The sequence below is a fragment of the Homalodisca vitripennis genome, chromosome 5 (assembly GCF_021130785.1).
Source record: "Homalodisca vitripennis isolate AUS2020 chromosome 5, UT_GWSS_2.1, whole genome shotgun sequence".
Taxonomy (NCBI): Eukaryota; Metazoa; Arthropoda; class Insecta; order Hemiptera; family Cicadellidae; genus Homalodisca; species Homalodisca vitripennis.
The window spans coordinates 84740397-85867165 of NC_060211.1; the positions used below are offsets into that span (position 1 = coordinate 84740397).

General features: G+C 32.3%; 9 protein-coding genes across 10 annotated transcripts; 5 read left to right on the forward strand and 4 right to left on the reverse strand.

The window, feature by feature from the left end:
• The first annotated feature begins 222884 nt into the window (after positions 1-222884).
• On the forward strand, positions 222885-936033 carry LOC124362458 (disks large 1 tumor suppressor protein-like). The gene is made up of 21 exons (XM_046816976.1): positions 222885-223020; positions 246343-246423; positions 271723-271830; positions 327406-327576; positions 599459-599494; positions 815059-815094; positions 832401-832679; positions 834712-834936; positions 840272-840419; positions 842644-842728; positions 903772-903985; positions 905928-906088; positions 907430-907679; positions 909179-909281; positions 911375-911419; positions 915996-916079; positions 925175-925324; positions 926987-927159; positions 927566-927675; positions 930360-930451; positions 932822-936033. Exons 3-21 carry the CDS (start codon positions 271771-271773, stop codon positions 932926-932928), a joined length of 2529 nt encoding a protein of 842 aa, XP_046672932.1. The 5' UTR covers positions 222885-223020; positions 246343-246423; positions 271723-271770; the 3' UTR covers positions 932929-936033.
• LOC124362459 (tetra-peptide repeat homeobox protein 1-like) lies at positions 357151-358009 on the reverse strand. The gene has a single exon (XM_046816977.1). The coding sequence runs from the start codon at positions 358007-358009 to the stop codon at positions 357164-357166; it is 846 nt and encodes a 281-aa protein (XP_046672933.1). The 3' UTR covers positions 357151-357163.
• On the reverse strand, positions 599644-722170 carry LOC124363981 (titin-like). The gene is made up of 5 exons (XM_046819252.1): positions 721970-722170; positions 721434-721909; positions 698131-698773; positions 642464-642735; positions 599644-599824 (listed from the first exon to the last, which is right to left on the reverse strand). The coding sequence occupies exons 1-5, from the start codon at positions 722168-722170 to the stop codon at positions 599644-599646; spliced, it is 1773 nt and encodes a 590-aa protein (XP_046675208.1).
• Positions 936034-946615: 10582 nt separating the features above from the next.
• LOC124362461 lies at positions 946616-947552 on the forward strand. Its single transcript, XM_046816980.1, has one exon. The coding sequence runs from the start codon at positions 946950-946952 to the stop codon at positions 947550-947552; it is 603 nt and encodes a 200-aa protein (XP_046672936.1). The 5' UTR covers positions 946616-946949.
• Positions 947553-947577: 25 nt separating this feature from the next.
• Positions 947578-1016610, forward strand: LOC124362460. 2 transcript variants are annotated; one of them, XM_046816978.1, is made up of 16 exons: positions 947578-947956; positions 981727-981842; positions 991205-991390; positions 996342-996632; positions 997554-997728; positions 998894-999842; positions 1000061-1000272; positions 1002048-1002215; positions 1003049-1003229; positions 1003929-1004042; positions 1005143-1005216; positions 1007341-1007474; positions 1008246-1008437; positions 1009628-1009777; positions 1011619-1011733; positions 1013369-1016610. In XM_046816978.1, exons 1-16 carry the CDS (start codon positions 947578-947580, stop codon positions 1016437-1016439), a joined length of 6507 nt encoding a protein of 2168 aa, XP_046672934.1. In that variant the 3' UTR covers positions 1016440-1016610. The 2 variants fall into 2 exon arrangements, with proteins under 2 accessions (XP_046672934.1, XP_046672935.1); XM_046816979.1 differs by lacking the exons at positions 947578-947956; positions 981727-981842; positions 991205-991390 and adding an exon at positions 994179-994335.
• Positions 1016611-1036300: 19690 nt separating this feature from the next.
• Positions 1036301-1038887, reverse strand: LOC124363535 (proline-rich protein 4-like). The gene is made up of 3 exons (XM_046818785.1): positions 1038759-1038887; positions 1036990-1037197; positions 1036301-1036938 (listed from the first exon to the last, which is right to left on the reverse strand). The coding sequence occupies exons 1-3, from the start codon at positions 1038885-1038887 to the stop codon at positions 1036301-1036303; spliced, it is 975 nt and encodes a 324-aa protein (XP_046674741.1).
• A 35934-nt stretch (positions 1038888-1074821) lies between these two features.
• On the forward strand, positions 1074822-1092302 carry LOC124363536 (proline-rich protein 4-like). The gene is made up of 3 exons (XM_046818786.1): positions 1074822-1075292; positions 1075437-1075478; positions 1091688-1092302. Exons 1-3 carry the CDS (start codon positions 1074822-1074824, stop codon positions 1092300-1092302), a joined length of 1128 nt encoding a protein of 375 aa, XP_046674742.1.
• Positions 1092303-1098435: 6133 nt separating this feature from the next.
• LOC124363537 (extensin-3-like) lies at positions 1098436-1108960 on the reverse strand. The gene is made up of 4 exons (XM_046818787.1): positions 1108745-1108960; positions 1108135-1108678; positions 1102162-1102260; positions 1098436-1099214 (listed from the first exon to the last, which is right to left on the reverse strand). The coding sequence occupies exons 1-4, from the start codon at positions 1108958-1108960 to the stop codon at positions 1098436-1098438; spliced, it is 1638 nt and encodes a 545-aa protein (XP_046674743.1).
• Positions 1108961-1121824: 12864 nt separating this feature from the next.
• Positions 1121825-1122592, forward strand: LOC124363538 (zinc finger protein 512B-like). The gene has a single exon (XM_046818788.1). It carries the CDS (start codon positions 1121825-1121827, stop codon positions 1122590-1122592), a length of 768 nt encoding a protein of 255 aa, XP_046674744.1.
• The last annotated feature ends 4177 nt before the right edge of the window (positions 1122593-1126769 follow it).

The window sequence follows — 1126769 nt, forward strand, 5'->3', positions numbered from 1 at the left end:
AGCGTATTCAGGATGGATAATTTTTGGGCAAGTGTTGCTTTCTTGTCACTTTGGATGATGCAGAGGCTAGCGCTATAATACCCACTTCCCGCCAAAGTGAGCAACGCCTATAGAGCAACCATTTTTACCTCAATATCTTGAAATTTGCGCTTAATGATTTGCCACTCCTGGACATCCATTTGGTTGCCGATATTTAAGTAATATTAAGGTGTTTTTATCTTCAATGAATTTTATAATCGTTTTATAACATGTAATTTACGGTATATTTATTATTAGTTTATACTTATTATCTCATAAGTTATCTGGTTTATACAACATCGCAGTTAAATAGGCTGAACTGAAAATGGTTTAGACAGCGATACACGAGATATTAACGCGTAGTGGGGAGTGAAGACTGCATACAGTTCAAATGATTTGACAGTTAATACCTTATTAGGTGCGACATTTTGATAATTTAATGCCAATTAATACATTTTATCCCTTTAACACCGGTGATCATTCTTGGATTTAAAACAAGTATCATGAGTAAACTTTTAATGCCTATGCTTTAGCTCAGTGTGAATTGTAAAAATTCCAAAATAGTTATGATATCATAAAGATTTCCATACTCGTTGGCGTATAGTTAAATACCTTATACACTATAAAATGACTCAAAAATAGCTAACAATTAAATTAAAACGTAGTCATATTTTAACTAAAATCAGTACATTTGAAGTGTTTTACAAGAATGTTAGAAATCCGTATCAATATCTATAGTAAAAAGATAAACTAAAGTACTAATTAAGATTGATGTGTTAGATGATGTTGTTCTAGGTGAAAAATATTTGACCTAGTAACTATTAAAAATGTATCTTGACCTAGTAAAAACGATTTAACTTAATGTATTGTTTTGTGTTGTTTTTTAAAATGTATATTTTTTATATTCATGTGTTTCTGTATATTTTCTGCGACAAATAGAGAAAATTTGGATTATATTCATATGTTTATGTGCATATAAATCGCTATTATTTGTTTAAAACATGCTGCAATTATTTCTCTCCGTTCTTATGTAAGATACTTTGTGAATTAATTTAAGTAACTCCTTAGTATCAAACTTTTCTGTATGTATGAATGAGCACAATAGATTAAGAAACGAGTTCTTCAAATATTTGTACCAGTTGTAATTATATATACATACAAATGCTTGTATCTCAGACAATATAGGTGTTTACACAACATAAGAGTTTCAGTGATCTATTGCCAACAGACCTCCTCCTGCTCCTCTTGTCGCTAAGAACGAAGTTTCTGCTCCAGTGATATGATAAACCGCACATGTTGTGATAAATTGTCGCGAAGGCATGATTTACGACTTTAGTAAATAATGAATCATAAGTAATATTCGACATTGCCCCCAGTCAGTTTTTTATATTAGGTGACATAATCTTCTTTGTCTTGTAATGTCTTCAATTGTATCGTCTTAGTAACAGTTTTAAAACTGTAATATCAATTAATTAGCAAATCATTACAATGATAAATTCTCCAGAAGCAGATTGTAATTTAACTATGTGAACAGACCAACAGAGTTTTATTGAAATTGATTCTTGACAATTAAATAGATCCTTAGCCACAATAGTTTTCGTAGAGTAGAGAACAGTAATGGGAGAGTATTTAACAGGGTAAAAATGTGCAATAAAATGTTATCCCCATATTATATTTTTCTGAGCTTGACACCTTCAAAACAAGTCTTGGCATATTAAACTGAAATTTAATTAGTATAACTGAGAAATTTGGCTTAATATAATTCAAAACATAAAGGAAATAAAATAACTATTTATAAGTTAGCTGCTTAATAATTACCAGGCACATCCAGTAATAAAACCTATCAATAACACTTCAATATGTTTCACTCTATATGTTTCAGAGTATCATATATAAAGTGCATCCGATTCAAATATCCAAAGATTTGTTAAGATTAACCTAAAAGGAATACTAGTAACAAAAATATCCGTTACAGTTTTTAAACATGAACAAGTTATATAGTAAGTGTACAGGAGATCGCCTACAAGTTCAGTTTGAGTAGGCGTATTCTCAGTTTATCATGTTATTACTCAAATCTTATAAAGGTTCTCATTCAACTAATTTTTAAAAGCTTGACGTGCGTTACATTAGAGTGGAAGCTATAACATAATATCCAGTGCAGTCACGATTAAGAACGCTCAAGTTAAACGTAGTGTTCAATATATCTCTCCCAGCGAAAGACTCAAATATTCTAGTAATCTTTTAAACCTTAAAATACTTATAATATCATAGTGTAATCTATGACGCGGTATCTACTAAAAAGAGGTTAAGTTCTTAAACACAAACTTGACGAACAGTTAAGGTGTGTGTAGTGTTGTAGTGAACATATATCTGCAGTGGCAGATACGTCAGGTTAGATTGGAAACTATGACCCAATATCCGGTAAGCAAGATGTTATGTTCAAGAGCGTAGACAGGAATTAGAGTTAAGTTACATTTAATGCTGAAATGAATATTTCTCTTCAACTAGCAGATATAGGTAGAGTAGTGATCTATGTAGGCGTGACGTCCAGTGTCTTAGACTGGAAGCCATGACCATATCCGGTAAACAAGTGTTTTATTTCCTGGGCAGGGACAGGAAGTATAGTAAAGTGGTATTTAGTGTTGAATATTTCTCTTCCACTAGCCGATCCACGTAGTCTAGGTATATTGGTAAGCTTGACGTACAGTATCTTGGATTGGAAGCTATGACGCAATATCCGGTATACAAGAGGTTAGTTTCCTGGGCGTAGACAGGAAGTAGAGTTAAGTTGTATTTAGTGTTACATATTTCTCTCCCACTAGGCGACCCACGTAGTCTAGGTATACTGGTAAGCTTGACGTACAGTATCTTGGATTGGAAGCTATGACGCAATATCCGGTATACAAGGGGTTAGTTTCCTTGGCGTAAACAAGAAGTAGAGTTAAGTTGTATTATTGTTGAATATTTCTCTCCTACTAGCCGATCCACGTAGTCTAGGTATACTGGTAAGCTTGACGTACAGTATCTTGGATTGGAATCTATGACGCAATATCCGGTATACAAGGGGTTAGTTTCCTGGGCGTAAACAAGAAGTAGAGTTAAGTTGTATTTAGTGTTGAATATTTCTCTCCCACTAGCCGACCCACGTAGTCTAGGTATACTGGTAAGCTTGACGTACAGTATCTTGGATTGGAAGCTATGACGCAATATCCGGTATACAAGGGGTTAGTTTCCTTGGCGTAAACAAGAAGTAGAGTTAAGTTGTATTATTGTTGAATATTTCTCTCCTACTAGCCGATCCACGTAGTCTAGGTATACTGGTAAGCTTGACGTACAGTATCTTGGATTGGAATCTATGACGCAATATCCGGTATACAAGGGGTTAGTTCCCTTGGGCGTAAACAAGAAGTAGAGTTAAGTTGTATTTAGTGTTGAATATTTCTCTCCCACTAGCCGACCCACGTAGTCTAGGTATACTGGTAAGCTTGACGTACAGTATCTTGGATTGGAAGCTATGACGCAATATCCGGTATACAAGGGGTTAGTTTCCTGGCGTAAACAAGAAGTAGAGTTAAGTTGTATTATTGTTGAATATTTCTCTCCTACTAGCCGATCCACGTAGTCTAGGTATACTGGTAAGCTTGACGTACAGTATCTTGGATTGGAAGCTATGACGCAATATCCGGTATACAAGGGGGGTTTTGTCTAGGTATACTGGGGCGTAAACAAGAAGTAGAGTTAAGTTGTATTTAGTGTTTGTAGTCTGTATACTTTTGACGTACAGTAATATGACGCAATATCCTCTCCCACTAGCCGATCCACGTAGTCTAGGTATATTGGTACATATTGGATTGGTAAGCTTTTCTTACAGTATTTTGGATTGGAAGCTATGACACAATATCCGGTATACAAGGGGTTAGTTTCCTGGGCGTAGACAGGAAGTATAGTTAAGTTGTATTAAGTGTTGAATATTTCTCTTCCAACAGCAGATCCAGGAAGTCTAGTGATGTAAATTATAGTTATAATAAGGCTGCTGAAATGTACACATATAAAAATAATACAAATATATGCTATAATATACAAGGCTGTTAGTATTTTACACAGAAGATTTCTTTTTTAAATGCATTTATGAAAATCGTGAGACAAGATGTGCAAGCTAAGCCCAATGGACAAAATAGTAAAACTACTGTATTTCAACAACTAAAAAACTGTTGTAAGATTTTCTGGATGAGTGAAATGAGGTTTGCAAGATACAAGAGAAATTTTAAAACAAATCAATCTTCAGATATAATTTGTTTTAATTTACTACTTCTCATTGAGTCAATTAACTGTTATGGGCTAGGATTGTAATGACGCTGCGTTAATTACTGTATTAAATTTAGTCTTAAACGTATTATAAAAGATAAGGTTCCTCCGTGTGAAAGTGCAGCGAACACAAACGCTCTGACCATCTGGAAAGTTTCAAGACTTGCTGACAGAGGGTGTTGTAAATATTGCTTATCACAAACGCTATACATCACTTCAACTTAAAACTTTCAAGAACACTTTTAGGAAGTTCTCACATGATATATGACATACTTTGTCACCTAAACATTCCTTATAAGCTAACTACATCCGATTGAATACATTTAAGGCAATTTCGGAAAAGGGTACTCTTTTTAACAATAAAATTCACTTGTAAAACTTTCTTCACAACTTATTTTACTAAACACCGTAGGTGAATATAAAGTAATAAGAGATTATATAAAAAGCACATCTAGTGTCTCAGTAAATTTGGTAACATTTGGGAAAGTAATTTTTCATGCAATTTAATGCGTTTTAGTTTAAAATGAAAGGTTAAAATAAAAAGTATGTTAGCAAAAGCCATAAGGAATGTACTCTAAATATATATAATTTTACTTAAGAAAGTTTGGTAAATTCTACCTGTAGACCATAACCTAACGAATAAATTAGAACGCACGTATTTGTTTATATTTATTTCATCTTTGGAGTAATTTAATGCACACAGATAAAAAAATTTTGTACTACGCGTAGTTTACTGATTGCATTTATAAACTTATCAAGGAGGCATCTCTGCGCAATGCACCCTTTATGAATTCTAAAGCTATACTAACTTCTTGCACGTTTTAAATATTGTTAAATAAAATGAAATCTGTGGATTTTTATTTATTGTATTTTGGATCCGCCTTGGCATGCTTCTGCAATATGTGATATTGGCTTAATCTCTTACATTTTTCGCTATGCTCGCTAGAGATTGTTGTTTGCTTTTTGTATTTCTTCTTGTGGCATTAAGAAAAGTCTGATGAAATTGTTGGCTCTAGGTAATGTTTGGTTTTGACATATTTAGTGATTTGTTTCTTATTTTATTAAATTTCCGCGATTGCTTAAGCTTATAGTTTATAATGCGGGACCTGAATATATTATCACAATCATTTTTGAAATATTTGAGGTTATTTTTTAATAGATATTAAATGCTTATAATAATTAAATAGCAACGGTAGTGATGTATTCGTGATTTTCTCCGTGTATTTCTATAAATGTTTTGAAAATAAAATGACAGACAATTGGCTAAGGATTTTTATTAACGTCAAATATAGATGTTTCCTATTCCGCCTATTCCTATTAATATGTAAAACGATTATTAACTTAAGATGTATTTTTTTTAATATTTTTTTACTTAAATGTAGAAATACGTATTTTCAAATATAATTGTGTCATAATGTTTATCTTTGAGGGAATACCGAACCCCTACAAATTGTATTTGAAACATGAACTAAATCAGGGAAAACATGTTTTATCTATTTCAGCATTATACATATTATACACTTTAATACGGAGAACATTTCTAATCGTACATATGTAATTATCTATATTCAACAACCCCTTTCATGATCGCACTTTGCATCAACTTGTAAACATGGCAGATCTAACAACCATTTGTAACAATGTATCTGTTTCTGAGTGGGCTGTCAGTGTAATCTAGTGCGCTGAGTGGCAGCATCTGCTGACTATAATTCACTGTGGAGTACGTGCTCTCACGTAGTGAATAACCAATCATGTGATTGGTAGTGGAAAATCTTCAAGCTGAAGTGTGATTTGTTTCTGTGAGCAAGGGAATGTTGTTGACGCCAGCTTTGTTTTCAGACACTACACCACTGAATGTGGCAATTACAGTTGGATTGTTAGTCATCGATTTCTGCATCTGTTTAAGTGAACAGCTCTGCCATACTACACTACCATCGTTACATTACAGATTTATAATATAGTTTTAACTTGGTTTTAAATAATACAAATGTATTTCATTTAGAATATTTTAGAAATTAACACTAATTTGAAAGGTGTTTTATACTTTCAAAGCGTGGTACAACACTTTCACAACATAACAAATATATTTAAACACTGGAACAAAATATAGTTTTTAATAACCTGAAAAGAGCAGTAAAATTCAGTTTTAATATCTTAAGAAAATTACTGCTATACAATCCTTGAAAACTATATAGGACCTATTGGCTCATTGGCCACAAGTTTCATGTATATTTTTGTTGTAGTGATTAAGATAAGATTCGAATTGAAACTTACGTCACTACACCAACGGGTCTCTCAAAATCCATACAAATTCATTAAAATAGTTATTAATGAATCAGTTTCCCCGGTTTCTGAGAACACGCGGTCTCTTTAGGCTCCAGCTTTGAGAGTTTCCAGACTCCGAGATGCCTGATTCTCTAATATATATTTTTTTTAAATATCTCCTGACATATGGCAGGTACATCTATTTTGGGTAAAAATGTATTACATAGTATGACCATTATAGTTTTAATAGATATCCATGTACCTATATAGTATATCCAGTCTCTCTATATATCTCTCCTCTCTCTCTCTCTCACTCTCTCTCTCTATAGGTCTATATATATATATATATATATATAGACCTATAGCATTTGTGTAGAAAAATGTTTTTACCACGGGATTCCGCCCCTTTGATTCGATAGCCCCAAACAAGAACTTAATTATCCCATTCAACTTTAAAACGTCCATACCAAGAGTTGTAAGAATTTCAGATGTACTCGTGATCATACACAAACAAAATTGTTTACACAAACTGAAATATGTAGATGAGAAATCTCCTTAAAAGTAAGCAGGTTGTATTGAAATAACTGGTACTTAGCGAATTCACTGTTAATAGGCAATAGGTGTAAACGTATAGGTGTTAAGATTGGTAGTAGGTGTAAAAATGTATATTATATATATATATATATATATATATATATATATATATATATATATATATGAAATTATGTTATATTTTAATAATAACATTATATTATTTTATTTTATTACTATACAAATATTATTTTATATAACACGAATATTTTGAATAAATACCTTAAATAATTAAAATGTTAGTACAAATTTGTATCATTTCGGAAAAAAAACAAACAGGAAGCTATGTTAAACCAACATTTAACCTACAATTGAAGATATTTTTTAGCTACTTCAATTGCATGATCTAAAAGTTTATATGTGAGATTTACTATTTAAAATCTTACTGATAGTCAGATGTTATTAAATTAATTATACATTATATTATTGTGTTTTATATGATTACTTAAAAATTGTAGTTACTGTGTTATTTTGAAAGTTCAGTTATCAAAATTAGTAATAGTAAGAGTTGATAAACTTAGCTAATGAACAAAAAATACCACCAGTATTAATTGCCATAACTGTGGGTCACAAATGTGTGTAATCCGAGGCAGAATATCCGAGTTGGCCGGTGATCCCATGCTCGCCCACACGATTAGCAATGTTTTTGTCCAATTTGTCAGGATTGACAATAATAGGGAAGCATATAAACGTAAGTTTAATTTGTTATAAACTGTGTTGACATTCATATTACACCTCTGGTTTGTAGCTCGACATGTATCTCAATTTGCAGTGATAGGTTTCACCGTTGAATATATAATGTTGAATGAGGAAATACGAGTTAAATTAAAAGACCTATTTTAACGAAACAATCAACGTTTTATTGAGTTAAAAAACATGGGAACTAATTTGGATAATAAATTAATCAACTTATTCGAAAACGAATATTAGTCCCCATGAGTTTTCACTTTTGATTATGTTCTTTTAGGAATAACTACAAAAAAATGGTTTCATCAGATTCTTATCCTAAGTAAAAGAGAATTGGGTATTAGATTTGGAGACTACTATCTCTTGCAACTTACCACATTTTGTATGAGAAATTTGGGTTATATGAATTAGTTTCTTTTTAGAGCCGACTATAGTAAAACTACTTTGAGATTTATTCCATAAGAAATATGTTAAACCTCGAATAATCTCACGTCTTCATTTTTAGTAGTACAATTATTAGAGATGTATTATTTTAAATATATAACAATATAGGAGTACGTCACACCATGTGTCGCGTAACAGGCTTCGCGGAATTTGTATGTAAAATTTCAAGGCTTACCACATTTCATCCTTGGGATATTACCTTTTCTCACTGGCTTAAAAAAACACCCAATCCCATGGATTACACCATCATCGAATCCTTTCTCGTCTATATGCAAATAAACTGATTTAACGGAGTATCGAAGGAACCGATAGGATGTAGCTAAATTCTTACCAACCAATGTACCCAATATCACAATACCATTATGATTTGACACAGACTGTTTAAAAATCTGTTTATTTTTAATTCTTAAGTTGATATCGGGGTTTCAAATAAAAATGAAAATGTTCGCAATGTCTCAGCCTTATGGACCATGATTGAACTCGCTGTTGTTTATATATAAATAAGCTTCGCCCAAATGTAATTGCTAATAGGTAAGTTCATTTTTGAGATATTATGTGGATAGGAATACAGAAATGAATTTTGTATTCTAGGTTGTATTTTGACTGTTAGGTTTTGACTCGGTTATGAGTCAATGACGCAAATCAGGTGGCATGGAACGACAGCTGAAGCAAATGGATCATCAGAAGCTTTATTGAAGTCCAGAATTACTCTAGTCCCTTCAATGTTGATCTTAAATTATTGGAACTTTATTTAAATGATATATCTTACTCTATTTGCGAGTTCTAATTTCATCCCAGTTTAATAAAGCTTCAAATTTCATTCTTTATTCCAAAGAAAAGATTTTTATCCTAATACTTTCTCCAATTTGTGGGAAGATACTTAGTTCTCAGGCTCATAATTATACAATATGTTTTTTTTTTTGGTTCTCATCGAATTAGCTCTTATTAGCTAGAGATGGCATTGCAATTTCCAAAGAGTAAGGTATTGCACTGCATCTAATTTTAGTTGGACGCTTTGTGCTCTATCATGGGGTCAATAAGTAAATATTTTTTGGATACGGAATCATATTTACATTAACAATTGGCAATGTGTAAGAGAATGAAACCAATATTCAAAAATGATTTTTTTAGTTCAAACTAAGACAGTCTAGTTACATGCGAGCCGAAAAATGTTTCCTCCAATAGGATAACAATCGGGAATATTTCTTATAATGGTGAAATCCTTAAGGTTTTAAAATTCTATAATAGTAGAGGAGAAATCTTCATCATAAAAGTTAACTCTGTGCCACTGCATGAGGACTGGAACAACAATCCCTCATAGGTAACGTCGCCAGGCGTAATCACCGCGACGGCAATAATCGTTAAGGATTGGTACATTCCGAATCACATGACATCTCGTTGTAGCAGGATCGAATATTCTGGAATCCCTGGTCAAAACGTAAACACAAATTTTAGAAACAGTTTTAGTTATTGATTTATTCTAGGTGCTTTTTATTCACGGAATGAAATATGACCCTATGCATGAATCGAATTACTTAGCTTATGTAAATAATGGTAGTCGCAAGAAGTAAAATAGATTGGGTATAAAAAATGTATCACCAGCGCTTATTAATCAAATACTCAGAACCTTTGTGAGTCTCATTGTAATCAGGGAAAAGGCAAACAAAGCGAATGATTGATGAATAGCTAAGTGGAGTCGTCAGACGAGGATGGTGAGGCTCTCCCTGTACAAACTGGACTCTCTGTCCGTCTGTCATTGCTTTCTGACTGGATGTGGATAACTTGGTTATTGCGATGCAAATTTTAGTACGACTGGCATTCTTTCCAGTTAACGTTTTTTGTTTAAGCATGATTCTTTCCACGTCAGACTATTTTTAGTACTTGTAAAAAGAGCATTACCAATTTTGAATCATGTTGGACGAGGATGTTTTTTCACCATGTAATTTAAAAAATTTTCACAATGAACTTTTGTATATCGTTTCCACAGTTAACATGAATTATAAATATTTAAAATTTGTTAGCATAGATATATGTTTTGTCATTTTATTCGCATACAAAGGAATAAGAAGTATATTTTTTAAAATTATATTAGGACGGAAATACGTAGTAAGTTGAAACAAATTTGGTGCACAAACTACACATATAAATAAACTGTATTTAATGCTCTGTGAAATTACAAAATTCGTAAGCTTATGTAAACTAAAAGTTAATATATTTTACTCCCACACGTGTGATACATACAAGCAGAGTTCTACCTGTCAATGGCAGGATTGGATACGCTGTAATAATGATGATAACTGAAAATGGAATATAGATCTTCATCAGTATCATCTAATGCATCTTTAACATGCTCGTTTTCACAAAATAATCAGAATCTATATTACAATTGATTTTTTATTAATAAGTAAAGATTTCTTATTTTACCAGGCGAAGTTAGGGCCAAGAAACCCTCTCTAACACAACCTGGGGACCACCGGCTTAAAGGTGACTTCCAAACCACCACCAACACCACCGAATATGAATACTTTATAATCCGATACTCTTCAGCAATAATTCTAAGCAGATGAACTGTACTTCAGATTACTAATTACTGTACTTAAACGTTGTCCGTTTCTACCAAAATGGCTGATTACCGTATAGGTGGTACGTCGGCATACAAAGAGTTACGTGTAAATAAATAAGGTAGGTTTACTTACAATCTCAAATAAGTATAAATGTGTAAACGTAATATTTATGGTGTATCTTTTACGTGAACATAGCAAATAAAATGCAACAAATATATTAATATTTATATTTTCTTTATATAAATCATATATTTAATAATTTGGAATTTTAGTAAAAATATCATTTATAACATTGCTGAACTTTGCATACATTAATTAGAAAATATCTAGATGAGAGGAGACTTTTCAAAAATAAAATATAGGTTGCTTAAAAATTGTGAAATGTATGATATTTAATAATATTTTGATGTGCGTTCTTTTACGGCATTAATTATAAAAATACGTGGAAAACTAAATTACGGAAAATATTACACTCTAGTTTTAAGGTGAACAAGTGTGTCACAATTTTGTGAAAATACAGCGACGGCGACTTCCGTCTCCGCCTCGACAGTTTATGAGGGAAGCGTCGCTTCATTTCATTTCCCCCAAAATGTTCCAATTTGCATGAAACGTCAACAAGACAGCAATTACATTTAGTATTGACCTTTAAATTATGCATTTCAACCTTCAAAAATTGATCTAGGTAAAATAGTGTACTGTTTAGAAATAATAAGTTGCATGTAAATATTATTTTAGAAAAGATAGTGTAAATTAATAAAATCAACCGTAATATTGAGTTTTATAAAGACATATTTTGTATATTACATAAAAATAATACTTAAATCGTTTGTTTGAATTAAATAAAAAACAACACACGTCAAAGGTTAATTAATTACATCATTCTTATGGGAATTATAGAACGAAGGAGTGTTAAAAATGTAGGCTTGCTTAAGATAAATTTGAATGTAACATAATATTACATAATATATCGTTATACATTTAAAAAATACGCATATAAGTTTACATATAAAATTGATAATAATTTAAAAATTAATATTGTTAATTTACACTGCACAATATGGATTAATTCAAAAACTTGTTTTGTAATTCATATTAGATTGGATATTAGTGGAAATTTTGTTTTTTATTTTGAATATTTAATTGTGTTTAATCCAATAATATTTAATTTATTTCGCTCTTTAAACTGTAGGTTTAATGTTAATCAATAAATTAATCTCTGTATTGAAATTGTTTACAAATTTATTTACTCCTCTATATTTTATTTGTCGTCATGGTTACGTATAAGAACAATATAAAAATATTCGTTAGCAAACGTAAACAGTAATATAAATGTTTAGTATTAGCTATATTTATGCATATTACATCGTATCATTGAACTAACGAGTGACATATTCAGTTATGAGGCGATAGAAAACTGGTGATGCCATCGTCATTTGCAGGCAGGAAGGTAAACAACCGTAACTGCCTACGTATTGTCGCGTCGTCATATAAATCAACACATGTTGACATACTTCGTTGATCGTAGTGTGGGTGTTTGCATTTGTTATTTCAGAAAAATATGTTACTTGATATATTTAGGTGATATTTATAATTCTTCTAGTATTTTATACTCAAGTCATAACCACAGTACATACTTAATTAGACCATAAATTTCTAGGACCGTAAATATTTTTAGAAATTAATAATTACTTAATAGGGCGGATACAACTTGTTACGTGTTTAATATTTTTTTTAATTACGGAATTTGAAGATGTTACATAGTAGAAGTGAACTAAAATTATTAATATTCTAGTTGAATCATTTCTTTTGCTTTACTAAATTATTAACAAAAACATTTAATGTTAGTTAAATCGTATAAAAACCAAAGTAAAAGTACTGCCTGTAAAGTTACCTTGTCTTAAGTTAAACATATTGGTTTGCCTGAGAGAAGTTTGGTCAATTTATTTAGCAGGCAGTGATGGCGCACCGTAACATCTACACAATTAGCGTTCTATGCCATACTACAATTACACGAATGCCTTATTTAGTGCAAGCAATCTGCGTTTATGAGAAGCCACTACAACAACTATTCACATTTATGGACAGCATAACACAGCAGAACAGATTTCAATTGTAGTGGTTTGCATGAAATAATTGAGTACGTACATACCACTATATACCATTCCTAATCAGAGAGCAAGATCGCGCTCGTTTATTATCAGCTCTTGTAAATTGTGTTTTTATTCTTGAATTATTGTATCCCATAGTTCGAAAAGTTCTTTATCCAAAAATAAGCGATACCTAGAATTAATTTCTATCGTTTTGGTGAAACCTAATTGTAATGAATAATTTTGAGCTATGCACAAGTATTAAAAATACATTAAAATTTGAAATATATCTAATAATTTATATTGTAAATATACAAATATCATAGAGAGAAATATTTCTCAAGTATTAATAAGGTTGGTAAAATTCCATACAAGTAATAAGTTTTAATACGGGAGTACATTTTAAAAACACAGAGAAGGACATGACTTGTACGTGTTTTTCACTGGTATTTTATTAATATTATTAAAAACTCAGGTACAGCTTAAGTGGGCTTAACGGTGTTTAAAGATTAATACATACGAGGTCAAACTTAAATATATATTGGGAAGGCGTCTTTCACGACAAGCCTTCTATGCACAAGTATTAAAAATACATTAAAATTTGAAATATATCCAATAATTTATATTGTAAATATACAAATATCATAGAGAGAAATATTTCTCAAGTATTCATAAGGTTGGTAAAATTCCATACAAGTAATAAGTTTTAATACCGGGAGTACATTTTAAAAAACACAGAGAAGGACATGACTTGTACGTGTTTTTCAATGGTATTTTATTAATATTAAAAAAACTCAGGTACAGCTCAAGCCTTCTTGACTATATTCATTACTATATTCTTCTACTCTGACTATTAGAAAACATAATGAAAACACTCACGATGTGTTTCACTGAACTTTAGGGATAATTTTGGATCGGACGTCGACATTTTTAAGGTACATATTATATCATAGTTCATAGATAAGTGGTTCAAAATCTAGATAAAATTGCCACTGACGCTTATTTCAGTTTTGGTGTGTGAAAAAGAATTCTTTTTTTTCAAATTACTCATGTTTCAAACATCATAGTTGAAGTATTTACTACAGACAATAATTGGTGCTGTTTCTTTCATATCATTGTTTTATTGAGTTAATATTTGTGTGTATATTTTTACTTTTCTAAGGCTATATTTTTGTTTTAGGTTAGTGGATCACTGTAATCTGTACTCTGAGGATCAATATTATTTTTGACAATCTACCACTATGAAACTGAAAGTTCCTTTCGCACTATAACCTTAAACGCTAAGTTTATATGATTTTAAATTAAATATTTAGTAATAAATATATATGCTGTATGTATCCGTAACGAAACTCTTTACGCATACACACACAAGTGGTTTGTCATGTTAGTGTACTGGTGTTAAAGTAAAGATTATGATTTGCTTAAATTTAATATTTATAAATTTCAAAATGGAATGAACAACCACATGTAGATCACCAGATCTGCAAGTCTTCTGTTTTAATATTAAACAATACATTATTTGGCCTGTTTTAATTTTTAAGTTTCTCTGGCAGTGGCATGCGTTTAAACAAAATCTACATCAACAACAGTGATATGGATATAAACAGAATATTATAGTGTAAAATTTTAATCATTTCGTTAACTGACGCTTATATTGCTACTACTTAGGAGCCTGATAGGTGAGTATCTAAGTGAAATATCTCAATTAAAATGACGTATTAAACAAATTTACAACTATTTAATACTCGTATGTGAAAAACTTACATTATTTTTTGTACAAAATCTAGCGTGACTGACGTTAAATATCATTCTTACATGAGTTTCCATTTACGGAAACTGGATTAGGTCCTTAAACATTAAGAATGGGGTTTCAGAGACCTGAATTTGTTTTTTCGTACAATGTAAACAGTTTCGAAAATATATGTACGACTAGTATATTGAGGTACTTGTTCCTAATTTTTCTCAAGTACACGTTTTAGGTGTTAAATTTGAACCTTGGATGAATTTGGAATATTATTTACAATCGGTATTATTATTTAAGTATTAACTTAATCATTGAGTACTGGATTAGGTCAAACGTAAAGTAAAGAAGTTTACCTGTTTATCGAAGTTGTATCAAACTTGTTCAATAAGACTTAGCTCACGTCTAAAGTTACAATGTCGACTATCCACATCCGTAACTGGTCTTTGTAACCTGCTTTCAGAGTTTCCTCACTTGTTCCTCTCTGTGAATGTTGAGTTTAGCTTCGACTCACCTTCCCGGTCCAGCGTGTGAAACCTAACCTGGAGCTAAGCTTAGCATTCACATTGAATCAAACCTTTCACTATAGCTACGTTATGTGTTCCTCGTTGTTACAGTTGTGTTTCAATTTGATTAACTTTTCTAAATTCAATAAGCGGTAATTTCGCCGAAAAACCAGTGCCCTACTAATTTCGTTATATATTCAAGGAGAGCAAAGATCTTAACAGTACAACTTTTTTCGACAAAAGGAGGATTTCTTTGTTGTAATTAAAACTCTAAAACCTCGTATTAAGTCGTGAGGTACAAATAATGTAGTTACTTAAAAAAAATCTCGGTGTATTAGCTAAGCGCCACTTGCATAACAATTTAAAATACTAAATATCTTTGTAAGACTAAAGAAAGCTAAGGCTGACAGTGACAGCTGCATTGCCTGTGGCTGTGTCCTGTGACAACTCTTAGCAACTCATAGTACCACGATCAGCTTGTCAAGCAAGCAATCAGCTGTCTTTGCCATAGAACATCGGAATGTGACGTTCAGAGAAGAAGAGTTTGCTGAGCATTAGCAAAGCCTATTACTCAAGGGTCTGGAAAAAATTATTTTTTTCAATCCGCCTGCATGAAATTATGAGAACAAACTGAAAATTCCTATTTCTATACAGGTGTTATCATGGTTAATGGTGTACGTCAGTAATGAGATTCGGCTCAGGGTTATTAAAATTATGCATTTGTTTTTTACATAATAATGATAGCATGAGTAAAATATATATACCAACCCAAAAAAGTCCAAGAGTCAAATTTGTATGGATGCAAAAGTTTGTATTATAAATGTCTCGCCTAACTTCATTTGCCAGTTTGTTTTACCATTTCATTCCAATAAAGTAACCAGTAAAAAATTCAAAACTCCGAGAAAGACTTTTGTCTGGAATGCTACATTTACAAAAAAATGAGATAGAAATGCTGAAAAAATTCAAACTGGGTAAAACATTGGCTTTTTAAATGTTTAGACTACGTTCGTTGGTCAGATTAGCACTCCATTTCGTTCCCATTTAGCCACCGTTTAAATGTTTTTTAATTGACATTATTTAAAAGCATATAAAAACAAATCTTTTGGAATATTTTTTAATTAATTCCAAAAAATAATTATGTTTTATTGTATCTTTTACGGGTTTGGAGGTATTTAGTGCATGTAAATCCCATAAGAATGAATAATAAATTATTACTATTTCTGCTACCGCAAAATCTATTTACCTTTTTCCGACCAACACAGAAGAACAATATTTATAGGGATTTTATACACTGCGGTGAAATGTCATAACTTAGACTAAGGATTTATCCATACAGGCCTAAAGTATCGATTTTTATAGGAGTCTATGAAGCTATTCAATAATGAAATATTGGAGAGGAATTCAAGAAATTTCAGAGCTACTTATAAAAACAGTTTCACTCTCGGACTACAGGGCCCCATATTTAAAATTAAACCTAAAATGGATTAAGATATTCCAGTATCTTTTAATTAGCAACACTCTGAATACGCTCATGGTGTCCATGTTTATTAAAATAAAATTGCGTTCAAAGCTCCGGGCTCAATATAAATCTTTAATTAGTCATGATTAGCAAAATAACTTCCAATGATAGTAGAAACAAATCTCTCATCCGTGTAATTTGGTTTGCACCGAAGTATAGGTATAGGTTAGTAAAGGTTGGCTACGTTACTTTGAGCTGGTTGTTGTTTAATAAGTTGTTTGTGTAGAATTCAGTTTAACTTCCAATTAGTTATGCAAGTATTTGGTTATACGATGTAGTTGTGGTAATTATCAGAGCAATATTGAATCAGGTCCAGAGTTGGTTACTCTACACTGCTGTTACTGCGACCTTTACGGTCGTTTAAATCACTGTTATTGCCTTGGAACGCGAACACTCTTCTCTTAGTCACTGAAAATCGTGCAGTACTAATGGAAAATGCAGGTGTTCGTCACATCTGTTTGGAATATGAACCCTAATTACATTATGTTAAAATTTTTTTAGTCATTAGGTTTCAAATTAATGCAATTACGCAAAAGTTAAACCAGTGTTAGATTGACTGTATACTGTCGTATTTGACATTTAGCCTTAATAATAATGTATTCAGAACTATGTTTTATAATAGTTGTGCTTACATTTAATTGTATTATTAAGTTAAATTGTCCCTGAAAATTTTCATAGTTTTCTTTAAAACCTGTTTAATTTAATCTCATTATTTATTATGAAATGAAAAGAAAATTCGTCACACTGCTGTCCCAAAATCACACCTAGTTCGAATTTTTTTGAATATATATGTATATTATAACCTAATTTAAACGTAGTATATTACCTATTGTTTTAAAACGTGTATTCTTATACCAAAAAGAAACAGTTTTATCATTAAATTTGTAAGATATTGTTATTATTAATTTGCCATGTGCTATTCGTACAGTTTAATAATAATGAATATACTTTAATATGCAAATAAGAATTTTACAAGCACAGTATATTCAAGCAAAAACACATTAACTGTTTAAGTATTCCGGCTCACTTTTCTTGAAGATGATTAAAACATTATACTCATGGAAAACTTTCACAATGTACATGAAGTTCTCCCTTACGTCGTATGTGATAGAAAAGCTCTTAACAAGCTGTAACAGTCGAATTACCGTTAAAACCCTGTTAAATTTGTAAATATGTCCCCTGCAGCAGCACAAGCCCTGAACGTGTCGGCAAGATTCGACACTACATTTACTGACGCTGATATTTCATGGCGCACGTAAACCACTATCACACAATAGCCTTTCTGTCAAGAACTATCTTAAACTAAAGAAACTTTTATTTGTCAATAGCGAGAAAATTATAAAGTATTAGTAAAAGATATATAATTTTTTTCGTCATGAAATCGTTAAATTAACAACTAAATTAACTAAATTGTTTTAATTGTAGTTCAGAAAAATCCATCTTTTAGTACTGATACTAATAAAAGTTAATTGATAATTTCAAACACAAGTGAACGCTTATAAACATTTTGGGCTTCTAATAAGTTGACAAACGTGGCTGAGTTTTTTTACGAATGTAAGGATTTTAATTTAGTGACTAAGGTTTGTAACTTGGACAGTACAATTCCTATTCCGAATTTCATCCAATATCCGGACTCGGCTTCACCTTACCCGTTAAAATGGCCGCGTTCTAAAATAACGAGGTAACCAGCCTTTATCCTGTTAAGGCTTAGTTGTGTTCAGTTTTTATAATCACGAAAGTGTGTGTTTTTATAAAAAAAATAGTTTCCATTTGTTAATTATTAACATTATTAATAATTAACATATGTTTACGAACCTATACGGAGGTTTTAATTAATAGTTATGTTTTTTAATGTTCCTTAAAGAAGGGAGACTATGTTACAGTGCATAAGCGCAGTTATTACCTGCAAAATGACATTAGCTGATATTTTGAGATATATAAGTATATTTTATTCTATAGTGTGTGCGCAAAACAGGACATGTTTTGTTTCCGTAGCTTGGACGAAAGTATAGTGGAGGGTAAAGAAAATAATGTCAGAGTTTAGAAGCTGTGTAAAGAATATAATTTCTACTTGTTAAGTTCTTAATCCACCGCAAATCCCCTCTGTAACGAAATATAAGAAACCTAGTACAATATTTATAATTTTGAAATATATCTTATAACCACACTTGAATAGATGAGCCTGAAGTAAAAATGTTCGTTGTTTATAAAGGCTCATTTGTCTCTTGGACTATTTTGTTTTATTGAAGGCGTATGGATCTTTTTGATTTGTTATGGTCAAATTTAGTTCTTCCAATCAATTTCAGAATGTATTGTCATTGATTGTGCTACAAACCTCGGTTTACCGTACGATATAAACCTGATCAGTTTGACAATTAATTAATCTCCTGTATTACAGTGGAGACTGCAACACCTTCCACTAAATTCATCATTACTAAGGGTTTATCGCCACCATCGTTAAACTGCAGTTCCGTTAACACAGGTGTAATGTGTCACGTTATATTCACAGTTAAACTGTCATCACACCAAATTATCCTAAGTGTTATACGATTACCTTGTTTAATGGAAGGCAATGTTGGTATATGGCAATCAGCACAATTGCAACTCTGGATTCCGTCTGTCATATACCTAATCCAGATAACACGCATATCGCCGGTTAACGACTTGTTGCGTAACACCTAAAAGGAAATAATTGGAAAGTTGATTACTACAATACGACGTACCCCACAACAGATACAAATATTCAAGAATAAGTTATTTAAGTTACTCTGCCATCTTTTTGGTTGCATAAGGATTTAGTTCTCTGAATATATTAAAAGTCAGTAGCATAATTCTAGTTAGAAAGCCTTGAATGGAATGATGTTAATGTTTAAATAATTATAATTTAAATATCAAGGAAAAGTTATATAAAATATTGTTATAATTTTGTAAACGTTATTATAAAAAAAGGAGATTGCTTATGCTGCCAGTTCAAAAAATATACTAAGAAATTACCAGTGAACAATTATTTGTTATCAACGTATTATATAAAAATACACCGTAATATAAACTTACTAATTGTTGATTGAGTTAATATTTTTGTTGTTGCGAACCATTAGGGAAATTATTACATTTACTGTGTAAGAAACTGTATTAGGATACCAACATTCTGTGTATTTACTAAAAGATTATTTCATCGGCATTTCCTGTAGCATCTTGGTACATTATTTGGAAATGAATGGGAAGGCGATGGGCAGGAGGCGGATGTGTATGGGACAATCGCATGCAGGCTAATATTTTGGTCCTAGGCCTCAATAGCATTGTGTATGCATGAAATTTATTGACGTAGGTTTTATTAATTATTGTGTTTGACTGGACGTTTATGACCAAACTAGTAATCATTTTTTAGTAATTTTGAATTATTATTGTTTTTGAGACATCTAAAGAAGGGGATAAATTCCAAACCTCAAAAAGTAAAAGTAAAACATACTTTTTTTTAAAACGTGATAATTAAACATGTGCTGAATAATATTTTTCTATAAAATCCATCCATCAACAGTAGCAAATTTTAATGAGGTAATTGATGTTGGTAATTCTAGAAATTTGGTAGCTATTGTGTCTTTATAAAAGCAAATAAATATTTGTAGTTTTTACTATTAATATTATTCACACATAATTTTCTTAGGAAAAGTCATAGTTAATTAATTTATGTTTAAAATAAACGCAGGAATATTATAAGGAGAGAACTCTAGGCTCCCCACGTTTCAATGAAAAGGATAGCCTCCCCAAGTTCAAAAAAGCCAACAATGAACTGTGCGTAACAAAAGACGCAATACGTACACGAAAGGCCCTGCTTAAGTTCAGACCCACGCTAGATCAGATTTCTCGTCTGAATGGATTAATTGGATAATATGAGTTAGGTAAGGACACCAGTCCTTCATTTTTAGGCCAGCATCAATCATCCTCTGTAGTCATGTACGCCTATCGACAAACCTTTTTACCCCAATATCTCTAATCTTCCGCTTAGGGATTTGCCAATCCTGGACGTCTATTTGGTAGCGCATAATTATTCAAGTGATACTTAGGTGTTTGGTTTAAAATTTATGATTAAAATAATTTAAATGTTCCAATGGAAATTTATTTGATATTTATCTTCATTGCATCTAATAATCGTGCAGTATTATATAATTTACATTTTATGTATTATTAGCTCATTTTTAATTATCTTATAAGTTATCTGGTTCCCACAACATCACAGTTAAAATTGTAGGCTAAACTGAAAATAGTTTTGTCAGTGATGCGCGAGATATTAACTGTTATAAGTGGGGACTGAAGACTGCCTAAAGTTAAACTGATGGGACAGTCAGTACCTTTTAAGCTACGCCTTTGTGATAGCCTAATACTAATTAAGATAGTATTCATTTTAACACTAAAGGCCATCCTTCAAATTAAAATATAACTAAATCATGAATAAACTTAAATTGAATCGTAAAAATCCAAAATGGTTATGATACTATTAACATTAGCAAAAGTCGCCGTCGTTCGAATAGCTACAACACTATAAAATAACTCGAAAACAGCTATAAATTAAATTGAAACATACTCTGTTTTAACTAAGATCATAACAATGCAAGTGTTTTACAAGAAGTATTAATATCCTTATCATTATTTATATTTTAAGAAATAAACTAAAGTAGTAGGCTACTTAGAGATTGATGTAGTACGTTGATTATAACATTGATTGGAACATCATTTTATATAATAAATATTAAAATGTATGCTGAATATTTAAACATATTTGACGTGGCCTAAGGGTTGTTGTGTTCTTTTTAAATGCTCATGTTTTTATTTAAAATTTTTGCAATAAATAGAGAAAATTGTGATTTTATATGATAAGGTGATGAGCTTGTACAACGCCATCATGGTAAAATGATTTGTCCTTTCTCTTATGTAAGATTATATTATAAGAGTATATTTTTTCTTAATTTCACAAATACATTGTAAAACTAATTTAAGTAAATCCTTAGTATTAAACATCACATAATTCTGTACTACGAGGTACGAAAGATAAAAATGAGGTTTTTCAAATAATTGTACCAGTTGTAAAATAATATTTAAATTACAAAAGCTTGAATCTCAGACAATATAGGCGTTTATACATCATAAGAGTTCAAGTGATCTATTGCTTTAACAGACTTTCCTCCAGCGCGTCGTGTCACTAAGAACGAAGTTTCTGCTCCAGTGATCTGATAAACCGCACATGTTGAGATAAATTGTTGCGAAGGCATGATTTACGACTTTAGTAAATAATGAATCATAAGTAACATTTGACATTGCCTTGTGTCAGTTTTTTATATTAGGTGACATAATCTTCTATATCTTGTAATGTATTCAGTTGCATCGCCTTAGTAACAGTTTTACGAGTATAACTGTAATGTCCATTATTGTGCAACAACTTATAAAGATAATGCTCCAAAAGCCAATTATAATTGAATTTTAGGAGTGGACAAACTTGTTTTTAGCGAACTCGAACGTTAAAAAAAATAGATCATCAGCCATTATAGTTTTCGCGGAGATTAAAATGGGAGAGTATCAACAGGTTAACAATATGAAATGAAATTTGTTTTGAATAGTTATACAAACCTTCTTCCTTTTCTTAGCTTGTTACACTCAAACTAATTTTGAGACATGTAAACAAATAATAAATTAATGTTAATTAATATACCTAACCTTAAAGTGGTGTTTTTTTTATTATTTAGTATGTAACGGTTCTATAATTAGTATTTATGTATCAGACAGCCGATTGTAAGTGTATTTTATAATTTCGTCCTCCATCAAAAATAAATTTATCGACTTAAATGTTTTTCCTACAAAATATTTATTGATATTCAATATAAAAAAACTGGTTATTTTCTTGTAAAGTTCAAATTTATTCTAGGATCATAGCTATACTATAGGTAATGAAGGGTATTTTTGCATTAATATAAGTTAAAATATTAAGAAAATGTATTAACTTTAAATATAAATTAGTTAGTTAATGATTAACTGGCACATCGAGAGATAATAATAGCACAAAATTACACTTTAATATTTTACTATATCATATATGGATTGCATCCTTCAATATTACTCAAAGATATTTTATTAAGCAGATGTAGTAAAGAATTAATTGTAAAAGACTTATTGTTTACAGTTTTCTAAAGATGAACAAACTATATATTAAGTACAGGGGATATCGCCTACAAACCTAGTTTAGCCGAATAGCAAACTAAACGAAATGCTATTTAGTTTGAGTAGGCGTATCCACAGTTTATCTTGTTATTACTCAAATCTTATAAAGATTTCTATTTGAAACAACATGTAATTACATATGCTTATTTTACTTCACAGATTTCCTTTACAATATTGTTTTAAAAATCGATATATTATTTCTCAAAATAATGTCCTATGTAAACAAAACAGAAAGAACTGTTGAAGTGTAGAAGCCACTGAACTTTAAAAGTTTGACGGGCGTTGCATTAGAGTGGAAGCTATAACAAAATATCCGGTGGAAACGAGATTAGATTTCTCTGTGCAGACAGAAAGAACGCTTAACTTAAATGTAGTGTTCAATATATCTTTCCCAGCAAAAGACTCAAGTAGTCTACTATGATATAGTAATTTTTGAAAAGTGTTCTTTTAAAAAACTTAACAAAACTAATCTGAAAGGAATATTGTTGACAACCTTATCCGTTACAGTTTTCTAAAGATGAACAAATTACGTATGTATTAAGTGTACAGGAGATTGCCTATAAACTTAGTTTAGCCGATTAACGAACTAAACGAATTAATATTCAGTTGAGTAGGTGTATCCACAGTTTATCATGTTATTACTCAAATCATCTAAGTGGTTCTATTAAAAACGATATATATTTATATATGCTCGAAGCATGCATATTTATGTGTATCTAAAATTACTAGAGTTTATGAAAGAAACAGTTCTTGAAAGTAATATTCTACGCAGACAAAACAGAAAGAACTGTTTAAGTGTAATAGTCACTAAACTTTGACAAGGCTGACATGCGGTGCATTAGAGTACACGCTATAACATAATATCCGGTGAAAAAGAGATTAGATTGCTCAGCGTAGACGGAAAGAACGCTTAAGTTAAACGTAGTGTTCAATATATCTCTCTCAGAGAAATAGTCAAGTAGTCTCGTAGCCTTTTAAACTCTACGTACGGCGCATTAGAGTCTAATCTATGATGCACTATCTAGATTAGATTTAAACAGAGTAAAAGTATTAATCTTATACTTGCCGAACAGCAAAATTGTGTGTAATGAATATATATCTAGCAGTGGCACATAAGTCACGTTAGATTGGAAGCTATGACAATATCCGGTAAATAAGAGTTAAGTTTCCTGAACGTAGACAGGAAGTAGAGTTAAGTTGTATTTAGTGTAGAATATTTCTCTTCCAATAGCAGATCCAGGTAGTCTAGTGATCTCGGCACGTTAGGGGAAGAATATATGACGCATTATTCACTAAGAAGAGTTTAAATTCTTACTATTCATACATTTAAAGTATTTGTTGCCTTCACAGTTTAATTTAAAACAAATATAATTGGAAAGTTAAGTATATCAAATCTGTAGTTTTCTAAATGTCAGGTAACAATTTGTATTAAATATTATCTTTACCATCAATTTAAGGTCTTGTTCATTGTATAAGTTGCAGTTTACGCTACATAACATCAAATAAATATCTAAAATTTGTAAAAAGATTGTAAGTACAGAAGTTCGTGTTTTGATGATTCCAACCGAAGTCGGTTTGTTTGGTATTTTGAGACTTATTTTGTGTGTTTTTGTATTGTTACAATTTTGGATATTAAGATGTAAAGGCTTATCTATTTCTCATACAATATCATTATACCCTAACATTTTCGTCTGCTAGGTCTTCTGTTTCCATAATATTTGCTCATAGGAAATCCCATTAAATTAAACAGAACATTGCGAAATTACTATTTAAAGGGTTAGCATACAATATCATTGTATTCCATGTGACACTATGAAGGATTTCGAAGTTGTGTATTCAATCATTTGTGAGGCCATTGATTTGTAAAATAGAAATATAATTCAAAAAATTAAATAAAATTAAGAAATGGAATTTGTAATAAGGCTGTTGAAGTATAGTACTTTACATAGTCGGATTTATTTATGCTCTTATGTAAATGATTAAACTGATGTAAAGATATGCAAGCTAAGCGCACAGAAGAAAAACATGTAAATCAATATATTTCAACCAACACAAAACTGTTAATAATTTATATGGATGAAATGAGGTTTACAGGAAACAAGAGAAATTTTAAAACAAATAGAACTTTTGATATCATTTGTTTAAATTTACTTTATTAAATCAATTACTATTAAGATCAAGGATTTTAATAACGCTGAGTTAATTACTGTATCACGTGTCGTCTTAAACGTATTAAAAAAGATTAAATTACTCTGTCTGAAAGTGCAGCGAACACAAATCGTTCGGGAATTATCAAGCCCGTGCAGGACATTTTTACACCCTGTATTTATTGGAAACTAGTAATTCTTTTAGTAATAAAATCCGTTTGTAAAATTTTCTGCGCAACTTATGTTTTTTAAGACCGTAATATGTGAACATAAAGTAGTTAAGAGAGTGTATACAAAGCACACCTAGTGCTTCCTTAAATTAGTTAACATATGGGGAGTAATATTTTATGCATTTTAATGTGTTTGAATTTGAAGTGAATACTGAAATTTAAAATAAGAAGTATGTCAGCAAAGGCTATAAAGACTATATTAAATTTTAGTCGTGAAACTTTGGCAATGTTTTAAACCAAGAACTAAACAAAACAAATTGGAATGCTCTTTTTATTGTATTTATGTTATCTGACCAGTAATTTAATACACACAGATTGAGAAAATAATAATTATTATGTATTGGATCAAAATTAACATACCACTGCTATTGTACCATAAAATTAAATTTGTAATTAGAAATACCTAAAGTTTTGCGTAGTTTGAGAGATGCATTTATAAAATTATCAAGGAGACATGATGCGCGAAGCAAAAACAATATAGATATGCTAGCTCTTGAATTTTAAGTATTGTTAAATAATATGTTAAATAATAAGTTTTGATATTGGCTTAAACCATTACTTTTTTTGCTATTCTCGCGATGGTTTTTTGCATTTTGTAGTTCTTCATACAGGATCGAGAAGAAGTTTTGGTAAAATTTTTGGCTGTATGTAACGTTGGGTTTAGAAATATTTAGTGATTTGTTACTTATTTGATTAAATTCTTATGTATGCTAAATTACAGATTACAATTCAAAACCTGATGATAAATCACAAAAATGAGTGTAGTTACTTCTTTGTAGCAGAGGAATATTAAATGCATGTAACAAAATTAGCAACAAAAGTGAACGGTACGTGATTTTCTACATATTTATGTGTATAAATGTCTTACACTCAAAATATGGTTGAAGATTTTATTTTAAGTCAAATTTAAATGTTTCCTATTTCGGCTTCAAACGATGATTAACTGAAGATATGTTTTTTTGTTTGGGATTTGATACGTAAATGTAGCAATCCGTATTTTTAAATACATTTGTGTCATAAATCTTATCAATAAGGGGATTCCGTAAGACTGCAAACTGTACTTAGAACAGCGAAAACATTTTTTTTATGTTTATGTATAAAACGTATATATAAAACGTATATATGTATAAAACGTATGTATAAAACGTGTACTATAAAATAGGGAAAATTTTCAATAGTACACATGTAATTCTATGTATTCAACAAGCCTTACTCGTGATAGCACTTTGCAACAAGTTGTAAGCGTGGCAGATCTAACAACCATTTGTAACAATGTATCTGTTTCTGAGTCTGTTCCGGGCTGTCAGTGTAATCTAGTGCGCTGAGTGGCAGCATCTGCTGACTATAATTCACTGTGGAGTACGTGCTCTCACGTAGTGAATAACCAATCATGTGATTGGTAGTGGAAAATCTTCAAGCTGAAGTGTGATTTGTTTCTGTGAGCAAGGGAATGTTGTTGACGCCAGCTTTGTTTTCAGACACTACGCAACTGAATGTGGTAATTGCAGTTGGATTGTCTAGTCATCGCTTTCTGCATCTGCATAAGTGAATAGCTCTGCCATACTCCAGTACCATCGTTACATGATTAATTTTGTAGTACATGTTTTAACTTTATTTAAAATAATGGAAATATGTTGTATTAAGAATATTTTATAAATTAATACCAATTTGAGAGGTGTCTTATACTTTATATAAACCTAATTCAAAGGCTTAGTATATTTGCATATCATGATGAGCGTAGTAGACTGTGACAAAATAATAAATATACTTAAAACACATGTAAAATAAATGCTTGACGATCTTGAAAAACGAAATAAAACCTTTTTGCTAATTTGCCAAAAAATTTATGTATATTTCGTTTGTAGTAATTACGATAATATTCGTGAATTCAGACTTACGTCACTAAACCTTCTGGTATCTGAGATAAAAAAAATGGATTAAACTACTTATTTATGAAACTCTAATTCCCCGGTTTCTGAGAACACTTTTGGAACCTCACAGATCCTTGAGTGTCTAATAGCTCCTGACTTTGGGCAGCTACCAGTTTCTGGATCTGTTTGCCCTTTGACGATATTTAAAGGTATAAGAGATCCCAGCCTGCTGTAGCTTCCGTTCTAAGAAAAGTCCCGTTTTCTTGCAGCACTTGGCACCAGAAAGCTCCTTTCCTGTCTATTTAAGGGAGCTCCTGACCTCCAAAAGATCACGAGTCTGTTATTTTACAGCCTTTGAAAGCCTCCGTTTCTAAGAAGCTCTCAATCATCCTAGGCTACAGCATTTCAGGATTTAGAAGGCTTGGAATCCGTTTATGTGCTATCCGTCGTCATTTTTATCCTGTAAAGAATTCATGCCAATTTTGGCTCAAACTCATGATGTTATATATTGGCTGAATTACATAACGCCTATAGGTGCCTATACCATTTGTGTAGAAAAATATATTGACCTTGGGATTCCGCCCGCTTTGTTTTGATTGACTCCAAAACGAATCTGACCTTAAACTTAAGCAGGTATATCTAATGTTTCGGAAATATTTTATTGAAAAAGTTACATAATTTTGGGTGCATTCACTGTTAAAACGTAAATAAATATTTTGATAATATTATAAACCATTTGTATTATATTTTTATGTAATAAGAATATTCGTAAAAAATATTTTTTTATACAATATTTAGGACGAGTAGATCAAATGTATACGTTTGTGTAAAAAATGTGTTATTTAGTAAACTATGTGGAACGCCCTATTGTGTATAGTTTAATGTCCTTAATTTGCACGTTGTAAACATTTATAATTTTGCATGTACGTGAAATTTATTATCTAAAATATTTCAGATACTAAAATATTATGAAAATATGTGTACATATATTATTGTATTTCCTGTGGTGACTAATACGTATTAATATGCGTGTTATATTGTAAGTCGTGTTGTTTTAAATTAGTACCAAAAATTAGTCATAACAAAGTCGATAAACTTTTGTGCTATGAATAAACATATAACAAACATTAATGGCCATATCTGTTGGTCACAAATGTGTGTAATCCGAGGTGGAATATCCGAGTTGGCCGGTGATCCCATGTTCACTCATACGATTGAGAACGTTGATGTCCAATTTGTCAGGATTGATAATAATAGGAAAGTGTATAAACGAACGTGTTTATTTTTATATAAACTATGTTTTAAGTTAAGAATGAGAAAACAAGAGTAAAATTTTCTTTTTGCACTTTAAAACTTGACCGTAATTTTTTGTAAACAAATATGACTATTAGCAGTAATAAAGGGAGCAGTTGTATATATTTTAACTGATAATAATTACAATTTATAGGGTTCAACAGTGTGGAGTATAATTGGTATAATCAATAAAAAAATGTATTTGTGAACAAATATTAGTTCCCACGATGTTTTACTTCTGGGTAGGTCATTTTAGGACTAACAACAATGCGGAGTTTCATCGGCTTGTTGTCCTAAGTAAAAGATAATTGGATACCGATTTTGGGACTACTATCTCTTGCAACTTATCACATTTTGGTGCACTTTTGTTGAGAAGTTTGTGTTATATGAATTAATACCTTTAGCAGACAACTATAGTGAAACGACCTTGAGTTTTATTCCATAATAACTACGTTAAACTTCAAATGTCACGCCTTCATTTTCAGTGGTAGAATTATTGGGGACGTATTATTTTAAATATTACATTTTCAGTTTTTTCACTCTAATACTTTAATAGTAAAGGAGAAATATTCATCCAAACAGTTAACTTCATGCCACTGCATGAGGTCTGGAACAGAAATTTTCGATAGGTAACGTCGCCAGGGGTAATCACCGTGACAGTACTAATCATTAAGGATTGCTACATTCCGAATTCTATGACATCTCGTTGTAGCAGGATCTAATATTCTATCAAAATATAAACTTTTAGCGTTGGATTATTTACTGTTTATTCAAGGTGGTTTTTTTAAAAATCAGTTTTTTCTTCATCAAATCAAGTATGTTCCTGTGCATGAATTGAATTACTTAGCTTAAGTAAATATCGGTAGTCATGAAAAGTAAAATGGATTGGATATAAAAAATGTATCACCAGCGCTTATTAATCAAATACTCTGAATCCTTTGTGAGTCTCGTTGTAATCAGGGGAAAGGCAAACAAAGCGAATGATTGATGAATAGCTAAGTAAAGTCGTCAGACGAGGATGGTGCGGCTCTCCCTGTACAAACTGGACTCTCTGTCCGTCTTTCAGTGTGTCCTGACTGGATGTGGATAACTTGGTTATTGCGATGCAAGCTTTAGTACGACTGGTATTTTTTACAGTCAACCCTTTTAGTTTAAGCACGACTCTTTCCACGATAGCCAATGTTTATTACTTGCCAAAAGAGCCTTGGCAATTTTTAAACCAATTTGTATATGAATTTTCTTTCACTTTTTTTCTTTTTTTATTCAAACAATGTTCTTAATAAACCTTTTAATTTTGTTTCCCTCAACACTTTTGTCAGTATTTTACAAAAAAGGAATTTAAATTATACACACAAAAAACTTTATCGTGACGGAATTAGTAGTCAGTTAATTAATTTGGTGTACAAACTACACATATAGATTAAATATATTAAATGCTCTCTGAAATGAAAAAAAAAATTAGATGCTTATCTTGTGTGAAAGTCTTTCTATATTACTCCCGAACATGTTATACATGCAGGCTGAGTAACATAAAGGGTTCTAACTGTCAATGGTACGATTATACGATTAGATACGATGGAATAATTAGAACTAAAAATGAAATCATGATCTTCATTACTATCATCTACTAAATCGCTAATATGCTTGTCTTCACTAGATATTCCTAATTTATATTATAATTGAATTTTAATGAATATGTTATGGCTTTTTAAACCAATAATTTTAAACAGACGTAATGTACCGTAATGTAGACGAAACGTCAACAAGACAGTAATTATATTTAGTACTGCCATTTCATCACGCATTTAAAACTTCAATAAGGGATCTGGTATTAATAGTTCATTGGTTTAAAAATAATATATTGTACAGGAATATTATGTTGGACAAGATAGTGTGAATTAAATCAAATAATTCGTGGTATTAAGTTATTAGAGATAATGTGATGTTATATAGAAACATGCTTTTAAAATGTTTTATTAATAAAATAAACATGTACATAAACACTCGTGGAAGGAAAATGAAAACATAAAAATAGTAGATGGAATTAACATTTAAATAATTAATTTGTTATAATTATATTAACATATTTATTTTATAACACGAATTAAATACAAAATACAAATACAAATTCAACGTTGAAACAAAATAATATACGACTGGAACAAGTGGGATACTACTTTATAGTAGAATATTTAAAGTAAACGAGATTAGTACTATTGTTTATTATTAAAAATATATATTGTAGATAAATGAATACAAGTCACCTACGTTGGATTTGGTGTTAAATTTGTATGTATAAAAATGTATTATGTGTAAACTATGCTTCTGTAATTCAAATATTTTAGATAATTTTTAAGCATGATTCGTACTTTAAATTTATAACCTTTATTTAATAATTATTTACACAATTATTATGAAAACATAAAACGAAGAAGTGTTAAAGATCTAGGCTTGCTTAGGATAAATTTAAATGTAACGTATTATTCACATTAACGTTATAGTCTAATGCATAAATTACAAAATATGTCGTTATACATTAAAAAATACGCATAAATAAGTTTACCTATAGAATTGATGATTGTCACACACACATATTAGTTGTTCAGTAAACAATAATTTTAACAAATATTTAATATACGTTACATAATATGGACTATTTCAATACCTTGTTTTGTACTGCATATTACATTGGATATCAGTAAGAGTTTCGCTCGTTATATCGCTCGTTAAACTATATGATGAATGTTTTGTATGTTAATGGATCTGTTAATTGTCAAGTTTTAATCTCTGTATTGCGTTTGTTTACAAATTTATTTACTCTACAATTTTTTCTTTGTTGTCATTGTTACGTATAAGAACAATATAAAAATATACAATAATGCTTATAAATCTCATGAGTGACGCACTATAATGAAACTCAGTGTTACTCATGTATAACTGAAGCTCATGAACAAGTGTATAGCCAGTTCGTTATCTAGATATCGCCCAGACAGGCAGACAGAGAGACAGACAGACAGAACTTTTTCAAATCAAGGTCTACAGACTTTGCCAAACTTCAGCAAATCAAACAGTGATACATATGTTTAGTATTAGCTATATTTATGCATATTACATCGTATCATTGAACTAACGAGTGAAAGTTACATATCCATTTATGAGGCGATAGAAGACTGGTGATGCCATCGTCATCCGCAGGCAGGAAGGTAAACAACCGTCACTGCCTACGTATTGTCGCGTCGTCATATAAATCAACACAGAATCACATGTTGACATACTTCGTTGATCGTAGTGTGGGTGTTTGCATTTGTTATTTCTGAAAAATTTGTTACTGGAAATATTTATGTGATATTTATAATTCTTTTAGTATTTTTTCCATTCAACATACAACTATAGTATATACTTAATTACGTCATCATAAATTTCTAGGACTGTAAATATTTATAGAAATTAATAATTACTTAACAGATTTGACGTCATTTTTAATGTGTTTAATATTTTGGAACTTCTGCATGTGAAGGAAATGGTTTGATTTTCTAAATAATTCACAATAACATTTAATGTTAGCTGTATCGTATGAAAATAAAGTAAAAGTACTGCCTATGAAGTTACCTTAAGTTAAAAATATATGTTTGTCTGAGATACGTCAGGCAAATTCATTTTGCAGGCAGTGATGGCGCACCGTAACATCTACACGAATGCCTTATTTAGTGCAAGCAATCTGCGTTTATGAGAAGCCACTACAACAACTATTCACATTTATGGACAGCATAACACAGCAGAACAGATTTCAATTGTAGTGGTTTGCATGACATAATTGAGTACGTTCATACCACTATATACCAATTTCAACCAGAGAGCAGGATCGCGCTCGTTTAGTATCAGCTGTTTATTCTTGAATAGTAACCTACAGTTTGTTTATCATAAAGCAATTGTTATTTATAATTTATTTCTATCGCTTTTTTGAAATCCTAGTCTACTGAATAATCTTTAGTCATGCGCAAGTAAAATATAAGCAATTTCAAAAAACATCTCTTTAATTATGAGTATATTCCTTCACTCTTGATTAGTAGTAAACATACCGAAAACACTAATGGTGAAATATAACTTTGCTCTGGAGATATTTGTGAATCAAATTTAGACATTATTATGGTACATATTATGTCATAGTTTATAGATAAGTAGTTACAAATCCAAACGAAATTGCCACTGGCTCTTTTTTCAGGTTTAGTGTGTGGAAAAACATTTTCTGTTCAAATATATTCAATTTTAGACACCATAGTAGAAGTGTTGAAGTATTTAACAGACACCAAGTATTTAACAAAGACAATAAATTGTGCTGTCTCTTTCATATTATTGTATTATTTCTTAAATATTTTTTTTTATATTGTTACTTTACTAAGAGTATGTTTTGTTTCAGGTGTGTTGACAGACCTGCAAAGCATCAGCTCTCATTATTTGGCAAGTTTTAATTTTTAAGATCATCTGGCAGTGCCATGCGTATGAACAAAAGCTTCATCAATAACAGTGATAGAGATATCAACCACATATTAGAGTGCAAATGTTTCATAATCTATTTAGGAGCGATGATATTGTCACTATTTAGGAGCCTGACGGATGAAGCCATGTGTGATCTGCAGTAACGTATGAAAATACATTTAATATATTAACTTCTCAATATTTTTCCGTACAAAATCTAACGTGAATGAAGTTGAATTTATTTCTTAGAGGGGATTTCCTTCACGTAAAACTATATTAAGCGCATAAAAATTGAAAACAGGCTCTTGGTGCTCAGAGTATGTTTTATTTACAATATAAACTGTATAGCAGGAATGTGTATGGCTAATATATTGAGGTAGTGGGTCCTCATTATTCTCAAGTACAAATATCAATTGTTGATTTTGAATATTGGAATAATCTTAAACTTTACATAAAATCAGAATTCTTATATAAGTCTTAAGGTAACCATTGAATATTAAGTTAGGTAAAAGATAAAGTAAACAGAGCCCTGTTTATTGAAGTTGTTCAATGAGAATTAGCTCACGTCTCAAGTTAAAATGTCCACTATCCACATCCGAAACTAGTCTTTGTAAATTGTTTTAAAACTTTCCTCACTTGTTCCTCTCTGTGAATGTTGAGTTTAGCTCCGTTTCATCTTCCTCTTTGTGCTGCGTGTAAAACCTAACCTGGAGCTAAACTTTACATTCATATTGAATGAAACCTTCCCAGTCATAGCTACGTTATGTGTCGTTTTGTTTTATTTTTGAAAACCTTTAAGCGGTAATTTGGCCAAGAAGTCACGCCCCTTTTATTTTATCGTTATCTATGTTATCTATTTAATGCGGACAAATATATTAATAAGTACAGATGTTTTTTGCAAAACTAGAATTTCGTTGTTGTAATTAAAGATCCATAAGTTCTTTTGTCTCTGGTAAAAAACAACGTAGTTATTCTAAAAAAAACTCTTAGTGTATCACCTAACCACCACTTCCATAAAAAATTGTATTACTAAATATCTTTGTTTGTATCTTTGTAACGAGGCAATTTTCGCCGAGAGGGGTAAAGCCCTATGTGTGGCAGATGGCCCGGCGAAATAAAGCTAAGACAGACAGTGACAGGTACATTGCCTGTGGCTGTGTCCGTTGACAACTGATTGTACCTTGATAAGCTTGCCAAGCAATCAGCTGTCTGTGCCGTGGAATAGTGGAGCGGGACGTCTAGAGAGAAGGAGTTTGATGATCATTTAAAGCCTACAAGAACGTTTTGTCTCCAAGAAAACAAGACAGAAATTCTAAAACAAGTTCTGGATACAAACTGGGTAAAAAGATACTTTTCAAATACGTTCACAACGTTCGTTGACCAGCTTTGGTACACCATTTCTTTTCAATTTGGTAGCCGTTTACACTTTTTTTTAAATTCACATTATTTATACGCTTATAGAAAAAAAACTATTCCTTAATGTTTAAAATAATTCCTTAACCATTTTTATAAATACTTGACCAGTTTAAGAGATTTTTAGTGCTTATAAGCTGTTACAAAATCTACCAACATTTCCGACTAACCCAGAAGGACTATTTTATTAGGGATTTAAACAACTGCAGTGAAAATCCATACATTAGATGTAGGATGTAACTGCATTATCCTGAAATAGTTTGATTGTTACAGAAATCTGTGGAGCAATTTAAATAAAATTTTACGTAGAGAAATTCGAGAAATGTATTAGGTACTTAAGAAAACAATTTCACCCTCGAAATTCAGGGCCCTTATCTTAATCCTAAAATGGATCTCGAGATTATAGTATCCTTTAGTAACAATCACTTATCTCAAGATAACTTTTAAGAAAATATGCTCATGGTTTATATGTTTTTCAAAATGAAATTGCGGGCAAAACATTTTATTGCTAGTATTGATTAAAATCGACTGATCACATTTTTCATATTTAAGTTTCTAGAAATATATTATGTTTTCTTAGAAAAATAACGTTCATTGGAAAATCTAAACGATTCTCTCAGCAACGTCATTTAGTATTGAAATACTGTAAGGCATGCTCTTGTGTTACTCTAAGCTGGAATAACTCAAATTAAGTTATTTGTGTTGAACTTAGTTACACGTACAACGAGTTGTGTAAGTATTTAGTTATACGATGTAATTGTGTTATTTATCAAAGCCATATTGAATCAAGTCTAGAGTTGGTTACTCTACAGTGGCGTTGCTGCGAGCTTTACGGTCGTTTAAATCACTGTTATAGCCTTGGAACCCGAATACTCTTCTCTTCGACATCGAACATCGTGCATCACTAAAGGCATTGTAGGTGATCGTCATATATGTTTGTAATATTACTTTGAATTCATTGTTATAGCGTTGGAACTCGAACACTCTTATCATAGCCATTAAACATCGTGCAATTATTAAAAATGGGCAATGCAGGTATTCGCCATACCTGTTTGGAATATTAACTTGAATTACATGAATTTAACATTAAATGTTCAGGTTTCTGATTAATGCAATTATGAAGGGGTAAGCCAGTGTTAGATTTATTTTATATTCTTGCATTTTGCATTTAGTCTTAATAATAGTATTTTCAGTTCTGATTTTATAGTTCTGCTATCATTTAAATATATTGTTGAAGTGACCACTTATTTCGCGGTTTATGAATGTATGTTTTGCACGTGGAGAAAACTTTCGTTTCGCGTCCAAAGTTTAAACAAACCATTATATAAACAAAACTTGCATAAGTTGAAGTTAATGAAAAATATGATGGGAGAGATTAAAAAAAAAACGAGGAAGGAGAGATTATAAACCACAAAAATGACGTACAACAATATATATAATAAGGAAAATAACGAAATGCTACTCTAACCTAGTAGTGTTTTACAATCATTAGTTATCTAACTGTTCAATCACTTTACTCATAGTATTATGGACGCATTTGCTGTCGGAAATGTCGTTGCAAAGATACTAAAATATATAGGAAAATATTGGTTTAACTAAATCTACGAAATACTAATTTGTTTATTAATGGATCCAACATTAATTTGATTAACTAACTGCATCATTCAATAGCTATATTTTAAGTCCATCAGTTCTAAATTGAATTTCAGCATGGTTAATATTAATCCTACTCAAGTTTACTATATATTTCGTCTTGACGAGATTTAAAAAAGGATAAAAAATTATAATTACTTAGTACAAAGTAGGATAATTTCATTATAGAAGAAAATTAGTCTCTGTTTATTATAATTTTAACCTTTAACTAATCGCATTAGGTCTTACTATATTAGAAATAAATTACTTAAACACAGATCTGAAACGAAACTTTTCTGAAGAAACTTGAAAACCATAAATTAGTTTTTTAAAAGATACATTAAATTAAACAATTTCAAACGATAACATTATAGTACAAAGAGATATGGAACAACAATAGATGCTGTGTTTACATAATATTTAGCAAAAACTTTATTCCTGAATTTTTATTTCTTATTCCATTTATTACAAACTTATAATTTAATTTTTTTTAAATATAAAGTCAATGACATTGAAGTAATTATTTCGGTAACATAGGATTGTATTGAAAATGGTTCTGGCCAAACAATATATATATATATATATATATATATATATATATATATATATATTCAGTTGTATTTTATAAATATATATATATATATATATAATTTTATTACATATATTTTATTTATTATAGACAAGTATTGAGAATATAAATATAAATCTTTGTTAAATAATTGTCTTCTATTATTTTATAATATAACACAGTAATTGTTTAATAATGAGCAAACTTACTTTTTCAAGATATATATATTCACACCCCGACAAAATAAGTATTCACTTCTCTGACGCCTTTTATTTTTTTTAATCAAATTTCCCCTAGCTAATAAGATACTTCTTTTTAATCTGCTTATTTTAATCTCATTCACGAGTATGAAATCTAAGCAAAATTCGCCACTCTTCCGGCCCCAACATTATATCTTGTTCGAATTTTATTGTATACATTGTATGCATATAACTACTTAATTTAAATATAATATACTACCTATAGTTATATCTTTAACGTATTAAAATAGTTAAGTTAGTTATTAGTTAGTATTCATATTCCTTTAAGAGATTCATTAAAGAAGGGAGACAATATTATGGTGCTATAACAGTAGTTATTACCTGCAAAACGAAATTAGCTTATATATTTAGACAGATAAGTATATATATTTGATGCTATAGTGTGTGTGTAAAACAAGACATCTTTTTTTCGATAGCTTGGAAAAAATGTAGTGAAGGGTAAGGAAAATCATGTCAGGGTTTTGAAGGGTTTTTATATTCATGTACATAATTCTTAATTAAAAAGTTCGTAATCCACCGCAAATAGAACATTTTTCACAAAATTTAACAAAATTAATACATTTTTATAATTTCTAAATATGTCTTATAACCACACTTGAATATTTGACACTCACAAGTGAACATGTGTTTTGTATATGAAGTTTTAAGTGCCTCTTGGAGTATTTTGATTTTTTGAAGGCGTATAGATATTTTTGTGTGTGATATGGTCAAATTTCGTTCTACTAATTAGTTTCAGATTATACTGGCATTGGTTGTCACAAACCACAATTTACCGTACGATATAAACCTGATCAGTTTGACAATTAATTACTTACCTGGATTATAGCGGAGACTGCAACACCCTCCAATGATTTCATCATTACAAAGGTTGAATTTGCACACAAACAGAGCCGGCCATCGTTAAACACCAATTCCTTTAACACAGGTGTGATGTGTCACGTAATATTCACAGTTAAACTGTCATCACGCCAAATTACCCTAAGTGTTATATGCTTTACTTTTTAATACAAGGCAGTGTAGGTTTATTACTCAACAACTACAACTACAACTGCAACTCTCGGTTCCATCTGTCCCGTACCTAATATACATAACACACATATTACCAGTATGTGACTTGTTGGATAGTACCTATTATATAAATAATGAAATATTTATAAAATCGATTGCCACAATACGTACCTCAAAACAGATACTAATGTTAAAAATAAGCTATTTATTTACTCTGCCATCTTAATATATCTGTATTAGGATTTAGTTGTCTAAATATATTATATTGTCAGTAGTTAAATTTCAGTTACAAAGCCTTAAATGGAATGATAATTATTATTTTATATTTTGGAAAATATTATATAAAATCGTGTTATAATTTTGTGAACATTATACAAATTTAGATCGTTCCTTGGTTTGGCATACACAGCAAGGAAGGATAAGAACGTAATAAAAGAAAGAATCTCGGTAGAATCTCAGTTCTATTTGTCATATTCCTTATCCACATAACACATGCATCACCGTAAGCGGCTTGATGCATACCTTACAAGTAGTACACTTTTTTCAAGCATATTTTGTTTTTAACTGAGTGGTTAGTATAGCCTATGTTACGACTAATATATATAGAAAACAACTCTAACAAGACCAATCCGTAATAATTCCAAATATATGAAAAAATCACTAAAACTTTGTTCTTTCAATAAGAATTTAATTTATTTAACTTTTATTTCATAATAAAATGTAGAAAAAATAAATATATATCCAACCTTCAGGTAGATTCATAAAATGTGTTAAAATTTAATTCCTAAAGATTGATTCACGACTGTTAAGAAAGCAACAATTTTGAACTCGATATGGTATATTTCACTTAAACTATTAGTTTAGTGTCACGAGAGGATACCAGTAATTGAATGAAAGGTTGGCTGTCTGGATGATAGCCAATGTTCTTACTATTTACACTGTAGCAGTCTGATCTCGAAATGTCAACCTTTCCTGGTAATACCAAAGTGGTGGTCAATCGTGGATACATCTTGAGTCTCTGGTAATATAATAAAACCAAACTGAAGTAATACTAAGAAAAACTATATGTCAGCAGTATAAAGCTATTTACAAAGAAATAAAGAATATGAGTATAAGTGATTGCAAACGCCTTGTCCAATACAGCATTACTGTATTGACTGAGTTGATTTAAAAAAACAGTTGTAACCTTCATGAATGAAGGTATTTTACGTGACGCAATTTTATCAAACATTATTTTAATACAGCCACCCGTAATCAATTCAAAGCGAAAAATGTTGTTTATCACCATATATAAATAACATAAAAATACACCTTAATATAAATTAAATAGATTACTAATGATTGACATAGTATTGAGTAATGTTTTTTTAAGATTTGGATGAATTAAAGAAACTAATACATCTACTAAGTGAGAATGTATATTATGATGTCAAAATTCTATGTGGATACTAAAAATAAATAATAAAATAATTATAGTTACAAAATTTTGAGTGTATACTCTCCGATTCGAGGATTAAAACCCATACTCTTCTTCTGGTGGCAAAAGACCTTAATAAATTACAAAAAACCTAAAATCTAAATAGACGGCTACTCAAAATTCTCGCGATTTTCTGACACGTAGCATGTAGTTTAAACTGGAGGCAATGAATCATAGTTACGTCATTGTACAGAAGCAACGGCATAAACAACATACCTCATGTATGAAAAAGTGGAAGATTGAGGAGAAGATAGTTCAATCAGTATTTCCTGAGCTGTCGCAGCACATTATTTGAAACAAGAAGAACAGAAAGGCGATGGGCATGAGGCAAATGTGTATAGGACTGCCGCCCCCGGACTATGTTTTAGTCATGGATCTTAATGTAATTGTGTCTTTACGAATTCTTTTGGTTGATGTTTGATTGAATTTTGTGTTTAAGAGGCAGTCCATCAACACCACTATTTAGTTTTAAGAATTTTTGTGATCTACTAGGGATTTTAGAAACCTCAGGAAGAGGATAAACTTGAATCTTCAAAGTGTAGCTTTATATACTTTTTCTAACATATGAAAGTCACCCATGTTAAATTTCATTGTATGCTTTAAAATCATCCATTATATATAACACATTTTTAACAAACAATTCTGTTGTCCCTCCTTATTGTTGGAAATTCTATAAATTGGATAGCGCATTGTTCTAATGTAATCAAACCTTTGTTATTTGTCCTATTATTATTATTATTCATATATTATTTTCTTAAGACAAGACCTAGTTCATTAATATATACGATTCGCAGGAACGTTATAAGGAGAGAATGTTACTGTAGGCTACTCACGTGTTTCATGGAAGCGATAGCCTCTGAAAGAGTAAAACAAGCCGACAAAGAACTGTGCGGAACAAAAGGATCCAATCCCTACACGATAGGTCCTACTTAAGAACAGACCCACGCCAGATCAGATTCGTTCTGAATGCTTCAACCTGATAACATGAGTTTCAATTTAGCAGTGAACCATCTCTCTGATACACGAATATAAAAAGTGATATTGTATTTATTTCATTTAACATATCTCAATAAATTTGGATAAAGGAATTTTTTATAAAAAAGCATGGCCTGATTAATCGTTATTGTTAGCTATAATATAGTGATATTAGACAATAATATTAAAAGTAACAAGTATATATTTCTTTATATTTTCTTCAAGAAATATAGAAGATTAGGATGAAGTAACGGAGAGCTTTTAAGTCTCCAGGTTCATATACCACGAAACATTTTCTATCACGTTGTGTTTTTGATGCTGCAACCATTTCTATTTGTTCTTATGTGAGAAAATTTGTGACATTTATTTAAGTAACCTTTTAATATTAAAACACAATATTATTCTGCAATACGTGCTCAAATAAATTTGGAAACGAGGTTTTTATCAGTTTTTATATATATTATATATATATATATATATACATATATATATATATAAATATATATTATATATATAAATTACCTTTATCGGTTTCTAAATGGCAGCTAATCATAAATTTTTATGTTAAATTCCGCAAAATAAATACCCTGAATGAAAATTTTACAAGAATATTAAAATACCCTAAACTTTATTCTAGATTTAACAGTGGTTGTTTCATTAAAATCGAATAAAAAATAACTGATTAATACTAAAAACATAATACCATGTTTTACAACATTACACAACAGGAAGTATAGTTTTCTAAACTGTTTTACTCTGAACAGCTAATTTAAAGAACTACCCGATTTTGTAAGTGTTTTACTTCTACTGTCCATCTAATACTCAAATTGAATTTATCATTAATAAATGTTATTTGTTTTTTTAATTTGACTTCATATTCCATGAGTATGAAATGTTGTATAACATGTTCTACTGCACATCTAATACTTAAATTTAATTTATCATTAATAAATGTTATTTGTTTATTTAAATTTGACTTTCTTATTTCCTGAGTATGTAATGTTGTAAAACATGGTATTATGTTTGGTAGTACTAAACAGTTGTTTTGTATTCGATTTTAATGAAACAACCACTGTTGTATTTATAATAAAGTTTACAACATTTTAATATTCTTATAACATTTTCATATAGGGTATCAATTTTGCGAAATTTAACATAAAAATTTATGATTGGCTGCCATTTTGAAATGGGTAGAGACAATTTGTTAATATTTTTTTTCTCAAATGGTCATACAAAAGGTCAACACAACTGCAAAGTTTCATAACTTTATCTTTACTGATATAAAAGAGATAAATGTTTTGGTAAAAATAACACACAGACAGATAGACGGAAAACTAAAAGTTTTAGGACATACCTCCATATGAAGTTTTTTGCTCATTTTCACGTCTAGAACAAAATACCACAATATTGGAACACCTCTAGTAAACACCCTGTGTATACAGTACATAGATATATACAGGGTGATTTCATGAAGTTCTCCCCCACTTCTACAGCACATTGTACTAGTAAAAATAATGAAAAAAATGTTATATAAACATAGGTCCGAAAAAAACGCTTCGTTAACGAGTTTACAGCTAGCGAAAGATTTCGCCTGAATTCCTGGGTAAAGAGTAAAATAAAGCCATACTGAACTTTTGGAAAGGTTAAATTAAGTAAGAAATATCGTGGATTCTTATGTATTTTTACCTGATAAAGCTAATAAAATAGGTTTCAGAACTTTACCTGTAGTAGTTTTTGAGGGATTCAGGGTTAGAATGCAAAAAAAAATGGGGCACGAAACAATGTTTTTTTAAGTTTGATGTACAATAACTTTGTTAAATTGGTAATAAATACATAAAAACAACAAACATTAATTGTAGAGAATTTAATTCTGAGAAAATTGATATAATCAAAGTCTAAAATAAAACAGAAATAAGTACCAAAAAAATCGATTTTTTCAGTATAATACATTACTAGCTGTAAAGAAATACCGTACGGTATTTAGTTAAAATAAAACAAAAATAAAATGTTTGTTCCTTAATGATGAGATAAATTGAGAAAACAAGATTAACTGTTAAATAAATTTGTTTGTAAATAAAAAATATCATGTTTTATTACGTTGTATTTTTTTTTTTAATACAAATTTACATCAAATGTTCGAAAATAAATGAAGCAAACATTTTCCCATTTTTTTTACTAATCATCGAAATGCAGTTTTTTGTTTATTAATTTCTAAGTTGGTAACGCACGAATAACAGCTGATCAACAATGGTATTCTGTACTGTTACTTTAGAACTGTGTATTAGTGGTGTTTTGCAAGCTACAGCAGGAGATCGGGTTCTGTGAATCGTGTTATTAAATGCAATTTTTCTGTGAGTTATAATTCGATTGTTTATTCAGCGAAAAAAAATGCCTTACTTATTTACAGCAGAGGAATAGGCTGATATGGTTTTTTATTTGGGTTACTGTAATGGTAATGCTAGAGCTGCTGTAGAAGTATGAACTACGAATAGGAGGATTCGATACCAAACCTGAGAAAATTGATATAATCAAAAGTCTAAAATAAAACAGGAAATAAGTACCAAAAATCGATTTTACAGTATATACATTTACTAGTTTTAAGCAAAATTAATCAGGTTGGGCCAACCGTACGCACCTTTTTATAATAGATGTTTGAAAAATGAGGCCATCATTATCAATACATTTTGCAGCACGTTTGTGTATTGCTTTTGTTGCGTTTCTTAATTTTTCAGGAATTCCCTGTATCTGCACAGCCGAATCCATAATACGGGCAATTAATTCATCACGAGAATTCACTTTTGTCTTGTATACACAATGTCTTTCATCCATCCCCAGATGCAATAATCCAATGGAGATAGATCTGGTGATCTTGGTGGCCAAGGGTGTGGCCCTCCACGACCAAATCCAGTGTCCAGGAAATTGATGATTTAAGTAAGCAGAAACGGCACGTGAAAAGTGGGGAGGTGCTTCGTCATGCTGGAAGTACAAATTTTGTCTGAGATGTAAAGGAACATTCTCTAACAGCTGCGGCAACTCTTCTTGAAGGAAATGCAAATAGAACTCAGCATTTAGGCGTCCAGGTAATATGAAAGGTCCAAATCAGCCGATTGTGCAAAAGGCCACACCAGACATTGACGCTAAATCGGTGTTGAAAGTTCTGTTCCACTACCTCATGTGGATTTTCTTCTGCCCATGAGTGTTCATTGTGCAAGTTATTGACACCATCCCGAGTGAATTGTGCCTCATCCGTAAACAAAATTACGCTTGTAGAGTTGATTATTAAATATTCAAAAAGTTGCAAAACTCCAAGCGAAGCGGACCATCCCCTAGCTGTAGATGTTGAACATTTTGTTTATGAAACGGATAAATTTGTTTCGATTAAGTGACCTCCACACCGTTGACTGCGAAACTCCTATCCGCCTAGAAATATGTCGTGTACTTACACCTGGACTGCGATGAACAGCATTAATAACAATATCAACATCAAGTTGGACAGCTCGTTCATAATTGGTTCTAGTACTTGGTAGTGATCCTGTTTCCCGAAGAGTACGAAAAGTTCCTGAAATTGTTTTGGTATCTGGAATCCTCCTATTAGGGTAACGTTAGTTCATATTCTTCTACAGCCAGCTCTAGCATTACATTACAGTAACCCAAAATAAAAACCATATCAGCCTATTCCTCTGCTGTAAATAAGTAAGGCATTTTTTCGCTGAATAAACAATCGAATTATAACTCACAGAAAAATTGCATTTAATAACACGATTCACAGAACCGATCTCCTGCTGTAGCTTGCAAAACACCACTAATACACAGTTCTAACGTAACAGTACAGAATACCATTGTTGATCAGCTGTTATTCGTGCGTTACCAACTTAGAAATTAATAAAACAAAAAAAACTGCATTTCGATGATTAGTAAAACAAAATGGGAAAATGTTTGCTTCATTTATTTTCGAACATTTGATGTAAATTTGTATTAAAAAAAAAAATACAACGTAATAAAACATGATATTTTTATTTACAAACAAATTTATTTAACAGTTAATCTTGTTTTCTCAATTTATCTCATCATTAAGGAACAAACATTTTATTTTTGTTTTATTTTAACTAAATACCGTACGGTATTTCTTTACAGCTAGTAATGTATTATACTGAAAAAAATCGATTTTTTGGTACTTATTTCTGTTTTATTTTAGACTTTGATTATATCAATGTTCTCAGAATTACATTCTCTACAATTAATGTTTGTTGTTTTTATGTATTTATTACCAATTTAACAAAGTTATTGTACATCAAACTTAAAAAAAACATTGTTTCGTGCCCCATTTTTTTGCATTTAACCCTGAATCCCTCAAAAACTACTACAGGTACAGTTCTGAAACCTATTTTATTAGCTTTATCAGGTAAAAATACATAAGAATCCACGATATTTCTTACTCAATTAACCTTTCCCAAAAGTTCAGTATGGTTTTATTTTACTCTTTACCCAGGAATTCAGGCGGCGAAATCTTTCGCTAGCTGTAACTCGCTAACGAAGCGTTTTCGGACCTATGTTTATATAACATTTTTTCATTATTTTTACTAGTACAATGTGCTGTAGAAGTGGGGGGGGAGAACTTCATGAATCACCCTGTATATATATATATATATATATATATATATATATATATATAATTACCAAAACTTGTATCTCAGACAATTTAGGTGTTTGTATAACATAAGAGTTCCAGTGATCTATTGCCTTAACAGACTTTCCTCCTGCGCGTCGTGTCGCTAAGAACGAAGTTTCTGCTCCAGTGATCTGATAAACCGCACATGTTGTGATAAATTGTCGCAAAGGCATGATTTACGACTTTAGTAAATAATGAATCATAAGTAACATTCGACATTGCTCCGTGTCAGTTTTTTACATTAGGTGGGAAACCTTCATAGTCTAATAATGTCTTCAGATGCATCGTCTTAGTAACAGTTTTACAACTGTAATGTCAACTATTGTGCAAAACATGATAATGTTAATACTCCAGAAGCCGAGGGTTAATTTGAATTGTACAAGCAGACATAGTGGTTTTTCTTGAAATCGGCATAATTTTTTTAAACAAATAACACGATTGACAGCTACTATATTTGTTGTGGGGGTTGAAATGGAATAGTATCAAACAGGTTATTAATATGAAATGAAAATTGTGTGCATGCATAAAAAAACCTTGAGATCTCTAAATTTATGTTAAATTAGTGTCAGGTAGCTATACACAGACACTTTATCAGTTATATGACGGTATTATTATTTATGTATCACATGATTAATTTGAAGTGCTCAAGCAAGAAAAAATATAATATTTGAAAAGTGGTTTATTATTTGTAATTATTTCAACTTCTACCAAAGCTAGCTTCTTCGGCTATCAATATCTTTCTTAGAAAATATTCCTTAAAATTAGATTGAATGACATGTAATTTTTTATTAATTTTATTATTTATTATTTATTTTTTTTATTAATTTTTTATTTTTTATATTTTTTTTTTTATTCTTAGCTTCCAGCTATACCAAAAGTACTGAAGGTTAATTTTGTATCAATATAAGTCAAAATATTTAGAAAATGCATTTAAATTTATTTATAAATTAGCTTTAGATTATTAGCTGACCGATTGAGAGATAATAATACAAAATAATAACACTTTATTGTTTTGGGAATATCATATATAGAGAGCATTAATAAAAAACTATTAGAGATTTTTTACTAAGCAGGTGTAGTTAAAAGTATACATGTAAAATACTTATTTGTTGCAATTTTATAAAGATGAACAAATAATATTTTAAGAAGTATACGGGAGATTGCCTACAAACCTAGTTTAGCCGCTTAACAAACTAAATTAATTAATGTTTAGTTTGAGTAGGCGTATCAACAGTTTATCATGTTTTTACTGAAATCTTATAAAGGTTTTTATCCAAAACTATATATATTTACATGTGCATATTTATTTACAAAATTTTTATTTATAATATTGTTTTAAAAATGACTGGAGTTTAGGTTTAAAAAATACTATTAAAAATACTATTCTAATCTGTTTACAGTAAAAGTTACAAAAACTTAAAAAGCGTGACGTGCGGTGCATTAAAATGGAAGCTACAACATCTACACTATCAGTAGTGAAAAGAGATTAGATTTCTGCAGACAGAAAGATCCCTTACGTTCAATGTAGTGTTCAATATATCTCAATATATATACTCAAGTAGACTAGTAATATTTTAAATCTTTATGTGCGGGGCATTACAATGGAAGCTACAACTATCTACACTATCTACACTATCAGTAGTGAAAAGAGATTAGATTTCTGCAGACAGAAAGAACGCTTACATTCAATGTAGTGTTCAATATATCTCAATATATACTCAAGTAGACTAGTATATTTTTAATCTTTAGAATATTTTTAATCTTTATGTTCGGGGCATTAGAGTCTTTTCTATGGAAGTATTTATTATAAAAAAGGTTAATTTATCAAACCTAAACTTGTCGAACAGTTAAGTAGTGTGTAATGTTATAGGTAACATATATTTAGCAGTGATAGATAAGTCATGTTAGATTGTAAGCTATGACACAGTATATGGTAAGCAAGATGTTAGTTATCTGAGCGTTGACAGGAAGTAGGGTTAAGTTGTATTTAGTATAGAATATTTCTCTCGCACTAGCCCATCCAGGTAGCGTAGTAACCTCTGCAAGCGTGACGTGAACTGCGTTATATTGGAAGATATGACACAATATCCGGGAAACAAGGTTAGGTTCCGAGCGTAGACAGGTAGATTTAAATTGTATTTAGTTGCTGTATATTTTTCCCACTAGATGACCCAAGTGATATAGTAACTCTGTAATCGTGACGTAGAGTGTCTAATATTGGAAGCTCTGACACAATATCTGGTACACAAGAGGTTAGGTTTTGGGCGTAGCCGGGTTAATTTTAGTTATATTTAGTGCTGTATATTTCTTTCCCACTAGCAGACCCAAGTAGTCTAGTATCTCTGTAATCGTGAAGTAGAGTGTCTTAGATTGGAAGCTATGACACAATATCTGGTACACAAGAGGTTAGGTTCTGGGCGTAGACGGGTCAATTTTAGTTATATTTAGTGCTGCATATTTCTTTCTCACTAGCAGACCCAAGTAGTCTAGTATCTCTGTAATCGTGAAGTAGAGTGTCTTAGATTGGAAGCTATGACACAATATCTGGTACACAAGAGGTTAGGTTCTGGGCGTAGACGGGTTAATTTTAGTTATATTTAGTGCTGCATATTTCTTTCCCACTAGCAGACCCAAGTAGTCTAGTATCTCTGTAATCGTGAAGTAGAGTGTTTTAGATTGGAAGCTATGACACAATATCTCTGTCATCGTGACGTGACGTAGAGTGTCTAATATTGGAAGCTATGACACAATATCTGGTACACAAGAGGTTAGGTTCTTGGCGTAGACGGGTTAATTTTAGTTATATTTAGTGCTGCATATTTCTTTCCCACTAGCAGACCCAAGTAGTCTAGTATCTCTGTAATCGTGAAGTAGAGTGTCTTAGATTGGAAGCTATGACACAATATCTGGTACACAAGAGGTTAGGTTCTGGGCGTAGACGGGTTAATTTTAGTTATATTTAGTGCTGCATATTTCTTTCCCACTAGCAGACCCAAGTAGTCTAGTATCTCTGTAATCGTGAAGTAGAGTGTCTTAGATTGGAAGCTATGACACAATATCTGGTACACAAGAGGTTAGGTTCTGGGCGTAGACGGGTTAATTTTAGTTATATTTAGTGCTGCATATTTCTTTCCCACTAGCAGACCCAAGTAGTCTAGTATCTCTGTAATCATGAAGTAGAGTGTTTTAGATTGGAAGCTATGACACAATATCTCTGTCATCGTGACGTAGAGTGTCTAATATTGGAAGCTATGACACAATATCTGGTACACAAGAGGTTAGGTTCTGGGCGTAGACGGGTTAATTTTAGTTATATTTAGTGCTGCATATTTCTTTCCCACTAGCAGACCCAAGTAGTCTAGTATCTCTGTAATCGTGAAGTAGAGTGTCTTAGATTGGAAGCTATGACACAATATCTGGTACACAAGAGGTTAGGTTCTGGGCGTAGACGGGTTAATTTTAGTTATATTTAGTGCTGCATATTTCTTTCCCACTAGCAGACCCAAGTAGTCTAGTATCTCTGTAATCGTGAAGTAGAGTGTCTTAGATTGGAAGCTATGACACAATATCTGGTACACAAGAGGTTAGGTTCTGGGCGTAGACGGGTTAATTTTAGTTATATTTAGTGCTGCATATTTCTTTCCCACTAGCAGACCCAAGTAGTCTAGTATCTCTGTAATCGTGAAGTAGAGTGTCTTAGATTGGAAGCTATGACACAATATCTGGTACACAAGAGGTTAGGTTCTGGGCGTAGACGGGTTTAATTTTAGTTATATTTAGTGCTGCATATTTCTTTCTCACTAGCAGACCCAAGTAGTCTAGTATCTCTGTAATCGTGAAGTAGAGTGTCTTAGATTGGAAGCTATGACACAATATCTGGTACACAAGAGGTTAGGTTCTGGGCGTAGACGGGTTAATTTTAGTTATATTTAGTGCTGCATATTTCTTTCCCACTAGCAGACCCAAGTAGTCTAGTATCTCTGTAATCGTGAAGTAGAGTGTTTTAGATTGGAAGCTATGACACAATATCTCTGTCATCGTGACGTAGAGTGTCTAATATTGGAAGCTATGACACAATATCTGGTACACAAGAGGTTAGGTTCTGGGCGTAGACGGGTTAATTTTAGTTATATTTAGTGCTGCATATTTCTTTCCCACTAGCAGACCCAAGTAGTCTAGTATCTCTGTAATCGTGAAGTAGAGTGTCTTAGATTGGAAGCTATGACACAATATCTGGTACACAAGAGGTTAGGTTCTGGGCGTAGACGGGTTAATTTTAGTTATATTTAGTGCTGCATATTTCTTTCCCACTAGCAGACCCAAGTAGTCTAGTATCTCTGTAATCGTGAAGTAGAGTGTCTTAGATTGGAAGCTATGACACAATATCTGGTACACAAGAGGTTAGGTTCTGGGCGTAGACGGGTTAATTTTAGTTATATTTAGTGCTGCATATTTCTTTCTCACTAGCAGACCCAAGTAGTCTAGTATCTCTGTAATCGTGAAGTAGAGTGTCTTAGATTGGAAGCTATGACACAATATCTGGTACACAAGAGGTTAGGTTCTGGGCGTAGACGGGTTAATTTTAGTTATATTTAGTGCTGCATATTTCTTTCCCACTAGCAGACCCAAGTAGTCTAGTATCTCTGTAATCGTGAAGTAGAGTGTCTTAGATTGGAAGCTATGACACAATATCTGGTACACAAGAGGTTAGGTTCTGGGCGTAGACGGGTTAATTTTAGTTATATTTAGTGCTGCATATTTCTTTCCCACTAGCAGACCCAAGTAGTCTAGTATCTCTGTAATCGTGAAGTAGAGTGTCTTAGATTGGAATCTATGACACAATATCTGGTACACAAGAGGTTAGGTTCTGGGCGTAGACGGGTTAATTTTAGTTATATTTAATGCTGCATATTTCTTTCTCACTAGCAGACCCAAGTAGTCTAGTATCTCTGTAATCGTGAAGTAGAGTGTCTTAGATTGGAAGCTATGACACAATATCCGGTACACAAGAGGTTAGGTTCTGGGCGTAGACGGGTTGAGTTAAGTTGTATTTATTGCTGTATATTTCTTTCCCACTAGCAGACCCAAGTAGTCTAGTATCTCTGTAATTGTGAGGTAGAGTGTTTTAGATTGGAAGCTATGACACAATATCCGGTACACAAGAGGTTAGGTTCTGGGCGTAGACGGGTTGAGTTAAGTTGTATTTATTGCTGTATATTTCTTTCCCACTAGCAGACCCAAGTAGTCTAGTATCTCTGTAATTGTGAAGTAGAGTGTTTTAGATTGGAAGCTATGACACAATATCCGGTACACAAGAGGTTAGGTTCTGGGCGTAGACGGGTTGAGTTAAGTTGTATTTATTGCTGTATATTTCTTTCCCACTAGCAGACCCAAGTAGTCTAGTATCTCTGTAATCGTGAAGTAGAGTGTCTTAGGTTAGAGGTTAGGTTTATTGTCGTAGACAGGAAGTACAATTTAATTATATTTAGTATTCAATACTTCTTTCCCAGTAAAAGATCCAGGTAGTCAAGCAATCATTCTAAGCTTGCTATAATGTTAAGAAGATATGAATCATATAATTTAATATTATTTCCTGTGATTTGGAATAATTTTAATATTTTTAGACCTTAGAGTTTTATTCAAAATAAACAATATTGTTAAGCATATTTTATTGGTTGTGTTCTAGATCTCCAGGTACTTATACTGTAGTTCATTTTTACAAACAATTTGCATTTAGGATTATACTTACCTTAAATTTGAAAGTCTTATGTATTTTACAAGTTACTGATAACACTACTTAACATCGCTATAAATATCTAAACTTTAATATAAAGGTAATATATTTAAAAAAAAATAGTTATGAAAAATTATTACCCATATTTTGTGTAATTATGTTTAGTAGTTTGTGTCCAAATTTCCTTAAGTTTTAGTCTAAAAAAAACCTCTCGTGTCATGATATTTATTGACAAAATGACAATTGAAAAGCTTATTGAATAAAACGAGAACGATCGCTTAGTTACTGGTTAAGGGGTTTGAATCGAATATTATTTTATTCCGTATAACATTATGATGAATTAGAAACACGAGGTTTACAAACCTAGCCGTTCAGTTTTGAGACATTTAATTTATATCATTTTACAAAAACTAATATGATAAAAATTTGATACAAAATTCTAGGCCGTGCAACAATTCTAAATTAATTTGGTGTATTAAAAAAGACTAATAACGCCACTGAAATATAGTATTTTTACGTAATGGATTTATTCCTAAAATGCTTTCATGAAAATGGCGAGACACGATTTGCAAGCTAAGAGTTCTAGAACAAAAGCAAAACTAATGTTTTTCAATCTACACAAAATCGTTAACAAGAAATTCCTGTATTGTCGAAATGAGGTTTAAGGGGTCAAGAGAAATCTTTAAGAGAAATAAAGCTTTATATTTTGTATGGACAGCAAATGCGGGAAGATACGATACAACACTTATGTAGTTTTACATATTCCATTGTTCGAAGATACATTTTGACTACGCATTAAAACACAACACACCGTAAGTAAAACTGTATAAATAATTCTTTTGAATTTGCTTTTTTTGTTACATAAATTAATAATAATTGTATAGAGCAAGGTTTTTTTATGATGCTGACATAATTATTATGAAACATGTAGACTTAAACATAATATAAGAAATAAGTTCCTTCGTGTGAAAGTGCAGCGAACACAAACGCTTCTGACCATCTGGAAAGTTTCAAGACTTGCTGACAGAGGGTGTTGTAAATATTGCTTATCACAAAGGCTATACATCACTCCAACTTTAAACTTTGAAGAACACTTTAGGAAATTTTCACATGATATATGACATACTTTGTCACCTAAATATGTCTTATAAGCTAACTACATATGATTTAATACATTGAAGGCAAGTATTAAAAAAAACCGTTTGATGCAATTTCTGCGTAACTTATGTATTTTATAAACTGTAGGTCAACGTAAAGTACTTAAGACTGCGTAGAGCACATGCAATGAGTCCATACATTTTTAGAAACGTTTGAGAAAGCAGTTTTTAATGCATTTTAAGTGGTAGTTAGAAATTTAAAGGTAAAATTAAAAATTAAAATGATGTCTCCAAAAGCCATAAGAAGTTTTATTTTGAATACAATTAATTTTATTTTTGGTAAATTTTACTTTTAGATAAAAAGCAAATCGAAATTAATTAGAACGCGTGTTCTACTAGATCTATTTTACCTCTGTTGTAATTTAAATATCTAGTGGTTTAGAAAAATAGTTATTAAAATTATTGGATAAATATTTACATATCACGGCTGTTGAATTATGAATTGGATTTATAATTGAAAATACCGAGCGCCAAGTATATTGCAGTGAGTGCACTTATAAAAATATCAAGGAGGCATCCCTCCTTGATGCACTCTTTTTTTAATTCTAAAGACCTGTGCTAGCAATTTCAATTTTAAAAGTTTTGAAATAATCAGAGACCGGTGGGATTTTTGTTTCCGGTATTTTGGGCCTGCCTTGTCATGGTTCTGCGAATTGTAATATTAGCTGAATTTTTTTATATATTTACACCTTGCTCGCTAGTGATGGCTGTTTTCGTTTTGAATTTATTCGAGTGTATTTATCCAGGAGAAGGTTTTGATGAAATTGTTTAATCTAGGTATGGTTGGTTTTTGACATATTTAGTGATTTGTTTCTTATTATATTTAAATGTTATGAATGATTATATATTTATGGTTTGAGGTTCGACATTTGAATTAGAAAAACTAATTTTTGAAATTACTGGTTTTTTTGTGTCAGAGGGATATTAAATGCTTGTAATAATAAAATAGCAACTATAATGAACGATTTGTGATTTTCTACGTATTTACATGTATACATTCCTTGTATAAACAATGAATTGGCTAAACATTTCCATAAACTTAAAATGAAATTCTTTAATTTTCCACCTTAAAACGAAAATGAACTTAAATAATATATTTCTTTTACATTTTTACATAACTTTAAGAATACTTATCATTGACAGTACTCCAAACCACTACAAATTGTACTCGTATTTAAAAAATAAACTGGATCAACGAAAATATTATTTTATTTATTTCAGAATTGAGTATAATGTGGAGAAACATTTCTAATAGTGCAGACGTAATTAAAAGTATTCAACAACCCCACTTGTGATCGCACTTTGCATAAACTTGTAAACATCATTTGTAACAATGTATCTGTTTCTGAGTGGGCTGTCAGTGTAATCTAGTGCGCTGAGTGGCAGCATCTGCTGACTATAATTCACTGTGGAGTACGTGCTCTCACGTAGTGAATAACCAATCATGTGATTGGTAGTGGAAAATCTTCAAACTGAAGTGTGATTTGTTTCTGTGAGCAAGGGAATGTTGTTGACGCCAGCTTTGTTTTCAGACACTACACCACTGAATGTGGCAATTACAGTTGGATTGTGTAGTCATCGATTTCTGCATCCCCATAAGTGAATAGCTCTGTCATACCATATCATTATTGTTACATTATTATTTTTATAACAATGTGTCGTAATTAATAAGAGTCTTGGAACTTGACTGAATACAAAAAAAATATATATATATTTAATTTCGAATAATTTAAAGAGATTAATGTTAATTTTAAAGGCGTTTTATATTTTATACCATCCTAATATCAAGACGGGTTATATTTAAATATATTATTAATCATAAACGCAGTACACTGTGCTAAAATAATAAATATACTTAGAGACTTAAATTAAATGTAGTTTTTAAGAATCTAAAACATTAGTAAATAGGCAATTTTACTCAAATATCAAATACATTTCAGATTCTTATTTCAAATTTTAACACTATAATGAAATAAATGCGTATAAAATCTGAAAACTAAACAAGGTCTTTTAGTTTATAGAATATTCATCTACTTTTCCGTTGAAGGGCATAATATAAGACTCGTATATTCAAATCTATGTCACAAAACCACCTGGTCCCTGAAACACAAATAAATGTTTATTATACTAGTTATTTATGAACTTCTAATTCTTGGTAACTGAAAGAACTCGGCGTCTTTATACTCCTAGTTTTGAGAACTTCTAGATTCCGAGATGCCTGAGTGTCCAAGAGCTCCTAACCTCCAAGGGGTCCACTAATCTACTTAAAAGTATACTTATTATTTTAAAATTACTTAAAATTCAAAAGTAACTCAACGAAAAAATAATGTAAATTTGGTAGTATCTTAAGTGGCTTTTAAAATATGAAAAAATGTAGGCATAAGTTTAGCAAATACACTGTCAAATACATAAATGAATATAAAGCGTGTTCCATAACTCTCTGGAAAAAGGTATACTGTGTTATTGCTTAGGGGAAGGCAAACAAATTTCACCATATGAACATGGATCTCCGTTGCTTAGTTTCCCATCTGTCTGTATGTGTGTTTTTCATAATAAAATTAATATTTTAAAAAAGTTCATAAATTAAACTATACCAGATTTGGCTCAAATTCTTATAATATCAAGGCTAATTTTCTGAAAGAAAGAAAATGAAATTATCTGTAGTATTTACAAAATGGTGGCCATTAAAACTTTAAACATAGAATATCTTAAAAATTAGCATTTTTCTCAAAAATTTCAATAATAAGAGTTTTACCACAAATATTATGACACCAATTGTTTAAATATAATAATAAATTACTTACTTAGCAGATTTACTGTGACAAGACATGACGCACTTTGATAGCTGACTTTTCTTCAGTTTTTGTATTGTTGGTTATTCGCTAAGAACCTCTGTTTTGAAATGATAAAGTATACAAAATCTTGATATTTTGAGATTTTTCTGAATAAAAAATAAATTGTTGTGGAAACTTTAATTCGTTGAATGCGTATTAATGATATCCTTAAAATGCCACGCCACTTCTAATTCTACGACAAAATAATTTGAAATTTTAACATTCTTATAAGACTACGACTGAGAAGCACAATTAAATAGCATACTAAAAAGAAAACTAATAAACAATTTGCCTTATAGAAGGCATAATTGAGTAAGTTTTATATCATCAGGTTCTGGATTTGAGTTTGTTAATAGGGATAACTATATTCTTTAAATACGGCAATTGAAATAAACTCTATGTAAAATGTATTACGAATAGTAGGCTAGTAAATATTTAACTTACCATAATTGTGAATTTCGTCAAAGATTACGACTCAATAATAAGTAACCAACAAGTGATTGCCAGGTTTTGACTCAGTTATGAGTCAATGACGAAAACCAGGTGGTGGGGAACGACAGCTGAAGCAAATGGACCACCAGACGGTTTATTGCCGCCCAGAACTACTGTACTCTCAACAATGCTGATCTTATATTATTGGAACTTCATTTAAATTGTATATCTTAAACTATTTGTGATGTTATATTAGTTCTAATTTTATTTCAGTTTAGTAAGAAATACAATTTCATCTGTTTAGTAAAAAGTCCAATTTCATCTCAATTAAGTAAAAATCCAATGTCATACCTTACTTGTACGATAAATTAGTATTTTTTTCATTATAATACTTTCTTCAATGTGTACGAAAATTATTGCTTCACAGTGTTAAGTGGAAAATCTCATAATTCCCTAGTATAATTTCCTCTTCTTGTCCCATCATGTCAAGACGTTGCTGACACATTGTAATGTATTTTTGGTCCCGTTGTGGAAACTCATCGTCATCTGAAGGATGTTAAACAGAAAGTCATTTTTCAACATCTTTTGTCTAAAATTGCCTCTCGAAATCAAAAGTTATCTGCTACAAGAAATTTAATTCACGTTTAACTATTGTTGAATAATAAACTTATTTATTATCTAGGAATATTCTATACTCTTACCAAATATGATACTAATATGTTAAAAAAGCTTCATAACATTAATTAAATAATTGCCAAAGTGCACGATCCTCTCAAATATCAATATAATACAATACCATGAAAATACTAGAATCCTAGTTCCCTGTGAATGGGAATTTACTCATTCTCCTCCCCATCTGCTTAAATAAAAAAAAACATCATCAGCTGTTAGCGTAAAAGAAGTATATTCTTCGGATTAGCTAGAATTATGTGCAATAACTGTGAGGTTTGCTAACTTTTGTTAGCTAACTATCAAGAAAGCAAATTCACTGTGCGAAACTCATATCCCTAAAAGTGTCTTGTTATCTTTGAAACCAGATTTTTTAGTTGTTTCTGTAACAGTGCAACGTTTCGAATAATCACATGAAAGGTAGAAAAAACTTGAAAATGTACGAAATTCGTTCAATGCTGCAAGGAATTTTCAATGTACAAGGCATTGCACTGAATATAACTCGATTTGGTCGCTTTGTGCTTTATTATGGATCATGAAGTAAATATTTTGTGAGTACGGAATCATATTTAAATAAATCTTTGCAATGTGTAACAGAATTGAAATCAATATTCAAAAATGCCTCTTTTAGTTCAAACTTATGTAGACAATTTAGCTACTTAAACAGGATAACAATCGGGAATGTTTATTACAATGGTGAGACATCCTTAGGGTTGCTGAGTTCTCTAATAGTAGAAGAGAAATCTTGAACTCATTGGTTCATCCCATGCCACTGCATGATGTCTGGCAACAGGAATCTTCCATAGGTAACGTCGCAGGCCGTAATCACCGCGAAGTGGATTGGTACATTCCTAACCCCATAAGATCTCGTTCTAGCATGCTTGTATATTCTGAAACACTTTGTCGAAACGTAAAAAAAAATTTTAGCAACTGCTGAATTAATTGATTTATTCAAAGAGTTTTTTCTTCATCAAATCAAGTATGTTGCTGTGAATCGAATTACTTAGCTTAAGTAAATAAATATCGGTAGTCATGAAAAGTAAAATGGATTGGGTATAAAAAATGTATCACCAGCGCTTATTAATCAAATACTCTGAATCCTTTGTGAGACTCGCTGTAATCAGGGAAAAGGCAAACAAAGCGAATGATTGATGAATAGCTAAGCGGAGTCGTCAGGCGAGAGTTGGGCGGCTCTCCCTGTACAAACTGGACTCTCTGTCCGTCTGTCAGTTTTTCGTGACTGGATGTTGATAACTTGGTTATTGCGATGGAAGCTTTAGTATGACTGGTATTCTTTCCAATCAACTCTTGTAGTTTGAGCACGACTTGGCAGCCAATTTTCAATAAGAACTTATTACGGAATAAATAAAGACCCTGGACAATTGTGAATCACGTTGGATAAGACTTTTATTGTAGCCTAACATTTGTATTTTACTTTTATAAATATTCCTTCATTGTTTTTCCCTCAATAAATTTGCATATGTATAATTATCGTATGTGTGTGTGTGTGTGTGTGTGTGTGTGTGTGTGTGTGTGTGTGTGTGTGTGCTTGTCAATATATTCAAATTTTAAGAATTAAAAATTATATTAACACATTACTGTATTGAAAATAAGCGAGATCTAGTAAAATAAATGTTACACACAGCAAAAGGAAAAACTACACATAGTAAAACGCTGTATTTAATAATCACATTAGTCACAAAATTCATAAGCTTCTGTTATGTTGGTCTATTTTTATTTTAGTCCCAAACATGTCATACATAGAAGCTGAGTAATATATAGGAGACAATCATTAGTACCATAAGGTATATTATAGAATAATCATTACTAACATTGACATTACGATCATTATCAGTATCACCCATTACATCACTACTTCACTACATCACTATTCACAAATAAATCAGAATCTACAGTTGAATAAAATTTCAATAAAAATGTATACTTTATTAGCCGATTATCTTAAAGATAGCAGACTTAATTGCATTTCACAATTCTGCCTTTTCCACTAAACTTGCTGACGACCGTATACGTGTTAAGAAACAAATAGCTTAAAATTTTGAATTTCAAACAATAGCAAATTACGTAACCTAAATGTTTACATTATTTTAAATAAACGTAAAAACTAAAGTTTACCAAATCTTTTACTGACTAGAGTGTAATTCATCCATCTTTCTCAACAAGCATTCTTGAAAACCCCCTGAATGATTTTTTCGCTAAATATAAGGCTCTTAAAATATAATAATAATAATAAAACATAATAATAAATATCTAAAAAGTTTATGGTTGAGAGGGGGCTGCTTAAAAATTTTGTATCAATTTAATAAATACTTTGTGAACTAAAATGTTTTGTAGGCTTTTATTTACTGAATTTAATTCTATATTACGTGGAAAACTAAGTTACAGAAAATATTACACTCTAGTTTTAAGGTAAACAAGTGTGTCACAATTTTGTGGAAATACAGCGACGGCGACTACCGTCTCTGCCTCAACAGTTTATGAGGGAAGCGTCGCTTCATTTCATTTCCCCAAAATATTCCAATTTGCATGAAACGTCAACAAGACAGCAATTGCCATTTCATCCTTCATTTTAAACTGCAAAAAATATATGGGTAAAGTAATGTATTGGTTTAAATATAGTAAGTGGAATAAAAATACTATTTTTGAAATGATATTGCTAATTAAATCAAATATATTTGGTAATCATTTATATACATATAGTGTTGTGATTATATCGAAATATGATTTAAAAGACTTCTATTAAGACAGCAACAAACTACGCGCGTATAAATTTACATGTAAAATTGATATTGTCATACTTGTTAATTGTACAGTAAAATATTGTTTTTAACAATTTTCAATATATATTAATCGTTATTGACTATTTCCACAATGTATACTATACATCTCTTAAAGTGGTAGTCAATGAAACTTTCGCTGTTTATCTTAACCATATAATTGTAATATAATTCCATTCCGATAGTAACACTGTATATCATTTACATCGCTCGTTTGACTGTAGGTTGAATTTTTTGGAGCTTTAAAATAACTTTTTATTCAAATTTTAGTATTTTGCCACACATTATTAAAAAAATTACTTAAATGATATGCTAATTGATTTTATATTAAAACAAGATAAAAAGTACACTACATCACGCTTCGTAACAGTCTTTTGCTGACATTTCATGCAAAACTAGATCTATAGCACATTTTATTCTTGAGATATACTGCGGACAGGTATGCGGACAATCATACGAAAAAGAAGTTGACAGTAAATATCTCATACATCTCATTCTTGTTGAAATTACGTTTTATATACAAGTCCACAATTGAAACTTTCTCGAAAAACCTTTCATCCCTTTTTTCATTCAATTGGGTTTCATATTAGAATTTAAGTAATGAAAATATACACAGCAAGCCACTATAAAACTATGCTTGTTTGTGTTTGAATAGTTAGTTTACATTGGTTAATTTGTCACAAATTTTAAACTCTGTGTTGAGTTTGTTTACAAATTTATTTACTCCACTATTTTCCAATTGCCATCATGGTTGCCCATAGCAACAGTTAAAAATATTCGTTAACGCTCAGCGAAAACCAAATGGAGTGACGCACCATAATGTAATCAGTGTTCCTCATATAAAACTAAAGTGGTCAGTTTGTTTTTGGGATATCGACCGGAAAAAACAGATGGACAGAAAGAAATCAAATGATTCAATCCCAAAAGTGATAGGCTTCGATAAAGCTGAGAAAATCAAACAATTATATAATAAATAACAATTGTATTACCTATATTGATGCTTATTACATAATATCATTGAGCTCAGTTACGAGTTAGGAGGCGATAGACGACTGGTGACGCCATCGTCATCCGCAGGCAGGAAGGTAAACAACCGTCACTGCCTACGTATTGTCACGTCGTCATATAAATCATGCACAGAATCACATGTTGACAAACTTCGTTGATCGTAGTGTGGGTTTTTGCATTTTTTATTTCCTAAAAATACCCTTCGTGATAGATTTAGGTGATATTTATACTTCTTCAAGTATTTTTATAAACTCAACACACATCTGCAGTACATACTTAATTATATCATAAACTTCCAGGACAGTAAATATTTTTATAAATTAATAATTACTTAATAGGATGGATACAGTTTGTTAACGTGTTTAATATTGTTGAAAATTACGGAATGTGAAGATAATATTCTAAAAAGATAATATTCTAGTTGAATCAATTATTTTGCTTTACTGAACTGTTAATAAGAACATTTAATGTTAGTTAAATCGTATAAAACCAAAGTAAAAGTACTACCAGTAAAGTTACCTTGTCTTAAGTTAAACATATTGGTTTGCCTGAGAGAAGTTTGGTCAATTTATTTAGCAAGCAGTAATGGCGCACCGTAACATTTACACAATTAGTGTTCTATGTTTGCCAGACTACAATTACACGAATGCCTCATCTAGTGCAAGCAATCTGCGTTTATGAGAAGCCACTACAACAACTATTCATATTTATGGACAGCATAACACAGCAGAACAGATTTCAATTGTAGTGGTTTGCATGAAATAATTGAGTACGTACGTACCACTATACACCATTCGCAATCAGAGAACATCATCGCGCTCGTTTAGTATCAGGCCTTGTAAATTGTGTGTTTATTCTTGAATTATTGTATTGTTTGAGTATCAGCTGTTGTGACTGCTTCTTTTATTCTAGATATACGAGTATTGTAAATTTAAAAATTTGTTTATTAAATAGCAACCCATATTTGGAATTAGTTTTTGTCGTTTTAACGAAACCTTATTTATTCTAATGAAAAATTGTGTGGTATGCACAATAGCTGAATATATATATATATATATATATATATATATATATATATATATATATATATATATATATATATATATATATATATATATATATATATATACACAGGGTGATTCAAAAACTAAACGGCAATCTCTCGAGAGCTTATTCTATAGCTAAAAACAAGTAAAAAAAGTTCATATAACCATATACCCGGAAACGCTTCGTTAGCGAGTTACGCCTAGCGAAAGATTTCGCCCGGATTTCAGAACCCTTGGTGAAGTCAGGCCGTATAAAAAATGGTAAAGGTAGTTACAAAGATACCAAATACGATTGTTTTTTATGTTTTTTTTATATCTTTCAAATTTATTAAAATTCGTCCCCAGAGCTGTAAATGCAATACTTTCAGAGATATCTTACGTAAAACACAAGAATTGGTGCAAAGAAATAACACATTTTTGTGGTTTAACGTAAGATTACTTCCATAAATGTTAAATAAAGGTCATTTTTTTTCTTAAACAGATTTGTAGAACATTTAATTCTGAAAAGATTCATGTGAATTACTTAGGAAAAAAATTAATAATAGGTATTGAAATTTAGCTTTATTTAAAAATAAAACAGACGCACAAAAATGCATATTCTTATCTGCATAAAATATTAACTAATGTTTAAGTTGTGAGTAACAGCTGATCATTTAATTCTAGACTGAACATTAACATAAAAAATGTATTTACCTTTATAAAACTGTAATAATCACCTATAATAGTTGCTCAAAGTGTCCTCCCCGTTGTTAGCAATGCACGTTTTTCGCACGACGAATCCACTCTTTTCTAGCGCGTTTCATAACGTTTTGGAGCATTCTTGATAGTTTCTGCCGCCTCTGTAATGCGATTACGTAACTCCTCTATGGTGTTAATCCGTTTTTGAATAAACAATTGACTTCATCCAACCCCATAAGAAAAAGTCTGCTGGCGTGAGGTCAGGAGAAACGTGGTGGCCATTTTACTAGTCCATTTCGACCAATCCATTGTCTACCGTATATATCATTTAAATAGTTTTTCACATCATTAGAAAAATGTGGAGGTGCTCCGTCGTGCATAAACCATGCATTTATTCTGTTTTGAACAGGAATATCTTCCAAGAGGGTAGGCAGGTTTTGTTCTTAAAAAATTTAAGTACGCTACTCCATTAAGTCGATTAGGGAGGAAAAATGGACCAATCAAATTATCACCCAGAACACCAAGCCATACATTGACTGAAAATGTATGTTGAAAATGCCTCGTCGCAGTTTCATGTGGGTTGTCGTACGCCCAAGTATGGGTATTACGAAAATGTACAATTCCATTTCTAGTAAAACAGGATTCATCAGTAAACGAGAATACGCCGAAGAAAATACTGATGTCGTAAACAATTTTCTTCTTAACCAGCGGCAGAACATCTTCCGTTTATTAAGATCTTGCGGTAATAAGTCTTGAACACGTGTTATATGGAAATGGGTACAACTGTGCTTCATGAAGTGTCCGCCATACGCTTGACTGGCAAATATTTAACTGACGTGATAATCGTCTGGTGCTTGTGGTTGGTGATAATTCTACAGCATTTATTATTGCTTGTTCATTATTATAGTTCCTTGCGCTACGTTGACGACCAGTATCTATTCGCTTTCGGTTTAAAGCTACCAGTTTCTCTAAGTCGTCTCTCTCACAGCTTCAAATGTTTTGCGATCAGGTGTTTTTTCGATGTGGAAAAGTATCACGATATTCCTGAACTGCAGCTAAACCATTCTTGTTAACTTTGCGTAAATCAGTATCATGTCCGTATACTCTTCAAACGAATACATACCATTTACATTATCTGCCATTATTTACTAAGATAATTACATACACTTTTATAAAAAATATTTAATAAAATATTTTATACACTTGTATAAAATATTTCCAAATAATCACAGGATCTCACAAAATACAATCTTCACACGCCACAATACAAAAACCTCCATAAAGGTTATTCAAATATTACTTCATGAACTTAATTTTTGATCAGCTGATATTGCCAACCTTTGCAAAGAAAATATGACGATAAAAAGTGTTGAATAAATGATCAGCTGTTACTCACAACCTAAACATTAGTTAATATTTTATGCAGATAAGAATATGCATTTTTGTGCGTCCTGTTTTTATTTTTAAATAAAGCTAAATTTTAATACCTATTATTAATTTTTTTTTCCTAAGTAATTCACATGAATCTTTTCAGAATTAAATGTTCTACAAATCTGTTTAAGAAAAAAAATGACCTTATTTAACATTTATGGAAGTAATCTTACGTTAAACACAAAAATGTGTTATTTCTTTGCACCAATTCTTGTGTTTTACGTAAGATATCTCTGAAAGTATTGCATTTACAGCTCTGGACGAATTTTAATAAATTTGTCAGATATAAAAACATAAAAAAACAATCGTATTTGTATCTTTGTAACTACCTTTACCATTTTTATACGGCCTGACTTCACCAAGGGTTCTGAAATCCGGGCGAAAATCTTTCGCTAGGCGTAACTCGCTAACGAAGCGTTTTCCGGCATATGGTTATATGAACTTTTTTACTTGTTTTTAGCTATAGAATAAGCTCTCGAGAGATTGCCGTTTAGTTTTGAATCACCCTGTATATATATATATATTTCAAAAACTGATATATTAATATTGAAAATTTACTCTTTAACTTGAAAAAATATTTTTATATTGAAATTGTCATACAAATAATAAATTATATTACTGGAAATTTGATCCCATTGTTTAAAACGTAGAGCACGGTATGATTTGACCGTGTTTTCGTATGGTGTTTTAGTAAAGACAATAAACATTCACTTAAATTTCTTTTAACAATATAAAAACTTTATTAAATATGTAGAATAGCCACCTGCCAGAACACATCTAATCCAAGTAGCTGACCTAATAGGATCTAATGTTTTGTAGATGGGAGATTTAAATATGTAGCTTAGAATAGGGTTTTCCATTACAAAATTCCAATCTTATTTTTTTACGAGAATCGCTTGTTTGAACCACGATTAGAACCCATATATTTAGTGTAATAAGTTCCGATATAACTACCGTTCAGGATATAAATAACAAATAAGTTGTAATAGGTAAATAACCACAAATTAGAAAGATTTATAATAACTTATAAACGTATTCTAAGGAACCCCAAAGATTTACCTATCACTTTTCCGGGTTGAATTAAGTTGATAAGGGACTCATTCCCGAACGTGTAATTTTATTTAATATACTAAGCATGTTTAAGGGGACCCTTAAACCCACATTTTAAACCTCACATGTATTTCGGTAGTGTTTGCCTGTAGTAATATTTACATTATTTATAGTTTTTGTCATTTTTTGTCATGATTTCATTTATTTATTTAAAAGTTTCATAAGCATTCTGAACGACTTTAGAACATAGCAGTGAGTTTGAATGGGACAAATTCTTTGTGTATTTCCATTTACCATTAATAATCCGGAAGTAGTACAGTGCAGTAATTATCGGTAGGAACATTTCTAAACAATTGTCCTACAAACACTCATTTCTTTCTCTTTACTGAATCGTACTACAATTTTACATACAATCATCTGTAAGTATAATTTAAGACTATTGAACTTCTAAACGGATATGTAATTATAGACACTGATTAAATATTATGGATAGAATATTATTAGGTAAAACAAATCTTCTGTACAAATATTACAAATAAAGCCTAGGCTACATTACCTACGATTATTTCCTCGATACACAGATACAGCGACTGGACTGTGGTCACAGTTTATCAGTGTTTAGGAGCCTGGTTGCGACTTGTTGTTGAACTTGTCTCAGGTAAAATCACGGAGCGCTATCGAGATTGCCAAGTTTAATGGTGTTGTCGGTCAAACTGGCGCTGGTATCTGATGGCGAAGTTTCGGCGTCAATCCTGGACTTTAAGAAGGAGTATGGCATCTGATTTTAACACTCTAGGGGAAGAATGAATAAATATTTGTATTTAGTTTTACCAAACATTCCCTTGATATGAATTTACATTACTTCACTCACTACCTCAAATTTTCTTCATGCAATTTCCGCGAGAATTAAATATATCGTAACCTCTAGAGCATTCTTTGTTTAACGACAGTCAAGATGGATAGTTAAAAAAAGGTTTTTTATATTTTCCATCGTTATATGTTAAAAAAAATAGCATGTACATTGTGAACCGAAGTCCGAAATCTTACTATAGATTCAAACCATTGATTCGCAATTACAAACTTAAAACAATGAATGTTTAAAATAAATAAATGTACTGAAACCTTTATAGGATTGTACAGTATTAAAAATTGTCGGAATAATTTACAAATAAAAACATTATTTTTACTGTTTTACATGGAGGGAAAATGCTAACAATTGAAAGATTCTGATTAAGCTTTGAATTCATAAGCAACAAACGATATTGTTGTTAATGTTAGAGTGACGTTGACTAATCGTTACTAATGTATCGTCAATTAAATAACATCATATTATATATAAACTGTCATTTTACTGTTATAAAACTGCCTTGCTTTCCGCTCTCTGGATTCCGCCTCTATATTTAATGTTAGTTAAATCGTATAAAACCAAAGTAAAAGTACTGCCTGTAAAGTTACCTTGTCTTAAGTAAAACATACTGGTTTGCCTCTATAGTATTTTATGATAACCTAATTTAACAAATACCATTTTGGTTAAAGTTTTAGAATTTATTGTATGCATTCATACAACTTCAGAGATGTCCACTAAGAAATGGATAAGGCCACCCACTTAATCGCACCACTTTACTGCCCTTACCCGTTTCTAAAACTACCAAATCGTAGAAAATACTCAAGCGGATGTGATGAAATTTTGCAAAAACATTCTCGTCATATTATTTGTGGCCACAAAGATTCTATAGATATCTTCTTTTTTAATCTGACCAACCAATCTTATGAGAACATATGATTTTAATATGATTTTGGAAACGGGAAATTCTTTCTGAGACAATAATTGGTAATTAGGCCACTTTGAAAATAAATTAAATTCCCACAGCGCTACACTTAGAGAAAAGTGTTAAAAATTCTAATTGGTACTGGGTATGAAAGTATGTTGTCGAAAATGCAATTTAATTACGTAAATGTTTTTAAGCTGTGATCCAAATCTTAAGAAATCTAGTAAAAGGGCGAGCTCCTTGAGGGTGAGCGTTTTGGTGCTTAGCTTGGTGATCGCTAAGCTGACCAGTTCTTATTGATAATATTATCATATTCAGTAATCGTAACTCTTTAATATTTAACTTGTCACTTATCACCATACCTTAACTCTGTTTATATAGAAGCTTTTTAGTAGTACTGAGATACAAATAAAGAGGTATATTAGTATTATGAGACAAAGTAAGAAATTATTTACGATTTATAATTTAAGTGACGTTGGCATTCAAGTTTTCGTTAATTAAACGTTTTTAAATTAATTAATTTTGAAACAAGTATAGTTTATTTTCTCGGCCGTAATTCCTGGAGAATTATTAGACAATTCAATTACAATTCTTGCTTTCTGTTATAACAATAAAGTATATTTTTACCATTAGTTAAATTCTATTTCATAATAACACAAAGAAAATTTGTTTATTTCATATTATATTCTGTAAAAATGTTGAAAAAATACTGTGGTGAAAGGTACATTGTACCGTCTAAAGCTTGGTCTTATTATTTCAATGGTTCATATAGTAGTAAGAAGAATATTTTATGAAATAGTATACTTAAAATATGAAATTATGATCTATATTTTATACATTTCAATGTAAAACGTTTTTAAGGTTATAATGGGTTAAATAAAAAGGACATTCTACAAAATGTTATTGTGCTGTCCTAAAGTAACTAAAAATAAATTTTTTTTATGGTCATGATTAAACTTAGTTTAATATTATTTTTAACACAAACATAATATATTAAGCTCTCTATTACAACTGAAAGAACAATATGAATCAAAGTTGACGCTTACAATGCTAATATAATCGTATTTATCTTAATTAAAGTTTCACAAACAATAATAATATGAATTTTTCGTAGCGCACGTAATATTGAAAGATATTGCAATGATGTTTTATAACACAAAGAGCGCATACGCTGAAATGGAACTTGATGTGGTTTCAGGAGTGGGTCAAAGATCACTGCGTATAATATTTAACCAACACAACCACTGTTATTATTCATAGAATGTTTTATTCATGTTTTCAACATGAAGGCGGGAGTCAGTTGTGGTTTCAACATCTGTCACTCGGAATACCATAGTAAATCACTTCTAACCTGTTGCGGTTGAGAGTTAAGAGTAAATGAATAATATTTTTTAAATAAATCTGCCATAATATATTGGCAGATGGGTGTTGTGACATTTCTAATTTATAAACTATATCCGTATGAAGTATTTATTTGAATAATATAAAACAGACCTTTCACTGTTGAAAGCATCTGGAGCACTTTAACATTTGACACTGTTTAACGACAGATTAACCAAACACAAAGTTATAAAATCAAGTTCGAACTGCAATTAATTTAGTCGTGTAATGAAACAACTTTCCAGATATATGAACAATTTCAGTTAGAGTTCGTCTTTATTCCAACATAAATAGTAAAACTGAATAAATAATGTATTGATTTATTGAATAGATACATATACAGAAATGAACTCTCATTATTTCTTTTACTATAACTCTTAAACTTGTAGTGTCCTTTTAGTTCAGACCACCTTTAATCGCAAAGAATTTTTACTTGAGTTGATAAGTTTCTTGTCAGGGAGCCAAACTCCTTTGAAACGATCTTGATAAATTGGTTGCTCTAGTTAATTTGTTCGATGGCAGCAAAGTTTCTTTCAAAAGAAAACAAGAGGTCAGCGCAGCGCAGCGCGGCAAGGCTCTGACGTAGCTAATCCCAAACGTTTACCTCTGTCCGGTTTTTCTTCCAATTCCGCTGTTTTATCCTTTTGTACAGGGTTACTGGATTAGGGAGTTTGTCTGTATCTTCTCCTACTTGTTATTATTAAAATTAACAAGACTTATTCTGTCGGTGAGTTTACCTGTAAGGAATGAATATACCGATGCAACGGTCTATCGAATGACTCGACAAAACGTAAAGAAACACTGCTAATCGTTACGCTAGTTACTTGGAGCTATGATTCCCTTTAATCTTCGGACTCAATAAACTATTTTTTTATGTGCCGAGCTTCAAGTCTCTATGCCTTTCTACCAAGACACAAGCGGACAGAATGACAATGAAACAAAAAAGGACTTTTCGGGCTATTAATAATGAGCGATAAAATTTCCATTTAGTAAAGCACAACTTGTAATATACTTATACCTACCGAATGATTATATGTATTAAATCATAATATTTAATTGGTTGATACATCTCAATCATTAAAATAGCAAACTCAAATATCAAGTTAGTGCGGATTTTCTGTTTGGCAGTGTGTTTCCGCTTGGACAGTCAATTAATAATGAGCGATAAAATTTCCATTTAGTAAAGCACAACTTGTAATATACTTATACATACCGAATGATTATATGTATTAAATCATAATATTTAATTGGTTGATACATCTCAATCATTAAAATAGCAAACTCAAATATCAAGTTAGTGTGAATTTTTCTGTTTGGCAGTGTGTTTCCGCTTGGACAGTCAATTAATAATGAGCGATAAAATTTCCATTTAGTAAAGCACAACTTGTAATATACTTATACATACCGAATGATTATATGTATTAAATCATAATATTTAATTGGTTGATACATCTCAATCATTAAAATAGCAAACTCAAATATCAAGTTAGTGTGGGTTTTCTGTTTGGCAGTGTGTTTCCGCTTGGACAGTCAATTAATAATGAGCGATAAAATTTCCATTTAGTAAAGCAAAACTTGTAATATACTTATACATACCGAATGATTATATGTATTAAATCATAATATTTAATTGGTTGATACATCTCAATCATTAAAAGAGCAAACTCAAATATCAAGTTAGTGTGGATTTTCTGTTTGGCAGTGTGTTTCCGCTTGGTCAGTTAATATTTCTTGTAACATTTTTAACGCGCTTGCGAAAGAGGAATTTTTTATAGAAGATATTTTATTGCATTAAAAAAATCCAAAAACTTTCCTTCATAAATTATCCTGATGTTTATTGACTGGCAAAATCCAATTAAGGATATATATTTTCGGGTATGTTAATTTACAATAACGTCAGTTATTTGTGTACTTTTTATTCGATGAAACTTTTAGGAGAACAATTTGTAGTGGTTTTACACCAAGAGTTTTGTGAATAATAAAATTATTAATTTAAATCTCTTTTTCAGACTAATTTACAAAACACATATCAATACTTGTTTTATAATTGTTCATGGAAAAAGGCCAATGATTAATTTTCAATAAAACTCAATCACTACGTTGCCACCCACTACTTTATTCCTTTTAACGTTTATGTCAATAATTTGCAACTATATAAATTTGGAATTTCTCATAAGTAAATAACACAGCTGAAAAATACAATCAATAATCTTATGAAAGTTTTGGTTTATTTTAATAAAACCACAAAGACTTTCAAAACACTACTTTATCTGAATAATTATAGTATTCCCAGCTAAAACTAATCACCAGGTATCTGGCAATGTCTTTAATTTATAAAAATACCTCAAGAAAGGAAAATATTACAAAACTGTTTTTTATAAAATGACGGAAATCTTTCCAAACAATCAAAAAAATACTTTTTTCTAAACAGGTAATTTTTAAAAGATAAAATTAAAAATTAAAATAAAGAAAATAACATTGTACGTCTAAATAATTCATTGAACTAGATAAGTTTTCTTCTCAATTATATAAGCATATTCTACAACTTGTGGTTTCCTTATGTATAATCCTGATGTCTAAGTTTAAATGTTACAAGTTCAGTATTTAATATTTTTATAACAATTGACAAATCTTATTAAAATTTATGCATGACGACAATATATTAAAAGTATGACTACGAGAACAATAATGTATCATACGTGTAACCTAATGAATTAACCTGCTTACGCAATATCTATTGAAGATTAGTTGGAAAACTTGAAAACTGGAAAAATCAAAACTGCAAGTGCAATGAAAAAGAACTAGAAGAAGGCAAAAATTTCCAGAGTTTGTTTTTATACTACACACTTCCAATAATGCCATTACGTCACTATCCAAGACTTTTTTGGTTACCAGCAATTACTCAATTGTGAACTCAAAATATAATTTGTAAACGCCCCTAAGTTTTTCCATAGACGTAAGTCAATCAAATACTTTACCCTCTCCTTTGGCACAAGTCACCTTATTTCTGCAAATAACTTGTTAAAGACCATACTTTTTCTTGAGGGATTACATTTAAAATATTTTATAGGTATCCATTTACAATTGTGCTTAATGAGATTATTATGACTGGCTCCTTTAATGTAATACAGACTTAAGTATACATTTTGCAAAAATGTAGCTAAGATACTGCACTATTTTGTATATATTTAACCACTTTCTGGTTTTGCCATTTCCAAGAGACAGAATTAATCTAAACACCTAATCATATATTTTATGATCTGAATGGTAAGGCCTCCCAGGTGCATGCAAATAGAGTAGCTGGTCTAAGGCAGTGTCCCTCTGGCACATAATTTAGCTAAACTTTAGTGACCTAACTTTTCTTAAAAATCTTGGCTTTCTGAGGTTTGTTATTTAACAATACGTTTCTTATAGATCATTTTACAATAGTTATCATCGTACGTTTATAGCATTGAACATACTTATAATTAAGGGAGCGAAGGGGTTGAAATCTTGTATAGCGATATTCAACACACAACAATTGTACCAGAAGTTTGAAATCGAAACCCAGTTTATTTTTTATGAAATGTTCTTAGTCCAGAGCAGTTAATTCATAGGTCAAAAAGTCGGATGTAACATTGCCTGAAAACGAATGGAAGTAGAGTTTATCTGCGAAGCTCCCGAACAATGTTAGCGCGATCAATGTTTTGTACAACATTTTGTAAAATTAAAATCACACATTACTTATTGGTAAAATTGAGTCTGGCTTTAGCTAATACGTCTTGGAGATAATGAAAGATGTAGTGCAGTAGTTTATGACACCCATAATACTCGTGATTAAAGTGTAGTAAGTTACAAGCATAATGTAAAGTTGAACGAAGTGCTCTATGGTGTATAACCTGGTAACTATGAAGTAATTACTCCATCTATAACTGCACTGTGCAAGCTTTGGCAGAAAATAATTTCGTGGATTATTAATTACGTATTTAGAGAACTTTAACTCTTGCCACTCGAGCTTAATAAAGTAACTGAGAGCTATATACCTCTATTTCTCAAATTATCTTGCATACAAGTATATCTAACGAGAGTGATTTCTGAACGTGACAACCCTCTTTAACTTTCGTAGAAAAGATAACGTGAAGAGCACTGTACATTTTGGGCCAAACAACACAGCATTATGTTAAATAAATGGTAAAATATTGAGTATAAATAATATTATACGTCACGTATTTACCACCAACAACTTTACGTAATATGACTTAAATAATGACATTGGCGACCTATTTCAATAACACCATTACTTGACTTATATAATAATTGTGATATTAATTTTGTTTGCTTATGTTGAGCGGTTCAGCAATCTACAAACCTACATTTTATTTGGCATTCTAGTAAACATTTATTGGAAAAATTCATTTCATAAACTGCCTTATTGATTTAACCTTTTTCTAATTCCTTTTATGAATAATTGTGATAATGTGCTAGTACTTAAATATACTAGTACGTATAACCCATATAATCACAGTATTTTGAGAAGATAAGCAGTTAACCTAACGTACTGTTGCCATAACAGAACGTCGACACTGACCCGGCGGGCTTTAACAGGTTTTGCTGTGATAGTATACTAGTACATGCAATGTGATATTGTATTAGTGCATTTAATGTGATAGTATACTAGTAAATATAACCCAGAAATAACAGAATACGGAGAAGATAAGCAGTTAACCTAACGTACTGTTGCCATAACAGAACGTCGACACTGACCCGGCGGGCTTTAACAGGTTTTGCTGTGATAGTATACTAGTACATGCAATGTGATATTGTATTAGTGCATTTAATGTGATAGTATACTAGTAAATATAACCCAGAAATAACAGAATACGGATAAGATAAGCAGTTACTCTAACGTACTGTTTTCCTAGAAAAAGGCAACAGATATCTAAAAATACGATCTTAGCATTTTAAATAGAACTGAAATATGCGAAATTGGATATTGGAAGGATGTATATAAAAGTATATACAATATGCATTTAATTTTAATATATACTATCTGCCATGTGCACTTTGAAGTATTCTGATTGACCCACAAAAATATGATCGTACAACCCTAAAAGCTAGTCCATCTTAGTGTATTCCATTAAGTTCGTATGTCTTCTTTGTTGGTGACCTGTAAGTTGGCTTATTCGTTTTCATGTGAATAATCAATCAGGCAACGTATTTTCAGAGCTATATAATAAGTAGTGCTATTGCAATAATTTGTATAAAGCCTGAGGTGTTGTTACGTAATTTCTACGTGTTTTTATGATTTATTGTTTATTAAAAAAGTAAAAATATTGTATGCCATCATTTTAAAATTATTTCATACGATATTTAAGTTGAAGCTAGAACTTTTGAATAGATATTTTATAATGTTATGTTACCTTTTGCAAAACATGCAATTTTAATGGTCCATACAAAATTTGCTGCTGTAAAATTTATATTAAACATGTATGAAATTCTACGTAATAAGCTGAAACATTTTTGGTATTCTAAGTTTACATTTTATGTTTTTTGTCTCCAATTTTGCAATATTTATATTTTGTGAAATGTGCGTAAGAATCTAATGAAGTTTCAAAATTGAAGTTAAAAGTTTATACTAGTAAGAGTATCATAATTTCATTGTAATAAAATCGTTTTTAATCAGTGTAATTTTCTTATTTATTAAATTGAGATGAATTTCTTTGAGACTTAACAATCGTTTTCCAATTAAATTTAACGTTTTTAATTAAATTTAAATTAAACGAATTGAATCGAATTGTAACTAAATATGAACATTTAGAATCAAATTTTATATGTTGCAGGGACAGATTTTATATACTTTATCAATATTTTGTCCAATTTTCGAAGAAAGTACAAAAATAATTGAAATCAAAATACATAATATAATCAGATATAGCGTTCACTTTATATTCTGTGCTCCCCCAACGTAATAATATAAAATGAGAAACATAAAAAGTTATGTAAAAAAGATTTTATCTCCTATTGTTTCACAGAGATAGAAGCGTACTTCCTTCCAATCAGTGTATTTTATACTCTGAGCCATAAATATCCAATCAGGTATTTTTCACAGGCTTAAGTTTAAGTAGCTTTTATTTAATTTATCATGCAATAAGAATCCAATTAATATTTCTGTACATACTGAGCCTTTAACGCCCTAAACAACTTATCATTTTTTCGTTCACAGACAATGTTGATTAGACATTTAATTTGCCATTTTTAATAATAAGCAAAAGTCGAATAAAATTGTTCTACATATTGAGCTTTAAATGACCAATCATGTTATTTTTGTTACATTTTGGCTTAAACATATTCAAATACGTCCAATAAATGTCACGCTGTAATAAATCAAGGTAAAACGTCTATTCATTCCACAGACCGGGATAAAGTTTCTAATCAGATGCAATAACGCAGTCTACGTCATATGCTCCAACCAGCTTTTATTCGCACGCTGAGTCATATGCGTCCAATTATTTGTTATTACACAGAACGAACTGAACCATAAGCGTCCAATCAGGTGTTATTACTAAGACTCAACCATAAGCGTCCAATCAGCTGTTATTACAAGGACTAAGCGGTAAGCGTCCCATTATCTTCGAGATAACAGACTTAACGTCTAGCAATCGTTATTCTACAGTGAAACCACAACCGTATTTCTCTTTAATTATTTTCAATAATTAAAATTTATAGATAATTGGTTATTTGATTTGATTCAATACAATTGATCTTTTTTATATTTTAAGGTAAACATATTTACTCCTGTATTTACAGATTTTATTTCATAACTCACAGTTATTCAGATTTTTGAAATTACAAACTTTGAATATAAATATTTAAAACAACTTTCTTATCTTGCTACATGCAACACTTAATGTTATTTTTAATTGCATTTTATTTAAATTAGGACTTGATGTTATATTTTATTTTAAGTTTCGTTTTCATTAAAACATTTAAAGAGTTCATATTCACCTGTACAAATTGAAATGTGAGTGTGGATTGGGTTTCATTTTATGACTAAACTACTTTTTTTTAATTCGTTAGTTGTAAGAAAGCTAAAACTTAAAGAAGTATTTACAAATGGAACCAAATATAGGTATAGAGAGGATAATACCGCCCAACAGTAATGATAAGGCTAATACAGTTTAAATTTGGTGATAAATAATTAAAGCAGGATAAATAAGACAACTGAATATGATATTATGTGGGAAATGAAATAAGTAAGAACACTCTTAACTTCATACTTTAATTTATTTGTGCGTATAACCAACTGATTTGGTATGATATAGCCTAAGACAGACATTATCTAATTAGTTATTTATCATCTTAATCGATGAATTGTTCTTTGACCCAATTTTTATAACCAAACAAAAGGTCAATCTTTAAAATAAAAATATTTTTAGTTTTTGCAGTTATTTAAACAACCGTTGGCATACTAACATTGCGTTTAACGGCATATAGACTGCCCTTAAAAAGGGGCTCGCATGATTAGTAGTGATATCAGGAAGGACTGCAAGGCTACTACAAAATTGGGTCATGATTTATAAAATTAATGTGGTATGGCAAGGTAAAAATTTTGCAATCACATTGTTTTAATGCTTTAGAATACAAGGAGTAAGACTTGATTTTTCTGCAAGAACAGAAGGAAGCAATTCCATTGAAGGTACCGATTGGCGAACGGACTTTGCATCTGAATTAGAGATAGCGCTGATTCAAATCCTATCTGTGATCTTTGCACTTTTTATCAGTATCATCGACCTTGTACTGCATCGACTGCCCTCCTTATTCTGTTTGATAAAATCATCAAAGTTCTGTTTGATAATATTCTGCCACTCGCCTATGACGACGGGCAGAATAATACTAGAAGGGGATTGTCCACTACTTAAGAAAAAAATTACAATTTTCAAACATATGTGTTTTAGTTTACTCTGTCGGTTACTATCATACACGTGTATATTTGGGCATAATTATATGGTTAATACAACACTGATGTTGGCGTTCAGGTTCTTTACAATTTACCTTGGATATTAGTAATTAGATATGTTGTAAATGAACATTGAAATGTTTCTTTGATCATCCATAATCCATAATAGATTCCATCTCATAAAGTTTAGCTAATAATTAACTGATGAATTCAGAAGGACATTGAAGTTGGTGTGAGGACGGGATATCAGTGATTACACAGTAATCAAAGCGATGCCGACGCCATTAGCCAAGACCTGGCTGCTGCTGACAGTCTTACCTCGTTACGTTTAAAGCCATTAGTATCTGTATTCAAGACAGTGATAAAACGCGTCATTTAATTGTTTCATGTTAAACTAAATATTGAAATTGCTAGGTGACAAATAAAGCAGTTAGCTCAAAATGTGCAGTGAGAATTGATTTTTGCATAAATATTAGTAAAATAACTTACAGGTCATCAAGAAAGAAGATGTAAACACTTAATTGGATCCACCAAGATAGACTAGTTTTTAAGGTTGTACGTTTATATTTTTTTGGTTAATCTGAATTGTTTTAAAGTCTACATGAAAGATAAAATTTCAAAAAATGTTATTCATAATGTACATACCTTTTTATAAATCTTTCCAATATCCAATGACGCATATTTCAGTTCAACTTAAAATGTCGTTAAGAACGCATTTTTTATACCTTTCTTATATGAAATAGTATACTATCACATTAACCTGTATACGTTCACGTGGTCAATATAGACCCTTTGCTATGAGACCAGTAGGTTAGAGTAACCGCTTATGTTCTCAATATTCTGGTAATACATGGGTTATATGTAGCCTACTAGTATGTTATCATATTATATGCACTAATATACTATTGTATTCATTGTACTAGTATACTATCACTGTATAACCTGTGTAAGCCCGCAGGGTCAGGGAAACAGGCCGTTAGAGTACTACTAATCTTCTGATGATTCGGGTGATATATGGGTTGTACTATCACATTAATATGAATATTATCATCATTCATAAATACAATTATAAATACGTTAAAGGCAGTTTATAAAATGAATTTATCCAATGAATTTTTACTAAAATATTAAATAAAATGTAGGTTTTAGATTGCTGAACCGTTGAACATAAGCAAACCAAATCAATATCACAATTATATAAGTCAAGTAATTGTGTTATTTAATTAGGTCGCCAATATCAACATTCAAAGTGATATTACGTAAAGGTGATGGTGTTAAATACGTAACGTCTAAGATTCTTTTATGCTCAACATTTTTCTATTCATTTAATATAATTCTGTTTTGTTTAGCCCAATTTGTACAGTGCTCTTCACTTCATCTTTTGTTCGAAAGTTAAAGAGAGTTGTCACACAAAAATTTGTCGTTCAAAAATGATCCTCATAAGCTATACTTGTAACTAAGCTAATTTTAGAACTAGGGGTATAGAGCTCCCAGTTACTTTATTAAGCACTAGTGGAAATGGTAAAGTTCCCTATAGTACGTTTATTATAATCCCCGAAGTTATTTTCTGTCAGTTAGCACTGTGCAGTAATAGATGAAATAATTACTTGACATTTACCAGGTTATACACTATAGCGCACCTCGTTTAACTTTACGTCGATAATTATGCTTGTGCCTTAATACACTTTAATAACGAGCGCTATAGGGGTCATAAACTACTATACTACATCTTTCATTGCCTCCAAGACGTACTAGCTACGGCCAGACTCAATTTTAGCAACAAGTATGATTGATTTTAATTTTATATGGGCACAAAACAGGGATCGCGCTAACATTGATGGGTAACTTTGCAGATAAACTCTACGTCCATTCGTTTCCAGTTGGCATTACATCTGACTTTTTTGCCTGTAAATTGACTGCTCTGGACTATGAAATTGTCATAAATAAGAAACTGGTTTTCAATTTCAAACTTCTGCTAAAATTTTGGTGTAATGGATATATATATATATATATATATATATATATATATATATATATATATATATATATGCATGATTTCAACTCTCCCCCATCCTCAATTACTTTGAAAGTCATACATATTTGACGATCATGATAAACGACAAAGAGCGTCTCAAACAGCCAGGATTTTTAAGAAAATTTGGGTCAGTAAAGTTTAGCTAAATTACCAGCTGCGCATAGTACCAGCTATTGATATTGCATTAAAATTATAATGGTGAAGTGACATGTGTTGTGTTTTTATATATACCGGGAGGACACTGCCTCAGTCCATAGAATAACGAAGTTTTTTCTCTAGCTGGTACAAGTGATTCGTGACTTAACTTGACTTCTGCGACTACTCGATTTTAATGCACCCGGTATAAAAAGTTTGAAGCCTTATCATTCGAAACTAAAAAGCATATCATGCTACGAACTATTTTGTGTTTCGATTAAATGCTACATGAAGTCTTTGGACCTTTCAAAAACAGAAAGAAATTATATACTTAAAAAAATATAGCAATATCTTAACTACACTTTTACAATATAATAAAGTATTTATTATATTAAGAAAGCAAAAAAAAAATCAATTCGTAAGCAGAATTGTTGTGAATAGGTATACAATATTTTTATTGTAATTCTTCAAGAAAAGGTGTGATCTAAAACAGCTTATGAGTATTTATTATTTATTACATTAAAGAAGCAAAAAAATAATCACTTCGTAAGCAGAATCGTTGTGAATAGGTATACAATATTTTTATTGTAATTCTTCCAAAAATTCTTCTTGAAATATATGTATATAATTTCAATAAACATTGAATAGCAAAAAGTACTTGCTCCTCCGGGACTCGAACCCGGATCTCTCACTTGCCGGGTGAATGTGGTACCATTGCACCAAAGAGCCCTCACTTTTTACGATTCAATTATTTTGTATTTTGCCGTATCTGTCACATATGCGTTTAAATAACCAAACTAACATATGATCGGAAGACCAAATACCTGTGATATGACTTTTATTTACATTAATTTAGTATAAATGGTATATAATGGGAATATTATATATAATTTCAATATATATATATATATATATATATGTATGTATGTATGTATATATCTACTCTAATACAACGAGTTTTATATTTAGTTATTATTGTTCAACTACATTTGGAGTTTCAGAAATCTTAATATGATGTTTTATAAAGTAGATCTCTTATAGTTTTGCTTTTCACAGTTTATATTGATCATATCTATTAGGATAAATTGATGATTAGGTTTAGATATTCTTAATAGTTTATCGAGTTATAAATATAAAGTAAAAAATATGTTAAATATAAAAGAAATATCCATATATTAATCTATGAATATTTCTCCTGTGCCTTATAATATGTTACAGAAAGAACAAAATAGAGCATTAATAAATAAAGTAAATAATGTGGCTGTTATGCTAAATGACTAGAACTGTATTACATTTTGATAATGCATAAAATAGTGAAGTACAAATTTACAATACTCAGTTGGTTGCAGAGTAATAGTTGGCTTTAAGTGTTATTAAAAATGTAACATAAATCCAAACTATAATTTTTCACCAATATTAATATTAATTACTTTTATGGATAACCAAAACATTTGGAGAAGTGACGTTATAGTTATCGTGTAACATAACGGTAGCAAATGCAATGGCTCTGTGAAATAATAAAATACTATTAATTAATTTTAAACAAAAAAAGAGGTTTTTTGATTAACTTCGTGACTTTTGTAGCAATAAATATTAAAGACCTAAAGTACAAATTAACACTGCAGCTTCGGTAATGAAACACAAAATTTATTAGCTTATCATCCCACCCTACCACACTGTGCTCAATTTTGTAAAGGATTCCCCTTTAGAAACGTTATATTTTACATGAGACTCTCCACCGACTCATCCACGAATAGGGTTTATATTTTGGCGAAACGTGTAATTTTATCTGCGCTGTTTGTTCAGTACAAATATGATTCTTTGTAGTGGTTACTTAATTACTGTTTGTGGAAATATATTTTATAACAACGTGTTATTTGACTCCAAATAAATTCAACGTTAGTAAAAACTACTCTCTTACCTAAGTGAAGAAGTTTGACTACACACTACGTAACTTGTGGATCTACTTAGGCTGGAAGTCTATCTTATATAACTGTTTATTTGTACTATTGTATTCCTCGATTTTATGATAGAGTTATTTCACAACGTTTATTCAATACAAGATAGTGGTCGGTGAAAGGTTCAAATTTAATCTTATCCGAAATTCCGTCATTTTGCTATTAATAATGCTAAGGCTGTTAAAGATTTTTAACAGAAATATAATAATGCGATAAGGCATTATTAATAGCATATTATGCCATGCTTGCGAGATACGGTTCAGCAGTAAATACATTTAAAATTATCTATATATTTATCTAGGCCGAATTTAAGATTTTAATTCGTCAAACACTTCCACAGTATAAGCGTGTGATCGTTATTGCGTAGGATTTAGGTGTACACACAAAGACATTTTATTTTCAACTGTCCTAATTATTTACTAATATTATTTTCAAATAGTTTAATTCCTTAAAAGTGTAAGCCTACTTTTGGGCCCATCGGCTCGCTGCTTGTTTCTACCCTTTACATTCGTTTCCCTAAAGAATAAATATACATAGACCTTACACTGTTTAGTATATTCACTTGCTTCCCCAAAAAACATCTCTATAGCGTCCTTTTTCTTCGTTTAAATGTATAAATTATGTCCGTATTTATATACCTAATCAATATCGTATCACTCTTGAGGGAAAATGGACGTGATGTCGACTTGACAATTTGGAGTCAACATTTGCTCAACATTTGCATTTAGTGTCTAGTGTATTCCTATGTTATTACATTTGCTATGGTCACGGACTCACTGTATTCGATTGTTTCCTCAAGTTTTCGTCTTCGAGCGAATGGTTCGTTGAACCATGTTTTGACCGGTTCCTTATATTTTCTTTCTTCAGCAACTGTAATAACTATACCGTCTCAGAATGTCAAAAGAAACAAACCCATGTACTGTACATGGACACATTCTCAGTTTTGCTTTCCAAAAGTAAAAGTCCAGAATGGTCGAAAAAAATAGTTTTAATTCATAACAGCTAATATCTGTATTAAAATCTAGATAGTATCAAATCTTATTACAATATACACTACACAAAAACAAATAATATTTATTTACAGACATAGAAATACTTGGAAACTGCGTGACACGTGACGTACTGTGGCTTGATAAGCTGTCAATAATATTGCTTGTATTTACAGTAAATAACATTTTTTTATTACATTTAAGAATATTATTTTTGGCATTTGGGAATTTTTAGAATTTTTAAGAAATTTTAAGAAATGTTTCTGCAAAATATGTTTATTAGATTTTGTGTGATCAAACATACTAACATCCGCATAAGCTTTCGCATTTCCAATATAAAAAAGATTATACAAATTAAGTACTGGCTAAGTTATATATAACATTATAATGTTCTAGTAAGGCACCTAACTTAGAAAATAACGTCATTTTAAGAAGGACGGCTCGCTTGAAAAGTTAAAAGAATACTTAGCTGTAAAGTTTGTTTTGATGGCGCTATGCATTAAGAATTTTGTTGCCAAGTATTTGGAAACTGTCATCTTTCCACGTTATCACACGTAGTTTTTATAACCACTTCTTGTCCAACCAGGATGCTGTTTAAAAGTTACAACCCCCAGTCACTGATTAACTCTTCTCTCAACATTAGTTCCGCCACTTCCCCTGTACCATTTTTGTGACTTGTTATATAGCACTGTTATTGTTTAGATCGTAAGCAATTATAAGTGAGCGACACCTGCAAGCATTCGGTTTCAGTCACAAAAGGTAGTAGATGTGTGTAATTGCATCTTATAATGCTTTAATGGGAGGTCCTTGTGTTTATATTTAGAGTAAATTGAGGTAGGTCAAAAAATCTAATAAATTTTATTCACAAGACTAATGTTGTTTTTGAATATGCAAGACACATTAGACAAAGCCGATTAAGGATACTAATTTTGTTACAATTCAATTAAGGTTTAGCTATTATCCTGACAGTTATCAAACCGAATATTGTATAATTGGTCTGTACGTAAATATTTAATAAAGCGACATCTCATTAAGTATTAATTTTATAATTCTGATAGTAATATATATCTAAAAGATATTTTATCCTTCAGACTCAAAATATTGTTATATAGTACAAACTTATTATAACTATATTATTATAATATATTGATAATGGGATTAAATTATCTTTCATATAATTTAAGTCACCATTACATTTTAAAATGATACAATATGTTCCGATTACGGTTTGCCATGAAGTTTACATCACTAAACTTAAAATCTCTTCCAGAGTGCCACTTTTATTGCAATTCAATATTCCTTTGATGATCGTCCCTGGGAGTCTTCCAGCTTAAACAGAGAAATTGATACTTCTATAAAATACCATGTAGAGCTTTGCAATATGCCGATTCTCTTGTAATAGTAGAAAGTATTTTATAATCTGCCCAAAGGATTAAGTGATCGACGTTAACCTGAATTAGCATGCGAAGGACATTCATATTGGTGGTTCCATGTGGATTAAAATAGCATATTTTCCAAAGACTTAACCACAGGTAACAGACGAGCAGTGAGAATTAGCAGTAGTAGTCATAAATCTCTGTAGAAAATAAAGTTAATAAAATTAAATATTTCCTGGCGTTGGTACTAAAATGAATAAATTGTTGTATCCCAAATACAATAATGACAAGTTCTGTCAAAATATTATTATTTGCCTTGTACATTTTTGTCACTAAAAAAAAAAACAAAAAAAAAAAATATGTTGGCATTTATGCATGCTTATTATATTGTGAAATGCGTCCCGCTTTATGTACTTGTAAATTATGTAGTTGTGCACAATTCTAAATTTTTATATCTTGCATGTATTCGCGTAATCTATTTATTTTGGATAATTTGTTGCAGTTTAGATTAAGGTATCCAGTATTGAAATTAAGATACAATCACCGGTCATTTTATAAATAATGTGTGTTCTAAGGAAATTATGTTATTTTACACTGGTTTTTACATAACGCTGTTGCTCAATTTCAAAATGCAACAAACTTTGCTTGCTAATATTAATACAGTACTTTACATTTGTACAGGCATTTTCATGAGTTTGGTTTTTTGTAACATGAAGTTTGTATTATAATACTAGTTGCAAGAAAATGTTATATAATATTTATTTTTGGAGTTAAATGATAATAATAAACACTGGATTCCGAAAGAACTCGGCCAAAACTAAAATGATATTGAACAAATGTACCCTTGGTAATAAATAAATTTAGTCCGTAGCTATAAAACTATAAGACAGCTTATGAATTTTCAGTAAACAGTTTTCCACCATAAACAATACAAGGTACACAAGGTTTCTTCTATGCTTCTCTGTCTCTTTTATTTTTTATGTTTTATTCAACACTCTTACTGTGTGGCCGTAGGGTTTAAATTAGGTACCTTACCACTCAATCCACTAGGTAACATTTTGATTCATTCTCTTGGTGGTATTCAAACTTCATACCATATTTGTAATTATAAAGAAGCTTATATGTTCTTGCACTGTAAAACTCATCCAGAATCCAATTAAACCTAACTTCATTTTATTAGCGGCGAGAGAGGAAGGAAGATAGTGGGTGTTTGTGTAATTCCAATCCCATCGACACAAACATTACCTCAATCGGAATGAACATCAGCGGACTGTTTGTGTTACCCAGCAAATATCGTTTGATTCACCACATGATTGCTTGTTTGTGAACATTCTCGTTCATGAGTATTTATTTCATCTGTAATCAATACTTTTGTTGGCGTTGTCAATATTTTAAGCTTATTACCGATCGGTTTACTTTCTCACAGCTTTTAAAATATCTGATGAAACTGTATAGCAGTCTGTAACGGATGGTAAAATAATATTACTGTCTTAACTTCCTTCATGGCTGCAAGGAAGGATTTCGCGTTAGTATGCAGTACCTTAGTTTTATCGAACATATCAATCAATACCTGCTGAGTTTCGCTCGAATATTTGTCCTAATACTGATTTGAAAGTGGTAAATGTTTTCCACTCAAATATAATTTAAAATGGTTAAAAATCATGTTAGCTCATTATACTTTCTTTGGTGAGAGTATTGACGATGCTTATTTCGAAATAGTGTTCTAGAACTTAATTTAGATATTTGAGATGTGAGAGAAATATGTGTAATGTTTGAAAAGTCTAAATACTATTCATATTTTAAAACGTACTAAAGTATAAGTTGAGAAATTCACATTACAAAACACATAAGAAATAATTATTTTTAAACCCGATGTTATAAAAAACGGAGAAATGTCGTGGACTCGTGAATCTTGGGGTGTGGATTCATAAATCTTACTACGAACTTAAAATACAACTATTATCTTGAGAGAATACTTCATATTGCTTTTGCACTTGCACACCTCTAATCGTATATACTTATGGTTTTATAAGGCCCCGGTTTACTAAGGTACTTTTTTCATTACATCGTTGAACCTAAAACAAAAATATCCCATTGGTCAGTTACTAGTAAGGATTATAAGAAACCAGTCTGAGAGCAAGGAAATCGTAAATATATTTTACGGCTGTGGTGTCCAGTGGTACAATCCCAGTGCAGCTGCTTCAGCATAGGATTTGTACTCTTAGAGAATTAGTAGAGCAAGAAATCCTTACAATGCAGAGGGTGGAGGGGATAGGGAAGGGAGGGAAGGAGGAAGGGAGGATGGGAAGGAGGGAGAGGAAGAGAGAGAGAGAGAGGGAGGGAGAAAGAGAGAGAATGTTGAATAGAGCATATTACCAAAAAATAGACAAAGCTATCTACTGCTTTCGAAGAATTACTTGCATTGTATGACACACACATTCCTCAACACAAACCTAATATGTTTACTACCTTATTATCAACCTTACATCAGTATGTATCCGACAAACATTAATAATTACGACGAATAATTGAACTGGGGATGGTTTGCAGTATATTTAAATGTGAGAAATTGTGAACAAGAAATAAAAGTATAAGCATACAAGCATAAAAATGTATTTCAAACAATTACGGTTTGAATTTGTTCGTGTGTTTTTGTCATAAGAAGTTTACGGACTGTAATTCAACGCAGATTACCGGGACCTCGTAAACACAAGGGGAAAGAGTGAATTGATTGAGAGGAGGTGAAGGTGGCGTCGAAACCATTAACGGGCAAGGCAAGTTGGTCTGCCGCCATTGTCGCCGTCACATCTGCTCGAACATTTCGCCCTGCTTGTTAAGTGACTGTGCATTGTGTGTTTTGCGCACATTGCTGCCAATTCTAAGATTTTTAGAAGCCCAAACATTGTAAAAAAATAGTTATATTGATTGACATAAACAACCTATATATCTATAATAATCCTTTACCCAAATGGTTTCCATATTAACCCAGTTTCACCGAGGCATACCAAAGTTTCAAATAAATTTGTGAAATTGGTCAGATTTTTTTATAATAATTATTCGAAATTTTAAGAACATACAAATAGGTTACATACAGTACAAATATACATTTGATTATACTGACCTTCAAATACTTAGTAACAGTAATAATATACTTTACCCAAGAAAATATGCTTTATTAATTTCATGTAAAAAGAATCAAAGCACTAAAAATTATTTGTAATAAAAAAACTGATTGGATATAATATTTATTATTTCATTAGTTTTTCGTCACTGTAATAATTGTATGTATCGACCTGAGTGATATAGGTTATAATTGGGTTAAAAACACTGGTTAAACAATAATTAATTACGATTCTTTCAGAAGTTTCATGAAATTTCCATATTTAGTCTGATGTAATTTAGTACATATATGTAATTTTAATGCTTGTTAAACACACTTTCAGTTGACTAATATCTGTACCACGTGACCCTAATTGGTTATTCATTTCTCCATTTCTATAAGGGAGACCTTCTCATAGTGTTCAAAGTGTGTATGCAAGTCATGTATGTTAAGCATATTGGATCGATCCAAAAGGAAGGATGAAATTAATATTTTCCCCTTTTAGCAGTATAAGCTCATATTCATGTCAGTTCGATTTTAGTTCCATTATTTTCGAAGGGTTTTCCAAAATCCTAATGTGACATCTTCCCCCACAATATGGTTTATATGTGTATATTTTTTGTATATATACTGTCCTCCGTACTTTCTAATATATACAGTGTATGCACTTCAGTCATAGAGTTAATCGCGCCCCCTTTGCTGCTTAAATTGATACGAAGTCGATACCTTATGGTATAGTAAAGTATTCAATCAAACTATCCAATAACATGTCTGCATCTTGCTATTATTATACTAGTTATTATTATTGAAAATTTAGTTGTCACTAATTCTAATGAGCAACAGATTTTTATTTTGCAATTATTACTTGAACATAAGAGTGTTCATTGTCAAATGACCATGCCAAAAGATATCGGAGGCCCAAAATACTTTACTCTAAAATTCTGGGAAAATTTCTTCCATGTTTTCAAAATGTCATTTCTGCAAACAATGCTTCCTTAATGCAAGGTGCTTGAAAGGTCATGGGCTTGACAAATAGTGTTACAAAACAATTTTAATTGTATAGAAACTAGTACCTATGTATTTGTATATGTGGTTTTTACACTCATCTCAGTAGCCTAGCCCATGTTCCTTTGTTGGATTGGGCTCACATGATTGAAACATTCAACAGCGGTTTCAGTGGGCAATGTCAATGGATGTAAAATGTTTGGGTTTAGTATAGCACATTGTGAAGAATTCCTATGTTTCTTTATGCAAGAAAGTTTTTGTCTCTACATTTCCCTCAATTAATATATTTTTTTTTTAAATTTAATATGTGGGATTATGCAAAATATCATTATATCAGCGTGCTTGTGCCAGCAAGTAAATAGTCCTGGGGAACATTTCCTTTGCCTAATTTTGCATTGTTGTTGGAGAATCAGGGACACTTGTGTGACACAAGGAAAAATAGTCGTTATTCTGTATAGTAGGCATCGGGGGTACCACAAACATACCACATCCATCAGAGGTGAGTATACAAGCCTATCTATTGCCATAGCCTACCTGAAAATGAGCCCCACATAATAGGAATTTAGTGAAATAATTATGTATTTTCTTATTAGCTACAGATCTTAAAATAACATTATCTATAATATCGCAAATTTATCAAATAAAAAGTTACAAGTCTATAAAAGCAGTTAAATTTCTATTTATAGAATATACTTGCAATTGAGAAATAGTTTGGAGCAGATCAAAACAACTTTTTAAAGAGCTCGGAGCTGACAAAAAGAACACTGAATCGAGGCTGAAACTGCAAATTGCTAGTCGTTTAAAGTAATAGACTTCAGAGAAAACACCGATGTGGTTCCATACGTACTAAGGGCTCTAATGGATTCTTTGAGGAGCTTTGTCAGTATCTCTTGCGTCTAATGCTATTAGCAAGGACTTCTCTCCTCCTCCTTTTCACTTTTAAATCGAATTTTCCTCCTTTTTTGTAGGTCACCTTTATGGACACCAAATGAAACAAATACAGACGTTTCCTTTTTTAATACTACAACGTGCATATAATATATTCCTTGGTGGAATATAATGACCATTCATTTTGCTCTTAGTCCTTATTGTTACTATTGAAACACATTATATGTTAATAAATTGTAGTAACATGCAATATAGAGTTGAGGTCTTCCTATACAAATCCAATGCAGTTAAACAGGTAAGGCTGTATTCTTTCCTAAAATAGTTCAATATTCTTTCAATGAATTTTGAACACTACATTATCCATCGAGCTTGTTAAGACCTCTATTTGTGGTTTTTATAAGTTTACAAAACACACACACACACACACACACACACACACACACAACAAAAACACACATATATATCTATAAGAATGTAATATTGCCAAGTGCTCTTTGGAGCTGTAAAATTAACACATAAAGAGTACAACAAAACACTTTCAGTGCTTAGGATACTGTGGTGCAAATTAAAAAGAATATATACTTCGTTTTATTCCATACTACACCTATATATCGTAAGTAAACATTGACGTATAATTAATTACTATACAAACGGATATCAAGATTGCTATTTATTAATATTTATTAATTGACTTGCTACTTTAGCTAAGGCAACTAAGTACATTATTGTATACAATATTTGATCGTATAAATCAAACACAGAGCTTCAATTCGCTTAATGAAATGTATTTATCATAGTCATAGCTTGCACGAGCCGATATATCGTGTGTGTAAACTTTAAACCGAGGTGGCTTGAGTCCTCGTAGGTGCCGTGATTGATAACCGGAAGTGCTTAAATTAGGATGTTCATAAATTATGAGAATAGCTTATATCTTGTAAAATATGTGTCACTGGTTGGAATAATAATATTAAAGATTCACTCACGGTATCGCCATATTTGATGACGACGCATAATTTTTAATCACGTTGACTGACCATGATATTATCTACCAGCACTTCATAACGGTATCGCGACTTTCAGATTAGTTTTTTGCTTTTAATTCTTTATGAGTGGATCATAAACCTCAGTCATTAATTTGCCGGCTCCAAAAATTTTAATAAATCTCCATTATGTCATGTTAAAGGCCAATGGCTTTATTGCTTACTAAGAAGTACATTTCTTCTATTTCTTATGTATTTCTCATGGGGAGTCTGACATCAATTTTTATATTTTATTTATATATATATATATATATATATATATATATATATATATATATATATATAATACTTATATATTTCACTTTACTAAGCCACATAAATACATTTTACACAGTTATAACACATGTTGTATGATTTTTCATTCTCGACTTTCATACTGTACTCATTCTGTAACTTTTGAAATATTGATATGAGATGCATTCACCCATAAAAAGTCACTCCCTTTACCTGTTATGAACAAAATTAAACCTATCTACAGAGATTTGTCTAACAAAACTCTACTGGGGAAATGCCTACACGGAAAGACTCAAAATCCGAACGAGTCGTCCAATAATATTGTATGGTCACGGGTCCCAAAACGTTCGTTGGGCTTGAAAGACTCAAAATAAGAGTTTGGGATTCTGTAATACCTTACAACTCAGGTTATTTAGGTAGGGTAAAGGTTTTGCATGAACTCTTTGGTCAGGCTGGTGCAAATTGTGTACTTGGGCTAAAGGCACCAACTGCGGCAAATAAAAGCCGATAAAAAAGCTGAGGAAGTGACCAAGGCGGCCAGAGTAGCAGCAAGAATTAAAAAGAAGAAGCTGAAAGACATGGAAGAAGAATAGGAGCTGTATAGACCTGGGATTGATGCTGTTGTGTGAAAAAATGACAATATTTTCTTTCCGCTTCGTTTCCCGAAAACATCAAATTTTCAACTTCAAGTACACTTTTTTCAAACATTTCTCAATGTATTGCCTTGAAATTTTCACCACGCATTCCTTTCAACCTTCTTTACATGTTAAAACTAACTTTACTGTATAATAACAAACAAATAAATAAATATTTAAAATCTCAAAAGAGTTTTAGTGTTATTTTTTTACAAAATATATAATATTTTTGTACAAAATACTGATTATATATAAATTTAATTTTAGGTTTAATAGTCGGTTGAAGAGTCATAACAACAAGTTATGAAATTTGGTTTACCTTACTGTAGTAGGTTTTAAGAAAATGGTACTGAAATATGACAAATTAAAATTAGGTTAAATGAGACGTCAGACTTCCCTTCAACTGATTTCGATTACGTTTGTCTAAATATGTTCTCTAAGTAAGTATTTTGACTTTGTGAATCAGTACTCCCCTATAAATAATTTAAATCTGGGGCTATTTACTCCTGCATATGTGCATTTAAACAAGGTTTTTGAGAATTGTTTGGGATCTCGAGCAACTTCACAGCTGTTGGGAGCAATTGTAATCACGTGGATGGTAAAACTGGCTAGCCTCTTATTTAACCCTACAGCGATTTAAATTTGGTGTAGTAATACAAATTCAGGTTTTATTTAGAAAATTATCTTCAGGTGAAAATATTCACATTCACTCAATTTAACAACTTCCTTTTGTAACTGCAAAATAAAATTCTACTTATAACCGACCCGCAATATAAATTAGGTTCGAATATCAACACAACGTCTCGTTGTTTAGGCTGCTTGCAAATTTGCAAGGCTAAATGTTCTGCGGAATGTCATATAGACAGAAAATAATGTAAAAAATTAATTTGTACATACCCAGAACGGACAAAATAGAATTTGTGCCGGCCCACTGATGCCGGACTGATGAAAGTAAGAGTCTTGAATGATGCTTCGTCCATTTCAATGAATGGAACGTTTACTATCGTAGAACTCATTATTTTCTACGTATAACCAATCAAGTTTCATGCAACATTTAAATTCTAGAGATGAAATCTTTCCCGATGTATCTTACAGATAGTTACTAAATTTGTTACTTGGTCACATGTTAAAATGTCATGTGACTATCTTCAGGAAGTATGCAAATAGATTTATTCTTTGGTTTTCTCGTTGCCAAGCCATGGTTACCCATAAAACCATCCCGTAATAATGTTCTCTAACACTTAGCACAATCCCATGGAGTGACTCATCGAACTCATTGCTGCTTAAATGTTCGTTCTCGGAATGTCGTGCAAACAGGTATACAGGAACAATATTTTTCTACCTTATAAAGTAAAATTCTCCGCTAACGCGCAGGTAAACAATTTTATTTATTTTGTACACCAACATTTTTAGTGAATACCGTGTAATTATTTGCGAGTATATGGTTTTTTATATTTTGACTCACAATTTTATTAAAACTGTGTAGTTCAATTCTGTTAATAAACGTGTATTGATTTTTGAGTATTGGATTTACTGACAGTTGATGTACAAACTGGCACGTAAACGTGGGGAAGATAGGAGGTTAGTGAGATGTCGTGTCAGGACTTAACGAGCGAGGCGAGGAGCAATTTGACGCTGAGACGCTAAATGACTTCCAGTAAATTAGGTTAAACTGAATTGGTCTTACTAACAGTGACTTCTAGAGATTGTTCTCGAAACGCAACAAATGTTTTTCGTGTTATTTATTGGGATTAGCCCCTAGTCTCCTTCAGGTTCTTTAAACAACAATTTAGCTATTAAACTTCGTTTATAGTGATGAGCTGAAACAAATGTTAATGGATGTAATATACAGGAAACCATCGAAGTTGAATAATATTATTGATATGAAATATATTCACATTGCGTAGCATTATTGTACCTGTACTGATATAGTTTGAAGGACAGTTTTTATATTATCGGTGTAGTTACTTTCTGGAAATATCAAATTGAAGAATCGTTATCAGTTCTAAACATGTTATATTCAACGATTAAAATGTTGTTACGCTATTTTTAAACAATTTTGATCCCAATAATATACAATTTAACAAAATATATGTCTGCTAATCAATTTTGGTCATATGTAGATTTGTCAATAGGACATAAGCTTTTAATAAGGTTATTTTTAGTTTAAATGGGGTTTACACCCTACAGTAGATACAAATGTAGCAAATCGTATAAATCACAAAGAATTACATCTTTTCCCAAACATGCTATAAAAATAACCAAGAAATAATTGATTAACCACCTTCAAACTATTTTTAGGCGGATTTCGTAAAACTTAACACTGCAATCATCCTCATCATAGCATATCCTTAAAATAATCTAACTTATATTAACAGATCGTATTTTTCAGAATGCCCAATATGATAGAGCGAAATTGCTTATTATATATAACACGCAGTAATATACTTGATAATTTCTACGAACTTTAAGTGACAACATTTAGAATAGGAATTAAAATTAGACATAAAAACGAGTATTTCTGAAATAAATTCTTTAGCCGACCTCTTATAGAATAACCCATCCATGTGCAAGATGTTTGAATTGAAAAAAATAGAATCGAAAAAGATTCTCTTGGCTAATACACATAGGTAAGACAAGTGGTACAAATATTAGTGCTGAACAAATTCTTAAATAGGGTAAATAGGAAACCAGATTAGAATAAACGTCCAATAACCTTTTTTATATCTCTTTTTAAGTCCATTACGCTTTTAAAATTGTATCGAAGTAATAATTAAGAAGAATATAATATGGGTTAACAACACCAGTGAACAAAATCTCTGAAAGGTGTCAAAACACTCTTAAAGAGTAGCAGTAATTCACCAGTTAAAATTGTTTTTATTTCCCCTTTGACGATCAATTCTGAGTTAACAATATCAGTGTACATTTAAAAAATTTGAACTTTGTCATTCCGTAAATACCAAATCAATCAACAGTTTTAAAAGAACGTTTCTTATTTGAACGATTTCATATTTCTCGTTGTAATTTAATATTTTACAAAAGAAATTTCGATCTTTGGTTTGTTTTGTGTAATATCCAAGTAAAGCACAGACGTTGAGTAAAACGTTCTACAAGAATTAAAATGGCCGCTATATAATTATGTTTATTTATAGCGGCGAAAAAGTCTACGTAACGCAATACGTATAAAAAAATTCAAGCATACAAGATTTAGCTGGAATTATAAGAGATTTATGGTATTTATCTTCATTTATTCAGCCGCTATATTATTTTAGAGCTATCGCCACATAATAAGGCCACATTTTGAAATGCTGGTATATCCCTGGAAACATTTTAGAAACTTTTTTGTGTATATGTGTGACAAGATTAGATAAAAGTATACATGCTTGAAGTTCGTACTGTCCTGTAAATTTCAAATTTACAAATAAGTTTTAAAGTTCATTTAAATTTATGAAAGTAGTCAGATGTGTTCGCTATTCGTTACGGTAAGAATACATACACAAATATTAAGCGCCACCATTATAAAAATGTGTATCAATGAAAATTTTAATTTCAGATTAAATAATAACATAGGGAACAACCAAATTTTATAATCCAATCCATGAAATTTCACCATTGTCGGAGTGCAACTATACACCAGAAAGTCCTAAAAGAAATAAATCAGTATATACTAATCTGAACAGTTACAGAGATTTAATTTCAACAGCCAACAAAATTGCCATCTTAATCGGCATATTTCCATAGAAGGCCACCGCTTACCTATATATCCTATTACGTACACAATATATAAAAAACTTTTTCATATTTAAATTATTTGTGTAAAATATTCATGAAAACAGTATAAACATAAAGGAAGTAAATCATATTTTGTTAGTTTAAGGCATGCTCGCTCTTAATTTAAGAACCAAATATGATTTTGTAGCTGTGGAGCAGACAAATTTACATACAAAAGCATTCCGTGCGTTCGAATGTACATAGACCATCGCTTTATTTAACAAACGTCTACAAATATTAAAATATTTGTAATATCAGGATGCTGGCACTATTGATGTACTGTTTCTTTCAGCATATAGTTGAAAAAATGTCCAAACATTTTGAGCAGTAATGTGCAAAAAGATGCGAAGCATTATTACTTGTGATTAATGGTGACAGAACAACATTAGGCGCATACAGTGGAAGATAACTACCACCTACAGCGATAACGTTACATGGTGCGTGGCCCATATATGGAGTAAGAAAATCATTAAATTTCATATAACGGTCAAAACTGGGAATGTATTGTTATAGCTCTTTTATGCGATATTCAATCGTTTTACTGGGCATGAATAATACCTGGTGTTTGCATTATGCTTGTAAAATTATATTCGTGATAGTTTCATTATTTATTAACAATAGTGATATAATAAATTAGTTAGTTTAGACAACCAATTATTTAGTTTTACAAATAAATACACTTTTTATTTTATTCGTAAGGAAAATCAAATAGAAAATTTTGTTGAATGAATGGCTTCTTCTCGTATTATAAAATGTTTATATCATTAAGTATAACAAAATATGTCAAAAGAGTGTTAGTCTACCTGTGTAAAACATTCTTCGGAAGTTTACTGAGTGTTTTATACTTCTAAAGCTTCATGCTATAATCTTTTTCGGCACATAAGAATATAAATGTGAGTAAATAACAACACATATGAATAAAACAGATCGAAAATGAAGTACAATGTACAGTGTGTCCCACGAAGAGGTTTAAACTTTTGATTTTGTATTACTCGCTCATTTATGCACGAAGTAATTTCAAACTGTACACAATTAATAAAGTAGGTTTTAAGTCTTGCCTCATTTTCAGGTTCCAGAAATGGATAAAGCAATCTTCGAAAAAAATTGTGCTCCTGCTCATTTCGGAAATCACTCAAGAATTCGAATGTACACTAAAGATGGCTTAATCCTGAACAACGTGACTGTAAAATAAATGTCTAGAAAAGTGTAAATTTCCCATCTTTTATAATAATCAAAAGATAACTCTATATTGAAGAGATAACCTTATGTGTAACATTATTTTAGATATAATTTTTTTATCAAGGAATGTCTTAGTTTAGTTTGTTGTACTTTATTAAACATTTGTAAGGATTTATTAAAATCCATTACGCACCTCTAAGTAAGTTTAACTGTAAAAATATGCCTGGAACATGAAAAACATTTTAGAAAACCTATATACAGTCTAAAAATGTAAAATCAAATTTTATTAATATAAAGTTGTTAACAATACGTTGTAAATATAATGCACACGTATATTTAAAAAAATATTTGATCAACTAACAGCAATGCATAACTCTAAATCAGTTAATTACAAACCAACAAATAATATGGACTTGGTCTGAAGACAATAGTTGTAGAGAATGATTATGTTAACAACGGCTAGTTAGGACCTAACTCCTAGCTCTAACAAGTGTAGTAGATAGTAGCTACGGTACAATATCCGCCCCGGTGTAACATTACATTAACTGCGCTCTAGACTTCCGTACAATACGAGTGTCTCAACAAGTCTCGAGAGAGCTTTAAACAGTTTTGTACTGTTAGTAGATATAGCTGGAATTCTTGGGTAGTATTTCTGAAGATTACTGACCTGTATAAGGCACAAACAAATAGTTTTATTAGTATAAACCGGCACATACTCATTTTAAATTGAGCAATACAGTTATTATCTCGAGTACCTTCCAGGTAGAACGATTTTTTACATTTCTGAGCATTTATCATTGGTAGAGTTAATGACTACAATATGTTTCCAGGATTGGAATAAAGTTTTTGTTCATCAAGTATCAAAAACCCTTCAGTTATAAGTTTAAGCATGTACAAGAAGCTTAACCCACGAACATTCCAGAAACGACGAAAGACTGAGGAAAAATCAAATTCTTCATTTCAGTCGTAAAAGCCATCCTATAAAAGCACACGTCCTCAATAATAAACCAACAGTTTTGTATTTGAATAAAATACTGAAGTCACATTTCAGTAATAAAATATATTTTTAATTCAACAGTTAAAAATGAAATTTGGTATCAACAATGTTAGTAATACTATCATAAAATTTTACGAAGAATATTTTTTAACGATTTACAGCAGATATTAATTTTAAAATGGCCACTATATAAAACATTTAAAAACTCTGCATGCCTAATTCCTTTTCTACATTAACGCAAAATATATTTGAGAAAGTCTTATTAAAATTGGTATATAAAGATTACGTTTTGATTTAGTTTCATTTTTTAAATATTATCTGGTTTACGGGACGTATATGATTACGTTTACAATATCACACAATGTTTACAGCACATCATTTGCAAATTGGCGATTATTTTTATTTGTAAGACATTCTAAACAATTCAACATTAAAACCATTTTTAGAAGAGTTATTTTAATAGATTTTACAAAATGTTTGTTCAACAATTAAACATCCGAAAATAAATTTTCGGAAGGAAATAACTAACTGAATGATAAAAATAGACACAGATTATTTAAATTGTCCGTAACAGGTATCATTAGTAAATTTAAAATATAAACTTGTCTAAGTGTTTTCTGTTGATAAATACTGAAATGCATAAGGAATGTGATTTTGTCAATGGGCCGGTAAAGAGTAACAGTAACATAACTACTTTGGATCCTAAAATAAATCGCCACATAAAATTGTACACATTTTTTGTAATATATTTTCTAGCATGGTCAACAAATCGATAAAAAAAAGATATATATATATATATATATATATATATATATATATATATATAGTTTACATATAAAATAGTTACGTATAATTTTAAGAATCTGTGTCTATTTTTATCATTCAGTTAGTTCTTTCCTTCCGAAAATATTTTTTTCCGACATAAGGATCGGATGATAAATTTAGCCCAAATTCGATGCATATAGAAATATACGTAAAATAATGTTATAAGTTATATGTATTTAGAAGAAGTTACATTACAATTTAACTAATATTTAACAAGATTTATTTTAAAACAAGTGCTTATTGGTGTAGGATCACAGGCAATTAATCTTATAGGAATCGATCAATCACTGGTCAGGAAAATTAAACAAAGAATGGAAAAACAATAATATAAAGTTTACTACTACGTCTAGAAAATGTCTAGCTCTGTAACTGAGTTGTTTCTATGTCGGAAAAGTTTAATGGAAACGTCTCTGGAATCCAACTTTAACTCAAATAAAACCGGTACGCCCAAACACACAACGCAATGTTCAACAACATGAATGTCGTGTTTGGACTGTTTGGGGGGAAATCGTTTTGTAGCTTAGTATGAAATACACGCCCATTTATTCTCTGGCATGGTTTGTTTCAAAATTAACTAAATAATCTATTACTCCGTTATAAACTAACGTTTATATCTTGATTTCTGGAAGGTGTGAGCATGTTCGATGAGATTATTATGCTTACTACATACATGTAGTGTGTTATATTGTTTTTAAATTATATTGAACATTATTTAATTAAAAAAAAAAAACAGTATAAAAATAGCTAAACATATAATATCGTTGGGATTGTGCATAAAGAACCACTTTATATATAAAACAAAATTATTTAGGCATTTTTTTCGTGATTATTTTGTAATAATACGTGGTTAAAATTATCCTAACCATATTTAAATATTGTTATGCCGAATTCTTTAAATGATGATTAGTGAAAAATTTTTACTATGCCTGGCTTAATAATGCAACGTGTATATATTAATAAAGTTTAATATATACAATTAATATTAATATTAAATCAATCAATAACGACTTGAAATTGTGCTCCAGGATATAGTACACATACTCTACAATATTTCTATGAAATTTTTTTTGAAAATAAAAAAATCAAAAAACAATATTCATTAATACACGTGTTTCGTGCACAGTTCTCGCATTTTGTAGTAGAATGTGTATCCATCAAATCAAATTTACGGGATTTCATCTAAATAAAGGAACTGTGTGTTATATGTACAAGGACACATCACATATCTTCTTTTCTAACCTGTTTGTTTCTCATCATTCAATTTCACGTGTCTGGTAATTTAAACGATTCGAAGAGTACCACGTATCGAAGGGAAATATCTTTTAACATATAATAATCTCTTTCTCACGCTCATTTTCTGTTAATCCACTTACATCACAACTAGTTCTTGTTAAGTTTAACCAGGTATCTGTGCTTCACCCACAGCCTTCCATCTTTTAAATTTATTGAATTGTAAAATATCTATTTAAATATTATATACAAGCATAAATGATCATGTTGGTATACAAACGCTTGAAATTAACGTATTATCAGCAAATGGTTTTTATTCAGAGCTGGAAGAAGTTCGTTGTGAATCAGAGTGACACATGTGACAACCGACAAACACCTCGCAACCCTCTTCCCTCCTGTGCTTCCCTCTTCAAAGGGTATGTTGTCGTCCGATTGGTTAAACAGATGCCTTTACTCTGACATCCCCTTTCATTGGCGAAATGAGGCGGATCACTGTGTATTTAGTGTTTCATTCCAGGATATGAGAATTGGGGTTCCAGAAATACTCGTATTACGGATATATTTATTCTACACTCGTTTAAAGTAGCTTTATGTGTCGAATGTTTAATTACTATGGTGGATGTTAATATATTGGGAAAGTAGTATCATACATTGTAAAAGAAAGAAATAAAATTAGATTTACTCTCACCATATTTCTCAATAAATGTAAATTTGTTCTATACTTGTAATATAAGTTTTCAATATAATTAACGGGCCAAGGGCAGTGATTCTGAAATTTATACGTATTAGAGGTTGCTATAGTTAATTAGTATTATGTTTTAGCAAAAATTAATTTAATTTTACTCGTTTGGGAAAAATAACTGACTGTGTTTGTATTAATAGATTGATACAAAACAATAATTTGAAAAAGATTGAAACATGCATATTAAAACATCACATGGACTTTATAAGCTTTTGTGTGTATACAATTAAAAGCTTTTTCCGAAAACAAAGCAAGTATATCGTATATAATTAATTTTGATACTGTGAAAAAATGCTTTGTGAAATTAAGGTTTCAGAAGTTATTCCGTATTATACGTTTGTTATTCATTTTTAAGTAATTATTTTGCAGTAAACAATAACACATTATTAAAACTCCATTCAACTCTTGTTTTTATTTGATTTAGCTCATTCACTTATATATATATATATATATATATTACAATGTTTTTTTGGAAAAGGTAATATTGTATATCACGTATTAAATACGTATTTAACAAATGATACATTGAATAATAATGATACATCCAAAGAGTAAAACGACCACCATTTTCAACTTTTCAAGATATAACAAACATCTTTTGTACATTTTTTATTTAATAATTAAATTAATTATTTAATTAACCAAAACTATTGCCAATTTTTAGTTTGACATGTCAATCGAATGGGAATATTCCTCCTACTGAAACATTTATCAATTTACAAAACACGAACAATTTTAAATTAGGAGTAATTATCAAGTGTTGTTTATTTTGACGTGCTCAATCATTCGTATGTAATTACGCTGGTTAAAAATCAGTGTTTTCCTTTAATTTTCTCTGTTAGTATTTAACTAAATCATGTGTTTATTCAAAATTGCCTTTATTAAATCTATATAATGATATTTATTCGTTTGTGTATAATGATGTAGGCCTTATTTCCCTATTAGGTTGACTTATTTTTCGTCGATCACTTGTTCATAATAAAATTTATACATGTAAAAGAATTATTGCACTTTTGATGTAGCATCCATTGAACGGTAGGTTATGTCCGTGCGTTTACTCCAATGATGAAAATACCAGGAAGAACAGTTTTATGGAGTTGGCTATGCAGAAATTTCATCCTAATGGCAAATAATTTTCTTTAGTCTTACATCCAATAAATAAATACATCCAATGGGACACTCCCGCTTTCATTGGTGGCTAAGCATTTTCTCATTGTCTTCACTTTTCAAGAGCGCCGTACAGTGAGCCCTTGACAGTGTTTGATTTATTGTTTAAGTGCTTCTATTGAATTTTCCCGACTAAGTTACAATAACCAATTTTACTTTTTTCAATAAAATATGACGCTACATTTGGAGTTTAGAAAATTATTTTGATAATTAAAGTAGTGTGACTGAAACGGAGTTTGTGATTTTTGGATGTATTCGGATGGTTGAGAACGCACCAGAGCAAGGTCAAGATAAGTGGATTTCTTGTTAATTACTTCAAATTGATTTAATTAATAGAATTATCTAAGCACGAAAGTGAAATTGGAAAGCGAAAACCCCATTTTATCTATTGAATTAAATGAAATACCCTATCTAAGTATTTTTCAGGTCTGTGTATAACCTGTACTGACCTTTCCAACTTTAAGTGGTTCGACTTAAAGCAAAATTTATACCAAAAAATTTAAACACTTTTATTTATTTCCAATGGACATACTTCTCCATTTTATATTTAAGATTCATATAATTAACTTGTAAACAACTTAACCTAAAAAAGAACTTCTACAAACAACACATTACTTTACCTTACTTCTTCTATGTCACATTTATAAAATATCGTACATTTATATTTTAAGGTACAAAGTAAATAGGTAGGAACTTGTAAATAGTTTATTTTATTATTATGGACAGTATATTATTTGTATGAACCGACATATTTGTAAAAAGTTCATTTTGAAGATATCCTTCATTATTTTAAACTGAAAGGATTTGTTAGAAGCAAACTACGATACTTAGGTTTAATGTCCTTCCTGGCGGCGGCGTTGCTAAAGTAGTTTTATGTGCAGCAGTAAAATAGTCTCCAACTATGCGGGTTCTCGGTAAACATTGCCAACTTTTTATGGTTTTCGGGTGGGTGTCAGTGTTTGCAATAGAATATTCAGTACTGGTACACAGAGTACTGAACAAACTGGGTATGTAAACAATATAATCTCTTGTTTTAAAATAAAAAACCTTTTCGTTTAAATTATTTACGATAAAATAAAATCTTAAGAGTTACTCATTAGACTTTTAGAGGGTTCATGTGCTCAATTAAACATGTTTATATTTCTGCTTTTCCCCAAAATGAGAAAGTACATGGGCTTACTGAACTCTTTTCTTCTTTTTCTAAAACTAGTTTAGTCCTGTTTACCCTTTCAAACTTGTTTGTAGCCATACATTTATTTAGTTATGGATTTGTTTGGAGTAAATTTATAAATATATTGATGAGTGATCATTATTTAATCTAAAAAAAACTTACATATTACGAATGACTGACACACCAGCTTCATATTTCAAAGTTCAACAATACGTAGGGAAAACAAGTAAAGTCTGTTAAACTTTGTAAAGTGTATACTATTTGGATATTTTAAGGATAGAATAAGAGTTTTAAGGCATTTTCCTAAATAACCAATAAAAATACCGAAGCAGTAAAAAATGTTTTACTTTATGTTTAATATGATACATCTTCCATATAATACAGTCAAAATACATCTTAAAAGTGTTTGTGGTTTAATATTATTCTTAAAGGGATAAAATCAAGATGGCTTCCAGTATATTATTTATGCATTTTATTTATTTAAATAAATAATAAACTATTGATTTAAAATCTTCAGGAAGCATAAACATATCTAGGTGGTATATTGTTTCCTAAAATAAACATTTACATCACTGTATCCAGTTAATACCTGATTGGTATTTTTAAGTAGGCTACGTAAGGAAAAGAAAGAAGCACCCTTACGCCGCAAGTTCTAACAACAGCAGTAAATCCGACTGTGGTTAGGGAGGGAGAGATGTGATTGAGTGGTAATGAAAGTGGCGGCAAACCATTAACAGAATCCCAAGTCATCAGCAGCAGCTCGGCAGGCAGCCGCCATTGTTTCGTCATTCCCCTGCATTCCTCATGTTTACGTTGCCGCAAGTTCTAACAACAGCAGTAAATCCGACTGTGGTTAGGGAGGGAGAGATGTGATTGAGTGGTAATGAAAGTGGCGGCAAACCATTAACAGAATCCCAAGTCATCAGCAGCTCGGCAGGCAGCCGCCATTGTTGACGTCATTCCCCTGCATTCCTCATGTTTACGTTGCCGCAAGTTCTAACAACAGCAGTAAATCCGACTGTGGTTAGGGAGGGAGAGATGTGATTGAGTGGTAATGAAAGTGGCGGCAAAACCATTAACAGAATCCCAAGTCATCAGCAGCTCGGCAGGCAGCCGCCATTGTTGACGTCATTCCCCTGCATTCCTCATGTTTACGTTGCCGCAAGTTCTAACAACAGCAGTAAATCCGACTGTGGTTAGGGAGGGAGAGATGTGATTGAGTGGTAATGAAAGTGGCGGCAAACCATTAACAGAGTCCCAAGTCATCGGCAGGCAGCCGCCATTGTGGTGACGTCATTCCCCTGCATTCCTCATGTTTACGTTGCCGCAAGTTCTAACAACAGCAGTAAATCCGACTGTGGTTAGGGAGGGAGAGATGTGATTGAGTGGTAATGAAAGTGGCGGCAAACCATTAACAGAATCCCAAGTCATCAGCAGCTCGGCAGGCAGCCGCCATTGTTGACGTCATTCCCCTGCATTCCTCATGTTTACGTTGCCGCAAGAGGAAAGGGGTGTCTCAGGAACATAAGCATTACTGCCTTACCTTCTGTCCAAAAATTGCATACCACAATGAAAGGTCTTAGTACACATTTAGAACAGATGTTAATATTTAATTGCAACTATCGATATCTAGCACTAATACAAAACAAAATCAAGTTTTGTTTAATATTTCTATTTGCATGATACCAGTAACTTGAATCCATGTATAGATAATGGAAGAACTTTGTTACTTTCGTTAACTCTAACAAGTTGAAATGGTATTTTCTTGGTTTAAATAGCTATTTTTCTTACCAAATGTAGCGTATAATAACTAGAACTTGAATATGTAAGTTACAGATGAAAACGGTGAGATTTTTAATTGTAAAATAAACAATTAAATCGTTCATTGCCTGTCTTCCAGTGTAATAACCAGGACTAATTGGTCTCAGAATTGTTATTATTTTGTTGTTGATGACAGCATATGTACATAACGTATTTAATAATGATAATATTAAAATAATTGAAATTGATAATTTTTGTTTATTTTGGTGAATATGGTCTACTGGTTTTTTAAATTGTTTTAGTTCGATAATATATTATTCTTGTTTTTCTTTGTAATTTTTCAAATCTTTCAACCTGGAAAGTGGCCGAGACCAAGAGATCCCTGAATATTATATGACAGTCTACCTATTTATAACTTTAAATCTAATAATAATTAAGTAGGATTCGATCTTGTATTTACAATTTAAATAGTTACATTCCAAACTGTTCTAAATAGTGTCCTTTTACTATTTTAACATACAGCTTAGTATTAATGAATAAACAGAAATATCTGTGTTTAGCCTTACTTTAATAGGAGCGTGGTTCTCTTAACAACGTACTGAATTATGTAATTTTTCCTTTAATGTACCCATAAACTCTCAGCCTAATGAGCCGCAGTCTTCTTACTCTGCTGCAGTAGCAGTCTTTTGGCTACAAAATAATTACAATATTACAAGAAGTTTCATTATGTATTTGGCTTCTCGACGTACAGTAAACCATATATTTTGAATTTCTCTTAAAATCGTTATTCAATTTAATTGGATCAAAATCTGTTATGAAACGTCCTACTTTATCATTGATAGAATCCATTTGATTTATTTCATGTAAATTTCTTTAGGTAGTTCTCTTTGTTTAAATTATAAATTTTAGGATTTCTAGTTTTCGAGTCAAGAGAATGATGCCAGATACTTGAAATCTGTTCTATTATTATTATATAGTGGTTAATATATGAGATATGCAGATACACGACAAATTTAAAATGCTAACTTTAATGGGTCTATGTGTTTTTATTGTAACTCCTAAGATAAATATTAAAATATACCCAAAACCAGAAAAAGCTACAAAGGGATTATGTTACTTCTAATTTGTATTTATTAATTTAAGTAAAGTAAAAGTAAATTATATATTATTTTGCCTGATGAAGTTAGGTCGAAGAATTCCTTCCTAACATTTTAATCAGGGGATCAATAACCTAAAGGTGATTCCCGTGTCAGCAAAAATGCATGGGTAGGCAGGCTTTTTGGAATAACAGGATCCCTCAACGCCCACCCGTCCAAGTAGCAGCCACATTCGATGTGGCTTGATTCGGTTACTTGCCACTCTACCCACTAAAATGGCAATGGTATAAAGTAACGTTTGCTATAATAGAAAAGTATTTTTTAGAAACATTGTTGTTATGGCAAAATATTGTTGGTTTCTATATTATTCTTAAATTAAATTTTAGATTTTTCTGTTGAAACAGGTAATTTGTAGTAACACTTATTATTATATTACGTTTATTTAGGGCTGATTTTAAATAAAACCAACTTTACTACAACTACTATGTTACAGCAGGGGCGTACGAGTTGCAATGATCCATTCATGTGCGGTTAACGCGACCATTGGGAGATCTTCGTAAACATTCATTGTGGTTTGGACCACACACCGCGTGATTGGCCGCACGCCCGCGCGGTGTTACAGTGTATGTGGTAGTTTCACTCGTTCCCACTGAGCGGGGACAGATTAGTCTAGCTGCGGTCTCATCTGTTGTGGTGTACGCTCACGTATCTATCCACTTTGCTGTTTTAAGTTTATTTATAGTGGTATATTCAAAAATTACGAGTTCGTGTATTAACTGACAGGACACTCCATTTTTAATGTATTAATGTCGAAAGTTCATTTCGATAGAAAAATAAAACAGAATTTCGAGCATTTGTTTATCATCGTGTATATAAAAAAACAAGAAATACGTTTCGAGGATTCGAATATATCTTCTTCTTCATGTGTAATTGCTTATAGGCATATGAATTGCTCTTTACATCCGAAGAAGAGGATGCATTTCAACCCTCGAATCGTAATTTTCTTTCCTTTTAACATATCATTAAATGGTTACTCGCTGAAATTGGTTGGTTTGTGTTCAAAAGTATTTTTTTCAATAGATAGCGTTTATTTGCATTTGCAATTGAGAACTTTATCTCACATATATCACAATATAGAATACGTTTAGAAGTATTTTACAAGGTAGGTATTTTACCACTTGGCAGGTTTCGCATAGTTTGCATACAACATTTCGAGTTTTTTGATTATTTTAGTCTCCAGATCTGCGGAGATAAAAACAGACAATAGTACCTAAAAGAAAGTTTACCTATTCCGGCAGACAAATTTCTCTTCCTATAGAGTTATTTGCTTCAATGTGTCTCAGCCAAATTCCTGAGCTGGACCATCATGCAACTCATTCTTGTCTGTGTAGAAATGGACCTTCATGCCAATTTTAAATTGTAGGAATATTCCTTACTCAAATTTTTGTCCATTTAGTTATATTTCTTATCATCGTTTAAACAATAAAAGTTCTAGTGAGGTAGGGAAGGGACTAAAATGCAAGAGTGTGCTTAAATTAGACCTTGCCACCAACTTTCATCCACATTGACTTTCCGACTATTGTTTATTTAGCTCTTCTGTATGAATTAGCTATATGTGTGATTAATTATCATCATAAAATATATTATGATTGTATTTAGTCAGTTTGTAAATTTATTTATTTTACTATGAATCACTGCCACCATGGTTATCTATAAGACCACAGTAAAAATAACTGTTAACGCTCTCATGGAGAGATAACTGCACCGTCATTAAACTCAGTGTTGCCTATATATGGAGCTTCGTACAAAGTATCAAGTTTTTAGTTTTATGTTTGGAAGCAGATTGACTAATAACCTATATTTTTACAGGTGCATATATTATCAGTGAATTATACTTTATGCGCTCTAATTATTATTATCTGTAACCACCACTGTAATCACATATTGTCACAAAAGTTTCTCGTATAATGCTCACATGTATTGTGAGCTGGATGACTGCAGCAAGTTTTAAACGGGAATTCCACTCCCAGTGAGAAGAGCCAAGTTCGGCCATTGTCTACAGGAGGCGCTTGGAACTGCTGCCTTACTTATTTACATTGCAGAACCGTACCACTCAGTTGCGACTTTATATATATGTACTATATATAAAATATTTGCAGGACACCTCTATGACCGAGGTTGCGCTTCTATTGAATAATATACATCTCAATAATTGGTTAAAGTTACTGTTTGTTTAAGGTAATGGGTAGAATAAGTCTGAAAAGTAGATTGGCCTTTCCCTCAGAAAAATAATTACAGCTAACAATGTTTGTCCGTAAATCGTTTGAGGATTTTTATTACATAATATAATTTGATTTTTGTCACTTTTTTATATAATATGTTGTTGACTATAATAAATGCAGGTTACAAGATGGATATATTTTTAAATTATTTATTTATTCTTTTACGATAAGTTTATTGGTTATGCATATCAACTATCGTTATCAACTAATGAACGTTACTATTTGTAAGTTTTTAATTCAATTTATTAGGTATTTTACTAGCTCGGCAGTTGAAAAGTAGTCAAATTAAATGACAGAGGATTGTGTTCATGTCATCGAACAAAACCATTCACCAGTTATAACTCAAATATTCCTAAAAATATAAAAAGAATGTTTTGGTAGATATAACTTTTGACATCATTATTGCACAATAAAGTTTTGGGTTATGTTAAAAAAATGCAATAATCTCTAACTTTTCATAAACGAAAATATATTAAAGGCAAAGGAAACTGTATTGATATAATTATTATTTGTCTCTCCTATTCAGTATTTTATTACATTTTCCTCTGATAATATCGGAAAAAAATAAGAAATATTTTATTAAGCAAGAATATACTGTACGAAACTACGAAATTAATGGGTCAAAAGTTAGAAAAATGTCAAGGTAGTATTGGGGTTAGTGAGTTGTGACGGGGATGACAGCAGGGCGAGAAGCAATTTGCGTCGAGGCGCTAAATGATTTCCGTTAAATTATGCAGATCTGAATTTATCTTATCAACACCAATTTGTCTGTTATCAACACGTATTACAGAATATTGATAGATATCTTATATACTTTGATGTGCAAATAATAATTACTGAGCTTTACTTTGTCTCGTAAGAGCTGGAAACATTTAATTCCTATCTTTCTGCCTGGCTGTCTTTGTCTATCTGTATGTCTATCCGAACAGTATCTCTAGAAAGAACTGAAATATAGGCAAAATAATTTGCAAGAAGCTTGATTTATATATAGCTGAGATTTACTAAGTTTGATTATGGCGCATTTCACTCCATGGGATTTTGCTGAGCGTTAGCGAATATTTTTATGTTGGTCTTATGGGTAACCATAATGGACTCGAGAAAATATCTGAAAAAATACATTTTTTAACAAACTGTGTAGTTTAATTTTTATTTAACTCAATTTTATTAAAATGCTATGTTTTTACCAGGATAAAAAGAATAATAATTATCATCCAGTTAAACAACTTGGGGTTTATGATACATTTTTCTACAACACGTTAATTATAATTACTGTAGTTAAATATACCATAGATTCTTATGATTTTGTTTGTTTGTTTGCAAATATCTCATTGATTTAATATTTAAACATAATATACTCTATTTGTCTGTACTATACTATATTAGTACTATACTCTATGTGTTATTCTCAAATATTTTAAAATTTTAAAACGTATAGAATATCTTTATCTTGTAATAACTGTACGATGATAAGGTCAGTAAGTATTTTTGACATTCATTGTTTTAAAATATGTGTTGCTTCTTTTATACAGAAGTTTAGTTTTGATTAACAGCTTTTCAATAATAAATTTTGCAGTTCGATCAAAACTTGTGCCCTACCCCATGCTTAAATAATTCCATACGGGTATGACAAGTGGGAAATATGTGTAGTCCAGTCGTATTTAGCCCATATCTTTAGGTATTCACAATGTTGGAGAATGTGGAGGTTCTTGCACGAGTGTGTAATTTTCACATTATATGTTTAATAACTTTTCCATAGAGAATTTTTTTATATATATATATTTAAATTAAAACTAACACTATTAGGAATTACGTACAACGACATTAGATATGCAATTTTTCCAAGTTGCAAACACTGTTCTTTTTTATCTTCCAAAGACGGTGTTAACACCATGAGTGATATCCACAACTAAGTGAAGACAAGGCTTCAATTTATGAGCAAAAATAATCCAATAGGCTTCAATTATGTTAATAATAATGGCCAGTCCTCAGGATTCTTATCTGATCATACCTATCAAATTTAGTTCTTAGGTATAATCTTAGGATTGAGCTGTGAATAATTTTCCATTAAGACGTCTACGTTTAATATTTTCTGTGCTCACCAGTCTCTGCACATATCTTGATATAAATTTTTATAAATATATAACTCATCAAAGGCATACAGATAAAGTTATACTCCATTTTCCAGCATGGCAGAAATATAGAATAATCATTTTGGTATGTTAATTTTATATGAAGTTTATTTAAATAGAACTATGAGTGTAAGTGATACTTATCCTTACAAATGTACCGTAAATTTTTAATTTCTAATGAATATCTTCTAAAAAGATGTGTTGTGACCTATTGCCAAATGTTTTACTTAATATCGATGTCTCCTATTTTTGTAATAAGGGATATTTTTCGGCTACTAAATGGCACAATTTGGCAATTTCCCATGGGTTTCAGTGTAGTTAACACCTTGGCTCGTAATTCATAGGATATCAATGTCGTCATGCTTCCATTCAAGTGTAAAATTTATAACCCTTGTGTGAGTAATTTTGTGCTATACATAAAATTGTAGCCATAGATCGTTATTAAACTAGTTTCATAGCTATCTAGTGAACAAAATTATCTTCTTAAGGTTTTAAATGGTATGAGTGAAAAAAATAGAAAACATAAATTGTCACAAACAAGTCAAACCGAATCAGCATAATTTAGTTTTTCAATTCGATGAAAGGTTTTCATGTACGGAAAACATATATATGGTGGAGGGAAAACTACTAAATCCAACCAAACTGTAGTTCATTATCATAGATAGAAAATAAACACTTCATATGTATTTAATACATGTACATATGTCAGAAATATATATTTCGAAAAAACCACTGCTAAGAACAATTGTGAGTATTTTCATAGTAAAATATTGCATAATTGTAAAATAATATGCATAGTAGCAAAAGATTAACATTTAGGACTGGCAGCTGATATATTAGAAGAATTGTCTTTGCACCGCTGTGTCTAATCTAAAACTTTAAGGAACAAATTCAGTGAAAAAAGTTGTACACTTTTTCCATAATAACTTTTTGTGTCAGTCATTTTATATCTACTGGCTGTTTAGGAAACTATCATTATTCATTTATATATTATTATGTACAAAACGTTTTACAGACAATGTACATACATAATATGTATTTACGTATTACGGATGAAGCAATCATGCAAAGTTATAGTTTAAGCGAAGTTTATTAATACCAAGAGCACTAAGTTTTTTTTTAAATATCATGTTACAACTAGGTGTTACGGTGTAATAATTTTTCAAAAAAAGCGTTTATAATATGTGTTTTTCAGAATTAAGAGATTGATAATATATGTAATTCAAAGCTCAAATACTATGTACTGACATGAGCTTCATAACGATAATAATCTTTGCTTAATAATCTGGTCTTTAACACTCACGTACTTCTACAAACAGCGGGCTCGGTTTAGTAGCTACTTTATTCTACATTAATATAGCAAACAATGGCACAGATATTTAATATACGAATGGTCTTTAACACTTACACGTACAGCTACAAAAAAAAAAAAAAAAAACAAACTGCGAGCTCAGTTTAGTAGCTGCTCTATTCTAAATTAATATAGCAAACAATGTCACAGACATTTAATATACGAATTGTCTCTAACACTCACGTACATCTACAAACTGCGGGCTCAGTTTAGTAGCTGCTCTATTCTACATTAATATAGCAAACAATGTCACAGACATTTAATATACGAATTGTCTCTAACACTCACGTACAGCTACAAACTGCGGGCTCAGTTTAGTAGCTGCTCTATTCTACATTAATATAGCAAACAATGTCACAGACATTTAATATACGAATTGTCTCTAACACTCACGTACATCTACAAACTGCGGGCTCAGTTTAGTAGCTGCTCTAATCTACGTTAATAAAGCAAACAATGTCACAGACATTTAATATACGAATTGTCTCTAACACTCACGTACATCTACAAACTGCGGGCTCAGTTTAGTAGCTGCTCTATTCTACATTAATATGGCAAACAATGTCACAGACATTTAATATACGAATTGTCTTTAACACTCACGTACAGCTACAAACTGCGGGCTCAGTTTAGTAGCTGCTCTATTCTACATTAATATAGCAAGCAATGTCACAGATATTTAATATACGAATGGTCTTTAACACTCACGTACAGCTACAAACTGCAGGCTCAGTTTAGTAACTGCTCTATTCTACATTAATATGGCAAACAATGTCACAGACATTTTAATATACGAATGGTCTTTAACACTCACGTACAGCTACAAAACTGCGCGCTCAGTTTAGTAGCTGCTCCTATTCTACATTAATATAGCAAACAATGTCACAGACATTTAATATACGAATGGTCTTTAACACTCACGTACAGCTACAAACTGCGGGCTCAGTTTAGTAGCTGCTCTATTCTACATTAATATAGCAAACAATGTCACAGACATTTAATATACGAATGGTCTTTAACACTCACGTACAGCTACAAACTGCGGGCTCAGTTTAGTAGCTGCTCTATTCTACATTAATATGGCAAACAATGTCACAGACATTTTATATACGAATGGTCTTTAACACTCACGTACAGCTACAAACTGCGGGCTCAGTTTAGTAGCTGCTCTATTCTACATTAATATGGCAAACAATGTCACAGACATTTAATATACGAATGGTCTTTAACACTCACGTACAGCTACAAACTGCGGGCTCAGTTTAGTAGCTGCTCTATTCTACATTAATATAGCAAACAATGTCACAGATATTTAATATACGAATGGTCTTTAACACTCACGTACAGCTACAAACTGCAGGCTCAGTTTAGTAACTGCTCTATTCTACATTAATATGGCAAACAATGTCACAGACATTTAATATACGAATGGTCTTTAACACTCACGTACAGCTACAAACTGCGCGCTCAGTTTAGTAGCTGCTCTATTCTACATTAATATGGCAAACAATGTCACAGACATTTGATATACGAATGGTCTCTAACACTCACGTACAGCTACAAACTGCGGGCTCAGTTTAGTAGCTGCTCTATTCTACATTAATATAGCAAACAATGTCACAGATATTTAATATACGAATGGTCTTTAACACTCACGTACAGCTACAAACTGCAGGCTCAGTTTAGTAACTGCTCTATTCTACATTAATATGGCAAACAATGTCACAGACATTTTATATACGAATGGTCTTTAACACTCACGTACAGCTACAAACTGCGCGCTCAGTTTAGTAGCTGTCCTATTCTACATTAATATAACATACAATGACAGTTTCTTAGTTTAAAAATGTATGGACATTTTTCTTAAGGTGAGAGTTACTCGTATGTAGCATAGTATTATTTGAGTTAAAGATATATATGAGCAAATAAAGATCAGTTATATTATTCTTTTGACTATTCATGCCCTCTAAACTGCCCTGTTATTCCTCTAGTCATCACTGACAGATTCGTAAAGAGGGTAGAACAAGTTGTACAGGTTTTGTATTAATATTATAGTTTTTATAAACAATCATTTTAGTTGTCCATGCATACAATAACATTATAAGATTTTAGTGTAAACTTGGAACCTTGTACATAGACTCCTTTTGTTAAAGAAGAACCCTATTGATTTTAAGGGTCAAAAGGTATCAAATCGCAGTCCATCTATCTACCTGCGCGATAAGTCAGTAGAAACGCCGTAGAGACTTGAACCGTGGTACACAATTTCACCTTAGTTCATGGAAGAAAACTACCATCATATAGTTAAAACTTAGTTCGTTTGTATTTCTTTCTGTCCGTTTGTACTATAATCTTGGTAGAAAGATCGTAAAGACTTGAAAATTGCTAAATAAGGTTCTATTTTTCCACAGGAAACCCCTAATTATTGTAATACAGAAATGTAGTCCGTCTATATTTATGCCTTTACGCCTATGCTATATATCATGGTAAATAGTTAGCAGAATCGTGATTTTGGTATATAAGATCCTCTCCTATAAGTCCACAGAAGAATCTTACTTATCTTAGGACCAAAATAAAACCGTCTATATTTCTACCTGCCGTCTGTGGTATAACTCTTGGTAGAAAGGTATCAGAGACTTGAAAATTGGTAGATAAGTTCCTCTTGATCCACAGAGCTCTTAGTAGAAAGATTGCAGAGACCTCAAAGTCTCTAAGAGACCGAAAAATCTCTGTTTATTGTAGACTCAAAATGTAGTCCTTGTATTTATTACTGCTAAGTATAAATATGTTATTTATTGTTATTCCTGTGCATTACATATATCATAAACATGTACCTAATCTTAAAAGTATATATAACCGTTCCTGCTTTAAACTTCACAAATCTTGTGTTGCATTAAATATTATGTATGAAAAACATTTACTAACATTCTCCATAAAAGGTGATTGAAAAGGTGTTTGGTGTATGAATGTAAAAATATTGAGAATGAAATTGAGTTACACTGAATAAATTTACCACATAACGTATAAACAAACATTAATAGATTTTAGTAACACATTTTGATTGATTATAAAAGGCGGATGCAATTAATTAATTATAACCGCAACGATGATACATAATTACTTCGCACGTGAAGTACATAATTAGTTCTCATACTGTATGCGAGATTTAACCACTAAATATTTTGCATCCGACTAATAGAGCAAGCAATGTAGTTCAAACTTATTTTGTTTACCATTGTATTTATTTGTTGAGACGGTCTATAAAATAGCAATAACTAAAGAGGCGTTTTAAACCATTAATTGCTATAGTTAATTATCCTATTAGAACTATCCTATTGTTCTTTAGTTGGTTTATCGACCTACCTATGATTATACATTTATTACCAGCTCGTATTTCGGATAGGATTTTATTTTTCTGCCCTTACAGGTTGTTTCTAAGAAAAAAGCTAGGCTTATCGACCGGTTTTACCCGGTTTATTATTATTACCAATTATTATTATTAGAAAGCTGATTCGGGTTCCATCCATGGCTTTACAATCTATCAAAAGATAGGGTCTTTGGTAAAGGTTTAATGCGCTTTTATAATACTCACTGTATCCTTCAGGAATAAAAACATAAAATTTTCTCTTATTTACTGTCAGCGCTCTCTATATTTGGATTTGAGAATTAATTATATAATAATTACATATTGTGTATGTAATGAATAGATGTGTTCTATTTTAATTACATTAATATGGTATTTACAATTATATTTTAATTAGGTGTTTCAGAGACAAGATCGTTCTAACTTAGATCTCGCGTAATTCAATGTTGCATTATTTTACTTCTGGATAAAGCCACTTAATGCCAGAAGCGGGTGTCACTCCCGAGATGCCGAGGATAGTCTGGGCTAAGTGTCACAATAACTCAGGATGTGCGGATAACACATGGGCACTCCCTTCTCATACCTCTACACAGAAACCCAATCCAAGCAGCTTATACCGGAATAATTTCCACCATTCCTTCCATTTTCACGCAAATACACTTTCGCTTAGGTTTGAAATTATTGCATTCAAACCATCATTTACTTCAAAGTGTAGTAATATAAACTACGGTTTACTTAAAAGATATCAGAAAATATTTATTACAAGTGTATTATTAGCTATGGTAATAATGTTTATTAAGAATAACATTTGTCAAACTATAACAATAGATTTGGTATATTATTAACATAACATGGCGGTGATGTATTTGGTCATATATGTAGAAAGTTTTTATGGTATACGTTTTGTTGCTGCGTCCACAAGTAAAGGGAAGCTAAAATATTTAGTGCTGCTTTTATAAATTGTATTAGACTGTTTCTTTTAGACTGAATGTTTTATTCATTATCTAGTAAATGATGTTAAGTAGTTCGTACGACATATTCCAGCATGATTATTTGTTGGTTTTTATTTTGCCCCGTGACAAATAATATTGGTTATTTACAAATAAATAAGAACTGTTTAAAAATTTACTTATTCTATGATCTTATCATTGCCATTAGGTTACCCATAAGACCACTGTAAAGTTATCGCCAACGCTCAGCCTAATTCCATGGATATTTCAATAACATCATGGAATCGATATTATTTATCTAGAAATATGCAAAATTTCAAGACTGTGGCTCAGTTCTTTTTAAGACATTGTGAGAAAGACAGGCAGACAGAAACCGATATTTAGTGTTCAGTTTACATGTAGCAAAATATGAACATCATAACAGCAATTAGAAAACGATAGTGTGTTCTATTTCATTTCATTAAGATGCAGAATATTTAAGTAGTTCTAAACTTCAGGAAATGTATTAAAGCGGTTTGAATCATAGGATCATCCTAGAAATTAGCTATTTTGTCTTTTATGGGAATATTGGCACAGGAGATAACTGTACCAAGTTTCTTTACACCTACTATCATTGGTTTAGTGTATTATATATAAGTTTTGTATATTTATTATATAAATCACATGGCAACGAAATATTGATTTTCGTCTCGCTTTGAAGAAAATAAAAATATATTTAACTAGTACTGGCAGACACAATAATTCAGGCATTCTTATATAGAAAAGTGGAAGGAAGAGGATAAGTTGTAACGTAATTGACAGAAGCTCAACCGATGATTGATTATTGAAAATTGGCCACCAATCAACCACCAAGTTACACAGCTCCTTTGAGAGATCACGGGAGCTCACAAAGAGAACCGACTTTAATATTTTGGTCATAATAAAACATAAGAATTTCAAAATATAAATTTTTATGTAGATTAAAACTCAACATGTATGAAAGGACTTGGCAACACGGCATTTTTGCTTCCAAGAAAATATTGTTTTAAAGAAAATAATAAAGTTTTTTTTAAACATCCTTAGCAGTAAAAGCAGTGCATGAATATTCAGAGGCTTTTAAAGTACGCGATATCATAGCTGTAACTAGTTACGCAATAATAAACAGTCTCCTTGCCTTTTTATGTGTTTTCAGAACGAGTTTTATACACCTCATGTATACCCGATGTTACCGAAAATAATGTAGCAAAACGTGTAGACTAAACCCTAATTCTTCATTAGGCATAGAATGATCAATATCCTGATGTTTACATCGCTTACCAGTGTCAGCGTTCAACTCTACTAATTAGCTATCATTCCCTGGACAATACAAAAGAGCCTTTTGTTTCCCAAACCTGCGCCCCAGTGGACACTATTCACTATTATGCGAGTGAGTTTCAGCACAAAATACCAGTTTTATTCAACAGACGAAACATTTAAACTAATAATTGACTGGTTTGGTCCATTTTGTTCACAGTAGGTCCATTTGGAACTACTGGTATATAATCACAGAGACAAAAATCATTCTTCATTTTACCTTTCTTTTTTTGTGTAATGCATAAAAGTTCAAGTTAGTCAATAATTAACCATAAAAAACAGAAATATAAGTAGTTAACACTAGTTATGTTACCAAAAACTACCTTGCTGTGATTAAATCATTACTGGCTTCCAGGGGATGAAATAATGTTCTATCTAAATGCCGGTATGTTTCTGTGTTTGTCTACAAGATACATCGATAAATAACAGACCTATATATTGAGATTTTGCATTTAGCTTCATTTCTATATAACAAACACCGAGTTTGGTATGGGTTTATTTCACTCCATGGTATTTGTCCGAGCGTTAGCAATTTATTAATTAATTATTTTTTTCATTGGCCTTCTTTTAATTAACAAGAAAATCATGGAATACAAATTGAATAACTTTCTCTACCTTAATAACCATTTAATTTTGAATATAAATATGTGTAAAGAACACTTATCAATTGTGTAATTAAATTTAAAGCATTGTGACAATATCGTGATTAGTCCGGCACGTTAATCACTGAAGTTACCGAGTAACAATCTCAAAGATCTATGTGAAACGCATTGTCAGTTCCAGCAGACAAATGTTAGCAAAGACCGTTACTTTAGCAGTTGAGCAGGCGCTCAGAGACCATTTATTAAACATTGTACTCCATTGGAGGGCGCTAACGCATTCTTGAGTGACGTCAAATTCGTCTTGAGACTAATTCAGTTTCAGCTCAGATCTACAGCGCTTTCAGCCCATCACTGGATCTACAACGCCTTATCACCAGTATAGTTCTATGCTCCTTACTTGTTAAGCCTTGCAGCTGATTAGAGGGAACACCAATCACGTAACTGTGTTTCAATGTTTGTCACTATACTGTATTGAGGTGTTATGCTATTGCATTTGCTGTGGCTGAATTTAAATTAACTACATGTTTGTTAATAATTATTTGTAGATAATGTGCACTTCCGAATAAAATATGAATTATAATAATATTAAATATACATTCCTATTTGTAATAAAATAGTTTATAATAGCCAATACGTATTTATATATTTATTAGAATAACAATTTATATGGTACATAATGTATCCATGTTAAAAATATAGAAATCAAAAATGAGCTGAGAATTGTTTATACTTAATAAGCAATATTATTACCTGATATGTATATATTATGTTTAATCAAAAAATAGTTATTTCCTTCTGATATTGTCGGTGAAATGGTTTAATACTTGTCGGAATTCTAGCTACACGCTTAATACATCCTGAATTTATCAATATTCGAAATATTAAATTTTAGTATAGTCAGCAAATAATAGGTAGATTGATACACAATTTATTGAACTGAGGCTTGAACTTGTAAACATAATAAATTAGATGTATTCCCTTTGTTGCTCAATTTCTGTGCATTCAGAAGAGACTTACTCTAAGTTTGAAGCAAACAAATCACAAAGTCTTTGTTTCTAACTTTTGTCCAGCTTCTTTAGAGCACTCAACCGTTTTCAATGAGATTGGAGAGATTTGTAATTTAGGGAGTCTTTATCATCGTAATATGAACTTATATATATATATATATATATATATATATATATATATATATGTATATATGTCACTCGGTCAAATTATATGGTCTTACAATTGTCTAATTCTGTGATGTACTTGCGAAAAATGAAAATTTTCATTAGGTTGTAAACATAAAAATAATTGATTTTCCTTCGTTTCTAATACATATAAATATTCAATATAGCTTACGAAATTTAAATTGCAATTTTTGTTCTTTATATGTATTATATATAATAAATATGTATAGATATATGTATCTCATATTTGTTATTACTTATTTAATTATTTTTATGTTTTCAACCTGCTGAAAATTTTCATTTTTTCGCAAGTACATCACAGAATTATACAATTTTAAGAGCATATAATTTGACCGAGCGACATAATATTACAGTGAGTAACATCAATAAGTACATTGTTGGCAGCCAATCGCATGGCAACAGTATTCGTTTGAGATCAGTAAAAATGGATCTATACCGTCTCTATGCAGTGTTGTAGAACGATATTGCTGACAATATACTTGTTTATGACTAACAGTCTGCTCAAGTGACATAGATTGAGGTAATGTGCTTGGTTATGTTTTGATCTTGAAAATCATGGTTTAAAATTGTGTTAAGCAAAGTTTTAATAACTTGAACTTTATTCTTTTAGATATTAATGCAATAGTTTGTTTAGGAAGAGGCCCATCACACATAAACAGTTTAATATTTTTAATTATTAATTATTACCATCTCATAAATCCTTGTTTAACATCCCTTTACAAGAAGAATCGCTCACGTTTTAACATTTATTTTTTTCTATGTTTATAAATATTCAAGATCTTTTGTGACCTTAATGAATTGAAGTTAAAAAAGTTGTATTTTATGTATACTCTTAAACAAACTAAAACACCAAACATTACACACTATTGTGTAATTGAAAATGTTGCAATTGTGTGGTGGACCTCAACCAGACCTGAAAAAACTATTGTGATTTTCATCTATAATAGATTGGTAGTTTTCAGAGAAAGATATTGTGGCCAATGAGTCAAAAATCTACAGATCAGTAATATTATGGTTACCAGCAGGCAATATACCTGACTGATCCAAGCGAGAATTGGTTTATTTAAATCTGCCGTTTGGTTGCCTCTCTCATGATGACTAAACGAGAATATCGATTAAAAAGTTGATGAATTTCTCAACTTCGCGTCAGCATGGGAGCCACATTCCTGCAATCATATACTCGTCTCATCTGACGCACAGCTCTTTTATCCTTTTTTTCAAAGCGCGTCTCTAAAATGTTCAAAGCCCTGATCCAGTTTGTGTTTTATTATTGGACTATGTTCAGTGGAATCCTCGCATTTGGCGGTTCTTCTGGTGAATAGTAACCACTATCACATTTCAATATTTTTTTAAAAACTCACACAATTTTTGCATCAAGTATTCATCTACTTTCCAACTGTTTCCAAATTAAATTTATACTTTTCTCTATGTTAAATTTATTTGTACAATATTTTATAATGTCAGAGAATTTAGATGTACATAGTTAAAAAAACTATCCTCGCATGCACGGAGTGGGCGATCGATTGCAATAATGAGAATAAATACAATATTGTAATATATATATATATATATATATATATATATTTCACTGTATTTATAAAATTGAACATCGATAGAAATATTATCGTGATTTGTTTCATGTTGGTATCACTTGGGACTGAACTTTGCAGCAATTACCTATCTAAAATAAGAACTTAAAGTCTACAAGGTATTTATTTTTTACATTCAGTATTATACATGCTAAAATGAAAATATTTGAAAACTATTTTTGAATTAATTCACTTTTGTTTTTTATTTCCATAACGTTCCCCCAGAATATATGTTGCGTGCTGTAAAAACCTGTTAAGTCACAGTATGAACAGTTTAAGGTGTCGGTTAATTTGTAATATTAAAGTACACAAAATATAAAATTTACAGGGTGAGAAACATAACGAAAACATTGTTTTCGATCAATTAAGGAAAATATATGCCCGGTGTAATCCAACACCACTAATATATGGAGTGTCACGAATCCTACCTTGATTTATAGCGACCATAATGAAGTACCACACTTGAGCGGAATATTTATGTGACACTACGTGTAATCCTTCGGTATTCTACATTATGCTCTCTTGGCGGAGAACAATTATACTGTATCCATTATTATGCAATAAGTTGTTATAATTGTTCATTTACTACCCTATATTGGTTTCCGGGGTGCTAGATAGGGTTAATAAAATGCTGCAGTATCTTATTGTTGTAAGTTGTCTTGCGTATAATATGTTGGTTTGAGATATCCTGACTGCCTGATTTATTCATCAGCGCCCAGCAAATCCCTGGCTCTTAAAAAGGCTTAAAATTCGATACTGAAGAAAGATGTTACTCAATACCAGTACAATTAGTGTACAAGTAACACTTACTTACATTCTTCAAAATTCATTATGGCTATCACTATTGTGGAATGTTTATAATACACGATATTGTTCACTATTAGTTTATATTAACGTGTGTAGTAAAATAGATGGAAAATACAATCCGTTCACTGTGTCTTTGTAAAGTTGCTAGTTTTCAAATAAGAAAAACAAATAGGTCAATAAATTAGCGGTTGAAATGTCGATAGCAATTTATCTAGGTGATGTAAAAAGCTTTCGTGATTTATAAAAGAGTGGATAGTGTTAGATCCCTCAATTGAGAATTTATAACCGATATAATGCTGGTTATCTACGTAGATACAACACGATCGCTGTCAGTAATTATTCTTAGTTTAAACGTTCTCTACAGCAGACTTCTTTCGCTGACCAATTATCACCTACATTCAAAAATCCCTTGGGTTAATGTCCCGATCTTGTTTTTTAATGTAATAATTAATAGTTGTTTTGCGATCCTATTTCACAATATTTAATTGGAATTTTGATTGTGGGTATATAATTATTTATTATAATTTAACATGTAATTTTGTATAATTTAACATGTTATTATTTTAAATTTCATTTAAATTTTTCAAGCATATTCCTAAACAGTATAAATACAAAGCAAACCTCTCGACTTACTGGTAGCGAAGGCTACAATACAAACCATAGGTATTATTAAACTAACCCAAATGACTGCAGTTAATATACATTGTAGGAAACAAGTTAGGTTAAACATATGTAACGGAGAAAGTAATCTGATTTTAGATGACGTCATTATAGATATTGTATATCTCTAAACAATGGCAAATGTCCGAATAAATCCTGACATCTATACACTTCTTTCATCACCGATAGCAAAATTAAAAAAAGAAGTGCTTGAGGTCTTCGGTTGTATACACTGCCTTTAGTTTTTTCTAAATTAATTTTTATTCCTTATCCCATAACGGGGGATAACGGGTGATCGATTTAACTGTTTTTATACGTTTTTACTCAAGAAGTATACAAGTATATATTGATGAGATTAGATTAGGTTGAGAATTTGACGTGTGAGGCTGTTAAAATATCAAAATGTGATAGTGGGTACTATTTGCCAAGAAATCCATCGAGTAAAGAAGGTTTCACTTAAAAATGTATGATAATGATGAAGCAACAATTATATGAGTGCTTTGAACAAGCTTTGACAAAAATGACTAGAAGAACTGTGCGTCAGATGGGACAACTATATGATTGCAGGAATACAGACACATGTGGCTACCATGCTGACACGGATTTGTGGATTTATCAACTTTGAAATCGAATCGATATTCTCGTGTATTCCTCTTTCATGAGACAGACAAACAACTTCAGAGTTAAATAATACATATCTTGCTTGGCGTTGTCAGTTATAATGCATCCTAGGTATCATAATATTACTGATTTGTATACTGATTTTTTGATGCGTTGGCTATACTTCTATAAATAACTATTATAGACAAAAATAAAAATTTCTTACCGGCTCTTCCTAAGAAGTTCGCCACACTATATAAAGATTTTTGTATAGACCATGACGTTAGGTTTTGTACTATTTTGTTTTTTAATTTTTAACGTATATATTTGAAAATAAATCTTTTATTTACTGAACCTCTTTGAAATGGTAATGTACAACTAAGACATTGTGTGGGATGATAAAAAGTTTCTTGAAAATATTCAAACGTTTTTCTGGTAAGTTTTCATTCATATTTTAAGTAGATACTGCGGTTGATAATATATGAAAGTCTCTAAAACACTGTTGTTTTTTCGTCTTTGTAAGTTAAAATTCTTAGGTACATTATATCTACTGTAAATTTTATTTCTAATCATAATATTGAATGAGGTATGTTTGGCCGCTTCCTCAACAAACTCTTGCATTCATTTCTAAAAGAACCAAAACCAAGAATTACCTCAGTCCATGTCATTTGATCAGGCTGTTAGTAGTAAACAAGTACTATTCTACTAAAACTGCTCAGAGCCATTAGAAATCCATTTTTGCCGTTCTTAAATAAATTGTTTCCATGTGATTGGCTGCCCATAGTAATATATTGCTCGGTAAAACTATCTGGCGGTCTTGAAATGTTGTATTACTTTGTAATAATTGTACAAAATATAAATTATTACCCTGTAGAAAGCTAAAAATAGTATATTTTATTCGTGTTTAATACATATAAATTCAATTTAAATATTGAGTAGTACTTTTTATATATTATATACTTATATTTTACTAAATAAATAATAGGTTATTAGGTTGTTTAACAAAAAAACTAATAAACCGTTATAAAACTCTACTTATTATTTTCACTTTGGTATCCTTTAATTAAAAAACTATATTAAATTATGATGATAAAGGCTTTCTAAATTACGAATCTCTGTAATTGCATGGAAAGCAGCTGACTGATCTGAAGATGCTGGACAAAAGTTTGGAACAAAGACTTTGAAATTTGTTTGTTTCAAACTTCTCTGTAAGTCTCTTCAGTATGTACACAAATCAAGCAACAAATGGGAATGGAGCATGAACATTTAAAAGTTCAAATCACAGTGCAATAAATTGTGTCTATAGTATACAGCTATTATTTTAACATTATTATAATTTATAATATTTAGATTATAAATAAATTCAGTATGGAATAAGCGAGTAGCTAGACACCATACAAGTAATAAACTATTCAGAGATAATGTTATAAAATATACATACCAGGAAATATATAACAATTGTTCACTAAGTTTCTCCACAATCTTGAAAGTGTTTTTGATTTTTATGTTCTAACGTGATTTATATTATTTATGTATTAAATAAATTGCCAATAAAAGAAAATCAATATTTGTTTTTATAATTAGTATTATAAATTTTCCCTATATAACATATAGGGATTTCATTACGTGTTTCGATATTGTTAAAAATAATGTTTTGTTTCGCTACAAATATTGATTAATAAAGACGGAGGTAATTTAAATACAGTATATTGACAATAAATAATAGTTTTAAAAACTAAAAACACGCTTTTATAGCTTTTAAAAGCGTGGGGTGCTTGATATATTAAATATTACAATCATTCTATCGGTAATTATCTTTGAGAGGAGACTTATGAAATGTAGTAAAATGCACCCCACGCTTTTTACTCTGAATTAATTTATTCTGTTAATAACTAAAATTTTATTATAATTTTATTTTGAGGTGATTGACTATGAATGATTGTTTTACCTTCTACTACCATAATATAAACTCTTTGCAATTAAAAAATTATTTTCTATTTTTTAGTTTGGTTAGCTATAAAAGCGTGTTTTTAGTTTTTTTAAACTATTATTTATTTTTCATTTTTTAGTTCGATTAATCAATTAGTTTCTTGTGGAAATGTGGTATTTCTTACAAATCATTCCGCAATCTCATCATTTCATTTAGAGCTTCACTATTGCATGTGGTATTTCCTGTTAACTCAGAGCAATCAAGTTCTTCAAACCAAATACCGTCTACAGATCTTACTCGACTGTGCTACATAGGCTTGTCCAGCAGCAAACTATCGCGAGCCTAGATCAAGGATGTCGGGTCGGACAGGTTTTTGCCCGCTTGGTGCGTGCGTTTCTGTCATCGGTGCCTCATTAAAGGTTCTCTCCTATTAATAGCTACCAACGGGAAAATAGCAACCTGCATCGCCTCAATATGACTCCTCGAGCTTGCACTTAAGATGTCGGCTCTGATCCCTGGAGACTCGGAGCTTCGCAGTTCTCTTTAGATTAATTATTGTCGTAAAAATCGAAGGCTGGCATCTAAGCTACCAAGGAACTGTGGCTGTTTGAAACACCTTTGCCGGACTTGAGGGTTAGGTATGTGAAGTATTTAATAAACGTAATGTTGGCTAGTATATATCATTTATCATTCTTACTGAGCTGTATTAAAACTATTACTTATTTGAGACATACTATTATAAAATGTTACACCCTTAACTAAGTTGAATTTTTCGTATCGTAAATAATTTTATATTTTTATCATATAATTGCTATATTCTGATATATATAATTTCAATAAACATTGAATCGCAAAAAGTACTTGCTCTGCTGGGACTCGAACCCGGATCTCTCACTTGCTGGGTGAATGTGCTACCATTACACCACAGAGCCCTCACTTTTTATTTGATATCTATATTACTATATTAAGAGAGTCAGCACATCCGAGAATACCGAGACGAATGGAGACTTGAACGCTGGGTTAGCGCAGATTGAATGGAGACTTGAACGCTGGGCTCTATCACAGAGGATCTATAAAAGAATTTATTAATCCTGGCGGTCCTTATAAGGATAATGGAAATATGATCAAATTATTGCATTGTCATCGGTCCTTGATACGTATGCAAAGTTTCAAATTAACCAAACTTCTGGAAATTGGTGAAAATTATGCTCAAAGATTCCGTTACATAGATACAACCGAAGCTAATAAAAGCGTGTTAAACATAGAAAACACAGTTACGCCATTGGTGATCGCTCTAATCAGTGCTGCAAGGATTAACAAGTAAGGAATATAGAACTATAGTGGTGATAAGCTGTAGAGCCGGTGACAGGCTGAAAGCGCTGTAGATCTGAGCTGAAACTGAATTAGTCTCAAAAAGAATTTGCCTTCACTCAAGAATGCGTTAGCGCCCTCCAATGGAGTACATTGTTTAATAAATAGTCTGAATGTCTACCCAACTGCTAAACTACCGTTCTTTGCTAACATTTGTCTACTAGAACTGACAATTCATTTCACATAAAAACATAACAGTAGTTGAAATAATGATTTTGGTGAATTATATTTTATGCTTGTTCATTACAATATACTTAATAGCTCAGCGTTAGCAATTTCTATTACTCAAGGATCGGGAAAAATTTCATATCTTTCTGTTTGTCTATCTGTCCACACTATATATCGTTCAGTTTGAACGAAGCTTTGTTTTTATATAGACAACACTGAGTTCGATGATGGTGCTTGTCCAACCATGGCATTTGTGTGATTGTCATTGAAGCCAATCTCAGGAGGCAGCCACTATTTCTCTTTTGTCTCCTTTGGGGGTAAAGATTTATTTCTGTATGACATAAATTTTGCATGCAACCTCTGCAAAGCTTGTTATGAGTCATGTGCTGTGACGTCCTCCTATATTGTAAAATAGGGCAGGAGTGTTAGATTACTATTAGACTCTAACGGTCTTTGACTATCCCGTTTAGTGTCTATTTCAATATTATGAAAGAAAACAGCTTACAGAACTACATGTCTTTAAAAGAAGGAATAAAATAAACGACGCTATAAATACAATATGCTAATAGGTACTTTATCTGGCATCTGAGTCATGTATCAGGTTGTTAGAAGATAGAATTAATTTTAAAAAGTTTATAATGTTTTCTAAAATATGTTTACCAGGTTTGATTTTCTTTTTGATAATCGAAATTCAGGCAATAATGTATTTATTTTAAAATTATTATATTTGTACAAATATTTGAATTTATTTAAGTCATGTTTAATTATTATACTACGAATTTATTTAAAGTCTATTTAACTTTGATACTGTACTCAGACCATGGTCTGATTGGTATTACCTAAAACTTCGCCAGTTCTTTTACTTATCCAGCTTTAAAATAAAATTACTCGGTCAAGCTTCACATAATGCATGCTATGTCCAAATTATAAAAGGCCTCGCTTGCTCTCAACTAAATCACTAACTCCAACTTCCCAAAATTCTAAAAAGTCGAACTTTGGCACACGTATATCTCATGAGTTAAATAAAAAAATCATTTTCGCAAAGATCAAATGTCCTTAGGATTTGAAATAGGGTTGTAATTCTTAAAGCGATAAACAAAAATGTCTATGATTTCTCCCCATTACGAAGGCAGTGCAATGTGTAAACGTGTGTGTTTCTTTTCACTATTTAAACTACTGCTTTTAAAAATATATACTAGTTGAAAAGAATTTTGAGAAGCGCTCAGTGGGAGATGACGCGAGTGATTTCACCATTGGTAAAGTTATGTGCTTGATTTAGTAAAGATCCGTTTAAAAACACCATAGTAAATTGTAAGCTAACGCCTAAATAAATAAGACGCACTTCAACACAAGTTGCTATTGATGTATTAAGGCGTGTTTAACAGATCGTCAATCCATCTCCAAGTTTGTGAGAGTTTGAGATTACCGAATTGAAAAGTAATCTGGGAGAGTATAAGTTCACTTCTCTGTATTTGTTAGACTTCTATGAGTTTATTCCTAGAACGTGACTTGCATATTCCACTTAGTTATGACAAAGTCAGATAATTAAGTATTATTACTTAATATTATAAACCCAATGAAATGTTAAAATAATTGTTTAAAGCTTTTTGATGTATTGACTTTTACTTTCTCAAATTGTAATGAAATATTATAACTTGAAATTCGTTATTGTCTTTAAAAAATATTGATTTTGCTAATAAGTTAACTCTTATAATTTGAGGTTTATTGAATATTTGTGATAATTTTTTAATATTGAATTATTAAATTAATTACGATTAATAAACAATATTTAACGTTATTTACATTGTTTAGGACAGTGTAGAATACTATTACGATATAGATATAAATAATTTCAGCTGCACAAATTTATTTCATTTATATTAGTAACACAGTTAATAAACAATTGTAATAAAGGTTCTGCGATCTCAAAACAGCCAATATATAATTGCAGTCATAAGTTTCGGGAAAGCTTTTGGTTAAACAAATAATGTTTAACTAGATTAGTCCAAGTAGTTGCACATATGTTTATATTTTATTTTTTACTCTTCGTTAATTTATAAAAATTTAATTGCTTTGCGTCAGTTACCTTTTACGTTTTATAGAATAGCAGAAACTTTATGATGTTATTCTCCATATATTTCTGGTAACTTACTTTTTTCTTGTTACCAGTAAGATACATTAAGTGTGTGCTTATTCTTCCTATAACGGGTGATTGAACACATGTTAATCTTAAAAAGTGTATTAGTATATTATTTCATCTTTATTTGGCAACACCGATTTCACTAAGGGATTCGGCTGAGCTTTGGCGAACATTGTTACATCGGTCATCGGTGATAACCAATATGGCCACGAGGAAGTTGCTGAATAAATAAATTAGTAACCAAATATTCAAATAAAAGTTCAACATTGTATCATAACTAACCCAACACGTACATCATTACTTGTGATACATAACTTGGTGTGTAAAGCTTTTACTATACAACACTGCTATTAAATCCATCTATAAACAAAAATTTCTATGTATCATGTTGTAATATATATTTCAATTGTAGACTTAACATTTTGACAAGAACGAGCAATGTAATGGTGCACGTCGGCCCAAGGGACTGTAATGGACATAATTGGAGCCAGTTACACAGTAGACTGGCACAATTTCTCTTCCGTCGGCCAAAGAGATTGTATTATTGTTTGCCTCTCTGTCTAGATGCAGGACATCTCAAGAATGAAATAAGCTAAATAATTTAAATTTTGCTTGCAACTTTAAGCGTATTCTGTTACGCGACACATGGCGTGGCGCACTCCTTCTGTATAGGCCTACATTTTTCATTAAATATTTTGTGAGCGTTTAAATAGTGGTATATTTACGAATATTTTATTCAAAATTAGATTGTCTGCATGTTTTAATATTTAAATAAACTCAATTTGCTATTGTTACGTTGTCGTGATATAATTGGTGTATTAGAGTTACAATATTGTACATGATTTATGCTGTTTATTTTTTGGTGATTTTAATTTTAATCTAAAAAATTAAAGGGTTCACATCACCTAAACCTCTCCAGTTCCACCAAACCTTTTCTTCATTTGATATGTTCTTTATTTTGTTGTTTGCATTTCAACGCCATTATTAAGAAGGTTTAAATATCTTTATGCCCATTTCCGAGTGATATTTTCGTACCTATTTGTCTGGCACATTTTATTTGCAGGTACATTTATCTACTTTAAAATATAACGTACGGTGTCCGCACGTATCTTTCTAGCGCCGCTTCTTCTGCGTATGAAGTTGGGCTAGCCCTCCTGTAAATTCACGCCAAGGACTTTCTTCAAGTATATAACGCATTGTCTGACTTTCGCTTTGCAGTCGCAGGATTAAATTTATCTGGTTTAATCCTTTAACAGAGGTACGGCACAAAGTTATATAGAACCTGTTCAATTGATATTTGCCGTAGCTTCTGCTCATGTGATTCGCATATTCGATATGTTTCGCTAAACAAATGAACGTTGTTTTTACGCACTGGTATAAAGTGCGTAAATACAACGATCATTGGTGCGTGTATATACGCACCAGAGGATCTTTGATTGTTGAATGTGAATCTTCTCACTCGCATGCAGCCAACAATTTACTACCACGAGTAACAACGGACAGGGATGTTCATTGAAAGTATCGCTTGTCAACGACATAGAGAATTCTTCTAACCGACCTCAATACTCGTTCTGCGTGTAATTACCAATAGTTTTATTCTATAGAGGTTATAGATACAGGTAAATGTATAAATAACTAATCTATTTATAAACAATTTAATAACTCCAAAACCATTGTTTTAATCAATTTTTTTTCTTTTAAAACAAGGTGGGCAGACCACACCACGTGTCGCATAACAGGGTTCGTTAAGATTCTAAGTAAAATTTCAAGTTTATAGCTAATTTCTTTATTGACAGGTGGAACGACAGATCATCATACAGCACAAAATTTACACCCTCTATCATACAAATGAAATTATGTCAGCCTACTAAATGATTCAACGACCATCAGCCAAATTCCGTAGTTAGACATATTTCTGTACAACCAAAAATTCATCTAATAGCACAATCTTGTCTGCATAGAGATGAATGTTTATGCAAAATGTCAAGTCCAGAGATAAACAAATCTTTGCCGAAATGTATTTCCAAATGATAAATACACATTTGTATTCACTACTTTTCGTTTCATATAAGTTATACCATAAAGTTATATTACATATGTTTAAATAACAAATCTTAATATAGTAAATGGTAAAATCTTTTATGAGAAGGCCTACATTGAGTTTGTTTATACATTTATTTATTGTCTTATTTTCTCTCTTCTATCATTAGTATTCATAAGAATATTGTAAAAATATTACCTAGCGCGTAGCTAATTCCCATGGAGTGAAATGCACCAATATTGAACTTGTTGTTGCCAATATATAAGTAAACATGCATATTCAAGTATATAAAACGTCTATGAAGTCTATAAACGTTTGACCTGGATATCATGTGGATAAAAAGACAGAAATGAAATATTTCCAGTCCCACGTTCTCAAATATGTTGTCGTTCTTGTTTCATGAATACTATGACAATACATTACCTCACAACTAGTATGAATACTGCTTATGATAAAGTTTTCTGATATTTTGATGTATCTTAGCATTAAGTAGTGAAACATTATGAAACTGCAACATAATTTACTCTACACTGCCTATCCAGCATAGGGATATCTTAAAACATCATATATACCTATGAATCTTATCATATTTTATTTTATAATTTCTATATAATACATGTTTTTTTTAAGTGTAGGTATAATAATATTAGGATTAAATATAACTAAATAGTATATGATAACAACATGAAGGATAAATTTACTGCTCTCTAGAAAAAAAATTATCACGATCCTTTAGTTATAGCTACACAGGTTTTGAAATCCTAATCTAAAAATTAAATAATTTGGTTCCATATATTACGATCTCATTACACTTACTTCCGAATTCCTATACAAAAAATTAAATCATATGGTTTCTTTTAATTAAATAACTGGCGGTCACTAATTCGCCTTGTTATAAACCAATGTATTAAAGGTCTTTGTATTAAAAATATATAATAAAATGTTTTATCCCCTTGACTAAACATGATCATCAAGTACCAACAGTCTGTCAATTATTTTAATTACAATATTTTAGTTTCTATTAAAATATTTAGTTCTTTTCTTACGCATATACTTTTACTAGATTAGACTCGAATAAATGAACAATATACGCTTTCATTAGATGTAGCAAATTGTCTTACTGTACTTCTGTTTCATTCTTGGGTCTTTAAAATAAAAATAATTAATTTAAATAAAACTAAGAATGTCTTCATTAATATCTGTCAACATTTGAATTTCCAGTTGTGTGCCAAACAAAGTGAATGAATCATTAATTTTTCAAAAACCTCAGTGATAACTATGAGCTTATCAAAAATAATAACTCATTGTGCTATCAGGATATGCTACCTTTTAAAAGTAAAAAATATACACTTAAGAAAATACGTTACAAAGATGACATCAGAAACGTAAAATATGCACATAGTCAAATTTAGGGGAACAACACAACCATAAGTGACATTGTAATAAACACGAGTAACGGCGCGGTATAATTATAAATTTATAACAGCCCTTGTAAACATGAGACGAGATGCACAATGTTTTCTTTTATAACCTTGTTTAGGGGGTTGTGCATTATGCTTTTTCAAAGTATTTTGAGATATCCCGGACGTTTTTCCTTGCATTAAATTATTTTTAAATGCATAAGTGACTACATTATTTAGTTATTACTTAACCCTTTTGAAAAATATCTCACGTAATTTATTATTATTTCATATTTAACAGCTCATATTTTATATAACGTAGTGACAATAAACTAAAATTGATAAAACTAATTATGTATTGAACATTTAAAGACATATACTGTAAATTAACTTTGATTCAGACAATTCGTTAGAATGTATTAATGCTTTTTCAAGGATATTAATGCTATTAAGTTTTTATGTAAACTAAATTTTAAAACTGCCACTTTAAAAAATTATTAAATTGATTACATATTGCGGTTTCTTTTGAATGAACTGTAATTTAAAACCTTTTATTATTATTACTTTTGGTTCGATTTCAATCCACACGGTGTCAAAATATTGCTAGCACATTAACATTACACGATATTTTGTAGTATTTCGATGGTATCTTAGTGCAGAGAATAAACAGATGTTTTACTAATACTGGCAGAGCCAATTATGCACTTATATTTATATAGGAACAGTGGAAGGAAGAGGAGTAGTTATAACGTCATTGACAGAAACCAAGCGATGACTGGTTATTGAAAATAGGACACCAATCACCCCATGTTACACAGCTTCTTAGTGGATCTCACAAAGAAAACTAACTTTAATATTGTGTTCATTCTCAAAATCTGAATTTTGATGAAACCACCTGAAGATTAAAGCCCCACATGTATGAAAGGATTTGGCTACACAGCATCTTTGCTTCTAAGAAAATATGGTTCTAAAGAAAATGAGAAAGTTCCTTAGAACATCCTTAGTAGTAATATCAGTCCTTGAATACTCAGAGGACTTATTAAATTAATATATGCAGTAAGATAGTTGTAACTAGTTGATAGGTAAATAAACAGTCAACTTGCTCCATTTATTTGCTTTCAGCACGAGTTTTACACCTCATTTAATACATTTATAACAATGTTTTCCTATTTAAATTTAATCATATCAATATTTCTAAAAGGTCACTCATTTAGCATTAATATAACTGCAGTTATGAAATATATGAAATTATATGTTCATTTTTACTATTTACCTCTGTTCATAAAAATAATAAATGGCAATATTTAATCAAACCCCAATTATATATGGAAATATTTTTATGTGTATTTATAAATCTTTATTATGTTTATTTATAAATGTCTATTTATATAAATTCATATTCAATGTTTCATATGGATTTTCACAGTCCCAAATCCTACCTGTATGTGTGTGTTTACCTTACCAGTTAAGTATAAAGTTGACTCGTCAGAAAAGTTTATGTTGTCCAAGAAATGTTCATTATCAACCAATCAATCTAACATATCCGCACAGAAAGTTTAACATATTTTCTGGACAATCTTATCAGTGTCTTTAATTGCATGAAAGAGCGACAATTAGCATTGTATCAAATGCAAAGGTTTTTGCTTAAAAACGCCAAACCGGCGTATGTGACACTCATAAATTGTAGGCCTATTAGAAGCATCCTTAGCGTACTTGGTACAAAATACGCTAAACTGTTGTCAACAACTTTCGTTCTTCAAACCACGACACAAAGCTAGCCGGTCCAGTGAAGGAAGCCATGTTAAACATAACTACCACTAGCGCTTGTTGCGGAGCAATTCTGCACTAACAAACTACGTGAGTCTAAACTTGATGTGTTTCTCTTTATTTATATTAATTTTCAAAGTTTGAAGTTCTCTTTGAAACACCATGTATAGTTACTGAACTATAGCTGTTTTATGGAATATATATTTAAGATACCGCGTATTAATATACTAATATGTATATATATATATATATATATATATGAACTGATAGTTTTATTACACATTTATTCATGGCTATAACCATAATATTGATAATAATGTTTTATTCTGTTTCAGGTGAGTTGGCGGCTGCCATTCCGATATCTTGACTGGTAAGATTTACTATATTAATGGTTGATAATGACTTTTAATTTCTTTGCGTTATCTTATTGTTGTAATACTGTTATTGAACTATATACTGGTATAATATTTTTGAAAATGTTAATCGAGAATCATTTAATATGAGTTATCATTACAATTACTATAGGTTTCTGCCTGCTGCTTCCCATTAACCATTGTACCCTGATTGTATTTAAATATCCCATTTCGGAGAAAATTCCCCAAAAATTTAAGTTAATCCTAATAAAAACTTCTTATATAATGTTTGTTTTTACAATGGAAGGGTTGTGCAGGAACAAATTATTTATTTTAAAAGTCTTTTTTCATTTTAGTTTTTTAAACATATGGATACTTTAAATATCAAACATATTTTAAATTTGATTTTAGTTCGTTGAACTATTAATGTCTCATAAAATATATAATTATGTAACGTATTTTAATCATCCATTACTTTTGCAAATCTCAACATTTATTTACATCATTAAAAGAGTTAACGGTTATTGAGAGAGCGCCGCTCAGTTGTCGGACTTTGTAATGGAGTTATGAATACCATAGGTTGATGTTCTGTATGAAGTCTTCAGTTGAAGAGTTGTATTATATGTAACTGTTTGTATTTTTACTCCTTCCACATAATGGGGGATAGTTGGTGAACGATGTAAACTTTGTATGGTTATGTCCGTCTTCACTCAGATAAACTTATAGTATTTCATGTTGAGGTTACAACTATGCTGAAACTTTGACGTGGATAAATCAGTGAGGCTGTGTCAAAGTATCAAAATGTGATAGATGTTACTATTTACATAGAGAACAACCGAGAAAAGAAGGTTCTCACTGAAAATCGTCTAGTAATGATACAAAGCCAACTGGATGACTGCTTTGAACATTTTAGAGACGAGCTTTGAAAAAAAGATAGAAAAGCTGTGCGTCACACGAAACGAGTATATGATTGCAGGAATACAGACACATGTGGCTCCCATGCTGACGTGATCTTGTGAATTCATCAACTTTGCAATCGATATTCTCGTTTAGTCGTTGTCATGAGACAGACGAACAAACGACAGAACTAAATAATGCATATCTTGCTTGGCTCAGTCAGTAATAATGCCTCCTGGGTATTATTTTCTGATCTGTACATTTTTGACACGTTCAGTAACTATTATGGACAAAAATCAGAATTGCTTACCGGGTCTATTTAAGAGGTCCACAACACTAATTAAACATTTTTCATATACTGTATACCATAGTGTTTCCTAGTATTTGGTCTTTTAATATGCTTAAGTATGTACATAAGAATTAAAAGCTTTGTCTTGATCTTGACATTGCCTCTTTGAAGTCACACACGAACTCCTTGAAAATCTCAAAACTTAGACTGAAATAAAAGGGAAACGTAAGGAATATTTCGTAAAAAGGATATATAACAAGGATTTATGAGATATTTATAATACTTGAGCATTTCTATAACCTTTAAAAAGGCAATTCAATGGAAACATTCCCCATGCATCAGTTTTATATATAAAACTGTTTTAAGACTTAGAACTGACCGGTCTCGTATAATTTATTTAAGTACTGTTCCAATCCTATTAATACAAGGCTTATAACAAATTAAACACGCGTAATCATCTGTTTTAAATAAACTGGAAAATTAATTTATATTTATAGTCTCTAATACGATTGATAAATTATTTTGGTTTTGAGTGTTAGAAGTGTTAAAATACAAATGAATAGATTTAATTACAGCTTGGTCTACTAAAATTTATTTCTGTAAGTTAAATGCTTAGGTTTATGATAACAAACTTACATTTTACTTTTAATTAAAGTTAAAAACTATCTATATTTGTTAGACCTTCGCTTGATTGACAATATTCTGCTTGATCCAGTTTTAAAGTATGAATTTCTAGATCGGTACATAAGTAAGCATTACCTCAATCTATGTCACTTGATCAGACTATTAGTCGTTAGCAAGTATATTGTCAGAAATACCGTTCTACAAACACTGCATGGATACTTTATAAATCCAGTTTTGCTGTTCCTTAACAAATATAATTTCCATGCGATTGACCTTAACAAATATAATTTCCATGCGATTGACTACCGACAATGTACGTTATAATGTTATCTACAGTAATAGCAAGTAGTTTGGTAAAATTTTCTGGTGGTCTTGAAATGTTGTTCGTCTATCATCTAGTTGTGTTAAGTATAAATTATTAGCTTGTATTAAACTTAGAAATAATATATTGTCATTCGTGTTTAATACATATAAATATTTAATGGAACATTTCATTAGTATTTTTATGTATAATATAAAATATATTTTACACAGCCAAATGAAGGATTACTCGTTTCTTTAGTAAAAAAACTAGTTCATCGTTATAAAATCACTTAATAACTATGAATCTCAGTAATCGCATTGAAAACTGTTGTATGCTCTGGAAAAGCTGGACAAAAGGTAGGAACAAAGACTATGAGATTTGTTTGCTTCAAACTTCACTGTAAGTCTCTTCAGTACGTACACAAATTGTGCATAAAAATGCAGTGGACCTCATTCATTGCGTTTATGAGTTTAAATCTTAGTGCAATAAATTGTATATCAGTGTAGCTATTATTTTCCAATTATTTTGTAATATAATATTTAGAATAAATTCAGATGGCTAGAAATCAGACAAGTAATTAACTACTATTGTCAAAATGAAATAAAGACTTTTATGGAATGCCATAAAATATAAGTACACGGAAATATATAAGACTTGACAACTAATTTAACTCGAAATTATGGAAGAATTTTATATTTATTTGTTTCTAACGTGATTTACATTATGTATTGCTTAAATTGCAATTAAAGAAAAAAATCAATACATGTTTGGTTATAGTTAGTATTATAACTTTTCTATAACATACAAGAATTTAAATACGATAATTTATTTAACATTGCTAAATTCATATTTCGTTATGAAGTGCACTTTTTCTGCAAATAATGATTAATAAAGGTGGAGTTAATTAAAGTATAGCCACAGTAAATGGAATAGCACAACACCAGAATACAGTGTAATGACGAACATTGAAACACAGTTACGTGATTGGTGTTCCCTCTAATCAGTGCTGCAAGGCTTAACAAGTAAGGAGCATAGAACTAAACTGGTGATAAGGCGCTGTAGATCCAGTGATAGGCTGAAGCGCTGTAGATCTGAGCTGAAACAGAATTAGTCTCAAGACGAATTTTCCGCCACTCAAGAATGCGTTAGCGCCCTCCAATGGAGTACAATGTTTAATAAATGGTCTCTGAGCGCCTGCACTACTGTTAACCCTACCTCGGGCGCTAAACGGAGTTTTCCTCTGTGTATTTTTTATTATTAAAAGTAGAGCTGCTTTTCTGATGTTGGCAGTCATTTCCCGCAGTGTACTTCACGAGCTTCTTTCGGGGAAGCGAAACAATAGCCTCACGCTTATCTTTGTCAAAATCTGTCAGTATGAGGTCTACTTCCATGCGAGACTGGACGATTCCTCCGTGAGCGCCCGATGTTGTGTTTGTAGTGCTTGGACGAAACCTCAGTGAGCGCCTTATAGTGTTTATTTTTTATGGAATAATAATCCGTGTGCGCCTAAATGTGTGACCTGTGATGGTTTCTTTTTAAGTTTTACAATATATTTTATTTGAATGTTGTGAAATGGAGAATGAAGACGAGAGACTTGTCAGTACAGTACCCGTGTGCTAGGGAACATTTCAGTACTGTTTATGGAGTGAACATTGTCGTTATAAAAACCAGAAGGAAAATGTTTTGAAACTTTGTGTAGTGTTTAAAAAAATGTTTAGTAAAGAATAAATTTTGATTTTAGAGTAATAATTGACATTACAATTGTATAATATCTCAAGAATTGAAGTAAGTTGTTTTTGTAAGAAGTTAATTACATAAAACTAAGTTAATTTCCATATATTATTACAGCAAGTTAAACATTTTTACAATTAATTGCATTATTCCTTAAAATAAATCATTTTGTTATTATACAATAACATTTTTTATAATTTTGAATTTCTTATTTGGAAAATTCATTAAATAAGAGAGTAATTTTTTATTTAATTTCTAAAAATGAATATATTACATTGTAATTAAATCAGTATGAACATTTAAACAAATAAAAACAGTTTAAACGACTATGATATCCATTATTCGCTAACCTGGAGGAAACCTCCGTTTAGCCTCTAACCTCTAATTTTAAGCGCCTGATGGAGGGTTAAAGTACCGTTCTTTGCTAACATTTGTCTCCTAGAACTGACAATGCGTTTCACATAGATCTTTAAGATGTTGCTCGGTAACTTCAGTGATTAACGTGCCGGCCTAATCACAATAGTACCAATCAGTGTGGATTTTAAAAATAAACTCCTTCTTTCTAAACCCGGTAAGATGGATTGACTTATGTTTATCCTTAATACACACAACTTTTAAATAAACCATTTTTATGTATTTTCATACATATTTATATTCGCAATACAATATGCACTACACCTCGTGTCAAGTAAAGGGCTTCACTGAGTTCACATTTAACATTTCAAGTCTATAGAAAATTTCATTAGGATACGTTGAGTCATACGTGAAACTGTCATGTGATTGTATTCAGGTTATTTAAAATTCATGTATTTCTTGATTTTTTGTTGCCATCTTGATGCTTGTAACCAATCTAAAATTAATTAGGTGATTAATTAACTGCTAATGCTAAAAAAATACCATGGAGTGACACCCATCATCAAATGCTAATGTTTTATATCGAAATAAAGATCGGGTAAAATTGCAAGTATATGTGTCAGTTCGCTATCGACACATTGTCCAACAGACACGTATAAACACACATATATAGATAGAACGTATATTTTTTCCATTCCTCGATTAATGGTTTTTGCTAACTCTCAGCCAGTAGTGTTTCAATCAGAACAATGTATTTTTTAGTAAGAAATATAATATTTTCTATTTTAATTTCTGTCTTTAATAATATTTTATTATTTACTGACTCGACCTTTTATGAATTACACAAAAAGAGAAAGGTCAACATTTTAATGGAAGAATGGTTTTTTTGTCATTGTAAGTGTATACGAGTAATTCCGACTGAAAAGTTTCTATCTTATTTTCACGTAAGCACGTAAAAAACGTAAACCTAAGCATTCAAAAAAGTCAACTATTTTTTAAAATGTTTTGTCTGTTGAACGAAACTGGTATTTTGTGCTGAAAACTCACTGGCATAATAGAATTCATTGGGGTGCTGGTTTGGGAAACAAAAGGCCCCTTTGTATTGTCCCGGGTATGATAGCTAACTAGTAGAGTTGAACGTTGGTACAGGTAGTTTGTAAGGGAGGTAAACATTAGGACATTGATCATACTCTGTTCAATGCAGAATTAAGGTTTGCTACATTATTGTCAGCAGCATCAAGTTTACGTTTACATATTCAATGATTGTGTCTATGTAGATATAGCTGGTTATTGTTCGTTTACATACACATGTAGACCTTAACTAAATATTAGTTTAACAAATACCGATCGAGTAGTTGGAAGATACAAAATTACGAAAACATGAATTTATCAGTTAAAAGTTACAGTAATTGACAACATAGTGTTTTTGAAAATTATATTTCATAATCATTTGGCTGAAGCTGTATGTTTATATAGACAAGATGGGGTACGGTTTAGCGTATGTCCAACCATGGAATTTGGATTAGGCCTTTGAAGCCTATCCTTCCGGAGGTTGAGACTATTTCTATTCTGTCTGTTTCTGGGAATGTTTCTTTTCTGTTTGATGGTCTAACTTTACATCTGTCCAAAGGACATTTTTAGAATAAATTAATGAGCTATAGACTTGAAATATTGCATGCGACCTCTGCGAAACTTGTTATGCAACTGCTGGTGTCGCGTACTCCTACTTTGAACATGAGTCTTAAATAATCACCATTATTCTCTGTTGGCCTTTCATTGTCCTGTTTAGTGTTGATGTCTCTATTCAAGAATCCACAGACTTACAGACCTATATCTCTTTAAAATAAACAATAACATTTACTATGATAGTAATAAAATATTTTAATAGGTCATATATACATTATATAAACGATTTTTCAGGTTGTTAGAAGATAAATTGGAGTTTAAGAAGTTTGTAACATTTTCAAAACATGCTTCTCAGGTATACATTTATTTCAGGGGAAAATACAAAATCAGGCAGCACTGTATTTACTTTGAAAATTTATATATTTCTTCAAATATTTTAATTGATTTAATTTCATGTTTAGATATAATATTTTGAGTTCACTTACAGTCCATTTTAAATTTCATTCTGTACTGAGGCCATGATCTGACTGATATTAACTGTAACTTCACCAGTTAATTTACTTATCCAAGTGTAAATATTTCTTGTTAAAATTTCACATAATTTGATAATAGCGTGTAAAATCAATGCTACGTCCAAGTAAACTCTGTATATTAAATTTAAAGCCCTCAGTTACTCACAATTAAATCAGTACTTAATTCTCTAATTGTCCTATATTCTAGAAAGTTCAACTTTGCCACACGTATGGTCATGACAAATATAAAACTAAATCTTGTTTTAAAGATCAAACGTCCATAGGATTTGAAGTGAGGTTGCTATCCTTGAAGGAACTATATTTCGTTTCTCAACTTCTGAACGGAAGTAGATCAGCATGGCCAGTAGAGATCGCTGTTATGGTAGAAGTAGACTTTATTGGACCAACCCAATATATATTTTCTTAAAGTGGGTATTTTCCACCTTGGTATATTAAATGGGTTACAATGACGGTAACTATATTCTTTGTGACTAAAGTAGACTCTACACACCAATTTCCTTGATCGGGAAACGCTACTATAGTACCCGAACCAGCTTAGACCACAGGAAGATTATTTTTAAATATAAAATGCTTCTTTACCACAGTCTTTTTAGATCTTCTTTACGTATGTATCTCCTCGATCAGGATCACAAAGCTAACGCCACTACGCCTCAAAACCGGAAGTAGTCTCTTTTTTTACTAGAGTAGACTTTTTAGACAAACCTATTAAAAATATTTTTCATCATAACGACAGTGAAAATCCTACTATGGCACAAGGAGGGATCCTGATATTCAGAGGAGGCTACCATTATCAAGAGCTTCGCCATTATCATTACTATAACCGATAATTTTGCATCTTGGTGCAACAAAAAATGGTTTTATAAATAACTTTACGTTTACACAATGTTTCATTCATGAAGTAATTATATTGCTACTATGACCCCATTTTCCCTGGATCCACCAATGCTGGCACATTAAGTAGATAACAGTGACAGGAAGTGAATGCACGTATACATAGTCTTGTTCGGGGTAGCAATTCAAATACGTTTCCGAAAATTTATAATTTTTACCCCAACTTATATAATTTATTTACATGAGCTACATTTCAAACGTTACTAAGGCATCGGAAATAGCTTTAACCGGGAGATTACGAGGGCCGGAAGTAAACCCCGTTTGACTAAAGTTGACTTCTTGGACCTATGTGTGTGTGTGTGTGTGTGTGTGTGTGTGTGTGTGTGTGTGTGTGTGTGTGTGTGTGTGTTTGTTTTTTAATCGTGGAAACAAGCAAAACTATAATAATGCATGTGGGAAATATAATTGATCTGATCAGAAATGGTACTTCATACGCTAAACCTGAAATAAGAGTTATATTACATTTTAACCCTCTTTGAACTCTGAAATAATACGTGTCTTAAAATGTCTACATCAAATTCAAAATTATTATGGGCCTCCTTATAATTACGTCATAACTGCTCTCCTAAACTTACTGTGAACTTAGTTTTACTTCGCTCTGGTTTTAAATAATTAAAGTGTTACTGAAATTGGTGGAGATATTCATTCAAATATAATGGAATGCTGCAGAAAAATGTTGAAATTTGGATACATGTATGACTGATTTGGTCACATCATAACTGATTGGCTTTTAGAATTGACAAGTTAGAAAGTCAAACACTGAAGTAAGTAAGGATATATAAACTAGTAATTAAATGTGTCTTCGTAACTGAACGCACATTGAACATTAGTATATTGATCCTATATGTCAATAGATGAATTTATATTGTTAATCCATCAGATAATTATAATTATGAAGCTGGTAGCGAATATGATAGGTTTTCGTTCAAGGATGTCATCCAAAAGGATTCTGAATATATTTTTGTAATTTTAGTAACAAAATGTAGTACTGTATACGGCTAGTATATAATGGCAATTCATGCTTGACTGCTCAAACTGAATATCTTGTACTATTATAATTGCAATATGGTACAGATATTGCTTATCAGTTAATAATATCCTTGTAATCCAAGTAATAATGTCTAGTGACCGTAACAACATGATTATGTAATATACACGGCTATGATGTACGCTCTGAAATAATTCCTATTGTACTGTATCATTTAAAAGTTATAGTAGTTTTTCGTGTGATTTGAAAAAGTTTGATGTTGTTTTAACAAAAACACAATAAATAATTGAATATTTAATTTTATAATAAATTTTAACAGAAATATCTAATTAACGTTGATTTTATTAACATTTGTTTTAGTCCTAACTCTAACTTAGTCCATGCATGACTTTTACACTTGCTCATGGAGTGACATGATATTCAATATGGGTAATGTTGTGGGCAGGGAACAGAACATTCTCGTGTCCAGGTTAACAACAATCTTTATCAATGAGCTTGTCACCCCAAAACCACTCTAACATTCACGATCATTCACTACTGTTCATTCTGGGATCATTCGTGGCAGGCTTTTACTGCAATATCTTGCCATTTTCTGTTACTGATGTACCACTCCTGAACATACATAAGGATTTCCAGATATAAATTTTACCCAGTGCTGTACCCAGTGTAGGTTCATCTGAGTGCATAAACAAGAACATTCTCCATATGGAGTCTAGAGGAGTCTATCATGAATATAGGGATAGTCAAGCAAGAGGTAATTTTATAAGGGTGTGCCAGTATGCAGGATAAATTCCGATCTGTTCACCTTGATTATCTTATATTTACAAGTCAATTTATATGTATAACTGCTAGATTGCTAAGGCGATGTGATGGGCAGGCGAATATTGGACCAAGAATTAGAATTAAATAATCATTTGTAATTTGTATTTGATTGCTTGTACCAAACCTTATATTGTGTAGATAGAAGAAAAACGTGTACACACACACACACACACACACGCACGCGCACACACACACACACACACACACACACACACACACACACACACACACAATATATAAACAGCAATAATACCGATTATTGTGTCAATAGTACTGTAGTTCAATCTAATTAAATCTACTTTTTTCTATTAGTGGCATTGGTGGAGGAAGGAGAAATGCAGTGAATGGGTATCTTTCCACCTTTATAGTAAGGAGCGTTCTTCTCGACTGGCTGTAGGACACTATCAATTAATAAAATTTTTTAGTATAATGTATTTAAAACTTCATTATATTTTATTGGCTACAGATAGGTTTGCACTTGCAAGATTTTTAATAATATACAACATATAGTATCCTGTAAAACTATTGAGGAACTATATTATTAAGTAGTGGTATTACTACTTTATACCATACTATTTAAATACTGTAACGCTACTCATTACACCAAATTAACATATAGATAATATTTTATTTAAAAATCCATAAAATATTGCGTTAAGACAAAATAAAGGTGGTAGAAAGTAACGCTAAAGATTAGTGAGTCATCAACTCGGTTCATGAACTAACAAGTAACGAGGAACGAATAGCTGAAATTCCTCAACTGAGTTACTGGAGTCAGGACAACCCAGGTTCGTCTACAACCTTCCCTCTATTCCCTCACATTATAGTAGGATATAAAGGGTGTAGAAGGAGTCCCACACGGGCTTGATAATTCCTAAACGATTACAAGGAAAACAATAAAACATCATTAGTGCACCTATAAATTTGCTTGAAGTAACTAATATATGTTTGTCATGTAGGGGGGATGGCCTGGAAGGAGTCAGAAGAAAATATTTAATAAGATCATATGACGAGTAGTAAATTATATTAAAGGTCTGTACTGTATTAGTAGAATACTATGCCACATATTCGACCTTAAAGGGTCCATTCTTTAAAAAGTTATGCTGGTTTAAGTGTCGAAACAATTACAATGTAGCTCCTGTTATAGATGGTTTAATATTCTTGTATTGCTCAAGTTGTGAAAGTTAAACTTAGTAAATGATTAATGGACTTATGAAAAATAATTATTAAGGTAGTTAGTGCCACTTCACATCCGATGGAGGATGGTTAACAAGGATTTCAAAGAAATTTAACAGAAGCATAGCTCAAGATGTACATGGTCTTTAAAGAGTGATGTGAGATGTACATCAAGTGAAGTCCAAAACTTAATCTATAAGTAAGAATTATCTATTATAATAACTGATACTAGGTTTTTTCCCTTCACCATTTATCTCTGCTAAAAACTCCTTAATGGTGTATACCTTGAGCTAACCTTACGGTACAAAAGTCCTTGTAGACCATTCTCAATTGGATGCTTACTACCTTAAAAACTTATACTATATACTTAAAACATTACTGACGTCACTTCTTCATATTCATAACAGGGTCGCCTTGGTATACGAAGTGCTAGATCTCACACCTCGCTTAACGTTACGAAATCTGTGTTAACGCTATAACGCTCTCCAATTTAATAAGCTGTAATTATTTGTTTGAAGTTTACTTTTGACGATGGAAGGATTGTGAAGGAAACTGGATTTTTCCGGACATTTTCAATCATTCAGTGAAACAAAAAAATCAGTAACACTACGTTTCGAGATCTGCAATCTGATTTCTTCTTCAAGTAACCACCTGAAGAAAAGATCAGATTGTAGATCTCGAAACGTAGTGTTACTGATTTTTTTGTTTCACTGAACGATGGCAAATGTCCGCAAAAATAAGCTGTAATATTGTACTCAGTATGGTAAACCGCTGTAGCTCATTAATTTTCGACGACTTCTTAACCAGGAAGACGCCTTGTTTTTTTAAACAAGTTTTAAAGTCACTGGTATAATCTTTAATTTAGGAGTTTTTATTACAGAACATTAGTTTTAGTCCACGAATTAAATTTAAACATTAGCTTGTGAAATATTACGGAAATATTTTCGAAACAGCAGCAAACCTAAGTTTCCCGGATGTAGTGGGAAGCTTAGAATTCACTGCAATCTAAAAGATTATTCGTGTTGTTTCCGGAATGTAAAGGATGGGACCCGCATTGTGAGCATTTACAATGGACCTCCTCATCCTTTGCCAAACTGCATAGTATATGAACTACTATGACGTAAAATAAATAAAAGGTTCATCAATGAACATATTGTCAAACACACAATAAAGAGATTATGAATTATGAATTATAATTTAAATTTATAGAAATATTTGTATTTGATAGGGGTGTAAATTAAAAATCCTTTTTACAAACTCTGTACTTGAGAATAGTTTATATAACTATATTATAACTGCGCCTTTCCACTCAATTCCCTGTTGAAAAAACAGTTTGAAACCATAACTCTCTAGAGTATGTTATATCAAAGCCAAGCTGTGTTTACTTTTCAAATAGACAATTTAATTTTAATTTTAAAAGTTTGCTTTATTGGCATAGCTTATAAATATATTCATAGCTTTAATATACGAGCAACTTATAGTAGCCATTATGTATTAGACATTTTTAATATTGAAATTGATTTTATGTTATCTATATATTACACTGTTATTTATTTACTCCAACGAGAAAACCCCATTATCAACAAAACTAGTAATCTTTCCTATGATTTTGATGTATTTTTTAAATTTCTTTTTTGAGTTATTTCCGTATGTATAATGTTCTCTGTCTCTAGTGAAAAAATACACTATACACAGTTAAGTTACTCTAACAACATAACAGTAAGTTATTTGAAAAAAAGTCATTGAGTATATGAACATTAGTGTTTTAGTCAGAAATTACGCTAGCTGGAATCAATTGATAGTAAAAAAACATATGTAATTGTACTGTTGTAGCAGGTGGCATGTGGGCCCATACTCCGTCGTGGATATCGATATATATATAGACAACGGAAACAATGGAGTAAAAAACCAGTACTGTAACCCAGAACAAATGGGCGTCTACCTATTGTTCGACTTGAACCGGTTTCTGAGATTATAGCAATGCTGGCATATTCTTTTATATTGAAAATGTTTTTTTTTCTGGCATGTTTTTTAAATATATGGCTATTAAAACTGTTATACTATTTACAATGCTGGTATTTTAACGCTTATAAGGTTTATTTATTTATGAACACTATAGTGGTGCACATTTATAGTATCAGTAAGAAATTGTTTTAAATTCAACGGAATAGAAACTTAAAAACATAGAAGTGGGTCACTAGGCAAAATTTAAATTGGCCTTAGCTAAGTTATTAATCGGTTAGTTCATATTTCAGGAAGGTTGCTAGTCCAAATTATTTACGTTGGTTTAAATCACTAAAAATATAACCAAAGTGCACAAAACATTAACAAAATTAATATAAAAGTCTCCATCGAACATATGTTTATCGTAATTAGCCAAATTTGAGATACTTATCAGATATGGTAGAATTTCAGATACTTTGTGTAAATGTTCTTCTTGTCTCATTAGTTCACGGCATGAGTCGACGTGCCACAACTCGATGAAAGTTTGTATATTAAGCTGGGTCGGACTCTCTCCCCTTACTCAACGAAGGAATTTTAGCCATTCTGTAACAAGTTCCCTCTCGTTTCACTTATTAGTTAACAGAGTAAATCACGTCCTCTAGCCAAAATCTAAGCCTCTAGCCTCTAGCGCGCGCGCGTGCGTGCGTGCGTGCGTGTGTGTGTGTGTGTGTGTGTGTGTGTGTGTGTGTGTGTGTGTGTGAGTGTGTGTGTGTGTGTGTGCGCATGTGTGTGTGTGTGTGTGTGTACAAAAACTTGTTCGAAGACGAATATTTATTCAGTATTTTGTGCCTTTATAATTTGCTTCACTACTTTTTAAATACCTGATAATGAAATGAGAATATATTTTCATCTAGGTTATACGGAATATTAAATTGATGCAAAGGATTCGTTTTTAAAGCCTTCGTTGCCAACATGTTGGATCTTTTCAGAAGAAAGTAGAATCAGAATTATAGGAGTAAAGTTTACACCAGTGTCAGTTTTCAGACGCTGCACTTAGCGGATGGTGAAATGGATCTAAACTGAATATTCACATTGACTCAACCCCTCCCACCATAGCTACTTTACTTGCGGAAATACATATTCAATCAAAACTAATCTCGTCTAATTAAGCTTCTTAAATGGTCTTATAACAATTGTTTTAATGTCGCCAATACTCTGAACGTTATATTTTAAAGACTATAAGTTTATGAATAATAGTTATGGCTTATTCAACAGTTTAATGATGGTTATATATGAACAGTTTAGTCTAAATTGTTGTATGGCTTTTAGAATTGGATGAAAATAAATCTTACAACCTGAGACTACAAGAGAAGCAATTACTCGTATCTAGCAGGAAACCCTCGTATGTTATCAGCGTAATATAAATACCTGAAGTAACCTTTGATTGACAAGTCCAAACAAGTACCCTGCCGTTAAAAGTATATTACCTTTTTAAAGTAATTTATTTTCACATTTTCTGTTTGCGGAATTTCATTAAATAAATACTGTATACAGGATTTCAGCTCAATTAAAGGTTTTCGCTACCGTATTTTATTTGACTCAGTGAATCACGTCCTTGGAGACTTCTAGGGTATGTGAGGAGATCATATTAGACATACTCGAAACGGGTTGATTATATATTACTTTGTAAAATTTAACGTCTTGATTGATTTTAAAAACTAAAAAATAATGATTTCATGAAAAATGTAAGGAATTTATTTTAATATTTAGACAAACATAATCGAAATATAGTGACCGAGTATGAAAAGTCTCAAAACAAATAATTACAAATTGTTTTAGCTGTGTTCAAACTTGTTTAAAAAGTACTTAATATGTATCCTTATACTGGTGCTATGATTAAAGTGTGATAGAAAGACGTACAAAACGAAAACACGTGGTCGCGACACAACAGATCCTATGACAACTTGCGAGTACGATGATTAAAATGAAATATAAGAGCATGTTCACTAGGTAGTTTTAGAAAATTAGTTAATTATACAGTAAGAGACGGTATTCATTAAATATTAATAGAATTCCTATTAAAAAACGAGTAAGAAAAATGCCCCCCTCCAATATTATCCCTACGAATACGAAGACCACCAATTCAGTACCAAACTTCTCGGACCGATGACTATTAGTACGAAACATCCAAGTACAAGGTATTCCTTTATGAAATTTCCTAGTGTGGATCCCTTCAGTGAAAAGCCTTTATCAGTACGAGGACTCCATTCCAGTACGGAACTCTCCAAAAAGAAGTCACACTACACGATTAATATACGTCAGAAACCTCCCAGTAAGGAAGAACCATTTTAAAAACTGTGGAAATAAGTCGTCCAGTAGTGGATTAATCACTCCGTACGAAGACCATCAGTACAAAATCTCGTAGTACGATTCACAACCAAGTAAGAACCCTTCCCAGTGCGAAAAAAGCCATGCAAAAAGCGCCTTATTAAGAAACATCACAGTATGAAAACTGTCACTATGAACTGTCTCATTACGAAACCTCCCAGAACGAGGCATACCTGGTATAAAGCCTCCCCTTACAAAATCCATCGTTTAACAGTAGGTCGATCGTAAGTGTATTTGGTATTAATAAATAAATAAAAGATTAACATACAATATCTATTTAATTTTGAAAATCGGGGCAATGCTTATGTTACTTTTCACTGTATATACTAATGCTTTTAAATATACATACTAAATAAAAAAGAATTTTGAGGAGCGCTCAGTAGGAATTGACGCGAGTAATTTCACTATTGGTAAAGCCATGTGCTTGAATTTAATATAGATCACTATAATAACACCATAGTAAATTGTAAGCTCACGCATAAGAAAATAAGACGCACCTCAACACAAACTGCTATTGATGTATTAAGACGTGTTTAACAAATCGTCAATCCATCTCCAAGTTTGTGAGAGTTTGAGATTACCGAATTGGAAAGTAATCTTGGAGAGTACAAGTTCACTCCTCTCTGTATTTGTTAGATTTAGTTTATTCCGAGAATGTGACTTGCATATTCGACTGAGTCATGGCAAACCCAGATAACTAAATATTCTCAATCCAAAACTTAATGAATGATTAAAATGTTTAAAGTTTTGATGTACTACAAGTCAAAACTTTCTCAAATTAAAATTAAAATGTTTTTACTTAAAACTCAGTTATGTCTCTCAAAGTGAAAATATTAATTTTACTACTAAGTTCTTTATTGTCATTAGAAGATTGTTGACTAATTGTGATTTATTTTGAATATTGAACTTTTTGATTAAGTTACGACTAATAAAAATTTTTAACATCATTTCCTCTCTTTTGGACAGTGTAAAAAGCTATTACATTATAGCTATAACTGATTTCAGCCGAATACATTATATTTCGCTAATATTAATAACACAGTTAATAAACATTCTGCCATTCAGAAACAGCTATATATAAATATATATATATATATATATATATATATATATATATTGTAACCTTGTTTATAATACTGCTGTGTAAGTATGTTTCACCTATTATTACGTATGTTTATTTGTTCTGCTAGACAGGAATGTTATCTGTTTATTTGTAGTTATTTGTAGGAATGTAGCTTACCTATAAAATCCTAGTCATAAATTAAGATAAAGTTTCGGTCAAACAAATGATGTTTAATTGGATTGGTCAAATTTGTTTCACATGTGTTCAAACACAGTAAACAAGTACTCCCTTTTTTACATGCGATATTTTAATATTTTGTGTTTAACTCTTTGTAAATTTATGAAAAATACTGAAAAAATTTATTTAAATTTTAATAAATTATTGGTGCTTTATAAAATTATGCAGAAGTGGTGGGGAAGAAGCATTTTTATATCGACATATCACAATGTTTGGTCACTGTTCTCAACAAACACCCTTAGTAAACATATAAATTATTGCTGATATTTTTATGGTCTGTAATGTTACGTGTAATATTGATACACCCCATGTTTTTATCCTTTATGTTTGGGCCATTCGAGGGCAATGAACTCACTGCATTATGGCTTTCAATAACTATTCATTATATTCAGCAGTTTGTATTTTAATACTAAATTATATCAAGATTAGAAAACAATATTATTAATTACAGGCTGTCTTCTTTAAAGAAGCATATTATTCCTCTTACCTCTACATTCTATTACTCCACACATACTAATGTCAGTGGCTAACGCTGCCTAAGTGCTTCCATTATAATTGCTTAGACATAACCTGGGCAGCCGAATATATTAAGAATCTCATTGGGAATAGTGCCCCAGGGGTCAGATCAAGTTGGAGGTGAGGTTGAGTTGTAAGAGTGAAGACATAATTCTCACTTGTTTGTCTAGAGATTGAGCTCAGTCTCAAAGTAAAATTAATACAAGATCAGCAGAAACTTTATGATCCTCCTTTAGTAAATTACTTTTTTCTTAATTTTCAAAAGTTCCCATAAGAAAATCATAGGTACAATTACATTTTATTATTTAAAAGATCATGTCCATCTAAACCAACTATTCTATGTAAACAATGTTGAAAAACGGTACTATACATAATTTCTTTAATTACAATTTTAAATGTCTTTTCGTACATTTTTTTTATTTGAGTAAATATGATGGATATAGTGCTTGATCAATACTGTATTACAGATATCAAAGACAATGTTACTATCTAACTTTTACAGCGAATTAAAAACCAATTATAAACCCACCTCAGTTTTTTTTTCTTCAGGCATCCTTATGTATGATCCCACTAATCAGGGCAACAAAACAAAATCCATTATCGCAACCAGAAATAGCTTAGCTGGAAATATATTTCTATGGTCGAAAATATATGCTTTATGGCCAAAGAAGGTTTCTCAGATGTGTGTATTATGTGTGAATATTTTATTGGTTAGGGAAAAGAGAAAAGCTCAGCGTTGGAAATATAATTCAGTAGAACCAGAAGTGCTACTACACACGTATATATATAAGAGCAATTAGCAGTTTCGCTTAACTTCTAAAGCTGTTAACTAGAAACACTGACGTAATATGTACCAAACATTATTGTTCCGTATATAAAATCAATTCAGCCATATAATTTATTATATCACAATTTGCTTTAAATACAAAGCTAAGGACTTCCACTTTATGATTCCTCCTACTAGACTAAAATCGTTAAATTGTTCCCAAAATCGTTGAAGCTATTTAATGTAACATATGTTATAATGTTTTGAGAGAAATCTAGTTATTTCAAGGGTATTTCTAAAACCTCTTTGAAGTCTACGACATCAAGGACCCAAATTACTGATCTTTAAACTTAAATTTAAAATGGCTCTAGAGATTGGAAATATCTTTCAGTTAGTTTACTTATCTCTAAAGTGTTTAAAATCTCATATAAAACAACACTCGAACTTAACTCGTTACAATTTCTCTACACATTCTGCACAGTGATGCGCCATCTTTCATGAAGTCAACATTTCGTTTTCGGTTATACTTATCAATCTGTAGTGTCAAAAATTGTTGCAACATATCTAGGTACACTATCCCGTTGGTAGTTCTCTCTTCGGAAAAAGGAGACGTACATTTATTTTTTACACACATCACAAAACACGTTCACCTAAGGGCCATCGCGAGCATGTTGCAATGTTTCATGTCAATTTTCACTGCCCCAAATCATACAGTATTGTGTATGTTAACTTTGTCACTTAAGTGAAAAGTCGGCTCGTCAAAATGATTATGGTTTGCTCGTCGTTGTCCAAGAAATGTTCATCATCGTCATATCGATTTAATATATTCGTACGGAAGTCCTTCCGGGCAAACTTATCTGCGTTTTTAATTCTTTTAAAACCGTCAATCTGTAAGGTTTCAAATGCAAATATTTTCTCAACATACGCCAAACTGTCGTGTGTGGTACTTCCAGCTCTCATGCGATGCACAACGGGTCGTTTTTGTGGGGCTGCTGACAAAACTTGTCATACCTCCTCGACAACTTCGTCCGCGGTGACAGTGCTTGTACCTGATGATTCCTTATGTTTTACTGGGTACTCTTATGCTACTTCATGAATTATAGGCCTACTTGGAGGATCTTTATCGTACTTGGTACGAAAATTACGCTGAACTGTTATTCAAAGCAACTCACAGCTAGCACCCTCCGGTCAAGTGAAGGAAGCCATCTTAAACGTAACCACCGCTAGTGCTTGTTGCGGAGTTATTCTGTACTAGCGAACTACGTGCATTAAAATTTGATGTGTTTCCATTCCATTCAATTTTCAAAGATATAAAATCATCTTTGAAACAGTCTGTATAGTTATTAAACAATCGCAATTTTATGGAAATATATACTTTTAAAACACCGAGCAGTAAAATATTATTATGGACTGATAGGTGTATTCCTCTACAGTTATTCATATATATAATCATAATAGTTCCAATAATGATTTATTCTGTTCCAGGTGAGTTGGCGGCTACTATTTGTAACTATAGACTGGTAAGATTCGTTACATTTATTTACTATATTTTATTATATAACACTACCTTTGAGTTATGCCCAGAACTTTACATAATTAATAGTTGTTTTATGATTTTATTTCAAAGTATGCAATTGGAATTTGGTGTCTGCCCCTATGTTATTTTTTTAAATTCAGCTTGTTATATTTATACATTTCATAATAATTTTAAGCCTATTTTTCAAGCGCATTTAAAGTTTTGTATAATTATCTTTTAAGAAATGGCTTAAAAAATTAAATCATGAAAAAATCATGCATAGTTGATCGTAAACTTGGGATAAATAGACAGATACGTTAAGGTATTAAGCAAAATCTCACGACTTACTGAAAGCGAATGCTACAGGACTTCTCCGGGCCATTCGTCATTGTTCTGTGGTAGCCTACAATAGAAAACATTGGTATTACTTACCTAGCACAAATAACTACAGCTTATTTATTAAGGTATGTGTTAACATATCCACCGGAGAAAGAAACAAATTCTAGATCCCAAATATAACGTCACCAGTATTTTTTATTAGTAAACAATGCAAATGTCTGACAAATCCTGTCACCTATACTTATCTTTCAAAATCAATAATAGACATTAAAAAAAATGTCTTCGGTTAAAAAAACTGCTGTTTTTATTTTTGCGAATTAAATCCTTTTTATTTTTACTCCTTTGCTATAACGGGTGAAAGGAGTAAATTGTACATATTCAATCAGATAATATAAGAATATAATGTTTTGGTTCAATTAGGTTAAAATTTGACGTTCATAAATTTTTGAGGCTAGTTACTGTTGTGATAGTCGTTACTACTTGCCAGGAGAACCACCGATTAAATGAGGTTTTTCCTGAAAATCGCTTAGTGGAGCGCTAACTGGAGCAGTGCTTTGAACATTTTAGAGACAAGCTTTGAAAAACCAATAAAAGGACTGTGCGTTAGATGATACGAGTGTATGATTGCAGGGGTACAGACACACCCATAGTGACAAGAATTCCTAACATTCATCAACTTTGCAATCGATATTGTCGTTTAGTCGTTGTCATGAGACAGATAAACAAACGACAATCGAGTTAAATACATTTTTTGCTTAGCTCAGTTAACTAAATTGCCTCCGAGACATCATAAAATCACTGATCCGTATGATTTTGACTCGTTAGCTACACTTTTTTCTTTGTTAACGTCCAAATTTAGATAACTATTAAAGTCTAAAATCAAAACTACTTACCGGGTCTTCTTAATAAGTTCGCCAAACTATTTAAACAATTTCCATATGGATCGTGGAAGTTTATACTGTGGTTGAGAATTTATGTAAGTCAGTAAAACTCTTTTTGTGTGTATTACATACTTGCTAGGTGTACAACAATATATTTTGGTAAGTTTAAATTCCAAGCTTTATTATAAATATTTAACCTTTACTTTTTATCATAATATAAAACTAATAATGTGTGTTGGTCTTCTTCCCAAATAAACTCTTGCATTATGTCTAAAAGAATAAAAGAATTTCAAGCTATTACAACTCTGCTTTACCCAATTTTAAACTTTGATTTTCAAGATCAGAACATAACCAAGCACTATCTCAATCCAGCAGACTGTTAGTCATAAACAAATATATTATCAAAAATAAAATTTACACGGAGCCGTTATAAATCCATTTTACCGTTCTTAAACAAATATTGTGTCTATGCGATTGGCTACCGTGCAATGTACGTAATAACGTGCCTCATAGTAACAATATATAATATTATTTAATTAATAATTGATATGTTATACTTCTGTTCTGTTATTGCGATAGATTTAAATTAGTAGGCTGTGGTAAAAAAAGGGTATTACCATTCGTGGTTATTATAATATATAATGTTACGTACAGAATTTCAGTTGCTTTTTTTTCTTTATGTTATTATCTATTACTCAACCAAAACTATTTTACAAAAAAATATACTTATTATTGTACTATATATATATATATATATATATATATATATATATATATAAATTGAATTATAATAGCCTTTTAAATTACAACCCTCTGTTATCGTATTTTAAACGATTGAGTGCTCTGCAGAAGCTGGACAAAAGTTAGGAACAAAGACTTTGGGATTTGTTTGTTTCAAACTTCACAGAAAGTCTCTTCAATATGTATAGAAATTGAACAACAATTGGGAATGGATCTCATCTATTGCGTTAAATAAATTAAAACAACGGTGCAATAAATTATATATCTAGCTATTATTTGTCAATTATTCTGAGGCATAATTTGAATATTCATAAATTGAGAATATATTAGGCGTGTAGCTACAAATCAGATTAATAATTATAAAAAATCAGAAAATATAGTACCATGTAGGCTAGTAAATTTGTTATCAAATATTCCTCACCATCATGAAAGAACTTTTGATTTATATGTTTTTAACGTTGTATACATTACCATATAAATTGCCATTAAAATAAAAATTATAATACAAAGAGGCTATTATATTTTTTATAACATATTGTAATAAGTGTATTTAACATTATTTACATTAATATTTTATTCAAAAGTAGACATTATCTAGAAATAGTGATTAATAAATGTGTAGTTAAATTCAGCCACAGAAAATGCAATAGAACAAAACCACAATTCAGTATAGTGACAAACATTGAAACACGGTTACGTGATTGGTGTTCCCTCTAATCAGCTGCAAGGCTTAACAAGTAAGAAGCATATGACTAAACTGGTGATGGCGCTGTAGATCCGGTGATGGGCTGAAGCGCTGTAAATCTGAGCTGAAACTGAATTAGTCTCAAGAAGAATTTGCCGTCACTCAAGAATGCGTTAGCGCTCTCCAATGGAGTACATTGTTTAATAAATGGTGTCTGAGCGCCTACCCATCATACTGGGCTAATCACAATAGTGCCAATTATATAGGATCATCTACACAAATACTTTCTTGCTCATAGATTTTAATGACACAATTTTTAAGTATTATTTTCACATATTTACGTTCACAATTGAGTTATTATTAAGTTAGGGGAGTACGCCACATCTCGTGTAGAGGAAAAAGCTTCACCGAGGTTGCATGGAAAATTTAAAGTTCACATCTAATTGTATTAGACTGCATTGTGTTACCATGTCATGTGTGAAAATGTCGTATTTAGTTTTTTATGTATATATTCCGTGAATTTATCGTTGTAATCATGAATGCTATAAGAGAAATGAAAAAAAAAATAGTAAAATAGTAAACCACAAATGATCAGGGAATTCCCTTGGAGTAGGTCGACTCATCATCGAACTCGATTGACATATTGTTTTTTTATATAGAAACGTAGCTTCATGCAACATTTAATTATAGGTCATATCTTTATTGATATATCTCAGACACATAAGCATAAAGGCAAATAGATATCCTATAAATGACGTTGTTCCACCCCATCCCCTGATTTATTGGCTTCGCCAAGTCTCAGTTGGCAATCAAAACGCATTAGTTTAAATAAAAACGTCATACATCTTAATTTTTTACTATTTAATTTATAATTGACTAAATTATAACAATAATGTTTTCTGTTTTAACAATAATGATAAATGTCAATATTTTACGGAGAAAAGGTTATTTTTCTTTGTAAGCATATACAAGTGGTTAAAATTGGACCATTTCTATCTTATTACGAATAATGCAACCTTGCAAAAAAGTCAATTATTCTTTAAAATGTTTTTTTATCGTGAAAGTTGAATGTGCAAATTTTACTGACATAATAGATTTCATTGGGGTGCACGTTTGGGAAACAAAAGGCAGCTTTGTATTGTCCAGGGTATGATAGCTAACTAGTAGAGTTGAACGTTGACACAGGTAGTTTCGTAAGCGAGGTACACATCAGGACATTGATCATTCACTGTCCAGTGCAGAATTAGGGTTTAGTCTACACGTTTTGATACATTATTGTCGGTAACAACAGGCTCACGTTTACATATTCAATAGTTGTTTCGATGTAGATGTAGCTGATTATTGTTCGCGCGCACACACATATGAACCTTAACTAAATATTACTTCAATCAAATACCAATCGAACGGTTGGCAGCCAAAAATTACGAAAACATTCAATATTTCGGTTTAAAATAACAGTAATTGACATGATAGTGTTTTAACGCATTTTATTACATACATATTCATTATAATAATATTCTTATTCGCTGAGTGTTAGGAAAGCGTATGACTCAACGGTATGGAGAAATTTTGCTTCTGTATGTTTGTCTGTCTTTTCGCACATGATATCGAAAACGAACTGACCAAAGGACTTTAAATTTTGGATTAATCTTTATTTTTTTATAGCCAACACTGAGTACGACGATGTCACATATCCAACTATGGAATTTAGGTAATCGTTATTAATGCCTATCACTCTGGAGGTTGACACTGTTTCTTTTGTCTGCTCTGGGGATGTAAAATATCTTTCTTTTTTGTACGATGATCTGACTTTGTCTGTCTAATAGTACATTTCGAGATTGGAATGAGTTACAGAATTGGATTTTTCGTGTAACCTCTACGAAGCTTGCTATGCGCCACTTAATATGGCTTACCCCTGTGTTTTACATTAGGGAAAGAGTCTTGAATTATTCTATAACGGCCTGTGCTTTATTATTTTATGTAGCATTGATTTCAGCATTCATAAAGCCACAGCTTTACACAACCATATCTTTTAAAAAGATAAAATAAAATACTATGAATGAAACATTTTAATAAGTCATTTATCTGCAATTTGAATTATTTATCAGTTTTTTTAAAAGATCAAATTGAGTTAAAAAAGTTTTCTAAAACTTTTTCCGAAATATATTCAACAGGTATAAATTTATTTTAGAAGAGAACAGAATACCAGGATTTTTTACTGAAGCCATGCTCTGACTGGTATTTCATGTAAGTTCACCAATAACATAAACAGGTATCATTGTACCTGCCCTTGGTAAGAATCGATTGTACTCATCAGAAGCGGTGTCTAACGATCCTAAAGTTTTTGGTATTCTGCAATTTAATGTTGGAAACCGGATGACCTATGTAATAATAATTAATATATATATATATATATATATATATATATATATATATATATTTATTTATTTATTAAATTATATATTAATATATAATATAATATCTTTAAACATTCGTAGGAAATGTATCAATCATGTGACATATCAGTAACACACGAGAAGTGTAGTTAACATGGGGTTTCGTCTCCCAAGACTTTATAAAACCTATTCCACTACTAATGCCTTCTTAATAGCGCACTACTTATACAGGCATAGATCAGAGCCTCGTAGAATATTTGAGGAGTAAACGTTGTCTAGTTTTAAATTTACAGTATATAAGTGGTTGCTGAGTGTAGGAAGGATGAATACAGGGTTGCTGGTAAACTCGCAGTATAGATTACACTAACCTGGGTAGCTGACCAATCGCGTGGTTGTCCCCGTATGTGTGCGCGCGTGAGTGGATACGAGTCAAACGGATGTGCGTGTTTGTGTATGGTTATGCGTGCACGCAAATATATGAGAGTGTTTGTGTGTGTGTGTGTGTGTGTGTGTGTGTGTATGTGTGTGTGTGTGTGTACCTGAATGTAAGGTCTGAGTATGTGTGGGGAAAGAGAGGTTTATCTATTTATATAAATCTATATAGCCAGGGCATTTAAAACATAGCTCATATAAAAATTAAAAGAACAATAATTACACAATTAAAATCCAAACACAGAAATAAACCACATCAACAATTTCGGAAACTGTTTTTGTTTTAATACCTATAAATAAAACTTAATTTCACTATCCTAATAAGCAAACATAATTGAATAGCATAATTAACTTAATTAATTCATAGATAATAAATTGCCTCATATTATCAACCGTTTTCCGACACTTCTTGGTAGCTTATTCTACAGCTGGGAGTATGGTAAGAGTTTCCCTAAATATTATGTTCTACATTAATTTGTTGCAATTCATTCCTAGTAAGTTTAAAATCTTGCAGTAGCCTTCAAAATTCATGTAAAAATTATAATGCAATTAATTGATAGCGACCCTCCCACGCCCAAGCTATGCTTACGTGGGATTAGTAATTACATATCAGAAAATAACTAATAGCAGAAGCTAATTTATTTGTTATATATAACTAAAAATAACTGCTACCAAAGTTACAAACGTTATAATAAATGAAATAAACTGTTTTTATTTTATTTTTAATGGAAAATAACTGTAACTAGAAGTAGATTATATGGCCGGAAGTATTCGCTTTATGATCGAAGTAGATTTTATTCGACCAATTCAATTTACTTTTTCTTAAACGGAGTGACAATGCAAACGCTATCACGGTACGTGAACTAGATTCCAATGAATGGAAGTTGTCACTATTTTGACCTGAGTAGACTTTAAAAACCAATTTCCTTGATCGCTACTACAGTGAAGGAAACAGTTTAGACCGGAAGCAGATTGTTTAAAGTGTAAATATATGCTATTTTTTAGCGAAAGAGTCTTTTTAGACCCTCTCTACGTCTATATTTCCTACATCAGGACAATTACGCTAACGCCTAGTAGGACTTTAAAAACACCAGTTTTCGGGTCCGAAACTCGATGAGAAGACGCCTGAACGCGTGCATTTTGAACAACGGAGGTCATTTTGAGCATCATCTTTAATCTTCCGGTGAGACTTAAAGCGATTGTAGATATGTTTATTGTATTTAAATTAAAATTTTTAATTAAAAATATGTTTGTTTTTCACCAGCTGTTACCAATCAGATACTCATTCCTTATTATAAAAAAGCACAAGTTTGCTGTGTAGTGTAATACTTTAGGAGTCAATTCATAACTTTTTTACATATTTAGTTAACTTTGCTTATTATGGTTGTTTTCAAAATTAAATTCTCTACAATCTTTATTAGGAAAAAAATTTGTTTATTGGTCATTTAACAATGTTATTTAACATTTAAGACGGTATTTTTGTTAGTAGATTTTTGGCAAATTTTACACTTTTTCTCAAAAACTGTTAACACTACAACCTGTACAGTGGTTTTATTTGATTTTTCAGGTGATTTTCCTTATAAATCCACCTTATTTGAGCTAAAAAGTAAGAACAAAACATTTCAGAATCACTTAATTTCACCAGGTGAACTGAAAACAAAGCAAAATCTTTCGCCAAGCCATTACTCACTAATGGAGCGTTTCCGGACCTACCTTTATATAACATTATTTTCTTATTTTTAGCTCTACAATCACGTCTTAAAATATTTTACCATATTTCTGACTCACCCTGTATATTTTTTAATCAAGGCAACAATGACAAATTGTACTACTACACAAGAAGATATCCTCTTCTGATTTTTGGAGGAGACTACCGCAGTTTTAGTTTAGCATTATAATTACTATAGCTGGTAGTTTTGCATTTCAATACAAAAACAAAATTAAATGTTTAAAAACAAAGGTACATGTACTCAAAATTTGGTTCAAATATATATTTTGTTAGATTATGATTACAATACCAACATTGTAAAATGTTTTTCTTATAAAAAAATGCTTTTCCAAAATATCAGAGGGGTCCATGGACCCCATGAACCCTCCACTGGATCCCCACTACTATAACACATGAAGTACAATGACAGGAAGTGTACGATTTTTGATAGAAGAATACTCTTAAGAACTCTGTATGCGAATATTTTCTAGGTGTTGGTTGGAACAAAACGTTATTACGGCCTGAGAATCATTTTGACCGGGAAAAGATTTTATATATATATTTAATTATGATTTGATTTTCAATAGAAAATTTCTTAAACTGGAAGTGATTATATGGCCGGAAATAGTCGCTTTATGACCGAAGTAGTTATTCGACCAACTCAACTTATATTTTCTTAAACGCAGTGACAATGCAAACGTTACCACCGTACATGAACAAGATTCCAATGACCGAAAGTAGTCCATTTTATGTATGTATGTATCCTCAAGTACAGTGTTTATAGAAAAGGATTGTTAATTTACTACTCAATGAAATACTAATCTTGTTTTAGATTACAATTATAACGTATTGTTGAACCTTATATTACGTCATAGCAGTTCATAGACTATTAAATTTGACAAAGGATGAGGAGGTCCATTGTAAATGCTCAGAATGCGGGTCCCATCCTTTACATTCCGGAAACAACACGAACAATCTTTTAGATTGCAGTGAATTCTAAGCTTCCCACTACATCCGGGAACCTTAAGTTTGCTACTGTTTCGAAAATGTTTCCGTAATATTTCACAAGCATTTACAATATGTTTCAATACTGTGGTCGTTTATGTTTTATGATGGAAACTAGGAAATATCTAATATTTTATATGTAATAATTGATCCGATCAGAAATTATTCGTCATACGCTAAATGTAAAATAAGAGCTAGAGGAAATCTGTGACCTTTTGATTCTTATAGCAATGAACACTGAAATACTACAAACATGTCCTTTCCAATTCAATGGAGTACAATATACTAATTATTATACGGCTCCATCATATTATATCATACCGTTTCTGGCCAAACAGTGATATTGGGCCTGTAGTAACTAGTATATCTCCGTTTACAGTTTTCTGCAATACTATCTATTTCTTTAATTTACCCCTTACCTTCATACGATAATATTTTTAATGATATCTATATTTATTGCCTTAATGCAATCTTGTAAATTATACCGGTTATAGCTACATGTTTCTCGTCGGATTACAACTGGTATTAGATATAAACTTTTGTAATTGTTAAAGTAACATCCTTTATCAACTTAAAATTAAAATTAACTGTTAAAAAATTGTGTAAAGTGCATATTGTTAGACTTCGGATTTTGATGTTGTTATAGATGAATGATAAATCACACCATGACTAATTGGCTTCTAGAAGTTACAAGATGAACAATCAAACAATGAAGTGGGAGAGGAGACATAAACTATGTGAATGGGTCTTCGTAACTAAACGCTCACTAAACTTGAGTATATTGATCTTATGTCAATAATTGTTATCAACTCCACTTCAGATGTTGATAAAAATGAAGTTGATAGCGCATAGATCAGGTCTTTGTTTAAAAATGTCAGTTTAGTCCCCCAAAAGGATTGGGAGTCTGTTAGTTTTAGTAACAACATGGAGTACTGTATACGGCTAGTATGTGATTTATGGCATTCATGCCAGACTGCTTGAACTGAATAATATTCACTTTACATATTATATTCGACAATATATTATCTTGTGTATCAATTAATAGTATCCTTGTAATCCACGTTATAATGTCTGCTGACTGTAAAAACATGATTATGTAATGATCACTTCCACAATGTATGCTCTAAAATTAAACGTAACGTGTAATTTAAAATCGTAGTAAAAATAATAGTAGTTTTGTGGCACAATAATATAATCTTAATACTAACACAACAAACAATTGCCCATTTAATTCTATACTAAATTTTTAAAGAAATTTCTCATAAAGGTTTTTTGAAATATATGTTTACTAACAAGAAGCTGAATAACCTCTCATTGCACTTAGTCCTTAAAGGACCTTTACGCTTGCTTCCGGAGTGACAGGATATTCAGGATGGGTAATGCTGTGGGGGGGGGGCATGGAACAGCACTCTCTCGTGTCCAGGCTAGCACCGGCCTTAACAATGAACTATGTTCCCCCCACCACCCACTCTATCAGTCATCTTTCACGGAAGACTAGACCTATCGATTCACCCTTTGACTGCAATATCTTCACATTTGCGGTTACTGAATTTTCGCTGCTGAACATCCATAGGGATGCCCTGATATAAATTATATACATTTTTGCTGTACCCAGGTGTAGGTTCATCTGGAATGTATAAACAGGCTGGAAGTGTGAATTTCTTATGGGGTTTGAGAAAAGTCCCAGTCTGCAATATGATAGCGAATAATTTCAGATGGATTCCAGAGTGTTCAATCATGAATTGAAATATAGCCAAGCAAGAGGTAATGGGGTTGCCAGTATGTAGGGAGAATTCCGATGTGTTCACAGTGATTATCCTCCACTTATGAGTTACCAGATTGCCACTCAAATGTGATGAACAGGTGAATACGAGTATGTAGGGTTATATTTTGACACTCATTTTCAACATGTATTTAAATTAGAAAGTTTTATCAAACCTGATATTATGAAATAAAAAGCCTATAATAATTAAACAATCCATTGAATGCTGTAACAATAAGTTCACCAAACAGATATAATAGTCTTATCACGTGATAATATAATTAAATCAGCTTTTATCTAATAGTGGTTATAGTGGTGGAAGGAGTACTATGGTGTGTGGCTACCTTTCCACCGTTAGATAAGAAAAGTTCTTCCGGACTGGCTTTCGGACACTATTTTATAAGTAAATGTTTGAAATATAGTAATTTTCAAGTATAACAAGAAAATAGACATCTAAAAATATTTTCAATAATGTCTTCTATAAATAAAATTGTTATCTACAGTTTATTTAAAAACTCAGTATCCTGTATTGACCACAGTTTATATCGGTTAGTACAGACAAGAGTTTTAATACTATATAGCATATTGTATACTGTATAACTATTTAACTATATTATTATGTAGTATTATACTACTACATACCATACCATATAATTTGCGTAACGCAGCTCCAAATTAACATGTTTAGTTTTTATTTAACAATGCATAAATATTGCGTTAAGATATAAAAGAGGCAATGGAAAAGGAAGTCTAAGTGTTAGTGAATCGTCAACTCGTGTCGTGAACTAACAAGTGAAACGAGAGTGGAATAGCTGAGATTCTTTAGCTGAGTTAGGGAAGACAGGCCCACCCAGGTTCGTCTACAAACTCCATCACAATTTCCTCAACATATAGTAGGGTATATAAGAGAGTGGTGGTAATAACTTTTGTTAGAGGTTAGTGAGACGTTGCATTATACAGTGAACTAACGAGCGAAACGAGAAGCAAATCAACCCCACAACAAACAATTGCCCATTTAATTCATCAGAAGTCTGTATTTTTATCGGAAATTCGTAAAAATGTTTAATACTTACTTTATAAGAATTTTTTGTTTTTATTTTGTTTTAATTTTTCACGTTTTTAAATTTAAATTTTAAAAGTTAAAATTACTTTTTTTTACTCACACTTAAGTCCAGTACAAATAGTATAATGATATAATAATACATGATTTAAACTGCACCTATTATATTCAGTAATATTATTAAAACACTTTGTTAATAAACATTTTGCGGTCTCAAAACAGCAGTGTATAATGTCACCTAGTTCATACTACTGTGTAAGTACTGATACATATGTATGTTTATTTGTTTTACTAGACAAACACAAGGGAACATGGCTTACCCGTAAAATTTTAGTCATACATTTTCGAGAATGCTTTTGGTTAAACAAACAATGTTTAATTGGATTGGTCAAAGTTGTTGCACCTGTGTACAAACACAGTAAACATACACTACCTCCTTTTTCACATATGATATTTTAATATTTTATTTTTGACTCTTTGATAATTTACAAAAAGTGACTTGCTTTGTGGTATTGCTTGATTTAGTAAATTATTGGTGCATTATAAAATTATACAAAGAGGAAGTGAAAAGCATGTTTTTTACTTCAATATTGCAAAGTTTGGTTACATTTTAGATACATTTTAGTTACCGCTATGTTATATCTGTAAGGTCTATAACGTTACGTGTAATATACGTGTCATATCCTCCCTGTTTGTGCTATACGAGTAATATGAGGTTGTCAATATATTAAATAAACTAATAATTTCAATTTGTCTTCCATCAAGAAACATTGAGGAGTTAAAATTGATTTCAGTTCCTCTTCCCTCAGCAGTTTAATAATTCACACGTGCTGATGTCAGTGGCTCACGCTGCGTAAATGCTTCTACTATGATTGCTCAGGCATAACCTGGATAGCCGAATTAGTTGAAGATATCCTCGAGGAGGCGCAGATATGGTAGGAGAGGAGCTGCTTTTGTAAGAGTTAGGACAGAAATCCTCATTTCGCTGTCTAGATATTGAGCTAAATCTCATAGTAAAAATTAGTACAACAATAGCAAAAACATTAGAACCTTATTCCCACAACGAGAAATTCGCAGAATAAATAAACTACTATATAAGCATTTATATAAAGTTTTAACAAGGGGCAGAGTAACACATTGTAGGATAATTACAACAAGACGTACATAATTTCTTGGTAACTTGGTGTGTAGGCTTTTACTATTTTTACACTGCTATTAAACTCATCTATAAAAAAATTTCGATGTATAATGTGGCAATATATTTTAATTGTAAAGTTAATTTTCCACCTACCCTAATAATTATACTTAGATAAGAATGGGCTATATGATTGTGCATGTTCGTCCAAGGGACTTAATTGCACGTAATTGAAGCTAGCTACACAGTAGGCTGGCACAATTTTTCTTCTGTCTACCAAAGGTATTGTATTATAGTCTACCCGTCCGTCTGTTTGCGATACGTTTCAAGAATCAAATAAGCTAAATCGTTTTAATTTTACTTGAAACTTCATAAATGTCTGGTATGCGGAAAATGGCATGGCGTACTACTAATCTGTAAATGTTTTATCGACCATTCTGTAAGATTTTATAATATTAAGATATTTATGAATATTTTATTCTAAATTATATTCTAGTCATGTTTTAATTTTTAACTAAACCTCTCGCTGCCAAGCGAAACCTATTTTAGTACAGTTAAGTTATCGTTACTTAGTGTGATAGTTATCGTCACAGTGAGGAATATGTGAATATTGTCGATTATGTTTGACCGATCTTAATTTCAGAATAAAAAATCCCAAAGGTTCACAATCCACAAAACCTCCAATCCCGCTCGGTGTTTTCTTGATCATTTCGTTTGTTTTTTATGTCATTGACTCAATATCATTAATGAACATTACTTCTGCTAATTCAATAAGACAAATTAATACCCTTTGGCTTTGATAGGGTTTTCACATATTCAGTTTGAATATATAAATATATATATATATATATATATATATATATATATATATATATATATATACATATATTCAATTTTGGTTCCGCTTCAACTGCGTATGAAGATGGGCTAGCCTCTCCCCCTACATTCCCAGAATTCCGCTCAAAAAATTTTGAGATTTTCAAGAATATAACACATTGTATCATTTTCGGATCGGCAGTCAAAAGATTCAATCTACGAGCTGGTTGCATCGTTCTAAATAGGAATAGCACACGGGCATCTATACACTGCTCAATCTCATAGAGTTCGTTGCTTTTGTTCTGGTCTTCATCTATCTGTTCTCCGAGTGACTGAGGTAGTAGTGTACTACGCTTAATATCGCGGGTATAAGTGACTTATTATAGAATTTTAATCTAATCACAGCAAGCAGCCAATAATTTATTATCACAACAAACGATGAATATAACGGGGATGTCGACTAAAATTATCACGTTCCAATCTCAATACTCGTAATATTACGTGTAATGAACAGTATTACAACAGTTCACACAACAACAACAATAACAATACAACAACAGTTTTATTCAATAGTTTATTGGAACAGGTAAATGTGTTAAAGTTTCTTTTATTTATAAATTGATTTATTTAAGATACGAAATATGTGTACCTTGAAAAATTAATTTTGTATTTTTAAACATGGTACAAATACGCCACACTATGTGTTAAGCAAAAGGCTTCGCTGAGGTTAAAAAGAAATGTCAAGTCTAAAGCGCATTTCATTATTAATACCTAGATCGGCATAAAACTTTACATCCCTCAGAAAACAAAAAAAGATTTTGTGTCAGCCTATTAATGTTTTAACGACGCACAACTTGGAATGGCAACATTATATAACTCAATCCTGTCTATGTAAAAATGAAATTTCTTTCAAAAGTATACAGATTAAAAATCTTTCTCCAGAAATATATTTCCAAATGATACATTCACATTTTTGTTTAGCAAGTTGGGTTTCTTAATAGTGTTTAAGTAACAGAAGTCTACGCACCAAGTCACCATAAAATGATGTTATGTGGAGATGTGATAATTAGGATACATCTCGTATTATGTCACATGTTAAAATATCTTATGAGTATACTTAGTTTAATTTGAAATGTATTTATTCCCTTATTTCCTCGTTGCCATCACCGTTACTCATAAGCCAAGTGTAAAGATATTCACTAATTCTCAGTCAAATCCTATGGAGTGATATGCACCATTATTGAACTTAGTGTTGCAAATATATTAGTAGAATGAGTATTTATTAAATATTTGAAATGTTTTCAAAATTTTTTTCTGGAGATATCGTGAGGCGAAACAGACACAGATGAAATTTGTCCAGTTCAAAAGTGACAATTAAGCCATTTGTTTAAATATTCATATTACATCAAATTTATGTTTTTAAAATTAGTAAAATGACCTGATTAATGTGTTGTTTTGTTTTAAAACTTATACAATCGCATAGTAATAAATCCTTCATAACAGGCCGTATGAACCAATCAGTGAGAAAAAATCACCACGTAGGTGACTGTGAGATTACTTAAGCCTTTATGATTAAAATTTCCGAAACTACCAAGTACATGCTTTGTATATTTTGTGGCTAGCGTAGTTTTATCTGTAATGTATGTATTCCATACATTCATTACGCATGATGATTATAATATATAAAAGACAGTGTTGTAAAAGTCTATACAATTTCTTATCTGTATGCGTTCTTAATATGTAGTCGTTCTGGTTTGTCAGTGGTGTAAATATTCTAACACAGAATTGGTAAAAGTTTCCTTGTGATGAAGGCACGCTATTATTGGATCATCCTTTCTCGCCAACTTATTTTATTGAAGAAAATCCCGCGTGTCATGGAGTCTTTGAAGGAAGACTTGTAAATGATGTCGATGGCTTGACAGGATCCACAAAGGCCATAGTAGTGCTGACGTGGGCGCTTCGATTACGACGTCTGTGTCTTACATTTTTGTGTGAAACAATACATTGGATACGAAACACTTTTGAAAGCTTAAGTTTCTGATAAACTTGTATAAACTATTTTGTTTCGGGATAGTAAGCGTCATCGATAATTTAAGTTAGTTGGATGATGAATGTTATATCTATATTTGTTTGTATAAAAAACAACCCAACTAGACATATTCCCATACCACTATAAATGAATACTGAGTATCATGTGTATACTACTTTTAATATGAGATTGTTTTTGACAGATTTATCTTTCAGAGAATTATAAATTAGTACTACACGGAGTGTTAAGTAAGTCTAAACCGGCTTCTTAGCTATTAAAATGTATACATTTATTTATGAGTATTTTGGCTTATGGTAAATCTGTTGAAGTCCATTTTGCGTAGTTTTTTCTACAAACAAAGGTTTTTATTTTTATTTACAGCTCGACCTATGCTTGAATTCACAATTGGCGAGACTGCCTCTGAGGAACATACTTGTGATGAAACCCAAAGTGTCGCTTGAAAATGTGTCATTTTATAATAATCATATGGTAACATTTTTCCTAGATGGATTTATATTTAAGGCAACTATATATCAATACTGAGAATTATGAGGTGCCAGTATGAATATCGTTTATTATAAGGTTTTGTGATCATTTGATGTATCTTAGCATTCTGTAGTTAATTGTTAATACAGTGGACATTAGAAAATGTATTCTAAACAGTTAGAAGTACCATATGGATGTTATCAAAATACTATCATACATCATTATGCATCTGTGCATCTTTAATTTTCTAATTTTAATAAGAACATACTTTCTGTATCTCAATACTTCAAGTTTAGGTTTAGTAATATTTCACATTAACTGTATTGTGTGGCAAAATATTTCACCAACTGTTTTGTAACTAGTAGTTTATCATAACAAAGTTGAGGGCGATGTTACGGTTTTCTCGAAAAGGTATCACAGTCCTTTAGTTATCTCAACAAATGATTTGAAGTCCATATAGGAAACTAATTAATTGTGGTTTCCATATTTCATATGTCATTACACTGACTTCTGAATTCCTCTAAAAAAAGATAAAAATTATGATTTATTATTAATGAAATAACTGGCAGTCACTAACTCACCGCGTTATAAGCCAACGTATTTAGCGGCTTTGTATTGCAAATAGAGATGGAAATGTTTGAATAGTATATTAGCCCTCTTACGGTTGTATAAATTTTAGATGGTGACCAATTAGCAATTAACTATCAATTAGTTTTAATTGCGATAATTTATTTTCTTTTGTTTTGTAATTAGTTTTGGTCTGACTTATGCAGTGCTAAATGTTGACCCGAATAACGCTTACATTTTATGTAGTGAATTTTCTTATTGTGCCTTTGTATAGTTGTTGGATCTTAATCGTAATGATCTTAAGTAAACATAAGTTTCTCTTTATTAGTATCTAGTTTTATCAGCAATCGGTTTAACCTCTGAAATTTCAGTTGTATACTTATCAAAAGTGTATGAAACATTAATATTTTAAAAAACTCAGAAGTAACTATGAGCTCATTAGGAGTAATCACATAGAATAATAACAGTAATCATTAACCTCTCGTGGATTGATTTCTAAAAATATAAAACACTCTTGGATCTCACCGTACAATCTGGATAAACCCAAAAGTATATGCTTAAGAAATGACATTACAAAAGAACACATTACTCTAAATATGTTAAAATATAAACTACGTAAAATGTACACGTTTTCAAATTCAGCGAAACAACACAACCATAAGTGGCATTGTAATAACCTCGAGTGGCGGAGCGGTATAATTTATAACAGTCACTATAAACATGAAGCGAGATGCGCAATGTTTTCTTTTATAACATCGTATTTTATGTAGTGGTTTTTGCATTCTGAATCATCAAAATTTTTTGATTACCGTGCACTTAGCCTGTAACGGGTTAATAATATGAAATAATTTTGTATAAAAATTAATTATTTGATTCTCTAACCTCACAAATACTCGTACATAACTGGTTCAAAAACTATCATGAATGAACTTTTTTTTATATCTAACTTTTCTTCTATTAAAATTTTGTAAAACATTGTAAAAATTGGTAAAAATAATAATGGATTAACCCTGTACAGTAAATAAATTTTACACTAGACATTTCGTTGGAAAGTAATAAAATTATTATTTATATTATCCCTGTCCAAGGGTTTTAATGCTATTTCGGATAAATGAGGAAAATCTAATCAAGTTTAAGCTGCAACTTTGATAAAATAATAGAAAATAATAAATTTGGGGATTTTTGAAGTAATATTAAAATTCACAACCTATCAATTAGTTCGCACTGGCATTTTTTAACTGGACTTACTTGCGCAAATAGTGGCATTCTAATTAAAGGTTTAAATAATATCTCTGTAAGACTTATTAACTTAGGACACATGTTATCACTCAAAATGCGTTTTTAAATAGTTTCGTTTTAAATATTCTGCAAGACCGCTTTATCCGTGTAGTTTGCAATATTTAGCTAATCTTATTTATTGTAGGTTACATTTACATGTATTCGTATTCCTCAACATCATAATTTGAAGTCTAAATCACTCGAAAGATTACAAATTTCCAAAGGAATACTTAAATGTCAATTTTATATAGAAAAGAAATTATTCTTATAAAAATATCACGATTGTCTAACTTTGAGTGTTAAAACTGGAGGCTACTTTGAATCTCTTTCTATGATATTAGCTGAGATAAACTATTGATAGAGAGTACTGTTATATCTATATACCATTGAAACTATAAAACAATTTAAAAAATGTCACTATACCTAGTCAAATGAAAAGAGTTATTCTTTGATTGAACCTATACTCAATTTATTTATTAAACATGAAGCTTATACTGTGCTATCAGTATTGGAAATTTGGTGTTAAAGAGTAAATCTGTCTGTACTACGTTCTACTTCGTTTTGTTGAGCATCGTTTTACCTTGTGATATTTTTGTAGTCCATTCTTACAATGTAAAACGAATTTTGAAACATTATTTCAAATGTTACACGTTCAATAAGTAAATTCACTGGCAATTTGTGTGGTTTTGAATTGAATAAGTTTGTTTGTGAATTTCCTCTATCTGGGAAAATACAAACTTACTAAATAGTATATAGTTTAGGTGAACCAATTAGAATTTATATTTGAGTTACTAAAACAGTTTTCACATCTTATTTGGCGCTAGTCTACAACTTTATGAAGAAATATCAAAGTAGATCTGAGTTCAGCGTTTTACTGGTTGAAAGCGATTATAGATTATAGATTACTACTTCCAGATATGTCTTACTCAAACTATGGTTTTTATTTGCTTAAACAGTTGTTTTAAAAATTCAAAAATATTGTGGCCCACTAAACCTAAATATCGGGTGATAAAATATTTTTTATTGCAATAAAATAGTGACAGACTTTCGTTTCAATAAACATAAATTTTTCCACATATAGTTAAGGATTTATTGCTATTTCATTAGCAGTGAGTCTGAGTTTTTATATTGTAGAGGTGAGTCCAATTGATTTTCTCACACGTTTTTTCCCTGTATAGAGAGAATTATTTTTCTTTTAATGTAGTTACATTTAAATCCAGGATTTAGCATGATGCGCTATTATACATCTATCAAGGTTCAATTATATCGTGTCTTTCACATCTAAAATTTATAGATATTTTACATGAAAGTGTTATAAAAAACTAAATTTAGTTGTGGAGCTATATTTATCTCACGCGTATCTAGATGGAGACACATTTCCCCCTAGTTTCCTTATAATTTATAGATGAACAAAATACAAATCAGTAATGTTTTTTTAGTACTCGTCAATTCACTACATAATTCAAAACGAATAATAGATATTTAATTAGGTACACGTGACACTTTGTGTGAGTAACATAAACATCATTCACACCTCAACGAATATTTTTTATGCCTTCAACACGTTTCACACGATTTACATCAGCAATGATGTTGCACCGCTCTGACGTTAAGCTTGTGTAAACGTACATGGGGAGCACATTAAGGGATTGACGTCTCAAGTTTGCTTGAGTGAAGTCTTTCAGTCGAGGAAACCGCAACACCATCCCCGAGAAGCCTCCCGTCACAACACATATCTCCGTAATGATTCATGAGTTTCACAAGTAGAACAGTTTAAAATATATTAAAAAGATTAGATATTTGATTTTAATTATAGAAATTTTGAAATATATATTTGGTTTAGTTTTACAGTTAAACCACATATGTCGTTTAAGACACTTAATGTCAGATTTAATGTAAAAATAAGTACGCTAGGTCCTAATTTCCCTCACAAAATAGAACTTTAACATCTTTTCATGCGTTTTACGTTTCTGTTTAACTGTTTTACTGTTTATGAAATATACACGTATATGTGCCGTCATTATGAAAATTACAGTTAAACGTGCATAAACCATAGTTTTTGGTTCAAAGATGCAATTTTCTTGTAATCTCTCACTATTACTTATGTATCAGACTAAGAAATATTTCATCGGAAAAAACTTGGTTAAATGTTCCTAACCCTTTCGATGCCGGCTCATTTTCATCAAAAATAATTTGTTGTGGAATTTTGTTTGAAAAATATTAAAAGGTAAAATCAACATCATTCAAAAAATTATTAATCTGGATTAAATGAATAAAAATTATATTTCGAACAATGAAATCTCTGGAAATTGAACAAAGCTTTGTTACTATTAATGTAAAATATATGAACTTTTGTCACACCTATTCTATGATTTTTATTTTACTAAATTCATCTCATAACATTCTTTATAAAAAAACACAAAACCTTAATGTAATATCTGTTGAAAATAAATATAAAATTGGTTTCGAATCAATTTAAAATATATTGGAATTTAACATAAAAGCTATTTGGATTAGGTTTTAATATGTTGGGAAGCAATATTATTTTAATTATGTTGTCAAATACGTTTGGAATCAATTTAAGATCTAATTAAAATATTATTAAATCTATTTGGAATCAATGAGAAATCTGGAAAATTATTTTGCTGTCTAATTATTTCACCCTCAATGTGTACTATGTTGGATGTATGGCGAAATGATTATCAGTAAAAATGTTATCGACTCTTAAATTCTGTTATATCTGTTATAATAAATACATAGAATAAAGATTTACCGATGAAAGTATTTTGGATTCCGTTTGGTGGTTCTGTTTGGTGATTGAAAAGTGCTAGTAATTACCGACAGAGCCCTTCGACTGGGGTATTAAACAATTGGGTAGTTTGCTATAAGTTCTTATCGGTTTTTCTCCAAAGTGCAAATCGGATTCGCTGGAGTGAAAATCGGTTTGGAGGTGCATATTGGTTTCGCCAAAGTGCAAGCGAAAGTACATTCCCCGAAGCAAGATTATAGATTAACGGAAATCTCCAACGTAGCAATTAAAATGATTTTGTGGTGAACATGTATTAGTCCTCAATTCATATTATATCAACTATGTGGAATTCGTGTTACGGTTTCTGTCCAAAATGCATATCGCTTATTTTACAGTGCATTGCGGTTTTTCGATAATTCAGGCTATGATACTTTCACCGAAAGCAAGCTTACGGACTGGGCCTTCTGTTCGGGCTATTAAAACGGTTTTACGGTGATTATACTTTTATTTTGTGCCCAATTCGCATTATGTCAAATTTTTCTTCAGTGTTCTCTAAAGAATGCTTAAGTTTTCCTTTTTGCGGTAGTTTGTTTGACGTTTGTATCGTTTTCTCTCCAAAGTGCATATCGGTTTCTTCAAAGAGTTTATAAGTTTGAAGTTCCATATCTGTATTTTCAAGCGTATATCAGTTTCTTCAAAAAGCAGATACGAGTACTTTCAGCAGAGTAAGATTATATATGCCAAAGTGGCCATTCTAGTGATTTTTTTCTAGATGTTTATTATTTTATACATGTGCCAAAGACGCCTCCGAGTGCGACATTGAACAATTTCTGGTCGATTCTAGAAGTTCACATTGCTTTCTCTCCATAGTGGGAAACAAAATGTTCAACATTTTCTTAATGCAAATCGATTTGAAGGTGCAAATGTCGAGCTCTATGTTGTGAATGAATTACTTGTAAATTAAGTGTTATTTTATATTTAAAAACACTAGAATTATGATAGTAATAAAAATACTTAATTATTATGCGTATAAAATTTATTGTTGTATGTATATACGAGTTCTTATAATTGAACCATTGCTATCTTATTATTACCGTAAGAATTAATTACAGTCAATTATTCTTTTAAATGTTTTGTCTCCTGAAAAAATTTTTATTTTGTGCTGCAATCTCATTGGGATAATGGAGTTCATTGGGTTGCAGGTTTGGGAAACAAAAGTCCCCTTTGTATTGTCCAGGGTATGATAGCTAACTAGTAGAGTTAAACGTTGACGCAGGTAGTTTCTAAGCCAGGTAAACATCAGGACATTGATTATTCTCTGTCCATTCTCTATCCAATGCAGAATTAGGGTTTAGTCCACACTTTGCTTCAATATTTTCCACTATTGTTGTTCATTAAGGTTAACGAATACATAGTTAATATTTTTTCTAATTATAACATGAAGTTAAATTTTATGTAAACACGAATCTCAAATTTAACTAAATAATAATACTTCAACAAATACCAATCGAAGAAAAACATTTACGAACATATATGTGAGTAATAAGTAAGAGTAATTGACAATTGAGTAATAGTTATATATAAAACCATACCCCAACTCATTACCACAATAACATTTACCTTCATTTTTATTTATCTATATTTTGTTACAGTATAAAAGAGGTGATGTGAAAAGAGTAAGGTTGGAAGTTAGTGAGATGTCATGTCGTGGAACGATAGGGAACTTGTAACAGAATAGCTGAAATTCCTCAGTTGAGTAAGGTGAGACAGACCAACCCAGGTTAATATAGAAACTTTCATCACCATTCCCTCACATTGTAGAAGGACATATAATATTTTGGCTACAGATCAGTGAGACGTCGATTTGTGCTGTTAACTAACAAGTAAAACGAGAGGCAACTTGTAACAGGATAGCTGAAATTCCTCAGTTGAGTAAGGTGAGACAGACCAACCCAGGTTAATATAGAAACTTTCATCACCATTCCCTCACATTGTAGAAGGACATATAATATTTTGGCTACAGTTCAGTGAGACGTCGATTTGTGCTGTTAATGAACAAGTAAAACGTTCGTTAAGTGTCTGAAATTTCACGAACTGCGATAAAAAAATGTTTGATAGAAACTCTTTTATTATTATTTTCATTAATATTTTGTACAAATCTGGTTATTTTTTTATTATTTAAACCGAGCATAGATAATTTGGATTGGCTACTTTCAGAAATATAAACTTAACCGATTAATATTTTGTCTAAGGCCATTTTAAATTCTGCATAGTGAGCTACCTTTAAGCTTTCGAGTTTCTTTCCTTTTGAATTCAAAATAATTTCTTTCTGGTACTATAAAGATACACCACTTTAGTGTTAACAAAAAAATAATAAATAAATAAGAGTGAAACATACCAGCAATGTAATCAATATGGCAGATGTAATAGCTATAAATGAATGTCAAACATTTATAATTTATAGGGATATACCAGCATATGTGTAATCTCAGAAATTGGTTCGTAAGTCGCAAAATAGGTTGATGCCCAAATTTTCAGGGTTACATACGTGTATATATTGGGCTGTGGCTCCATTATTTCCGTAACCTATACGTATCGATATCCGGTACCGCGACGCAGTATTCGACGTATTCCAGTAAACTCTGGAATTACTTAATTTTGCCTGGCATGCTTTCTACCTGAAATGAATATTGAACACAATTTTTTTTCAGTAGACGTTAATTTTTTATATTGTGTTATATTGTCACAGTATCTTACCTGTATGTTTTTTTTCTTTCTTTCTTTTTTTTACTTGAGAACGCACAACATAACAATGAATAGTCATATCAAGTATGTCTAATTTGGTTATAATTGAGATGTTCATGAAAATGAATAAACGCGAAGAATATTGGTATACATCCATTTGGATGTATATTTATTTTTTAAATCATACATTTCATTTTCGTCGTGATAGTTCATGTACCATTCAACTTGGCAAAGTATGAGGAGGTCCATTGTAAATATTCAGAATGCGGGTCCCATCCTTTACATTCCGTAAAGAACACGAATAATCTTTTAGATTGCAGTGAATTCTCTAAGCTTCCACTACATCCGGAGTTTGCTTCTGTATAAAAAAGGTTTTCGTTATATTTACCAAGCATTTACAATATGTTTCACCCGAATAGAAAAATTTTATCGAAATAAAACTGAAAGGAAGCTTGTACTCTGAATATTTGTTGTTTATGATAACTCGTAAATCATTATTAGTGAGCCGCACTATTGCTAATAAATTCAAAACTGGATTTTGAAAAGTTGCTTTAAACAGACAACCTTATGTCTTTCTACATACTTAGCAAGACGTCTTAATATAAATGAGCTACTTTTCTTTACCCTGCTGAGTAAAATATTATAGCCAACTCACTTGCAAAAGGCTGTAGACTCTCACGGAGATGGTAACACAGTTTTGTGACATTACGCGATGTGTGAGATCCTAGCACTTCGCATTCCAAGGCGGCCCTGTCATGAATATGAAGGCAGTACATCAGTACTGCGCTGACGTTAATTTGTAACGACAGAAGTGAGGAAAGTGTTTACATCTAAGCCCATAATAATGTAATGGTATTTGATCAAGTTAACCTAACTTGTATTATGAGCACAAATAGCATGCGAAAATAGCCATAACATCTAGTGTTGCAAATGTATTGAAACCTACAACCGATACATGTAATATCAAACAAATTACATTACTAACAACGACGCTCACTTATCACATGCACGCAGCTATTAAGTTTAATTCGCAATTGTCAATTGAATAAATAAACTGTATAATAAATTCTATTAATAAATTTCACATAATGTATTAGATTCCATTACATTCTATTATTTATATTATAAATAATATAATATGTTCACCATCTAAGAGAGTGAAAATATTTTCCATGATCGTTGCATAATATTCCCGACAGAGTGATTCTCTATATTAACTAAAAATCCTTTCAAATTGAATTTTGAACTGATTTTGATTGTTCAACTGTCTGATTCATTCAGAAAGTCCCCTGGTGAGCGATGGAAATTATTTCAGTTCAGTCTTTGATTTTACTCGGTTAATAGTGGTGATCATATTATATCCATTACCCTTCCTTGAATCACTGTTTCCTGAGCCTGCAAAGAAGACGAAATCTCGGGGTCATCACACAACTAGCCCGATTGTAGCTTCCCAGTATTGTGATTAAAAAGTAGTATCAGTGGTATGATAATAGTTTGAGGAAATTCATTACTTGACAGTATGCTCCTCCTACGGCGGAGGAGAAAATATTTCATAAACGGGTCAGAACGTATTTACAGTAATCATAGTAAAGTGTGAGTACGAAAACTTGCAATTACTTTCCTTCATTACGTAGCTCTCCTACACAATACAAGGTCATCCAGTACGAAACTTCCCGAAACAAAGAATTCATGTCAGTATGAAACATTCAAGTACAAGTTATGCTATACGAAACCACTGAGTAGGAATCCCTGCAGTATGGAGACTTTAGAAGCCTTTTCAATACGAAGGCTCCAATCCAGTACGGATATCTCGAGGGCAAAGTCTTACTACACGATTATTATACGTAATAAAACTCCCAGTTCGAAGACTACGATTTTGAAATCTCGTAGATGAAGGTATATTCGAGCTCTTAGTACAAGTCCCATCAAGATTCTAATTCAACATAACATATATATTTAATTTCAAAAATGAGCACAATTTCTAAACTATTAAAATACATATTTAATTTTAAAAATTAGTACAATTTCTAATCTATTAAAATATATATTTAATTTTAAAAATTAGTATAATTTCTAAACTATTAGAATATATATTTAATTTTTTTAATTAGTCAAAATTCTAAACTATTTCTTTTTACGAAATTAGACGAGAGAAAAAATTATTTTAAAAGTGTTCAATAAGAGATGATACGAGTAATTTCACTTTTAGTGAAGCTATGTGTTTCTAAGGAAAAAACGTACATCAGCACCAGTTGCTATTAATGTATTAATGTACCGATCGTCAATCCATTTCCAAGTTTGTGAGAGATTGAGATTACCGCTGAAAAGCTGAGAGTACAAATTTACTCCTCTCTGTATTTGTAAGACTTCGATTACTGATAAGTTCTTTAGAGTACGTAACTTGTAAATTAGAATGATTTATCACGGAACGGTTATTGAAATATTAAAGTTTGAGAAAATTACTTTTGTAATTTAAAGACTTTTGTTATTTAAATCAAAATATTTTATCTTACGACTCAATCATGCTACTCAAAATAAAGAAGATTTCACTAATAAATACTTCCCTGTAATATGATTATTGTTGAATAATTGTGATTTATTGGAGAATTGGATTATATGATAACGTTGCGATTAATGAACAGTTGCATATTGGTTATTTGCATTGTTTAAGACCGGGTAGGAAACAATTATAAAATAGCAATTATATGATGGTGTAACCGCTTAAATAGTAGTAAATAAACAAATTATTATATTGCTTACTTAAGTTAATAACCGTGTATCGGTGTCAAAATAACATTCTGTAATGCCATATAGTTGATACTATGGTGTAAGTATTGCTACGTATTATAAGTATGTTTATTTGTTTCACTAGACAAACACTACAGAATGTACATAGATTACCTGTAAAATTCTATTCATACATATCGAGAAAGCTTATGGTCAAACAAGCAATGTTTAATTGGATTGGTCAAATTGGAGCACCTGTGTGCAAACACAGTAAACAAGTACTATCTTTTTTTCATATACGATTATATTATTTACCTCTTTTGTGATTTTTAAAAGTTGAGTTGCTTTGTGCTAGTACTAGATTTATATTTTAGTAAATTATTGGTGCATTAATAAATTATACACATAGAGAGGGAGAAGTATTTTTTATTTTAAAAATTGCGCTGTTTGGTTACAGCACTCCACAAACACTGGGAGTAAACATTTCAGTATTTGGTAACATTTGTTATGGCCTGTAAGTGTACGAGTAATACATGATTGTGATATCCTCCATGTTTGTGCTGATATGTTCAATCATTATTTCCAAAATTTCAAAATGTCTCTTCTTCATATTAAATTATATAAAGATTAAGGAAAACAATTATTTTTTTCTAGTTTATCCGTTATAAAACACATCAAGGTTTTAACTTAATTTTTACTCTATTATTTCATTGTACTCTATAGATTAAAAGCAACATGCTCAAATCACATGTGATTGTACGCAGTCTGCTTACATATTTATTTCTTTTGAAAATTCCTCTTTTCCACCATGGTTATTCATAAGACCAAAGTAAAAATACAAGTGACAAGTACCAAAATTTAAATCAGTGTCGCTATAGAACCGAGACGTGCGAAACTGTAATTCCTTTGGTTTTCAATGTATCGTGTGGAAAGACGGACAGAAGGAACAAAATTTTTGAGCCTCTCAGGTGATGGGCTTTGCTAAAGATCAGCCGGTTACGAAGGTTTATTTTGCATAAAATACAATATTATAAAATCATATAATACTACTTATGCGTTCTCAAATATGTGATCGGTTCAGGTTAGTTAAATATGTGAATATTCAAACACATGATTGGAAAATGTTCTTGTTGTGATGGTACGATTGCTCTAGAGCATCCTTTCTCTTCACAGCTAATGTATTGAAGAACCAAGCCCGGCTCGGGGAGTCTTTGAAGGAAGACTTGTAAATGACACCGATGACTGGACAGGTTCTACAAAGGCGTGGTAGCGCTGACGTTGGCGCTTTGATCTGATGTCTGTGTGACATATTTGTGTCATATAAACCCTAAACATTGTTTACCATAACCTTTTTACCATGTTTCTGGTAAACAAACTTTGAACTACTTTGCCTCATAATGAAATAAGCACCGACAATGATTTTAATTATGTTATAGCGTAATTTGTTTTAACTTGTTATTCGAAGAGACAAAATACCTAAATACTCACATGTACATACGTCCTATTTTCTGACAAACATAAATTAATACTGAGTTTAATGAGTATACTACTACATTATGGTAGAAGTACTCCACATTACTTGTCGTGTAACAGGCTTTGCTGAGATTGAATTGAAATGTATTTCAAGTCTATAGTTAATTGTATTATGACAGTTGGTCATATGGCCAAAAATGTACCCCCTTTCTCAAACTATTTCTGTCATATTAATAAAATAATGTTGTTTTTGTTGGGATAGTTAGCCTATATGGGTGAATATGTCTTACATTAATAAATAACCTATGTGTGTACTGGATTTGTTTACACATTTATTTATTTTGATATTTTCTCTTTGCCCTTATGGTTATCCATAACACTAATATAACAGTATTTGCTAATGCTCAGCTAAATCCCATGGATTGATATTCACCATTATAAAACTCAATGTTCATGATATAGAAATGAAGCTTCATGAACAGTTTTAAATCTAGGTAGTTAGCGTTTGAGATATCGTGCGGAAAGACAGACACACTGACAGAAATGTATGTTTTCCAGCCCCTCAAGTGATATGCATCACAAGCGCCAGCCTATGATTTTAACGAGTTTTTTCTAAGATTGATCGATGATTCTTCTAGATTACTATTAAGTAATACTAAGAAATGTGAAGTAATATTATATTGAGTATCTTACGATCTTCTTGTAGTTGGTTATGATGTATCTTAGCATTCCGTAGCTGAATGGAAAACAATGTCAAAAAAGGATTTTCCTGTAGAATTAGGGATTCCCTTCCTGCTATATGGATGTCACCAAACAACATGGACATTTTATTATGGATATTTTATTTCCCAATTTTACATATTTTATTTTTGAAATTCAGGATCTGATTCTTTGAAGTTTTTGTTTAGTTATATTAAGATTAAATTAATATCTATAAAAAAATAATCTTGAAAAAACCGAGTCCTGGAGTCATCTATTCAGTAGACTTAAAGTTTACCTAGATAGATTAATTAATTTTTTTCCATAGTTCATAACAACAATACACTTCCTATCAGAAAATAAAATAAAGGTTTATAGTAATTAAATAACTAGCGATCACTATGTCACCATGTTAATATTTATTTATTGGTCTTTGTACTAAAAGTTAATGTAAACGTGTTTTAATGGATTTTAGTTCCCTTACAATTCCTTATATTTAAAATGATTACCCAGTAACAATTAGGTATCTCTTAGTTTAATTATGATAATACAGTTTCTACTGTTTTATTCTTAACTGTGCTCATACGTATGTATTGCTAAAATTAGACTTGAATAGATTAGAAATAAACCCTTACATTAGATGCATGCAGTCAATTGTCTTCTTATATGTATATTTCATTCTTAGGACCTTAAGCTAAAAGTAATTATTTCAAGTAAAGCTAATTTTCTCTATTTGAGTACCTATATAGTTTCTTTTAAATATTCTATTCATCCCAGAGTTTCCAGTTGCTGCGGCAAAATATCACTTTCAAGAGTATATTAACCAAGGCCCTAAAGTGTATGATATATTCGTGTTTACAAAAACATAAGTGATAACTGTGGACTCATCCGGAATAATAACAGGAACCACCCATTTGGATTGGATTCTAAAAACATTAAAAACTCTCATATATCTCACAGTACCAGCAAGATATACTACAAGATAAAACTAAAAAAGAAAAAACACTTATAGAATTACATTACAAAAGAAGACATCAGAAAAGTAAAACATGCACATTTTTAGATTCAGTGGTACAACACAACCTTAAGAGGCATTGCAATAAACGCGAGTAGCGGCGCGGTATAATTTATAACAGTCCCTGTAAACATGAGACGAGATGCACAATGTTTTCCTTTATGACCTTGTATTTTATTTGACCAATGCAAAGTTTTACCAAAGGAATTATTTTGTCATATGTCATATGTTTATTTTAATGAAAACTCTATATGCTGGTTAACAATTTAAATACATTTAAAATATATTTATATAAGGCTATAGCATGGTAATATTACTTGTTTATTCACAATGGAAGAAGCAATGAGTATTATAAAATCGCAGATATTGTTTAGGAAACTATTTTTTCTGGACACTGATAGTTCATTGATACAAAAAATCAGTTCATTGTGTTATTTGATAGAGCAAAGAGATTACGCTCAGATAAAGAGTGATTAAAAGAGGAATTTAAGAAAGTTGAATTGGGTCTTAGACGCAATGGGTGCCTTCAATTAGTAAAACATAAGTGCTAACGAACCAGAAGAATCATTCCTGAGTCAACAAAAATTGAATACTGGTACATTTGCGTTTGCGTCATTGCCACTTAACCTAGTTTGTAATTAGGTGTTAGGTTAGTTATTTACCTGAAGAAGAGATCGGATTGCAGATCTAGAAACGTAGTGTTACTGATTTTTTGTGAATCCTTAAACGAAGGCGAAGGTCCGGAAATATCCTGTTTCCTTCACAACCCTTCCATCGTCAAAAAACACACTTCAAACAAAGAAGTAGATATTGTATTCATCAGCGTAATAGTTTACAATGGGTCTAAATTACTCAAAAGATAGGATTTTTCTCTCTCCAAGTAAATAGTTTAGTAAGATTTACAATTGTTTAAATGTGCTTGTGAAATCTTACGATTGTCCAACTTTAAGATTTATTACTGGAGACTACATTCGAACATTTGTGTGGTATTAGCCTATCGTTCAATATTATATGGTTCAATCTATGAATTATTGAAAACATAAAATGATTTAGAATAATATCACTCTGCCGAAATAAATCACAAGAGAAATATTTTCCCTTAATCTGCACTCAATTTATTACAACCATATGGTGGGTTTATCAGTATCAGACTTTTTGAGACTCCAGAGCAAGTGTGCTAGTGTTTCGTGCATAACTATGTTGTATCATGTCTTGTTTTGCATTATTTTACCTTGTATAGTCCTTGTGGTTTGTTTATTCTTACTATTCAAAATGGATTTTGAAACATTATCTTAAATGTTACTTGAAACATTTTAAATGCGACTCCTCAGGCAGACTTTATTACTTAGAATTGTTTAAGTTTTTTCAATTTTTTTTATTCAGGAGGTTTGCTAAGTAGCTTATTGTTTAGGTAAGCAAATTTGGTTTCAAATTTAGTTCAAAACCAGTTTTAACTTCTTATTTAGTGTATTCCTAATTTATTTAGAACTACATTTATGGTGAAATTCAATTCACCGATATGGTATTGCAGGTGGATAGTTCCAGATTCGCCTAACACAAACTATGTTTTTTTTAATTATTTATGATTATTTTACATATTTTTATACATTCTGGATCAAGGACCTACTACCAAATATAACGTGATAAATCATTACTTTTCGTTTCCGTTTAAAGCATAGTATAGCATATATATATGAATAACCGAAAATTTTTTTATATACCTTATGGATTTATTGCAATTTAATTTACAGCGAGTCTGTGGTTTGGTTAAGTTAAAGAATTTGTTCTGTGGAGTTTATCATATAGTTCCTTGATACATATACTATTCTCTTGCATTTTATATAACTAAACAGAAGGGAAATATATATATGGATTTTAGTCTATTTCCCTTATGTAGTATATGTAATAAGTAATGTCGTTTTATATATATATATGGATTTTAGTCTATTTCCCTTATGTAGTATATGTAATAAGTAATGTCGTTTTATATATATATATATATATATATATATATATATATATATATATATATATATATATATATTTTACTTTTGTAAATTTTGTTGCTATGTTGTTATTTTTTTTTTTTTTATTATCCCTTTTTGAAAACGGTAAAAGCCGAAATATTAAAGGAACTTTATATCAAGAAGTCTACTATTGATATAATAGAGCAATTCTGCTTTTATACACCCGAAGTGAATATATATATATATATAAAAAGACATTACTTGCATATAAGTCTCCCACGTAGAGATTTGCATTAAATATATCATACTGTAGGCTATATAAATATTATGAATAGGCTATGTGAAAATAGAATGATAAACAAATATAATTTCCTTCACTTTATTTGTTTTCAGAAAAAATATAAAAGTAACTAATTATTATTTTACTAACATGCTTAAGCATTTACTATTCTTCTCTAAATGAAAAAATATGTTATTGGAAACACGTTAATAATTGTAATAAAAGTATTGTTTATAAGCAAAAATTGTTTATACCTTCAACACGTTTCACCCGATTTACATCAGCAATGATGTTGCACCGCTCTGACGTTAAGCTTGTGTAAACGTACACGGGGAGCACATTAAGGGATTGACGTCTCAAGTTTGCTTGAGTGAAGTCTTTCAGTCGGAGAAACCGCAACACCATCCCCGAGAAGCCTCCCACAGGTCTCTGTAATGATCTACGAAATTCAGAAGCAGAATTTATAAAGCATATTTATAAATACAAAACTGTTTTGAATGAGTTTTTGAATAGTATCATATTTCATATTCAAGTAATGTAATGCCTGGTTTAAAAAATATTGTGCTAAGTTTAATACACCAGCCCTTTGCATGTTATCGGCCTATACAACAGTCACTATTATAGTTTTATCATAGTTAACCAAATATTAGTTGTTTATTTGTTATATCTATTTGTGACGCGTGAGTAATTTTCCTTAAGATAAAAATCCATTGTTAGCCACGTTATGTTTGGTGGGAGATCATAATTTGGGAATCAAAAGAGTGTGAAAAATTAAAAAATCTTTTTCTCTGAACTTATTTATTAACAGGATCAACTATAGTTATTGGCTGAAAGAGGCAAGTTTTAGTTCCTTTATCCTGTATTATAATGCTGCATTGTAATTGCTATATTTTAAAGAAAAATGTGACCTGAGAAAAGATTTCAAGTTTAATATTTTAACTATTTGGTTACCCTCGTATTCTCCCATGAAATTATGAGACGTAAATTCTCTTGTAACGTCAAAGCACATAGTTATATTTAAAAAGAACTGTTTTAAAATTGTTCTAATACAAAATTACTGTTGGAAAGCCATAAAAATAAAACTCTAAATACAGTTTTGAGAATAATTAATGTTTTTGATATTAACATAGTACACTATTAATATGTATGTAAATAATGTAAAATCATATTATATTTTAATCGACTGCATCCAATAATTTCGTTCCTTTCATGTAGTTTTTCTCTGACAAACTATATTGATAAAATATTGAAATAAACCTCTACAAAGAACGCTAAATTGTTTTGAAACAGTGATTACGTTGTAGCTCTCCTAGTAATACACAATGGCAATAAAACAGTGAATATCCCTGTGAATATTGTTTAGTCTCGTTAAAATCATTATCTAGATTTATGAATATAGTATTATTTCGGGAAAATAATCAAGCATATTCTATGAAAGAACGATTTAAGAGCATAAAGCAGTATATTATTGCCTTCAACAGTTATAGTGGTATGTTAACAAACCTAATCCTATAGGTTACCTTCATATGAATTATTTGTATTAAAAATAATAACTATTTGTTATATTTAAATTAGTTTTTAATTTTAAGTTACAGCAAATGATAAGTAAACGAGAGTTTTTAAATCTTGTACTATTATTTATAATATATGAATTGTTCTCCAGTGTTCCCTTCGTCTGATGAATTTTAAATATCTATTCTTTACAAATTAGAAGTAAACGAAAAGATATGTTTAACTTTATTAATTCTGCACAAGTTACTTAATATTATGTTTGCAAGAAACCTGCTTTTTTGTATGCTTATTTTCATAGTGTTTTAATAGTTGATACTTTAAACACCACTGAATTTTAATTAAAAGCAACAATGTTTGTAAATAAATCTCTTTAATGTTTTAATTAAGTTTGAAATAGTTTGTACCAATTACAGAGTTACATTGTACAATCTTTTAATAATGGTTTATTTCGATTTATTACCCACATTTTATAAACCTATTTATAATCCTATACAGATGATTTTACGAAAACATTATTTTACGAAATGTGTACTATTTTTATTATTTTACTTTTAGCTCAAAAGTGTCCCTAATATGACCCTTTTTTATATGGAAGACTATTGTTCCTAATATAGTATACTTTGTCATTACATATAAATAGGTCATATTTGCATTGCACACAATGTCCAAAAAGCTAAAAATTATGAATACAAAAGCCTTATAGAAGTTTGTGAGCCTGATTGTTTTATAAGATACGTGTATTTAAATATTAAACTATAAATCTCATATAGGTGTAACGTTATTATGTATATTATACATTTGTAGGTTTATAGTATAAAATTCAAAACGATGATAGTACGTTAAGTTTAAGATTGTCAGCCTTAAAATGCAATACATTTTGAAAGTAAAGATTCGTATACGAACAGTTTTCAAAATACTAAGGTGTAAATTTGTCAAAATTATATATTGTGAGTTAACGTAAGCTAAATTTTAACAAATCAAATGTTTTGCGCCACTATAAAATCACATTTGCATTAGAAATACAATTTTTGACGACCAATTGTAGCTGTTTATTCAGCAGTAAAAATTATGTCCAGTACTTTTTTACGAGAGTGGACTATATATTTTCACTTAAGTATATATTTTAGACTTTTTTCGTGAAGTATTGATATTAATAATTATGTTGTTACTTAGTAATAATCTATTCGTGTACAAAGTCAAATAGCCTAAAAGAATCCTTTGTTTTAAATATAGGTTTCTTTAATTAACAATTTGATTTTCAGTTTCACTGAACAGTTCGAGTTCGTGTTCATGAATATTAACATCCTTTTTTTATCTTACAACATTGTGTTCACTCTTCCAAGCTTTTGCATTATCTAAAAGTAATGTAATGCAATCAGCTTGTTTGAAATTTATATTTAAGTTACAGTATGTGTTATATATTAAACGTTTAATGTTTAATTACAAGATATTTATTTAAACTAATGAATCGGTCTTGTGAAATAATCCTGTTACGTTAATATATATATTAATCTTGTTAATATACATATGTTTATATATATTTTGATAGATTCCAAGTGACAAGTCTGAGACAGCTTCAGATACCAAACGCTGAAATAAAAGGAACCAAAAACTGGAATTAAATTCAGCATTCAAACATATTTATGTTACAGTTACTGAGTATATTGGTATACAAATTAGAGCTTGTGTTGAAGTTAGATCTAGAGATTATATTGATATAAAAATTTAGAGAGTTTATTGATATTACAATTTTATTATGTATATCTTTATATTATCTTAATTTACGTTTTAAACCCTCGCGGCGGGCACAATAAATACAAAATAAAGTAAGAGTTTTTTTGTATTAAGATGTGAGACATTGGCATTACATAAAAGGGGAGGAATTTTAATTCAATAAAATACAAATTTTAGTTTTATTATTTACATGAGATAACTATGTAGAATTTGTTTAGTTTTAATGAGATAGTTGCCATCTAGTTTGATTATAAAAATCTTGTCAAATTGCTCTACATACAATACATTGCTCTACCTGTAGCTCGTAAAAATCGTCAGGTCAACACTAAGCAAACATTATAGTGTGTGTATAAAATCTCAGTAAATCATTTTAATGGGTGGGTAAAAAATAAACTTACCGTATACAACTACTTTGATAACAGATCCAAGCAGGACTTTTGTTCTTTTATTACTTCTGGTTGGGTAACGTTAGAATTCAGTCTCTTGGAACGACATTGTTTGTTTGTTATCCTCAAACCCATTGTTATCCAACCCTTTGTTAAGGCAAACTACATAAATGCCGCGACGCAAAATAAGACTCAAGAAGCGCTAAGGTCATCTCACAAGTTCAAAGATGTTACAAACAAAACAGCCTTTCTCTCACTACATTCTGAGTTTTCCATTAAAGAAAATACGCCATTGGTGTGTTTAATTAGTTTGTCCTTAGTAGTATTTTTCTGACTTTAAAGTGTCTTATTTATTATAAACAAATATTCTTTCATTCCAAAACCAATTCTAATGCACTAAATATATTAAACAAATATACTATTACAAAAATAAAAAAGGAAGATATTTTATTACAAAAGGATCCTAATTTACTATTCCGTGCAAAATGGTACATCCCCAGCTAAAAATTAAGTTATCTAATGTTGCAGATAATGAAGTGGCATGCAATTAATGGTTTTGTCCTGAATTTTATGGAATATATAAAGGTAACTTCTAGAAAATAACTTATTTGACGTTTAACTAAATGTTGTCCTCTCCCACTCTCGTTGTTATGGTGGAAAGATTGAAACCCCCACAAGACACTTTTTTTTAAATTAATTCTTGAAGTGATATAAATCACGACAGTAATTATTATACGTGAAAATAGAAAGTTGATTACATCTATACCTTTCGATAAAAACTAAGCATAAATATGCTATTATCGATTTCTATGTTAAAATATGCTATTATCGATTTCTATATTAGCCTTCTAGATTTTCCGTCAACAGAGAAATAATTAGTTATATATACTAAATACTACTAATTACAACTAGAATTAACTCATGAACCAGTACAAGTACCGCGGGCAACTACTACAATCCAGGGTAAAACAACCATTATTATCACGGAGAAGGTTTAAGCACAGTAAGCAGACACCTCACCGGTGCGGCATTGGCTGGGATGAGATATCAATATGCATAGATATCTGAAACAATGGCACCCTGCGGCTACATTGGGATATTACAGCCAGGCGTCAGCCTTTTGTTCGAGGTTAAACCTACGTGCGTGCGTCATTGTAGCAGCCAAAATTATTTTTACGATCATCCGATAGTGTTTATTATTTCAAAACAACCCATGGCTTCTGCTATAATTTGTAAATTGAGAGCAGTTTGATTGTAAACTTTGGAGCTACAAATAATTAGAGTGAGATTTTTACACATACCTTCAGCTATTTTGGGAAGGGTTGAGTCAATGCGAATATTAACTTTAGCAGCTTTTCAAACTCCGCTTAGTGACCGCGTCTTTCACAGACTTGATTTCTGGAATCTGGAGCTCACGTATATCTGAAGATTGACGTTTAAAAACGGTTTTTATGTTTTTCGACATCAAAGGCACCTAGATCACAAAATAGGTCTATCTCATTCACCCCGCAGCAATCAGTGCAATTTCCCTAGATGAGAAGGTGTTCCAGAATCAAGTCAGTTTTCAGATGCCGCACTAAGTAGAAGGTGAAATGGATCTAAACTCAATATCCGCAAATTAGATTTGAAAGATTGAAAAGGCGTCACTACTTAAAGTATCGGCGACTGATAATCTCTCATCTCTCATAATGTCAGGCGAGAACTCGTAATTTATCTTTTGCAAAACTTAGTAGCTCTGGAAATTATCTTGTTCAAATTATTAATTTAATTTTAATGATTTGAATAGACCTAACTTTTATTGTCCTGAGTATGTAAGGTGGACGAACTATACTAAAAATTAACATTGATATATATATATATATATATATATATATATATATATATATATATATAAATCACATAAAGTGATCGTACTCAATAACAAAGCAACATTGTGGGCCTCAATATTGGTTTTCAAGAACACACAAAGCATAAGTCAATCACTTCAATTATGTCAGTATGTCATTACATTCTCAGACTAAAACCATAGGAATTAACTCAAGAACCCGACAAAGTGTATGTGAAACTCGTATACTCCAAACAATACCATCGTTACCGGGATAATTTTTGTTCAATTCAATACAAATAAATTAAGAAATGAAAGGCTGAGCTCTAGGAAAGCCTCTCACTTAGGAGGCTGAACTATTTTATTTATGTTTGTTTGACCGCACAACATCTCGAAAACTAATTTGTATGTATACTTTTATAATTTGCATAATACTATATTTCTATAAAAACCATTTAGATAAAAGTATTGTGCATGTCTCTCTACGGGAATCAGCAGAGAATTTAGCAATATTTATCATACGTTTTAAGGATAACCATGGTGGTAACGAGAAAATTGCATAAAAAATAATTTTGTAAAGAAACTGGTAAGATCATATTGCATTTTAAGATGTGGTATAATATGACATCTATACTAATAAAATGAGCTATAGGTTTGGAAATTTGCAAGCACCTTTATTGAAGCCAATTATAAAAATATTTATACGTAACAATGATTAAACACTTTTAACTTAACTTGTATAAAACACTTTCAGTAGTAAATGGATAATGCAGATCAGTTTAGAGTAGCTATATATATATGCGTAACTTGTCGCAAAGGAGTTTCATGTGCAATTTCAATTTCCCTATTGCGTTACGTGGACCATGTGTTTCAGTTGTTACTTTTCAATATATATGGCGCGTCATGATAGTTTTTCCTTCTTCTGAATTTAATGCTGAATATCGGGTTTATAATTGTGTTTATGGCGCAAACCCTGTTTTTTGTGCCTTTAGTGTGTTATTGCAATGTTTTAATATTTTATGATAGACGAGTGTAAAACTTAACAAAACAAATAAGCTAATATTATATTGGTTATTGGATGTTATAACCAATCAGCTGATATTATATTGGTTAGTAAAAAGAGAATAAATGCCTTAGCAACATATGTGTTTTTAATCAACTGTTTGAAGAAAGCAAAATATATTTATCACATAGCGTTAAACAAATAACAACTGTGATATAAGTCTCGGCAAAAGTGGAAACTTGTTGGCGGTAGTTATATCAAGGAATATTTTACCGACAAAAAATAGACCATATCTCACCAGAATTCCGTTGAGATAACGCTCGTGGCCTCAACAGTATTCGTATATGTGACACAATTTATATCAAATTTCTTAAAAATAATTTAATATAAAGATATTAATTTTTAAGGTTTTAATGTTTTCCTTTATTCTAATTAATAATAGTATGTTTAAATTCTAAAGTTTATAATGATCTAACCTTTGTGTCTGTTGGTACATGAAAAAGTTGGCGCAGTTCTTAAAAGTATTGTGATATGTGTTGTTTTATTTGAATAGATCCAACATAAATTATGAATGAACCTCTCGAGGATTTAAACGAATCATATTTTCACTAGATGGTTCTGTCTACGTTCTGTGTTATTTATTTTAGTTATTTATAAAATAGGAATGATCCACATATACTGCCCGTCCTTATAGACTACTGGCCTTTAGATTATTATCAAACAGAATAAGGAAGAGAGTAACTGGAGTTCAAAGTTGATTGTACTGATAAAAATGCCGAGGTCACAAACCGGGTCTGAACCAGGGTTCTCTAATATATATTTGGTGTTAATTTTATATTTGTAATATATTACCTAATAAATAATGTTTAAATGTACTATTCAACTCAATCAGTGTTTAAAATTTTTAAATCTAATTAGATTCAGAATATATTAAAATTTGCAAAATATTCAAAAAATGTTTTAAAACTTTTATCGACATTGAATATTCTGCTTTCTTCATTTAGACAAATTATATATTCTCATTTAGGTACTTCAAAATTAAGATTTGTCGTGTTTTATTTACAAATACAATTCTGTGTAGGTGTTTTTAGGCATTGTTTTAATCCGGTATTAGAACCACCGATAATCATCAATATTCAAAAACCCTGTCACTTACGCTGTGGATATGAATTATAATCACTCACACGACGCGACAAATTTTCCTCTATTTGTCAAGGTTGTCAATCTCTATTGAAACACATATCCAATATGTCAGGGGGACAGTGATAGGACGGATTGGTTTTCTGTGACTGTCCGGACTCTTTTGTCTGCCTTCAATATGCCCATTGTGCGACTGACGTGGTACATCAACTTTCAACTCAGGGAAAAACAATGTTTGATACATCGAACATACACTGCATTGATTTTATTTATATATTTGAATACGAGAGTTACACAATATAAATGATCAGATCATACCATGGATTAAATTAATGAGGCCGAAGTAGTATAAGTAAATAAGTGCATATAATAGTATGTATTCTGACAATGACAGTATTATTTGCCATCATGTGGTAATGTTACACACAAAGAAAAGTTCTCACATAATGTACGCTCTTAAAAAACTGCAACCATAAACAAATTACTAGCTATTATATATGAATGTTATACATTCAAACATGAAGTATAACCTGTGAATACTATTAATTACCTTGGTAGTAAAGTGTTTTCAAATTATTCTTTTTGATGTCTGATTTATTACGTCAACTCAAAAAAGTTTGTATTTAATAAAGTAGGATTTTAAAAATATTATTAACGAATTAAAATCTTTTAAATGATTAATTATTATCAAACTTCGTGTATTCCCTAAGATTGGATTGCTTTCCTCTCTAAGAGATCGTAGGTATAAGGAAACTTCAAAGTTAAATGAATTAGTGTATTACTCAAGTTTACTGTAACAATTACTTGTACAACTCGGGTTCTGTTGTAACCATACGTTTATAACGCTTGTCACTCCTGTTTATATTATTAATTTTACAATGGCGTTTGTTATAATTTTTATGTAAAATATGAAGAAAATTTTAACATCCCCTCCTTTCCTACTATTTATAGAAGTTAGTTATTTATTGTTAAAATTATTATTAAACATGAGTTTAATTAGGTCATAAAAACGCAATACATACATTTGTTAAAAAGTATATATGTATATATATATATATACATATATATATATATATATATATATATATATAATAGCCCTCCAGTGCTAAACGTACATCTAAAAGAAGCCCGTAGCACGAGCCTCAGTCTACTCCACCCCCAAAATGAATCTTCTAATATGAAGTCTTCCCACTTAACCCGAAGTCGAGTGTTAGCCTATCTGGTATTTACAAATTAATGCTGCAAACCTACTCACGACAAACTTTAATACCGCTTAAAACCAAAAAGATGGAATAATCTTTATATCACTGCATTTTATATGTATACATATAACTATCTTAAAAGTCAAAACTAATAATTTCGTCATTGAAAAATTTATAGTGAAACTTAATGTAGATCCGGTGTTAAGCTCACATTCACGAAAACATTATGTTCCACCAACTGCAGTTCAACCGCTTATTACAAACCATCAATCAATATCCAAGTTGTGAGATATTGAGATTATCGAGTTGGAAAGTCCTCTTAAAATGTATTGAATATGCAAGTTCCTCACTAGTCTTTGTAATTAATTGTATGACTTTTATTGCTGGGAATTCTTTTCACGACCTTTATATGGGTCTAATTTATTAAAGAACGGAAATTAAATGTGATATATCCAAATATTCAACTTTTACATTCATAAACTAAGCAAAAACCCACTAATTCGTTAATACAATATAATTAGCAGAAAGAAAATTCATATCGGAAAAAGTGTAATTATTTACTAGCGAGTATAAATCAATATGATTAGTATTTTTTGATTCCTGTATCTATCTTTATATAAGCCTGTTAACCATGTAATTATCATTCACCATGAAATATTGACAAGTCCTTACTACAGAACTAGTCAATAATTTCATTTATAAAAGTGATTTATCCTTAACGCTTTAAGAAAATAGTTACTTCTGTTAGTATAAGCTAAGTTTCTAACTGAAACATAATGTTTCCTGTTTACAGTCAGTTTTAATATTCTGTTGACTGAAGACGCTTCTCCACCGTGAGGCCGAAATCATTTGAAGAATTTGACTGTGTCAGTAATGCTTTGATTTTTTAATGCTGTGTGAACAGGAAACCAATGTTAATTATGCTGTCACCTGCGTAAACGTAGAAAGTCTGATTTCTTAATAGAGTTTAATTTTTACAGTAAAGAATTACTATAAACGCTGTTTAGCTCTAGGTGACCTTACTCTTAGTGTAGCGTCTGGAATCTAGAGTCATGTTCGACTTAAGAGATCCAAAGAAAGTTAGCGATGAAGAAGCTCAAAATGAAATATATGCACCGTTACAACATCAGGAAAACCTAGACTACAAAATGAAATTTTATATAGGTGAAGAGTTATTGACACTGTTTCAGGTGCACAATTGAATCTGTGACACCTTCAGATTCCAGACGATGCACTTAGAAAAGGTGAACTGGATCAAACTGAACATTCACATTGAATTAACCATTTCCACCATATTGTAAAGGTACCTATGTTATGTGTAAATATACAAAATACAAAAAAAACGTTCCAATATGCTAAGTCTTAAGTCCGCAGAAAGTAGTTGTTTATAAACACATATTTTTAACCGTGACATTACTTTGAATAATAACACATTATATTCATAAAAAATACTCAGCGGATAAGTTCGTATCATATGTATATTAAACGTGCTATTAGTAAAAGAGACTGAAAAAAACTCCAAAAGTAATCAATTGGTAAAATACACAGCAGAAGAAGACTTAAAAAACTTAAAGTATATATATCGTCAAAGTAAGTGGAATAACAAAACCATAGTGGCATTGTAATAACCACGAGTGGCGGAGCGGTATAATTTATAACAGTCACAATAAACATGAAGTAAGATGCGCAATGTTTTCTTGTGTGACATCGTATTTTACGTAGGGGTTTTTGCATTCAGGTTCCATAAAAATATTTTGAAATATGTTTTACACTTTACATTGCTCAAAATCTGTGTACAGATGCAGTTGATTTGTAAACATTTCGAATTCTAAAGTATATAGTTTACATACATTACTCTTTCAAGGAGAACTGTTTTTTTTTAAATTTTTTTGTTCTCCTATTTTACAAGTTTCATATAGTAAATTAACGAAATAATATTAAAAATATAAATAATTTTTACGTTTCGTTAACATATGAAATGCAGCGCCATGTGATGTTAATTTTCCATAACGATTTATTGAATTACTTTACCTAAAAAAGCAAATACGATATTTAAATTGTGCACTTTGATAAAGTAATAAATTCAAACTTCAGGATTTGTTTGAATGCATGGAATTGGCTGATGGACATATAAGAGTGCACGTGGCTCTATCGCTCCTGTGTTTTATCATAATTCCAGTGGGTTTTTATTATATGTTTTTGTGAATACTGTGCACAGTGTGGCTCAAGTACCTTTTGGAAACGAGGGTAAGAACAGTTTATCACCTTTTTTATTTTTCAACCTGAAATTAACCTTATCAGTGTAATTATGCCAATGAATCGATCCCCTGTTGCATCACCTGCAGTGACCCGCTCAAGGTCAACAGATAAGGAGCCAACTGATAAGGAGCTCAAGCGTACCTTATCTGATACCGGTATCGGCAATGAGATCTCGCCCCAGGTTACTGCGGCAATAGAGCTGGCAGTAAACAAAGCCATCTCATCCCAGCGACTTGTTGCTGACATCTCGGGTAGAGTCTCCGAGATCGTAATCGCTAACTTGACAACTGCGCTGACCGCTGCTAACAATCGCATCGACCAACTAATGTCCGAGGTGAGCAGATTGAAGATTGAAGCGCTACAGAGGCAGCGAGCGTTAGATGATCTTGCTCAGTACCAGCGGCGTAACAGCCTCCGGCTCTTCGGTGTACCTGAGTCTCCGGGGGAAGACACGGACGCTTTGGCTCTGGATGTCTTCAGTGAGAAGCTGGGGGTCAAAATTGAACTTCAGAACATTTGCCGTTCCCATAGGGTTGGCCGTGTACAACGCTTAGGCGCCGAAGCAGAAAAGAAACCGCGTCCCATCTTAGTAAAATTCACCAGCTACAGACAGCGGAGGGAGGTGTACTCGAACAAGAAAAAACTCAAAGGAACAAGAATAACAATACGGAAGGACCTCACTGCTGCCAGGATGGAGACGCTCAAGAGGGCCACTGAAAAATTTGGGCCTAGGAGTGTCTGGACTCTTAATGGCAGGGTTTTCTGGGTTGACAGGGATGGACAAAAGAGAGTTGCCACGTCTGTGGATGATATTCCTTCAGCTTAGAAGCTCCACACAAAAAATTCACATATATTTTATATTTGATTTAAATTTTATTGTTTGTTTCATTTATTTTTTTTAAGATTGATAAGTTTCAATTATATACTATCTTGTTTCATGTGTATAAATTATTAATTACTGACGTATAAACTTGAGTTGCTATTTATATGAGTGGATTTAAATTATTAACAATGCGTTTATAATTTAATGTAATATTTTTGTCAGTGTAATGTGGTATTGATGAATTTTTTATTTTTCTTATTATTTTGTATTTATTTTATTTCTTTAAATTATATAACAAGTTATAGCTAGTACTAATTTTACTGTTTATTTATACTTACATTATATTTCTAAATTTATTTTTACTACTTACTTATATTGCATTGATTTAAATTGCAATTACTTACTGACCTAATTGATCTAATTTATATAATGTTCTGAACCCCTGGAAATTTTAAATATAATTTTCTTTCTTCTACACTTAGTGCTATAGATCATCATTGTTATGATCGTTAGTTATAAAAAAATTTTTTTTTTCTTATGTATATATCTATTTCTAGAATCTGTTTTTTATTATATGTTGTATAAATGTAAGTGTGAGTGTGTGCCTGTACAGGAGCTCCTGTCGGTTCAGCTTGTGTGCGGTTGCCTGGTCGGCCGTGTCCCGCCGATGCTACCAGCGGATCCATTTTAGCGGGTTCGCGCGGTGACGACCGCGGTCCTGGGCCGGCACTCTCTTCCCTTCCTTTAAACGTGATCTCCACAGCTCAACTCCTGTCCTCAACATTGTCTCCTTATCACAAACTTTTTAAAGCTGCTCATATTAACGCTCAATCACTGCCTGGACATACAGACTAAATCAGAGAAATTTTTCGGCCTCAAACATTTGACATTATTGGCGTATCAGAATCATGGCTTTAAGCCGAGTGTTTTGTCAAGTGAGGTGGCCCTCTCTGGCTATGTGCTGCTAAGAAATGACAGAATTCTAAAGATTGGTGGTGGTGTTGCGGTTTATGTCAGAGAGGGTCTGAGGTGTAAGCTTTTGTCCGCATCTCCCTCTTAATACTCGGCCAGGCCTGAGTTCATGTTCATTGAAATTGGTTTATCTGTGTCGGATGTCCTATTGATCGGTGTGTGCTATCGGCCTCCCAGAATAGGTAATCTGATAGACTTTGAAAATGCTCTCTTATACCACCTGCCTGGCTACAGTCTAGTCTTGATCATGGGCGACTTTAACGCAAACTTACTAAAAAAGACAGATTATAATACTAGGCAACTGATAACAATGTTCGACTCTACTAACATGACTGTACTGCCACTAGCCCCGACACATCACACTGCCGAGTCAGACACCCTTCTGGACCTTCTAGTTGTTACTGACCCCTCTGACGTGACGCATCTAGGGCAGCTTCCAATTCCAGCAGTTTCACGTCACGATCTTGTGTACTGTGTTATCAAGGTCAAACTTCCAAAGCCAAAAGTAAAATTTATTAAATACAGAGATTTTAAAAGTATGGACGAAGCCTCTTTTATGTATGATGTTTATTCGACCTCATGGCAGAATCTACAGACATTGCAATCTGTCGATGACATGGTTGAAGCTTTGAACACCACCATTCTGGGGCTATACGATAAACATGCACCAGTTGTTACAAAACGCATAACAAAGCGGCGCCCAGTGCCTTGGATCACGTGAGAAATTCTTAGCTTGATGGCTCAACGTGATTCCCTGCATAGGAGAGCTCGTCGAGCTAGTGACCCCGTTTTAATAGTTCAATATCGACAATTTAGAAATAGAGTTAAACAACTTCTACAAAATTCCAGATTGAGATACACGCGTAAACTGTTTGAAAAGAAACAGTCATCTAGCGATTTGTTCCGCAATGTTAGGAAACTTGGTTTGGGCAAAGACCGCGCTTCTCCTCCGATCCAATTACCCTTAAATGATCTTAATGACTATTTTGTTTCATGTTGTCAGACTGTCAATACAAACCAACTTACGGATTATGCTAAAGAACTTCTAAATATGCCTATCAACCGGCATGAATATGACAAATTTACTTTCAAACATGTAATAAAATCAGACGTTTTGAAAGCCATTCGCCGTATTGGCAGTAATGCTGAAGGGTCCTACGGCATAAAAATTCAATTAATAAAAAATATTCTTTTTGCAACCCTCCCAATAATCACATACATTTTCAACATGTCACTGAGACAGGGTATTTTCCCTTCACTTTGGAAGTCTGCTATTGTCCGCCCATTGAACAAGACCTCAGTTCCAACATCTTGCCAAGAATTCAGACCAATTAGTATTCTGCCTGCTCTATCCAACGGACCTGAAAAAAATTGTGCACTGCCAGATTACTGATTATTTAACACGAAATAACGTTCTAAATCATTTACAATCCGGATTTCGAACAGGACATAGTACTGAAACTGCTTTACTGAAAGTTACTGACGATATACGATTCGCAATGGACCAAAAACTAAGCACAATACTGACACTTTGATTTTTCAAAGGCTTTTGATTGTGTAAACTACAGACTACTATTGGCTAAATTGAGAATAATTGGTTTTTCAGAAAATGTCCTGCAATGGCTGAGGTCTTATCTGTCTGGCAGAAGGCAGTGTGTACAAGTAGGTGACATAACATCCGACTGGCTGAGTGTTGAGTGTGGTGTTCCTCAGGGTTCGATACTTGGTCCTCTCTTGTTTGTGTTGTACGTTAATGACTTGAGCACGGTACTGGTACACTGCAAGTCCCACATGTATGCCGATGACCTCCAGATATATCTCCATGTTAACATACACCAAATCGATGATGGCATTACCATGATCAACTCTGACATAAAAATGTACTGGACTGGACTAGTAAACACGGACTTAAACTAAACCACGACAAAACTAAACCAATTGTGATATCTCATTACCGCTCTCGATCTTTGATCGATTTTACATCTATACGTAACGTTACTGTGAATGGAACTGTACTACCTTATTACGATAAAGTTAGGAACTTAGGGCTGACAATAAACTGTACTCTTAGCTGGACTGATGCAGTGACAGAGACCTGTAAGAAAGTTTGCATCAATGCATTCACTGAAAAAACTGCAGAGGTTTTTGCCACTTCACATAAAACTGTTGTTGGTTAAAGTACTCATACTGCCTCACTTTTCTTACTGTAACAGTGTGATGAACGACATGACTGTGGCTTTGGGTGAAAAACTCCAGAGAACCCAAAATTATTGTATGAGATATGCATTTGATCTCAGGAGAGATGAGCATATAACACCCTATTATATTAATTCAAAGATTTTGAAGTAGAATGACCTCAGTTCAATAAAAATCTTAACATTGGTCCATTCAATTTTAAATTCTGGCTTTCCAAATTATTTCTTAAACGATTTCCAATTTGTCTCTCAAAGTGGTGTGGATAGAACTCGCTCTGGTTCGTCTGTGCTCCGCATGCCGTTGCACAGAACTGCTGTATATGACAAGTCTTTTGCAGTAACGGCATGTCGTCTGTGGAATTCCCTTCCTCGTAGTATAACATCCTTGGAGAGTCGTCCTCGGTTCGTGGCGTCGTTGAGACAGCACTATCTGGGGCGGATGGTTGGGGCGGGGTCGGCATAGGTCTCTTCGCTGCGGTTGCACTGGCATGAGTAGAGTGTGACATGTGTGAGTGGTTTGAATTGTGTTTCTTATATTCATTATATACAAGTACACGTTATTATTTTGCGTGTGAGTATGTGATTATAAATATGTTTATATACCTTTTTATCGTTATACATTTTTTATTTTTTATTCTTAAACAAAGTTGTACTTTTTGTTCATATTGAAAATGTTTACAATACAATATTTAGTTTTATTATTATTTAGAAATGAAAATATTTTGTTCTAGTTTGTATATGAGGTTAAATTTAAGAAAAGGCCATGAGGCCCTAATTTCGCCTCAAATAAAGAAATATTTCATTTCATTTCAATGCAACCATTTGTGTTTGATTGCATCGGATATTTTCAATGGACTTTTTATTGTTCATTCATTATGTGAAATTCTGTCTAAACGTGTGTATTAGATCTACTTAGAATATATATTTGGAATCTTAGGCTGCCCAATGGTTTCTTTAGCTTTTTATAGTTCTTTAAATCACGTCCATCCGAGTGGTAATCTTCTATATTTAATTAATTTGAGATATACGAAGTAATAGTACATTCAAACATTGGCTAGTGCCTAGTTCCACCTGTAATCTAGTGCAGACCTTATATAGAGAGCTAAATTCATGATGAATCACAAGTCATCTGTGTATTGAAAAGTATCTGTTAAATTAAAGATTATCAGTATACCTCTACCTTGAACTATGTATTTAGTTATTTATCTTCAGAAAATCATAATTTTATAATCATTTTAAACAGTCGATGGCCCAAGACCTACTCTAAATAAAGCGTAATGAAACAGTTTAAAGCTAATTTGCGCTAATTTGTTTTCATTAAATAGCTGAATAAAATAAATTACCGTAAACTGAAATATTTCCTTCAATACCTTAATAACCAGTATTGAGATTTAGTGCAGTTGAGGTATATGTCCAACATATTTCCTTACGCAACAGTGTTAATACATACATATTTACATTTCGTTTAATTGCGTCGACTGCAATTATAAGTGTTAATTATTCATGAATAATTATATATAGTTATTCACGAATTACTTTGGATTAAAATAAATTTTCAATAAAAAGTAATTATTACAAAAAGCACTCGATTTTAATTTTAACAGCTTATACATATTTTTCCATACATTTTAATTCAAATACAAATATTGTACTTTCATTAAGATTCCAACATGCGCAATAGTACTATATGCCTATTATATTCAATTACTTGAAAAAACGAACAATAAAAATCATCGAATTTGAATTATAAACATTATTCATTGAAAGTAAAGTAAGAAACCATGAGTTGAGATTTTGACACTCATTTTCTGCGTAGAACACCTCAATGGTGATTGCATTTTCGTTATTTATAATTACTTCTCATTTTAACTTAATAATAAATTTAACTAAAAATAAAAATACAGCTAAGCTCCAAAATAATATACGTTATTTTATTCACAATGAGCAACATTAATAGTAAAGTTATTCTCAGTTTAACGGAAAGCGTTTGTTCAACACATTTCATCCGACTACATCGACAATGACTTTGCACAGCTCTGACGTTGAGCTCGTGTAAACAAACATGGAAAACATTTTAAGATATTGACATCTCAAGTTTTCTCGAATAAAGTCTTTACTTGAGGAAACCTAACAAGATCCTTGTCACCTCCTAATTCTATTAATCTTTGCATCTCACAATTTGAATCGAGTGCCGTTATACAATACAGCTCATGATTATACTACTTATGTAGCTTGTTTTACTCATTTGGGAAATCCATACCTAATTTTCGCAAAACGAATGGTTAAGAAAATATACTTTATTTTTGTTTGTGAATTATTATTATACGTTTTGTTAATTACATTTAATGAAACGTGAATGGAAGAAAAGGATATATTATGTGCAGGCTTGCCCAGTAAATATAAAATGTCATTAATTTTGGCAATTTAATGTTTTTGTCATGTATTTGTCACATTTTCAGCTCCTTCATGAATAAAGAATTAAAGTACCTTCATATTTAAATCCACTTTATATATCAATATTTCAAACTTTAGTCTATATTACAGATTAGGCAAGTTATCAACAACTTATCAATTTCGTGTTCAACATCACCTTACTAATTGATTAGTACTTTTGGCAATGTTAAACCAAAACTAAAAGATACAGCGTTCAGTGTTTATCGAATGTTGCTATTTTAAAACGTTGTAACTACTTCTATCTAGCTCTAAACAAGGTAAAATTAATAAACCGAAACTATGGAGTATTCAAGGATCTGACACGACGGATCGTAACGAGAAAGCTACGCACGGACGGACGAAATGCACTTGTACTTTTAGATCAATATAACTTTTCTTTGGACCAAGAGAAAGATGTGTACCAAGTCCCAAGTTCATATAACCTTCATATCAATACTTATCCCACGTACGGACGGACGAACTCCACTTTTACTATTAGATCAGTATAAATTTTGTCCTCTAAGCCTCTATGGCATTTCTATCAAGAATTATCGTACGTACAGACAGACGGGATGCTTTTTATATTTTGAGTCTAAATGAACCAAAAGTTACCAATGTGTCAAGTTTGTTAATCTCTATAACCTGTCTTTTCACCCCATTACAGACGGATGGACAGACGGGTGTACATCGTCACTATTTCAAGAATGACGTGTGGAATCGTTTTTAGTTATTAATAAATCAATTAAAAGTATTCAACTTTTAATTGTAATATGCTCTCTCAATAATCATTAAAATATGTTGCACTTAAATTCAATTAGTTAAAATGGGGCTATACTGAAAGAGTGAGAAAGAAGTTAGTCTACAGATAAGATTCAATTTAGTTAGGTATTTAATTTAATCCAGTTGAGATTTAACGTTGTAATGCTATCTACATATCTTTGCATTTTATATCCTTAAGCTACTCTCAAATCAGACCCTGAAGAGTAATATCTTCTCTTGTAAAGTCAAGAGTTCAATATGTAACTATCCAAACAAAATTTGGTTTGAAAGTATTTGTTTATTCAACGGCTAAACTATTATTTACGCTGAACTAACTGATAATAATGTTTATAATTTAGTTATATAAATCCTTAACGATCATTTAGTAATTTACATCACACAATTAGTATGTTGGAGTAGAAAAAACTTTATAATTAGGTCTAATGACCATTCTTACTAGGAACGTGGAATTTCAGTTATTTTGTTTAGGATCTTAATGAAAAAAGAATTATAGCACCTAGTTTTCCTGTCATGTCGTATAAATTCGAATTAATAGACGTATTATCACTCAATTTTCAATAATTTAGTCATTGTTATGGTACAATTAACCTATGTTTTGTGTTTGTTCCATTTTTTTTTAAATTTGTGTATTTTTTGAAAATGTAACTGAAGAGTTTTGAAATTAATATTTCTGAATCGAAAGAATATTTACTTCCAGATTAAAACATTTTCAACTAATATGGTCCATAAGCATTACTTATCTTTTAAGTAGCGTGTTAGATTTAATTTAATATAATCGAAATCTCAATACATAAACTCAAGATAAAAGGAGGGCTTAACTAATTACATCTACTAATCAGATGTAAAATGATTAAAACGTATAGCCTTAAATATCATTGCATATTTTTCAAACATTAATATAAAATTATATAAGTATAGACGATAGTGTGTTTAAATTGTTAGCATTAAAAGGCTATAATAATTTCATATGAAAGTTATAGATTCTGAATTTACACGAACGATATTCTAAGATAAATACCAAAATAAAATATTATAAGCCATGCCTTATCACTAAATCAATATTTTAAGATCACCCATACTCATTTACCATTAAGAGCGTTAGTAGGCTTATTATTTTTTAATATATACGAATTTCATAGAGATTTGAATATATTTGGCCAAATACGTTATATTTGTTAGATAATGTAAAAAATTACATTTAAATATCTTTTTGGAACGAAACTCAGTTCTTTTGTTGAATTGAAATAGATAATGAAATCTGATACAACTCGTCGAAGCTATTAATTGTATATATAATCCAGAGGGTATAACCATCTAATCGACATATCTTCTGTTTTAATAGTTAACTATTGTGTATATTTTACACAGCCTACAAAACCTATTTGCTTTGATAATCATTTTCATTACGTAAAATCTTCATTTTAGCTTCAAACTGAGAAAGAAAAATTCAGGTTCGTGCTCATGAATATTAACAAACTGTTTTCTTGTCTTTCAGCATCGAGTTAGCTCCGACAAGACTTTGCTTTGCGCGTGACATCAATGCAACATTTATCTCTGCGTTTGATATTCATATGTTTGTATATTCAATATGTAAATATCGGTGTTTTAACAAAAATATTCAGGATATACGGATTTGAAATATATTGAAATATGGTAATAGGTATATTACTACTAACATAAAAGTGTATTTCCAAAGTAAAAAGCAATGTATTCAATTAAACTCTGTAAAAATAATACCTAATATTTGTTTATTTAATCATAATGCTCGCCTCATTGAACATATTAGATTTTGTGATGTGTTTTATATAAATATATATATATATATATATATATATATATATATATATATATATTGTGTTTGGGGTGGATATATATAGCTAGTACAACAGGACAACATACCAATGTTTACTACAATAACTCAAAAATTAATTTAAACTCATTTAAGTTAATGATATAATATAAAGTCTAAACTAATGAAAACGTTGTTTTTAAAATTGTAATAAAAATTGTAAAATGTAATAATGTTATAAAAAAGAATGTTTTTTTTTCAGTTTGTAACATATTTGAATTTGTGAGATGACCTTGACGTGTCATTAGTCTCGCTGCGGCGTTTATGTAGTTTTTCTTAACAAAGGGTTGGATAACAATGGGTACAAGGTTTAAACACCAACAATGTCTTTCCAAGAGACTGAGTTCTAAGGTTACCCAACCAGAAGTAATAAAAGAACAAAAGTTCTGCTTGGATCTGTTATCAGAGTAGTTGTGTACGGTGAGTTTGTGTTTTAATGATCCATTACTACTCAACGTTGATCATTCACACACTATAATGTTGATATTTAATTAACAATTTTTTACATATAAGAATTAGGCCATAGCTTACTAATTTGAAATTTTTTATGTATTATTGGTGTCTTGTATTTTCGAAAAATGATCCACGTTCCATATTTACTTTTGAGAAACAATATAAACGAATAAACCAATAAACCATTATTCACATATTTATAAAATTACAACGTTTTATCCTTTTTATTTGCATAATGGTTGTATTGGATATCCTCATACTTTACATCTAAACTACTTAACTTCCTGTAAAGTTTGAGGATTGATAGTAGATGAAATTTATTTTTAATAAAGTACACAGTGACCTATGTTTTCATATTATTTAATTTAAAAGTTACCATCAATTACCAGAAATTTCAATGGATACGTATTCCAAAATGTGATTTCCTGGTATATATTATGTAGCGCATAAATAAAATCAACTGGGCGAATTTTAAACGTATAGGAACGTATTGCAGAGCACGTATAATGTGAGGAGCGTCTGAAGAGAAATCGTTTATATAGAAAACAATGCGCACATCTGCTTCTCTCTGGGATCGGGTCATAAACTGTTAGCCATATTGGATATTGTTTTTGTTCTGGCGCTGCTTTTATGTCGAGCAAGAATGTTTTATTAACATTTAAAACTTGAAATAGAGTTATGGACAATATTTTGAGGTCAAGTAGTGGCAGTACTTGTCAATTAATAATACTTAGTAATATTATTTGAAAAATATCACAAAACTAGAATTTCTGAACTCATAAACCAGTATAAGTACTCCTACACAATCCAGAGTAAAACAACCATTATTACCACGGGGAAGGATAAGCACAGGAAGCAGACACCTCACAGGTGCGGCATTGGCTGGGATGAGATATCAATATGCATAGATATCTGAAACAATGGCACCCTGCGGCTACACCGGGATATTACAGCCAGGCGTCAGCTTTTGTTCGAGGTTAAACTACACGTGCGTGCGATATTGTAGCAGCCACTATTTCTCCCGAGTATCCGATAGTGTTGTATATTTCCGGAATACATGACACTATCTCTGTATTTTTGTAAAAGTTTTCGTATTCATTTCTCGCCCAAAAATCTTGACGTCGCCAGTTAATTAGTATAAATTTTTGTTTTGCAATTCCAGCAATATAATTGTAAATGATTATACGGTGGATAAAATAAAACAAAAAGAATGTAGATACGTATTGACATCCGTTCATTCCTCCACTCCCATATCTTTACAGGGAGAACGATTCGTATTTTACCACTTATGAACCCTGTAGCACTGAGTATATTTTTGTTCCTCATTGTGATTTTTTGTGATTGATTGGAAAATTCCCAGTCATTAGTGCTTTGAGTATTTGAGGTGGATCTCAGGTGCGCTTGAGTATTTTAGGTGTGAAAATTTTAGCTCGGTACTTAGGCTTTGGTGTATTCATTACCATGTTATTGAGTTACCTTATATTATTAGGTTTCCACCGCATTGAAAATTTTTATGACAAACCATCCTTCATCGGCTTCGGTTTATCATTTTTATTTATTTTTTCACTTATATTGGTAATGTAACAGAATCATTTCTTTTGTAACGTAATTCTGACGAAAATGTGTATAAAATATTTTACTACCAATATCAATTCTGTACAAGATCCATAATCTGGGACACGGACCGAGGTTACAAAGATGCAGCAATTGAGTTTGTGTAGAGGAAATTTATATCTCGGATGTTTTGGAAATTTCACGATTTTTGGAACTTTACGAAGGAAGAATGTCTCTAGTTTTTACAGCTGCTTGTAATATACCCTACTTCTGTGCTTAGTTAACTCTGCAAGATCGATGTAAGTCAAAGGTAAAAGTTTGGTATGGCCTCGTAAAATACTTTCCAGCTATCGAAAATAAAATTTTCATTGTTGCAATCGCATGCAACGCCTTCTCTTGGTTTCTCCTTCTTCATAGGAGACACGACTTGAGATTAGTGCCCTAAACATTTCATCATGATATCTCGACAGGAGGCGGCCCTCACTCCCAACCTTACCTATCCTAAATATCCTGTCACTCTAGAATCACAGCAAAGGTCTTTAAAGAATTAGGTGCAATTTTCTAAGCTTCTTGTCCTAAGAGAGAGAAACAACTGTTTTAAACTAATTGCTATGTGTACAATATAAGATAATATCTTATCTTTATTATAGCTTAATGGAAACTGAAACACCAGCTAAAAACACATTACAAAACAGTACGTTTAAATACAGATTAAATGTACATTGTATTTTTTAGTATAAGAATGGGATAAACTAATTGCTAAACGCATCTGTAGAACGATTGCACCTACAGCTATTATCATTGGAAATAAACAGTATTAAGGTTATTAGTTAAAGAGATTTAAGTAAGATACTACCCAAGGGAGTTAGGCCATATCGAATACGGTTTGTCTATATGTCTTAGTAAACACTCTTCTAATGTATCATTTACAATTAAATAAAAACAAGAATTTTTGGTTAATACTTCTTTTGTAAATTAATTTTTTGTTTGTTTTTAACTGAATCATCTGTAGTTTATTTCTGTACATCAATCGGGATTATGTTTTTTTTATGTGTACGCTTCACAGATATATTTCTGTGTTTAGAATTCACATTAAAAATTCACAGATACCTTACTGTGTTTTTTTCATATTTAAATAAGACATGAATGTAGGTTATTTTTAATATTGAAATATTTTTATTCATAAACTAGAATATTAATAAGTATAATGATTCTTCATGCCGAAAGTCACGATATTTAAGCCCATTATAATTATGATAAGCAATTTTGTTTGGATGGTCTATCACTGAAAATTCTTCAATTTGTGATAAATGATTTCACGGTAACATTTACTTAGCCCTCTTAATTTTTAATCATGAGCTTCGACATTTTTAACATTTAAATATATTTGGTTAGTTTTATGCTTTATTAAATAACGCAAGGAAAATGAAGAATATAAATTATAATGGATCACACGAGGCGACAAATTTTCCTCTATTTGTCAAGGTTGTCAATCTCTATTGAAACACATATCCAATATGTCAGGGGGACAGTGATAGGACGGATTGGTTTTCTGTGACTGTCCGGACTCTTTTGTCTGCCTTCAATATGCCCATTGTGCGACTGACGTGGTACATCAACTTTCAACTCAGGGAAAAACAATATTCGATACATCGAACAAAAAATATTTTTCATAGATTTCGGTTTTATAATTCTAAAATCTAATTTGTTGTATATGACAGCAAAGCAATATTAAAACGTTATCGTGGTCTCTTTGTTATTCTACCACTGATTGTTAGGATTTAATAAATCCAAATTAATCCACAACTTATGCCATATGGTACGGAGGTACGCATGATGGCTACTGCTTGGATGGATGACTGTTGAACGATCCTGTTCTAGCAAGCAGTCCGCCTATCCGCCTAGTGGTGATGGTTCGGAATTCACCTTTAAGCCGTTAATCCCCAAGTTAAATGTCAGAGAGAGCTTCTTAATCCAAAACTTTGCCCGTTGAACACTTTCTTTACTTTTTACATCTTTTACAATTTTTAAACATTCTCGTGCTGAATTGGTACCATAGATCGCTATAAATCTGTGAAGCTACAGTAGAGAAAAGTAACAAAAAAACGTATTACTGTTTAGTCGTATGAGAGACATAAAAATCCATTAGAAATAAAAAATTATCCTTTATTCTCATCCAGATTAAGTATAAACAAAACAAAACAAAGTTTTTAGATCTTTTCAGACGGTTGTTGACTCCAGATTCCAGGAGTCAATTCGTGTGACAGCATCTGATTTCAGACGCTGCACTAAGCGGAAGGTGAAATGGATATTAACTGACTATTTGTACACAAAGTAGATTTTGTGACAACAGATATGTCAATAGTTCATATTGTATGCGAATTACGTTTGATCAATATTTGAAAACCCGTTCGAGAAACAATGACGTTGTTTATTTAAAAAATGTAGGAAATGCCATCAAAACCTTTTACTTTGTCACAAAGTTGAATAAATTTTGTTTTAGTTTAAACAGCCGCTTTATTTTAATTTAAATGATTTGTCGAGCTGACCAATGGACTTTGCCAACATATTATAAGATAATTTTTCGTGTCATGTTCAATCTTGTTTGGGTTTTAGTGTATTTGTAGGCAGTGATAGTTCCGCAAGTCGCATTGGTTAGCATACAGCATGTTTATGACCACCCTTATCAAATATCTAGTGGTCGAACGGCTAATTGCCGAGATTTAACTTAAACGGATTCCCCACTAAATTGACCCTCAAAAATGTGTTTAAAATAATTTTAACTCTGTAAAAATACAGTGTCAAAACAGAAGGGCCCATATTCGAAAATTAAAACTTCAAAATGCAAGAACACGTCATGTTGTGCGTAATTCTAAATATCTCTTAACCCTTAACATTTTAGCTAGCGAATAAATTTTACAATTTCTATTAATTTCAAAATGGCGATCTAAAGTTAATAGAGAACACTGCTATGTTTTTATTTTTATTGCTACTCCTGTGATATGAACCCAAACCAAACTAAAAGTTTCTATATTTCATGAGCAAATTTTCAAGTAATGCCATGCATGGCTCTATTTTTCAAAATTGTTATAACAGTGTAATGTTTTAGAAAATATATAAATGCTTATAACCCAAACATTTATAGCAAGGTGAGATTTCCGTCACATAAAATTAAATGGCGTAAAAAACTTAATATTTTTCATATTTCAAAGTTCTTTTCCATCTATAACCTTGACAAAACTATGGCAAATAAATTGTAATTATGGGCAGCAAGGTACCCCTATATCCCCTATATCTGAAGAAAATGTTCAGTCATCTCAAGTGGTTTTGGTAACGTTTAGCAAATATACATACGAGTTTTTTTTAGTATACTAGAGAGTAAAAATGAGAAGTATAAGTTTTAAATATATTAATTTTTAATATTTACTTTAAAATTGTAACGTATTTTAACAGGTTATTCGAATTCTAATGAATGTAATTTCTTAATGATAAGAGGAAGTTGTCTTAGGATTTGTTGACGAATACAATCGGAAGAACAATCAAATACATCCATAGCAGATCGGCATTATTGATTCACTAAGATCGGATTGCTTCCCTTGGGAAACTCTTGGTTTAGTGGAAACTTCAAAGTTCAATCCGTTAATGCATTCCTCATGTTGACTGGTACAACTACAACTGGTGTTGTGTTATTCCCGTCACATTACACTTATTACAGTCGACAGCACTCTTTTGTAATAGTACTTTACAAAACTCTACTCATCACTACATTGTCCATATAAATTCTTAAGAAAATCTCTCTCTCTCTCTCTCTCTCTCTCTCTCTCTCTCTCTCTCTCCTCACTCTCTCGCTCATTCTTATACTCCTCCCTCCTTGATTATCTCCGCTTATTTCTTTCTCTCCTTTATTATTAGTAACGTTTTGAATAATGGTCTTATTTATAGGATCATTAAATTAATTATTTCTTCAAATATATAGAATATTGATTTATTGTGAACATAATTGATTCTTTTCATAGAGAAAACTTTCGCATAGAATATAGAAATAAATTTTGGCCAAACGACGAATCTTTACAAAATAGTGTTCTATTGAAATAAACCTTTAATATATTTTACATTTATTTTTCATATCACGATACTTCAAAATAGTATTGCCAAGAATTAATATATGCAATACAAATATATTCAAGGTGACAAGAATAAGGAATATGAATTTTTTTCAATTTTATGAAAATTTTAAGACTAATAATTATTGTCGTTTTATAAATCATTTACAGTTAATTTTTGAGGAAGGAAGTAACAGGTCTTACAATAAAATATCTGATTTTTTGTATTTGTTAAGCCTTAAGGGATCAAACCCAATGGCCATTATACTATAATTGGTTTTACAGTATTTGCTATTATATTATTATATTCTAGTATTTACTAGCATTATCCATCTCCATTGAATTGTGTAGGAACACTAAATTATTTACAGAATAGTATTTATATAACCCTTATTCGAACTGAGTACAATCAAGTTACGCCGGGACTCGAACTGTGCCGGTAAGCAAATAAAAGCCAGCGATGTTACACTCGGAACCGCTAACGGCCCGTGCTCCTGAATATTTATTACTTCTTTTTCCTCTTTTTATTATTTAAGTTGTCAATTACTTTCAACTGTGTAGAGTTTACTTAACAACTACTATTATTTTATGTTTTATTTTTAAGATGTATAAAACATCGTTATACAACAGTCTACCAGGAATACGGAGCAGTGCAATTGTGTTGTGATTACATTTACGCTTTTAAAAGACATTTCCAAATAAAACTACGATTTTTTTTAATTTTCCTAATTTATTATCCAGAAATTTTGATTATAAACGTTATAAATGTCAACTATAAATCGTCGACATTGTATTAATACGCACACTAAACAAAAATATTAAAATATAAAACAAACTATAAACAAGCTCAACTATATCTCATCAAAGCATTGTAATAATATAACATGAAACGCCTATTTTGTTGCTTTAAACACTTTTTTCTGAAGATTTCGCAATACTTCTCTTAATTGAACATCCCTTTACAAGGATCTATAATATAAGATTAAAGACAAAAATACCTTATTTTTAAGAGATACGCTTAAGTGACACATACAGTACTATATTTGTTAGCCTATTTTGGTTAGCCTAGCATCATTGAATAAGTAGTTTTAATACATTCTTCTGTATGTGTAATAGTACACGGTATGGGCAATTATAGGATGTTCCGTTCAAAATGTGAACTATTAAAACAACAATTTATAGATCTCAATATTGTATTGTCAAAATGACTATCAAATCAAAGTATCAAAATAGAGTATGTGTATTTCACCGAATTAGCATCATGGTGCTAATGTAAAAAGGATAAATTTAACTATTGACGGATATTGTTTAAAATAGATCAAAAGATAAACTGTTATGCAGAATAAGACTAATTATTTTTACACTTATTTTGTTTTTTAATATGTCAATAAGCTGGGATTCTTACAAAGTATTGAGAACTAAATAGAACCTTATCACGTAAGCCATTAAGAGTCGTCAAGCAACCCTGAATAGAGGAACGCGTTTTGAATATGATACGAGTGAAATGCGACATATTCACATTCTAAAGAGCCAGTCCTTCAGGAATACATGAAATCAATGCATATCGAAATCTATACATTATGTATATTTGTATTTCGCTGTAATTTTATATAATGTAAAGTGCTTCATTAAGAATAACATTGACTTGAGAGAAATAAAGTACATACGACCGTATGGAGTATCAGATACTTAGTAGTGGTAAATATCTTTAGTTTAATCTTTGAATTATAACATCAATTAAGAGCTACATTTTGTAGAGTTTATTGAAATAGTCCTTACATGTTTTATCACGCCAGAATATAAATATATCAACCTCAACTGTCGCCTTAATCAAGGAATTACCCTAGATCTGTAATCATATTTCAATTAAGTTTTATTTAAATTAGTCATTTAAGGTTTTCTTCATAGTGAACAACAAAATAATTTTATACTAACATTTCAAGCACAACCTTATTTGAAAGACTCTGGATTAAAAACATTTGTCGTGTTAGAAAACATTATTAGAGTCGGGATTGACGGTTAAATTTGAATTTGGAGATGTATTTCCATTTGTGACAGTTTGAAGCCACCAAACTGTATCATCTGAATGGTACCAGCGCGCTTACAAGGTGTCATCTCCTGTGATGGGCATAAGAATAGTGTCTACCGTATCAAATTTCATGGATGTCACAATTGCATTGTGAATAAACCATGTAGAGCATGCACTGCCCACATCAGCGTTATCTTTATGTTCGTACTGTTCAGAATCATCTATGTCAGCCTCGTCAACCAATCGCTGATCATCACTGGCATAGTTATCAAATACTTCGTCACCAAAAATTGGACATACAAGGTGCAGGACAATCCGTATTGTTAGATAATAGATTAATAGCGCACTGAGTAAGACATAAAAGTGACAGGCAACAAAAACGAAATTTTCACTTGTTCAACACCGGGTTTCACACCGCACTGTGGGAATGGCAAACCAGTACGCGTCCGAAACAGCTACAGATGAAAAGCAGTGTGATAGATTCTTATAAATATAGGGAGGTCATTGTACGTCAAAATACGTTGTACATTAAGACAATAACTTATAAATTATTTGGGCATCAAGCATAACAAACGAAATATAACACGTATATCATGCGTTTCCATGAAAATCATGCCACGACATTACAGATGCATCTCTTTACGTGGGTATATATTTTTGTTTTGATGTAATTACGATCTTGAAACGTTGACATTGGTGCGTTAGTCGTTAGGCGTTTGAATTGTTAATTATGCATGACTACCTTTCCTTGTACAAGTTGACACCTTATGCAACAGCAAGTACGATATCCTGCAACCGTTGTTGTAACATACAATGATGACACAGGACTGTAATTACGTAAAAGTTCAAACTTAGGAAGATGTATGTAGAATTTAAATTATTTGAAAGCTAGAATCTAAAATACAGACCTGTATGTAGGTAAAAAGCCGGTAGGTGAAACCCATTAATAGTTTTCGACTTGATAGTTTTTAAGCTCTATAGAAACCTCTCCTTTTCGTATGAATTCAACGAGCTTGTACGTTAGTTTGATAAATATAATTTAGTTACACGATAACATACTAAATAAAATTAGTATATTAAATATAATACCTTAATTACATTCTATGTATTGTGAACAATGTTGAGTATGTAAGGTACTGAATATCTTGAATCTACACAGCTTGTCAATTTCAAATACATGTCCCGAGGCACACTCTGCTCCAGATGTTTTTAGAATAAACCCTTTGTCGTAGCGGAGGTAAAACTGTATTGTACGAATTGATTAAATTGTTGAGCTTCGCTGTAGGGCGCAATCTCTATATCAAACCTGACGACAATTCACACCTTGTGTTTTTATTGTTTAACTTTTAGTAGATTCTCCTTGATAAAAACTAGTCATATCTGTAGAATCTTGCTTTACGTTGACATTATTATATAAATATGTATGAGTTTTTTAATTTACTCAATATAGTTAATATAAAAATAAATTAATAAAATAAGCAACTTAGTACCCTTTTATCTTCTACGAGCCTTACACATGTTTAGACAATTATGTCATGATCCCAGTAACATTATAAAACCTCGATGTCTACAAAAAATATGTGTATATTATTTTGCATGTAATATAAATTATAAATTAAAAAACGTTATTAATATAATATTATACAAATAGTATTTAGAGGTAGATGACAAAATGTTACTTCCATGCATTTTTATGTTGCTGTCTCTGTCTCCATTGTTGGTAACCTATGTTACTCGCTATTTTGTCTTTACCTAGGTGTTGTATAAAATTCCATATGTTTCCCAAAAATAACTAAATATATTGCTTTACAATGTTCAAAGCTAATGTTTTAATAAATGTTGTTTAAATATTAATTCTCTTAAAAGATAAAGCGATACAATTTAATTAAAATTAACTTCTTTATTTAGAAATGCTAAAATATATGTTTACTTATTAAACATTTAGTGTAAATTAAATATACTTTGCAATATAATGTAATAATATATAATAATTGCAAAAATCAACAGAACTGTTACTCTATATTATTTCCCTGTTTACTATTTGTCTCTAAATTTAAGCTCAAGTAGCATAATGTTATAGTGGTTTATAATAGTACAAGTTATTTGAACTTAGCGCAACCATAACTTACTGTAAACCGATATAAATAATTTAAGTTTAAAAAATATGACGTGAAAAATAAAAATAAGGAAATACACATATTTAATAAACTAGCTATAGTTTAAAAATCGTTAATTTATATGTCTTTTCTTGAGGTAAATTTCGAATTTTTAAGGCACCTATACGTTATTCACAATATATAGCCTAGTTTTGCAAAGCTTTATGATGAAACGTTCATTTTATTCTTTTAAATAATGCTATTCAGCGTGGTTTTTTTTATAGAATACCAGAATTCACTTGCAACACTTTGTAAAGTGTCTTCTTGATCTCCTATTATAGTAAATTTCATAACTATAATGACAGTGTCTCTTTTGAAATAAATCTTTTAGAAATTTTAGAAACAAAATGCAAAACGATTATTTAAAAACATTATCATTATTGGGTTTTAATCAATGTACTCAAGTGTGGTGTATTACATCTGATATTTGATACCCGGAAACAGTATTTGCTAGTCTTAAACGTAATTTTCTGTTAACACTAAGTACTTTTCATTGCTATTACCATATATCGTTCCTAATTAACGATTTTATTCACTATAAATAGTATTAAATCAATGAATTGAAATTTTTAGGGCTTAGTGGGTTTTGCGTATAAAATTAGACTAAAAGAGAGGAATATTTTTCTTTTTCATACTATTATGAAGAAAACAACTATAACACTTAAGGGTTTAGTATTTCATAACAATAACTTAGCATATTGGTGAACACGTCTAATAGAGAAATAAAAGTGGCATGTATAATACCAGAACAGTAAATCGACGGCAAAGAATCAATATACAAAGAATGTTTCAGCATTTCCTTACCACTAAGTTTGTGAATATTTATGATATCGGGTGTTGTTCAAATGAAAATGAGGCGAGCGCATTCCAAGTTGATGGTATTCAAATTCGCACGAGAATATGAATTCTAATGAATGTGAATTCACAAACCCTCAAACTGTTTACCGTTAATACGGTTCATGGAGCAAACAAAGTAAATAAATTTAATATAAAAAACTCTCTTTTGAACGCTGCATTCATTTTGAATATTTGTTTAGGACAAGAATGCTCTAATGTATGATAATAATACATTCATAACATCCAAGAGTGAGTTTTGAAGCACGATACTGAGTAGGCTAACTGTGAACACATCATACGTTATATTACACAATAATAATCTATGAATTACCCAGAAAATGTAATTGTGTTTTATTTAGATTAGTTACAACGTTTTATATGTTTATAACGGTGTAGGATATACATATATCCTACTTGTAATATACAAGTAACATTACTTGGAATAAACAAAATAGAGAACTTAGATCTCTATAAGAAATTAAATTAAGTACTAATACTTAAGATTACCCAGTTATACGCGGCTTCACACGTCATTTGATCGCCATTGCAGTGTATGAGCATTTGTGGTGCGAGTTAATTATATTGATAACGCAAATTTTGGGTCTGTCTTGTTGCAAAAATCAAGAAAAACTGTAAAAATCTTTAAATTTATTACCATTGTAATTTACTCCGGTCTTTCTATGTTTTGTCCCATAGCTTATTTTGCCTTGTTTCCTTTATCAAGAATATATATATATATATATATATATATATATATATATATATATATATGTATATATAATATATGTGTATATATATATGTATGTATATATATGTATGTATATATATATATATAAACATGTCTGAGAACCCTACCTCTATCAAAGGACAACCAAGATGTGATTTATACTAACCTCCTTTTCATTTATAATAAAAGTTAGATATTATTTGCATAACAGGTCAAGCACTGCATACTTAATATTTGCCAAAATGTAAGCTATAGTTAAAAGTATATTTTTACTAAAACTTTTTACATTCTTTTCTTGATATTTTCTTACTCTGTGCACAACTCAGAAAACCTTCGAATTGCAGTGTGGTTACTACGAAGCTTACTCTATTCTTTCAAGATCACAAACGTAAAATTTTTTAAATAATGTTGATATTAATTCGATATAAGCTTGTACTATTCTAAAACAACTGGACTTTACACGAAACAGTTTATCACATTTAACAGGCTCTTTAAATTAATAATATACGTATTTGTTTGTTCAAATACAGCTTTAGAGACCAAGATGGTATTTTTCGCCACTTTAGAGACCAATGAGGCTTAACCCGGAGGGGTTTATGAATCAAGAGTAAGCTTATATTCTTATCAGGAAGCCTCAGATTATATGCCTATATAAAATATCAGTACAATCGTTTGAACAGTTATTCCGTATCAAAGTGCAACAAGCAACAAACTCGTTTTCTTATTTATAATATTATTAAGGTAATATTATTAAGACTTAATAATCTCTCCATCGCGTAAATTGCTTCTTGATAGTCAGATAAGGTAGAAAGTTTTATTTAATCCGATTGTATCAACTCTCTGTAACTGCTGGTAATTTTGGAAGACAAATAAATGAAAGGTATGTTTTGTAGCTGATTATAAATTTTACATTTAAAATGTATGTAAGTTATTTACTGTAAATTATAAATAATGTTACGACTCGAATTAAACGTGTTTTTTTTTCTTAAACATAAAATCCTCAGGATTGGTTAAAACTACTACTTTTTATAACAAAAAAATCTATAATTATTTAGCTCTTGCGTTGCAATCCCAACAAGCTATTAAAATAAGCGCTAAGCCTACCTTTTATAATAGGTCACACCGCAAGGCAGGGCGTGATTTCCGTTCTGTCGGCTAAAAGGATGGACGTGACATATCTTGGTTACGTGACGTTTGGTTATGGAAACTTATTAAAGCGTGTATAATACTAAACGATACACATGACCATATTTAGTATTCTTTTTTATCCATTATCTATTGCGACAGTATGATTTTTTTTATTCATTCAGCTAGCCAAAAAACTTCATTATCCTAAAGAGTTAAATAAATTGGTTAAAATTTTAATTAAATTTAATGAGTATTAACTATATATATATATATACATATATATATATATATATATATATATATATATATATATAATATATATAATGTTAATACTTACTAAATTCTAAATAATATGTGGTGCAATTAAGATCCAGTAACATTTTGATCAAGAAACTTGTAATTTTTAAACTTTTAAACATTTAAGTGTTTTGCACTTTAATAGCCTTCTTTGCTTGAATTTAAAAATCCTTTATTTGCTTTTAAAAACTTTTAGTTCTTTAATAAAAATGGAAAGAAGGAAGGAAGCACCTTAGCTTGTCACTCACCTTGCAATTAATACTATCAAATGAAGGAAGCAAGAGGTCCAATCCTTGTTAGAAAACCGCCTTTTTAAAACGATTCTGTCTTTATTCCTGTAAAAAAGGTAATAACTTAAGAGATTTAAATTTTTTTTAGGTTTATATACTTTTTCTATTACTCTAGGAAACCACGATCATTTAAATTAAATTGAATATATCAAGCAGCCATCCTAATAAATATCTGGATTAAATGGAAATCAATGTAAAATTTTACACTCACCACGTTGCAAAAGAAAAAGTATTTAGAGTTTTCTGTAAGCTTCTATTTTCATTTCCATTGAACAAGCCACCAGACCGTTACCATTTTCAAATCTTTACCCCCGCTTCCATCACAGATTGCAGTGACAATAGAAAACTGTGTAAGACTTAGGTAAATTTTATTCGATAGAATTAAATGGGAAATAACAGAGGTGGAATATTTTTTAGTACAGCGTAGATATTATGCTGTAATGTATCGCAGAAAAAGGGCGAATAAGGAACTACCCATTTGAAAAATGTTGAACTGTTTGGTAAGTATGCTTATTACAGGCTGATATTTTATGTAAGCAAGTGAACATATTAAGACATTGTATTTTTCCTGAACCTTTAGCAATTTTTAAAAATAATTTATTGTTCTTGATGTAGCAAAACTACATACAGATATGGCATAAACGGAATTCGGTAGACCATTTCTTCCTATGAAAAATAAGGCCTGAAGATGTTTTAACATTTGTACTATCATTTTATATAATGGTCAGTATAAGTTAGAAGTCGCTCTTAGCCGTCGTTTTACCGGAAAGAAAGTGATTTCCTGTGGGAGACGACGGGCTATGTTCACTTCCCCTAATCACATTATTTCAGTCGCCTCTCCTTGATCTTCGTGGCTATATAAATGATTCTGATAAAATACGCCGTATTATCAAACCTTTGACTTTTGATATTCCCTGTAGCATAAAAGTTTAGTTTTGCTGAATCAACTTTAGTTATAAATTCATGGAAAGTTATTTATAAATTAACTGTAAAATAAAATATTTAAATCATAAAACATTTGTTTGTAAGTTGATATCCAGTTTGTTTATTGTGATAACCTGCAACTATTGAACATAAATAAAGTGCCTGTTTCAAAATTAGGAACAATAAACAAATTAGGAGTCTCCTGGATAAAAAAAATTCAAATACTTAAGAAGATTAATTTATTAAAATATTTAAAGATGCCTTTGTTTGCGTGCCAATAAAACATGGAAATTCCTAGTTGATTTTTACCTACAAATTATGTTTTAAACAGTATATCAGGTACATTATTTTTAACTAGGTGTTTTATTAAGGAATACTTTATCAAATCCAGATAAAATGTTAATTATTGTAAGAGAACTAAAAATAAATATTAAACAATTATAGAATTTGGTAGCTGAATTTACCTTATTTTATATTAATTTATTATTTTCATTTTGGAGGGAAATAAAACACAGATTACATTAATCTATTATATATTTTTAATTATCAATTAAATATAATTTTCGTCTGATGACAAATACTAAAGAAGGTAAAACAGTTTATATTAACCCCATTAAATTACGGCCGTCTATCTAGAAAGAAACCTTTCCAAAGAAAACAATCAACTAATCATTGTAAACAAATTAAGAAGTTGGAACGGTGACGCATAAACCACGCCACTCGCACTCGCAGAGTTCGCATCCCTGATTTATTGCTTGCTTTCGAAATTTATTGAACGCGAAGTTTTCTCATAAACATGTAAAATACGCTTGTCTCTCCTGTGTTTGTCTGCGTCGGCAACTCTCATTCGATGCGGGATTCCAATTGAGCTTTTTAATCCTAAAACCTATATTAGATTTTAATAAAACTCCAATTAGTGTACTATATGATTTCACCTCTAATCGTTTTACAGACCTATAATAGTAAAATGTTTAAAGTAATTTGTAAAATACGAGGATGAATTTTATTGTGAAAATTACAACTATTAAAACTTGTTTAATTAATTTTGTAAGGAGAAATTGAAACTGTAAACAAACCAAGATGGCTTCTCAATTAAAAATTTACTTTTTCCTAACAGTAATTGAGTGGAATATTTCCTAACAAAGTTTAAATGAATGGACGTTTATTTTCCCATCACAGAAGAACCACTGAAAGGATTAAGTTAGAATTTTCATGAACTCTAGTTAAACACTAGAACAACGCCAGTCTAGTTATGTACAATGTCATTAAGACTTCACCCTATTGGTTCGTAAATGGCCCATTTAAATGCATAAAGGTACACAGTTTTTTCTAGATAGTATAGATACAGAGTTTGCTTAAACTATTATTTAAAATTCCTGTAAAAATATGTTATATATTATTTTATTAGTATTTCACTAAATTTCGGTGTGGGAATTAAACATTAAACATTTTAAAATAAATCGCAAATATATTTACTTAAGTTTTCATCAAAATTCAAACTTTTCTATTGGCCATTATGTAATTATTAGTTTATGCCATTGGATACCATAAGAAATTGAAGCGTGCGTAATATTCCTATTATACTGGAGGAAACTGAGTCAGAAAGAGCTTTTAACTGACAGTTTGAAATAAGATCATAATATTACTTTACAATTCTTACGTTGGTTGAACCAGAGTAAAATATCACTATTGACTGTTATTTTAACGTAAAACCGGTTATCAGTACTTATTTTAATTTATTTTAAAATATGCAATTACAATATTTTTGGTGGGGGGGGGGATAAATGAAATAGCTAACTATCATACTGAACATTTTAAAATTTTCTTTGTTTTCGGAAACTTCTAGTTTGTAAATTGTTTTAATTATGGTCTTTTATATAACTACTTTTCTATCGCTAAAGTTAAGAATAAGTTAACAAATAAGTATTCATTAAATTAAATAAATGTTAATACTAATGTTATTAATGCGGATGATAACAACATGACAAATTCATTTACAAATTAAATACTTCTGAAGAACTCGTAGTTAAAATGAGCTCATGTTGTTTTATAGTTACAGAACTAAATCTGCTAGCCAGCTGCTTGCTGCTGCATTAGCATCACAAAGCAGACCCATTACTAGAGACGAGCTTTCTTTTTTCAGACCTCAGCTGCCCTTTTGTTTAACACTACCTCCAGTCTTCTCTCCTTTATTTTAAATAAATTATGATGTTATCTGCTCTTTTTACAACCGGCTTATTGTTTTCATGTAATAAATTCATATTTGAGAGTTTTTAATATTTTTAGATAATGAATGTCTTCGCTTCAACGGTATTTACGACGAATGAGGGTGTAAATACACATTACATTCTTTTTTTGTGAGATGAAAACACAATTCCATCCTGAAAAGCTATCAAACTCCAGATGCAAATAGTGTTAAGATGGAAGTCTACAACCCAACCGTGGAATGAAGTCTCGTACTCTCAAGATTGCGGTTGCTTCTACCGTGATTTAACTTTCCATCATTCTGTTTTTAAATCAAAATATTGCAATTTTAACTTAAGATTTTTAGTACAATACATTCATTTTCGTTTATTCCACTAGGTAAAATTGTTTATTTATTTAATTACAATATGCTGTGTATGTAAAAATTAAATTTGAAACTTGTGGAAATGCAGTATCATTTAACATTACGATTGCAAATTGTTAATAAGTTAAGTTTTGAAAAAAGTATTTGAGTCCGCAAGAAATTTTTCTGCTTTTAGAAAGCTTTACTAATTGATTTGTCTACAGGAAAAATTATTGCAGGAAATAATGTTATTATTTTCTGAGTGCTATAAATAAATATAGATTAAACTATCGTAGTTCAAGTAGGGTAAGTGCAATAATTAAGACGCAAAATTATCCACAATAGATGGTTTAATCTCTAGTTTATTGTGGCTATTCCGTTATGTTTATCGTGATTTGAGATGATTTTCCTTCGGAAACCTATTTTCTCGAAACAGCACCTGAAGTTGGTACACAATTTGACAGATAATTAAACAGATATCTCATACTTGTCTGTAAGACTGAAACTTTTAAAGATCAAGACATGCCAAGAACTTCGGAAACAAAAAAGTTGGCCCAGATGATGAATCAAAAGGTGATAGTGAATTACAGATGAACTTTGAGTTTAGCTCCAGTTCACCTTCCTCTTATTGCAGAGAATTATTGGATTATTGGAGTCTGACACTGTCACGGACTTGACTCCTGGAATCTGGAGTCATGTTCGTAGGAAGATAAAAAAAAAACTGAACGACGAAGATGTTCAAAATAAACCCTTTACATTGTTTCGCCACAGAGACTCTCATCAGATGCAGGCTTTCCAACCCAACATTCACATTGAATCAACTCTTCCTACCATAGGTTCTTTGTGTGTTGAGTTACATATATTAATATTTTTCGTTGGGGTAAATATACCTGTCATCACTATTTGTATAAGAAAATATCTGGGTTATACTAATAACCAGCTAATATAGGCCTTGGTCTTCCAGAGATTAGTTGGGTCGTTTTCAGAGATTTTCGAAAGCCAGGATTTTGCTGAACATGAAAATTTGAGAGCTCCATTTCTGTATTACATAGACAAAAATCTTAATATATGGAAGGTAGTCTAATATATTTTACTTTATTGAAATTACAATTGTATAGTAAAACCAAAGTTATTCAAATATCAAATTATTAAACAAATATGACAAGACAATTATGAACAATAAGACCTTGTTCCAAAAATAAAAATAGAGTAATTTTTCTTACCTTTACCTAGTTTAGAATCTCCAAGAATCTCTAGCAAATTTACTATTTTGGATTTATTAAATTAATAAAACTAGTATAGTTTCTTATACAGCACATAAATATAAGTAAAGTATTCTTGCTACAGAAAGAAAGGTTTATTATTAAACAATAATCTGCGAGGCGTGTAGTGTTTAGAAGGTAAGTTTTTCAATTAAGAGCTTCGGGCGCAACAGTATTGTATTTAGTGTTTGGCCACCAAACCAAGCGCGGAATTAAGTCCCGTTCTTTGATATTGTGGCGAGGATCTGAAACGTGAGAAAAGCTTTGTGATACCACGCGAGAAATCAGACCTTAACGTTATTTTCCTGCAATCCAATACGAAGCCATTAAAAGACATTTTTACACGAAACGTGTAATTATATACTTTTTTGAATGTCTGAGTATTAGCACAATCAATTGTATTCATATTTAAGGGTAGTCCTGATTTTATAAGAAACTATATTTACTCCAAATGTACACCTGGGAATTAGACAGATATACTTACTCCCTCCCCCACAAGTATTGAGTTTTTAAAACTTTATATAAAAATATATTTCGTAAGAGTTAGCAAAGCAATATTTAAAGGGTTTTGAAATATCATTTTTGTCTGTCTGTTTATCCACATCATATTTGATAAACAAACTCATATGTAAATTTGAAACTTAGCATACAACTTTATAGACTTTCCATACAGGAAATATCGAGTTTAATGTTGGTGCAATCCATTCACTGGAATTTGGCCGGAAGTTAGGGAACATTTTTACACTGGTCTTATAATCGGTAACTATGATGGTGATGGGAAAATCACAAAATAAATATATTTACAAACTAGCTGGGTTGGACACCTAAAGAATGATTTCATCTATGGAATTTACATTTTGAATCAAACTTAATTTCTAAGTAAGCAAAAATGTGTTCGATAATAGTCCATATCCTGAAGTTTATCACTCAGTAGGCACGCACAATGTCTCTTGTGTCTACCTTAACTAAAAAATGTTTATATTGCATTATCTGTATGTTTGTACACATGATATCTCGAGAATGAATGGAGCTTTTGACTTAGAATTTTAAATGATACTTTAGTAAAGCCTGTTACGTGACATATATGAAACGTGAGTTAAGCTTTGTGATACCACGCAAACAAATCAGGCGTTAAAGTCTGGCGTATTCCTACCTTGATAAGTTATAAAGAAAGGATTTTAAGTAATATTTTATAAAATGTAAAACCTAAAATTTTTATATCTGTAATGTGTAATGACTATTACACATTAATGAATCCCAGTAATGTATAAAGGGTCATCTGGTTTTAATTTCTCTTGGTACATGTTTTAAAGTTTCCTTTTAGACAATATTTTTTCAATTTTATGAAACCGCATTTCACCAAGTCAACTTCAGCATAAGACTATGCTACGACCTGGTTGAGCCAAGACATTTCAATAGTGTTAGCTTCGAGTTATCATTGAATGACAACACTGCCTCGCATACACCAATGTAAAGAACAACCAATCCTCTTCGATAAATGAAGTCTATTTGAGATTATATACATTTTAATTTATAATCTAAGATTTTCTTTTCATGGGCTTTTTCACTAAGTCTATGTTACCTGAGTAACATAGACTTAGTGAATGTCTATGTTACTCAGTAACATAGACATTCACTGGTAAACAATCGTTACCATAGTAACAATTGTTTACCTATAGCACTGATGCTATAGGTAAACAGAATAGCTGGCCTGTAAACCAAAATATGTGAATTCATTAACTGTTTTTATACATATGTTGTTGTTTTTAGAGGTGTCGTGCAAAATATAAGAGAATGAGCGAAAATGTCTTCAAAAATTGGATGGATGTAATTTAAAACATGTTTCGTGAAATTTACAGAATGTACGTAGTTTATGGTATAAACACAAAATTTTCAAGTTGGATTTCTTGAAAGCTTGTAACAATGATAAAAACTTCATGGTGGAGCCTACAGAAGCAAAAATAATATTTCTTATAAACTAAGCTTGTACATCTTCTCTTTAATCGAGCTTTCCCTAACTAACTTTTCATTCCCTGGCATCCAAATATTGTGAAATATCAATTCAATACTTGGCATATTTTAACTTGAGCTAGCTCTCATCTAGGAAAAATTACAACAGCCGTTTATAGATGTAGTGTCAACTATATATACTAATATAATAATCCGTATTAATATTACACTAAGAAAAGGATTTAGTTAACACGATCTAGCATTTATGAGAATTGTCATTCTTCGTTGGTAATTATAAATCTATTTAATCAATTTATGTACAAAAAAAATACTTTTGAGAAATACTTTTCTAACAGAATGAAAAAACGAATTGTCATAAATATTCGTTCTCAAAACACTCTTACTTAAAGGCAGAACTTATCGAACATTCGCTTTTTTAGGATATTGAAGTTTTAAGTATACAGCTAGCTTTCACAATTGTAAAGAAACGAGGTTTTGTATTCTTCTTTATCCAGCATTATAAATTTACTAAATCTATTACGTACACCTCAGTGTTTTAAATCCGTTAAAATTAAATGATCTCAAATTAACAATTTTAAAGACTTAATTATTTATAATCACTTAAACAGAGATGAGAGAACCACTCAACTTAAATAAAAATATAATTTATATCGCTAGGAATTATAAATATACGGATCTTTGCTCATATTAATTTAGGTACATTTGAATCTTAAGGAAAAATATAATAGAATAGTACTTTACGATTACATCTCGTTATATCTCATGATAGAGTATTATCATTTATTCTGGATTTCGTAGACTTTCTATGTATAGAGATTAAATAAATTGTATAGCCTAATACAAGATAGTTACAAATTTTACCGTAAGTAAGAGATCAAAAACAAAATTTCCAATTAATTTTTATTTGAAGGTAGAACTATATTAGATTTTTTATAAGTAATTCAACATAATTCGTGTAGGCATACGGACAGACAGGTAATAGATCAGGTCCTACTAATTTTGAACTAAAAATGTATAACATTGTAAAGACGGAAAACACTCAACTACTTGCAATCTTTTACTGAATTATAAAAAAGGCGTTGTACTAAACTTACGGCACAAAGACGTGACGTGCTCATTATAGCTTATCTTTGCCAACTGAATATATCTTAAATTATTAATGGGGGTTATAGGAAGAAGGAGAGAGGTGAGTAGAACACAACCAGGAGACAATAGAAAGGTAAAAGTCACAAGTGTATTTCAAATGTGCATATATCTGAATCAGCTTTTCTGTCTCTAATCTGTCTAGGGCTCGCGCGGCAATCCAAGCCCACGATCTGTCTGCCCGTATGCCTGCACTAAGTTCACGAGATCTGTTCAACTACTTATAAAGGAAATCTAACACATTTTTACTTGAAATAAAACTTAATAGAAATACTTCCTAATGACCTACTACTTTTACTAAAACTGAGCCTAATGCCTTCCTAATTATAGTTACCAGTTCCAAACGTGGTACAAACTAATCAACCAATTAATACAACTGTTTTCACACTGAATGAGAATTCCCTTAAAATATAATACTTATTTATACTACGTGTTTTTATCTCTGAGCATTGTTAGACAAGGATTTAAAGCTAAAATATTAGAATTAGCTTATCTTTCATGTATTTTATAATTTACGCATGAGGAAGTTAAAGTCTTTTCTGTAATACATAATTATTACTTTTATGTATAGTTAATTGGATGAAATTTATTGCGTTATTTCAGATGTTGGATACATGTGCTGTTGCTCTTATATTGTAAGTTATTTGTGTTAGTAAATATAATCTAAAAATAAAAATAAGATAGTTTAATCGAAGAACCCTCAGTTATACGCGGAAGTCAATTAAAGGCTGAGTCAGTCCACAAAGATCCGTTCCCGCCGCTCCTTTCGACGGCCTAATCCTTCGCGATCCGCCTTTGGATGGGATTACGCTTTATTGACAAGTTTCACTGAAGAAAAGACCTTTATTGTTGAGCCAAGAAAGTTGCAAAGTTTTCATTTAAGGTATCGTCCGCTTCATTTACTTATAAAGTAATACAGTAGGTAATATAATTAGTCGTTTATCACAAATTTATTTATGAAAAAATGTATTTCCTACATATTTTAGATATGAATTTGTTTTACTTTATATAATGTTACCCACTATATGTGGGGTATTCCAGACTTACATATACATATACAGTATATTATATATCTTACATTCCACACCTCACAATGCGGTTTATGATCGAGTTGTATTACTAGGCTCTTCTATATACTTTTTTGTCACTTTATTACAAGATCCTCCATTATATCTGACTATAAAATGTGATTGATATACGCTAAGAGATATTAAGACAAAGCCATGACTTGCTACAGAACCATCTAGTTGCTACAATCTAGAGAATATACTGTATATGCAACTAAGTATAGTGAAATATGGGTTGGTTTTAAAGGAGTGGCGTCTAGTAAAACCTTAACTACGCCTTTATTATTTGTAGCAGCGAGATAAACTCTGTGTTAAAACATATTTAACCAATTAAATGAAAAATCCCACAAGACATACACAATTTATGTTATTCTATATAGTTATTAAATTAATTTTCCTTTGTTTCAGACATCCAGGAGTTCTATGAACTGACGCTCCTTGACGACACAAAGTCGATACAACAAAAGACTGCCGAAACGATACGAATCGCGAACAAATGGGAAGCGAGTGACGGTCCCATCGCCTACACCAACAATGACGTAAGTAATGCGTTGTTTGTTCTTTTTTCACTCCTCGTTTGTGAGCTTGTTCTGCAGAGATGAAAGGGATTTTGCAGTTTTCGAATGCAGTACAATCGGTTTAAACTTTAAAGTGTACTTTTAATTAATATAATTATTTGATACTGATTAATTTACAATTATCTAAACAGTTTTAGGGTTTTATTTTCGTCAACAATACTATATTACTTTTATCAATATTTACGATTTCACATAATTTAAATTAAAACGTCTTATGCATTCGTTTGTATTTTATTGCTCAGATTAATATTTAGTTTAATGAAATTTTACTTACAACATAAAAACCCCAAGAAGCTGCTTACATTTGGTTTTTATGTAGATTTAATATAAATATTATTATCGTAATCTTCCTTATGATGAGATTTCTGGGAGACCTTTCTGCATTTTCTCTGATCTCGCTCTGCCACCCCCCACCCAAACCCAAAGACCCATAACCCAAAAATTGTTATAGATGTATACATGGTGTCTGACATCTAGAATGAATGCGTGGTAGAGATCGTATAATTTTTTAGTCATATACTTATTAGACCAACTGTGTTAATATTCTTGCAAAATTAATTCCATGCTGATTTCAACTAAACAAATTACAAGATTTAAAACGAATTTATACGCTTATAACTGTTAACATGAAGAAGTTTCTGAACGTTCTAAACGTGTTATGAATATACTACCATATTTACTATTAGAGTAATCATTCCATTAGTGCTGTAAAAGCTATACTTCTAAACTAATTAGACTTCTTAAGTTTGATATTATAAAGACGAAAGACACGTGTGAAATCTACGGAAACCGACGTTTCTTCCAACTATGTGTATTAAAGATTATTAAGGAATTGAATATACGAGGTTCACTCATTTTATATTAATTACTTCCATACAGCAATGCTTGACTTTTTTGTATAATTATTTTCCAATCTATAGATTTAAGAAATAAATATTTCATAATATCCATAGGGCTACATTTTTTATTTAAGCATCTCACTCTCACATTCAATGGTACGTTTTGGTGCCTATGATTAAATTAAAAACCATATCGAATTGTATATGTAAGGATATATTATATACATTATTAAATTCACAAACGTCTACTTCACAAAATGTCTTAATGCAATATACGTATATACATCAACACAGTGTAAGATACAGGTATACAGTATTCAGGAAGGTGGATATAATGTGAACTGCAAGTCTACAATAAAGCAGATATTGTCAGTAGTTGTGTGGCACAGTTCCAAATCACGTAGTAACCATGTCAGGCAGTACACAGCTAGAAATCTTGTTATTGCTTGTGGGATGCTAGTCGAAGCTCAATAACGCAATATTGCTCTTAGATCGAACATGTTCTAAATAGCAGATATTCAACGTTATTTGTCCTCAGCCATATTTTAATTAACTATAAAATATGTGTATAGCTTATTTTCGTCTTACTCACCAGACAAGTCTTTAAGAAATTATATTTTACTATGTAATTTGATATCAAGAATTGTATTTGAGTTAAATCATGTTCAGGTCAGTCTTCGGTTACTGACAAATTGGATTCTTTATGTTACAACGAATCTAGTTTAGTTTACCGTATGCAATAATTAGAACTAATTGTGGGATCTTTAATGTAATCTAAGGTAAATCCGTTCTTAAACGTTGTTCGGAAAGATTTTGTTTATTTCAATGCCCATTCGATAGTAGACTACAGTGACGTTTACGCGTAAAAGACGCCGTTTGATTTTTTCGTCTACAGTTACTAATTATTGTACAATTGTTCAATTACCATACAAACACCGCAGTCCTATTTGGAAGTATACCTTAAAGGTGGTGAAAGAAATGGAATCATAAAAAAGATCCATTGGTGGAACAAATCAAATCGTGACAGACTAAGCACCATTTGGACCACGTGCCGCTTTGCATACAAACTGTGACAGTGGAGCGACGCTTAGAGTCGTCATCTTAACTGTTACTAGACTACAACGTCCGTTGTAATGACGAGAATGACGTGAATTGTCGTGAGTTTCGTGGAACAGGGTAATGGCATTCTTAGAATTTTAATTCGGGATCTGTTATAGGTTAACGGTTACACCAAATGTGCCAAAATCTATTTTGGCATGATAGTGATTAACCCATTTTCTATAGTAAGTGATCTCTATATTTTTATACTTTATTGTGTCACTGTCTAAGCACCAGCGATAAGCAAGTCATACATTTTTATCTTTCCAGAAATCTGAGGTTATATGGCAATAGTGTATTTAAGATGGTTTATCCTCAATACAGCATATTAGTTTTAGTATTCGAAAATTTTAAAATGCCAACTGTCGTTAACTTTCCATCATGTTTTTGATGTTTTTGCTGAGTATCGAAGAAGTTTATCACTTAAAGGGTGGAGCACATTTTACTTTTGACTGTCTGTCTGTCTGATGACATCTTGAAAGGGAACGACCTATAGACTTAAAATTTGTATTTTTATATTGTATGAAAAATATAGTTCCATGTTGGTGCATGCCACGTCATGAGATTTTCCTGAGGATTAGTGAACATTTTTATATTCAGGTAACCATGACGACAACAAAAATATCGCAGAACAAATAGGTTTGTAAAATATCTGAGTATAGTCACATAACATATAAACTTCTGACATAGTAACACACGTGGCCTATTGAAATAAGATAGAGTTGAATGTTTGCCTGCATCTCAACAAAGCCTATTACATTACACGTGATACTGTGTACTGCTACCTAGTATTACAATGTTATGGATGGTTTAACCTTTCCTTAATTCAGAAGACGTGTTTCTAAATTTTAATTAAACTTTAGTTACATATCCTGTGAAATTGGGCTGTGGTGATGTGGCTTTTATTTCTGCCAGCTATAAAATATATGTTGTAAAACATACGATAAATAAGGTAGGACATCAAGTTGTAGCCATGAACTTTGATAATAATGTTGGACCGGGTGTCACTGCCCTTAGTAACTCAACCCTCTCCCCATCATTACCTCAACGTGTTGACCTAACGCATTTTCTAGTTCTTTCCGAAGTATTTTATATCATTGTTAGCCCTAACAAGGAATATTGCCTAAATGTTAAATAAGTAAGTTTTTCAAGATAGCGAGACAATATTTGAATTATCTATATATCAATAATTTGGTAGCTACTGTGTATACCAATATCCAGACCAATCTTTATCTTGGATAAACTCTCAGACGTAAGGTTACAAATACTATGTAACCTTCTCGTAGCAAGATTAAATATTCAGGAACCCTGATATTGAGTTGGTCGATCTGCGGAGTAATGGTAACTCGTAGATCTTTTACTAAAAAAAGAAAGTACGTTAAAGGTATAAAATACATGGGATTAGGCAGCTAATGTATAAAGCTATAAAATCGTAAATTGCTTTTTAATCCAATAGATTATGGTTTTTAAATATTGTGTGTCGAATTTATTTAACTGACTTTTTACAACATATCCTGTGTTAACTCTCAAAGTTTAATGATTCCATTGATATTGATTCCTGTGATAAAAGATTATTAGAAGTGGTGGCAAACTTTTGCATTTTATTATAGTAAATATATTGTGTAACATATATACATAAATATGTACAGTGAACATATATACTCAACCGCAAAAACGCGTAAAAGCGTATTAAAAGGATAGCCATTGCATACACCGTGCTATGCCTATTTAAACAAACTGTGATGCAAACAAACTTTTCACTAAACTTATTCGGCCAATAATGAAACTATAAATACTCCAGTCAAGAAAGTGAATACAGTGAGTTGTTAGCATAAATCATGAATAAAAATAAAGGGTAAATTTAAACGGCTGTGAATTTTAAATGGATGTAAGTTGAATTATTTCTTTTTCTATTAAATTTTCTGTTTATATTTAAATGTTCCAACGATAAAAATATTCAAATTCCAATGTATAAATCATAAGTATAAAATACACTTTTAGGCGATTCAAGATTTTCAGTTTTCTTTTGTTTTAAAAGTTTTAAACTAGTATAAAGACTCAAACTCTAATGAATACAATCTTCAAGACCCTTTTATTATCTTAGATACCTCTTTGTTTACATAAATGCATTTGCTCCGCTCTGAGATTTTGTAATTAGCTATGGCTTTAAACAAAAGCACAGTTTATCAAAGTACTAGGCTATTATGTTTTTCAAAAATGTGTTATTACTGTATTAATAAACAAAATGCTTATCGTTACACACTTAATTTTCACAAATGTACCCCTTCAGGTTTTAATTATTTCCAATCAAGTTATTAAATAGTTTATATAATTTTGTGATGAAAAGGATTCAGCCTGTGTCTTATGTCCTCAGTAAATAATACAATATTATGTATAAAAATGAATAAGAATAATATTTGTATAAAATTATAGAATTGAAAACGATGTCTTCTTTTTTAACACAAATCTTATTGTCTAGGTAATGTTTCATAATACCATTTATAACTTCTCCTAATTTAAATTTAAACTTAAATTAAGTCTTCAACGGACTACAATTTCAATGGTATTGTGTTTTAAAACTTGGACTCGACATTAGGGAAGCAAAATATAAAAGATAAACCATTGAATTTTTCACTGCTGTGTTACGTCAGACATTTACTTTCAATCAGTTTCCACTAACTGTTAAAACACGAAACCTTTTTCTGCGGGTTGAAATAATTTACAATAGCGTAAGTAATGAACGAAACTTAATCTATTCGATTTTATCGCAAAAGCCCCCTTTATGGTAAGGGTATTACAGTGGCCATTGTTGGAGGTTGTTCGAGACGATCTATTGGTGTAATATGTTGGGATCAGGCAAGGTAAGGGTCATTTGCACCACGTGCTGTTTAGCATGTTAATGTCCGCCCGTACCTTGGTAACTGTAATACAAGTGTTCCTGCTACGTGTTGGCTGACCATGATCCTCGTCGTTTTCTGGAAATGAAGTCTAGTAAGTCTCGCCGTCTGCTCTGTTATCTCTTAAAAAGCACATTCAAAAGGCCAATTTATTCTTCAGCTAAGAAGTTTGTTGTTAAAAACTTTACAATAAAGACATATTGCGGCTATGTAGCGTATTGTATAACATATATAATAAGCTATTATGAATTTTTATACTTCTTAAGTAAAACGGTTTTGACATTTCTCTAAGAATTTGTCTTCATTCTTTCATACTTTCATCTATCTATTTACAGTTTGAAAATAATTTGAGTCCATAATATTTTGGAAACAGATGCTCTCTTTTTATTGTTTTCTAAGGTAATCAACTACTTCAAATGTTATGAAACCTTTCAAACGTGTTTCGATTGGGTACAGGTTAAGTATGTGGCCCATAATGTGACAATAAAACTCAAATTAACAGCTAATATTATTAAATACGGAAAGATTCAACAGAGAGCGAAAAAACTAATTATTACAATAATTTATATATATGCTTTTAAGATTACATGGAAATCTTATGTAACGGATGAAGACGCGAATAAAATCATACATTCGCAATTACACTCATGTTTTATCCACCTCATATTCACCTCATAATGTTGGCTTTGATAATGTTAACATCTATTTTCATTTGTTGGTTTATGATACGTTGTATGAAAGCTGAACGTATATAACATATATCTTAAATTATTACTATTTATTAGTTTACACGTTGTAGGCCTTAAGTCCTATCCATTAATGTTTTTGTTGAGATTTATTTATAAGCCCTTTATTCCTCAATAATTTTCTTCCAGTCATTGCCTAATTCTCATACCTAATAGTCTTCTGGTCTTTATTGCTGGAAATGCGGGCCAATACTCGGCCATTTCTTCATGTGTCAATTTTTCCATATATGTATTGAGCTTTAGCCATTTTCTTTTTTAATTCCGTGTTAAAAATCATTTGAGAGTGATGTTGGTTGGATTTGGCGTTTATACCTACATATAGCGATTCCGAGTACATATCAATAGAAGATAAACAATCGTTTCTAATTTTGAATTTTAAAGTTTCCCTGTAGTTTCGAAAGTGATTTAAAGCGTAGAATATGGTTAATTTAGTATTGTTCCGATTGCAATGACAAATGGTGAAGATCGTGTAATCATGGTCATGTATTAAAGAATGCCACTCTCAGAAAATGTACAGCCAAATTAAATTTTTATCAATCTGAATTTTGTTAAACGTTAACTATTTGTCTGGCGAACGTCGTAGTAGCATTTGGAGAGCATTTTAAACTAAAGTTTTTACGTTAATAAGTAATTAGACATTACTTCAGCTTAAAAAATAATTATCATTTTACGTGTTTCTAATAAGGATATTTATTTATCAAAATTATGAGATTTAAAGTTTATCAATCCCAAAAGTTCATTTGGTTTAGGTAGTGTCAGTACATACACGTCTGTCCAAAGGGAAAAGTCGCTGTTTTATGATCGTAACAACAATAAAATGGAATACAAAAGCTAGACTATCAGCAAAGCAACAATACTTGCAAGTCCGAAGGCTGAACAAAACACTAAAAACAGGAAATAGCTCGTGTTTTTGTGGAAAGTGTAAAGAGAAAGTTTGTTCTGCTCAAGTTGGCAACTCGCTGGCTTTGGCAACACTTTTATGGACCTACAGGAATCGATGTTACACTTTACGTTTATTCTGCTTGATTTCTTAGATTGGCCTAAAAGTGTGTTTCTTTAGATTAGGTTACCGCAAGTTTTTTATCCCTATTACAAATATAAGTACATACATAATAAGACAACTTTAAGTACGTTAATTTCACGTTACGTTTTTCGGAAATATGATTTGACAAACATACTAAAGTAAGTTCATCAGTGGAGTATGGATTAATTAAGAAGAACAACGTACTGTTCATCTTGTTAATGTAGCATAGTTTATTAATGTTTCTGCTTATATTGCGTGATTAATAATTTGCACACGAGCCGAAGAAATCCAACATGTGACAAACGTTACCATAAATAACAGCACCGCACCAAGTTCTGCATAGTTCCCCAGCTCTGGTCTCTAACTTTGATAATAATGCTGTCTAGAACTCAAACGTCTCCAGAGTTCATTATAACTTTTCCAGCAAACAAGGTACACTAGCATAATTCTCCAGTTGAGAAAAGAAGTATCTGTCTTACTAGACACTTTTTACTCGGTTAACTATGACAGGTGGGTGGTTTTATTAAATCTAATCAGATTCAAGTAGCATGCTGTTGGAAATATTTCCTGCGTATAAAAAGATGAAAAATAGTTACAAAATTTTGTTTATAAAAAAAAAACTATTTCGTATTTTATAACTCGCACTGTAGAAATCCTAATTCCTTTAAGGGCTTTACTGAATTTTGGTAATTAGTAGTTAGTGGTATATATCAGATCAAATATTTCTTCTACACATTTCTAATATTTAAAACAACTGGTATGAAGACTTTTTGAACTAGATACCAACGTAATTATTTTTTTAAGTTCTGTTTTGACAATGGAGGATTGTCAAGGTAGCTTACTTTTTTACGTTTGCCTTCATGAAATTTGGTTAGATGAATAAATAACCTAACACAACTAGAATGTTTAAAACTAGCAATATAAAATTTAGTAATAATTGAAAGTACAACATAGTAAATATATAGTATTAAAAACCGAATCATACTAGAGGGTTCTGACTAATCCGTTAGGAATCACAAACATTTTATGTATCAACTCAATTCACACTATCTCTGAAACATATACATAATGAAACGAAAACTAGTTATTAAAAATAAAACTAAATAAGACATGTCACAACATATTTCTGCATTTCAATGAAACCCATTTAAAAATAAACCAAGAACTAATGTATGGTGTATACATACATAATAAGATTATATAAAGAAGATGTCAGATTTCAGGTATCGAACAGTAGTGTTCACTATTTTTTTTTGTATCGCTGAAAGATTTCAAATGTTTAAACAAATCTTATTGTCTTCATAACATAATTTTTTTTTTTAATACATTAGATTATTCTAATATCAGTCAACAGTAACACGATTATAATTCAAAAAGTTACAAATATCTAAAGATGTTTTTAACGCAGGTATTAATTTTGTTTTGATTCTCTTATCTAAAGATGATTAGTGTTTAATAAACCTAACAGACCTTCAAAGGAATGATTCTTAATTAGAATGCTTTTTAAGTATATGTCACCATTCATGAAGATAATGGCAAATTTACAGATAGGTGTACCGCCATGATGTTGACATAATTAACATCATCATAGGCTAGTTACTTGCTTAGCAATAGAGTTTCAGAAGCTGCTTAACTTTAAATGTATACGGTTACTCATCATTTATCTTATAGGTTCTACAGAAATGTCACGAAGGATATCTTCAAACCGAAAAAATAAGAAAGGATTTGTTTTGAACCATGATTCTATGATAGAAAACGCAAGCTTGTTTTCCTAGTCAGGTTTTACTAATGTTGCCTAACAATACGAATATTTCATAGAGTATATAGCTTCTGTTTGTATATTAAAATGTGTATCTCGTAATAATATTGCTTACATAATATGTTATATACCAGAATATTATCACTGTCCTGTTACTATTTAAGACTCGTACAGACAATATATTAAAATTATTTTCAATGTACTATTTGTGACACACTATGAATACAAATTAATAATTTTGAAATCCTACTATGAAAAAGTTAGAAGACAGTAAAATTTAATGTGCAGCAGTAGTCTTACAAAATAACATCATATCTATAACAAAACTAGTTTTTAATGTTTAACTGTAATATTGGAAACTCACATAATTGTATTATAAATAGCGCAATGTTGAAATTATTAACTAAATAAGGCAGAAAACTGTTCCAGTACTTATTCATTAGCTTCATGTAAATATAAAGTTGTTAATTATTCACATTACCAGTTTATTTGAAATATAACTTGCTGAATAAAAATAAAAGTGGAAATATAGGCACTAAAATGTGTAACGAGTCATTTTATGTTTTATGAAATTTGTTAGTGAAAAATGTTGTATTCAAATTTTCGAAACTTGGTTGGTTGTAATGAGTCGGGGAATCATGATCTGCAAAGATGTAGAATTTCTGCCTTAAATGTAGTACTGAGGGTAATTTTACAATAATCGTTTTGTTATGAACTCCTAAAAAGAGGTCAATTTTCACAGTCGTGTAAAATGTTCAGTAAGTGAATCTGTGCAATAACATTAATCAGAGTACTGTTACTCTATGTGTCATACAATAATTTTAGACACTTTTAAGACCTTAGTATATTAGTATATTGAGCTTATCAGCATTGTTGATTTTTCTTGTAACAAGGTACAGTAGTGTAAAAAGACTGACATGTTTAACTCATGTACAACAGTGAAATAAAATAATAGAATCCCAGCTATTTAACTATCAAAACATTTAGCTCGTGAATCCAATAAAATTATTCCACAATATTTTATTTTTTTTTTTTAATTAAGTTCCTTTACACAATACATGAAATTCAAATGCTTTTATTGAAATCAATTCTAACCTTCAAGCGAAATCCAAATATTTGGTATCTAAATGCTAAAGAAATTCCAAGACTTCAGTTTACTTTTGAAAGGCTATGACTATGTAACATTTTGTACGATGAGTTGTTCGTATTAAATGGAGTGAAAGAGCTAAAGTTCAAAAAGTATCAAACTACGGTAACAACCAGACTACTCCATCCAAAGAATATTTAGTTTTTCACACCATTTACCGCTACATCTTTCTATTCCACATTCAGATCTATGTAGAAAACTTGCATTGGATTGCTTTTATACCCATGGAACAATCCATTTAACTTTTTTTTACTCGAAAACTTTATATATCGTATGTTAAAATCTCGTATGATTGTACTTTTTGTTTACATATGTATTTGTTCTTCTATTTGTTCATTATGGTTACCACTAAAATCTATGTACAAATATCTGCCAATACTCAGCCAAATCCTATAGCGTTACATGCACCATCATGAAACTCAGTATTGCCTACATAGAAATGATGCTTAACGCAAACTTTCAAGGCCATAGGTCAGTCCAGACAGACAAGATAAATAAAATCTGTCCAACCCCTTGAATAATATGCATCACTAACGGTTATTTTGAATGAAAATTTAAAAGTTTTCATGTTCCTGAAAAAAAAAACACAGTTCACCCTTTATTTTTTGTAATTCTTTCAGCTTTAATATAATCACTAATTCACGTGATTTATATACACACACATATATATATATATATATATATATATATATATATATACACATGCTCTTTTGTAATTTATGTTATAATAATATCTTAAGAGCACAATTATTATTTAATATGGTTTCAATTTACTATAGGTAGAACTCTAGAGTAAATTACCATATTCAAACCTCAAAAGTACGGTCTAGTATGAGATTGTAAATACCTAAATCTGGTTATACATAGGGTTGTTGATATGCTTAAAGTGGTTGGTAGAATTTGGCAATACATTTGGAAGAAAAACATTAAATTTTTATGATTTAACAAAAACGTCATTTTTGTAAAGGATATTTTTACTAAAATCTTCACTCTGTAATATTTTAATTAGAACTTTCAAATGCGATGATGCATATAACCCTGTTATTAATATGTGATTTTTTTAATAAAACATGTTGGAAAAGTGGTTGATTTACCTTTACTGATAATATAAATAGCTACCGTAATATTTGAAATGATTAAAACAAACATGATTTTCATTTATCATTTCTGAAACAAATTTGTAATGAGTTATTTTAAAATTATAAATTTAACACGAATTAAAATTGGTTTTAGAGTACCCGTCTTTGTTACGAAGTGTTGGTCATCTGAATGATCGAGTTCGGTCCTAACCACAGGAACGCAGACACCAACTTCCTTCACGTTTGTAACACGGGTGTGACCCATTTGCATACTATGTGAACCTAATCGAATCGACCGTGCCTAAGTTTTCAGACATGTAACAAATTAAACACGCATTCTGGAACTGAGGGTTACGTAGCATCAGTGCGGTATTACTACCGAAGTAGTATTACTACTTCAGTCCACTTAGCATTAATACTTGCAAGATAATAATATAATGGATGTAACTTCGTGTCACTTAGGTGGGCTACATTCTTAGAAGGTTTTTACAAATCTTTACTATAGCAAGAGAGTGTTTTACCCCTTACTTTCCTACTTTCTTTATTATCATTCAAAGCATGAAAAACCCAAAATTTCATGTTAAGATTCAAGAACCAAAACTATATCTAAAACACAAAGCTGTATAAAAATTTTTACAAAAAGTCTTTTTTCAACAGGTGGCAGAATTGGAAAACATAAAAAGTATCGGCCGGTGATGCTGCAAACTGAACCCCATTTGATCTGGGTGTCTTTGGGGACCGCCTTATCATTCTTGTCTCCCGAGACCGACAGAGCGATACATCAGTTTGGTACTTTTACTCTGGTCACGTTATTCTTTACCACCTCGGAAACCTTCAAACTATTTCGTATTTGTCAAACTATTATACGTTCTTTCCGTCACAATAGATTCGTTTCTCCCTTTTTGCGTCCTCTTGTTATATACTTATTTCAAGACTCCTAGTTGCTACTTAATTCAATATAAACATGATTTTTACGGCTATGCAAAGTGTTTCGGTAGAGGTTGGCAAAACTTCGAGAAGTGATGTTGACTCAACACACCCAAATAAATACAAATATTTTTATCTTTGCTTTATATGTCCGTCGTACTATATTTATGTTATTTATTAGGTACACCTCTAAAAAATCGTGAATAACTTGAAACTTGCCGTTTATTTTAAGCCAACGTTACGGGATATTACAAAACATTAACCAGTGTTACTAACTACTACTAAATATTATAACTAAATAATAAAACTAAATATTACTATAACTTTTAAGTCCACATTAATTTCAGAATCAAAAATTTTTATTGCTCTTTTAACAATAAATCCTAAAATATGCTATTTGTTCGATATGGTTGAAAAATAAAAGAGTTAAGCCTTTTTTCGTACTCTTAGACTTAAGTTCATACTCTTTTCAAATAATGTTATTAGCCTTAGTAACGGCAGTTATTATTACTTATTAAAATATAACTTATATATCAACAGGAAGATTTTTTATGTATACAACTAACAACTAAAATTGCCGTAAATCATTTTAAAGTGACGTCATTTGCAAATTACGCTAATTTGAACGCAAAATATTTGGTTGTATTTGTAATTACATGTACACGAAAAATATTGTCCTGGCGAAATTATTATAGAATTATTAACGGCTTTTGTGATTTTTATTTTATAGATAACACCATTTATAAACGGAAGTAGTACTACCATTTCATACAAATATGCTACCTTCTCGCGAACGCATTGTGTATGCAGTGGTAGGCACCTGAGAATATCTGGTTAGCTCTCCAATAAACATTTTTAATTTTTAACTTTCATGGAGACACCTCAGTGCAACACAATGTGCCAGATGGAACCAATTGTTTAATATTATATTTTATTTTAATTTGCAATATATTACTATCGAGAAATAAAAATTACTATATTACTAGTATGTCCTAGGTTTCTCGAAAGAACAACAATTAAATTGCATATAAGTTACTATATGTTATATTTTTGAAAATCACTCTAAAATAGTTCACATGTTGAAAAGTCAAATCCTGACCACTATACTCAAGGCTGTAATTGTAACTCGACGGTCGTTCGGAGAGTAAGTGACCAAAACATATGATAGTCGAGCTGGTAGGTGTAGGGATGCGATCTGAATTGAACTGTGTAGCTATGTTTAGTACGTTTCTGGCAGTTTCAAAGTGGAGATTGATAAGTCATTCCAGCGTAGTATTCCAAATATCCGCCTCTATCAAATTCCCAAGCCGACTGTAAAGTATATAGTCTCGTTAGATTTCTTTTAACAAATAAAATGGGACCGGATCAAATTCATTGCGAATTGTGTTCTGTATATGGAGAAGATATCATGACAAAGCTACTGCGGTTACTGATGAGATTCGGAAAAATATTTAAGGTTCAATATTGCATATCCTTCCGAAGCATTTTCACAAATAATAAACAAAATATGGGATTCTTATTTCAATGTAAAATAAAAAATAAAATCAATTGAGTGGGGTCACATTGCCGTAAAAACCGCTGCGATCAGTTACGTGTTAAACATTATTCAATACGTATTGAAAAACTTATACGTAAATGCGATATGTGCGTAAATGTAAATTTGAAAATGTTATAAAATAGTTTTAGAGGTGTTCTTTCAAATGTAATAAATAAAAACTTTAAACTTAACGAGTATTTTTTCAAGTATTCAGGCAAATTACTTTCCGGAACAACCCCCGTGTAAGAGTTAATATGTTCCTACAAACACTTTTGTCATATTGAAATGAGGTAAAGTGAAACGATACAGATGTTTGTGACAGTCATGAACTATGTTATTGATTACTGATTCTCTCGCAAACCACTTTGACTTACCACTGTTACAAGTTTATTAACATATTAATTTAATCTAACGTGAGAGTGAGTTTGGCAGGTTCTGGCTTAACTTGTCATAAGGGTTAATCTTACATTTCATAAGCAATTAAAATGTCAAACTTTTCAGAAGGTGAAATAATAGCTCTTTTACAATGATGAGGGATTATATTTAATTTGAAGAGAGGTAGTGTGCTCTTTGAGAGTGGCAGAGACTAATTCAACTATTATAATTCGGATAATTTTAATTCTTATTCCAGGATATTTATTTAAATGGCAACATGTCTGAACTGTAAATAATAAGTTTTATGTATTTATTACGTGTGGTTTTAAAAATAAAGAACTTATTTATATCCCTTTCGAAGATCTATTGTATCTCTAGTGATGTGTATATGGCGATATGGGTTTCTGTATTTTTTAACAGACTTTTCTGAAAGTAGTCTGTCTTACTCTGAATTTTTGATAGTTTTTACCTCCGTTTTATTTGTATTTCAATCATAATAACTTTGACTGTGTTTCTGTAATAACTAATTCTAATGAATATTCAATACCAATTTTTCATTAACATATTATAGTAAACTTTAGGAATTTAAATTATTTAACAAATAAATTTTCCGTTTGATAACATAAAATAAATTTGGTTGTAAAAAATGTTTGACACATTAATTTCTTTGACAGTGGTACTTGCATAATGGTCAGCCTGTCATATTTTATATCACAGTAGTCTGGACATTTGAAACTGTATGTAAATTTTTACTTTATAAAATACATGTATTACGAAACCACAATTACTTGATCGTCGGAAGACGTCAGCCGTACAAAAAATGCTCGTCTTTTTCATATGGCAAGAATGAAAAATATTTTGTAGTGAAATGACTTTCAAATTTAATTATAAATTTAAACATAACCTTTACCTTATAAGAAGAAGAAGAAGAAGAAGAAGAAGAATGATTTTATTTCTTGAGAACACATTTTTACAACAAATACAAAATACAGCACTGATCAAGAATTAGTTACATTTGAGTATTTAACTACACACTAATAACAATGTATACTTATAAACTACTAATACGTATTTTGTAAAAACACTGCAATTTTTCTCAAGAATTATTCCTTTAACTTTTCAGCATGATTGTGGCAGTACGCCCTATTATTTATAGCCATATACGAGTGTATCCTGTCATTAAAATATATAATAAGGCAATCCCTTTCCCGCTCGCTATCTCTACGCTTCTGTAATCTTCCAGCTGAAGTTTACAGCATAAATTCTCATTATATAAGCTAGGAGGAAATGTCACTTATTTAGCCCATCCTATCGTATTCTACCATATTTCTATAATTTACCATTAAAACATCGATAATACATAATATTTTTACACATAATCATTCTTTTCGACTCGAGCATACAATTTGACCAATTAAACAATTTTTAGAATATCTCACCACCTTATTATATCCTGCTCCACAGCTTAGTGACTCTTGCAATATTCCAGCAGTAACGTAATGACATCCCTTACTATGTTGTAGTAATACTTAAGTATAACTATTGCGAGGCTCAAATTTTACTACTTTAGATGTTTTAAAATTGTAGAAATATTATACAAAATGTTTGCTTTGTACATCAGCGAGTCAAACTGTGGTTGTGCTTTGCAGCATATTCAACATATAATATTTTAAGATGTATATTTCTTATAGCCACTTCCAAGCTATATCGTAATTAAATTTTACTAACCAATCTGACAAAGTTTGTAATTTTTTACAGCAATAATTGTGGTGTATGTACGTTTAAACTTTAATATTGTTTTGATGCTTAAAACTGTGTAATTGTTTTGTAATTCTTCTTGCTTTGGAAACCTTATTCGTATAATTTGCACATAAAATAAAAATCAATTAATGTGGCGTTGTGGTAACTACATCTAATCCGAATGATTAGGAAAAATCTTACAAGAGAGTAACTTTAATCAACCACGTTAAACTGGTTGGTATTTGTAACACAACAGTAAAAAATAACAGTAATCTCTGCAGTAATTGCTTGAGACTAACCATAATGGGCCGAAGTGATGACTCTGAAAGGAATACAAAAGGAAACTGTTTCGGAGGAAAATGTTGGTTGGAGAAATACCAGCACTAATAACATTATGATGGTACTGTGTTACTCGAGTGACAAGGAAGCTCTGAGTGGCGGGGTGGGTACGTCGCCGGGGGTGGGATAGAGACTGTGATGAGTGGCCCAAGATTTGTTACTGCCAAGTCCAAGGAGCGTCTCTCATCGCTCATGTTCTGCCCAAACTTATTCAACTGTAACTCTCCATCTAATTCCCCCATTAGGATTTCCTTCGCGAAACAGCAGAAACATTTCTCGACACGTACTTTGTTTTCTTTACATTGATTTGTATTATTCCTTCATTCTTTTTGCGGTTCTATTGAGCACAAAACAAATTATTTAGTTAATTTATCCATAGAAATGATGTACTTCACACAGAGATAACAAACGCATCTCGTCTGAAATACTTTAGTTAATGGCGTATTCAAGGTGTGGCGTGACACACTTTTCATACAGTGGTATATTTTAATTTTGCTATCTAATTAAAATTTACACTTCATTAATTTTAATATAACATAAATACAATATCGATTCATTAGTGATATATTTGCATTATAATGTACCACCTAACCCTGCAATCGTTATGAACCTGTTCAACAGTAATCTGGAGCGCTTATTGAGGGGGGGGGGTGGAAGGGGGAGGCTTTGTGGAACTGTGATGCTTCTAAATTTATTTCAGGTAGCACAATTGTAGTACTTCACCATACTTAATTGTCTGTTTTTCTGTAAATATGCATAAACTGTTATAAATCTATAAAAATAAAACTGGACGTAAATATGGCACTAGCCTAGCATATGCTTGATGAAACCTTGTACTGTACGTGCATAAAGATTTGTGAATGTATAATTAGGAGGTTCTTTCTAAAATCGTGTCTGTCTGTTCGCCTTTGCGATAACTCTTGATAGAAAGGTCCTAAAGACTTAAAACACGCTACATAGGTTCCTATTCGTCAAAGGAAGAGCAAGGAAGATTTTGGAATCAAAAGGATAGAGGGCAGCAAATGGCACCGATTCTCACTAACCCCGGAAACATAACATTACAGTCGGTTCGGTAACGGTTTCTGTCAGTTTCTTCGAAGGATCCATGTTTTTAAGGGCTGCAACATTATTTTGTAGAATTAAAAATAGTTTAACTCTATTACTTTTATGCCCATCATATCAAAATAAATAGAGATATAATTTCACGTTCGTTAACGAGGCCAAAGTGTTACGGTAGATAGAACTCTTTTATCTAATAGTCTTCATTTATCCTCCTCTAGAGGTTTCGATCCATATTTTTCAAACATTTAGTATATTGAACAACATTATAAAAGATAAAATTCATTTGTTTTTCAACCCCAACGCCAAAAACGTTTTTTCCCCAAACTCAAATCCTTTACAGGCCGCTGTTTATGACCGTAATATTAGTATAATAAGGCGTTATGTACGTTAAGGCCATCATCGATATAAACATAAAATAGTGTGATGAGACCTTACAAAGATAACCACGAAAGGGTAACCTTTAATCAGCTAATTCTAAAACAGGCAAGTACTGTAAGTCCAACCGTACCAATACCTTGCAATACCATGTGATTAAAACAGATAATTTGATGAATATTATGATTTACCGTGTATACGTAAGTTATCACGCACACTAGATGGAAACGTTCTCAGAGCTTTGTTAGTGGAAAGTGGAGTACCTGCCCTAAGTGCATGACATAAGGATGTGGGACACTCGAGGAAAACCTCTTTTCCTTTACATGTGAGCCTATTTGTTAAGAGTTACTTTTACTTTAAAATGCCCGGAAGGCAATTGTAGATTAGCATTGCAAGCCTGGATTATCGCTCTTTTGTAACTCTGAAGTACATTGCACAAAGTTTGCATTTGTGTATACCACCGTAGTAACAACATGTTCAAACATGAAATATTAAAAGGTATTAGCAATTACTCGCGGCATTGCACGCAATTTTTCAAATTGAAGTACATGGCCTTCCATAAAAGCACATATGTGAAGCGTCACTAAATACCCTAGCAGTATTTCTGAAGTGCAGAATGCATTTGCAAAGTTTTTAAGTTTCCCAACTTGAGATAAAAAGGAATGTTGAACTGTCTAAAACAGACCTATATTTCAACTTTTGAATTTACAAACAAGCGCCATTTTTTAAAGGTAAACTTTTTAGGTGTTCTCATAATAGAACTCTTTGATGTACTACTAGACCTGTGCTCTAATTTTTTAATTCTCCTGACGTCCCGCTAATATGACAGAAAACTGATAGTTACTTCAAAAGTAGATTTGTAGGTGTATTACTACTAATCGATTTATTTGTAATCTTTCAGAAAATATTAATCCATAGCGGAAATGTATCAACACCTTGTAAACATATGTGTGTCTCAACCAATTTCGGTCAACAACTAGTGTTTTGAAATATATTTCTGATTCTTAGTCTTACACGAGATTTTATTTGTTGCGCCAGTTAATAAGATATATACACGTACGTATGCTTGACAAAACTATGATGTATTATTTTCCCTAAGCCACTGTGAAAATGCCATATTAAAAAATTAAAGATGCCAGCCAATATCAAATATCATGGTCACTTACTTTGGTTACAATAGTCTTAGGCTTAGTGCACGGTGTCATAATTAACTTATAAGTTCTTCCCGTATCGGAAAATTGTTGTGTAACCAATTAATTACTAATTTATCCACATACTTTGGTCTTCCTGCGGAAAACCATGCACATGCAATAGGTGTTTTACTGAAAATGTCAGTAATACTTCGTCAGAAAGCAAGGCGGCAACATTATTTTAAATTTCAATTGAAAGGAACTTTTCGAAGCACACAGGAATTTCATCTTTCGTTACCAAGCCCAATTAGCATAAATATATATTAATTATGACGTCACGTATAAAGATGATACCCTCTTTGTTCTAATTCCATCACATGTACGTGACGTCATAATTAATATTCTCTCCCATAGTTTGCCAGTCATGGCTTCTAACTTTGATAATAACGCTGCCTCACAACTCGTATGTCTTTATTGTGTCATACATTCATACGTTTTATACGACAAGATATGCGTTATAATTAACTAACTGTAAATTGAGCTTCAAATTGTAATGCCTGAATTTTTTTAATATATGTGGTGAGGATAAAACTATAACTTTGTCTCGAAAGTATTTTAGTGGGCTACTTGGGTTGCAAGGAAATCTTTGACATTTTTGCTTACACGTGATTGATTAATATTTTATCATTTAAACGTCTCTTCTTTATAATTATTAGATAAAGTAGGTTCAGTAAGGGTAATATAGTCCTAGAATGTTAAGATTTAGTTATTTAAAATTTTTAAAGGACATGAAAATTTTATATTTTACATACAGTTTTTTCAAAAAATTTATTTTATGGGGTGTAAAAACCTGGGTTATATTTTTACATTTGAAATGGAACATTCATACATAACATAATTCCCATGTTAAATATTTCTTTATAGATTCTGGAAACGATCATTTTTTTTATAAACCTCAAGTGTCACCTCAAATATGCTGAAATGTCCCAATGAAACATACTTTTTAAATGCTGTTTGAATACCTAATCGTGTTCACTCAATCAATATATAAATATTATTGGTATTATTACATTGTTATTGTTATTTACTTCACCTCTACAACAAAATTAGTTGCAGTTAATGAGAGTTCAACATACATATGCTCTCAGGTATGGTTTGATCTAACCAGTCATAAGGGTGTTTCATAATTAGTTTGCTGTTCATAATTGATTAACTTACAGCCTCGATATAATATTGATTTTGAAAGTAACAATATACATCATATGTACTATTTATAACTAAGTGATGTTGCTTCGTAGTTTTGACTTTAACAAGACATATCGTAATATAATAAGTTTAAATTTCAGTAATTTTTGTGTGGCTTAGTGTAATTAATAATAAATGCTTGTTTTTACATCAATGTTTTCAATGTTAAACAAGTTAGAAGCCTCTTTAACAAAGTAATATTCGTAACAAATTATGTAGTAGCTAGTTAATCAACTTTTCGAATACTGTTCTATGACCAATCAACAATCAGTGGACCCAATCAGAGTTTTACATAGGAACTAATAATTTGATATGGAACTAGAGTACATGAATGCCAGGTTAATTGATTGAAGAACCATATTTACCCCTTGTATTTCTATACGCAATTTGTGTAGTTCTGAGTAGCGGATTGAGCTTACTACTCTCTTATACAACTCATAAATTATTTTGAATAGTTAAATAATTGTATCCTCTTTCCATTTGAAGAATAGTATGTGTTAAATAAAAATTAAGGAATGTATATTAAATGCAATCAAAAAATTAGTAATATATTTTTAAATTAGTAAGCGTAGGCCTATAAGGTATTAAAATATAGTACTGTACTATTAGTTCCGGTTTATCGAAGGTTACCAAGAAATAAGAAAATATGTTTTTTTACAATTCTAGTTAACTTTTGTAATTGAGGATGAAATATTTCTAGTTTTTTATTTACTTGGAATAAAAACCAAATAAACACCATGACATACACATTTAGGATACAGTAAGGAAACTGTTGTGTTGGTCTACTTCCTACCACTGTTGTAAAGCTTAATTTCGCTTTCCGAGCAGCGATCTGGTTAGAGACTTAAGTACTCTTCAGTCTGGACTAAATACAGCCGTATTTCAGTATTTGTGAGTCGCTGAAACTGCCATAAGCTTATTTCAATGTAAAGCGTGATGGATGTAGTTAAGTATTATCTCACAATTGTTATGTATTACAGTACATGCGGTATTACATATCAGATAAGTTATTTTCTCTACTTTCCCATACTTTTAGGGCATTGACCAAGTATCAAGTCATGTTTACATTGTTTTACACTTAAATAAAATAATAAAAAATTAAAATGTGGTTATTTTAAATTACTTTTCCATATCTAGAGTAACAAGGAATGTTTTCCTCACCAACTTGCATCAAGGACAACCCACTCTTCTGAATGTACAGTTGAAAACAGAAGTATATATTTTTTAATAACTGTTATAATGTCTCATAAACTTAAATTTTAACAACGTTTTATTTTTACTAGTAAAAGAGATGTCAGCACCAACTATAAATATCAAGATCGTGAATATAAATATAATTTCAATTTGTTTATATTAAAATTTAAAAATTAGTATTATGGTTAACAAATTGGACATTGTAACGAACATAATTGTTTTTTTCGCATCTTGCAGTGAATTTTATGTTTATTCCTTACTTAATAATAAAAATTGTGATAATTAAATATAAAATTAATTTATTTTTTATTGGAATGTTTGATTGATTTAAACACGATGTCCGTAAAATTCATCTTTATCTGAAAAACAAAACAATATAGAACATGTACCAGCCTATCGGAAACCAAGGGAAGTGAAAACGGAGCTTCTTTGCGTCAGTTTGTCATTTTTACCTCCCCAGAGACCTTGTGTCACTCAGTGAAAGCTTGTTGTACCGCCGTTCAACACCAGGAATCAGCAAGCACTTCCTTTCGGAACTAAACTAAGCTACATTAAATAGCTAATGATTAACTTCAACACTAATAATGATAATAATAATAATGTAACCAATGAGTTTACAGAAATGTTAAGAGTGTTGCGACACATAGACCACGACTGGTCGCATCTTTGTTAAAAAGTTGTTACTGACGGCGAATGATTAAAAGAAAGGACAACAACAGAATTTTGACATTTTTCATTGATATATACGCATAGAAAGAATAGAAAAGTTTGTTTCAAGAAATGACATTTATCCTATTAAGTGCCAAAACCTCAAATAAGTAAAAGCGATGTTCGCCTAAGTAAAAAACCTCTTACCTTCTCTGCTAGGTATGACATGAATTGTGCAAATTTTGGTGCGTGCCACTTCTTATCGCTATGAGTCTAACGCTTGATGTGTTTAAATTATTTTGTTTGCAATTTTTGAACAATCGTGATTAAATGTGTTTTTCTAAATTTTTTAAAATTTTACTTTGACACTTGATGAAGAGAATGGATTCCAATCCTCGAAAGGAATCATAAAACGAACACAGTAAGATTTTTTATTGTATAAACGTAATAATGTATTACCTACTCTGTTCCAGCCAGTTTCAGTCTCAATCAGTATGCAAGTAGATTTTTATAATTATTATTGAATATTTTACAGTTTTAACGTTAAAGGTTTCCTCATATTCTAATAGACAAGAGTAAATTTGCATTGTTTAAGCATACAAATTGGTTTTTCTTCAAATTGATGGAGGGATATCATTAAAAATGGAATTTTTCATAAGCTGCAGTTTCTTTGGAGGGTATCTAATCCAAAGGGTTAAAAGCAATATGTTTTCGCAGATTATATTTTTGTATATTGTAAAGTTTAAATCATCAGACATGTAAATATATTTTTAATCACCGTCTGCCGATAAATGTTATTTAGAAATGTTAAGAAGTATACAGGCCGACTATTTAGATAAAATGGGCGACTTTCACTCTCTTTAGCAACTATTTTGACGCGGATATAACTAATAATTATGTATCTGACAGTTCTTTAAGTATTTCAAGATAAGACAAGAAAGATATGAAAAAAAACTTGTGTTCAGATCTTTCTTGTCCCTCCCATTTCGACCTATACATAAAAGCTTTTGCTGATACATTAAACGTAGCCATTGTACATGATGGTGATCAGCTGGTTGGTAATATGATGTGCTTTGACCATGGTTCCCGTTGTGACCCCGAGCAATATGCAATGGTCATACTAAAATTTGAAACAGGAAAATAAAACACAATAATAAATATACAGACATGATATAACAATTAATGATTATTATAAAATGAGTAATCTGTATAAAACCAATATATAACTTCGGAATCAGGACAGGAGTACAATAGAAACAGGACCGTCTAGACAACCGGTACTTGACAGTTGAGACGTAAAGTAGAGGTCAAGTGAAGTGATAAGTCAAGGGGGTAAGGAGTGTCCGCAGCACTTCCTGGCCAGTCGCAGTCGGTAACAGTCACGCGTGCTCTTTCCACTAAAATTAATATCTGTCTCCTTACAGTTTTAAAATTAAATTTATATAATTATAATTTACAGTAAAGCAAATCACACGAGTGACTTTAGAATAAACAAAGCAAAGCCCTAATTTATCGACTTGTCTCAGACAGAGCCTTTAATTACGTTATCTCATTTCGTCTTTTATACCATCTCCTAAAACAGAAATTTATCGTGATCCTCACTAGTTCTATTGGAAATTTAACGGGAGGATGTCAAAATATTAAATATAAAAACATAACTTGTTAGTACTTTTTCAGAGTAATAAATAAAAATGTGGTTTTGTTTTCTTTGTTTGCAACCCTTACGAATAGGGTTGCAACCCTTGCAAACCTTACGAAATAGGATAACACACATTAGGAACCAATAAGATTTGCGAGTACAGTCAATACAAATGTAATCTCCATGTTTTCTGGATCGAAAAATCAAACACAACAATCCGAATAAATAAAAGGTAACAGAAATAAACGTGAGACCTGCTAATGCGTTATTTATCGCATTTGGAATGGAATAAATACCAACATATGTGTTGTCACCAAATTAATTCCATCACTCACACGTTTCTTGTTTGCTTTAGAATTCTGCAATGGATCGATGACTGTTTTACCCATTGCAGGATATGTGTGTCTTTATTATCTGTAAAATTTAAATTTTATAATTCTTATATTGTATGAACCTAATTACATGATTTTTATTTATTTTAAGGATAAATTGTACAACTTGCCTGGCGGTGGATTTTTGGAGCTCTTGAGACCTGGAACCGAGGTGGCCCTCACATGTGGAGAGGTATACATTTAGTTTACGTAATAGCTTAGCTTTCCAAGGTGATGGTAGTTGCTTGCTTTCATAACTGACTGGCATCTTGCACTGTTTCAAGTATTTCAGACTCAGCTTAAGTATTGTATATTTGGGAGTGACCCTGATGCTTAAATTTTATATAGATAACTGTATAAGGATACATCATGTCAATAAGTATTATGTCCCTGAAAAGTATTTGTGTTAAAGGCAAATTGTATTTTTGGGCTAAACAACATAACCTTATATTAAACGTTAAAAGTATACTTTGTTAGCTATCAAGTGATTCCACGATACGAAAATGTGTGTGCCGTTTACTGTATTTATGCAAGTATACGTATTTCGCCTTTTTCTTACATAATATATGCTTGAAGTAGATAAGAGAAAGTACTAGTATGCGTAACTAACTTGTTACAATGACCATTCAGTATATTTATAGATGAAAATTTAGTAAATATTTAACATTTTTTCATGTAAAAACCTTACGTCTCGATGTATGTAACATTTTTTTACATTTATTCATTTAAAATACTGTCGATGAAGAGTTTCCTTACAATTTCAGTAATCTAGGATAACTCATTGGAAATCTTCGTATTGTTAATCGTACTTACCCTGTTTAATTTACACGAAGTTTTCCTTACAAATAAATTTCAACCAACCGTCGAAGGTCAAGCAATCGAAGATGAAGTTTTTATCCTGTTATTGCATAAAAATATTTAAAGCTATATTGTGGTTCGAGATATTCCCTTATTTTCAGGAATCAATCTTAAATAAAAACACTGATTTCCACACTAAGAACCTTTTTTAGTTTTAATAAACATTATGTAATAATTCTAATTCAACATAGATTCTATCTAAACAGATCTATTTAACAGAGCAATATCTTAATTTTTTATTAACTGTTTTCAGAATACTTACGCAATGAGAAACTCGACAGTAAAATCGTTTATTTATATCATTCATTTAAAAGTTATATTCTTATTTGTATTTGACTTACACTATTATGAATTTCTAGTGAAAAATGCAATTTTGATTGCGTAAAAACGTAACCATTCAGTCATGCTGCGATTGTAAATAAAAAAAGAATCAGTGAAGAATTAACGCAAACGACTATTTTTAAGTTATTTAAAATACAATTTTAATATCATATCGTATTCCACAAATGGTATACAAATTTTCAAACGGTTGCACTTGATATAGTTATTTAAACAAGATTTCCAACAATGGTTTTGCAATTTAATCCGTTATTTTATTAATAAAAAATCTGTTAAATAAGCAATATAGTCTTAAATCGGCTTCGAAATGTAAACGTGTGGTTAGAATATGTGGTTTCAAGAGAAGAGATGGAAAGTGAATGTCGGAAATCAACAGTGAATTAACCTAAAACACGTAAGAGCACTCTGCCCCCTCCCGTGACCGCTGATCTGGAAAATCGGTTCGGTCCCTGGAGAGCCGGAAGGAGCTTCACGCCAAATATAAGAGAGGAATCCTATTTTACCTGTAGAAATGACTGTATTTCTAAAAACAGCTGCAGTCCTACTCCTTCTAGAAGCATTAATATTATTTCTTTCGTCTTAGAAATCAATTACTTAAAAATATCATAGTTTCAATACAATTTACATGCTATAATTTTGAATATTTCCCATTAATGTTAGTTGTTTTGAACTTTAAATTTAGTACGGCTTCTATTTTTGAAATACGAGATATCGTAACTATACCGGCAGATTTCCATGATTTGCAACTGATTAAAAATATGTGTCATTCAAATATAGTTCGAAAAAATTTAATGGGACGGAAGTGTTTTTTTTTTTTTTTTTTTTTTTTTTTTGCGTAAACGAGTCTAAGCATTCAGTGAGCTGGCAGATCCGTACTAACATTGTACAACATAGATACAAAAAGAGGTTTTGATCTTTTTATTGTGTCATGGTTAGCATTTTGTTATCTAGCCTTTATTAAATTTTGTTTTATTAACTCGATTCGTTAAATCCAAAAGTTCTTGAACTAGATTTAGATTAATTTTGACATTGTAGTATTCTGAACCAGTTATTATATAATTTTTGAATTTATAATTATTTCCGATATATAACAGGTGAGGATAAGAGGAGAGTGTTAATTGGCGATATTATAGACTTAATGAGAATGTATAACTTGCAGAATAATATAGAGAACTTTCACGTTATCAATAGCTGATATAACCATCGGCCAAGTGTACTTGATATGTTGTGTTTCAATATGTTTCATATTTTCATTCATTTAGAATATCAATATATTATTATTGATCATATCTCAGTGAAATTGGACGTTTGTAGGAGTTTTGTAGCATCCAAATAAGGTGATTTCCAACATTCTCATTATGATGGCGAGATTCACTTAACATATCTCATATAATTAACTATGAGAGAAACTCACATTTTAATACTTTTCTCGACTAGTATCCAATCTCGAATGAGATTGCATCCAACCTTGTTATCTAACCTATGCACTACCAAAAAACCTCTCCATCAGCCTTATACACTTTTAAAGCAGTTCCTGAAATTTTCTTTTTAGCTAAGTGCCTTACACATTTGCAATTACGTTTTTATCTAAGCTGAGAAAATGGAACTTATAAGAACTTCAAGGGCCCTTGATCTTGTAACCATAAAACATTCAATCATTTGGAAATAGTTCCTAATAGGTATATTAATTGCGTTTATCTGTATTTTATAGTATTTCGTTTGATATTCCACTTCTGTACTTTCCTACACCACTACCAAAGCTTTCTTTATTTTCTAAGCTTAGGAAATTACTCTCCATCAATTGATTAAAAAGTTGGCGTATGTTTGTTTGTTCGATTATCCACTTTATCGCACAGTAACGATATAGTAGATTGTGCTGCTAAGATGTTTACATATACATGACTCAGAGGTTTACAATACGGCACTAAAACGTGACCAAATGTATTTGTTTAAAATGTTAAGATTTGCATAGCTGTTCGTGTTTTCGTGTGGTGGACTTAAAAAACTACTTTCTCCGATTATATTTTACTCAAATTCAGATTTAATTTAAACATAATGTCCGTTTCTTTTGAATGTTGTATAATATCTATAATACTATATAAAAAATCAATGTTGACTGATTTTGTGTGTGTGTGTGTGTGTGTGTGTGTGTGTGTGTGTGTGTGTTTCTGTGTGTTTTAGTCTGTGTTACTCAATCACGTTAAAACTACATGCCGATTGCGCTTAAATTTTACATTGACACCTTACGCTTCCTATTTAACATATAGATCTATCCTTATTTCGAAAATCCCCTCATATTTCGCTGCACTCTTCTCTAAAATTGCAAAGAATCCCATCTTGGTCTCTAAAATCTAATTACACCAAACAAATATTAATTACTAAGATAGTGAGATAAACGATATCGATTGGTGCATGTAAACATTATTAGATGACAGAAAACCATATGTTTAATAAATTTATTTGATTTATTTCACATTTTTACTTACCAGAGTAAGCTTGATAATAACAACTATTGTTGTTCAAACCTTTTCTGCAAACTCTGTTGATCACAGAGTACGAAAATATTTATTTAACAATATTACAAGTTTTGGTAAATATATATTTTTAACCATACAGTTTTACCCATAGTTTTAACCATAGTAAATATAAGTATGCATTGCTTTCTCACTAATTTAATACACATGTCAAATCCAAGTTTACTATCTAAATTTTACTTTAAATTTATTAACTGTTTTAAAAACCAACTTATTTGTCGTTTGACAGAAGTAGACTTCTCAGGCCTGTGGATCATGCAAAATCAACTGTGTTGCTCAAAAGATACGAAGACCGTGGGAAATGAAAATGGCCTTAAATATACACTTGTTAACACATTGTTTTGATCGAGGCAACAAGTCACTCAGTATTGTGTCGCAAATGTAATTCATTTGAACTAAAAGTTATCATACACGTTCAAACCCTTCGAACTCGCGTTCGAAAGCTTGGGTATCTGATAGTATATTATTTATATATGATTTTTATTTAAAAAAATACTACGATTCGCAGTTTCAAGTTTTGCAGTGCAAGCAATGCAGAGTTGGCATCATTATATTTTAGGCTGCATACAAAAATAGCATAACGTTTCGTGTTCTGGGATATTTCATCTTCTTCAGATGCCGGTTTAAAAGTTTGTCTAATCTTAGATTTAATTTTAAATCACGATAAAATAACATTGTATGTAGAGCACATATCTCTAACTCTAAATTATATCATTTATTATTTTCTAAATAACGGAAAAAAAACTTATTTAAAAGTAGTGCACATATTATGAAACTTTAATCTACTGCGAATAACTTAGGTTCAGAGGATTTTACTGTTGTGTTGACAAAGCAATCCCGCTTTTAACCTTCAGAAATAAAGGTTTCTAACATGATGGGCTCCTACTAAACTACAATTTGTTAAGACAAAAATTACTGTGAATAATATAAAAATGTGAATAAACAGTTGATGGTACGTACCGTTACATTTATTTTGTGGTATATTTATGTATAGGTAATTAACGGTTTGTTATAATAAATTACATCTGAAATATTAAATAGTAAAAGGTTTAATGAAGTCAAGTCATTAAAATAAACGTCCTATAAAACTCTCATCTCATCATTCCTATATCTGAAGATACCCTTAAAACAGAGCCATTCTGCCAACACCTGCTACTTGTTTTAAGAACTTCATCAGTTTAAAATGTCAGAGTGCAGAATACCACTAACTTTGTTGTCTCTCAAACCGCACTTTAACAGATGTGATCTTAAGAAAGTAACTTTATGTGTTGTAAGTTGAGTGTTGCCTTTGCAACAAAATGTAGAGAAGGAGAGTCAAATGTTTATTTAGAGTGTTCGCAAACTTTCTTGCGGCATTTTTGAGGTTCTTTCTTTTAGTCAATACAAACATTAAACTTTACATAAGTTTGGACTACTGTCTTTTATCTTTGACTGTTGCCTCACAATTCACAAGAGAATAACAATATTAGAATTTTGTGAGTCTCTGTGTTTTTAGAGAAGATAAAAGTTTTGACGTAAACTGTAACTATGCACTTTATCACAAATAGTAGCAGTCGTTGTGCATGATTTGTATACAAAGTCCACAAAAGAAACGGCAAATGAAAATATATTATAGGAATAAAAAATAAATATTCCTTTCATTATTTATTGAGAACTAATTATTGAAAACTTTAAAATAAAATAACATTGTGCATATTTAGCATAAACATTTATTGTTTTTGCAATTTGTTACATATTTGGCTATAAGTTCAGTTTTTCTGAAGTCTTACTATATGTTTAAAACATTCGAAACATGTGTTTCATTTTAAGTGTAAAAATGTGTCCCTTATACATGTGAATCAAGGTGACACAGCTTTAAAATATTTTGAGCTGAGATTTTCAAATAAATTTTAACCTATTATTTAGAAGGTTTTTTACATTTCTGACCCATAGTTACGTCATTTTTTGTTTATTAATAATGTTTTGTTAAAAAAATTATGGTTTTATGTAAGTAGAAAGCGCTTAAAATATAAAATTGGCTCAGTTTATTTAGTTCTTGACGGCGACATTTTCAGTTACAAGTCCAATAGAAAGCTACGTCAGGAGTTGCTTTAGTGGCTCTCAACTAATGAGCTGTCTCTCCAGTAATTAATATCTTGTTCCAATTAGCAAAGCTAGTACTTTAAACGTTCGGATTACTTTGGTATACATACAAATGTCTAAATATTCTCTCTCAGAGACAATATACAATGTTTTTTAATTATTATATTACATTTTTTGACATTGACACGGTTATAAAAGAGACGTGGTGTGATTATTTTCATTTTCGTCTCTTGGTACTTTCTAACGTAAAGTTTTATTATGAAAATGTTATTTTAAACACAGTTTTTACTTATAAGTAGATTTGTAAAACAGTTAGTTCGATGTTAATGAAGAGATTTATTTATTAACTGCCAATCAGTTATTTTAACTAAACATAATTTTAACTACTTTTGCTTACAATGTCACTCACTTTGATCTCTTAAGACCGTAGTAACATGGTTTTTAAATTACTAATAAGATCATTTACGACTGTTTACAATTTTACTAGATTGTTTTGTAAATGTAACCTAGCGAGGTGTATTATTTTTAAAATATGATCTAAATGCACTCAGCTATTTTTGTAGAATGCAAAACTGTTTCAACATTATTTGTGGTAATTTATTTACATTTGTTTTAAATTTTTGATTGTCTGCTATCTATTAACTATTTTTAGAATGAGCAATACGAGAATGTAGAAAAACAACACTCATTTATACCTCTATCAATTATACATTTAACGTGAGATTTCATTTTTTTTTATCGCACTAAACCAGATGAGAGGAGTCTTCACTGTTAGGGTACACTGTGCAAGACAGGCTGATAGCCTAATACAGAATAAGTGATAACACAGTCAACGCGTTAAGTTTTATCAGTGATCTTTTAGGGCTGGAATCAACTACCAGTACCTCATTAACTATTATACGGTGCAGTGTACAAGTTGGTTATAAGATATTGTCTCAGAAACCGATAGTCACATTAAACGTTTCTCAATAACACTATGTTAACTGGAGATTTCTAAAGTCAAGTTCTAAAGAAATTACTTGTACTTATTTAAATGTATTGCTTAATTTATAAACAAACAGTTTAAGCTTTTGCTTTTTGTTAATTCCAGATTTTCGTAGCTTTGGAAGTTTGGTAAAACACACGTGATCTAGCCTAGTGTCTAATAAAGGCAACACGTGTTTTAGACGGCACGACCAATTATGTTCAGCAAATAGTCAGTACTATCAAATTGAAACCTTATTAACAAAGCTTATCAGGGTGACTCTGTCGCACAAAGTTGATCTCGCAGAGTGTGTGGTGAAAACACAGGGAAAATAACAAGATTAGCTTCTGATCCCTTCCCGGTCGGCGAGGGTTTGCGGCTTACAACCTTCGGGCCAATCAGGGTAGCCAACCAGATGTATATCTGCAACATATAACGAATATGTTATCTGCAACCTATAAAAAACATGTTATCCTTGTTTAATAGTCATAAAACAAGTATTAAAATTAATAACGGACAAATTCCTCAACAGATATATATATATATATATATATATATATATATATATATATATATATATATATGAAGTATGCGAGAATCTATAATTCTGAAACTAAAATATCGAACTTCCTGGCAATTATTTAGCAAGGCATTTGTTTAACATCCTGTAAAGCAAAATTTTTTAATTCTGATCTTTAATTAGTAATGGAGTTCATGATTTATTTATGATACGTAGTAAATGATCGCTTTGCTTAATTGGGTAAGAATTGAGATTTCGAGTAGTGTCTATATCAGATTATGATTATGAAAATACATACGTGTAACAAAGTTAATTCCATTTAAAATAAAAATGCTGTAGAAAAATATTAAACTTAAATATCTATGATTTACACAAATACATAAGGAACACTTCCACAGGCAGCTACAGCTTATAAATATTTATAATATAAATTAAAATGTATAATTCAATGTAATTAAACAAGGAAAACAACACATTTAACATTTAACAAGGATGAGTATATGTGGCGTTTTTAAAGCTACATTGGTTAATTTTTTTTATTAAGGACCTTTTTAATATTACTAAACGGTTTATAAATTCTTTCTGGAAAATAGAGTGATGAAATTCTGAAGCATTGAACTATTTAATTTGCCATTTTAAATAAATCCATTATTTTTTTAGAACTGTGATTTTATATTAGACAAACCAGATAATATTTAATAGTTAAAAATTTAGTAACAAATTATACTGAAAATCCCTCGGAGCTTACTAATCAAAAAATATTTTATATCGTCTTGGATGTCTGATTTATAATTTTATTCATAATTTTCTGATATAAGAATATCTGCAATCCAAGTCGTTATAGTATACTACACCACGTGTTGCATTACAGGCCTCGCGGAGATTCTATTTAAGATTTAAAGTATGTAGCACATTTCATTACTATGACATTTAATTTATTCTACAATATTTTTGTTGCTATTATTATTGAGATCAAAGTAAAAATGTTAGGTAAAGTTCAACCACATCCCATATAGAGGCATGCGCCATCATTGAACTCGTTTTTGCTCACACACAAGTGAAGAAAGTGTAAGAAAAATATATTTGTAAGTAAAGTAAGTAATCATATGATAATTTAAATATATGGCATTTGCATTTGTAAAGTAAAAAGAAAAAAGTAATAAATTGAAAAATTAAAGTCCAAATTGTTGAAGAAAGATTCCATCTCTATGCTTTAAATGTTTCATGACATTTCATTACTATATAAACAAGATAGGGTTATGTGATTGTGTAAGTCCAACCATGGAATTTGGATGAAGCCTGTCACTTATTATGCTGACACAATTTATCCCTTGCCTGCTGTTGGATGTAGATGTATGATTTCTAAGAGATGAAATATGCTAACGATTTGAAACTTGTAAGCAATCTCAGGAGAGCCTCTCACACGACAATTAATTATGATTAATTTTATAGTATAAATTAATATAAAAAACATAGACAAAAATGATTTGCACGTTCAGCCGTACAATTTTTGAGCGTCATTAAAGCCTATCACTAAGTAGCCCGATATAATTTCTCTTGTGTCTGCCATGGGATGTATAAATTAATTTTCTGTATGATTGATTGTTGGTCTATCTAGAGAATAATGTGAGCTATATTTTTTAAATTTTTCAAAAACCTAAGCGAAGCCTTTGACGTGACACGTGGCGTGTCGTACTCCTACGTTTTATTATTTAAATAAAGATTACTTAGGTTTTTAGGTTAAAAGATAACGTAGTATAAAGGTGTGCGTAAATTTATAGATTTCAGTAAGACAAATATCAGTGCAGGGAGGAGAGTAAATCACTAGCCACGAACTAGGTGTAATCGAGAGAACTAATGCAACGTGACCTTGCAACAAAGCCTGCAAGCACTTACGTATCTCTTAGTATTTAATTTGTATCTAAAGAAGATTGTTAATCTAAAGAAAAGTACAGTAAATATTTATTGGAATAAAATATGAGTTGTTATGATCACAGATATTTGAGGCGCTTACTTAAAGTTTCATTTAGACTAATTACAGCTAATAAATCATCTTTGGTTCGACGAAAATAGCTTTTCTGCAAATGACAAAAGTATAATTTGTCATAAATCAGCCTGGCGATGACGGCGCTCTCTCAGAGCAATAATAAACAACTCTTTGTGAAGCTTTTGTGGCCGAAACAATGGACCACTATATTCTGAGGAGGCTTTTAGTCAACAGCTTTTACTTACTAGATATAGAACAGCTATGCGAGATTACGGATTACGAAGCGCATTTGTTTGGATCATAACAAAGTTACTTAGGTCAGTTTTAATATTATTGTAATAAATCAGTATTTATTATCAAAAGGGTTAATAATTTACGAATATTTAAAGAAATGCCAGTATTAGTTAATAAACTCAAAGGTGACAAATATATTGTTTGAACATTATTTTATAAAAATGCTCATATTTCGAATTATGAGGCAGTTTCAAAACTCATTTAAACGATGCTTAAAATGTTTTGAACACCATCATGTTATACTTCTAGATTGTAGTCCTCTGTTAAAAAAACCAAACTCTGTTTGAGAAACAATATATGCATATATCTATACATTGTATACTGATACAAATCTACACATTTTATATTACAGCATTCAATATATAAATATGTAAACATGTGCCTACATATTTTTAATATTAAAAGATATAATTTATTTAGTTTATGAGATTGAGATAATAATAGAATGAGCATATTTGTATATAGCTTGTAAATGTTCTTGTAATGCTGAAATTCAAACAATTAAATGGAATAATAAAACTATTCAATTATAGAAATAAACAAATTATGGAATAATACGTTGAATAACATGAAAAAAACCTTTACTGTCAGCTTTATATAGATTATGTTTAAACATTTACAAAGAAAAAAAATAAAATTAGTGAAAAGAGGGTCATTGTATTTTCAATCCAACTGTTGTATACACCTAAGTTAGAATAGAACAGAATATATTTATTTCCTCAAAATACAATAAAAATTTACAAGTTATTCAATTTTATAAAGACAAAAATTAAAACTAAAACTCAAATGTCTTGTTGCCAGGTTTTTTTTAGGCTACATAAAACCTACTTAAAAATAAACTTAAATTAAGTTAAATGCCAGTAAATGTTGTATTTAGCTGATGTATGACTTAAACATTTCTTAAAACAATTAAATTTATACTAGGTTTTCGAATTTTTATCTGAAAAGCAAATTCCTTTTAGTTGAAAGCAATTATAAAGATTTTGTTTGTTGAATTGAATCGCATGGGCAGATTATAGATCTTTCATAATTTTGGTGAACAACATTAAACCGATGATTTGTCATTTTTATTTCAAAAGAGTGATTGTATCCTTAAGGAATCCAATATAAACTTTGAGACAAAATTTACTATATAACAATACATATTGGCAAAACAATCACTCCCCTTGACTAGTCACCGGTTTGATGTTGTTCGCGAAACTTCTGGAAGATCTTATCAGCTCAAACGATTCTAGCAGTCAAAATAACTTTATATCACTATCTATGTTCTCATTGACTAAGATGGATTTTACGACAGTATTAAACACTCATTTATTCCTTAATTTATCACCCATTATAAAGCAATAGCAAACAAATTATAACAGTTGTCTTATTACAAGCTATCTTTAAAGTGTGTAGAAATTATTTCGCTTCCCGTCGGTTATCATGGTATTATTTCGCTTTAAAACTTTTAAAAGGCCGCCATTTTGAAAGTATCAAGAATAGATTTTGTTCTTTCAGCAAAATAAACAATCTAGTAAGACATACAAACATAGAATATTACATCACCTCAACTTCTCCCCTTATGAACCGTTTCTGAGTTATGAATTTAAATAAATTAAAACTCAAACAGCCGCTAAACTAAGCGTCATGAGATCTGAGGGCTGATAGCAGATATGGTTATTTAGTGTGCATCCATGACGAAACATTCCATGCTACGTCTGAGATAATTTGATCAACCGTGTGTGCAGTCAGTGATATGGTTTATGATTGACCAATGTGTGCCTCGATGTAAAGTTAAAAAAATATACAGCCTAGGATGTAGGATTATCGGAGTTCTATATAGCTTAATATCTATATTTTTTTTCATTATTGTATATACAATAATGAAAAATTTTATATAAAAGCATATAATTCTGACACACAATATACCCGGTCGGCTAAAGAAAGCGTCCAAAACATTATAAATTAAATCCGCGTTTAGCTCTAAACCATATCGTTATGCTAGATGTTCACGTTTTAATCATTCCAGTGTGACGTCATATATTTTTAATTTTGTCCAGTTTTTCACAGCGCTCAACAGTGAGATTGTGTTAATTGTAAACTGTTTCTTAGCCGGCCCGTTTGACCTTAGGTTCTTTTTTTAAGTGTTATTGATTAACAATTATGGAAGTTTCATAATTATTAATTAATCCAGTGTACCTGTATCAGTGAATTCTTGAATTGGTCGTGAGGACATGAAAAATATCCTCTTTGATAAATAATACTAGTTTTCATGTTGAACCATAATGTTTATTTTCCAAAACTCTCAAGACCTCTTTGTAGTTTTTGAATATCACTGAAATATTCGTCGACAGTATGTATAAGATATGCATTACTTCAAAGCTGCAAACTCTGTTCCTACATTTATTGTTTTAAATGTGTAACAGAACAAACTGTAATGAACTAAATATTTAAAAAAATTTAAATCATATTAAAAATAGTTCTAAAATTATTAAAGCCGTTGCAGAACTTTCCAAATAATGGTAAATTACTTGAAAAAAAGTATCTCTAAAGTACAAAGTCAGGGAGATGCAACTTCTTTTTTAAGAATGAAAATTCTTGTAAAGTTAGCAATTAAGCGGCCTTCCCACAATTCCAACCAGTAGTAGATGTATGGATAGACTACTAAATACTTATATATGTTTTCGCTTTGGGAAGTACCAGGGCTTGATTCAGCAAGTCGTGATAAGTTAGGAATATGAATTTTTAACACTATTTTAACTGTGAAGAAATTCTATGGTCAGCAATGGTATCTTATAAAGTATAATATATTATATGAAAGTACTTGGACAACTCTATGGTGTTAAATTTATTTTTGGTACTGGACTAGCGAGATGAAATGATATGTGGAGATCGATATTTATTTAATACAGTAACATTGCATTGATGCTTTAGTACATTTTAAACTTCAATCGAGGTTGTCTAATACCATTATCTTGTGCAGGGTCGATTAATGAGCTTGTTTTAAACTTTTCGCAAAAAGGCTTGCAGTAATATATGCAGCAAAGAGTAATAAAGTGGTCTTAGCTCTCTGATAATGTTATGCAATCAGATGTCAGTATATGTACATGTAAACTATTCATACGTACTTTAAACTAATATATCACGATGCACGGTGTTTTACAATTTTGTGAAGGAGAAGTTGTTATTTGAGCAACACAAAGTAAAGTTTGATTAGTTAACTTTAATCCGAGTTTCAAAGAATTTACCGTAGCGTGTTTCAAGACGAAGACGTTCGATACACTTTAAGTGAGTTTTTGAAAGCCGCATATTTTACGGAGATACTTTTTCTGCGTTTAATAACTTTGCCTAAGCGCTCAATCATCTACGAGATTTTAATTGCGTACTCGTTAAAACTCTTCATCTATTTTATTCACAAAATTGTATCTTCTTTTATATCTTTTCTTTTTTCCTCGTTTTAAACTCAATTCAATTAACAATATTAGTAATGAATTTTAAGTTTGGATCAGCGACAATGTTTACGTTAATAGTTTATTCAACAATAAGTACGGCTTAGATGTTAATCAGGAGTGTTTCCTTTAGTTCTTCTATTCACAATAATCAAATATTTTTTTATAGACACATATTTCTAAGACTATGGGTCATTGCCATTTAACAAAAGTGTAAGTAAGTTACAATGCAATCCAAATAGTGATAAAATATTTAAAAAACAATGATTCAATTACGTAAAAACTAAATAATCCAAAAATTTCATTCCAACACTTATTAATCGTTCCTTTTTTATAAAGAAAACTTGTAGAATTACTTGTTACATTGCATGGCATTTGATTACCTTCCCTCCTTTAACTTTCAAAATAACTCTAAATGACAATTTTCTCGTAGTCTTAAATCAGATTTAATATGTAAAATATTATTATTATATCGTGTATAGGTATAACATGGTGTCCTGTAAATTTTCTTTTAACCCAAACCCTTTTTCTTATAAATATTATGTGGATATGTTACGATAAATTTTGCAGCTAAATAATTCTTAACAGTTTTCATATATTAATATTTAAATAAAGAGGTAAATTTAACGATAGTTTGTTTTAATTCATTGGTATCTATATTATAATTTATTTTAAAAAATATGTATGTGGTTTCGTTATTAATTCTTTAAATGGTCAAAATATAACATAAATGAGCACATACTATTACATCTAAATGATGTTATGGAAGACCTAAGATACGATATTGAATTGTCGGAGTGTAAGAAGGATTGCACCCTTTCCCACAGAGTAAGTTGGAGACCCTATCTTACTATGACCTTCACAATGAATAAAATCAATATCGAAATCTTTTAAAGATTTATAAGCAGATCATGAATGATGTATAATAAATTAAACGTTTCTCATTTTAGCGTATTGAATCGAATAAAATGAATAGTAAATAAACACTGTAGATAAACACGACTCTCGGTCAGCCACTTAACTCAGATTTCCATGTAAAGGGGCGAGGGTGCAACATTTGCGTTTGAAGAGCCTTGGTTTATGGCTAACATTGTCATTATAGTGCACACAAGAGCTGTCGTTACCTCTATAATGCTGCAGTATTCCTTACAACCAGGTTACAGGTGAAGTGTGTTTCTTGTGTTCTTGCAAATTTAATGTTTTTTTAGGTCTTTCAAGCATTTTTAGTTCTACAACGATGAACGATGATTATATGTTCCCACTTATTCACGCTCTAATATGTTTGATGGTTTATTGCGTTTATACTTTACAATCTATAATGAAGATTGAAGTTATTTTTAGTTTAAATAAGACATTTTCTGAGGTTCAAGGTTGATATAAATACTTACATTATTAAAAAACAGGTCGTTAGTAGTTATTTTGAGACCGGTCAAAAGTGGGTGCCGGGCAGTGCATAGCAGAAATGTAGTTAACATATGCCTGTCTTCATATTTAGGTAACAAACTACAACAGCCTTCCAGTATAAACAACAGACTGTCCTACTCCGTGAAATTTAATGCTTGTCGTAATAATGACGTCACACCATTACAGTCACGTGACAGCTTTGATGTTCACTAGCATCATTTCATCAAGCCTATTTCATTACGTTTGAAGTGGCTCTGAGATTACACTGGATAATATGTCACACCAGTTTGTGTACGTGCTTGGAAATAAATTGAATTCCCTCTAATCCGTAGTCCTTCAGAAAAATCATCTCTTCAGCCTAAACTCAGACTGGCTTCGCCAGTAACCCCGCCTTAACACTTTTAAGTCGATGCAAACTAGCTTATAAGGCCCTTCTATACTAAAATGAAGAATATGCCAGACTTGCTAGAAACCCTACTTAATCAACTTTTTTTAATTTTTTGGATGCACCGAATCCATTGTAAAACATTTTGAACATGGCCATACAACAATAAAATGTATTCAGGCCTTCTATTTTGGGACGATCCTATCTTAATATCAACTTCTTAATACAATATCTTAATATCAAACACCTCTTTTACACATTGTATTTTATAACTTAGTTAAGAACAGTATTTATTATAAGTTACTGATTAAAAATATAGAATTTTTAAAGTCATAATTGTATCTATCTTGTAATTAGATAAATAGATGCTGAATAGTTGGAATTGAATTGCTTAAGACTTAAGAATCCCGTTCGGAGGGCAATCGATGATGTTGTGTTGCATTTTAAAGAACAAATAAAGAAATGTGAATATAGTATAGGGAGTATAGAGAAAAAGGGGTTGAATAGAGGAATAATGCCACTCACCGAAGTCATCGTCACCTGTAACACGCACAGTACGGCTTTGCTGAGGTGTCTCATCCTCCCAAAACACTCCCACAGAGCTGATTACTGTCTATAGGGACATTTTTAAAATCAGATATCGAGTATAAACACAATTCACACCATGAGTCACTGGTATCGAGGGGACGTCGAGTGGTTACTCGAGAATCCACAGCCACGGTCGCAAAAAACGAACTCTATAAAATCTAAATGCGTCAGGTGATTCGTTCTAAAGAATAGAATAAGGTATTACACAGGGTTACTTGAACACCCTACAATTAAAAGAGCTTCACATTTTGTAATAGAGGATGGGGCAATGACGTAACGCGAGCAGGGACGCCAAAGTTGATGTCACGTGATAACATTACGACTATAAGGGTATTTTAAATTGCCTGGACCGAATGGGATCATCCGATTCTTCGTAATCATTTATACAGTCAGTGCAGTTAGAACATTGAGTATTATAAATATAGAATAGTATACGAAACAAAGTAATCCAACAATTATATTTTATACAAAAGGAACAGTTGTAAATACCACGTTTGTGAAACTTTCTCAAATACTTCTTTTAAAATTTTCTGAATTAGAGGACTTATTCTTTACATCTTTCGTGTAAGGTGTAGTTAGTTTAAAATTAATAATTAGATCCACTAGTTATCTTGAATTAATTAAAATTATATTTTGATGGATTCCTAAGTAATCTACATGCATGTCATGGATTTTTTTGTCAATAGATGGCATTCAGCAACTAGATAGTTCAGATAAAACTCGATTATTGTACGTTTTAATTAACTTAGCATTTATATTTACTTAATGGCGTAATATTTTTATAAACGTCGCGTTTAGCAAAGTTAGAAAAAAAGAAGTCGTATGTATATGTATAGTCTATAATCATGGTAAAACTGCGTTGGGTTAGCAAATTATTAGGTAACACTGAAGTTCAGGTACGTTTAAAATCTCTGAACCAATTCTTATGGACGCAACTGTAACTTGGAGGTGTTTATGGAAGTATTAAACTGGAACAGAATTAGCTCCGTGCTTATACAAACACATTAGCATACAGAGCGAAGACGGTAATTGTGAAACTGAACAGTGTCTCCCTTTCTTGTTAACCACTATGGATTTTAAAGAGATTACATAGGCGTGTTCCTTTCAATCTGTTTTACGTTTTACATTCTCTTGTGTGTTCTCGCCCATAAAGAATGTTTAAATCAAGTTAGTAGGTTATTATATCGTATCTATTTTACAGAAATAGGCATGGATTGGTCATAAAATGGCGGTGATTGGTTGGAACTATGAAGTATGTGTTTATTAATTGGTCTACATGATAGAGTTTTATGTATTTTGTACATATAAAACGTACAACCATTTAATTAGATTGTTTAAGCTATTCGCTATTTCCCTACACGTGTTCTTAGTATAAACAAGATAGAAAACGAGATAGATGTACATATGTTAATGTGCGTTACTATGTTACATGTTAAAATGGCGTATGGTTTTAATTAGTTTATTTACAGATCTATTTACTCTACAATGTTAAGCCAAATCCAATGGCGTAATATGTACCATATAAGTCTATGTTACTCGCATAGAAGAAGAGCTTCATTAAAAATTTTATGCTTATAGGTCAATTAGTCCTTAAGATATCTCGAGGACAGAAAAGGATAGACAGGAATGAAATTTGAAATCCCATCCTAGTGCAGCAACTACAGGTCCAACTCAAACTTACAATAACGTATTTCATTTTGAAATCTGCTGTTTCGTAATCTTTAAACGACCATAATCCTTTCTTAAAATACTATTACTATACGGAAACGTCATGCAAAAGTATGCACATGGGTAGAAGCATTGAGTAAATCGTAAGTCGGTTCATAGAATTCACGTGAGTGAGCGCAGTACACGACAATATAGCTTGCTTCAGCTGCCTCGAGTGAGGTTTGAGTTGGGAGGAAAGGACTTTTCCTATTTTGTACCGCATGCATTCAAAGTCATACCGTCCAATATTAAGGAGAGTAGTTATAAAAATATAACAAAAATAAAGATGTATTATCTGTAAACATAAAAAATTGCTCCTGTTTCTTCAAATTTTGTAAGTATAAGCTACATTACGTTATTATATGCATGGATAAGTTAGTTAGTAATTATCCTAAGTTGTCTTGTAAACTAAAAAGGTTTCTCCAAAGCCAATACACTCACTGAATAAATTCTTAGACACAAACTCGTTTATCTGGCCAGCGTCTGGTGTTCTCCTTCTCACCATCAACGCTTGTAACGTGCAATCAGTCGATTAGCGGCAGCAACACTGGCGGTGGACATTGCCTTCTCACCTCGATTTGAAAGTTGTCAAGTAAAAATGCTAAGGCATTATTAGAACTTTATCAGTCTTTCAATCCTAAAATTATCAAGCTGTTGAAGCGTATATCAAATAACAATGATCTAACGACCATATATTTTACCGTCCTGTGCCATTTTAATGATTAATATTAATTTTTTATAAAATTTTGTATTACCAGTAAATTATATCTAGCAAACAGTCTTCTTACTTTCCCGTATTTTGGAACTGCTAGACCAATTCGGCTAATTCTTTTGTAAAGTATTCATTACAATTCGAGGTAGTTTTATATGAAGAAAAATATTTGAAAAGTTACCTGGAAAGTTTGAAGGCTTTGAAAAAGTTTTAGTATGGATGTTTCATAATCCACATTGAACTGATAATAAACAGCTGGTAACACTTTCAGCTAAGTTCGACAAATTTGCTGAAACGTCTGCTTACGTTAAAATTCTATTAATATGCAGTACTTGATCAGAAGTGTAATGCAGACGGCAAATACAAAGTGAATATCAACATTTTACTCCAGATTGCGTCAGTGACGAATTCAAAACAACTAATGGATTCTTATTCATATTGAAACACTGTTTATAACACCAAACTTTTTTTATGAACAGAGCTACAAATGTTTTTACATAAGATAATTCAAAATTTGTGGGATTTCTTGAGATTTTGATATGGAATTTTAACAGTACCTTATGGAAAGACAGAAGAATGCCTCAGCGATTCGTTCTTTCCCAGACTGCAGCCCAAAAAACAACAAAAATACCTTAACGCAAAACCTTATACAGGTTTATTTGGAATGTTAATAAGGATTCCTCCCTATACCGTAAGTTTGTAGAATATTCCACTAGGCCTTAATAGCGTTTTCAGTCCTGTGTATGTGTGCATATTTTCTTCATCGGGACAACTAGGCAAACGCAGCTATGGCCCTAGCAATATTTTAGTCTGAAAGTATATCAAAAGAGCAGGAAGCAAACGTTTCTGGCCGAAGTAGATTTTTGAGATGAACATACTTATATAGTTTTTTTGATGGGGCAACACGGCAAACTAAATTGTTCCATCGTCAGTAAAATAAAACAGCCGGAAGTAGGCATCTTTTAAGCGAAGTAGTCTTCTCAGAACTACGTATCAAGGGATCGATTCCAGGGGTCATAGCAGATTAAAATAGGAATCATCCGCTAGTCCTAACTAGAAGATATATAGTCACAGCTACCGGGCAAGTACGTCAATTTTCTCCCGAAATACCGATTTCCCATTTCCTCGAGCAGAGAGCGGTGGATTGCGCCCAGAGAAACGGATTACCACGTTTACTGAAAAAATAATACGGTAACTTCAAAACGCCTCTCCGTTATCCACACCAAAAACTCATTTCGTAGTTAACCAAATACATAATATAGTAGGCTATTCGGTCGACTCAAACTCCTAAACTAGACTATGCGACATGGAAACCCCAATTACCGAATTACTCGACCTTACGCAAGTCAGCCCTATGACCACGGCTAAAACAACCCTGGTATCCTTGAATAGCAAATTAATAATTTTTGGTAGTCGAAAAATCTCCAAGACCGGATTAGGTTTCACCTGTAGGTGAACAATACACAAAATGGTGAGATATACCAATAAAACTCCAAGAACCAAGACAACTATAATAAAGCTACTAAAGTAAAATGTACTCTGCAATAACAAACAATAACTAAAACTAATCTTAAAATATCTATCGTAGCAAAATCTCAACTAAATATAACTCAAATTAGCTTAATCATCAAATTCTCATTTTTATGTAAAAAAATATTGAATAGGTTAAAAAATTATGAATTTAATTTATAAAGCAATTTACCGCCGATGGCGTTATGAATTGGACGGCAACCTTTTAGTGCCGTCTTTAAGTTTAATCGGTGGAACTAAAGAAAATCACCCAAACATTGCCAAGTACCCATTAAAATCACAAATTAATAACCCCCGGATCAAATAGCAATTACTCATATCAAGTTAAGCTATTAAACGTCCGAACAAAGCCTAGAACTGACTTTATGCAAAGCCATGCATGTTTTGGACAAGTGACTCCAAGTCCGTAGAAGTTTCTACTAATCAACTAACAATACTTAATGGTAAATTAAAAGCGTGCTAAACTATACTATTAATAATTATGCATTGTGTGCATATCGTTCAAATCACTATCGTCTGCCGGTATGGCCGGCTTCCAGCGCGCGCGCGTGTGTGTGTTTGTGTACTTTTAACTCAGTAGAAAAGTTCTAGAGGCTTGAAAGTTTGCAGAGAGGCTCAAGGAAGAACTGTATTGAATTGGAGTTCAAAGGTGCAGTCTGTCGAGTGTTTTGATAACGTTTTCGTTATTTTATGTTTGGTTGGCTGATACTACGTATTGTTGGTTCATTTTTAATGTCTTCATAGACAATTGATATATTATGAAGCAGAAATAAGGTACCGTACGGTAGAGTGTTGGGAAGTACTGTGTAACAAGTTCTTTATTTTAAAATAAGATTTGAATATCTAAGCTCTATAAGGCATAGAGTACAAATAATTTCTTATAATTTATTTATCCTAAATATATACATTTTTCTTCGTATTCAGTAAACAACTACTGATAGGTATTTTCACTGGCTAATATTTCTCTTTCAACTAAATGGTAAGATAAGAACCCAGTTTCAGTGTTAAAATCAAAGATTATCTAAGCCTACACTTCTCACTGAATTTATTAACTACGATCAGCTTACGAATTCTCTAGTGATGTGGAACATCCCACTAATGTTAATTCCTTAAAATTAATGTCGGATTGCGATGCGAAAGTATGTACAGTATTAACACAAATTTTTGTGTATATATATATATATATATATATATATATATCATAACATGTTATTTCTACTTACCATAAAATAACACAATAATATAGTGTCCAATCTACTAAAACGTAATTTAACAACTTAACCTAGTTTTATTGAAATGGAGACTTGCATAAGAACTGAAATAGTTGATTAATGATAAACGCATTGACCATTGGACAAGTGGTTTTAGTAATGATAGGATTAGAGCGGGACAATTTTTACTGCTTGTTTATACATGTCACTTTTAGTATCGACCCCACGATACTTTGAAGACTGTGTCGGGGATCAATCTACTGCTCGGTCAGTGAGCTGAGGGAGGATTCACAATTCGCTAACCTGCGGTTCTGTCTGGGAGGATTCACTATCCTCCGGTTCTGTCTGGGAGGATTCACTATCCTCCGGTTCTGTCTGGGAGGATTCACTATCCTCCGGTTCTGTCTGGGAGGATTCACTATCATCCGGTTCTGTCTGGGAGGATTCACTATCCTCCGGTTCTGTCTGGGAGGAATCACTATCCTCCGGTTCTGTCTGGGAGGATTCACTATCCTCCGGTTCTGTCTGGGAGGATTCACTATCCTCCGGTTCTGTCTGGGAGGATTCACTATCATCCGGTTCTGTCTGGGAGGATTCACTATCCTCCGGTTCTGTCTGGGAGGATTCACTAACCTCCGGTTCTGTATGGGAGGATTCACTATCCTCCGGTTCTGTCTGCGAGGATTCACTATCCTCCGGTTCTGTCTGGGAGGATTCGCTATCCTCCGGTTCTGTCTGGGAGGATTCGCTATCCTCCGGTTCTGTCTGGGAGGATTCACTATCCTCCGGTTCTGTCTGGGAGGATTCCCTATCCTCCGGTTCTGTCTGGGAGGATTCACTATCCTCCGGTTCTGTCTGCGAGGATTCACTATCCTCCGGTTCTGTCTGCGAGGATTCACTATCCTCCGGTTCTGTCTGCGAGGATTCACTATCCTCCGGTTCTGTCTGCGAGGATTCACTATCCTCCGGTTCTGTCTGGAAGGATTCACTATCCTCCGGTTCTGTCTGGGAGGATTCACTATCCTCCGGTTCTGTCTGCGAGGATTCACTATCCTCCGGTTCTGTCTGGGAGGATTCACTATCCTCCGGTTCTGTCTGGGAGGATTCACTATCCACCGGTTCTGTCTGCCAGGATTCACTATCCTCCGGTTCTGTCTGGGAGGATTCACTATCCTCCGGTTCTGTCTGGGAGGATTCACTATCCTCCGGTTCTGTCTGCGAGGATTCACTATCCTCCGGTTCTGTCTGGGAGGATTCACATCCTCCGGTTCTGTCTGGGAGGATTCACTATCCTCCGGTTCTGTCTGCGAGGATTCACTATCCTCCGGTTCTGTCTGGGAGGATTCACTAACCTCCGGTTCTGTCTGGGAGGATTCACTATCCTCCGGTTCTGTCTGCGAGGATTCACTATCCTCCGGTTCTGTCTGTGAGGATTCACTATCCTCCGGTTCTGTCTGTGAGGATTCACTATCCTCCGGTTCTGTCTGCGAGGATTCACTATCCTCCGGTTCTGTCTGGGAGGATTCACTATCCTCCGGTTCTGTCTGCGAGGATTCACTATCCTCCGGTTCTGTCTGGGAGGATTCACTATCCTCCGGTTCTGTCTGCGAGGATTCACTATCCTCCGGTTCTATCTGGGAGGATTCACTATCCTCCGGTTCTGTCTGCGAGGATTCACTATCCACCGGTTCTGTCTGCGAGGATTCACTATCCTCCGGTTCTGTCTGCGAGATTCACTATCCTCCGGTTCTGTCTGCGAGGATTCACTATCCTCCGGTTCTGTCTGGGAGGATTCACTATCCTCCGGTTCTGTCTGGGAGGATTCACTATCCTCCGGTTCTGTCTGCGAGGATTCACTATCCTCCGGTTCTGTCTGCGAGGATTCACTATCCTCCGGTTCTGTCTGCGAGGATTCACTATCCTCCGGTTCTGTCTGCGAGGATTCACTATCCTCCGGTTCTGTCTGGGAGGAGTCACTATCCTCCGGTTCTGTCTGCGAGGATTCACTATCCTCCGGTTCTGTCTGGGAGGATTCACTAACCTCCGATTCTGTCTGCGAGGATTCACAGTGTAGTAGAATGTTGGAGTTTTCAAATTTTTCATTTTTATCACTCGTAAATTTCTTCTATGTTTGTTTCTTAAGAGCTTCACTCAGCAATATCGGGTATAATTTCAATATCCGATACTGTATAATGCAGGCACTGCTCGAGAATACATGCCAATACTGGCGTTATTGCAATATCTGTGATTGTTACTAAAACGATGAATCAACGAGACAAGAAGATATACATTAGCAAGATTTAACACAGCAATATCGGGTATAATGTCAATATCCACCACTGTATAATGCAGGCATTGCTCGGGAATACAAGGTAACACGGGTATTATAAAAATATCTATGATTGTTACTAAAACGATGAATAAACATGACAAGAAAATATACGTGAGCAAGATTTCACACAGCAATATCGGGCATAATGTCAATATCCGCCACTGTATAATGTGGGCATTGCTCGGTCAGCACTGTTTTATATGGTCGGCCAGTTACGACCGGTATATTTCTGACTAGGTTTTACAGTTTGTTGTAACAAGGGCTGTGACGTTACCCGGGGGCCAGACTGTAGTCACATCATTTATTGAGCTCTTACAAAACGTTGTATACTAGCGAGAACAATATTTAGTATTTAAAACATTTTTGTCAGAGACAGAATAGTATGCCATTCAATACTGATATAGATCGACATTTTCCTACACAATTTTAATGTATGTGTGTTCAGTTGAACAAAATTTATGTTTGTTTATGTTTAAAATAGATAAACTGAGCCATGACGTATTTTATAACCATTACTACAATACATTAAACTGTGTAAAATTAATGATTTTGAAAGCTAAACCATGTTTGTAATTAAGAGTAGTTTTATTGATTTCTTTCATAAGTATGCGATACTTTTGAATATCTAAATCAAAATTTAAACAGGTATTTTATAAATATTGCTTGTCACTTAATGAACTACAAATGCCAACAACTTGAATATTTTCTACCAAATTATTACAAATTAAACTGTTTAAAATATTTTACATTCATCCAAAATTCGAAAGAAAATTCATTCACATTCCTTAATAATTATAAAGGAAAAAATTATTGTACGTACCTAGACGTTTTAAACAAAATTTAATACCTCATTTTACTTGCTTTAACCACTCTGGGCCCTCAGGCGTGTAGTTGCATGCGTAATAATTATTCTATTATTTACTATGGCTAGGATGACTTCACACCCAAATATTGATTAGTTTTAAATTTTTTTTGTGTTTGAACTTATGGCTGTAATTGTTTTGACACCTCCAATACATGGTAAAAGCCAATCCCCGAAACCTATAGTGCCCTTTCTATAGTATGAAAAAATTGTAAACATCGTAAAACCTTTTGTTGTTTTCAACCATTCACCATTAATGGTAAACTTTACACAAATAACGTAAGTTAACATGTAGACACATTTGTCATACAGTATATCTGGCAGCGGCTTAAAATACCATGTTAAATTAGTTAAGTAACTTGAAAAATATACGAAAAATTGTACTTAATAATTTGCACGAAAAATGATTTTCATACGATATAAAAATCGGAAAATCAGAAGTAACAACGCAAGTCTAGTTACTGTAATTACCTGATTGCTTTAGGGTTGTAGAAGTTCTCATCTCAAGTATAAATTTAAGTGGCTCATTATTATGGAAAACGCAGTACTTCCTTACTATTTCTGTCCTATTCATTTTATGCGTCATTTATGTTTCTCTCGATGTTAATTATTGGAGGAATAAGATGATGATAACTGTATTATTATATGAACTTTTATTCTTTAATGTCAACTTATTCTGAGAAAAGTTTTAGAAGCAGTGTTCAAAATCTCCTATTTCACCCACTTTTCGGACATAACAATCTTTACTCGTATTCGTGAGATTGAAATTTACATAATTGCTAACTGCATTTACATGATTAAATTATTGTTTGTTTTTATATGCACTAAGAACCGTGACTATAAAAACATTCAATAATGAAAAACATTCTATAATGAAAAACATTCTATAATGAAAAACATTCTAAAATTCTATTCTAGAATTAGGTATTTTTTCGTTTTACAATTTAAAAAGTATTTAGTTTTACTATTGTAACAAAACTCCAATCAGATAGGCGTTGAAAGCATAGATAAATTCTTTAGCAACTTATTCTTGCAACCACGTATCTAGCTCTGACCGACTTGTCTCTTCCCGTAGGAATATTACAAACGATCAGATTGTATTACTAGTATTTCAAAAGTATAAATTTGTAACTTTAATTAACATATGTTAGTTGTTTTTAATTGTAACATTTGCAAGTTTAATATAATATAATATTTGTAAGCTTAATACTCGTTATATTGACTACTGTTTAAATCAAACCAGCTGTAAAACAAGTAACGTGGATGCGTTTGTTGTATATCATCCAAATAGTAGAATGTTTCTCGATAAATATACTGTACTTCTAATATTATTATTATGAGATCCAGTTTTTAAAAATGACAGCCATACAATGTATAATCTTTTATTTTGTGGCACTGATTTATAATAGCGTTATTTTTTATTTGTAACATTAAAATGTTCTTTGAGTTAAGAATATGTGCCTCATTTTAAGTATTATTTTCACAGTATTTTAACTTTAGACAACATTAATAAAATAAATTTGAATGTTTATATTGAAAGATGTGAATATTCGGTTTTATTTTAAATATATTTGTTCCGTATTATCTGTAAGTAACTCGATTTGATTAAATATGCACTACTAGATTCTTAGCCATATTTCCAATGAGAGAAGATCGGCTAGAACTGTGCATGATCACTTCCATTTACGAAGTGACAGTAGGCTAAGTATGACTGGTGAACGTGTGCCATTGGCTGACAAATCTGTGTGCCAGGTGGGGACGGATCTCCGGGGCTCTCTGCTGCCCCTCACCCAGGCCTTGATGAGCCTGCAAGACCATCGGTCTATCAGTCCTGAAGAACTTCAACTGGCCTTCCCTCAGGTACCCAATCATTTACTCAGTTATCTGCATAAAAAGTATCTTTTGGTCGTTTAATCCATCTCTCGATTTACTGATTTCTGGGTGTTTTTTGACCTCTTGCTTTCTAACTCTCAGCTGAAGAACATTCCACTGGAGTTTCAGCTTTGCTTTAAACTTCTTATGACTTGAAAAGAGAATTGCCAATCTTTCCTAGGCTTTATTGTTTTGTGTGTGATTTATTGTTAATGAAGTCAGTCTCAGTACACTGCACTTTGTCCTAGACTTATCACAGTGGTTAACGTATATTTTGAAATTGAAGGAGGTTTTTGACTCATCTACATTGGTGACTATATGTGCAAATATTGTATTCAAATTAACACTTTGGTTTTCTTATTCCGGAAGAGCGCATACAATAAAATATATGTCGGTATCAATCGGCTCGAATTGAAGAGAGTATCGTCTTTTGTAACAGACAAAATAATCATATTCATGGAGTCATCCGTAATGATGAACCATCCCAAAAGAAGCACTTTTATAGTCCTGGTTCAAAAAGGAATGTACATTGTACGTGCGTGGCAAGAAGCACGTATGCAATCACCAAATGGAAGAGATGGTGAAAGCTTTATAATGGTTCCTAAACCTAATTACCTACAGGCTCTTTTCCAAGCACGACTTTTAGAAACAATTTTAGTCTGATGAAGACGTTTATGTACTGTGCATCTGATGCTATAAAGAAAATATGTTAGTTGATTTAGTTGAAATAGCTTAGTAAATCAGGTAACTTAGTTGGCTTATAATATCAGTGTCAGTAAGGTTACGGCTGTCTCTTAGGCAGTTTGTCATGTGGGATTTTGTGACCTTCGATGGTGTTTTGACAGCCAAAGCTTCTCTGTCATCTGCATGTGTACTTGATGATGGGTAGTAACGTTATCTCTAAGCATTTCAAAGCAGATGTAGAATCTTTTGCAACTTTTCCTTTGAATGTTATCCCAAACTTTTGATAACATACTCGTATATTTCATGGTTGAATATTCTACTTTTTAATGATCTGTCCTCAATTAGTTTTCGCAGTTTTGATTCTGATGATCTACAGAGCGTAAGGTTGTATGGATCTCATTCTCTTAGTGGTCGATTCAGATACGGTTGAAAGACCTATTTCTTGAGCTCGTTCTGTCCTACATCGCTTGCAGAGTAAATAGTTTATGCTCTTTTGAAAACCATTACATTGCAGCCTCTCAAGAATGATTTATTGGTATTATCATTCCTATGCTGGTTACTTTATATATAAACTTTCGGAGGTGTAGCCTAAATCAAAACGGTTACATATATATATATATATATATATATATATATATATATATATATATATACATATAAAACGGTGTCATAAAACGTCTTGTGTAGAATATAACTGCTGTCACAGAATATGTTGGTGTTAAGCGGTATTGAAATGAAAAGAAAAACACATTAGGAAAAAATATATAACAGGAGGTACGATTAAGTAGAATTAGTAATTAAAGTGAGTCACAAGAACAGATTTACAATTACAAATGAATTTATCAGCATACAAGTGGCTTGAACTCAATGAATAGAATCTTTATTTTTTCTGCCTATAAATATACTAAATAATGATTCATGATTCAGCGATAAATAAAGAAGTATGAAATAAGATTAGACATGTTACTAACAAGCTTTCTGCAGACTTTTTATATACCGTACCGTAATTTCTTGAAATGCATTAAATTTTTTTTTTATTAAATGTTTAGTGAAAAAAAACAAAAAGAAAATATATATATATACATATACATATATATATATTTTTTTTTTTTTCACTAAAAATTTAATAAAAAATATATTTAATGCATTTCAAGAAATTACGGTACGGTATATAAAATAAAGTTATATATATATATATATATATATATATATATATATCGCACTAAAAGGTATGGTAGCACTTATTCATAAATTATTTATAATCGTATATTTTTACTGTAGATATAGCCTAAGTAAATTAAAAGGGTTAAATTAAGATTTAAACTAATGTCTAAGAATTCTATTTAATATTCAGAAAGTTTTTAACTGTTACGATGCATTTAACGTTAATGCATTTTGAGTATACGATTTTAAAATCTATACTTTTAGTTTTATTTGTACATTTTTGACAGATAAATGTCATTTGTACATAAATCATCTGGAAAGAATGTGTGAAGACAGTGCTGCTATCTCTCGCGAAAAGCTGAAACTACCTACACCACGTGCTTGACTTAGTTCACGCGTCTACCGAACGGTGGCAGCACCAGTGGCTAGTTGGCTGCCGTCTCTTTGTATTGATCAACTTACTGCAACCCCAATATAGGAGACACTATAGAGAAGTGACAATAGGTTTTGTATTGCTGGACATGATCGCAATTAACGTACGTTTTACGAGTTTCTTGAAATACCTAATAAATTACTGTCCACAATTCTCTTCAATTATTTTTTTTATCTTTGCCACAGACAGATTTTCATCAAATCAATTGTTTTGTTATGTATTATGCCCAAACAGACAGAGAAGTTTCTATTCGACATTAATTTTGATAGTACGAATTAAATACCAGATAGTTTATTCACTTGTGTATTACATTTCTTAAATTAATTTAAAATAATTTTGTAATATTTTCAGTTGAAAAATGTTTTGTGTAACAGGTTTTACGTGCCGCTTTAGTCCAGGAAATATAATTGACCAAATAGATTCAGATTCCAAAAATGTTGTAAATTTTATCGTTGCTTACCTGACTTATTTATTATTGCAGCAACTGCAAGGTAAAGGCAGCAAACATTTTTCAAACAGATAATGAAATATGTGGTGGAATAAGTAGGTAACAGTACTTAGCTTATCCCTTTTAGGTTATCCCATCCATCCAGCGAGCGTTTTTATTTCAATAATCTTATATCAGTCATTGCTATCTGTTTGAGTGCAGCCGAGGCCCAACCAGCATCATATTAAGCTGCAGCTATATGATGCTGTCAGTATGCTATCATGCCGTAGGCTATCATCATGACACCTTATGCAGTCATTCTGACATTTTTAGAGATCTCGTATCACGTGATTGACAGTCTCTCACTATGACAACCATAATATTATTTTTGTGCGATTTTTTTGAGGAGTTATATTGCTTTGAAAAATATACTTTTTCCATATAGTACAACACTAGGCTACATTCTTATAACAATACAATTTTGCTTTGCTGAAATTCCACTTCGTGATATGAAGTTGAAAAATAAAAAAGCTATATAAAATTCTGCTATAGGCAAAAATACGAGTAAGTTTTATTTTGTATTAGTCTAAAGAACTGAATTTAATAAATACACAACACGTTTGACGTTAGTAACAAACTACTAAGGTACATAATTAACTACAATTGTTTGCGGTTTGGCTGTATTTCTGAACAATGTATCGAGAATGGTTTAAGATGCAGTGATACAATTCACTATATGGAATACTTATGTCAATAATTATGCATGTTCATTCGATTTGCAGCATCCTTGCTACAAAGGGAACGATAAAGGTGATAGGGTACGAGGTACGAGTAACAAGTTAAATACATGCATAGATCTTGTTAATTAGCAGAATTGATTTACTATTACGCTATAGCTAATTATTTCATTCAGTTATAGGTAACGAGCTGTCAACATTACTCCTATTGTTCAAGACAACTATAACTTAACTTAGATTTTTAAGATTACATCAATGAAAACGTGTATGTTAATCTTTTTTGTAATTTAGGTCACCTTTGTGTTTTCTTCGATTCGTACCCTACACGTCTTGCCTGTTTGATTAGTCTTTCTATCAATATTCCAAATAATGATTTATCAACTGTTCTTGCAGTAATAAATCATTACTTTATTGTAGCGTTTGAGACGTGTGCAAGTTTTACTGTGAATAGATAAAAATATTATTTATATCACATGATCTTCATTTACTATTAATCGTCTATTAATAGTTAAAACATAACTAAGGGTATATACATCCTTGCCATTAAAAACAGAGTGGTTTCAGCTTCTTTCTTATGCAGTCGGAATCACATAGCGAAGCCCATCAATAATGGGGTTGGAAAATTTCATTTCTGTCCGTCTGTCGACACCATAATTCTTTAAATTGTGTGTGAAGCATACATAACACTATATGACTCATATACTTTGTGTATTTCTGTATGAAGAACGCTGAGTTCGATAATGGTACATATCACTCCATGGGACTTTTGTTTTAGCAAATATTTGGACATTGGTTTTATGGATACCCATGATGAAACGAGAAAATAGTAGTATAATTACATTTGCATACAAACTCAATAAACCCATTAGAGATCCATGCATGTCACATATTAACACATGTATCCTAACTATCCCTACACATACACCATCATTGTATGACGGCGTGATGTTGCTTACTGTCGAGAAAATTTTCACATGTATACTTTTGAATTTAGTCTGAAAATCCATTTGTACTAGAATGAATTCTGTGATATTTAATTGTTGTTTCAACATCTTTTGAATTTAAATTTTGCATGCAACCTCAACAAATCATGTTGCGACGCTTGGTGTAGGGTAATCTTACCTTGTATGTAAATGAAAGAATACGAAAGAATACAAATAAGGAGCACTAACAATTACAGCCGGAGAACACAAAATATAGCTGTAAATTCAAATACTTATAAAACAAAATATTGTTTAACTCATCCAAATGATTGCTGACCTATAAATTAATCATACTCTAATTATTATATTCATTATCTATATATTACTGTAGGTATGGACTTCATAGGCTTTATCAACAGACCAAATTAATACATATCAGTCTCTCTAATGTTGTCTGCATTGCTTTAAATTGAACTACTAGTAAATATACTAATAGTTCAATCAAACCTTTATAGTTACGTTTAATTGACCTCAGAGACATATTTATGTTCAAGATATTTTAGGGCTCAAAATTCATTTAAAACTTTCTATTAAAGTATTTGTGTTATAATATCTCAAAGTTGAGCTCTTTAAAATACTAAATGATCACATTTCGAGTTTTGTGAGCTATAACCATAGACTTGTTGGGGTGGAAAAACTATATTTCTGCCTGTCTGTTCACGTGATCTCTCGTGAAATTGTACAAGAGGCTTTTTTCTGTATGGGAAACACTAAGTTCGATGATGGTGCTCTCACTCCTGGGGATCTTTCTGAGTGTTATCAAATATCAGTTTGTAAACAAGCAAAGTGCAACCGTATGAAATTATAACATGTGACTTTTATTAATCGAGTAAAGGAATAGAATGGAAAGTCATTGTTAAAATTTGGTGATAGGATTTTATTTCAGCGCACCCTTGTGTTGTGACACCACCCGTAGTTCACTGCGACTTTTATTACTCGTTTTTGAAAACTATCGTAATGGATAAAAACGTGAATGTATCATGTGGAATAAAATGTCGAGAAGAAATTCATCTGTAGGCATTACATTTTACACAAAAATCCTTACTACAAGAATGTGGTCAATGAGTGCAAATTTGTAGTTTGGATGAGTGCCATTTTAGTCTACTATGTAGCAGGCTGAACAAATTTATTTTCGTCTGCCGGGAGATGTAAACATTTCTTTTTTGTATGATATATTTATCTGTCTGCAGGACATCTCGAGAATGAAATGAGCTGTATATTTGAAATATTACATGCAACATAAGACAAATATTGCGCGACACGTGGTGTGGCGTACTACTACAACCTTGTATAATACATTATTTCGTTGACGTATACAATTCCCCATTGGGAATACTGTATTATAGAGAACTGATATTTTTTCAGGGTGTTGTTCATTATTGGTTTGTCACTATCGGATGTTGTTTTACTCATAGTTTCATTTTATGTGAAACCCTTATTAGCTGAGGTCAGTGCCAAACATAGATTTGGGAGGCCCTGGAAAAGATATTCGGCCGTGCCACGTCATGTCCCACCACCCACCTCCGTGAAAGTGTTGCGAGGCTGGCCCTGGAAAAATTGTATAAAAACCCGGTGTGAGTACGAGCACCGAAAAGGTAAAAAGTGTACCAACACAACTCGAGCACTAAAGATTATGTTTAATAATTGCGACCATTCTTCACGAACCAGAAAAATACCATCTATACATTTAATAGAATTTGGTCAGTGCTATTTGAACATTCTCGTAGAATGGCTTACATAACCTGAATCAGAAACTGAAATACCAACGACATCAACATCATAACTTTGTTTATTGTGTTGGCTGAATAAATCAACAATAATTAATTTGGCGACAATCTTCAAAAGGTACTCTAATTATCCTACAAAACCCATCCTCGGTTTGGTTTCGAATATTGGTGTCCAGTAATAGGGTCATATGCAGTGTAAATGTTCACAATGACAGAAATTTCAGTTTGACAGTGAATTTTTAAGACACATGGCATAAAACATTCAGTTGGAGTACCTCGGTAATAATGAGGTTGATATTGGTTTTGAAACTATTTTGTTCAAACAAGACTCTATTGCTGTTTGTTATTGAGCTGGAGAAACGATATAGCTCCACAATGTTTCGCGGCTATATGGCTCCAGTGTTTTTCTATTGGCCACCAGTGCCTTTCATTTCATAACATTAGATTAATTCCTCGAGAAGCACATGAAGCTATGCTTTAATCAGCCCATTTTGAGTCTAGATGTGAAGTATACTATGGCTCTGCCATATATTTTTTAGAGTGTTATTTCGATTAGATGCACATACTGCAATGTAAGTAAACACGTGGGACATGTTGAATATACGGCAAGACTAACCAGTGACATATTATTGTTCAAATGTGTGGGTCAAATTACTTGGGATTTTACTGTTACACCTAGTTTAAGACAATTATGTACATTTTAGTTAACGGGCATCCTTCTAATGTCCATTACTGACGAACACCATGCACAGTTACATACTGTAAAATATCAGACGGAACCTTTATAATATAACGGAAAGAATGACGTAACCTACGTAGTTTATTGTTCCATTCAATTCAATTATGCATTAGTTTAGGTTCCAGGATAGCTAGTTAAACTTAGTTACTTCTGACTCTGCGAGTATCCAACTTTGAACAATTCAATTTAAATGACAAAACAATGATTATAGATTATTGCGTTTTGATGAAAGCTATCGCAGCGTAACCAGCGGACACTACTTTATTGATCAATGGATTTATAAACATATTATATTTTATTCAAAGTTTCTCTTTCTCTCAGTTAATGTATTATAGCTTGAGAATAACATCAGCGTTATACCTAAAATAACGTTAGTTCTTACTGGAACTGTACTTCATATCTAAACGTCGGTGTGTAACATTGTGGTTTCCAAGTTATAGGTTTTTACGGTATGAATTAAGTTTAAATAACTGACATAAAGTTTTTATTATACAGCGGGATAAAAATGTACAAAAGTTTGAAATTCTAAAACTGCACGCCTACACCTAAAACCCGAATCCTCAACCAAGACAAGAAAGGGTTCTGTAATTTTCACTAAATGCTAGAAAAGTCACTTATGAGATTCGTAGCCTCCTGCTTGCTCTCGACAAAAATAGGCGTGTTTACTTCTTTACTCCTGTAATCTATCACGACTTTAATGTTATTAGGTACTCCATAAAACATTCCATTAATAATAAATACTGGTGTTTTGATGTAAAATAGTTTGTATATACTGCGATAGGAAGGTGTCAGAAATTATGGATCTAAAACATAATGGAAATTAACTAAGTTATCAATATTTTCTTTATCGGCTTCATTCAATATTGGTTTTATGTAAATTTATTACCTTAACATTTTAATATTTGTCGAGAAGTATTTCGGACTGCTGCATTGAACTGTGTATTACTGTATGATTTTACCTCATGAGATTAAAGTCACAATTAATAAATCTTATTATAGCCTTATACTAAATGATAAGCTTTCTAGATTTTTGAGGTTTTATACTTTAATATTCATATTACAATTTATAATAAAACTTATAATCTGATAATATTAATTTTAATATTTTTTATATCTGTGAAAATACTGACGAAACTTAAAATGTGCTCGAATTCATTTTAATCTTATCGTTAATTATGTAATATTCCATACTTGTACGACCAAAAATAAGGGCATCAAAGTGTTTGAGGATTAGCATTGTTCTCACAGGGCTAAAATCAAGATTACCGCCAGGAAAGCTGGCTCTATTATGTCGCTAAACGTACAGAAATTATACAAAACGTGTTTTTGCTTGAATATGTCACATCTCATATCGTTGTATACATTGAAGTAATAGACTACATCAACACTTGGCACTCTTTATGAAAATCTATTTTCTGTTCTCCTCATGAATGAATTAAAACTTCCAAATCTAGCTGTCATCTTCACATTGTATTCTCAAAATTGAATGGTGCTTTCCACATGGTAACGGATGACACGATCATGTAAAGGGTACGGACTGTCAAATTCCTTAATTTGTTTAAATTACGTATATATATACATAATAAATTTAACATAAATAATATAATTAAAGCACTAACCCATGGCTTCGCCTTCAATTTACTGCTGAAAAACAGAGACGTCACAGGGATATACGTTTTAAGTGGTATAAAAACGCCCTAGACATAAAGTATAAAAAAGTAAAGCCACTGAAATATATTCCAATCTTCAGTTTCATGAACTAATAATTGAACTTAAGTTTGGAAATCGGTGATTTGGGGTTCTGAATGAAAGCAGTGAAACAAATGTGAATAATATCCTCCCAACCAAATCGTATTTCCCTATATTCCATGTTCAATTTAGTAGCCCCAACGATTCCAGTAATACTTTAACCATTTTAAACTAACGCTAACGTGGAGGAATCATAATGTCGATGTTTCTTAGTGAAATCCCTTAACATTTTATACAATGGAGTCCTATATTTTAATTTGGCATAAGTCCTATAATCTATGAAAGGTAAGTAGGCACATACGAGTATCATGTACACAATTTCAGTTCAATTCAATTGAATTAAATAATACTATATTAATGTGTTTCAACTTCAGTATGTATCAGTTACTTATACAAATAATACATTTTTGTACTAACATCAAACTACGTCAAAATATAAAATAATACGAAGCAGCCATATAAACGTACATACTATTCAGTCTAATGGTTAATCGAAATAATAAGTGGCTATTTCAGGTGTTGCGCTTTTACGAATAATTCTGGTTCAAATTATTTATATTAACGACGAAAAAATGACCCAGCTTTTTTATCTCGATAAACAATATACAGAGACCTACGTAAACTTTTACAGTAAAGATCTATTTTAATTGAATACAACAACAAAATTTCATAAACAATGTTTATATTTCGGTATTTAAAACCATTTTCCATCAGCAATGTAAAATATTTTTATATTGTTAAGTATCCACAAAAAAGAGGAGTAGAGATTGATCTTATATATACCGTTTGGTTGCCAAGATCTTAAAGTAGCTGATTTGCAATTTTAACATTGTTTTAATTACAATTTGTTTCAGAATTTGGTACTACATAATTCTTATAAATTAATTCAAATTTTTAAATTATTTTGGTTATGTTTAATTGTATGTGTGATTATTTATTCTTACTCTTAGTGATTGTTTCGTCAATATAATCTATGGAACAAAAATTACTCGTATATAAGTTGGATTAAGAAGCCTACTAGAGTAAACCAGCGTCTACACCCACGCTTGTATTCCACTTTGGGTAATAGGGGGAGAGTGAAAAGTTAAAAAAACCCTGCTATAATCTTACTCTTCAATAGACCTAAATTGGTGCTAAATCTCTTCTATATGCGTCAAACGAATTTCTAGAGATGTGAACACAAACATTAATATACAAAGACTAAAACTTGTAATACTGTTCAATTTACTAATAATATTTAAGAATAGTTTATTTCTCTAACAATAAATGTATGTCTGCGTAGCGGGCCACCTGGCTCGCTGCTATTGTTGGTAGCCTCTGTAATCGTTTTTCGAAGGTATGATTATGTCTAAACCTAATCAGTACAGTATATTCTCTCATTTCACAATCTCTGATCGATATATCATCCTATTTCTTAGGTTTATTTCAGTCAATATATCAACACTACCTAATCAGTATCATAATCTTTCTAAGTAAAAAACGAACGCGATACCCTTAGACAATTGTCTGTCATGAAAATTTGCATATAGTTTCTGGTATAGTTCTTTATAGTTCCTTTTCCTATGGTCACGGATTTCCTTTCCTCGGTTTTCTTCTAAAATTGAAGTCACGGAGTGAACGGTTCGTTTAATCATAACAATTCTAGGTCCCTTTCCTTTTGTTCCTTCAGTTACTGGAAATATGCTGTCCCACATTTATCTTCAATCCTCGTATTTTCAAAACCAATCAAATGCATTTTTTATATTAATTTCTTCGGTATTTTATCGTCTAAAACATTTGAAAACATATTTAGCATATTCGCTGTAATATCTTATAAGATATAAAAAATAAAATATAAAATATAACAAAATATAAAAAATAACAATAAAAAAATTATTTAATACAATATGTAATATTATAATTTTACATTAATTGGTAAACCTAAATTTTATTTTATTTTCTCTAAATTAAACAGCTTATTTTTCTTATTTTATTCTAATTTATTCAGCTCTTTTTGTTCTTTCTATCGCAACTCTCATACTCTCATTAATTCTTCTAAGTTTGTTTAGTAAGAAAAAAATTTTAAATGGACAAAATGTCAAAAAGAAGTAATTATATATGCGCACACTTTTATTCTAGCTGTACAACTATTTAAGAAATTATCTTGTTATTATAAAGATTATTATTATGGGAAACAAAGAAGATTTTTAATTGCTAAAGAATATATTTGTTATCTTTATGAGAGCACGAAAGAAAATAATATGCATTTTTAAAAAGGGTGAATTTTTCTATTATTGTTTTAGTCACATCTATATTGATAACTATATAATTCTCTGAACCAGAAATATATATAAGATCTGTCATTGCATTTATAATATAATTGGTTAATTCTCTACAAATTCTGATAGATTGCAAAACATGTTCATATTCTAACACTTAACTTTCTTAAAATGTTTATACTTCATATACATAATTATAACATCACCGGAAATGTTTAAATATGATATTTTTTATAGTACGAACTAGTACATTTTACTGTAATATATTTTACATTTATACTCTTTAATGTCTAAGGGAGTTTTCAAGATTATTTTCTTTACCTGTTTGAAAACTAATAATTATGAATTTATGATTAAATACAATACTATAAATATTTGTAATATCGTATGAATAAGTATTTTCAAAAGTTGCTTCTGTTCAATACATTGAAAAATATAGAATTAAAAATACTTTGAGATTCTGTAAATTCATTTATTTATTAAATTTCATTTGCTGTTTTATAACCTCCAATTGAAACTTTAAGAAATAATATCATTGCCATATCATTTCCAATTTTGTTTTCAATATCTCATCATAATTTTCAGCTCTTATAAATCTGATGTACAATCCACCTTTATGGATGGAAATATCTATATTTTCAAAAATTCCCAATCCAAAATGAGATAAGTTTCCTACTACTTCAAATTTGTCCAAATTTTAAAGGAAAAAATTATTCATAAAAAATCTTAAAACAATAACATATATAATTTACTTAATTATTATGCGATGTACCAGGTCATAGAGCTTTTCTTTGATTTTAAATTCTATTCAACCTTTTAGGAACTATATTGGGTAACAACTGAATATTAATTACCTTGCAACACAACTTGACTTTCCAGGAGATTGAGCGTGTCAATGCTTCTCATATTAACGCGACTAAAAGCCACAACCACAATCGAATAAGAGTGTGACGCTACGTAGAAGATAAGTCAGGTATATAATAGCATGTCTTGGCCTTGGTACAGTGATTCCTGAAGTGGCTCAGCATAATTTACATTCAAAATTTTGACAGCAAAACTTCAGTTTGGGTAGTAATTAGGATCACCCAAAAACAGTAGCAAATAATCGAAATATAAAATATTTATTTTTAAATCTGTTATGATAAAATTTATACAAGGTTTTATAACGAAGAAAATGTGTTGAATTTGATTAGCAACAATGTAAGGGTTCACATCATGATTGGCTATAAATTGAATTAACACTTCTAACACTTGCAGTTTTCATTGTTTTATTTCAAAGAGGTTTGATCTAAACCCAAGAAAAGTGTTGCGATAACATTTTATTAAAATTTTAAAATACAATTATTGTTAAAATAATTTGTGTATTAAATTCATTCAATTCATTACTTTTTATCGAATTCTATACAGCCAATTTGCATGTGGTTTATTTTAAATAAAACAAAGAAATTCCAATATTTGCATACAATGTAAATAGAGAAACTCTATAAGCACTTTTTGATATGGAAATATTTCAGTACAAACATTAACACTATAAATCTCCACAAATATACATATCAAATTTCCTTCTAACTACTTTTTCTGCAGGGAAAGGTAAAAGCAAATTTTAAATATTTCAATTAAATAAGTTTTATTTATTTTTGACAATCTATCTACTCCTACCATTCACTTTTATGTACATTTTTTCTAATTTTCAATTATTCAAAGCCATGTACCAGCACTGATATCGATGGGGGGGCGTACTATATTAGTGTAACTAAGAAGCTATCGTATCTTTCTCACTATAGGTTTGCAAGCTTGTTTCATAGTGAAAATAATACGTTTTGAGGTTCTTTTAATTGGAATTTAAAAACAGTTTTAAGGGGAGCGGGGTCGTTCCTATCCCGCGCATGTTAAATTTACAAACTTTAGGTACATGTATTGTCAAAACTAAGTAAGTTACAACCTTCAAATTTTTTGTAGGCAAAGAGTACTCCTTTATAAACATCTCTTGCAACTTTAGTAAAAAAATCGTTAAAAAAAATTTTTTTAGGAATTTTTAAATATTGTGTGTAAAAAAATTATTTTTTATACCAAAACATTTTTTTTCTCATTTGTTTTTTTAGATAGAATGATAAAAGATGCAACACCATTTGGAATTGCACTGTTCTATATGCATACCAAATTTCAATTCTCTAGCATTTATAGTTGTTTATAATAGTGTACCTTTATATGAAAAAAAAACCAAGTTTCCGGGAAATGTCCGGTAAAGGCAAAAATGACTGCTAAAACTAACCTTTTGCTGCTAAAACATCTCAGCTCCGTACTCAGGGTCATCTGGGTCTTCATTTTCCTCTTCTAATGCAAGTTTTTCTTTTCCTCCTAGCAACTCTAGCCTCCTTGGTCATGTCTAAAGCAGATTTTTTCTGCCTTTTTCAATCGTATTGTATCAAAATTTCGCAATGCGGCAACAGGACTTCTCGCTCAGTTTGATTCCTAGCTTGTTATACACATCCAATTTGCTGGTGAATCCATTATTAAAAGTTAAAACTGCATCATATATGCCAAGTTTTAGAGTGTTTAGCCTTACAAAAACATTTTTAGGCACCTTAGACCAGACGGCATTGTTTGAAACTTTCGTTCTGGTTTTGAGTCTTTTGGTCAAGGCATTTTTTTAGAAGATCCGGATTGGCTAAATCTCTATAAATTTGTTTGATCTGTACCATCACTTCATATGGCAAATTGTGTGACTTATGGCTGAAAAGTCTGATGTAGGGCTTCGGCTTTATTATAACCGCACCACGACTCCGGCCCCTTTGGACATAGGCCATGTTGCGGAGTGTCATCATTCGATATTTTGTGGAAATAAGTTGCCCACACATTTTTAAACCATTTGTTTGAAGATCTGATCCACCTCTTTTTATAGCTAGGCCATAATATTCTTGCAGCTTGTCTATGTCATTATTTGTTAGCCTATTCTTGCCCCCTATTGCTCTATTATCTTTTATTTTAGTTTTTCCCAACCGTTTCTTCAATTCCCCTTAGTCTGCTCCCCATTCTCTTCTTGACATGATTGACGCATTCCAGTTTTCTTACTTCTACTTCATCTCCATATGGCTTATCGTCAACCACCTTTTTTAAAAACCATTGCTGTCACCATCTCCTAAGTATCGTACATACCGTACATTTCGATCTCTGGACTTTCGGAAAACATCTAGGGCACCCGCAACTTCCATGCCGCCACTTGACCCTTCGTAGTTTTTGGAACATATATGATCAGGTACTATTTTTTTTTAATTTTCATGTACAGTGCAGATTTGACAGTATTTGGACATTATGGAAACATCCAACACCTTGCCAGTATCTAATGATGTTACGCTGACAACCCCATTCAGTGACTTGTGTCCCCTCCTTTGCCAAGACCCATCTAAACAAACCGTCAAATCTCTTTTTGACGTTTCTTCACACTCATTTACAGACACAGCTTCCTCAATTGCCTGCTTCATACTTTCACTAGCACAATTTTCAATAGCCTGATATATTATGTTACTACAAGGTCCTTTTTTTGAGGTGGTAAAGGTAAGTCTAATAATGAACACAGAATGTTTACCTGCAACTGATACCTTTTCCGATCGTTCTCATGCCGTAAATAAATTTCAAGTTTACCTCATATTTTCCATTCTCATTTTTTTTTAGAGTTGTAAAAAATTAGTTGATTCCAAACAAACACAACATTTCAGTTCAATATTCACAGCCAATCCAAATCTTTTCTTATCCGTAGTACAAAGTTCTATGCAGTCTTCGCTATCGCAGAATTTACATTTTACAAATTTTTTTTAATTGCTCACTAAATAAAACTAAGATCCAAAAATAACACTACCCATTCCAGTTCCTTCATAATTGTCATATTTATCAAAGGAACAGTTTTTTAGAAGCAGAGCTAATGTTTGCATTAGTAGTAGGCCTAGGGCTAGGGCTAGCAGAATCTGTATTGGGTAGGCCTAGATTTAGAGTCCAACTTACGGTACTTGTTTCCTCTAAACTCACGTTTTAGATTTAGTTTTTGTACTAACCTTTGCTCTTGGCATGGTTATAAGAAGTTGTAAAACACTTCAAGAAACAATACACACTCCTAATCTACCCACTAACTATGAATAAAGTGCAACACTTTTAGTAAAACACAATTATCCGACACAAACACATATAACATAACCTCCTAAGCATATCAAAACAAATAAAGCAATATTTCTTTCTGTCATCTGTATTCCCCAGTTGTCAGTACCAGGTTGACCAACAGAGCAAAGCCATAACATACTTATAACTAACACACATGATATATATGATTGTGTCAGCCAACATCTTACGAACTGCTGCAAAAAACTAGTGAACATCTTTTGTTTGTGAATTTTTTTTTGGTAATTTATAAATTTATTTGAGCATTAATACTTACATATTTTTAAAATACACACTTTAAAACTATTAAAAAATGCAATAAAAAATTTTTCTAATTTTTTTTAATTTTCATCGACCTGCTCCCCTTAAATTAATTAATTGATATTAATATGTAATGAGACTCAAACGCACCATTATTTCCGGAGTTCAATTTTTTTCTCCTAAGACAGGAAGCTGAGAATTGTACTTAATTCTAAAAGGACCTTTGAGCTGCTTCCGGAGTGAGGATATTTTGGATGGGCAAGATTGCAGGTAGAGACCGCCTCCTGACGAGATCTATGAGCAAAGATTTTGTGCATTAACCTAATCCATGTTTCCTTGCTATAAGAGAAAACCAGCTCTGTACCATCATCTCTAGTCAAAGCAGGGAGGGTGTGGCACGCGTCCTTGTGTCTGCGCTAACAACAGCCCCTAACACTTAAAGAGTCCACCCAACTCAAACAGACATCTCCCACAGTAGACTAGACCTATCGATCTAACCTTGCACCCTATAACGTTGCCCAGAATTAGATAACACATCAGGTTTTGCTGTATGTAGCATAGGTTCATGTGAAAGGTATAAATCAACTCGAAGTTAACCTTCTTGGAGATATTTAAAGACTTACTAACATGTCACTGAAGCTCTTAATAAAAACAGCTAATCTGTAGAATTACATTATTGCATTTATAACCTATTTAATAAATTAATTACTTCCACTCTTTATTGGCAAATGATGGAAATAATACTCGGATTAAAACCTTTATTGGAAAGTATTATTATTTGCATTATAATAACTTATCTCAAAATGCGTATGCTTTTTAACATATCTTTTAATACTCGATTGTTTCCAACGAGGCATCCTTTTTTACATGGGGTCTTTTAAATGGTACGGCCTTGAATTAGTGATATCCTGTTTGCCATCAGATATATTGCCATCTAAGAAAGAGTATTGGTTGTGGACCATTGGATTCTGATATCTAGACCTAGTATTAGAGACAGAGTTAGATGCAGAAGTATGAAGTTTTGTGAGTAAACATTCAAATCGTGTATATTCAACAATAAATAGTGAGCCAAACAAGCGTTCCTACTCGTAATTGAAATTGAGAAATAAGTGTATATGGGTCTTGGGATGACAATCGTTGATGTTCTGGGATACTATGTAATACTGCTGTGGTTTGAATCTGATTGGGCTTGACTTCTGCACAGAGAAAGGTCCATCGAACATATCTCTTTGATTTGTGTGACACTAATAATAAAATCTCGCATTATCCTGAAAAAAGCATACTTTTCAACACTAGTTTATATAGAATTTGTTTATATTTCTTTAGATCTCTCTATTTATATTGTTTCCACCTGCTAACAATGATAATCAAATATGCTATAAAAATTACTCGATTAATGAAGTCTATTCAGAAAATCTGTATTATTTCTTCCAGTGAATATGAATCATTGGAGATTTGTTGTGACATCTATAATAATGGTAATTGCAGTGTTCCTGAAATTTCTATTCTTGTTCCGTTGAGGACCTACCTGTAATGTAGATTTGAAGATCAGCTTCAATTAAATTGACCACAGAGACATCAATGGAATTAATAAGATCAAGGTAAAGTGAACATTATGGAGAATTCCTTTTAATTCTCGTAAACATAGTCTCATGACAAAAACTAATTTGTAATAATTTAGTCGATATAAATCAGCAAAGTCCCATTGATCGGAGTAGTCTACAAACCAACGCCCTAATTACATTGCATATGCGCATAATTCAGTTTTTCGTGAAACCACTAAGCACATTTTAATTTTTCGTTAGGAAGAAACCAATCATCAGAATAGGTACTAGTTTTGTTGGATTTGAAATAGGAAAGTTAACATTTGACACGTATCTTTCTTAACCTCACAGCCTGAAACAATTAAAACCAACACATTGAAAAAATTAATAGCTTCAGTCAACCACATAAAGATTTACTATTTGGCTGAAAAATATAACTTTAAGTATTCTAATCTTGTCTGATTGCGATTAAACTATTATTTATTGCATGTACCTAGATTAATACAATGTTTTCCTGAAATTTTATAAGTGAGAGTTTTATTATAATACAAAACAAATATTGGAACTCTCACACCACCACCAAAGTCGTGTTAGCGTGACTGCTCAAATTGCAAGGACTCGGGATCTTGTGCTCAAAGGGCTTAACATCAAATTCCTTATGTTATATTACATCAAGTTCTCAAGGAATGATTAATTAACGTTTGGAATGTGATGCTCTGCTATCTCCGTGTATCCTTAGTATAATTTTCCTTAATACGTATGAAAACTATCTCTTTAGTACATTACTGTTAGTTTACTATTCGAATGTTCTATGAGCTTATTTAACATGTTACCAATATTGAAATTTTCAGCGTTAAAAACTATATTTTATCAAACAGTTTTGTTTAATTCACTGAACAATAAATAGTAACAATAAAGTACTAGTACGCCATACACAGTGTCGCGTATCAGATTTGGCTGCAGTTTCATTCAGTATTAAAGCATATTACATTCTTAAGATGTCCTGCGGATAGACAGGCTGAAATAATAATGCAGAAAAGGTATTTTATATCCCCTGGAGTTTTAAAATTAAATTCAATGCAAAATTTTATTGAGAGATAGAGCCCGAAATTTAATTTTTTTTTTTAGAAAATCGAGTGTTACGTAGTACTTGGCTGACGCTCAGCCCATGAAATAATATTGTCTCATAACAATAATATGTCATCCAGTTATGAAATGTTCAACTTAACCCTACGGTTGAATGCACCATGAAAACACTACTTTACTATTAAAAGATCGTATAGTGATGAACTTTTCTCTTGTAATGACCTGTAAATGCAGACTTTTATACAAGTAGTCCAGAAGGCTAGGTTCAATTTGCGTTGTATAATAACAACTTCAAGCTATGACTTTCAGTCTTTTTATCTAGTCGGTTTATGTTTATTAAACTATTATTTATCTGTCTGGTGGATTTATTAAATTTCTTAATCTAAAAGAATTCTTGTATTTATTTGGTATATTTAAACCCTTTGCCAATCTCCCATTAAGGTACTATGACAAAGAAGGATTCAATCGCGTGCATTTATAATTTTAAAAGCCGTATCTGGATGTATTCCTTAGTACTCCAAAGATCTATGATCAATTTTCGAACATGGGGTTTTGTACATTGTGTGATTCAGGAAAGGATATTACGTCACACAGATATATTCAAAGTTATAATTATATAATCTAATTCCGTTACAACCCAATAAAACACTCCTTCCCAAGCAAGGGTTGGTTCTGGCTGGAATATACCTTCTGGTTGAACCCACACTGTGCACAGTAAAAACCGATATGTCACTTAAATCTGGGCAAACTTTAGATGTCCACATTACTAACCGCAAATGTCGAGATTCTGGTGTGCAAAGGTCATTTGATGGGTCTAGTCTACTGTGGGTATAACTGCTGGAGTTGGTGGGGTTCGTTCCAAACGTGTTAAAGGTTCTTGCTAGCCTAGACGTAAAGGTGTGCTACCCCCTGCCTTCTTTAACAGCATAGGCTGGTTCAGATCTGGCTTTCCCTTCTTTCGAGAGAGCATGAATTCAGATTAGTGCCCTAATCCATCTCATGGATCTCGATAGGAGGCGGACTCTATCCAAAACCTTACCCATCCAGAATATTCTGTCACTCCGGAAGCTCAAAGGTCCTATAGGACTAGGTACAGTTCTAGGCTTCTTGTTCTAAGAGAAAAAAAGAACCAACAAACTGGTATACTCATGTTTAGTTGTTTCAAATTCAGCACATAGCAGCTCTGAAGATTTCAGCTATATTTTCTCTAAAACATTGGATAAGAAGGTAATATTTTTCAGAACACTAGGGTGAGTCAACCGACAGATTCTATTGCTGAATTATATAAATACCAACATTGTAAATAAGATCCGATGTCAACAGACAGTAACTATAATAATAGTGATAAGAGATGAAATAGTCATCATAATTGTCATCTATCATAAAGTGGCTGTTATCAGGTGTTGGGGATGATGCTCCGGGACAGAGGCTATTCGCGAGGCGTTGACACGGAACGTTCACATTACTTCAGATGTCAATAGACAACTATAGTGATAGTGATAAGGGGTGAAAATAGCAACACCATAATCGTCATCTACAATACAGTGGTTATCAGGTGTTGAGGACGATGCTCCGGGACAGAGGCTATTCCCGGACCGTTGACACGGAACGTTAACATCAGTTCCGATGTCAACAGCAACAATGTCCAGGACAGCAACTGTGGTGATAGTGATAAGGAATGACTGGTGTGATCCAGGCATGCCCGGGCCGGTTGCCATGGAAACGGGAGCGCGCCGTGTCGCCACCCGCAGTCCAATCACCTCTCGAGTCGTTGATAAACGTGTCACGTCCGCGTTGCCGTGTTCGTGTCGTGTCTTCTCCCACGTTCGTGTTGTGCCTACGTGTTGTGATCTGTTCTAAGATTGTTACCGTTGGTCATAGTAATCTGTGTGGTTCTTGAGATTAGATTCGTGATGTCTTAGTAATGGATTATTGTAAGCTGTTTCTTAAAGGTGGATTTTAGATTGTTATTTCTTCTATACGTGTTTAACAGATGTTTTAGATATATTATATACATAACAAACTGAATAGAAACTCATACCTTTCATCATTATGTATATTGAAAGCATTACACAATGTTTCTAAACACGACATTATAAACTGTAGTTACGTCACGTGGATCATTCTCGTGACCTTGGCGCGCTTTGTTCATTACTAAATTGTATATTTAGGGCTGTGTATATTGGTGGAAGTAATATTTTCTATAAGGTTCAAAATAAAATTGCAATCACTATCAACGAGCTAATAAATCAATCTTTAATGGAACAATCTAAAAAATACACATTAAGTACAAGGCTACATAACAAAACAGATAGTACCCTTTATATTTAGATGGATCAAAATTTAATTTATAACCTTAAATGCAAAACCCCCAATGGATCATTTATTACCTAAGTAATATTCCTCAAGCTTTAAATACATTTAAAATTAGTCACTCTATTTATATGGCTAACTGTTTAGTGTATAACACAGACAAATATTGTATTTCTGAATCGTGTTAGTTTAGCATCGCAATGTAATAAAAACGGTGTATTTTATACATTTACATAACAAAATCCTAATATTAAAACATTAAGCTTATAAATACTCATATAGGTGGAACATGGGTTGGAGTGACCTTCATCATACTATCAGCTATTTCTTATCCACTCTCATTAGGAACTGGAAATATTATCAAATCTTTATTTATAACTTGTTTTTACAAAAGCTACTATAGTTTCGTTACAACCTCGTAAAGTGGGTAAGATATCAGATTTAATCGCACCCATTAAACTACCACAAGTTTTTAAAACCATAATAGTAGAAACCATATTTAAGTTATAGAATCAAATGTGTATAAATAAATAGAATCGAAAGGACTGTAATCGAAGGTATGAAATCTGAGGGCCGTAACGTAAACATTCTTCTTTAGAAGTTTAATCATGGTGGTAAGGAATATCCTACTTTAATCAGTTAGTTATTTAGATTTACCTTGGAATTTAAGAATCTAAGAGTGTAGATTTTACGATTATATGAGAATTAGACGATTTATATTTTTTAAGGAAGGAAGTGTTAAAGAATTACGAAGTTGATAGAAACTTTGAAGCTACACAACTGTACGTTAACGATAGCCACTATGGTACTATCAACCCTGGTTTTGAATACTTACTATTTGTAGTTTCCGTATCTTTGCCTTTAAAAGTACTTAAATACCTATGTACCATAGCAAATTATTAGTTTTTAATACTATGAACTTATAAAACACATATATACCCTTTATCAGTAATATGCGTATATCTTCGAATAAATCGATTTGATCGTATGTATCAATACAAAAATTATAATTAAACAATATACTTAATTAATTTGAAAAATATAACTCAAATTATTGCTTTATTTTTAAGATACGTAGATTATAATAACCCCCACCAGTATTCGTAGGTTTAGGTAAGTTTTATTGAGTTATTAACCACCTCAATTTAGGTACTACGGATTTTCCGTGATTTTATATATTTCGTAAATATTATATTTTAAAAATTTCCATTTAACACAAATATTTTTTAACATTTTCATCACTAAATACTACAAAATTTTTAATCTGTTTGAAAGCAGACATTATATGGCAACCCACTTCTAAAAATTAACAAATATGTGATAAATAATCATGTTTTATTAAATTGGTAACAAGATTAATTACTTTATAACACTGTATATAAACATTTGTGGGAGTTTTAATGCATTTAGAACTCATATAACAGTACTGGTACAAATATAGTGAAGTAATTGAGTTATCTTTAAACTACATCAGCAAGTGCCAGGAGCTTTAACTGAGTTAGCCGCTTAGTCCTGGAAGAGAGGCCCTTGACATCAATCTACTAGCTTCAACGGCAAATGGCAAACTCAGCATTACTATTGTACACTGGTACAAACATAGTGCAGTAATTGAGTTATCTTGGAATTGTATCTGCAAGTGTCAGGAGCTGTAACCGAGTTAACAGCTTAGTCCTGGAAGAGAGGCTCTTAACATCTGGCAAACTCAGAATTACTATTATTGTTCTCTGGGACAAACATAGTGCAGTTATTGAGTTATCTTTGAACTGTATCAGCAAGAGTCAGGAGCTGTAACCGAGTTAACAGATTAGTCCTGGAAGAGAGGCTCTTAACATCTGGCAAACTCAGAATTACTATTATTGTTCTCTGGGACAAACATAGTGCAGTTATTGAGTTATCTCCGAACTGTATCAGCAAGTGTCAGTACCTGTAACCGAGTTAACAGCTTAGTCCTGGAAGAGAGGCTCTTAAAATCGATTTACTATCTTAAGCGGCAAATGGCAAAATTAGCATTACTACTTGTTCTCTTGTACAAACATAGTGCAGTAATTGAGTTATCTTTGTACATATCAGCGAGTGTCAGGAGCTATAACCGAGTTAGCCGTTTAGTCCGGGAAGAGAGGCCCTTGACATCGATCTACTAGCTTCAGCGGCAAATGGCAAACTCAGCAATACTATTGCATTCTGGGACCAATATAGTGTAGTAATTGATTTATCTTTGTACATATCAGCGAGTGTCAGGAGCTATAACCGAGTTAGCCGTTTAGTCCTGGAAGAGAGGCCCTTGACATCGATCTACTAGCTTCAGCGGCAGCTGGCAAACTCAGCATTACTATTGCATTCTGGGACCAATACAGTGCAGTAACTGAGTTATCTTTGTACATACCAGCAATTGTTAGGAGCTGTAACTGAGTTAGCCTCAGTCCAGGAAGAGAGGCCCTTGACATCAATCTACTATCTTCAGCGGCAGCTGGCAAACTCAGCATTACTACTGTTTTCTGGGTCACATATAGTGCAGTAATTGAGTTATCTTTGTACATATCTGCAAGTGTCAGGAACTATAACCGAGTTAGCCGCTTAGTCCGGGAAGAGAGGCCCTTGACATCGATCTACTATCTTCAACGGCAGCTGGCAAACTCAGCATTACTACTGTTTTCTGGGTCACATATAGTGCAGTAATTGAGTTATCTTTGTACATATCAGCAAGTGTCAGGAGCTTTAGCCGAGTTAGCCGCTTAGTCTGGGAAGAGAGGCCCTTGACATCGATCTACTAGCTTCAGCGGCAAATGGCAAACTCAGCGGTACTATTGTTCTCTCTGACAACAGGCTTTTAACCAATCACGACAACTGAAACTTAACACACACTGTTTTTGTCCAGTCTGCGATAATGGTGATTTTACCTCTTTTTTGTCAAAGTGGGCATAGTCTCACAACGGAAAATTTAGCTAAGAAGGATAAAATTTGTTGTAACGTAGTTCTATATTGCCGTGTCATTTTTAAACATCTCTAGTATGCACAGTGTTGTCAATGATGATAATATTATCTTAACGATTTCATCTTATCACTGTGACTAAAATCTTTAGTTCTGTTGCTATAGTGTCCTGCAGTAGCTGCTGACACTGGTTGTTGCGATAGCAATGTAACACCTTTCACACGACTCTGCTCTCGACAATATTTATACATGAAAGTTTAACTGTCCTACAATCATCTCCAGTTCTCGTGAATAGTTAGGAATACTATCGTGCACCGGGGTGTATTTACACTTGACAGTTTTACTCTAGCGGCTTTTCTCGCGAACAATACTTGTCAGTCACTGAGGGCGATAACACGTGTGAGGGCTCAGACACCCGTTTGGATTAGCAGTTGTATTATGTTTTACACATGGTTTTTGCAATTCCCTTCTAGTATGAACGTAGCTTATGTGTTTAAACTAAAATTTACGTTCGACTTTCCACACACTTTGAATTCGGAGAGTGAAACAGGTTTTATGATTGCATATGAAATACGCAAATTTTCTGCAACGTAATATAAATTATTTAATGAATAGCATCACCAAAATGTTCACCAAGACTTATGTTATTTTGAAACAGAGTATATTGAAGTACTAAGTACGTAGTAATCTTTGCGAGAGCAGTTATGATATAATATAATGGAGTCCTATGATAATTACTACTTGGAAGTAGACATGTTTAAGATACAAGTTATTTTAGAGTTTATTGTTAGGAGTTAAGCCACTAGCTTTTATTTCAAATTATCACGGGAAGAAGAATTTCTGATTTGAACCAATTATATTTCAGTCCGAAACGCCATAGTACAGTTTTCATTGTTCCCACGATCAAAAATATATTTACATATTAGGCCTGAGAAGCTTAAATTAGTCGAAGATTGTTTACTATCGGTCCTCGTAATCTTCATTCTGTCCCGGTGCTACAGTAGTGTTTACTTTGTTGCCTTGATCTAGAAAATAAATACATACGTTGGCCTAAAAAGTCTACCTCAGTAAAAAAGTTTCTACTTCCGGCCATTATAATCTACTTCCTCTCAAAAGTGTTATTTGGTCAAAAACCGCCTACTTCTAATCAATTTTGTTGATTGGTTGAAGGTCATTTAGGCGCCAAGTAGTGTCTGTCTTATTGTCCCGATTACGAAACTATATAAATACCTTGGTCTGAAAAGTTTACTTCGGTCAAAAAGTGACAAACTTCAACTCTTGTAATCTACTTCAGGTCTTATGTATTTCTGGTATCGGTAGTCTTTTGAGAACAGAATAGACATATGTCTCAATTTGATCTTTCTAAGGCAATGGGAAGTTTAATAAGAATTTATAGTGCTCTAGGAGTTGTTAACCTATTTCAATAACTATGGGTGAATGATACTAATGAAAAATATTGTACTTATACCATGCTTAATTCAAATTTAAATAATGATCTAGGTGATAGCGAATTTTAAAACCATATAAATGGTGTTTTAGGAGTTGCAACCCTTTTTATATCCTTATGAGTAGTTTATCTTTATGAAAATTCTTTTGTTTATCTTTGTAAGTCTTGAGGTACGTGTGTGCAAATCTTTCTAGATCACTGGAAAGTTTAAATCCAATCATTTTATTTTGTTGCGTTGCAATCCTTATTAAATCACTATGAATTATTGATCTTCCTGCCACAAATGATATTTTATTTGTTATTTTGGTTACTCATAGTCATTTTTATGGCTGAAAAATTTCAACCCCTATGAATGTTTGATACCTTCCGCTAGTGAAAATGCTTTAGTTTTTTCTATTTAAGCCATGATGCATATGTCTGTCAAATTAGTTGGACGAGTGAGTGAGGAAGAGGTTTGCTATTCGTATACAGATATAACTACATTTTAAGTAGAAGTATAACATTTGAGGCAGAATTTGGTTTAATGAAATAAGCTACTTTACATTGAACATTAACTTCATAAGAACATCATTGCAAAGTAACTTGAGAGTACATTACCTAACAATATATAGGCAGTGGAGGAGAGTTACAGACATTCATCAATCATTTTTTCTAATATATCACAGACAGCCTTAGAGATGACTCGCCATCTGGATAAAAGTATCCGTTGGCAACACTATTGGTCTTCACAAGTTTCATATATGCAGGTGTGATGAGGGACAGAGGTGGATATTTTTTCCAATAACATTTCTGGCCATGCATATGTGTAAACATATTCTTATTCAGATAGAGGTATTCAACGACAACACTGTTGGGGATCATACGCTTTATATACAGTGCATCTACTTAGTTTGAGGCACAGAGATAGGATTTTTTCCAATAACATCACGTAAGCCTAACGTCTTATTCAGATGGATTTATCTAACACAATCCTGTTAGATGTCATAAGCTTCAATTTTGTGCATCGAATACGAATGAGTTACAAAGATGGGAGTGTTTGCCGGTAATATCAAGTATGTGTAAATATCCTATTCGGATGTGCCCAATTATAATCCTGTGGGGGATCACATATTTCAGATTTTACGCTGCTTGAGGTGTGAGATGAAGTACATATATCGTAACTTCTCGAAATAACCATTACTGGTGATAACTCTGTTGTACTCTTCGAGTCTCTGGTCTGGTGAAGTGCCATTGATTGTACTAAAGGGACCTGGATTCATTAGATGCTTCAAGAGGAAATAGATTTTTAAATTGGGGTTTTCTAGTTAAGTTAATTAAGTTTGATTCTTGAACGACACCCGTTATATCTTTCATAATATAAGGCTTTGTTACTTTGTAGAAATCACGTTTAAAATATATGAACTACAATCCTAAAAAGGCTTGCAATAGTATATCTTAAAACATGTTTGCAACAGAAGATCTTGCGGAGCACACCTTAATTGTATACGTATCCCAAACATTGATAAGCCAATTATTTTATGTACAATAATTGCCTTATACACTAATCCTTCTTCAATTACCTCGTAAATATGATAATAAAAGTGTAAACGATATGTAGACTATACTTTTACATTATCACTTTTGTTGAGTACCATGTTATTATCACAAGCATTACATAAATGGATTTCAGGTTTAGTAATTTATTTATGTAATTGTACTTTATTTTCGTGACGTTAAGTCCTCTTCCCGTCAAATTACATTTTAAACTGACATTGTTGGAGCCCGCATACTCTTGGTATGACCACATCAAACAGTTCCCTGGCACCGAGCAAGGCTATTCATTACATCGATTTTGTCAAATATTTTAAATTAAAAATCGACCTCTTTCATGTTTTCATGAAATATGATATTTCTATAGTGATTTACAGTGCGATGCCTAATAAAATCCTAAAACATTCGAATACATTATTGTCTTTCATGTTTGAAATAGTAATCGCGATGGCATTCTCTTACATTATTGAAAAGTTCCTAATTTAAAGCAGTTAAAAATGAGGATGTGTAGATATTTAGAGTTTAAAGATATCTCAGAGATAATATTTGAAGAAGAAATAAAACTCAGTGACGTAGCGTGATGCGGTTTTCCGGTTATACCAATTATATCAATTTCTTGGTGTAGTCATTATTTATATTTAGAGTGATTTATTTCACTAAATATCTTTCTGGGCTCTGACCATGCTGCTTGTTTTTATATAAGCTGCACTATGATATTTTGTTCAATAATTAATTCACTATTTTCTTTGCCAAAAGATGTGCAAAGAGTGTATTTAGTAAAAATTTAATGACACGACATTTCTAGTTTAATTTTTTGAAACTCTATTGTTACTAATAAATATAAAAATACAAAAAATGTCTGAGAATGCACGTAACAGCATTTTAAAGCCCCCAAGAGTAAACAAAATCGTGTCTCTGCGTGCATGTAGCATCTCTTGTAGGTATTTGAGTGATAGAGAAAACCCGTATTACATATCTGTAGTAGTATCCCCCCCCTCTTAATCTTCTTTGTCTACACTTGTCATATATCACCACATATTAACTATTTTACATTTTTAATAGTTGCTTCTGTAAAAATAATTTGAGATTTTTAATATATAAAAATTAAGTTTTTATTTTATTCGATTGAAGAAATAATTTACTAATAATATTTCTAAATATGATATTGTTATGGTTCTACAAGTTTAAATTTGCTAAAGAGGAAATGCAGAATTACTTTTTAGCATTCAAACACACGCGGGCGCGTGGAACAATTAATGCGTTTTCCATATCTCTCTAACATTTGTTAATATAGGGAATGGGAAGAAGTAATCCTCAGCCAAATATCCCCACTTGTGAACCATCACATCCGCTGAGTGGTTTGTTATTTAGTCTACCATTCTTCCGAATTATCAGTTAATGGTTAACGTGTTTGCTGTGTATTTGTATTATTATTGTATATACTTGCATACTATAGTATTATATTTTAATGCACTTGGACTTGTTAATAGTTTTATTCAAACATAATTTGTATAATTACTATCCTAAATCTTAATTTAGATATAACCGGTGATAAATTAGTAAGAACCGCCATTATCTGTTGACACGGCAGCTCAAAAAAAACTAAAACAATTGTTTTTATATAAATAATGAAATATAAATGTGTTTATATACATAACAACAATACAAAAAGGATGAGAAGCAGACCATATGTCTTGCCTAAATTCGTGTATCCATGACAACTAGTGTTATAAACTTTCCAACGGGTATATGAATTATTTACATTGCATAAAAATGTTTATATGTGGTATGAAAGCAGCAAGGATATGTAAAACGAGGCTTTCCCCCTATGTTAACCTTTACAAGTGCAAAAACCTCATGCTTAGTGAACTGTGTCGTCATTTTCACGCTTCGACTCGTTGCTTGATATCAGAAAAACCTTCTTACTTAGATATTAAACATGAAATCCATAGGCCTGCAAGTCTGAACTGTACTATTTATGAACATGATGTACTAAGAAAACTGTAGTATTGTTAGGCTATCGAAAGATATTAATGAGTTTAGTGAATTGCAATAGAAAACTCTTGGTGGAACGATGTCTTATCAAAGATTTATTTAAATCATTGGTTTATTTCAAAAACTGACATTTCATCATTTACGTTATGTTTTATTATTTATTATGAATCAGTAGTAATATTTATTAACTAAAATTCAAGTAAAAGTGTTTACCCCTGTAAGAATATAAGTGGTCTTTTAAGCTAAATATCCCCTCATTAATAAATAGAACGTAATTTTCAGGTAACCTTGAACAAAATATTAGTGTTTAAACTAATTGATATGCCTTCCTCTTAAATATGACATGGTAAAGGACGCTCATTGATTATTTTGTTAAATATAGGTAACGAAACAAACTGACTCAACCGAGGTTTAATCGTTAACTGAGCAAGTAAATTTTCTTCTTTTGTCATGATGCATAGAAGGATGAATTAGGGTTTCACCTCTATATATTTAACAATATTTATGTAATATTCAAGCTCAGTAACATATGACCAATAGTAGGTAAACTTAATCGCTCAGGTCACGATTGATTTTGAGTGAATCAGGATTCACCACTATTTAACAACATTGTGTAAGGACATGTCCATTAAATGAACATCTACATAGATTATGTAAAGTAGAATCTTGAGTAAAACAGACAGTTATTGAACTTACACGATATGTAATATATTACTGCGCGGTTGAATTAACTTGTCCTTTTGAATACAATGAGTAGTATAAATACTTCTAAATGTAAATAATACAATACTTTTCCAAATTATTTATTTTTTGGACAAGTCCTTTTAAAATCAAAGGTTTCAGGACATGATGAGTCATCAGGCGACTCCACAAATATATATATAATACTAACTTGAAAGGCATCGTGCAAAAAATAAATAATTTGGAAAAGTATTCTATTATTTACATTTATTAGTATTTATAAGTTTTTTTCAATTGCTCCAAGAGTCTTAAATTAGTAGTATGTTTGTCCTTTCATCATTGAAGACTTTGTGATTCACTATCCTTTAATTCTAACTTGGTATGTTCCAACTTAATGACTAACTATACAATGTGAGCAGAGATTCCTATTATACTCAAATACGATATATTTAGAAATATATATAATTAATTAGTAGTAAAATAAAAAAAATCATTTTTGAAAAATGAAAAGATATATTTTTAAAAAGCGCCCTAGTCTTGCTGCATATTGCAAGAAGTTGCAGCTTCCTCTGTTGAAGTGGTTTTCATGAAGGCAGCACTACCCTCTCCTTTGATCTCATTAGTCGTAAGTGGCTCTGAGTGAATGTATATTTTGTCAAAGGTATTCTTGAAGTTTCTTGTTGTGCCTATGTTTTAATCGATATTCTTCATTTTAGTGTTCATTGCCGATATATACGATTTGTATTATTAATATATATTAAATGTAGTATATATTAATTCCCAGTTGTCAATTTTAATTATTATAGATGTGTCATCTACTTCAAGTCAAGCAATTTTTTCAGTTAAGATAAGTAGTTTAAACGTAATTTTATTTATCAAGTAAACAAAAATTACAAAGTTAAGAAGAGTATAGATTTATTAAACTTGTAATTTTTATTTAGTTATATATGCTATTTATTAATGTTTTTTCCAGTAAGATCATTTTAACCTTTTAAAAGTTTTATACAGGTTTTTTTTAGACCACCCTTCGTAAATTTACAATGGTCAAACAGCTAAATGCGTAGATTTAGTTAAATAGAATACCTACTATATCGTCCCAAAATAAATTGTTTAAGAAAATTTCAACTTTGTACAAATTCAGGGCTTCCAAAAAACAGAGGGATGTTCGAATCTGAACATTTTTATACATAAACACAATTCATGTTGTAAATGATTGTATAGGTCTTGCATCTTTAAATATTTCTACTAATAATAGAACCTAAAACTTTTAAATGTGGGTTGCCACCAAATCTAATTAAGGCCGTACGAAACTGAATAGTCATATTTAAAGTTCTTTTCCAACTCTAACCAATACAAACAGATCCCTTGATGGATAATATAATCATCCATATATAAATTAGAAAACATTTTAAGTAGTGGTGGATTTCTACTGTTTTCAAAAAACTGGATAGTACTGTTTTCAAGAAAGGAAGGAAACTTATGTTGCGCTAAAACTATAAAATCTCTAGCTCGTATATCAGAGTGGCAAACTGTAACGGTGGAGGATATAGACTTAATTATTAAGTATAAAGATTGTGCGGTACAGTTACCTTGAGGAAGGATGGTGGGTTCTGTATCTTGGAAGAAGAGTTGTTCTAGAAGAGCTTCTACTAAAAGCGGCCAGGGAAAGTTCCTTCTTCACGGTTACGCTTGCTAAAATCTTAAGCACTAATGAAGACCCTCCACCTCCAACAATCACCCTCCATTTTCAACTAAATTTACAGATGAAGACAAGGCTCTACCCCAATATCTCGACATTTTTGTGTTAAGTGATGTACTAACTTTGGAAATACATTCCGTTGCGTACATGCAAGAAAACAACTTTCGTTGTTGCTCTAGGTTTAGGTTTCACTGGGAAGATATATACCTTCAAAATAATTTACCTCTTAATGAATTATTAGAATTAGTAATAGATAATTCAAGCATATCAGAGTTATATAGTTTTACCAAGTAATAACTTTAGGTAGATATGATTTAGAATTATAAATCAAGAAGGTAACAAATATATCACTGTATATTAATTACTTAAAAAGCTTGATAAAAACAACTGCTTAATTAATTGCATTGTAGTAATAAATACGTAAGACAATTATTTAATTTAAAAATGTAAATTTTAAAAGCTTGTCTGTTATATTAAATTGCACTAATGGAAAATTTACCCCACAAAACCATGACGTGAGTTTTTGCTTCCAGTAAGTAATATATACGCTACCAGATTAAAATTTCTCTCTTAATAGGTCGTCAGCGTAGGCTGCATGTAAGGGCGAATCTGGTAACCGGCCAACGGCAGGGCTTACTGCAGTAATCTCATTAGGGCGGAGGGAAAGCGAAATGTTGTTTCTATGTTGGTATAGCCGACTCTCTCCCATCTGCATAAGTCTCACGTGTCATCATAAGTCAATTTGGCATCAATATTCTGTTTTCTTAGTTAGGTCTCGGCCCAGTTTCTACTTCTGGGCCAACCCCTGCTTCCTGCTTCTCATCCGACGGTTTATTTATTATTTTACATTATTTATATATGTCAAAAATCATGCTCAAAATTATAATAGTATAAAGTTACAGAATAATTAAATCCAGGTCTATATAAAAATGTAGGGATATATAGAAACGTGGGAAATGTTTGCGATAGCTGTAAAATCCCTACACGCAAATTAGAAACAGTTAATATTTTTAATACAAAAGATAATTAATATTAATTATATTTTAATTAAGTTAAATTTATATGCTAATATCGCTTTCCAAATACATCCTTCAAACGTTTAGGAAAACTCCAAAATTAATATACTTCATATTTGAATAACAGCTTACTTGAATTTGGAGAGGAGTTTTATTTCAGGTCTGTACCAACTCCAATATTATGATCCAGATATTATATCTTTGGAATTTCTTCACAGAATTATAATAATATGAAAGTCTTAGGTTGTAAATAAGTATCGTGGCTATTACACTTTCATTTTTTATATACCACGGTAGAACAACATACATTTCGGAATGTGAGTACATATATGTATTATTGTTTGTACTGGTGAAGTGAATTCTGAACAATAACAAAATGCATTTTTTACAGTTGTACATGACTATAATGCAATTGCAGCTGCATTCAATCCTATATTTTCTTAAACGCCATAATAGGTACATTTGAACGGTGTATGTATAACTTTCCATTTGAAATTTAATCACTGATTCTTAAGCATTTCTTGGTCAGAAGTTTTTTGTAAGCTATATGAAAGATAGTTTTACTTGAATTAGAATACTTTAAGTCTAAATAAATACGTTACAATCGGTAAAAAGAAGATTTTTGTATTTATAAAGTTGAATATCGTGGTACAGTATTTAAAATTTACGTCGTAAACACACACACACACACACACACACACACACACACACACACACACACACACACACACACATATATATATATATATATATATATATATATATATATATATATCACCTAATGTTGGTGGGGTTTGTGTTTTAAAAGTTTATATCCGTATATTGCACAGAATGGCAGACAGTCCAGAGATCGGAGAAACCCCGAAGCGACAGTGTGTTAGTTATACAGGTTGTTATTTATTTGTACGGCTTGTTTCCTGTCAGCCAAGGAAGAGAACATCCATCGCAACATCCATGTCCTCCTTGCTCCAGTTCCCAACACCAAATAAAAAATACCGAACGGTTCGTACAGTAAAGCATTCAGCCTAAAATCTCCCTTCTCTCACCTTGAAAAAATATAATATTGATATAAACTGAGTTAGTCAAGCATTATTTAAAACATTAGTATATTACTTAATTATATTATTCTTAAAAAAACTTACAGAATTACAGTATCATACAAATTCGCAGGATTAATATTTTAATTGCCTCTCCAGATTACTCCTGAAGCACCTGTTTATTTTGCATTATAATGATCCTCATTAAGCCATTAGTTTTTTACATATAGGTAATTTAATGAAGATGGAATATTCTAAAGAATGATTTCGTTCATTTGACATCATTAAATGTTACAAAAGTAATACCGGACTTCCAGGCATATCCTTCGTTTTTTGACATATAAAATTGTGGTGTCAAGTTTTAACGGTGTGTGCACCGCTATGGGTTATTGATTCTTTTATCTTTTTCAACATGTTTAATCTTATGCATTAGGTTTATTACGCCAGACAAGGGGAAGAGTAAAGAACAGATTTCAGTTATCGACAGATAACGTTTGTCCTGGGAGAATGTTTGTAAATATAACACATAGGAAAGCACTTAATCGTGTTATCCTTTCGAGTATTTCTATGTTGAGTATAAGGCTAAGCATTGTTTAGAACTCCTTCTAAAGCAATATTTTGGTAATTATGTTATCGTAATGTCGATGTGATATAGTATATAAGTTTCCTGCTGTTAAAGACGAAATACAAAAATATAAACAAAGTATAGTAGGCGTAGTTGTATTTTTTTAATTTCGCAATTGTTCAATATTATTTTTTATTCTTTCCATGAGGCTTTTCGTCATAAAAATTGTCATTATATGTGAATACAAAAGCGTAGATGGTGGCATATTTCTGAGCTCGTAAGTTACATAATAGCACCAACCATCGCCTGTATCTTCAAATGTAGACATTTGCCTTGGTTAGTATCTGTGAATTATAGCAACTACTTAGGTTCCTAAGACTAAATGGTAGCATATTTCTGATTTCTGGGGTCGTAAATGTACATGATAGTACCTAAATGCGGTCATAACGATGAATGATTTTACGTATTTTCAGTCATAACGAGTGTGTTGGCATATGTCTGGACTGGACTTAAGGAAGTACCTGATAACATCTGGAAGTGCTCGTAACGATGAACGATGGCGTATGCCTAGGTTCATAAGTGTGTATGATACCATCTGGAAGTGCTCGTAACGATGAACGATGGCGTATGCCTAGGTTCATAAGTGTGTATGATACCATCTGGAAGTGCTCGTAACGATGAACGATGGTGTATGCCTAGGTTCATAAGTGTGTATGATACCATCTGGAAGTGCTCGTAACGATGAACGATGGCGTATGCCTAGGTTCATAAGTGTGTATGATAGCACCTGGGTGCGTTAATGATGAATGGTGCCATATGGCGGAGTTCGTAAGTGAAGATTATAGCACATGCGTGCGATTTATGTTAGATTTCTTTGACTATAATTGTGAATGTCCGCATTTGCGTACATCAAAATTAATAACGATAGTATATGTGTGGTTCTAGGGCTTATTTATAATATCCGAGCACAAAAAGGGATGTGTGAACGACATCACTTGTTTTTTAACAATGGTTTAAAAGATATCCGGAATAGGTGCGTAATTTTATTTTTAGAAACGTTTATGCATATTCTATAAATTTATATAAAAGAAACGTACTATATAACCTTTATGAATTAAAATTATAATCTGTATAAAAAAGCTGAAATGAAGTAATCTATTACATAAACGAGGTAAACCTGTATGGAGGTGATCATAAAAGAAGATTTGATTGGGTTCTTGCGTTTTATAGCGTTTAGAACTTTGAATACCAATCGTTCTCAAAGTTTGTGGTTCAAACTTTAAAGGTGGGTAATAATAAGAATGTTTACACTTAAACACAATTCTCTTATACTATTCTTGTGGTATTCAAATCCAAATGACTATGTGCTCTGTTTGTTTACTGTCACTTCTTGTGTTCACCAAAAATTACGCATATTTCTTATTATTTTTCTTTTAAAATGTTGGTAATTTTTACCTGAGCGCTGTCACATAATGTAATAAATGACGTACAGGTATAACCACCGTGCAATTTTTACAGCGATACATTTCACAAGTAGTGCGTTACTCTTGCACTACACTAAACAATTGGAGAAAATAGTGGGTAGCACTGCTAAAACAAAGACAGGACTATGAATCGCAGTAGTATAGTGCATAGCACTGCAGCCTTTGTTTACTTTGGTGTGGGTATATTTAGATCTGTCAGAACGTCCATTGACCGACAAGCGTTCAGTGGTGAGCGGCACTCCCCGGGATAATCTTGCTTTGTAGTGCGGTGGCGGTGGTGAAGTGTTTATTACATTGTGATCGCCAATAGTGTTGTGCCTCTGTGAGTTTTTGGATAATCGGTTTTTTAGCAGTTACTTGTGATGTACTTGTCAATTTATATATATGACATTTTTTTATATTCAATTCAACATTATTATTCTTGTCGACACCAAATACAGCTAGGAAAATTATATTTTCGTATTATTATAATTAAAGAAAGCAATACTTAGATAAATAATTTTAACAAATGGTTAAAATATTAAATTGCATAACTTACTATATAATATATAATCCTGTGAATGTAATATTAAACTAGTGAAATTTATTTTTAAACTTAATGCAATATAAAACTGAACACAGCCTAATAACAAACTTTAGAATAGTACAAGCAATCATCTTTTGTTTACTGTTTGTTTTAGTTTTGGATTTTTTAATTTTATTAATATTTTAATTCAGTTTTTACATGTCTTCACATAAAATTATGACAGTTTAGTAGCAATTTCACGTTGAAAGATCTACAAGGAAACGTTTGAGTATGATCGAAGAAGGAAAACATTGGAACATTAACCTTTCAGTTTTTACTGTTATGTAGTAGGAAATTGCTCAATCTAAATTATAGCTACAAAACAGAGGCTAAGTGTTGATAAAAATAAATGATGAAAATAAACATGTTGTAAAATTAATGAAAAGCCTGTCTTTCTATTTCCGTGCACCATTCATGGAATGGTGGAGATTTGTTTTACATAAGATTGTAATCACTTTATACACTAAGGAAACACAGACAACTGTCATATTTGAATTTTAAAATATTCTCTGGAAAGAATACGTATAATCTTTATATGTATTTTCTCCAAAAAATGTAATAGTACAAAATGTGGAATCGTACGGCTTTTGGTACATGCTATTTTAGTAAAACTCACTTCTAATTTTAGTAGCACTCATTTCTAATTAACGCTCGATTAAATGAGAAATTATATTTAGGTTTGAATGGCTATATAGCCTAATTTTGAAACAACGATTTTACACATTCTACGAGATTGCATTATAAAATTACAATAACACCTAGTAACTGTTACCTACAATTTGGTACCCACAGTAGAATTTCTTGTGCTATGTAACCTCAAGTTTAGGTTCCAAAATAAAATGTGAGATATAAACACAATTAAGAAACGTTCCTATCTAATCTGGAGCTTGTTCAGAGCACTAGGGGTTAACGACTTACCGTGGTACACACACGTACTTCTAATTCCGGATATTAAACACGTGTTCAAGATGTGAATAGTTTACCCATATAGTTAGTGATTTATGATGTTGTATTTGGGAAAGCTCTACCTAACATTCTCCTCCGATTCCCATTACTGAGACGGTTTTAGCTGAACTATTTCACGGAAATGTGTTGCTTATCTAAGCTTCATTCCAATAAGCCTGGACTTACTTTGCTTACTATTTTTCAATGTGTCAATATGCTGTTTATTAAATTTACTATACTATTAATATAGTTTGCTTATAAAATATAGAAATGTTTAATTTTTTTCATTACACGGAGTAATAAATAATCTATTATCCGTTAGTTTTTCACCAATAGCGTAAGAGAAGTCTTTTTAGACCAATGAACCTACCTTTTGTTTTTGCAAAAGTGAAATGGGCTTACCGCTAAGTTAGAATGACCTAATTCAAAGTGTAGAATTTATAATAATATATTAATGTAAAGGAGGTAATAATCTTGTTTATTTGCATAAAGGGTGTACTCTGGTATTCGTTTTCTGTACAGGGAGAATGTCGGTTTTACAGGCTATTAAGTTACAGCGACGTATTCAAACGTTGTTGCTTAAAAGATTATTTTAAAATATTTTAATTATTACGGATAAAAACATAGGACCAAATCTTCCTTATAAATGAAAATAAAAATCAGGTTTTTGTGATAGTTGAAAAGATTTTTGAAATAGTTTGTTACAGGAAGTTTATTTGTAAAATCGCACACTAAACTGAATGCTTCTGATTCTTATTTTTCCTTTTTGTGAAATAATAGAATAATTTTTCTAGCTAAATCGATATTAACTTATCACACAAAAATAAAGACGAAAAAGTAACTACCTGCGCCAAAATGTAAAATTTTTGGTTTCCTTTCAAATGCTTATAGCAAAGTGGTATTACCATTGTAATATTATTCATGCAGGTATAACCCTCTTTAGGGATACATCGTGAAATACGCTACTATTTGTTAACATGCCACTAATTACGTATATCTCACTGACGTGGTAACATTCCTCAATTTTACTTTGTGCATGTGATACAAGTAAGAAACATAATAGGAGGACATTTCTATCACCCTGTTCGATGCATTGCTCAAAAAAGTAAGTTCTACGTTATGAATTTATTTTGACCAATCTTTACTTGAGTTTTAAAGAATTTTATTTATCGAAAATCATATAAATAAAAATCCAAACAACTGCTACTTATAATGTGAGCTGAATAATGAATGAAGTCTATATTCCTAATATGTCACCCAGGGACAATAATTTCAATGTTTAAAAACGTTTTAATAGTCAGAGACATGTCATATTTAATGCCTTATTAGTTCACAAGGTAGACCTACTAAATATAATAACTACAGTCTTTGAATATGAGTCCTGAGTTATTCATTTCACCTATTTTGTTTTAATGTAGAAAATTTGCTCCTGATTCTAAGCCAAACAGTGCTTTTAATGTTTTAGTCGATTGTATTATTCTTTAATGCCCAGTACTTATATATTCACCATTAATTACTTTATATCTCAACTTATGGAATACTTAGTATAGATATTAACTTAGTGGTGGCTACAGAAAGCATCCAAGGACCTTTTTTGAGTTTGAAAATTATATATAAAGTAATGTTTTTGCCTGTAAGTGGCCTGAAATACGGAGGTTTTGGTTTTGCGTGTCTATTGTTTCGTGTATTTCTGACCATGACATATGGGTAGTTGTATGCAACGAAGACTCACAGTCTTGAAATAGAAGTTCGGCCAGACTCGCTGTGCGCTTTAGTATTGAGGTGGTTATGACGTCATAGTGTTGGTGCGGAACACGTGTCACGGAGTGCCTTACAGCCGTTGGTAGTTAGTTCCTGGACAATCGGTACCTGCAGCACCAGCCGCGATGATCGATTGGGTATCGATAGTGAGACATTCCCGACGCCGGTTCTCCAACTACATGTATGCCGTGCCCAGCAAGGTTCGCAAGCGCAGGCGAAACCTCAAGCGCCAGGGGGACGCCCCACCGGCCACCTTCTCCTGCGCGTGCTGCTGGACGCACAAGGTGAGTGGATACATGGCCTAACCCCATTTTACCTCTAGAATGGGTCGCAGGCTTTCCTGCTGGAGGAGGAGGCGGAGGAATAAAATCCATGTATTGCAGGTTTGTTCCTGATAGATTTCATTTTGTTGTAACGGATTAAAATCAAGCCAATAGTTTTCCTGATAGAAAAAAAACAACGATATATAGTATTTTACATTACAAAACATTATTTTATAGTATTCAATTAAAAAAAACATTTTTCAAAACTTTTTAAGAATAGTAAAAACAACATTGTTCGTAATTTTATCGAGATAATAAACCTCCACTTGACTAAGTTTTGTGAATATTTTCCGATTTGTAATAATCTAGCAATACGTTTTAGATTTTTATGATCTATCTTAAAGTTTTAACATGTAGCAATTAAAACTTTAATTCTTGGTTTACATTCATAGAAAGTTTGCGAATATTGAGTTTAGCTCGATTTCAACTTGCGCTCAGTGCAGGGTCTGAACTCTGACATTATACCTTGTCTGACTCCTCGAATCTGGAGTCAACTTCTGTTTTGGCGCATTCAAAATAGTAGATACAGATTCCAGAAGTCAAGTTTGTCACCTTGTCAGATTTTAGCTGCACTGAGCAGAATGAAAAATAAACGTACGTGGCCTATTAGATGCATCGATTATAATATACATAATACAGTCTTTATTGCATTGAAACATACAAAACTCAAATCTCGTGACAAGTAATTTTTTAAAGATTCCAAACGGTTACTCTATTAAATAATTTTTAAATAGGTGTTATGGGTAACCGTGGTATCGTAGAATATATAAATTTGTAACTAAAATTGTAATAAAATGCCCAGTCTTGGTTTTCGTCATAGTTCAGATACCTTATATCTAGATTTATCTCTAAATCATAACTGGAAAATAATGGATAAGCTTAACATATAGGATTTTAAATGCTAGACGAGAAAAGTTGTTAACACTAAAGTAAGTCGGAGTATGATTGCATCACTTGGCAAGAGTACAAAGACACTAGTCATAAAATAAAATACACTTTACACACATGTCTAGTCATATGAATTCTACTAATCTTTCTGCGTTTGAAAATCATATATTAATTATAAATGAATATTATACAGAAGTTGTAAGAAATAGTCTTCCAACCAACTTAAGACTACTCTGTGAACCTCTAATGAAAAACTATTAATATTATATTTAGGTGCTAGGAAATTTTTTTATTAAAGGAAATTTATTTGACAAAACTTTTAAGTTTTAATTACATAATGAAGATAGTATTAAGAAATGTGTAATAAATGTATTGTTACAGTTTTGTAAATATTAGCGATGCAATATTTTTAACTGCATTAACATATTGTTTCTTAGTTTTTAGCCTTCCTTTAAAGATTATTTATCCTATTGGTTGTTTTATAATCAAACTGTTATTATTTGGTAAACCTTAATCTATGTTCTCCAATATTAAAGTTTAACATGATTACATCTAAAGTTCTTCTACAATTGCAAGAAACGCATTTTTAACAATATAAAATATTGTTTCAAAATACATATAATATATACACGTTTCAAATTGTAGTATAAATTTAAGTATAAACATATTTTAAATTAATTGTTGATATTTAATAAGCTCACTATAAATTTTTCACTAAAACTCTCGTTTCTAAAAAACCATGATTTAGGCTAATAGGTTGTCAGGATCATCTCACACTTCTCCATTTCCTACTATTAGCTTGTGATCTCCTTCCGTGTGAATATCGTATGACGCTAACATACATAGCTTGACTTAACCAACTTTCTATTACTTTATCGAGCTGAAATTATCCATATAAACTCAAATTCCGTGACAATAATTTTTAAAAATGTAGTTACTCAATTTATTAATTAAATTAATATGGTTTGCATTAGTCTTGTCGTTAACCGTGATGGAAACGAGAAAATCGTATAATACATAAATTTGTAATCTGAAGAGGTATATCATATGAAATGTTAAGATATGACATATTAGCACATGCATCTTAAATAGCCCAACATCATTTTTTGGTCACTTGATATGTAGAGTGGTATTAAACATTGCTATGATACCCAATTAACTAATAAAAATGTGAATGTATCATGTACCAACATATTTTATCTGTTAACTAAATTTTACTTGAAACTTCATTACAGCACAGATGTGAGAATTATGATTGTGCATTATCAACCATGCCTTTTAGTTCAGTATCATTGAAGCCTATAACTTAATAGGCTGACACATATTGTCTTTTGTGTACCGAGTGGATAAAAACACGTTTTTCTCTATGGCTGTCTTGATAGGACGTCTTGAGGATGAAATGAGCTAAATATTTTAAATTTTACATGCGTTCTCATCAAATAGTAACCGATGGCTTGTTGTACTCCAACTTTGTTGAACTATAGAGGCAAGAGACCGGGATAAAAAGTTCATTCCGTCGAAAACTTTAAATTTAAAATCTTGGAATTATTAAATTTGACTATATGTTCATTTAATTGGTAGGCTACACAATTTGTATAAAAGTTATTGCTTAGGAATTTAAAAAGCAAAATTGAAAGGAATAAAAAGTTTTAAATTTTTTAACTTATACAGTATATTATGATAATAATCACACGTTAAATTAATAATTAACTGTTACAAAATTATGAAAATACAAATATTTAACTCATTATATTAGTTGAAAGTAAGAATGAATTTTTGGGAAGTATTTTTGTTACTTGTTTAGCTGATGAATTTCATTACGTTTCGCTCGTTCTCTCTCATTCTGTTGTGTTCCATGACATTACATTTGCTATGATATCAAATTCAGTAACAATTTACAGAGAAAGTAATTTTCGGATGTAACGATTATCGAGTTTATTAAGAGAAAATATTCATCGTATAACTTAAGTTTTAGTTCAACTTTGATTTATTTATGTTTTATTCTTTCATTAAAGCTACGACAGAAATTGTTCATAGTCTAGGAGCAGAGAGCCAGTTTGCATTGTTTAACCATACAACCTGATTCTCTTTGAAATCAATTACGAAAATTCCCTAAGAGACCGAAAGTCAGCAACGTTAGGTTTGGGAGGTTGCAATGGAAGAGTAGCTAATTAGTTAATTTTATAAGATTCATGATTTTCTCAGCTTTATGCAGTAAAAACCAACTGTCAGGAACGTTAATATAATTCTACTTCAGCTAACCATAAATAAACCCTTGTAGTTGCAATTTTCAATGTCCTCATGTCACTGTCTAACTGCGGTATAATTGTTATTTATGTGTCTGACGTTGATTTTAATTGCATAAATGTAGGAAACATATAATTTACATATTATAACGTGTTTTTAAACATTTGATACCCTTCCATTTCGACCCCCACCAAAAATTGCGCGACTGGCGATCGATTTTCTTTTCCAGAAAAATTCATCTACCCATTAAAAAATAAAACTAAACTGTGTGATTATGGCTATCTCAGCTTTTAGACTATCAGTACATGCGTTGTCCATCTGAATATTCACTTCAACATTATACATACACTAACAATAAGTACCATGTCGTCAACATCAGCTTTTAAAATATACAAAAATCCTTTTATCCAAATAAAGACTACAGTCAATCTACGTACAAAGTGATTCTACCTGGGTACATTATTGGTAATAGCTTCTCCCTAGACGAGAACTAAACTACTACGCATACACGCAAACGTTTGTCATAAAACATGATAACGCGTTATCATAAAATCCCAGTTCACAATAATGAGGCAGAAAGTAAACAAACAAATCTCCTGTTTATCTATTCTATGTTCTCGGCATTTTATTGAACACTATAAAACTTTCTAAACTTATTGACGACAGTTTTCTGTTTTCCATCTATGTACCCAACTTCCCACCATACCCTATGAAATTTTAATAATTCGTTGAATAACTAATTTTAAAACACTTACACACACTATATTTTTTATTATTAACCATTGGTTATTCGTGATTATCACAGGATTGCATACATTTTCCGTCGCTATGTGTTACAACAAAACTATTTACTGAGGGCAAAAATCCAAATGAGAATAATGCAGAGACATATTACTCAGTTTTGCCAACAGCGGTTCCGTGACACTTAATAACATAAACATTCATGTTTTTGTCGAGGCAGTACTGGACTTAACGCCATTGCCCGTGTAGCTTTCTCACTAGCCTCGCGGCAGTTTAGCGTTTAGAGCTACATCGCTTACAAAAACAATTAAATTTGTGTCTCGCAAGCTGACATTAAAACACGTTATTGCCGTTAGACCTGCAAGTAGACTTTATCACTATGTGGACCCTAAAATAATCAGTATTATATTGAGAATAACAGTCTGAATGATAATTCGCATTTTTAGGCCCACGTACATAGTAAACCAATCCTGTTTAGATACTTCTATTTTTCTTTTAACATATAAGTGTTTTTTTTTAATATTTTAAAATCGTTGTTTTATGATATTTGGTACATGAAACAATGAACTGCAATCTGTAAAAATTGTACAAGAAGCAGTTAAATATAAACCAAACTTAACGTTATCCAACATTTTCACTGACATTTGTGAAGATTTTTTTATTGCAATAATTTTTTAGTACTTTCCACACTGATGTTTTAGTTGAGTAGGACATGTTAAAAGTAATTTGATGAGAACTCTCAGATTTCACGTGTGAAAGTGACCGAAGTTACGAAGACATTCAATAGCAAGAAAGAATGGATACTTAATGATTTTAAGAGAGAGGTACAAGTATTATTACTGCCAAGCAGTATTTACTCTAAACTTACAAACTGATTTCTTATAGTTTATTCAGAAGAATTTCAATACAGACTTGGTCAACTCGAAATCTATTCAAAGGAATTCTAATTAGTGAAATAATTAGGGAGCAAAACCCACTGCGTCGGATAAAAGGTTTTCCGGATGAGGACAATCAGCTTAAGACTAGAATAAACGACGTCACACAATATTATCGTAGATACAATATTAGTCGCACTAAATCAGGAATATGCGTTATCTCAGTAATTTATAAAGGAAACGCAGTAAAATATTAAAGAAATTTATATCGTGCTGAGGTAATTTTTACCATTAAAAATGTTTCTTTGATTGAGAGTTTAATTTCACTCGTAGTCTTCCAAAATTCTTTGAATTCAATCATCAATTATTGTGTTACACATATGCAGTTATATTTTTTATTTCTTAATTAAATTAATAATTATTGTACATGAGCAATCCTTGTACCAAAATACAAATTGAGTTCAAAAAAAGTTAATAAAAATGATTTTACTTATGGGTTTACTTTTATATATATAGGGTTTTATTAAATTCATCATTCAAATATTATGAAGCCTTTAGCCTTGTTTAAACTCAATTTTTTATCATTTTACACTTTTTGGTTTATTTTAGATATGTTATAGCATGATTTGCTACAGCTTTTTACACAGTTAATATTTTCATTGAATTTACGAGTACATATGGGATTTTAGGGTACATATGAAAGTTTAGTCAACAGATTAAGGGGAGTCGGATGGCCAAAAACCTTATTTTTATTAAAAAAAGTTATATAACTTATTATTTTCCATTTTCTTTACTTCCAAAAAAATACCACATTAAAAATCGTAATTATATAAATTTTATATAATTACGATATTTAGAAGTAGTTTTTTTGGCAATTTGAAAACCATATTGTCAAACATTATTACTTTTCATCGCCTACCGCAGTTCAGCGGCGCTCCATTTTTTTCATATGGTATAAGTTATCTATGAAGTTTGTTTTATGCTTACTCTGTGGATCTACTGCTCCTTCTCTGTACCTTGCTATTACATTTACAAAGCTTTGATAAACAGTTGTTTGTGTATGTTGTTGTGTATGTTTGTGTTACGTATGACACAGATATAATCACTTTTGATGTTATGAGTAAAACCCATAACGACATCATATGAGCTGTTCCACATTTCTCAGTGAAAGACTTAAATAATAAACAATATTTTTATTAAAACATATAATTCATTTGAACTACAGAGTAGTGAGAAGGCGCATTGAATGTTTTTATCAAACAAGATATATGATTTATTTTGCAAGAACATTTCTAAAATCATAGAGCCATCATTATTTAGTAAGGCTTCCTTGTGTAGGTGATGTTTTTGTATAGAATAATAGAGGAGAATTACTTTTATAACTTCTTCATGTTTAAAGCCCTCTATAAAAATTGTAAATTTCATGGATGTAAATGTTTTGATCAAGTTTGGTTTGTTAAAACCTAAAGTTATTTTGAAAGACCACACAATATTCGCAATTAAAGCAGTTGTCATTCAACTTGTGTGGACGAAAGATGTGTCGAAAAGTCGTTCTAGTTGTTGGAAATCCCTAATAACAGGACAATTTGATTAATTACTTAAATAGATTCAATTATAGTAAAACATATTAAAAAATCAGATGAAGAAGAGGCATATTTTGAACGAAATAAAGAATTAAAAAATAACTACTCTCTTCAAATAGGAGATTCATATCAAAGTTTTATCGTGGCCTTAAAATAATAAATTATTATAAAATCAAATAGATTACTTTAAAGATGTCAATAAACAAAGAATTTATTTACTAAATCTTCAAATTTTGAAATTCCAAACAATATTTTAAAAATGTTGCTGTGTGCTGAAGAAATGAAAAGGTAAATAGGAAATCAGAACTTTCTAAAAACTCCGACTTGGTACCTGTAAGAAAGTGAAACCCTAAAATCCTACATGTACTCGTAAATTAATAGAAATACTAACTGTGTAAAATGATGTAATTTATAAGCTCAACTACAATAAAATAAAAAATTATTAATTTTAACTAAAGATGGAGTCCCTTACGCATAAGAGTGACTGTTCACCGATTTGATACTCTCCATGGCGACGTAAAAAAATGTATTAAACTTACTTATATATTGCATTGTACAATATAATTTTATATTTCATACCAAGTCATCAAATTTTATTTGGAACTCTAAATCGTCCGAATTTCTATATGGCAGTCATAACATGGTGACTCCGTTCAACAACTGTGCCTGAAACAGAGGTGCATAAACTAAATCTTATTCACACACGGTGAGATCTGGTGACCTAGAAGGTCAGTGATACAGTTTATTTTTCTTTATGAGCTATGAAGCCAATCTATTAACAAACCATTTTTAGAATTTCGCTTCTACCCTCCAGACGGGAAGAAAGAAAAGAGAACCAAATTACGGACACTCAACAAGGAAAATGCTCCTGCATATTATGTAATATTTATCTATTTCAATACTTCCGCATCTGGCCCACTGTTACACCTAAAGGTACTAGTCAATTTTAAAAATGTAGTGGTTAGTAAAACAGTGTGAAATATGTGTATGTAATTTGTTATTTTTATAAAGTTTTTTTCGTTTTTTTTTCATTATAATATAGGAAATAGAAATTTATAAACTATTTTTCCTAACTTAAAATATGTAATATAAAAATACAATTATGAGATTTATGTAAAATGCTGGCATGTAAGTATTTTTTATAACTTACTACCTTTAATTTGGAATGAAAGTGTATTTTATAAAATGATCGTTTACACTCCGGTCTAGCACAGTCTTGCTTGATGCAATTAATTGTTCTCTTAGGTTTTTTTGTAACAAACGTAAAAAAATAATAAATTATATTAAAAATAAAGATGAAAGAAAATAAAGTAAGACACCAATACCGATGCCTCAAATTTAATAAAAAAAATAATGTACTAACAAAAACAGCCATATTAGTATTTTATAACATGTATGACTATAACTATATAAAAACTAATTTAAATAAGAACACATCATTATATGTAGATAGATCTACTATATATTGTACAAATATCTTTAAAACAAAATTATTATACTAAAGAAAGGGATAAGAACTAATAGCGTAATTAAAATTCTTCAATGGTCTATATACTCGAAATACTTTTTGCAATGATGCTTAAGTTGGCAATCGTGGTATTTGTAAAAGCTACGATAAGCTTTAGCTCCTAAACGCGTGAGTAAAAACATACAAGAATAAAGATTTTTAAATGTTATTACACATCCAAATGGTTTTCCGCAATAAGAAATAATTTTATTTTTGAAATTGTATTTAATATTGGTTTTAATATTTTTAAACTCTAAGTTCATTTTTAACGGTCAGTGAAAATTAGGTGATTTTCTATATCTAAACTTGACTGCAGATGTAGCTGTGATTGAGAGAGCAATGATGGGATAGTGGGATTCTCCGTCATGTTGACTCTCACTAAATCAAAATTAACCTCATTTGCCTCACCACTGGTCTGTGACTGTACTCCACCTAGTTGGTCTATGCCACTATTATACTCGGGATGAGTTTACTGATGAGAATTCTATTGCGAATTCTATCACAGATGATCGTAATGTGACTTTTTGTCAAATTCAATACTTTATAGACGCTTTATGTTTTCAAAAGTGGAATTTATTACAGTTCACTGTCTCTTTGGTATCGTCATAAATAAAAATTGTTGTAAGTATTGTTGGTCAATTTAGCACTTGATTTATCAAACTTGTGGATTTGCTTTGAACGTTCTTACCAGTAAATCTATCATAAGCTATATCCTACATTTTATCATACATACAATTTAAAACCTAATATGAATTGTTTTTTTTTTTTTTTTTTCAAACTAAAGATACTAATTTCTGTCTATGAACATTCCTACTAACAATCAAATTTGCAGCAGGCTTACGTATAAAACGACGAGAATGTACAATTAGGTTAGTTACTCATCTAAAGCTCCTAAACACATTTTCAAATAACATATTGGAAATGAATTTTAACTTTCTTTACATTTAAAGACTTATAATATATCATTTCTTGATCCAACCCATAAACTTATTCTTTACGAAAAATTACTATGAATAGATCTGAGCAAAGTAGGAGTATAGCAATGGAATTGTCACGGAATAGACTTCGCTAAGAATATAATGAAATTATTCTCTACGGGAGTACATGCCATCATCAATAGTAACTCATTCTCTAGATATCTTAATGAGAGACAGAGAGACTTTGCGTGCAGAAATATATTCATCGCTGACGCTCAGCTTAAAAGGCTGTTTTAATAATCTACGCAAAAACGTTTTCCTAACTTGCCGAAATCGAAATTATATTTGCAAATTTTGAAAAATGAAACATCTTGGAACGTCCTTTTCAAATGCTTGACCGATACCAAAGATTCAATAAGCATATGCTCTGAATAAATGGTTTTTGTCACAATCGGTGAATTAAGAAATGTATTCTGGTTCATGTTTTGAAGGCGAATCTCTACAAAAAAGGTTAGACTTAACTAAAAGGCTAGACCCATGCATTAAACAAATAATATGATAAACCGTACATTAATTAAAAAATATATACTAAGTTTTTGAATCCTTTTAGGATGGCTATCATGAATAACAAGCGAAATACAAAATTGCAATGATTTTGTTGCTGAGTGATGTATTTGAGGGCTGAGTGCAAGGCATTAATCAAGGCTTAGAACTTTGCGTAAGTCAGTGCAATCCGTGCCATTAATCTGTTCAGGTGTTTGTCTCTACACTATTTAAGTGCACACTACACAATAGTTTATTACTGCTTTAATGTTGGCATCAAAACGGATTTAATAAGTATTATTATATTAACCATGTTATAAATTTATGAAACTTAAATGATATGCTATATTTGGTTGAGTTTGCCATTATGTTTCCTCGAAATATGTACGAGAAGGTTGAGTACGGAGTGCCTTAACCTTCATATTCATGTTTTATCAAATGAAACAAATCTGGACATAATTTCTTCCTCTACAATAATTTTCGTACCGCATAAAAGTTTACAATAAAACTAGTTGTCAATCTAAATTTTCTCACTTTAACGTATATGAAAATTCAATTATATATAAAGTAAAACCAATACGATCAATAAATAATAATTCCAATACATCAAAATTGGGAACTTTAGAACAAGTATGTCAAATTGTCACAAAATCTAAATTTCCCTATGGATTGAATCTTTGATACTAAATTGAAATCATCAAATACTAAACACTCATCACATCTTTACACCCACAGTTTGAACATATGTTTTTCATTTCAAAAATATTATGGTTATTAATTTATTTATCTGTTTACATTTATGTTTTTGGTCAAGTTAAGTGTTTCATTCTTTTGTTAATTTTTACCTGAAGAAGCTTAATGCGAAATATAGTACATTAATATTAATATTTTTGGCCTTTTTCTAAACACACGCGCGCGCGCGCACACACACACACACACACACACACACACACACACACACACACACACACACACACACACACATGTCTTGCTGCTTGTTTACTGCCTTCTAACAGTAAACACATTGATTTAACGACTATAGACTTTTATAGTATTTTTATATATAATATACTCCTAGTATTAGATAATTTTATTCTAAGTGAACATGAATTCGGAAAAATATTTCTTCTATGGTACTGGCATATAAATGCACTTTTTTACACTGAATGTCCTCTATATTTAAACTTAAAACATTTCAATAAATGGGGGTACATCCGTGGAATATTCGCATATGCAAAGATAGTAAAACTATAATAAATTTTACTATTACAGCAGCCTTCCTCTTACATGTGGTTTTACCTTTAATAATGATAAAACTTTTGTGACACGTAATAATATAGCGATATCTATGGTTCCTCTAAAGTGGTTCAGACTGTAAACAAGCTCCTGATGTAGAGAGAACCATAACAAACAAATTGTAGCATGTATTTACCTCGTATTTATTCCAAAATATGGAAACCACATGTGGTTGACCAACATTTTCTGCTAATATTCAACTCTTTATAGAAATATAAGTAGAAAACAAACATTATATTCGTTAAAATTATGATTTTGATGCGAAAGATTAGTAGTTCAGTTTTATGTTTTTATGTGTTTTCGATTCAGTGCCAGGAGATCAAAGATCAATGACGGACACATATTAATTAGAGCGGCGATGTAATTGGTAACCAGTCTTTGAGTGTAATGTTGAAGCAGTTACTACAGTATTAAGCGCCCAATTATTTCGCTAAGAATATGCTGTTTCTGAGTTTGGGCCTGATATTCTCAGAACATCGCGTTGCAAGAGTGTAAAAAGGAATCGCATGTCCATGGGAGGGGGTGGTTAATTGAAAAGGACAGGGGTTGAAACGCTGTTGTCCGTCTCACTGTGCGTGTAAACGCCTGTAGACTGTGTCGAAGCTACTTCCACAGACTTTAATAATTAAAATTTGAGCTCATTTGAGGGAGTAGAATAAATAAGGAGCAATATTGTTAAAATAAAAATGTGTGCAAGTATAAAAACTTATTGGTTGACCGTGATGCAAACTGCTGCAAGTCGCGGCTCTGGATCGTTCTAAGCCGTGAGTGTTTGAATGAAATAATGCTATAATTTATCAACCTGAAAGACAATTTTAACCTCCAATATGAAGCTGAGATCGGTAATTCTCTCGAGGGCACTAAGAATTTTCCTCAAACCACAAAAATATAATATGCTCCCATCCACAATATTGCTAAATAAGTTCAACGTTGTTTTTTTGTATTCTGAACCAAAATTTAGGCCTATATCACACACATGTCTTGAGCTATTACACACATTAATGATTCAAGAAGGTTTTTCTTAGACTGTAATTATTATTATTTTATTATTTTGTTTACGTAATTTGAAAAGCGCTCTAAAACAGAACTTTATTTCAATGTTTCCCTTTTTTTCGACTCAAAAATATAAACGAGCAGCTCATGGTGTATATTTATAGACCTCTGGTCCTCCAACGTCTTGGTTTTAAAAGTTTGAACAGCTAATTATGACGGACTTACAACTAGAAATATCAAAGACAACCATGTAACCCAATCAAACAGATGCTGCTAATACTACAAAGGAATGCCCAACATGTCTACAACCTGAGGAATAAGTAGTCGGTTTAAGGATAAATGTGACCTTTCAACTCTTATACTGTTAGTTGGAAAGGAAAAATAAGGGTTTACTTAATGCAGTTGTATAATTCACTTCTTTAAAGAACATTATGGTAGTTTTATGATTAGTATTTTAAGAATCTTGACATTAATCCTACAAATACCAAACGATCTTGGACTCAGGATTATAAATCATGACAGTCGCTATTAATTTCCTCTTACTTACATACTATTGAACATGTTTAAGATGTATATTTATCAAAATGATCTAGGATACTATAAAAATCACCATATTCTGGCGGTTTAGTTGCGTTGGCACGAAGGGAATCGAGATTAGTAGGGAAATATCTCGGGCGAACAGTTGGCGCCTTGTACTGGCATATTTCCAAGCTAGAAGTTTGAAAGAGAACACGCTTAAATAACTGACGCAAATGTGCCAATTCGGTTCCAATTGAAATAGGTTAACATCTGGATCAATGCAACCCAACGCCTAATAAACAAACACACGTAGAGTTGTTTTACACATCATTAGGGTATTTATATACTTTGTGTGATACCAAATGAGATATAGCAACTAAATCGTTTACTATTAGGTACTGTGTTTTGAGGACTACTTTTTTATTGGTCCAAGAATTCAAATAAATTTTAGGAAATTAGAGATAGTTACAATGGGAACTGAAAAATGTACTCTAAAATATATTTTTACATCTATTTGCTGCTAGTTTCTGATTCTGCCAGTGCCTAGTGTATCCGATTAGTTCTTTGGTGTCTGCTTGAAATTTAGTAGTCTAGATTTAATTTAGTTTTTATTTGTTGCTATTTTCTGTACGATTATGTTAGACATTGCCATGTTTGTTAATGTGTTAAGGTTTGTGCATGCTCAACTTCATGTATTAGGATCTCACTCTGAAGATGACGTAGTGTGTCAGCATTTATTTCAAGCTATCACGAAGGTTATTATATGAAATATTGTTATTAAGAATCCAGTAACCCGCATAATGTTTGTCACCCAGTAATCGCCTATCCGTCTATGTGATAACTCTTAATGCTAAGGTCTTAGGTACGTTAAATCTTCGGGAAAGGTCCTGGGGATAAAAATATGAATGAAACGTCCTGTTGTATTTTCATCCGATTGTGCGATAGCTCTTGATATAAGGGCCCTTAAACGTAAACCTTGGTGCATATGTTAATTTTGTTCAAAGGAAGAACCGTTTTTTTTTTTTTTTTTTTTTTTTTTTTATAACAACGAAAAGTCTGTTTGTCTGTCTCTCTGCCTGTCTGTGCGAAAATTTTCATGGAAATGTCAGAGATGCTTTCGTCGTGGTTCATAAGTTTCCTGTTGATCCAAGAAAGTAAACTTAATTGTTTTTGTCGTTAAAAGTTTCGTTTGTCTATTTCATAACTTAAGTTACTTTGTATTGTGTCCTTCTATAAACGTGCCTTTTCCTAAAGTAGACGAATCAAAATTCGTTAAATGCTTTAAATGTGTACCGTTCAGTGGAATAATTGTTGAGTTAAAATGCTGTTATATGTATCTCATTATTTCTTATTTCGAGATATTTTTGCTAGCCGACATTCACCCGTTTTAAATTAATTTCTTATGTTCACTGACCTTTAAGTTTTCAATTACCGGTCTTCAGTCACTGTAAAACCAGGTACGCCGCATCGCTTGTTGCGTAACACGTTTCAATGCAAAGGCTCAATGCAAAGTTTTAAGTCTTTAGCCTATTTCATTTTTGACAGAATAATTACAGAAAAATACACAGTATCCGGCGAAAAAAGAAAATTGAAATGTACCAGTCTACTAAGTGGTAGGCTGCCTACTTTAAGGTTTGTTTTATTCACAATTCTAAGTCTGCAAATAAAATCTTTCTCGAGATATCATGCCGCATGATACCTTGTCCATTAGATTAGGTTTCATATCAGTGTTTAAATAATAAAAGTTTACACACCAAGTCATCATAAAATGATGTTGGATGAGTTGCGGCTGTTTGGGTACATTTATGTTAATGTGTCACATTTTAATATCCATTATGAGTATACTGAGTTTATTTACAGATTTGTTTAGCGTGCTATGTTCTCGTTATCATTATGGTTACCCATAACACCAATGGAAAAATTTTAATTAACGCCAAATCCAATGAAGTGATAAGACACTCTAATTGAACTCAAATTTTCCATATATAGAAATGAAGCTTCATGCTCATTTAGTCTATATGTTATTTCAAGTTTGAGATATTCCTGTGAACAGACAGATCTTTCTGGCATCGAGTGATAGCTTCGATTTAACTTGAAGTATTTTGCCTTAAATGAGATTTCCTAATCGTATATGGAAATATTTACTTTTAAGGAAGGGGTCGCACTAAGGTCATCAATCAATGGTATTTCCTTGCAAAAATACACTATAAAGACAAGGCCATTGCTATTAAAAATACACCCGGTACCTTTGGAACGTAAATTTATTTTGAACATTCTTTGCTCATCTTCTCAGTTCTTACACAATTTGAATTGTGTCAACGTAATGTTGAGATCGGAAAAAAATTATCTATTGTCTTTTTTTAAGAAAATATTATATGCAGTTAATGTATATTACCAGACGCAACGGGAGAGTAAGTTGTATTGTGTCTGGATATTTTCAATTCTATCTTTAGGTTGTAAAAAAAATGTATAACTGATGTTAAATTATATATAAATCCTCTCCTTTACTTTGGTATAATGTCTCAATTGATAATGTAAGCAGTGGCTTTATGATTGGCTTTTCCAAAGACCCGAGGAATATAGCACTTTGCAATTCAATGGATTTTTTTCCAAATTCCAACTATTCCATAAGTATACTCTCCTTGTCCTGAAACTCTCGCTCTTTATAACGTTCAGTTCATTTATGTCTAATATTTACCTTAACCTAAAAATATACCTAATGATGAGTTCTTACAATTTGAAATGTACATCTTACGAAATAAAAAGAATATATCAAAAGTGTTTCAAAGGTTTATTATTGTATATGATTTAATATTATTGTTGCAATTCTCAATCAGTTGGTAACCACTGTGCGTATACTAAAGTAAATTTACAATTCGTTGTTATTTCGTCAAATACCTGCGATGCTGCACACCTCAACTTTGTTTTATCCGTCTTTGGTTGGTAAGATTGGAAAAGTGTCTAAATAAACAATGAAGAGGTACGCTAAAACTTATAGGGCCCATACAGATTAATGACAGCTGTGTTAAGTACGTTCAGGTATATTATTGTATACCAAGTACTTGTTTCAATGTACTATAATTAAAGACTAAACACTTTAAAATATTCAATTCCTTATGTTTTAACGAAATAACTGAAGATTTTAATTGTATAAATTTCCTGTTACTTGTAAAATATTCGTTTAAATGCTATTCAGTTGTGGCCTCAGAAAAGTAGAATGCGAAAAGTTTTATTGGATTCCGTTCAGGAAAAACTGTCAGCGAAAAAGTTGTATAACAGTTTAGTTTGTATTTGTTGGTAAAGAGTTTTTAAGAAGCCGTTAATTTGGTACACCCTGAGAAAACCCTGGAGACGTTGGGTCAAATAGACCAATTTCAGTACTATACTATATCACTTCTTCTTTTTAAATATTTGAGTAAGAATATCTTATAAACGTAAACAAGTAAGTAATTAAAATTAAAGTAAATATTTGTTTTTGTTATAGTCAATCACGTAGAGGGACTGACTAGATCTAACTGTTGATCATAAAACAATATTTTTTTCCGGCAATGAGTGCAAGGTTCATTTCTGCCGTAATTTAAAAAGATCACCGTTACTGAATATCAAGCCATTAGAGTTGTATAACACTGTCATCGGGTCCAAAAAATATTCAGCATATAGGAACTTGTGCTTATAAATCCGGATCCTATGAAATACTTCTCTATAGTACACATCTTCATTTTTTTATTTTTACGAGAATTATATAGTAACTTCTAACTCTTTGTTTGACGTTTATTTTGGTCGATGGAGGGATTGTGAAGGAAACAGGATTTTTTCCGGACATTGCCATCGTTCAGTAACAGAAAAAATCAGTAACACTACGTTTCGTGATCTGCAATCTGATCTCTTTACCCGAAGAAATCAGATTGCAGATCTCTAAACGTAGTGTTACTAATTTTTTGTTTTACTGAACGTTGGAAAATGTCCGGGAAATCCTGTTTCCTTCACAACTTTTAACTGTTCGGAAACTGAGAATGTTTACCCTTCTAAAAACCCGTCCCATAGAAAACGTCAGCTTACGGAGGCTTTAGCCTTCCTTACTGGTGATTCTGCCTTCTAGAATATTTCGGCCTATTAGTACTTCCGGTCTAAGATTTCATATTTTTTCGGAGATTACGGGCCCAAAACTTTTTAGCTTTTGGTATGCATCAAGCTTTTATCTGTTTTCAGCTTCATCAGGGCTGGATTTTCCTGTATTTTGAAGTTTCCGCATCTGAGTGGTATGTGAAATCTGGGCCTCTTGGTAACTTAGGATCTCTGAGAGTGAACTTGCTCTCGGGTAGTTTGTAGCCTCCAGAAGCCTACAAGTCTGTGAAATTAATAGCCACTGGGAAATCACATCTTCCGGGCTTTTACGAAATACACATAAACTATGAAGAGTTGATTGAATTTTAATGTTGAGTTAGCCTCAGTTCACCTGAGACGCTGTCTCAGACTTTTGGAATTGTCGTCTACTAGAAATTGTCGGCCCAGAAGCTTTCTGTCTCTAAAAAGTCCGAGGACTTATGGCATGAAGAGACTCACGGTCACAAGAAATGTATAGATCTTGGCTTCATATTATTAGACCTCTTGATGTCTGGGAGGAGGATCCATTAACTAGTAATTATAGTCCTCTTAAATGTTAATAAGGTGGGAGCTTATGGAAAGTTATGGCCTGACCATTATTACCAGCCATTAAACACTTCTGAAATCTACAGGGAGACTCAGATCTCTGCAGTTCTTAGCATCTAGGAGTTTTCATCATGCTAGTTGTCCTGGTCTTCGAGGATCTCGGCTCTAAGAAGAAATTAGTTTGCAATGAGTATAAGCCTACTTCCTCTGAAATCTTGCATCCTCTAGAAGATCCTCACATCTTCTTAAAGTCTAGTCCACTATAATCCCCTGCTTGTTATGAATTCTCCGCTAATAGAGATTCCAGAGCTCTAGAAGATTACAACCTGCAACATTAATTTTACTATATTTGTAACATTTACGTATTTTATATAATTGTATTAAAAATTCACATAATATTTATAATCAAGAGAAATATCCCTGACTACTAGCAAATAAATGTTCAGAATGTTACATGTAGTGAACAAATTATCATTAAAGGCTATCGTCTGAGAAGCCCAGAAAACAGTTCACGTAATGTTATGTGATGTAATGTAACATATCGACAACTTTATCACTTTTTATTGGTTTCAGAAAACGCGGTATAGTGGAGAGGAAGAGGAATTGCCTCCTCCACCATCACCGCCACAATTGAAGGATGTGCCCGAGCTTGACGGAGGCCTAAGGACCTCCAGTGAGCGAATATTGGCCGAACCTGTGCCACCTCCTACCGTCAACCACGTCCACGTGCCTGCAAACACAAAGGTAAGTGGTTTAGTTCAAAATCTCTCGTAAACGGCAAATTTTTATAATATAACAAAATGTTATTGTAATGGATTTTGGCGACAGACCTAGTAGAATAACGTTTTCTCTAACCTGGTCAAGCTTGACGAGATGAGATATGGTTTTAGAAATACTATTCATAAAAACTAGCACTGAATTTTGTATTGTGATACGTCGATATGCAAATTATCCGATTTTGAAATATTTGTTTTTAAAGTTGAAAACTTTGTTTTATTAATGGCGCTGATGATAATTTTAGTATGCAACAATAAAACAACACTAGAAAAACAACCTAAAACAATTGGAATATCTGGTAAATCATATGTTTAAGTTTTGCTAAAACGTATAAGTAGCGTGATGACTTATTGATTAAAGTAATTTTTAAAGTTAATACATTTTGATTTTATAGTTTATTTGTTTATGCTTTTTAAGTAAAATATACATTTAAAACGTTTAAAAAATCTCAAAAGCCTTCATTTAGAAAATATAAATTTATTTACCTAAATATTTGAAGCAGATAAATATAGCAATAAAACAAGAATTTTATAGATTTTTATGAATACTTTGAACGTTTTTAATGACAATTTCGACTAGGCCTAGTACAAGGCCTGTATATTCATGGGACATGTTTTTTTATTGTATATTATATTCACTTGTCTCGGATCTAGAAATTAATTGAAATAACTTGAATTCAGAGCGCTGTTTCATACTTTTATGGCATATTTACTTTATTCGAGAACCTGATTGTAGGTCTCCATAAAAAATTCAAATAAATAATTTAATTGATTAAAAACCGTAAAGTATTTTTGTTTTATACTGCGTGCCCCTTTATAACCTACTGCATCAGGTATTTGTAAATTTTCTAATATTGTACTACAGGTAGTTAAACATTGTATTTATTTTAGGACAACGTGATTTGAAATTCCGACCTTATCCATGATATACTATCAATCAATAAAAATTTATTACACTTTGAACCTCACGTTAAAACAGAAATTAATTAACATCAAATACTAAACGAGGAAATTACACGTAAATTTTACGTCAAGGCTTTAAACACACACACTTAATTAATTAAATCCCTCTAGAGTACGTTAGTAAACTATTGGTATAAAGACTCGTGTACGGTGAAAGAGACTGTTACATCAACGGTATATAAACATCTCAAAAGAGCTGTTTTCAAAAGGATAAAAGTTCTGCCTTCTAATTTGACGTCCACTCCAGTTTACCTTTGACGCCAGGTCAAAATAAATTACAAATTTTCACTTCTAAGGCATCCTTGACTTCATTTAGCGACAGATTATAGGTCTACAACACGCTTTTACTTTACATAATCACACTATATTTGTAACACAATTTTACTCGTATATCAAATACAATATTAAGTTTTGTTTATGGAACTCTAGCAACATTAAATGTGATTTTCTTTACAACTTTCACTACGTTTAAATAAATATTGCTTATGTTAAGAATGGTTACATAACAAAACAAATTCTCCTCCAATATTTTGTATTACAAATGGAACAAATATTGCTGTTGATTCTCCTATACTTTTATATTTATTTATTTTTATTTTTATTAATGATAAGTGTTTACAAAGACTACTATATTCGGTGACAGTTCTTATATACGTACGTATAACAGTAAATACAAACAATGTATCCGCAACAATGTTCCATATATTTATTCGTCCCAATAAACATACTAGACAATAGGGTTTATCTTCGGTATCTGAAAATTAAATTCTACTACCTCTCTGTTTGTCTGATGTAAATACTTGCATGGTACACATTTAGATTTTAATCAATGATATAAAAATATTATGAAAACATTCTACAATTTTAGGATTGTTAGCATCTTTTTATTTGTTCCTACAAAGTTTATACATTATGTTTTAATCATTATTACCTAAACGTACACGAAACGTACTATAGCGTTTATAGGATTTAAAAAAAGTCAATACAATAACTTTTAGTTAGTTCATTGCCTCACAACCTTCTTCTTCAGTCAATATAAAATATTTTCAGAAAAGGAGCCAAATATGTACATAAGCTAAATTGTATTCTTATAAGTCTGACACTCACCTTGTTTTAAGAGTCGTTTCATGCGCTGAGTGTTTGATGTAATTAAATTTTTTCAATTCTCGTCTCCTCAAGAGTTATTAAACTCGGATATATACTTGGTATGAAGATCAGCAAGTTAATGAGTGACTGCCTAACCAAAATTAACAAAATTAATCATTAAATGTAATATTTTTTAGCTGTACATGATTTGTAACATTATTTATGTTTATTTTAAACAGTTTATGTATAGCTACTTGACATTAATGTAGTAGGGTAGTATAAAAACATTTTACTTACTAAAAGTAATTTAATCAAAGTCATAAATGAAACAAATTTACAGATGAATTTTGTAGCTAACATTGTAAATAAGGTACCCCTAAACCTTTACTACTGATAAAATCTCAAAGCACCACATTTTGTAGTATATTCACGGTTTCATTGTTCGGCCAGTTTATTTATTAGATCTGCAGCCGGTAGATACGGCAGCCTGCATTATCCGTATCAGCTCGGCCAAGAGCACAAGGGTTGCGGTAGGCTGACGGTGGCGGCGCGAAGCGGATCTGTATGGAAGCTCCACAGTATTGCGGGAGAGTGCGGGTAGGACGGTACTGCATGTTGTCGTTGCGATGCTGCTGGTGAGACAGTGTTCCCTTCTCTCGCCCTCATTCACACGTACACAATATCACACTGTCACATACACACACACTCACAACTCACAATACTGCCTTTCCAGGTGACAAGTGCATGAATACTTCACCTTGTCCCTTGTGCCCGCAGATGTAAATATAACCTCAAAACAGTGACAGATCTTAACAGGCACACGATTGTAGATTCCTCTCCTAAAGATAAGCGCTGGATTGTGACCCATATGTGTTATTTTCAGCATGTGAATTGTGATTGCATGGATTTGAAAATAGTTTTTTTTTATTTGAACTGTACATATTCTTTACCTACATACTGCTCAAGGCCGAAAAAATATTGAAAATCCAATTTATACCTAATGAATTAAAATCGATTGAATACATTTTGTAACACAATATTCTTAGTCATATTTACAGCAGTAGTATATTAATAATTGATCTCAAATTAAGAGTTTTAAGAATTCACGTTCCTTAGTAATCCAAATATGTATTAATTTTACAAAGCCAGAATTGAGTTTGTTTTCCCCAAGCGCATTTGGCAAATCGTGTGGAACACATGAGAAGTGGGTGACATGCGATCACCCTCCCTCACCCCCTCCACACCCCCACTCCCTTGACAACACTGCACCTCTGTATGTGATATATTACAGCATTGCCTGTGGCTTGCCCATCTATCATCATCATAATATATCCCGCAATATCTGGATTGGGTTCAATCATCCATAAATTCGATGGCAGTCATCTGTTGCTGAAATTTTCAAAGGGTAAAAGAACCCAAGCATGACTTGTCTCAACGGGTCCACTTATCTCAAAAGAGGGCTAAAGACTTTAGTACATGTAGTTAAAAGTGTATAAGAAACTTATACATTTAGTTCCAAATATTCTAATTTTACTAAATAAAACCCATCAATTGCAAAAAAATATTTATCGACCAATAATAATGCTCTCGTGAACTTTTTATATCTCCAGCCTGCTGAGTTTTTTGAGAGAGACAAAGAAAGAGTCTTGACGTTGAATTGAAATCCAATAATTGAACCTAACCACATACACAAGGCTTAAGAGAGACGTCGTCGATTCCCATTGGAGCCGCCCAATTCCCATTAACTACAGAAAATAGAATAGTAAATTCTTCGCCGAGTTCCCGTTGGACAATGCAGTGTTTCTAGATACTATTGTACATATTTTCATACCCTTAATATATTAAACGTTTATTATAACATTATTATTCCTAATAGTAACATTTTAATTATTATTTGTAACGTTTTAGTAAAAATATTGTTCAGGCAGAAACTTTATATGTAACATTAGAAAATAAAAAATGTTTTACATATAAATGAGTCTGGGTTCTAAAATTCTCTACTCATATTTTATAGGCCGTTTTCTATTAGTTATTAGTACAATAAAATAAACTTTAAAATACAGAACTTTTTCATTACAATTATCATTATAAAAAGTTATATAAGAAAAATTATTAATATGCCTTAGAAATGTAAATGGCGTTAATTAATCCATATTAATTCTTAGACGTGTTCTGTAAAATACACAACAATTATCAAAATATACGTTATTGTCTTTAACTGTACTTTAAATATTTTCTTGAATTTTTCTAAAACATTTTATTCTGTAATCATTTTCTAAATATAGTTTTATTAAGAGCACGACTACATAATATGAACGATCCCTGAACTTAATTAAGGGTAAGGGTCGGGTATCAAACGAATTCATTAATAAGCTTTTGGCTCTTTATGTGTAAAAGCCAAGCATAGTATTAATGTAGTTACGATGCTTATTACAACTTACTCATGGTTATGTTAAACCAATAAAAATGAGATGATTGTAACGTCTGCTCTAGACCTCAGTGTCAAAATTTACATTTTGAAGCTCGGTTATCACGGTGCCTGGTTTCCACCTTAGCAGCCTTTGTCGTTCGCTTAACTGTGATGATTCGATTTGTTTTGATCAACAAATCTCTTACATTTTTGTAACGCTTGAGTTGTGGAAAAGTTTTAAAATTACTATGTTTTTGTAGCTTTATAGTGCATTACATATCCTTCAATAATAAATAAAATCTTAAATTTGATTATTGCCAGTATACAGTGTTATACACCACCCAACCAGAATAACATAATATTTTAATTATAAATCATGCATAAATCCCTTTATTTAATACAGCACAATAATTATGCTAAATTTAAACCTTGAAACGTAATAGTACATTATTGACTACATAAGCTATAGTAACTTGTTTTATTATTTTATTCTTGCTCGTTTCCGTTATTTTTATTTTCCTCTTTTGTATACAGCATCCCCAACACAGGCACAGCCTTATGGGGCACTTACATTTCCCTTATTGTGTAAGCTTTATTGGCCTAATTATTATTATTAAACAAAGAAAGAAAACCCTAAAAGGATTTAACCAATTTTTTTATTTTATTACTCTAAAGCACACGTACCAATTAGAAATAAAATACGTGGAAAAAATCTTTTGTATTCGTTATTTGCTGCTATTGTAAATAAGTTACATCATACAGTAGTATTATTTATTTTTAAGCACTGGCAATAATATTTGTTTGTAATATTCAGTTTGTTATTTCTGCTGGTACGTAATATTATATTTAAAATGGCTGTGACTTGACAAAATCTTTTTTTCAAAATCAATTTCTTACTTTAATTTTTTTCAAAAATTTTACTCAAACATATTAGAAAATCTTTAGTTTATCGGTTCATAATGGTAAAATTACTGAAAGAATATTTACATTTTAATGAATACTTTTAAATTCCACCTTTTTAAGATTTTTTAGAACCAAAACAGTTTAGAAATCTTTATTCGACGTTATTCATTAGAAAGTTTTATTCTTCATTCTAACTATGTTAGCCTTATTCATTTCTTATTCAGCTCTTATTAGTAATTTCATTAGACAGTGAAAACCAGTAGTTCAATCCTCAGTTCTTAAGCATGCGCGAACTTCAAACATCTAAAGTTTTCTGGTTTACACCAAGTCGAAACATTGTTAACACAATAAAAATCCTTAAATACTTCGACCTCGCTGTGGACTGGCATCTTAAAATACTAAGAGGTAAACTGAAACACGTGTTAAACATCTTTCGACAGAAGATAGCTTTCTATTACCAAGCAGAACTATTTGAAGATTTTATTTGATTATGAATGTTTCGAAGAACAAAATTCACACCGTAATACTCAAACGATTATGACTTGTTCAGTCCGCCTAATAAAAATGCAAATGTATTCCTTAATATGTTTAATTCCTTCCAGTATGGATGAAAAGTGAAATAAGATTTGTTAAAATCGATTAAAGTTTTCAAGACAGCCCAAAAAACGTTTGAAACATCTTTTTGAAACGTTTCAGTGTTTGTCTTTAAATTAAATATATTACTGATACTTTTCTTTGAAACTGTGTTGCAAATTCTATCTTTACATGCTGTTGAAAATTGTAATTAATATCAGATGTTGAAACATATTTCCCACTAACTCCTATTATATTGTTTTAAATAGCCGCTTGGCTCAAACATACCTAAGATATTAGACGGTTTACAAGACTAGTCAATAATATTTACATAATTGCTACAAAATGTATCATGTAATACAGATTAAAAAGTCCTCTTTCAAAAATTTCCATGACATCAAACTATGTAAACTAATCTATAGAAATGAGGAAATAATTGGAGAATGAGTACGCCACACTACTGTCGCTAAACAGGCTTCGCTAAAATCGAATGCAAAATTTGAAGTCTCATGTGTGAATGTGTCAAATCATTGTCCTCTATTTGTTTAAATTTCATTATTCTGGAATTTTGTCGTAGCCATCACGTTTACCAATACGACCAATGTGAAAATGTTTACTGACGCTTAGAAAAATCCCATTCATCGAACTTGCCATTGCCTGTATAGAAATGAGCTTCATATAGGATGTGAAGACTATAGGTTAGTGAGCTCTCAGGTTATCATGAGGACATACTGAAAAACTGAGAGAAACAAAATTGTTCCAGCCCATTGATAAGGTTTCGGTAACGCTAAACCTTTGACGTTATATTTATTTTATGACAAAAAGTGATCGGACCATTCCCCAATATCCTTTTTTTACTTATGTTTACTTTTCATTGCGCCAGTTTTCAAAATGAATCAATTTAAATAAACACTTTGGACGTATACATTTTCCAATTAAATTTGCTTGGATAATTGTAATCTGTTGTCAAAATAATAGTACTCAATTGTTTTAACTTTTTGTATACATTTTCTTTTTAATAATAAGGGGTTAAATATGGCTTTGTTCTATAAAACAATTAAAAAAATACCTTTCAGCTGTAATTACTACTCTAAGATTCTCGAAAAATTATTCATAATTCTTTGCTATTATTTTTAATAATTTCTGTACTGTGGTTCTCAATCTATCTTCGGCTCTTGAACTTTTATAACACATCGCTATGCAATGTTGAATATAGCACTTTTAATTCTTAATAGTTCAACAAAATATGCATACTGATAAGTGATTTGCAAATAAAAAGAAACTAAATTGATATAATCAAATCCGGAACTGTAGAAATAGTAATGAGGCATCCTTTTAAAACCAATGCCATTGAATTGGTTCAAGCCGCCCTCTTTCTTTTATAACCGCATTCAAAGAGATCTCAAGCTTATTGCACCTCCATTAATAATATTACTCGAAGATCAATTTTGATTAACGTTGTTAACGAAGGTGTACACCACTAACTTGTGATCTTATAATGTATTATAAAGGACGAACTCAGGATTATAGAATCATGTTATGCAAAGCAGCAATATAAGTTATTTTCCCCTTTGTCAAAGATATAGTGAGTAGACTATGTAGATTTACGATTGATAGATTAGTAATTATTACGTAAGCTTTTGTCTACGATTTTTTTCTGAGGAAGTAATAGTGGAGAATTGAAAAACTTTTAATTTAATACAGTTTATTCCTAAAGTTAAAATGAAAAATGAGTCAAATTTACTTGATCGTTCTCATCTTTGTACGTTTTTATACAGCTGTAAATGAGAGTCGGCTGAACTGGATGACATTTTAATTTCAATCCCACAGGTCAATATTAAACGTCTTTCTAAAACACTTGCCACTCATATAATTGATTGAGGGTTAACATTCTTCTTTTTAGGTAAAACGCAAAGTCTTTTCCCTACAGCCGGAAGTACTTTTGAGCGAACCGCAGAAATTGCGGACACTGGACGGTTGGCACCATTCCTGGTTTGGTCTTGCGAACGTACTAAAGTTTGAATAGGCCTCTTTAAATTAGCTTTCCAAGTAGGTCTATTGATAAATTAAAAAAGCTATTTACTGCTTGAAATTCGTTCCCGTTAACTACTTCACTAATTCGATTAATGTTTTTGAATTAAAAATGTGATTAAATATCTTTATTAACTTCGATCATTTCTACTTCTTCGGAACCTGTGTCGGGAATGTATTCGAATTGCTCAAAATGGCCAACCAACCACAATACACTAAGAAGAAGGAAGCAATATTCACTTTTTATGTATATATTTTTTCGATGCTAGTTGTTTCGGTCACACGTTTTTAGCGGTATAAAAGTTAGAATTATGGTATATTTTCAATATATGTCATTGTTCATTGATATGGAGATTAGTAGCAATACGTTTCCATGTCTTCAATTTTAACTCTTTCCTAATCTAACACCTCATTAACGTAACAGTCAAAACTTTGTGAAGTCTGTTGCGTTGTCTGAAGTATTAAAGTGATCGCGCACTGTGACTCGGGTCGTTTTCCAGCATATCAGCCTGGAGTTAATATAAACTATTCTTACCTTTATAAGCATTACATTTGTTTATCGTCGTGTATACAAATTTAATGAAAGTATTAACTTTCTTATACCATCAAATAATTGTAATATTTCTGTCACTCCATTCTAATCGATAATGACTACATACTTACATATTTTAATTTAATATTCGTTTATATTTAATTTTGTATATGCCGAGCTGTATCACGTGTATTGTTTAACTAACCTTTGGGGGCAGTAATATTATGTAAATTACTAATAAATACAAGCAAATATTATTGGATATATGTTGTTAAAAATAAGACGAGCAAATAAAATTGAGGAATATATTGGGGACACTTGAATTATTCTAATTCTAAGACTGATCGATATTGCACAGGTGTTTCTGTACACTATTATTTGTACAAAAATGTAAAAATCTAAAACATTCTTTGATTTTTTAAGAAATTCATATTCGTAGCAGAGGCATTTAGTTTAATAGTCTCAAGTAACTTAAAGGTCAATAAAACCACCAAATGTATGATTCTGCTCTGAAAATACCTACATAACGTGCATATCGTACGTATTACATCTACACTGAATTCACGTATATCATATTTTTTCTCTGGAATTGTGCTTACAGTAGGATGCACTCAGCGTGATGAAAAGCAAATAATGTGATTGAAAGGCAATGTTTGCATAAATGTTTAAACGTGTAAATTTGTTTAATTAAATGTTTTGCGACAATTTGTTATGAGAGAGAGAGAGAGAGAGAGAGAGAGAGAGAGAGAGAGAGAGAGAGAGAGAGAGAGAGTGGTGGGGGAAGTGGTGACAGGGGAGGAGGGCGAGAGTGTCTGGTGTGTAATGGATACGAGAAAATTGTTAAAATAATAAACGAATCCACTGCTCAGTTAGTAAACTGCTTTCGTGCAGAACTTACAGTCAGAAGGAACATGCCGAGGCTATAAAACTGCCAACTTACCGTGGATTCGTGATTTACAAATCATAAAATGTTATAATACTAATCAGGAATTGTGTACTCTAGAATATACGTATGTAATATTTTATGTGGGTGTGAAAACTCACTATAGACGATGAGCTATTATCCAATAACTGCGTTTGAGTTATTGTGTAAAATAATTTATTTTATAACATCTAATAATATCACAATACATACTTTAGGAAAATCATCAAGCAACTTCAAACTTAAAGTATCTAAAAAGTACGACATACAGTATGGAAGGTACAACAAACCACCTTTCCACTCACACTTCGTGTACGTGCAGCAGGTGTAACATTAAGCTAGCAATTATCAGGAGAGCTTTTCCGCTCTCCTCGTTGTTGGTAATTAACTGTACTTACACGGCCACCTTTGCCCCCTCTGTAAGATCTACGGCGCTCTTGTCAACTTCTGCACGACCCTTTGCTAATGGTTGCATTCTACAATAATTGGGTCTGCATGCCAGTTTTGACTACGTTACATTCTGTTTACTTCGGCCTTAGAAGCGGTTTTGTACAGGTTGAGTCAGCTAAGGTGATCTAAACATTAGGAGCACGGTTAGAGCCGAAGGAGCAAACAAACAAAATGCATCCCAACTAAATCACATACTGGAAATTAATTAAAATGAAGTCATCTAATTTAAGTTTTGCCCAAACTAGATATCCAATATTTTCGTGAGGTTTATTTCAAAAATATTTCATATTTATAAATAGCGACCGAAATAGAACAAAACCGGTGTTTTACGTAAATCCCGGTATTTTCGAAATAAAATTTAAATTAAACTGTGAAACCAACAAGTACATAAAAACACTTTAAAATAGTATGTCACACTACCATATTTACTACAAATGTTCCATTTACAACCAAATATTAAATGCTTAAATATGCATAGTTACAAGCATAATTTAAAAAAATTTAATGGAAGGTTTCGTCATGGTGTACCTTCTTTATTCGTCTTTGACAAACTTTTTAAACCATGTGTCTATCTCTAACAGTCTTTTGAGTGAGGACTGAAAAACTGTTTTTCAAGTAAAGATGGAAATATATATTTCTTATTATTGCTTTATACTATAATTATTACGGTTTTTTACGTAACTTTATGCCACAAGCATGTGTGGCCTGAACACCCTTGTAAAAAATGTGTGCGCAGTTTTTAAAAACTAATATTAACCATTTTAAAATGGCTGACCAAAACAAAAAAGTTTCAGGGCTTATGAGACATTCGCTATTTATATGTTTTTACAGTAAAAATAAAATATAAAATCCTGCATATGGTCACTTGTTTGGGTCATGGCTACTTAAACCTTTTTCAAAAAATTAATATGTTCCTGTGTCATGTAATTAAAAAAATAATTGCAAATTAACTATGAAGGCTATAGCTTAGTCCTCTTATGAAACTATAACTCAGATTAACACAACGTATATTCTAAATTTGCAGGTTCTATTAAACATTGGCTCATAAATTTATTGCTTGGATTTAGAGTACACCATAATTTTAAAAAGAACCTAAATAGTTGTATATGTTTTTATTAAATGGTAATCATATGAACAATTAAATTGTGCCTAGAACTATTCAAAAATACTATTATAGACTATTTCTTTTTAATGAAAACACAGCTTTTCCACTAAAAACAATTAGTGTATATTTCAGGAATTTTCCTTTCTGGTTTAATCAAAATCTTGAATACCCCAATTTTTATCTACACACGATTAAAATCTAATTGAAATGGATAGGTAAATTATCACAAAAAACTAGTCATATATATTTTTTTTACGACAACTCTTTGAATGTGGCGTATGTGAGAACATAATCAGCCACCAAAAAATGAAAGCTAGGACTATGTATAACGTTAGGGTACCTACAGTAGATTAAATCACTGTTTAACCAGTTTTAATGTGCAATTAAATTACTTTTATAGTTTAGCTTTGTGCCAATGCAATGTTAACTAGTTTGTTTTAACAAAACTATGGAATTCAGTTTGACAGTTCCATTTATATAAAATGATATAATAAAATTATTGTCGGCTAAAACAACTGGAAGGCGAATCTTTACTACGCTGTAAAATATTCCGTTGAACAGAGAATGGTCGTAAAAGAGGTTTATTTATCTATAAAACTTTACACTCAAAATATGACGTAAAGACAATTTAGACTACATGTTAAGCTAAAGTCAACCAATATATAGAAATCTTATCTAGGCGAACAACGCAATGCAACATATTCTAAATAATAAAACAGTAAAATGCATACTCGACAAAAGACATTTTTCGATTGTATATCCCAATTAAAGTTTTAAAAGGTTTATCTTCCTGCTTTTAAAAAACACAGTATGAAATTTTCACACGTCATCTTAAGTTTTGTTTAACTATATATGATGGTAAGTATGGTTCTTTAAAAATTCACATCAGGATGGAACCATTTCATATTTAACAGTTTCAGCTTCTATTTTGTTAGCTATATATGAAAGAGCTTGGAAATAAAATATACAGAAGTTTAATTTTGAGTCATAACATAAAATGGAGAGCAAATAACGCTATTTTTAAGTTCACTTTTGATAGTTTTCGAAAGATGACTTTCATTTTTAAAATTAGACCTTTGAGAGATATTGGACATTTGGGCAGTTTCAAATCTCTCCACCGCTACTTTGGGAAAGAACCACTGATCGAAAACCATAATACTTTTTGGTGCTTTCTGAGTTATTTGATGCGTATATAATTTGATATTAACTTAAACAGGCTAGTTTTGTTAGAAATAATTCCTCATGTATATTTAGTCATTTTACATAGAACTTAAAACAGATTTATGATTACGATTGTTGCTTGTATGAAGACTCCATTATTTCAATATTTGTCCACATTGAGACTGTATATAAAAACCTCTCTCAAAAAGTTAAATGTCAGTTAGAGTGATTGGGAACATTCACAATAATTAAGTTTATATTGAAACCAATTTGTTTCATTCTATTGTTAAAAATGAAAAAATACTTAGACTGTATAAGTCCAAAACATTATGGAAAATATTACAAAGAAAGTAAAATGCCGTTCCCTGGAGTAAGATATTACCTCTCTAAATGAGAGTGCAAGGTTTCAATTTCCTGTGAAGTGTATTAAAAATGTTCACTATATTCAGATTCTCTTCTTTAAAGGATTTTTCTTGACAGAGGCGACAGTGGCCTTAAAATAAATCCTTTACTGTAAGATTCTATGCTATAATTCGGTATAAATCCGTGGTTATTTGCAATCTCATTAACATATTTTACAGTCAAAAGTGTAGGCGATTGGCCTGTTTACAATGTTCATTGCTTTTTTTCTTTATTATCAATGCAAACTTTTTGTCATGGCAAACACTTTTTAACCACATTATTTTATAATACGAGAGATAATGTGAATGAAATTGGTCATATTTTAGTATTATAAATATAACCAAATCATAACATAACATAATTCATTTTGGATTTGTCCTTCATCGCATTGTGATCTTCAATTTGTACACATTGCGTAATCATTATAGACGTTGTTTTATATTTCTTGTTTCAATACTTCTTCAACATTTATTGTTTATCCTTCAATCCTTTCCAGTTTGAATCACAAAAAGTTCAAATATTTAAGGCAATTTTTAAATAAAATAGCCACCGTAGAAGTATGTTATCATGAAAGAGATGCACAAATATCATAATGCCGCATTATATATGGACTCATTTAACAAGGAACAATATTATCCAAGAACAGGGGGAGAACAAACAATCCTTCTATTCTCGATCATTGTAAGAAAACTCAACAAGTTTTGGCGTGACTGCTTGATGAGTCTTGTCAGCTCCTACAGCGCATTTCCTTTCATCCTAATGGTGGTTAATATCCGAACTGTTACGATTTACCTTTAAATACAATAGCCATTTTTAAGTCTTCCTAGTGGTGTTTCATATTGCAAGATTTATTATTATTTTTATTGTTGTAGTCATCTTGATTTCATGCCACCGTTTAATTACACTTCCATCACCATTATTCTGAGAATTAGGGCTCCTTTAAGTCAAACAGTCTTAGTACACAGGTTTTCAAGTAGATGGAGAAACAGGAATCGTCATAAGGCAGCTTCTGACATTTTTAACCTCATTATGCAATGATAATTGTCATCTGTTTAAAGTAATAAAGAACTTCAACTAGAGTATTTAGAGAAGAAGGATTTATTGATTAAACTGAATCCGTTCCGGGAGTAGCATAAAGCGAGTTGGCCACTATGTATGTTGTTTAATTTATGTTGAAAAGTGGCATATATCAATCATTTTACAGTCGGTTCAGTTGTATGCAGCAAAGATAATCTTTTGTACTTACTAAACTTGCTTAGCAGCATACAAGTAAACAACTTCTTAATGTTATTCGTTTAAATTTGTGTTTTAACTAAGCAAGCATTGTACTGGTTACAAGATATTTTAGTAATTTTATTTCATTCAGTAATAGAACAAAGTCAGTAACAGTAAATATTAAGGTCTGCAATCTAATCTTTTTCTAATTTCATTAACTAATCATAGAAATCACTACAAACTCGGTTTAAGCATACAAATAATACCAAAGTGTTATCACATGCATAAGTCGAGAAAGACTACGCATCCTATGTGTTGCTTGGACGCATAGTATCTCTACGACATGCACGATATAAAGACAAAAACTAATTAGTGTAAACTGAAATTAAGAACTCTTAGTCTTATTAACTTTGCACAGCGAAAGTGCCATTTAGTTTTAATTAATATCTTCCACTATTTAATACTTAAGCTGATACTATTTTAGGCTGATACTATTTTACTATAGAACATTGTTGTAGAAAGATGTTAATGTATTATCGCCACATCAAAGCCGTTACTAACATAAATGAAAATTTACTACATGTATACATCGTCATTATGCAGACAAGTATATTTTCCACGTGACACGCTTTCGCTGGCCATCAATTAAGATAATGTTTTGAACAATGATGTATCGGTTTATAATATTCTAATTTATGATTCACTCCCATGTGGCAACAATTCAACAATTTAGGGCAAAAGTGTCAATCAATGTTCGCTCAGCGTGTAACTCAATTTGTGTGGCACCAGGCCGACGTATTGCCCCAATTACTGGCCATTGCTGACCATTTGGAATGTAAAAATTACCGATGAGTAATTGTTCCGAATTAGTGGCGTTCTACTATGTAATCTGCGTTTACAGGTAAATTAAAATTCTATTTAATAAATAATCTCTCAGATGGTATATTGGTTTTTGTGAAAGATATCACAAATTTCACTTTTCAAATTTAGAAAATCAAATATTGTCACTGTTGACTTTAAAAAGGTGGAGCTACTTTTTCTTCTTAATTTAATTTAATTTATTTCTGTTCGAAGTTTCCTCGCTTTATGTAACAAGCTTTAATTATATGGAGTTTATAAACGGCTCCACTTTAAAATAATAACGTTGAACACACCGAAGGTTTTATGAGATAAAAGTTATATTTTTATTCCTGTAACAACAAAACAACCTATATCAATAATGTATTTATTGTACATACGCTATAATTGTATAGACTTTTTTTAATAGTTTTTCATAATTATTTAAATTTCTTGAATGATTTAAACAAAAGTTACAATCTTCGTAATAAAAAGTAAAAATTTATAAAAATAAAATTGTAAATATCAAATCAGTTAATAAGTGGTAAACATTATAGTAAGTGCTCAAAATTCACTGCAATGTATTTCATTCCGTTAATAAGTGTTCTTGAATACTTGAGCAGACAGTTCCTCGTGTTTTCAGTGGATATTGATTACTCGAGGTGTAATTTGTCACACCGCTAACAGTCAGTCATTCCCTCTCCTTGTAAACGCGCCTTATCTGCTCTTGAAAAGAGGTTGAAATTTACTCCAGATATTCCGGTTTAATATACCGAAAATGGATGTTTAAGATATTTTCAGAGAATGTTATTAATGTCGATACAAAATCTGTAACATATTTGTTTGGTATATTTAATTAATCCCTTAGCAATCTTAAGGATAACATCATTTATTAGGCAAGCGAGTTAAATCATCACTGTTTCCAGATTGTTATTACTTTTTAATTTGTTTTTTTTTTAGATGAAATCTGTTGTAGTAAAACGTTGACTCTTATCTGACGTAGATTTTAACAAGTTATGCCACCAGTTTTTAAATTAGTTTATCTTGCCTCTGTTGAAAGTAAAACTTGTATCGTTTCGAATTAAATATTCATTCACGAGAAATAGAGGAAAAATCAAATTCATTGTGTGCTTCGTATAGGATTTAATGGCTAGCCTATTTGAGCCTATCGTTCGTTACCAGTCAATGGTGTCGGACTTGTCGATCTGAGTTTAAAAATAACGCAGGTTCATATCCTGCCAATGGTTATTTTATCAGTACTATCTTCCTTATACTGTACCGAATTTCCTCATTTTTATGTTTCACTAGCGGGCCCGGCGCGCTTTGCTGCGCATTTCAATAATTTTTTGCAAAAGTTGCCCGCGGCTTCGCACGCAATTTCCCGTTGAAAACAGTACACTATATTCACTTATTCTTTTTCTATCACATTCTAAACATTGCTGAGATAATTGATAGTCGTTCCATCGTGAGCCTCTTGGGCGTATTATGAAGGTATGTACCATATTCCTGCCTCTATCTAGCTGTTACCCACGGCTTCGCACGCAAATCTTAAGAACCGAAGTCCTTATATTACTTAGTAAATTTTTTTTTTTTTACTATAATAAATTTTAGATTAAATTAGTTATATATCCGATGCCACGATTGAGCTTGCTTTGTTGTCTCGATTGAGAGAATATGTACACACGGAGTTTTGAGAACCATACTTCTGTCAAAAAAAACAACTAAGGTTGATTTTATAACATTCTTTATATTTGTAGCCAACGTAAGATAGTAATTATGATATCTGCATTGCTCTTCTGATCAAGCATGAGCATGGTTTATATTAAATAAATATTGCAGTTAAAGGTGAATTTTTTACGTCAAATTTGAATTGTATTATCTGGATAGTAAAGTCTATGTTTAACAGTGATTGCAGAAACAGTTTAAACAAAATTTGTCGTTTCTCTTAAGCTTACTCTATGCTTTAAAACTATAAGTGTAATATATGTTTACAAAGAACAGCTGATTAAAAATTTGAAAAGACGTTAACATATGTTTGCTGCAATGCATTTCTTATGGGTATTTCTGTAACCAGTGGGGCGGAATCCTGAATCGGGAAAGGGATGGGCATAGCTTATAAACCTTCTCCGTGGAAAAATACATATACGTACAAATTTTCATCATGATCGGTCCAATAGTTCACGATTCCATAAAGGACAAACATACAAACATTCATTTTTATATATATAGATAACAAACTCGCTCAAGCCAGTAGTCCACGAGGGCAGGCAGCATAAACCTATTTCCGCCTTTCTGTAATGAAGAATAAGGTGTAGTTTTAATTACCTAACATAAAACTTATATGTCTACTATACGTTGATTGTGTTCTACCATAAACACTAATAGAAATAATTAGTGTTTTTTATAGAACTTGCCCAATAATGGCAGAATTAGTTGTATTTTGTACTGACTTTTGATTTGTTCATACCAAATGTTTATAGAGAAATTTTTTCAAACATATGTAATTTTTAAGAACACCATCTGCATAAAGTATACAACCAGCCTCATTTCTATAATATAAATAAGGCTGGTGCTCATCTCAACCAAGGAGGCACGATTTCGATTCTCTGAGAGGTCAATAGAAATGTACAAATAGACTTAGCTCTGGACGGGGATTTAGGATGAATGTTAAATCTTACGAACGAGTTGAAAACACACTGGACACGGAGTCGGCTATTGTGGAAGTCATTAGTTGTCTCGACGGAGGTTCTCAAGTGAGTCGGTGAATATTTGATCCGACTTTGTTGACTCAAGCTCCAAACGTGCTTTGCGTCTCGTCTAGCTGAGTCGAGTGTGCCGATTTACTCCTGCCTACCTGCCTTAGTACAACCTGAGCAATCACAGTTAACAGTATATCAATGTTACTTATGCTACATAGTAAATTGTAGTGATAACATATTTTTTTGCTGACTTTGACTTGTTCATACCAACGTTTTATAGAGGAAAGGTTACTTTTGAAGCATTCAAGCTGTAAGATATAGTCTATAAAAGTTATTGAAATATTGAATTTTTTCAAACATATATGGAATTTTTAAGAACACCATCTGCATTCTGATCTCTACCTCGGGTAGAAGAAGAGATCAGATTGTTATCTTTCTTTGTACATTTTAACATATTAATTTTAACCTAGTTTTTAGCTATTCGTTAGGTCACTGCAACTGTGGAAAAATTCGATTCAGATCTCCAAATTTCTTGTATAATTTTTAATTTCAACTCAAATGATAGCAAGGGTCGGAAACATATTGTTACCTTTTTAATTTACTGTTTACCTTATCCGTATAAAACTAACAAAAATATATATTTGCACCATAAAAACGTAGAAATGACTGAGAATTATTTTAATTCCTTTTCCGTTATATATGTAAACCACATTGTGTATTATTTCCTAAGGAAAGTTTAGATTTTGACTATCAACTCGCAAAAGTTGTATTTGCAAATATCTAAAATATTTGAAAACTCCTAATAAAGCTCCCACCGAATGAAGTGTAAAGCTTTGACCAGGTTACACAAACTGGAGAAAATCAAATGGTTCGTATCTTGAGTTAAGACCGTTCCTAAGAAAAAGTAAGTAGTGTCCAATACATTTGGCATAAAAAACAAAATTACTTTATATGCAGTAACATATACAGGGTGTATATTATGTCTGGAAACACCCAAATATATCCTTTAATAATTTAAATATAAATTTGAAACCTCTTCCAATCGTGATAGAGATTGGGCATCTACTTTTTGGAACAATGTTTTGTTTATGGTCACACACACCAACGGGGGACGTCCTGCCGAGGGTATCGTGAATATTCTTAATGGAAGCCTATACCTTGTGATACATAATTTTAAAGGTAATAGCTTACTGAATTGAATGCCACAAACCGCATATCAAAGGAATTATTCTATCAGAAAATAGAGCATTTTTAGTATTGAAAATTTACTGATGTTCAACAATGTAATTTTAACATGGTTCTTGCCACAAAATGTGTTACACTAATTTTTTAGCATTTTTTAAATGTTCAATTAAAATAAAATAAACAATTTATTTTTAAGCTGGTTTCAATTAGTACAAATTTTACCAGTTTTTATTACAATGAATAAAACTTATGAGTCACTTTCTCTTATTACTTATGAATCTGTACTTGGTGTTTTCCAGTCAGCAGGAAGGTTTAAAAGAGGCAAAGGTCACTAGCCTATGAGAAACATTATTGTGTTATTAATCATCTGGTCTACAGGTTTCAGTTTGTTGAGCATGGAGCTTTCACTAGACAGGTCTAAAGCTTGGGAATTACAAATGGACAAGGTCATATCATTCCTGTCGAGTTAATCAGTGTCTCTGAAGCATTGCTGTCAACAAGTTATCTAATTACAGTAGTTCAGTTTTTTATTTGGCATTTTAATGGAATTGTCTGAAAGAGAACGAATTACTCTGTTGATGATGCGAGGATATGGCGATCGTCAAAGATCTTATCAGGAAGTTTGTAATTTGTTTAATGACATTTTCCCAGAAAGGAATCCCATAAGTGTTTCAACAATATCAAAAACTATTGAGCGTTTTGAAATGACAGGGAGTGTACGTAATCGGCCAAAGTCGGGTAGGATACAATCTGCAACAGATGAAGAACATGCACTAGATGTTTTGCAAACATTTATTGAAGACCCACATACATCGCTCAGAAAAGCTGCACAGCAACATGATATGCACCCCTATGTCTGTGAGTAAGATTTTGAAAATTAATAAATACAAACCATTTAAAGTTCATTTAGTCCAACAGTTAAGTGAGGATGATTACGACAGAAGAGTTGAGTTTTGTGAACTTGTGATGCGCAAATGTGATGACAATAGAGATTTTCTGACCAACATACTATTTTCTGATGAGGCAACTTTTTTCCTAAATGGCAATGTTAACAGGCACAATTGCCGTTACTCTGGGCTAGTGAAAACCCACATTGGATTACTGAGTCCCATTCACAGCAACCACAAAAACTGAAACGTATGGTGTGGGAATTTTAGGTAACAAAATTGTTGGACCCTTTTTCATCAATGGAAATTTAAATGCCGAACTTTACTACAATATGCTCCAAAATGAAATAATCCCAGCTATTCAAATTGCATCAGGAGAATACTTTGATAATGTATGGTTTTCAGCAGGATGGTGCTCCACCCCATTATGGGAGACAGGTAAGAGAGTATTTGGATTTAAGGTTTCCTAATAAATGGATTGGCCGAAGAGGAGAAATCGAATGGCCTCCAAGATCTCCGGATTTGTCACCAATCGATTATTTCCTATGGGGTCATTTAAAATCCAATGTTTATAGAAGAAAGCCTCATAATTTGGAAGACCTAAGAAACAGGATTATAGAGGAGATTGCTTTGATAACTGAAGAAATGTTAGGCAACTCTGTCGAATCATTTTACACAAGATTGGCTCATTGTCAAACCGTAGAAGGAACACAGTTCGAACAATTGCTTTGACACCAAATGCAGGTAAAAACGTTTGTTGTAAGACTTTTCTAACAAGCATACATTATTTTTTATTTGTAATAAGAAATCAATAACATAAGTATTTCCATAATTGTACTGTAATAAAAACTGGCAAATTTGTGCTAATAGAACTAGCTTAAAATGAAATTTTTGTTTTATTTAATTGAACATTTAAAAAAAATGCTAAAAAATTAGTGTAACACATTTTGTGGCAAGAACCATGTTAAAATTACATTGTTGAACATCAGTAAATTTTCAATACTAAAAATGCTCTATTTTCTGATAGAATAATTCCCTTGAGATGCGGTTTGTGGCATTCAATTCAGTAAGCTATTACCTTTAAAATTATGTATCACAAGGTATAGGCTTCCGTTAAGAATATTCACGATACCCTCGGCAGGACGTCCCCCGTTGGTGTGACATAACAAAACATTGTTCCAAAAAGTAGATGCCCAATCTCTATCACGATTGTAAGAGGTTTTCAAATTTATATTTAAATTATTAAAGGATATATTTGGGTGTTTCCAGACATAATATACACCCTGTATATGCAGTACTCTGTTCATGAATCTGAGTTAGATTTTCACAATTTGAAAACGACTGAATATATCCGCCCTTTAATCAAGTACAACGACCTTCGCCGTATTGTAAGGGTAAGGCTGAGTTTCTCTAACCTGGGTTAAACAAAAATATATATTCAATATATATATATATATATATATATATATATATATATATTCTATATATATATATATATAAATATATATATAAATATACGGATATATTCGTATCCGTACTTCATGTTTCGGAGTACGATCTCTGGAGATCGTAGGTCCGTTTCCAGGGGGAGGTCAATACAATTTTGAAATTGGGTTTGATAGTTTTGCTTTTAGAAAGTTTAGTTTGACTAATAAAAACGCCTCAGGCTTAGAAAAAATACAATCAAAATGTGATATTGTAAACATTAAAGATATTTCTATATCTGACGAGAAATCTAGCTGATAATACAATACGGGAAATTTATGGAAGTGTGAAGTTAAAAGTATGTGAAATGAGAGCGAATCTTAATCCGAGCGCAACTCTGGGGAGCGATTAATCACGTCTTTAATCTCACACTAATGGCTCGTGTCGGGCGTGCAATCTAAATATTATACTCCGCATCAAGGTAGAAATCCCGCTGCACATTTTAATTTGCGCTGAAACAATGAAATCACATTAGATTTAAATTAGTGGAATTAAATGTTGTTTCACAAATACTATTAAAACGTACATGAAGTTCGCTGTAGTTCATATATTGCCACATTATTTACTGAGGTATAATGAAGTGTTTGCATTTAATGGAACCGTACCGAATCTGTTTATGAGTATGTACTTACCAATTTAACTATTCATTTTTCTCACATTAAATTATAAGTTTCATGTTACCTGCAAATTATTATGCGTTTTATGAATACTACCTATTATTCATAATGCACACGTTACGAAAATAGTGTTATGTAAGTGTGAAATATCACACGTGAATGATAATTTAAGGAACACCATAAAATACTCAGTAGGATCTTTAAATAAGTGATTTTCTACTGGAAACTAGAACTATCAGATGCTTTTGTTCAATTAATATCTAATTTATGCTAATCTTTGAATTATCAAAAGACCCATTAGTACGGCAGAAACGGACATAACAAGCACAGCAGAGATGAACTTATGAGATATGATATATATATATATATATATATATATATATATATATATATATATATATATTAGTTTTTTAACATTAAAAGTAACCGTTAAATTTGTTATTTACTAAATTTGAAAAATGTAGAAAAAAAATACTATGGAGTTATTGTAGTGAACGTCTAACGTGTAAATTACTCGCTGTTGCCCATTTCCTCACGTTTCTGTGCAGTATTAGATGAGGTTCAACCGCATGTCAACCTTTTAAATGACATTCCACACGTTCCTAGGATAAGTGGTGGTCATTGGGAAATATTCCAAACCTCAGAACCCTATTCATTCATGAGTGTTCAAGTTTATAGATTAATAAAGTGGAACCCTCATGGATAGTTTGAGACGATTGTCCTTCGTGGAGATCACATCTCAGTGCATGTACAAGTGTGCACTAAATGCCGAAGCATTTCCTCCAGTAGCTTAAGACATTTAATTAAACACATATGCTGAATTAATTAATTAATTCTGCCGTCGTCTATTATTTAATATTCCCAATCTTCATATTAATTATCCACTATGCTGCAGATTACTGCATTAAGCTTCTAGCTCAACCGATGTTTTCATTGGATTAGTTTATGTTTAATTAAAGAGGACAATGAGTGTGGGAATTGGTATCCTTATAGCTAACCCTTCTTTAATTGCCTCAAGTAATAAGCATTATGGGCCCTCGGAATATAAGGAACAATCACATTTGACAAGTTCAAGCCCCGTCAGTCACTTCTTAAATCAGTGTCTCTGTCCGCCTTTCTACCAAATAGAGATGAATGATAATTTTTTATTCGTTTGAAGGCAAATCAAAATATCGATAGTTGACTAAACAGTATATCCTTGTACAATCAGTTATCTTGAGAGAGAGAGAGAGAGAGAGAGAGAGAGAGTGAGTGAGTGAGTGAGTGATCTGATACTTATATCCTACATGTAGTTATCAGCCCGGAACTAGCTCACCAGTGAAAAGGGATATTTTCCTAAATATTTATACAGTTTTTAAGAAATTGCCTCTAGGAATGCACGAAATGAGAACTCAACGCAATTGAAATGTTTAGTTTAGTAACTAAGGCTAATCAATAACATTTTCTTATGTGCCCAGTTTTCTCCGTTGTAAAGCAAGGCCTGGCTGTTTTATAGCGTTGTTAACAGTTATTCTAGTGGGTCAATTGTATATTATCGTGTCTGTTATCAAATCTGTGATCTCTGCACTGATAACATTTCCTACTAAACTAAGGATGTTGCTGCCAGGATATCAACTAAACGTAGTAGGCAACAAATATTGAATTCTCAATATGATCCCATATGAACTATGACATCACAGCTGAACATCGGACCTTGTCTATCGGGTGGCACTAACTGAGGACGATGCGACTGATGTACCCTGTTTCAAGTGTTTACTTGGTGTCCTGAACACATTAGAGATGGCAAGTAGACCAAAGCCGAGTCTCCCCCTGTCGATGCGTTATCTTACATGAATTATGACGTCACAGCTAAACATCGGACCTTGTCTATCGGGTGGCACTAACTGAGGACGATGCGACTGATGTGCAACCCTATTTCTAGTGTTTACTTGGTGTCCTGAACACATTAGAGCTGGCAAGTAGACCAAAGCCGAGTCTCCCCCTGTCGATGCGTTATCTTACATGAATTATGACGTCACAGCTGAACATCGGACCTTGTCTATCGGGTAACACTAACTGAGGTCGATGCGACTGATGTGCAACCCTATTATCCAGTGTTTTACTTGGTGTCCTGAACACATTAGAGATGGCAAGTAGACCAAAGCCGAGTCTCCCCTGTCGATGCGTTATCTTACATGAATTATGACGTCCACAGCTTAAACATCGGACCTTGTCCTATCGGGTAACACTAACTGAGGTCGATGCGACTGATTTACCCTGTTTCCAGTGTTTTACTTGGTGTCCTGAACACATTAGAGCTGGCAAAGTAGACCAAAGCCGAGTCTCCCCCTGTCGATGCGTTATCTTACATGAATTAATGACGTCACAGCTAAACATCGGACCTTGTCTATCGGGTGGCACTAACTGAGGTCGATGCGACTGATGTGCGCTGAAGAAAAAAGGAATATTTTTTCCAGTGTTTACTTGGTGTCCTGAACACATTAGAGCTGGCAAGTAGACCAAAAGCCGAGTCTCCCACCCGCCGTCGATGCGTTATCTTACATGAATTATGACGTCACAGCTGAACATCGGACCTTGTCTAGCGGGAGGCACTAAACTGAGGACGATGTGACAGATGTGCGCTGTTTCCAGTGTTTTACTTGGTGTCCTGAACACATTAGAGCTGGAAAGTAGACCAAAGCCGAGTCTCCCCCTGTCGATGCGTTATCTTACATGAATTATGACGTCACAGCTAAACATCGGACCTTGTCTATCGGGTGGCACTAACTGAGGTCGACGCATGCGACTGATGGTACCCAATTTCTAGTGTTTACTTGATGTCCTGAACACATTAGAGCTGGCAAGTAGACCCAATAGCCGAGTCCACCCGCCGTCGATGCGTTATCTTACATGAATTATGACGTCCCCACAGCTAAACATCGGACCTTGTCTATCGGGAGGCACTAACTGAGGACTATGAGACTGATGTACCCTGTTTACTGTTTCCAGTGTTTACTTGGTGTCCTGAACACATTAAGCTGGAAAGTAGACCAAAGCCGAGTCTCCCCCTGTCGATGCGTTATCTTACATGAATTATGACGTCACAGCTAAACATCGGACCTTGTCTATCGGGTGGCACTAACTGAGGTCGATGCGACTGATGTACCCTATTTCTAGTGTTTTACTTGGTGTCCTGAACACATTAGAGCTGGCAAGTAACCAAAGCCGAGTCACCTCCCGGTCCCGATGCGTTATCTTACAAATGAATTTGACGTCACAGCTAACATCGGACCTTGTCTATCGGGAGGCACCTAACTGAGGACGATGTGACTGAGTACCCTGTTTCCAGTGTTTACTATGGTGTCCTGAACACATTAGAGCTGGCAAGTAGACCAAAGCCGAGTCTCCCGCCGTCGATACGTTATCTTACATGAATTATGACGTGCAACAGCTGAACATCGACCTTGTCTATCGGGTAACACTAACTGAGGTCGATGCGACTGATGTACCCTGTTTCCAGTGACATTGGTGTCCTGAACACATTAGAGCTGGCAAGTAGACCAAAGCCGAGTCTCCCCCTGTCGATGCGTTATCTTACATGAATTATGACGCACAGCTAAACATCGGACCTTTTCTATCGGTGGCACTAACTAGGTCGACGCGACTGATGTACCCTATTTCTAGTGTTTACTTGTGTCCTGAACAACTGGCAAGTAGACCAAAGCCAAGTCTCCCCCTGTCGATGCGTTATCTTACATGAATTATGACGTCACAGCTAAACATCGGACCTTGTCTATCGGGTGGCACTAACTGGAGGTCGATGCGACTGATTTACCCTGGTTTCATTGTTTACTTGGTGTCCTGAACACATTAGAGCTGGAAAGTAGACCAAAGCCGATCTCCCCCTGTCCGATGCGTTATCTTACATGAATATGACGTCACAGCTAAACATCGGACCTTGTCTATCGGGTGGCACTAACTGAGGTCGATGCGACTGATGTACCCCTAGTGTTTTCTATCTTGTGTCCTGACACATGGTGGCTGGCAAGTAGACAAAGCCGAGTCTCCCGCCGTCGATGCGTTTATCTTACATGAATTATGCACGTCACAGCTAAAACAACGGACCTTGTCTATCGGGAGGCACTAACTGAGGACGATGTGATGTACATCCTGTTTCCAGTGTTTTACCTTGGTGTCTCCTGACACACATTAGAGCTGGAAAGTAAAGCCGAGTCTCCCCCTGTCGATGCGTTATCTTACATGAATTATGACGTCACAGCTAACATCGACCTTGTCTATCGGGTGGCACTAACTGAGGTCGATGCGACTGATGTACCCTATTTCTAGTGTTTACTTGGTGTCCTGAACACATTAGAGCTGGCAAGTAGACCAATACCGAGTCTCCCGCCGTCGATGCGTTATCTTACATGAATTATGACGTCACAGCTAAACATCGACCTTGTCTATCGGGAGGCACTAACTGAGGACGAAACTGATGTACCCTGTTTCCAGTGTTTTACTTGGTGTCCTGAAACACATTAGAGCTGGCAAGTAGACCAAAGCCGAGTCCTCCCGGCCGTCGATACGTTTATCTTACATGAATTATGACGTCACAGCTGAACATCGGACCTTGTCTAATCGGTAACACTAACTGAGGTCGATGCGACTGATGTATACCCTGTTTCCAGTGTTTTACTGGTGTCCCTGAACACATTAGAGCTGGCAAGGTTGACCAAAGCCGAGTCTCCCACCGTCATGCATTTCTCTTACATGAATTATGACGTCACAGCTGAACATCGGACCTTGTCTATCGGGTAACACTAACTGAGGTCGATGCGACTGATGTGCGCTGTTTCCAGTGTTTACTTGGTGTCCTGAACACATTAGAGCTGGCAAGTAGCCCACAGCCGAGCCCCCCGCTGTCGACCCGTGACCGCCCACTTAACCCGTTTCACAACCATAACCGTTATTCATTAGTGATGCAGATGAACCTGAAGCGAAATTTTGCTCAAATTTAGTTTTTCTTTGAATACGTATGATACCATATATGACAGCACCTATATCTTGATATTTTGTGGACATCAAAAGGAAGTAGTGATTAAATCAGATATACTACATAGATACTAGTCTAGGGCGGGAAATGTATGGAATCTTAATAATGTTTCTGGTAATAACTCTGTTGAGATAGAGCAGAATAACGATCTCAATTTCCGTACCTTGTCATGTCTCCGCAGAAATCCCTGAATACAAGTAACGGAATTTGTTTATGTATTCTCAATTTTTTTATTGAGATAGTTTTTGAAATCTAGTAGTGAGTGTTTAATTAAGGATAATTGCAAAATCAATGGATGGGGATTCCCAACTTACAGTTTATATTATTCCAGATGACTGAAGTAGACAAGGTTACAAATAACATAAACAACCATGTCATCAGAAACTCTTACTCATGCCAAACTGGTGAGGAACACAGATGTCAAGCGTCGAAATATTATTGATATATATATATATATATATATATATATATATATATATATATATATATATATATATATATAAGATATATAAAATTTAAACTCTTTTAATCTCAGTAATATTCTTCGTTGTTTCGTTAGTAAGCGAGTCATAAATTTGAGTTAGCGAAACAACCATACACTGATACTGTTCATTTTTATGTGAGGGAACTAATTTCATACAACAATAGTCATCGTTGTGACGTTAGCTAACCAACAATACGAGTAACACTGACAATGTACGAGTATATTGTGATGTCAGGAAACTGATGTTATACTTCTTCATTGTGCCGTTTTCGAACCAACAATATACTGATTGTGTCCATTGTGATGTGAGGAAACTTATCTCATACAACAATAGTCTTCATTGTGACGTTAGCTAAACTACCATACACTGATAGTGTTCATTAACATGTGAGGAAACTGTGTTCAACAACTATAGCCTATATTCTGGTAATAGCGAACCAATCATATACTGATAGTGTTCATTGTGATGTGAGGAAACTGATGATATCATAGAACGATAGTCTTCTTTGTCACGTTAGCGAACCAATAATACACTGATAGTGTTCATTGTAATGTGAGACCACTGATCTCATTCAAAATAACAGTCTTTATTGTTACATAAGTGCACCAAATATACACTGGCAGTATTCATTTTCATGTGAAGAAACTAGTTTCGTACACAAAACAATAGTCATTGAGTTGTTAGCCAACCATAAACTCATTCGTCATTCGTCATTGTTATATGAGTGGACTTACATCAATAGTCTTCTTTGTGATGTGGGGGAACTCTCCTACACTCACAATGATGTTAATACTCTTATTTTATATGTAACGATATAGAAAAAAAAATATTCCACCGCTTTATCTAAATATTATTTGTTGATTTTTCTCCAGTTTACCTTCCTCTTAGTGTAGAGTCTGAAGTCTAACTTTATCACAGACTAGAATCCTGTAATCTGTAGTTATGTTCGCCTGAAAAGACCCAAAGAAGTCGGCAACGATAATTCTCAAAATTAACTCTTTACCTCGTTTTGACATCAGTAAACATACAGACTACAAAAGATAGTGTAATCTAGGTGATTAGGTATTCGCATTGCCTCAATTTATTGTGCACCTTCAAACGAACATGACTCCAGGTTCCAGGAGTCAAGTCTGTAGCAACGTCAAATTTCAGACGCTGTACTAAGAGGAAGGGGAAAAGCAGCTAAACTCGATATTAACAAATTTACTCTTAACATTTGTCACTGCTGTGCAATTTTTAATGTTGTTTCTATCCATTGATGGAATTTTAAATATTATTTTAAATATCCTTTTCATATTAACGTTATGGGCATTAGAATATTGTTGGTATAAGAATTATCTTATCTAAATATACGCAACTAATTTAACAAAGATGTTGGATTGAATTTATATTTCATTTAATGTATGTGTGGAAGAATTGTATTTTCCAAACTGTAAAAAAATGGAGGATTTAGTAATATACTACGTCACATACAAATGTGAACATTTATTCATACGTTATAACAGTTTTTTATGTATGTAACGTAAACCTAAAATACAGCTGTATTTGTTGTTGAGAAAATATACCATATACATATAGAATTATAATTCATACAATGTTCCTTTCTTAATTTTGAAGATTCAGGTTTTTTATTTTTACTATTATATAAAAAAACCACTGCTTTTCTCACTATATGTTTAGGAAAAATATACTTTTAACTGTACATTTTAGCAACCATTAAGTATGCAGTACTTGGTCAGTACTGTAATGTAGATATCAAACACAAAGTTTTTATCCAACTTTTACTATACATATAAAATCTGTAAAATACCCCATCTTAGTTGTGTTTTACAAAAGTAGGCTTCTGAAACCTGTGCATGTACTTACATTTTCATTATCGGGGAAACAAGACAAATCAAAGTATGCCACAAAATGGTATTAAGATTCGAGTAAATTACAACTGCTAAAATATACAGTTTTAAACATATTCGTGAGCGTGGCAACATGGCAAACTCAACAATGGTTACGAAAATATAATTTCACTTGCTCCAGAAGTACTTTAAAAGGCCAATAAATTGAGTGCAAAGCCAAGGGTAACTGTTATTAAATTTTAAGCAGTTGTCAATTAGATTCTAAATTTATACATATTAAAGCCTGATGTATGTAATTTTAAAATGAAGTACCACAAATACATAACACATTTTCACTCATCACTTGGAAACTTTATTTTAATTATTACGCGTTATAATATTTTTAATTATTGTAAAATAAAAGTTCACGCTATTTTGGAATTTTTAAAATGTAGTTATAAAGTGTAATTAGTTTTAAATTAATTATATAGTATAAATTTAGTATAGTATTCTATAAGAGACATTTAAGACTGAAAAGTCATATGCTACTTACTTTCAGACTCATTAATAATTTATAAAATGCAATGTAAAAACTGTATGAATAATTCTGCATCTATAAATAAAGTATATATACTTAAAAATATACTCAGTGAGTAAGGAAATGGCTGTAAAGTCTGTAACACAGTAATTTTATAAATAAATAATTTATTATTCTCGTTACATACTATTTACTTGATTATGTACTGCTAATATCCAGAATGGCCCGAGAACGATTCATGCTGACCGTAGCTTTCATGTTTCGGCTCGTGCACGTGGACTGGAATGTGAACAGGCACTTTGACAGGATACGGCACTGGCTTCTCTACGGGATAAGGGACTTTCTTTTCCACGTACACGGGGTAGGGCTTGGGCACTGGGTAGGGTACTGGCTTCTCCACAGGTACTTTCACAGGATACGGCACCTTCTTCTCGACTGGATAAGGCACGTGTTTGACAACAGGAACGTGTACGGGGTAGGGACGATCCACTGGCACCTTCACAGGGTAGGGCACGTGTTTCTCCACTGGGTATGGAACCTTCTTCTCCACGTAGACGGGGTACGGCTTGGGCACGTGCACCGGGTAAGGCCGGTCAACTGGGACCTTCACAGGGTAAGGGACTTTCTTCACAACTGGGTAGGGCTGAGGGATGTACTCCTTGACGGGGTAAGGCACATGCTTCTCTACAGTGACTGGGTACGGTTTGGGCACATGCACAGGGTATGGTCTGTCCACATGAACCTTCACAGGGTATGGAACTTTCTTCTCGACTGTTACTGGGTACGGCACAGGAACTTTCTTGGTGACAGTGATGGTCTTTACTTCATGGTGGTGGTCGTCTCCTCCGTAACCACCATAACTGCTTCCTCCAAAATCATGCCCTCCGAAGTCGTGTCCTCCAAAATCGTATCCTCCGAAACCTCCAAGTCCTCGCTTCTCCGGTTGTTTCTTCTCTTCCACCTTCTCGTCGGACTTCTCTTCCACGTTTTGTTCCAACTTGTCCTCAGCTGCAGCCAAGGCCACTAGCACTACCACACACACCAGAAGCTTCATCACGAGCTACGACACCACTGATGATCATCACTGATTTCTGTCGACTTTATACTCCCATCTCTCGTCAACTGCCGTGGCTGTAACAGACGAGAGCATCCTCACATGATGTAACTTGTGTAATTACGCTGCAGCAAGTTACGCTGCGTTGTGTTACGCCATGTTCCGTACTACGGCTACTGACTACGTATCACGGAACTGAGGCTTTCCGCAGCGTTTGCATAATTTGTGTGCTATATGGGATGAAACGATGTGTAATGTAGTAATGACTGACTAGAAGACACTCATAGGTTTGTAAAAATAAAAATGCGTTATAAAAGTTTTTTTTTTATTTGTACACTAAAAGGATTACAGTAGTAAAGGCGACTTTCACAAGCAAATCAAAGTATTTGAAAAATGTTCAGTTATAACAGAAGAGAGAGGCTGTTACATGGTAATGCCGTATATTCTATTTAAATTTTCTTTGAATAAAAGAACTAATCATTATTTCTCACAGGTTTCTTTTGAAACCAAAGGCTATTACGTGGTTTTATGATAATATATATATATATATATATATATATATATATACATACAGTGATTAAAAATGGATTAATATAAAAGGGAAAATGAGGTCTTCATATCATTTTTGTAGGTTAATCATTCATTATGAACCTATATATTAAACATGAAACATTTAATATTTCAACAAATAATTTCTGTTGAGTAAAAATAAGAATAAAAATGGAACATAATACAAAACAGCTATTTGTGATTTTGATTTGTGTGTCAAAATTTGTCGCTAAAGTGTAAAGCTACACAAAATATAAAACATATAATATTTCCTCTTAAATGCGTTATTGTAATGGTAGAAGGAAGTACAAGAAAAGAACTAATGGTTTTGTCTTTGTCTATTTTTTTATAGTTATTGCAGTGTCTGCCAGTCATACATAATGCAATCAGTTCATAGCGATAACAGCGATAATAACTACTTTATTGATACACATTGATAAATGTGTATTTGCTGTGTGTCTTTTTGCAGATTTTTCACGAAAACATGTTTTGGATTGTTTTAATTTTCCTTGAGAACCAAACGAATCATCTTTGTAATAAGAACAACAACAGTATTTGAATTAGCTCTTTTTCATGTAGCTCGTTTATCATTATACTAGAATGACGTATAAGAAAATGTCTTATATCTTCTATTTTATATGCAACCCGCTACGTAGCTAAGGAATTTGATAAAATTATAAAATCGCTACCATTTCTTCGGATCATTAAAACTTTTACGTTTAAAATATGTATCTTAATTTGTTATTGCAAACACAGTTGTTGAGTAACGCGTACATAGAGATATATTATATACAGGGTAAGAGTATACCACGTAACAAATCGTATATTACGTTGATATGAGTGCAAAGTGTCAAGTCTATAACTCGTTTTAATTCTCGAGATGTCGTGCGGACAGATAGAAAGTCATACAAAAAGAATTTTTTTAAATCCCATTGCAGACGTAAAGTAAATGTGTTAGCCTACTGAGTTGTAGGCTTCAATGACGCTCAGCCCAACTGCATGGTTGGACATTCCACCATCATAAATAATTTTTGTTTCTGTAGAAATAAAGTTCATGCAAAATTTTAGGTATATAGATGAAATGTATTTTGAAAAATCTTGGCATGTGCTACATACACATTTTTATTCATTAAATTATAATTTATAACAGTGTATAATAATGCGTTTAAGTCTAGAGATTAAGAGAGAGTACTACAGCTGCGCTACAAGAGCGCGCTGAAGTCAGTCTTGTTCCCGATATTTAACAATTTACTTTCCACTTTATTATTACATTTAACTTTTACTCTAAGAATAAAAGTGAGGCGTTGAAATTTGTTTGCTTACAAATTGATTCTGATTTTTTCATCTGGTTATCCATAAGAACAGTGCCAAATTATTCGGAGTGACATACACCATTATCGAACTCAGTGCTCCCTGTATTAAAATAAATTAAGGTTATTGCAGAATTTCTGTAGGTTTTCTAGACAACCTTTCTACATACAGTCAGATAGACAGACAGACAGACAGACATATATTAAATTTTTTAATCCCTCTTGTGATATCGTTCACTAAAGCTCAGACAATAAACTATAAGAATATTAATATAGTACGCTTTACAGTGCTTCATATTATTTATCTGCTTTTTATATAATCAAATTTTTATATTTTGTCTAGTATTTTCTGAATAAAGTGTTGAAAGCCTTTAAAACGTGTTAAAACGGCTAAAATCGGTCCACTTTTTACAGTCTACTACGAGAATAATTGTAGTGGTTCGTATTTCATACAGTTTGGTGAAACAGTGTGCTTCAGTCTTAATTAAAGTTGATTAAATATTGTGATACTCATACTTTGTCAATAACTAAACAGAAGGTGACGTATTCAACTTTTAACGTAACTACAAATACTAGTAACAATTATTACTACATGACCAATATCAAGGTGTACCAGGATTATCTTAAGGGAAAAAAATGTCCACATGTAGCCTGCGGGAGTGACACCTGGCCAAGCAAGCATCGATATACTCATATCAGTACACACGCATGGTCTGATATCTAAATATGCCATCGCTATTACCTTTGTCGTGCACACATACATTAAAACAGGTAATACACGATTGTTATTGCAGTGGTCAAAATATTAATTTCTCTTTTTTATCACATCTCTTGTTTATCACATTCTTGTCTAGAACACAATTGTTTTAAAGTTATACATGTTTTGTATTTTCAACGGTTACATAATCTACGTTTATGTTCAACGGCGACATTTATATTTAAATTTGATGTGTCACCACTAAGATTATCAAAAATAATTCAATTTAATTTTGTTCATATTTAAATTAAATTAAATGAAATGACAACCTCTTCTTTTTTTAATGTTGTCTTTTTTGTGTTCTAACTTTACACTATAAAATGACAACCTCCATATTTAATTTAAATTAAATACTCGTATGTTGATATTTAAGTACTCTGTCTCTCTTATATACTAAACATTGTTTTTAAAACATCACAACAAAGGGATTTTACCTAAGCCTACCTTGTTTCATTAATTCTGAATTTATAACTAAATCATGCTGTTAAGACAACTTTAGTCTATTTAAATTAGATTTAATTTCAATTTTATTTTAATTAGTAGGACACTTAAAGTATTGAAACAATACGAAAAGCTTCAAATTATCTAAAATCATCTCTTGTTCTTTATGGTTAAAATGTCATAATATTTTCATTAATACATAATTAATGTTATGTAAGACTTTTTATACGACACATCATGTATTTAAAACAAAAAAAGTACATTTATGTATTTGAAGCGTATTACACCACGCTAAAAACTGTTTGCTACCATGGTCGTTCAGTTGTCTCTTCACTCAAGATGTCATTTTAAGAATAAAGCGGAAATGATGAAATAATATTCCTTCATCATTTTTCTTTCTGGCGATGTCATAAAGTTTAATGAACCTTCTCAACGTAATTTTATAGATGAAAGATCATTTTTGTAGGTTTTTAAGTAATTATGCAGTGATGGAGACAGTTATAAACTTAGTAAATAAAAAGTCACAATTTATACAAACTTCATCGGCAGATATTTCTCAAACAATTCAGTCATAATCAGTTCGAGTCATTATTTATTAATAATTAGTGGTTTTTAACCAGATCACAAAAATATTTTACTTTAACTCCATTGTTATTTTGATAGCGCGTTACTACACAATTTTACAAGGTAGGAATACGCCAGACCATATATCACGTGGACAGGGTTAGCAAAGTTTTAAGGCAAGGCAGAAGAGAAATTTTAACAGCCTGAGTTAAATTATCGATTTACAATACATTTGACTGGCACACCTGTAAAATTTTATTACAAAATAGGAGAGCGCTACAACACGGTCAAGTACAGGCTCCGTCATGGTTGCATGCAAAATTTTAAGTCTATAATAGATCATTTCGATTTAAAGATGTTTTACAGACCGACATACAGGCAGACAATCATACAGAAACAAAAGTTGTGTACACCCCCTTCAAACAAATAATGAATAATAGAATAATAGTTCCAGCATACTTAGTGATATGTTTCAACGAGGCTCAGCCAAATCCTAATGAAGGCTCAGCCTATCAATGAACATACATGAACGTCAATCATTCTTTTTTACGTAGAAATGAATTTTGGGGCAAAATTGAAAATCCATAGATGAAATAAGTGGTAAGATATCCTTGCATAGTTAGGATAAGTAATCGTTCATCCAAATTCTCTTAGAGGCATAAACCCATTATTAAATACGCTGTTACATATAATGAAATGTAGTTATATAGGAAATTTAAAGTCCATAGATGAAATAAGTGGTAAGATATCCTTGCATAGTTAGGATAAGTAATCGTTCATCCAAATTCTCTTAGAGGCATAAACCCATTATTAGATACGCTGTTACATATAATGAAATGTAGTTATATAGGAAATTTAAAGTCCATAGATGAAATAAGTGGTAAGATATCCTTGCATAGTTAGGATAAGTAATCGTTCATCCAAATTCTCTTAGAGGCATAAACCCATTATTAGATACGCTGTTACATATAATGAAATGTAGTTATATAAGAAATTTGAAGACCACAGATGAAATAAGTGGTAAGATATCCTTGCATAGTTAGGATAAGTAATCGTTCATCCAAATTCTCTTAGAGGCATAAACCCATTATTAAATACGCTGTTACATATAATGAAATGTAGTTATATAGGAAATTTGAAGTCCATAGCGTAACTTGTTCTTGAGATATCTAGTGTAAATCAGATATAGGCAGATATACAGACAGAAGAGGATTTTTCGTAGCCCTTCCTCGTTCTTGAGATTTCTAGAATTTTCTAACACCAAGCCAAATACTGTGGAGAGACGTGAATAGTCATCATACTCTACATTGCCTTGAAAGTTTGCATGCAACCTTAGTGAAACCTAGTAAGCAATACGTGGTATGGTTTACACCTAAATTTTATATTATCCGGTAACATCGAAACCCGATAGTGACATGTATAATAGAAAATTTTCACTGTTTACATCTATAACAACAGATATTTTATAAACTGATTCTAAGAGCCGCTCTACTCCACTAGTCATTCCAGTCTTGTACTCTTCAGGACCGAGAGCAACAGATCTATTCTTGTACTTAACCATACACTATACAGTTTTTTTTTACCATAAATGTGTTATTCTCGCTCGAATTGTTTGGTAGAACATATTTATTCTTGTATATACTTGTAGAAAATGTCGTATACAATTGTAGAAAACTCCAGTTAGCCGATATTATAGTCTGGATGGACTCTCTATCTCGGTTTTAGTGAACAGTCTCCAACTATAAGTAATAACAGAGGGGACTACATTTAGATACGTATCACGTGCCGTGGCGGTTCCCGTATATCGGGTACTGTTGCGCATGTAACAGAAACCGCAGAACGCATCGTGGTCTCGTGGTAGCGTTTAGCATCATGACGCTGTATGTGATTGTGGTGGTAGATATATCCGATGTTGGCTGGTCTATGACACATTTGGCACACACAACTCTTCGCCAACGACGAAGTACGCAATAAAAATCGACGTGATTTGCTGAATAGCTGCTACTATCGGTTATGGTCTCCACGCAACAAAGATGGCCAAGACCACATATAAGGCTAACATTCCTTAAAACTCGAAGTGTTTCCGCTACTTCCGCATGTGTTTATTTATGATGCTATCTCAAACCTTTTTGCGCAATTATTCATTATGTACATATCTATGGTAGTAAAGATTAAGTGTAGCTCCATTTTACTTTCGGTAAAAAAAAAGGCAAAACCATAATTACATGAAATGTCTAATTGGTTTTCTAATTGTACGCTTTTGTTTGTTTATTAATTTTCATTGATTTTATGTACTTGTTCCTAGCACAAACTCTTAAGGAAGCGGAACTTTACAATGTTTTGATATTCACAAAATAATCCTAGATGATTTTATCTTCGAATCCTAAATGGATATTTAGGTTTAAATTATTTTACACTTAGGGGAGAGAGTGTTACTAATGCTTCTCTTATTTATTTTGATTATTAACAAGGTAGGAGTTCACCATATCATGTCTCATGTAATATGTCTCACAAGAATTTTGGGTTATGGCCATTATCTCTGGTGCTGCATGTTTTAATCTGTTGCCGTGAACACTGTATTTACTGGACTGCCATCAAAAATTACTAAGATTTATCTGTAATCATTCACAGAGTGATGTTACTCTGGGCCATCCAACACCTTATTTGAAGGTGATGGACATACTTCAAGGCCACGTGAAGGACATCCACCAAAAATCCATAAATTTAGTTTATATTAAGTTTCATACAAACTTCAACTTTACAGCTTAATTCTTTCTCATCATATCTCCCTCAATGCCTCAATGATAGAGTATGAGTTGGTCGTAAAATATTGTTATTTTTGTAAAATCTCGGATGACGATTCATTTTTCTCTCAGATTCTATTTTATCTAAAAATCCTTAAAATAAAAAGTCCTTCCCGCTCGGTCGGACGAAGTAGATAGATTTGTTTGCTTCTTAAATACAAATAATTTATTACTTATAGGATTTAAATGTAAACCATATATTGAAAACCATTCGAGATACAATTACAAATGATTAGTAAATCTGTATTTTAGAGCAGTTTTAATATTTTTTCTAGCTCCGTAAATTAGCGAGTGTAAAAGTTTCAATGGCCGCCACTTTACAATTGAATGGTACACCAAGCTGCCCAATGAATATAGGGGAAATATTTATAAAATAAATTTTTGTACCAAGTTTGAACTTATTTCAGCATATTTCACATCTGTGATCGCAAAATCCTTATACGGTGTTACTTAAAGAACTTTTAAATTTTTACTTTACGTTCACAATTAACGGAGTTGTGAGGTTGACATTTTAAAGACCACCATATTGGAACAAAATGGCGTACATTGCTGGCTAAATTAACTTATTTGAGATATGTATACGATCAATTTTTGCGCAAATTTTGACTTGTTTGAATTTTTGGCTTATAAAGCATATAAAATATATGTGGATGGGAAAGTTATTTTGTGGTCTGGAGTTCATGATAGGTGAAGCTATGTACAAATTCCCTTTAGGTGCTACTACAAGTAAAATCGCAATAGTCTGATATAGCGTACAAATTCAAATTAAATGGAATTGAAATCGACTTCTACAATTAATGAACATTTGTACTCTTTAGAAGCAATGCGATTTTAAATTATAACAGTAAGTACTAACGGGATATTTCTCCAACTTCTGACACTTTTCTGAGATTCATCTGACAGCTGTAAGTCTTTATAACTTCGTGGATTCTTCACCAGGCTTAGCTCCAAATGGTACTCGCTCCGCTCTACATACGGCGGCATGTTGTGACGCAACTGTGGTGGACCCGAGACATCCCACACTAACGAGATACTATCTGCAGTGAAAGCGTGCCAGAACACGCTACACCTCCTCCTGTGCCGTCACGCCCCACACGCGTGCTACCTGCTGGGGAAGTTATGACATGTTCCTGCGTTCCGCATATACACCGAGTATTGTAATAATCATCTTATTAGAGTAAGGATTTACTTCATTTGCCAATCGATCAATAAATAAAATTTGATGTTAGTATTGGATATTAGAAAAGGTAATAGTTCATACATTTGTCTTTTTTAGACATTTAAGGTGGTAAATATAGGCATGCATTTGGCATTTTCTTAATGGGTGGGTTGAGGTTACTGCCTTGAAAATTTATTTTTTAATATTTTTTTAACTTTACAAAACGTGCCGAAAGACATTAAGGGAGAAATCTGCATTTTATCACCTCTAACTTACGTTCCATAGATTCATAGTTTAATAAATTCATACTTGCTGACTTCATCAACATCTGTCATATACTAATTTCATTTTCGAAAACCATGCTTTAGGGTTATTTGACGATGAAATTTGGTATTTTGTTAAATTAGAATATACACCTGATACCTATTTATAAAAAAATTCAAATAAAATAGTAAACTAACATGGTTCCAGATATAAATATAAATTACAAAACATTTCCGTGATGGAAAGCTCGTGGTCGGTTCCTGTACAAGCTCAGCGGTTGAATGATTACCCACTGTGCCGCGGCGTGTGCTTTATTTATTATTTCGGGGCGAAGTTAAGTCCTGTTGTGGCGACAAGGCTCTTCGCCAGCCATTTCTCGATCGATCTCGTAAACTCCGCCCCGCCTTGGCGCGATCCCCGGCCCAATTACTATCTCACTTTTTATTTGACTTCTCACTTAAAACCGGCCTCACTGGCACTCGGGCACCCACTTATCCCGGTCCTATCAGTCGCAGGCGGCCAACTGCCGATCTATCAACCGCTTTGTTCAGAATGGTCTTATCGCGCTACGACCGTTACGTAATACCGTCCATTTACTCTTTTGGAATTGAATCAAATAGAAATAACGAACACTGGTCTTTTGTGTACTATTTATTAATGAGCACTGCTTACGGGCAGTGTATAATAATGTATGGTGAGATAGCATCGTACAAGGCTTTTATCATCACAAACATATTACAATTCATTCATTTTTTTAATAATAACATTTTCTTTATTTTAAAATTTCTTGGGAAACGTTCAGATGCAAACTTAAAAACGAAATCACTTGTAATTCATCTATATACAATATAACTCTACAATTCTCGACCTGTATTGTCTTTCAAATTTCTTCTCTTAGAATAGCTCAGTGATAATACAGTGATATTTTCTAGTCGAAGTTAAGATATTGCATAATCCTGTGGGGTTTTAGTGATATATTTCGAGCTTCAATAGAGAATTCGTACTGCAGTAGCGGGCATTGCAGGTTATCTGGGGTCCTACGACCGCGGGACAGTTGTAGGGAACACTTTCGGTCAGATTGCATTCCTGCAATCTTCTGCATAATTACCATTGCTTTCAATACTATTAATTACACCTACTCAATACGGGATAAACCTCAGCCAAACAAAAACACTCGTAAACTTAATGTTTAAAATTTTAGATTTTTTACTTAGGCCCTGCATTTTTTAACACGTTATTAATTCTTAAGTTTATTTTTGACGATGGAAGGATTGTGGAAGAAACAAGATTTCAAAGATCAGATTGCAGATGTTGAGACGTAGTGTTACTGATTTTTTGTGTCACTGAACGATGGGAAATGTCCGAAAAAATACTGTCTCATTCCCTTTATTAATAATTCTGTAGACTCATAGTATTAGACCAGGTGGGGTTGTATAGTGTATGAGAGGTCCGTAGGATATTGACAATCCAATTCTAACGTTTAGTAATGACTACGCAGTTTTAATGTATAGATTGGTTAATGCTATTATTGTAAATCTTGTATGGATTTACATGGCCACAAAAATATTGTAGTTTTAATGTGTGAGTTTACGAATTAGTATTTGATAGTACGATGAGTAGTTTTATATTTGAATGAGTCTGTGAATGTCATTTGGATAACACTGGAAACATCCACGAAGAATATAATTATATATAAAATACATTCAGATTCATAAGAAACAATATCCGTATTTTAACAACAACAGCATTCCTCATTGCTAAGAAGCGCAAGCGTGATTAGAGTTAGTTTCTTAACAAAAGGTTTTGTGTCAGTTGCCTGCAGCAAAGCAGCAAACAAAGGTGAGTTGTATATGAATGGGAAAAGAAAAGAATGATATAATAGTTACTAGTTTCCCTACCTTTAACCATCGTTTTATTCATTTAACTCCTTGAGAGAGCTACAAGAATTACCTTAACCCAGCCAGCCCCTGCAGTTACGATAGATTTTTTCGCAGCTACTGAAGTTTTTATGGTAGCTTCGGAGAAAGTCATTATTTCCTCAAGCAGTCACAATGTTTAGGTGAAACTCATCAAGAAGTCGCTTTGAAACAAAAAATTCTCGTTCCAAACTTAAATAAGGAGAAAGTGACCTTATAGGCCTCACCATTGTTTTTATGGATGACAGCCACAGCCTTAGTTATTGAATATCTCAATCCCTAATTAAGTCAGTCATTTCTTAACCTTTTATTATCGTCAATGGTACAAAGTTGTCGAGGCTTTTAAAAACCATATTTCTGCGTATTTTTTGTTGACGGGAAGAGGGCAGTTAGTTCGAAGACGAATGAACTCACATAATGCAAAGGAAATCCAAAGGAAGCAAGTTCCACCTCTGTAATTCATCCAGTGACTTTGACACATCCCTCAAGTTTGAAGTTGACTATATAATTGTGAAGCTCCCAAATCTGGGAGTGGCAGATTATATACACTGCCTATCCTGTATAAATCTGTTGGAATTCTGGACCCAAACAATTTCTTTCTCTACGCATTCGAAAAAATCGATATAGTTTAGGCCTATTGGTGCCTACTTTACCGTTGCACACAGTGACGTGGCTTGTTATTTACCATCAGGAACTTTAATTGAACTTATAAATAATCTTCAGGTTATTGCTTCCTCTTTTCAAATGTTCCCGTTTGTTCCCATTTATGTTGGTGGTAATGTGAACAACAGCTGTGCCAAATCATGGCAACTAGACAGGTACACATCTCATCCTGCTGATATTTCAACCAATCACGGAATGCTAATACCGGCATATGACTACCATGATTTAAATTTTCGACACTACCATAAACCTATATCATAGGGACTAAACCACTCTCTGCCAGGCGGTTGAGGACTATATGAAGTAATCAATTGTGTTGCGATTTCTATACGTTATTGATCTCAAAATTGCACAGAGATCTTGTCAGCCAATTTTCGTTGGAAAAAAACATCACAAGTTGCTGTACACTGTATCTGTTGTGATTCAAAGCGTGACTATCAGTTATACGCAGAAACTTTCGTCATATTAAATTAAAAACCACTAATTACCAGAGACATAGCTTATGAGAGATTTCAGGACACATTGAAAATGCTGAAAAGCTAAAATGGGATATATGAGAACATGGGAGTAAATGAACCCCGTAACTGCAGATAAGTTACTCTTGTTTATTAATTTATCAATTCATTATTTGAGAGAAAACTGAGTGTCTGGAGCTGTGATGTTGAGATGTATATAAAGTTTGACAAATTTTGTTCTCCTGCACATAAAATATTTAAATTAACTAAAACAATTACCTTTAATTACCTCAGGATCGATTAGAACATCTTGTCGTCTATGCATGAGGGCTTTATGATGTCCTTGGTGAGATTAAAATGTACTCTTTTGTATTTTTGTACCCCTTACAAAAGATTATATAACATTCCAATGCATTAAAGTTGTAAGGATTGATTCAATTATATTTATGTTACCTTGTTATTCACTATTATCCAATGCACATATGACCTTTGTATGATATCTTTCAGGTGCAAATATAATGTTCATGAACGGAAAATAATTCATTTTTTATATTTTGGAGAACATAGTACTCTACTAGAAAGAGTTGAGAACTACTTTAACTAAATATTGCGGGGTTTTAATTTATTCACAACAATAATTTGAAATGTACTAAGCTGTAGAACGCTAATTAACTGACTAAGACCTCTTGTACGTCGTAGAACTCAAAATACATATTTCCACAGTCCAATCCCTTGTAACGTTTGCAGGCTGCATTATTGATTACAGTGACATACAACCAGTCCTGTAAGTTATTAAAGCGCGCAGTGACATGGATCAAGGAAAATATTTCAATGGAGTTATAGCAGTAATTGGATAGATGGTGAGATGTTTGCGTTTAATTAATTGGATTTATCGGTGTGCAGCAGCGCAACATTGACTAGGTTACAAGTAGCACAGCAGTTAGCGTAACCTTGTCTGCAATCGTCATTGTTTCATCCAGTTAATTAAGAAATGTCTGCTTCTTTCTAATTATAATTAATTATTCTAGCTGGCTTACCATTGGCAAATCCTGTGAATCTATAATTGAAAATGTTTATTCCATTTCGGTCTGTCTACTTGTCTGTCTAACCGCATGATCTCGAGGAAAAATCCTACATACAGACTTTAAATGCTTCGTAAAGCTTCATTTATATATACTAAACACCGAATCCGATGATAGTGCATTTCACTCCATTGACTGTGCCAGGGCGTTATCTGTAACTATGATCATCGTGAAAATCTCAGAATAAAAGAATTTTAAAACAACAATTTTACCATGCGACATAGTATGACATTTAGCTTCACTAGTAACTACCCCAATGCATACAAAACCATTACTTAATGGCTTGGTGTGTAGGTTTTTATTAATTTAACACAGCTATGAAAAAAAACTTCATGAATAAAAGTGTAAATGTATCATGTGGTAAGATATTTCGAAAATATTTCATTTGTTGAGCTTAATTGTTGATTAAATTTTATTTTCACACGGAAAATAATGAGTTCTGATTATGCTTGTCCATCTTTGACTTTGTCAGAGTAGGCTTGCACAATTTATCTTTTGCCTTCCGAGGCAGCTTTAACTTCTGTGCGATTGTCTATCTCTCTCTGTTTGAACGCAAGATATGTGAAGAATTAAACGAAAACGCAACGAGTATACATTTTTGCATGCAACTTCAGCGAAACCTGTTACGCGACAAGTTGTGTGGCGTACTCCTAACTTGTGATATAAAATAAAAACTAATATATATTTACAATCCTTTGGATATTTTGTCGACTTGTTACAAGTAGCTTGATAATGTAACATATACTACCAAAATTTAATGTCAGTTTAACAAACTAACTCCTCCTGTTGGTAAATTTTTACTGCCATCTTAGATTTTTAAAGATTGCGTGGTTAAATTGATAATATCTTATATTATTATTAAAATTTATACTATAAAAATATTGAGCGTTGATAGGGCCTAAAATAAAGTTTTTAATGGTATGGAGAAGTTTTACTCACAAAAGATGTAGAGCCAATCAAAAGTGTTAAATCTATATTGATAATATCTTACAGCCATTCTTTCTTATATTCACTTAAAATATTTTAAATTAAAGCTTTTCTTTTAAATTTTGAAAATAAAAACTTAGCATCAATAAAGGCAGTTTTCAGACTAATCTTCTGATCCAAATACTTAAGTTTTACTTTATATTACTTAAGTTATACTGAACTTTACTCTAACCTAATATCCTGCGTACTAAACTAACATATGTCTTCAGAATTTTCTATTCTTAACTAACCAATCTTAACATTTGGGCAACCTAATGGATATCAAGGTTGGGCACATCACTATCGGCAAATGTCGAGATATTGGGTTGCAAGGGTAGATCGATAGGTCTAGTCTATTGTGGGGGATGACTGCTGAAGTTGGTTGGGTTCTCTTCACCAGAAGAAAGTCAGCTTCTATCAAAAAGTGACTACTAACGACCAGTATAGTATACTTCCTGTCTAGTACATTTCCGGTAGACTTTTGAGTGTGGATTATGCAAGTGTGTAAATTCACATTTCCAGGACAATAGGAAGTTAAAAAAACTAAATATAGGTCTCCTACGGATTGCAACCCTATTTCACCCAAATGGATATTTGATCTTTATGAAAACATTTACTGTGTCTGTTGAAAGCTAAGCCACATGTATTTAAAATGTATTTATAGAAAAACTAGTTTTAGACCGTTGGCAAGTTGAGGAACTAAAAAATCTGTTTTCTATGTGTTCAATCCCCTTTGTAAATCACTATGGCTGGTTCATCTTCACGGAAATGTTTTTTTTTTCAAATCGAATTTCATTGTTTAAGACATTAGAAAGTTTAAAAATAAAAATATGGTTCTTCTGGGACTGCAGTCCTTTTACAATTCCAAATAGGAGTTGAAATTAAAATGAAATTAAACTAAAAATTCCTTTATTAAAGAGGCGGAATTAGGGCTGTAAAGCCCTCTCTATCCCTCTATTTCAAAATCTTCATGATAATAGTTGATATTCATGAAAATACTTTTGCTTTCTTTGTAGGTCATGAGACATTTTTGTGTAATATATGACGTAATTCTATGACATCGAAAAGTTGGAAAAATAAAAATATAGTTATTCTAGGAGTTGCTATGTTTAAATCTTCAATAACTATTATTTTTCAAGAGAATAACTTTATGTCAAATTTAAACTTTTAATATTTTTATCTAGTGCATGCAAACCCATTTTAAACCCCTATGAAATTTTGATATTTATGAGGATACTTTAGTTTTTCTATTTTAGTTACGAGACATACGTATGCCAGATTTCTACTTTATGTTATATCGGGAAGTGGAAGAGTTAATGATGACTAAGTGAGTGTGTGAGGAATGAGGGCTTTGCCTTATATGATGGAAGGGAAAATTTCATTCAACTTTATATCCAAAATAAATTCAATTCACCAGCTCTCTTTTAAATGGCAGGAAATACCTCAAAAATGTATTGAAATCTTTGTGGGCGTTTCTTATAGTTTGGTATTGTTATTTAAAATAAATATGTAAAAACCTGAAAAGTTATAACATTGCAGTTTCCAATACATATATTAACTGATACTTCAAAATTAAGGGATAATGGAGCTATAGACATTTGATGTGTTATTTTTATATAAAAAAAAAAAAAAACACCTTGAATGTCCTTCTAGGATTGGGTCTAGGTTCTTGTACGTTAATCTAATTTTCTGTTGCTAATGTTGATCGCGATACGGTTATTATTATTTGCTGAATTTTTAAACATTTTTATATGCTTGAAAATATTTTTTTATTATTTAGCACCAGAAAACAGATTTTAGTTGTTGAAATGTTAAGTGTTTCTTTTATTGTAACAGTTGAGCAGTCATTATATGAATTCTTGATATCCGTTCATATAATTAATCTTGAGCAATTCATCTTAAAAAAAGAACTCAATTTGGATTATTTAGGTATGAGGTCATTTTACTTCCATTTTATAATCGGTTTTCCTAAATTCGAAGTATTTTTATAATGTAGTTAAATATAGATTTTTTATAGGAGTGGCTTTTTTTATGTATGCGTAGTTGGCGAAATAGAAATAAAAATCTGATTATTATTAAAATGCGTGTCCAAATAACTTTTCACTAAGTTTGTTTGAAAACTTTAATATTCTAAAATAGACTAGAACATAATAATTCATTAATATAAGCATATGTTGGCAATTAAAGTTTAACCCAATTTAAATACGTGTATATCCTGTATAAAATTGCTATAAATAAACTAAAACTAGTCACAAATATTCATGAATTAAAGTAATCAAGAGGCTATATTTAACGTTTATTGTGATAATTATAATGAGAAGTGCGAGACTGAGATACGCGTGGCACAATAAGAAGTATTCACATAATGGAATGAATAGACCCCATTCAGCTATTGTGAGCGTATTTCTTGTACCTCCACGCACTCCCTCGGAGACATGCTGAACTTCTGAAATCAATATCACCATTGTAGTTGAGACAAACTCCGATAGGTAGCAGCATGGTTCGGTTTCACACCACAGTTTGGCCAGTATGTTGTTAGTAAAACTGCAATCTAATATACATCTCAACACAATTAGTTTATAAGCGGTTTTATTTTAGTCAAAATAAGAAAAGGAAAATTTTTTAAAGTAAATATTAATAATTATTAAACGATAGTTCATAATCTGTCCAAATAATGATTATTTTTTATCGAAAACAATGCCATATAAAAATAATGATAAAAGCTGTTTACATTACAATTTGCATTTTACATTTCTACTGATTTGGGGTTTGGCTAAGTTGGTTTATATGCAAAATTGTTATAATTGTATAAACCTTCTAATTGTTATCAGTCTGCTTTATATTTCTATTTTAAGTTCATTCATAATATAACTATTCAAAATATATGACGTTGTAAGCTTCATTAAAGTAATTTCATATTTTAAATATGAGGAAGATGATTTTTCATCAATTTAATTCCATAACGGAACCCAGAAACTTATTTCTTTCTTAATAAGATTTAATATTTCATACATATTTTATATACTCAGCGTGCCTTCAATATTGTGTACAATCATAATTTAATAATGATTGTAGTCAATAGGAAATTATGATTTTCAGGAAATCATTATATGCAAAGGATATTAACCGAAACATTTTTTAACACTCTCATAACTTATATGCCTTAATGTAGTTTAAAATTAATAGTACTTTATCTCTGAAAAACGTTTATGCCTGCAAATATATTGTACTATGTTCTCCAGCCAGTTATTTTCTAACTAATTTTGTATTCTCAGGACTTTAAATCCTTAATTTCTGAAATAAAAAATCCAAAATGTATAATAAATATATATAAACACATATATACATATGTAGAAAACAAAGCCTATGTACGTTTATAAATTTTGGTTTTTTTGTTTTCTTCAAATTCTTTTTAAACCGATACGGCATCGATTACTATTATGACGAAAGTTAATTACAATAAACATAGCAGCCTAAGACTTTAAAATGAGATAAGTTTGCATGCCTTAAAATTCATCTTTTGTGCAAGGAATGATAAGCACGACACTAATATATTCCACCCTCACATACTGTTTACATCTCATTCGCTGAAGCAGCACCTCACAGTTAATACCACATGCCTGTCTGCGGAGAAGCCTGAACATTGAACTGTAACACTCTTTAGCACTTCTTCCTCTTCACACCGTTTACGCCCCTCGATCCTAATTGCCTGAATCCTAGGGCCAGGCCTCTCATCCTAAACACTAGTGGTATCCCGCTTCATTCTGAACCTGATCCTACTCACTACCCTGACTCCAGTCGGATCCAGACCCCACAGCAGACCCTGTCCCCAGTGAACCGGGCCTCAGTGCAGTGAGCGCTGACTTTTTCGTGGTGCTGTGTATGGAAAGTTCGCGATATGCCCCCCGACATGTGCTCATTTTGTCCGCTCAAAAAACATCCAGGGACCAAGAAGTTGGTACGGTTTCACTCCATGGTTGACACTTTCTCACTGTCAGAATACAACTCCACTGCACACAGGGTAAGCACGCTACATACAACACATATACTTGTTTTGTAGTTTATATACATTTTTATTAGTATTTGTGATTGCAACAATAATATATGTGACCATACTAAAATATATTTCAAAAATATTTTGAAGACTAATGTTTTTAACACAAATGTGGCGTATTAATTGTTTCCTAGGATTACAAAACTAAATTATATTACTACCATACATAGGTGATCTTTGTTCATTTAAAGATCATTATTATGATTGGGTTTAAAAGGATAACACGACTTTTGACTTTAACCATTGTCATAAAAAATTCTTAAACACTAATTTGTTTGAATTGGGGTCTGTTTTCTTCTTCTGATGTCACACTCTTCAAGACAAGAGGTTAACCAATGCACTTAAATGTCTGTATCCATAGATAAACTCATGTATACATACATGCTTAATTTTGATAACACATGATGAAGAGAAGTCTAATAAGGTGTTAAAACATTACGATATCATATTTTCATGACTGATTTATATTTTTTCCTTTTAGGTATGAAACATTACAGACCTGGAACTGATATTACCGGAACTGTTATGTTTTTAAAATAAGTATTATCACGGCCTCCACGGTCCAGGAATTAGTCTGAATTGCAGATCAAATTTGTACATTACTTAAAGATAAAATAATATTGTGTAAATCTCTCTATAGATAACGTCATTGTGAAAGGTATATTGCCTAATTAAGTGGACGTTTAAAAAATGGGTTCTAAAACGGATAGACCAAATCTTAATAGGTTGGTATACATAACAATGGACTAAAATATATTGATATTGAAGATAGGCCAACCAACCAAACAGAAATACATGCATTATTAACTAAAAATAATATGTCTGAATAAGCATAGACTCTATCTCCGGAATCTTAAAGCCCATAGATAACGGGGTCTAGAAGAAGCTGAATTCCTGTTTCATAGGTCTAGATCCTACATGTACCGTTCAAGATTTCTAAATCTTAGTGATATTCTCTTTGATATATGAATAGCAGACTAAAATCCCTAGACTTAGGACCTCAGTTTGTAATAAACCAGAATAGCCTAGATATTAAACAGTGTTAGTTTAAAGTGTCAACTTCCTGTAATGAAACGCTCCTAACCTATGGTCAATATGCCTATGGCAGATGTCACGATTGTTCCGGATTTTTAAAATCCCTTATAAATTATATTACCCCAAAATACCCGCTTTTTCGACATCAACTATTATGAATATTTGAACAGTAATGAACAAATAAATATTCACAAGTCCGTCCATACATGAGTACGCTTCCATAAAACTTACGGTATTTTCATACTAATAAAAATTATAACCCTTTACCATATACTAACATTAATACAACTTTCACTAATATATCGTTTATAAGTTTTAAACTTTCGGCGCTGTAACAACGTTAAAGGATAATGTTTATTTATATTAAGTTCTGTAAAACATTCATGAAACAATGTTTAGTTCAATTATATGAATGATATCGTTTAAGATATTCATAATAAATAAATTTGTATTTATTGTCTACCACAAGATAAATTTATACGTAAGATATCTGCCTCTTTCCGTAGTTTTTTGGAAAAGTTATATTCTTTATGACCTTTTTCAGTTATTGTACGTTAGATTATGTAATGCGTATTCTATTTATTTTACACAAATTTGTAAGAATAATTGATTCCAATAACTCGTTTATATATCTCATTAAAACAATTATTTGAATACAGTTTAATAATTGTTTATTTTTTCAGGTTAGTACGTCACTTGAATGGCTATAAAAACTATAGTGTTGGCAGTTTTGGTCAAGGTAAGACAGTAGCCTTAAACGTTTGGTTGTTCGTTTGAAATGAATGTGAACAAATTTAAATTTAAAATTGATTTATTACAGTTTATATTTTTCACCACTTAAATCTTGGATTGGACTCTCTTCTTGTAAATACATTGTACGACACAAGACATAAATCTCGAGTAGAAGGAACAACGCTGGAAGGCTCGCTCCTCTTAACTACTGGGCCGTGAATAATAAGATTTACGCCCCTTGATTGTTCTGACAGTTAACTATCTAACAGTCGTCATAACTCATATTGTTTGGACGTAAGGACGATATCATTTAACAACTCGACGTTCCTTTCGTTTACTTTAAGTATACTGTAAACTGTTCTTTTTCTGAGGAAATAATAATAATGATCGTAATAAGTAATTATTGTTCATAAACACTTATATAGTTTGAAACATTATCATATTGTAGAACCTGTGTAAATCTTTTCTGCTTTAATTATAAAGATCGTATTATACTGTATTTTATGTACTGCAGTTATCTCATTATCCAACTAGTTTCTAGTATAAAAATTAATGAAAACTAGTTCCATATTATATAAAAGTTATAAAACTAGACACCGAACCATGAAAGTCTTAATTAAAACTTAATGATATATATTGAATAAAAAATATAATCGTCCACAGAAAGATTGGTTCTTATCTTCATAAATCTTTTCATACTTGACTTAACAATTAAATAAGGTGTAAATGTTGTACTATTTGGTATATTGACATACATTGCATGTATAGAGTAAATTCATTTTTTCTAGTTACACTAAAAAGGCAAATAAGTACTACTAAGCTTAATTTGTATCTCCTATTATAACTGATCCTGATTATGAATTGTAAGCGTACCTAAATGGCAGTAAATTGAAAATTGATTTTATTATATAACAAGGTCATAACATAACGCCATGTGTAAAATGGCGATTGCATGTCAAATTTACAGACTATAGCTCAATTTGTCATTATGCCTCACGTTAAAATTTAATGCAATTATATTAAGTTACTTCTCAAATTTAATTATACTTTCTCGTTGACATAATGGCTACCAATCGACCAATGAAAAATATTTACAAATGCTCAATCATATCCCATGGAGTGAAATTCACCATAATCGATTTTTCCTTTACAGAAATCAGACTTTATACCACATTTCAAATCTAAAAGTCAATGTTTTCTCTATATATCGTGCGGACACATAAACAGACATAAATGAAATGTTTGGTAAATCTCTATTCCACTATTACGTCCTAAACTTAAAATAAAAAGATTACACTTACAATAAATGTACTTATCTAATATTTATAACAACAACAAAAGTAGCAAAAACGTGTGATTGCAATTAACTATGTCCCTATACATAGCATATCGGTCAATTTGAATTGTGATCTGGTAAGTGAGTTACTAGATAAACTTACATCTTTTATGCAGGTCTAATCGTATACATTGTTTAGAAATGCTTGGTTACTGAGTTATAGCGAACGAAATTTCTCGTACGGATTTCAGCTCACCATGTAAAACGAGGACTTTCTAAAATTCTGGTAAAGTAGATTAATGTGTGAATTCAGTAATTTCTAATGCATATTTTTATATCTGACTTTTCATATCTGGTTTTTCATATCTGGCTTTTCATATCTTTTCAATAACTACATGTTTATTTTGTTATTTCTTCAACAGATTGAAGTGTTTAATAAAACTTGTAGGAAATATTATTCTCAAAAAACTACAAATAAAGTACAATAAAGTAAATAAAGTACACTGAAAGCATCAGGTAAAACAAATGAGTGCACTACGACGTTTGAGACACAACTCCAAAGCACGGCGGAGGAACCGAGTTTTCTACTCAAATATATGAACAATTGATAGATATCTTGTAGCACTTCGCTGACCCTAGGTCAAGTAATCTAGTTTATCAACAACAATTCATGTCGAACAACGAATTAATTGCAGCATACGCAAGAGAGAATTGAAGCGTTTACCTCTTATGTGTGACTTAAATTGTGAACATTGTGATAAATCTGTTGCAGATCAATCTCTTAATATGCAGTTAATAGAGAACACATATTAGTACAGATTAGATAATAGTAATAAGAAGAACAAAAATGAGACATATCAACAATTTTTCTTAAATTGCTGGTTTAGCCGATCAATTGAGCAATCGAAGCAGGAAAGCTGTGAAATGAAGGTACCAAAAAACAAACCAGAACATATATAGGTACACTAAGTACTTTTTATAGAAATGTAAACAGAATGCAGACATCAAGTAAATCCATAATGAAATCAAGCACCAAAGACCTCTGAATATCTATGAGATGGATATTTAAGATGCGCTATTTCAGAACATAAGGCACCAGTTTGTAAAGTCAGGAATTAAATTAAATATAACATATTTCAAATGTTGTTTTACCCCACAGCAAAACTAACACCAAACTATTAAAAAGCAAATTGAATTATGCTCGATGGAAGATGTTTCTATACCTCACCCTCATCGCCACTACTACGTCCTAAACTTAAAATAAAAAGATTACACTTACAATAAATGTACTTATCTAATATTTATAACAACAACAAAAGTAGCAAAAACGTGTGATCGCAATTAATTATGTCCCTATACATAGCATATCGGTCAATTTGAATTTTGATCTGGTAAGTGAGTTACTATTTAATTGAAATAAAGGAAAATATTAAAATATACTTTACTTACACCGAAGTTTAGACTCGACTCGATTTCTTAAACAAAGAACAAAGCGAAGCCAAAAAATAAGTACTGATTAATCATAAATTTTACGTTAAAATTACCAGACGAACATAGGCAGTTTTGGGAAGAGGACTAGGCCTTCTTGATGATCTCGACCCGCGCGCAAGTTTAATCAGCTTCATTGGTAAACTCTACTAGTGACGAACTCATTAGGCGATAGCAGCCGGCGGGAACACACGAGCTGTGACGTCATTAGTAGTTCACTCCGCTTTGCTCCTCATTATCTTGGTACATCCATCTACATAATGACGGAAAACGGAGCACTTGGTTGGATCTATTACGAAGTGACGGCGCCAAGAACATGAAGCCAGTTTAGATACAATCCTTAGTCGACTTTACGCAGATTACTTTGCACTTAATATTACCGCAATTTTTTGGAAAGATATACGAAGTTGCTTCATTATGAGAACGACCCTAAGGTTAAATACCTCAACTGACTTCTTCAATTAATTATTGGCATTTATGATTTGAGGCCAAAACGTCTTATTATCAAGATTGTTTTGAATACGTGTGCTCTGCTTCCTCTTTTCATTTCCTAGAAGTCAACATTGTACTTTTCTTTTCAAGCTTTTTAAAATCAAAACCAATTCAACTAAATAATTTAATTTCAAGTATAGTTATAAATCTGCATATTAATTGCGTGTCATTTACTTCATTGTATGATGTTGATATACTGTTACCTTTTTACTATGAGGTAAATGGCATTTACCAATTGATGTACTCCACATATTTTTATTGTAACTGGAAACCCATAAGTGTAATTTTTATATGCTAAAATATCTAATTTATAAATATCTTAAGGCTGTGGCCAGCTTGTTAAGGAATTTCATTCAAATATAGGGAAGGTTCAAATTTGTACATGAATTTTGTATTAAACGTTTTCAAACATTAATAACGGGAACTTTTACAAAAATTATTTTACAAACACTTTTTCCGAATCAATTAGCCAGCTTGGGCATTATTTTGTTCGAATCATGTTTTGTAATATCCACTAATAGACATAGCTTTTTCATAATAGAAAATGTCATTAAATATCACTTGCAGTTCAGTCGGGGGAAAAATAAATATCACATGTCGCCATCATAAATGTTAAACCCAAGATGTATTATTATTTTAGATGTTTAAGTTGCTCATTACTGATGAGCAAATAATTTTCAACATTTACAAAAATCGTTATAAGCATAGAACTTTATTTAAAAAAACGAGGAATTTATTTAGTTATTCATCCAAAATTATAGTTATAAACATATCCATTTATGAAGGTTCAATTGTATACTGATTTAATTGGAAACATAATAGTCTTAAAGTATATTTTATATTTATGGACACTTATTTCGACAGTCATGCAATGATCATGGTAGTTAAACATATGTAGGCTACATATAATTACTATTATATACTTACCACGCTTGTAACATTAACATATTTTTGAAAAAAAAATAGTTTTTACCTGTTTATGTTAAATTTTACTTATCGCATAAAAAATTAATACATCCAGGAAAACATGTAGTAAGGAAATTAAAAATATTAATCAGTAACTTAGTCTAATCACATATATTTTATACAGCATAGAAATGGGTTATCGTGTAATATAAATTCTATATCAGTAAATTAAAAAAGTCTATAGATTCAAAATGATATAAACAAAACGAAGTGTCAACAATAAATAAATGTGTCACATACCAGTTCAAAGAGGCTGCATTGCAAGATAAGCATGCAATATGTCTTGGTAATTTTACTACTTGTTTACGGTGACTGCTAAAGCTCGATACACATGCTTTTTCGTGTCAACTCATTTTTATGCTCATCCATAAACAGATTTCTAGGCTAAACGTAGTTTTTAGTGACGTAATAATTCCGTTAGTGTTCAACATTTTGTGTTGATGTCACATGAAGCATACCGGTTTTGTTCTCAATTTATGTTCAGATGTATTCCAAGGATTGGGCGTATAAATACAGTTTTATTGAAATTATTATTGTTTTCGTTTAATGCTGTCGACCGTAAACTTTACGTAAACGTCTCATATTTTCTAGTTTTAGTTGTAAATGCAAGGTAGCCAACAGAAATAAATAAATTAAGCACCATAATATTCTCTGCGCTTAAAAACATGTGCAAACAATCTAGAAATTTGTTATTTTATTTAAATCTTGGTAAAATAAAATCGTGTTACTTATTTTACCTATAACAAAGTACGAGTAAACATACCATGTACGTGACAACAGGCTCTTTTATTAAAAATGTTAAGTTTATAGCTCGTACATCCATCCTTGTAATGAAACCGCACATCCCCGTTTGCAAAGTAGACCCAAAGTAGACAGTTAGGAAGCGAGTACCCATGGTGGCGAACGGGTTGGCGGATCAGAACTAAACCTAGAAGGAAAAAGAACACCTGGATAGCGTGCTCAGATTCATTTACTAATTAGAAATTCACCACTAAAACACAGAGTAGAAGAAAAAAATCATCATCTTCAACCAAGATAAGAACCTTCCTGTGGAAATAACAATATTGGCCTGACAAATTAAAAAAAAAAACATGACTACGGTTAACCCAAAATTTTTTTCATGTATCTCAGGTGCACATGAATAAATAAAAAAATTAGGAACAGCAATAATTTAAAACAAGAACTGCCAATTCCATCCGGTATCCTTCGGCTAAGGGCGGTCTCCTAATGAAAACCATGAACTAAAACTAAATTAGCATTTAAACTAAACTTAAAAATAAATAACAAAATATAAACTATAATGACTGGCAACAATAACTAAATTAATTAACTAAACAGATAACAGGGTATCACAGTTGTTTGACTAGTGTATTCATCCCATCATGGAGGCCAGTTTTCAAACAGAGCAGGAAAACCCTGGAAGTGTCTGCGACCACCCATGATGCAGAGGCAGCAGGAGGCAAGAGTTCATCTCCTGGACCTCGTCAGTGACTGACGTAGAAATTACGTCGGCATGTTAGTGGGAAAGTTAAAAAGGAATTAACATAAAATACTTGAAAAGGCAAAAATTTACTACAAGTACTTCCTCTAACATGCAAGAATTTTCACAAGTTTCTTGCCACTCTGAAAAGGATGTGCAGAGCGCTCTGAAACAGTACAGTCAGTGCCTCCTGCAGACTCAACGAACAACACTTACATGCACTATATAAAGACACATACATGAGCCGGGGAGATAACTGGGCTCAAGACTTTGAACCAGCTCAAAATATACCTCCGGCAGACAAAAGAAAAGTGCACCAGCCTAATGAGTGATAATTTGCAATGAAGCACACGTAACTTCATTGTATTCATTATTTTTTATGTAAAAAAAAGTATCCTGCAAAATAATTTTGTTCGTTATATCCTGAGGATAGTTGTGCTACGTAAAGGATCAGCCAAATTCCATAGAAGGAAATTCCCATCATCAAACAATAAATTACCTAAATCTAAATTAAGCTATATGTGAAATTACAAGTCCGTACCTAGATGAATAGTGGAAAACGACGCACAGACAAATAGACAAACATATATAAGAGGAATGTTGTTATAACCCTTAGTGATATCTAAGCAAAATACACAAAATTTCAAGGTTCATCCGTAATTCATAGTCTTTGTAGGAACATGTGCCATTATCAAACTTTATATTATATAGGTATAATTAACCTGATGTAGTATCAAAGGACGAGATAGAAGTTAACGATAGTTTACCAGCCAATCAACCAAATATCACATCTTAAAATGTATAATTGTTATAAATTCTGCATTCTCTGATGCCGCTATGTTGCTGTTGCCAGTATGATTAGACGAATATAAAAATTCTCAATAACCCTCAGCCAAATCTATGGAGTAACATGCACCACCATTGAACTCTTCATTTTGTATCAATATTTATTTTGTGTTTGGAATTTATGACTTTCATTTTGATGCAGTATCTCTCAAATTAATTTTAACATTGAGAACTATATTATTGTAGATAGTATCGATAGGTATCACTGCTTCCTTACTTCCTAGTATTAAATAAGTATTATTAATTTATTAACTGTTTGAAGTTATAAAAAAGTTCCAAATCTAATTGGATATTATTCCCAGAAAACGCATTAAATTGCTACATGTAACTTACGTCCAATGTTAATATAATTTTAAAGACACTAACAATATGTGTTATTGTTCTCATGAAATAAAATAAAAGTGAAAAATAAAACGTACCTCTCAAATGGAATAGTACCTCTCAAATACATCTGAGAATCCTTGATTTTTGTTGTAGATTTGGGGAGAGAAATAGAGAAAAGATGAGTCAATATTAGTTAGTACTGACAAAAGAAGGCTTTAAGAAGTTGGTCGATAAGCTTACTGGCCAAACAAAATAAAACGTCTTACTGATGCAATGCGTAAAAGATGCTGACAATGAGATGTAATAGCTATATAAAAATATTCTGTTAAGATTGGAAAACTGTAATATTTTATGTTAAGACCCTTTCTCGGTACATGGGCATAAAGTTAGCTTTGCACGTAAAAACCCAAATGAGTCTGACCCATCAGGTCATATCCTTCAAAAGCCAAAGCATCTGACCAAAAAAATAGTTTTTATCTGTTGACCAAAAATGGATTACGTCCTTTATTTTTAATAAAGCCATAATGAACTCTGAGAAAACAAATTTAATACAAATTAAAGTTGTCTCCCCTACTCTTTGAGCTGTTTCCGAAAGGCGATCTATTTCAACCAGATTCAACACCATGGAAGTTAAGAAGTGTTTAAAAATAATAAAATCGATGTTCTTTAATGGCCAGGAAAATCATTTAATTTAAATTTACAATGTGAAGTAACGAATTGCAAAAGAAGACTACACTTACAAGGGCATCAATGATTCTTGCAGTATCGTGGCTCTAAGATGAAGAAATTAAAACTAGTTTCCCTAAACTTATATATATATATATATATATATATATATATATATATATATATATATATTATATATAAATATTATATTATATTATATAAAGTATTCTAAACGATGAAAAGAAATATAAAAATAAAAGATAAAAGCATCAACTAATAATGGATATTTGTATCAGAAGTTAGGCCTAAAATAATCCATGTAAGAATAAATAGTGTTGTTTTTTATTTACTAGTGCTTACATTAACTTGAGCTCTATCTTTAAGTTAACACAAAATTGTTCTATAAAAATCCTTTAATCTGTTAATTTTGTTAAATCTAGTTGAATATACGGTGTAACATATATTTGCTCATATATTTTATTTAAATAGTGGCCAGCAAAATAATGACAGTATGTCAGCTATATAGACTTTGTACTAAAACAGTATCCTGTGTATCCATACGTGTTGACACAAATATCGTTGTGTTTTTCTCGTCGCTTATAACGACTGCGTGTCAGCTGTGATATGGTAATAAAGTCACAGATGGCCATTACGCTGGCCTCACAGTATAAATGTAGCGTATAACAAACCTTCCTAATCTAATTTTCATTTGCTCTTCTTACATCTCTGTCCGTGTTAATGTTCTTTTAAAACTGGCCTTATTGTTTTATAATAGTTCTTATTCTTATAGCACCATCTTGAAATATAATTCATAACTAAGATCATTACTGGTACATTTTAATATTTGATTAAACTTGCAAATCATTTAGGAGAAAAGCTTTTACAAAAGGAAGCAAAGATTGATTTATTAGCTTATTGATATATTTATATGGTAAAAAAATTTAAACGTAAGACAGTTTTAAGGTTATATATACCAATAATTACAATATAAGTCGTAAAACCTAAATTATTGTACATCAACCTAAAAATCGTTTTAGTGCAAAATAAAAATCCACTCTAAGATGGTCAATAGCTGCAAGTGATGTATAAGTTTGGCTTATTATTTGACGCTGTTCATGTCATTTTCAAAACAGTTTCGAATATGTGACTACGGGTGGAACTCACCTCTCTATGTTATCTAATTTTAAAAAGAATCCCAACAGGCATGGTTATTTAGATTGTGAGTCCCAATTAAACATAGCGCCAGTGGTAGTATGTGGGCGAGGAAAATATTTCATCTAAGCGTGCCTCATGCACCAGAGACGTAATTTCATGGGGTCTAAAAAGGTTATTTTTAGGCACCCTTAAACGGTAGTCAAGCATGCCTGAAGTTATTATTGGTTCTTGTTTCGTCTTACACTCCCTCCATCCCCATACCATCACAGACCAACGAAATAATCTTCCATCTCTCTACACCAAGACCAGAAAATGTTATCCCTTGTGAAATCCCAGTGGTAGAGGTGCTTGCAGAGAATATGTAAAACATTTAATAATTCTATATGGACTTCATTATGGAGCCAAGAATAAGACTTTCAAATTCTTACCTATACAGTAGGGGGATAAATTATTTCCTTCCTTTATTTAAAATCTTACAAATAATATTACAAAATAAGTCACAAATTAAAGGAATTAGATGCATGGAAGGCGTGGCCATGATCAACCAACGCAGCATTTAAAAATTCTCAATTACTTAAGATTGTCAATTGTTCCACATAAATGGTTGTTTGAGTTTTAACGAGTTGGTTGGTTCTTGAGTTTTCTTTGTGAAAAATGCATACTTTTATAAATGAAATGACTAATAACTAATGACTGGTGAATTAATGCTAACAAAAGGCAACACAACAACCTAATCCTTATACATAACATTCTTGCTTAAGTATTTCTAAAAGAATCATAGATAAATAAAATACATCTCCAAGACATGCAGAAGAACATAATCAAGTGCAAAAGGCATATGTAATAACTATTTCCACACAAGCTGGAACATGTAAATATATACATTTTCAAAAGTTTGTTTGTGGATCTGGATGTCATGATTGACGAGAAAGCAAAAGGCGAGTATCTTCCATCTATCTATACAACCACCATAGTTCCGTCACATGGGAGATTGCAATAGAATTGCAATTTCACAGAAATCTGCCTAAAACAACGATTACACTGTTTGAAACTTCGGCTTGCAAAAGCTTATTAGAGACAACGTTACAATAGGCTACCTGTTCTGGTCCTATTGTTGGCGGCTTTGGGAACTCAGTGGACGGCTATTGGACGATATTACGCGATTCCTTTGTTCTTCTGCAACAGCAATATGTCGGTCATACTAGTACTTATATACCGTACACAGTTAAACTGTATACTACATAGAAACTGTATAGTTCTATAATTATTGTCTCCTGTATTACTTAGTTTATTTGTATTATATTTTCATTGTTAGATTTATGTGGCGTTATTACGTAATAATACTACCATTTAATAATAAAAATATCTACATTTAGTTGCTATTTTTTAATTTGTGTTACTCTTTTGAGCATCGTAATGTGATGTTAGTTGGCTGAATATTAGCAAAGCCTATCACTCGAGGAGCTAGAATTTAATTTCTGTCTTGTTGTCCGCACTAAAATATATAAAAAACTAACTAAAAAATATAGAGACTTGAGATTAATCAAGAATTAAGCTTCATTTTCATAGGCAACACTGTGTTCGATAACGGTGCTTGTCACTCCATAGGGTTACAGTGAGTGTTAGGCGAATATTAAACATTAGCCTTATGGATACCCATTATTTTGAATGTAAAAGGAAAGTACCAGACTAAATAAATATTAATATATGTAGCTTAACTATTCTAACACATACCTTGTCATCTTTTGGATACTTTTATTATTTAAAAATTACTACTGGTATGAAACCTAACTCAATGAACAATAATATAAATTAATATTTTAGCAGGATATCCTACAATTTTTCATGAAACTTCATTTGTAAAAATTTAAGAAAGAATTCTATGATGGCGCACGTCCAACTATAGAATTTGGCTGAGCGTTATTGATGATGTTACTCAGCAGGGTGACACAAATTCTCAATTGAGTAACGGAGGGAGGAAATAGTTTATTATCTACATAAATGTCTGCCTGTTAATCTATCCGCAGGACATCCCAAGAATGAAATGTACTTTTTAAGTAAACTTTGGATTTGCAAGAAACTTCAGTGAAGCCTGTTACGCGATACGTGCTTTTGCTTACTCCTATCTTGTATAAATAAAGCCTAATAATATATCATCAAAAGTATCTAAAACTAAAACAAATCCAAAAAAATCGAATTGTCTTTTAATATGTATGAATCGGATTTATAACTATCGTACTTTGTAGGGGATCTAAAATGTGATTGGGTTATAAAAGTAAAATAATTTTCGTAGGCCACACATTTAAAAATGAATTGTTAAAATCTCAATATATTACGTAAATTTCAAGACATTTAAACTCCTTTAGGTTTTTAAAAGTCATGTGTTGTAAGTACCGTTCAAATGCAATCTTCACATAATTCATCAGTACATTTGTGAAAAACTAGGTTTTCAAATATCTAATTTTTAATTAAAGATATTATATTCAACATACTTCTATCGCTAGGTTTTCTTGAAAAAGATACTAATCTCCTATGATTAAAATGTATCTATCCAATTCATTGTATTGTCCCATTTCTGCATATAATACCTAGATGCGGTATACATAAAACACCCATTACACAAGTAATATTATTATAATGACGTTTCCACTGTTAAACCTAACAGTTGTATCTTATGTATACAAGTAACAGCTTCTTGAATAATTATATGTCCATTAGTTTTTACTTTCCGGGGGAATTTTTACATTTCTAAATTAAATTTAAATTAAAAAATTTAAATTTTTAAACAAGTAATATTATTATAATGACGTTTCCACTGTTACACCTAACAGTTCTATCTTATGTATACAAGTAACAGCTTCTTGAATAATTATATGTCCATCAGTTTTACTTTCCGGGGGAATTTTTAATATTATTTGTTAAATTTTACACCACATTTGTCTAAAGCTGCTCGTTTCCTTTATAATGGAATATTATGCATATAGACTCATTATTTTAGTGGTAATAGTTTAAACAATAACGTGTGATGCAGATGATTAGTTGTTCATTCCTCTTTATTTCTCATTAACTGCATGCACTCATCTACATAATTATATACTGTGTGGAGTATAATGTTTACTCATATAACAATATCTTGTATTCCCTATTTGTATTTACTATGGATGTACAACGTAATTATAATGCTTTAATGAGCTGTCGTTATTGGTATGGGATGTGGCAGTGCACACTATCTAATATTCCAAATACACATTTTCTAAGAGTGGTCATTATTTCAGTCTATTCCGTTAGGGTGCATTGTTGTATGAACCATTTTATATTATTATTACCTAGTTTACGTTGCTTCAAATGATTATGAATGACAGTAAACATTAATATTTATCAAGCACTATAACTATAGATGCAAATATAAGCACACTCAAATGGTTAAATATTTATTGTTTTGGTGGTAATCGTGGTTAGTAAACTATACTTTCTTGCAATTTACACAAAACATTTAGCTACCATTAAAATAATTTTTAACATAATGAATTTCATACGAGATTATATTAAAAGTATAGCTCTTTAGACGAAAAACACTTATTGGAAATGTTGGTTACCTATTTTTGTGCAAGTAATTCGACAAAGTACAGAGAATGCCAGATATTGCTCCATTTCTGGATAGGTTTATACATATTTGAATTATTTATCAAGGACTAAGCCTTAAACTGCTTAAAATAACAGCGGCCGAACAACCGTTAGCAAATTTATCTTTTATTAACTTGGCTAAAACTTTACGAAAAGGCCCTCTTAAAAATTTGACTATCCCAAACTTGAGTTGATATCCTTCCATAAAACTTGAAGCGCCCATTTAAGCCTGCGACGACAGAGCAGCTTTGTAAGTCAGGAATATTTGTGCTTGGAAATTAACGATGCAAGTACAGATCGTTTAAGGGCTAAACTAACTAAAAATTTTTCTTAGTTTTACCGCCTAAGCAAGTTTTATCTTTTTTACATAGTGTACTTATGATAGTTTTATTTGAATCTCTTCTCCTAAACTGTTTCACGTGATCGACGATAATAAACTTTCTAATACGTTATAATTAGGTAGCCGAAACACATTTGGTATCACTAAACGTCTTTCCAAATTTGTTATTAGTATTGTTTTATGTGTTAAATGTTTTACATTTTTCAGTCTGTTTTACAAAAACTCAATAGCCGTTTATAATGCCAACGCTCCAATTGGCACACATAGTTTTCTTCCATAACTGCTGTTCTTATTAATTCATTTTTACCATCCTATCGGTAGTCTGACTAGCATATATTACGATTAAATATGGAAATAAGTCAATGCCAAAGTGAACGGAACCCAAACAATAAAAATTTGCTCTGAGAAATAATAGCAGTACACTAAATTAATACCTTCCTTAGATCAATAATAAATACTACATTTCAAATACTATACTAACCAATTTTATTTTTATCTGTTGACTAAATTGGGCACTCCTCTCCTAGCCGAAATATATCAGGAATCGTTGTGTCAGTGATATGTTCACACATCTGAAAACATAAAGTAATATAGAAACGTAATATAGTCCTGAAAAATTTAAATCGCACACGTAGGACTACTTCTTACGTAAAAGAGGCATAAACACTCAAACCATATTGACAAGGTTTGAGTATGCCACATCACGTGTCACGTAACAGGCTTGACTGGTGATGTACGCAAAACTTCAACTTGATGTGTGTATGTTGTAGTTGTGAGAGTGGGGGCGCGCGATTTTATATGTGGTGTGTGTGTGTGTGTGTGTGTGTGTGTGTGTGTGTTGTGTGTGTGTGTGTGTGTGTGTGTGTGTGTGTGTGTCTGGGTGTATATATATTACTTAACTTACGAAATATTACATTTTCCTTTTCTTTTCATAGAGTGACAAGCATCATTGTCTAACTCGCCGTTCCTTTTATAGAAATGAAGCTACTAAAAGTTTTTAGTTCAAAGGTAAGTTCGGTTTTGAGGCTTCGTGCAGAACAGACTGACAGAAATTAGAGTTGTCCAGCCCCTGGAGTTATAACTGAAAAACAATGTGAGAGGGTTCGCTTTCACTCATTCACTAATGTTTAGGATTGATTTAATTCTCTAAGAGACATCATATTTTTGCTGAGGTACATGAGTGTAATTGGTTGTCTATAATCTAAGCTTTTTGCTCTTGAAACGCATAAACAACCCATCTTGAACCAGGTGCGGTACAGTATGTTCTTGGTTTCCAGCTGTGTGTTCCCTCGCTCGTCATCTTAGATTGTACTGTCTGAGAGCATTGCTCGTTGTGCCATGTTTGATTCTTCAGCCACTGTAAAAATGCCGTACCACAATGTCAAGTTAGCGAATTTTGCGAAAATTACTTGTTATTTACGTATTTGCAATGTCGTTCTTTAAGTTGAGAACTTTAACATTGTTTGGATAATATTATTCGCCGTACATTAAATAGTATAATATTTTCATTATTAACGTAGAATATTTGAATGTCAGTGGTGGGAAATTATAAAGTAACCTGAAGCTCAAAGCCTTATATGTAAAATAAAACTGTGTATTGGTTTTTTGTTATGGAATTTACAAACATACATCTATCCATCTACGTCTATTCAAAGGTTTGATATCTATAACATATCAGTTAAGCGTAAACCTAAGCAGTTAATTGAAGAATATTCCAAAAACTAATCATAAACCAATACATATATAACTCATCATTTGCAAAACGTTTTGTAGGTACGGTTGAATACAATAATATTCAAATTCACTTCTATTACATTTTATTTGCGTAACTACTGTTGCTATATACTTATAAAATTAAGATTGATGCTCTTAATTCTTTGTTACTTAACGTCAGAATTTGAATTTACAGTAAATTAATTGTTTGCTATTATTTAATTTTGACTCGAAACATACTTTCATATAATTACTCTGTTACCTTGAGATCCACGGTAATTATTTCATAACACGAGTAGATAAAACTTTAACAGTACCTATAAAATAACAACTAACTAGTACATGAGAAGTTATAAAAAAAAATACTTTTCTCTCCACATAAGCGTATGAACTTTATATTCCATTATTAAAAAGCTAAAAAGCTATCACAGAAAATTAATTAGTTTAAGCATTCTAAATGTATCGACTTAATTTTAACATTAATGGTATACCTAACCAGTGGTGTTATTCTTTTAGCTTTTTATTTCATTTAAATAGCATATATGGTACCTAGGTACAACGTACAATTGTGTATTAATAAAAATTTATAATTAATACGTTTATAAAGGTTTTCAAGAAACTAATATTGTACCTCCTTGCTGGTAAATGTTATTATACAAATAAACAGCCTTTAGATAATATAAATGAAATTTAAGAATTGAATCCACAAAAGTGCTTTAAGGGTCCTGATAAGGGAATGAATTCGATTACTGAAAGTTATCAGCGGAAATTGTTTCATTTCCGCTCAGGAGAATAAAAGTCCTTCGCTTTATAAAAGGCCTTAGTTTTACTGTCTAAGATGCTATATGTTAAAATATTTACGAAACGTTTTATAAAATTTTATATGTGGATATAATTCAAAGAAAAATATTTTATGAAAAAATGTTAATTTATTACTTAGCAAGATATGTCAAGAAGTATTTCATACGTAAATTATTACTATTGCATGAAACTTTGTTTCTACAAGATCCTGTGATGCGCGTTTTTGGTTTAATTTCTTTATTTACGACTGTCTATTGCCTATATGCAGGATATCTTAGAAGGAAATTTAGCTATGTACTTGAATTGTGTTCCTAACTACCTTGTTGGATTAGAGTGTGTGTGGGTTTCAGAAATTTTGAAAGGTGAGACTTCAAACGAAAGATTATAAATAAAAGATAACTACTACAAGGCTTAATTTTTACAGTCAATAAGAGATGCTAAAAAGTTAAAGCAGGGACACGGTTCACTTCTTCGATGGAATACATGTAAGAACGTACACAAACCGATACTAAACTCAAGGAAATGTTCTACAAGGCAAATAGTTTTGGCATATGGAGGCAAATTTAATACCGGTATATTGTACGATAAGAGCTGTAATTGTTTTATACTAAATTTTATGTGCTATTAACTTTTCAATATCCATAGTTTTTTTCCATATTATATAGCCGTGAACTGTGGATAGACTAATAACAATAACATCGCTTCGTCAAACAGTTCAAAACTGTAGTCATAACATTTACTATAGTTCGACTTTTAATAAGTCATCTTCTGGTATCAGTGTCAATAAATATTAAAAGCGAAGATTATTTATAATTAAATCTGTTAGTCGTCATAGTTTAAAATTTACTAACGTACTGTGTAAAACCCAACAGATAAGTAAATAATAATAAGAGACATAACATTTGATAGGCCTATCACACATGAACATTAAACATGATACAACAACACGGTCGGCACAAGATAGAGCAACTAAGACTGATCAAAAGAATAAATCCAAACCATAATCCATTTGAGTTCCAAAAAAGTAAAGGTGCTGAAACTTTATTATAAATAGTTGATCAACATATTACCAAACAAGTCAATAAAGGTTGTCATGCCTTATGTCTCTCCATAGGTTTATCTAAACCCTCCGATACTATAGACTATAGCAAAATGATTGAGGCTTTGAGGGTTACAGAAATAGTAGAACGTCAGCTAGCACTGTTCTAATCTTACTTAATCAACAGACTCTTCACTGAAAAGATTGCTAATACCTATAGTGATCATACTCAACTTGCGTAGGATTCCTCAGGGAAGTAATACACACAAGCATACACACACACACACACACACACACACACACACACACACACACACACACACACACACACACAGGATTAATTTAAAGCAGTAAAAAGGGTAAACATTTGTGCCGGCGCTGACGATGTAGTCATGACAGGCTAGTTACATAAATATATCTAGTGCAACAAATAAGCTGTAACACGATTTTGACCAAGTTAATGCGTGTCTTCATAGTAATGAATAGATTTAGAATCCAAAAATAATTGTTATTCCATATCCATTTGAGAAGTAATAACACCTATATAGGTTATATAAGTATATACCTATTATAAGATTACATACGTACAATTTTCCAAATCTACTGAACGCCATGAGAGAAATTGTAGTATGTTAATGGAAGATATTTAATAATCTTGAGTCTACAACTACCCTGTAATTAGTTATTATTGACTGTGATCTGACATGGGAATACCATTTAGAGAAATTAAGGAATAAATTATAATAATACACTACCAAGTATATGTCAGGTATATGTTTTGCATATTTTAACTGTAAATAGTTTTTAGGGAACTATTTAATATAACAGACCTTACTATTAATTACTAAAACAATAGAGTTATACTCTTATTACATTCTCTTATAAATAAGCGATTTCTGGTATGAAAATTAATACAGTAATTAAGCTTTAAAATCGTCTGCGTTTTGAAAGCGTAAGAAATGTAGACCGTTATAAATAAGGACCAGTTACTAACGTAGTATTTCAGCTGACGACATCCTGGCTGAGATTGCTTGAAGTAATCAGAGAAAATTGTGTTCAGTCTCTTCTTGCCAAAAGTGCGCGTGTGAAAATTTGATAAGGGGTGAAATCGCGTTGTTACATTATTAACTTTTGAGATAAGGCCCTACGTATTAAAATGCGTTTATTATTTGTGACAAAGAAGAAATAATGGAAATTATATCATGCTTGAAATTGCCAAGCAATTTTCTGTTTTCAGCGAAACCTCTTTTTCACTCGCTAGATGGGTAAAAAGAACTTTGATGAAGTTAAAGCCACAAATAGAGATGTCAGGACTTTAGCTACCTATACTATTTTATAGAAACGATTTTTTCATATCACAATCGGTATCAAGTATCTCTGATTATCACAGTGTTAATACTCGAGGATCTCGAAATGTTTCATTTATACACGATATCTCGAAAACAAACTGAAATACAGACTTGAGATGTTGCACGAAGCTTCATTTATACATATTAAAATTGATTTTCATGATATTACATTTCACTAAATTGGATTTTTTTGGGCGTTAGTGAAAATATACATTGGTAATGGGTAATCAAGGTAGCAACGGGAAAATCGCAATATATATTTTTAAACTAAATGAGTACTATCATGTGACATCTTAACATTTGACATAATAACACGTGTAGCTCTATATAGTTCACATTTGTTTGTAATCTCAGTAAAACCTGTTGAGCGACACGTGGTGTGGCCCACTTGTGCTTTATAAATCCTCTTTACGTAAACATCCGATTCTAGTGACCTAGGCTCTGATGCCTCCAAAGAGGTTCAAATACATCTTATTATACGAGTTTAGAATTATCAGGTACTTTATAACTAGAATTTGAAAACATTATTGATACATCTACAGAAATAAGTAAAGAAGGGAAAGGAAAGGGTTTTAACGTACCCAAAAGCTGCTTGTAGTTCAGTCCTGGTGTTGTCACTGCTTTCCGAGTTCCGAGCACAAATCACAAGTACGAGGATCACAATGTTTATTGTTAAGTTTATTGATAAAGAAGCGATGGGTTTATTATGGGAATATCATGATTCCGAAGTGGCTACCTAAGGGTCTAGCAGTGGTATACACATGTTGCCACTTATGAAGTTTTTTTGTGTTATAAAAAAGTAGAAGTTCTCGCTTGCTGGCTAATTACAATTTCAACTCAAGTTATCATGAGATAGCATCAATTTTTAGAACTTAGCTTCTTAACCCTTTTAAATCCAATCATTAAAACCATTTTTTGTACTAATTACCCTTACCTTTTTCTAAGGTAAATCAATCGTGTAAATCAATCAATACTTAAACCCCTTCATACGGGATTGGAAATAATAATAATCTTCACTCGTGGACGTCATCTTATAAATAATACTAAAGGGAATTTGTATTAATATTATTTGTAGATTTATTCTAACAAAGTTGTTACATAGTACGTTAAATTACTGAAATTTTCAGGTATTTTATGTCAAATACACCCATGATGATAAAGGCTGCAAGATTTTACAATAGTCACAAAACTAAGAGAGATCTCTAAAAGTGTATAATCTTTTAAATTCTATTTTTTCATATGAGGAGAACCTAGATAATAAAAATTGTATAAAATTAAATCTAACAATAATTTAGCCAATTTATTTCAATGCCTCTATTATGAAAAAAGAGGAATAATTATAGACTAATATAAACGCTACCATACCAAAAATATGACCTTTTCAGATTCGTTAAGGATATATTAAGTAACTTCGTGCAGGTTCAGTTTCAGACAGTTAGTAATTATGTTGAGTACTTATTGTTATTGCTACAAAGGAAAACAACCGCAATGTTGAAATATTTTATTTAATAAAATAAGCAAATGAATTTGATAAAGGCGTGTGTACTATTGATCTACCAACTTTGTTATTAACTGATATCGTGTTTATAACCCAGATTTATACAAGAAAAATATTTGTTTCAAAGTTTTGCTGACCTTTTACTTGGTATATTCTACACTAAAATAGTAATTTAAATACTAATTAATAACACACAAGGCATGTAAGAGCAATATTTTTAAATTAATGGTTATGATTAATTTGAAAGTTGTTTTATGGACTGTATGAAAAATCGTTTCATGTGATAATTCTATAATGTCAGAGTCCAGCAACTGTTGTATAAAATAACTGCTAACAAGCAATACATAGGAAGAGAATGTATTAATAATGTATGATCTAAAATGGAACAGAGAAATAATTCAGTCAATCAAACAACCTGATGATGTGAATAGCTGATGAGTACATCGCCACAATGGCCCCATAATTTATGTCACTCAAACTGATACCTGATGCCTTATTATTAAATTAGTCATTAGTAAATGGTACATGATGATATTGGTACAAATTTAATTGATCTACAATGATATTTTATGTGCTGGTATAGTTAGGCTAATATTTTAATATGTTAGATGATAAAATCTTTATGAGAGTACTGATTTTGTTTACAAATTTATTTATTATGATATTTTCTCGTTATCATCATTCTACCCATATAAACAATGTAAAAATATTCGCTAACACTCAGCCGAATCTCGTGGAGTAATGTGTATTATCATCGAACTCAGTGTTTTTCATGTAGAAATTAAGCTTCCTGCACAATTTTAGGTCTATAAGACAGTCTGTTTTTGAGACATCGTGCGGATGGCAGACAGACAATCAGACAGAGATTGAAATTAATCTTTTCCAGATTCTCGGAGTGGTCGTTAACGCTCAGCCAAAAATATCATTCTTTATTTAAACTTGTGTACAATTACCGTTTTTCTATAATAAATGTCGTTAAATAATTTAAGGAACTCCTGCCTCCTAACTGGCTAATAATGTTAGGTGTTATTAAAGGATCATACACATCTTAGAAAAGGATATTGAAGTTTAAATATCCGATACATACTCAGTGCATTGGTATGAATGGGTCAAAAGTGAACAATTATAACCTAAATATGGATTATTACAAAATAGCTTTGAATAGTCAGGTAATAAACAAATTAAATAAAACAAAGGAAGTCATTTGGAAACTCTTTATGGTCAAAGGATTTTTAGCATGAGATCGAGTAATTTTAATTTTTGTTTGTATTTACGAAAAGTTTTAAATTACAGAACTTTGTTGACCTTCACACGTGGCCAATATTTCAATAGCCTCAATTTTGAAATAAGGTGCCTTTCATTGCTCTATACAGACATTGTGAATGATCCCGCCGTTATGGTTGAAGATACATTATTGGAGAAATTAATGTCTTTCATCGTTCCTTAGAATAAACCTTGAATGAGTGTTGGTTGGCATGGTTTAATCACATTGAACATGTTAGTGTCAACTTATCCTCGGAAGCCTTAAAATCTGTGGCCAAATATTACTTGATTAAGGTACTGATTACGACGTACGATGGCTTAATTAGCTCCCACCTTTGAAATGAAATTGTGTTGCCCAGAGCCTGTTCAAAAAATCGTTTCATGAGAAATTCAATACAAAAAGAACCTGTTCGTATTACCGTAATTTGAACTTCAGACAGTCTTACAGGACAGTGTTCAAATGTTGGTTCTACGATGTCTGCATTTTAGAACCAACCAAATTGTTTTTGTCTAAATGTGGCTTAACCAGAAAATATAATATATATTTATATATATATATATATATATATATATATCTTATATATATATATAATATATATCTTATATATATATATACAAAAGTCTTCCGATCATATGTTAGTTTGCTTATTTAAACGCATATGTGACAGATACGGCCAAATACAAAATAATTGAATCGGAAAAAGTAAGCGCTCTGTGGTGTAATGGTAGCACATTCACCCGGCAAGTGAGAGATCCGGATTTGACTCCCGGCGGAGCAAGTACTTTTTGTGATTCAATGTTTATTGAAATTAAATAAGGCTCTTGCCATTTATACAGTCTAATATATATATATATATATATATACAGGGTGTCAATTAAGTCTGGAACCTTTTTTTTTAATTTTTGAACCACAATAGAAAGAAATACCAAAGTTCACACGTGCTTACTGGTGATAGTAACGCATACATCTGCCCAATCACTGACCGGATAATCCCTTTGGGGGACGGTCTACAAGGAGTCAGACAAAATTCTTAAATAGCAGCATAGGTCAAGTTTTTATTAAGTATTACAAGTAAACACCAATTTTTAAGTACCTGTGATCAAAGTAAGTGTTCAAAATGTTCCCCTCCCATCATCTGACAATGTAGTAATCGAAGCCAGGAATCAATAATTATTACCAATAACACAAATACTGTTAGAATGTGAAAGTGGCAGATAGAGTCATACACAGCATCCACAGAAACTTAACGTTTGGGCAGGTATTACAGGAAATCAAAATATGGGCCCCATTATTTATCAATGGTAATTTAAATGGTGACTCGTATCTAGCAATGCTCCAAAATGAGATAGTTCCTGTACTACAAAACTGCTCTTGGTCGACAATTTCAAAGAATTTATTTCCAACAAGATGGCGCGCCACCACACTTTGCTCTCCTTGTTAGAGAATACTTGGATACAATATTCCTTCACAGATGGATTGGAAGACATGGTGCAGTTGAGTGGCCTGCTCGTACCCCTGATTTATCTCCGCTGGATTTTTTTTTTTCTCTGGGGATACCTCAAAGATAAAGTTTATCGTACTAAGCCTCGAGATTTGGCGCACCTAAGAAATCTCATAGTCTAAGAAGCTCAAGATATTCCTCGTGACTACCTTCAAAATGCAGTGGATGGCTTTTACAACCGCCTAGGACATTGCCAGACGATGGGAGGGGAACATTTTGAACACTTACTTTGATCACAGGTACTTAAAAATTGGTGTTTACTTGTAATACTTAATAATTTACGTTGTTCAATTGTTTTAAAATTCAAATAGCTATAACTACTGAATGAATCCACCTTTTGAAGTCCGATTTGCAGCATTGTACTCTGCTAAGTAAGACCTTTAATTTGATACCAAACTTGACCTATGCTGCTATTTAAGAATTTTGTCTGACTCCTTGTGGACCGTCCCCCAAAGGGATTATCCGGTCGGTAATTGGGCAGATGTATGCGTTACTATCACCAGTAAGCACGTGTGAACTTTGGTATTTTTTTATATTGTGGTTTAAAAATTAGAAAAGAGGTTCCAGACTTAATTGACACCCTGTATATATATAAATCAATATTAGACAAGAGACACTACTATACAGCGATGCAAAGATCGGTGGTTTGCCTTTATAGGCTAGTGTTCATATTATAAAAAAATTGTGCATGTTGAGGCATGCTCCCGTTCATCTGTTTGTATTTGGGAAATAAATATTATTCATTCATTCATCTTCTTTTTATTGCAGCGTCTGGTATTTGACGCCTTAAATCTGGAGTCATGTGTTCATCTGTAGAAATTCAAAAGCGGTGATGAAGAATCTTAAAAAGAACTCTGCTATATTGCTTTGACATCAGAGATACCTAGACTACGAAATAAAGTGTAATAAATCAAGAAGTATCCTAATTGTCTCATCAGGTGCACAATTGAATTGAATTATGCATATTTTATGTGTATAAAGAAAAATAATATTCGTTCTAATTGATTATCTAAATAACCTTTACTGCTATTTCCTATTTTATAAGATATAGTACTGAGTTGAGCTATTAGAGTAATATATAGCCTAAACAAATGACAATAAATAAATAAAAATTAAATTGCATAATGAAAACTATAGCAAGATACATCTTAATAAATAGTAAATAGTTTGGTAATTTTGATAAAATAACCAAACCTTATAAAAAACCCCTACCCTGCACTATTAGTACGTACAAAAAAGTAGTCAATAAATGGTTAGTAGATGCTGGGCGAGATGGGTTTCGTCAGTATTTTCCCTCAATCTACACCTAGGTATGCTGTTTTTTATGTACTAAATTTTGTTATATTTTTGTAATACATTCATTCAATGTTAGTCTGAGTGTTTGGTGAGTGTATAATCGTTCGAGTGCAGGCCAATGAGGGCGTGTGTGCGTGAGTGGTGTGCAGTATGTGTGCGTGGGTGTGCAGGATGTGCAGGTGTGATCCAAATCTCTCTCTACTTATATTTGTTAATTTTTAATTAAAGTCTTTCTGATTGCTCTTTTTTATGCAAGTTTTTTAAATTACCTTTTTAAATCTTCAAATTGTATTTCCTACATAAGTTACATTCCTTTCAACTTTTAGATTTTTTATTCACTATATTTACTCAGGTATTCCATGCTCTGGCCTTGTATGGTTTATTTCAGAGGTTACATCTTCTTTTTTTCATTTGTTAATGAAAATGTTTTTATTACTGTCAATTCATTCCCTTATTTTGATTTAAGATTTTTGAGTGTTAGTGGTATAGTGCAGACTGATGAACTCGTTTCTCCACACAAAGGCTGATGCCCATGTGGGGATAATTTCCTTTAAAGATATTTTTTATGTATTTTATTTACTCCATATATAAATTTTGGAAACAAATTAATCAATCAATCAATAAATCAATAGTTAAGAAATTTGCATTAAAATTTATTTTAACGTATCAATAATACGTTATGCGATTAATGTTCCTTATTAAATAATTCATGTTAAATTAGTTGTTTTGACGAATTTATAAAGGAAAATTAAAGATAAAATTTTATTTCTGAATTAAAACTTTTATAATAAAGCATGCAATACAAATCGTTCAATCTAACCCATTTTCAACTAGTTGTCAGGAAGCAAAAGCAGCAATATCCGTTCCCTGTGGCGGGTAGTAGCAATATGTCAGACAGTTAACTTCCGAGAAGGCACTGCAACTCTATAGTGTACTTTTTGGATGAATCTCTTTTAATATTCTGGGAGTAAAATGTTCACAGTAATTTACACTGTGCAGTATTACTAACTGTGTTGTTTCTATTCAATGTAAACTTGTTTATGTGTCAGGTAAAATAAAAAAATATGGACTACCGAACGATCGCCTTACCACTAAAATGGGTTTAATTTTGTATGTACCTAAAGGTATTTATAATGTTTTTATTTTTGCTTTAAAAAGTAACCCAACATTGAGAAAGATGGTTCACAAATTCAGAAAACTCGAGGTTTCACATATTCTACTATTTAGTTTTTAAAGTATGAGGTCTTTCCCATTAAAATTCTATTTGTTGTAGGAATACTGAGACCCGCTCCTACACCTTCTGATACCTTCTGCTATATCTTCTTTATCTTTCATTAGTCCAAATATTATTATAGGAGTCATTAACCCTAAAAGTCACTTGGGAAGTTATATTTTTATTTTTGTATTGTATAATGTCATTAAAATACGAATACGGCTTATACTAACTAATATATTTAATATAAATACTACCCACGGCTTCGTGATTAAATAAGATTAATTCTTCTACAAAGGGCATCAAGGGTAACTAATTTTTAAGTATTCTGGAGAACAGTGTTTGCCATTCGAAGATACACTTTTGAACACTTAAGATTAACAACTTTAATGGCAAATACTTCCAATGTTGGACTTAATATTTTTATACAAGATATGGTAAGTAGGGTTCATTCATCTAATGATCTTTTCAATGACAATTCCTTCTGATTGGTTTTTATAGCGTTATTGTTGATAAGTATTATAATACATTAATATTTCGTGCCTAATTGTTATTAAATAACTTACAAGACCTTTTAGACATCTTGTTGGTGTTCATCCATCTGTGCGATAACTCCTAATAGAACAGAGCTACAGACTTTATATATGGTGCGAGAGTTTCTTTTGGTCTAAGGAGGAATTTTACTACATTTGAGGTGGAAAGTTCTAAATGCAGTCTGGCCACCAATCTGTCTGTCTATCAGTCTAACCATATGTATGATAATTCTTGACAGAAAAATCCTACAGACTTTAAACTTAGTTCATAAGTTCCTCTAGTCTGGCCACCAATCTGTCTGTCTATCAGTCTAACCATATGTATGATAATCCTTGATACTAAAGTCCTACAGTCTTTAAACTTAGTTCATAAGTTCCTCTTGCTCTAAGGAAGAGTATTGGTTTTGGAGTAAAAAAGTATAAAGACAGGCCAGATGTCATTCTATCTGTGCACTATCCTTTTCGTTACATTCTATCGGGTCTTTTGACTATTGTGATAATCCGCTTCAAGGGTTATATACTAAAAAGTGTATCTTTCCTATATACTAAAGAATTTATCGAAATTAGTTGTAATTTCGATGCTTATATAAAATTTAGGTATCTCCCTAAGGGCGGGAACTTGTATTTAAAAATATCTAAATAGCAAAATCTCGCTTATAATAATTTCTATTACAAAGAAGAAGACAAGGGTTGAAATATTTCGGCTTGAAACTTATATGAACTTCAATTCAATTTTAGTGTACATATTGCAATTTTAGGATTAAATTCAACTCAGTATAAATTAAATTATATTAGAGATGCAGCCTCAAAAAGTGTTTGATAAAAGCATATACAATAAAATACCTTTGAAAATTTTTGATATATTATATATATATATAATATATATATATATATATTATATATATTATATATATATATATATATATATATATATATATATATATTATATATACATATTATATATATATATATATGGTGTTCAAAAGTTTACCATTTTATATAATTAAATTATAGTTTTTAGCCTGAAACATACAACTATCGATCTAAACGAATGATTTTCTCTCATATTTAGATTTCACACTTAACATTATTTAGCATTGTGTAGTGTTTTCTTCTCGGAAGACTTTCAAGAGTTGATCATTATGTTCTTATAGTTTAATATTTTATAGGACTCATCAGTTTTTAGATTTTGTCTGACGTATCTTTTTCGTTGTATACCTTACAGTGAGGGAGGGACTACGTTAAACATTACGTTATAAGAGTCTTCCCTTTGAAACCCCACATTTTTAAATAGTATATTAAAAATAAGTTCAATTGGCGGGGAAATACTCACCTGTTACATTTTTACAATACCTAATGCTAAATAAATAATTTAATTTGAATGCGGATTGATTTTTGACGAACCCGTATATAGCCTAGCAGCATTTAAAAGTCTCACAACTCTCATTATCCTCACCGGACAAAGAGGATAGATTTCAATCCTCGAAACGTTGTGTTATACCTTTTGTAACATATAACAATAGCAAATGTCCGAAATCCTGTTGTCCTATCATACCTTCATCATCAATAACTAAATTTAAACAAAAACTTTCATTAATTAATAAAGTGATTTTCAAAAGGACATCGGTAAGAAATTTGCCAGTTTTTCCTCTTTAACAAGTATCTGATCTCGAGCACAAATTTAAGGTCCTTAGTAAAATATTAGTTATTTTTATTAAAAACAACTACATCATAAAATGTAAACTGTTCAGTGCTTTAAAATGATTTAAATGTTGTTATTTAAGGGCAAATTGTTTGTTAATACCAATACAAAGCCATTATAAAGGAAGTGGTGGTAAACCTGGGCAAAACTCATTAGCGGAAATTGCTGCGTCGCAGTTGGCCGGTGGCACAATGGAAGGCGTCCCGACGCGACGACGTGAGAATCCAATAACACTGGAGATAAACACTGCGGTTATTCATTTCACTGGCAGATAACGTCTTTATTACTTCCTAACGGTCGACATTACTTGATATGCGTGAATGTGTGTCATAAAGTGAACAAATCTAGTTACATTCTAGTTATTTCCAAAAATTTCGCTAAACACGCAATATAATTAATTATCTACAATTTATTGACCAAACTTTTAATAAATTAAAACCATTTTGCTTGTCTTTGTTCTTGTACTCCATAAAACTTTAAATGCATTTTTATTTTTATTTTTAATACATACCATACGTTAACGCAATTTTTTCTGGTTCAAAACTGGCGTCTATTTTAAAAATTTAACATTGATTTATCAGATGAAATCGTAATAAGTAGGCTTAAGCAGTATTTGCAATTATTTTGTGTACTTAAAATTACAATTCTTTTAGATTTTGTCAGCCATCGCTAGATTTTAAAAGATTCTCTATGTAAGAACTTCTGTATTTAGCGTTCAAGATGTTCTATTCTTTGGGAAACAAACAATAACTGATATTCTCGTACAATTTTGATGGAATAGGAAAGAACATGTGAAGAATTCGAATAGTTTTATAAAATTGTGTTTGCCACCTACAAATTTATTGTTAGTATGTACCATTTGATATACTGAATAATTATGCAATATACGATTATTGTTCAACATCTTAATGTATTGTATGCAAGAGTTTTAATACACGCAAGTGTAAAGTTCTGAGCACGTGTTTATCACGTTTATAGCTCAAACATATTTTATGCGACACTAACATTCATACTAGTTCTATTTTAAGGTTTCCTACCTAAATATGAATCTTGTGAAATTAAAGATTTCAGTACTTTTGATTGCAGAATTAAACCGCACGAACAAGTCTTTTCATGAGCCATGATGTTTAGATCTTAAATATACGATCGAATATGTCTTAGTTTGGAAACGTTAGATTTGTATCACATAGTGACAAGTCTATATAAATTATTATAGATAATTAGAGACATGATTCTATATCTTACCTGTTGTTTGAATTCTCTTTATACTATGAGTATACGTGAGGTGAACTATTGAATATTTTTCATAAGAAGTAGGATAACATTAAAAGATATTCGTAACTTGCAGTAGCCTAATATTAAACACTTCTTATTACTAAGTATATGCTCAGTGAATCGCGTTATAAGCTGAACTAAGAACAAAATGATTTGTCAGTTAATTAAAATTAAATAATTTCTTTACCCAACGTAATAAAAACACCAAGTCGCGATTCAATGACCAATACGAAGAATCAGTTGTATCATCTCTGTGTTGAGGGATAAGTTAGAGAATATTATGAATCTATCTGTTTTAATTGCCAGTAGAGTCCATTATAAGTACATACAAGGCAGACTTTGTCATTAACATATACACAGCTTGCTTGGTATATAAAATTGTTCATATTACTAGTTACAATTGACGATATATAAGGGAAATGGGATAACTTGATCCATAGGAAATTGTTGTTGTATTGCATGGGTTTCTCTTAATGTTAACAACTTTACTAGTATGCCTAATTATGAGGGAGAACCTACCATTCATCATTTCAGGCTGAGTGCTAGATGCTGGAATTATCCTGGTCCTGCCAAGGCTGTAGAGCTGTAATAACGCCCTCTACCCAAAATTTGTATAATGATTAAGGATGGCCTTGCATAATATATAGCCTTGTGGCCATTTCAAGCTGTGCAGAAAACCTTATTGGTTTAGGTACAATAAGTACCTCTTTCTTCATCTTTATGTTGTTATGAATAAGAATATCTTTGCTTACATTACTGCTACAATTTTGCAGTTTTGGTCTAAATTGAGTGAAATATTTGTTAGACTAATTAATTGTGCTAATCACATAAAATAATAAATGCAGTCTTAGGCACATATTCTTCGCGGGACTCTTCTACAAACTTTGTCAATCAGTTAGGGGTATACAATAATTGTGTAATATGTATTCAATTTGTACGATAGGTAGAATAAAAACCTAATTTTGATATTCAGTCATTGTGTCGTTCGTTTTGTTCCATTTTGTCATATTTGAATAAATTTGATGTTAACTTTAGGATCACTCTTTACATTAAAAACATATTCAGGTACTCGTTTATCAAGCTTCACTTAATAAATGTACAGTAAAATTTAAGCACAAAATTCTGGTAGTAACATAACAGTTGAAATATTGTGAGATCGCTGCGATCCCACTGCGGTCGCTATAAACACAAAGGAAACGCTAAACCAGTTACTGAAATATGTTAGGTTTACCTCCGTGTCATTTTACAAGTACATCGAAGCCCTGGCCGTCATAGTTGGATTAAAACAAGGTTAGTTAACAATTTAGACACTGATCTGAAATTTTAACCCGGATTTTAACTATTTATTATATATTTATAAGGTTATGCATTTGTTAATGCACTATGGAAATCTGCATAGAAATCTGGCCCCCACAACTCGAAAGCACCATAATATGAAATTAATATTATTTAACTAGAATTGAAAGCTGTACTAAACTTGGGTCCTTGTACTTTTGTATATTTAAAGCGTAATAAATAATTTTATATACTGCCTATTATTGTGTCAAACATGTTTTTGTAATTTATGTATATTTTTTACTTACAGGTAACTACGTGTAATACATATTACTGTGCAGTCGCTGACAAGTAGTGCTTAACTCGCGAGGCTCATTTTCATGTAAAAGTTTCTGAATAAACTATTCTTCTATATACAGAATAGAATATTGAGTCCATAAGCCAATATTAACCAATTAAAGGTTTTAAGATAGGGGCCATTTGAGCAAAAGAATTTACTCCATTTTGGTATTTATTATTTATTAATACATACCAAATAATTGAGACTGTTTGTATAAATCTTAGATAATTAAAAATAATTTTTATTCCTGTACTTTTCAGATATCGCTTGATATTTCAAGATGACGACTGTTGAAAGTTTTAGAAATTAATTGTTATGTCTTAGGCATTACGGATATCAGGAAAAAATGTTAAAGCATTTTATAATTCTCAGATAATTTGCAATCTTGTTAGTTCTTACGCATTTATTGATACCTCACAAGGTTTTAATATAGGTGCAGTACAAAGTTTTGAGTACTGTTATACATTGTTGAAGTAATATTGTGAACACTGTTGTGAAATTACGCTTGTAAACACGATAATTACCGTAAATTTTTAATAAATCCGGATTGAATTTGGTACAGAGACAGTATAAATGTCTATTACAAATTTAAAATAACACGTTTTTAGTAAATACTAAGTAATTCTGAATAACTTTTATTAAAGTGTTTTTTTAATAAATTTTCTTAAGACTTCTTTAAAATGGTAGTCTTTCAAACTTTAGAAAAAGAATGGTTATAACCATTTTATTATACGTTTTATAGCTACACGTGTCATAGCTTTTTCATATAGTATTTTGCAATAATGTTTGTTCTTATGTGTTTTTTTCATATTTTGTAAATGTTCAGGTAGTGGTCGTACAATATTTTAAGTACCATAAAATAAATCGAAAATACCACATATTTATGAATATGATCTATTTATATATATAAATATATATATATATATATATATATATATATATATATATATATATATCCTGACTAATATTGTGTACAAAGACACAGTATTTGAACATGTCTAGGATAAGTTTGTTGATGTATACAATAAAATCCTAACTTCTTTATTTAAGCTTTTAAAATAATTGACAGTGTTACAAATATATTAACACGCCAGCCTCAAGAGTCACGTACCATCAATATTAAGTAAATTAAATGTATAACTTAATAATACATCATCAGTTTATCATTTGTAGATAACAGCCACATATGAAAGGTACCTTCCCTCCGATTAAGCCGGAAGGGATATTTTAATTTCCACCCACTAGACCCTGTGTATAGTGTATGTTCATTGAGTAACGTCTGTAACATAGTGCGTGTGTCTTTACATTGTACTTAGTTCTACTTTCTGCTGTATATACAAGTTCGTACATATTCTTTCCACAAGAATTGTACTGGAAGGCTGAAACCGGGTTTATGGCATCTCCTAGACATCCTTACAACATCTCCACACTGTTAAATAATCATGTCCACGTGAATGTTACATCAGGATGCATTTATGTGTCGTACCTGGTTTGTTTCTTTATCTTATGTTTTGTAAGATTCGCAATGTGTTAATGTACTGCATACTAGAGCAGATATTAAAAACACTTGTTTCTTCTTGCTGATGTTCAGTCATGCAATGTTAACACTTCTATAATAAGGGCTTCTAGAATTTAATGCTTACAAAAATGGAAATTCTTACTTAATTATTTTTGGGTAACAGATAACAGTTTGTAAAATTAAGCTGAGTCATATCGTCATGTTATAAAGAACCTTTACAATAGTAAAATACAAGACATTTAATACCACAACTACTTCAGTATATCTGTAGCATTTGGATTACGTGACTCATATCTGTATCATATAAACCTAATCAAAAATATTTTTACATAGAAAGTTGCATAAATATACTTTCAAATTTGTAGTGCAAATACAATAAATATTGTGCTTCGTAATAATTTCTAGTTAACAGTTTAAGGTGTTAAAGTGTAATGGAAAATGAAAAGATATATTTTATAAAGTACTAGCAGTTATACTCGGTAAGCACGTAGTTTTGTAGGCTCTGTGCGTGTGTGACCACTTCTGTTTCGAGTGAATTATATTTCTTACAACAATGTTGAACTTGCATTATCGCCACGTACAAGAAATTTTGTCAAACAGTGTTTATCTATGGCCATTGTAATTTATTCCGGTCTTAGTATTTACGTGCCTCAGGTATGAGAAGTCTACTTCTGTCAAAAAATAACTAAGATGAGTTTTACAACATTCTTTAAATTTATAGTAAATGTGAACCTTTGACTTTGATATCAGTATTGCAAGACTGACCAAGCACTGCATACTTAATATATGCTATAATTTACATTTAAAAGAACATAATTACTAAAACTCTTGAGTTTTCTTATCTGGATATTTTCTTACTCTGTGCTACACAGTGTTTACAGGAAAGGTTGAAATAAAACGTGTTTTTTCTATCATGCTTATTAATGCTTTCAATGCTATAAATCTCAGAAAATTGAAAATAATGGTTAAATAAATTAAGAATGTGTTTGTGCTGTCATAAAAAGTTTTTAAACAGACCATTTGATTAAATTTATAAAGTTCTTTCAATCTTTTATTATATAACAATATTTTACTATTTCTTTTTTCCTGATTTTTTACGTGAATTTTGACGCTATTTTAATAGTTATTCTACTATTCGGACCGGAGACGAATCCATCAAATCAGATATCATTATAATCAATGATACCTATTCTATTCTTGACTTATAAATGGGTAACTAACCCGACTTTGTTTTATGTATATGGATTTTAAAACACAATAACTAGAGAAGAAAAAGAAGTATATTTTAGTAACGAATTGTCGGTATGTGAATAATATTCATAAACATAGCACGCAAACTAGATATAAACTTTGTTCTAGGTTGTTCACAGAATCCCCTTGGAGAAGTAAAGAAGCAGTGACTTAATGTAGCAGTCACAACATACAACCTTAATGTGCGAGGTTTCACTCTTATAATTTCAGAAACGAAAAAAATGTTTCCCTCCTTGTAGGTTGTATAAGTTTTACATAAGTTATAAAATGTTATTATTAACAAATGCCTTTATTTTTTATACTCTTTTTCATATTTAGATTCCGATTAATAAAAATTAAGTGACACTACTTATATTAGTAAATAATTATTCTTTTTATGTGCTTTGTGAAAAATGCTAAGTTTAATTTTTGAATACTCAAGTTGAATAGTCAAATTTAAATTAAGTTACTCAATTCAAATGTTTATCAAGATGAATATGCATTAATTAACACGTTGAGATTTGTGGAACCTTTTCCTTTACTATCGTAAATAACAATGTACATAATAAGTATAATAATGAAGTCTAAATAACTATTTAAATATAAATATTCAAGAAAGAATACTTCAGATTATTATGGTGCGGCTATGAAATTTTAATAGGTATATACAAAATACAACTTGAATTTATAGCCTAACATTTTTTTTATAATTTTATAAAGTTCCAAAACAAATATATAACTTTAAAACTTAAACTAAATAGGCAAACTGAAGTATACAATAATTATTGCTTTCGAATGATACCATTATTTTCAAGAATACCAGTCAGAATGATTTCTTATGCAAGCTTTGGATATAATAATTTACCTCAATAGCTGTTCATTTTTTACTTATAAAAAGAACATTACTCAAATCACGTCATTTATTCTTCAAATGGTTACATGCTCGGAGGAAATGTGCTGATAGCGGTCTATCTACGAGTAGGAGGGACAAACCGAAACCATTAGTTTGCTGTGATGGAACATTAAACAAACACAGTTATTATATATCTTGCTCGCATAAAGAACTAAATAGCTTCAATTTGTTAATAATTGGTATAATTTATTAACTGTAGGGGATTTAATGTTCTGCTCATAAACTATGTTTGATGTATATTTTTCGACACTGTTAATAAACAAATTAGGAATGCTTGATATATCAAATATTTCATTAATTTTAACTTGTGTTATTTTGAGCACCCAAATATATAAAAAATTACAATCTCACGAGTTGGAAAGATTTAATGCACTGCTTTCGGAAACGATAAAAAATGCATTCGTATTATATGCAATTTTGCTTACAGCTGACCTAAAATAAAATGTTTCCTCCTCTTACTGAAACATTCCAAGCACAAAGCAAGTCAGATTTGCAGGTCGGCTTACAACCTTTCTGATGAGAACGATCCAGTTAGGGTTTAAACGTACAAGGAAACATGTTTTTTAAGTTGCCACGCAATTTATTGTTGTCTGTATGCAAAAAAATATTAATGCCGTATTGGTGAAGAAAACAGTTTATCATTAAAACACAGTGAATCGACAAATAAAGTGCTGAGTCTGAACGCGCTGGTCTGTGTTGAAAGAGAGACACATCTCAAAGCTGTTTTGTCTTTGCTCAAGAAGATGGACATTAGGCTCGGATAGACGTGAAATTGGGCTTAGAACAGCTGTCTGACCCTTATCATTGTTGACGTTTGATACCATATACGTAGAAACTGAACATCAAGAAATAACAGTTTAAATTAAACTACTGCGCCTTACTGTGCCATTGCATGTATCGCTTTTGTTATGTACAAATATACAAAACTTGATTGATGCGTGTACAGTTTAAAAAGTAATCTCTACTGGTGATAAAGAAACACCACAATTGAATTGTATACGGTACAGAAAGCATCTTTATTTTATTATTTTTTCTTTTTATTTGGCAAGCGACAGCGAAGCGTCTCCCATCACTCGACGAAATCGATATCTGTGTAAGTTTTTGTGCGATACCTTTCAACTGTTTGACCTAGAGGGTTGAAATTTGTTGAGAGTTTGATGAAACGTACCTTCAACCACTTGTACGAAACATTGGCACTGCAGAATGGCAAACAAAGGCCCATTGACAGTTTTATGGTTTCTCAAAAGTTATATTATTTTAATACCTAATTACGATAGAAACGACCAAAACGCAAAACGAACTAATTATGAAAAAGAAACTTAGCTTACTGTGAATGTAGTTCAAATGAGATTTTACAGTAACTTATCAGTATGTATTTTGTTTCCTTGACAGGTTTCGCAAACAGTGATTGCAAGAAAAGTTTGAAATCAGAAGTGTTCTTACTATCAAGCTTACTCTATACATTCACACTATAAATGTAAACAAACTGAAAGTAGTGGTTACATTAATTGAACATATGATTGAATGTATTGAATCATGAATATCATTGAATCAATATACACTGAATTCTACGAATATGATCTAGTTTACTGCAAAGTGTAATAATGCACATGGAATCTATGTTCACACTCCGTTGTTGCAAAATTATTGATGTTTTAGAACGGGCCGCAGTAAAATGATGCAAGTTTGTTGTGAACGCTACATTAGCAATACAGTGGGTGCCGTATGGTGGCCAGCTGTCACTTATTACCATATCACAGCTGTCGTGCAGTCGTCAACGGTTCAAGCTCTCAGGAAAATTTACTATCAACATTTATCCTGTGTTGTGAAAAAATTTACAAAAAGTATTATTTCTCTTTATTTTTACTAACAATTTTACCTTCTCAGTTAATTAAGATGATAAAACCATTACATTCAACAAGCCTATAACAAGAAGTAGATCACTATAAGAATGCAAGTGACTTTTATTTATAGGATAATATTGCAAATGGAATTGATCGTGAGCACTTGATGTATTGTAAAATAAGTAGGATAATAGGAAATCAATAATGGAATTGTAGGAAAATATTGACATCGAATATGCTTCCATGCATCATATCGTTTCCAAACTATTAGCTCGGGTTTATGAATGACAGGTAGCGATAAAGCTCGCTGAATTTGTGAGACGGAGCATATTATTTCTAGCATCGTGCTCACCTTATTTATAGCAACATTTGTATAAAACATATCTCCAATTTATGTTTGGGTAATGTGTTTGGATAGATCTTTCCTGATATGTTTTATTCTTGTAAGCAGTTTAATCCAGTCTTTCCAAATATACGATAAGGTAAGAGGCTAAACTTATGTTCTTCTTATAAAATAACTATTTTAATTCATAATAAAGATCTGCATCTATATATTAATTAGAGTAAATGTATTATTCCAGAAAATAACTATCAATTAAATAACTGCTCATAATCACTACAACTTTTCTATTTTAAAACACTGAGTTCAATAATAATGCATGTCACTCCATTAGATTTAGCTAAGCGTTAGTGAATAATTTTACTCTAGTCTAATGGGTAACCATGATGGCAACGAGAAAATAGCAGAATAAATAAATTTTTAAACAAAATCGATTCACGCACAACATACCCAATCGTTATATAGTGACTCAGCATGTAGAATTTTATTATTTAAACACTGATATTAAACCCAATTAAATAATAAAATATATAAATGTATGTAGCAATATATGTCGATACAGATATTTCATATGAGGACTTAAAATTTTGTATAATAATGTGTTCTATAATAATGATGTCTCTTGGGGTTTGGATGAGTGCCATTGAAACCCATCACTCAATAGGCTGACAAAATGTGTCTGCCAGAGAGCTGTAAAATGTGTTTTCGACCATATCATCTGTCATTTCCCTGTATGATATCATGATAATTAAATTTTGCATGTAATAATTTCAAATAATAAAATTGAATTTTACTCATTTAAATATAATTTACGCAATCATAATTCACCTCAAAACAAACTTATTAATAAAAAACACTGTTGGTAGTAAAATAAAAAGTAAACTTTGGAAGGAACGTTTATATTAAAGAGCTAAAGACTTGAAGTTTGAGCAGTTGTCGTTTACACACCCAATCCTGGGAAGCAAATTCTATGCCGAACACAAGGGTTAGTATGTGGTTGGATCCACACAATAGCCATTGACCTGTCAAGACCACTGGACTGAACTGCGAGATTGGCCTCCCAGGAATAGGTCTCAGTGTGACGTCATTTATATAAGAGTTAAATTTTTTCCACAAAATGTCATAACTAAGTAAAATTATTATAAATATGGAAGTTATAGGGCTTTCTGTAGATCTTCAGCAAAACTTAATTTGTAGACTATCAAAAAAGTATTTTTGTGTTTTATTTGAATAAGTGAACGGATACTAAAAAAGGTATAGACTGAATATATATATATATATATATATATATATATATGTGTGTGTGTGTTAGTTTGGTTATTTAAACACATATGTGAAAGAAACGGCCAAATACAAAATAATTGAATAGTAAAAAGTAAGGCCTCTGTGGTGTAATGGTAGTACATTCACCCGCAAAGTGAGAGATCCTGGTTCGAGTCCCGGCGGAGCAAGTACTTTTTTGATTCAATGTTTATTGAAATTGTATATATATATATATATATATATATATATATATATACATAGAAGTGAGCTGAAATGCCAAAAATGACAAAGAATGAGTTTATAAAATTAATAAGAAATGAATAGAACTTTCACTTACAATTTACCCAGACTAATATAGCGATTAATTCGTCATCCTGTAATACGTGGAAAATATAAATATTCTTTACCGTGAAATTCCTTGAAATTTGTATAAAGTCCTTACACATATTAATAAATTTCGTATACAATACAGTTAACATTATTTTATACGCAAAACACATAATCTCAACTAATGTATGGCTGGGTTGTAAAACGTATACAGAGATCTTCCAAGGAACCATAATTTGAAACCTGCGCTTTGGGATGAACAAATGTCACACTAATTGAACATGAAGGATCAAATTAGAACATTCTTATATCAAAACCCATTGCACTTATAATAAAGGCAGACATAGCTACCATTCTTAAAGCATGTGCTGGTTCTACACAGGGCTCAGGAATGGATTATTTACGTGTTCATAAACAGACATCCCCTCTTATGACATATTGGGACTAAGGTTTCCTGTAAGAACTGTATACAAGCCCCTCATTCCACAAAGCTTTAAATAGCCACATCCATAACGTTACATATAGCATCATAATGTTTGTTGCAACACTCCATACATCATTGCATAGTTACAGCCTACGAGTACCAAATAGTATCGTAACGTTTGCTGTAACATCTCGTATAGCATCGCATAGCCATATCACCCGTGATGTATATAGCTTCATAACGTTTCCTGGAAACAATCAAGGGACAGTTTTATCAATTTTTAAATATGGAACGATATTTAGAATTCGTATCTTTAAAATATGGATATAATGTTTTAGTTGTTTTTTTTTTAGTTTTTGTCTGTTATTGCTAAAATAGACTCTCTTTGTAATGCCAGATCCACCCCAGTTTTCACCAAATTGCAGGGATGAATTGTACTGGAATTAAAAGTGTGGTAACATGCTCTTGTATTATGAATTTAAAGAAAGACCTGATTAAGCTGATCCGAATATGGCAACCCAGGTATCAGTTCCTGTGATCAGTTAAGGTCATTTTACCTTAATATACGTAATAATTTAGGTTATAGAATATGCATTCAATTTGCTCAGAACTAATCATTTTGACAAGCCTCGCGGTGCATGTACACGTTATCCTTCCCATATTGAATATAGGGATTCTTGAACTCTAGATTGTCCAAAGACATTGAGTACTCGTAGAGACGTTTTACTTTAAGACTGCGTAGTCTCCATCTAAATTTGTTCAGGGCATTATAATATCTTGATCACATTCCATTTCTTCTCGCCGGCGTGTGAATACTGAGCTAATGTTGAAACGACATGATTTTGAATCAGAAACATATTATTGTATGAGTAATTAATGATAGACTAGCACTACACTGCTACATATTTATTAATAAGATATGCATCACTGCACCATGTTATATTGACAATTAAGAGTATAAAGGTTTACAACATAAGGTATTACAGTATCCTGTCAGATGAAGGCGTAATGTCACCATTGCAAACTTTTAATTAAATCGAATTCTCAGATTCGTAGTAGGTTGATAGCATGTAAAAAAATCCAATGTCGTCAAAATGTTGTATCTGGTTTCTCCGAACAGGACAACTGTAATTAAAAATGGGTTCCGTGGATTAATGGATAATGTTAATGGTCTGTAGAGCCCTTGGTGGAGGTCTTCCTTACGAAATTGAAAAGATGTGTACAAATTAACATTTTAGTAATTTGTTAATTTGCTCAATTATGTTGGATCATGTTAGGCGTATGGTAAATCATAATCGTGATTTGGTGTAAGCAATGTGGACTTTATTTCTGTTTAATTCTCCTTAATGTATTTTAATTTAATAATGGCCCTTTCAGCTATTAAATTGATTGACATAAGTCGTTACATTATTATAATTATCAGTAATAATGCTAAGCCTACATAAAATGGTTATTCATCTGTAGAGTGATTCGTAAGGTGCTTAAGTTATAATCTGGTCCTGTTAAAAAGAGAATAGAAATGTACTGGAATTATGTTTTATATCTGTTGTGGTAAGTTTGTAGTTCGTTGTGTAGCCTTCAGGCTTGCGATATAGGCTAGTATGTAAAGGTTCTTTCAGTATAAAGTAAATCAGTTATAGTATAATTTAGTTCACCATAGGGAGTTTATATATTAGTTACCATAGGCGTCATACAATATTGTACTTAATTAGATAAGCCTAATTTTTAGTTTAAGGTATGAAAAGCGAAGTTTGAGGGGTAAATATTGTATTAGATTAAATTTTTTAATAGGTGAACAGGAATTCACTGATATGACGGCTGCTAAATAAGGCATCACATAACTACTGTTAAGTTGTTGAGATTTAGTAATCTGTTTGCCAGTTTTACTTGATTAAGTGAAAAATGTTTAAATCCCCAGTGGATTGTTACAACTTCAATATACAGTCAGGACAGATGTTAGTAGGCTATACTTGTTCAATAATAATATTGCACTATCAAATGGTACGATAAATGTAATATATCTTAATATATCAGTATAGTTTTTAAGCTTAAAGTCATAACTTGTTGTCTACTCGGACATTAAAATTGTAGGCCATGCATTCAAATTATGTCCCAGGATTTGTAGGCTTGCTGAATTTGAAGTCACCATCTATCAATATTAATTATTGAGATGGGTTAAGATTATATAACTCCACAATTAATGACTTACATTAACAACACTGACAAGTTCTAACTTAATGGGGCCAAATGCATGTATGATGAATAAATGAATTATATTCTAATTCGGTTCTATTCTATATCAATATAGCAATAAGAGGTTTACAAACTGTTTTGACTACGAAGAGATCATTTATTTCAATAAAATGTTAAACAATAACTATTACATATCATTATGGATATATTATTGTAAAGTATCAACCTAACGTAGCACCAACATGCTATCGGATAGATAGCAATAACGCTTCACTTCCAAAGTTGCATTTTCTTTCATTTTAGATATATTCTACATACGTGATCTATATATAATATATAAAATCTATATATTTTTACTAAAATGGTATTTATTCTTTCATACTCACTGTTTTTAAATATGTATGCATATTGTAAAAATGTATGTAAGAAACATTTTATAATAAAGAGATACATAATTACCTTAATTTAGAGAACATGTCCTGTAATTTATATTTAAATATTGAAAAGATTCCTTAAACTACCTAATTGAGACTAAAGGTTTTAACACCATAGTTGTGTCCAACTAACGTAAAGGTATTTAGATTGATTTATCTATTCTTTCAACGGAATTACACCAGCAGTAAAATTAAGTAAGTTAAAGAAAGAACTTATTAAATCAACCCTCTATAGGTGAATATGTACTATTATCAGGACATAATTGATCTAAAAAAAACATATTCAGTGATCTAATCCCCTAATGGTATGTCATTCTTTCCACTCTGAGGTCTTAACCCTTGCTCCTGGACAGGAACAGACCCAATATTCTCTAACAGGTGCGCTACCTGAAAAATTTCAATCAAACCTGTAATAAAGGTGAAAATCCTTTGTTGTCCATGATATAAATTCTGTCCACTGCAATTAAACCCAATTTGCTTCTCACCTGGTTTCCTGCTCAAGTGTTTCGGTTTAGCATATTTTCTGCTACTGTGATCCATGGAACATATGGTGCAGAATCAATATCTGAGCGTTAAACAGAGACTGCGAAATTGAACTATGCCTTCTCCAAGTCGGGTTTTGACAGTGGACCGCCTGAGGGTTACGTACTTTGCTATTGTACAGTCGGTGATTCCGTACAGCATTTTGGCGTAGGGTTGCGCATACCAAAGTACTAGAGCCACTTGCTATATTGATCAAAAGTCAAAGATATTCCTTAACCAAATCGTTACTGAATTTCCTGTGATAGGTATACATTTGGCAGCTGTACGTTATATTTTACTACTGCATAACTGTAATAATAGGAGATATATTGTTTACAGATCTGACTAACTATTCCACTATAAATATATTATTAACTATGGCATGTTACGTTCCTAGACCCAACTAAAATATGGGGTGTATCAATTTACTGCATTTAGCTCATGTTCATTAGAGGAATTTACTACACGGCATTATAGAATTGGAGATGAAAAATCGTTGTTCCGCATCCGGTATAAAGGATGTAGGATCTTTCAAAGGTTCACCTTGTAGTTGAAAAGTGTATGTACACTCATACACAAAATATATTGGTGCTTGTGTGCTCATACATGATAATTTACGTTCTGATTTAAACACAGTTACAGCAATAGTTAGACATCTATATTCTAAATACTCTTGATTCTTCTTTGATAACATACTTTAAATTTCATTTCCAATGTATTCGACACCATTTTTATCGTGATTGAAAATAGATCTGATTTCTTATGATATTCCTTTCATCATCCATTCAATATAACATCCATCCATGTTCCACATCACACGTCTTCCATTCATCTATAACAGTGAACATGGTTCAACATATATTTTAAAAGAGACTGAAGTATTTCACAAATGTAATTATCTAAGCAATGTTTTGAATCGTCCTAACCGGAAAATTCTTATGTTTGTCATTTTATGAACTATGCTAATTAAAAAAAACTTCTTTCTTTGTTACAATATAAATTATTAATGTTTTGTTTTTGTTTCAGGTGAGTCCAGATTACGAATAAATTGGAATGAGGTGAGATACTTGTGTTTAAGGTTTGGTTTTAAAATAACAATCACACACTATACATTTTTTTATTAGTAGTGATTTTCTGTATAAATATCATGTATAATTCTTATTGATTGATAGTAAATAGTGATTCAAAACGGTGTTATAGTCAGGTATTTACTGGTATAAATCCATAGAAATCGTCTGATTAAAATTTGGTCTTTCAAGTGTTAATTTATGAGCGTCAATTAATTTTATAGTTACATAGAACATTACAATATATATGAATAATAATTAAAATTTAATATTTTTTGTTATGACTTATAATTTTAAAATATTAGCCTATCACATAAATATTTACGATTGCAGTTTCATGCAAAATTATAAATTTTATTTGTTTAACTAAACTAAAATAATATTATTTTATTAATAGTATCGTAAATATCCGAGTTAATAAATAATAAAATGACATTACCTCAAATAAATGTTTTGTTAGTTATTTATTTTGGAAAACTACCATTAACGTATTTTTCATTCTAGATTTGTTATTAGCGTTTTTCTAACAAGAAACTTTAATACTGTAGGAGTATTATTATTATACTGATTAGTTATGCTTTTTAGAATTGAATTCTATCTCATCTAGCAATAACTTATAAAACCGGTTAAAAATTAAAAAGTTGTTTTCACAATTGATTCGAAAAATATAAATTATACAGATAAGGAAAACGTGACGTATTTGTTCATTGATAAAGAATAACAATATTTATATCCTCTTACACACAACAATACATTTGATCAAATAAACAGAAGGAAAAATTGTGTATAACCCTCATTGATACTAAAGCAATCATCACTTATTATGGCTAAATGTGAATAAAAATTGTTTCACAAACAATACTTGTTCCTTATATATAAGTTTGTCATACACGTAATTAATATTTGAAATAGGTTTTAATAATTCCTTTAGTGCAATATGCCAAGCATACAATGCTAAATTCGGAATTAACTCAAAGTGTTCAAATTCAAAGCTATGAAATTTAATCTCTAAATACTCCGCTTAAGATTTGCATTATTAGACGTAAAACACTGAAGTGAATATTGCGGTAAAATGTGTTTTACATCGCGTTCTAAAGAGAAGCTTATCTATCGGCCGAAGTAGTACTATGTTAAGGTAAATTTAAGCAAAAAGGTTTCCCATGTAATCTGGTATCGTCAGGTTTCATCCTGTATTCTCTGTAATAGTTTAGTCTGAGTCGAGGTGCACTTACAAAAATGTTAACCTTTGAGAAATCACCTGCAGTTTTGTTTGTGTATAAAAATGTTCATACTGATACTTTGTAATGAAATCAAAATAATATAATGTACATTACTATTTTTATTTTGTTGAGTTATATTAGGCTTCGTCAAGTAGAGTTGATTGCATTTACTCGTATTACAAAACATGCAATATTTTTGGAATTAACTAGTGATTTTTATATTAGATTATAATATGTGCTAGTTATTAATTTCGAAGTCATTAATATTGCTGGTAAATTTTCCTAAAATAGATTTATTTTGATGCATGGATATCAATTACTGATATTAAGCAAATCCTGAAGGTATAACAAAATGGGGAATATTTTGTCTTCATTATGTGATACATGACCATTATTATTTTCAAAATTCTATTCAGGTGTTAATTTATGACACTTACGGTTACGCATGAAAAATTGTAACAAATTTAAAATACTCTACTGGACAATCACTTCGAATCACTATGACTATCGAGTCTGGCGCTGAATTCAAATGGCCGCCCATCGCCACCAACTGCTTTATCATTGCCCTCTGCTTTGTGCTGCCACCATACGACTTTTTGTGGAACAGCTAATAGAAATAGCTATTTACAGTATTTTTGTAACTGATCTCTTAGTGTTTTTAGACCTAGATATGCTGTCTAGAAGTGATTGGTATAATTGCTCTTTTTATTAATTTTTTATTTCACAGTGTTTTAAACTATTTTCATAAAAATACTTGCGCTGCTAACCTATAGAATAATTTAATATATTTTTTATCTTTTCGTAACTAATGATTTACGACAACCATATTGTTACGCTTTTTCTACAGTTATTACACTAGTTATTTTTTCCAACTTTTACCACGTCCAACGCGGCATTCAAATCGGCGTTTGTGTAAGAGTGTATAGTTTTTAAATACCATATTATACAGAAATGATTAATTTTTACAGCCGTGTAAAAAAGATCGTTACTTACTTACATGCGTGTCATTATTAAAAGTAAAATAGCATTTATTTTAAATAAATGTTACATTTACATAGCTCACAAAACAAGAATGAAATTTATAGGGCAACGTTTAATTTAGTGCTAATACTGTTACGACGAGCTAATTAAAAATATTTTATACAATGCCTTCAATGTAAAAAGTACATAATAAAATGTTGATTTTTTTATTTATTAGAAAATGGTATGTATAAAACATAATAATTACCAGAAACAAACTTCAGGAACAGGTAACTTATAAATTAAATAAATAAATTTATAACATTTTGAATGTAGGTCACGTAACTCTTTTTTTGGGTTTGTTCTTTACGTGGAATATTATAAAAAGTGAAATAGAAACATTTTACTAAAAATTATTGTAAATTTGGATGTTTAAGAGTTTTTTGTGGATTTTTTAAAATAAAGCGGATGTAAAAAATATTGATAAATAGTTTAATTACAATAAATTTGAGTGGTTCTCATTTCAGATTAGTATTAAAATTTGATTTGTTATTTCTTACTTTTTGTAAAGATATTGTATGGGAATTCTTTATTTGGTGCCTATGTTGATGGGATGTATATTTGTTTGTTTTTCATATTGTACCTGTTTATCAAGTTTGTTCTGGAAGACACTATATAAATTGGATTCTAGGCTTATAGTCACAAGAACCTGGTTTAACAAGATATTGCATTTTAACAGGCAGTACAAAGCTGAATAAAATTTAAAATCTCAAGCTTCCTTCAACTGATAGTTCCAGCATTTATTTAAAAATAATATTTAAATTACAAAGATAGATAGGAAATATTTAAAAAATAAGAGCATTAGCAAGTTGAACCCCTTCTTAAAAAATAACATTTAATACATTATTATGACATAATTCATTAAATTTTACTTAAGAGAGCACACTAGTTAACTGCTAGCCGTACATCTGAGGCTTCGCTTTTAACATGGAGTTAAAGTGTCATAATTTAAAGGAATTTAATTGGCTGATGACTTGGCTTTTCGTCACTTTTCTACTGAAATAGGAGTGGATGATGTATTCAGTATACTGCATGTTAAGAGTGGCGACATTTTAAAAGTAAGATGAATGGATATATGCCCATTAAAATGTAATACGAAAAAACAAGGTATCACCTGCAGTGAAAAGAAAACCTAACGAATTTACTGCAGCAATTCATAAATACAGATAATTACTACAGATTGGTACAAAACCAAAGATAAATTCGTACACTAATTAATATGCAGAACAGCATTTCGTTGAACGTGTTGAGCTTTTTAATAAGACATTCCATTAGGGAGAGAATGAAGGGTTTTGTTAAAAACCCTCAACACGTTTCCCGGTAGAGAAAAGAGAAACATTAAAACATTATAAAATCTTAAGAGACAGCCTAAGACTGTTTACGGACTATCGTGATAAGGTTCAAAGACTTTTCATGGAAACATAAATGTAACTTAGAAAACATTGGAGAAGAGGAGTCTCACTATACTGAACAAAAATTTTTGCCAGCTTGACCAACTATGTAATATTTTAAGGGCTTTCAAAAGATTTTTTATACACGAAATTTACCTATTTTTATCATGAGGCATTTGTCTAGTATGAACTGCTATTTCTAATATCCACATCAGCACTGTACCGTAGCCGGAGAAGGTTATTATGAGCTAGTTGCATATCGGGTTTTCCTGTAATTAGTCTATTGTACCTACAACGTGTAGGAACTATCTGTATGACATAGAGTCAGCAGAACACACATGATCCATCCAGCAATCTATTGTCGAGTATAACTAGTTCAGATATTCCACCTCAGTACTGTACTGTGCCCGGGGAGGGCTATTGTAACATAGGTGCCTATCGGGGTTTCCTGTAATTAGTCTATTGTACCTACAACGTGTAGGAACTATCTGTATGACACAGAGTCAGCAGTACACACATGATCCCTCCAGCAATCTATTTTCGAGTATAAGTAGGTTCAGATATTCCACCTCAGTACTGTACTGTGGCCGGGGAGGGCTATTGTAACATAAAGCCTATCGGGTTTACCTGTAATTAGTCTATTGTACCTACAACATGTAGGAACTATCTGTATGACACAGAGTCAGCAGTACACACATGATCCCTCCAGCAATCTATTGTCGAGTATAACTAGTTCAGATATTCCACCTCAGTACTGTACTGTGCCCGGGGAGTGCTATTGTAACATAGGTGCCTATCGGGTTTTACCTGTAATTAGTCTATTGTACCTACAACGTGTAGGAACTATCTGTATGACACAGAGTCAGCAGTACACACATGATCCCTCCAGCAATCTATTGTCGAGTATAACTAGTTCAGATATTCCACCTCAGTACTGTACTATGCCCGGGGAGTGCTATTGTAACATAGGTGCCTATCGGGTTTTCCTGTAATTAGTCTATTGTACCTACAACGTGTAGGAACTATCTGTATGACACAGAGTCAGCAGTACACACATGATCCCTCCAGCAGTCTATTGTCGAGTATAACTAGTTCAGATATTCCACCTCAGTACTGTACTATGCCCGGGGAGGGCTATTGTAACATAGGTGCCTATCGGGTTTTCCTGTAATTAGTCTATTGTACCTACAACGTGTAGGAACTATCTGTATGACACAGAGTCAGCAGTACACACATGATCCCTCCAGCAGTCTATTGTCGAGTATAACTAGTTCAGATATTCCACCTCAGTACTGTACTGTGCCCGGGGAGGGCTATTGTAACATAGGTGCCCATCGGGTTTTCCTGTAATTAGTCTATTGTACCTACAACGTGTAGGAACTATCTGTATGAGACAGAGTCAGCAGTACACACATGATCCCTCCAGCAGTCTATTGTCGAGTATAACTAGTTCAGATATTCCACCTCAGTACGGTACTGTGCCCGGGGAGGGCTATTGTAACATAGGTGCCTATCGGGTTTTCCTGTAATTAGTCTATTGTACCTACAACGTGTAACAGTAATCTGTACCACACAGGGTCAGCTATCACTAGCTCAGGGCGTCAGTGCACACATGAGCCCTGCATGAATATATTTTCTATTATAACTGAAGTCCTCTTGAGTAATTTAAAATATTAACCTGTTTAAATAATTTCATATCACGCCTTTTTTGTATTCTTTACCAAATACACGTAATACCTTTTGGTCAAAACAATTTATACTTGTTACGCGGTGGTAAATAGCATACATTTTGTAAATTAGTCGTCTTTTTAACGTTTACGTAAAGAGTCTCGCTATATTGTACTGCAAAAATATTGAAACCTTGACAAACAACGTGATTTAATAAATGTTGTCATGTTTTAACAAGATTTTTTTACATGACTTACCGAATATTCTCATGGGATATCTGAGTATTGTGCAAGACAGTCATATACTGAATTACTTTTGTGCGATGCAAGTCCATGGTTTTGTTATGAGTCTTTGAAGATATCTAATAGTCTAATAATATTTTACCTCAAAACTTTACGATTGATGTGTACATTGATGAAATGATTTGCATATCAAGAATTTGACTGCCTTTGTGAATTAATGGGTCTCAAGCCATAATAAAACGTACCATAAGAAGGGTTTTAACTGTCGAGAAACATTGAAAAATAGCTGACGCATAACAGCTTACCATTTTCTATTTTGCAGAACTCATATAATAAATAGCGTCTAATAACATGGGGAGGATTTTTCAGCAACAGAGACATAATACCAAAATCGAAGATGATCCTGTTCATAATAAAGTGATAGTATTTTGGCCCCAGACGATACTAATCCTAATGAAGTGATCTTATTGTGACCCACGACGATCCTGTTCCTAATGACGTAATCGTATTATTTCCCAAGATGATCCAGTTTCTGATGAAGTAATTTTATTCTGTCCCAAAACGATCCAGCTCCTAATGAAGGGGTCGTATTGTGTCCCTAGACGATTCAGTTTCCAAGTGATACGTCCTAATAAAGTTATTACATTTTAGACTCTCATATAGTTGTACTCAATTCGTTTACACGTGTATCTATTCTGCTATTTTGTCGATAAAAAATCCTCAGCAAAATCCCTGGGTGACATGCACCGCCATGGAACTTAGTGTTGATAATTTATAAAAATTAAAACTAAAAGAATGTGTTATTTTACCAGTCAATGTTAGAGCTAATCAGCGCTCTCTAACACTTAACATGCAGACAAGAGGGTGAGAGATAACTTCAAAACCACCACCAATGGCCGGGCAGGTGGACAGCTTGCAAGGAAAGGATCGCTAAACGGTTACACATCCAATAAACAGCTATTAAACATTTATATGTTATATGAAGCTTCATTTTACGTTTCATGTCTATAGCTCAGTTTGTTTTAGAAGTATATGTTGAACAGACATACTCAAATAAAAAGCCTAGCCCCTTGCAAATACTCAGAAAATTATATTAGAATATTTAAAACAAACCGTACCTCCTTGAAAAAGGTTACTTGGATTCCGTAATATTATCTAAACTAGGTTTGCACTATAACGCAAGGGGGAAACAGGTAATAATTTACAATTAAAATGAGTTTGCAGAAAATTAGTACTGTCATTTTAATAATGTGTAAAATTGAACCAAATCTAGAAATTTATAACTGTTATGGAAATATTTTAAAATTTTAAATTAATACCCATCTCTAATATTAAAGAATTCAATAGATTAAGCAAGTATCAATTTTGATTTTTACTAATTTTATTGGACATACTGAGTACGACAAAATACCTACAAAGCAGAAAAATATATGCTTACAAAGATGTCCCAAATCCATTATTGTAGAATCCCAAACGTTTCTAAAGAAAACATGGAGTTTTCAGTGCCACCTGTCGTGGGGGTGGAGGGTGGAGGTGGCGCATGTGCCGGGGGCGGCGAAGCGCGTGTCAGTCGGCGTCCCGCACGTCATCGCAACACACAGGGCTTAGCCGCCCTCGACACGCATCACGTGACTAGATATCGCGATCTCTCGGTCCAGTAGTTGCGGGATATCGGAATAATCAAGCACCAATGTGACAGTGATATCATCGGTGTTGAGTGTGGTGTATGTTTAAAGTTATAAGTATATGCATGAAGTTACATTTCAACTTTGGTACATTGTTTTAGTTCTTCAATTTTAAAAATCTACGAGAGCAATCCACTTAAATTGTTACTTTTGTACATTAACTACGTGTTAAAATTAAGAAATGTTTCTCCAAATAATGCATAGATTGTTACTACTAAATTGTTTTCATCCAAGGAAAATGTCGTACTTAAATATTTAAATTTCCGGTTTCTAAAAACTATTTTTACTTTGCCTTGAAGTAGAATAAAAATCATGAATATAAGTAGTAGAATACCACCCTAGTAAAATTAAACAATTTTTCTATCAAAAATGTATGCTAAAAATGGTTTGATTTTGTCGCAGTTTGACATTTCTTGAATGTTATATTAATTATAATAATGAGTGTGTAATATATTGTTAATTGTTCTCAATTAAGTGATAGAGAAATTGCAACGTAAAAGTCTTTACCACTGATTTATACTTTTATCTTTATTATCTTCATGCTTTAGTGAATGAAGTTAATGAAGAATAGTTAATTATATTGTTATCACTGAGAAGAATCAACCCAAAAACGCAATAACTAGGTTTCATATATCGAGTTCGTTGAATTCCATTCAAAATAATATTCCAGTTTGCTTTGAACGGGATATTTGTGTAATAACATTTAAACAAATAACTCGCGATTAAAACACGTGTGTTTGTTTAACATTTTCGTTTCAGTTATGTTCGTCACACGAAAAATAATATGTTCATTTAAAATTATTATTGTGTAGTCTATATGAGAGATGCTAATTTAGAGACAAACCTTGTAGTACTGTTATTGATGCGTGTCATACTCGCTCACAATACTCAACTTTGCTAATTACATCACCTTCTTGTCATCCCACCCACCCAAACCGTTTTGTCGGCAAACACAACTTTATAATTACTTTTGCAAGCGATCATTACAATTTTACGGAGTAAAATCAATAAAACGGTAGTAATCTTTACAGCCGTTTATCACGATTGTAATAAAATGCTGTTCCCTAATTTCCGCCTAGTTATATCGCAGTCCGGTTTGTTTAAGAAGTTCCTCAACCGACAACCGTAACCGGCCCTGTTTACTTATGCCAACTACCCACCTTATATTGCGATTTAATATTGATAAAGTTTTCCCCGGAGAGATAAAAAGCAGGAAACCGGCCAACTCATTTCCAACTTTGTAATAAAATGCTGGGTTATTACCAACCCTTTCCTCGCAAGTTGTTTATTACTCGACTGAAAAAGTGTATCCCTTCCGTCTTGTTTATATTTGCGGAGTAAATTCAAAAATTTCAGGTGGAATACCAGTTTTTGTTTCTTTCTAATTTTCTTCATTTAAACTTCTATGTAAAAAGTGTAAGTGACTTTTTTTGTTTTACATTTGGGTGTAATTCACAAGAAATATTTTTTCTCTTTTTTTAAATTGTTATAAATTATTAAAAAACGTGTCTATCGGAATGAATAATATATAAAAAGGTAATAGGCAGGAAAAGAGATATTGTGCGGTAATACTGTAGTGTATGGTAATTAATGACCAAAAAATCATTGAAACTTTGCTACGGTTTTTTAGGCTAACAGTACTTATCGTTTTTTTAACGAAACCCTTGCCTCTAAAAACAAAATATTTACAAACTACATGGAGTAAACATTTTATTATTATGTTGCAACAGAATTGATATATCAGTGAGAAAGAATTTTGGACCTTAAATACAAATAGTACAAAAATGTAAGGTTTCTAACACGCACGAAGCTATACGACACGTTTAAGATCGCCATTACTTGATTGTTTATCATGAGGTACTAGTGTAAAAGGATGACTCAGAACTGGAGAGGTGAGTGAACACATTGCAGTGCTGAGTGAGATGCCAGTGACGTACACTCGAGGGGGTTCCACCAGGGCGGAGGCATGATCGCCCCCGATGTCGGAGCTGGCCTGCCCCGGCATGGGGCTTAGCGATAAGAAACTGCGGCGTCTAAGGAGATTCAGATTTTTCGGCCGTGCCAAGGTCTATCTGCTGATTCGCTTTCCACACCTGGTAAGTTCTGGGAAAATATTTTATAAAGAGACGGGATAATATTTTTTGTGCTGTACATATGTATAAATTTCAAAACATTATCTTAAAAACAGATCTAATGTGTAGAATGCAAAGAGATTCTAAACAAATCTATATTTAAAAAAAAATATTATTGTTTAATTTTCATCTAAACTATGATAAATGATAAGTACTCGTCAACCTGAAGTGTCCTGGATGTGTGAGACGTGATTTCGGGATAATACGACTGAAGCGTGTTCTAAAATAATTTTAACATTTTAGTGGTTTTCTTGTACAAAAAGAGTTGAAACCATAGGTTTGTGTGCAAAAATTCAAACTACAAACCGTGTGTAATACGTTAATAAACATGTAATGTATTTTATATATACCGCTTCAAATTTACACAAAGAGAAATATTGTACAAAACTGAAAATACAATATAGAATTACGAAAGAACTTATTGAACCTATTAGTAGAAAAATGTCTTTAATATTTTATTTCAAACAATAAACATTCCATTGTACTCAATTATAAATCTTTAAAGAATATAAATTTTTCCATTGTTCTGTGCGTACACTACATAAATACAATTCGAAATAAAACACCTTCTCTGTTTTTTTTTATCTGAATGTCATGTTAATAGAGGTAAATCTGGCTACCCAACTGCCAAACATCTGTCGGGTCCGAATGCAAATTTGTTTTCCAAATAAATACATTAAAAACCGAGAGCGAGGGAAGAGAGGGTCAGCGTGTACGCAGTGTAGCGTGGGAATGAGTTGTCACATGAAGTCGTCAGCTGTGACACGGAGGGCACGGTGGGAACCGGTACATCTGCGTCACACTTATCCGGCTTATTTAGAATCACCTTAATGTAATTAGTTGTCTTGCCGTAGTAATAATGTATTCTAATCTGATCCATTAAACTCCATTCAAGTAAATGTCTAAATTCGTTTAATTGAATTTTAGAAATAAATTTTTATGTTTCGGTTTAAAAGACCATCATGCCAGATAAAGTATGTGTTCCCTATCACATGTATAAAGCACAAATGTTTAACCTACCACTAATGTGCAACATTGTTCTTATTCTCTGTGAGGAGTGTATTTAATTCAATAACTCATGGGTACTTCCTAAATACTAATCCGTGTAATAACTTTTACCGGCAACTGAAAATCAGCTGTCACACAATTTGTTTATTTATTGCGCTAACCTTAAATGTTGTTATTGTTTTAGTATAAATAAATAACAGCTGTTTTTGTACTTAAACTTGACAGTATGACTATTAAGAGGTGTTATGTAGGAAAAAGTTTACATATTAAAGTTTTATTTTGTTTTTCGTACTGTAGAAAATGTTTCTCATCACTGGAATCGAACGTCTTTCAGCGCTTTATCATATGTCGTAGCACCTCATTCGTAAAACACGATTGTGATCGAAGACAAGCACTTTTGCTTCTAGTGATGGACATTAATGTATGTGCATTAAGAGTAGAATAAAACTGCTGTTTTAGTATTACAACTATTATTATAGAATAGCTAACATGTGCTAATAAACATCCAGGCTATGGTTAGAATTTGTGTTAGAACTTACCGGTTTATAGGCGATCAGTTCAATGTCACTCTAGGCTGCACCTCATGAGGACACTCTTGCGTGTTAACACAGTAACAGAGACCTTACCAGTTACCTCGATGCACAAATGTTTCACGGGACAACACATTGTATAGAGAATCTCGATACATCTTAAATAAATATAGTTAAAATTTTCTTCATGATCAAAGTTTCTTATGACACCACAGGGAGTGCGGTCTCACTTACCTCTTGACTTATCTACCCTTTAGTGTATGGTAGGTATCGCCAATGCTGTAACATCAATATTAAGTTTCCATTTGTCATAAAGCGGATTCGTAGGTGCGTAATTAAATTATCTCCTTACTTCTCCAAGCAAATTTAGGACTGCATAGTCTTTTATTATACTCAACCAGGTCCACATTCTGAGTAACCTACTTCCGTCACACATTTATTTTTATGATAGAAACAATTTTAATGTTTCCTAACGTAGATTGCTACGCTTAATTTCGGATAGTTATAAGTACTGTTTCTGTTCATTTCAAATGTAACATAATATAATTATAATCTTTAACTGTTACTTTCTGTTTATAGGGGGCTACCACTAGTAAAACAAACAATATGTCGTGATATTCATAATCATGATAAAATGCTATTTTATATACTTATTAAATTTTACTTCAGTTTTGAGAAACAGAGTATTTTTAACAACAGCATAGTTATGAGCCATTGTCAGATGGCAACGAACCCGTTGCGCTAACAAACTGTGTATACACCAATTAAATAGTACTGGTGCTCGTAGTACACCGGTAATCATTATCGGAATACTTCTCTTAATTATTTTGCATCGTAATCAATAATTTTCTGCTACCACGGGCATAGTTCGTTACTTACAATTATTTCAATATAAACTCGGTGTGACTGCCATAAGAAAATACTAAGCCCCTATGACAGTTGAAGTCCCTATGCGCTCACAATTACAATGCAGAGACATGGATACATGCAGTATTCCATCCTCCCAACGTAGGATTGTCTCTGTTAAATCCCACTGCAACAACAATCTTCATTACACGAAGCTGGATATTCCCAAAGGAGATAGATCCGTGGGTTTTAACAACGGGTGCGCGAACCAAATTAGACTGCACAACTCTTGTATTAAGCTAACACGTGCTGAAACGTGTTAATTTTGAGCCCTGACATAATTAACTGTTTTTATATTTAGCAGACTGAATTTTGATGTTAAAAGAGTAACAGGAAAATACAAATTATAATTTCAATTAAAGTTCAGAATCCAATAGTTTTCTTGAAATCAGTAGAGTACTTTGACATAAAAACTAAATTGATCGCCAACCACACTATTTTAGTGTGGATGGGAGTTGTAGGATATTGTAAGGTAAAGATAACAAAATATTTTGTCTCAGGTCATAATAAAATTTATATTAATATGTTACTAGCTATTAATCGCTGCCTCGGACGTAATTTTCAAAATCGAAATCTGTAGCCTAATGAGTAAAAGTACCTATATAATGTAACATAATGGAGCCTTACGATATTTGTTACGTAAGTAGACAAATCAGGTACATACTATTCCATTGTTAGTGGCTAGGATGGTCGTGCACGTTAAGGGATATTGCTAGTAACACGTATACTTAGGCTTGCGCGTGTAATATCATTTCTGGTTCGAATAAATTAGATTCTGATGGTCACAGCTGGGTTTACCTTGTTTTCCTATTGAATAAAATATATATACATAGGTCTCTGAAACCTACTTAGGTCAAAATTCTGGTCTGAGGTATTCCCTTTGCCATAGTTTCGTTTTCCTTGTTATCCCGATGTAGAAAATACGTATATGTACGTCCGTAGGAGTGAGATGACTATTTCGGTCAAAAAGTGTCTTTTTCCGACCGTTTTAGTTTCCATAATCAAGAAGATAATGTGTTTTATATATATATATATATATATATATATATATATATATATATATGATACTTACTATGAACAATTTTAAATTCAATAACCTAAATTATAATATATTCAATAACAAACTTCTGGTACTGCAATGGAAACTAGAATGGCCCCATCTTACGCAAGTCTATTTATGAGCCTATTTGAAAAAGAATTTTTAGATACACAACGCTTAATACCTTTGAAATGGCTACATTATATAGATGATATTTTTTTCATCTGGGATCATGGAGTCGATTCATTAACACAATTTCTTAATGATCTTTAAGATTTCTCTTCTTTAAAATTTGCATGGATATATTCTAAATCTAAAGTCACGTTTCTAGATTTAGATTTTTTTATTGAATCTGGATTTCTCCAAACTAAATTACACATAAAAGAGACTAACACTATGAATTACCTACATTTCTCCAAAAAGTTTGTCGGTAAGAGCAAAGAAACTATGCAGCAGCCAATCTGATTTCTTAAACTACATTGAAAAATTGAGTAAAACCTTCAAAGATTTGGATTACCTCGAAAAAATGGTCAAAAATCAAATTAATAAACCGAAATGTCAAAAAAATTCATATGATTATTCAAAAGAACCTAAATTTATTACTCAATTCTTCCCTGGTCTACACAAAATTAATTCTATTATAAAAATTGGATTTAATATTCTTCAAAGTTCCCCTGACACTTCAAATTTTATTTCAAAAGCACCTCGAGTAATTTTTAGAAGACCTCCAAATTTGAAAAACAAGCTTGTTAACACACTAGTTCCAAAATCTATCAACTATACAAGAAATGGATGTGATCCATGTAAAAAATCACGATGTGGAACATGTAAAATTATGAGTTTTTCAAGAGAATTCAACAGCAGTAGTACCGGAATGACCTATCCTATAATTGGCAAAATTGACTGTAATTCTAAAAATGTAATATACCAAATTAATTGTCAGTTTTGCTCCAAACAATATATTGGCCAAACATCGAACCATTTAAGAATCCGTATGACAGGGCATAGGTTTGACATTTTCCATAAAGATGAAGATAAACCATTGGCAAGACATTGTCTAGAACACAAACAAGACAAAATTGAAGAGTGTTTTAAATTAAAAGGAATACACTAACTACCACAATGCCCTGACGAAAACTACAACAGATTAAAATTAAAGCACATTGAGCAAGCTCATCAAATTATGTTGAAGACAAAAAATCCATTTGGTCTAAATTTAAGATAACTTTTTAAATAATTTTATAACATTCAAAATTTGCCATAAATTACAAGTTGTATTCCACCCTTTATAAAAATCAACTGTTCCAACAAGATTAAATTAGAAAAATTTCACGTCAGCTGGACTATATCAAATGTTATGCACTGTGTTTACATTTATGTTTTATTAATTCTTGTTTACATGTTATAGTTTTGTATTCATTTTTATTTAAAACTTCCTGAAGACGGGGGTATTAAATCCCCCGAAATATAGAAGTGAAAAATAGTTTTTGTTTTCTTCTATTCAACACAGTGATTAGTATATATATATATATATATATATATATATATATATATATATATATATATATATATATACAAAATACACTATATATTATTATATAATAATATATGGGAGTATAGTATAGGTGGTACTTGGTTGTTAATATCACCATTACACCGCTGATCAAGCACTGTATACTTATTATTTTCTCAAATGCAAATGTAAACAAATGGTTCAGCCTCTTTCATGAACTTTTTAGCTGAATATATCAAAAGGTTTTAGTATTACTTAAGTTTTTGTTACGAAACAAATATTATCATTATTTTTTACAATTATATTAAAGTATGGGAAGTCTTTCCAGTCTATCTGTCCATATAGACGCTCCACACACTTCAGGGAACATTTTTTTAAATAAACATCTTAAATTGGTCCATCTGTTCACGACGTTAGCGCTCAGCAACACGTTTAGTGATTCATTATTATTTATAAGATTATCATTGAATAAACTAATCAGTTCATGATTTCAATGCACAGTCAGAGTTTGAGGAAAAAGAATATAAAAATTCCGGTCAAATATTCAGTACTGATTGATTTCCCAAGAGATAGAGGGAGGGGAAAGCTTGCCTTTTCTGTAACAAAACGCTTTGATTTATCGATATTCATTTTATTAAAGGTAAGTGTTTTACATGTATTGCATACCAAATTTCTTTTTTAAATTGGTTATTTAAGATTTGAATTAAAGATTAAATTTTTTTAGATTTAGTCATTACTTCCTAATTTTGGAAGATCGACAGTAAAATTGACAGTACATTCACTTTGGTGCGTTTTTTATATCTACTATAGTGATAATTCACGATAATCCAGAAGTATTATTGTCTAACTTTAATTACTAACAAATAGTCTGATTTCATCAATTAAATATGCATTTACGAATTACGAGTTCTATGGAATAAATGTTTAATTTGTCTCTCTAGATACGCACAATATTTTTAATCGATTTTATCCATATCAATGGTATGTTTATTTACTGCAGAGTTTAAGGGAGAGTGATTTGCGAATACTTTTAACTATATGAAAATCGGTTGAAGAACCGTAGCCGTACGCTGAGTTGAACGTCTGTACTGTCGAACATTGTCAAAATTTATCCTATTAAAAGTGATCCTATCAAAAATGAACATGACAAATGTTAATAGGTTATGCAAAAACCTATTTATTGCAGTTTCACCAAAGTTCTTTTTCTACTCTGGCAATTATAATAATGGTATAGTAATAAATTTTGTTTTAACAATATTTTTTATGTGTTAACTATTCCAAAGTCTGAATTTTTCATATTTAGAGGAACATTAATGCAGTTTAACTGATCACAATATATTAAAGTTATTGACTTTATTGACTAATTGAGTTATATTAAGTATTCGGTTATTGTTAAAATGTTAACTATAGGCTACGTTCTTTTGCCATTATTTAGTTTGATACACTAACACATGCATTTGTATACCAACGAAGGTTTTCCAGTTACAATAACGCATGCACACAATATCGTTATAGTTTGATGCATGATGTTTATTATGTATTCAGCCTCACAGGTGGTCGGTTACCCAACTAGTGGATCATGCATCGCAGACCTGTCACATTGTAAATACTGCGCCATGCGCCCCGTTAAGTCGGATTAACAAATGAACATTTGTGTTCCGTGTATGTACAGTGCGTAGGTAATTAGGTTTACTCTGGTGAACCCTCGTCAAAGCATTATTTAATGCGCTCCATATGTTTTGTCAATGTTTTACTAATGTGTGTTCTTTTAATATGCTTCGGTACAAGTCCAGAACATTAACTTATAGATAATTGCAAGGGCCGTATACGAGTGTACTTTCGATGAATTGTAATTAAGAGTAAAAACATATAATAGGTCTTGAATTTGGAATGTATATATAACAAAAGTCGCTGTCAAGTTTAACTGCGGATAAAAATAATCATAGCATACAATTAAACTTGGAATATTAGTGGAATATATAATCTCATTCGTATGTACTGGAAAGTCTTGTTAGAACTCAAGGCTTTTTGTATGAAAAAGACTTGTCAAATAATATACTACTGTAATCAAAAACTTTTAAATTTGGTCCTCAAATACACACTTAAAATAGTTGTTAGAGAAACAAGTAAATACCATTTTCAATTAATATTCAAAATAAAAAATTATAATTTTTACTGTTATCTCCTACATATGTAACTAGTGACAGTATCTCATAATTAGAATATACAGGTAAAGTCGTATAATATGACGTCTAGGATGGTTTAATGCAAAGTTTGAATAGTCCATTTCCAATTCTGGTTGGAATATGGGTTATTTAATGGGTTAATTATTTTGGAACCTTTATCAGTTAGTTAACGAAGTAGTTCTTAGCAGATTCTATCAGGATTATCTGTGGTTTCAATGCAACTAATGATCAAATTGGGGCGACAAGGAACTTGACAGATAGACAGTAGGGGCATCTTCTTATAGACTAAACCACCAACGACAGGAACATAGCAAGTGCAAACCCAAAAGGGCCATTTACTTTATAATAGATATGAGCATAGTACTTCAAAAGCGTCGATAAGACATAAAGCTGCATCTAACAAACCATTGGTTGATATACAAGCTCATTAGTAGAATACGCACATCTCTTGTTGCATTTATCTAATCCATTCTTTACATTCTGTAATTATAATCTGTGAGCTCAAATTATACTATATACGATTTCTCTGGAATATTTAAATATTAAGAACTTTGTGATTTATAAACAAACAGACTGATAAAATATGTATATCTCTGTGCACTGTATTAGCTTGTTTTAATAATTTTAATTCATATTGAGAAAAAAATATGTTTTTTCTAAAATAATAATCTTATTATTTAAAAAAAAAACTAATAGTATTATAACTGATATCGAAGCTAAAATGAATATCACCAGTTACAACTCCTATTCATGTTTATGAACAATATAAACTACAACCAAATGTTTAACATGTTACTCAGTTGAAGAAGCAAACATTAATTGTATACTTAAATATTTTTAAAATCTATCTAAATATTGTGTTTGTGATTTTGATATAAATCTGAAGTTTTTGAGGAGGAATAAATATAAATGCTCAGTAAAATATTCAGCAATGATTGATACTCCAATGGTGAGTGTGGAGTGGGTGAAGCAGAAGGGTGTGGGAGGGAATGCTAGGTGCGGCGAGAGGGAAAGATTTAAGGCATGAAGGGAACTCCCTTTTTTGCAAGGAAACGCTTTTATTTATCCATGTACAGTTTATCACAGTTAAATATAATTTCCTCTTAAAATTTAGAACTCATTTTTGGAAACAAATGTATTTTTGTAAGGATTATATTTAGAAAACTTTTATCCATACATAAAAAAACACTGTTCTGTTGTATTTGATTTTAAATACGATATAACACATTTTTTGGCTAATATAATTATTTTTAAAACCATTTTCATTCCATTACTCAAATAAAATTTAAATCTAAATTTGACATTTAATTATACCTGATTGTGTTTTATATTTCGCTTATTGCATTCATACTGTTGTTAAAACGTAGTGTACCTTAATAGGCATAAATAAGTCAAGATTTCAGCTGTGGTGTGCAGTGATATATATATTATTGTGGTTTTAAATATGAATATATTATAAATCGTAGTATTGAGGTCTCTACGTAACATATTAGTGTTTATTTTATTTTTATTTTTAGGGGGGGGGGTAAGAGTAACAATGTATATCAATAATCCTACGTATATAATTACAGATTAAGTGACATTTTTACGAAATTTTATCTTTTTTCTAATCAACCTTGTAGAAATAAACATTCTTGATCGTCCTCACTAACAACCCTACTGTGCAATGGCAAAGAAAAAATATTGCAGTTCACTATTCACCCACTTTATTCTTTTGCTAACCAAAGTAGATTCTTCTATTGAATATAAATTTCAAATAAAATTATAAGATAATACGATGTTATACACTTTTACAGACATGCAAACCTTGTAGTTATTAAACTTGGTGTTTTAGTCAACCAAGTACGTAGTTGATATTTGATATTTAAATATTTACTTTAATCTTAATCCTTTCGTTAATAGTGCATTTAATATTTAAAGGATAGAATCGTGAGAAAATTGAAAAGTCAAATCAATAAAGATTTTTTTGTCACAGGTGACATTACGTAACAAGGGCGCAGTGCCGAGAACGTCTGATTTCCCTGGACGACGGTCTTGTCAGTCTCTTATCGTGCTTTCAGATTTTTGCATGCTCCTTCCTATTTCTTCTTCTATTTGGAGTAAATGTGTTGTTCATAGCTACATTGAAATCTTGAACATCTCAATCTTCTATGGTTAGTTGGATATACTTTGTATTCCGATAAAATAAATGTCTTCAAAATGACATTTTTACCCAAGTTTCTGATTCCGATTGTTCTCGTAATTATCCAGACGTCAAATTGCATTGCTTGTCCGCCGTCATCGTCACGTGGACAACGAAGTTGTATGGCTGATATAGCAGTTTGTACCATTTATTGCGTTCATGAACTTCTTTTAATTCTGAATATCTGTCAAATTGTCATAAATACATGTTTGAAATTTCACAGAACTGTTGGAATTTTCGGAAAAGCAGTATATAAACTCATACAATTAACTCTACATTTAACCCTAAGGATAAAATTGTATCCGTCGACGTGGGATAAAATAAGTTATCTCTTCATTATGCTGAATAATCTAAATCTAGAATTTATTGCTAATTGGATATATGGGTTACATTTTTCTTAAAATTTTTGGTCTGTAAATTTGAGTGACTTTTAAAGCCTCGTAAGTAATGCGCTCAAACATTCTCTATCTACCGGAGCTATGGTACGGAAAATCTAAGATCCCCATTCACACCATCTTCAGCTCCCACGGGCTTTATTGTTATAGGCAGTTATGTGCTATAGGTATGATCTTTATCTCTTCTCGTAATTGACTTTGTATCTATTCGTTTAAAGGTTTGGTCAATGCTAACAGCAAGGGGAATTTTATTCATTTAATAGTCTGACACAATGGTCTCATTAAAGAGATTTCAGTGATTTCAGCTGGAAAGGTAATAAGATTTTACTTTACTACCACCATTATCGGACATGAACATTATTAAAGTTTTGATCAATGGTTGTTGTAAGATAAAGTTAAGATCTGTTCCCAAAGTTCACTGTCGGTATAAAACTTGTTAGCTCAATGTCGACATCAAACGTGTTGTTTCTACAAACAAGATGTGCTTAAGAGTTTACTGGTCTCCGGACTTGTTCCCAAGTCCTGTTAAAAGTTTCTTACCGTCTTGTTTTTCGTTAAAGTTGCTGGAAAAACATTTTCTTATCAGTTTCTAGAATGTAGTTATTAACGTTCACATTGTTGCTGATTCTCTTACGTGTAGCCTTTTTTTACAACACTCTTCAAATATGTATTATATTTTTCGGAATACATTATTCTTACTTTTTCGCATGTTCAATGTTGGAAAATTAAAACTTTTCTTTAGAGAAAATGAAAACTAATACACAATGTCAGGTCTCAAAATAATCTTAAAAACACTAAACTTTCTCATATTATTTTATGGTTATTCTGGAGAATCGCTTAAAGTAAAATGGTTGTTCAGCGTTTGCTAGACAATAATTAGTCAAAGGATAACAGTGACGAACACGTTTTGAGATGACTGAAACAGGTTAACAAAAACCAAAAATCTTATTCCACGCGGCAGTAATCCATCAGTGTTTGATGGTAACTGACGTTTGGACTGGCTGTGTACTCAGTAACCATTATTCATTTCAGTTCTTCATTTATTTTTGTACAAATTGCACACAGGGTGGTTCCTAGTCAAATGTTCATCTAATATGTGTATATTATTGTTTGTGTTTGGCAGCCGATCTTAAAATATAAATGTTTCACACTTTCGTCTACTCTATTTGATATTATTAGAATATTACAAACTGAGCAAACACTATTACGCAGTACATAGCGTGGTTATTAGTATGGATTTTCGTTTTCCATAACGATCAGGTTTAAAGAATACTATTCCACTCAACGTGTATACTACTAACCGTAAACCGTATTTAATATCTGTGTGTTTATAAACAGATCAAGTTGTTTTTCGATAGTAAAGTCACTATATATCTGCTCAAATAGTAAGTATACTTCATTTGCTTGTATTCCATGTTTATTGTTTTATATATATATATATATATATATATATATATATATATATATATATATATACAATATCCATGAATGACTTAAAAAAACGAGTTTTTCTTTTTATCCTTCGCTTGTCTCTGACGAAGAAAGATTTCATCCACTTACTACATAGCTAAAAGTAAAGTAGGATCTGGCCATAAAATTGCAAAAATGTACAGCTTTCAATCAGTATAGAAACCCTTGTTTTTCATGTGAAACCGTAAACAACTGTTATAAATCTCTAAAAAAATACGATTAATCATAGTGGATGGAGTAATTTAACAGTCCTAATATATACGAGAGTATGAGAGACTGGATGCAATTAAAGCTCATTGCATTGAAACAGTCAAAAAGGCGGATATTTTCAGTTATAATTTACAATTTTTTACTCACTTTGAGTTATCGTCAATCGAGGCTGAATATCTCTCATAAAGATCAATATTCATCACAAAGTTGAGTCTCTTATGAATGCGCTTTTAAGTCAATGCTCATGGACTTTTCTTAATGCTTAAGTATCACTATCTTCCGTATTTTACACACACGTTATAGTACTTTCATAGTAAAAGAACTAATGTGCAAAATAAAACGAACCAGTTTAAACAGTATCACAACCAATAAAATCTAATAATGTATGGTGTAAAAATAACGCGATAATCAAAACTTGTAAATATCATGAAAATAATAATGAAAATAAGAAAAACTACAGATTACCTTATAATTAAGAGAACTTGATACACTAAGGATAACCTTACACTAAACACAACAACACAACCTTATACTTAACACAACATAAGGCAGCTTTGAACGAATTGCTCCGGACGGTTGCTAAAATCTCCAACAAAACGTTTGTACCTTGTTGAATCAAATCCACCATTTCCTAGACTCTTTTGTCAGATTGATTGGTTTTCTTTCATGTACTCAATTCAAGTTGCTCGTTGGTTCGTACAATACATGTCGCGTCCCTTATGTTGAAGTCCATGTACTTCATATTATTTCTAATTGACTGTTTTGTCATATAATTTATGTTTAACTAAAATGGTAGTAATTGCGCTAAAATTATTTATTTTATAGTTTAAAATATTTTTCAAGGACATGATAGTAATAAAATTCAATACAGTAAAAATAGCTCACAGGTGGTTTGGAAGCGTTGTAGTGTTTATAAAAATTATTAAACATAACTTTAGTCACTAATTTCCACAATCAATTAAATATATTGTAAGTAATGTTTGCAAGGTAAGTAAAACCCAGTTAATTCTAAAAACAGTTTTTCAGCATTCTAATGAAATAAAAGTATATTTTGCTGAAATTTAAGGGACTATAAATGTGCGTAAGCAAAGAGGTATTAAAAAGAACTATCAGGTCTTAAAAATACCCACATGAAATAATTCACTTTATAACCTATAATAATAAAAAAAAATTTTTGCAGTAGACATTGTTAATGTTTTATTAGTGTTTTTCCGCTTGACACGACTGCGATTTGTTGTGTATGTAGTCACCGTACCACTGTACTTGAGAGACTAAAGAGAAATGTTTTTTGAACAAGCAATAAGGCTTAATTAACAGCTGAATCAAATAATACCTAAGAGTGACGGATCTTTATTGTCTCAGGCCTGTTCTTTTCAACAAGCTCTTTTCACCTTTGATATTAAACTGTTCTTATTTAAATAAATTTCAATTTTCTCGAGGTGAAATTTCGCTTGAGAGAACTTTTGTATTTAATATTCAAAGTAAAATCAAATAACCAGTTTTTTTTCAAAACATTAAATTTAAAATATTTCACAAACTTTATTTTTTTTATTAAATGTGGCATATTAAAATACATCAAACGGTACTGTTTCAATTTTAGCAAACATTGAAAAGAGTATCTGTGGATTGAAAATGTATTATATAAACAATTGTGAGCTTCAATCCGATGGAGGGAGATAGTTAAAATGTGTAAGTAAAACCTAGGCTGAGAAAGTTAATAACTAGAACAGTGAGTTCGCATTTCGTTCCCCTTTTAGACATCTACCTTTTAGTGTGGGATTGGTATCGTATTGACGAGTGTCCGTCCTTTTTATCACGGGTACATAGATGCATGTTCTAAGGAATCTTTAAAAAACACAAATTTTAATCTTTTCCCTAATTAACCTCATTGATGATTACACATATGAAATTAGTAAGTATACTCTGATTATGATAAATATAGCCTATAAATATAATTTTAATGCATAAATTTAACTGTAATTTTTTCTAAAAGTTTCTTTCATTCTTATCATTACTTGTCCGATGAACTATAGTTTTTTTTATTTTTAATAATTATAATTTTGTCTTTTATGTTTGCATTTGTAATTAAATTCAAGTTACATTTTTTTAGTAAAAAGTATAGTTTTTAGAACTATTTATAACACTGGTAACTATAGCCTATTTTTGAGTCATCATCCGATCAAATATTTGTGTCAGGCAGGTTGAGATAGTTAACCCACTGCTTTGTCAAACTGTGGATATATCAAGTGACAAGTAAAGTTACACGAACCGTACACAACGGAATTTCTCAAGTGTTATGGTAGGTCCTGTCAAGGGACTAGGCTAGGCAAAACATAAGTTCGCGCTGTAGTAGGAAAACATGTTTGTGTTTAATTATATTACCACATACTGTGTTTAGTTCGTTTCATAACTTCAGCAATTCTTCTATATGTTGTTCGTTTATCAATTACTTGATTTCGAGTACAGTCACCAGCAATCAGTGAACGATCTGTATCAGCAATATTGGTTAGCACATCTGTCATTGGAACATTCATACAGATATGGTGAATGGAGAGTACAAATAAAATCTACGTTTATCATGATTCACGTCACTTGCACGTTTCTGGTAGAATTTATCACCAATCAGTCTACCTTTTGTAGAACCGTCAATTGTTAACACATATTTCATTTGATTATTCAACATAGGCCTGATCAGTGAGAGCACAGGTGTTTTACTTGTTCATTTATCATAGTTAACTCGACTTGCCGGGCTCGTGTACAATCAATCTGTGTGGACCTACCAATCAGTCAACCATGGATACAAATGCCAATATTTAACAGATATTTCATTGGATTATTCAATATAACTGTGATAAATGTACAGAACAAAATTATGTTGTGCATGATTTGTTATAGTTTATCACAATTATTGTTCTTTGCTTTTCTTTGGTACAGCCTATTTCTTGCGGATCTACCAATCAGTCAACCGTTGATACAACGTGTTATTCATTAGTGCCATGATAAATCGAAAGGACAGGTGTTTTATTTGTTCATTTATAAACATGACTTTATGGCCTTACGTACAGTTTATCTGTCACCGATCTACAATCACTCAAACATTGATAAACATTTCAATCTGTAACGTAAGATTTCTTGGATAATTCAATTTTTCCTCATAAATGGATGCTTAAGTTCGTTTTTAAATTCATTTAATTCTGTAAATAATCTGTTTTTTATTACAATTGCATATTTTTTATTTATATTTTTAATAGTTATTAACTCTGTTTTAACTCATGTACATATTTTTTACAGTATTCTGTGGCAACAATGACTATAAAGTACTGATCTCAGAAGACGTTGTAAGATGCAAAGTTTATTTTAAAGATTAGAATTGAACATTTGTATTTTAAATACTTATAGAAGTTAAAATGTTTTGTGTGACAGTAGCCACCTTTAACTTTTTGTGAAATACAACTTCAGTTTGGCTTTAGAATGGGGATTTCCCTAAATCAAGCCAGTCATGTCCTAACAACAACAAATCGGTAGAAAATATTTCTAGTTAACTCATACTGACTGACGCCGATTTGGATTTAAATGTGTAATTGCATTTTTTTCATATGTAGTCAAAACATTTTAATGTTCTAAGTAAGACTATTTATATAACAAACTATTAGACCTCTATACCGATAATCTTTCACTTACTCTGTACAAAATGTACTTGTTTATTGGAGATAATATTACCGAAACCTTAGCTCTTAGGGTGTGAAACAAACATTACAAGTGTACGACCTAAATTTATTAATTTTGTATCTTATGCATTGCGTGCTCTTACGCGTAGGTTGAAAACATTTCATTTTGTTTAAACCCTGAATACACGTACGCGTAAAAGTGGACAAATACCTGATTGTTTGCATCTTTAAAAGTTCAGATACACTGGAATATAATTCTTCTGTACTAAATGTATCACTTAATATTTCTAAAAGTGCAAATAGGCTACCTACCCTCCCTTACTGCAAGGTATAAAATTAGTACGACAGGCTTCGCTGAAGTTACATAGAGAATTTAAATTTATAGCTTATTTCTTTTTTGGTGTTGTCTTCCATACATATAAACTATCAGTCTATCAGAAATTTAAAATTCTATCATTTTCCAGCTCCCTAAATGGTACTTTAATGAAGCTCAAGGGGGGTGGGATCACATGAAGGCACATGTACCGTCATCAAATACAATGTGGCATTTGTAAAAATGAAGCTTCATGCAAAATGATACTATTATGTCATTTAAGTATTGTATAGAGTGCTACTTTCCAAAACACTCTCGACATCTGCTATTTATCCCTCAAATTAATACTCCCAATATAAATTGTTATTTTCTATTTTGCGCTTACATATTTTTTTAAATAATTTATATGTAACCATTATACTTCAAAGAGTGGTTTTGGTTTTCTTGCTTTTATAACATTAACTTATTACCAAAGTTCTAGACCTGTAGAGAAAAATGTTTCATTCATAAGACAAATTTGTCTAATAAGTAAGATATTACCAACTATATAATATTGTGCGCCAGGTGTGTTAGTAGTGATCAACCCATTAACTTTGGCTCCAAATATATCCGATATAATTGCATTAGTAGAATATTTGTGCGATTATTAATTAATAAATCAACAAAGTTCCATCATTAATACGAAATTACTTTGTTAACTAATTAAGCATGCAGGTGTGCCCCAGGTACTCATGCATTTTCAAACAGTTTCCTGCGAGTTTAAATTGATAGATGGAAGTTTGGTGAAGTTTAATCATCATAGAATTTGTTTAAAGGGTAATTCATGCACCTGCATGTCCACTGTACGTGTTATACCAATTAATACTTGCGATATAATAACGTTTTTATCTTATAAAATTTCGTGTAGAGTTTTCTATTAAGGGAATTTTTAGGACAACCATTCACTCAGCCTAAATGGCTTAATTTTAGCAAAATAAACCTCTAAAATAGTTATTTCAAGCAACTAAACACAGTAGTTTTCTTAAAATACGGTGACAAATATTATTGACTCTACTTTATTGTCGAGTACATATTGTAATTTCACAATATTATAATAGTTCACAATTTCAATGAAATTGAAAGCTACTTGTATAATGGTGGTTATCAGGTACTTAAGTATAGTATATGAATACTATAACTTTTACGCTTATAACGATTGTTATTTTATAGTTATGTATTTTGTTATATCATGAGCAATTATGAGAGTAATGGTGCGTATAGCAGTGAATGGCCTGCGTAGTCTTCTTACATCAAAGGTCATCCGTCATACCATGTGTCCTACGAAGCAGTTTAGATTTTTTTATGGGTTTTGTATAAAAACTCAACTAAATATTTTAATAATTATTTTAAAATGAATTGCTGATCTATAATACAATGGCCTATGCAATTTTTTATCATAAAAAATTATAGAACAGAAACAGTAATCATTCAAATCTGTATCAGAATAAAATGTCCTTATATCGGTGCCAATTTAACTAAACTTTCTATCGTTATTATTTTGTTTCTCTTGCAGATCTCAACGTCATAATGTAAAAGCACGCTATATTAAATATGTTTTAAATATTCATAAAAATTGGATTACGTTAACTCACTGTTCCCAATTTTAACATCTTCTTGGGATACAAGCTTTTATACAAATGACCAGGTAAACAAGTTCCGTAATTTTAGTTAAAATACATTAATATCATAAATTTGTAAAGAAATGTACACTGTGTACAGAGAGGATGTTTTAAAATTAAGATTAAGGCTATTTTTCATTAACTCTAATATAATTTTCTAATTTTCTATTTCTAATATAAATTTATAATATTAGTATATCAGATAGAGTTTTAAATTAATTTGTAACTGTCACTATTGTCTTCTAAAACTTAATAATTCGTAACAACATGAAATTATAGTAAAATTTTAGAAATAAACTGAAGAATTAGATATAATGAATGTTAAGTTTCTAAAAAATATACTTTGAAGTATTCAGACTCAGTGTACGGTGAGTCTGATTTTATTGATTTAATACACATATTACCTAAAGATTTTTTTTAAATTGTAAACCTACCATCTAACATACAAAATATCTTTTCAGCTAGTCGAGAATTCAGTATTTGCATAGTAAAATCACTCAAGTAAAGGATATACTGATTACTATTAATATACTAATTATGAAATGTCAATAAAGTTTCAGTGTTTGTAGTAAACAATATGTAAAACCTCCACCAATATGACGAATAAACAAACTCTTATCCTTTTTAGATTCAATTTACAGTACGAATACTGTTTCAGGTATCATTTCAGCAATGCACAATATAACAAGAACGAAATTGGATACTGTTATAAGTTAATCGTTACTATACAGTAGTGTACCATGACAGAAAAACTCCGAAATATTTAATTATGAAAGGCCCATGAATCCGTATTTTTTATGTTTGAACTTTAAATAATTTTTAAATTAAATATTTACTATGCGCTTTTAAATATCCAATAGATCATCAGTCGCTGACAAATCCTTTATTATTAATTTCATAACTACCGTATTACTAATTTAAGTATTCCTGTCTTTCAATTATTTACAAACAATATAGTCAAAAGAATTACCCAGATACTTTAAAATGTATAAAGAGTCTAACTCTATTTGTAATTTAGTATTACTATATTAAGGAATTGACTTATTATGCAGACAGTTTAAACCATCCAATTATGAACAAGACAGGACTATGCCACACCACGTGACGCGTAACAGACTTTGCATGGATTTTTTTTACAAATTTTAAAATATATAGTTCATTTTATTCTTGACATATCTTACGAATAAACAAACATTCAGAAAATCACACGGAACAGAAGTTTATACATCCATTTCCGGCAGGCAAAAAACATTTGTCTCAACCTACTGAGTGATAGGCTTCAATGGCGCTCAGCCAAATTCCACGATTGGACATGCACCATCAGGGAACTCATTCAACTATCTACGTAGAAAGGAAGTTTCATGCAAAGTTTAAAATTTATCGGTGAAATCTCTTTTTTCGAGGGATCTTGCCACATGATACATTCACAATTTTGTTCAGTAAGTTAGGTTTTATAGCAGTATTCAAATAATAGATGTTCCGTTAAATCATGTGTAGTACAACACAAAAGTGCGCTGTAATAAAATATTGCCACTTTTTTTTAACATGTACCTTCCAATATATTTTTCCTTGTTTACTCAATGAATTAAATGGTTACATGTTAGAATCTCATATGATTGTGCTAAGTAACACATTTATTTATTTTGCTATTATCTCGTTCACATGAACGTTAGCCATAAAACCATTGCAAAAATATTCGTGAACTCCTGTCCAAATACAATGGAGGGAAGTCCACCGATTGCTTATGTAGAAATTAATCTTTCAGCTAATTTTCAAGTCAGTTCGTTGTCAATAAATAGACAAAGCAGACAGCCTGTTCAACCCTTTAAGCTTAACCAATAAGCGAATAAAACGTCTGTAGAATATTGGAGCTTTTAGGTTGACTGAGTGGTCTATTGGTAGCACATCAATTTAATTGAGAACTACAAGTCATAGTTTTCATTACAAATGAAAAAGTTCTGTATATTTATCAGATAATCCAAACAATATGTGCTGAACATTGAGGCAATGGTGGTCTAATTGGTAGATGGGTGGCAAGCAATCTGTACCCGAGGCCTGTAAAGTCACGTTAATTGTTAAAAGGAAGAAATAAAATAGATTTCCATTTATCGACAATCCATCTTCATTAATGTTTTTATCTATTAACGGTACACCACCAATTACAATAAATTACACATTGTTTAATATAAGCTCATTCCAGTATGGCAGAAAAAGAAGAGGCGACACAAGTCATTAACATGTGTAGGCAGTAAATAGAAATAAGTGACTAAGCAAGATGACATAGGCTCACAACAATATTGAAAAGACAACAGCAAAATACAGACAACGATAACAAAATAACATTAAGTAACTAGCAAAAATAGCAATAAAAGTAAATAATTATCAAAATAACAATAACAATAAAGTATAAATAACAATAACAGTAAACAAATCTTATGAATATAACAGTAAAATAAAAATGCCAGTAAATACAAATGGTTATAATAGGGTCAGCATCAAAAAAGCACTCAATATTTATAGAAAAAATTCTAAAAAGATCAGAAAAATCAGTATCAAAGGAGATAGAAAGACAGCAAGCATTAACAATGGTTTGAATATAATTAAGTTCATAAATTAATCTCTTTATGGCACTCCTGTAGGCTGCTGTATAAACCCCAAAAAATGCAACATGGGTGACCGCGCCGCTGCCCAATATCAGTATTCTCGACAATAGATGCTGCTATTGTAGGCATAGTTAGTCCGCTCAAATCTTCTAAGAAAGATGGTCTTCGATCGAGTTCCTTGAGGTGACTTGAGAGAACTGTCACTCACAAGATCCGGACAGTCAAGAACGCCATTAACTAACTGGAAGAATGTACAATATCACAACACTTGCGTCTCTGATTCAGAGGCTGCAGCCGGAACTGAGTCGCAACAGCATCTACTATTATTCATATACATTTATAGCCTATATGCAAAGAAATAGATCAGTTTTTATTTCTATATCTTCCAGATATACCTACAGACTGCAAGAAATTAAATTGGTCAAGTCCCTGAATGATAAGTTTCACAAACGCTCAGCCAAAGGGACATATAATATAAATTCTGTTACTTTCTTTGAGAAAAATACTTGAGGTTATTAATATGACTCATAGTTTATTGGTAAAACCCCATCTGCGATGTAATGGTTAATACGAGGCAGAGATAGAGGAATCGAGATATTAAAATTCCTGGCAGTCAGCGGTCAATATTCACTTTATGACACATTCCAGTGTACACCACCGTTACATTCCAATACGTGCGCGCTGTACACCATGCCCAGAACTGAATTAATACGAACATTATTTTATCTGTCAAATAACAAATGTGTACAACACTTTTTGTTTATTATATCTACTAATTAACAATAAAATATCACGGATTTGTTCTATAATTATAACTTGTAATTTTTACCGTAATTTCTCATTTATTTATTGCAAGTTGTATTTGTTCTAAAATAGAAGTGTAAATTTACTATACCAATTCCTTGCATATAAAATATGAAAGTAGTGACTAGTTCGTTGTTACGTTTTGATGTTTTTGTGGTACTGGTTTTGTGAACGTCTTCCTTCACTATGATACCTTCACAAATTGTTACCGAGAAAATACTGTTTGTGTTTTTGAATTTTTCTTGTGGTTATTTTTGAGAAACCTTGAACAATTGAAAAGTAATGACTACCAATTGAAATATATTAAAAATTCTTAATCATTGAGTGGCATACACATAATATTATAAAATACAACACATTTTATATTTATTATACACCAGGAATTTAGCCGCGGCTTCACTCGCACTTTCGGAGGTTTTGCACCTACATTAGCACTTCTGGTTCTAGTAAACTATATTTCCGCTGTCAATATTGAGTTCGAATTCTTCCCACGATCGAAAAAAATATGTTTGAAAGTTTATATTTATTGCCATTATAGTTTACTCCGATTTATTTTTCTCCGAGTATTTTTTGTCCATAGCTGATTTTGCCTCTCTCCCGAGCAATAATATATAACTGCTAGCAGTTACCTGCTCGTTTGCACGCTCATTTCATAGACGTTGCACGTGTATGACCCACTGCTGATTCAATTGAATTATATTTCCGATGCCAATTTTGAGTTTTCCTTCTACTCACAATCAAAAATATACATAAAAAGCGTATATTAATGGCCATATGAATTTCATTTGTTCTTTGCATGTTTTGTTCCATACTTGATTTTCTTAATTCCTGATCAATAGATCAAAAGATCAGTAAAGCCTACTTCTTTAAAAATTGAAGATGGGTTTTATATTAGTTTTTACATTTATAGTAAAAATTTGATAGTAACATCTTCTTTTAGATCTAATACTTATTATTTGATCAAAATGTACAACTAAAAGTGTACATTAAAATTGGCACTGCGAGTTTGTTTCTTTATAAACTAAATATTATTAATTTTTATAGAGCTGGAATCGGTACATTAGATCAGCAAAGGTCACAAAAACCTCCCCCCAGTAGGGGTAGTTCATTCAAAGTCAATAATTAGGAATCATAATGTTACTGTCTAAATTTTGGTGACTAATTAAATCGTTTTATAAACCTCCATTTGTTTAGATTATTTGTAAATAATCTTTTAAAGAAATTAAATGGTAAAAATATTTTATCTTATCTCATCTTTTATGAGATGCTTGAAACTTGATGCTTGACTAAAATAAAGCTGGATTTAAAACTGTATCTCACAGTTTCGTGTGTGATGAGTTGAAAGGCGTTATCAATGCTTATAATTTGGTGGGGAGACTTTTAAGATACCCGATATGTGTAAAATAAGGTGGGTTATGTCAATAACTTTTTTCAATATTGTGGGCGAGGCGAGGCATTCCTTCTGGTGTTCTTAAATGTTTACTATTTAAAAACATTATGTGAAAACAGGGCCGGATCTATTATAAATCACTAGATATATACAATTCCATATGAACTAACCTTCATAGGTAAACAAAGCTATTAACCTGGAGTAAACCGATAAACTCATAAGAATGTGCGTGATCGATAATTAAAATCAATAATCAAATCACTAAACATTATTGAATAGTAATAACTTTTATTACTAACACGAGATTGTAACTATAGTCGAAGAACTTAATTGTGTACCCTGTCGTATGAACCAGAAAACTTAGATGATAGTTATGATACCACCGCGAAGCCAAGAAGTTTGTGAATACAGAGATACACTTAGAGAATGTGTTTCTTGGTCGTACTAGTTCAATAAATAGCTAGAGATACCCACAATAAATAAATAATGTAAAATAAAAATCTTTTACAGCAGGATAAGTTCTATTTAACTAAAGGTTTTTGCTGAAACATTTATAAATAGATGATGCCACATAATGCGATCGCCACAGATGTTACTGTATTTTTCGGCAATACATTCAACAGGTACTACGATCAAGGGCAAGATTTAGCACGCGATATCTATAACTCAGGTTGAAACTTCGATGCAACGACCACAGGCTCTTATAAATTAAAACTAACTGTACCCCAGAATGTGTATTGAGGGAGGAATAAAAAAATTAGTTGTATTTAAAAAGACAATAAATAATCATCTTCAGACTGTTTAGCATCTCCTACACAATGATACATTAGGTTTTTATGCGTGTACAAGCAATTCCTTAAATATTCGCTTCTACTTACTTTGATTAGTTGGTAATTTAGATTTCCACAGACGACTTATTGGACTAAACATTTATTTCGGGAAACACATGTTTGTAATTACTCTCTTAATTGCAGTCTCAGCGCTGTTTACGTTGATTATTCACCGGGGATTGGAGAACATTACCGCGCACGAGTCCCCAACCAGTAATACCGCCGCGACGTTCCGCGCCACATTTTCGCTTCTTCCTCTTCACTTATATTTCACAGAGTAGTATAATTACATTTTTATTATTAGGATCTATAAACATGTATTTCAACTGTAACCTTATTATTTATCCATTATTTAACGTTATATTTTGACAATAGTGACCATTTTCAATATAATCCAAAAAACCAAATTCTTGGATACCGCAAACTGCAAAAAAATTGGTTTCAGAAGGGTAATCATTACGGAATTTAAATTTTTAAGTTGGCGAAACGCATGTACAAAACTACATTATACATACAGATGGATTTGAACAGAAGTGTGTGTATATTGTAAAATTCAGAAGCGGAATGAGTAAAAGCATTATGTTTTATTGGTGTTATTGATAAGATGACCATAATAAGTATCTCTTAGGATTGCGTTTTTTTTTATAATTTGGAGCTGAAAAATGTAAAAATTTCTGCTTTGGCGGAATATTTTCGGTACTATCGGACAATTCCATTTTTTACTTTATAGTACTATATCTACTTTTGGCTGAGGCTAATTTGATAATATATGTACCACTATCGGTATTATAACTCAATTAATTGTTTCTAATATAATTTTTTAGTACTTTTTTAATTTTAGTGTGATAAGAAAGTTTATGATGCAGATCATTCTCAACGAAAATGTAGATGGCATCTACGTGTAATTTGCGCAACCTCAACTATTCTTACTGTTTAGATGGTAGTCGACTAATTAATCATTAGCAAAACGCGTCAATTAACATAATTTAAGATAATATTTGAAATTAGGATAATATTATATATTAACAAAAAAATAAATAATTGAAAAAGAAACATCAAAGCTCTATTTATTGCAGGGGTAACCCATAGCTTAAATAAATATCTTTGACTTTATCTTATATTCTTTAAAAATGATAAAATGACATTATAACATAAACTTCGTATATGACGTTTTTCGTCATACCTCCTTAGAAGAAAATCTTAACAATCAAAATTTTACTTAAGATTCTTACTTATTATTTTACTTTTAAGACTGTACGGGTGATTGCCTCTTTAAATAAGGTTTACTTTTCTTGAAACCAGACTTTTAAAGCCACTTTCCGAGATTCGCGTAGAGTTCAAAGTGTAAGAGAGCCAAGAACTTTTTGGCTCTAGGCAAAAGCTTCTAATGCAAGAGAGAAACTTTAGGGATACTTTGACTCTTGTGACGTAGCTGATTACTTTGAAACTGCCTCTATTACACATTGTGAGGGGACACGTTTATCAGCTTTACATTTGCGATTGGCTATTGTCAGTCGACCATCCCACAGTGGTATTTAACCCTTAAATTTGTCTATCAATCGGGCAATATTATACCGCAAAAAGTGATTTTAAACAATGGCATGTTTGGATGTTACATAAACCACTGAAGCGGTTGCTTCCAGCACTTTATGAGATTATTTTATAAGGATTAAACCTATGCATGAGATACTTTTATTCCAAATGTGGTAAAACGTACATTCTACATATATAATGACGTATTAAAAAACTATTCTAATTGTATTTATCATAAATATTTTCATCTAACCAAACATTTTCTTGTCTAATTATTTCATTCCCTTTCAACCACTGTCTCCAGCCACCAAATTTTAAATTTTTCTCGGGATGGGTATATTTTAAAACTGATTCACGGTTTTCCATTATCATTCACATTCTCTGTGTGCAAAACTTTTTCTTTATTTAACTACTAACAGATAAATCCATTTTTAGTAATGTCAAATAATACATGTTTAATTGTGTATTATTAACACGCGGTAATACATCTTAATATTTAAACGATTTAGATAGTGAATCGTAAATTTTTTAATATGTATTCATATTTAATATGCATATTTTAAGGTGTCATTAATACTCTTTGAGCTAGTGTAAGTGAAAACAGCTGTTTCACACATAATTTCTAATGTATTGTTTTGTTTACTTTCGAAACATTGTTAGTGCATATTAAATTTTAAGGTTGGGTCCGAATTTGTGAATGATAATGTCAAAATGTGTTGCATAAAATGTTATATTTCAAAAAGTATTGTTTTATCAGTAGCCTATGGAGAATACAATATCAAATAAAGGTAATATGTTTAGTGTAAGCAACACATATGGTGAACAAATTTGTTTAAATAAATGCAGTGACCCACGATTAATCGGTCACCACGAACCGTCCACCATATCCACATTTTAGAACCCATTTGCATTTAGCTAATTTACTTGTCGGCCGATCAGACACGCTCGGCTCTCATTTAAATGCAAATTCAATGGCGAGAGCGTGATACTCTCTTTACGGCCTTATCTAACCCGGGATGTGATTAGGCCGATGAACCTTCCAGCATTGCCAATTTATATTTTTACTCCGGTCATAAAAAATTCCAGCTTTATTACATCCTGTACTTTACTCGCGCCCGTAACGAAACCTATATGTATAGATATAATTATTAATAATAAGACATTGTGTAACGATACAAATTATTAAAAGTGTCGAGATTTCTCATTTATCCCTGATATCAGGGTCAATTCTCCAAGGTTGTATTATATTTTACTCATTATACTGATGGATAATTGCAATGTTAACTTAGTATAAAATAAACTACTTTGTTTAATAAAAAAAACTAAATCGATGTTTTACAGTTCCAAAAATAATCATATATCATAATAATTTATCGCTATTTATGAGCATGACATTGTTGTTGAGCATGACACAAAAAAGACACATTAGTTACAGTTAACCGAGTCTGCCCTTATTAAATTACACTAGACACGCGGTTATCTAGTTTTTTAGTAAGAGGGACCGTGATTAAACCATTGCTTTCGCTTGGAACTAATATCAAAAGGTGAAAGGCACACATGTAGGCGCCTACATCAAAGCAGGCTAATAGCACACTGATGTATATAACTTTAAATATAACTTTTGGAAAATTTAAAAAAAATCACATTTATTTGATATATGTAATGCTAGTTTATCCTGTAAAAGGGAAACACTGCTATGGCTGGCATCACAGTCTGGTTACTAACAGTCGTCGCTTATGACTTTTCACTGCCGTAACACTCACAAAGACATTACGTAGTCAGATAGTACTATATTCACGTTGAAGTCATGAATAAAATATTTTTTAATACATATCAGTTGAGTGGATTTTCTGTTATAAGTAAATTTAAACCAATAACAACTAGAGAACGAAAAACCATTCTTATAATGTACCTCGGATGACCCGAAGCTTCGGATAACACCAGTTCGCATAACCGTGTCCATAGTGTATCGTATATATCAACACGTAGTTTATATCATGCATTTTTATATATTTTATATTCTTGCAGTGATCTGGTTGATATTACCATATTTCTCGTCTATATGCTAATAATTATAACGTATTTTTACATCATGAAGTCAGTGCAGTATTACCAAATGGGTTTGATTCGGACATAGGGGGAGTAACAATGAAGTGAAGTCTGTGGGACTTTAGTCTTCCCACAGAAAAAACGTCAAGAATCCGTTCATTATTATAAATACTTTTTTACTCCGGCATTTTTAGAAGGGCTAGAATTTACCCGAAAGTAAAGATCTAGAAATCTATCTAACCATCTTGAATATTGATCAGGCTGGTTGTTAATATCTTTACTAAGCTTGCAACTAGAAGGTTAGGAGGTTTTGAAAACTATATAAATACTTATAAAGACTTGAATATTGTCACCAAGTCCATTTAAAAGTTACAGAAAATAATATAATATATCTTAACTTAAATTACTGGCAAAATAAATGTATTTATTTAACTGTCAACACCATTTACATTATATACATTAATATTCCTAATGGCAGAAAGTTTGTAATATTATAATGACAAATATACAATAAATAATCATAATACAGACAACAATAGATATAGGACAAATACTTGTAACAAAAAGTAATTAATAACAATAACAATAATAATAATAACAACAAATACAGGCAAACATTAATAAAAGTAGCAATAATTAAGATTGGCTGAAATACCTATAGGGTAAACCATAACAATAAATTAATATAATATACGAACAGGCAACAATAATAGGCAATAAATAAAAATATAATCAATAGAACAAATTTTAATACATTTATACAGGGTGAGGCAGACCACCTGTACAGTACGTATAACGGCCAAACCGAACGAGGTAGATTATTCGTAACAACTTAAACCCCCCTATTTCCACCTCAAAGAATTCGGAGAAATTATTTTTTAAATCTCTAAAACTCCCCAAAAGGGTAATTTTTGGGGGTTAGGGGTGGTTTTTGGAAAATGTTCAAATGTAAAGGTATGTTGAGTTATAACTCATTTTAAAGGTATTTCTTCACTGATTATTTTGAAGCAAAAATTTTGAACCTATCTTGCCGCTTATATACAGGGTACACCAAAACGTTAAAAAATCAGGGGTTTGTGGGTAAATTTATTGCAACTACCTGCACAAATGTAGAGAGACGATATTTTTATTGAAAACTAATGATGAGATGGCTTATCGAAAAATATCATCAAATGCCACCCTACCCCAAAATTTACACATTTTAAAAATACATAGAATTTTGAAATACTTAACAGCCCCAATCTAAAAAAACATCAAATAGCAACCTAGGTTGTGTTGTGCATAATTAGAAAGGTCTTTAAAAAATAAACATTTTCTACATTTAAAGTTTGTCTCTATCTCCAATGGTTTCAAAACTGTAGTACAAAAATAGATTGTTTAATAATTTTACTAAGTTAGTTTGTATTAATATCAAAATCTAATGAAACAAATGGAAAACAAGTTGGACTTTTAAGTTTAATTTGTTTTTAAATAATGTAGTAAAAAACACATCAGGATTTCTATCAGTGTAACATGTTTCAAAAGCAATCTAACCGTGATGTTCATGTTTTAACAATCCCAAATACACGAGTTGCCCCTAGAAGAACTTTGGAACCAATTCCTTAGTCTCTTATCTCTGTTATAATCGTCTCCCTATTCAATTGTTCTTGTGACCACGTGGTATGAGGTAGATATTAATTTAAATTTTTTTAAAGTACGTAGTGTAAGTTTTGTTTGTTCTAAAATGCCGTTCTCAAATGAGGAGGCATTCCATATGCTTATGGTGTTAGGGGAATGTTTCCAAAATTACTCAGCTGCCGCTCTTCTTTATGCCCAACGTTACTCAGACCGCGAACATCACTCCAGGAATGTTTTTCAAAGACCTGCTAGTCGAGTTCGTGAAACAGGTCATGTTCAACCTGACCACAACAAAGGAAAGGATCTCGCTAGACCCGTGAGAAGTGATAGGCCACCCGAAGTTTTGGCAGCCTTTGAACTGAATCCGCATGATTCTACACGAAGAGTAGCTCTTGATTCTGGTATGAGTCAAAGATCTGTTTTAAGAATCGTTCACGACCATAAAATGCACCCATATAGTATGTCATTACATCAAGAACTCCATGGAGATGATTACCTTCATAGAATGAACTTTTTTTTGTGGGCTCGAGAAAAACTACAACAAAATCAAAACTTTCACCTTAGCATTCTGTGGTGTGATGAGGCCACGTTTAGGAGTAATGTAGAAGTGAACCGTCACAATATGAGATACTGGGCGTTTTAAAACCCACACTAGATGCGAGAAGTGGACAACCAAAGGTAGTGGACACTTAATACCTGGTGCAGTATTATCGGTGACAACATTGTAGGGCCATTCTTCTTTGACGATCGCCTAGACCGAGTAGTTTATATCAACTTTCTCATTGGTCACTTGCCTAATTTATTGATCGAAATCCCTGAGGAAGTCTTACAACGTATGTGGTTTATGCACGATGGGGCACCAGCACACTACGCTGAAGGTTCTCGATTAATTCTAAACGAGCAATACCCTGACAAATGGATTGGAAGAGGCGGCCCTGTGAACTAACCAGCGAGATCTCCTGATTTAACGTGTATGGACTTTTACTTGTGGGGTAGACTAAAAGAACTAGTGTATAAATCAAGACCAACAACTAGAGAGGACATGATGCAGCGGATAAGGGAGGCTATAAACACGATCAGTAGAGAAGGGATAATTAGAGCTGTAGATAGCTTCACCTCAAGGATTGAACTCTGTTTGGAAAACAATGGGTTTCAGTTTGAACACCGGTTTTAACTCTTCATGAGGTCAGTTACTAGGTTATTGTTGGTTTTAGTTTGATAATTGATAATTGTCATATTGATAATTTACCATGATGCTGCTGTAACATGATAGATTTGTTTTCAAAGCCAGTTTGAAGTGTTAATTTTTTTTAATAATGACAGGATACTCCTTCCTTCCATGGCACTCACATCAATGATTAAATAACAACAGGTTTTCTCCTATACATTTTGTGTAATTTAAGTGTAAAACTTTTTATAATTGAAAATGTACTAATTTAATAACTGGGTAATTTTCCTGTTTCATGAGAGAACTCAGCACTTATCGTAAGACATTGTAGTTTACAGTGTTCCAATACCTTTTTAAATTTTAAAATACTCGTTTAAAAATCGGATACAGTATTTTTTTTTAATCATAAACATAAGAGACGAGTTTACTGTTGGAACTTTTTTTTACTTGCACGTTGCACTGACTTTTATAATAAATACATTGAGTAAAATTATTAAAAAATCTATTTTTGTACTACAGTTTTGAAACCATTGGAGATAGAGACAAACTTTAAACGTAGAAAATGTTTATTTTTTAAAGACCTTTCTAATTATGTACAACACAACCTAGGTTGCTATTTGATTTTTTTTAGATTTGGGCTGTTAAGTATTTCAAAATTCTATTTATTTTTAAAATGTGTAAATTTTGGGGTAGGGTGGCATTTGATGATATTTTTCGATAAGCCATCTCATCATTAATTTTCAATAAAAATATCGTCTCTCTACATTTGTACAGGTAGTTGCAATAAATTTACCCACAAACCCCTGATTTTTTTAACGTTTTGGTGTACCCTGTATATAAGCGGCAAGATAGGTACAAACTTTTGCATCAAAATAATCAGTGAAGAAATACCTTTAAAATGAGTTATAACTCAACATACCTTTACATTTGAAATTTTTCCAAAAACCACCCCTACCCCCCAAAAACTACCCTTTTGGGGAGTTTTAGAGATTTAAAAATAATTTATCCAAATTCATTGGGGTGGAAATAGGGAGGTTTAAGTTGTTACGAATAATCTACCTTGTTTGTTTTGGCCGCTATACGTACTGTACGGGTGGTTTGCCTCACCCTGTATAGTGACATAACAATAGCCATAACAGTAACAGGTAATAGAGGGAGAACAAGTAGACCTATGATATACTATAAAACAATGACGGACAACCATACCTTAAACATACACTCTAAACAATTATTTTTTTTATTAACGCAATGTTAGTCCAAAAGAATCCTTAGAAGCACATTTTACTGTCTTAACACAAAAATGTCTTTCTTTTTTTACGTAGATAGGTTTGGTCATAATTTTCAGATCGCATGTATTTTTCTTGTTCATTTCCATTCACAGCTGATGGACTAGCTTCAGCATGATGGCGTCGTGTTCCTTAAAACGGATAACCATGCCATAAACTTCAGTCAGCTGTTATTTCAACAGTTAGACAATTCATCCTAAGTAAATTTATAATGGATTATAAACACTGTAATGTTCTCTATAGTATTATCTTTAATATCGTCAATAACGGTTAGTAAGGTATCTTTTTCTCTGCAGATGAGATAGAATCTTGTGTCAAACCTCTACAAGATATACTGTTGATTGACTTGGAAGTTCAGTTCACGTCGACACGATGTAATCACGTTTCAAGTTTCAAATACTCATTTATCGTAACCTTTGTGTCATTTGGTGGATATAAATTTTATTAGTCATGATCATTTTATTTACTGCACACAATTTCAACGCAAAATTACAGTTTAAAAAATCTAGCGGGACATTAGAAAAGCATAGTTAATATTTTATAAGTGCATAAATCAGGATTTGAAATCACTGTCAAATTGTACACTAATGGAATTAGTCACAAATGAATAGACGCACTCAATTAAAATGTGATCTATTAAACACTGCATATCACTAATTGTCAATTAGTCTAGCCCATTTGTGGTGGAATACTTAAAATATACTTGTATTGAACTATATTCTATTGTAATAATGGTACCTTCCAAATTGTGAATAAACCAGTAATAGTTGGCACACTAATAATAGTGTTATGAATATTTACATAAAATCTAAAGTGGACACTGGCTTGTAATATAAAACGACGAATAAAAATGATTTATACCTTAGAACCTGTTCAACCAAATAATATGAAATTCGTCATAGAGACTAATTTTGTTTCATAATTGTTTACTAAAATTAAAATTTTTCACCGACTTCGGTGAAAATAACACTCACTCCTTCAGACAAAGATCGAAATGTGTTTGAAAGTTTTTATATTTTTTATAATCCCTGTTATAAGCTAGTGTCGCGAGAGATGAACGAAATCGCGGATAGTAGAAGCTAACACCAAAATATAGAATTGCTTTGATGAACGCGCGGCCAAGAACCCTGTTGTTATGAAATTATTATAAACAAATTGATGATGAATGTAACAGAATGTTCACGATGATATTACATGACCGCAACCCCGACTTTGTGTGAAGCAGGAAAACGCCCATTTCCATATGAATACGGATATGGTAGTCAGGTTTCGGGCACGGGGCACGACAGGATGACCGATCTCCACCACTGACCTCGGGTCAGCACAAGCCATTACTTGCGTTGTCACAGCAGCGAACGGCAAGATTATTGATGTTGGTGTAATATTCTTCAGTTTAGAGCTCACCTACATTGCTCACCTCTTAGATATATTTTAGAACGAGTATCTCTTACTCTAGCAACTACATTTTAAATAAATGTACACTGTCCCATGCTAGGATAACGTACACTTATTTTTTAGGCAATACGTATTACGTCATATGCAAATTAAATAAAGTTAACGAGTTGTTACAAAGTTTACTTTTATGTGTTTATCCCTATTTTTTATAAATAAGCTACCATTAGTTTTTTTTTTTTCAACATTATTTTGAAATCTCTCTGTCATATCTGTTGAAAATTTGTACATGAAAGATATTATTTCAGATCCTACTGGCTGATAGTTTTGTGTTAATTACTCTGGAGATTCGTATTCAAGTCCACGTTCCGTTATGTTCATTCGGTTACATGTTAAATATGCAGCAATGCAACCACTATTTTTAAATTAAAGATTGATATTGCGAAAATTAAACGATTATTTTTATTTTCCCTTTTGTGAAGTGAACATGAGGTGGCGGAGTTGGTGAGAATTGTTCTTCATATTTAGCACTTCAAAATTCATATATTTGTGAAATATATTTATTCAAGCAACAATAAAATATTATTGTAGACAAAAATATGTGGGCTGCAAATCCACCCCGTTCTCTGAAAACGAGGTAAATTAAACTAAATTAATATAAAGTGTTATTAATTATTTGTATTACAGTGTGATGGTTTATAAATTTAATATGACTTTGCAAGGTTTGATGTGGACTACCAAAATAGACCGATATTTGTTAATTACGGTTAATTTCATCACCATCTGTCAATGAAATTTCACAATACACTGCTGATTATATCAATAAAATAGTTCCTAATAATAATATTGTATTGCTTTACTCGTTTAAATGTATAAGATTTAATGACGTTTGAAGTTATTAAATAATAAGATATTCACTCCTCCCTTGTTTGTGAAATAAAAAGAAACAAAGAAGCGTAGCAGACCTAATAGGTTCTGTGCAGTAAGCGGCTTAAGCTTGTGTGGTTACTTATTCAGTAATTACTGGTACTCAACAGCCTCAGATTGCCCTCCAGGGAACACTTAGTGAACCCACATCTTACATGTCTTACGAGTGTAGTTTTGGAATATCGCTCTTTTTTCTCTTTTTTGTAACCTAAGTGGACTTTAAAAATACTATCGTGTGCTTTTCAATAAAGGAGATAATTGTTGTAATACAATATGACATTAATTTAACTTTTTACTACTATATTATGTAGATGATAACTCTTTACAAAAATACTTACACATATTAAAGGAACTCCGTTCCCTGTTAAAATTATTCAATGAGTAATAAATATGGTAAAAAGACGCAATATTTTTCCAAGTTGTAATCTATAAATAAGTACTATTATTAACTAAAATTTAACAAAAGATTAAATGTAAAATAATAAACAATAATATATTTCGTAAAATACGCTGTCTTTAGTAAATAACTCTCATTAATTTCATTAATAGGCCACCCTATAATAGTTCTAACTTTTAAAAATGATAGTAGGAACAGCGCTACATAATTAATTTAAATTTATTGATTTAATGAAACTTAATATCGTATTTTAGGAGGTTATTGGGTAGTTAATAATTAAATTCATATCTGTTCAATTATACATCATTTCTAGTAACACTGTTTCTTACTACCAGTATCACTACATATGTGTTTATGTGTATACAAAAGAACTGTTTGGCATATTGCATTATAGTTCAAATACTGTAGAAAAATAAAAGTATGCTTGTAGTATATTTTAGAAATTTAGAAAAACATAATAAGTTATAATCGGTAGAAGCTATAGAGGAATGCGTTCCAGAGTAAAAGAAATCACTGTTTTACGAAGTTTATAAATTGGGCTATTGCATGTTACTCCGTCCTAACATAACATAATTGAGAGGAAATTATACATTATTTCACCTACAGGCCATTATTGTTGCTATAAACTGTATACATGCCCATTTACATTGTTTATGAGGCAAACAAGTTTTCTCTTTATTATTATATGTTACTCCCACATATACAAAGAATAACTGTGAAGTTCATAGAACGTACAATCCGTTAAATCCATTTTGAGAAATAATATTTATGGAATAATAGTGTCAAGTCCTGTGCTTGTGGCTTGTGTAAGCAATCCACGTATACTTGCTCACTTGCGTTTGATAATAGGCTGCTATCTTAAGTTGTCTCAAGCATTACGTTAAGTTTTAATCGTGTAATTATTCGTGAATGAATAAAAACTTTGGAACAATAAATGTAAACATTAAATATTTCAGCTGTGTATTACTACACATATAAATCATACATATATGACAAATAACCACGTGACTAAGATATGTAAATAATTTAATCTAAAATGTGACCTTTCTATAATTTGAGTGTTCTAGTTAGTTAGATTCAACCTTGTGACTAGTGATTGTTTCAGTGTCAAATATTGCCCTGGAGCGAGATATTTCACTAACATGCATACATTCTGAGCTCTTTGTAAGTGTTATGTTTTATTAAGGCTGCACATTTAAAAATCTAATTAATTAATTTAAGCATTACATGCTATGCCACTGACGTCTCTGTACGAGATCTTTAAGAGACATACAGGTATATTCATAAATAAGACGAAAACTGATTAATTCCTATTACTGGCTGAGTTGGCTGAGTATTGGCGTATCATTCGAGGGGCTGAAAAAATGTTATTTATGTCGGTATATTTGTCTGTTCATTTGTCGGTCAGTATCGCATGATATCTCGAAAAAGAACTGACATATAAACGTAAAATGTTGCATGAAGCTTCATTTATATATAGGAAAAATCAAGTTAGATGTATATGGAATATGGTTGAGTGTTAACTACCACTTTGACATTGGTCTTATGGGTAACCATGCTGGCAACAAGAAAATCAAAGAATAAATAAATTTGTAAAATCACTGAGTACAGTCATATAATATTTTCACTTGTGACATAGTAGCACAATCTGCAGCCTAACTATGGACTGAGAGAGACGACACGTAACCTGTGGTGTACTCCTACATTTTACTACAGTTAGAAATAAGCTCTTTTTTGTGGATTTTATACCTGTAAGTATTAGCAGTCGTTTTCTAATGGTAAACGTAAATGTTGTCCCATGATTATAATATTAGTTGAAGTCAGGGATCCAGGAACTGTGCCAACTGTTTTTCTAATTTGCTTGTACATTTTACTGTACTATCATGGTTACAACGTATTTACTTACTTAGTACACAGTACTATATTAATGAAATGATATAGCTATTCTTCCCTAGATACATATTAACACGTTCACGACAACCTGTACATACAACTACCGGGCTGTCGTAAAGCGTGTCGTGGAGAACACATTGATATGAATTTCCTTACTGCATTTAAATTTGATCTCGCGCTTAAATAAATACTTCAGATTACTGTGTACGTTATTGGGCGAACGATTGCGTAATTTATAAGGTAAATTATTTTCTTTGTTTCCTTGAATGTACACGGAGAAATATTAAAATTTCATAGTTAAATAATTATTTTGTGCAAAATTGCGAACCCTACATACTGTTTTCATTATTCTTGGACGTTTAATGTAAGAAAAGGCAAAAATACGTATTTTTCCCATTGTAATTGAAAAATTCAACGGCAAGTAAAAAGGTCGGGAAATAAGCCGTCGTGTCATCGTGAATATGGAAACTATTAATTCATATTCATACATCAGTAAATGTACTTGTGAAGATTTTGTATAATAACGAGAATTATGCAGTTTTATGTGTATAGCTCATTTTATTATTGAGATTTTCTGCGTTCAGACATACATACAATCAAACAGACAAAATCATTTTTACAACTCCGTCCTTCCCGGAATACAAAAGAGACATTGTTCCAGCCTTCTGATAAAATCGCATGAATACGTATGCTCCACCTTAAAACATACTCTTTTCTACGAATCATGCAAAATTTAAAGTATGGACTTAACTTTAGGGTTGAGAGTATTTTTTTATTGACTTTTGCAATTTGGAAGAACACTATCTTAAATAGATTGCAGAGAGCGACATAAATGGCAAATTTATAAATGGAGACTATAAAAACCCATAACGTTATTGCCGCAGTTTTGTGTAACGCCATTTCCAGTGCACAATCAGCGTGTCCCAGCGAGCCAATCACTCAACAGCCACAACTGCGGTCCGCACTGCTTGCATACGAGCCGGGCGGACTTAAGTGGATTGGTCCATCTCATTATGTTCCACTCTTGGGACCTTTTAAATCACTTTGCCTCTTGTGGAAGATTTATTGTGACACGGAAAATGTATTGAATATTTAATTACTTTTGTATTCTGGACAGAGCGTGATATATATATATATATATATATATATATATATATATATATATATATATATATATATATATATATATATATATATATGGGCAGATTATTCTCATATATTCATTCGATTGTGATAATCTAATTGTAGAGAATAACAAATTTTACAAGAAAATTAGTAATTTAATCACAAACGAATAAACATATATATAATAAAAGAAAATTAGTCTATAGAGTTAAACGAATTACTTAATCAAACTACTTTTTCTGGGTATTATAATATCCATCAAATGACAATAAAACGTTATGCCTCATCAAAATTAAAATGAGCGTTATCCAAATCAAAATTTGTAATTCAGCTTGGTTTCGCTTCTTGAAAAAATAAACATATTAACCAAATTCAAAGAAAAATATTTAACTTTTCCTTTTAAAACACGGAAGCTGTGTTCAAAATATGTATGCACTTATTGTGTGATTTCTAATCACGCAAAAAGTAAATTATTTTGTTATACTTATAAAAAATCGTAAAAAGTTTATAAAAACAAATCTAAGCGAATTATTGTCTTAGATTAGTAATAAATATTGTAATAGTGTAATTATTTTGTGAAATTGAAAACAAGACTTGGAACTACCTAGACTGGGACCTGGTCCTCAGAACCTGCAAAGGTAACGAGATTGTTACAAATAACGTATAGTCCAGTATAGAAAACATATGGTTACATGAGTTAAACAGGTTACGACAAATCTTTTGTGGTAGACGTACGAGTTAGGGGCGGAGAAGTATGAAAAGGTAGGTCGGTTCTCTCTCCCGGTTTAGGTTCTTGTATTAAAGGATTAAATATAACCTCTTGTTTGGGTATATGGACATTTATTAATTAAATAATTAATCGAATTATGAAATGAGTAACTGATTGATGTGAAGATCTATGAGTAAAGATTATTTAAATATTTGTATAAATACATGTTTTTAGAAGTAAAGAATTTATGTTGTTGACATTGTCAGCTATAGATCACAAATAAAAATATAACTTTTATACTACATTTATTAATATCTTGTTAAGTAAATTTTGTTAATATAAATTATTTATACATTTTTATATTTTAGCTTAAAAACGTACTTTTAGTTTCTCAATAATCTCGATTTATTTCTGAAGATTAGGATGTATGTGGAAAACTACATTACTTACAAAAAAAGGTAATAATTTTATTTATTTTTTACATTTTTTTATAATTAAAATAGATTAAGATAGAATTTATTTGATTTTTGGAAAGTCGGAATTAATTTGGGTATTTTCATATAAAAGTATTTGAAATTACATGCGTTTGCTTGGTGTTTTTTATCTAAATTGCAAATCCTAAACTATAAAAGAGTTTTTAATAGCCTAACGGAAGAAAAAGGATATCATATGGGCGTAGGTAAAATAAAAACGGCCAATAAAGTGCCATCAGAATTGACTCAGACTGGATAATGAAAACACAAATAAAAATTAATTTAAAATTGACCTCAACGTTATCGAAGCAATGCATATCACTTCTTCAGGAGACACTTTCTAAATGTTTTTATATTTAATTTATAAAAACAAAATACGTATCTATGAATAAAATCTTACAACTAACATCTTGAGGGTTGCGAGCATCACAACTTTGGAGAAACATTCCTAAACAGCAAACTCGGTTCGCAAATAACACAGCCTGTTACCTTCCGATTGCCTAACTTAAATTAGAAATCGTGTAATCTGTTTGGCTACGTTTCGTTCTAATCGATTTTGAACTTTGAAACATTATAGATGTATAAGACGCTTTTCCAAGCTAATAACAAATGCTTCTCAGGCACGTACACAGTTGATACTTGTAGTATATCAATTATCCATGTAATAGAGACAAGCAATATTCGCACTGCAGCTGGAGCGTGACGGGCTGTCACTTCCATCTTGTAATACGTCATGCTAAACATCATATTCGTAATCACCTTGGCTAATGATGTTCATTGATGTTGTCATCTAAGGCTCTAATTTAAGTTGTTTAAAAATATTGCTTATTTTTTATTTTTTTCTAGCATTTTGTTCCAATTTTACTTGGTAAAAGTTAAAGACAGATTTAATATAACTTCAAATTAAACACATACCTTTATATTTTAAAAGATATTCTTGTTTTCATTGCACATTTATCTATAAGGTTTTTCATAAAATAAGTAAACTGCAATATTTACAAAACAGTGCGGAATAATGATTGATATAAATAATTATATCGATATTTTCTAATATTAGTTTATTTTATAATGTACTATGTCATACTGATAATCTCTAAACACTATTAAACTATCTCGTATCTCGTACAACCACCCTTACGTAGTTGCCCGTGTTTCTCTCGTACTAAACCTGCGAGCTCAAAGCTTGGGTATCATGAATCCGTAAGCGTCATTGAGATTAGAAGATGAGGTAATTAAAATCAATCCCATTTTCACCATATCTCGGAATTAAAATACTATATTAACACGCGCGCGCGCGCACGCACGCACGCACACACACACACTCACATGATGAATCCGCAAACATCTAAACTGAATCTGCTCGTAGTCTTTAGCAATATTATAGAAGTACTAACTTGACAGGTGAAATAATCCTCAGCGTATCTAAGGTCATTCCGTAAAGCACATGTACGGAACACTATCTCACTAAGACGTTGTACGATAACCCTTGGAATCCAATAGAAAATCCAATTTACTTGTACAATTAAAATGTTTTTAAAATTCCTTGGAAGGTGTTTTGGAGGAAACGATCCTTTAGAAAGGTTATTTGAAAAGGTCGTTCAATAAGGTCAAAACACCATCTACAAATTTCATATTCTATGGCTGGTTTGTATACAAAAAATAGTAGCCTGGTTATTTAGAATACACGTAGTTATTTTTCAGAGATCCTATCTGGAAAGCTTTATTATGTACTATTCTTTCCGATCCCAGTAATAGCAATTGAGGAAACAATTATATACCACCACCTCTCCGCACCCCACTGGGATTTCTTTCCGTCATCAGCAACGTAAACCTCAAGATTTTAACCAATATGTCACAATAAACTGTTGCTTCCAGTGGGTTATACTGCAAGTATAGAACTCATTGCAATATCAATGAAAGCTTATATTGTAGAGCTTTGATTTAAACTCCTGTCTGACTTTCAAAATCTTATCACTGGTCAATTAATCATAGTCTATGAAAGGAAGGCATGTTCCACAACCATTCAGCTTGATGTAAAAAATCCGGGCGATATGTATTTTGTAGAGTTTTCACCGTTAGAATCCATAATTTGAAGGCAAGATACTTTCGAATACCTTTGAGACTAGTTCTCATATCCATACTGTATCCCATTCTGTCGTATCAATTAGTAGTACATTTAAAGAGGGAGTAAACTAAAATAAACGACCACATTCATCCTTGAATTATGCAATACGGTCTGATTGTAATTTGGTAAAAGTTATATTACCTCACTTAATAAATAAAAAAGTGCTCTATTAAAAATACTAAATGACCGGTGAGACGTCCTTTCATATTGTTGAGATCAGCCAAAGGTCGTCACTAACAGCTTAATCTAATTAAATCACATTTAATAAAATCATTATTCCCGCATTGAATACGTATATAGTTTTTTAAGATTCAACAATTTTTTCACAATATTTTACATCTACATGAGCTTAAGGTTTCATTACTTATAAAGCTTTATATTAAAATAAATCTAATTGCTTCATTATTTTTGAACCCTTCAAATCCAGTAATTGTCGTGATACACTACATAATGAGGTGATCTGAACGAATTCGGCAGAACATGCTCGGCTGCCTCGCTGAGATTGGATCCTTGCTCGTCTTCCATTCATCAAGGTACTAAGATAACCCTCGCAATCAGGCAAAATTGCAAGGCACGTCTCCCATTGTATCATCAGACCACAGCCGCACACATACAATTATTGATTACCAATTCCAGCCCAATCATTCGACATCGTATGCACTTGTGGCAGTTTATTCTGCTTATTCTAGTGCTGCATATAATTTGGAGCTATTAGGTTTATAGAATGAACAAAAATCTTTAATTTTTATTTGGGAAATAAGTACACCTCAATTTAGGAACAGGATAAATGATTCTTTGTTTAAAGGTTATTTTTGACGATGGAAGGATTGTGAAGGAAACAGGATTTTTCCGGACATTTGCCATCGTTCAGTGAAACAAGAAAACAGTAACACTACGTTTCGAGATCTGCAATCTGATCTCTTCTTCAGGTAAAGAACTAACCTAATACATAATTACAAACTAAGTTAAAATGTCTTTAGTGTTAGTGAAGTTGACAACAACATGTAGGTTGTGATTCCTGACTTAGGCGTGCCACAACGCTTTAGTAAGATTTGTTTATTTTAACTTAGTTTGTAATTATGTATTAGGTTAGTTCTTTACCTGAAGAAGAAGAGATCAGATTGCAGATCTCGAAACGTAGTGTTACTGTTTTCTTGTTTCACTGAACGATGGCAAATGTCCGGAAAAATCCTGTTTCCTTCAGGATAAATGAAATCTCAATTATGCCAAAATATATTTTGAACTAATATTTAAAATTTGACATATCACATTCTTAAAGTATTTTTAGCCGATGTTGCTAGCTTTTTTGTTTGGTATATGCAAACCAAAAATGGTAAACGATTAAAACCATCCCTCATTTGGCTCCATCTATAGCCAATAACATTATTTCAATCTAATTTTCAAAAAGTTTAAGTTTTTTTCGGGATGTCTCGAAACGTATTTTTACCCTACAAAAACACAAATGTCTTAAATTTTTAACGTGCTTTACATAAAAACAAAACATATATCATGAAGGAACGATTAAGAAGTATTGTCTAAGTAAGATTTTCAGGTTGAAAGTATTCACCCCAAAATTAATAAAGGGGTATATCACCGAATTATATTCCGAAATAGAAAAGTGATTATCAATTCCATATTCCTTTTTTTCCTTAGTAGTATGTATTTTATATCATCAATAAAATGTTATTATTTGTAAAGCTTTTCTTTTGGAGTTTACCAAAACTGACAATCTATGTAAAACAGTGTTTAAAGGTCTTAGAATTGGTTGACAATTTTCTTTTTTCTGATCTTTGGCGAAACCTATCACTCATAGAGGTGGAAAATTTGTATTCCTGGTTGTCCGTTTGTCTATCTTTCTATCTGACCGCACGGAATATCGAAAAGAAATGGCCTATAGATTTAAAATGTTGCTTGAAGCTTCATTTATATATATATATATATATATATATATATATATATAAGCAACATTGAGTTCTATAATGGTGCAGGGTAACTCCACGGGATTTCGATGAGCGTTTGTAAATATTTGTATTGGCCTTAGTGGTAACTATGATAGCAACGGGAAAATTGTAGAATAAAAAAATCTGTAAACAAACTAAGTACAAACATATGAGGCTTATCTATGTGGCATATTATCACATATAGATTATGCATACAGTATAAAAATAATAGAGTGAAAGATAATGTTACAATTTAGATGCAATATCTGGTTTACGTGAACTCTTACGTTGTAGTACTCTCCCTAACTTACCAGAGTTATGTAACTTATATGAATTAAAAATAAAATTTGAATGTATCATATGGTATCTGTAGACATTAAATTTTGCATAAATCTTTATTTCTTGCATATACAAGAATAAGTTCTACATTAGCATGTCATAATGGAATTTGGCTGAGCGTCATCGAAGTTCATAACTCAGTAGGTTGACAAAATTTTCTTTTTTTCTGATTGGTCGAAGAAAAATGTATTTTATATATAATGCCTGACTGTCTATTTGACCGCAGTAGGCTTTTCATGCAACCTTATGTAAGCCTGTTACCCGACACATGGTTTTTTAAATATTTAAAAAAAGTAAATTTTAAATATTTAAAAATTTTGTTTCATAAAAGTTTAATACTTTAAATAATATTGGTAGCATGTCTCTTAGTGTTAAAGTGCATTAAATATTTATTAAATAATTTTTTAAATTTCAAAAATGATTTCAATTGTTTCAGGTAAGGACATATTTACACACAATTCGTAGCTATTTATCCTGGTAAGTTAACCCTGAATACTAACTACTGTTTAGTACAGAATTGATTTACTATATTTTATTTTATAGCTGTGTATTATAAAATTGTTTATCTCAGCACGAACAGACTGACATTATATGATTTTTAAACTATTATTTGTTCAGCTCTGAGGAAAATACTCATTACCAATCGTAATCACTAAATTGAGAAGAAAATAATGTAGAAATATAGGCAATCTTGAACGGTGCACATTTTAAAATTTTTTTAGTAAAGTTTTATGTGTCACAATTTGATACCGGCTTTGTCTAACACATTTTACCGTTGTGAGATAAGTTGAATAATAAATGTAGACACAATAAATGTTTAATTTTATACGCCAAATGTATATTATTTAATAAAACTTCATTTCTAACTGTTGTTGTTTAAACAATTGAAACTAACATCTATGTCAAAATCTCGATCTCAATTCAAATCATAGAATAACGCATTTGAGATTGGTTGAAAAGTAAGTGTTGTGGAAAGTGCAGGGGCTTCCTTAAAATTGAACACTCTCTTGCGATTCGCAGAAGCGTCAAGTTTGCCAACAGCTTATGAAACAATTCAGGTGAATACGTTGGAGAGATTACAAGCGCCAGATGTTCGCCTCTCAGAGATCACTGTAATCCCCAGCACACACCGTATACTCAGGGTTCACTTGAGACACTTAAGATTTGAGAGATTGTGGGCTTTGCCTTATTCTAAATTTTAAATAAAAAAGTAAAAAAAATGATTCACCATCATTTAACGCTTTAATTACATGGAACCATCTAAACCGACTCTGTAAGACCTACATGATCCAGGGTTTTACAGCTAGGGTTTCCAAAAAATCAAAGAGACATTAATGTAACGTATGAATCACGAATATTATGCATAATATTTTCTACAAATTCCTTTGACACGTAAGAGAACAATAATAAATCAAAATCTTTCTCGTAAATTAATTACAATATAACTTGTGTCTTACAAGTATTAACTTTCTTATGAATGAAGATGGAGTAACTTACTTTGAGGGTACTTGTATGACCAACTGATGAGTTTTTGTGTATGAAAATGTTTGCCCCTCTCCCTCCCCCAATGGGGTATTTTAGGGAAAGTCAAAAGTTTTAAATACGATACCCTAAGCAATTGATACCTTATTTTAAAGGTATTGACGAAATGACTACCATGTACTTCTTGACAAAAAAAGCCTGGATACAAAACTGCATCTCGTGCTTTGTAAGATTTCAGGAGTGATGATGTGGCATCTTCGATCCTTCTCCTTAATTTATCGAGTTGGGTCATTCTGTATTGATGGCAACGTGACTGATGTTAAAATACATATTCTGTTATGAAGAGGCATTGTTCCAGTAACAAGTGAGTTCCTACAAGGTGCTTACGAGCCTGCATTTCAACAGGACGGTGCTCCACCACATTACAATGAGCTTGTCCGAACATTTTTAAACTAAACGTTTCTGGACAGATGGATATGTCGACATGGTAGAGTTCACTTGACCTTTAATTTTTTTCTTTTGAGGTTTTCTATAAAGTAAAGTATATAATACAAAGCTCGCAAACCTGAATGAATGAAATTTATTTTTAGTAATAAATAAAAATAGCATAAAATTGAATTTAACTCTTGAACTCTGATTAATAGTATTGAACTAGACTCTTAAATCAATTGCATTATTGATTCCTGAATTGAGTCTTAGATGGTACATGTAAAAGATCAATTTTATTATTCAACCACACTATAACTATAACTATTAATTGCTTTATTTAAGTATGAAAATAAAAAGTATTCTTCTATTCTCTATTCAGGCACTATTTTTTTCTTTCATTTAATGGCTCATATAAGATATTTGAAAAATAAAAGTATTTCAGTTATATACCCTACTAGTTGCCAAAGGTACTAATGCCTTAAGAGTAACCATGAGAGCAACAAAAAATAACTAAAAAATTATTAAACAAACAACAAATTCATATAATATTTTAACATGTGACATAGTAACTCATGTAGATATAGACTTGAAATTTTGCATGCAATTTCTAAGTTTGTTACACGTGGTGCGGTATACCCCTACCAAATAGAAAAGTAAAGATAATTTAAAGAAAAGTAAAGTAAGTAAATAAAATATGTAAGGCAATATCGCCAATAAAGCTTACCTCCATTAATTTTTCCCAACCCACGGACGAGAAATATTGCACTTCCTGCTATGTACTACTTTAGCGAAGGCTATTACTCCAGAGGCAGTAAAAACTTAATTTTCCCTATCTATATGCCTCTCTACATTTCTTTGTCTTTATTTCAAAGCAATATGTTAAAAATTAAATAACCTTTAGACTTAACATTTTACATGAAGCTTCAGTTTCACATAAGAAAAAATGAGTTCTATGTTAGTGCATGTTCAACAATGGAATTTGGCTGAGTGTCTGTCTATCTACCCAAAGGACATCTCGAAAATTAAATGAGTTATATATTTAAAACTGCATGCATCCTTAGCGAAGCTTATTACGACACATGTTGTGGTGTGCTTCTACCTTGTTTGTAGACAAGATAGAGTACAGTGATACTGTATGGCTGTCCATGGGATTTGGATCACCCTTTCTGTTCTTTTAAAGATAATTATGGCATATTATCAATTATTTTCAAATAATAATTATAACTTATTAATTGGTGATAATTGATATTTAATTCTTCAAATATTTATCAACAATCGTAAGCGCAATGCATATGAAATCCTAACTTTATAAACTTTCCAGATTGTTTAATAATCATGTAAATAATAAAACAATTCTGTTATTAGAACAATTTTTAAAGTATCTGTTCTGTTGAAACTTGTATTAATAAATTCTGCTATTACTATTCAACAATCAATAATCTGTAAGAAAGTGAGTGTAAAATAAAAACATAAAAATAAAGTTATAAGTATAAAATTACTAAGTGTAATCAATAGAAGCAATAAAAGCAATGCAACAGGATAGCAAAGAGCCGCGAAGGTCAGTTCGTACCACAATTCGAAGAAAACGCATATTACACTGAAATATTTAACACCTGGTTTAACAGCACTAATGGATTTAACCTCTATTAATTATGGTCAACCGATTGTTGATTGTTCTTTGCAAACTTAGACCTTCATTACGTGACTATCTGATAACTTTTAATGGACGTTACTTGATGCTTTCACATGGTATAAAGAAAATAATTTAATTGTACAATAATAACTATTCAATATAGTAACTACAAAATTTCAAACAAATAGTTATTTAATGCTCACAAAGAAGCAATTTAATTATAGAGAACTTAAATATGTAATGTATTAACATAGTTTTAATGTTTTTAATTTAAAGTTATACATTTACGTGTGTTAATAAAATATATTTCAATGCTATTTTGCACTTAATATTACATTTGTATGGATTAGGGTATTTCTATATTATTTGTTTATTGATTGGTTTAGTGCACTTATTAAAAAAAATTAGTATAATATTTACTGTTGTATAACCATTGTATTTTTATTGTTTTACTTTATAAGCTATGTATATACAGCATGTACTTGACTCTGTCATACAACAAAAGTTGTCTTACGACATTAAAGGAATTTGAATTTGAATTATTAAACCTCAGTTTTTTTCAAATTAGCTGAGTGTGGCAGAGGGCATATTACTATAGGGGTTGGAAAATGTATGTCTGCCTGTCAGCATGGTATCTTGAGAACGAGTGGACATATAGACTTCAAAGTTTCATTTCTAGGAATGCAACATCGATTTTAATGATGGTGCATATCTCTCCTTAGGGCTTAGCTGAACGTTAGAGAAATTTTAAAATTAGTCTCATAGGTAATCCTGAAGATGCCGCTATTAGTTTCGTAGACGTTGTAGAGCAATAAGACAATTTCAGAGTGGATAAATGATGTTTGGTATTTTCAGCCTAAGTAATCCACAAGATATCTCGATATTTATTATATCTGTAGGCATTATATTTTTCATTAAATCCATTTATGTATAGAAAATATTGAGTTTCATGATGGTGCATATGAATCCATGGGGTTTGTTTGGCTGAGCATCATTCAAGCCTATTAGTAGACTAGGAAAATGTTTTATGTCTGCCAAGGGGATGAAACTATTTCGTTGCTTTATGATTGCCTGTCAGTCTCTTTTTCTTCACAGAATATCTCAAGAATTAAATGAGCTATACAAGAGAATTAATAAAATCTTGAATTCATCTTCAGTAAAGCCTGCTAGGTGTCACGTGGTTTGGCGTACTTAAGAAAAGAATTGTTTGCAATGATGGGGTATGACAATGCGGTGAAGCGCACAGTTGTCGAGATTGCGGCTGAAAGTTGGAGTAACTGCGGACTAATCGCACGGGAATGTTGTCCGCCGGGAACTACCCTTGAATAATACAAATCCCAGACATGATTATGCAGTTGTCTAACTTGGTCCTCTCGTCTCAATCTCGAACCGTTGCATACTTCATGCGTACTGTAAATTTATGAAAAGTAATATTTTTTCATAAACACGTATGCACAAACTAAAATAAAACGAGTTTATTGAAATAACACAAAATATGGAACACACGAAAAGTTTTTAATAAAAATAAATTACGCAACTTCTAAATTAATAACTGATAAACTGTAGTCATTAATAAATGATTCAACTTGATATTTTAGGAAAAAACCACGTACGCTATAAAGCAGTTTTCTAGTTATCATTAAATATCTAATAGCAAACCATAGTATTTTACACATACATACACCCACTTAAGAGTTATACATTTTACCTACCTTATCATACTTTCTCAAAATTTACGAAGATTGTTGTTTGTAAGCAACATACATCCGCATACGTTACACAAATATAAAGTGATACAATAACCGTTTATTGTAACATGAGTTTTTCTCACATTTGTTTCAATTAAAATTATTTTCACTAAGGACAGGAAAATGATAAACCTCTCATTGCGCTTAGGCTTTACTGGGACCTTTATGCTTGCTTCCGGATTGACAGGATATTCAGGATTGTTAAGGTTAAAGATATTGGTTACCTTCTTCCGAAATCAAATACATAGTGAGAACACTATGTCTCAGTCATTTCACCTCGGAAGATTGGGAGGTAACTCTGTCCAGCCTCTCCAGTCAAAATGGGAGAAAAGTCTCCCTCACGTTCATGGTAGCAACAACCTTTAACGAATAGAAAGCTTCAACATTCTGAGGTAGACTGGACATATTGCTCCACCTTCTATCCCTATATCTCGACATTTGCGGCTAGTGATGAGCCGCTCCTGGAAGTCATTGGGTTGCCCAGGTAAAGTGATCTGTTTTGCTGAATCCAGTGTTGGTTCAACTGAAAGGTACAAAGTAGACTTCACCCAGATTTTATCTACATTAAAAATTTTAAAATTATCTTCTATTCAGTCATTACCCACATTAGTTTCATAAACTATCACAACACACACACACACGCGCGCGCGCGCAACTCTTATTTACTCATGCCAACCACTATTTTCATATTTAAAAGCTAACGTTGAAATCTAGGTCCTTCGGGCTGTCTTAACTCTGGTAGCTCTATTCATTCAAGACATCGATATCTGGAAGGGAGATAATATAGTCTATCTTTTCAAACCGCTTGATATACACATCAGTTCTGTTTTGTGTTCTCTGAAATCGTATTGATGCTCTACAACGTCTATACATGTATAACTAGTAGCGCCATCTTCAGGGTTACCCATGAGACTAATTTTAAAATCTTGGCTAACGTTCAGCCAAATACCAATGATAGATATGCACTATCATTAAAATCGATGTTGCATTTCTAGAAGTGAAACTTTGAAATCTATATGTCCACTCTTCTCAACATCCAATCCACAGATCAAAACTCAATTTGGCCTCGAGTAGGTTTTTTAAAAATCTTAAAATTTTATGAAATGATGTAAACGTTAGCATTATTTCTACTTTAATTCATTTCATTAAAAAAATTCATAATTTCTTCTATAGAGTTATGCGTATGTGGATACACTTATAAACAATTAATTTACAAGTATATAAAGACCGCATTGATTTTGTTCTTGCTAAAAATAATAAGTCAAATGTATGGCCCCTTTAAAATGTCATTTATTTCTTTCATTACGTTATTGATGTGTTTCAACATAAAGAACACGTTTTATAAATACAATTTCTGTGTCAAAATATCCGAAAATGTGTTTCTTTTAAATTTAAAATGAAATCTGGTCAACTAAAAAATTGCTCACTTGTCATTGAATTAATAAGAGATAAGTTAGTGCAATAAATGAACAAAGGTAATCCTGGAATCCAATAACAAGTTATTGGATATTCCTTTAATTACTTAACTTGTGCCGGTTTGTTCTTCAACTGTTATAGGGTCCGTCCTAATGGCAAGTAATTGGTTTGTTTGGACTCTACCGATTTACAAACTTTTTCCTTATCGTTAAAATTAGAAAATTTATCATCCTATAGTAGAAAGCTATTCTTTAACTTTGAGGAATATTTTATATTTTCAGAACATGCAAAAATTATTCAGTATAGATGTATCATCGTTAAATGTTAAAATTAGATCCGCAAATTCTCTTTTAAGAGATTTTTTCAAGAAAACTTTACTTAGGTTATTATTTATTTTGCAGTGATAGTACCGGTATAAATTTTATTTTCAGTGTTTCACGAGAACAAATAATTTTTTAATTTAAAATATGTTTTGACCAATAAATTGGAGTCTTTTCAGAATTGGGTTAGTATTGTTTGAACGTTTTTGCCTTTTCTAATATTCTAACACACTGATTAATCTGCCCTTTATCTATATTAGGTACTGATTTACTTACACAGTGATAAACATTTGATCCCTTCCCCTAGTTGATGAACAACACAATATACACAAAAATCTTGGAAAAGAATGCCTCAATTCGATACTTTTCGATACAAGAGGATTCCTCGAAATGTTTACGTGTGGGAACACGGGCGGCTTGTACAACAAAATTGGAAAATTATTAAAGGAGGTATTTGTACACACATAATTTCTGTAGTATATATTTTTTTGTCTGTTTTCATGTTTATGGTGAAGCTTTCCATTTTTCAACCAGTAAAATATGTCACTCAGCTGCTTTTAAACAAGCAGTAAACATGTTCAGCTACTTTACATTTATTTTACTTGGCAAACGAACGCATTTATCTTTAATATATATAGTTTATATATAATTAAAACCAATACTTTTTCTTGTTGGTTATTGAAATGTATACGTTTGCGGTTTACGATAAAAGTATTTATATTTTAGTTTATGATAAAACAACACATTATTGGATACTAAATGGTGTAAGCTTTATTTTTAGAATGATTGGCATCAACTATAACACAATTTTTGTACTCATAGTAATATTAATTGTAATGTAAAGTAATGATATTTAAAAATAGTAAAGTCAGTTATATTGATTGTAATTGCAAGAGCGCTGAGAACTGTAACAACAATTCTGAGTGCTCGTTAAAGTTGTAGTGTCTTTAAGACATCTTGCAATGTTAACAATCGTAATGAATTAATGTAGTTTCTTTATAAATATAAGATGTTAGGTAATCTTTCATGAAGGTTAATATATTTTTGCATATTGTACTAGTTCACTTCCCATAAAAAATATTGATCGTGTTATTGAAATACTGACTCTGGGATAGTTATTCTTTATCTTTCACCTTAGATAGAGATCAGTTTTTACATAGTTCCAGCTTCTGTGGATAAAACTTCTACCTGCAGCTAGTCATGAAAGAGTTCAAATATATTAGAATTTAACCGATGCAAACTTCCCTTCCACCATGACCTTAGGGCTGGAATTGGCTGTAAGCTTTTAGTGTAGATATTTCAATTACTTAAATCAGGCTAACTAATAGATGTTACGGTACTGAAATTTAAAATTTATTAATAAAAAAATAGCTATGTATAATGGGATTAAACTATTAGCTTTTCTCACTCTTATAATTTTTTATTCAATAAATTAAAAATATATGCTTCAGAACAGATTTCCTATTTGGTATTTTAAAGGGGTTTAGTTTTACTGGATGTAAATCAATTCAATCTGAAGTAAAACTCAACTGCTCTGCCAATATAACAAAACTATATTGTAGATTTTAATTGTTTTACTACTTATAGTACTTACTCTGATAGTACTTTAATTGTTTTTAAATTGTTAAGTATAGTAATTTAAAAGACAAACTCTTGCTTATAAAAAAAATTGTATAAATTAAACAGTGACATTTACTATGTTACATTTTATTCCATATTTTAAATTTCAAGATTTTTATAACAATAACGCAACTTAAACTGAAAAATGAATTATTTCTTTAGAAACTTTATTACTTTTTAAACTTTAAAGCATTATTTTCATACAATACATCTCATAAAACCATTAAAAATCTTTATCGAGCACGATAAGTAAAGCTATAATGTTCTAAAGTGGTTCAACAAATTGTAGATCCATATTTAAACAACTCGCCACCGTACTAAAAGTTCATTATCTGTAGCGAGAAGGTTAGATACCTCTTTATATTAGGTAACGGGGATAACAATTCGAATAAGGTTGACTTATAAACGTCTTTATATCCAGTGTAATATTAAAGGCAAGAAAATCTGATAAATGGTTTTTTTGCGACATTTGCAAAACATTTTTTATTATACTTGTATGTGAATAAAATAAGAAAAACGAAATAAATACTACTATTAATGAAATCTCTAACGTTATAGTATATTTCATTATTAATTTCCTGCAAATACTTCCAAATATCTGTCAATAAAACCTTACGGTTAACATCTTCAGGGTTGCGAGCATCACAACTTTGGAGAAACATTCCTAAACAGCAAACTCGGTTCGCAAATAACACAGCCTGTTACCTTCCGATTGCCTAACTTAAATTAGAAACTGTGTAATCTGTTTGGCATCGTGTCGTTCTAATCGATTTTAATCTTTGAATCGTTCCAGATGTATAGGTAACTTTCCTAAACTTCTTTATAACAAATGCTTCTCAGGTACATACACAGTTGATAGTTGTACTACATCAATTATCCATGTAATAGAGACGAGCAATATTCGCACTGCAGCTGGAGCGTGACGGGCTGTCACTTCTATCTTGTAATATTCACCCGTCGTGTTAGACATCATATTCATAATCACTTTGGCTAATGATGCTCATTGACGTCGTCTAAGGTTCTAACTTCAATTGAGATTCAAAATTATTGCGTGTTTACTTTTTAATGTTCACTGAAGTAATCAATGACAGTCACCCTTAGTTATATATTATAATTTACGATAATTATAACATTAACTATAACGATAACTACAACTTATTATATGTTTTATTAACAAGTGTCATTGACAAAACCAATATACTTTAGTGTTTAGAAACTCTTTCTAAATAATAACGGATATGGAATTATTGGTATCACGTTAACAATATTTTCTAGCAAATGTTTGTATGGTTGTGCATAGTTTAATGTTGCTGACCTGTAAATCATATTTGTTTGACTTGTTATGCAATTCTGCTCGTTTTAAAAGATTCTCTGGGAAATCCATCATGGGCGTTACATACTATCTTAGCAGGGTATCTCTCTATGTTATCAGAATACTTAATTAAGAACAATAAAAACTACCCTATTCAGTCAGTGCCTTCCAAACACTTTAAAAGGAATTCATTAAGACGATACAGTGTCAAATCACCACTCTCTCAACCAATTATCTAATTCAGTGTAATATCGCCGAACCAGCTTGGGGTCTGTAACAGTCATTGTCTTTATCTCGTAGGTAAGATATTTTAAATCACATTTAAGGTATAAACCACCCTACAAATCGTAGAGGGAACAATCAACATCACTTTACTGAGACATACTTCTAGGCCCTTTGAATCGAATAGAAAAGTTATTTGATGTCCTTTTACAATCAGCTGAAAATGTCTTCAAGATTATTGGAGGTTATTGAATGTCCTTAGGAAAATGATGATTCGGAAAGGTTATTTTCTTTCCTTCGCGGCTTTAACATGACCATCATTCTCTATCTGGACGTCTTTATGCATGAGTATGCTACGCTTTTGTAATTTAAGGCGTGTAGAGTAGTTGAGGAAATCACACTATATCCTCACTACCAGGTGATCAAACAGGTGATTGATTTAATAATCCTTATTGAAATCTGAGATAACGTCACATATTACTAAGATAAAACCACAGATATTAGTCGTACTGGAACAATGTATGATGTCATCTGTTAGCATTGTCATCCTGGGACTAGCATTGGCAGAATATGTCACAAGACTAGTAAATTGTGTAGACTGGTCCTAAACACTCATCTTAGCGAGACGTCTGGGTCTGTATTGTCTTTGAGGCAGACACAGATTGTCGTTAAACCTGTTTAACTTAACATTTAACAATATCATCAGGTTTCAAATATATTTTATTGAGCTACCATTCCAATTCAGAGTACACTGAACTCCACTGTTGTACACTTTAGTTAGTGCGGTTTATTGGGTAAATTTTATGTCAATATAAAGTACATTGGTATGTTATACACACATTTTTAATTGCGGCATTACTTTACAACTCATTAAATTCAGTGATTGTTGTTATGTATTAATGAGGTGATCTGAACGAATTCAGCGGAACATGCTCGGCTGCCTCGCTCAAATTGAATCCTTGCTCGCCTCCCATTCAAGGTACTGAGATAACCCTCGCAATCAGGCCAGATTGCAAGGCACGCCTGCCATTGTATCATCAGGCCACAGCCATACACTTATACTGATTGATTACCAATGTTAAACCAATCATCCGGCTTTATATGACCTTGTGCCAGTTACAATTGCACATACTTTGAAATTATTTTGTTTGCTGAAAGAACATGATTTTTAGTGCTACATAAAAGCTAGGACATCACAGTATACGTAGGTTATAGAAAAATAAATATAAATTGGGCCAGAATTATATGGAATGACAGTTCCGTATTATATTTCATTTTAATCGATATACCGTCCCTCCAACTTGAATTGAAGCTATAGCATGACATTTGCAATGATTTTTAAAAGTTTTGTGGAAACGTGTTTTACAGATTTTCTTAAAATTGAACACACTCCTGCGATTCGCAGAAGCGTCAAGTTTGCCAACAGCTTATGAAACAATTCAGGTGAATACGTTGGAGAGATTACAAGCACCAGATGTTCGCCTCTCAGAGATCACTGTAATCCCCAGCACACACCGTATACTCAGGGTTCACTTGAGACACTTAAGATTTAAAAGATTGTGAGATTTTTCTTGTTGATTACCTTTTCAGAAACTGTGAAAATACGAGTTTAAAATTACCTACAACCATTTAATAAGATATAACTATCCAAAATGGGTACGAATACAATTATAATTTTATCATACGTCCGAAATTAGTAATTTACGTTTTAGCTTGCAATACTAATATTAAGTTATCCGGAAAAAAAACATTAAAAAATATTCAAATTAAAGTGTCGCCTGAAACCTTGATATAAAAGAGTCCGTACAAAACAATCAGTGCTTCAAGAAGCCATAAACTTGTAAATATACTTATACTAAACATTTTCACAGCTTAAAGTTCATAATAATCTTTTTATATATATATATTTCTTGTGTTCGTGTGTATGTGACTGAACTCCTACTAAACGACTGGACCGATTTTGATGACATTTTGTGTGTGTTTTCAACGGAATTCGAGAATGGTTTAGATTCACAATTTGGTCCATTTGTAAGTAGTTGTTTATTTTGGAGTGTTTTACATTGGATCCAGCAGACTGCACTACGACACGTAATACAAAGTGAACTGATGTTTAACAGCTGTTAACACTTTCAGCTGAAGTTCATCAAAGAGGCAGAATCATTTGTTTACATTTAAAATTTAGAAATGTATTATTGTAAGTGCTTGATCTGTTGTGTAATGCAGATTGCATAGACGAAGTTATTGCCTAATTTTAAATTTTTATGGGACCGATGATCTAAACTATCTAATGGAATGAACATTCTATTAAACGCTGTTATAAAAACCACCTCATCGTGCAAAGCCGTGATTTTAGCACATAAGGTAAACGAATTTGGCTAGATAGAAGGTAAATGAAAAGAGCCGAAAGAAGACGCTTTATGAGCGAAATTGGTTTTCGTTGATATATTTTCTTGATCGGAACGCAAGGCAAACTCCACAATAATACTGGAAATATCTTAGACAACAAATTAATTTTAACGGACAGAATTTGATACTTTATAACCTAATTAGTTTATCGAGATCCATCCGATAAATTAATTGTACTGAATAACTTATCAACACCTAGCGAAACCCACGAAAGATAGAGGCAGGAAATATGGTACACACCTTCATAATGCGTAATGCGGCCAAAAGGCTCACGAAGGAATGACTATCAATTATCTCCGGAGTGTTTAGAATGTGATAGATAAAGAATACGTGAATATAGTGTACTGCTTTCAACAGGAAATTGTGTACGAAGCCGCAAGCATCTACTAGTTATTTTATATTTGTATTATATATTAGTTGCTAAATACTATTCTGGCATTTAAATATATTTTTTAAGACGGAGTTTCTTCATATTAGGACATAAATTGTGGAAAGAACTTCGTTATTATTTTATCTAGCAACAAACATGGAGGGAGAAAGTCGATATGACATTTCCTCTTCGACTTTATGATGTCTATTGTTTATATACCTATCAATAGTAGAATATATTGTCTATTTTCATACAGAATTACTTTCAATTTATTTTAATTTTCACATTAAGTACATTGCAAATGAAATACATGTGCGAATTGATATTAATATAAATAGATAACCCTATAAGTGGAGTTAATAACATAATATATATATATATATATATATATATAATTTCAATAAACATTGAATCGCAAAAAGTACTTGCTCCGCCGGGAGTCGAACCCGGATCTCTCACTTGCCGGGTGAATGTGCTACCATTACACCACAGAGCGTTTACTTTTTCCGATTCAATTATTTTGTATTTGGCAGTATCTGTCACATATGCGTTTAAATAAGCAAACTAACTTATGATCGGAAGACCAAATACCTGTCAAATGACTTTTATTTGCGTTAAATTGTATAAATGGCAATAGCCTTATTTAATTTATTTATTGAAATTAAATAATGCTATTGCCATTTATACAATTTAACGTAAATAAAAGTCATTTGACAGGTATTTGGTCTTCCGATCATAATTATGTTAGTTTGCTTATTTAAACGCATATGTGACAGATACGGCCAAATACAAAATAATTGAATCGGAAAAAGTAAACGCTCTGTGGTGTAATGGTAGCACATTCACCCGGCAAGTGAGAGATCCGGGTTCGACTCCCGGCGGAGCAAGTACTTTTTGCGATTCAATGTTTATTGAAATGAAATAAGGCTATTGCCATTTATACAATTTAACGTAAATATATATATATATATATATATATATATATATATATATATATATATATATATATGTAGCCAGTTGAAATAGTTATATATATACTCGTATATATTTTAAGGCGAATTTATTTGTTTTTTTTTATTACCATTTCTGAACAAATTGCCTCTTCCATTCGATTGAAACATGTGTAAAACGAACAATAGAAGAAGGGACACGTTTCCAAGCAATATGAATTTGATAGAACTTATAGTACAGTAGCAATTAAACAAGAATGTATTATGCAAAACCGACTTTATATCAGTTTACTCATAATAACTGTATTATACGCGGGAGGAGATGTATCATCATATTTGTTGCTTTCCAAAGGAATTTATGCAAATACATTCTGAATCATGCATATTCCAGAGGCTGAACAATATGCTGATGATAAACAGACAGATATAAACTAACTCGTTTCCTTCTTGCTCATGTATAACCGATGTGAATACTATACAGTAGATAGTATTAAATTACAGTAATGCACTTACGATTAATATATTTCTTTTTATTGTTAGCAGTATAATAAATGTATTTATATTTATTATAGTCTAACTAATGATAGCTTAATTTTATATTATGGAGAGATAGTTAGATCTACCACAGAGACAAGATAATTGTGCGCCATTAGAGTTTGAACAAAAGTCATATTACAGGAAAACAGTCGGTATCAGTTTTAACAGCGCTAATGGCACTGACCCACATTGTTCAATTGCTTGCCGATCTTTATTATCTTTGTCCTTGATAAAATAATTATCTTTCTAATTAAATAAGACAACCATCTTTACATTAGTGTATTCCAATGTCGTAAATAATATTAGTTTGTATAATTTTAGGTTATAAAGGAAGTCTGTGACTATCGTTGGATATACTTCAATGGCTTGCACCATGGTAACAAACAAATAGATGCGTCAGGGTATATTAAGTTTAGTTAGTTACAGTTCAGTCAACGTTAAAAATCACATTTGGAATTATAAATTGGTTATTTATACATTTATATAAATAATATCTCAAAGCCCTAAACGAACACCAGCATAATTTAAGACGAGGCAAGGGAAAACATATAAAAGGAAATGTACAACATGAGGGAAGGATACTACTACCAGTTCTGACCTCCCTTAATTCTTCCTTTAATCTTATAGACTTAGTATGGCCTGCCCCAACACAAAATCACAACCGTTTCAAAGTAACAGTGTACTTCAATAGGATGTTACTATCCTTCATCACTGACACAGTGTTGAAGCCACACAAAAAGTCCTTGCCTTAATAATTATCTAGTCTGAGGCGTCTCAATAAAAAACATAGTATCTCCAGGAAATACATACCAACTTCATAGAGGTCACCCTTTTTCAATTTGCTTATCAGCAAAGCATTCATTTAATAAGTTCATCCAGCGTAAGTTTCATATTTTCTTAGATAAATCCTCCTTGACTACAAATGTTATTGTTGATTTTGAGATTAAATTAATAATAATAAAGAACACTAACAACAATATTAAATCGATCTAGAGGGTCGATTCTAGACCCTTGCGCTTTTAAATTTTTTGTCGTATTTATACTTTTTATGCCATTAACAATCCTAATAATATAAAACTATTAGTTTTCCACTTAAACTAAAATGCATTAAATACTTACAACCAATAACCAATAATAACATTAGTAGAGTTTTCAGACTTATTGCAAAAAAATTAAAAAAAGATCATGCATATTTTAAATGTCATAAGTAACGCTGTTTTTGTGTGTGTAAAATTCGTTCAGTGTGTTACTATTGTTATATTCTCTAAAGAAACTCAAATATAAACCTGACCATCAGTCCACAAAAGATAGGGGTTTAAAACATATTAGGAGAACAAATGCATGTACACGGATTAAAACATATTGCAGTTAATCATAGTAAAAAAATATTAGGTATCTGGTCCAAATAACACTAATGGGTCTCACTTGCATTATGGTCAGCCCCTTGCTGATTATTCTTAAAATGTAATGCTCTAGACTTAGTACTTCATCACGTGATTGAGTGATTGATAATAACCGTACCATTATGTACGTTTATATAAAACTAGAAAAGATACTATATAGGTCTGAATTGTCTTTCATCAATAGCGATTTAAATATTTTTTTTTCTTATATAAAAGTTCAGTTGGCAAAAAAATACTTGTATATATTAATGGATTATGCAAGAGCAGTGAATGAGCGGGACGAGTCAGATTCATCGGTGCAGCGCACACTTGTCAAGATTGCGGCAGAAAGTTGGAGGAACTGTTGACTAATCGCGCAAGAATTAGTTCCCGCCGGGAACTACCGTTGAATATTAAAAATCTTAAACACGGTTACGTAGATTTATAACTTTGGTCATCTTCTCTCAATCTTGAATCTTTGCATACTTCATGCGTATTGAAAATTTATGAAAAGTAATATTACGTTTAAAAACACGTATTCGCAGATGAAAAGGAAACGAGTTCTCCATATTGGATCCCCTTGGACATGTTGTTCTCTCCCTAGTCTGACAACATTTGAAACGGCGATGGTAGTTCTTGAATTTTTTCAGTCCTTCGCCATAATATCCCTTGAAACTTTACGTGATAATCAAATTATTTCGGACTGATAGAAATTGATGATTCGTTCAAGCAATAGACTAGAAATATGAGACAGAAATTAGAGGCTCGTAAGAAGCGAATATAATATAAATCATCAATCAATAAAATACCAAATATTAAACATAGAGGGCTGGATAAGGAGATTTATATTATTATAAAATTAGGTTTTAGGATACTCCAAATAATAGGAATACTGTGTAACATGGTTGATGATCCTCATATGACCTGATGTAGCTCACGGGACCGCCTCAGGTACTACATTGTTACAGTGTAAATACGCGAAACGTGCAATGTTTAGGAATAAAGACCTGAGGGAGGTGATGGACTTTATTCTTAATCATCGAGATAGATGAAGTACCGCCTCGCATCGGGTAAAACATGACAATGCTACGACACAAATAGAGAGGGTTCAGGACATTACCTGCTCAAAACATAGCGTGATCTCCGCCCAATCAGAGGCAGGAGTCTATATCATATTATATCCTTCTGGTATCTGCTCGTGGCTATGAAATGTAACTGATTATATATAATTATATTATTATATATAATACACTAATTGCAAATACTGTGCATCTCATTTCATATGGTCCTTTTTTGAAAAGGAACTTGATTATTCCATCCATCAAGGTATATTTTAAATCTGCACACTGCTGGAGTTACAGTTCACACTTGCAAAATGGAAAATGTGCTACAAAAACTTGCATTAGTACAGTTTCCGGATCCCATCGTTATTAAACAAAGTCTGTTGAAATTTTTAATAAAAAATTTATTAATAATTTAAAACTGGATTCCTCTTAAAATTAGAACATAACTTTTACCCTACTGATATATGCCTGGTTGCTTTTGCGCGATAGTGTAGCTATATTGAAATTCATCGAAAAAATTGTCATTTTTATATAAATACAGTTTTGCTACGTTCGTCGTAATATAATCCGATAGCGAGTTATTTTCCTTTTGATGTAATAAACCAATAACGTTGTACAGCGATTTTTGCCTCAATCAGCCCAGAAATAGTTATAAAACGATTTAGGTAAAAATACGTAGGAAGGACTAGTATAGTACTAATAATAATTATTCAATAATTTTCGATTTGAACTTTCTCCTGTTACACCACTTTGGTTAGACCAACACTAAAAATTACTTTAACGGGTGGACAGGGATGGAATGTAAATAAAATATAGATATTTCTTTATAAATTTTACACTTGCCTATTTTAATATTCTAGTTATTTCTTATTTCGTATTGCTGTGAATATAGCTGTCATACTTCACAAATAACTTAGCTAAGCTTAAAATATTTAGTTTGAGAAAGATTTAGTACTTATAAAATCCGTGTCCAAAGTTTGCCTTGCTCCGCCTTAGCACCCTACAGCTATTCTGTCAACTTTTCTGAATTTTAACGACTCTCCTGAGAGCTCAACTGAACTGAGTATTATAATTTACTATACACTATTTTCTCAAAGCTATTAAGAATTAAAATCATTAATGAAAGGAATCTCATCATTACTCTAAACTAGATCCCTATTTAATTTCCTTAGTAAAAATTAAAAATGATTGTTACCATGAGACTCTTTAAGTAACCATTAAAATTTTCATTTTTTCGAGCTCTTAGATTACGTTCATTAGATATTTAATATAAGCTGGTTTAAAAATTCACTCTCAGTGTTTAAATTGACTAAAATTCTTTTCATTAGTATATTCCATAAATGTCACTATATTGAAATGTATCAAATGAGCTATGCATTAAAAACCAAGACGCTATGAAGAAACTCCCAAAATCTTGGGTAAACTAGGAGATTTGGTCGGAAAACTATTTTTTCGTCTTTGAATTTTCAAGTTTATTCAATAAGTGAACAAAGGTAATCCTGGAATCCAATTACAAGTTAGTGGATATTCGTTTAATTGCCTAACTTGTGACGATTTGTTCTTTAACAGTTACGGGGTCTGCCTAGGGGCAACTTATTGGTTTGTTTTCATTTTACCAATTTATTAACTTTTAATAATCAATTATGAAGATTACAGAATTTAACTTCCATCTACGCAGGAACATGAACTCTCTTAACTATGGAGTCTATATAGTCTAAAAAGTTTCAAAAATGTATGATTATGTTTATAAACATATTGTTTTGTTATTAACGTGTAATTTAATTGTATTATAGAATATTCACTTATTAATAAAGTGTACAGATACAGGATTAATAAACGACTCCAATACCCTTCCTAATTATAGAATTACAGCCAAGAAAAAACGTAAAGGTGCAGTATATGTAGGTGACCGGTGTGATATAGGAATCGGTATCACGTAAATAGGAATGTTCTTTCTGAAAAGATTGGGGTGAACAACACAATTCTGTGAATTTTTGCTCGCTATTTTTTCTGGTAAATTGTGTTTTGTGATTCATTTTATGATATACTTGTCCGCAAACGATATAACTATAAATGCCATAGCTATTTATTGTTCTTTCATCTTCTGCATTAAAGGGTGCTAGAGCAATATTATTGAAAACCACTAAATTATGTCCGGTATAAACGCAAATTGAGCTGACCATTATAAATATTTATTGAGCCGTAATATGATTCAACCTATAAAATACGCCACTTTGCCATTATTGTATAACAAGCTCCTTTCAAATGTATAACTACTCTACATCTATTTAGCTTTATGAATGATTATAGTTTATGTATTATATAGGATTGTTTGAATGGGATCCTTCATAACGTATTAAGTACGGTTACAATAATATTTTCTCATCGGTTACGTAAATCTGTCCGATGTTTTACGGTTGTAGTTTACGGTAAAGCAACATATTATTGGAAATCATACATTGTGAGCTTGCTTCTCAGTATGATTCACATTAATTGAAGTAATACATTGTGATTCGTTGTAATGTATAATCAGAAAACAACAGATGATTGAATTGACAATGCTAAGTCAGTTGTATTGTTTTTGCAGGTAAAAGCGCTTTAACAATAATTCTAAAAATTCCTGTTCTCGTTAATTTAGTTATGGCCTTAGGACATCTACAGTTCTCATTCTTAATTCTTAATAAACTTAATAAAGACTTTAGTTCTTTTATAGACATAACTCAAAAGGCTGTCCATTCTGCTATTTAATTACTGGATTAATAAAGTTTTAAGAAATAGGGTTTTGAAGACCTTTCAAGGAGGTAAATGATACATTTGGTTGCGTATATATTTAGTTAATTACAAGTGTACTGACCAATTTTTTAAAGATTGAGTTCAAATCGTTTCTCTTCCAACAGTAAAAACTCAATTTAGCAATAAAAATTGAGGCTACGACACTTTTCAGGTCTAACATAGAATTTTTGAACGTTTTACTTTGGCAGATTCCTTTTTTAAATTAGCTTTACCGAACGTGTGTTTTATAAGGATCCTGTGGATAAAAAGTACGTGTACATATATTGTGTCATTTTTAGCTAAATAAAAATTACCTAGATGGCCCTGTTATAGAGCATATTCTCTTTTTAGTTGACTGGAGCCACTGTGAAAAACGGGTTCGGTTTGCCGATTACATGATTATGTTTGAAACGAAAAACAAGACAAAATCATTTGTCACATTAAAATCATGTATTCAGTATTTTTTCCCGTTAATTTAGAATCTCATATTAAGTTTATATACGAGTGTCATTTACTCCCACACATTAAATCCATTAATCAGCACGTTGTTAAAGATGAAAAACCTAATCGGAGAACATATATTTCTAAATATCGATTAAAGGGTGGAAAATACAATGCTGTCAAAGTATAATTCTATATTCGGCCCCGCTGTGCGATCTTCAGTAAAAAAATTCTAAACTGAAACAGAACTGGTTTGAACGTACGATTTTTCGTTTGTTAGCTGAATAATATTTTTTATCCAGAGCAAGAGCTAAATATTTCAATAATTAAATTTTGTAGATAGATTTTAAATTAAAATTAGATTTAGTTTTAATAATAATGAATAAATATTTATTTTAATATCACTAACTTATATACCCTACGAGTTTTCTGTAGTATTTGTATTATTTAATTTTTTAAGTGATCTGAATATTGTTTGGACAAAACTAATGTTATATTTTTACTTATGGACTATGAATAGAAGATGTGATGTCTGTTAAGCACCTAATTTCCTGGCAAGGTTTTTGTTCTCATGTATTGTAGAGAAATCTAGATTAGTTTCAGTCGAATTGAAACAACTTTGCCAATATCAGATACCGCGTAAACTACCAGTTGGCTTCGATAGTTTTCCAACTTCTGATAGATTCACAAGTTTTTTTCTAATGTTTGCTACAGTTTACAATTTCTGCTTTTAATATAATGTCTCGTAATAGCAAAACAAACAACATCTTTTTTCAAGTTTAAAAAGACCTTATTCAAATTGTTCAAGTTTTGAGCACGAAATTTGCCGATCATTGTCTGCAGATGTTACAAATATTATTCTCTAGCACACAATTACTCACCTAAGTGTGAAGTTACTATTTTAGTGAATATTTCTTTGATGTCTGCTGTGGAACCAGGGTTGATGTAGTTTAGTAAAAAGCCTTCACATAAAAACGAACTATTTGCAATACTGCCATTTCGTATACAGCCGACAAAATAAGGGTGGATATTAATGATGAAGATATTGGCCCTTGAACACAGTATTATTTCCTTATAGTACATCATTTCTCTCAACGAGATAAGCAGACTAGCTCTTGGAGGTCTTTAGCCATTCACTTCCACTTAGAGCCCTCAATCTCATCTAAAGTTATCAAGAAACCTGCCTAAAGTTATACAAGATGATGGCAGAATTGAAAGTTTTTCTCGAAGTCTGAAATAACCTCGATCTCTTATTGTACAGCAATATAGTTTTCAAATCACGCAGTGCTAATCTCCATATCAGTTAGTTGTAATTTTTTTTAAAGAGTCTTTAGGATTGTTGGAGGAATCAGCATTTAAACTACGATGGAACTTTTTGCCAATTAAAAATGAAATATAGGAGAGTACAGTGCATAAAATTAATTTCATACTGCATTAAAACTTAAAATACTAAAATGTTCCAATACTGTGATTAATATATTACATTTTTACTTTTATGACTAATATAAGTTTAATTACCTGATTTGATATTAAAAAATTATTATTATTATATTTTAAATCACTATTTAAAGAATTTAATTCAGTATGGATAGTGGCTTCGCTCGGGGTCCAATGTTTTCATGACGGCGATTCGTGAAACTGTCGTTTGGATAAAATTGATTATAAGAGCTTACGTATTGCACGATGATCGTGAAATAAAAGGCAGTGTGTCACCTATTTCACAAATAAAGTTATTGATAGAATATTATTTTAATGTATAGGTTAGAATAACCCTTAGTTAATAAATAGAAATGAAGGATCGCTTGACTTTTACAAATAAATTATTGTAGATGTATGCAATCGAAAATAGTCATTAGGTTATATTAATTACGTATGAAGGATTATTTACATTGTCTTGTTATATCCATTCCGTAAAATAAACGCACAAACAAAATTGAAATAAGGGAATCAATTACCTGTTGTCAGCAGCAGAGAGCGATAATGCCACTCAGTCAAAGATGAGGTGTCACCAATCAAGAGCTCTTATCACTCTACGCGCTGCTGAATCATTTATGACGTAGTCTTTCTGAATGTAATTGACTTAGCCGTAGGCTACCCTTTTGTGTAAGCTATTGATTCACTACCTACACCGTGGTTTCTTGGTGTATTTTTCTAAATAGTTCTTGGAAACCTTAAATTTACAAGAATGTAATGTAATTACTTTTACATCATTAAAAGAACCTTTGTCGAGTTGTTTGATTGGATGAAAAGTTAGAGCTGGCGCAGGAAAGTTCTAGTAGTAACTCTAATTAATGGATGCAATTCAAGAACTAACTACTTACGGGAAATCATTATTAATATATCACCTTACAGGGGAACAAGGATATTATAATTAAAATCTACATAACGGATGCAGGATATCTCAAAAGAAAAAATCCAAGCATGCTAGTCCGTCGCAATCGTTCTCAATAGTTTGACTATGGTTGTCTCAAGTAAAGCAGTATTTTAAATGTACCTACTTATTTTTCTCACTCATTTTGTATTACCTAGAGACATTATATTCGCAAGAATCAACAATATTCATTCAATATTAGAGAATATCAAAGAATTTACACATTGTACTTCTCTATCGTATTACTGAAAACGACCAGCGTTACCCCGAAGAGTATGAAATGGTATGAAAACTCACTCGAGGGGGCGATTTAACCACATGCAGGTGCGTGAGATCCGTGAGACTGCAATTCTGTAAATAATTCAGCTTCTTGACTCGCGCTACCCATCTTGCAATACCATTACCTCAGTTATATAGCAGTCATTACTACTGTGCAAACCTGTACTGGAGAAGTATGTTCTGTGTTACTACCTTTTTACATTAAATACGAGTACAATACTCATAATATCCGTATGTAATAGTCTAATATGTACACGTGATACGAACAAATAGACTAATTAAATTTTTTTTACCATCTGAAGTAAAGGTTCAATTTATTAGATTTATGTATTAATTATTAATTTATTCTTATATTTCTGCATCGGGAGGCATTATTCATTCACAATTACTGTGAGACATTTTTTAATGTGCCTCTCGTTATTTATATTTCACAATTTCAAAACTAATCACTCGTAATATTCCAAGACCTGCCGTTTGAAGAAAATATGGCATTGTTTTTTTTTTAGATATTCAGCAAAAAAGATATGTAACATATAATACTATTATAATAATATTATAAATTATATTTTACTTATTTAGAATATGACAGAAGGCGGAGGTAAAAGGCGCTTAAATAAACGTTATGGGACATATATATTTAATTGGTTTAAATGGAAAATAAGTAAATATCTGCAACATTGTTATAAATAAAAATTATATATTTTTAATAACTGAGGAGTGACAAATCAAAACGTGTTTTGTCACCAAAAATTCGATATTGAGTTATGCACATGGTGTTTTTCCTATCACTAATTCTATCAACCTATACATAGCAAAAGGCACCAAAAAATGTTTTGTCCCACGTAACTTAAGTAGGAAAATCATGAATTTAATCAAACTGTGTTTTGTCCACACCCTCATTTGGATCAAATCATGTTTTGTCCAACAACCAATGGGAGTCAGTCAGCGAAGTGTTCTTATTGGTTCAATGAGTCATGTGACCATGTTGTGTTGATTTCACAGTGGTAGAGGCTATGTTACAGTGAGTTCTGTAAAAACTTATGGCATTTTTTGCTTGTGTTTTAAAGGACATTCAAAAACTGTTAGAGATTATGTTTGGACAGGACTGGGAGACCTTACCAGGTGAATACTTTGAATGGTACAAGAAAATCATCAATGACACTGAGGCAGTAAATAATCAAGACAATGACAATGATGAAGTTTTGTGTGAGTGTTTGGAAGACGAGGTTGCCATAAGAATATAAACAATGATTTCTTGAAGGTGAATTAAATGCTAAATAGTTTTATCAATGTATTTTCTTAATTTTCAACTGTAGGCAACTTAAAATCAATGTAAATAATACACTTTTTGAACAAACTATATTGTTTTACCTTTATTATGACCCCTTATCCATTGTCGTGGTTATAAGATATGGTTCGATCAAAGCGTGATTTGTCCTTGAGTAATTTAAACAAAACGTGTTTTGTCCAACCCGTTTGTTCAAATAGTGTTATGTCCAACTTATTTTAAGCACTTTTTACAAAGAAAAAGGAAACTTTTAACAGAAAAACAGAGTTAATTATAATTTAAATCGTATGAACTTTCATAATGAGGCATCCTAAAGAATGTAAAGCTTAAAAACATATGATCAACAATTTTTTGTGATTTCCCAATATTTTAGTAACTGTGACAAAACACGTTTTGATTTGTCACTCCTCAACTATGTTTTCACCAGTGATTGGTATATTAGTTTATTTATTTAAGCTGTATAACAAATTATGTTTCTAATATTATTTAACCATTTTTGGTTTGTAAATTAAAACACAGACATACATACGCACACATGTCTTATAAGCAAAGGTACTTCAAACAATTTAACATTGGATGCAACACCAAATAAAAATTTCAAATATAGAATGTCATGCAACTTTGTTGTGCGTGTTTTTGTTACAGTAGGGTTTTAGATATCGGATGTTCAAACCTATTTAATATTTTGGCAAATTATAGGAAGGCCAATGATACTTGCAGGACCGAACCCTTTTAATCCATCCAACTCCCATACACGGGACCTGGATGGACCACTTGACCCTAACAGCTGTATTTGTTTTTCATAGAGAAATTCATGTGGATACTTTAGACAGCCTTTCTGTGATTTCTGTATGCTGAGGAAACGTGAGAACCAACTCTAGGTCAGAAACTTAATTTATCGCGCACGATGAATGGCCTCTTTTCCAAAGTTCTCAGAATCAGTATCGTACTAGAGCGTCAATATTACCTATCTCCTTTGAAAACTGTATGCTACATGGTTTACATGCTTCACACAGAGAACTTGTATCACTGTTAAGCCAGGTGATTGGATTATTGAAGAGGGTTGAAGTTTTCGGAAGTTTCCCATTTTTAGTGTTATAAAAATATAATATTACGTTTCATTGGTATGAAATATGGTATGAATCTTTTCTCTTCTACACGTGCTCATAAACTTTAAGCGTAAGATTAAATTATAGACAGACATTAAAACACCAATATGTGGCGCTCAACTCAACCTAAACATGGTTAAAATTAGAACAAATGGTTTTACAAAAAAGGAAAGGTATTCATATTACTTACACCGGATATCCATGAGTACAAGAGACTGTACTTTCTGTGAGTATTTTACAAAATTATTTATAACGAGTTTGAAAAGGTCATTTTCTATCTTTGGCATTTGTGATTTAAGTAGCAGCAGTTGAGAAAAACACACTAGTTCCTCAGTACCTCAAACAAGTGCTATATTAAAACCCATTTTGAAGTCTGAGATAACGTCAAATATTGCTGAGGTCAGACCACAGAAATAACAAAAGTCCCACTGGAACACTGTATGATACCATCTGTCGGCCAGACCTTGGAACGAGCATAGGTGGAACATTGTGCACAGCACTAGCCAATTCTGTCGATTGATCCTAAACCCTCATGTCAGTGAGACGTCTGGAATTGGATTGTTTTTGAATCAGACAAAGACTGACATTATTAAACCATCCAAATTAAGATTAAAAATATTAATATACACGTTTAAATATTTTTTTTATTGAACTTCAATTACAATTCAGAGTCAATATTATACACTTTAATTAGTTTATATTAATGAAGGAAATATTGTCAATGTAGAGTATTATAGTGAACTCAGTGTTTAAAAGGTCGTCTCCAAGAGATCACCATATCTAAATCACAATAACAATATCATTATTTCGGTATTGAATATGTACTTTATTGTGCCTAAAGGTTATTTATAGGCATTGGTTTTCATCCTCATAAGATTGCATTATTATTAGTTCATTAGAACACTTAAGATTATGACAAATCTAATTGCTTCATTATTGTTGAACTCATTAATTCCAGCGATTGTCGTTATACACTATATAATGAGGTGATCTGAAAATATTCGGCAGAACATGCTCGGCTGACTCGCTGAGATTGGATCCTTGCTCGTCTCCCATTCAACGAGGTACTAAGATAACCCTCGCAATCAGGCCAAATTGCAAGGCACGTCTGCCATTGTATCATCAGGCTACAGCTACACACGTACACTGATTGATTATCAATGTCAAGCCAATCATCCGACATTGTATGCACTTGTGGCAGTCTTATCTGCTCATATTAGAGTTACTTATACTTTGGAATGTTGGTTATTGAACGATCATAATTTTAAGAATACTTAAAGGGTGGGACACCAGAGTTTAGGTAGGTTCTAGAAAAATAAATGTTAATTGCGTCAAAATTTGTACAGAATAATGCATGGTATCGTTCCATATTAATTTTTTTTTTATTCATATGCCGACTCGCTACTTTTAGTTGAAGTGATATCAGAATATTTGTAATGGTTTTAAAGTTCTGTGGAAAACTGGTTATATGGATTTCCCTCAAATTAAACACACTCCTGTGATTCAAAGAAGCATCAAGTTTGCCAAAAGCTTATGAAACAATTTAGGTGAATACGTGGGAGAGATTACAAGCTAAAGCAAGAGATCACTGTAATCCTCAGCACATACCGTATACTCAGGGTTCACTTGAGACACATAAGAATTGAGAAAGTTTTCTTGTTGAATACTTTTTTGGAAACAGTCAAAATAGTTTTTAAAATATTCACAACCTATTAATTACATGGAATTATCAATAACAATTCCAGTACAACTATAATTTTATCCTATATTCCAAATTAATAATTGGAGTTTTAGCTAAGGATTGGACAGAATTGGAGAAAGATGTATTCATTTTATTGTAATATTACTTTTATTTTTATTTTATTTTTATCGGATTTAATCCATTACAGAAAATTAATTAATAAGGTAATTAATTAATATTGTTTATAGTAACAAAAGTAAAACAAACAAATACTAATAAATCGTGGTAGTATTACAACAGCATTAACAACAAGAAAAAAACGACAAAATAAAATGCAGAGGAAACCAACCAATCAGTAAGTAAATACGAGACCAATAAGTATGACATCATTGTGTAGCCCTCTAATTAAGGCGAAGAGAGCTCTTTTGAAGGACGACAACAAGCCGCAGCAATAGCCCACGTATTCCGTTCTTATTGAAATTATTGGAAGTAAAGTGTCACCTAAATCCCATGATTCCATATTGAAATTATTTATTCACTAATAATGGCAGTTATTAGCGGAAGATATATTTCTTCAGCAGATTCTATAATACTTAGCATTTAATATATGCGTTACTCAATTTGTTTAGTACATGTTTTAATGGATTTAAGCCTACATATGTTATTGGATGGTAGATCGACAGGATCACTACAACATGACAACTTTTTGGGTATCCAAAATTTTCCATTGCTAAGTTTAAATTAAATCAAAAGCCTCAAAGTAATTTTTAAAATTGTATTTTGTGAAACACTAACTTTGAAGCGCTATTACTAATTTATTAACACTATAACTAGCCGGATTTAAATCTTGTAAAAGTTTCTTTGAAGATTTTAAGTATGCTGTTTATTTTTTTACGTATTACAGTAGACTTTTATTTTAAAATTGTAATATTTACTTGTATTAGTTTAGTTAATATCACGTACTATTATATAAATTTTAATTTTGCATTCTCTAAGAAACAAAAAACACAAAAAATTATGATTATGGTTTTTATTCATTAGAAATATAGTAATATCTAAATTGCTCTTACTGTAATTCAGCAAGAAAATATCAAACTACTAACTTTCCAGTCATTACTGAAGGTTTAGTTATTTCATTCAATATGAAATAAAAACAATATTGTCTAGCAAAAAAATATTCACGTATTCATTCGATTCTAAATCTCTTTACTCTGAATTAAATCTGACTTTTACTCCCCAATACGCAGAGTTTCGTAAAGAGTGAGTTTTTGTCCCCTTAAACCCACTTCTTGGTCAGTTCTCTACTTAGATTCATTTAATTAAAAACCCGTACTTTATTGTAACCTTTGTAGTCTTGCTGTACACTAAATTAGTTTCCTTGTTAATATGTTGAAATTGCTTCCACAATAATGATCAAAAATTATAAGCAAGGCCGTTTTAAATTACTCTTTAATATGCTTTATTCTATTACTAGTTATTAAAAACACTTAACAAAACTGATTTTATTGTATATTTTACGTTAAATCGCATAGTATGAAACCGATCTTGAGCTCCGTGATATTGAGATAATCCAGGATTGAGATACTAGACTCAGAGTTGGTTTATACAATATATCACCTGTACAACAATAGACCTTCCTTGATTGTAATACTACAGGCCACTGTTTCTCTGTACACAACCGAGTAAGTGCCATATATCTTTGGTTGTTGTGTATTAAATAACGCTTGTATAATTTTACCCTACCTATTTTATGCATTCTCATTATTAGAAGTATTTTGGGTCAACAAACTTTTACAATTATTGAATTTTTAAAAATCACTACACATTGATTAGGGAATTAACATATATTCGGAATAACATATATTATTATTTCGGTATACGTTACTACCGCAATCTACAGTCAATATAAAGAAGTACTTATCTTGATACAAAAGAGTCCGTACTAAACAATCAGTGCTTCAAGAAGCCTTAAACTATTAATTATACTTTTACTGAATATTTATTACAGGCTTAAAGGTCATGATAATTATTTTGTATTTGTATAAGAAATGAATTGCTAAATACTGTTCTGATATTTTAATACATTTTATAGGACGCAGTTTCTTCATATTATGACATACAATTTACGATGAACTTCTTTATTATTTTAACTAGGTACAAACATAGACTCGTTTACGATATGACATTTCTTCTTCGATTTTATGGCGGCAATTGTTTTACACCTATATGTAGTAGAACCGTTGTCTATTTTCATATAAATTATAGTACAGTAACAATGCAACAATAATGTTTTATGCAAACCCAACTTTGGTTCATTTTATTCATAATAACTGTATTTTACGAGGGAGGAGATGTATCATCATTTTCGATGCTTTCCAAAGAAGTTTATACAAAACATTCTAGATCATGCATATTCCAGAGGCTGTGCAATATGCTGGAGATAAACACACAGATATAAAGTAACTAGTTTCCTTCTTCATCGTGTATACCTCATAAACAATTAATTATTTCCTTTAACTGTTAGCAGTATAAAAATTTATTTTGATTATAGTCTAACGAATTAGATGTTATATGATGAAGAGGTAGTTAGATCTAGCACAGAGAACAAGAGAATTGTGCGCCATTAGAGTTGGAACTATCGTAAACTCATATTACAGGAAAAGAGTCGGTATCAGTTTTAACACCGTTAATGGCAGTGACCCACATCCTGTACTATTGCTTGTCGATCTTTATTATCTGTTTCCTTGTTAAAATAGTTATCATACTAATTAAATTAGACAATTATCTTTACAAACGTGTATTCCAAAGTCGTAAGTAATAATAGTTTGTAGGATTTTAGGTTATAAAGTTACTCCGTTACTCTGACGTCGGATATACTATGGAAACCAATATGCGTCAAGGTATATTATGGAAAGTTCGTTACACCTCATACAAAGTTATAAATCACAGTTGGAATTATGAATTGGTTAATTACACAGTTATAAAATTAATATGTCAAAGGCCTGAAAGAACACCAGCATCATAAAAACGAGGCAGGGGCATGAAACACACATAATTAGCACGTACTTGACAAGATTTTTTGTATGCAAATAAAGTGTATACCAAGTTTCACAGAAATCAGTTTGGACTAAGTAACCAGTAAATGTATAAAAATGAAATGAATAACATAAGAGAAGGGAAGTTACCAGTACTGACCTCTCTTGAAACTCATAAACATGGTACGGCGTGCTCCAACACTCGACCACAACTGTGTCAAAGTAATAATGTACTTAAATAGGGTGTTACAAGCCTTCATTTGTGACAAAGTTGTGAAGCCACACAAGAAATCCTTGTCTTAATGATCTCCTACGAGGCGTCCAAATCAAAAACATAACCTCTCCAGGAAAAACTTATCAAATATATAGAAATTAAACTTTTTACATTTACTAGCGTCTTTGTCAGAAAAGTGTTCATTCAATAAGTTTAACCAGCGTATGTTAAATGTCCACATTTTCTTATAGAGCTCTCCTTAACTACAAACGTTATTGTTAATTATAAGATTAAACTCCTAATATGAATAAAAACTATTGACATTAGAATATCAAAATCCATATATACCCAGAATCTGGAGCTTACTGTATATACCAGAGAGTTAACATACTGTTGTACTAGTAGAGGGTCGATTCTGACCAATGTGCTTTGAAAGTGTATTATTTAAAAACAAATTAGACCTACTATATATCTTTTGTCGTAGTTATACTTTTCATGCAATTAAAGATCTTGATAATATAAAAACATTGGCTTATATTATAATTAAAATGCATTCAATACTTTCAATCGATAATGAATAATAATTAAGCTATTTGTGAACACTCGTTATCTTGGCGAGTACATAATATCTCACTGTACGAACGTACCCATGGATTAGTGCTGATGAAATGGGTCACATCAATAGAGTTTTCAGACTTGCAAGCTTGCATACGTTAAATGATTATAAGTAACGTTGTTTTGTGTTTGTAAAATTCGTACAGCGTGTTATTTTACTTATATTCTGTATAGGAATCCAAATATAAGTATTACCAATAGGCTAGAAAATATGGGGATTTAAACGATAATTAATGAAAGAAATGCTTGTACTAGGATAACATATAATAGAAAACTATTGAGACATATTGCATTTAAAGCACCTGATAATACACAGAAATATTTGGTATTTGGCTTAAACAGCACTATTGGGTCTAACGTGTTTAATGGTTAGCCGTTTGTAGATCTTTCTCAACATGTAATGTACTTCATATATGTTGTTGAAAGTCAACCTTACCGTTATGATGTTATGCGAATAGAAAAGATACTAGGTCTAAATTATCTTTCGTCACAAGTTATTTAAATATACGTTTTAATTTTTTATGTTACCAACTAGATAGAAAGTAGCCTTTTTACATTTCCTATCGTCTTTGTCAGAAGAGCATTTATTTAATAAGTTCAAACAGCGTAAGTTTAATGTTCACATTAAACGTACTGAGGAGGTTCAGTAAGAAAAAGTATTGTTACACTAATGTATTATGCAATAGCGGCGTATGAGTCGGTGCAGTGAGCGGGACAAGTTAGGTTCATCGGTGTGGCGCACAGTTGTCAAGATTGCGGCAGAAAGTTGGAGGAACTGTTGACTAATCGCGCGGGAATGTTGCCCGCCGGGAACTACCGTTGAATAATACAAATCTCAAACACGGTTATGCAGATTTCTAACTTTGGTCATCTCCTCTCTATCTCGAACCGTTGCATACTTCATGCGTACTGTAAATTTATGAAAAGTAATATTTTTTTATAAACCCCGTGTTTACAAACGAAAAGGAAATGAGTTTATTAAGATTAAAATTTATGGAACACAAGAATAGGTTTTACAAAAATAAATTACTGTATTACGAAACTTCTAAATTATTAAGTGATATACTGTAGTAATTAATAAATTATTGAACTTGATATTTATGAATAAACCACAGACGCTATAAAGCAGTTTTATAATTATCATCAAACCACTAACGCACATACACCCACTTATTTATGCATGTAAATAAAACAATATCCACAGGCCATGAGGTAGGGTTACCTCATGTAGACGTAACAAGATTCTAAGATTGTAGAAGGAGTTTTATAAGCAATATTCCATAACTTCATATGATCATTATTCAACAGTACTTTATTCGCATCTGAAGGCATGCAGTAGCTTCTTTATTAAAAATGTTTAAATTGTGCATCCATAAATCAGTTAGTGACTCATTTCTGCTTCTGCCAGTTGAGTATTCATCGAACACAACGAACCCTGTTAATATGACCACTTCTATGGGGACAGTAATCGGTATCAGGGTGACGTTCCATTTCCTGGATACTGTGTTTATTCTATGGGTTGACATTGGATGCCCTTGGAATTGTTGTTCTCTTTCTAGTCTGAAAACATTTGAAACGACGATGGTAGCTTTTTAATTTGTTCAGTAATTCACCTTAACATTCTCTAAGACTTTGCGTGAAAAGTAAGTGAATCAATGATTTCAGACCTGGAGGGGGAAATGATTCGTAAAAATAATAGACTAGAATAATAGAGTACATGAGGCAATAATGAGACTCGTAAGAAGCGAATATAATGTAAATCATTAATCATTATAATTTCAAATATTAAACAAATAGGACTGGATGAGGAGGTTTACATAATTAGAAAATTGGGTTTGTGGATAGTTCAAAGAGTTTGTGGATAAGAGAGGTACTGTTTATCATGGTATGTCTTCACATATTACATTACAGCTTTGACTGGTTTAGCACACAAAAGCTACTCAGTTTCTGCATTATTACTAAACCAGTCCTACAGGTAAACGCAAGAAACGCGAACTTTTTAGGCATAAAGGCTTGAGGGAGGTGATGGACTATCTCGTATGCTGTCGAGATAGATGAATTACCACATCTAACCGGGTCAAACATGATAACACGACAATAAAAATCGAGAAGGGTCCGAACACCACACGCTCAAAACATAGCGTGATCTCAGTCCAATCAGAGAATAGGGTCTATATCGTAATATCTGTATGTCTTGTTTCTCCTGTTGGCTAGCAAGTGCAACTGATTAACATTATATATAAAACTATATATTAAACCAATGTTGCAAATATTATGCATCTCATTTCAGATGGTCCTTTGTAGAAAAGGAACTTGATCATTTCATCCATCAAGGTTTAGTTTAAACCTGCATACTACTGGATTACAGTTCACATTTGCAAAATGGAAAATAGCAAACATGAATTTTACTCTACTGATATGCCTGGTCGCTTTTGCACGACAGTGTGGCTATATTTAAATGCATCGAACAAAACAGTAATCCTGATATAAATACTTAGTTCCTACATTCGTTGTTATATCATATAATAGCAATGTCTTTTCCTCACGATTTAATGAAGCATTCACGTATGACAGTGGTTTGTGTCTCAATCGCCCCAGAAATATATTTAGAACCAAGTTTTGAAGAATACGTGGGAAGATGAATTATAGTACTAATAAACAGTATTCACTAGTTGAAAAACATGTACCTTCTCTTGTTGCCAATTTCCTTAGACCGAATGGAAATAATTATTTAGTAGGTAGGCAAGGATAGAATGTATATATAAAATATGGTTATTGCGTTTTATAATTTAGCCTATAGCTATTCTGTCAACTTTTCTGAATTTTAACATCTTTTCTTGAGAGCTCAACTAAACCGAGTAATAAATTTACAATACGCTATTTACTCAAATCTATTTATAACTAAAACTATTAATAAACTGGATTTCATCAATACATAAAACTATATCTATATAATTTTCTTTGTCAAAATTAAAACGAATTTTATTATGAGACGCTTTAAGCAACTCTTAAATAGGGTTGATTTCTTAGACTGCGTTGATTAGATATTTAATAAAACATGGTTTATAAATTCAATCTCAGTCTTAAAATTGACAAAAGATTGTTTTCATTAACTATTTTCTATAAGTACCTCTCCATTAAAGTATATCAAATGAGCTATTTTTTGCCGTTTAATTGACAAGTTTGTTCAGTAAGTGAACAAAGTTATTCCTGGAATCCAATTACAAGTTAGTGGATATTCGTTTAATTACCTAACTTGTGACGGGTAGTTCTTTTACAGTTACGGGATCTGTCGTAAGGGCAACTTATTGATTTTTTTTAAATTCTATTAATTTATTGGCTTTGAATAATCAATTATGAAGATTGCAGAACTTTACTTCTATTTACGGTGGAAAGATTAACTCTCTTAATTATGAAGAAAACTTTATATATTCTCAGAATTTTGTAAAAATACATAACTAAGTTTTAAATTTACTGCTTTCGTCATTAACGTGTATTTCAATTGTATTATAGAGTATTCACTTGGTAATAGAGTACAGTGATAAACATATACAGGATGTAAAATATAATTCAACAATCAGAGCAAAGGAAAAAGGAAACTTGTGCGGTATATGTAGATGGCCTGTGTGAAACAGAACTCGGTATTTCTTGAAAAGGAGTGTTTTGTCTGGAAACATTGGTTTGAGTAAAGAAATCTCAGTAGTTTAAAGTTGGGTGGTTATTGATACATTTCAAACCGAGTGTATGCTTTTCATTACTTGCAGCAACCATAACACAGGACAAACTTCATGAAAAGTAAATAATTTCCTATATTCAGGATACTTTTGATGAGAGTTTATCTTGTATTTTGATCTTAAATGTGTATGCACCATATAGACATATATAGAGAAAATGTCTCCCACTTACCTATTTTTGAAAATATCAAATTAACTTGTTTAGAGAACTTTTACACCTTTAAAACTTAAAAAAATGTTATTTCCTGAAAGATAGGTGTTTCCCCAAATTAAAAACTGCTAATTTAATCAAAACTGTGCACATTTTTTGAATGCAAATATAAAAATATTTTAAATTAACTTCAAACTAGAAACCATGAACAAAACCGTATTTCTTGCATAAAACATACAGAAAAAGAAGTATTAGGGCTAAATGAACACGTATACAATCAACCTCCTACTTAATAATCTTATATAAACTCTCAAAACTCAAAGAGGGATTTTCTTACCAGTATATATTACATCGAATCCCTTTGTAATACGTACATGTTTAAATACCATAAATGTCATTTTATTTGGTATAAAAGTTTCATCGACGATAAATAAATTCAAATATAATCACCAAAACTGCTTAATTTCTAAAACAATTAGTTTTAATATTTTTATTTGTCAATTTCTGTAATCTTTTTTGAATTTTAACTGATGTACTTCAAAAATGGTAATTAAATCAAAACATTTTCTTATATTAGTTTGAATAAACTTATCACAATATATATATATATATATATATACATTTTTTTAGGGAGAGGCAGGAAAAATGCATTTACGCACGCAGGTGGCCAGCCTGTAGTGTGGGACTCCCCTAAAAACGGGGTTACCCACTAAAAAACCTCCTCTACTCTTTAGGATTCTAACCTGGGATTGTTTATCACATTACTTCAGGCTAGGCCTAAATTTGGCTTAAGCCCGTGGGGCTCGCTCCTTATCCAGCCGCTCGGTCAAGGGATCTGGGCCACTTCGCGGTCCAGATCGGGTTTCTTTTCCAGGAGGATGCCCCGGACGAACTGTGACAAACAATCCCGGTTCCCCTCATCCTCCATTATCTTTTTGCAGACCGTATCCACCGAAAAAACCCCGAGTTTTCTTGTGGTCTCCAAGCGGGGCCTTTCCCAACGCCAGCGGAAGAAGGTGTGTTCCGCGTCGTCCGGGGAGTAGATGCAATCCGGTGAACCGGTCTTGCCCATCCGGTTCAGGTACGACTTGAAATAGCCGTGACCTGTCAGGAACTGCGTGAGGTAGTAGTCCACCTCGCCATGCCGCCTTTCGACCCATGGTTGAACCTGCTTCAATATATCACAATATATTGAAGTTATGTAAGAGTAATATATAATTAGATTTGTTTATGAAGTAGATTACTGAAAATCACTAAATTATTTCCGATATACACACATTGAGCAAACCATTATAAATATGAACTGAGCCGTAATATTGTTCAACCTATAAAATGTGCCACTTTGCCATTGTTTGCCATAACAAGCTCTTTGCAAATTAATGACTACTTTACATTTATTTTGCTTTACAAACTATTATAGTTTGCACATTTTAATATTATGTAAAGTTGTTTAAAGGATCTCTCAATGCACTAATGCAATAACATTTTCTCCTCGGTTATGTAAATCTGCCCGATGATTGTAATGTTTTATTTACGGCAAACTTACTTATTATTGAAAATCATACATAGTAATAATGTCAATCATGCTGAAAAGCATGATTGACATTAATTGAAGCAATACACTGCGACACGTTGTTACGTGTAATCATAAAATAAAGGCTCTTTGAAATGACATTGCTAAAGTCAGTTGTATTGCTTGTGCAATTCGTGTGCTCGTTAATGTTGACATGCCTTTAGGACGTATAAAGTGTTTATAGTGTTAGCAAACTTAATTAATTACTTTAGTTCCTTTATAAATATAATATATAGCTGACCATACTGCTATTCCTTTACTGAATTAATAAAAGTTTTAAGAAATAAAAGTTACGAAGACCTTTTAAACATTTAGTAAATTATATGCTTGTTGTTCTACTTTACTTTATAAAAAGTGTACTGAAGAATATTTTAAAGATTTAGTTTGAAACACTTTCTCTTCCAGCAGCTTGGATTAAAAGTAAGGCACGTTATGGGTCTAAGACAGAAGTTCATAACATTTTATTTTGACCAATTCCTTTTTAAATTACGAACCTTACTGAACGTGTGGTTTGCAACGATCCTAAAGGTCAAACTCAGTAAGCGAGATATCGTGTGTCATTTTAAGCAAACTCAAAGGGTATATTCTTTTTTACATTTTTTCCATGATACAGTGTGATAACTGGCTCAGTTTGCCGAGTACACTATGTTTAAAAAGAAAATAAAGACAAAGATTTGTAAATTACACCACTGGTGGCATTGTATGCTATAATTTGTTGACATTAATTTAGAAACAAATTTTTATAATTTATACGTGTCATTTACTCCAACTTACTAAATCATCAGTGATCAGTACGTTGTTAAAAATGTTAAACCCAATCGTAGAACATATATTTCTAAATATAAATTAAAGTGTCTAAATTTAAAGTGTCTTAATTAAAGTGTCTTAGTTTAAGATCCGCCGAGGCGCTTATGCGACCGTTGTCATAACTGCCATATGAGTGTTTCCGTTTCTCACCGCGTTGAAACATTGCTGATAGAAATAAATTCTTGAAATATTTCGGCCTGTGTAGAGCGGTCGTCATTAAAAAAAATGCTTAACCGCAACAGAAACGGTTGTACCCCTCGGTTTAACGTCTGTTAGCTAAAGCATATTTTATCCACAGCAAGAACTAAAATTTCAGGAATAAAATTCTGTAAATATAGTTTCAATTAAAATTCGATTTTGAGTAAATAATAATTAATAAATATTAATTTATATGATCACTGACCTAGGTGTACGTATAGCTTTAAGTTTTCTTTATTTTAAATTTTTTTAATGCGCTGAATATTGCTTGGATAAAACTAATGTTGTATTATTTTTCTTATGGACTAGGAATAGGAGAAGAAATGTGCATTAAGCACGTAATTGTCAGGCAAGGTTTTTGTGCTCTTCTGTGCTATCGAGAAATCTCGATCAGTTTCATTCGAAGTGAAACAACTTTGCCAATCTCAGATACCTTGTAAACTACAAGTTGGCTTCGATAGTTTTCCAACTTCTGATAGAATCACAAGTTTTGTTCTAATGTTTGCTACAGTTTACAACTTCTGTTGGTAACATAATGTCTCATAACTTGTCTGTGATCTTAAAACAAAGTAATGTTCATAAGCAAAGTTTATATTTATTGCTTTTATTACTTTATTAATAATGTAATATTCAATACTTTTTCCTTCAAAACATGTTTCAACATTAAATATTAAATCTCTGCTTCAACATTAAAACCCTAATATCAAATCTTTAACACGCATCTAAGTATACAAATAAAAATAAGGCACTAATAAACGAAACTTTAAAGTGAAAATAATATTTTATCAGCTTTTTTATTCCTAATCCAAAGCCCATAAAAAAGGAACAAGATGAACAAAATAAATCTACACAGCAGAAAATACTTTGAATGTTGAAGAAAATCAAGACAAACTACATATGTTGCAAAGTTTAAAATACCTTATGGAAGTAGTACAAGTTTTGAGCACCAAATTAGCCAATAATTGTGTGCAGAAGTTACATAGTAATCTCCAGCATACAATTACTCACCTAAATGTGAATTTACTTTTCTTCTAAGCATTCCATACGTTCTGTTCATTGAAGTAAGGAAGGAGATGGTTGATGATATTGACACTTATACACAGTATTATTTCCTTACAGTATTTCGGATCTCTCAATGAGATAAGCAGACAGGCCATATCTCATGCAGGTATTTGTACTTTTGACTTTTAAATAGTTTATTAAACTAATTTTTATTTAAAACATTATTATTTTATGTACTTATTTAATGAACGTATTTCAGTTTGTAAAGATGCTTGGCCCGGAGATCGAATATTTTCATGATGAATATTGGCGAAACTGCCATTGATAGCATTGATAGACGTACTTCACGATGAAGGAGGAATCGAGTATATTTTGTTACCCATTTTACAAATATAGTTATTGGTAGAGTATTATTTGAGTGTAATGTCCCTGGTTAATCAATATAAATCTTACCAGTTAAGTTATAAAGATAAATATAATAGTCACTAGGTCCAATTTTCTGCAGCAAAGATTCTTCGCATTATATCGTTATATCTATATTGTAAAATGAAACCCAGCAGAAAATTCAAAATAAGGGAATCAATTACCTGTTGTCAGCAGCAGAGAGCGATAATGCCACTCAGTCAAAGATGAGGTGTCACCAATCAAGAGCTCTTATCACTCTACGCGCTGCTGAATCATTTATGACGTAGTCTTTCTGAATGTAATTGACTTAGCCGTACGCTTTTGTGTAAGTAAGTGATTCACAACCTACACCGTGATTCGTTCGTATTTTTCTAAATAGTTCTGGGAAACCTTAAATCTACAAGAATGTAATATAATTATTTTTACATCACTAAAATAAGCTTTGTCGAGTTGTTTTATGAAACTTCAGAGCTGGAGCAGGAAAAATCTTTTAATAACTCTCTAAATGGATATAATTTTAGAACTTCTTAGGATAAGTTTCATTCATTTATAGTTAACTCGTCTAAACGCATTTTATTATTTATATTTCTGGACGGGTTTTGTTTTTATTACATCACCTTACAAGGTGATAAAGATGTTATACTTGTAACAAGATTTATTTAATATGAGACATTATCAAAGAAGGTATACACTTGTATATTTCTTTCATAATACTGAAAACTACCAGCGTTACCCTTTAGAGTATGAAATGGTATGAAAACTCACTCGAGGGGGCGATTTAACCACATGCAGGTGCGTGAGATCCGGGACTGCAATTCTGTAAATAATTCAGCTTCTTGACTCGCGCTACCCATCTTGCAATACCATTACCTCAGTTATATAGCAGTCATTACTACTGTGTAAACCTGCACCGGAGAAAAATGTCCTGTGTACTTTTTTTTATTAATTATTATTATGTATTACGTAATACTCGTATGTAATAGTCTAATATGAACACGTGTTACGAAAAATAGACTAATTATATTGTTTTTACAATCCTACATAACTGATAAGTTTATTAGTTGTTTATTAAGTGGACAGAGATACTGCTGCCAAAGAAGAGCGCGACCGCAACTTTGACCGCTGGCAACGCGATTAGGTCGAGAGGACGTTGGACCTTCAGACTCATCCCGGACATTCGACAATGGGTGGAACGGCGACACGGTGAGGTCGATTACTTCGTGAATCAATTTCTTTCAGGCCACGTGCATTTTCGGGCCTGGAACTGTGTGAAGTACTATATCCAGTCTGTACTTCGGGCAAAAAAGGTCGACCTCGATCGGCCTCTCTGATTCCCCGACTAGGAATGCCCTAGTGACGTAACTTCACAGGTCTAGCCCGAAGTAACGTACTGAACAGTTCCAGGCTAGTGTTTTTGGTGATGAGGGGGTTTATAGCTGGTAGTCCGTGGGAGAATGGCCTGTGGGAGTTCGGCACTATTGAGGGGACGATGAGCCTCTCAGTGGGGGTAAAAAGCACTTTAACCTCCTTCCCCCTTCCCTAAAAAAACGTGCTACGAAATAATTGGCTAATTGAATTGTTTTTACCACCTGACATAACAGTTGAGTTTTATAAATTTCTATACTTATGTTCTCATTTTTTGCATTGGGGACCACATTAATTTATCTAAAGCTATACATTTCATTATAGATAATAATTCACAATTATTGTGAAATATTGTTTAATTTTACTCTCCTTTTTATGTTTCATTCAAATTGTTGCACGTGTTTACATTAAAATTCCTGCAGTTTAAAGTAAATATTGCGTTGGTTTTTTAGTTGTTCAGCAAGTAAGTTAAATGTTGTTGTGATGTAAAAATATCATTGTTTAATTATAGGTTTTATGTTGAACCTTTAAATTAAATATATAAATGTTATGTGTTATTTCTGACACATTTTTCTTATATTTCCATAGAGAAACTTTAAATATATTATTTATCTACAAAGTAGTAGAAGCTTTAGGTAAGAAGTTTAAAGAACCTTTATGGGACATAAATATGAAATACTTTGTATGGAAAAATAAGCGCATATAATTTCAGCAATGCTGATTGGTCACATAATGATTGAAAATTTAAAAATATTATTGATTTATTTCTATACACCATTCGTGTTTTCCGCTTCTTTTAGTGATATTTGAGGTGTATACAAAATTCTGTTTTTAAGACTGTTTAACCCTTTTTTGACTTTGTAAATTAAAACACAGACATACATGCACACACTGATTTGTATAAGGAAATAGAGTTGAAATAATTTAACATTTTTAATAATAGTATATTTATTACTTGGAGATAACACCCAAAACATTCTTTGGTTTGCTTTTATTCTGTATCAATAGCGCTGTGAATTTCGGATGTTTAAACCATTTGTCCTATTTAATATTCTAGCAATACAAATGAAAAATAGGAGGAAAAAATAGGAAGGGTACACTGACACCTGCAGCACTGGACCTTTTTAATCCAACCAACTCCCACACGGGACGTGGACTGACTACGTTTCCCTCTCAGCTGTATTTGTTTCTCATAGACAAAATTCATAAGGACACTTCAGAGAACCCTAGCCGTGATTCTCCTATGCGGATGAGACGTGAGACCCAACCTAACACTAGGCCAGAGACTCGCGGTATCGCGCACGATGAATAGACAATGCTCCCTGCATCAGTAACAGTAATACACCCAGGTTGCCTCCTCTGTTGAAATAATTTACGCTAAGTGGTTTACGCGTCCCTCATCGCTGATCTTTTGTCACTTTTAAGCCAGGTTATGTGACTATACTTTTACAATAACTAATTTATTATGGACGATGGATGGTTTGACGGAATAAGATTTTCGGAAATTTTTCATTTTTAATGTTTAAAAATATATTATTACGTCTCAATGATAGGATTCAAACTTCTTCTTCACGTGTAAAAAAAACTGTAAGGCATAAGATAAGAATAGACAAATAAATTATTTTATCAAAATGTAGCACTGAATCCGCCCTAATTATGGTTAAAAACAGAACAAATTGTGCGTCAAAACATTAATCGTACTCATATTGCTTCCAACTGCTATCCAAGAGCACAGCCTCTCGTACGAAGGAGAGCGGGAGTGTAACTTAATGGTAACCCATGCCTAATTAGAGTTTTGACGGGAACTGGATCATGGTAGTCCATCCGGAGCTCACCTAATGTCAGAACAGCCCCATCGCTCTGCCTTTGTGGCACTGCATCGACCTCGGCTACACGTTGCAATTTTCTTTCTGGCGGCTCTAGAATCCTGGCAACGTCTATAGTTGTGGCCCAGAATAAATGTTTGGTTCACCGATATTATTATTATCTTATTAATTTCCTTTTGGTGTTGTTTATATCAACTGGGAAAAGTTACTTAGTTCGAGTTATCTTTAGTTTTTGTTTCATTATCAATGCTCGTGTTATAGTGTTATTGATTTTTAATATTAATAACTGTTTTCTGTGCTTGTCAAACTTTCCATTGTTGTTAAAATTGTTTTTACTGTTAGTTACCGTTTATTTTTCATTAGTAATTGTACTTTAGTAATTTAAGTTATTGTTATAACGATTTTATAAAAATGGTTCCTCCGTAGTTAGTGTCTGTTCAGCCCCTCTCTTCCCTTACTGTACCTGTTCTCTCATCATCTTATTGTAAACAATTGGGATTTCTTTAAGAGTAATATGGTCAAGAACGCCTTTTATTTATAAATAATATCTTGTATTTCTAAGTCAACTACATATTGATCACTATATGGTTAAAATATTAATCATGATAAAGGTTTAATCAGATAACTTTATTCTAGTATAATATATCAAAATATGGTTACAGTATTATTTAAGATAAAATTTTAATTAGATTAATTCCAGTATAACGTATCACTATAGGGTCACATTATTAATAAAGATAAAGGTTTAATGAGATAACTCTAGTCTAGTATAATGTATCACTGTAAGTTGTGGTGATTACCATTATACCGTAGATGTGAAACTGTATTATGTTAGTGGTTAGCTTCGCACTCAACATGCTGGAAATCTGGGTCACCAGATCACTTTGGAAGCATCATTCTTTTTCATATTATGAGTCGCAAATGCCAAGCAAGGCTGATGGTAGCCAGGACGCTTAGGGCGTTAGATAGTTAAGGGGAGTCGGATGGGCCTATCCCCGCAATGTTAATTTGATGAATTTTAGGTACCATTATCTTACAAACTATAAATTGTAGCCAGTTATTTTTTTTTTATTCTGTTCCTTGTACTTTTCTTAACATTTTGAATACAGGGTTATAAAAACTCTTTTTAGATAAACGTGTGACATTTTGTTTCTTTTTATGCAAAAAATATCATAAAAAAATTACAATTTACTCTGATGTATAAAATTAAGTACTGAACATAAGGCAATAATATGTATTCAAAATGTAGATTATTACTTAGGGAACAAATTAAAAAAAGAATCAACAGGCTACCTATAATAGTTCTTGAGAAAAGTGTACCTATCGAACAAAAAACAAAGTTTTACAGAAAACGCATTTGAAGCTCATTGTAACTAACTAACTCCATAAAAATACAAGAATAAACTACAGTTAATAGTGTCCAGGGGCATATGCTGGGTTATCTGGATCCTCTTCTTCCTCAAGCAACTCTTCCAGTCTTAATTTGGTTAATTTTGTCCTCTGCCGGCACTTCTTTTCTAATTCCTCGATAGCATTTTCTGCTTGTCGGATCTCATCTTTCTGTTTCATTTGTCTGACCAAATTGTTGCCAGGCTTGTAGACTAATTGTTAAAGCTAAACATCTTACAATATTACCTTGATTGAAGCAAGCAACAGCCTCATATACACCTACTTAAAGGGTTGACCTTAGCATAAATGTATTTTTAGGAAGTCGAGACCAAATTATGTTGTTGACGGATTCATTGGGGTTTTGTGTACCTCCGTGTAAACATTTCCTTAGAAGGTCTGGTGAATCCAAGTCACTAAATATTGGTTTTATTTTGTCCATTACCACTTTAGGCAGGTGGAAATGATCTTTATGATCATAGGCCCCCTTATTGACCATCGCTCTCTGGTACTTGCACGTCAAAATCTCTTTGCAATTCTTTATAAAAGCAGCTATAAAAAAAGAACTAACCATCAGAATATCTTAAAAGAAGTATTTTCTGAAAAAGAATTAAATAGGGAATACAAAATCACAAAAAAAATTTTTTTTTTTGCCCATCCGAGTCCCCTAAGATCAGTCATATTTTACTGGACTTTAAACAGTTTTTAACGTTTAGTTTACAGACTTTGGGACAAAACACGGATCTTACTTATCACAACCATTTAACTACTGAACTGGTTTCTATTATTATTATTATTATTATTAATGTTAGTTTGGATTGAAATTTGACAAGTACTTTTGTGGGTGATAACCAAGTTCAATCATATCCCATGTAATTTTTTAGCTAAATTTGTTACAAGAAAGGAACTGTACACCTACGCAATGTTTATTATTTTGTTGCAGACACTTGTATTTTGTCCTAAAAGGATAAACATACCTTAAAAAAGTATCATACTACTCTAATAAAGTTGTAGGATAAATTTCATGCCTTTAAGTTTAAAATGTTTTAATGACTATATAAGTGTTATAAGCTTTATATGGGAAATATAAAATAATATAAAATTATATATATAAAAAAAGTTTGAAATTGCTTTTGAAATGGCTGAATGGCATCTGAAAATTAGACTGGTACTGTATTTCTCAGACGTTATGGTACTGTTAGAAAGAACTGTCAATAAAGGTATTTTTGATGGGAAATATAAAATAGGGCTGTAAACCTTTTTGAATTATGTAATTTATCAAATACGTGGTAAATAGAATTAATACTTTTGAATTGCAATAATTTTTAATAATGTGTAACCGGTTTCAGTTTGATCCAACCTAGGTGTTGTGAATGAATTAGAACAAAGTTTCACAATGATAAAACTAAATACTATGGGATATTTTGTGATTATGATAATCCTTAGTAACTATATAATAAAAAACATTACAGTATTTTTTATATTATAATAGGAATCTCTTTAAGTTTAAGACAACGTGCAATGAACTTAAAATTGAAGAAAGTAATTACGGTAAGTCATAACCCATTGTATATTACAGAGTTTTCTGTTATTTAGTTTATTTAAATAAAATCCTATTTTAAATTAAAAACAAATAGAATTATTTTAATTATAAAATCATTTTAACACAGTCTGATTATATTCATACGAATTCCGAGCTAACAAGAGGACCTACACGTGACTGTTGTCTAGGCAACAATAGACCCTCCATTGCCGCACAATATACGAGACTATTGTTTGTCTATTCATCAATGTGTTTCAATTTCCCCTCAAATGTTTCATATTGTGAAGTTGTAGTGGTTCATTAATAACAAAAACAAATGTCATTGTATCTGTACTACAAAATTAAAAATACTGAAGTTACATGGTAGCAATTTTACAGATACAAGTATTTGTAATAATTATGTGCATTGACTCATACAGGACTAGCCTAAATGCAACATTCCCAGGTTACAGTGAGAACATCAGCGAGCGCATTTTGTAGTAGTTGTATAATTGTATATAATCGTATATTTAACACTAGCAGTTTATTAGCCGTGGTTTCTGCAGCACACACGTAATAAGGGTTTCTGGCATTCTAGTTTAAGCAGCATCTCATTCAAGTTTAAGGAAACTATGATCATTAGAAGACATACTCATCTCCGGAACGACAAATGAATAGCTCAAAACTGTTCGCCCTACCTTTGCCTACGACTCTATAAGGATAAACCTGTAGATAGCTTGATCCTTTCTATGGATATTTTTTGGGATACATTTCAAAGTAAAGGTAGATGGAGAATTCACCGTACATTGAGTGAAGAAAAAAATTTCTTACGGAATCCCTGCAATGCTTGAATTTTCCCTCTGCTCCCCTTGGAAAAGGGGGTGGGATATATTTTTACCCTCCAAAAAGTCAAAAATGTATTTTAGTTGGTATAATGAAGATTTTTCATCGATATCTCAAATCCTTTTGGAATATATCCAGGCGTATCGGGACTTAATGTACACCTCGTGTATATATATATATATATATATATATATATATATATATATATATATATATATATATATGTATATTTACTGTAGTGTTCAGGATTATCAGAACTGTGGCAGTATGTATACAAAGCTATCATATTTTTCGAAGGCCAAAATATTGCGAAACAAAAAGACACATGGCTGCCAGTGTTCCCACGCTATGTTCTTAAATATTTTACCAGATAAACATAAATATGTATTGAATTTCATAGCTTAATAAGTACAAAGAGAAAGGGTATGGTACTGTTAGGACGTCAAGTTGGACTGAGCGGTAAGGCCCACGTGATTGTCGAGATTGCGGCAGAAAGTTGGAGTGACTGCAGACTAATCGCGCGGGAATGTTGCCCGCCGGGAACTACCCTTGAATAATACAAATCTCAAACACGGTTATGAAGTAGATCCCTAACTTTAGTCATCTTCTCTCAATCTTGAGTTTACATTGTTTCTGCATAATTCAAGTTTTGAAGTCTATTTTGGTACCACAACTTACCAACTGTCAACTATTAGTAAATTTTAGTTTAAATTGTACTGTACAGTACCAACAACGCGCGATATATTATTATGTAAACACTCCAAGTTGAAAATTTAAGAGTTTGTTTTAGGCTATTTTGTGGAACTTAAACAAATAAAATTTCATAATTATATGAGATATTTGTTACACAGTGGAAAGTTTGTTCTTAATACGTATTTGAAAGCAGTTCACTTGCAAGCGTAATATTTTCCGAGGTAATAATATCGCTTCTTGGTATTACAGTAAGATCATAAGTGTTCTTGACTTCCATTAAACGACACTTCAATACAGCTTTAACTTCTTCAACAAACCAATTTTCAGAGTCTTGAATTATGTTTCTTTTTAAAATTATATTACATTATTCGCTGAGCTTCAGCAAAGGCTGACACTTCTGGTGGTGCGGGGGGGGGTTGGAAGAATTTCGTTTCTGTTTGCCTGTCTCAAGAACAAACTGACCTAGAATCTGCAAAAATCTATAAGTTGAATAATAGTCGATGTTTCCGTAAACAAGGTAAAAAGTTTATATGACTTTTGAAGATGTGTGGGAAAGTAGCAAAACTCATTGACGCTGTATTTTTTTCGCGAGCCCTGTCGCATCTGATACAGAGTGTTGAACACTATGAAATGAGTTACGCGTCTTTTGTAGTGGTGTTCTGCATCTTCCACACGATCTAAGTTTATACTACCGCTTGTGCACCGAGGAGTATGAGACCTGTAAATGTTTCAATTGATCTGTTCTTGTGTCTCGTGTGTTGTAAGTGTTGACTGTTTTAACAAAATGTTAAACTGCAACACAATGCGTGTAATATTGTAAATATGAACTATGCACCTGTATTTCATGATAGTTGACTGATCATTAACAAAGCATCTGATTCAAAGGAATATTATGTAGACTTATAGGACTTTACTCTGATTTTGTTTTTTAGAAAATTATTAAATGTTTATCTGATAATTTGAACTTTTACTGCAAAAATTACTCATTTCAACCGAAGTTTAAAATCTTTTGGTAGGTTTGGGATATTTTGCATTGTAAAGAATGCGGTAAATCTCTGATATCAAAGTGATTGTAAATTGTATTTCTGGAGTGCCAGATGATCATATAATCACTCAAGGGCGCTGCTAAATTACATTTTTATCAGTCCCCACGAATCTCAAAAACCAATTGATCTACAGAAACAGTAGTAGTGGGAAGGGAATTTCAATGTAAGGACGTGATGACTTTTGATGGTGAAAGTGCGTATTTGTAAGTGCAGTAATGGGAAATTATACGAGAGTAAGACAGACAAACCATCAATTCCCTGTAGCGCAAAGGAATTAACCTCAACACTCCAACTCGTACTGTGAGGGAATATACGCAGACGCTGCACCGCCTAGTTCGTTTCACTTAGAAGTACGTTTAGAACGTCTTATTCGCCATCTTCCCATAGATAATTGATAGTTTGATTTAACCGTTATTCTTTGACCCTGCTGGTGGAATTACATTAAAGGTTCAAAAATATATCTACAGTGAGACGACTACTACTTTCGTCACTCATTGCAGAATTTACTTGCTGTTTTGATCTGCTTCAATCTCTTCACGTAGGCATAGACCATCCTACGTGGTTCAGATATCAAATTTCAGAGATCAATCTAAGACAGCTTTAGTTTTCAACTTTGTTTCAAGAAGCTCATAAGTGGAAAGTGAAATAGAGCAACAGTTTCAACTTTTCATTGACCTACAGACTTGAAATTCTTCATACAACCTTAGCGATCTCTGTTACACGACACATGTGTTCTCTGTACTCCTTCCTTGTTGAAGTATGGTTTAAAAATTGTATGCTAGAAGCTTAAGTAATATAAACTATCATTTATAAATTAGTAAATTATGATATCAGAGGTTATATACGTAAATTGTAAAATATTAACACATATTATATTTTCAATTTGACATAAAAAAAGTTGTAACATTGATGTATCAATTCATTAGAATGCACTTTATATTTGTAAATATTGATTGTTTTTTTATCATGAATTTTTTAATAGTAACACGATAAAGCTTTGCTTCCTTGTAAATTTTATATACATTTGGTTTTTCTGTAACCATGAAGACGTGTAATGCAAATTTAATTTACATTTTCTTAATAATTCCTCTTACAAATATTTAACGTTCTGTAAATTTTAATTTTGTACCAGTGTTTCTTCCTGCTACATCTAGATATACGAACCTTCTGAAGTAATTGTTATACTAGTGCAACGTGTATGGAATTAAATTACTACAAGCCTGATAAGAGGATTATGTTACGAACTCTTCGCAAAGTATTTACTAAATTAGCATTATTCAAGCGTCTCTGGTTCGTTTGAATTAGTTTAAACACTTTGTCAAAGGCGAGTAAACACTTCTTCTTCGAAGTAACATATTAGATGAAATTCACGGTTATAACAGCATGTATCAGGGGACAATAAAACCGCTACATGTCTGGATTCTCGCGGAGGGCACTCATATCACGTCCTCAATGGCACCCCGTGTAATGTATTATTCTTCTTACTCGAGCGTTTGGATCTCTATACCAGGTGTGTTCTATTATTTCAGATCCTTGGAATATTCCAAACAAGTTTACGTTTTGCACACATTACGGTTTCCACCTTAATTCTGTCTGGGATTAGTTAAAAATGAAGTAATTCACTAAACTCATTTCTTCTATTTTTGGGACTTCTTCAAGGGTGGATGGTTTTAATGAATTGATTTCGACGAGTTTGAAGAATAAATACGGTGCTTATAGTGAACTTCTACGAGACTATAAACATACATCCATCACGTTACGTTTCTAATATAGTTTAGATTTTTAATCAAACAATATTATGATGAGATTACAAACTCAATGATTGTACACATAAATCGAAATAAGACTCAGTTTCAAATATTTAGAATTAATGCTCAAATCCCAACATGACTATAAGTCGCAAACCATAATTTGTGCAGAGACAAACCTTGCCGAGCCAAGACACGAACAGTTTGCAAGTGCCGTTAGCCACAAAGACGTTTAGCAGTCAAACCGCTGGACACTAAATTAGACCCTCTTCCACCCTGAGGCGACTGTCACTGACAACTATTACCATGCTGAGTAAGCTTGGGATTATTCCAAGAACGCTTATTATTGGCTGTTTTTAATGTCATAAGCTTCACTCAAATGGGTAAAACTTTACATTTCTATTAATCTAACAATTAGTATAAAAAATAAAAATAATATTGGAGTCATAATTTTAATTATTTAAAGTTTTTCAAAAACTTTTATTCATTTTTAATTTTTCATAAAATTTGTTCTTAGATAGACTTGCTGGACAATGTTGATATATTAAACACCGTGTCAATTCATGATTTGGACAGTACCCTCTCGCTTAAGTTTAGTTCAATGAATTAAAACGCCATTGACATGCAATCAAACCCTGAACAATTTAACGAGCGTTAATAATTTTTCTATTATCACGATTAAAAATTGTGGCTTTCTAAAATTGTGATCGCATACATTTCATGTAAAACGCTTATTATTTCCAAGTTACTGAAAAAGGTGACAAATAGGTTTATTAATTAACTAATTGAATTTTATTTCAATGAGGGGTATCTTACCTATTGGGCCGGATCTCCTCGGAACTGACCAAGAACTAAGTCTGGACGTCCAGTTGTTTATTAGGCATAAAAATTTTACCTTTAGATTTATAATAGACGTAAAAATTATGATTGTCATGTATACATCTTTTAAGTTGTGCTTCATTGGAGATGACATGTGCTACCAACAATACTTTAGTACCAAGATAACTGTAAAAACAAATGTCTTATGAAGATTTTTATCACAAACAGAAAGCCTTTTCCAGCGACAGATCATAGTACAGTATACTGCAAGAAAGGTGCTTTAGATAAGTTGTTTGAATAGCGCCCTTCTGCGTTTAGTGGATCTTTTCAATAGTGAAGATCTCACATCACCCTTTTGCGTTTCCTCTGGAGGCACTAAACGCTTTGTTGCTTTGATAAGGAATTCAAATGGGTTAAAAGAAAACCATTACGTTTTTCTCTATTCTGAATTCATATTATATATTGGATTTAGCGTATTTGGTTACTAAATTGACGTTTTTTGTATATTTCAATAACTTAAGATCCAAAGTAAATTTTATCATTATTAGAGTTTATAATTGTAGATTTTTAGATAATTGTCTTACCTAGCTATTTCAGTGATATTTGATGTAAAAATGTTTAACAAATGTTTACAAAAGTAAACAAATTTACTAAATGTTCATTTTTAATAGTACATTAAGTTTGCTGTTACGAATAGTTCATGTACGTTCATGTGTATTGCTTAAAATTTTATATAGTCAAAATTCAATTTATGTTTTCTCTATTAAAAGCTTCAAAATGGCGGGAGCACATTATATTCTAAGTTTTCTCCGCATGAGTTTGAAAATATATTCAGAAACAGACTTGGATATTTTAAGTATAGTGTTGGATAATATGAAGTTTTAAAGTATTTTTAGGATACCTTTAACCAAAATTAATTCTAATGGTAACTAAGGAAAATATTTTATACATGTTCATACTACAATTCTAGGAATTCAATTTTAAATTAAAAACTAACAAAGTGGTCTACCAACACAAGTACCGACGGATGCTTTGGGTTGGACAGTTTGTAATCGAAGTCTTTGTGCTGAACTCCCGCTGAGGTACAAGATTGCAACTGCCCTAATTGTCGGGCTCACTGAAAAATATTTAAACTCGTATTTAGTATTTCATTGTTCCCTCTATTTTATCCCACTCTAGTAGTAATATAAATAATTAATACTGGCTTTGGTGGGCAGAAGTGATTAATTTCGAATGTTACATTCAGCTCCGTTTCACCTTCCGCTTAATGTTGTGTCTGATATCTGAAGGTGTCACGGACTAGGCTCCTGGAATGTAGAGATGATTGTACACGCCGAATGATCTCGGTGTAGACTTCTTCGTCGCCAATATTCTCTTGATCTCTTCAGATAGACGTAGACTCCAAAATCAAGGAGTTAAGTCTGTGGCAGCGCCACAATTTAGACGTTGCGCTACGCGGAAAGTGAAAGGGAGGCTGAACTAAAAAATTAAAATGATATTTTAAATGTAATTGGCAATTACAATTTTACTATACCGTATAATTAATATTACTAGAATAGTTCAAACTACTAATAGCAAAAAATGACTTTTTTGAACGTAAATTCCGTTACTTAAATTAGACAATCCCTATGTATATATATATATATATATATATATATATATATATATATTATATATAGGATTTTGTTATACATAAAACACAAACTTTCTAACAATTAATAAGTTCTAGGTGTTCAAATAACATTACCTTATCATTAAGCAACCGGAATAAACATTTTAAAACCATATCCTAACTGAGTTTCAATCAGATTTGATTGTTATAAAACCAATGAAATACCCGGATGACATTAGTCTTTTTTGTGTGTAGAAAATAACTCGGTATAGTAGTTAAATTACAATTGGTATAGTTTTACAAGGTTTTAGGGTACTGCCATAACTTGAAATGTACTACTTTTTATATGTTACTATAGCTGTATTTATAGTTTAATACGATAATGTCTGAAAAATTTTACAGCTAGGAATGTAATAAATATTGATAATGTATTATTATATGTGTGATATATGTACATTATATCATTTTTTTTTAAATATGTAAGTACCTCTAATCAAGCTAGCCTTGGAGGTAATATATTTCTCACATCTGGAATGTTACATTTTGATTGTTGTGTAAACGTGTAAAGTTATATGAGAAATACATGTCCATTCTATTACAAATAAAAATGATTAATAATTGCACGTTGTTTTGGTAGTCGGCAAGTTGTAACTCTGTTGTACCCAATAGTACCAGGCAATGTTTTACCTTGCGTGCTCCGGGCTGCGTGCCTTGATAATCGCATGAGGACCAATTGACGGAAAACAGTAGTTTTATGATTGTACGAGACACGTTTACTTAAAGTGTATTGATGTGATATATATCTGGTGAATATATGCAACATCCATACCGTGATTGATGTTAAAATTAAATTTTCTTAATAGATATGGATCCTACAGTATTTTAAATTCCCTTAAATTTGGTTTTTTAACAGTTAAAATGGAATTTCTAAGGTCAGTAGGACTTAAAACAGTCTTATAGTGAAATTAAATCAGACAAGTAATGAAAATTTACACTGCAGCAATCGTTCCGTATTCTTGTGACTAACATTTTGGGTATACGCCTAATTGTAATACAGTCAATTGTTATACAATTCAAAGCTTATTTGCTGTCATAAAAAGGTAGAAAATTAATTGTTATTTCTGAATACTTAATCGTTTTAAGAGAAGCAGGATATTTGGCTTAATCCAAGAAATATTGAGTTTGTTATTAAATTATCCGATAATGTGCTCTATTGATAATCCTCCGTATAGTTATCATCAATGAAGCTTATCGATATACATTTTAAACAGCTGTAAATTGATTTAAGACTTTCAAAATAAGTACCATTAATCAAAACGCAATATTTCTGCAATAACTGGGAACAGTAATTATTTAATGTATTTTACAGACGCAATATTTTACCAGTGTAACAAGGTTATGCAGTTTTTTTGCAATTTTTTTATTTTAATATAAAACTAGGAGAGCGCAGATTTAAAGTATATATTATCTTCTACACTTTAAACTGAAGACAAGTGCTGACTACAGCTCAGACCCAAGATGTAATTTATGGCATGACGAAGATGTTCACAATCCGAACACGTCTTTTATTAAACTGAAACTGATGATCCCCCCCTCCTGTCTAGAGACTCCCCACTTCAGAAATCCAATATACATTGTACCTGATTTTAAAAAGGATCTGGTATTTTAAATTGTTTCTTCTACGTTTTGCAGTTGAATAAGTTAATGTCAATTCAACTTCTGAAATAATGAAGGGTGAGTCAATAATGAGGTTGTATAGAGCCAATGTCACTTTAGCGAACACACGTGAACTTTTATGTAAAATATAAGCTATCTGAAATTGTGTACCTTAAATGTTAAAAAGTAAATAAAAGAAAATATTTTGCTTAGAACTATGACATTTTCTTACATATATTTAGAATATATTCTGTTAAATCACGTGTTTCTTAACAGAAAGAAACTGAATCATTGCTACTCCATTGTATCGAACGAAGCATATACCGCAGTTTTCAAACAGTACTGTGACAAATTATTTACTACAAATAGATTGAGAAATCGTACAAAAACTGCTGTAAATCTTGTTAATATTTTGAAGACTAATCGACAGAAATCAAATATTTTAAAATATATTTAATAAAAGATATATGGATTGAACATTTTAACATAAAAAAATAGAATTTGTTATCCGAATTAACGGACTTAATGGATTTTTAGCTAGTTTAAGATTACTTTATTTGCAGGTTTATACTTAATGCCAACCATTATTTCATTGTCTCATAAGAACAGTGTCTTCACCAAATCAATTCTTAATTTTGAGGAATTGGAGTTTTATAAATCTTCACGTTTAAGGTTAGATCAATTGAGTCAGCTGGTAAAAAAATACCAAATACAACAATCTAAACACATTTAATGGTATTTTGGCAACAGACGATAGGCTGTTTGTTTTGATTTTTTGGAACATATGCAACTAGGGAAAAGTAGACTTGGCTCTACATCTCTTGGAAACGTTATTGTGCACTCTTCTTGTATGGCGAACATTTAAATGGACAAAATTTCCGTATTTCACTAACTTTATTAAAAAAAAATAATTTAATGCTAAATCAAATACATTTATTATTACATCACGTTCCAAAAAAGTTTTTTTTGAATAAGCTACCAGAAGAGTCCCTACTCCAGCACAGAAAATATCTTAATGATAAGTATAATAAGACAAAACCAACATGATTTCAGTAGTAATCTGAAGTATGGTTTAAACTTCTTTTTCAGAATAAATGTGAAACAATAAATGGAAACCTAGCAATCCCTCAATACAAAATTCATTTCCCGCCAGGTAAAGGAAGAACGGCAGAACCAGACAAAAAGTATTTAAGAGGGCGCTGAGTTACTTGGGAACGTGGGGCAAATGAATGTGAGCAATATCCGTAGCTTTGTGCAAACCAAGAACTACGAGCTGATAACAGCCTGGAGATCTCTGATCACGGCCTTCTTGGCGGTAATGGTCTCCTTATTAGAATCCTTAACGTTACTCACGTGTCTTTTATAAATCAGGCTATTTATTGGCTATGTAGTATCCACAATCATGAAACTTTATTGTAGGTTCTATTTTTAATTGCATTTTTATATGTATCAATAGAATAAACTACATGGATTGAATCAACTTTGTTATTGGGCTAGTTCAACATTAAATGAATCCGATTTTATTAGGAGCGTATTAAAAAATCTGCCTATTGTTTTGTTTGGGCTCGTTTACCAAATAACCATTTTGATTGGTAAAATCTAGGAAGATTCGTTCAGGAGAGTAGCAAAGTAGTTTGGAGTGTGTAATTGTGGCACAAGGATTCCTGAATATTTGTTTACAAATTATTCTATATTTAGGATCCAATATAGCAAATATTATGAAATTAATCATAGGAATTAACTATAGGTGTTTTTTAGACACTCTAACTATGTTACAAGATATCCCGAAAGCCAATAAGAATCCATCTCAAAATTGTTTTATATCAGCACTTAATAATATTTGGTTTGCTCACTTTTAACAAAGTGTTTGGTGCACTGTAGAAACCTGCTTTTCTCTCTCAGTTCTGTAGTTCTGAGTCACTGCTCTGTGATTAAGTCTAATGAGTTTCTTCATTGTTTCTTGTTCGAGAGCTTAAAGGGATTTGCATTTTATAAGTACCTATCTAGTTTTCATAGCATCTGTAGTGGAACTTCCTCTCACAAAGTAATCGATCTTTACCCACGCTAGTTTTGGTAGCGGTCAGCGAAAAATTATTGAAAGAATTTTAATCACACAAATTTATGCAGATATAATACATTTCCATACCAACCAAAATATAAGATATCTCAACTTGTAAAGGAGAGTTATATCAGTGTCAGATAACGAATTAATCATAGGCTATTTCTCTTTTAGTAAAAAGTAGATGAATGAGGAGTTTTACTTGTTTATTTATTAACTTGCTGGTGCTCATAAACTATTTTAGGAGTCTGACTGTTACATATTTAAGAGTGGTAAAAAATATATTATTGACTACTTTTAGGACTTTTTAATTTTGACATCCATCAAAATTAGCTGTAATATCTCTTTTAGGGTAATTTCTTCAAAATATTTCACAAAAAATCTAAATTAAGTGTCTATACACTCTAAATTGGCTTTCAAATCCTGAGCTATACAAATTTTATTTTACTTCGTATTATTATATTGATTCTAATGTTACCATCAACATTGTTTCTTAAAATCAGCCCTACGTCTAACAAAGTTTAGTACTATAAATATGATTAATGGATAGGCAAATAAAGTGCTTAGTCGTGAAAGAATTTGATACATAGCGGGTACATCCCTTGTTTCTAGTGGAACACCAACTATTGTGAGAACCTGCACACAAAGAAATCAATTAACGGTTGTCAGCAGCAGAACGCGATAACACCTCTCAGTCACGTGACTATCAACAATCGAGGGTTTTCACTTCAACCGCTGTTGATTCAATTGTGAGGAGAGTGTAGCGATGGCTTACAATTGTGAAAAATATAAGGAAACTATTCAAACGACACTTTGTCGTCATGTTATTCTTATCTTTTTGATTTTTTGATATTGTGTAGGACACCGATTGAACTTTATTTAGCAAAATAAATGCTAAAAAATATATGCAAACACTAAATAATGGTTCTGCTGGGCAGATATACACATGTCAACACACCTGTACACAAACAACAAAAACACCGTATGCTTAATACAAAATTTACACTATTCAATACACATAAAGATTTAACCATTCAATTGTTCGTGTGTACAAGCTCTTGGTAAAGAACATCCACCCCCCCCTCCTTAAAAACCTTGGCTGTATTTTTTGGCCACTGAAATCAGCTATAAAGAATGCCCCTGGAACTAAAATAGTACTTTTCGATGGTAAGTCGTTTGCAGTTAGTGTATTGTATTGTAAGTATTCAAGCCCATTTATTTTCAACACTAATAATTTTTAATTAAGCTGAAAATTGTGCAAACTTACCACAGAAAAGGCCAAGAACCAACCAGTTCGATGATACATTTTCTAAACGTTTTGGGATAAATAGAGATAAGGAGACTCGGTTTCTCCATTGTGCTTAGAGATCGTGCCTAAAACATTGTAGTTTACTCAATTGTGAACTATGAGAAAATTAGAATACCTCTTTAAATATACTACACTATATTTTTTAGTCTAATTGTCTCTCATTTCAGAAGGATTTTAGGAGCTCATTTTTAGCTTCTTCGTCACCGACTTTTTGGATCTCTTCAGACGAACATGACTCCAGATTCTAGGAGTCAAGTCTGTTGACAGCGTCAGATTCAAAACGCTACAGTAAGACAGTAAGGGAAAGGTGAACTGGAGCTAAACCCAATATTCACAACGTAAACCATAAGAACAATTTGTTTAAATAGCTGTAGAATACTGACAGCCATTTTGCACTTCTAAAATATGTCTGAAATGGTAATCTCATTAAAACAAAAAATAAATTATGCTTAATCAATAGTATGTTTTTTACTTTCTTCTCGTCTAATATGTCTGTTGAGTGTCTAATGCTTACATTTTGTAACGTTTTTAGAAATTTTACATATTCTGTGCGTTTTTTATTCGTCTAAAAAAGTGAAATTTAAAATTTATAAAATAACTTATTCTATTAATATATACCCTCAAGGTCAGTTGTTATGCCGCAATATAATTGGTTACCGAAGCCATTATTTAAGTAGCTGATACAATTTAATCTCTGCCTGTTTGTCTGTACTGCAATTTTGCATGAATCTTCATTTCTATATAGACAACATCGAGTTCGATGATGGTATCCGTGAGATTTTATTGAGCCTTTACTGGAAACTTTACATTGGTCTTAAGGTTAACCATGATGGCAATGAGAAAATTGTAGGATAAATATATTATTTTTTAACAATAAAAGTATAAAATACAATACTGAATATAATATGCTAAAATACTAAATATATTTATAGAAGCCAGATTGAGTCAAATTATTTTAAATTAAGCATGCTATGAAATATATTTATTTTACTTCTTACACATTGTCAATTTAATGCTCTATTAATCAACCCGTCGAGTGATAGTGTTTCCTAACGCTCAGCCAATAGTAATGGTCGCCATCAAACATCATTTATACCTAAATATATAAAACTGTGACGGCTGTCTCATAACGTCCAACTGTTTGGAAACGTCCAAGTAACCTTTATAACATTCGTACAGGATAACGTGCATACCTGTTTCATAGTTGTCTAAAAATATACAAGTAGTATCATTAACGAAATATTTTCAAGATCACAAATGAAGTGTCATTAGCAGCACGTCCTCTTCGTTGACAGTGATGAATGAGAGTTTAGTGGGATTAAGTTGCCTTAAATCACTTAAATGCTGAGATAAGTTTTAGCAAAAATGTTGTGATTTTGCGTCTCTCGTTTAGGCCTAAATAAGAAACCATTAAAGTTGTTCTATAGAAATTAAAAATGTTATGGTCTATCACTATCATGGATCTTCATATATTTTAACCTGGCGTATGGTTTGTTTCCAGTTTCCTATCATATGGATAGGTAATATGATGAAGTACTTAAAAATGAATGAACCATTTTACACCGGATATCTTTCCAAAAATAATAATTACCAACTGTTAGTTAGAATATGTTTTATTATTTTAAACACTTACACTATCGTAAAAAGTCCTCTACAAACAAATACATGCAGAGTAGCCGATGTTATATACAACACGTAAATTTAAAATGTTGTTTACATACAAAAACAATGTTTAGCTAGAGTTAACCAACCGTATTTTTTATTTTCTGTGTAATGGGGCAAATGTTTTATTTTCAAATACTTTTTAGGATATCTTGTGGAGTATTTTCTCTGACAAAACTATCATTTTATAGTGTGTTGCTAAAGGAAAATTCATTTATATCTAGATGAAACGACGTACTTAGCATATTCATGATTATAAGAAATGCTGCAGAATAGTTCGAATGCACTGTAAGTATTTTAACCTTATATTTGATTCGATTCAAAGGTTTTAATATGTCGAAGTATCTATCAATTTTCCGGAGTTTAAACTTTTATATATTACGATAAATGTCTTTGTTTATGTCACTGTTCCAATTAACTATCGACTAGAGAGCATGGCAGTGCTACTAGAATTATTAGGTTGCAAACGTAACGTTTTCCTTTCGAGAAACATCACTTACTTATGTCACTTAGATGTTAGAGATCAGTTTGCTCTTCATGTGAGGGTTATGAGTGACAACCCCGTTGGAATCAGCCCAAAAGAAGGGAGTCAGAATGTATAGGTTTGGATTTTAAAAACTGCTATGACATACCGCGGTCATAATAGGAGACATTTCACCTTTCACATCACAGTTCTAGAAAATCTTCCTTTTTGAATTTACATAAAACCCTCTAGATGGATGGAGTACGAGATGTAGATATTGGTTTTTACCCGTTGATTACAAAACTGAGGATACATAAAGTAATTGATTACATGGATTATATGTAAGGTAATCATTGTAAAAACAAAATATTAGAATAAATATTTTTATTAAGTTAATATAAAACTAGTTTAATTAGTTATAGGTAAACAAAAACTTTGTATTATATACATGAAATTAATTTTTTAGATCAGCATAGATTTTTTAGTTAATTTATTTTAGTTTATAATGAGAAACAATTTTTAAAACATAACATGAATTTTATACTCTATGATATAATTATTCAAATTAAAACATAAAAAACTACAATTGTTTAAATTTGATGGAATTAAAGTTCCCTAAACAAAAATAGTTGTTAGCAAACTCATTGTATACAAAATTTTAACAACGTTCCAGAAATTTCAGTACAGTAAATGTCATAACAGCGTTTGGCGATTAATATTTCAGTACAACTATCGTTTCCATGAGGAAGAAACGCGATTTATGGAAGGTCGAGTATGCCGAGATGCTACGTCAGCTGAAACTTTGCAACATCAGTCATCCAAGGGTTGTGATATGAGAATTGATTTCGTTGGAATACATCGCTCAGAATGTACAATCAGTGGCTTCAGATCAAAGCGTTTTCTCTTTATACTTCTGTATTGAAGCACGGGTTACATGTTGATAATAATGTTTAGATTTGATAACAATGCAGTTGCGTGTACTATGGACTCGCCGTATGTGATTGTTTCTTGATTTACATGGTATTTTATCAATTTTAATGTGTCTTATTTTTTACAGGTAAGAGTGCTGAGTTATGGAAATCATACGTTATATGTGTAAGTATTTTGAAAAGTTTTACCGTACAGGATAACAAATGTTAGTGCATGGTGCAAAGAAAACTTACTTCAAATTTAATGTGAAGTAATCAGAAGTTATTCAGAAGATGCGGTTAATTATTATGTAGCTGCCTATAAGTTAATACATGTTCAAAAAAACACCGTACCTTCAACAACTTCAATATATTAACCTATGAGTCCCTAAGCAGCTTTGAATTTTGCCACTACATGTCCCTAATGACCTTTTAACACTAGAATGTTCTCCTTATACAGGTCAGTTAATATTGGCGTATAAATGCGGCAAAGTTTACTCATATGTAATTTTTCTTGTGGATATTCATTATATTTACATAATTATTTGTATATATTATGCTACTTGATAAAATACTTCACATACTTTTCTGTGTGGAGTATTATTATTTAAAAACAATGCAGTAAGGGATATTTCTAACATAGGTACTTATTATTAGTGTGTTGAATAAGCCATCAATACATTATAATCCGAGTTATAAATAAACTTCATAATCCATTTAGTGAAATATGCAAAACATATATTATTATCTTTTAATATTTGATCATTCAAAGAATATATTTTGTCACTTGTTCAGATAAACACTTAGACTGGCCAAAGCTGTGGTAATACCCTAAGTGGTTCCCAAGGAAAGGAGATACCCGCTCAGTATTTGTAGGCACGAAGCTTGATGCCTTACTGCGCAATAGTATCATCAGGTTTACAGTTTCAGAGTAATTTTATACTAGAGTTGATGTTTAACACTCAGCTGTCAAAATAACCCCAATGACCTAAATACAGTTTTCTGAGCAGTTATTTGACATTTATAGAGTTTATTTTATGAGCGTTTACTGATATCGTAAACTAGTAGTAGTCCAGAACGTTGTTCACACACACACATGTAGAGTCCCAAAAATTAAAAACTAAGGTAACAGCAGCCATTTTCAAATTGTTGTTCACAAGCACGTAAGGTGTTTCAATAATTCAATTATACAAACTTGACAAACTGCAGCCATTTCCAGTGTTTACTCACGAGCACATGATATGTTCCAAATTAAAAATGTACTAACTGCAGCCATATACAGTGTTTTATCCACGAGAAAATAGATGTTCCAACAAAATAATAATACAAAATTGACTAACTCCAACCATTTCCAGTGTTTTATCCATGAGCATATGTTGTGTTCCAACAATTTAACTAAACAAAATTGACTAACTGCAACTATATCCAGTGTTGTATCTACAAGCACATTGGTGTTCCAATATTTCAATAAACCAAAATTGGCTAACGGCAATCGAGCTCCTGACACCTTACATATCAAGTTTCCTTTTGTTCACATCTGTTATATATGTTCAGGAGACTCATCATGGAGTTAAATTTGTAATTTACTAAATATACTGCAACTAAATTTAGAAACTACGTTTCTTGTACTCGTATTTGCTTTAATCAATTTTTCTTGGTTATTAACGTATTATCGTTATAATATTTAGTAGTATCATTACAGGAAAATCTTCCCTATATGCACCTTAAAGTAACTTTATGCTGTGAAAACTCACGACAGAAATGTATTATATATTATTACAACACTGTTTTCAAGTAAACACATAAATTTACTAAGATTCGTCTATTTAAACGATGTAACAGCAATATAGTGTACAAATACCATTTTTGTGTGTTCAGTACATAAAACTTAGAAAAGTTCTCCCCTAATGGTTAAATATCATACATAAATATTTCTGTTTACTAGGTTAATCTAATAAGTTTACAATAAGCTGGACTGAGATAGATAAGGGGAGATATAGTCTAAGTTATTATCCTTATTTTCCAAACATTTAGCGAAGGCCTTCACTCAAAGCAATAGAAAGATTTCATTTCTGTGCGTATGTCCGCAAGATATTTCGAGAATGGACTGGCTTATAGACTTGACATTGTGCACAACATTGTTGTTTGTTTACAGGCCAGTTCTATGATGGTGCACGTCACACGATGGGATTTGGCTGAGCGTTATCGAACATTTTTAGTTTGGTCTAATGGGTAACTATGATGGCAACGAGAAACCCGAAGAATAATCCAATTTTAAAATAAACTGAATATACTCATATGATTTTTTAACATGTGACACGGTAACATATTTAACCTAATTATTTGAGCCTTGGAATTGCAACGTTGCATGCAACCTCAACGAATGCAACTAACATGGAACTTTGCGTACTCTTGCATTATAAAAAATATTGCAGATGGTACTATCTAAAACATGTACAATCGTGAAACTATACTATTTAATACTGCTAGAGACTTGATTTACGTGTGAAATTTATTCGGGAAAAAAATTACAGCTACTAAATTTTAGCAGATTTCACAATCTTTAGCAATACGCATTGATTACTATTGTAATTTGCTTAGAAATAAGAATTGTTTAGTAGTTGAAATAACACTGAGTTTTAATTCTCTTTGAGAATATTTTATTTATGCTTCTGGACAACAAAAACTCAGAACTCCCAACTGAAACAAAGTTTCTAGCTTTTGTCAGTAGATAAAAACTTTATCTTCAGTCTTGTTTGAAGCTGCATCCATTAAGTACAAATGGATGTTATAATTGAATCGGACTAAAACAAATGGATGGTGCACTTTGTTTAAATAAATGGTAAACATAACTGTCCACCGCCATTACCTGTATGTTTGTTTTAGAAGAAAATAACAATATTTTTACAAAACGGTAATCAAACAAAAGTGATAAAACGAATTTAATCTTCTGAAATATCTGATATTTGTTCAACATTGATGAAATATGTATGGGGTGATACATTTACCTCTTGTGTTTCATTTTTTTCTCTATACTGTATAATTGTAAAAAGTTCATGAGGATTTACCCAACGCTACGTTTTCCCAATGCATTTTAATAATAATTATGCATATTTTAAATTATTAAAAGTACCATGTTACTTGTAATTGATGATATGCTTAAAAATAACTGCTTCTTATTAATATTTAACAAGTTTATACTTAATTATAATTTACACATCTATTAAAATTTAAAACTTTATAAGAGAAGATTACAAACAACCGTTGTTAGTGAGTGTTATAAAGTAAAACATTAATTTTAAATTAGCTTTGTAATGTTGAAAATATGGAAATTTCTCAAACTATGTTTTGCATTAGCAGTTGTTATGGTAACTATTTCTGATTGTATGTATTTTTTGTGTTTATTCCTGTATGTACTTGGTCAATTAACAAATTTTAAAAAATATGATATCTTAAAATATTATGGTTTTATGTATATGAATACCTTTCAGTCATCAGCAACAGTGGCGCCAAACTCTTTTTGCAAAATATTTAAAATTTAATCAAATTCAAAATATAATTCAAATTTAGATGAGTTTTAGATTATTCTAACTTAGTACTTTTGAGCTATACAATTCTTTTAATACAGACATTTAGATGACTTTTGAGAAGGTGAAGGATTTGAAATTAGTTATAAATGTATAAATCGTGAAAAAAACTTTGCATAATACTCTATAAGCGTATTATATTATAACTTTAATTTTATAGTATATTTAAGTGCGAGAGTTACTGATTTCAACGTTTAAAACAAGTACTATTTTTAGGTACAGTATAAGAACTATGGTTAAAATAACTATGAAGCTATTAATTTTATTTTATAGGTGTTTACTGTATAAAACTTGTTTAAGGTTGTTCTATAAAGTTTTTTAGTGTTTATTTATATATAATAGTGACCGCACTCTATGATCAACAGGCTAGACCTAAAAGAGATATAGCTGTGTTTTCAGTCTGTTCTTATTGAGAATATATATAATATATAATATATAATATGAGAATAATAAATCTGTGTTATTGAGAGCGGATGTGTTTCAAGCCTACTATATTGGAATTTCATTTTATCAGACGTGTTTTTGGTTGCTTGGTATAGCATCAAAGGATCAGATTATTAATAACGCAAAAGGTGCACAAAATATTAACATCTTATTTTGGCCGCATAATTAAGAAAGATAATTTTTTAACACGTTTAGGGCTTTTCAGTGGTATCAAAATTATTGTGAAAATAAAAAGCTTTTGAATGAGTATTAATTATATCTATAAAATGTGACATTTCCAAAAATTCTAAAACTAAAAAGTTTTTTAATGTTTGAAGTAACCATAATTTTTATAGGAGTAAAATCAATATGATTGATAGCACTATTCGCTCGAAAAAATCTGTTTTTGCTTCTCTTTCTGTTGGAGGACGGTTAATTTTAAATAAAAAGTCATTAATACAGAGTAAAATTATTGCCCAATTGAGTGAATTTTTATAACGTTTATTTTGTATTCTAAGCTATGAGGAGTATGGTGATTAATAATTACTGTCAAAATATGTTCCTTTACTCGTAATAAAGAGGTATATTATAACTAATGTGAACGGAAAAATCCAATTTATTGAAACAATAAACTCAATATGATCGTCTAATTTGGTTATTGTTTCTATTGCACATTTGGAACATAATATATTTTTAAACTATAAGTGACTAACTTTACCTAAAAGTGTAAACTAACTGTAACTTAAGTTTATAACACTCTCACTATTTAGTAATCCTTTACAGGCAATTAAAAGATATCTATGAAACTTAATTAATTACTACGTTTCAAAATTTATAACAAGAGTCTTTATAAAGTGTCAACATTTTGTATGATTAAAAAATATACTATTACAATAAAACTCTGTAGTTGAAATTTTAGTCTATGGAGATTGTGTTTCTTAACATGTTTTTCTTTTTATCCCCACAGTAGTACTTTTGTTGTTACGTCGCATAACTTACGGATATATTTATGTAATTCAACTGTTATGTTAGTGGCAAATACAGGTATATTATTATCTTATCTTTAGGCTTTTGAGCATTTTATTTAAGTCCTGTGACGGAGTCAATTCTTATCGTTAAATGTTTTATTTAAAGAAAGTGATTGAGAAAGTCAGTGATGAACGGTCGCTCCTTTTAAATGAACTGGACTTATAGAAAAAGTTTGTGACCAGATATTAGGAGACTTACTTTACAAATATTGAGTTTGATAACGAAAGTTGTTTCGTGAACTTTGCCAATTTTGTGGATAGGTGAAACTTTTACCTCAGATGTTACATTTGATTGAATACAGTCCATGTGATTTATATTGCTATTCATATATGAATATTTATAATTTTCATCGTTGCTGAATTAAAGTGTCATCATTAAGAAGAAAGTAAATAAACTTATTTCCGTTAAATTATTTTACCTACCTGGTAAATGAGGAGGGGGTTTGGGTAGATGACTTACACGTTTGTTTTTTTAATTAGACATGTAAATATAAAGTAGGACAAAAGAGCACTTTGAAGTCAAAAATACTATGACATACGAGTAAATTCCCTTGGCAAATGGGGAATTATCACTTTTAAGTAGATTTAATAATTCTTTAGATACAAGAACACCCTTTACCGGAGATTGTCGTGTTTTAGTTTTGAGATTATAGCAGTTATTTCATAAAGGATTATAAAACAATGAAATTATAGACCACATATGAATGACTTTCCAAAAAAAGTAAATACAAATATATGTTAAATAGCTGTTTTCCGTGGCTTCGCACTCTTTTCGTAAGCTTAGCCCGCGTATGACCACATCTGGTTTAAGTGCTCATTTCCAGAAATATACATCATAACTTGGTGCCTTCAAATAGTATTTGACTATTTAGTATACGTACTATCTCGAAATTGCGTTTTATAAGTTGAAGGCGCTTTGAAAGCTTTTATCTTTTGCAGCGCCGTCTGGTGGCGATTTACAACAATGAGCATTAATTTTGATTGTATAATGATCGGTCAAATAGTTTCTGAATCTATCAATGTCAATTATACAAACTTCCTGTTTTTATATGTAGACTCAATATTTAGAGCACCAACATTATATACTTGCATTAGTGCCCGTATATATTTATCAACATTGTTACAAGTGGTATAGTTTTGGTATCGCTGCATTTTTAATCAAAGTATTTGGAAATTCCTGAGCAAAATTTATTCTTATGTCCTGCACTTAATCTCCATTGAGCAACATTATAACTGAATTGATAGAACTAGTTGATTTCAAACTATTGATAGAAGCTCGAAAGGCTGCCATGGCAACTGGTGTTAGAATATCGCTGAGCCGTAAGAAACGATAGAAAACAGCTAGCAGTGGTTAACTTTTGAAGTGTGAAGTAATTACTATTAGTAGGCATAATTAGAGTTAAAAAATAATTCGAATTTTGTTCTACTTGTTCAAAAAGTTTTTTCCGTAATTAAAGTGGAATAATTAACATTTAGATTAAAGCTCATAATCCTACATTTACTACCGGTCTGTATATTTTGATGAATGGGTTAGTTCATAACGAAGTTAGAACAGAATGGCAAACTTGCGCTATAAACAGTTTCATTACATCTGCAGGTACTACAAGAAACTCCAGGGCGTATACGTGCTCACAGCTCACCGCCAGAGTTTCTGCCGATTCTCATTGTAATTTGTTTTAACGTTTTACTGCTTTCATCAACATAATTAGTACTAACTCTGCACTAATTTAACATTTTTTCATTCAGTTTTTAGATATACAGTATTATTTTTATTGCATGTTCCATAGGAAACTAAATAACAAACTAAAAAACATTTAAAGTATTGCTTTAGTAAATAACTTTGAAATAACAATAATTGTACTATTAATTAAGAATAAATTCTTCATTTTGTTGGAAAGAAAAGCTAGAAGTTTCTTTTGTTATCTAATAACATTTCACGAAACTGTTCATCTCATAAATTTGGCATTATTCTGACTATTTCCTTATGCCTTAAATAGTTCATTAAATATCAGCTCTGTAAATGAAAGACATTTTTCTTCGACTCTGAAAGTTAATTATTTATTTTTATCATATAAATTATCTGGAATTATTTTCATTAAAATGTGTTACGTTCTATTGGTTTTTTTTTTTCAGTGTAAATTTTCTATTGGATGTCGGCCTTGTTTAGTACGCCAGATGTCATACTTAAAAAAGAATTTTATCTCCAACTGCAAAAGCATAGATTTAAAAATAGCCAAATAAATCAATTATAGTAAACTCAAATGCCAGTTTTTCCTAGTATTATTTTCTGTTTCGCTTGATTTGGCATGCTTTATAATTCCACATTTCTGTTTCTAAAATTCGGAAATGACAATTTATATACTATGGGAATGTATTGCCATTAAGATATACATTATCCTTTACTATATTTTCGATCTAAAATAGAATTTGAATGAGAACTACGAAATTCTAATAAATATTTCACGTTCATGTCTATTTCATATTTTATATTAAGTGAGTAATGTAATGCAATATACGTTTGGACAGATTGCAATATTATCATCCCACCCTCGTGGTGACGTTTTTACCTCATATAACCGTCATAAAATCAAAGTTTAAGAAAACAAACTATTTTCAGAAACTGTTATTACTTTTTTATGGTAAAATTTTCATCAACTTTTACTAGTTCTTCTACCCAATTTTTATTGTTTAGATCGTTTTAAATCCGAGAAACACGCAAATGACTCATTACTACAAATGAACATTTCCCCAGTTCCGAGAGTTTCTAATAACGCCATCAGTTCGGATCTGGTGCAGTTTACCAAAATAACACAACGGAAAGGTATTCAAATAACCGTTGGCGATAATTATTCTAGTAGTTTCTAGCTTATGAACCTGTTGGGCAGGAACAGTTAACCATTCATAGTCCAGTTATTGTGTCAAAGTAGATGTTTTCTGTTATTGTTCGTTGAAAGCTCTATATATTATAAATCTAAACGATACTTCATTTTGAACCAATGGCCTGACTATATACTCTACAATATGATAAAAGTTGGCCTTTCACTATAATTTACCTTACATTTTTTGGTTGATTCGTCTCTACGGATTGATTCGGAGTCTGAAATTGAAGCCTTTTTAATGTCAAGTGTTCCTTTTTTCACTAACTCTGAATGAAAACATTAAATAACCAGACATCTAGTAACCTATTTTTACAAAAGTCAAAACAAGAGTCAAAAACAATATAAGAGCCTGTATATAGTTATCACTAACTGCAGATAGAGGATCTAGTGTTATTTGAGATAACATTCGGGATTCACTATACCTGATTTTGTGACATTAAGAGTAGTTATTCATATTAATGGCTTTTTATTGTACAAGATCATTTAGTGCTGCATCGGTTAGTTCATGGTACTTCTTACGTTACTATTTTACATTATTCTGGGTGTTCAAAGAAATCGCAATTAGAGCATTCCAAGTTATATCTACTTTATTAACTACGATGATTAATCCAAATATTCTACTTATCAGAGTTGAATGAACCGTCTTTCTTTTCCTAGAAGCTATTTCCAATCGTGTTTTTATTTTTTGTTAGATAGAAATTGGTAAGAAATAAAAACTCAATGTAAATTTCATACATTTTAGAGTGTTATTTTCCCTTGTAATAATTGATGTTATGTTGTAACTGTGTGGCTATCAAAGACCAACAAGTGACAGAACAGAAGGATAATCTGCGGTGGCCGTAACGATGAAATGTAGCAGTCCTTCCGACTTAAGCTTGACAAACTATTTCGTTGTGGCCGGTTAACAGGAGAGCAGAAGATGGATTTAGAGGTTATACAACCCGAGCTTCCTCTCAATTCGTAAATCTACGTCTTCATAACGAAACATGTTTCTAAAACAATACTATTTTAAGTAAGCTGGATGTATTATAGAAATACTGTTTTAATGATTAATGAGACAAAGTAAAGGGGGGGGGGGAGGGTTGAATGTTTTCAGTACTATTGATTTCCTCTAACTAAATCCAATCGTTTCTCTGTATGTTTCACTTCGTTTTATGTTTATAATAAGTAAAAAAACTAATATATAATATAATTGTTAATATTTTGTGGTTATTACTGAGTAGTAATCCAAAAATAAACAAACGAGAACTTGGCAGAACATGATGATAATCTGGTGTTGTCATAACGATAAAACGTAGCCAGTCCTTCAGACTTAATCTTAACAAACAACTCTCGTTGTGGCCGGTTAACATGAGACTAGGAGGTGGCTGTTAAGCTTATACATCCCCAGATTCATCTTGTCTTACTGTTTACCTTTTGTTTTATGAAACACGTATCCTGTTGTATAACACTTACTTTTTCGAACAACAAAATAAAGCAACATAGCCTGCGTAACTAAAAATGTTATGTTGGCAGTCCTTTGGTGTTTTCAAAAGTTTACACTGTAAACACTCCCATTTCTTTTTCAAACTTCACTCTTTGCTTTACGGATGCTAGATAAAACTTTTCGTTGAAGAACGTTTATAGAAGCAATCAGAAGCTTTCTATTTGGTACCTGAAAGAAAAATTTACGTTGTGTTTAAATTGACAACTACGCAATTCCCGTGCATATTGAGTACAAGGTTTGTACAGTTGGAATAAAATAAGGGATTTCAAAGCGAGATCAACTGTCACATTACGGGAAACAACAAATCAGCTGAGCACGTTGGTATCACTGTCAAAGGATTTGGAATTGAAAATCTGCTTATCGAACACAAGACGTTTTTCAACGTAGAACATCATATAAATTGCCCTGCTAACAGCTTGTTATATTGTAACAATATAAAATAATATTAAGTTTAATTAATTTAAATATTGGGTTAAAATATAGGAAACCTACTAAGCGATAGGCTTCAATAATCCTCAGCAAAATTCTATGATTGAACATACATAATCATGCAAATCATTCTTGTCTTTTTAGAAATGAATTGATAATATATTTCTCTGTGCATCTTGCCCCATAAGACGTTTAAATATTTTTCGTTAATTTAGGTTCCATAGCAGTGTCTAAATTTAAAAACTTGTTTGAGCTAGGGAAGGTACTGCAATGCAAAACTGCTCTGAAATCAAATATCAACGAATTTTAACACTGAATTTCCATTCCATTATTTTTTTAATTTTTTTCAGTGAATAAAAGTGTGCATGGACGTCATAAGTTTAAAGCTCATTTATGGTTTTATTTTAGTTCGCTTACAAAATTATTTATTCTACTATCATATATATTATTCTATTACTTCGCTGGCGGACAGCGAAAATATTAATAAAAAATAATATTGATTGTAATTTATTAAAATGTTAAGTTGAACATTTAGGAACCTTTAATCGGGAATCTTAGAGTTGTATGTATTACATACAATATGGTATGCAACTATTTACTTTTTTGGATCTATACAAGCAATCTTCCAAGCAAAATTACGCTAAAACGTCAAATTGCATTGCATGTCTCTTACGGAAAAATCATACTTCAATACATCCACCGTATTATCCGCGTTTGTATTATTATAACTGCATACTTTATTAACTTATGATTAACAGAGTTTTCACTTCTAGACTGCGTAGAATTTCAGTAGTAAAACAACAGTAACATAGACATATATGAAAGTTGTTCGAGTGCCATTGTTATACACAACAGAGGAATAGACCGTTCTAACTATAGGCATACTATATAATAGAAAGTTTAAAATAAATACAAAATATCCGCGAATATTGGCACTATCTTTTTTTAGTCTTGAATACTTTTAAAAGCTTTGTCAAATACAGTTGATACGCAATTTTGGCAAATTGTCCTATCCAATGAAAACGAGGGATTTGGCATTGATGTACTTCGTTGCTGAATAAGTATATTAAATAACTCAGTTAGCTAAGACTCAATAATTTTATTTAAATTGTTAAGATTTTCCCAAAGGAATTACAGGTAAATCTGATCAGCCTTTAAATATGATATACTTTACTCCCATGGATTGAATTTCAGTTCAAAAAAAGACGTTATAAATTTGTGCCCAAATTTACTACTTACTACTTACACTATAAAAAAGTTTAAGCAGCAGAATTTTTGAATCCCTTTAATACTACTACGTGTATTTCTTTGAAGAGTTCAGCTAAGCAACTTAAAATTAGAACAACCCCTTCTAGTATGAGGAAGAAACGCGATTTATGGAAGGTCGAGTATGCCGAGATGCTACGTCAGCTGAAACTTTGCAGCATCAGTCATCCAGGGTTGTGATATGAAAATTGATTTCAGTAGAATGCGTAGCTCAGAATATACAATCAGGGACTTTCGATCCAACCTTTCACCAGTTATTCCTGAGAATTGGATGGAAACAAGTTTCAGAGATCTAATCTTCTAATTTTGACAATGATGTATTTACTATAACTGTAGAGTACCGTATATGTATTTTACAGTACAAGTATCTTTTTACTCGTATAATTACGGAATATTTCATGTATTCCACCATATTTTAGACATCTATTGAGAATAAAATGTTTATTTACTGAATTTGTTTTTAAATTGAATTTGTTATATAATAAAATGTTGTTTGCTGGGTGGAAAAAATGTTTAAACACGTGTTTACAAAACATTACCTGTACTCTTCAATTATATAAAGTGTACGCAGTTACAAGATTACTCTGCACAACATTTTATTGCTGAATTTAAGTTTATCGGGTATGTTTTTGGGCAATATAAAACAGAATAACACTTTAGTTTATAATCATAAAATAAAATTTACTTTTGTTGTTAGAGTATACGTCGATATTTCCTTTGAGTTAAATCATTATACTGAAGTTTATTTTATGTGACATTTATATAAAAATGCATTTTAATAAACCTCATACATTTTATAATTAGTTAGATCGTACATTTTTTTATAATTATTATTAATATACTTAAAACTCTTAGGCGATTGATCTAAAACCGTAGAATGTTCAATCAATTTAAGGAGTAAGACCTATTAATGTCAGTAAAAGGCGTGTATTTTAGCTTCTTTTTAGAGATTAGCTGCTCCCATTATTAAAAAAATTGTTATAAATAAGTAATTTTCAAATAGAAAATCTATTTTTTAAATACAGTTATATGTACACTACTACCTACAGTACTCTTAATCACACGAAGTGTACTTATTCAACTAAGATTATCAATCAATTATAAACTTCTGGTACTATCATATCTCTCATGTATTGTGGCAGCTTGAATGATAAAGTACTCAGGTGGGGTGGTTAGGGATGCATATATTTATTGCCGTATGAACCCAGACAGCTGTTGTGGTTGTTCCTATGTAAATGCGTCAGACTTGGATACAGTAATTTTATCATCCATAAATCAAACTCTCGTGTAACAACGTTCGTGTGGTCTGAAGTTATTCATCTCGGTGAAGATACATTTTTCTATTCAAGTATTAAACATTTACGTCTTGTATGCGTTAAATTAATATTATTTCCAAAATTTAAAATAATATTGAAAAGCAGACAATATCAATACGAATTTAAAGTATACCGTCTGATGCAAGTAAATTAAAGGTACTTACAAATGCCTTTTTAAAATTTGTATTTGAGAGCATATTATAATATATTTACAACTCACAATCACATATTTTTGAAAATAACAACTTTTAAAAATTCTAGATTTTTAACGACTATTTTTGTAGTAAATTAATATATGATTAAAACTGCAAGTATTGGTTTTAAAACTAAATAGACCAAGGTAGGAGCACACCATACCTTGTCACGTTTATGGGTTCGCTGAGAAATGCATGGAAAATTCAACTTAAAATCTCCATGTGTAACAATATCACATGTAAAATATCGTATAATTGTGTAAGTTTGTTTTCAAATGTATTTGTTATTTGAGTTTTTCGTTCCTATCATGGTTGCCTATAAGGCCGTTCGCCATCACGTGAATTCAAGCGTTATTGAACTGGTTAGTAATGGGGCGAGTGTATCAGCTGTAGGTAAACATATTTTTCCTATTTATCAAACATGTTTTATAACGAACAGCATTTATGATAATTTTATTAGAGGAATACCGAGATTATTGTTCATTTTATCTGACTCTCTTAAGGAATTAGCGCTTTACGTTGCCTACAGCCAGCCCCAGAGGAGGTTGCCCCTTTTCATCCCCCACCCTTATCAATGTTGTAGTACGAGTGTGTTCTGAGCCTTGTGTATAGCATTTTGGTTTTATCAACCTCAATGCTAGAATTAAAATACGACTGTTCGTTTCAGCGAACTGAGAACCGTCGTAAACATTTCTGGAAAAATACGAAATTAGCAACAAGTTATTTTTCTCTTGGAAGTAGTTAAATTAATTATTATTGTTTGTTAAAAATAAGTATGTGCTTAACAATAAATCATTTTAATATGTAATCTTTTTAATTTAATTTTAATTATTTTATTCATATTAATATCTTAATATTAAAATGTTATTAATGCAGTAAAATAACGCTTTATTGGATGGGAGATTCGTAACTGGAGGGAAACAACAAGATAATTTTGCCCCCTTAGCATTTATCGATCCATAAGATAAAACTAAGACATATCTAAGAAGTTAGTTTATTGCTTACTCCGTTTATGTTCGTAATAAAATAAAATTTTACTTTCATTACAAGTATTGTGCAGTAAGCGGTTTTTCTCAAACTGCACATTAATAATATTGGGAGGACATATAAAGTGACCAATAACCAGCAAATGTTAAGCCCTCTTCTGGTTCTTTGTTACGTCATAAACAAATAGGTTTTGATTGTATTTTCAAAGAGTCGAACTGACTATATTCATACATTTTATTAATATACATTCCAGATTATAATACTTTTATGAATATAGACCTATTATTCTTATTACAAAATTCCTCCGGGCTACGCCCCACTAGTCTCTAAAGTTACGTAATATTAAGTGAAAGGTCCTGCTAAACGCAATGAACTGTTTTATGTAAACATATATATTATTTTCTCATATTATAACCATATGTTTCATAAAGCTACCACTATTTTCATTTTTTCATTTATAATTTGGAGGAATATCCTGATGGTAACAACACTTCTTATTTCAAACTTTTCTGCAACCGCTGTTGTGCACAGAGTAATACAATATCCAGACGTAACACGTTATAGTGAAAAGAATTAGATATAAAAATTAAAATACACCTTAGCTATCTTTAGACAGAAATTGGACTCTCAGATATGTATATATTTATAATCTAAATATATTTTCTTGATCGGGAAAGAGGGCAAACTCAATATTGGTATCGGAAATAATTCACTCGAACCAGAAGTGCTCATACTTTGCAAAGCCTATGAAATTGCGAGCGAAGCCGTGGATAGTATATACTAAGATTAGGTATCAAAGATTTTACATGACGCATATTGCATATTGTAACGCAATTGTGACGCAAAGAACAGGAGTGTCACTGGTACAAGCTAGTTATATCGCGGTGTAATTTACGTATCACGTCCGCGTAGGTTTATGTGAGGACAGCCACAACGGTTGCCTTCTTCTTGCAAACTGAAACTTCAGATGACTGTGTTATTCTCAGTAAAAAAAGTATAATGCTGATATTTACATTTCGGATATATATGTATATATATATATATATTGCGTCATAATATCTGATATACCATCTTCAATATTAACCTTACTTTGTCTGTGGTGTATTTACTATTGGCAAATCACATTTTCAATATCAGTATAAATCACATAATTGTAAACTGTCCCGTTTCCGGATTTTTTAAAAAGTAATATAAGTAATTTATTTTGACACGACCGTACATTTGAGCACGTTAGAAATAGTTTTAAGTGGTACAAAAAAAGTAAGCTAACGAATGCTGGGTCACTCAGTCTTTTCATTCCAACCAGATATAAAAGATATGCGTTCCCATAGAAATATTTTTTGGTTGCTTTCACGTCAAAATGAATTGTGTTCTTTAAGACAGGAAACTGTTTCAAGTACATAAAAATATAACAGATTGTCGGATCAAAAAGTGGCAGGAGTAGAGGTTATATTCTGTTGAAATCTCATGAGGAAAACGAGCTCAATGATGTAACCTTGAGAAGAGAAGAGAATCTAAGAAGAGAGGGAAGAAGGAGAGAATCTGTTGCAGCCTCTTCCAGACAATCCGAACATCGGAAGACATACTATTTCATGTTTAGGCCATAAAAATGGCTTAACATTATGGGTGCCCTATCTACTCCAACTGTATTCTCCACTGTCAACTAGACTTATCGAAGAGCCCTTTTTATGCCAAACATTGGGTTTCCGTAATTTAAGTGATACGTCGTTTTTTTTTTTTTATCCACTTTAGGTTTTACTGGCCATAAGTTAAAACTCTTGCGAATAATAGAGGACTTGCTCGTTGTCACAAATTGAATAACACGGTAACTCTTACCCTGTTAGTAGGCACTAACACTCGTTAAACCAAATGAACAATTGTATCGTTCTTCTTACTTATTCCAATACATCCTGCTCTTACGAAACTGTTACGAAATCTATCAATAAATTTAAGCCATCAATGCGGGAATTTCAAGATGTCTTAAAAAAATTACAATTATACATTTTTGATCGGAGAACTAATTTTAATCCCCTGTGTAACTGGAAATTATTGAGCTTTGCAGTAAGTGTTATAATTAATGTAATTAAGAGGAAAGGCATTAACTGTGACGGCGAGCTGTAGGCACGTGAGACTATGAGTGTCTTGCAGAGTAGCTGTAGATGTAATGGAACAGTTTATCGTCGACGCGACGTTCATAAAGTTCTACAATCTTCATAATGCAATATCCCATTTGTCAAACTGAAACTCAAATACGCTGCAGATTTTGCATTTTTAATTACAAATTGTAAAAAAGTATACAATTACAATAATTAACATAAGGGCTTTGAACCCGAACTTCGCCTGGTGAAATAAGGTATCATTTATCCCTTTTTTTAAATATAATCATGCCAGTGTATATATACAGAAAAGATCTATATAGTTATGAAAAATTGGTTTTCTTGAAACATCACATAATATTTTCTGTTATTAATTGTTTTGTTCTTACTCATAAAAAAATATGAAATCTACAGTGATAGGTGACATGCAATTATTGTTGATTGGGGGTTTTCATAGTCTAAATTTTACGAATAAATGTGACATTATTGGTTTTTCACACATCTATGTATTTTTTAAATGAAGCTACCTAATCTATTTTATTTTCATAAAACTGTTATATGATACAGTTAAAGTACGGTCTGATCTCTTTTCTTAACTTTCTAAGAGTTTTGTAGACGTTTCAGTAGTTTTTAGACAACTAGGAGAGAATGACCTGTTTCAATCAAAAGCGTTTTAATATCAGGGTTCGCCAAATTACAATATTGCAATGATAATATATGTTTGTTCGTTTTGCCAAACAAGGAAATCTAAATGCATAGGAATTGAGAAACAACATAAATAAAGTAAGAAAGATAATAGGATGAAAATGAGCAGCGTACATATTGCCAGCTGTGACACAGTTTCAGAGAAATTGAAAAACGCCGTGCTGCGATAGTGAAATATATTTTATTGATACAGTTACAATATGTATGTATGTCTGGTACAATGTTTATTTCGACAAATATTTCTACTTGCTCTACATAATCTAAGACCTTCACTTTTTCTCCTTATCAATTATCATAAAGTAAGAAGATTGTCAGGATGCTTTTGTATATCGACGAATTGTAAGTAATGAAACAATAATTTCATATAGTGACTATTTTAGGACTACTCAATTCTATAATTAAGTAATTAGAAATCTGCAATTTATTCAAGTTACTCCGACACACATTTACTCTGTGCCGAGAGTTTCTAATTACACCGCAGCTCAGCTCGGGTACAGTTTCTCCAAATAACACAACGGAAGGTATTCAAATAACCCTAGGCGACAATGCTTCTAACAGTTACGACCGTATAAACCTGCTGGAGAGGAACCTGTGTATTATTCACGTCACGGTTAATTGTTCTACGAATGTTTAGTTTGTTCTTGATGGTTAAAAACATTACAATTAGGTTTATAAGGCAATAATTATTTCCTTTGTGTTTGTCACACAATTGTGCTACCTGACCCAAATTTTTAAAATATTGGTGCAGCTCAGCAAATGTATGTACTAACTTTAGTCACTTTTCTTTTGAATTCGTTGTTAGAAGAAGAACACTTAAGTATTTTTAACTTTTAAAAACAGTAGTTTAGGTAATTGTGGTGTTTTAGCAGTACAGTTTTTTCAAAGGACATTTTCAATCCGTTTTCCTTTTACCTTTGGAAATATCTGCAACGACTACTGAGAAATTAATCTGATTTTCTGTTTAGTTTTCTGAGAAAATAATAATTATTGCAAACTTTGTCCTTAGCAGCATCACGCAAAGTAGGCGACCGTTAACATTCCAGTTGATTGATTATACTAAACTTGGCGCATCCTCATTTGGTGACAATATTTTTTTCAAAACCATTTGTTGTAACTTCCTGGATAAGTGGAATGTCTGTTGTTGAAGCATTGTTAATTAACCCTCGAGAAATATGGTTCCCTACAATTAATTATAAATGTTCCAACACTCGATCTTCATCCATAGCGAGATGATTGTTTTCATTTTGTATGTTATTCTCAACTCCAGTTAGGTTTTGCATCAGTTTTTAGTTAAGAATAGAGTATAATAATTCTCTTTCAAAAAAGTACAAAATTCCAATCAAAGATCTAGGTCAGCTTGTTCAGTTCTTGTAAAAGATAAACTATTTAATGTGTCTTACTTATGTTCAGTTAAAATTTACACTTGATTGATTGATATATGTCATTTTTTTAGTATAAAAGTAGTTGACCACCTAAATTGTCAACCCTTCTAACAACGATTTTTAAAATCTCCATAACACGTTCCTCGGTGTAGCTTATTTAGTTTTGCCTGATACAGGATGACAGGCCCTAGTTCATTCAACTTTTTTTTTTTTTTTTTTTTTTTTTTTTTTTTTTTATTGTTGTTATGTAAAGCATTGTCATATCCATATTAAAATATAATTCAACCACCGATATCACGAACCATTAATAATATTATAATTGCGAATACCTATTTATTATGTTAGCTTACCTTTGTATTAAATCAGAAGAAAATATATTACTTAGTACAACAGAGATAGGAAATTCTAATGTTTAAGGAAAATGCTTAACCACCTAAAAACTTCAGGATACGGTATTTTTAGAATAGAAAAAGTCCAATTCAGAATCATTTGGCACCTTATTTTTGGAGCTCTCAAACAACTCACGCCCAAGTGTTGTAAGTGGCCCTTGTAGTGTCTATTCTCCATAGAATGTACGGAGCTTAGTCACTATCTATCCCGAGCGAGCATTTTTAGAAAATGATACTGGTTGGTTAAATTTCTAACTGTTTCAACATGCAGTACCGAACGTAGCTGTCGTAGTAATGGTATCAGACACAGTGAACGTTGTCTCAATAATGGAGTTATGTCGCGGTCGTGTGACGTATCACACTATTAACATTGTATAGGGATAGGAGAATAGTACCTGTCGTAGTAATGGTATCAGACACAGTGAACGTTGTCTCAATAATGGAGTTATGTCGCGGTCGTGTGACGTATCACACTATTAACATTGTATAGGGATAGGAGAATAGTACCTGTCGTAGTAATGGTATCAGACACAGTGAACGTTGTCTCAATAATGGAGTTATGTCGCGGTCGTGTGACGTATCACACTATTAACATTGTATAGGGATAGGAGAATAGTACCTGTCGTAGTAATGGTATCAGACACAGTGAACGTTGTCTCAATAATGGAGTTATGTCGCGGTCGTGTGACGTATCACACTATTAACATTGTATAGGGATAGGAGAATAGTACCTGTCGTAGTAATGGTATCAGACACAGTGAACGTTGGTCTCAATAATGGAGTTATGTCGCGGTCGTGTGACGTATCACACTATTAACATTGTATAGGGATAGGAGAATAGTACCTGTCGTAGTAATGGTATCAGACACAGTGAACGTTGTCTCAATAATGGAGTTATGTCGCGGTCGTGTGACGTATCACACTATTAACATTGTATAGGGATAGGAGAATAGTACCTGTCGTAGTAATGGTATCAGACACAGTGAACGTTGTCTCAATAATGGAGTTATGTCGCGGTCGTGTGACGTATCACACTATTAACATTGTATAGGGATAGGAGAATAGTACCTGTCGTAGTAATGGTATCAGACACAGTGAACGTTGTCTCAATAATGGAGTTATGTCGCGGTCGTGTGACGTATCACACTATTAACATTGTATAGGGATAGGAGAATAGTACCTTGTGGTTTAGTATGAGAGGTGGATGTGGTCGCTCTTGATATCTCTCACTTTAATACAATATTTCCTCACAATATACTGAACAAATCACGACAATAAAACATGTATTTTTTAAAGGAACTTTTCTGAATTTGTGCGACTAGAATTTCATATTTAGATATATCAAAAAGTATTATTTTAATAATGGAACCATTTACTGATTCACTCTCTGTAGCAACTAACCACAGGAGCAATCACTATTAAAACTAGTTCATGCTTCTCAATTACACATTTTTTATCGTTAAATTTACACTTCTTAAGTGTGAGGTAACAAACAAAATTGAAGTGACCGATCCAAGATGAACTAACAGTACGCTGATACAGCAATTTCTAGAATGTATATTTCGTATATTAATACACACAAAATCGATGCCACAAACTGGCTTCTGCACTTCAACCGCATCAACATGGGTGTTTTCCTACTGTTAGCCACAAGTACATCTTATTAGCCTAAAATACACAATCAGTGTTCTAACCAACCCACACGGCTAGACACAGGAACAATAATAATTCTCCATCCAAGTTTCGACTATATACTTGTACAGAAATTGTATTCTGTCTGTTAGAACTTAACGTTCAAACAACAAACTACAGGAAGATAATCTACGTTGGTCTAAACGATGAAATGTGGCCAGTCCTTCCGACTTAAGCTTGACAAACAACGCTCGTTGAGGCCGGTTAACAGGAGACCAGGAGATGGATGTGGAGGTTAAACATTCCGAGCTTCCTCTCAAGTCTGCTGAGGGACAACCTTTTACTGCTTTTCTCGTTTTGGTGAATTGCGTTTGGAATACTTTTTTATTTTATAGAATAATATCTTTTATTCGATTTTAAATTCATAAATTATTTATAGGCACTATTATAATAAGATTTGGATGACCAAAAAATGTTCATATGAATGGCTGCCACAATTCAGACAACGTAGAAGTAGAAAAATATATATGTCTGTGGTTTCATTGAGTAGTCAACCTTTGTGTTTCCCAGAGCATAGTATTATATATAACAAAACCATTTTAAACGTATAACATGAAAGATTTGTATGGCATATATTGTACTTTTGTCTCAAGTTGATTATTACTTATTGTTGATTCCGATTTTGATATTGCTTTTCAAATTTGTATTTCATTAATTTACTTAATTTTTATTTAAATTTTGTGAAATGCTTTACAGTATATGACTCGTTTTATTACTAGAGTGTGGAAGGAAAAAAAAATCATGTAATTGCGCCTTTCAATGAAAAAACGATTACTGGTTTGGAAATTTTGTTCAGCTCAAATATTAAATTACATTAAATTTGGAACTACTGTTTAGGGAGAGTTTAACTACTATGGCAATCTTTTGTAAAATAGGATTTATATATACATATATATATATCTTGACGACCAGAATATTTTTCAAACTTGGTTTTTGTCTACATTTTCCACTTAGCTGTGGAACACGACAGTGATGGAATTATAAATAAGCAATAAATGCAATATAAGCTTTACTGTATTTTAATGTAACTAAAGCATTATTAAATTATTTTACAAATACTTATACGAATTGCTTAAAGCTAAATACAAATTACGTTTAATTATATTATAATAAAAAATAAAAAATTTCTATTAAAGGAACATCAAGCATGTAGTTAAAGTTAAAGACATAATGTTTTGTGTAAACTTATTTTTTCTAAACATGCCCAGTTGTAACCAAACAGTGGTTTTCAAAGCGGAATCAACTGTCACATTAAGGGAACAGCAAGCTGAGCGCGGACGATGTGGCTGTCAGAAGAATTGGAATGGAAAATCTGCTTATCCATATCCTTCCAAGGATTCAAACAAAATGATACTTTTTGTTTATCAATTATTTACAGTAAAGAATTGTTATTCAGTGTACCTTCCTTAGACTGCAATAAACGTTTCTGTCGAAGACAAAAGAGCACTTATTTCTCTAAATTATCCATACAATTAATTTAAATTTTATTGATCTAATCATTAACTGAGTGTATGTCTTGCCGTAAGCAGACAAATTTGGTATATTGAAAAATTGATATTTACTCAAAAGTTGAGACTAAGGAAACGTACAGTTGCGGTTAGAGAATGTTTTTGAAAAGTTTGAAAAAATGTTATTTGAGTCTCAAACTCCTTGCCTACCTAAAGTAGAAATAAATGTTTCTTCAAAATGTGTGTAGTTGCGAACTGAAGCTGATACATTAAAAACATGCACAGCGTATTAAAAAGTAGACGAACGTTTAATGTCAAACACAACCTACAGAGTGACACTTTTCAAAACAACTACTCTAAAACAAATTTTACGTAGACTATATTTTAATATATAAAAGGCAAAGCCCTCGTTTATCGCTAATATTCCAACTTACCAATATCATGGAAATTTTAAATTTAGCACACGTTTTCTTTAATGACTTAAACAGGAAAATCTAACATTTTTATAAAGGCCAAACATCCATAAGAGTTGAAATGGGATAGAAGAACTATATTTTTGTTTCCCAACTTCCACCTGTCCTATAAAGACAAAATTTGACACACACGGGCCTCATGACTAAAAGTAACAAAAACCATCCATATGGGTTTTAAAAGGGTTTGCAACCACTAGAAACTAATTTCCCGATGGTTTAGAATTTTGGAACACACTCGTGTTATATGCTCTCAAAAGACAAAGGACATATTCTTTACGAAAATCGAACATCCAGAGGGGTTGAAATGTGTCTCTAATCCCGAGAACAACTATATGTTGTTTTTCAACTACTTTGTATCCTATAAATATAAAATTTGACTCGCACGTGAAGGAGAAATTCCTGAATTATGTTGCACGTACATGTTTTCGTGATTGGACTAACAATACAGGTGTTACTATAGCGCCGGAAATATCTTTACCGTCAGTATATTAAAATGACCAGAGGTAGCTGCTTCTTGGCCAATGTATATATATATATACGGGTATACATGCTTGAATGGGGCAACATCCAAACGCTACTACAGGAACAGGAATAATTTAGTCAGGAAGAAGGTTGCAAAGGCTAAAAGTAGAAAATTTTAACCACATTAGGTTCTGACACCGAGTATGTCAATAATGTTTATCGCGGCAACAAAGCAAACTAATGTATGATCAAGTACTAATACCGATATCATATAATAATATACGTGCTCTCACTAAGATTACTATGGACGTATATTTTAACATTTTTCCACTCAGGGTTGTTTATTATGCTGTTTAAAAAGTATACGCCTATATTTCACGTTTTACTCAGGAAACCGCATTCAGAGCCACAGGAATTTGTCATAGCTCGTAAATTGCAGATTGTTTACAATATACGATATATTTCATATCGTCTTTGTGTAAATTTCAATTAGGAATATAATTTATTCAATTATTAAAATTAAACTGTCATATAAATGTATAAACCATAGTATTATTTTATTAAGAATATTGATGTCACATTATAGTTTCTTTATATGAGTTTTTTATAGAGTTCTATTTATTCATTTGCCCCATTTTCACTACTTCATAATAATTAAACTACTGATGAAGAAAGCACCCATCAAAATTAAATTAAATTAAATTTAGTTTCACATTTTTACTAACGTTTTATTGTTCTAGGCATTACACAATTTTTATTTTATCTGATATAATCTGAAATTGGTTATCTCAAATTTTTGGCTCAGTAATTATACATTTTACCTGACACACTAAAACAACGGAATTTGTTTATATTTTTATAGACGTAAAATTTTTATAAGTTTAAACATTTTTATTGATTTTGAACGTTTTTTATTTTAGAAATTCAGTATCATATTGCAAGTTGATCTTTTATACTTTTTCTGCATAATATAAGTATATTTATGTGTCTATGGCGAGAAGAAAGAACGAAAGAATAACTGATGGATTTTTATTTAACAACTCACTTCAATTTTACAAATTTTGAAGGCTCCACACCGGTGTTGGTGTGGAAAAAGGGGAGGAGGTTGGTAGATACCCTCCCCCCCTGGTCTACGCCGCTCCGACCAACGCGACGTAGTGTAGCGGTCATCCTGTCTGTTTTGTAGTTTCAGCACCGCTCCCAAAATGTTCACTCGAGCACACCGCCCCACATTACAGAAGTATGTTCTATAGCCGATTGGATGATTTTGAACAGGGTCGTCAGGATTCAAGTTTCGACTACCCTCCTGGAGGTCTTTGCGGGGCGCTTTTCTGGATGAAGACGAAGAATGTAACGAACTTCGGAGTTGCTTTCCTCCCGAAGTAAAAACTTCTTCCAAATAGAAGAGGGTGAAGTTCTTAAGTCTTACGCTTGTCCTGTTGGTGATGAACTCAGAAGGTCCGAAGAAGACGAAGTGTCTAAGAAGTTCTCCTCCTAGAACTTTTCCTCTCTGGTTACTTAAACTCTTTCCAACACAAAAGAAACCGAAGTTAGTGGCTGGAGTTCTTGAACCTTTTTTGTAGTACTGAAGACGGTACTTTCGAAAAGTCCTCTTAGTGTGCTTCGAGTGAGCGACCTCTTCTTTCACCGAAGAAACTTCCTGAGACGAAGTCTTTGGTTTTTTTTCTCTTTGCTGTAGTACTAAGGGACCTTCTGCTTTTTCTTGTGAGCCTTCCTGTAGAGTTACTTTTAAAGTTGAGCTTTTTAGAATGCGAAGGTAAATTCCAATTGCGTCTGACTAGCTCAAATCTTTTTACTAAAAGACATCTGGTTTCCACGGAAATAGTTGAAAATGATGATTTCTAAAGGTTTTATGTTTCTATGGAAATAAATATATATTAAAATAGGAAATATTCTAAACAATAACCGCTTAAAAATTAATTAAAATATGTTAAAATTAATTATAATCAATACAACACAAATTCAGACTTAAAAAGACGTTCTCTTTAATAACGTCTTTCGCGCCATGGGGTTACTGTGACAGCACCCATATCTAGGTAGATACGTATGTATTGTTTAACTTCATAAACTGTTACAGGGCAAATAAGTGTATTCTTGAGGTATTAACCCAAAAAAACTTCTTTGCCTTATTTTAATATAACTAGTACTTACTTTATGTTCATTTTCAAGTAGTTAAATATTCTTGTACATAATTGTTTGATTTATGAATACCTGGCCGATATATTACCTGAACTATATATTTTTTATGGTCATTTTAAAACTAATTCAATTAGATTTTTACATTTTAAAATGTTTCCCTTCATGCCCTCACATTTATGTAGCAACCACAAGAAGACCTTAAGGTAGAATGCTGTGAACGAAAGCCATTGTTGAGTATTTCCCACAACGTGCTCTTCCTCCTCCTTCACTCAACAGGACTGATGCTGGCTTATCAGCTTTTAAAACTATCCCAAATCTTTAAAAACTCCATTACAATTTATGATTGCAGTTCGAGATCTGTAGTCAAAAAACCACTATTAGTGAGATCTGAACATTCTCTATTTGCACATTAGAGCCGTTTTAATTTAAAAGTGACTACGAAAAATATAACCTTTTAAGATTAAAAAAAAGACTTTCGTGAGTGATTTTCGATAAAAACTTCATCGGAAGGGATATTTTATGATTCTGATTAAAACTTTACTACTCTTTATTTATTTGCGAACTTTTAAAGACTAAAACAGTAAAAAGACTGTATTATCAATCATCCATTCTGATTAGCACTTAATACCTCTGACCTTCTAGCTTCTGAAACATCTTGAAAGAAAATTTAATTTCATTAATTTATATCAGTTATTTATTAAAAAGGTTTAGTCTCAATCTTTTCAAAAATTTGATATTGGATAAGCCAAAACAGTAAATAAAACAAAATAACCCCTGGATTATTTATTTATTAGAATGTTATTATTTTACTTGGCGTTCAATGCACAAATATTTTAAATTCTATTAATCACCTATATTAAATGAATAGAATAATTCTTATCAAAAGATATAGTCGTAACAGACTGAAATGGGAGACTGGAGTAAAGCGGTCAATAGAAACCCATTGATATAATCAGCTGTTATTGGATACAGATAAACCTTGAATCTTTTTATAGCTCAATATTCTCCTGGTACTTCAGTTGGCAGAATTAATTTACGACGTAGTTTTATGACAGGGTATTATATTTACAAAAACAATGATATCATCAATAACGAAGTAATAGAATATCATTTAAAAGAATCGTAATGAATATTATTGCAAATCTATAACGCTTCAATTGATCAGTTTAATGTTAAATTATTAAAAATTTTAGCTGGAAACTTAAATAGAAAACAATGTTCTAATTCCAAAATATACACAATTAAATTTTCGGTTCATCAAATTTTTTGAAATAAAGTAGCATTCAACCGTTTTTTATGAAATTATTTGGTATATGTTGGGCAATAAGTAATTCGTTGAAGCAATATTGTAAAGTTTGATTATTAGTATATTCACAGTATAGTGAAAATAATTAATATATATATATATATATATATATAATAAAGTATATGTAATACAAATTCAAAACCCATGGGGTTGGAGGTGTCTGAGGATTTAGTAATAAATACTGGATATTTCAAAGTTTACTCATGTTAAATAAAAACGTGACTTGGCATGGTGCTGCCAGAGTGATAATGAACTAAAATTATATATAGAGGATGGCCCTTAGTGGTGTCAATGTTCTTTGAAATTTTGCCTACAAACAATCGTGTATTAAAACTTTGTAATTGTCAGATCTTGACTCTCATTGCAGCTGCAGTCCTAATAAGGAAAATTAGAATCAAAGTTGGTGAAGAATAATTCTACTCGAAGTACTCGAATTGAAGTAGGCCTGCTAAAACTTGATCTCAGACCTCAGAGATGGACTCAAAGATATACTGGAATTCACAAGAAACAAAATTTCGACGGTATTAGTCATTTGTCGAGACAAATTATAATCACAACTAAGTGGTCTCGTCAGAAGGACATGATCCCAAATTATATCCGTATTGATATGACATTTAAGACGTCCCCGTAGATAAGTGACTTTAATATTTAAAAATTTAATTCAAAATAGATATCTCTCATGAAAGGGCTCATTTATAATACAAATGATTTTAAGTTCACGTACTTAACTAAGATCAACTGCTTCCAAGTTCACAAGAGAAAGCGTTACTACACGTGCCAATTATATTATTATTCCGCCAAGAATATAGTCCAATAACATCAAAGAGAAATAATACTAACCAGTTACGAGTAATTGGGTTGCAAAAATATATTATTATAATTAAATAACGTTACATGTGTGTACGTACACGTTTGTGTAAATACTACTTGTTGGATAATGTGTATAATTTAATTTAGTTATTAGCTTACTATAGCCACTTTTTTATTAATACAACTACAATACAGAAGACAGTATCTATTATATCAAACATAATGTGTGTTTGTATTTAGGTAACTTTTTCAAAGGAGTAATGTGTTTCTTGCAGAACCTGTAACGATAGAAAAAAGCTAAATGTGACTGATTATGATAGTTCCCTAAATAAAATGTAGACCCCCGACTAATAAGATTGTTGCGTTACTAATTTATTCGTAAATAAATTACTTACTTTATGCAAATGTAACTATTATGTCCATTACTATGGTCAACTCTTTACGCTGTTAGCCCAGTAATAAACATCCTATCACTAGTAACGTCATACTGTTGGTTTAAAAAATGTATTTCCTTTATTGTGTGAGAAGGAAATGCATTGTTATTTAAACATGTATTTTAGTGATATCGTGATTATATCTTGAAGTTAACCACCAAAACCTCCAAGACCTTTGGTGACCTTCTTGATTAGTCACCAAAATTCGCTAGTATTTAAGATAAGTTACTTTAATATTTACAAATTTAATTCAAAATAGATATCTCTCATGAAAGGGCTAGTTTATAGACTAATACAAATAATTTTAAGTTCACTTACTGATTCAATCATATATGTTCACTCATATTATGTCCGTTCGATAACGCTGTGAACAGTGTTCCAAAGACACTTCAGTTTTTCATTTCCTGTGATAAAGAATAAGGTAAACGATTAGTAAATAAAACTAAATTTATATTTTGAAACTTCTTTCTTTGATTGAACACAATGTGAGGGGTAAAGTATGGACCCGTAGTTTTGTCAGGCTTCTGCCTTTTTTAAAGAGAGATGATTGAAAAGATACATTTAGACACTCTCATATAATACGAAGTTTAAAAACTAATATGATGGTTTCATATTATTTTTCCGAGCATTATAATCATTGCAAACAAGGAATTTAAGATTCAAGAAAAGAGAAAACCTGCCAAATTTTATCTAATGAACACAGGTCAATCTAACGGCCAGACCTAGTAATACCAATGTTGGGACTAAGCTCAGCAAACGTGATTTTTTACATTTTTATTAGCTAGTTGTCTTAATTACTCATGCCTTGGAGCTAAGAGCCAATGTATACTGTATAAGCACACACCTGGTTGTTTCTTGGAAAATATACACGCATTTTTATTGAAAAAGAAATCAGCCACGCTAGTTTTGGTGGAGATCAAAGTCGGAGGTATCAAAAGAGTTAAAAATGTACTTAGTGATTGATATGAATATCGTAAAAATTCTTGTCTTTATGTGAAAATTTGTCCTAAACCTCATCGAGCAAACATTGCCCAAAAGGACTGTTTTAAATGGCCAATAATGCCTTGTAGAGGGGAAAGTTTTTCTATTTTTGTCCTTAAGCACCATAATTTGTTGCGACTTTTAAATTAAAGAATTAAAGAACCCCACTAAATACAGGTCGCAATACCATATTGCTTAGAGTTGTACGAATATTGCACCATTTCCATGGGAGAAGAAACACAATATATGGACGCCGGAGTTTCCTGAGATGCTGAGTCAGCTCAACCTTTGAATCATCAGTCATCTAGAGGTAGTGGATATGAAATCTATTAATACATTCGAATGCATCGTTGGAGTCAAATGCAGAATATGTAATCAATGGTTTCCGGTTGAATTCTTTTAGTACTTCTTTTGCTATTTTTGTCAACAGTTACAGCTGACTGATTGTTTTATATTGTTTTAAGTATGAATATTTGTACGTATGAGATAGATATGTGTTTTTATATGATGATGCAATGGTTTTGAAATATCACTGAGTTTTCTTTTGTTTAACAGGTAAGAGAGCTGATTCAAAGATTTGATCAATCTGTTTGTAAGTATACTTTTGTATACGTAGAGCATATAAAAAGCTATAACAATGGCTAATGCGTGTATTGTTATATTTAAATGTCAACTGTAATTTTTTGATACCACACCAGACCCTATTGAGAATGCAACGGTTACAGTTGCATCTTTCCATTACTTAAAGGAGAATATTTGACAGCGTGAATTCCTTTGCTTCTCGCATCTACATTGGTCTTTTGTGTCAGTCGTGATTTCTGTTGTGAACGAGTCTGTTTTATGTCTGTCTTATGGTTGACATTTTTGAGAACCGTGTACCGAGATGTGACCTACTAAAATTAGGAAACAGTGTGTACATTCAAAAACACACTGGTCAATTTATTTTAATTTGCCTAATCGAAATATGACTTCAGATAACGCAGAATCAGGTATCAGGTGAGGCTAAATCTTTCGTTTAGTGACTATTAGTGTATGTCGTGTCCAAAACAATTAAGAGGGAAGCAATAGGTTTTTTAGTCATTTTACATGTCCACTTTCACTTTACCGTTGGCTATATAAAGAAAGTGAGTTTATATTTCCTAGTTAAAAATTATATTTTAACAGTAGTATTAGTATACACAGTGACGTAACTATGGGGAGATAGAACCTTCTAAATTCTCAAAATAAGGTTTCTCTGAACAAGCTCGTTAAATATGTTCATTTTGCAATACGCAGAATTGCAGAAATGAATGGTGGAGAGTATTTCACCATACTAAACGCCAGTAACGCCTACCTTCACATGGAAGTAGATGAGTAGACTGTGTACATTCAAACATTTAACACCCATAAAGGGCTTTATCATGCTAATCGCTTAATCTTTGGTGTAAAGGTCGCACCGTGAATCATGTGGACCATGGAAAAGTAAGATGACAATAATCTTGTAAGGCCAACAACTGGTGTGAAGTTCGCGCCGTCAAACATGTGAACCGCGGAACCGTAAGATGACAATAATCTAGTACGGCCAATAACTGGTGTGAAGTTCGCACCGTGAATCATGTAAACCACGGAACCGTAAGATGACAATAATCTTGTAAGGCCAACAACTGGTGTGAAGTTCGCACCGTCAATCTTGTGAACCGCGGAACCGTAAGATGACAATAATCTTGTAAGGCCAACAACTGGTGTGAAGTTCGCACCGTCAATCATGTGAACCACGGAACCGAAAGATGACAATAATCTTGTAAGGCCAACAACTGGTGTGAAGGAATCTGTTAAAAATACCATCGCCCAAGGAGCGACGTAACGAACTCAGTTTAAATAAAGATAAATGTACATTTTGGACAAGACATATTAAATATTTAGGACATGCGATTAACGAAAATATTCTACATCAAACCAAAGACAAGATTGATGCAATCGTTACAAATTATCCCAGACCGTAAAGGAGTTGCGGTCCTTCCTAGAAATGTCGAATTATTATAAAAGTTTTCTTCCTTAATACTTGCCCCTCTTTACAAGCTGTTGCCGAAGAACCAGAAATTCTGTTTTGCCCATGTATGTGAGAAGAGTTTTCAAAGAATCAAGGAAAAGATTTTTCATAATGACCACCTCGTCCACTTCAACCCTGATCTACCCTTGGTCCTCGCAACGGACGCTTCTCCAGTTGAGTTGGAGCAGTACTGTCGCGCAGAGAACGTCCTATTGCTTTCTCTTCAGGACTTTATCGTAGTCTGAAAAAAGATGTAGTCAAACTGAAAAGAAGCTACGGGAAAATGCTGGGGATTTAAGAAATATTCCGAGATTTGCTATGAAGGAAATCTCTTTTGAGATTTGGATTAAAGCCACAGACGCTATAACTATCTATAACGATAACGCATCAGCAGGATATCTCTAAAACGAGTCGAACTAGAGACTTCAATGGATGACCTTCATTTCTACATAACCAAGATCGAGTTTAAAAAAGGATTGATGAATAAAAAGTATTTATCACTAAATGTGTATATGGTTTGGTATACATATTTCTTCAAATGCGGCAGGAAAATTATTTCATGTTTCGAAAGTTTTACGAATAAAGCGATTAAATGTCACCAACGTTATACATTGTAAGTTTAAAAATACCGCCATGTGTTGTGTTAGGTGTGGGTTATTTATTGCAGATTGCCAGTTGAACACAGCCGTTGTGGCTGTTCTCACATAAACATGTGCGACTGTGATACACAAATTACACCGCAACGCAAATCATTCGCACCGGTGACACACCTGCGCTTTGTGTCACATTTTCTGTGATAAAATTACATTACTTAATACTTCTATAGAAATATATTATTGATATACTCTGAAACACACCTGTCGTCTTGTTTGATAGGATATTTGCAAACGTTATTTGTAAACATTTACTAAGTTTAACTTTCACAACTTGAGTCAAGACAAGAATATTAAACCATCTAGAACAGGGCCTACATTGTACATTTTTCAAACTTTAAACCAGCATAGCTTTTTAAATATAATACCTTTGAGGTCGGATTTGTGGCATTGTACTCTACTAATAAAGTCCTATAATTTGATGCTCTCATTTCTGATTTCCTTCTGACTCCTTGCAGGCCATCCCACTGACATGACAAAAATATGGTAGTTACTTCGAAAAGTACATTTATAGGTGCAGTAGTTTTGTACTGCTTTACCTGTAATCTTTCGGGAATTATGAAGCTCGTTCGGGCCTTTTTTACACCCTGTATATGTTATGCAGAATTAGGCCTACTTAATAATTAATTTAAGAATGTGTAGCATGGTAAATATTTGTAGATTTTACTTAGCGCGCGCGCGCGCGCACACACACACACACACACACACACACACACACACACACACACACACACACACACACACACACACACATATATATATATATATATATCACCTTGACTGTGGGTAATTTCAGTTGCGTGAAGGCTCGCTGTACAAGATTGCAAAATAGAAGTAGAAATGTACTTCGAGTTGTTCTTGAAACAAATCGAATTTTGTTTTGAAGAACATACATCTTTCATATTTGGGAAAACAGCAAATAATTTAAAACAATTTTTCAAACTATACTTTTTACAGTAAAGCTATGTCATATTTTTTCATTAAATACGCATTTAGTTGTATTGAACACGTGTTGTAAATAAATTTAGATTATTATAATAGCAAAATGTATAAGGCTAAAAATAATAATTTTATATCTGTAATGTTATTCCTCTTTAAAGATTTACCATATTTCTTAATTATTCCTTCATCCTCCATTATGTATTTATGTTTAATTGTAAAAATCTAAAATTATAGCGTGTTGCATAATGAAACAAACTAGATGTAGATGTGTCAGTCTAGACAGGTGATTCTAAAGTCTTTTAAGAATGCCCTTCTATTTGGACAAATACACAAATTACAGTAACAGAAACTGTACCCGAGCTGAGCTGCGGTGTAATTAGAAACTCTCAGCACAGAGTAAATGTATGTTGGAGTAACTTGAATAAATCGCAGATCCAGATGTTTGGCGAGTCATTATATTTAGTAATTTATTGGTCATTCTCCGTCAATAACGTATCGTCACGCATCGTGAAAGACGGCCAAACACGTGTCAGATTTCTTGGAGCAGTTAACAATGAATTGTGATCACCTGATACTTATTTATTCAACAGGAAGAGCGAGTGTGCCCTTTTTCAGAGAATCGAACAATAAGTAGCCCTGGACGCGTAAATAAACATGTGGCATCTCTGTGTTTTTCATCAGTCGGTTTATTCCGATTTAAATGTACTTTTACATGGGAAATTTCCCTGACTAAAACTTTAAATTTAATTATTATCTGAAATTATTATCTTACGTAATTTATTTTCGCTGAAATCACAATTTCCCGGCCAGATATTGATGGAGTTGACACGATTTCGGTTTTAAAGCTTAAACTAAATTATTCTCCTACAGTCATCAGTAAAATCAAACTTAGCAGGACTTGTGGATACTATATTGTCTTAAATTTGCCGTTTTTTGTTTGATTAATTGCAGCCTTTAGCTTTATAAGGCATCAACTGATATTTCAGTAATCCTCTTAAAACATTTACAAAATGTATTTTAGAGTCATACTACTACCAAGAATAGAGACTGTTGGAGAACAGATTATACCAAACACCAATTCGCTATTTTAGAAAACCCCACACAAATTGAGTTATTTTCTGCAAAAACATTGAACTATAATGAATTCTACAATACATTTACCAAGCAAGTAAGGTGAAAATATGATTATTTATTCTGAACACGAGAAACTCAATTCACACTGAGAAATTATTAAATTAGAAGCACTAGTAAAGTAAGAGGATTGGTTGAATATTACATGAACAGCTCGCATATTGAACAGGTAAGAAAGTGTTTCCACGATCGGGCTTTACCTTCATAGAGAGATGCTACTCTTTTCTAGAAATATAGGTTTACCTAACTTGAATAACGTATTTCGTGCTAGTAAAAAAATACTTTTTTTTATAAAATACTAGCAGTTAGTTACTCATGGTTTTGCACGCAATTTCATTTTTTAAACAGGGATAGAATGGACATATTATTTTTAATGGCATTCCAAGCAATACTGAGATAAGTGATAGTCACTGAAATATATTTCAATTTCTTGATATTTTTGAGATTTAAATTAAAGATGGTGACCTGAATTTGGAGAATTAAACAGTTTTTTATAGGTGCAGTACCTCTGAAATTTCTTGAATTTCTCTCCAATCTATTATTTTCTATGTAATCTATTATTCATAAATATAATAGAAATCTTTGGAGGGTAACCCAAAGGGGTTTTAGAAATAGGAATAGACCTACGAGTAAAACAGGGGTCCTAAGAATGCACATGTAAAATTTCAGTACAACCGGTCAAATATATTTTACTTCATCGAGTAACTCACAGACAGACACCGTTAGATTTTTAAATAGTAGTATAGATTAAAACTGCATGTGTAAACTAAAACAGTTTTTTTCACCCATTACTAGGGTTAAGTATTATACTATCAAAGTTTAATATCATTCTAAGCTTTGTTATAGCATTCTAAGCATTTCTTTTCGCTGTCATTCCATTTTATATTCTGTAAAACCTTTAATAAGAGGAAATTATATATAGTATACTGAGATCATTACAAAGAATATGATAATCACAATTGAGTATTATAATTTAAAAACATAAAATTCTTACCTTCCTGTATTGAATGAATATTTTGAATTTTTTTGTTCATTTGCGGTCAGTTATGAAAAAACTTCAAAATTTGAAATTCCGAAAATGATCTATTATTTAAACTCTTTTTAACATTACATTCATTCCCTGTAATTGTTGTATAGTGGATGACTCAATATCACAGCAGTATGTATATTGTGTAAGGATTGGGAATAATATATTGCGATTTAATAAAGGTAGCTCTCTGGATACAGGACATAACGGTTAAATGATTAGGTTCTCTCTTCCTCCTTGCCGCGGGAGATTGCTATTTAACTCTCATTCAAATTCAACATCCCGTCGTGTAATGCATGTGAATTTACGTTCCATCGAAACTGCGAGTAAAGACTGCTATGTGAATGTACAATATTACGAGCAACGATTTATAACTTCATAACGAGCAGACTGAATCCATAGCATTAAACGTAATATATTCTACAGTACAGTTGCATTAATATCACCTTACCTTCAAAATGCGTTATAGTCACAGTGATGTACCAACATCCAAGAACAATGAGCGGCACTATACTGAACAGTAAGATAATCTTCGTTGGTCTAAACGATGAAATGTGGCCAGTCCTTCCGACTTAAGCTTGACAAACAACGCTCGTTGAGGCCGGTTAACAGGAGACCAGGAGATGGATGTGGAGGTTAAACATTCCGAGCTTCCTCTCAAGTCTGCTGAGGAACTAACTTTTACTGCTTTCCTCGTTTTGGCGAAACGCATTCAGTATGATATGTTTAGAAACTTTGCAGCTTTAATACTCTAAACTTGATTATATTATAAAGACATACATTTCAACGTAGATATTATAGTTTCTCAAACTGTTCTTGTGTTTTTTATAGGAGACAGATATACAAATGGAGTAAAAAAAAAGTATCCACTGGAAGGTGGACAAATAGAGCTTATACGAATTAACTATAGTTCGGTTTTGAGTGTGTAAACCATTTTGAAGGAAGTTGAACAATTTATTCTAAAATTAAGAATATTTTTATTGAATTTTTTAATTACCGTTATCAATACCTTTTTAATCCTTTTCAATCTTTAAATGCTTGTATTTAAGATTTCCATCAGCCAAGTACACAGTGAAGAAGGAACTGCATGATAAAAATATTCAACTACGTAGTTATTTGTTAAATTTCATCTGAATTTGATCAACTTCTTAGCCAAGAAGTTGATTAATTCAACCGAATTAAAGGCTGTGATAAAGTTAGCTTTATTCGGTATATAAATTACATACAAATTTAAATAACATATTTCGTGCATAAAGTGTAATAACTTGTTTGTGTTATTTTGTCGAATAAACAAAACAGTTTGAAGTTGTAATACCATGATATTGTTTGATGAATACAATATTACAGGTACTACACTAATAAACCAAACAACTGTCAGTACAGACTACCTCGTACTTTTCCTGTTTACCGATTCTTGTGGCATTAGTTGATCTATATATCTCTGTACTTTTTCCTTTGTGTTTTGGTGTGAATCCGTGTTTTGTTCTATTGATTTTTGAAGAAATACTGTTGATAGAGTTTAACTCATGAAGAGGAGATTCTTATCTGAGGCTAGCATAGACATCTTGACGTATGTAAGTAACGAAAACTGTGACTGTATTAATGTACTCGTTAATAGCTTACATTATTAGTAGTTTGGAATACCATCTTTTTTAGATTTTGTGGTTTCACGAGTTTGCAGTTATCAATTATTTTGCATCTTTTTTCATTGAGGAGTATTTCATTAAAATTAGAGCTGCTTTTTCTCGTGAAAATAAGAATTATTATTGTCAGTATTCTTAGTCCAAAAACACCAAGAATAATAGGGGTTAATTAAAATACTTATTTGTGATATATAAAACTTAAGTACAATTTACTTTCCAAAATTATTATGTAATTTTTAGTTATATTTAGTGTAATTTGACGCAAGAAAAATTTGTACCGTAGTAAATATACAACGCTTTATTTTTTTATATTTTACAAAATGTTCTTTAACAGTTAATGTACGGTATATTAACGTTGTAAACTGTGGGGAAACAATATAATATTTTCCATTTTCTATAATTTCGATTGAGCCAACCAATAGCAAGTGAGCAATAAATAAATAGTTGTACGGGTACATTAAGGATATTGACGTTGTGATAAATTTTGTTACGATTTTTTATATCAACGGATAGCTAACACTATCTTTGCATCTTCTCAAGCCAGGCCACAGCTGATTTTTGTATACACATTCAACTAATAAGCGAGTGTTGCTTTATATAAAATTGTGATTCTTTAAGTTATGTTTATCATTTAAAAAATGGTTTTCTCATCTTTTCTATTTTTTACACGTTCAGCTTTTATTTTTGAAGGATTTCATAAAAATTGTTAAGGACTTGGTGTGAAAAGTTAAAGTACAAACTCTAGCATTAATATATATAACATTTTAATCACTGAATAAAACTAGCCTACAAACACAAATAACAAGTACGAGCTGCCAATATAATTACTTAAAAGTAAGAGAAACTTCTTAGAAAAAGATCATTGTAATTTACCGCCTCAATATATTTTTATATAATGTAAGTAATGGAGAAAAAGATTATTGGTCAAGGAAAGTTTCTTTTCAAGGAAGTTGACTTATAGAAAAAGTTCGTGACCAGATATTAAGAGATACACTTTGCAAATATTGAGTTTGATACGGAAAGTTGTGTCGTGAACTTTACCAATTCTGTGGACAGGTCCAACTTTTCTCCCTGCTGATAGCTTTGAACGAATATAGTACTTGCAGTCAGTAATGTGTGACTTGTAATTAACATTCACTTCATTACTATAAACTAACATATTAAACAAATGAAAGATATGTATTCCAAAAGAATTTTTTATCGTTACAGAAAACACATACGCATATGAATTATCACATTTAAATAATACATTCAACACAGTTCATAAAATGGTTCCCCAAAGAGCCAGTAGCAGTGAAACTACCTTGTTTACAACCCGTAAGAATAATTTTAAACTTCAATTTTCATTTATTACAAGGCATAGAATTATGGTTTAAGTCTCGTTTTAAAGATATAACCAATACATATCTAAACGAGGTTTAGTTTTTCTTGTAAAGTGTACAAAAAAGTGGCAAAATACGAATGTGTTAGAGATTATTTCAAAATAACAAACTAGTATAAATAATTTTCTATATTAAACATATCTTTAAAATTAGATATCTATTAAATCCTTACGGTGATAAATAAGGCAAAATTAGGTTGAAATTTAATATTGTTCCTTTGAGGCTAAAATAAAAATGACCGCCATAGCCGCTTCCCAAAAGGGGCTGTTTTTAAATACCTACGAGTAGTTTATTTCTGTATTTTGTACAAATTTAACTATTATTAACTAAGAATATTCATTACCCGGTAAATTTAATTTCAAGAATTATTCATCCATTGCATATATATAGATATTTTTAATTTCACGACGGAAACAATTAATTGTTGTCCATAAAATAGCATTTTACTTTGTGAGCTCTAAAACATATCTAGGTGTTGAGTGATACAGTACTGTTGTACAGTACAGTACAGTTAATGTTGTCTACAGTATATTGCCAGCAGATACCTATTTTGATTGTTCTTGGATAAACATTTGAGACACAGATTTCACCTTGTTTTATCCTTAATATTGACATATCTGCTCTTCTTATTACACTTAATTGCTGAGGTACAATTGATTCGCCTGTTTACTTGTTATAAATATTTATATGTTAACAGAAGTCCAACTCACTCATAAAAATTAATTTATCTATAATTTTAATATCATATGAGTAAAACGGAGGTAATTTTGTATGTCACAATTAATTGAATAAGCGCTCTTTGATCTGTGTCTAAATTCATAGTAAATTGTACATGTATGTTTAACTTACTATTCTTGTTGTGTTCTTTACACGGTACTCACACTACTTTCAAACAAAGCAGATGTACACAGTTTTCGTATGATCGTCTGCATTTATGTTTCTCCGCAGGACATCTAAAGAATAAAATGCATGCATTCCCAGGGAAGCCTGTTACGTGACAGTGGTCTGGTACACCCGTCTACCTTTTTTCAACCAATAATTATTTATGTTAGTAGCTTTTACTCACTGGCACTGAAATTTATTTTTCAACTGAAATTTAAAGCGCAAAGTAAATAATTTAACAAGTTCTATTACGTATGACTAAGTTTTTAACTCCAATGGTTTCCAACTTTACGAAGATAGCAATGTCGTAAATTAAGTAAGAAAAAATAAATAAGGATTTCCCAAATAATATACCTTTATACACAACTGTGGGAGCAACAAATCGATATTTACTAAACTAATAAGTATTCTTAATAGTTTAATATAGGCTATAAAATATTACATTCAGCGGTAAAATGTGTGAGTTCACTTTATATGTAATTTATAATATAGTTTTCTGTCACTGTATGACTATTGAATAGCCACGAGCCGCACTAGACAGAACAGTAGGATAATCTTAGTTGGTCTAAACGATGAAATGTGGCCAGTCCTTCCGACTTAAGCTTGACAAACAACGCTCGTTGAGGCCGGTTAACAGGAGACCAGAAAATGGATGTGGAGGTTAAACATTACGAGCTTCTCTCAAGTCTGCTGAGGGACAACCTTTTACAGCTTTTTTTGTTTTTGTGCTGGCAAGTACGTATATAATATTTATAAATAATTTACAATGTATATAATTTTTTTCATAAATACTTGTATTGTTATTTTATTGCAAGTATCGGAAGGAACTTGAATCGGTTAGGTATAAATTAATAATAACAAAGATTTGCCCTTTACATTGGCACGTGTCACCTAACCACCATTTGAAATAATATTGCAACGCGAGAAAGGCTAAAATTTTCAATTTGTAGTTCGGTTTTTAAATAGTGATGAAGGGTAACTTACATCCAGTAATGGATCTCTTTGCGCTGTTTTGAAATTATAAGAAAATTCAAATACTGTTTTCCCTTTTCTAAATTTTGATGAAGTCGAAATATGTTTGGATATAGCTTAATCTAATTTGTGGGTGTTATTTTAACAATTGTGGGTGTTAATTTAACTGGATGTATTATTTATTCCAGTTAAAAATTTATCAAGCTGTTTCTCTTTCATATTAAATTCATGTTAATAGCCCAGATATGATTAGAAATGTCTTCAGTACTACAAAATTTTATTCTGCTATTTTTCTTGTCCAAAATTAATGCTGCATATAATATTCAAAATTAAGAATTAAAGACTTTTCTTCTTCTTTTAATTTGTTTCTTACCCTTTTCACTTTTCCACACTCACTGGCCTTATGTAATTATCTAATACAGTTATTAGCCCGCTGGCTAAATGAAACAAAAATATCATTTATGATGAGAAAATTTATTTTTAAATTGTTTTTACACGTATTTTTAAAATTAATTATTACTTTGCAAATAAAATATAAAAAATCATGCATATTATTTAAACTAAATTATTAATAGTAGTATTTGAGGCTTTAACCTGATACACTATTAATAATCCAAGCGGATTATACAAACTCTTTAGTAGAGTATAATGATTTGGGCACCAAAATATTTGACAACAATTTAAAATATTTGTATTATTTGTACTTAAACATTACATACGAACGAACCGTAACGGAGCGACTTGGAACTGGCAACTTTAAATAGTTCCTTTAAGGTCAAAGTGTTATTTAGAGAGAAAATACTTTGTCCAAGACATATTTTCAATAATCTGAATCTGTAGATAAAGTATGTCACCACACCTGATATTAGGATATACTCTTTGCAAATATTGAGTTTCATAACGAAAGTTGTGTCATGAACTTTACCAATTTTGTGGATGACTTCAACTTTTACCTTACCTCAGCTGCTTGAAAGAACATGTTTGAACGAATATGGACCATGTATTTCATACTTTTACCTAAGTGATTTTCGTCAATGCTTTTTATGTTATAGAAATATATATATATATTATTATAATATATTATATTTTATTATATATATATATTATATATATAAATATATATATTTTATATTTTATTTATTTATTTATATCTGTATATATTTATGTGTGTAATGTGGTACTTACTGCATAGCATCTTCACAGTGAATAAGGTTTACACTAATTATAATAAAATAACAATACGCTTAGAACACAGAAAAGTCTTAAATCGTTTGAGTAATATAAAATATAAATGCCGTAGCAAAAACAAAGCTCCAAAGAGAATAAATTAAGTCATTTAAAATATATTAACGAACTTTGCCTTGGTTCCAAATTTTCCCAAGATAACATGGTGCACATACTTTGTAACAAATATATTTTCAATATCTATCTGAAATAGTAGTTACAATGTTTAATCCACGCCTATGTAATTTATTAAATACGTCTTCCTGGATAGTTTATGTGGAGAATATGTCGTAAATTTTAAATTTTACTGTATAACAGTAACTGACACCCTAGCATACATTATTAGCTAAAACCCTCCTCATTTGTGAGGTTTGGAATATTTATTGCAGATTGAAAACATGCAACCATAGTAGCTATTATCACATACGATTGTGATACACAAACTACACTGCAACAATTCTCTCGCAACAACGACACACCTGAGCTACATGCTACACATATCCAGAGATACAAGTAACAATCAACCGTTGTTTCTTTCTGTTGTGCTTTGCTGTTGATACAGTTTGCATGCACCATTTCATCGTTTCCTGAACTATAAACTCTACAAAGCAATTGAGGTTATTGAATGGGGACATCTAAACATAGTTTTTACGTTCATCAATGAGGATGTGTTCCGAGATGAACCACAGAGAAGATAATAGTGGGAAAGAGGATTTTCTCCACAATAAAAACCTTACAAAATTTAACTTATATTGCTAAAGCTATGATTTATATGTAAATTACTATAATAAGCTATTCTGTAGATATTTAACTACGAGTGTTAAACACGTTCTTTTAGCACCTGCATATTTGATGAATCTGCCTTGGTTTTGCCGCTTTGAGAAATCTCCATTAAGCATAAACTCATTCATTAAACGTAAACCTACGTAAAATAAGGGATTTTCAAGATACAGCCTGTTTATTTTTATAAGTTAGTGTTACCCTCAACAAGATCGGGACCTTTTGGCCTTCGATTGTTCACCTGTGAGAATAGTAAGAAAAACAAGGAATTGTTTTTGAACTGTTGAGGAGTAGCTAAAATTGGTTCTAAAAGAGTAGTGGTCGTTATAGACGTTTGATCCCAAAAGAAAAGTGACGTTTTTAACCGTCCACCACAGGCTTCTTCAAATAATCAATATTACGGCTCTGTGCGTTCTTAAGTACTATTTTGACTGGGACACGCTCAATGTAAATATTGCTGTAAATAATTGTGGCATATATGGAGACATATCCCACTTAACTTTAAACTCACGGTTGTAATTTGGAAAACTTTCAATCATACAAGTTGCCTTAATGTTCCAGGATATACTCGACATGTTGGTAGAACTGACGAAATATCTAAAAGTTTTATATATACCCCGACACAACTATACCTGTACAAAATGTATTATACATTTCAAAGGTGTTCTATATTTTGCAAAGGCTACCATGATTCTTAATGTTTAACCTCAGTAAAGTTGTATTGGCTCTTACTTTACTGTTGTTACTGTTGGAGAATATTAATTAATTCCTGACAAATGATTGACAAATCAATTTTAATTCAAAGTCTTGCCCTAGAATTAAGTTTTCCAAAACCAACTCAGTAATCTTTAATTGGTCACTATAAAACTAGTAACTCACCATTAAACTAATCAAAGAAATATTCCAAAGAACACCCCTCCTAGATAGTAATCCCTCGGAAATCCATTTTAAGTATGAATTCACGTAAATCAGAGTAAAATCTCTGAGGGAATAGAAAATCTGTAATTTTCAGACCAACTCTTTATTCGGTTTTAGAAAAGGAAAGATCACGAACATCCTCCTCGTCTCTTTATCTTGTCACTAAAAATCGTCCAAACCCGCTGACAGAGAAGTCTGCCAACTGTCTAGCCTAATGTGACAGGTGATGCACCATTGCTGAAGCACTAGTGTGTCTTTTTTCATTCTCATTCCCACTACTTTATAGCGAACTATATAATCCAATCTGATAACCTTATTATTTCATAATTAAAAGAATTGCTTAAAGTTAATTACTTCAGAAAACACGCTTACAATATTGTAAGTACTTAAACGATAAATAATAACTGTAGTGATGATATGGTAATTTAGTAGTATCGTAATTATAAAACTGCGATTTATCCTAGAAACGGCGCCGACACACAACTACTCTGTCCAGAGAGTTTATAATTACACCACAATTCAGCCCTTGTACAGTTTATTCTATTAAAACTACGCAAGATTACTGTAGACGACAGTGGTATTAGGAGTCAGATGCGTATATACCTAATGTGAAGAGTTCTGTATATCTTCCAATGCATCACATATGCTGTACATATTGAAGTTTATAAAACTACTTTATAATATTATAACATCTCAAGTTTTCAGTTTTCAATTAAAAAACTTCCATTTTTTAATTTGTTTACAAGTAAACACTACAAATCTTATTTGTTTTAGTCTTATAAACATATAATAAATGTAACTATATGTTTGGGGAATCGTTGAAATTTCAGTCAGTTTAATTTTTTTTATAAAAACTAATAAAAATTCGGCCATATTTAATTCTAGCTTATTTCGACTTTGTGATGTGGTAAATATTAAATTTAAGTTTAATTTATTATAAAAATATTATTTAGGTATTCTCAATTGTGTGTAAAATTTAATAAATGCGATTTTTTAAACAAATTATAAGTTTTATAACATTAATTTTTCAAAAGTTTTGACAATTTCAATGCATTTTGAGAAATGGCATCAGTAAAGTAAGAAGATTGTTTGAATATGAAGAGCGCGCATATTGTCAGCTGGGACACTGTTTCCGGGAAATTGGAAAACGCTTTGCTACGATAGCAACTCTTTCCTAGAGATACATTTCATGCTTGATATAATGCAAAATACTATTTGGTGAAATACCTCTACTGAACATGAATATAAAATCTTTTGTTCTCTGATTACTGGAAATAAACAAAACTGAATTCCTCCACTTTCTATAACTACTATTAATAATTTTACTCTTTCCCTTCCCATTTTATACATAATTTTTCTTTTCGTTTCATTTTTTATTTATGATTTTTGGCTTCTGACTTAAGCGTGTGAATAATGAAGTTTATAGTACTCTGTGCAGTTATATTTTAAATATCATCTTACAAATTATATACAGGTGACATGTTGTCAAAATTCAGTTATGTATCGCAAAAAAATTTCCAATCATAACAATTAAAACGAATAACAATGAATTATGGAGTTCAGAAATAAAAAACTTCAGAAAATATTTCATATGCACTTTACTTATTTATTTTGTTTTTGCTTCATTACAATATGTGTGTGAGTTGTACTGTGTACTAGAAATTATTATTAACGAATTAGTTAAATTAGTTAAACGAACAAACCCACAACTAATTACACATAAAACACGCCCATTATGTTCCAATTATTCGTGTACTCGTATCGCATAAATCGATATCTCTCAATAATGTAGAACCGATTAGTGACGTATGATGCAATCAATATTGTATAAGGATAGGATATCATTATCTTGTGGTTTAATAATGGGATTTTGCTATCCGGATACCTTCCACATCAGTGAAATGCTTCCTCCTGGAGTTATAAACAAACCATGTAAAATAATAAAACGTACTCCTGATAACTCGTTAGGAACTTTGGAAATCTGACTAACTCATTGTCATTAAGGAATTAACTCATGGAGTAAGATAGATCTCTACCTTATTTTGTTGTTTTGATTTCTTGAAATCCTCACTTTATCTTTAAAGGGTAGAAATGTTTATTTATTATCTTGAAAACAGAATATGGATATTGAGTTTAAGCATTCCGAATTTTCTCCCAAATTGCTCAAGTACAATAGGAGCCCCATTGTTTATTTATTATATTTTGTATTGGTTTATTTCAAATAAGTAGCTAGAGTGTATTTTGAAATCATTATTTTCTCTAGTAAAAACAACAGTGAGCTTTTACGTTTAATTTAGTACTTAAATATGTCATTGGCTGAACTTTAGCGAATCCTATCACTCGAGAGTCTGGAAATATTTCATCTACCTGTCTGTCCACGCGATATTTTGAAAACGAACTCACCTATAGCCTTAAAATGTTGCGTGAAGCTTTATTCCATGTAGGCAACATTGGGTTCATATGGTGCATGTCACTCCACGGGATTCCGTTCAGCGTTACCAGATATTATTACATTTTTCTTGTGGATGGCCATGGTGGCAAAGAGAAATTTAAAAAGTAAATACATTTGTAATCAATCATGTTAAACTTTTATTAGTGACATATCAACTTATGTAGTGCATTCATACAGTAAAAATATAAATATACTAGAAATAAATGTTTATTTCAGTGCACTTTTGCTATGAAACCTAATTCATTTGACAAACATGTAAGATACATGTAGTCACATATCATGAGAAAGTTTGCATGAAACTTATTTTCTACAGAGACAAGAATGAGTTCCATAACGGTGCATGTCCAGCCATGGAATTTGGCTGAGCGTCATTGAAGCCTACAACTCAGTAGGCTGACACAATTTATCTTCTGTCTGTTAGGTGGGGTGGGGGTTGTATACATTTGTTGTCTGTATGATGTCTCTATACCAATTTGTCCTCAGGACATATTGAAAATCAAATAAATCATGCAAACTCAGTTAAGACTGTTATGTGACACGTTCGTGTGACGTACTCGCGCATTATATGTATATATATATATATATATATATATATATATATATATATATATATACACATAAATTTTCAAAACAGTAACATAAAACTTGTATATTGATAGTTATATACGTTACATAATTAATATATAGTATATATTTTTTTCTTTCAACCTTCATATTTAAACTCATTGCAAATACGAGTATGGGTTATGTATTAATTTCTTCTCTATAAAACAATACAAGCTAGAAGTTCAAGAAATTCCGTTAACATGCTTCGATTAGATTGAAGGTAAAATGTTAAGTCTATAACTCATTCAATAGTTTGGCTACACATATTACTACGTCACATATTGAAATATGGTTTTACTAAAATTGTTTAAAAAATGTTTATTCTGTTATATAATTACCAACATACCTATACTGCCTTATTACCAATACTGCCTATTTAAAACTGTTTGCGATCGCTCAGCAAAATGTCATAGAGTGAGATGTATGATCATTTCAATCAATATTGCTTAAATAGAAATGAAATTTCATAAATATTTTCAAGTCTATATGACATATGCTAAAAATTTAGTTTGTTGAGCTCCTCGACAAATTGGTAACGCTGAGCCTATATTTTTTATTCCTGAACTAAACATAAAGTGGAGTATGTTTATATAAATGCTAGTTCGAATAACCGTATATTTTGTTCTATTCTAGTCGACCAAAAATTATACCACAGGTAATCAATGATGACTTTACTCAATTCGTTTCAATTGACAGAGCATCATTCAACTGTTAATGGAATACCGGCTCAATTTAAATACTAAATTTACCTGCAAAGTTCATTTACTGCTATGACAGATGTTTTTATAAAGCAGATTCATCTTCTTATCGCAAAAAATATGTAGGTTCTTAATTGTCTTAGTGCTTTCATTGATAGTTAGAAGCACGATTTCAGTGGTGCTATATAATTGTACAATAATGATTTTACTGCAGTTTAACTGTACTATTTGATATGTCTATTAATAACGTTACTTTTAGAATACTTTATTGGTTGTTTCTAATCCATATAATCCATATGTATTATAACTATGTACACTTGTAAGATTAGAATAAAAACATTTGAATTATTATTTCCTGAGCGTCACTCACGTTGAATAACTGTAAGAACAAATAACCAAATCTTCTGAGTTCTTCAACACTCGCTATGAATGTTGATTTGTTTCATCTTCCAAAATGTTGTAAGTGCGGGATTTACGCAGACTGCTATAAATATTGTATATATACCCTGCGGTTCTTCTCCTTTACATTTACATATAGTTAAAAAAATTGAAGAACGGAAAAGAACAGTTTTAATTACTCGAGCTTTGTTTTTATATTCATGAAATTGTTTTATCTATGTTACAAATTTTTGTTCTAACATATTACGCTTTCGTTAGATTTTGCTTAACAAATTTATCCGCCAACGGTCGGTTGTCACATTCAAAATTTTTTTTATCACCACTACATTTTTTTAGAATAAATAATATTGCTTATTGTTAACATTTTATGAGAAATCAAAAATGAATATATAGACAGATCGAAAAGTAAGCATTTTGTAACATTTTTTTATAAAAACTTTCTACATATGTCGAACCAAATAAAGTAGCAATAACCCTCAAAACTTACTCAGGGCATTTACTCCATTCTATGTATAAACGAATAAACTATCAAATATATACTATCACTGGTATAATAAATACAAATTTTCCAATTTTTGTAGTCCAAGGTCTTTCGGAATAAAATTGAAGTGCCTAAAGATGATCATCATTGATTCCGAACGGGGTGTGCAATAAAAACTAAATAATATTGAAAAAATTTTATTTATTTACCAGTGATAAAAACCTTTTTCCAATGGTTCAAGATTATTCAAATAAAATACATGTTTAGTCGTTCATTTCTTTATATTTGTATAACAGTATATTGTTAGAGGCAATAAAAATACATCTTAACCTCTTCGCCGTTTTCTCTATTTATTAAATCTCCTGGCCAAACACTGCTTATTGTACATTAGTTAACAATGTGGAAAAATAAGGTATTTATCTTTTAATATTTTACTATATTCTCTTATATTGTTAAGTGAAACCAGTTTTTCTTTAAATCAGGTTTGGAAATGTTTAAACCCTCATCCGTGTAGGATACAACATCATGTTAAATAAATCAGAAGCAACAAGGAAAGCGTTTCCAGACTTCATATTTTATTCTATGTGAATCTCTCCCTTTGGCACATCCACAAAATATTTTCCAATAAGGAACTAATATTTAAAATATCTCAAGAACAATATATTAAATATTTGTCTTGGGTAAGGAAGGCTATCATATATATTAGCTATCTAATAATATCGATTATCTAAGGCTGCTCTAAACTCAAAATTCAAAAATTTGATTGTTTCCGTGTAATGCAAAATTCACAATTCTTGAAATGTATTTCTTGTTTTATAAGTTTTAATTTGTTATTCCTAATCGTGTTGTCATCTCGGGTGTGAATGGTTTGTTGTGATCAAATATGCAGCGAAATTAGATTCACTAATGGAAAAAAAACTGACCCTTATTAAGTTTTTTTTTTTTTTAATTAATATGTTTACTGGTGTATGCAATTTAGTATTTAGTTTAGAGTTAAAATGTAGAAAAATTTATTAATTTTTTACTTTGTTCAGCAGTGTGGAATTAGTCTTACCATTTTTCCTATCATGGGTTTCTGTTTAAACATGTTATCAATTCAATATTAAGTATTTATCATTCTTTTTCGCCATTAAAATGTGTTTTGTTTTACCATAAAGTGTATAAATTATTCCAGCCAGTTAATTATGTATCATTTTAGTCTTTATAAACGCATTTCTATTACTAATATTACGTGAATCTATAAATAATTAATACATATTTTAGTACGTATAAACAAAGTTTACATGTATTTTTATTATTTACTCTTGGTGACACGACTCTAACGTACCACCTAGATACTACAGTAACAATTTGAACTGCCTCGCTCCATCATGGGCACATTTAGCTCATGAAGGCTTAAGATAATTAAAGTTTGCTCACTTATTGCTTTTAAACATTGATTTGAATACAAGGATTTATCATCTAATAATGTCAAAGTGGTCTCTTTGAACGTTCCTTTTGCATTTTAATCATTATATCAGTAATTTAGGTTTAAAATTACTCATTTTAACTTTTAACAGTTACTTGCTGTAGTTTTACGAGTGCAGGTGAGCAGATAAGTGTTACTGACTTCCGTAAAAAAATTATAAAACTGTACCGTTCATTGTAACGTAAAACCAATTGGTTCGGTCCCGTAGTTGATTCCATATGCAAGCGACACATCCTAAGTTCTATATAATCAGCTTGGTGCTGAAGAACAAACAAACGCTTGTCACATCAGCAAACGCCATTTATCTGAACCAACTGCGGACGGATCTCTGATTCAATCCTCAGTAAGACTTGTTTGATCAAGATCCCTCTTGCAAGAGGAATTGGATCTGGAATCAATGGGACTTTATCGATCTTCTTGTCAATACAGTAGTTCTACAATAGACGGCGCCCTTATTAACTAACATACATTCTCCATAATTTTTAGTGCACTTGGAATTTAATTACAACTAGATAATTTACTTGTATTTGCATTTATTACATTCAATGCAATAATTGAACTTTTGTTGCACTAACACAATTACATTGTATTTATCATTAATAATAATCTGTCATTACAGTAGTGAAAGTATGAACATTCGATTTTTGAAAATGCATAAAATGTCAAAATTTTAATAAAAAAGCGGGAATTTGTTTAGAAAACTAACTCAGAATTTAACACCTTTTGAATACTCACCACAATAAAAGTTAATATATATATATATATATATATATATATATATATATATATATATATATATATATATGTATATATATCACAGGAGATTATACTATATCCAGACGGACAGAGAGACCAAAATATGGAGAGACAGACTGTCATTTTGACCTATTGTTCTTAATGTCAATAAAGGCCCCCCTTCTAGCAAGATAATCTACATATAAAGCTTCATGTCTATAGAACGTTTCTATTTATAGTTATAGGGCAGTCGAACAGACACAATCGAAATGGCCTTTGGCCTAAAAATCAATAGGGTTCATCCTTGGTTCAAGAGGAACATATATACCAGGTTTTACATGTGTAGGAGTTTTCAAATAAGAGTTGTTGCACGGACAGCATACAGGCAGATATACAGAGCCCTTTGACTTTTTACCCTCAAATTCAATAGGATTCTTTCTTGGACCAAGAGGAACATATATACCAGGTTTAACATGTGTAGGAGTTTTCAAATAAGAGATGTTGCACGGACAACAGACAGGCAGATATACAGAGCCCTTTGACTATCTGCCCTCAAATTCAATAGGATTCTTTCTTGGACCAAGAGGAACATATATACCAGGTTTTACATGTGTAGGAGTTTTCAAATATCAGATGTTGCATCGGACAACAGACAGGCAGATATACAGAGCCCTTTGACTATCTGCCCTCAAAATCAATAGGATTCTTTCTTGGACCATGAGGAACATATATACCAAGTTTTACATGTGTAGGAGTTTTCAAATAAGAGATGTTGCACGGACAACAGACAGGCAGATATACAGAGCCCTTTGACTATCTGCCCTCAAATTCAATAGGATTCTTTCTTGGACCAAGAGGAACATATATACCAGGTTTTACATGTGTAGGAGTTTTCAAATAAGAGATGTTGCACGGACAACAGACAGGCAGATATACAGAGCCCTTTGACTATCTGCCCTCAAATTCAATAGGATTCTTTCTTGGACCAAGAGGAACATATATACCAGGTTTTACATGTCTAGGAGTTTTCAAATAAGAGATGTTGCACGGACAACAGACAGGCAGATATACAGAGCCCTATCAACAGTTACCTCACAAACGTCAGACAGACAGATAGAAAAATTCCCTTACGTATTTTTACTCCAAAATTAATAGGGTCCTTATTTTGATCAAGGGAAACCTATTAACCAATTATGAAGTCTAAAAGATTTTTATTTCAAGACACAGCACAAACAGGCGGGCAGACAACGTTACAATTTAAAGAAGGCCATGTCCGGACCTTAATATAAGTAAATGGATGATATTAATGTAAATCCACGCGACCACACACGTAAGAAATTTTAATGGAATGACTCCATTAATAAATATCTGAAGAATATTGTTTAAATATTCTGAACTAGTTATTAATATTTTTGTTTACTCGATTTCACCACTGTTGACAAAAGTAGCGTCATATTGGAATAAGCTGCCCTTTCAAAGAAACCCCATAGACAAATTCACGAAGCAACCTAATAGCTTAGGAAAATGGTGTTGCAATAAGGTCTTTTACAGATCTAGGATATTGCGATACATCATGCTACCTCAAATGTAGCAATAACCTACCCTGTATTTATAAGTATTATACCCAGTGTAATAGTGAAATCATAGAATTTTCATTATAGCTTTAAAAATGCTTATAGCATTATAATTCACATTATATACTTTTATAAAGATCATCCAACAATAACGTTTATAAACAGTTGTGAAGTTCTTAAGTTATATAATCGTGTTTTACAGCAAGATTATTCAATACAAATGAATAAAGTGATAGTGATAATGATAGCAATAAAAGCACTATATGATTTTTAAGAACTTTACATTTCATAACGTTTAGAAATTGCAACAACCACATTTTGGCCTCTTAGATATAATTTTGTGCTAAATTTATTTGTATTTGATCGGTCTGATCTGAGGCGCAAAGTGGTTCGTTTGTGTTTCTTGAGAGATGTAATGTCGGGACCATCGTTGACGCGGTGACTTTGCCCTTGAGCCGCGGCATTTGCCGATGCGTGGAGGTAGAATTAGCAGGGTGTTACTGTATTTCTGGGTTGTGTTAGGATTGTGACACACGCCTCTTCCCCGCCCCCCTCACTGAATCTATTATGCTATATAATTCAGTAGCGGATGATATAGACGTTGACGTGACATGGAGCCTGTCTCAGTTCAGGAGGCAATGCGTCGTTGCTCTTAATGATACACTAACTAATGCGAATTTGATCCCTATCACTTGGAGTGGCCGGGCTCATGTTCCCCTCCCCTCCCCTTGAATTGGTAATTGAGTCATGTTTGTTATCGTAAATTAGTACAATACTCGTTTTTTTATACTTTCACAATAGAAACTTTAGAAATTAAATTACTTTAATTGCTGGATTGTAATATTAAATTTCACATATACTTTTTTCTTTATTTATTCTCTATTATACTGTTATATTTAGCGTATATTATATTTTCTGAAAGCTGAGCATAATATATTCTATCTTTGTTTTTTTGTTTTTTTTACAGCTCTCCCTGTAATAGTTCTTTGCTGTGATGGCTGGTTGCAGTGTCATTCACAGTACAAAATATTGTGTGTTTTATTATTTTGTGAACACTATTGTTAAAGTTATGAATATGTTTTAAAATATGATTTTGAGTTTATGAACGAGTTCTTAGAGGTTTACAATAAGCAAGCTGTAGTGTCCAACGCAACTGTCTCTAAACGATAAAATGTCTCCAGTCCTCCCGACTTAAGTTTGACAAACAACGCTCGTTGAGGCTGGTTAACAGGAGACCAGGAGATGGATGTGGAGGTTAAACATCCCGAGCTTCCTCTCAAATCCTACTTTCCTTTTTCTAAGTAACACTACCCATTGTTAATGTGCGGTTAAGTATTAGTGTTAATGTTCAGAAAATGTTTTGAGAGCCATTAACTATAGATTAATATATATATATATATATATATATATATATATTAACTCTTTGTTAAAATGTGTTATAGTGAATTTGATATGATTGCAGGATTTGGCTGTATATTATACTATGTGTTTAGAATAAATATTATTGCATGGAAATTAATCCCTAATAATTTGAATATTTAGGTATTAAGCATGGATAAATGCAGATGATTATATTGGAATTTGTGCATGGGAAAATGTATATATATATATATATATATATATATATATATATATATATATACATTTTCCCATATATATATATATATATATATTATATATATATATATATATATATATATATATATATATATATATATCATGATCCTTTACTATTTAGACTAAACCGTCGTTGACAAAAGGGATATAAAATATAATGTATACAAACAATTAGTTTATAACTTGAGTTAAACAAAACCCCTAAAACATCAACAGGTTTAAATTTATAAAAAAGAAACAGCTAAAAGTTTTAATAATTGTTATATTTATATAACTGTTAACTCATCAGGATGTCTTGATTTCAAGGCAAATATATGTTTTGAAGTTGTAGCTCAATACATTTGGCGTTTGTTATTAAAATGTTTAAATATGTATTTAAAAATATAACACACCCCAAACATACTGACCTACAAACAAAAATATATAACTGCGGATGAGATAAGTGGAACGTATGTAATAACTACACGTACCTCATCATTATCCGTAAATGAGGTAAGCATGAGATGCGAATATTATTCTGCAAATGAAGAGAATGAAAACACAACATTGGAGACACCAGAGACACTCCTTTTGAGAAAGAAAAATAAGGCTCATCTCTTGAGACCAGAGAGGTTTACAACACTCCTGTTGTTGCTTCTGATTACTTTCTCGTTTGGCCAAACATACACGAGAGACATTAAATTTATATCTCGTTTTCCTAAGTCCATACGTTCTGATGTGGCTTACTCGTTTCAGGACGCAGTACTTAATCACTAATGGGTTACAGTTTATCTAAACCAAAAACTTCAGGTGGTCGAACAGCCTAGTCAATCTGTCTGTTAAATATTGAGTACCATTTAAGCTTTATTGTGTTATGCAACTTTAGTATCAACATAACAATACTAATAATACTTTAAATTGCGCAAAAATTGTATTAGCTGATACTCTAACTCCAAAGGAATAACTCAGCAACTATAACTATAGTTCATTATCAGGAGTTCAATAATTAATAACTCCCTTTAGAGGTGCGGCAGGCACTAATAGTAAGTAAAACATAGTATTTTATAGAGGTAGCAATGTATTATGTATAGTATTTTATAAGTTATTCTACTTCAAAATAGCACAATAAATAGTAAAATATTCTTTTACTATAAGGTAAAAAATTAAAGGTTCTTTTGGGATTTTTCAGTAATCTCAGCAACAATACTGTGAGTGCTAAAACGAAACATGTATTAGCTGTAAAATATTCGGATGATAACGGTTATTGTAATATTCCTTTTTAGGCTACACCATTGTTATTTGGTATAATATAAACTATTATTATAAAATATTATAAAATGATACTATAACAATGTATGAGACAAAACATAATTGACGATTACGTTGGCAAAGAATTCCCATTGCACATTATGTCGCATTGCTATTGGATTCACAACACGGGCCAAATATCACTTTGCAGGTACAGAAAAGGTGGAACAAAACAGCTGAAGCGATTCCCAGGCAACAATGTTTGTAAGGCTTGCTGTGGTATCAGGATGTGACACCTTGTGTCAGAATAGCACATTTGTAGTTGATTTAGACCACTACCAAGATATTGTGTAGTAATATCAGAACAGCGAGGGATAAAATGTAACAATTGTCAGGTTTAAACTGTTCTCAGATTACGACATCTGTCAGGCTTTCTACGGTAAGGACACTTTATACCTTGTGCCAGGCTACCACATTGATAAGTTTATTTACAGGTAAATATTGACAGGATATTGTGTATTATTAATCGTTCTGGCGATTGTGAGAAATAATATATAATAATTGTCAGGTGTAGCTATTCTCAGGGTATTATGTCTGTCAGGCTTTCTATGGCAAGCACAACCATATAACTTGTGTCATGCTACCTCATTGTTAGTGTGATACGTTGGTACTTGTGTTAAAATTCATACTTTATTATTATATTACGTTGTGAGATATAATACATCATGTACATACACTATATGTCTACGCATTACGTGTCAGTTCCTAATTGAAAAGTTTTCGTATTAATCCTTTTCCACGGACTATTTGATTAGTTTTTATTGTATTAATAAAATACATAATATATGATAATATACATAATATACATAATATACATATATACATATATATAATATATATAATATATATATATATATATATATATATATATATATATATATATATATATATATAATCATTTAAAGAGTTATATAAATGCATTTAAAATGTGTTAATGTAACTCGTATTTTGGTGATAGTTTATGTTTTTGCATTATATATATATATCGTGTAACATTTACAACAACGTTTCACTAACTTGTTTAATCCCCTATGTTTGTTTACTGTATTGGATTCGGTATAAAAGTTAAGAATTCTTTGTGACAGTGTCTTATAGCAATTCTGTCAACTACCAAAGTGCAAAGATAACAATACCTATCAAATATAACAGCTGTAGAATGTAAACTGAAACCAAGATATCTGTTGTCACCCGTTCAAATAAACGACGAATGCCATTGCACATCCTCATCTTTATAGTTTCTGAGGAAAACCATTTTTATATTTGTTAGTGCGTTGTTATTATTTTATATGGAAGCCTATTGTACGTTTTATATTTAATGTACGACACTTTGAATTACTTTAATCAGTTTAAGTGTAATTATTGCGGAAGGAATCGTTTCAACGGGAGTTAGCCTTTTCCTTTAATTTGAAAATACGTATGCGATTAAAAAGTTTTTACTACAGTGTGCAAGTGCATACAAATATAGTATTGAAGAGAACTTTAAATTTATTGCAAAAATTGTAGAAGCAGAGGCTGTAAAAGATACAGTGTTTAAGTAACCAGAAGGCACATCTATGAGGGAAGACACTAGAATGAGGGAATGTAATGAAGCAATTTTAATGTGTAAGAATGGGAGAACAAAAGTAAAATACGTAAAACAAGAAATAGAAATGGTAGGAAATAAATCGAGATTGTAACCGAAATACAGTTTTTTTAATAAGGTAGTAAAAGCAATTTGCTGGAAGACAGACAAATAAAAAATAAAATAATTTAAAGGCACTGTACTTAACAAATACTTACGTATCCAAAAGTTTCCAGATTGTATACCAAACAAATATCATTAACTCTATTTCATGTTTGAAATCTGTAAAAAATATGTTTTTGTAAACGAAGTATATTACAAATACTGAAAAATTTCAAACTATGTATGGTACAAACATTTGAATTAACATACTCGCATTTTATAGAATGAGTAGTAAATAGCATTTCCTCTGTCAAACAATACGAACACAATAACAGTTTTAAATTTTGTTCTTTATTAGTAAATAGACTAAAATTAACATATAAGAAATATATTTTTATTCCGTATATCTAGTTAGTTGTTATATACAGTATTATAAGATTTTAGAAAGTTTTATCCGATTTCATAGAACTATAAAGTGGTAAAAAGAGCTTTTTAAATTTAAAAAAATAGTAGCTTGTTCAACTAGTCATTTCCTCCAAGGCTGCACAATGCCATGTTGCATAACTCTGTGTACATATAACATAACAAAGAAGGATTTACTGTTCTATTCTATATGTTGAACTAACAGTAGTAAACTTTTCTTTCTTTCTGACAGGCATATGTTAGGGACAATTTATATTGTATTGTTGATAAACGTACTAATATAATAATTGTGGCACTTAACTAATTCCATACTGAATAAGGAAGTGTAGCCAGAACAAATGTATGTTTCAACAAAACATGACTGCATTTCCTGTCTGCATTGGTAATGAAAAACGTAATTAATTTACCTTTGAAAAGTTTTGCATTGCAGAGCATGCCTTTAAATCCATTTGTATTCAAACTAACATGACAGTCGGGCTAGTGAATAAACCTGCACTGTGTGACACGTCATTCAGATTAGTGCAATTAACTGTAATGCTTAGAATTTATGGACAGTTATGTGAATAAATCAGACTGTCTGCAACTAAATTGAACTAACTAATTAGAATGTGTACCATTTGTGAAATTGGATTTTAACTATTGTTACTTATATGTTACCAACCGCCACAATGATTACATTATAATTAACTAGGTGTATTCGTTCACTATTTCGCTGATGAGATTCTCCTACAAAGTTTTGATTTAAACAAATATGAAACCCATAGACATTACAGTTTTGTCTAAATATTTGTATTTCCCTTGATAATAATATTATTTTATACATCCAACTGATATAATTTCAATCTTCAGTGTCACCTATTATCCTGTTAACTTTCATACTGCATCTTAAAAATATTCTTGTAAATCTCCATGTTTATTGTTATAAAAAAATTAATGAAAGTATATAGATATACTTTCATTAATTTTATATATATATATATATATATATATACACGAGCGTTTGTGTGTGTGTGTGTGTGTGTTTGTGTGTGTTTGTGTGTGTTTGAGTAATCCGTTACTTCCTGGTCAATATTTTTTATGGAATAGGATCATAGATAGGGTATTTTTCTTAAGCTATTATATATGCTTTATTCATAGGCAATTTATTATGAGCTTTGGGCAAAGATGGCATTTGCGTTTGATCCAGTGATACTGATTAATCTGTAACGAATAATCTTAATATGGCTCAGAATCAAGAGCCTTCTTTAACTCTGAGGAAATATATATTTTCCATTCCCAGCTATCTATTATTTTACCATAAAAACCTATATCCTTTTTTTTAGCTTTCATCCTATTTTTTCTTAATCTCCTCCTTTATATTTATACCCAATACCTCTTTCTTATCCTGTCATTTTAATTAAATGAGCTTTAGTAAATATTAAATATTTCGTGTCTTTACATATCACAGTGCTAAATAAATTGTATATTCTTTTTTTTAATAATCTGTTTGAATGTTAGTTTTGAGATCTATTCGTATCTAGATTGTGTGTCATTAATAACATTATATCCAAAATAATACGATTTCTAACTAAATATAATACAGCAAAATTTCAGAATGTTATACGTCTTTATTAAAATTTCCAAATTTAATATAAAACCAAATTAAAGTTTAAGGAATATTAAATATCCTTTAATATAAATAAAATTTGTCCCTGTGATAGTTTAAAAATTTCACAAAACAATATCTTTCATAGGCTACTAACGACTGGTATTTTGACTTGAATAAATATTAGGGTAAAATGAATCTGGTCTGTACAAACAAACCGTAAATCTGTGGTAATCCAGATTTACGGAAACTCAATTCAAATAACTATAAGAACTGCGTATTACAATACTTACTTTAGAATGATAATATTATCTTAGTTTCTTGACAATTTAAAGTCTGTTATCAAAGTGCAAATATGTCCATCAAGTGTGTAGCTTTTGTGGATAAAAGTATTGATACAATAAAGACTGGAGAAAAACTGCTTCACTCCTTGTCTCTTCTGAACGGTTAGTTCTAAGACACGTCGTTTTTTTATCGCACTCCTATACATTTTACATTGTTTTCCTTTACATCGGGTTAACAAAGAAATGTTTTGAAAAAGAATTATTCAAATTGAACAAACAGCAATGACTTTAAAAATTACCTTTTAACAAAAAGTGTTTGACAAACTATGTGGATCCATACTTAAAAAATAATGCGCTTACAAATTTTTATTACGTATTATTAAAATCATGTAACTATAGGGATGATTGTGATACAATCACAATGGGTCTTATAGGCAATCCCAAATGTCTGTCTGATTTACGTTTGTTTGTTTTATCCCTATCACGTAATTAATTAAAACCATTCCTATTCTTTAATATGATTAATGTTTGCAGTATATCCCATGAAAATGAATTAAATAAATTTAAAATAACCTGCAATAATCTAAATTTATCGTTAAATGAATTCTCCCTTTACATCGGTAAGTTACGTGTTTCATACTTAGTGTTATGATCGCCAATGATTTCACATGGCATAATGTGCCAATGTTAACAACCCGAAGTCTTGGCACAACAATCCAAACAGAAGTACTGTTGCTCTTGATTAACGTAATTAAAGGTTAAAGTAGCTATCGTTTCTGTTTAGATTTTTATTGTTTTTCAATAGTTTTTATACATCCCTGTAACGGGTCTATAAATAAAAAATACAAAAAAATTCATATGCTTTGGGGATTACAAATAGCAATCTGATGACTCTAATATTATATTTCTTTGCTATTTCTTGTACCCAACATCTATTTACATTACTAATGGATATATTAAACCAACTACAAACCACTACCATTTGGAATGTTACAGAGGTTAAATGGAGACTGTCAATTGAAATGAATGAATTAATTAATTGTTAAGTGACAATCCGTTAGTCAATTAAGTGTTTCTAAGCCTTAGTTGTGTTACGCTGAGCATTAGTGAAGTCTATCATTCGAGTGGCTGAAAATATATATAATTTTTGTCTGCCCATGTGTTTCTGTCTGTCTGTCTATCGGCACGATATCTCAAGAATAAACTGATCAATAGACTTGAAATGTTGCATGAAGCTTTATTTCTATATGAGCAATACAGAGTCCAAGTATGGTAAATGTCACTCTATGGGATTTTGCTGAGCGTTAGCGAACACCTTTTTGGTCTTATAGGTAGGTAACCATGATAGCAACTATAAAACCTCAGAGTAAATAAATTTGTAAAACAACTGAGAAAAATAATATGGAATTTCAACAAGAGGCATAATAATACATGTAGCTATAGACTTAAAATGTAAATTTGTGCTTAAGAGTCTTATCTTTATTTTAAGGAAATCCAAAATTCCTTCATAATCGATTTGTTAATACAATGCATATGCTATGTTGGCTGTGCTTTATACTATACTTCTCTACAGTAAGGGTTCGATCTTAATGAGAGACAAAATGGCTATGATATGCTTAGTAATAGTTTTTGAAACATGCCACATGTATGTTTTTTGTGAAATTTGAAATGTTTTAGTTAGGCGTTTTCAATATCTATTTCGCAAATTATTGTAGCCAGATTCAATTCAAAACTTCCAAAAAAGCTTCTGATTGGCTATAAGATTTTATCCACGTCTTGGACGACTACTTGATCATAAATGTTATCAACAGAGAAGGAGAAACTCTTAATACATTTTGGTCTAATGTGTAACTTATTTTGTACCATACCTTTCTAGTCTACTAATTTCTTATCGAGTCCCTCCAATTCCTTTGAGTATGTTTCCCTCTCAGTAATTTGAGTTTTTGCTGTAGGAAAGTTAATAGATAAAGAATGAATGTAGTTTATCATGCTCTCGAGTGGTTATTAAACTCCAGTTTCCAGCATGAGCAAAGAGAAGCGTATAAATAGGAACAGTTCTAATGGAAAGAAGAGAGACAGCGTCTAAGAGACAGTAACTTACACCGTACCTTACCTGTCTAGAGCTTACATAAACTTGAACGGGAAGTGTGTTGCTCGACAAGGGAAGAAGGGAAAGTACGACGACGTAAGTTATTGAAGTTATTGGCTCCCAGAACTTGAATCTATCTTTGCCATGAACGTTCCCTTTCACGAAGTCTTAAAATAAGATTTAACACTTAATTCATCCGTCCGATAATCAACATCTACTTTAAGCGTTCAAAACATACAGTATATAAATTTGGTGTCCCTATTATATATGTACACTACTACTTTGGCTGATACTGTTGGCATATATAGCTCAAATGCGTTAAAATGTGTTTAAGTACTAATTTCAAGAAATTTTCATATAAGTACGTATATTATAGTTTATATGCGTGTTTAAATTTTGATACTTTGGAACATATGTCTGATTCGGATCCAAATATTTACCAGAAAAAAACTTTCAATCTCATTTACATATTCAATATTCCGTTTTGTTTGAATCACAATTATGTAAGTGAAATTGAAATCGATAACATGATATCAGTTCAGACTTGTGAGTTGTATCATTGTTATAGAAGCTGCGTTTTATAAGTGTGAGAGCAAAATGCACTGAATTTGTCAATTTTAACTTCATTTAGTGTAATTATTTAGGTATAAAAAGTAAGATTTTTGTTATATGATAATTGTGTTACGTTGGTCGATACGTCTTATGATTCGTCTAGTGTTTGTAACACACTACCAAACGTACAGGTTACTGCTAAAGGTACAAACAGCTTTACTTACAATATTGAAACTCACCCCGGGCTTGAACTCTTATTGAATTGCTGTTGACAATCCAGATGCAAAACCAACACTGTCAGCCCAGTGTAAGCGTTCGATTATGTACACTCAACCCCCGGTATCAGTTGACATACCTGGTGCGTAATGGCGTTCACAGCTCTGCCACGTATTGCTTGCGTATCATTTCCGCTCTTCCCTAAACACCATGTAGAACATCGCATTTTATCATCAATCAATCTTTGTCAATGTTCATAAATTTAATTAGATATGTACTATATCTGGCTTTTTTTAATTTAAACTCGCGATAAATAATTATTGAAATCATACTGTACTTGGTGTTTGTAAGTTTGTACAACAAATACTTCACTGCCTACATCCCAGAACTCATTGTTCAAACAACTTCTACAGGCAGTATAGTCGAAATGGAAGCCCACAAATCATCTTGCTATAAAGTTCTGGACTATCCTATACAAGTATTTTCATTTATGTCTCCTAATTGGATTTTGCTGCCTTCATAAAACTGCCAGGTAGCATTGTTGGGAATGCTACATTTAAAGATCCTATTTCGTCTTTTGTAGGTTTTCATCACGTCCAACGCCAAATCAACACTGATGAACAATCAATTAAATACCTCTCACGAAAATATTGAGCAAACCTTTGCGGATACACGTACACGATGGTGATGGGTGATTAAACTTCCCTAAAACAAGGGTCTTAGTGACGTCAATTTTAGAGGCAAAGGAATAGGGTGGGGAGAAAACTTCATCCAGTCGTCAATGGATGTAGGAATTGTGGTAGGGGCGTTGAGAAATGAACATTGCATATAGTCAAAATACCACATGAGGGTTTACTAATACTGAACTAAAAGGTTGGTCCTAGAACTCCCTAACTATTGAAGCTTTCTAGGGATGGTCGTCTGAGGATTAACCTGTCTTATGTATACCTATTTAGAATATCAAAATAAATACAATATATCATTCACTAAATGCTACGGGTTTGATTCATTCCTTTCAGTAAATGTAAAACGCATGCTAACTAGAAAAAACACACTTTGATAAGCAAAAATATATATCATTTTTTGCAATTCTTCTCGTACACTATATCAACATAATTCTTTAAAAATATCTTTTCCCTGATCAAAATAATCAATGAATAAACCTAAATATTATGAAAAATCTGCAACCAAAAGCTGGTTGAATTGGATTGTCGAAGTCGATACAGTTTTAAATGTACGGGCAGTATCGTCGAAAATGTTTTCAAAACTAACACCTACGCTGTAAATTGTTTGAGTAAAACTGCTAAAATAAATTATGAAACTCTTACATTAATCATAAATAAAATGAATCAGCGCACAGCACCTTGCGTATCGCTGTATTATTACCTCTCAAATACAACTTTTATGATCTGAATTGTTTGATTTTTACTTTGGCACAAAAACGTTTTTTACAGAAAAAATAAATCTATTTATTTTATTTAGTCTCTTGATAGTTAAGGGATACTAACCATCCAGAATATGACGGTAACCACATTGTTTGATACGTCCTTATTTAACTCACACGGGAAACTTTAACTCAGCTGTGAAAACATAGGGGTGTTTGACGTAACCGTAAAGAATGCAACGTCACAATTCCTTGTCGCCCTAAGCCTGACAAACGCTTTCTTTCAGTTTTGTTAGAGCCACTAAAGATTTATGTGCGCGTTACAGGATCTTTAGTGACAAGGGAGTTACGGTGCAGTATAATGCCGTAAAACTGTAGGGCGTTGTTATTTCGCTTCTAATAAATCTAACGGTTGCATGGCATTCAAGTTTGTATGTACTCGTATTTATCCTAGTTTGTAAATTTTCTAAAAACTAGAAGTAAGAATTTTACGGAAGCTCTCTGCTATAGTAAGGAGATTTTTCAATTAATACAAAAATAAGTTTAGCATATTCCATATCAACAATTTGTAACTGGTAATCCTGTCACGTGATACATAAGTGCAAATAATTGTTCCGGCTTTGAAAATTGTTTTCACGTAGATACAGCTCAGGTTTCAAAAGAAAGGTCGTCTTTATCTATAGATGGACTTTAACACTTCAAGTTTAATGTATTAAAGTCATACTGCTTTAAAGTCTTCACCATTGGTAAACTACATGTACTGATTCCTAAGATTCTAACTAAGGGGCTAAGATACTAAAGAAAATATATGATAGATTATTATCACATTGTGAACTTTGAACTAAACTATGTTGTTGCATCACAAAATCTAAAATAATGAAGAATTATTCGTGATGTTTATTATAAAAGAAGCCTTTATTTTATTGTATTTACACTAAACAGACTTCCTTATTTATATATCTACAATCTATTTATATTGGTTTAAACACGTATTGTTTTCTAAACATAAAATTTTTCTATATCGTTTGCCGTTCATGCAAAATGTTGTATGTAAAAAAGTGTACTTTTCAGGAAACAAAAAAAAACATGATAACTTTTAACGTAATATAACTATGTGGTTTGTAATAAATAAATGTATGTTTTAAAATGATATTGGTTAAGCTCAAATATATATAATGTAATATAACCATTTTTCTTAAAAGTTTAAGTGAACATACGACTGTTTGCAGTTAAAATCATTTATTCGGGCTAACATAACGTATTTTGCATTACAACATAGGACATTTTGCACTTAATGTAGACTTAAGTCAGACTTAAAACGAAACATAGGCCATTTTGCTTTGAAACATAGACATTATTTTGTGAATTATTAAGGTTTAAAAAAAGAAAACAGATACATAGTTTTAAGAACAATACAGTTTTATCGATACTTACTACTCTAGAATTAGTACTTAAATGCACAAACAAACGTAATATTAAATAGAATAGGACACGTTGAGAAATGTTTAGTATTTTGGCCATATTTACAAATTTGATCTGCATTACATTTACTTAAAAAAAATTATTGCAAGTTAAAACATTGCTATTTTACAAGTAAAACATGTCTGCATTGGCTTTTGTCATCGTTACACTCGTGGGGAAGTGTATCATAAAAATTATGGTAGTCCTCATTAATAACTTTTTTTAAATACTGCAAATCTTCAAACTTTCTTGTAGTAATTTTTATTGGCGACTTGTAAAGACTACATAACAATTTTTCAAAAGCAGTATGTGTTTTGGGTCGTCTTGGAAGGGTTTGCCAATTGTCTTCAAATCGAGCTTGAAGTAAATGCAGCCTTTGAAATAGCGAAAACGCACACACATCAGAGACTATGGGATCACCTTTCCTTCATGCCAGGCCGCACACTAGTGTAGTAGCCATTTTGAAAAGTCAATAAAATCAGTGTACTTCAGTACTACAACATTAAACTCTGTTGGTTTGCTCCTTGCTTCTCGAATCGATCTGACATAGTCAAAGGGCACGTAAAACTCCTTTCCTTTAATTTTTTTCTCGATCTTACTATGGACCGAATCTACTTCCATTTGTGTGTGTCCTACTTCAAGGTATTTTGATAAATTGTTGCTTTATTAACATTTGAAAGGTGAAGTAGTGCATTTGAGACCTTCTCGCACCTATTCTGATACCCCGCACCCATCTGACCAAATTATGATTTCAGAAAGGTTTTTTGCACAAATTTCTTTTTGTAAGAATTTGTACAGAATGGAAGCAAACACATCACTTTCTAAGCTACCATTGGCCTCATGCCACAAAAAACAATTTACTTCTGCATTTTTCATATTATAAATTGTATAATTATGCAGTTTTAGTTTAGTTTTTGTAGTATGCAGAAGAACTCATTATGTTAGGTAATAAAAGAACGGCTTGAACATCAACTGTGTAAACGCCCAATGATTCGTTACTTAATGCTCTTTGCTTATCTTTCTCCTTTTCTGCCCTGGATTTCTCTTTTTTATTTTGATGTATTTTGAATTCTTCATCAGACACAGTTCCTAGTTTATGCTTAATGCATGTTTCACATTGGTCTTTTTTGGGTTGGTAGAGATCAATGTTAAGCTTATACATAACCCTAGAAAATACTGACCAACTAGCACTTCTACTGTTGTCAACGCAAAAATTTTGCTTGTATTCCTTGAAGAGCGCTACTTTACTTTCCCATACTGGTTCAAGGTAAAGTTTTTGGCTTGAGGCCCCTGCAGTACGTGGGACTCCATCTTTGGGAGACTATGGAAGAACTCTTCTACCGAGCGAGACTTAACATCCTCTGAACCTCGCTTCTTCTTAGATTTTGCAACAGGAATGACAGGATTATTAACATTTAATGGTTCAAAATTGTATTCCTCTAACTCAGTATTATCATGTGACAGTTCACGAAGCCATGACTGAACACTCTTTCACCCACATCCAATGTGTGTAAAAACATTTTCTTGCAAACATTAATACGCATGTTGTCTTTGATTAGATGATATTTGTATGTTACATTTCTTTTTAGTTGAGTCAGTCAGAATAGATGTTTTACGTCTTTTAGTAATTTTCTTTCTTTCTATCAAAGAGGAGATGTAGGCTTTTCTACCAGACCAATCATTTAAAACTTTCCAAAAAATATTTAAAGTTTTTCTCTCTGTCTTCCTCCTGCAGACTTGAACATGACAAAGAGTTGGTATTCTTACTACTCCACTTACACGTACAGCGACATATTCATTTTCCTACCTTCCTTGTCAACACTCAATGTAAACTTTCCATTATTTTTTTTTAAGCCCTTGTAACTTTCTCCCCGCATCCTCTTTTCTTTGTTGACTTGTCTTTGCCATTGCTGTGGATTAGATAAACCTTTCCGACTTCTTTTACGTTTCTGTTTTATCCCTCTTATTTCTTGCCCTCGAGCTTCATTTCTATTTTCTTCTCCTTCTCTGTTTTCAACTTCACTATCTTTATTAGTATTCAGTTGGGTATCGCCTGTTAATATTTGTTCAAAAAAACTACTGTTTCTTTTTTCTGTGCTGCTTTCTGGTTCTTGTCCGATTTGCTGTTGTTTTTCATAGTTTGTTACTTTCTGAACTGCTACGTGTTTCAGCAGACTTACTTTATTAATTTTCTTCGATCTTCTTTTCTTTTTTGGTTCCTCATCACTGCTAGAAACCTTACCAAAGTCACTACTGGGAGCGTAGTTGTACTCATCTGAATCCGAAAATAAAGGACTGTCACTATCTGGCAATTCTTTGTAGTTTACAATTTGGCAGAGTTTTGTTTTTTTACTGTATTTGAAGTGTTATTTTCAATATTGGTAGTAGGCTTAGGACTTACAAAATAAGTATGCTCATTAAGGTTTTGTTGTACTGTTGTTGTCGATGTTCACAATACCAAACTCACGGTCCATGGATTGTCGAACCTCTGGTGAGACCTCATTTCTGCCAACGCCAGTTCAACTAAGCGCCCTGCCTCTGAGAGCCATAATTGATAATCTGAAAGAATACAACAGATGTAGCCTAATTACTGTAGTAAAATACTAATTAATTTTACTGAGAAAAATTTTAACTAGGGATAAATTATTATCTAATAGCCGAAAAATAAATATATTAACATTAAAACAGTATTTTAGGTATAGCCAAAATATAGTTGGTTACAAAATGATAAGCATAGTGAAACATTCAGAAATATTAAATTTTACTGATACTTTGATTTTATACGATACCGTTATGTCAGGATATGCCAACACCGCGACCAGTTATCTATAATAGGCCTAACTTAGGTCTCAATAGCATTGTGAATTCATTACTCTCTAAAGTTTTTGCCCCATATATATTATCGTAATGTACTTTACAGTATCTAAGTTTCAGTTTAGATATAAAGTCTTGATTAGCGCCTATAAAACTTTTGATAAACTAATCTAATAAACATAAAATCCTGCAACAATCAAACCCAAAAAGGTAATATAATTTTATAATTCCTTATTAAACGTTTAATTAATTCAAGTACAGTTACAAAACTGTAGGCCTAAAATAAATTTAATTAGGCTTAGGGCCTAGGATAAATAAGCCCAATATACTTAAATAGTATGTTAGATGTAACTGTAACAACAAATACAACATTAAGTAGTTTAAATTAAGATTTTAGAACTGCAATAATCATTTGATTCAAAAAGTCTTAAGTATGAATTGAAACAAGCCTTTTGACAAGAAAAACTTACGACATTTTGCAGTAATAACATTTAAACACTTAATAAAACAATTTACATAAGTTTGTAAGTAAATATAATAACGCCCCAACACATTGGCAACATTAGAATCCTATAAAGAATCCTTTTTCAAACCAAATCAAACTAAAAATTGTTTTTGTTGCAAAACTATTCAACAACCATAAACCTCACTTTCACTGACAAATTACTTTTAGATGTCAAATCGAGCATTATTGTTATAATTTACAGTAAAAACATTAATATATCTGCCTAAAAACAAACCAGAACTTTTAACAAACAGCAGCTGAGTAAAAAATAAGAAATTATACTTTATTTCACTTACCTATTATTATGTTAGAGCTGAGTTGCCAATCAATCAAACAATCCAATGACAACATGAGACAATTTGCAGGAACAGGTGGCTTGACATGAAAAACATATGGCATTTGCATTTTTGCTACAGCTCTTTTTCTATTGGTCAAAAACATATGACATTTTGACACAAGTTCCGGATAGTGAAGTCAAAAAACATATGATGCATAAAAAAAAAATGGAAATTTTAACATAAGACATTTTGCACGAACGGCAACGATATGCACCTATCGTAACTACGAGTACATGTCTATAAGACTGTATAAAGTTATGAGTTTGTATTAAAAAATCTAAGTTTAGTCTATAATGATTGACTGAACATTAACACTGTTTCTTGATTTGCATATTAATCCGAACACGGTTATCCTTCTTGTTACTCAATATTAGCTTTTATATTAGCTCCAAAACTTGTAAAAGGAAGCATTTGCTCTAGACATGTTGCTCTGTTGCAAAATACAGAGTAACTCCTAAATCGGATCAAGCGAGAGGCTCCGTGTTTGATTTGTACCAATTTGTACCATCTGTCCTTTCCTACACAGTGTTGCCGACTTTTGTCTGTCAGTGATCTCTACATTCCCTTCCTGGAAATCTGTTGTATTGTTACTGTAAATTCTTACGTAATCATAACATACTAATGCGTTTTATACTTCTAAATACTTCAGTAATATCTGTAAAACAGTTCTAGTCGTAAAAACCAGTGCTAAATGTTACAACAAACAACTTGATATAAAGCACATTCTGGTTTATTTAATTGAATTGTTCGAGATTTGCCCGGCATTAATAGCGGTTCCTGTTAACACAAACTGTGCTGGTTATCTCAGAAAGTGAGATTATCTTCACCTGCCACAAGTTTTTGTGGTTAATACAGATCAGCACTGGCAGTCTGCACAGGTGGTTCCTTTAATATAACAAGATAAACTCGGGGGAACAGCCTCTTACTCATTCTGTTATTTGATATAATTTTAAAAAGTCTTGAGAATAAACTCACGGAATACGTGTGCTTAATTTGCTTCTTTAAATACACATATTATAGGTTAAGCATTTTAAAAACTGTTTTACATTTACACATTTCTACTGAATTTCTTTATTGGCCATTAAAACAGCAATATTTTGGTGTGATAAGATCTTTTTTACATTTTTCTTCTCATAAAGGAGTATAATAAACGTTTGCTTTGCCTGGGGGGTCAGCTTATAAAGCTATACAGTTTATAGGTGAAAAAGATTATTGGAGAAAAAAAGAGTTTTATGTCGATTTACTTAGAAATATAGCTTATAATAAGTAAGTAATATCCATCTTCAATATACACCAAGCTAATTAAAGCTGAACTCTGATCTTACTAATAACCCAGCACTAAATAATTGCAGATCGGACACTGCTTTATTTTATAATATTTAATTTTTAAAACCTTCCGAGAAATCCTACGCCTAACCTCACAGTTACAGAGTCGTAACGAAATATAACTATGCATAAACCATCATAGACATATTCATATATTATTAGCGTTTTTAATGACACAAGTTTTTTTGTCGATAGGTGTATATTTCGATTTTAATTCTTTTTAACAAAATGATAACATTGAATTTAATTTCAATTGAAAATTTTAAATTCTTTCTAATTTTAAATATGCATACAGTTTTAAGAATTTTTCCCCTTTATTCTCCTCTCTACTTGAGTAATGAACTTGCATAACAATGCGTGGGCGAAAAAACAGTTTCCAACCGCATAACATCATTTTCCATTTTGAAAAATACTTAAACGGTGATAGGACCGGTATACATTTCCAGGGTTTCTGTGTTAGTACGGTAAGGAAGACTATTATAGCTCATATTTCCAAGGTTGTACATGCACCATTATAGAACTCACTCCTTCTTGCCAATATACAAAGTAAGTGAATACACAAAATTAAAAGTATGAAGATGAAATTGTTTTTAAAATACTGTGCATGGTTAAAGGAGCATCAATTACACAACTGCCTATGAAGAAATGAATTTACATGCAAATTTCAAATCCCTAGCTCAATTTTATTTTTAGATATCATGCGACAAATAACGCTTCGAGAGAGTTAAACCAAATCCTGTGGATGCACATGCGCTATTCCTGATCTCGATTTTGCCTATAAGGAATATAGCTTCATGCAAATTATGGACTTATGCACAAATTATGAAAAATCGTGCCAAACTCCTTGAGTGATGGTTTTGCTGATGGGAACCCCAATAATTATTTTGTACGTGTTCAGAGTGACTCGTTTTTATCAGCTAGTTAAAATTAGGTGGTAGAGAAACATCTTTGATACGTTCAGCGACTCATCACCTTTAACCTTTGGTAACTCTAAGCTGAATCCCTCTCCAGTAAACCCTTCCATTCAGAACAAGTCGTTGTTTTAGTTTAAGAACTGTTGACTGCAAAAAATCCCCATAGCGAGGAAAAACTGTACTAGATGGTGGTTATAATGTTTTGATGTTATGTGAACAAGAGAACTTCGACAGTGTTTTAGTGATTAGATTGTATTCTTATATGTCGCTGTTTTCACTAATGATTATTATGTTATTAAAGGTCATATGAATTAACTGTTGTTAGCCATACATTGTCAGGAAGAAATTGAAAAAGAAATCTAAACGTGCGCACTTTTGTCTTCGTGTAATTCCCATCACTTATTCTGCATATAAGCAAATGGTCAATTCGAGAAATATTAGTACCAGTGGCTGCTTAGTCATTTACAGAATTCTTCATTCATCTGGTTTTAATGAAATTTCTTTCAAAATTTTTTACGATAACTTTCAAGATTATTAGATTGTTTTTCCGAAGAAATTATACAATATTGTTTACCTCTTTGTCAATTCATTGCATAGATCCTGCATTGGGTATGTCTTAATTAATGATTCATTAATTCCTATATAAACAGAAAATGTTTGATATTTCCTGAAAATAATTTATCTCGCTGCAATTAAATTAGTAAATAAATCAATTGATTGTTTGAAATTACTCGAGGGGAAGACTATTGCGAGATAATGAGATCACTTTACGGTATTCCAATTGATAAATGATCGCAACCCTTTGTTATTTGTATTGGCCGACCTCATTACTTCCCTGCAGTTGGGCTTTGAATAAGAGATTTATGGACACACAGACAACTCTATCTCTTTGTCGGGAGTATTCAAAGTTTTAATGCTTTGTGTATCTTCGTGCACACCGGTCTGTTGAAGAGAGGCGGATTGAACATTCCGTTTGTGTTTTCTCTTAAAATATTCAGTTATGTCAATGTCGACGACGCGATTACAAATCAATGGGTCTCTTACAGTGACCTCGTACATTCTATCACTTTCCAATGGTTTATTCTAGCATTCCTTCGTAAGGCACTTGCAAACCATTTTCAACTAATTATTTTGGCTGAGCGTTAAGAAACTCGGTACGGGGAGAGTTGAACAAATTTTACCTCTGTCTGTTTGTATATCTGACCGAATGGTACTAATAGAGGTATAGACATGAAGTTTTATGTGAAGCTTCATTTTTGTATAGGCTTCAACGAGTTCAGTTATGATGTCTGAAGGTTTACGAAGCATATAAATTCTACATGATACCTATCTAAAGAACGGATTAAACTACAGACTATATAATTTTTCATATTTTTCTATAACTCTGTGGTCTTGCAAGACTCTCTTCTGTCTTTCTTCTCATATCTGTTTGGATGTCTTCCACAGGATATCTATACTGGTACGTACATACAATTAAGCTTAATCTCTAAATATGTTAGATTTATTTTGGATTTTTTGTCAAATCTTACTTAATTGAATTCATTAGAAACCTACAGATACCAAAACTTATTGAGTTGATGGTTTAATGGTTTAATACGTGGTAAAATAAAATATTATATATAGTTTACTTAAACTATATTCTAGCCATTGGCCAGTAGGAACGTTAATAAAAGAAAACTTCCTGATAAGCAGTTCTAATAACTTACATCAGATCTTACTTCTCAATTAAAGTGACGGTAGGAGCAATGTAACTAGGCAATGTTCCTTGATACAACTTTTGATTTATATTAACGGGTAGTACTCGGCTTAGTGGTGTTGAGAAATAAATAATTCCCTTAGCGCAAGTAGACGTGGAGCCGAGGCTAAAGCCAACTTCCTGTCTAATGAACACCTATTTCACACGTTTAGCTGAGTGTTTATGATAATTATATCACCCTCTAAATACTTTAATGTATAATATAAATATGACGCCATAGAATTGGTATACATATTTTTTATCTTTAATTTGTGTTAATAATAATAAATAACAAAATACTTTAACATTCGTAAAATATGCTTTCTTGTTGATATAATCATCTTATTTGACTTTACAGCTAGATATGCATGTTGATAACAAAAGGAGCCATTTGCTATGTGTGGCTTTTGGTGTATATGAATACCGACAAGTAGGCTGTGAGACATTGTGATCTGTTAAATAGCATAAGCACAAAACTCTACACTATTTATACATGGATTTTAATATTAATTATGTGTGTTACAGAGCAGTGACAGTTGGCAGGGGCACGACACAGATCAGGTACGTTTCTACCAATTAATTATTGTCATGCTTACTCTTCCATGCAAACGTGATAAAATAGCTATAATAGTCCTGTTTGCTGTCAACTTCCTAGCCCGCTAGCTCGACAACTACACACTGTGTGATCAGTGCGCAACGGGTGTGCCTAGTCAGACTGTCAGTTTCAGGCAACTTCCTGTCAGTTGTGACAGCTCGTTATGGTGCGAATATACAGCTCTGTCTGTCTGCCAGAACTCGGCACAAATATCACCTAACAGTGCTTCAGGCGTGTACCGAACACAGCGGTTAGAAAATGTAAGTCCTTCTCTAAACATACCAGAGCTAAGTTTTCTGTTTTTATCGTTTATAAGATTAATGCAAATCTGGTTCTAACAAATTATGAAATAGTACATTATCCCTGAAAAAACAAATATTACCAAAGGTATAAAACATTAGGTGACCTATTCTATCACTAATATTACTGTAAATTCAGTTTCCTAGAACCCGACTTTTACTGAGTTTTGCGAGTGATTTAAACAACGTTTAAAACACATTTCTGAGGATACTGGCTTTAAGAAATAACCCTTAGTTAAACATAATTCATTGTCTCGAAAGATATTGAACTCTCATGTCTACTAATTTAAGCTATGAGTGTTTAGGTACTTTTCTTTCTGATTGATTGACGTTTCTGCCCACTGAAAGTATAAGACAATTACGTTTTGAAATGTAATCTTTATAAAACAGCTGTAAAAAAAGTTTTATATATATATATATATATATATATATATATATATATATATATATTGGGTTGCAACCCAATTTCACGCCATGTAGATGGTTGATTTCCATGAAGAAGCTTTGAGTTTGTACGTAAGTTGTGAGGCAAGTGTGTGTCCAATGTTCCCAGAAACATTGGAAAGCTTGAAAAACTTAAATTTATTACCTTTAGGGGTTGTAACTCCATCTCTATCTCTATGGAAATTATGAGCATGAATAATCTGTTATTTGTAAAGACAGGTTCAAAAGTGAGAGCCTAAGACGTGTATGTGTAAAATTCATCTTCATGATTTCAGTCCGTACGGTAGTTGATCTTTATAAAAATGTTTTAGTTTTCTTACTTTTGTATACATTTGCCAAATTTCAACGTTCTGTGAAATCTGGAAGTTAAAGAATTAGTGATGAGGAAGCATGCGAGTGAGTGAGTAATTGAGCACTTTGCCTTTTACATACAGATGTTACTGAAAAGGGATGTTTACATCGTTAAATATTAATAAAAGTTTATTTTATGGTATATTTTAATATTATATATCATTCGCTATTTTTATTACATATAAAATGTATCTATACGAATTCGTTTATTATAAAATAAAAACAACGTTGATATTTATAGAACAGCTAACTGGTTGACGTTTTTAAATATATTAATTACTACGGCAGCAAAATATATAGTGGTTTCAAACGCAAAAGCAGAAGCAAACCAAGAAACGAGACATTTAAACAATTGTTCCAAATTAAACCCAGACGTATACAATTGACTCAGCAGCCTGCGCACATCCATCAGCGTCAGTAAGCCAGGTTAAGCCCGGACAGACAAATGGATGCTGCGGCTTGCCACGACACAACCCGTGTCACGTGGTCTACTTTGCATCTTGACAGTTGAAACAGTTACACGGCTCTGTACTCGCCAAATGTGTGAATTACCGCATAGTAAATGATGATTAAGCCTAGTCGAGCTACCACTTTGCCATACACAACCTTCTGTTTAGAGGTTTGTGGTATAATTTATACTGCTATAAATAAAATATCGAAAGATCTGGACGGTGTACTGCATGTTTCCAGTATTTTACTGGGTTAAATTGTTGAATTAAGTTATTTGCACTCAATCTTTTGACTGTAATTGTGGTTTTTAAGAAAGAGGGAGCAGTTTAAGTGGAAGTTTTAAAGGAGATACTTATTCAGTGATCGTAATGCACTAGGGAATTAATTGTACTGAGGGTTGCAAGAAGTGTTAATGTAAGCTGATCTGAAATATCCATATAGGAAGCCTAAAGGTCTTAGAATGAGATTAGGAGGGGAGATAAATATAGTCATTGCTATGAAAGTGGGAATAAATCCATTTACTAATGTTAGCTCGAGGATCCAAATGAGAAAATGGCCTGTGATCAGGTTTAATGGTAGGACCTCGGAAGGAATGTTAATACGACAGCAGGTTTGCTTGTGAAAACACTGACGATTTTTGAACACTTTTACATCGATTCAGACACTGTTTCACATCCATAACAACTCACAATTTCGCTGAAACTTTCCAGTTTGGCAATCATAAAATTATATTTTGGTATCGGATAGAAGGAGAAATTGGATCGTATTGTCAAGTATCAGAGCCTAAAAATAGGTCTCTAAAGTAGGATAAACCTGAAAGTGGGGTTAGACTACAATGAGGTTCAGTCCGCTTAAACATGTTATATCGTACGTAAACAACTAGAAACTATCAAACTCCACAATTTTGTATACTCTTTTAATAATTATTGCAAATTCATACACTGTTTTAATTTTTGTTCAAAGAGATGTCGGTCTTCATTTAACATAATTGTAACCGTAATTTATTGTCCACTGGTCTCTATGAGTATGGTATCAAACAGAATAAAGAATATAATCAGTACATCACAAGGTCAACTGATACTGATACAAAGTATTAAGTAACACATTATTAGTAGTTTTCTGATAAAAATATACGAACTGTCCAACTCATTACACAAGTCAGTTGTACCTTTTCCCTCATATTAATAATATATTTTCTCGTTCATACTTATTTAACCAAAGGCACTGACACTATATAAAGGTTGCAAATATGTAGTATGTCAGATTACATACGGTACTTATATTAGATAATATCCAGAAAAAAGTTTTACTTAATGATGTGAACTATTAATTAACTAAAACTTTAAAGTATTGTGTTGGTTATGAAACAGGTTCAATCCAGTTGTTGAATATTTTTTCCCCAAATGAACACAATATGTTCCCTCGCGAAAGATTGTCGAGCGTGAATTGTTTAAATTCGGTTCAGTAACTTTGCAGTTGTTTGAAATAAATTTGCGACATGCACCAATAGCTTATTGCGTCAATATCGTTCGAACCTGAATATTATTTGAAAGTACTGTAATCAGGAAATACATTTTAAATCTGAAATTATCTCTGGTAATACAAAACAATTGTATACCTTTTCGTAATTTTGTCCTTATTTGCTGATCTGTGATATTTTATTGCGTAAAAACTTATAATAACGTCATAATATATCCACTTCCCTGATGGGTTTAATATTAAGAATCATTGATAAACTTTAAATATAAATTTTCTACTACTTTTTTCAATTTTTATTTAATTAGTTATTTTTATGTTAATAAGTTATTGTGGATGTATTTTTCATCTGTATTTCGTATTTAAAATATATAATGCAGAAACATGAATAATCCATATAAAACTATTGTTTTATATGGATAAGGATCCTTTATAAAATGTCATGTCTAATTTCTTCAGTATTATCAAACAAATTATGATTTAGAGTAGGGGTATTTCTTATTTGGTAGTATTTTATAAGAGGCTGCATTAAAACTGTTAATTTTTTAATTAACAAATTAATCATTTTTAATTAGCCATCTAATATTCTTATTGTTTCTGTATGGAAAGAACACAATAATCGATTGTTCAAAATTTATGTGGCTATGAGTATTTCATTTTATTATAAGAGGTTTATTAAATTGCTCATATTGACACATAAGAACAATATTCAATCATATATTTCATAATATATAATGAAGTCATGGCTACAGCTGTAAAAAAAAAATAAAATTCATTAGCATTTTCAAAATTTGTTTTATCTGACGGTTGTGCGGTAAAGTTTGGAGAGGGTCGCCAAGTTAGATGATGTGGTTATCCACAGAAGGCCAACCGTTTTCCCAGTTGCGGTCAGATAAACTACGGCATGTCGGGAGTCTACACTTCTCCACCGCTGCAGACAATTTAATTTATAAAACTGTTTCCTCCCTACAATTTCTTTCTCAGAGTGAATGAATTTCATAAAAAAATATAAAATCCAAGCATGCATATAAATTTATCAGTACATTCAAGGTTCTTGCGAAAATTCAAATCTATATTCCGATTCGTTCGTGAGACATTGTGCAAACCAACAGACAGAAAGATAAAAATAGTTTTTCTATTTTTATCAAAAACAAAGAAATTTAATTACGCTACAAACTAATTAAAATTTGTACAACATTTGCTGTTCTACTAAAATTACCATCACGTTGATAATAACTAAAGCACAGCTTTAACTAAAGATTTTTATATTTAATTTTATTGCGTCTATGTAAACATGAGTGGCCACCCTCTAGAACTTACGTTTAATTAATTAATTTAGGCATATTAACTAACATAGACACACATGTTTAATGATTTTAGATTACAATAAAAATATATTAACATTTGTTCCCTAGCTCCAACCACTCAGAAATACATGTTCTTCCTCAAGTGAACATTTTCATGGAAATGTTTCATTTTGGAAGTGTAAGATCCCAAATTTTAGACTAAAATATATTTTTCATCATGTAACGTGTTTTATTTATTACCAAAAATGATCCTATTGACTATTTTATTTATTAAAACACAATGTACTATTATTATTGATGTTGTTATTGACTTGGCTGGTTTTTTTATTTATTTTATGTTAATGTCTCGTTTATGAACTAACGAGTCGTGACGTCAATAATAAATACGAATTAAAATATATATTTTAGAAAAACTGTAAATGACATCATAAACATAAAAATGAGTTCATAATTTTAAGTTTGTATTTATTAGCTAAGTAAAATTGTCGTCTTTAATTATTATTAAATATACATTCTTGAGTTATTTATTTTTAATCTAATTTTGAAACCTTATATATGCACCCAATAATAAGTTTGTTTGCCCTACAAAATAAATTACCTTTTTTCTATATATAGTCCAACTTTAGGAAAACATAGTCGACTTCCTTCACGTTTATCTCCTTTAAGTCGTTCCAAATATTGGCCTGTCTATCATTTCTTCATTAGTTAAAATCACAAATGGGTCTCTTACATGAAGGAATTAAGGAGGGTTGAGTTTATTAGCAAGCAATGAAACAACTACTTTGTTTATTACAAATGTAAATCTAATGTGTGTAATCAATTTAACAATTATTTGAAGCTTTATAATTCAAAGTATGTAATAGTGTACATTTAAGCTTCGAGGTAAGGAGAGGTGTAACCTCTGATTCAATAGTTGCCCCAATTAGTCTCCATAACAATACGGGTCTCACGAGAGGGCTACATCCTGCCTTTGTATGTTCTTGCTGTGACCCTTCAATGTGTAAATTATGACAGATCGTGTTTTGTGTATTAATGTAAATAACCGGGAGTGTAGTTTTTTAATCTACATTCAAACTAAATTTTGAAAGAATTAGGAAGGATTAGTTAATTCCTATAAAACATTCTCGGATATCTGCAATAGATTGAATATGTCAGAAAAGCAAGTTTAAAATCTTTAATTGGAAATGGAAATAAAACATATCATTTTATAATGTCAGATCGCAGTAGTATAATTATGTATCCATTGTTGAAAGGTTAATAACACCTCGTCTACAACATAATATTACAATGTTGGACAAATATGAACTAATATGGATTATTTTCTCAAAAGTGTTATAACATCTTCGGTTACCTGTTTCTTTTATTGCGAATAAATGTACATTACTGTAAATAGGTATTTTAGTATCATAATTAATTTTAATTGTGATAAGTAAACGATATAAACAGAAGTATAAAAATACCGAAAAGTAACACAATAGTGCTAGAGTACTGTGCCGATGGCGAGCGGTCTAAGATGTCGGACTTTTGATCTGTGTTACAAATAGCGCAGGTTCAAATCCTGTATGAAACTGTAGCATTTTTTTATTGCCACTATTAACCTAGTCCTATATTAAATCTCTCCCTTATTCCGTTTGATAAGATACATGCAAAGGCCAGTGGCCATGAGAACGGGTAGAATAAGGGCTTAAGGGGGTTCGGTATGCCCTATCCTTCCCATGTTAATTTGGCCAATTTTATGTACCTTTTTCTCAGAAACCTTTAAAGCTATCATCATCAAACTTTAGGACACTACTATTTAGACCTTTGTCATTTAGAGCGGAAAAAAGTTAAAAAAAAAGAAGTTTTTATTTAATTTGTTGTAAATAAAAAATTTATTAATTTTTTGTAAAATAATTTATAATTATAATTTTTTTAATAAAAATTTAAAATAGATTTTTATAATGTCTTCCGCTCTAAATGTTAACAAAGGTCTAAATAGTAGTGTCCTAAAGTTTGATGATGATAGCTTTAAAGGTTTCTGAGAAAAAAGGTACATAAAATTGGCCAAATTAACATGGGAAGGATAGGGCATACCGAACCCCCTTAAAAGAGGATCAGCCTCTTCATAAAAAACGTATTTAAAACTAATAAAAGATATGCTTTTTATTTTACTAGGATTAGTTTTACAGTGATGTGTATTATAATTGAATTAATACAATTTTTTTCGAAATGGTGTGCAGTAGTTTACTAAATTCTTTGGTCTTACCGATAACCCAACACATGTTACCGTACAATTACATTCTTATTTTTATGCTAACTTTATATGTGGAGGTCAACTGAAGGTTTTATATAATTTTTCTTATGCATCTTACTGTACCACTAATGCTTGTAACTGTTAAAGCTAAGAGGTACAAGTAAACAAAGTTACAAAAAGTTTTATATACTAATTGACACCAATTATAATGAGCACGTTTATAAAAATACTATAAATTGAAGTAGACAGGCATAAAACAAACCAATTTGTGCCTGAAAACCTCTAATAATTATAACATAACATAAATGTTTGAAGAAAATATTTTAAATTTAGTTTTATTATTATTATTCTGTTAATATTACGTTTAAATTAGTTTTTACTAGCGGTCTTAGCCGAAAATATCACCACAGATTAACGGCCGCAGTTTAACTCATTCAATGGTTCGTTATACGATACCGATGTTATCTATTAATTAAAACGTTAATAATCTCATTTGCATGAATTGACATCGTTATATGGAGAAGCTGCATAATTTTGGGTGGAGCACATATTTTAGGAATTATGGTCTGAATTTGGTGCAAAATTACTAAGAAACTTTAAATATAGCGGAACTATAACTATGCAAGCAATTTCATAAATTAAGCTTTGAATACGTCTTAAGTATTCTTTCAGTATCAAAACAAACGTCGGTTGAATTGTTTATAGGCACAAGATTGCGCTTTATTTACATTTTAAGTTATTTACTTTACATTAAAAAATGTCTCTAGAAGGATATCAGCAGGTCGATTTACATAATTACATAAGTTTAAAATAAACTACACGATTACGCGATTTTAAATGTGATCTTAAAATAAGATTTTTTTTATTTGTTCCTAAATTTGCACTTTTTTCAAAACCACTCACCAAATTGAGTACATTTTAATTCTATATACGGAAACGTGTTTGGCTTTGTTTTGATAATTCAATTAAACAGAGAATTCCAGCCGGATTTAAGCAAGAATGGTATCGCGTCGAAGTTAATTAAATTTTACCTCGTTTTTTCAAATAAATTTACTTTATATTTATTTAAAATTAAGACACGACAATGAATGTGGGATGACTTGTTTGAGCAAAAATTGAAAAGAAATATCATTACCATGATATGTAGGTGAATTAAACAATATTAAAGAAAACAAGATGTTTTCAAATAGAGAGTTAATTAAATGTATTCTCCTCTTGAAACTTTTCAGAGCGTATTTATTTCATCCATATAAATATTTTTTGTGCGCTGTGACAATTGAGCAACATTAATTTAAGTCCCACTCATGCTTAAAGCATACAATCCCATTTGTTCATATTTTACAACCTTGATAATTTAATTAGAAAAATCTGTCTTTATTGGTAGTCGCTTTTTCTTATTTTCTCTCTCTCTCTCTGCCCTTTAAACAAAATAATTTACCGTTCTAAATACTTCCCTTACCGAATAAAGCATTGCAAAACTTTGGGGTTTTAATTATTTTACTGATGCTTAATCACCATCTGCAGCAACACGTTGCTTTTAAAGTACTTGGTAAATCAGTGGTCATGTTCAAATTTGTAAATTCAAAATCATAATTACATATACTCTACGATGTTAAAAAATTAAAGCTATAAGTCGTTTTCTTTTAAATTTTGATCTATATGCTTTTATTTCCCAGTTTTACGTATAAAATTTAGTAATAAACCACTACTTGCATCATATATTTTTCTGAAGGCCAGTTAAAAGTTCTGAAACTACAGTAGATTCTGTATATGAATTAGTTTTCATTACCACATATGACATAGAACATACAGATCGTTTTTGTCGATTTATATATTTAGTAGCAGGAACGTGCAAGTAAGAAATGTTCCAAACCCACAATACTGCGTGTGTGATTTTCAGTTCTCTCAGCCCTGCTAGTGTAATTCCCTGTGGGCTGACTATCTACCTGGCTGACTTGAGGGGAAGTTTAAACGTGACTGTTTAAAATTACAACCCTCTAGCCACCTGCAAATACTATACTACAAAGTGTACAATATTTCCACCGCAAAACAAAACTTGTGTGTGATTTTCAGTTCTCTCAGCCCTGGCTAGTGTAATTCCCTGTGGGCTGACTATCTACCTGGCTGATTTGAGGGGAATTTTAAATGTGACTGTTTAAAATTACAACCCTCTAGCCACCTGCAAATACTATACTACAAAGTGTACAATATTTCCACCGCAAAACAAAAGCGTGTGTGTGATTTTCAGTTCTCTCAGCCCTGCTAGTGTAATTCCCTGTGGGCTGACTATTTACCTGGCTGACTTGAGGGGAAGTTTAAACGTGACTGTTTAAAATTACAATTCTCTAGCCACCTGCAAATACTATACTACAACGTGTACAATATTTCCACCGCAAAACAAAACGTGTGTGTGATTTTCAGTTCTCTCAGCCCTGCTAGTGCAATTCCCTGTGGGCTGACTATCTACCTGGCTGACTTGAGGGGAAGTTTAAACGTGACTGTTTAAAATTACAACCCTCTAGCCATCTGCAAATACTATACTACAACGTGTACAATATTTCCACCGCAAAACATTACGTGTGTGTGATTTTCTGTTATCTCAGCCCTGCTAGTGTAATTCCCTGTGGGCTGACTATCTACCTGGCTGATTTGAGGGGAATTTTAAATGTGACTGTTTAAAATTACAACCCTCTAGCCACCTGCAAATACTATACTACAAAGTGTACAATATTTCCACCGCAAAACAAAGCGTGTGTGTGTGATTTTCAGTTCTCTCAGCCCTGCTAGTGTAATTCCCTGTGGGCTGACTATTTACCTGGCTGACTTGAGGGGAAGTTTAAACGTGACTGTTTAAAATTACAATTCTCTAGCCACCTGCAAATACTATACTACAACGTGTACAATATTTCCACCGCAAAACAAAACGTGTGTGTGATTTTCAGTTCTTTCAGCCCTGCTAGTGCAATTCCCTGTGGGCTGACTATCTACCTGGCTGACTTGAGGGGAAGTTTAAACGTGACTGTTTAAAATTACAACCCTCTAGCCATCTGCAAATACTATACTACAACGTGTACAATATTTCCACCGCAAAACATTACGTGTGTGTGATTTTCTGTTATCTCAGCCCTGCTAGTGTGATTCCCTGTGGGCTGACTATCTACCTGGCTGACTTGAGGGGAAGTTTTAAACGTGACTGTTTAAATTTAAAACCCTCTAGCCACCTGCAAATACTATACTACAACGTGTACAATATTTCCACCGCAAAACACTACGTGTGTGTGATTTTCAGTTCTCTCAGCACTTCTAGTGTAATTCCCTGTGGTCCGATTATCTACGTGCCTGACGTAAGGGGCTGTAGTGTTTACGTCACTTTGTTGAGGGGCAATTTTCAGCCCTATCTGCAAATACTACATTACAACAAGTTAAATATTTCCACCGCAAAACACTGCATGTGTAACATGTTCAGTTCTCTCTGCCCTGCTAGTGTAATTCCCTGTGGGAAGACTGTCTACCTGGCTGACATGAGAGGCTGCAGTGTGCACGTGACTTTGTAGTCTTTACGTACTATATTATAACATAAACACCTTTTCTACTTTTTGTATATTTTGTGGGTTTCATGATTTTTGCACGATTAAATTCGCTAAATGTGTGCAGCGGAGTTTACATATCGAACAAAAGACTAAGATAAACGTAAGAAACGTATGTATTCTGGTCAAAAATAGCGAAATGAGTGGCCTCACGGGAAACTCAGTAAGCTGAAAAAAACGAAACTATGTGACGCTATTTGGAGTACCTGGCAGTATAACATACTATAATTCCCCAACCCTAGGGGAGGCGAAGAGGGGAAAGAGGGGAAAGAGCTTTAAAGATTCTTTTTTTTTCTCAATACGTCTCAGTATTGTTTGGTCCTGCAGAAAATGGTAACACCGTTTGTTAATGATAATCCTATAAACAATAAATATTTAGACAATTTAATCCGTGTTTAGTTTGTACGTGTACATTTTGTATGAAACAACGCGTACAGAAATATAGGTGGAAAACAAAGAAATTCCACCACGGCTTGGGTTGAGGGCTTTTAGTATAATATACTACCAGGTAGCCCAAACACGTTCTATACTTGGTAATCCGCTTACTGAATTTTCTTCTAGAATAATTCGTGGTGGCTAATTTTTTACTGGATATATAAATATTTTCCTAATAATAATAAGTACGTTACGTCATAACCAGCACAAAACAATATTAAATCATACGATTCATATTATGGACCTCAAGTGGTTCCTAAATTTGAAACACGCAACTACATTATAGTATATGCAAAATAATAAGTATTTTTCAATATCCTTCTAAGTGAAATATTTGTAATATACGGTAAATAAATTGAGGATCACTCAGTGTATTGAAATTTCATTCTTTGAAAATTTCTTCATTACATCGTTGGTCACGACATATTATATTCCCAAAAAGTATGGTTGACACACCATATGTTTTATAATATCCGTAATCCGACTGGGAGGCGTTTGCTGGGGACAATAATTTATATCATCATAATCAGTTCGAATCAAAGATTGTGTGAGGTTCCAAATCTATTGTCGGTAGAAAATCATTATACTCTAGTCAATCACGACAATATGAGCAAACAATTATTGTGACATGAATACCGCAGCCACTACACATGATCATTTCCTGACATTTTAAAAAAGGTACTAATGTAATTTTGATTTTATAAATGCTCTTTATTTGTTGTCCTAATTGTTGATTGTCATCATTTACGTCAGGGCTTCTTCAAATATCGTGCAAAAAAGATGCCTCTTTATACTATAGGTAAATGTGTGCGTTGATAACTTGTTTAAATTTATATGATAGATTTTTTTAATGATACTATTTTAAGTTTTACAGTCTGCATTACACATTTAGAGTATACCCATCATCATCTATTCACGTATATCTTCAAGTAGTCACAAAAATATTCCCATCAGGATTCTCTAACAGTGTGGGCCGGTCGAAATAAAGCCCTTATAAAGGGCCCTTACGTTGAGAGGCAGATGCAAACAAAAGCAGGGACTCTTCTTTCATTAGTTCGGTGTCCCCCTTAGCTTTCTCCTAGCACCGCGGTCACATCGTTACACAGTACTGGTTTATTTAGCAGGCCGTTGCTCTTTCCTCACACCCATACCAATTTGCACTTAGTAGAGTCAATGAATACTACACTATATTTTTTATTACACTATTCATGATAGTCAAATTTCACTGCATTTTGTAAAATTAATTGTAAATAGAGGACAATCAATCAATAAATCATCATATGTAATGTACTTCATAGTATTAAAGTAAAAAAAAAACTCCAACGTAATTTCTTGAGCTAAATAAGTTCAATTCAAAACTTGTTTTCAATTTTTTCATTGTACAAAGTTTGTTCGTGTGAGTAAATAGGCCATATGAATTAATTCTAATACGTTTATCGTTATGTCATAATAAGTTTTCTAAAAAAACAATGAATATGTGCACTTCTTCAGATTAGATTACTAACAAGGCCACATTATGTGTCACTCACCAGGCTTCGCTGATGGTGCATATAACATTTAAAGTCCATAGCTTTAATGTTACTATATCACATGTTAAAATTTAATATGATTGTACTGTCTAGAAATTTATTCAATCTATGATTTCATCATGGTTACCTATAAGGCTAATGTGAAAACATTCACTAACGCTTAGTCAAGTTCTATAGAGCGACATGCACTATAATTTAACTCGATGTTTTTGGTATAGAAATAAAGCTTCATGCAAAATTTCAAGTCTTATAGATCATTTCGATTTCAAGATATATTATTTGAGTTTTATTAAACGACACACCAAAACTCTAGGTAATACCACATGAACATGAATACATGTTGTACTTATTTCCAAGCATAAATGCTATACTTTAATGGTTGTGTTAAGTGATTAATCATTGCTACATTAAAGTACAGTACTGTAACATGAACATCCAAGTGTTTTGATCGTTTATGCGTACTAAGCAAATCGTATCATGAACAAAATCTGTTATATTGTAGACCGATTATTGCATGTGTAGTGATTGCTTGTATAGTTTGTATTGATTGCTTCGTTTAAATCTTATCAATGCTTACTGTCTGAGCGTTAGCGAACCCTATCACCTGAGGGACTGGATACATTTTATTTCTCTATCTCTGTCTGTACGTCCACACAATGTGTTGCACAAATCCTCGGGTGAGTGTAAAAGTGATTTAAAGTATAATTTCCTCTCTGTTCATTTCCCGCAAAAATATCTTAAGAATTAAATGAGCCACGGGTTTTTTAATTTTTTCATATAATCTCAGTGAAGCCTGTTAGCGACGCGTGGTGTAGTGAACCTCTTCCTACCTTGTATAAATTCGTAAATAAAGTTGTGTTGTTTTCTCCTCTCATCTTGATCTATTAGAACTTATAAAAGGAAGATAAATGTTTATGACAATGAAACTTACAAAATATTTTAGTTTACCACTATTTCTCGGTACTACACAGTGCAATTAAGTAGGCGTTTCCTAATAAAAACAACATTACACAAAACTAATTATTCCTCTTATTTTATTAATCATACAAGTAAAATATTTTGTTCTTACTATTTCTCTAGTATAAAACGCTTCCTTGTCAGGCACGTTGAGCAAAATATTGTAGTTAAATATAGATAATTTTTTTATTAATTTCACAATTTTATATTAAGTTCTAATACATTGAATTTGTTGCTTATGATGGGAACACTAGTTCTCCACCAATCTCTCGTATTGTTTTGTAATCTGATTCAAGAGAAGGAGGAAGATTTGGCGGAAATTTCGCACATCAGTTATTGAAAAGCAAAGTGAAGTAGAGCGTAACAAAACTCCCGACGACAGCGACACACTGAGATAAGGACTCGAGTGTATGTGGAGCCAACAGGTGGAAAATTGATACACTCTGTTATACCCCAAGCTTTTGGAATTACTTATGATGAAAGGCTTATCATTCCTGTCAAGTAATTAAAGTGAATTACCAATTATAATTATTGATCATTATCGATCCAAACAACCGTTTATGATTCATAATAGTTTATGTACTAATAGTTATTGTTTTGATAGATGCTGTATGTACTCAAAGTTATGATGAAGGCTTATCATTCCTGTCATGTAATTAAAATTAATTACCAATTATAATTATTAATCATTATCGATCCAAACAACCGTTTATTATTCATAATAGTTTATGTACTGATAGTTATTGTTTTGATAGATGCTGTATGTACTCAAAGTTATGATGAAGGCTTATCATTCCTGTCATGTAATTAAAATGAATTACCAATTATAATTATTTATCATTATCGATCCAAACAACCGTTTATGATTCATCATAGTTTATGTACTAATAGTTATTGTTTAGATAGATACTGCATGTACTCAAAGTTATGATGAAGGCTTATCATTCTTGTCAAGTAAATAAAACCAATTACTAATTTTAACTATTTATCAAAACAACCGTTTAAGATGCATAATAATTTATGTACTAAAAGTTATTGTTAGGATAGATGGTGTATGTACTCATATACAAATCTGCTAAATTTAATCTTAATATGTCTATAAAACTTTTAAGATTGTCTACACTTTATACACAATAAAGCTAGAGTTTTTAAGGATAATAACTGTACTTATATACAAATATTCTCATTTCAAATAAATTTAACAATAATTCTTATTAAATATGCCGCACACATATGGTATGATCTCTGTACCATAATAAAATGGGCAATATTAACACCTATATTTATTAATTAAAATGAGCTATAGACATGACATTTTTCATGCAGCCTCAGCAAAGCCTAATTCGCGACATGGTATGGCATAATTGTATCTTGCACATAAATGATAAGTTCATAAAATTAATGCCACTACAGGTTTTAATAAAAATCATAATAATTACATGAATATTTTCAAATTTCAAAAATTATACCAGGTTGTTACAAAAAGAAATGATAATGCAACAAAATAAAAATTATATAATTTTCACACAATTCTACAAACTAAATGTAGATTTACGAAACACAATTCAATTTTCATTAAATTATTTTAAAATTATACTCGAAGTGAGAGCGAGGCTCTTGATCTACTCAATACTACCCCAGCCAGTGTAGGCGACAAAACTCCACTACTTAAACTTTCCTGGCTTAGACGATCTGATACATTCCAACTTCTCCTCATAGTTGAGTGTTTTACTCATGTATATTTTTTGTTTTCTTCTAATAATATTTTATTAATAAAATATGATCGGAGAATCGATTTTAACTTAGTAACCTCGAGCCACTTTATTACAAATTTCCCAACATCATGATTCAATAAAATTCTGTCACCAAATCTTGAGATACGATAGCACGGTTCTCTTGATCGAAATACATTGAAGGTCATATTTTGCATACAGATAAGGGTAGAGGGTATCCTGTCCAATTTTTATCTTACTAAATCTTTGGATGACATATAACGCCATAACCATGCTCGACTCGACCTTGTAAATATATTTTTGGAAACTAGTTATTAAGTTAGCCTGCCGATAAAGCTGAGACCTTACTTTCTACGGTTAACACTCTACAGAACGCCGAAGAAACCCCTTACTTATTACTGAATACACCAGGTCTATTGTTAGTTAAAGACGCCTAAAAACGACTATGCTAGGACCTGATCTGTTGTTATGTTCTAGTATATAGGTTGGATCGTAATGATAAAAAATATTATCACTGGATGTATTATTCATGTCTCACATTGAAGCAGTTAAAGATAGGGCTCGAGAATGAAGGCTTCTACCGAGTTGAAGCTTGTTATTTATAAAACATATTAATCCTTCCCTGATCTCGCCGTATTACCGCAGCTGGCTGGAGGGTTGTGAGATGTTTAAACGTTAATCGCCGCAGGATATATACGTTTCGCGAAGTAAGTTGGTTAATCTTTATCTTAGTTTACGTACAGTATGCGGCGTTAACCAGTACGCTTAAATTTGTTCAATACATTTCAACGTTCTTCAGTTTGTTACATTGAAACATAAGATTATTAAGTTAACTCCAGCCACAATTAATTTCAAAGTATATTCTAACTTGTTATGTTGTTCTAGGTTGGTTACTCATATGAATGAATAATAGGAGATTTTTATGCTAGAAATTAAAATGGTGTATTTTAAATTTCTGTGACATTTATCGTTATATACATTTTGCTATGCACCATATTCTTAATTTTCATGCAGAAATTGATTTTAATATGTATTTCTTTATGCATAAGGGGAGTTCAGAAAAAAGTATTACGAACTGTCTGTGCCAGTTGCTTCTCAAGCAAAACAAATGGCAAATATAGGTTGAGAAATTTGTCGTTTAGCCGCTAGACATCGTTTTTTATTGTTTATAAAAAAAAACGTTAAAATTATTATCTCTAAACAACATTTACCAAACTTTTCACAGAGTTTATGAAAAATAAGAGTAATTCTCAAAACAATTGTCTGATTTGTTATAATATTAACAAAATGGCGCCTGTTGAATGGTTTTAAAGTCAAATAACAAAACAACCAGTATAATTATGTAAAATTTGTAATTTAATGGTACTGGAATTTAGTTTAGTAATTTACCGTTTGAATTTTAATAAGACATTTAAAAATAGTTGGGATCTGATAAATCTTTCAAAACTATACCATTTTTATATTATTTTTTTTACTTAAAATGTTAAATTCAACAGGAACTGTTTTACTATATTTACTATATTTTATATATATTGTGCGACTAGTAAGTCGCAAAATATTTTTTTCATTTCCTCTTATTTTTAGAAATTTGGGTATGTTTAGCTACTTACTAGTTCTAAAGATAGTAATTTATTATAAAAATACAAAATAGTGACCAGCTGTTAACCTTTCTGGACCTCTGTTTACAGCACATTTTTTGTTCTAAAATCATAAGTACTATCAGCCACAGAAGATTGTGAAAGTAATTGCCTTTTCTAATCGCTCTCTATATACGGCTTACTGTCTCTGAGCAGCCCGATTATACAGACGTCTGTAGTTTGATTTTGGCAACTTTGATTCCTCCATCAACACTCTCGAATGATCATAACTTTACTAATTGTTTGCCTAAGCTGATTCTTCTAACAAAGATCTAAATTAGACACTGCCCGGTGCTTTAATCGCGTTGATAACGCTGTAAGCCCTCTCTGAGCAGCACGATTATACAGACGTCTGTAGTTTTATTGTGGCAACTTTGATTTATCCATCAACAGTCTCGAATGATCATAACTTTACTAATGGTTTGCCTAAGCTGCTTGTCCCAACAAAGGTCTAAATTAGATACTGGCAGGTGCGTCAATCGCATTGGCAACGATAGTGCAGTAAGCCGTGTCTGAGCTAACCGATTATACAGAAGTTTGTAGTTTTATTGTGGCAACTTTGATTCCTCCATCAACAGTATCGAATGATCATAACTTTGCTAATGGTTTGGCCTAAGCTGCTTGTCCCAACAAAGGTCTAAATTAGATACTGGCAGGTGCGTCAATCGCATTGGCAACGATAATGCAGTAAGTCGTCTCTGAGCTGCCCGATTATACAGAAGACTGTAGTTTTATTGTGGCAACTTTGATTCTTCCATCAACAGTATCGAATGATCATAACTTTACTAATGGTCTGCCTAAGCTGCTTGTCCCAACAAAGGTCTAAATTAGATACTGGCAGGTGCGTCAATCGCATTGGCAACGATAGTGCAGTAAGCCGTGTCTGAGCTAACCGATTATACAGAAGTTTGTAGTTTTATTGTGGCAACTTTGATTCCTCCATCAACAGTATCGAATGATCATAACTTTACTAATGGTTTGCCTAAGCTGCTTGTCCCAACAAAGGTCTAAATTAGATACTGGCAGGTGCGTCAATCGCATTGGCAACGATAATGCAGTAAGCCGTCTCTGAGCTGCCCGATTATACAGACGTCTGTAGTTCGATTGTGGCAACTTTGATTCCTCCATCAACAGTATCGAATGATCATAACTTTACTAATGGTTTGCCTAAGCTGCTTGTCCCAACAAAGGTCTAAATTAGATACTGGCAGGTGCGTCAATCGCATTGGCAACGATAATGCAGTAAGCCGTCTCTGAGCTGCTCGATTATACAGACATCTGTAGTTTGATTTTGGCAACTTTGATTCCTCCATCAACACTCTCGAATGATCATAACTTTACTAATGGTTTGCCTAAGCTGCTTCTTCTAACAAAGATCTAAATTAGACACTGCCCGGTGCTTTAATCGCGTTGATAACGCTGTAAGCCCTCTCTGAGCAGCCCGGATTATACAGACGTCTGTAGTTTTATTGGGGCAACTTTGATTCACCCATCAACCGTCTCGAATGATCATAACTTTACTAATGGTTTGCCTAAGCTGCTTCTTCTAACAAAGATCTGAATTAGACACTGCCCGGTGCTTTAATCGCGTTGATAACGCTGTAAGCCCTCTCTGAGCAGCACGATTATACAGACGTCTGTAGTTTTATTGTGGCAACTTTGATTCATCCATCAACAGTCTCGAATGATCATAACTTTACTAATGGTTTGCCTAAGCTGCTTGTCCCAACAAAGGTCTAAATTAGATACTGGCAGGTGCGTCAATCGCATTGGCAAAACGATAATGCAGTAAGCGTGTCTGAGGTGCCCGATTATACAGAAGTCTGTAAGTTTTATTGTGGCCCAACTTTGATTCCCTCCATCAACAGTATCGAATGATCATACTTTGCTAATGGTCGCCTAAGCTGTTGTCCCAACAAAGGTCTAAATTAGATACTGGCAGGGTGCGTCAATCGCTATTGGCAACGATAATGCAGTAGCCGTCTCTGAGCTGCCCGATTATACAGAAGTCTGTAGGTTTTATTGTGGCAACTTTGATTCCATCCATCAACAGCTATCGATTGATCATAACTTTACTAATGGTCTGCCTAAGTGCTTGTCCCAACAAAGGTCTAAATTAGAGTACTGGAAGGTGCGTCAATGCATGGCAACGATATTGCAGTAAGCCGTGTCTGAGCTAACCGTTATACAGAAGTTTGTAGTTTTATTGTTCGGCATCTTTGATTCCTATCCCATCAACAGTATCGAATGATAATAACTTGTGCTAATGGTCTGCCTCAGCTGCGTGTCCCAACAAGGTGACTAAATTAGATACTGGCAGGTGGTCAATCGCTTGGCAACGATAATGCAGTAAGCCCCGTCCTCTGAAGTGCCGATATTACAGACGTCTGTAGTTCGATTGTGGCAACTTTGATTCTCCATCAACAGTATCGAATGTTCATAACTTTACTACATGGTTTGCCTAATTGCTTGTCCCAACAAAGGTTAAATTAGTTACTGGCAGGTGCGTCCAATCGCATTGGCAACGATAATGCTGTAAGCCGCTCTGAGCTGCTCGATTATACAGAAATCTGTAGGTTTGTTTTTGGCAAATTTTGATTCCTCCATCAACCTTCTCGAATGATCATAACTTTACTAATGGTTTGCCTAAGCTGATTTCTTCTAACAAAGATCTTAATTAGACACTGCCCGGTGCTTTAATCGCGTTGATAACGCTGTAAGCCCTCTCTGAGCAGCCCCCGATTATACAGACGTCTGTAGTTTTTATTGGAGGGCAACTTTGATTCAACCATTAACCGTTACGAATGATCATATCTCTTACTAATGGTTTGCCTACGCTGCTTCTTCTAACAAGATCTGAATTAGACACTGCCGGTGCTTTAATCGCGTTGATTAACGCTGTAAGCCCTCTCTGAGTCAGCACGATTATACAGGAAGTTCTGTAGTTTTATTGTGGCAAGCAACTTTGATTTCATCCATAACAGTCTCGAAAGATCATAACTTTACTAATGGTTTGCCTATGCTGCTCTGTCCCACAAAGGGTCTAAATTAGTTACTGGCAGGTCGTCTATCGCATTGGCAACGATTAATGCAGTAAGCCGTGTCTGAGCTGCCCGTGATTATACAGAAGTCTGTAGTTTTATATGTGGCAACTTTGATTCCTCCATCAACAGTATCGAATGATCATAACTTTACTAATGGTTTGCTAAGCTGTTGTCCAACAAAGGGTCTAAATAGTACATGGCAGGTGCGTCAATCGCATTGGCAACGATAAATGCAGTAAGCCGTATCTGAGCTGCCCGGATTATACAGAAGTCGTATAGTTTTATTGTGGCAACTTTGATTCCTCCATCAACACTCTCGAATGATCATAACTTTACTAATGGTTTTGCCTAAGTGCTTTATTCTAACAAAGATTGAATTAGACACTGCCCGGTGCTTTAATCGCGTTGATAACGCTGTAAGACCTCTCTGGCAGCACGATTATACAGGACGTCTGTAGTTTTTATTGTGGCACTTTGATTCCTCCATCAAACAGTCTCGAGATGATCATTACTTTACTAATGGTTTGCCTAAGCCTGCTTTGTCCCAACAAAGGGTCTAAATTAGATACTGGCAGGTGCGTCAATCGCATTGGCAAACGATAATGCAGTAAGCGTCTCTGAGCTGCTCGATTATACAGCACATCTGTAGTTTGATGTTTGGACTTTGATTCTCCATCAACACCGCGAATGATCATACTTACTAATGGTTTGCTAAGCTGCTTATTGATGTAACAAAGATCTAAATTAGACACTGCCCTGGTGCTTTAATCGCGTTGATAACGCTGTAAGCCTCTCTGAGCAGGCCCGATTATACAGACGTCCGTAGTTTTATTGGGGCAACTTTGATTTCCACCATCATAAAAAAAAAAAAAAAACCCCCCGTCTCGAATGATCATAACTTTACTAATGGTTTGCCTAGATACTTCACCTCTTCTAACAAAAGATCTGAGTAGACACTGCCCTGGTGCTTTAATCGCGTTAGATATCGCTGTAAGGCCCTCTCTGAGCAGCACGATTATACAAGACGTCTGTGTTTTATTGTGGCAATTTGATTCTTCCATCAACAGTCTCGAATGATCATAACTTTACTAATGGTTGCCTAAGGCTGCTTGTCCCAACAAAGGTCTAAATTAGATACTGGCTGGTGCTGTCAATCGCCATTGCAACGATAATTGCAGTAAGCCGTGTCTGAGCTGCCGATTATACAGAAGTCTGTAGTTTTATTGAGGCAAACTTTGATTCCTCCATTCAAACAGTAATCGAATGATCATAACTTTACCAGATGTTTGCCTAAGCTGCTTGTCCCAACAAAAGGTCTAAAATTAGATAACTGCAGGGGCGTCATTCGCATTGGGACAACGATAATGCAGTAATGCCGTGTCTGACTGCCCTGATTAAACAGAAGTCTGTAGTTTTATTGTCGGCAAACTTTGATATCCTCCTATCAACAGTATCGAATTATATAACTTTGCTAATGGTCCCTGCCTAAGCTGCTTGTCCCAACAAAAGGTCCTATATTAGATACTGGCAGGATGGGCGTCAATCGCGATTGGCAACGATTAATGCAGTAGCGTCTCTGAGCTGCCCGATTATACAGATAGTCTGTAGTTTTATTGTGGCAACTTTGATTCCTCCATCAACACTCTCGAGATGATCATAACTTTACTAATGGTCTGCTAAGCTGCTTCTTCTAACAAAGGACCTAAATTAGAACACTGCCCGGTGCTTCTAATTCGCGTTGATAACGCTGTAAGCCTCTCTGAGCAGCACGATTATACAGACGTCTGTAGTTTTATTGTGCAACTTTGATTCACCATCAACGTCTCGAATGATTATAACTGTTATAATGGTTTGCCTAAGCTGCTTTTCCCAAACAAAGGTCTAAATTAGATACTGGGAGTAGTGCGTGAATCGATTGGCAACGATAATGCAGTAAGCCGTGTTCTGAGCTGCCCGAATATACAGAAAGTCTGTAGTTTTATTGTGGCAAATCTTTGATTCCTCCATCCAACCAGTATGAATGATCATAAACTTTACTAATGTTTGCTTAAGTGCTTGTCCCAACAAAGGTCTAAATTAGATACAAATGGCAGGTGCGTCGAAATCGCATTGCAACGATAATGCAGTAAGCGTCTATGAGCTGCACGATTAACAGGAAGTCTGTAGTTTTATGTTGGCAACTATTGTTCCTTCCATTCAACACTCTCGAGATGATCATAACCTTTTTACTAATGGTTTGCCTAAGCTGTTCTTCTAACAAGACCCTAAATTTAGACACTGCGGTGCCCATTATTCGCGTTGTAACGCTGATAAGTCCACTCTTCTGAGCAGCCCGATTTTATACAGGAGTCCCTGTAGTTTTATTGGGGCAACTTTGATTTCATCCCACCCCAATCACAGTCTCGAATTGATACATAACTTTACTAATGGTTTGCCTAAGCTGCTTCTGCTAACAAAGATCTTAAATTTAGACACTGCCCGGTGCTTTAAATCGCGTTGATAACGCTGTAAGCCCTTCTGAGCAGCACGATTTTACAGAGTCTGTGTTTGTATGCGGCAACTTTGATTTCTCCAATCAAAACAGTATCGATGATCATAACTTTGCTAATGGTTGCCTTAAGCTGCTTGGTCCCAACAAAGGTCTAAATTAGATACTGGCAGGTGCGTCAATCGCATTGGCAACGATAATGCAGTAAGCCGTCTCTGAGCTGCCCGATTATACAGACATCTGTAGTTTGGTTGTGGCAACTTTGATTCCCCTATCAACAGTCTCCCATAAAGTTTGCCTAAACCGCTTATCCCAACAAACGGATAGTACTAAGTTGACATCATTATACTAATTACAAGGAAGCATATAATACCTGTTTCCTCTCATTCAAATCACTACTCTGTATTTGATGTTGAATATTAGTTTACGAAAGGGAACTTGATTTCTTTTGGAAAAAACATTTTAATAGTATACACTTGGCTACACAAACAGCTAGAAATACTTAAAATTTGCGTATTTTCATTGTTTTGCAGGCCCACGTTCTAGTCATATATGAATTTCTTTACCTCTTTGGACATCAAATAAACATGTTTTAGACGGTGCTTCCATTAAATGATGTTTTTTCATAATTTGTAATATTCAATTCCCGGATTAACGAAATTCCCACTATACACGTGTAATATGACAAATAAAAATTAATGACACTGTTCTGCCAGGTGGTTTTTTGTGCTGTACTGTATAATAAATTTGTGTATCAGATGTAACTAATAAAAATATTTATACTTTCTTATTTTTGAATAACCACATATTACACATTATGAACAGTACAGAAAATTCAGCCAGGTAATACAGGAGTACTATCTAATGGATTTTAGTAGAGGCGTTATGGTTTATTTTGTTTATTAGCATACACGCTTAGATAAAGCCTTAAAAATAGGAATTAGATAGTAATAATTGTATTTTTATCTCGTATTTTAACCTCTATCGCAATTCGTAAACAAATACTTTTTTTATAATATTAGGATTTGAAAGTTTATTTATGCTATAACAGATTTTAAAACTACATGTCAGTTCAGTTACTGCAACACATTATATGGCAGCAACTGTCTGGCAGTAAAATACAATTTCTGCAGTTAGTAAATATAAAAAAGGGATTATTATTCCCCTTACCACGGTTTTACAATTGTTTATTTAATGCAAATTTTATCGATGATTCTCTCGAATGAAGTACTCTTATCGAGACTAGAGAGGGATCAATTTCAAAACCACAGTTGCGAGTTCACGTATGCTTAAAAAATACATTTGTAAGAGGATGTTTATTCTATTTATTTATTTTATATTTGATTATCGAAAATCTAATTCACTAATATATGAAACTATTACGGCAAACAGTATTGAGGGTAAAAGAATATTGCGTCTTGACTGTTTGGCCGCCTCTACATACTCCTAGTGTGTGCCTCTGTAGCGACAAAGCTTTGCTCAACGTTATTTTAAATGTTTTTGGAGAGATTATTCAGGTAAATCGCGCCATGTAAGAGCCTAAGAGACGCAAAAAAATCTACAGTGTAAGGATTTCGGAAGTATGCAAGCTGTATATTAGCTAAACTGAAACTGTACGTTTCAAGAACTGGCATTTATCGTAATCTTAAAGATTCAGAACATAAACCTCAGCAACAAAACATGATGATGAACATGTCAAAAATATTCACCATAGAATAAAGTGACCTACCTGAGACCTAGCACTGAAATAAGAAGAAACTCAAAACAAAATGCCACTAACAATACAGGCGCAGTGCTGTACCACATACTGCGCATTCTACAGTAGGTAATTGGAAGAACCTAGTGAAGAAAATTCTATATCGGCGCGACCTGCGACATGAAGACTTGGCTGAGGCAAAGGGTACTTTGCGGTACTTTGGTAGAAAACAATGTGGCAGGAGTTGTTAAGAAGAGGAAGAAAGAAAAGGCCTTTAGCCTTATATTTTATTGCTATCTTTTGTTGTGAATTTCACATTCATTGTTAATGAAAAGATTTATTGCCTAATTTTATTATTGTAACATTTTATTAATCAAATTTCAATCGTATTTTGGAGTTTTTTTCTTTTTTTTCTTTATGTTAACTAATATACTAACCTCAAGCAAAGACAACCTATGAAGCCAATAATGAAATTTAAACCAAATATTCAGGACATGGATGTTCGAAATTCTAAATGGAGCACCGCTTATGGTAGAAGTCACATGAAAACATTTTGCAAAAACGTGATATATGATTTCTCACACTGATACCGCTAAATATGAGCAAAATGAAGAAATATTAATTGCATACATTCTACATAATAAGCATATACATTGTTCGGCGTTACAGCATCAATCAGTTGATCAACACTTAAATTACTCTAATTGACACGAATCACAAAGAGAGGTTTTCTTGGTTTATCTCATTTTAATATATACACCTCAAATAAATCTCACTCCTTGCTGAAACACAGCTAAGCTATTGACCGTATGTGTCACATTTACTGTTTTCTTATAGAAATCTTGCTTTTATTAATTCGCCTCTCCAACAAAATATTTACCAAAATGTTGAACCTCCGGGGGTGTCTGAAATTAGTGATAGTAAGAACTTCCGGCGCGCCGGCCGCCATTAGAAACTCCATAAAACGTTATCCACCACATGTACGGTGTAACATAAGGTGTTATATCCCCACACCTGCTGATATCGTCACCGTTACTACGAACATTTAACGTTCCTCATGCTATAAAACAGGACGTCTCATTTGACAATAATAATACTGTGTATGTCTTAGTGTAAATAACATAAAATAATCCAACTTTTAAAGATTAATAGTTTTTGTTAGGTTTGATCAATCATAAGTTTTAAACTTTTGGTTCTTAATGTACTATTATATCTTTGGGCTTCTTTACTTCGATAATATTATCACGATCACTCCCTAATTACGTCTCAGCAGTACATTTCATCAAACTTACCTTTATTTTATTCTCTTATTATATATTATATTCTCCTTTGAGAATATATAAGAAAATGAGATTAAATCTATAATATTTGTGTTAATTTACTCGTAATACACCAACCCTATAATTGTAATGATTTAAAAAAATATTTTTTTTTATTATATTTAAAATATTTTAAGCTGTTAACCCTTCTTCTTTGTTTCACGTTTGATTTTGATGATGGAAGGTCTGTGAAAGATGTGTCGGGACATTGGCCATCGTTCAGAGATAGTTAATAGCCGATAACAATGGTTTATCTTTTAGAAACTAATTCCATAAAGTTTTAAGTCAACTGGTCAAAAACGAGTGATCTAATTACAGTTATTTCTATTTTGCAAAGCTTCTACAGAAAATATGACTATAAATGTTAAAACAATCCACTTCAATGACTATATGAGAACACCACTCATTGCGATGGATCTATTTCCCTGTCGTTTATAATAGATTTATCAGACTTAGTTATCTCAAAATATTTAAGTAAATACACGATTGTGAGGGGTATTAGAATAGCTATTAAAGTTTTAATGAGAACTGCTATGTATAGTTTTGAAAATCAGTTATTTTGTAACAAAGTTTAGTAGAGCGTAATACAACTCCTGGTGACAGCAACACCTTTAGATAAGACTTTATAAGGAGCCAGCGGGTGGAAAATGTATAAACTCGATGTTTCCCCAACTTTAAATACTAATAATACATAATCAGTTCAAATAGAACTTTTGAAATCGGACTTCAAAAAGTTACTTAATATTCCGTAATTAGTCACTTGTTCAGGTTTTTATATAAGGACACGTAATTAAGGGTACGTTTTGGACCCATAAAATATGTTTAAGTAACTATTATTAATGAATGAAATTGCAATTATTTAAATCGCTGTAAAAATCGATTATTTAACACACTTGTAAAATAATCCGCCACAAATGAAAAAATTAACTTGTTGATTATAATCATGATAAGTCCTCAAATGAGCAATTTTTATTTACCTGCAGTTTTCTGAGTAGCTTAGTGCATACAATGTACCCAATACTGCATTTACTGCAATAATGCATTACTGCCTTTATGACCCAATAATAAATTAAGTATTTTCTTAAGAAATCTTGATTTTACAAATTTATAAAACCTGTTATTTACATTAATTTTTACGTGTATATTACAAAACGGCCATTCATCCGTGTATTTTTTTTAATCTTGCAAAAGTGTTAATCTCAACGCTCAATCGAATTGGATACTTTCACAATTTAAAATATTTAACTTAAATAAAATATATACTGATATATTGCTGTAACATAGGTCTAACATTGTGGTTTTAAAGTAAAAATTATATACACAATCACTCACAAGGGGCTGTTCAATAGCTCTCAGTTTTAATCTGTGCGATGACGTATTACATGTTTCTGCTAGAGACTCAACATGTTCAAGTAATGCACCAACTGTTGGTAATGTGTAGGCTGTACGATTGCAAACAGATTAACTTGGTTTGGAATATTTCCTACTAAACTATTAAAGAATTAGAAATAGACTTAGGTAACAGTGTTATTACTTTTTATTTTTAAGGGATGCCCCTAATTTGGACCTATTGGTATTGACAGAAAAAGCTGCAAGAATTTCCACGTTTTAGTGTGGTATGCGAATATTAACAGTCTCACATCCGGTTTTATATACTTCCGGAGTAATAGCTGAGTAGAAAATATCACTATGAGGTTTATTCCATCAGTATGGATGGAGGCTATGGTGGACTTACCACCTAACTTTACGGGCCGTATATGGCAGATAACGCTTTATGGAACTGGTGATGGCGGGTTGGCTATGATCCACTATCTCTAACATTCAAGGCACTTCATTACTTTTTCATCCCCGGTCATAAGCGCCTCATATAACATCTAATAAATCCGTGTCATTGCGAGTAATTCATATAAACACTAAATACGCTACACATAATGTTTCATTGGAAGCATTTTAAAATGAGTTATTCCTATTAAACAGTGCGTAATGGATATTTTAACAAGAAATAGTTACAAAACATTGACCATGATCATGTTTTTAATAATCTAGAAACTTCTACGAAATGTACACTGTGCCGAAATCTGCAAGTATTTAGTTACCATCTGCTTAACTAAAAGTAGACAACATACCTGAATCTGTTGTTATACGTTTAAAAGAATTTTTCATTATATTACTACAAATTAAACTTTTATTTTAATCATGGAAATTAAATAGTAATAATAATAATTTTATAAGTTGTAAAAATAAGGAAACCTCTTCGAAGTACAAACAAATAAATAAACATTTTTTAAATCAAGTTTTAAATTTATCTTAACACATACGCACAACTAATACAATTTATACATTAATAAACCATACCTACTAAATCACTTAATGACAAAGGATGAGATTTTGTGGTACGTAGTAATGTTTTTGCGTGTTTAGTGTTCCTTTTATTTTTATAAAATAACTACGCAATTTAAGTTTTTATAAAAATACCACCATTAAAGTTTATTGATTACCTTTCTCAGATTCACTAGTGCAAATTTTAATATAGATACATCTTTCATGCATATAATATATTTATATAAATATATATCTGCCTGTTTCAATCATTTTGGCAAGTTCCTTAAATATATATGCATACAAAGTTTCTATTATAGATAGTACATTTTTGTATTTAAGCGCAACTTGTAAAACTTCTTAAATATCTTGATGTATCTTCAGAATTTAATATTTTGGGTGTCAAAATGTTGAAAAGCAAATAAATCGCAGGAATAATAGTTATCATTGTAAATGTTCTTTTAATTAATTAAAGCTAAGCTAAGACCTCATATTAGAAGAAATTATCATCTAACTGTTAAAATGTTTGTAGGTTTCAAAATAAGATTTTAATGATAAATCAATGAATTACATTTCGATCAAATTAAATATAAATCAAACAAGTGAGCCTATAACAAAACTATATTTTGGTATGTAATTACTATTTTGATGTTATTGAACAGCGTAGAACTTGTTCCTTTGACCATAACAGTTCTAAATTAGAATTTATAATTATAAAAAGTTATTCAACATTGGTCTTTTTATTTAATTATGATCACAGAAAAACTGCCTAAAGTCAAATTACCAAAAAAGAAAAAGTTGTGAAATAACTAAAGCCATTTTTCCTTTGGAATTTTTTAGTATTCTGAGACTTAGCAAGCAAGACAGCCACTGAAAGAAACTCGTCCAATATTATTTTCATAATTAGCCGAGTTCGAACAATGAGTTTTCTATTCATTCATGTACACTAATTAGATCTCTCAATAGAAATGAATGAAGGCTCGCGTTTCGTTTTGCATTTAATTTTCTTCCGTCTTGTGTTCGCGGTTTTGTTTTGTGGACAAATAAAAATAATTTCTTATCCTCGGTCTGTGTACGCTCGTTGTTAATCACAAATACGTTTTATATACAAATGTTTGTGCTTATAACGCAAGTGTCTTTCCTGTGTAATAATGTTGTATTATTTTAAAATTATAATATAATTTAATTAAACTAGGTAACAGTTGGTGGTTAGATTTGCTTTAAATGTATAACTACTTAAAGGGACTTACACGATAATTGTTAACTCCAAAATATTAAAGCGCAAATTGACAATAAAGAATTACTTCATAGTTGTCCTCCAAACTGTTAGTGCGTATATGATAGATGAATTTAATAAACCTTTTTTGTGTATAAAGCAATAAAGCATTTTTGTGTATATGTATTTCTATTTTCATTTCCAGATAAGGCTAATAAGTGTGTTTTTTTAGAATTATTACTACACGTCCCCATCTTCAATTCATTTCTTGTAAAGTTTTGCCACTTCATTCGACCATTGCTTGAACGATTTCAACTAAGTCGAATATAGTTATATTTATCTTCTTTCCTTAAATCCTTCCTCTCTGAAGAAAATGAGGGTTGCATTATCCAAGCCGATTCAAGTATAACATGAATAGTAATGAATGAATTTTGGTATTTCGTCTACATTTTTTGGTCTGGCGAAATCTTAAAACTATAATATGTGTTCGAGGTCTTCTATTGATTCTCAGCAATTTGAGGAAAACAAAGTTAATATATGGGCACTAGTTTTTATCATTTATCCTTCACATGGTAAATTTTTTAAGTAAAAATAGTAAATGAACTCAGAAATTTTGGGTTCTTAAAATAGAAAGTTTGTAATTTATGGAATTTTTCGACCACTTCGCTTAGATTGTGAGCAATAATTCTGCAAGCATCTCAGATTTGTAACATAAAATGCGGTTAAACGTTTTAGTTTTCTGTTGAAAGTTTTAGTTGAATCACGATTGCGTCGTCGCTCGTTAGTATTCATGTTGTTACTCAGAACTTGTAGAGGACCTAATTAAGTGTAACAAGAAGGGAATTTGTTGCGGGGAGTAGGGTTCGAGGTAAATATACAAAGTTGCTTGAGGGGATCTCTTAACTGCGCTGTGCGTGCGCTACACACCTCCCTCGTCTTGGCAACTCAATTTTGCTCCGACTATACATTTCTCAGTTTTATGAATATTTATATCGCTCATTAATGACGAATTACCTGTTTCATTTATGTAAATACAATCTAAACCAATAAAATTTCATTAGTTACGCTTTTATAACCATTAGTTTTATTCAATCTTTATTTACGAAAATTCTACCGGACTTCAATTATTATTCTTAGAGGATCCCACGACTTTTTTTCAATTTGTAGATTATTTTCTTTACCACTTGGTAATCGAACAGTTGTTATGGTTGAAGATATTACAGACTATCATAAGAATGAATAACGAAATTATTGACAAATTCACGGTAGAATATAGTTATGAGTATCCAGTTTAGTATTGTCTTAGTGCACGAAAGTCAAACCCGAAAGGGTGAAATGTGAATAGCTTATAGTAACTTATTTACTTAAAATTATATGAAACTGTTCTTTTCGAGTGATCTTCAATAAGTTTTCTGGCGAGCAGTTGCTGAGAGTTTTTCTATTTGTTCTATAAATGACTGTTTGATACCAGTAGCATCTTTCTAACTCGAATAGTTCTTGAATAAATATAAAAAAAGCAGATTTTGATTTAACTTCAAACGAAAATAAATTAGAATGCTTTAAAAGACGTTCTTAAGAGCCTGTGCTTTTTTATCATGGGGCTTAAATGTAAAACTAAGTTGCAAATAGGAAATTATCACAAATTCATAAACTTGTTTCTTAAGAAACATAGATTTTTGTGTTTTAAAGTTAATGAATTGCTAAAAATACGATTATCTGGAAATATTAATAGGTTATGATTTATAATTACTATTGATTGCCCCATAAGATAATATACATTTTAATTATTATAAGTTATATAGTATTTTTATTATAAATAGTTTATGTAATATTTAGATTTTACTTTAAAATGTTTTAACGAAACATATTTTTTAAAGTATATGTGTTATTTTTCTTCAGAACTCACTTGTTTATACAATTAGTTTTTTTTTATAAATGATCTGGAAATGTTTTATAATATTTCGGACTGTGAAGGATAAAAATAAGAATTATTTTACTTTAAATATTTTCAAGTTGAAAGTCATATTAACAAATCTCTAAAACATATTTCAATCAAATTAAAATCTTATATTGCAATTATTACAATGATACTCCATATCAATGGTCAGGTCTTTGTTTAAAGTCTGTTACTGTCGATGGATAATTTTAGAGGATAATAGAGTGTCGGACATTAGCCATCATTACATGTTTTAAAAAGTGTAACACTAGGTGCAAAGATTGAAAACTGCCCTCTTCATCAAATCAGTTCTATTATTACTTACATTACTTACATATTATTTCAAAGAGTTACTAAATATATGATCACTACTAAAAGGTTCAAATTTCATCGCAGAAACTATAACGTAGAAACAGAGCAGAAAAGATTTTGAATATAAAAGATTCAATAGTAGTAAATTCCATTAAAATCATGAACAAAAATTTATACTAAATTAAAAAGTAACATTTCATATTCTATTTAGTCTCAGTTAAACTTTTTGGTAAATACACAAAACTTGTACTATACAAAATCTAATAATAATCCCTTCTATATATAATTTTAATGTTTATGATAAAAACATATCATAAACATATATATCTTTTCATATGTGTATTGAAATACACATATGATATTGCTAAAAAATCATCATTCAATTGTAATACAAATTGCGAAACAGTTATTGCAATCAAAATTAGGAAAACAAAAGGGAATTATTTGAGCCTGGATGTTAATTTCATTGCATGAAATGTTTGATCACCACACTCGTTTACTGTAGTACTGCGTACATCCCAAACCACTAAATGTGAAATAACGTAATAGAGTCACGTGATTACTGTTCATACGAGAGTTTTAACATCCTATCCACTGTTTCCCTCGTTTTTAAAGAGTACTGTTTATATTCAACATAAATTAAAGCATGGCAAGAAATATAAGTTGACTGTATTATTTTATTCCAATGCATTCATCACTGACATTTTTCTCCGTTCAGTTTTAAATTTATGTGTATGTATCATGCTGTTTAAAATATTAAATTCAGAATAACTTGCCGCGTAAAAACTCTTTTTGAACAAAAGTAATTTATATTACCTGATATGATAAACTACCTGATATGATAAAAACAGAACATAAACTGAGTACAACAAAAAGTATAAAAATTTTGTTTTCATAAGCCAATTTCCCCTGTCCATTTTGACCATCATATGCTACAACAGAGCAAGACACCCCTTCTTCCAAGGAGAGGGAGGTATTTTGTGTTTAAGCACATGTTTCCTCTTGCTAGAGAACAAAAAAGCTTCTGGAAGATTATCCTCAGCAAGTACTTCTTTCATACTGACCGTCATAGTCTGCTGTGTATTTTTTAAGTTGTGAAGATTTATAACAAATATTAAACTGCTTTACAGAGTAATAAGAAATCTTTTTATAAAAACACACCTCTTTAAATTGAGCTTCTTTATTAAAACTATTTTTTTTTAGTGCTAATTCATATAATTTACTGTTTACGGTTTATAGTGCATACAGTTTTTCTTACAATGTACATTTACGTAACAGTAATAATACATATTCGAATTGACGTTAATAGATTGCGAAGATTAAACAACGAAATGGAACATCGAAAAAGACAATTCTATTAAAGCAATGGAATAGTTTTCCAGCGGTTTAACTCTACAACGTGCACTCGAAAGTGTTGATTTAAATTGGACATTCAGCATTTATTTTGTTTTAGTTCATATTTTTATATAAACTGTTTTATCAACTAATAGAAACTGATATATAGAAACTGCTATCAAAGTTTCAATCTAAGTTTTCTATAAAAGATTATCATAGTCTACTATCGCTTTACTCTTTTACGCTTAGAACAAAACATAATAACATAAAATAAGTAGTTGTGACCTTTTGTTTAATATAAACATATTTAAAAATTTATAATACGCGACTTTACAGGTAATTGGATATTAAAAACAGGAACACAATGAGCGGATTCTTCTTAAATGGTATTCCAAACAATCCTGAGATGTCATAGTCGCTAAAAGATATTAAAATCTTTCGGTCCATTTTAGATTTAAGCTTAAATATGGAGTTCGTAGAGTGAAATTGTTTATCTATGAAATTTTAAAAATTCAGCTCCTACTATATCAGTACAAATTAAACTATTTTAAAGCTGCTGTGAAAAATTTTAAGTCTACAGTTGAAGTTCTTAATGTTTCAGTTAACACATTTATGATGTAATAAATTGTGGTAGTTTATTATAGTTGTTTAAAATAAAAGAATACCAGGCGAAGGAAATCATGTAACATGACATTTGTAAAGTGTAACTAATTTTGACTGACTGATAACAAGAAACAAGCATTATCCATTGTTTGAATAGTGGATAGGGAGGCGTGGTCCGTAGGGATTTTCGAATAATTAATAGGCCTATATGTTAAACAGAGACCCTAAAAATGTCCATATAAAATTTCACTACAATCTTTCCTGTAGTTTTTGATGTGATTGATTAACACACAGACACAAACATATGAATACACAGGCAGACACCATTAGATTGCTACATAATGGTGTTGTGTAGGCGTATATTTATTTATTTAAAATAAATTTAGATCAGATCTACACCGCATATATATATATATATATATATATATATATATATATATATATATATATATATATTGCATTTATTTGTGTTGCATTAAATATAAGACTAGTACAACTTTTAACTTTCTAATTCACAGAACAAACAATGTGGAAGTTGATGTTGGTTTAAAACTTGCGAAATTCAGAAAAAAAACCGACGAATTTGTTAGGTCAAGTAATAAATCAACTTAAACGTATTTAAGAAAACACTAACCAAATATTATCAAAATACTCAAAAAGTAAATACAATAGTGGAGCTTGTACAATAACTCTATGGCCGTGTACGGTTTAGGTCTGCCTTTGTAATTACTGAGTGCGCTTTCACGCCAGCAGAAGGTAGACAGTATTTAGGCGATTAAATTAAAACCACCAGCTCACAACCCCATTACGGCAGTACCCTCAAAGAGCTTTATGCAAACACTAATCTTGACTTTTAACTCTCACCGTGAGAAACACCTTTAATAGGTTTAAGCAGTCCTGAAGAGTTATCCAAACGTAATGAACGGCTAATAATAAGTTTGAATGTTATTTCTATCTAAACAGTATACAAAATAATATTATTGGTTTGAAGTATATTACTGGTGATGGATAATTTGAAATGATTATAGGATTTTGCACATTTGTCACCGGTATATGTTGCAAAAATATTAAAACTACGTTTCGAGAATAATTGGACTCAATCTTCTTCATCAGATTTCAGAAAACTTGCATAAGATCAGGCAAGCACAAAGAATTAAAACAAATGTAATAAATAATTATGTGGTGTTGAGCTGATCAAAGACGTGGATATAAAGTTGAAACAGTTATATAAAAAAATCAAGGTGGCTGGAGCAAGCATCAATCATGTGACTGTACAAAACAAATGCTCTGAACACCACTACATAAACCGTCTATAACCCACAGTAACAGTAAAAGATTGCAAGTTTTCAGTAATAAGCATGCATTTTTTATTTATTTGGTTAATATCCAGTAACCATACATTTATTTTTATGCATAATTAATTTAAATTCATGAGTGTATTTAACCATTCATTATCATAGTTATGAAGTAACATAATACTTTTAGAGATAAAATATTGTAACAGACATTATTACGAATTATTAGGAAATATGTTTTCAAAGGATATTTTATACGTATGGTATTAAATTCCTAATAAAATCGTAATTTTTCTGACACTGCTAGCCTTTTTTTCGCTGGTCTAAAAGTCTCTACAAGCCCATTGCATTAATAGCTTCGGTTTAAAATTATATATTTATACAAATAATACAGAAAAATAAAGTGGAAAAAGTGGAGTTAAAGTAAAAAGAAAAATTCCGTATGATATAACTACTAACGCTATCTCTTCAATGTCCACCTTCAATTATAACAGGAGAATAAAAAGATAACTGTCCCGCTGAACCTGGATGTCCGTATGACACCGACCCTGATGGACAAATACTACCTTCCTCTAAACAACTGCAAAAGAACTTGTCAAAAGCAACTCAATTGCAGGTTCATCTTCCATCATTGGCTATAGTCTGTGATCGCTACTGGCATGTGATCGATCGGCCGCCACCATATCCAATACTGTTCACCAGGAGACATTCGTTTTATTTGTAAAGTAATAGAAAAGTTGTATTAAATAAGGGTTAGTACGAAACTCGAACGAAACCAACTACGTACAACAGTTTAATGGTAATCGTAAACAAAAATAACTTACCTTAGGAGATACAAATGTTTACAGATTAGATTAAGGTCATTTATTAGTAGTTTAACGTGCCATTAAAATGAAAAATTTGTTACATTCATGATTAAAATATATTTACGCAAAATGTCGCTTAATGATATAATAAAGCGTAAAATTTACTATTTCAATAGTCTTGAGAAACCTCAATACATTATTAATTCAGTCAGATTTTAAACCTGATGTACACAAGACCGTGTTTGACAGATATACGGTATGAAAATAGCAACAACAAAAAACATTTGAGGGTAGTGTTTTCACTCTACCCTAATATACATACCTTTGTTAGTGTATTTAAATGTGAATAAAAGTGCAATAAAAATTTTATTTTTGCTTTACATGACAAATAATATAATTTTGTAAAAGCTATAAGAAGAATACATTTATAATCGTGTGATTATATTTTTTTCAATAAGTTATTTATTTAGTATACAATAGTTTATATGTATTGTTTACTATGAAATTAATCATATAAAACCTTATTTTTGTATTTCATTTCAACTTACAATAAATAGCCTCATACGAAATGATCTATACGGTTTTAGTATTTTCAGTAGCACGTACAGCATTCCTTTATATTCACAATGCTTTCTTTTGCATTTCCCTGGAGAATGGAAACATTACGGCCGAGACTATCATATCATGTGGTTTCTCTTATTGTTAGAAAACAACATAACGTACGCTTCGTTACATTCCTGCCCTTGCATAACTCCAGACTGTGTTTAAATCTCAGTTATCTGTGAAATTAGACTAAGTTCTGTTTCCCCTCCTCGATCTAGCTTATATTATTCACTACAGAACCCGTATAAATGTTGCCTAGAGCATAGTGAAAAATAGCTAAATCCGATTTCTATTAAATTATTTTAACTATTACCACTTATACAAATGTAATGGATATATATTATACAATTTTAAATAGATTTAAGGCTGAATTTATGACTACACATTATGAATTATTTACTCAATTTTTATTTGGCGTCCTTTCGCTTGTACTATTCCGACAGTTCGTAAAAAAATATTTTTGTCGCTTGAACTTTAAATACAGGGTATTTATTGCACTTATAGTTTTATGTTTTAATCTTAACGTTTGTCAACAATTTTAAAACATGAGTATATCGTTGACGTATCATTCTTTAATGACATTTTAAAGACTCCAGAAAATAATTGAAGGTTACTAATCTGATTTGTTTCAAAATAATTTTACTTGTAAGTTTAAAGAGCAATGTTTTGAAGGCTTCAAGTCGGACACTAACAATTTAAGCAACAATTGAACTATTTAGACAGAGACGAGGAATACTGTCCGTACAACCACTGCTGATATAATTAAACCCACTTGCAATATTAAATTTAAAATAAACATGGTTAAAATACTTATTATTTCAGTATACATTTTTAAGAGGTTCAAAAATTACAACACACACACACACACACACACACACACACACACACACACACACACACACACACACTCACACACACACACACACACACACACACACACACACACACACACACACACACACACAAGTTTGTTCAAAGTATATTTTCGTTAAATAGATCTTAAGTTTGTTATATGTTATTGTTATTTATTTAAAGTTTATTGTTGTTGATTGGAAATAATGTTTTATATTATTGCTTATGATTCCTAGATGTTTATAAGAATGTTAATTATTGTTACAAAATAGTTAAAAATTGGTTTTGTTTATTTATAAATCTATCAATTTTTTTTTTTTTGATTTATACAGTCTAGGTGGATGGTCTTTTGTTAAAAATATAAAACTAATATAAATGATGTGTGGTGAGTAAATTGAAGTAAAAGTAATAGAAATGGAAGTTTATAGGAGAATTAAATTAGGGAACACTAATTGTAGATCTTGGCATGTATTTGGGTTATTGATAATTTCAGGTGTTCATTATGTCAGATTAGTGCTGTTGATAATATTAAGATTAATTTTTGTTAATGCTGTAATGTAATGAATTCCAAAAGACTGGCTCATACACAGTTTGCAATATTGAACAATAATAATGATTTGTCATCCCGCACGCGCTTGAGCGCATGGGATAATGTAAATGCCCATATATGTAAAACAAAATATTTGTGAATAAAGCATTTTTGAACTTTGAACTTTGAACTTTGAACAACACGAACTCACACACACAAGACACACACACATAACACACACACACACACACACAACACACACACACACACACACAACCAACACACACACACACATAGCCATAGAAAAGCATGTAACCGCAAGATTGTTAAACCATCACATAATTATAGTTACACTATGGCCGTTTATATGGATTTCCAAAAGGCATTTGATGTATTGGACATAGAAAATTTTACTGAAAAAATTCAGGCACTATGGTTTTGGTGGTCTCGCTCTCTCCTGGCTGGAATCCTTCTGCAAAGGTAGGAGGCAAGTGGTAAAAAATAAACAAAGTTTTTGAGTAGTCCTCTAGAAATTATACCACGGCACAAGCTCAGGGAGGGTGTTGGCCCCATTAATGTTTTTAGTTTACATAAATGATCTTTTGGACTTGGAATTGTACTCATCGGTATTTTTGCATATGCTGATGACACTGCATTAGTGTGCTCTGCATATAACAGAGAGGCATTAAAATTCAAAATTGCAAAAGAATCTGGACTAAAATTTCTAATTGGTTATCAAACAATAAAATTTTAATTAACATAGTAAATCTAAATGCTTAATATTTTTTGATCATCACACTTCAATGAATTTTTAAGAAATGAATATAATTTATTTTGTCACAAGCACCAATGGCATATATAGTTTGTTATTGTAGTAATATAGAAGTAGTAGATTGTGTGAAGTATTTAGGTTTGTACATAGATAAATGTCTTAAATGTGGATCACCAATATAAATTTCCTGTCATAAAAAAGCTTAGAAAAGTAAACTATGTTCTTTATCACCTGAGGGATTTTGCATACAGATTATCAATTAAAAAATGTCTATCTTTCCTGGTTTGAGAGCCTACTGAGGTTTGGTATTGTGCACTATGGGGGGACCTTCACAACTTAATTTAAATACCAATAGTTATGAAAAAAAGGAATGCTCTCAGAATAATTTACAATGTAAAGCACATGGATAAAAATGAGCCACTTATTTGTAGAAAATAATATTTTTTAGATTTAGACAGCTTTATCAGTACTCAGTAATCATGCATATTCAAGAAATATCTTGGCCAATTTGAAATTTAGACAAAATTAAATCGCTATACTAGATTCTAGTCAAAACCTGCTTGTTAAAAATAACCTATTTGTTAACAAAAGAACGCAGCAGGCATCAGTTTTGCTATCTGGGACCTCAGATATATAATAGGTTCTTGACGCAAAGTGGCCAAAATATTATATTTTGAAAAGAAGCCAAAAGTAAAGATGAAAGCAATTGAGTTTGTAAGCAAAACTGCCAGATATGCAGCCTAGTTACTGTGTGTCATTGTTGTTTGGTTTTATTTCATGCCTATAGCAAACTGTTAACTCTTTATTCTTGTTTTATTTATTTATTGGCATGTTGATAAATATATAATTTATTTATTTATTTAGCCTGTTTAATATTTTACTAGGGGGTGGGGGGGATTTATTTATTTAGCATATTTATTTATTTAGAGCCTGTTAATATTTACTTATTTAATTGATTTAACCCGTTAATATTTTACTTAATTTAATTTATTTAGCCTGTTAATGTTTACTTATTTATTTATTTAACCCTGTTATATATATATATATATAAATATATATATAATATATATTATAAATATTATATATATAAAAATTTATTTATATTTATTGCATTGTTTGTTTTGATATTTATATTTATAATATTTCTGTTACGTTTAATTCATTTGTTGTTGGCGTTATGTATGATAATTAAAATTTTTTTAAATTTAAAGGACATATGTTGTATGGTCCTGCACTGCAGAAATATTAACAAATAATGCATGTTTAGTTATGTATTTACTTATATTGCATGTTTATAGACCTTTAAATTAATTGAAATTGGATAAATATAAATGGGTATATTTAAGATCAGTAATTACATGGTATAATTTGATATGTACAGCAAGTGGTGTGAAAATGGACTGAAATAGACTGCATTCATCAACTCCACTCCCGCACGCGCTGACTGAAGCGCACTGGGAGTAAAATTGTATTTTTTGTAATATTGTAAAGAATTTTGTTGAATAAAGGAATTTTGAACTTGAACTTGAACACACACACACACACTACACACACACACACGACCACACACACACACAACATCACCACAGATATAGATATATATATATATATATATATATATATATATATATATATATATGTAGAGAGATAGAGATTTTACTAATAACAAATAATTGTTATCCATATTCTGTTATTCATGAACATTTCATTACAAGAAAAATTTTGAAAGAGTGCATCCTTTAAATCTTTAACTTATGCCTCACAGATAACTATAGAATGTGAAAGAAAAACAATACTGGAATAAAAAAGTAAATTTCAATATTATATGCTATAAATTTCTGTGATAAGCGCTACATTTACGCCTTTAGTTAAACGCGTAATAAACCTATATAGTAATTGACTTTCCCGCGATAATCACCATATCTGCTATTTGTTGATTGTTTAATGGGATTCGGTATTGTTTTCGTTTCATAACAAAAGCGGATATTATAGGCGTCGTTCAATGATTTAAATGATTATTAATTAACGAAATGGGGTAAATAAGCAGCATATTCTGTTCATAGTTTTATTTTTAGATTTATTAATTCATTCAGAATAGTTGCAAAGAAAACTGCAATTATTCATCCTATATTTGTATGTATCAGCAAATTCTTCAAGGACACAATACAATGCTTGAGGACCTTATTTTTTCAGTCCGGTTTGCAAAACATGTTCAGTATAAAAATGTAAGTCGGTATTATGTAAAACCACATTATTAATATTAAATTCTAGATTTAATAATAATCTAGATTTTAAAAACATTGGCAAAACATTTTATCCATTTCAAATTAAGTGTTTCAATCCTAACAATGATCAGTGAATGGTGGTACAGCATACTTATCAGAACAACTGTATACAAAAGCTCGCCAAACTTGTTATACAGCTCAAAGCACAGGTGTTTTAAACATTCAGTGTCAAATAATATACTGCGATTGAGATTCGGGTACCAAAAATATAAACAACTCATTGTGCATTTCGGACTTCTAATTGTATATAACTGAACTGATAAACAGAGAACTAAGTTTTCATTCAATCTACAACTAACCTAGTAATTACGACTCCTGAGTCGCTATTCCACACATTCGTATAGTGCGTTCGCGGCGTGTCAAGAGTAATTTGTCAAACCCTATCGTAACATTGTAACGCAAACAATAAATTACACAAATAACAAATTTAAAATCTGTATATATATGGGCATTGCCATAGAGATGCGATTTGTACTCTCAGCTATCCACAGATGTATTAAATAATTATCATTTGTTTGACCCGTTTTCAACGATAAAACTTACGTTATATTCGTTCCACATTATAATGAAAATCACAATAAAAGTTACAAAAAGGAATAGCTTTACTCCTAAAAATATTAAAAAGTAAAAATGTCCTCCTCTTTTACTTTCTTAATTAAAATATTACTATTGACGATGGTCGTTTGAAATGTTAAAAGTATTTAGGACATTGTTGTATATTACAAAAAAGTCAAAACTTTGGCTCGAAAAAAGTTTTACGTCGAAGTAATTCAAGTATACACTTGAGATTCACACCAGTCTGAAGAAGCAAAACCAAAACCTATAATTATTGTAACAATCTAAGAAATCTCAACTAATAAAAGTCACACACTATGATCAAAATATTAATACTGAAGGCCTCTGTCCCTACCTCTCTCATACCAAACGTGGCCAAGGATATTATTGTTTCAGGTGTGCTGCATAAACGTATTGATATTGACTTTGTTCTGTTTCTGGTGTGCACATTACGTGTTTCTTCTTACGCCTGTGTTGTGCAGTCTCGTGGTTTTTCTTCTTAAGACTAGTAAAAATGTTACTTGCATTTTAATTCGGATTTGCTACGTTGGTGATAATAATGATACTGACATTTTGGCTTCTTGTTTTAACATAATGTTGAATTTTGTTGGCATCTGAAGAACAGGATGAATTCTAATCTTTAAAACGTACTATTTAAGTTTTTATGAATAACGATAGTAAATATTGTTATACTTTAAGATGTCGTCTTAGTCGTTAGATCTTACAAGACAATTTGATTTAAAAATCAAACTAGAATTGGAACATAGGATACATTAACCTTGTCAGATCTTGTGTAAAACCTTGACACGGAATATATTAAACTAGTAAATAAAACAAACATAAAACGAGCTATAACTAATTGAACCACCCACTGGTCACATTTCCGATTGACTAATTAAATAATGGAGTTGGCACGGATTGAAATTTGGTATTTATGAGCGCCACACATTATGAATGTATCCCGGTCTCGTAATTATTGGACACGATTAACATTGCACTGAATATTTGTACAGTAATATATGAAAATTATTGTTACTTGTTAGTCTATAATTGGATCCCTTACCATTTACTGTACAGCATGTTTACAGACGGGCTAGTGTCGAGTTTAAGTTTCATTTTCTGAAAAACATTTTCGTAATAAAATTTGATAGGAGTACGCCACAACACATGTCGAAAAGCAAGCTTCTCTGAGGTTCAATGGAAAATGTCTATTACTAATTTCGTTATTGTCAGATGGAACAACAGACAATTAAACGAAATGAAAGTTTTTCAACCACGAAAAAAAAGAGAAATTGCGTCATCCTAATAAGGCTTGAAGCTCAGCTAAATAATATGGTTTGACACGCACCATTTTAGCATTCATGTCTGTGTATAAATGAAGTTTTTTGCAACATTTAAAGACTACATATAAATTCTCTCATGACATATCTTACCACATGACACTTTCATATCATCGCTTAAATAATAAATGTTTACACATCTAGTAGCTATAAAATGATGTAGTACGTGTTAAATAGTTAGGTCATATGTGTTTTTAAGTCACATTCTTCAATCTCTTATTGAGTTTGAAGTGACAAACGTATCTACTCCCGTTATCATCTCGCCAACAATAGGTTACCAATAGGGCCAAAGTAAAATATTCGCTATATTAGCTCAGCCAAAATATATATATATATATATATATATATATATATATATATATATATATACGCAAAAATAAATATCATACTAACTCTCAAATAAAAGCATAAAAGCAACAAATATATTATCAAAGTTTTAATTAAAACAGCATATAGCATCACTCAGTAAAAAATATCGTGTTCCCAATCAACTTTATGTATTCTGATTGGATGAATTTTATTTTACCATTCTGTGGATTGATTGTATGACAATACCGGCCAATCACAGGATGCGTTAGTCTGTTAGATTATAATTGTGAGTGGGGGAGGGTAGAGGTGGCATAGGATGGCGAGAAGCCGAATGTCCATGGAAACGGGAGAACATACGGGATCTATTTTCACGTAGAGGAGAATACACGTCCAAGTAAGTAAGTTGTTCGAGAAAGATTATAAGATTGTTTTATTAAACGCTGGTTTTGACTTGACAGATTGCCTGCTGTAAATATTGCTGCTCTGTTTAAAAAGCGTTTTGGATGTTGTCTTACATATAGTTTTATTAGCTAAAAACGAAAGATATTTGGTAGATTTATTCTTTTCTTTAACGGCTGCGTAACACATGACATAGTAGTTATTGTTAAATTTTAATTTTAATCCATCTTCTAGAAACGAAATTTACAGGAATGTAGTATTTTAACAATTAACGACAGTAAAACACATACGGGATTGGGTTTCTTTTATTATGTAAGTTATAAGGTCAAAAATAGCTTCTAATATATTAACTATTTTAATAACTAATCAAATAAGCTTGGAACTATAGTCTGGAAAATTTCGTGAGATACTCGTGATGATGGACAGGAACGTGGACAGGCACAATGATATGGTAAGGCACCGGCTTTTCTACTGTATAAGGCACCTTCTTCTCCACATACACAGGGTAAGGCTTGGGCACAGGCACGGGTTTCTCCACAGGCACTCCACCTTGTACGACACCTTCTTTAAAGTGTACGGGACGTGCTTGATTACAGGCACCTGGACGGGGTAAGGTTTGTCCACAGGCACTTTGACAGGATATGGCATGTGCTTCTTCGCTGTGTAAGGCACTTTCTTCTCTACATCGACAGGGTACGGCTTGGATACATGTACGGGGTACGGCTTGTCAATTGGCACCTTCACGGGGTAAGGCACCTTCTTCTCCACTGTGACGGGGTACGGCACTGGTAACTTCTTGGTCAACGTGATGGTCTTGACGTGTTCATGATGGTGTTGTTTATGTCCTCCAAAGTCGTGGTCCCCGAAACCAAATCCAAAGTCGTAATGGTCTGCCCCGACCAGCACCACCAGACACACTACAGCTACCAGGCTGGTCATGTTGGTTCTGTGCCTGAATGTGTGACTGGTGGAGACTTTATACCATCTTCGTCATGGTCATTTTAATCCATAAAATGTATTAATTAGATTAGTGTAGAATATCATGAAATCTCTTGTATAATGCTTTAGTTAATACCACACGAGTAAAATAAAAGCATAATATACTAAAAAATGTTAACGCATCATAAACTTTTATTTTAAAATTAGTTAAAACAACCCTCATGGAAATTAACTAACTTCTATTACCAACTTAATTTTTTTAGTGTAAAAAGATTCACATGGCTACGTGCATGTGGCTATGTGAGTGAGATTGAGAATTGACGAAACGAGTAATATGATAAATACTCTAACATGAAGACGCTGCTCATTTAGAAATCCAACCATAGTTTTTAATATGCATACAGGAATGATAACTGCACAAAAATACAGATAAGTTAAAATTAAAAGGTTACATCCCTTCTAAAAGTGAAGCCAACAGTGCCGCATTTATTAAAATTGTTTCCCGGTTCGGAGGACGTGAAAGTGACAACCGTAATGAGAAACTGTAAGGATATAAGGATTTGCATATTTCAGTTCAACCTTCATCTTTATTTTTAAACTGTTTTAAAGTTTGCAATGTCCCTTCGGTGTTTTAATGTTAACACTGTTTCCCGTATATAGATCCATACATATTACTTAAGTTAAAATAGGCCTATACATTAGTTTAACAAAATTATTTTCATCACCAGTGTATTAGGGTTAATCCTGAGACTATAATACATAGGTACCGGTATACCGAATTTCAATGATAAATGATCAGTTCAAATATTTTTAACTTTAAACGTGTCAACGAAAAAGGTTTTATGGTCATCATAAAACATATGTTAGGTTTTAATGGTATTACACATTAAACTCTTACTGAATCACAAAAGAATTTAAAACCAGTTGGTTATTTATTCATTTACATAACTGGTATTAAAGTAATAAATACGTAAACCACATGAAACCAAAACCAATATAAGACCATAGACATGGAATAACCATGCTATTGACCATAGACCTATATAGCGAGTATTACTGCAGTTGAAGCCATGTTCTTCAATGCTCCTGTTTCAAATAACTTATGATCCAGCCTAGTTAGAATAAAGATAACGTTTTGAATCTCTGTCAAAGACACCAATGGCACGATCAAAAGGTAAATAACAAATATTTTATATTTTAAATATTAGTAAGTCAAACATTTATATAAGTATTTAAACATGACATGAAGTCAGCTAATATTTTTTTGCAGTTGAGTTAAAAAAACGGTGGAATTTTTCAGATAGTTCAACTGTCTCAGTCATATTTTTTTAATATTTAGCTGCCGTAGTTTGGTCAATATTTTAGGTTGGATGAGAGAGTTTTAGCTCGCGATTCGGGTGCTTCTCGATATGCTGGAATGCTACAGTTCTCTTGAGAACCTCAGATATCGGTCTTTGATGAATCGTTATTATTAGTTACAATCAAAGTAACACATTATCTCATACGCGTATTTATAATATAACTAGACACATTATGCATAGATCAAGAAATTTTTGTGTTTATGGAAAATCAACTAGGCTATCTAATCAGGTCATTCTTATTTAACTTTAATTTTTAAAATCATGTGTGTGAAATCAAATTGTTTTTTTTTTTATTAAACAATTACATTAAGAGAGGTCACTAAATCCATACTTAACGTTTTCACAATATATTTCCAATGTATTTTGAATTCATACGAAAAAGCCAACGATCTGATATTTTTCTTTTTGATAAAAGTTTTGTTTGGATATTTTTATTAGGTTTAAAATATCTGTATTTTTTCTTCAGTAAAAAAATAATATTTTTCATAACCACACGAGTACAAACCTTGTTTGCTGTACTTAGCTCCAATTAGCTCCAATGCTCCTGGAATTCAAAAAAATCTAATTTTTTAAGAAATATTAAACATAACAAACCAATATGGTTAAATGCGTTAATTATTATTTCTTCAGTGTGTCTAAATGAAATAGGTCATCAATAAGGGTTTTGAAAGAAAATGTTCTAATCATATGCATTTTTGGCAATTGGTAATATTACTACATCTTAATTTTTAAGGATCAAAATATACGTTTCAATTTAAAAATTAAAATCTGAATTTGTCTGATTACTTCGCATACTTTACAAGTGGTCTAAAATACCTTGTAGGCTATACTCAATCGAGTAGCCTACTTTATTGTGTTATTTGTAAAGATTCACAGAACAAATATATTTAACTTAAACAATACTAGGATGTAGGTAATATAGTATCATAGTCATATTTTTGGCTCATATGTAATTAAAATACAGTTTTAAACAAATCCATTCATAATCTTACTGTGCACATTACATGGTATGTAACTTCTTATATTATTCCTCTGTTTACAAAACCGTACGCAACGCATGAAGGCACGATTCGATTAAACGAGTAAATGCAATAAACTATAACATTCTAAGTACACTTCAGAGTGCGATCAGTTAGCAGTGTCTGTGGTCCGTGAAGTACGCACATAGACAGTACGTGATATAAGAGTGAGAGATGTACACCTGCTGAGAGCGAAGTAGGGCGTTCTGACGACACTGAATGACTCAAGTTCGGCCGCTGCCATCTTGTCTTAGGTGCAACATTTTCTTGATTTCACGTTGCGTTTACCTACGCTACAGCTATTGGTTTTATTTAGTCTATGGTTAAATACTTTATAAACAGATTACTTTATTGAGAACAAGTTGTCTCGCTTAATATCTATGAGCCCGAACACTGCTGATAAAATACTTATAAAAGTGTAAATGTATAGTTTAATATTGGGGTTATTATTCTGTTTATATTATACGTATTTAATCCTATTATCAAATAGTCTAATATGAAGTCGTTACTCCGTAAATTTGAAAACAATAATAACACGAAATTACTTTTGAAATGTTGTCAAGATGCAAAATGTTATCAATCCATCTTCCAATGATCACCAGCACAAGTAAAAACTGTAATCTTTTGACAACAGGTCTTTCTATTACTTGTAAATTACACATAAAGTGAGTAAATGTAATAAGAAGATGATTGGAGGTTGGCATTTTTAAGTAAATGAAGAACATAATCTTGAAAGTTCAACCAGTGAAATGTTGTATGTATTTTTTTCTATAAATTTACTTAATAACGATTAATGTTTTCTTTTCAGTGTGAAATCCATTCAATCAAGGAATGCCAGAACAACCGTTGAGCAGAAAAGCTTTGTTCAGTTGAAACATTCCTCAACGAAACAAACATGGCGTAAACGTAGAGTGATTTGTGGATTGTTTGAGAATATATCTCGTGCAATGTGCGGATACTAATACGTTTAGTTGGATCATATCAAGTAGAATATTACAATTTACAGAGCCATTGTAAATTTTAGGAAATGAAATATGGGTTAAATATTATATTTAGCTCTAACCTTCGTGCTAAACTTGGACTGCGACTTTTGTATGTTTTATGTCATGAAATTTTAATTTATCACATAGATTGAACAAAATTTTAAGCAACCAAGGATAATGTAACAGAATTTTTTATGCCTTCACCACAGTATAGTAGTATTATTATCTCTAATCCAGACCTGAACATTAAATTGGGAATCTCTATATATTAAAGGCAAATCCCTCACTCACTAATTATCACTAATTCTCCAACTTCCCGATATTTCACAAAGTCAAAATTTAGGCACATGTTTGCCTCATGACTGAAACAGAAAGACTTAAGCATTTTCACAAAGATCCGACATCCGTAGGGGTTAAAATAACTTTGGAACCCATAAAAGAACCAAAGTTAGTTATCAACGTCTTGATGTCCTAGAAAGTGGAAATTTGACACACACTTGTCTTGTAGTTTCATAAATATTAACCCACATATAGAAGAACTACGATTTTATTTTTATTTTTCTACCTCCCGATGACTTATAACAATAAAATTGTAAATGGATATGCCTTATGCTCTCAAAAGACAAATAAAGAATGTGTAATGCATTTTAACAACTCGTAGGTTTGTGAGGTTCGTAACCCTTTGAAGAAATATATTTTTGTTTTCAAACATTCCTATATTTTTCATGTCTCAATAGTAAAAGAAAAGATTTTTTCATGCAGTGTAACCACTCAGAGAGGTTGAATATGGTTACAGCCCATAGTTATTACATTTTTTTCTGCTTTCCAATTACATAGAAACATGAAATATTACACACATATGTCTCATCGCTTATAATGATATACAAAAGCATTTTCATTAACATCAACCATCTGTAGGGGCTTAAATTTAATTACAGTGTACTGAAAGTTAATTACAATGGTCGATAGTAGACACTTTTTTTATTGCAGTATTCTTCTCAGACCGAATATGTATATTTTCTTTTGGTTGTAGAGGCAAATACTATTACGACGTGAAATATAACTGATTTAAGCCATAAGTGGCATTTTTGTTTAGCTTTAGAAAGTTTTAGTAATAAACACTGAATATATATATATATATATATATATATAGAGAGAGAGAGAGAGAGAGAGAGAGAGAGAGAGAATGTTGTTGAAAAATTTCTTTCTTTTATTTGGACTTATTAAACAGTTTTTATAAGAAAGCTTCTTTTATTTATAGACAACATCAAGGTCAATGTTGGTAATGGCTGAGCAATAACGAAAACTTAGATTGCTCTTATGGGGTAATCATAATGACAAGAATTGTAAACAAATTGAGTATACATTTGCATACAAACTAAGCTAAGACTGTTACGCACAAAGTGGTGCGATGTACGAGTTACTTACGATGTACAGTTAGTTAGTACATTCAAATTAACGAAAGGGAGAATATTTCAAATCAGTTTTCATGCACTTATTATCATTTGCAAGGATGGTATTTACTGAAAACAATTTAGTTTTTAACCTTATAATATTTCTTGGACATATAATCACAAGTGTGTTAAATGAATCAAAGAAAGTCGTATAAGTAATAATGGTAGAAGATGTTTTCCACCCAAATATTCGTTGCTCCAAAGTTAGCAGCCTGCTTGTCGGAGGGCTCAGCGCTAAGTATCCTACTTGTAGTTGGAAAGACCTTCTCCTTAGCAACTTACCAACTCTACATAGCAGGTTGGAACCACGCCAACATGTCTCGGAATGTTCCCCATTTAAATTGCAGATTGCGTACAGTCAAACGTGCAATATTTTCAGGGAATAGTGAATAATGTCTTGTTACGTTAATGAGAAGTTTGGCATAAACAAATATCTACTGTAAAAATGTTATATTTTGCGGAACACGTTTAGGTACTTTAAACATGATATGCTTAACCCTAATATTTACAGCTTAAAACATAGTTACTGCACTTAAAATACTGAAGGGAAGTTGTCTGACGTAACATTACACCATGACTGAACATTATAAGACATTAATTTAAGTGAAACCCTTTTTCATACTTGTTATAACACGTACGAAACCTACAACTTTATAATGCATTCAAGCAAACCTTAAATTTATTAAAACAAAATAAATTAGTCAATACCTATAAAAACTATAATGTATGAAACCGATATTTTTTACTTTACTTACGGCGACTTTACAGCTATTCTGGCCGTTTGTCGCAGTCAATACGCCATTGTCTCTTGCATTAGCCATGCATCCTCTTCAATGTTTCTTCTTTGCATGGCTTTCTCTATTCCATCTTTCCACATTAACCTAGGTTGTATGGAAAGGATACTCTTTCCCTATTCCTTGTTGGTCTCCAATTCCATACTTTCCAAGGGATCCTATCTTCATTCATTCTTCTCATGTGACCATACCAATTGTAACTGTTTTCTCTCTATATTGTCCGTAATGATGATTGAACATTCATTATCTCTCTTATTGTCACGTTTGGAACTCTATCTTCTAATGTCAGTCTACAAGCACCTTCTCCAATAACTATTTTCTACTGTCTCTATTCTTTTCTTCAACTTTTGAGTTATTGTCCATACTTCTGCACCATACGTTACTGTACTTTCGATGATTGATTCATAAATCCTTCTCTTTATGTCCTTTCTTATATTAAGATTCCACAGTATATAATTTAAACTGACTAACTATAGATTTTTCCCTTTGTGACTTTGTTCATGATATCTTTTTCATCTCTTCCATCACTTGTTATGGTTACATCCTAAATAATTATATTCGTCCACATTCTTTATTACATTTCCATTTATGTTCAGGTCTCTTCCTTCTCTCCCGATAACCAAATATTGCGTCTTGTCCATGTTCACTTCAAGCCCCCATCCTTCATACTCCTCTGTAAGTTTCCTTAGCATGTACTCCAAATCCTCTTCATCTTCAACAACTACAACCTGATCGTCAGCAAAATTAAAGGGTTAAAAATTTGATCTCTTCCCATAAGGGACTCCCATTTGTTGACATTTCCTACACCACCTCTCTAATGCTGCACTTAAATAAATTTTAAACAGAGTAGGTGACACACAACATCCTTGCCTCAAACCTTTATTCACATAAAAAGTATCAGACATTTTTTCCTCTGATCTTAACGCAACTCATATTACCTTCATACATGTTTTTCACAGCATTTTATATATTTGATATTTATTTCACTGTTCTCCAAGGCTTCCCATAATCTTTTTATAGGTAATGCTGTCATAAGCTTTCTTCAGGTCAATGAAGGCTATATGTAATTCAGCATTATGTGCTAAGGTTTTCTCAATCATTTGTTTTTAGGCAGAAGACATTGTCAATACAGGACCTCCCTGGCCTGAAACCATTCTGCTCTTCTTTATCAGTTATTTCTTGTTCTATCCTATCTCTAAGTATTCGCCCATACAGTCTACCAGTTGAAGCTGTAACACTGAGCCCACGATAGTTTGCACAATTCTTTTTGTCACCTTTCTTGTATAGTGAACTTATGTGAGCTATTTTCCATTCTTTACGTATTTCTTCACCATCGAGACATTTCTGAAAAAGTGTTACCAAGTATTCTATGACCACTTCTGGAGCATGCTTATAAAGTTCAACCGGTACACCTCCAGGACCTGGGGCTTTATTACCCTTCATCTTTCTTATCACATCTTTTACTTCTTTTGCACTAATGGGTTCTGTAGGATTCAACACTTTCTCTTTTGTCAAATCATATTTCTTTAAAACTCATTTCTGTTTTCTGTCAACAATTCTTCATAATACTTCTTCCAATTTTCTTGTCCTATAGGGTCGATCGTCAATAATTCTTTTTTGTTTTTTCTCAAGTTTTTCAAAACATCCCAGGCTGCTTTTGACTTAGATCCTCCTATCATACTATCAATTTCCAGACATTTCCTGTCCCAAAAGTCATTCTTTAGCTTCTTTACTTCTTTTTTCACAGGTGCTAGCAGCATCTCCTGTATACTTGTCTGTCCTGGTCCATCACTGGTGGAGAGCCATGTTAAATATAATTATCTTCTTCTCTTCTACAAGTCCCCTGATCTCTTCGTTCCACTAATAGCTTTTCCTTCCATTTCTTTTCGTTTTCCTCTTCTCCCAATGCTTCCTTAGCTGCTTCATTGATACAAGCTTTTCAGTTGGTCATACATTTGTTCTGGGACACCTTGTGGTTGTGTCATTTTTCCAGCCAACCTAGTTTGTATAAAAAATACATTTGAACTATGTTTCTAGCTATTCAATATTATACCTAGTTGTTGTTTTATCTGCAGTTGGACTTCTCCTAATTCTTTCCTATTTCCTGAAGCTCTTACCTTCAAAACAATTTTCGCCTTAACAAGGAAATGATCTGAGCCACAAACTGCTCCTCTCTGAAACTCGAACATCCAATATCTTAATACTAGATTCCTGCTTGGTTATCACATAGTCAATTATTGACCGTAAGCCTTTAGTATTTTGCTGCCATGTGAATCTATGGATCTGCTTGTGTTGAAAGAAACCATTCTGAATTCTAAAGTCATATTGTTGACATAATCTTATTAACCTCAAGCCGTTATCATTAATTGTATCTTCCCCAAAAACGCCCAACTACTTCATCTTTTTACTCTCCTACCTGTTCTTCCATTTAAATCACCCATAATGATTATTTCATTTCTCTGCCCCATGCCATCTAAAAACTTCTGTAATTTTCCCATAAAAATTCATCTTTCACTTCAAGTGTAGCATCCTCCGTAGGAGCGTATAAGCCAATGATTGTGTATATCACATCCCCTTTACCCTTCATTTCTACCAGCATTATTCTTTCACTTATCGCAGTCCAGTTTCCTGATATAAACCTTTTCTAAACTTCTTATTTATGACTATTGAAACTCCTACTTTAGCCCTTTTCTCCTTATCCACACCACTTAAAAATGTATGTAATCTCCTGTAACTTCATTTCCATGTCCCTTTTTCTTTGTTTCCGTCTAGAACCACTACATCCATGTTTTGCTTTTGTAATTCTTGGAAGACCTCTCCCTCCTTTGATTCTCAAACCTTGAATATTCCAGCATCCAAAATTCATTAACCGTTTTCGTTGCAAGTGTCGTTTCCTGATTGAATTTGGTCCGTTCCGAGGGCGTACTATGACTTCTTTTTGCAGTTTAAAAAGATTTTCTAGAGAGATGAGGAGCAAGCCCATTACTCAAAACCCCCAACCTGGAGGACCAGGTGATTTTTGTAAGGTTGTCTTCCCCTAGCCTTTAGGGTCCATTTCCTCAACAAGGCAGCAGCTTTGCTAGTTTTGGTTCGCCCCGGGTATTTTATTTCCCCGGTACCCGCCATATCTGGTGAGCATTCCCCTATCCACCACCCGGGGATGGCGCCCGATGGGAGACCAGCAACTCCACACGGGTGAAACCGATATTTACTTATTATAAATAAAACAAATGTTCGCAATCTCTTACTGCAATTTTATAATACTGGTATAGTCTCGTGTCTACTATCTTTTCACTTTTATACTTCTTGTGTATTCTAGTAGTCTCGTGGCATTCTAAAGATGGGTGGATATAATTTAAGTGGATGATTATTTATGCAACATATGCAAAAATTTTGAGTGTGATAATCACTTGATTGAGTTTTAAAACGCACAGTTGAATATATTAATGTAATAGTTATAAAAGAGTCATAATTCAGGTATCAGAAAAATAAAACTAAATCTTGAAATTTGTTCACCAAGGTTTCCCACAACTGGTCGGAAGTAAATCCGTAGTCTGAAAGGATGATGGAACTCAAAGGACATGTCGATATGGTTGCAACAATCATAAGATTTTTATATAATAATAGGTTCTTTAATCTTTAGCGGTTATTTTTGTAATATTTACTGAAATCTTCTTGTAAGTAAGGCGTCATTCGGATAAGACCTAAAATTATATTCATTGAAGCTTAAAATTTAAAATTAACTGGTACATACATGACTATAACTGATTCCGAGAACACTTAATATTCTCAAAAGCAAGGTGATTTAGAATTTTCTTAATTCTTTTAATTAAAAAAGTATTGTCGTTTTTCCCTATTTTTAAAGTTTTATAGGCTAGTAAATACGATCTAAGTATAATACGCGTTCAAAATTTAGGAATTAATACCTACTCGGTTTAAAATTGTTATCATTGATACTTGTGATTTTGTCTTTGTATTCTATATAAGCCCATATTTATTACAAATTTAGTAATTAAAACTACAGATACATTATCGACTAGAAGCCGAAATCCAATCTGTGCTGTATACAGATATATATATATATATATATATATATATATATATATATATATATACATCAAATTGTATAAATGGCAATTGCCTTATTTAATTTCAATAAACATTGAATCGCAAAAAATATTGAATCGCAAAAAGTACTTGCTCCGCCGGGAGTCGAACCCGGATCTCTCACTTGCCGGGTGAATGTGCTACCATTACACCACAGAGCGCTTACCTTTTCCGATTCAATTATTTTGTATTTGACCGTATCTGTCACATATGCGTTTAAATAAGACTCCCGGCGGAGCAAGTACTTTTTGCGATTCAATGTTTATTGAAATTAAATTATATATATATAAGCATACCAAGTTGTATGCTTATAAGCATGTAACTTGGTTTTTCTTAGCTGTTTGGCTCGTTGCCTCTATTAAAAGTTTTCTTTTTTTAATTTTAATTGTTAAAATAATAAGTGTTCTAATATGTATTTTAATCACACTTTACATTTCCTCCATAATGAAATACTAACAAATCAAATTTAAATATTTACAAGTTGCCGTATTCTATGTTAGAAAATCTGGATTGTATCAACTTCTATAATTATGTGCACGAACTAATCAAAGTGAGATTTATAACCTCGTCAATAGGAACCATTGGATCCTCAATCTTATTAATTTTGAAGGTTCTCCCACCACTATGGTAATTATCGAGTTAGAATTGATGTTTGCATTTATCTTGAGGAGTCCTTTTTAATTAATTGAGAATCCATCAAGAGGACCCAATTAATTGAATGCTAAGCCTCCAGCTTTTCTTCATTAAGTTTCAAATTGAACTGATGGAAATACATTTTAATGCAGATCTTTTCTTCTTTTCCAATAAGTGTAATGATAAAAAAATTTCAATTTCAACTGAAAAATTGATTTACAGTAGGTAAAGTTTTTGTACATAATATATAGAAATTTGGAATTTGTGGTATAAATAAACACGGCAAGCTTGCTTGGAAGTGGCCTTAATAGATGTTAACAACTTCCAAGTACCGTATTTTCACACGAAGCTTTAGCGAAAGAGAGATTACAAGTAATTGGGTTGTTCGAGAAGTAATTCAAAGCACATCTTCCAAATCTTATTAAGTTTCATATCAGAGGTAACACGTGGTGGTCTAACACAACTGAACCAGTGGTGTGTAATGTATCATCCATTTTAAATAATTATTAAAAGTAATTGATATAATTTAACTTCCTGATTACATTTAAATATTATAAAATATAAATACACCTCACAAAATTTTGAGAAACCGGTTTCATTGAGGTTGCATGGAAACTTTCACGTATATAAATCATTTCAATCCCCATATGTCATGCAGACAGATGATAGATGATAGATGACAGACTGGTAGATTTTACTAAGCTCGGCGAAGAATTGCGTCCTACTAATGTTGTGAATGCGAAAGTTGATCTTTTTAGGAGATATATGTCGGAATGTTTGTTTATGGAAAAATTTATTATGATATGAATGGTTCATTACAAATTTATGAAACTCGGCAGAAATCTTTATCGTGTTGAGTTACACAATCATTAAAAATAAAACATTTTTCCAGGTATCTGTAAAAAAACCCTCAGTTCAAAATTTTTTGTATCTACTACTTTACCAAAAAAGTTTTAAAATACAAAATATCTAAGCAATACCAAGTCAAACTCTAAACAAATTCATTTCATTCTCGGACACAGAGGCAATGATACAGAAAAGAAATTTATATAACCCCACTCCCTCCCAATGGACAAAATATAAAATTTACCAGCTTATTGAATTCTGTTTAGAAGTGAAGCATTTTGATGCAAAATTTAAATCTTCTATCTAATCTTATATCTATAAAATCGTCTTTGAAAGTTTTTTTTTTATATAGTCTACGTGAACGCTCAGCATTACCAAACACAGCGTTTCCTATGTAAAAATTACGTTAATTATGTAAATCTTTAAGTCCACAGTACAACCCATTCTTGATATATCTAGAGAAAAAAAACCACACAAGATAGACAGAGGGACAGACTAAATAATAAGGACTTAGTTATAGCAAAAAAATTCTTATTTATAGTTAAGCAAAATATAAAAAATTATAAGTTTATAGGCCAATTCACTCTAGAGATGTCACCCTGAGTTACAGGCTTTGCTAACGCTCAGCTAATGAACTAATTGGAGTGTGTAATTAACTATTAGTAAAACAAACATACAGATGTAGTGAGTAATCAAATTTATTGTAAATATGCATCTGTAATAAAAAAATATATTTAAATATATGTCATTCTAAATAATGCTCTTACAAATCCATTGATTAAATTTAATTTCATTCTTTTTCTAAAGGCCGCAATCAGCAATCCTTTTGTTCCAGGTAACCTTTGTCGGTGCAAATTATTCCTTTGTAGAGTTTCATTTGCAATTGCAGTACCGGTCAGAGGTGATGAATCAGTGTGGTCGAAATCCACCAAAATGAGGAGACAAAGAGTACTCGTGAGTACATGAATACAACTACAATTTTACTACTATTAAGAAATTTAAATATAAATTTATGTTCAGAAATGTATTATCGTTTTAACATATATAAATCGTAATGGCCGTATCATTTGGCATAGTTTTTACTTGATTTCATCACTTACTGTAAAAAAATTCAAATAAAACTGTAAAGTAAAATAATACTTTAATAATAATGATTTAATAAAGACTCAGTAATGTCTTAAAAGTCTATTAAAACGTTCAACTTACAAATATTTTACTTCTTAAATAATAATTCATTTCAAAAGTCGTATATAATGAAACTTAGTAATTTTTTTAGTTTACATCATATAAATTCTAATTCAATGTTAATTCAATTATAATTTTTAATGTTATCAATGTTGTTGAAGGCAAGCTACTATCTTTTAATTACTGCACGTTACTTACGCATTACTTTGCATGATCATACTTACTGCATTACGTTGCATGATCATAATATGCACGTGGTAAATTTACTCGTGTAATTTTTTGAATTAATATTATTTTAGTTTAGCTTTTAGTATCAGGTTTAACCCAATCCATTCCTAAACCATACCTAGAGTTTCAATACTGCAAACAATCTTTGAATAAGAACAATGGAGACGAATGAAACTTTTAGGGCTTACATTTTTTTAGGAAGTTACATTTTCCTGTTCACAGCGTGCCGTATAATTTTTATCACATAAAAATCGCTGAATATTTTGATCTTGTTGTGGTTGTCTGTTTTCAGTTAACAGCTCCCAAACATACTGGTGGCGAGAGAAAAGAAGAGACCTGGCCCGAGACAGCTGTGTACTAGTGTGTTGCCGTGCGGTAATTTCAGGCGCTTCGCCCCACAGCCAACCCTGCGAATTGTTTATCCTAGCAATGGAGTTATTTGTTTTCAGTAATGTGGCATTCCTGCAGAGTGTGACTCATCTTAAATGTTAAATTTTATATACATAAAAGCACTACATTTACATTAGTAATTGTTATCTTAAAAATACAAAAATCTTCAATTTCAGCAATTCATTCCTTTAATTATTGTTTGTTACAACCACTGTAGAGCCTAATTATTAGAATTTATTACAAACATAAATTTTGCTCAATTTTAATTGATCAAAACAGTACCGTCATTTAAATTATCTTATAAAATATAAGGCCGCAAATCAATCAAAACAGTGAAACAATAATGGAATTACGAAACAAGGCGCGGCAACATACTAGTAGTAGCACCTGTAATTTTCAGATAGGCCAGAATCCAGGTCTCTTCTTTTCTCTCGCCATCAGTATAGTCAGTAATGCTTATCCGCTTACTCAAGCTCTATCGTAATTGGCTGACCAGTGACTATTGCTTATTTATCATAGGGTGTCTTTAAGATAATTTGATGCTATTTTATTTTTATATTTATTTTTATTCTTCTTGATTATTTTAAAGAGTTCTTGTCATACCTGGATAACACGAGTAGTTTAATAAAGTCTTTTGAAATACATTTTAGAAATCCTACTGCAAGTAAACCTGTTTTGGCTAATTTGACCGCTTTCTGATGTAATTGTGTGCGTTCATGAGGTCATGTATAAATTAAACACTTGTATTCAACAAACGCAGCATCCACACATTTGTATCCACCGCTAGGATAAAATATTTTAAATTTGTTGGTAAAATTTAGACACAGTGTAAATATGTGAACTTAGATTGTATTAATGTCATACAATCATAATGTAGATCATAGATACTCGTTAAACATTTTAAAGGGATGGTTCTTTTAACACCATGAAATAACTGAGAAGTGAAATGACAAAAATTGAAATAAGTAATTTAATAAACTGAATAACTAATAGGCAAATGGCAATAGGAATTTTATACAATGTTTAAACATTTTGTAACCTGTTCAAATAATCTTTGGCAAGGAATTTTAATACTATCCAATAATAACAAATGTACCATATTACTAATAAATTCAATGATTTATAGGAAACTATCACATGATAGAGAGAGCACATGATAGTGTTAGAGAGGGCTTCTTAGCCCTAACTTAGCCTGGTAAAATAAGACATTCTTTACTTTAATTTTTACTTTACATGATAAATTTACTCACTTTTCTCCCTAGAGACTATATTATAAATTATAGTAACAATTAGGTTCAACCATTTGTCATTTAAAGTTTACTGGTCAAATTTCGTTTAGAAAAATAATATTTATCATTAATGACGTGAATTTAGCTAAACTGAGAACCTCTTGGGTCGTACAATGGCTTTTGAACTATTGAGACTATATTGGATTAGTTGATTGGATCAGTCAACAATCAAGTTATGGATTTGTCAAATATTATGATTTGTGAATACCTATAACAAATCGTTAAATAACGAACTAATAATGTAATAAAATGTATTGTGATTATAACGTAAATGTAAATTTATTGTGACTATTAGGTAATTCTAACAGGTTGTGTTTAGTTAGAGACAGTGTAAAATGATGATTAAAATTAATTGGAATCTGTTTAAAGATTGGTATGATTTCTATTTAAAAGCTATTAAATCTTATGATAATTAATACATATTACATTTTTCGATGAAAAATTTTGTCTAGTTCACCTGTATGATACTCGCATGTCTAGCACTGCCGGTTTACTTTTCAAATCACTCAGACGTCGAAGCAACACTATAGTATCGACGTGGCGGAGCAATTCACAATCTGTATTGCTTAAAAGTCTTTGAACAGTAGGACCCTTTTCCAAATTTTTTATTTTCTTGGAGATTTCGTACACTTTGATTTTCATGTTCTTGAAAGTTACACCTATGTCACTAGAACTTGACTTGGTTCGTAGAAAATACAACTCACCAGTGTGATTGGAAGTTGTCTGAAAGTGCACCAGAAATAAAATATGTAACCAAAAAAATATGTATAATATGCATGTATGTTTGTTGCAATGTATGTGTTTAAGAATGTTTTGTAAAGATCGTACACGTGAGGTTGGTTTCCATGACAATAATAATTAGGTAGAAAAGCTTGATCGCTTATAATGAAAGGTATTCAACGTCTCCTGGAAGTGTATTATTACAAGATCGGGTTCCTCAGAAGGGTTCTTGGAAGTGTAAGCGAGTTCGCGCGCGAGTGTCTGTGATCAATAAGAACAAGAATGGTTAGCCGAAGTAATATTTTATAATGTGTATCCAGGAAACATTATGTTATTACTTACATTAAAATATAGGACTTTTGTTTGGTAGCCTACAATTGAATGTTTTCGACTAGCAGTTTAAATTACAGATCACAAATTGTAATCTAATGTAGTTTGGTAGTATTAGTTTCAATTTTAACCATTAATATTTTAACTACCCTGCAATACCGTCCTTTCCTACAGTATAAGTTACTATCAGCTCAAGAGCTGCATGTTTTCAATATTTTTGTATACATTTTCCTTGATATATATTCCACGCCAGTTGTGTTCACGTTATGAGAACGACGGAAGCTCTGCTACATTCAACAGGCGAGTTCACGATCAATCATTTGGTATTGCGTCGTTTGTTATCACTTCAATAGACGTGGAGGATGCGTCTTTGATTTCTGTTTCCTTTGGCATACTGTTAATAAACAATACAGTTCTGTTCTGAAGATAAATATTTCCCACTATTTAAATCAAAATCAGGTATTTGAAAGTATTTTTACTTTGGTTTTAATAGTTTGTTTAATAGTTACCAAAATCCAATTATTATTTGAACATGCTATTATTTAAATGCATTTATTTATAAAATGTGTTGTATTAATGAAAACTATTATATAAAATTAGTATCTTTCTTTCCTTAGATTAACTTTGCTGTCGGAAATGAGAATTTTGTTTTATCCAATTGATTGGTGAAGCAGATTTATTAAATTAAGCAATACTATTTTCATTTATAAAAAATTTGCACTGAGAAACTCTGTAATTGATTTTAACCTACGGTTGCACATCGTTATCCTTTTTGAAACCAGTCATAAGATATGAAAAACGCAAATGATATAAAACTACCTTAACTACTAGCCTCTTCTTAAAATTAATTAAAGGCATGGTTTCTATAATATTATCTGCAACATGTCAAAATAATGATTAAGACAACCATTGTATCGTTTGATTTTTTTTGCGAATATAAAATTATTCTATTTTTATTTGTAGAGAGCAGATTGAACTGATTAACTAGATATTGTATAAATTGAAGTTATCACAGATTATAATTATAAGTTTAATTTTAAGAACTTTTCCGCTATCTTCTTCATATGAACAAACCTTGCATAAAGTTATGCCTCCAGTTATACTTAAACATGGCGTTGACATATACCTCAGATATCAAGAGCGTTATTGCTGAAAATATTGTAACCATCACGAAGAAAGTCTGACTTGAAACTAAAATGCCAATAAAATGTTAAACCCGAACGATGCGGCTAGACCAATAGACAAAAACAGGGTTGACCCTGTCAATCGTTTTCTTCTTTTTTAATCAGTGCTGCAGTGACTATGTGTATCCTTTTTTATTTTTGGGATGAAATTTTGGTTTATTTCCTGAGCTTTAGTTATAATTAATACTATAGTTTTTTTCATTTTTATTTTATGCTTACCGACTAAAAAAGATAACAAATGGAAATCCTTAAAATTGCGTTCTTCTATATTAACCAAGAGGAACTAATCCTTGTAAATATGTTTCCAATTGAAACAAGTTATATTAATCACTAAAAATACAGAGTTGCGTCGGTAATAACTTGCCCTCAATTAAAAGTATGCAGAACTCGTAGAGCATTCTGTCAATAATCAGTCAATAAGTGTAAGTAATTAAATCAGCGTAAAGTTGTTTAAAAGTTCAAGTAGTACACGCAGTGTATTGTATGAAGTGTATAATAAACGGATACAAATTTAAAGACTAAACAAGGTTTGCTCTCACTATATAACTTTAGAAAATCATAATAATTATTACTATTGAGTTATCTTCTGGAATAAAAATTGTTAAACTATTTATAAACAATGGTATTAAAACTGGTGGCTTGAAACCCCATTACTGCTATAACCACATAAGGGCTGTAGGGCAGACTGTAATCCTAACTTTATAATTAACACCGCAGGAGGAGAAGAGGGGGGGCAGAGGAGAGGAGGAAATAATACAATCAGAGTCGAGTGTAGTGTGTGTGACAGGTGGCAAGGTTCCCATTCTATTGGCACACACTAAATGAGTTTCTTTTCAATAATGAAATCCTTATCAAATTTGAATACTTACTTGATGCGCATGCAAATGGTTATTATTAAATTTAAAAATACAAACTTTTAAATATTTAATTGTGATAGATGTAACAAATTTTTTTTAATTCATCTTTCTAGTGTTAAAAGATAAGAGTGTAATAGGCTTCTCTGTGGTTTCCTGTAAAATTTCCAGATTATAGCTCATTTCATTCTTGAGATATTATGCAGCATGACAGGCAATCCAATGCACATGCCAATGGTTGGTTATCGCTAGATAATTGAGACAAGCATCATTGAGTGTGATTGACGCTTGGATTGTTGACCGTTGAGCGATCTTGTCCTTGCAATCAGCTCATCTACCTGGCTTGGTGGTTTTGAAGTCACCTTTCAGCCGTTGGTCCCCAGGTTAAGTGTCAGATAGGGAAATAAGACACAGCCTTTTTTCTTTTTTACAACCATACAGAAACTAATTGTTTTTATTCCGCCACCTCAGCAGACAAAAGATAAACTGTACCAGCCTACTAAGTGAAACTCTTCAATACAACTCAGTAAAATCCCCTGGCTTAAGTAACATGCAACATAACCGAACTCGATCTTCCCTATATAGAACTGATGTTTCGTGCAATTTTCAAATATACACGTCAATTCCATTTCGATATATCGTGAACATAGACGGATTGACAAATATTAAATTTTTCAAACCCTCGAATGATAGGCTTCGCTTCGCTCAGCTCAGCCAATAAACAATGTATAGTTGCACAGGTATCAACAGTTAAATCAGTCTTGATTAACATCTTCTCCTTCTTTGTTTGAAGGTTATTTTTGACGATGGAAGGATTGTGAAGGAAACAGGATTTTTCCAGACATTTGCCATCGTTCAGTGAAACAAGAAATCAGTAACACTACGTTTCGAGATCTGCAATCTGATCTCTTCTTCAGGTAAAGAACTAACCTAATACATAATTACAAACTAGGTTATGTATTAGGTTAGTTCTTTACCTGAAGAAGAGATCGGATTGCAGATCTCGAAACGTAGTGTTACTGATTTCTTGTTTCACTGAACGATGGCAAATGTCCGGAAAAATCCTGTTTCCTTCAACATCTTCTCATTAACCGAGATTGAGATCGACAGTACCCAGTGAACGAGCATTTCCAGCATGTCTTGCATGCTTGCAGGACAAACGCTCGTCGCTCTTACTGAACTCTGTGAACAGACCCTTTTATGTACAATTAATTTATATCTATTTATATTTAAACTGTTGTGTGCTCTTGATGTGGAGCGTGTACTTTATCGACAGAATTGGCCCCTCTCTCACATGTCTCTTGCTGTTCTACACTCTCCTGAGCTTCAACTTTGTCTCGTGGGCCTTTTGGAGCTTAAACTAAATAATTAGTTCTCATAAAAAGGAAATTACTCACTCGTGCGTACATTTATTATTTATAAAAATTTCATATAATTTACGAATGCAGTATTTATGAGTCAGATCTTTTTTAGTATAGAAAGCATAATTACTCAGAACATTCGTATGCAATACATTTTTCTAATTTTTATTACATACTCTATTGTAACCAAGAAACCTCACGTTCAGTCCATACTTTTAAGAAGTTGATTGTTATGAACCTGATTTTCTATATTTTTTTTTCCAAGTGGTGTGGCTTACGACATTCAAGTTGACAGTTTCATATTTTTCCCCATTTGATATTGAGTTTGCAATAGTTTTATTACTTATAACCTGGTTATGCTACAGAGAATGAAAATTAAATTGTGGTAATAAGTAAACTTCTCTCTTTCTAAGTATCACAGTTTTTTATTTTATTGTTAGAAGTAGTTTTAGGTAGATATTGTATAAAAAATCCTTATCTTATAAATGTCTTGGCGAAGTTCGTCTCGGGGCACATATAGATCGGGAGAAATTTTAAAGCGGTTTCTTGGAGAATAACTAAACTAAATCGTAGTCAACAGAATATTCCTCACAACTGAATGATCCTTTACACAATGTAAACATTAAGATATCTTACGTAACTTATTAAAAAATTTGTAAAAATTATGAAAACAATAACAACCCGAATGTTTCTCTGAATTTTACATGACTTGTAATTATGTACCACTATGGAAATTATGCCTATTGCCACTCTCTTGCACCATCCTGAAATAATTGTGGAAATCTTATAATTTCGCCTGTGACGCACGCATACGGATTCTATAGTGCGAGCTTTGAAAGTATAGTTTATCCACAAATACAAAATACATTGTTTCTTACATTGTATTCTTATAATTTTTATATTAATTTAGGTTTCTCTTGAAAATCATCGCATTTCAGAAACAGATCGAATGTTTTTGAAAAATACTGTATCAGAGTTTATATTAATTACTACGCTTGATTCTTTTCAAAAATGGTTAACTATTACCTTGCAGGAAATGAAATGGTAATGGTAATGGTGAAATGGTGCTACGTTCTTGGTGATCAGTGGTAAAATCATGGTCCAGATAACATTTATTGTTAAAGTAATATTTTCAACAATTGAACAATGTTGTTACTATGGTAGTACACAATAAAAATTCAGTTTAAATTCAAAATTGAATCAGTAAACACCATTGAAGATTCTGTCCACCTTTACATTTAAATTTGAAAAAAACGCAACCGGGCTTGTAAGAAGCGAGTTATGCTGAAATCTGCAGTAAAGAACATCCAAAGTATCAACACTTCTACGTCCGCACTTCAAAATCTGGGAGAAGTTCTGAAATCAGTGAAGAACATCAAAATCATCCGCAATCCTACGTCTACACTTCTATATAAAGAAAAGTGCCGAAAGTTTCAGCGAAGAACATCCAAAGTATTAAACTTTTTACATCTGCAATTCTACATCTGCGAAAAATGCCGAAATCTGCAGTGACGATCAGCCACACTTCTACGTCCGCACATCACTATATTAAATAGGTAACAAATAGAAAAACTTCAAACTGTTCTGATTTTTTTTTTTCAAGAATAAACTCTAGATTTATACTATGCAACATTTTACCACAGCAATTCAGCACTGAAGAATACACTAAAACAAGCTGATTTAAACTTATTGATTACAAGTCGTAGTTAAAAAGATACATTCATGTTTCGTTAAATGTGTTGCAGGGATCTAGCTCCAAAAAGGAAATAAATAGGCATCAAATAAAACAACACAAAATTATTTAACTTAGCTTTTAAATAATATAAGCATAGTTTTAATAGTATTAACCAAAATCTTCCTGTTACCATGGGCATTTTGTTAACAATCTGCACACTTTAGCAAATCAATGGAATCTATAACAATAATAATTTTGGTTAAGAAAGATTAAAAAAAAGGATTTCACGCAGTCCAAAAAGAACCTTTGCGCTTGCTTTATAACTTCCGGAGGGACAGGATGGATAAGGTAGGGGGTAGGGCCCTCTTCTTGTCAAGATATGAGGATTTGCGAGAACACTATATCTTAGTTACCTTGGAAGAAGTGAAAGTCGGTTATGTTTCAGCGTCTCCAATCAAAACAGGCAGGAGAGCAGCACTCGCTTATTACCAGCATAGCAATAGCCTTCAACATTAAGGGACAGCCTCCATCATTCCAACAGTTAACCTGTGTAGTAGATTAGACCAATCTATTAACCGTTCTACGCCAGTATTTCAACATTTGTGGTTAGTGATGTGCTGCTCCTGGACATCCATAGGATTGCCATGATATGAGTTGCACATCGTTTTTGCTGTACACAGTGTAGGTTCAACTGGAAGATGTAAACCATGGAGAATGAAACTCTCCGAGTTCGCCCCAATGGTTACAGTAGATACAAACTAAGGAATGAAGTAAAATGATCCATCGAATTAAATAAGCCCTAATACAGGTATTAAAACTACGAAGATGATTTCAAAACTAAGAAAAACAATATTGAAAACAACTTTAATATCAACAACGTTTGTTTTAAGAATCCTTTATTTAAAAAAATAGCGAAACAATACAATTCTGTAATAATCTTAAATATACTACAATATAAAAGTCTTCGTAAGGGAATTGATGTTATGCAGCACATTAGAGTTGAAATTTACTCAATAACTAGTTCCTATTTTGTGCCAAAGCATAATGCTTTTTACCCTGCAGAAACAAGAGTTATAGCGTTATTTATTTCTGCCAGGTTTAGCATGTTGCTGTGGACTTACCCTTCAGTAACAGGAGTTAAGATTATTCAATTTTGCAGATGCAAGTCGTTAACCCAGCATTTGTGGAATTTAGAGTTGAAATCATTACAATATTTCATATGTATAATTTGTACCAACAATGTGTTCATTATGTCTAGTTTGCGTTTAACATAACACTCTAGTTGGTCTGCATTGAAAATATAAGTACGTTAACACTGATCAACATTATAATCTCTAAAATTTATGTTAAAGTGGATTAATCAATTTGATAAAGTTTGCTGCATAACTAAATTTAGATTACACATCGTGTGTGATGAGTGATAACTAGTTTATTCACGACGTCATGCCAGTTTAATATATTTAATGTCGTTAGCGGATTCGATCATGGATTAATAACTAAAGTGTTAAAAATACTTCGTAATAGGACGAAATTTTTCAATGCAGGCCTTTATATAAACATTTAATACTTCGCTCACTTTGTTTAGGTATTGTTACAAAGTTGGTGAACTAAAACAGATAACTTTTTAAATCATCACAGTGTTTATGGTTCTTTAGTGTTATCTAATAGAAAATTAAAGCTGCAACTCTTTTAATCGTTATATATATATTACACTTTATATAAAGATAATTTTATAACCTTACTGTTATGGGGCTGGTTTGCCTAAGAGGATTACGTGACAACAAAGTTGATCAAAGTCTGAAAAATATTTTTAACAATCTCCTATGACACATCTACAAAACTGTTTAGTAAACGTTAAAAACATTCAAATATAACATCCTGACCTCTTACTCTTATATATATATATATATATATATATATATATATATATATATATATATATATATATATATATATATATATATATTTCTGATACTCGTACTCATGTTTCATAAACAGTGATCAGCAGCTGAATTATTCTGAAGATATTTATAACAACATAAAATTAAGATTGGAGTTTCATATATCATAAAAGTCATTTGTGATAGAATTCAGTTATATTGGAGATTATAAACTTATTCGTCGAATTGCGTCTGGCCACATAAAAATTGGAACAAGATAAGGTCTTTGTTGAAGAGTTTTTAGCGTACCAAGTCCAAAAATCATGGTGGCATATTAGGGTTCATCAGAAATACCCTAATAGCCATTTTGTATGTAGTCTTTGCAATACACTTTGGAAGAGTTAAAGACGCCTTGTTTGGTTTAACTATTGTTTCGAGTACATCGTGCCATCGTAAATATAAACGAAAGACATAAAACTACAAGTAGCTAAAGCTCTAATTTATTGTAAGGGTTAGAATGTAAACCAAGCTTTGTAACGAATTTATTGTGCTTCAGCAGTTGTACACTTGAAGGCTCAACGTCTGCATTTATATCTTCGTGGCACGGTCTTAGCGTGAAATTGTGGAAGTGGCCTCATCTTGTTTACGCGACTACTGCCTTATAAAGCCGCCTTGTCTACCACGACTGTTGTTTATCATATAACTTACCATCATAAATCTCAACGAAAGATATAAAACTGTAAGCAGATAAAGCTATAATTTATGATAAGGGTTGTGATTAGGTATGCCAAACAGAGATATATATATATATATAAATTTATAAAGAATATTATACATTAATTTAGTAGTTCTACGCGTAGACATTTATCCTCGTGGCACGGTCTGAGTTGTAGTTACATGTCTATTTTGCCTTTTATTTTATTCTAGTAGCTGTATAGTAAAATAAAACGTCTTGTAACAAACGATTACAATTTCCTACTTCTTTAAACTTTCCACAACCTATTATATAGAATGAAAATAAATATGATCTTCGTAAGGGATGTTTGGCCTACAGGGCCGACCGTTAAGATTGTGTACAACTTTATATAAACACGTCCATACTTATGGATTTTGGACAACGTATGCATAACCATTTTGTATACTGTTGGTAAGGGTTTATTTTGTAAGGAATCACTTAGTTCACTGTTCTAAGACAATCTGTTTCCTGCACATTTGCGACACCCTAAATTTAACAATATGTAATTGGTTAAAATTGTTGTTACATTCTACCAAAAAACGAAAAATCATTCAGTACAGGAAATTGGTGGATAATTTTCATACTACTGAGTTTTAACATACTCCTGTACACTCTTTGACAGTCAGAAAGATATTTCACTAATTGTCATTGTTTTCGTGAATTGTGACTAGTACTTACCGTAATACATTATGTAATACCAACATAATCAACCATGAAACTGTATCCCTAATTATCTGATAGAGCTAGGGTAGGCGACACTGTTTGATAAACAACTGTTTAGTACAAAAATGTTATCACTAACTGTGATAGTATTATGTTATGATCTAGAAAATGTTATTGTGTTTAAAGCAAGCTGCCAAGTTGTCAGAATTGGTCACTAATTGCGATATTGTTGGGGTATATAAATATTAGAAAATATGCTGTCCTACAAGCAAACTTCTCATTGCAGAAAAGTTATTGCTAAGTGTGGTTAGAAAATTACATTATCTGAAAAGCCATGTCCAGTTCACAGGATGTGTCACTAATTGTCATCATATTAGGGTATAAATTAGCGGAATACAGTGTCTAACAAGCAAACTGTTCAGTACAAAGGTATTATCGCTAATTGTGATCCTGTTAGGGTATGACCTAGAGGACATAGACAAATGGATCCATAAGCTGTGTAGAGCTACATAGCTCGCAGCTTTGATAGGGAGGCCGAATGATTCAGTTGCTTTGATTTGCTCTGAGTTTACTGTAACTAATTTTAAGCGTTCTCAGTTGAGACCGTTACCTAAGTAGCTTAAGACATGAAGAATGATTCTGTGTTATTGTTAATTACGGAATTTATGTTAGTTTTAAATAACAATTATTTACAAAATTCCATTTTTAAGTGAAGCTAAAAGCGAACAGCTCATATTATTTTGAATGTTATAACGTTGTAATATGCATAACTGTAAATTTTATCATTTAAATTTTCATTTTAGTTTTCCATTATATAATTTTTTTCATTTAAAGTAGTCGAAGATCAGCAAACATGTTATAGGTAAACGCATTATTAAGTAAAAAAAACATAAATTTAGCTATTAATAGATAAATACTTATAAAATTTTTCTTAAAAAAATAAACCATACAAACTGCCCTACAACTGAAATGTCCTTAATGAGACACTGTTCTAGACAAGTGTTTTGTCATGTTGTTAAAGTAATTTTATTTTTAGAAGGTCTATGGAGGTTTTAGAATTATCTCAACTTAATTTTGAAGAAGGTCATGCTGCTTGATTTAACTTTATTCCTTAATATATTTAATACATAAAGAGTTAATTCTATACAAGTTCCACTTAATTAAACTGTTAATTTATCCAGATGAATGTTTATTGTGTTTATCCAGATGAATGTTTATTGTGACCACATGCCCCTTTTTTACTTACTTTGAGTGAATTTATTTTACAATCAATAATTTATATTCCTAGAAGTAGTTAAATATCCATTTTGAACACACCTCTTCGTTCAATAATACCTAAATGTTGATATGTATGAAACCTTTTTGTAAACAAGTAATCTATTTACAAAAAGGCCTAAGGCTATAACGTAATCTATTTATTAGTTTTAATAAATTAATTTAGCTATGTTCAATTGATTTTACAAGAATAGATAAGAAGAAAAAACATAGAAAACAGAACCAAACTTACCCAACATTTTGCCGTTATCCAGTGTTGTTCATTTCTTTCCTTCACCTTTGCTTTGAATCTATTTAATCGTAAAAATATTAATGGTGCGATTGATATCCTAATTAACTTAGCAACCTTGAGAAAAAAGAAACTGTCACATCTTCATTAGATGCCACGATCCAACTTATCAAAAGTTGGTCAATTATTCATTCTTTGATAATTGCAAACTGATCAGGTAAGCTTCTTTTAACAGTTTAAGATACTGGTATAAATTCAGGTGAAGGAATTTCAAATTAGTCTTTTAGACTCATCGATACGCCTGGCACCCAGACTTTTCCCGACATGAATACTACAGCCCCACTTCATACATACATATATGACAATACATCATCTAACATATCTTCCTTTATTATACTTATAATTCCCATTGTTCATCTTTGCACTGCAATAATAATAGCCTCTCAAATAGAGTGTATATACAATATCATATACTTTTTTCTAATATTATGAATATTTAACAACTTTTCTCATTTATATTTTATAGTGATATGTTCCAAATTTTGTTTTTTTTTTTTAGTTGCCTAAACTGTTTGGATTAACTATAAGTAACCGATTTATAATTATGGAGTGTGTGTGCAGAATTTTAAATGTTGACAGCTTTAAAATGCCTTGCGATAACGTAATTAAATCATGAAGCAAAAAGTTCAATCATTGTGCAAATTTTAAGTTTCATTAACTTTGTATAACTCGATTCAGTTATAAGAAGAATTTATAATTTTTCAAAAATATCTGTCTCTTTCTTAAACTCTGAATTTATTTATTAAAATAAACAAACTTATGCATGAACTCCTGTTCTTATTTTCGTTTCTATTCACGCTTAGGAAGGTTTCATGGTGGAGGAAAAGTGAGTAATTTCCCACGACGATTGCTGTTTTCCATTTTCCGCTCGAGTGTTCTCTACAGTTTCCTCAGCCAGTGTTACAAGTACCAGATTGTGTCCTAAACTGAATTTCGTTTCAAACGTTTTTTAATTTTGACATTCGCGCTCAGTGAGTGAAATGCTTTGATGCAAACTCTCCAACCATATACTGTACATTCCTGTACAAAAGCTTGACGGCCACAGTCATGAGACTTTTAAATCTGCCTGTATTGTTTTGCGTAATGTAAGGGAATTACATTTCAAGCAAAAATAATCCCTTTGATTAAATAATTACATGAGTTTTGCTGGAATCTTTCTTCTTTAAAAGTTGTAGCGTCACTGTATGAAATAATAGATACAAGATGTTTTGTTTTTAATTCATTCGTAGGTAAAGTGTAAGAATATATGTTGCATAAAAGTTATCTCTCTAAATTATCTAGCGAAACTAAGCTTTTACATTTTTACCTATGGTTACAGAGGGTTATATTCGTCACTCTTCCTTAAATAATAGTCGGTTTTCTTTAATTTTTAATATTCAACTTACAATAAATAATAAATATTTGTCGTCACTCTTAACACGTTTGGTTTTTAATTAAATTAGTAATCATAAACTACAAGTGATATCAAATAATACGGTATAATTAATTATTATTTTTAAGAAATAAACTCATCTAAAATAGTGTAACTTAAAACACATTAATTATAAATAAATTAACTTAAAATTGTGTATACATGAATACGTTATTTGAAGTTTAGACCACTTAATATTATCCATCATAAATATTCTTGTAGGCTAATTATTTTGTCCAGCAGGTCTTATTATGTTTAATTTCACAATGGAAAGATCCAGGGTGTTATTAAAATACAAAGGCCCACTATGGAGTTTTAATCGTAATATTTAGATTATAGAATTTCAATGTATAATTATGAACCATTATCACTACATAAATTAGTAATTTCCAGTAAAGTGTTTGATTTATATTATTACGTAATTAATAATTCCAGATGAATGCAGTTAACAATATAATTAAACGTATTTACGTGTTTGTATTCCCCATTCAACTGCATGCAAATATTAATAAAGAATATAATACATTGTATTTTTTGTGTGCTTTCATATTCCTTTCCTGGAAGTAAATGATAAATAATCAAGTCAGGATTTGGAGTGTTTACATTCATGTATGCACTGGTGTGATTAAATGAGAATTTGAGCAACCTACCAGGATTTGATCCTCATGGATATTTGATATCCAAACGGATAATATGTACAACAGCTGTGTAAACTGTCAACTGGCAAATCTTCTAATCCCATTAAAGCCGGGCCACCTGACCCTTGTTATAATCCAAGCTAGTGCCTCCCCTCCCCTTAGGGTGGGTTTTCACTCCGTGCATATGTAATCAGTGCGTTTAATTATATTTGTAGATCGTCACACTAACACAAATTCTCAAAATTTGATTTTTTTTGCATTAGTAAAGACAGTATATTCTAATAGTACAAAAATAACTAGGCCGTAATTCTAAACAATTTACCTTTCCTGTCTCCTTAATATGAATAGATAACTGGAACGAAAGGCATTCAGAACTTTATCTACAAATTTTCCTTACAAGTATTTATTATTGCGCCGATTAATTTTAATTTCAGGAATTTTTATCAAATACAGTAATGATTTTATCACAGCATCAACAGTGACGCGAGAAACAGCCTAATGAATAAAAACAAACATTTAACGTTGCTTGGCGGACTTCAACCATTGTTTCGTCTTACTTGTGCATCAGTTATTGCTTTTAATTGGTTCGTGTCAGTCCTTTACAGAGATTAAAACCATTTGAATGTTTATTTACCAACACTTCAGACAGTTTTTGATACATGTAATAATTATAGGCTGGCTTGTCTGACGCCTCTCATAAGCCTTTAACTCTGCTTACAAAATTAATTTCATTTCATTTGCTGCCTCGACGCGTCAGCTTTTTTGTCAGTATTTCGTCAACCTACTCTTTCATTTAGTGTGTGCAGATATACAAGTCTTTTCTTTAAGTATGTATCGTAAAGGTAAAGTTAGATTCAAAAAAGAAAGAAACTACTCATCAAAACAAATGATTTTATTATGATGTTTATTACAGTGAGATTTCTTCCTAGTTTGAAAATAGAGAAATCTCAGGCAACCGTATACCCTTTGCTTAAACTTTCTTATTGGCGATGTGTTAATTTAAAGGATAACAGATTTTCGGACAATTGCTATCGGAAATGTTACAAAACAATGGAACACTATGTTTCGACAATTAGAACCCAAATTCTTCTTCAGATGTCGACTAAACCCTAAGAAATAAGAATAAGTATACGCAAAAATTTAAAACTCGTTAAATTTAAAAACTTTAAATTTATCCTCGTATTTGTGACAATTCACTGACCCACATCTAACTCGTTAATAAAAGAACAAATTGCGGGAAAAAATATAAAGTAAATCAGAGGATATAAGGTGACATGCTGACTTACATCTTTGGTATTAGACATGACTTAGGCAAGGTTGGCCTAATATTAATATTAATTTTAAAAATTAAATACTTATTGGTTAAATTAAGGTGTTTTAGAACCTGAAGAAGAGGACGGCCGTCAAAGCTCAGAAATAGTTTATACTTCAAAAGATATAAACCATTCAGAGGTCTTCTTATCTTCAGCTTTTAAATGCAGAACCTGACACTTAGTTTCTGCTGCAATTTGATATACAAAAGACACTTAGAGTGATTCAATACGTTATTACGTTTTCTATATTGCTTTGTATATACAGTAGGTTAACCTTCAAGTTTTCAATATAAGTTTTTCTATAAAATACCTACTCAAACTGTCCGCTAGGACTGAGAATATTACAGTACTATCCACGGGAAGCTTAAACTTGGAAAGCATAATAAACATTGCTATAGAGCCACTAGTTTTTCATCAAGTATTCGCTATTTTTCTTAATGATGTTTATACTTTCCCTTAAATCATGTGTATAAATAAGAAAAGTAACATTTTTTTATAAATAATCCCATTATTAACTTTTAACATTAATTTATTTGTGTCAATTTCAATAGAAAATGTAATTCAAGTCAGTATATTATTTATGGATTAGATCAACATGAAGTATAATGAATTCTCAAGTAATAGGATAAAAGAACTATTAAAATGTTGTATAGACCTGAAGCAGTGCATCTGGATTCAGAAGGTGCTATCGCCGATCTAATTTGTCACTAGTCAATTATTCATCTCAGGGCAGGCAGGGAACTGAATGGGGAGATTCGCTTTCATTTCACAATGTGAAGTAACTCGTAAAAATTCAGGCGCAAAGGAATTTCAAATGAGTCTTTATGGACTCATGAATACAATACAGCACCGCAATGTCAATGAATCTTGTGCCCCATTCTGTCTGAATCGGTGGACAAATACTACATTGGAAGTTTATCAATAACTAAATCAATCAATTATATAAAACATACATTAATGAATTGTTAAAATGAAATATCAAAAGACTCGACACGACGTAAAGTCGTAGCCACAAAGCCTACAGATTAACTTCATCACATTTGTTACTATGTCACATGATACAATTCCGTGGTTGTACTCAGTTTTAATTAAAATTTAATATTCTTCGATTTTTTCGTCGCTATCATTGTTACCTATTATAAAATTCCAATGTAAAAATTTTACAATTTTGTAAAATAAAATCTCATTGGACCAGCTTATCTATATGGTCGTCACTGTTGACTCAAAAATCAATACATTTCTTCCTTTAACCAAAAGGAAGATGTATAGCCTGCTATCTCTCAAGTCCCTAGGACTTTACTATCAATAATTATCCTATGCATGAACTGGTAGATATTAAGTAGTCCCTATCAGTTGATTAATAGTATACATTTATTCCAGGTAGGAGAACACGTGTAATGTGTCGCCGTGGTTATATGGAAAATTTCAAACCTGTATCTCATGTTATTCTTGAGATGTTCTGCGGACAGTCAGACAGGCGGACTGTCATATAGAGAAAACATTTTTGTATCCCCCGGTAAACAAAAGAGATATTGTGACAGCCTACTGAGTGATACGCTTCAACTAAGATAATACAAACTCCGTAGTTGGACATGTAACTATGTAGAACCCGTTCATGTCTATATCAAAATGAAAATTCACGCAAATTCTTAAATAAATAATATTTTTCTCGAGATCTCTTTTCACATAACATATTTACATAACATTTTTTTTAGGTTTTATAACAGTGTTAATAGTTCGGGTGACCTGGAAAGAGTAATACAGCGCAATAGTGCGCGATAAAAGCAATTCTCGTCACCGACTTTTAGCATTGGCTTTCCGCTGTATTATTTTTATTATTCTATAAATGTTAAATGTTAAAATCTCATATGGTTCTTAAAGTTTCTTTCCACATTTATTTATTCTGATATTTTCTAGCTGCTATCATAGTTACCCGCAAAAGCAAATGTTCAATTGAAATGTATGGGCCGCGAGGTCCTATCTGGGGATTCAGGAACAGTGTGCAGCTTACTCTTAAATTTACTGTATTCTTTCAAGTAATACGTGTTAAAATTACTGAAACAAAAAAACGTAATCAAATAATGGCTGCTAGGTGTTTGTTTATAGTTTTATGGTTTTTGTTTCCCGTTGGTAAAAGATACAAGGGTTTTTAAAGTTACGTCACTTTATTATGAAATACTGCGGGTACGTACTTACTTTTGACTACACACCCTGTATAAGTGTATAACATGCAAATCGGGCTGGCGTATCTCCAATTTAGACATACAAATCGTAACATGTACAAATATGTGGGTGGTTTTTACAGATTTTCAGTTGTACATCGATATTGGAAATGATGGACTGCTGTGGTTTAGTGGTTTCTCCCTTAAATGATCTGCCCCATCAATTCTCTGCCGTTTTGCCATGCAGCAGGACTACGTTTCTCCTTCCTCTTTTGCCGGTTTACTATTCTGAGTATAGAGAGACATAATCTTATGTTGTATTGTGGTCACATCAATATTGTTTCCGTAAATAGTTTAATAGTTAAAGATAGAAAACCAATAAAAATAATGATTATCTCCAAATATTACAATTAAATTATTTATCAAATGATTGTTTATGACTGTAAAGCTTGAATCACAATATTTTGTATTATAATGGCGTTCATTCGCATTGTCAGCATGAAATACTGTTAAGTGACGATTTTCCATCGATAATTTTAATTAGGTTGAATATATTTGTAATAATAAGTAGTAAACTAACACATTTAAAATAAAATATTTTTGAAGGTTAAGTAAATTTAAAATAATAAGGTTAAAGAATTTAAAAATTCTTTCAAGTTAACAATTTGAACGCAAACAAATAAGTATTTTTTATTATTCACTAGACAACATTATAAATCTCAAAAACTTTTTGCATTAAATGTTACAAGTACTGTAAATGCATCGCCTGAAAAAACTCCATCGTTCCTGCATTATGTTGAGGTAAGTTTAAAATTATAAAAAATAAAACTGGTTTGAACGTTTGATCTTAGTACTATATTTAAAAAATATTTTTAAATCAGGATAATTCCTAAATAATCGAAAATAAATCCGTACCCCTTCCAACACATACAAAGATATAATATATTAAATACAAAACCGATTTCACATATAGGCTAACTGTTCCGTACCTATGTTACACAGTAAATAAATGAGAATTATCTAAACCATACATAACAGACTTACTTTATTAAGCTATAATAATAATTTATTTTAATTCATGTCCAGACTTTAATGATTTATTCAGGTAGGATAGATCCTTAAAGCAGTACAGTTATAATCATTAAACTTTACACTCTGGTATTTCATGAGACACACAGGGTTCGCTTATGGCTGGTTTATACCTTCCAAAGTTACCTACATTGGGTATAGCATAAACTGATGCGTCACTTAAAATCTTACTCTATGGCTTCCAGGATGGATTTTTATGTTGTAACATCTTAAAAACCATAGTAACATTTCATTTGTGCTTAAAACAGTAGCATATATCTTTAAAAATCTATAAAAATAATTGACCTTATTGATCGCTCCTTTTCCAAAATTACCAACAGCGTTACGTAACACATTTAGCGATTCATTTATATTTACGAAATTTAAATATTAACATAATCATGTATGTGTTTATTACTTTTGGAGTCTACTGAAATATTGTAATTGTCCTAATATAAGTGATTTCTTTATTATTTTGATCTCAATAATGGACCATAAACCTGTTTGAAAGTCTCCAGTTGTTCAAATAAAAATTTTCATTCCAATTAAAACACGTTTTTATTCACTAATTTACCTTTACTACTGTGTTATTTTCTTATAACTTATCACCACATCCTTGCTTTTTATTTTAATTCCTAAGTTATAGAATATTAAAGTACTCAACTTTACATTAATTATAATATTAGTTTTGAGTGTTACTTGCCTTGTTTGAAATTTGTTCATAACTTATTATTGTCATCATTTTTTTTAGAAACAATATAGTTCAATTTAGATTTTTAATCGATTTGAACTGTTGCCAGTTGAGTTATTAATTGATACTTTGTTCGAAAAGAATAATAAAGTAATATTACAAATGGCACGGAGGTCGTTGAAAATTTGCCTATTCCATACATCTTCTGCAACTTTTAATGAAGATGGCGTTAAGGCCCAATAAGTGTATGAACACCTAGATCGATCTACGACCAGAATAGGTATGTGGATCTAGAACTTAGGAAGGTAACATTTATCCACGACTTACAACTTTAAAAGCTTATAGCTACATTATTATTTGCAGATTGGTGTTTATGATTTGATTGTAGTTAATATACAGGTTACCTCGTACAACTCTGTATAACTAATGTGTTTTTAATATGTGATAGAAATCCAGAAATTCATTAACCAACATGAATTTGGGGAGAAACACACCAATAGCCAACAATGATGAGTTGTTTTAAAAGATTGGATTCTCATGAAATATTTGATATCTGAACAGATAATCTGTGCAACAGCTGTGTAAACTGTCAACTGACAAATCTCCTAATCCAAGTAAAGCCAGGCCACCTGAACCATTTAAACCGTGCTTATTTTTAACTCCGGTCGCTGAGTACTTTTTCATTCTTTAATAAATGCGTTTTAGGAGTTTGTATATAACGTAATTAATTAATTACGTACTTTAACGTCTATCTCGTTATCTAATATGATAGGCATCAGCGATCTCTGATTTTCTAGTGATAGTGAAAAATGTTCACTACGTCAATCCAGAATATTTAAAAAAAAACAGACTGAATACATAACTTACATTATTATATTCCTTATTTGTTTAATAGTAGTAATTAACAATAAAAATGTTAGAGGTATAAATTAAAAAGTCATTCTCGTACATACTGAATATATTTTTGTAAAACGTGTGAAAATTAAGGACTATAAACCATTTTCTAATTATTTTTATATTTTATTATTGCTATAACATTTTCATTTCCTGGCCAAACTAAATATGAAATGGTTATTTCAATTAAGCTTTTTATATATGCTCAAATTCGAACAATCGGTCTTCCTACTTTCTACTAGGTCGGAAATGTTTCTTGTCCATCTTAAACAAAACTCTACGTTTTCACGAGTAACTGTAAAGATTTTATTACAGGATCAAAAGTGAGGTAAGAGATAGGCTGAATGAATAAAAGAACATCCATCGTTGCTCGGCGGACTGCATCTATTGTCCCGTATTTCTTACACCACAGTTTTTGCTTCCTCTGCGCTGATGTTACATACACTGTCATACCAGTTAAAACTGGTTTGTGCTTCCATTTACCAGTACTTCAGATTTAATTTAACCTCGTTATTTAAATATTCAAAGGCAAGCCGTAAAATCAATTTAACTGAGAGCGATGGATAGAAATAGATGTACGTGATGCTCTAGTGGTTTCCTTGGTACTGTTGTTAGCAATGATAATACTAACCCAAGCTATTACTAAGGAACGTTTCATATCGAACTTGTTCCAAGTTATCAACTATAATACTTATCTTATTATTTGTTATTTGATTACTTTTATTATTTTTATCGCGGTCACAATTCACTCTAGAGTTTAATGTATGTACTAGCACAGATTATACATTTCTGTTATATAAATATCTATAGTCCGTGGCACTATTATATATACATATATATATAATTACTTACTATACCAAATTATCAAAATGATGACATCACAGTCACTTAGTTGACTCATAAAAACTGATACAGTGACTGACTTTAACGCTAAAAGGAAATGTAAAACAAATGCTTCAAACCACGTTAAAAATCAATAACCAAACTTAAGTTTTACACGTTCCAAGCACCCTATAAAATAAAATTTTTGTGAACTACTAAGGAACATTACAGTTTGATTAGCCTAATTGTTTTATTTTGGGTTCCACTATTTTCTCAGTGAAAAAATACGCTTTGAAGTGTAAAAGAGGGAGAAAGATATGCAAAGCCCTCAAAGAGAACGGGAGCGTTGACAAACATGTATCAATGACCACTCCGAGAGTCGGAATGGCTGATTACCACGGGGAAGATGGAGCCATCCTTTGTGACGTCACAGGATCATTTACAAAACGAAATGTTTTGTTTACAGTTTCGCTATTCTGAATTCTCAATGTCTTCGTGATGAAATAACATCTTCAGTCTTTTTTCTATACAAACAAATACTTATCTAAATTATATGTGAGAAAGTTTACTATTCAGCAAAGTATAATTATAAAGAATTGTCGCTTTCAAGCTTGCTCACTTATACATTAAATTATATAACTCAAATGGATGGAATAAAATAATAAATCCTTAAACCAATGTGTACACAGCATCACTTGATTGTTACTTCTTCACGTCTCTAATTAAACAATCTTTAAGATATTGTGCTTAGGGTTTTATTTATTTAAAGAGTTCCTATAGGAACATGCTTGTTTTCTAATTCTTCACTCTAGATAGATTACCTTCGGACATATCTATTGTAATGCTGGCCACAATCAATTAGCAATTTCGTTACATACATTTTAACATTTTTCGTCTTAGTGATCTTTTCAAAATATTTTTCATTGTTCTGACAACCTTTTCCTTATGATTATTCTATGTGATTGTTGAGTTTTACAACACCTTCCTGATTGATGAAATTAGTTCGTAGTAAACAAAACAATAAAAAGTGTAAAACCAATTACCTAATTAATTTATTGTGGATTGTCAGTTATAAATGTATAACCTCAATACAGTAAATATTACACGAATCTGAGAAATAGATTTCTTACAAAGGCCCGTTGAAGTCTTTAATAATTTCAGTAAAACTTTAATTTTCCTAATTAATTTTACAATATTAAAAGAATCTTAAAAAATTACTCCGTGAGGAAATACATGAGACTAATAATGCAGTGCCACATTTTGTTAAAGTACCCACTAATTCTGGTTTGGCAACACTTTTCTTAAGTATGAAGTAACTCATCGTTATACCTCAATTTACCAGGACACGCTGTAGTAAAACCGGCGAAGTTTGCCTCAATTAACAGTCTTGCCAAGTCCTAAATGGCTTAAACACAGTGCTGGTGATAACTTACGATGAAATACTTAATTCAGGAAAATATCACCTTGGAATCTTTCACGGCAACAAAGGGAAGTTTATATTTTGTAGCAGACTAATAATAGCTCAGTTAATACCTCATTTTGATTGCACACCTTCAAACGTTTTATCGGTTATATAGTGCCTACTAAATAAAACTCGATCAATATATGAGACTTAGAACATTATATCTTTTTTACCTGGTTCATATAACTGAAAATAATAATACAGTTTAGAGTATTGTATCATCTTAATTCAATAAAAAGAAGTTCCAGATCTCGTCTTAAACATTTATGTATTTAAATAAATGTATGTCATTTTGGAATTCGTATTTACATATACGCCAAAACTGGGTACAAAATACTTTTTATACAATAATTTATATATTTTGCATAACTAATATTTTATTGCCTCTTTATTAGGCGTCATACTTCCTGATAATTTACGAAGAAAAGTATATTTATTTGTAAGGTTTTGTAACACCAAATAAATTATACGTTATCAATGAACCAAATTATTTAAATTTAAAAGAGAATTTTTCATAGATTTAATGACTTTTAGAGTGATTAAGTGATTTTTATGTCGTCTCGTGTCTTATTATTGTATTTTTACTTCATATTACATTCATATTATGTTAACATGTTATTAGCATATTTTCGAATCATGACTACCTCCTATGATATTATAATTTCTCTGCCTTTACATTAAATGGGTCACACTGTGGCTTTCTAGCCAAGAGGTAGGGTTCGATTTTCGGAAACGTCAATAACTTTTTTTTTAATTGGGACCTACCAACTTTTATTCTTATAAATGTTTGATGAAATAAATAATAATTATAAATGGTACAACAATATTAAATTGTATTGGGTTGGAAAAAATTGTACCAGTGTATAGGGTAGATTTTGAAATAGTTGGATATACGACTTTAGAATTTTTATGTTTTAACGCATACATACATACGTGCGCCACCATAATGTTTGTACCTTAACTATTTTTGTCATCTTGTTGTCTAAATTCCAAACTGTACAACAAATCCAAACTTTTTGCAAGATAAATTATTATCCAAATAGTTATTTTAGATTTGGTCAATGTAATTGGCGCATCATAAATGGACTTTTGTAGACAGTGAGTTAGTTATAATGTAGTCTGTCAATATATGTCCAGTTGTAACCCATTCACCTGTCCCATCGTTATCTGTTTACCAGTAACACAATGGTCGTGTTTTACTCAAACAATAATGCCGTTGATCCAGTTGAAATGATTATCAGTAGTGAAATCTTGATAACCGTCCAGTTGTTGCACGGGGCTGTTCCGCTGTCATTGCGCCAAGCTTCGCCGCTCATTACTACAGCAACAATAATAATAAATTTAACCTCCGTAAAACAGACATGACACATCCTATTTTTAAATACATGAACTTAGAGCTGTCCAGCACATAACAAACTGATGTCAGACTGACAGTCAGATCACTGTAATTTAATACTTATCACTATTATGTTTTAAAATATATAATAATGTTTAGTAATTGTATGTCAATGGTTATGCATTTTGATTTTTTTTGCAATATTAACTGAATGATTAGGTATCATCCATAATTTTTGAAACCAACGTTGAGAAATAATAAGTATCAATGACTAGCCACTTAATAAAAATTGAGAAACATTATTCATTTTTTACCCCACAAAAAATTCCAAAAAGTGTTGAATGGGTATTTTGAAATGCAGCTGTGTAGTTTCTATATTTATGGTATTTTTAGAAATATTTTATTATGCATATCTCATTTAAAAAATTGTATTTACATAAAACAGCTTTAGATTATAATCATTTCTTTCTTTCCCGTTTAGTGCTTCACCTTTGTGTCAAATTTTGAGTTTGCAACATAATTTTATGGAAACCTCAACCATGTCAGTGACAGAGTCAATTAATTAATAATGCAATTCACGTACCGAGTTGTATATAAAGAGCTTATAATAGTTACACTAGAACTGTTTAAGTTGTAGAATTAAATTCTCTAAGTATTCCAATTTTCTTGTAAAAGATTAAAAATTATCTTGACGAAATTACTAAAGCCTCTTTATTTTATTTGCATATTGTTCAAATAAATGCAATATGAAGCTACTTATGTTTCATATATTATGTATTAATGTAGAAATATCTTGTATGCGAAATATTAAAATATAAGTATTTCAAAGTATTTATATTTATATTTTACATTTCTACAGTGTTTAGACTTATGAAGTAATAACATCCAAAAGAATTTATAAAAATTAATTTTCATAGTAGATTACACTTATGGTACTCGTATTTTATCAATTTTCTCCCTCTTTCCTATTTGGGTCTGAAAATTTAAGATATCCTGAAAATTTGTATTCTTAACTCAAAAATAATTCTAACCTAATGGGTTCTAATTTGTCACGCGTAGGCCTAAGTGAAATATTAAAATGACATGTTTCATAATGAAAATGTTCAATCATTGCATTCGATAGTTTATGAAATATTTGTAAATCAGTATTCTTTTACAAAGATTTCATAAATGGGCTATTGGCAATGAAATACTTTTGCATATCTCATTTTAAGTAATGAAATAAAAATCCATATTCAATTAGCAATCAACAACTGCTGATTGAAAGCTGATATCAGTCTCGGTTTTTCTGACATCATTGACACTTTTATTTAATGAAACCATATAATGGCATATTATTACATATTTTTTAATTACTGTAATCCTTTTATTATTTACACTTAAAAGTCTTAAAACCAATTAAAGTAACGAACTGAATTTTCATAAACATAAAGTGACACAATTACATCTGTTTCTTATCTGTCGTATATAGTAACCAGTACTGAGTATAATAACCAGTAAATGTTTTACTCGATTTCATTATATTAATTGTTTTATCTGTTCTTTTGATTTTAATTGGTTATCTGATTGGAAGTTCTGAATGGACTTTGTTGATATGGTATGGTTTAGTTTCGAACCGGACTAGAAAAATAAAATGTATTATAGTTGGAACATTTCTCACACCACTCAGATTTTAACACTAACTTCATCTCCTAATTTAAGTTCTCATGTCGTATCACTTAACACAATCGATTACTTCCATTCATTATTTTTAATTAATGCATTCTCTATTTTTAGGTGTAAGAGAGGACTTAATAGTCCTAACTTCGCCACTTGAATATCTTTTTCTTTGTGTTCAATAAAGACATTTTTCATTTCATTTCATTAATTATTAATTACCTATAACCTTCTGTAATTCCTTTTATTGTTATATGTCGCTGATTAGTTTATACATGTCTGCTGTTTTCGTTCTGTATTAATGACCTCAAATTGAAACGTCGAATTCTCCAAGGCCTGTATGAACGTTGGTAGTTGAGACGCTAGTGCATAGACCTTATAAGTCAAGCAGACATAGCGATACCATACCTTGCGATTCCATAACCTAACAAGATATTAAACTGTTAGAACACTCTCGTAAACAATTTTAACTAATATAGTTGGCCTGGTAGGAAAATTTAAGTCCAGATCGTTGACATTAGGACGAACAATTTTGTTCAATGTATTTTTAATATTTCATATATTAATTGCTGTATAATTTGTTTGGAATATTTTAACTTCCACATATATGAACCAACATCCTTCAGAGAAATTCCTGAATTTCATTTATTTGGAACAAGCCTTTTTTGTGAACTATTTTGTACTAGTTTTTAAACCGATGAACTCCGAATAAGATGGGATGGTTATGAAAGTATATATTTAAAAAAATTCAATTCTTATAGTAGAAAGTTATTAAATTATGTATTATGCATAAATGTGTACCCTATTCCCTTCAAAAATGCAATTTCAAGTTTTAGTGCTATTGAGATTTTGCATAACTGAAGTAGTTAAAGAACAGTTTATACTTGAAAGTTAGAGTGTTGATAAAGAACTGTAAGCACTACCAAAAAAATGTTCCTATTGGTAAAAATTTCAAAAAGAAATCTATTGTGGTGAGGAATAAATTTCATTACATTGTTATCAGTAATCTTACTTCTACAGCCAATCCGAACTGAAAAAATAATAAAGGCTTAGTATCCGAACCTTTTGACTTGAAATCGAGGCATATTAAATATCTTCTTTATTCGGTGATATCTTCCAAGCTGACAGACAAATAGCGTATTTTAATATTTTATACCCTTTAAAATGCATTATCATAAAATAATATAAATAGGATTGAATATTCAGATTTTATAACGTAAAAATTTCACAGTTTCCTGTAATATTACGAAATTTACACGAAATTCATTAACACGAGTTACAGGTTTTGGCGTATTGAACGGAGCAAAACCTTGTTTCAAACGAATTTTAATTTGAAGAGCCGTTCTGTGAACTGGAACCGCTTTGATGTCATTGTCACGAACGAGAGTCATATATAACAGTTAAACGCCGAGAGGAAAACAATCCTAATTCTACGTCTCCCAATCTGTAGTTAGTTTAAATTGTGCTATTAATAATGTTATATATTACAACTATTTCTAAACTGTATCTGTTTGTTTTTACAGGTAAGCAAAGAGAATAAATTACATGCAATCTACCTATTCTCATATTATCGTAAGTAGTCATCTCAAGTTTTATTTACTGTTTACTTTCTTTGGAAGATATATAAACAAATGCTACATGAAATATGACCACGTTAAAACATTTTTTTTTTCATTGTGTCTCTTAAAGCTATTTTCAAGGAAGTAAAGAGAAGATGGAATTTCTAAGTAGACTCCATCCAACATAGTACGAAGTAGAATTTTTTCTTACTTTTGTACAAATTTTTGATAGAGTGAGTTTTGGAATTTTCTTCAGCCCCTTTTCACCAGCAGGTTCTGAGATCTGATGCTGTCACAGACTTGACCCCTGAAATCATGAATCAGCTTCTTTCTGAAAAGATTTAAGACAAGTGGGCGATGAGGAAACTCAAACGAACTTTTATATTTTTTCGACATCAGAGAATCCTAGAATACAACATCAAGGGTAATCTATATGAAGAGGTCTTTTTATTGGCTCATAAAGGTGCACAACTGAGTGCGTTAAGATGTTTAGACACGATCAAGGATGATAAGTGTTGATTAAATTGGAATCTTGAGTTCACTACCATACCAAATTTGTGTGTACTAAACTATATTGCTCCGCCGTGCTTCTGGAATGTGTCTAAAACATCGTATTCCACTCCATAATTGTGAACTGATCAGACAACGAGAACACCTCTTCATTCAACTCTTTTCATCTGGACATTGGCTTTGGATCAACCCAACTCGCCATACCAAAGTTATTAGTAGAGTGTTGTTCTTGGTATCGTTGTTTTTAAGAGCTTTAATTTGAGGTATTACTTGATAATTCAAATGTTTCAGTAATTCCCACTACAGTTTTTAGGGTAGAGGGCAATTAACTGAGATATCCACTAACAATTTCCTTAGGTTATACTATTAAATATTACAAAATTATGTTTCAAAACTTTCAAATGTTCAAAACAATGAGTTGTTTTTTGCTAGAACATTCGATTATTGTGAACTCACGGGCGAATGTGTTGCCAGCCAAGTAGAGTATTAGGACCCGGTCGCTCGCACTGTTAAATATGCGTAATGAGCTTTTTTTATTTGGATTTCAATTGAAGAAATTCGAGGCTATATTTTGTTAGTCAAAGTCTACTGGCAATACGAACACATACTCACCAACACTACACCTCCTAGTCCGTTAATACCCAGGATTATCTTGTTCACACCATCATCCAATTAGCCACGACTGCATGAATTCACGTGCCCACCACTTGTTCATTGCTTGCCTGCTTGGACGATTACCTCACAAGCATGGTTAATTAAATTTGCTTTTCAGTTATAATTACACAATATTTCATAATATCGGTTAGTTTGTATAATACCTGGATGAGTACGGACAACTATCACATCAGCCCAACATGTACAGTGAGTGAAGCTCACATTAGTTGTCACAGGATTGGTTGGTCTTATCATTTCATATCAAGTAAAGCAGACATTTCTTTAAGAGAGACCCTTTGTAAAAACAAGTGCTGAATATGTGGAGAAAAGTTGTTTAATTGATCAGATTCAAGAGGAGATATACCGTACAGAAAACAAAAAACTTCACACGCACACACACGCGCACACACACACACACACACACACACACACACACACACACACACACACACACACACACACACACACACACACACACACACACACACATGCACTATCTTACAATTTCTAATTGAAATTCTTCAATGATGATACATGTTTATAATACATCCTTTTTGGTCATTACAAATATTTAAGGATTGCAGAAAATGTTATAAGGATACTCCCCATAGAACAGTGCAAAGGCATTGTCCCTTTCAATCTTAATAAACACTCCTTGTTTTTTTTGAATAAACGATACGGTGGTTTATTATTTATTCAACGGTTGATGACAGTTTTCATAAATAATGTAAGGTTAAAATTGGAAGTATGAGAAGTACAAAGAGTACAAAGATTCAACAGAATATATTCTAAAGTTCTGCCGCTATTGGTGATATACGAGTATAGTCATAGGTCTATATGTTTCGTTCGTTTTGCATTTTACAACTCGCTTTGTTACCCACTGTTTACCGTGTGTCACATTCATTTTATTCAGTTTAATCGAGACGAGAACACACCTATATTGTGCTTTTAACTTTTCATTTAGTGTTTACTTTAATTTTGAAAATAAAATTGTTAATATCTCCTAAATAAAGTAAAACTTAAATATTAATAAAAACTACAGTTTAACCTTTTCACAGCATAAGTTACTTATTGCATGGTTATTATTGAATTTACATAACAATAAACAACTAGAAAAACGTAAAGAAACTTGAAAACTTTTTAACGTATGTAATTCATTAGTTATTTATATTCATGTGACGAATGACGATAAATATTATTATTTAAAAGGAAAGTCGGGAAAGATTCATTCTAAAATACATTTAACCTAAATAGTGCGAAAAGACCAGACTGAAAGCCACTGAATTATAACAAAAAGATTTCCAAACCAATTTGGCAGAAGTCAATTATTCAGCAGTAGGGAATGGAGGTGGCAGATTTAAGACATTCATTTCCACTTTACAATGGAGGCTAACTCAAGCCAAAGTGAGGTTTGAACTTGACTGAATTCACAATGACACCTCTGAGAGTCATGAATATGTAGAATGCCATTGGAGGAAGGTTTAGCCGCCAGTTGCCTTAGACCGATCGTTTTAATCTTGCAGTAGTCCCTACGTTCACATATCACATTGTGATGTGTAACATTATTCTAACACCGGGTTTGTGTCAATAATTGTACGTAAACATTTTAATTTTTAAATCTTGACCATACAACTAGAAAATTCCTACATGCAATAGTATTTAAATCTTGTAATTGACGTATCGTCCCGCTCAAAAAAACTTAGCATTTCAGAATTCATAGTTACTGAAATTTTAGTTAGAGTTGTACAAACAATATAAATGTTATAAAGAAATAAGAACAGTTATTTGCATGTAAATAACTGTCTTGTCTCTCAATTTCTACATAGTGATACAATCGGTGTACGTTTGGATTATTTTTTTCTTAATTTTTAAAATATTTTTAGTCTCAGCTCTTGAAGATAACTTTAATGAAAAAGGAAAACATATTTCTTTTAAACTATTTTTGATGTGCTGTATACAAATGAACAATTTTTTTAATCAACATTTGTAATGAAAATATTTGTAAATTCATCGCAAACACAAGTATTTGCAAATATTAAAAAATGTGCTGTCTTGGTGGGATATGGATACAGAAAATATGACTCAGTAAAAGCGATGTGTGAATAAATAATTGTATAGATGTGGGGTATAATCCACACCAACTTCAGAGTGCACTAACTAGATCTGATACTGTGAAATAAAGAGGGAGTACTCGTAACTAATTAATTTATACTAAACTCTATACTTTTGTTTTTAATTTAAAAAAGCATTAAATATTAAACACATTTATAAAATTTTCGATACGTTTACGACATTCACCATTATTCAATTAATGTTTGGTTAAATAATTCCTGATATTACTGTTGTAATAGCATCCCCCTCACCCCCAAGCTCAGACCCACGGACCATAATGTATGGGATCTTGTAGACAGGGTGGATGGTTAGTAATATAATTTAATAGAAGAGTAGCATTAAACGAAAAGAACGCGCCGCTTGCAACGGTAATAACTTACTATCTGATGGTGTTGCAAGTCAAGGGGCATAAATGGAGCAGCTGATGTTTACAACGTAGCTGAAGCATAACAATTACACGGCTTGGTTTTGCATTTTCATTTCGTATTGCATTTCCAGACATCATGTCACTGTAAAGTTTATTTCTTTTGCCATGACCATTTGCGTAGAAGTGCTCATTTTGATTGTAAAAAAACACTTATAAATTGAAACCAGCCGTTGCATTTTCTCGCGCTTGCGACCCACTAGAAGCAATAAAGAGTGGCGCGTAACTTGTTGAAAGGAACAAATACAAATTCTGGATTTTTTATTATTAAACCCTGTAGAACTTGAGAAAAATTAAATTATGATAAAGGAAAAATTGTAATGGGCGGATAGAAAGAAACAAGAAGAAAATTCATACGTTTTAATGAATTTTAGGTTAAGATACTTGTAATTACGTAGAATTTTAAAAAAATATGAACAGAATATTAATGAAAGTAAACATGTTTTTATTAGAATTCATACTTGTGAAATAAGTTAAGAACAATTAGAAATATCGTATTCGTAGTTTATCTGTCCTGAAAGAGCCATAAAATCGTAAATAGTTTAATAATTTACTGTATTAAGTTTGTCATCAGTATTCATTTCTGATGTATCAAAAGTAAAAGAAAATATTTTAAATCTAAAAATAATAAACTAGTGAAGATCTTGCTGCAGATGAGTAACACGTACGTAATAAAATCAGCCAAGAACGTTCAAAAGAGCCTACAGCAGTACAACAATCAGCTGTTGTAATTGTCTCATGGAGGTAATTAAGTAACGTTAACGTCCAACAGCCGTTATCGGGGCATGAGGCCTACGAGATACATTGCCTTATCACTAATAATTGCGCTGCCCATGCCCGCAGCAACAAAATATCCGATTTATGTTCCTGAGCCGATTGTAAATTTGCTTTAATCCGCAACAATTTATCGCTAAGATAACAGACTTCTCTTTGCTATCATATAGTTTACATTTACGAGGTTAGTTGATCTACGCAGTGTGTCCTATCAAAGGTACATTATCTTGACAAAGCGTTCACCAGATCGCATAGACGATAACATGTAAGGAACCTATAAGAAAATTGAAATTTCATTTTATTTAGCGTCTATATGATGATAAATTCTCCAACACAATCATCTCTAATAAATTATATGACAGCATTGTAATGTTCTGTTTCATTTTCCTTACTATTTTGTAACTATTGACAAACATTCATCTCCAATAATCTCATAAACAATGACATTTGAATTATATTTGTCACATTTCGCAGAAACTTTCTTTTAAATATAAATAAATCTAAAAAGAGATTCGTAACAAATTAAAACCTGTTCTGATGACTATTATTTGTACTCGTAATAATAATAATGTTTTGAAGAAAATATACAACTATTATTATATTTGACCATCTTCAAGAAAAAAGATATCTCTGAGTTAAAATAATGTATTTACGAGTATTTATCGTAACTTACAAATCTCCCTTTTAATTAAATATTGTTTTTTATCTGTGCTTTTCTAAATTAAATAAACTTACAGAATTCTTCCACATAAATTCAAAGCATTTTTTTAACCTTTTCGACCCTACTGAAAGTTTCAGTATTGTAAAAACTAATTGACTAAACCTAGCACCTAATTTATTCCATTCAATCCTAGTCAAAATTTCCTAACACATTTTAAGTATTAGAATAATTTGACTTCGTTGTGTATAGCCATCTTTGGTCCGAGAACCAGAATTTGGACCGAGCACTCCAGTAAATAATAGTTATTATCCGTAGAGGCAATCATTATAAATGTGGTAGTCATTACACCAGTCAAAAAATAATAAATAAAAAAAATCAAGAAATAAGAATGTAAATATATCTATAAATTTATATTGTGGCTTCTTACAAAAACAGTAAATGAGTAAAATGCAGAAATTTTTACTTGGAAGGTCATTCAAAATTTGTTATAGCAGTTTTAGAGGTGTGCTATTGTTATAAAGAAATTACAGCACACCAAATCACAGATAAACTTGACTATCTCAGAAAACTAAACCCTCCAAATAGCTGCAAATCCTAAAATACGTCAGCAACATGTGTACGAACAAGATAAAAACAATTTCGACAATTGGATTAACAAATGCTGCAAAATTCTAATACTTCTTGTTGTAGAGTGTAGCCGTAATTTTAATTATTTAATTGTATTTATATAAAGCACTCATATATTTATGAGTGAACGTGTGTGTATTTTTTTAGTATAACTATGTATTTAAAAATTAAAACCACGTTTTTTTCCGATTGTCATTTCTTTAACCACGAAATCACGGGTAATTATCCTGTGAGTAAAACAAAAGAAGTTGTACTCGTATTTTTAAAAACCCCAACCATTTTAGTAGAAATAAAAATATATAATATAAATATTGCAAATAAGTAAACAAAATTCCACAATAATAATGACCACAATTTAAAACATTTTAACAATATGATAAAATTAAATAAAAAATAGGTATATACAAAGACTCGTGTACATATATATATATATACTAGCGGGCCCGGCGCGCTTTGCTGCGCATTTCAATAATTTTTTGCAAAAGTTGCCCGCGGCTTCGCACGCAATTTCCCGTTGAAAACAGTACACTATATTCACTTATTCTTTTTCTATCACATTCTAAACATTGCTGAGATAATTGATAGTCGTTCCATCGTGAGCCTCTTGGGCGTATTATGAAGGTATGTACCATATTCCTGCCTCTATCTAGCTGTTACCCACGGCTTCGCACGCAAATCTTAAGAACCGAAGTCCTTATATTACTTAGTAAATTTTTTTTTTTACTATAATAAATTTTAGATTAAATTAGTTATATCTCCGATGCCACGATTGAGCTTGCTTTGTTGTCTCGATCGAGAGAATATGTACACACGGAGTTTTGAGAACCATACTTCTGTCAAAAAAAACAACTAAGGTTGATTTTATAACATTCTTTATATTTGTAGCCAACGTAAGATAGTAATTATGATATCTGCATTACTCTTCTGATCAAGCATGAGCATGGTTTATATTAAATAAATATTGCAGTTAAAGGTGAATTTTTACGTCAAATTTGAATTGTATTATCTGGATAGTAAAGTCTATGTTTAACAGTGATTGCAAAAACAGTTTAAACAAAATTTGTCGTTTCTCTTAAGCTTACTCTATGCTTTAAAACTATAAGTGTAATATATGTTTACAAAGAACAGCTGATTAAAAATTTGAAAAGACGTTAACATATGTTTGCTGCAATGCATTTCTTATGGGTATTTCTGTAACCAGTGGGGCGGAATCCTGAATCGGGAAAGGGATGGGCATAGCTTATAAACCTTCTCTCCGTGGAAAAAATACATATACGTACAAATTTTCATCATGATCGGTCCAATAGTTCACGATTCCATAAAGGACAAACATACAAACATTCATTTATATATATATATAGATATATATATATATATATAATTTCAATAAACATTGAATCACAAAAAGTACTTGCTCCGCCGGGACTCGAACCCGGATCTCTCACTTGCCGGGTGAATGTGCTACCATTACACCACAGAGCCCTTCCTTTTTACGATTCAATTAGACCTATTTTGTATTTGGATTTTTCTTGCACATATGTGTTTAAATAACCAAACTAACATATGATTGGAAGACCAAATACCTGTCAAATGAATTTTTATTTATATTCATTAATATAAATATATATATATATATATATATATATATATATATATATATTATACATACATATATACATGTATATTATACTGTATGTATATATATACAGTTATTAGATCCAGTTTCTCCAACGCGCGTAAGATCTATTTTGACAAAAGTTATGTAATTTATAGTTTAAAGTTTGACGATGGAAGCCTTGAAATAATAATATGATTTCGAACATTTTCCATCGTTATATGTTACAAAATATTTAACACTACGTTTCGTGAGTTGAAATACAACCTTTTCGTCAATTTTAAAGAAAGTTAATAAACATTCATGTATTTAAATTCTACAACGTGCCGCGAAGGGCTGCCACTAAAGAAAATAAAGGAATCAAACCCCAGAACTGCTTGCGGTCCGTACAGGAGAAAATTAACCTAGGCGTTGTTACTTTAAAGAAGTCAAGAGCACAAAGACACGTCACACCGGCAATGGCAGTGTATTTTTATATAGTAGTTTGCTTTACACCTGACGAAGAGGATAGATTTCAATCATTGAAACGTTGTGTTGCACATTTTGTAACATAGTAATGTAATATTGACGGGATGATCTGAACCCGGTAGGAGGCAAGTTAATTATTCACCGGCTAGAGGTGAGGCATTGAAACAATCGTTTCCACTCTGCAATGGCAAGTAACTCGAGGCGACAATGAACACTTGGATGTCGACAATTTAAAACGATGTCTCCAAAACTCATAAATATTAAAGGAGCAGAGAAAAGACTGTATCATGTGATTTTTTTCAAGTATTACTTTAGAGATTTTTGTTTCTATGGTTATAAAGTGTGATTAATTGGATAAGCTAAATGTACAATATTCCAAAACAAACTTTGATTGATTCTGTACGATAATATAATAAAACATCAGTAACGTGTAACATTTAGTAATTAAATTCTGTCATAAAGCGAGAACTTCAAGAGGACTGTGTCAACATTGTGTTTTGTTTCTCATTCAAATAGTGACAATATGGTTCATCGAATTTAAATTCAATTCGCTAATTGCTTGATGTAACACTCGTTATCCAATGCATTGTGTGGTTTGACGTTGTCTTTGAATGAGTTTTGTTTAATTCCACCTTTGAGGAAGACTGACATGATTGTAAAATGATTTCCGTTAAACCTAATTTGATTACTTGGATCATGAAATTGGTGTTAGTCAAAACTTTCGTCGTGTTTATGTGGCAGTATAACTTTACGTTGTATTGTTTTGGCCCAAATTTAAGAGATTTAGATAACACATTTTTAGAGTTTTTTTTCAAACAATGGGGATGAATACTAAATACTTTTTTTCGATTATAAACTATATGAAAATATCATCTAAATAAAAATTAATAAAACAACTCTGAATGAGATTTGAAACTTAGTAAACGTTTTACTCAACCACTAAACACATAGTAGATGTGGTCACAGTAAAATATTGGAGCTAGCAAAACCTACACTCCCACCAATATGACACTATCGTGTGTTCAGTGTATTAGCGAAGAACGACAAGTCAACATTTATTGTTCAGTGCCTCTACTAATTGGGTTTTCTTTCTCAATTTTATAAAAAAAAATGCAAAAACGCTGTCAGAAAATTAAAACAAAAATTAAATTAATATCTTGGCGTATTCTGAATGGAATATTTTATACATTGAATAGGTATTTTAGATTTATACTTGGTTTATTAAATATTTTCATTTTAATTGTATATATATATATATATATATATATATATATATATATATATATATATATATATTGGCTAAATAGGTGGATATACATATCAGCTATTATTATTATATTTAAGAGTAAAGTAATTTCTTATCAAAAAGTTATTCGTATAAGAAATGTCTAGTCTACAAAAGTTTCATAAATTTGGTATTTTCCTTTTTTAATAAAAAATTGCATTCTTTTATCTTTTTGTTTTTCAGGTGATTTAAAACACAACTGAATTAAAATATAATTATTTAAAATCAACCATATGAATACAATATACACACATAGAATGATGTGTCAGCAATAAAATCTAAGTCAATATTTGCTGTAGTGTCTAATTGGGCTACACTTTCTCAATTCTTGAAATAATTTTAAAATAAAATAGAATTAATATCTTGACTGATTAATATGAATGGATTATATGCTTTGACTTATTTAATATTTAATTTAAACCTGTATGTCATATTTTCTCCTTACGTTACATAGGTATTTTAAAATTGCAGACTGCCCCAACAAACCATGTTTTAAAAAAATTTTACAGAAATGGTATGTGACTTGGAGGCAAATTTTAATGTATTTGAGTGTTGTATGTGGAACATCTATATGTCTAGTTAATTGTTAATATTAATTTAATAACTTTGAATTAAATAAAGCCTACCATTATCCTAACGCACTTTTTTTAGAAAAACGGTTGCACCCTTTGAGAGTAAAAGCTCTATCGCTTTGAGCTATAGCTGAAATAGAATTATGAGATCAAAATCTTGACTTGGTACCAACTTTCCCTTTTTTCTGTTTTATAAGATGTCGTGGAGGTACATTCCCTGTGAAGACCATCAAGATAACGTAAAAGATTCCCTTTATAATCCTAATTTCATCCATGTGAAAATATTTTACTTTTGTTTTTTGTCATCTACCCTATAAGTAGCAATACTACAACTGGAATCTTGATGTTCAATGAAGTATAAAAAATACACTCAGTGTTGATGTTTAAAGTTTGCAATGTCAGCTAATATAGATATTAAACTTTACCCTTAACATGAATACATACAAGAGCCTAAATATGATTAGTTAGAAACTCAGATAGAAAGTATAATAAATCTGGTGTTCGCAGCTGACAGAGACATGAATTATATATGACATGGGGCTAGCTAATTCTCGTGTCAAGTTACTCTGAGCTCCTGCGCTTAATTCGCTCTTTGACTCACAAATTAGGCCTTTTCTTGGCGTTTCTTAAATGATGTTTTATAAATAGCAATTTTACTGCCGTTTTCTCCACTCTTGTGTTCTACTTAACTGTAGAACTCATTTTAATCTACAAAATACATCCTTCCTTAAGTAACAAAAATACGCCTTATTTAAAATTGGATACGTGAATATGAATTTTTACGAAGTTGAAGTGTGATCAGCTTTTTCAAAACCGTGTTACAACTGTAATTTATAATTATAAAACTTGACCACAAGTTGACAATAACTTTAACAGCAATACTGTGACAGTTTACAATAACTTATTGAATTCGTCTGAAACGTTTAAAAAAATTTGTGTTTTATCAGTATTTGTAGGATTTATTGTAAAAAGTCTATTATCTGAAGAGAACTGGCCGTAAAATGAGGCTCCAGAGAATATCGATTGAAGAATAAATGAATTCCACTGAAATAGGGTTTAAATATTTACATTTAATTAAATCTAGTGTGCCGGGTAATTCAGAGAACCAACTAGAGAGACGGATCCGAACCAACGTCAAACTGCCCGAGGGAAGCCAAGAACGTTCAGGCGTGATTAAAAATATTCCAAAATTGAAAACCCAAGAATCCCATCTCAGGTCTGTGCCTCAGGTGTAAATATTTCTGAGAAACTCCTAATTCTTCAATTTGACAAACTACGAATTTAGAGAGATAAACATTGGAGGATAAAAAACCTCAAGACTAAAGGAATTACTAGGGATTTTAATTAGAGACTAGGACAACTAAGATAATCAAATGACCAGTTTCTTGTAAATGTTACGTTGATTTTCGATTCCTCAAAGGCGCATATTGGTTGATATTTCTTACTGTGACAATATGCCATAAAAACCGACGGTTATACCAGGCTTTTACTGTGCTGTGAAAACTGTTATACGCCTGTATTTGAACAAGACAAACTTAGAAAGAATATTGAAACATCTGTACAAACATACGATTATTGCGATTTCTTATTTTGCTGTATACAATACACTTTTTCATTTCATTACAACTTAGACAATCTAATGTATTTACCGAAATGTTTGTGTTCTTAATTGTCGCGATGTACATTTTTTGTATTACAAAGCTTGTAAAATGTATATTTTAAATAATTAAAATGATCTAACATAGTTCATATCGTTCAAAGCAATGCTTGTTTGGGATACTCCAAAACACAAGAGAGATTTCACCTACATTTTTTTCCAGAGTCAACAGTACTTTCAAAAAACTGTAACGATAAGAGAAATCAGTGAGAGAGGCAGTTCTGGCGAGTAAACACCGTGAGCAGAAGAACTTAATCTGTAAGCGCTTTGATACGATTTGTGCAGTACACATGACTGGTATCAGCTTTTGTGTTACTCTGTTTGACCCACTGTCGGATACAACAGGGACTAATATTATAGAAAATATCAGAGAGAGAGAGAGAGAGAGACAGTTAACCACGTGCGCTGTAAGTCCATTTCTAAATAATGAAAACCAATTAGAGTGGCAACTGAGGATAGTCAGCATCGTGAGCTGAACTCAATCTCTAATTAATTACATCCAAATCTTGCAGTACATATGAGAGCTAGAGCTACACCTTCTGTAATTGTCTGCTTCAGTGACGGCTGCAACATATCTATGAAAATGAAAATAATTCAAAAGTAGGCAAAGCAACAAGTAGTTACCAACGTCAGCTGAACTCAATCTCTAATTAATTACATCCAAATCTTGCAGTACATATGAGAGCTAGAGCTACACCTTCTGTAATTGTCTGCTTCGGTGATGGCTGCAACATATCTATGAAAAGGAAAATGATTCAGAAGTAGGCAAAGCTAGTTACCAACGTGAGCTGAACTCAATCTCTAATTAATTACATCCAAATCTTGCATATAACTTTAATTGTCTGCAATTATTTGAATTAGTCATGGCTGAAGCATATCCATGACAGGGGGAAATACCAAGCTAGATACCAGCGTGAGCTAAACTCAATCTCTTAATAATGAAATTAAAATATTGCAGTACACATTAGAGCTTTAATCTTCTGTAATTGTGAGAATTAGTGATGACTGCTACGTATATACTATGATAAGTAAAATAAGCCAGAAAGATCGGTCAAACTAGTTATCAACATGACCTGAACTCCATCTCTAATTGATTTAATTCAGCTCATACAGTATAGATGAAAGTTTTCATGTTGTCTAATTGTTTGCACTAGTGTTGGTTGCACTGTTTCAGTAGATCCGTATCTACTATTATGAAATAAGTCAGAGAGTGAGGTAAAACTAGTTACCAGTGTCAGATGATCTGCATCTCTAATTGATTTAGTTAAAGGCTTTCAATAATTTAAGTCTCCAGTTCAAATAAATTTTATTAATAGCCATGGATATAGTAAAACTATGTTTTTATGAGGTTCTGATGAATAACGTGTCGTGAATTCAATTTAAAAATCACTTGATTCATTTTGTAGTGTACATAAATGATTTTAGCTTATGAGTTGAAATATTGCATTATGAAATACTGCACTTAGTGTTTTCAGTAGCAAAGTTAACAATTGTTATTATAGATTTTTATCAGGAGGTTAGTCCTGGTGCATAACCCATATACTTTGTACATTTATTGTGCACATAGATGGTGTTAGTTATTTATTTACTGTGTAACAATTTGTTAACAATAAAACCAATTATGTTCTACAACACTCTTTTGGAACAGACAATACTTGTGATCCTAGAATCAAGAAAGAGGACTTCTTCTTTGAAATCATTAGAAAAATCAGTTCAGTTTGTAATTTAAGAAATCCTTTTCCTTGGTTAGTTCTAAGACATGAAATTAAAAGTTTATAATTGTTTACAAAGTGTTTAATATCTAGACAATTCAAACTTCGTCAACTATAACTTTTAAAACACATTGTAGGAGGTTGTTTGAGGAAAACTGTCATAAATTCATGTTAGAGACGTGCAAGCATTTCTAAAAATGTCTTGCAAAATCAACGGAATGGCCCGACACTTTCGTGAACGTCACTCAATATGAGTCCTTTTAAAAGGATTTTGGATTGCTAATTTTATAAAAACTTCTTTGGAAGTAAATATACTTAATCTAGAACCTGTAATAAATCAAAAGCTTTCAAATAACTTCGATTCATGGTGAAGTTATCTACCAACTCAAATTATTACACAAGTACGAACTGGAATTATGTCATAAAATATGATAAGAGCAACGAAGAGATGAAAGAAATCCTGGTAATGGTTTTAATTTCAGAAGTCAAACAGAAATGGGAAAGCTAAATTTAAATGAGTGGTAGTAAAGATAAGACAATGTCGGACCCCAACTTCTCTGATAATATTGAAACAGCGTGCCGTGTAATTTTGTGTGAGAGGCATTCGTTAACAAAAAAACTTTTTGAAAAATTTGTATAAAACCAGTTTTTTTAATTAATTTTAATCATTTTATTCATTTTAATCATCATTTGAGATATTTCCAAACTTTAAATACAAAACATGTTTGTTTTTATTGAATTTTCATCTGATTCATTAAAAGAGATAGGATGATATTTAACAATTTCTATTTACTAACGTTGCTTTTGATGTTCCTTATGTTTAAAATGTTTCAGTTATGGAAAGTTGGGAGAAGATTGTTCTTAATTTACAATTTTCAGACAGGGGATTTCATTATTCTAGAAAAACTTTGTTTCTTTATAATGAACGAAAGAGCTGCAATATAATAAATAATAGAAGCAGTTTGTTTTGCCTGTACTTTATATACGTTTACCGTAGTACAATTTTAGCGGTAAATATTGTGAGTTCGGAGGTTTTTAAAATAAATATGTTGCATGTTAAAATTAAAAGCGTTCTTAAACTTACCATTATGTCCCAAAAGTGTCATTTTTGGGCATGTAACAGTATTTTGTTTTAATTTTATTAGCTAAACCAAAAATTATAATTCAGTTTTTGTAGCCTGATAGATCCGGCAGATAGAATTGAATGAGATAAAACATAAAAAATAGAAAATTGTATACACAAATGTTTCACTTAATTTATTACACACTGTGAAAGATAGACTTATTTCACAATTCAAAGTTTTAAATATTCTAAATCTTTTATCCTCGTTGTATAAAAAATAGTTTAAATTGTAAAATTGTAATTGTTTCATTAAAATATTTAATTCAATACTTTATACTTAAAAAAAAATGTAAAAGGATTATACATAAAACTGGACAAAACGATAAGAATTATCCGTCATATATTACAGAAACTTTAAACAATTTTTCCATAAAAGAAACAGCCAAAAAATCCTAAACTTTCAAAATACATAACATAAGAATAAATTTGACAAAACAAAATAAAACAATATTCAAAATGTAAAGGTTTTATTTAAAAATGTACTAATGTAAAAATACAATAGTTCTTATGTAACAATATGTAACAAAAGTTCAGAATTGATAAATAATCTAACTTTTAAGTAAAGTTCAGTCTATAAATAACATTAGTTTAATTAACTAACTTAATATAATTAATTATAAACAATATACTTGTACCTCAATGGCTATATTCTTCGTGGCCATAATGCCCTTCAGACTCGTAGTTGTTTTGTTGGAAGTCACCATGGCTGAAGTCGTGAGATAGCTTGTGATGATGGACAGGAACGTGGACAGGCACCTTGACATGGTAAGGTACCGGCTTCTCTACTGTATAAGGCACCTTCTTCTCCACATACACAGGGTAAGGCTTGGGCACAGGCACAGGCACTGGTTTCTCCACAGGCACTTCCACCTTGTACGGCACCTTCTTCTCTACAGTGTACGGCACGTGCTTGACTACAGGCACGTGGACGGGGTAAGGTTTGTCCACAGGCACTTTGACAGGGTATGGCACGTGCTTCTCCACTGTGTAAGGTACTTTCTTCTCCACCACGACGGGATAAGGCTTCGGGACGTGGACAGGATACGGCTTGTCAACGGGCACCTTGACCGTGAACGGCTCCTTCTTGTACACCGTGTACGGCTGTGGGACGTATTCTTTCACCGTGTAAGGGACCTTCTTCTCAACGTAGACCGGGTACGGCTTGGGTACATGGACAGGGTACGGTTTGTCAATTGGCACCTTCACAGGGTAAGGAACCTTCTTCTCCACTGTGACGGGATAAGGGACCGGTACCTTCTTGGTCAGCGTGATGGTCTTGACATGTTCGTGATGGTGTTGTTCATGTCCTCCGAAGTTGTGGTCCCCGAGCCCAAATCCAAAGTCGTAATGGTCTGCCCCGACCAGAGCCACCAGACACACTGTAGCTACCAGACTGACCATGTTGGTTCTGTGCTCTCTCTCACTCAACCTGGTCTCTTATATATTGTTGCCTTGTATGGTTATGAAGTTATATATGGCTCCTTCTATTCCACGGTGAACGTTACGCACCATGAAACTCCGGCAATGTGCTTTCTCGTCAAAGACTACGCAATTAACAACCCACCGACTAAATTATCCCGTTATCAAACATTCGCGTAGTTACTTAGAACACATCCTAGGATAGGATTTTTATGATTATTGGAATTTTTGGCAAGTAAACAAATATAAATAATAGGGTTGAAAGTGTTTAGCCATTAATTCATATTATGATGTCATAATATTCCATGTTGGTAATGACGAAGAAGGTGAGATTAAGGATCGTAGTACATAATTACGAGTACATAGATACTTGTTTCGCTCTACCAAGCTCTGATCGTTAAAATTTGTCCTATATTGTTTAAAGTTCAAGTATCTGATTTATAATTGATTAACTTTCTAAAATTAAAGCTTCAACTAACCCTATACTTCAACTATAATTGCATTAGCCAATATAACACTTCATATACAAGACGTTTGCAAAATTCTACTGAGTCTAATGTGTAAAACAGCATTTGGACCCTAGAATATAATGATGGAAACATTATGCCTTATTTAAAACAAGCTTTCGGTGAGTTAACCACCCAGTGATAAGTTTCATATCATCTTACCCATCAGTAGAACTTGCTAAATTCTTTTTGGAAAAAACCATATTCTTAGAACATGGTGCGAATAGGAGAAATTGAACAACTATAGCTACAGAATTAACCGATTGCTTATTGAAAATAGAACTCATCCACGAGGTATATGGAAGAGGATTACACGTGCCTGAATATCGAGGCTGCTTCTCAAGGTCGACTACTGTGGACTTTTCCTTTTGAGGTTATTTAAAACTACTTTCCTTGTAGTGGTGTATTTTTTAAATGAGATTCTTTCAATGCTAATGGTATTTTAATAGATAACACTAAAGGTTTTTACGGGAAAACGGACAAAGTCCGTTGTAACCGCTGACCTCTCGGTTAGAGAGCCGCAGCCTTATACTACGGTGAAGGACGTTGCAAACGTCGGCATGGCACGGTCACACTCAACCTTAACACCTGGCCCAGAATGATGAGTCACGTGATACCAGGGGAAATTTGTTCACCTTCGCCACCTTTTCTTCCTAACATTGGAGTTTTTTAAACGAATTTTATTCATGAAACATGGATGATGACGACCGGTGTATAGTGAAATGGAAGACAGTGATTGCAGGACCTCAGTGGTACAAAACCTCGGTCAAATCTTACATTAACTCTTCTTGCTTCCCCACAGCGCCCTCCCCTCCCCACTACTATATTCCGCACAAGCTGCTACCTCAAATGGCGTTCTTCACTTCTATCTACACGTGATATACCGCTTAAATTTTTGCATAGTATTTACTTTATTCTTACTTAATTTTTTCTTTTACTATCAATGTTAGGATATTTTGTGTTTACTCTTAGTTCTAAAGCGACTAAAACCAACATTAATAAAAAGGTCACAACCTAACAGTCTAAGAACCGCCCTTGGTTCTATATATGCATTGTTTCTGTGAAGTAAATAATCTCTTTGACAATTAATTATTAAGAGGTTTTATCCTATTATATATTTCAAAATTGCTGTTTTCAAAATAGTAGCTTTATTTGTGCAATATCGTTAAACAAAAACCAAATTTTCCTGTAGAAACATTATGTTTACATTTTATTTTGGTAGCTCCAATACGGGTTCCATTATATTGCTAAAAATGTACAAATATTACTTTCTTGAATTCATCAATGTTTTATAAAAAAGTTTAAACAAAGTTTTAATAAATTCGTTTTTAAATGTTTTCGTTTGAATTGCCTAATAATACAAGGAAAGCTTTATTTAAACCTAACAAAACGGCTTTCTTTTACAATTCACTAACTATTTTGGACGCCAAATGGAATTTAAGTTAAAGCACATTTGAATGAAAGTATGCTGTTCAAAAAGTTTTTTGGTTTTTTAGAGTTTACAAATCTGTACTCAAACTTTGAACACTTCAAAGTTTTCAAATTACACAAATTTGAATATATTGATTTGTATTTCGATTTCCATCTAGACAGTAAATGAATCTAGAAAATTACAATTGTTAACTGTATATTGTTAATATAAAATGTTTACGTTGTAACTAGTACTCATTTATGATGCAAAGTATTGCATTATTCTCGTCAGTTTATTTACAAATTTATTTATTGCCAGTTTTGTCGTTGCCATCTTAGTTACCCATAAGAATAATGTAAAATGTGCGCTAACGCTCAGAAAAATCTCACTTAATGACATGCACCATCATGAAACTCGATTTTGCTTAAATAGTGCAAAATTGCAAGTCTATAGGTAAACTTCGTTTTCGATGTAGAGACAGACAGAGATGAAATGTCTCCTCGAGTGATATGCTTCGCTAAACCTCAGCCAATATATATTTATTCAATCTAATTATATTATTTTAATAGTTTATCGTTGTATAGTATTTCGTTGTAGGGACAGTATTCACATCTCCTTTATTGTTTGTAGAGTGTTGATATTATCATGAATCTAATCTTGTAAAGCTCTACGTAATCTAACCAAAGTAGGGATTTTTAAATCTTTTTCACACCAAGACTTCTCTTTTTCATTAATCAAGGAATATTTACAAATATTTTTAAAGGGTATTTATATCTGTAAAAACGTTTTGACTATTCATTTGCTTATTTATTTATCAACTGAAAACCATTTACAACAAGTTACAGTAATGTTCAAGACAGCTAGATCACTACGTGTTTAATACTTTAAAGGAACCTAATATGCGTAATATACCAAATAAATATAAAACTAAGCTAGCATGCACGGTAAGTACAATACAATGAAGACTAGATATTAAGTGATAACAATAAATAACGTATGGGGACCAACAATAATAATAAAATATGTCTAAGTAGAAATCTAAACAAATAATCATGCAATGACATCAACAGGGATATATGATTTGCAAGAAAATTTTACATATATTTATATAAAATGTTTAGAATAATAGCGTTCATGAAAACAATTACAAAAAATATTATGTACTTTAAAAAACCCAATACATCGCACATTAAGGAAAATGCCAACAAGGCTATTCCTAAAACCATTAACTAGTGACACATAATCTTAATCAAACTAAATTAACTAGGAATTCAGCTCAATAATTTATTTATGCTCTAAATCCTTGTTTGATTTGCTCCTCCTACCATTATGTCAGCTGTAGTGGGCGTATCATGTGTTTCAGCGGTACAACGGCATTGTTCCGTTCTAATACGTTTGTGCTTCCACTTACTGCCGCGGAATTCAGTATGTTTGAACTTTTGATTTTTTGTTGTTGTTAATTTTGAATTTAGTGTGTACATCACTATATATTTATTAGTTTCCTCTTTTAATTCTTAAACTTATGATTTATTTTTGAACTTTAAGAGGATTCTAAACTTCGAAACGGCTTGTTTCCATTATTCACACTTTATTCATTCCAGAATCCTGATTCTGTGTTCACATTTTACTTGGGAATAAGACGGCTATGGTGAATTGAGTAATCTTATAGTCATAGAAAAATATTCATAAATGTATTGTTAGCACTTCATGTTTCCTTAAATTGTCTTTGATAATTTAAAGAGTTAATTAAAGAGAAATTAAAAAGAAAATTACAAATTACAATAGAAAATTACAAAATTACAAAAATTACACAAGAAAATTACGTTTCTTGAAAGAGTGGAGAGTAAATTGCATATTTAATAATTTCGATAGACCTATAATCCTACAATTTTTTATCTTAATCTACTACAAAATTTAAAACAAAGGTGAAACTGTATACCAATTGGTACTACAAACGGTACACCCGAGAAGGTCTTTCATAGCTTGTGATCTATAGTATTTATTTAGAATGTTTGTTTGTTTTTTTTATCCTCACGTTCTTTTTCATTCATTTTAAAAAAAATATTTATACAGTTTATATTTATCTGCAGTAACCTAATGGCTTTTTTCGTGACATTTAAAGAGAATATAAACCTGTTTTAGGTGTGTATATTTATATATATATATATATATATATATATATATATATATATATATATATATATATATGTGTGTTCTTTTTTATCCTTATCAATAATACCTCGAAGTAGTTTTTAAACTGAAAATCTATATAGTCTCCCAAGAATAAGTACTTTGTGTATATTGATGCTGATAGTTAAAAGATAATAAAACTTTAGATCAAATTCGTCATTGAATTCATGTAATAAAAATTGAATTCATTTAAGCTAAAATGTAGTCTACCAATATTAAACTCTAATAGCAGTCCTTTCACTCGTTCCAGTATAATCTGTTTTCCAGTCGTACAAAGGTCATGTTTTATGCAAACCATAATTTCTTTTGAAGTGATTATCAGAACTGAAATTCCAGTTGAGGTGGACATAGTTGTTTCGCCCGTAATGAAGCCAAGCTTGGCTCATTAATATAGCATCAACTCTCATAGTTAAACTCCGTAAAATTGTTTAAAAAACTGTTTTAATTGTTACTATAACTACGTATTTTGTAATAGAATTGTTAACTAAGGCTCGATGGTATGTGATTGATAATGAAAATATGTATAATGTAACTTCTGCGAGGTACAGTTTGAAGTATTTACTTTTTCAATCAAGACCTTTACTGATATTTTTACAGCAAGAGTTGTCCTGTTGGCCGGTAATATTTCAAAATCCGTCACGCCTCACGGAATGCTTTAACAAGAGTAACAGGTCGTTTCGTACTGTCCGAAACAAAACCTTGTTTCAACGCAGTTTAATTTGAAGAGCCATTTTGTGGACTGGAAAACGCTTTGATGTCGTTGTCATGAACCAGATTCAAATATAACAGCTAAACAAATGTTAGGAGAAACCAATCCAAATAAACTTAACGCCCCACAATCTGAATCCCCGTAGCAATTATTGTGTTAATGAAAGAGGCATGTACTTTAATTTTCAATTGTTATTAACTGTATGATTCTGTTTTTACAGGTAAGCAGAAAGTATGAGAACTGTATGAGAGGTTCCTCCTTAGAGATTATCGTAAGTCAATAACTTATATTTTGATTTAATATTGGGCGTTTGTTATTCCTTAAGGATATATTTCATCGCATATATTGCTAATAGATAAAGAAAACATTAGGACAGCTTACCAGTACTCGCTTTTTAAGCAGGTTAATGTAAATTAATTAAAATATAAAAATCTTTAAAGTCCGAACTAAATCTCTACGAGTTATTCGGAGCAGAATTTAAATCGTTATTTTTACTGTTTTATATTTCTAACAATCTTTGAAATGATCACTAACCGGGAACAATCGATTCGTACAAGAAAATGTTGCTGCAAGTTTAATGCACGAGTAGAAGACGTTTAGTGTTGTTTTCCAGAACACTCATTCATGAACTGTCAGACGAATGTTTGTCAAGAATAATACTTGGACTGTAATTGTAAAAGATTTACAAGATTTTTTCTTACAAGATTTACAAGTTTCTGTATAGATTTCTGACCAAGTAGGAATTGGTCTCGTTTGTTAAAATATAAATCATTTATTTAGAAGTTCGCACACAATAAACATTCACATACCCACCAACACTTCATCTCCTCGCCCGTTAATACCCAGGATTATCTTGTTCACTCCGTCATCCAATTAGCCACGACTGCATGTATTCATGTGACCACAACCATGTCCATTGCTTGCCTGCTTGTACGATTATGCCACAAGCATAGTTAATTGCATTTGCCAAATAGTTACAGTTACACGTTGTATAATGGCAATTAAAGTGTACAACACTTGAATGAGGACTGTCAATCAACACACGCGTCCAGCATGAGCAGATGATCTCTCTATCTCGTTAGTAATTTATTTTATCTTCACTGAGGGATTCAAAATTTCCTTTCTTTAAGAGAAGAACGTCCCATGTATGTGAATTACATTAACACTACCTGGAACTGTCTCCTTCAACGTCTCCCTTGTAAATGCATGTGATTGAATGTAATCAAGAAAATTACATTTTCCGGCAGTTTTACAATTAATAAGATACATATTTATATACGTAAATGTGCATAATATGTGTCTGTGTATCGTTAAACAAAACCTTCCAAACAGTCAACGTCATAAATATACCACTTATTTGCCATTTTTCTTCGGTGAATATTTAATAAGGTTGATTGAAAAATTCATTCAAGGAACGGCTTAAAATAGCCACATAAACAATAGACACAATAATGTTCTATTACAGTTGGAAGTACAAGTCAAAGAGTACAGAGACTCAACATGGTATATTTTAAAGTCCTGTCGCCATCGGTGATATATATATATTCATAGCTTTTGTATATTTCGTTCGTTTTGCATATTTCAACACTCTTTGCAACCCACTGCTTACCGTGTGTAACATTCATTTTATTCAAAGCAAACCAGAGCGTGTTCACACGTATGTTACTTGTTTTACTCTATAATCATATGTCCTTCTATACCAAAGGAGAAAATGGCAAGAGTTTAAAAACATTTTAAAGAGAGAAAGTATAAATTACTATACGTTATTCTTCTTACTTCGTAAGATGTTCAATTCATAGTTATCGACACAATATGATTCAAAATGTATATGACAGAATATGAAACCCCTGTTTTTTTATCTCCTAAGTTATGATTCCGTAGTATGTTCATAGAAACCTCAGCGACAGAAATTATGAAGAGTGAAGAATATTTTTAATCTAAATATGATAAAATATGTAAATTTATACAATTCAAAATTGAAAGATTCCTGAGTGTAATAAAGTCAAGAAAAATAAAATCTCCAATATCACATTTAACTATTTAGAGCCAAAAGACCAGACTGAAAGTCACTGAATTGTAACAAAAAGATTTCCAAACCAATTTGGCAGAAGTCAATTATTCAGCAGTAGGGAATGGAGGTGGCAGATTTAAGACATTCATTTCCACTTTACAATGGAGGCTAACTCAAGCCAAAGTGAGGTTTGAACTTGACTGAATTCACAATGACACCTCTGAGAGTCATGAATATGTAGAATGCCATTGGAGGAAGGTTTAGCCGCCAGTTGCCTTGGACCGATCGTTTTAATCTCGAAGTAGTCCCTACGTTCACATATCACACTGTGATGTGTAAGTGTTTTCTATAAATATGTAAATTTTAATCATACAAACGAGGGAAAAAAGAGGGATATCTTACTCGTAGTTGAAAGGCCGTAGAAGAGATTTGATTATATAATCCGGAATTGGTTATCAACTAACCAATGTGTAAAGTTATCATTTTAGTTAGTATAGTACAAATAATAAAAATATTAATATTATATATAAATATTATTATAAGTAATAATATTAATCACAGTCTTGACAGTAGATTTCAAGATGCATGAAATATATAACCATACATCATTCCACGTCGAATTTTAATCCGGTATGGATATAAATTTTACATTACATATTAAAAATTCATCGAAAAAAGTTCCCAGAATTCATATACGTACTTTATAAATTTCACATTTTTATCTTTACCCGTTTTTATGTGGACCTGGTATTAAAATTTCCAATGATTTCTAGTTTACTTTATTTTCTGTCTTCGGGTGAATTATGAGTATATTAAAGAGCTGTAGCCGGTTTTATCACATTAAAACGGAACGCCATCTATGTTAACATTTGTTTTCTCATCAACTTCCCTTTGAGAAAGAGTACGCTGATATGAGAGAGTATTTCTTAACACCAACATCCATTTGTAGTATTACAAAAGTCCAACTGACTGAAGTATTGTAGAAGAGAAGATCTTTGAATCACTGCACACTTTGAAAAGATGTAATGTTTATCAGGATTTCTTAGTTATATTTTTATATAATAATTTTCACTAAATTCTTGATATTTTAATTCAAACCTTTTTTTGAAGTTGAAATGTCCTCTAGTAAGCATCACTTATTTGAGGAGTGTTTAATATTCCATTTAAATGGCTATATCTCTCCTATTTTTCGATGCAGGGAATTTTTACGAAACTCAAAAATGGCTAATTCTCTGATAGTTATAAAAAAACTGGTTTTTAACTTACAAAAATTATTACTGTATAGTGTTGAGAATCGTTGTAGCTATTTGATTAGCGATCAATTTTCTTCACAAATACAATTTGTCAACAGGTTATTGCTAATGTTTTTGTTATGTTTTTGTTAAATGTTAGTGAATAAACACCTATCTTGTTTTAATATAACATAGTGTTATGTTTATGAATACTCATTATAATTACAAGAATTTTTTTTAATATTTATAATGGTTTATGTAGTAAACGTTTCGGTTAAATATTCAGTCGAGTCAGTAAAATGACTCAATAGAGGCGATGTAATAAATAAAAGAAGTACAAAGAATTCACACAAAGCAAACTTTGATGCACGCCCTGCACCCAAGACATTATTAGTTCAAAGTTTTAACTAAAGCTATCCTTATTTTATCGTGTGGGTTTATCTAAATACGTCTATTTTATATATTTAGTAAACAATTATAAATTAAATACAGTTATAGAATTTCTTTCACATTAATATTAATTTTTTCTTCCAATTAAATGTATTTTACAAATACCTCCTTATTACAGTCATATTATCCCGGTCATGCTCATAATATCAGATAATAATTTCTGGGATCTTTTAGCAAATATTAAATGCTATGTAATGTAATTTAAGAGAATATCAGATTTAAAAATCTAGTAGTAGTAGAAACGCCATCTGATGGCGTTGCGAGTCTGATGGCATAAATTAATCAGTCGATACAGCTTGACCTTGCTTTCATTTCTTATTGCATTTTCAGGCATGACGTTCGTGCAAAAATTTGGATCTTTTATCAAAAAAACGTTATAAAATTATTCTTATTTTGTTGTAAAGAAACCGTTTATAAATTTAAACCAATCGTTGCTTTCAAACGCTTATGATTCATCTTGATGCAATACAGGATGGCGAGTAAATTACTGAGAGAGGAGATTTTGGTCAGCTTTTCAACAAATAAATGTTGTTAAATTATACAATGATTACTTTTTTTCAAAATCAAACTTTTTTATTCAAGATTAACCATTTTTTTAATGCAGTTTTTGTTTTATCCCCTTTAGCCGAAGCTATTTGAGTGGGAAAATCTAAGAAAAAAAACATATGAACACATACTAAAACTATTATTTAAAAATATAAACGTGGAAAACGCATTTTTGGAAGAGAAGTAATGAAACAAAAATATATATGTACATGATTTTATTTGAGTTAATTTTAGCTTGAGATCCTCGTAATTTAGAAGAATTTCAAATGATAATAAGTAGTATTTTATGTGAGAGGGGCTTTTTATTGGAATACATCGATGTAAATCTTAATTATCATAATAATTGTACTTGTATACTCCTTGAATATTGTTCTATATGGATTGACAAGTGATTTGATAAGCTTTGATTATATGAACTAAAGAAATTTGAGATTTAGAAAATACCTTATATCATAGTGGTGAACATATTTGTAAGGAAGCACTAAAAAGTAATAAAATTAAGTATATACGTTCAAAATAACCTACAGTAGTACAACAATCAGCTGCTGTAACGGTCTCATGGAGGTAATTAAGTAACGTTAACGTCCAGCAGCCGTTATCGGGGCATGAGGCCTACGAGACACATTGCCTTATCACTAATTACGCTGCCCATGCCCGCAGCAACAAAATATCTTATTTATGTTCCTGTACCAATTGTAAATTTGCTTTAATCCTCAACAATTTATCGCTACGATATCGGAGTTCTCTTATCCAGTCTATATTTTACATTTACGAGATTAGCTTTCAGTTGATTTACGCAGAGTGTCTGATCAAAGTTACGTTATTTTGACAAAGTGTTCACCAGATCGCCCAGACGAAGTAGGTGCCGCCATAACGATAATTTATACTTATAAATTTAATGTTACTATACAAATCTTTGCATTTTGTTTTGCTTATCGTCTATCGGATTATGAGTTTTGCTTACACATACGTTATTCAGAACCTGTGTGAATTACAACATGTCAGTGTTCTATATGTTTTGCATTATTATGTGACTAATGGTAATTACGAGTATTTCGAATTGGCACTTTAAATGTTGTTATTAAATTTCACGGAAACAACCTCATAATATATATTTAAGTTAAAAGATTTAAAATTATGAACATTTACAGTACATTATTTTATTCCTACAGGTGGGATCTGAAAAACATAGAAAAAATATTGTAACTCTTATAAAAGCAAGTTTATCAACACTCACATAGAATCTCTATCTACTCAAACAATTCAATTTTTTTTTCTTTTTAAGAGAATTTTAAGTAATAAGAAACCAAACTAGTCCTCTATACCCATATCGGTTGGTTTCCGTTATCGATTCCCAAATATTAAACATTTGTCTAGGAAGCTCTAAGAATGCTAGTTTGTTCTTCGTGATCAAATTATCTAGAATTTGATCTTTTACGCCATGGGTACTATCTTCAGGGATGATATTGTACGTTGCTATCAGTGTGGGACTGCCGCGGCCCTAAACTACTGTTGATAATGACTATTATTTAAACTAATAACTATTATTATTTGACGTTCGGAAAATTAAAATACTCTTTACTAATCAATAAATTGGAAATGGTTGTTTTTTCATTCATGTTTTGACCGTTAAAGAATCAAAGAACTTATTTTTGTCATAAAAGATAATATGAATTAACTACTATATTTTATTTATACTGACATTAACTAACTGTAATATTTTATATTATTATTATTATTGCTTTTCCCATTTGGTTTTAACAAATTTAAAGGGTGTGTCTACAATTTATACATACAATACAATAGCCATGTAGTTAAATAAATACTGAGTTGTCTTATTAAACTAAGACTTTTAACAATGTATTATTAACTACCAGAACAAGCAATACACTAACGAAATAAATTGTTCGATATTTGCACAAAATAATAGTACTAAGGAAATCTATTTATATTATAAAATTGGACATTGAATTTTGTCTTAAACCTTAAATATGACATTTTAGGCTACTTTCTTTTTAAGTTATTTTTGAAGCCCCCTACTTTTGACAAAAATATGTTTGTTTCATAACATACTATAAGTAATGAAGTACAATTTGGTAGAAATATTTCTAAAACAAATCAGTAATCAAATCAAAAAATGAATATCCTGTGGTTATTTAAAGTTTACTGCTGAGAACAAATTACATACCCACTGTAGAAAATGAGAGCCTCTACATCTTGCCTAAGATACTTTATCATTCCTTACCTGTAACTCTAATCTGGAAGTAAAACAGAGTATTCTGCATAGTTTGAAAACTGAATGGAAAATTTAATTTTTTATCACCTCTGATAAGCGTGAATGATATATATTAATATATAACAGTCATTTCACGTTATTAGTGACACTGTTTGCTTAATGTCATAACCGAATACGAAGATTTGTAACAATATTATTTATTTAATTATTATTTATTATAAGTAGTGCACAGTAAAAAAAATAAAAAACAGTAGCAGTCGTGGGACTGCCGATAGAAGTGAAAACGGAACTATTAAGTTGAGAGTAATTAACAATACGTTATAGTAGCAGTACATCTGTAATTGTAAATGTGACGCGTTTTTAATTTTCCAATTTTAAAATCCACGAAAAAATATTATCAAATAACTAGAAATCTATTTTACCTCGCTAGTAAGATAAATCTTATACCGTAATAATACTCATTTCATGATGAAGAGGTTAAATATTAAAAACATAATTAAAATGAATAATGCTAATTTTAAATACAAATATTCGTACAAATATTAAAAATGTTTAAAAATATATTCGTTTTTTTCATTATTCATTTATCTGTATAAAAATATGTTGTAATTGCTCAATATTAATAGTTAGTTAAACATAGAATACAAGTGAGTAAACACCGAGTGAACAACAGTGAGTTGAACACCGTTGTAAATAATACAGTTATTGCTACGGATAAAGTATATAATTGCAATAACAATTAAACCCACAATATTTTTAAAACTAATAAATTAGTTAAATTAACTTGGTTCTTTCGTAAAGGTATTTTTATTGCACAATAAACTAATTTATTGAGTTAATACGGTATCAGTGAGCCAATGCGCCAACTACAGTTCCGGCAGAAACGTTCACTCATCACTTTATACGCTACTACAGGCTAAACTAAACTTCCAATAAAAAAAATGATAAATTACAAAAAAAATATTCATCTATTTTCACACAACTTTCTCGCTGACAAATTTTGTCTGACCAAAAAATAAAAAAAAAATCCTCGCTTACTACTTTTTTCTTGTCATTGTAAACGCTATGTAAAATGTAAACAATAATCAAAATTATTTCGAAATTTTTTTAATACTTAAAAATGTAACCAATAGATTGCCAATATTAAGAGCTTTAATTTGACGCATCATACAGAGTTGTACGACATTGGCTTCACTTTTAAATCGCGAGAGGAAGCCGTAAAGGTCACTGATTTTCGCAGTCTGTTTTCATACTCCGCCGGGACAGTTTTAACACAGCGAGACTGACTTTTTCATGCAGGTTTAGTAGTCCGCGGCCAAGTCTACGGTTAAAAAACACAGCGAGACTGACTTTTTCATGCAGGTTAGTATCATTAGCATGTCGGTGACGCGAACCGAGGATTTTACCCTCTACCAAAACGCTCAACGCGCCTAAAGAAGTTTTCACTTCAAAAATACAAAAGTTTATTATTCCTGAAAGAAATTCACTTTAGCTGCCTCTAAGAACTGTATACCACTGAAATAAGCACTCTTTATTCGAAATAACTTTTTTTTGTAATTAAAAAATATAAAATTTACTTCATTATTTATTCATTAAGATAAGATTAGCACAATACGTTATACATCTCCAAAACAGATTGTGCAGAATTCTTTTATAATAACATTAAATGCGTCATAAAGATTACTCGTTTACGTGAAATGTGTGATCGATATTATTAAATTTGCATACCTGGCAATAGCTTGATTTAATATTCAATAAACATTTAATTGCAAAAAGTACTTCCTCCGCCGAGAACTCTCACTAGCCGGGGCGAGCGTGTTACTACTACACCAAAGAGCCCCTACCTTTTATGATTCAATGATTTTATATTAAATTTATATTAAAATATTGTAACATATATATATATATATATACTTTGTCCCTGTGGATCAAGTACTTTTTGCAATTCAATGTTTATTGAAAAATTTAATCAGTTTATTGCCAAGTATACACATTTAATAAATATATATTAAAACTAACCTAATATATGTATATTTTTTAGTTTTAAACCTTTATCGAAACAACCTTATGCAGGTCATCTAACACGGAAAAGAGGAATGTGTCAATCTAAACTTGCACAAAGAAAATGTTTACTTTACCTTTGAAATGCCTCTCCAATAGTACAGGAATCTTCGTGAACGTAAAAATATTAAAATGAGACATAGAGGATAAATACACGTGTAACGTGTTTTGTCGTAAAGTAAGGATGTAAGAAAGGTGATCCTTTCAGTTTGTGATCTTTTCAGGGATGTTTATTCAAAGTCTTTGATGCTTTTGCAATCTCAACTTACTAGCTTTTTTATAAACACGTTTTATAGTGTTTTTATACAAACAAACATCTTTACTATTATGGCACGGTCTTAGAGAAACACACCTGTGACGTTTACCAGAGTTATTGCAGCAACGATATAACTCTTCAAAAAAATTTAACAACACACGTATTTTCATTTTATTTTAGAACATAAACCTCCAATAAAACCGTTCTAAAGACAGAAAGCAATCAATATGAGTTTGATCATTCCGGTTCATGCGGTTCTAGGCATTAAAAATAGTATGATTGTATAACCTTTTAATTAGCCCAACTAAATATATATCGTGTTAAGGTACGGTTTTGAGTTTTTAAGTAAATTAGGACTTAAGTGACTGATATTTATGAATTAGGACTTCAGAAAATTACTTTTTGAATGAAATATTTTTTAAACATTAGATACTTAAAAGAATTGGTATTTTTAAATATAAAGAAGGTATTCTTCTCTTCAGTAATCTTCCATATACGCACAGTATCTAGACTACATCCTTATTTCCAACAATTTCACTGTAAGGAAGTTCAAGGCCTGCAATTCCTCATGGATTGATATAAAGTTTTGATATATATGTTCTGTCTTCATAACGTTTACCCAAAAGAGCTATAAATAAGTAGGTTAATTTTTACAAAAAAAAAATTATGGTTGCCTGTAAAGTCGGTTTTACGGGCGAAGATTTTACGGGACAACGTCTTTTTCTCGGTAGAATATTTATTGATATGAATATTATTAAATTGCACAATAGGAACAAGGAATTGAATGAAAATAAGAATTGCACAAATTTTAACTATAGAAATATATTTTGTTTACTAAAACATTGTACATAATTTGAAATTAATTAAAATTTTTTATTGTAAATGGTAAAGTTGAATAAAAAATTTACTAAAATTGGAATTTGAAATTCTTGCTAAACACAGTTAACTCCGCGCGTGGTGATTGGTCGGTTTAGTTCGTTTGTTTGGTCGCACTGTTATGACAGGTTAGAGGTTATAATTTGTTATTTTAAATGTTTGACTAGCAATACGCGCTGTTTCTTCTCAATCGACTGAATTACGATTGATTGCAGAGTGATTTAAACTAATAATTTACTTAACACTATCAACATTTGTCAATAGTATGACATAACCTATAAACTCAGTTTCTCAACTTTTGTGTCAATCTAACAATTAATCAATCAATCATAGTTTACGATAATGAAATATCAGTGTACAATTATTTACCTTTATTGTTGTAGTTGTTATAAATGACGAATCTAAGCACTCCACATTTTCACGAATAAACATAGTTATCTGCTTTATCCCGTGCGGCGGACCCACAGTTATCTGCTTTATCCCGTGCGGATCCCGTGCGGCGGACCCACTGGACGGGCATCGTAACGTTACCGGGCGTTACACTTTTTCATGAGTGACTCCGAGCCGCAACCTAATTTAAGACGTTGTCACGTCAAAATATCCCAACCAAAAAAAATTGTACCATTGTACATTCTTTTCACTATTACCATTAATTTGCAGGATTCTTAGTTTCTATTTTCTACGGTACTTATGTTATAAAAATTAGCGAAGGTTTCCAACAAAGATAATAGAACCAGACACAGGTTTTTAAATACCAATATAGATAATTTTACATGAAAATAACGCTTAACGTACAATAAATAATCATGTTTACATACTGTTAACGGTCAGGAATAATGTGCGTGTACTTCTCTTTATGTATACACTCTTTATTGCACTTCCCCTTTTTATGGTACAAACATAAGGTGGTCTGAGATCATAAATCATAAAAAGCCGTGTTGATGAAGGGCTGTCCGAGATAATATGGCAATTAACAAGATATTGTGGGATTTGGAAGATAAAAACGACTTATCTGTGAGTCAATGGGCGGATTGCAAGCTGTAACTGACATCTGACCTCACTGACACTGGTATCTATAATTCATGGCTGGGTATGTTTACATACACTATAGCCCTCTTGCTACATCTTCCCCATTACTCATGCATTCAATGCTTTTTTCAGCAATTTTTTCCAGTTTCAATGTATACTAAAATGTATCCCATTAATTTCTATCATGAGGTTCCACAAATCTTTTCTTTTTCATTAAAATATGGATGTTTAATCTTAGTGTGAATTCCACAATTTTAACTTTGACTTGAAATAATTTAAATTTCAGGAGAAGTTCCGGATTCTGGTTGCTGGAACTTACCTTGTCTGTTATTACCTACTGAAAAATAACTATAAAATGTAGAGTCGAACGTAAAAGATGGAGAAAATGACCGAACAATGTCTATTAGTATGGTTTTACTTGTCTCATTATCCAGCACACACAAGACGTTTTCAAATATCAAACTTAATCGTGATTATTGGCAATACAAATGTAAGTATTTCAACTTAGCAATATGGCTTTTCTATGAACAAACCAGATTTGTTTGATGACAAGTAGTATTCCCGTTATTCTATTTATGTTTTAAACTCAAGAAATAGAAGTTTTTAGCAGTAAAGCGATAACCACTATACATGTATTAGCAAATTCAAAACAAATAACAGAAGACTTAAATTTAATGGCCTGTTAAACTCTCTGGGGGTTTTAGGAAGTTGGTGTAAACCGATAACAACGATGACCTACGTACGGGCAAAAGTAAAATGGCATTTCCACAGCTTTTAGAGCACACCATAACCGAAAGTTACAAAAGAATTAAACATTAAAAATTATTCAAATTATAAAAATATGTCAGACACAACTGATTAATAGTCTATGTGTGCCCAGGATACATTAAAAATAAAATGAACTGCGGAGACTTGAGCGAAGCCTGTTACACCACATGTGGTTTGGCTTTTTGTTTATAACAGACACGTATTTGTAGTACTTGTTTTTCTAAATAATATATGTTTAGCAAATTGCCTATTAAACATTAAATACTTTTAAAAATATAATTTATTTTCCATTCAATTTATTTGTGGTTAAGAATTCACCTCAGTTGTCGTTTTAATAAAGTAAAAAAAGTTCAATTATCTAGTATATCAAATAATTGTTGATTTGTATCATTTATTGTTTAATACAGATAACTTTACAAATATATAGTACAATTATGAGCAGAAATAAACAATTTATAATGTTACAACCCTTAAAACCTATCTGTAATTAAAGAAGGCCATTCTTAATTGTAAGAGAAGAATCTATTCAAAAAAAGTGTCTTCTTAAAGAAGGTATTTGCTCTAACGCGCAGAACAAAATGGCATCCAATACTGACGCAGTGATATGAATCATGTAGGAAGCAAATTAATTATTCACCGGTGAAAGGTGAATGTCAAGAACTTAAAGCGACGTCTCCGAAACTGTTGACATAAATGTAATTTAATATTGACGCGGTGATCTGAACCCGGTTGGGAACCAGTTAATTATTCACCGATGAAAGGTGGATGTCAAGAACTTAAAGCGACGTCTCCAAAACTATTGGCATAAAAGTAATTTAATATTGACGCGGTGATCTGAACCCGGTTGGGAACAAGTTAATTATTCACCGGTGAAAAATGGATGTCAAGAACTTAAAGCGATGTTTCCAAAACTGTTGACTTAAAAGTAAGTTAATATTGACGAGGTGATCTGAACCCGGTTGGGAACAAGTTAATTATTCACCGATGAAAGGTGAATATCAAGAACTTAAAGCGACGTCTCCAAAACTGTTGACATAAAAGTAATTTAATATTGCCGCGGTGATCTGAACCCGGTTGGGAACAAGTTAATTATTCACCGATGAAAGGTGGATGTCAAGAATTTAAAGCGGCATCTCCAATATTGTTAATATTAGAGTTATTTAATATTAACGAGGTGATCTGAACCCGGTTGGGAGCAAGTTAATTATTCACTGGTGAATTTTGGATGTCAAGAACTTAAAGCGATGTCTTCATAACTGTTGACTTAAAAGTAAGTTAATATTGACGCGGTGATCTGAACCCGGTTAGGAGCAAGTTAATTATTCATCGGCGACAGGTGACGGATTGAAACAGTCGTTTCCATCCTACAATAGCAAGTAACTTCAGGCAATAGTCTACTTGGATGTTTAGAATTTAAAATTATGTCTCTAAAACTCACTAATGCTCTAGTAGCAGACACTTACTGGGTGATTTGTGTTTCTGGTATGAATTGAGACGTTCTAATTTCTATTGAGTTTGCTGTAAAGTGTTGGGGAGCAGCGATTAATTATATAACTCAATGATTGCATGAATCTCAAAGTAAACTTTAAATTCAACTATCATATAAAGGTGTGTTCTACCAAACCGTCCAACAATATGTAATAATCGGTAATGAATTCCTGTCCCACTTCGCGAGCACTGTGTCAACATTGTGTTTAAGCTCTCATTCAAATAATGACAATGTGGCTCATCGATTTTCAATTCAATTCACTAATTGTATTATGTGCTCGTCACCTATTGGCGTGGTATTTGAATGAGTTTCATTTAATTATGAATTGTAACCTTGATAAAGACAAACAGTATTGGAAAATTATCTATTGTAATTTGATTAAGTTCGTCTTCACTAATATACAAAATGGATTTGATGGCCGGTTATTACATATTAATTATTTTTTCGTACTGCTAATCAATTACAATAATAAATTTGTCACTGTTATTTGCAACATCAATTATGCAATTCCATTAATCACTTCTCTATTTAAGATTTTTATATCCTTAAAAATGACAAACACAGGCGAGCTGAACAAAATTACATTCTGAATAAAAATTAATAACATAACAACTATTGAACTGGGTTGTGTTTAATAAACACTTCCAGTGACCGCTAGGTACATGGTGGATGTGGTTACAGTAATATATTGGAGCTGGCAAAACGGACAGTCGCATCAACATGATGACGTCCTACCGTGTGTTCAGTGTGTCGGTAAACAACACGAGGTCAACATTTACTGTACAATATCTGTAATTGGCCTACAGTTTCTAAATGTCATCAAATAAAGCATAAACTAACTCAAGAAACACACTTTTAACGATGAGTAGTAACTATATTCTTTATAAAGAAAATGGATTGTTAAATTTTTTTGTTTAAATTTAAACTATCGTCAACGAATAAAAGGTACATTATTACAAAGCATACCGCATTAAATAACAAAATAACTATGAAGAGAAATATTTATGGTAAAAATAAACGTCTAAATTACAAGATTAATCTTAAGATTGAACACTCTTCATTTCAAGACGGATCTTTAGTTACATTTCTCATTTATTGTTCAATGTCATCTATTTATTCACTTTTTTACTACCTCATGATTTTTTCAGGGGAGTTAAAACACTAGATGACAATTTTAAATCTACCATATAATTGAATCTTATTTCTAGATTTTATCTACAGAATATCAAACCTAACCTAATCTTTGAACTAATTTCAGTTTAAATTTATGTACCGTTACTAGTAGGAGAGATTCGTGACTTGCAGACAAATTTGGTTTATCTGATAACTATATATAAGGAATGCCCTCGTGTCTAGTAAATCATATTGTATTAGAACATCGGAACATAATCTCTACTCAAATTTTAAAAAAACGTTTTTGATCCTTGGAGTTCAGTATTGGCAATGGATTTCTGAAACTAGTACTTTGTAAATTAGCTTTTTCTCATGGCATTAGAAAGAACATTTTTAGCCCAACATGCCGTCTTATCCGTAGATAACGGAATCTTCTACAGAATATTTAAAGGATAGAGCCGATAGGCAAATGGTTTAAAGATGGAGCACCTTAATTGAGCCATACCTAACGTATTATAGAACCAAACTCTTTATAATAACGACTCCCTCCCTCCTATATTGTGCAAGATTACTGCAAAGAACAATAGACAAAGAATACCACAAAGATATTGTCGAATATAGATTGGTTTATCAATTTAAAATCGCATTACTTTTGTTTTTCTTCTTATTTCTATATTTTCTTTCATGAAATAAATCATTCATCTGCAAACTAAGTTGAAATATTTGAACTAAAACCAACGTTCAATAATAAGAGTTTGAAATATAAATTCACCATTTAAAGGTTTATTATTTCAGATAATTTGAGTTTTAAACATTCCTCTTATGAATACCTTTACAAGGTCCTAAATATGATTAGTTAGAAACTCGGATAGAAAGTATAATAAATCTGGTGTTCGCAGCTGACAGAGACATGAATTATATATGACATGGGGCTAGCTAATTCTCGTGTCAAGTTACTCTTGAGCTCCTGCGCTTAATTCGCTCTTTGACTCACAAATTAGGCCTTTTCTCTGGCGTTTCTTAGATGATGTTTTATAAATGGCAATTTTACTGCCGTTTTCTCCACTCTTGCGTTCTACTTAACCTTATAGTAATCAAAATATACTCTGTATCTATTGCATATTTGTTACTTCAGTGACAACAATATATCTTATTTCACCTTTTACAACTGTTTTGTGTTTCATTGTATCTTCTTGCGAACTATCAAATATACACAAAAGTTTCTGAAAGACTCAATTAACTGTGGGTGCTATTGATATATTTACTAGTGTTCATAAAATCACCGAACAGTGTGTTTCACAATTCTTTAGCAACTATTAATTACTTATTTTACGAAAATTTGATCAATGTAAGGGGTAGAAGATCAGGGGAGGATGAATAGTCTCGACATCAGAAGATTCAAGACGGTACGGCGTGACGTAGGATTTTAAGCAGAGACGTTGGTCGTAAAGAAGCAATAAGAGTACACCAAACCATGTGCCGTGGAACAGACACACCCCGTGGAGGGAATACACTATCTTTGAAAGCTATCTTCATTTAGATTTTCAAGTCCACACCTTAATTTTCTTTTTGAGATATCTTGCGGAATGGCTGGTAGAATAGAAATATTGCCTCCAGATTGAGCAAGGCTCCCATGACTGTCGGCTAATTGTATAAAATACAACAAAAAAATAGTATTGCATAATTTAGTACAGCCAACGAAACTTTGATCCAAGCACTTTGTAAATTGATTTTTTCGTGGCATGATTAGAGGCTTTTTTAGGCCACAGTTACTCCAATATACAAGAGAGTTTCCCTTTGTTTCCTTTCCCTGTAAAACGATATCTGCAAAAGACAAGACGATAAGGGGAATTAGTGAGAGAGGCAGTTCTGGCGAGTAAGCACCGTGATCACTCGATCTGTAAACGCTTTGATTCGATTTGAGCGGTACACATGAACGGTATCTGCTTTTATGTTACTATTTGACCCAATGTCAGATAGAAATGAGGATAGTATAGAGAAAATCAGTTGACCATGTTAATTAGACTCGAATTCTAAACTATGTAATTTGTACAGTATATAAGAAGCCTTTTAGTTTTTATCGTTTATTTTAGTATTGGATAGAACACAGACACGGAGTCAGAGAGGTAAGTTGGGATAAATTACCACCGTGATCTGAAGTCTTGCTCTAATTGATTTAGTTTGATTTGTGCTGGTCACAAGAACACATTCAACCTCTGTTTGATCAGCTACTTAATTCAAAAGTAAATAAAAAGAGTTCGGTATTGAACCTACGATGAGGTGGTTTGAACATAATATTTCTGACAGTTATACCATGTGACATTTATAGATGACTTAATTCCTGTAGCGAATAAACACACAGGCACGTATTTTATTAATTGTTTAAAGTTATTGTTGAATACTATGCAGGCAGTGTTAATTGATAAACTCAATAAGACAGAATGCTCAGGTGAATAAACAATATGATATAAAAATTAACTGTTTCTGTTCGTATAGTTTTTAGCTTAAGAGATAAACTGTTAGTGTTTATACAGCAAATTTAATTATTGTAGACAATTTTAATTAGCCATGAATGCATTCTACTTGTGTATCAATTTTGATCAATTGTTTGATCAAGCTGCGGTTAGTAAAGCACTACAGAAACCTAAATAAGGCAGCCAGGCAATTCTAACAAATTGTGCACTCTATTCCAATAAATAATAAAGAAAAGTATATTGGTTAGTTTTCCTTGCAAATAAACTCATATTATCATGTACTTATCAGGCTTTGGAAACCAAAACTACGGAACAAGAGTGAGTATACACACTTTCGCATAGCAATTGTTATTTAACTTACACATTGTGTTGGCTAGAATAAATCCAATAGTAACGAAAATCTATAAGAAAATCAGTCTATGTGCAGTCTGGAAATGTTTCTGATCATTATACTTTAACTTAACTGAAAATTCTGTTTTTCTGTTTAGTTATAACGATTGTGTAAAACCTATTTTAGACAACCGTTTTTCATAGTGTTTTCACAGACTTTAACATCATTTACTCATGATACATTCTTGCAGGATGAGTAAATACTTGGACGGGTTACGGGTTGATTTATGAAATGAGAATAACGATATTGTACCGTTATTAGCTGAATCGTAGCAAATCAACGACCAGTTTTATCAAGCAGCGATTAAAGGAATTATCTTTTCTAATTTTTTCTCAGATTACTTTTATGATCCGTATTATAATCGTATGGTACGTTGAAAAGTATTGCTGGTACTACGGCCGAATTTTTAACATGCTTATTTTTCGTGTGTTTAATGTTGCTAACTCGTGTGGAACTTAAAAAAGTTTGTTTTCCCAATCAATACTGAGTCAACTGCATAGATTTTCATAGACAGCGAGCGCACATAGTCGAATTGAGTTATTGATTAGTCTGAAACAAACTTATCAATATTTTACCCGGCTTGAATGCAATTATCTGGCATTCGTACATCTTGTTAATATCCTCACCATTTCATTAGCCGTTCCTTGGATAAAGAAATATGGCCAGTTTCCAAGAAATTTCTTTAATAATAAAATAACATTTTTCGTTATCAAGAACTATTACTGGCTAGTAGCACATTGGGACTGCATATAAAATACAGAAAATGTTGCATAACCATTGTTTTTGAAGAAAAAGAGTCGGATTGTAATCAAAGTGCAATGTTTTAGTTAAAACAAAAATACTAAACTTAAATCAACACAAGCATCAATGGCTATATTCTTCGTGCCTATAATGTCCCCCGAAGTCGTGTTCATGGAAGTCACCATGACTGAAGTCGTGAGAGAGCTCGTGATGATGGACAGGAACGTGGACAGGCACCTTGACATGGTAAGGTACCGGCTTCTCTACTGTATAAGGCACCTTCTTCTCCACATACACAGGGTAAGGCTTGGGCACAGGCACTGGCACGGGCTTCTCCACAGGCACTTCCACCTTGTACGGCACCTTCTTCTCTACAGTGTACGGCACGTGCTTGACTACAGGCACGTGGACGGGGTAAGGTTTGTCCACAGGCACTTTGACAGGGTATGGCACGTGCTTTTCCACAGTGTAAGGTACTTTCTTCTCCACCACGACGGGATAAGGCTTCGGAACGTGGACAGGATACGGCTTGTCAACGAGCACCTTGACCGTGAACGGCTCCTTCTTGTACACCGTGTACGGCTGTGGCACGTATTCCTTCACTGTGTAAGGCACTTTCTTCTCGACATAGACCGGGTACGGCTTGGGTACATGGACAGGGTACGGCTTGTCAATTGGCACCTTCACGGGGTAAGGCACCTTCTTCTCCACTGTGATAGGGTACGGCACCGGCACCTTCTTGGTCAGCGTGATGGTCTTGACGTGTTCATGATGGTGTTGTTCATGTTCTCCAAAGTTGTGGTCCCCGAAACCAGATCCAAAGTCGTAATGGTCTGCCCCGACCAGTGTCACCAGACACACTGCAGCTACCAGACTGATCATGTTGGTTCTGTGCTCCCTCACTCATCCTCGTCTCTTATATATAGTTATGGTTTACGGTTACATGTACGGTGAGCGTTACGCGCCACGCCACTCAGGCGATATGCTTTCTTGTTGAAAACTATCCAATTAACAATCCTCTGGCAATAATACAGAGAAACACCTAATTTTTGACATATGTTTATAAAACTAATAGAGCAAATTAACCAATTAGTGCTACATAATGGGGCGATTGCATATTGAAATCTATAACTAAAATTAACAAAACAAACTTAAAATACAATTACAAACAAACTCTTTTATTATGATAGGTTGTTTGTAAATAACGTAGATATTGAATAGTCCTTACACATTCACAAGAAGTGTCTTTTTTACTTTCTTGAAACATTATTTTTGCCCAATCCTTACAATATGCTATCTTATCTTTAGTATAGTGTCAATTATTAAATTTTAAAATATCTTTAATTTCTTAACAAATATGATATAACAATTATTTTTCTACAGATAATTTATTAATTTTAACGTACATTTCTCTTTGCCAATCTTTAAAATAATATCACAAATTATATTTCCTATTTATATCTTAGTAGAATTAATTCAAACTCTTCAATTCTTGACACATTGTACATCTCTTTTGAGTCTCCATTTATATAAGGGATATTTATAATAGTTTGACATTTTCAACTCATATTTCTCATCATTTAAATCTTTAATATATAAGTTACAAGATTTGTGTCATTTATTTTACAAATTACAAAGATGTCGTAACACAAGTAGTTTTTAAAGTTGAAAATGTTTGTTTTCTACTAACGATACTAACATGATCATTATCTTTTATATAGCAATATCTGAATTTCTGGTAGTATTCACTAAAAACCGTTTCTAATAATTATTTTTCTGCAACTTTATTTACATTTTTAGTTGTAATTTTGATTGTGTTGTTAACGGATTTATTATAAAATATTATCTTTTTAAAATATCGATGCATATACATTTTTTTTATAATTCAGTTTATTTTAATCAGTTTTATTAAGTAGTATATCCTCAAAAGCGTTTAAAACATCTTTTTCATTGTTCATTTATTTGTTATTGGCTAAACATATTTTGAAAAAGTGCCTATCACATTTAACACGTATTTAAATCCTTCATTTTGATAATAATTTAATATTATTAATAAATCTGCTGCTTACAAATCATCGACTTTGACACGAATTATTTATTCATTTAGAAAAATCTTTCTCAAAGTTGTTTGGACCTCGAGTTCTCATATTTGTATTAAAATCTGTATGATCTTACATATACGATTGTTTATCAAATGCAATGTCTCTGTTAACATGTTTCAAAACCATTCCACGTTCCTTGTAGATAGTATTAGTTCGTGAATGGACGACATATTCAGTTATATTGTAGAGAGAAGCTTATTTCTTTAATGTTCTTGAGCAAGTGGTTCGTCTTTATGAAATTAAGGTATTTTTCTGGATATTCTAAGTCAATTTCGTGAATATAACGATAAAATTCATCATCCGTTTGTTCTAAGTTATTTCTGGTATTCTTCAGTTGAGTAAAGTTTTGGATCAAACCATTTTATTTCATCATATAGTAAATTTTGAAAAACCGTCCAACCATATAGATTATTGGCATCAATACATAAGAAGAAATGTTCTGTTTTGGTTTTATCAAAATCTTTTCAATATTTATAATAAACAATAACTGTTTATACATTAGAAATTTCACCTTTAATACCTTTTTCAATCATTAAATACATATCGTAATCATGAATCAATTATAATTCAATTTTGGTTCATTTAACAATGCGTCCCACGCTAATCGTGGATCATTTGGATTGTGTATAGTATCTAATTTATAACAATTTGAGAAAATATATCTGCGAGCAATACAACATCTTGAATGTGAAACAAATCTGAATAATTGCCTAGATTTTTCTCTTTTGATTTGTTCCATACACTCAAAAATATTGATAATCTTCATTAGGTATGATTTTGGCAGTTAAAATTCATAGAAATCTTGAATTTTCCATATTGATTTTTTCAATCATATCAATAAATTCATATATAAGTGTTCCACCACCTGAAAGAATTTAAAAGATTATTCTTTATAATTTTGTTCTCCTTCTAATATTATATTCAAACTAGCCTTAATATATGTAATTTAATGTTTAGAATCATCTGCTTTTTAATGGCTGTCGTCTTCCACTTACATTTCAACGAAGATGTTCTAATATTAGGATGGTATATTTATGGGACATTTTATAAATTGCTTATATCAATCCCAGCCAAATATAAACGCAATAATTTTCATCTTTTTCTCGCATTCGTCTCTTTTCAATGATTAGAGTTTACCAGCTTTGAAATGAAGTTCATGGATGATTTGGAAATTTTAAACAGAATTTGTTGTTTTAACTTCCGAGTGCTCAGCCAAAGAACAATCGAATCAATGGCAGTGTGTGTTATTATCTCACTGTTAATAATACTTTATTCTCGCTATACCCACATCGATAAATCTTTATGTAGTTTTATGTTTATCTTTATGTTTCAAATGATTACACTTACCTGTTACGGAAATAATTCCCAAACACTTAGTATTAACTGATTACCACATTGTAATAATTGGTTATTAATAACAATTCGGATATAGTAAATAAGAAGTGATACACTTCAAGCAGTTTCCCGATGTCTTTTACTTCTAAATCTGACTTGACAGTGTCTATCAGAGGTTGACTTGAGGTGGGGAAGAGGTATGATGGCAGGACCTCAATGAGACAAAACATCGTTCAAATCTTACATTAACTCTTCTTGCTTCCTTCCAACCCCGCCCCATACTATATTCGCCCAAGCTGCTACCTCAAACAGCGTTCTTCCCTTTTACCACCACGTTATATACATATTAAGTTTAACGTTATTTAATTGATTTGTGTTTTAATTTATGTTTTAAAATGTATAAGAATTTTTAAAAGTGCTTATAGTTTTAATTCTATTATAATTAATCTTCGCATCTACTATTTCGATGCTCTGAGTGTGCCTTGCATAACTATGGTATAATTGCAGTGTTCTAATATACGTACTATGTAGTGTTGACTAAATCAGAGTTTCTATTACAGTCCAATTCATATACTTTGGTTCTAAACGATCATGCACTAATCATTATTGTATTTATTATTTAAATAGTTAATTAAAACTTCATTCATGGGATTTACCTAGAAAACAGTATTATAACTAACATTTCGATATATTTACTTCAATACTTCAATACTCGAATATATATAAGTATTGAATGTATAGTTTTTATACATTTGAAAATAATAATTCACACTACTAATTGAGTAGTAGTTTTTATGATTGAATACTATTTAAACGTGTATTCAAAAAAACACAACAATTTTGAATATGAATCATTTTTGTAATAGGGATATTAATATGATGGTTTGTGTAAGCTGCTTTAAATTAATATGGAAAACTTTGTTTTAAATGGAACTATTAGTGCAGAACTTATTACAAACTATTAAATGGCAAGGTTTGATATGTTATTTGTAAAGCATACATATAGAAGGGAACGTTTTCTTACTAAATTTTAACAATGCTTTCTAACTTTAGCTGTTTATTGCAACAGTATAATTCAGTATTGAATTTCAGAAGAAATAAAATTGCATACTCCATTCTGGTAGTTCAGATAGTTTCATGAGTATCTACCCTACGGACAAAAATATTCTCTTATAGATTACTTTCTAAATACTAAAATTCCTTGGTGTTCTAATCAAAATGAATTTTTAATTTTTTAATGTATTTAACAAATAAATAAATAAATGAATAAATGAATTTATTTCCCATAAGTACTAAGGCAGCAATACAGTATTGGAAAAAAGCGAGAAATCAATCCGGCCACTTTATCCAGTAGCGTGACCAGTTGAAACTATACAAAATATAAAATACATTAACATAGTATATCATAGTCTAGCATTTAGAATACTTATAAAAGAAAATCGCCAACTGTAACATCTGTGAGTTCAACTACTTACAATAATTTGGAAATAAGAAAATAATATTAGTGGATGTATAAGTAATATGATGTAAGTTAAGTAAATAGATGAAATTAATTGTAATGAATATGAAAATAGTTATCAGTCAATGAATACATAAGATATTTAATAATAAGTACGTAATAAATATTCCTAATAAATGGGTTAAAGTTATATCTTATATCAGAAAACTACCAGCAAGAAAATAACAATTATTTATACTACTTTATTATACCAAGACATAATTAAGATATCCAACATCTAGGTCGGTCATTCAAGGTATATGTGTAACTTGAAAATGTTGTAAAGCAAGTTTCTATTTGAATTGATCAACCGTTTATCGTTAAACTCATTGACGACGGCATGAAATGCAGTTCCATTTAACTATTTTGTTGAGAAACAAGGAACTCTAAGCTACAGAAGTTCTAGATTTATTTTAATGATACATTTTATTTTAGTAAATTTTAAAGAAAAATAGTAATACTAAAATTGAATATATTCGTAAAAAATTATATATTGATAAAAGATTTAGCGTTAGTATGGAAACATTAAAATGAAAACATGTCATGTTAATGTAAAACGATTTCGTTAACTGAAAATACTTTCAAAAATTCTAAGTAATTAATCCACAAATTGTAACGTTTATTTAATGTGGAAGTGACGGATCAGGATTACTAAAAACCAATCTGGATTCCTCTGCCTAAATAATTAATTTACGTCCTTACAATTTATTAGGGCCATATATAAAGTTATTCCTACTTTTATAGAAAATCGGGGCAAGTGGCAAAATGTATAAAAATGTAACATATTTATTAACTCTGAAATATTTCATAGTTAAGTGATAGGTATAATTAACCTAAATTAAATGTTATACTTGAACGAATTTTCTGACTATCCTAAATTAGGTAAGGCCAATAGACAACTATAGACAGAGAGTGTCACGCTTGCCTGCCTGCCCGCACCTCTTGTAAGAGTTAATTAATTGTAATTAATATGAACCAATTAACATTCTAAGTTTTTGCTTTTTTCCACAGTAAAGAACATGATAACTTTTTAATTCAAAATTGACTGGTATTCTTCCACTATTCTAGCAAGCACATGTTTTTTTGTGTTTATTTCAATTATGAAAGAAACTTGGCTCCCCTATATACTGTGAATATAATAGTAATACTGTGAACTAAAAACATGTTAATTTCAGGTTTCATCAATATTTAAGTTAACAATTCAAACCTGGTATATGGATATTTTTGTTTACGATAATGGCATAATTACAATAATTAATTAATTTCTAAAATATTGCATCTGGTAAATAAACAATGCCAGAACAAAGTTTCTATATGACTGCCCAATAAATAGAAAGTTTCGTGATTCTGCTTCTTTTCCTTCCTGGAGGGTTGGAATAAAGGCTTGCGCCAATACAACAAAAACATTTGATATTTTCATTTAGAACGCATTGGAAATATAACTTTCTTTGTGACCAAACAGTATCCGACGACTTAGTATTGATGGAAACAATAGTATGATAACTAGCTAACATCCATTGTGAAAACAAAACGCATTCAGTTGCAAACTTTTAACAATATTAGAAATTGTTCTATTCATTATGTTATATACATTTGCATTCATTTTGGGAAGAAAGAAAGCGCTTTTGTCCAAAAAATTATATATTACAACTAGTAGTTACCCGCAGCTGCGCATGTAATTTTATGCTGAACAACTGGGACATCGAAGACACATCTTTTTTTAAATTGCATAACATACACTCCTGTGATAAGTGATGGTGACTGGCAGACATTCCAACCTCCTCATCCATTTCTAAATAATTGCCGTTACATTTCAAAGAGTAATATATCGAGACCTCTCCCTCTGTACGTCAATTTATTCTCGAAGATAATGTGGGAAACTAAAAACCAAACATAACCTTTTTCAACGGTCCCGATGGGCTAATAATATGTGTGATTATTTTAGTTTCCTGCTCAAGGGTATGAATATATGTAATCATTCTAATCTCTGTTCGAGCATCATCTTATTTTCTTGGTTCAGTCTAGGAAATATATACATTTTTATATACCAAATAAATTATTATCATCTGTATCTCCAGTGCAAAATGGACCGACTGTCCACTCGACGGTTTTCTGGCTTAACAAATTCCACTTTTTTTCTTGTGCATCGCTTTTTGATTCTATTTGCAATAGTCAAGGGCTCACAGCTATCATTTGTTTGATCTAGTTTCAGGTACAGAGCGAATGGTTTTTTTGGTCCCTCCGGGTTTGATACAACTGTAAAGATTCAGTTTCTTACTTTCGTAGGAATCTAATTTTGGGTATGAAAAATAAACTAAATGGTTTGAATTCTTCACTGCTACCAGCTTTAGCAAAGGTTATGCAACGCTAATATTGTAATTTAATATTGACGCGGTAATATGAACGCGGTAGGGAGCTAGTTAATTATTTGCCGGCTAAAGGTGGATGTCAAGAACTTAAAGCGATGTCTCCAAAACTGTTGACATAAAAGTAATTTAATATTGACGCTGTGATCTGTTGGGAGCAAGTTAATATTCGCCTGCGAGAGGTGAGAGATTGAAACAGTCGTGCTCAATTTACAATAGCAAGTAACTCCAGAGCGAGAATCTGCTTGGATGTCTAGAATTTAAAACGATGTCTCCAAAACTCATGAATGTTATAGTAGCAGAGACTTCTTCCTATATTAAATGCGTTGTGTTTCGGGTAAGACTGTAGACTCTTCTAATTTCTATTGAATTTGATGTAAAGTGTGAGGGAACAACGATTAATATAACTCATAGATTGTATGACTCTCAAAGCAAGGTCTGAGTTCAACTATCATAATAAAGCGTATTCTAACAAACCGTCCAAACAATATGTAATAATCAGTAATGAATTCCTGTCCCACTTCGCGAGCACTGTGTCAATATTGTGTTACGGTTTCATTCAAATAATGACAATGTAGCTCATCGAATTTCAATTCAATTCACTAATTGTGTGATGTAATACTCGTCACCTATTGGCATAGTATTTGAATGAGTTCCATTTAATTATGAATTATAGCCTTGCTAAAGACAGACAATATTGGAAAATTATCTACCTTAATTTGATTACGTTCGTGTTCACTGATATACAAAATGGATTTGATGGCTTTTTTTAATGGTAATCTCTTTTAGATACTCCTAAGCAATTAATATAGTAAATTATTGTTGGTGTTGTTTACAGAATTAATTATATAAACCCGTTAAATACTTCTCTATTTGAGATTTCTATATCCTTAAAATGACAAACACGGGCGAGCTGTACAATACCACTTTCTGAATATAAGTAATAAACATGACAGCTATATTGTTTAAGTTTAATAAACACTTTCTGGAGTAATTTTATTATTTATACTATATATTGTTTGAGTATTTTGTTAAAATTAAAATTATCTTACATGAATAAAAGGATACATTACAAACCATACTACAGTAAAAATAACTGTGTACGATTTTTTTTATTTTAAAATCAACATCAAGATTGCTAGGTTGGTGTCAACACTCTTTATTTCAAAACGAATCTTTGGTTACATTTTTTTCACCTGCTTACTATTTGGTCCGGTGACGTAAAACACTAGATGACAATTTGAAATCAACCATCTGAATTGAATCATTTGTTTGTTGTATAATCATTTGTACAATTTAGCTACAGAGACTCAGACCTATATTAATCATTTTTAACTAATTTCAGGTTAAATTGATGTAACTAGTGGGAGAGATTCGTGACTTGCAGAAAAATTTGGTTATCTCACAACAATGGATAAGGAATGCCCTTGTGTTTAGTAAATCATACTGTATTACAAAATCAGAACATAATCGATTCTCAAATTTGAAAGAAAACATCCTTGGTGTTGAGTACTGACAATGGAACTCTGATAAAAGTACTTTTTAAAATTGGCTTTTTCTGATGGCATGAGTGGGGTATTTTGGCCTAACAAGCCGTCTCAGCCACAGGTAATGGAATTACTCCTGTGATATTTAAAGAATGCAGCCGATTGGCAAATATTTAAAAGTTCGAGCTCTTTAACTAAGTCATATCTAACATTATGGAATTAAACTCTTCATAATATCGACTCAATCTCTGTTAAATTTTCCAAGTTCACAGCAAAGAAACAGACAATGAAGACCACCAAGATATTGTAAGATATAGAATGGTTTATCCATTTAAATTCGTATTATTTTTGTTTTCCTACTCATCCCTATATTTGGTTTCATGTAATAAATAATTCATCTACAAGCTAAGTTAAAATGTTTAAACTGATATCATAACGTTCAATAATAAAGGTATGAATTATACGTTCAACGTTTGAAGATTTTCTATTTCCGCTAGTATAAATTTTAAACGTTCCCCTTACGAATACTCGTACAAAGTCCTAAATATGATTAGTTAGAAACTCGGATAGAAAGTATAATAAATCTGGTGTTCGCAGCTGACAGAGACATGAATTATATATGACATGGGGCTAGCTAATTCTCGTGTCAAGTTACTCTGAGCTCCTGCGCTTAATTCGCTCTTTGACTCACAAATTAGGCCTTTTCTTTCGCGTTTCTTAGATGATTGTTTATAAATTGCCATTTTACTGCCTGAAAACTCACGTTCTCCGCCTGGGACAACGTGAGTTTTCAACTCATTATCATCACTACATTACTTTTATAAAGAAATACGGTAAAACGCTGTTTAATTTTAGTTTGTATTTACTCAAATGCTTGGTTATATCGGTACATAAACAACAAGAATGGCCGTTACGCAACATGATACTAGTCCGCTACGTCTTGACAACATTATACTTGTACTTCAGTATTGTCGCAGCCCACTATTTCTGGACGAGTTTTCCTTATCGGGGACCAAAATAAACTTCATTGTCCGTTTCTAACACTTTCCTTCTTCCATAATGAATCGAAAAATACACGATGAGTCATACTGTTAAGGAAAACTCGTCCAAAAATAGTGGCCTCCTGATAATACCAAATTACCCAAACACCGATCAAAGAGTAAGTAAAACAACATAAAACTTGAATACGGTTATCCGGCTATTTGGCCAAAATAACCTTGCACTATATAAAATACTATCAAAATACGAAGTCAAAATTAGCGACGCTGCGGCACTCAATGGGTTAATTTGTTCTATAAATTCAAAAATGCTGATAATCTTCTTTAGATATGCTTTCATCATTTAAAGTTATACAAATCTTGAATTTTCAAGGATGATTTTTAAATTGTAGCAATAAATTCGTATAGAAGTGTTCCTTCACCTAAGAGAATTAAAAATATGCTTTATCATTTTGCTTACCTCATAATATTTCATTCAAAAAATTCTCAATATAATTATTTCCATGTTTAAAATCATCATCGGATTTTTTATGGCAGTCGTCTTGCAAAGTTTGAGTTACCTGCAAAGAATGTTTCCTAATATTAGGATAAAATATGTAAGGGACTTTTCTAAATTGCTTATGTTACGTCAATACTAGCTAAATATAAAAGCAATAATTGTGATCTTTTTCTTGCTTTCGTCTATTTCCAAAGACTGGAGTTTACCAGCATTGGATTGGAGTTCATGATGATTTGGATTACTTTATTCTCTTTTTACCTACATCAATAATTTTTTATGTAGTTTTAAATTTGTTTCAGATGATTTTACTCACCTGTTACGGAAAGAATTAGTAAACACTTAGTATTTAATGATTACCACATTTAATGCTGGTTTGTTAAAACAATGCTTATATAGTATATAAGAAGTGTAAAACTTCAAGTTTTTTTCCGATTTCTTGTACCACTAAATCTGACGTGAGGACGCGTCTATCAGAGGACGACGAGGGGTAGAAACTCTACATGGTGGGGGGGAGGGGGTGATGGCAGGACCTCAGTCAGACAAAACCTCGTTCAAATCTTACATTAACCCTTCTTGCTTCCTTCCAACCCCGCCCACTACTATATCCGCATAAGCTGCTACCTCAAACGGCGTTCTCCTCTTTGACCACCCCGTGATATACCACTTAACTTTTATCATAATTTAACCATTTGTGTTTTAATTGATATGTTTTAAATTTTATAAAGATTTTTAAAGATTCGGTTAGTTAAAATTCAAATATAATTTATCTTAATATGTAGTAGTTTGATAAAGAAAAATATTGTTTTGTTAAGTCGATAGAGAATAATTCTAGATAATAATTCCGACTGTTTGTATAATACAATTATTGTATCCTACAATACATTTAAAAATCGTTGTGGTCAAAACCTGAGCTATATTTCTTTATTATTTATTAAAACATGTAACTTTCCCATAACTTGTATTAAATATTGTACCGTATGACGATAACACAAGGGGGTGGTGACTTCTGAGGTCGTAGTAATAAATACTAGAAATACAAAGTGTACTTATAAGTTCAGTTTAATTACGAAAACTTAAAAGCACCACTTTTAGATGGTAAAGGAAAAGTTATGTACTGCCACGTTGCTGCCAATTAGAATATAATAACTAAAAAGTATATCTTCTAGGTGGGCCTAAAATATCCAATGTTCTATTGAATTATGCGTACGACGTTTTACTTTACAAAACAATAATATTTCACTTCCCTTCACAATAGGTAGACTCACAACCCGGGTGTCGGCGTCTTGGCACGAGACATTGAAGCTGTAGTCTAAGAACGGTTATTTCTAGAAGAGGAGTAGAGTTGGGAAGTGGTAGCCATGGACAAAGCGCGCGAGGTCTGATCGGTTACGTAGTTGGGCTGCTACAAAGGGTTAGAAGAAAAAATTCATACGCGTGCCAATTAGGTAGTTACTCCGCCCAATAATTTAGTTCCGGAACATTGGATGTAAAATAATATTATATTATACTGGCTGATTAGGTTGCGAAATTTACATTGTATGAAATTTAATTAACTAATTTACGGTACAATATATTTAGATTTTTACAAATTAGGTTCCCGTGAGATTGGTAAATGTTTCATATATATACATGGTACCTACAAAATTAGTAGTATTATATATATATATATATATATATCATGCATATATATATATATATATATATATATATATACATTCAAAATTAGTAGTATTATATATATTTAGTTATGTAGCAGAGAATTAATCCTTTGTAATTAACTATAAATTGCATATTATTTTACAGTTTTAATAAGTCTGATAATAATAATTCATATTACTAACTTAGTAGTAGTTTTAATACTATTAAAAATATATTAAAACAATTTGTCATATATTGAACACCAAAACTACAAATCTAAAATATTTTTTGTAATGGGAACATTAATATGATGACTCAATTAATATTAATTATTTTATGAAAAACGAATCTAGGTTCCTCTCCCTTAATATTTAATCCACGTACTTCTACATTATTAGTGCCATATATAAAGCTATTCCTACATTTGTAGGAAATCAGTTCAGATGAGAAGATGTACAATCACGTAATTCATTGTTTAATTAACTCTGAAATATTTATAGGTAAATGATAGGTATAATTAAAACCAATTACATTTTACACTTGAACGAATTTTAAGACTGCCCTAAATTGGGTAAGGCCAAGAGACAACTGGAGACAGAGAATATCACGCTTGCCTGCTCACAACTCTTGTAAGGGTTAATTGTAATTAATATGAATCAATTAACATTGTACGTTTTTGCTTTGTTCCGCAGCATAGAACATGAGAAATTAACATTTTTATTCAAAGTTGGCTGGTATCCATCCACTATTTAAAGACATGATTTTGTGCGTTTATTTCGATGGTAAATAAAATTAGACTCCCTTCTCATTTGGACGAAACTTGTATGTTAGATGAAACGTAAGACTGTGAACTATAAAACATGTTAATTTCAATTTTCATCAATATTTAGGTTAACAATCAAATCTGATAAATGCATCTTTTTGTTTAAGATACAGGTAATGAAGATTTTTATCAGAATACCTAAAATATTTTACCAGGTAAACAAAAAAGATAGTTACAAGTTTTTACAAGACTGCCCAATTAATAGGAAATTTTGAGATTTTGCCTCTTTACTCCATGGAGAGGTGGAATAAAGGCTTGCGCCAATACAACAAAAACATTTGATACTTTCCCTTAGAACGCTTTGGAACATGACTTTCTTTGCGACCAAACAGATCCGCCGACTAATACCGAAAAAAAACTACAACTACTCTACTACTACTATGTTGTTTTTTCGCCGACTATTGATGGAAAAAATAGTATGATAACTTATCCTAAATCCATTGTGAAAACATATCGCTTGCAGTTAGAAGATTTTACAATAATCAGGATTGATCTATACATTATGTTATATACATTCGCATTCATTTTGGGAAGAGTTCTTGAGTCCAAAAGTAATATACTCGTATTACAACTAGCAGTTCCTCGCTATAACATATTGCACTTTTTGTTTTGTGCATTGTTTTTTTTATTCTGTTTGCAATGGTCACGGGCTCACTACAATCGTTTGTTTGAGAAAGTTCCAGGAACAGAGCGAATGGCTCGTTGGATCCCTTCGTGTTTGTTACTTACTTCAGCTACTATAACAGTGCCGTTCCACGTTTTCAAAGGAAACTAATTTCGAGTATCCAAAGAAATTAAATGGTTTTAATTCGTCACTGCTGCCAGCTATAGCAAAGGTTATGTAATACTACTGTCACGACTATTGTCAGCACGCTACAAGAGATGGCATTTTGTTCAAAAGAAATACAAAATTCTGGAATAAGTATTTTCTATTAGGTAGTGTATCTGGTTATAAAAATATATGCATCCATTATTTTAAGATCCAAGCAACATGCATGTCAAATTTTGTCTACATCTGTTCACTGAATTTTGTGTGATTGATTATCAAATATCGAATCACACAATCATACAAATACAAATATACAAGCGTCCAAACATTCTACACAAACTTTTGCATTTATAATATTAATAGGATGTAATATTAAAATATTGTATTTTGTCTATATAAGTAGGACTAAATAATTATCCTAGATTCAATTTCAAATTGGAATAACTATATTTACCTTCTCTACATACTACTATTTACGGTGTGTATTTAATTTACATCGTCAAGCATATCGTTTCTTCACGTCATACCTACGTAATAATAACTGTAAGTAAAATATAAACAAGCATTTTTCCTGAAAACCTTTTTAATACACTGATATTTCGTCGAGTATAACAATTAGTCCATCGTATATCACTGTCGTGAGGGAAAAGGGGAGTCCACCCTTTGTCAAGTACATTACAACCTCATTCTTCCCCACAAATGTTGGATTACAGCTTATCTTGTTAAACCCTAATGAAACTTCCCTCATGCTATTGTGATATGGCAGTATAAAAGATCCAATCCCCTTAGTAGTGTATCATCACTACAAGTTTTGTTACTCGTTCATTACAATATAAAAGAAGGAATAGTTGTACTTTCCACGGATGGGAGGTAAATATGTGTGGTTTCTCTTCATTTGTTTTAATTTGCCAAGAACACATCTTAAAATACTTGTGTTCCTCCAGCATGCCGTATGTATTTCTCAGCTGATATTTAAACTACAATAATGCAAGTTTTGCTTTTTTCACAGTAGAAATAAATATTATATTATAAAATTTTACACATTAGTGCGAAAAAATAATTTACAGATGTCAAGTCATCCCTTTTTAAACTCCGGCATTTTCATTCACAAAAATTATAGTTTGGGTATTTTACTGCAAACAATGATCCAAAAGCTCACATTAACCTAATGTTACACAGGTTTCATTATAAAATGTCCCTCCTTTGTTACTTGTTGTTCATTGTAATTGCCCAAAAAGTTTCTTTTTGATTTGGTAACAAACTTTTGATTTCTACTTTATTAGTACATTTTTTAATATTGCAGTGTTTTCCGTAAAACTACTAAAGTGATCAGAATTATTTATTGTATTTTTTAATGTTATCTTATATAGTACTCATTCATTGCCAAATCTGTATTGGCAATGTATCTCTTTACTGTATTGGAGTACCTCCCCGATTTTTTTATACATTTATATGGCTATAAGTAAATGAATGCAATATTTCATGAATTATTCAATCTGTAATTTACAAAAATACTTTCTCTTTTTTAAATGTTGTTAAATGTTTAGCGTGTAAGTTCTTAGTAACAAAGTCTGCTTGATCAAGAGTCCTAATCAACTTGGTTTATCTACCACTAAAGCTCACATATATTGAAGTTATTAGCGAAACATTGTAGTAAGATATATCGCGAGAGTAAGTTTCTGTACTTGCTGCCAACTACCCAATTAGTATAGCAAAGCCAACATCCCCTCCTCTAGCTATCGCAATATAACTTCATTTTTCAAAACTAATTATATTAGCTCCTTGGTAGACTTCTCTATTCAATGTTTATAACTGTATTCTGTAAATAAATATTTTTGTTCTATTAATGTACTGATTCTTATGATCGGTTAAACATATTTACAATTTGAATTGCTATAACTAAGTAGTATATATTTTTCAACATATGTGTGTTGTAGCTAAATGTTATTAAAATATATGTTAACTAACGGACGTGCTTGTATTAACTGACGAACAACATTTAAATATCTACCTGATGTGTTTTACCTGTAATTAACTGGCGTATTTGTGTTGACTAATTGAAATTATAGTTTTAGATAATTAATGTTGTTACAGTAAAATAGATACATGTGTTTCAGTGTACTAACAGGCCTAGATTAATAAACAAGCTAACTGTGCATATGTCCGGGGTGGTAAATATTCAGGGGTGACATTGGAGCGGAAAATAAAACATATAGGCAGATAATATGTTTTGGTACACATAAGAAGTGCAACGGGAAATTTAACTTTTGGCGTGTGAAATTCTTGTGGTTAAGAGCTTAAGATGGCAGCACTGCCTGCCAGTCCGCCGCTCGTCATTGACATTTTATTTTGAGAATATATGATTTAGTGTATTTTAATCATGAGTCAACAGAAGTGAAAAGAGCGGCTTCAAAACTGTGTACGATCGATTTTGAAGACACCAATGTAGGTTTCTTGAACGAATGTGTTCACTTTTAGATATATGTCGAATTTGAAAGATTCAGAGACTTACCATCAGTGCATTCTTACATAAAATAAAACCATCTATTGAGTACTTTTCCAAATCTCAATATTGTGGTTACAATATTTTTTATTTTACCAGTAACAAGCTGTACTGTGGGAAGAAACTTTTCAGTGCTAAGCCAGGTAAAAACGCTAAAAAGGCAACTGTACAGAATGAACAATTGTACTCATTGGTGGTTGTATGCACATAAAAGGATTTGACATTAAAAACAGACTTATCTGAAATCGTACAAGACTGTGTCGAGAAAAAGTTACGAAAAAAATCTATCCTGTAACTTTATATAAGGTTTCCGTATGAACTGTCAAGATTTCAAAATGCCTTTTTAGATCTACGGTCGCAAAATGCTTATTTGTTTTCATTAACTGAGTTGATTCAATAGTTACAAGTTTACGTTCTTATTAGTTACGTAACTTTAATTTAATAAATATATTTTGTGTAATATGCATTTAAATAAAATTTGTAATCAACAATGCTCTTTAATTTCAAATGTTCAACACTAAAATAAGTTATAATAACCTAACCCATCATACAATATATGTGTGTTTGTATTAAAAGTGTTGTGTTGAAAACATTATGATAAATTAAATGTACAGCTTATTTTTTTCTTTTTACTATTCAAAACCTAGACATTTTTAAACAATTAGGCATATAGTTGATTTTTAATTGGGTATGAGAAACAAAGAGATTGTAACCGTAACATGAAATAAATTTTGGCAGTTCATTATTAAGTAGTATTTAATTTAAATATATGAAATACCATCCAGATTAACTTTTAAGCAGAGTTTCATGCTTTCAAGTTTCATGAGTTTCAAGGTGGTACAAAAAAGCCTAGTCAAACATTAAATATTGACCTATATGCCTATATAAATAAGTTTCGATTTGAAGCAACTAAGAATCTTGCATTTGTAAAGCCAAGATACAATAATTGGAGCAGAATAAAGTCAACGATGTGGGGAGAGTAAATAAAGGGGGGAGAGAGGGGGCCGGAAAATGCCCAGAGCGCCTGCAACATAAAATCGGGTGTATTAAACCAGTAATACAGACTTTTTTACTAGAGGTCGACTATTTTTTACCGTCAGTTTTTAACCGTTATTAGGAGTAGTACTTAACTTGGTGAGCTTTTCACTAGAAGCTTAAGTCTGATGTTTTCTACGAATACTACAGTTACTCTGCGCCGTGCATTCCTAATCTACTTAGGGTTGGAACAGGACTTTTCGTTTATGGAATTTTTACTTGTAGTGTCTTCCAGATTATGTGTTCTTACATCCCTATGTTGTTTTGGTGTAAATTTATTTTTATCAAATATGTTGGAAAATAAAGTTTACCTTACAGGTAAAGAGTAGACCATTAATCAGTTGTGTAGATTGAGTCTGTATTTATGACAAATCACAAAAATGGGGGTTTTCTTACGTATTCTTAATTAAACATTTTGCAATCTAGAATTTTGTAATCAAGATTGTTTGTTTCAAAATGTCAGGCTAAAAGTAGTAAAAATCTATGAAATTTACTCTGAGTTTTTAATCCATTACAAAGACATTACACTACAGTTTATACTGCTACATTAAAAACAATTACCACCACCTCACCTCAATTATTCATTTTGTCAACTTTAAGCCGTTGGTCCCCAGTTTAAGCGTTAGAGAGGCCTCTAACTTTGTCTGGTAAAATAAGACATCTTTATTTTACTTTGCAATTTCAATTTGTCTTGGTTTATATTATTTATGTCAATAAAAATAAAGCATAAACTTTTGAAAATACAACGTGATAACTGAAAGATTAATTTCGAGGACAACTTTATCAGAGCTCTGCCGCGACGGGATACAACGCCTGCATTATTGTGAATACTGTACGAAGTCAAGTAATGCATAAAGATGTATCGCGAAGAAATTAGGGCGTTGTGCATTGTAAACATCAATAACGGTGAATCTATTTAGGAACTGTATTTTATTACAGTTTTAAGGGTTTGAGCACTTTTCTTGTCTAAAACTAAAAGTAAATTCATATACATACTGTTTTTTATATACACTTCATGTTTAATAATACTTAATAATTATTGTTTTAAAATATTATAAAACCAATTTTTACTAAATAACTTGTACTTCATCATCTCATATGAATTTAAATTTGTTATGGCATTCAACCTAAAAAGTACGATAACCCCCAAAGTCATTTTGGACAAACATTAATGTAAGGCCAATTTTTTTATTGAAGATGGCTTTCTACAATAAGGTCGAAATATTTCAAAATTTAAATAGCAATTCAATTTTTTGACACTTTTAAGAGAGACGATAACCATGCCACTGGTCATGAATTATAAGGTGTGTGTCTCCAAAATATTAAATTCGTTCTAAACTCCAGCCAGGATGAGTCGAACTATGCTTTTATTGGGAACCCTCATCATGAACGAAACACGTACTATTAACCATGTACAGTATTATTAATTATTATTAATTAACTGATAATAATTAATTCACCTAATAGTTTACGTAAACTCTAAAACTGTTAAACTCCCAAAGTGGTACTTCGAGTTAAAGTCCATAGTTAGCCACTTTATTAGGAAAGCTTTGAACACCATTGTAGAAGTCGCTAACTGCGTTGTTAATTAGAATCTGTCCCTTTACACCTGAATGGACTCATTAAAACCGGGAGAACCAATTAAAGCTACAGAATGGACCGATTGAGTATTGAAAGCAGAACTCATCTGCAGGGTTTATGGAAGAGGATTAAACGGCAATGGACCTGCTTCAATATAGAGACTGCAACTCGGGTTACTGCGTGTTCCGCTCTGTATAAATATAACAAACCTTTTACTTTGTAAAACTGATTGCAATGTCAACTTGATTGGTTAACTAATGTGTGTAATTTATTAATGTACGCTTCAATAAAGACTCATATAATTTACAATGATCACATAACGGACACTAGACATTTTTATTTACTCACAAAAATTACTGAAGTGTAAAAAAATTTAAAATTAAATCTCTAGGTTCCTTTCTATATGAGGAACACTGAGTTTGATGATGTGCATGTAACTATATGGGATTTTAGACGTGTATTCATGTACGGCCGGTATCTCTCCTGGTCAGAAATGGTTCCGGCCCCGACACGACACAAAATCAAACTTGTATTTGGAAACGATTCCTAATGACATTTTAACAGCCCGTAACCCCCTTTACTCGCCTGGAATCTATACTTGAGACCAAAAGTCATACATTTTTGACGGAAATGTTGAAGTATAATAAATACTTTTGATTTTAAACAAAACTACAATTTAGCATGTACTTTAAATTAGCGAAGTGATAGTAAAGTTAACCAAACCGGAGTGGATTTCAGCCGGGCCGAATTTCAGTCAGCACTAATTGGGTGAGGGCGGGAGGCACAGGCGGCTGGAGACAAAGGTTTCCACGGTTGCCTGCCCGCGCCTCTCGTGACGATTCATTGTAATTAATAGGCTACGAATCAATTAACGTTGTATCGCTTTGCTCTGTTTCTTCGTCATGAAAATATTTAATGTAACTGTCAAACACACGGTTCTCTAGACTTCCATTACTATCTAAAGCGTTTCATGGATGGTATACGTGTTACAACAAGAAATGTGGCAGTTCACTTTGAATACTTTTGATTACTTTCGTCGTGATACTAAAAAAATAATTTTTAATTAAACCGTCCGGTATTGTTCCATTACTTTCCAACGCGTTGTGTATGGTTGGTTTATATGTTACAGTTAGAAATGTGGTAATTAACGCTGGTTCTCTTTCGTCTTTTTTGTCACGATAGTAATATAATTGTCACACAACGGTTCAGTATTATTCCATCACTCTCCTACGCGTTTTATGGTTGGTTTATATGTTACAGTTAGAAATGTGGTAAGTAACGCTGGTTCTCTTTCCTCTTTTTTTTGTCACGATAGTAATGTAATTGTCACACAACGGCTCTTTATTATTCCATCACTCTCCAACACGTTTTATGGTTAGTTTATACGTTACAGTAAGAAATGTGGTAAGTAACGCTGGTTCTCTTTCCTCTTTTTTTTGTCACGATAGTAATGTAATTGCCACACAACGGCTCTTTATTATTCCATCACTCTCCAACACGTTTTATGGTTAGTTTATACGTTACAGTAAGAAATGTGGTAAGTAACGCTGGTTCTCTTTCCTCTCTTTTTTGTCACGATAGTAATGTAATTGTCATACAACGGCTCTGTATTATTCCATCACTCTCCTACATATTGTATGGTTTGTATATGTTACAATAAGAAAGGTGACAATCGATGTGGCATCATTGCTCTCTTTCGTCGAGAAATAAATTAACTGTCACATAAATGGTTGTTTGTTATTCCAATACTCACCAACGCGTTATATGAATGTTTTAAATGTCAATACACATTATTTAACGTTTTATCTCTTTACTCTGATAACAATAGTAGATCAAGTTATCGTATAAGTGCTCCTGTATTGATCCATTACACTCCAACGCGATATCTTATATTCGGACATTTATGGTCATTTACTATTTTTTATTCTTGAACTTTTGCGTTAAATATTTATTTTTTAGCCAAATTTTATTTTATTTCTCTTAACACGTAAAGTCGTTTCGCAGTTGTGACATATATTATGTTGTTACCAAAACAAATGAAAAAGGAATTGACAGCTTGAAAGCAAATAGAGATGTACTGTAATACCTTGTGTAATATATAATGGTTTTATAATTCGTAGAGAACACTTTCAGTTTAACACCAATATTTTATTTTAGTTTGACGTGAATGCCTGCCATTGGAGGTGCAGCTATCATCCCATAGGAAATCAATTCCTCACCACATCGTTCCAGCGAATCGTAGTAGTTTCCGAAACAGAAGGGTAGATTCGATCATAATAAGATTTTGTGCTAGCAATGAAACACACATTTTATATTTATTGAAACCCCAGAAGAATGAAAGCACAAGTCGTGAGTTGGAAAAGTGAGTGGCCTGGTAGCCATGCTATTGGCCTTACTCTGCCAAGCCATCGAGCTGGGAATAGGTTATTTAGGAAATCAATCATATCACGTGACAGATAATTGCATGAATTAATAATAACACACAGCGCGCGCGTGCAGCATCGGTACTCCACTAATACATGGCCTGCGTGACAGGATCGGTAGCGAGTTTTCACTCCCGAACTTATGTGTGACTATAAGAGCGACAGCGCCTTATAAAAACCACTAATAGATCTGTTTTCGACATTTTAACTAATAAAACTCTGTTACAAATGCCTAGTCATAAAACAACGTTAAGCTCTACTGTACAACATTGGTAGTCCAATTTCTGAACGCCTTCATCCTTGAGGATGCCGTAAGTAACCAGTCAAATATTGAAATTGCCTTTAAAATAAATTGTAGGCGTCATCGAAAATAAACATCTCTACTGAACGTTACACGCGTTAAATATAAAAAAAACTTAAATATTTACTTACATTAACACTTACTAAATTGTAAACGGTAAACATTCGATTCTAGTAGTAAATTTTCATTGTTGAATGAATTCTTCAATTCGGTTTTTCGAGTTAAAAAAATTCATTACAATTTAAACGTATTAACACTTACATAGTTCGAAACTTATAAATAAACTAGAAAGTGAAATATTTGTAAAAATTACATGTTAGTACGTTATTAAGAATACAGAAACGGGCCTACACTTTTATTTTATTGCATTAGAAGTTATTTTAACTCTCTGTATCATTTACATAGTCAATTACACATTTAGAAACACAGCTTGCTGTTTACGTTCTTGTCCATAGTTACCCACTTTACTGTTGTAGGTTTCAACACCATTGTAGAAGTCGCTAACTGCGTTGTTAATTAGAATCTGTCCCTTTACACCTGAATGGACTCATTAAAACCGGGAGAACCAATTAAAGCTACAGAATGGACCGATTGAGTATTGAAAGCAGAACTCATCTGCAGGGTTTATGGAAGAGGATTAAACGGCAATGGACCTGCTTCAATATAGAGGCTGCTACTCGGGTTACTGCGTGTTCCGCTCTGTATTAATATAACGAACCTTTTACTTTGTAAAACTGATTGCAATGTCAACTTGATTGGTTAACTAATGTGTGTAATTTATTAATGTACGCTTCAATAAAGACTCATATACTTTACAATGATCACATAACGGACACTAGACATTTTTATTTACTCACAAAAATTACTGAAGTGTAAAAAAATTTAAAATTAAATCTCTAAAACTAATGTACTCAATAAGCTTAACACAAATTATTTTAAACTGAATTAAAGAACGTAGGTCATATTAAGGCTGCGCCAAACAAAACCAAATTGAAAACACTAAATGAAAACTGATAACAGAGGCCAATATTTAATGTGATTATCACGGCAGAAGATGGATGCAAATCCTGAATCGAAGATGGACCTTTCTTGTTCATTCTAAATCAACCCTACTATAACATGATATATTCTTATTTTGCGTTGATTAATTTTAATGCTCTACTCTGCCAGATTTAAGACACATTTACAGGTTTCCTTTTTAGTTCGTTTCTTGCTATTGGCAATCTAATGGGCCTAATAATTTCATCTAGCGGTCGGTTGAATGTTTAATCTGCTAATTTAATGTATGTAGCTTTATTTATTTAGTTTTCTTATGTAGAAATCTAGATGTACTATACGCATACTATGTACTAATGACGCTAATTCCAATGCATACCCTTCGGATAGGTTTTACAGTCCGATTGATGCAAATTATTCTATCAGAATGAGCAATTGCAGTATCATCCTTCCTCTTACAGTAGTATCGAGAGTACACTAGATCCTTGCTACCTCTCCATTCTTACGTTCTTCTCTCTCATCCGCTGTTATATACTGACCCAAAATACTATTTGAGCGTTTGGGTGATTTTTAACTTACTTTCGCCGACCAATTTTCTTCTAACATTTATATTTGACTACGTTCTAACACTGTCTATGAGTATGACTTTAGTATGACTTAACTCAATATTTCGTAGTTTCATATATACATCATATAAGATGCGTAACGCCAGAAAACAATTACAATTGGTAAAGTGTTATTTGTATTATATTGACACATAAATAGAGGCTTTAAGATTACAACCTTTACTTTCAAAAGTGGCCATAACGTACGAAAAATATCACAATACACGTTAAGAGATTTTGTACAAAATAATTATAAACGTTTTTAAGAATGTTTATTATGCTCCTGAAAATAATGAGAAAAAGTTTAAAAAGATTGTACATTATTTTTCGGCTCTTTATGAATGTTGTGCGTTTTTCCAATTTGGCAGTTATCATAATGACTCTTAAGAGGTTTAGAGTGTTTATTTGGAATGAATATGTAAGATAAAAACATGTATTTTTATAACTGGCAGATATACTATAAGGGTATAAATTTAAATTAACAGTTCATTCTTGTACTTAATACTGTAAGTATGGAGATTAACTTTAAAACGTTAAATAGTTCCAATTGCGTAAAGTAATTAATTCAATAACACCCTCAATTGAAACAACATAAAGTTATAACCTTTGCTTAGCAAATCATTTACTACAACCATTTTGTGTATGTGTTTATTGTATAGTGTTTTTACCCTTTCATGATGATATTAGATATGGTATTATTACACCGAAACGCGTTAAGTGATCTCGGGTTGAACAACAAGACATTTTTTAATCTAGTTGTTTCAATAACCGATTTTAGAAATAGTCGATTCGTGCTGGATTGAGAAACTACAATCTAGCGTTTTGCTGCAACGAGGTGGATTGTGTGACGCGGCGCGTGACTGAACTAAAAACCGAGTGTCATCAGTCGAGGATCATCCCGGCATTACTAGTAGTCAATCTGTGCAGTATTGTGTTATGTGACTTCAGTTGCTGTCTGAAGCGCTCGGCTCTACTCAGCTGTGCTTTGTTGGGACACGATAATGGCACGTGACCTACTTGTGTGTGTACCTTTCTGTGGTGAAATTAGTTTATTCTCTCCTGTTCTCAAACTAGGGGACACCTGCGCACGCTTTGTAAGTTAAGGTGGTGTGCAATTTGTTCGTAATTGGGTTCATGTCAATAAATTAATAATATCCCTTTAAAATAATTTCCTTGTGATAGAGAAACACATCAGCGTGAACAATTATGAATATTTAAAAAAGAAAATTTGGGCTATTCTTTAACCGAGCCAAATAAAAATGTTAACAGTGAGTACTGTATATATGCGGGTTATACCTTCAGATACATGGCATGTTTTAACGGTATATGAAGAGAAGAATAGAAAATATTTAATAAACTATAATTTAATTAAAATGTAGGTTTTAAAAAGCAATTTTTTAAAATCACTTTTTAATTGAAAACGTGCCATTCACTTCAGTTATCTTTCATTTAAATTCTTTAAAAATACTTTAAAAACTGTTAATATTTTCTACATATAAAAAAGCTATTTGCTAAACGTTAAGAGTGAGCTAGCGTAATTATGGAATTTTGAATACTGCACCAATGATAATTCAACATATCGTTATAACTTTAATAAATATATAGATTTAGTATACTCCCGTACGTGCTCCAATAACGATTTTACGACTTTAGCGGATTTTACGTATCTTACATAACTTTATTACTAATGTTGTGTAAATTAAAGTACCTTTTTTCATATTTCTTGAAAACAATATGACATGTTCTCTTATTATGCAGTAGGTGGTGATTGTTACGCGTTGCACATTAAATTGCTACAATAAAAGACCGTACACTCCGTATAACAGTTAAGATAATTCGATGTGTTACAAACTATCACATGTACTGTATGTTAAATGGTGTGATTGTAGTAACAGTGGTGGAAACCCTACCTGAGACTTTCAGACTTCGATTTTACCCCATTCGTGTGTGATTTATAATATTGTTAATTAATTATGTTTGGAATGATATGGTTAACTGGTTATAACTACGGTATGATTTCAGCGGGTTACTTTACAACTGGGATTAATCATGTGCTTACATTGTTATATTGTTGTCATCTTTTCATGTAACAACTGATAAATATGAGAACGTTAATTAAATTACATGATTTTAAACTAACTGTGTCTTTTGTTGAAACTCATACCTTCAATTACTCAATATAAACTCATTATATCTTTGTGATGTGATTGTGAATCTTATAAAAATATTACCAACGTACCAACAAAGAGTCTTGCATAGATATATAACTAGCATCTTTTGAACAGTTTGGTTCCTCAATTTTTAAAACTGTGAAACATAACATGCATGATGCATCTGGATGAACCATCATCACGATGACTAATTTTCATAAACGCGATGATACATTGACATCGGATGCTATTATATAGAATTCTCAGTTTGAACAAAGAAAAAAAGGTAGTGTGAGAAAGTCACATTTGTATTTTCTTAAATTTCAGCATTGAAGTATTCGTAGATATTCTTAATAACTAATGATATTTAAAAAAATTACTATAAAAGCTTTTTTTATTTTATTACATACTTTTGTTGCTTTTATCTTGTTACTTTATCTAATACTAATACTTCAATTAGTAGGAGTATAGAAAGCCTTCAATATTTCAACGATTATATCCGCTCGTGTTTGACTGGCATAACAGACAGAGTTGTCTAGGTCCACGAGGATTCATGATTATAGACAGAGATCTCATGTCCTTTCACGTGGCCGCCAAACGTTAATGGAGCAATATCCGGAATGTCGATCGTGGCCACAGATCACACATCCTGGCGATAGTAATTGTGCATATACAAACACATGCAATTGTACGATACCTGTCAGTACAAACGTATATGCTTAGCATCCCTTTTAAAATATCCAAATACTTATCTGAGTCAATTAATATTTACTTCTTTCGTTTGTATAGTTTGGTTTCTATTGAGCTTTTTAAACAAATATAACATTGCGTAACAGTTGCCTTTCAAACGTAAATACATGTCGTAAAATCAATAATTTGTTATCAAGGAAAACGATCAAATGTGTCATAATTTCTTTTCAGTGTAAACGTAGATTCATTTTTAAATACTGATGGGTAAATTAAATGACATCCCTCCGTCGAAATCGTTCAGCCTTTTTCTCCACCTTACACCTGAGCAGGCATTGATAATATATAGTCCGTTTCAATTCAACCTACTCTGAGTTGTACACAAATTGTGTGCATATTACTATAATTATCTATTTCCTCTCCTTCTGAGTCTCAGTTCTTGGTCGCCAACCCTCCTTTGCACAGTATTGAGCAGAAAATTTTAGTCTCTGGACTGGATCTGACCGACAGTCCTCCTTTGTACAGCCCTGAGCAGAAATGTTTAGTCTCTGGACATGCTCGATAGTCCTTTGGACAGCCCTGAGCAGAAATTTGTAGTCTCCAGACCTGGTCGACAGTCCTCCTCTTCACAGTCCTGGGCAGATGTTTTTAGTCTCTGGATCTGATCGACAGTCCCCCTTTGTACAGTCCTGGACAGAAATGTTTAGTCTCTGTACAGACATAGTACAGATAGTCCTTTGCACAGACAGTCCTGAGGAGAATGTTTCATGTATAACATTCCAAATATATAATTTCTTACCAGCATGTAACAGAATTGAATACAGAACTGCCTGTTATCTTTTGAAATTGTATTCTAGGTCTTTGAAATTTTTAATAATGTATAATTAGTCAGAATGTCTTAGTAATTAAAGAGCACCAGGTATATATAGATCTAATACCAAATACAATCGATCATTAATTTAAGCTAGTTTTTATTTTCAAAAGATTTCAAAAACTATTTGGCTTCAAACATTGCAGCATTGTACAATAAGCCTACTATTACAATTTCAATACGGGCTCTAGACACTACAGATTTCAAGTAGATTTGACAGGCAAATTAATGATCGAACAAGCTTGCTGTTCAGAGAGATACCAATCTAGAGACTCTGATGTTTTAGAGTTATTAGAGAAAAATAGCAGTAAGATATATCGCGAGTGTAAGTTTTCGTGGTTGGTGCCAACTACCCAATTAGTAGCAGAGCCAACACTTGTTCACATTATCCCCCCCCCCACTAGCTATCAGATTGTAACTTTTCTTCTCCCAAAGTCAAAGTTAGTGTTTTATTGAGTTAGTTTTGTTTGCTAAGCTTCCTATTGTTAATCTTAAATTGTGACAACAATAAGTACTTCCCTCCGCTGAAGTCACTTGAAGGCAATTCTTACAAATCAAGCTTAGTTATTAAAATTATATCATGTAAATGTTATTCAGTAGATCTAACAACGTATCAATTTATAGTTTCCAACCAAAATAAAATATATGGGCTACATTTTAGGAAATATTACCCTTCATCTGACAAATCAGAATATTTAAGGATTCCCTAAACAGAATTCCAGATCCAGAAATGGCAACTACACGTTGATTTACGTTATATTTACAGGGTTTTATTCACTAGCCTACTACGATCACCAAAACTACGAGGAGTAACCGTTAAATTGGTTTAAAAGCAAGAAAATTCGTTTCACCTTACTTTCCAATATTATGCTTAATTTTTATTTCCAAATATAAACTAATTGCGTGATTCGAAGGATTGCGTACAAACTAATTGACAATTCGTATTAATTCAATACTTCTCATCACATCCCTGCAACTAAATTCAACTCTAATTTCAATTATGAGATTCCCTTGTACTTGATATATTTATTTAAAAAACGTATGATCGTTCATAATAGCAGATATATTTAAAAGCTTTTATCAACATTTAAACTATTATTTTATTATTCCAGAAATATTAATAACTGAACGATTATCCTAAATTTAAGAATAACCATTTATTATATACTTGAAATTACCTGTAAAAACAATTATTTGAACCATTACCGACCTAACTACACAATATCAAAATAATACTTCTCTCCATTTGTCATCACTCAAATTTGTTAAGACCAATTAACAATAACACAGTTTAAACAAATATTCTACATATTGATTATATAAGATCAACCCACATAACGTTTCGAACCCGATTATTCATTCATTTATATCTAAGAACTTATTTTTCATCCAATTTGCATATTTTAAAAGTATCAAATATTTCTTCATCTCTAATTGTACATTGATACAATCTTGTCCACTTCCTATTTGTGCCCCTTTTTCGAAAACTGACACTTAGAAAACTACAAATTATAAACTACCAGACCTTCACATCAGCTTAATAGATCACAATTGATCCTTCGTACCTCCACAGCATCAAAAGGACGTCGCACATCGCACCCTAATGAAGCCCACTATCTGAGTAGTCGGGTCTATCATCGTCCGACTATCCCACATCATCAGAGTCTGTGAGTTCGTTCCTTTACTGATACTAATTTTATTGATTATTCCAAATTTAATAGTTATTGGATTTCTGTCTAATTTTAAAGAGTAAATACGAGTATTTGATTCTTTTGCGTAAGAGTCGAAAACCCATAATTCTGTATTAAAGTTATACCGCATTTAATTTTGTTCTTAATTTATTAATTTCTAACATTTAAATATTTCTTTATTACTTTATTTAAAAGGATATATCAAGGTGAACCATGTGTTAAACCTAATACCACTGTTGTTTCCTGTTTCTTATCTAATTAATTCCTGTGGTTAATTAACTAATTAATTATTTGAAATATTAAAAGAGTTATATATCCTGCTCTCATGTAAATAAGGCACAATAACAACATAAGACAAACAACGTTCCCAATTATAATACTACAAAGAGAATCAATCAAGTTATAAATGTAGATGTCGCTGTACACCCCTATTTGTACAACTTTATAGAATAGGAGGTGCGTAAACACCTAGCAGCCTTTTCCTCCATCTTACACTAAGACTGTGCTACGAGGTTATAAATGCAGATATGGCTGTGCGTCAACTATTTTTACAACTTTAAAGGAGAGGAGGGATGTAAACACCGAGCGGTCTTTTCCTACATCTTACACTAAGACTGTGCTACGAGGTTATAAATGCAGATATGGCTGTGCGTCACTATTTTTACAACTTTAAAGGAGAGGAGGGGTGTAAACACCGAGCGGCCTTTTCCTACATCTTACACTAAGACTGTGCTACGAGGTTATAAATGCAGATATGGCTGTGCGTCACTATTTTTACAACTTTAAAGGAGAGGAGGGGTGTAAACACCGAGCGGCCTTTTCCTACATCTTACACTAAGACTGTGCTACGAGGTTATAAATGCAGATATGGCTGTGCGTCACTATTTTTACAACTTTAAAGGAGAGGAGGGGTGTAAACACCGAGCGGCCTTTTCCTACATCTTACACTAAGACTGTGCTACGAGGTTATAAATGCAGATATGGCTGTGCGTCACTATTTTTACAACTTTAAAGGAGAGGAGGGGTGTAAACACCGAGCGGCCTTTTCCTACATCTTACACTAAGACTGTGCTACGAGGTTATAAATGCAGATATGGCTGTGCGTCACTATTTTTACAACTTTAAAGGAGAGGAGGGGTGTAAACACCGAGCGGGCCTTTTCCTACATCTTACACTAAGACTGTTCTACGAGGTTATAAATGCAGATATGGCTGTGCGTCACTATTTTTACAACTTTAAAGGAGAGGAGGGGTGTAAACACCGAGCGGTCTTTTCCTCCATCTTACACTAAGACTGTGCTACGAGGTTATAAATGCAGATATGGCTGTGCGTCAATATTTTTACAACTTTAAAGGAGAGGAGGGACGTAAACACCTAGCGGCCTCTTCCACCATCTTATATTAAGACTGTGCTAGGAGGTCATAAATGCAGACGCCTCTGCATGCAGAGCCTCTAAGTGTACAATTATATGTAAAGCACAATAAATTTTGCTTGGTTTACACTCCGATCAAGATAGTAAATTAGAGCTTTATCTACCAGTAATTTTGGTTTACGTTAGTAACGTATACTCTAAACAATAGTCAAGCAGACAAGGCTAGCAAAAATGGTAGCACAGAACAGCTAGTTTGGGTGCTGACAAGTACAGCTAGTTTGCACTTTGACAATAATTACTACATCATCATAATGTTTGATATTATTGTTATGTGTATTCAGTTTATACAATCCAAGTAAATGTGTTTCTAACACAACCTTTACTGCCATTTAAGGCCTTATTGAATTAGCCAGCCTCATGAAAAACTATGTATACAATATTATGAATATAACATTTACAAAGAAGAGATTTAAATTTGCCTTATATATGTCATCTAAATCCGTTAAAACAGTGTTGTGTTCATGTATCTACCATTAACCAAAAGACTATCAAGCATTGTGTTTCTTTTTTCGTTTGTTTTTGTTTTTCAGCTTATGTTCATAAAACATTATAAATTGGTAAACATTTGTAGTATTAATACATGTTTCGGTCAAGTCCTTAATTAGACGATTGCGTCTTATTAAAATGTATTTTAAGGCACGTAACATCTTCAACGAAACTACTGTATTTAGCTGTATGTTAAATGCGGAACAATGTATGTGAGTGCATAATGTCAAAAAAAGCAATACGTTGCTCTTCCACTTAACAAAATGTTAAAGTTTATACTGCGGATAGAAGTGGTTTGTTTTAGCTGTTAGATTACTTTAAGCAAGAAAGTTCGTTAAAGAATTCCAATAAAGAAAATTGCTGTTTCCTTGTGGTAACAGAAATTATGTACTATTTCTGGTAATAGCATTGCGAAATATTAAATTATCCATCGAGCAAATGTAGGGTATATTGATCACTGTATTTGAAAATGCGACTATTTTATGTTTTGAGGGTTTACTTTTAAAATCTAAGGTGTAAGCACTTTTTACTCATTAGAAATACTACTTAGAATTTCTTTCAATTTATTTAGTTTTTGGTAAAAGAGGTACCATCGACTGCCACATAAAAGCTCACCATATCCTTAAACGCTGATTTAGGTTTTTATCGTTGACTTACATTGCTTTATATGACAGTGACTTGCACGAAATACTTATATATTTTAAGATAATTCGTAGCTTACGATATGCTTTTACTGTATGCATATTCTTAACATTTTTTAAAAATATTTCTAAGCTCTTTATTCGAAATGAATGGGCCATTAATTATAATTTTGCTTTGCATGAGTTGGTATTTGGCAGCAGGTGAAAGCCGATTTCCACTTAATAAGAACATAACATGTTTTAATGGGACAAAAAAATAACGATTAATATTAAGTTTGCTCAAATTTCATAGTTTTTCAGCTTGACACATTTAGAGTCAACTATCAGACATCTAAAATTTAGTTATATCCCCAACATGCATCAAGACAAATAGACAAAAAGTCACCATTTGTCAGTCTATTTCTTTTATTTCAGTCTGTACCGCTTAAATTAAATGTTTTTGTATGATTGGTGGTTGTATTACAAGCCATACAAATATAACCTGTGAAAAAATGTATTAATTGGTATTTTACCCCTTCGCTTTTTTTATCACTTCGACAAAACAAAATTCAACGTCTACAATTTGTGTAGACGACAAAATTGAAAGTAATTGGTTCTTGCAGAGTAAATGTCCATGTACCCTTGGATACCAAGGTTTCTTAAAAAGGACCATCTTACTATTTCACAAGAGGGTTCCTTGTAAAAATGTCCAAGACATTACTTGATGGGATAGGTTTGTTCTAAATATGTCCAGATTATCCTTTAATGAGATCGATTCTTACAAATACTTCCAGCTTATTGAGATGAATCCGTGTAAAGGTGGCCATTCACTCTTTGATGAGATCAGATTTGCAACTATATACGGATTACTCTTTGACGAGATTGATTCTTATAAATACGTACAGGTTATCATTAGTTGAGATAAATCTCTGTAAATATGTCATCCCATGGCTTCCTTTAAAGAAATCAGATTTGTAAATATGTTCGGCTTACTCTTTGATGAGATTGATTCTGTGAATGTTGAGGATAAATAATCAAGGACTCATCTGCAGTTCACCTTTCTCTTAGTGCAGCGTCTGGAATCTGACGCTGTCACATACTTGACTCCTGGAATCTGAGATCATGTTCGTCTGAAGAGACAAAAAAAAAATCAGCGACCAAGAAATTCGAAATATGTGGAATGTGACTGCGCCACATTCCAGAAGCTCCACTAATAGGTTAACTGTAGCTAAATCTGACATTTACATCAACTCAACCTTTCTCACTATTTGTGAGAAAAACAATAAGTACAGATTACCCTTGATTGATATGGATTCCTGTAAACCTATCTATGTCACCCTTTGATAAGATTATATATGTAAATATATCCCTTTAAACGTATTCGTCTCAACTTTTAATGAGGTAAATTCGTATCAATATGTATAATTTACCCTTGAATTAGAAGAGTCCTTGTAAATTGCAGCCAAATATGAGCATTGTAATTGTGTTTTTATTGCTCTTAAATGTGACGGATCCTCATACAACTGTGTGCAGTATTCTTGATTAAGAATAATCCTTATCAATTTGGCCAAGTCCTTGGATAAGATTTGTCTTTGTAAAGATCATCCTTGGAAATACAGGATTAAAATTCAGCATTGGTAATTGGATCCTAGTTGTTTAACATTACATTCAAATTAGAAATTCTTTCAATACAAACTCCACGTAAAAACCAGTAATTTCCTGAACTGGTATGGAAGTTTCATCAATTAGTTAATAATTAATAATAAATAGCTAAGAAACAAAATATATCAACGATCAAAGCTACACTTATTATACTCACTTAAACTCACGCTGTCACTCTTTTGCATAATAGTATTTACCATAGATGTATTGGTTTCTAAGCTAATTAATTTGTCATTGCCCATAAAATCCCCAGTAAAATTTTATGATGCGTTAAAACTAATAAAACATTAAGCTTGTAATCAACTCACTTTTATCACCTAATACAGTTTTTACAAAACATTTTGCCTTAATTGTGTTGAAAATAATAAAGAAAACGTTGTTTTTCTTAGTATTATTGAGGTTTATTTGCAACAAAAAGAAGAAATTCTTTTAACTCGATTTTCTTTTTTTAGTTAGTTTTTGATTACACAAACACAAGACGATGGATGGTCTGCAACCAATAATGTTATACGACTTAAACGAGATCAAACTTGTGATGTACCGAAACCATTCGTTGCGATCAAAGTTCCATCAGAGTCCATAAATTTGGATTTCAGTTGATTTTACTGCCAAGGGAAGCACAAACTGCTCGCTCTTGTTAACCGCTGAGACCCATTTCATGTCGGCTGTTTGGCTTGAAATTTCCTGAGTACCAACAATAATAATCTTTCTTTCTGTGTGAACTTGAACTACCAGTCTCCGTGGTTGCTGCTGTACTCTGTCGTCACCATGCTAATTTAATTACCAGAGACAACCTCCAAATTAGTACTCTTCTTGTTTTCACTCTATCTTTATCAACAGTTTTTAATTGTTTAACCACTTTTATAAATAAATGGTAAACTATAATGTTTTTACTTATTCCAATTACTTAAATTAAAAAGTTCTTTCAAATGTAGAAAGGCCGTCCATTCGTATGTAGGCCATCTAATCAAATGAGGCTTCAAAGGAGTATCATATTTTGCATTTTATCGGTTTAGGTTAGAGGTTAGCCAATACATTCTAATAGTTAAAAATGTCAATGGAATTAGATTATTTGATACAATGTTTTTTTTTTTTTTTTTTTTTTTTTGAAAACTGTGATGTGAGTGATCTGTCAATAACAATTATCTTTGTTTTAAGGCAATCTAACAGTTGTTTATTTTTTTCAGGTGATTATCTCAGTTGGCAGTGATGAGGTAACGTAATTATTTTTTAAATGCATTTTACCTGAGTCGATAATGTGATTTAGTTAAGTGTTTTCTCCTCTAATGAAATTAATGAGCTAATAGGATTACCCCAATCGTGCCTTGTTACTCAACATGAAAGCTGTTTCCAATAATTGGGCAAAAGCTAATTTTAAAACAACCAATAAAAATTGTGTTTAATTTCCTCCTAATTTGAAGCCGTTTTGTTGGTACAACTCGAGTGGACTAATATCAGTGTTTACGGAAAACGTTCAACACCACTTCTAACCAATATTTTAGTTTATAAACATTACTGTGGAGCATCTGATTAATTTATTACAACTTTGTAACATGTATCTACCCAAAGATTTCGGGCTCGACCTGCACAGTGGAACAAGGCGCATATACGGATGAAAAAATTATAATTTAACTTTAACTTTACTATATTATATTAAAACCATAATTTCCTTCATATCAATAGCATGATTTCTTATGTACAAAAACGAACAAACAAACCCTTAATATTAAATTATATGGAATGATATTACTATAGTTATTATTCTGTCAATATAAACCGATTTTGAATCATTTTACATGTTACAAGCCTCTAAAATGAAATCTAAAATTGTTGAACCAAATAAACAATATTTTATAATCACTTGATATAACAAATATTACACATGAAACTTTTAGCTTTTTCTTACGAGTCTCAATTTATAAATGTCGATACTCATGACGTTTGTATTTAAATGTCGTAGGCTATTCTATAGAACTAACGTCTCTTTAACCAGGTAAATTGTCTTTTTGTGTTCGAACAGAAAACATAATCGAGTCTGAAGGTTTCTTTGAAAGTATTTCTCCATTGATATTTTATTAAAAGTTAAGAGTTTATAAGAACTATATTAGATGATATTTGACTTTGGTATAAGCGTTAGAGCCTATGAGTAAACGTTTATAATCATGATATGTTTCTTTTCATTTACTGCTTAAATCACGGTACCGAAACATTGGCAAAATTCTGTATTTAGCCATCTTGGAATAAGTTCATCAGTAAATCTAGTTTTAAAATATTAACCTACAATATGCCATAAACTGTGTATACAACATTTTCGTTTCATAAAACAATGTTTATGGTGATTATCATTCTATCATTTATATTTATACTTGAATACACACAAATAAGAAGTGCCATACGCATACTTTGTCGTTTTAATTCAAAACTCGGTCTAATCTTAGCAATCTAATTGCTTAAAATACTTTAAATGGAAAAAAATTCAATAGAACACAATGCATGCATATTTTGGTTTGGGACTGCTTTGAAACATATGAGAAATCTTGCATGATTATACACTTTGAAATAATTAATTACAAAGCAAGAAAATTATGCTCTTTATTTTAAGCCACTATGATATAACAATACTGGTCTTCCCAATTCAGGAAAACATAAAAATAACTATGTCTAGAACCCTTTGCATTTATGTATTAATGCAAATAATTCTAAATCAAATGTGTGTGTAATCATTGAAAACATTCTTCACGATGATTTATCGCCTGTACTTCTGAAGAACACACGGAACTCGCCATGTTGCCATTTTAAACATTGAAATATCATTTTTTTGACATTTTTTCCTGTATTGTGCCCCACTGTGCACCGCGTCGATACGTTGTTAAAACAATAAAGTTCTTCAAGTATTTGTATCTCGCCGTACGGAACCATCGTCAGTCAGTATTAATTTTATTTTAAACAGGGACTGACTGTCCACAAATCCTATCGAACAGATTGTTTTACAGTTTTAAATGTAAAAATCATTTAAAGATTTCATGTAAGTTATTGAACAAACCCTGTACGATTTTGAAATTTTATAATTAAACCACTTTTAAAGTAATTGGAATAAGGTAATTGTTGAAAGAAACATTCCTCCAATAACTCTATTTTCAAAATCCAAATTCTCAGAATGGACTTTTAATACTGCCTTACCGTTTAGAAAACAGTATATAATTATTTATACTAAGAAATAATAACACAAATTTCAATAAATTTATTACAAGTGTTACTTTCTTAGTTACACGTGCGCACCCGCCTTAGGGACGTGCTTATCCCACCTGCGCTTTGCTGTGAGGACATCATGAGACGTCTATAGCTCATTTCCCCTACTACGGCCTGAGAAGACAGTATTCGTTATGCAATGAAAGAACATTGTATAGTGTAATTGGCTCCAGAACTCGCCAAGAAGGGAGGTTATAAGATTAACCCAAGGACCGCCCTCTGCACGTCTCAACGCTCTTGGCAGCGAGCCTTCTTCGGGAACAATTATTTCTAACAGCACGCGCTCCTGAAATACAAATTACTCTTGGTGTCTGATCCTGGCAATTTCAGAATGCAATTACATATTTATAAAGCATGATACAATTTGAAATATGTAATGATTTATGTGAAATCCTCTTTTACAACCGTTACTGTTAACAATAACTGATTGTTTGAGATTCACTTTGAAGCGTATATTTGAGGAAAATCATTAAAGAGCGTCAATGCTTTGTTTCCTTTTTGTCATTCAAAGTTATACGAATGGATTTTATCATCTAACTTAAAATGTAAGAAAATTCCAAAATATTGTTAATCTGTATATGCACTTTCATAAATGTATATGCTTTAATAAAGTTTTAGGCATACGCATCTAAACCTTTTTTTGTTCTGTTGTTGGGCGGCACAAGCGACTCTGCAACTAGTGGTTAGAATAGCCGTCGTCAGATTTTTCTTTGTTTTTGCGTCCATATGAGAGCGGCCAAGAAGGAATTGAGCTACGTACATTGAGTTTTGGAAGATTATATCACTTCATGCAGGGAAACCGTGAATGGATTGTGGTGATTCTAGTTTCATGGAAAACAGCACTTTCAAGCACGTATTTTTATTAGTTTCAAGTGTTGTGGTTAGCTAAAATAACAATCCTTCCGAATTATTCCACAGGTACTACAAGTCATGTATGGATAAGTACATAAACCACTTTTATACCAAATATATTTTGTAATTGCACAGGAATTTACTGGAAACAACCACGCAAACATTAAGAAAAGAAGCACACATTACACTAACAACAAACTGAAAGAAACGCCGAAAATTAATTATTTAAAATTAATTAAATTTCAATAAAACTTAAAATGTATAATCAATTGGTAGTGTTTAAAATAGTTTTGCGTATTTTCTTCAAAATCTAGAACACTGTCAAATAGTTTATTTCCTCTTTCTTTTTAGAAAAATTAATGGAGTATATTTATGACATTCAACAAAACGTGTAAAATTTGTGTCTTGTTCAGTTTAGAAGCTCTAAAATTGTTCTATTTGTTCCTTTATGAATTAAAATAATAAAGCCTGTAAGGGAAGGAGTACTTGCAGAGAAATCGACCTTAATTTAATAACAATATAGAGCGTCAAACAGCAAATTTCCTCAGTTTTAACCGTGTAAGGCCAACACGCGAGCCTCGGTGGCAGTCGTGTATCTCATATTATTTTATCCGTAAATAAGCTGTAAAATATAACAATCGTTGTTTTTAGTTGGAGTTATTACTCATCCGCATTGCTTCAGTTTACAGTCGTGCCGCTAACAGTTATAATATCTGTTGCGTGCCAGTGACATTATAACGTGCAATCACGCAATGCAGTTGTGGTTTTGCGCAAAACGTGCAGACTGCAATGTTTTGTTTGTTAAAGTGATGTTGACTTTAGCACCATTGAGGACAAACATCATGAACATTTGAACAGACCGATGTGATCTAGCGATCATTTGCTTTTGTAACGATCAGCAAATAGAAAACCTAACTGCCTTTTTAATTATTTCCTTACGTTAGTACTGTGAAATGTAGCATGTCGGTGTCAGTTGACTGGCCATTGGTCTGTGTGTTTTAATACTTATTTTAACCTGCGCAGTATACTTATTTTTTAATTGAAATGTTTATTTTTTTAATGTTATTATTCATTTCAAATTTCGTAAATTTTAATTAATTAATGAAAACCGTCACTTGCTTAGAATATTTATCGGGTGTATATTGATGATAAATTTAAATTTTCGATATTGGACATTTTTAAGCTGAGCCAGTGGCAAATTTCACTTTCTTTCGAAAAGGTCGCGGCCCATCATAAAAACCTATTTGTGTGTTTTGTGCATATTAGGTCACAAAAATGTGACGAAAAAATGATAAATTCTCAATTCTTATGGAAAATATGTTTATTAAGTTTGAAATACTTTAAAAGAAAGGCATTAATTTGTCCTCCAATGAATGGAGCACTACTTGTTGACGTTGGATTTGTAGTTGTTCCGTATGAACTCGAATATTTTACTATAAATTGGCGTAAAATTGGTTTAACTAAGAGAAAGGATTAATCTTACCTTCTACTGGCACTGGCCTGAACTGTCCACGCCCAACACGTCCCCTAAGTCGACACGTTGAGCCTATGTAAGGCCCAACTTTCTGATTAGTTGGTGGCAACCACTGACACGTACACGGTGTAGTGGATCAAAATGTTTTCCGCCAACTAAATTTGGTCTCTGCTCTCTCTCTCTCTCTCTATTGCAGTTTTATTAGCCTCCTGACTTGTAACACATTTCTGAAACCGTAAATATAAGTGAGAATAATATAATTTATACACATATGTACATGCTCGCTATCAAAACAAGTTTATGTCATTTTTATAGAAACAAATGTAATAAACAGTGACATTTATAATTATAACGATAACTGGTAAACGTTTTGAGTCAAATATTGAAAGGACACTAAAACTACGCATCATTATTATTTTGGTTAGTATCTTCTTAAGAGTCTACTAAAGACACTCGTCTTTGGGATTATTACGTAGAATTTATGGCAGAAGTTTGTCAATTAAGAGGCTTTGATAAGGACATATTTTTCGTTCCTCTAAAACCACCTTATTACGTAGATCTCACTTAGCTCAGTTGGATACATAACTAGCATGTTTGTCTTCTACAAACTCTTTTGTTGTATAAATGTTTACAAAAAATTATATCACTTTAAAACCTGATGTTAAAAGAAAATATAATCTATTTTAGTAAACAGACTACTCTTAAAAAAGAAAAATGTTCTCTAGTAAGTATGGCATTTCATTATCTTCAACTACAAAGCAAAACAATATTAACAATTATGAGGCTGAGCGCTCGCTTATTCCCATTAAATAAAGTGGAGTGGTCGGACGGGTCTGGTGACATCACAGTATAAGGACTCTGGCCTGTATTATATACTCTTGCCTTGGCTCTAGTTACCTAACAATAGAATTGGTTATACTACATAGTAACGCTATACAATATTGACGTCATGGTTTTGATAGCCATACAACACAAACTGGATTCTAGTGTATTTTTACAACACGATTTTACCAATCGAACAGTCGTCATAATCTTTAACAGTCGCCATTTGATTGGAACAATAACATAGACTGGTTTGGTTTATATAGGGGATACGTTATTTGTTTCATTGAACAATTTTATAAATAATCTCGTAATTTATAAGTAGGCAGCAATCTCTTTAAAGTTGTTCTGTTGTATAGTGCAAGTTGTGGAACGTCTAAACACTGCCAACTGTTGAAATGATGTTTTTTTCCTTTTTGATCCTTGAAATATAATATAAAGCCTACTGTGGGGAGGTGAAATTATATTCTTAACCATAACTAATCATTTTCAGTGTGACTGTACGTTTATCGATATAAAAAAATCAATCTAACAAACTTTAAGTCTTTACGCCGGTGTCATACAACGTTAGTCTTCTGGTTCTCACCTCGTGAACACGTAGCGATCACAATGCAATGCTTGAAATATTTCCGTGAAAACAGCATTCGCAGTACAATTCTTGAAATATTTGCGTGAACACGGAGCGATCACAATGCAATGCTTGAAATATTTCCGTGAAAACAGCATTCGCAGTACAATTCTTGAAATATTTGCGTGAAAACAGCATTCGCAATACAATTCTTGAAATATTTGCGTGAAAACAGCATTCGCAATACAATTCTTGAAACATTTCGTGCTCACTATGGAGAGCCGCTTTCAGTCAACACGTCTAAGCGTAAAATCGGTTTATATTATTAATTAGCTAATGAAAACGACATACATCTAAAATATTTTTCGCCAGCCAGAAGACCTCTGAGAAATAGGTTTCTGAAGTCTACAAACAAATAATGAAAACTTGTGTTTGAAGGTTTGTAGAGTTGTTGTGTCGTTATTATCAATTTTTATGTGCAGTGTTGTGAAAAGTTTTGTTTAATATTCGTTCAGAACTGATATTTTACTACCACCCGATCGAATTTATAAAATAAGATTCGTAAATAACCTACTTTACAGTCAAGTTATGAAATAAAGAATTAATATTATTAATTGAAAGCTAAAACTATTTTTAGCTGAAGTTAAATTGTGAACAATGCAGTTGTAGCACACTGTAATGATATTATAACTACGTTTGTTCCAATTATACAAAGTAAACTAAAGTCAAACTGGTTTGTTGATTGTATAATTGTAGATGTGGGAAAACACCAGTTGGGCATGGATAGTTGTCTCTTTGGAGTCTAGTTTGGAATTCCTAGTAACATTGGAACACTTTACTACATTTAAAGGTATTTTACTTGCAGTACTCTACTTGTTTATGTTTTTATTTATTTATAGGACTTTATCTTATCTAGGTATATAAAAGGTAGAGCCCATACACACTCACCTTTAATTTTCCAATGTCCCAATATCTTAGAAAGTTGAAATTTGGCACATGTATACCTCACGACGTTTACATACAATCCAAAGCAGTTGCATGAAGATCAAACATCCATAGAGGTTAAAATAGGTTTGTGATCCCTAGGAGAACTACTCGTGTATTTTGATTTTTCCATATCCTAGTAAGATAGAAGTAAGATACATATAACTTATTCTCTACAAAAACTAAACCTTTCTCATGAGAATCAACCCCATAAAGTCTGAAGTTGGGTTGCAGCAGAAGTAGACATCACTTCAGCAGAAGAACATCGGAAGTAGACACTTTTTGACCAACGTGTGTTTTCGTGGTCTACGTAATATGTATATATTTTCTTTATCGGGGTGACAATAAAAACTTTACTGAGGCAACGTAAATATACTAGACTGGAAGTGAATTTTAAATGGCCTGAATGAACAGTTTTAGACCGTACTAACTTAGCGTACTAACAGTTCTCATTTATACGGATGTATGCACTAGTATATTTTCTTGACGAGGCAAGAAGGCAAAGTCAACTCTGGCATCAGAATATGATTAATTCGAACTAGAAGTGCTCCTACACGAGCAAAACTTTAAATGAGAGCCACTTGCTATTTTGATTTACAGGGTTATATTAACCATGAACACTGGAAATAATATGAAACTAATACATACCTATTTCAGTTTTGAAAAATGTCATAGTGCTTCATCATAAGTTATTTTATTGCAATTAGTAAGATGCCGCGGCTGACAGCGGTATTTTATGTTTATTAGTTTTAAGAAGGCTGGTTATTTTCAAACTAACTTGTTCGTGAAAAAAAAAATGTTTGAGGAAAATTTAAAAACTATAGGTAAAAGGAATTACCCATGGATAGATCCTCACACTGTTATTCTTAACATTGAACTTCATGTATTTCATTCAAATAGCATTATTCTTATGAATCTTCGCCGATTATACAAAATAAATCAATAATATAAAATATTAAATATTCTTGTACGCTTTAAATTCCTACTTAGAGGTTAAACTTATTTTATATATTAGAATAAAAAAAATTACATGGGTCGGAGAACCACCCTGCAGGACCTGCGCGGCCCCGCACGTTTTCGCACGCGCATTCCACAGCCATAATGGTCGAGCGGCCTTCTCAATCATTCATTGTCTTCCCAACGTCGATTTCATTAATTCTTATTCAATTCTGTTCCTTTTATTGGTTAGGCAGTCTTCATAACAGGTTATAAAAATAGGACGTGCTAATACGATTCTCTTGCGAAATAGTAAAGGTTACTATTAAATGTAACGAGCTGTAAATGTATTATTCAAATCTTCATTCCAAACTTAAGTCGTGTGAAAACTCATTTTCTTGATTTTATTTTCGTTGAGATAATATATTTCATAATTAAAAAATTAAAAGAGTAATACTATAATAGGTTCTCTACATTATGATTCGATCTTATGATTGAAAGCAGCCAAATTCAGAGTTGGATTCTTTATTAGGTAAATTTCTCACGGATCTAATTTATTTATCTTTTTATGAATTCTATATAAACCATCAATCAAATTCATTATCGTACCTCCGATTCTATCACTATATATAGCGATTAGTTATCGTTTCACTATTTTAGTTTCATATAGAAACTTTGATCCAAACGTATTCTCGTGGTTTACTTATAAAATATGTGACTAATTCAGCGGTTAGTAGCGATAAACGATGACACTACAGCATCATAAACCTCAAGTCGAGACCCAGATAACAGCCAAGATGGAGCGTGCTCAGACGTCAAGATAACAGTACAGTCCGTCAAGATAACGCAAAACTACGCACGGTACCCGAGATAACACAGTTTCATTTCTTCTCAGTACGGTTATATGTGTACAAGTACTAAGCTTCATTACTCAACTACTCAACTAAACGTGTTATTTACTTTTACATATGCAATAACTAGGCTTACAGTACTTTTTAGAAATGGGCGCAATTTCCAGTTGATATCCTCCTTCATTAATAAATCAGGATATGCAAGAACGTTAACTAAAAACATTCAAATGTATAAATTAAAGTAAAATCTATTTTATGCATATGCCAATTAAACTGTCAAAATATATAATTGACCTAGCTATTCTATTCAGGTCTATCGACTAGCTTGTCTAATTTGTATTATGACATTATTTAGTAAGCCATTCTACTCTTTTGGGATGATAAATTTTAATATTGCTTGCTTATTGTAGATTTTGTGAACACAATCGGTTTAATTAAATTACAGTTAACCGACAACTTACAGTTCAAAATGTTCTGTTTTCATTTTTTTAAATAACTGATACCTAACTAAACTATACTTAACTTATCAGTGTATGTGTTGCAAAACATTACAACATCAGATAAATAACCATCATCATGTAATATTTATTGGCTAAGAGACTATTGTACTAATTGCATCAAATATATATGTTATACATAGTTTATCATCCAACATGGAAAGAATGGACGTACGTAGTGTAAAACTGTTTCCAATATTAAACATAATCTTGTGATTGGTTAGCTGTTATCATTATATACGTTATAGTATATTAAATTAGCTGATGATAACTAATATACTAATTGACTAATTATTTGGATTTTAGTTTCAATTACAATTTAGGTTATATAAAATCCAAACATGGTTGCTTTTTCCGTCCCAGGTTGAAATTATTGTTATTTGTAAGAATACGAGTGGAATATAACGTTGAGCACATAGTCTGTATTCTGTGCATCGCAGTTGTCTTAGAACTTGTATGCATACTATTCAAACCATTGCACAAATAAATAAGTCCGTGTGTTTTGAGCTCTTGAGGCGTTTTTGCTGTCGAACTATGGTGCGAGGGGGCGACACGTCGCCTGGCGTTGTGCTCTGACAGTTTGCTCTGTAAAGTAACTGGAGCGGGACATCCTGTGACTTCCTTTTCTCTGAAAACAGACTGTACAATATATGGGTAGTCTGCATGTAGATATCTGGGGGTTTAAAAATTACTGTTAATTTTAAGTCTAATTTAAAATATAAATCAATGAAAATATCATTGAGTGAGTTTGTATTTTACTCCTACTGTTTGTAACCGTTATTCTTTTACACCTTTAAAATGATCTGTCATCAAGATCTTGATTGCCGTTGATTGGCATATGGGTAATTAACTCGTAAAAATAATACATCGTAAGTTAAAAGCTGTTTGTTTACAGGAACACGATTCTTTTCCTGGTCGCGAAATTAAAATTCCAGAAATATTAAATATGATAGACGATGTGATAATAATATATGACTATTAATGTTGTATTTTACGAGGCTCGTATGTAAGCTAAATCTATTCATCATAACTTTACCACGTAATCCATCATTGTTTCTACGATTTTAGATAGTAAAATATATTTTTAGATAAAAATAGTGTACATTTGAATAAAACAAAATGGAGGAGAGTTGAAGTTAATTTGAGAAAAAGTAAGTAGATAGTGTAAAAATTCCTAAATATTTTGTTTTGTTTAACGTATAAAAGTAATCTCAACATATAAATTTAGAACGTGAAAATTGAATTAATGACTTATTCTTATTAATTGTAAAAATTAGTGTAATCATAATTTGGAAATATACTGGACACTTTCAAATAATTTGACCACGTTTAGATAAAAGATTAAATATAAAAAAATAATTATATCGCTAATTGTAATATAATACAATAAAACATGCTACTTTCTTTGATTTACATGAATTTTATTTACCATATCATAGTTATACCGTAGTTCTTTAAGATGATTCAATCGATATTTGGTTGGGAGTTTTTAACTTTAAATTCATAGCCCTTTAATATAAATTCCCTGAAAAGAAAATGGAGGGAATCTTTATATCACACGAAAATGAATTAATTATAGACATTTAAACAAAACTGCTTATGGCTTTTATATTAAGTACACTTTAATGGATTATTTTCGATGTTCTATAAAGGTTTCCAATGTTATTCCCTATTTTCTTTCCCCGAAGGAAACTCTTAAACACGTTTAATGTAATTTCTCTAACTTGAACGCCTTCCATTTCATTTAAAAGAATTCGGTAATCAACGAAATTAAATGCTCTTTTAAAGACAATAAAAAGTTCTGATCAAGTCTTGTCGTTTATTTTTTTAATTCCAGGCTGGTATATATTTTGTTTAGTTATTGATAATACAGAATAATTAGTCGACTTTCCTTCAATAAAACCAAGTTCATAAGAGCTAACAAATTTAAAAGCCTTCTTATATTTTAGGACTGTTTATAATCATCATGCGAACCCTGAGATAAGCTAATTGGCCTTAACTCGACTAATTTGATTGGATAATTTTTAAATAGGATAACTAAAGAACTTAAATTTTATACTTTCTGAACACATTTTGTTGACTGGAGACGTTATTTATTAATTAAACTATGACCGGTACAAGTTGATAATCGCTAATGTTATTAAGACTAAAATTGCCCCATTTATGTACCGTCGGGTGGGGCTTGAGGGCTCCATTATACCAAAAAACAAGATTTGTAACTATATTTAGACATAATATAAGATATATAATCTGGTTATCCTAAATACGAGTATACCCAGAATACGGAGCAGATAAACTGTTACTCTAACATATGGTTGCATTAGTAGAGGGTCGATACTGAACCTATTATTGTAGTCTACTAGTATATATAAAAATTTGATTACTACATTATTTGTATTGGATTCAAAATATATTATTTTATTTAGTAATATCTACTAAAGATATATTCCAAAAATTAATGTTGGATTGTAGAATTGTAAAGAAATATAAGAAATTGCACATGCTGCTGCTCTTAAGAATACGATTATATACCTTAAAAATCTCATAAAGTATTGTTTAATGATATTTTTCTTTTGATGATACTTATTTATCTGCTCTCTTTAGCATTATATTATTTTTCAGCCCATTTTATTACAAACCAAATCAATAAAGTAATACGTATATAATATATCAAATTACAAATACCGATACATTAATTCTAAGGTTGTACTAATATAATTTTATTATAATTAAATAAGGTTAATATTATAATAATGTAAGAATGTGTTATAAGACCGACGTACATAAGAAATCCTACCCACTTCTCCATTGGAACTCATCCACTGAATGGGATTTCTTGCAACTGATTTGCCTCCAAGAGATAAGGGAATATGACGATACCTTCGGTATCCACCAAATAAAAGGACACGTTAAAAGGGTAATTAAAAGCTTGATAATTGTGTTTTCTGCACGATGATGTATATAAAATGACGTGCAGTAAATATGTAAATAACTAAAGAGCGAAGCCACCCGTGCTGGGCTATGTTAACACTCTATATGTAAACTAACAATCCTTACTGTTTATTTGAAGAAGGGCCAAAGTTCTACTACTTTCGCCACAAGTTCTTCTTCGTCTAAGAACAAGTAATTCCTCTTCTCGTTAAGAATATAAGCTCACTCCCCACAGTAAAACTAAATTGCGTTTATTTTCTAATCCTCATTTAACATTATTTAATAATAAAGCTTATAAGCTGGTACATGGTGTGCAAACCAACATAAAACTTCGTGAGAGTAATAATTTTTGCTAAGAATGACTTCCAATTTCACAGAAAAAAAGTTTTATTCTTAATGTTTATTAATTTGTAGTGATAAAGCAAGTGCTCTATAAGCTCCTCTATAGGCTCTTAGGCTGGTCATCTACTTCGGGGGTTGTCGGGAAACTTCGGTGGCGGCATGTTTGGATACGACTCGGAGTCCGAAATGCAACAAGTGGAAGTGGAACCTGACTGTTGAATGTTGACTTGTGTCGTCCGCGACTCGGCGTCCGCGGCCATGTTGTTGGAATTCATGTGTTCGTTTCGTTATGGTACGGCTGAAGTGTCTTTTTAGTTACAGTTACTAGTGGTGTTTTTCATTGTAAATTGATGTGTTTTGCCGAAAAAGTACGTAATATCAGTATGGAGCATACCAGATCGTGATAAGTGTTGCATATTTGTGCCACGTATGTGTTTTTATTAAGTTGGAATTTAGTTTGGTTATGTTTGCATTTTGTAGTTGAACTTACACGGTTTTGTTATTTTACCATTCATTTGGTTTTGCTTTGATTGTTGTGTGAATTACTTGTGAAATGCCAAAACGTCTAGTGATTTGAATCTAGCCTATTTTTACTAAACTCTAGGGCAAATATCTTGTTAGGATTTGATCATCATGGCAACTTGCATATTAGTTCTGCACTGAAACCATTGACGAGCCTATCTCACTAATTTGGAATAGATTTATTAGTAAATAGGCTACACAATGAAACATATGATAAACACAAATAAGTTTGTCTGGTTCCTAATAAATTTCGACATGCAGGCTAAGTAGGTTAGCCCCTAAGCTAATCAGTTTTGTGACTTCTAAAGGTAGATTTGTGTAGGCCTATCACTCATAAATTCATGTCAGGTAGGGCTATGCAGTACATTTTTTAATTTTAGCTTTTATAATGGTCTATCTGAAGTGATATACATTTTTATTCCAAGCTGCTAAGTAAGGAACATTCTCTAAATAGGACCAACATATTAGTGATGTCATATTAGATTCTTGTGACTAAGTTATGTTTAACGAATCTTATTTCTCCTAGTTTACCAATCAACACATTCACTGCTAAATAAATATTAAGGCTGCAGTACAAGCATCCAACACTTGAATGGAATGAAATAAAGTTGTAGCCCTATTATTTTCTATAATCTAAAATGTGCACATTTTTTTCATATAAAAATATAGTTTCACTATAATACAATCTCAAAAGTGTATGAGGTAATTCAGTTCAACATTGTTGTTTTGAATTATCGTGATCTGACATTGGAGAAGTTGGACAATCTGAGGTCGAGAAAGTACCAATCGGAAATGCTCCTTTCCATCAGTGCAAGCTTCGATGGCACCTGCACTTTTGGTGAAAAAAGAAAATCATTCCTCGAGATAGTGCCCAAATTCAAACGCAGATCACGTGAGTGCTTGTAAAGGTTATCTTTAACTATGTTTACTGGTAACATATTTATGATGACCTAATGTAAAACTACATGTATCTCGTAGTAACATTCCATAACATTATATTTCTATTCCTAACTTCATTACTTGCACGAAATTGTCTCAGCTGTTACTGGTCATCGAATAACATTATAATACCAGAAAGTCGTTATAAGAATGCCAAATCATTCAGCTCAGCTGTTACTGAAATAACAGTATCTCGGTATTAGGTTACTACTGATTAACCTATTATAGAAACTAATACTGCCCATCACATCTGTAATGGCTACAAGTACAAATCACAATGTGTTATCATCTGTGTTAAAGGTGTCAGACACGTTTATCCTACAAAATAGTAAAAAGTAAGTTAATGTTACACTGTTTGTTATTTTTTATAAATACTCATAGCCTAGATAGCTGTTTAATTACTCATAAAATGATTACGGTTCTTTGGTATTATCTGAAGGCATCAATCTTTGGAGATTTTTTTCTTAATGGGTAATGTTGGGGTAATGTACGATACCGGTTTTTTATACCGAAATTGGTAACCGGTATTACCTAATCATAACCATTGATATAATCAATCGATACTAATTAATCATTTTGAACAATTAACTTAAGTAATCTATATCAACAGCTGTGAATACTTTCAAATAATACACGTAGAGTAATATTTCAATTTTACATAAGTAACATTTGATTATTAAAAATGACAGTCAATTTTATAAAACTACATAACATTGCTTTGCAAGATGATAAGACATGTTTTCCGTGGCTTCAACATGTTGGACTCGTACCGAAAAATCCATTATGTGAAATTTGTGGGAAAGAAACAAATGTAACTGTGAGACGAGCAAATATGGTCGTATTAGGTTTTCCTAATTTTGGTTATAATAATTTGTTTGATCACTGTTAATATTAAATTCACATTTTAATTTAAAACATATGTTTGTTATTGGGGACTATAGATACTTTTATATTGATTGATAGTCTAGTATTTGAGATGCGAATATTAGGTATCGATGATTACATTTTCGATATAAAAAACCGGGTCCGCTTATCGTACCCTACCCTTAAGTTGTTATATTGAGGATACGCTACTTATTAATATCGATGACTCAGTAATTATGAATATCGGTAATTCAAGTGTTGGATACTTATTATACTGCGGCTATTATCGAAACTCATTAGACATGCTAAACATTTTTGTTTACTTATAAACATATGAGGTAATTCCAGGAACAGCAATCGGTAATTGTGACGACATTTTCATGTCAAAAGTAGAGGGTCAGTGACACTTGCATTATTAAGTTCTCAGCTAACAAAACAAACAAGATTAATAATTACAAACTAGATCGTAACATAGTTTGTAGTTATGTATTAGATTAGTTATTTACCTGAAGAAGAGATCAGATTGCAGATCTCAAAACGTAGTGTTACTGATTTTTTGTTTCACTGCAAATGTCCGGAAAAATCCTGTTTCCTTGTAATTGGTTTATCGGAAATTGTACGTGAGTCTGCCATTGCAAACCACATGGAGCACACACACAATACAATGTAATTCTAAACAAACACTTTGCACTTTTACTGAAAATGAAGTTATTTAGCATCTGACTCAAATATATAATAATATCATGTTACTAAGAATAAAGTATGAATAGGTCAATGTTCCAGCTTGAGTGTTGGAGGCAAACTAAGCGTATATTGCAACTATGGCTGAAGGTCTCTGATCGGAGACAGCAGCACCCGGAGTGATTGGCGTGTCTCCGATCATAGACATTAGCAGTGAATGTGTTAACTCACCTAAATATGTAATATTACACAAATTTATGAATCTATGGCTATTAACAATTTGATGTTGATAACATCTTAAGGTGTTATACATTGACTCCACTGTACCATGTGCAGTATACGTCTATTTGTGTCAAAGTCAAATGTTTGGTTAGTTCCCACCATTTTGTAAAGTAATTGTTCCTTTCATGCTAGAGGTCAGTTTTGGTTATTGTAGGTTTTATTTTTTACGTAAGCTACTCAGAAAATTAGTACCTAAGAAAGTGCAAAAGTGCAGAGTGGGCAATGTTATCTGTGCCTCTGACTAATTGGTTCTAGTAATCTGTGTATAGATTAATAACTGCCACTGATTCATTAGTGGTAAATAGGTTTTAGGACACCACTGATAATAATAATAATCTAAAACAACAATTACAATTTAGGCCTAAACTTGGTATATGTGGAACAGCTGGTGCTAGTTCTTTCAATGTGATCTTAGGATAACTTAAAGTATAACGAGAAATTATGTAGCTTCACAGTTTTGCACACAAAAATTATTTCAGTATGTTTTTTCAATACGTATACATATACCCCAAGGAGTATATACTAAAATTTTAATCTACTTTTAAAAACTTATGCAATTGTATGTCCAATTGGTACACGATAGTCTGAGGTGTTTCTTTAAACGCGGGCTCATATTTTACAAAACACCAAGACAGGCAAGTAATAAAAACACAGGAAATGCATAATAACGTGTAGGTACTCCATGTGGTGCATGACACGCCTTACGAAAGCCTGGGTGTACCCGACTGGGATGGAGTATACGTTGTCGTGAACATGTTAAATTCTCCCAGACAATATTTGTAAATGTCTTACGGATCTCAAGTAAAAGTTTAAAAGAGATCTAGCCTACTTTTCTTACTGTGAATAAAACTGCTAGGGTATATAGGGGTTTTTGAATAATCATGTTTTTCCTGCAATTTTCCTTTAGGTTTAAATAGTTTTTATTTGATAAATATTATAGAAATTATGATCAGTCATTTAGACTCCATAATTTATTTAAAACAAATTTTACAATCAAGTTATCGATAAATACCATCCATTGATTAGATATTTCGACAATCACGGTAGGCTATTGATTATTTAGGTGAACCTGTTGCCAAAGTCTGCTAAAGGTGTAAACTTTAAACTTTGCTGTAGGTGATAGTAATGTTATAAAGTAGATGGTTGGATGAGAATATTTTATTTATTATCACTCTTAAATTTTCCACAACTGCACTAAACTGAGAGTTACAAAACTTTCTCAAATCTTTAACACACAAATTTAAAGATACTCAAAGCATTTAAAGAGGAACCTGATAAGAAGAAAGGGGTGGGAATATATTTGATTCATTTGTGATTTTACTTAACCTATATGGCATGTACAGACATTTCCGGTAGCTGTTAATATTTTTTGTGAATTCACCTGATGTTCAAATGAGTCAATACTATGTTGCTCATTTACTCAGTTAGGATTAACAGACAGTTAAAAGTAAATATAATTACATCAAAACAATTTTTATTTAAATTTTACATTATGGTATAAGAATGTGATTAATCTTCACTGTGTAACATTAATCAAGCTTTAAAAGTAAAATCGTCCCAGACTATAAAATATTGTGCTGCTTAGTAGATAAAATATTTAAATTATATTACAAAAACTTCCTCTCCCCACCAGTACAATATTACAAACTAGGCTAAGATAAGGTATTTTAATATAACCAATAATAGTAAAGGATATTAAGTAGCGTAATTAATGTGTTTAATAGCTGATATAGAAAATAGGGAATAATTTAGTTAATGTAACCTAACTGTTTTTCTGCATAATATGGATACACGGTTTCTCTTCTAGTCAACATTCTTTTTGTTTAAATTTTTTGACACCATTTCAATACTTAATGTATTTAGAAATAAAGTGATTTTGTGTTTGTATTGTCTATATATGTATTTCTCAACATTTTTAAATGTTAAGACCCGTTAAGTTACACCTCATTTGAAAGGTCTCATTTGATTTTAGCCTTTTTATTGCTTAACATAACTGTGCAGTGCTACTGTAACTTTACATTCAAAACTTTTAAATTGCTCCCCAAAAAGCCCATTTTTGGCACAGTAACAACAGCAAATGGTTTGCTTTTGTTTCATAGAGGGGTATCCTAAGTTTTATTTTTCCATCTTTGTCGATGGAAGGTTGAGCAGGATCCATCCATGATTTTAACGTAATTAATTTCAATGAGCTGGGTTGAGATGGAAAGCTCTAGTTTCCACTGTTCTTTTTCTTTTATCAAGACCTTTCGAATGAGATGTCACTTAATGGTTCTTTACATTTAAACATTTTGAGACTCCCCCCTCCCCAAAATCCTATTTTGGGGAAATGGGCAAAGTTGTAACAGTGACTAAAAAATTCACTTCTATTCCATAGAAAGGTGTTAGTTAATTGATAACCAATAGATTACACAATATTAGTTAAATTTGTCAACTCAGTTTGTCATCAGTTGTTGCAGGATTAAGTGTTGTGTTTTGGTTAGATAGTGACATCAGTTTTTGAGTGAACATAAGCATAGATTAATGAAGTTGTAAGTTGACACTATGACGAGTCGACGTAAACAAAAGAAGCAGGGTGATGGATTTATAAAAAAGGTGTCATCACTTTTCAATTTGGATTCTGTGGTAAGTAGGTCTCATTCATCAAACACTAGTGTAATGAATCGTTAGGTGGAGGGTAGGATTAAAAGATTAGAATGTATTTAGATTACAAGCTTTTTGAAGTTAAATTCATAGGTTTAAAAATGGATCACTGATAATTGAATTTTCAATTCTAGTCAAAAAATTATATTCACTGATTTAACATCTATATTGTTAATCTATATTGTATTATTAAGGTTTCAATAATTTTTAGCAATTATATATATATATATTCTGTTTGTAGGCTGTTTAAAATAACACAGTTAGATCTTATAGTTAACTTGAAAGTCTTTAACATTTTGTTTTCAGAATGGGCCTTTACTTATTAATATATTTATGATGGAGTTTGTTTGGTGTAGTTTGGATGTTTTTGTGATTGTTTGCTTGATGTAGTGGCCCAGTCGTATGCATTCATTAGTATATTGTGTTTAGATAAGATCTACAATAACAACAATCAATTTTATAACTGACTTTTGAGTACACGTAAGCTAAAACACAGTGAATCAATCACATGCCTGTATGGGGAATGAGTGATTTGACATGAATCATAAAATGGTGTTATTTTGCTTGTTTTTGCTGATTAAGAGAAAATGTATGCCTGCAAGCCAAGAGCCAAGAAGTGGTGAATTTTGGACTAGTCTTCAATGGTGAATTTGGCGATAGTTTCATCTTTGAACAACTGAAATTTTGAATACCATATCCTGTAGAATATTTTCTGTGAATTATTCTCCTTATCTGTAATCCATTTATCATAATATTAAATTAAATTACTTTTTTTGTAAATTAAGAGCCACTCTAATGTTAAATAAAATTTACTTGATTTTTTAATTTACTTTGTGCTGCAATTCAGCTAATTATTATGGCTGTCTCACACTTTCCTTTAGACATGATTACTACATCAAATTTGTTCAGTTTCATCTCCAAAAGTTTTATGTATAACTGAATTTATCTAATTCACACAATTTTGCAAGAAGAGCCATAAAGTAAATTTGTCACTACAAAATAAATGTACATAATCTTTTACATCTTGTTACGTTTATCATCCAATACAGTTTTAATTTTAGGATAAACCCAGTTTCAGTGCTGTTATAATTTTATAGCTTCTATATAGTTACAATTATTTATAAGCACCAGTTTCTACTCTGAACAAGGGTATCATTTATAATTAGGTTCATTAAAAAAATTAAAGTTTTATTGCAAATAATGAACGAGTAGCACATAAAAAGCGTGTATCTTTAAATTAAACTCTCCCCTCGTGTTACTGGTATGGCTGTTAACAAACATGGGCCAACAATGTGCACAACTGAAGTAAAAGAGGGATCGATGTGGATTGTTAATTAAACTGTAACAGGGAGAATTTGTTTTATCTAACATACTGTGTTTTACGAGGTTGGTATGAGTTTGCTAAGATACATTGCAATGTTTCCCCAGTGACCATTAAATATTAGTTCCCTCTAAGCATTTCCTATGCCAATGCTTGTTGATACATTTTAATTAAAAAATTAACAAAAGTTGAATATACAGAAAATTTTCAACTTTTTATTTCCTAAAGATGAATAGAAAATGTACCAAAATCTTTTCGTTCATAATTTTTTGCATTGTTTGGATTCTGATATTTGTTTGAATTTTTTTTCATTCTTTTATTTAATTCAGATATTTGAATTCTCCTTAAAACACAGCCTTAGTAAAATTGTTATTCTTCCCCCAAAAATGGAGGTTGTAGGGGTAAATGTTTTTAACAGTAATCCCATCATGTGATACCTGATTTTAAAGGTCTTGGTGAAGATCTAAAGAATTTGGAAAGGTTTGAGTGGGAAAAGTGGACTCTATTTATTATAACTTGCTGTACAGTTAGTTAAAATGTACCATTCTTCAAATAGTATCCATTATAAACTTAGCGTTGAGAACTTGCTTTTCTTGCTGTCATTGGTTTTTCTTTTTAATCAAGACCTTTAAATTTGAGCTATTACTCGATAGGTTTTTATATACAAATTTTTGAGTTATTTCCTATCCTATTTTCGGTAACAAAAGGATTATTATGAAACACACCAGAAAGATTCCTCTGTCATATTACGTACATAAAATAAATTCTGAACTACTGAAACTTTAGGTGGGGAAAGAGAACTCTTGGACACCCGTTATTAACACTAGTAATGGAACTCATTAGACTTTTAAGCGTGATCTTGTTTAAGGTATATTTTTAAATCCTTACAAAAATAGATATATAATTGAATATCTATTCAATTACATATACAGTAATTTGAATATCTATTTTACATATAATTGAATATCTATTCTCTGTAAACAATTAATTTAACAGAACCATGGTTTGAAAGCTTTTTCTCTCCATCACTTTTTACAAGGTTATTAATTGTTATGCAGTTTTTGTCCATGTAAATATTGTTAATAAATTAAAGAAAACTAAAGTTGTACATATAAATTGAAATCAAACATAAAACTCATAAATTCACAACTGGGGCAGTTTAAAGATTGTACGTATTACCTACTTACTAATAACTACCTACTTACTAATAACTCTTCTGAGTAAAACATTTTATGCATCATTAAAATATTAGAATTATTTTTGAGTCATTGATTAACTTTACTTATTGTAAAAACAATTTCTGTAGACAAGGCAAATACTGATGTTCAAAATGTTGCATAGCACGTTATTACTGTAATGTTTCATATTATACAAATCTAATAGTGTCAGTAAGATGTGTCATTGACTAGCCGCTAGCCGTTGATCCATCCATTATCTGTCTTTTATAATCAACGTATTATGTTAATTTCCAACTAACTTTTACAAATGATTGGACTTTTCTTTTTTTTTTTTTTTTTTTTTTTTTTTTTGCTACATGGTTGATTTTCCAATAAAGAAAACTATATAAGAATTGAATTATTGATCCTTCTAGTACTGATAAGGTTGAATTTAGAAACTGGATGTTTAAACAGCTCATAGTCAGGACAATCTGTGGTTCTTAGAGGAAAACATTATTAAAAAGCTAATTTTTCTTCAATCAACTGCTACCATGTACAAGTATATAGCCAAAAGTCAACACCCATACCCCTCTTGCTTACCTCTCTACCCACCCTTATAAAAGTTTGCAAGTTTCTGGTTTACAGCCAATATCTTTTTAAAGATTTATTTTTATCTCTGAAGATTTATTTTCTTTGTTTACAAATTATTTGATGTCACTTTAATGTCACTTATTTAATGTCACTGAACAGAATGTCCAAACTTATTATCTGGCACTTTATTTACATTAGAAGGGTACTTTTTGAAAAGTGGTTTATAATATCACAACAATATATATCTAAATTTCTATATGTATGCAGATTGGAAAGGCTTAGAAAATTTGTACAGTTTTTATTTTTCTTTAAATGAAAAGAATACATTTAAGGTCTTAAATGCTTCCTTTAAAAGGAGTTGTACTCCATTATGCGACTAGTGGCCAGATGCTTTTAAGCCTAAGCTGATCAGATCCGTTATGGTCCACAGCAAATGTACCTATAATTGAGTAGTGGAAGGGAAAGTGCTGCTACATACTGAGCGTATTGGTAATGGACACAAAGGGGGCCCACAAACAATGTCCCTAAGTGGTTGCCCATATAGCGTTTGTACTTGTTATTAAGTTAATTTTAGGCTTGGTTAAGTTGAATTCGGATTTGAAATCTAGCAATTTATGTGAACTTAGCAAAAATTGTGTAAAATGAATTTCGTATAGAATTAAAATATACAAATAAATAAAAATGAAATGTTGTAAGTACATCACTTGAGAACGATAAGACCAATTTGGTAGGTTTGTGTTTTAAAATGTTTGTAGTAGCCCAAATTAGGTTTTTGTGGAAGGAAAACTAGGAAAAATGTCTTGGAGTATTTTTAAATTAAGAAAAACTGAATGTTCTATTAGATAGATTTTTCGTTTTCTCTCATGGTAGAACTTATGTCTACCGAAAATGACCTCCAGGTATATATATATATATATATATATATGCTAAATAATACAACTTGTTTAAATGATAACTGTCTCATAAAAGCCCAAACAAATTGAAACTAGGTACAAAAATTGATTTTGTAAATATATCGCCTAAGCTTTTTGGGGAGTTCGGTAAGCCATTTCATTTCAATATGACGGCCGTTCAAACTTGAAAAAAATTCAAAACTCTTAACTGTTATAAATATAGAGAAAAATTAAAAGGTATGGTGGGGTGCTTATAACATTTCCTAAACATTTTGAATCCAAATGTGATGAAATAAAAATTAAATTGGTTGCTAGAACATTTTTTAAATATTTTCATATTTTTATATGTTTTTACTATACTAAAAGAGATTCAAAAATAATTTTCAAAGAATTTCATCTTTCACCATTTATGTGTAGAGACCATTTTTGTACACGAGAATCCGGCGATTTTTGACTTTGCAGACATAAGCATTAAATTGATTATCTCTAGATGGATTAGGATAGAGCTTTCAAACCAAAACCATTCTCAGAGGGATATCTTGTACAATATTTGTTATCTTCTTTGTAGCTCTAAAGGCATATTTTTATTCCCAAAATAGCCTCAAAAGTTTGGTATTAAAAATTAGTAAATCTTTTTGGAAGCTTAAAAAACAAAGAAGGGATGATTTATCATAGTTAAAGCTTTTTGTTTAGTTAGGTGGCATAGCTTACTAACATATGAGTAAAATATAGTTGTACAGCCTTAAAACATGTTTTATTAGTTTTGTATGATTTTTTATCTTAAATTTTTTAAAGTTTGATCTCTGGTGGCACATGGTATAAAAATCTGGTTTTTGCACAGCATGTACATATATATGATACTAAAGTAGTGTAGGAATTTAAACTTTGACTCAGAGCAAAGATATGGATTTTCAAAAGAAAAAAAATGCATTTTCGCAAATGTTAATTCATGTGAATTACTTAAGTGAAGAAAGTATGTAAAGTTAAGATGGAATGTTGTGTTGTTATTTATTAATATATAGGCTGTAGAATGTTTCAAAATAAGTAAAAATCAGATTCATATTTTTTTTTTTTTTGCAATAAAATATCTGAAACCGTTACACACACGTCTACAAACCTCACCTTATTCTAACTTACGTAATTGTTTAGAAGTACACATATTTCTCTGGATAGATTTTGTATAATAAAATACGATTTTCCGCTAGCTGTAGTGAGTTTAGGCACTGAAATTTTTCTCAAAGATGTTTTCTAGTGGGATCTCAACTGTATTACTGGTTGATTTTTTTTAATGATGTTCGTGGTTTAGCTGTTTGATAAAACATCTGGAAGCTACCACTGTTCATCATAACCACAAGTAACTATGTAATTTATTCTTACTGTAAATGAATAACATTATCTAGTTGTTACATTTAATAATATAATATAATATAAACATAAAACTTTAGGTTTCATTATAAACATGCAGACATGAAATTGGTAATTTAATTGTGAGTTATTAGGAATGGAAGTTAACTGAGTTACGATATATGTGGCAAATTGTTTATTGCTGTGGTAACTATATCTGTCGCCAGCGTGGATATTAAGTAGTAAAGTTGGCACTTTGATAGAATGATTGCGGGAGTCAGGTTTGATGGGAGTATAAAGTTGTAGGTAATTTCCGTTGGCTGCTTGGCTTAACTTAGGTTTTATATGGGATGTGCAAATTATAATTTGTGTTGGGTTTAATTCAGTTTTATTCATGTACTGTCTAGGTTCAAATTAAATAAAACCAATTATGTTTAAACTTCAGTAACAAGTTGTTATTGACTTAATTAATGATTCTGATATTACGCATTTCACTCATTCGCAATCTGTTGGTAATGGCTCAGTGGTGGTCAGACTGATAACCAAATGGTTACCAGATCAGTCCTCCTGCTGTTCCTGCATTTACACTTTCCATTGTCTTGCATGATGTTGGTACTGGTCCAACGAAAAAGAAGAAAATAAAAACAATCCTTATATATCTTTCTTAAAATCCTTTGCTATTTTAACTATTATTATTATAACCCATTATTATACAAATTCTACTACAAGTTTTACAATTTATATAATAGTAGTTTTCACCACTAAAAAAAGTGGGTTTCTGTGTGTGGAATCATGTTTTATAAGAAATATACAAAGTGTCAACTTTTGCTCTGCATGATGGTCAACTGATTTATTATGATGAAAAGTTGTTTTATGTAGTAGTGTTTCGAAAAAGTTGTTTGTATAGTGGAATGTACTGATTTATTATATACTTTAAAATAAAACATTTCTTGGAATTTCCATATTGTCTTCTCGTATCATGATTTTTATTGAAAGAACAACAAAATATATTAGTAATCCCTGGAATTTTACCAGTAAAGAAGAAAAATAGTACTATAGAATTAGTAGCGTTGAATATATTTTTGTCTGGTCACAACTCTTTTCAAAACTTTCATCTCTGTGACCCAACCTTCTGCTTTACAAACTTAAATTTGCCTCCAATTAAGCCTCTGAAATGGGTTTCAGAAATGTACTTAAATATTCTTTCTTCATTAACCCAACCCTCTCAGAAAAAGATAATGGATTTCACTTATAGGCTCCTCACACTCATAAAAGTGACATTTAAAGCCATTATCTTGAATCTTAGCAGTCTCAGTATGTGAAGCAATGGCATAACCAAGGAGGAGGTTTGAGGGAACAAAATGCTTTTGAAAAGTCTGAGAAATTTGAAATAGTGTATTACTATGGTATCGGCCTATCTAATAGATTTATTTCATACCCTCTTAAGTGTGGTTCGCTTTTCAATAAGATTCATCCACCCCAAGTCCTAGTTATGCCACTGTATTTAGGGATTGGTTTGGGATATCGTTTTCCAAGGGACACTGGGACTCACTTACATTTTAAACAATTCTATAAGTATGTAAAAAATCAATGAAGTAAACATTTGTTTCAAGAACAAGAGAAATGGAAAAGTAAAATACTATTTAAAAGTAAAAAGGGAGAATAAAGTCAAATGTAAGAAAAGGAATTAATGTTAAGATAATGTTAAACATTAGTTATAGAAAGAAGGAAATTTATAATGCACAAACTACTGTACATCTATAGGACTACAGTTCTACTTTTACATCGGCTTATTGTTTAGCTATCAATCTAATGTAATTTGTTACATTGAGTGTTTCTTCATATAAACTATAGAAACATTTCTTAATATGAAAAAATAATATCAGGGCAGTATTATTACTATAAGTCTATTCATTGCCTGAATGGTGTTGTCGATTCTGTTAAATATTATCTTAGTAACTGAGTAATGAGAAACTGGAGGAGTATGACATTTTATTTATGACTTCTAGTTGGCTGTAACTATAAATTATAGCCTTTGCCATATATATCTTACTCAGCACGTACAAAAATATAGTAATTAGCAGTATTCAAGTTGTAAAACTGTAATAGTTTATGTAATTGGAATAATGTTACGAAAATTAAATCCTTGAACATTGGTATTATTCTGAGTTGGAAACTTCTAAAATTTAGAAGTAATTATGTTTTTTTTTTTGCTTTGTTCCAAAAGTTTTCTGCTATCTCATGACTCTCATCTCCATTCCCCCCCCCCCCCCCAAACCATTCAAATTGTTTCAATAAGTTTTTATGGCATTTCAAAAGCGATTCATAAATTTGATGACCAGGTATATACTTACAAACATCTTCCGAAGTGCATCAATTTGAAATTTAGTTGCCATAGAACAGACCCTGTATATAAATTTCTCAAATTTCATTTTTTTATATCCTCCCATTCAACTATTTGGGCAAGCGGGAGGTTTGACTTTTTGATCAGCTGTAAAAATCAATGTGCAAAAGCCCATTTTTTCTATTTATGTTGTTTTTCCGGATTTATATGAATATACTCTATGATCTCTCTTAATATGAGTACATTTCATTAACAGTGATATTGTCTATCCAACATACTGTTATACATGTCGATGCAGGAATTCAACCAGCTATCTAACGGATCAGATTAGTAGAGATCATACCAGCTCCAGCGGATACATACATATGGTATAGTTTAAATAAATAAACATGCTTTAGTTATGCACACGGAGCATGATTATGTTATGTACAGTTAGCTCTCGGGTAACCGATGGCAGGGTTGTGGCTGTGTGTTGGTGAGTGATGGGCTGTGTCATCAATGTTGCTGAGGCAGCAGTATGTCATTTCCCTTCGGGAGGGAAATCAATTTCATTTATGGAAAACCAGGATGGGTAGATCGTAAAAGTTGAAAGTAGTGAAATAAATAAAAATTGTTCGTAGTTGTCTGAATCATGTCTCATAAAACATATTTAAGCTGCTTGTTTATATGGACTAAGTTAAACAGAAACAGTAACAGAAGAAAAGGAAGAAAATGATAATAATGTACAAATGGGATGAATTACTTAGGAGCTTCATTGTTAAATATTACAGATATATTTTAACTTTATTATTAGCTTGACTAGAAGAATTAGAAAATTAAATGTCGTCATGCTGTAGCAGGTTAGGTATAATTAAATTGAAGCGTTGTATTGTATGTTTTAATTGGTATTTCCAAATTAGGCATATTTACAAACATATTTTACTGTTTCCATACTTTACAGACTAATATGAAAATATAGTGCTTGCCAACTAACTCTGAACAGATTTTAACTAGTTAGTATTGAGCTTGAAACACCAGATTGTTTAGTAAACTTGCTGGCCATAATTTGGCTTTGGAGTGGTCTCGTAATTATGAAACAGTTAACTTGTTATTATTTAGCAAGGTTTCCTACTTACCTTGATTTTGTTTATGTCAAAGTTAAAATTTGAATTTATAAGTTTTTTTACTTGTTTAATTTAAGGTGATACACTTTTAACACATTACAATTCGGTATTGGTGTATAAAAATAAGCTTATGACCCACTTAAGAATTTTTTATACTTGATTTGCTTAACAAATCAGTACTGACGGTTTTTGTGTAAAGATAACCTTCCAATGCGGTTTGAGAAATGAATAGTGCTAATATAATTAATTCAAACTACAATAGTTAAAATACAATGGTTTACTTAGAAGAAAAATATGAGGAAACCTAGTCCTAAAAGGACCTTGTACTGCTTTAGTATAGGTAAGGTGTGAGATTAGATAAACTATATTTAAAATAATAGTTTCTATCTAACTATTCTTTTAGATAGAAAAATTTCAAAGTAGCTTAAATATAAATTTTAATACTAATCTCAACCTCCATTAAAACTATTTAAGAAACATTTATTTTGATATTATAAATTAATTGTTCCGGTCCTAGTTTTCTAATCATGATACTTGTGTACTCAGGGTATAACAGTGATATGTTAATACAATAACATGACAATGTTTACATGGATGGCTAATTTGCTGTGCATTGCTTGTAACATGGTGACTGGTTATCTATCAACCTTGGATCCTTAATAATTGGAGAGCGATGTAGTGAACTGGGAATCTGTCCACAGCAGAGACATGTCAACTTAACATTAGGTACACAACTGTGTTGAATATTCAAGAATTGATATTTTGAAATTCACATTGCATGTGACTGGCATCATCCATCCACCTTGTGTAATAATTGGACTGTGATACAGTGAACCTTGGATCTATGTACATCAGGGAACACATTGACTTAGCATTAGGCACACATCTACGTTGAATATTCAAGAATTGATATGTTGATATTCACATTGCATGTGATATATCAATCTTGTGCATTAATTGGACTGTGATACAATGAACCGGGGATCTACCCACAGCAGGGAACACATAAACTGAAAATTTGATTTATAACTGTGCTGAATATTCAAGAATCGATATTTTGATATTTACATTGTGTTTGACTGGCATGATTCATCAATCTTGTGCAATAATTTGACTGTGATTCTGTGAACTATGAATCTATCCACAGTAGTTAGCACCTCAATGTAGCATTTGGTATTTAAACACTCTGGATGTATATTTTAAAATCTAATTTTTGTCCCTTATGCTCAGTAATTGTGTGATTTTTAAGCAATATCACATACTATTTTGCATTTACATTACTAGCTGTATGGTTCTCTAGAGTTCAGCCAGGTTTGTTTATATTTTCTGTTGTGGGGTAAACACCTTGCCCCTCTTCCCCGGACCAGTTTATAACTGAAAGAGTAAAAATTGTCGAGTTAAAAAAATAGTTTTCTTGTTACTTTTGTCTGAGACTCTGTGGTTTCCAACTGTGTATAGTCCTCATATTTGTGGTCATATTTCGTTAGATATTTTCTTTCAACTGGAGTGGTAAAAAAGGAAGTTGTTGAGGATTGGTAGTCTTGTGGCAAGAGTCTTTACAAGGATTGTCATCTACGTTCTAGAGGGGTAGGCATCCATAAGGAAGGAGTCTCTGGAAAAGTTTACTTTGTACTGGCTGGAATCTCCAGAAGATTTGGGATCTTTTGAAAGAAGTGTCTAAAAGGATTGGCTTCTTTGTGGTAAGAGACTGGAAGAGTAGGCATCCTCATAGCCAGAGTCTTTAGAAGGGTTGACAAACAGGAGTCTCTGGAAGGGTAGGCAACATCATAGAAGTATCCGAAGGACTGCATATCCTGAATCTTTCATTGTGATTTGACCATCTTGCTGAAAGTAAAAGTGGAGCCAGAAGATAAACAGGCTGAAAGGGGTCGTGATCTCTCAACAAAGTACTAGTGACACAGCTTTTCTCTAGCTTCATGACTGTTATGACCTGCTTTCATCAACATGATTTGGAAAGTGCAATTAAAGTCCTTTTTATTTCCTTATATACTCTTCTGCTTTCTTATCTCCATATATGATGTAACCTGAAAGTATCTTGTAATGCACATTTTAAATTCTATTTTTTCAGTGTGAGCTCATAAGTCTATTTGAGTTTTCTTTCTTGAAAAATTTTAAATTAAGTATTGCACACATATGCTTAACCAAATGAAAATTAAATTCATCATGTTAATGTACCTTGATGCATTGTCACATTTCAAGAAAAATGTTCTAAATTATAATTATTTACTTAGGACAGTTGAAATACAGTTGTCCCAAAAGTCACTTTACTGATAATGCTGTACATTTAAAGAAATTATTTGTCTGAGCTACTCAATAATCTTTTGTATTAAAATACAAACTTAATTTGTTAAGAACATGATGTATACCAACATATTAGCAGTTGAATGATAAGGAAATTTCTCAGCAACGTACTTGATGATTGGATCGGAAGACATGGTACAGCTGGTTGATTCTCATGTTGATGTTAAGTGTTAACACTGTTAAGCTTTTCAGTTTGAAAAATTGTTGAATAATATTTAAAATTTCACAAAAAGTTGGTTTAAAGTACAAAGCATGTTGTGGAAATGTATTGAAGTAGATGATATTTTGAACAGTTGTTCTAATATACTTTTGCTCAGTAATTCACTATGTAAGTTTAACTGAGTACAATTTTATGACATGTGTGATGAAGTTTATTTATTGGATTGGTTGATAAGACTTTCATTGCGTTATGTTGAGTCCTCTAATATTTTGTTGTATTGGATTATTTTTTTTCTACTTTGCTGTGTATAATAATTTTTTTATTTTTGTTTGTGATGTGTTCAATGTAATAGGCAATGTGATATGAAACACCATTCCTGGTTTGATATTCCTATCAGATAACTACAGTAAGCTTAAGTGCAAGTAATTGTTTCCAGCTGAAACATAAAGTTGTTCCCCCTTCAAGAGTGTTGAGAAGCTTGTTATTTGGTTTCGGGATATCCCTTACAGCTGTTAATTGAGAATATCTATTTTTGAATTGAGTTACATATGGAGAAGTGACCACATTTATAAGAAAGTGAGTGAACATGTGCATCATAAATGCTTGTGGGAGGATGACATGGAACTTTGTGTACTTACAAACAAATTATTGAGATCAGTAATAGTATCTTCTTGTCCACTCTTGACCACTACTTGTCCACATAGTCTGATTGTGTGAGATCTGGTTCAATGACATCTCACTTTGGCTGCTTAAACATGAGTTGGGAATCTCTGAAATAAGGTGACCCCCAATTTTATAGATTGTGAAAGGGGTCAGTTAGTACACTGATGTTTCAAATTTGATGTTGAGTAAGCTTAAAGCAGGTCAGTATTGTGATTCCCATGTTCTGTCTTATTTTATCACCTTTATCTATCCTTTTACTTCCTTGTCTCTTCTTCAGCTACCAGTTTTCTATTTTCATTATGTCTGGGATTTTTAGAAATAATGATTTGAAATTATTATTATATCATTTATTTAGTAATGGAAGTAATAGCTTAAAAATTAAATAATAATCAAAAGGTAAAAACCCCATTTGTCACTATTTGTTGCTAACTAAAAGTTTATCTTTTGCGTAGAACAAATTGGCCAAATAGGCCTTTTAGATCTGTTTGTGTGACTTTTAATGGGATATTAATGCAAGTTTAATTACAATTTTAGATAGAGCAATAAAATTTATTCTTTCAAAGTGTTTACCAATTTCACTTGTTAGTTTATTGATTTTTATTGAGTTTATTTCACCAAATTGATTTTGTTACTTTACTGCTGATGTTTAAACACACTCATATGGACAAATGTTTTTCCAAAAACCTCTCTAGTAATTGGAAAAGGGTTCCAAAAATCATATCCCCTGGAAACCAAATTTTCAAAGATCATAACATAATGCTTTGTCATATAAAATATATTAGGTATGAAAAATATTAAGACACATCCAGCTGCTTATTTTTAAATTGCAATGAAGGTCATACACAAATTAACATAAGTTTGTTTGACTACTTTTCATAAAAACAAGCATTTTATAAGGCAACAGTCCAACAAAGTATACTTTCTTTTCATAAACTTGTGTTTCCAAAGTATTTTTCTCTGTCCAGACAATTTTTGACGGGACACAATGTAACATAATTCACAAACAGCCAGGATGAAGATTTGTGTGTTGTGGTGCTGGACACAGTGTGGTTTATGGCTGATTTGCAGTACTGACACAACCCTTCCCCCTCCCCCTCCTCACTTGAGAAATATATGGCCTGCTCTGCTCGGTAGCCACCTTTACAGTATTGATGATCACTTCGCTTGTGATTACTTCCACCAACTGTACCTTCCCTCATTTATTTTAGATGTTTTGCATTTGCTTGTCGTTATGCTGTTTTTATATGAAATGTTTGTGCGTTACTAAAGAAATTTAAATACATAAAAGAAGTAGGAAACATACTACAGTTTGTAATAACAAACATACATATTAAAGCTCTTAAATACCAGATTGTTTAAAAATATCCACTTTTTGAAATTTATCACATTATTTATTGTTATTTGTCTAAAAATTTATCAGATATCGTTCTACCAACAGTTAATTTTATATAGTACCAAAAATACATAAAAATCTATATGCGTCATTCCAGATTTTTTAATGTTGCATTAAAAATTTATATTGAATTATAAAATGCTAAACTAGAGTTGTTACCATGCTTTTGAATCTCTGAGTAATGGTGTAAATTGAAAAAAGAACTTTTAGAATTAATTAAATTTGATTTTGGTTAGTAGGTCCTATGATATGGGCTATATTTTTATAGATTCTCTTCCATCACATTAAAAACGTAATCTGTTTGATGAATGATAAGCAGGACTGTTGGTATGATGCCATATTTCAGCTACTGGATGATAGGATCTTAAGGGTGGTTTGTGGCTAGGGTGTTTTGAAATCTCACAATATAAGAGTAGTGTGTAGAAGTAGTTTGGTGTTCAGTATGATGGGAGATTGGAATATAAAAGTAGTCTTCCCATGTTATCTGTCCTGCGTAATAAACCTTTACCTTGGATGACATGGAGACACCATTGAGTAGTCAAGGGTGGATATGGTATTGGAAAATAGATTTTAGTACTCTACTGAGATCCTAGTGAGCAATCAGTGCTTAAATTTAAGTTTTTGGGTGTGTTCATTTAGTAACACTAGTACTTATTTGTGTTGTACCCTGTTGATTCAGATTTTCTGCTATGACCATAGATTCTCTTGATTTGAAGATTTAAGTTTTGCATTCATATACAAGTAAAAGTTTTTCTTTGACTAATTCTAACTTTAGATGTTCAAAGGAATTCCTGTCCTAGAAAAATCAAACTGACTAAAAATTAATGGTAGAAGTTTACATTCACATTTTACAGAGTGTAACAAAAAGGTTGGGCTGGCTGTTTATGCATTTTCAGATTCGATGTGTAATTCTAAGCTAAAATGAAGAATACATTTTCCAATTTCCACTTTGTTTAGCAGTTATTCAATTTTTTTTTTAATTAAAACAGTTTTGTTGTTATCTTTACGATTTTTACAAAATTTGGTAAACGGGTCCATGTCAAAAGGTATTCTATCAGAAAAAATGTTTAAAAATCAGTTTTAGTTTTTTCAAAAAACGGCCATTTAATATTTGCTTTATAAAATATCTAATAAACCCCTGTTTTAACAAAATTTTATAATACACACAAAGCGCAATTTTTAAATAAATTTTCCTTTCCAATGCCTTACGTGTAAAAATCTGTTGAGAAATAACTAATTTATGGAAGGTTTTGTATTACACATGCAAACTAAGTGAACCATTATTTGACAGTATTATTATCCTCTCAAATCATCCATCCGTCAATAGTACATTTTAAGAAGTAGAATATAATATCCGTTTTTCTTTTATTTCTTTTTTTTATTTCCTTTAATTATGTAGCATGTTAAGAAAAATCACTTAGAATACACAGGTGTATATGTAACATCAATCAGTCGAAATTAAAAATAAATCATTTATAAATTGTAATTAATATGTTGTACAGCAAGTATATCTCTTCATTATACAGCTTAATTTGATTTAACAAACATTGTAATTGTACCAAGTAAAGTGTTTTCTGTCCAGTATATAGTCATCTGAATTATATTTTACTGAATACTAACTTAGCTATTGAGAAAGGTTTATCGTGATTGCTGAACAATTTGTCGTTTTAATGGTTTCTTAAACAGGGAAAATATGTGGGCAGATATAACGATCGAAATAGATGGTGTCAGTTGTAGGTATGTTCACTAAAATTGCAATTTCCAGTGAAACAGTTAATGTGGAGTAAGGCTGTACACAGCTTGGGTCACATTAATTAAGCCTAACTCAAGGATAGGGAGGTTTACAAAGGCCTATGTCCAGGCACGTACAATGACAGATAGGTGTTATCTAGTTAATCGAGGGCCCGGCTTGGCTAGCACAATCTCAATCTCTCTCTGTCCACAGTGAATAGCGGGTTCCGGCTCACTGGCCTCCATTTGTGCTGATAGTTTAAATATTTCACCTTCCAACTGACCGGCTAAAACCGATACGTGCTTTTTATTGTGCAGGAAAAAATTGTCTTGTCCACGTGGAACTATATTAGTTATCAGTATAAAAGTCATACAGTAATATAGTGTTGTCTGCAAATAACGTATATAAAAAAATTATTGCATAGGGAGGTTTTTGTTTTTTCCACGAGTCTTTGCATAAGCTATATACAATTATAGAGTAAGTATTGTAAGTTAATCAGCAGATTGTTTTGTGCATTTCTAATGGTTCATTTGGCGTATACCCAAATATTTCAGACACTTATGAAAACACGTCTTGAGTTGTTAACACTAAGTAGGACTTATTAGTCATAATATAACCAGTGGTGCACCCAGAAATCTTCTCTGGGGATTGTCTAAAACACCGGGGAGTCGGTGGTATGAAAAACCCTCCAGGTCAGTAGGGGGGTCTGGGGCCCTCTACCGAGAAATTTCTGAAATATTACGTCCGGAAATGGTTATTTTATAGTACTTGATTTATAAAAGGAGGGCAAAGATCAGGTCAGAGTGTATAAAGTTTACAATAAAACCACTCTACCACCAATCACCAGGAAGCTCAAACAGGGATAATTAAAACTTTCTGAAACAAGTACAGTTCATATGAATATATTTAACTAAAACAATATAAGATTAACCAAATATTGAAGAATATATTTAAGTTTAAATAAAGACCAAAGCTAAATCCTAATATTTACTCTTGGATCAAAAAGTATATCAGAGATATAAATAGATTTCAGATTTACTAAATACTTTCTAACTAAATACGCTACAATAACGGGATTTATATTAAAATTAGCTTGTTTATTTGTGCGTTTCGACATATATTACTGTTTACTAATATAGTAACCACCGATAACATTGAAGAAATACAGGTTTTTCGTGCTTTTCAACCAAACTACATCTTTGAAAATTCATTAATTGGAAATTTTGAACCGATTAAGACTAAATGTTTATACAAAGTATGTATTTATTATTATTGAGTATATACTTTTAGAATATTATGAAAAAGTTGGTATTAAATTACCGTCTTAAGTTTTATTCTTGACGGGGTGGTCCACAAAATCCTGCATCAATTGGTCACGTCATGGCGCTCTTAATCATTATCTTGAGCGTGTAATTTTGTGAACCACTATTTAAAATGTTTAATTTTTAACACGAATTAAATTGAGCAGATTTTAAAAATTTACCAGTATCTGCTAGTTTTAACGCGTCAATCGCGAGACTTGCTTTGTAGTAACAGCGAATGACAACCAACTAACACAATACAGAATTACTCAGAACTCGTGTGAGCAATTTACTCACCACTGTGACAACTGATCACTTCGGATCTATTGTTACAGGTAATTTGTAATTGGTACTCGTATTTCCCAAGAGTTAAAAGTTACCGCAAACCGAAAGTGCCCGGTACTGGTTACTGTTACAAGTAATTTTTCGATAAAGATACTTTACTCGTGTACCGCCGTTCTTGATACAAAGTATTTAGACTAGTTTAGCAGTAACAGTAACTGGAACATGTATCTGTACCATTCTAGGAGTAGACTCTGCAACGTATGATTCTAAATCGGTAGGTCTACGAATACATTTTGTACTTGTTAACTGATAATACTGGATGTATGTAGAAGCCAAAAGAAATAGTAAGAACACTTTCGTAGTTGCTGCGTGATGGTGAAATTATAATATTTATTGTTTTTAATAACATTTAACATTATATGTGCAGTAGGCTACCTAGAATTTCGTAAATTAAATTAGTTATAAATTTATAGAGTTTCTATTTTTTGACTATGAATAAGTGTAAGGTTCCAAAATAAATGTTATTTTTAGTTTAAAATATAGACCTTCTATTAGGTGGTCGATTATTTTAAAATAAAATGCTCTTAAGGCGGGGGAAGGAGCAGGTCCCGTTTGTTAAAGAATTGTCGCGTCATGTATTATATCCAACAATATAATATAAAGTGTAAAACGTTTGGAGAAGACGATATTATAATAACGGTCGGGTACTTCCCTTCCCCTCCCCCATACAATACTTAATTTTTTCCGTATTGCACTCAACTCACACTCACAATATTCTGTTAGCTGTTACGCTTCCGTTGCCTTCTTATTCCGCCAAGTGAAATTTATAAAGGGCCCTCTGAGTAGGTTCTCGCCCGTAGTAGCCGAGATAACAGCTTTGCATTCTAAAGGCAATCGGATTCCTCCAATTTGAATCGACAAGAAGACTATGTTTCAACCTAAAACGTTTAGCGTGCTGCTACAATTCAGTGTACTGTGTTCGACTGCCGGAGAATATGTTATAAGTAAAATCTTGTGGAAACTACGTGATAAAACGTTATGGGGTGTCAATAAGTTTTTGTGGTACACATTGGAAAGGGCAAGACAGAACGAGCACAAGAAGATAGGCCATTAACTGGAACCATGCACATTAGTCAGCAGTGAGTGCCTGAGTCAGACTGAATGGTGTCAACAGGAGGGAGGAATAAAAGTAAAGCTTGTTTATATGGATAATTACGACGTCCGGGGCGGCGAGGTGGCTCGGTCGGCATGGGAATCACCTGTTTAGGTCCTCAATAGCGTCCCCTACGCCCCATTATGGCACCGACAGCATATTTTGATGGTACCTTGAATACTTAAATCGTGATTAAAGACTTGCAGGGTATTTTCTAACTCGTATATGTAGAAAAAAATAGAAATTGTATTAATACTTAGAGATCTAAGTAATTTGACAAAACACCACTGGCTCGCTGTTAATTATCGTAGATAATGTTTTCTATGAATCGGTTTAGTGTTCAATTATATTTTTTCATTAGTGTCGGAGAGTCTTGTGTTATTGAAAGAAATGGACACTCGTTACATCGAAAATGACAATCTGCGGTAATTGTGGTAACCCTTTTCCACGAGAGGTTCAATAAATGTGGAACCAATATCCACTCGACTTTAATAAACCCCTGAAAGCGCACTGGTTATGGAAATTGTTCGGCATCCTGGAATTGGCGGTTCTGGCGTTTAATGTGTTCTTTAACGGGAAGTTTCGATTGACTTCAGTTTTTAATTAATTAAAAAAGTCCTGTAAGTTGTTTTTGAGGCAAACTTCCTTACATTGTGCCACTTTAAAGTAAGTTTTGTTTTACGCACATATTCTTTATTACAAAAATTATTATAACAATTTGTATTATACACTACTATGTATTCCTTATGGAAGGGAGACGGGCTTCTATTTTTCCTAATGCGTTACTCTGAATGATAATTTTAAATACACAAAAATGAGCGTTTTACGTTAGTTTAAACTGACTTACTTGTAAATAAAAAAATAGCTCTGCCTTACTTTGCAGGCTTTTGTACTTATGCAGTTTAAGGGAAATAATTCTTAGTTCTCCATTATTTATTGTTCATTGTAATTAAAGTACAAATGCAAGTCTCGTTAGAATTGATTTTTGTTAAACCTCTTCTCTCTGTTTGAATAAACCAAACAGCCTGGGGTCTGCTTGCTTCTTTAATCCCATGAAATCTCCCTGCATCTGGCCGTCGTCACAGAGACCAAATTGAATTCCTGCCTCGGCCATTGTTACCTTTCTCATCCGGGAAAATATCGTTCGGCCCAGACATAGCAACGGAACGGGATTTCATTGGGGAACGGGAACCGAGTCTATTTGTGATGATTTGTTGGATTTTTATATTCGCTTGCGCGGGTTTGTTGTTTTGTGAGCTATTCGATTATACTATGTTTAGAATAGTAGTGCATTTATTTATAGTAAAGCTAGTGAACGGCTAAATTTGAGAATGAATTTGCTCTAGGTTCAGACCCGGGTTTCTTTCTGCACACTGACCATCCCTGGCGTCGTAAAATAATATAAGAGTAAAATTAGTATTCAGATCCGTATTTTGGCTTTCAGACCATTCGTCTTTGAGTTGAATAAAAGTAGTACTAGTATCAGATCCTAGTTATGGCACAATTACCGTCCGTCCCGTCAAGAAGGTAAAAAACAATATTGTAACACAACAAGGGTATACCGCTGAAACGCGATACACGTACTCGTTGCAGGCAGATAATGCAAGAATGAGGCGGGCCAAGGTGACATTTTAGTTTTTTATTTTCAGGAAGTTCTTGGCAATTCCGTTTCATGAATCGACACGAGTTCTTAATTTATTGGTTTTCTGACCTATACAATACTGGTTTTTCGATAACACAGTTCTGTTTAACCTGACACGCATATCGTAATGGCTGAATATGGCTCTCCACAACGTGTTTGAGATATTTCAAGAATGAAAGCGTTAACAATGTTTTGACACGGGCTCACACCCGAATTTTCTATTCAAATGCAGATCAATGTAAGGAAGCTTACCTAATTTTCATGTATCCCAAACCTTCTTCACCTAACGTATACTTTGTCTCATATGCAGTATATACGTCAATATTCAAAATCACTCTTAATGTGTATTGCAATAGTGTGCACCGATTACTATTTTATTGAACACGTGTAGTGTTCGAGTGCGTCCATATATTCTTCTAAATGTTATAACAAGAAAATTAATTGGAGTTCCATAATCGACCGTGTTGTAAACGTTCATAGAATTTGCAGAAAATGTGTTGAAACCCTTTGAAAAGTTTAATAGTTCCTAGTAACACCTATAAAAAGCTGTAGTAATAAATCTGTAATGAATGTTGATCCTCCACACGTGTCCTGTGTCGTGTTCGGCCAGATGAGCACAAATGCCAGTTACGGGAACCGTCGTGTGCTGCATATTTGCCGGAGTGATATTGTCCCCTTATACCGTCATATGTCGGCCCTAGTGGGGAGGGGGTGAAAGTGTAACACGTTGACATTATTGCAAAAGTTCATTGAATGTGTCAGCTGGGCCGGGCGTGATGAGCCTGTATTAGTTAGGGGGCGGCTTCGAGCCTGCCGTACATCACGTGTTATAGTGTAAAACCAATGTTATGTATGTATGTAGGTGTTGGGACGTGCACGCTTACAGGATGTTGTCATGTAATTAGTACACTACAAAAGTCGTGCAAATATTTGAAATTGTGTTACTGTAAGACTAGTCTTTTAGGTGCTTTGGTATAGCTTAATGTTTGTTATTCAGTTTTCAAAATGTACATCAGAATTTCAACAAAACAGTATTATAGGTATTCGAGTATGTAGGGCGATTTTTTAAATTGCATCGAAAACGTATAAGGTGCAAATTTTTTAATTTGGCCGTATCATTTGAAAATAAATACGTAACTTAAAAATAATTGGTCCAATTTCAATAGAATTGAAAATTTAATTAAAGCAAGATTTACAATTCATAGTTATACAACTCAACACCTGTTCATGTTTGCTGTTTGCAATAAAAGTATCACAATATATTATTATTATTATTATACTTTTAAATGTCCTCTTCTGTCGAGCAATATTGCACATTGAACAATTATAGTCTTCATACTTACACTAACTTTAAACTTGATATTCAAATATTAAATCGTTTTCATGTTTCAGATTCAACAGTATCATACACTTCGTGTGTGTGTGTGCTTTTTTGCCAGTAGTTAATAAAACCTTAATACTTCTCTATCTCTAATTTTTTGTTGTAACATTTACGAGGTGTCTCATTTTAAACAAATAGTTTCTATTCTAGGAAATGCCTTATGGATTTCGTAAAACTTGTACCTTTATAATTAAAGGATTTAATAAAAGTTGAGTTTTTAATAATTAATAATTAGTAAAACTTAAAAAAACCAACTGATCTCGAAAAACTGTGCAGTAAAAATGTTGAGATAGTTAACAATTTAGCAATGTTCTTTTGAGAGAAATATTGAGATTTTTACCGTAAAGTCGGCTCTGAATAGATGGGCACTATTATGGGTTTTACCATTGAATGATGCAATCCGGTGAAGTAAATAGTGCGAGAGGATCTTATATAAAGGTGACACTGTCTCGTAACCTGTGCGGGTAAACGGCCATTGACGCAAGAGTTCGTAATGAAACCCGCTACCCCACATGCCACATGCTGTCGTTATTGAATAGTACCTTGGGGTCGGAAACGTGCTCGGCCAATATCTGCTAAACAGTTCAAACGTGCGAGATGATCTGGACACCTTACAATTATGTTTAAAAATCTAACTTTGTACATGACGATTGGGTCCTAACAGATTTCGACAAGAACTTAATATGGAAGGCCACTTGGGATCAAGTACATTTTAAACAAATTAATAAAATTTAGCTATATCGCATTCGGCTTGTTTGTAGTAAAGGCCAATATAAATGCTTTTAAATAACGAAAATGCTGTACTAATTCATGAAAGACTATTTAATACATAAATTAATTGGTGAAGCCCATATACTCTTTGACAAAAAGTGAGTTTTGTGACGTAAAGTTTAGTTTAAAAACGTCTATACAGTATATGCTTCCAGTACACAACGATTGAGGTTATGTTAGGAAGTTTGACTATGTAAGTAACTTACGAGTTGATTAACGAGTAGTTCATTCTAATCTCTTCTAACGTTTGGTTATACATTATATAATTTCTTCGTCCCAATACTGTATATGTATTGTAAAGTATATATGTAATACAAAGTACTTTATTGTATTACTTTGGCCATTCTTAAGTTAATCGAAGCTGTAATGGTATCATGTTGGTCCCATTGCCGTTGTCGGAAGTGCTGTAATGAGCTCGATACGTAATGTAGTATATTTTATCGTATAAGTTACGAAACACGGTTATGTCGTAGTTGGCCCATGTTACCAGTTCTAATTCCATTTTCCTTTTAGTGGTACCAAATCTAAAAGTGTTATTTTTATTTTCCCAGTAACCGCGGTCGTGGTCTTCGGACCATTACTACAAAAGTACTATAATGAAGACATTACGTAACTGACTTTATAGGATAAACAAAGTGTAAGATTGAGTAAATATATTTTTTAAATCCTACACATTTATAAGACTTGGAATGGTATGTATTTACTGCTGATACAGCCGGAACATAAAGAACCATTGAATCAATAAAAACTGAGCCATTTTCAGTACCGAGCCATTATTGGAGATCGGCTTGGTGTGGAGAAAACTGTTTGGAATTTCAAATATGGGTATAGTCCCCACTCCTGAATGAAATTTAATGCTGCCTTTATGGTCATTGTGACTCCGGTCAACACAAAACAGTATTGATTCTGTGATTCATATTCATAACAAAATTGACTGTGACAATGTATTTAAATCTTATATTAGTAAAATAGAGAAACAGGTGTCGTAACATAAAGTTACTAAATACATTTTTGTAGTTATATTCTCATATTTAAAATGAGATAGATTCTTTGAGCTTAACTTATATTCTTTGATCTAAAAGTACTATATATATATATATATATATATATATATATATGTTCATTTAAAAATAGTTTATCAGAAATATGTAAGACATATAGTGCTCTAAAGTACCAATTAAGTTCATAGAATTTGCAAATGTACCGCTCGTAATTTATGAGTCCACGGAATGTGAAATAAAATACAAGCTAACATTTCTAAATATGAAATACGGGGCTTTGTGCTTGATGCATTCTATGATAATCCTTGATTGTGGTCAAGAAGAGATTGTAATGTCTTTGTGGGATGGCTGTCTTATTTAATCCTAGTAAAAGACTGTTACTCTTTTGAAGAGTCCCTCGTTTGAAGGTTTACCCGAGTAAACCTTTTTGGCAGATTACAGCAAAGTAACAAAAGGAAGCCACTAAGGAATTGGCTCGGTAAGTTGAGACCGCATGTCTTTTGGCAACATCGACGTTTGGTAAACATAGGTTTCTGTCAACAAAGTGACCTTTGATCTTCACCTCACGTAGTGCTTGCATTTAGAAGAATCTATTGGCTTGATTCTGCGTGGTCACTCACTGATTTATTCACTGTTACGCGACGGGAAACACGCCCTCTTTCCAGGGTGGAAACGTTAAATTTTTCAATTCCGGGTTTGCATTGAATTCAAAGCACTAGGAAGACGCAAGGGGTGTTCCCATATTTTGTGTATGTTAAAATTTCCCTATGTCTATTTCAAGAAACTCAAAGGAACAGACCTGGGTGAATATTTAACATACTGGCATTACAAACGTAATTTTGGGGTGCTCAACGAAAGAATTATAAAATATATAGAGTGGGAGAAAAACTTAACTTTTTTAAGGTATCATAATTTTTATTATTGGTTCAGTTTAATCGTGTAGCCTTCTAAGTAAATGGCAAATTACGTATTCAGTTGAAATGTGAATGTCAAAATGTGTCTTCCACCTCAAAAAGTAAAAAACACTTACCATAGTAACGTGGAATAGAATTTCAAATTTAGTAATGATTAAATTATGCACTCTACACCGCTCGGAATTACAAAAGTTAAGTTCAAAGTATGACTAATGAAACTGTTAATACATAACTACTCAGATGGCCTATAAAAATAAAGTGATTATCTTTAAGAAACCTGAGTATAATTTAGATCTTTTCATGTCAAGATATGTCGCCAGCAATTCAAAAATATTAAATATTATTAAAAACGTTTTATAATATACTATATATATATAGTATATATATATATATATACTACATGAATTTTATATATATATATATATATATAATTCATGTAGTATATAGTCATATATAGTATATAGTCTTTGTCATCTAATAAACATAAACCACTGTGACAACCAACTAAATTTGTTTTGGAGAACTACTACTTTTTCAAAAAATTAAAACCTTCGAGTAGGGGGTTTCCCCTAAAACTTCTAATATTTCCTCTGCTCTGATAGTATGATTAGTTGCATTGTTCAACACCAAACGTATATTTGGATAACGAACGTTGTAATAAATTCTTCGGGAAAACGTTTGAAATGCTCTCAGCATCTGAAGTAATTAACAAGGATTTAGTATATCTGTCATCAACCTTTTAATTGAATTAATTTAGCGTTTCCAAAATGAGGGTATTTCCATCCCAGGTGAGAATTGTTTTAATTTAGAAGCTAATATTTCATAACCAGAGTCACGGACACACATCTTTGTGATATTATTTCATTAAAGCTATTTTATAGGGTATTATTTATTAAAAACTGATAATTGTTCTAAATAATAAATTAAATTTTATTCGTCTTTTATCATAACGGTAAAAGGATGCAGTAGGCATTATCAAAGCTAGTATAGTACAGGTTTAGCAATAAACGTTTTCCATCGTTCCGGTAGAGTTGAGTTAACCTTTTTACCACCGCAAAGAGATACTTTGTGTCCCGAAGTGGGGGAAAAAGTAAGGACACCATTCTACGAGACGGTTGTCATGTCCCAGTTTTTCCGGCGCGTCATCGCCAGTTCGGATCATTACAGCTAATAGCTCAAGTTGGCCGCCCGCATTAATCTGACCCGCGCTTTTTATCCCTGTCCCGCTCTGACTAATTAATTGCCCCTCGCCGCCAGGCACGTTTGTGGACTGTAAGAGGTTGTAACAACCCCTCCTCTTGACTCTAGAGTTATTTTTGGTCCTCTGTCTATAGAGAACTTCTCGGTTCCTAAGTAATGTGTTACCGATCGCTTCTGTCAGAATGGTTATAATTTCATTGTTATCCTCAAATTTTAGAGAAAATAGAACTATATTATATGGTAAGTTTTACGTATTGCCTGGTATAAAAAGCTGTAAAAGTATTATTTACTTGATTTTTTACCCTGTATTATTCAATGTATTTTTATGCAAGCAATATTAAATAACTATGACCAAACAGAAAAGGTACAAAGAAACAGGTTAGAACACTACGTTTCGAGGATTAAATCTACTGTTTTGCTCAGGTGTCGAAAATGGCTTTTTTACATATAACGTTGACAAATATCTTATTATCCTTTCAAATTCTCCATCAGAAATAAATAGGTTTGTACAATGGATGGGTCACTTGAGCTCAAATAATTTTAACTACTACCCAAGTGGTTAGGTACATGCAGTTCTTTAACATATTTTATTAAATTAAATACTGATACGTATTACTAACAAATTAATTTTCGTATAAAGAGGTGGCATAACATAGATTTTGGGATTCTTTGAATCATCATGACGAAAACGGTTTTTCATAGTTTATTATTGTCCTTTCACTTTTTTATTTCATTCTTTTAGAAGGGCCATTACCTTTCTCAGCATCATCTAGCTATTTCTACAAGACTAATGATCAACGCCGGGAATTCGGTAAAAGGAAGGATCAGTACAGTAAGAGATGGACGCTACTGATGAAACATGTTCGGGATTTCTAGACGTACCAGACATCTGAGGCCTGTGACTGCGCGATTCCCATGTTATTTATTACCTAGCTTATCAACACATTTAGTCTAATTAGTTTTATTCTTAACACTAAACACATCCCTTAACCCTTTCAGTGCCAGTCATTTTTTTGGAATGTTAGTTACTGAAAAGGGTTAAACAAATTTCTTTCTCCCTTTTACATTGAGACTCTTTGGTTATCGTTTAAGTACATAGCTTTCCGATATTCCTTGCGAGATTAAGATATGGGAAGAGTCCTCTTACATCCGATAACATGGAATAGCCATTGAGAATGTATAATATCAAGGGTCAGTGATCTTTTTTTTGGAAAGTTATTTTACATCGAACATTAGCTATTTCTTCACACTTTGTACAGTATGTTCACAATTGTGTACACAGGACTTGAAACTTGTCTGTCCCAGATATCTCACCAGGGAAGGGTCTAAACTTCATATTTTAATTAATCGCCATTATCTCGAGGTTGAGCTCTAGACTATTTTCTGACATTAAAGCCAATGATGCTTAGAATACAATGAAAGCACACTTATAAACATTCATTTTACAGTGTTCACAACATTCATTCTTTCAAGTTATCTGTGATGTATAAGCTGTTAATGAATATATGTTCATCGTAGCTATCTATGTTTATGATGTGTACAACATTGTTATTATTTCAAAAATGGATGAATATTTTGATCATTAATTGTAATGTCACGCTATAACCAGAGTAGCCACTTGAATAGGTAATCGACCTAGCATGCAGCCAGCCTATGCGGTCAATAGTGGTGGTTCGGGAGTTATGTTCATGTCGTCGGTTGCGAGGTGGTACTAGTAGTTTGCTGGATCAAATTATCCTAATTGTAAAACATTCCTTCTAAGTATATCAAAACCCCCTCTTCTGTAATGTGAGTTACCCATTTGCGTTAGTGACTTTGATGTAATTAGTTCCATAGAAAACTAGATGGATGCTACGTTATGCTCGATAATGTACGAGAAGATTACATATTTTTTTAAATGTTCCTAATAGTGATGAACGTATTCGCATTGTCATGCTGAGACTTGTATGGAGCAATAATGATCACATATTTCTAATTGATTCGCTTTTTTTGTAGGAGCGCTGAAACTTGTTGGTAAGATTCATGATAAAATATCCCACAATTGAGACAATTTCGCATACATTTGTTAGGAAACTCAGAGGACTACAGGTGTAATCGTGTACGGGTGATCGTATTTCGAATCGACCCGCTGAAACTCGATTAGAGGACTAAGGATAGTCGGTTTCCAAAAGAAAGCACTGTATGCGTATCGATTTCTTGAAACGCGAAGGGAGGACAAATTTAATAATATCCTTAATTAAGGCGACCGTATGCCAAATCGTGCTGATACAACTCGAAGGGTGGCTTGATTATAGAATTTTCCTAATTGAGATTAATATGCCGTAGTTTGCATTGTCTTGCTAACATTATACAGGAACTCCGCTAATTAGAGAATATTCCTATTTAGATAAGTTAACCATATGGGAAAATTAATGTAAGAATAACCCTAAGTGAAACTATCGTATGTCTCGTATATTTACTAAAACTAGGAAGGGAAGGCCTAATGATGGACCTTGATTGAATCCTACTGAAATTCGATGGGAGAATAATATATTTTGCAATTTCTGCTGAAAGGAGGACTGATGCTAGAATGTCTCAAAGTATTAGGACAGCCGTAATTTGCTCTTTGTCCTCCGTAATTAGAATTATCACATCCAATTATGTAACAATAGTTTAGAACACTGATTTCTCATCGTACGATTGTATCCACTATATTCAGTTATCCAGATTCACTATAAAGATCTGACTATTAAATTGAATAGGAGAGAAGATCTGATCTATTAAGTACAGTTTATATCAGTTACGTTTGGTAGTTTAGTTATTGATCCAAAGATATTTTGAGACCAAACAAAAACTGTTCCAAGGATAATTAATTGTGATTTTCCATCATAAAATGCAGTTTAAATATTTGCCCATCTCGATAGGACAAATTTGCATTGTGTAACGTGTATAATGCAGCTTTATCAGTCGATAACGTGCACGCGTTTCCCTCGGTATCAGCTCACTGTTACAACATGCAATTCTGGCGGAGGAATGAGAGGTAACTATGACCAGTAATAGCGGGTCAGGCTGGGGCCGGGGCGACGACTTTGATGGCCAAATTGGCCCCGACGCAATCTGCATCTGATCACTGATCAGCTCAGCTCTGATTAAGGGGTTGATTTAGTTAGAGGAGGTAATCACCAGGTACTGCATTGATTGAGTTTACTCGCATTAGCGACTGTTTCTTTGCCCTGGGCTGACCTGACGGTACTTAGCCGCGTTGTGGATTTGGTGCATTGGCCCTAAAGGGGTTAACTTTTTGTTCTAAAACCTGTCTTTACATTCAAAGGTAAACAAACTTTTAGTTAGAATATTTGTTGAAGATTTTAAAATAACCTCAACAATAAGTAGGGTAAGTGAGCAACACACATATTGGAAATAATGTTTTTTTGCATATGTGAATTTAAAGGAGTAAATGCAATTTAGGTATAATTTTGGACTTCTTTCTATACCGAACGTGTTGCGGGGAGCAAGCAGTATACTTCAAAAAAGTATTTTTGTGTTGTTTTTAGGACATCAATGATTTATCAAAGTTATGTTTTAGTATATTTGTGCTACTGTTTTAGTAGTTACAATTTTGCTGCATATAGTATATGAATAATATACTATTTCATATAGTAGTAATGCCAAAGATAATGGCGTTTTGAAATACAATATCTGTGAAACATTTCTTAACGTCCACTAAGAACAATGTGATAAAAAATGAACGAGTTACATTAAAAAAAAGAAAACGCTTTTATTTAAGTGCGCCTTGGCAGCAATTCAAACTTAGGTATCAAATATGTAAAGTATATAGGATAGCATATACAAATATATAAGTATTTCCATTTCAACGAAATAGTGTTTATAACATAAAATTGTAAGTTACAAAGTAGACCTTAGAATAATACACAAACATGTTTTTTTGTTTTTTTTTTAGTTAAACAAGGTTACTTTGTGAATGAAAAGTGCAAAGTCTATTAGCGCACCATATTTATAATAAAAATATTCCGAAATCATGGATGAAAAACCATATCCACGTTTTATAAAATAAGTTCCATGGTGGCGACGCAAAGTGTCCTATACGTTGAAATAAAATGCATACAATGATTAGGGATTGTTCGGACTCGACATTTCAAGATATTTAGAACAATCACAATTCTTTATTGCCAGAAGACAAATACAAAATTTGTATAGCAATCGTCATAACTCTATAACTATCGTGTAATTCTATAGATTTATCAATAAATTATGTTAATGTTTAAAATTATTTTATTTAAACAATTGTACCTAGTAAAAAAACAAGATCTACTTTTAAAATTAACAATGTCAACATAAGAATAGACATGTCAACACCCAGTGAGAGATGTCCGAACAAGTTGTATGTTCCATAAACTCGCTGACGCTATAAAACTCATTTAATAATAAATAACGCTTAAGTAATCGTTTAAAATGCAAAGAGTTCGTCTGGTTCTTTATATTATCAGGAAGTTTGTTCAATAATTTTACACCAACTTCAGATGGTAGGCTCTCGTAAGATTTTAGTCTATGTTGGGCAACTCTGAAATTTTCCCGGCCTCTAGTATTGTAATAATTATGAACGTCCCTACCCTGCGTCAGCACACACTTCGAACGGCAATATATTATTGTCTCAAATATGTATAAGCAGGGCAGTGACAAAAACTCAAGTTCCCTAAATTTATTCCTCCACGAGTCCCTAATTTTCAATTTCAGAATCGCTCTGAGCGCTCTCTTTTGTAGTCTGAAAAGTCTCAGAAAAGCTGCATTCCCACAACTGCCCCATAATGCAATGCCATAGGACAGATAAGGAAATACAAATGGTGGATGAGGAGGGAACATTTGAATCTCGTAATGGGAATGCCTGATTGTTAAGTTGAATAATTACTGGTCGGTTAAAATTTAGGTTGAAAAAGTTTACATTGATGACTAAACGCGTATCCCGGTTCCTGAGTGACCACAGTTCCATTTTAACTGAGCAATTACCGTACAAGAACAATACGAAGTTGAAGGAAGAAAGAGTGGTGTCGTTTGCAAGTCCCCTGCGAAGGAGGGCTAATTAGTACACCGGACCCTTGACCCTTTTGATTGCTCTTTATTATTACATCTAGGGCCGTGTTGATTAGTCGCCAAACATTTGTAACCAGGCGAGGCGACCCTCTCTGTCTTTGTCATCTCCTCATCAGCGTCAAGTGCTCCTTCATTACTTAACACAGAAAGAGACTGTCTGTTCAAAACGAGTTCGTTTTATTCTCATTAAATCTCACATTATATAACTCATACATCATAAGATTTGTACTCATTGTTTAGGAACCTAGTGTATAAATTATGTGCATCCGTATTAATTTAAAGAAATATTTCATAATTAAGTTTATTTAATTGTTTGCTGTTGAAAAGTCGATGTTTTTGTGCAGGACAACTTATTTTATAAAATAATAGGGGGATTAAAATAGTTCCCTCTAAAGTTCTATTTAATGAATCTTTTTACTGTGTAGGATTAAAGCCTTACAGTTTGTTTGTAATGTATTTATATTATTCATTTATGATGATGAATAAAAATATAAGCTTATATGAACATTTGTTTATATACTAGTTTACCTAATTGATGTGAATGCATCCATATGAATAGCATTAAAATAGAGGAGTAGAGCATTCGTTTACCAACTTGGCCCAACCAATTCCTGCTGAGAGAGATATAATGTTGACGTAAAGGTGCAATTTTTAACACCTCTGGAATTGAAATGTTATCAGTGCTTGGCGCTGCCGACTCGCCTTCTTATCAAGCTATCTCCTAATATACCTCCCGCCTCCTCCAGTCCTACATTCGCCATCTAATAGCCACTCCCACTTGAAGTGAAATAATTAACTGTTTAGTACGTTTTCTCCTTAGCTCTTTTTCAGAAAGGAAATATTTTTGGTGACATTAATTAACTGAATTCCATAGTTTAGATATGGATTTAATACGATGGACTCTCTATTCACTGAATATGATGCGATGTAGGCAGTTCGGTTCATCGAAAAACTTTGATTGTGCGGAACAATATACATGTAGTGGAGTGTGCCTGGATATCCATAGTATTGCATATGAAATACATTGAGCTTTATTTTATGCTACGATTTATAATAACATAAAACGATCGTTATTTATATGTAAATAACACACAAAACGATGTTTGCGTGGCGTCGATTGGGATAATCTGAAAATTCGGTTAATCCGGTTTCGGTTAATCGAGTTACTAGTATAGTTTTAAGAACTGGAGTAGATAATCCAAACCTGTACGTAATATATATTTTCAATAGACATAAAATTGTTCAAGCAGAATTTCTCAATTCCTAATGGTAAATTCATATGTATAGCTATAACCTTATTGTGTTACAAACGTCAATCCCATAATTGCATTTGTATTAATTATATTTAATGGATTGTTGATTATTGATATTACAATATCAAACTTTCATTTTCGAATCGAATTTTCTTCAACAACATAATGGACTTGGTTATTCTAAACGAATTTCGTTGTAGAACAGTGAGTACACTGGCTTAAACTATAATTGCTGATTTAGTGTGCCTTAGTATTTTCATGTCGGAATGTGACGAAAGATTCATGCCTTTCACCGTACCACTGATAATCCCTTCGTCTTGTTTGAAGTTGGCAGTGGTAATTAGTTCGGTGAAGGCGAGGGAAATTGTAACAGAACTCGGGAATCAACTCGGCTCATAGAATGGTTTCGTATCAACAAGGTTACAATCGCAGCTCGCTGCGGTGGCCTGCGGTCGTGTCTCCTCCATTCAAGTCTTAACTTTGTTTTCACCCGACAGTCGGCCAGCCCAGGCCTGATTGGATTAATCCTCAGTTCCAGGCCGAGACTGTCTGTTCCGAGATTAGGTTCCGACTTTGGCGAACTCGCTAAACTGGTATCCATTTAAGTCAATGATTCCTATTGTTGACGAAAATCTGACAAGAATTTAAAGAAGGATTTACCGGGTGCTATTTAGAATTCATACATTCTTGTGAATCAACGGAAACCACATCAATAGGATATTTCATTTAAGAATTGTTAGGCTAATTAATATCATATACAATTAAACAAGCTAATAGGTATTTCAAGAAATAGTAAGAAACTGTGAAAATTCGTCTATTTGACTACACTGTAGAGATCCAGACTTCTATACCATTAATGGGTTACCCACTAAAATAGGGCTATGCACAGAATGGGTACGAAGAATTAGTTTTGCCCTCTCATTTGGTCTTGTTTCTCCATTAAACCATACACTAATTTGTGCTATCTTCTCAATGAAGATGTCATTTGATTTGAAACTTCTCCTCCATAAAAAAATTCTCTGAATTGGGCAAAGAGGTATTCTCCTCCATAAAGCTGCGTTTACAATGGCAAATTGCGCAACTTGTTTGTCCGTCGGTAAAAGTTGGTAGCCTAAATGGGCGAAAAGCACTTGTTAGTTGTAGGTTTCGAAACCATTATCCGAACTGTTGTACACGAATATTGGAGAGCAGTGTGACATTAGAACTGTCAAATGTAGACAGAACCGTACCGATCGAGGTGTCGCAACTAGTGTTGAAAAAATTGTTTTTAAGAATTGGAGAGCAGTGTTTAGCATGAAAACATTTCAATTATAAACATTGCAAAGATATTATTGTCGTATGTAAACAGATTTTACATTGCCTAGCCCAACAAACAGCGGTGCAGCGACAATTCTTGCGAATGAAGCTGCTTGTACTAGTTCACATTATACGGCAGTAGTTTCGCAAGTTCTCTTACAACTTTACTCGCCATAAAACTGCTCTCTGGTTTAGGCAAAGAGGTGTGTTCATACATAACTGTACTTGGCTTAAAACAAAGATTCTGGTCATCCAAACAGCTCAGTTTCTCTCTGATTTGGCATTTATAAAGATATCCTATTTTTGTGCAGATAGTCATTGTCATTCCTTATGTATGCCCTATCTTGGTTATAGTACTATGAATATCATCTTGTTTTAGCTATATCCATTTTTACTTTTTGTTACCAAATATTGACCATACAAAGTCATTTTATCAGTTTAGGCATTCATGAAGAAAGAAGTGGGGGATATGCTGGACACACTACGTTATTTGTTTATGATATTTGTAAAAAATACTCGTAATATTGTATGAATAAAATAATATGTTTTTATACGTAATAAGTTTAACTTCCTTAGGTCATCATTCTTATACATCATGAGAACATTTTATGTACTTGTCCTCAATTGTATTTTCTTGGCTTGTCTAAAAAATTCTAAAATTACTACTACTACTTTCTTTGAGTTATTGTAAAGAGCGTGACTTTTTTCGCCAGAATTTCGGGAGGCGTAGGGATTTTGAAAATTGTCCCGGAAAAAAGCAAAATGGCTCAAGGTGTCCCTCAGGGTTTAATCCTTGGGCTTATTTTATTCCTGATATAGGCTATATCGGCAGATTAAATTCAGTAATCCAGCATGGGAAACTGATTTGTGCTGGCGACGCGGATCTGCTTAAAAAACCTCTTAAGGAATTTGAGATCACATCATTCACAGAACTGAACTTATGCATACAGATCTTTTCGAAAATGTACTTAAAAACCAACCAGTAGAAATCAAATGTCGTTCATTTCTCCCTAATTCTCCACGAAGTTTTTGATAACATGGACCGCGAACGATCATGTAGACAACGTATGTGCTAGAGTTTTCTCAGACGTATTTGCATTTCGAAGACGATGTTCTGTTCCCGAAAAGTCTTAAATACGGCTTATTACGGCCTTATCCATGGAAAAAGCCTCATTTAGCGTATGGAATAAGCCTCTAAGGAGGTTGTTCCAAAAACAAAACGGATAATTTTTTTGTTAACGCAAAATCAAGCTGTCAAGAGTAATTGGAAATGTGTACTATAGAGAGTCGCGCAAGAAATATTTTAGGAAGCTAGGATTGCTGACTTTGCCATCCTATGTATATTTCTGAGAAAATCGACGTTGTTTCAACACCTCCGCAAGAAGTTAGTGTCAGACTAATCAACAAGCTCCCTGAAGGTGTAAAAAATTTAAACAACCCAAATAAATTCAAAACTCAACTCAAACGCATATTGGGTGTCTAAAACGTTTTACTCTGTTAAATAATTCATGATGAGCCGCAGGAAAATTTAGAAACCACGTCAAAAATGTTGAATCTGTCGGAAATTGTCGGGAAGTGTGTATATGAATTTATAAATGTTTGTCTGGTTGCTAGAAAACGTGTACATAGCTTTTTGCAAAATGTATTCAATTTGCAAGTTGACGATTGCGATACAATATTATAAATTGTTAAATGTAATAAAGAGATTACTATTTTATTATTATTATTATTATTACTAATGTAGAAGGTCATTTCCGATCAGCACTTTCCCCTTTCTTAAACGTGATCTGAGGTCGGGAAGTATCGATCGAAAATTCCCTGGCTATTATATTACGTGATGACACACATGAAGGGTGGGGTAAGCAGTGGTGGATGGTCAGTAGGAATGTACCAGAGCTATTTTATTGCGTGATGACTCATCCCCAAGCAGCTCCAAGTATTCATTTCGTGATAACGTAACCCCTACCCTAAACTATCACATTGGCCCTTGCGTGCTTTCATCACCCACAATATGTGCGTTTTATTCGCTGCGCTCTTTTTCGCATAATCTTGTTTACGACTACAAGCAATGGATAATAAGTAAATCTTCTTGGTAGGAAGGTGGATAAAACATATCAGCTGTTATTTAAACGTCTGTTCACAATTTAATGGTTCATTTTGTATTCCTCCAGGAATCACTCACCGTTATTATTAAGGTTATGCCACCAACATTATCTCCAACAAAAATTAACCTACACTTTTCGTAGGATATATTAAATAGTACCATGAAATGGAAAAGAATTTTATCACTATTTAAAAAGTGAGTTAGTATTACATTAAAAACATATACTGTAGGTACAAATATCTACCTAGTTGGAAAAAAATCATATGAAAACGTTTTATGTAGAGATAAAATGCTAAAGATTTTTAAAATCCTTGTGCAAAAATTGTATTATGTAACATGTTACGTAAATGTCTAGAAATAACATCAAAATCAATTTAAACCAAATATATATATATATGTAAAGATGTATATAATTTGGTTATTTAATTTATTGGCGTGTACAGTATTAATTATCACTTCTAAAATGTACCTCTTTCAATTTATTTTGTTTATAAAACTGTAACTTCAAGGAATGAATTTTACTGTTTAATTAGACGTGAAATAGTCCTTGAGGGCTCTGTAAGGTCCAATGGGAGCAACAATGGCGTGTGCATTCAAGCTCGAACTTGTTGCATTCAAGGGGAAATAGCAATCTTCATTCTGTTGTCAACTGATTACACAATAAACTGTATCGACTATCGAACTAGATTACTAAATTTATTTGGTTTAGAATTTATAAAAATGTTAGTATATTTTCAGACATTAATATTTAACTTAGCGCCTTTTAAAAATTAAACTGCTATCAAGATGTTTAAGTCATAATTTCCTTTTTCCCAAATGTAACTAAATTATTACTTGTGGTTCGTTCATGTGTGTTGGTGAAGGTTTAGAACATGTTAAATTACAGCCCTAATTGTGATTACACGGTCTATTACGCACTTATGGTATTTGTATAATTATAGTATCCCGTTTTGGACTTATTAGACGTTTTACAACCCTAGCTACGAAAACATTAGTTTTGTTCTTTGTTTATTGTCTTGCTTACATAAAGTAACCTTTTGCATTGTGAATCCCACATTTCATGTAAAGCATTATCCCCCTTAATCTCATATTGGATCATTCATATCATAAAGTCAGGTGTAAATTGGGTGCAAAGGTATAAATATCGATATTCTGTCCACAGATAGTGTACTAGCTCAGCGATTATGTTGAAGGTTTTACTCAATGTTTTTAGATTCTCGTGTTAGATTCTGCAGAGGCGTTACTTATTCTTTTTTTGTTTTCATTTTTTATGTTTTGCTTTACTATTTTATTGTGTATGCGTCTGTATACGTTCATCCACAGTTCCATTTCCGCTGTAAGTGTCACTTGTTAATCGATTTTACCACTCCCCTATCGCTCATTGTTAGTCCGCTTTCCCACTTCCTCTTTTAGAGGTTGCCACTCATTGTTTTTCAGTTTCACCACTCTCCTGTTTGAGATGTAATTCGTTTTCTGCGTTTCTGTGTCCCTGAATCAATTAGGAATAATTAAACATACTAATTTAGATACTTACTATGCTGGTAAGTACTGAACTCTCGTACAGAATTAAATGTTGTTAACAAGTATAGTGTGTACGGTTAGTACATTGATTTTGCCTTTTGGATGTATTTATTGTAATTAGTAATGGCTGGATTTTTTGTGACTGATATTGCGTGAGTTTGGTTTCTTCTATGAGTTTAGGCATTTTCGTTTTTGTGTTCATTAATCAACTGATTTGAAAACAAAACCCTTATCTTAGCTTGAGGAATTTCTAACTGTACGCGTATTTTTCTTGTAGTAGGTATTGTGTACACGAAAAGTAACAGTTATCGGACATGTCAGTAATGGTGTGGGAGGCGCGCCCGACGGTCGAGACACCATTAGCATGGTCTGGCGTTTCATGCATATTCAAGGCCGCGTTGATTGCATGCATATGCATATCTTCCTAAACGTGCCCGGTTACTTAGTTCCGTTCTTGTCGCAGTGACGTCCCTCCCATTCGGGACCGTTTTGCATCTAAAGATAATCCTGTTACGGACCACTTAACTTGTGATGCTGCTCCAGACTTTACTCTAGAGCAGTAGTTAAGAATGAAATAAAACCCCTTTTTCTTTATTTGAGGCGGAGCTCGTTTTATCACTTGGGTTTATCCAAAGATTGGCTGCAAATTCATTTATAGTTGTCTCTAAAGTTAGTATTTTTTCCTTTCGAGTTTTTTTTTTTTTTTAATAAAAAATGTGAATTCTAGGTAATTGAAAACTAGTTTTTAATGTTTTACATTGAGCTCAAAAAAGATTGTTATTATTTAAGTTGAATTTGCAGGGAATGCACTAAAATCGATATTTAACTGGTTGATATGTATAAACAGTTACAGTAAAACAACTCAGTGGGAAATATATAATTTAAAAATATATTAAAACTTCATGTGGATCAGATACGGACTTGGAGAGCTCGTTAGCGCGCTGACCATCATTGTCCAGCTCGGTGCTAGTTTTGTGAAAATGTGCACAATGAAATTTTGGACTCTTTAAAACCTCTTACTAATTATTTTAGACTATTTTGATCTTAGAGAAAGAAAAGTTTTGATCAAATTAAATACAAATGGAATAACGACACTGCACTAACATTTTTCTGAGTGTAATTTTAATATCGTCCTCCAGACAGACAGGACATCAACACTGCAAGACACATTCTAGCACAGCAATCTCGTATAACTTGAAACGTACATATGGCGTATGATTTTGTTCGTTGAGTTTCTCGGAATGAAACAGTAGCAGTGACATCACTTCTACTAGGTTTTGTCTAAATGACGTAAATTAATATTTAGTAAAGTTTTTCAATATTTCATTCGCATTACTTAGAGAGATTATTGAAACGTAATATTAAAAATTTTCTCGGTAAACAAGTTCTCGGAAATTGTATTTTCAATATACTCGTATGTTATATTAATCATGACCATTTCTGATATTGTAAGTATATCCATACGAAACAGGCTTGGTTAAATGTTATTCCATTTGATACTCGTATATTGCTGCATGATTGCTGATCTGGCGAGGACTGGTGGTATTGTGTTTCGGTTGTTGCGAGGATAATGCGAGGTAAGGGTGTGTTGAAATCAGTTTCTGTAGCGTTTATGTTCAGGGCACATTTATCTGGTAGAGAGAAAGGATTTGTCGTGGGAACACTATAGGTGCTACGACTGAAATCGCGTGAAACAACCTTCCTTAGCATTCGTCACTGAGGGATTAACTTTTGACATCTTCGACCAATAACAAAGTTAATCTTACTCATTCGTGATACTAATACTTCATTCGTATCGCCACGTGCTTGTAAGATCACATACTATCACGTTCTAGTAGGATCGCAAGCTTTACAAGTTAACTATTGGGACTACTACAATGCAGTAGAACTAAATCATTCGTGACTGTTTGGACTATTTTCCATTATTTGGTACTTGCCGACTCTCTGAAGAACTTAAATATTCCTGTAGGTGCCTCCGGACGGAAGTAAACTGACAATCAAACAGTAGATCTGCCCAATGTTGGACGAATGCCGGAAGAGACGATGTAACGTTTGTTTCCAGATGACGTAACGTTCCATGCATATTCAAGATCGGCTGATTGTTTGCATATGCATATCATCGCAAAAGTTGTCGGTTACTTGCTTACGAGGCCCAATGACCTTTGACCCTCCTCGGTTGAGCATGTTTTCATTCAACTGAGTTTATGACGATGTATAACTAGTTACAATCTTAACACCGAGTGCCAATTGTCGTTTTTGGTACTTAAAATACAGTAGTTCAGTTTGACTAGTAAGCATACTGCGCGTGGTACCCGCTACCTGACTTCCGCTCTAAATTTGTTAATGATATGGTCTTAAATGTTGGAAATCTCTGGCCTGCAATGTATAAGCTCTAGTTTGGTAATCAGTGTAAAATGTTCCATAACCGTTTCATATCATTTTATACATATAAGCTTACGAGGTGGAAAATGTAGCGATTGAAGAGAACGAGCTGTAAAGCTTATAGAGAGGTATGAAATTATAGCTGGCAAAGTGTTAATGACACGGAACAGGTTTTACAATTGCTTGCAATGAAATCGGCGTAAAACCAGTCAATTTATAGTCCTAGGCCGACTGGCTTAGTTGATCAACACCAACTGAGAAAACTTTATTGCGTCGTGCCTCGCACCGGTAATAGCTAACTCTTTAATAAATGGAGTTTTATTGTTCGTTTACCTCTTCGGTTTCTAGATTACCCGCTATTCAGTTTATATTTCTAATCGACCTATTGTGTTTTGTTCCTGCAATAAAACCCCCATTCGTGTGTATCAGGCGAGCGTAACTAAAATGGGCATTTTATGTTTACTAGGTGATGTTAATTAATTATACCTACTACGAGTGTCTTATCGAGTATTTTATGACTGCATTGATTTTAATCAACTTTGGCTCAGATCGAACAATAAAAGAGGCACGCGTTTGGGATATTAAAAAACCCCGGAATGTAAACAATGCCACAAAGTATGAATGACCTAAAAGGCAATAGGATTTAAGACAGCACAAATACTGAGGAGATGGAATCAGTGGTGAGAGGTCAGCGGGTCGGGGTGGGAAGATTTTGAAGCCAGGTTAGATTGTTCTTGGGCTGTGGGCAATTTTGAACTGAGTAGACGAAGGAGGCTTCGTAAGCTCAGCTATTGATCACCCGAGACTGTTTATGCCGCAGGCATGGAAATCAAGAAATTGTAAAAGCTTTTCCAAGGAAATCACACTATTGCAGAAGATTTTATAAATAAATATAGCGTGCATATAGCAATACAACAAGAAACATACACCAGATGATGAAAGTAACTAATCCATGATATTCCGGTTCGAAGTGTATGTAACTAATGTAACTACAGCGGTTGTTGTCAGTTTATGAGTATTTCTAAGTACGCCAGACGTGCATACAACGTCAGCGATGCAGGTACAGTAGTTCCCCGGCGAACTGCTGCAATTAGTCACCGCTCACCCACTTTCTTTGTTAATTAATTATCGCGTTCTAAACCCGGTAATTAATCTCGCGCCTCACCTTTGTTTTCACCTCAGTTTATTGCACTTCCGTGTTTCTTCCCAAGAATAAGGGGCGAATTGTTTACGTATTACAAGGTGTACAGGTGTTTTCATTAATTTGATCTCTACCGGAAGCTTTAGAATCTGAAGTAGATAAATATCGTTCTTTCTTCTTAATTAGTTATTTTTCTACGTTATTTTGTTTACGATGAAAATTACTTGCTTATGATTTACAGTACCTATATACTCTTTTTACATTTTTCGCTACTTCGATTTATAAATAGTACTTTGTTCTTGGCTGAGTATAACGAGCCTTTAACATGTTATAGAATCTACAGTAGGATTAGCGTTAAAATTGTTTCTGAAACAGATTAGATATAAAATTACAGGTTCTGATTAGAAGTCACAATGGAGATCGAAAAAAATAACATCAAGAATTGCAAATTTTGTTACATAAAAAAAATATTTCCTAAGTGGGACTATGTGTTAATAATTTGTAGCTATTATACACAACTAAGGGTCGATACAGAACCTAGTTAAAACAGGTTATACTTATTGTCAATAATAATTAATCTGGGTCTGTGTACGAGTAACTTGTATTATACACAACTAAGGGTCGATACTGAACCTAGTTAAACAGATTATACTTAGGGTCAATAATAATTAATCTGGGTGTACGTACGAGTAACTTGTATTATACACAACTAAGGGTCAATACTGAACCTAGTTAAAACAGATTATACTTAGGGTCAATAATAATTAATCTTGATCTACGTACGAGTAACGTGTATTATATACAACTAAGGGTCAATACTGAACCTACTTAAAACAGATTATACTTAGGGTCAATAATAATTAATCTGGGTGTACGTACGAGTAACTTGTATTATACACAACTAAGGGTCGATACTGAACCTAGTTAAAACAGATTATACTTAGTGTCAATAATAATTAATCTTGGTCTACGTACGAGTAACGTGTATTATATACAACTAAGGGTCAATACTGAACCTAGTTAAAACAGGTTATACTTAGGGTCAATAATAATTAATCTTGGTCTACGTACGAGTAACGTGTATTATATACAACTAAGGGTCAATACTGAACCTAGTTAAAACAGATTATACTTAGGGTCAATAATAATTAATCTTGGTCTACGTACGAGTAACGTGTATTATATACAACTAAGGGTCAATACTAAACCTAGTTAAAACAGATTATACTTAGGGTCAATAATAATTAATCTTGGTCTACGTACGAGTAACGTGTATTATATACAACTAAGGGTCAATACTGAACCTAGTTAAAACAGATTATACTTAGGGTCAATAATAATTAATCTGGGTGTACGTACGAGTAACTTGTATTATACACAACTGAGGGTCGATACTGAACCTAGTTAAAACAGATTATACCTAGTGTCAATAATAATTAATCTTGGTCTACGTACGAGTAACTTGTATTATACACAACTAAGGGTCAATACTAAACCTAGTTAAAACAGATTATACTTAGGGTCAATAATAATTAATCTTGGTCTACGTACGAGTAACGTGTATTATATACAACTAAGGGTCAATACTAAACCTAGTTAAAACAGATTATACTTAGGGTCAATAATAATTGATCTTGGTCTACGTACGAGTAACGTGTATTATATACAACTAAGGGTCAATACTGAACCTAGTTAAAACAGATTATACTTAGGGTCAATAATAATTAATCTTGGTCTACGTACGAGTAACGTGTATTATATAGAACTAAGGGTCAATACTGAACCTAGTTAAAACAGGTTATACTTAGGGTCAATAATAATTAATCTTGGTCTACGTACGAGTAACGTGTATTATATACAACTAAGGGTCAATACTGAACCTAGTTAAAACAGGTTATACTTTAGTGTCAATAATAATTAATCTGGGTCTGTGTACGAGTAACTTATATTATACACAACGCAGGGGTTTATATTTAACTATGTTAAAACAGGCAAAGTTATACGAGTCAACAATAGCATAACATAGTGCACTCTCACAAATATTAAACATTGCCTTGTTATTAGTATTCCGAATATATTAATTTGGTGAAGGATTTGAAATCATATTCTTGTTGTAACGAGGTAGTGAACATTTTCACAGAAACTACTATTTATAATCGGTGTCATTCAATGGACGTTGCTCTCAGATATCCAGAATATTCCGCTTATATGTTCAACTAGTTGTTGCTTTGTTTTGTTGGCTTTTTACATGGCTTGAGTGTTATTATCATTCTGTTGTTATCTTGTAATTTCTTGCTGACTAATGGGCTTGTTTGTTTTCAGGCGCACACACCTTTATTGGGAACAGATAATAAGCACGTAAGTCACTCTGCTACCTTATTTAGCTTATATATAAATTATATGATTTATGTAATGATTATTTCCCTGTCAACTGATGCAGATCTCTCTATCGAGTTAACTTTTTAGCGTGTATATTCTAAATATTGTGAGTTTGTCGAAATCTTACTACTACTTTTAACTTTAAAACGGTAACTCCCCATTGTATTCTGATTTTAGTGGCAGAAAACAAATTATGTCTACGATCCGAGGTTCTGATTTTTTGTGGTGTATTTTTGTCCAGTTGTTTCGAGTCCACAACATTAATAAGTTGCATTACAATATTTCTGAAGAAGAACTAATTATAACTTAGGTGTTTTAGTTAAGATATGCGTTGTTTTGTTTTGTAGGCTTTGCAATATTTAGCATAACAAATAAAACTTTGAAATAATCCAAAGAAGATAAACAGTAAGGATGGGAAGACAACAGACTTTTAAACGTTTTATATCCTACAGTGTTTTGTATGTATTGTGTATGTCAAAAACTGGTCAAATGTGAAATAAACCTGAAACTATTTGCTGATATGGTTATTCTGAAGCTATTTAGCTGTTAAAACCTCAAACTATTATTGTGATATTTTCATGTCCAATTAATTTTAAACATATAATATTTTTAAGAAAATACCCAAATCTTCTCAAAACTCAGTTTAAATGCCCTTTACAACATCGAACGATACGGTTGGGCAAGGAAGAGGCGTTAGGTTACTACGTGAAAATGTTGAACTAATTTTGAACGTGATTCTTCATATTTTATGTTTATTTTATGGCATAAAATTAAAGACATAGCTCTATTTTATAGGATAACGGATGCTTAGTTTATCAATAAGTTTTTAACGGTATTTTATTGTTATTCGTTAATTAAATATTTAAAACAAGCCATACTTGAGCGATATTTAGACAACAATCGAAAACGCTTGTTTTGTGAGCCGCGCCAATCGTTTGTAATCTTGGAATTTAATCATTGATAGCAGTAATTTAACTTGAACAAGTAAACTGATTTGACGATAAAACGATACCTCGTGCCCATTCCACGCATGATCAGAGGCGCGGGTTCACAGATAACGCGACAAGGTCATATCAATCATGTTCGATTATCCGTCTGGAGTGTGAGGTAGCCTATGTCACGGCCTGCATTATCACGACAACAGCTGCAAGTACGCTTCTTAGTGCCTTTCTTATGTAGACCCCAATTTTGGATGTCATAGTCAAAATCTGTCATTTGTTAAAATTGTAATAAAAATGTACAATATGTAATATTTCGTTAAGTTGTATTATTCAGTATTATGTCGAGTTGAAATAGCTGAATGGACTGAGTATTGGTGTAACTCTTAATTGTCACAATACTTGTTTCTAAACTAAAGAAGATCAGTAAGTGCCTGAAGTAATCATAATATAAATTACGACCTAAGTTTGTCCACTGTCAGTTTAATACTAGTCCCGTTTCGTAACATTTCGTCAAGAAAGGAATCTATATCTTTGGTAGCTAAGGATTGAAAACCAAACAATAAATGTTTACATCTCGCGTATTATCTATAGCTTGATATTCTCAAAACCAACAGTTAAGAACAGAAATAATAATTGCATCAGCGTCATTGCACGCGTGACTAAAATGATCACATTGCTGTCTCTTATATTATTCTCTGATGAAAATGTGTTTACCAACGTAAGTTGGTTGGTTTAAGCGCATTAACCTACAAATTGTGACCAGTAAACATTGATGGTTTGCTATTTTTATGATTTAGCTACCATCCCATTTCGACAAATACGAAATATAGTGGCTTTCGAGTAGTTTCAATCTAATTTAATAAATTGCAAATTGACTATTTTTTATCCCGAAATACATAATAATAGGGCCTGTTGTAGACCTTTAAACTAGTGTTCAATTTTCCCACCTATCTTGTTATGCAACTGTAGATATAGAAGCTGTGAGAAAAAAGTTTATAATAAAAAAAGATTGTTTTCTATAAATAAAAATGAAAATTTAAAAACTGTTGGAATTGTGTTGTGCGAGTCAGTAGCTTGAGGGCTGGCCAATTTTTACAGAATTGGTGTCATTTTCATATTAAATCTATTTCCTTTAATCACTATAGTATTGATGTCACTAAATATTCAAAGTTAATGTTTCTAACAGCCATCAATTCCGACAAATAATCATCGACAATTCAATTCCAATTGGATTCACGAGATCCCAGCCTCGACCAATGCCAGGTTTTGTAGCTGCTACTTCCTTGTTCAACTTGGATAAGGGCAAATTGAGGTAATAGGCGAGGAACATATTTGTTATTGTGTAATAAACGGATACCGTGGAATAAGGAATTTAAATAGTAAGACATGATAAGAAGGGTGGTGCTGATGCCCACGAAATACATCCCTTTTCCTGCATCACGTACATGGTTTTAGATCCTGAATTTGTGTGTTTATCGCGGACAGGTCGCCACGTCTTTAAAAGACCATGGTGTTCCTCATCAGTGTCGATCCGACGCCCCTGCCACAGTCTAAGGCGCGTTTTCCTCAAACTACAGTAAAGTAAACGCTGCGTAATTACCGTACGTAACGCGGCCAGGTGTTCCGTGTTTAATATTCAACGCAGCGCAAAATTGTTTTCCACGATCACGTGTTTCTCACTACACGTGTTTACGCTCTGCTGAACGAACTTGACGCTCAAGATTCAAAAGCGCTCTACCATGGATAGAAAAAAGGCGTGTTTGACTGGTGGAATAGTGGATGGATAAGGATGTGGACATTGCTATCGTTCCGCTGTTACAAACTAGAGATTATTGCAACGAATAGTTAAAAAAATTAATAATATTCATCTTCCTTAACTCTTGCGAAATCAGATACGTACTGAATCAATATACTATAATCGTCTCAGAACACTTGCTGATTTCAGAACTGCTTACATTTTCTAATCAATATAAAGAACGGAATATCAATAGTGTGCTCCGTGATTTAACTACTACGGAAGTAATGCCTTCAAAAACTGAGCAAGTATTGTGCAGCGCGGTTTGTGGTTAGTTGCTCACAGCGTAGATATAAGGACGCAGCACCACATAAAAGGTACCATACAACATGAATAACCCAGTTGAAGTACCCAGAAAAGTGCTGCTTATAAGCTGCAGCCTCCGTATTGCGACTACTTGTGTAACCTTGTATATGAATTAGTATCACAGGAGGGACATCACTGAATTATTGAAAAGGGTATACATATAAATTATTACGTAGGTTCTATCAATCATATTCCTAGGTCGAACGAGTGGGTGCCACCTCCAACCAGAGTTAAACAAGAAAGATGCTCGGCAGCTGCAGTCAGAGATACCGTACCTCGGCTCCTACCGGTGCAATAGGGCATACATACACAGTGGTTATTTACAATACTGGTGCTGTGTACAACTAGCATCGGAGTGGCGTGTCAAGAAATTATGCCGTTGTGGAATACTCCCGAACGAACGAAACGTTTAATTTTAGGTGATAATTACCACAACAAAAGTTAATTAAATAAGGAATAGAACACAGTAAAAAGGTGTCAGCCGAAGATAATTACAAGAGTGAGTGGTATGCCTATCCACATCCATGTGGGTTCACTTCTGGCTGGTTTTTCCCTTCTAGTTGACACTGGGTACTCCAAAAACCGATATGTTACTTAAGTCTGGGCAACTTTATGGTATGTCAAGCAGCGGCACATCGCTAACCGCAAATGTCCAGTGATTGGAGTGTAAGGGTAGATCGATGGGTTTTGTCTACTGCGGGAGATAGCTGTTTGAATTGGTGGGGTTCTCTAAGTGTAAAGGGCTGTTGCTAGCCTAGACGTAAGGGCGACCCACCCTCTGACTGCTTTTACTGTAAATGCTGGTAGAAGGCTTCCCTTTCCTCCAAGGAGACCAAGTTCCCCCTTCCACATGGATCTTGAGAGGAGGTGGTCCCTATCCCCGAACCCATCCCATATAGATTATCCTGCCATTTCGGAAGCAGCACTAAAGTACTTTAGCACTAAGAAAACCAAAAAGGGAGTATGGTAACGATTCAAGAATATCCATCCAAAGGTCCCAATTTAAACTATATTAAATTTGCCTGAAATACCCTGTATACGTAATAATCATATTTTAATCAAATTCAGTCAAAAACATTATAAATTTAAAACATTATTTATTTATGTTAATACACATTAAACTACCTGTACTACGTATATGACAAACCTGTATAAACAAGTTTTTATTACGGTTTAAATACTAAATTTGATCCACGCTGTGCTCTATAAATCATATCCGATGTTTATTTCATATCATGGATCAGTGTGTATGCAGACAAATTCAATAGTACTGTCATCATTTACAGTAAAACATGTTTTAAAACAAACAGCTTTTTACCGTGTTTAGCTCAAATAGAAACGAGACTATATATAGCATTACCTGTCATGTGCTTTATCAGCAAACACTCGTGTTGCTATCTCATCTGTGTGTAACTAGCGATATCAGCTGACAGCGGCACGCACAGCGGAAGATAAGAACTCAAGGCCACGTGCCGCTCTGCTGGTTCCAATGAATGAATGACCTTGCCCCACTGCGCCAGTAGTAGCTGAGGAACGGTACCGTTGCATGCCTCGCCATTCTGATGTTCTTACTAGAGGTGTAAATGTCGAAAAATGAACGGCTGACCTTGCAGCTGCAATCAGAGGAACGGTACCGTTGTCTGCACCGCCATTCTGACGTTCTTACGCTGTTAGGACAGTGGCAGAGGTGTAAATGTCGAAAAATGAACGACTGACCTTGCAGCTGCAATCAGAGGAACGGTACCGTTGTCTGCACCGCCATTCTGACGTTCTTACGCTGTTAGGACAGTGGCAGAGGTGTAAATGTCGAAAAATGAACGACTGACCTTGCAGCTGCAATCAGAGGAACGGGTACCGTTGTATGCTTTGCCTTTCTGGTGCTCTTCTGATATTGGGACAGTGGAACATGAGTAGTTGAATGACTAATGAATGACTTGGACTGGGACTTCGTCTTCTCAGATAACTTTGGCCCTTGTCTGAATGAATTACGACTAGCGACCTTCAAAGTAGCTGTATATTAACTTGTTTAGAATGAAATGTAACTGGAATGTAAAGGTTGTGCAATGTATAGTAATTCATCCATATCTCTTACGTGGGGAAGCCGTGGATATCTGCCATATTTATTTTTTTTTCTTTTCTATGTTTATACCTAACGTTGCTCCCTTTCTATTTATCATGCTAGGAAGTAGAAAGAAACCTAAAGTAAAAATCGTACATGGCGCCATAGTTAAGTTTACTTGATTCACTATTACGATTATGCATTATATAAAACATATTTGACTATATTTTATTCTACTATATAAAAACTAATATAAGTTTTTATTTTTTTTTTTAAGGAGAAATCCTGTTACTAAGTTTGCATTGTCATTTTGTATATTTTAAATCCCTGGTAGAATCGGTGTCATATACTCGTATTATTACTACTTTGCGGGTAGTATCGAAATCACACTATATTTAGAAAAATGTATACATTAATTGGTAGTTAACTTGATTTCAAGAATTGAATATCTGAGTGTATTCTGACTCAAAATCAAAACAGTGTAATCCTGTTATGTTATGTTGAAACCAACACGCTGGCAACGCGTGATCGTCGCCTATCTTATCTATCGTTCCCGTGAATAATTGCACGATTGTTTATTAATTAAATACTTCTACAACTTATGACATCTTTTGCTGTACAATATTGCATAAAAACATTTTGAACTTCTCAAGTTGTTCTTTGGGACGATAAAGTGAGTCTAAGAAGGATGGACCTACATTTGGGAGCTATTTAAAATAGAAAAGTTAGAAATGTCGAATTTTCAAGATTATATACTGTAAGTTATTAGAATAGTTACCTTTATATTTGAGTTTAATGACCTAGTATAAAACTGATTATTTAAATCTAATATGTTTTATGTGTTTGAGAATTTGTGCATATATACTTCTAGCCGGCCCAAACAAGTGACAACACTTAAATGAAATGAATATAGAAACATGTATTTTGGAAATTATGGAGCTCTAAGTCACACAATGGTTAATGATGAAAATGAGAGTTTGATTTATCTCCTACGAGGTTTTCTACTGTGTAAATAATTCTAATGGGTGTCTATCGACACCCATTGAGCGACATCGGCATTAATTATGTTCTCCTAACTGTCAATGTTTTTGTCGAAATCAAAAAGTTTACAAAATCCAATCATGTCGTTTCTCTTATTGTCTAACGTCCCATTAGTTTATAGATCATAAGTAGGAAATTTTAACACAGTAGGGATGAAAAAGTACAGATACCCTTTACTTGTTTTTAGCGTGCATCTACTTTAGTTTTCAATTTCCTTAAAACCAATAAACTGATCGCATTTAAACTTTAATGCAAGGCTCCTCTAACAAGTTGTTCAATTATTTATAATTTTGTGATCCCTCAAAGGAAAAATTTTAATTTGAAAATGAACCACAATTATTGTTGTTTTGAAGGAATTAGTTTCTGAGACGTCTTAACTCCCGATAAAACAACCTTGTTAACCTTTTATTAATGAAGATTGTATTGAATTCGATTGCGATCCGATTACGGGTTTTAGAAGAATACAAGTTTAAACGTAATGATTCCTGAGAACAATTAAAAAATGACTGTATTTTTCCATTTCATCTGCGATAACTAGTATATTTCAAATAAAAATAAGAATTGAAGTAACGTAACGTGAAATTAGACGAAGACCATAACGTAATATGAATTTTGTAGGCGTATTGAATTGGCCTAAACACAATGTTGAAACTCGGGTTATGTAATTTCTGTGCTGGCAGTAATAGCTTAGGCAACCAATATACCCTAATTGGGGAGGAAAGGGGAGATTTGGACGACAGAGAGAGGGTCTAATAAATAAATAAATAGATCCTGGCATCAGCTCAGTTATTAAAAAAATTAATTATTTATATTTATACTTAAGTTGTTTTACAAAGGTATCCTTCTAAAAATACCCTTACCACTCTGAGAATAAGAAACATGTTTCCTGGTAGACGATGGCGCCAGCAACCCTGTCTGAAGAGACGGATAATGTACGATGACAGCATGTCTTGGTTTACATATTTACCTTATGAATAATGTATGTAATAATATTTCAAATACTTCTTAAATTAACTTAACTTTTTTGTCAAGTTCTGGAACTAAATTGTGTATACATGACAATGTTACTTCCTGAAGCTGTGACTTATACAGGCACGAAGATAAGCTTTTAGTTATATTCCCATAACGATACCGCGGCTTTCAGAGTACTAGCTCACAGTTTATAATAGAACTCAGACATATTTAAAGTTTCTACTCCAGTGCACTCCTTCAAAATATGAAATGAAATTCATTTATAAATCATGTTTATCGTTGAAAAACATTTTATCATGACATGTTCATGCAAAGTTAACATGATGAAAAAAAGTATAATTCAAAAGAATATGTATGAAATTTGTATACACAGTCAAATAGTAACTGTCATAAGCCCCAGTGAAAATTTAGCCAGCGCCGAAAACGTTTAACTTAGACGAGTACCGTACTAATCTCATACAATTTAATCAATTACAATATTTATAAACTTTTACATTCACACATTCTTAAATTCTTGTCCGTATTCAGTATAAATTATACACTTGTTTTATTTTATAATATATTTTATAACATACGATATATTATAACAGTATACCGAAAAAATAAAAGACCAACATATCAGAATTCGGACGTGAACTATCATTTTATTGTACAAAAAATGAGAACCTTTTTCCACTACATTAGTTTAGGGGTTTCGAAATCTGAAAAGGAGAACGTATAATAGTTTTCGAAACGTCGTGTTTTACTTTTTTTAACACATAATAATGGAACATTTCTGATATTCTCTTGTCTATCGCCAATATGTAATGTATCTAGATTAAATATTTTTATAAAATCCGTTTAATCTTAAAACAATAAATATATTCATGGTAATTTTTTGTGGTAGTTTTCCCTCGGAGTAACTTACTTTAATATTATTAGATTTACTTCAGGACAGAGTATACGGTTGGATTTCTCCCAAAATCACTAATCATTGAAAACCCAAATGCACTGTTTTACCATAACATTAACAGCGTCTTCTTTACTGTGTATTATGGAGGAGGACGTAAAAGTTGCGTGGAATACGCAATTCTGACTTAGTTTATTGTAGTTCCGGTACAGAGTTCTGCTGGTATAGTAATGTGTAAAATGGCATTTCAGTTTTCTCACAAATCGTGGATTGTGATTAATACCGGATTAGATTTATAAAGACGTAGACGCCTCGCCGTGCCGAAAGTAATGGATGTAGATGCCACTTTTGTATGTAACTCTCGCTAATACACTTTTGATGTCACGCCTGAGCCTCAGCTGAGCAGCCCATAAAAGTGCAGTAAATCGCTTCTTCTCGGTGTTAAGAGCATTGTTAGTGGACTTTGCACTCACTACGCGACTTACAATAACAGCCAATAAAAGTCAGGATAATTTATCCTGCGGTTCGAAATACATACTCCCGGTCGTGAATCACATCTTCGCGAAGGAAGTAATTCTTTACTCTTATACTTCATGGAAGCTGAAGTTAATGGAGTTATTTGAACTTTCGGTTAAGGAATTACGCTGTATGTATGTTTATTAATGCTGTAAAAGATTCATTTCAGCAAAAAGGATGGTGTTTTTTAATTTGGTTTTTGGAACTTACTCTAATATTTTACAGAACGTTCCTATTTCCCTTCCTGTGGCAATACACGTAATAAAATCTCCCAATGACTGACACCATTTGAGATTTTACCTATTAGGGCGAAAATTGGTACATTAAAAATACTTTAAATAACTTCTGAACAACATTTTACTTGTCCAGTGTAAACAACATCCATAATTTTCCTTGTATCCTCTCTGATTATTCCAAGGTAACTGATGGAACCGAATGAAGTTTTTGAAAAGAGATTTCATCCTTTTGAACGAAGAAAATGATCCTACAAAATTCAAAAAAATTATTATATAACTATCTTATACAGAAAGCTTTTTACTCGGTTGGTGAGTTTTTTTCCGATTAGTAATTTAAAAGTGGCTACAGAAATTGTGATTAGATATGTAACTTAAACCATATTTTTCTGACGAGTGTAATACAATTATTGTAAAAATTGTCATACTACACAATAAAGAATATTAATTTTTTTAAGATGCCAAGTATGCCTGTGGCTGCATCCACACTCTTATGTTCTTAGAAATAAGGAAAGGTACACACACAGAGCGCTCATGTGTTCTGAGGTTGAATTTGAGGGATGTTTTTCTTTTTACGCAACCGAAGCCCATACTGTGGGCCAGGGGTTATTATCGATCAATACTTTCCTTCCTTTCTTAAAAGTGATCTGAGATTGGAAAGTACTGATCGGAAAGCCTGTGACTAATGTATTACGTGATAACATACCTGAAGGGTAGGGTGAACAGTGGTGGATGGAATGTCAGGAGGAATGTACCAGAGCTATTGTATTGAGAGATGGCTCACCTCCAAGCAGCTCCAAGTATCCATTATCTGGCAACATAACCCCCAATTTAAACTGTCACAATAATTGCTCTAGTGCGCTTTCTTCGCAAAATTAGCAGCTATTGACCGGCACAGGTTGGTGGTATTTTATAAGCCTTGGCCTTACTGTTGGGAAGGAGAGACATCATACTTATTAATTATCGAGATCCTGCCTGCCTAGTTGGGTATTCCTTTGAGATCACACATGTCAGAGCTTAACAGCTTTGCTTTGCCTCTTAATCCCACGAATATAACATCTGTTTATGAAAACCCGTATTGTGTAACAACTAATGTTCGTACAGTTTACTGAGCACAAAAACAGTCTTTATTAAGTTCGTGCTGTTACTCGTTACTAAAAGTACTCTTAATAAAAAAAAAAAACATGATTTAATGGGTGTATTTTTTATAGCAGCAACTAATATAATATAGTGTGTGATAATGAAAATAATCTATCCGTGGTTTATAGAAGTTCAACTTGTTATTAAGAATTAGAAATTAGAATTAATAAATCATTTTTTGTAACTTTGAGGTTTTACGTAATTACAACGTTTATTATAGATTAATAGTGCTGTAAGCATTACTTGTATATCTGCGCCCTATTAAGTATACGTTTAATGCTAAACATCAATATTAAATTGTATCCAAACAATTCAAAACCAGTTGAACAACACACATTATTAATTTAACTATCCGTGATGGGATTAAATAGGATGAAACTTAGTAAATTCTTTCAACTTTTTAAGGGTAGGTGAAGTTTACAGTAGAGCTTAGGATATTTAATACAGTATACAAATAAATATATTTCGTTAAAAAATAAAGCAACAATAGGTGTTTAAACTTAAGATAATTTGGAATATTAAATAGGTATGATGATAACAGTCTTGTTTTTTTCTCTTAGAGAAATGCATCGCTAATGTAAACTGAAAGGTTTTACCACAATGTGTACCTCTGCCTGATTTATCAAGAGTGCTGAGGGATCATTAGCCTACGCGGATAGCCCGGACCGGCCCGGCGCGCTGATGGTCCGGGTGAAAAATGGAAAAGTTTGAAACCACTCTTTGACAGGTTAATGGAACCCCTGACAGTGGGGTGGTAACATTACAGTAATCTGCCGCGACAGACAGTCGATTGTTGGCCTTGCTGCTTTGCCGCTTTGTCTGTACGGCCGGGATGTACAAATTAAATTCATTCAATATTCGCAGTAATTCACAGCAGGTCTTTTGTATGCTTTGCGTACTGATTTGATGTTGTTAATTTTGTATTTATTAAGTTGCTGTTAAAGGTAATTTCGTTGTTGTTGTTGCTCGAATATTGTTATTTTAAAGTTTTGGCGTTGTGCAACGCTATTTGCACTCTATGAACTGAACAAGCCACCATAACCTATTGCTTTTGTTACAATTTGTTTTATGAAGTCACCTATGTATGTTTACTGATCCGTGTTAGATGCGTAGAATTAAATTGTCTTGGATTATCACATGTGGAGTGATTTGGAAACTTTGGAATAGAAAAGTTAAAAAGTTAAGAAAATCGAAGAAAAGTCGTGGTATTGAGGGTCAACAATAAAACGTACTGAACATTGTTTTCAGTCTCATATATACAGGGTGTCCCATAATTAATGACCAAAATTTAACCAAGTTATAATACAGGTAAAAAAAAACATATTTCATCATGTAACGTATAGTCCTATCGTGTTTAGTTTACTGTATATCTGGCTGTATGTGCTTTTTAAAATATAGTTTGTACCTATAAACTGTTTTGCGATTTCAAGTACAAACTTGTAAGTTTAACGACGTTATCAATGTACATCTTAGATACTTAATATTACATACACGAACAAAACGGAGGCTATTTAAAAATTTCGAAAATAAATAACTTTAAAATGAGTTATTTGATAAAAATCAATAAAACTATAGAAATTGACCCATTTCAATACAAAAATTTTAGTACTACGTTGATTTAACCTCGTAATGTACTATAAAACGATAGAAAATAACTACAGTACACTATAATGAGCTCAGAAGTCCATTAATTGGAATAGAGAGGTTGATATTTACTCGAAATCAATTACATCGTTTTTAAATATCTGTGTACAAATCTTAAAACAGCTGATCAATATTGATACTTATATTATGATAACAGTTGGTTTTTTAATGTATGCAATAATTTTATTAAATTATGCCAACTGAGGTCGTTAGTCACTTGCTTTGTTGCTTGTCTTAACATCATTATTATTTTCTATGTTTATCGATTTCTGATAATCGTGACTTGGAATGTTTTTCGTGTATGATGCTCTGTGTACAAGCGAGCAGCACCTGTAATATTTCTGAAAACATTCTTCTAAAATCATAAGACTATCAAAAGCTTCAGTATTCTTATAATATATATATATATATATATATATATATATATATATATATATATATATATATATATATATAATTTTCAGTAGACATTCAAATGTATTTGCTCCGCCTGGACTCGAACCCGGGTTTCTTAACTTGCCCCGGGCGAGCATGTTACCACTATGTAACACCACAGTGCCCGTACATTTTACGATTGAATTATTTTATACTTGACCATTTCTATCATATATGTGTTTTTGTAACGCGTAATTTTGAAATACCATGTAGTGTCAACGCTGAGTTCGATGATGGTATATTTCACTCCACAAGAATTGACAGAGCATTAGCGAACATTTTTAGTTTGGTGGCATGGGTGACCACGATGCCAACGAAAAAATAGTAGAGTACCGTAATTAATTAAATTTGTAAACAAACTGATTAAAATCATATGATGTTGTATCATATGACATATTATTAACTCGTGTAACCCAATTACGCTAACCCATGCACATAGTCCTGGTGACAGTGTGAGGCATAGAGTAACAATAAAAGAGTGTACACTCTTATTATTTAAACACTGCTATGAAACCTAACTTAATGATCAATAATGTGTATGTATTATGTTGCAAGACACATCAAGAAAGATTCCATCTGAGACGTCAAATTTATAAATAGACAAGAATAAGTTATATGATGTTGCATGCTCAACCATGGAATTTGGCTGAGCGTCGTTGAAGTTTATCATTAGGTATAGCCTACTGACACATATTCATTATGTATACCGGGGGGATATAAACATTTTTTTCGTTTGATTGTCTCCCTCTGCCCGCAGGACATCTCGAGAATATTTGAAAGTTTGCTTACAACCTCAGCGAATTCTTTTATGTGACACGTCGTGGTTGTTAAACTATTGGAGAATAAAATGAGACTTATCAATCGGTATATGTATTTGTAAATACTACAGTATAAAACTTGTAATAACTTCTTAAGCAACAACATTTGTTGTATATAAACATGGATTTAACTGTCCAATTAGCTTTTTTACATAATTAGGTAAACAGGTCTAGTCCATGACAGCCTACTTGGCTATAAAATATAATTTGAATGCTCTTGAGTGATGGGGAGGAGGAATATGTTGCATAATTCATTATCTGAGTATTAAAACTTCATTGAGTATGACGAGAACTGTATATTAGTCACAGAACTGTTATGACAGCGTATCACTGACACTGATTGAATGACACTTAATTGATTACAGAACCAAACATAACACGAAGGCCTAGTCTGGTAAAAACCCCTGATGGCTGTCGGATCCATTACACTAATTGGGCAACCAACCATGATGCCGCGCTGCACAGAGGGACGGGTAATATTCGTGTGCATGCCGGTGGTGCGTTCTCGTGGGGTCGGTCTGTGGTGGTTTAATCCATTGCTGGTTTCCAAGGGAACTCAATAGTGCGTTGTATATCGTATTATGCATCTTGTCATCGGCGGGATACGGTCCCCTCTCACCCCCCCCCCCTATCCGGGCCGACTGAACATATCCCTTCCGGTACATTTTAAGAAAGGTAGATTTTATTTAGGGCGCCCACTCATCTCGAAATGTAAAACTGAAAGCGCATTTTAGATTCGATTATTAGTTCGTACAAGACGGATGGTGTGCAACATACAAAGTGATGTCTAGAAACTTGCACTTGATATGATTGCAATTTGTTAAAAATTACATACAAAAAACAAACATATTCTCTCATAATAACTCGATATTATCGTATATCTGCGCTTAAACGAGAATGTATGTTCGCTATGTTATTATTATACAGTGTGAGTTAAAAGTATGGATACGCTCTGTGTAGTTTTTGACGTATCAAGATCAAGATAAAATTTAACTTCATTAATTTTAATGAGCTGCCATTTGTACTGGGTTGAGATAGACGGCTCTAGTTTCCACTGTTCTTCTTCTTATGTCAAGATCAAGACCTTTCAAGTAGCACTGTACAATTAAACGTTAAGCAATAAAACGACTAAAAACAAATGAGAACTTTCAAATGAGGTATTACTTAATAGGTCTACCTTTACAAATTTTGAGCCGCCCTCCCCACCCCCAAAATCCCATTTTGGGGAAATAGGCAAAGTTCTAACAGCGACTAAAAAGTTCACTTCTATTTCCTAGATAGGTGTCTCGAGTTCCATCCCTCTATCATATCCATAAAAATACTAAACAGATCGTTTCCATACTTTTAACTCATACTGTATACTCCACAAAATGTGTTGTTCGTTATCTTGAATCCCTACAAGATACTATACAAATGTAAAAACAAACATTATCGTAAATTGTCTCTGACTTATTACTTCAGGTATGTTTTATGGTTTAATTGAAATAAAGATGTAAACACAACTCAAGTGATTGCTATATTGACATTCTTACGAACTTAATCAAGTCATATGTAAGTGTATGAAGTTTAAGTTGAATCAATTGAAAATTAGTGTAGTTATAATGTTCACAGATATATTGGGCCTTCTTACTCACACATTGCACACACATATTTCAGGATTTTATGGGTGTGAGTTCTGCGAACAATGACTGTCGGAAACGCAAAAGTTCACTAATACTTTTAGTATCAAACTACATAGTGTTTCATCCATTTTATTGTTACGAAAAAATTTTCAAATAAAAGCAAAATTCTGATAAAAAATTATAGATTTGCATTGTTTACTTCCATTCGACATTAACACAGAATTCCCTCGAGGTAGTTGATATCTGTTCAACGGTGGGCGTCGTGGCGGGGGCGGGCGATTCCACATGTGCAATCGTGATTCTTGGAAACGGTATAAAAAATAATCTTAATTTCTACTCTTAAATTTAGTTAACTGGTTTGAATCCTCATCTTGTAGGTATATACACATATCAATGCAAATACATGGATCTGTTGAAATTAATTTCGCTGTCGTAATACATGCTTGGTAAATATATTTTGCGTGCGATAGAGTTAACTAATTTGTATTACAGCTAGGAGTTGATTCGGAATTTTTCCCATCGAAATAAAATTGGATAAATAAATATACTGGTAAATGCATGCTGTCTTCTGAACATGTTGTATACAGTACGAGACACTCATTCATGCCCATTAATGATCGATTTGACCACAAGGAGGACTTGTAATGATAAAATAAACTTTAATGTAACACTAAATGTATCTATTTCTTAAATGTTTTATCCATATTAAAAAGAAACCTTTTCCATTAATATAAGCTATAAAAAAAACTTGAAATCATGCGAACCACTGCTTTATACTTGAATTAATTTTTAATGCTCGGTCCAAGTATCAAGCACCACGTCAAGTAGTGAAATTCATAAAAGTATTTTTATTTTTTCAGTTCGAAGATGTACTTATGGTGGGACAACTCACATTTCTATGTATTTAAGATGCCAGGCCTGACATTATTTACAAGTTAGGAGTACATTGTAGGGTCTCTTAAAAGTGAAGGGATAATTTACAACCCATAAAAATCCACTAATAAACAATTAAATTGATCTTTAAGTAAACATAAAGATAGCTTATTTGTCCAACTTAGTATTTGTAGGGAATTCGTCAAACCAAGCCGTTATACTGTGAAACATTGAAGTGTGATGAAGAAGGATCTGAAATACCATAAAGGCTGTGGCTATTGTGTGAGCGAGAATGTATTTCACGTCCTGGCCCGGCTCGGGCGGCGCGTCGTTCTCAGCGGGCTGACGTTTTATCACGGAAAGGCGAAACAAATAGCTCCCTTAAAGTGACATAAATTCCAGAGCGAAATTAAATCCGCGGTCTCATTGCGGCCGGAGCTTGTGACAGGCCAGGTAGTGCAAATGTGAATGATTGCGGCTATTGTTGCCCGCATTGTTGCGCGCGCCGCCCCGGTCATGCTGATGCGCATTCACAACACTTTTATTTCCGGTTTATGATTTGTGCCGACTTTCATTGTTCAGCCGCGTCGGTCGAGAATTGATGTAGGTACGCCGCCGCATTTCACGGGCATTACAGATGTAAATGATACAATGCACTACATACTAAGCGAAAGAGGATATTTTTAAATATAACTTATTCAATGTTAAAGAATATTAAGAGAGTGTTTCTTGAAAAAGATCATCAGTCAATGAAACTTATGATAAAATGAACACTTTTCAAAAATACCATTATGTATTTATAGAAGACGTGTATTGGTCAATATCATAAATGACAAAGACTAGCCAAATTACATTTAAAGCAACAAAAATTATTAAAATTATTTGTTATGAAATGAAGGCCCTTTTTGAGGTGGAATAGTTTTAACGGTTGGCTGTTTACGGAGTAAGTTTGAACAGTGTCACAACAGTCAGAAAGCCCAATTTAATATGGACACTTCTTTCCCTATTAGTTTCACCGCTCGTGTCTAAAAAGCCCAGGTTTATCAACGGGATAAACACGTCAGTGTCGTGGATTCCCAGCTGTTAACACACATAACCATTCCATAACTTGGTTCTTGTGTATTGTGAAAAAGATAAAGGGTTAGGAAAGATATGAGGAGAGTTTGCTGGATGGGAGTGGTAGGTACCGGACTGGAGTTCAACACGTGCTCATGTCACTGATATATACAAGATATGTACAAGAGCTGATACATGCAAACTTCCAGGTAGTAATACACGTGTGAAGTAAAAATTTGGAAATAAAAAATTATACACTGTATACATTTGAAAGGTATATTAATTCTTTCAGGTACCATTTTCAGTTCATATTATGGCCTTGGTTCTTTTTATATTATTTGTTTATTGATCATATGACACAGTGGTCCATAGCCACTCGAATCAGTCCAATTCTGAACTCGCTAAGCTAGAGAGCAACAGCTCTCTGCATATCATATCACAATAAGCCCACTCAATATCAGTATAGTTTTTTTTTTTTCAATAGCATTGTGCAAATTCAAATACACTGTTTTACTTGAAATTGTCAACGTTTTCCATTTAAAGACTAATCATAATTGTAATAATCAAGGCGTACCACGCGCCACAACATCCCCCTCTCTGCAGAAATCTCCCTTTTTTTATTTCAACTAGGCTACTCCTGTTCAAGGGGATGCCGTTCGGGGTCAGTATCAGAGACAAAACATTTTCAGACTTGTCATACTTCCAATATCTTAAACTCTGCTACGATACTTTCAACTGTGTTATCATTTTTGTCGTAATCTTCGAGGAATGTTAGTAATGGAGCCAGTCTCTTTTTTATGGTTAGCGCTCATTTTAACACGTCATAGAGTAGGTAATTCCAGAGTAATTGAGATGAGTAATTGCAGATGCCACTGAAACACTGTTCAACAATGTTTTACCCAGTCTCCAGATACAATCCCTGAATGAGTATCGTGTTCTGTGCAGCAGGTGAATGGCGAAGGCGAGTGGGAGTATGAGGAGATCTCGCTGGAGAGAGGCGGTGCCGGACTGGGGTTCAGCATCGCGGGCGGAACAGACAACCCGCACATCGGCGACGACACCGCCATCTACATCACCAAGCTGATCCCGGGAGGCGCCGCGGCGGCTGACGGCCGACTGCGAGTCAACGATGTCATCCTGCAGGTCAATGAAGTGTCGGTGGTGGACGTGCCACACGCCTCGGCCGTCGACGCGCTCAAGCGGGCCGGCAACACAGTCACTCTGGTAGGCCTTGGATCTATACATAGCTACCTTGTGTTTCACATGCATGTGTCAGTGTACTGCCATCTCTTTTAGGGATTTCATTAACTTTTGTAGACTTGTAAAAGGCGTTACTGCACAATTATTCAATCAAATATACGCTCAATAAAATTTTTAATTACAGTTACTGACAAAGAAATTTTTAATGGTTGCACAAATACATTACACAATATGTTTCACGATTCTTGAAATTATATAAATTGTTTTGTTATGGGCATGTAATTTGTAAGAGTGTCATGCTTTTCACCCACAGCATTTTTAACCGCACATTTCATCTTGGCCGAACAAACAGAATGGTCAATTGAGTTACACATATTATTATGAATATTAAGGCATATCATGTACAGTATTCTGTGTTAGGTACAACAAAATTATTATTTAAATTACTCTTATTTATAAATTCATATCTATTATTATAAAACAAATTCAATGATTTAAAAAATTGTATTATAAAGTCGTCGAGAAGGAAGCCAATCTGTCCCTATCTACTATTTGGTAATCTATACAAGTATGTACTCTATACATACGTACATATTATAAATATAAAGAGTTAACGAGCACTCGCGTGATCTGAGCTTGGATTTAAGCACTATCTCCAGGGATGTTTTTTTCACCAGAAGTGCGGCGCTGATGGCTAGTGGCATTTCGTATCGGTACCCTCAAATCACGTGCCAGATAGACCCACGAGATCTGACGTCAGATCACGTTGGACGATACTATAAATATAAATGTATACATATTATACATAAAAAAAGTTAACGAGCACTCACGTGATCTGAGCTTGAATTTAGGTACTATCTCGCTGGGTCGTGATCTGACGTCGGGAAAGTACTGATCAGAAATAACCTCGGCTATCACTGCGGGCTTCGGAAGAAAAGAAAATCAAGAAAATCATCCGTTAAGATACAAACATCCAAATTCAAGCTCAGATCACTTGAGTACTCGCAAATGTTGTCTTTAACTTTGGTACTACTAGTTACATATTTATGATAACCTAATCTAAACCTAGTTATATAGCCTAATTATAAATAGTAGATAGGGACATAGTGGCTTTCATACAATAATTGTCTTTTGAGAGGCAGAAAATAAGTACATGTAACTTTCATAATAAGTAAAATTAAGTTTGTTAAAAAATAGTGGCCTCTGCCGAATCACTTGTAGGAAGAAACTCAAAATGTTGGTTGTTGATGAATATGAACCTGTCCCCTGGAACTTTAAAAGGCCATATTGATCTTAAATTTCACTTAGTTTTGCAAAATTTGACATTGATGGTAAGTAACATATATTTTACTCAAGTGCTTATAATCAGAACCTGTACTTGTACTACTTGGTTGGCTAACCAACTCTCCATCAGTCCTATGTTTGTCTCAGTTTACATATTACAGTGTGTTATAACTGCACTTTAGTATGAGAAACTAAACATATATATTTTATTTTATTATACTTTAAAGAGGGAAACCTCAAAACTACACCTGCTGTTGCAACATTATTTACTGTAGTGTAATGTATTATGTAACTTGTAATATTATATAGATATAATACATTACTCTATGGTAGTAGGTTTAAAGTCTAATTGTTATAGTGCACATTCTTTTTCTAGCTGTCACAGAACACCAACTTATATTAAAAACAGTGTATCTGTTTCTAATTTTTTAAATTTAATTTTATGCAAAATGTAACATGTTAAATTTCAAATACTAGTAGAAAACAATTCAAAAGATTTATACTTTAAAAATTTTTACTTAATTAGGTGAATTTAAGAATATATGTATTGCTATAAAATTAAATATTTTCTCATACACTGGATAACCAGACATTGGAGTATTCTCTCTTCCTTCTTTAACATTAGTAACCAAAATGTTCCTATCTTTAATTCATTCCAACATATATTTTTAATATATCCTGTGACTTACTGTGATGGTGTTTTACTGTGTTTGCTATCTTGTTTAGCATTTATTCTCAAAAAAGATGAAGCAATGGTTGTGTTTTATTGTAGTATGTGAGAAGAAAGCGGCTGGGCCCCGGCAGCATGCGGGTGATGGAGATAGAGTTGGCCAAGGGTAGCAAAGGTCTAGGGTTCAGCATTGCCGGCGGCATCGGCAACCAACACATCCCCGGCGACAATGGCATCTACGTCACCAAGATCATGGATGGTGGAGCAGCACAGATAGATGGCAGACTGGCCGTGGGCGACAAGCTCATAGCCGTTAGGAATACCATGGTGAGTGTCCTTCTTCAACAAACAGGACTTTTCTTTATTTTTTAATATCAAATTGTGTTCCATATATTTCATTACTTACATTTCTTTTGACAGAAAAAATACTTTAGTTTATAGATCTTATACATCTGTATTTCTGAGCTATCCAAAGAAGAAGGTTAACATGCTTTAAGACAATGGAATCACCATTACTAAAAGAACAAGGAAGTGTAATGATATCTGATGATTTTTTTTTTTTCTTAATGTTACAGCTACATTGCCTTTCATGAGGCTTGGTGGAACACACACAATACACTACAGTATTATATTGAGCAATCAAGAAGCTAAACCTCCCTCAAGTTCTGCTATTTTTAAATGATTATTTCATTAAACTGAAACTTTGGGAATATTTCTACATTAATGTAATACTTTTCAATAATTTGGAAATTCGAGAAGATGTCTGCAGTAGGGAGAAGGGACACTCATCTGTTTCAATGTTTACTATTACAGTATGCATTTATATTCTAAATATTAATGTAACTTTTGCTAGGTTTTGAGTTCTGTGCAAATTTTTAAAATTTTATTTTGTAGTAATAACCTCACTCTTGTTTCGTAAGGTGGGGAAACTGTTTTCTCTATCTGCTATCTACTAATCAGTCTTCAGCTGTAATCGAAGTTATAGAACATATATGGGATCTTTTCCATTATTTCACTGCCATCACATTTTACTTACTCTCTTTCACATTAACAGTACTTGTTGTTTCAAATCGAAAATTCTGATCCTTTAAATCATTGTTATTGGAATTATAACAACTGAGAACCTACTTTACAAGGTGTGAAGGTATGTTCCATATAATTGAGCACTATAAAGGTCCTTCTATAAATTTGACTGACATTTTATGTCCGTTGGACTAGTATGCCCTTGCATGTTGATCAATTAACTGTCATAAGCCTTTTCATGGATACTTACGTACTAGTTTGTACTAATTTTGTTGCTCAATCCTTTTTGGAATAAAATTAGCCATTGCCATTTCTTCAAATTTAATAAATATATTGTTGGCAATTATATAAAGTTAAAAAGTTAAATTAGAGATGACTATTACAATTATTGTAGGTAAAATAAGGGATTAAAAATGTAAATAGTTATGTATTGTGAACTAACGTAATGAATAAATGTTTTAATGCAATAATACATACCAAACTAAAATACTGAATTACTAGTACCACAGGCCAAAAAGTAATTAAAAAATCACCACATATTGTAATTTTTTTGTAGTTATTTTGTACATTTATCCAAAGAAGATATAAAGTTCTATTAAAATTATCTGAGAAAAATTAAAGTTTTATTATGAATTTAATATTTATGTGCAGTAGAACATAGTATAGAATTTTTGAAATTGCGTTAAGCTTATTCAGTTTTAATCATTCAAAAAAATAAAGTAAAATTATTACATGCCAACTCAGTTGAGAACAAGATTTTTTTTAATATGAGTGGAAAAGTAACAAAGATATAATCTTGCTTAGCGATTATTACTTTACATTTAGTTAATGAAAATGGAGCTCTAGCTGAGGGGGTGAACTCTGATTGGGTTCATTAAACACAGTTGTACCAAGTCTTAACAGATTTCAGCAAATGTCCTTTCATTAAAAAGTCAGCTAGAATAACCTGAGCTGATGAGACTTGGACTGGGTCCTCTGTAATGAATGTGGCCTAGATGGAAGCTATTGTGGCGAAGTAGTTTTGTTGTGTCAAGTATATACGTGTACAGTGATTGTCTGGACTTTCCTTGTAGCTGTTCAACTTAACTTTGTGGACCTCAGTAAACTTCCTGAAACTGTACCACTTAAGTCCTTGGAATTTTTTTCAGTTTAGTGTTATTGTTGTTGCTAGAGCTTTAATGCTGTTAAAGTGCTCAGTTCTGTTGAACATCATTTCTTGTATTATAACATAAGTTTACACGTGTACAGTAAACCTTTTCCTCGTAATTGTTCAGTTCAATTTTGTGAACCTCAATAACGTTTCCCTAGCAATTCCACTTCAGTAGTTATAGTTCCTGTTCAGTTTAGTTCAATTGCTAAAACTGACATTTTTGAAACTCATTAATTTGATAAATTATGTAATTGTACACTATATAACATTTGAAAAATTGAATTATATAAGTAGTCATTTGTCACAGCCAAGTTATTTGTGGTAGGATGCAACACATTAACATCCAATGTGGCTCCTGTTCTTTCTAGTTATTATTATGTATGTTTATTAATTCATTTCATGAATGAAACACAGTTACTGTCAGAATGAATAAAATAATGAACATTGTAGTAAATTTTTTCTAGATTTTCAAACTAAATTTGTAAATGTTATAATAAATTTCACATCCCTTGCTCAATTTCATGTTATATATCTTAATGGCTGTAAAGAAAAAACCGCAGCTAAAAGGTGAAGTTCTACTTGGACAACTTCATTTTTTATAAAGCCATTGACAAATGGACGCTAACTTGGCTCTCAGATATAGAGATATATCCAGTAGGAGAAATATAATAGAATGGGGCAAATATTTGTTGTCCAGACGAAGTGCAAGCAAGGTGAGTCTGTCAGAGTGTTTGTAGAGGGATTTGTCGCAGTTGTTGCACCCAACACTCTGTTGTGTGCGCTCTCGCTCTCGGAGATTATTGCCTCAGGATACTGCATTGTGTCTCTTGATGAATCATTTCCTTTTTCCTCCGCAATCTTCATCTTCATTTATCTCCTACTATCTTTTCCACTGACAAGTATTTCTAAATGTTTCAAAGCCCTTTTCAGGTGGTCTTCTTGGTGTAGTTTTATTCCAGTAGTAATTTTCCTTAATGTTAAGCTACTCAAGTGATTGATTAAATGTCTTTCATTTCTCATGAGATAGCAGTTTCATTTGTGAGAGTTTTTGTAATATAATAAATGAAAAATCTTGATTGTAACACAAAAAATTAAATATTTCAAGTAACCTGTTTTATTCTCTATTCTCTTATTATTCACTACAGTTTTTTGTTTAAAGTTTATCAATGACAATGGATAATTTGGAAGTATAGTAGGATTTCTGACATTTGCTATCGTTATGTTACAAAAAGTATACCATCTAAGTGATATACTTTTTTTAACATAATGGTGAAAAATATCCAAAATCTTACTGTCCTTTATGAACTACAAATTTACTTTTTTTAATTATTTTTAATCTTTTCTTCCTACACTGTTGTTTTAAAAAGGAAAGCATTGTCACTTTTTTAAATTAGTCACAAAGAAATTTATTATGTTAAACATGTGTATATTAAAGCAATATTCAAAAATTTGTGTGGTAATTAATACTTAAATTTGAGCAAAGTGCTTTTTCTTTGTTATGGACTTGGAAACATCAGTGAACGACTTAACACAAAACAGTGCATAAAAACAAACCACACCTTACTGAGCATAATAGCTTCAGGACAATACACTGCATACTTAACCACAAGCGACAAAGTGACTCACCACAAGGAAATGTGTATTGAGTCAGTTACACATAACTATAACAGGGAAAGGAGAATGGAACTAAGGACACAAGAACTTGGAGAATGTGACTATGAAGATACAGCAGCAATTCAGAAAGTTGGTGTATTTATCTGTGGTTATCTTTGTTATGTTATCTTATGCGGTTATCTTATGCAAGGAGACAAGTATCTGTAGGATGTGATGCATAACGGAGTATCAACACTGAAATTTTGTATATTTGTCAATGATTATCCTTTTTATGTTGCAGCAAGGAGACAAGCATCTGTAGGATGTGATACATAAAGAAGGATTATCAACACTGGAAGTTTGTATATTTATCAGTGATTAATGAGACAGTCCTTCATTAAGATGTGATGTATGAAGAAAGAGTATTAATACTGAAAGTTTGTATATTTATCAGTAATATCTTTGTTCTGTTGCAGCAAGGTAACAGGAACTCAGAGAATAAGATACATAAAGAAGCTAATACTTAACTGAAAGTTTGTATACAAGGGTCACTGTAAGTGTTGGAATATACAAAGAGTATTTGTGTTATTCTTATCAAACGTTAGGCGTGTTCAAAGTAATCCTCTCCAGCGTCTTTTCACTTTTCATATTAAATTTTCCATTCATTTAAAGCACCCAACCACTAAATTTTGTTAATGGAGTAAAAATATTTACAAATCTTATCATCAATTTCGGCTTCTAAAGCAAAGCAACAATTGCACAAATGTTATAGATTGAAGGATAATCAGCAATTGTACATACCAAGATCTGATGAATGAGGGGATTCCTCCATTCATTTTGATGCCATCTTCGGTCAAAAACTCCAAAGTTTTTGTAGCAGTGTGAGATTGTTGTGGTGGAAAATAAATCCTTGGTGTTCAAATCTTAAAGAACTTCTAGCAAGCATTTTTCAGCTTACCAACTTGATATGACAGTCCTTTGTCCCTCTAGATTAATAGCCTTCACCAGTCCTGTACTCCTGAAGATAACAGTGTACATAACTTTCTTCACTGATCATTGTTTATTGACCATTATGTGGGGTGCTTGTCTAGAAACATATACCTGTATGTGACTCTCTCCTTGCTTGGAATGTCATAAAATGGTATGAATGTCTCATTATCAATTACAATTTTGGTAATAATCCAATAACCACCATTATTTACCCCATTAGTTGAAGGGTCTGCTGACTGATCCTCACACTCTCAACTTTTTGTTCATCTGTCACATCACGAGTTACCCATGTAGTTCTAAATGTCATACAAAATTATATGCAGTGCTGCAGTTCCCATCCTTAGGATAGGAAATCATTTAAAAAGTGCAGTGTCTGTCCTGTTAGATCATCGTGACCACCTAACGTTTTCTTGAGTGACAGCAGAATACATCTTTTCTGAACGTTTGTCATCTTGAATTGAATTACAACGCCTTTAAAATTCCAGATGCCACCTATAAATAATAACACGGCTAGTGCTTAAGAAATAAAGGTAACTTTGAGATATTGGGTGCAGTCCTCTTAATTCAAACTTACTTAAAAAACATTAATGCGAAAATGCTTTATTGATAACTTTATGACTTCACAAAATATATTTTTCTGAACAGATGACACAAGTACATTGATGAATACAAGTTGCTATCAAGACTAACTGGCTCTCGTACAGCTAGATAAGAATGATAATATTATTGCAGTAGGCACTGTCTGCTGGTATATCAAAACTTTCAGATTGGCTCTTGTATTTATCAGTAGCTACATTTGTTATGTTTGTAGCAAGAGACAGGAACCTGGAGAATGTGTGCACAAAGAAAAAGTAGTAACACTGAAAGTTTTTATATTTATCAGTATGTTTCTTTCTTATGTTGCAGCAAGGAGACAGGAACCTGGAGAATGTGACGCACGAAGAAGCAGTTGCAACACTGAAAGCGACACATGAAAGAGTAGTGTTAATAGTCGGAAAACTGGACCAAGTGTTTCTACCGCCACCACCTCCTCTGTCGACGAGTCCGCAGCCTTGTGAGTATTTCCTGATTTTGTTACATTTGACACTACTATAAGCTTTAGAAGTGAAATAAATTGAGGAATGACCTACACAGGTGTAAGACTGTAGATTTCTGGTTTTATTCCTGGAGAGTAAATAAATATTGGTAGGAGAGTAGGGTTTTGGGTTGAGCTTATGATATTGGGTTAATATATCATATTTCTAAGAAATGATCACTACCAAAGAAGTTTAATACTTTCAGGTTTGTGGAGAACATTTTAGCTCTCTACTATCTTAAGAACACTGAGTCTGCTTGTATAAGATAATAGAAAATTCTCATTATCTCAGCTGCTTCATTCCTATTGTGTAGAAACAAAATGCTAATTGCCTAATCTCTTAACGATTTCTGACATAATATTATATAGCAATGTTACAAATTAGTGCCACAGAAAATGTTTGGTTTCAGCACATTTGTGCCTTTATTGTTCTCTTATTTGATAATATTATTTAACACAAGAAGTTATCCCACAACTAACAATGACCATTCACATATTTTTAACATTTTCTGCTAGACTTCAGCATCTGCTTGTTTTCCTCTGTGAACTCTTAGCACCATAATTATTATAATTATATACTAGAGTTCAGCTGTGTTTCCGCAATTCAAACAGCAATCATGTTTAGCCATTGTATCAGTAGATTTATTTATATTGTATGCGTTATATTGAAACATTTTAGTGTGCAATGAATGTATCAGAAGGCAAATTAATCATTGACACGAGTTTGTGATGATGAATTGAATTCAGGGAGTGATAATGCTGATTCTATGGATGATGTTATGGTGGATCTCAACAATAGGACATTTAAAACTAGTAGTTATCAAAACATCACTTTTCCAATATTGTTTATTTTTGACAAGGACTTTCGAAACGAAATGTTTCATCTTCAGGCGACTTCACAAATATGAAACCTTTTTTAATTAAGTAAAACTAAAAGACTCAATTTTAACTTTGTCCTTAGAATGAAAATGCAGATCAGGGAAGAGTAGGTCTAAAGCAGTGCATCTAAATAATATGTAAACAAATTGCATGGTTTCAAAAATGTTATCGGAATGTCAATTTGAAACATTGCAAATTCCCTGCATTAATTTACTTTAAGCAGATTTTAAAAAAATTTAATAATATTATCACTTGAACAAATTATTATTATTAGGCAAAAATAGCTTTAGGGGAATAAAAGCAACTTTAATGAGTTTTTATTTTCCTAAAACACTTAATGCACTAATTAGTAGAAACAATCTCTACAGTATTTTGGGTATTTATGCAATGTTTTGGTATTTTTAATAAACCTGTAAGGTGTTAAAAACAAAGTCTTTTTTAACTCTTTAACAAAACTCTTTATTTTATGTCTGTAGTACTATGACAAATTTTATTAATTAACCACAGTGAACTTATGTAATAAAAAAATTTGCTTAGCAGTACAAATTTATTGTTTTCAATCATGTTCATTTAAATTGTATGTCATTAATAAATAGTGGCAAAATGTGGTTCAAAATGCACACTTTATTCAGTAAATGTTGTAGATAATCACTTCCACAATAAGAGAAATGTCTGAAAAGTTTAGGTTAAGACCTTGTGTTTGGGTTTCATTGGTTTCCATTGTATTGTTACACAACATAAAAAATAATCTCTAAAGTTCATTTTTAATATTTTACAAAATCTTTGATTTTAGTTCAAGAACACAATATTTCTAAAATAAAAAGTTAATTTGTAAAATCTAAAAAACTATTGTTAAAAATTGAGTTTTTTTTTAGAGAAATATTTTATTTAGTAGTTGAATTTTTTTTTATCAGTACATCCTTGTGTTGTCCCTTACAGTTTCAATTATAATTTATCTAAAACTAAAATTTAATGTGCTAAAACTTTTGAATTAGCTTTAGAATGGTGTATGTTTCTGTATATAAGAATCCAGTTAGTGCATTTAGTTTCCTTGTAATGTGCTTTACATATAATTTAAAGTGTAATGACATTGATTATAGCACAACACATACACACTCAAAGATTTCCATTGAAAAGCAAAATATAATTTTTTGATCCGTCAAAATAATTTCTTCTATATAATTAGTATAGTTGCTTTGTGGAAGAGAATAAAATATTTACTGAACCATTTATTCATATTAATGTAGTTTTGAGTAGTAACCAGTATCAACAAGCAGTACTTGTGTGATGAGTAGCTTAGCACTGACTGAACTGTCTGTTACAGCTGTCCAAGACTCGATCCACGCCTCCACCACCCAGCTGCAGCCGCCCACTCCGAGAGCAGTTAGTGTAGAAGATGTCTCTAACAGGTGAGTGTTCTGTTGCTGCGTACTTGGATATAGCAAGACATACCTTAGTAGAATATGGAGAAACAGGAACGAACTTTATCTGATTATTTGACTTAGCAGGTTGAAAAAAAAAAAACCACCGGTGTAAACCGTAAGAAAAGGAGAACAGGATGAAAAAAAGAAGGAAATAATAGAAAGGGAATAGTACTTTTTTTACCTCTTTAAATTCATCAAACTCAACACTTAGAGAACAAATTTGTGGTTCACTCGCACTGTTATCAAAATATATTGGAAATAAAATTGGGGTTTATAATGGGTGCCTTAGAGAACCCTACAAATGTAATGTGTAGAAATCAAGTATTTTTATTGAAATAAAATTTAGGAAAATAAGACTTTTAATAACATTTTTTAAAGGAATTATATATTTTTATAAATAGAAGCATGTATTCTCTCCAGTCATCTCTTATATACATGCTGTTGATTACTTAAAATAAAAGTCCCATCATTTCCTTTTATTGAGAAAAACAGGTGTAGCTGAATGATTGCTTGAAATGTTTCCTTAGATTATTGTTTAACCCTGAATCATTGACTCCAGCTAGATCTAAGTGATGCTAAGATACATTACTCTATCTTCAGTAAATCATCAAATAGATAGTGTGGACTAACATAGTGTACATTAAGGCTAGAACAAGAAATAAATCAAGCATCCAAGATTCTAAGAATTGAATAGTTATCAAGTTCTTTCTGAGCTGTTTAATTTTTATGTTATGGTTATGGAACATATGACCATTTTAAGAATGTGAAATGGACACAAAAATTCGACATTACAAGCTACAAACAATGGTCTCTCCCGGCAGTTTTTGTTGCCATCTCAGATCTTGCTAAATCTCCACGAAGTATAACATTTATACAGAAATCAAGAACTGGTTCACTTTAGGATTACTCTAGTAATGTATAACGGCTGACTTACATCAAGCGTAATAAACACTCCAAACAAGAACATTCTTGCTAACAAATCCAACCCAGAATCAAAATCAGCAAAAAATAAGAAAGAACTGATGGAAACCGATCAATGGCCAGCTGACAAATCAGTATGTTATAATGAAGTAGAGTTTAGAAGTATTGGAAAAATTTGAATCATTTTGATTTATGCTCAATAAATCAAAATTGAAAAAAATGCTACAGATTCTTTTGAGAGCAGTTCATGAATACCTAACACAGGGCTGCCCAACCTACGGCCCGCGGGCCGAATCCGGCCCGCAAGTCAGTTTTATGTGGCCCGCCTTGTTGCCAAAACAACCAAATTTGTTTACAAGCATTTGAAATATTAAATAAATACAAATTTTGAGAACCAAGCAGTCCAGCCGATTTCACGTAGAACAAGTCGTATTCATTTGGTGGAGTATGAGTGTTCAAAGAAGTAAAGTAGTTGCAGACAGATTTCACTGACTACGGTGGTGGCTGCCGGCTGGCGAATAGAGCGCGCGTAAAGCACAGCGCGCGGTGCGGCGACGTAACCCCTACCCAACTTAAGGTCACCACTCGCCACGTCATTTGTATGTCCTAGTATCCTAGTAGGATTAATTAAAATCAATGTATTCAATTTATTAGTGACTTTTTTATTGTTCCCTCAGAATTAGAGCAAACATCCAAAAGTCTGGGTTTATATTTATTTCTACTAAAAGTACCTAAACACATAATATATTATAAAACCTTTACCTAACAACTAATAAATAATAAGAAATTACAATAATCAGGAAACAAGGGCCAAATAACCTTAAAACTCATATTTTGCACAAGATTTCTGGAACAAACCCCGGGCAATACGTTTTGTTTGGGGTCCCAAATTCCCTGGGATGTTGGCCGCCTGGCCATAAAGGCTTTACAATGTGGCCCTTGGGTAAAAAAGGTTGGGCACCCCTGACCTAACAGATCTAATACCTTTATTCAGTTATACAAAGAGTTATTATTTGCTTCATGGAATAGATATTAACCCACATTCATTGTATGCAGCTAATTAGAAATAGTGTTTCCTTGAATAATTTTGAAATAGTTTTATTGTTTACTAAGAAATTTTCATTCATTCTACTCTTGGGAAAAACTGTTATACATTTGACCACTAACATACATGAACAATATTTGCACAAAATCAACTTTTAGTTTAAATTTAATTTCCTATAACTGTCATATATTTTTTAACTCAACAAAGGATATTCAACCCTGTTTTTAAACGTTTCAGAACAAACAAACTCAAACTGGTATACAATTATCTCTACTTTGATCTTAAGAAAGATGTACATTGTATTTTGAAATATTTGGAAAGAAAAGGTTCTGATCTCAAGTAAATAACATTAAATATATTTAATAATGTCTTTGCAAATTTTAAGTAAAGCTATGAATAAAAAAAATAATAATTAATATACCAAAACAAATTATACCATTTAAAATTTTAGAAAATAACATAACAATGGATAATTGGCTGAAAACTTCAGAGAGAGAACCCCGAAACCGAGTTAATCAAGCCATTACTTAAATCATGCCATTAGGATGGTTAAACAATTCCAATAAAGTCATACCATGATGATACAAAATAGATCTGGACCATGTTAAATGTTAGGTCTTTTTAAATTCTGTGTTCTTTATTGTTTCAACAACATAACAATTACAAATCCTAATCACGATAAATTTTTTTTTGCTAGCATACAAACTATATTATAAACTACGTAAGATTAAAAAATACTTATTCAGCGAACAAAGTAAATTTGTAACAAGAACAAACTTATTTCATGAAAAAAAACCAGTGCAAAAATAGCATTAGAATAAATAAGTAAATATATATATATATATATATATATATATATATATATATCAAATTTCAATAAACACAAATCACAAATGAACTTACTCCGCCGGGACTCGGACCTGGATCTCTCACTTGCCGGGTGAGTGTGCTACCACTACACCACAGAGCCCTTACTTTTTACGATTCAATTATTTTGTATTTGGTCGTTTCTGTCACATATGTGTTTAAATAACCAAACTAACATATGATCGGAAGACTAAATACTAGTCAAACTATTTTTATTTACATTAATTAAAGTTGTATGAATGGCAATAGCCAAATTTAATTTCAATAAACATTGAATTACAAAAAGTACTTGCTCCGCCATGATTCGAACCAGATACTGCCATTTTATCAATAATTCTATTTATCAAAAAGGGTCAGACCCTCTTGAAGAGGCCAGATCCTGAACATAACTAATTTTTATGTAAATCTTAAGACCATCAGCAAATATTAGGTTTTGGCAGCAGAGCTTGGAACTGATTTTGTTTAATATTCTGGTTTTGGCTGGGCAATAGTGTCCAGATGTACACTATGGGTCTCTATCAGGAATGTCTAGTATCCTATGTTTGTCTAGGTCCTTATGTATCTAGTGTCCTCTGCTAGCGTGAGCATTGAGACACAGTGCTGTCAACATAACAGGGCTATTATGTTACTTAGTATATTTGTGCCTTGCTAAACCTTAGGTCTCTTGATATCTATCTGGTTTTGGCTGGACACTAGTGTTCATTTGTACAATATGGGGCTCTACCAGAAATGTCTAGTATCCTATGTTTGTCTAGGTCCTTATGTATCTAGTGTCTTCTGCTAGCGTGAGTATTGAGACACAGTGCTGTCAACATAACAGGGCTATTATGTTATTTAGTAGGTTTGTGCCATGCTAAACTTTAGGTCTCTTTATATCTATCTACAGTATTCTGGTTTTGGCTGGACACTAGTGTGCAGTTGTACAATATGGGGCTCTACCAGAAATGTCTAGTATCCTAGGTTTGTCTAGGTCCTTATGTATCTAGTGTCTTCTGCTAGCGTGAGTATTGACACACAGTGCTGTCAACATAACAGGGCTATTATATTATTTAGTAGGTTTGTGCCATGCTAAACTTTAGGTCTCTTTATATCTATCTACAGTATTCTGGTTTTGGCTGGACACTAGTGTGCAGTTGTACAATATGGGGCTCTACCAGAAATGTCTAGTATCCTAGGTTTAGATTTCTGCTTGCGTCAGTAATGAGGCGCAGCGCTGTCAACATAATAAGACGGTAATGTATATATCTGTGACATGCTACTACACTCTTTTGTCTCCAGCATTCCTTATCTATATCTTCTGGTAGCTGACTAGAAAGCTTACTGTTGCATAACTAAGACAATAATAACTAACAAACATAAAAATAATGAAAGTAGGAATTCCCTAGAATTGATAAAATAAAAATAAAAGTATGAATAATAAGTAATAAAGAGTATGAATTAGCAGTAGCTCTTGATTTGTTTTTTTACGTTTATACCATGTAAATCTACTATAAATATTCAGTATTAAGTACTAAACTACTGTAATGTAGCAAATCAAATTTTGATGTTATGAATGGTTTTAGAGAATATAAAAACTAATATTATGTATAATAGAAAAATCTTATTAATTACCATTCAATTTTAACATATTTAAAGTGCAGTTAAAATTAACTTCCTTGTCCTCCACCTGGTTGATGGATCCCCTAATGGCACTTGTAATTAGTGATATTTTGGTGTCTGTTATTACAGTTCAGATATTGATTGCTTCCAAATTTGACTTGACACCACAATTGGATGTTAGTTGCCTGACCCTCACAATGTAATTGGCCATGTTTAGAGATTGGTCAAGCACTGTATTGCTAATTAGTCATGGATTCTGGAAGTATCTTTCATATTATCAGTTACTAACTGGAGACTCAGGACATACCTTGTATTACCAATAACTAATTGTAGATTCTACGCATAGCTTGTTTTACCAATTATTAATCGTGGATTCTGGAAGTACTTTATATATAATCAATAAAGTAGGAGTACGATGTGCTGTGTAACAGGCTTCGCTGATGTTCATTGCAAAATTCTGTAGCTCTTTTCACTATTGACAGAGGATTACAGACAATCATACAGTAAAGATAATTTTTACATACCCCAACAAACAAAAGAAAATTTGTGGTAGAATACTGAGCGTTAGGTTTCAACAACGCTCAGCCAAATTCCAAGGTTGGACGCACTATCATAGAACTCATTCTCGTCTAAAATCTAAAGTCTGCAAATAAAAATTTTCTTTAAATATGTAACTATGTCATACATTCATGTTTTGTTTATTAAATTGGTTATCATATCAGTGTTTAACACGTTCGCTACCCACCATGTTAAGAAAAGTCGTGTACCCACAGACCAACAGGCTCAAATATGAGCCGCACGGTTTCTTCCCGTGCACCGGCGTCCCAAATATGCGCCGCTCGGGGCACCTCAAATAGACTGACGTCCCATATTTGCGCCGCTGTTTGCATGCCACTATTATTGCCATGAAAAATCACTGGTCTATTTTAGAGGCTTGATACTTTTGTATTGGTCTATGGGGATGTCTGGCTCACATGTGGGACGCTTGGTCTCTGGATATCTTAAAAATTACGTCCTATCATGGCCTATCATCCCAACTTGTTATAACCAGTGGCACAATAATTAGACTATGAATATGTGAGCACTTAAATATAATGTAGCGTGGAACATTCTGAATATAAGTGTAAATTTAATAACTTATTTAATAAATGTTCACTTATTTTGTTAATTAGTTATGACATATGGGTTAACAGTCATGTATTATGTCTTGTAGAGTAAAAAGAACCCCATTTATGTTTTTGTACCTTGAAATAAAATAAACTTTATTTCTACTTAATTTTCTTATATTTTACTTTTTTAATTTCTAAACTTAAAATTATTGTAGGCCTACAGCCTAATAAGATATGTATAATAATACATTCAATGAACTTGTATTTATGACTCTGTTGATTGAGCTTTTGTACCATGAATTAAAATACTATCATAATAAGATATGCATGTTTGATTGAAACTTACCCTAAAACCTTCAGTAATTGAGCAAATAAATAGTGGCTCATATATGGAACGCTTGGTCTATGTTAAGATTTTGATGCTATAGACCGAGCGTCCCACATATGCGCCGCCGTAAAAATTACGCAAATCAGCAATATATCAAATAAGAACAGTACAGACGTACATTTTAGGTTATTTTGTTGAATTATAGCTCAATTCAACAATATTTTATCCTTGGTCTATGGTTAGTCTCACACCAATCATTCTCGGTCTGTGTAGAACAACCACATTTTGTAACGTTGGTCTGTTACGGTGACCCGAGCGGCGCAAATATGCGCCGCCTGGTAGCGAACGTGTTAAATAATAAAATTTCAACTGCCAATTCACCAAAAAATGATGTTGTATGAGTTGTGATAGTTAGGCATATGTTACATGTTAAAACCTCTTGTGAATGTATTAAATTTGTTTTCTCAATTATTTATTCTGATTTTTCTTTTTGCCATAATACCAATATAATAATAATATTCACTATTCACTAACGGTCAGCCAAATCATATGAAGAGTGACATGCATCATCATCAAACTCAGTGTCAATCATATAGAAATGAGGATTCATGCACGAATGAGGATTCATGCACGAAGTCAAGTCTATACGTCAGTTCGGTTTAGAGATATTGTGCTGACAGACAGATATCTCCAGCCCCACGAATGATAAGCTGTACTAATGCTCAGCCAATAATTACTTATTGAACCTACCTTGTATTACCAGTAACTAACTAGAAACTCTAGAAATACCCATTATTAGAAATAACTAACAGCAAACTATGGACATACCTTGTATTACTAATAACTAACTGGAGACTCTGGACATACCTAAGTATATTTTTAGAGTGAAGAATATAATATGAGTGAATGAATGTAATGAATGTCTGAGGATGGTGTAACAAATGTAATACCATTGTTACGTTCTAAGATTGGCTCTTTGTAAAGCCATTTTTATTAATGGATAGTCTGGTAACCAAGAGAGTCCAGTGCTGATAACAGGGGTGTGATCTATAGATTTCCCAATTTTGATTGTATTTTGATGCTACTGACTACAAAACATACAATTTAAATGCATTATTACTTACACAGTTAAACACCAGGATTTTTTGTGTACATTTTCAGATCGTTCAATAAATTAACAATGAATAATAACAAACTTAGGACTTAAATTTACTTAACATAACATATTATAATTACATATATAACAGGAAACGTTTATAAAACAGTGAGTAAAATAACAATAAGAATAAGTAATCATTTGGAGACTAAATTTAAGAAAGCGATTGTACACCTGCTCCATCACATCGGAAGCTCTCAGTGGACCTTTTGTATACTATAGAAACCTGTTCCAGCCAAGTGGTTCTTTAAATAAACTTTAAATAATTTTAAACTATTCTAATATCTAATTGACTGAGGCAGTGAATTAAATAGTTGTGGACCAAAGAAAAAAAGAGAATTTTGAATAAAGATAGTCTGAATTTATTAATTACAATTTTGTTTTGTCTCCTATTTTAAGAATGATCTAAGACATAAAAATTACTTCTGTTTGAAAAATATATGCCATGGAATGGTAAATTAAAAGGTTTGCCAATGTTGCAGTACCTCTTGATTTGTAGAACTCCCTTCAGCTATGTTGGTTCAATCCTCAAAACTAGCCCTCAGAGCCCTCTTTTGGAGGCAAGAGTCTATTGAAGGAATTGGCATTAAATTGCAAAGGGTTGTAGTTTATTTGATAACCATTTAATAATGGCTGATGTTTGTTAAATGAGTTAGGTGCAGATATCATTGGTTCAGAATGGTTGTAATTGTCGTCATCAATTACTCAGCTCAATTTTCTGTAATTACAATGTCCTTAAGTTGTTGTTTTTCCATGATTAACGGAAACAATCGCTGTTGACAATGCTAGAGTAAAGGAATGCAGACGACACAGACTGGGCCTCTTGCCAGAGATGAACCAATGATGATAAAATACTTGGACTTGTTTAAGGTTAGAAGTGGAGGGGTTTTGTGGCCTGTGAGAAACTGCCACCTCTGTGGCTGACAGGGAAACAGTGTTTTGCCAACTTGGATTATCGCCCCAGGGTGGGTAAAGCTGTCAATGGATAAATACCGAACATTGAACATCTGCCAAGGATACACAAGGTTTCAGTTGCATTCAATTTGTTATGGAATTGGTATTTCAGATTGCTTTGGACTGTGATCTTCCACACTATAGCTGAATGTTTATTCAAAAAAATAACTAATATAAGTAAATAAAAATCTTAGCCTCATTTATCAAACAGTTTATTTGCCATGGTAAGACATAATTACTTTCCAAATACTTATGAGGATAAAACTTGACATTTATACAATTTTAAAATAAATGCTAAATATATTTCAGTTTTGTGGGTGAATACAATTTATATAAATGATAATGTTTATTGCAATAAATAGTTTTTCTTTGTATACAATTTTTAAAATTAAGCATTGGGAGGATATTAAATTAAAACTGATTTCATAACTGGATTTACTGAACCTAAATTAATTACATAATAACGATTAGTGGATAGTTGGGTGAATGATGATTCATAGCAATGATTGATGCACAGATTGTTTTATGAACTGTGCCTGTGGCCACAAGCCTACTGATAGTGTCTGTGATAAACTCACAGTACTGCATTGCTGACAGTGCATTTAACTGCTATTTGTCGACATATCTGGTGCTCACACTGTTTGCGGCTGTCATCTGTCTGGCTGTCTGGCGTAATCAGTCTGCTTTAATTTCCAATCCGCACATTCGCTCACATAGGTTTGTCCACCAAATTGTCATTTCCTGCGAAATTGCTGCATTATTACCTTATGATTTTCAGTCCATTACATTTGTACAGATCATCAATTGTTTGTTGTTGGATTGTAAAGTATTGGTCTTGAATTTATTTAAGTTTTGGTGCCCTGACAAGTTTATTTGGAATATTGGGGGGGTTGATAGTCCTTATTTCATGTACTGAAGCTAGTGAAGAAATTGAAGGTGATTTTGTTAGGAGGGTTGGTTCTTTTTGCACCACACTGACAAACATTTTATTTGAATTTCCTGGACTGCATTCTTCAAGTTGCAATCAAATGATTGTTCGTTAGGTGCAAAAATGCTTTGCCCAAACGAGGCACATTTGAACTTGGGTTCCTGGTGCTACCTACTCAGCTACCAGGAATGGTACCAAACAGTTCAAGTTAGTAGAACTACACAAAATACCACCTCTACCCAGTTAAAGGAGAAAACTCCTTTAAGGAAAGGAGGAGTTTAAGGGTAGACAATACCTGCATTGTTCTTTTTAACTTCTATTATGAATTGATTAGAAATGTAATACAATCACTAAATCAAGATTGTAATGAAATATAAAGCTGATGATCACCTCATACTTTGCACTTTCGGTGATCTATCCATCAGTTCCTTTACTCTCTTACAACTAGTATATTTTTGCTTATAGAAAATAATAATAGGTGTATAATAAAAATTGAATGAAATAGGTGGGGTAATGATTACCTTTGCAAAGCTATGGGCGATCATATGAATTAAGACTGATAGTCGACACTTTTACTATCTTAGATTCCTATAAAATGATAAAACTTCTTTGCTATACAGGAAGTCAAAAACTGTAACTACCCTCTCTTGGCCAATCGCTAGAAATCGCAATGTTGTGTTGGGGAGTTTAGTGCTAATTTCTAATTGTCTTGCTCTGCTTTATTATAACTCTATGCTCGCCATCATGCAACAATTTCTTAAGCTTCGTATGAAATAACTATTAACAGTAATGTTGTTGGTTGATACTAAATATTTTCATGCATTGTGCTGCTACTTAGGTGTAATATATTAGACATTTTGTACATCACTCCATTGAAAGTGATACATTCCTTTGTACAAAGCCGACTGTTTTCTAGGGTACTAACAGAAATAAAAGAAGTAAAGGCTATCACAAAAAGAGTAAATTAAGAACAAGCTATATATAAATTAAGGCTAACATAAATTTTAATCCTCATATGTAAAAAAATATCAAGGAATGTAATTTTTTTATAAAGATACTAATTATTATTTGATTTACTTCAACTGTGTAAGCCCAAAATTGTTTTAATTTCACTAAATCATAGAGAGTTTAATAAGCTTTACAGTGGTGTGTGACATGTAAAAATTGTGTAAAAATTAAAAAAAAAATACTGTAAGTGTTTCTCTTGCAGCAGAGCAGCCAGAATCTATTAGAATCAGAACGTTGTGTTGTGTCAACATAATTCAACCGGGAGATTGTTAAAAAAAAAAAAAAAAAAACCAATCAGTCAAAACTACAATATATATAATTGCTAATTCTATTTTTTTTAATGTGTTATTGTTTTTCAAACAGAATTACAGAAATGATTTAGAGCATGAAATGTTATCTTACAACAAAATCAAACCTTGATGTATTGTACCTTTACTTTATCCATAACCATTGTAACTTTTGACGCCATTACACTTCTCAATGAAATTGTAAATAAAGAGATTTTGACTTTGACTTTGACTTTGAAAAATAGCCATTCGTCAGGCTTAACTAAAAGTTCTGTTCATCTCATAGTATCACAAGTTTGGAGAAGCCTATTTAGTAGGATTTGTAGTTTTTTAAACTTTTAATATATTTTATGATACAATAAAGAGACTGGTGTGGAAAGGAGTAGGGACAGAGAGGTGGCTATGTTGTCACCTGCAGAGGTATGAGGAAGTGAAGACTCCCACATGGAATATTAAGCAGTATCAGAGGAAGGCCAGTCAAGTCAGTCAGTCTGTCCTGTGAGTTTCTGTGTTGTGGTACTCACATGTGAGCTTTAGTTATGGTCAGGTGGTGTGTGGCTGCTTCATCTACAGACAACAACAGCAACAGTGCTGCTCACACTAGGTAAATACCATGAAGCCTTCGTCTTAACAGTGTGCAACTGTTATTCTAGCAAGTTGACATTGTCATATCAGTTTTGCTCATAAAATATTTATGGGAACGTTAATATTGTGAAGTACTGAATGGAACATTGGAAAAGTCAAATGGTTAGCAATCTATAAAATTATATTTTTGTATTTTTTGTAAAAGAATATATTTATTCCACATTACAAAGCTATAAGTTTAACCATAATTTATGTTTATTTTTCCAAATTTAAATAAGACAAACAGCATTATATTTAATTAGAAGCTATAAAAGTATTAATTTACGTAACATTTAAACTGAAAGCAATATATTTACATTAAAAATTATAAGAAAATATCATCTAAAAATAGGTATTATCTAAGAGACTGCCACAACCAACTGGATCTTGCAAATTCTCATTATACTTAGTGTAGGAGTTCTTGGACTGGGGGAACAATACATTAACACTGCCTTCATAATTTTTTTCTTTTCTTGTTTTGTTTTTTTTTTAAATAAAAAATTAATATGTTTTTGCAAAAAATATGAGTCTATTACTGTTCTCTAAGAATTTGTTAAAAGAAAGGATAGATTGATTGAGCTAATTAGAGAAAACTAATTGTAATCACGATTACCTTTATTTACGTTCATTGGTTGTACGTTTGTACAATCTGGAATTGTAATAAAGTTTAAAACTACTGTACAATTCTTGTGATTTATTTGTATTGAACTCTCAGAGTTGTAAGTTAAGTCAAATATTTTTACTAAAGGTATGCAACTTCAAACACTTTTTAATTAGTTGAAACCCCTGCTAATACAATCAATAAACAAACACTCAATAACACAGACTTAAATTATTGTAAAATTTCTTATAGAAAGAGAAAAGTTATGTCATTTTAACACTGGCAATTATCAGACAAAACTATAATGAAATTTAAAACTATGAAATTACAAATCCATAATTTATAAAGTGATCGTTTATCAATTCAGTAAAGTTAAACTGTGTGTCGTTATAATTAGTAAACGTCAGAAAGATGTCTCAATTCAAGTAAACGCACTCATTACAAGTAGGCTGTTAACTTCAATTAGATTCATAATTTGTTCTTGAAACCTAATTTGTTCATGTCAAATGAAACCTCATTGATATTTGACATTGTCTTCCTATTTACCTCTATAAGTTAATTAAATTCACCTGCTTTTGACTTGTTTGTTCATTTCTAAAATGCCTAGTTTCAATTTAAAATGTTTACCAACATTAAAAAAGTTATAATGTTGGTTGGTTTATTGTTAAGTATCTTTTGGATTTTCAAATTCCTCAGTTATTTTTATGGAATTTGCCAATTTATATTATTTCAAAAAGTCATCCTTGTTTAAGGAAAACAAATACAAAAATACAGAATAATGAATACAACATACCGTGCAATATGAATACATGTTTCTTTTAAGAATTTATACTGTTTCCATTAATTTTTTTTGTTTTTACATACAAACAAAACTGGTCTTTTTAAAAAAACTGGTTATAGAGTTTAACATCAAGATCAGAATATTTAGTAACATAGACCAGTTTAACATAGTATGAACTGGTCTAAAAAAGTTGTTTCGCTTTTGTTTTCAATGTAGTTCTTAGACTTCTTGGAATGAAAAGGGAATCATAAATTATTAATTATGTATTAAATAATTTATAAGAGTTAAAAATTAATTTTTGTGAGAATTATATTTCCATCAAATAATAAGTTATATAATTTCAAAATCTCAAATATTTCTTATTAAAATTAATGTTTGTAATTTTTACTTTCAACTGACAAAAAGTATTAATAATAAAATGATGCAATGTAATTAACATGTACTATACATAGACACACACATATATGTATTTTTTAATACATATGAAAATCTCAGCAAGACAGCATTCAAATGTGTTGTTTAGCCATCAACAGCTTACTTTTAATATTTTTGTAATACCTACTATTACTCCTTCACTCATTTATGTTGATTCAGACAAACATGAAAATTAGTTGTTGAATGTTGGATTTTAAATTCATTTTAACTTCTAATGTTGTTAAAATACTAGTGGATTTATAGAAAATGATTTTTGAAATGTATAAATAGTAGTGTTGTACATTTTTGTGAAAGATGAAATATTTGTATTCATTAATGCTATGGCTGAAATTTAAATAAGGCTTGTAACAATTTATGTTTGAAAGAGTCCTGTGTTGCAATGTTACAATTAACCATAATGTCACACAGTGATTTGTTTATGAAAGGTGTCATGGGTTTTAGTATTCTATCAAATATACCACCTTTCGTAAAATATTCATAAAAGCTAACGTGGGAAAATCATGTATTTCAACTGAAAAGTCAGAAGTAATACTTAGTGACAACTTAAGCCTTTTAGTTTTCAAGCTGAGCATTTGTTGTGAAGATTTGGATCGTAAGAAAATAATTAAATTGTTTATTTGCCGGTAGCAGGGCCTGAGGAGTTACGCTGCTCCAAGGAAGAAATTGCATTACATCTCATCATCCTAGATTTTGCTAATTTTTCTTAAATAATTGGATTTCAACCGTCTGAGATCGAACAGATTGGAGTAATTGTATCACTTAATCACATTTTCTGTTCTGTAAACAATTTTCATAAGTTTTTTACATTTTTGCAGTATATTTTCGTTTTAATCTGTTTGAATTTAAAACAAATTACAATTGAAAATAATTCTCAGCTTACTAGGTATGAATGTGTATTGGGAAGGAAAAAGGACACTTCATTTGTATTTGTAATTACATTGTACAATGTACATTGCATAAGAAGTAGTAGTTCTTGTGTTCAACTTGTCTCAATCTGTAATGTTTTTTAGCAAAAAATCTTCCGAAAATTTCAACAATTTACCACAAGTTATCTGCTAATTTCCCAAAACCACAGCACTAATTTCCCATTTGCAAGCTTTGATACATTTTTTTTTTTTTTTAATTTATTTTTCTACCAAATTTCAATATTTAATTTTCTTTTTATTTGGCATGAAATATTATAAATTATACTGTAATAAATGCTGGAAATTGTTATTCTAGCTATATACTATACTAAAAATTATTTTCATAAAAAACATCTTTAAATCCTTTTTTGACTTTTGTATTTATGAGAGGTATATAAAAAATGGTAAGCACTTATAAGATAACGGTATACAAATCAAAAACAAGAAACCCCATAATAATTCATTAATTTATGTCACTAAATAAATAAAATATGGTAATATATTGAGGATGTTTTATATATATATATATATATATATATATGTTAGAACCGAAGGGTTAATAATTAATTAATATTAATTAACTTTCACTATGTGACAGCACTGCTGGTGAAGTAAACAACCAGCTGTTTTAATTTTAGCAACTCTAATAGTAATATTAATGTTAAACTGTAACCATAATGTCCTTGTATAATGTAGTAATGTTTATCAATATTTTTTATTTTAATAAGTTTAACCAAATATAATTAGGGATCTTAAAAGTGGTAACCATATTATCACAGTTCAATAATGTAATGTTTTAATTAGTTTAGAAGAGCAGTTAAAATTATAACAGCTGATTGTTATTTTATCAGTGCTGTCATATAATGAAAACCCCATAATAATTCATAAATTTATGTCACTAAATAAATAAAATATGGTAATATATTGAGGATGTCCATATATATAAATGTTAGAACCGGAGGGCTAATAATTAATTAATATTAATTAACTTTCACTATGTGACAGCACTGCTGGTGAAGTAAAACAACCAGCTGTTTTAATTTTAGCAACTCTAATAGTAATTAATGTTAAACTGTTACCATAATGTCCTTGTATAATGTAGTAATGTTTATCAATATTTTTTATTTTAATAAGTTTTAACCAAATATAATTAGGGATCTTAAAAGTGGTAACCGTATTATGATCACAGTTCAATAATGTAATGTTTTAATTAGTTTAGAAGAGCAGTTAAAATTATAACAGCTGATTGTTATATAAATTATTAATAACAGCTGACAGTGGATATTAATTAGTTCTCAAAAAAAACAAACTATCTTCCTAATCTATCAACCAATTTTCTTAAAATTTATATCACTGTATATGTAATTAAATTACCTTAAATAAAACATAATGCTTGTAACCTTTTTATCATGGTCCATTTTTAAGTATTTTCCATTTAAGGTTTTAATTGCAACCATTTTAAGCTTGTAAAAAACTTTTATCTGTAATTAGATCGTTGGGTTAAAAAGTTATTTAAAGTAATTTAAACTTATTACAGCTAAGCCATTCTCAAATTAAAAATTCTTAAGTGAAAAAATATTTTATCGACTGTTAAATAATTATTGAGTTTTGGAAAGTTTGGATATAATATTTTGATTTGTCTTTGGTCCAAAAATATACCTGATAAAGAATGTAAAACTTAATTTTATCTGCAATTGAAATATCACTGTACACATGCTCATTGGTTTAATCATATTACTGTTAATAAATCAATATCATAATAGAAAGATTTATCTGTCCCCATATTTTACCCAGGTACATCCCTGACCATAATCGATTTTAAAGTATAAGGAATGGCCAATCTCCATTTTTTCATTTGTAGCTCTCAAAGTATTTGTAACTGAAATAATTGGAAAGTGGAGCTTTTGTGAATACATCACATTAACAATTCAGTGGAATCTTTTGATGGCCGCAGATTGCTTGTTTTCTGTATTTCAACTTGTAATAAGAATTCTCTTTGCATTAAATATTTATTGCTTTAGGCCTGAATAAATGCTAATAAGAGTCAAATAAACTCGGGCTTGTAGCATTTATATTTACTTTTGACCTAAATGTTTGGGTACTAGACCAATGCAGTGCAACCAATTAAAATACTATATTGTGTACAGGTCATTCAAATGAACTATCAAACCAACCAAGTTGTTATAATTTTGTGATTAGTTGCACAGTGTGGTTAATTAAGGTAATGTAATTAGATTTTTATCCACCAATGTCCACTGAGCAGTTTCCTTTATAAAGAATATTCATTGATAATAAACATTTTTTACAGCATACAAAAAATAAATCCGTTCTCTTGTATCTTTTTTATTGATGCAACATGTAATCAAAATGTTTAGTAAATAGCCAGATTGAAGTATATTTGATTTTGTTACAAAATATTTACCCGAAATATTAGGGAGGGGCAGTTCTCATTTTTAATATAAAAAATAACCCATTATGTCTTGAGAATAATATGAAATCACGTTAAAACAGAATTTTTTTAAAAGCTTAATGTTATTTAAGCAGAAATTTCAAAAGTATTATGCTTTAAAAATTTTATATTTTAGTGATAATTGTATTTAATCTAATTTTCCGTAGATAGGCTTATAAGGAGTTATTTATTTTTCTGTGGTGTTAATAAATTCAAATCATTATAAAATCACAGCAGGTGCTGTAACTATTTTGTATGTACAAGAGGTTTGGGATTTAGACTTTTTGCATGCCTTTATATGACGGACCTTATATTGGGGACCATCCAGTGCCGCATTTCCCTATAGGCCCACTAGGCCCAGGCCTAGGGCGCAAAATTTTAGGGGGTGCATAATTTTAAAGTACAGAAAAAGAAAAAGTTGCGGCGGCGGGTGGTGTTGGCGCTCGGCAATTGGATGTTTGCCCAAAACACCAAACTTTCTTATCTTGTACAAAGTATTTATATCGAAGCTGCAAAATTAATTTTTTCATCAAATACAATATGTTTCAAATTATCATTTTTTGATTGAAATAAAATAAAAGACTTTAAAAACTCATATGTTTTTAACTTATTTTTACACCATACAAATGACCACTGTTATTATAACAATAGCTAGAATATTATGTTGCAACTGGTTCATTGCTTTTATTTATTCAAAACACTCCTCTATATATATATATATATATATATATATATATATGTATATATATATATATATATATATATACTATTGTAATTATCTTTCATCAAAATTACGTAATTAAGAAAATTACTGGATTTCTACGTCAGTGTAATCAGAGTCCTCTGGGGGGGGGGGGGGGCGCTATTTGTCTGTAGGCCTAGGGGCGCCGAATTTGTAAATGCGGCCCTGGGACCATCACAACTTTGGAATAAAGATACGTAAACATACAATTAAAATGGTCTAATAAACCTATATACATATACAGTGTAAGTTAAAAATAGCTATACACTGTTTAGTTTTTAATGGATAAAGATGGAGGGATGGAACTCGGGACACCTTTCTAGGAAATAAAAGTGAACTTTTTTGTCACTGAATACAACACCTTCCATTTCCCCAAAATGGAATATTGGGGTGGTGGCTCAAAATTTGTAAATTTAAAGCCTCATTAAGTGACACCTCATTTGAAAGGTCTTGATAAAAGAATAGCAGTGGAAACTAGACCTTTCTATCTCGACCCTGTACAAAATGGCAGCTCATTGAAATTAATTAAAATTAATTTAGGCAAAATATAAACATTCACATTTAGAAGGTTTATAATTTCAATAGACAACCACTCTCCTTAAAAACTCAAACCTGTTTTACAGTTAATAATGATCAGGCTGTTGAATTTCAGCAAGACACTATTTTAATTCTAGCTAAGATATTAGTAGAACCTGTCTCTTCAGCTCTATACTCCCCTGTGTTTTAAGTTTTGGTGTAATATATTTCACAACTTTTTTCACTTTATTTTTAGCTTATATATTATATTTTTTATATATATATATATATATATATATATATATGTGTGTTGTGTGTGTGTGTGTGTGTGTGTGTGTGTGCGTGCGTGCGTGCGTGCGTGTGTGTGTGTGTGTGTGTGTGTGTGTGTGTGTGTGTGTGTGTGTGTGTGTTTTAAGTAAAGATAATTGTGATTATTCACCCATAAATATAACAACTATAGTATTAATTGTAGTTTGTCTGTGTATATGTTAAGAATGTTAAGAATATCTAGTAATATCAGAAATATGCGCGACTAATGATTTTTACAGCAGTAAACAAGGATGTATTTCCATTGTTTTAAAAGTTGGAAATCATTCTTTGCAAACATTTAATCCGATTTGAGGAATCTCCCCACACCCCTCTCTCTCTCAAGCTCTATTTCTCGACCAGAACTTGCTTGGGCCTTGGGAAAAATATCACCCGTCCTTGGAAGGAGATAAACTTTATTCCATTATTTTCTTATAGGGTATCAATCCCCTTTATACGCTCCGGTGTATAATAATACCGGCTTCTTAAACCTCACCTGATCCCTTTCTTTATTACAGTACAAGCTTTAATATATTTCATGGGCTTCAGTAGACAAATACAGTCACGTGCCAGATATAACATTGGGATTCTAATTTGCCACATAATACACTTTCGTAATTTATAGCACATATAGTTCATTAGTGTTATTAAACATATACAAACTTGTTATTAAGATGTTTAATCAGTGTTATTCAAATAGACTTCACATTACATAGTTGCCACATTATTTTACCGTACAATAGTTAAAGGATCTAGAAAAAGGCATTTTTCAATAATTCAATCCTCTCACTGTATCTGAAGTAGTTTACTGAAATTATATGCATTGAAATCCAAATAATGTACAATCCTTTAGATTTTAATTGAAATTTATACTGCATAACCTAAAAGTAAGATGTGACACTAAACGGTGTACATTTGACTGGTTTTGTGCATTGTCTGATTCGTTTTGTATGTAGAGAAAATATAAATGAAATACGGTGTGTAAAAAGTACATGAAAATGTATAATTTGTTTTGTTGATTAAATGATGTTCAGAAAATTTACATCTAATTTAATCGACTTCTTTTGTTGGTGATATTGCTTCAATTTTAATTCTTAATAATCAGCTCTATAGTGTAGCTGTAATTAATAAGTTACTAATTAATTCTTATCCGGCAAGTAGGAATCCTGGTTCGATTCCCAGCAGAGCAAGTACTTTTTATGATTCAATCGTTGTTGGAATGAAATTAGACTCTTGTCGTTTATACATTTGTATACTATATATATATATATATATCATGAAGTATTCAATTACCAGTACCTAATAAAAATTAGCCTAAAAATTGTTCAGGCAAAACATATGGTAGAATATTTTAATGGATTTAAAAACACAACTGTTACACATTATTGTCCGTGAGCATAATATTGTATAAATACTATGTAACTAGTATAATAAATTGTTAATGGTTTTAATGAATAGGATTTTTCGTCAATAAGTGTTTAATTAAAAAAGAAAAACTAATAGCATATAGGAGGCTAAAGATCAGTTGGATGTATACGAATATCATCACAATGACACAATCTCTGCACATATTGTGTTCGTGTCCAAGAATAAAGAAGTTAATTGGATACAAACTAGCATCGTTCAAGTAGAACTAGTCAATACATGGTTGTCAATAATGCCTCGCTTGTGTTGTGTGTGATCAAACCTGTAATAAATTTTAAATTTACAGAAAACCACTATCAATCTAAATAATAATAGTATACAATAATCAAAAATAGTGAATGTGTTAGAATATTTTATTCAGTTTAATACATGGATGGAAACAAAAGGAAACCCACAGGATTCGTGTTATATTACCAGAGTCAGCCAGTCTGCCGTAGACCTGAAGCCTATTCCGGGCGGTGAACATAAAAAGTGCGGGATATGGGAGAAGAGTGCCGACAGAATGTTTTGATGCGGTATGAAGTGCTGCAGTTAACACCGTATAAAGGGATTGTATACGGGACAGAAAGTGCAGTGCGCTGCATAAACAGGCTCGCTCAAGCGGAGACCATCATGTGAGATAGGATCACAAACACATCACACACGCAAACTATTTTTAATTAGAGCATTGAAACAGTCTGCCTTGTTCCCTGTGCCGCCCCTGGCCAGCAAACAGATTGAAATGTGTTCACGTGAAAAATGTGTGTCCAGTAACTACACAGGATCCTATATACGAGATTAGCTTTTCTCGATGCGACAATTTTGACACCTAGTTAACGCTTTGCCGTGTTAAATGTGTACGCTTTCACATTATTTTTAAATACTTAGTGAAATCAATCACTCCATAAATCCTTTATCGTCACGACAGAATTGTTACAAATTGTATGACATGCACATATGTGAACATTATATCACAATATCTAGCGGCGTGTTTTAACACGGTTGTGTGGGTGAACATAATCTAGCGTTACTCACAATATCGTGTGGACTTTTATAGTTATAGTTTTAAAGGTATGTTGGTACCCATACAAATTTCACCGAATTTTAAAACAAACTTTTCTTTTAAATGTTTTCGTTGTATTTTAACTTATATTTAAATTAGTGTATATACTATATGGCGACTTGCTTTGGTTAGGCACAATTGTTCGTATGTTAATGTTGTTCGTTAACAATGGAGAGTCTGGTAAATTCAAAATATTCTTTAGACACTAGGGTTTAAACGCTCCTATATTTGAATTAGATGTTTGAGACATTCATTTTTTATTTATTCTAAAAATTAAACTTTCAGCGGAGTAAAACCCCCCTCACTCCCTCCTAGCTACTCCCCTGGAGGTTTTGTAGGTGTTCGTGGAAAATGTTTTGCACGATATTCTTAGATAAATGTCAAGAGGGATCACAAAATGCAAACAGAGTGGGTTGTATTTCCCGTAATTGGAAAGTGGTCGCGTGGTTGACATGGAAGTGAGGTCAAGAGGGGCAGGTCTAGGCCACCAGCGAGGCCGACGACGGCCGTATCGCAACACTGAACTGCGGCACACGCCCCCGACACATGGCCTGGCCTAGGCGATTGGGCAATGTGCGTGTGGGATGTGGGAAGACGCACGCTACCGGGAGCTGCCTCACTGCATCGATTCATTATTTGAATCACATAAACTGTGTAGCACTTTTTCGTATAAAGATCTAAATTCGAGCTTTTTAAAATCGAATTTTTCATAAGTCCTGTTTCAGAAGCAAGTTACGGAGGCAATTAAACTAGTAATGCCAGGTGTTTATTATTTTAATATCATGTTGTTTTTAGACCAGGATTAAAAAGTTTCATTGTATAGGACCGATATTTAATTTTTTGATGACATATTGTTATTACCTATTTGATTTGCTTTGAAAATTATCTAGAGATAGCTATACGGTACAAACATGTCCTTTTCGACTTCCTACGTAGGATATCCGTACCATCATCGTCAAGTTTGTTTATTGAACGTGGTATCTGGCCGCCCCAGAGAACGGTGTGGTGTGGAGTGATTTTAGCTATTTTTGGCTACGAATTTTTTTATGCTTTATTACACATATGATATACGGCCTTTTAATCAGTTATAAATCAACAGCTACAAGCCAACTACGATTCCGTACAAGCCATAGTTTCTGCTACAGATTTAAAGCGCTTTAGGTGGCCAAGTATCCTAAATGTATTAATCTGTTCCAATCTCAACGTTTAATTTTGGATTCTGACAAGGCAAATATTTTACTGTATGATAAATCGTGCTCTTTTTTTGTCTGCAATCTACAAGCGGTTATGCAGGGTTCTATGGCGTGTTTTGGGAATCGATGAACTCTTGTATTGGAATCACTCAAGTATTTCTTCGCACAATATGAATTTTTATGCACATCAAAACACAAAAATACCTTTTACGTAGAGATAAAATTGGTACTACGGAACCTTACCTGCACATATAAATGATATGTTAATCACATACTATGTACTATCTAAATGTGCGTATTCTCCCCCCTTTCATTAGCTCCTCAAGGATCTTCTTAAAACCATAAAACGCCCTTCAAACCAAATACTCTTTCACCTCACATTTAAACGTTTTTAAAGTAGTGATGCCTCTTATGTGATCTGGAATTATGTTAACAAATTTAGTGGCATAATAAAAACTTAATTTTATTATACAAAAACAATTTAAGGTTTAGGGATAAAATATCCTGTTTCCGACTACAAGTTACCTGGTTGTGTTACTATGTTACAACTAGTACGATATTTGATGTCATAGATATTGAAACATCACATCATCAACACATCATCAAAGCATCATCAAATCGCATTTTTATTTTAGGTACGGTGTGTTAGTTTATAGGCTTTTACGGACTACGTATACCGGCAAACCTCTTGAGCAGTGTCTAACATTTCCTACGTTTGGGTTCTGTGATTTTATTTTTATACAGTTTTAACTCATATATGGTTAAAATTAAAGTATTATAATCTTTACTTGATTATTATTGTTATAACGGCGTGTCTAAGAGTCAATAACGATTCTATATAACTCCTATAAACTCCCACAAAATGTAATTAATACGTTGTATATTAATACATTTTCAATGTCGGACAGAAACGATGCGTTTTAATTCGTGAAATAAACATATTATATCCCCTAAAAATTCCTATGTAAAACATTAATAAGTTCAGTTACCGCAACAGTTTTAATACAATAATCTCAAAAAAGGAAGGTACGGTTCTAAAACTTGGGGTTTTACAATTTCTAAGGTCAGAAAACTAAGTAATAATAAAAATTACCATGTTAGTTTTGTGTTAGAAATTTATATTTAGGTTAATATATTGTCTCTTGCAGCTAATACGTACATGCACTTTTTGTGTATGTAATTAGCCAACTAAGTGTTGTATAACATTGTTCATTTCCAATTTTCTTATTTTTGACTCTTGGGTTGTCTTTAAAAAAATCTTTGCCATTCCTCGTGAGATACATTGTCGTGAAGGAAACAGGATTTTTCCGGACATTTGCCATCGTTCAGTGAAACATAAACTCAGTAACACTACGTTTCTAGATCTGCAATCTGATATCTCTTCTTCAGGTAAATAACTAACCTAATAAGTTACATAATTACAAGCTAGGTTAAAATAAACAAATCATACCTACATCAGGAATCACAACCACCATGCTGTGTGTCAACTTCACTAACTCTAAAACATGCACTTAACCCTTTCCGGGCCAGGCGGCAATGTATTGCCGCCATAGATCGCGTCTGAAAAGTGCCAGGCAGCAATATATTGCCGCCATGATATTCGTCGTTTTCTTAAATAAATACGACGTCAAATGATTAAAGTTTTATGTTTTTTTTTATTCCCTGGTATATTTGTAGATAATTAATATGAATATCATTTTTATTTTGGAGGTCTATGCATTTTTATTTCGTAATTGTCACGTGACATTATCAGCTGACTCGATCTATTGTTGTTAATTCTTTATGCCTTAGTGTAATCGTACTATTGTATGCTGGATTCTCCTTTATTATTTTATTTTGTGGTTGTAAATATTAGAAGTGTTAGTAGTTACGTGCTTAGCTATTGTGTGTAGTAGTTACAATGACTGACAATTTGCGATCTCACGGGAGTAAAATTGTAAGTAGCATATTTGTAAATAGAAAAAGTGTAAATAAATTTCAAATAAAATTGTGTAAATATTTCTTGGTAAATAGTGTTTTTAACTCTATTGAAACTGTTTATGGATCCTACAATCATCTGTTTACCGGTACATCCATAATGTGAATATTTATTTAAAGTTTCTTGCAGTGCAAGAGTCAGTTGCTTTATCACTTGTTGCGAAGTGAAGTAATTTTTATACAAAATGTGTCATAAAAAATTTATTTATGAGAGAAATAACACAAAATTTTGTATGGTTGTTCCTTTCTAAATGTACAATATAATAAAATAGCTTCCCACTGTAAAATTATTTTTCCTTTTTTAGTTATTTCCAAAAAAAATAAAAAAAAATTTATGTAATCTATTAAAACACTATTTTTTTAAATTATTTAAAACTACATCTATATATTTCTTGTTGATAGTATATATCTATACGAGTAATGTGGTGCAACTTTTAGGTCATTCTCTAATTGTTATGAAAAGTTATACATTTTAATCTTAGAGACTGCAAAATTGCCAATTTTAGCCTGGCACGTTTGACTAGTCACAGGGGATATGATATGTTAATAAATTTTGCAACATCTCATATTTGGTCCTGGCCCTGAAAGGAATAATAAAATCTATGCACAACACAGTAATCATTAAAACAGAACTACAGAATACAGGTCACAATACGTCTGTATTCGTCTACCAACCACCTATGATTGTTGTATAACAAGGGGTTAATTTTTTTTAGTTGGAATTTACGTAAATATATAGAAATGTGTCATCTGTTGTTGATATGGTGCCACGTTAAGGCTATTTACAGTTTCTCGGTTAACACAAATGAATGTGTGTAAAGTTAGTGGGTAGACGGCGCGGCGGTACAATGCAGGATTTGTCCCGGAAGGTCCCACCGGGGTAAATCTGCGCCTCGCCGGGGCTTTAACGCTTTATTTTTCTTTGCCATTGCCACTGTTAATCCTCTTAATTCTGTCTCGTTCTCCGTTTTACAAACGCGCTACATTTATCACCGAATCCGAGGGATTCCTTCGCTTCTCTCTTAGAATCCCTTGAGATCCGGGGATATCAACGAAATCGAAGTTTCTCGAGCTTAAGATTACAATCACGTACGATACTGTTTGAACTTCACAAAAATATTATTTTATTTCGATATAAAATCACTGTAAATGCATTTCATGAGTTATATGTCGTCAGTAAATACTGAGTCTTACATGAAGCAATTCCCCCAATATTCTTGTAGCTGCCTGTTTTACTGTAATCACTTTATTCATTACTCTCCGTATTGATTACTTCAACAAGTTGAAAGCGGCGAGTAATTTTGTTGATCATATTTAATCAGCTATTAGTCTCGAGTTTCGTTTTTCCCTGTCAAAATTATAACAATTTTCGTTGATTAGTTTGTACGAAACAATGGGAATACAAATAATGCATGTTTTTATTTTATTGAATACGTAAATTAATCATTTTCAAGAGGCACAAAACATACGTATTAAACGTGTTATTATTACCAGAGCCATTTCTTTGGTGTTTAATTGAAGTACGTATTAATTATGCTTACACACAGTGGAGCTGCACCCAACTATCGCATCCTTTTCTTACTGTTAGTGATGATGAACCCATTTGTGGCTAATTTATTTTAAGGAAGGACCATCGACCTCAGGAACGGGCAAATGATGAAAAGGAGTTATTTTTAATAACACAATTAGTTTATTAATTCATTCATTTATTGTTTTCTTCAGACGGAAACGTCTATTTTAAAATTGACATTTCGAGGTAAAAAAGTCTTTAAATGTTGAATGTAAGATGCATTGTTCAAATGTGTCCATACAAACGTACACAGAAAAATGAGATAGGAACTATATGTAATTTTTTTCCAAACCATACTAAAAGGTTTTTTTTGTAAGTGCTCTACTTAAAAAATGTAACGTTTAATGTTTAGCAGGAAGTTGACTCCAATTTAACTTTAATTGACTTCAACATTGGAAATAGAGCAGTATATTCCGATCAGCTTCTACGATCGTGCAGTAGACACTCAATATGGCCTAGTAACATACTGTAGGCATGTTCCAGAATTCGCTCTATCATGTAAACGCGTCTTTTAAACTGTGCGACCAATTATTCATAACACTTGCTGATATAAATGTATGGTGAATAAACGAAGTAGTTGAATTATGCCCCAGGCAACACTGTGCAACAAGGCGGCGGCGCATTGCTCTCTACCGTCCCGTTTAGTTCGACGTGGTCAGTGTACTAATGAAGTGGTGACCGTACCCGTGTAATCGCGAGTTTGATAAGCTGTGTTCTATTTGCTCGTGCGGACCGCAGTGTAGCAGTACATTTGCGATCCGTTTCAAGGCATACCGCTCGATCTTTTTGCACGGTTCAAGGGAGAGGCCTATGTAAATCTGGGTTTTCAGTTAGTTCAGTTGTCTCATTTTGGTTTGGACTTGGTTGTTCAAATATTACTTATTTTTGACAATATAATTGTACCGCATTCAAGTATTAAACTTATCAATTTGTAAATTTTAATCCTCCATCAAGTCATTAGTTGATATTTACAATGGAAACATATAATTAAGGTTATAATAGTAATAAATATTTGAATATTTATGTTTGTGCCTTTTAAAATTGATAATCGTTGGAAAATGTGTAATGTACATTATTTTTATACTTTATTTGTTGTTCATAGTTATTAGTGGGCCTTTCCTGGCCCCGATAAAATTATTTTGCACAGATTTGGGACTAGATTTCGTTGCGAGTCGTGCAAACCCGTTTCGATGTCGGCCGCTAACTACGCTGAGTTTTATGACCGTGAGAAGAACGATGGCGCTGTGGACTGCAATCAATTGGGAACAGTTTGATTGAAAACGCCCGGCGGTTGTTTCGGTATCGCTCACGCATGCGCCGTGTTTCCGTAAACAGTGGGAGGGGAGAGGACGCCTGCGCGGTGCCACTAAACGAGAGGAGGGGAGGGGAGGGGCAGTCAGCTGTGTTGGCCACGCACGCCACACAAGGCTATCAGCTGTGCGGCGCGATAGCAGTAACAGTAACAGTAACAGTCGCGGTGTTGTGACTACGAGAGCGCGCGTGTGCCGTACCGTGTTATGACTGACAGCGGGTGATAGTGTGCCGGTGTTATGACGGGGGACAGGAGGCCCAACTTGTTCAGCACCCTACGGCCGTTCACTACTTTAAGGCGCCGGTTGCTCAAGAATAAACTATTCACCAGGTAGGTACCTATTGGACAGCGGAAATAGTTCAAACCTTCCGCAACACTAAATATTATACGATTTTTAGTAGTTAAAGCAATTTGAAGGACCTTTAAAGCATAAGGCCTATATAACGTTACTGTATGTATATTAAGCGAAGAGGGGGTTTGAGTTGGGTTAGCGTTGTCTTAGGACTAGGGCTTCCATCTGGTGCCGGCTCACTATTCAGGTTTCTTCCCTGGCATCGTCGCTTTTAAAGCACTTCACACACGAAACACTTCAAACTGTTAACCTAAATCATATATTGCTTAGTCATATTGGATCAATATAGTGGTTATCTCTATATCATTTTTATATCAAATTTAATAATAGTTCTTAATCACTTAACAGTGCATTTGAACCACTATTCAAGTCAGAAAATGAATAAATAATAAACGTTAATGTTTCGGTTAGGATAAATTTAATTTTTTATTAAGATTTTCTTTTTTATAATTTGCAATAGATCCCAAGCAAATCTTGTTGTAAAAGAGAAATACTAACAAGCGCCTACTGCTGTGCCTTACTGGTATGTTATTTGTTTGTCCATTCAAAGTAAGACTAAACTTGAAAGTTTCGACGTTATTGTGAGTATTTCTGCCTTCAAACAACACTGAATCCACGAACCCAAAGCATTTGATAACAATTGTACCGCTAAGTTAATCGTGTAAAGTGATATTTATTACATTGGAAACAGTCATCGAAGGTTGAACATACTTATATGTTGAGTGAAATAATATTAAATTTACATTTTACTACGTTTAAGCTATAAATCCGTTTCGATATTGTTCCATGCCAAAAGTAATTGTGTTGTACATGTATATTAACAATATGACTGTATTGTATTATGAGACTGTTAGTGTACGATAAATGCAGAGATAGCCGGAGCTGTATACATTATATTTAATAATTGAAAGACTGATTTTCAGCCAAATTTAACGCCCCGGCAGTTTGGTCGAATAGGTGTTAATTGTGCGAGTGGCGCCTGTAAGCTCAGTATGTAAACGTGTCAAGGAGACGGATGGCCAAGCACACACCTCGACCCTGCGTGTACTGTGACTCTGATACATATTAATTATCTTTATTTGTACATTCCTAACCGTACAGTTTACTTCATAAGGCTGAGAAATAACAGTGATACAATGATGGATCCCTGTGGTACTCCGCGTATGCTCAATCATTTTTACTTTGAACGTGCTGATTACGATTGCTTAATGAACAAAACCAATCCAAAACATTCTCATACGCCAAACAAAGTGAAATTCGACGGTATCAGAAGCTTTACTAAAAGCGCAAAATTCCAGTGAAGTGAAGCCAAGAGATACGTCACTAAACTACGTCACAGCTAAATGATGAATCGTGATACGGTACAGCGTGCCGCGCGTGTTTGCCGTGCCAATTGGATATTAGCTACTGTGACGTACGTTTTACTGCAAATTATGGCACAACAAATTTGTGACATTTTGCATATGGCACGCTTTTTACATAACTTCACATATAAGCTAAAATTATATGCACGTAATATAGTCTACTATAATCATTACAGGAGGGAAGATTTATAGTGTACAATATGTGGAACCGAGATTGGATAGAATGTCCGTTTTAAGGATTTTTAACAGTTTTTATATTTATCAAATAGTTAGGTATCGATATATTTAATATTTGATCAGTGAAGAGGTTGATGAGTAAGCAATAATTTTAAATTCGTTTTTTAGAACCTAATGTTTTATAATTGTACGTAGTCCTGTGTTATAACATAGTACAATTTTATTCATCTGTACTTTTTCTTGGTCTAAGAATTTTAACGACCTTTTAGTGGTTCCACTAAAAAAATAACATTCTTACATGTGTTATTAGTAATTCATAAATCTTCTTGAGCCATACAAGTACTTTCAATTGTTTGTTCCTCTTAGGCAAAATATTAACACGACTGTTACTCTGAAAAATATTCTAAGGTGAATTAATTATGCTTGTTATAAAAATGTAGAAGGTCGAGAACGGCAAGATTTAAATACGTCGCGTCAATTTGGATTTCTCCAAACGAGGTGAAGGTAATTTGTGGCGAGTAATAGCTTGGCAGTAATGATAATTTTCGAGATGTATTTAGAAAACTGGATTGATGTTGAGATTAAGAGGGGAATTTCACGGTCCGATTTGCCCAAGCGGCGATTGCAGTAAGAGGGCCAGGGAAGGCAGAGCGGGAAGTCTGTACGTCAATTTAAAGCCAGTCCCGGGCCCTCGGCTACCCTCGTGATTGAGGGGAGGAAATACACGTCTAGAGGAGAGCATCTGTCTCTATACCCGACAGTTAGCCTCCCCTGTACACACTCGCTCATTGTTAGGCTTCTACCGCTGTCAGTGTGCGCGCGCGAGTAGTCTATGCCACACATTGTTGTTTAGAAATCTATGCTTTCTTCTTCCTTTCTTGGTAAAAGCCTTTACTATAGAACCAAAACGTTCGTACACATGTATGCATAAAGTTTCTATATAAAACCGCTCACTTAATCCACCTTAACATGATCACGGTACTCAATATTCTTGTCTCTAATACTTACTTCTTGTGTCAACTGGTTACATTTGTATGGTGTTAGATACTAAGTGATGCCTTTGTCTTAACACGTTTTTCTCAACTTCTATCAATAGTATGATGTATTGAAATGTTTTGTCTCCTGCGCGTGTACCGCGAGCGTGCGTACGGGCACAATATGTCCGCATTTCGCGCCAAAGTCTGTCGCTGATTCAAATTTCGCAACGCACAGTCGCCTGCAATGTAAATTTATTTTTTCCATTTTTTTCTATCTTTGGATCCTCTAAATAACATATTTCGATTTATAGCAAGATAAGTTTACTGTGAACACTCTCTAAGTGTGAAAATTTTAAATATTTTTCATTAGCCAAACTGTTAGTTTACGTACTCACCCTCAGTTCATGAAAAACGCCATCTTTAATATAGGTACTTAAAAATAAAGTATTAGTTTAACTACGTCCAGAACTCATAGTTAAATATCTGTTTTGAGATTTGAAACCAGTTTTTACCAATATTTAGTGAACAAACACGCTAAATGTCCCTTGACCAAACTGTACGTGTCATTGTTCTTTACTTTAGTTTTTATTTTTAAGGTTGATAACGTGGTCGTACTTTTTACAATTTACACGAATGACCCTCCAAATGTTCCCCAAAGACAAGCAAAAAAGTATGCTGATAATTGCTCTTTTCTTGTACTGTATCGGAGGTAACTATAGAAGAGGCTTTTAAATTGTTTGTCTAAAAACGTATTATCACTCTATACTGAAAAAAACTGGATTTATGGTTTTTTTACTTTCTAATCAGTTATGTCTTTTAAAGTGTGATTTCATAGATGAGAGTTATGTCAAATATTTAAAGTTAACCAAATTTCTTGCCCTCCTTGTCGATGGCAATCTTAATTAGAATCTTGCCATAGTCCACGTATGTAAACGGGTTCGTACTATGTTCTACCGTTCCCAAACGAGTAGCATGAGGATAATTCTTGCAGTATAGCATGCAAATGTAGAGGCAGTTTTACGTTATGGACTCATTGTCTGTGGATTGTCAAGTGAAAGAAATGTTATCATAGTTTTAGAACTGCAAACAGCACAACCTCCACTGTTAGCAGAGTTTAATTTAATGGCGGTAATGGATCGGTCTTGTATGCGTGTTGCATGTTTGTCAGGTCATATCCCGAACTATTCCTCAAGAATGGAGTTTCATTTGTACTCTACAAGAGGGAGAGAGTACAGCTTGCAGTTCTGTTTCACTACTCACGTAGTTACATAAAAGGCCATTATACGCATGCCTCAAAATGTTTAGTACATTATTAAACAAGTTTGTAAAAAATAGTAACTGACTATTTTATAAAGACAGTTTTTTATGGCATATCTATATTAAATTACATTCTATAAAAATCTTCATATATAACTTTATTAATTTTTAGTTGTGCGTGTTATTATTGCTGATTACTGGCTTTTATTCAAAGTTATGTGAATCGTATTATTCAAAACTATCGTTGGTTGTGTTCATACTGCACACAGTTTACAATAAATTAATAAAAGATTATTGATTTTGTTCAGGTTTAAATAGTAAATGTGTTACTTTTATAATCATGTTGATTATTTATGTATTGTATGTATGTATGTAGTATTTATGTTGAAAAGAGCTCAAAATAATAACTATAAATAGGAGACTGATATACAAGTTTTCATCACTAGGAGCGAAAATGTATGTTTTCGGTGCGTAATCGTATTTTTAAGCGCTTAAAGACACTTTAGCTCCTTATGGTTAACAACGGGGTTTCTTTGAATAGAAACGTACACGTTCTATTTAATTTTTATTACATACTAACTCAACATAGTAATACTGTTAAGCTTAAGTATGTGTTCTGGGGATTTATTTCTACTAAAACAATGACAAATCTGAGGTTAGCGCACTTAAAAACTTGAATTGTGCGCCAACGAAAAATAATCACTTTATGGACAAACTTTCGTATCAAAACAGCTTTTATTATTCTTTATATTTACCTTTAGGGAGAATTAATTATTGATTAGTATCCGTTATTAAATAGTACAGTATGTAATAATGTATGTAATAGTACAAAATACAGCTAAACATGTTCCTTTAAACATATATTGGTTATGCTCCTATGTGTATGCATTATTATTATTATTATTATTAGTTCTTAGTATGGATGTATTCAAACTTTCCTATCGATTTTTCTGTTATACTCGTGTGTCAACTGTTTCTATGTCCTTGTACAGAGCCTCGCGGTCGCGGTCACGGCAGACTCAAGGGTGGATACTATCGTGTACAGTATGGTCCAGTGAAATATTGCACACGCCCCCCCCCCCCCCGTGTGTGTCTGACCGGGCGGCCCCGCATCAAGGCTTTGATCTGGAATTGCTTGCGTTCCTCATACCTGCGCGGCACGGAGTCCATTTAAAGAGCGATAATTTGTTTAATTAACACTTTCTTCCCCGTCACTGTCCCGCAACTTTCTATCCATTCTCTTATGTGAGCAGATTTCATCGTCTGACCTTACTTACTTGAGGGGGTGAGAGTCGGACTCGAAACCTGCTCATAGTTTGTTTCTTTAGTCACATTATTAAAATATTTTACTATTTTTACTTAGGTATTAATATTTTTAATTTTGTTTACGCCATTACACAAATTTTTATTTACTAACCAGTTAGTATTGAGTGATTTCAGTTCGTAGTTGAGCGAGAAAAACAATTACAATATTGAAATCTCTTAACATAATGTATTCATACGTGTACACGAGTAAACCATACAATCGTATATGAAATTACTATGGAAAATTTTCCAAGTGATTTCATAAGAGAATCAAGTCCATTACCAAAGAATGTAAAGTGAGTTAGTTCACCTATTTTTTCCGAAAAGCCTTTCCCAATGCAATTAACCTATTTGTCTGGAGAAACAGTTTTGGAGGTATGCAAATCAAGTTAAGAAGTGACAATTTAAATAAAGAGTTTTCTTGACCGCCTAATAAACTGATCGAACTTCAAGTTTTAAGCATACTATGTATTTCTTAATGTCTGCTTAGTAAGGAACGCCTGCTTGGTTACTATCATTAACTATACAATTCTATTTTAGTAATATAAAATATGAGATTCGTATGTGCTTCCACTGACGAGCGGTAGTAAAGGCTTTAGACCATCAACATTAACACGGTTGCAGTCGGCCGTCATAACACGTAGAGTAGTTACAACAATCCGCCCAGTCTGGCTACGCGGCGTTTAACTTCCGGCGTTTATTCCGGTGTGAAGGGTATCGGAGCAAGGAGGGCGGGCAGATCTTGTTAGTGAGGACGACGCGCTCGTTAGCGATAAGTGAGCAGTGAGCCGGTGGCACTGCAGGATCACATCCAGCTCGTTATCACTTATCACTCATCACTGCAGTGGTGCTGCCGGGGGCGCGGCGCTGCGCTACACGGCGGAGAGAGTAGAAAGCCTCCACAGAACTGTATGGACACGACCTCGCATCACGATCCTTTGCCCTATTCCATCTAATTGTTGCCTTTCCTTCCCCGGACCGCGTCCATATAAATTGGCGGTGGTCTCCATCGTTATTTATGTCCTCTCTTAGTGTATCTGCTTATCGAGTTGTCGGCTTTAGTAACTTACGAGTGGGACTGGTTATAAAACATCAATCTACGTTATCAAATCACTTTTACAGAATTTTTTCCACTTGTAGACGCAGTTTAGGTATTACATCACATTTTTAACAATACTTCATTTCATTACCTTTCTCGTATTTTCAGTATAAATTATGCCTCAAACATATCAGTTTCACATATTTTCGAAAATTTTGTAAGCTTACTTGATGAACGTATATGGTACATCTCGTATACAGACGAAGGGACGAGTTAGAGTGTAAATAATTCAATTTTGTCGTTTTATCGGATTATTATTGTGGAATAATTCTCTCGGAGAATAATTTATCAAGTTCATCACAACTCTCTTTATTGCATATTGGTAAAGCAAATTAGAATCGATGTGATAAGGAAACTCAAATATTCTACTTTTACCGAAAGCGTCGATAGCATTACGCTTGTCGCTCATAATAATTTATCAGTGTGTCACGATTAATAGTTGTTAACGTCATTAGGTAAAGTGCATACCTTTCGGATCATCTATACCGTATTTAAGTGTGACCATTATAATAAAGTGATCCAATTTGTGTCTGTATCCTGCTGCGCTTGTCCCATTCAAAACTAGTTCACCAACTTTTTATACCTCGGTTGAATACATCAGTTTAAATTCTATAGCAGAGTTTCGTGTCGAAGCGACTGCTGCGACCTCAACGTTGATCGTGTAATACCATTATTACAACTTACAACGGCCGACCGCACAAGCTAACAGGGTTGCCAACTACCCACCCCTCACCAGTTGCATAGCTTTATATTTGTATGTTTTCATATAACGAGAGTACGGTCCATGTGTTCACCAAATTGGAAAGAAGCTCTCCTACCACAGTTCGTGTAGTGTTCAAGGGTTTCTTTGGCAATACTGAAATCTCCAATAAAACACCGTACATGTCTTTACGGTATCTCAGATGCGGCTGTTACGGATATATTACACTATAATGTTTAATGATAAAGAAATCAAATCGAAAAATGGTGAAATAGTCATACTTTATAAGTATTTCTAAATGCTTTGTATATTAAAACTTTGAAATGACTCAAATTTTAATTTAGGTATTTCTTCTCGAATTACGCAGGCCTAATTACTTTGAAGTTGTTGTTTATTGACGTTTAATAATGAATCAATCCGTTAGGCCATGTGATATGTAGAATATGTGAATATGTCGTTAAAATATTCAAAGTCCAAACTTCAATTATATTGTGCTGAATTAAACAGTAGCCTACTCGACCAGATAAAGCGGACACTGCATTTTGGGAAATGTGTGTATGAAAGTTTATGATTCAAAAACATGATAATGATTATTATATTTTGCTTCATGTGACGTTGTAACATATAAATTATTTAACTACATAAGATAAACTCATTATGGCCTAATACTATACCGTAATTACGTACCCTCTCTCTTTCACTGTAGTATAAGCTTCTTCAGTAGACACAGTATTGCTTTATACAAGTTGACCTTTAATAGTGATTGACAGGGTCACCAAAAGGTCCGCGCCGTGCTAGTACCTGAAAGATATTATACACTACATGGAAAGTTGTCGAGTGGGGCTTACTTTATGACGTAGTCAGCATCCCGAGAGACGTCCCGAAAATCAAATCTTTGAATTTGCAAATCTTTCTTTGAGGCATATCATTAGGAAATGTATAAAACACATAGCTTTATAGCGCACATGGGAGGCAGTCATCTCTATCCTTTTCTACGTAGGCTTTTTTATTCCTTTCCCAATGGTGTACCCACAGAGGGGAGGGGGTTGGGTTTTAACAACTTTTATTTATTTATAAGCTTTCTTCCTTGAAATTTGACATTGCCCTCAAAAATGAAGCTCAGTTGACATAATTTAGTATTTATTTATTGGATTTTTTAGTATTGAATACTGATGGGAAGAGACTACCACGTAATGTTATCGGTGAGACAAGTATTGAATTAAGTTTCCGAGGAACATAGTTTCCAGTCCTGTAGAAACCAAAGTTTAACTGTAAACTTTCCGATTACATCGATGTACGGAAATTGGACAATAAATTAATAAAGAGTATTGACAGAAAGTGAAAAGTTATTTCAAGAATATCATAACAATAATTCTGTAATTATTTAATTACTTTGCTTATCATGGATATGATCTATATTTTTATTGAATATCACCCCCCCTGTCCCTCCAAATTTTCTCAAAAGGATATTAAATATAGCTGTGAGATTAAGTTCTAATTATTGATATAGTTTTCACGTATCCTAATTGTTGTGCAATTTATGTGTGATGTGCTGACGTTGGAAGGCAGAGGAGTAAGGGGAGGGGCTAGATTGTCTAATCTGTTAGATTGTACCTCTGTGTAAGTTTGTATAAATAGCTGCAAATCATGACAATTTACAGCTTTTCCTTCAGCACTTTGTTGGCATTGTCTACAAAGTTTACGTCACAACCTTGCTAGGGATAGTCGGTATTACCGTACTCTCGGAGTTGTGTTGCGGAAATACTTTCGTTCAGTTTTATTTCAAAATATCGATAATAAAACTTTAATTTTACTATATGATTCAAATAAAATGGCTAGTATTATAAACATTCTAGTTTTTTACCATGGGGAGCGACGAATAATTTTTGAACGATAGATTAAATTGTCTCATTCCTAATAGGATTACAAAAATTAGAAACACTGAATACTAAAGCGTTCGTAGGTATTTTTTCGTGGGTATTTCTTTAGGTAATACAAATTTATATCGTTGTATCCCTTTTTATTGGATAGTCTGACTTTTAACTATTATTTCACCCTGTATGTAGGTGACAAGGAAGGTTATGTTAACGTATAAAAACCATTTCCAAGTAATAATTTGACTCAGCTAAATAGAATAGCAAAATTAAAAATGTTATAAAGTATAAACATAATATTGCTTGGTTTTAGAGTCCGTTTATTCACTCCAGGAGAACCCCCTCTCCTAGTTAAAACTTCTCTGTAAACTATTGGGGGTGTCATAACTCCTGGGAAACGGCACTTCGTTTGTCGCCTCCACTCCCTTTTGTCCGTAGTCGCTTTACTGAGTGTTGTTATCGGTAATTGAGCTTTCTCTCGGGTGATCGGTTGTATCCATATACGGTGCAATCATAGCCGGCACTATAGTACAATAGAGAGCTCCGCCATATGTTCATAGACGAAGGCCTGCAGGACCTCCCGGGTCACAGTATTGTTGATGGATGTGCCGAGGTGCAGTAGGTCGGCAGCACGGCGAGGCTAGCAGTAGCCGGGGGAGAGGTCAAGTCCACTCCGTCCATCTCTGGAATGCACGCGGTGGGTCTCACACGCGCGTGGCCTCACTATGCGAAGCTAATCTGGGTGATGTACGGTAGACATTGTTTTTGACGCACCATTGTACTCTTGACTAACGCTGTAATACTAGCAGTAGCCGGGGGAGAGGTCAAGTCCACTCCGTCCATCTCTGGAATGCACGTGGTGGGTCTCACGCGCGCGTGGCCTCACTATGCGAAGCTAATCTGGGTGATGTACGGTAGACACAGTGTTTGACGCACCATTGTACTCTTGAGTCTTGACTAACGCTGTAATACTCGCAGTAGCCGGGGGAGAGGTCAAGTCCACTCCGTCCATCTCTGGAATGCACGTGGTGGGTCTCACACGCGTGGCCTCACTATGCGAAGCTAATCTGGGTGATGTACGGTAGACACAGTTTTTGACGCACCATTGTACTCTTGACTAACGCTGTGATACTCGCAGTAGCCGGGGGAGAGGTCAAGTCCACTCCGTCCATCTCTGGAATGCACGCGTTGGGTCTCACACGCGTGGCCTCACTATGCGAAGCTAATCTGGGTGATGTACGGTAGACACAGTTTTTGACGCACCATTGTACTCTTGAGTCTTGACTAACGCTGTAATACTAGCAGTAGCCGGGGGAGAGGTCAAGTCCACTCCGTCCATCTCTGGAATGCACGTGGTGGGTCTCACGCGCGCGTGGCCTCACTATGCGAAGCTAATCTGGGTGATGTACGGTAGACACAGTTTTTGACGCACCATTGTACTCTTGAGTCTTGACTAACGCTGTAATACTCGCAGTAGCCGTGGGAGAGGTCAAGTCCACTCCGTCCATCTCTGGAATGCACGTGGTGGGTCTCACACGCGTGGCCTCACTATGCGAAGCTAATCTGGGTGATGTACGGTAGACACAGTTTTTGACGCACCATTGTACTCTTGAGTCTTGACTAACGCTGTAATACTCGCAGTAGCCGGGGGAGAGGTCAAGTCCACTCCGTCCATCTCTGGAATGCACGTGATGGGTCTCACACGCGCGTGGCCTCACTATGCGAAGCTAATCTGGATGATATACGGTAGACACAGTTTTTGACGCACCATTGTACTCTTGACTAACGCTGTAATACTCGCAGTAGCCGGGGGAGAGGTCAAGTCCACTCCGTCCATCTCTGGAATGCACGCGGTGGGTCTCACACGCATGCCTCTACTTTGGGTGAGGTTAATCTGGATTATATACGTAGTCACAGCAACTGTGACTAACTAACGTTGTGACACACGCACAACCAAGGACACATCAAGTCCATCTATGGGTGAAAGGCATGCGGTAGGTGTTCTGCGAAACTTATGACTGATTACCATTGCGGATCTAATACAAGTGATTCTTCTGACTCCAAACGTTTAATGACGTAGCTCCCTCCTGACATTCCACAGATAGGTGTTGTTGTTGTATGTCTGATAATTTACAAATTTGCTCCTCTTGTTTACGTACCGAGGATTACTATATTTGGCAATAATGGTCGATGGTCGAGTTCTTCCTAACAGTTGGCATACATAGTTACTGATATTGATTGTTCTTTTTTGTTACATGTTCAATTTATATATATATATATATATATATATATATATATATATATGTGTATATATATATGGATCGTGGGATGTACGGATATACGGGGCTTACCAAGGTGGTATCTTTAGATTTATTCTGTTTTCAATACTTTATTTTCTATACGCTGATCATTAAGGTTTGAAATACTGTCTTTTTTCTGAAGAGAGTTGCCGCGCCTATGGACGAAATGCTCGTTTACCTTTTCACCTCAAAATTTATAGGTTTCTTCCTTGGATCAATGAGAACGAGTTCCAAGTCTCTAGGATCTGCTATAGCACAAATCAACGAACAACGAACACCATTTTAATATTGCCCTGTCGGGTCCTTGTAAATATCTCATATTCATAAGAAGATGACAAATAATTCATGAACACTGCCTTGGACTAAGTGTCTGTACCCTTTATATCAAGAGTTATAGCACAGACGGACAGACAGTAAGATTTTCAAGAAGGTCCTGCGGGTCCTATAAATTTTTTTAAACACTAAATATTTTTAATGACCCTAATTCCAATGTTATGTAAAGCAATATTAAGATTAATTTAAAATTATATATCGAGAGATGTGACAAAATAAGCTGTTCGCGCAGTATTTAAAATGGAGGATCATTACATTTTTATTCACAAATAATGTAATTAAATTTCTATGTGAGTTTTACTAATTTCACCTTATTAACTCGTATTTACGTAGATGGCTTATCCAGTTATCTATGATGGTAATACAGAAGCCTGAAAGAGCGAGGAACTGGTAGGTCGAGGTGGAGGTGAGAGCAACTCTAGGTCAGGTTCACACACCGCGATAACACCATCCAGCAACTCTGTACCCGTACTGGATAATTATACAGCGATCTCACGTATCCGTATCCGTCGTCCGTCCGGAGAACTTTGGGCGTTTATTGATTTATTATTCGTAATTTTCCTTACAAGATTGGAAAAATATCGATTCGCCTCTTAATCGCTTGTAAGATGCATTCCACCTAAATAATAATAATAATAAATCTTTATTGTGTTCACAATTTAAGCAAATTGTATACAATCGTCAATATACATGTATTAAAATGAATTAAACTAATTAAAATAAATCAATTTAAATGCAAGTCAATTCAGTCATTAAAAAGTTTTCAGGTATGCTGATTACAATTTAGAACAGAACTAAAGGACTAGCCAATTTATTTCAATTAACTTCAAATTTAATCCCAGCGGCTCATCATAAACTCTTCAACAGAGTAGAACACCCTCGACACCAATAGGTTTCTCAATCGAGCTTTGAATTTTTTAGGATCATTTAAATTTTTTATCTCATCAGGGAGCTTATTTATGAACCTTACGCCAACCTCGGATGGTAGACGTTCGAACATGGCAGTTCTGTGCTGTTGAATACGGAAATTGTCCCGGCCTCTAGTCCCATATTGGTGAACGTCCCTGCCTTGGACCAACTCACACTTGAATCGGCAGTACAGAGCAACCTCAAGGATATAGAGACAGGGCAAAGTCAGTAATTCAAGCTCCCTAAAGGAATTTTTACATGAATCTCTGAATTTCAATTTTGAAATTAGTCGGACCGCTTTCTTTTGAATTCTAAATACTCTTTCAAATTTGTATTTAGAACAGCTGCCCCACAGTCTCAGCCCTTATGTTATATGAGGATGTACAAGGCCAAAATAGGCCGTTCTTAGTAAGTCCAAGGAGCAAAACTTGGAGAGATTTCGTAAAGCATAAATGCCCGAAGAAACCTTTGAACAGATGCTTTCTATGTGATCGTCCCATGTCAGGCCTCGATCAAGGCACATCCCTAGGAACTTGGTAGAATCATTTTCCTCTAGGAGGACATCATCCACCATCACAGCAACGCAATCCTCGGGCTCATATTGTCGAAGGCAAAAATTTAACACATTTGATTTGGAACTGTTCGCTCTCAGATTCAATGTTGAGAAATACTGAATACATGAATTCAGTTCTAAAAAAGTATTGATTTCTAATTGGTTCTTTGTTTTAGCTTTGAAACAGAGCGTTGTATCGTCAGCGTATTGAACCATTTTACCTGTTAGGAGCGACGAATTCAACCCGTTGACGTACACAAGAAATAGTACTGGTCCAAGGACAGATCCTTGCGGGACACCATAGGCCATTTTTACCTCTTTTGACAGGGAATTCGCGTAGATTTATACCTGTAGATTTATTGCCAGTGAAATTCGCATCAGACGTATTCTCGATCTTGAAATTGCCAACCAATTATGGTTACATTCCTTCGTATATCCTTTAGTCTTTATAGATCTGCTAAAGTGTAGTGAAGTGAATGAATTATTCTCGGTTTTATTTTCTTTCAGATAAACGATCATTAATTATTTATACAATATATTTCTTACCTAATTTAAAGAACGCATTATGCGAACGCCTATCACTCGGGAACAACTTAACAAGTTTGAATTAGTAATATACCAAACATATTCAAGGTCTAGATCTGTTCCCAAATTCTAAATGGCTACAACACATGTATTGCCCAAGCAAACTCTGTTAAAGTTTTAGTACCCTAACTTTTTGAGACATTTTTGGTCGCACAAAGTTTTCAATTTTTAGAATGATATATTAATTTTAATAAAATCAAATGTTATCTATTTTAATCTCAATTTAATAAGCTCACAAGGACAGTCTTCAGGTTATATTGAGTAATATGAACAAACAAAGTAACAGTACCTACAAAAAGATTCCCTTGAGAAAACTGTTTAAGCGATATCGTTATAATGTGCCAACTCATTGCAATAATAATTGTTTTGATTGCGTATAATGTATTAACATACATGGTTAAATTTCCTGCGGAATTCTATGGAGGACGTGTGTCACATAGAAGTGAATAAGGCATTTTAATTTTTTTTAAATCGCAGCTTTAAGAATGATTGCAGAATGAGGCTACCGTAGCTCATGGCGAGAAGCTTTTAAATAATTAAATTTTCCATCATTTTTTATGTTTTTGAAACAGCTATTTCTAGATAATAGATACCTATAAAATATTATCCAGTGATATTCAAATATATAACAAATATTTATGATTTATTTTAATTGACCATATTAAACTGAAAGATGTTACTTTCATAAACCAGAGTACATTAATCTATTAACAAATTTTATGTTAACAAAAATTCATACAAATATAAAAAATCATAAAAACTAATCGGTGAATAAAAAAACAGCTCACTTGTTTATTATGGACATAAAGTGGCTTTCGTAGCATCAATAACGGCTTCCTTTTAGTAAACATCTTTACTCACTTAAGAGCTGTTTCAATGTCAATTTTTTTCATGGTTGGTTAATAGCGGGTGGCGGGTGAAACAGTTATATGCCACCAAAATAAATATGTGACCTACCATTAATTACAAATGCGTATAAGCGTGTCTAAAAATATACTAACACAATTTTTCAACTGTATTAGTTTACCGATCAACGTCAAATTCTATGCGTATGAAAGGATAACTGTTTTCCGGTTGTAAATTCTCTGAATATCACTACAGGTGGAGTGTAAAATATTTCTATTCAACTAGTATTTATTATCGTGTTTGTAACTAGACCAATATTATGCGTGTTTTTATGAGTAGTATTAAAACAGTTATTTAAATTACTATTTCTATTATCATTACTGTCAGCTACAAGTGGTTTTCAATGTCGATATCACAATATGTGCTTTGTGGTGATAGCTGAAAGACCAATAATTAGTTGGCCAAGTATTGACTTCTCGCTTTACAAATACAAATGTGAGGTCACGTTAGCTGATTACCGGCAATGTGCGAGGTGACATGACCGAACATGTATCAAGTAATAGCTATGGCCTGGCTCTGAAGTCGGTAACCGGTAAATTATAGCAGTTTTACTAGCATTCTATCTTCATTAGCGTGCCACACCGCTATTCGTTTGTTAACTCGCATTTCAAAAAAATCATTTAACATAAATTGATTTCTCACTGTATAAATAACATATGTTAGGTTACATTAAGCTGACTACCGGCTATCTGCGAGCCGACATGACCGAACATGTATCAAGTAATAGCTATGGCCTGGCTCTGAAGTCGGTAACCGGTAAATTATAGCAGTTTTACTAGCATTCTATCTTCATTAGCGCGCCACACCGCTATTCGTTTGTTAACTCGCATTTCAAAAAAATCATTTAACATGAATTGATTTCTCACTGTATAAATAACATATGTTAGGTTACATTAAGCTGACTACCGGCTATCGGCGAGCCGACATGACCGAACATGTATCAAGTAATAGCTATGGCCTGGCTCTGAAGTCGGTAACCGGTAAATTATAGCAGTTTTACTAGCATTCTATCTTCATTAGCGCGCCACACCGCTATTCGTTTGTTAACTCGCATTTCAAAAAAATCATTTAACATGAATTGATTTCTCACTGTATAAATAACATATGTTAGGTTACATTAAGCTGACTACCGGCTATCTGCGAGCCAACATGATCGAACATGTATCAAGTAATAGCTATGGCCTGGCTCTGAAGTCGGTAACCGGTAAATTATAGCAGTTTTACTAGCATTCTATCTTCATTAGCGCGCCACACCTCTATTCGTTTGTTAACTCGCATTTCAAAAAAATCATTTAACATGAAGTGATTTCTCACTGTATAAATAACAAATGTGAGGTCACATTAAGTTGACTACCAGCTATCTGCGGGCCAACATGACTGATCGTGTACAAGTATGTACTCAAATGATATCTGCGGCTTGGCACTGTAGTCTGCAATCGGTAAATGCCACTAGTTTTGCTAGCATTATATCTTCATTAGCGCGCCACGCCGCTATTCATTTATCAACCCATGCCCGAACGAATCATTTCGTACTGCAGCGGCCCAAACAGTGCTTGTTGAAATGTTAACGCCATCCGGCGATCGGTATGTCGGGGGATTACGTTAATTAATGGACGTACAATTGAATGAGTAAAATGTCACGGCTGGCGAGACAAATAAATCATTTAAATTGGTTCATACCTGATGGAATTAGTATTGTTAAGTTTCTCTCTAGTTGTTTAGGTAGTGTCCCTTCATCCTAATTGTGCTGTTTGACAAAAAATCGTCCGAAAGAGTATTGTTTAACTAAATATTCTCAACGAAATAATCCAGTTTTAATTCTTTTTTGTCTGAAATACAACATACTAGATAATATATATCTGTAACAAGTTGTTAATATTAAAACAACAGTTTCGGCTCAAAATTGGATAGCCGGTAACCCATAGCGGGTCGACCACCCACCGCGCATTGTAAAGTGTACGCAATGTAAAGTGTGCTCGTCCACTGTGACTCGACCCTTTATGTCAATTAAAAATAATCCAAGAAGAGAAATAAAGTTATATGTTAAGTTTTATCTAGGAAATGTAAATTTGTTGGTTTAATATGTACACTGGCCTTTTTTAAACGATCTAAAAAGCAGTTCTTTATTAAACTTAAAGTGCAATACCGAGTAAGTTGTTCTCGTAGTAAACTTTTTCAAACTGCATAAAAATACAGAATTTTCTGATTTTTAATGTATACAAAAACAGATTAAGAGAAATAAATTAAAATCTAATGGTTTGGCTGTGCGAAACCATTTCCTACTTTGATAAATTGAATATGAAAAATATTGACACGATGTTTATATGTAAATTAAGAAAACGTTATTTAGCATTGAGGAGGTTTAATTTTAAGAGGGGTTCTATATAACAATGTTCATGTTGAAATAAAAATGTTCAATTATAATTGTAAATGTTATTGTAATTTAAAAACCATTTATTTATGCACTCAACCGTCTTGGCTCAAAATACAAAATGTGAACATGGTACATTTTCTGGTGAAATAGGCCTCAGTGGGCTGGGCAGACAAGGGTGGTTACAATGCATTTGATTGCATTCATCTTGACATAAGGGGCGGCCGCAGTTTTGAGATTGGGTTAGAGATAGCGAGAGTATAAATCCTGCCCGGACCGGATAACTTCTTGTCAGTACTTTCCATCTCGTACTCTACTGGTTCTACCTTACACTGGTCGTTCCCCTTGCAGATTTCGTATATGCCTTGGGGAATGTGAAATAAGTTGCTTAAAAAATCCCAATTTCACGATTGTATAGATACTATAGTTTCTCTGCCTTGGTTAATATAGAATCCTTAAAAAACAATAACAGTAGGTTGGAATGTAAGGAAGTTAGTGGAAACAAAACAATAATAATTAAACTGAGTTAAATCGCTTCTTTCCTCAGCTATCATGTAAATATTGAATATTCCTTGCTCTGGCTGCACAATGAATAGAATGTTTCTCATTACGACGTACTTTTGCAATCGTAGAGCCATTTTGAGATCGAGTACAGTATATCAGCAATGTACTGTCATCTCGGCGACGGCGCTGCTCTGTCTCGCCTTGCCAAGAAAGCCGAATGAAAGTAACATATGGTTGTAGAAAGTGTTTACCCGAGATATTTACAATAACAATTAGTGGAGTGTTTGGAACAGTTAAGGTGTGGGCTTGCTTTCACACGACCCGCCCGCGGCCCCACGACCGCGACTCCCAGGCCGCGGTAACCTCTGATCTGCCGTCCGCCACGGGGTCCGCTGACCACGTCCTGACACACATCACTTCCCCTACAGGATCTCATGATGTGCAAATATTCTACATGTTCAATAGCGGATGTCGTATAGTAAGTAGATCATCTATTAAATATATTCATAACGGAAAATAATGAGGAGTTAATCATACCTTTTCATCCTTAGGCACAATCTTTTCTTCAACTACACATTCATTGACTGTTCTAGTGTCCATTCAAATTTCCGACCAATAAAACTATTGAGAAATACCATCCCCATACCCATAGTATCCAAGATCTTTATGTTATATTTCTAGAAATTTAAATTTAAAAAATAGATAATTGGGAAAGGCCAGGAACGAGAAGATGGCGTTGGTAAACCAGAATACGGGCCTGTATCCTACTGAATTCATAATACTCCCATATTTTATGGAATATCTGGCCCTTCACGGACACCGTAGCTCTATCATAATACCCATTGAAGCTAGTGCAGCCGCGATACTATGACCAAAACACTAAATGTGATCGGTCACTTTTTAACAATTGGAATCAATAGTTTCACTGTTCGAAAGAGCAAATTTGCGGAACTACCTATTAATCGGTAATAGAAATACATTTTTTTGAACTGATGATTCCTGTTTCAAAGATGGCAACACGTGCTCTGCTATCGAAGTTCAGACTCTCTTACCCTGTGGGTCGAACTGACGCAAGACACAACTATGTTACTATCCTGTCTGTCCTTGAGCACTGTACATCTCGCACCAAGAAATTATCAGTGGAGATAGTCATTATTCTATACAGTATTGCTATTTCTTGATGGAAATTGTTGGGACACCCATCATTTAAGTTCAAAGACCACACAAAACGTAACATACGATTTTTACTATAATTAAATATTACACGTGATTACAGTATGACTGTATCAACCTAAACTCCACTGTTCGAGACTGGAACTCCACCAAAGTTCTTGTAAGTAATCCGATCTCAGCATCAACTTCTTGTCATTGATCCAATCTCAACACCAAGTTTATTATCGACGCCACGCAGTCAATGAGGTCACTGCGTTACTCACCTTTCCTTACCGTCATTCAATGCCTTTAAATGAGGGAGGGGGGGTTATTATATGAAGAAAACATAATTTTTATATATATGATATTTTGTTTTTTTTTATATTTATGTTACAAACTTCTTGAACTAAATTGTAAATATATTATTTGGGATTTGTCGTCGTACCTTCATATTCCTTTACTTGCGTTTCTTTCCTTCCATTCGCCCATTTGTATCAGGATATTATCGTATGCTTTATGTTTTTTAAGTATACTTTTACGGTCTAAACAAACGTTTTATGTCGATATTTTCCTTTACATCTAACAATTTTCTTACATGGACTATGCATGTACACTCATTAGAGTCTCAGAAAATCCGTAGAGCCAGTAATAATAGTGACAGAAGTCAAATATATACAGGGTGAGTTTTTTTAAAGTGATCCAATAGCTAACTTTTTAATTGCATGACTTAGCACCACACTTTAAATTTGGAACTTGCTCAATTTTAAGTTTCACTCAGGAATACACTTTCACATTTTTTGAAGATGGCCGCCATTTTCCAATATGGTGGCCAACTTTAAAAATCTTTTATGGAACACCCTGTATTTTATGTTGTTTTTATATTCTACTCTAAAAAAATAAAACCTTTTTGTACCTGAGAGTTTTTCCATATCTCTAATGGTTCAGGAGCTACGTGGACTGGAAGTTTTCATAATTTTTTCCAATATGGCGCCCAACTTTAAAATCTTTTATGGAACACCCTGTATTTTATGTTGTTTTTAAAATCTACTCTACAAAATAAGACATTTTTGCTTCTGAAAGTTTTTCTATATCTTTAATGGTTCAGGAGCTACGTGGACTGAAAGTTTTCACCATCAGTCCGAAAAAATCCGAAAACTTTCAGAAGCAAAAATGTCTTATTTTGTAGAGTAGAATCTAAAAAACAACATAAAATACAGGGTGTTCCATAAAAGATTTTAAATTTGGGCGCCATATTGGAAAAATTATGAAAACTTCCAGTCCACGTAGCTCCTGGACCATTAGAGATATGGAAAAACTCTCAAGTACAAAAAGGTTTTATTTTTTAGAGTAAAATCTAAAAACAACATAAAATACAGGGTGTTCCATAAAAGATTTTAAAGTTGGCCACCATATTGGAAAATGGCGGCCATCTTCAAAAAATTTGAAAGTATATTCCTGAGTGAAACTTAAAATTGAGCAAGTTCCAAATTTAAAGTGTGGTGCTAAGTCATGTAATTAAAAAGTTAGCTATTGGATCACTTTAAAAAAACTCACCCTGTATATATACTCTAAAGTAACTCTTCTAGTGGTAGACCCATATGCCGGTTTGTTGTCGATTTCTAACATGTTAAAGGAGTGGTATGCATAATAATAGAAGTGCTCTATCTGTTATTGAAAAGGTTTTTCTGTGGTTATCAAAACGCGAGAAATGTCAATCATTGATATCCTTTGGATGGCAACTTTCTAAACTTCTAATTGACGTTTATCCACAGAAGTCGTCATCGCGGAACATCACGTACAAGCCACATCTCCCGTAAGTAGCCTACAAGTACAGCCCAATATATCTTGTCGTCTATCCCTCGGTGTTCACTATCAAAACAAAAAAAACTGTGCCATTTACTCTCTAACCATTACAGTGAATCTAGTAATTTACTGAAATATAGTATTTCTTTTCGCTATGTTACCTCCCAAACTTTCCTTTTCGCTTTGGATGTGTTTAATTTCTCATAAAATGATTGTTTAAAATCTAAATTGCGTATAGGTATTCTGCTATAAATAAAAATCGAATGTTATTAACATAAATTGATAACTATTATGAACTTGTTCAATGGCGTCAATTGACTTTATCAACACTTTTATTACAACGTTAATATGACCCAAGAAGAAATATATTTTGGGCCTCATTTCTTAGGCTCCGAGGAAAAGTATATAAGAAAAAGCATCGTTAATGTTTAAGTCATAAATTCTTTCCTAAGTCACTTGGAAATAATTAAGCGAGAACGAGTTACATGAATTCACTAAGTTACTTTTTAACTGTTCTTAACAAAACTCGAATTTACCTTAACCACATCTAATATGCCTTGAGGTTTTTTATGGTATGTTGTTGTTGTGATACAAAAGTGGTGTATCACATACTTGTAAGTATTGCGATTTATGTAGTTGAAAATTAATCGAATGAATTGGCCGAAAATAAAGGGCGTAAATTCCTCAATTTCATTAGTATAAATGATCCATTTAGCTTTCTTAACCATTTTCTTACGTCTCAGTTCACTATACCAACACATTTTCAACATATAATCCAATAGTTAGATAAGAATAAAAGTAGTTATAAAAGTATCACCAGCAGATCTCGATAAGTTGTGTATCGCGGCGCCCCTCATTTGCGCAATGCAACATTTATGTGCTCTCTCACTTCAAAGGCATTTTACTAGTATTCACCACAGATAATGAACTTTGACTCATCGTGAATAGCCATAATTCTTGAATGTTGTGTCATGAGGGTAGCCTCTTCGTCATGGACCTTGGGCCGTCCATCTCTTCACTTGAGATTGTATCAGTAGACGAATTTGTCAGACGAAAGTACGTTATGTCTCAGTATTAGGAACCCAGTCCTGTAAAGTTTTATCGTCGAACCTTCCTTCAAATCCAATCGACTGAAACACTTTTGTCCACTTCCTTATTTACAAATCATATATTTGTATATTTAAAAAATGTTGTCTCTGTTAGTCGACTATATTCTGTAATAATTATAAAAAACCCTCACTTAAGCGTGTACTGTTTTATCGGCGTAAACTTACAAGTACAAGTTTTACAAGCCCGTGACGTCGCGTCGTGTCGCAGTTACAACTATACAACCGAGATAACAACAGTGCACAATATTGTACACTGCAACATTACAAAGTAAAGGCCTTCCTATTGTCTGTGCGCCGGAGCTACATAACGCCGCCCTGTAAAACCTTTACGATATGCCGTCCTGAAATGCAAACTTTAGTTAGTTAAGTGATAAAACCCTTTGTTAAACCAAAGTAATGGATACGGGATTAACTGTGTCAATGTTGGTATTTATGAAACAGGATCATGTTTGCAGCCGTTGGACTTGTAAATATGCATTCTTTAAATTGAGTGCGTACGCTCTGTGTAGTGTAAATAACTGATGTTTTGTCAGTCTTTAGTTAGACCAGTGGCCAGAGAAACTCGTGTCTAAAATTAGACGTTTTATGCCATCTTTGAATGTTTTACTTCTTCGATTCTAGACCCTATGGAGGGGTATATAAAATGTCAACTCAGATGAAATTTACGAAAACTCTTGATTGTTTGTTTCCAGTAAACAATGCACTTGGGTGGGTTTAGGACGTAATAATATAACGTTATTGGCTGAGCGTAAGTGAAGCCTATCACTGGAGGGTCTGGAAAAGTTTTATTTCTGTCTGTCTGTCCCCAAGATATCTCGAAAACGAGCTCACCTACTCACTTGAAATGTTGTTGGGAGCTTTATTTTTATATAGGGAACACTGAGTTCGATGATGGCGCATGACTCCATGGGATTTGGCTGAACGTTAGCAAATAGTTTTACATTGGTCTTATGGGTAATCATGATGGCCGGGAGAAAATAGCACAAGATCTAAATTTGTAAATAAGCCGAGTACAATCTTATGAGGTATTGACATATGACATATATGGCCTATGTGAAGACTTTTAATCACAGATAACAGATAAAATTGAGGATCACAGGATCTTTTATTATTTAAACACTGCAATGAATATAACTAAAAAAGATGAACTTAGCTGTACTCTTCAAATCGTGCATGAAACTTAATTTCAACATATACAAGAATGAGTTCTGTGATGATGCATGTCCAACCATAGGATTTGGCTTAGCATCATTGAAGACTATCACTAAGTAGGTTGACAGAATTTCTCTTTTGTCTGCCGGGTATGTACCAATTTCTTTTCCGTATGATTGTCTGGCTGCCTGTCTGACCGCATACAACCGCAGCGAAGCCTGTTACAAGGCACGTGGTGTGGCGTACTCTTACCTTGTCAACTATTTCTGGTCGTGTATCACTTTGTTCAGTCACACAACATGAATGATTTGCAGAGGATAAATTATGTAGGCTATAACAAAAGAAAGTCATAAAAAGTCTTCACATAATTGGGGGAGAGGTTGCATTAGTAACCTACTAACTTATGTACTGTTCCATTTCATCGGAATGCCATTTGTGAATGCTTAAACGTTCGATCTCAAGTTATCCGAAACTTATTGTAGTTTGTTTTATGCAGTGCATTTTATTAATAATTTAATAGTTCCTCATTCAGATAATTAAAGTATAAAATAACTATGTTCCTATTTGTAGCTATTCATTTTTTTCTCCATTTGTATATAAATTTAAGAGGAGGGCTTCCAAAAAATACCTCTTCAATAGTTAAGAACCAGAATTAATGTAATCTACTCACTGGTGGCATTTAAGAATAAACGTACTTTCCAGAGATCGTTACGTATATTACCGCTAGTACTCAAAGATAATAGGAACTTTCCAAATTTACCTATTGTTGATTTTTTTATAATACTTAATTTTTCGCAAGTGCGTATACAATTAAAAACAATTGCCACATATTTTTTTTTTATTTTTTTTTGAGCGTGTGACAATTTAGTTTTGCTTCAGAGTTACGCAGTATTCCGCTGCACTCTATCGCACGAACTCAATTTTCTAGAATCGCGAATTTTCGTAATAATAGGATTCTTACCGCTTCAGATGGCCCAAATATCCGGCCGTAATACACTGAGTATCAGACAAATATTTTACCTAATAATTCTTATAGCGTAGATACCTTGTAGCTTGTAAAGTGTTGGATTTTCGCTAGAAGATGAATAAATGTATGTATTCAACAAAAAGAATTTGTAGGAAAGGTCGGAATGTCCAACAGGACTCAATTACGCTGCAGACAATACGTAGTTGAAATCAATATCGAGTGGACACAGCTACTCGAGCCGACCTGTTATGTGAACTTGGTCTCAATATCGTTTGTTACCTAGTACCGAGCAGTATAGCTTTGTACTGTACTGTGCTACTGTACGCTACAGTTGTCATACTTCGCTCTCATTGTTGCAGCCACTTGTACACTACACGTGTACATTCGTGTGTCAGTCCCTACCATAGACATGATCTATTTAAAAATTAATGCAATAACCAAGTTAATTCACAAACAAAAACGCAAAATTTAAATTTAAAACACTTGGTTTTTAGTTTTTCGTGTAGTTGGTAGTCTATTTAGTTGATTTTTAAAGGAGATCTTTCAACAGATAGATACTCGCAGTAATGACGTGCTTGTAATTCATTTTCGTTTACAAAAGTCAAACAGTTAATTTTACCTCCAGCTATTAAAAGTGTTTATACTGCACCAATATACTACTTTTTTCTTCAGATACACATCTTATAATGTATTCATAGCTATTTGATGTCATTTTCAACGATGTTTTATAAAAGTTGGTTGTTTACAACCAATACGTTGTATAAACAACATGCAACTATTTATTAACGTTTTTTTATCGTCTCGCAAAATGATTAAACTGTGTATTACGTAAAAGTTTGTCTCAACAAAACATCTCATTTGAGTAACTTGTTCCTCTCATATTTGCCAATTTGTAAGATATAGCCACAACTCCATGTTACAGATGTCCTCGTTCATATATCTTAAACAACAGTGTGCAGGGGTGTAAATAACCAACAACTACACGTTGATCGCCATCTAATATGTCGCGGAATGTAAATGAAAAAGAACAAAAAGAATGTTAGCTTTACCCTGACATTTAAAGCTGTGCAACCGGATTTTAATTGGGTTATATTTTTACGTTTCAGACCAAAATTCAGATTACTTCCTAAACGACATAAAACATAAATAATGTTACCACTGCACTAGTAATACTTTCAGGGAGTTCTTGATTCTTTAATGATTTATTTCCTCCAGATTTTTTTAATATAAATATTGTAATAATTTCATATTCTCAAATTCAACGATTTTTATTCAAGTCTGATTATACGATGTCCTTAAATACTGCGTTATTGCCTACCACTCCTGATGGAGTGACAGCCACCTACCTTTATTCATAACAAAATTGAGTTACCTTTGTTTGTTTTTTAAAGGGAGTGTAAAGCATCGCGTGCGACTTAAACTTCCATGATGGTGACAACATTTTATTCTGAAAACATTTTGTGCTCTAAGCTTTTATAGTATCCTCAATCGCACAACTGACACAAAGTAGTTTTATATAAACTCTATTTCATAATTAATATTTTCTTTGTGTATGTAGGAAGAGCATCGTTAATTTAATACATTATTCTTAGTAAAAAAATATATAGGCCTAGTGCATGTTTCGCAATAAAACTTCTTGTTTTCTTTTTTATGTTCTTCATGGTAATAATATTAATGCATTTATTACCATAGATTTTTAAAAATAAACTTCATATGTCCGTTGTTTCTTAAAGTTTTAAGAAACTTTTTCTTTTCCAGTAAGATATTAGTGAAGATGCTACTAAGAACGGGACAGTAAATTAATTAATTAGTCACCTTGCAAGATTTTAAAAGAGTAATGGGGTGTGGAATATAGATAAATTGTTGTCATTCCATATTCAATTATAAATATTATTTACTTATATTTGTAGTCTTAAATTTCAAGCCGTAAATTGAATCTCTATTGGCCCATATTCGATTACGCGATGGAAGCGATATTATTTGTGACAGGCGCGCGTCGCTCATCGGGGCCCAGCTGCAAAAAGCACACTTGACCATCTCATTAGAGGCCGGTATTAATTTATCCGGGGATGTTATTAAAATAGTCGATGTGTAAAGAGGCGAGCCGTGCTCAAGGCCTTGTGGTGAACACCTTGAAAAGGACGACTTTAATGAGCAGGACTCGGGGAGTAATCCTCTTGTGTCCGACTGTCTGCACCTCGCCTTCCATTTCCTCCGCTAATGCTCTTAGTCCGGTCCTGCGCCCCTCCCCCTGCCCTACTAAACACTCGCACTTGCAACTTACAGCTGTTCCATGTGAAAGAAGCGAAGTTAAGCTGAGCTCGGACTGACCAGTCGTGTATTGTGTAAACTTACAGACTGGTCTCCTTTATAACATGAAAGGTCGCGAGTTAGTCAACTGTTCACTTCACACTGTCTTCAACTGTCACTTGTTGCGATATTCATATAGCATATAAAATCTGATGTACCATAGTTTGGTCAATAATCACGTGTGTAATAAACCAGAATAATGTTTAGATTAAATTCAGGTAATTATTACTTGTACTTAGTTTTTTGTGGGCTTTAATATTTAATAACTATTCTTTCTGTTCAATAAATTTATCTTTAGAAGTAAACAAAATTGTTTTCCAAAAATTTCAAAAGATTTTGCCTCTGCTTCTGCTTATTTTATAGTTGATTCAATTGGGCTGCATCCTGAGAACTACCTCACATAGGCAAGTTCGATTCGAAAACAGGCTAACCATGATTGCAAACTTATGCCAGATATGTAGATAAGTATGTACACAGTGAGCTGCTTTGATATTGTAAGTTTTGTGTCAGAAAATAGAAACCATGCAGATTTCAATCCACGTTTTAGTATTTCATGATAGATTCTGTACAAATAAAAATGCATTAAAAGTTTGCGGTCAAATATTATAAAGGATTCATTATTTAAATGCATTATTATTAATTACAACGTATCGTAACAACCCTCATTTAATGGTGTTCAGTCCTTGGTATCACTTGACTGACATCCTGTGGTGTATCCTATAATTATTTTCGTGGATGGGACAGAATATTCTTGGAAACTATAAAAGCTGTGTAAATTGAAATACCATCCCCGAATGTCGACAGGGGATATACCTATCCATGTCCTTCTCCTTGGATTATGGTATAAATAAAGGCATACTAGAAGTATGCCAAAACAAAACTTTAGTGTTGCAAAACAACAGCCTGTCTCTCGAAAATATAGAATTTTAACAATAAAAATGTGTGTTTGGTCACGTTCATTTCCAATTAATTGCTATTGTTGTCCGCGATTCATTACAAGTACCATGAAGGATGTCATGTTTAATGAGTTAAAAGTATTTCTTAATTACGTGTATCTCACGTATAGTAACTGGCAATTTCCACCATGTGACAATAATTGTGAATTACAATTGTTAAGTGAAATTACAACATTTATTTTTGTTTAGTTCCTATATACATAATTCAAGTTTATGAATTCCATTTTGGAAGATGTTTTACTGCTGTAACCATTAGAAAAAACAAACATTCTTGACCTATTGAGTTTTTGGCGAAATCAGTGATATTTGCAATTGGCACTAATCTAAAATCTAGACCTCATTATGTGGTACCGAAATATCGTTGTTAAAATTAGAAACAAATCTGTGTGTATTACGGGAGGGAGACATGTTCCTAGTCTCCCTATTAGAGAGAATTGGCAACCTCGACTACGCTCAATACGCTCAGATGTAGAAAATACAAATTACTTGTTAATTCATTGTTAGAATTAAACACAGAAACGAAAATAAGAATAAACATCATGTATCACGTAAATAACGTATACGAGAGTTAGGAGGTATATTTTAAAGTTATTTTGTATTATGAACGCCCACGTTCTGCACCACTGATGTGTGTGGTAAGGTATGATAACAGATTAAGGAAAGAGCTCCAGGGAAATCACCACACTCGGATAGGTTTTTGATGATAAGAAACTGCACCACACTGCCTGAGCCATCTCGAAAGGTGGCGGTTTTTGTTGCGGGTCTGATATTCAAATACAATTACTGTCGGATTTGATAGGATCTAAGGAACCGTCAATATTTCTTTAATACAAATTGTTTTTAAGTTTTAAAAGTTGTATAGCCTTTATATATTTTTTTATTTAATATTAAATCAACTTAATATATATTTCCTGCTCTGTAAATTTGTTGCAGTTAGTTCGAAAAGTAGAGAAACGTGTTAAGATGTTCTTGTTCGTATTGTATTAATAATCATTTACAAACATATCCACACCTTCACTGCTAGTGTACACAGAGTGAGACACACTGCTCTTAATCCGGGTCTGCCACAGTTAACGTGTTAAGATGGTCTTGTTCGTATTGTATTAATAATCATTTACAAACATATCCACACCTTCACTGCTAGTGTACACAGAGTGAGACACACTGCTCTTAATCCGGGTCTGCCACAGTTAACGTGTTAAGATGGTCTTGTTCGTATTGTATTAATAATCATTTACAAACATATCCACACCTTCACTGCTAGTGTACACAGAGTGAGACACACTGCTCTTAATCCGGGTCTGCACCATAAGGCTACTGCCACAGTTAACGTGTTAAGATGTTCTTGTTCGTATTGTATTAATAATCATTTACAAACATATCCACACCTTCACTGCTAGTGTACACAGAGTGAGACACACTGCTCTTAATCCGGGTCTGCACCATAAGGCTTCTGCCACAGTTAACGTGTTAAGATGTTCTTGTTCGTATTGTATTAATAATCATTTACAAACATATCCACACCTTCACTGCTAGTGTACACAGAGTGAGACACACTGCTCTTAATCCGGGTCTGCACCATAAGGCTTCTGCCACAGTTAACGTGTTAAGATGTTCTTGTTCGTATTGTATTAATAATCATTTACAAACATATCCACACCTTCACTGCTAGTGTACACAGAGTGAGACACACTGCTCTTAATCCGGGTCTGCACCATAAGGCTACTGCCACAGTTAACGTGTTAAGATGTTCTTGTTCGTATTGTATTAATAATCATTTACAAACATATCCACACCTTCACTGCTAGTGTACACAGAGTGAGACACACTGCTCTTAATCCGGGTCTGCACCATAAGGCTACTGCCACAGTTAACGTGTTAAGATGTTCTTGTTCGTATTGTATTAATAATCATTTACAAAAACATATCCACACCTTCACTGCTAGTGTACACAGAGTGAGACACACTGCTCTTAATCCGGGTCTGCACCATAAGGCTACTGCCACAGTTAACGTGTTAAGATGTTCTTGTTCGTATTGTATTAATAATCATTTACAAACATATCCACACCTTCACTGCTAGTGTACACAGAGTGAGACACACTGCTCTTAATCCGGGTCTGCACCATAAGGCTACTGCCACAGTTAACGTGTTAAGATGTTCTTGTTCGTATTGTATTAATAATCATTTACAAACATATCCACACCTTCACTGCTAGTGTACACAGAGTGAGACACACTGCTCTTTAATCCGGGTCTGCACCATAAGGCTACTGCCACAGTTAACGTGTTAAGATGTTCTTGTTCGTTATTGTACTGCTAGTGTACACAGAGTGAGACACACTGCTCTTAATCCGGGTCTGCACCATAAGGCTACTGCCACAGTTAACGTGTTAAGATGTTCTTGTTGATAATCATTTACAAACATATCCACACCTTCACTGCTAGTGTACACAGAGTGAGACACACTGCTCTTAATCCGGGTCTGCACCATAAGGCTACTGCCACAGTTAACTAAGATGTTCTTGTTCGTATTGTATTAATAATCATTTACAAACATATCCACACCTTCACTGCTAGTGTACACAGAGTGAGACACACTGCTCTTTATCCGGGTCTGCACCATAAGGCTACTGCCACAGTTAACGTGTTAAGATGTTCTTGTTCGTATTGTATTAATAATCATTTACCACACCTTCACTGCTAGTGTACACAGAGTGAGACACACTGCTCTTAATCCGGGTCTGCACCATAAGGCTACTGCCACAGTTAACGTGTTAAGAAAATATAATGTACTCAAATTATAATTTTTTAATAAATTTTGATTAAATTAGTTTTTGAAACATTTTAAATTGTTGTATATATTTTCGTATTTTTATTATTGACGGCGCTGTTTAGACCTTGACCATCTTGAAGTCGAAAAATTCTAGATAACTTCTCTTCGTCGTAATCAATATACCCTTGAGCATTGATTTGTTCCATTTAACCATCTTTCATATGGTTTATAACGGTAATAACATATTTATACAATAACACGGAATAACGAATACTATGAATCCATGTTTTCAATGCTTGCTGTAAGCATCCAACAAAAAATAAAGAAATAACAATTCTTTTGTAAATTTTAATTTAATAATAGATCATTGTAAAGGTGCTCATAGTACAATGTTAATAACTTCCATGTAATTTATGACTACATCGAAAAATCAATAATTAACTCATTATGTACAGAAATGTACCAAGGCCCTTGTTGGCGAATCTTGTTATGTACATATTGGTGTAGCCTATTACGCGTAATGGTAGAAACGATAGGAAATAATCTGGGGATTGGTTGATTCTGGAATGAAGCAAAAAATGATGGTACTAAGCTGATTTCCCCTGTGGAAGCTTCCTACGCACTCCGTGTCTCCGTCTCTTCTCTAAAAAGTGATAGAGTATTCACCTGGAGCGCATTATTTAAATCACTACTTGATAAAGTTGTGAGCTGCTACGTTCTCTGACCGGTTGTTAGACAACGCTTGGTGGCACATTACTACTGTATGTTCCAATCGTTAGATTCAGAACAGTTTAGCCTTATTTTAAATAATAAAATTTTATGAGTAGGCTATTTTAAAAACTTTGTGCCACATGTTTCGTCTTTGTGCTATATTATTTAAAATATGATATTTTAAAATGTATTCCCAATTGACACACAACTACAAGGAAAATTCTGGTTATCAGTCAATACGTTTATCGTACTCATCTCACTGCCATATATATCGGGTACAGTGAAACGAACTTGAATTTTACCCCTCAAGGACGATGTTAATCTTCATACATTTATACGTCCTTGTTTTTAATCAATCGTAGAAATATGCGTCATGCCTTATTGTGTATATACCTTTTAAAGGTCAAAAACGATGGAGTACAAAAACAGTTATTTTGTAAAATAACCAATAAATAGAAATATTGAAACATAAGAAAGTTCATGCGTTTTTATTGTATCATTTAATATGAAACATTTCGCTTAATTTTACGTCAAACCTACGGTTTTAATAGTATTTTTTAACAGACTGTGCATCAGGATCTTAATGATGATTAAGTCGCACTCAGTAACTTGAAAGTTTTGAACGTGCTACCGAGCAACTGAACCAGTATCTAAAGTTTGGCTCCAAAGGATTTCTCTTCCTTATTCCGGAGACAAGTGACGGAAATAATCGAACGCGTTGCAAAGCTGTGGATTTCAAATGAAACATAAAAGGTTTACTGTGTCTCGACTTCTCACAGCCCCAATAGTTTCCCGCTTTTACGACAGGGCTTACCCCGGCAGTGTGAAAGGAATAACCGCGTGCTAGATGTTGTACTGTTACATGAGGAAGGGGATGACTAGATAAAGACAAATTCATCAACGTTAAGTAGTACGTACCGTAGCCTACTTTATAGAGATATCGTGTGGAATAAATTACTTTATGAATTAGCCTATTTCTTATTTGTTACTATGTTTTAACATGATGTATATTGTATGTAATATGCAGTTACACGGATTTTTAGTATTGTTTTCCAAAATCAAATATTGTAATTAAGTAAAGTACATTTTCAATTTTATGTTTACCACTATAAAAATTAAGGTAGTAAATCTTTATTTCTCCACAATGACATGAGATTGTTTATCCACTAGATATCTTTTAGGAGTTGTATTCATAATCCTCAAATTTCCGGTTTAAATAGGTAATAAAATTTTAAAATTCGAAACAAATAATATATCTTAAAACTGTAAAAGATAATTAGATGCATATTAAGGTGTGTAAATTAAAAAAATAGCTTCATTGTGCTTCTTTTTGGTATTTATATATTGTTACCCGCTTGTTACTTTTTAACATATATAATAATAGAAATGTTGAAACTATTGATGTTTTATTTGTGGCTACAGTATTTAAGTTGGTCCATTCTAGTCTGCAACAAACAGTATTCTTATTCTATTGTAATAAAAATGAGTACCATTGACAGGAAAACATGACTGAGGAACAAATCGGTGTATCGCATCCAACAATAAACAATAAACGTGCGTTGTTCGATTGTGTGCGAGAGATGCAAAAAAAAACTAACGAAAGCTGGAGTGTTCAGTCATTTAGCAAAACTAACTTCATTTCCCTCATTACGTGTCCTGTATCAAAATTGGGATCTAAATGGCATTTAGTAAACACAGCGGTGGCGAGAGTGTGGGGGCCGGTGCGGCGGTGCGTTGATTGTTTGTTTAATTAAAAAAAGTTTGTGTTGCACCCCCTTCCCAGTGTGGTGGCTCTCCACACAGTCGAGTTGCCATCTCATTTGCCAGTGTGCCGCATCTATCACTGTAATTGTCATTAGCCTTAACTACTGTAGTGTTCAATGGTTCTTGCCAATTTATCGATCTGCCGTATGGACTCGCCGGCGAAAAAACGTGTCCACTGGGCTTTCTTCATGAAGTGAGTACAGTCATTGTTTTGTCCTCCTCACTCAACATTGTAACCTCGTACTGTACCAACACACGTGAGTAGTGCAAAAGTTTCTCCGTCGCGTGTATCGTTTTCGGTCAAGTTATTTATTATGCTGTTATATATCATTCAGATTTAAGACAGTTGACAGTATTTTTAATTATTATTGTAGTGAACACAATTTACACTTGGGAAACATTGAAGATTGTGTACACCGTTAAATGTCAAATGCCACATCACATAAGCTGTAGGTATTAACTAGAATTTTAATAATATACTGTATACAAATTTATTGAGCCTTTCATTTAATAAAATTGATCTAGTTTGTAAACTTAAAATAAAACTAAGGCATGTATATTAGTATTCAGAATAGAGATGTATGTCTGTAATGAGAATGATCTTGTAATATTAAAACAAGTACCAAATTCTTAATTTAAAAAATGTATGTACCTATGTAATGTAAATCTTACTTTTATGAAAATTCAGTTTTCGAAATGAATAGATGAGGTTTAAAATAATATTAAATTTTTTGTATCCTTTACTATTGGGTTAAATATATCAATCATATTTCAACACATGCTGTCTGCCGAAAACAACCAATCATGCAGAAGGAAATTTACTTTGGAACTACATGCAATGCTGATAGAAATTACGTATAAACACATTGTTTCTTGTAAGTTGTCTTTCAATGGGATATAGGTTTATATTTCGTTTTTGAAAAAATTAAATGAAGTTTGTGACATCGTAAATATATTATTTCATCTCATAACCTGGATTCGTAATGATTACTATATACCACAATCTGTAGAAATCTCATCAACCCTTTACACAGCGGAATGATGTATTCTAGATGTGGAGTTGAGTTACAGTTCTCCAGACGTCTTATTTAATTTCCTCTCATATCAATATTCATTAAGATGTGGTAGATCTATCATTTGTAATCCCATGACTCCAGTACATGCCCTTTTTGTGACAAAAGAGGAATTATTATAAAATAGCTAAGTTATATGGATATTACAAATTTTTATTGATTCACTTTCCATTCAGAAAATTCCTTATTTTGTATATAGTGGAAGGGAATGAATGGCACCAAGAGGATGATTATTGGAGGAGCTTGGATGTTCAGTACAATGTAATTTAGCAGTAATCCACCATAATTAAAATTCTTTTTTGAATCCAAAACAAATCAAATTTTAATTGTTTTACTTGTTCCCAAGGCATGCAAAATGTATTGCTTTATTAGTATAAGTTATTATTAAACTTAAAACATTTGCTTTCAGTATCATATATGATATGATCCAACTTATGTGACTAAACAAGCTTTGAAGTGATATATATATATATATATATATATATATATATATATACTGTATATATATATATATATATATATATATATATATATTTATTTATCTTTTGATGGAACTAGAAAATATCTAAAACGTCAAAATCTGAGTATTTGGTAAATTAATTAAAAAAAAAACCTTAATTCCTTGTTATTATTGAATTTATCCAAAAAAATATAGAAAGGCAGGTTTGCATTTAAAACTTGAGGAATAAACATAGTCATTTTATCAGAACATATAAACAGAATTCCATAATCAGGAACCAGATTATGACAGGAGTGATGGGTATTTTCTGTATGATGCTGCTGGGATAAAGGAACAAGACCAGGAGCTGTTTGACTATATCTTGTATGAAAGTTTTTAAAAATGCAAGCAAAACACTTTGTAAGCGCTCATTAGTAAACTTTTCACCATGAGAATTAGCTACTAATATCTACATATATAATGACTGTCAAATGTGACTACGTGACTATCTGAATCACAACATAGTGCTTCCCCTAGATTAATCGACTTTGTATAGTTAAATATTATTGGAGTTTCACTTATGCAAGATACCAGCAATATCTGAAATCGAGCATTCTGCGGTGTCTATTCATCTTATACATTACATTGCCTGTTTATTATATATATTAAACAAGGTGTATTTCTCTTAACCTTTAGTATTTAGTAAAATCTTTACCGCAACTCAGGAACATCATTCAGTGAGTTTGCCTCGGTTAGTTCCGTTTTTAGATTATAGAATTTTTATACTTCAAATCATTATTTTCATTTAAAAAATTTTCCATTTTTCATGAAAAACATTTGGAATTTTATTTTTAGGCATTATACATGTCTAGACAAAGCAAATAAACCAGAAGAAAATAACATGATTTCATATTTCTCCAAATATTATAAGATAGTTTATAGACGTAGATGTTTTACAGGATGTCAGAATTTCACACTAAGCTAGTCATATCCAGACAGTAGTCCATACAGGTTTGAAGGAAGCGCTATCTACACATTATCTACAGCTTCCTAATGGTAACCTTTTGTAATTTTGAGCTCAGTAACACCATCGTCCTGTGTTTATTGTGACTTAGTATAGAAAACGTACTTTCTCAATATATGTCTATATGAGGCTGTCCTATTGTTGTAGGGAGGTGAGGACAGTGGTGCTGAACAAGGGCACTTCAGGGCTAGGATTTAACATTGTCGGTGGGGAGGATGGTGAGGGCATCTTTGTGTCTTTCATCTTGGCAGGAGGCCCCGCCGACATGAGCGGGGAGCTGCGGCGGGGCGATCAGATCCTCAGTGTCAATGGAGTTAACTTACGCAATGCCACACATGAAGAGGCTGCCCAAGCACTCAAGGTATGTTACTTTGTTTCCATGAGACTTGTTAACTCAATTGCTTGTTATCTCTCGCATCATCATGGATAAGCCTTACAGAAGAGTACTTGAATTAAATTCAGTACTTTTACTAAAATGATAAACATTAATTTTATATCAATTACTACTAAGTACAGTAACAAAGTAAACATACAAGTGAGTAATTTTATCATTTAATCAATAATATAAAGGCCTATTGGATTTACGAAATAATTTTGAAGATTATTGAGTGAATTAATTGTATTCATCCTTCTTAATATTATTATTTTTAAAGTTTTTTTTTAATCGGCCTCACTATTATATCATATATAAATATATTGGATATCATATAATATGTATATCCGAAATTGTTGATCCTTTGCCCGCATCATTGCCCAAAATGGAGTCTATTAACAGGACAGTTTTCTTCCGTCTGGCGAGCCAAGAAAAACTATAAATTTGCCTAGTTCATTTATTCCAAGACCCCCTTGATACTAAGCCTATTTGCATTATATGACCCAGTAATTAGATATTCTAAGATTACAAACACCAATAATTTAATGTTTTTCGTTAACGACTTGAAAGGTTCTACAAAACATAAAAATGGTATTTGAGCTGTGACATTCCTCACACTCAATTTATTCTAACTGAGACCTTCATTTTACTTAATGGTGCTTGCTTATTCCTCAGGGCTATTTTGTACACTTGAGTTTTAGAGATATGTACTGACTGGGTATTGTTGCCTGGAGGAGCATTACGCAACTATAGTTGAAAAGTTGGTGAGTTGAGAATTGCGAATTGAGTGCGAGTCCCATTAACCAATCCAAGTTACTCATAGGAATTCGTAACAAATGTTAATTTTAGTAATAAATAAAGCAAGTAGAGAATAAAAACTGACTAACTGTGATTAATTGGTTAGTCAGACGTCTGATGTCTTACAGAACAGTTTCTCTTATATTATTTCAAAGATAGCAAATTAATTATAGAGTTGTGCAAATATATGTTTATATATTATAGTATACCATTCATATGCTGAAAAAGATCCAAATAGTTTTGCTACAGGTGTATTATTGTCTTTTATAAATTATATAAAACAGGATTTGTACTTTGGGTGTCTAGCTTAAAAATGTTAGGCCCCTTTAGAGACAAAATATATCCAGGATGATTATTCAGATCCATCATGACTGTGAAACCCATCATTTTATAGATTTTATGTTCTCAAAGAATGTGTAATTATTATAATATGATTTCACTTTAGAAAAATATATAATAAATTACATTAGAAAAATATATAATGAATATTAATGGAGGTCTGTATCAGAAGGAGTACAATTTATCATACCTGTGACCATTTATTAGTCTGGTAGTGAGGTTACGGCAGGGAAATGAATTACTGCACTTGCTTACACTACTTTGTTTTAAATTAACTATAAATTTTCTTCCAACAAATTGAATTTTCCTATGAATATCATTATGTAGGGATAAATGGTTTTTCCATAGATATGATGATTATTCACAAATAAGTGCACTTTTTTAATCCATAGAGTAAGTGCGAAAAGCCATGTTTATTAAATCATAGTAAACAAAAGGCATATTTCAATCATTAAAAACTATAATTTCTTTGTCTGTACTGCATTATTGGCTTTTTAGTTATTTTATTCAGATTGCTCTGAATCACTGAGAAAGGAAATATTGTTCTCTCTCTGTGAGCTGATTGAGTCTAAAATTTATCGGTAAAGAATTTTGGTGATAAATAAAAAAAATATTACTTTTTCATTATAAGTAGGGGCTCACAAATGATTCTTTTCAATAATGCAGATTCCCTAAGTTTGTCTGGATTTTTTTTTATAACATTTATTGGGGATATTTTACATAATTAGATTCTTGATGGTTTTTTTAATGGGTGAATTATATTTTGGCTCAACCAATCATTGTATTTGTTCAGGGAGCTGGTCAGACTGTGACGATAGTGGCCCAGTACAAACCAGAGGACTACAACAGGTTCGAGGCCAAGATCCATGACTTGAAGCAGCAGATGACACAACAGATCTCCACCTCTACAGGCACCTTGCTGCGAACTTCCCAGAAACGATCTCTATATGTCAGGTATAGTGTATGTTATATGACTCGATCCTTCTACTCTTTATTGGGGTAGAATGAAAGTGAATATAGAGCATTATAGGATGGTCATTTTTTCTGTGCAAAAACAGAACAAATTTCTGAGTTGTTTAAAACTATAAAAACATTGCTTTTTGCGATTGTTTATTTTCTTATTTAAAGTGGTTTAATTAAGATGCAGTCAGTTGGTAATTTGGTCAAAGGTAGATAGATCAACCAATATGTATTATATACCTAAGGGATACAAAAAGATGTACAGTAACATACTGTAAGGAATTGGTAAATAATTCCAGGACGATGAATTTGTGATTTTTGGAAATTGTTACATATTGTGGCGGTATCATTCTATTCTAAAACAAATTGTCTATTGCATGTTATTTTTTTTACTTATTTACCACATACATAAATATCCACATGCCAAGTCTCCCTGACATATTATAAAGATGACAATTTTATTCTTATACTTTTATATGTCATAACTGTTATTAAATGGTACACAAATACTTGCTTTCCACAGGTTTTTACAAAGATGGAGAAGCGGTGATCAAGGATTCTGTTGCATTATACTTCATTAGTGTGGTAGTAGTAATATGAAAAGATACCAGAATACCAGACATTTTCCATTGTTATATGTTACAAGTCTAGAACTCTTCATTTGTACAGATTGATTTCTATCCTCTTCTTCAGGTAAAATGAAACAATAAGGTCAAGCAAGCGCAAATCAATATACAACAATGTGTTTGCCTATTTCAAACAATTTTACAGAAGTTCATAGCACTGAGAAGAAGTAAAATATAGGTGCACCACACAATACATGTATTGCACATCAGATAAGGTGAGAGACTGATGGAAAAATCAATATTGGCACACAACGTAACATTGAAACAATAACAACACAGATAGCGGTGGTTGGTAGGGTGAGGGAGGGTATGTCTTCATTTTATTGCATAAGCAGATTTTTTAAGTCCATACATAGACATCACTGCTGCCTGATCTGGCAACATCAGCAACACAATCTCAAAAAGCAAAAGCTTAGATGTTCCAAACCTTATAGATAATTGAGTCAATGGGTAATTAAACAGTCATTATGAAACTAAATAGAACTTTTATAGTTGCACAATAGTTAAATATAATATCATATTAAATAATAAAAACAACCCCCAATGAATTGAACAGAATTGTGGTTTAAATTGTACACAATGAGTTAAAAATGTACTGTATTTTTTCTTCCTGGTTTTAATATATTTTGTAATCTTGTTTATTGTCAAGGAATTAAGTGGTTTTTTGCAACTGTTTGAATTGTGAGATGTTAATAATTGTTATTGACAGGGCCCTGTTCGACTATGACCCCCTGAAAGATGATGGGCTGCCGAGTCGGGGCCTGGCATTCCACTACGGGGATATCCTGCATGTGACCAACGCAAGCGACGACGAGTGGTGGCAGGCACGTCGCGTGCTGTGGAGTGGTGAGCAGGAGGGTCTCGGCATAGTGCCGTCCAAGAAACGCTGGGAGCGCAAGCAACGTGCCAGGGACAGGACAGTCAAGTTCCAGGGCCACATGCCAGTCATGTTGGATAAGGTGGGTCTCAGGTTCCGCACTTAGCTTGAAGTTGGAATAAACCTTAGAAAAAGTTTAGGTGCAAGGATCAGTACAGTTAATATTCATTTGTCTTACTGAAAGTAAAGTGAGAAATATATACGATCCAGTAACTAGATTTATTTAACTCAGATAATAGCCTGTCAGATGATTAGTATAAGGGACCGTTGTTTCAAAACTATTGTGAAATTTCCTCTGACTAAATATCTCTGCAGTCTGCTGAAGAGATCGATACCATTTCTAGCTGAATTTAACTTAATTTTTCATTTTATTAAATTTTAGGCTATCAGCTCAGTTAGTTTGAGGTGAACATGAGAAATGTATATAAGGTAGTTTACAGTATAAAAAGAAATGCACAGCAGTTAATCTGTATTTTTACATTACAAATTTTCAATTTACTACAATGCTGTCAAAGAATGTGTGATAAAATTATGAAAGATGTAAATAATCATCATTTGTGGAGCTATATTAGACCATGAGATATTGCCAAATTTGAAATATAATTAACTGGCTCCTCAATTTTTCTTTCTGTATTAAATTAAATCTCATAATTTAGCATTAACAATCTCTGTTCAGAAATATAGTGCTAACCCAGTCCAAATAAATATAGAAATTGGAACAATGTTTTCTAAATATTCTAATTCTGAAAATATCAATTACAATATACAATGCAATGTAAATAATTGTCTGATTACAAAACTGAGTAATATTTTCACCCATTACATTATAGTCAAAGAGTATTTGGTCATAAACAATATTTACAGATAAACATTTTCCAAAAACATGTTCAAAAAACATTATTTGCTTAAAGAAGGATCAAAATATAAATATCTTTACAAGGAACCCCATTCCTACTTTTAACATCACAATAATACTTGAGGAAAAAATAAAGTGAACTTGATGAATTTTTTTTTTTTTTTCTTATTTAGTATATATATATATATATATATATATATATATATATATATATATATATCGTATGGGGGACAAAGGCAGCTATCCATAAATAAATAAATTAAAAATTACAATTATTAAAAAGTACGTAAGAACAAAGTTCTTGAGTCATAAATTAAGAATAATATTAAGATCTCCCGTCACAAAGCTAAATCCAAATTACTGAGCCAGTTTAGAGACCCATCCTCTAAACCACTTAGACCAGCCAGACCACCAGAAAACAATCGCAAAGGGCAGTCGTTTACAATGTGCTCCATTGTCTGAGAGTTTGCGCCACAATCACACGTCTGGTCGTCAGTAATACCCCACTTAAATTTCCAGTGATTGCTTCTCCCAACCCCAGTTCGGAAACGATTCAATAAAACCCATTCCTTTCGAGGAATTTCCAAGCCACCCGCTTCTTTCTTAGGATCGGATGTCAAGAACTTGTTCCGTCCATCGAATGATTCCCAGGATGACCTTATTTAGTGCTATTTAATTGTTCAATCATAATTGTTTATAAAATCCTGCATTGTGTAATGTTTCAGCAATCAACATTAGACAGAAAAAAGAAAAACTTTTCCTTCAGTCGAAAGTTCCCCTTTATGAAGAGTAAAGACGACAAATCAGAGGATGGTTCAGATCAAGAACGTAAGTAATATGTTTTGTAATAATTGTAGTTAACTAATTAAAATCTTCGGTAAAAGTATAAGTTTGAAGTAACCGTAGATCAATTATTAACCTTACTTAAACCATTAAAATTGATAACTGTACTGTAAACTTCACAAAACTGATTATTGAATTGGAAAATGTTATATTCACCATAATGTATTATACTCTATTATTAGTGTAACACAAATATAATTTTAGTGCCCTGAAAAGTTGTGTTCTTTTATCAAGTTTCAAACTGTTTCCTTTTGCCTATTGGATTGTTTTAATTTAAATGTTAGCACTTTGTGTTTGATACCCTAATGTTGATGAAACTAACTGAAACCCCTTCACAACTAAGTGGAATGCATGCTCTGCATGTATGTAACGTTTGTTTAGCAGTGGACAGGTTAAGGTGATTTGTCGATATTGTGTTTGTTGATTTTATTTTTGTATATTAACATACATGTATTTCTGTTTAATTTTTTGTTTGAATCTGAACTAATATAAGTGCCCTTACCACTATTAAGTAAATTTTCAATGACCAATTTTTATTTGATTCAAAAATTTAAGCCACATATGGCTTCAAAACTCTGAAAAATGGGTATAATGTTAAAATTATGGTTTCATTTCCTCCTGAAATTTGTTCGACCTTCAAAATTGCCACAAGTTCCAAGTTTTGTTTGGGTATGTAAACTTTAATAAATCTTCAAAAACCTAAAAGAATGAGGAGAGTATTGTTCGTTAAATAAAATAAATTCATTCCTATTTCAGCTGAGAACAAATCTGTAATTTGTTTTTCCAGTGTGAAGAGCTTTGAACAGTTCATATCCATAATGAAATTTGGTGAAGTACCATATAAAAATGAGGAATTACAAACTAACAATAAACTTTTTATTAATAACATGAACCTGTTTATCACAGAAGCACCCTTTGTTTCTTACTTTGCACTTATTAACAGCTATCATTGAACTGTTTTCGTCAACTCCACGTTATAAAAGCACATTTTGTCCATGTATCTCATAGATCTCAGAAGGTTTACTGACGAAATGTGATGAGTTATTTGATGGATCGGGGCACTTCAATTTGGTGAACGTAAAAGTGAGCATGATGACAAACAAAGTGGTTCTTCTGTTTTATGTTATTGACGTGTGTTTTTGCTATTAAGGAACAAAATTTAATAAAGCTGCCATACTTTTACTTATATTCTCCTGACTGGGATCAGTATGTTAAAATCTGATTTGTATGTTATTCCAGTCTATACATCTGCTCCATTTGCTGTATACTTCATGATCCTCATTAGGGTTAATTAAGAAAACTAGAAAGAGCCATAAGGACCTAACATTTAAATGTTTATATGTTCAGATGGAGTATTTCTATAAAATTCTGCTGTATCACCAGTCTAAGACAGTGGCATTATCAACATTGATTTTTGCTAGTAGATCTTTTCTACTCTGTGCCATTCTCCCTCCATTAGATATACCCAAATTGTTAAAATTAAATATGTTTTGCGATATGCTATACATTTCCATTTCTATTATATTTTAGGTTTTTCATGCCTGTTCAAAACAGTACTTATATTTTAACTTTCCATAAATTTTAGAAAAAATTAATTGATTTTAGAAGAATGTTTTCTTCTTAGTGATTAGAAATAAAAGTTTACATTTTTGGTCTTGTTACTTTAATGAATTCCTATTATTTGATATTTATCTGGCTTGTAAATTAAAAATTAAGTTTCATTCTTGTCTCAAATTAACAGTTTTTATTACATTGATTTTATAGCAAATTATTAGTAAATTTCCTTATACTCTATTTACCAAGTAATTAAGAAGAAACGTTTTATTGTGCACTTATTATGTGGCGTGCATTTATTTCTGAGTATATAATTGTTTTTTCTAACTGAATAAAATTAATTTGCATTTTTTTTGGTGATGTTTGAAGACTAACTTAATTCATTAACAGTCACAAATTCAAAATTTCTTACAGTAGTTTACTAATTAACAGCTAGTTTTACGTATTACAGTTGAATGCTATGTGCCTGCTCTGTTGTGTTGTACCTGGTTTTTGTCTTTTTCTATCTCTCTCTTTCCCCCCAGCATCCCCAAACACTCCGAGCAACGAAGGCGATTCTACTTCTTTGCGTAAGTATACTCATCAGCTCCTTACTCTTAAGTTTTTTACTATAAAGATGCATCAGTTTTTCAATTTTTGCTATTATGGGCATTTAGCATTTATTCATGGGTTGGTTGTTTGCGGAAATGCTAATAATGATTTTATTTTGCTGTTTTGATCCTCTTTAAATGGTGTTGGCACTAATTAAGTCATTATTTATACTATGGTAAAGGGTAATATAATGCAGTATTAACTGTTTTAAATAATTAATTAGCATTAAAAATTTCAGGTAATCTCTTTAGATAAACAATAGTTTGTTATAACTAAAGGTTATTACAAATACTGTACTAAAGGTACCAAGAAAACAGTTTGAGTGATAGAAAAATATGAAACATTTGAAGTCTATGACACAATTCATTCTCAAGATTTTCTCGAGTAATAGATTTTGGTAATGCTCAGCCAAATCCCCTAGAGGAACATTCATCGTAATTGGAATTGATTTAGTCTGTGTAGAAATGAAGTTTCATACAAAATTAAAGTTTATATGAGAAAATGTTCTCAAAATATAGTGCGGACATACAGTCATAAGAGAAATTGTGCTGCAGCCCTCTGAGTTACAGGCTTCACCAATGCTCAGCCAATCATTAATATCCATATACAAGGGTCAATTCACAAACTAAAAATGGAAACAATAAGTTTAAGGGCCAAAATAAAGTTATGCACCGGTTTTGTATTAATGTTATTAACATTGTTTTATAACAACCAAACCTGAAACAGATAGCATTTGCTAGTTACAAAGAGCAAAAGCGAGACTGCACAAGGTAACTGATAATTCATAAATTTTTAACTAATGCACGTTTTTATACTTCCCTGTGTTACATGTAATGTAGCATATGATTTGCTTAAAATGCATGATGTCTGATACGTTTTTATGTGTGTAATGTGAAGCATGAGGAATGATATATGTTTTTTACTTCACATTTGTCAAATATTCTTAAGTATCTGTCAGGCATAGCTAAAGGTACCTGGCTTATGGAATAGATTCGCTGAGGCTCCGACAAATGCTTAGTCAATCGATAATACCTTAGACACAACTAGACAAAGCTTAGCTTTTAGAATAGTACCAGAGGTGGTTTGTGCTATAGGTTCACTAGGACCCCTTACAAATGTTAGTCAATCTGTAATACTTTAGATACTAGACACTACTGAACAAAGCTTAGTTTTTAGAATAGTACCAGAGGTGGTTTGTGCTATAGGTTCACTAGGACCCCTTACAAATGTTAGTCAATCTGTAATACTTTAGATACTAGACACTACTGAACAAAGCTTAGTTTTTAGAATAGTACCAGAGGTGGTTTGTGCTATAGGTTCACTAGGACCCCTTACAAATGTTAGTCAATCTGTAATACTTTAGATACTAGACACTACTGAACAAAGCTTAGTTTTTAGAATAGTACCAGAGGTGGTTTGTGCTATAGGTTCACTAGGACCCCTTACAAATGTTAGTCAATCTGTAATACTTTAGATACTAGACACTACTGAACAAAGCTTAGTTTTTAGAATAGTACCAGAGGTGGTTTGTGCTATAGGTTCACTAGGACCCCTTACAAATGTTAGTCAATCTGTAATACTTTAGATACTAGACACTACTGAACAAAGCTTAGTTTTTAGTGGTGGTATGTGCTAAAGGCTTACTGAGGTCCCTTAAACATTTTTAGTCAATCTATAATACCTAAGAAACAACTAGACAAAGCTTAGTTTTTAGAATAATACCAGTGGTGGTATGTGCTATAGGCTCACTGAGGTCCCTTAAAAATGCTTAGTGAATAAAAATTATTTACACCTAACTTAGTGTTTTAGAATAGTACCGGTAGTGTAAGCAATCAGAAAGTTCTTGTTCTGTCCTGAACATGAGTCAGTCCATATTATCAAGTAATCGATTTCACAAAGTGTAGGGTTAAGTGTAGTTGCTGTGTCTTCTGACCAATTGCAAAATAAGATCCTGAAGATGTACTATGTATTCCCAAAACATATTTTTCCCTTTTAAAATGCTTTGGATGTAGTACAACCTGGAATAGTTAGATGCAAATACATGGTTACAAATGACGTTTTGGCATAGGATTTTGTAGACTCATTAATATTGTGCCTTGAAAGCTGCATTTAACATTCAACATGTTTTTCAGTACATTTTCTAGAGTCGCAAGTACTGCAAGTATCGCTCTTTATATTTGAAAATGACAAATTGCACTCTATAACAAAAATAGATTAATACATAGATTCTTTTATAAGAACATTGTCTGGAACATTATCAAACATACATTTTTCCACATATAGTTTATGCATTTATGGCTAAGCCAGTAAGGCTGACAGATATTGTTTATTTGTATTATTATTCCCTGAGTAGTGAGAGCACAACTGGAAAGTATATTATATGTGACATAATATAACACATTATAATCTTTTTTTTCTTATTGTGTTTTCCAAATTTGCCTGGGTTAAGAGTTGAAACATCAGGTTTGATTTTGCCCTGAAAGAACTGCATCTTGTAATGTAAAGATAAAAAAGCATTTTTGCAAAATGATTCATTCCCCCATTTATTACACCTTTTTTAGGACAGGCCTGTCCCCATAAGCCACTGGCCTTATGGATCTTTTCAAAAATAATAAGGAGGAGAGTTAATACGGAACAAGGCCTATGGTACAAATAAAAAGTACTACGTCACAGACAGGATTTGAACCTACGCTATCTCTATCTTAGACCAAATTTGACGCTGACGCCTTAGACCACCCGGCCATCAGGTCTTATTGTATTTGTATTAAGAGGGAATTTAGTTTTTAGAGGCTTTTTCTGAGATGTTTTGCAGTAAACTTTAAAATAGACTTTAAAAGAGTAACTTTGTTTCATTTACATCAAGCTTATAGTAATTGTTAAAAATTTTATTTATCTGTTGCAAATTAAATATATCTGAACGCTTCAGTTATATTCTTTGGAACACAGGTTTCATGTATTAATATACTTACTTGGCATTATAGTAGGATTATCTTTTTGTGAAATATAGCTCTCCTCTCTTTCGGGAATACTTCTGTTTCTTCAGAAGAGGTCCATTATATTCTAAATCTTCAGCAGATATATATACTTACTCTTGCTATAACATTTTTTGTAGCACAAGAACTCTGGTTATAGTCATTGTTTGTGAATGTTACTTTTTTAAAAGCACCAGGCTTACCTATATTTACACAAAATATTTTACCTTGGTATGGTTCAGATGTTTCTGGTATCTTGTCCAAAGAAGATTGACTTATTGTCTTCACTATCATCACTGATGTAGTGTTCATAGTTTGGAATGTATTTATCACTTGAGGAGACATTAAAAAAGTCATCCTCATCCGAGACGTCTTCTTGAAAATAAAAAATGTAATCCACTTTAATATTACAAAGTAAAAGTTTGCTTGTTTGGACTTTCATCAAGCAATGCAATATCAGAGTGGGAATTAGGTATATGTGCTAAAATAACACATAACACCTTCACCAATGACAAAAACTCGATTTTCCAAAAAAATGTTATGACCTCTTTATCCTCTAAGGCCTTGAATGTTTTCTAAGGGTTGTGGTTTTATACTAATTATTTAAGGTAATAACATTTTTTGAACTTTTCTTAATTCACACTTTATTACTATTTTTACTTTAAAATTTAGTAATTGAAATAGTAATACTTATGTAGCAATAGTAAAAATGCATTATTCCATACATTGTAAATCAAACATTTTAATGAATATTTTCTAAGTTGTAATTTAACATAATAATAAACTGTAATTTTCTTGTGACAAGTCTGTATGGCACTGTTTACCATGTGTTTATTACCTGACTTATTTAAGCCTTATTTTTCTCAATTAGTTGCAGTATTGTTTCTCGACTCTTGTCTAAAGACAGGAACTAAAAAATTAAAAGGTTAAAAATATTAAAATCACTACACAATTTAAACACAATTGAATAACCTGCTAAATGTATTGTCTAAATAAAAAGAGCTTCAATTATCACCTCACACAAGTCAATGTTTAAACAAAATTTAGTTCACTCAAAATGAATGAGCAAATGTTGAAGAAAAACAAATTCAAACAATCTACATATGCTGTATAGTTTTTTACCTCTTGACTATCCAAATTCTTGTAGACAATTATGACATGTTCACCGGCACAGCAGCATCATATAAGGTTTCCATCATATGTGTTTAATGTGTGTTTTATTTATGTTTAATTCATTTTATGTGTTCTAATTTTAACTTTTATGATGAATTGCCATAACAAAGGACATAACACTTACTGTATTATTGTGAAATCCTGTTTAGACCAAATGAATACTTGAAATTTATGTACGATTTAACATTTATTTCTATAAATCAGAAATAAATCATTTCCTTAACAAGATTAATGTACATTGCTTCCTGTATTTGTCTAGCTCTTTCTTTCTTGGTATTGAACTTGATATGATCACATCTGCTTTAGTCTCATTGTATTTAATGAGAAGACCATCCTGCCGTCCAATCAGCCCTGAATATGTTTCGTCACAGCAGTGCTCCGATTGTTAATGTGTTCTGTTTTGTTGCAGCTTTCATGCTTTGCTACACCCAAGACGATCCTAGCTCAGAAGGTATTAGCTTAAGCAGCATTAGCTTTATAGAAATACTTATTGGTAAGGATCACTTCATTATCACTTTGGTGTGGTTTGACCTGTGTGCCTAACCCCACCCTTAGTACCGAATGTTCTGTTGTCAGTAACGACAGTGCAAGAGCACGTTCTAACCACCCAGATGTGTGACCCTGTGTTTTTCCTGCCAGACCGAAATGAGTTCCCTAGAGTGAAATGATCTAGTGAATGTGAAATGGTAGTTTGGACTGGGTCTGCGAGGCATTTCCAAGTGTTACATATGGTTCCAAAGCATTCTAAATTTGCGGTGTAATGAAAATTTTGGTACGGTGTGATTAAAAGAACTATAATTAGAAGCAGTATCAACTTAAATTAAAAAAACTACATTACTTATTTTTTTACTCAATCGTACTAAAAACCAAGATATAAAGTTTTGTACTGTAATCCGAAACAATCATTATAGAATGCCTAATAATAATTTTGTATAATGAAAACAATTTTTTTTACAGTATTATAGATTGGGAACAATTGTGGTAAACTAAGGTTTCCAGTATTTCTATTTATGTACAACTATAAATTTGCTTTACTCAGTAAATAATTTAAATTTATTAAAAAAATCTTATTTTAGTTAATGAAAGGGATTTTAAAATCTGTCTTAAGCTTTAGTACATTAATTGGAAATGGGTACAGAAATTTCTCTTCTTAGGATAGGAAATCTGAGATCTATAATTTAGTGAATTCTAAAACTAGAAATACTTATAATAAATCCACAATGAAGAGTGGGAAATTGAAAGGCAGATTTTCTTTAAAGCTTTGAAATAATACACATTTACATGTTTTCAAGTTGTGTAACATTTTGAAGGAACAAGTATTATCTAGTTGCAATAAAACACTTATGGTTACAAAGAGGAAAACTCAAGCCCAGTTTTGTTAATAACTGGGGCTTTGTGAAGGTTAGTCCTCTGTGGGTTTTTTGTCTGCTGGTAAGATCAGCACAAGTACGAGCACATACTGTGTGTATATTACACAGTGTTTATTTTATTGTGTTTTTGAAAGTGATCATTTTTAAATTGATTTTAGTGAATACTTAGTTGAGTAATAGTTTATATACAATTACATAACTAATATAACAACAAACAAAAACTCATAAAAACTTATTTAGTGTTTTACTGTAGAAAAGATTTTACTTCTGAAAGTATTCATATAAAATTGAGAAACATTGGAATCTAAATAAAAAATTATTACTTGAATAATATTGACAAGCTATCTGTTTAATGAATAAACTGATGCTAATTAGAGTTTATAAGATCCAAGCATACTGTATGTAGGATTAGCCAATAACTGTATCAGAAAAACATGACAAATGATACACATAAAATATAATCATACATGTAATTAACACATTATTTCTGAGGGTTGTTCTGATTTCCATTGTAACAAAATACTATACAGGACACTCATTCTCATTCTAGGCATTATTCATGTTGTATTAAGGATTTTGGCCATTCTCTATCAATACGTGTGAGAAGAAAGCCATTTCCATATGCAACAAAATATAAACCATTTAGCAATAAATGATGATTAAACATAGTGTGAGAACATGCAAAATGAATTTCTTATGTAGTTGTTTTTCTTTCCAATAGGAAAGCTTATTTTGACGAAGACTAGTAAACTAAACAATTGTAATTAAAGTATGTGACGTAGATGACAGTTGTTAAAAAATTTAAAAACTTTAAATTAAAAACAAAGGAGTATTAAAGGGATATTGATGACATGGAAAATGACTATTTAAATTACACATCACAACTTTTCTTGCTTATAAACTTGGTGAACAGCCATGGCATTTTTCACTTAAAAAACGGTAAAGAAAATTTTTCACTGTAATTTAAAAGGTATATGAGACTCTGAGGTCCTTCCATAATTGTTATATGTACTGCAATTAGCTTCAAGTGAACCATTTTTTTAAACACAAACTCTCAAACTTATTCAAGGATACAGTTTACTCTCAATAATTATGTAAAATTTTGTGTACATATTTACAGACTTTCTTTTTAATTACTGAAACGGTCTTTGAACCCATTTGAAGTTTCTACAATTTCTTAGATGTCTAGTTCCTAAATAAGCTAGGGTTAAAATCATATTTGACCCATAAGCAATCTCATTCATTTTTATCACATTGAGGTTCTCATGGTCCGGTGCTACAAAGACTCCAGTTGTCTTCTAGCAAGTCTAGCATTTCACAGCTTTATTATTGGCGATGGGAAATTTTTTGGTACTCCCCCAGTCTTATAATAAACAGAAACTACACTAACAGTAACTATCTTAACTTTGTAAATATGTTTTGATAGAAATTTAATACTTTACCAAACGTGACTGGCTGATAACTAACACAGTGACCTAGTTATGTTGTTAATATTGTTTTAACTTGTTGTCTCGTAATGATAACTAATAATCATTGTGATTTTTCTTTGTGAGCTTATTTGAAGTATTACTAAGATTTGTATTGCCTGTTGTAAATATGTATATACGATTCAAAAGTGTAATACCACACATAATAAGCAAGAAAATAAAAATCAAATTATTGTCTTCATGATGAATAAAACTTCCATCAGTTCAAATATTTAGCAATAACATCTTAGATCAGTTGAAACAGAAACTTAAATATAGATGGGTGACATGTTTTACTGTCTATAAATAGATCAAATATTCAATATTTAGAACTTTTCATAAAACTAATCAAGAAATTATATTATATTTCAAATATCCAACCAAGTTTGAATATTCTAATATATTTGTTGAAGTGTTTCTAAAGTAAGTATTTTTGTTGTAATATCACTGTAATAACAGTTTATATTACACAATACCTATAATTTTATATAAAGCAGCAAAAGGTTTGTTACTATATTTCTATAAGCATATTTTATTATGAAACTAATCAAGTTTTTATAACTTAAAATATTAAAATTAAAAGGGATTGAAAATCAACCTCTAAATGTAATAAAAATATAAGCAAATACTTTGAACTAGTTTATAGAATTTAGGAGAACCAACACTCAACAGTCAACCATGTCTGTTAATTCTCTATTTTATGTACGGTATTTTTTGTAAAGTTTTTCCAATCTTCCAAAGGAGATATTTGAATATTTGAGAAGATTGTCAGTGATGGTCAGCATTAAAATATCAGCATGGTTTAGTGTTATTGAATGTCATCATTATTTGTACTTTGCTTGTTGGTTTCTTTGTCATGCGCATTTGAAGTTTGTGTCACTTAAAAAATATTCCTATTGCACATTGTAAAAAGTGTACAGAAAAATATTAAACTCTTGGAAGTAAAGTTGATGATTTGGAGCTAGATAGCTATAGGTAATTTAATTCACAGAATAGAATCAAATGTTTAATTTAACTGATAATTTTGCTCTACTCAAAATATTTATATATTTTGAACAAATAACATAATAAACTATAAATAAAAATAATTTGGAAGTCAGTTACTCAATCCATGCCTGCTTTAAAAAAATTCTAATATAATATACGTCCAGGGTTCTATTGGTTATATTGTTGCCATGCTACTGTACATATACTCCACACATGTATTGTGTAAATCAACCCTACTTAAATTATAGCTTGATTGTGTAGAATTATGTAATGTTTAAGTAGTATTTAATTATTTCATTGACATTTAACTTTATGTATTAATTCTATTGGAAAAATAATATGACCAGTATTGAGACTGTAAAAATATATATTAAAAGAGTTAATGTAAACTTCACTTCTGCAACTCAAATATATTATTAAGCCGAATTTCCCATTGTCTGGAAACGTACGTTACCCTGTATAATTTGAAGTTCTAGTTATGCAAAGTTAAATTCCAATCCATTTGCTTGTTTAACTCAAAAGTTTAAGATGAGACTCCATCAATCAATAAATCAATGCTCCAGAAAGCAAACCAAAAATCGCCAATCTGTTATAGGCGTTATAGCGTTCCCTCGCTATAGGCTGTAAATTTATATTCACTGCAGTATTCTTTACCATGCTTTATGATTTGTTATTGTACACGTTTGTGGATGTGTTACATTACCTGTCATGAATTTTACTCTATTTTCCGGTATATTTTCTTAGGGTACTTCCATATGCAGTGTGATGACAGGTATTCTATGTATGTTTGGTGTTCAGTTTAATGAATAATTACACAAGTTTATTGCCTAGCAACACAAACCTGACAAGTTCAGCAACCTTATGACCCTCTATTACTCTCAGACCAGCAATTTTTCCCTGTCACTTCAGGTTTTAATCATCAAAAGTCATCTGTTATTTATATTAATATGCTGGGTTTTAATGAAAGTGTGGTAATTTATTGGTATTTTAGTTAAAACATGACTGCTTGCTTATATATAGGATCTTAAACACCATTCCATTTATTAAACTACAATTATTATAACATTAAATAAGAAAATGTGTAAAATGATTCACATTTGCTTGAATAATAGGTTAACACTTGTTTTATAAAAGAAGTATTATTACTAGAGTACAAACTAAACATTTCAGTCTCTATAGTCAATATTGTCAAGATAATGAAAAAAATAAATAACAATTTTATTATAAATAAATGTTCTATCTTCATAATGTAAACTTCTCTATTTTGTACCTATTTCTTTTAAAATGTTAAAACAACAAAGTGCTGACAGTAAATGTACTGTTAATTATACAATATTACAGTAATGAAATGACATAGTTAAAATTCTATTGTACAGAAAAAAGAATAATAATACAGAAATAAACGAGGCATTGTCATTTCCTAGAATTAGGAAAAATTGTAGTTTATCAATATAAAGTGTTAATCCCTTTTTGTCTATTTCTGTGTTCACTTTTAATCTACTCAAACCACACTCATAGAGTGTCTGTTGTTGTAATATGCATTACCGTATTATTGTTGTATTTTCAAACACTTGTACAGAAGCATTTAGCATTTTTTAACTAATTAAAAATATTTACCAAAGTGAAAATTGTTTTATTTTATTATTGTTAAATTATAGTCTTTTTCAAGTTATGTACATTCTAATTTAGTCTGACTGTAGGCTACACTATGTCAGTAGCATGGCTAATAGTAGCGTTGAACTTTGTTCATTCTATTACCAACTAACCCTGGACAGACAGCAGTCACTTCTAGCTACTCATTTTTTCTTGTATCAGACCCAACAGATTAGATTTATAAGCTTTTATAGAAAAGTATATTTACAGAACGTAGTTTTAAACCAAGTGTCCTAACAGAATTAATTGTAATTTTTAATGCTTTCATAAATGTGCAATTTTTAACATTTTGAGTTTGGCCTTGACTTTAGAGACTAAAAGGTCAATATAATTAATCATTCTATTTTCACTGATTATTTACAAAACCTTCTTTTATATGTCTTTTTTATTTGTAGAATGAGTTCAATTTAAACAAAAAAATTTGAATTAACATTATGTATTTTATTATGTTAATTCAGTTTTATTTTTCTTAACCAGCCTTGATAATTTTTGAATGATTGGTTTTCCGTTTTACTTCATGTAACTCCCACATTTTATCATATTTTGAAGAAATATTTATAAATTATATATATGTAGCTAATTACAGTAATTTTATTTTTTATTGATTTTATTTTGCATGTTTTTTGTACAACTATAACGAGTGTACATAGCAGACCAAGAACAGTGTTATCTAAATAATTTTGCTTTATTATCAGACAAATTTTTGTTTCATAAGTCCATGATTCCAAAAGCTAATTACTAGTACAATAGTTTCTTATAAAAAAGTTAAAAATAAAAGTTGAAATAAAAAGTTGGTGAAAAATAAGAGGACGTTCTGTAGTAGTACAAAATAAAGCTATATATTATCGACAAAATAAAATATAATTTATTATAAAAAGAATAGAAGAATAATGTATTATAATATTAACAGCAGACGTAAAATTGTACACTGCCCAACACAACATATACCAGACCATCTGAACCACTGATTGTAGCTGTATAAGAAGTGAAGATAGAAACTCCATTTCAACTGCAACTCCCAACTGTCTGTGGTCTGTGATAAAGAATATTCGATAAGATTATTTTGAACCCTCAGAAATCTGTAAGGGGTATTTTTGAGGTGTGGAGTTTCTGTAACATTTTAAAATGTAAAGGTGGTCCTGTGGTACCTCATATTAAAAGTCTCTCGGTCTCTCTTTGTCAGCTGATGAAGTGTGCATTGTTCTTCTGGTAAACAACCTATAATAATGTAGGTTTTGTAATTGTTGTAAAACTCGTACTAATTTTGAATCAGCCAAATCGGTACTGAACAAGTAAATGATAGGTAGGAAGAATTATGTTTGGTGTTTTTTACTCTTGCAACAGTTTTAATACTCAGTTTCTGAAACTTATTGTTTAGATTGTTATTTTATTTATTTAAATTTTAAAATAAATGCTTACACCAGTGCGAAGGTATTTGATATGTTGATGGTTTTGGGTAAGTGTTATCAAAACTTCACTGCAGCAGCTACATTGTACGCTGAACGCTTTCCTGGTGGACATCACTACTCACTAAAGATATTTCAAAGCTTAGCTGATCGTGTTTGAGAAACTGGAAGGGTGCATTGTGAGCACAACAAAAGTAAGAAGATTGCAAGGCCAGTTAGAAACAAAAACTCTGCCGATGTTTTAGAGGTTGCTCTACAAAATCCACAGGACTCAAGCTGAAGAATAGCGGCCTACTGGGTTGGGTCAAATGACAGTTTTGAGTATCCTTCATGAAAACAAGATGCACCCCTACAAGAATCTGTTGCATCAAGAGCTTAGTGAAGATGGGGGTTAGATCAACTATTGCTTATGGGCCCAAGAGAAAATGAATGAAGACCCTGACTTTTTAAATGATGTCCTCTGGTGTGACAAGGCGTCATTTAGAAGTAACAGCAAGATGAATCATCATAACATGCATTATTCGTCCTTTGAGAATTCACATTGGATGCGTGCAGTAGACAATCAAAGGTATTGGACACTGAACGTATGGTGTGGAAACAGAATAATTGGTCCCCACTTCTTTGAATGAAATTTAAATGGAGATATATACAGTTATTTCCTTAACAATGTCTTGCCTAACCAAGACTACCAAACCAAGACTGATGGGTCTTCCAAATGAAGTTGGACAAAGAATGTGGTTGCAGCAAGATGGCTCCTATCCACATCATGCTATCATTGTTTGTAATAGGCTTAATGAACAGTTTCCTGATGTATCGATCCAGATTTGATTACTACTACATTTGGAGGAGGTTGAATTGTATGGTTTATGCTACTAGAGCGGCCAGTAGACAGCTTCAGTGAGCGGGTGGAGCATTGCATTGGCTACATGTAAGGTGTTGATGACCTTGTTGAAGGACTTTTTAAAGTATTAGTAGTGCTCAATTGACCTGTCACAATGTATTGCATGGATAAAATGCTGTAAATAATTTGGAATTGTAATTTTTGCCTACAAAACCAAAATTGGCTTGAGATAAAACCAAAGTTCAAATACAAAAATAATTTGTTTTTTTACTACCCTTTAATTTTGTGTAATGCAAACCATACAGTTGCATTTAATATTTTTTAGTTATAAACATTTTAAATGTTCAAAATGTAAATAGTTTTTAAATGTCAAGTTTTTTTGGGAACTAAACTGTCTTGGTTGTCTGAACACCCTGTACATCTATAGGAAGATAAAATGAATACATTTCATTTTCATTATCTGTGTCAAAAGACGTTTAAAATGAGGTGCCACATGCTCCACATTTACATTTAAAACTTTCCCAAAAACAAAATATCCCCCATCCTAAAAAAATACCCATTACAAATTTGTTAGGAGGTTAACAATATATTTTTTTCAAATTCCTTGCCCACAACATGAGAGGGTTAAAGTTGAAATGGAGTTTTTACAATCACTTGTTATACCACTGCAACAATTGGCACAGTTGTCTGGTTCACCATGTATATTTAAAAGTTAATCATAAGAGTTTAATTGCTATATTTAAAAAATTAAACAAATGGAGTAATAAAAAAGATAATAACTGTCTTAATAAAATATACATAAATTGTAAAATATTTATTACAGGTGTAAAAGAATTATCTAATTTTTAGCTTTTAAGTAAATGAGTTTTAAGTACATAAAATGTTGATAGTGTACAGTGTAAAGTGTATGCATTGTTTTCTTTACTCTGGCTATGACTATGACTAAAGTTAGATATATTGTAATAGATTCAAAGTTATTTTTATTATACAATGTGGTTGGCTAATTTAACTTTTAATACATTTTTTATAATATTTATATAACTGGTATACTATGTGTTATCAATTTTGGCATCTAACATCATTGTCAGACACAAAGATAAACATCTGTAAAAATACTAAATTTGAAATTTAAAATCACTAAATAAAACATTTATAAAACACGGAAAATTATAGCTAAAGGAAAACACATCACAGACCGACCCGACTGTTAGATTAGGTAGGATCACTGACTGACTCATGCCTTCACTTTATAAAACCTAGTAATGTTATCCCATGACTAACTTATCATTGGTAATCTGTCAAATTATGCCAATTTCTCATCAAAACATTAAATTATTTTTATATTTGTTAATATTCATATTAATAATAATGTCATAAATACTGTGATTTCTTTATTTAAGGAGAATGGTAAATTTTTATTTTTTGTTTTGTTTGAGAATCAATCTCATTCTTTACCTGATCCTAACCTGTCAGTTAGTCTGTGATGTTTTGTTTTACCCGCCGTCATTGTTCTCGTTTTATAAATGTTTTGTGTTGTTTTATAAATGTTTTAAAATATAATCTTTTTTATATATTTTACTGTGAAAATGTTTTTATGGTGTTTTATGTACAGTATATTTAAGTGTATGAAAAAGTTTCGGTGTTAAAACCAGTAGTACATTGTTAAAAACACTATCAAGTGCCTATTTTAACAAAACTATTAGGTCAGTTGACCTTTTTTTAATTAGTCTTGTCAGTTTTGAAGACTAATTAAAAATGATTTAGTACTAGGATTACTTACTGTTGCATATTGATGTATTGGACATGAGCTGCATTGCAATACTGGTATGTGCAAATGTTAGAGAAGTAACAAGCATTGTGTGCAGGGACGGAAGAGGCGGTGTTGTCATACGAGCCAGTCTCACAACTGCAGATTGACTACACTCGCCCTGTCATCATCCTTGGTCCTCTCAAGGACAGAGTAAACGATGACCTCATCTCTGAGTTTCCTGACCAGTTTGGCTCCTGTGTCCCACGTGAGTTCCCGACTATTACTAACCTTTTGAGTGCTATGGCCATTTCTCAAAGTAATTTGCATAAAGTGCTGGGCCATATTCTTGAAAATTTGGAAGATTTTCATTGTTTTTGTTTTTCAGCAGTGATGAATATGATAAACATCCTTTTATTGTCTAAATTTAATAATTTACAAAAGTCATTAACAAATATTAAATAATTTTAAATAATTTGAAAAGTAATGTTTAGATCAATTTATACTATCATAAAAAAAAGCTGTAAAAATAACCAAACCTCATATGTCATACACTTTTTACAGCAAAAAAATTATAATATAGTAATAATACCTAAGTTGAAATTTTATCCTAAAATGCAATTACGTGAGACAAAGTTTATTGTAAAGGAACTATTCAATGTGTTTTAACCCTTATAAGGCCGACGGCTACCTATTGTAGCCGTCGTCAAAATAGCGTCGAAGGCCGGCGGCTACAATAGGTAGCCGTGATCATAATGGCGTTCGCGGCCGACGGCTACAATAGGTAGCCGTCCATTATTTCCGGTTTTCTGGCCAGTAAACTTTCCAAATGCCACCAAATATGATATTTTCTTGTTTGGGGTTAGATGGGCTTCATGAGTAAACGCAAACACTGCCGTTTCTTGCATCATTTCTATTATTATACATCTATGCATTTCGATGAAATCGTCTGTCTTACTACAACGGCGTTGTGGTGTATAGGTTAAAGTTGTTGTGGTTATAATTTGTTGATGCAATTCAGTAATTGTGTACAATGTTATAGGTATTTCTGAGTATTTGCAGTGAACTATTAAGTGTAAATATGAGCAAAAGAACGAGAGGCAAATCACCTACAAGTGAAAACACTTTAGTAAACAATTTACTTGCTAGTGGTACCGGTGTTCAGTTTTGTTACTAAAGAAACTTTTTATTTACCAAACAATGTAAATATGCCTAATAATAATAATTTTAAAACTTTTTAATTACTAACAGTGTTTTGTGTTTATTTTGTATGGATTCTTGTGAGTTGTATGAAGAAAAAAGATATTTTTTGTATAAACTGAAGACAAGACTAGCTTTTCTACAATTTTCACAAATAAGCTGCAGTTGCAGATTTTGAATAATTCGTGCCTACTTCACTTTTATTATTGATAAGCACTTGAAAATTGGCATGTTTGTTGTAAATAATATGTAGTTTTAGAAAATAAGTGTTAGTTGGGTGCAAAACAATCTTTTGTATTTTTTATGAGGTGTTAAAACCAAAAAAAGTAAATTACTCTTACAAATGTTACATACAAACATGTATGTAAAAAATATATTTTATTTTTTATCACCAACCTTATAGTTTCCTGTCTAAGCCTATAATTTTACAAATAAAATTAAAAAAAGAATTATCAGTTTTTACTAAGCAATATGGAAGTTACAGCTTATTTACTAAAACTATGCAAAAAGGAACAAAAATAGCCTGGCCTTCAAGGTACCTGAGCAATATCAGGAGCTGGCCTTTGAGACTAGTGCAACTCAATTGGTCATTGGCCTTAAAAGGGTTAACTAAAAACACAACATTTTATAACCAATTATGTTATTTTCACTGTCAGAAATTTCTTTTGCAAACTAAGTTTTGTTGTAAGATTGTTTTTTATGTTAGTACATTGCTGGGGTTGTTCCTCAGATACGACCAGACCTAAGCGGGAGTATGAGGTAGACGGGAGGGACTATCACTTTGTAGCCTCTCGGGAGCAGATGGAGCGAGACATACAAAACCACCTGTTCATCGAGGCAGGCCAGTACAATGACAACCTGTACGGCACTTCCGTGGCTTCTGTCAGAGAAGTCGCAGAGAAGGTGAGCCAATTTTATTTTGTAAATTAAAGACTACAATCGATATTTTAAAATGGTATTTCCACAGAGAGAATGTAAATTTTTACTTAGTTCTTTTATCTAGTAATTTGTGCTAAAAGTTTCCTATTAATACTCTATAAGAAAATTTATCTATAGGCCAAATAAGTTCTTGATAATGTAGTATTAAAAGTCATGCATTTTGACAGCAAATTAAAAGCAAGTACAAGGGAACAAGAGAGTCCAGGAAATTTGAAAGGAAAGGGCTATGTTAAACATTTTCCAATTTATTGTGATGGTCCAAAGCTAGTAATAGGAAGTCACTCTAATTTTACTTTGCATTTTTTTGTTAAAAATGTATTGTATTTTTAATTGAACTTTGTTGGTAAAATTTGGTTGTCTTATGCTTTAGGGCAAGCACTGCATACTGGACGTTAGCGGGAACGCAATCAAGAGGTTACAAGTTGCTCAGCTGTATCCCATCGCAGTATTCATCAAACCTAAGTCTGTGGAGTCCATAATGTAAGTGTATGTGTGTGTGTGTGGTGTTTGTATATCAATAAAACCGTCTGCTCGCAATATACCTCATCTCATATATAGTCAATGACAGTCTTAGTGTTAAACATCTGAACTTTACAGACAGTAAGATATTTATATAAATAGATTTGTGCTTTTAATTGCATTTTTAAAATACACTTTTTGAATTCTGACCTTTGCATAGATTATGTTTCATGGAACAAAACTGACTTAAATATAAACATTTACCTAAACATTTATACTTGTGATCATAAATAGTAGCACAATATTATACACAAATTAGAGTAATTTTGTGAAACATTCCATAAACAAAATTATAAAATGTACAGATATTTAAATAAAATCTTCCAACCATTGAATCTGTTTGTTGTCTTCAGAAATGTGCACTATATGTTTAAAATAATGTAACAGATAACAATATTCAGTAATAGTGCCATTGGTATTGAGGTCACAATGATTCAAATGTCATTCAAACAAACATATAAATCATTTGTATGTCAGCAAGTGAGTATATTCTTCAGATTAAAACTACTTAGTGAAAAAATATTTGTACAATTATTTCTTATATAATTCATTTTAGTAGACTATGTTTATTATTACAATATACTTGTCCTATCCAGAAAGTAGATTATGTTTCGCTCTGTAGCTACGAGTCAAAATTTGGACTACCCCGACCATTTTGATGTCAGGGCGTTTCTCTATTTAGTGGTTATCCAGTCATACTAGTGAGAGGTTACTGTCACTCTTTGTTTACAATAGCAGATTAAAATGTATGACGCAATTGAATCCTGCGAGTTGTGAAGTGCGCTCAGTAATACAGTTTTTGTTTGCTAAGCACAATAAACCAATTGAGATTTATCGCCAACTCTGATAGGTTATGGAAATGATGTGATTACTGAAGTTGGAGTGCGTCAGTGGTGCATTAGGTTTAAAAATGGCCGAACTAATGTGCATGATGAAGGATCGAAGTGGACAGCCAAGCATTGCGACAGATGACATTGTCTCTAAAGTTGATGAGAACATTAAGGAAGACCACTGGTTCAAATTAACAGAACTCACACTTACTTTTCCTCAAATTTTGTGCAAGATGGGTATCAAAAATTTTAAAAGAAACCCATAAAAATTTAGTGTATGGCTGCTTCATTGAAATTTTTGGATACTTACTTACTCGAAGATGATGACTCGCTGCCTGATAGAATCATTACAAGAGACGAGACTTGGGTAAAACGCATGAATTGTGAAGCCAAATATTACAGTCTATGGAGTGGGGACACACACACTCTCCCAAAAAACCAAGGAAATGCATGCCATCATTGTCCACACAGAATATTATGGCAATTGTTTTTTGGGGCAGGAAAGGAGTTCTTTTTGTTTATTTTTAGAATGTGGCACAACCATAAATTCTGCAAGGTATTGTGAAACCTTGCAAAATTTAAGGAAAGCAATACAAAACAAGCACAGAGGAAAGTTAAGTTCAAAAATTTTGTTTTTGCTCAAAAAAGCCCAACCACGTACAGCAAATCAGATTAAAGAAGTCCTAGATGCTTTTAAGTGGGATGTGTTTCCACATCCGCCTTGCAGTACGGACCTTGCACCTAGACTACCACCTGTTCCCAGCCATGAAGACCTGGCTTATGACGATGAAGACGTGGAACTGCGGGAGTTTGTGACTACCTGGTTGAAGTCTCAGGCAGCAGAATTTTATAACACTGGAATTTGAAAACTAGTAGACCGCATGATAAGTTCCTAAATTTGTATGGTGACTACATTGAAAAATAGTATTTTAGTATCACTTTCAAATGTATATAATACAATTTTAATACATTGTGAATTAGTTAATAAACTTCTCATCATCTTCCCTCACATAAACGAGAGCTGTACGCTCCAAGTAAATGCCTCCTATGAACCAATACACTTCTGTTGCATTTTGTTTTACGTCTTTGACAAAGAAAACAAAGCACTGCTAATAATTTTGGTCTCTCTTGATTTGTATCTGAGATGCAACTGAGCTTATTTTGTGAAAAAAAAAAAACATCCTAACTGACATTCATCCAGTACTTTGTGTCCAAACCAAGAATATTTTGCATCTGGACAATTCTCCGTTGGTGTGTTAGCCATTTACAATTTCAGCAGTCCCAAAAAACACTTAAAACAAACTTACCCAGGCTTCCTGAGGAACTTAACCATGCTTTTCCAAAGTGCCAAAGATTCTGCAGTTTTGTCCTGCATATTGTAGAGTTGATTAGAGTAGACTCTATGAAAGTTTTTCCTTAAATACCCTTGCACTGTGATAGGCCCACTATTGGAGAAGATAATCATCTGCTTGTGGAAAAAATTTCTGATATTACTCTATGGAAGGTGAATAAAAATTAATTAATTTTTTCTTGTGGATAAGCTTACTCATCCTTAAGCTTAGCAACATTCTCAAGTTTGTATGAGTTCTGTGTACATTCCAGGTAGAAGTAGTTCCTATGGCCACGCCCCTAAGGATTGCATAGAAAATTGAGAGTTTGTTGTGTATGCTACTGGGCCCAAATTTGCACATGATTATTTGTTTCTACATGCTGTTAAAACAGACCAGCGTAATGTAACATAGACAACTGTATTTCATTGTACCTATACATCTTTTGCTGGAAGATATTTCTACAACCAATTTGTCTTTGTTTTAGGGAAATGAATAAAAGAATGACAGAAGAACAAGCAAAGAAGACATTTGAACGTGCCATGAAGATGGAAGCTGAGTTTGGGGAATACTTCACAGGTAAAAATTTATATATCAAAAATCTCATATAAATTGTTATAACATTAATTTGTGCTATAAAATAATAGATTAACTCTAACTCATAAGTTAGTGTTGTGTAAATGTAATTTTTTTACTGAGCTTATGTTATATTTCAACCAATTTATAATTAATTGTATATGTGATGAGACTACATAAGCAGTTGTGTACACGTATGGGTGAGTGAAAGGAATAGTAATAGGATAGGATCTAACAAGAAGATAGTCTAGTAAGTCTTTTACCATGTTATTCCTTATCTTCAGGTCATAGCATGAATTGCTGCTGTGGAAATGAAACATGGGTTGAACACGGATGTGTCAAGTCAATGAATTATTTTATAACACATACAAGTACATAAGCAAATACAATACATAAATTTGATAATGCATGTTTGCAGCAAACATGCATTATCGAATTTATGTATTGTATTTGCTTATGTACTTGTATGTGTTATAAAATAATTCATTGACTTGACACTTATTATTAATGTTATTATTAATTATTAGTGTTGTATAACATGTGCGCTCTGATTCATGTGCGGTGTTATCATAATGAATAATCTATTCTAACTTAATATGTGTAATCATAATAATACTGAATATCAAATTTGATTTGATGTGTAAATTTTATTCTGAAAATTATTACCATTGTTGCTTTGTAGTGCTACATAGATTTTGTATTTCTCCACTATATTTTCTCAGTGAAAGTACATTACAAAGAATCATAATGTACATTTTACTTATCTTACTGTGTAATACTCTGTAATCACTGAGCTGATCATCTACAACATTTACTCTTGTTCCTTTTAGTATTTTCTTTGGATGGGCCAATAAAAAATTATTGGATAACAATTCCTGTATAATCGGTAACTAAAGAATATAATACACTAACTGGTTTTGTTTTGTTGCCATTAAAGCAAATCTGGCCAGTATGGGTAGCCAGTCAAAGAGGACATATTTATACAAATACAAAAATAAGCGAACACCAAAGCTAGCAGTAAACATCCGCACATTAACATAGCAGACACATGGCGATGCATGAACATAGAGACTTGGAAAATAGGAACTGCAAGCTAAATATTATTTACAAAGCTACAATAATTCATTTTTTTAATGTACTTTCATACAAAAAGTACAAAAATAATATGTTTTAGTGATCAGTAATTTGTATACTTCCAGCTGTCATCAACAAATAGACTTATTTTAAGATTTGGTGGATTTGAGATTCAGCTACGATACATCGTGAAACTATTACTTCCAAGTGTATTTTAAACACTTCTGTTAATTGTATTAATTGTTTTGTTACAAAATACTTAGAAAATATTGGTATTGGAATCATCTGAAAAGAATCACGGTTTCAGGAATCGTCATTATCGAAGTATCTAGTATTAGAATCAACCCATCCTAGTATTCTCACTAACTGGAGATTTAACTCTTGTTAACCCTTTTTGCATTATATACTAATGTTTATGAAATATTTATCCGAAAACAAAATAAACAAAAAAATATGAACCTAATAAACACAATGGTTATTTACATTGACTCAAACTAATCATCAGAACCATTGGAAATTTTTATGTCAAAGAAATATAATAAATCAATACAAATGCAACTGTTCCAAAGAGTATCTAATTTCAATAAATATGAATATTTTGCAAGCGGACAATCTTAAATACACTAGATGTACTTGTATTGTGGACGTTGATCATTTTCACCACAGTGGGTGGCATTCGTATTGAGGGTATGCAAAGAGTTAAAGTTGTTTACTTAGTACAATTTTAGAACAACACTAAAAGTGTTGCCACTACAGATAGTTGGTAATATTGCTTTTGTTTCAACTGTCATCCAAGGAATCATTCCTGAAGCTATCAATCAAAACGTTAGGGAAGTCTTCAACAATCTGATCGGACTCCAAGAATACTATGTAACAGCTAAAAATATTTTAGTAGTTTCAGTCTTGATTCAAGGAGATACTCCTCAGACATCTACCAAAAGATTAAGGAAGTGATCAAAGGCCCAATGATCTGGATGCCCTCCAAGGACTCGAAATAACTGAAAAATATATATTTATTATAGTTTCAGGTCGATGAAGGAGACATCCCAGAGGACATTTCGAAAAGGTTGTAGAAGTCTACAATGACCTCTCCAGCTTAACGATCCGACTGCCCTACAAGGACTCTCTAACTGCTTAACAATATATTTTCTTGTTGTTTCAGCTGTGGTTCAAGGGGACACCCCAGAAGACATCTACCAAAAGGTTAAAGAAGTCATCAATGACCAGTCTGGTCCAACGATCTGGGTGCCCTCCAAGGACTCTCTAACTGCTTAACAATATATTTTCTTGTTGTTTCAGCTGTGGTTCAAGGGGACACCCCAGAAGACATCTACCAAAAGGTTAAAGAAGTCATCAATGACCAGTCTGGTCCAACGATCTGGGTGCCCTCCAAGGACCCCCTCTAACAGCCTAACACCGCCAGTCATCATGTAATGGAGTTTTAGATTTTATTTATATTATATTGTTGCCTTCACCCTCTGATTGTGGCATAGTTTATCTTCCTTTCGACCCAAATGACATTACAATCATTTACTGCCAACTTGCAAATGTGTACTTACATGGCGGCTCTTGGTTCACCCCACTGCAGGGGATTCTGTGCTCAATATAGTTGCTGTAGCATTTAGCTTTGTGTGCATGAAAGTAAGAATGTGTTCAAAAAGTTTCCCTTTAATGGTTTGTGAGGGCTATTCTTTTATTATTATAAAAAAAATAAACATTTAAAAATAAATATAATAATTAGTTATTAATCAATGAATCTTACTGTGGAAAGCTCAAATAAAATTAATTAATAAAATATAATTTAGAAATAATTAATTTTTAATTTATGCATTTTTATAATTGTAAATTCATTGGGCTACCCATTTATTTATTTATGTAAGGCTGTGTAGAACAAAAATGCATGATTTTAAAGTTGTTCAAGATTTATTTAAATCTCACAACATTCACATTTAATAAAACTATCTTGTTTTGTAATTTATTATACACTAAGTATGTTTCAAATTTCATAGCTTAACCAATTTGTATGTTAATCGAGGAATAGTTGTCAAACGTTAATAAGTATGAACTTTTTTATACGTTTCTATTGAAAATTAATATTTGTAACTTTTTGAATGTTATGCCTTTTCATTAGAAGTTCATTGTAATTTTTACGTAGATATGGTATTGAAAATGTATTTTATTTAAATTGACAAGAGAATATACTACCTAAAATCCTTTGGATACATATACCGTCATAATTTTATAAAAAAAGTAAAAACACAGGACTCACATTTAAGTATATTTTATCTTTTTCTCAAAGACATTAATAAATAACTAAATCTATTAAGCCATCGTTAATCAACATTTTAATTCTGTTACTTTATAAATTCCTAAAATCTTTATATTTATAGCCCAACTGTAGAATACATACACAAACTACCCTTATTAAATATTTAATTGAAATTAAATACATGCAATTTCAAAAAATCATACAAATAAATTTATTTGTTACATACGCGGCTTGTAGCCTTAAGTTTATTGTCGTTTGAAGAGAAACTGTGCCACAGTGTTTTGTTAAGTTGACAAATTGTGTACAGACTGAACAAAAACATTTTATTAGTGTTTTGTAAGTTGTTATTTTATGCTTGAGTAGGTCCCAGTTTCTGAGCTTGGGTGTTGTTAACTATTGACAAAGTCTATACCGTACACAGCAGGTGTAAGAGAGTGCAGGGTATTTTGGTGCTGGAATCATAAGCCTCAGCCCTCCTTCTGCAAACTCTTTTCAATTGTAAATATTTCAGTGTATAGTTGTTAATAATATAATTTTATTTTAGTAATAAAAGCATACGTTTCATTTATACTATTAAGTACCAGTTTTTCTTAACTTAAATGTTTTCAATTGTAGTCTTTGCTAGCCAAATAATTTTCAAAAATTATATTTTGAAATAAAATTTTATTGCAACATTTTGTTTTAATTTGACAGTTTGAATCATTAAAATGTTCTGTTGCCAAAACAGTTTTAGAAGTAATATTAAGGAACAACTGGAGTTGTGTATACGGTTGTCATTTCAATATAATTTACAAGGTATTGTAAACAGAGTATATTTATATTAAAATTGTCATGTTCAGCAAGAATTTCTGTAAGAAATTGGGAAATAAGTGCAATTATTGTGTTTGTTTTTCTGAAGATAAAATTTTGAGGTGCATAATGTAAACATTTTGTGAATGTACGTACGTATACCAACTAACAAACATGCTCGTAAATATATTACTAATAATTTGAATATTTTTTGTAGTTAGAGAAAAACCTGCATACTATGATCAATCTTTGTTAAAGCATAAGAAAAGATCTAATAAAAACTTTTTAATTTATTACATTATTTTCTTAAACATTTCTTTCATTTCGACTCTGTGCTTGTTGTCCTGTCTTATTTATAAACTCTTCAAAGCAAGCGAAGAAATAACTTTTGATTCATAGATCTGATTGTCTACCTCAGTATTTTGTATGTTAAAGTTTTTCAATTCTGAAGTGCTTTCTTCCTGATTTTACTGAAAATAAAACAATAAATTTTACACGAAGTTGCAAATGTTCGTGTATAATTGAATGGTGGTTTAAAATGTTATAAAAACCATTTCAAAAAGTTTCAAAAATTAAATATCATGTAATATTTGTTTGTTTTTCCTGAAATTAGTTCTCTGTATTCGAAAAATTGGAGGATAACTCCAAGCCTGGAAGGTTAAGACAAGGAAACAAGATTCATCTAAATGTGCTTAAGGAAGACAGCCTTAATTATTATTATGTCTGTTAAATTTAATTAAGACTGTTATCAGTAATCTATTTAGGTTAATCTTGCCACTCACTTTTCTATTTGTCCTAACCTAAAAAATATACAACCATCTTGTTTTTTTACATTTCGTGAACATTTCAATTTGTTAAACTGGATTGAATTTAAAATAATTTGTTAAATTAAGCAGGTTTTAGTAGTTAGTATTTTAAGTTGATGTCTTGGTGTAATGAAGAATATGCTTCCATAAACAAACAAGTGAAAGAAAAGGTGAGATGTGAGTCAACAAGTTTTTATGAAAGTGAATCCACGACAAAGGACTGCATTATACAAACTGGCATTGTTATATGTGATTATTTTCTATATAACACAGCTAAATCATGTATAGTAATGCTCTTTATAAATAATCGTATTCGTACTTGACAACAAATAAGTATATAGGAGATTTTTTTTCATTGTAGTTTGTATAGCCATTGCCACATTGTTGAGCTGGCCCTGTGAGTCGTTATAATGGGGCCAGTGAATTTGTATGTAGAGAGCGAATCATTGTTATACCCTGCCATTCGTTATTTATAAAATATTCCACAACTTTTGTGTACAATAAAACAACACTGAATTATTGTTTGTTTTGTAAAAAAATGTTTTTAGACATGTAATAATAATGAATTGGTAGTGTTTTTGTGGATGATTCTCTACCTACCTGTTTTCATCTCTTGATTCTATTAAATCTTATTGTGTGACTTATAATATTGTGTCTTGTGTTATTTATTTGTTCTCCTTGTCACGTTCTGGATTTGAATTCTGAGGGAATGTTGTGTAAGAGATGAAGTGTACAGAGTGTAAAACTTATTTCCCAAATAACTCTGATTAATATAAAATGAAAATAACTTATATAAGATACTTAAAATGTTATATTTTATTTTAAAATTACTTAAGTGAACCCATTGATTAAGAATAGCAAAAAGCCAATCAGCTTCTAGATGAATGGAAATGTCAATACATCAAGATGGTCTGGAAACATTTCATTTCACAAAATGTAAGCAACTCATTATATTATAAACTGGATCTTTCCTGTATTCTAAAAGGAGAGTTTTAGATATATTCATTTTAGTTATCATACTAAACACTCCTGAGATAAGTGATATGTCTGAAGGATATTTCGTTTGTGTAGGGTGACCAAACGTCCCAAAAAACCGGGATTTTCTCGGTTTTTATAATGACATGAGGTGTTCCAAAGGGCGTTTTCAGGACACTAAAAAGTTCTGGAATTCAGTTTTAAAATAGATTTCCTATAGAGCTATTTAGAGATTTCATCCCGTTTTATATGATGACAAAATTGGTATATTTGAATTTTTTAAACAATCTATTTGATTTATTTGTCTTACTTGCTGTTCTCAACTGTGATTTTGCATTTGTGTACTCTTGTTATACTTAAAGAATACAAAAACTACAAATATAATGTTTCTGTAAAAACAATATATTATGTTGTTCAGAAGTTGATGTTGTCAAGTTATACCTGTATTCACATATTAATAAGTTGGCAATACTGTATTACACAGTGACACAACAGCTGGCAGGGATTACTTACTGTAATGACTTGAAATTTATCAATCAATTTATATTTTAAGTAAGAGAGAGAGAGTTTTGATTAAGAAGCAGCGATCATTGAGAACATTTATTTTTTGTGTTAAATTTATAAAGTATAATTATAACACAACTATTGTAACCCTACGAATAAATCAGAGAAGTTGTTTTATCTGAAGAACAATCAGCCAATTGATCATTTTTCCAAATTTGTCCCGGATTACTCTAAAGGTGAGAATAAAACAGTTTCTACCAATATGAAATAACTAAAATTTTTATGCAATATTCCATGGTAGTTTACCAAACAAATACATAACTCTAGAATGGTTTGTATGAATAATTTAATAATAATTACGATTTTCACAGGTAAAGAAAAATATTATCTATTTAGTTTAACTATGATTAACATTTGCATTGACTGTGGCAGACGCCTTAATGCCCAGAGGAGGACTGAGATTAGCCGACCTCACTTAGTATACACCAGCAGCAGTGAAGGGGTTTAAACCATTTTAAAGTTAATTTCGTAAAACTGCTAGAGTGTTATTACTGCTGAGGCCATTGGTACACGAAGTAGTACTTTGCCTCACCAACACACTGACTCCAGATGTCACTGCATCTTACATCCTTTTTTTCTTCTCAGGTACTTGTTCTCTCCAGATTATCTTTGTCATGATTCTGTCCTCTTTCCTTAGGATGTGCCCTATGTATCTGATGCTGTACTTCGTACCTCAGCCACAATATCTGGCTCTTTATACAGTTCTCTTAATACCTGATTCTGTTTCATTCTCCATTCTCCATCGTCACAAGAGGTGTTAAGGCTATTTAAAGAAGTATGGCTGTTATAAACAAAAATAAATAGTATGCACTGCAACAATAAATAAAAATAGTATCCTGCAGAACTTAAAATATAACTTTGCTATAATTAAGGTAATATCTGGAGTAAAGGCCTATTTGCCAAAAAATTGATTGGAAAATACAGCCTCTGGATAGTTTGAAATGATAACTTGTCTATAACTATTCTCTTCAGATATCAAAAACATTAAGGTATAAGGTTAAGCATAATCAAATAATATGGTGATTAACTCACCAAAGTTAAAATTAACTGTGGAGTATTACTTTATAAAAAAACTTTGAGACATCTCAAAGTCTCAACAATTTGTATATCAAAAAAGATTATACCTTATGTTCTTATCTTAGAAACCCAAACAAATCCTTAACATTGTTAATTTTTCATTACTTTAGGACGTTAACTTCCATCATATATGTTCCTAAGATGTTCTGTACTGCCAACTTTATATCTAAATTTATAGTTGCTGATATTGATTTTATATTGATATTCGGATTATTTTTACAATATTTTCTTCAAATTAGTAATTGGGGGAAGGTGGAGGTAGTTTTTGACTGATCAGTTCGTCACATTCTTTTTCTGTCCCAAAAGTTCATTAGACTTTTGTTGTAAATAGGCCTAGGTCATCTTCCTTAAATCTCTGACTAAAATAAAATCTCTGTTTAAAAGAATTTTATACAATAACAGCCTTGTAAAAAAAATCATGAGCCAAAGTAGGTTCCAATTGTTACAAAGGATTTATAAGTATTTTAACGATAAACTAACTAACTGTTCAACACCAGGGGAGCCTATAAAGAAATCTATCTCCTTTTATCACATTTGAGCAGAGTTTTTAAGGAAGGGGAAGACATTGCTATAGACAAGAGTATGATGTCCTTCAGAGGCAGGCTTAGTTTTAAGCAGTAACAAATATGGCATAAAGGTTTTCAAAATTTGTTATGTCAAATTTGTTATACATACCAGAAGGTGTACATTGGAAAAAGTACAGGTTCAGAAGAAACTTGTCTTTGGTGGCCTCCATTGTATTGGACCTCAAGAAAGGCTATCTTGGCAAGGGTCACACTCTGTATACAGATAATTTTTACACTTCCATGGATCTTGCAAACGTTTTTATAGAAAGAGAAACCCACCTTGCTGGGACAGTAACAGCCAATATAGCCTGGATTCCTCATCAAAAATACAAACTTGCAGGAGGGAAGCTGGAAAAAGTGAAATGATCTGCTTAGAGTACGAAAATTGTATTTTTTACACTAACTGTATGGATAAGAGGTTTAATTGAATTTTTTTTCAACTAAGCATCCTGATGGATTTGCAGTTATTGGAAAATAAACAAAAAAAGCAACCTCTAGCCCATAGTGATTATAATAAGTCCAAAATTGGTATCAATGTGTCAGATGAAATGTCCTCTTATAGGACAGCTGTGCGCAAGAGCATAAGTTCCACAAAGCAGACGAGGAATCTCAAGATTTTATGATTTACTAAATACCCTCAAGAAAGTGCCAACTTTTTGTGATCAGTACCTATCAGTAGTCTACTGTGGGAGATGGCTGTTGGAGTTGATTGGGTTCATTCCCTAGGTATCGGAGGTTTTTGCTAGCCTTGACAATGGTATGTAACCCCCTGCCTGCTTTGACTAGAGAGGCTGGTTTAGAGCTGGCTTCCCCTTCTTTCTAGGGGACATAACTTGTGATTAGTGCCCTAAATACTTAGTCATGGATCTTGACAGGACGCGGTCCGTACCCCCAAACTTGCCTATCCAAAATATCCTGCCACTCCGGAAGCAGGTCAAAAGGTACAATTTCTCTGTTTAGTGTTTTCTCTGCTATAGACTACTCTTTCCAAATATTCCTATGAAAATTCAACTGTTTCTAGCTTTTTCCAAATTGCTTCGAACAACTTATAATTTTTGGTCATATTCTCTAAAAGAATAATGTCAAACCGAAAATTTTGTGTTATTTCTAATCTTAATTATTTTAAAAAAAACCCCTCAAAGAGTAATACACCAACAACACAGACAATAAGATCAACTTAGTAACATTTGGAAAAATCTTAAACTTTTTACAGATTACAATCAAATACAGATGTTACCACTGTATCTGCAACTTTTTTACACTGGGAATCTATAAAAAGTTATACAAATCTATAATAACAAATCATCATTATACTATACAAGAATATTGAACAAGTAAAACCATAAAGAAAACCGTAAAGAACTAATTGTGTCTATTCCAACCATTTAAATTTACTTCAGGTCTAATGTATTTAAGATAAGATAAAGAAAATATATGCATATGTTGATTTCATGATCTACTTTAATCAAAAAGCGTCTGTACCGGCTCTTGTAACCTACTTCCGGTGTAAGAAATTACAAGTGCTATAGTTGAGTTTGCCTTTTTGTAACAATGAAAAAATTATATTTTGTTACATAAAAATTACTGCGGTCAAAACGTCTATTCCAGCCGTTTAAATTGACTTCCAGTCCCATTTATTTATGGTTCCATAGTTTAGTTTCCCTTTTTGACTCGAGCAAGAAAATACCTGCATATGTAAAACCAAGTTAGATTTAAAAGCATCTAATTCCAGTCTACCATAGTTCTCATTCTAACGTAGATTTAATGTTTAATTACGATCAAAAAAGTACAACCTTACATGCGCAACCTTAAGGCACAACTACCTACGTTATAAGGGAAATAGTAGAAAATCCTTAAAACTAACCATTCAAAATAATTGTTTATAATGCGTTTTGCATGATATGAGTCTTTGATTCTCGTACTATATAGTCTGGGAAAGAATGGGATTTCTTTTCATTTCCAGCCTCCAGGGATGTGTGTGTCCATCCCACTGTTTTTAAGCCACAGTATAAATCTCATACACAATATCAAGGAAGCCTACCTGTTTCAAGTATATCATTTTTTACTTCACAGTTGCATTCATTAAGGTGGATTTATAAAAGCATTTAAACACTATTTCCTATGTAGACCCTATTAGTTTGTTTAAATTTGTCACTGGTGCAATCTGTTGCAAAAATTAGATAGTAACTTTCTCTTTTCAATCTCTATTACATTACTAATCAAGTAATGTATATATATGTATATTTATTTATTATTTTCATGTAAACTAATGTTTCTGCCTCTGCCAAATTTCAGGTGAAAGTATCAACAGCTGTTTGATGACGGTTAAATTTGGAATTTAGATTATTTTTGGTAAATATTAAGATTATTTTTCCGTATTCTGAAATATTACAGGAAACTTTTTTTGAATCTTATCTTCACAAAGATGTTCCTCGAAATCCAAAAAGAATTAGCCAAATTGGTCTAGCAGTTCTCGAGATTAGCGCTTAGCAACACTTTTTGTGACTCATTTTTTTACAAGATTATGAAGTTTAAATATAAGTATTTATTGCTAAAGTACATCCAACTCGATTGTAGCCTGTGGCAACCGTTTGAGGGCAACCTGGAAAATTATTAATCTAAACTATCATCTACGTCATATAATTGTGAGATGGATGAATTGAGCCTCAACGAGAATGTTATACACAACCACCAAGAAAGTTATACAGTTTTTAAATAAAAAATATATCAAAAACCCCACTGCAACATTAAAATCTAAATCGCCTTCTTCCAACAAACAGGGGTTACAACCCCTACCCCCTGAGTACGGCTACGATTATATCTCAGTTATTGGGCATTGTAAAGAAAACGGAGAAGAGCTTTAGAATATAGAGATAATTTACAACAATATTTTTATTTACATGCTATTTAATATTTTGTGAGATTTAAAAATAGCAGCCGTGCAATTTGTGTTTATATATATATATATATATATATATATATATATCTGTATATAAAATATTATATTAAACCATTATAGGTAAATAGTAAATATATTTGCAAACATACTTAATAATTGATTGCAATGAAATCAGTACAAGTTTTTAGAAAACACTTTATACCAAATGATAATTTTTGTTATGTAATGTTATTGCAAGTTTCTAAATTGTTTAGTGTCACGTGTGTATTAAAATGACTACTAGAATTGTCATACAATCAGTAGTAAACATTCTTAAACTAATAATGCCTGTTCAGTTTGATATTTCAAGATAGCAGTCGCATAAAATCTGCCTTTCTTTCAACTAAGCGGAAAAATGGTAGAAAGGAAATATATTTAATTGGAAATTACTTTATGTTGAAAATGTATTCAGTTACGAATGTTAAATGTAATCTGTGATAATATTATTGAGATATCCCAGACACAGGTAAAGACAGTTTGCTTTTGTTTACAGAAGTTAGAAGTTTGCCCCATTTAAACCAATAAACATAAACTACTTTACATGTTTTTACAACACCTGTTACTTACATTATATTTACGAAGTCTTGGTACATTACAGAAACTTTCCTATTTATGCTAAACACTTTTGGGATAGCTTATATAATTACTGTTATATAATTAAACTTAATTAAAATGGAATAATTTTAAATCCTCTCCTATTGAATAGAAAATGGAGTTTGAAACATTTGCTATTGTTATATGGTTTCTAAAAATAGTACACTACGTTTCGAGGATTTAAATTGACCCCTCTCCTTAGATTTAATAAATGCTTTTTTAAATTCTGCTATTTTTATAAACATTCTGTAAACTTTTAAAAATTTCTAAAATGATAATTTTTCAAACAAATACATGTGCCAACCAATTCCTGTGACTCTTTCCCCACTCTTCGGATATCCTCTTCATCCCTTCTGGTAGAGGGGCCACAGAAACCCTGGTGGTGATGGAAGAAGGGATAAATGAGAACAGGAAAGCTAGAAAATTAAGGTTGTGAAGAAGACGACTGAGCACCACCTTCAGGGGTTTTGTGAGGTAGAAGTAATTTGGATTGACATCGCTACTACGTGAGAGGAATGTGTGTGGCAGTTGATAGAACACCATCCATCTCTAAAGTGATTTTTACGATGTTATCAGTGAAACAATCTTATCACTATGAAGATAAAGGATTTACAGTACTGGTCAGTCAAGCTTGGGACTATATCCTATAGAATACACATCTGCAAATGAATTTTTAATATTTCATATTTCTCTCATGAATTTTTAATGAGATCTTCTAGAATATGCTGTTACTTGATAGGCACTATCGAGGATGCTTTATTGTTTGTCTTCAAAGCGGGACACTACCAAAGGTGCTGGAGCCGTGTAAACCGTTCGGAAACTAGAAATACTTTCTAATCTTTGTAAAACAATAAAAAATCCATTTTCAGTAATAAATTATAAATTTACATTGTTATTGAATTGATCTTAATAAAATTTGTACATTTTTATATTATTTGATTTCAATAATTAAGTATTTACTACCAGAGAGGATGAAGCCCTTGGATGGGAACAGTAAATCTCTTGTTATTGGATGGATCTTATCCCCGTTAGGGATAGATGTTCTACGGATTGTGTTTCAACAAGAGATTGAATAAACGGAATAAACATTTGGAGCCAAGGTAATAGAGTTCCATGCCGAAAACAATCAATTATCAACAACACAATTTAATAAGAAGAGCCCTTGATAAAACTTGGTATGGACATTTTACGAAAATCCAAAAATTAAGGACCAATCTAAGTCAACTTTAACTAGAAGGAGAAAGCTCTAGAATGTACGTAGACTGGTGGTATAATTGGACGGATGGAACCAAACATTTGGCATGTTCTATGGCTTATTTTTCAACCCAGGATTGATAACGAACAAGTATGGAACCAAGGACGACAAAATATTTCATTTGTTAGAGAAGTGTACTGTATAAAACTTGACAGCGATTTTATGATTTCATTGTAATGTTTAATCTATCCAACCTGTTCATAGAACGCACAATTAATTTATTTGATTTCGTAAAATAGTATAAGGGACATACTGTAATAAATTGTAATAATAAAGCACAACATTCCATTGTATCAATGTGGCAGAAAAAAGCTTTCGTCTCCTGTAGATTAGTATACCCGAAATTTTTACCAATAACGTGTTCTAAATGAATACCCACAACGCGTTGTGGACATATTATATCGGAGAATGGTGAAAATAGATAGCCCACAACATGTGAGCGCATATCTAGTATGGTTGATTGTATTAACCATACTTTAGGCAGTGGGCAAAAAGAAGTAGGCCTACTCTCAGTAGTATTTAAATACTTTCTGGAAGTTCTCAGTTCACGATACCTGCCAAGTTTAATGTCAGCTCCTCAGCCTGTATGTACTAGAAAATAATTTATTACAGTCGCAGTTAATGCGATACACTACTCAGAAACGTGGGAAGATAACACGCAGTAGTAAACCTTGTGCCTTGATATTGCGTGGATGTTGACACACTCTGTATACAAGAGCGATGCAGTTGTAGAGAACCTAGCACACAATAAACTGGCGTATTTTCAGAAGTATTCGCATAAAACACCACTTGCTGGCATCTACGTTAACTGCTAAGGGTTCTATTTCGGATTATTTTTATGTGTGGTTGAAGTATTAGACTGCATTCACCTCACTGCCAATGCTCCTTACTGTTATGGTTCCTGTAGCAAGGAATGAAAAGAAAAGTACCTTCTGGCTCTTTGATTGCTGTATTAATTAGTAGAACGGTCTTTATAGTAAAATTTTCACAGTTTATTTCATTTATTTGTTGTGGAATTTAAAAATTAAAACCATTCTATATTCTATTTATATGTTTTAGTTCTTTGATGTCAATCCCTAAAAATCACGCGCGACTAAACACATGTTCAGTAGATAACATAATTACCTGTTAATTTATTTCCGCTATCGTCGGCTAGATCTGCGTTTCTCTGTAACGATATAACAGTGCCTCAAATTGATTATAATAAATCCCTAAATCTGTTGTAAGACTGTACCAGTGAGATTTGTCAGGAAGATGGTTCATATAATTTTTTTTAATCAAATAAAATGTTTGTTTTGTCTGAAACAAAGCAAACCAAGGTGTACTGTAAATATTTCAAAATATAAGTTTGCGATGATGTCTTCTACCAAACGTGATGGTACTGTTGCGATACAGCAATGTTCGAAATATTGTACAATTTTAATTTTACAGACCAAAGTTGATCTAGAGGCGTATATATTAATAAATACAAGGATTTCTTGTTTATACTGTTATTACAAATATTGGATTACGTTATAACCTAAAGTGCTCTGTACTGAAGATACTCTCTGATACAATTAACTCTCGGCTTTCTGCTGTTCAGATTTTGCCTGTCAAATAAACTATATCGTTTATGTTTTTCTTGGGCATTCCTAACGACCTTACTGGTTTTATTTCCGTTTATAAACTACACTCTTTAAAATATGGGAGTCGTATAATATTAAAATTACTATTTTTATCCCACGGTCAGATATTAGTTCCTGCTTGGACTGTCCTATCCATGTCCCGTTCACGCAATAACCGTAATCTCATACACATTTCAACTTCGTTTTTACTGTCTGATCAAAGTGGTAATGTAGGCTGTTTCTACTTTTCTCCCAAACTCCTGATTTGAAGGTTACTAGGTGACCTCCTAAAGGTATATTCAAAACCGACATAGCGATTATCGGCTAAAATGATTTAAGGCTTCATTTAAAAGAAAAACATTCAAATCATTGTCATCATAAACAATTGTTAACAACGATAGCGATCTCATTAAATTATATTTAACTGTAAAAATCGGAGAAGTAAAAGGTTGTGCAAGTAGTCGTTTAAGCGCCTTTAGTCTCTAAATAGTTTCGTCTAATTCACTACAGTATTTTGTTTTCCCCATAATTCATAACTGAGTTAGAATTTGTTTAAATATAGATTTTAGACGCATCTTAAGTATCGACGTTGTATATAGTTGTAGGTACCGTATCTGGGAAAATCAACACCATTAATATATGAGAGCATTTTCACGGAAGTTATAGCAGGTGATGCTATATTTAAAGTTGGGCTTCTATCTTACATTTCACATGTGCTATTTGATTTGGAATGCCTTCTTATAACTAGATATTTAGTAAGCGTGCAAAACGTTGCCATTTAGAGTGCAGTTGCCTAGAACCTGTAAAAGTCGATTTATTGAGAAAGCGTAACATACAAATAAAATAAAAAGAGGAACAAAAATGGAATATATTTAATTACACATTCTTAATTTCCTCTCCCCTCCCTTGAAACTACACAAGTTCTGGATCCAGCACTTCACTTTGTAATTACGACTGACTAGAATATAGTCGATTAAAAAAATATTAACTTTGGTACACGTCCTGTTATAAATAAATATATATTTTACATTAGAGTGCAGTTTATAATTTACGAATTGATTGCGTAACCAAATAATTAGAATTTTTACTTGGCTTCTGAGGTCAGGGAATGGAATTGAATAGTACGCAAACAGAGTAACAGAGTCAAGAAAAAAGATTTCTTAACAAAATTTAGTGTTTGACTATCTACTATGTTATGCAGAAGGTATTGAACATTTGAATCCAATATTTAAAACTGACTTACAGAATATATTGTCACTACTAAGCTTTGTCCTTTATCATACTACTCGTATAGCTGAAAATGTAAATGTAAACATACAAAAATGGGCAGGATGATGCACTTCTAAAACCGTAAACCAATTGAGCAAATTGGGGATTTTTACTTATTAGAATGTAAAATACTTTAATGGAAACTCTTAGTATACGCAAAGCCTCAAAGTGACAACCTCCCCAAAATAATCGTACACTCATTCAGATACTTATAATCGATCAACCCATGCCGTTGTGGTTGTGGCGAAGTTATTTCTGAGGATATAATCAAGAGGTATGAAAAATGCAGTGTTTTTGTGGTGGCCTGAATGCTGCGGGCCGCGTCGGGACGCTTGCCAAGGTGGTGGTGGGGCGGCGCCCGGACTATTCTGAACAGTTGTTGCGGCGGATGCTTGCGCGGTACCTTCTGTGCTCTCCAATCGTATCGTGTGTTTATCTCCCGCGCCAGTGTCTGGTTCCATCTACTTAGTGTCTAATATACAGAAATAGTCCTAGTTTGAGTTTTAGCACATTTAAAAATGCCTTATTTTACATATTATTATATTACTTTTAAATGTTGTTATTAAGAAAAAGTGCATTTCATTTATAATACGTAGACTATGCAGTTATTTGATATTACTGTTTTCCGTAGACTGTTTATCTACGCTTCTCTCCTCTTCCATATTTTGAAATGTAATTGCTAAACAGTGCTAGCTTCTAAGTTGTGAAATAAATATCCGATATGGAGAAATCGACTCATTCCGACAAAACCGAAATGGCCTCAGTTTCTGAGCAAGAGCTGGTCCCCGAAAAAGAGAGGAAACGGTCAAAGTCTGAAGATTCGCGGGGTAGCTCGATATCATCGGAGATGAGCAGCGACTTACACAAGGGTGCTCGTCGGAGGTCCAAGGAGAGCGCGATCACGGAAGAAAGATCGATCAGTCAAAGGATAAGCAAAGCGATCGAAGAAGAAGACGCCTTCTTGGACTACATCAAAGCTCTCCCAGCAATGTCCAATGAGAAGATCGAGGCTTATAAGAAATCGCAGTTGCCAGTGTACAAGAGATCGACCTCCGAGGTCGCCGGAGGTATCGAACATCTCGATAACCTCTACCGATTGATGGAACATTTGGGTCAACTCAGGATACAGAATTCTAAACTGCAAGAACGAGTGAAGTACTTGGAAAACATCGCTCAGGAGGATGTGGCCATCTCGCAGAAAGTGGAACAAGAAATGGAGGTGGACGAAAACAAGCAACATTCGAGAAACAAAAGGAGCACCAAGTGTAAGTCGTCGCACTACGGGCTACGTCAGACCTTCATGAAGAGCACAACGGGAGCGTAGTCGATCTGTGGGAGTGGAAGAGATCATGAAGTCCACGACGCAGTACCGCCTGGCCGGCACGCAGGAGTTCGAGACTCGAGGATCAGGAGGGGTCAAGGCGAAAGTATCGAAGTGGACAAAAGTGAAGGAAGCTTTCCGGTGGGAGAAGGCTTCCAATGGGGTTCTTCCCGAGGCAAAGTCTCAGGACAGTGGGTTGGGTGTCGGGGACGATGTGCGTTACCTTAGGGTTCCTCAGATGCTGAGTGACAACTCTTCTTTCAGCGTCAGTCCTGCTGACTCCGTGCTGAGCGGGCAATCACTGTCTCAGCCTAGCGGCAAGGACTGTCTCGGAATGCCGCAGATTTCGTCGTCAGCATCCACTTCAGACGAAGACCTCGAGGACTCCAACTTTGCAGTTGACGCAGGTCAGTAATATTTACACCCTAATCTCACGCCTGTATGTACAATTAAACATGCATTATAACACCAGTTAGGGACTCCTAGTGTCGCATTAATTTAAAACCTCGATCAGCCAACTAATTTCATAAACCAGCACAAGGAATCTCTGGAAGAACAGATGATATTAATTGAAGTCTGTTTTATTTTGAGATTAATCTGAGATAACAATTTAATTTACTATACATAAACCAACATACTACCTTAGTGTATTTCTCTTCTTAACACAACTCACACTATTATCATTATATTATATATAATGGAGTAATATTGTAACAGAAATGGAATTGAAAATCTCTTAACATTACTTGGGTAATTTGTTTAATCAGTTTCTGACCCTGCAATTTTATGCAACTACCCTTCTCGTAATTACTTATACACCTTATTTAATACAGAGAACCTCAAAAATCTCAATAACGGAACAAAAACTCATACATTACCAAAATGACAATTACGGAACCAGCAAATTTTTGTCTGAATTATTTAATGGTGTGTCACATCAACGTATCAACCCCAGTTTTACTACAATCAAAAATAAATATTCTATAAAAGGTAAAATGCGTAAAACTAAAAAAATATAAATGAAATGTACGTCATATGATATTTAATTAAACGCTTTTACTGTTAAAACGTATACATTATTTATAAATAATGGTTTTTAATAACCAAGTTCTTAGTTTTAAACGAAACAATATTCGTATTTATGTTTTAAATGATGAAAATGTTCAGCATACAATCTCACACCAGCATGAAAGTTTTGAAAACATTCATCCAAAACATGTAAGGATCTGGAAGGATTCTTAAAATATTATGATTCATAAAATTTGTTAAATAACTCAATTACGTTGAACAACTAACGTTAGGTCGAACATCTGATTAGTAACCTATATTACCTAAAACAGCTGATCAGTTATATCTACAAATAAAAAAATACAAAATTCGATTAAACTCATCCATAATTTCCTATTATATGTGCAGAAGTACGTAACCCGACTTAAATAAACATACCCATGCATATTTACTATATTTTACCATTGATACTAGGAAATTAATGTGTTTATTAGAATATTGAAAACAGTTTTGAAGCCCTCGCTTAAAAACGAATATATATGCACAAAGTTTAAATGTATAAACATTTTATTTCAAAGATTCATGAAATGGTGTGGCGCATGAAGTACCACTCCTTAATACGCTTTATGTTACAACCATGGTCAACTGTATTCAAAATATTTATTTTATAATGGTGTGAAGATTTTGTTACTTATGTTCACGTGGCATGTCATTTTAACCAAAACTACGGCAAATTGAGAATTTGTAAATTTTATTGTTCATAAAAACAGAAAATAAATGGGTTTTCTTAACTTCGTGTTTTGAACTGTCAATTTGAAAAGTATTAAATTTTTTTTATAAATGTTTTAAAATTACGTGTGACAAAGAGTTACTTTCTATAACCAATTGGTTAAAATTTATATAAAAATACTGGAAACATTTTGCTTTTCAACATTAAAACAGTCCTCACTTTAGAGACATATGTTTTAAATGTCAATTTTTTTATTCAATGAAAATAGTTTACTATATCACGTGCCTTATCACATAAATAAATAGTAGAGTTAATACCTATTTTATCTTTTACACAATATTTAGTTTGTGACGTGAAATAAAATTTTGTAAGTAAGTATGTTGATGAGACAGGTCATTTTCTCGGTTCAATTTGCTTGGATTCACTATTTTATTTTTAAATGTTTAAAAATACAGTGTTTTGTTTTATTCAAATTTTATCACGTTTCACCCACTATTTTTAAATCGTTAAATATTTGTGAATACATTTAATAAAAATGTATTTTTTTACGTGAGTTTTAAAACACATACTATGTGACACACGATAACATTTTAGAATTTTGTGATTGTGTTTTTGTACATTCTATACAATCTGATAAAACTGTTTTAAAAGAATTCACTTTACAAAATTTAAGAGATCTGCATTTTAATGTTTTGTATCTGTAATCATTCTCTTGTTATACGTGACATATCCTGTCTCAGCCATAAATATATTAAGCCAATACACCTTCTCCCCATAGGCTGCAGGGTCCTAGAAGAAGATCGCTGGGAGGTGAAAACATAGAACACTATGTTGGAAATGAGATAGTAAATATCTTTATTAATAATGTTGTTAGTATTAATACATTTGATAGACCTATCATGCTACGGCTGAAACCGCATAAGCGAAATCTTGCTTAAACTTTGCAGCTAACAAAACATTTTGTTGCAAGTTAACGTGTAGAAGAAACGGAAGGTAAACAAGTTTAAATACACTAAAAATTCCAGTAAGCCATGATCTAGCCTAATCTGAAAATAAATTTTAAAAGTATAATACAATCCCTGGAAATTGTAAATTGTGCTTTCATATTATTAACATTGATTTGATCAACAAAGCTAATAGATTGATTTCTAACTCAAAGATAAAAATTATCCTACTTTAAAAAACAAAGTAAAAACACGGCTATATGGTTGCGGAACGTTATGTCATGTCACGTCCAAGTCCTGATGAAATGTTTTACTCTAAATCAAATGCAGATGGCTCGCCAGCAACGTCACGTCAAGGAGTCGGTAGGAGCTCTCGAGACCATTTATCAGGACGAAACGTAACGTGACGTCGTGACGCGTCATGTAGCTTTCCATGACGGAACGGACAGTCGACGGCCATTGGGTGTAATTCGGCCAAGTTCAGTAATCTCAGATTATTTATAAAAAATAGTTTTTCTATCAAACGTTTTGTTTACGTTTATTTTTAACTCTATCCTAATAATTTCAATTTAATATTTTATCATGTTCGTTGACTTTGACAGAAAACAATGATACGTTGCGTTGTACGATTAATCTCTTTTGGCGAAATAATCTATGTTGTTAATAATATTATTAGTTAAATCAGTGTGTATATTAACCATAAAGAAATGATAAAATATATGTAACATAAAAAAAATTATGGTTGCCTGTAAAGTCGGTTTTACGGGCGAAGATTTTACGTGACAACGTCTTTTTCTCGGTAGAATATTTATTGATATGAATATTATTAAATTGCACAATAGGAACAAGGAATTGAATGAAAATAAGAATTGCACAAATTTTAACTATAGAAATATATTTTGTTTACTAAAACATTGTACATAATTTGAAATTAATTAAAATTTGTTATTGTAAATGGTAAAGTTGAATAAAACATTTACTAAAAATTGGAATTTGAAATTCTTGCTAAACACAGTTAAATTCTAACTCCGCGCGTGGTGATTGGTCGGTTTAGTTCGTTTGTTTGGTCGCACTGTTATGACAGGTTAGAGGTTATAATTTGTTATTTTAAATGTTTGACTAGCAATACGCGCTGTTTCTTCTCAATCGACTGAATTACGATTGATTGCAGAGTGATTTAAACTAATAATTTACTTAACACTATCAACATTTGTCAATAGTATGACATAACCAATAAACTCAGTTTCTCAACTTTTGTGTCAATCTAACAATTAATCAATCAATCATAGTTTACGATAATGAAATATCAGTGTACAATTATTTACCTTTATTGTTGTAGTTGTTGTAAATGACGAATCTAAGCACTCCACATTTTCACGAATAAACATAGTTATCTGCTTTATCCCGTGCGGCGGACCCACAGTTATCTGCTTTATCCCGTGCGGATCCCGTGCGGCGGACCCACTGGACGGGCATCGTAACGTTACCGGGCGTTACACTTTTTCATGAGTGACTCCGAGCCGCAACCTAATTTAAGACGTTGTCACGTCAATATTAAATAATAGCAATTCTTCATAATTATGTTACAGCCATACATGCAAATCAATAGTTATGAGTCATAAAGACAATCAAGATTCTGTTCCGCCAGCGTATAAAACCGCAATGAGTTTAGTATCTAGAAATGTTCTTTCAATACAGAAGAATACTATAACTGTTTAACAATAAACTGCAAGAGATATGTAATTTAGTTTTTTTTTTTTTTTAATGTTGACTACAGCACATACCTGCTATCTACTATAGAGACTGGCGACCGACACAATATACTATTATATTATACGTGTGTAGAAGACCGTAGCCAGGAATAAATTTTGGGGGGTCTCACAATTGACATTTTCCCGTAGTGGACAGAGAGTAAGGCCCCACTTTTTTCCTTAAAAAATTCTTGACCCGTTTCTTTGTTGAGAACGATCTTTCAGCAGTACATGTCAGTAATACTGACTTATTTAAATGATAATAATCGTTTACTAAAAAAGTAATTGAAAACATTGAGAATTGTGGGGGGGGGGGATCCGGACTACTTGGACTCCCTCGCATGTCCTTGCATGTGTGCCGTATTTAAATTCTTTACCTATTACAAATCCTCCTTAAATGACTTATAAATCAATTACGAGTGGCTTACATGTAATACAATAGGTACGTATTATTATCCAAGAAAATATTGTTAGGAAAAATCTAGTTCCTGCAATGACTGCTGTCCTATTATTAATAACATTACAAAATACCATGTGACTAGAACCGATAATGAATTAATTACCGTTTAGTCTATTTTATAGTTGTCACTTATCCAGTGTTGAATTAATGTAACAATTAATTCGCAAAAAGATTCTATATTAATTATTATAAGTGACATATTTATAGAATAATTTGAGTGGTCTATTGTGCTACAATGAATCAATGATTATACTGCACTAGAGTCTCAAATAAACCTTCGAAACCTTTGATTGTATTAAGTAAACAGCGGAAAACTGATTAACTGAATCGACTCTAGTAAAAATATACTTTTGGTTTCAATTACATAAATAAAGAAGGACCGAATGAGAAAACGCAGTAGCCTATAAAACAAGGGTCGTTTTTTTCTGTGTACAAGTGGTATATTGTATCTCCTGCTAACACATATTTTCGTTATACATAGTATTTTTATACCATGTTAGGAGAATTTAGGTTCCATTGAAATCGGTTAAACAACATCCTAGTGTATTTTGTTGAAAAAATAGCAACTTACGACTGTTATAAAATTTATATCTTGCTAATAAAATACTGTTCAGACATGTGCAATACAAAATATATTGTATACAATATCTTCAATTAATAAGAACACAAGTAATAGAGATTACTTGACATATTGCTAGTAGTAGTATTCCACTTGTAAGATTGTAATACATTGCAGGAAAGAATCAATTGTTTCATAGTCAAAAAATGTAAATGAAACAAGTGGGCATGACTGTGGAATTACGGGACACATAATAAAACATGTAACTAAGAAAACATTTGACTACTATACACTTCAACTGTATGCATTAAATGAAGTAGGCTACTTATTGTTTTCGGACTGACGTCTCAAAGAATAATATATGCTGACATGAAATTTCAATAAAAGGTATATAATCTTGATTTTTATATTTGTATACAGCTTATATTGGAATATTCTATAAATAATTTGGTAACACAAAAATAGAACAAACACAATTAATGAAAAATAAAAATTAAAACATACTGACAGAGAAACACTTTCATTCATAAACCATTGAGCGTTGCATAAAATACAGTTATATTGTGGCTCTGAAATTTATTATTTACTAAGATTCAAAGTGATTAACATCAGACAAAATAAAGGTAGAAACCAATAATAATAGTTTCAGAACTTGCTTGTTACTGTATAACTTCCGGCCTTTTATTCAGCGAGGAGGTTAGTATTACAGTAGTATCTTTCAACTGAAAGAGCAAGATAGACTAAGCCAAGTAAGCTTGTTTATGGGTGGGGGGGGGGTTATGAGTGTATTATCGTGCGTGACTAATTTATACGAATGGTACTAGCAGTTGATGGCGCGAAAATTATGCAATGGTAATGACGTGACGCCAGCAACGCTTACTGAGTAGTTTAGTAGCAAATCAATTCATAGTTAAGTTTTACATCGACACGATCGTCATTTTTCCTACAATAAATATCATTCGTATGGTGCCTTAAATTAAGTTTTAACCAATTTTAACTAATCTACACCATTATTTTCATTGTTGTTATTGACCCTTTAGTACTTATTTGTTACATTTTATTGTTATTGTTCAGTGAACAAGTGCGCTTTATTTATTTGGAAATTCCATCGAGTTATGATAGAGCATGATTGAGTAAATTAAACTGTTCAGTGCGATTTCAATGTGTATACTACTACTGTTCGATTATTGCACTAGAACGTACGAAACGTTCTGAAAACGTCCATAAGCTTCTAAATATTGTCAAGACACTTTAAGGGGGTTCTTTCTAAGCCAGTGCCATTTTAATATATTATACTAGTCGTTTTTAAAGGGAACCTGTCCAAGCAGACTGGTGTACAAACTGTCGACTGTACAACATTTGATGTTTTCTGACAACTCACCACGGACTATTACAGAACATTCTAATAATAATCGGTTATTCCTGACCATGTGAATATTGATTTATGTCACTCCAGAGTGCAAATTTGATCGCATACACACAGACCAGCGCGGGTATTAATACATCACCCGGCCTTGCCGCTCGAGACTGGTAGTGTTGGTGCGTCGCGACGCAGTTTCCTCAACATATGCTGGGATCCGAGCCAGACTTATGTAAGGTCGCCATTATACGACCTCTCACTATCCGCAATGCACAGACAAGAGCAATAAAATCTACCCGTGATGTGGGAGAGGACTTTGTGAACATACAGACTGTGATGAGTTTATGTGCAAGACCTTACACCGAATAAACAATTTGATTCACAAAGTATTCCCAAGTGTTATTATTACTTTGTGCATTATAGTCTCAAATGTGATGTCAAGCAATGTATATAATACAAAATATAAATTTATATTACTTTCTATTTTGCTGTGCCATACAAAAGATACAAATTCAACTTGATGCTTTAGAACCTACTGGATTCTGGTCAAAAAGAACATAGAACTAACCTTTCCTCAGACGGTTAAAGGTCTACGGAAGGATTTATTTTGCATTAATATTCGTCATGAAATTATCTACATCAATGTGAATGTTGAGTTTAGCTCACTTCACCTTCCGATTGGTGCAGCGTCGGTAATATGAAACTGTCACTGACTCTTGGAACCTGGTGTGATGCTCAACAGACATCCATTAATCAAGATAAGTAAACCAGACAGAGCTCCTTTGATTCTGATGTTGAATCACTGCAACTAGAAAACAATATCGTGTTGCCAGGAGTAAGTTTTGAACGTCTTCGTCACCGTCTGACTAGATTGGTTGTCAACCATTGCTTTCTCTCTTTCTCAGTATGTTGGAGCGGCTAGGATGCTGAATTCATTACAAGAACTAAGTAGTATTCCCAAGGTACTCTACTGTTTCGGTCATGCGGGATCTATTCAGTCTCCTGGAGTCAAGTCTACGACAGTCTCAGTCTCAAGACGCTCCATTAAGCGGAAGGTGAAAGGAGCTGAAGTCAACAGTCACATCGAACAGTCTTTCCTACCATGGTGTAACTGTATAAATAATCATTTATACTAGTTCATCTATACTAACTGTATAAATAATCATTCATACATCACTCTATTATAACAAAAGCCAACCGATCCATATGATTGTTTGTTAAACACAAAATATTACACGATCATGTTTATGTTGTAAATTATTGGAAGAAATTATCATTGTTGTACTGTTAATATTAATTCTAAAGTTTCTTAATGCCAGCACGACTCAGAAAGTCTTAAACTCTATTCCGAAAAAATGTCAAGGTTAATAACAAATTTAAAAAAGCAATGACCAACATTTTTATCAGCATCGTTCTTTAGTATACTAACAAAGAAGTCTGATGTGAGACATTTGGACTTGCACTATCACTCTATTCTTATCTTCTCTAGACTTCTCTGTATGCTTCACGTCAGGGAATAGGTGGTTGACGTACACAACTACCAACGGCCGTGGTGGAAGGAGACCACGGCAAGAGCTGCGCAGGGCTCTATCCTGGGATCGTACTTCTCGAACATAGCCCACGACGGGATCCTCCTAATGTAAATTCCCGGAGGGAGCTTCCTCGTGAGATACGCTCATCACTGCGACAACCTTCGGTGAGGCATAGTTGCTGCTCGAACGGCTGCGAGTGCTAGACTGGATGGGTGAGCATGGCCTGACTCTAGGGACGGAGAAGACAGATTATACTTCTCACCAGACGGAGGGTCGACACAATAATCCAGGTCTGGGTGGACCGGAAGAAAATCGAGGCGAAGAGCGCACTCATCTCAGTCACGTACTCTGTGCTTCTGTATGGATGAGAGATATGGGCAGACACTCTAAGTCAAGAGAACTACATGCACAAGATGGAAGCAGTATAGGGAAAGGGTGTACTCCGGATCGCGAGTGCTGGTCCGGCCTCCTTTTGTACCTCCAGGCGGCTCCTACTCCCATCAATAATCGTCCTGTCACTCCGGAAGCGGCGCTGAAGTCAGTCAGGGTACACGCCTTCATTCTACTCTAGTGATCCTATGGCTTCAATTTCCGTAAAAGGAAACTTTTGGTGTGGTGAATAGCGATAAGGCTAATGGGGTTTTTTTCATAAAGATGAATAAAATCATACGATTTAAGACATACAGATGTTATTGAGAAATGCGGCCGGTCATTCTTAGTCGGAAGTAATTTTGAGTTTGCCCAATGTAGCTTTGGAATAAAATGCAAATGTTAGTTGATAAATTGAATTGCTTGAAATACAATCCAACTATTGGATAAGATTTTCGTGTGAACAGAAGATGTTTATTACATACTTCACATAAAAAACTTGTTAGGATTTACTATATGAATTTGGGTCTTACCAGCATAGTTTTTTAATTCTGGGGTCTATTAAAAGTTACATAGTGAGTCTCTTAGCGGGTCGACCACCCACCGCGCAATGTAAACTGTGCTCGTACACTGTGACTCGACCCTTTATGTCAATCTGGATAAGTAATTTACCTTATCAAAATGTCTCAGCCAATTTTCATAACACTATTGAATTTGTTCAGACCAAGGCAAAATGTTGTCATAATTTGAACAAAAAAAATGGCAATTCTTGTTCAAATTGAGAAAGTTTTTTTGTTTTTACTATTTTTTGTAATTTTTCTGTTTAAAAGTTTTCGTAGGTTGCTCGTATTGGTAAATAAATGCGTTCCTAAAGTTTGTTATTGTAAATTTTGAAATTTAATGACTTGAAGTGTTTTGAAAAATTAATAAATTAGCGAAAATGGCGTTTTTAAGCAAAACATTATTTATTGTTTTTATTTTTGGCAACTACAGCTAATTTACAAGTGAAAATATTACTTTATTACTTATAAATTATGGGTATATTTCACACTGTGTGTAGATACTTCTTATCGACACTTTATATTTTGTTTGCTATGCAAAATAAGCATTTTAATGGATGTGTTCATTTTAATACTGTACCATTTGCCATTTCTCAACGGACATGGATATGTAAATTTTCTCAGAATAAAGAATGTCCCTGCCACGCATGGATACAGAGACATCTTGTCGGCCAACAAACATAGTTTAATTGTTCACTCTCGCGGCTAGGTGAGAAGGGGTGATTTATCTGGCCGCAGGTGCTGGTGGCGTCGGTGTCAACAGTTGATATACAGGACCGGCCACTTCCTCTGTGTCGTCTGGCACACTTCTAGTTCCCAGAAAGTGAATCTGGCGCGATCGTCGTGTCGGATAAAACATATCACCGTTCCCTGTCACCTCACGACAGTGCTTTCAATTTCTTGGAATCCCTTACAATTTTAAATGAACAGAGTTCCACACTGAAGCCGTTACAACTGTTCCTCTAACTGAAAAAATCAAATATTTAATATTAAAATCAAATAGATTCCGAGAAGTCTTTCGTACTTTGTATGGTCAGAGTGGTAGAGCTGCAAAGACTACACGAAGATGGACATGCATTCTCTGAACATTTATAAAAGTTTGCATGCATTACTCAGTTAATTTCTGTTCTTTTTGGTAAATCCTACAAATGGAAAGAAGCTTAGAAAATTGCACCTAGTCATATAGGTATCTTTGTGCTGCTTCCGGAGTGACAGGTTATTCTAGATTGGTAAGGCTGGGGGTAGGAGCCGTCTCCTGTCAAGATTCACGATGAAAAGTTTAGGGCACTAATCTTAAATCATATCCCCTCGGAAGAAGAAGCCAGCTGTGAGCCAGCCTCTCCAGTCAAAGCAGGCAGGGGGTGACACACCATGTCTAGGCTGGCAAGAACCTTTGACTCGTAGTGAACAAACCCACCAACTCCATCAATCATCTCCCGTAGTAGACTAGACCTATCGAATTGCCCTTGCACCCCAGAATCTCGACATTTGCAGTTAGTGGTGTGCCGCTCCTGGGCATCCACGGGGTTGTCTAGATTTAAGTGACCCATCTGTTTTTGCTGTATCCAGTGTAGGCTCAACTGGAAGATATAAACCAGCCAGAAATAAACCCTCCTGTTGGAAACCTACATATATATATATATATACTAAATATTTTATTCCTTTTGGCATTTTACTGCTACATAGTTGTAATAAAAGTTACATAAGATATTACAATAAAGGCATTTTTTATTATTTCTGTACGATTTATACTAATTTAATTGTATCAAAGAATTACTACGGAAAATAAAAATTATGTAGATTTTTTTGTACCTTATTTTAGGAATTTAATTTAAGTAACGAGTTAATTCAAACAAAGCCAGTTTTCAGTAAAGAATATTGAAGAACGCAGATATTTCTGTACGAGTATTTATACTTTGCATTGCCTTATAATGCAACGAATATGCTAACGCATTTCTTACTGGAATGGAATTATTTTTAAATACAGACCAAAGGAAATTTGCTTTACAAAATTTCGTGAAAATTGTTTGATATTCATAATTGATTTCGAAGATATTAGAAACTATTAACACCTCGCTCTAACCGCTCATCACTCTGCTGCCTGGTTTCACAACAACCCCGAAATACCAGAACGCAAACAAACGCACGCGATTTCACAGTTGTTTGAAAAATAAAAGAGAGGTAAATACTAGCACATCTGGTAAAGGTGTTTCATCTGCGGCGAGAGAGTAAATAACCAAACATGCGCCATACAAGCTCTACGACTATCCTATTAGACTTAGACTGGGACTGATGGCGTGTTCTTGTACTCCAACCACTGATGTTCGGGAATCAGTACTTCTGGTCACATAACTAGGGATTCCTTCCAAATTCATCGTTCATGTCTCTGTATTGCCGAAGACTTCCTCTTGCCTACATGTCAAATTAATTGCGTTAAGGCTACGTAGTAGTCCAAATGTTATATGGGCGGAGCTGACAGAGAGTATATGCTGTAGTCGTTTGTAAGGATTCGAATACAGATAAAATATAAGCATTTGATTGGCGGTATTCTTGGCTCTGGAGGCTTCCACAACAATCTGTCAGTTGGTTAGTAAAGTAATTTTCATTGGAAAGTAAACTAGCGTTATTATTTACACTAATTCTATTGTTAATGCTACAGCTTAGTGTTGTGGGGAGCGAGGGGCAATAGCAAGTTCCACAGAGCGTTCAAAATGCAAAACTAAATTCAGAGAATCTAGCAAGGAAACTTAAAGAAAAACTGCAACTGTTGACTTTTCCGAGCCTCTATATTTTAGAGACACATTTTGCATGTCTAAATGTACCATAACAAGTGGTCGAGGCATACATGCGTATGAAACAAGAGACAGAGATATTTACCGAACCGACTCACATAGGACTATGATTTACGGACACTTACTTACCCGCACAGGTAGGAGTTCGTTTTGCCAACAAGTTGCCATTATCAATTAAAAATGCCTCCGGCGGCGCCTAGAGCATTAAAAGCGCGCTTGAAACGCTTTTTAGCGTCCCAAGTGTGTTGTAGTGCTGACGAGTTTATATCATACGACTGGATGACTGCACAATCAGTATACTGACAACCGGCACTGGAAGTGGAAAAATTGGCAAAAGTCAATGTGATATGAGTGACATGAGTATTGTAAGTTTGACTGGGGTTTCGATGTGGTGTGAATGATTTAAAAATTTAGTATCGTACTTTGACGGTTGCTATACATTTTTCATGTTCTCGCCAAATATTTGATTTGATTTAATGGCTTAACTATTAAACTCACATAAATTGACAAGAGATATCCCCAACTAGCGCTTTCGGAAAATGAACGTAATCGATTAATGGTTGAATTGCTCTGACGATGTCTGTGCTGAGACAGTCGCAGTCTTCAGTGTTATCTTATCCGAAGAGAAATTGATTTGCGTCAACTTTAACTTCTTTTCTTAGATATCACTAAGAAGCTTGGTAGTGTGAACAACTTTATCATTTCCATGACTTAAACGCTAGACTGAGTTTTCCCCCAGGCTCGTTTCTACAACACTAGTTTCTACCAGTTCATCTTTATTAGAAGCCTAAGATACCTCCCGGCTGTTATTGTTAAGAAACTTGTCAGTGTGAGAAGTCATTGTCGTGAGACACTAGACGAAACTTCCGTTAGCGTCTGATGATTGCGTCTGGTCAAATCTTCGTGAGCGAAATTTGGCCAGATTCGTATTATAACACAATCGTCTTATCACACAATCTGTTTCTTATTCCAATTTTGTGGAATGAAGAGGAAAGACTTACTTGACTTTTGGCCAGTATGAAAAGGGAAGAAATGTATGAAAATGTACCACGATCTGGTGGTTTTATTAGAGATCCTTTTGTAAACAATGAGTTATATAATGCGCTCTTCATCAATGCCGTTGTTAAGAATTGATATTTGATCACCGTCTAACTACTGTCAGCACCCTGCAAAAGAACCAGAGGAAACACTTCCTAAAAATTTAAAAACAGGTGACCTTTTCCTCATGTAATAATAACGCACAGTACAAATATCACAGAGACATTCATAGAAAAGTAAAGCAGCAACTTTGCCGGATAAAAACACATCAAGGACACTAGAAATCAACAAGGGGTTACTTCGCTGATCATGTCATTTTCGGTCTCGGTATTGCTGTCGTGATTAGGAGAAGAATATAGTCCATCTAAAATAAGGTGTTTTGTATACCAAGTGCTAGGTTTATTAATACTGTCAATAATTGAGCTGATAAATAAAAAAATAATAAAAAAAAATATAATAATAAGTACCAATAATAGTTCACCATGGGAACATTTTCCTACGAGTAAGCACATTTGAAGTCTATACTTTGTTATTATAAAACTAAGAAAGTGTAACTATTGTAATCATTTGGATTACCTATAATAAATGTTCTAGTATTTTTGACATTTTTTAACAACTTATATTTTTATTTTGTTTTTAATGAATCATACAAACTACCGTAAATAAACTACGGCCCTAATAATATTTACGTTTCAACCAGTTTCAACTACTATAATAGTCATTATTTGCTAAACCTGGATAAAACCCTCTGTGAGCGACTAATGGTGTACCCAAATATAAGCGGCCGAGGGAATGTTAATAAAAATAGTTTGCCAAGAAATAGCCGAGCTTAGGAACAAGGTTGCACCTCGCTCAGCAATTACTCTCAACTAACTCACACTCGCAACTTTAAACAAGTACTCGGGTATGTTGACATCTTAAGCCGGCAATGGGTACTATAACTGGCGCAGTTTGAGTGAACAAGGTCGTAGGTAGGTAGATCTTAACGTTTAGTCGAGAGCGGCGACAGACCACATCGCGTGAAATCGGGTTATTTAGGGACCAATAATTAACAGGTTCAAGATGCAGGAAGGCGTAGGAAGTGGGACTCGTGTGCATTTTTATAAATAGTCGGTAATTGGTTAGGTTGACAGAGAAATGGGGGCGTGTCTGTCATCAGGACCCCCACCACTCCGGTCGTGTGGAAGAGGCCAAGATGATACGGTCCTTGCAGACTTGCTGGCTGCTTGAGGACCTATCATCACTCATCGCCTTGGTGTATAACAAGCAGAGGTCTCTCAAGCAAACATGCGCTTAATTTTGTGTCCTTTTTTGCAAAATGTTGTAGTCAAGTGTCCTATGCAACATTAATTAAAACATATTAAAACTACAACGCATTCTATTTTATACATAAAAGTTAATCGCTAAATGTGTTTCTAAGCTCTATTCTCAAGAAAGGCTGAACCAATTTAGGTAATTATTTTTTTTTAATAGGCGTTGAAGTCCGCGAAAATTTTATATGAAGTGAAAGATCGGAAAAAGCTACCGGGAACAATTTATAATCCAGTAAAATAATGAATGAATAAATAATATAATGAATAACATAATAATATAACAAATGAAATAATAATATAATAAATAAAATAATAATATAATGAATAAATTTAAAATAATATACAATTATTAATCCCAATTTAACTGGAATTTCCTGTTAAATTTGTTTTTAACTTATAAATGTAGCTTTTGACACTTTTAACTGAACTTGAACACTTATTTACATTTTAATTTGAAAAATATTAAATATGCAGTACTTAATCAATAGTGTAATGCAAATAGCAAACTCAAATTAGTGACCTAACCTTTACTCCAGATCGTGCCAATGATCAATTTATTGAATATACTATTTATATATAAAAAATATTAGTTTTTCATAGCTAGCAGCTGAAGTAATTGTTTTTGGTGCGCAATTGTGTTTTATTAACGAGACAAAGCTAAGGTAATAAGATAAATACGTAAAACACGTTTTATTTAATTGTTATTACATAATAACTAACATAAGAACTACTATAAGTAATACTGTAAAGTTTATATATTAAGAACAGCTGTGTTTTATGTATTTACTTATACCTAAACAATAACAACTTTTGAGGTTAGTGCATTGAAAAAACTTAAATTGTGCGCCAGCTGATGTTTTAGATCACTGTCGTGAAGTAACAAGTAACAATCAATTTATAGACCAAGTTAAGTATAAAAAACATGTTTTTTGTGAAACATGGTAAACATCTTATGTTTTACATACTTCCTTCAGGCTTTTAAGACACTCATTTCGTGATATTGTATATATTTTGTAATAGGCCTACTGTTGTGTGAGATACTGATATTCAACGAGATTGTGTTAATACTCAACTATGGGTTCTTTTACTAGAACTTTCATTCATGTTAATAGAAGTGGTATTATATTATGTGCGTGTTATGCCTTTTCAGCGATTTCTCTTGAATCTAATAAACATTGTTGAGTTATTGCAATTCGTGCAGCATAAGATGTTATGTATATCTGTAGATTTACAACACAAATCCACTCTATATGCATGAATAATAACGTTATTAGAAACATTAGGCCGTCGGTATGGTTTCCAATTCTACTTACAGTTACAAAAAGTATGTGAATTATAGTGCACAATAAAACACAGTAAAACTAAAGACATCTGCAAGAGGATGTTATAGATGTTATAGTGACGTGCAATCCGCTACACTCATTCATACCTTCAGATATCTTGAAGTTAAAATATATAAATTTGTTATCTTCTTCAGGATTACCCTTTTTAACGAGAACAAGGACACTGAACCAGTAAGTACCGGTCAGAATTGTGAATACCAGACGGTTGACTCTCAGCTGTACATCAGATGTCAATGCCACTGCCCTCAGGCCCAGTTCTGTATGCTGAGTTCTAATTCTAGATCTATAACATTCAGTAAACTGCAACTGAGCCCCTTGTAGTCACGGTAATTTGCCTTCAGTCAATCGCCGACCACTGACTATTCAGAGACACTTCCTTTGTTGTTGTCATTCCTTTAAATGTGCTCAGAATTAGCACAGCCTAACGTAAAGTGGAATTCAATTTGGAACCAAATAATGTGAATTCCTATTAAAATACTTCCATGCACTGATAATAGTTTCTCTGGAGTCATCCTCTATACAGAAACTATAGAAAAACTATCTTTAAGGTGCGTCTAGGAAAATCTGCTGGTTTAGATGACATTCTTCAGGATTTTTCAAACGTGTTGACTTTGAAACAAGAACTTTGCTAATAACTTGTTAACAGAACCCATAATTGCTGGCTGTACTGCTGGACATCTTGAATATAGCATTTAAATTAATTTAGTCGTAGATTTATGGGATACTAGCTGTTCCCCGCGGCTTCGCACTCTTTTTGTAAGCTTTGCTCATGTATGAGCACTTCTGGTTCAAGTGAATTATATTGTCAACGCCGATTTAGAGTTTACCTTGTTGACACTATCAAGAAAATCTGCCAAAAATGTATGTTTATAGCCATTGTACACGTACATGTACTTAATATTAAAGTGGTCTAACATTAAGACCAAACAGGTCTCAATGACCAAACCCCCTGTTTGGGTGGTTCTATAAGGCCAAACAGAAATTCATTTGAAAGACAAATATCCATAAAAACTTAGCGCCTTCACATAGTGTGTGGTAATTATACACAACTATCTCGTAATTGTAGTTTACAATGTGCAGGCGCTTTGATAACTTATATATTTTGCAGCGCCTCCTGGTGGTGAGTTACATCAATGGGCATAGCATATAAACCTTCTATGTGGAAAAATACATACAAACTTTCATAATGATCGGTCAAATAGTTTCTGAGTCTATAAAGGACAAACACACAAACATTCACTATATATATATATATATATATATATATATATATATATATATATATATATATATATATATATATGATTTCACTATATATAAAATATGAAGTAGACTTATTTAAAATCAATAACCATTTCTCATTAATATTTCGGGATTTCCTGATAATGATAATTGAGGTTATATTTCAGACTCTCTTCATCCTATTAACTTACTTCATGGCTTTATTCTTAAGGATTCTTATGCTGATTACAACCAATCACAAAGTTTATGGGACTCAGTACCTTAACAGCTTACAGGCACATTCTTTTTTCGTAAAATAATACGTACCTAATTCTCGAAACAAAAAATATCAGAAAGGCATCTATCTAGTTATTCAGAGCCATACTCTCTGGCCAGCCGTGATTCAACAGACTCGTCCTTGCTGTGACCTCTAGTCTAAGCTGTTATTGACAACAATAACTCAGCTAAATAGAGACCGATTGATGACTCCGTAGTATTTACCAGTGAGTATTTTAACTGCGGGCAGAGTCCAGAGTGACACCGGTCTCATGAATGAGATATCTCACACTTTCTCACCGGCGGCGGCCCGCACTGTGCCAGATCCGTGCTGGCGGTCAGCCACGGCTTGACTGTGTCCCCTTGCCGCTCACCGCTCGCCACTCGCGTGTTACTGCTTTATTTACTTCTCTTCTAGAAGCAACGTATGCTATGCGATTGGGGTCGTTGTGCTTCATCGGGTGTAGAACGTTCATCAAACATCCCATTGTAGGCACAAGAGTTAATCGATTCGAATTAAAGTTACAACTATTATAAAGAACAACTCTATAAAGAACAACTATTATAGAGGAGGACAGTGCCCAATAAAGAAAAGCAAGTAATCTACATTAATGCCAATTCTATGTGGCTACTTCAACAAGAGTACCCATACATACAACCACCATTCTGTTCTGAAATTTGGTGCAGATAAAAACTTTGGTTTAATTAATTAGATTTCATACGTTTACTTAAACTCTCTTTTGAATAATTTATTTTGGTTATTAATCAGTACAGTTTTTTTTTAATGGGCATCAACCTTTACTAATTCAACTTTGATCTACTAATATTAATAACTGTGACTGAACTAAATTAAATTTCATTACTTCGTTCGAATAATACAAGACAAACAAACCAAGAGTGTTTCAGTTACACGTTTCTTTGACATTCCAATAGTCTATTTTAAAAGAATCCGCTTTCGGACAGTCAAAATTTTAATCGTTTTGAAGTTAAAGTTATGAAACATTATACAAAACACAATTTTACGTCCATACTAATACAAGTTATTGATTATAAAGAATTCCCCGAATGCGTAATTGACAAATATATCATTGTTGTACGTGAAAATTACTAAACCACCACGTGTGTTCCATAGATAAAATCTAAATTATATGTAGTACATGTATACATTTAAACTTCAATCTGTTGAGCTGGCAACTTTAGATAGACTTGTTCAGTTGCCAACCTACGAGTGTACCTTCATGCGATGTAATTTTGCAACAAGTTTCAAACGATTTTTTTACTAAAATATTTGCTTTTGTCTCAATGGCGCGTCCAAATAAGAATGTTATATTAACCTCTACTCCCCGAAAGCGGGAAAACCACTAAGCTCAAAATGATGGCGCAACGTTTAGCTGAAGGGGTTTCCCTTACTTGTTCTATACGAAACATTACGTAGTTGGACATTCATTTTGGATAAGACTTCTCTAATAAAAACAATTTTGGAGTGATCTTTCTTTCACAGCTCCAACCTTAATAGACAAAGGGGGCAATGATTTGATTCGTTTTCAGATTAGAGTTGTATTAATCGAAAGGTAGAAGAGGATTTATTCGCACGCAAGTGCACTTTCGGTGACTTGCTATTTCTGAACAGTGTTGGTTAGATTTATGTCCCGTTATTCACTGTGTATCCTGTAGCTAGCACCGAAGTCGGAGATTTGCCAGCAGCGCGGTGCTCGCAACAGCTGTATTTACCAAGAGGTGCTAAGTTTTGTCAACCTCGTGCCAGTGATGACGCGTGCCCAACTTGAGAGATCTCTTAAAAGGGTCATCCTGTGGTATCAAACTGCTTTCAGGTCTATTAATAAAACTTGCTAGGATGAGTGCACATAAGAGATTTCAATCAAACCATGAGATATTTATATGATTCTTCGTTTAGACTAAATGAATCAAATCTTCAAAGTATAAATCAATTAAGTTTTTCATTGTGTTTGGTTTCAACTAACTGAATTTGAAAAAAAAATATCACCCTCAAGCACCCAGTTGAACTGAGGACATCATTGACTGTTCTCTCCTCTCACCTAATTAACTCGTTAGCTGCCGAGTTCTTTATATAGAACTGTTTGTTAATTTAACCCAGATTATCCAGCAGGCTGGAATCTGAAGAATTCAAAAGCTGCAGCTGCGTGACTGTTTTAACTCTTCTTAGCACAGCAATCTGAAAAGAGTGTTTAGTTCTCTAATTCGTTTTAATATAATAAAATAATACTTTTTATAAGTTTTAAAACAAAAAATGTCGAAATAATTTGCCATATGTAAATTTTTTACCTATTTTTATGACATTTACAAGTAGAGTTTTCATTATATTACATTTTTCAAACACTGCTGGATTTTGTGGTAATAATTTGTTATTATGATATTCTGAAATCACAGGTCACAAAAATTCACTTTAAAGTGGTGTATACGAGAATTATTCGTAAATCACGCAATATGGTCATGTCAGAACTAAGTTTCTAATAATTCTGGTAGTTTCAGTAGTTTTACGGACAATTGTAGCAAAATTATGCGACCCACGGACAAATGGGTCTAGAGAGACAATTGCATAGTCTACATACTTCAGGGATGGAAGGTGGAAAATGGATTCTATAGTTCTAGTATTCATTGCAGAAGGGTAAATATCTTCAAGGCTGCAATTTACTAAGCTAATTTTATTTTTAGTGTGTCTGTTACAGTTACATTTTAGATTCTATTAACTATCTGAAATTGTAGTTTCAGTAATCAAAAGCAGAACATTGGTATTTTATGATTGCGTTCAGTGTTATAATATTACATTATTACATGTATCATATATTTAAACACAATTGTCATGTATTCTACAGGAACCAGTTAATAGAGAGTTACAAATTAACGAAGAAAAACATTTTGCGTTAATTAAATTTTGAACGAGCCTGGAAAACATACTTGGGAAATATACAGCCCAAGAAACCAATCTAATCGTAGTTTGCAAATCTTTCATTTCAACTAATATGGATTAGTTTTACATTCATTGTTAATTTATTTAAGTGACTCCTCTAATCTGGTGTTATGTAACGTCTGATTTTGAATTTTTATCACCTTTGACGTCAAACAATCGAAATCACTTCGGCCGTTTTCTTAATCTGTACGAGTAATCGTCTAGTTGAGCTGCAGAAGAATAAAACGTAGTATACTATTCATATTTGAATTTTAAAAAGGTCTATCTAAAAAGGTTACCAATTTTATTAAACTTAAGAATGGAGGTGTATTCTATTATCCTAATTCTGTCGTTGGCAATTTTACTAAAGATTAATGCTACTGTCTATCCTAGTAACACGTACCCTGTAACATGTACCCTGTAACACACAACACATCACTTATATAACCAAAAAATACACAGATAAGGTTGTCTACATATTATAACATTCAACACAAGAACTTAATTTTGTCCATTTCTTAATTTTGTATTTTTACTCTGTGAGCTTTGAATTCAATTGGTGGTGTTATGGAATTGCAAACTGATCTTAAAAACGTGTTAATTTTGTTATGTTTACATTTATTAGATGTTAAAGGTTCAGTAGTCAGTTTCTGTGTTGCATTGTAATTACAGTAACAGCTGATATACATAACAGTTGTTCAAATACTGTCAAATTAAGGGCCATTTAGTTTGCTTGTGTAATACAAAACCTCCCCTAAAATAGTTATTTCTTAATCGATTTTTACAAAGTTAAAGAAAGAAAGAAAACGTTATTTACAAACTTTCATAGAACAAAAATAAATGGCCGCCATTTTAAAATATTAAAATATTTTTTTCATATAATACCTTCTGAGATGGATCCATTTACCAAGTTTTGTAACAATCGTAAACATAACAACAAAAATAATATTGTTTTAATACAAAAAAAAAAAAAAAAAAAAAGCGTATAGCTGCTAGCCATAGTGGTAATTGGGGAAAATTATTATTCATTTTTAGCTTAGAATCACACATAGAATCTGAAAATGCATAACCAGCCCAACGGTTTTATTATATATTGGTTTATCCCAAATTTGTCACAGAGCTATTCTAATTGCGATTTGCTCTGGTTTGTTTCTGCCATCTCTCTTATGATCGAGACAACTGGTTTAGAGTCTCCTTGCTGATGTAAGGTTGGACGATGGCCTTGTTACCTACTATTTCTGAGCTACTATCGCTTAGTTATTATCGCTCAGCGACTATCCCAAGAGCCGCTTCAGGGATAATGCTCCTATATAATGTAGGGTCCGTATCTTATTACCGTATGAGGGAGTTAACTGCCTGTAGATAGAGGACAATGTATATAAGTAGAATATGCTTCATCATAAATTATTGACCTAAGAAAAGGAGTTCCTCGGGAATTTATTCTTGGCCTCATACTGTTCCTTATAGTCATTACAACTTTGACAAGCACAATTCAGTAAAGGAAAGAGTCACGTTCACAGAACTACTAGAACGTTGAAGTGTTTGATCAACACATCTCAAGAGTCATTTGAAGCTCTCTGGCTTGAGTTGAGAACCGCAATCAAGAGTCTTCAGCTATCTATATATATTTGACACGCACAATTCAGTAAAGGAAAGAGTCACGTTTGTAGAACTGCTAGAGCGTTGAACTGTTTGACCAACACATGTCAAGAGTCATTCGGAGCTCTCTGGCTCAAGTTGAGAACCGCGATCAAGAGTCTTCAGCTATCTATATATATTTGACAAGCACAATTCAGTAAAGGAAAGAGTCACGTTTGTAGAACTGCTAGAGCGTTGAACTGTTTGACCAACACATGTCAAGAATCATTCGGAGCTCTCTGGCTCAAGTTGAGAACCGCAATCAAGAGTCTTCAGCTATCTATATATATTTGACACGCACAATTCAGTAAAGGAAAGAGTCACGTTTGTAGAACTGCTAGAGCGTTGAACTGTTTGACCAACACATGTCAAGAATCATTCGGAGCTCTCTGGCTCAAGTTGAGAACCGCGATCAAGAGTCTTCAGCTATCTATATATATTTGACACGCACAATTCAGTAAAGGAAAGAGTCACGTTTGTAGAACTGCTAGAGCGTTGAACTGTTTGACCAACACATGTCAAGAATCATTCGGAGCTCTCTGGCTCAAGTTGAGAACCGCGATCAAGAGTCTTCAGCTATCTATATATATTTGACACGCACAATTCAGTAAAGGAAAGAGTCACGTTTGTAGAACTGCTAGAGCGTTGAACTGTTTGACCAACACATGTCAAGAATCATTCGGAGCTCTCTGGCTCAAGTTGAGAACCGCGATCAAGAGTCTTCAGCTATCTATATATATTTGACACGCACAATTCAGTAAAGGAAAGAGTCACGTTTGTAGAACTGCTAGAGCGTTGAACTGTTTGACCAACACATGTCAAGAATCATTCGGAGCTCTCTGGCTCAAGTTGAGAACCGCGATCAAGAGTCTCAAGCTATCTATATCTGGAGGATGATGGATAGTCCCAATCAACTCCTCAGCTACACACAACTCCAGATGGCTGTGGTTTATTTTTGTCTGACAAATTGTCAGCGAAAAGTGGTACTCTCGGGAGGGTTTGCAAACAACGTTATTGACATTGACGTGTTTATTTCTTCGTTTGTGATATTCAGTCAACGCAATGTAAATGAGACAAGGAGATATTTTAGGCGTTCAGTGTGATTTTATACATTATCATATATGTCACTCGAGTTCATTATAACATAATTTGTGCATGGAAGTTTGTGTTCTTGACAGTAAAATTTATCAATTTTAATCGAGACACATGTTACATGCATGTCAACATTGGCCAAATAGGCTTTGAGCTATCTATAAAAAAATTGTACGTGGTTTGTTTTAAATACAATTTAATCCCAATAATAATAATAATAATACATTTTTTATGACGATAATTATGCATAAGTAGGTGAACACATGCAAATTTGATACTTTCAGCATATAGCTCGTGGGCTGGGTGAGAAACAACGTCCACCATATTTCAGTGCGCATGATGCAGTATAAAGCAAGTCATAAATACACAGTAAAAGATAGAATTCGATTTTTATAATAGTGCTTTGAAATATGTATAAGAAGATTCAACGTGAGAAACTCTAAAGAACTAATTTCAGAAACAAATATTAATAAGCAGAACTAAAATAAAATTAAGAACATAACAATTCCAGATTTTGTGAGAATTATGGAGTAACTAGTTAAAATTTACTTACGTATGCATATGACTAGGTTTGAAAATAAAATACAAAATTGAATAATAACTAACAGTGGAATGAAAGTATAAAATTATATTGATGATAGTGATGCCAATATCAATATTTGCAGTAAGACTCATATAATTCTAAAACTACAGACAATTTGCCTATCTTTTGTAAAGATTTATTCTTCATAGGATCATAAGTTTTCGAGTTACCAATGTTGAAAGTAGCAGTTTGGTTTATAAGTGCCAAAACCGGTACCTGTCTTCGTTCTCCCAACATAAAAATTAGAAGATTTTATTTTTCAATAATGTAACGATACAACTCGGGATCTATATATACGTTTTAACCCTAGGTATATCTGAGACGCTTGCTCAGGTCGAAAATTTATACCATTGCAATCTACTCCTGCCTAAGATGACTTGGTACCATAGTTCAGTTTGTTGTCATGATTAAGAAAGTATATATACAGGGTGTCTCATAAATGGAGGATTAAACATTGTGAAGTAATCCTTAAATTTTAAAGTATGCAGCAATTCATCAGTTTTAACATGGTCGCCATATTTAAATGTCAATACGGTTTCAGCATGTAATCGGTTAATGCATGTTAAAAACAGCAATATAACACAGTCGCCTGCAGTCGTAAAAAAACTGTCTTATTTAATCCAAATATAAAAAACAGCAATAAGAAAAATAACTTGTTTATAAAAATGTTGTACAAACAAAATGTTTTACTGTAATAAAGTCAATAATTGACAGCAATTGAAGTTTTGTCATTATACAAATAAAGCATGTAACCCATTACAAATTTTCTCGGAATGTATCAACCTCCGGATATAGTGATCTACTTCTGATCTAAGGCATATCTGATACCGGTAGTATGCAATCAACAATGAGCGCGTGATGCACATGTGTGTCAAATTTCACCTTTATAGGACAGCAGGAAGTTGAAAACAACCTTGTTCTTCTAGGGGTTGCAAGTCCATTTCAGCCTCTTTGGGAGGTTAATATTCACGAAAATGCTCTTGTTTTTATATTATCTAATGATACATGTGTATGTGAAATTTCACCTTTATACAACAGCGAGAAGTTGTGCACAAAGCCAAAAATATAGTGCTTCTAGGGCTGCAACTCTACTTCAATAACACACACTACTACTACACACCTACTTATGTGGTGATCTACATAACAGTCTATTCTTTTCTGTTTAGAGCACTGGACACACTTTTTAAAATTTCACCATTAGGCAGCGAAATGTTTAAAAACAGAATATAGTTGTCGTAGGGGTTGCAATCCCAAGAAACACACTTAAGGCCTGACTTTTCCAAAATCTTTCTTAGTAGTACGCATCTTGAGCCTATGAGGATTATATTTGTTTGGCACATGGTCCAAAGCCTTGGTAAGTACATTTTTATGTATAACTCGACCTATTGTCTCATTGAAGTTTTTTTTCTTGTGGGCTGTCCCCTTGTTAAAACAGAAGCGTCATAATAGAAAACTGATAGTTACCCCAATGAGTTAATTTTCAGGTGTAGTAATGATATACTAAGTGTTATTGCTTTATCTGTAATCGTTCAAAAAATGTTTAGCCTACGAAGGACTTTATATAAACACTGTATACATTTAACGGTGGCAAAAGTACGTAATCCTGTTATAGTTATACATTTTAATACGTAATAGTTTTCAGAACTGTATAACTATTTTTGCGTAGTATTATATTGATCATAACTTACATTCCTAATTAATTTACTATGGGCCCAATAAATATGCTTTGTTTTTTTAAATTTTGTATTGGTCAATAAGTTTTATTTATCGTTTGAAATTTATAAAAATTTATTTTTTTATAGTTAATATGAATGGAAATAATATTTCATTTATATTCATATTTTAAAGAAGTCTTCTGTGTACAATTGATTTATTAAATGCGCATAATACATTAAGGTTTGGTTTGTATGAATTTAATACATTATTAACTTAATTGTTTTGGTGAAATTTGTAAGAGTTCAAATGTATGTTGATGTTGATTACAACGTGCAGTTACACGTTAGGATATAACTTGTGCATGTAACGCTGTTTTCCCCAGTAAACCAACAAACTGCAGACTGTGGAGAAACAAAGGTATTTTTAGGTGTTTTGCCGGTTAGCGGCATGGCACGTAACTGGTGTTAGTTAGCAACTTGCCAACTGGGTGTTTAACTCGCTGAACGCCGTCATGTGACGAGTTAAAGTGCTTGCTGTAACTAAAGTGCTTGCTGTAACTTCACGGTTTGACAAGGTTACATCTACCCCCGCATCATTCCTACATGTACATTATGTAACCAACTTACTTTATTAGCTCTACACTTAATAATCTGCAGTAATGATTCACTAACAAACAAGGAATGGGTTATAATTTACGATATGAACTTGAATAACGCATATGGTTGGCAGTATGGGGCCGTTCAAGTATTACGTAAGCAGATTTATTGCAATTATTTACCCCCACCCCCCTTGTCAGCAAAAGTAAAGCAAAGCTCTTACCCCCTCCCCCCATTGCTTACGTAAACATTTTGTCAATTAATGTATTGTTTTTTTTAATTTTATAACGTTATAATTATAATTTGAAAAATAAGAAAAATAGATTTAGGATAGAGATTATATTTTACTGAAAACGGTATTACAAACATAGAGTAAAGGACAAAAATACTATATCTTACTAACATAAACAAACTTTATTTTTAAATTTTTGGTACATATATTAAATTCAAATTAACAGTCTTCATTCCATGAAACCCGAATCATGATTCTAATGTTTTCGATGACATTGGATTGCTTAGATTGCTGCTCGTGTTGTGAGTCTGCTCGCTTTTTCATCCGATTTTGGAATGTCCACGTCATTCTCATCGAGCCATTCACATCATGGACTCATGGTGCTCTAAATTTTGAATAATGCACATCAGTTCATTAGCATGACGAGCAAGCGACTCTTACAGGTCTAACTTTTCCTATCAGTGTGCGTGTTTACTTTCTTATGTCCCTTTTCGATGTGACGATTTAGTGACTTGACGGAAGCATGATAAAGACACACGTTTTGCGATGTTCGACTTGATAAGCCTCAATTGTACCGTCGGACAAAAATAATCGTATGGCATTTGCAGGAAATCTTTGAGTGAAAGGCACTTAAGTGTAGAGCTAAATTGACTGGAAGATTAAGAAATTGCCCTCCTTCATCTAAAACCAAGTCATCAACTGTTGTTTTACTTTTACAGGTGGTGGAGAACCCTGTTGTTCTAGTTTAAATAGACCACTTTCTTGGACGACAGCATTCTGTCATTTCTACATTTTACAATTTGTAGCAAGTAACGCACATGTTCAGATCTTGTCTTCACCTGCCCCAACATATTTTGCATTAACATTATAGCCATCAATTTCCACTTGAACTCCATACTTCAGCTAATACATTTCCTGCAAATTCGAAACTAGATCTTTCTAAAATGTTCATCAATTGTAACGCCACGTTCATCCAAATGAGACCCAAAATGGTCATGAGGCAATATTAAACCAGCCAGTTCCCGACTAAGAGGAGCCATTCTGCGCTCTACTCTGTTTATACGCACTCTTCCGGGGGCATTGGTAGCTAAAAACAATGCATCGAGATCATGTCGCTTAAAGTGTTGTATAGCAAACCCTATGACTTTTGATAACGCGGATTTTCATCTGGCCCTCCATCAACCGTCATGATTACCACTGGTTTTACTAGTCCATGGTCAGTTTTAGCTAATGGTCGAAACTCTTCAAGTTCGATAAGCGTCTCGAAATCCTGATCATGAGTATTAGCAGTAGATGAACTATGCTTTCTTTCACTTCGAATAGCGATGTATGTTTGGTCCAGAATATCCAACGGCTTGCGGTTGTCCTAGCATATTGGAAGTGATTTTGATACCAGCATAAACAGATGGTATTATATTTATGGACGCTCAGCGATTACCCAATCGTGATCAGGCAATTTGATTCTATATTCCATGTGCATTAGAAGAGGTGCTTGCTTATTTGCCGCAGTTACGCCAATAGGGACTCGAGCTGTATCATCTTGAGATATGAAAAAATACTTGATCTGGTCCTAGTATGGATGCTATGTTCTCTAAATAATGGATTGATTGTTTCAGGGAACTTGCTATCTAAGTGGCTCTTGTGGTGATCAGTTTGAGCCCGAATGAGGCTTAACAGGGGACTGTCGATACATGTCTTCGTCCCTCTGCAGAATTAGATTTTCTGGGAATCAAAACGAAGATATGTCCCACTGCGACTAATGTCAAATCCCATTTTACATATTCTTGTGTGAGTTCATCAAGAGTTTTTACGCTGCGAATTGATTCCGTTCGTCTTCTATCATCTATCTGCTGAACTCCCAAATAAAGCTATATCCGCGATTGTTTTCAATAGTAAAAGGTTGATTGCTTTCAAGATTAGGACGTCCCACTGAATCCCTCAGAGATAGTCTTTTTTTTTCATTTCTGGATTTTCATGACAAATATCTTCTAACTTTTCTTTTCCTACCATCCCTGTGTTTCTTCAGGGCAACTGCGTTTTGAACCTTCCTGTTTAAAGACTGTTTTGCTGTTTTTATTTCCTCGCGCAAACTTAATGATCTGTTTATCAACTTCAGCACGGCTTGGCATAGTATCTCTGGACAGAATACAAAGCATTCAGATTTTTTTCGAGTAGAACAATCTTATTTTTCATAGCGTCCTGAGAAGGTTTTGGTCTCTGTTTATCTGTATTTTTATTTACTTCGCATTGCTGTTGTGATTCATTACCGGTTTTTATTTTATCTTCTTCCTGTTTTTTAATATTTGAAGCTGGCTGTGTGATTTGTGTTTTTCTGCAGGTTTACAGGTTGCCTAAAAATAAAAAAACTTTCTTGGGTTCTGCTAAGATTCTATTATTAAGCTACATACATAAATACAACGTATGGCAATATATATGGTAAATACAAAACCCTATGGCTTTAAATCTAATATCATTAAACGAGCAATTCGTTCCGGTCACAAAATACAAGGGTGTTATACTCTATTCAAGTAGGTATTTAAAAAGAATGTAAACAATCTTGATATGTCTTTTTATTGAAATATGCAATTATAAAATCAGATATTTGTAAAGGTGCGTACCAGACATCGCGAGGCTTGCGCCGCAAATGGTTCGTCTCGCATACACTCAACCTGAGGCATGCTACGGCAACCATGTATACGTGCGAACCATTCGCGGCGCACGCCTCGCGATGTCTGTACGCACCTTTATGTACTTACAGAAAAGGAATTTTAATAATTTGTTGAGTTTTTAAATGAATTACAACAGATTTTACACAGTTTACAATTTTAAACCACATATTTCAATAATAAAAAGGACATATAAAGATTGTTTACATTCTGTTTAAAATACCTATTTGAATAGAGTATAGTTTTTCTGTAGGTATTATATATATGTATAAAACTTAACATCATGTATTTTGTGACCAATTGACGGAATCAATTATAAGAAATAAATCTATATAATGAATATTACCTCTATACTTTAAGATAGGCCATAATATTTTCTAATTAGCAAAGAGAAAACTTTTTGGCGATTTCTAATATTTCTAGTAGGTATTCATAGGTACCTAAAATGATTTCGTCACTCACCTTAGAAAAAAAATGTAGTAGATTGGATTTATTCTTAGTCGCCGCTTGCAATTCTTCTTCGATTCTTTTAGATACAATAATATCTAGTTCCTTGTCGGATTTTGCTTGTAATTTTGTAATTTCGCCACACTTCGTTAACTAATTTTTGTACATTTCTTTTGTACTTCCGTACTTGTATGAGATTTTTAAAACGTTCAAACACTTTTTGGGTATAACTTGGATTTTGTCTATTTGAAACGACGTCTTATTTAAACATTAAACTTTGGCTAATGGAATGAATGGTAACACAAATGTTAACTTGCTTTACTATGCTTTACAATACGTCTACTCGCTATAGCATCCAAACGAAAACAATACAACTGATAGAGGAAATTGAGACAAGTGAACAGCGCGCGGTAATTCCCTTACTCGGTTCTAACGCGATGTAGGGGAATTACCGCGCACTGTTCACTAAACGTATGTATTACTTGCGGGAATTCCCGAAAATGCGTTTCGTTTTCAAGAAAAGACAATGTGTGGGTTGCCATTCGTTGTAAAAAAGAAAATAACTACCGATGACGTAATCATCATCTAGACTCCCCTACCCCCCATGTCATCCCAAATAAGCAAAGCAAAGACCCCCCGCCCCCCCATAGTGCTTACGTAATACTTGAACGGCCCCTATTGTAAATAATACGTTCCTATCGGTTTAGTCAGAAGAAAGGTAGATTTCACGCGTGAATATCGTCTCAAAATGTTAAACTGCTTTGTTAAGCACAATACAACTGCGATAAAACCATTCCTTTTCTAAAATTGGAACGACCGTCATCCTGAAACCTTAATAGTTATTAAAGTACAATTTACTCCAGACCTAAACCATTTTTCAGTACGACTCTATGTCTGTAGATTTAGAACCATATTACTCGATACCAGTTTCTATCCTTATATCAGACCCATCTGATACTCCAGTATTTGCTCCTTTCAGCTAAGTTTTATTTTTTTGGGTATTGTTCATAACTATTAACGATTCCTCCCAATATAAAATCGTCAAGAGGTTTGTACTAAAAACTATTTTGAAGACTGAGTAATTCTCATTGCCAGTGCCAAATTTCCCGTCTAGAGATCGAATTAACCTTAGGAAAAGATCGGACTATATCTATATCTATCAGTTCTATTTTAGCAGCTCACTACTTGGATAGATTGGAGACGATCAGAAGAGTTTGACTCTGGCAATAACTTTCTTGTTGACTTAAGATCCTCCAGTAATTTTGTTGAATAAATGTTCTACTGAGAGGAGGTAGGTACACAGTTTTACGAGCCCTGAGGCACACAACCATAGCAAGTTCCATCCATATACCTATACGATGAACTTTAAATGTCCCCCAAAACATTTTTATGAAATAAATACTTTACTTTGAGAAACAAGTTTCTGGGAGTGGGGTGGGTAGAGGCGAGACGAAAGATTCAGTAATATAAAAAGGCAAACGGTGGATCAATTCCAGAAGAGTATTGTATATTAAATAAATAGGCATGCTTTTCCGAGAGATAAATCGCTTCTAGACTACAACAATACTATACTAAATTAAAGAAAGTACAGTAATGTGAATAAAACTATAGCAATCATTGTAAAAGTGTGAATCAGAGAATCATGTAGGGATTGTTTCAGAGAACTTGATTTTTTAACCTTCCCGGCCCTTTACATATAAAAGACCGTCCTGTAATGTTGTTACAAATGTAAGGTAACGCAGGGCAGGGACCTCATGAGTACAACACCAGAGGGCTCGCCCTGCAGATGCATTTACTCGTAGATCTGCGCAGCACATGCTCTTGCCATCTAAAGTCGGGGCTAAACTGTCAACCCTTTAGACAATAAACTGCCTTTAGACTTGCGTGTTGAAAATAGGATACAACTGTTTAAGAGGAAGCTAAGGCGCCTATTGGTGCAAGGAACCTACTACTCTGTTGGCGAGTTTGCGATCATGAGGATTAATTAATTCTGTTGGGTTGGGTGCTGTTATGTGTAGCAATTTAGCTTTTTACCCTGTAAACTTTTTACATTCTTTGTTTATAATTATAAGTATTATACAATTGAATTTTATATTTTTATGGGTATTTATTTGTTAATTTTACTTATATTCTGATATATTTTATTCAATTGGACATATGCTATACAGTATTGTAATTATCTACAGTAATAAAGCTATTAATATAATACAAGGTGTTACAATGAAAACTATTTTTATGAATCTTAAGCTTCAGGATCACGCGAAGAAAAATAGAAAGTAGTGTATACGTTTTTTCCTCCACTTTGAGCAACATTTCCTCACACTCATTTGTTTACCTTAGTTTTCTAAGAGCATGGCTAACAGGAGCATTGCATCACCTGGAGCAGGTAAATACAAATCTGTGGAATCCCCAAGCCAAACAAGACGCCAGCCATCTTAAGAGTAACAACAGCTACCATCATCAGCAGCCTTTCTGCCATCACTAGCCACATTCATCAGCAAACAAACATCTGTTCAACACCAGCCGATTTGTTTGGCGCTAGAACACTCACAGCTGTTAGTATTGGTTACTCTAGCCATGGTTAATGTGACGCTGACATTTTAAACGCCCCAGAGGAAACAAGGCGGAGCTAATGGCAACAAACTGTCCCTCACCCGTGCTTTAATTTTGTTTTCCAGAAAATATCATTCTTGTTCAATGGCCACAGCTTCTTGTTAGCTTGCAGTACTCTGCACCTTACTTATTTAAGCTTGTTTAATTGATTTTGATAGAAATCTCTAATTTTAATCAACCAAATTTTATCATGAACAGAATATATTTGTTTATCTTTCTGTACATAAGATAACGCTCAGAAACCATTCTCAGTTCTAAATTACGAGTGTAAATGTGCGCTTATTTTTTAAAAGTATATGTACATACAAACATACAAATAAGTAGCCTATATGCATACATATGGATTTATATCAACTCAGTAGTTACATGTTTGTGTTCTTTTGGGTGTGTGATATGCATTTACTCCATGTAATATAGTGGTATTGTAAACATTATAATAATGTTATCGTAACTTTTAACTAGTGTCAAATTAAATTAGGATAGTAACTTTGTGTTTACACGGCTTTACATGATGACGGTCATTCAAAGTTTAAAAATTGTGTCTCTGTCATAAGAGTCCTCCTGTTAAATTAGTAGTGTTTTTGATTAAATTGATGTTAAAATCTCTCATACAAGTAACATAAATAAAAATCATTTTCGGTCACATTTTTTAGATTAATGTAATGTTTTTGAGTAGCGACTTACAAAATTACATTTATCCTTATTATATACAGCTTTTTGCAATATATAAAAGGTTCATATCAACAAATCATATTATCAGTGAAACTATCAGAATTCTACTGAAATAAACTAAAAATTCATTACAAATAACTTCAAACCCGTGTTTGCTGGTTTGGCCTGTTATTGTGGTTGATCTGAGACTAAAATAGTTTTTACCTTTTTTCTTCAGAGCTCAGATGTTTCGTTTTCTGTCCTAAAATGCTGTACTCAGAGTGGTATTCAAACCCATATCTCTAGAGTGATAAGATGATGCTAACTACTTAGCTACCATGGGTGGCTTTTTTCTCCTCTGTGATGTTTCTTCCAAAACGTGTTCATATTTCATTTTCAATTTCTCACTTGAACAAACAGCAATTTTCAGTTAGCTATTGCCATTCTACCTTTCTTAGTAGCATCTTCTTATCTCAAAGACATCCCCTTGAAGTCTTTGATCTCGCACTTCACTATAGACTTACAAATGATCGGGAATATAGTTGACATTGACATCTGAGAAACAGACTTTTAAGCTCACCTGCATCGAGTTGTAGATACTGCCAAGAAACGCTGAGTAATTGTTTTTAAAGGGAGTTTTACTATTCTCCAAACTTGTAAACAATGTCCTTTAAAAATTCTAATGCTTCTTTTCCATTTTTTGTTTTTTTCAAATAGATAATAGTAAAGTTTTTATATGACAGGACCATAAAATATTTCGTCTTACTTAAACAGTTTTTGAAATCGCTGAATTCAGGTATTTTAAGCACTTGCCATCTGTAGCAGTCATTTGACAAACTGCTTTAAAACCCTTAAATTAAAGTGAAGGTTTTTGACTTGAATCGTTATTGTTTTCTTTCAAATTCAATGAATGTCTAAGTGGAAGTATAGTAAATATATTCTTATTTTTTGCAGTAAGACCGCTATTAGACTTGCTTTAGGTAAATCAATGAATAGTTTCCTCTCTAATTGATCATATTCCTATTTTAAATAGTAATTATATTAAGTCGTTAACCACATTTAAAGTAAGTTTAATAAGTAAGTTAAATTAAAGTTTTCATTGTAGAACAAACTGAGTGAACTATTCTCTTGAGGTCTATGCCAAGAAAATGATGTTGTAGACAATAGCATTTTGTTATTTTTAATTAATGGCGCTTTAAGCATTTCACCCTTTTTTGGGAAGGTTTACATATCAAACCAGGTGATGCACCTCTCCCTGAGAAAAAGTTGGAGTCTCTTATCAATAAAAAACATTGCTCCATAATGGACTAGATGAGAAGCTAGCTTAAAGTTTGGATATGACCTGTTTATCCCTTGTATTAAAGCTTTTCTTATCAATCGAACAGAAGTATCAATAAGAAGTAAGATTTTGCTGTATACGTCATAGATATTGTAAAAAAGAAACAATTATTGTTCCTACCCTTAAACTATAAACATCTTCCTTGTACTTCCTACACACTTTATTACAGGAACACATGATTTAGTATGATACTCAAGTTTGAATGTAAAGTAAACAAAACTAATTTATTCAAGAACATTGTTAAATTTTAATGATGTTTTTACTGCAAATAACACATTATTTGTCCTGTGAAAGATTACAATATTTTAAAGTCATAAAAATTAGATAAAGCAAAAATTTAAATTGCAGGATTTAAATTGTGTGTGATGTGTATAATTGTTTGTAAAGTCTGGACAATATGGCTACAAACACTGCATTGTTTGGCTGAATTTATTGCCTGATTTACAGGATTACCGCAATGTGATTATTACCTGTTGCAGGAATGTCGACCACTTCATACAGAAGAGGATGTGAAGATACAAGAAGAAGTAAATCCTTGGATGGAGAAACCCACCTGATTTCGTGTGACCTTTTGGAAAGCCATGAACTTGGGAAGGTAAGAGATTTTTAAAGCAGCATACATGAACCATTTGTAATACCATAATTCAGTATAATACAATTTTAAACCTAATACATCACATTTTTATATTAATTTTATCTTAACTTTATACTGTGTGCCATGAAGACATGTTGACTACATATAACAATCCAACAACAACGGGAGGGGGAGTCAGTCATATATTAACTTGCAACAGAGCGTTCAGGTACAATAACCAAGAGGAAACATCATCAAAGATTACAGTTAAAAATTAATAGAAAAACATATACCACAGGGAATAATAACAACGAAATTAGCCAGATACCAGGATTTCCCAGAAATTGACAACACCCAGTAGTTGGGCATTCTCTGAAAGCCAAAATTCCCAGAGTGCGAATCTCCCTGAATTGGAGCTTCTAGAGGCCTTTGATAGCTACCAGAGGCCAAAAACTCCTAGAGGTCCGGAGACCTCTGAGGTCAAAAGTCACAGTCCGGAATCTCTCCGAGTCCAGGAGCTCTCAGTAGGCAAGAGCTTCCTAAATTTGAGAACTCACGTATCCCATTACTTTCCAGTAGTTGGAAACTCCCATAGGCTGGAAGATCTTTTAGGGTGTGAATTATGAGATTAAGGAAACTCCTAGAGGCCAATCTCAAAAGACCGGGACCTCTTAAAAGCCACAGTCCAGAAGCTCCTACAGGCTGGACAGTGCTAGAAGCCAGGATATTCCAGAGACCAGGAACTCCCAGGGGCCAGGAATTGCCAGAATTCTGAAGTTCCTAGAGACTGATAAATCTCATAGTCATGATGCTTCTTGAGAACTAGTCTTTAGATTTTTTTTAACACTAAAAAGGAGAGGCCGGTTGGTTCCATTTTAAGCCTTATTTTGCCTGTCTTCATGGGTCACTGGGCCTGTATGATGATCTTATCAAACAGAATAAGGGTGAAAGGGTGAGAGTCAATACATAACCAGGTCAATGGTATTGATAAAAAGTGCTTTGTCAAAGATAGTATTTTAGCCTGCGCTATCTCTAATTCTGGCACTCCTAAGTAACATCTGGATATTATACCATTGTATATACCATTATATTATTTAACCATTGTTATAAAATTGAGAATATGTGTGCGTAAGGTACTTTGAAGTTGGGTTTCTTTGATATTTTAGCAGGGATAATAACAGTAGCTGAAGGAATAAAATATCAGGAGCGGGCACTAACATGACTTGACGAGTTATTTCATTCACAACACAATTTGTATCAACACTGCTTCATATCCATTGAGTATATGAAATTTACATGTATTCACACTTTCCAAGAAAGAAAATCAAGGCCTTGGAACAGCGAGCTTGGTGGCCCTGGAATCAGTTAGAAGTTTCCTTTGGAGGTATTTAACCTAATCTTATATATTATAGGTGTGATACGATGTTCAGATGTTTGTTCTTCTGTCACATAAAAGCTACTATTGAGTTGAACTCAAAAATCATGGGAAATGGGCTGGGAACTATTGTCTGATCCTCTTGAAAGTTCTTACTAGACAATATTTGTTTACCTACTGAACACAGTTGTTATCTAATTCGGTCTTACTTAACTAATAGAAAGCAATATGTTTCAATTGGGGGTAATAATGCTTCTGTAAAACCAGTGAAAATGGGTGTCCCCCAAGGCTCAGTACTTGGCCCCTTTTTCTTTACTATTATAATAAATGATCTACCAAATAATTTGAATGTTAGTTCAGTAGTCTACGCAGACGACACTTCCCTTTTTGCAAGTAATAAAAACCTCCCTTATTTACTCACTAAAATGAAACAAGCTGAAAATGAAGCTTTAAAATGGTTTTCCTCAAACAAATTGCTATGTAACCAAGAAAAAACTCAAAATATTATTCTTAGCTTATCCAATAACACTCAAGATGTCCAATCCGCAAAATTACTCGGTATTCACATTGATTCTAAACTAAACTGGTCCCATCACATTTATAACTTATGCAGTAGGCTCTCGCGAGTAAGTTATCTTTTTTGGAAACTAAGAGATGTTGTTTCTATTGAATACTTGAGGACAGCATACTTTGGTTTATTTCAGTCTCATATTTCTTATGGATTAATACTTTGGGGTCATTCTTCTCACGTTAAAGATATTTTGATAATACAAAAGAGGGTTTTACGAACAATCTGTAGAGCTGAATTCTTAGAACATTGTAAACCACTTTTTATTAGTTTAAAAATTCTCACAATTATAAACCTATACATCTTCCATCTATTATTACATGTAAAAACTAATCTGCGCTCATTCACACTTAGACAGGATTTGCATTCGTATAATACTAGAAATCGTGATAAGCTTGATATACCCCAGCACAGGCTGGCCAAAACAGGTTCATCTCACATGGTGAACAGCATTGTTTTCTTTAATAAACTTAATGTAACAGCTTGGACTGCCTCAACTGGGGTGTTTAAGAGTAAGGTATTGCATTGGTTACAACAAAATCCATTTTATAATCTAGAGGATTTTCTAAATCATGATGTGGATGTAGAATTTTAATTCTGAATAACTAAATAGTGCCAGAGTAGTAATTAAACTCATACATTGTAAAACCGCAATTGTAAAATTGTACTGTAAATTTTACGTGTCTAATTTTAAACATATTTTATCTATTATGTCTATTATTATTAATACATGACTATGCCTATTTCATTACAGTAGAGTCCCGTTAATCCGACCTAATTGGGACCGAGCCCTATTCGGATTATGTAATTGTTCGGATTAGCCAGAATTACAGAAAAATACGGTTTTAAACTTGAGAATGGGTCTATTTTGTTATAGAATTATCAACATTGTTTATTAAAACATGTTTTCTGACTGTTGCATTGTATTTCTTGACAAATAAACGTGTTTGCGAATACTAAGCACATTTACCGTATTTAGTGTGAGAGTTCTATTGTTAAGCAATGTGAGTCATCCAATAAACTGTCTTCAATGCGACAGAAGACAATAACTGAACTTATGTCTTTTAACAATTAATATTGTACTCAATAATAATATCAGTACTGTACGTCCAATTTTTGTTTGATTTCACTTCTTAATACAGTAATTTAACTCATACTTAACCTATAAGTTTCAATTTGGTACTGTATTTAACTTCATTATTTATGTATTGTACCGTACACAATTTGTCTTAATAAAATACTGTATGTCTATTTAATTAAAGTTTTCTTTGTTTATGTACGAAACGATGCACCCATTTTCATTTTTTAAGTAATTAGTTCCTATAACTGTTCATTATCGTTATAAATAATTCCTCCTGGACCTGTTCGGATTAACCGACGTTCGGATTACACGTGTTCGGATTAGCGGGACTCCACTGTATATGTAAAATGTGATCAATGGCAATAAAAATTATGATTATGATTATATGGAAGAAAATTTCAAGGCTAGAGGGATGTAAGACGTTTGTGTAGAATTTCTCTAATATTAATGCAAGAACTTTTTGCTGCTCATAAAAATGTGAGTCAGGTTTCACCAACATGTAAGGTAAGGTTTATTGCACTCGCCACACAAAAGCAACATATGTTAAATATAGCTCACCTGAATGTGGTCATGAAACTATGACAAATGGAAACCTCGTGAATTGTGTTGATGTAATGAATCACTCACTGTCTTGAAAACAATTTAGGTCGCTGCTTATAGCACATTATACTGCTCTGACTTCATGGGCTTTAATAAATCACCTTTCATAAAATTTCGTAGAAGTCTACGACTTGTTTTGCTAGGGTTTATGGTAAAAGCTATTTGCAATGAGTTTTCTCATTAGTATTTTCCCTTAAAAATAGAACTGAGCAGAAATCTGTTTGTCTACATACTGTTTATTAGTCAACTTACTTAAGACATAAGATTGCTTATGCTTATCACTATTACTTTAAAAGAGATAAAACTGATAATACTTAAAAGAACAAGTAAAAAATAGGTGAAAAGTAGTAGGTCTGCTCCTCAAAACCAAATCAGCTGTGGTCACATAAATGCTCAATGTTAAGAAAGACACATCTTGTATAATCACTTGGTTATCTAAAACATTTTCAATTAAACTTTTTCCTAAACTTAACTTTTAATTCACTTACATCTATTAACTTTGAAGAAAACTGTCATGTAGTATTGGTAAGTACAATTTATTTGGAATTTGAGGGGCTATAATCAGCTAACAAATCTTATTTGTTAGTAATTTTTGGCAAATAATGTTTCATATTAATTACTTTGAGAAAGTAAAAATTTAAATTCTTCCATGTATCTTGACTAGTCATTTATAGGGAATTCTTACGTAAAAAACCAATTGCATGCAGAACACAAGCAGTAGGCGTACTGAAAATAACTTACCTATTCATTGTACTAAAGAAGCAAACTACAGCAGAAATAACTGAGATAGGTTGGGGAAGTGTTAATGTACAATACCTCTTTACACAGGTGAAGTGCTGTATGCCTCAACATTAACTTTTATTATGCACAGATGAGATGAAGTTTTATAAAATGGTTGGAACTGTGAGCTGTCTATTTATCTTTTATGGTTATGTGATTTTTGTTCATGTTACCTTCTCCTTTCTCTTGTCACAGTTTTCAGTTTTTGTTGGTACTGAAATTAAAATATTATTTTTGTTATTTTCAGACTAATACATAAATATTGTTGGCCCAAAATAGTCAGGTTATTGTTTAAGTTGCTTTGTTTCAATTGAAATGTGACAGAGATTTGTTCCTACCTGTTTACTATATTCCCTCCAAACCTAGTAAAATTAGAAAATAAATTACTGAGAGTACAAAAAACATTACATTTTGGTTTTCAAAGTCCCCTGTTACTGAAAAAAGGATACTTTGAGGCGATATCTCTTTGTGAGTGTATTTTTACAAAATTTGGTAAGCATAGGTATCATAATATGAGGATGTGGTTTTCATTTTTACATCTTTTTAAATATGCTTAAAAAAACTAATTTTTCATACATTTATATATTTTTTATTAAACATCTTAAATTTATAGCCTCTTAGATGCTACAATAATGACGTAAACATGCTCTAATGAATCCTTTTCAAAAGTTATATAACAAAAAATTTTATTTTTACACGTGATATTAAAACCATATTATAAACCATACTGACGGTTTGGTTTTTGGTAAAAATATTTGAGTAGTATTTTTTTAACATGTTCACTACAACAGCTTTTTCTGGGCTGTTTTATTTGACGTCCAATTTATCAATAATAATGGCAAAAAGCTGTACCCGTTTTTTTAAACATCTACTCACATTAGTACTTATATTAAACGTCTAACAAGAAATTTATTTAGACTGCAATTTCGCACACAAAAAATTGTTTCAATATATTTTATAAATGTTTCTCCATGCATCCCAAGGGGTACCTAAAAAAATTTATTTAATTTAATAATTAAACAATTGTGCACCCAATAGGGTACATGATAGTCTAAGGTAGGTATTTATTTAAGCACAAGAACAAATTTAACAAACCACCCAGACATGCAAACAATAAAATCGCAATAAGAAAATCCATAGCAATCTGTACCCCATCGGGTGCAAGACACACTTTATGAACGGAAGTTGTGAAAGATCGCATACACCCGATAAGATACACGTCGTTGTGAACGTGTTTTTAAAATATTTTCAAAACGGCATAATTTTTTATTTCCAATATTTTAAATCCAATAAATCGTTATTATTAGAGGAAAGTGCCCAAATTCGGACCCCCATTTTGTTTTTATATTATTATAAAATATATAAATTATTGAAAAAACCTGTTTTAAAAATATGTAATATTTACTTTACTATGTCGTGTACTATTTGTAAGTTTATTTATGCCAAAAATATATATAAGTTTACAGGAGTAAATACAAAAATTTTGTAAAACCTTACACTTCAGTGAATTTCAAAAAGGTTGCCTAAACTGGACCCCCTGGGTAAAATGACAAAAAAAACTTAATTTACTGAACTAGGAAAGGGAATAAAACTGAAAATCAATTGCAAAACGGTTTGACAGAAAAGTTTTTTTATTTGAACATTTTTTTAACGTAGAAAATTGAAAATGTGAAAATGTGAAAATTCAAGGTTGGGAAAATGTACATTGTGTTCAGGTGAATAGGTTGTAGATTATTAAAGGCAAAAATCACAGATATAAATGTCCTTATCAGCTCCTGCGCAATCTACATGGGCCCACATAGAACACATGATACACATTACCCAGAGTTCTCCTTTATTGTCCTCTGAAAACTTTCTGTCGCAAAACATACAAGCCGCGTCGTCTTCTTTGGCTGGAATTACACCAGGATGGTACCTCGAGTTCTGAATTTCCGGATGAGACACTCTCATCTGCTTCAACTGCCGGATACATTTTCATCCCGTTCATCAAAAGAAAGACGTTTCTTAACCAGTTGTTTTCCTTTCTTCCGGTTCCCCCGACATCCTCCAGTAATACGGTTCTTTGCCTTTTGCTGTGCTTCCTTCTCTTCTTTAGCTTTTTTGGCCTCCTCTAATTGAGTTTTATAAGGAGTAGAAGTAATGACTGTAGACTTGCAGGCTTTTCGTCCTCTATTTGACGTTCTTTTCTTGACTTGTGGAAGTGGGGTTATGTCAAAATGGGCTGATCTGACAAGATGTGGCAGGGCTCATCTCGAGTTCTTCATCCGGCAAAGGAAGATAACCAACTACTGAACTTGTTGATGCTGATGGCCTATTTAAATCGATCTCTTGAAAACCACCTTGTTCATTCGAAGTACTTTGGTTCTGATTTATTGGTGGGCTTAGGTTTGTGCCTTTAGGTTTATTTTTTCTTCAATACAGCTTCATAAAAAGAGGAATCTCTTTGTTTGTTAGCTTCTTCTATGTATTCAGCGTCGAGAATATTGTTTTGTTCAATGGCCATATCCCAGTTACTTTAAAACCATTGATCGCTACTTCAGCTCTCTGACATTTGATGTAAGCTTTACCAAATAACTCCATCACATCAAACGCGGTGACAGGACGTTGGTTAATTCTGAGCCACTGTCTTATTTCATCACTGTAATGGATTTTTCAGAGGGACCCATGAAGGTCTTGTCCAACGGCTGGAGTTTATGAGAGCAGTGGGGAGGCAGAGAAAGAATGGTCACATGATTTTCTTTTGCCAGGTCAATTAAATCTATGTTTTGGGTTGTGGCTAAAGTGCCCATCCAGCAACAAGAGCACAGTTTTTCTTTGGTGGGATTGGAGAGAACTTAATGAAATGTCGAAACCACTCTGTGAAAGAATTTGTCTGAATCCATCCTGAAGGATGTGTGGAAAAGATAGTTCCAGCTGGAGCTCCTTTTGTAAGTTGTTCACTCATGTTTTTTCTAGGGAAAACTACCAACGGGGGCACAAAAGAACCACTAGCACTCATGCAAGCTACAACAGTGATTAGGGCTCCACGCTCTCCTGAAGTCAAGGAAAGCAACCTGTTTTTTCCCCCTTAGACCTACAACCTTTGCTACTTTTGATTGAACAACGGTTATTCCGCTCTCGTCAACATTATAAATTCTATCAGGAGTAAAATTTTTCCTTCTCATAAACTTCATCCAAAAGGCCAAAAAACATCTCAACATTTTCCTTGCTAAACCAAGAGCCCTGCTATAAGAAGTCCCAGTTGGCTTTTCTTTCTGATAACTTAGACTTGTGCCTTTGTAAGAAAAGACGTACCCATTTTTTCCCTGCAATTTCATTTTTGAAAGGGTGTGCGATTTGAATTTCTTTCTGCCAATTGGACAGCGATTCTTCGGAGATCAGCACGAGTAAGACCAAAAAAATGATGCCTCCATCGCAAGACAGTAAGTAACTAGCTCCTCTTCAATATCTTTACTCAAAACAGTTGGCCTACCCCTCTTTACTTTTACTGCCTCTTCAGATGTGCCGTACTTAACATTAGATAATCTTATAAGAGTAGTTTTGGGCACATTGAAGTGTTTACTAGCCTTTTTCCATCCCATATTTTTTTTTTACGAACTGCGTCTATTGCTTTTATCATGTCAGATTCATTCCATTTTCGCTGGGCTATTTTCCCCATTCTTCTTTTTAATCTGAAAACAATACAATAAGGAATATAATCTGGAAAAAAATAACTAGGCCTATTTTTAAATAAAATATCACACGTTATGCAGGGGGTCCAGTTTAGGCAACTGTTGGGGGTCCGTTTTAGGCACCTCATTTCTGAATTTTTAAAAAACGCCATATTTAATTAAAAAAAATATCCCATGGAAAATAATTACATGGTTACGTGATTCCTTCAACATTACCATTTAAGAATATATAAAAGGGTTTGTAAGGCTTTACCTGTCACTTATCGCGTCCAACTAAAAAAAACTGAGAGCACTCACAAAAAAACTTTTAGTATTGCAAAAACACGTAATGGCCGACTGTCAAGAAAGCAACTGGAGCAGGTGACGCTAGCGCTCTTCTACTTTGTGGTGGAACCTTGCACTAGTATTTAAACTGTTTGTTTGCTAGGTTTCAGCACTCATCAGAGACAATAACCATGGGGGTCCACATTAAGGCAGGGGTCCGTATTTGGGTACTTTCCTCTATTATCTACAAAAAATCAAGTTTGGTCTAAAATAAAACCTTTTAAGAAAGTTCTTAAATCATTGACTGAGTGTTTATCATTAACACTCTGGTTTAACATGGTACAATCACTTTATCTTGATTTAAGTATTGTTTTAAAAATAGATCTTCTTATTGTGATTAAAAATGCACCTGTAACTATGCAGATGTAAATGATATCCCCGCTATAACCCAACCAGAACCTAGGACCTTACTGAAGTTCTGGTATCTGATGTAGTGAAGACAGCAAAATACAATGTCTAGTATTTTTAAGATAAGGTTTGAGCCCAATTTTGGCAGTATTTTTGATCCTATCATTATTTTGTGAGTGTTTATGTGGTGTTGGGATGTTCATGTGTTGTGGTATGTGGAGATTTTTGTTTACTTGTTTTATCTACTTTCAGTGGTCAACCGAGTAGTTTAAAAACATTTTGCCTCTGTTTCTTCAAGTTAAAGCTTTTGTAACCTAAAAATTATATCTGTTACAGTTATATTATTAAACTTTTTAATATTGCCCAGAATATAACTGCATGATTTTATTAAGTACTAGATCTTCTTCTTCAATTGGACTCTTTCAATTCAGACATCCAACTCCACATGTGAAATGAGTGAAAAAACTACCTATTCGATTTTATATACTAGATTACCGTTATTGAAAAAGTCTTAAATATGAAAAAGAGTATATTAATTTCTTAGTTATCAAATGATCTATTAGTTAAAGTAAGAGGTTTACTTCTCAAAGATCTTCACTTCTTTGATAAAACTACACCGTGATCTTGTTTCTACAGGATCAAAAACCCACACATGCATCTCACAAAGCTCTCAAGACCCCATGGGGTAAAATGAAGGACATAATCCAGACTCGAACAGGAAGTATCAAGAAGAAGAAGGGAGACAGTGATGTTGAAGAGGATTCCAAGAGTGGTATCTTGTCAGAGGATGTCAACTTAGATGATAATCAGTATGAAACAGAGGTAAATTACAGAGACATATATTTTTTATGTTTATATATGTTTATGTTCAAAATTATAGTTTTATTTGTCACCTCAGAGGGGAAACAAAATCTGAGAAATGCCTAAACTGTAGAAAAATATGCATAGTGACAAACACTATTTTATTATTATTCTGTATATTGCATACAAAGTACATTGGCAGTATTGTAAAAATTGCAACAATTTATAAAAACTTTATAATTTAACATATTAATATTTTAAATAATTGTTCTGAAAATGGTCAGAACTAGATGGGAATTTGTCTTTAGATTGGGCTGCTGTTCCCATGAAGCGCTAAAATAAATAAGAGACCTTTCCAAAAATAGGCTAAACCATTAAAATGTATGTTTAAACCTAGTGAAACTTATAATTTTTTTACATCAATTTTAGTTTTTGTATATAGCTAAATGACTTTTACTCAAATACCTTTTCTAAAAAACTTTCCTCCTCTATTTGTAATATTATGACTTGTCGTGGTTTAAAAAATCCATTCCAATAGTATGATATCATTAACTATTAAGTAAAACTGGAAATATTCTCACACCTTTCACAAATTGTAAAGCTATATTCCTTTAGCAAAAAAATTAAATTATTACATTCAAAACATTCTTTTAATATGATAAAATTGTATTTAAGTGACAAAAATAGTCTTCTTTGTTGTGCATCAAATTTTGTTGGGATAAAACAAATATTCAAAATCTGCAAAATTGTTCAAATATCACACATCTTCTTTTCCTTAGTTAGATTTAGGCCTTCAACGAACTCACTAAAAATAAGTAAAAAAGAAGCATTTTTGTAACATTTGAAGAAAATTTGTTTGAAGTTTGCTTTGTAAATGTCCACATTCTTTATGTTAAGATTTTAATTATTGTTCAAAAAATATTACAAAGTCAAATAAAATCAAAATCATTATTTTATGCTAGCATTAAAAATTTGTTATCTAACAAATTCCACAGTCCCAGGAGGGTTAACTTCTGCTTGGCTTATCTTAAACTAGCCTAAACTGGGTATAACAAAAACTGTTGTATCACTTAAATCTGGGCAACTTTATGGATGTCCAGAAGTAGCACATCACTAACCGCAAATATTGGGGTGCAAGGCAGGAGCGGCGTTAGGGTAGGGCGTGGTTGGGCGCTGGACGAAAAGGGGCGCTGGTAGCCTTTTTTCGTATGTAATTGAATTGCAGTTAGAGGGCGCCGAAGAAATCTCCCCCAGGGCGCTAATAGTGCTAAAACCGGTACTGGTGCAAGGGCAGATCGATAGTTTTAGTCTATTGTGGGTGATGACTGTTGCAGTTGGTGGAGCTCCCTAAGTGTTAAGTGTTGTTGCTACCCTAGACTTAAGGGCAAGCCATCTCCTGCCTGGTTTGACTGGAGAGGCTGGTTGCTGAGCTGGGTTTCGAAAAAGAACTTTATTCTATTCAGGATCTTTAAATTTAACTTTTTCCTTTAATTGTACTCTGTGTTTGAAAGTTATGACTTGCATGTTAACTTGTAAAATTTGTTACTATTAATTAAGGACTATTGTACTGCCTTTGGCTACACAATACAAATCTATTCTATTCCCTTTCTTCCAAGGAGACATGACTGAAATTAATGCCCAAAGTCCTCCATCATGGATCTAGACAAGAGGTGGTCCATACCCCCTAAACCTTGCCCATATAGAATATCCTACCACTAAGAAAGCGGTGCAAATGTTCTTTTAGGATTAAATTCAATTTCTCAGCTTCTTGTCCTAAAAAAACACACATCCAAAATCATCCCATTGAGCAAAAACTTTGTATGTAAAACTCCCACTGTGTTGCTTTTCAGAAAAAGTTTATTTGGATTAAGTAAAAGTACTGAAATATCTTTTTTTTCTACTTAATCCCAAAATTTCACATTAAAACTCAAAGTATGTAACCTGTAGCTTTCACAGAAGATAATTATTGTATGACTGGAGAAATGTTTTACTAATGGAATAACTAAAATTGTAAAATCAATTTTGATTGTTGACAGCTGACAAGTGTAATTAATTATTTATTAAACGAGGAATCAAAAACTGAGCTGAATCTCCCAATTTATACAATTACTTATATCAGCTTTAACTGACTTTCTGTGGCTGTTTCTTGCATCAGGTACCTTTGGTTTGCAAAATTCTCATAAAATATTCTAAAGCTATAGTTAAGGTGTAATTAATTCATTTTGTGAGAGTCCAATATAAATGATAACATTTCAACTTTAATTAGAACACAATCTGAATTGAATCAGATACATTGATGGACACTAAATTCATATCTGGTTTGGTTCTGTGAGAAGCTCATCTAATGAAAAATCTAAATAGGTAACAATGTTAGGGCAAATATGATGTGTGTGAACAAGTTTAAAATGTTTTGTTAGTTTACTGATGTACTTACCTGCTATTTTTAGTGTTACTAGGCATAACTTATTTTGCCTTGAATTGTACATTTTTAAAGTGTGTTTTAAATTTTAAATGTCACATTTACAGTTTGTTCCTATTATTTCCATTTCATAAATAAATTAAGTAAAAGAAAATTGTAGGTGTAAAAGTGAATTTTTTTAATAATAAGGACATGCCGATCCTCTTTTTAACCTTATTGTGTATTCTGACAGCTCACTAATTGAGGTGTGTGATTAATTATGTGTATGTTCTGTCATTTCTAAGCTTCCTGACCTCTGATGAGCTAAATCTCAATATAAACACAAGTTTTATAGCCAAAATCAATACTGCTATCAGGGAAGATAAGCTATCACATTGATGCTAGCTGTAGGCTGCCAGTATGGCTTTTGAACTGTGTTCATTGTGATGTGGATTCAGTTATATCATTGCAAATACGTTTCTTGTTCTTGGAATATTGATAATGGATGCAGTTTATTAGGTTGTATAGTTCAGTAGCCATGTCAGTACAAAGGTAGCAGCACAGAAATGTAAGTTTAAACATACCTTGTTATTTAATACTGTATGAAATTCTTCAAAATCAAGTGAATATACTGGAATAAACATTTTAGGAATGTATCCTACTAAAAAGAAACATTCAGTCATATAGGTTCAGCAGTGCTGTTGCTGGAAGCAATGTCATTGCTGTAATTGAATCTTTTGAATAAGTTTTATTAGTGTATGTCAGATAAATATAACTAAAACATGTTTATACACCAGATAATTCAATTAATGTCTAATATATTTGACAATTTGTCATTTAAATGTATTTTCCGTATTAATTCTTACATTTTAAAAACAAGGAATCATATTTTTTTTTAAATTATTATACAAGTAATATACAATATCATTTTATTAGACATCAAACAATATGTTAACATTATAAGACCACTGACAGTATAATGTGTTCAGTTGGAGACTGTTCAATAACATGTAAATAACAATTTATATTTTAAGTTGGTACTCAGAGACTAATATAACAATACTATGTAAAGGGTTGTTGTAGTTATAAGAAATGCATTTGGAAAATATAAAGTTAAATCAAGAATTGAACTAGGCACGATAGAGTAAACTTTTACTTAATATCAGCTCTAAATCTAATTTGAAATTAGGTACAAAGAATAAGTACCAAGATGGAGTCTATTTCAAGTTATTGCATGAGTGCAGTTTTGATCAGAACAAAACCTGATTTTATTAGTGATTGGGGACATTTGTTGAGGTACTCAAGTGGTCTCAGTGCCAACAATGGTGCTATTATTGTTTTGCATCTGGCAGGAAGAAAATAAAACATTAAACAAACGTTATAAAGTTATTGCAATCCAGCCAATAGTTATTTACATTTATATGGTTACAAATAATCTTATAATGGTGGTCAGGATACAAAGTAAGTGTTACATGGTATGGGTGACTTGTTGAGTGCAGTAAGAGTGCACTTTCCTCCATCAATATCTTGAGTGGAATGTTGTGGTGTAGTGGGTTCATCTCTCACTCTTCAATGAGCAATTGCAACTCAAATGGAACAATTTCAACATAGAGATTGTTGAGCCAAATCATTCAGTAAAAAAATATGATGTCTTGCAATGGTTGTCGTTTAAGTAGGACAGGAAATGCCCCTTTGTGTAAGTTAATATTTCATCATTTGTGAGAGGCATATTTTGCCATGCATGTTAAACCTTCTGTGTTCAGATTTCTTCCTCTTACTTCGCTGAAACCCAATTATGAAATTTTCAAATAAATATGAAGCAGGGTCAGTCATAGCCGATTGTTATATTCTGAAACAGCTCATGTAAGTATCCACTTACTGACTTGAGTGAGTTTTGCTGTGTAAAAGAGGATTTTGGCTTAATTATTGGGGCATTTCAGAAACATGTGTACTACAGATTTTTACACTAAAGAGAAATATTACATTTGGAGTAGTGGTAGTGTGGATGGGGTCAATGAAGCTGTTCCCCTTATAAGAAATTGTGACACTCTTTACTTCAGAAAGAAGTTTAATAAGAAGTGTGAAAGTGAGATCAAGAGTGTAGTAATAAAGAACATTTAAATAACTGCCTTTGGAGGAAATGGAATTTTCAATTAAATAGTTTTGTTCACATAATAAAGTACGAGCGTAGATAGCGCATTTTATATATGCTATCACTTATATTGTAAATCTGTATCTTATCATCTTTCTGACCACTGGATGCTTCAATGCTCAAATAACTTCTGCTCCGCCTAATAATATACGTTGTACGGTTTCAGTTACCAATATAAAAAAAAATTATATTATTCATAAGCCTAGAAAACTTTTCATAAAATAAATAACATAAACTAGGAAACCTCATTTCCTAATTTTCTCCAATAATGCATGCCAGATTATAACTTTAACTGCAAATTTACTATTCATGTTTGGAAAATTGCTGATCCATTGCTGATTTTCTAAATAGCTAAGGAGAATATCAATTCATTTTCACGTCCTAAAAATAAAAATATTAAAAGTCTTTTCTTACTGTTACAGCCATCTACCATTGGTCAAACGGCTGAGTGTGATGAGTGTGAAGTGGGTGGGAAAGCATACGACAAGAGTCTGAAGCGCAGACTAGCTCCGATGCTGACGATAACGCTACCGTCAACGGAGGAACTTCATCCAGGGGCTGAGATTGAGGCCCCTGCTGCACCCTCCAAGGTAGCTGCCAAGCCTCCGCCCAGTCCCCAGACCGACGAGAGACATTCGAGAACTGCTGTTCGACCAAAGACCCATGAGGAACCTGTAGTTAGAGACAGTGGCCACCACCATGGTCCAAGAAAGGTATCACCTAAGTAAAAATTCTATGTTGTCACAAATTAGAATAGCAATGAATAACAAGAGTAACAAGCTGATACCTGAAATTATATCTCAATAGTTAATACCAGTTACACCAAAAAATACCTGTTTTGACTCTATCCTAAATGGGTTAAGAAGTGTAAGGGTTCCTCAAAAAATCGTGATGGTCCTCGTGAAAGATCCCAAACAAAATATTCTTATTGCATAAAACTAGACATAGATAAAAAATATGGTTGACTACACTATTGGAAATTTTTAACATTTCCTTCATATAGAAAACAAACAGATAGCTAACTACAAAGAACAAATTAAAATGATCTAAAACACAACATTAATTCGTTAGTCAGGTGGGCGTACCTTAGTGGTTATTATACCACTGATACACCCAGAATTAGTTATGACATTGGGTTGCTTACTATGGTCTGGAGGAAACAACCATATAAAAAATAACTTAGGGATACAGGGATCCTCCTCTAGAAGAAGTCTGAAAAATAACATTGTCAGTATATATTTACTAAACTTAACTTATTATTTATTAAAATTAATGTTTACATTTACTGTTTTATCCCAGCACAATTTTAACTCCATTTTGTTCTTTCAGCTAGCCCTTTCTGTAAGAAATTTCAAATGACTAAAGTACATAATTTTCAATTGCAAATATCCATATTATGATAAGATGTTTATATTTACTTCTGCACTTATCATACAAACATCACCTAGAAGCAATAGTATATCAGTCACCTGAACTTGTGCAATGTTGAATATATATATATATATATATATATATATATATATATATATAATTTTTTCAGTATGAGAAGAAAATATATTGCTAGAACAGATTTTTTTAGTTCTATTAATTTATGTCATCACGCACTGATACTAAGATGTCAGCCCTCTTTACAGATCTCAGGAGGAAGTACAGGAACATCACCTCCTACCCCTCGCAGGCTGTCCAAGTGGTCCAAGGTGAAAAATGCATTCCTAACCTCAGGTTCAGCCAGTGAGGATTGTCTCCACAGGGGCAGCAGCTCAGTTCCTTCCAGCCCAGTCAAGTCAGGGACATTTGCTTATGACATGGGTATGAAATTAAGAAGTAATTATACACTTTTTTAGCAATACAAACAACAAATATAAAATTTATAAAATAGTAAATAATTGGTTTTACTAACCTAGTAAATATAAAAAGGTAGGAGTATGCCACACCACGTGTCGCATAACTGACTTCCTTAGTTTAAAAATTTCAATCTTTAGTTCATTTTTCATTCTCAAAATGTTCTACCGACCTGATTCAGTTGATAAAGTAACATACTGCGGTAGGAAATTTATATCTACCTATTCTATCTATGCAATTATTTGTTGACAATTGTTCACTTCATATCTTGGCCCTTTAGACTCCTGCATATTTAAATCATAATTTAACTAGGTGTTCAATTCAAAGTCCTTGAAATCAATATACACTTCAGAATGTTCCAGAGATTTATGAAACGTGTATTTAAATGTAACTAATTAGGTTTAATATAAAGTAATTTTGTAACATTGAAATTACTACTTGCAAAATAAACATATAAATGTTTTATGAGTGTTTTTGATACTAATTAAATTAACTCAAATAACATAACCTTTAAACTAAAACGAAATGTTTGCTTCTAAAATTCAGGCAATAATGTAAATAGTACTTAAAACTCTTTTCTTTATTAATATTATAAAAATATTCATGACTTTTTCCAAAATAAGACAATCCTGCAAATTAAACAATGTAGTTTATTTATTAGTGACTGCACACAAATTAAAATGGGTTTTAACTACAATTAGTTTTCTATTAAGGTTTCAGCAATAAGGATTATAGTTAATTCAATTGATATGTTTTTACGATATATCATAATAAATATAATAATTATAATGAATAAATATGCTTCATATTTAAAAATAAATTTTCTAAAGCTTAAAAATTCAATTTTGTTCTGCATAGTTTCAGAATACATTATATATTTTGAAGTACCAATTCATTCTTGTTAGAAATATAATTTTCTGTTAGATTTTGTTTGTGAACTTTTTATTTATTTTACTTACAATATTAAAACTGTCTTTTAAATCACACTACTAACACATATATTGATCCAATTATAAATTACATTTTATACAATGTAATTCTACTTACTGCCTCTAAAATTACAATTATTATTAAGTTCAATACTTGAAATGTAATTTTAATATTAATTAATTGACTTTCTTTTAATTTTCAGAATCTGATGAATTGAGCAGCGGGGAGTTTATGGATGACAGTACCCGGGATGATGATGTATTCCCAGAATCTGTTGAGGAAGTTGTGGATTTGACAAAACATGATAACATCCATGCAGAGATTCAAAGGAATTATGAAGAACTGCAGTTGAAACTGAGTCAAGAGTTTCATAAAAAGCTTTGTGAGTGGGAGAGAAAGAAGAGCTCTGGCAGTCCAGGAACTCCACCCAGCAGTTCAAGAGTGGCTGGAAGTGGGTTCTCTAGTGGAACGTCCAGTATTGGTGATGATTCTCCTCATGACAAAGGGTTTCGCAAGAAGATGGAGGAATGGGAGAAGATGAAAGGTCCAGGCAGTAGCGGAACTAAGCACAGAGAGTCAGTCACTTTACAGCAGTTGGGAGAAGAGAATCTCAGTGCAGACTTCAAAAAGAAACTGGAGGAGTGGGAGAAGATAAAGTCAGTTCCAGTGCCTCAAACCCCTGACATTGTTAATGTTTCTCAACCCCATTTCAAAAAGAAAATAACAGAATGGCAGTTGTGGAGGCCTGGAGTGACAACTTCAAAGAGTGATGCAGGCATAGCAGGCATTGCTAGTCCTCCAATTGAACTGCCTGAAGATTTCTACCGGAAACTACAGGAATGGGAACGTTTAAAGCATGGGTCCACATCGTCTGCACACCAGGACACTGAGAGTTCTGGGAACAAAACGCCAAGTCCTGGGACCTCACGGCGGGATGGATCTGAACATAAAGTTGTTAAAATACTTCACAGTCCGACAAGCAAAAAAGAAAAAGGGTCAAATGATTTTGGATTCCAAATAAAAATTCAGAAATCGAAAAGCCACCACGAAGTCAAGGAGCTGGCTTGGTTGGAGAAAGAACTTCACAAAATTGAACGAGAGAAACAAAGACTGGAAAGGGAGAGAGATAAATATTTGGAGAGAGAAGCAAGGTAGGTATGGAAATAAGTAGTGTTCATAGTATTATTTTATTTTGTAATAAAGAATTAATGTTATTGATAAAAATTTATTGTAACTGAAGAAGTCACAAAAGAGAATTTGACTATCTCATACTTTTCATAAAATGCCTTATTATAGCTTCTATTCAGAACCATATACCATTTTTACATAGAAACATAGATTCTGTTTCTAAATAAAAATATGATTTCAGACTGGAAAAACTACGGAAAGCAATTGGGTCAAATGTAAAAAAACAAGAAGTACTGATTCCAACATCAACTGGACTCTTCCGGTTCGAGGGTATCTCGCAGAAGTTCACTCGCAAACTGTATGAATGGGAGAAAGCGAAGGGTATAGGACCTGAGGCTTCGACATTTGCACTTTTAGATCCTGGTTATCAGCCACCTGACTGTCACAGAACAGGTTTGCCCTTATTATAATTCAACTAGATTAGTTAGTATGAGTTTCAAAAGTCACAGGAACCAAGTAAATAGTCTCAGCTTTGTTAGACGGTATGTAGAATTTGAGCTGAGAAGATCATCTGTACTGTGCTGGTGAGGCATGGTCATGCAGTGAGTGCTTTCTTACATAAACGAATAATTAATAAAGGTACATAGGGATAAATGAATTATTACAAACAACTTATTAAAATGTTGAACAAAGAGAGTTGGATTGGGGATGGTTTCAAAGGAATAAAATGTCTGTAAACTATGAAAATAGAAATATAGATGGTTGAACATATGGTAACAAAGGCTTTACTCGCATATGGCATATACAGGACTCTCATATGCAGCACTGGTTTTGGCCAAAAAACTGCCTTAAATTGATCTTGAACAGTCTTTAGAGTAATTGTCACCACTCCAGTTCAACAAGGTAAATGGCACAAAGAATACCAAATGTCATCGGCACTTCCAGCACAGTTTCTTGGTTCGTTCACAGCTTCAGGGGAAGGAACATATGTAGGAATGCCCAAGTAAACATAACTTTACTATTAAAGAAATCTTCCACCAAATGAGTAAAATAAATAAAGGAAATTTATTATGTCGTGAAAGTTGTAAGCAATGTGAACTGCGATGGGAAGGAGGACGACAGTAACCACACACCTCGAAAAAGATTGGTTTAGTTAACCATCTTAAGATTAGAGATAAATCCTCCAGAGATGAAGCCAAGGGGACATGTATTCAAAACCTAACATGATCTCTGACGAATCGGAAATGGGGGAGCAAATCACATGACTATGTGCTAACAGCTGACTATCTCCACCTGGCCAGTGAATGTAAAGCAAACTTATATATAAATATTTAACATAATTTAGTGGGATGAGTTATAAATGTAAGCTAGTTAAAACAAATAATGTATTTTAGTGTAAGTATTATACAGTGGGTAACCCGGATACAAAGCAAATAAGTATCTACGTTCAAAATTATTTATATTTAGGCTAATGTTAAAGTTTAGAAGTTCGTGAAGACGAATAACAACTTAAAATTAAAGGAAATTAATTAAAATACCACTATATGCAGTCCATATTAAAAAGGACTGCACAGCTATATTGTTAGAATACAAATTTTAGGATATTTTCAAGTATTTTTTGGAATATAATATGTTTAATACATACAGAAAGTAGTAATACCATTTAATTATTTCTAATCAATACGAATTTATGCTAAGCTGGCTACCTTTAATCTCTATAAATTTGTACAGAAGTTATCAATTTTATTCATTCATGCAAAAAATTTATCCTAAAACTTTTTCAATATCTTTCTTAAACATTTATTTCCAACTATTTAGAATATAATAATATTGAGATGTGTCATTGAGGGTGTGTTAACTTAATCTAAAAAAATATTCTATTTTGATTTTTGTTTAGTTTTTCATATAAAAATAATAAATAGAAGAAGTTGCAATCATTAATATAGTTTATTATCTTTTAGTAGCTAGCCTAACTAGAAGAAAGAAAGAAATAATAAAAAAAGAAAGAAAGCATAATAATTTTAAAATTTGCCTTATATTTTTAGTAGTGTTTATAACGAAATAATTTTATACCATTATTTTATGAGCTAAAGAACTTTTAAGTAGAGTTTGCTTTTGTGATTTTAAATTTGTAAAAATAAAACACTTTTGTTTCTATAGAAAATAAAATAAAATTGTAATGCATCACAAACATTTAAAAGGAAGTAAAACATGGATGTTTGGTGTAGAAGGTGTGAGCAATGGATCACTGCTGACAAGATCCAAATCAATGGGGAGTGTGGTGGACATCGTGGCATTAGCTGGCAACCAGAACACTCTGACTCATCAACCATCTAGCCTGTCTCTCAACCATATGGAGCAGTTGGAGAGCAACCAGCTCAACTGTGCTCTGGCAGGTGACGACATGTTACTTCCTAATTCCTTGGATTGTTTGAACTATGTATATGTGATTTTAGTTGAGCTTTCACTTTGTTTTGGCTTATTTATGTTATGTATAGTTTGGATTGGAAGTATAATCTATTGCCTTTTATATCTGTTGAAAAGACGTAGGCTATGTGGAAATTTCCATCTACATCCCTAACTATGACAGTTATTTGGAAAGTAAGGCCTGAATTGTTACAGCTAGACAAATGTTAAATGTCACCAATTCTTTGCATGCCTTGTGCGTTAAATTACTTGTAAAATATGTTTAGTTATTCATTTTTTAGCAGCAAGGTGTGTTACAGCAGTAGAAATTCATCAGGTAAGTAAAGTGTATGGTCCCAATGCGATGAGTGACAGCAAATTCTGTACGTGGGTGAGAGCTTTCAACAATGGACAGGAAAATGCCCACAGTGATCATGACCATCATTGAGGGCATCACAGGGCTATGATGAGGATCCACAGGCCAGCAATTGAGTGTCATATCTCTGTTTAATGATAGTCTGTTATAGGGTCTGAAGAGTTATGTGGACAGGGCTATGATGAGGAGCCACAGGCTGGAATTGTAGATGTGGGGGATGTGATAGTGGAGACAGCTTCACCCCTGGAGCAACCCAGCAATAGAGTGTCATATCTCTGTTTAATGGTAGTCTGTTTTAGGGTCTGAAGAGTTGTGTGGACAGAGCTATGATGAGGAGCCGCAGGCTGTAATTGTAGATGTAGAGGATATGATAGTGGATACAGCTTCACCCCTGGAGCAACCCAGCAATAGAGTGTCATATCTCTGTTTAATGGTAGTCTGTTTTAGGATCTGAAGAGTTGTGTGGACAGAGCTATGATGAGGAGCCGCAGGCTGTAATTGTAGATGTAGAGGATGTGATAGTGGAGACAGCTTCACCTTTGGAGCATACACCCGCAGTGGAGTGTCAGACCCCTGTGTACTGTTATGCCCCCACTGAGGTCACCCGGCTGATAGACTCCAGTGGCAGGTAAAATTCTTCATTTTTATTCTGTTAGTCTAAATATTCCAATTCTTCCATGAAATAGACAATTTAAATTAACATATGGCATTATCTCGTATTATAACTTAAAATATGCGGTAATGATATTGTTGACAAACGTTAAATTTTATCAGAAATCGTTAAACAATCAATCAATTGTTATTCGTGATTGAATTCTGTTAAACATGGAATCATTACTTGCAGCCCTGTATGATTTTCTTTTCTCTTTTGATGTCTTTTACATAAATTCTGTTGGATACTACACTTGTTTATCTATGTGCCTAACCTTATTCTCCTATGGAAAGAAAAAATTTAAGTAACTATTACTTTAAAAGATTCAAAACCAAGATTTATTTATTTATGCTGTCCATGTAATAAAATCAACATAGTTTTATGCCAGTGATAGTGGAAAAGATGTGAGAAGGCTGGGGGTGCAGGCTGAATACATCATCAAACTGTTGCAAGAAAGCTTTAATTGCTTGACAATATAGCTATAGATAGCTTGTTTGACCATGCAATTAAATCAACATAGTTTTGTGTCAGTGACAGTGACAAAGATGTAAGGAGGCTGGGGTCCAGGCTTAGTTCAGCATCAAACTGCTTCAAGAAAAGATCTAATTGATCAACAATATAACTGTAGATAGCTTGTTTTGGTCATGTAATTAAATCAGCATAGTTTTGTGTCAGTGACAGTGACAAAGATGTGAGGAGGTTGGGGGTCCAGGCTCAATCCAGCATCGAACTGCTGCAAGAGAACATCTCATTGCTTGACAAGCTGCAGCGGAAAGAGGATATTTGTAGGTTAGTTCAAAAATATACCATAATAGTCTCTTTGTCATATCCGTTTTATTTTAAGTGAGGAGAACATTATTCGGGTTTGCTTTGTGAATAAACAATAACATTAGAGAAGGTAATTTTCTACAAGTTTCTAATTAAATACTATGATGAGTTTCAAAATCAAAGAGGAAGGTTCCATTTTCAAGAGATTCCAAATTACAATGAGGGGGCTGAAGGACATTTCAAAAACATTAATGAGAACACTACTCTTGACGATTTATAAGGTCTCTAAATTTAAAATTTTATAGATACCCCAAAATCTTTCTATTTTGATGGAAGATAATTTTTAATAAATGATAACATATGTTTATAAGTAATGGTGGTAACATGGGTAATGCACTTTTAGACATCTCATACATAAAAAAGTGTTAATAACAATGATATGAGGTATCTGGGATTGTATTCAATTTATCATACTAAAGAATTAGGGTGGCATCTTAGAATAGAGAAAATTAATACCACCCTACTTTTCCTTTCATCTTGCTGTTCGGTTTTGGAGTAAGTACTAACAGAAAATTTTGAGAATCATGAAAATAAAACTGAATATTAATTGCAAAATTCCCATAGTAACTCACCTAAGACAATGCTTGTCAAACTATAAGCACTGTGTATTGGAACACCCCAAAGCATCACAAAAGATGCAGCAGCTTCCAATACTTTTTTTAAAAATTAAGTATTAATTGAAAAAAATAATTTGTTAAGAGCATCATCAAAATATTATGGGAGATGGAATCCTAAAAAGTTTGAGAACTTCTGTCCTAAAATAAAGGTGGAGAGAAGACAATTGGACAATTTTACTTTGATCTTTTCTAATTCATTTGGTCTAGAACAGGAATTCTAACCCAATAACTCTAAATCACTAAAATTAATACAAAATTTTGATTGTGTTAGTAATGCACATCAAATCACATAGTTAAGAATAAAGGTAGTTTTTATAATTATTTTAGTTTTGAAGTCAATCTGTCTTATAATATAATGGAATTGTCTGAATTAAATATTCTTTCATATTCTATTGTATACATTCTGAATATATTGATACTGAATAATAATATTGTATCATACAGGGATCTAGAAAACAAAATTGAAGACGTTGAAGATAAACTTACCACAACAGAAAGAATTCACAGGGAACATCTGGGTAAGTAAACAAATGATTCTGCTTTTACCAACAAGATAGAATGAAATAGTTATTGTAATTATCTTAAATTTTAATATTGGATGAATTTTAGTGATGTAGCCTAGTGTATTTCACTTTACATTAAAAGTCAATATTGTAATGAAGAAAATTTTACTAGCCCTCTTATTTATGCCTTATTGGCTGAGAGTTAATATACCCTATATCACTTGTGGGGGGGGGGGGCTGACAAAGTTTTGCCTGTTTGTCTATCTAGAGGATATCTTGATAATGTTGAGCTATAGACTTAAAGTTTTTATAAAATTTAATTTCAAAATAGAAAGATCTAGTTCTATGATGGTGCATGCCCCTCCATTGGGTGATATCAAAGGTTATAACTTTCCATCAGAGACATTACACTATTTGAAGTTACTTATTCATTAATTTTTTATATGGGCATAAGGGGAATAAATTATGCAGTGACCACTTTAGAATGCAATACATTTTACACACAATAATGTGACAGACATAATAAAATGTCTACACAACATTTTGAGTGACTTCTAAAAATATGAATAATCTTTAAACAGAATGTATGTATTCATATGATTGTTAGATATAGTTCTCCAGTTTTAGATATGTTTTAATTAAAACTTCTTGTACTATGTGTTACTTTGAATGAGTAGCATCAGTTGAAATTCAATATATTATGATAAAGAAATTACTTCAGACCCTTTAATAGGTCAAGATGATCTAATTTTTCTTAATGCTATTTGAATAAGTGTGTTTTGTTCAATGATTTGTTGAGGGTGAATAAATTAAATGTAATATGCATTGATATATTTTGCAAAACTGTGATTTTCTCCTCTGCTAAATTAAAAAATTTTGTTATATTAAGATCATAGTCATATGTAGTTTTTATTTTAACATTCAAAATATAACAGGATTATGAACATTGGCATTTTTATGCACTAAAGCATCAGAAAATGTTATTGATAAATCAAATCCTTAAGTATAAAATCAAAATTCAAAAGAATAAACAATTAACAAGCAGCAAAAAAAAAAAAAAACAGTCAATGTTATCACCAAACAGTTGTATGTTACAAACATTTAGAGGTACCTGAGTCTGAATGCATCACAAAATTAGGAGCAAGAATAGATAATTAAAACAAACACAAACGTTTAGTTAAAACAGATGATGCACATAATGTAATAAAGTAGGCCAAGATTTACCTTATAATTTAGGATTTAACACCCGAAGAAGATGATAGATATCCGATCTTAAAACATTGAGTCTCTGTTGTAAATAGTGGCATAACTAGTACTTGTCTTTGGAGGGGATGAATCTGAATAAATCTAAATTGAAATAAACTATATATGCCTAATTTAACGTGTTTGACTGATTTATTTCAAACAAGTTAATTGTTGTTGTATGTAAATGTTTTTAAATTGTTATAGCTTAGGGGGTTTTGCCACTGGTTGTATCACATGATGGAAAATATTCACAGTCTTATTATCCTTTCAATCATTCATCAACAATAATTAAATTAAATTAAATAATAATTTTAAGTTTTTTGTTGATAGCCACATAGTTATTTTTCTTTTGTACGAACAAAAGTAATTATATTTTTATTTCCTTTAGATATTTTAAAATGGCTCAAATCTTAAATAGTTTTGTTGGGAGCTATCATAATTTTATTCCTTTGTTTATCTCTGCTGTTTTACCAATAGTTGATGATAGTCTAATCACCAACATTGTTAAATACAGTTGTATACAAGTTACATGAGTGTAATTTGGCACATTATCTATTTTCATATAATTTATTATAACAGTTACAAGTGGTCTCATAATATTGTCACATGTTATTATAAAGTTCAGATTCCAAAAATTAATAAGAATCAGCAGATTTAAAATTCGTCACCCTTTACCCATTATATACATTCAATTTACTGTGTATATACTTATCATTGCATTTTTAGAATTTATATATCATTATTACTTTAAAGGTTGAAATTATTTTAATTTATTTTGTCTATTTTCATTTTCATTTATTTGTATTTTTTATGTTGTTGATGCATGCTATTGGTTTGCAATACAAATTTTAATATGGCTTATAATACAATGGTAATGTATTCCATGCAACTTAGGCACTCTAGTGGAGGATGACAATCACTTCAGTAAACACTTGGAGAAAGAGCAAAGTTTGGATCAAATCAAAGAAAAGTTACTAGAACTGGAATCACAACAGGAGCGTCTGCTTGAAGAAGGAGCTACCTTACAAGTAAGTGTTATACGACTATTACTGTAGACTTGCATTACTGGGTCTCTCTATACTTTCTTTTCTGTTGGATTTCAGATAAACATGTATGTACACCCAGTATATTGATTAGCTGGTCAGCTGATCAGAGTTTGACCAGCATAATAATTATTAATTTTTGTTGTACTTTGAATTTAACTTTTTGAAAACCATTCTGTTGGAAACTTTTGAATAAAAATGTTGAGTTATTTTACTTTAAGTCTTACTTTATTTTGTTGTGCTTTTTGAGGTTAAATTAAAAATTTTGATGTAATAATGTATTGTTTTAAGTTGAGACGTAAGTACATTAATTTCATTTGTTTAAACTGCATACATGCAATTTAACATATGAATTTAGCACTCCTAATTTTTCAGAATTTGATAGCTGAAGAGAAGATATGGTTAATTTCCTGATATGTTAAAATCTTTTATGTTGCACATATTAATAAATTCTGCAGTTCTAAAATCATACATTATCAATAATGATGGTTATTACAAATATTTTAAAATGTTGCCCATTAGTAGGGACTAATGCACAAAACAGTGCATCTCAAATTCCTTAAGTAGGGCAAATAATGAATATTTAATATTATTACTAGTTGGATATACTTTATTTAGTTTGATCACATTGCCAACCATTGTCACTTTAAATTATGTAATATTGGGTTTAGAATGTAATATCAAGTCATGAATCTGCATAATGGAAATTATTTAAAACAATTTGATGTACTTAGCTCGCTTTTACAACTGTTACAGCATTCCTTCGTAGAGCACAGTGAACAACAGGCTCTGATTGCTCAAGACTTGGTGGGCAAAGTGAAACAGCTCCAAGACAACATAACAACAACGACAACTGAGCACGACAACCCTGAACAAATAAAGGACAACAGTGAAGAGTCCAGCTCACTAGCTCAAGTCCAAGAGCTGACTTCACAGCTACTGAATCTGGTGAGCATTCCCTAAAAGACAGTGGAAGTTCCTCATATTTTTAATCCTTAATTCGTCTTTTTAACAAATCTTTGTCAACAGATGGTGAAACGGATATTAAAAGTCGGTTAGATTTTAAATCGGTACAGGAAGAATTAAATTGTATTGTATTTTCTATTGTAACATCATAATTTTTTAGTATTTAAATGATTCTGCTAGGTTCAAACACTACAACTCCTTCTTTTTGCCCATCTTATTTCTTTATCTCTATCAGCCATCACACTCCTCTCCACACTTTCCTTCACACCTTTCAACAGTTTTGACCCATTTTTAAGTCTTCTTATTGGTTGTACCTTACAATAACTTTATGTATCTATTTCACTTTCAAAGGCAAGGACATAGCCAGCAAAGGGATGCAAGTGATCCGGAACCTCCCAAATTTTCAATTACTTTTTTAGTAAACAATTATTATTATTTAAATAATTCAGTATTACTGACATGTACTGCTGAAAGATCGTTCTCAACAAAGAAACAGGTCAAGAACTTTTTAAAGAACAAAATGGGGCCTTACTCTCTGTCCACTACGGAAAAATATCAGTTGTCTGGAATCCCCCGAATTGTTTTCTGGCTACATTCTTGTCCAGAGGTATACCCAATGTAGAAATAAAAAAGTACAAATATCAATAAAAACAATCATATATTAAATTAGTTTATTAATAGGAAATTTTCCTATATTGCAGCCTATTTCATATATACAGAGCAAAGGTGGCTACTTATTTTTACTCCTTTAGACAATTATTTATATTGATAACAGTTGGGAGGTGAGATTTTCCCACTTGTTACCTTTTGACTATATCTAAGTGAATACTATATCATTTGTACATTTGTCTCAAATTCTTGCCTTGTTCTCATACAAGTAGTCAGAAATCAAGGCTTCATATTTTGACTCTGCTTTAAATAAATACATAATTAACTGTTCTGATATTTGTATTTTCAGGACTCAGCTTGATATATCCCAACAATTTCATCCTGAATATAAACACTATTTCATTATCTATTTTGTGCTATTAAGAAGCTTTATTTAGCTCATTGTATTTGAGTCTGCCATTGCGAATTCATATAAAAATATTTTCTCAGCAGTTATCCTTTACATAAGAATATAGGGTGATCATTGATATATTTGAGAGTTTAACTATGCAATTATGATATAGGCTGAGAAGCTGGAACTTGCTGTTGGAGAACGAAATCAAGAAATATCTCTTCTTCGGAAAGCATTAGGCAGCAGAACTCGAGCTCCTGGTTTACAGAAACTACGGATGAACCAACATTGGTTTTCTTCGGACTCAGTATCTTCTATTGGGGTAAAAAGTGTTTTTTAAAGAAAAATCTTTAGGTTATTAATATTTTACTTGCTAAATTGTTTAGATATTGGTGGTGTATTGTATTTGTCTCAACATATTACTGCTACTAAATTAGGAAACAAATATTAATCTGGTAGAGTTTATTATTTATTCAGACAGGACAAGTCCTTCTTGTTAATCTTCGTAAACTAATTCCTTCTTCTTTAGCAGCGTATGAGCTAACCAGTTGGCTAAGGTTTATACAGGATGTGAGGAGAGTTGATTTAGAGAGTTTCATTTTGGCCTACCTCAGGGCTCTGCTCTTACTTCTATTTTTTAATGTTTATTCCATAGTATAAAACACACATCTTTAATAACACAGAGATGTCTAAATAACAGAAACTAAGTGGAAGAGAAGCAGAAACTAAGCACTAAGTAAAAGGTGAAATAGAACTGAACTCAACACTGGAACAGAAACTGTTTTTACATCAACCTTTCTGTCCTCAGCAGTAATCATTTTCAACCTGTAATGTATAATTATTATGCTCTTACAAGACATAATTAGCCTGCTTACATCTCAATAACAAGATGGCCAACTATAAATGTTATACCTGGTTTAATAATATACAGTTTATAGTAGATTCTTACTGTACCTCTAGACAAATCACTCACTTTCATGATACAACTATCAGACCAACAGACAACAAAGAGAGTAATATAATTGGCACTCTTATGGTTACTTTCTGTAATGTCTTCTTGTACTATGCAAATAACATTTTCTGATATAAGATAATACAACAGTCTTTGATGAGAGAGTTAAAATATATTGTCTTCTCCTAATATTTTCAAGATCTTCAAACTCATTTAAGTCTGTTGAAATCCTGTATACATATTCAGATTATTGTAGCTACACGCTGACAGCTTTATGATATAGGCTGAGAAACAGACTATATTATACTATATTCTATATTATTATATTCTGTGAATGTGTTATAATCACTGAAGGTGGTAGTTTAGAATTCACTTTCAAGAATACATCTTGGCTAACCCAAAATACTTCCCAGGAAGGAAATTTTTTTGATTACATATTATGTTGCTGCTTGGTGCAACTATTGGAAATTAAAACAGGAACAGATATAAAATTAGTTCTGTGATTGAAGAGTGGCCAGTCAGATGCTGTGTCTTTCATAATCCTTTCCTGAAGGAATAAGAGAACAACTAGTTTTCAAGTTAACAAAGAAGATAGTTTTTGCAATATTTAATTTATTATTCGAATCTTATCATCAATTATTTTTTGTTTACATTGACACATTTAAACAATAATAACTCATTTGATACGCATGCTTTAGAAATAGTTTGTAGAGTTTTTATATGAAAAAAGACACTTTTAACATTTTTATACTTACTTTGATAGAGGTCAGTGGCTTTCACTTTTTACAATAGTAGACTAAAGGAAATAAGAGAAATAATCAATGATGGCAGATAAAAATGGTAATTAACCTCTCTTACTTTCTATTAACCTAAATTAAGCTCTCTCTGAGATAAGAACAATAAGATAATTATCTTGCATAGCTTATTAATCTTTATTAATGTTTATTAATTTCCCTATTAGTAGGACTAATAAATAAATGATCATAGAACTTTTGAACATGACATGTACAAGCTTAAATGTAGCAATCAAAACTACAAAATATAAAATTGGAATAAGTCTTAATCCTAATGCAGAAGTAGAATTTACTTTCTTTTGATCCTTCCATTTTCCAAAGAAAATAATTTTTTAAAGTTAGTAAATTTGAGCTGCTTAGTAAAAGTCTATTAATATTGACATATTTGAAGAATAACACTATTATTTTTTGTTCCAGGATACTGAGAAGTTTGTAAGCCAAGGTTCAGAAGACTTGAGTCAACTGCCAGTTCTGCTCACCAACAAACTACACGAACTGAAAACGTGTCTTGGATCGTTGACCCCAGTCTCAGGTAATTTCATATAATACATATAAATTTGTTATTTACGGAAGAACCTCTCTCATAACTATAAAAAGAGCAATTCTAGTTCAGATAAAGTTATGGTAAAATGAAAAGGCAGTTCCATTATTTGTAAGTTGCTATAATACACCAGTCTCTGTTATAATCCATTAGTGTAATGAGCTTAACATTTATATCAATAAAGAATCGATAGGATAAAACTTAAAAAGCAGCATCGAACATATATATGTATTTTAAAGCTACCAATGTGGTTAACGTGAATGTATGTTTTTAGGCAGTAGCATTTGATGTTTTATGTTTTATTATATGTTTATACCAATTTGTATGCAGATAGATAGAGGTTCTACAACAGCTAACTGTTTAAAATTCTTTTAATTGGAATATTGGAAGCAGGCCTAATATTCAAGAGGGAATGCAAGTCAGCTGCTGGCCACACATCCGAGACTCCACTTTTAACATGAGACTTAAGTTTAAAACTGCATTATTAATAGGAACTACTCATCTCAAATCCATTAATGCTTCACTTTAGAAACTTAATTTAAGTGTCTCAATGCCAATGAATTGTTCAAAATACGATTATTTGTTTATTCTAATTGTTTGTTTTATATTCAGTATAGATTTTTCAATAAACAAATTTTGAAGATTAATTATAAACTAAGAGTAGTAACAAATGTGAATGTTCAGTTTAGCTCCAGTCTCAGTGAAGTGTCTGAAATCTGACCCTGTCACAGACTTGACCTCTGGAATTTGGGGTCATGTTCGCTCCCAAAAAGTTAGAGACGAAGAAGCTCAAAATGAACCATTTACATTGTTTCATCATCAGAGACACCCAGACTACAAAATATAATGTGATCTAGGTGAAGAGGTATTCTCTTTATCTCATCAGAATGCACTACGATTTTTGACACAATCTCTAAGCACGATGGAGCAGCCGAGTTTTCTACACATAACGTTGTTATGGTGCAAATGGTTGAATAAATGTGAGCTAAACACTGGACCTAAACTCAACATTCACATTAATTCAACTCTTCCAACCATAGCTATGTTATGAGAAACAGATGATCGCATTTTGAATAGTTCTTTAGCATTGAGTCATTAAAATCTAAGTGTCTTAAAGTAAAGCATTTATGGGTTTGAGAGGAGTTCCTATTTATAACAAAGGTTAAACTTTATCTGCATTTTAAAAGTAGAGCCTCAGATAAGTGGTTATTTGCACCTTATATAATGGAGGGGCAATGGTGCAAAGTACAGAAAACCATTGGAGGGATGTAGCTATAAAAGTGTCACTGATCACTCTCCATTGGTTAAGTTAAATTAAGCATCTAATTATCTCATATGTATATTGATTAGTTTGTTAGTACCCAAAATAGACTGTTGTTGATATATAGCTGGTTTACAAAAACTTTTATACTCATGACCAAATTCTTTAGTGTTTAGTTCATCAAATAAATGTGTTAAATTTTAGTTACTTGGAGGGGGATGACTGTTGTAGGTAATATCTATTTCATTATGTTGAAGCAAACTCCCTATCATGAAGCTTGTTTAACCAGTATAAATTAGTTAATGTCTACATGTGATATTTTATACTTTTTTTATCTCTTTAAACAATTATTTCATGTTTTACAGATGTGAAGAGTCAACCCGAGTTGCCGGTCAAACAAACCTTAAATATTATCTATCCTGAAAGCCCAGAAGTAGAGACTACTTTTGTATTTAATATTGCAAAAAAAAGAAAGAGTGAAAATATAGTTGCTGAACAGAGTGATCTGACGGCTCTTGAAAACCAAAGAGAAGGAGACAGTAGTAACATAACCACAAACCCTTCAATAGTGCAGACAGAAGTTATGCAATACACTCCGGAATCATTACCAACCTCAAAATACCAGACATATTTGCAGCAAAGTGCCAACAAAATCATTTCTGATAATGGAAGTGTAGAAAAAGAAAGCAGGAAAAAGAAAATGGAATCTATAGAAAGTGTGGTTGAGCTAACATATCCTCTCAAAACGTATTTCAATGAGGATTGTAATGAAAAACGAGTAACCAGAGTTGCTGGTCACATTTCAACTGATTCAGATGACACAGAATATGAAAACTGTATTTTTAAAAGAGGTAAACCTAAAGAACCACCAGAGGGATCTGAATCAGAAAACATTAAGGAATTTACAACAAAAAAATGTAAACGAAGCAGACGTAATTCTGGACTATTAGAACGAAGACGAAGCAGAACTAATAGTAAAGATGAAAATACTGATGAAGAAAGTGGAAATCCTAGTATATTTGATGCTTGTACAAGTAGAAAATCCTTTAAACTTGACACTAGATACAAGAAATCCTCCAAATATAAACTTTTAAATAAAGATTGTGATGATAGTGATAAGAAAGATAAGACTGAGACAAAAGAAGGAGATACTAGTTTGAATAATTCATGCATGGATTGTGTTGAGACAACTGCAGGAAGTATAAAATCCCTAAACAGTCCTAAATGTGTATCAAGAAGAATTAAGAAAGGGTCTAAAACTTCGAAAGACAATAAATGTTTAGGAGAAAACAAGTGTCTCTCGTACAACTATTGTTGTAAGACAGAAAATGAAGAGACACCTCCATGCCAAACATCGAATGTTAATGTGTTTGTACCAACAACAAGAAAAATATTTTCACCTGTACATAAAGACAGTAAAGGTGAGACCTCTACTGTAATCAGTTATGTTGTGGAAGAGTCGGTTCCGACAAGTAGTGTTCAGACTGAACCAGATGTTCATATGGGTGTTAAAAAAAACTCCAATCAGGAAATAACTAACAGTAATATTTACGTTGTGGGCAATAATAGTGGTAGTGTAGTAGACATTGCACATACGCAAGAAGATAATAAAATATCTGATTGTGAGACCAGTGATAAAAAAGAAGTAACAAAACAAACATATGATTTTATTATGCCTCCATGTTGGATAATAAAACAGGCTAGAGCCCAGTCTGCATCCCCAGCTTTGCAGAGAAGAACTATTCAAAAGCCATGGTGTAAAGACAAAGACGATTTGGGAAAATCTCTTGACATGAAACATGAGGAAATCAAAGTAAGTGAAACAAAAACTGAAGACCCATACAATTCAGAATGCACCAATTACATTGAAGATAATAAAAAAGAAGCAGATACAATTAATACAGTTCATCAAAACAATAGTGTAACAGATGTAAACCCTCAGAAAGATAATCTCTTCAAAGAAAATTGTAGAAAGAATAGTTCATCAAGTGAATCAGTAGAAAATAACAGACCATTAAGAAAAGAAGGGAGCTCAATCCCTTCCAGCTTAAAACTTCGTTCAGAGGCTGGGTTTCCACCAATATCACCTTTAACAGTACGAAGGGAGATGAAAGTAATGAAAGAGACTGCTCCAAGCATACGGCTAATGATTGCAAAATACAACCAAAAGGTACATGAAAGTCAAGAACTAACTGGTACGAAATCTCCAGAAAGTGGTGGCCAGTCGCCTATAGCTTGGAGATCTCCAGCTACTGAAAGAAGAATAAAAGCACAAATGGAAAAGTACCAAGATGAGGTTCGCAGAGCCTTGCAAAATAGTTCTAAAAAGGACTTTTATCCGCATGCTAGGTTAGGGCAAGTACAAAAGTCTGCCAGTGCTGGTTATATTAGACCATTTGATAGAGGATGTTTGAATGATGGTGTTAATGTAAGATCAGAAGACAACTGTTCATCTCAATTATCTCAACACCATGGTATTTTAAAATCCTCAAGTGCTGGTGCGATTAAGTCATTTTCCCCTCTACCTTCAAAACGTAACAACATTATTGATTCAGATTTAAATTTACAGAAAGATACCCCTGTATCATCAACACTAATCAGTGAAACGGAATCAAGTAGAGAAGTAAAAATGAAGGATTCTACACTTCAGCCTACACAGACAACAGTTGAAACTCCATCAAATTCTAAGTTTTTGAGGAAAATTCCCAAAATTGACAAAATAAAGATATCTCACATTCCTCCTATACCAACCGTAATAAGTGATGAGAATAGTTGCATGGAGATACTTGAGTTAGAACACAGTCCTCAGTCGATGAGAGTTCGAGCATTGAAGTTAAAAAAAGCAAAAGAAGAGTTTTTATCAAGGGGGTGTGTTGGTAGTATTGACAGTCCCCAAAATAGTCCCAGTACTCCGAACACTCCCATACAGAATGACCGATTATCTTGGTCCGATTCTAAGGCTCGCTTAAGTCAGATCAGCTGTGGAAGTGAATCAAGTTATGAGAATGTACCTATGATAGTTGTCAGCGGCAAAGAACCTTCACGTGATCATGATGGATCGTTACTAGTGAAAAGCGCAAGTGCTGGAATGATTAATATTGATTCAGCAACTTGTTCGAGGGTATTTTGTAGCACATCCAGTCCCCAAGAGACCTCTGACCATGGGGCCATTCCTAAGTCCAAATCAGGAATACTGTCCAGGTTCAGGAAAGCCAGATTGAAAAGGAATAAAGAGAAAGACACGTCAAAACTTGATACAGTGTCAACATTGTGTAGGCAAAGTTTAGTTGTAGATATCCATAAGAGAACCCAAAATGGAGAACCTTTACCATCTTCCAGTAAAAGTTGTCCATCATCTCCAGTCCTCCACAAAAAAGATCAAACCCCTGCAGGAAGCTGGATTCGAAACCCAAGAAGAATATTTAAGCCAAAATAAAACTGATAAAACTCTATCAGTAATTATCAATTTGCCTAAAACATTTCTTTCTCTTCTAATAAGTGAGGTAGTGTTAATGATAATTGTTTTATACAGGGAATACACGTATAAGTCTTTAATATTTTGTAATGTAATTTTAGATAATAAAGTAATTTATTCCGAATGAAAAAATTACTATTTTTTTCTTTCACCTAAACTTATTTACGTCCTATTCCAAGGGTGTCCAATCTAATCAACTATGTAAAATCAGCTGTAAGTGTTAATCACATGATTTTGTACTGCATTATTCATCAGAAGGATTTTTTTGGAAAACAGACATGGAGATGAAACCAAACAGACATGGACTGAACACGTTCATTTGATCAAGTTCACTTGAACATAGTCAATTTGAAAACTTTCATGCAGTAATTGAGAGTGCATACCTTTTCATTACCATTGTGAGGTTTACCAGCCGACCTCAATGGCAAACTGCAGTGGTTATTGAGCTCATAAATATAAAATCACAGAATTTTTCATGATTTAACAGAGTTGTCCTGAAATGTTAATGAATTTGTAACCAACTTAAAAATGCAAGGAGAACAATCCTAGTTTATGATTTATAATGGCACATGAAAGGTTTTAGAAAAAAGCTCATACATCCAATAATCATTTAGCATCTTTTAAAAAATGTTGATCGTTTTTAAACTGCTAAGAACTTCTCTGCATAAAACACCTCTGAAAAAAGGCTTTGGAATTTTGTCTGAGATTTGAAAAGAGTTTGATAATTATTTTAACAAGTTAAATCTATCAACTGTTGAAATTCAGTTGTTTCAAAACACTTTCAAGTTAGACGTTATTAAAGTGCCTTATGACCTTCACCTTGAAGTAATGGAGCTTAGATGACAAGTAACTCACTTAAGGAGTCTTCAAAAAGGGAGGAGAGTTTCAAAGAAGGTATCCTAATTCCATTTTACAGTTCTCTTCCAGAACAGACGCCATACTAGAAGACTTCAAAAACCGTGATCATAACATTTTGTCTCTCTTCAAGTCATCATATGTATATGAACAAACCAGGAAAATGTTCAATGCAACTATTCAAAAGTGAGTGAACCTATTTCAAACTTATACCAGAGTGCAGTAAAGAAGTTCATTGAGGGCGTGGCCCATAACAGAGATATGCTGCATTGCCAAATTGTCCTGTCGTCGGACAGACACAGAGCTTGACTCAGTGGTGTTCTCAATCTGTAATTTTGGTGCTCCAAAAAATTATGAGAGCTGCTTAAAATAAGATGTTACATTAACAAGTAGCATAAAAACACCTTATTTTGGTAAAATAATGATTATTGTGCATCCGAAATGAAGGTTAATATAATAATTGACTACTTTAAATTTTTATACAACAAAATTATATCAATTTTCTTTTAAAAGTATATTTTATCTTGTACTTCCAAACTATAATTATATATAAAACGATAATAAATGTTCAATTTTGTTATAAGTTCACAAACTTTTATGAATTTGAATATTTTAATAAACATTGTATATTGTTCATATTCTCAATACATTAATATTTTAAACAGTACTAACTATTTTAATAGTATTGTGAAAAAATTCATCTTTTGGAAAAATATCTAAATATGATGTAGTATTATTATTATCCAATGCAGAGAAAACATTATGAAAACAAAAAAAAGTGAAAACTGACTAGATTTTAATAAAATTACCAATAATTGTCAATAATTACATTTTAAAATATAATCAAACTAATTCCTTACTAATTATTAATAAAAGTATTCAAACTAACACGTTTATTTAATATCTGATGATAGTGATAAATAAAAAACATGTTTAAAATGACCAAAAGTAAAGCATGTTACTCTACTATATATTGCATAAATTGTAATAGATTGCAGTAACACTGAAATCCAATCACATGGTAAATATCCACTCGAGAATGTGGTAAACCATAATTAGATTTTCTAACAAAATTCAAACCACCATGATGAGAGCATTTTTGCCAGGTGCGAGGCGATATGGCAGCAGCAAAAATGCAATGTGCTGCTACTGGCCGGACCATAGCAGACTTATATGCTGCTCTCAGGTATAAATACAGATCTTACTTTACTGATAAACACTTATATATTCAATGTTGGTAGCAGAAAAATCAAAATGTTACTGCAAATGGACTAAACTTTTAAGTAACAAACAAATGCAGCCTTCAGTCTAAAAATAACTTATTTGTTATGTTTTCATGTTTTTGTATTAATAACAATAACAAGATACAGTATTTCTGTAAAGTATGGAATATATGCAAAACCTTAATAGTGACACAATTAGCTTTTTATTTTTAGTATATGTCCATAAAATACGAGTCACTTTTGGTTTGGTCAGTTTTGTATCTTGGCAGCCACATTGGATTGAAGTTAATATTTTTCTTATGATATATAGTTTTTAAATTGTAGATTTTTGGTTTAAATAATTTTGATCAATATCTCACTCATTCTATTAAAAAGTCATTGAAAAAATGCAGCTTTGAAATCTGTAATGTTTATTATCTACAATTGATTTGTTGTGCCAAATTGCTTCTAAATCATGAAACTTGCCTATCATCGACTTTTAATTTTGAAGTGCTTAAAAAAAGAGGAACTGGAAAGTAAAAGGAACAAGAGAACTAAAGAAGTTGAAAGGTACTTGGCATAATATGAAACTAATGATTGTTTTGAACTTAGTTTAACTTTTTAACTTTAGTTATCTATAACAAAATACAAGTTAAATACTCAATTATTTAGGTAAATAGTATTTTAAAGTTTTTTAAAGCAAATTTCGTCTTGCTTGTTTAATAGAAAGCCAACTAAAAGGCTTTTCTGTAGGGTTGGCAATAACAGAAACGGTTATTTAGTTCAATAATATGTAGTAACAAATGGTAGGTAATTGTGATTCAACTATGGCAACCTAAACTGTTAATAAACCAGTAACTGTTGTTTTATTTTATTTATTGTGGTGGTCTAGTTTTATAAGTGACCTTTCCCAAGATAAAAACTTAATTTTTTGTATTGGAAAGTGATAAGTGAGTTCCTGCCATCAGGATTAACCAACTAATTCTAGAGAATATTTTAATGCATCACGAATGGCATGATAATTCAACTTTGGACATTAAAATTTACTACAGATTTGAAAGTCATCAATGAAATGAGGTCTTAAACAACAGCTTCCACGTTTTAACTCATAATAAAAACAATTTAAAATTAAATGTCATATGATCCCATTTGTATTTGAAATATTAAAGTTAAATACAAGATGGTAAGTCCAAGATGGGCACAAACCCCAAAACCGGCCTTAATAATATACAAAGCTAACTTTTATTTTATGGGTAGATAGTAAAAGTTGAGTGAATAATTCTATGTTATTATTAGTTTAATGATGTTGTTAAATTTCTCCATAAATTTCTAAATAAAGAATAATGTCTAATGTTTGTCACTATTCTTATAAGTCTATTATGTATATATTCCATACTTTATGGACACGCTGTACTGCTATTTTTAAATACCACATAAATTATTTATAACAGGACATATATACTTTGTTTAAAGTTTGTTTGTGCGAATAGTAGGATAGTGGTACAATCAGGATTTTCCCCGAAATTTGATTTTTTGTATCACTGAATAATGGCAAATGTCTGGAAAAATCATGGTTTTTTTCAGAACATATAAGGTAGACCTATATATAAAAAGTGCAATAGTTATGGTAAACACAATGCTAGTTTTGTTCTTGTATCATTGTTTTCATGTCCCAAACACCCTGGAATGTTTTTTTCTTAGCAGACCTCTGCAGTTAAACACATGGCCCATGGGCAAATAAGGTTAGAGCCCCTCTGTCTTATTATATTAAAATAAGATTTTTTAAATATTGATTATCCATAGATTAAAATACATCTCACATGTCTTTATATGAGAAATTCATGAAGCTATTTTTTATATAAGTACGTATTACAACTTACCTTGACTCATACTTTGTTATGATTGGTTGCCTTGACATGTTTATTCTAATTGGTATTCCAAAAATCACTTATAACTAGTTTTTGCTTTTGTTAAAATGACAAGTTGGTATATTTGAATACCTATGAGGATTTGTTAAAATCTTTGACGTAATCACCAAATGAAAGGTTATACCATTTTAGAGATCTTAATGAGACAAGAAGTTAATATTTGAATCTGATATTAAAATACTCTGTACTTGTATGAAATAACAGCCTTTAGGTTTTTTTGATTTGGCTTATTAAGTAAGCCATATTAATGTCATACATATAATTATTTAAAAAGCTAACATGTCCATTGTTAAAAACTGCATCTTTTATGTGAGAACAAGGAGAGAAATTGTAACACATAGATAATTTTAAAAGAAATTCCTGTTTATGACACATACAGTACATTTGTAGCTCTTAATAGATTAAAATTAGCTTTTGAGTTTGGCTATTGGTTTATTTTGTGTGGATACATTACTTCTATTTATTTAGTGCACATTAGTCCAAAACATTATATTAATTTAATTATTTCAGGGTTGTTCAAGTAAAAAAATATTAGTAGTTCTGTCTTATCAAGACTTTAAATTGTGTCAATTGACACATGAATACATTTCACAGATTATTAATTGACTCATAAGGTCATAAATATGAGAGGTAATATTTCATGTTTTCCAGACTTCCTCAAAGTCAGTGCACTAGTTTATCACAGTCATTTCACCCCAAGACATTTATAATCCTGTGTTATGTTGGAGTAATGAGTTACACTACATTAAATATTACAACATAACACTCATTAATTTTATAATTGCTTTAAAACATATCCTTGGCAACTTTATTCTAGAGAAGTACTGAGTCATATGATAGTTACTGTCTATTTCCAAAATTCAAATGCACTCTAACAAAAATGAGCCATCCTGTTGACCTAATAATTTTTCTAGCGCATTTAATGTACTAAAGAATAATTTATACATCATCAAATAGGGTGGACACAACATAGAATTTAGAAAATGATAAATTTTATTATGATTATAAAAACTATAGTTTGACTAAAAAAATTATATTATTTAAATGAAAACATATTGTAAAAATAGAAGTTTTTCTGTTATTGTAAAAGACTTATTTTAAGCATTGCGCCAATAATTTGGTAACTTGATATGTTCTGTTTAGATCCAACTAAAAGATCTTTGTATGTACAAAAAACATTATTAAATATAAACCTACATACTGTATAGGTACAGTATATCGATCAATACTGCTTGCTGATTTGTAGCTGCAACATCTTGCCAGCAAGGGGCAAACATTGCAGTCATCGGATTGAAGGCGTTCAAAGTTTAAATATTTAATATTCAAGAATACGTCAGTATCAAGGTACAGACTACAAAAATTCAATTGCAATATTAAAAATATCAATATTATTAAATCGCATATTATTAAAAGAATATAAGTAGTGTTAAATGGTTTGACACAGCATCAACATTCAGTAAGACGTTCTAGTGTTGGTTCAATTAATTCGTTAATTGTGAAAGAAACGTAGAAAAGTTCATTAGACTAATATAAAATGTTTATAAATAAAACATGTTTTAGCCGCACTTAACAATGTTAAGAGGGAAAACACTGAGTGTGTAAACACAACAGAGTTTTTTCTCTGGCATCAAGTATTTTTTTAAATATTTACTACTATAAGAATTTCTACGGTGTTCTAAAGTCCGTTGCGGGGTCCCAACTTACAAATCTGACATATTAGGCCTAGAAGCTTTTGGCAGATTTAACCAATTCATTGGCAGTTGTTCTAGGTTATATAGTATTTAACAGTTTACTACCATCCTGCTAAAAATATTAAAAATTATATTTTTCCAAAACTTACTAGTTCTTCTGTCATCAAAAAAATATTGATAAAGCATTTTGATGCTCCCATCCACACCTCCCATATAATCAATATACTTTCTAATAATGTTAGGCTTTTTGTGATAAAAATTCTGTTACCTCTTTATTTGGCCGCCTTTAATTTTCTGTCGCCAACAATTCTACACAAATTCGTCATATACAACGAAAGCATTTTTTTTTTTTTTACTTCGTCGTGCTGATGGCAATGGTGTACTATATTGAATACACCACTCTCCACCAGACTCTCAGCCGACCAAAACTGAATAAAAATATCGTAATAGTATATATTCTGTAATTTATTTTTCACGCGTCTGGAAAACCGGACATCTTGTTTGCGTAAGGTCCGGAAAATCGAACTTTGACACTTTAGAGATGGTGTACTCAAAGTCCTGAAAACCAGACGTTATCACTAAAAGGGCCGCCTTATCTGTTGTGAAACGCCATTGAGTTTTACTCCCATAAATCATTTGATACAACACATTTACCGAGTAGTATACATATACGAGGTTAATACTACTTGTCGAAACTGAATGAACCACACATAGATTACTAATAACTTATGATTTTAGAACATCGTACTATAATAATGGGTTTATTTTACATCGGATATTTTGAAAACTTGGCACGTCTCTTCAACCCCTTCTCAGACATCATCCACTCAGCATAAGTGGCCTAACGAGCGATTACATAATTATCCGACCATAAGCCAACCAGCCTTACGGTCCGCAGCGCCTGGAGCACTAGGCCACCTGTGGCCACCACACTTTACACCACGTGCGGGCCACCCACCGTTTTCAGTTTTAATATCAATAATGTGAGGTAATGACGTCAGACCTTCTAGTCTTTAATAGATATAATACTTGACTGTGCTTTTTTACCAGTCTATTATTACTAAAAATTTTTATACAGGCTGTCCCTGAAATTTCCACCAATCTGTTTAGATACTATTCCTGGACTAAAGACAAACCAAAATATCCTGTTCGAAATCTCCAAAGCTTAACTATTTCCTAAACAGCCACCACTTATTTTACTTTACAGTTTTTACTCTGGGAATGGCATATCGTAAAAGTTTAAATATGGATCACAGCTCTATGGCCCAATGACATATTTGGAGAAAAAAATAATTTTACAACATTTATTTACAATTAAGACACATTATTAAAAACTCGTAAACGTAAATATATTAAACAGATATATAGTAAAACAAGTTACAGTTATTGCTTACTACTTAGACAATTTAATTACAAATCCTACGAAACTCACGAAAAACACACACACACAGAGTAAGTACTAAACAATATCAACCGCCATTATATGACAGCACTGCTAGTGAGTGAAACAACAATCAGCTGTTTTAAATTTTAGCTGCTTTAATCAGCTGTTTAAATAATACATTGTTGGACTGTGATTATAATGTACTTTCCAAGTTGTAAGATTTCTTTGTATTAAACCATATCAACGTATAAAATATGTATAAATTACAAAAGTAACAGCTTTATTTACATCGAGTTGCTGCAATACATTTTTATCATAAGTTTTTCTATTAAAAGACGTATAAAATAATGTTTAAGAAACACATTTTGCTGCTGACAAGTTTTATTTGCATCCGATATTCTAACCGTCAAGTTAAATTGTACATCGTGAACTGTGCCACTATAGATGGTCTAAGCTTTCCAAATTAAGTTTTGCCTTAAATGATCGCAGCAGCCTCTAAAGTTTTACCGGTAAAGCCCATTTAGTTATGCACAGAAGTAGAATCTAGCTCTTTCATTTTACCCTATAAATAAAAATCCAATGGGGTAGAATCTTGTGATTTCGTTGGTCAAGACGTAGGTCCAATCCATTGTTCGTTAAACGTTATGTTCAAAGAAAACCGTACAATATCAGTCACCAAATTGCTAGGGAACACCAGTACGCTGAGACCACATTTATCTGTCTTTCAAGGAAACATGCTACGGTTGCTCAAGATGTATGTTTCAAATACAGGGTTGGAGAACCCCTCACCACGTGTCGCGTAGCAGATTTCGCTGAGATTGCATGCAAAATTTAAAGTACGTATATAATCCATTTTATTCTCACGATGTCCTGTCGACAGACAGATTTTCATTCCCCGGCAGACAAAAGAGAAATTGTATTAGCCTACTGAGTGATAGGCTTCAATGACACTCAGCCAAATTGCAAGGTGGGACATGCATCATCACAGAACTTATTCTTTTATTTGTGAACTTTAAATTTTAAAGATTGGCCAATTTCTCTTTCTCTCGTTATAAACATTTTTATGTATAAAGTGTCTCTATTAGCAGGACATCTTGAGAATGAATGAAATGAATTATAGACTTGAAATTTTGCATGCAACCTCAAAAAGTGATGGTGACCGTTTAAAGTTTAAAAAATGAATTATTATGTATCGCAGACAAAAAAAGAGTTGTATAAGTCACAGTTTATTTTAAACAATACTAGCTATTTCCCGCGGCTTCGCACGCGTCTCTTAAGCTTTGCCCGTATATTTCTTTGCCTTCAAATAGTGTTTGGCTATTTAATATACGTAACTGTGTCTTAATGCAGTTTATTTTATAATGTGAAGGCGCTTTGATAACTTTTATATCTTACAGTACAGCTTGGTGGTGAGTTACATCAATGGGCATTGCATATAAACCTTCTACATAGAAAAATACAAATAAAATACAAAAATTTTCATAGTGATCGGTCCAATAGTTTCTGAGTCTATAAAGGACAAACACACAAACATTCATTTTTTATATATTCCTACTAGCGGGCCCGGCGGCGCTTTGCTGCGCATTTCAATAATTTGTTTTTGCAAAAGTTTTGCCCGCGGCTTCGCACGCAATTTCCCGTTGAAAACAGTACACTTATATTCACTTATTCTTTTTCTATCACATTCTAAACATTGCTGAGATAATTGATAGTCGTTTCCATCGTGAGCCTCTTGGGCGTATTATGAAGGTATGCCATATTCCTGCCTCTATCTAGCTGTTACCACGGCTTCGCACGCCAAATCTTAAGAAACCGAAGTCCTTATATTACTTAGTAAATTTTTTTTTTTTACTATAATAAATTTTTAGATTAAATTAGTTATATCTCCGATGCCACGATTGAGCTTGCTTTGTTGTCTCGATCGAGAGAATATGTACACACGGAGTTTTGAAGGATTTGAGAACCATACTTCTGTCAAAAAAAACAACTAAGGTTGATTTTATAACATTCTTTATATTTGTAGCCAACGTAAGATAGTAATTATGATATCTGCATTACTCTTCTGATCAAGCATGAGCATGGTTATATTAAATAAATATTGCAGTTAAAGGTGAATTTTTACGTCAAATTTGAATTGTATTATCTGGATAGTAAAGTCTATGTTTAACAGTGATTTGCAAAAAACAGTTTAAACAAAATTTGTCGTTTCTCTTAAGCTTACTTAAATGCTTTAAAACTATAAGTGTAATATATGTTTACAAAGAACAGCTGATTAAAAATTTGAAAAGACGTTAACATATGTTGCTGCAATGCATTTCTTATGGGTATTTCTGTAACCAGTGGGGCGGAATCCTGAATCGGGAAAGGGATGGGCATAGCTTATAAACCTTTCTCCGTGGAAAAATACATATACGTACAAATTTTCATCATGATCGGTCCAATAGTTCACGAATTCCATAAAGGACAAACATACAAACATTCCCATTTTTTATATATATAGACTAGCGGGCCCGCAGCTGCGCTTTTGTACTGCGGCAACACTTCAAGTGAATTATATTTTAAATGCCGATGTAAAGTTGCCCGCGGGCTTCGCACGATTAAGCAATCCCGTTGAAAACAGTACACCTATATGTCAAAACGTTTTCTATAGTCTTTTTCTTCACAAATAATGCTGACAGTTAATTGGATACGTAACTGTTCATCGTGACCTCTCTTGGGCGTATTATAAGGTATGTACCATATTCCCACTTTTAAATGCCCTACTAGCAGTGTTACCCACGGCTTCGCTCGCAAATCTTGCATTAAGAACCGAAGTCCATATTACTTAGTAAATTCTGCGTTTTTTTACTAGAATAACTTATATACATACAATTTTTTATCCTCCGACCACGATTGATCGGTTAAAATAGTTTCAACACGGAGTATTGAGAACCATAAAGGACAAAAAAAAAAAACAACTAACATTGGCATTTTTATATATATATAGACTATATTGCTGTTTCCCGCAGCTTTGCACGCTTTTTGTAAGTGTTAACCCATGTATGTTTGCACTTCTGGCTCAAGTAACCATTATATATTTAAATAGCCAATATGTAGATAGTTAAATTGCTTTGTTGCCACGATCAAAGAAATCTGTATTACTGGTTTAAATAGCCATGTATAGAAAAATACATGATTGCAAAACATGTGAATTTTATTATACAAAGTGGTATCTAACACTCAAGCTTACTCTAATGTTTCACAGAAATTTTTCTTCAAGACAACATTTTACATCATAACTTAGCCGCCTTCAAATAGTGGTACTTTGGCTATTAAAAAGTATAGTCGTTAACACTGTCTCGTAAATTGCAGTTTATAATGAGCAGGCGCTTTGAAAACTATTTGGCCGCAATGCATCTATGGCAAACCAGTGGAGGCGAGAATCCTGAATAGAATCGGAAAGGGATGGGCATAGCTTATAAAACCTTCTCCGTGGAAAAAAAACATATACGTACAAATTTTCATCATGATCGGGTCCAATAGTTTCACGATTCCATAAAGGACAAACACACAAACATTCATTATTTATATATATAGACTAAGCTGTTTCCCGCAGCCTTTGCAAAACTTTTGGTACTCTGTTGCAAGCTTTTTGTAATTCTGTTTTTAAAAAAAAAGTGAAAAAAATTAAAACAAACATAAAGAATTACGTTTAAAAAAAAAAAAAAAAAAAAAAAAAAAAAAAAAAAAAAAAAAAAAAAAAAAAAAAAAAAAAAAAAAAAAAAAATGCCACGATTAAGAAAATACTGTTTGATTAAAGGTCAAATATATGTCAAAACCTAGTGTACCTGATGGAATTAAATACGAACTGTTCTTTTTTGGTTAATTAAAATACGTAATTGTCACGTGATTGCAGTTTATAAGCAGCAAGTCGTCTTTGATAACGTTTTAAATTTTGCATGTGAGAAAAAAAAATACTGGTGCTGAGTTGAGCACTGAGTTGCATTGGGCATGGGCAAAAAAACCGTCTGTGCGGTAAAATACATATACATACAAAATTTTAAAAAACGATAATCAAAAATTTATAAAAATTATACACAAACTTTCACGTTTTGTATATGATCAAAAGTTTCCCGACATAACAAACTTATATATAATAGTTACTTTTCCCGCAGCTTTGCATAATTCCAACGCCAATGAAGAGTTTTTGTCGCATTATATATGTTTATCAAAAGATCTGGCTGATTAAAATTTTTGAAGACTCTTGTTACACTGTAAATGACATATGTTTTGTTGCCTGAAACTGCCATTTCTTTAGGGTATTTCTGTAACCAGTGGCCGGAATTGTACATCGGGACAAGGGACTATAAAAAAGTGGTCCTATAACCTTCTACCTTCATATAGACGAACAATTTATCTTAAAAAATATACATTAGGCGAATTGCCCGTCCAGCCGTTTGTGAGTGTTGCTGTTACACTATTCGAACAGTTTAATTTTTTAGTTTATATGGGGGAAAATAGACATAGCGGACACCGGCGGCGCTTCGCTGCGCATTTACATCAATAAGTCTTTGGGCAACACGCAGGAGGGCGAATTACATTCGCACGCATAGAAATTTCCGTTTGTGGAAAACATACACTATATTCACTTACAAATTTTCATAATGATCGGTCTAGTTTCACATTCTAAACATTGACATAAAGGACAATTGATAGTCGTTCCTTCGTGAGTTCTTAATTATGAAGATTAACGGTATTGATCAAAACTTCTCCCTGAATTCTGTCAAAATAAAAATGTTGAAGTGAACTAACTGATTCTTCCAAAGAATATTTACATGAGAAAACGTAAACAAATTATCGATATCTGCATTTTTTTAAACCTTACTCGATCAAGCAATAACCCTGCATGGTTGGTATATTAAATAAAATATCTGCAGTTAAGGTATCAAATCACGTTTACGTCAAAAATTTGACATTTTGTGACACGTTGTATCGTGGTAAATAGTAAATGTCTTGTTTAACAGTGATTGCATAGAAACAGTTTAAAAAATATTTGTCGTTTCTGTTACTCTATGCTTTACTGTCAATTAAATTATATATAAATTTTATTTTTTGTCGCATTATATATGTTTTTACAAAGAAACAGCTTGATTAAAAATTTGAAAGACTCTTTCACTTAATAACATATGTTTGCTGCAATGCATTTCTTACGGGTATTTCTGTAACCAGTGGGGCGGAATCCTGAATCGGGAAAGGGATAAAAAGTATCCTATAACCTTCTACAGATCAAGACGAAACAAAAAAAAATTTAAAAAAAAAATTAGGCGAATCCGTCCAGCCGTTTGTGAGTGATGCTGTTACACACGAACATTTCATTTTTTATATATACAGACTCTAGCGGACCCGCGCGCTTCGCTGCGTCATTCTTAATACCCGCGGCTTTGCCCGCGTATATTTCTTTGCCTTCAGTACATAGGGTTTCGGATATTTTAATCTATCGACGTAACTAAAAAACTGTCTGAGATAATTGATAGTCGTTATTTCGTGCAGGCGCATTATGAAGGTAATTACCACATCCTCCTTATACTTCTGTCAAAAAAAGTACCTGGCCTAAGTTGATTTTAAATAACCATCTTTATATTTTTGTAGCCAACGTAAGATAGGTAATATGATATCTGCATTGCTCTTTCTGATCAAAATGAGCCATGGTTTTCATATTGAGAATCGGTAATAAATAGTTTCTGAGTTAAAGTGAATTTTCTACGTCCCAAATTGGGACATGTATTTTTAGTAAAGTCTATTAACCAGTGGAGTGCAGAAACAGTTTTAAAAACAAAATTTGTCGTTTCTCTTAAGCTTACTCTATGCTTTAAAACTATAAGTGTAGTAATTAAAATTTATATATAAATATATTTTTTGTCGCATTATATATGTTTACAAAAGAACAGCTGATAAAAATTTGAAAAGACTCTTTCACTTAATAACTTATGTTTGCTGGCAAATGCATTTCTTACGGGTATTTCTGAACCAGTGGGCGGAATCCTGAATCGGGAAAGGTATAAAAAGTATCCTATAACCTTCTACAGATCAAGACGAACAAATTAAAAAAAAAATTTAGGCGACGAATCCGTCCAGCCGTTGTGAGTGATGCCTTGTTACACACACGAACAGTTTCATTTTTATATATTAGGACCAGAGGGCGAAATCTGGGGCCGGAATCCCTAATCGGGAAAGGGATAAAAAGTATCCTATAAAACCTTCTAAACAGATCAAGAACGAACAAAAAAAAAAAAATTTCAAAAAAAAAATTGCAGCGTCTCTACGTGACGTTTGGTGAGAGTTTCATTTACACAATAAAAGCTGTTTCCCCGCGCTTCGCAAATAGTAAAACGCGAAACCTATTTCAGGATTTGCCCGTTATTTCTTTGCCTTCAAATAGTGTTTGTTTCATTTTCTTCAATTAATACTGTGTTGTAATTATTATAATTGCAGGCCGCTTTGATAACTTTAACTTTTTATACCCAGTTACATCAAGCCTGGTGGGCCTCAAGTATTGCTATAAACCTTCTACATAGAAAAAAATACAAATTTTCATAGTGATCGTCCAATAGTTTTCTGAGTCTATAAAGGACAAAATACCATTTTTATATATTATGATCGAGTCTATAAAAGGACAAACACACAAACATTCATTTTTTTAGGTAGCTTGCAGAACTCTTTGTTTACAAAAATTGTCGTTTCTCTTCTAAGTGTAAAGAAATTAGAAACTATGATTTATTTTTTTGTCGCATTATATATGTTTACTAAAACCTGATTAAAAATTTGAAAAGTCGCATTCATTACAAAAACACTTTAGAAAAATTTGCTGCAAATGTTCTTACGTGGTAGTTCTGTAACCATGGGGCGGACGGGTATTTCGGGAAAGGATAAAAAGGTTAACCAGTTGGGGCGGCATCCGAATCGGGAAAGGGATATCAAGACGAACAAATTTTAAAAAAAAAAATTAGGGACGAACAAATTAAAAAAAAAATAAGACACCCAATGAAATTTCTAAATTTGTATAGTGCTTCGAATATATGAACATGCTAACTATTAAAGAGTCGTCATATCCTCAGGGTTGTAGAAATCTTTCTTCTAAAAGTTATGTATTTTCTACTTGAAATGCACCTTTCATCTGCCTTAGCCGGAAAGAATACTGTTGCATTAATAAATAAAATATTTTTGTATACTTTTCACTAGTTAAGAATCAATTTGATATCCTATATAATCAAAAGTTTCATGATTAAATAGGAAGTCCACCTGGGTGTTAAACGGGTAATTAGAATTAGGGTAAAGATTGAACAACGTAGTGACATATTCTGTGAACTTTGTTGGTCGAAACCGTAGTCAAAATAAAGGCGCAAGAGCTGGATAGAAATGTAGGTAAAACTTTGTAAACAATCATCCGTGGTCGAAAAGTTTCAATTGCAGGTGCAAGAGCTGCATAAAAATATAGGTAAAGCTGCATAAAAATATAGGTAAACTTTGTAAATTTAATCTTCTCTGGTTAAAAAGGTTGAAGAGGTGCAAGAGCTGGATGGAAGTATACAAAAAGTTGTATAAAATAAAACATCTATGGCAAAAAGGTTTTAAATGCAGGCGCAAGAGTTGAAAGAAATGTATAAAACACTTTCTAAACTAAAAAACTGAGTGGAAATATAAGAAAATGTAATTGATGATAAATTACGAGTCATTGTCAAAACGTTAATTATTGCATTGAAGAAAGAATAGATAGAAATTTATAACGAATGCAATTTGATACACAAAGGCTGAAAGAAGTATAGGAACAACACATTAAAAATAATTAATCAGTCACGATCGAAAGGTTTGTATCGCATGCTCAAGAACTGGCTATATATGCAGGAAGAATATAATTAATCATTATGGAGTTTTGGTCCAAAGGGTTTATATTGTAAACGCAAGATGCATGGGAATGCTAGACTAGTGTAATTAGCAGTTAAGGAATAGTGGTCGTAAGGCTCCTATTTCAACCGTAAGATCGAAGTCCAAGCTGGGATCGACCTACCAGACTATGCGGTGAGAAGGTCAGTTCACACAGACCGAGAGAGGAAGGGGTGTTGGCCATCACGCGGTCATAGCTTTCCCAATTAGAGCAGAGTAAATACGTTTGACCCGGCCATCTCGCCCCGTGTAATTATCAGGCACCGAGGCCGAGGTGTTATTAGGGTGCAGATAGCATCACTGACCACCCCCACCCCCACCCCCACCCCCCTACTCGTCCACAGACTTCACCCCCGTACACACTACCTTGCAGCCCCCAATTAGGACGATAAAGGGCAGTTAAACTCTTTATTGTGCCTGTTAAAGATAAGATAAACAGTCGAAGAGCGGACTGCAATCCGTTCTGCCGCCGATCAAAGGGGTGTAAAAATAAAACGTACTTTAATGATGTGTTGAATCGAATTTATATTTTTTGTAGTATTATTCAAGCTTCAAAACTTCAGACACCACAATATTGGAGTTGCCCACTTAAGCATCTCGAACGAAGCAGTTAACAATGACCATTTGGTTTCTACAAATTAAAATCGACAGCTACAAATTGATTAGGCTATCAGACCTTTCTGGAAAACTGGTCATGTGGTTGAATTGATAATCATGTGGGTGTTTATTTATTGGTCGAAGGAAAGACATCATATCTTGTGCTAAAGAAAATAAGGACTATAAAAAATATATATAAAAGTAATGCGAAAGAAACTTTCAAAGATTTCCCTGTCAAACTTAACCCTAACCTCAAACGAAAAGTGTCAAGTTTCCTTGGTTATGTAATTTGGACACACCTAATCTGGCAAAATAAGTGAATTCACGCAGTTTCTTATTCATTACATTTTTTACAGGAATACAGTAAAACACCATTAACATACAACAACATTAATAATTGCGGAAAGTAACAAGCTGTGTAAACATTGTCTAAGATTATGTATTATTTTTATTGTTAATGGCGTTAATATGATTTTATTGCACAAAAACCACATTTACTATTGTAATACCTAAAATATGGTGTAATAAACTTAAATTTGTAAAATAATTCTTCAAATGAAACAAAATAATAACAAGTAGGCCTACACCGTAAAACCTAAGTTCTTGTTATTTTGGCGATTTGTTTTCAACGAACATCACGAAAAAAAATCGATCCTCGAATACTTGAAGCACGTAAAAGGAACCAAAAAATGTGAATTAGGAGGAAGCAGCGCTAGGATACAGGAGAGGACGTGTCTTGTTATCGTGGGCGGTGCAATTTACTTCAGCTTCCCCGGGACAGACCAAACACTACACTTAGATCTTGGGTGGGCTCACGCGAGCAGCAGATTCGCCCAAAGAACTGCAATAACTTAAATTCAATCAAGCGACGGAAACAGCCAGTTAAAGGGCCAAACAAGCCTAATCGTAAATAAGTCATCTCAGCCCTCGCCGCCAAGCGCGGCTTCTCATCCGGGGACATTGGGAATTGCTTGGATTTCAGTGTTACTCACTCTCTCTAGCTGGCAAAAATGTTTTAAAACTTTAGTTATTATTATGTATGATCTACAACGTTAATAAATACTAATTACTGTGTGGAATTTAACTGAGCTAATTTATTTAAATTCATTTTTTATTGCAGATGTTTTAAAACATGTATTGTCTAAATCCAGTACATAATCATCTAAGTAACTTAGTTTTATTTTTATTGTTTTTTAGGTAACAATAATTAGGAATCCTCAAGCTATACTAAATTTTCCAATTTGTAGTGTGCCCGACTACTTTTACAAAAAAAAAAAAAAAAAAAAAAAACTACCAAAACTTTATTATATGTGGGCTAAAAGTAATACACTAATAATACTTCGAATAAATATTACCATGAAATGTAAACAACGGTAAAGAATGGCGTTTAGAGTAAAAATAAGGTCTGTCGGTCCAAACTTTTCGAATAAAATAAAATTTTTCAACCAACTTTTCGTAACCACGTTGTCATTACATTTTGTATTAATGTATAAATACTCTACCCTATAAAAAGTGCTGCTACTTAGGGCTACTCTTAGATAAAAATAACTAAAAAATATAGAGTAATGTCAAGCCACTATTAAATTTGTAATAGAGTAATATCCTGTGAATTTGGTTGAAGTTAAGTTTATATTACCCTCTTTTCTATATCATAACAGTAGGGTCAGTATTTACATGTTTTCATTCTTTTTTCTTCCTATACCATTAGTGAGAAAGGGGTACAAAAGGAAAACACTAAATAAAAAATAATATTGCCAATATAAATTACCCAAAATGTTTAATTAATTTTTATTCATATATTTGTTACAGTAATAATGAGCACGTATATTGAATTTGCAAGAAGTATATATTTAATTTTTTAAGGCCAAAACTTGTTAAAGGGAGAAGTTAGCAATACCATTTTTTGACTGAGGATTTTTTGTTTGTGTTCCTTCACTTGACCTGTCGCAAGACTATCAATATCCATATCCGAAAAGCTTTGGATTTTAATAGATTCGTAAACAATAATATTAAGAAGGCGTTACTTTATTTTTGTTCTGTTATTTTTTCAGGTTTGAGGTTCTGCAATATCACGCTACAGCAACGTAGCAGATTTAAGCCTGTTTGTGATATCTTACACGTGAAATTCTGATCTGACCACACACACTTTAGTCTTTTCCTCTATAACTGTAGTACTGTATTTTAGTCTGTATTTTCTGTAATTTTGATAAACAGGGATTGTGTTTATGCACACAGACACTACAGTCAGGTAAAACTGATAATGTACAACTTCAAGGGCTCAGAGACAGTTTCCATATTACAATTTTAATGCTAAGATTGGGTATTAAAATAAAATAACTTTATAAATATTGATATTTACCGTACTGTTTTCAAACACCCTTGAACCAAAGAATACAGGGTGTCCAGCAATCATTCGAACAAACTTTGCCACATTGTTCAGCAGGCCAAAACTAACAAATAATGCAATATAACAGGTGCCCTATTTCGCTTCGTTTAGCGTCTGTCTGTCTGTATGTGTTTTTTGGTAAAAAAATTACTACTCAAAAACCACTTAAGATACAGAATTCAACCTTAACGGTTATGTTAACCTAGTGTTGGTCCTTTTCAGTGAAAAAATAAAACAAATATCTCATTGCATTTCAAAATGGCGGCCGTTCAAAATTTTCAAATTGTATTAGCTTTGAAACGGCTACTTTGACAACAAATTCACCCGGATAACTTTTTTTAGCGAATTTATTACCAATTCAACAATTTTTGTTTCAAAAAGATTGAATAACAAATAACTGAGTTACAGCACCAAACATAAAAACAGGTTAAATCCATGCATAGCAAGTACATACAACAATGTAGTGGATTTTTACGAATAAACTTTTTAAGGTTCTTTATTAAAATAGTGAACAATTATTATAACCTAAAAAAAATATTACTATCATTTTTGTTCCATTTACAGTAATCAATGTGTTACACATACACAAATAAAAAAGAAACAAACTATTCGAAACACAATAGCATAATATTTCATGTAGAAAACAGCTGACCAACAATCATCAACCAAATCAGGTGTTTTAAATGAAGAAAACTAATAAACAAACTATCAAGACATTGTTGAGCAAGTCTATGTTTTGAAAGTGATTCTCACTGTTTGAATGTTCTGATCTTCTTTGTAATTCCTGTTAGTTTTTCCTGTTAATTTAAATTTCTTTTATTACTTTGTTTCTTGTACGATATGAACCGTTTTACTTTTGAAGAGTATGCTGATATTCACTTTGTGTACGGACTTGCTGGAGGCAATGCCAGATTAGCTAGCAGATTGTACAGAGAGCGCTTTCCAGATAGGCTGCACCCAGTTCATAGCGTCTTCAGTGCCGTTCATATTCTTCTTAGGGAAACTGGACATTTGAAAAATAATGTTGTAGAACGGGTAAAATCCGTACGGACTGTTGATTTTGAAGAAGAGGTTTTATTATTCGTAGAAGAAAACCCCTCCACCAGCGTTCGCGCTATTGCTCATAATTTGGATGTATGCAAAAGTTCTGTGTGGAAAATGTTCTGTGTGGTTCTCTTCAGCCCATAAATGGCTGTTTCGGCTATTAAATATGTCATCTCGAGTAAATGACGGTTCGTCAGTAAAGAGAACATACCTTAAAAAATCGGGTTCATCAACTAATTTGTGAAGGAACCAACGAGAGCAGTCTACCCTGAGAGGAAAATCTGCAGGTTCTAAGGCTTGTACTTTCTGATGTCTGTAAGGGCACAAACGTTCTTCATTTAACACTCATAACCGTTAAGTTTGAATTCTGTATCTTCAGTGGTTTTTGAACAGAAATTTTTTTCCCAAAAAAACACATACAGACAGACAGACGCTAAACGAAGCGAAATAGGGCACCTGTTATATTGCATTATTTGTTAGTTTTGGCCTGCTGAACAATGTGGCAAAGTTTGTTCGAATGGTTGCTGGACACCCTGTATATTAAAAGTAAACGAGTAAAAGAAATTAGTAATGTTAGAAGATTTGGGAACTACCATAAACATTATTTATGTACTTCTACTTATCTCCAAGGTGTAATAAATACAAAATACGTAACATAAAACAATATGAGTTTTATTTGAGCATTTAGGAACATTTCAACAATTACTATAATACATTCATTTCATTGAGACCAAACTTATACAAACGAAAAGCCTAAAAATATATTTTATGACAAAATAAATTAATAGGCTAAGTAAGTTTATTTCACTAAGGCCTTAAATGTGTAAATCTTCAAAATCATGGCTGGCATCGTTGTAGTGATGTTCACCATGAAGTTCAGTTCCATGTTCATGGATAGGAGCTGGAACGTGAACTGGGACCTTCACAGGGTACGGCACCTCCTTCTCCACTGGGTAGGGAACCTTCTTCTCCACTACAACTGGGTAAGGCTTCTCCACTGGGTATGGCACTGGCTTCTCAACTGGTACCTTTACAGGGTAGGGGACTTTCTTCTCTACAGGGTAAGGCACGTGCTTCACAACGGGTACATGGTAGGGGACAGGTCGAGATACGGGCACCTTGACTGGGTAAGGGATGTGCTTCTCTACAGGGTAAGGCACCTTCTTCTCGACGTAGACAGGGTAAGGCTTGGATACGTGGTAGGGAACTGGCCTGGGCACATGTACCTTGACAGGGTAAGGGATCTTCTTCTCTACCGGATAAGGTGCAGGAATGTACTCCTTAACCGGGTAAGGCACTGTCTTCGTCACGTGCACCGGGTAAGGCTTCGGCACGTGGATGGGGATTGGCCTCTCGACGTGAACCTTGACAGGGTACGGCACCTTCTTCTCCACGTGGACTGGATACGGCACTTTCACTTCCTTCTGGATGGTGATGGTCTTCACAGGTTCATGTCTGTAATGTTCTCCAAAATCGCCTTCTCCAAACCCTTCCTTTCCAAAATCATATCCACCGAGATCGTGCTCTCCAAAATCACTTCCTCCAAAATCATGAAGTTCTCTTTTATCTTGTTTCTTCTCTGCGATACTTTTATCTTCAACTATATTCTTCTCGCCAAACACCAGACCTAGAACCAAAAAGAGCACAAGAACCTTCATCTTGTGATACTGCTGGACGAGTGACTGCTCTGAACACGCCCTGCCTGTTATATACTTTACATTATGATTACACAAGACTACCAGTACAACATGCTTCTCGTGTCATTCCGTACTAACGCATTCTCTTCCTAATAGTATCATTATGTAACTCTATACAGCTGTTGTGTGTTATGCTTCGATTTACTGGTAAAATCTTGCGTGACCAATTAAAGAATCCACGCCTAGCGTTACTATTAAAATCTAAAATATATCCGTATAATATACCTTCCCTAATACGAGGCATACCAGAAAGAAACTTTTGGTGAGTTTAAATGAGGCAATGAGGTCATGATGCATTTATTAAAAAGATCTACCTTCATTTGTTTAGTGTTACTGCTGTAAATGTTTATTGGGAAGTGTACATTTTTTCATAACTGTTAAGTTATAAAGGGGTTTATTCTCTAGGTACTATTGCGAACATACTCTCAAGTAATATAAAATTAATCGTGTTCGAAAAATTTGTTACTTCTACTATAAATAAAAAAGGATGAGTACGTTTCGCTTCATTTCGCTCAACAGCCTTCGCTAAGATTTTATATAAGATGTCTAGACTATAATTGACTGATTCTCCAGATTTCCTGTAGTTAGATAGAAAAAAGTCTACATCCTCCTGGTAAAGATAAGAAAATTGTGTCAACCTACTGAGTGATAGGCTTCAATAACATCAACCATATTCCATGGTTGGCCATGCATTATCATAGAAGGGTTTCTTGTCTATTTACATTTTTGTACATCGAGTCAGTTACTTAAATATTTACCGACAAATAAATGTACCGTTACTGCAGCTGTGCAATATCACGCCTTAGGACCAATTGAAATTTTGTGTACCATTGCGGTGCATTGCATTTCCCTGAGGAACGGGTTTCTAATCGCATAAGTAGAAATTCTTTTGGTGACTATTGTTTGCATGGACGAATTTTAATGGAGCAACTAAAATTTCCAAATCAATTAGTACGTCTTGTTTTAACCGTCACCCTTATTCGGAAGAGTTTCATAAAAAAATAAGAAACATAAACGCACCTTTTGCTCTAGCATCCTTTAATGCTGAAGATGACAGAACAATAAATAGCCATGGAATTTATAGTTTTATCGTTTGCAGACAAGTATATCTTAAAATAAATCCCAAAACACGATTTACCAGAAAAAAATACCGAGCGAGATAGGTTTCCTGATATTAATCTATACATGATAATAAGAAGTTACATGACAAAATCTCATATGATTGTTCTCATCTTGTTCACAAATTTGTTTAGTCTGATATATTGTCGTTGCCATCATAGTTACCCATAACAATGTAAAAATCTGTTCAAACACAGCCAAATCCCATTGAGTGGCATGCACCATCATCGAATTTAGCGTTGCTTATATATAAATTTCAAGTTTATAGCTCAATTCTTTTTCGAACGGATAGAAGTAAATGAAATTTGTCCAGCCTCGTGAGTGATAGTCTTCGCTAAACAGAGCCAATAATATTATTTTGAGTGTAGAGATAACAGTCTCGCGGTTGCGTGGTTCTGGCGGTCAACAAAGAACAACGCCAAAGGCCAAGAAAGGGACAAATGACTTGTCAACACACCTCGTGATGATCCTCTGGGAGGTTTAGTGTCTTCATTACAGGGCCGCCCACACGGGGACCAGGGGACTGTCGACAGGTCGTGGCCAAACTGCCCGGAGACACGCGCCCCCCGGGGTTCACCTCTGTCATCGTGACAGGGGCACCCCGAGCATTACATATTCCTAATGTGTTGTCATCGAAACTTTTATCTTAGTAGAATGAGAATGGGCTGAAGAAAGATTAAACCTAATTTTTCTCAAAGAATAACTTAAATCTTTTTTTCATTATTAATTGTGGTGATCCAATTTTTTTAACCACAATACTTTTAATACTGTGATATATTATGCCATGAAGACATGTAGTAGTCGTGGAACTTATATTGAAGAAAAGTATATTCAAAAGGATTTTGACTTATAATTTAGCGGAAGAAGAGCAGTTAATACATGGTAAGGGGGGAGAGAGAGCCGGCAGCACCTTTGACTTCTTCGGCATGCAATTGTCTTATATACGAACTGGTACATATACCAGTACACACAAAACGTGTAATGAATATTGCAATTTTCCTACGTAGCCAAAAATATGGTTTATACTTTCAGTCATTATGAACCAGATACTATGTTTCGCTGATTATACATCTTAAATTAATGCTTCATTGAAAAGCGTCTTGCGTTGGTTGGTCCCTATTAAAGTTTGTATACACAATCACAATTCATTATCTTTCACACCACATTTTTTTAAGATGCGTTTTTCCGAAATATTTAGGTATCAAAATTATGAACACATGCATATGTGTTTGAAAAGAAAAACAGCTTTATTGGATTTTTGCTGACATTTTCAATTCACAAAGTATACTACAACCTTGGAAAAAATTACACCTACTCACAATTTTAACAAATTCAATTCACCCTGTAATCGCTGTTATAGTTCTAGTTGCACGTTTTACTAAATAATTAAAATTAAAATAGTTCTTGAAAGGGAATTTTAAAGATTGTCTAGGAGCGAATTCCATTTTATTATGTACATATAATGTACTGAAACTGTAAGAAATATTATGAAATGAGAATAATTGTGTTTTTGTATTGTTTATTTTTTAGAAGATCAGACTAAAAAATAGCCTGACAAATCTTAGGCGTATAAGCTCACAAATTTTTGAAGAAAGAGTTTGGGATACGAACACATTACACTAGGCAATTACGAACAGTTTTAGTAGTTAGTATACACTATCTATTAATACAAAACCCACTTTTTAGAATTTTGGCACATTTTGTAAAACTTAATATAACACGAAAACAATTATTATTCCCAATTGTTTTTGCAGGAAGAAAGTAACATAAAATCCAAACTTTGCTCAAGGGAGAAGCCAATTACACACGAATAACGCAGCCACCAAAACGAATGTTCCGTGATGACTTTTGCCATAGACCCTTTCAAATAAGCCGTCGCGAAACGGTAGGCCGCAGTTTGCTATAATTGCAGAGTGAGACACATTACAGGGGCAGACTGTGGGTGGCAGGCCGCGGGGTCGGGGTAGGTGAAGGCCCGCCCAACCCTTCGCACAAATAGATTTGTCTAATTTACAACACGCAGATAAAAACTCTTTAATAGAATCTCTACGTCTCCATGGGATCTAGCTAGGATGTCTTTGTGTGGTATCAGCTATTGATGTCAACCATTGATTGATTGAGATTTTAAATAGATTATACATTTTTCAAAGGCTCAGATTGAATTTGAGAAATGATTACAATACAAAGAGAGAAGTTTATGTTTTTGTTGGGTCTTTCAAATGAGAAGTTATCTAGCTTATTAGATTTACAATAAGTTGTATACAATAGCAACTAACAAGAGAACGTACAATAATGTATAACTCAATATATCTAGAATGCCTTTTACATTTTCTTTAACAAAAAAGAGGCATTGAAATAAAATTAAAAGATAAAGTATATTAAAAGAAAAACAGAATGTGTAAACAATAAGAATTCGTTCTGTGTTTAATTACAAAGTAAGCTCGTTTGCGTAAAATGTCTGTTTTAGTATTACAAAGTGTTACATCTTACATGCGTGGCGAAGTGTTAGTGATGTACCAAACTACATGAAATGATTTTTATGCTCAAAATGTTAATGTTTTCTTCGTTTAGCTAATAATACAAAATATACGTTTGAATAAAAAAAATAAATAATGAATATAACAATTTTTAACCACTATAGTAAATAAAATAATACTAAAATTTAAGTTTTATAAATGAAATTGTCTTTTACGATTGATTTAGATAGCACTTTTACTTTCGATGCTTATATTACAAGTACAATAGTGCAATGTGTAGTCATGTTGTCAGTAATTTTGAAAAGTTGTTTTTAAATGAAGTAGTGTTGAGATTGTTATAGTTTAGAACAGTTTTTTTGAGATTACGTGTGTTGTTTTTGGTTTCTTGTCAATTTTGTTAAACGGTGAAAACAAATTCAAGTTTACTAACATATTGCAAAATGGTTAACTTATTTTAATTTTAGTTACTCTTCAAATCCCAAAGTACCTTAAATAAATTAGAATTAAACAAGTACAATCCAGTGAAGAACGCAAACGTCGACATTAGGCTTCGAGAATGTAAAAAGTAATTTTAATTTTTCTTCATTGTAAATCTTTTTGAAACACAATGGCACAGCAATATAAAAAACTAGGATCAATGGGAGCAAAATTACACTGAGAAACAAAAGTCTACACATCGAAGACAATCTATAGTGGACAATTATTGTTGTGAAAGATGCTTAAAAACGTGGAGAGTCCTCGAGTTGAGATGGGTCAAGAGGTGCAATCTCCAACTCTCAAAAGCTAGAACTCACTTCCGCTAACACTCATTGGGCTAATACGTGATCCCAAACCTCACACGTATTCTATAGTTATTTCGATCCATTTAACAATTTTCGTTGTTTTTACCACGACTTTGGGTTCCATACGAGACCACCAAGGACACTCTTTGGTTTATTTATAGACACGCGCCAAAAAGTACAGAATCAATTAATGAAATGTCATATTACAACGCTAACAAAAACGAAACGTAGAAAAATGAAACGTTTAAAAATTAATGGTTACTGATGATGTACTGATTATTTACTCTAGACATAAACAATAAAAATACAGTTAAACACTTCAGACAAATTTACTTTATAAGAACACACAAAAAGCATGTACAGTAAGTTATAATATTGAGCACATAATGTGAAACAATAATGTGCAATAACAGATTGTAAACCATAAAACATGCAGTAACACATTGTTTAACCCGTCTAAATTAATTTGCAAATATTGTAAGACATTTTGTAGCTACTGTAAATTAATAACACATGCTTTAACACATTGTGTCATGACTGTAAGCCAATTAACACGGTTAGCAACACATTGTGTAATCACTGTACAGCAATATCTCCTGGTGTAACCATTTTAAAGCAACCACTAAGAGACCACAGAGGATGGTAGTAAGTGTTTATTTAAACAATTTTAGTTTCCTAGTTCTAATAGTACATAATATAGGTTATAATTAAATGTAATGAATGTGAATTTGCAGGTCGGTAATCGAATACTTCATATTAGTTTCTAAATATACCAGAATATTTTACTTGTATCCAATATAAAAGATAAGCTAGCAGGTGAAAAGAAGCTTCAATCAACTGAAGCGGCTCTCACAAGAAAGATGAGTTTCGTTTTCGAGGTACGTCAAAATGAATTAAATTTCGCAAGTCAGTGTAAGAACCCCTCCTACATCGACATAGTGACTATAAGGTTTAATAACAGGGTGGGTGAGTATGACAGAGCTCTGTCTATTTGTCAATACCTAGGGGTGGTTCCGCATTAGACTCGTATACAATTAACGCGAGCTGCTACCCTTTCTGGAGCCGCCCGTATAATTACACCCCCGGAACAAATTAATACCAATCTTACAAGCTGCCTTGACACAGGTTATTGATAACTTTCACGGTTCGATGGCACGTTTGAGACATATTGTCTTCTTCTACTTCTTCTTCCTGTTTAATACTGGCCTAGAAATGGGGATTAAATGTCGTAAAGGCGTTTGATTTCAGTCTTTGGTACATACAGTCAATCTTTACGTTAAATTCTGGGTATGAATATAAGAGATATACATTATTATGCCAGTAATGACTTTTTACTTGCCATGAAGTTTGTTCTTTGTGGAAGTAGTGAAACATATTTAATATGAGCATTTTAAATTCACAAAAAAATAATTTCTCATGAATAACGTGAAAACATTCTAATAACTCTAAAACTCTAAACTCTAAAGCAAAATTGTGATAATTTACAAAATGCAAAAAGTGTATGATAAAAGAGGTCAAACAATAAATTTAAGATAAAGAGATCTAAAAACGAATGTGTCATAAATTTTAATTTATAGATATTTCTACAGAATGTTGGTAGTAAGAGGATGTTTGAAGTCAAAGAAAAATTATGGTTAAGGAAAATTACATTGATTGGGAAAGTAAAATTTGTAATCCTTAGCTTTCTTTAACGCAGACAGTTATAGATAGTAGGATTTCTGACCTTGAAATAAACTGGAGTTCATATCTGTCATAGAGGGGTGTAATGGTTAACAAGCAGATTTTGGATTATGCGTTGGTTGCTGGATGCTGCAAGGTTCAATATTGGATCCATTGCTCTTTCTGCCATATACAGTAGATATGATATTCATCAAATGGAGTATTTGGTCGTAAAGATTTAAATACTTATCATAATACGTAAAGAACATCTATGACGTTATGATAATTTATTGTTATGTGGCCCGAAAATCACGGACTGAGATTAAACTATAAAATCCTAATCACTCGTACTAATGAAACTATATTTGTAATACTATTGGGCATGTACTTGACAATACTATGACAATATGAAAAATTATGGTTCAACAACAAACTATAATTATTGTACTTTCACTAACGTGGTCAAGGGTAACTGTAAACGGATATACAATTATTGAAAGCCAACTATTTATAGCAATTTCTTTGAAATGATATTAAATACACTTACCGGAAAGTATTAAATAAAGTACTATTGATTTGTTCCTCTACACTTAAGGGGATTCACCACTGAAAACATACTTTTTTTTAAATACACAATAAAAATAGCTTAACCATTTTTTTCTAGTGTGTAGTAGGCTAACAAAAAATACAAAAACATAAAACGGCCAAATAGTTGTCACATACAGCCTACAGCGAATAAAAACGGGGGTTTTTCGCGTTTTTCAGACCATATTTAAAATTGATATATCTAAGAAACTATCCAACATATTGCACTACTCATGGTCTAATTTTGAATATATGGATCTAATCTAAATATTTAGGTAGATTTATCATGGTAGCATTAGTCGTTTTAATAAAATAATTTAGTAAACTTTAGACTTAAAAAAAAAAACATGCATATATATAAAATTATGTTTCTATTCATCATATATACCTAAAAATCTAATTCTACCTAAATATTTAGAAAAAGATCTACTTAATATGTGGTAAAAATATGAACTTTCTACCTCAATTAGTTCCCAAGATATATCGATTTTTTGACTGAAAATTTATCGAAATTCAAACTTTCGGAAAACTGCAATAGAAAGTGAACGTAGGTTCAACACTAATATATCACGTATATATTTCAGTTTATGGTTCTGAAATAAATTTACACAATATATTAGGTCAAAAGGTTGTATTATACATCAATATTAGGTCATTTTATTATGTCAGTGTTCAATTATATATATATATTTATATATATATATATATATATATATATATATATATATACATTGTAAAATAAAACAGAGTTCGGTCGGTGACGTAGGTTGCAGGTTGCACCTCATACCGCTTTGCAATACTGTCCTCATTTATTCTAGCAACATTATTTTTTGTATTCTTGACTCTTCCCATATTTTATGGCATAAAAATGAACTAAACTTCACTCAAAACAAACAGCCTGAAACTCAACAGTAGAATGACAGATGACAGAACACAAATTGTTTTGTTTTTATTCTATTACTACTTCTTCTTCTTCTTCTGCATAGAGTAATGAAAATAAAACAGTACAATGATTGATATGCGTATTAAACTAGATTTAAATATCTGGTTTACATATTTATAATGAAAAATATAAAAGAAATTATGATGTGTTTAGTAAAAAAATAAGGTATCTAGTAAAAATGTGAAATTTTGGACTTTGACGCGCTTGCAAAAAACGTTATTTTTTCATACTTAGGGTTAAAATATAGGATACTATGTCTTTGTTCAGTAGGTTCCAAATGACAAAATATGACAAAAAAAAACTTTTTTTGAAAATTTCATATTTTTTCATTATTTTCAGTGGTGAATCTCCTTAACTTACTATAATTCAGTAATCAGTTATATGACAGTAGTACTTGGCGAGAATCTACAAAAGACTCAAAAGTATTGTTCCAATTATGTTCAGGTGGGGGGATGTGAGCAGGTCACTTAGTATGTGTGTATGCGTAATTATGTAGAGGCAAAATAGTATTTGACATTATGCTATTTATTTTTTTTCTGTTTAAGTAAATAGGGCATTTAATTTCGTTAAATATAAAAAAAATTGTTTTTACTATAGCGCTTCTATGGTTTAGTTTTAGATTATTAATGTGTATGCATTGTGTTTATGTTTAATCTTTTTTAATGTCACAGCTTAGGAGCTAAACATAGAAATTCTTCAGATGTGTATTTTAAAATATGAGTAATTTTTAAGTGGCACAGAAGTTTGTCGAGTTTTTTGTTTTGATTTGTTTGTACATTTTGAAGGACACCCCAGCACAGGTAATGCCTATAGAGTCCCTACTATATTTCGTTTTTGTAGTTTTGTTTTGATATTATGTTACAATTTTTATATAATTTTTAAAAATTTTGTATATTTCTGTTAAACTGTATATATCTTTGGCGAAATAAAGATTTGTTTGAATTGAGTTGAAATTTTTAATGTAAATATGACACATCAAACTAAAACACCTACTATTAAAAATGTTATACAATAGGCATCACATTAAGCGTGTAAGTATACATTTTTCATTGAACGAGTACAATAGTTTTATTTTAGAGTTTTAGATAAATTATTTTTCACAGTTATATAAAAAATTTTAGTTTTTATTTTATTACTTCTACAGGCTACTAGTAAGAAAGGTTCGCCTGACGCTTAACTTTTCCTGCTAAAAACTTTATTTTTCATTTAATTGACCCAAATGTCGATGTTTTGGTAGACGTTATTTAACATTACATTATTATGGCTTCTTTAGTATCCGACGTTTGATACGTTTAAATTACCGCCACCGCTTTCAGCAATTTTAAATTGATCCTTATTTAATTGAGTTCCTTCTAACTTCAATTGTAATTCTTGTTAGAACAATTTCCCTCTATTTTCAGTATTTTCTTTTTTGTTATAAAGGAGGCAAAGAATTGATATACGCAGTGTTTCCATTTTGTAAGTTGAACTATTCACAACGTTTACACTGTGTATATGTAATATGCGTAGAAACAGAATAAACTTTAACTGAAAAATACAGTTAACAAAATGTTAAACATTGTAAATTTGCAGCGTTGAAAAGAAATATATTGATACTAATGCTTGTAAGTATAGTATAATATTTAAGTTTAAGTAAGTGTAACTCATTTAACTAGTGAATGCGTGACTCGGTAACGATGAAAGCGCTGGCGGGTGCGGGGGGGGGGATAGTTACGATGTGAACACCCCGAAGCGGACACACGCCCACAGTAACAATGGACACAACACCACTCCAACAACAATACCCCGGGCCGCCACAATACAGTGGTGTGTCTGTACTTCACCACCGCGAGACGCGGCCCGGCCGTGCAATTACTAATGCATCAACGGCACAGCGTCCCGGGATATGCGGCCGAAGATTTTTGAGGTTTAATTATATTTGCATAAAAATTAATAAAAAACTACAATACTTAAAGACAAATACTTACCTACATATACTTTGTGTGGAAAAGTTCAATAAGTTTACGATTGCGATTAAAATTTTACCACGTTTGGTCATTGATAACAAATTTTAGATTTATTCTATATGTTGGACAGAAATCCTCAATCAATAAAGCCTTCCAACTCAATTAATCTTTTAACGCTTATTAAGAACCCAACATGACTTTCTTAAAATTGTTTTACAGTATTGTCTGTCCGTCCGTCTGCGCGGTAATTCTCGATAGAAACTTCATAGAGACTTTAAAACGTTCCTTTGTATACAAGTAATAACAGATTTTGGGGTCAAAAGGTCGAAGGACAGTTCGTACGTCTGTGAGATCACTCATTCGTTCTGTCTTTCGATATTTATAGGTTTATTGTTTGTCGCTTGGTGTTCATTTTTATTGTATTTATAAAAAGTGTGACTATGTTCTGTGTGACATTCTGAAATTAAATTTACAAAATTCTTTTCAAACTATTTTATTGAAAACGAGGTAATAGAGGAATTATGTACTTGAAATAAAACAGTTACGAGAATATACTTTAAATCAAGCACAACGTCAACGTATTAATATGCAATTAACATTGTCGATTACATTAATAAAAGCGGCAACGTAACTCTACGATATAATACCAAATGTCAGTTTCTTACCAATTTTATTTACAAATTTAAAACCTAATATTTTTTAATTCGTATAGGCTTAAATGAATATGTGACCGTATTTTTAACCATGTATTTTTCATACCTATTTAAGTAAGTTGTTTGGTTTTCAATATTTGCTTATCAGACACTCTATTTGAAACCTGGAGGTAAAAAAGTGAAAAAGGACGTAATTATACTATGCTGACAACGGAATATGGTATCTATATGGGTATTGAAACGAAAATTACAGCAGTTTTATATTTGGAGTTACCGTTAAAGGCTCTCTTCCTAGAATATTGTATCTCATACAACAACATAAAAAAACTTGTTATATGAAACATTGTAAAGTGATGTCTTTCTTGACCATTCACCGCACAGAGATTTAATTTAAATCCCAAATATTTACCTTTGTATTAAGTTAGTGTGCCAGAAATTTGTTGTATGTATATCTGTTCTAAATGGCCAGTTTAAGTGTGTATCTGTTTTACATGGGCAGTATAAGGTACTAACCGCCAAACACTTGCTATAAATACAATATTTTATTAGATAACTGGTGCTGTAGATAATACTGTTCTTGTACTTCCCATTGAAGAGTTAAGTCCTTAATGTTCGTGCGTTAAGTGGCAAATCAGTATAATATGAATACTATAGGATCTTTGGACCCGCGGAGCACACACATGTGTTTCGTTACACAATGGTATGTCTCCCAGAGTGAGGGGGTTTCTGAAGGCAAACTCAATCTTTATTTCGTGTTGAGATGTATAAATACCACGAAAGATATGATCATATTGTCTTATTCATATTCAACTCATTTTTCCAATCACAGTTTACCATATGCATGACAAAATTTTCAATTTAATCTGACATTCTCATAAACTATCCAAACACATAAATACCCTATTTAATATTCAGTCATCAATCAGAGCAATCTTGTATATATCTAAATTATTTTAGGAATAGGTTATGTCATAGTTGTGTTTTCCTTGACTCAGAAACCCCGTGTTGGTTTCACAACAATACGGGAGACTGTCCACTTGACACAACATTATCCTTTCAAATACAAGCAGATCAGTTTGTATTTTACAATTAAAATGCCAATAGATGAGATGAATAATCGATATATTTGTCAGGCGACTATGCAGGTGTAGCGTGGTATCAGGATGGCTTTGTGTGCTGATACGAGGGCCTGCTTGGTCGTGTTATCATCATTAGTGTTGTTGTCGAACTATTGTGACCGCCATTGTGCGCTGGGGGAGGATATTGTGACACAATTAGTACAAGTGTCACCCTCCCCTCTTCCACCGTGATTTATCAGCCACCCCTGGCCGCGATTGTTCTCCGGGCTTCCGGCCCAGGCGAGACACCCTTTGATTTATGTTCAGTATTGACAGCATTGGAGCTGCTTGCAACTCCTTGGGAAAACACATCCAGGAGCCCTCCTCCTCATTATGGCGTTGAAGCACTTCAAGAAATCTAAAGGAAAGACGTTTAAAATAAGTAGTATGTAAGATAATATCTTTAATGGCATCGTTTATTCAATGGCTACTTGACCAATCACAATGCCGCTAAATGCAAACCCTCACCCATGACCCAAGCTGACTGCTATCCTCCCTTTCTTTAGTCCTAGTCAATTCACCGTTATTGTGTCAGTGGAGCCTTTATAGTAGTGAAATTGAAGAAGAGCAAAGGATTGTGCCTGAAACTTTTCATTGTATGGGTATGTTTTATTTATAAAATTAATAGGAGATTTGTGTTTTTATATGCTGATTTTAAATAATGTAGCCTACATGTAATTAACAACATTAGTTAATTAATTCTTTGAAACTTTCGCTTCAAGTTTTATCCACAGTATTATTGCTTTATCGTGAAGAGCGTCATTAAGTTGTATTTAAGTTTTAGTATATTTAAAAAGAATCGGTGGTCAATTGATAAAAAAAGGTTCTGGACTGTAGTTATGTTAACAATATGGTCGACGATCAAAACTGTCTTGATACCTCGTGTGGCCTTTCATTTAGTTTAATTTTGTGTTTATCTTTCCTCGACACAGAAATTGAAGGTCCTGAGCCACGTAAACAAGAGGATGTTTCCTGCGGGAGCCCTGTCAAGGTGACACAATTTAAAGGCAATAGGCTTCCTCGACTTCCGGTCCTCTACTCATCAGAAATCCTGAAACTGGATCCGGGCCGGGAAGCCTGACAAGTTGACGGCGCTACTAATTTCCCATTTCTCGGGGCCGCGGTCGTCCGTGTCCTCCGTCTCCTGGCTGCATTTCACCCTAGGTGTACTGCAGAAGAATTGAGCAACTAGGGGTACGCTGCGCATGTAGTAATAATACCAAAGTACTCAATAATGCCCAAGCTTCATGTATCATAATTTAAAAAAATCTCGTGTCCGTTACCTGTATCTTAAACTATTGTTACGTTACAAAACGGTATAAAAAATACCAACTTGAATGTTTGAATGTTAACTTTAACTCCAGTACACCTTCCTTTTATTTCAGCTTTTTTTACTTTAGAATCTAGAGTCATGTTCGTCTGAAGAGATCCAAAGAAAGTCGGTGACGAAGAAGCTAAACGAAGAGATTCGAACATGACTCGAGATTCCAAGTCTGAGACATTGACATATACCAGATGCAGAAATAAAGGAAGCTGAACTGGAGAAAATTCAACATTAAAATTGAATCAACCCTTCCTACCACACCTACGTTACGTGTAGAAATGTTGGTTGCTTCACCGTGCTTAGAGATCGTTGTGAGAAACATGGTAGTGCATTCAATTGTGCTCCTGATGAGACAATGAGACTACCACTTCACCTATTTACAGTTGTCTCTGATTTCGAAACGATGTAAAGGTTTGTTTTGGGATTGTTTGTCACCGACAGATTCTGAAATAAAATGAAGGTGAACTGGAGCTAAATTCAACATTCAAATTGAATCAACCTTCTCTACCATAGTTGCATCTTACATGTGTTGGATTTTTAAGGACTTTCTCATCAGTACGCTGTGTAAATTGTGCTACTCGAAGGTCTAAAGACGTTCTACGTGAGGTAATTTTATTTATAGTAATATATAACGCAGTGTTTTAAAACTAAAACTTATTCAATAAATATCTGAATTGAATATCCAATTTTGGAATTTTACACACTTGGATAACATTATTGAATTAAATTTAAAGAAATAGTTGTCAATAAAGACTTCCGCGAGACAAAATATAGTGAATGACGATACCAAGTGAGCAATTTCATTAAACAGTAACACATGAGCATTGTATACACATGTGAACTGCTACTAATTCAATAGAGGCCATTTTAGTTAAAGGGGCTTTTTTGAATTTATAAATTAAAGAAGCTGTCATGTTGATTATTTCTCTGTTGAGTTAAATACATCGTGTTACACCAGTGGGTTAACATATTCAATAACGTGTTCAGGAAGAATCCCATAGAAATATGGAATTAGAATAATCAATTTATATTGTTCATGTTGTCGTACTGCAGATTTGATCAATGTTGCTAATTAAAGTGTTATTTATAGTATATATTACAGTCAAAAGCGCAGTTAAGAAGGATCGATGGCTGATTGTAGAGCTTTATGTTTACGATCACGAGATTCCTTAGTATTCACAGCGTAAAGCGTTACGTCAAATTTCACGATATCAATGAAATAACATTATTTTATTCATTATCACGATTAGTAGTATAGTAATAGACAGCTCTAGCAGGATCTATATATCATTCGCACTGGTTGTTAGTCAAGGATACAAGGATTAACCACACAAAAAAACACAGGCTGTCATAGATTACTGTCTTGAGGCATTCCTGAGCTAATGATAAAACTTTCTTTAATCCATAGAACAAACTTTTAAACCATTCATGAGGATTTTGAGCAGCAAATCAGGCTAAGGGAAAATAAGAGTATTCGCAAATGAGTAATTATTAAGCATATCAATAAGTATTACAATAGAAAAACGTTACTCTTTTAAAAACTATAAGTAGCATTTTGGAAGTAAAGAAATATTATTATCAACCTGACCTTGACACATTTCTATACGATTTAAAAAAATACGAACTCTTAAATATTGGTAAGATTTGCAAGCTGAGGAAGTGGCTGTAGAGAGGTAATTTTAATCGTATTTCAGATTGGATGGGCTGTGACAAATGTTTGTTTAATTAAAATATGTAAATTTTCAATAAGTGGTGGGAACGTTAGTGGAGAATACGAGATAAATTGAAATTTTCAGAATAATTGGGAGCGGGGTTTAATTGTAAAGGTCTTATGAACGTTTTAATTATCTCTGATTGACATTAAATTGTGGTGAGTGAAAAAGGGATGGAAGGCACTTTTGATTTTCAAAAGTATATATGACAGTATGGGCTGTTGCAAAAATTTTGCTTGGACGAATGAAAGCTGTTTCAATGAAGTTTAAAATAACCATTTGTGAGTGGTGGGTAATATTTTGGAGAGTTGAAGACAACATTTTTAGGATCATGGTATTTTGGTTATTATTTAAGGTCTTATTGAGCCATGTAGTCCTCATTGGTTTTGGAAGCGCAAACTGTTGTAACGTTGACCAGGCTTGACTCTTGATTGAAATATGTATTTAAAATACAGGTAACAGTACTAAATCTTGTTGACAGGTAACCGATAAAGCAAAGTAAATAGACAGTCAACGAGAAATCAAAATTCACCGTAGACTGTGTGTAATACCGGAATGGATGATTTTGAATATAAAACTAGCAATATCAAATATAACATGAGAGGGAGTTTGGAAAATTGGTTTTAAACTATAAACGGTTAGATTACTATATTTTCTAAGCAAAAGTAAATTTTCCCACAAAAGTAACAAAGGTATTGATTGGTTGGAGAAGTTCCTGCTTATAACTTCATAAAGGCATAAAAAATACGTACTTAAAAAATGAACTTTTTTCCTTGGTCAGGTAAAACTACCTGAACAAAGTCAACTCCTAAGCGAGAATATTAGATAAATTTTTGGTATCTTTACAAAACATACCATAAGCATGTTGCATTTATGCTTACCGAACAAGCATGATGACAAAACAACATTACAAGTTGAATACATTTATTTAAAATTACGACACACATTAAAGAAATCAGAAGACGCCAATGCAGGTTTTGTATGAGATATTCTAATATTTATTAAAATATAAATATTCTAAATTATGTGTCAACCCTTCCTATTAGTCTACCAATATTCATCTAGACCTTATGTTGATGGACACGAGCCAAGACGAAGGCAAAAAACACGGCCTTTCAGAATGAACTGAGCTGATTTATAATGATGTTCCTACTTTTTGATTCTTGTATTTGACGTAATGGCGTGTTCAGTCACGGTAACGGCGGGTGGAGTCTGGGGGAGGGGGCAGCATCTCCCACAGTGACAGACGTCATCTCCCGTTATCATCCCTCATCCTCACCGCCACGCAGCACCGGCACATTCCTACCTTGTTTTCATTTCCTAGAGAAATATCTCCGGCAACAATGCGGTATTTACCTGTCAGATAGCCGGCGGGTGCTCGTCACACCTCGACAACTAATCTCATTAGCCCTCCAGAGTCAAAACAGCCCTCGTGATCAGCCTCATTTGTCACTTCTACATCATCTCTGACGTGATGATTGGCCGGCCTGCAGACGCAGACGATCATCCTTTGACCGATTGCTGGTAAGAAGCTATGAACATTTCAGTGATAGCCGAATATTGGCTGTTAAAATTAATTCAAAGCTCAATTTGACTATGTTTCTAATCTTGTAATTTTTATTTTTCTCTAAAATCTGTTTAATTGTTGTAATTTATTCTTAGACAAACTATTAAATATTTTGGGTAGGCTACTATTTGGTCATTTTAACACAAGAACAAGTGTAACAAGTACCATTTTAAAGCGACATAATCCACCACCTCGGGAAAGTACCACGAAAGATCAATCATTATCAAAATTAAATTAAAAATGCTTTTATTATAGAGCTAAGTTGGGACTTACAGGCTAAACTCTTAGCCTTCATTATAAATCAAGTAAAATTAATCGATTATATGATATTTATTTCTGCAACACCAATTCGCAGAACACAATATAAAATGAAACCGTTCTTTCACATAAGATCTTTGCTGATGAAGTACAATCTTTTTGATTGTATACAAAGAATTCCCATTTATTTGTTTCAATAATTAGTTTGAGGTACTTAATTTTTGAGTTTATTGTAAAAAATCGACAGGTAGCCATTGGAATAAATATACAGAAGTTTAAAAGACATACACACGATATAAATTAAACAGACGCGATTCAACGTGTATAGAGACAGTATTTATGCTGACGTTCCAGAAGATGAAGTCCAAAGTTTTCTTCTAAAGGTGCGAGTCTTCATTTAATATCACCTTGGAGAACGATGTAGTATATACGGAAGAGGTGCGCATATGAGTTTTTAATGTGATCCACATATTAAGAAAAATGGCTAGGTGTATTAAATACACTTCGTAGTTTCTATGATGTGTAAAGAAAAAGAATATTATAAATAATATATTTTATGAAATATGAACGAATTATACAAACCCAAAATTGAAAAGTTTTATATCTTGGCCAAATTTCATGAAGTTAGTTTATACTAATTAAAACGACCTCATTTGATAAAGAAGTAAACTGAAAATTTTCCCTTCACTTTGATTTTGATTTCCCTTGTGGTTTTATATTTTAATGTAACTTTCTCGTTAATACCTTAGTTCACAACAGTGAAAAAAGTCTCCGCTGTATCATCCGGTATCATTGAAATCATTGAGCTATAACAGGAACTGAGATCCGGAGGGTAGGGATCGCTCGGAGAAAAAGGTGTGTTTGCCGGGATAGTTTTCGAGTGGAAGTGTTGGTCTATCAAATCCGATCAAATCCCACAATCTGATGGGGAAAGAACGAGACTCGTGTTCTTGTGCAGGACCAGTGGCGGAGTGGGGAAGGGTAGCGAGATTGTCTGAGCGCGTTAGGCCTAGGTGACGTTCGGGACCCGCGCGGCGAGAGCTGGACCACACGCACCTGCCAAAACACGATCTCGTTTGGTCCATCCAAAGAGGACCCCCGGGACTTTGGAACTGCTCAGTGGAAGAATCCATCAAGAAGGTTTTGGAAATAGACCGGACTTTTACCGGATATGTGGCTCAATGATTTTCGCTATTAGGCCTTCAATAATTTATCATGATCTTTCAATTCCATCCTGCACCTGCTGGTTAGTTCTTCCACGGAGAGTTATTTTTGAGTAGTCTTTGCACTGGTCAGAGATTTGTCAACAAATGGATGGAAATTTTGGTTTGACCTTTTGGAATAACTACAGCAAGTTATTCAAAATGGATGAAAGGAATGATTAGTCATTATTATGTTTCATTATCGTATCCGGTGTTATCCAAGATTTTGAAGCACGGCATTGCATAACTTAATTTTCCCTAATTATGGTTTTTCATCCCAGCTACATGAAAACCTGATCTACCTCCGAGCGTTCGAAATCACCACCACTTTCACCAGTTTACTGAGGAATAATATGAATTAAAGTAAGTGGATGAACGTTAACTAAGCCTATCGCTAGTTGGGCTGGAAAGAAATTCAGTTCTATCTGCTTGTCTCTTCACACGATGTCTCATAAACAAACCGATCTAAAGCCTTTAAAGTTTGCAAACAGCTTAATTTCTGTGTAAGCAACATTGAGATTGATGATAGTGGAAGTCACCGATGGAATTTGGCTCAGCGTCATTGAAGTCTATCACTCAGTAGGCTTGTACAATTTCTCTTGTGTCTGCCGAGGGATATAAAATTGTCTCTTCTGTATGGTTCTCTGCCAGTCCGTAAGACATTTCAAGAATGAAATGGGCTATGGACTTGAGATTTTCATGCAACATCAGCAAAGCCTGATATGTGACAAGTGGTGTGGTGTACTTGTATCTTGTTGAGATGTAAGACTAACCATTTTTACTATTACTTCTGTAGGCAGAATTGTAAAAAAGTAAATCAATTGAATTAAATTTATATAGAACTCCACCATTTGTGTGGTCTGTTCAATCAGTCTTTACATTACCGTACGTTTTAAAATATTACGAATTTTTTATGAACTGGACAAAGTAATGTTGCGACTTTTGAATTCATTGTAGGGTGCTGCCTATTATAATGTGACATCACCAATGTTCTTTGTGCGTTCAGAAAACTTCCTGATTACTCTTCCACAAGTCCAAGGAATGCCTGGTCGCTCTAGTGCACTTAATGGCATCCTTTTCTAACACGGAGTGTACACCATGTCTTCCCACCCACAACTCTCGTGGACGTCGGAGACAAGGTAGCGGTGAGCTGTGATGCAATGCACCGTGCTCTGATGGGGTTGAATACGGATAGGCACAGGTCCAGTTACAGTTTTGGCCACCCTCAGTGGACTGGACTACGCTAGAGACAAAAAACCAGCCCGGTGGCCGAAGCGGCTCTGATTATGTCGTCAAGGTAGTGGAGTGTGACCACGGTCCGGTGGGAGGCTGCAGGCTGCAAGGTCATCCGGTCACCTCTCTTACCACATTGGACAGATAAGAGATGTTCTGCATTTCGTGATCGTGATATGTGGTTGTACAAGTAGTACCTAGGGCTAATTGATCAGAAGAGACATTTTTGTGGTACATAAGATGTTTTAACACATTGTTAAAAACAAAGAAACATCAGAAACATCTGCATGGTATTTGAAAAAGATAGCCCGATAAAGACGAAAGATTTGTAGGCATCCAATATGTTTCCTATGAAGCACATAAAAAAGAGTTTAATAGCTTACGTTTTGAAACAGACACTCTTTCAGATTAGCTTTAAGAGTTATGAAACAATCGTCGAAGATCGTACCTACACAATTATATCGACAGGATCACCTCGCTGGTGACGATTTTCAAAAAATTTCAGATTGGCCTGCTAATAAAATTTTTCAATTCTCTGTTATCACCCTTTTAGTCTTTTCTAAAGTACAATATTAGTATTTTCCGTGACAGGATTTATTTATTATCTATTTGAATGTAAAGATATTACAGCACTATGCCACAGATTGAAGGGAGAGTGTTGATACTTCTGTCACAAAGACAGTGCACACCCTCGGTTCATCACGCTGGGTCCTAGGTGTATCAGACCACATGAAAGTGAAGCGCGGCGGGAGGAGGCTGGACGGGGCCACCGTGCGGCCGCGGCCCGAGCATTTGGCGCGGGGGCTAAGCCGATGTGACTGCCCAGTCGTCCGGTAAACGGCCGTGCACAGTAGACGAATTCCCCCCTCCTGAAATTAGTAAGACGATACTTCACGAAAAAACAAAAAGTTAATCCAGTTTTTCCTCTGGCGTGTCTGTTGACTAAAGATCTCAATTTACAACCCTTTATCGACAATGAGCGTAGAGCCCAGGGCCGGGACAGGATGCTGGACAAGGCTATTACATTGGTGTGACCCGAGGTTTTAGATAGCGAGCGCTCTTGTCCTTTCTCGGATTTCCTTCGCGGTGCAAGAGGAGTAATTAATAGTATCAACTAATCCAATAAACGGATTGTTTACCACTACCGGTGGAATAGTTTAAACCGGTATTTCATCCAAGTGAAGTGATTGAACTAAATCGGGTATCTATTGGGCTACAATTTTACTCATCAGATGAGTTTGCTCCAGCAGGTCCAAATTGTGTACTGTATTGGTTTTCTTAAACATTGTTTTGAAATAAATTATTACATTCTTGGATTTAGATCCTATAATGATACACCTTTAGAGGTGTTGGGAGTTCAACACCAGCATACCAGAAAGTGTCCTCTATAGTTATTTTTACAGAGAGTATTTTTAATAAGAGATTTTAAATTATGTTGATGCATGCTCTACTTATGATTCATTTGCTCTATTTACACATTAAAAAAAATTGTAATATTTACATTCAATGATACAGATAGTTTAGTCCTTGACTGTAAAACTGGCGATTTAGTATAACCTGCCCAAGGAGGTCCCTTTCGTTTAAAATGATCCACTATGTAAAAAGATCCACGTGTGTCAAAACAAATTTGATATGGTCCAGAGGGTCGCGTGTGGTGCAAACCACAATTTCGGAGCTTGTGCCGACAAACGGGGGCTGCGGTTTTGGTAAGTGCAGTACAGGGGCCCGCCAGACCGCAGCGGTTCTCGTGCGGCAGCTCCTGGGGCAGGAACGGGCGGCTGTCTGTAAGGATAGCACCGAATGTTGTGGGAAAGAAGTAGAGAATTAGCAGTTTTAAACAGGAAAAACACTTACACTCTAATAATTGTCTTGACATCATTATAAATTAAAATATTATAATTATTATAAAAAGAAAAATATGGGTCCAAGAAAGAGTCCTGAGGAACGCCAAATCACGTTTCAAGTTTCGAGAATAGTCTTGTGTTCCACCAACCAACACGACTAACAAGCGCCTTCTTTTAGATGTGCTGCTAGTTCAAAGACGTTTAAGAAACATCATCACAGCACAAGATCAAACAGTTCCAATTCAATTCAAATCGCATTTTTTGTGAAAAAGATACAAACATTTTACCAGTATCTTTTGTTTGTCGCAAAAAAGATAAAACATAAAAAGTCTCCTGTTCACAGATCGATTCAACGGCCAGACCTGAAAACTACCATTAATGGGCATAGAGTATTTATTACTAGTGGATTTTGAAGGCTCGTCCTAATCAGTGACTCAGAGACACACCTGGATTTGGATTGCCCTTGGCAGTGTGTATGTGAAAATTATCCATACCCCTGAAATATACTTCAGAACATCAGAAGCAATTGCCTTGACATTAGATTTAACCATTAGAGATATTTTTATTGAAGGAAATATCACACATTAAGTAAGGAATAAATGTTTGTTTATATGTTTATATTTGATCATTTACAAATAATTATCACAGTGAACTCATATAAGCTTATAAGAGAAGCATTTTTAGGTTTTAAGATATACCATGCTATAATATACCTTATTGAAGAATAAGGATAAGTTTGCAACTTGCCAAACTGAAACTAAAATAGTCTATAGTATCGAATTAGACTCGTTTAAAGTAGTTTTGTGGAATCAGTCGTTGTAAAACTTTTCAATACAACGATAAATCGTGAGGAGCCGACGTAATGATGACTTACAAGGTGCTGTTTTTTCAATAAATAATTTAAAGCCCGATAGGAGGAGTGGTGCCCCAGTGCGGTGCCCGCCACGAGCGGCCCGGAGGGGATGCTAATGGTAAACACCCCTCGGCCGCTCTCCAATTTTCCCTGAATATCGAGTGACCTTGCGAAACATGCTCTAATCATCCCCAATCATTTATAATTTACTGCACCATCCTTGCGTCCGGCCCTTATAAACTCGGGAACAACCCTCTCTAATGATTGGCAATTTCCAAAACACACAATAGCTCCTGGATTGATTTAATGACTTTATTACACGAGCTGAAAGAAATAATGGCCTTCGCTGTTTGTTTAAGCAGGTGGAGCGAGCGTTGCGAGATAAACGCGTGAGGGTTCGATAGTGAACGTAGTTGAACTGTGACCTCGATCAAAGCAGGAGCTAAAGTATTCGGGATTTGAAAGTTTGTTTTGTTTTTCTTAAAACGAAATCACTAACTGCCATTAGCAATTTCTTTGTTGTAGGAATGTTTCAAATGCTCAAAAAAATGGTGTAACAAAGTTAATTTAGGAGTAAATTTTATAAAATAGGACATCCCTGAGCTAATTTTATGGTAATTCATTGACAACTTTACTATAAACATATTACCTTGAAAAATATTATAATGTACGAATCCAATGCTACCTTACAATGTTCCTGATATGGTTTCCACCTCATGAAAATTTAAACCGCCATACACCACTACCACTTTTACCATTATTAGTTATAAATTTGATTTAAAAAAATATTGGATTATAGGGTTACCTTAATTTAAACGACTGTTCATCAAGACATACTCTTTTACGTTTACTTCAAATCCTATTCATTCTTCAAATCCGTTCATACTTATATCTTTCTTTCCTTGTCTCATATTTTCCTGAGAACTAGAAAAATATAAACATGTTGTTATCATTTATAGTGTGTGATAAACAAATGGCGAAAGCAACCCAATTAAAAAATGTTAAGCTTCGGTTGATCTACTATTGCAAAAACCACTACTATACCGTTCCAAATAGTAAAGTGTAACACAAATATAGAATTTAATTTAAAATAATTAGTTCGTTGGAATACAATCTAAATCACCCCATGTTTTTTCATTTAATTATTTATATGCTAATGATAAATATTATTTAAAATTTTAACCTTTTCTCCATTTATTTGTATGTGCCGGAGGGTTGTAATAAATATCAACTTCCACAAAATCCAAAACAAGTTAATGTAAAAATAAAGAACAATTTGACGACATTAAACGTTTATCTTTTAAAACCGATACCATTGCTTAATCCTGTGGCCACTAGAATAAATAACATTTATTTAGTAATAAATTTAGGAACTGATTTTAAAAATACGGAGATTTTAAAGGTATGTGCTAAAGATATATAAGTAACCTATGACAATAATTAATACATTGGGATAAAGCCTTATAGCAAAGATTTGTTTCAGTGCACGTGTTTTGTTACCTAAACGTACCCTTGGGCCTTGATTCGTAAACTTATTATATGTGATGACAGTTATCTATGTTTGAGTTTTTATTTTATCCCAACATATAACGAAATCTGCAGTTTGTATCGAGTTTGTAATTCTTGAAACAAAACGGACAACGTTTATTTAAAGTTAAAAGAAAACGGTCAAAGTTACACATAATGTAGTTAACTGAAACTAATCTCAAGATTCGCAAGGACAAAGTTAGTTTCCTGTTGTACAAGTGCAAGAAAACATTTCCGTATTTTTGGTAACGTTTAAATATCTGATGGCATTGAAGAGGCTGTGCGGAACATGAAGTACGGTATTTGGAGAGGCAGACTATAATCGAAGTTACTGCAGGTTAGAGAAAGAGACGGCCTGCCATTTTATTAAAGTGGAAAGTAGAAACGATAAAAATTAATAAACATCAAAGTACTGTACTTAACTGTTTGGAGTTTGATATTCTAATGCAAAATTACCATAGTTAATTATGTTTGTGTGTTATACTTTGTTACTACCAATGAGGGATCTGTCAACTGATCAGGAGGACAGAATTTACTCGCTTTAATTTTTTTTTAACTGTAATATTTGCCCATCATCGTGGCCAATATTCTGAATCATAACATCAATCAGCTCAAGAACGTTTGTTTTTATTACTATGCTATATTTTCTAGAAAAATAAAACAGTTCTTCATTTAAAAGCTTAATATTGAGGATGAATGCCAGTTTTTCAAACTTTTGCCACGCAAAATTTGCATAGTTAATCTTATAAAAATAGAATTATACGTTTTAGGAATTGGAATCGACCCTCTTATTCAGGTGTCAACAAACCTTAAAGCATAGTGTTAACTTACAAAATTATATATGCAGTAATTAGTATATGGGGATGAACTCACCGTGCACATGGTTAAAAACAAAACAAGTTGTTTTGTAAAAAAGCTGAATTATTTTATGTGTCGTTCAAAGCGTTTATTCTGTGAGGTGAGATGGTTGATACTTATAGTAATCACTCTGAACCCTAAGGTGTATGATTGATTCAACAGGTGCAACTTGTTCTGTTGTTAACCTAAGGCGAGTCTTCACCTCATAATGGTTAATTTCACGTAAAGGTATGTTTATGCCTTAATGTTTTTGACGCCTAAAGAAGTGGATCCTATTCTCAAAACGTGTTCTATGTTTGTAAAATAAGCGTACAGGAAAGATTTCCAAATTTTATCTCCCTGTTTTATTTTCCTGCCTGCGGTGAAAACTCTTTAATCCCTTTAATACTTGTTCAGTTGGAAAAAGTATATTTCATTGGTAGTACAGTAAGGTTTTTTGTGGGACTCGGTTGTGGCTTTCTTTCCGAAACGGCATAAGAGTGGAAAAATCGATAAATTTTAAAATCTGCCACATCTAGAAAATTTTTGTTTTAGATTTTGTTAAAGTTGAACTTGTCACCAGAAGAACATACAAGTATTTTTGGGTACTTGCTCCAGTCAGTACAATGCTTGAAAGTCTTTTCCTCTAAATATACAAAATTGGCAGTAAATTAAATAATTACCACACTAATTTTCTATAACAAATGTTTGACTGTCTCTGTGGAATAAAAGTAGACATTGAAGGCAGCGGGAACAAACCTGTTGCTGCTCTTGAGTTTCGCAATGGTAACATTTTGCCGGGTAAACTGTATTTAGGTGGCACCGCGCCTGTAATAACACAGACGACAATCAAATAACAGCCTCGCTCTGTAATAGGCACCTACCCTTCTGCTGCTGGCCCACTTCCGATTGATCTAAACTTCTTCATCGCACCATGACAGCTGTGAAGGCTGCTTGCTCTACACTCACTTCCTCAGGCAATCATCAACTTCTTTGTTCTTCTTCTTAATGTATTACTAAATTATACCATAATTTAATTCAAGTGGTACTTTTTAATTCTTTAAAAGTTAGCAAAATTCTTGTGTCTTTTAAAGATGATTTGAACGCATATGTTCCTTAAGCAGATTTCACAGAAAATTTTCCTTTTACAGTCATCATGCAAATTTCTGGATGGTATCTGCATGTATTGGCATGTATGGTCCCTACGAGGGAGCACGAACACGAGTTTGCCTCTGAGTTTATGAGATTATGCAAAAATGCGGTTTTTGTGTGAATGCGACAATTCTAGTAACTTACATCTGACTTAGACAAAGATTAGAGTGAATAGGAACATAACCTCAAAATACCTTGTATTGTTTGGCAACCAATTACATTCAGATGGTGGCTGTTATATATTCTCTCAGAAACTACACATAATAGAAAAAATATAACGTTTTATAAAAACTGAAAGGAATTTGAATTTTTTAATATCTATTTGGAAACTTCCTATTAAATTACGGGATTCTGCATATTATACAGGGTGTTCAGTAAAACTTTGGGATTTTGTTCTACACATAAAAATGAGCAAAAAGGTTCATATGAAGGTATGTCCTAAAACCTTTAGTTTTCTATCAATCTATCTGTATGTGTTTTTAAATAAACAATTGTATCTTTTGAACCATTTAAGATAAAGTTATGAAACTTGAGAATTTTATTAAACTTTTGTATACCTTTTTGAAAATAAACTATTAACTAAATAACTATAAATCCTTTTATGTGTTTCAAAATGGCGTCTATTTAACATTTCTAAAGTTAAATAACAGTAAAACCCGTATAGTTATAAAGAATGCATAAGATACCACATATTTAGAAATTTGTGTACCAATTCAAACGGTATCTTTTTCAAAGAAATCGTCAACATAAGCGAGCGCGATCACTTTATGGGTATGCTTGCACAAGCCGGGAGCAAATAAGATTTTGTCCTTTGATGGGCATCAGCTGTCTTAAATAAGTTATACAAATTTTACAGGATACCAGCTATTTTAAAATTGCTATGACAATTCCAACGGTACTTTTTCCAACGAAATCCGTCAATGCATAAGCGAGCCCAGCCACTTTAAAGATACGCTTGCATAAACCAGCAGCAACAAACAAACAACAACAACAACAGGGTCATGTTTGGTCTAATACAATTCTTAAGTTTCATAACTTTATCTTAACTGGTTCAAAAGATATAATTTGTTTATAAAAAAGACTCATACGGACAGATCGACAGAAAACTAAAGGTTTTAGGATATACACCATATAAACATGTTTTCTCGGTTTTATGTGTAGAACAAAATCCCAAAGTATTGGAACATTTTTACTGAACACCCTGTATATCTCAGAGATCATTCTGAAAATCCCTAACCACATTAGCTAAGTTCTAATTACAGTTGTACGAGGCTTCACAATAAATCTGAGGTGAGCCAAATACTGAGCCTAAACATATAATACTTAAAAATAATAATAATCTCTTAATGTTTTGAAAAAATGTAAATGTATTAACGAGAGTGAGGGAAAATCTAGTAAAGATCAAAAGCGAAAGGAATTCCAGTCGTGCCACCAGGAGTTAAGGTTGGGTCAACGATCTCATTCCGAAACATGATAATATTCCAAAAATCCACACTGGCGTTAATAACGATAGTCACCTGCCATATATTTATTAAAATAACCATACTGATCGGGGAGTGTGCTTCTATCAACGATTACATTAATTTGGTGTGTGTGTAGAGGCACGAGTCCAAGCCTCATCGGACCGTGAAATCTCGCGGTCAGAGTGGAGGAAATTGAGACATTATCGGCTAAGTGTGAGGGTAAAGGGGCCGATCACAATTGGTAGGTTCGGCCCGGCTCATAACTATGTTTGCTCGGTGGTGTATTACCTGTGGCTCCGATATTGACTTAGCCACTTCATCCCATCGAGATCGGCAGCTACACAGGCGCGTCTCACCACGGCCACCGCCCAACCTGCTGACGCTCAGCTACCAGCGAGCGGTGAGGAGGAGTGCTGCTGAAATGGTTTGGTGCTGTGTGGAAATTTGTGCAAATCAATACAAATCATAACAGTGTGGTTATAAGAACCAGACTGGTCCTTCTTAAAATCATTTTGTAGCCCGATAAGTCTTTATCTTCTATGAAATCTGCTTAAGGAAAAGATGTGTTCAAATCATCTTTGAAACCGATAAGAATTTTGCAAAACTTTTAAAGAATTAAAAACTACCACTAGAATGATAATATATCCTATGCTAATATCCCAGAGACTTGAAACTTGATACATAGTTTCCTCTGTATCTAAGGGGAAATTATTATGGAATAAAAATATCAATATTTGAGGAAATAATAAAATTCTAACACTTTTACTTTGGTCTTATGGGTAACCATTATGGCAGTGAAAAAGCCGCGAAATACACAATTACTTATATAAAATTCTTAAACAAACTGTGTACAATCATGTGCATTCTTTAGTAAATTACAAATGCATATGAAATTACTTTGTTAGATTGGTTAGTTTGTAAAACGAGGTAAATAATACTTTGTTGTATCGGTTTACTTTATAGGAAACATTTAAATTTCAAGTGTTTTAAAAGATGGACACACAATATAGTATAGGTTAATTTCTTTTTGAACTATTGTTTACTGACATATTATTAACTATATAATCAATTTATTATTTGTGCTGAAAATTAAATGTCAAACAAGTGAGGCTCAGTGAATATGAAATCCCAAAAATCTGACACTCTTCAGTAGAGCAAAATTTGTGGTTGTATTTTTTTTATTTTTATTAGAAAACACAGTAACATTTAACACGTTAAGTCCCAACATGTAGATGAAATTTCAATAAAATTTACGTGAACCAAATCACGGTTCTAGCACTCGTTATGTTTCTGTGTTGTAACACAGAATTGTAATTGCAAGAACATAAGACGATGGAAATATAATAAGAAGTACTAGTGATTAATGATCGTATTAATAAAGGTGTTGATACACCTTAATTTATCCTGAATATTATTTTCCAAATATTTAAGAAATAGCTGGAAACTTAGCCCTTACGATGCACCGAACATGTTAAATTTGGTTGATTATCAAGTCACCAGTTTTTAATTTCAAGTCCAATAACCGTTAACAAAATACGTCTCCTGGTCTTGATAATATACTATGCCTCAACAGTTCAGATTGGCAGGCTTCGCTGCGTGCAAACTCCTAAGGGAACCCACCATCGAAGGACCCCGCTACACCCGTTCGTGACGACACGGCCATTCAATCAGAGTCACGGCTCGGCGAGCACGGGCGGGACCAGCCAGCCGTGCAACGGCTTCAATTACTTTCAATAACTGCTTGTACCGAGACTGTAATTGAGCCGGGTGCTCCTGTCCGCAAATATCTTAATGTCAGTACTTTGCAAATTATTGGCACACGCCATCCAGCCGCTGCAGTAACGAGGTGCTGGACCAGTCTGACAGCTTCTTCTGCTCTCCTGGTCGCGTTAACGTGCGAATTTAGCTAATCACCGCAACACGTGCCACCCCCCCCCCCCCCAGGCTATTTAACTACCTTGTTGTAGTGACGTGTCCACTGCTGCGTATTAACTTTACAAATTGTAAATTATACTAAGGGTTTTCGTAGGTCAACGTGAAGTGATTTTTGAAGCGAAACAAAATTACTTTAAATATACTGGCATCGCTGTTTTTAAGTTTTTATTTCAAATAATAAAATTTGATTTGAATGGTCAGAATCCTTCTCTCTCTGTTTGGTTTGGATATGGGGGTGTATTAGTGAGAAAGAAAAGAGGTAGCGAAACAATGTCGAGAAAGAGTATGACATAAGAAAGCCAGGGCAAGTGGAAGAAATTTCTGTAAGGCAACATTAACTACTATACTAAGCAAGTACATTCTGGCAATTTACGAGTATTTGACTTCCTGCGAAGACCTCCGGAAGATCTGAGAAGTGATACTGCACGGTGCGGATGAAGATGATGCACTTTGTATTCAAGTGCAGGAAATGGACAGAGGGTAGAGCCATCTGCTGCGGTATAGAAGAGCAGATGACTGGGGACTACATATTTTATTATAAATATTACTGGAAGCCTTCGCTCATTACGAATGCTACTGTATTATGAAACAAGTGCTGTGTAGGGTACAGTCGGTGTAGGAAGGAAATGTTAGTAGAGTTCCTACAGTTCCGTCACGAGATCTCATAAATTCTGTTAAATTCTTTTGACATTCCTAGCATAATAAATAAAAATGAGGTTGAGTAACAATAAAAACGAAGATTGGAGTGGAATTGGAGAAAGTACGCTGGTGGACACATAGTTGAAAATAAATATAACATTTTTCATTGCTGTTGATTGTTGTTGTATATTAGTGTATAGCAGGCGTTAGTTATACCACAGATAAATATTATACATTTAAGCTGGCTGCTACTTGGACGGATGACCGCTGAGCGATCCTGTCCTTGCAAGCAGTCCTCCTGCCCGGCCATTGGTGGTAGTCCGGAATTTACCTTTAAGTGTTAGAGATGAGGGCTTCTTAGGCCTAACTTCGCCTGGTAAAACAGGACATCCCTTACTTTACTTTTACTTTCTTACATAGATTTGTACACTTAGTCCTGTACTGTCCCTTGATAGCAAAGCTCGGATTTTACAACTGTCATTGTAATTTTCTATGCACATGCACACAGAGTAAAACTAATCCTTTTAACATCTATATATGTTTAGTTCTGCTTTGATTTTAAAATGATTTAGCATTTTAGAATTATTTTAAGCCATTATAAAGTGTGTTAATCGGCTGATTCCCCATGTTTAATACATTGGATTTACTCAAGGGGGGGGGGGGGGGTGGAGGATTCACCCGACTCCAAGCAACGCTCCAACTCCAGTTGTCATTTTATTGCACCAACGTTCATATATAGGAATTTCTGAATGGATTCAAAGCAAGTCTGGGTAAAGAGCATGTAGAGAGTATGAGTTCCACTCGATCAAGTTCATATACTGATTAAAATTGTACATGTAGCCAAATGAGAGCCATATAATCAATATTTTATGTATTTGAACTGTCACTGTAATTTTCTATGCACATGCACACAGAGTAAAACTAATCCTTTTAACATCTATATATGTTTAGTTCTGCTTTGATTTTAAAATGATTTAGCATTTTAGAATTATTTTAAGCCATTATAAAGTGTGTTAATCGGCTGATTCCCCATGTTTAATACATTGGATTTACTCAAGGGGGGGGGGGGGGGGGTGGAGGATTCACCCGACTCCAAGCAACGCTCCAACTCCAGTTGTCATTTTATTGCACCAACGTTCATATATAGGAATTTCTGAATGGATTCAAAGCAAGTCTGGGTAAAGAGCATGTAGAGAGTATGAGTTCCACTCGATCAAGTTCATATACTGATTAAAATTGTACATGTAGCCAAATGAGAGCCATATAATCAATATTTATGTATTTGTGTTCCTTGCAACTGAAGATCTTTATTGTGCTAACAAATAGTTTAATCGTCACATTTTAGCTTCTTTAAACAATACAATAAATTTCAAACTGGCATTTTATTACATAATATAAACAAAATATAAATGTTAACTGAGTAGCCTAACTTTAGATTCCTGTGTTTTGATCGACACTGTAGAAATGAAAGCAATACCTATTGTTGTTGATGTTAGTTGATTATATGACCGCCATAAAAAAACTATGCTATTATCTCAGTTTTTCGGTTCACACTGCATCGAAATATTGATTAGCCACTTAATTGCATTCAGAAAATGTATACATATCTAGAAGAGTATTAGTTTTGGAATAAAAAAGTTAACATTTTGGGCTGAAAGGAAGGAGATTGCTGTACTGTTTGTAACCGGAGGCGTAGGATAACAAATATTCAACCGCATTTGATAATGAAAGTGCTATTCATTGGTACCATAATAAGGCATGTCTTGTGTCGACAACTGTATTCAGTCAAAAAGCTAAAAAGTTACTCAAAAAGTTATCAAGCATTAATTTACGCTGATACTATGTAATATTAGGAGACGGCTCGGCTGTACCAAGGGCTTTGTCCCAGATAAACAATTGTTAAAATGAAACATTTTAATCAAGTTTATAACACAGTTTTTCAAGATTCGCAATTTTGAAGAGATAGATAATTTGGCCAAATACGATTATAACTGATACTAAACTTGTTGGGAATAATCTGTAAAAATGAAAAACGATCGAAAGTCGACCTATCACAACAGTCTGCACGACTAAGACTAAGGGAGAAATACTGTTTATAGAACGAACACCAAGATGGTTGTTCGTCCTCTAAGGCAACAACTCCTGGTAGCGAGTAGCGGCGCGGCGGATGTTCTCACCCACCGGAGGGTGTGCCGCAGAGGCGCCTCCATCTCACCCTTCCATCATCGCCCTGAGCCGATCAGATTGATCAGTCACTGCCCTGATTACAGGGCTCCTCTAATGGTGTTTGTATTGGCATCCGCTCCCATAAACCCAATACTTCCGTCCAACTATAAACACAGACATTAACGAGCTAACTGTTAGGCCACTTCGTAATGTTCGTCGTTATTCAATCATTATCCACACTCCGAGGAAAAAATTTGATATATTTTTGTGAGAGCAATTTAGAAAATGTAGGTTTCTTCGAGAAAACCCTCGACCACTGCAGCATACGAGTAGTTACGTAATTTTCACGCGCTAAAACGATTGGGAAGTGGGAGTATAAAAGTTAAGAATCCTATTTTAGTAACTCATCTTGGGAGATTATACTTTAACATCATATAAAATGGCTCTCAGGTGGCGTATATGTGGGTTCTATGTTTCAATACAATTACTAAATGCTTAAAAGGTTCTTATAAATAAAATTATACTAATGTGTGCGTTTATCAGTTCATAAAACATACCCAACCAATCAATCCCTTGTATGTTTATTCGCTCATAATAATCATCGCACGGGGTATCGTATATAAGGCTTGTATTTGCAGGTTATATTTTGTACAAAAATGGCGGTTGTATCATAATAAAACTAATTAAAAACCTGTATAATATATTTTAAATGTTTGGTTGTTTGAAGGAATAGTCATGTCAAAGATATATGATATGGAAACAGTGCTCCGACTTTCAGGAGATGGTTACTTACTTACACCAAAATAAGTAAATAGTTTCTGTAAATATGTACCATAAAATGGATAGAAGTTAGTTTATCTGTCTGTATGTGTTTATACTAAAGAAATCAATAAAAGTAAAAGACATTGATAAACTAGTGTCGAACTGGTGACTGTATATAAACGACTGGCATATACCCACGTCTTCACATATAATTTTCTAAATGCATATATGTACTTTGTAATTGGCATAAAAACACTACAGACTCTTATCTGGACTCATAATTAATGGCGACTGAAAAGTATTGCTACTTCCTGATTCAGTTCAGAGAGCAGTATTTCTGAGCCCTAAATTCAGAGAGTGAAACAAAATTTATAAAAACAAACTAAATACTAAATTGTATTCCTGTGCATTCCATGTATTCAATCTAATACCTCCAAAGATTCATTAACACTATTAAAAACAACAAATAATAGTGGAGAAACCCTAAAGAAGTCTGTAACTTTCTTAGTGAAATCACTTTATAATGTGATACAATGGAGTCCTATGATTATCATATATTCCATAGCCAGTGAAATTTAATTAAATTCAAATATTATTTATATACATAACAAACTTTGGTTTAAATATATTCTTTGAATTTCACCCAATTGTAAAAATACTCGTGACTAATGAAACAAAACTTACACCTTATCGTCAGTTATATGTAACAGAACAACACAACGTTCATATCCTCGAAAATGTCTATTAATAAACTAAAAGAGAGACTTGAGTAATGGTTCGTTTTAAACTAAATTAAACTAATAGAATAATGTACTATTGAATAAGTTAATAAATAATAAATTATTTTTACTGATTTCAAACAACAACAAAATACAAAATAAGAAAAAGGTAACAAACACGACATTCTAATACATCTACTATTCAATTTCATGTCTATAGAGGTTACCAGATCAGAGGATTAGCTAAATTGCGAGTGGTTCTTTTTGGCTCGAATGCATCGAGTTTTCCGCTTATAGGACCACTTCTTGTTCTCTTTCTGATGAAAATTTGAGTTTTTTTTGTCCTGGTAAGCAATACATTTTTATAGGCTATGTTTAGTTTTTAGTGAGGTAAAGTTTAATACGTCATAGAATAAACAATAAACATGTTTATATATATATATATATATATATATATATATATATAAAATTTTCCAATAAACATTGAATCACAAAAAGTACTTGCTCCGCCGGGACTCGAACCCGGATCTCTCACTTGCCGGGTGAATGTGCTACCATTACACCACAGAGCCCTTACATTTTACGATTCAATTATATTGTATTTGGCTGTATCTATCTGTCACATATGCGTTTAAATAACTAAACTAACATGTGATCGGAAGACATGTGATCGCAAAAAGTACTTGCTCCGCCTTAATGATTCAATGTTTATAGAAAAATTAAATAAGACTATTGCCATTTATACAAATTTGACACACACACACACACACACACACACACACACACACACACACACACACACACACACACACACACACACACACACACACACACACACACACACACACACACACATATATATATATATATATATATATATGATTCCAAAACAAATTTTCCATTGGCTTTTAAGTTGAATATTGTAATTTCCGACAGAGACATACAATTTAAAAAGTTGATATATAGATTAATCTTGAATTTAAATAGTTTAGTTGCCTAGGTTTGAAACATAGCTGATGTACGAGTATGATTTCAATATCACTTAAATTTATTAGACTTAATTAAGTTTAGAATTCGAAAACTAAACTAAATTAATCTCTTTAGTTTGAAGCAATTTTCGAAATGATTTTGGTTATGTTAAATTGTATGTGCAGATAATGGGCTCTCAGAATTATTGTACACAATTCTAAATCAATGAAAAGTTATTCTTACTCTCAAAAGAATAGCTGTTTTGTCAATATAATCTTTGGGGCAAAATTTCATGTATAGCCTATATACTCGTACATACATAAGTTGTACTGAAAAGCCTACTACAATCGTAAAGCATTATTAAAGTCCTAGAATCTATAGATACTATTAAATTTGTCGTTACTATTTATATCACTAAACCACAGATGAAATTTATTCATCATGAAACTTAACTTAGATTAGCCTAGTAAGTTAATTTAATTAACATCGTGTTTCAGGACCAGTTATAAAAATACACATCTCTCTATCAGAATGACATAAATGGGTTTTTGATAGTGGACGATCTGGTTAGTAATAATAATCAATAAAAAACTAGAAAAAATAAACATTTACGTTAATCTAACATTTGTGAAATATTTCTCGGTATGATTTTAGCTAGAAAAGTTACAGCCTTAGTTCCTAGCTGTTGCTTCATATTGCTTTTGTTTTAGCTTTCTAACGAAATAATACAAACATAGGAAAAAACAGATAAAGGAACAAAAGTGAAGTTTTAAACTTTATTATAACTCTATCTTATTTTGGCGTACAAAATATAACTTCAATCATCTAAATAATAAAAATAAACTTTTAATGTTATTTTGCCATTTTGTGTTTGTTTTGGTTTTAATAAACCAACAACCAAGCATTATTTCAGTTAGTGGTGCAAGTATACATGTTGTAAGTTCATTTCCTATGTAAAATTCATTTTAACCTGCAATTTCCCTAAATAATAATGTTATTGGATTAACATTTGTTTATTAATATTTACAGAAAGGATTTTTGATTCTAGTATGTTCTAGCTTGTGAAGAAGATTTTTTTACACTTCCAATCATAATGGTGTCTTCTCAATGGTCTACTATTATGATTGACAGTTATATTCCTCGCTACAGACTTTGGAGTGTGGGAAAAGAAAGGATAAACAGAGGATTCGTATTATCCTTAGAAATAAATAAGTAATCGGATTTTAATTAAATAACATTCAATACATTTCTAAGTTCTTATCTCATTTTATAGTTTTAAAACATACTCACAAAACTTCTTTTTAGTAATAAAGTTAACTTTGAAACAGGTCTGCATGGCTCACAAGTTTAAAAAATTGAGATATTTAACTGATCATATACAATCTAGGTGAATATAGATAAACATTTAATGGATTGATAATATTTTAGTTGTTCAAATTATTATAAAAGCTACGTACACTAATATAGATTATAAAGATTATGTGCCATAAGCGTGACTCATATATTCTAGAGATTGGGCTTGTGGAATCGGTGGACAATCTTAATGAAGGCTCTTGTCGAGTTATATGTAGCTGTAAAAGTCTCAATGAGAAGAAAAACATTAAATAACATTTTTAAAGCCCTGGATAAATGGCGATAATTCAATGTTTCAGAATTTTTAAAACTAAATAGTCTGTATAATTTTATCCATGAGGTTTATTAGAAAAGAAGTACAAAATTTATCGGAAAGTGAAAGATAAAAGTAAATGGTTACAAATTGAGTTTTCTTGAACAAAAGATTTTACATTCAGAGCCGCTATTCCTAAAAATTGCACACGTATTTTTGAAACAACTGCGATTGTGACACACATGTTTAGCATTGTAATAACTTAATTTTAGAGTTAGGTTTTTGATAAACCTCACAATGAAGCTGTACGAACTATAGACGAACTCACCCCTACTCAGATCCGTCAAAGTTTAATTCGTTCATACACAATATTTGCAAGTCCTTATTAAAATATAATCAATTATATAATTGATTTCATCTCATCAGAAAATTAAAATTGTATACAACATGACATATTTATGCAAAATGAATTATATTTAAGATTTTTAACGTTCTACACCATGGGACGATGGATTGTCACTGATGGTATCATAATTCATCAGTTCCTGTACGATGTAAATTTTTTATGCACTCTTAACAATTTACACACTACCCCGGAACTGGATACATTTATGTCCACTGTAATTGTTCAAAAAAATAAAGTATACGGGTCTTTTAAGGGACCGAAGGAAACTTATGACTTATCCACAAAAACCGTATTCCTCATCAAATCTGTTTCTTGTGAAAGCCTCGACTCATTATTTACCGAGAGGGTTGATCGGCGTGAATCGTAACATAAGAAGTGAAGGGGTAGGCAGCGGCAGACACAGCCGGCCAGCATATGGCGTAATCAGCCCATCCTTGACCTAACTTCATTCAAACAAAACCGGCACTTAATGATTCGCCCTCCACCCCCGAGTGACTCGCTCGAGCTACGGTCGACGCGTGGCCGGACACGCTCTTAGCGTTCCACTTGGCCGCCTTTCACGTTTATAGGAGCCCCATTACTTTTATACGTTTTAGACAACCCATTAGAGACCTTAGCGTACCTAACGAGCAGGAAGACATTTGTCTAACTTCTACTATTTTACAAGGTGTACGCCACACCACGTGTCGCGTAACAGATTGTACTGAGCCTAAACAAATTTCAAATTTAGAACTACATGTGTTACTTTGTCACATGTTAAAATGTCGTTTGTATGTACTCAGGTTGTTTATAAATTTATTTACAGGTATTCTGTGATCTTCTCGTTGCCATCATGGTTACCCACAAACTAATGTAAACAGTTTTTCCAACGCTCAACCAAATCCCATGGAATGACATGGACCATCAAGGAACTCAATGTTGCTTACATAGAAATGAAGCTTCATGGAAAATGTAAAGTACATAGGTTTAATCGGGCAGACGGACAGACAGGCATGAAATTGTTCCAGCTCCTCGAGTGATAGACTTTACTAACGCTTACCTTCTTTTCGAAACATGCCATAATATATACAGATGTTATTAAAATGATATTGAGCAAAATCGTTTCTGCAATGACACGCTAAATTCATCTTTGTAGGATGGTCACCATATTCTTAGTGTTTATACTATATAAGTGGTAGTAGGGATTCAAAATGTGTTTACCCGACTTTCAAACAAGCATGAGTTTTATTGATCTATTTATTAAAAATCTGCACTTTCTATTGAGTCACAATATTTTTCTTCAAACAATCTCTACTTTTGGTTATTGGGTTCTTATCTTCTCAATCTAGGATTTTGCTGAACCTACTTCTTTAAGTTGTTTTCTTCATAGATCCACTCTCCATCAAGTGCTAGAACAGTCTTGTGAAAACTTATGAACGTTGTGAACATCATTTGTAAAAAAGCATATTTAAAAATCACTGCCGACTTCACAGAAATCAACAATTTCAATCAAATCTGGTGACCATGGATTGTGTATGTTTTGCATTCATTCCTGAATTTTGTGCTTGATAAAATGTGTGCACATTAAACATAAAAGTAATTATCAAGAGCAATTCAAAGTTCCTAGACCATGCTTAATAGACGAGCACGTTATTACAAAGAACTAAACTAATATGAGTCTCGAAATCCCATTATATAGTTGTAACATAAGCACATACGAATATAGTATAAGAAATGTACAGCACAGTTTATGCAGTTTCGTCATGAGTATTGTATATTATCAACCATTTTGTATTCATCACTAACTACTAATCTCCTTGTATATTAATTACATCATTAAGTCTAGGCAAAAGCACACTAATAATGCAATTATTCAACGAGTTCGTGATACAGTACCGTACGGACAATGCAGTAAATTCTTTTGAATAATCCTCTACATAAACAGATCTAAAAATTTAATGTATTGGCGACACATTCTATATTACAGTGAAAAAATAAATATGAAATAAAATCTAAATTTACTCTTATTATAATTGTTGTCTTGAAACATACGATTAATTGATGGATTGTTAATTGCATAATTTTCAGCAAGAAAGCATATCGCTGGAGTTGCATGACGGGAAGCGCGTAACACTCGCCGTGGAAGTACAAGGAGGATAATCATATATAAGAGACCAGGATGAGTGAGAGAGCACAGAACCAACATGATCAGTCTGGTAGCTGCAGTGTGTCTGGCGGCGCTGGTCCGGGCAGACCATTACGACTTTGGATTCGGGCTCCACGATTTAGGAGGACATGAGCAACACCATCATGAACATGTCAAGACCATCACGCTGACCAAGAAGGTGCCGGTGCCGTACCCCGTCACAGTGGAGAAGAAGGTGCCTTACCCCGTGGAAGTGCCAGTCGACAAGCCGTACCCCGTCCATGTACCCAAACCGTACCCGGTCTATGTCGAGAAGAAAGTGCCTTACACGGTGAAAGAATACGTCCCACAGCCTTACACGGTGTACAAGAAGGAGCCGTTCACGGTCAAGGTGCCTGTCGACAAACCGTATCCTGTCCACGTCCCCAAGCCTTATCCCGTGGTGGTGGAGAAGAAAGTACCTTACACAGTGGAGAAGCACGTGCCATACCCTGTCAAAGTGCCTGTGGACAAACCTTACCCCGTCCACGTGCCTGTAGTCAAGCACGTGCCGTACACTGTAGAGAAGAAGGTGCCGTACAAGGTGGAAGTGCCTGTGGAGAAACCCGTGCCTGTGCCTGTGCCCAAGCCCTACCCTGTGTATGTGGAGAAGAAGGTGCCTTATACAGTAGAGAAGCCGGTACCTTACCATGTCAAGGTGCCTGTCCACGTTCCTGTCCATCATCACGAGCACTCTCACGACTTCGGCCATGGTGACTTCCATCAAACTGACGAGTCTGAAGGACATTATGGCCACGAAGAATATTATAGCCATTAATGTATATAATTGATAATTCTAATATTTTTTAATTCTAATTCTAAGAGTGTGTTTGTACTATACCCAGTTTTCTTTAGAAAGCTGGGTTTGAGTTGTCATTTTCTGATCCTGTATATTGTACAAATTTTTAATGAGAATTATTTTAATAAATGTCTTTACTAAGTAACATTATTTATTTATATAATCCAGTCTGCACTGTCTATTTTTATTTCTCAAGAAAAACTATTATATGTGATCATAATCAATATATTGTATTTGGTCGATATAAATATGGTAAATTTTAAGCTCTTCAAACATATTATATGAAAATTATCACACAATGAAAAATTAATAAATGGCAAACAAATCTCCTAATAATATAAAAAGACTTATTACCACTTTTTATGACACCATCAACTGACATTTTAAAGCTATAAAATCTAGCCAAGTAATTCTTTACATCATTTGTTCACTTTGTTAATTTGATCTGGAAGTAAGTTGAACAATTTTAGACCAACATCAAGCATATGTTTTTTAACGACCAGTGCCTGATGGTTTGAACACTGACCTGAATGGTTTCACACAATTTTAAAATTCCATACCCAAAATCAGTACCCTGGTCTTAACAAGTTTCCAAGTCTATGAAGTTTCATAGTCTATGAACTATGAATTTTCAAAGTTGCAATTTGGTTGAAATGAGTCAAAAACCGGTTTCCTTTTTTATGGCTATTGACATAGAAAGTGGGTGGTATTAGGTGGATGCTTAGTTTGTGGTTAAATTTTAAACTTGAGTATCTATACCTTTTGATCCTGGAGTAGAACCATAATGTGCTCTGATCCATCTATAATAGAGTTTGGGCCTCCTGTAGGAACGTCAATAGCCAATTTCAGAGGTTTAAATTACTCATTACAATGAAATCACTTTCTTTCTAGTAATCAATAATCACTGTCTTAAATACCTTCTTTTTACTATCTTAATTTTGAGTGTAAATATCTTCTTATCAGCCAATTTCCAACATTAAGGACTTAAAACATTCATAATGAGGTTTTCGTTCTGTTTGTGTAGGTTTGGTTTCTTCCTTTTCCCACTTACAAAAGGTCTTCTCCTTGGGATTTTTAGGTTTTCCAAATGAAGTACACTTAATCACTTAGTCATCTACCAATATTTGCTCACCTGAAAACTAAGATATATACAAGCAGATTAATTGTGTGACATACAATCGTAACTCATCTTCAGACAACAACTTAAGGGAGATAATACTAATTAATTGTATAAGGTATTATATTAAAGCACAAGTATAATTTATCCTTTATAAATTTCTGATGTGACTTTCGAGACAAATCAAACAAAAGGGATTTAAAATCGCAGAAAAGTAGAGACCAATACAAATTCGCCTCATCATTTCGAGGGATGCATTTTTCACCAGTGTGACAAAAAGGGTTAGCCCTAGGCGTTGTGGAATAATCAGGGCGGACGAGCGGGTCGGGGCCGGGGGCGTGTTTACATTGGCTACAAGTGGCGTATGATCGGCTGAATTATTCGGGCGCGTGTGCCCCCCTCCCCACACCGCCCGCTGGTCCCGACAATGCTCTAATTGGATCGCCCTCTCCAGTATCGCTCCTATTGTCCGCGGGGTTTTGTTTTCTGATGGCCCCACTTTATAATCCGCGATCAGACATTGTTTGACGACAATCGCTTGTAGCCCGTGCCGCTACTTCACCCGACGCGCCGCGCCGCTCCACGCCTCCGTCCTCGCACAATACTGGAGCGGGCGGGCGGGCTTCATAGCCACTAAATCACTGAGTGCTCCTAAACACTCTCGATGGAACTGAATTGTGATTGTGTTGTTGTAACTGTTTGAAAACATTGTGATGGTTGTGCACTCTCTGATGTAATTTATAGCTCTGGTTTCAAAACGTTGATTGCTTTATATCATACATGTTTAGGTGGAATTAGTTTATTAGTATTACATTTGTGGAGTTAAAAGCCGGCTGTAATAAAAAATATTGAGTTTTATCCCCTAAAATAAAAGTTAATAACTTTTACGCCTTTGTATTTTGATATTTCTAAGAAAAAAAAAAAAAAAACAAAAAATTATCCAAAGATCTAGAACATTCTGTAAAAAGTATTAAAAACTAGTTCGTAGCCACTTGAATTTAAACAACCCAACATTTTATACAACTGAATTTAAAAAATAATCTATGCATTCTAAAGATTGACATCCCTAACTGTATGAATCCAACAAGGTAGGAGTAGCTAACGCCACATCGCGTGGCGCGTAACTGGCTTAGCTCAACTTCCATTCTAAATTTCTAGTCTATTGCTCAATTCGTTCTACAATTATCCTACAGACGACTAGGCTCAGCTCTCGCTCAGTCAAATTCCATAGAAGGACATGCAATACCATCGAGTACCATGAAGTCATTCTTGAGACCCTGAGGAACTCAGACAGACAGACCATAAGAAGAACTATGCCAGCCAAGTACAAATGCACTTGCGAGATAGGCATAAAAAACAAAACAAAACCAATGTTCCAAAACAGACTGGCAGGAATTCTTTAAACTGTACACTGTTATATTTGGCGATTTACATTCTGTTGCATACAACAGTTCATTCATATATAATTCACCAATTAGTGACGCCAATATGGTGATATAACTTTCTTTGATAACTCTTTCTATGCCCTTTGACTGTTTTCCATCATCTTATGACTCTTCTTCTATTTTTTAATGTAATGTGTACAAATTTGTTTATCAAATTCACCATGCTTAATCGATATGTCGATGTTTATCTTCTCTTATAAATCAAACCATCATTTACATGTATGGTTCGGTACGGTCTGGATATAATTAATTAACTGAATTCGCTGGTTTTATGTTCATTTTTTTAAAACTTCCACGACATTTCAGCTTTCATTCCACATCCTTAACCGTAGTGGCGGATTCTATCATGACTTTCGAGAGGGTAACGTGAGTGGTTTTTTACTATTATCATTATTGTAATAAATAATTTTGCAATTTTGTGTATGCAAAAAATTAAATATTTAGAAGTACATTTTCTATACTCACAGTCAAGTCCATAAAGCTAAGTAAATTATATTTTTTCTTGTTAGAAGAAGAGAGTGATACATTTTTTTCACAAATATTTATTTTTTCAAAACCTCGAAGGGGAACACGTCTCCTGCCCTAGACCCACCACTGCTTGACCGTGAGGGATGTAAAGTGGTATATCTGCATAACAAGAACAGTTTCGTCACTGGACGATGACGGACGGTGTGCGGCACGGCGCGGCGTGGGGTCACCTCTGTCACATGCCTATCAACACTTGCGAGGGATTGACAAGGTCAGCCAATAATTTGTGATAATAAGCCTAACCCCACACACAGACCGAGACAGGTGGTCATGAGCTGGCAGTCACTTAGTTATTTTATTGCCCTTTAGTTGTCGCCTGCCACGTGCTCAAATTGTCCGAGTGGTTGCAAATGTAGGCGGGCGTCGTTGATCAGAAGTTGACGACGTTCTACTACAAAGAAATTTTTTCATTCGCCACTCTGGAAACACCAAGGCAGCAAAAGATTATTCTCCTTGCACTCCTGCACAAGGAAGTCAAATAATTGAACGGGTTTACATGGAAATCACCAGACTTGAATATGTACCTCCACCATCCATTATCATTAAATATCCCAGGAATGCAATAATGCAAGCAACCCTCTCCATTAATTATTATTATTATTTTTTTTTGCGTTGGTGTATTGGGGTGGATTCACAGATCCTCACACGTCAACCTGAGCTTATTGTGTGCCCCTTTGATGTTAGAGGGGTAAGCCTATCTTTGTGCCTTTAATTAGGCTAAGAAGCTTTTCCCCGATACTAGCATCTGGTTCGTCGCCTGGTTGTTTATCACCGAAAAGAGCCCTTCTCCTTGCTCCCAGTCTCTCACAGTCCAGTATTATGTGTTTTGCAGTCTCTTCAGACTTATTGCAGAGTCTACACTCCGAGTCCTCATTTCGTAAACCTAGAGTGTTTAGGTGTTTCCTGAAGTGGCCGTGTCCAGTGATCAAGGCAATCACTTGCTTAACCTGATCCCTGCCCAGCCCCATCAGCCATCTGGTGAAGCCGGAGCTAGAATCAGCAAGCAGTCTTTTGCCGAGTGCTTGTCCTTGGTGACTCTGCCACCGCAAGCGGTGTGTCTTCCTGGACCATTTGTTTATACTTTGGTAAGCAGCTGACTTGCTTATACCACAACTCGGTTCTGGACCGGTGTATGGCATGCTTGCTCCGCTTTTGGCAAGCCTGTCGGCGCATTCGTTGCAACCTATGCCTGTGTGGCCCGGTACCCAACCAAGACGTACAAAGTTGCGTGATCCAAGCTTGCAGAGAGTGTTGAAGCACTCCCACACAAGCTTGGATGAAATGCTGTTGGAGTCAAGAGCTTTAAGAGCTGCCTGACTGTCTGAAATTATGCAGATGTTCTTTCCTTGGTACTCTCTGGTGAGGCCTAGGTTGGCACAGGCCAGGATACCATAGATTTCGGCTTGAAATATGGAGCAGTTCCGTCCCAAACTGCCGCAAAGGGCAGTTCTAGGGGATTGACTAAACACTCCATATCCAGTTCTGCCCTTAATAAGCGAGCCATCCGTGTACCAGACAAAGCTCTTTCTTATTGTTGGGATGTTATCTTGCGATTTCCACTCATCTCTGGAGTAGAAGTCAACAGAGAATGGCTTATTGAATACGAACTCCGTTCTCATTATGTCTGAGACCATTTCGAGAATAGCGTTTGGGTTTACAGCTTCGGTGATGGTGCCATGGCCCGTTTTAGACGTGCCATTCCTCCACAAGTCAGCAACCATCAGCCGATAAGCTGACTTACGTGCTTCAGCTTTTATATAGACATCAAGAGGTAGAAGTCCTAAAGCCACCTCGAGGGTCGCTGAGGGACTGCTCCTAAATGCTCCGGTTGCAAAGAGTGTGCCAAGCCTTTGTAAGCTTTCGAGCTTGGCTTTAGCAGTTACCTGATTCACCTTTGTCCACCAGACTAATGAACCATAAGTGATTTGAGGCCTTACAACTGCTTTGTAAAGCCATAGTGCTATATGGGGTTTTATGCCCCATGAGATTCCTGCAAGTCTCCTGGACGTCATGAGCGCCCACTTTGCTTTGTGCAGGATATTGTTAAGATGATCATTCCACGTAAGCTTATGGTCTAGAGTCAGTCCTAAATATTTGACTGTCTTTGACCACTCAAGCTGTGTGGATGCGAGTTTCAGCCTAGAAAGAGACTCTAGGTTCTTTTTCCTAGTGAATGGTACAACTACTGTCTTAGAGGGATTTACTTTCAGTCCCTCTCCATGACACCAGTTGTGTACATGTTGAAGGTTGGTATTCATGATATCAACAACAACATTTGTATGTTTTCCCTGTACCATAAGGACTATGTCGTCTGTATATCCTTGGACATAGATTCCATTGTTAGTAAGGTCCTCAAGTAGACCATCTACTACTAGATTCCACAGTAGAGGTGACAGGATGCCTCCTTGAGGGCATCCCCTTGTGGGTGCGATCACAAACGATTCTTCATTGAGATCGGCCCTGATCCGTCTGGAGCACAGCATGGCCCTAAGCCACCGGCACAGAGCTGGCTCGAGGCCACGTCGCTGTGCTCCATTAATTAAGTATGCAAACACGATTTCCGTCACATTTCCTTCTAAAGCAAGAAATCTGAAATGGTTACTCACTTTAAAATGACCTGATTCAATTAATAACGAATTTCCAGTATGACATAGATTTTAGACAGAGTTATTTTAAAACTTTCGTTAATATTAGGTGTAGTCCGTGAATAGTTTAGACTATTAAGAATTGGTCGTATGATTTTATCTAAAATCAATTGTACAAAGATAGCTTATTTAATTTGCAATAAAGGAAATTCAGGAAACCGGTCTTAGTTCTTTCCTAATTTACCAATATTTGTTTTAATAATTATCGTTATAAAAATAAATTAGATGCTTATAAATGCACAAATACATATTTATTGTTTATGTTTGAAAACACGTTAACCATATTATTATTTTTTTGTGTTTTAATCAAAAGAAACCCAAATTTTGCAATTGGTAAAGATATGACTACTGTTCAAAATTGTAGTGTTTTAATCATTTGATTAGAGCATCTAAAATTAAAACAGCTGATTGTGGCTCAAAAAAGTGCTGTCACATAATCACAGTAGGTATCGTGTAGTACTTGGTTTTGTATCACAACTGTTACAAACTAATAACTCCCTTATTTTTCAACTGTTTTTATTGAACTTGGTATCGTAGAAGTTTTAATTAAATTATCTAAATAAAATGTAATAATAAAGAATTTTTAAAATTATCTGGCATTTTTAATACATTTATGCTTAAATTTTATAAGAAACCACGTTTTGAAAGTAAAGGATTTAAAACATATAAATATAATTAGCTATTTAGGTTATACAGCTATATTCCAAATTTTAACTCATTAGAACAAGCCGTTGATCTCAAATTAAAAATACTTAAGTAAAAAATCGCAATGGTGGTCATTCCGGGTTATTATTGGTTTTGTAACTAAGTTTTAATATGAAATTTTGGTTTATCTTTGGTTTAGAAATAATACCTGAAAGTATTGGTAGAAAGTTCTGAGACGTTCTGTATTGAATAACAAGATAAACAATATAATTTGTTGTTATGGTGTCGCTATGTTGAGTGGTAGGCAACGCAGAAAAATTATATCTCGCTATAAGGATTAGTTAAATTAAAGTAGTTAATAAATCACTAATTCTTAATTCACTATTGAATCACGCACCATCCACCCTTGTTAATATTGCACTTGAATGAAAAGAATTTGCGCGGGAGTGATGATTCAGGCCTAAACAATCAATATTGTTTGCCGATGTGGAACTCGGATCGTAACTGGATATATACTAGGATCGTTACAACCACAACATCTCCAGAGCTACAGACTCTCTAGAGAATCACAAAGTCCTCACTAACGAGCCGAGATTTCTTCATCAAACAATTAAACTCTCATCGCGGCTCGTTTCCTGTTTGACGGGAGAGCACCACCCCACGACATCACACGGTGTTTAACGTCGTCTGTCAAAACGGATGGCACTACTTAACAGTTGCGTGCCGGTTCGGCAGAATGTCAACTCATGACCAGTGTTAATGGTCAGGTTGTTCCGGGAACCGTTAAAAAAATGTCACTGCCCGATCATCCTTGGCCGCCTAATGCGACTTTAATGAATGACCATGAAACAATTCATTTGTTGGTTTAACCCTATGAGGGGGCGGGGCAGCCGCGGACCACACAAGCGGTCGGAGCTACTTTTTAGAGATGTTTCCTGATATTTGGAGAGGTCCACACCACCAATTTCATGGGAAAGATTGTGTAATGCACTTACACCACAGCTTCAGGGGAGAACTAACTATAGGCTCGCATTCCGGCCTAACCTCTAAATAATCTAAATGTCTGATTTGACTCTGATTTCTGATTGTCATGTGGTGCTAATCAACCGTAGGACAAATAAAATAGTTACTTTTATTTTTCAATCATTAATGTATTTGTCTAATTATTAAGGAATTCTGGTTCACTGCCCCCGGAAGAATAAATTTGCTTTTTAAATTAACCATTTCGCTCTTAAATATGGATGAGACTAACTAACTAATATAATAATTGAACTTAATATTTAATACGTATTACATTATGATGTGTGTGTGTGTATATATATATATATATATATATATATATATATATATATATATATATATAGAAAATCGAACCTATGGGTTTTAATGACTTATATTGTTCTATGTGAATGTTCTATGTGCGTAAGTCATTAAAATCGATAGATTCGATTTTCTACAGCTAATATTGTCTATTACTGCTACCGAACAATCTAAGTTTCATGTCTAAATGTTTTAAATAAAGTAAAAGAATACTAGCATGTTCAAGCCATACAAACCAAAGACCTAGAGGGCTTTAGAAACCACTGGTAACTTTCTACATTTCCTTGTTGCCTCAATATTGTAACTATGGGCACAAACGAGCTATAATTGAAATATTTTCCTATAGAGAATGATGTATTAAAACCTATCAAACATACTAGATTTTAATTGAACGTGACGCAATCATGTTTTAAATATTCTTGAACAAATATTGTATTCTTTTTATTAAGTTGCAGGAGTTGTAATCATATTACACAAACTCGAGTACATAGCATTAACGTATAAATTTTATAGTATACCATTTTAAAGAGTCTACATAATCCTACCTACATGACCTCTAAATTTGATTTAATCTTACAATTGTGTTCAAAAACCGTTATTAAATATCACGTAAAACATAATGTAGGGACGCATTTCGTATGCAGTTCGTCACTACATTATTTCATACGAAATGATTATTGTAAGCTTAGGAAATTAATTACGACCTTTATACTATCTATAAGTAGTAAGATAGTAATTACTACACTACTCCAAATTTATGAAAAAATAAAGTAACACTTCTTAGCGTCAATTCAGAGATTTAATTGAGATAAGTCAAAATTATTAATAAGGTTATTGAAATAATTAATTAAAGTCATAAAAGCTTTCAAGTCCAATTTTATCAAAATTGGTCCAAGTGTAAGTTTTGAGGAGTAAAAATAATAGGGAAGGTGTAAAGAAACGGGGTTGGTTACATCCGGGGTGCGTTACAGTTTAAGGGGAAGCTGTTGCTCTCCAGGGGTGTTTTCTTCACACCACCCTGTCATTAATGTAATTGTGGGTGAAATGAAGCTAAGCGGACCCACCAAGACGTGCCCTGGATCGATAAGAGGTGCCATTTAACTCGTCATTCCAAGAGTCAGACTATTGCTACCACAAACACACTCCTAGCAGCTTCAGATATTGTCTGGTGTTGCAATCGTAAAATCAAAGTCACTTTGAGTACTGTATAAAACGTTATTCCTAAATTGTTAAATTCTTTTTCGGAATTTGAAACTATCACGTTACGTGTGTATTCTTTAAAGTAATGATAATTGTTATGGGTTGGGTTTCTGATTACTGTGTTTGTGTTGTGTAGCTTCATGTGAAATAGTTAAATCGCAGGACGAGACAGAGCGTTACGAAGAGTTATCGCACAATCAGACACACAAACGGACAAAGTCCCCGTTGACTTTGGGACTTCAAAGTTGGTACGGTTCTTCCTTCCATAAAGAGGAAAATATGTACTAATTTTCATGTCTCCTGGAACTCCCTAAAAAGATTTAGCAGTTATTGCACAAACAGACACACAAACGGACAAAGTGCCCTTTGACTTTGGGACTTCAAAGTTGATACGGTTCTTCCTTCGATCGAGAGTAAAATATGTACTAATTTTCATGTCTCCTGTAACTTTCTAAAAAGATTTAACAGTTATTGCACAAACAGACGGTTTGACAATTTTTGACTTTGACATAAAAAAAAATAAAATTCTTCCTTGGGCCAAGAGGAACGTACATAACAACTTTCATGTCTCCAGGAGATTTATATTATGAGTTATCGTACATACAGTCAAGGTTGGTAAGCTACATAGGCTACATGTGGTTTTGATGAAATCACTCTTGCAGAATGATGCAAGGTTGATAATTCTATTTATAGACCACAACATAGATTAGACGCGACGTATATAGATTATCGGGAAAATTATGGGCATTTATTTTACACGAACGCAAACAACTCGAAGACATGAAACTACACAATTTGTGTTGAGCTCAACGGTGAAAAAATTAATTTTTATTTAACTATACACTCACTAACAATTATTAATTTTGTTAACGATATAATTAGGTAGTAATCTTCTATTAATTATTGTTTAACAGAATAATTTTAATTTAGACATGATATTTTATTTTCATTGATTTATACTAGACTGAATTCTTTTAAATTATTGTTTAAACTTACTTAAAACTTTTGCTTTTTTAGCGTAATTAAGAATGCAAAGATTAGTAGTGTCGCATGGGTTGGCGACACTATAAATTACACCAACTTATATTGTGTAGCGTGGTTGTGTACTGAAGAAATAAAAAATCGAGAGAGAGAGAGAGAGAGATATGCTAAAATGTACATAGTTCAAAGTAACGTATGTACAGTACCAGTGGATACAAGGTTTATTTTATAAGAAATATCCCAGCGAGCACAATGTACTCATTGTCTAGGAGCTGTGAACCAATTTCCGTTTTATATGCACAAACCCTAGTTTTTTGAATTTTTGAATTGATAAACGATCAAATCGATCGTCAACTAAGCTAGGTTTAGTGGACGTCAAAATGCAAGGGTGGCGAACGAGCTGAAAGCATGAAACGAAACTTTTTCTCAGACACGTAAACAATAACTATATATAACCATCAGACAACTATATAAAGAGATTGAAAATCATCACTTGAGGCCAGTATATCATTAGCTAATGATGATTAGCATGTATTTTAAGCGGCTGTTGTGTGTGTGTTGGGAAAGGCAAAATAACAAGTAAGTAGGCAGAAGACACATTTCAAACTCTTTTGAGACCATTTCATTTCGAACTCCATACAAATTAGCTTGGTTAACGATGGATTTCTTTCTTAGGAGCAATTGATCTATTTCAAGAAAAGCCATGTAGTGTGTTTATACCATGCAGATTTTTTTGGTTACTGGACTATCACTGACACTAAAAACGGAAATCCAAACTCTTAAATGCGAATAATTAATAATATAACCAGTACATTTGATATTTCCAAGATTTTCTCAATTTCCATAGCCAACCATTACGTCCCTTGATACACATATACCGAAACATTTTTCATGTCCTTTTAAACAAAATGCTTTAAACCGATCATCACTTTCTCAGATAGAGCACTCCTTACCGCAGCCAACTCCGTTCATGTTACCCAGGCACTGCATTATCGAGGCAGGTTATCATCAATTACTGTAAAGACAATTCAAAAGTTATTGGTCGCATTAAAGTTCCATTCATAGGCAAGAAATAAAAGAGTCGGTTGGCAATGGAAGTAAAGCGGGCTTTATTAGAGACCGGCGCGCCATTAGGCGGGAAAGTGATCCCGGTAGCTGCGCCTGCGCAACAATGGGTCTTCAACCTATCGTAGATTACCCTACTGGAATGGTAATAAACCCATCCGAGTGATAGGTTTATAGGTTTACGATGGGTTTATAATTGAGCTGTGAGACCCTGGGAACTCGTTTGGGTTTAGTGATATTTTAGAGCAGTTTTACGGAAAACTATGGAACGAGGTAATGCTATGATAGTTTGATGGAAGATTGTTGAAGTACAAAATGCAAGAGTATATGAGAGGTGTAACTAGGGTTATTAGATGATAAGTTAAGCTCTCTTCTGGTTTATGTGGCGCTCTCGCTAAAGATACCTGCTGTCCCATGTGTTCAACTTAATTATAAAATGGGATAAATTAAAACTACTATTTCTAATCTCCGAAAATTTTACTTACTAATAAAAATATGTTTATTTATAAAATGCATATTGTTCAAAAATATATTCATACTTTGCATTTTATAAGTATAAAAAGTTTACTTTCCTAAAGAATCAAATATTATATCACACTCCGTATAATTAATTGTATTATACATTCAAGACAATAATAGTAAACCACCCTATAAATTGTTGATTTCAGCACAATAACTAAAAATTGATTAATAAAATATTATAAAAATATTGTATAATATGTACAGTGTGCATACTGATGTGTAAGTATTTAATTTGGTGTACCATGCTCCTAAATCTAATCACTAGCCAGAAAAATTAAAATAAGTAAAATGTCCAAATAGAATTCTGGCAAGCATTCGAAAATTTATCGAGAAATTAAATTCTGGCTCTTCACAACTTTCTGAGTTGAGAATAGTTCACACAGCCAAAGCTCACATATCATTTCAACACGCCTTAAAAATTATCCAACGTGGAATGGTGATTAGAATAAGGTTAGAAAACCTTTTATTCTGCAGAATACAAATTTTATTCCTATAAAGAATTTCAGAGCAACATTTTGATTCCTTTGTTGGTAAAAAATTGTTGTATTGTTTTGTGCAATGTTGCTCAAGCTAATTAATTTTCATCCCAAATTCAGATTATCTACCTATTGTTTAATTTATTACTGGGTATAATAAAAATTCAAAAAATTAATGCAAATCGTAACTGACTTATCCTTATAATCATACAGGATATAATACCCAGAATACAAAGTAGAATGATATTCCCCACTCCCAGTTAGTATACAGTCTTATTTTCTCTTGCTTGCAATATACTAAGGCAGAGAAATAATAATAAATATATTGCGTGGTTCAAGTGATTGCTTTGTCTTATATTAAGAAAGGGATAAACTTAAAAAATTCCTAACAATCTATGAATCTTTCTTCTGAAGATTGATTTTACAGTTTTATAAGTTCTACATAAAAAAGCAGGTGGTCTGTTCACTTTTATATTTTTATATTATTGAAAGCAATGCATTATATCAACTTACTACCCTTCTTTGTTTGAATGATAAAATAAATTATATAAAACGTCTAGTTAAACTATGAGTGCCTGAAATACAAGCTTTGAGGTACAAACATCAAATGTTTGTTATATAATTTTAGTAGGTAAGTCTTTCGTTTATTTACACAAGTTTACATTCACACACAAATTAATGTTTACAACAGTTTTTATTATTCGTGTGTATTTAGGTAGTAAGCCGATCCTAGAACAATGTTATCAGAAACAACCGTTTAATGTTTGCACGTGAATGCATATACTCGTATTTTTATGTGTTTGTGTAACAATTATATTAATTTGACATATATTTGAAGCAGATCTTGTATTGACGAAATAATAGCGTCCAAATAGCGAATTGTAGCCTGAAGATCTCCTGAGGGACGAAACAGATCGCTGCGAAATGCAAAACAGTGGATTCATAATTTATTTCTGTATTTGTCCAATTGAGGATCAAAAATGATCTCTATAACTTATGGACTATTTGAGGTTGGATGAAATATTTAAAGAAAAAGTCATAAGAACAGCGCCTCGATATTGCAAAGTCATCTCCAACCTGGAATTGATTGAACCAAAAGGAGATAAGGTTGTCAAGTTTTAAGTCATAGCTATTTGAAAAAGCAGTTTCTTCTCCGACCGGATATAAATATTTTTTTTACGGAGTCATGATTTGGCGTGAAATAGAGGGCTGCGTCTGTGACAGTGGTAGGGGATGATGGGGCTGGGGTCCGGGGTGGATGGGTTCTGGAAGACAGATATCCGACACTAATGGTTGACGCAATGGTAGATTGCCACATTAATGATTCTGGTCGGCAATTAATGATACGAATGATTTACGTCTAGAAGGAAAATCGCAAGAGGTTTTTTACTACAAGTATGAATATTACACATTTTTCATGCTATTTGAATAGAAGTAATCTCTTGTTCAGGCAGTACGTTAAATTTTGTGTCACAATGTCTGTTATTTGAAATACGATACATATTTATTTTATAGTTTGAAAGTGTAAGTATGTTAATAAATAACACACTTATCTATCCAATAATCAAAGAATACTTCCATTACTTACAAAATAAAAATACCATATCTTAAAAAATTATACAATTAAAGTATGAATTGATGTTAGAATAGTGTTATTGCTCTATTTATTCATATAATTGTGTTAGGGATCACATATCAAATCGTTCTAATTTTTAATAAATCTATGGGGTGACAAACACTCATTCAAAATTCGAAGGCAAAAAGTTTCATTTAAGGAACCATTCATAAGTAAGTTTTATAAAAATATTTAATTAGTATATTAGACGAATAGATGCAAAATTATAAAATTTCACCTTTATCCGGACTCCAAAATCTCCCCAAGCAACGAGTAGCGATCTCTATTGGGGACAGTTCCTGTTGCTGCACCCCATCCTAGCTGTAGAAGTGGCCAAGGCATCACTGGGAACTCTATCTGGATAACAAGACGTGTCCACGTTTTCCTCAATCAGAGACTAGAAGAGATCCCTAACACGGCGTGGCTTATTTCAGTAAAATTCGGCCAGAAACTTCAGAATATTAGTAGTAACTGTTTTGAAATTCTGGGTGTATAAAGAACAGTGTTGGGCCGGAAGCTAAAACTACAATTTTACAATAGGATTCATATTTTAATATTTGAGTTTGTACGAATACATCTGAAGTATTAAATGAAATCCGTGGCACTTACTTAAGTAGTATTTTATCATTTAGACATTTTTATTACCAATTTCTGTTTCCAAAAGACTCTACTAGTTACGTAAAGATCACGGTCTAATCTAACATTTGAAAAATCGTATAAATAAAATATTATCAAAATCGGAAGTGATGAGTTACTGAGTAGTATTTGTTTACAAATTTATCCAAAAGTTTGCATTAATGGACATAATATCTTTTAATTTCAAATTGATTAAAAAAAAGACTTGCTCCTCCGAGCATCGAACTCAGATCTATCACTCATCTGGCTTGAGAGTCCCAGTAAACAAAATATTCCTTATATATTATATATGAATATTTTCATACTTTGATATAACGCGTATACAGATATATATATATATATATATATATATATATAATTTTTAATAAACATTGAATCACAAAAAAATTTGCTCTGCGGGGACCCGGATCTCTTACTTATCGGGTGAATGTGTTACCATTACACCACTGAGCCCTTGCTTTTTACGATTCAGTTATTTTGTATTTGGCCGTATCTGCCACATATGCGTTTAAATAACCAAACTAACATATAATCGGAAGACCAAATACCTGTCAAACGACTTTTGTTTGCAATTAAATTCGGCTATTGCCACTTATACAAATTTAATTTATATGTGTGTGTGTGTGTGTGTGTGTGTGTGTGTGTGTGTGTGTGTGTGTGTGTGTGTGTGTGTGTGTGTGTGTGTGTGTGTGTGTGTGTGTGTGTGTGTGTGTGTGTGTGTGTGTGTGTGTGTGTGTGTGTGTGTGTGTGTGTGTGTAAATATATTCATACTTTGCATTTTATAACTATAAAAATTTTACTTTCCAAAAGAATAAAATATTATATCATGCTCCGTACAACTGTATTGTACATTCAAGACGGTAATAGTAAACCACCCTAAACATTTTTCATTTCTATGAAATCACTAAAAATTGATTGATAAAATATTGTATAATATGTACAGCGTGCATACTGATGTGTAAGTATTTTATTTGGTGTAAACATACTCCTACATTTCATCACTGGCCAGTAAAAATTTAAAAAGTAAAATGTTTGAAATAGCCCTCTGGCAAGCATTCGAAAATTTATCGAGAAAATAAAATCTGGCTTTTCATAACTTTCCGAGTGTGAGAATAGTTCACACAGCCAAGCTCACATATCATTTCAACATACCTCAACAATTCTTCAACTGGAAAGGAAAATGGTGAATGGTGAATGGTGGATTGGTGCTTAAAATAAGGTTTTTAGCCTTTTATTCTGCAAAATACGAATTTTATTCTTCTAAAAGATTTCAGAGCAATATTTTTATTCCTTTGTTGGTACAAAATATTGTTTGGTGCAATGTTGCTCAAGCTAAGCTCATCCCAAAGTGATTAGAATAAGGGTTTTAGCCTTTTATTCTGAAGGATAAGAATTTTATTCTTCTAAAAGATTTCAGAGCAATATTTAGATTCCTTTGTTGGTACAAAATATAGTATATATATATATATATATATATATATATATATATATATATATATATTTATAGCATGATATGCCAGTTAGTGAAATAATCTCGGCATTCCACATGTATAACTCTGCAATCAAGTTACATCATTAATTACTCGTGCAGCGCAATAAACCGGGGGAGCATGTGAGTATATAATCCACTAGCAGCCTTTTACACCGCACAATCACTCTTACTACAGCAACTATGAGGAGTCTCCTGCTGATGTTGACATTGGTAATCTCGATCCTTGCTGACGAGAGGATAGCAGGTAAGAAAAACGACAAGAGAGGCATTCATGACTTCGGTCAACACGACTTCAGTGGAGGACACTTTGGAGGTCATGAATTTGTGGGAGATATCAAAGATTACGGCCATCATCGTCACCACGAAGTAAAGACCATCACTATCCAGAAGGAGGTGAAGGTGCCGTACCCTGTCCACGTGGAGAAGAAAGTGCTATACCCTGTCAAGGTTCACGTCGAGCGGCCGGTCCCCGTCCACGTGCCGAAGCCTTACCCAGTGCACGTGACGAAGACAGTGCCCTACCCGGTGAAGAAGTACATTCCTGCACCTTATCCGGTAGAGAAGAAGATACCATACCCTGTGAAGGTCCATGTGCCCAGGCCAGTTCCATACCACGTACCCAAACCTTACCCTGTCTATGTCGAGAAGAAGGTCCCATATCCTGTAGAGAAGCACATCCCTTACCCAGTCAAGGTGCATGTCCCTCGACCTGTCCCCTATCACGTACCTGTGGTGAAGCACGTGCCTTACCCTGTGGAGAAGAAAGTCCCCTACCCTGTGAAGGTACCAGTTGAGAAGCCAGTGCCATACAAAGTGGAGAAGCCTTACCCAGTTGTAGTGGAGAAGAAGGTTCCATACCCAGTGGAGAAGGAGGTGCCATACCCTGTGAAGGTGCCAGTGCACATTCCAGTTCCTGTCCACGAAGACAAACATGAGAGCTACAGTCATCACTACGGAGGAGAAGAAGAAAGCCACAGTGGACTCGGGGACTTCAACAGCTCTGGTCATGAGTAGGCCTACTGAGTAAGAGTTTGTAATTTTAAAAAGGAATAAATTGTTTTGTACATAATTTTGGAAAGTCAAAACTGAGTAAAGACTTTTATTTGTTATTATTTGACCGTAATAAAGATAATTGTTTGATAAACTACGTTGTTGATGCATTTCCCATATCCTGTACAGGTTCCAGTTAATGTCCATGGTTACGAACTTGAAGAAACTAGAGCACATCAATTTGATGTAGACGAGTTAAGGTAATACAGTAATTAATATTTATTAGTAATATTCATAACATTCGCTCTCCCTTTCCATAAAATTTCAAATTACCCCTCGTTGCGTATTCAAATAATATCGTTTTTAGACTAGAAGGCTGCGATATACTTTTCTTCAAACTTAAATATTCAATTATTTCGAATTGGAACCAAATGCGGGATAATGGTTGCAAATACATTTAAAAAAATTAAATCATAATTACAAGAGGAACAGCTGTGATTTATTTTTCAAATATTAACCATTTATACCAAACAGGAAAAGATTCTTCAGAATTCTTTAAATCTTCATCAGATTCTCTTGTCTCAGTACTGATCATTTATTCCTTAAAGGAATAGGTTCTTCAGAAATCCTTGAATCTTCATTAGTTTCTCTTTTCTCCATACTAGTGTTGAGAGAGAAACAAGCCGGGGGGGGGGGAGTGTTGAGGGTGTCCTCCCCCCGGTGTCTATGCCGCCCCGACCATCGCGACATAGTGTAGCGGTCATCCACTTCATCACCGCTCCCATGGTTGTTACACCAATACTCCACCCCACATCGCCTTACTAGTAGACGCAATTGGCGATTGGTTCCAGGTGGTTTTGGAAATAGTGCCTGGCCAAAGATACTCTTGTAAACCTTGAGGAGTGCTTTTAGGAGTCGAGTTCAATAAGATGAAGAATTCGATGAGTCGCAGAAACTTTCCCCTGAGGAAGCTTGAAGATCGACCTTAGGCTCTGTACGCCTGACCTGCTGGAGCGGAAGCTCGAAGATTAGATTAGAAAGGGTTCGGTGTTTCTTCTAGATCGTACAAACAGAGGTGTGGTACTCCTTGAAGATTGTCCTTAACTTTCCTCCGAGTTAAGACCTTGTAGACTTCTTTGCTGAGGTTGGGTCCTCTTCCAAAAGATGGAACTCTGGTAGACTCCCTTTGCTTCCTGCGGTTCCTACTGAGGTGGATTTATCAGCGAAGACCTCCTAGTATTCCTAAATCAACCTTTCAAATAGGTCGTTGGTAGCCGGAGACTGCGTTAACTCTTCTTCTTGGTTAAAGGCTATCAACTGGGAAGACGAACAACTCTTTGGTTAGCCTCCGAGATTCTCTGTAACTTTTCTTTAGAAGAAAACCTTGAAATGAAACCGAACTGAGCTTTGTTTGCTGGAAAAGAGCTTTGAAAAACACGTCCGACTAGCTCAAAATCTTAAAGTAAAGACACTTTGAATCCATGGAAATAGTCAACAATTAAGAAAATTTCGGATTTTTACTGTTTCCATGTAAGCAAATTGAAGAGCGATCCGCAAGTTGCACAAAACCTATTGACATAACCTTTTGAATAGTTTAACTGCCCTTAACTATCCAGTCTAAGATCTCACTAATTATACTTATTAGGATATATAGAAGGAGAATATTTTCCCAAATTGCTTTAAAATTGTTTCTTAGGGGAGCACTGCACGAAACAATTTTTTTTTACATTTTCTTTGTTTGCTTGCACCTTGTAGTCTGAAATCTCCTCTTTAAAATGATATATAACACATGGGCATTATATTTTAACAAATGCAAATTATTTTGAATACCATGGAATGTGTTTTCAAGATGTTATGCCTAAAAGTCGGTCCCCCGGTCGAAGTGTTAGAATGTGTTGGTTTCTTTCTAGTAGAAAGTCATCTGTTATAGTGATATTGTGGTTGAATATGTTTTTTTCATTTCTCTTTGTCAATACCTTTACTGCAACTATCAGCTGAGGTTTCTGCTTCTTTCTACATTCTTGTGGTTGTCTTTATGGTTATGTTTACTATAGTTTTAGTGTTATCAAGAAGTCTATATTGGTTTGTAATTTATTACAACATTTCATATAATTAATATATGTTTGTCGAGTAAAATACCTCGAAGTGTTTCTAAAGTATTCAAGAAACGAAGGTTTCACGGTAATCAAAGTACAAATTCAGCTAGGAAAGATCAAACTCCAGAGCAAGCTTCTAATTTGACTAGGCCTAGGCCTACTTCTTCATCTTTAAAAAAGCTTAGTGAAGGTTTAGATTACTATCAAAAGAAAGTAACAGATAATTTTGACTATACAATTGTTGATTTGTCAAAACTAGAGGAATCTATAAGCAAGATTGCTACATGCAAAGATTGTAAATCCTCTATGACTTTATCAAAGAACAGAATTTCTGGTTTGGCCTGTGAAATTGTAATCAAGTGTAACGATTGTGAGGAACATTCAACCAAGTTTCAAGATTGTGAAGTGTTGTGTTCAATAAAGCAGGTAAATACCATAAGATATATGATCTGAACGTAAGATTGGTTTTAGGCCTACGCAAGATTGGTAAAGGTCACATTGCAGCTGAAAAACTGTGTAGTGTTATGAACTTGGACACTCCCTATGCTAGGTTTCATTTATATGAGGAGCTTTTAAATACTCATGCTGCTAAGATTTGTAAATTTTCTATGTCAAAAGCAGTTCTAGAGACTATTGATCTCAATGAGAAATCTACTGACATGGCAGTAGCTGTTGATGGTTCGTGGCAGCGTAGAGGCCACAAATCCCTAAACGGTGACGACATCTCTGATCACAGGCAAAGTGGTAGATGTAGAGATTTTGTCCAAGCATTGCTTGTGCAAGGGGAGACTAGAAGATAGGCATGATGTTGAGTGTTCAGGCAACTTTAGGGGTTCAAGTGGTGCCATGGAAGTTACTGGTGCTGTAAACATTTTCAAGCGATTCCAGGATTTGTACACTGTACGCTACACCGAATATTTAGGCGATGGAGATACAAAGGCTCATGCTGCAGTGCCTGAAAGTAAGCCGTATGGTGATATTAAAGTAGAAAAGATTTGAGTGTATTGGACATGTGCAGAAGAGAATGGGGACCAGACTTCGTTATTTGAAATCGACAAATAAGAAACTTCCTGATGGTACATCGCTTGGTGGCAGAGAAGGTTGACCGATGCAGGCATCCTCCAGATTCAAAAGTATTATGGTTTAGCTACTAGGCGAAACTATGAAAATGTTAAAGATATGAAAAAAGCAATCTGGGCTGAATTTTTTCACATATCATCATCTAATGACAATCCTCAGCATGGGCTATGTCCGGACAGCGTTGACACTTGGTGCAAGTATCGGAAAGCTATAAGAGAAAATGAAACATATTATCACACAAAACAATTCCACTTGTCAGCTTGTATAATGGCTTTCATAAAACCAATTTTCAGAGATTTGTCTGATACCAGATTGCTGCAAAAATGTTTGGGAGGCAAAACACAGAACAGTAATGATTCGCTCAATAATGTCATTTGGAGTTTTGTTCCTAAAGGAATATTTGTTAGGCTAAAAACTCTTAGCTTAGGTGTATTTGGCAGTGTCTTGTTTTAATGATGGTGCAATGATTCTTTGCAAATTATTGGAGGAATGTGGGATTCAAACCTGGAAAAAACTTAATATATGGCTGTCAAAGAAGAGTCGACTAACGAAGAATCAAAGCAGCAGAGAAGGCCGAAGATGAGCTCGAAAAAAAGATAAGACAGCATAAAAACTTGCTAAAAAGAAGACTCGAAGACAAATTTGAGGGAGAAGAGCCATCATATGGATCAGGATTATATTGAAGTTCAATGTCTTAGGTAGGCTGTTTTGTTATACGCTTATAGTGCCTTTCTTCTTTCACATTTTCCGAAAACTTGAAACTTGTATTTTTCGAATGTCATGTTCCTTTTCTCAGAACTCCTTTGAGATATCATCCTCAAATTTTTACTGCTAGTGTATTACATCTATCTTCTCACGTGGAACCACTAAAATATTGATAAATATTAAATTAAATATACAAATAAAATTAAAAAGTTAATTTTAGAATACTTTTTTGTAGATAATGTTTATAAAATTCAGAAAAATATTAAAAATTGTACAAATGTTAAAAGGTTTGGTTCAGTATGAAGCAGAAAGGTTGTACTTTCAGATAAAACAAACAGTAGCAAGGTATCTTATGTAGGTCCTAAGAAAAAGGAATATATGTTAACATGGAAAAAGATAGGGCGCAGTGTTCCCCTTAATTAGCAATTCATTAATTTCAAATTAAAGGGGACTTACAACAGCAATTCTTGTACTTGTTAGATACACAATAACTTTCGTTTTCTTAAAAAAGGTTTTCTTCTTTCAAATAAAATAAATTAAATTTTAGTTAACTTCTTGTTTCAAAAATAAAATGAACTAAAATAACTTAACTTTGAACATAAATAACTTTTTATGAAACTTAAATAAAATAAAGTTTATATTTTAACTCATTAATAAAATGTATTTTTCTCTATTATAAACGAAATTAAATAAATCTGAACTCTTTCTGAAAAAGTCACACATAAATGTCACAACCAGTCACATTACATCTGTGGGTACAGATCCAAAGTTCAAACTGTAATTTAACTATGTTTCACTGTTACTTTTTGTTGAAAGCTTGCTCTATTCTTTCAAACTATAAATATTAAGAAATTAAAAATGGCAATTATGACGTAAACATATAATATTGTTTTGTCAAATTATATATGTTTACAAAGAACAGCTGATTAAATGTTAACAGGCTCTTTCACTTAATATCATATGTTTGCTGCTATGCATTCCTTATGGATATTTCCTCAACTTTTACGGGCCAGTAGGGCGGAACCTTGTGAACTATAAAGACATTTTAATACTTATTATCCTATTTCGTACAAAGACAAATCCAAAAACACAAAATGTCATAAAAATCGGTCCTACAATTCTCGAGTTTAAATGTATTATTTAAATCATGTAAGCTGTTCAATCAAATACATGAAATCTTATAGAGAAATGTGTAATAGGTCTATTGTGATATTTTTTTATCTTTTAGATCTACTTCAATGTTCTAACAGTCCAAAGCGTGTTGAAACCGTACAATGTGAAATTATCCTGCATTTCAACAATCAAATAAGGAAAATTGTCTGTCTTTTCCCAGTACGTGCAGAAACGTGTAATATGCAAGGGGCCTTAGTTTTCACGCGTTTTTAGGTTTCACCGTTTATGTAAGTACTCATTTACCTTATAAAATGTCCTAATACGTAACTTGGGACTGTGCTTTTGAACTAATATATCAATTCCTGCTCTAAATGTTCTAAAATATTAGAAATATTTTTCAACTAATAAAGATACAATAACCTAAATAGTGTCATTGTTAATGTACTTTTAACTGTACATCTTTAGCAAATATTAATTATTAGATGTAAATGAAACTTTTACTTTATAACTTTTAATATACATTTAAAGACACCCATCTTAGTTGTCTTTTAACAGAAGTAGGCTTCTCTAATCTGTGGCATGTATTTTATTCATTGGAACATAACAAAAAATTATCTATATAACAAAAAATACTAGAAACTTTATAATGGCCACAAATATACACACTTCTTAACAAATTTTTTTATCGTGGCAAGAAGGCGGTCCAACATGAGTCATAAGAGAGGACTCATTCATTAGTTCTAACACCAACTCTGAAAATAAAGAGCATTTAATTTCATTACAATTTACAGGAAATAAATTAAGTGCAACATTTAATGATACAACGTTTTTTACAAATCTATAAGGACCTTTCATAGTGAACTTAACGCTTGCTAGCGGAAGTCTATTTTGTGGGAGTGTAATGTTTAACTTAGTTAAAATAACTTAATTAACATAGGCCCATAGCTTTCATGGCGAAAGTAATTTATCTTATTGATTATTTTATATTGTTTTACATGGTATAAAAGTAAAAGTAGGGCTTGGAAATTATTTATATAAACGTACTATACTTAACAGGATTTTATTAATTTTATTACAAACAATAAAGATTAGTGGAATTTCAATTATTATCATACATCATTTTTCTTCTCAATAATTATGCCCAAAATAATTCACTCTTTTACTCAGTACTCGTGACCAGAACTGCTGAATTCCCCGAGTCCGCTGTGGCTTTCTTTTTCTGCACCGTAGTGATGACTGTAGCTCTCGTGTTTGTGTTCATGGACAGGAACTGGAATATGCACTGGCACCTTCACAGGGTATGGCACCTCCTTCTCCACTGGGTAGGGAACCTTCTTCTCCACTACAACTGGGTAAGGCTTCTCCACGGGGTATGGCACTGGCTTCTCAACTGGTACCTTGACGGGATATGGAACCTTTTTCTCCACAGGGTAAGGCACGTGCTTCACAACGGGTACATGGTAGGGGACAGGTCGAGGTACGGGCACCTTGACTGGGTAAGGTATGTGTTTCTCTACAGGGTAGGGAACCTTCTTCTCGACGTAAACAGGGTAGGGCTTGGATACGTGGTATGGCACTGGCCTGGGCACATGGACCTTCACAGGGTATGGTATCTTCTTCTCTACCGGGTAAGGTGCAGGAATGTACTCCTTGACCGGGTAAGGCACTGTCTTCGTCACGTGCACCGGGTAAGGCTTCGGCACATGGATGGGGACCGGCCTCTCGACGTGAACCTTGACTGGGTACGGCACCTTCTTCTCCACATGGACAGGGTACGGCACCTTCACCTCCTTCTGGATAGTGATAGTCTTAATTTTGTGGCCGTAATCACCAATGTAACCATCGTCTTCCAAGTCATGCCCTCCAAAGTGTCCTCCACTGAAGTCGTGATGGCCGAAATCCTTAATGTCTCTCTTATCGTGTTTCTTTCCTGGTGATATCTCTTCAGAAACAACCACAGCAATCAAAGTCAGTACCAGAAGACTCCTCATTGTTGGGCAGCTGAGTGAATGTGCGGTAGAGCTAGCTGCAAGCGCTATATATATACCTGTATATCCACGTACGAGCTGGATTACGACACCAGTTATATCACTTGTTCACTGCTAACATATTATTATATGATTCTTTTATCTTAGGTTATGTACTAGCGTAATTCATTGTACTAATGAACTATCTGGGAAATAAATAAAAACCAAATGTTAAATCCACATAATTTAAATTTTGAATAATACCTCCCACTTTCAATATATATTTAAGGTGTGGTGGATCATTCTTACAATATGTCTGCTTTGGTCGCAATTGTTATATTGGTCTGAAAATTGTTGAATGAAGACGGCCTTCCACAGCGGTGTAGAAATTTTCTAAAATTGGAATTGTAAAAGCAATTTTTCGTCGCGATTTCCACCATAAAAATCTTTGATATTATTTAAAGTTCATAAGAATTTAAAACTCTTTTAGTTTCTTCGTATTAGTTATACATCGTTGTTTTATTTGAAAGCGCTTTCTATTATATCTTTTAATGTATGTTTTTCATTTTGAAGAATACTTGAGTTAATAAATTAATACTAGTATTTTAATGTGTATTTTAGTATTTTATTCATCTATAGATTATTTTACATTTTATTCCAAAATATTATACTTTTCTGTTTATGAGTTGTATAAATTATAATGATACAATATACTGAATTATTTCTTTTTTGATATAAACAATATTTATCTCTATAACACTTTATTAAGTTAATAATTAAATAATTGTTTACTTTATATCAAAATTTATTAAGGAAGAAATATTCAGTTTAAATTCGGTAATATTTTTAATGTAGTATTCATCGTAAGAAGATATATAATAGTTAATTGAATAAATTAGCCTGTTATTGCTTTATAAGCAATATAATTATTTTACCTTATACTGCAATATAATGAAACGTTTTCAATGGTACAGGAAAAAGTTTATTTCAATCACTTTTCAGAAAATACTATTTTAAATTGAAGTAATACTATTAGTACTTATCATAATGGTAACACTTGATCGCTATATGGTTTATACATAGGTTCCAGACCAACTAATTCATAAATTTACGGTTGTACAGATATCCTATGAGTCCGTAAAGTTCCACTGAAGGTACAACTCAACATGAGTTTCATTGCTTTGTTAGCTTTTGTTAAAATGGTTACATGAAATATAATCCCCAATTTACTGTTTTATAAGAGTTCATTATACTCTAATTGCAACGTAGTTAATACATCAGTTTCCTAGCTCTGTACGCGAGTTTTGTAATGCATCTATAGTTGTGGAACATTTTATCTTCGGCGTGTTTCATAAACTACAAATTAGGTGTAAGCCACATCATGTTTTGTGTAACAGACTTCACCAAAGTGCAATTTAAAAGTTCAAGTCTCTAACTCATTTCATTATTGGGAGATACAGCGGCGGATAATAATACGACAAAAATATTTTATATTCCCAGGATCAATACATACAAAAGATCAATTCTGTCAGCCAACTGAGTGATAGGCTTCAACACACTCAGCCAAATTCCATGGTTTGACATGCAACATAATAAAACTCGTTCATGTCTATGTGGAACAGTTTTATGCAAAATTGAAAGTCCGTAGATAAATATTTCTCGAGATATATTGCTACATGACGCACTCACATTTTTGTTTATTTATTCGGTTTCATGTCAGTATATACATATTAAAGGTCTAACCGCCAAATCACCATAAAGTGAAGCTAGATGTGTTGAGAAAATTAGGCCACGTTTATTAATACGAGTTTTTCACATATTAAAATATGCTATGAGTTATGAGTATAGCGAGTTTGTTTGAATATTTATTTATTCTGCTATTTTCTCGTTGCCATCATGACCCATAAAACCAAATAAAAATTATTCGCTAACGCTCAGCTAAATCCCATGGAATAGCGTGCACCATAATTGAACTCAGTGTTCCTAATATAGAACACTGCAGCCCAATACAATAGGCTTCATGAAAATTTAAAGTCTATAGGTCAGCTCGTTTTTGAGATATTGTGCGTAGAGACATAAATGAAGTTTGCCCAGCCATTCGGACGATAGGAAGAACTTATTACTATTCTTTAATTAAATATCTATAATAATTATATTTAAAGTCTTCTGAGATAAATATATATGATCGCACATATATGATATACATGTAGATCTCAGATCGTATCAATGGTGGTGAGTTTACACTACAAAAATAAAACTTTATTTCGTTGCTCATAGTATTATAAAAACCGATAAATGAAATTTAAAATGGACGCGATTTGCTTCTGTTTCCTCTCTTCACATATCTATCAATGGGAAATGTCTCATTTTAAAAATTTAACTAATATTTATCCAAACGCTTTCTTACATTTTCGATACTTTAATTGCTACTAAGAATAAATTGATGATAATTAAATAATTGATAAATCAATGATAATGATTGTTTCATTTTACTTATTACTGCATATAAGTAAATTATGCAGTCTAAATTCATTAAAGAATTTAATTTGTGTTTGATAATAATAATGTGTTGAATTTTCGAATATTTGTAAGGCCGGAGTCAAGGCTATCACATTTTTCTGGTTCACAAAATATCGGCAAGGTGGCTAACACAGTTTAAAGGTAAGTGTTGGGGGCCAGATTTGAATGTTACAAGGTGAATCTAAATCAATTCGTCAAATTAAAGATCAATATGGGTTCTTTCTCACAGGCTTCTAGGGTTTTATTTTAAAATTTTCAATTAAAATATCAACATCTACACAATTCAGAAAATCGTACAACTAATTTTAACCAAAGAGGTTGAATATGGGGTTATTCAAGGTAGTATATTAGGACCACTATTGATTCTAACTTATATAAAAAATATTGGTAAAATTTACCTACTAGGTGGCCAGATCTTTCTATATGCAGATGGCACAGCCTTGTTGTTCGAGAGATCCACCTGGGGGGAAGCATATTGAGCGGCGGAGCGGGGGCTGCGCACTGTCAAACGATGGTTTGACCAAAATCAGCTCACAGTCAATTTACATAAAACCAAGTGCATGGCAATATCACTGAGAGCTGACGGAGATCCTGTGAACCTTACTTTGAAACTCCATACTTGTTCAGGCCAGAATGAATGTGGCTGCGAAACTGTTGAAAGATTGTCAGATTGTGTAATATTTGATAGTAGACTTAAGTGGACAGCTCATGTGCAATTGTTAAAGAACAGATTAAGAAAGTTTATTTATATATTTTCTCTTCTTCATAAAATATTAACGCCTGTTTTGATGAAAACAGTTTATCACGCATATGTACAATCATTATTACAACTTTGTATTATTGCTTAGGGCGGAGCATATCAAACTATTCGTCTACCATTACATACTTCATAGAAAGCCATTTTGAAAGCGGCATTACAAAAACCAACTAGTTACTCATCTGAATTTTTATTTAATGAGTTCAAGGTTTTTAATATAACTCAGTTATATGCAAGAACAATAATCTTATATATTTTAAAAAATAAAGAAAATATGTTCAAAAAACCAACCACCCATACGTTACAAGAACACAGATTAACTCGGGTATTATAACACCAAGAATCAATAAATACAGTATATAAATTTTACAGAAACTTTTTATATAGCTAGTATTGTTTTCTCAAAATTACCTCACCAAATGAAAACTCCCGGTCCATGCAGTTATTATTCATATAAGAAAGTAGTTAATAATTGGCTAGTAGAATTAGGTAGAACAGGGATTGATGTCTTTAAGTCCACTTATAGGGCAACGTAAATGCCGGGGTACTTACGTATCTCGGTAGTTTGTGCGTGGGTGTCTGTCTGTGTCAGCCTGTGTTTCTGTGTGTGCCTGTTTCCGTGCGCGCGCGCGCGCGCGCGTGTGTGTGTGTGTGTTCACAGTTCACAAACTCTTTATTCATTTTAATATAAGTCACAATACATTGTCCCAATTCACCCTGTGTGTGTGTGTGTGTGTGTGTGTGTGTGTGTGTGTGTGTGTGTGTGTGTGTGTGTGTGTGTGTGTGTGTGTGTGTGTGTGTGTGTGTGTGTGGTGTGTGTGTGTGTGTGTGTGTGTGTGTGTGTGTGTGTGTGTGTGTGTGTGTGTGTGTGTGTGTGTGTGTGTGTGTGTGTGTGTGTGTGTGTGTGTGTGTGTGTGTGTGTGTGTGTGTGTGTGTGTGTGTGTGTGTGTGTGTGTGTGGTGTGTGTGTGTGTGTGTGTGTGTGTGTGTGTGTGTGTGTGTGTGTGTGTGTGTGTGTGTGTGTGTGTGTGTGTGTGTGTGTGTGTGTGTGTGTGTGTGTGTGTGTGTGTGTGTGTGTGTGTGTGTGTGTGTGTGTGGTGTGTGTGTGTGTGTGTGTGTGTGTGTGTGTGTGTGTGTGTGTGTGTGTGTGTGTGTGTGTGTGTGTGTGTGTGTGTGTGTGTGTGTGTGTGTGTGTGTGTGTGTGTGTGTGTGGTGTGTGTGTGTGTGTGTGTGTGTGTGTGTGTGTGTGTGTGTGTGGTGTGTGTGTGTGTGTGTGTGTGTGTGTGTGTGTGTGTGTGTGTGTGTGTGTGTGTGTGTGTGTGTGTGTGTGTGTGTGTGTGTGTGTGTGTGTGTGTGGTGTGTGTGTGTGTGTGTGTGTGTGTGTGTGTGTGTGTGTGTGTGTGTGTGTGTGTGTGTGTGTGTGTGTGTGTGTGTGTGTGTGTGTGTGTGTGTGTGTGTGTGTGTGTGTGTGTGTGTGTGTGTGTGGTGTGTGTGTGTGTGTGTGTGTGTGTGTGTGTGTGTGTGTGTGTGTGTGTGTGTGTGTGTGTGTGTGTGTGTGTGTGTGTGTGTGTGTGTGTGTGTGTGTGTGTGTGTGTGTGTGTGTGTGTGTGTGTGTGTGTGTGTGTGTGTGTGTGTGTGTGTGTGTGTGTGTGTGTGTGTGTGTGTGTGTGTGTGTGTGTGTGTGTGTGTGTGTGTGTGTGTGTGTGTGTGTGTGTGTGTGTGTGTGTGTGTGTGTGTGTGTGTGTGTGTGTGTGTGTGTGTGTGTGTGTGTGTGTGTGTGTGTGTGTGTGTGTGTGTGTGTGTGTGTGTGTGTGTGTGTGTGTGTGTGTGTGTGTGTGTGTGTGTGTGTGTGTGTGTGTGTGTGTAGGCATGTGTGGGATAGAGAGGATGGATGTATCGCAAATTAGGTGGTACTAGGTAAAACTTGTGATTGTGTCTCTTTCTGAAATCAATCATGCGTGGAATGTTTGCTATTTGGAAATGAGTTACACAGGGCAAAACTATTTATGCCCTTAATGGGTTATAATTTTACTACATATTTGTACCTTGCTATAGTTAGAGCCACAGTCTGTACGGCCAGATATATTGCTTCTGTTATTTCCACTTCAAAAACAAAGAATGTGTAAAATTGCTGTTAATTATTTTAAATATATCACTTGGTTAACTGAATGTGGACTGATTGGACTCGATTCTCGCGCACAGGTTACGAGGATCCCCATGCGAGGATCCCTTTCTATACTTAGTTACTATGGATGTTTAATGTGTTTTTATGGCTGGAAATAAATGTATTTTCTTTTTTTAAACATCTACACAATTCAGAAAATCGTACTGCTTTGAATCCAGCCTCACAAAAAAATAAAAAATAAATAAATATGAACTATTTGTCGGTGCAAAAGAGAAAACTCAAATTTAGAGTCGGAAATATAATTAATCAGAATCAGAAATGCTACTCGTAAACGTAAAAACAAGAAATAAAAATGTTTCGCAAATTTGAATAACCTTGGAATCACTTAAGTATGAACACTGAAATATGTATAACTGATACATGATACATATAACTCCTTCCGTTTCAGAAATATAGTACTCCATCGTATTAAATCCAATGTTATCAATTTATTACTCAATAACATTAACCAAGGATAAATAGACATACATCAAACGGAACAATTATAAAACAATTAATCACACTACACTGTATTTGATTGATTCCCTTAAAACTTGATCAATCCCTCAAATAAAAGCAAGATTAACTGTGAACGTTTAATCAACAACGTTTAATTATCAACTGAACTCTATTGTGATATTATTTTTATAATGTAATATTTAATCTTTATAGGACAAAAAAAGGATGGATTGCTCACGTGATTGGATTCTAACACTACTAAGGGTAACCTGAATGCGTTTTCAATAATTACCATAATTTATTAAGATCTGTTTTTTGAAGTCTGTCAATAACGACTATAAAGGATATTAAAACCATTTTTTTTCTCATTGATCAGAGTAGAGAAAATATTTGATTGATCTAGTAAAACGTCTTGTGGGTCCTGCGATGTGATCCTAAATTGAATATTTTTTCACTTAAATAAGTGGATAAATAACTGGGATCGTTATATAAATCAAAATGTGTAAATGCCATTATCTCATTGTATTATTTTAAGGCTGATATAAGGTAAAATGATGTAAGAACTCTATATGTAGTAATAACTATGTCAATGACCATATGAACTAAGGATGAGAATAGGCTGGGGTCGGTACAACTGCTGGCAGTGCGGAGAAGAGAACTACCGACAGTATCGTCTGTCAACCACGCACCGATCACAACACACACTATATTTTCGCATTGGTTTTATTGTATACAATTTTAACTCATTACTTTTGGTTTTGTTTTTTATTTTGTTGCATCGTTGTTTAAAAACCAATGATTGTACACGAAAGTCTGTGTTAACTGAACACGTTCAGTCGCATAATATTTTTGTTCCAACTCTAAAAGAATAGCAATGTACAGCAACACAACACATGCTATCCTTGCTGTGCTTGTGGTTTTGTTTTGTTATACATAATGGAACATTTGTCAAGGAAAAGTGGAGCAAGCTATGGAGGAAAACGTGTGTGGCTTTTGGAATATGATTAATAATTAAGTAATTAGGATTACATTAATTATATAAAACGATAGCAAACGTTACATTTTTCATAACATTACTGTATTTCGTTTAGATTGTTAATTCAATTCAAAAAAATAATATCTTGTTTTAAGTAAGTTTCTATAGTAAGGCTAAATTATTGTGTTATCTTTTATGTTTACTAAAACCCAATAGACAACTGAGCAGATGCTAATAAATGGTGTTTCTTAAGGACGGTGTACGTAATAATACCATGTTTTGGTTAGTAATTACAAGATACAGCATATTTATAGCTTATTATACAATCAAACCTATCATTCTCTTCTACTTTTTGAGTTGGAAACATTTGGTTTTTGAATGGCTGCGTTGACTGAAATTGGTTGCTCAAAATGGTTTAAGATCCGGAGGGACTGAGTCTTGTTGGAGATCTGTCTCTCGTGGAGTCCCTCTTTGATGGAACCTTTGTTAGTTTCTCTTTAAATTAATACTGTTACTAATTTTATTACAAACTCCCAATGTCACTTATATATAGATGATTTTCAAATTTATAAACGTTGTACAATTAGTGATTTTAACAACAATGTTATTTTGAATAATTATGACACGAACTATATCAATTTATGGGCATCACAGCATGGCCGAAAACGTAATCATGGCAAGACTAAAACTACAAACAGAAACAGAAACAAAAAAAACATAACATACATAAGAAACTGTACGAACTAACGACATACTTTAACTAACGAAACTGACTTGGACATAAACAAGAAATTGACTACCAATGTTCAAGGTCTTGACTACTGTGACAGGGTGAAAAGTCTTGGAATGCTGTTGAGAAAAAGAACTGATCACATTAATAAAACTAGCAACAGAGATTTTGCTGGAGTCCATAGCTTCAAACCCTTTGCTGTATCCTTGCCTTTTGATGTTAAGGTAATACTAGTAGAGACTTTTTCCTCACTTTAACTACTGTGATGTGGTAATAAATTACATAAATGTTACGCTCCTCTAACAGGCTTCAACGTGCATAAAACTTTTGGCTTTGTTACATTGTAATTTGAGATGCCATTATCACGTGACTCGATATTTTAAGCAATTTCTATTATTAAACTGAGGGAGCTACGTAACTATGACATCCTTACTCTTATGTACGCAAATCTTAAAACTGGATCTCCTAATTACTTGTCCGACTGATTTGTCTTTAAGTCTTCCGTAAATACGCACACACAATATGTGGTATGGATCTTCTTGACTCATTATTCCTGTCCATCGAACAGCTATGTTTAACAACCTCTGAGACGTAATTCTTAAGGATTGGTTTGTGCATGATGGGTGGACGTAGCAGTAGTGCTTCAGCAAAGACGAGAAGCATTAAGTTTCAATGAGGAAGATGTGTTAAATAATAATTAAGATTAGTAAGAGTTTTATTTTATTTTATTGATCTTTTCAGTATGATTTTAGGTCAAATTTGTATTGTAAGAACTTATTGAAATTATTTAGGTTTTACTTATATTTAATATTATAATATTCTATTTAACTGTAATTGTTTTGAAGTTGAGGGAAGAGAAGACTTATCAGTACTAACTCCGCCCTTGAAAATAAGGACAATTTCATTTCATTACATTTGTACAAGACATACTGAAATCTTCACTGTGATCTCAACACTTGCAAGCGAAGGTCTATTTTGAGTGATTAATTTAATGTATTACACCTATGGTCTTGGGTTTCATTGTGAAATTGATAAATATAAACATTATATGTTTATTTTATTAAATATGTTATATTTTATAAGTGGAATATAAGGAAAAATAGTGTTTCAATATAAATTACAACAACGTCGTTTATGTAACAGAATTTCCTTTATTACAGTGAAAAAATAACAAATAAACTTTTTACAGTAAAAATCAGGCAAATTTCAAGGGACATTTTGCATCTCTAAAACGTAAATTATAATTCAATCCTTTTCAAATTACAAACTCTTTTACTCAGTATTCATGACCAGAGCTGCTGAAGTCCCCGAGCCCGCTGTGGCTTTCTCCTTCTCCACCGTAGTGATGACTGTAGCTCTCATGTTTGTCTTCGTGGACAGGAACTGGAATGTGAACAGGCACCTTCACAGGGTATGGCACCTCCTTCTCCACTGGGTATGGAACCTTCTTCTCCACTACAACTGGGTAAGGCTTCTCCACGGGATATGGCACTGGCTTCTCAACTGGTACCTTGACGGGGTAGGCGACTTTCTTCTCCACAGGGTAAGGAACGTGCTTCACCACAGGTACGTGGTAGGGGACAGGTCGAGGAACATGCACCTTGACTGGGTAAGGGATGTGCTTCTCTACAGGATAGGGGACCTTCTTCTCGACATAGACAGGGTAAGGCTTGGATACGTGGTATGGCACTGGCCTGGGCACATGGACCTTCACAGGGTACGGAATTTTCTTCTCTACCGGATAAGGTGCAGGAATGTACTTCTTCACCGGGTAAGGCACTGTCTTCGTCACGTGCACCGGGTAAGGCTTCGGCACGTGGACGGGGACCGGCCTCTCGACGTGAACCTTGACAGGGTACGGTACCTTCTTCTCCACATGGACTGGGTACGGCACCTTCACCTCCTTCTGGATCGTGATGGTCTTAACTTTGTGGTGATGATGTTGGCCGTAATCTCCAATGTAACCATCATCTTCCAAGTCATGACCTCCAAAATGGCCTCCACTGAAGTCATAGTGGCCGAAGTCATTGATGCCTCTCTTATCGTGTTTCTTGTCCGGGGATGTCTCGTCAGAAACAACTACAGCAATCAAAGTCAGTACCAGAAGACTCCTCATTGTTGGCCTGCTGTGTGAATGTGCGGTAGATCTGCCTTCAAACGCTATATATACTCGTACCAATCTGCGAGTTGGATTACGACACCAGTTACATCACTTGTTCAGTACTAACATGTTATTATATCATTATTTTATCACTGGTAATGTACTCGCGTAATTAATTGTACATGTAACCTATCTCGAAAATATGTTAAAAACCAAATATGTTATCCGTATCATTTTATTTTTAAACGATTCCTCCATGTTTTATGTTTATTAAAGTTGAAGTGGACCATACTTTAAATATAATAATAATAATGATAAATTTATTTCCAAATAACAACAAATAATTACAATAAATCCAACAGTAATACAATAATTCAAAATAAGGTAAACATTACATAGCATATATAAAAAATATAACATAGCATATACAAAAAAAAAAAGTGATTTGCTCAGGCTGACCAATTAATTTTACACTTACCAGTTAATTAAAAGGAAAATACAATGAACATTATTTTTGTTGGTTGTTTTTGGATATATGTACGCATAGTTTAGAATGATTTTTGCCTACAATTTGATGACTGATAATGACCTTCTACAAAGCTGGAGAAGTATTTTAAAATTTTAAATTTGTTAGCAATATTTCGTTTCAAACGTAAAATTTTAATATTATATACAGTGCCTAAGAATTAAGAACACTCTTAGTTATTTTCTTTTTCTAGTATACCTTACACTGTATGTTTATAACTTATTAAGTATAAAGATTGCGCTTGAAAATTGTAAATAAATTAATATTAGTACCTACTGTAATGTGTACCCTAGTATTTTATTACTTTTAATTTTCTATATAATATTTCAACATTTAACTCCGAAATTTTACTTTTTCTGTTTACGAGCTATAATTATAATGATATAAAATACAGTATTATTTTAAAAAGTCTATCCCATAAAAAAACATACTTACCTGTAAAACCACTTTATTATTTATGTAAAGTATTAAATCATTACTTTACCTATAAAGGAAGAATTATTCAGTTTAAACACAGTAATATTTGTAATATACATCGTAAGAAAACAAATAAAAATTAGTGGAATAAATGGGACTGTTAGTGCTTTATAAGCAATATAATAATTTTATCTTAGACTGTAATAAAAAAAAATAATTTAAATGGCACAGGCAAAATTTTATTTTAATAACTTTTCGGATACACTAATTTAAATTACGGCAATACTTCAACTATTTCCGTCGGACTGTACATAACTCGATCACTATCTGTTTTATATATATCCTAGCCAACCCTAGGAATTATAGAAAGAACTTTAGACATTAGAAAGAAATTCTATACGTAAATGACGACAATGACAGTATATATTATGATATATATATATATATATATATATATATATATATATATATATATATATATATATATATATATATATATATATAAAATGTAATGAAAGTAGCTAAAACCCTTTTAAAAATATCTTTTTACATGTATGTAACACATTTCAAAATTCAAAATTCTCCATCAGTCACCAAACAAGAAATAATACATTTAAACTTATTGAAAACAAAGTGAACCAAAATGATGACAAACAGGAATTATACAAACAATCTGGAGTATACAAAATTAACTGTAGTGACTGTGAAAGCTATTATATTGGGCAAACTGGAAGAAATTTTAATAAAAGGTTTAAAGAACACATACATGCTTTGAAAACAAATAACATGTCTACAATAAAATCAAATTTTGCTGAACACTTATTGGAGACTGACCATAACTACACAAATATTGAAAAGAACATGGAAATTTTAGATATCGAAAGGAAAGGAGAGAAATTAAATACAAAAGAAGAATTACATATTTATCTAAATTATAATAAAGATCCTCATAACATTTTAAATAGTAATCTGAAAAAAAAGACAAATCCAATTTTTGAAAAAATTAAAATATTACATACAGATTACTAATAAGAAAATTACATCTGTGTCATTTAAATTTAACATATGTTTAAAAGGTCTAAATGTGTATATATAATTGTTTATTATTTATTAGAGGTTAATGTACACTGATGATGGTTAAAAACCGAAACACGTGTATATAATAAAAAGATTTTTTTAAAGGGTTTAGTTACTTTCATTACATTTATATATATATATATATATATATATACAGGGTGAGTTTTTAAAGTGATCCAATAGCTAACTTTTTAATTACATGACTTAGCACCACACTTTAAATTTGGAACTTGCTCAATTTTAAGTTTTACTCAGGAATACACTTTCAAATTTTTTTTAAGATGGCCGCCATTTTCCAATATGGTGGCCAACTTTAAAATATTTTATGAAACACCCTGTATTTTATGTTGTTTTTAGATTCTACTCTACAAAATAAGACATTTTTGCTTCTGAAAGTTTTTCTATATCTCTAATGGTTCAGGAGCTACGTGGACTGAAAGTTTTCACCATCAGTCCGAAAAAATCCGAAAACTTCCACGTAGCTCCTGAACCACTAGAGATATAGAAAAACTTTCAGAAGCAAAAATGTCACAATAAATACCGATGTTTTTTAGTTTTATTTATTTTGTTATAAATTTATGACATAATTTGCTAATTAATAAAAGTCAGTGAAAACACATTGGGTAGTAGAGTGAAACGCCGCCTACCGCATCAGAATACGACGATCCAGTCAGAAATGGCAGCGCATAATGTACTTCACAATGTGTACCTAAAACAACCCGCCATTTCTGATTGGATAAACCTTTTAAGATGCGGTTTGCGGCATTCAACTCTACTAAGTGAGCTCTTTCAAATGAGGTATCACTCGACCCATGCTTCAATTTAAGATTTCCATGTTGTCCTCTGTGGGCCGTCCCCCCATGGTTGGCATGTCATGGCAATAGCAAGAAAAAATAATTTACATAGTCATATGACACTGTGCAAAGTTTATAGATGTTATCTCCTATGGTTTTTAAAATATTAAGCCGTACCCATACTTTTCAAACACCCTGTATATGCATTTTTTTTTTTGTCTATAGGTCAGTTCGTATTTTAGATATTGTGTGAACAGACAGACAGAAAGGAATTATTGTTTGCCAGCCCTAGGAATTATAGAAAGAACTTTAGACATTAGAAAGAAATTCTAGACTATTCGTAAATAACGACAATGACAGTATTTAAATTCTACTGAGATAATCATATTTAATCATTTTACATGCAGTACACATATCGCACCAATGTTAGGTGCATTTACCAACATAAAACTACATTTCGATGCATGTTGGATTAAAAGAACCCGGTAGATTTCATTTAAACTGGACGCGACGATTTGCTGCTTCCTCTCTTCTTTGCACCAGGCTAACAATTTGGTGGTTTCAGCCTCTTCTATCGAATCTTAGTAAAGCAATAATTAATCACCGCCAAAGCATTCTGAATCCAGTCGTTACACATTTAGTACAAATTTGATTTGAATTTTAGAACAAACCTGACAACCTCTACAACAAACTAACTATTCATCTCGTACGCCAACCTTTACAACAAACTAACTATTCATCTCGTACGCCAACCTTTACAACAAACTAACTATTCATCTCGTACGCCAACCTTTTGACAATACACGGAAGTTTGCGCAACAGGCTACAGGCACACATTCTTCTGTTTTTGCCAAAAGACGTTTAAAATACTTGTTACTCGAAGCCTAAATCTGAAATGAAATGAAATTTGCGGACACTTAAGTGCAAGATGAGTGTAGTCCACGTTGTATCCACAATTATTACATGTGATAGTGGTGGTGATTAGACAAGAATGATTAATACTACGTAGCCATGTTTAAAAAGTTTCTAGTGACATACTTTAAACTTTATAATACTGGTAATATTACTAGGCGTGATTTTCACTAGCTTTAATTAATACGTTGCATTATAAAAAGAAGCAGATTTAGAGTCAAAATTCTTTACAGTATTAGTTTTGTGAAAAACATTTTTGGTTCGCAGAGGTGAAAGGCAGAGAACAATTTTTGAGTGACACTCCTGACGCAGACCTACTTTTAGGTATTTTTCAAACGCGCCATGATTATGAGCAAAAGGTCTAGTGTTATTCTACCTAATCGTGAAACATTACAATGTTTTAATACACATCCTTGAAACTTTAAAAATAGCTTTTTTGGCCTAGTGGTTCTTCTGGAAAAAACCAAAAACCTCTTGAAACTACAACTCTTTCTAAGGTTGAAAGAGACAACCAATTATAATGACAATTATTAATTATATTGATGTGGAGTATTAGTAACTCACTCTTACAGAGTCTACAGTTTCACCTGGTCATGGCTTGGACGTTCTCTTCCACGATAACCAGATAAAGAGATATAAGAACATTTAAACTGGTTGAGCGGTCAAACTGGAATTCGCACAAACAATGATAATACAACGGATCATTCAAAAGAACCCAGATTTGATACGGAAATGTGTTATGAACAAAGTTAAAAAATACGGAAGGATAGAGTGTTATACGTCACTTGAAAATTATATATATATATATATCCTCAACAACCCTCCTTATTTATATTACTATCTAAAAGATTCTGACTAGTGTTACGAGTGTTTCGATCAGTAAAAAAATAATACTTGATATAGGAGCTATTTCCGAAGTATTCATGTATTTTAACTATATACATAGTATATGGTGCAAATAAATAAATTGTTACGACATATTGTTCGTGTAGTATTGAATATATTCGTGTACAATATTTTTATTTTATCAGAGAAATTACAAATTTTATTAAAATTCTAAATCTAAATTATTCATTAAAAATGGTGAGTTCTCATACCACAGGATAAAAAGGGTTTTCCATTTTCTGCTCGATCATTTTATACTAAGTTAATCATTGTGTCAAATTTTATTGGTTTTATCATCTTTATTATCAATTTGATCAGTTACACATTTTTATTGTTATAACATTAAATTTAAACTTACAACAACCTATTTACAAACAGTTTTTCATGACCACTGCCCTTCGCAAGTTATCGAAAACTACAAACCTAACCTATAAATAATTTAAGCTTAATTGGTTTAAATATGGCCAAAACAATAAAGAGACAATCAAAATCCCATAATAACATGAGAGTACACGTGTTTTGCACAAGTATTATAAAATTCTGAGAATTCAGCATACTCTAGAATCGTTGCATTAGGTGATAAAATTTGGTTTAAATATTCACTTATCATTTTATTTTCTGAAAGGCTAATTTAGATCTATAGAAGTCAATAATGATATATGTAAAATAATAGTAAAACATGTTTTAACTTGTAGAAATATTGCAAATTCTTCCCCAGCCGCCCGACTATAGGAGTATCAGGAGTAGGAGGTACATGTCAGGACGCGTGTGGGCGTGTGCGCCCCGGAAGGAAGCCGCGGGTCATGTGGAGTATCTCCAGTTTCACCCTACCTCACTTCCGTCCTTGGCATCAGGTGTAAGTCCTGTGGCTGAGGGTAATCTACTACGTAACTGACATTTTGTCATAACACGCCACAGGGGTTGAAGGTCACCACTGCAACGCCATTGTGAGGAAAACTTGATTAACTTTCGATAATACTCATATAACACAACAAATGTTAGCAATGTATTCAACCACAATACTAAAATATTGATTCAGAGTTAACTAACGACTCTTTTTCATTTTCATTAACGAAATATTTCCTTTGTGATTTTACCAAACAGTGCTGCCATATTTGGAAGACGCGTTATGTATTGCTAATCAAGAGTTCGCTTTTTCAGACATGTAGTACTCCGCTCACGATTCTAAGAATAACTTATTATCCTTTCATATATATAACATGGAGTTTGTGCTTACGAAATGTAAAATCCACAGTGTATATAATTTTATAACGAGCCCACTTTGCCCAATGCAACGGATAGAATAATTGTCACCAAAGCAAGAATAATATTTTTGACTAGAGATAAAGTACTTCCTTTTTATATTTTGAAGAAAAATCAGAATGTTTTCTATAGAATAAAATAGCATAAAGCTGCAATATGTAAACTTTGGAAGTTTCACATCTTGTAAATTATGATGCTAATATGTTTGTGATGTACAAATATGAAAGAGGATATCTATAATTTAAGTAATGCCCATATAAAGTTTCAATTCAGTTTCCATATTTATTTTCGAGGATAACATAATACAAAAAATTAATTCACCTGGGTTATCATAACTGTTTTAGATGCACTATGGAATGGTATTTCCAAACATTCATAAGTTTACAGATATTTGATCTGTGAAAAACTAAAGAATTTTGAAGGTTTAAACACAACGTCACATAAATTTGGTTTGCTAGTTACTACGCATATGAGTATTGTAAATAATCCAAAATTGTCGCCTTGAAATAAAAAGTTCCTAAGGACCCAGATAGAAAAATTCAAGTTTGTAGGATACGACATGTACTTAAATCATGTAGTAGTTGATGTTGTTAATTTGATTTTTTGACAACGAATAACCGTGAAACAGATAACAACAAAAGTAAAAAGCGATTATGGAGTCCAAAATAAGAACAAATCTAAATATGTCTTTAATTGAATCTTGTTATACAGTGTAATCAAAAATTGATAACCGGTTTTAAATCATTTAACCCTTTCGGATTTTAGACTAACTAAAAGTTCATACAAATATATATTGGGCATGAATTGGATTTCTACGCATTGGGTATTAAATGGTAAAAAGACACTGTATCTTCCTACTTAAAACACTTTATTTTTCAATGAGCAGAGAGAACCTAGAAATTCATACGCTAGATTATCAACATTGTTGAATTTGTAGATAAATACCTTTTTCATACTACGAGTATTTCATGGTGAAAAGATATTTTCTGCATTATTCGTTACATGCTGTGATAAAGTCTGAGGGTTAAGCATTTCCCTCAAGTAAGTAATGTCATATTACGGTAAATTATTATAATTACAGTTTTCTACTCGTAATATAATTATTAGGTTTTCTGAATTTTTCTGGTTTAGTTTATGTTGGATTGCAGCATAATAGACACTTATATGACGTGGTTAGATGTAGTTGAGCTAATTAAGTTTATGAAACGGAGAGAGCGTACATCTAAACCACCTGAGACCAGATTAAGAGAAACCCGAGGTGATAAAGAACCTAATAAACATAAGGTGAAAATTGTCCCCTTGCCAGCAATTTAGTGTTGGGTGTACGCCTGCACGCGCCACGGTGGAGGGGAGAGGGAGGGTGCACCTTGCGCACAGTTGGCCGGCGTGCTGCCTGCTCGGCCGGAACTGCTTAATAACTGCACATGGCGCCTGCGCTGCGCCGTGTCCGCGCCTGCGCCCTCAGACCAACCCTTGCCAAATATCTTACAAACAAATTATTGAGCGGAGGAAATTGGTATTACCTCCGGACGATTAGTGCGCGAGTCCGTTGGGACTAGTTAGTGCTGGCTGAGGGAGTCTGTCGTCGTTACGGCCGTCAGTCTCCTGGCTAGAGCGTGGCGAGCGTGCTCACATCATATACCGGCCTACTCATCATTTCACTTAACATCATATTACTCAATACGAAAGTCGGTATATGTAACCACAAACAGTTTAAGGCTTATGTACTTCTGGTTAATTAGTGGCCTTAGCTATTACGAGAAGCCAGCATTCTAGCAGTGACTACACTTTGCAACAAAGCGTTGTTTTCTACCTCCATTCACATTAAGATTGTCTCTACCTTTTCCTGTGTCATCTTGCATATTAATTCACATGGGACAATCAACTAGTGTTGTATCTCGTAAGCATGTTAGAAAACGTTTTATAGTTCTTAGGTAATTTGCAAACAATTTAGGTCTTTTCCAGTAAGGATTCATTATAACGGCTATACACAATACAAATATTTGTATTATTAGAGTTAATACTATAAACATAGTAATTTTAAACCAGTTATAACCAAACATGGTGATGGTTAAATTTGACATGAAATTTTCCTTAAAAGTTTATATGACTCTACATTCGTGCAAACAAGTTTTTCTCACTTAACTTCATAGATTGATCATTTAAATATATTTCATTGAAGGCATACTCTCTTTTTAACGTAAGCAACAGCAAAATGTAGTTTTCTTCTCGCAAACCCCTTTATAACTTCATTGTTCCTTTTATTTTTAACATTAAAACTATTGTGAGTTTCTTTTATCCAGCGGATTAAACCCCAGTTTAACAGGATACATATAAATATCAGTACAAAAGAATTAAGAAACGTCCTGGTATGGGCAAAACACAGTTATAATTTTACATAATAATAATTTAAAATCATATTTATAAATAAAATAACAATGAAATAGTTAAATATACCAGTTGTTATTGTACACAACAATAATGTTGTTAGTATCTGAACTGAAAGAAAAGACATAGGATAACATGGTGTGTAGGATAATCGAAGTATGGATAAGCAAGAATATTTCGTATTCAGTATAGAGAATGTTTAGTCACAGCTCATATCCTTTAATATATTTATATTGACGCATAAAAAACACCAGGAAAGTGTAAATATATTCTAAATAAATCCTAATATTAACACATAAACATCAATATATATAAAAAATTGTATCTGTAAAAGTTGCTTATACTTACATATCTGTGGAAATTAATCGATTAATCATAACATTTTTCAATAGGCTACGGTAAAGCGTGTAATATAAATGATTTTACAGTCTTCACAATATTTTGAAATATTAAATATTCATTGTTTTGAACAATACTCTTTTTATGATTATTAACGCGCTGTTAAAATATTATATATTATTTTATTTCCGTAAATTATAATAATATCGTATTAATATTCTTTTATCTAAATAAAATGTTTTGAACCCCATAAATCACCACATCAGACACCATCCAAGGGGTAGGAGAGTGGCGTCACGTCGGCGTCCAAACTGGTAGAATTACTTCTAGATATTCTGTCAGAAGCTATTTGTAGTTAAACGTTAAGCACAGGTCTCCTGTACCATGTTCTGTTCTCATGATCCCCTAAACAGTATGGAGAGTGAAAGCTGCCACCAAATTTCGATGGGAGAGCGCTGTAAGAGTGGTGCACGTTCTATTTGCATGACCCTTCCTATTAGGTCTAGGGGTCAATGGGTACCTGCCACTATAGCCTGGGCTCCCACGAGATTATCGCTACACTTCTTTTTTCTGAAACAGAGGCTCAGAAATTCTTCACAAATTCTCTAGCCATAGTTCGGTACTAAAAAAAGTAATGAAGGTCCACCACAGTAATGGCGACAGGTATATCACCTAGTGGGAATTCAAGTATTGGAACTCACACTTGAAGGAGCAGCAAATAAACACAGAATGTATCGAAACCCACATTTATTCCTAGAAAATTCATGCAGAATGACATATGGTTGGGCTATAAATTTTTGTTCTCTTCTATTAGAGGGCTCCCACTGCAAATAATTATGTTCTGGACCACCTTATATACAGAACTGTCGCAAGGGTCAGGTACGCTCTGTAAATATAAGCAAAATGTATATTCTATTCCAATACTTCCAGTACAAAACAGCTTGTATCCCATCATTATTTTTTACGTTGACATTCATTCGTTAACTAACCTCTATTCTTGTTTTTAGTACTCACTTTTATTGTAGTCTCGGAGTCCAGAGGCAATTTACATTGAATAAGTACACCATCAGATTTTTTTTGAAATTCATAACTTTTCCAAAGAAAAAAATCGACTATCAGCTACGATAGTTTTGGTGGAGGTCGAAAGGGAGTATATAAAAAGTATAAAAATGTTATCATTTTTAGGAAACTATATAAAAAGATATTCCTTTCAGGATTAATAAAAATGGCAGCACAGTACTAGTATATGACGTCGACTATCTATTTATTTACGTGTATGACAAGTTGGTTGGTTCCAAGTGTATCATACTAAAAAAATAAAATATGAAAAAAATACATTTTTTATATTTTTCACTTTGTTGATCCTCTCTTACTTCGAACTCCACCGGAACTAGAACGGCTGATGATGTTATTCCTTTGAAATATTTCTCTGCCGATACATAACCAAGCTGTGTGTTCATTAATATATAGATTGGCTCTCAACTCCTGGACTATTTATGATGTAATCCCGTCAATGCCTGGAAATTTCGTATGATAATGTAAATAAAACTCTTTGATAGCTGCAGGAAGTCTCAAATTTAAAGCCAATTCAGTCAACCCGAATCCTGGTTTAAGGCCAGATTTGACCGAGAACGAGGGTGAGAACCGCCATTGACATAATGAAGATGTCATCAGTCTGAACCCAGGCCAACTTTTCACGTGGGAATGAGTGATAAAATTGACGAGGTACTCCCACCTGTCTCATTAAATGGTTATATCATCCGACGACTTCAGGCATCTCATTTGGCGGCACCAGACCTCGGGTCAGCCCAGAGGCGTTTGGTAACGAGGGAATTGGTCTAACGAGGGTGCGTAAGTATCTAACGGGTTCTCTAAGGCCGTGATAACTGCATTGACACGGCCGCTACCCTTCTTCCGTCGTTGAGTCATTGAGACTAATAGGTTCAGTTTTTGGTGGAACAAAGGTTTCAGAAATGTGATTTAGTACAGTCATATAATCACTAAAAACGAGTTACAATAACAATCAGTTTAATTGTATGTTAGTCGTGAAGGAATACATAATTTAAAACAACCCGTTGATGAGTATTTCATAAAATTTAGAAAGTTATTATTTCATAATATATACTTCTAACTTATATTTCATCACTCTGAAAACCGTATTCATTAAGTAAAAATGTTTTGGCATTATAATGATTTTATATAATTCAAGGTAAGGGTCTAAATAACAATCCGTTATAACGGAATGTACGTAGAAGAATCCAACAGAACCTTATAAAAGATTTATTGCACAGACGAACTCACAAACGAACAGACTACCCTTTGACCTTCCGACACAATATCAATAGGGATTTCCCTTAGACAATGAGGAACCTATATCAAGTTGAAGTCTGTAGGACTTTTCTAACCAGATTTATCGCACAGACAGATAACAACGTGATTTTAAGTTTATTTTATAAGAAAAGATTACCAGAAATAAAAATTATATATGCATTGAATTTACTATATGCAATTCTTATATATTTCTGTCTTCAGAAAAGGTATTAAGGAATTTTACTATTACATTGTAAATTAAAAAATATAATTCGCACCGAAAACCGAACGCACTATAAGTACCAAATTTTATGTTTTCACGCCTTCAAAAATAATACGTAACAATCAGAATGATTGATGACTAGTAAAGAGCTAAATACCCATAGATAGTTATAACTTGCATAACATCCAGACAACTCACATTTTTAAGACACAAAGAACCGACGATCATCCTCTTGAAGTTCCCGTGGTTTTACAACCCTTGATTGTTTGTTTGCATCTCATTTGAATGAATAATAATGACTACTTAGGACAATTTAACCCATCAGCTGAGGTATAAACACTATTGGAAAGGGCTCGCCCATAAACATAACATTTTTACAACCACTAACGGGCTCTAAGGGTTATTATCCCGGCTGGAAATGTATTCCACCCCGAGGTCGGCGAATCGAGAAGTGCCACCCCCTGCGCGTTATTGATGGCAGATCCTCTCTGGTGGTCCGCGAACTACCCCTTCCCGTTGACGACATCATTGAGTCATTAACGGCTCCATAACTCTCTCGGATGATTTATACTCACCACCCTTGCAGAAAACTCCTCCCGCACCCTTTGCTTCTGACTCTCCCCCTCCGCAACACCCATTTACATTAACATTTTAAGCAGCCAACTTTATTGGACACCGCCCTTCGCAGTTTACCGTTAATTATGTTGTGTCCGTCCGTCCGTTAATTATTTTTTAACTACTCGCCGTTTTTTGGCCCTCCGCCTTAATCACTTATAGTAGCTCCTGGGCGAAATGTCTGTGTGTGGTACGTGTGGCGATACTGGCGTGGGTAGACTGGCTCATTTGGTGATACCATGCAAACATTTTTGTTTTAACCAAGTCAAAGATCAATCAGTTTGTTCACCAGAATTCTTTGAATGCACCAAGTCAAAATACCAAATATTATGACATCTCTAAATATCACCGTAACTTAACAACAAATCACAACAGCAATTAAAACATATTCAAAAAATTGTAATTTGTAACGTCTCAATCTATAAACATCTAAGACAGCCAGATTCATAAAATCTACAATACCCTTTCTTAACTCAAATTTAAGTTTATTCGAAAGATGCCAAATTTAAATGAGTGAATTGGTTTTACACAATTTTAAGTAATATATATTATGGAGGATTTGAGAAAATTTCAAATTAGCAAATGTTTAAGTACATTAATTATGCAGCCTAAGACTAACAAAAACATTGATAATGAAAGTTTCATTTAAGAATATATATATATATATACAATGAATAAAATACCCTTTACAATCGACAAGAATTAGAATTGACAATTCTAGAAGAAAAACACGATCATAAAAATAATTACAGGTAAAGCTTTTTTATCACAACTTTGGGACTTATTTATTAGTTATTATGAGATGCCCTTTACATTATGGATTGTTATAAAATAAATGTAAATTGTTGAACACAAAAATTAATAAAATAATAAAATAAAACTATTATTACCATTCAAAGGAAAACAGGATTTCGTCACCATAATAAATCTATATTAATATGCAACAATAAATGAATGTTCCCTTCGATTGCTAATAAAGAAATCATAGATTATCGACAAGTTACTTCATTACGTGAACATGGATGTTAACATCAGCAAGCATTACATAAATGTACGTAGTGGGAGTTCCACAATAGGTAGAAGAGCAGATATAAAAGAGAGGGGAGTGAGTGTAAACGCACAGAACCAACATGATCAGCCTGGTAACTGCAGTGTGTCTGGTGGCTCTGGTCAGGGCAGACCACTCAGACTATGGGTTTGGGCTCGAAGATCACGACTTGGGAGAACATGTACAACACCATCACGAACACGTCAAGACCATCACGCTGACCAAGAAGGTGCCGGTGCCGTACCCCGTCACAGTGGAGAAGAAGGTACCTTACCCCGTGAAGGTGCCAATCGACAAGCCGTACCCCGTCCATGTACCAAAGCCGTACCCGGTCTATGTCGAGAAGAAAGTGCCTTACACAGTGAAGGAGTACGTCCCACAGCCGTACACGGTGTACAAGAAGGAGCCGTTCACGGTCAAGGTGCCCGTCGACAAACCATATCCTGTCCACGTCCCCAAGCCTTACCCTGTGTATGTGGAGAAGAAAGTACCTTACACAGTGGAGAAACACGTGCCATACCCTGTCAAAGTACCTGTGGACAAACCTTACCCCGTCCACGTGCCGGTAGTCAAGCACGTGCCGTACACTGTAGAGAAGAAGGTGCCGTACAAGGTGGAAGTGCCTGTGGAGAAGCCCGTGCCAGTGTCTGTGCCCAAGCCTTACCCTGTGTATGTAGAGAAGAAGGTACCTTATACAGTAGAGAAGCCGGTACCTTACCATGTCAAGGTGCCTGTCCACGTTCCTGTCCATCATCACGGGCACTCTCACGACTTCGGCCATGGTGACTTCCATCAAAGCGACTTCGAGTCTGAAGGTCATTATGGCTACGGGAATTTGGGTCATTACTAAGTAATTGTTCATTTCTCAATCTTTCATATGAAATTTGTATTTAAGATAGTCTACGAGTAAACATATTTGAGACCAAGCAGTATTGTTTGAAATGTTTGTAGGCACCTTGTACAAGTATTGTTTTGAAATAAATATGTTATTTGTGTATTTTTTTGTCAACTTCTGTAAAATTACAATATAAAGTATTTACTTTACAAATACTTTGGCAGAAAATTGATTATACCGTCTTTAATTATCATTCTAAGCTTATTATACACGTTCTCAAGGTCTACAGTGGCTGTCAGAAGATGACCTCAGTGCAAAAGTTCTGTGTGATGAAATTCCATGAATAAGATAATAAGAAAATATAATCCAAGAATTGAAAATACTCTATAACTATCAGTTACAAATATTATGCTTCTTTATATAGACCCTGCACTGAACGCCTTTTAATTAAGTGTATGGTTTTATGTATTCTCTCTTGAGACTAATTGGAATGTATATTTAGCTTATTTAGCACACCTGAATTTTGAACATTCAATTAGGCGTTATTGTTTAGTTCAAACAATAAACAATAATTCAAATTATTGTTTAGGCGTTCAAATTCTTACTTATTTATAACATAATATGTCATTTTGGAACAGGGCCATACAACCTGATATTGCATCTCCTTAAAAAATATTTTTAAACATAGCATAATATGTCATAAAAACAGAAAAGAGTAGAAGGCTATTTAATACCTAGAAATTAAATTTCAGAAATTTGCCCAACAACAATGTTGAGTATAATTTCAATCCAAATACATACGTGCAATGAATTTTTTTTGTCTAATATGCAGTAAAATAAAATTTAAGTTGTTATTATTATTCTATTTGTAACTGAGCTTCTATACAAAAACTGTATTTTTGTATGGCAGCTCTCAATGTGGGCCATGTCTTCTCACAGCTAATCTGCTCTAAATCAGCTAATTATTATTCGATTTAAATAATTTTTGTATCAACAGATTAATGATAACATCCACTAAAAACTTTTATTCTTGTAATTCTTGAGAAATACTTGGTTTTTGATATATGAAATGTTTTAATGGCCACCATTTTGATAAGATAATTTAATTATATCTTTTCAGTAATTACTGAAAAGATATAATTATAATTATCTTATTATTAGCCTTATTATTATAAAAAATTTAGATAAATTTGTATAACTTAATTAATTTTTGTAAAAAAAAAAAAAAAACACGTATAATAAGACAGTAGGAAAACTAAGCATCGCACACCCATGTTCAAATGTTTGTCTTGCAACAACGTGAGCAATAACGTGGTGTACCTATTTCCGGAGAGTTACGGGTCACTTTGTATAATACGAAGCATGTTGTTGATTGGATGGATATTTAATTGATATTTCAAATATATTTATAACTAGGATAATGACTTTACTATTACCATTTAGTAATACGGCGTAAAACTATCCAGTGATTATTATGGTACAATTGTCTATATTAATTAGACGAAATAAAGGTATAAAAACAAGGTAACTGTATAAGGGGCAGAATAAACCCTTGAGAAACTCCATACCTTACTGTCCGAAGTGCGGATTATCTAACTACCACTATCACTTCCTAATGTTTTCTGCGTTTGGTACAACTCCATTCAATCTTAAATACTTTATGTAATACATATTGTTGTGTTCGACCCAATGAAGTTGAAATTTTGCCTAATAATGTGCAAAACACAATAATGAAATATATAGGAAATGTGTAGCTTTCCAATTTATATATATATTTAAATCCGAAAGAATGTGTGTGTACCAGATGTTGTTTTTTAAAGATGGACACCCAATTTAAATTGAAAACATTTTGCTATAGCAAATATGTTAGCTATATATATATATATATATATATATATATATATATATATATATATATATATATATATCTGTATGCGTTAAATCGGAGTGTTTCTTTCGTTGTGAATATCAACAATCGTGTAATGCTAAAGTACAGGATTGTAGATCGATTTCTTCGGCCGTTAACAGTTGGAAATTTTGAGTAAACGAAACTCTAATTTTCTGTCCAGCCTACGAAAGAAACACTGATCAAATAAAGAAAATGGCAATAGTGTCCCCGAACTGCTTCAATTTTAACTGAGATGTGCAAATAAAACAATGATCGCCTGCTCAGCACCATACAGGCTTTTATGGTTTTTCATATAAGCCATCAAGTTATTAGTCACTTTAAAATAATTTACCTTATTTTGTATTCAATAACTAATTGTATTGCACATAATTATTCTTGGATTTAAAGTTATTGGGTCAGCGTCAGTTCGCTCGCTACAGAGAGGCTTCGGCCTGAAGGCCTGTCACTTGAGGGGCTGGAAAAATCTCATTTATGTCTGTCTTTATTTGTGTCTTGTTTCTCCGCACGATATCTCAAGAACGCACGGACCTGTAGGCTTGGAATTTGCTACAAGTTTCATTTCTATATGGGTAACCTCCAGTTCAATGATGGTGCATAGCGCTCCATGGGATTTAAGTGGGCGATAGTGAACATCTTTTACATTGGTGTTATTGGTAACAATAACGGTTTTGAAAAAATTACAGAGTAAATTTTAAACGAACAGAGTACAATCATATAACATAAACATGTAACATAGTAACACATAATGCTGTAGAATATAAATGTTTAATGCAACCTAAATGAAGTCTGTTACGCAAATAGTGGTGATCGTACTGTTACCTTGTATTTTGATAAGAATATAGTGATTATTTTGTAAAGTATTTGATTATATGTTCTCTTGTTGAGAGTCCACAAAGGAATCTTTAAACTATGTTGCAATAGTTGTGTGCGATTTTATAGTTAAATACCGTATTATGAAGCATTATAGTTCTAATTCTAAATTTCACACATTCGTAGACCTGACAAAGCTCACCGTTCTAATTGAGTACGTAATGAATATAATTGATTACTTCGGTTAAGCGAATGCAAACACCATTTCACCTAGTCGTACCGTCAATACACACAATAGATACATCCAGGTGTAACATTTGGTAATGACCACTAGAGCGATAATTGATAACCAGCAGAGCAGAGTCGGAGCGTGACGGTGCGCGGTTCTTGTGCGAGTTGACTGCGCATGCGTGGTGCTAGTGATGTAACGTTGAGGCAGGGCAGGCGCGAGGCACGGGCCGTGGCGTGTCGAACCGCTGCGTGCAGGGATGCGTGTTGAGGGGTGGTCAGCTCGTCACTCGATTGACGAGGTGTGAAAAGCCGTGGCAGACATTAATATTGATATGTGTACCGCTGCAGCATACTTCTGTAACGGGCCATAGTGCACGCTACGTATAGCCTAAGGCGTCAGCCGGTGCCTTGTCTTGTACAGTAGTGGACGGTAAACACAGCCTCTTCGTACAACCAGAATATTAACTGTACCACTTTAAACACTACTGGCTCAATCGTGGGTAGAATCCAAGTTCTATAAAATCTTTCAAAGATTTAGAACATATTATATATAAATGTGTACCGTAAAATGTATTGTAGACCAGAAACGATTGTTTTCATGACTAACCAAAATTCGTAAATAATGACAATGTAGAATGCAATAACTCACTGGCTGTACAAAGGCTGGTAATTTTCTTAATTTATTCCCAAAATGAATTCCTCGAAGTTCTATTAATGGTGTTGTATTATTTAAAGGGGCAAAAGGATTACAGACACTTGCACTGCGATGTGTTCAACAAAAGAAACGCATCTGAACCGTCTTCTTTAGGCATAAAATTTTAAATCACGTGATAGGAAGACGTCACACCACGCGTCGCATAATATGCTTATCTAAGGATACCATGCAAAGTTTAAAGTCCTATAGCTACTGCACATATGAGAGTGCTCAGTTTATTTACAGATTTATTTACTCGTATTTTTCTTGATGCCATAACGGTTAACCACAAGACCATTACATAAATGTTTACTAATGCTTAGCCAAATCCTATGGAGTGACATGCACCATCATCGAACTCAGTGTTGATTATATAGAAATGAAGTTTCATGGAAAATTTAAATTCTACAGGTGAATTATTTTTTGAGATATCGTACCCAACAGACAGACATTAAATGCTTCTGACCTCACGAGTGATAAGCTCCTTAAGTTTAAGGAGTGGTGTAATAAAGACAAATATCTACAGATATTGATAATTTTCATCACGT

Coding starts and splice junctions, on each gene's coding strand:
- LOC124362458 (XM_046816976.1), top strand. CDS start 271,771: ATGAGCCTGCAAGACCATCGGTCTATCAGTCCTGAAGAACTTCAACTG. Junction 271,831..327,405: donor TTCAACTGGCCTTCCCTCAG/GTACCCAATCAT, acceptor TATTGGTTTCAG/AAAACGCGGTATAGTGGAGA. Junction 815,095..832,400: donor TGGGAACAGATAATAAGCAC/GTAAGTCACTCT, acceptor TGTTCTGTGCAG/CAGGTGAATGGCGAAGGCGA.
- LOC124362459 (XM_046816977.1), bottom strand. CDS start 358,009: ATGAAGCTTCTGGTGTGTGTGGTAGTGCTAGTGGCCTTGGCTGCAGCT.
- LOC124363981 (XM_046819252.1), bottom strand. CDS start 722,170: ATGATCAGTCTGGTAGCTGCAGTGTGTCTGGTGACACTGGTCGGGGCA. Junction 642,736..698,130: donor CTTACCATGTCAAGGTGCCT/GTCCACGTTCCT, acceptor GTGGAGAAGAAG/GTGCCTTACCCCGTGAAGGT. Junction 599,825..642,463: donor CTGTGTATGTGGAGAAGAAG/GTGCCTTATACA, acceptor CGATAAAAACAG/AAAACTTAGCTCTGGTATGT.
- LOC124362461 (XM_046816980.1), top strand. CDS start 946,950: ATGGAGAAATCGACTCATTCCGACAAAACCGAAATGGCCTCAGTTTCT.
- LOC124362460 (XM_046816978.1), top strand. CDS start 947,578: ATGAAGTCCACGACGCAGTACCGCCTGGCCGGCACGCAGGAGTTCGAG. Junction 1,004,043..1,005,142: donor CGGAAAGAGGATATTTGTAG/GTTAGTTCAAAA, acceptor TGTATCATACAG/GGATCTAGAAAACAAAATTG. Junction 1,007,475..1,008,245: donor AAGAAGGAGCTACCTTACAA/GTAAGTGTTATA, acceptor CAACTGTTACAG/CATTCCTTCGTAGAGCACAG.
- LOC124363535 (XM_046818785.1), bottom strand. CDS start 1,038,887: ATGACAGAGGTGAACCCCGGGGGGCGCGTGTCTCCGGGCAGTTTGGCC. Junction 1,037,198..1,038,758: donor TCCCAGAGGATCATCACGAG/GTGTGTTGACAA, acceptor CATAATGTAAAG/TATATAACAGGCAGGGCGTG. Junction 1,036,939..1,036,989: donor GCACGATCTCGGTGGATATG/ATTTTGGAAAGG, acceptor AACATTACAGAC/ATGAACCTGTGAAGACCATC.
- LOC124363536 (XM_046818786.1), top strand. CDS start 1,074,822: ATGATCAGTCTGGTAGCTGCAGTGTGTCTGGCGGCGCTGGTCCGGGCA. Junction 1,075,293..1,075,436: donor ACAAACCTTACCCCGTCCAC/GTGCCTGTAGTC, acceptor TATACAGTAGAG/AAGCCGGTACCTTACCATGT. Junction 1,075,479..1,091,687: donor AGGTGCCTGTCCACGTTCCT/GTCCATCATCAC, acceptor AAGGAGGTGAAG/GTGCCGTACCCTGTCCACGT.
- LOC124363537 (XM_046818787.1), bottom strand. CDS start 1,108,960: ATGAGGAGTCTTCTGGTACTGACTTTGATTGCTGTAGTTGTTTCTGAC. Junction 1,108,679..1,108,744: donor CCATCACGATCCAGAAGGAG/GTGAAGGTGCCG, acceptor GTTCACGTCGAG/AGGCCGGTCCCCGTCCACGT. Junction 1,099,215..1,102,161: donor TAGAAAGATCTGGCCACCTA/GTAGGTAAATTT, acceptor TTGTTTCTGAAG/AGATATCACCAGGAAAGAAA.
- LOC124363538 (XM_046818788.1), top strand. CDS start 1,121,825: ATGATCAGCCTGGTAACTGCAGTGTGTCTGGTGGCTCTGGTCAGGGCA.